The sequence below is a fragment of the Bos indicus x Bos taurus genome, chromosome 14 (assembly GCF_003369695.1).
Source record: "Bos indicus x Bos taurus breed Angus x Brahman F1 hybrid chromosome 14, Bos_hybrid_MaternalHap_v2.0, whole genome shotgun sequence".
NCBI classification, from domain to species: Eukaryota; Metazoa; Chordata; class Mammalia; order Artiodactyla; family Bovidae; genus Bos; species Bos indicus x Bos taurus.
The window spans coordinates 75231754-76371550 of record NC_040089.1 but is presented as its reverse complement, the minus strand read 5'-3'; the positions used below and the strand labels follow the sequence as shown (position 1 = coordinate 76371550).

Here is a 1139797-nt window from a genome sequence, read left to right as displayed (position 1 = left end):
TCTGTTTGCCATGTACCCAGCAAATGAGCTGATATAATTTAAGGTGGGCATTATGTACATTCACTCACAGCTGTGGCTCCCTTGGTATGGTTATTTCACACCTCCACAGACCTGTCTTATCAGGTCTGCCTCTTGAATCTCCATGAGATATTTCTCATTCTTGTGTCCTGCTTCTCCAACCAACAGCTATCTCCTGCCATAGTTCATGAAATTAAATATGTTAGTCTCCTGGTGCTGTTGTATAGAATAGTATGTATAGAATGCGTATTTAACAACAGACATTTATCTTCTCACAGTCTGGAGGCTGGAAGTCCAAAATCAAGATGCCTGAACTTTTGGTTTCTCCTAAGGGTACTCAGTGATTAATGCAAAGAAATAGAGGAAAACAATAGAATGGGAAAGACTAGAGATCTCTTCAAGAAAATTAGATATACAAAGGGAACATTTCATGCAAAGATGAGCACAATAAAGGACAAAAATGGAATGGACCAAACAGAAGCAGAAGATATTAAGAAGAGGTGACAAGAATACATAGAAGAGCTATACAAAAAAGATCCTTTTGACCCAGATAATCACGATGGTATGATCACTCACCTAGAGCCAGACACCCTGGAATGCTAAGTCAAATGGGCCTTAGGAAGAATTACTATGAACAAAGCTAGTGGTGTTTCAAATTCGAGTTATTTCAGCCGAGTTACTTCAAATTCTAAAAGATGATGCTGTGAAAGTGCCGCACTCAGTATGTCAGCAAATTTGGAAAACTCAGCAGTGGCCACAGGATCACAACAAACTGTGGAAAATTCTTCAAGAGATGGGAATACCAGACCACCTGTCCTGCCTCTTGAGAAATCTGTATGCAGGTCAAGAAGCAACAGTTAGAACTGGACATGGAACAACAGACTTGTTCCAAATCAGGAAAGGAGTAAGTCAAGGCTGTATACTGTCACCCTGCTTATTTAACTTATATGCAGAGTACGTTATGAGCAATGCTGGGCTGGATGAAGCACAAGCTGGAATCAAGTTTGCTGGGAGAAATATCAATAACCTCAGATATGGAGATGACACCACCCTTATGGCAGAAAGAGTAGAACTAAAAAGCCTCTTGATGAAAGTGAAAGAGGAGGGTGAAAAGTTGGCTTAAAGCTCAACATTCAGAAAACGAAGATCATGGCATCTGGTCCCATCACTTCACGGGAAATAGATGGGGAAACAATGGAAACAGTGACAGACTTTGTTTTTTTGGGCTCCAAAATCACTGCAGGTGGTGACTGCAGCCATGAAATTAAAAGATGCTTACTCCTTGGAAGGATAGTTATGACCAACCTAGATAGCATATTAAAAAGCAGAGACATTACGTTGCCAACAAAGGTCCATCTAGTCAAAGCTATGGTTTTTCTAGTAGTCATGTATGGATGTGAGAGTTGGACTATAAAGAAAGCTGAGTGCCAAAGAATTGATGCTTTTGAACCATGGTGTTGGAGAAGACTCTTGAGAGTCCCTTGGACTGCAAGAAGATCCAACCAGTCCATCCTAAAGGAAATCAGTTCTGAATATTCATTGGAAGGACTGATATTGAAGCTGAAACTCCAATACTTTGGCCACCTCATGTGAAGAGCTGACTCATTGGAAAAGACCGATTCTGGGAAAGCTTGAAGGTGAAAGGAGAAGGGGGTGGCAGATGAGATGGTTAGATAGCATCACTGACTCAGTGGACATGAATTTGAGCAGACTCCTTCAGATAGTGAGGGACAGAGGAACCTGGCGCGCTGTAGTCCATGGAATAACAGTGAGTCGGACGTGACTTAATGACTGAACAACAGCAAACCTCTGCCTTTCCCCAAGATCCTATCATAACTCATCCTTTTTTGTGCTTGGTGAAACCCTCATGTTTCCTCTGGTGATTGGTCTCCCCTGTTGCTGCAGGTTAATAAACTTGGCTTTTTCAGGCTACAGATTTGTCCCCAATAGTCTTGATTAGGTCGGCTTTATAAAAATGTGATGCATGGTATAACTAAAGGTCTCATTCTTTTTTCTTACTTAAAAAAATACACTAGTTTTAAAAGAGACCTATCCATGTTGTTAGATGTAAATCTAATTTGTTACTTTAATGGCTGAATAAAATTTCATTAAAACACATCCATACTCCACATACCATATATAAATTTTTACCTATTCTGCTAGTATGGCCTATCTGGTTGCCTTTAGGTCTTTGTGTACTACAAGCAATGCATTTCCTCTTGCATTTTGTTGTATGGGCCTACTTGAGGATTTTCTGGGATGTATGTAAATATGAGCCAGTACTGCTGGGTTCTAAGATGTACTGCCAGAACAGTAGCCCAAATTTACATACCAGCACTCAGTATTATTGTCTACTACCAAATATTTTCCCACTTGATGGGTATATTCCTTTTTCATTCTGATTTATATTTCTTTGAGCATGAGTGAAGTCAAGCCTCTTTTCTATGCTGATGTCCTATGTAGTCTGCTTCCATGAATTCACTATTAATAATCTCTCTCTTTAAAAACAAAAAAACACAGTGGGGCAAGGAGAGGGTGGGACAGATTGAGAAACTAGCATTGACATATATACACTGCCATGTGTGAAATAGATAGGTAATGGAAAGCTGGTATACGACGCAGGGACCGCAACCTGGCATTCTGTGCAGACCTAGAGGAGTGGCGTGGGGTGTGGGGTGGAACGGAGGCTCAACAGGGAGGGGACAGATATACGCTTACGTATGTGTATGTGTATACACAATGTATATACTGATTTTTGTTGCTGTACAGCAGAAACCAACACAACATTGTAAAGCAATTATCTTCCAATTTAAAAAAAGTTACAAAAATAAAAAGGTGAAAACAAAACAAACAACCCCTGGGCTTTCTGTCTTGATAGAAATAAAGTGTAAGAGCTAGTCTTTACCTTATTGTAATATAAAATTAAGCAGAAGTTAGAGAACAACAGAGACATTACTTTGCCAACAAAGGTCTGTCTAGTCAAGGCTATGGTTTTTCCAGTGGTCATGTATGCATGTGAGAGTTGGACTGTGAAGAAAGCTGAGCGCCGAAGAATTGATGCTTTTGAACTGTGGTGTTGGAGAAGACTCTTGAGAGTCCCTTGGACTGCAAGGAGATCCAACCAGTCCATCCTAAAGGAGATCAGTCCTGGGTGTTCATTGGAAGGACTGATGCTGAAGCTGAAACTCCAATCCTTTGGCCACCTGATGCGAAGAACTGACTCATTGGAAAAGACCCTGATGCTGGGAAAGATTGAGGGTGGGAGGAGAAGGGAATGACAGAGAATGAGATGGTTGGACGGTATCACTGACTCAATGGACATGGGTTTGGGTAGGCTCCGGGAGATGGTGATGGACAGGGAAGCCTGGCGTGCTGTGATTCATGGGGTCGCAAAGAGTCGGACACGACTGAGCGACTGAACCGAACTGAACTGAAAGAACAACGGAGGGCTTTACTGTGTGATAATCCCTTGAAACTGCAGCCATCAGCAGTGGGAGAGGTTTGGAAGTACTGGAAAGAGGTAAGTGATGGAGGAAGAATGATGCTTCTACTGTGGTAGAAGCATGGACAAATGCCAGAGGGTGAAAGGCGGGTGTTGGTTCCAGAAAAAGCAAGATGGCTAGCTTCAGTGGAGAGTATGGTTGGGATAGTGGTAATCACATTTGGACAAAGAAGATTTAATCACTAGGATGAATTAGTAGGTCCCTGAGCAGAGAAACAACATGGTCAAAAGTAGTTGCCATGGTTTGAATGTTAGTGTCCTTCACCGCTGCCTCTCCCCAGTTGCAGCAAAATTGTGTATTGAAATCCTCACCCCAAATACGATAGGATTAGAAGGTGGGGCCTTTGGGAAGTGCTTTGGGAGGTATTCAGCTCTCGTGAACAGGATTTATTTTCTTGTTCAGTCACTCGTTTGTGTCTGACTCTTTGCAACCCTATGGACTGCAACACGCCAGGCCTCCCCATCCTTCACCATCTCCCAAAGCTTGCTCAAACATGTGCATCGAGTCGGTGATGCAATCCAACTATCTCATCCTCTGTCGTCCCCTTCTCCTCCCCCCTTCAAAGTTTCCTAGCATCAGGGTCTTTTCAAATGAGTCGGCTCTTTTGGTGGCCAAAGTATTGGAGTTTCAGCCTCAGCATCAGTCCTTCCAATGAACACCCAGGACTGATCTCCTTTAGCATGGACTGGTTGGATCTCCTTGCAGTCCAAGGGACTCTCAAGAGTCTTCTCCAACACCATAGTTCAAAATCTTCAATTCTTTGGTGCTTAGCCTTATTTATGATCCAACTCTCACATCCATACATGACTACTGGAAAAACCATAGCTTTGACTCTACTGACCTTTGTTGGCAGAGTAATACCTCTGCTTTTTAATATGCTGCCTAGATTTGTCATAGCTTTTCTGCCAAGGAGCTAGCATCTTTTAATTTCAGGGCTGCAGTCACCATCTGCAGTGATTTTAGAGCCCCAGAAAAGAAAGTCTGTCATTGTTTCCCCATCTATTTGCCAAGAAGTGATGGGACTAGATCCTATGATCTTAGTTTTTTTAATATTGAGTTTTAAGGCAACTTTTTCACCCTCCTCTCACTTTCATCAAGAGGCTCTTTAGTTCCTCTTCACTTTCTGCCATAAGGGTGGTGTCATCTGCATATCTGAGGTTATTGATATTTCTCCCAGCAATCTTGATTCCAGCTTGTGATTCATCCAGCCAGGCATTTTGCATGATGTACTCTGCATACAACTTAAATAAGCAGCGTGACAGTACACAGCTTTGATGTACTCCTTTCCCAATTTTTAACCAGCTTGCTGTTCCATGTTCAGTTCTAACTGTTGCTTCTTTTTTTTTTTTTTTTTGGTCTTTCTTTTTTTTTCAATTTTATTTTATTTTTAAACTTTACATAATTGTATTAGTTTTGCCAAATATCAAAATGAATCCATCACAGGTATACATGTGCTCCCCATCCTGAACCCTCCTCCCTCCTCCCTCCCCACACCATCCCTCTGGGTCGTCCCAGTGCACCAGCCCCAAGCATCCAGTATCGTGCATTGAACCTGGACTGGCATCTCGTTTCATACATGATATTTTACATGTTTCAATGCCATTCTCCCAAATCTTCCCACCCTCTCCCTCTCCCACAGAGTCCATAATACTGTTCCATACATCAGCGTCACTTTTGCTGTCTCGTACACAGGGTTATTGTTATCATCTTTCTAAATTCCATATATATGCGTTAGTATACTGTATTTAACTGTTGCTTCTTGACCTGCATACAGGTTTCCACCAGCTAAGGTGGTCTGGTATTCTCATCTCTTTAACAGCTTCCCACAGTTTATTGTGATCCACACAGTCAAAGGCTTTACCGTAATTAATGAAGCAGAAGTATATGTTTTTCTGGTATTCTCTTGTTTTTTTCTATGATCCAATGGATATTGGCAATTTGAACTCTGGTTCCTCTGCCTTTTCTCAATCCAGTTTGAACATCTGGAAGTTCTCAGTTCATGAACTGTTGAGCCTAGCTTGGAGGATTTTGAGCATGACCTTGCTAGCATGTGAAATGAGTGTAATTGTGTGGTAGTTTGAACATTCTTTGGCATTGCCCTTCTTTGGTACTGGAATGAAAACAGACTTTTCCAGTCCTATAGCCACTGCTGAGATTTCCAAATTTGCTGGCATATTGAGTGCAGCACTTTCACAGCATCAACTTTTAGGATTTGAAATAGCTCAGCTGTAATTCCATCACCTCCACTAGCTTTGTTCGTAGTGATACTTTCTAAAGCCCATTTGACTTTGCACTCCAGGATGTCTGGCTCTAGGTGAGTGATCACACCATCATGGTTATCTGGGTCATGAAGATCTTTTTTGTGTAATTCTTCTGTGTATTATGGCCACCTCTTCTTAATATCTTCTGCTTCTGATAAGTCCATACCGTTTCTGTCCTTTATTGTGCCCATCTTTGCATGAAATGTTCCCTTGGTATCTCTAATTTCTTTGAAAAGATCTCCAGTCTTTCCCATTCTGTTGTTTTCCTCTGTTTTTTTGCATTGATCACTGAGGAAGGGTTTCTTATCTCTCCTTGCTGTTCTTTGGAATTCTGCATTCAGATGGGTATATCTTTCCTTTTCTCCTTTGCCTTTCACTTCTCCTCTCTTCTTAACTGTTTGTAAGGCCTCCTCAGACAACCATTTTGCCTTTTTGCATTTCTTTTTCTTGGGGATGGTTTTGATCACTGTCTCCTGTACAATGTTATGAACCTCCACCCATAATTCTTTGGATCTAATCTGTTGAAACTATTTGTCACTTCCACAAATCCTATGAATAGGATTAGTGACTCCATAAAAGAGACTCTGGAGGGATCCCTTGCCCATTCAACCCTGTGTAGACAGTGAGAATGAGCCTTCTAAGAACCATGTTGGGCTTCGATCCTGCATTTCCCAGCCTCCAGACCTGTGAGAAATACACTGTGTTGTTCATAAGCTACCCTGTATGTGGTACTTTTATTACAGCAGCCCAAACGGTCTAAGACAGTTGTATTTGAGAAAGGCCTGACTTTAGCCATGGCAGAAGGACCGAGAAAGATAACGTGATTAAAGCGGATAGTGGGTAAAAAGTGATTATTTATTTGAATTGAACAGAAAATATGAACTGGATGGTTAGCATTGAAGTTGAAAAGGAAAGGGAAATTAGTAAGATTTAAGAAAGAGACAGGATTTGGTGCACTATATAAGCAATGGAAGAATTGCTAATTATTCTTAGATTTGAGTCTGAGAGTCTGGTAGGATGAAGATATTATCTAAAAAAGGATAGTTTGGGAGAGAAAATAAATGACAGAGGAAGAGCATAATAGAGGTTAATTTTACTTTCTTTATAGGATATAAGGGGAACATATAATTCATAAGCTCAGAACTTTTCTCATTTATTTTTTTCCTTATTATCAGACTTTTTAGAGGTCCTATTTTTACCTAACAGAAGCAGAAGATATTAAGAAGAGATGGCAAGAATACACAGAAGAACTGTACAAAAAAGATCTTCACGACCCAGATAATCACGATGGTGTGATCACTGACCTAGAGCCAGACATCCTGGAATGTGAAGTCCAGTGGGCCTTAGAAAGCATCACTACGAACAAAGCTAGTGGAGGTGATGGAATTCCAGTGGAGCTATTCCAAATCCTGAAAGATGATGCTGTGAAAGTGCCACACTCAATATGCCAGCAAATTTGGAAAACATAGCAGTGGCCACAGGACTGGAAAAAGTCTGTTTTCATTCTAGTACCAAAGAAGGGCAATGCCAAAGAATGCTCAAACTACCACACAATTGCACTCATCTCACACGCTAGTAAAGTAATGCTCAAAATTCTCCAAGCCAGACTTCAGCAATATGTGAACCGTGAACTTCCTGATGTTCAAGCTGGTTTTAGAAAAGGCAGAGGAACCAGAGATCAAATTGCCAACATCCGCTGGATCATGGAAAAAACAAGAGAGTTCCAGAAAAGCATCTATTTCTGATTTATTGACTATGCCAAAGCCTTTGACTGTGTGGATCACAATCAACTGTGGAAAATTCTTCAAGAGATGGGAATACCAGACCACCTGATCTGCCTCTTGAGATATTTGTATGCAGGTCAGGAAGCAACAGTTAGAACTGGACATGGAACAACAGACTGGTTCCAAATAGGAAAAGGAGTTCGTCAAGGCTGTATATTGTCACCCTGTTTATTTAACTTCTATGCAGAGTACATCATGAGAAACGCTGGACTGGAAGAAACACAAGCTGGAATCAAGATTGCCAGGAGAAATATCAATAACCTCAGATATGCAGATGACACCACCCTTATGGCAGAAAGTGAAGAGGAACTCAAAAGCCTCTTGATGAAAGTGAAAGTGGAGAGTGAAAAAGTTGGCTTAAAGCTCAACATTCAGAAAACTAAGATCATGGCATCTGGTCCCATCACTTCATGGAAATAGATGGGGAAACAGTGGAAACAGTGTCAGACTTTATTTTGGGGGGCTCCAAAATCACTGCAGATGGTGACTGCAGCCATGAAATTAAAAGACGCTTACTCCTTGGAAGGAAAGTTATGACCAACCTAGATAGCATATTCAAAAACAGAGACATTACTTTGCCAACAAAGGTCCATCTAGTCAAGGCTATGGTTTTTCCTGTGGTCATGTACAGATGTGAGAGTTGGACTGTGAAGAAAGCTGAGTGCCGAAGAATTGATGCTTTTGAAGTGTGGTGTTGGAGAAGACTCTTGAGAGTCCCTTGGACTGCAAGGAGATCCAACCAGTCCATTCTGAAGGAGATCAGCCCTGGGATTTCTTTGGAAGGAATGATGCTAAAGCTGAAACTCCAGTACTTTGGCCACCTCACGCAAAGAGTTGACTCATTGGAAAAGACTCTGATGTTGGGAGGGATTGGGGGCAAGAAGAGAAGGGGACGCCAGAGGATGAGATGGCTGGATGGCATCACTGACTCGATGGACGTGAGTCTGAGTGAACTCCAGGAGTTGGTGATGGACAGGGAGGCCTGGCGTGCTGCGATTCATGGGGTCACAAAGAGTCAGACACGACTGAGCGACTGATCTCATCTGACCTGATTTTTACCTTTAAAAAACATTTTTTTTTTACCTTTTCTTTCTGGCTCTTGTAAGCACTCTCCACAACAAACTCCCATTTACCAAATAAGCACTATTTAACAATTTCTCTCTGTTTGCTTAACTATGGAAAAACACCACCCAACCTTTTGTAAAATTTGTCATGTCTCTGTGATACTCTTAATATTTTTGCATATAAAAATGGGAGTAACAAATGATACATTTTCTTCTAGTGATTAATTTATACATGGTTTGCTGAATGTGTCTGTGTTATAGGCTTCTTGGCTAATATAATTTGTTAAAACACTCTCAGCAAAGTGCTGTTACAGTGACCATCTTCTGAGACTTGGAAATAGCCTTATTATACTGAACGTAATGTTATACAGTAACGGCATTTTTTAGAATGGAATTCTATATGTATTATTACCTCCGACAGCAGCCTGGCTTTTTTAGCCTCCTCACAGCATGAGACTTTGGTAATTATGCTAATGCTAGCTGATTCATGAGGACAACTTCCTAAAGTGCACTTAATTAACTCGGAGATTTTGTAAACAGCTGTACATGTAGTTTCCGGAAATTGTAGGGATATGTCAATCTGACATGTGTACAGTCTGCCTTCCTAACCTCATCAGTTTTTACTAAAGCTGAAAACAAGAAGCTCAAATTTGGCACCTTCTGAAGCAAATGCCTGCAAGCTTCTGAGAAATGTTGCTTTAGCCTCCTGGAAGATGGGGACAATCTGATTTCTCCTGTTTGAGTCTGTTGAGCCAGATGAGACTTCTAAGCTGGTATGAATGAAAATATTAAAGCGTTGTCTTTAGTAAAGGGTATAGTTTTTCCAACATGTTGCTGCAATGTGATTTTGCTTGTGGGTTTGGGCTTCCCTCTTGGCTCAGAGGGTAAGGAATCTGCCTGCAATGCAGGAGACCTGGGTTCGATTCCTGGGTCAGGAAGATACCCTGGAGACGGGAATGGCAGCCCACTTCAGTATTCTTGCCTGGAGAATCCCACAGAGAGAGGAACCTGGCTGGCTACAGTCCATGGGGTTGAAAAGAGTCTACACAACTAACACTTTCACTTTCACTGTTGTTAGTATTGCTGACCAGCTGTGGTCTTCAGAGGACTCCTCTGCAAGGTGGGTTTTATATCCATTGAGTTCATAATGATTGCTTCCTTTAATCCCACCTGGTGGGTTGATCTGATACTTGACTGACATAACCCTGGCTTGGATAAAAATCAGTTGATGTTTGACATTTTATTAAAATCTCACACTCCCCAAGTAAGAGGTAATAGTCATATACATAGAACATTTAACCAAGACTAACAGTGCAAGACTTTAACACACACACACACACACACACCACACACACACAATTAAGAGAAAAACCTAGTGAATTATTTCAGAGCCAAGACCAACCTAATCAAAACGGAGGGAAGAAACATCATCAAGAAAGTACAGAAGAAAAATAACCTTCTAGGTACCATTAGGAGAATACCAATTGCACAAAGCTGATGACAACGGAGAATAGGGATTTTTTCCTTAATAATCTTCTTATTGCCACTGCAGAAGATCACACTCTCAGATACGCCCTAGAAACTAAGCTAGAGATTTGCCTGTGGTTTCTCAAGGGTGCCGGCAAGGTCTTTTCCTGTCATTAGATTAAACTCCGATCCTGGCTGTAATCTCTCAGGGAACTAGCTAGAGTATGTCTAAAGATCATCACATATTTATTGCTTAGCCTTTTCTTTGACTTCGATCGTCAGAACCTCTTCCCCGGCCTCGGCAGAAGGAGCCATGCTGATGATGAGCGAGTGACGGGTAGTTCCTCTGGGCAAAACTGCCTTTCTAGTTGCCTGGGGCGCTTCCTCCGCTGTAATGGAACTCGTTTCACATTTGGATGTTTCAAGTGGTTTCTCTGCTGTTGCTCTTCCTTTATCTTCAGATTCTTTTCCTTTATCCTCTTCTTCCTGGTTTTCGTCTTTTCTCTAGAAGAAAGTTATTGAAAAGAGTTGATTGGTGCTGAAATCTTAATCGAGGATGTTGGAGTCTTTTGATTAATATGCAATACCTAAGGATCGCCGTCAAAAGACTGACGTAATATGGGAATCATGTCTGCCTTTGACTATCCTTTAACTAAGTTTTCAGATGTGCTGGAGAATGGGGTTGAGCTGTCACCTTTGAACTCAGGGTTAGTGTGCCTTACATTTCTGTTCCTGCCAAGGAATTTGCTCCCTATTGGCTCCCATGGTCTCTGAATTATTAGACTTAGTGCTCAAGACGCTTTGCTTTTCAAATATTTACTTATTTATTTTATGAAGATGAAATTTTAAATATTTATCTTTTAATAAAAAAGTATTAGCCCAATACCAAATAATGCTGTAAAAACACTCTAGAACTATGGTTTCCCTCCTGCATAAGCTCATGGGAGCATCTCAGGGAGAAATTCATGTCTCCTTCCTAGTACAGTCTTCTCCATTTGCTCCATGGGTATTTGATATAATTTTAGAACCTTTGGCATTTAGGGTCATCTGTATAAATTTCAGATTAAGAAACATACCATGCTGTTTGCTGGTGATGCTTGAGATCAGTTTGAAAGAGGCTTGTACAGGGTATGAAGGTGCATATACAGAGTTGAAAGCCTTAATTAACACACTGACCTACAGAGTTGTTTTCCCCATAAATCTTCTACACAGATTATTATTTGTCTGCCAATTAAACGAGGCATCTGGTGTACCCTGACCTCTATCACAGTGTTGCGTGTGTGGAAAAGGAAGAAGCAACTTTGAATCTCTTGAGTGTGATTGACTTTATAATATTTGCTTTACCAATTTTCAGAAAGAGTCAGATACTCATTTCTTACTGTTTTAGAGACAACATAATAACTAGATTCAGAAAACTTGAATCTTTGCTCTGTTTTTCAGGATCTGGCCTCATAAACTTATCATGAGAATCAAAGAAATATAAAAAAAAAGAGAAAAACTAAAACATTTCCGTTTCATGACATTTCTAGGAATTAGGAGACAGCTTGGTGTAGGTGTTGAAGTCTGAATTTCTGACTAATAACTTTTGCTCTGTCATTGATGGTGATCTTATCTAAATAATTGATCTGGATCTCAGTTTATTCAGCTATAACATGAAGGCTGTGATGCCCTCTGTGAGGTTACTTCTGTCTTAGTAATTGAATGAATACTGGTGAAAATGTTTAATGGCTGGTAAAATGTCTTACACATTTATAGGTATATATATGTTTATATAAATACAGTTGATCCTCATTATTCATGGTAGTTTTGTTCTATAAAGCTTCCATAAACACTGAACTAGCAAACCCTGCTCTTTGGGATAATGCAAGTTTAGGATCCTACAAGCCTCTGGTTTTAACATTTTTGTCAACTCCTCAATACATAACCTTGTTTTACATACATTTCTATTTAGAAACACCTTATTTAATATGTATGGTTTATTCATTACATTGAACTCACAGCCAGTAGCACTCTGACTCATGCCCGGATGAAGCTTATCTAATACACGTGTTTCTCTGTAGGGCACATCACTGCTTTTTTGCCCTTTGGAACACAGTACTTTGGCACTATGTTTGAGGGCCATTTTTAATAGTGGGAGGGGGGAAATGCACAAAAATACAAAAAACGTGACAATAAATAGACCATGAAAAGTTCATTCATTCACAGTGTGAGAGCTGAAACAACAAGGCAGAGTGTCTCCTTGTTCAAATTCAGCTGAAAACATGTGCCCCCAGCAACTTAAATTTTCACTATTCTGTACAGGTATGCCTGTGAATGACCCCCCAAACCCCTTAAATATTGGTTTTGAGGCTACAAACACACTTTAGTGAGTAAGCAGTTTCACAAACACAGAAAACACAAATCGAGCCGCCAGGGATGCCATATACACACAATCTCGGTGTTGGGTTTAGTTGCTCAGTCGTGTCCAACTTTTTGTGACCCCATGGACTGCAGCCCACCAGACTCCTCTGTCCATGGGGATTCTCCAGGCAAGAATACGGGAGTTGATTGCCATTCCTTTCTCCAGGGTATCTTCCTGACCCAGGGATCGAATCTGGGTCTCCTGCATTGCAGGCAGATTCTCTACCGTCTGAGGAATATAGAATCCAACAGAAATCAGTCTAGATTAAAATGGCTACCTAGTCCAGTATTCTTGCCTGGAGAACTCCTTGGACAGAGGAGCCTGGCGGGCTATAGTCCATGGGGTCGCAAAGAGTTAGACACTGCTGAGTGACTAACCCTTTCACCTTTTCTCATACATATATATATATATATATAGTCACAAAACACTAAAACTGTCATAATAAACCCAGGGGGTTAACTGTGATGATACATGGGTATACAGTAAATAATAGTAAGTGCTGTGTATAATGTAGCAATTATATGCATTAGATGAATCCAGATTATCCCAGTGTCTGACACGGGGTTAAAGTAGGAGCTTGTCTGAGTGTATTTCGTCCGGGGGTCTCTGTTACAGTCCTCCTTTCCTTCTGTCCTATTACCTGAGCGGTTTGTTCTCTCTTCAACGTGAGTAGTCTTGCAAGACCTGCTTTTCCAGAGCTTCCCAGAAGAGCTTTAAACATTTTGGGTGTTTCTTGTTTCGGTGGGAAGAGAAAGGCAAGTCCTTTGTTTGGGGGGGTTACCCCTGTGCCTGGAGCTTTGTTCTTTAGAAGCACTCTGTGGGCAGGAGAGAAAGGCCATTTTAGATAGCATTGTGAGGATTCTGGAAGAACTTCCCAGAAATACTATCTTTTCGCCTAATCTGTGAAGTTTTCAATGCATAACTGCGTAAGCAATAGTATGTTAGGTGGTTTTCCTGGAAACAGTTAACTGCAGCCATGAACACAGTGTCAAGTGAAGCCAACTCCTCTCTAATGGGTTTTTTTTTTTTTTTTCTCTAATGAGATTTCAAAGATGGTACCTGGCTTTCTTCATGAGCAGCTTTTCAGAATCTGGATAATGCACTAGAATTTCTTGGAGGGTCTTTTTGTCCAGAGTTAAAAGATTGGCAAAGCCATGGGCCACCACGTTGGCTGTTCTTCGGTTTCCTCCTCTTGCCGCTAGAAGGCTGTAAGAGAGAAAAGCAAATCTTTGCCACAATTTTCTATCTCCCTCCACCAAAATCTTTTAAAAAATAAATACCACATGTCAGAGCCATTTATACTGCCTCGGGGTCATTCCCTGGGGTGAGAGGTCAGGTGATCCTGTGGAGAGAGTCAGGATGTGGCGGCAATAGAAGTGGCAACAGCTTTTGACATGTTTGGCATCTAACTCCCACCTCAAATCAAGGCTTTGTAGCCATCAGAGCCCGGGAGACTCTTCCTCCCAGATTCCAGAAGCGCTGCCTCTCTTTGGTGGGAATCCTTTATTTGCTCTTCCAGACTCACCTTTTATCCCTCCTGACCTCTTTGCCCTCCAGGAAGCTGAATTGCGGGTTTGCTCTCTGACTTTGATTTGGGGTGAGCCAATGGGAAATATGAGGAGGAAGTCAGAAAGCAGGTAGAGAGTGGTTTTGGAGCATTTATTCCCCCATTCTTGCCCTGCCAGGACTTAGGTTAGCAACGGCTGCAGTTGCTACCAAAAATCCACAGCCCCTGACACGTGGCCGTCTCCTAGAACAGCTCCCACAGACTTCTTTCTGGGCCCTGATAACATGCCCTGCCCTTGTCCCCTTTAGGCTTGGCTGTGAAAACAGCTCCCTTGTAGCTAGCTTTGAGATGTATCAGCATCTCTTGTTGGGTACTCTTAGATTTGTCTTTTAATTTTCTTTGACTGACTTCTGTCAATAATCCCTTTATTAAAGCCTTCTTAGTTAATTTCCTTAAATGTACATTCTGTTTCGCCTGTACTCTGAGTAATAAAGCTCTGACAGCAAATCTTAATGATACTTTGGTAACACTAGGTGAATTCAGTCTCTTCCTGTAAGTAGTTTCCAGATCAAATTATTTCTCAGTATCATAAATTGCTCTGTAGTACGGTTATTAGGGCTTCCCAGGTGGCTCAGTAGTAAAGAATCTGCCTGCCAAGCAGGAGACACAGGTTCAATACCTGGGTGGGGAAGATCCCCTGGAGAAGGAAATGGCAACCCTTTCTAGTATTCTTGTCTGGAAAATTCCATGGGCAGAGGAACCTTGGCAGGCTACAGTCCGTGGGGTTGCAAAGAGTTGAACGTGGCTTAGTGAAACAATAGCTATGGTCATTCATATACCACTTCCCACTTGGAATGTTCAAGAATTGTGGGTTTTATATCTCTCAGGGTATTAGATCAGATCAGATCAGTCACTCAGTCATGTCTGACTCTTTGCAACCCCATGAATTGCAGCACGCCAGGCCTCCCTGTCCATTAACAATTCCCGGAGTTCACTGAGACTCATGTCCATCGAGTCAGTGATGCCATCCAGCCATCTCATCCTCTGTCGTCCCCTTCTCTTGCCCCCCAATCCCTCCCAGCATCAGAGTCTTTTCCAATGAGTCAACTCTTCCCATGAGGTGGCCAAAGTATGGAGTTTCAGCTTTAGCATCATTCCTTCCAAAGAAATCCCAGGGCTGATCTCCTTCAGAATGGACTGGTTGGATCTCCTTGCAGTCCAAGGCACTCTCAAGAGTCTTCTCCAACACCACACTTCAAAAGCATCAATTCTTCAGTGCTCAGCCTTCTTCACAGTCCAACTCTCACATCCATACATGACTACAGGAAAAACCATAGCCTTGACTAGACGAACCTTTGTTGGCCAAGTAATGTCTCTGCTTTTGAATATGCTATCTAGGTTGGTCATAACTTTCCTTCCAAGGAGTAAGTGTCTTTTAATTTCATGGCTGCAGTCACCATCTGCAGTGATTTTGGAGCCCCCCAAAATAAAGTCTGACACTGTTTCCACTGTTTCCCCATCAATTTCCCATGAAGTGACGGGACCAGATGCCATGATCTTCGTTTTCTGAATGTTGAGCTTTAAGCCAACTTTTTCACTCTCCTCTTTCACTTTCATCAAGAGGCTTTTGAGTTCCTCTTCACTTTCTGCCATAAGGGTGGTGTCATCTGCATATCTGAGGTTATTGATATTTCTCCCAGCAATCTTGATTCCAGCTTGTGTTTCGTCCAGTCCAGCGTTTCTCATGATGTACTCTGCATAGAAGTTAAATAAACAGGGTGACAATATACAGCCTTGACGAACTCCTTTTCCTATTTGGAACCAGTCTGTTGTTCCATGTCCAGTTCTAACTGTTGCTTCCTGACCTGCATACAAATTTCTCAAGAGGCAGGTCAGGTGGTCTGGTATTCCCATCTCTTGAAGAATTTTCCACAGTTGATTGTGATCCACACAGTCAAAGGCTTTGGTATAGTCAATAAATCAGAAATAGATGCTTTTCTGGAACTCTCTTGTTTTTTCCATGATCCAGCGGATGTTGGCAATTTGATCTCTGGTTCCTCTGCCTTTTCTAAAACCAGCTTGAACATCAGGAAGTTCACGGTTCACATATTGCTGAAGCCTGGCTTGGAGAATTTTGAGCATGACTTTACTAGCATGTGAGATGAGTGCAATTGTGTGGTAGTTTGAGCATTCTTTGGCATTGCCTTTCTTTGGGATTGGAATGAAAACCAACTTTTTCCAGTCCTGTGGCCACTGCTATGTTTTCCAAATTTGCTGGCATATTGAGTGCAGCGCTTTCACAGCATCATCTTTCAGGATTTGGAATAGCTCCACTGGAATTCCATCACCTCCACTAGCTTTGTTCGTAGTGATGCTTTCTAAGGCCCACTTGACTTCACATTGCAGGATGTCTGGCTCTAGGTCAGTGATCACACAATCATGATATCTGGGTCGTGAAGATCTTTTTTGTACAGTTTTTCTGTGATTCTTGCTATCTCTTCTTAATATCTTCTGCTTCTGTTAGATCCATACCATTTCTGTCCTTTATCGAGCCCATCTTTGCATGAAATGTTCCTTTGGTATCTCTGATTTTCTTGAAGAGATCCCTAGTCTTTCTCAGGGTATAGCTGGGGCATTTTGCCTTTTGGAAGTAGCCAATAGATAGTTATCAAATAAATGAACAACGGAGTGAATGAAACAAATAAATATAACTTCTATAATTCAGCAGTAATGTAGAAAATGAGGGTTGATCTTTGAAAACAAGACAATAAAAAGCACATTTCAAATGTTAAAAAAAAAAACACACTACAGGCTCTGCAGTGAGATGGTAACACTCACTGAGATTCAGCCTCTTGGAGTCAACCATTTAGGAATGGAGAAAGAAGTCTCACATTAATGAAAACAATGTCCAGGGTTGGGAAGGACTGAGCAAGCGGTCTGGCAATGGAAATGCTCACGCTTTCACAGCCCTGCCTTTGGGGGCAATGAGATGTGAGAAGCTGCCTGGATCTTGGGCCTGAAGATTGATATCAGACCATGTGTACTTCTCCAGCTGTTGTTGCAGAAAATGGAACACTCTGACTGGCCGTTAATCATTAGAAAACTAACAGAGTTTAGCTGTGACATGTAAAGAGCGTGGAAGCTGTCATTCCTGTCTTTACCACTTGAAAAAGTTGAACAAACTGAAAACCCAAGGACTTTTCTCAGACCTGTCAGAGAACTGAGGTTGCAAGGTCAACGCCCACCCCAATCTGGATAATCAGATGCTTTCAGAAGGTCATGGCCAGACCTGCTTATCTGGGCAGAAGCCCTTGGAGCTGCAACTGGGAGGGAACACTTAAACGGTGATTTTGACAAACTGCTATAGGTTGAGAGTAAATCATCAAGAGAATGAGAAACTCAGAGGGTCACAATGAGGGGGAAACTGATACTCTTATGGGTTTGACGTTGAGAAACTCCAGCAAATCCTCATGGTTGAGAGCCAAGAAAGATCTGCTTGTTGCTCTGGCAGTAAGAGGGGATAATTAATCATTGTTAAAAAACAAAACAAAACAAAACTCCCAGGGTGTATTTTTTTCTCCATCACAAAGGCCTACATCCAGGGAAAAAGATTACCAGAGTCTTATCCACCTTCAGGAAGGGCATTTCTCTCACTCTAGGCACTTCTAGCCTTCCTGTCTTATGTAATAGGATAAGAAGGACCTGTGAAGATCGCCTTCCAGGGACATAAGTGCCCTAAGAGACTGAGATTTAATCCTAAAGTCTGAGCTCTCCCCCATACCTTAGCACCATGTCAAAGGGGCTTCTGTATAAAAAGAGTGGATTGTAGTTGCAAAATGCAGACTTGCTCTGAGGAGGAGTATTTAAGGAAGGCCAAAGGCAACAGAGGAGATGGAAACAAGGGCGCTGGAGACATTTAGAAGGTCCAGCACCCACAGCTACAGCAAACGGTAAACACAGCTCGACTCCTAATGAGAGTAATATAACATCTCATTCTAAACCTTTCGCCTCAGTTCCCATTACATCATGTACAATTTTTAACAAAAATTACAAAGCACGCTAAAAAATTAGTGAAATACAGCCGGAAGAGCCAAAGAAAGCATCAGAACCAGACTGAGATGTAAAACAGATGTTGGAATGATCAGATAGAGAGTTTAAAATAACCATGATTAATATGTTAAAGGATCTATTGGAAAAAGTAGACATCATTCAAGAACAGATGGGTAATGTAAGCAGAGAGATAAAAATTCCAAGACAGGTTCTAGAGGAAATGTTAGAAATCAAAAATACTGTAGCAGAAATGAATAGTGACTTTGATGGGCTCATCAATAGACTGAGTATGGCCAAGAAAAGATTACATGAGACGTGTAGAAAGTTCCTGAACTGAAATGCGAAGAGAGAAAAAGAAAATAAAAACAGAACATCGAGAACTGTGAAATATTCTCAAAAAGTATTATATATATACACACACACAGAGAAGCAACTACCAATCTCTAATACTAAAAAAAGAACTTGAAGTAATTATGGCAAGAACTTTCCCAAATTAATGACAGACAACAAACCACAGTTCCAGGAAGCTCAGAGAATACCAAGCAGAAGAAATTCCCACCCCCATTCCTGAGCATATCATATTTGAATTGCAGTAAACCAAAGACAATCTTGAAAAGAGATAAGAGGGGAAAACATTACTTATAAAGGAATGATAATAAAAATTATGGTGAACTTTTCATCAGAAACCATGCAGGTAAGAAGAGAGTGGAGTGAAATATTGTGCCTGAGAAGAGCAAAATCATCAACCTAGAATTCTATGCATAGTAAAATTACTCTTCAAAAGTGAAGGAGAGACAAAGATTTTCTCAGAAAACCAAAAACTGAAGGACTTTGACATTAGCAGAACTACTTTTTAAAAATGTTGAAAGAATTTCTTTGGGAAGAAGTAAAATGATACAGATTAAAAACTTAGGTCTATAAAGAGAATTAAAGGGGAGAAGGAATAAGTAGAGGTAAATAAAAGTTTTATTTTTCTTATTTTTAATTGATCTGAAGTATAACTTTAAATAAAGTAGCAGTGTATTGGGTGACTGAGCATGGGGAGAAGTGAAATGACCGACATTAATGTCTTCAGGGCTGATACGGAAGGCCGTTATAAAGCTCCTGGATTACCTGGTAAGTCAGTCAGTTCAGTCCCTCAGTTGTGTCTGACTCTTTGTGACCCCATGGACCACAGCACGCCAGGCCTCCCTGTCCATCACCAACTCCTGGAGTTTACCCAAACTCGTGTCCATTGAGTCAGTGATGCCATCCAACCGTCTCATCCTCTGTTGCCCCCTTCTCTTTCTGCCTTCAATCTTTCCCAGCATCAGGGTCTTTTCCAATGAGTCAGCTCTCGCCATCAGGTGGCCAAAGTATTGGAACTTCAACTTCAGTATCGGTCCTTCCAATGAATATTCAGGACTGATTTCCTTTAGGATGGACTGGTTGGCTCTCCTTGCAGTACAAGGGACTCTCAAGAGTCTTCTCCAACACCACACTTCAAAAGCATCAATTCTTCGGTGCTCAGCTTTCTTTATGATCCAACTCTCACATGTATACATGACTATTGGAAAAATCATAGCTTTGACTATACAGAACTTTGTTGGCATAGTAATGTCTCTGCTTTTTAATATGCTGTCTAGGTTGGTCATAGCTTTTCTTCCAAGGAGCAAGCGTCTTTTAATTTCATGGCTGCAGTCACCATCTGCAGTGATTTTGGAGCCCTAGAAAATAAAGTCTGTCACTGTTTCCATTGTTTCCCCATCTATTTGCCATGAAGTGACGTGTGATAGTGGTTTAGTGTAAATGTGAAGGTAAACTTATTTTAAAATGTGTATTGCAAGCACTGAAATTTTTGAATCATCATAGATATGTTAAGAGAAAAACAGAATTATATAAAATGCTCAATTAAAACCAGAGAAGGCAAAAAAAAAATAAATAAAATAAAATAGAGGGAAGAAAAGCTTACTGTTAGGCCACCATAAGGCATCAGAGACCCCACCTGAACTTCATGTTAAATTTGAGTCCAAGACTATTCAGGTCACTTAAGAATGGATTTACTCCTCCTAGATGGAAACTATTTCTTTGGAATCCACACAAATTGAGCATGTTAATGCCTAATTTTGCTCAAGATCTCACATTAAAAACTTAAAAGTTTGTTTCTCCATGGCCAAAAAAACCCTATTTACTTTATAGTCCTTTCCCGAGGTTCTCCCCAAGACAAGCTCTGCCTTCAATTTCTTTTCTTTTTTGAGGAAGAAAAAGAAATTTTACTATATCATTCATCTATTTTATCATCTGTCTTCCTACCTATCTATGAAATGGATGTTACCATTTGAAGGACAGTGATTGGATGAGCCTATTTCATTCACAGCCCTATCTCCTTGGAATAGAGTAGTCCAGTGCCTAGGCAGGGCTAGATGGCATTGAGGGGCTTAATTTGGACCTTAATTTGGACCTGAGATTGTTTCTGTGTGTGTCAGACTATGAGAGCAGAACAGAAAATAACATATTTAAATGTCAAGTTATTTTGAGATTTCTCAAGCCTTAATTAAAGTTGCCTACAGGTTACACATTTGGAGCGCTTGATGAGTTTTTGAATGGAAGAAATAGTCCGTCTGCCAGATGGATTTTGCCCAAACTCTCTCAGCAATGTTTAAAATAGCATCTTTTTTTTCCTTCTGTCCACAAAATGCTTCTCCAGCATTCCACCAATGGAAAGTTTCGCTCACTAAATAGCTTAGTAAGAAGATCTCTAAATATTTCCAAGCCCACAGAGTTTCGGAAAGAGCACGTGCTGGAGGGTGAACAGCTGAGGTTAATGATAAGTGTCCCCAGGTCAAAAATAGTGAATAGAGCAACAGCTCGGAAAACGATGGGATGGATTCTAATTCCAGGTCTGCCTCTGTTTGCTGGGACCTTAAACAAGAACTTAAGGACCTTTTAGATGCTTACTCCAAGCACATAAGTAATTATTGAGCACCTATCATGTATTCAGGAGGCCTGAAGGAAAAACACTAAAGCATGATATGGTTTTGTGCGAAGAGTACAGATTTTGAAACCAGATAACTCTACCATTTATTTATTTATAATGTTTAAAATTTTAAAAATTGAACTATAGTTGAACTTTGCTATTTATTAAGTATAGTTTTGAGCAAGATACTTAATCACTCTTTTGGGAAGCAAGACCATCTTTTAGCACCTACTATCGGAGAAGGTGATGGCACCCCACTCCAGTACTCTTGCCTGGAAAATCCCATGGATGGAGGAGTCTGGTAGTCCATGGGGTCACAAAGAGTCAGACACGACTGAGCGACTTCACTTTTATGCATTGGAGAAGGAAATGGCAACCCACTCCAGTGTTCTTGCCTGGAGAATCCCAGGGATGGGAGCCTGGTGGGCTGCCGTCTGTGGGGTCGCACAGAGTCGGACACGACTGAAGCAACTTAGCAGCAGCAGCAGCAGCATAGGTATCATTATCCTTAGGGAGAAATAGGTGTTTGTAGACTCCTGACATTCAATTATGAAGGTGTAATTAGGTAAAACTCCTGGCTGAGAAGTTTTAAACCCTAAAATGGGGTATGTAATTGTAACAAGTATCAATAAGTATAATAAACTTTATTATTCAAGGTTTTCCAGAGAAACAGAAAAAACTAGGGTGTGTGTGCATGTGCGCAAGTGCACACGTGTGTGTGCATTTGCACACACACACACACATACTTACGTATGTACATATAAAAGGAGATATATTGTGGGTGTTGGCTCATGTAGTTATGGAGACTGAGAAGTCCCACCGTCTGCCACATACAAGCTGGAGACCAGCAAGCTAGTGGTACAATTCAGTCTGGGTCCGAAGGCCTGAGAAAGCAGAAAGAGGAGCCTCTGGTGCAAGTGCAAGTCTGGGTCTGAATGTTCAGAACCAGGAGCTCTGATGCCTGAGGGCAGAAGGCAGATGCGCTAGCTCAAGCTGAGAGGGTGAATTTGCCCTTTTTTTGCCTTTTTGTTCTATTCATGCCCTCAGTGAGTCTGGTGATTCCTCCTACGTTGTTGCTGAGGGTGATCTTCCTTACTCTCTTTGATTCAGATGCTAATTTCTTCCCCAAACACGCTCACAAACACACCCAGAAACAATGCTTTATCAACTATCTGGGCATCCTTTAGGCTCATCAAGTTGACATACAAAATTAACCATCATATTACTAGCATGAGAAAGGTGAATAAGTAAATGAAATCGGTGATGGGAATGTCAGAGGGTAAAGGTATAAATATATTTAGTGTGAGATGACCTGTATGTGCAAAACTTGATAAATGTCAGGAATCAGTAGCAATATGGAGGTTATATATGTACGTATTAGCATATTTACACACACATCTATTATACATGTATAATATACACATATGTTATACATGCATGTAATAAACACATCATATACATATAATATGTAAATGCACATATACAGTAAACAATTATGCCTATATATGTGTTTATGTATACATAGGTGCATGTTATGTGCCTACATCAGAAAGAGCTAGAATATTCAGATGGTCCCTTGTCAGTCATTCGTTCCCAGTTCTTTTCCAGGCCTGCCACGTATGGCATCATAAATTGTGCACAGCACACACCAACTATAATATGACTGGAACACACCCTCACAGCCCTTTTTAGCAGAGCTGGTTTACGCAGAAGGCATTCACAAGGATAAGTAGAATACAAAAGAGCCTAAGAGCAAAAGAGAAACAAGAATGGAAACATAAAATGAGGTTTACACAAGATTGCGAACTCTGCCACCAGAGGGCTTCAAATTTGGCTTTAAGTCTCTTACATCATAAAAAGCGATCAGTTCTTAGTTTTAAGACAGAAATACCTCCTGAAGGGCTTTAGTAGAGAGGCCACTATGAAACTGGTGGACAACATGTTCATATTCTTATTACAGATGCGAAACTAAGCTTGCCAGCACCGTTTGTGATGTGGACCTCAGTAAACGCCGTGTGTCATTCCAAAGTCCAGTTCCATCAGAGCAGTTCTGTGGGTGGGAAGGGCAGTCAGTGTAGGGCATATCAGATACTCCTCTCTCTTTGTTTTCAGTGGTACCCAGACTATCGAGAAAAAAATAATCCTCCTAAACAATGTCTTTCTCAACTGTTCTCTTGATTAGTAGTTTTTTCTAAGAGTTTGAGATTGTACGGACCATTACACTTTGGAGGCCAATCATGCAGAAACATATAAGAAATCCACTGTATGAACTGAAAAGGAAAGGAAAAAAGAAATTAGAGATAAATTAGGAGTGTGTAGAAATAGCATACTCCATAATGACCTAGATACTGTGCTAAGTTCTGGGGTTATAAAGATGATTAATATCTGTCCTCAAACCAAGAGGGCACCCGCCTACACTGTTGGTGGGAATGTAAATTTGTGCAGCCAGCGTGGAGAACAGTGTGGAGGTTCCTTAAAAAACTACCATCTGGTTCAATAATCCCACTCCTGGGCATGTACCCGGAAAAGACAGAAGCGCTAAAAAAGATACATGCGCCCCAGTGTTACAGCATCACTACTTACAATAGCCAAGACGTGAAAGCGAGTGTCCATTGACAGATGAATGGATAAAGATGTGTTATACACATCTTTGTGTATGTGTTACACGCACATATACACAATGAAATATTAGTCATAAAAAAGAATGAAATAATGTCATTTGCAGCAGCACAGATGGACGGAGACATTATCATATAAAACGAAGTAAGTCAGATAAAGACAATATTATATTACGTATATGTGGAATCTAAAAATTAGTACAAATGAACCTATTTGCAAAACAGAAATGGACTCACAGACATAGAACACAAACTTATGATTACCAAACAAGAAGGGACAGGCGGTAAATCAGGAGTATGGGATTAACAGATACACACTACCAAATATAAAATAGATGCACAAAATTATTTACTGTAGAGCACGGGGAAGTATATTCAATATCTTATATAAACTATAATGGAAAAGGATAAAGAAAGAATATAGATATATACATATATATGTATAACTGAGTCCCTCTGCTGTATATCTGAAACTAACACAATATGGTAAATCAGCTATATTTCAAATTAAAAAAAAAACTATCTGACCTCGTTTCTTGCGATTCAGGAGTGGGAGAAGCATGAGTGAGGTTATCCGACTTTTTCTAGTTGTCTAGTCAACCAGAAAATATTGATAGTGATATTAGTAATAGTGACAGTTTTATAGTAATAGCTAATATTTGGGGGTATTTTTCTAAGTTCTTTTTGTATATTAATACATATAATGCTTTTCAAATCCTATGAGGTAATTATGTATTATTATTACTCCTTTTAACTTTCATTTCATGAAGAAATGAAACCTCAGTTTGGAACCTTGCCCAGAGTCACACAGCTCATTGTTGATGAGTTGGATGCAAACCCAGACAGACTTCTTAAACAGAGACGCACAGTTCAGAATGATTAATGCCTTGATAACTGTAAGAAATGAGAATGCTTCCTAAAATGAAGAAGTTTCTTGACTAAAAGCATTTTCTCACATAGAATTATTCCCTATAGTAGAAATAAATCCAACTCTAAATACTGTCTATGGAAAAATAGCAATCATATCCCATGCCGAGTGAGAGATCACAACTTCAAATATCTACTCTTATTAAGCAAATTTCCAACTGGATTATATTTGGAAGGTAGGAGGTTAGGTCACCTAAGTAGGATTTTTGAGATATTCTTTAAATCTTTTCAGTGTTATTGGAAAATACTTCGTTGCTTGAATATTTTTTACCATTTCACTAAAAATAAATTCTTATGAAACTTTAGTGGGTTAGCAAATATCAGACGATGTTCTTATGTCACCTCTGCCCAGGCTGCTTGCTCTTTGCCGTGACTTTGATATTCATAAAATTACTGCAAGGCAAACACATGTTAACCTACATGTTTGAGAAAAATCTCTGGGTATGGATTTTCATCAGGGTTAGAGGGTTCAGATTTCACAGATACAAAACATGTAGCCCTCTTTCCCCCAAGAGGTCTTTATTTCAGAGTTGAATTGGCCTTAGAAGTGGATGATCAATGAAGAATCCAGGTAAAAATTCTAAGAAAGGAGAAAGGAAAAAAAGAATATCATGCACTTTTTACTCCATGCTTTACTTATATCCCTTCAACTATCCAGGAAGATATATGATACTCTGCTAGAAAATAGCTAACGATGTGATACATTAACGACCACATCAACCTGGTGAGGTAGGTTCTCAGCCTACACTTATTGACATGGAAACTGAGGCCCAGAGTCCAGTGAAGTGGCTTATTCCAGAACAGATACTTATGCTTTCCACTGTTGAAATCCAAGATCAGAGCTGACCTCAAGTCTTGAGGTCTTTTCTTTATACCCTAACTCTAGCGCTGCTAATGAAGCCATTGTTATTGGTCTAACATTACGGATTTGCCTATGGATGTCAGAAAAAATCAGGGAGGAAGCCTGCTAGGCTGGCCAGGATAAGCTCTGCCAAATTCTGAGCGTTAGATTCTTTACTCCCTCTCTGCTCTTCCAATTAATGGTAAAGATCCTTGATTTTCATAGAATTAGAGTTACCAGGTAGCCACTTTATGAGGAGTTCTGAGAACATCTGAATACAGGTTTAAACTGGTACTGATAACGAGTATCAGTGTTCTCCAAGCCAGGCTTCAACAGTACGTGAACCTTGAACTTTCAGATGTTCAAGCTGGATTTATAAAAGGCAGAGGAACCAGAGATCAAATGGCCAACATCTGCTGGATCATGGAAAAAGCAAGAGAGTTCCAGAAAAACATCTACTTCTGCTTTATTGACTATGCCAAAGCCTTTGACTGTGTGGATCACAATCAACTGTGGAAAATTCTTCAAGAGATGGGAATATCAGACCACCTGACCTGCCTCTTGAGAAATCTGTATGCAGGTGAGGAAGCCACAGTTAGAAGTGGACATGGAACAACAGACTGGTTCCAAATAGGAAAAGGAGTACGTCAAGGCTGTATATTGTCACCCTGCTTATTTAACTTCTATGCAGAGTACATCATGAGAAACGCTGGGCTGGATGAAGCATAAGCTGGAATAAAGATTGCTGGGAGAAATATCAATAACCTCAGATATGTAGATGACACCACCCTTATGGCAGAAAGTGAAGAGGAACTAAAGAGCCTCTTGATGAAAGTGAAAGAGGAGAGTTAAAAAGTTGGCTTAAAGCTCAACATTCAGAAAACTAAGATCATAGCATCTGATCCCATCACTTCATGGCAAATAGATGAGGAAACAGTGGAAACAGTGAAAGACTTAATTTTTGGGGCTCCAAAATCACTGCAGATGGTGACTGCAGCCATGAAATTAAAAGACACTTGCTCCTTGGAAGAAAAGTTATGACCAACCTAGACAGCATATTAAAAAGCAGAGACTTTACTTTGCCAACAAATGTCAGTCTAGTCAAAGCTATGGTTTTCCAGTATTCATGTATGGATGTGAGAGTTGGACTATAAAGAAAGCTGAGTGCTGAAGAATTGATGCTTTTGAACTGTGGTGTTGGAGAAGACTCTTGAGAGTCCCTTGGACTGCAAGGAGGTCCACCCAGTGCATCCTAAAGGAAATTGGTCCTGACTATTCATTGGAAGGGTTGATGCTGAAGTTGAAACTCTAATCCTTTGGCCACCTGATGTGAAGAACTGACTCATAGGAAAAGACCCTGATTCTGGGAAAATTTGAAGGTGGGAGGAGAAGGGGACGACAGAGGATGAGATGGTTGGATGGCATCACCAACTTAATGGACATGAGTTTGAGTAAACTCTGGGAGTTGGTGATGGACGGGGAGGCCTGGCGTGTCCCAGTCCATGGGGTCACAAGGAGTCAGACATGACTGAGCGACTGAACTGAACTGAACTGATAACAAAGTTGTTCACAGGAATATTGTGAAACTTAGGTGAGGGTTGCTCTTTGCTCTAAGGAAAAAGATGTTACACAATCAAAGACACTGTCTCTTAAAAAATGTGGTGAAAATACAAACACGTTTTTAAAAACGTGGGTAGTATTCACAGTATTGAGCTAGAAAAAGATGGAAGTAAAATTTTTCTCCTTCAGTATTAATCAGTCTTCTTACCCCTTTCATACTTCCAATGTATCTACTATTTCTGTATTTTAGGAAAAGCAGTGTTGTGGAGGAAGTGATAACAGAGTTATTCTGATGAAGAATAAAAGTATGGAATTAAAATAGTTGGAAATAACTAAAACTCTACCTTATGTGCTTCTGTGTGCTAAGTCACTTCGGTCATGTCTGGTTTTGAGATAGTATGGACTGTAGCCGGCCAGGCTCCTCTGTCCATGGGGATTCTCCAGGCAAGAATACTGAAGTGGGTTGCCATGTCCTCTTCCAGGGAATATTCCTGACCCAAGGATCGAACTCGCATCTCTTTTGTCTCCTGCGCTGGCAGACGGGTTCTTTACCACTAGCGCCACCTGGGAAGCCCAGAATTCTACCTTGGTACTCACACTTTGAAAACTGAGTGTTTAGGAGAAACAGGCAAACGTTGTTTGGAGGGAACAAAGAAGTTTAAAATTATTTTGCAAAATATTTGGCCTTTTCACAATGGCTTAGAGTAAATATTTGTTAAATATTCTGCTAAATATGCAGAAGGTGTGATTTGACCAATATAGCTGGTGGAAGTCAGAACTTAAATACTTTAAATGAAATCCAGAGTACATAAAACATCAGTTCAGTTCAGTCACTCAGTCGCGTCCGACTCTTTGCCACCCTATGGACTGCAGCACACCAGGCTTCCCTGTCCATCCCCAACCCCTGGAGCTCATTCAAATTCATGTCCATTGAGCTGGTGATGCCATCCAACCATCTCATCCTCTGTCGTTCCCTTCTCCTACCACCTTCAATCATTCCCAACATCAGAGTCTTTTCAAATGAGTCAGTTCCTAAAACATATCAGTGCCTAAATTCTACTCAATAACTTGTTATGTGTGATGAAAAAAGAATGTTGTACAACAAAAGAAATGCAGAAAGTAAACGATTGTGTTTATGAAAATAAATAGGCCCAGAGGAAATTAATTCATTTAGAAAATATTTATTAAGGACCTATTATTTTCTATGCACTATTTAGAGAAATGAAAATTAAAACAACCTATTAAAATGCAAAACCAGTGAGAGTAATGAGGTAATATCACTGATGCTAGGGGAAAATAGCTTTATATTGCACGTTGTATCATAAATTGGTTCAATTTTTCTAGAAAATCATCTGCCCATATATTCCAAAAGTTATAGAAATGTTTCCACTTTTCGACCTAGTTATTTCACTTTGGGGAATAAACTTTAAAGAAATAAAAGAAAAGGAAAATGACTTTACAAGGACAAACACAGCAGTCTTATTCTTAATAAAAAAGCTGACAAAAAGGGCACAAGGCCGAATATGCACGCTCAGGACAAAATGAATATGCGTTAGTACATTTACAAAGATAGAAAGATAATGATGTTAACTTATTTATTCAGTAGCTATTTATTAGGCGTTTATGTGGGGCAGGCACAGCCCTAAGGGCTGGGGATCAAGAGCAGATTGAGTGTGGTGTCTGCTAGGGCCTGTGTCTTTGTGCACAGTGGAAAAATACAGCCTCTCTGGGCAAATGCAGTCCTGTAGGTCAAGCTTGGCCAGAAAAATGCCCCCTTTTTCAAAGTAGAGGGCACCTGTGCATGAGGGGAATACAACAGCAGGGCTCACACTCAGGAGCGGCGTACAGGCTGCATTGCAGACCTCCCAGCCCCGCCCTGGACATCCTGATGCAGAGGGTGACCAGCACGACCATCCAGAGTAGTCCTGGTGCTTACAGTTTAGTGAGGAAGGAAGAAAGACGCTGAGGAAATAAATGCACCAGTGAGTGCATGCTTACAAAGGTAAGTACTCTGAAAGAAAGGAATGTAGCCCAACCAGAGCATATGGCAAGGAGACCAGGGAGGTCCCTACAGTGGAGAATAAAAGAGGTCCCCAAAGAACCTGAGGTTAGGTTAATGGGGTGGGTAGTGCATTTGGGCAGAGGTAAAAACTCCCCATGGTTGCTATGGAAAAACAGCATGGAGATTCATCCAAAAAATTAAGACTAGAAGCACCATATGATCCAATTGTTCCACTTCTGTATGTTCATCCAAAGAAAACAAAGACTAATTTGAAAAGATATATGCACCCCTATGCTTGTTCATTGCACCTCTATTTACAATAGCCATGATATGGAAACAGCCTTAGTGTCCATCAGTGAAAGAATGAAGAAGATGTGGTATACATACGTAAAATACATAACCAGTGGGAATTTGCTATAAGATGCTGGGAGCTCACCCCGGTGCTCTGTTACAACCTAGAGACGTGGGATGGGGTGGGAGGTGGGAGAGAGCTTCAAGAGGGGGGACTTATGTATACCTATGGTTGATTCATGTTCACGTATGGCAGAAACCAACAAACCAACAGTGTTGTAAACAACTCTCCTCCAATTAAAAATACATAAATTAAAAAGAAAAGGCGTGGTAGATACATTCAATGGAATTCTACTCGGCCATAGGAAGATGAAATCTTGCCACTTGTGACAAGGATGGATCTTGAGGGTATTGTACTGGGTGAAATAAGTCAGATAGAAGAAGACAAATACTATATGTTTTTACTCATATGTAGAATATAAAAAGCAAAAACAATGCAAAATAAATGAATAAACCAAACAAAAACATAGATACAGAGAACAGAACACTAGTTACCATAAGGGGTTTGGAGGACAGTGACATGGATAAAAGGGGTCAAGTATATAGACAGATGAAAACTACATTTTTGGTGCTAAGCTTGCAGCAGTATAAGTCAAAATGTAATGTATGCATGAAACATACCTAATGTCATAAACCAACATTACCTCATTTTTAAAATTTAAAATTAGGAAAAAATAAACCAACCCTCCACGGTTTGTTGGCATGTGGCACATTCAAGGAATTGAAGTACGGATTAAAGTGGGCAGGGGGAGTGTGGTGCACCCTGCAGTGGAGAGGTAGGCAGGAGCTGGATTCTGCAGGGTCTTGGAGGTCAGGCAAGAGCTGTGATCTTATTCTCTGATCTTATTTCTAGGAAAGCACTGACAGCATTGAGTGGTTTGAGTGGTTTTAAGCAGGAGGGGAATGACACGGTCATCCCTATTTCTGAAAGACCTCCCAGCCTATGAGTGGGGCCTGGATTACAGAGGGCGTGGTGGTCGGGGTGGGAGACTTGGAGCAGCGGCTGCAGTTGTCCAGTGAGAGAGGGAGGTGGTGTGGACGGAAGTGTGGGCAGCAGAGAAGGAAAGGTACAAATGATCGGAGACACACTTTGGAGGTGAAACTGATAGGTATTAGGTGTGGACCCGCCATGTAGGGTGAGTTGAAGGGGTGCCACGCAAACCTTTTTTTTTTCCCAGTAAATTTCAAAGGTTAACAGTGTAAAGAGCTTAGTTTTATATTAGTTTCCTGGGGCTGCTGTAACAAATTCCTGCAAAACCAGTGACTACCAACAGATATTTATTTTCTCACAGTTCTGGAGGCCAGAAGTCCAAAACCAGGACGTTGGCAGGGCTGGCTCTCTCCGAGGACTCTAGGAAAGAATCCCGTCTTGCCTCTCCCAGAGTTGGTGGTTCCAGGAGTCCCTTGGCTGTGGCTGTGTAACTCCAGTTTCCGCCTCCGTCTTCACGTGGCCGTCCCCTCTCCTCCTTGTGTCTGTGTGTCTTCTCTTCTGTCTCATGTGAGGACACTTGTCATTAGATTTAGGGCCCATCCGACGAAATCCAGAATGATCTCACCCTGAGCTCCTTAGCTTAACTGCATCTGCAAGCTCTTCTCCCCACCTCCCCGCCACCGCCGACTCACAGGTTCCAGGCATTAGGGCATGGATATGTCTTTGTGGGGGCCAACGTTCAACCCATTACAAGCATTATGTGAACAATCTTTTATATACTGCTTGACTTTCCTGGTGGCTCAGACAGTGAAGAGTCTGCCTTCAAGGCTGGAGACCCGGATTCCATCCTGGGCTGGGAAGGACCCCTGGAGATGGAAATGGCAACCCACTCCAGTATTCTTGCCTGGAAAATCCCATGGATGGAGGAGCCTGGCAGGCTACAGTCCATGGGGTCACAAAGAGTCAGACAGAACTGAGCAACTTCACTTTTTTCTTTCTTTCTTTTTTCACTTTGTATGGGCTACCAGGACTGACCTTCACGCACACATATTGTCCCACAAGTCTTTTGAGAAGCTCTGAAAGGTCTGCCTTCACCTCCCAAAGCAACTGCTAAATCTAACGGATTGATGCTTGTGAAACCTCTGCATCTCTATGCTAAGCATCTGTATGCTCCATCATTGCGTGCAATCCGAGCATTTTGTCACCTGATGTTGGAATCTTGCTGTTTCCTCGTCTCTTATTTGTAAGGCCCTTGGAGGAGGTGATTGTTTACCTTTCTTGTTCACCAGGCCAGGTGTGGCCTTCCTTGAGGCACTTCACATTATGCTGTAAGATGTCTCGAATATAATTTTTTAAAATCAAATCGCAATTAACTACTTAATTAATTAGAGATTTCTGAATAGCACCTGCAAACTATTTTGGTTGGCAGAATATCAGCGAGAATGAACACATTGTATAGTTTTTCTATAGCTGCTGGTGACTTAAAGATGGAAAGTTTTAGTTCTTACATTTTAATTGCTTAGTCTATTAAGATTTGTTTGAGCAAATTAATTATAAATTAGTGGTAATTCCTGTTGTAAAGCCATGCATGAAATGCTATGGAACAACAGGGAGCAAGCAGCTGGTTATCTTGGTGGAGGTTAGAGATGGCTTCCCCTGGAGGAGGGCATGGCAACCCACTTCAGTATTCTTGCCTGGAGAATCCCATGGACAGAGGAGCCTGGCAGGGCTCCTGGCAGTCCATGGGGTTGCAGAGAGCTGGACCCAACTGAGCGATTAAACAGCAGCAGTAGAGATGGCTTCAGGGAGGTGACATGTGAATTGAAGTCTTGGGAGGCGAACAGATATTTTCCAGGGGGAGGTTATCCAAAGAAAGATGAAACCGGAGGGATTCCTATTGAAATCATAAGAGCACTAGCAAGGGAAAAATTTCAGATGCATTTTCAGGAAAAGTGAGATTTTTAACAGATGCAGAAGAAGGAAAGGAAGCGGTTAAATATATTCAGTGAATAAGACTTGGCAATAAATGTATTTGTGAAAAAAAACAGCAGTGGAGTCAGAACTACTACAAGGCCATCGCCCAGCAGACCCTGGGCCTCTCTGTTAAAAATGGGGTGTCTGAACTCTTCAGATGTTAATTGGAAGTGCGGTCTGGGTTTTCTCCATGACAGGCTGTAAATCTATATTTTAGTCAGGGCTTTGCTCTTCTGGATTAGTATGTAATGTCCTTGAAAGCCCTCGGTTCTTTTTTCTTTCTTTTTTTTCCAAAGAAAAAAGAACCTTCTTCAAAAAGTTACATGATGCTGTTGGACTTAGCTAGTTTTTACAAAGGTCACAGCATTTTTGAGTAGTAAACACGATTGCTAGATCTTTCCAGCATCTAGATATTTGGCAGGCAAGCCTCCATTGCTGGAATAAATAACTAGAGGGCCAGGGGCATATGACAGCTGTGGGCCCGCGAAGCCTGGGAGTATCTGGGAAGAAGCAGACGCATCCTATCTCTCCTCAACCACGGCCAAGAAGACAGTCGAGGCAGAAATCTCCCTGTTGCTTGAATTAACCAGATTATTGAGCAAATTTAGAGCTTGTCTGGTCTACTGGTTTCAATTTGGCCTTACAAGCCCAGTGCGAAACAGGAGATTTATTTGAGAAACTGCTGTCAAGAATCTAAGAGTCCTTTCAATCGCAGTTCAGCAGCACCTGGATTGTATTTTTAGAGTATTTCCTCCCGTGATGATAATATCAGCAATTAACGTACTTGTATTTATAAAGCCTTATTCTTCAGGGAGTACTCGACCCTTGAGAGAGGTCACCTAATTAATTTCTGCAATGTTTTAGATTAGACTGTTGCTTGTTTTGTGACCTTGAAGACTGCAGTGATTATTAAGTCACTAAAATACTAAATCACTTTTGCAAGGACTCCCAGTAAGGAAGCAATAGGAAACAGGCAAAGAACACACAAAGACCTGGATATTCTGGGAAGCGTTTTCACTCCTGCAACAGAGCAGGACCCCCACAGGCATGCCCACCCTGTTTTAAGCAAGGAGGAAAAATTAAAAAAGAGAATCCACATTATCAACAGAGAAATAACATGCTTCAATATTCTAAGGAAACTTAGTCATACTCATATAAACTCATCTGAAATTAGTCATATCTCTGGAACCTCGAAGATAACTTCTCAGCAGCTCTGAAATAAAAGGTTGAATGAGCACCTTTCTTCCTGGTATGGTAGAAAGATCACTTGACCATGATCCATGAAACTTGTGTTTGAATATTGTTCCTTTCACTTATTAGCTATATTATCCTGGGCAAGATAATTGATGCCTTGGAATTACAATTTTCCCAATTGTGAAATGGATATGTTAATAACTGCTTGACAGTGCACTCTACCTTAAGAGCCAAAATCCTAGTTCAAGACTCCATCATCTTTCACTTGAACCACTGCAACTGGCTTCTAACTGATCTCCTGTATTTCATTCTTGTTCCGCTGCTGCCTTTTCTCCGCATAGCTGTTAGAATGGTCTTTTAACATCACAGTTCAAGTTGTATCATTCTTTTGCCTAAAATCCTCCACTGGCGTCCATTGGTATTTCGAATAAAATGCAAGTCACTTATCATGGCCTAAAAGATCTGTACAGTCTGGTCCTTGCCTACTTCTTTGTCCCTGTCGCTCCACAGGGCCCCTTATTCACTGAGCTCCAGCCATACTGACCTCTGTGACGTTCAGCCAGACATGGCTGCCTTCCCTCTAGCCTCCCACACTTGCGGTTGCATCATCCAGGAGGCTCTTCTGCCACGGCTGGAAGCTTGCTCCATTTACTCTCTCAAGGCCCAGTTGGAATACTATCCATCCAGAGAGGTGTCCCTGGACACTGTATGTGAAGTGGCATCCCTGGTCACTTTCCAACAGTTTTTACCTCCATAGCAGTTATCACCACGGGAGTCTATCTTATCTAGTTAGTTGTTTATTTATGGTGAGGTTTATCCCACAAGACTGTAAGCTCTTGTTCACTTACACAGTACATTCCCAGAGTTTAGAGCAATACCTGACAGTCTAGCATTTACTAGGCACTCAAAATAAGGGTTTATCAGATGAATACATGAGTGTAATAATATATATGAAATGTTTAGCCCATAAAATGCTTAAATTTGCTGTCGGTAGCATCAGACCTTTGTATCCACAGGTTGTGCATTTGCACACAGGTTGTGCAGGCTGGTCTGTTGAATCCTGGGGTGTGGAACCCTCACACGAGGGACCCACAGACACAAATGGCCGATTCTACTATGCTATTTTACATAAGGAACTTGAGCACTGGTGAAATTTGGTATCTGTGGGGGTCCTGGAACCAATATCCTGGTAGATATTAAGGGTCAACTAGAAGCCGAGAGGACCCCATGCCTGAAGGGTGGCGGCCAAGAGGAGTTACCCCACGTCCGTGGTCAGGGGCAGTGGCCGAGAGTGCCAGACTGCAACGGTGCAGGAACGGCGGAGAGGAGCTACCCTGCGTCCGAGGCCAGGGGCGGCGGCCGCGAGGAGCTACCCCACGCCCCCAAGCCCGAGGCCCAGGGCGGTGGCCGGGAGGACCAACCCCACGTCTAAGAACCGTGGCTGGGCAGGGCGCAGGAGGGCCTAGAGGAGCTATCCCACGTTGAAGGTCAGGAAGGGTGGCGGTGAGGAGATACCCCTCGTCCAAGGTAAGGAGCAGCGGCTGCGCTTTGCTGGAGCAGCCGTGAAGAGATACTCCGTGCCCAAGGTAAGAGAAGACCAAGTAAGACGGTAGGTGTTGCAAGAGGGCATCAGAGGGCAGACACACTGAAACCATACTCACAGAAAACTAGTCAATCTAATCACACTAGAACCATAGCCTTGTCTAACTCAATGAAACTAAGCCATGCCCGTGGGGCAACCCAAGATGGGCGGGTCATGGTGGAGAGATCTGACAGAATGTGGTCCACTGGAGAAGGGAATGGCAAACCACTTCAGTATTCTTGCCTTGAGAACCCCATGAACAGTATGAAAAGGCAAAATGATAGGATACTGAAGGGAGGCCTGGCGTGCTGCAATTCATGGGGTCGCAAAGAGTCGGACATGACTGAGCGACTGAACTGAACTGATTCTTACTCTTGGGGACTCACCTTTAGGACAAACTTCTCCTGGCCAATAGCAAATAATAATAACAATAGCTAATATCTATTGAGCTCCTAATAGATGCTGAACATTTCTCTAAGTGCCTTTAATGAATTAACTCACTTATCAATCCTCTAAGATATGTGTTAATATTATCCAACTTATTAGGATGAGGGACAGATGGTTCAAGAAACAAAGAAACAAAGGTTTTGTTCCTAAGTAGAGGGATGGGGATTTGGACTCAGGTAATTTGGTCCCACAGCGATAATCATTATCACTCACCTACTCAAACTACTGTCTTATCCTGGCATCCCAGCTTTCCAACAATCTGATGTCTAGCTCTCCCAATCTCTTCTTTCATCATTCATCCATCCGTTCATGCATTGAACATCCATTGTTCAACATATACTGAGTGAATACCTTATGCCAGGCACTGACCTAAATCTTGGGCTTAAATGGTCTTTGGAGGAAGGGAAAGGATAAATAGAAATGTGAAACTCTTTATTTTATCCATGTTGTCAGCGCAATAAAACCACTGATGAATTTGAGCAGGAATTTTACGACTTAAGACTTCTCTTTTATGACAAATGACAAGGTGTCTTTTGAATACCTGATTTCTCCAAACACTGCCCCAGCTTTCAGAGTGACCAGAACTTGAGTTCCATCAGCACCTCCAAGAACTTGGACTTCTCCTTGCTTAATGATATACATTTCCTTGCCAATTTCTCCCTGTATGCCAAATAAAAAGAGGAAATGATAGTCACTTTATTCTTGACAATTATGCCCCAAATTAAAGAAATATACACTCCTCTAGATGAATAAACATAAAGGAAAGAAACGTAAAAGTAATTATTTGAAGTCTTAAGGGGGTTATGGACATTAGTTTGATATATCGTGTGAAAAGAAACGATAAGGAAAGTGATACTCTTCAAAATGAGAGCACTGTGTGCTGTCACTGGATAGTCAAAGATATTTTAGCTAGCACATTGTTTCAGGAATGGGATTGGAGAGAGGAAATTAGAGACTGTAAGAATAGCAACCTTTTCTTTTTTCTTTTTTGGTGACCACTGCTTTGTTTTGAAGAAGTTGCTTAATTTATGCAGAGAGTATGGGTTACAGTCATTCAGAGATGAACTCTGCTCATCTGCCTATAGCACTGAGATCTCATTTTAGTAATTGGGGCATAGGAGGCCCTTAAGCTATTATTCTTGTTCCACATTGAAAGTGTTAATGCAGCGGGTTGTTTTTATTCAGTTCTTGTTTATCTCTGGGGACCCTGGAACCAGGGCAATGACCCTTGTTCAAAGCCCCGAGAACGAAACTCCTGGAGTGTTCACATAGCCCCTGGTTAATGATGCTGCTCTGTATGCCTCAGGCAGCCTGGCGGGATGGACCCGGCTGTCAACACTGTTTAATGTAAACACGAAGATTTACGATGTGTACTTGGTGTCTAGTTTGTAGTCTGAACCATGGCTGGTCATGTAGCTGTGTGGCCAGACCCATTTAAAAATTCTAGACTCCAAGACTGTGTTGAGTTTTCCTAGCAGAGATGTTGTGTCCTTGTCCACAGTGGGTGATAAAGATGAATTTCATGTGACCCTCGTGGAAGCAGGACCTAGTAAATCTGCACCGTATTTTTCTAGTCTTTGCCTATGAATGTCTTTTTCTTGCTTTTCCTGCACTGTATGCTTTACTATAATAAATCTTAGTTGATAAATACCATTTTATATTGAGTCATGCAAATCACCAAACTAGTGGGTGATTGTGGGACCCTTGGAACACATCTCACTCCAGGATCCAAAAAGAATAAATATGCTTTACAAGAGACCTGAATGGCACTTGGGTCAAGAAAAGCTGTTAAACTTTAAATAAGACAGTTGTCATAATACTAGGCAAACTGGATAATAGTACCTATATGTCTTAATGAGTTGAGTCTTGATCAATCTGAGCTATTAAAAATAGCATGAATACAATAAATTCTCTTATACTTGGCTTAGGAGGGGACTAGATTATTTGAGTTCATCAAATATTCTTGTTAATCATATTTTCAGAAGATTAGAACACACTAAAATTAATTTAGGATTAAACAAGTTTGATTATAGTTTCTGCTCTGCAAAGACTGAGACAATGTCTACTTTGTTCCAGTGCTGAGCATAGGAATTATGACGTAGACAGCTCATTTATGAATAATTTATGATTTCACCATTCTCTGGGAAGTACTTTAATACCAAGGGTTATTTTCCTGATCATTACTTACTGTCACATTCTAACTGTTAGGTTAAGTTTGAAGTTTTTAGGTTCTATCTCTTAGCTGACATCTGTGACATTCTCATTTTATCTCCCTATGACTTTTATGAGGAAGTTAGCATAGATATTATTATTTCCATTTTACAGAAAGAAAATAAAGGCACAGATTGACTTACTGGCTAATATTTGGCTGAGTAACCAACGCTCCATGACAGTAATTAGAAGCAAAAGGAAGCCTAGAATGCACATCTCTGGATGAAGCAATGCAAAAAGTATATTTAAATTCTGCATTGTGGAGAATATTAAGCATATATTTATTCCCAAATGTAGATCTGAGTAGAAATTCCAATACAGATGGATCTAATTATAGTTATTTCCATAATATCAATACTAATAATACATCTTGCATTTTGCAAAGTATTTTTAAACTCACAGTGTCAGGTTTTACATTGCTCCTTATTTTATGCCTGTGTTTGTTTGATCAGAACATGCTACTTTATAGCTGCAAAATATTTTCATAGATATTAACATATAATTCTTGCAAAAATCTCAGTGAGGTCATATAGGAAAGATATCATTAGTTGTATTTAAATTTGGTTGTGTGTAAGTCATTCAGTCATCTCTGACTGTTTTCAACCCCATGGACTATACAGCCTGCCAGGTTCCTCTGTCTATGGAATTCTCCTGGCAAGAATATTGGAGTGGTAGCCATTCCCTTCGCCAGGGGATCTTCCTGACCCAGAGATTGAACTCAGGTCTTCTGCTTTGCAGATCAGATTCATTACCATCTGAGCTACCAGTAGAGACTTGAAAAGTTAAGTGTCTTGGGCAAATTCGTGAGGCTGGCAGACGACAGCATTAGAACCAGCAACACCTGAGTCACCTGACTATATAATATGTATATTAAATATGATATAGTATATCTATATCATTAAATATAGAACATATTTAATGATGAATCCAATATCAAGACTGATCTCTTTAAAAGCAACAAAATAGCTATGAGTTATTTTTAAAATGAGGGAAAGTGTCTGAAAATTAGTTTTTCAAGAAATACTCCAAGAAGTAATGATTAGAACATGGTCATATTCCTTCATTTTTTGCATGAAGTCATTCTCAAGGAACTGGAATGATTTTTCAAAGGCAGTTTTTACAGCTGACTGGAGGTAGAAGTACATAATGGGTACTTAAATATAGTTCAGCACTTTTAATTATTTTTTAATGATCATTTCAATAATTTTTCAAGGAGATCTGGCATAATCACCGAACCAAAACTTCCACTATTTCTTGCATATTTCTAGGCTAATTTAAGACTTTCCTGCAAGTTTAATTAGCATTCAAATGAAGTAGACATTCCTTAGAGAAGAAGGTCTGACAGCATGTGCAAAATAAGACCAAACCAAGCTTTGGTGGTTGGTTTACCTGCTAATTTGGAGAAAGCATAGAAATGCAAGCACTTCATATACAGTAGGGTAACTCTTCCTGAGAGAGCATTTAAAATTTTCAGAGTTCCCCTGTGAAAGGCTATTCCAAGCCTGGCAGGGGTATTATGACACTCAAATTAATTCTTGCAAATTAATCCTGGGAAAACTCCCAAACACTCTTTGAAGCAGTCCAAGCTAGCCACTCAGTAACTTTAGGAGCCATCCAGAGGATTAGGGCTTCTCTGGTGGCTCAGACAGTAAAGAACCTGCTTGCAATGCAGGAGACTCAGGTTCGATCCCTGGGTTGGGAAGAGGGGAATGGCTACCCACTCTAGGATTCTTGCCTGGAAAATTCCATTGACAGAGGAGCCCGGATGGCTACAGTCCATGGGGTCACAAAGAGTCAGACACAACGGAGTGACTAACACTTTCACACTTTCAAGCATATGTATCTAATTCCTCTGGGGAAATTTGGGAATGCGAACCCAGTGTTAGGAGATGTTTAGAGGATTAGGTAGGTCAGCAGACTCAGTCCTGAGCCCTGCCATTTCTTCAATTATTTAAACGACCTCTAATGAACATGTTTGTTGTTTGTTTTTCTTCCCTTTTCCTACAATGATTTGTGGAAATGATAAAGCAAAAGCAAAGCTGAATTCAGCTGTCTAAAATCTGGTCAAGTAACAACTTTTCATCTCTACGTTTACTATTAATTAAATCCCTTCTTTAAAACAGAAACGGAAGCAGAGAAATGTGGCTTGGGTCTTTTCATTTCTGCTCTTCCCCCTGCTTACTTTTTTCCCTTCCTTCATTTGTGTTCAATTGATCCATTTTTATTACTAAGTGATGGATGTGATGCAAGGAAGGAATTAGAAGCGAAAAGGCTGCATCTACTCTGCATTTCACACTTTGTTAAGCAAGTTTTCACTGCTTAAGGGCATGAGTGCTAAATGCTTAAGGGCATGAGTTGTCTCAATTTTCAGTCCCTGCTGCTATTGGAACAAATTGAAAGGCTATTTGGGTGCATTAAGGCCATGCCATCCTAATGCATCATTGATTGAAAGGAGTCCTTAAATCGAGCTGTGGTTTGCATTTCCCATTTTCATGAAAATGATTTCATATCATCAGTATGCCCACTTTTAATCTGGGCTTATTTGTGTGGGCTTATATATTCCTCGGATGGTAAAGAATCTGCCTGCAATGTAGGAGACCCATATTTGATCCTGGGGTCAGGAAGACCTCCTTGGAGAAGGGAATGGCAACCCACTCCAGTATTCTTGCATGGAGAAATCCAGACAAGAGAAGCCTGGCAGGCTACAGTCCCTGGGGTCGCAAAGAGTCGGACATGACTGAGCGACTAACGCTTTCACACTGTATTCCTGGTTTCATTAATATCACAATGTCTCATCCACATTTTCCTCTCTTACTACTGAGAGCTCCTTCTCAGTTGCCCTCCGTGATTCTTCTCCACTGACCTCTTCCATAAATACTGTTTTTCTTCAAAGTTACAACCTTGGTCTTTTTCACGTACCTTTGTTGAGCTTCTTATGATATCAGTTCTGTTATATGCTGGTTCCTAAAGATGTACCTCCAGTCGTATCCTCTCTCGCAGAGTACATTATTTCCACCTCTGCACCTGGGTGCCTTGAAGTACCTTCCCTCTATCTGACTTTGTCCTTTGCCATTATGCTAGTTGATGATGTGCTTCAATTCCTTAAGTTTGTCAAGTTCTGTCCTGCCTCATGTCCCCAAGTCTTCATCTAAAAAACTGTCCTCTCTAGTTTTTTTCTTTTTTTTTTAAACTAGAGAACTATTTCTGTTTAGACTTTCACAAAGATTATGTCTGACAATCTGACAGTCTTAAGTACCTCTGCCACCACACAAATTCTGCGTTCCCTTCATAGAAGTTAGCATGTTTTGGAGTTACACATTTATTTAATTTATTCATTGTTCATCTCTTCCATCAAGACAGTGATATTCAACTTTGGCTGCACGTGAGAATCACCCAGGAGGCCTTAAAAGTATTGATATGTGGGCTCTACCAGACCAATTGAATTTCTGGGGATGGAGCCCAGACTTCTAAATTCTGGTGAATCTGATGTAGACTGTGAATTGAATACCCCAGCATCGGACAGTAGGCCTCTGAAGGGCAAGAACCACCCTTTTCTGATATATACTGAGTATATCCAGTATCTAGCACAGTGCCTGGCCCATAGCATTTCAAAATTATTTATTGAGTTTTGCTGAATAAATGACACTCAAATTTTCCATCTTTTGACTTGCGGTTCCATACAGTCTGTCCGCAGACAGCTCCTTCCTTTCTGCCTGAGCTCATGTGAACTTTTTCCCTTTATCTGGAACGCCTGCTTCTTCTTTCTCCTGGTTCATGCCGATTCATTGTTCAGGACTTTGCTTGACCAGCATCTTCTCCAGGAGCTCTTACCAGCACCCCAGGGAGAAACATTCTTGACCTATGTCCCACTACAGCTTGTGCTTACTTCTCCCACCACATTTAACACATTATTTTGGGATGTAAGTGCTTCTTACCCCCACTTGTCTGTAAACTCCCTAGGGTTTTGGATCATCTTTCATTTCTTTGAACTACTTATCTTTCTCTACGTTTAATTTTGATTGTTGCCTTCACAACTGATTTAATGTCTCAAGATGAAAAACCCAAGGTCATCATTCCTTCTCTCTCCCTTAAGTTAGTAATCAGAGATGTGCAAAAATACTCATTTTGGAGTTATTTATAATAGCAAACACTTGGAAATTGATTATGATACATTCATAGACTGGGATACTATGCAGCTTTAAAAAGGAGGTTGTAGATTACTTCCTAGGATATATTGTGACGTGACAAAGCAAGCTTCACCCATAAGGGAGGTATGATGCTAATTTTATGAGACAAGCTCTACCTATCCATCCATCTATTTATAAAAGAGATAGGTTGAAATATATTAATAGTGGTTATTTATGGATGCTGGAGTTTTTGGCTTTGTGCTTTTATGTGTTTCCCATGTTAAAAATAATGACCATGTATTACTTTGTAATTACAGTACAATTTAAAAAATATGGCATTGATTATCCACTAACTGGGTGAGCTAAATGGAGGTAACTGATAGTTTGCTGAAGACATAAAAGGGGCAGAACCACCTTTCACTTCTTAAGGGAAAAGGTAGAAAGGTAGAATCAAGGGAAGGTATTTGGAATTAATGGGGTATGACAGTTGATGACTTCCATATACACAAACTGACTTTTCAGACCACCCACCACTCATATGCTATAAGTAATGAAATCCATATTGTCTTATTCTGTTTTGAACTCTGAAAGCACATTATTGTTTTACAGAATTGTATCTCATGATTATTTTCATACTTTGGAACTCACCCTAGGCAGATTTTGTTTAAACTGTTCTCCTGACTTATATCTGAACTCTACAGATATATTTATTTATGAGTCATGCACTTGAAAAATTGCAGGCACTCACCTTTTTGCAGACAAAGTCACCAGGTAAGTAGACAATGGACTTCAATCTTAGCAGCATGTCATAAATCATCTGTGTGTCACAGCCCTAAAGAAAAAACAGTAAAGAGAAAAGTAATCTTTACTGATACAGCTAAGAGGCAAATATTCCGAGAGGCTTAAAAGGCAGTGAAAATAAACACTAACAGATTTTTGTCTGTGTTGATGCTAAAATAGTTGCCAGTAGATATGGACTTGTCTTAGAACAAAACATAGAAAAAAAATACCTACAGCATAATAGTTAGAACTTAAATGCTGGTCAGATATATTAGATCCCTCTGGAGAAGGGACTAGCTACCCACGCCAGTATTCTTGCCTGAAAAATCTCCTGGAGAGAGGAGCCTGGCGGGCTAAAGTCCATAGGGTCACAAAGAGTTAGATACAGCTGAGTGACTAAGCATGCACTCCTGCAGATATATTTGGGTTTTAATCCTGTTTCCACTACTTATTGCTATGTATCTACATATCTCATGGCCTCATTTTCCTAGTCTGCTAAATGGGAGTTAAGTGGTACTAATTTTGTAATAGTAAAATTTTACTCATGTAAAACTTAACATAATCTTAATAAATGATAAGTATTAAAGATAATGGTAATGTAATGGTAATAACAATTGATTATTAATATATTAACACTGACATATAAAATATTTGCCACATATTTTTCTTTTTAATAACATCTTTCATACTATTGTGAGACAGTACATTTGCAAACTTGTATGTTTTTCTTCCCCAACTTGTCCTCTTCTTTAACTGTACTTAAGAGATATAAAAACAATATATGTTAAATAAATGACTGTTCATATTCACTTCAGTAGTGTAAGAAACAAATTTGATTCATTTGAAAATATGTTTATATTTGTTCTCTGTCTAAATAATTATAATTCACCTATGTGTGTGTGCTTAGTCACTCAGTCGTGTCCAACTCTTGGCGACCCCATGAACTGTGACCTGCAGGCTCCTCCATCCCTGGGGATTCTCCAGGCTGCAATACTGGAGTGGGTGGCCATTTCCTTCTCCAGGGGATCTTCCAGACCCAGCGAACGAACCCAGGTCTCCCACATTGCAGGCAGATGCTTTACCATCTGAGGCACAAGGGAAGCCAATAATTTATCTACAACATAGGTTAAAGAAAAATCTGTAGATGTTCCAAAAATCTCACCTCACATAGTGATTTTGGATTTTCTACTTTCATTAGACTTTCTACTCCTCATAGTCAACAAAAGAGTCTAAAGTGCAGTACTTTGGTGCAATCTCAAAAATGACAAAATGATCTCTGTTCATTTCCAAGGCAAACCATTCAATATTATAGTAATCCAAGTCTATGCCCCAACCAGTAATGCTGAAGAAACTGAAGTCAAACCATTCTATGAAGACCTACAAGACCTTATAGAACTAAGACTCAAAAAAGAAATCCTCTTCATTAGAAGGGACTGGAATGCAAAAGTAGGAAGTCAAGAGATACCTGGAGTAACAGGCAAATTTGGCCTTGGAGTACAGAATGAAGTAGGACAAGACTAACAGTTTTGCCAAGAGAACGCACTGGTCATAGCAAACACCTTCTTCCAACAACACAAGAGAAGACTCTCCACATGGACATCACCAGATGGTCAACACTGAAATCAGATTGATTATATTCTTTGCAGCCAAAGATGGAGAAGTTCTATGCAGTCAGCAAAAACAAGACCAGGAGCTGACTGTGGCCCAGACCATGAACTCCTTATTGCCAAATTCAGACTGAAATTGAAGAAAGTAGGGAAAATCACTAGGCCATTCAGGTATGACCTAAATCAAATCCCTTACATTGCATTTCAGTGGAAGTGACAAATAGATTCAAGGGATTTGATCTGATAGGCAGAGTGCCTGAAGAACTATGGATGGAGGTTTGTGACATTGTACAGTAGGCAGTGATCAAGACGATCCCCAAGAAAAAAAAAAGCAAAATGATTGTCTGATGAGGCCTTACAAATAGCTGAGAAAAGAAGAGATCAGATCAAATCAGTCACTCAGTCGTGTCCGACTCTTTGTGACCCCATGAATTGCAGCACACCAGGCCTCCCTGTCCATCACCAACTCCCGGAGTTCACTCAGACTCACGTCCATCAAGTCAGTGATGCCATCCAGCCATCTCATCCTCTGTCGTCCCCTTCTCCTCCTGCTCCCAATCCCTCCCAGCATCAGAATCTTTTCCAATGAGTCAACTCTTTGCATGAGGTGGCCAAAGTACTGGAGTTTCAGCTTTAGTATCATTCCTTCCAAAGAAATCCCAGGGCTGATCTCCTTCAGAATGGACTGGTTGGATCTCCTTGCAGTCCAAGGGACCCTCAAGAGTCTTCTCCAACACCACAGTTCAAAAGCATCAATTCTTCAGCGCTCAGCCTTCTTCACAGTCCAACTCTCACATCTGTACATGACCACAGGAAAAACCATAGCCTTGACTAAACGAACCTTTGTTGGCAAAGTAATGTCTCTGCTGCATTTCATGGCTGCAGTCACCATCTGCAATGATTTTGAAACCCCCCAAAATAAAGTCTGACACTGTTTCCCCATCTGTTTCCCATGAAGTGGTGGGACCAGATGCCATGATCTTAGTTTTCTGAATGTTGAGCTTTAAGCCAACTTTTTCACTCTCCACTTTCACTTTCATCAAGAGGCTTTTGAGTTCCTCTTCACTTTCTGCCATAAGGGTGGTGTCATCTGCATATCTGAGGTTATTGATATTTCTCCCAGCAATCTTGATTCCAGCTTGTGTTTCGTCCAGTCCAGCATTTCTCATGATGTACTCTGCATATAAGTTAAATAAACAGAGTGACAATATACAGCCTTGACGAACTCCTTTTCCTATTTGGAACCAGTCCGTTGTTCTATGTCCAGTTCTAACTGTTGCTTCCTGACCTGCATACAAATTTCTCAAGAGGCAGGTCAGGTGGTCTGGTATTCCCATCTCGTGAAGAATTTTCCACAGTTTATTGTGATCCACACAGTCAAAGGCTTTGGCATAGTCAATAAATCAGAAATAGATGTTTTTCTGGAACTCTCTTGCTTTTTCCATGATCCAATGGATGTTGGCAATTTGATCTCTGGTTCCTCTGCCTTTTCTAAAACTAGCTTGAACATCAGGAAGTTCACGGTTCACATATTGCTGAAGCCTGGCTTGGAGAATTTTGAGCATGACTTTACTAGCGTGTGAGATGAGTGCAATTGTGTGGTAGTTTGAGCATTCTTTGGCATTGCCTTTCTTTGGGATTGGAATGAAAACTGACCTTTTCCAGTCCTGTGGCCACTGCTGAGTTTTCCCAGTTTGTTGGCATATCGAGTGCAGCACTTTCACAGCATCATCTTTCAGAATATCGAATAGCTCCACTGGAATTCCATCACCTCCACTTGCTTTGTTCATAGTGATGCTTTCTAAGGCCCACTGGACTTCACATTCCAGGATGTCTGGCTCTAGGTCAGTGATCACACCATCGTGATTATCTGGGTCATGAAGATCTTTTTTTACAGTTCTTCTGTGTATTCTTGCCATCTCTTCTTAATATCTTCTGCTTCTGTTAGATCCATACCACTTCTGTCCTTTATTGAGCTCATCTTTGCATGAAATGTTCCTTTGGTATCTCTGATTTTCTTGAAGAGATCCCTAGTCTTTCCCATTCTGTTGTTTTCCTCTATTTCTTTGCATTGATCGCTGAAGAAGGTTTTCTTATCTCTTCTTGCTATTCTTTGGAACTGTGAATTCAGATGTTTATATCTTTCCTTTTCTCCTCTGCTTTTCGCTTCTCTTCTTTTCACAGCTATTTGTAAGGCCTCCCCAGACAGACATTTTGCTTTTTTGCATTTCTTTTCTATGGGAATGGTCTTGATCCCTGTCTCCTGTACAATGTCACGGACCTCATTCCATAGTTCATCAGGCACTCTATCTATCAGATCTAGGCCCTTAAATCTATTTCTCACTTCCACTGTATAATCATAAGGGATTTGATTTAAAGGCAAAGGTGAAAAGGAAAGATATACCCATTTGAATGCAGAGTTCCAAAGATAGCAAGAAGAGATAAGAAAGCCTTCCTCAGTGATCAACACAAAGAGATAGAGGAAAACAATAGAATGGGAAAGACCAGAGATCTCTTCAAGAAAATTAGAGATACCAAGAGAACATTTCATGTAAAGATGGGCTTAATAAAGGACAGAAATGGTACGGACCTAACAGAAGCTATTAAGATATTAAGAAGAGATTGCAAGAATACACAGAAGAACTGTACAAAAAAGATCTTCATGACCCAGATAACAACGATGGTGTGATCACTGACCTAGAGCCAGACATCCTGGAATGCAAAGTCAAGTGGGCCTTAGGAAGCATCATACGAACAAAGCTAGTGGAGGTCATGGAATTCCAGTTGAGCTATTTCAAAACCTGAAAAATGATGCTGTGAAAGTGCTGCACTCAATATGCCAACAAACTGGGAAAACTCAGCAGTGGCCACAGGACTGGAAAAGATCAGTTTTCATTCCAATCCCAAAGAAAGGCAATGCCAACGAATGCTCAAACTACCACACAAATGTACTCATCTCACACACTAGCAAAGTAATGCTCAAAATTCTCCAAGCCAGGCTTCAACAGTTTGTGAACTATGAACTTCCAGATATTCAAGCTGGATTTAGAAAAGGCAGAGGAACCAGAGATCAAATTGCCGACATCCGTTGGATCATCGAAAAAGCAAGAGAGTTGCAGAAAAACATCACTTCTGCTATGCCAAAACCTTTGACTGTGTGGATCACAACAAACTGTGGAAAATTCTTCCAGAGAAGGGAATACAAGACCACGTGACCTGCTTCCTGAGAAATCTGTGTGCAGGTCAAGAAGCAGCAGTTAGAACTGGACATGGAACAACAGACTGATTCCAAATAGTTAAAGGAGTACATCAGGCTGTATATTGTCTTATTTAACTTATATGCAGAGTACATCATGCAAAATGCTGGGCTGGATAAAGCACAAGCTGGAATCAAGATTGCCTGGAGAAATATTAATAACCTCAGATATGTAGATGACACCACCCTTATGGCAGAAAGTGAACTTAAGAGCCTCTTGATGAAAGTGAAAGAAGAGAGTGAAAAAGTTGGCTTAAAGCTCAACATTCAGAAAACTAAGATCATGGCATCAGGTCCCATCACTTCATGTCAAATATATGGGGTAACAGTGGAAACAGTGAGAGAGTTTATTTTTTTGGGCTCCAAAATCACTGCAGATGGAGACTTCAGCCATGAAAAGATGCTTGCTCCTTGGAAGAAAAGCTATGACTAACCTAGACAGCATATTAAAAAGCAGAGACATTACTTTGCCAAAAAATGTCTGTCTAGTGAAAGCTACATACATGACTTTTCCAGTGGTCATGTATGGATGTGAGAGTTGGATCATAAAGAAAGCTGAGTGCTGAAGAATTGATGCTTTTGAACTGTGGTGTTGGAGAAGACTCTTGAGCGTCCCTTGGACTGCAGAAGATCCAACCAGTCCATCCTAAAGGAGATCAGTCCTGGGTGTTCATTGGAAGGACTGATGCTGAAGCTGAATCTCCAATCCTTTGGCCACCTGATGCGAAGAACTGAGTCATTTGAAAAGACCCTGATGCTGGGAAAGATTGAAGGCAGGAGGAGAAGAGGACGAAAGAGGATGAGATGGTTGGATGGCATCACTGACTCTATGGACATGAGTTTGAGCAAGCTCCAGGGGTTGGTGATGGGGTTGGAAGCCTGGCGTGCTGCAGTCAGTGGGGTCATGGGGTCACAAAGAGTCGGACACAACTGAATGACTGAACTGACTTTCATCAAATATTTTTAGTTTTTCCTCCCAGAACTGTTAGCATGTAGCTGCTTTCTTTTTTGCTTGTCCATTTTTTAGGGACATTATTATTTTCAGATAACTAATCCCAGGTAGAAAAGCAAAGGATCTACCCCCAGTTCACGGATTGGATAATCATTTCTTTAGCGATCATGCTGCTGCTGCTGCTAAATCGTGTCAGTCGTGTCCAACTCTGTGCGACCCCATAGACGGCAGCCCATCATGCTCCCTGTACCTGGGATTCTCCAGGCAGGAACAGCTGGAGTGGGTTGCCATTTCCTTCTCCAATGCATGAAAGTGAAAAGTGAAAGTGAAGTCGTTCAGTTGTGTCCGACTCTTAGCGACCCCATGGACTGCAGCCCACCAGGCTCCTCCATCCATGGGATTTCCCAGGCAAGAGTACTGGAGTGGGGTGCCATTGCCTTCTCCATTAGCAATCATAGGTTTTCATAATAATTTCAGTAGCAAACACTTGACCTAGATCCACATAAAATTTACACCTCAGGCTTGCTTGACTGATAAGGAAAGTTAATGATTTATGATTGAAGTATTTTCAAATAGCCATGGGTGAGAAGCATTCAGATGAACTTGAAGCTGGGATTTAACAATTTATTTGAGAAGCTATAGCTTTGGGTTCTCTTGAATAGAGAGAGGCTGAAGCCAATAGGAATACCTTCTTAACACAGTCCAACACGTAATGACGAGGAGCTGCTATGAACCATGCCCTTGGCCCAATCAGAGGTGAAAGAGAGTGAGTCTAGTTGGGAATCATGTTTTAAGTAAACAGAAAAACAGTAATTTGTGGTAAAAGTTAATCATGCTGTAAGTTATGTCATGTAAATATCCGTAAAACTTTTCAGAGACGGGGGCGCTTACTTCTGCCTGGGAGTGCAGACAGGAGACAGGGGAGATGGGAAGAAGGTGCTAATGTGGGCCACAAAGCCAAGTCATTTGATGAGTGTGATTTATATTTGAAAAGACGTGCAAAGGTCCTTTGAGGAAGAGAGAAATGTACCGCTTCTTTCTTTGTTATATATTTGCTTAGTGCAAAATGTATAATTTTTATTTATATTGATTTTATTCCTACTATGTCTCAGATTATCATATTTGTTAAGGCAAATGACAAACATTAATTTCTTTCTAAAATTTATTATTTTGCTTTTAGTAAAGCTTCTCTAACTCTACGGCTCAAGTGTTCTATTTCTTTCAGTGCTGTCACTGATTCAGAGAAATTTCATTTCAGAAATTGGTGTTATGATCACTCAGAACTCTATTAGGGAAAAAACAGTATTTTAAGATCTCTCCCACTAAAGAAAGTTCATGTTTTCGATATTTTAGAGAAAATTCATTAGAAATATATTTGGAAGTTCTTAAAGCTTAAGCATGACTTCTCTGCCCACAGATTGCACTTTTGTTGTTTCCAGTCTTTTCAGCACATTTATGGAATTATTGCCATAAGAAAACAACACTTAAAATAATTAATAATTCATATTAACATAACATAACACAGTTGGGAACTTTCATCAAAGTTCATTCCAGCAGGAATGACTATCACTGCAATGAAGGTAACTCTCAATTTTTTATACCTATGGAGAAGACTTTATTTTTTTGGGCTTCAAAATCACTGCAGATGGTGACTGCAGCCATGAGATTAAAAGACGCTTACTCCTTGGAAGGAAAGTTATGACCAACCTAGATAGCATATTCAGAAGCAGAGATATTACTTTGCCAACAAAGGTCCATCTAGTCAAGGCTATGGTTTTTCCTGTGGTCATGTATGGATGTGAGAGTTGGACTGTGAAGAAGGCTGAGCGCCAAAGAATTGATGCTTTTGAACTGTGGTGTTGGAGAAGACTCTTGAGAGTGCCTTGGACTGCAAGGAGATCCAACCAGTCCATTCTGAAGGAGATCAGCCCTGGGATTTCTCTGGAGGGAATGATGCTGAAGCTGAAACTCTAGTACTTTGGCCACCTCACATGAAGAGTTGACTCATTGGAAAAGACTCTGATGCTGGGAGGGATTGGGGGCAGGAGGAGAAGGGGACGACAGAGGATGAGATGGCTGGATGGCATCACTGACTCGATGGACATGAGTGTGAGTGAACTCTGGGAGTTGGTGATGGACAGGGAGGCCTGGCATGCTGTGATTCATGGGGTCGCAAAGAGTCGGACATGACTGAGCGACTGAACTGAACTGAACTGATGGAGAATAATGGGTCTCCCTAGTGGCTCAGATGGTAAAGAACCTGCCTGTAATGCAGGAGACCTGGGTTCAATTCCTGGATTGGGAAGATCCTCTGGAGGAGGGCATGGCAACACACTTCAGTATTCTTGCCTGGAGAATCCATGGACAGAGGAGCCTGGCAGGCTATAGTCCATGGGGTCAGAAAGAGTCAGGCACGACTGAAGCAACTTACCACGCATGGAGAATAATAGCATTGCAAATGATCACAAAGAGAAGGTCTTTTAAAAAATATACTTACATTTATTTTAATGTGCATAATTTGAAATTTGATGTTTTTGGCCTTAACTTTTACAATTATAATGTATAGGCCAAAATACAATATAACGTGTAGGCCTTGCAGTCTCTTGGACTGCAAAGAGATTCAACCAGCCCACCTTAAAGGAAATCAGTCCTGAATATTCATTGGAAGGACTGATGCTGAAGCTGAAACTCCAATACTTTGGCCACCTGATGTGAAGAACCGACTCATTGGAAAAGACCCTGATGCTGGTGAAGATTGAAGGCGGGAGGAGAAGGGGACGACAGAGGATGAGATGGTCGGATGGCATCACCGACTCGATGGACATGAGTTTGAGTAAGCTCCGGGAGTTGGTGATGGACAGGGAAGTCTGGCGTGCTGCAGTCCATGGGGTCGCAAAGAGTCGGACACGACTGAGTGACTGGACTGAACTGAACTGAGGCCAAAGTAAAGTTTTTATTCCTTAAACAATTCCTGCTGGAATGAACTTTGATGAAAGTTCCCAATTGTGTTATGTTATGTTAATAGGAATTATTAATTACTTTAAGTGTTGTTTTCCTATGGCAGTAATTCCGTAAATGTAAAGATGTATGTGGCAGTATCATTTTCAGTACTGAAAAGACTGGAAACAACAAAAGCGCGATCTGTGGGCAGAGAAAAGTACCGACGGTGTGTAGGTTGCAATAGCATACAGTGGTTAAAATCAATACACCGATTCTCTCCAGATATGGTTGAATTCAACAAATAATGTGTTCTGCACAAAAAAAGCTACAGAATATGTTCACTATGACTCCAACTATGAAAAAAACACTGAACAAAATAATACTGCCCGTCACTGATTATAGATACTTCATACTGCCTGATACTGTTTATAGATAAAAAGTAAAATAAAAATGAGGGTTGGAAGGCTATTCTTAAAATTATCTTAGTGGCCACCTCTGGGGAGGGAGAAAGGAGAATGGAACTGGGGAGAAGAACTGATTAGACCTCAACTTTAACTTTTATTAATAATAGTAAAAATAAAGCAAAACACACATCCTAGGATTGCTTGTAGGAACAAAAATCCTCTTCGAGAAGGACCATGTTTCATCTTTCTCTTCTACCTTTCAGATTAACTCAGGCAGAAAGCACTATAAAGAAACCTAATTAATGGAAAGTATTGGATGAAACTAGGAGATAAACCTTAAAATAACTTAGCAAACGATTAGTGCTTTCCTCAGTAGAAATGCCCAAATACTTAAAAGGAGAGATTTTAGCTTATGTCTTGGATTTCTTCAGAGAAAAACATATGAACCACTACAAATATATATTTTTATCAACATACTTGCATAAAATATGTATTATTCATGTAAATAGGCCATAGCAATTGTGTGCTAGAAAAAAAAATCTACAACTTAAACTTCATCAATTGATTCTGGACCCTAATGATTGCTTTGTGGACAGGTTGCCACTGGCCTTGGGGCAACTGTGATTTAGGACTAGGTCCTTCCTTTCTCTCTTAGTGAAACAAAGTTTGTGTTATGAAGCCGTTATATCTTATGATGTATTTGAGGATAATTATCTTCTCCCCCTCTCCTGCCAAATGATTATTTTCTTGAGATACAGTTTGTTCCATTATCATATGATTTAAAAGAATCACATCCCAGGGTTGGCATTTTTTTCCTTTATAATGCAGCTCCATTTCCTTTATAGAAGTAATTAGGAAAAATTTCTGATTCTCAGAAAGTCAGCACACAGCCATTGTTTCATAAATGTTCCTTTTTCTATAAAGTGAGCGTACCTGTGAGAATGTCAATATTCACTTTTGTATGTATTCATCGTACATTTGCATTACATTTTATTTCTTATATTTTTTGTTTAATTTTTTTTGTATCTGTTTAATTCTCTCAGCCTCCCTGTGAGGCCTGACATTCATTAACACATTGTCAACGCTTTTGGATTTTAGATGAGGGAACACAGGCTCAGGACGTCTATTGACTCTTCAGCTGAGGTCACATGTGGAATCTGTGTCGGAGGAAGACTCACCAGGGCGTGTGCGGGGGAGTGCGCTGCTTAATCCACACTCTGAGCAACAGGACAAGACAGTGCTTCCATCAGCCTGGTGTCTTGCCAGGGCTGGGGGCATGCCAGGCACTAAATAAATAAGGCCTGACGTCCGTCATGAAGTTGTTAGAAAGCATTCTCTTTTCAACAATGGGAAGTTCAGTGCCGTATAAAATTGGATTCATATTTGAATAAGGCTCCTGGAGATGTGAATGAAGTTGGGAGAAATTCTATTTTTATTCAACACATGAGCTATATGTTAGATGAATGTTCCCATACCCAGGAAGTCCTTTTAATACCGGCAAACTCTGAACACAATTGTCAAGTTGGTAAAATTTATCTCTGGACACTAACCTTCTCAGTGTTGAAGGATTTCTTCATTTCTAAGCTCATTCTCCCTAAGTTATTTGAAAAAGAACTCAAGATACTATCAGTAATATATAACTACTGGGACTTTCAGTCACCCTCACGTATAAGCAAGAGTCTTCAAGGCTTTTCTCAACTCAGCCCTGTTTGTTAAAAGAGGCCTTGCTCTGTCCCATCTGAAACTGCACTCCCACTAAGCCAGGGATGGGTGATATGTCTAGGCAGGAATTCTGAAACCAGTCGCCCATACTATCGACTATACCAGTCATGTTATTGATTGGTAGCTTTGGGAGCAGCAAAGTCAAATGTGATAAATAATTTGCAAGGCACTATGATGGCATAACTTATTGAGTTCTAAGTGATCTTAGACCGAACCCTATGCTTCATATTTGCAAACACGAGGAGAGTCATTTCCATCAGGCTTTCCCTGAGAACTAACAATAATTCTCTTTTTCTAGGAGCTTCAGTATCACAGTCAAAATGGGAAGTCACAAGCTGGATGCAACCCGGAGGATGAATCTAATCCATCTTCCTAGGATCAAGCATGACCACACACTGGTTTGACCTGTGTGAAAACTCCTCTGTGGCTGAATCAGCTTTATTCCTCAGGGATAGTAGTAATAATCACAATATATGAATAATGTACGTATATCTGATGTATTGATATAAGCGCTTTGTATGTTTTGAGTTACTGAATTATCGCACAACAGCCAAGGATGTCATCTTATTTGCGTAGTTTGCCTACCTTCTGGGAGGCAGTGGAGAGCAGTGACCATAGGGGTACAGGGTCTGAGGCACCCCACAGGTGCCTTAGACAGAGTGACTGCTCAGCATGTTTCGCTGAGTGGAGTTCATCTGGATTATAAGCTCAACGTCAGAATACTTTCAACAAGTCTAGCAACAGTATTTGGAGAAGGCAATGGCACCCCACTCCAGTACTCTTGCCTGGAAAATCCCATGGACGGAGGAGCCTGTAGGCTGCAGTCCTTGGGGTCGATGAGAGTCGGACATGACAGAGCGACTTCACTTTCACTTTTCACTTTCATGCATTGGAGAAGGAAACGGCAACCCACTGCAGTGTTCTTGCCTGCAGAATCCCAGAGAAGGCGGAGCCTGGTGGGCTGCCGTCTATGGGGTCGCACAGAGTCGGATACGACTCAAGCGTCTTAGCACCAGCCGCAACAGTATTACTGATACCACCGTAGTTAAACATAGTTAAAAATGAAAAGTAGTAAGCCTCCTGTAATGCTCTGATTTCAGGCCCCTGGGAAGAAATATGTGAACAGGTGGACCCTGGGTGAGGGGAAGTAATAACAGTGCCTTTCCCGTCCCACCCCTGGCGCAGTCTGCCTTCACAGACGAAACTCGTCTCCGCGTGCTTCCTGTCTCTGACATCACAGCCTTTCCAGGCTCTGCTTGCCACACAAGGACGAGTCCCAGCCGCCCCTGAGGGGTCCTGTTTGGGAAGCAGTCTGCATTGTTACCGGAGCAGCAGACAGTGAGACGCTTCGCGCTTTCCTTGACAGGCCGGTGGTACCTTCATTTTCAGTTTGGTGTCTTTCCTACCTTGGAGCTGGGGCTCTGTGTGCTCAGTCGTGTCCAACTCTTTACAAGCCCCTGGACGCCTATGGAATTTTCTAGGCAAGAATTCTGGGGTGCGTTGAAATTTCCTACTCCTGGGGGCTTCCCAACCCAGGGATGGAACTCATGTCTCTGTGTCTCTTGCATTGGCAGATGGATACCACCGCTCCATCTGGGAAAGTGAAAGTCGCTCAATCGTGTCCGACTCTCTGCGACCCCATGGGCTATACAGTCCATGGAATTCTCCAGGCCAGAATACTGGAGTGGGCAGCCTTTCCCTTCTCCAGGGGATCTTCCCGACCCAAGAATCCAACCGGGGTCTCTTGCATTGCAGGTGGATTCTTTACCAGCTGAGCTATCGGCTTCCGGGAAGCCGATCCGGGAAGTCCTACTAATAAGCTGCTGCTGCTGCTAAGTCGCTTCAATCGTGTCCGACTCCATGCGACCCCATAGACAGCAGCCCACCAGGCTCCCCCGTCCCTGGGATTCTCCAGGCAAGAACACTGGAGCGGGTTGCCATTTCCTTTTCCAATGCATGAAACTGAAAAGTGAAAGTGAAGTCGCTCAGTCGTGCCCGACTCTTAGCGACCCCATGGACTGAAGCCCACCCGGCTCCTCCGTCCATGGCATTTTCTAGGCAAGAGTACTGGAGTGGGGCGCCATTGCCCTCTCCGTACCAATAAGCAAGGGGATCTTTTTCAGTTTCTAAAGGATGCAATCTTAATTCCACACACTAGGTGGCGCAACAGAACTTTCACTAAATTTTCTCCCATTTCTGGTAGTTTAATGGTAGACACAAAATGTGATTTCCCTAGCATTTAATTTGATAAAACATATTTAAAAATCAATACAAAAGTAATAAATCAACAGATAGGAAGGGAAATTGTCCAACCTCATGGGAATAAATCACTCCTTATTAGCTTAATACTTGAGTTTGGGCTGGAAAAAGAGACCCATTTTTGTGGGGGGAAAAAAAAAGTCAAAAAATGACTATTCATCTCGAAGCTCTTTGGAAACTCTGATCACCCCATGTAGAAGGAGCAAATCTTACTAATTCACCACAATTGATTGAAGTAAAGTTTTAGTGAAATTCTGTGACTTTAGTTCTACCTGCTTTGAACAAGAGGGGAAAAACCACCTGAGCCACAAGGTCTTAGTAGGAGAGTAGCAAAGAGTGTGTAAATTTAGGTGTCTGGTGTGAGACTAATCATGTGCCGAGTCTAAGTCTGTGACATCCACCGCAGGATGCTATGTTGCTGTTTTTTGACTCTGGGGACACTTTCTCAGCATCTTACCACTATCTAGACAGGGCTGGTGGGGAGCTGAAAGGTCTCATCACCGAGCTGCTAAGACTGTAGCCTGTGCAGTAAAAATTTGCTTCCTGCTCTCTTTGGCCTCAGTCAGGTAAACAGTTTCTTTCTGTAAAATGAGGGGTCATAAAACTTTTCTCAAGAGACTTGCTGTGAGAATTAACTGAGAGAAGGTAGCAAAGAAGATAATACAGTACAATCAGAACCCAATAAACAGTAGCTATGATTTTTGAGAAGTAAAGAACCCATCTGACAATGCAGGAGACATAAGAGATAAGAGTTTGATCCCTGGGTCGGGAAGATCCCCTGGAGGAGGGCATGGCAACCCACTCCAGGACTCTTGCCTGGAGAATCCCATGCGCAGAGGAGCCTGGCGGGTCACAGTTCATGCGGTCACAAAGAGTTGGACACGACTGAGCAACGAAGCACGCATACACACGAAGCAAGGTCCACTCCGTTATGTGGGTTGGCCTCATCCAATAACTGAAGGCCTTCAGAGAAAAAAGTCTAAAGTTCCCCAAGGAGCAGGGGAATCTGCCTCCAGACTGCCTTTGGATTTGAGCTGCAACAGTAACACTTTCCAGGGTTTCCAACAAGCTGACCTGTCCTGAAGGTTTTAGATCTGTCGGTCTGCATGATTACACGAGCCCTTCTTTAAAATAAATCCCCCCCTCCAGTCGTGTCCAAGTCTGCGACACCCTGGACCGCAGCCCACCATGGGATTCTCCAGGCAAGAGTACTGGAGTGTGCTGTCATTTCCTTCTCCAGGGGATCTTCCCATCCCAGGGACAAGCTGAATCTCCTGCATCTCCACCATTGGCAGGCTGATTCTCTGGAGTACCCTAATACAGGGGCCATGAGACAATTGGTTACAGCAAGGTATGAGGTGACAGCCCTGGGAATGAAAGATCAGGGGCAGCACAGACCACCTTCATGTAACACTGTCCGTATTATAATCTGTGATACTCCAGCATGACTTACATTACTTTCATTAAAGCATTAGGACACTCACTGTTTCCCTAGTAAATAAACAAACTTCACAAGGTTAAAAGGAAAGAAATATAAGCACGTTGTCCTTTGGACTGGAAAAGGTCAGTTTTCATTTCAATCCCAAAGAAAGGCAATGCCAAAGAATGCTCAAACTACCGCACAATTGCACTCATCTCACATGCTAGCAAAGTAATGCTCAAAATTCTCCAAGCCAGCCTTCAATAATACGTGAACTGTGAACTTCCAGATGTTCAAGCTGGATTTAGAAAAGGCAGAGGAACCAGAGATCAAATTGCCGACACCCATTGGATCATCAAAAAAGCAAGAGAGTTCCAGAAAAACATCTAATCTGCTTTATTGACTATGCCAAAGCCTTTGACTGTGTGGGTCACAACAAACTGTGGAAAATTCTTCAATGGGCATACCAGACCACCTGATCTGCCTCTTGAGAAACCTGTATGCAGGTCAGGAAGCAACAGTTAGAACTGGACATGGAACAACAGACTGGTTCCAAATAGGGAAAGGAGTATGTCAAGGCTGTATAATGTCACCCTGTTTATTTAACTTATATGCAGAGTACATCATGGGAAATGCCTGGCTGGATGAAGCACAAGCTGGAATCAAGATTGCCAGGAGAAATATCAATAACCTCAGATATGTAGATGACAGCACCCTTATGGCAGAAAGTGAAGAACTAAAGAGCCTCTTGATGAAAGTGAAAGAGGAGAGTGAAAAGTTGGCTTAAAACTCAACATTCAGAAAACTAAGATCGTGACATCTGGTCCCATAGCTTCATGGCAAAAAGATGGGGAAACAGAGGAAACAGTGACAGACTTTATTTTTTTGGGCTCCCAAATTACTGCAGATGGTGATTGCAGCCATGAAATTAAAAGACGCTTACTTCTTGGAAGGAAAGTTAGGATCAACCTAGACAGCATAATAAAAAGCAGAGACATGACTTTGTCAACAAAGGTCCGTCTAGTCAAGGCTATGGTTTTTCCAGGAGTCATGTATGGATGTGAACATTGGAATATAAAGAAAGCTGAGTGCCGATGAATTGATGCTTTTGAACTGTGGTGTTGGAGAAGACTCTTGAGAGTCCCTTGGACTGCAAGAAGATCCAACCAGTCCATCCTAAAGGAAATGGGTCCTGAATATTCATTGGAAGGACTGATGTTGAAGCTGAAACTCCAATCCTTTGGCCACCTGATTCGAAGAAATGACTCATTTGAAGAGACCCTGATGCTGGGAAAGATTGAAGGCGGGAGGAAAAGGGGACAACAGAGGATGAGATGATTGGATGGCATCACCAACTCGGTGGACATGAGTTTGAGTAAACTCCGGGAGTTGGTGATGGACAGGGAGGCCTGGCGTGCTGCAGTCCGTGAGGCTGCAGAGTCGGACACGACTGACTGGCTGAACTGAACTGAACTGTCCTTTTAAAAATTGAATACAATGCACAGTTAAAGCAACAGACATATATCTTTGGAAAAGCTGAAACAAGTTTATTCTAATTTGTTAGTTTATTCTAATTTATTTAGCATAGACTTATTTTCTGGTGCTACATTGCAAACAAATGCTACTACATCTGCATCCCTTCACACATTTACAAAGTGCAAAGAGTCCTTGTGAAATCTCTAACTGAAGATTCAAGATACAAACTTAAAGTATTCTTTCAGTTCAGTCGCTCAGTCATGTCCAACTCTTTGCATAAAGTATTCTTTCGGGCATCTTACACTAGGTATTCGTGAATTAAGTGATTTTCAAGTACTTTTAATTTACCCTAATCCTGAAGGTTGGAAAGACACAGAGCATGCCCGCCAGCCCCCAGTCCTGGTATCCTTCTGTGTGTGTGTGTGTGTATGTGTTTATGCGTGCGCTCTCTGTCTCTTTTTCTCTCTGCTCCTGCCTGCTGGCCTTTTAAAGATATGGAAGATCCATTTTCAGGGAGAATTCAAGATATGGAGGTTGTTAACAGTTGACAGTCACTTTTTTTTTTGTTATCCCTGGATGTTCTGTTCTATTCGAAGTATCCCCATTTCTTGTCTTTGTAAAACTGAAATCCGTGCTGTTGGGTTCCTCCTTTCCAGCTTTCTTGGCCTGCAGGATCGGGCCCGCGTGCCTTGGCCTGGCTTCAGCTGACCTTTCTAGACTGTCTGTAGCTGTTGCCACATGCTCTGGTCCTAACGAGTGACAACAAGGCCCCTGCCTGGGAGCCCCCCTCTTTTCACTCCGAAGCTGCCAGGTGAACACAAAAGTTTTCTCCTTTGTGCCTTAGACCCTCGAGGGCAGAGGTCACTCTCAGTGAACTCTGACTGAATGAGAAGTGGCGCGTCAATTGGGTATAATTTATGAGCTAAGGGTGTAGGATTCCCTAGTCAATTTCCTCCCTAAGAAAATAACAAATTTGTGTCAACTACAAAGATTGTCTTCATAGATTTAGAAAAGAAATAAATTTAGGAATTTTTCCATACCTGCTTATTTTCTACTTCACTGGCTTTAGGGGAAAAAAATAACTTTTTTCATTTAACAGAAATATAGATGGAAATGGGTTCTTTCCGGAAGGAACTACATCTTTAATGGAAATGTCAGGGAGGAATGAATCTATGTTTACGAATAATGGTAGCAACATGTGATGATCTAACCTTTTTTTCTCAATCAGATATTGTTGATTTTATGGATTTCCAAAAATATATGCAAAAACAAAAGAAAAATATTTTTGAAGCTGGAAACTGATAACTTCCTAAGTCAGAGATAATTATATAAAAGTCATCGGTGTATCAGTTAAAGGTTTTCTTTTCTTAAACACAGTTCTGGTTGTTCTCACTTAGTCTCAATTAAGCCAGTCATTGATGTGAAAGTCACTCATTGGTGTCTGACTCTTTGCGACCCCATGGACTGTAGCTGCCAGGCTCCTCTGTCCATGGGATTCTCCAGGCAGGAATATGGAGTGGGTTGCCATGCCCTCCTCCATGGGATCTTCCTGACCCAGGGACTGAATGCGCGTCTCTTACGTCTCCTGCTTTGGCAGGCAGATTCTTTACCACTAGTGCCATCTGGAAAGCCCATAGATATGCATATGTATATTTAAAAGAGTAAATAACAGAAACAAAAATTCTGTAGTATAATGCTTACCCTTATTTATGTGTGTAGCACTCTGATATTTTCTTGTCTATTTTATATGCTGGTTATGACCCATTTAATTGAATTCATGATTCCCGAATGAACTGCAAGCTGCAGCTTGAAAACGATTTATTTAGAGGCACCTGTTAACCAAGGTACAAATCCCTCTCCTAGTCTCCCTGATAGAAAATCAGAAAACTGAACGCGTTCCATGATGCTTCTACTTCACCAGAGCTTCCACTGTGGTGCTTGCACTAGAAATTGGAAACCGCTTTCCAATTAGGAAACCACATTCTAAAATCTCCAGGAATTGACCCCAGGGCACCTTCCCTCCCGTCCTCTTTCTTTCCTCCTAAGACCCCTCCTGTGGGGATCAAGACCATTAGGACCAAGCCTTTTTCTCCAAGAATGTTTTGTTCCAGTAGATGTATCTGCAGCTTAGAAATGGGGTTTACAGTTGAGTGTTATTTTGCCAAAATAGGGAGAGTAAATGTTATTCCTTGTTCATTTAACAAACATTACTCTATGTAACTACTGCTGCTCTTGAATTAATTTTCCCAATAACTAAATATGCTCAACATCTATACATTTTCTTTTGAAGCCATTATTTTTTAAACTGAAGAATAATTTATATGCTGTGAAATATATAAATTTTAAAGGACAGATCAATTTTGACTAATGCATGCATTGTGGCACTTCCCTAGTAAGACAAAAAAATTTCTATCACTCCATAAAATTCCCTCATGTCTTCTCATAGTTAATATCTTCTTACCCACTCCCAATTATAAGCAGTCATTGGTCTGATTTGTACCATTATAGAATAATTTTATTTCTAAAGTCATTCTTTTGCTATCTTCTTGGTTCTCTTCTACTCAATCCATACTTCTTATCCCCTGAAAGATGGTCTAATTTGTCCAAGTCCTTCCTAAAACTGAGCTTCCCTTTTGGCTCAGCTGGTAAAGAATCTGTCTGCACTACAGGAGACCTGGGTTCGATCCCTGGGTTGGGAAGATCCCTTGGAGAAGGGAAAGGCTACCCATTCTAGTATTCTGGCCTGGAGAATTCCATGGACTATATAGTCCATGGGGTTGCAAAAAGTCAGACACGACTGAGTGACTTTCACTTCACTTCTTAAAACTGGTTATTTACCATATATGTTAAAAGAAATGTAGTTGTAATAATCAAGAAAACTAATATTAGGTTAAATTTTAGGGCAATATTGTATATAACTCTATTGACTCACATGTAGCTTGAGGTCAACTAAAACTCCCAGGTATTAAAAAAATTGTTATAAAACTATTGCTCTTTTATAATTTTAGGACTAAACTCAGGATTTTTCTTTTATGCCTATGGAAGTTAATCTTGGTTTTGCTCATTGTTTCCAAGTATTCAGTTAATTTTGTTTCGTCATCTAACACATTTATAACTATTCCTCTTGCTTTGTTTCATCTGCCAATTTGAAAATCACATGGTTTATATCTTCATTCAAATCCTTATGGAAATTTAGAACAGAAACTATCACCCAAGAAAAGGGTCTGGGATACCGACACATCTCTAGTTTCCTGCAGTCTGGGGTTAAGCTAATCTCGAGAGTGACCCTGCCTAACCATTTCAGCATATAGTGTCTGCTTCTTCATCTTTTACGCAAAAGTATCTTTCACCTATTTTCAAGCCATCTCTTTCTGTGTGGATTACATAATAGGGAATCGTATCTAGTCCTTAGCTTAAAGTCCATCAGTATATTGATTTGCCCAAATTTATGGCTCCAGCTTGGACCTCTCCTCTGAACTCAGATTTATTTATCAAACTGCCTACATGACATTCCATCTGAATTCTGGTTCTCACCTCACACTAACACATCTCCAAACAATCTGTTTCTATCTTTCTCACTCTATGCTTGCTTTAAAATTTCCTATTTTGCAAATGGCATCTTTGTTCTTACTGTTCCTCAGCTTAAATCCTAAATTATCCTTGATTTTTTTCTCTCTTCACACAATCAAATAGCAAAAACTATAGGCTCTTTCTTTGAATGCATCCAATATTGGGCCACTTCTTAACTCTGCTGCATGGGGTCACAAAGAGTTGGACCACTGAGCGACTGATCACACAACACACACACAGACACACAAACTCTGCTCCAACTACTCTGGGTCTGAGGGCCATTATCCCTATAGAACTCTGTAGATGGTGATCCCTCCTTGGCTTCTCTGACTTCCATATTTGCTTCTGTGGTCTATTCTCCACACAGCAGGAAAAAATCCCTTTCAAAAAGATCTCAAGTAGGTCACCTTCTGCTCAAGATCTTCAGTGGTTTCTGCATCTCAGAGGACAACCCGAAGTTTATGCCACAGCCTCCAAAGCCCTCCTTTAAGCCCTCCATTAACTTGCCCTGACTGATCATTCCAGTTTTTCCTCTCCTCTGCCTCCTCTTGCTGCACACGACTCTGCCTTTAGCTTTGCAGACCAGAGCTTCATCTCGTCCGTCCTCCTGCAGGGCACCCTCTCTGTCTATCCCTCCTTTCCTGCTCCCAGTACCTGCACGCTCACTCCCTTGCTGCCTGCAGTCCTCTGCCCCAATACTCAGTTGCACTTCCCTAGAGCAAACCTTTCATAGCCAATACCACCCTTACTCTCCTTAACCTGCTTAATTCTGTTCCTAGCATTATCACCTCCACACATGTTCTATATTGCTTTTTTATTCCTCTCTTTTGAAATTTAAGCTCCATGTGTGCAAGTATTTTTTCTTTTAAACCATTGAATTCCTAGTAGCTAAAATGGTGCCGGGAACATTTAAGTAAGAACTGAATAAAATGTTTGTTGAATGAGTTAATTAAACAGATGAATCAGTGAGTGCCCCACACAGAATAAGTGTTAGGTGAAAGACACTTAAATGTAATATAATGCATTAAGAAGAGGAAAATTAGAAAATTAGAAACATTCAAAACATTAAAATTTCTTTGCTATACATTTTTTATTTACAAAAAAAGACCTCTAAATTTGAATTTGGCCATGTAAAACGTTTGGATCCAAATCATTTGTATTAGAGACATAATTAGGCGCTGATTCTCTGACTGTCAGGCCAATTCAGAGCTAATCTGGGGCCTGATTGTCATGCATTGCCAAGGCATATTCTTAAATGGGAAATGACGTGCTTAGTAGCAAAGACATAGAGCTGTAGAATTTAATTATATTTAAATTAATGCCAGAAGAGCCTGAAGAGCTCTTCTTCTTTGACACCAATCAGGAGAGAGGCTGCTAAAGAATAAGTCATCTGCTGAAGAGAGACCCATAGTTTATTTGACTCTAATTTCACATAAAGTCTCCAGATAACTTTCATTTTATTAAAAATAGGGCAAAAAATCATAAATGCTGTATTCAGGAAGAGCTTTGATACTTATCGGGAAATTGATGTGTTGCCTTCCTAGGCACTGGAGAAGCACTTGCCTTGAACAAGTCGACTTTGCTGATGACGCCGAAGTTGACGTCAACAGTGAGGGCGAGCTGCATGGTGGTCGGCAGCGTCTCCAGCAGATCGGACTCATCTTCATAGAGATAAACACATCGACCCACAAAGAAGAGTCATTAATAAACAATACAGAAGCTCATTAAACATTAAAACAATAACAGTAACAAAATGCCAAGTCCTGTTTTGTAAATGAACAGCTGCACCACTGTCTATATTTTCCTTACTTTTATTGAACCGGCATACCCCATCACAACGGAAAAGAAACATATTTTCACTATTGACGACATGACAATTCTGAGTAATTCCAGAACTTTGTGCTTGCTGAAACTTTAGATATAAAATTTAGAGAGGATGGGGCCAAGGCTAGTGAGCAAACTGGGGTGGGAAAAGGATCTGGTTCCCATCTTCTGATTCCACAGCCCTAACATCCTAGGGATGGCAAAGAAAAATGAGTATAATGAGTGGCTTATTATATGAGTATGGCTTATTAAATGAGTATAATGAGTGGCTTACAGAGTTCTGTCATGATCTTATTGGATGCTTGGGGCAACCCTAAGTATGTTCATTCCTGCTTTCTGGAAAGAAGAAAGGAAAGGGGAAATGAAACTTAGAGCAAAAAAGTGTTAAGTGTCTTGTTTTTGTGTAAGTGGTGAGTGGCTGAGCTGGGAATGGAATCTAAAGAAAAAATGTATTAAGTGAGCAAATTCAAATGATTGTTATTTCCTTGCTTATTAACTCAATGAACTATGTGAATACATTAAAGATGTTTCTACCTGTGAATTAAATGATGGGCCTTTAGGCTGATAAAATGGTCCATGAACAAGACTACCCATTCTTAGTCTATAGTATAGTATGGGTTTCTGAGAGTTGATTATGTGTGATGTTTTCTTACATCCATTTAGATAAAAAAAATCCATGCTGTCTAATTTTGATTCAAATATTGAAATTTGAATATACTCAAATATTCAAATCAATATTCAAATATTGATTCATATTCTAAATATGAAAATCCTTCCTATAAAAACACAGCTCTTTGTTTCCAAGGGCTGCTTATCTTTAGGTCCTTCCTAAGCTGAGGATTTGGAGCAGGGTCCACAGGGAAAGAAGGAAGGGGTCTGCTACCCTTTCTCTCCCTGCTCCTCCCTCTGCATGAGACACCCTCAGGAATATTTGTGGGTGCTTAGGAAAAGGTTTGATTTTTGTCATTTAGATTCAGGAAGATGTTCTAAACCTGTGGTTGGCATCTCTTAAGACCAGCAGAGAGGAGAAGAAAACCATCAACAACCAGTGGTTCTTACCTGCTTTTTGGGAACTTTCATGATTTGGGAATCACATTGTAATTTGCATTCTGAAGGCAGTAGCCTTTTTTACTTCTCAGTAGCACCAGTTCTTTGGAGAAGGAAATGGCAACCCACTCCAGTGTTCTTGCCTGGAGAATCCCAGGGACGGGGGAGCCTGGTGGGCTGCCATCTATGGGGTCGCACAGAGTTGGACACGACTGAAGCTACTTAGCAGCAGCAGCAGCAGCAGTTCTTATTTTTATAGGGTGAGGTGCAAACTAGAAGTTGAATCTGATTATTGTTAAGTAGCACATTATCTTTAACTTACTTTATATCTTTTAGTAAGTGTTACTTTTACCTCCAGTGCTATGGTACTAACAGTAGACACGGTGAATGATTAAGGGTCTCCTGGTAGAGACCTGCAGCTGAGAGTGGCCTGAAAGATCGCTGCTCTGAGCGCTGAGCTCTGGGAAGAGGATGATATTGCAGAGACAGCAAGAGTTTGGAGAACAGGTGCACATCTGAGCTCAGTATAGGCCATTTGCTGGCTCTGTGCCCTTGGCCAATTTTTTTTCAGTTAGGAGCCTCCATTTCCTTGTCTCCTAAAAGGGGGTTGGTAACGCCTAATTTCCCCCATTTTTCTGGGTGAAGATTAGATGAGGTAATGTGTGTAATATCTAGCATCTGTTGGACACTAAAGAAAATTTAGCAAGCCTTCCAGGATTTGCATAATCAGTAAGTTATGTTTGATTTGAGGAAAAATCCCATGATATTAAGTGAGTGCTTTAAAGATTATTTAGTTGTTTCCCAATCTTTTGTTCAAATCCAATTAGTCTCTGCTGCTGCCTTACAGGATTTTCATTATGGGACACGGTTTACAGGGACTTAATCAGTAATTCCCAATGCTTACCTAGCATTCTTTGAGAGGCCCACGTATATTCATACCAAGTCCGGACCCGATTCTGCACAGTCTTAGGAATGGAATAAGTATTCATATAGGCAATGGTATGATCCATGCAGATGCGGAAGTTGTTCTGATTGGCTGTAGCCGCCCCGATTACGTCTTGCATCTAAAACCACAAATATGGTCACTCCACACCCAGCAGAGGAAGTGGAAGAGTTACTGTAAGCCCAGGTGAATTGAGTTCTCACATGACACAGTCCATTCTAATGCTGATCACCTGATCTTTTAACACACTGATACTGGGTCTTACTTTCAACCATTCACTGATTAGATATTGGACAAATCATATCCTTTCTGACCCAACGAAGACAGTAGAACCTATTTTACCTACCATGTGAGGCTTTTGTGAGGATTCAGTCTCATAACGCATGTGACTGCACACGTTCTTCTTTGCAAGCTTGCATATTACTACAAAGGTGTTAGTTGATATTTTAAAAATATATAGCTTGTGCTTATGCAAGAAATGTGCAAAGAAAGTTAAAGCAATTAATTACGTGGCAGAATGGCTAGTCCATTTCGGTGAATCTCGTTTTGCAAGTATCCTTCACAGATTTTTGCAGTGTGGCTGGCTATATGGACTCAATTCATCATGAAACTGCAACCTCTGTACTTCTCTTTGTGTTGTTTAGACAGATAAAATCAAATCTCATCATGCTTAAGGCACAGTATTCAGCAGAAGTTGAAATGTGCTGAAATTACTGACACATCATGTGCAGACGTGACAATACTTAAGGAAATGTCAGGTTTTAGCTCTTGGATGTTTATAACTCAGCCATAAAAACCCACTCTAGGTTAAAAGCTGATCTTTAAGGTCTCAGCACAAAAAAGATATATAGCCCGACTCTTCCTCTCACATAGAGGGAAGCGAGTGGTTGTAAATTTGCTTTGACTGTGGGTTTATAATAGGGAGGAAAACCTGGGCCTCGCTTTCACACTCTTAAGACTTCGCTCATTCATTCTAGTAGCTGAGCCTTTTCTGCTTATGGAAAAACCACTCATTCTTTGAGGTATAGATCAAAAATGGCTCTTTTGTTGCAATGCCCTCCTCAGTTTCCATTTTTAGAGTTAACAGGTTCTTCTACTTGTTGGGAGCATCTACTGAGGAGCTATGCAGAGAGTCAACTGTACACACCTTTTCCAGTTCTGAACTTACCCCTTGAGGGCTATTTATCATCAACCTCAATTCCTAGACCCCCTTTTTCCAAGCCATTTTAGACAAATGATGGACATTACCCACTCACCTAAGGCCTTGAGAATTGGGATATTAGAGGCTGGGTTGGGAGATTTAATAGAGTTTTAAATTGGGACCCAAGGACAATTAAAAGCCTTATGGAGTGGTGTTGAGGGCAGAGGATTTGTAGTGACAGTAATCTGAATGCTTTATGTGCAAGGCTGGATTTTGATGGTATAGGTGAAGAAGACATATATTCTATGATGTGTGTTCCAGATTGGAGGAGGAAAATGTCAGTCTCTATGAGCTGTATTCAAGACTAGAATATTGCAGTTAAAATGGGATGTGGTTATCTAGGGTGTAGCTCTTGGTATGGTTATATGTGGGAATTTTGAATCAGTGGAGATTCTGTTCAGGACTTTCTGACTTTTGTTTCTGTTTTTCTCAGCATCTTTTATTCACTGTGAGAGTCAAGGCACAAACCTCTATCTCCTGCCTCAACCTTTCTTTTGGGCTCTACTCCATTTTTTCGTGGCTTGGTGGTTCTCACTGATCCAGTTGGAATGTCACAGTCAAGGTACAGGCAGGTGTGGTGTGGGGAATAAAGCAGCGCTTTCAAACTTTCGTGTGCATATGAATCTTCTGAAGATACTATTAAAATGCAAATTCTGACCCAGTAGGTTTAGGGTGACGCCTGAATTCTGAATTTCTCAGGTGAGGCTTCTACTCTTAGTCCAAAGACCACTTCGCATGGAATTTTAACTGGAGCTGGACATAGTTTTTTAATCTTGTAAGAATTGCCTTGAACATAGTAACTGCTAAATATGCCAGATTTTACTATTTTCATTGATATTATATGGTCTTATCTTATGACTTCTGAATTACATGTATGAATTTGGCATACTTTTTAATCTCCTCAAACTAGAGTTGTCTCAACTGCAAAACTGAGAAAATACTGAAGGAGATCTGGCTACTTCACATAGATTTTAGAAGTTATAAAATAATATGATCTTTGCCATTTATATTCAAATTAGTTGCATTTATATTCAAATTAATTGCCTTTCTCTATAAACAAACTTCCTATTTTCAATCACTGTTAATGTGTCTCCCCAAGCATTAAGATTATGATAATTTATACTCATAGTTTTAACTGCATAGTGTTCATCTTCCAAACTGAAATATTTTCTAAATAGAGTTTCCTTTACAATCTCTCTCTCTACTCAATTACCACGTTCAGGTTGAAGTGGCATGTATTCACCGTATGTTTTTATTTTTTGTATTTTGATGCTTCGATTTCTTGGACTATCCCTCCCAGAGTTAGCTAAGCCAGGTGGCACAGTGGTAAAGAAACTGCCTGCCAATGCAGGAGATGCAAGAGATGTGGGTTCCATCCCTGGATTGGGAAGATCCCCTGGAGCTGGAAATGACAACTCACTCCAGTATTTCGTGCCTGGAAAATTCCATGGACAGAGGAGCCTGGTGGGCTACTGTCCACGGGGTTGCAAAGAGTAGGACAAAACTGAGCACACGAAGATTGCAACCAACTCAACTAGGAGAGCCCCTTTCATATGCAAAACAGCCAATCCTGAGCCCTGACTTCAGCGGGCTTCTTCACTGGCTCTCATATTCCAGGCTACTCTCCACCTGCCGCAATTACCTCAGGGCCAAGTGCCAGGCCACTGAGAGAGTCCCTACAATCCAGAGCCTGTTGAAATGATACAAACTTGCCAATCTTAAATGCTGTTACCCTGCTTGATCAGTTCCTTTCCTGGCTCCCTCCTAAGTAGGCCTCTAGGCAAGGAGTGACCATCTCCTCCTGGATCTGTTTGTATAACAGACTATCTTTTCAGTGTCAATAGTCTCCTGATCTGTTGCCCTCACCATCTGTAAATGATAATAAAACCTCTATTTTAAAACACTATGCGTGCATGCATGCTAAGTGGCTTCAGTTGTGCCTGACTCTTTGCAACCCTATTGACTCTAGCCCGCCAGGCTCCTCTGTCCATGGGATTCTCCAGGCAAGAACACTGGAGTGGCTTGCCATGCTCTCCTCCAGGGAATCTTCCTGACCCAGGGATCAAACCTGTGTCTCTTTCTCCTACATTGGCAGGCAGAATTTTTTTTTTTAAAACCACTAGAGCCACCTGGTAAGCCCTTAAAACAGTATAACCCTTCCAATTTATATTTTGATTGATCTTCCATAAATCTCTTTGTTCAAAATTCTTCCCTGGCTGACTTTCCATTGCCCTTAAGATGAAGTTCAACATCTGCAACATTCAGAGCCCTTAAACTATCTGGCCCTTACTACGTCTCTAACCTTATTTACAGGTGTCTTTCACTCCAGCTGTTCTGGTATTCTTCCATTTCCTTAAACATGTATGGTGCTTTATTATTGCCATCTTTCACACATAGTTTCTGATTGAACTATCTCTCTGTAACTACCGAATCCTATCTGCTTTTTTAAGATGTTGCAAAGACATTTTCTCCTCCATGAAACCTCCTGGGAGGCTTCCTTTTTCTGCTCTAATACAGAGCTTTCAAACTCCCCTCTGGAACTTATCATGGTTAGCAGCTCCTTGACATTCATGGAAGTAGGATTTGAGTTTTGACTATTTGTGATCAGCTTTTTGTTGTTATTTAGTCACTTCAGTCGTGTCTGACTCTTTGCGACCCCATGGGCAATAGCCTGCCGGGCTCCTCTGTCCATGAGATTTCCCAGGCAAGAATGCTGGAGTGGAATAATTTTCATTGCTAAATTTTGTTAAAGCATATTCATAACACTGTTAGTGTAGTGAGTGGGAATCAATCGCTTATCTGGTGGTAATAATCATTTTGTGATTACAATCTCAAGATGGCTTTTTGCTTTCAGACATATAGTGTGTAAAGCACCTTACAAGGAAGTATAATTCTAAAGACGCTGTGCTGTTGAGCTTTTTTTTTCTTGTGATCTGAGAAATCTCAAAGGTGCTGGGCTCTAACCTTGGCAAATGCCAATCATCTTGCAATAAAGTTATTTGGGTATTTGATTTACTTTCTCACAAGACTGTGATTCCTTAAGAATAAGGACAAGAAGATGCCATAATAAACATTTATGAGCCAATGATTTTAATTAATTTAGATGACATTTGGTAACCTCTGATTTAAATGACCTCTGAAGTTGACTTTAATCCAGGGATTCTATGACAATATTTGAAGTTTAAGTAAAAAAAAAAGAGGGCTTCTAAAGGTTTTCAGAAAAACTTAGAAATGTGACTCTCTGAGAGTCTAACAGATACTCATTGTGTACAAGTTTTCTGATAGATTTAATAGTTTAAAAATGGAAAGGCAATGTTGATCCATTTATAGCCCCCTTCAATTCATTAAAAGAGATGAAAGTTAGTAAAATTTAAAAAGCACCATATAGATTTTTATTTTTCCTATGTAAAGTTTATAAAAAATTGATAGGCTTTCAAAACTGACAGCATCATGTATCTAGGGATTCACATCTCAATTTACCTGACCAATTAAGCTGGAGAACACAAAAACTCCAGAAAAGAAGTTCAACAGTTGAAAAACAATTTCAAATGAAGTTTGTGGTTCTGGAAGGCCCCCAATGGTAATCAAAGTTCGAACTGCCCAATAATAACATCTCAGATACCTGTGAAAAGAGAAGATATACATTTTGCTTTTTACTATAGCAGTAAAATGCCATTATGCTTGGGAATATATTGCTATAATACTAGATTTTAACACATTCCCTCGTAATTAAGATTTCCTATCTTTAAGCAGCATTAGCAACTACCGTGTGTATTAATGTAAACTTCTCTTTTAAGGTAAACTTCTTGATAAATACTGTGAAATGACTAAACAAAGCCAAAGAAGGTGCCTATTAGTCATTCCACTTATTTCTCCCTGAAGAACAAGTCACCCTAGAGTTTAGTGGTATGAAGCGGCAACTATTTCACTAGGCTTGTGACGCTGTGGGTCAGATGTTTGTGGAAGACCCCCAAGACGGCTCATCTACTCCATGAGGAGTGAACCCTCAGGAGACTTGAATGCCAGGAGACAGCTGGGGGGACGTGATTGAGGCCAGAGTCCTGAGGCTGTGGTTCCAACTGTTGGCTGAGTTCTTCTGTCGTGCATGTCTGTTGGAACACCCAGGTGGTCTCCTCTCACAGTCTGAGCTGGGATGGTTGCACCCGCTGGGGCTGGCTGTGTATTTTCATTCAGCCTGTGAGTGTGGCTAGCTTGAGCTTCCTTACAGCATGGAAGTCTTGGCGTAGATGGACTTCTTGCCTGGCTGGCTTCCCCCCGAGTGGTAGAAGCTCAGGCAGTAGCTTGTAAGGCTTCCTGTAACTCAGAAGCCCTATAATGTCTTAATCTCTTGCCACATACATTTGCCAAGCAAGTCTCTAAGACCAGCCAGATTCAAGGGAAGGGATATTTGAATCTACCTTTCAATGAGAGGAGCAGCGAAAAGTGTGAGGCTACCTTTAAACTACTTCGTAGTGACTAGTGAGGGATATCATAGATATCAAGGGGGTTTATGGAGATTGAAAAGACCTTTATAGTTTAGAACCAGCTGTTTTTTTTACTGATGGAAGATACAGCAGGTGGGTATATACCTCCTCTCTCTTCTACTCATATCTTAGTATGTGATTGAATATATAAACCATGACAGAGACAGAGAACTGAGTTCTATCTTAAAAGGGAAATTACTCTTGAGTGTAATAGCTAATTTATCTAGAAATTTAGTATTGAAGAAAACCAAGTATGCTCAGAAATATACTTTATAAAGATTCTGTACTAAACTTTAGCAATTGCAAATGGAGAGACAGATCATTATAGCCCAGATGGGAAGAAAATCTGGGACCAGGGCAACAAAAACAAATATGATAAAGATGAGGACAGAACATGTGAGATTCACTTGGCTATATGTGGCTAAGGGTTTCATGGAGTCCCGAGTGAGGTGGGAAGAGAAATTAGTATTACAACCCATTGTATATATATTATAATTTTGGTCCATAATTAGATACTGTTTATTGCTGTTTAGTCATTAAGTTGTGTCCAATTCTCTGCAACCCCGTGGACTGTAGCCAGCCAGGCACCTCTGTCTATGGGGTTTCCCTGGCAGGAATATTAGAGTGGGTTGCCATTTTCTTCTCCAGGGGATCTTCCTGACCCAGGGATTAAACACATGTCTCCTGCTGGCAGGTGGATTCTTTACCACTGAGCCCCCTGGGAAGCCCACACAATTAGGTGCCTATTTGGTATATTCCATATAGCTCTGATAACATGGTCTGGATCAGATATTTCCACTGAATCCTGGAAGAAAAATGTCCTATATATAGAGGCCATTTTCAGATATTGTTGCAGAGAGGCATTCAGATTCAGTGGGTTCCAGCCAGCTATCTTAGTTTCCAGAGTACACAGAAAAGCAGCACTGTTACCGAATTCTGCCCTGGTCAGTCCTTTATTTCTTATCTGGGTGTGCCATATAAACCTTTGCACTTTAAGTAAACGTGCATTTGTCTTTGAACAAGGATGGCCTTTTGTGTGTGTGTGTGAGAATAGGTTATAATTTTCAGATCTTCAAACAGTAAGAAGTTGAGGTTTACAAAGAATCAAACTGCAGTTAAAGTCAGTATTCAAATAAAAACAGATCTAGAGAGAAATCACTTGTTTTGAAATTCAATATCTTTTGAAGGACATGAGTCTTGTTGTTTGTTTTATTTGGTACATACAAGAACGGACAAATAATTAACTCTTTGGTAGGATCTGAAACCACTGTGCCAAGAGAATAAAAGTATCACTAGTCTGCAAAATTTTTTCTAACAAGCTTCCTTGGACTTACAGATACTATAGTGAACTGGATGTCAGAGAGAACTGCCTTGCAGAAGTATGGAATTAATTTTACGGATTGCATTTAATTTTCAACTCCAGTTTATAATTTCTCATCACCTGACTTAGCATGATCACAAGTCCTGGGCCTGCGGCTCTCTGAATTAAGGAAATTTATTGACCCCAGCGCAACCCACGAGTGGGACATGGACCAGATTCTCTCCCTACGTAGCCAATTCCAACTGTTGGGATTACTATGCCCTACAAAGTCCCTCTAGTATTGAGAGGAACAAACACAGGAATTGCTTTCTCTTACTTTCTTATTTACAGATGTTAGAAAATAACAAGTGTAAAATTTAGACATTGATTTTCCAAATCTGAAGGGTCAGCCTTGAACCATTTTTTTCATGATGAAAAAGCCTGCAATGTTAATTGGAAGTTTTCTGTCCTGACGCTTTGTGGTTTACCTTGGAATTCTTTTCTCAGTCATGTCTTATATCCAGGCATGCACAACCAGAGGTAAGATTTGTAATTTAATTAGATGGCACCATATTGATCTTCCAGGATTAGCTTAATTAGTCAAGTGTGTCCACCTCTAATATTTACACCCTGGGCAGATAGATCTTTTCAAGGATATTCTGTCTGGCTGATTTAATACGTGAGCTATCTTATAGGCTATATATATATATATCCTCAAGTTAAAGCACTAAGGCAGAATTTGACATAAAACCATAAAAAATCATTTTGTATGAAAATAGAACTTCTTCCTCTGTGAAACAAATGCAACATGAAACTTCCCCCCAGCATTTTGTTTTGAAATATTTCAAACAAGCAGAAAAAACTGAAAGAATTTCACCCTTGTATTCACAGCATAGATGTTATTAATATTATGAACATTTTACTTTATCTTCTTTGTCACATGTTTCTCCACTTTCCGTCCATCAACCCATCTTATTTTTGGGTGTATTTCAAAGTAATTTGCAGACAGACACTTCCTCCTAAATACAGTACTTCAGAATATATATGTGTGTGTATATATATATGTATGTATTACTACAGGTCTATACTGATATTTAAAAAAACTTGAACATACATTGAAAGCACAAATCTTAAGTATACCTTCTGACACAATTTGATGAATTGTGAGAAATCCATACATCTGTGTAATTCAGAAACCCATCAAGACAGAGGACATTTCCATCACTCCAGAAATTTCTCTCATTTCTTTTCCCCAGTCAGTTTCTGCCCCCAGGGGTGGCTGTTGTTTCAGATGAGCTTTGCCTGCTTTAGAATTTCACACAAATGAAATCACACATGTGTACATGGTTGTGTAAGATGTCTTTCACTCAGAATAATGTTTTTGAGATTTAGCTGGGTTTTTGTGTGTTTATTCATTTTTACTGCTAAGCAATATCCCTTGCATGACTACAGTACAGTAAGTTTATCCATCTTTCTGTGGATGAAAACCTAGACTGTTTCAAGCTTTTGGTTCTCATGAATAGACATTCTATGAATATACTTATATATGTTCTTTCATAGGCATATATTTTTAAGTTCTCTTGGGCAAATATTTAGGGTTGGAATTTTTGTTTTTAAGGTAGGTGCTATATTTAGTTGTAAAACAAACTGTCAGATTTTATCCCTCCAAACGTGTATGAGATTTCCGTTGCTTTATATGTGTAACCCAAGAATATGAAGTTTTAAAAAATTTTAGCCAATGTGGTGGATGTGTAGTGGGACATGCAACTTTTGAAAGTACCCAATTCCATACTTTATGAGTGAACCTTTTAACTACCTCCACCTGTCTTAGTTCCAGTTCCGAGTTTCTATAAATTTCTCACTGAAGACACTGAATCTGGAGGAGAACGTTAGGAGTCTAGTCTCATTAGAAGATAAACTCCTCAACAACAGGCATGACAAATAGGAGCTGAATAATATTTGTTAAACACTGTGAAAGAATAAGTGGAAGGTCTTGCAAACCCAAGACTGAAGAATGTGGGAGGCTGCATCTGTGATTACGTCCATGCAATCCCCATGCGGACTCCTCCCTGTCACGCCACCAGCTGCCTTTCATCTCCCTTCTGGTCTGCCGATCTGCTGTTCTGGAGTGGCTGTGATGCATTTGAGGGGGTCTAAATGTCTAGTGTAAAGACCACTCTTTCTTTCTTTTTCTGCTAGTGTCTGAACTGAAGTATCTAGGGGACCCTGACTTAATAACTTCATTTACCCTTGTCTCATCTTCCTCATGTACAAAGGGAAGGGAGTAAGTTATCCCAAATTTCCTGAGCACTAAAGTATGGACATTCCGACTCCTTCTTCACCCCATCTGGAGTTATGATTCCCATGACACACTTGCTTGCTCTTTCACTCGTTCATTTGATGATTTATGTGTCGGGGATTGAGGTTAGGGATTTGTTAAGAAATTTTTGCACATTGGGAAATTTGTATCAGAAAATAAATAAATTGTGGTATATATGGACAAAGGGAGACTGGGAACATTTCTGGATACCAAATAACTGGAGGAAGGAATGGCAAACCACTCCATTATACTTGCGTGGAGAACCCCATGGACAGTATGAAAAGGCAAAAAGATATGACACCAGAAGATGAGCCCCCAGATTGGAAGGTGTCCAATATGCTATGGAGGAAGAGTGGGGGGAAATTACTAATAGCTCCAGAAAAAACGAAACAGCTGAGCCAAGGTTGAAACGATGTTCAGTTGTGGATGTGTCTTGTGGTGAAAGTAAAGTCCGATGCTGTAAAGAGCATTGCATAAGAACCCGAAATGTTGTAATTGGACATGGTCAAGCAAGAGATGACAAGAGTGAGCACTGACATCTTAGGAATCAGTGAACTAAAAAGGACAGGAGTGGGCAAAGTTAATTCAGATGACAGAGATATCTACTACCGTGGGCAAGAATCCCTTAGAAGAAATGGAGTAGCCCTCATAGTCAACAAAAGAGTCCAAAATGCAGTACTTGGATGCAACCTCAGAAACAACAGAAAGATGTTGGCTCATTTCCAAGGCAAACAATTAAACATCACTGTAATCCAAATCTATGCCCCAACCACAAATGCCAAAAAGCTGAAGTTGACTGATTTATGCAGACCAACAAGACCTAACACTAAAAAAGATGTCCTTTTCATCATAGAGGATTGAAATGCAAAACTAGGAAGTTTAGAAATACCTGGAGTAACAGGCAAATTTGGCCTTGGAGTACAAAATGAAGCAGGGCAAAGGCTAACAGTTTTGCCAAGAGAGCACATTGGTTATAGCAAATACCCTCTTCCAATAACACAAGAGATGACTCTACACAGAGATATCACCAAGTGGTCAATACCAAAATCAGATTGATTATATTCTTTGCAGCCAAAGGTGGAGAAGCTCTATACAGGCAGCAAAAATAAGACCGGGACCTGACTGTGGCTCAGATCATGAACTCCTTATTGCAAAATTTAGGCTTAAATTGCAGAAAGTAGGGAAAGCCACTAAGCCATTTAGGTATGACCTAAATCAAATATCTTATGATTATACAGTGGAGGTGATAAATAAATTTAAGGGATCAGATCTGGTAGACAGCATGTCTGAAGAACTACAGAGATTAATAACATAGTACAGGAGGCATTGATTAAAACCATCCCCGAGGAAAAGAAATGCAAGAATGCAAAGTGGTTGTCTGAGGAGGCTTTACAAATAGATGAGAAAAGAAGAGAAGCAAAAGGCAAGGGAGAAAGGCAAGATACACCCAACTGAATGCAGGGTTCCAGAGAATAGCAAGGAGAGATAAGAAAGCCTTCTGAAGTTAACAGTGCAAAGAAATAGAGGAAAACAGTAGAATGGGAAGGACTAGAGATTTCTTCAAGAAAATTGGAGATATCTAGGGAACATTCTATGCAAGAATGAGCATGATAAAAGGCAGAAACAGTAAGGCCCTAGCAGAAGCAGAAGTGTTAAGAAGAGGTGGCAAGAAATACACAGAACTATATAAAAAAGGTCTTAATGACCTGGATAACCATGATGGTGTGATCACTTACCTAGAGCCAGACATCCTGGAGTGTGAAGTCAAGTGGGCCTTGGGAAGCATTACTACAAACAAAGCTAGTGGAGGTGATGGAATTCCAGCTGAGCTATTTAAAATTCTAAAAGATGATGCTGTTAAAGTGCTGCATTCAAATATGCAAGCAAATTGGGAAAAGTCAGCAGTGGTCATAGGACTGGAAAAGGTCAGTTTTCATTTTAATCCCAAAGAAGGGCAATGCCAAAGAATGTTCAAACTACTGTGTAATTGTGCTCATTCCACACGCTAGCAGGATAATGCTCAAAATCCTTCAAACTAGACTTCAACAGTACATGAACTGAGAACTTCCATGTGTACAAGCTGAGTTTAGAAAAAGCAGAGGAACCAGAGATCAAATTGCCAACATTCATTGGATCATAGAGAAAGTAAGGGAATCCCAGAAAAACATCTACTTCTGCTTTATTGATGATATGAAAGCCTTTGACTGTGTGGATCACAAATAATTGTGGAAAATTCTTAAAGAGCTGGGAGTATCAGATCACCTTATGGGTTTGCTGAGGAACGTGCATGCAGATAAGAACACTTAGAACTGGACATGGAACAACAGAGTAGTTCAAAATTGAGAAAGGAGTAAGTCAAGGCTGTATTTTGTCCCCCTGCTTGTTTAACTTCTATGCAGAGTACATCACGTGAAATACTAGGTTGGAGGAATCACAAGCTGGAATCAAGATTGCCAGCAGAAATATCAACAACCTCAGATATGCAGATGATACTTCTCTAATGGCAGAAAATGAAGAGGAACTAAAGAATATCTTGTTGAGGATGAAGGAGAGTGAAAAAACTGGCTTAAAAATCATGGTGTCTGGTCCCATCACTTCATGGTAAATAAAAGGGAAAAAAGTGGAAATGGTGACAAATTTTATCTTCTTGGGCACCAATGTCACTGTGGATGGTGACTGCAGCATGAAATTAAAACATACGTGCTCCTTGGAAGGAAAGCTATGACAAATCTTGACAGCATGTTAAAAAGCAGAGACATCATTTTGCTGACAAAGGTCCTTACAATTAAAGCTATGGTTTTTTCCAGTAGTTATGTACAGATGTGAGAGTTGGACCACAAAGAAGGCTGAGCACCGAAGAATTAATGCCCCTGAACTGTGGTGCTGGAGAAGACTCTTGAGAGTCCCTTGGACTGAAAGGAGATCCAACCAGTCCATCCTAAAGGAGATCAGTCCTAAATATTTTGCTCAAGTTCCAATACTTCGACCACCTGATGTGAAGTGCCAATTCATTGGAAAAGACCCCGATGCTGGGAAAGATTGAAGGCAGGAGAAGAAGGGGGAGACAGAGGATGAGATACTTGGATAACCTCCCTCCAATCAAACTCCAGGAGACAGTGAAGGATAGGGAAGCCTGGCGTGCTGCAGTCTATGTGGTCTGAGTTGGGCATGATTTAGGAACAGCAGCAGCTTATGTTCTGATTTTGAGCTAAGTAAGCCCTTTCCTGCTTTGTCATATTTCACAGTCAGATGAAGGCTGCCATGTACTTAGTATAAATGAAAATAACCTCTTGTCTTCTACTGAAATGAACAGACATTGTTATTTTGATGAAGATTAATAGAATAGTAATACATGCCTCTTATTTTAAATGTTCACAGTGCTTCACTTATACCCTACAGTTGCTGCATAATTCTAACTAGGACAAGGTTCACAAGTCCAGTGATCTCATAAGCAACCTCCAAATTATATGTCGTCAGGAGCCATCACAAGGGTTAACTAAAAAAAGGCTTCACGCTTTTGAGGTCAAAGAGTAATATGAAGTAAGAGAAGAGGCAGGTGCTGCTTTAAAACTGTGGGAAATGCAGGTGTATTAACAACTGCCCTTTACAAATTATTTATTATCATTTTATTTGCCTGTGCCGAGTCTCAGTTGGGGCATTTGGGATCTAGTTCCCCTACTAGGGGTCAAACCCAGGCCCCCTGCATTGGAGTGCAGAGTCTTAGCCACTAGGTAAACTCTGGGAGATGGCGAGGGACAGGGAGGCCTGGCATGCTGCAGACCATGGGGTCGTAAAGAGTCGGACGCAACTGGGCGACTAAACGATAAGAAGAACAATTATTTATACATAATATATATATACACATATACATATATATATATAAAAATAAAACAGCACACACACATTTGCTACTTTTAAAGGCATTTTCTTGGTAAGGATGTGTCCCTGACACTTGGTAAGAGGATTATTGGGCTTCCCTGGTGGCTCAGCTGGTAAAGAATCCGCCTACAATGCGGGAGACCTGGGTTCGATCCCTGGATTGGGAAGATCTCCTGAGAAGGGAAAGGCTACCCACTCCAGTATTCTGGCCTGGAGAATTCCATGGACTGTATAGTCCATGGGGTTGCAAAGAGTTGGATATGACTGAGCGGCTTTCACTTTCACTTTCAAGAGGATTATTAGAGCTTTGGTTTTGGGTGAGAACCCTCCTGTCTAAAGGAGCAGAGAATGCAGGCTGTTTGGTAGTAATGCTGAAAAATTATCAAAACTTGCTCCTTGGGCTAGAAAATGACCACTTTTTTATAATCTATCATGAATGATTAAGAAGAATGAGTGGCTTCTTTTTCCAAAGAGAAAATGCAGATGGCTTATCAGATCAGATCAGTCGCTCAGTCGTGTCCGACTCTTTGCGACCCCATGAATCGCAGCACGCCAGGCCTCCCTGTCCTTCACCAATTTCCGGAGTTCACTCAGACTCACGTCCATCGAGTCAGTGATGCCATCCAGCCATCTCATCCTCTGTCGTCCCCTTCTCCTCCTGCCCCCAATCCCTCCCAGCATCAGAGTCTTTTCCAGTGAGTCAACTCTTCCCATGAGGTGGCCAAAGTACTGGAGTTTTAGCTTTAGCATCATTCCTTCCAAAGAAATCCTAGGGCTGGTCTCCTTCAGAATGGACTGGTTGGATCTTCTTGCAGTCCAAGGGACTCTCAAGAGTCTTCTCCAACACCACAGTTCAAAAGCATCAATTCTTTGGCGCTCAGCCTTCTTCACAGTCCAACTCTCACATCCATACATGACCACAGGAAAAACCATAGCCTTGACTAGCCGGACCTTTGTTGGCAAAGTAATGTCTCTGCTTTTGAGGATGGCCTATAGACACATGAAAAGATGCTCAACATTGCTAACCATCAGGGAAATGTAAATCAAAATCACAAGGAGATATCACCTCATACATCTTAGAATTTCTATCATCAAAAAGAACAAAAATAACAAATGTTGGCAAGGATGTGGAGAAAAGGAAACCTTTGTACACTATTGGTAGTAATGTAAATTGGTATAGCTGCTATGGAAAATAGTACAGAGGTTTCTCAAAAAAACTAAAAATAGAACTATCATATGACCCAGCAATTCCATTCCTGGGTATATATCCCAAAAACCCACTAATCTGAGATGCACCCCAATGTTCATAGCAGTGTTGTTTACAATTGTCAAGATATGGAAGCAACCTAAGTGTCCGTTAAGAGATGATTGGTTAAAGAAGATGGACACATCTTTTCCATACAGACACAGTGGAATACCACCCAGCTATGACAAAGAACGAAATCCTGCCATTTGCAGCAGCATGGATACACTTGGAGGGTGTTATACTAAGTGAAATGGATCAAAGACAAATATTGTATGATATCATTTCTATGAGGAATTGAAAAAAATACAACCAACTAGTGAATATAACAAAAAAGAAGCAGACTCACAGACATAGAGGACAAACTAGGGGTTTCCAGTGGAGTGAGGGAGGGAAGGAGGGGCAATGTGGGGACAGGGAATTGAGAAGTACAAGCTATTATGTATAAAATAAGCTATACGAATATATTATACAATGTGGGGAATATAGTCAATATTTTACAATAACTATAAATGGAGCACAACCTTTAAAAATTATGACTCACTGTATTGTACATCTGTAACTTACATAATATTGTACAGCAACTATAACAATAAAAATTTTTGTAAAAGGATGAGTAGCTTCTAATTCTTTGGTACAAGGTTCCATTTGCATCTCCTAATACAAGCTTATTAATGAGGTTCTCAAATCTTTTATCTTTACTGTCTTTGGTGCTCGATCGGTTAATAGTTGTGTGTTGATGTCTCAGACTTTGATGGTGTGTTTGCCAGTTTCTCTTCCTTCTAGTAATTTTTGCTCTGCAAGTTTCTTTGACTCACTGTAACTATTTTGCATTAGGTGCATTACACATTTAGAACTGGGAAATACTGATGGCGAATCGAAACTATTACCATTATATGGTGACTTAATTTTTCCCTAAAATAATTTTTGTTTCGAAGTCTATTTTGACTGATATAGTTTGATAATCTCTTTCAGCTGGTGAATTTAGTCCATACTAACTTATTCTGCTTACTGATATATTTTATCAGTAAGAATTGATGCTTTTGAACTGTGGTGTTGGAGAAGACTCTTGAGAGAGTCCCTGGACTGCAAGGAGATCCAACCAGTCCATCCTAAAGGAGATCAGTCCTGGGTGTTCTTTGGAAGGAATGATGCTAAAGCTGAAACTCCAGTATTTTGGCCACCTCATGCGAAGAGTTGACTCATTGGAAAAGACTCTGATGCTGGGAGGGATTGGGGGCAGGAGGAGAAGGGGACGACAGAGGATGAGATGGCTGGGTGGCATCACCGACTCGATGGACATGAGTCTGAGTAGACTCTGGGAGTTGGTGATGGACAGGGAGGCCTGGCATGCTGCAGTTCATGGAGTTGCAAAGAGTCGGACATGACTGAGCGACTGAACTGAACTGAACTAATATATTTTAAATTGTTTTAGCATCTCACCATTTTTTTTCTTCTAATGATTAAGAATTTATCCTCTCTATTTCTATTCTTTACTGATAATCTTACCACTCAACTCCAGCTTCAGGACACATAATTTTTTTTTAGATTTCAGAGATTCCTTTTACTTTCTAAAGAATTTAGCAATCGTTGGGAACTGTTGTAATATGTTATATAGAAATGTGTCTTATAACAAGTAATTACAATACCTAATACAACAAACATTTCAAGTAGGTTATCTTCTTGTATTTTAGTGAGAGGGCATTTTGAATATCTGGTCTACACTATAGCTGGAATTAGATGTCTAAAATATTAGCACACTTTAGCTTTAGCTTCTTATGGGTCAAAGCTGAGGTTTCTTTCTTCTTATTATAATAATATAAATTTAATTGCTCCTTCCTTTTTTCTTTCCTTTCTCTCTCTTTCATACACTCAGTATATGTTAGGTATTTAAAGAAGGCGAGAAGGAAGAGAAAGACTGAAGAAACTCCCTTCTTGTCTTCTCTAAGACCTGCATATACTAAGCGTGTGCTGTATACTTAATATTCTAAGCACTGAGAGCAAGACATATTCTCTAAAAATGCTGCAGAGAGGCATCCAGGATGAAGAGAGAAATAGCTCTCCTCTTTCTAGACGGCAGAAAATTTTCTAATTTGAGTAAAACAGTAATCAGACTCATGCATCTGATGATATTGAATTATATACTTCTAGACAATATTTTGGAGAAGGCAATGGCACCCCACTCCAGTACTCTTGCCTGGAAAATCCCATGGACAGAGGAGCCTGGTATGCTGCAGTCCATGCTAAGGTTCAGACACGACTGAGCGACTTCACTTTCACTTTTCACTTTCATGCATTGGAGAAGGAAATGGCAACCGACCCCAGTGTTCTTGCCTGGAGAATCCCAGGGATGGGGGAGCCTGGTGGGCTGCCTTCTATGGGGTTGCACAGAGTCGGACACGACTAAAGCGACTTAGCAGCAGCAGCAGCAGCAGACAATATTTAATATAGTTGGTATCTTAATCAGTTTTCTACATAGTTATATTAAGCTGAATACATATGTAGTTTCTAAAGGAAATTACTTATAGATTTGGTTATAAACTTTCTTCTGTTGCTGTGTGTGTGTGTGTAGTTTCCCAGTCAGTGGGCCCTATGACTTTAAATTTTTAAATTAGTTCTGGCTAAAAGTTCAAAAAATGTTGTTACCATCCCTCATTCAGATCCTGCTCACTCTAGCTGGTGTGTAATTCCGTGAGTTATCTTTCCTCCCTCCTGTAATTGCTTTCCTTCCCAAGGCTGCTGTGAGTTGCCCTTCAAAATCATGCTGGGACCCGCTATTTTCCAGTAAGGACATTGCCTTACAGTATGCTCAAACTCATTTCACTGGAGCAGAAAGTCAGTGGCGGCCACTTTATGCCAGGCCTTTATGTCTACCAAAAATTTCACTATTAAATAACTCAGCTGCCATTATTGAGTTGTGATTCTACTGCACCAAAATTTTCAGATAATCTCTTTTAATCTCGAAGTACTTGCACGTCTAATTATCAAGTTTAGTTTATGATCCTTGTTTAAACTTTATCCTAAGTTTAGTTTATGATCTGTAAGCATTTAATTGAGTTAGTGGTTATAGCTGACTCATAACCCATAAAACCCTTCAGTGGTAAACTAATTAGTCATTGCACCTGCCTTCCAAATAATTAACATTGTTCATTACTAACATTGGCGTTGGAATTATTAAAAGTTACTTTACCACTCCGTTATCTATAGCAGAGGCTTCCCAACTTCTCTGATCTTGATCCAGAATAAGAAATGAATTTTACAGGTCAACTCAGGACACACACACACACACACCCCCACACCCACACACAAGCACACGCACACACACACACACAGATGCGCACATGCACGCGCACACACACACACACACGGACGTGAATGCACACACACGCACACACACACACAGATGCACACACACACACGCACACACAACACACCCCTACTAGGAATGACAGCCTATTTTCTACTCTGTCATCCTCTATTTATTCTACCCTCTCTCACTCAAAAGCATACTGACTTTCTACAGAGTTTTTACTGTCCACTAATGGACTGTGCTTTACAGTTTCAAAAACACTGGCTTACGAAAACTCCCACTGGAACAGAAGTTAAGAAGAGTCAGTAAAAGTTTCCTTCAAAAGGAACGCTTACCCTGCACGCAGACGTAGAGAACAGACTTGTGAACACGGGAGGGAAGGAGAGGGCGGGGTGAACTGAGCGCAAGAGTGAGATATACACGTTACTATGCGCGCAATAGACGCTCCTAGCTCCTGGGAGGCGGCTGTGTCACAGAGGCGCTCAGCCTGGTGCTCTGTGATGACCTGGGGGTGCGCGCAGTAGACGCTCCTAGCTCTGGGAGGCGGCTGTGGCACAGAGGCGCTCAGCCTGGTGCTCTGTGATGACCTGGGGGTGGGGTGAGGCTGGACGGGGGAGGTTCAAGAGGGAGGGGTTACATGTACACTCGTGGCTGATCCACACTGCTGTACAGCAGAGCCGACCCAACATTGTAAAGCAATCATCCTCCAATCAAAAATAAATAAAAAAATAAAAAAAAATAAAACTCACTTGTTTCCCTCACCATCATACACCCATCTGGTACTTCCAATTCCTTCATAGTTTGAAGCCCAATAATACATACAAGCATTAATGTGCAGCGTAAACAGCAAGTATCCAGTTGTTCGAATTACTCTGTCAACGAGAAGAAGTGCAAAGTGAGGCTTTGTGTTGGTTCTGGAATACAGCCTATTTTAACATTTTCTTTTTCTTAAAGTCTCTGCTGAATCTCCTTGCTTTAAATTTGTGAACTGTTAGCTCTCATTAGTACAGTATAAAATGATGCTGCCATCACAGGTTTTCAGGCTTCAGTCTCTTGACTGGGACTGACAGAGTGGAAAAAAAACCTCTTCTCTTCTCACAGATGGCATGAGTCAGTTCCCTGAAAGACATGTCTCCAGGGTCACCTCTCCAGTCTGAGTTCCATAAAATACACCATGCTGATTTCACTGGGTATCTCCGAAAAGCTCATGGGACTTCATGCTACAGTTGACTGACTAGAGGTCTCTGGGCAAGTTAAGTTCAGAACAGCGAATGAATGAAAATTCAGATTGGAATGAATTGTCAGGAGAGGGATGTAAAGTCAGCTTGGAAAAGAACACATTTCTCTGACCTTGTTCTGAGGGAAGCAGGTAATATGCCCTCTTTTTTTTTTGTCAGGTATTCTTCTAAATCTAAGTTTCATACTTTCTTCTCACTTTGAAGTGTTCAGATCTGTTTTAGAACATAACCCAATATTCTACATAGCCCCAAATCTGAGATTATTCCTTACTCTCTTGCAGGGAGGCCATATTCGTCCCCAATTCTGTCTAAAATGTCATAGCACTGCGCTCTCTCCCAGCCCCAAAGTACACTGAGTTATACTTTACCTGTAAATGTACGCCTTGTTCATTATAGACTCGAGGTGATGGTTAAACTCAAAAAATGAAGAGTACTGTGTAGGAAACAAGCAAAGGAATCCAAAAGTGTGTTAGTCTTAAACACATCTCTTACATTTAAATAAAACAATATGAAATAGACTTTATTTGCTACTGAAAATAATTATATTCATGTCTTAAACAAAAACTGAGATCTGTTTAGATCTGTTTTCCTCTGGGCAGTGCATTTTAGCAAGGTGCCAAACTTATAGAGCTTCTCGCTTTTTTTTCATTTCTACTCTCTAGTTATGTCTTATTTGTAATGCTTTTAGAAAATCAAGCTTAAAAACATTTCTTTCCTTTCTTCTTTTTAAAGCATATAGTGGAACTTTGTTTCACAATAATTAAAAATCACACCTCCCTTCAAAATATAAGTAAAATAGGAGAAGAATAATAAAATACATTCAAGTCACAAACAGGTGTTAAGTCCTGGTGCTCAACACTGGCATTACATATAAGCAAGCTGCATTAAATGTGTATTTATTTCAACAAAATTTAAAGTCCAGTAACTGTTAGCATTGTTTTCTATCCTTGATGCTGTTCAAAGATACGGTGGGTTTAGATGCATCTGAACAGTTGCAATTTGCCTCAAGGTTTTCTTGTGCTTACACCCACTTCCATCTCAGCAGATACTCCCCACATGCATCCTCTACTTTCTCTTTTAATTTATAGGCTGTAAAATGCAAGAGCATGAAATGCAGAGCTGAACACCAATCTCTTCTCTTCCATTTATTAACTGTGTGACCTTGGAAAAGTCACTTAATATTTCTGTATTTCACTTTCCTCATCTGTAAAATGAGGACATCAGAGAACATGACTCCAAAAAAGGCTGCATGCTTACATGACTTCATGCATTTAATCATATAATATGCTTAGACTCATAGGACCTTACAGATTGGAAGGGCTATGAGAGGTTATTAAGTTCAAAGAGTATTTGGTTCAAAATTTCATCCAATGCAGGTATGACTGTAACAGAACATTTGGGAACTAGAAAACAGGTGTAATAGCAATGACTACTAATCTCGGAATATGCACAAACGATTTGTTTTTCTAGAATTCCTGAGTAGGAAACATCCATTCAGCACTCAGATTAAGATAATTTCCATTTGTGGTAACTTGTTTACTGTGCTCTTGATAGAAGCTTGCACAAAGACACATTTTAAAGTTTTGCTTAAGTGTTCACTGTAGAGAAAATTCATATTCTTAATTTGTTTTTTCATATATACTTTGGGGGTAGACAAATGATATTTTCTCTAGAGAACCGCACACTAAAATGACACGCTTCTGTGGAAATGGCTGGACTGTGGGGCTATGATAAGAAGATTAATGCTGACTTTCAGGACTTCCTAGATTTTAAAAACCTACTACAGATAGTGAGCTTTTGGACACCATAGGGATGCAAAGATGGGGTGTGAAGAGCTAGCATTTTATAAGATTTTATTATGATACAAAACTCCCCAATCCATAGGAACCAGAGACTCTCTAAAAGTTGCTCATCTGAGAAGTGGGCTCCTGAAATGTCCATTTGACACTAGAAAATTGATGATGGATGGCCAGCCCACCAAGCTGCCAGGAATGTTAAATTCTACTCAGTCTAGACCCACACCCTGTGGTCAAAACAGAAGTCCCTAGAATAGTCTTGAGTGTGTGAGAATATAGAGTAACATCCCTCTTGATGTGGAAAAATCATGAATGTGGAAAGACAGCCTTTTAGCCTGAAGTTCACTTGCTCATCTGATGATAGTAAAGACTTTGGAGTCAAAAAATATGCGATAGACTCCAGATACTGCCACTCACCAGCTGCGTGTCTGGACAGATTTTTTTAACCCTGCTTATTCTCATTTTCATCTCCAGAAAGAGCTTGTTTGGAGGAATAAATGAGACAATGAATAAAAGTTCAACAAAGTGTGTAGCACCGAGCACGGACCCAGCAAACAGCAGTTGCTGCTGCGTCAGGATCCACTCGAGTCTCCAGGTTAAGCCGTCTTGTCTTCCCAAAGTGTCAAAGAGATAATCGCCTAAAACTGAAAGAATCTGTGGTATTCCTTTTAAGAAGGCTGTCTTTGGGAATGCAAGCTACTATTGCTATTATTAAAGATTTGTACAAAATTCCACATGCTGACTCTTCTCAGACTCATTTTAGGTACCTGATAAAGCTATGAGTTATAAAATATTTATATCTTAGAATCTTTATCAATAGGTAATTTATTAATACAGTTCAAGAACAGTAAGAAATGCATACCTTCAAAGTCTTTTCTTCTATTCTGCCCCCGTGCCTGCCTGCTAAGTCATTTCAGTATTGTTCAACTCTTTGTGGCCCTGTGGACTGCAGCCCGCCAGGCTCCTCTGTCTGTGAGATTCTCCAGGCAGGAACACTGGAGTGGGCTTCTGTGCCCTCTTCCAGGAGATCTTCCTGACCCAGGGATCGAACCCGAGTCTCTTATGTCTCCTGCACTGGCAGGTGGATTCTTTACCGCTAGGAAAGGAAGCCCCATTCCTGCCCCTATGCATCCTGATTTCCTCTCCAGCCTCAGTTAACCATTTTTATTCGATTTTTTTTTGTAGTTGTCCACTGTTTACATAATACAGAAACATAGAATATATTCTCTTTCTGTTGCAAGACTTAACATTGTTCTATAAACTGTTTTGTAACTAACATTTTTTCCTTAACTTTGTTGTTTTATCTTGGAGGTTGTTCTCTACCAGTTCACAGAAAACTCCCTCTTTATTTTTACATTACAAAGTCTTCTACTGTATAGAGGTACTGCGATTTAACTAGTTCCCTCTCAATGAACATTTGAGCTCTAACTATATAAATACTTTTGTTATGCAAAAGTGTTTGCATTTTTCTATAATTGTAGAATTTTAGATGAGTAAGATAGCTTAGCGGTCATCTCATCTGACACCCTCATTTTAAACCCAGTGTTCCAAGCATTCAGTGACTATGTAATAAAAAGTGACAAGTGGAAAAGAATAGATTTATAAAATATTCATTCATAATTATAGCTGTATTTAGAAACACAAAAGCATTCCTATTTTTAAAATACCTGTTATGAGGTACAGACTCAAAACAACCAAGAGCAAGCAACTTTTATCAGTAGAAATAATGATGTTTTCCCTTCATTCAGTTTTTAAAATTTATAGCATTGATGAGGGCAGAAAAAGGGAGGACAGTTTTTTGGAAACAATTGGGATATTTTAAATTACTTGAAGATTTCCATTATTAGAAGAAGAAGACAATTAAATATAGTAATCTTACCTTTAGCATCCTATTTGTCCTAAATATTGGATTAAGCCCAAAGACGAGGTAGAAAACATCAAAGGGCATTATTGATGCCATATCCAGCTGTTGGAAGAACATACTCATAATTATGATGTGATTACATAAGGTTTTGGACATAAATGGACATAACAGTGTATGTGAAAGTTAACTAGTCACTGCAAATTATTTGCTGTTTAATATAAAATTGTTTTCAGTTAGATATGCATGGTGTCACTGAAAGGTAGATCAACACCACGAAAACAAGAGCACTATTTCATAGCTTCTGGCCAATGAATTTCATTGCCAGCTTCATGCATCTGATCTTGCTAAGCTTAGGCGTTACATTTGTCTGGAATTTTGTTGAGCTGTCATATGTATTTCAGAGATGGCATGGTTGCTACTGTTAGAATATATTTTAATAGTATTTTGAACTTGGGGTTTTTGGACTGAAGCTCAAGCTCATTATTGATTTTATTTGAAACAACTGGACATTCATTGTAGTGATAGATTTTTATATTTCAACCAGTTCTCCAGTGGTCAGGCTGATTATATTGTTGGTGGTACATCCAGATGCTTCAGTTCTTTCTACTGCTCTCTACTTTGGATCATATTGTTAACAACAAACAGCAGGGAGCATATCTGTCACAGACTGTACAGGCTAACAGAGATGAGAGGAAAGAAATCAGTTCCATTTATAATTAATTATCAGTTCTGATGGGAGAAGGTATTGAAAGTACCATTATAGCTAAAAACATATTTTAAATATGTGATGTATTTAAATTATTCTGGCTTTATATTACCTTGGTAATTGTGAGATGACAGCATCATATTTGCATACTTTCTTGATTTCAATGATAACAATAAAAATTTTTATGTAAGATAATGATTCATTTTCATTCATCTTTATGTTATCTTGAAAAATAGGGTACATTAAAGAAACATTTAATTTATTTAAGATAATTAAGAGCAGTTAAGAATTTTCTGTAAGGCCATACATATGAAATGAAAAGTTAAAGTAATTAATTGTGTACTAGAATTTCAAAGCCTAGTGATATTGGAAAGAAATGGGACTGTCAGTTTGAATCAACCAGATTAGTTACCATAAACAAATGATTTACTAGAAGTATTGGCTTAAAAATGCATAATGTCATCAAACCTTATTGATTTTATCCTACAGATACTGGGCCTCCTGACAAGTTGAGAGGTGTACATAGAGTTACTATAATAATGTCTTTTAAATGAGGAAGCAGGAGCACGGAATCGCTGATTTGTCTAGTGCTATTTCAACATCCAATTGCTTGAAGGCCCATTTGACTTTTCCATGCAGACAGTCAATAAGTTGTGCTTGATATTAACATATTGTCATGGATTTGTGTAGATAGAGATGATTTATTTCTCACTGAATTGTAGAAAATTGAATTAATGACCAACACTGTACTCTGTACAAGGAACTTTGCAAAGCACATTGGAGTTAAGATACTGTTTCTGTCCACAAGAAATTAACAGTCAATGATAGCATAACCAAGCACAAAAATAGGTATAACACAATGCTATAAGACATGTATTATATGTCCACCTGCAATGCAGGAGACCCCGGTTTGATTCCTCTGTCAGGGAGATCAGCTGCAGAAGGGATAGGCTACCCACTCCAGTATTCTTGGGCTTCCCTGGTAGCTCAGCTGGTAAAGAATCTGGCTGCAATGTCGGAGACCTGGGTTGATCCCTGGGTTGGGAAGATCCCCTGGAGAAGGGAAAGGCTACCCACTCCAGTATTCTGGCCTGGAGAATTCCATGGACTGTATAGTCCATGGGGTCACAAAGAGTGGGACACGACTGATTGGCTTTCACTTCACACATGACCTGTGGGATGTGCTAAGGAAATTCAAAAGAAGTGACCTCAATTAAACGTGAAAGTTTACACTTAGAAACCCAAATTAAATATGTGAGTTTATTTGCATTTATTCAAATTCAAGAAAGTGATTAAGAGTTTGAAATAAGCTTTGTAGCACTTACAAAGAATGTTAGTTCTCTTTGTAGAGTTCATCAAAGCAGTTTAGATCTTTTATGACTATGTCTAAGTCTGTGGGAAATTTTTACAAAGAAAATTAGTTGGAGATGAAAACAGATCGAAAGAAATTAGAATCACCATAGATCGCCAACAGGGACAATCTGGCACCTAAACTTAGATCTGTGTATTTTACAAAGTTTGAGGCCACTGTAGTGGCCTTGAAATGGGAAGTTGGAGTTCAGTCATACAGATTGGGTAAGCTTGGATCACCCTCAACTCTCTGCTAATTCTCAGAGTTAGATAAACAATAAAAGATAATAAACTACCTTGTAAATAATTATTCGAAGAGGCAGAGGAATCAGAAGTCATATTGCCAGCATTTGTTGGATCATGGAGAAAGCAAGGGAGTTTCAGAAAAACATCTATTTCTGCCTCATTGACTATGTTAAAGCCTTTGGCTGTGTGGATCACAGCAAACTAGAAAATTCTTAAAGTGATAGGAGTACCAGGCCACCTTACAGTCTGCTGAAAAACGTGTATATGGGTCAAGAAACAATGGTTAGAACTGGGCATGGAAAAAATGACTAGTTCAAATTGGGAAAGGAGTACAACAAGGCTGTATATTGTCACCCTGCTTATTTAACTTACATGCAGTGTTTTTGTTTTTGTTTGGTTGCTAAGTCGTGACTGACTCTTTTGTGACCCCATGGACTGTAGCCTGCTCCTCTGCCCATGGGATTTCCCAGGCAAGAATACTTGAGTGGGTTGCCATTTTCTTCTCCAGGGGATCTTCCTGTCCCAGGGATTAAACCTGCGTCTCCTGCATTACAGGCAGATTCTTTACCACTGAACCACCAGGGAAGCCCATCATGTGAAATTCCAGGGTGGATGAATCACAAGTTAGAATCAAGATTGCAGGGAGAAATATCAACGACTTCAGATATGCAGATGATGCTACTCTAATGGCAGAAAGTGAAGAGGAACAAAAGAGCCTCTTGATGAGGATGAAAGAGAGTGAAAAAGCTGGCTTGAAACTCAACACTGAAAAAATGAAAATCATGGTGTCCAACTCCATCACTTCATGGTGAGTAGAAAGGGATAGAATGGAAGAGTGACAGATTTTATTTTCTTGGGCTCCAAAATCACTGCACTGACTGAAGCCATGACACTCAAAGACGCTTGCTTCTTGGAAGGAAAGCTATGACGAACCTAGACAGTGTATCAAAAAGCAGAGACATTACTTTGCCAAAGAAAGTCCATATAGTCAGAGCTATGATTTTTCTAGTAGTCACGTACTGATGTGAAAGTTGGACCATGAAGGCTGAGTGCCAAAGAGCTGATGCTTTTTACCTGTGGTGTTGGAGAAGACTCCTGAGAGTCCCTTAGACTTCAAGGAGATCAAACAGTCCATTCTAAAGGAAAACCAGCACTGAATATTCATTGGAAGGATTGTTGCTTAATCTGAAGCTTCAACATTTGGCCACATGATGCGAAGAGCCAGCTCATTGGAAAAGACCCTGATTCTGGGAAAGATTGCAGGCAGGTGGAGAAGGGGAAGGCAGAGGATGAGATGGTTGGATGGCATCACTCACTCAATGGACATGAATTTGAGCAAATTCCTGGAGACAGTGAATAAGCATGGTGTGCTGCAGTCCATGTGGTTGCAGAGTCAGAGATAACAGTGACTGAACAGCAACAACAACAGATAATTATTGGTGAAAAACTACATATGGGTGAAAAAATAATATTATACAATTATTTGAAAAAAAGAAGGTGCCATGTTATCTATATAATTGCTTCTTTTTTTATTTGCTGTATGCCATTTGAACAATTTCTAGAGATTTTATCTTATTTAAAAGTTTTTTATTTTGTATTGGAGTATAGGTGATTAACAGTGTTGTGTGAATTTCAGGTGTACAGCAAAATGATTCAATTATACATATTCACGTATGCTGTTGTTTAGTCACTGGGTCATGTCTGGCTCTTTTGTGATCCCATGGATTGTAACCTGCCATTTTGCTGTGTCCATGAGATTTTCCAGGTGAGAATCCTGGAGTGGGTTGCCATTTCCTTCTCCATGGGATTTTCTGACTCAGTGATCAAACCCGTGTCTCCTGCATTGGCTGGCAGATTCTTTACTGCTGAGTCACCAGGGAGACCCTGGTGTTGGATGTATACATGTATATTGTATACTGAAAAGCAAAGACGTTACTCTGCTGACAAAGGTCATATGGTCAAAGCTATGGTCTGCCCAGTGGTCACGTACGGTTGTGAGAGCTGGACTGTAGAGAAGGTTGAGTGCCAAAGAATTGATGCCTTTGAACTGTGGTGCTGGAGAAGACTCTTGAGAGTCCCTTGGACTGAAAGGAGATCCAACCACTCAATCTTAAGGGAAATTAACCCTGAATATTCATTGGAAGGACTGATGCTGAAACTGAAGCTTCAGTTTTTTGGCCACCTGATGCAAGCAGCTGACTCATTGGAAAAGTCCTGATGCTGGGAAAGATTGAGGGCAGAAGTAGAAGAGGGCATCAGAAGATGAGAGGCTGGATGGCATGACTGATGCAATGGACATGAACTTGGGCAAACTTCGAGAGACGCAGCCTGGCATGCTGCAATCCATGGGGTCACAAAGAGTAGGACGTGACTGTGCGACTGAACAACAGCAGCAGTGTATATGTTTGTATATGTACACGTGTTAGTTGTGTAGTTGTGTCTGACTCTTTGGGACCCCATGGACCGTAGCCTCTGTCGATGGAATTCTTCAGGCAAGAATACTGGAGTGGTTGCCATTTCCTTCCTTCCTTCAGAGGATCTTCCTGCATTGCAGGCAGATTCTTTACTGTCTGAGCCACCAGAGAAGCCCATGTATATGTACATTCTTTTTCAAATTCTTTTTCCCATTTAAGTTATTGCAGAATATTGAGCAGGGTTCCCTGAGTTATTTCATACTGTATTTTATGTTATATGAACAAGAATGAAATAGGAGTAGAAACAATTTTGTTGACTTTTACATCATCTTGCTACATGAATGGGAGGCTAAAATTCTGTATGGACAGGACAAAAATACACTCCACATTCCTTTACTGACATTTAATAGGATTTAAATATGGCCACTCTGCTTTGTTTTGCTTAATAAAGACCCGTATTTTGAATTACACACTTGCACACACACGGAAGTATATTGTATAATTATTGAGAAGAAGAAACTCAGCCTAATACAACTTCATCTGTATAAACTTTGTTAAACAGGCTGCAGTTTTGAAAGGAGGCAGTTTTTTTGGTAGAAATTTGTGGATGGACTTAAACTCAAAATGATATTGGATTTTGGAATTGTAAGTCACCTACCTGAAATTTTGTAGAATTCCTGTAGTGTCTTTTTAGTTCATTTGAATCCACCTGAAATACATTATAATTCATATTAATTTTATGCAATTTCATTAAATATATTCTCACTTAAAAATATTTATAACTCTTTCTATTAGGCCCTTCCAATTTCAGCCTATAAATATGCTTCCTCTTTACATACCTTAAATAATAAACCTTCCTTGGCTTTGTTTTCTTTTTGTATTTTTTCTAATTATTTGTCACACTCAAGCTTCTTAGAGAGTTGCCTACCTTGTTTTGTTCTATGCCCTTCCCTCGTATTTATTCCTCAATAAACGGTAATTTGATGGTGATTTGACTTTTGCTTACTTCTTCACTTTCACCAAGGCTACAGTTTTGAAAGCCACCAATGATCTCCTAATGAGCACACCCAGGGGGTCTTTTATAACACTATCATTCTTTTATGGTGGGGCTTCCCTGATAGCTCAGTTGGTAAAGAACCTGCCTGCAATGCAGGAGACCCCGGTTCGATTCCTGGGTTGGGATGATCCGATGGAGAAGGGAAAGGCTACGCACTCCAGTATTCTGGCCTGGAGAATTCCATGGACACAGTCCCTGGGGTCGCAAAGAGTTGGACAGGACTTAGCGACTTTCACTTTCACTTTTCTTTTATGGCATTCACTGTGTTTTGAAATCACACATACCTTTCGTTCCCATTTATTTAAAATCGGTCTACTCTGTGAATGATAATGTATTTCTGGACAGGGTTGATTTTGTTTAGCAACTGTGTATAACTAGTGACTATAAATATTAAAAGCTCAATAAATATTTGAGTGGATGAACAGGTAAAGGAACAAAGAGATGAAGAAAACTTTTGAAGCAGTTGACTTTTTGGGGACAATTTTAAACTTTCTTTTTCCCAAGAATCTGTAATGCCATTCTTTACTTCCTCAGTTTCAACTGAAGAAGTTGAAAAAAACTGCTTCATTTCAAAACTGCAGCCTGTTTAACAAAGTTTATACAGATGAAGTTGTATTAGGCTGAGTTTCTTCTTCTCAATAATTATACGTATACTTCCGTGTATGTGCAAGTGTGTAATTCAAAATATGGGTCTTTATTAAGCAAAACAAAACAAGAGTGGCCATATTTAAATCCTATTAAATGTCAGTAAAGGAATATGGAGCGTATTTTGTCTTGTCCATACAGAATTTACTTCTTCAGTTTCAACTTTTCAGTGTCCCACTTGCATTCTTTGACTAACCATTTAAAAGTCAATATTTCCCAGGTTTCAGCCTTCTTCTCTTTTCTCTTCATATTAATTATACTTCCTGGGAAATTTCATCCACTTGCAGAGTTTCAAAGTCACTAGGTATGTTGATGCTACCAAACCTCTACCTCCATTTAATACCACTTTCTGGAGCTGTTAACCTGTCCAGCAATTGGCTCCTCACTTATCAGTTTTGCTAATCGCAAAGTTAGCCTACAACAAACATGAATGCAGCATCATCTCCATTTCCCCTGAAGCCTGACCACACTCCTTCTCTCACTGAGTATCCCACGCACGTTTTCATCTCCCTAGTCAATGAGCCCACACCACGCCCTGTCGCTCAGCTCTCATCCAACCAGCAGCCAAGTTCTACTGGTTCTCCTTCCTACAATTTTCTCATGCCCAGGGATCAGACCCACATCTCCTAGGTCTCCAGCAATGGCAGGTGGGTTCTTTACCAGTCATGCCACCTGGGCAGCCCTGTTCTCAAGCCTATTTTCTCCTCTGGCTTTGGTTTCCTTGCCTTGAGTCATGCTCTCTTTGATCAATTCTACAGTGGCAGTGAGATGATCACTCTAGATCACTAACAATTCTATTGATTCATGATATCACACGACCTAAAGGAAAAAAAATCTGCTCCCTTTCATGTACACAAAGCTCTACTCTGTCTGTCCACTCGCCTCCTGCAGCATGTCATACTCACTCTGTTTAGAAGTGCATCACCAAATTTCCTACTGTGATGCCTTGACTTTGCTGTTCCCAGAGCTTGGGACATATTTTTTCCTTTTTCTCAGGGGGACAAAGGTGTGCAGACAATTTCAATTCATTCCTCAGAATGTGGACCAAGTGTTCCCTCCTTTGTATGGTTTTCTCTGTATCAAATAGCACCCAGGGCTCACCTATGTCATGACTCACATCACAAAACGCCACCGTTTTTCTTTTGTTTATTTCTCCTTCATCCTCTGAGCTACTTAAAAAGATAAGGACCATATCTTTGTCCTCCATTTCTCAGTTCCTAACACAGTGTCTAACACATAATGGGTGAGCACTGAATGTGTGAGGTAGAGGAATAGAAAGACATTCATTCATATTCAGACCTAAAGGAGTTAATGCTAATGTTGGACTGATGGGGCTCCCAGATGGTCTTAGTGGTAGAGAATCTGCCTGTCATTGCAAGAGACTCAAGAAACGTGGGTTTGATCCCTGGGTTGAGAAGATTCCCTGCAGAAGGGCATGGCAGCCCACTCCAGTATTCTTGCCTGGGAAATCCCACAAACAGAGGAGCCTGGCGGGCTACAGTCCATGGGTTGCAAAGAGTCGGACATGACTGAGTGACTACTATTACTACTACTATTGAGTTTATATTTGTCGATTTTAGCTATAGGTAGGAAGAAACTGTGTATTATTAATTATTCAACCAAAGTATTATAACTTGGACACATGGAAGCAGCATCCTCTAACATTATTATCCAGGCTGTCCATGTTCAGAAGTTTTAAGCTGCCCTTGAACAGTGTTGAAAATCGGTTAGCTAACTTTCCAATTCCTGTCCCACCACCTCATTTTACTTATCAAATTTTACAGAAGTGTATTAGAAAATAAACGACAAACTTATTTAACAATTGTTTTCTCTGAAACAAAATGGCATCCTGAGCCACAGGTAGACACAGATATGTATATATAAGTTTATGTTGAATCAAGTACCAAGCTTGAGTAAGATGAGTCAGTTGCTTTAAAGCTTATATGGAACAAGCAGACATTTCAAGTGCTAAGAAGTTATGTTAAAGTGTAACCATATCCTTCAACTCTGGAAGAATTTTCTTAGCATATTCATACTTTTGCTTTCAGAGTTGTCTCTGATCCTATGATGGAATAAATGGAAGTGTGCTAAAACTTGCTGCTACTGCTGCTACTGCTAAGTCACCTCAGTCATGTCCGACTCTGTGCGACCCCATAGACGGCAGCCCACCAGGCTCCCCCGTCCCTGGGATTTTCCAGGCAAGAACACTGGAGTGGGTTGCCATTTCCTTCTCCAATGCATGAAAGTGAAAAGTCAAAGTGAAGTTGCTCAGTCGTGTCCGACCCTCAGTGACCCCATGGACTGCAGCCTTCCAGGCTCCTCTATCCATGGGATTTTCCAGGCAGGAGTACTGGAGTGGGGTGCCATTGCCTTCTCTGAAAACTTGCTAGATTATATGAAAATGCCGTCTGGGGTTTCTAAAACCTCTCTTCTTGGCACATTAAATATATTTGGCGTCGTTAGCCTTCTGAAGATCAGTTTGCTAACTGAGGACAATTAAGCACTTATTTTTTAAAATGTGAAAAGTGAAAGTGCTAGTCACTTAGTCGTGTCTGACTCTTTGCAACCCCATGGACTGTAACCCACCAGGCTCCTCTGTCCATGGGATTCTCCAGGCAAGAACACTGGGGTGAGTTGCCATGCCCTCCTCCAGGGAATCTTACCAACCCAGGAATCAAACCCAGTTCTCCTGTGTTGTAGATGGATTCTTTACGATCTGAGCTATTAGGGAAGCCCATAAAATAACTACAATGTAGATTAAATAGTTATTCAAGAGAAAAAAAAGATCCTTGAGCTAAGACTGCCATTCACGCACTCCTTCAAATATATCTGGAATATATCCTCTGATTTCCTAAGGTAAATAGGGAAATTAATTGAATGCTGTCCCTACTCTCAGGAGACTTATCAGGTAAGAAAGGAGACCACATATACAAACAGGAGATGAAAGGAAGTTAGTGTGTGGACATTCATCATTTGATTCAGTCAGCACTTTACTGCACACCTTCTAGAAGCCAGACCATGGCTAGGTGTTCACGTTGTCTTATTTAATCTTCACAATAAGTTTATGAGGTGGGTGTAATAGTTCTGTTTTATGGATGACAAAGATAGTACACAATGAAAGGGTGAATTTATTTTCTTCAAGTATTATTCTAAGTTAATTTCAGAGGTGAAACTTGATCCTAGTCTATTACTATTTATTTCTGCTACGTCATAGTGAGCTTAATGGTTATATACCAAGTAAATAACAGAAGTATGAGCAAAATCTGCAGAGCAAAGAGAAGAGAATGGTTAATTTTCTTCAGATCAGTTTATAAATAGGAACTAAATCACCAAAGGCAGTTGACTCTAAGGGCAGGCCTGATAGACGTGGTCACTAGAAGGGCTTCCTTGGTGGCTCGGAAGTAAAGAATCTGTCTGCAATTCAGGAGACCTGGGTTCGATCCCTGGGTTGGGAAGATGCCCTGGAGAAAGAAATGGCTATTCTTGCCTGGAGAATTCCACGGACAGAGGAGGCTGGTGGACTATGGTCCGTGGGTCACAGAGTCAGGCATGACTGAGAGACTAACGCTTTCACCTCTTTCACAGAAGGTGCTGAGGGTTTCCATGGATCCTTGTGATTGGCAGGCTCAGCAAAGTGTTGTGAGTGCAAATCTCATCTAAATAACCCAGACGGTCATTGCCAGCTCTACTCCCGCTGTCAATGAAGGACATTTTAAATGAGATTTTTTTTTTTTTTTCTATGCCAACAAGTTGGTTGCTTGTTGGTTAGGTTGCCCAGTCGGGGTGGGCTGTCATCTTTTTTTTTTTTTTTCCTAAATTTTTAAAAGAGATTTTTTTTTTTTGGTCCTTGAATCAAAATTCTGCTCTCTATGGAGCACCATTTTCAGAAGAAAGATATTGCACATAAATACTATGGAAAACTTGTAAACACTCACCATTCCCTCTATTGCGGCCTCCAGCACTCAATCTGGTATCTATTTTCCCTCAAGCCTTTCAGGAATTAATATTTCTGTACTCTGCCTGGAATATCTGGTAACTGTAGGTATGTAATAAATGTTTGTTGAATGAATGAATAACTTGGAGGTGTAACATAAAGGTCACATGAATAGCTCAACTGCAGTGAGACTTTCAGGTTGGCTACTCGACTTGGATCGTCCTCTTGTTGCAGCTACTGCTAAGTCATGTCAGTCGTGTCCGCCTCTATGTGACCCCATAGACGGCAGCCCACCAGGCTTCCCCATCCCTGGGATTCTCCAGGCAAGAATACTGGAGTGGGTTGCCATTTCCTTCTCCAATGCATGAAAGTGAAAAGTGAAAGTGACGTTGCTCAGTCGTGTCCGACTTTCAGCGACCCCATGGACTGCAGCCCACCAGGTTCCTCCGTCCATGGGAGTTTCCAGGCAAGAGTACTGGAGTGGGTTGCCAGCGCCTTCTCCGGATCGTCCTCTTAGCGACATGTAATCAAAGTTTTAAAGTCTAAAACTACCTACTCTGAGTTAAAGAAACCATTAAACTTCATTTGAACAAACGAAGCAATTAGATCCTGCTCTATATTTGTGGCTTGTGATAATGAGTTTTAAATGGAGCCCATTGAGTGTATTTTTATTGGTTATTTTTCTTGGTTTTAACACTCCATTATGTGCAAAGATGTCTTCGAAAATTGAAAATAAAGTTTCTCCTTGCTGATTTTGTCATTTTCCATTTGTCAAACATTGATTTTTCTCCCCTTCTTGTGCATCTAATGGAGGTTGAAATTAGCGCTCATTTTCTTGCGTGGTGTTTCCTTCTTATTTGTGTGCCGTCATCACCGTTCGTCAACCTGCCAGCGTGCTTAGAGGAGTGCCGACTTAACTGGTGCTCTGAAGTCTGCACAAGGAATGGTTTGAATAGATTGTTGCAATAACTTTAGCTCTGGCCTTTAGAATTCTTCCTAGGAAAGATTTCTTTTTTAAAAATTAAATGTATTTACTTTAATTGGAGGTTAATTACTTACAATACTGTATTGGTTTTGCCATACATCAACATGAATCCACCACAGGTGTACACGTGCTCCCCATACTGATCCCTGCTCTCACCTCCCTCCCCATACCATCCCTCTGGGACATCCCAGTGCACCAGCCCCGAGCATCCTGTATCCTGCATCAAACCTGGACTGGCGATTTGTTTGTTATATGATATTATACATGTTTCAATGCCATTCTCCCAAATCATCCCACCCTCTCCCTCTCCCACAGAGTCCAAAAGACTGTTCTATACATCTGGGTCTCTTTTGCTGTCTCACATACAGGGTTATCATTACCATCTTTCTAAATTCCATATATATGCGTTAGTATACTGTATTGGTGTTTTTCTTTCTGGCTTACTTCACTCTGTATAATAGGCTCCAGTTTCATCCACCTCATTAGAACTGATTCAAATGTATTCTTTTTAATGGCTGAGTAATACTCCATTGTGTATATGTATCACAGCTTTCTTATCCATTCGTCTGCTGATGGACATCTAGGTTGCTTCCATGTCCTGGCTATTATAAACAGTGCTGCGATGAACATTGGGGTACACGTGTCTCTTTCCCTTCTGGTTTCCTCAGTGTGTATGCCCAGCAGTGGGATTGCTGGATCATAAGGCAGTTCTATTTCCAGTTTTTTAAGGAATCTCCACACTGTTCTCCATAATGGCTGTACTAGTTTGCATTCCCACCAACAGTGTAAGAGGGTTCCCTTTTCTCCACACTCTCTCCAGCATTTATTGCTTGTAGACTTTTGGATCGCAGCCATTCTGACTGGCGTGAAATGGTACCTCATTGTGGTTTTGATTAGAAGGCACTCCCTATCAAATGGTATTTTTAAAGGAAAAAAAAAGACAAAACAAAAGCAAAACTACTCCTTTCAGCTTTTTGATAACTTAAAATCATCTAAGGATTTAAAAGAAAATATTCAGGAAATCAAGGAACCTACCTCTTATCTTCAAAAACATGTACGAGCCTAGGGTGCCATGCACTCGGTTGCTGTGCTCACCCCAGGGTGGCCCTGGAGGGTCTGTTTCTGTGCAGCGCTCCCCAGAACTGTGACGAAGATATCACAGGGCACGTGCGTTGGAAAGGAAGCATCCTTTTAGTGAGCTGGGGAGGGCCCTGGGGGGCAGGGGAGTGTAAGAGATTTGGGTGTGTACTTGTGAAAACTTATTCTTCTCTTTCTGCCTTAGATTGATTGGATTAACTGTGAAATTCCCTCAACAGTAAGAATAAATCCAGTTGAAGATGAGGGTGAGAATGCTCTTTCTCAGGTGGATCAAACAGGGCGCTTGATGTTGAGGAATGAGGTGTGATGAGTCTGGAAAGTGAAGTGCGGAAAGAAGACAGGCAGCAGACACAGTTGCAGGCGCCCTACGGGCATCAATTCATCCAGTCTCCCCATCAATATTATGAAGGTACTACTGTTGCTATTTTTAAAATGAGGAAACTAGAGCACAGGGAGATGCATGGTCCCCAGCACACAGGGGAGAGCTCAGCGGTTGTTTTGTTATGGTCGTTACTAAACTGATGGTTCCAGTGGTTAAAGACCCACTCATGCAGTCCCTCAGATGTTAAATTAACAACAAGCAAACATTAATTGTTTTTTTGTAGTTCAGTCTTTGATATTCCTTTGTCAGTTTCTGCTTCTCCCGAGCCCCTACTTACTATTATATCTCCTCCTCTCATAAACTGGAGCCTGGGCTGGATTAATAGCAGATCGAAGAGGTAGATGGTATCGCATATGAGGTCTGTAATAAGCCAGTAGTGTGTGTTGTGTGGTGTCTGGTACGGGAAGACCACTCGCAGGGGTATAAACCAGCAGTTCCAGTTAAAGGCGATGGTGACAAGTGAGAGCCACAGGAGATAGAATCGATCTGGAAAAAAAGCGACAGGAGCAACCCACATGGCAGGTACAGAACATTAAAATAATTCTGTTGCTTAGTTTGGTCAAGTTGGGGCACTCCCCTCTGGAGATAAGGGATTTGTGTACGAGGCTCTATTTACAGCAATCACGAGGTTCTGCCACTAGAGCCGAGGCGCCGGGCTTTAAGAGGGATGTTAGATGATCTTAGCAGCTTTCCTAACTTTGGAGGGCGTCCTTCCTGTTTCCTAGAGTAGTAGCCACTGTGTCTCTCTGCCGGAGTAACTGCATGATTAGCATCAGGGGAGGAGAACCCGAGGAAAAGCCGAAGGCCTCACTGTGTCTGGAACTGCAGCAGGACCCTCCAGCGGGTCGTTAAGGAAGCTGCAGGGTCAGGGCTTGTGAACCAGGGCCTACATCTTGCTCACCGGGGGGGAGGCTGGGGATGGGACTTGTCCAATTAAATGCACAATGTGAACCCATGGAAGAAGACATATTTTATAAGGATTTTTTTTTTTTTTTTTTGGTGGGGAGAATGTTCAATGAACATATTGCTGAATGCTTCTTTTCAAAGATTATTAGGGACTGGACCCGCTTTGGACTCTTTAAAAATAGACAGGAATATTTTTATATCTTCTTTTCACTAGAAAGCGGCAAATGATCCACTGCAGACCTTAAGTTTAAATACTGGTTTCTAGACAGGCTCAGAATACTGGATGGAGAACATGGAAGCTATCTGTGAGCTTGGGTTTCAGGGGTTCTTGGGAATAGCCAGCCCTCCCACCAAGACAGTCCACTCCTTGACGGTACCTGTGTAGGAATCAATGCTTTTTGGAAGTCTGAGTCGCTTTAGGTACTCGGTCAGGGGTGCCTTCTGGGAATGCTCTTCTTTTAGCTTAGCACTACTTTCTTGGGTTGATGACACAGCTGTGGGCTTTGCTTTATAGGAGAAAAAAGATGAAAAGCTTTTTAAGAGGTTAAGTTAGCTTAGGGAGGAAAAAGTTTAGATTGGAATGAAAACATTTTGTAATCTTCCTTCACGCAGGCAGATGAGGCGTTTTATGACATTTACAATATTGTTGTGTGTGAAAATACCTAAGTAACGAAAACATTGAAATTTGGAAAGAAGTAGCAGATTTAAAGTTTAACTTAAATGACCTAAAGGTGTTGCAAATAGGATATTTTAAATACAAGCCTCATTCCCACATATTTTGGAGCATAAGTAGTTAGTACTTTGGATTGACATTGAACAGAAACTTTACAAATATACACCATTCCACGGGTTCTAGTTTTGGGCTTCTTTAGCTTTATTCATGTCCTTCCAGTATGGGTAAGTAAAGCTCAAAACATTCTTTTTGGTGTATCTTTATAAAGCTATGATGACTATATTTTAGACCTTTCCCTTTAAAAAGAAACTATTATATAATAGTTCATCTCCCTGCCAGGGCATTGTCTCCCAGCTGGCTTGCTTAAAGTGCTGGAGTATTAGGAAACAGCAACCCTCTCCAGTGTTCTTGCCTGGAAATCCCACGGACAGAGGAGCCTGGTGGGCTAGAGTCCAGAGGGTCACGAAGAGCCAGGCACGCTGAGTGACTAGGCACAGCACAACGCTTTAGCAGCTTGCCTCAGCAGCAGACCTCAGCCGACGAAGGGCAGGAGTTGGTGGACTGATCTCCCAGCTTCGTGTTCCTCCAGGATGATTCTTATGTGTCGTCCACACAGATGTTCAGCTGAATCAGGCCCCAGTGGCCCTGCCATTAGCACACCTTCATTGTCTTAACTCCCTTCCCCGTCTCTCTTGCTGTCTCACCTCCTGCACCACCCTCAATATAAAATATTCCTAGCTAAGTCATTGTCTTGGGGAAACTGCTTTTGGGGAAGCCCAAGTGAAACCATTTGCAAAATACTGATACATACCCACTCATCCCCTTCGTCCCAGAACTTTGAGGTAACACCACTCACCAGTTTGGGGACTGCTCTCAGGTGAGGACATATCACCTTGCACTAACTTCCTTTTGTAGAAATCTGTTCTTTGGCGCAGTCTTCTCACCAGGCTGTGCAGCTGGGCATCCGCGTACTCGTTAATAACAGGGGCTACAGGTGGTTTGCTTTTTGGATGAAATGGAAAAAAAAGGTGACAGAGTCAGATCTATAAGGAGATACATATGGGGAGGGATTAAGTTTCTTCCTCTTCCCCATAAACCTAAGGAGATACATACGGGGAGGGATTAAGTTTCTTCCTCTTCCCCATAAACCTAAGGAGATACATACGGGGAGGGATTAAGTTTCTTCCTCTTCCCCATAAACCTAAGGAGATACTACAGGGGAGGCATTAAGTTTCTTCCTCTTCCCCAAAACCCAAGATAATGTACTAGCTTCTCCTTCTACAACTGAGTAGAACAACTCAAGAATAAAATTTAATGGATAGGGTGCTCTGTGCAATACAGGTTTCCCACTGAAAAACTAGAATCCAAAAATAGCAAATGACTATTCTGTGATGCAGTCCAGAGGGTCGTAAAGAGTCAGACACGACTGAGTGACTGAACTGAACGGATTCTGCGATTCCGTCATTAGATGGTATCATGAGAAGAAAAAATGCTATAGTTGATATGGTTGCTGCTGCTGTGGCTAAGTCGCTTCAGTCGTGTCCGACTCTGTGCGACCCCATAGACGGCAGCCCACCAGGCTCCCCTGTCCCTGGGATTCTCCAGGCAAGAACACTGTAGTGGGTTGCCATTTCCTTCTCCAATGCATGAAGGTGAAAAGTGAAAGTGAAGTCGTTCAGTTGTGTCCGACTCTTCGTGACCCCATGGACTGCAGCCTACCAGGCTCCTCTGCTCATGGGGTTTTCCAGGCAAGAGTAATGGAGTGGGTAGGCAGAGTTCTAAGATGTCTCCATGGCTTGCATGTCCTAGGTAATCCCAGGGACAATGAATATGGTGGAGTTTACTTCCATAATTGGTTGTGTTATGTGGCTCAGCTGACTTTAAGATACGGAAATTATAGCGATGTGTCTGATGTAATCAAATGAGTCCTTTAAAAGCAGACAGTTTCTCCAACTGGTGACAGAACAGAAAGTCAGAGATTTGAAGCACACGGGGAATTTCTCCATTTTTGGCTTTGAAGGAGAAAGGAGTCCCCTGATAAGAATTGCATGAAGCCTCTGGGAGCTGAGAGTGATCCCTGGCTAGCAGATAAAAAGGAAGCAAGGACTTCAGTCCTACAACTGTAAGAAACTGCATCCTACCAATAATTGAATAAGCTTAGAAGTGGATTCTTCTTTGGTGCCTCCAGATAAGACCCCAGCCAGGCCTGGCTGGTACCTTAATTTCAACTGTGTTGTGCCTAAAGCAGAGAACCCAGCCAAGCCCACCCGACCTTCTGAGCTGTGGAAATGTGAGCTAGTAACTGGTTGCTGTTTTAAGTCTCCAGAATTGCCATAATGTGTTAAGCTATAGTAGAAAACTAATATATCTAGCATGCTTTAATAAACTTCCCTTCTAAGAAGACATACAAAATAAAGCATACAGTAAGTCCCCTGCATAAAAACGAGTTCTACTCTTATTTCTTTTTGTTCTTTCTCTGAGCCTCCAATTTCATCAGGCCTTCTTTAGTAAGCTTCTTGTATTGCACAGCAAGGTGTTCAGTGAAGTCGTCCTCTTGCAGACCTCGCTCCAGCTTCTCAGTGAAGGTCATTAAGTTGCTGAAGACCTCTTTGGACTCCTCATCCACCTTCTTAAATCCACGATAGCTGTGAACAAACTGTAGACAAAGGTTCTCCCAAATACCATTCTTGGTGACAGCTGTAACCTCGTGCCAAGCATAATCAGTGTTTTCATGGTCTTGTAGACCAGAATACTGGAGTGGGTTGCCATGCCCTCCTCTAGGGAGTCTTCCCAACCTGGGGATCAAACCCAGGTCTCCTGCATTGCATGTGGATTCTTTACTGTCTGAGCCACCAGAGAAGCCCTGTAGTTTTATGGTCCTTCCAATGTTGTCACAAGGTTTTCCTGATTCATTCCTTGTCTTCACTGCCTGACAAAGTGTGATGTAAATAATATTTCTTGAAAGTCACTATAATTCTCTGGCCCATAGGTTGGATGAATGACCTAGGTGCTATGTTGATCCTAGGATGAAAGTTGTCCATGAATTGGGAGTTGGTGGTGGTGACCCAAGCATTGTCAAGCAGCAAAAGCATGTTGAATGGGATGTCCTTCTCTGAGCAATATTTCTCCACGTCCAGGATAAAGTGGTGGAAAAAACCAGTTCTGGAAAATTGCCTGTGAGACTCAAGCTTTGGGGTTACAGTACTCTTCCACACAATAGGAAGAGAGTCCATGGCTATGTTTATAAAGGCTCTTGTGTTAGGGAGTGTTTAACAGGATTCCTATGTGCTGTTTCTCACAAGTCCTTTGTTTCTTTTTAAGCGGAACAGCAGGCTGCTCCCAGGAACTGAGGTCATTGTGTGAGACAGGCCTGAATCTCCTTTAGTAAACATTCTCTTTACGACAAACTCAATTAATCAAGACCCTTTTTACAAATATAATAAATAAGGGGGATTGTCAGGAACATTTAACAGGAGGAGTCCTGCGTGCTGCTGTCTGTTTCTCAAGGATTCTCTGTTCCTTATCAGTTCCTATTCCAAGAATGAGTAAAGCTGCATGCAGTTCTCAGGACTGAGGTCACGGGATGAGACATGCAGTGACTCTTTTCAGCGTCAGCGACCTTGTATGTGTTAGACTATCCATACTGTGGCTATTGATAAAATTTCATCCTGTGAAATAGCTGAGTAATCATCTTACTAAAGATATATAAGCCTGCATTTCTGCTAATAAGGCACCTTTGCGCCATCAGAGCTTGGGTCCCCATGTCTTTCTTTCTTTCTGTCTTTCTCTCTCCTCGGCTAATTCTCTGGAATGCAGAAACCCGTCTAGCTCACTCTCCTGCCCAGGCTTCTAAGACTCTCTTGAGAAGGTGCCCCGTGCCTTCACCCCCACCTCGAGAGGGCGCCCGGTGCCTTCGTGAGAGACTCGAGTCTTACGTCAAGGACTTTATTGGTTTTCTGCGTAAACCAGGGTGTATCAGCCTCTTTCTCTCTTTCATTTTTGTTATGGTCACCTCCGGACCGCCGGGTCCTGGTCCATTAAAGGACACCAACACTCTTGAATTCTTAGAATGATTAAGAGAGATTTCAGCTTCATATCACCAGAAGCATTGCCACCAAACAAGAGTTAGCCTGTCCTTTGCTGCTTCGTAGCCCGACATCACTTTTCCTCCTTACTGATGCAACTTCGGTCTGGCACCCTCTTTAGTACAGTCCTGTCTCATTCACATTAACATCCCGATGGGACAAATATGTGCCTTCATAAATAATTTCTCAAAACACTTCAGGAAATTTCCAGCTACCGTATCTGCATTTGTTGCCTTGCCACTTACTTTAACATTGTAAAGGTTGGCTCTAGCCTTGAACTGATGAAATCATACACGGCTGGCATTAAAATGTGTGCCATCTGATTCTTCACCACGTTTCTTCTTCAAGTCTTCATAAAGGCTTTCAGCTCTCTCTTGAGGCAGCATTAAGCTGAGTGGGGCTCGACACTGATCCTGATCCTGCATCTACACGCCGAGAAGTTTCTCCACCTCCTCCATCACTCTTCCTTGCTTCTTCGATTTTATTGTTGACGCCATCAGCACAGCAGACTTCACATGTTCCATGAGTTCATCCTTCTTCTTTAGAACCATGTTGATGGGTGAACAATTCATGTTGTAAGAACAAGTGGCGTCTGCCATCTTTTCGCCTCTCTCTACTCTCTCAGTTATTTTCTTTTTGTTTCCATTGTTGCCGCTCGGCACTTCTCAGCAGTACCAGCTAAATCACCGCTGCTCTTACACTTGCTTCTGGACACCTTGGGCTTGAAATAAAGACACTGTACACTGTGCAGTACACAGTGCTGCACAACAAATCGCACAAAAGTACAACTGCCCCTGGAGGATGCATGCACGTGACAATGTACGTCAGACGTGTGAATAGCTTACACTACTGGGCGTGTGAACACGTGTGTGCATCTTTGAAATTGTGCGGCTTGAAGGCTTGTATGGAGTGGACTTACTTTATAAACTAGTATATTTTATAATGATCTGAGTTTCCTCATAGTTTATCCTCAAAGCTCTAACTCACTCTTGACCCTCCTGAGTCTAACACTGGGTCTACATAGACCCACATAAGTTCCAGCCATTCTCACCTTCTCACATCCATATCTGCCTTTTCCGTCTCCCTTCCAAATGGGAACCCATGGGGTTCACAGTGGAACTGGGTAACCTGTGCATTCTATTTAAAGAGGACTCTAGCGTGAGCCCCTCTCCACTAATATCCATTTTCCACCAGGTCCACAAATAAATCATATCTAACTGTTTACAAATTCCCTAACCATTGATGTCTTTCTCCCCTTACAATTATCATAGTATAATTTGCACCTCTTTCAAATGTCTAAAGTCCTGCTTCAGCATCAAGATTCTTCAGGTGTGTCTGTGTCCCATTAAGACCTTTATAAACCATTCAAGGATGGAGCAGCAGTGGAAGAAAATCTGATATACGATATAGAAATAGGAGGGCATTCAGTCCACAAAACCAAGAAAAAATTTTTATTTTCTGATGAAAACTTGTTGCCATTTATATCATGTCATAAATTTCTGCTTAAAATCTTAGTATGCCTAGAAGCTTATTCATTCATCAAACAGTTATTGAGTTTCTACTTTTCGTACTGGAAATAGAAAGATATGCTGAACAGACACTAGCCCTTTGGATGTTCACAGTTTAATGGGGGAAGCAAGGATGTAAATAAGTAGCTAATTAGAAGTAATAAACATACATAGAGAATGCTATGCTCACACTGAACTTGGCCTGGGGATCAGAGTGGCCCCATAGGGAGAGCATCACAAGTCTGGAAGGGTTAGAATGTCTTTGACAGAAAAATGAAATGAGGCCCCTCCTGGCCTTGAGAACAACATGTTAAAAAATGTGAAATAAATATGATACGTTGAACAAGTGTTTTGGTGTGACTGGAAGGCAATGTGTACATGTAAGGGGCCAGGTGGTGGGGTGGCAGGAGAGGTAGTGGCTGGGTCTGAAAAGGTGAGTGGGGTCAGGTTATGATGGTTCCTGTTTAATCTGCTTACGGGTTTAAACACTGACCTCTAGGTTAATGGGAACCAATGGAGAATATTACGCAAATGAGGTGTATGAGCTGATAGACGTTTTGGAAAGGTAGCAATAACGGGAGGATTGAAGAGGAGCAGTGTAAATGCATACAGGCAAGGAAGGAAGCTAATAGGTTAGGTTAGAATTGATGAAGGGAAAATGGACTAAAGAAGTATTGTAGAGGCAGAAATCAAAGAATTTGAACTTTCTGGATCTTTTGGATAAACCCAAATAAAGAATCAAGTCTAATTTCTCAGTTTTTATTGTGAGAGACTAAATTCACAAAGATTACTATTACAGGAGACCAGATTTAAGAAAACATTAATAAAAATTTGAATTCAGAAAGAGATGCTTGTTTGTAGTGGGTATATGAAAAAATGAATTGTGTCTATAAGTATATGTGTGTGTGTTCAATTCATGGTGTTTGTAGGACTTTGTGTGATAGGACCTTGCTTGGGACACTCAGGAAGCATTCAGGAATATAACTCTTACAACAAGATCTTGATGATCTAGTGTATCTGGGATTTTTGAAGCTATGTTTGTTTTTGATAGTATCATAAACTGACAGTTTCAAGATCAGGAACTGTATGTCTTCTTTATATTTTGCAAGATCTAGGACAAGGTGTATTTTAAATACATGTTTATTGAATAAATAAACCCACTACTTTCAACCTTTTTCTTTGACCTTATTTGATGTACTTCAATGCATTAAAAAAAATCCATAAAAAGTAAGGTTGAGGCTTGGTGGATTACTGACTGTAAAGTCAGGTGTTCAAACTGTCAAAATGTCTAATTCAAGCACTAAGACTTAAAGAGAATGCTTTTCTTTTCCTGAATTATCTATGTCTTATTTGATTGTATAATTGGCCCTTAATCGCACCAGTTTGTACTGTGCAAACATATCTCACAGTTACATGTTTAAAATTGTATTATAAAGCATGTCACTATTTCTAATCCATAGCTATATTTCACATACTCTGTATTTTTCTTTTTGTGTTAGCTGAACATCAATATGCTAATCTATTCCACCTTTTCTGTTTTTTTCCAGCTTTTTTCCACAATAATCCTTGCCTATCTTCTTCTCCACCAATGTATATACAGAAGTTATAAATGTATTTCTCCTTAGATAATTTGGTGAATGAATGAAAAAATGGAGATGAAGAAACAATATTCCATAAAATAAACAAAAAATTGTATGGAAGTATGAGGGAACCAATGAAATATGCTTTTATAACAAAGGTTCTTTTGAGTTATACTTGATAATTCTAGTTCATATTGTATATTTTTAAAAGAATTATTCCTCATAATTCCTTGGTGAAGAATTTAGGAAACAGTAAATATATTTTATAAATTTTGATAAACAAACATGAGAGTAAAGTTTTATTGATAGTCATCTCTGATTGACATGGTTAAGCATTTTAGATTTTGTGTGAGAATTGGACTATAAAGAAAGCTGAGTCACAAAGAATTGATGCTTTTGAACTGTGGTTTTGGAGAAGACTCTTGAGAGTCCCTTGGACTCTAAGGAGATCCAACCAGTCAATCCTAAAGGAAATTAGTCCTGGGTGTTCATTGGAAGGACTGAGGCTGAAGCTGAAACTCCAATCCATTGGCCACCTGATACGAAGAACTGATGTATTGGAAAATATCCTGATGGTGGGAAATATTGAAGGTAGGAGGAGAAGGGGATGACAGAGGATGAGATGGTTGGATGGCATCAGCGGCTTGATGGACAAGAGTTTGAGCAAGCTCCGGGAATTGGTGATGAACAGGGAAGCCTGGAGCGGTGCAGTCCATGGGGTTGAAACGAGTCAGACATGACTGAGCAACTGCACTGAACTGAACTGAATATGTACTTATGGAGGACTAAAGAATTAGTTGTTGTTAAAATACAATTTATTTCTCTTTTTGATAAGGGTTCAGAGGAAACTCATTTCTAAAATCAATTGATAGCAAATAAGAGAATTATAACAGTATTCCTTACTTCCTAAATTCAGTCAGATAGAGGCAAAAAAATTACATAATTAACAATTGTCCCTGTGTTTGGGATTGCAAAAATTTTTACACTCCAGGACAATGTATCATAGTAGTATTGGGATGGGTTAGAAACAGGCTTTTTTTTGGCAACTGAGAGAAAAGCCAATGTGAGAGGAAAGGTAGGAAAGAAAAACTCATCTGCAAGTGACTTAGGAATACCAGTTTCACGAAAGAGTATGTATGTAAATTATAGATTTTGAACTTGATTATTTATAAACCATTGGTGTTTATAGGGCTCTAGGAAAGTTTTCATGTGCACCCTGTGATACATATACTCTAGTTCAAGATTGTAGCTTTAGCATAACACAAACGGATGGCAAACTTTGATGGGGCAAAATGAATAGATAGTAATCAGGGATGAGTCTACAGAGGAGGAGGAATGATACTTTAATGACGTAAAGGGAAGATACTCAAAAGCCTGAGGAAAGATGTATTAGCTGTTGCCTTGTTGAGGACAATAAAGCCTCAAACATTTTAATATAGGATCTCCAATCACCTGTAATTTAGCTTGAAAGCTCAATTGAGACCACTGAAGAACCATAACAGAATTATAAACAGAAGAGGGACATTATTAGCTATGTTTTAGAAAGTTATTGTAAAAAGAAAGATAGTAATTAATTGTGATGAGGAAAAAGTATGATTTGAAGAGGGAAGAGAGTTGAGTTAAAATCTGTGGATTAGTGTAACAGTAGGAAATGTCAAATTTGGTGAACATAAGACATGGATAATGTTCTGCCAAAATTCATGTCCATCCAGAGCCTCAGAATGTGACTGTACTTGGAAACAGAGTCTTTGCAGATGTAACTGTTTACGATGAGGTCACACTGGAGTAGAGTGGGCTCTTAATCTAATGACGGGAGTCCTCCCTATAAGAATGCCAAGTGAAAACATGGAAGAAACACATGGAGAAAGACATGTGACCATAGGGGCAGAGGCTGGGGTGATGTGTCTACAGTCCAAGAAGCACCAAGGATTGCTGGCAATGACCAGAGGCCAGGAGAAAACCATGCAACAGATTCTCCCTCAGAATTTCCCGAAGGGCCAACCTTGCCAATAGCTTGATTTCAGACTTTTAGTCTTCAGCACTGAGAGAGTAAATTCCTGTTGCTTGAACCCACTCAGTTTGTGGAAATTCGTTATGGCAGCCTTAGGAAACTAATAGAATTAGCAAAGTAGGTAATTGTGATACCACATGGACAACTCAGAGGGAGATATAAAATGTTGCAAGATAAATTGAAATATATTAAATTTAGCATATGGTAAACTTGAGGTGTGAATGAATAATCAAGATCTTTTAAAATACAGTCAATATTTCAGGCAGTTGAAAATTTGGATCTGGAAGTCAGTTGGGGGCTGAACGGAGAATCACCTCTCTAGAGGAAATGGTGCAAATTATATAGAACAACATAAGACCGGGAGGTCACAATCTTGGAATTTGCTGACGTTTAAGGAGTAGCATAAGTAAAGGAACTGAGAAGCAACAATTAGGGGGAACTGAAAGGAAAATGTCACAAAAGTTGGGGAAGCCAAGAGTTTGAAAAAGGAAGTCAGTGCTATACCCAAAGCAAGATGGGGACTAGACTAAGGAGGACTCTATATATTTAGCAAGTAAGATTTCATAGGTGATTTTTAAGAAAATTGATTGGGGAAAAAAATGTAATGCGATCAAATTTTGTCATTTTTATCCTCTATTGTCTCAAGTATTTTGTAAAATCAGTACTTAGAATCGACCTTTGTTCTCTAAATAATACTTTAGATTTCCATTCATTAGTTCCTAAATTCATTTAAATGTAGTGTTTATTTCCTATAATAAAATCTTCTTGAATGATTTTTGGCTTTCTTTTGCAAACTTTGCTAGATTCTTCTTAATGCTTAATTAAATGACAACTCATTTAAGAAATTCCAGTTGGTTAAAGTCTTTAAAACCTATGATTTCTGTCTTGAGTAACAGACAGGAATTAGCTAATAAATTCCAGGAAAGGTGTGGTCAAAATGGAGGAGTAATAGTCCCTGAATTCACCTAAATTACAACTATTTATGAGCAACTATCTAACAGAGAAACTCCCTATGAGAAAAACAGGAAGACTAGCAGAAAGTAATTTTACAGCTAAAGATATAAAGAAGGAACCACAAGAAGATGCGCGGGTGAAACAGTCAGGACCCACATCCCTCCATCTGTGACCCACAATCACAGAGGTCCTTCCTGAGAACTGAGGGATCTCAGCCCCAAATTGGGCTCCTTAGACTGGGGGTCTTGCATTGGGGAGATGAGCCCTAGAGCGTCCAGCTTTGAAAATCAGTGGGGCTTCTGTGTGGGAGAGCCAGAAGACTGTGGAAACAGTGTCTGTTCCAAAAGGGTGTATGTAAAATCTCACACTCTGTAAGTCTTAGCACAAAGGCAATGGTTTTAGAGAAGCCTGGATCGGATCCCCTTGCTCATCTTGAAAAGCCTCCTGAAGAGGCAGGAGGCAACGGGGACTCCCTCTAGGGTTGGAGATGCTGGCTGCAGCTGTTTTGGGCAGCTTGTTTCACTGTGTGGACACTGGTGCTGGACAGTGCCATTTAGGAACCCTCTCTTTAGCCTATTAGAACTTCAGGCTTACCTGCCTATCTACCAGTGGACTGACACCACATCCGCTGTCCTCTATCCTGTACAGCCAGCCATGAAGGGCTGTGACCATTGGCAGACTGGTATCAGTGTTGTGGCCCCTTGAACCTCAGTCTTGGGGGCCAGGCATTTGGGACCCAGCCTCACCCACCACTGGGCCACAGTCACTGCATGAGGCAGGCCCTTGCAGTCAAGTGGGCTGGGAAAAGCCTTGCTTACCAGCATGCCCACAGAAGTCAGGCCTACCGTAACAGAGGAGGGTTCCCAGATTATATAGGGGTACCCTGAGAGCATACATCTGGTGGCCACAGCAGTATGGTCCTAGAAATCAACTATAATTTTTTTTCAACTAAATTTTTTTAAAAATACAAAACACACAAACATGTGTAGCCAAAACAATATGCTACAAAACACTAAAAATATCAAAGGGGGGAAAAAAAACCTGAAGACAAATGGAAGTGGAAACACAACATTTCAAAATCAATGAGAGACAGCAGAAACAGTTCTAAGAGACAAGTGGGTAATGATACAGACCTACCTCAAACAGCAAGAAAAATCTCAAGTACTCTATCCCCGAACCTGAGAACTAGGAAACAAACAAACAAGCAAACACATCTCAAAGTTAGAAGGAAGGAAATAATAAAGATCAGAGCAGAAATGAATGAAATAGGGGAGTCTCTCTCCCCACCCACCAGGAAAAACTGATACAAGAGATCAATGAAGCTGAGAGCTATTTCTTTGAAAAGATACACAAAATTGACAAACCTTTAACCAGACTCATCAAGACATAAAGAGAAAGAACCCAAATAAATAAAATTAGAAATGAAAGAAGTTGTCTCTGGCACTACAGAAATACAAAGAATTATGAGTCTACCATGAAAAATTATACACCCATAAAATGGACTATATGGATGAAATGGATAAATTCCTAGAAATGTAGTTTTCTAATACTGAATCAAGAAGAAATAGGTACTATGAACAGACCAATTATCAATAATGAAAGTGAATAAATACTACTACCAATAATAATTTAAAAAAAACTCCCAACAAACAAAAGTCCAGGACAAGATGGCTTCACAGGTGAATTTTACCAATTGTTTGAAGAAAACTACCACTTATGCTTTCCAGCTATTCAAAAAATTGAACAAGAAGGAATGCTTCCAAACTCGTTCAATGAGATCAGCATTATTCTGTTACAAAGACCAGACAAAAACATCAAAAAAGATTACAGGCTTATATCCTTAATAAACATAAATGCAAAGATTCTCAACTAAGTATCAGCAAACTGAATTCAATAATACATTAAAAGGATCATGCACCGCGATCAAAAGGAATTTATTCCAGGGGTGCAAGAGTGATTCAATATCTGCAAATTGACCATGTTAACAAATTGAAGAACAAATAGCATGATCATTTGGATATATGCAGAAAAAGCTTTTGACAAAATTCAATATTCATTTATGGCAAAACTCTCAACAAAGTGGGTAAAGAAGGAATATCTCAACATGATAAAGGCTATATGTGACAAGCCCACTGTCAGCATCATACTCAATTGTGACAGCTGAAAACCTTTACTATAAGTTCAGGAACAAGAGAAGTGTGCCCTTGCCACTCTCATTCAACGTAGTTTTGGAAGTCCTAGCCACAGCAATGAGAAAGAAATAAATTAAAAGTCTTCAAATTAAAAAAAAGTCTTCAAAGTTGAAAGGAAGAAGTAAACCTGTTGCTGTTTGAAAATGACATGTTAGTATATGTGGAAAATCTTTGACACTAGCAAAAAAGTGTTAGAACTAATAAATTCAGTAAAGGTGAAGGATACATAATTAATACAAAAATCTGTTGCATTTCTATATGCTAATAATGAACTATCAGAAATAAAAATTAAAAAAAAATTCATTTATAATCGCATCCAGAAAAAAGCCATGAAAAAAATCTAATGGAGGCAAAAATTTTGTTCTCAAAATATCAATGTCAGTTTTCATAGAACTAGAAGAAATAATTTTAAAGTTTGTATGGAAACACAAATGATGTTGAAAAGTTAAAATAATCCTGGAAAAGAAAAATGTGAGTTTATCATGTTCCTTGATTTCAAACTTTATTGCAAAGCTAATGTAATAAAAACTTTATTCTTTTAAAATAATGTTAAAAACAATAAAAAACATATGGTACTGGCCAAAAACATACACATAGATCAATGGAACAAAATAAAGACCACAGAAATAAACCCTCATTTATATGGTCAATTAAGTATGATGACAGAAACAAGAATATACAATGGAGGGAGACAGCCTCTTCAGTAAATGCTATTGGGAAAACTGGATAGCTACATGCAAAAGTATCAACCTGGATTATTTTCTCACACCATATACACAAATAAACTCATAATGTATTAAAGAATTAAATGTAAGGCCTGAAACCACAAAACTCCATACATGTCATGTCCTTTGATGTTGGTATTAGCAATATTTTTGGATCTGTCTCCTCAGGCAAGGAAAACAAAAGCAAAAATAAATAGATGCAACTACATTAAACTATAAAGCTTTTGCATAGCAAAGGAAACTAGCAATGAAATACAAATTTGGCTTACTGAATGAGAGAATATATTTGCAAACAATATATCCAATAAGAGATTAATATCCAAACTGTAAAATGAAATTAGAGAACTCAACATTAAAAAAAAAAAACCTGCTTAAAATTAGATATAGGATCTGAATAGAGATTTTTCCAAAGAAGATATCAGTCAGTTCAGCTCAGTCGCTCACTTGTATCTGACTATTTGCAACTCCATACAAATAGTCTGCAAAATGCCGGGCTTCCCTGTCCATCATCAACTCCCAGAGCTTGCGATGGCAGAATAGAAGGATGTGCTCATCTTCTTCTGAGAGAACTTTAAAATTGCAACTTGATACTGAACAACCATCGACAGGAGAATGTTGGATGCCACCAAAAAAGATACCCCACATCCAAGAGCAAAGGAGAAGCCCCAAGAAGATGGTAGGAGGGGTGAAATTGCATTTAGAATCAAACCCCATACACACCAGAGACACACAGAGGGCTCAGACAAAACTTTGTGCACACCAGGACCCAGAGGCTCCACATAGACTGAGCCAGACCTGCTTTTGAGTGCCTCCTGCAGAGGCACAGGTCAGCAGTGGACGGCTGCGGGGACAGGGGCTCTGGCTGCAGCAGACCTGGGACACGCCAGCATGTGGCATAGGCCCTCTTTGAAGAGGGTGCCATTAGCCCCATCATAGATTTGCTGAGCAGATACCCACAAACTGCAGAACAATTATACTACCAAAGAAATTCTCACACTGTTAAGAAAGTTTTAGGACCCACAACAGATTTCCCAACCTGGGGATTCGGCAAAGGGACTGAGAACCTCCAGGGAATTTGACTTTGGAGACCAGTAGGATTTGTTATAGAACTTCTGCAGGACTGGGGAAACAGACTCTTGGAGGGCACAAAGAAAACCTTGTGTGCACCAGGAGCCAGGAGAAAGGAGCAGTGTCCCCACTAGAGACTGACCCAGACTGGCCTGTGAGTGTCTGGGAGTCTCTGGCAGAGGTGTGGATTGACAGTGGCCTGCCACTGGGGTCAGGGGCACTGAATCCAGCAGTGTGGGCATAAGTCCTTTTGAAGGAGGTCTCCATTATCCCATTACCCCTACCGTAATTTGGCCTCAAGCCAAACACCAGGGAGGGAACACGACTCCCCCCATCAACAGAAAATTGGATTAAAGGTTTACTGAGCATGACCCCACCCATCAGAACAAGACCCAGATTCCCCCACAGTCGGTCTCTTCCATCAGGAAGCTTCCACAAGCCTCTTATCCTTATCCATCAGAGGGCAGACAGACTGAAAACCACAAACACAGAAAACTAACCAAACTGATCACATGGATCACAGCCTTGTCTAACTCAATGAAACTATGAGCCAAGCTGTGTAGGGCCCCCCAAGACAGACGGATCACAGTGAAGAGTTCTGACAAAACGTGGTCCACGGGAGAAGGGAAATGGCAAACCACTTCAGTATTCTTGCCTTGAGAACCCCATGAACAGTATGAAAGGCAAAAAGAAGCCATGGAGACGGCCAAAAGACTTGAAAATCTGCCCAAGGTTAGTAATCATCAGTGAACTCCTATCAAAACCACAATGAGATCTCACCTCACACACATCAGAATGGCTATTAAAAAGTCACAAGTGTTGGTAAGGATGTGGAGAAAGGGAACCCTTGAGACTGTTGGAGAAAGTGTAGATTGGCGCAGTCTCTATGGGAAACAGCATGGAGTTTTCTCAAAAAATTAAAAATAGAACTAAGGTATGATCCAGCAATTCCACTTCTGGGTATTTGTCCCCAAATATAAAACACTAATTGGAAAATGTATATGCACCCCAGTGTACACTGTAGCACTATTTACAGTAGCCAAGATATTGAAGCAACCGAAGTGTACACGGCAGACAAATGGATAAAGGAGATATTGTGTGTGTGGGGGGGGTATAATATTATTCAGCCATAAAAATAAGTAAATATTAACATTTTTACAACATTGATGGATCTAGAAAGCTAAGCTTTAGTGAGATAAATCAGCTAGTAAAAGACAAATAATGTATGATCTCAATTATATGTGGAGTCTGAAAACAAACAAAACAAAAGTGTAACTGGCCCATAGAGATAACAAACGGGTGGTTGCCAGAGGAGAGAAGGTGGAGGTGAGTAACACTGATAAAAGGGATTAAGAGGTATAAAATTCTAGTTATAAAATAAATAACACACAAGATATAACATACGTCTTAATAAATATCAGTAATATTTAATAACTTTATTTGGGAACAGATGGTTACCAGATTTAGTGGTTATCATTTCATATCTTTTGAAAATGTCAAATCTCTGTGTAGTATACTTGAAAATAACATAATATCGTATATCAACTATATTTCAATACAAAGAATTTTATATTCTAATTTGGGAGGTTTGGGAGGGAGAAAGTAGCAGGTCATTTTTCTAGTCTTGAGAGCAAAAAAACAGGCTTAAAATTCAACATTCAAGAAAGCTAACATCATGGCATCCAGCCCCATCACTTCATGGCAAATAGAAGGGGAAAATGTGAAAACAGTGACAGATTTTATGTTCTTGGTCTCCAAAATCGCCGTGGACCATGACACGCAGCCACACAATTAAAAGATGCTTGCTGCTTGGAAGGAAAGCTATGGTAAACCTAGACAGTGTGATAAAAAGAAAAGACATCATTTTGCTGATGAAGTTTCATATAGTCAGAACTATAGTTTTTCCAGTAGTCACATGCAGATGTGAGAATTGGATAGTAAAAAAGGCTGAATGCGGAATAATTGATGCTTCTGTATTGTGGTGCTGGAGAAGACTCTTGAGAGCACTTGCACTACATCCTACATCAAACCAGTCAATCATAAAAGAAATCAACCTTGAATATTTATTGGAAGGATTGATGCTGAAGCTGAAGCTCCAACACTCTGGCCAACTGATATGAAGAGGCGACTCAATGGAAAAGACCCTGTTGCTGGGAAAGAGTGAAAGAAAAAGGGGAAGGGGGTGACAGAGGATGAGATGGTTGGAAGGCATCACTGACCCAATGGATATGAATTTGAGCCAACTTTTAGACATAGTGAAAGATAGGGAAGCCTAGCATGCTGCAGTCCATGGGGTCTCAAGGAGTTGGACATGACTTAGCAACTGAAAGATATTAATTAATGATAAATTCATAGAGCTGTCCTCTGTGAATTTTACATCTGCAGAAAGAAATCTGATTTGAATAAGTGAACATTTTTGTAGGATTAAATTTCTAAATAAAAATATTTGAAATTTACACACAATTCTGATTTTAAGCCATGTATCTTTTGCTCTATCCTAAAAACAAGTTGTAAGCAAAGTTGGGTCATTAAAATAAAGCTTAACCAATTCTCACTTTGCTGTCTTCTCACATTTACCTCTACATACTGAGAAAAGTTTGAGTTGCTTGTCACATTTCACGTCTACATATGGTATTGTTTGTACACATTAATTTGTACATATGGTAGTGTACATATGGATATTATGATCCACAACTTCCTAACCTAAATTATTTTTGATCTGTGTAGAACAGCCTATGATGCATTTGTGGCTCCAAATCTTGTTTGCAAACCTATTCCAACAGTCTGCTCTCTAGATCTATTCTTCTGTTTACCTGTAAGTGCTAGAGACTGTGTACATAGCACTTACTTTTATTTTTAGTGAATCATGTTCTAATAGTCTATAAATATGGTGGTGCCTAACTTTGTTAGAACTTAAGTGACTAGTTAAGACTAAAGTCACAAAAGTGTTACAGAAATATTGCCACAGAGATTTAAAATTTGTAAATCCCATATGTATACTAATATGCACAGATATCCACAAACACATCACTAGACATAAGAACAGCAACCCTTTCCAAATCTTAGCCCAGTTGGAAAGAGAATTTTTTAATAGCATATCAATATCAAAATTTATTAGTCTTTAATACTAATATATTTCATTGAATAAACATATTAAATTCCCTAGTGAATTTCATGTTTGAGAGTAAAGTAAGGAACAGTCATGTTTTTATTATTTGTTTTATACAAATCCAACCTAAATGAATCAAAGTATACATTCACAAATGTTCCTGAAAATTGGTGTCTTGGGGAAGCTGAAGTGCATTTTGAGTGTCTCATTCATTTATTCTACAGATATTTTTGCACACTACTTTTCATCAGGAAAGACAGCATGTTCTATATTCACTTCGAAGATTCTTTAGTTAATATCCCTCTTTCACTTTACATGTGCCCTCACATTTGTTCTTGCTTATCAGCTTCTTCTGAGTAAATTGCTGTTTTCTTTAAGAATCAGTCTATTAAAATTGCTATTGACTGAATGCTGTTCCTCCAAATTCATATGTTGATATGATCATCCTTAATGTGACTATTTGGGAGATAAGATTTTAGAAAGGTAGCTGAAGTTAAATAGTCATAAGAGTGAGATCCTAATCCAACAGGATTTGTGTTCTTCTAAGAAGAGGAAGAGACACCGGAGAACTCTCTGATTGTTTACAGAAGAAAGAACATGGGAGGAGATTATGAGAAGGTAGCTGCCTACATGCCAGGAAAATGGTCTTAACAAATCAACCATGACAGCCCTCTGATCTGGACTCCTATCTTCCAGAACCATGAGAAAAGTTTAAGCTGCCCAGTCTGTGGTATTTTGCTATGACACTCTGAGCAGACTACTCCAGAATGAATGAATGTCTAGAAAAAAAAAGGGCAGAGCTATTTTAAGAAGCAGATAAAAAAATTAGATCAAGATAATAGACTGAATGCCATAAATCTCTAGAAATGACAAAAATGATGGTTAAGAAAATCTACAGTGCTGAAAAACAGGAAATTTCTAGCTGGAAAATAGGAAATTTGAGAAGTTTCTTAATGAGAAGTCACATGGGTTCATATCATTTAATTTGCACAAATTTTGAAGTGCTTAGAATAGGCTACTGTTGTTACTATTAATGAAGAAAACCAATATCCAAAACACTCATAGGAAACATTTCTTGCAAAGTGAGAAGGATTCTGGAAATGCTCTACCCTTGAAGAGGGTAGATTCAAGTGCCATGGTCAACCATTAAGGTGATTACATGGGGTTAGTAAGTGAAGTAAAGTGACTTCTTTCTCACCAAATCTGCATGGAATGCATGAAAGCAGAAGCAATTGTCTCCAGGGTGGGGAGTAAGATCGGGTAAGATTGGGAATTTGAGCTGGAGAAGCAGAGCTGTATCCCAGGTGGATGGCAAAAATCAGAGGGAGTTGGGGACTCTATGCCCAGACAATGAGTTAGTGTTATACCCTTCTTAGGAATTTTTCAAATTAATGTAGATCGCTTGGAGTAGGAAATGGCAACCCACCCCAATATTCTTGGCTGGGAAATCTCATGGACAGAGGAGCCTGGTGGGTTACAGTCCTTGGGATCACAAAGAGCCAGATAGATTTAGTGACTCAACAACAACAATTCAGTATAGCTTATTTACAATATTGTGTTAGTTTCAGGTATACAGAATTAGTGATTCAGCTTTCTGGCTGATAAAATTTCAGATATTCCATTATAGGTCATTATAATATATTAGGTGTAATTAGCTGTGCTTTACCATAAAGCCCTGTTGCTTACTTATTTTTTCTTAGCAATGTTTTCTCCACAATCACTGTAGAAAGAAGACATTTAATGGAACAGAATCTATAGCAATGGCTTATCATGTGGTGGGATGAATTGAGAAGGTGGATTAAGTGAGGGTGTAGTGGGACCAATCTTTCCCAGGTGATGGCAATAAAGGAGAGTAATGTCTGCAGGGAAATTAAAAAAAAAAAAAAAACTATAAATAACTCAAAGTCAGTCCTTATATTGTCACTGTGTGCTGATAACAAATTATTCTGATGATAAAATACTTCCACCGCTAAGGTAGACCATGCCTATTATCCCTCTTTGTATACTACAAATCTACCTAAATTACAAAGAATTTCAGTACAAAGATAATCATACAAGACAAAGACTGTCAAACAATTGCGCAAAATGAACACTATGAGAAGCATTAAAGAAAACAAACACCTGAGGAACTAAAATGAACAAAACAGACAACAATTTTTGTAAAAGATTAATGTCCTCATGGAAATAAGAGAGGGTATCTATTTTATGTTAATCAGAATCTTTATTGTGAAAGAATCAATTAGAGACTTGGGGATAAGAAATTTTAATCATCCAGAAAGCAAAAAAGCAATAACAATAAAAACAAAAACAGATATGAGATTGATTAAATTTCAGGATGGACACAACTGAAGAGAGATTCAATAAGTTGAATAATTCTCCCAGAATATAACACAGAAAGACAGGAGATGTAAAAACATGCAAGACAAGGTAAGAGAGAACTGATGGCAAGAGAGGTGAAATAGACATGAAAGATACAACTAGAAGTTCTGACATAAGTTAGGTAAGTCCCTGAAGCAGAGGATATAGAGAAAAATTAATAAACTATAGAGAAACTTTTTTTAGAGAGAGCAGAAGAAATGCACAAATCTTTAGATTTAAAAAGGTCACCAAATGTGAGTGAGGAGTAAAATTCAAACATAGCAAACTGTTTTAAATCTCAAAACATTAAGATAAAAGTCCTAAACGTTTCCAGGGGTGGAAAAAATGTCTATAAATAAACATAAGATTGGCATGAGATTTCTCACTGATACTGCTGGATGCTGGAAATTTCTAGAAATTACTAGAAGACTTAGACATTTCTGCTGCTGCTGCTGCTTGAAAAGTGAAAGTGAAGTCACTCAGTTGTGTCCGACTCTTCACAACCTCATGGATTGCAGCCTACCAGGCTCCTCTATCCATGGGATTTTCCAAGCAAGAGTACTGGAGTGGGGTGCCATTGCCTTCTCCTTAGTCTGCTGCTGCTTAGTCACTCAGTCCAACTCTCTGTGACCCCATGAACTGTAGCTCGCAGGTTCCTCTGTCCATGGGATTCTCCAGGCGAAAATACCAGAGGGGATAGACATTGCCTTCTCCAGTGAATCCTCTCAACCTAGAAACTGAACTTGGCTCTCCTGAATTACATGTGGATTCTTTACCATCTGAGCCACCGGGGAAGCCCTTAGACATTTCTAAGGGAAAATAATATTTTTCTTGAACTCCCTGGTGTCAAATCTTCTGTAAGACCACCTCTTGGCTTTGCTCAGGAAGACAACTTTCTAAGCAAGCTCTGACTTGATTACAAAGCAGTAATTCAATATTCATATCAACTATTGTATGGTGGCCTCTTCCTTCGACACTAGGAATACAATTTAAAAGGTAAAACAGTTTTGAAAAAGGAAGCAGATGAAGGGTTTGGGATTTCTGTGAGTGGAGAATGAAGGGCTCTGATAAAACCTGTGTTGAGAAATTCAGTCTAAACCTTGAGGCCAAAGTAGATTCTCCAACTTCTCTCTGAATCTAAATTTTGAAACATCTTAATGAAGAGAAATATGCTAGTTCTGCAGGCCTGACTGTTGGTTCTACTAGTACAGTTCAGTTCAATCACTCGGTCGTGTCCGACTCTTTGAGACCCCATAGACTGCAGCACGCCAGGCCTCCCTGTCCATCACCAACTCCCAGAGCTTGCTCAAACCCATGTCCATCAAGTCAGTGATGTCATCCAACCATCTCATCCTCTGTCGTCCCCTTCTCCTCCTGCCTTCAATCTTTCCCAGCATCAGGGTCTTTTCCAATGAGTTAGCTCTTCGCATCAGGTGGCCAAAGTATTGGAGTTTCCGCTTCAACATCAGTCCTTCCAATGAACACCCAGGAATGATCTCCTTTAGGATGGACTGGTTGGATCTCCTTGTAGTCCAAGGGACTCTCAAGAGTCTTCTCCAACATCACAGTTCAAAAGCATCAATTCTTCAGTACTCAGCTTTCTTTATAGTCCAACTCTCACATCCATATCTGACTACTGGAAAAACCATAGCCTTGACTAGACGGACCTTTGTTGGCAAGGTAATGTCTCTGCTTTTTAATATGCTGTCTAGGTTGGTCATAACTTTTCTTAAAGGTGCAAGTGTTTTTTCTTATTTCATGGCTGCAGTCACCATCTGCAGTGATTTTGGAGCCCCCCAAAATAAAGTCTGCCACTGTTTCCACTGTTTCTCCATCTATTTGCCATGAAGTGATGGGACTGGATGCCATGATCTTAGTTTTCTGAATCTTGAGCTTTAAGCTAACTTTTTCACTCTCCTCTTTCACTTTCATCAAGAGGCTCTTTAGTTCTTTTTCACTTTCTGCCATAAGGGTGGTGTCATCTGCATATCTGAGGTTATTGATATTTCTCCTGGCAATCTTGATTCCAGCTTGTGCTTCTTCCAGCCCAGCGTTTCTCATGATGTACTCTGTGTGTAAGTTAAACAAGCAGGGTGACGATATACAGCCTTGACGTACTCCTTTTCCTATTTGGAACCAGTCTGTTGTTCCATGTCCAGTTCTAACTCTTGCTTCCTGACTGCATACAGGTTTCTCAAGATGCAGGTCAGGTGGTCTGGTATTCCCATCTCTTTCAGAATTTTCCACAGTTTATTGTGATCCATACAGTCAAAGGCTTTGGCATAGGTGGGTCTACTTACCCACCTACTAACCTTAAGTGAAAATCTTCTCTAAGTAGAAGTCTGTACCCAGGTAGTTTTACTGCATCATAAAGGAAAAAGTCAAGAAAAAGGACAAGACTTGATCTCCTTTCTTTAAGGCACAGTAATCCCATTCATTACTAAACCGTGGAATAAGAATGTTTTGGGTTCCAACTTCTCCTACCAGGAGAAGTTGGGAATGAGACGGTGGAGAGCAAAAGGCTGATGTGACAAAGGTAGAGTAGAAATATTTCAGCTCCGCTCCCCCCACGACCAAATGTCAATTACCCTGAGGCAGACTTGTAATTGTCTTAGCAGCAGTATGTGTTGCTGGGGCCTGAGGATGGAGCAGAAGCTCATAAAGCAGAGATCGACTTTCCTCATAAGAATGCCAATGGAGAGTTCCTGCCAGGAAGAGATTCCTCTTGGAGCAATTTAGTAATTTAAATGCAAAGAAAGGCAATTTGTAGAAAAACAGAAACCAATACTGTCTGAATCAATGAGGCAAAATCATAAGAAAGCCTCAGAGAAACTGGAAATAGCACAGAAATAAATCAGACTAGGGAATGGAGGAGGATTCAGGGTGCTTGTAATCAGACAAGTGAATTTATGTCATGATTCTGCACCCTGTGTACGGGACTGCTGAACAGAAGTCTAAACTCAGGTGGTTTGTGTGTAGTTGTGATCAGCTTTTTAAAAATTGAAGTGCAACTGACATACAGTATTATATTAGTTTCGCTCATACAGCACAGTGATTCAACATTTATATATATTTTTAGATGATCATCATGATAAGTCTAGTAACCAGATGTGACCATTTAAAATTAATACCATATTATTGTTTATTATAATTAAGGATGGTGGCTCAGATGGTAAAGCGTCTGCCTACAATGCTAGAGACCTGGGTTTGATCCCTGGGACAGGAAGATCCCCTGGAGAAGGTAATGGCAACCCATTCTAGTACTCTTGCCTGGAGAATCCCATGGACGGAGGAGCCTGGTAGGCTACAGTCCATGGGGTCGCAAAGAGTCAGACATGACTGAGCGACTTCACTTTCACTTTACTGCATATTATTAATACAATATGTTCCTTGCTCTGTGTATTGCATCTCCACGACTTATTTTATAACTGAAAGTTTCTACCTCGTGATCTCCTTCACTTATTTTGCCATCTGCTTACCTGCCTCTAGCCTGTAAACCATCTTTGTTCTTTATATCTATGAGTCTGCTTTAGTTCAGTTTTTAAATTTCATATATAATTGCAATCATAAGATAGTTGTCCTTCTCTATCTGACTTACTTCACTTAAGCATATTACCCTCTAGGTTCACCTGCTGCTGCTGCTGCTAAGTCGCTTCAGTCGTGTCCAACTCTGTGCGACCCCATAGACAGCAGCCCACCAGGCTCCCCCATCCCTGGGATTCTCCAGGCAAGAACACTGGAGTGGGTTGCCATTTCCTTCTCCAATGCATGAAAGTGAAAAGTGAAAGTGAAGTCGCTCAGTCGTGTCCGACTCTTTTTGACCCCAGGAATCGCAGCACACCAGGCCTCCCTGTCCATCACCAACTCCCGGAGTTCACTGAGACTCACATCCATCGAGTCAGTGATGCCATCCAGCCATCTCATCCTCTGTCGTCCCCTTCTCCTCCTGCCCCCAATCGCTCCCAGCAGCAGAGTCTTTTCCAATGAGTCAACTCTTCGCATGAGGTGGCCAAAGTACTGGAGTTTCAGCTTTAGCATCATTCCTTCCAAAGAACACCCAGGGCTGATCTCCTTCAGAATGGACTGGTTGGATCTCCTTGCAGTCCAAGGGACTCTCAAGAGTCTTCTCCAACACCACACTTCAAAAGCATCAATTCTTTGGCGCTCAGCCTTCTTCACAGTCCAACTCTCACATCCATATATGACCACAGGAAAAACCATAGCCTTGACTAGATGGACCTTTGTTGGCAAAGTAATGTCTCTGCTTCTGAATATGCTATCTAGGTTGGTCATAACTTTCCTTCCAAGGAGTAAGCGTCTTTTAATTTCATGGCTACAGTCACCATCTGCAGTGATTTTGGAGCCCAGAAAAATAAAGTCTGACACTGTTTCCACTGTTTCCTCATCTATTTCCCATGAAGTGATGGGACCAGATGCCATGATCTTCGTTTTCTGAATGTTGAGCTTTAAGCCAACTTTTTCACTCTCCACTTTCACTTTCATCAAGAAGCTTTTGAGTTCCTCTTCACTGTCTGCCATAAGGATGGTGTCATCTGCATATCTGAGGTTATTGATATTTCTCCCGCCAATCTTGATTCCAGCTTGTGTTTCTTCCAGTCCAGCGTTTCTCATGATGTACTCTGCATATAAGTTAAATAAACAGGGTGACAATATACAGCCTTGACATACTCCTTTTCCTATTTGGAACCAGTCCATTGTTCTATGTCCAGTTCTAACTGTTGCTTCCTGACCTGCATACAAATTTATCAAGAGGCAGGTCAGGTGGTCTGGTATTCCCATCTCTTTCAGAATTTTCTACAGTTTATTGTGATCCACACAGTCAAAGGCTTTGGCATAGTCAATAAAGCAGAAATAGATGTTTTCCTGCAACTCTCTTGCTTTTTCGATGATCCAGTGGATGTTGGCAATTTGATCTCTGGTTCCTCTGCCTTTTCTAAAACCAGCTTGAACATCAGGAAGTTCACGGTTCACGTATTGCTGAAGCCTGGCTTGAAGAATTTTGAGCATTACTCTACTAGCGTGTGAGATGAGTGCAATTGTGCAGAAGTTTGAGCATTCTTTGGCATTGCCTTTCTTTGGGATTGGAATGAAAACTGACCTTTTCCAGTCCTGTGGCCACTGCTGAGTTTTCCAAATTTGCTGGCATATTGAGTGCAGCACTTTCACAGCATCACCTTTCAGGATTTGGAATAGCTCCACTGGAATTCCATCACCTCCACTTGCTTTGTTTGTAGTGATGCTTTCTAAGGCCCACTGGACTTCACATTCCAGGATGTCTGGATCTAGGTCAGTGATCACACCATCGTGATTATCTGGGTCATAAAGATCTTTTTTGTACAGTTCTTCTGTGTATTCTTGCCATCATCTGCTTCTGTTAGGTCCATACCATTTCTGTCCTTTATCGAGCTCATCTTTGCATGAAATGTTCCTTTGGTATCTCTGATTTTCTTGAAGAGATCCCTAGTCTTTCCCATTCTGTTGTTTTCCTCTATTTCTTTGCATTGATCGCTGAAGAAGGCTTTCTTATCTCTTCTTGCTATTCTTTGGAACTCTGCATTCAGATGTTTATATCTTTCCTTTTCTCCTTTGCTTTTCACTTCTCTTCTTTTCACAGCTATTCGTAAGGCCTCCCCAGACAGCCATTTTGCTTTTTTGCATTTCTTTTCCATGGGGATGGTCTTGATCCCTGTCTCCTGTACAGTGTCACGAACCTCATTCCATAGTTCATCAGGCACTCTATCTATCAGATCTAGGCCCTTAAATCTATTTCTCACTTCCACTGTATAATCATAAGGGATTTGATTTAGGTCATACCTGAATGGTCTAGTGGTTTTCCCTACTTTCTTCAATTTCAATCTGAATTTGGCAATAAGGAGTTCATGGTCTGAGCCACAGTCAGCTCCCGGTCTTGTTTTTGCTGACTGTATCGAGCTTCTCCATCTTTGGCTGCACACGAGTCCAGTCTTCTTCAAACTTGTTTTGCAGCCTAACATGTGTTCTATTCTGGAGAAAGTTCCATATGCACTTGAAAAGAATGCATACTTTATTATTTTGATGGAGTGTTCTATATACATCTATTAAATCTATTTGTCTAATATATCTTTTAAGACCAGTGCTTCTTTGTTGATTTTCTGTCTGAATGATTTATCCTTTGCTGTAAGTGGTGTATTAGAGTCCCTTACTATATAGTATTAATGTCAATTTCTCTTTTTATGTCTGTTAATATTTTTTATATACTTAGGTGCTTCTATTTTGAATTCATTAGTATTTCCTCTTGTTGGATTGATCCCTGTATCATTATACAAGATATTTAAAGTATTAAAAGATACTTTAAAAATCTCTTTTAAAACCTTTGTTTTTATGTCTATTTTGTGGATATAAGTACTGCCACCCTAGCTTTCTTTTTGTTTCCGTTTATGTGTAATACTTTTTTTGTATCTCTTCATTTCAGTCTTTGTGTATCTTTAGATATGAAGTGTGTCTCCTGTAGACATTATATAGACGGTCTTGTTTTTTATTCATTCAGCCACTCTATGTCTTTTGATTGCAGCAGTTAGTTGATTTACACTTAAAGCAATGACAGGTATATACTTATTGTCATTTTGTTGATCGTTTTCTGCTGGTTTTTGTAATTCTCTGTTCCTTTCTTCTTATCTTGTTCTCTCCTTCTGTGATTTGATGACTGTCTTTAGTGTTATGCTTGGATTCATTTTTCTTTAATTTTGTGTATCTCATAAGTTTTTGAGATTTCATGGCATATTTTGCATCTTTTTAATTTGTGCATCCTTTGCTAATTATTGTAGCTATATTTCTGCTTTATTCACTATGCCAAAGCCTTTGACTGTGTGGATCACAATAAACTGTGGAAAATTCTGAAAGAGATGGGAATACTAGACCACCTACCTGACATGCCTCTTGAGAAATTTGTATGCAGGTCAGGAAGCAACAGTTAGAACTGGACATGGAACAACAGACTGGTTCCAAATAGGAAAAGGAGTTCGTCAAGGCTATATATTGTCACCCTGTTTATTTAACTTATATGCAGAGTACATCATGAGAAACGCTGGACTGGAAGAAACACAAGCTGGAATCAAGATTGGCGGGAGAAATATCAATAACCTCAGATATGCAGATGACACCACCCTTATGGCAGAAAGTGAAGAGGAACTCAAAAGCTTCTTGATGAAAGTGAAAGTGGAGAGTGAAAAAGTTGGCTTAAAGCTCAACATTCAGAAAATGAAGATCATGGCATCCGGTCCCATCACTTCATGGGGAATAGATGGGGAAACAGTGGAAACAGTGTCAGACTTTATTTTTCTGGGCTCCAAAATCACTACAGATGGTGACTGTAGCCATGAAATTAAAAGACGCTTACTCCTTGGAAGGAAAGTTATGACCAACCTAGCTAGCCTATTCAAAAGCAGAGACATTACTTTGCCAACAAAGGTTCGTCTCGTCAAGGCTATGGTTTTTCCTGTGGTCATGTATGGGTGTGAGAGTTGGACTGTGAAGAAGGCTGAGCACCAAAGAATTGATGCTTTTGAAGTGTGGTGTTGGAGAAGACTCTTGAGAGTCCCTTGGACTGCAAGGAGATCCAACCAGTCCATTCTGAAGGAGATCAGCCCTGGGTGTTCTTTGGAAGGAATGATGCTAAAGCTGAAACTCCAGTACTTTGGCCACCTCATGTGAAGAGTTGACTCATTGGAAAAGACTCTGATGCTGGGAGGGATTGGGGGCAGGAGGAGAAGGGGATGACAGAGGATGAGATGGCAGGATGGCATCACTGACTCGATGGATGTGAGTCTCAGTGAACTCCGGGAGTTGGTGATGGACAGGGAGGCCTGGTGTGCTGCGATTCATGGGGTCACAAAGAGTCGGACACGACTGAGCGACTGATCTGATCTGATAGTTTATTTTACTACCTTGGTTTTTAACATTCATACTAGATTTGTAAGTATTGATCCAGTACCTTTTCTTTATTTTCATGTTTGTAAGTGAGATTATTTCATGTATTTTCTTATCTGCAGCTATGGCCTTTTTTTTTTTTTTTTCCCACTTAAATAAGTTCTTTTAACCTTTTGTCTACATGCAAGTTAGAGGTGATGAACTTCTTTAGCTGTTGTCTCTCTGGAAAACTCTTTATATCTCCAAATCTGAATAATAACATTGCTGTCAGCGTATTCTTGTTTTTTTCCTTTTAATGCTTTACACATATTGTTCCAGTTCTTAGTGGCCTGTAATGTTTCTGGAGAAAATTTCCTTACACATTACTCGTTGTTTTTCTCTTTCCACCTTTAAGATTCTGTCTTTAACTTGTGACTTTGTCGTTATAGTGTGTCTTGGAGCGTATCTCTTTGGTTCATCTTATTTGGGACTCTCTGTGCTTCCTGTATCTGGACATCTGTTTCTTTCTTCAGATTAGGAAAGTTTTCAGCCATTATTTCTTCATATAAGTTTTTTGTCCCTTTCTGTCTCTTTACGCCTTTTGGGACCCATATAATGTGGATGATAGTATGCTTTAAGGTGCCCCAGATATGTCTTAAACTATACTTCTTAAATTAATTATCAATTTTCAGTTCTGTTTAGGGGATATCCACTACTCGGTCTTCCAGTTCATTGATCTGGAAGTTCACCTGCTGCTGATCCCATCTGGTGTATTTTTCATTCCAGTTATTGTATTCTTCAGCTCTGAGTGGTTTTTATATTTTCTGTCTCAGTGTCAAGGTTCTCATTATATTCATCTAGTTTCTCCTGGTTTTTGTGAGCATCTTTATAACCATAACTTTTAATTCTTTAGTGGATAACTTATGCATATTTGGTCTCATCCTTTTTCTGAAGTTTTGTCTTGTCTTTTTGTTTTGACCATATTCCCCTATCTCCTTGTTTATCCTAAGGTTATGTGTTTGTTTCTAGGTGTTGGGTAGACCAGCTATGTCTCCTGGTCTTGAAGGAGTGGCCTTATGTAAAAAGTTGGGGCCTGGAAAAGCAGTCCCTCCTGGTTATTAGCTCCTGGTGCTCCAGATGTGTCCCCCATGTGGGCTGTGCACCCTTTATTTTGTGGTGCTGCAGTTGGGTGCACTGGTGGGTGGAGTATGCTCCTGGTGTGAAAGTCACTTTGGAGAGGTGCCTGTCTGGTCCAGGGCTGCCAACTGGGTGTGGTAAGTTGGGAGCCACTCTGCGGGGTGGGGGACACCTGTCCTGGTGGAGGCCACCCACTCATTGTAGAGCAGCAGTAGCTAATTTGTGGGGTGCTAGTCTGGCCCTAGGAGTAGTGTTAGTTGGTCAATTGTATCCAACTCTCTGTGACCCCACGGACTATAGCCTGCCAAGCTCCTCCCTCTGTCCATGGCATTCTCCCAGCAAGGAGTGGGTTGCCATTCCTTTCTTCAGGAGATCTTCCCAATCCAGGGGCTGAACCCGGGTCTCCTGCATTGCAGGCAGGTTCTTTACTTTCTGAGCTACAGGGAAGTCTGGTCCTAGGCCACCAAAAAGATGTGGCAAGGTGGGAGCTGTATTGAGGGGTGCTTACTAGGGCAGGCTGATTGTGCAAGGAAGTGCTAGAGAGGATTGCCACATGGGCAGAGGGTGTTAGCAATACAGACAGTGAATGTCACAAATGGAGCATACCGGTGTCCGGCCAACCAGGAGAAAAAAAATGGCATCCACCAGCACTTTGAACCCCAGAGAAAGTTCCAGTGCCTTTTTGGTACTTCTCTTAAAGTTAGTCAGTGCACCTCCTTCACTTAGGGTTCAGGTGCTTCTCAAACTGCTGCCTCTCTGCTTGGACTTGGAGTGAGTTTTCATGTGAGCCCTTTTAGAGTAAAGTTTTCATTTTCCATGGCCCTCTGGCTCTTCTAGATGAAAGCCCTGCTGGTTTTCAAAGCCAGATTCTATGGAAGCTTGTCTCCCTGGTGAGGGTCCCCAGAGCTGGTGTGCCCACTGTGGGGCTCAAACCCCTTCTTCTGAAGGAAAGCCTTTGCATTTGTGTTTCCTCTCCTTCTTGTGGGTCCTGCTCCTACCTATCTCTGTGTGTTTGTTTTTTTTTTATATCCATAGTTGTAGAAGAGCTGTTCTGCTAGTGTTAAGGTCCTTCTCGTAGGATAGTATTTCTACATCTAATTGTAGTTTTGGCGTGTCCATTTATGGAGGGGAATGAAGGATCTTTTTACTCCAGTATCTTGACCCTTGTCTGGTAGTCAGCTTTTAAAGCCCAGGAGCACCAGGATGCCCTTCCCTGCCCATTTAGAAATTTGGCAGTTCAGTGTCTGATTGGGCAAAGTGCTCAGGTAGAGTTTGCCTTAAGAGTGAGTGAGCAGTGAATGGTTATCAGAGATACATATCTTTGATTTGAAAATATTTGCCCAACTTCTTTTCTCTGAAAGTACAGATACATCAATCATATCTCAGGCATTTAACTAATAGTATAAGAAAATAATATTCAGCTTAATGTTGAAATAAATGAGAAAACAGGGCATATATTTAAGAGATCCTCTGAATGCCCAATTCATGTTTTTCTCCCCCACTTCTTTTAAATGCTTCAGTTCAACAGACATCAAGTTGAAATGAAGCACTAAGGAGCCAAACTAAACATGTTAAAGCAGCCATCTTGGCGTGTAGATAAAGTTTGAATAATTTCTGACCTTTAAACCACTAAATGAAAAGATAAACTATTAGAACTAGATAAATAAAGAGCAAGATGAAACTAAACAAGTTTCTGATAACTGCTGAAAGTTAGCAAGTGAATTGTGCTAGTAGTCTGGCTCTGTATTGAAGCTTTCCTTAGGATGAAAGCAGACTATAATAATTTTCTTTCTCTTCTAGTAATTATATTTTCATGAGGAACTTTGTACTGACTGCTTCACTAACATAGTCTTTCTCTCTTTGTTTGCCTGCACCGCATGGCTTGTGGCAACTTAATTTCCTGACCAGCGATAGAATCTGATCTCATGGCAGTGAAAACTTTGAGTCCTAACCACTGGACCTCCAGGGAATTCTCACTGCTATAGTCAGTGATTGCAGGGGACAGACCTTCATGTCTGAGGATGAAACATTAACACCACCATTAAAAAGGCACCAATTGACTTTTGACAAAGGTACAAAAGCAATTCAGAGGAGGAAGAAGCCCTTTTAACAAATCATGCTGGCACAACTGGAATTCGAGGCAAAAATATGAACTCAATCCTAAACCTCACGCTTCATACAAAACTAACTCAAAATGGATCATAAACTTATGTGTTGAGTATAAAACTATAAAACTCTTAGAAAAAAAGGGAAAACTCCTCTATGCCTAGGACTAGGCAAAGAATTCTTTGACACCAAAAGCATAGTCCATAAAAGAAACAAATGGATAAATTGTGCCAGGTTAAAACCAAAAACTTTTGTTCTGTGAAAGATTCTGTTAGAAAGATGAAAACAGGCAACAGAACGGGAGAAAATATTTGCAAGCTACATATCTGACCAAAGTCTAACATCTAGAGTATATAGAAAACTCTCAAAACTTATTAGTAAAAATTAAAAGACTCCAAGCATAAACCCAAGTAAGATGGTAGGTGTTGCAAGAGGGCATTAGAGGGCAGACACACTGAAACCATACTCACAGAAAACTAGTCAATCTAATCACACTAAGGCTACAGCCTTGTCTAACTCAATGAAACTAAGCCATGCCCGTGGGGCAACCCAAGATGGGCGGGTCATGGTGGAGAGATCTGACAGAATGTGGTCCACTGGAGAAGGGAATGGCAAACCACTTCAGTATTCTTCCCTTGAGAACCCCATGAACAGTATGAAAAGTCAAAATCACAGGATACTGAAAAAGGAACTCCCCAGGTCAGTAGGGGCCCAATATGCTACTGGAGATCAGTGGAGAAATAACTCCAGAAAGAATGAAGGGATGGAGCCAAAGCAAACCAATACCCAGCTGTGGATGTGACTGTGATAGAAGCAAGGTCTGACGCTGTAAAGAGCAATATTGCATAGGAACCTGGAATGTCAGGTCCATGAATCAAGGCAAATTGGAAGTGGTTAAACAAGAGATGGCAAGAGTGAATGTAGACATTCTAGGAATCAATGAACTAAAATGGACTGGAATGGGTGAATTTAACTCAGATGATCATTATACCTACTACTGTGGGCAGGAATCCCTCAGAAGAAATGGAGTAGCCATCATGGTCAACAAAAGAGTCCGAAATGCAGTACTTGGATGCAATCTCAAAAACGACAGAATGATCTCTGTTCATTTCCCAGGCAAACCATTCAGTATCACAGTAATCCAAGTCTATGCCCCAACCAGTAATGCTGAAGAAGCTGAAGTTGAACGGTTCTATGAAGACCTACAAGACCTTTTAGAACTAACACCCAAAAAAGATGTCCTTTTCATTATACGGGACTGGAATGCAAAAGTAGGAAGTCAAGAAACACCTGGAGTAACAGGCAAATTTGGCCTTGGAATACGGAATGAAGCAGGGCAAAGACTAGTAGAGTTTTTCCAAGAAAATGCACTGGTCATAACAAACACCCTCTTCCAACAACATAAGAGAAGACTCTATACATGGACATCACCAGATGGTCAACACCGAAATCAGATTGATTATATTCTTTGCAGCCAAAGATGGAGAAGCTCTATACAGTCAACAAAAACAAGACCAAGAGCTGACTGTGGCTCAGATCATGAACTCCTTATTGCCAAATTCAGACTTAAATTGAAGAAAGTAGAGAAAACCACTAGACCATTCAGGTGTGACCTAAATCAAATCCCTTATGATTATACAGTAGAAGTGAGAAATAGATTTAAGGGCCTAGATCTGATAGACAGAGTGCCTGATGAACTATGGAATGAGGTTCGTGACACTGTACAGGAGACAGGGATCAAGACCATCCCCATGGAAAAGAAATGCAAAAAAGCAAAATGGCTGTCTGGGGAGGCCTTACAAATAGCTGTGAAAAGAAGAGCAGAGAAAAGCAAAGGAGAAAAGGAAAGATAAGTATCTGAATGCAGAGTTCCAAAGAATAGCAAGAAGAGATAAGAAAGCCTTCCTCAGCGATCAATGCAAAGAAATAGAGGAAAACAACAGAATGGGAAAGACTAGAGATCTCTTCAAGAAAATTAGAGATACCAAGGGGACATTTCATGCAAAGATGGGCTCGATAAAGGACAGAAATGGTATGGATCTAAACGAAGCAGAAGATACTAAGAAGAGGTGGCAAGAATACACAGAAGAACTGTACAAAAAAGATCTTCATGACCCAGATAATCACGATGGTGTGATCACTGACCTAGATCCAGACATCCTGGAATGTGAAGTCAGGTGGGCCTTAGAAAGCATCACTATGAACAAAGCTAGTGGAAGTGATGGAATTCCAGTTGAGCTATTCCAAATCCTGAAAGATGATGCTGTGAAAGTGCTGCACTCAATCTGCCAGCAAATTTGGAAAACTCAGCAGTGGCCACAGGACTGGAAAAGGTCAGTTTTCATTCCAATCCCAAAGAAAGGCAATGCCAAAGAATGCTCAAACTACCACACAATTGCACTCATCTCACACACTAGTAAAGTAATGCTCAAAATTCTCCAAGCCAGGCTTCAGCAATATGTGAACTGTGAATTTCCTGATGTTCAAGCTGGTTTTAGAAAAGGCAGAGGAACCAGAGATCAAATTGCCAACATCCGCTGGATCATGGAAAAAGCAAGAGAGTTCCAGAAAAACATCTATTTCTGCTTTATTGACTATGCCAAAGCCTTTGACTGTGTGGATCACAATAAACTGTGGAAAATTATGAAAGAGATGGGAATACCAGACCACCTGAACCTGCCTCTTGAGAAATCTATATGCAGGTCAGGAAGCAACAGTTAGAACTGGACATGGAACAACAGACTGGTTTAAATAGGAAAAGAAGTACGTTAAGGCTGTATATTGTCACCCTGATTATTTATCTTATATGCAAAGTACATTATGAGAAATGCTGGGCTGGAAGAAGCACAAGCTGGAATCAAGATTGCCAGGAGAAATATCAATAACCTCAGATATGCAGATGATACCACCCTTATGTCAGAAAGTGAAGAGGAACTCAAAAGCCTCTTGATGAAAGTGAAAGGGGAGAGTGAAAAAGTTGGCTTAAAGCTCAACATTCAGAAAATGAAGATGTCATGTCATCCGGTCCCATCTCTTCATGGGAAATAGATGGGAAACAGTGGAAACAGTGTCAGACTTTATTTTGGGGGGCTCCAAAATCACTGCAGATGGTGACTGCAGCCATGAAATTAAAAGACGCTTACTTCTTGGAAGGAAAGTTATGTCCAACCTAGATCAGATCAGTCGCTCAAGTCGTGTCTGACTCTTTTCGACCCCATGAATTGCAGCATGCCAGGCCTCCCTGTCCATCACCAACTCCTGGAGTTCACTGAGACTCACGTCCATCGAGTCAGTGATGCCATCCTGCCATCTCATCCTCTGTCGTCCCCTTCTCCTCCTGCCCCCAATCCCTCCCAGCATCACAGTCTTTTCCAATGAGTCAACTCTTCACATGAGGTGGCCAAAGTACTGGAGTTTCAGCTTTAGCATCATTCCTTCCAAAGAAATCCCGGGGCTGATCTCCTTCAGAATGGACTGGTTGGATCTCCTTGCAGTCCAAGGAACTCTCAAGAGTCTTCTCCAACACCACAGTTCAAAAGCATCAATTCTTTGGCGCTCAGCCTTCTTCACAGTCCAACTCTCACATCCATACATGACCACAGGAAAAACCATAGCCTTGACTAGATGGGCCTTTGTTGGCAAAGTAATGTCTCTGCTTTTGAATATGCTACTAGGTTGGTCATAACTTTCCTTCCAAGGAGTAAGCGTCTTTTAATTTCATGGCTACAGTCACCATCTGCAGTGATTTTGGAGCCCAGAAAAATAAAGTCTGACACTGTTTCCACTGTTTCCCCATCTATTTCCCATGAAATGATGGGACCGGATGCCATGATCTTCGTTTTCTGAATGTTGAGCTTTAAGCCAACTTTTTCACTCTCCACTTTCACTTTCATCAAGAAGCTTTTGAGTTCCTCTTCACTTTCTGCCATAAGGGTGGTGTCATCTGCATATCTGAGGTTATTGATATTTCTCCCGGCAATCTTGATTCCAGTTTGTGTTTCTTCCAGTCCAGGGTTTCTCATGATGTACTCTGCATATAAGTTAAATAAACAGGGTGACAATATACAGCCTTGACGAACTCCTTTTCCTATTTGGAACCAGTCTGTTGTTCCATGTCCAGTTCTAACTGTTGCTTCCTGACCTGCATACAAATTTCTCAAGAGGCAGATCAGGTGGTCTGGTATTCCCATCTCTTTCAGAATTTTCCACAGTTTATTGTGATCCACACAGTCAAAGGCTTTGGCATAGTCAATAAAGCAGAAATAGATGTTTTTCTGGAACTCTCTTGCTTTTTCCATGATCCAGTGGATGTTGGCAATTTGATCTCTGGTTCCTCTGCCTTTTTAAAACCAGCTTGAACATCAGGAAATTCACGGTTCACATATTGCTGAAGCCTGGCTTGGAGAATTTTGAGCATTACTTTAGTATTGTTTGCATATTCAAAAGCAGAGACATTACCTTGCCAACAAAGGTTCATCTAGTCAAGGCTATTGTTTTTCCTGTGGTCATGTATGGATGTGAGAGTTCACTGTGAAGAAGGCTGAGTGCCGAAGAACTGATGCTTTTGAACTGTGGTGTTGGAGAAGACTCTTGAGAGTCCCTTGGACTGCAAGGAGATCCAACCAGTCCATTCTGAAGGAGATCAGCCCTGGGATTTCTTTGGAAGGAATGATGCTAAACCTGAAACTCCAGTACTTTGGCCACCTCATGCGAAGAGTTGACTCATTGGAAAAGACTCTGCTGCTGGGAGCGATTGCGGGCAAGAGGAGAAGGGGACAACAGAGGATGAGATGGCTGGATGGCATCACTGACTCAATGGACGTGAGTCTGGGTGAATGCCGGGAGTTGGTGATGGACATGGAGGCCTGGTGTGCTGCGATTCATGGGGTCGTGAAGAGTCGGACATGACTGAGCGACTGAACTGAAGTGAATATAAATTGAACAAAAGACTTGAACAGACATTTCAAAAAATAAGATATAAAAGTGGCAAATAAGCATATGAAAAGGCTTAGAATATCATTGACCATTACAAATAAAAGCTGCAGTGATGTATCATTACACATCTATCAGAATGGCTAAAATAAGAAAAGTGACATTACCAAATGCTGGCAAGAATGTGGAGAAATTGCATCATTTCTTATAAATCTAAATGTGATTACTGTATGATCCAACAATTTCACATTTGCATTTATCCCCAAGAACTAAAAATTTGTGTTCACCCAAAAGCCTGTACACAGATGTGCAAAAGCAGATTTTTTTTTCATAAACCCAAACAGGAAACAACTTAGATGCTCTTCAGTGATTGAATGATTAGACTATGGTACAGCCATGTCATGGGGAATAAAAGGAATGCATTATTGATGCACATTATACTTTGCATGAATCTCCAGGGAATTATAATGATTAAAACCAATCTCCAAAGGTTAGAAGCCTTTTGCATTTGTATAACCCATTCCATTTGTATAACCTTTTTAAACATGGGAAAATTTTAGAGTTGGACAACAGATCAGTGATTTTCAGGGCCAGGGAATGGACAGGGTGTTGGGTAGGGAGAAAATGCATGCGGCTATAAAAAGCAGCAGGAGAGACCTTTGATGGAACTGTTTTGTATTTTGACTGATGATGGATACATGAACTTACACGGGATAAAATTACATAAAACACACACGCGTACAGGGAAAATCTGCGTAAGATCAGTCGATTATCTATGTTAATATACCAGTTGTGCTATTGTTCTGTAGTTTGCAAGGTGTTATCATTGGATGAAAGGTATATGGCAAATTTCTATATTATTTCTTATAACAGTATGTAAATTTACTGTTACCCAAATTGAAAGTTTCATTAAACAAAACAACAGTGAGCTACCTGCTTAGTTACCTTTAGCATAGTCAGGTTAGAAGCATGGATCTGTAACCTTGCCACTCAAAGAGTGGTCTGTGGACCCGTATTGGCATTGCCTGAGAACTTTTCAGAAACCCAGAATATCAGGTTCCACCCCAGACCTATTGAAACAGAATCTGCATTTCGACTAGCTCCTCAGATAGTTTGCACAGTAGTTTGAGAAATACTGTTCTGTAAGAGTGGTTTTACAAGCTTAAGTCTGTAAATGTTGGCAGAATTCATACTTTTTCATTGACTTAAGCACCCATTAAGTAAGGGGGCAGGGGGAATGCTATAACTTTTATTGAATGCTGGCTGTGTCAATAGCACACGTTTCCCACAAAGCTCAATGAGATGGGCTTCACTGTATCCCTTTTCTGATGGACTGAGACAGCCTACGTGATGAAAAACCATGTATGGATGAAAATTGGTGATGGAAGGTTATTAACAGATTATGACGGAACTATAGAAGGGAAAATGCAAATACTTAGAACTCAATATTTTGAGATCTGTGAAAGGGAGTATTTTGATTTTAAGAGGCCAAGCTAGGTTTATAGCGAGTTACTTCTCTTAAAAAATGGAGAATATTCTGAGTACACGGAACACAACTGAGCAAGAATCTAGTCATTTAGTCCCATTTTAGCAATATGAACTGGAAGGTGAACTTGTTAAAATTGAATGACACGAACTTAAACTTAGTTTGCTCATATGTAAGGTAAAGTGAATATTTTACAGGGGAGAATAACATGACGAACTATGGGAATGCGCTTGAATCTTTAAGAGGAAAATGTGGAAAGCAAAGAACAGCATATGGGATGATAACATAAATCGCCAGGGCTTTTTGGAGCGGCAGGGCACCCTCCTGATGAACACTGTAATCAAGCTTTACAGTCAAAATTGCTTACCATGTCTTGTGCAAATAATTTGCATCGTCTGTCACATACTGTATTACACTGAACATTCGGTTCAAATAACCCAGTTTCTGAAGGGCATAACAGTACGTAGAGTAAAGCTTAGCCATAAATCATATAAGCATGGTTGAGGGAGCTTGCCATTTGATCTATTTGTAGGCAGTACAGATCTTGGATGTGCACCACAGATTTTTATGTAAATCAGGGACATCAATAGTCATATAAATTTGCATCTGCAACTTGATTCCTCTCAGTGAATGTGACAGAATCATCTTATTGGCTACAAGCAAAATGCAGAAATAATGTAAAAAAGATTGCAGCTTTAAAATATTGTAGACACCCTATGGCTCTGTTCTTTTTAATTTGATATTGGAGAAGAGGTAATTGTCAGCAGAACTGCGTATGTATCCTTTTGGAAACAAAAATTTATGCTTGGCTTTCTAACCATAAGCTGGATTCAGGTTGTCCTGCAATTGATAAGTGACTGGGATTATTAAGATTCCTGTCATGACATCTGTAATACTACGTTCTTAAACATCTTACTCAGGAGGTAAGATTATTTGTCATAAAGGCTTTGAGTCAAATATGGTGACTCTGCAAGCGAAAGAATGCACCACCACAGCTGGAGATAGGGATATTTTTGTTATATTCTTGAACACTAGATATTTTCATTTGGTTGTGTGCAGGGAAACTTCAAATTTTGGGAGCTGGAAACTATATAATTTATAGGGCTCTTTTAATTAAAAAGAATAGAAAATTGAGTCCTAATTTCAATGCCGAATCTTTAGTGAGGGGCTCTAAAACATAAAACTTATTAGCTTTACAGTAAATTCACCCCTACAGATGTTAAAGATGTATTCAAAACAGTGCACTGTTTTAAAGTCATCATCCAGAAGTACCACCTCAAACCCAGCAAAATGAAAAACGAAAAATTAGTGTTGACAAGGTTTTAGAGAAATTGGAACCCTTGTACCTCATATATCATTGGGAAAATAAATGGTTCAGCTGCTGTGGAAAATAATTTGACAGTTCCTCAAAAAGTTAACCACATGATTATTACATGAGCTCACACCCCCACTCTTGGGTTTATGCTCCAAATAGTGGAAAACAGGCAGGTAGACAAACACGGATACAAGCCTGTATAACAGGCTTATTCACAACAGCCAAGAGACGGAAGCAGCCCGAATGGCCACCAGTGCGCGAGTGGATAAACAAATTCTGGTATCCACGTATAATGGAATGGAATTTGGCCAAGAGAAAGAATGAAGTAGGGATGCATGCCACGGCAAGGATGAACCTTGAGACCATTACACTAAGTGAGAGAAGCCAGGAACACGATGTCACGTATTACCTGACTGCATTTAGACAAAATATCCAGAATGGATAGATACATGGAGGCAGAACACAGATTGGTAGATGTTAGGCATTGGAGGGGGAAAAATATGGAGAGAAACTGTTTAACGGATAAAAGATTTACTTTAACATAATGGAAATGTTTTGAAACTAGATGTGGTCGAACAGCACTGAATGTACTAACCACTACTCAGTAGCTCATTTTAAGATGGTTAATTTTATGTTGTATGAATCTCATCACAGTCATTTTTTTTTTAATCCACAATCCAGTAATTCACTCAGAAGCTAATTGCTACTAGTGTTGTAACATTATAACGTCACCTTATATTACAGTGTGCTAAGCTTCAAGGAGAAGTAATCAAGTGTTTACAGAGGACTCATAGGTATCTTGATATGCTAAAAAGGTAAGTCACATGACTTGTTCTTAAATAATTTAGTATAAAAATGAAAAAAAAAAAAAACCCTGTAATTGTCAATATATTTCCAGAATTGTGTGATTTCCACCATCCTTGATAAAGGGAAAGAATCCGCCTGCAATGAGGGAGACCTGGGTTCAATCCCTGGGTCAGGAAGATCCCCCTGGAGGAGGGCTGGCAACCCACTCCAACACTCTTGCCTGGAGAATCCCCATGGTGAGGAGCCTGGCGGGGTGCAGTCCATGGTGTCACAGAGTCGGACACGACTGAGTGACTAAGCACAGCACAGCAAAGAATTATCAGACAAATCTTCAAAAAGTAGATAGCTTTGAGATGATTGTGTAAATCATCTCTCTTGATATGTGAGTTCAAGTAATGGAGGAAACTGAGGGGTTAAGAGAGTGAGCACAAGCGTGGAGATATGAATGAGCTCAGAACTCCTGGGAGCTAGAGAGGACCCGCAGAGAAATGTTTTGGGTAAAACGGGTTAGTTATTGTGAGGCTAGATAACAGAATTAATGACCCAGCAGGAGGTGGGTGGGAGGGCATGTTAGTGCAAGAAATAACATGAGCAGAATATATGCGTGGGAACCACCAAGTACTCAGTTTGCTGCTGCAGGAGTTCTTAACTTAGGCTTCATTGATTATTTAAAGGTTCTTTTGGTTTCAGAAATTCTTTGAAATCCTGAAATTGCATACCCTTTAAAACTGTTCATGCATATTTTTTCTCTGTGGAAAAAATCTATATATTTTCAGTAGATTTTGAAAGGGTAGCACCTCAACTGTTAGGATTTAGCAAAGCTCACATATTGCTAAAAATTGCTAGCAAACACTATTCTTCTTTTCACGTTTTAGGAACTCTTGTTGTTCACAGAGCCAGAACGTCAACCTTGGGTCTGAAATAGCAAAGAAATGTCTAATTTAGGAGTCAACTTTTAAAGTAGTCTTTCCCTGCAGTAAAGAGGTGTGGTATCCTAATGAAATTGATCAACCTCACTGGAATATGACCGGTCTCACACTTGTGGCAGCTGACAATGGCAGTTTGCAGTATGCCTGGAAGGGAGCTTAGTTTTGACATTATAGACACACTGCCACATCTCCCTCCCACTACGGTTAGATTGTGGTCGAAATACAGGCATTCCTGGTGGCCTCAGAAGCAGCGAGAAGCAAAGGGAGTATTTGACGAGAGCTACACCTTGATCCGGAGAAGGCAATGGCACCCCACTCCAGTACTCTTGCCTGGAAACTCCCATGGACAGAGGAGCCTGCTAGGCTGCAGTCCATGGGGTCTCGAAGAGTCGGACACGACTGAGCGACTTCACTTTCACTTTTCACTCTCATGCATTGGAGAAGGAAATGGCAACCCACTCCAGTGTTCTTGCCTGGAGAATCCCAGGGATGGGGGAGCCTGGTGGGCTGCAGTCCGTGGGGTCCCACAGAGTCAGACACGACTGAAGCGACTTAGCAGCAGCAGCACCTTGATCATTTCTAATGGATTAAAGGAGGAGTGATAGGGCTCTTCGGGATCAAGCAGTTTAACCTTCCTTTCAAAGGGAGAATCCTCTCTCCCCTACTTGGGACAGATGGCCGTTTAATCTCTCTGTGAACTTTCTTGATGATAGCAACTGCCTGTCTCTGAAAGTTGTGCATTCCATGTGTAAATAGCCGTCATTACTGGCAAGATTTTTTTAATTAATAGACTGTTATCATTACTTTTTAAACAAAGACTTTATATTTTAGAGAAGTTGTAGGTTTACATTTGAGCAGGAAGCATAGAGAGCTCCTGCCTCATATGCCTCTCCTCAACCTCCATTTCCCCTATTATTAACCTCTTGCATTCATGTGGTTTATGGGATTTCTCTGGTGGCTCAGACAGTAAAGAATTTGCCTGCAATGCAGAAGACCTGGTTTAGATCCCTGGGTTGGGAAGATCCCCTAGAGGAGGGCATGGCAACCCACTCCAGTATTCTTGCCTGGAGAATCCCATGGACAGAGGAGCCTGGTGGGCTACAGTCTATGGGATAGCAAAGAGTGGAACATGACTAAGTGACTAACACGACTACTTTGTTGCAATCATGAAAAATATGGTTATGAACTAAAGCCTATAGTTTGCATTGGGATTTACTCTTAGTGCTACACAGTTATGTGGATTTTGACAAGTGCATAACGATATGAATCCATTACAGTATCATACAGGATAGCTTCAATGTCCTAAAACTTCCCTGTATTCCACCTATTTATCCATATAAAATCCCTCCCTCCCCCAAATCCTTGGAAAGCACCGGTCTTATGTTTCTACAGTTTGCCTTGCAGAATGTTGTATAGTTGGAATTACATAGTACATAGCTTTTCAGATTGGCTTCTTTTACTTAGCATTATGCATTAAAGAGTCCTCTATAAATTTTAGTGGCTTGATACTTATTTTTTTTATCACTGAGTGATATTCTACTGTGTGGAATAAAGAGTTTTTGGTTTTTTTTTATCCATTAACCTACTGAAAGGCATCTTGTTTGCTTCTCAGTTTTGGCAATTATGAGTAAAATTGCCATTAGCCCCATATGCAGGTTTTGTGTGGACAAAAGTCTTTAGCTCACTTGGGTAGATTTGGGTAAGAAGTGCGCTTGCTGGGTTATGTATTCAGACCAAGATTATCTTCGTTAGAAACTACTGCGCTGGCTTCCAGGGTGACCCCACTGCTTTTCTTTCCTGCTCGAAGTGGATGAGAGTTCCAGTTGCTCCATGACATTATCAGCATTTGGGGTTTCAATATTTTGAATTCTAGACATTCTCACAGGTGTGTTGTGATACCTCCTTGCTTTAATTTGCAATTTCCTAAAGACAAATGATGTTGAGTGTATTTTCACATATTACTTTCCATTTGTCTATCTTTGATGAGATGTCTGTTCAGACCTTTTGCTCATTTTTTTTTTTTTTTGGATAATTGGGTTGTTTGTTCCGTTATTTTCTTTTTCAATTAAAGCATATTTGATTCACAATATAATATTAGCTTCAGGTGTACTTAATAGTGATATAATATTTTTATAGATTATACTCCATATAAAAATATTATAAACTGTTGACTATATTTTCTGTGCTAAACATTACATCCTTGTATCTTATTTTTTTTCTGCCAAATAGCCTGCAGATTCTTAATCTTCTTTACCTGTCTTGCCTCTCCTCTCACCCTAAGTGGCTCTCCCTCAGTCTGTATTCAAGTGGTTGAATATTTAAAACTTCTACTAGGAACTCTACATTTGTTTCTTGCACATTAAAAAAAAAATTTTTTTAATGGCACTCATGATTTTAAAAAGGTTTTTACCATTCTTGCCTTATTTGACTCTCTCAACAGCCCCATGAATAAAACTACTTGAGATTAGTCTCCTTTTTAAATGAGGAAATGAGGTTCTACCAAATTAAAAGGTTTGTCCCAGTCTGTAAGAACAGTAAGTGAAAGTTTGAAGAGAAGAATAAAGTTCTTTAGTTTCATTTATTTTAATCTATTATTTCAATCTGTTATTTTTTTATCCACCACAAATATATTTGCTATCTTATCTTATTTTGTTTTAATTTTAGACTTGGGACTTGTATCATCTGTGACTTTCTCCTAGTCATTGAAAAATATGTTGAGCTGCACAATATAATATTACAGATGATCAGGTTTACACTGGTTCATTTATTAAAATTTAGTAGGTTTATGTTTTCAGAGAACTGTGGATTTACTGAACACATTTCCCCATCTTGTTTGAGAATATACGATAAAAAACTGTGAAATTCTTTCCTAAAATGAGGTTAATGGGACGAATTCTAGCAACTCCCACTTGCTATTTAAGGAATACCATTTTGTTTTCTAAGTGTTCAAAAGTCATATTTAACAATCCATTTTAGAGTTCTGCATGGGATCAAGCATAGAACTGTGTGGTCTATAGTTCCTAGATTTTATATCATGCTATTCTTTGAAAATTAATACATGGGAATATTTTTATATAGTATATTCAAATCAGTTGTAGTTGAAGATTCTTCTAAATGTTATTTGTTATTTAGATGTCCCTTGGAAATTCAATAAAATTTTCATCAGGACAAAATAATGCTTCTGAATCTACCTGTGTGTGAGCATTATTATGACCTTATAGTCAAGGAGAAGTAATTATCTTTAATGAATGGAATAGAAATGGTATTTCAAGCTTGTACTGGGTGGAGGCTTTGACTGAGTCAAGGACATCTTTATAGAAAGAGAGAAAAAAGTTGCCTAGTGTTTGATTCCTTTGCTCTGCTCCCTTCCTAGAACTGTCCCACATTTTTGATGATATGCAAGATTTCTTAATAGAGGAAAAGCTTTCCATTCCGTAATTAGAATTAGGCTCAACTTGCTTTTGAGAGAGGCATAATTTATGTTAAGATACAAATGACCAAGATTGTTTTATTTCAGAAGGAGCCTTAGGAGTGGGGTGTAGATGATGAGGTGAGTGGTAGTGGCCAAGGATCGGGTGTTAGGTGGAAAGAGTTCTATGAAGAGTCTGGGATCCTTACTGCCGTGTAGAGGGCGAGCGTAAGTTGAAAAGCACTGCTAGGATGAAGTCAGGGCTCCCTGGGTCACAGTGATGCATTGTAGCTGCTTCGCGATTTAAAGCTGGATCACACTGGACCACGGCAAGTTTACAAGTAACAGGATGAAGATAGTCTGTCATTGAAAGTATTTCTCTCTTCGCTCACCTTTCTCATTCCAGACTCTTCTCTGTTCTCTGACCCTGCCACACAGTTCTTATTTATTGTCCCCTCTTCTACTTCAGCGTGCAATCTACTGTCCTGGGTGCTGGGTTTATTTTCTCAGTTTTCTCAGCTAATATTATCTTCTTCAAATTAGTGATCAATGACAAGGCAAGTAATCATCTAGTTATAGCTTTGCATTTTGAAAGTTAGTGAAGTAGAATACTCCCATAATTTATTTTTCAACTGACAACATATATTTAAAAGTCCTCTCAAGTTGAACCTCTTTTCCTATTCCAAATATTGCACATTAGTGTCATGTTAGAAAATACAACAGAATTTAAAAATCCTCTTCATTAAGATGTTATTGTGTTAATAGCTCAATTATAAATTAATTGGCTCTTATTTAAAAAATAACAGAATTCAGACTATTGCATGTCAAAATATAGCGTACATGTACCATTTCCAATAGACCATTTTTTAGCACTCGTGGTTCCTTGTTAAATACTGTGTATGATTCTGGCCTAAGAAAAATAATGTCCTGACATCTACAATAACTAATAAAAAGAAAAAAAAACTCCTGAAGCTTTCAAGTCTTTTATCCTTGAAAAATTGCAGTTTGGATAGTTAGATTTCCCCTATGTCAATCTCATCGTGTTAGATCCTTTTTGCTAAATTTATAGGGTTGTCAGAATATTTTTTTTTTGCACAATGCTCATAATCTTCCAACCTTAGCAGGTGGTAAATCCTTTAATCTTTCCTCTCAGGCTCTCTGAGAGGAGACTCAATTAGAATCGAAATACAGTTTCTCCTTTTTTCCCCCTTCTTCCTCACCACCCCATCTTTCCCCCACTTCCTCTCCCCCTTTTCCCTGCCTCCTTCCCCACCTCCCTCCTTTCTTTGTTCCTACTCTCTTTCCTTCCTTCCTTCTCTGTTTCTCTTTCAATCCAAATCAAGTCAAATAAAATAGCAAGACCCCCCAAAATTTTAACATGCTCAATTTCTTTTTTGTGTTTACAAAAGCGCTTCATTGCTGTAGATTTTTATTTCGAAAAAAGGACGCTTAAGAATTTCCAAACGAATTACTATAGAGTAAGAGCCACATACTATGAGAAGCAATATTTTAATAGGGATATTTCACTTTAACATAAATATCTGAAACTTCTTGTGATATTAAAAAAAAAAAACCTAGTCAGTGATTAACTCAGCTCTGACAAGGGCTTTTGCATACATCTTAGAGATTATTACAGTATCTTGCCTACCATTTCCAAGCACTTGCATACTCAGCATCATTTAGTTGATCACATGGAAATTTACCACCAGGATATTTCCGTGAGTAGATATTTTCACCTAGTTGTATTTAAAAGGTAGCTAAAGAGACTTTTCTAATGGTCCAATGGTTAAGAATCCATCTTGCAATGAAGGGATACAGGTTCAACTCCTGGTTGGGAAACTGGGATCCCACAGGCCAGAAGGCAGCTAAGTCCAAACCCACAACTACTGAGCCTGTGCCCCACAACCAGAGTCCACGCGCCTCAGTGAAAGAGCCACGTGGCTCAGGGAAGTCCTGAGGCAGCCAGATAAACAAAGAAATGATTAAAAATGGGACCTATGGTAAACATTCTGGAAAATTTTCTTGATAAAGAATATACATCTCTTTAATGTTATTTTCTATTTGCAAAATGTCTTCCAGTTACAGTGAATAAGATTAAACTGTTTAAATTCTAACTCCTTACCTCCAATGCCTTCTGGTTATAATATGAATCAAAAACAGAACAGCCCCAAAGCAGATGAACTGGTAGAGCAAAGGGAAAGAATGTTTTAGATATTTCTAAATCATGTTTTCTAGCTTCTGGGTAATTATCATTTCAATATAATTTAAAATATAAACAATATTACAAATATTGAATCCTAACTCTACTAAAACCTTTACCTCCTTAGCCTGAAAAGAATGCCTTATTTTTATACACTTTGATAGTCTATGAAAATAAATTATTTTTATATTTTAATAGCTATGAGCTCATAGACTTCCCTGGTGGCTCAGACAGCAAAGAATTTGCCTGCAATGTGGAGACCTAGGTTCGACCCCTGGGTTCGACCACTGGAGAAAGCCTGGAGAATCCCACGGACAGAGGAGCCTGGTGGGTTACAGTCCATGGGGTCACAAAGGGTTGGACATGATTAAGTGACTAACACTGTCAACACTTTGATAATTTTCCAAATCACAATTTATGCACATAGCATTCATTGCTCTTTTCTTTTAGGTTCAGTTGTTCCTTAGTTGTAAAAAATCTCTTTGGCAAGCAAAAGAAAACATATTATGAGCTGGAACTTCAAATTTTCAAGTCTAAGATGGTAAAATATGTTAACATTAGTAATATTACAGATTTCTTGGGATTTAGTTTCTTTCAGTATTGAAAGAGGCCCACGTTCCCTGAAATGTGGGCCTCTAGCACCCACTAATGGTCCATACTATTGGTGGACTGGGGTGCAGAAGGCAAGCTTTGAAGGACATCTCAGTTCAGTCGCTCAGTCGTGTCTGACTCTTGAATTGCAGCACGCCAGGCCTCCCTGTCCATCACCAACTCCCAGAGTTCACTCAAACTCGTGTCCATCGAGTTGGTTATGCCATCCAGCCATCTCACCCTCCGTTGTCCCCTTTTCCTCCTGCCCCCAATCCCTCCCAGCATCAGGGTCTTTTCCAATGAGTTAGCTCTTCGCATGAGGTGGCCAAAGTACTGGAGTTTCAGCTTTAGCATCATTCCTTCCAAGGAACACCCAGGACTGATCTCCTTTAGAATGGACTGGCTGGATCTCCTTGCAGTCCATGGGATGCTCAAGAGTCTTCTCCAATATCACAGTTCAAAAGCATCAATTCTTTTGCGTTCAGCTTTCTTCACAGTCCAACTCTCACATCCATACATGACCACTGGATAAACCATAGCCTTGACTAGACAGACCTTTATTGGCAAAGTAATGTCTCTGCCTTTGATTATGCTATCTAGGTTGGTCATAACTTTCCCTCCAAGGAGTAAGTGTCTTTTAATTTCATGGCTGCAGTCACCATCTGCAGTGATTTTGGAGCCCCCCAAAATAAAGTCTGACACTGTTTCCCCATCTATTTCCCATGAAGTGATGGGACCAGATGCCATGATCTTAGTTTTCTGAATGTTGAGCTTTAAGCCAACTTTTTCACTCTCCTCTTTTACCAAGAGGCTTTTTACTTCCTCTTCACTGTCTGCCATAAGGGTGGTGTCATCTGCATATCTGAGGTTATTGATATTTCTCCTGGCAATCTTGATTCCAGCTTGTGCTTCTTCCAGCTCAGCATTTTTCATGATGTACTCTGCATATAAGTTAAATAAGCAGGGGGACAATATACAGCCTTGACGTACTCCTTTTAAAACTATTTGGAACCAGTCTGTTGTTCCATGTCCAGTTCTAACTGTTGCTTCCTGACCTGCATACAGATTTCTCAAGAGGCAGGTCAGGTGGTCTGGTATTCCCATCTCTTTCATAATTTTCCACAGTCTATTGTGATCCACACAGTCAAAGGCTTTGGCATAGTCAATAAAGCAGAAATAGATGTTTTCCTGCAACTCTCTTGCTTTTTCGATGATCCAGTGGATATTGGCAATTTGATCTCTGGTTCCTCTGCCTTTTCTAAAACCAGCTTGAATATCAGCAAGTTCACGGTTCACGTATTACTGAAGCCTGGCTTGGAGAATTTTGAGCATTACTTTACTAACGTGTGAGATGAGTGCAATTGTGTGGTAGTTTGAGCATTCTTTGGCATTGCCTTTCTTTGGGATTGGAATGAAAACTGACCTTTTCCAGTCCTGTGGCCACTGCTGAGTTTTCCAAATTTGCTGGCAGATTGAGTGCAGCACTTTCACAGCATCATCTTTCGGGATTTGGAATAAGTCCACTGGAATTCCATCACCTCCACTAGCCTTGTTCATAGTGATGCTTTCTAAGGCCCACTTGACTTCACATTCCAGGATGTCTGGCTATAGGTCAGTGATCACACCATCGTGATTATCTGGGTTATGAAGATCTTTTTTGTACAGTTCTTCTGTGTATTCTTGCCACCTCTTCTTAATATCTTCTGCTTCTGTTAGGTCCATACCATTTCTGTCCTTTATCGAGCCCATCTTTGCATGAAATGTTCCCTTGGTATCTCCAATTTTCTAGAAGAGATCCCTAGTCTTTCCCATTCTGTTGTTTTCCTCTATTTCTTTGCATTGATCGCTGAAGAATGTTTTCTTATCTCTTCTTGCTATTCTTTGGAACTCTGCATTCAGATGCTTATATCTTTCCTTTTCTCCTTTGCTTTCTGCTTCTCTTCTTCTCACAGCTATTTGTAAAGCCTCCCCAGACAGCCATTTTGCTTTTTTGCATTTCTTTTCCATGGGGATGGTCTTGATCCCTGTCTCCTGTACAATGTCACAAACCTCATTCCATAGTTCATCAGGCACTCTATCTATCAGATCTAGGCCCTTAAATCTATTTCTTACTTTCACTGTATAATCATAGGGGATTTGATTTAGGTCATACCTAAATAGTCTAGTGGTTTTCCCTACTTTCTTCAACAAGACTGGGAGCTGACTGTGGCTCAGATCATGAACTCCTTATTGCCAAATTCAGACTTAAATTGAAGGACATCAGAAGACCTTTGATCTGATTCTTCTGAAGCAAGAATCCTTTCCACATTATATCTAGAGAGTTAATTACCCACTCTTTCTAGGTGTGTCCACAGCTAACTTGAGGAAGTAATTTAAAAGATTAGAAAAACAGGACAGTTACACTGTAGTAGTGTGTTATCTAAAACAACTCTCTGATGGACAAACTCTACCATGCCATCTCATGATATAACCAAAAAAAAAAAAAATTCAATAGGTAACCCTTGGAAATGGCTACTTCCGCTGTAGTATATTTGTACTCTTTTGTTATGGATTTTACAATTTAAGACTTAAACATTTTTTTCAATGCTTAAAAATGAGTAATCATCTTTGAGAACTTGGAAAATACAAAAACATGAAGGAAGAAAAATAATATGAATTTTAGGTTTAGTAGTCAAGGAAAATTATTATTAACATTTTGGTGTATATTCTGTATAGATTTGAAAAATGTATTTGAGGTTATATGATATGTACGACTTTGTGCTCTCTTTTTTGTTATTAGTAATCTGAGTTTTTACATTACAATTTGTAAACTTTTTAATGGTTAGTAATAACCACATTTAATGTTTACACTATAAAATGCTTCCTAATCTTTTTCATATCATGGCACACCTAGAAAATGACTATTTTTACGACCCTGTAAGGTGAATAGATGAAGGTGGCTGGAGGGTCAGAGACAGACCCTGTGATCATCTTTGAGAACACAGAGGGTAAGTGATTGTGTGATCCATTTTGCAGTGTGACAGGAGCCACCAGTGAGCAATTCTTAAGGCTCTTCTCTATTGTTCTATCGATGGACATGTAATATGCCTGTAAGTTTGGATCATTATAGATAATGTTGCAATATCATCTTTGACCATAAAGCTTCTTACACATTTAAGAATCTTAAATATTTCCTTAAAATAAATTATCCAAAATAGTAGGGTTGAATATTTTTTGAGCATGAATATTTCTGATACATGCGAATTATTTTTCTAAAGGTATGCAACCAATATTTGAGAATGTTTCTTTTACCTCCTCTTCTTCAGCACTGGATGTTCTTATAAAAGCATTTCTGTTAATGTTAGGTTGAAAAATTTTCATTAGCATTTTTTTGTTACTCTCAAGGTAAATGCTTTCACATTTTCTTTTAAGCCATTTTTTACTTGTTAACTGCTGGTTTAGAAATTGTATTGTTTCTTATATATTTGTATCAGTTTTTCATAGGCTATATAAGTGTAGACATTTTCTCAGCTTATTGTGTTCCTGCTCAGTTTTTTAAATAATGAAGTTTTTATTTTGATATAAATTATCCACATTTCCCTTTGTCATTTCTTCCAGCTTAGAAAGTTCTCTATATATGTACCAAATGTTCACTTCAATATTCTTATTTTTTTTGAAAATCACTTTTTGGTTTAAATTTTAAGCATCTGAAATCTACTTGGCTCTTTGGACTTATGTGAAGACCTAACTACAACCCCCTTTCTTAAAACTAGCTCACCACCCAATATTATTCTTTGAATAGTCTTTCATTTTTTTTTGTGATTTATGATGTCATCTTCATTCTCCATTAACACACTATTCTTTTTCTATCAATCAGATTTCTGTTTTAAACAAGGCTACTTAATCCTTCAGATACATCCAAATATTAATAAATAATATTTAAGTTTTAATTCACAGCTTTATCACAGGATCCTTTTCATTCCACCCACAGACATGGCCAGAATGAAAAACAACACGTGTATTGCATTGGTAAAGAGAGAGGGGGGTGGGGCCGGGGTGGGGAGGAGGAGAAAAGCAGAGCTTTTTGATAATTTATTTTTCCATAATAGAAGTTCGCTGAGTGCACGCGATCTGATTTCTTTTCTAATCATTTCCTTCTACCCGGTAGCCACTGCTTTCCTTTGATCTGCGTTCAGCTTCGTGGTTAGTCGGATAACGCCGCATCCGATGGGTGGGCTCTAGGGGGCAGTGTAGACGCACGTTACGGGCGCAAGCCCTGACGCTGCTCAAAGGCAGTTCCGAGGAAAGTTCAAGCTTTGTTGTGACTGATTGGCGCTGCGCCTCTTTTTCTTAACTTAATCCATGATTTGGTTCAGCAGTCCACCGCACAGTAGGAGCCAGGGCTAGGCAGACTATTGCAGACTGCCACGGAGCTTGTACAAGCGAGTCAAACCTCCTTTTGGTCTTACGCTGTGAACTTGTTCATCCAATCATTCTTTCGTTTGCACTTTTCAACAAGGACTATTATAACGGGTATTATATACAACTATTGAGATCATGAATGGTTTTTACTTTCAATATGTGCTATTTATCAGATTTCCTAGTGGCAATGTGTAAAATTATTATATAAAAGAATATATGCCGTACAAACTAATACTTCTTATTGTCCCCAGGGACTTCCCTGGTGGATCAGAGGGTAAAGAATCTGCCTGCAATGCCAGAGACCCTGTTTTGATCCCTGGGTCAGGAAGATCCTCTGGAGGAGGGTATGGTGACCCACTCTAGTACTCTTGCCTGGAAAAGCCCATGGACAGAAGAGCCTGATGGGTTACAGTCCATGGGGTCGCCCAGAGTCACACAGCCACTGTTCCTAGCAGTCAAAACCGACTGTAAATTTACTAAAGGACTGTGCTTTAATGATGGAGATAGAGGGGAAGAGAGACCCGTCGAGTTACATTTTCCTATATTGTAAACCAGGGATGCTGAAAACGTCGCCATCAAGCACTGATGGAACAAGGAACGTGTGAGTCCCTAGAATTAGACATTCGCGGCTGCCTGGGGGAAGTTCTGCCTCACTCTTGAGGCTGCCTGGGTGGGAAGTTCTGCCTCACTCCCGAAAGCCAAAACCCTTGCTGCTTTTGCCATTTTCTTGCAGACGGTGCTCTGAAGGACTTTCTGCCTGGGCTTTGGAACCACATCAGAGGCTACTTTCTAGGTCAGAGGTCCCCAGTCTTTCTGGCGCCAGGGATCGGTTTCATGGAGGAGAGTTTTTCCATGGACCAGAGGGGAGGATGGTTTGGGGGTGATTCAAGTGGATTATATTTATTGTGCACATTATTTTGTGGCCATCTCAGATATTCCATCTTTAGAGTCAGGGTTCTTGCTCCTGCAAAAATCTAATGCAACCGCTGCTCTGATAAGAGGCAGAGAGCTCAGGCCATAATGCGAGCGATAGGGAGCGGCTGTCAATACAGACGAAGGAAGCTTTGCTCACCTCCTGCTGTGCAGCCCCTTGCCTAACGGACCATGGACCGGTACCAGTCTGAGGCCTGGGGGCTGGGGACCTCTGCTCTCAGTGGCTTGATCCACCTCGGGAGTTGAGACAGGAGCTCTGTGTGAAGGGCACTGTAGCAGTGATGGGTTCCAAGCTGAAACTTGGAATACAGTTTCTCACAATTAGCTCTATAGTCCTTTCAAATAGCACTGGTCTTAAGGAAATTATAATCTAAATTGAATTCTATAGATCTACCTTGGCATCTGTTGCTTTTAACATTGTTACAATGAAAAAATGCATTAGGACTTCCAAAGCACCATCTATTTTTTTTTTTTTAAACCTGGGGGATCATCTATATGAGCAAATGACAGAGGGTAGTTGATCTCCTTCATTCAGGGGTCACTAGCATACCAGGGACTGGAAATGTATCAGCAGCTACATTTAAGGACAGAATAGAGTTAAAATTAGATCTGTAATTTAAATTAGCCCATGTCTAAGTATTTAAAGCTATCCAGAGATGATAAACCCCTCCCCACACCTCTCAAAAAGCATCTTGGAAGAAGGAAATTGCCTAGGAATTCTAATTATCTGCTGAAGCTGTTTGCCAGTATTTCACTTTGAGTGGAATTCTCATATGTATTTCTGTCAGTGAGTAGGCAGCTTTTTTCTTTGGCCAATTAAAACTCAAGTCTTGGAAACTTTTCATTGTCATTGTTTAATTTTTGCTCAGTCTTTTACTGTATTTACCTGTCAAAATTATGCTTGGGCCTGTAAACTTGAATAAAAGAAAAGGTGACCCTTCCAAAGATGTCCACACTCTCATCTCTGGAACCTGGGAAATTCTTATGTTAGTGGCAAAAGGAACTTTGCAGTTTATAGACTTTAAAATGGGGGATTATTTGGGTGGGCCCAGTCTAATCACATGAGCCCTTAAAAGTGGAAAACCTCCTCTGGTTGCAAGCAGAAGAGAGCATCAAATCTAAATACAAGGGCATACCTGACATGAGCATATGTGGATCCAGAGAAAACCTAGAACCTGAGTTTCTGGGATGCTGCTGCTGCTGGTTTATAAATGGCACCAGAGGCTTAGCCTGCAGTGGGCGGTGAGATGCTTCGTTACTAGGCCTGCTGGATTTATGTTTGCCCCAGTTCAGGGAGCTGATCCCAAGAAACTAAAGGGCCTCTTGATGAAGGTGAAAGAGGAGAGGGAAAAAGCTGGCTTAAAACTCAACATTCAAAAAACTAAGATCATGACGTCCAGTCCCATCACTTTATGGCAAATAGATGGGGAAACAATGGAAGCAGTGAGAGACTTTCTTTTCTTGGGCTCCAAAGTCACTGCAGATGGTGACTGTAGCCATGAAATTAAAAGACGCTTGGTCCTTGGAAGAAAAGCTATGATAAACCTAGACAGCATATTCAAAAGCAGAGACATTACTTGGTCAACAAACGTCTGTCTAGTCAAGGCTATGGTTTTTCCAGTGGTCATGTATGGATGTGATAGTTAGACTATAAAGAAAGCTGAGCACTGAAGAATTGATGCTTTTGAATTGTGGTGTTGGAGAAGACTCTTGAGAGTCCCTTGGACTGCAAGGAGATCCAACCAGTCCATCCTAAAGGAAATCAGTCCTGAATATTCATTGGAAGGACTGATGCTGAAGCTGAAACTCCAATACTTTGACCACCTGATGTGAAGAGCTGACTCATTGAAAAAGACCCTGATGTTGGGAAGGGTTGAAGGCGAGAGGAGAAGGGGACAACAGAGGATGAGATGGCTGGATGGCATCACTGACTGGATGGACATGAGTTTGAGTAAGCTCCGGGAACTGGTGAAGGACAGGGAGGCCTGGCATGCTACAGTCCATGGAGTCACAAAGAGTTAGACACATCTGAGCAACTGAACAATAATAACAGTGGTGTTGGCCCAGACGCTGTAGACGTAGGGAGGTGTAGAATAGGAATAGGGATGAGCAGAACCAGATGCTGATCTGAAGAGACCAAGACAGAAACTTATTACACCTGGTTAAATTTTACACCGGGTTATTGATGAGCAAGAGTTGTTGATTTCAGAACTTTCTTTACTGAGGTCCTCTACCAGGAGTGAGCTAAGTATGGTAATTTAATGGTAGTTGCTTGTATAAATTGCCTGTTAATCAGAACACAGTTTCTTCCATATTGTAGTTTACATTCCTCAGTAAGTCTTTTCAAAATTGTCTTTAAAAGTTGAGGGTGAAGTATTTCGTCAGGTTCCATTAAAACCAAATATCTGATCTAAGGAGAATCGTTGATGATTGAGTAGAGATTGCTGTGCCAGGGGGGATGGCTAGGCAAACAGCCCCTCTTCCCCTCAGATTAATGTCCCAACAAGGCCTGTTTCCGTCTATGTGAACCGTATGTTACATTTCCAGTTCCTTTCAAAACACATGTTGGTACGGTTTAAGCAAAACAGTCATTACTTAAAAAAAAAAAACCCTCTGATTCTAATTTTAAAAACATGCGAGTAAATGCATTGCTCATTAGTGCGGGGAAAACACCATGTTGAGCTCCAAGTGGGGAAAAGTGCAACAGCCTTGAGAGCTCTTCAAGCAAGTGGCCACCATGCTTCTCTCCGGTTCGCTTTGCCTTTCTCTAATTAGCTTTGCCCTGAGCAGGAAACCTCCTCTGTCCGATAGCTTGGTACTTTTGTTACATGGACAGATGCCTACTGAAGTCCAGACTGTAACCACTGTTTTCCTTTCACTGGAGTCTTAACTCATATCCTAGACTCTGGAGGTGAATATTGAAAGCAGTCCCCTCCTGATTACAGTGCTCTCTCCAAATCTGAGTCACACGAGTCATTATAACGATTGTAGTTGAAACCAGCAATTGTAGAGAGGAAATCAAATGCATAGCTCCTGCTTATACTTGTGGAAGCAGTTAAAGCATGAGTCCAATTTTGTTTTTGACCCCAAATAGCTTAAAAGCACATTAAACTGTGAATTTGCTCTGAGCCATTGGAAAAGACTTGGTGGTATTTTGTGATAAAAATGTTGTGAAATCAGACATGGAGCTTGATCAAATATATTAATGGAGGAAAATGTTCAGTTGCTTAAGAGAAATTAACTTGGCAATGGTTTAAATTTCAGAATGAAGTAAATATTTATGGGGAAAACATTATTATCCCTCCAGAATCATATAATTTGGGGATCTCATTCAATCATTCAATTAGTCATTCATTGGTTTATTGTAGGCCTACTATATGCCAGGAGTCTTCTGGACATTGAGAATACAGGAATTTGGAAATAAGCTTAATGAAATCCTTCCGTCAGGTATCCTACTTTCTAGAAGGGAGAGACTGACAATATAGACATTTAAAAAATACAGACTATGTGAGGTGATGGTAAATGCTACAGAGCAAAGCAAGTCAGGGTAAGGGCACAGGAGGAGTGACAGGGACTGCCGTGTCCCATCAGGTGGCCAGGGAAGGTCCCTTCAAGGAATGAGGTGACATTTGAGCGGAGACTTGGAAAACAGTGAGGGAGGAATTATAGAGATGTGAGAGAAGCCTGTTCCAGCATGGCTGGGTCAGAGTAAGACAGTGAACATGCTGGGGGCTGAGGGCAGAGAAGCGGGGGTGAGGTTGGGGGACAGGGAATGGAGGGCCCTCTGGCCCGTTGTGAGGACGGCTTTCACTCTGAATGAAACGAGAAGCTGCTTGAGAGCCTGGAGGAGAAAGGGGTGATTTGCATTTCAACTCGATCGGTCAGGCTTTCTGTTGAACATAGATTACAGAGACGAATAGTGCAAGTCAGGTGATGGTTAGGATGATATTGCAACAGCTATAGGTGGGATGCTGAGATGCGGCAAGATTCTGACCAGGTCCCAAAGGAATAGGCAACAGAAGTTGTTATTGCCTCGGCTGGACTTTATGAGAGAAAAAATAGGGTGATTTTTTTGGCTTGAGAAAAGGGAAGAATGAAGGTGCCTTGTACCGAGAAGGGGAAGACTGTAAGAGGAAAAGATTTGCAGGAAGACAGGGAAATTAAGAGTTGGTTTTGGACATGTCTAATAGACACCATAGTGGAGATATTAAGTAGGTAATTGGTATGTGAAACCCAGGTCTCAGGGAGAGAGATAGATTGGAGATACAAATTCAGGACTCATCAGGGTATCAGTGTTGGTTAAAACCATAGAACCAGATAAAACAATACACTCAAAGAATTTAGTAAGGGCAGAGGAGGGGTCTGCAGATCATGCTTGGGGACTTCCAAGTTTAGGGAGACCCTAATCACCAATGGACAGTGGTGCGAATGTCCAAGGAGGTCGGGCATCAGTCAGAGCGAGGCATCTGGGATGAAGAGAGTGTTTCAAGGAAAAGAGAGAGGTCAACCCTGGGCTGCTGTTGATGAGCAGAAAGGAACAAAAGTGAGCCTACCCATTGGCTCCGGGAATGCAGGGGGCTTTCTTGACTTTGATACAAATGGACAAAACCAGTAAAAACATCCCTAAAAGTAGAAAAAAACCCTAGTGGAATGAAGGAATAAAATCCTGGTTGAAACAGATTCAGGAAGACAGGAAAGGATGGGAAGTAGAAAACGTGAATATAGGTCATTGGTTTGAGGAGACTGACTTTAAGGAGGAGCAGACAAATAGGACAATAGCTGATGGTCATTTGGAATTAAAGGAGGCATTCCGTTGCTGTTGTTTAAATGTGAGAAATGCTGCAACATGATTATATGCTTATAGAAATGTACAGAAGTGATCCAGCAGGGAAAGGAGAGATTAGATGTTGCAGGAGAGAAAGGGAACACTGCCAGCATGATGTCCTGAGTAGGTGGGGGGGAGGAGCACTCCTGAGGGAGTCACCTTGAGACATGGTGTGCTCAGCCCATCCACTGTAATAGGAGCAAAGACTGATTAAAAGGGTCCAGACCCAGACATGTGTTACACTGGGTGATGGATGCATGTGCAACGTCTCTCCTGATTGCTCCTGTGCTGTTCACTTGTCCCTGTGCTGCTTTTCCTTTTCGTGTAGCTGTTTCTCTACTGTCTATCAATGTCTTGCATGCCCAGGGCTTGGCTGGGCTCAGACATGCTTCCTGTGAGCTGGATGCCCAGATAAGACCTCTGGTGAACAACTGCATGTGGACACTTAGAATGAAATGAACCAGCAGGCTAGGTGGAAGTGAATTACCTAGCTGGTGGTTGGCACATAAACTGGTTGAGAGACTATCTCTTACCTCGACAGAAATAGGTGAATGTTTATTGGTATGGGCTTCCCTTGTGGCTCAGCTGGTAAAGAATCTGCCTGCAGTGCAGGAGACCTGGGTTCGATCCCTGGGTTGGGAAGATCCCTGGAGAAGGGAATGGCTACCCACTTCAGTATTCTGGCCTGAAGAACTCCATGGACAGAGGAGTCTGGCAGGCTACAGTCCATGGGGTTGCAAAGAGCTAGATGTGACTGAACTACTAACCCTGGCACACTTTTATTGGTGTAAGATTATTAGAGATTTAAGCTTTCAGATTTGTCTCACCACATTACATAATAAATTGACCAGATACAATGGGATGCTGGAAGACAGTAACAATAAATGAAAACATTACCTGCTGCATAAAAGAAAAACTGTTGAGACATATCATGACTGGTGAAAATAGCCATAGTTGGAAAGATTCCTATACTTAAAATGACAACAGTATTTAAGCCTTCAGTTCAGTTCAGTTCAGTACTCAGTCGTGTCCGACTCTCTGTGACCCCATGAATCGCAGCACGCCAGGCCTCCCTGTCCATCACCAACTCCTGGAGTTCACCCAATCTCATGTCCATCGAGTCGGTGATGCCATCCAGCCATCTCATCCTCTGTCGTCCCCTTCTCCTCCTGCCCCCAATCCCTCCCAGCATCAGAGTCTTTTCCAGTGAGTCAACTCTTCATATGAGGTGGCCAAAGTATTGGAGTTTCAGCTTTAGCATCATTCCTTCCAAAGAACACTCAGGGCTGATCTCCTTCAGAATGGACTGGCTGGACCTCCTTGCAGTCCAAGGGAATCTCAAGAGTCTTCTCCAACACCACAGTTCAAAAGCATCAATTCTTCAGCGCTCAGCTTTCTTCACAGTCCAACTCCCACATCCATACATGACCACTGGAAAAACCATAGCCTTGACTAGATGGACCTTTGTTGGCAAAGTAATGTCTCTGCTTTTCAATATGCTATCTAGGTTGGTCATAACTTTTCTTCCAAGGAGTAAGTGTCTTTTAATTTCATGGCTGCAGTCACCATCTGCAGTGATTTTGGAGCCCCCCAAAATAAAGTCTGACACTGTTTCACATGATATGTATTCATAAAATTTCCATCAGAAACTTTAAAAATACATGTTTTATGGTTCATTTCGGGCTTCCCAGGTGGCACTAGTGGTAAAGAGCCCATCTGCCAATGCAGGCAGGTAAGAGACACAGGTTTAATCGCTGGGTTGGGAAGATCCACTGGAGGAGAGCATGGCAACCCACTCCAGTATTCTTGCCTGGAGAATCCCATGGACAGTGCAGTCTCGTGGGTTATGGTCCACGGGGTCACCAAGAGTGGGACACGACTGAAACAACTTCGCACGCCATGCACATGGTTCACTTTGTGATTTCTGGGCTTCCCTGGTGGCTCAGACGGTAAGGAATCTATCTGCCTGTATTGCAGGAGACCCAGGTTTGATCCCTAGGCTGGGAAGATCTGCTGGAGAAGGGAATGGCTACCCTCTCTAGGCCTGGAGAATTCGATGGACAAAGGTACGGTTCAAGGGGTTACAAAGAGTCAGATACGACTGAGCAACTAACACTTGCACTTTCTTTTCTTTCTTTTTTTTTTTAGATTTAAATTTCTGGAAATCTACTTGGAGTAGACTAAATACTTGATGTCTTATTCACAAAGCAATTATCTCTAAGTGCCTATGAAAGTGTTAGTCGCTCAGTCATGTCCAACTCTTTGCGATCTCCTGGACTGTAGCCCGTCAAGCTCCTCTGCATATAGTTAGGTGCCAGATCCTGGGCTAAATATCTGAGATAAAATCATCAGCCCTTCTGATAACTGCCCCACTCTAACAGCTAAGTAATTCTGCTCACCTTTGCTGACTTGCTGAAACATTCAAGTCCCTTCCTTGCTCAAAAAGGTAGGAAAAAAGCATAGGAGTCTCTGATAGCCTCTATTTCCCATCCTGACCCCCATAGGCTAACTTACTTATCTTTTAGGTTGCTTATGGGGTTGCTCCCTCGGCTTATCTGTATGGCATTTTTGCTGCTTTTTGGATGCTGCAAGTCACTGCCATTTTTTCTGCTCCCCATAACTGAAATCTCTGTTTTCTCTTTCTCAGTTCATTCCTCTCTTTTGTCTGCTGCTGTGACCAGGTAGGGAGGCACTCCCTTCCCATCTCTAGTCCTTGGTCTCAGCATTTTCTTGTCTCCTACTAATGCCAGTCCTTGGCAGATCCATCCTTTTCTTCTTCCCAAGGAGATAAAGATTTAAAAAAACTCGATGAGCCATCTAGTTACTCTCTCACATTAGGGAGCTTCCATTTTACCTGTTTTTACCAGGTCTTCCAACTTCCATCAGTCAATGAACTTTCAAATAAATCAACAAAACCTTTTTTCTAGACTATTGCTATTGATGCACATTTGGACTATTACAAATGCATTTAAGAGAATGTGTTTGGCTACAAAAACATGCTATTCACGTGGAAGACTGCTTATTAAATAATGTCAGACAAAAGATATCCAAAATATCTGAAATACAATATCTAAAAATACTACTATATAAGTCCAAATCCTAAAGATAGCAAAAGAATACTGAAAGGAAACACACAAATTTATTAATTATAATCCACAAAATGTTCTTACCACCTTGATTCTGTCTTCTCTATGGGCTTCACACTGGGAACAGCCTTAATGAATGTTTTCCCTGCGGACCACATCTCTAACTTTACAGTGGAATTATATTTTTTAACAGTGAACTTGTTTAGAACTTGCCTACCCTTTTAAAGCAGAGATGGTAGCTGTGTTCTGTTTGGCCCGTAGTTGAACATAATTTCAATTTATTTTGGTAGTATTCATTCTGGGCTCTTTTTGAAAAAGTCAGATGATATTCACAACACCGGCCTCACTTTTCCCTATGGCAGCACTCAGCTTGATTGTCTCTTTGCGGAAAGGAAGAGCCCTTGGGTACACTCAAGTGCACTTCAGTGTGCCCTCCTCTTGTCTCTTACCACCCTGCTCACGCCTTTGTTTCCATATTCTCTGCTTCATTCATGGGTACTATTCTCCTGCCTCATAGTAATCTGAATTTGTCCACTTGCATAATTTTTAAAAAGCTTTCAATCAATCCATTAATTATCCTATGTTTTCCTTCACTGTACCAAGTAAGTAAGACTCATTTTTTTTTAAATCATAATTTTGGTGAAAAAATTATTACAAAATTTGTCTAATTTCCTTAGTTTTAAGGCAAATTAAAAAAAAGAAGGTAGACACAAGTTCTGTCTGCTCTGGTTTTCTATGGCAACAGGCAGCTGATTTGCCTGATAATGAGTGATATTAATCCATGATAAAGACTGAAGTGATTTAAATAGGACCACAAACCATGTCTGTAGGCTTGTACCTCTCTCAAGACAACTATGAATGTTCTTAAATTTGTCTTTCGTGTGCTGACTCATGTCTGACTGCCTACCAGTACCTCGCTCTTGCTGTTTCTGACACTGGTCTGTTCCATCTTCACATGCCGCATCTAACTTCTGGCAGCAGTATTAATGTCTTTTAAGAGTAGAAAGCACAGATGTAGACTCTAGCAGGTAATATGTCACCAAATACACACATTTGTTTGGAGAAGGAAATGGCAACCCACTTCAGTATTCTTGCCTGAGAATCCCATGGACAGAGAAGCCTAGTGGGCTACAGTCCATAGGGCTGCAAAGAGTTGGACATGACTGAAGCGACTTAGTACACACATACACATTTATTATATGTATATGAATCAGTTCAGTTCAGTCGCTCAGTTGTGTCTGACTCTTTGTGACCCCATGGACTGCAGCACGCCAGGCCTCCTGTCCATCACCAACTCCTGGAGTTTACCCACACTCCTGTTCATCAAGTTGGTGATGCCATCCAACCATCTCACCCTCTGTCGTCCCCTTCTCTTCCTGCCTTCAGTCTTTCACAGCATCAGGGTCTTTTCAAGTGAGTCAGTTCTTCACATCAGATGGCCAAAGTATTGGAGTTTCAGCTTCAGCATCAGTCCTTCCAATGAATATTCAGGACTGATTTCTTTTAGGATGGACTGGTTGGATCTCCTTGCAGTCCAAGGGACTCTCAAGAGTCTTCTCCAATACCACAGTTCAAAAGCATCAATTCTTCGGCGCTCAGCTTTCTTTATATTCCAACACTCACATCCGTACATGACTACTGGAAAAACCATAGCCTTGACTAAATGGACCTTTGTTGGCAAAGTAATGTCTCTGCTTTTGAATATGCTGTCTAGGTTGGTCATAACTTTCCTTCCAAGGAGTAAGTGTCTTTTAATTTCATGGCTGCAGTCACCATCTGTAGTGATTTTGGGGCCCAGAAAAATAAAGTCAACCACTGTTTCCCCATCTATTTCCCATGAAGTGATGGGACCGTATGCCATGATCTTGGTTTTCTGAATGTTCATATGAATAATGTATACATAATATATGTATATTATATTACATATATATATATATATACACACTAATAATTACTTTATTTGAGGTCAAGATGGAGTTTTAAATTGCACCATATTGAGTGTCAGAATTATTGTTTTACTTCTGGGATTACATGACATAATGGTTTTACTCTATGCTAATTACCTGGTGGCTCTGTGGTAACGAATTCACCTGCCAAGCAGATGTTGGTTGGATCCCTGAGTCAGGAAGATCCACTGGAGAAGGAAATGGCAACCCACTCCACTCGTCTTGCCAGGATAATCTCACAGACAGGGAAGCCTGGTGGTCATAAAATAGTTGGACATGATTTAGCAACTAAATAACAACTTGTGGAGTGTGTGTCTGTGTGTCTGTTGCTCAGTTGTATTCAACTCTTTGTGATCCTTTGGACTATAGTCCTCCAGGCTTCTCTGTCCATGGGATTTTTCAGGCAAGAATACTGGAGTGGGTTTCCATTTCCTTCTCCAGGAGATCTTCCTGACTCAGGGATGAAACTTGTGTCTCCTGTGTCTCCTGCATTGAAGGTTGATTCTTTACGATCTGATCCATTGGGGATAGCATCTTTATTATTCCGTAAGTTTGGTGTGGGATATTTTCACTGTTGTTCCTTTCTACATGTTTTCTAGTTTCACTCATGATGTATTTGTTGACACAAGGGTCACTTAAAAGTTTGTTTTAAATTTCTTTTTTTATGACATTTTTTCAAAATTTTAGTTTCTTAAAAATTAACTTCTAACTTTACTGCATAGTAGTTAGAAATATATTCAATGTGAAATCTTTAAAATTTAAGACTCATGTTAAGTCTAGACTTAAGAAGTGGTCACTCCTAGTGAAATGGTTCTTTGCTCTGGATGGATGGTGGAATTACCTGAGGAGGTTTTTAGGCATGTTAAAGACCCACTCCAGACCAGTAAAATCAGTATCATTGGGAATAGCACACAGATATTTGTATTTTTAAGGAGGGTGTACCTCGGCAGTATATTGTGAATTTTTGTAATGTTCTATTTAAGCTTGAATTAACCGTTTATCCTTCAGTTACTGGATATAAGGGTTCTCTAAATTTCTTTTATGTTTGTCAGTTGTGTTGTTCAACTATACTATATACCTAATGAATTTTTAAAAACTATTAATAAACAAAAATTTATATTTTAAACTCAGCCATCAAGGAGCTGAATCATTAATTTCATTTGTAATTGATGTAATTACTCAGTGTTCCCTCTGTCTCTTGTCTATCATCTTATAATATTAAAATCATATAGATTTAGTGTATGTTTTAATTAAATTAGTGTTTTTCAAATATATTTTAACATGTGTGTTTCATTAGGAAGTTCTAAAATTGATCGAATTCTTAATTCTTTGTATGTAATCACCTTACCATAGAGGCAATAGTTCAGTTCTATCTCATTTTTTACCTTCAGTTTAGACATTATTATAATTATTTTGCTGGTGGTTCAGATGGTAAGGAATGCGCCTGCAGGGCAGGATACCCAGGTTCGATCCCTGGGTTGGGAAGATCCCCTGGAGAAGGGCATGGCAACCCACTCCGGTATTCTTGCCTGGAGAATTCCAACGCTTTGCGACCCCATGGATGGAGGAGCCTGGCGGGCTACCGTCTATGGGGTCGCAAAGCGCTGGACACGGCTGAGCAACTAACACTTTCACTTCCGTAATTATTTCATGGTGTCAGTGTTGGTCTCCGTTTGTCCACATGTTTTCCTTCATTCATTTGTTATCGAATCTCTGTGCTGAATTGTCTGTTTGCAATCAGCAGCATTTCTGACTCTTCCTTGTTATTGCAGTGTCTGAAGGCCTGGCAACCTTATTTTTAAGACTCCTCTGCCAGAAGGGTTCTGATTTACATTCCACCAATGAGAGACTTTTTGTAGGCAATTTGAAAGTTAAAAGGAAGTTGTTATCTGGCAGAAGACCAGAGCATATTTCCTCAGAATCAGCAGATCTTCTTAAGCCTTCTTCAGAATCTATATTCTACTGCCAGTATCCAGCTTTGAAATTAATGGGCAGCTGTGGCTTTGGCAGCTAATTTCTGGATTGCAATTTCCACCCTTGAACTTATAGGCAGCTCTCCTACCTCTTACAACAATTCTCAAACTGCAGAATTCTTTGTATAATATTTAGAATAATAATGTAGAATTAAGTATAATAAATTAATTTTAAATTAACTATTTATTAATTAAATGAATAATTGGTATTTTTATTGAAATATTTACAATAAATTCTTTTTCTTGTCTGATCCCTGACTACCCCAGTGTGAATATTTCCTCCTCAGATAGTTTTTTTTTTTTTCCTAAAGTATACATTAAAACATTTCTAAGCTCTCTTCTTTTTGCTTGACTGAAAGTATCTCAATTTTATGCTAATTTTTGAACAATAATTTCACCAGGTAGACAACCCTAGACTATTACTTTTAGAATCATGATAATGTTATTCTCCTGTCTACTAGTTTCCACTGTTACAGTTAAGTCAGATATTAGTTTATTTTTCCTATTTTATGTGGCCTGTATTTTTTAATTAAAATACCTTTTTTTTTTGGTCTTTTGTACTTTTAAGTTTTACTAGAATATATTTAGGGTTTGTTGCTGTTCAGTATCTAAGTCGTGTCTGACTCTTTGTGACCCCATGAACTGCAGCACGCCAGGCATCCCTGTCCTTCACTATACCCTGAATTTGCTCAGTCTCATGTTCTTTGAGTCAGTGATGCCATCCAACCATCTCATCCTCTGTCGTCCCCTTCTCCTCCTGCCCTCAAACTTTCCCAGCATCAGGGTCTTTTCCAGTGAGTCAGCTGTTGGCATCAGGTGGCCAGAGCATTGGAGCTTCAGCTTCAGCATCAGTCCTTCCAGTGAATATTCAGGGCTGATTTCCTTTAGGATGGACTGGTTTGATCTCCTTGCAGTACAAGGGACTCTCAACAGGCTTCTCCAGAACCACAGTTCAAAAGCATCAATTCTTCAGTGCTCAACCTTCTTTAAAGTCCAACTCTCACATCTGTACCTGACCACTGGAAAAATGATAGCTTACATGGATCTTTGTTGGCAAAGTGATGTCTCTGCTTTTTAATATGTTGTCTAGGTTTGTTATAGCTTTTCTTCCAAGGGAGCAAGTGTCTTTTAATTCCATAACTGCAGTCGCCATCCACAATGACTTTGGAGGCCAAAAAGATAAAATCTGTAACTGCTTCCACTTTTTCTGCATCTATTTGCCATGAAGTGATGGGACCAGACGCCATAATCTTTGCTTTTTGAATGTTAAGTTTTAAGCCAGCTTTTCCACTCTCCTCTTTCACCTTCATCAAGAGGCTCTTTAGTTCCTCCTAACTTTCTACCATTAAAGTGGTATCATCTGCATATCTGAGGTTGTTGATATTACTTCCGGGAATCTTGATTCTAGCTCGTGAGTCATCAAGCATGGCATTTCACATGATGTACTCTGCATGTACATTCTGACTTCCCTGGTGGCTCAGACAGTAAAGAATCTGTCTGCAATGCAGGAGACTGGAATTTGATCTCTGGGTCTGGAAGATCCCCTGGAGAAGGGAATGGCAACCCGTTCCAGTACTCTTACTTGGAGAATCCCATGGACAAAGGAGGGTGACAATATACAGCTTTGTTGTACTCCATTACCAACTGGGAACTAGTCACTTCCATATCCAGTTCTAACTGTCGTTTCTTGACCCACATATAGGTTTCTCAGACGACAGGTAAGGTGGTCTGGTATTTCCATATCTTTAAGAATTTTCCACATTTGTTGTGATTCATACAGTCAAAGGCTAGCATAGTCAATGAAGCAGAGGTAGATTTTTTTTGGAATTCCCTTGTTTTTTTTTCTGTGATCCAGTGGATGTTGGCAATTTGATCTCTGGTTCCTCTGCCTTTTCTAAATCCAGCTTGTACATCTGGAAGTTCTTGGTTCATGTATACTGAAGCCTACTAGCTTGAAGGATTTTGAGCATCATATTGTTAGAATGTGAAATGAGTGGAATTGTATGGTAATTTGAACATTCTTTGGCATTGCCTTTCAAGGAAATGGCAACCCACTCCAGTACTCTTGCCTGGAAAATCCCATGGACAGAGAAGCCTGGTAGACTACAGTCCATGGGATCACAAAGAGTTGGACACGACTGAGTGACTTCACTTTCTTTCACTTTCTTTGGGATTGGAATAAAAACTCTTTGAATATTTATTCTCTACCATTCTATTTATTACCTTTTTTTTGGAATTCTGATTATATGCATTTTTTATCTTTTCCTGCTTGCCTCCACAGTTAATTTTAATCTAGCTCTCATAGCTTTTATCCTTTTGCTTTCTGGTGGAAGTTTGGGTGATTTCTTCTGATTTATCATCCACTTTGCTAGCTCTTCAACTCTCTAATCTGTGGTCTAGCTCACGAACTTTCTAATTTTAGAGGTTATATATATTTTTTCTAGATGTTTTTCTCAGTTAATTTGCAAAAATACCTTGTCAGTTCTGACAAATTCTTGTTTGATGTTTCTTGTCTTATTTTCAATCTTTTCTTTCTTTTAATATATATATATAGCATACTTATTTTATGCAATATACTATTTTGGATAATTTCATCCTCTGTAGGTTTTTAAGAGTCTGATTCTGCAGTTTGTTGCTTCTGCTGTGTTGTTCATAGTTATTTATTTCCTCATATGTTTATTAATTTTTGACTAAATTGGACTAAAATTGGACTTTTATCAATAAGGATATTTTGAGATGTGGTTTTAAGGTTTACTATCTTCCAAATGTTGTTGGATTTTTGAAGATATCTGGGCTTTTAAACTTAATTATTTTAAATATTTTTTAGCTTCCATTTTTTTTTAGGATACAGATAGTATAAGAATCTTGGTTCCAGGCCTATATGAATACTGACTTGTAGCTAATATTTTATTTTCTCCCCTTTCCTTTTCTTCCTTTCCCTTTCATCTCCTCCCATGTTCTTTCCTCTTTTCTTCCCCATCCCCTGCCTCCCTCCCCAATTTTAAATTTCTTCCATTTTTCCCACTCAAAATCAGGACAAAGACCAAGTATTTCTCAAGCTTTTTCTCTCTGAGAAATAGTTTACCCTGCGGTGGGTTACCTGGTGGAATTCTAGTTTTATGAAAGAATTTCCAATCTGTTTTTGCATCCGGTTTAATCCCAGGTTTTATTTCACTAGTGATATATTTCAACTCAGATCTAGGTTGTAGAGTTTCGAAAAATCCTCAAGGCAAACATCCAGTTTCTAAAACTTTCTATCAGAAGAATTTATTTTTCACTAGCTGGGGAATGCTTTCAAATGTAGGTTTTGCATTTTACCTAGTAGATTTGATTAAATTCTCCTCAAAGAATTTTCTATTAATATAAATATTTAGTCTGCCATATTGCTAGAAATGTAGTTAGCAATCATTATTAATATGAGTTGCCAATCTGTTGTTAAAAGTGTTTGCAATGTCTAATTATAAAAGTATTGCTTACCATAGAGGCAAATTTTAATTGGGGCTAAGTGTAATAGTGCATCATTCTTTATTATTCATCTCATAAAATCAGCAAATGGGTAGCTGATTTTATGGTTTCTACAATCTTATAAATTTTTACAGTATCAATTGTATTTTATTTTATAAACTTGATAGCTGACATTCCTTTTCTACTGCAATTATAAAGTCACATATGGATTTTTAAGTATCTTTCTGGCAGTGATTCTTGCCTTTTCTAGCTACGAGACAATAAACATCAGTGTTTATGAGTGCTGATAAGACTCTGAATTCTATTCTGTATTCATTGTTCCTGCTGTGAAGTACTGCCTATTTGAAAACCACCCAAATAGAGACTGATTGCTATTATGAACACAGAAGACTATTCAAAGAAATAACCTTCCTTCCTGGCATGATGGGTAGCGGTGGTGATGAAAAGCCATACACTAGACGGTAAAAGTCAGTCTTGCAGTGCACTCTAGTCACGGCATTGAACTTTTCACTCACTTGCTTGTTCATCATTTAACCACTTAACCTATCAGGCATTCAACTTTGTCTCCTTTTCAGACATAGCTATTTGACATTTCCAGGCAAAACACATCTTCTTTTGCTTGCTATTCATTAGCGCCCATCAAAATACACTTTTTTATATTAAAAAATAAGACTGTGCTGAGATGGAATGCCAGAAACAAGCTGTTTTTCTTAGTAATGGACAAACAGCATCACTGGGACTTTCCAGGGGTGAACCCCATGTCTTTTAGAAGCTAAATGATTCATCTGACAAGATAATGAGTTCGTTGCTTTTTTCCTGGGAATATTTGCAAAGAACATTTTCCCCTTGGCTAAACAGTTTACAAAAATTCTGAAGTGATATAAAAAATAATAAATATAAAAAGAAATAAACTAGTTTACCAAAAATGGATTCAGAATGGAGTCAGAAAGGTAGACATGTAATACTTGGATATCTTGAAAAGAAATCTCCTCCTGGGCTGACATGTATCTGAGATAAGTATTATTACTATGGCTAGAAAATTAATTTTAGACTGTATTTAGAAACTTCTTGGGAGTTGGATGAAAAAAATCACAGGATCACAGTAGTGATTTTATTTTATGAATTCACATCTTTATAATAATAATATAAACTTTACTCACCTTTTTGTGTTTGTATAAAGAGCTAATAGACATAAATAATATGTCAGTTTCGCTTTGGCATATATTCATACTCCTCTATCCTCACAAAACTGTATTTGAGAAAAGAGAATATTTTTTAAACATGTGGTGTAACTTTGTAAATAGTTAACATTAGAGTTTCTCTTCTGTGGCATAATGAAGAAGGTCACTGTTGTGTGTGTCTAAGCATACTGAGGCTGTAAGTTAAGGAGTTGGGTGATGTCTTGCTCAGTTGAGGTTGCTATAACAAATACAATGGACTGGTAGCATATAAACAACCGAAATTCATTTCTCACAGTTCTGGAGGTTGGAAGTTTATCACTGTGCCAGCATAGTTGGGTCCTGGTGAGAGCTCTCTTCTGTTTTATAGGATTCTTGTATTCTCTCATGGTGGAAAGAGGACAAGATGGCTCTCAAGGGCCTCTTTATAAGGGCAAGAATTTCATTTATGATGGAGTCCACCTCCTAAAGACCCAATCTTCTAACCCTATCACAATGGGGGTTAGAGTTTAAGCACGTGAATTTTGAAGGAGCACAAACATTCAGTCCATTGCAGGTAAGAGGAGAGGGCTGTGAAATGGTGAGAAAAGACCATATTTTAGCATCAGAAAAACAAGGACTTGTATAGTGTCAACTGCTTTATGTGAGTAATGGAGCTGGTGTGATAATTAATAGTATGTGTCACCTACCCTGAGCCACAGGGTCCCGGGTATTTGTGCAAGCAAGCCAGGTCACGACAGTCAAGGCCAACTCTTTGCAATTCTATGGACCATGTCCTGCCAGGCTCCTCTGTCCATGAGATTCTCCAGGCAAGAATACTGGAGTGGATTGCCAAGTCCTCCTCCAGAGGATCGTCTCAGGGATCGAATCCGCACCTCTTATGTCTCCTGCATTGGGAGGTGGGTTCTGTACCACCAGGACCACCTAGAGACCCAGGAGAGCCAATGACATAGTTCAGGTCTAAATCTGAAAGTCTCAGGATTGATGGCATAATTCCAGTTTGAAAGCTGGCAAGCTCAAGACCCCAGGAGGCACAGAGTCTGAAGGCAAGAAGAGCTCCTGTCCCTGCCAGGAAGAGTCTCTCATTCACAGGAGGGTCAGCCGTTTTGTTCTACTCATGCAGGCCCTCAACTGATCTGATGAGGGCCACTTACATTAGAGAGGGCACTCTGCTTTACTTAGTCTACACATTCAAATGTTAAAGTCATTCAAAGCACCCTCACAGCCACAGCCAGAGTACACAGCTGTGTGTCCAATCAGCTGAGGGCCTGCATGAGCAGAACAAACAGGCGGACCCTCCTATGAGTGAGAGGGACTCCTTCTGGCAGGGACAAGAGCTCTTCCTGCATTCAGACTCTTTGTGCTTTCTGGGGTCTTGAGCTTGCTAGCGTTCAAACTGGAATTGTACCATCAATCCTGAGACTTTCAGATTTAGACCTGAACTATGTCATTGGCTCTCCTGGGTCTCTAGCTCACTGCCTGGCGATGTTGGGACTTCCCAGCCTCCATTATCATCGGAGACAATTCCTTATAATAAATCTCTTTATATACATAAAGTCTTGTTTATACACAGGACTGTAAAAGGTCTGTTTTCATTCTAATCCCAAAGAAGGGCAGTGCTAAAGAATGTTCAAACTACCACACTATTGCACTCATTTCACATGCTAGCAAAGTAATGTTCAAAATTCTCCGTGTCAGGCTTCAACAGTATGTGAACATGAACTTCCAGATATATAAGCTGAATTTAGAAAGGGCAGAGGAACCAGAGATCAAATTGCCAGTGTCCATTGGATCATAGACAAAGCAAGAGAATTCCAGAAAACATCTACTTCTGCTTCACTGACTATGCTAAAGCCTTTGACTGTGTGGATCACAACAAACTGGACAATTCTTAAAGAGACGGTAATATCAGACCACCTTAACTGCTTCCTGTGAAACCTGAATGCAGGTTAAGAAGCAACAGTTAGAATTAGACATGGAACAACAGACTGATTCCAAATTGGGAAAGGAATACGTCAAGGCTGTATATTGTCACCCTGCTTATTTAACTTATATGCAGAGTACATCATGCGAAGTGCTGGGCTGGATGAAGCACAAACTGGAATCAAGATTGCTGGGAGAAATAGCAATAACCTCAGATATGCAGATGACATCACCCTTATGGCAGAAAGCAAAGAGGAACTAAAGAGCTTTTTGATGAAGGTAAAAGAGGAGAGTGAAAAAGTTGGTTTAAAACTCAACATTCAGAAAATGAACATCATGACATCAGGGCCCGTCACTTCATGACAAATAGATGGGGAAACAGTGGCTGACTTTCTTTTCTTTGACTCCAAAATCACTGCAGATGGTGATTGCAGTCATGAGATTAAAAGACACTTGCTCCTTGGAAGAAAAGCTATGACAAAACTGGATGGCATATTAAAAAGCAGAGACATTATTTTGCCAACAAAGATCCGTCTAGTCAAAGTTACAGTTTTTCCAGTAGTCATGTATGGATGTGAGAGTTGGACTATAAACAAGGCTGAGCATTGAAGAACTGATGCTTTTGAACTGTGGTGTTGGAGAAGACTCTTGAGAGTCCCTTGGACTACAAGGAGATCCAACCAGTCAATCCTAAAGGAGATCAGTCCTAAACATACATTGGAAGGACTGATACTGAAGCTGAAGCTCCAATACTTTGGTCTCCTGATGCGAAGAACTGACTGACTGGAAAAGCCCCTGATGCTGGGAAAGATTGAAGGCAGGAGGAGAAGGGGATGACAGAGAACGAGATGGCTGGATGGCATCCCCAACTCAATGGACATGAGTTTGAGCAAGCTCCAGATGATGAAGGACAGGGAAGCCTGGCATGCTGCAGTCCATGGGGTCACAAAGAGATGGGCATGACTGAGTGACTGAACAACAACAATCTTGTTAAAAATATATTTATATCTATATCCTGTTGATTCTCTTGTTATCTACCTCTGGCACATCTTTTGCTAAGTGTGACAGAAACTAAAGGCATAATCAATAATATCACAGTGCACTTTACACACAAAGACAGAAAAAATCTACAACAAGCATTCTCCCCAATACTAATCAATCAGCTTGGACACATAATTCCTATTCAACCCACGGCTTAGGTCAGAGGATAAAATATATGCACTTACAATAAAAAACCTGACTTTAAGTTTTATTTATTAATACTCTAACTTTTTTAAGTTCAAAAAGTTAAGGTGAGAATGTCATTCACACAGCTTCTATATTTAGCACCTGCAATCAATCAAATCCTTAATGTTTTTCAAGGAGAAGGAGCTTTTTAAAACCTGGTTTTGCCCAGGTTTAAAGTTGCTGATTTTTAATAACTGAAGATATCAAAATCATTACTACTCATTGAGAGTGTTGTGAAATAATACTTTTAATAGAAATTTATTTTACCATTGATATTTTCTAGTTATGTACAAAACCTCTGCTCTCTAGGACTCAAGATGTGGTACCCTTGATGCCTGTGAAATCAAAAGAGGAAGGCTTTGGTAAGTCCTCCACGGGATTTAAAATTAGGATTTCTAGTCATATTAGTCAAAAGTGACGCTGGAATTTCCAGTCATCCTTTTAAGCTGCTCCTTCAATGTAACTGGCTGTCCCTCCATCCTGAGGAAAAGTGTGGTTGGCTATAAAGCCAGAGCTTTAAACTAACATGGGTCTACTCAGTCTGTCAGTAATTCTCAAGAGATTTTGCTGCTTATATTGCAAAGTGAAAGTGTTAGTCACTCAGGCGTGTCTGACTCCTTGTGACCCTGTGGAATGTAGCCCGCCAGGGTCCTCTGCCCATGGGATTCTTCAGGCGAGAAGACTGGAGTGGGTTGCCCTTCCCTTCTCCAGGGCATCTTCCTGACCCAGGGATTGAACCCAGGTCTTCGGCATTGCAGGTAAATTGTTTACTGTCTAAGTCACCTAGGAAGCCCATATTGCAAAATGAATAATCGAACGTTCCAGAGAATAATCAGTTCATGAGTCCAAGAGTCTGAAATGGGACTGGTGTGACTGGAGCAGAGACATAGGAAGAAGGGGAAGGAACTACGCTCTGGGGTAACAGACAAGGCCATGTCCAGGAGTTTCGTGTGTTTAAGATATGATCCATTTTCCGGGTAACTGAAATGTCTGCATTTTCATACTTCAGAAAAGTGAAAGTACTCTGTTAGGTGAAGAAGAATGTATCCTGAAAAATGTTAGTTATGGCTTCCACTCCAGTCCTTTGAAAAACTACCTATCATCCTGGTTGTTACAAAAAATAAAATATACTGAAATAAATGCTAGAAAGAGAGATCAGTTCAGAAAGTTAAGCTGTTGATTAGCAGCGAGTGTACTGGTGGGAGGCAGGGAGAGTTCCGCTCCGGGATCTGACTTTTCCACTGTCTGATCTTGGCGGAGCTGACCCTACAACTAGAGGCAAACTAATTAATCTTTTTGTGCCTTGGCAGCTTGTCTTTGCAGTAAAGACAACAGTGACTCACCAAAAGGACTGTAAACCGTCTATAAACGCCAACTGTTACAGATATAATATAAATACTTATCCCAGTTTTGAGAGTCCAATATTTACTTCAGAGTTTAAGTATCTTCTCTCTGCCTAAATAAAATGTCATGTTTACTTTTTGTCAAGCTGTTTTTTGTATGTGTGGTAGAGTAAGCTTGAATTTATTTTCTCATGCAGTCAAATCTATGCTTATTAAAAATGAACTTTTTCTGATGCCTGTTGTTCAACCCAATACCCTGGGCCCCAGATGATCTTTGTAACACCTCTTGGCAGCTCACAGTTTAATGCAGTAGAGCGGCTGGGAGAGGAGTGGGAATAGGGGGTGCAGGAGAAGCCAAGGTACTTTTAACTTTTTTATAAATGACAGGTCTTCTTGCCTCTTAAATAAGGATACGCTTATTTCAGAAAAGTGAAAGTACTCTATTAGGTGAAGAAGAATGTATCCCGAAAAACGTATCCCGAAAAAGCAATTCAAATTGGATCAGCAGACACATAAAAACATGCCAAGCGGTGGCCAAGTGAAGGAGCTTCAAATTGGGTTTTATTGTGGATTTGCTGATTCACATGGAAATTGCCATTTCCTTTGTGATATTTCCACTAATTTTGTGGGAAGTATTTATATAATTGTATTCCTTCAGTGGCATGAAGATTATCTCTTTCTATAATTATTCTTGGTTATCATATCACACTTTCTTTTGCAGATGAAAGGAAATAATAATCTTCTGGAACAATAAAATGTTTGCAGAATTGAAGTAGCTATTTCTTTGCAATTCAGAGAAGAATCATACATTCTCTTCAAGTCCTTTAAAAAAATTCAAGCCTCGTAACTATGTAGGCTATTGGCAAGATGATATTAATGACTCAGATATGTGACTACAATGTCTTTGTTGGTGTGCTTTGGACTATGGCCAACTGGCTGCGTAAAGATCCTGGTTCGCGGCCGTGGCGGGCTGCTAAGGAACAGTGAGCTGGACAGACAGAAACCACCCTGTAGCTCCGGCCCGGGTCCCCTGTGCCGTGTGACTGCTGTAGTTCTCTCGGCCTGTGCTCAGCTCAAGTGAGGAATGGGAAAGTGTGAAAGTCGCTCAGTCGTGTCCATGAGGACTAGCTGTCTGAAGTTCAGAGTGCAGAGTTAGGTGTTTTATTGAGCTCTTACCTGACCGGGTCTTCTTTCCCTGTCTCCATTTCCTTCTGCTCTGGTTTTGCTCCAGTTGATGCTGCTGGATTTTGAGGGTCAGGGTTTGTGGTCCTATCTTCATGTGTATTTTTCTCAGAGACTTTATCTGTGGAAAAGAAACAACATATAAATAGAAGAATATATGCCACTCTTAATACAGCTGTGTTGGACAGCAGATGATGCTTGTTTTTGTTTTTTCAGGATGGTCTTCTCCAGAACACCTCCTCTCAGATTCCTCTGAACAAAGTAGGATCTTATTCAGGAGATCTTAATAACATGCAGAACCTTCAGACTGATTAAAAAATACACTTAAATGTGGTGCATTATGCAACAAAAATTTCACATGGTATAATTTCTTTTTGATATTAGCAAAGCTGAGATTAATAAGGATTAATATTCAAAATAATTAACATTCAAAAGGCATTTTCAGTTCGCTAAAGTATTCATAATTTATGGCTGAAATTGATTCATCAAAAATTCAGAAAAATAAAATAGGCAAAAAGGATGTCATTGGTATTTAGAATTTTGCATTCTAATTTTGCTTATTGATAAAAATGGCTTTTGATTTGATCATTTTAGCTATGACCTCTTTTCTGAAGAAGCAATGCAAGCTAATATGTATTAGATTCATTTTTATTTATTCATTCAAACCTACAAATACAATTTCCAATTAATATAGTTTAAATTGTAATTTACCCAGGGAATAATCAATTCATGGGTAAATATTTGAATTTTAGAGAATATTTTAATGAAAGTAAATTGCTTAATATAAAAAGAAAATATAGAGGGGGCAAAGAAATACAATGAATACAATTTAATTCATTATTCACAGTTTCTAATTTATTTTTAATTGGATGTACTATGTTTAGGAAATTGAAATCAAAGCCCAAATAATGATTCTTACTTTATTATAGTACATTATAATTTTAAAAACTTAAGCCAACACAGTATTGAAAATTTGGGTTTGCAAAACTGATAAATCGGGAGATGATCGCTTACTTTACAAAAGTTTTCACCATACAAGTACTTTAATATCAAAATTGCTATGATCCATCTAAAGGTTTTCAATATACTAAGCTTTTCAGGAACATGTTTCAAGAATAAAGTCAAGTCATTACTTGAGCAATTAAAAAAAAAAAATTATCTGCTGACTCAGTAAAAAATCTGCCTGTGATGTGGCCAGATCAGGATTTGATTCCTGGGTGGGGAAGATCCCCTGGAGACAGGAATAGCAACCCACCCCAGTATTCTTGCCTGGAGAATTCCATGGACAGAGGATCCTAGTGAGTTATAGTCCATGGGATCGCAAAGAGTCAGACATGACTGAGTGACTAACACAATATACAACAAACTCCTGGATTTTCCAAGATGATTTTTTTTTTCATTTTGCATCTATTTACCTTTGTTTTGGAATTAAAGTAATTTTGGCTGGAAGATAGGAAACACACTTTCCATATGTCATTTTGTACTAAGAAACTTGAGATAGAAATAAAAGAGAAGAATTTTCCTTATGTATTTGGCTCAAGTCATATCTATTTCTTTTTATCCACCTCCCACAGTCATTTTCCAGATCTTTGACACTGTGCCATGTACTGCTGCCTAAGAAAGCGGATGGCCAACTCTTTTTCCTATGTCTACAAATATTGGGGGCAATCACTGTATGGTATTTTAAAGCAGAGTTCTTAACCTCTGGCTGTGGATGTCCAGTACATTCCTGGACTGGAACTCTTGACACTATATGTTTTGTATAAATTTTTTCCCATGGAGAGGAACTAGGGTTAACGTGAGCTCATCAAAGGAGTCTGGACCAAAAAAGGGCTATGAGTTATTTTGTGCACATATGAATTTCTAGAAACACCTGTCCCCCAAAGAATATTAGGATTGAAGTAGAGCATGAAAAATGAATAAAAGAATTCAGAAAAAGCCCTCCTGAATATAAAAGAGGCAGAATCTGTAAAACAGAATATTCCTTAGGAGACTTTTAGTGACTACTTCTTAGAGAGGCACATGGGTATAAGTTATATTATCCTCTTCTTCCTCTTCCATTGCTAATTCAATCCACAGCATATGTATCTTTGCTGTGTTACTTTTCTGCTAGTACCAATTATATGACCAATCGTTTTGCAGCAGTTATTTTCTTCCATTCTAATAAAGAATTTATCTTTATTCCACAACATTTGGATTAAACTAAGTAAGCAGATCTTCACATCTTACCAGGTCTCCTCTAGATATTACCAAGCCTTTCTAAAAGGATGCTCCATTATGACAAATCTGGGCTATTTAGAAATTAATTATAGCCTAATTTGCTTTGTGGATAAGCATTTCAATTATAAAATAAATCCTCAATCATAGCTTATTGATGAAGATGAGAAACCAGTTATTTTCCATTCTTGGATTCAAAGCAGAACAACTAAAAAAAAATACCTCTGAGAACTGAAAACAAAAGGCTCTCCATCAACCATAGTCAGTGTGGGTGTCTTTTCATCCATGCAGCATGTTATTTTGTTTGTGGGAACAGATGGTCACATTGTTTGCATCATCTTCGTCATGAAAGAGAAATCCAAAATACATGGCAAACCTCACATTGGCATCTGGGTAGAATTCTGTGAGCTGGGCATTGTACTTGTTCCCAGTTTTGCACATGGACAGCAGGATTCCCTCTTTTGTAGCTGCACAAATGAACGGAATGAGCCTTCCTGCCAACTGTGCTCTTTGCACACTGTCGAGCAATTGCCAGATCTCATCAGGATACTTGGTCAAATTTGGCCCTGGAATGTGTACCCATGGCAGATATCAGAGTGTTCTGATATGGCTGCTTTTACTGAATGCGCAAGGGTGAGTACTGAGTGCTCTCCAAAAACCTGGCTGATTCTGTCTCCAGCCTGGGCCTCAGTAATGCACCTCCAGACTGCCTGACCCCCTGGTAGCAGGGCTTGGTGACGACCTGCGTGGGTGTGAAACACCTGCTTTCCTCTTCAAGACAGGAAACGATTGATGAAAAGTCATCAACCTTCTATATTTTATCAGTGGCACTAAAAAACTGCTGCAAAAGGAGGGATTCAAATAAAGAAACTAATTTGGGAATAAAGTTCTTAATTAGGCATTGGTTCAAGTGGCTCTTTTTTGGATGAATGTAAAAAGAAGACCTGAAAATGCTTTCATTGGTTGGAATATTTGATGCAGGTGATCTTATTACTTAGTTAAATTTCTAACTCTTAAAACAGCAAATACATTATGGGTTCTGTTTCAAAAACAAATCTTTTTATTCAGTTCAGTTCAGTCCTTCAGTCATGTCCAACGCTTTGCAACCCCATGGACTGCAGCACACCAGGCTTACCTGTCCATCACCAACTCTGGGAGCTTGCTCAAACTCCATTGAGTCTATGATGCCATCCAACCATCTCATTCTCTGTCGTCCCCTACTCCTCTTGCCTTCAATCTCCCCAGCATCAGGATCTTTTGCAATGAGTCAGTTCTTCCCATCAGGTGGCCAAAGTATTGGAATTCCAGCTTCAACATCAGTCCTTTCAATGTATATTCAGGACTGATTTCCTTTAGGATGGACTGGTTGGATATCCTTGCAGTCCAAGGGACTCTCAGGAATCTTCTCCAACACCACAGTTCAAAAGCATCAATTCTTCAGCACTCAGCTTTCTTTATAGACCAACTCTCATATCCATACCTGACTACTGGAAAAACCATAGCTCTGAGTAGATGGACCTTTGTAGGCAAAGTAATATCTCTGCTTTTTAATATTCTGTCTAGGTTGATCATAGGTTTTCTTCCAAGGAGCAAGCATCTTTTAATTTAATGGCTGCAGTCACCATCTGCAGTGATTTTGGAGTCCAAGAATATAAAGTCAGTCACTGTTTCCCCATCTATTTGCCATGAAGTGATGGGACCAGATGCAATGATCTTTGTTTTTTGAATGTTGAGTTTTAAGCCAATTTTTTCACTCTCCTCTTTCACCTTCATCAAGAAGCTCTTCAATTCCTCTTCACTTTCTGCCATAAGGGTGGTGTCATCTGCATATCTGGGGTTATTGATATTTCTCCCAGCAATCTTGATTCCAGCTTTTGCTTCATCCAGCCTGACATTTTGCATGATGTACTCTGCGTATAAGTTAAATAAGTAGGGTTACAATGTACAGCCTTGACATACTCCTTTCCAAATTTGGAACCAGTCTGTTGTTTCATGTCTGGTTCTACTGTTGCTTCTTGATCTGCATACAGATTCCTCAGGAGGCAGGTCATATGGTCTGGTATTCCCATCTCTTTAAGAATTTTCCAGAGTTTGTGGTGATCCACACAGTCAAAGGCTTTGGTGTAATTCATAAAACAGAAGTAGATGCCTTTCTGGAATTCTCTTGCTTTTTTGATTATCCAACAGATGCTGGCAATTTGATCTCTGGCTCCTCTGCCTTTTCTAAATCCAGCTTGAACGTCTGGAAGTTCTCGTTTCACGTACTGTTGAAGCCTGGCTTGGAGAATTTTGAGCATTACTTTGCTAGAATGTGAGATGAGTGCAATTGTGCAGTAGTTTGAACATTCTTTGGCATTGCCCTTCTTTGGGACTGGAATGAAAACTGACCTTTTCCAGTCCTGTGGCCACTGCTGAGTTTTCCAAATTTGCTGGCATATTGAGTGCAGCACTTTCATAACATCTCTTTTAGGATTTGAAATAGCTCAGCTGGAATTCCATCACCTCCATTAGCTTTGTTCATAGTGATGCTTCCTAAGGCCCACTTGACTTCGCATTCCAGGGTGTCTGGCTCTAGGTGAGTGTTCACATCTTCATGGTTTTCTGGGTCATGAAGATATTTTTTGTACAGTTCTTCTGTGTATTGTTGCCACCTCTTCTTAATATCTTCTGCTTCTGCTCTTATTAGATGCCAACAATACCTGAGTGCTAGTTGCTGGATGAATTAATAAAGACTAAATCTGAGTACTCTGATTAGATGCATAAATGATACTGTTATTTTCCTCTTAATGAATGAACATTTGGCATTAAAAAGTGAATAACACAGTTTACGAAGCATATGATTAATGGGCACCCAAGGTTATATTTATGGCTCAGCTTGTGATTAATTTTATAGTTGCTAGACTATAGGTATCCTTAGAATAATTTTAATTAGAACATAACACTTTGATCACACTTGAAATTTTATTACATCTTTGCAGATTGTGAAATGACACGGAGGACGCTGGCAAACATTATAGCAATGCATGTACAATGGAGTCTGATGGAGCACCCTGAAATGCCACTGAATAGAAAAATGGAGTACTTTACATTAAGTGCTCATGCAATTTTTAAAAATCTAAGGAAGAAGGAATCAGAGTAGGTGAGAGTTCTGGAAACCTTCCTATTAGAGGAATGGTTGAGGAACTTAAGTTCTTTAGCTAAGTTACTGAAGACTAACTAGTGACCTAGCCACTATTTCCAATTCTTTGAAGGGCCATTAAATAGACAAGAAAATAAAATTATTTCACACAGTCCAGAAGGCACAGGAAGAATCCATCCATGGAATTTATAAAACACACAAACAAACCTCAAACATTCTTAAACTTGTCTAACAGTGAAACGCACATTTTTGTGAGGCAGTGACGGCCCCATTGCTGGAGGTGTGCAGGCAGAAGCCTTTGCCAAGAGTGTCAGATGAGGTCCTTGAATCTGGTCAGAGGTTAGCGTTCCTCCAGGCAGCCGTAACACGCTAAGAAGTCCTGAAGGGGTTTTTACATTTAGGCAGATTTTGCTTTAACATGCATCTCCATAAGTAAAAAAATGAATAATAGCAAACAAAAAAGAATACAGATCCACATAAGGTAGCTTTGGTACTGTGTCAGAATCAGCTCTGGTACTTTCTCAACGTCATGCTTGATTTCCAGGACATTTTGTAGGGAATAATTCATCTAGAAAATACATTTTATGTATAGGTATTAAGGCAAGTGGTGATTTACTGGTGCTAGGTACCGAATAGAGAGCTCTAATCCTTACATCACTAATTCTCTGGGTGACTCTAGATAAGTCGCTTTTCTATAACAGTTTCCTCATCCATAAAATGAGAAATACTTTTGTCATGGGGATTTCTGTGAGGATTAGATAAAGACTGCATTTGAGAAAAATGCAATATAAATACAAAGTGTTCCACCAGCCAGACTACGATAAATTAAAATTATCTTTTAAAAAAGTATCTATATTAACTCCTTCATGTCTGCACAGCATTAATGTGTGTGGGGTATACAGGAACTTTTGTTTACTTGAAAGGATTCCAGGGATTTGGAAAGCAGAATGTGATTTCCTATATTTTTTTTAGTAGAAAGAAGCCTAAAAACAGAGTTTGGTGTAACTGAATTATGCAAATATATTTAAATCATTCAAGCTACAAAAAATGGCATTTTGTCCAAAAAATAATAAATGAGCAAAAATACCCATCCAATTCACATTGGTTACAGTCTCAAGCTTTTAGTTAAAAAAAAGATGGAAACGGAGGTATTTGATCCTAGTCTGCTCTTCCGTTTGATATTTAAAACAGAGTATGGTTTCTCTGCCTAACTTATTCTTTTAGCCGACACAGCCCCCCACTTCCGCTACGTCACAAGCAGGAACAGTGCCTGAGGGCGCCCAGAGCGGGGCAAGCAAGAGAAGGCGGCCGTCCGCAGCTGCCTGGAGAGCGCCACGCTGTAACGGAGGCTGCGCACTGGGAACAAAGGCTGTTATCTGAGTCAGGCAGACCACTCTCTCTGGACTATGGACCAGGAAGTGAATAGATGGCGGGAGAGCAGTCCAGAGGAGATACGCAGACAGGAACATAGCCATCTTGAGAACTGAAGCCACGTTGACCGTGAAACAAGAGTCAGAGAAGGCAATTAGCCCCTAGGACAGCTTCTGTCCCCAGACTGCTTTTTCAGTTCCAGTTATCCGCACGTTTTCCTACAGCGAGCCGTTGTCACCCAAGGTGCCCTGATCACTCCTCTGTCCCTTGCCAACCCAGCATGGTTTGGACTTTTCTTCCTCATTTCAAACCATAAAAGACACGGTATAGATATATATATTTTTTTCTAGACTAAATTTTCAGAAATTTCACATGCCAAGTTTATTCATTTCTCATTTCTTTTGTCCATCACTACATTAGGTATCATTTTTGAAAGAATATTCCTTAGTGAGCTCTATAATTCTAGTTATATACTATATAAGACTGTTTCTTTTCAGATGAAGCAGAGAAATATGCTTGGAGCAATTTTGGTAAAAATTTAATTCATTTTTGTCATTGTTGTTGTGGTTTCTATATTCCCATCTTACCTTTAGCTGGTGAATAGGACTGACAGTCACAGAGAATGGACTATAATGCTAAAATTAACCATAGTAGTTCCTCTTCTGGATGCCAGTCAAGCTGTTTGCTCTTACATGGGGAATTTACTGATACTTATAAATTAGATTTCAGTAGATAGTCTGTCTATTTTCCTATCCCACATAAGGCAAGTTAAATTGTACAAGTTAATTGTTACTGCCAAGGACTAAAGAGTGGTGTTAGTTGCTCAGTGGTGTCTGACTCTTTGCAACCCCATGGACCAGAGGCGGCAGGCTCCTTTGTCCATGGAGTTCTCCAGGCAAGAATATTGGAGAGGATAGCCATTCTATTCTCCAGCTGATCTTCTGGATCCAGGGATCGAACCCAGGGCTCCTGCATTGCAGGTAGATTCTTTTCTGTCTGAGCCACCCAGGAAGCCCAAAGAAGGGTCTCTTGTTTAAATAAGCTAGGATTGCCCCTCTTTTTTTGGTCTATATTTTAAAAAGTCAACACGTTTTATTTTTTTAGAATAGTTTTGCTCTAGAGCTGTTATCTCTCTGGATCTCTGTTCAAACTGTTAAGAAGCAGCTGAGATGCAGGCCACGTCAGTTTGGAGAGATGGAGGGAGCTGGCAAGGCCTGGGATGCTCTGCAGACCTACACTATACTGGACCTGGAGTGCTGGGATCTTGGTTGTGGAGAGCTGTTTGGCCCAGAAGATTCAGGGGGATCCCACAGCTGTAATCTGTTTGCAACACAGTCTGGGCTGAAAGGCACGAGTGGAGAGGAAGGGAAGGGTAAGAGGAGAACTAAACGCATCTTGTTGAGGGTGTCAGCGTCCACAGGTTTGAACAACATGGAGAACCTACAGGTGGTGGGTTAGAGGCCACGGGATGGTGGTATGGGTTAAATTTGACAAGAATTCAGTTTTTCCTTCTGGGATTTAAAAAAGGAAATCTGTGAACATTTAAAAAGTCAATGTTTAAAAACTGGGACACTTCAAGCTAAGATTTGTCTTTGCAGTCTCTCTAGACTGGAGATGGAAATGTCTGGAAGCATGTGACCCATATCCCCACGTGGAAGCGGCTGGTAGGATCCGCGTGGCCTCGGGGCTCTTTGGATCGGGCATGAGCAATCCTCACTTGCACGCCCTGACTTCTGTCACCACTGGAATTTACAAACCTCAATGCTCAATACTTCACCTATATTACTTAAATTTATACCCACAACCTAGTCATGACAGTATTATCCTTATTTTATATATAAGCAAGCTCTGAGTCAGAGATGTTTAATATCTTGACTGCTACTGCTAAGTCGCTTCAGCCGTGTCTGACTCTGTGCGACCCCATAGATGGCAGCCCGCCAGGCTCCGCCATCCCTGGGATTCTCCAGGCAAGAACACTGGAGTGGGTTGCCATTTCCTTCTCCAATGCATGAAAGTGAAAAGTGAATGTGAAGTCGCTCAGTCATGTCCGACTCTTCACGACCCCATGGACTGTAGCCTACCAGGCTCCTCCGTGCATGGGATTTTCCAGGCAAGAGTTCTGGAGTGGGGTGCCATTGCCTTCTCCAATATCTTGACTAAGATCACAGAAAAACTAGTAAGTAGTAGAATTATAATTTGAATTCAGGAGTGTCAAACTCTAAAATCAATGCCCTTTCTAGTATAAAACACTGCCTTTAGTATTAATTGCATGATTGTCTGGACAGAAAAAAATGTTTTTAATTGTGACTTTTAAAAGTATGGAGTGTTTTGAAGCCATATACGTCAGTTTTCTATTGCTATAGCAAATTACCACAAATGTAGTGGCTTTAAACAACAGAAATTTTGTAAGTCAGAAGTTTTAAGACAGACTGTGTTCTTTCTGGAGGTTTTAGGAGAGAATCTGCTTCCTCATCTTTCCCAGCTTGTAGAGGCTGCCTGTATACCTTGGCTCAGGGTCCCTTCCCCCGTTTTCAGAATACATCAATGCAACCTCTACTTCCCTTATCCCATCCCCTTCTTCAGCCTTTGGCCCTCTTGCTTTCTGCTTGTAAAGACCCTCTGGCTACACTGTGGTCCCCTTGATAACCCAGACTAATATTACCATTCTCAAGATCCTTAACGTAATTACATCAGCATTTTTTTTCCATGTAAGGTAAGAAATTCATAGGTTTTGGGGGTTGGGGTGTGGACATGTTTGAGGCGGGCATTATTCAACCTACCACATTGTACTGGCGATGGGCACCTAACTTTGATACACTTCCACACAACAGAGTCACTTTACAGCATCATGAATCACTAGGTAAGTATTTACATATTCCCTCCTGGTACCAAAACATTTATTTAAAGAACCATTCAATGTAACATAAATGAAGTGTAATCCTAAGAAAGATGATTGTAATCAAAAGAGGACTTTAGTAAGTTATCTTTATTTGAATCCAAAATATATTGCATTCTTCATTTCCATGCAGATATAAATTAAACCATGCTCAGCAGAAGATAAGAGTTCTATAATCAGAAATCAACATCTGCAGATATTATGACATTGCACCTGCATGTTTTGAAGTGAAGAACACAAAAATACCAACCATGTGTAAGATGCTATCTTTAAGCAGTAATAATTTTGCTTTTACTTTTTCAAAACAAAGTATCTGTTATTCCTATTAAAATTTTTGAAGACATGCTTAGTTTGCAAATTTAAATGATGCTGTTTTTCTCCTTCCTACTCAAATAGCTCCTCTGTTAAATGAAGCTTCCACAAAGAGTTTTTATTACCAATCATGAAAATTAAGCTTACAAATACACTTTGAATAAAATATAATAAGAATAAACTTATAATCCTGAAGATGTGATCCTTGGTTTCATGCCATTAAGCTTATATTTTTATGTGAGAACCACAGATTTGAGACCATTACTATTATAAAATAACTCATACTATTAAAATCTCATCAAAAAACAAAGTACTTAGAAATGAACCTGACCTAGGAGGTGAAAAACTTATATGCTGAAAACTATAAAACAATGATAAAGGAAACAGAATGATTTAAAGAAATGGAAAGATATCTCATACTGTTTGATTTGAAGAATTAGCATTATTAAAATGGCCATGCTACCCAAAGCAATCTATAAATTTAATGTGATTCCTATTAAATTACCCGTGATTTTTTCACATAATTAGAATGAATAATCCTAAAATTTATATGGAATCATATAAATATAAGAGATGCAGAATTGCCAAAGCAATCACGAGGGAAAAAACAAAGCAAGAGGCATAACTCTCCCAGGTTTTAGACAATATTACAAAACTACAGCAATCAAAATAGCATGATCTTGGCAGAAAAACAGTCATGCAGATCAACAGAACAGAAGAGAGCCCAGAAATAAACCCACATACCTGTGGTCAATTAATCCTTCCACAAAGGAGGCAAGAATATACAATGAAAAAAGACAGTCTCTTTGGCAAGCGGTGCTGGGAAAGTTGGACAGCTGTGTGTAAATCAATGAAGTACATCATACTCAAAACCAAACTCAAAGTGGCTTAAAGACTCAAACATACACCGTGACAATATAAAACTCCTAGAAGAGGACCTAGGCAAAACATTCTCTGACATAAATCATGCCAGTGTTTTCTTAGGTCAGGCTCCCAAGGAAAGCAAAAAGAAACAAATGAGAACAAACCAAATTTATAAACTTTTCCACAGCAAAGGAAACCATAAAAAAAGTGAAAAGATAGTCTACAGACCGGGAGAAAATACTTGCAAATGATGTGACTGACAAGAACTTGATTTCCAAAATATACAAATAACTCATAGAACTCAATAAGAAAAAACTAGCAACCCAATTAAAAAAAAATAGATGGAAGGCCTAAATAAACATATCTTCAAAGAAGACATACAGATAGCCAGTGAAAGTGAAAGTCGCTCAGTCATGTCCAACTCTTTGCGACCCCATGGACTATATAGTCCATGCAATTCTGCAGGCCAGAATACTGGAGTGGGGAGCCTTTCCCTTCTCCAGGTCCAAACAGAAACAGACTTACAGACATGGAAAATACACTCAAGTTTACGAAAGGGGTAAGGGGGTGGAGGAGGGATAAATCAGGAGTTTGGGATTAGTAGATACAAGGTGCAATACATAAGGTAGATAACAAACAAGGTCCTACAGTATAGAATAGGGAACTATCTTCAATATCCGGTGATAAACCATAATGGAAAAGAACATGAAAAAGAATGTGTGTGTGTATATATGTGTATATATATATATATATATATATATATACACACACAATCTATGTATAACTGAATCACTTTTCTGCAAACCAGAAAGTAAAGCAACATTGTATATCAAGTATACTTCAATAAAAACCTAAAAAAGGTGATAATAAAACAGAATTATAGTTGAATCATCTTGAATCAATTGAATCATCTTGACAGTTTTGTGGGTTTTTTCTTCCTTTGGCTTATGTAGACTTGGTTTCTACTGTAGGGTGTTTCTCTTCCTCAGTACCTCCCTTTGTTAACCACAGTTCATTGTATGCAGTGAAAATGCTTATATGATCTACAGAAAAACCTTCTATTCCTTTTGAAAAAAATTGAAGATTAAATAATGTTCTTAAATCGTTGCTAAGAAGATGTCAAGAGCTGGAGCGGGTGTGGAGAAAGGGGAGCCCTCCTACATTGTTGGTGGGGATGTAAGTTGATGTAGCCACTGTGGAAAACAGAAGGGAGGTTACTCAGAAAGCTAAAAATAGAATTAACAAATGATTCAGCAGTCCCTCTCCTGGGCGTATATCCAGACATAACTATAATTCAAAAAGATACACACACCTCCATGTTCATAGCAGCATTATTCACAATAGCCAAGACATGGAAAAATCCTAAATGTCTACTGACAGATGAATGTGTAAAGAAGATGTGATACATATATGCAATGAAATACTATGCAGCCATAAAAATGAAAGATGCCATTTGAAGTGATATGGATGCAACTCTGGGAGTTGGTGATGGACAGGGGCGCCTGGCGTGCTGCAGTCCATGGGGTTGCAAAGAGTCGGACAGGACTGAGTGACTGAACTGAACTGAACTGGATGCAACTACAGATTATCATACTAAGTGAGATAAGTGAGAAGGAGAAAGACAAACCCCATGTGGTATCGCTTATATGTAGAATCTAAATCACAGCACAAATAAACCTATCTATGAAACAGAAACCGAAACAGGGACACGGAGAATAGGCTGGTGCTTGCCAAGAGGGAGAGAGAGGGAGAGGGCTGGTGAGAGCCTTGGATCAGCAGATGCAGACTAGTCCATGTGGAATGGACAAGCAGTAAGGTCCAGCCGTAGGGTGGCTTTGTAGAAAAGATGTGCACAGACTTCCCTGGTGGTTCAGTGGCTAAGACTCCGTGCTCCCAAGGCAGGGGGCCTCGGTTTGATCTCTGGTCAGGGAAGTAGATCCCACATGCCACAGATAGACCAGGTGCAGTCAAATTAAAAAAAGAGAAAAAGGTCCAGCTGTATAGCGCAGGGAACGATATTCAGTATCCTATAATAAGCCATAATGGAAAATAATATGGAAAAGAATGTATGTATATGTGTAACTGAGTCACTGCTGTACAGCAGTAATTAATAGAACATTAAAGCAACTATACTTTGGTAAAAAAGAAAGGGACCACAGGAATCCGAGACTACAAGTATATATAGCTATTTCAAGCAGTCTTTACTCTAAAGGAGGACGTGGGAATGAGGCAATAGTCAAAGAGGAATTAGGATCCAGAGAGGTGTCTTTTGGTTGAAGTTTTGTTTTCATTAAGGTGTTAGGGAAATTAAATAAATAGTCTTGTTTAGGCTTCAGAGACAAAGCAGAGGGGGTCTCTGACCTTGCTTCTAACCTGCCTGGACACTGCCCAGACTGAGAGTGACTGTTTGCTGGGAGTGGAAGAGCTGCAGCACCGTAGATAAGATGGGGGTGGAGCCTTGAGATTGTTGAGACCTGGAGGGGGCCAGGGCAACCAGGTCCCAGCCTTAGCAACAGTCCAAGTTTTACACGCTAAAACTAACATGAAACCAGAGCTGCAAACTGGTCGCCGATGGATGCTGAAATCGGTGTGCGTCCTGGGATTATAAGCGGGAACCCCAAACTGCAGTCTTTGAAGTCCCACCCAGGGTGCGGCCTCGCTGCCCGGGACCCTTTCCCAGCTGGGACTCCAGACGCTGTGACTCGGGACTCAGTCTGGATGTTGGTCAAAACCCAGTTTGGTGGTGTATCTTCTGCTCTTTCTGTTTCTCTTTCTGTTTAATGTTAGTTTATTGAAAGTAAGCTAGATAATTCTCTAACAAATGTTTGTATTATTTATTTGTAGACGAGTGGCTTATTTTGTTAACATCTCTGAACCTGAGATGAAAGTGAAAACTTTCAGCAAAACAAAAAATGGGAGGGAAAAAAATGTCAAGAACACATTTTTTGTTTTTTAAATTATATCATCTTGGTATAGGAGTCTTACTTTCTGAGGAAATTTTATATATGTGAACTTTTATCAGAAATAGAGTCTTATGCTTATTAAATATTTCCCTTTCAGTGACACATCATAGTAAATATTTTAAATCAAATAATCTAATTGAAGAGCCTAGCTTTAGTAATGAGTTCAGATCAGATCAGATCAGATCAGTCGCTCAGTCGTGTCCGACTCTTTGCAACCCCATGAATCGCAGCACGCCAGGCTTCCCTGTCCATCACCAACTCCCGGAGTTCACTCAGACTCACGTCCATTGAGTCAGTGATGCCATCCAGCCATCTCATCCTCTGTCGTCCCCTTCTCCTCTTGCCCCCAATCCCTCCCAGCATCAGAGTCTTTTCCAACGAGTCAACTCTTCGCTTGAGGTGGCCAAAGTACTGGAGTTTCAGCTTTAGCATCATTCCTTGTGATATTAAACTACATTTATGTTGAAAAACATTGCAGAACATTCACTTTTTTTTTTATTTCTTCTTAGGTAAATAAATGGTAAACGCTGACTCTTTGATAAACACTGGTTTTTTTTTTTTTGTTATCTTGGAGGAGATGAAAATGCAAAAGAATGATAGTGGACAAAATAGCTGATTTCTATAGAGAAAAGTAAGTATTCTCTTCATTCTAATAAGGACAATAAAAATCTAGAACTATACTTCAAAATAGATAAACAAAATCAATAAAACTAGAGAGATAATAAAAATAGAAATATGACTTAACTATAAAAATAGATTTTTATTTCCACAATGTTATCTTTCAAACTGGGAACATATTATTTTCCTCCAGTCATTCAAGATTATTCTACAGTTTTCTGTTACATTTTTATTTTCTTCACATAGACACTTTGTCTTTCTCTTAAGTGAGAGCAGTCAGATATAATGGCAGTGGGACCATTTCTTCAGCTTTTGAGTGTGTTGATATTACTTTGGAGTAATTTGTTTACTTACAACCTTTCTTGTGATTGTTCATTTACAATCTTGTTTGTAATTTTCATATTCTTCTTATTTTTCCTCTTTATAGACAGGAATTTTGGCTAGTGAAAAGTCAATTGTGCCTCAGCCCCAAGATTTATTCTAGTAAAACTAGAGAATCATTAAAAATTATCCTAGATAGACCTTTGTCCAATATATGAAAAGCTAAGACATTTACTCTAGTTTTGTGACAATAATTACGTTATTGTTTAACAATAGCATATTCTGTTCTAGTGATTCCTCTACCATTTTTCTGTTTCCCTGGTGGTCGTGTTCCTACTCAGGAGAAATAGGAGAGAAGGGCTGGAAAGAGGGACTGGGAGTAGATTTGATTAGATCCTGCGAAGTCAGGTGAAGTAATTTAGATTTTGTCGTGCAGGCAATATTGAGGCACTCAAGGTTCTTTAGAAGAGACTAGCAGAGATGGGAGATCAAAATAGTGATTAATTTTGAAAAAGTAATCTGCTAATACTGTTGAGAGCTGGACAAAAAGGAGAAAGATTGGGTAAAATAGAGCTCTAATCAGAAGAGATCACTTAGGGCCTGGGAGTCATGCAGGCATGAGTTACTAATAAGGATAGTATTGGTGTTGGGATCGGAAAGGAATGAAGTGGGTTTGAGAGCCCTTATGAAAGAAGATTTGGTGGCTAATTTTCTTTATAGGGCAGCCTAGACAGAGGAATAAAACATCAATTAAGTTTTGAGCCCAGGAGACTGAAAAAGAAAAAAAAGATAGAACCAGGAATAGAAATAAATCAGGAGAGGGAGCTTATTTGAAGGAGAAGATAAGGAATTCAATTTTAGTCATGTTTTCTTTGAGATGGCAGTAGAACATTCAGGTATATTTGTCCAGTGGTTACTTGGAAAATATTGAACAGGGTCTTAAAAAAGAAATTGGTCTGATATGAATTTAGAATCATCAATGTAGAAATGAATGTGGCAGCCTTAGGAGGAGACAAGATTTCTAGAGGAGAGAGTTGGCAGAGGAACACAGAACCTTTACACACGCACAAGCCACATCTATTTTATTGTTTTCATAACATTTATCTGAAAAAGTATTTGCTATATTAATATAAACTTAACCCAAATTATTTATCACTGTTTCTCTAACTCACAGGCCAGTGCCTGGCATGTGATAGGTGAAAAAGAAGACATCTACTGAATAAATGACTGAATGAAGAAATAATTTTTGTAAATATTCATATTTTCACATTGTCTCAAGCATCACCCTAGGTAATATCTAGTCAAGGAATAGTGTGCTTCATCAGACAATACATTTCAGAGAAATATACTTTTTACTTTTTTTCCTACAAATTTGGGTCTTACCTTGGATTTTGGTCTGTGACTCTTCAGCTGAGACTGGTGGCATCTTGGTTTTGAGACATTTCTTTTCATTTTTGTTTTCTCCCTTTGAGAAAAAAAAATAGAGACTGTACGTGTGATTTTGAACTGTGATGATGGAGAAGATTCTTGAGAGTCCCTTGGATTGCAGGAAGATCCAACCGGTCCATCCTAAAGGAAATCAGTCCTGAATATTCATTGGAAGGACTGATGCTGAATCTGAAACTCTAATACTTTGGCACCTGATGCAAAGAACTGACTCATTGGAAAAGACCCTGGTGGTGGGAAAGATTGAAGGTGGGAGAAGGAGATGACAGAAGATGAGATGGTTGGATGGCATCACTGACTCGATGAACATGAGTTTGAGTAAACTCCGGGAGCTGATGGACAGGGAGGCCTGGTGTGTTGCAGTCAGTGGGGTCGCAAAGAGTTGGACACGACTGAGCGACTGAACTAAACTGAATATGTGATTTTACATAAAAATGAAGTTGAATGTAATTATGAGTTTTTCATTTCATTATCAAGCCTATCATCAAAACTGATCATTTGTTTATGATATACTAAAAGTGATAGTTCTTGCACTTAGATGGATATTCCTGACTCTACTATTGGATAATCAGCTTCAACATCAACAGTTTGTTGGCCACAGTCTGTTTTTTCTGGTGTGGTTGCTGCTTCTCCGTGACACATGCTTCTCACAATTCTGGTTCTCACTTCCCGTAACCTGAACATTGGTTCTGAGCTAAGTCTTTGGTGATAGAAGGTAAAGTGATGGAGAGAAGAAAGCACTTTGGTGTCTTTACTCACAGCTCTCTTCTTTATTCCCTCCACGATTTCATTTGCCTCTGCCTCCTCATTTATCTGAACACTTAAGCTTTCCTTGAAATGTAAGTATATCTCGCTGGATGTGGCCAGTGTATACCTGAAGATTTTCCTATGGGGACAGAGTGAATCAAGAGATAAGGTTAAAGCACAGAAAAACTGGCTCCCAAGCTGCTCTCAGTCTTGCAGGGGGAATAAACACACACAAATGTAACTGACAAGAAATGTTATAGATGATGAGAAAATATTTGTGGACCCTAGAGGTGGGGCTAAAGGTGGAGCGGTCAGTTCTACTGGAGTGGAAGGGAAAGGATGGACACTGTTAGAGAGAAAGTGACTCTTGAATTTACAAATCAAGATGAGATTTTTGTTTTCCAGATGGACAAAGCATGGAAAATACTCCAGACAGAGGATGCATGTTTAGCAAAAGCCTAAGGTGTGTATAGGTGAAGGGAGACCACGGAAGTGCTCAGAAAGGGAAACATGTGAGGCTATGAGGCCAATGAAGAAGGAAGGGGTCTTGAGAGTCTTATAAGCCTTGATATGAATCTTGACATTACTTTTAGACACTGTATATCAGACACATTTTAAACTGAAAAGCAAATGAATTAGATGATTTAATTTCAGCCTTGTAACAACATACGTGTTAGGCAAGGCAGCTATTACCATTCTTATATTATTGAATAAGGAATTGATTAACTGCCTAGAAAATGGATCTCTGGATAGATTATGAAATAGTGACAAAGCCTTCTGACTTCAATCAAGTACTTTTACGTCATATTATTCATTAACATTTTCATCATAGTTTTGTGTGTACATAAATATAAATTTATGTGAATAATGCCTTACTCTGGAGTATGAGAGAGAGTTTGGACAAATGTGAATTTGCAATTTTTGATTTAATGACTATTTACAAATCTGAATTACCTATGATATTTTGGTTTGAGAATTAACTGTTTAAATGACACTTAAAATACAATGCAAATTGATTTATTCATTCCTAGATATTTCCTTATAGGACTGAAATAATCTATTTGTATTTCAGAAATGTGTTGTTTAAATGTCATTTTAAAAGGTTATATTCTGTAGAGGAAAATAGGGGTTTAACTTTGTGTCAATTTTAACATTTAGCACTGTTGAAACTGGATAAAAAACTATTTTCCTTTTACTGACATATTATTGGAAAAAGTAGACTCAAATAATTCCCTAATATGACTTTTAAGATATGTGATGCTAGCAGACTTCCTGATGAGCATCCATAAATTGTGGCCGTCAGAATGGCACAGAATGTGTAAGAGCGTTTCTCCCGGGGTCTACTCTGACTAGCTCTCCAGTATTAATGTTTCTGAAGGAAAGACAGCTCCTGAATTTGTGTTTACTTTGCCTTGTCTCTAGCATCTCTTTTTTTCCCCCTGTAGGTTAAGCATTTCGAAAAGTTGATTCAACTACTATTTCTCCTGTTCTGTAGAAACATAACCTAATTATTTAGTTCTCAGGCACTAAAATCAGCCAGAACAGGGTTCCAATTCAGAGTCTGCAATTTGTCAGTGATGTGTAAATAGCAAATTATAACAGGGCCCGTGGGTATTGTGAGTATTCAATACAATAGTGCTTGAAAAGGGACAACACTTTGTTTGGCACATAGTAATTCCTGTTAGCTATTATGTTCTCCGAGAGAATAATGTATTAGCTATTTTTTATGTGCTCTGTGGGAAAATAATCATGATAGTTGGCAAGTTGGCAAGCATCGCTGTGATGACTTTCCCAGAGAGAAACACAACAAGGCTAGCGGAAGGGAAGTACCCAGCTCAACATTTGTGACCGTCTATAAGTTTTTAAACATATAAATAACTCGTAAAGTGTGAGATTATTTATTTTGACACAAGAATTAGAAAGAAGTCAAGGACACTCTCGTAAAGCCATGCTAAGCACATTCTCTCCAATTCTCTCCACTGCAAAAACGGTCAGTGTTAATCAGAAAAGGAAGGCAAATTTTCCAGGGCTAACATTAGGTAATCTTGATATTTTATGTACTCTAGGCTCATTTAAACCTGAATCATTAGACCATGCTATGCCAGTCCCTGAGGTACCTTCTTGTTTGTACTTGACATCTTTCATCCAGTTCCCTTAGATGAGAAAATAATTCTTGCTTTAAAAATCTTATGTTGTGATTTTAGGTAAATCTAGTGAGTAATTCATGAAAATTGTTCTTTAGAGAGCTGTAAGTGAATGTTGATCATATGATTATCATTTGGACTTAAATCTGTCATAAGGATACAAATGGTTAATAATGGTAATAAGAATTGCCCTACTATATGCTTTCTCTATACTGTCTCTAGTTTGTATACCAAGGCTACAAAGCAGGTATTATCTTTATTTTAAAGGTGAACAGACTTAGAACTTAAGAAAATATTTTTTCCAGAGCATGGTTTCTCCACTTTGGTAATATTAAAGTGTTAACCTGGATAATTCTATGTTGTAAAGGGCTCTCCCGCACATTCTAGGATTTATAGCAGCATCTCTGGCCTTTCCCCTTTAGATACCAATAACTTCCTACCCTTCAACTGTGACAACAAAAAATATCTTCAAATACTGATAGTTGTCCTCAGTGCAAACTACTCCTCATTGAGAACTTCTGGTCTAGAGAAACCACCATTAAAATATAGTTTACTAAGACCAGGATGTTTGACCTTCTCTGTTGGAAATAGATCATATACCATGCTTAATATTTGAGAAACAGTTTCATTTTGGATGATGGCAGAAGTGAAAATCAACAAAGCGAAGTCTTACTTGGTTTTTCCAAATTGTAATAGAGTCTTCTACGCATTAGTCCATTTTAAAGCCAATATATGCAGTATATAAAATGATGAGGATAAACCCCAAAGACGAACAGTCCATGACTTAGTCGGTAGCAGGTAAAACTTCAGAGAAATCACATATCCCAGTGTTTATGAAAATCCCTCTCCCAGCCAAGAAGTGAAGCGAATCAGGAGTGATTTAGGGACATGGGGCACATACCTGTCCTGTGGCTTGCCGCGACTCACTGCTTGGATCAGGATCTTGGACATTCTCATTGCTTCCTTCACTAGGCTTCACCTTGTTGAATTTTACTGTCAGTGATTTAAACATCTCTGAGGTGGTTCTGAAAACTTCTGTTTTATGACTCTGTATCTCAAGGTAGAGAAATGTGCTTCGATTTTCTTTTCATTAGCAGACAAGCCAATTAGTTGTTTAATCAGGATTTTGTCCTAGTTAATTCCTAGAGGCAACTCTCTAGCTAGTCAGGGCTTTGGCTTAAAAGCAGCAAATTACTTCTGCTTGGGTGATTTAAATTCTGTTTATGCACTTCAGAGAGTCAAAATACCCTTGTGAATAATTTAGAAGTGAGAATTAAAACTTCATTGTTGATTTAAATTGTTTAAATGGTTATTTAAATGTGGGCACATTGCCCATTGGTTTATTTTTCTTTCTTTCTCTGTAATTACCCACCTACCTATCTCCATCTATTGAATTTAGGGTTAAAATAATACATGCAAATGATTAAAGACTCTTGAGAGTCCCTTGGACAGCAAGGAGATCAAACCAGTCAATCCTAAAGGAAATAAACCCTGAATATTTATTGGAAGGACTGATGCTGAAGCTCCAATACTTTGGCCGCCTGATGTGAAGAGCTGACTCACTGGAAAACACCCTAATGCTGGGAAACATAGAAGGCAGGAGGAGAAGGGGATGACAGAGGACGAGACGGTTGGATGGCATCACCGACACAGTGGAGATGAATTTGAGCAAGCTCTGGGTGATGCTGAAGGACAGAGAAGCCTGGTGTGCCACAGTCCATGGGGTCGCAGAGTCGGACACGACTGAGCGACTGAACAAAAACGAAGTGCTTATGATATAAAGCAACTCCCCCAAAGTCCTCGTTTCTAGTTCTGAACTGTGAGGTAACTACTTTTTCTCTTTTTTTCTTCCTGTGATTATTTTCTTTAATTGGCATTTTATTATTTGATTAGATTAATGATATTTTTTTAGAAAATATAATGGAAAGTGAGACAGTATTCCCCATTCCCAGTAGCCTAAACGTCCATCTCCGATGCACGAGGATGGTTACATTAGAATAAAGCAGAGAGACTATTAGCTTGCTAGGGCTGCCATAACAAAGCGCCACAGGCTGGGCTGACTTAAACAACATAAGTGTATTTTCTCGCAGTTCTGGAGGCTAGACGTCTGACATCAAGATAACAAGGGGCTTCCTTTGAAGGCTGTGGTAAAGGAGCTGTTATCAGTCTCTCTCCTTGGCTTGTAGATGATCATCTTCTCCCTGTGTCTTTCCTCTGTTCGTGTTCGTGTCCAAATTCTGTCTTCTCATAAGAACACCAGTTACATTAGATTAAGGCCCACCTCAATGACCTTATTTTAATTGACCTCTTTAAAGACTCTTATTTCCAAATAAGGTCACATTTTGAGGTATGGGAGATTAGAACTTTATCACCAATTTTTGAGGGGACACTACTGAGCCCATAACACAGAGACAGTATGTTTGACGAATATCACTTTAGAGGAAATGTAATTTATTGCTAGGAAGCAATCTGCTCCAAAATTTCTTTCAAGTTTCCTATTTTCTTACAAATTGCTGAAATATTATGAATACTATATATGTGATTCTTAGTTTTATAAGTCTAGATAATTCTGTTGGATTATTAGTTTCTTAAATTATTAAAAATATATCTTTCACTAGTATTAATTTTTTTCTCTGATTAATCATTGAATCAATAAACCTAAACTCCTTGAAGGAGGACACTATGCATCATTTATTTTGCCCCCAGAGAGCCTTCATATAGAGTAGAAACTCAACCCCTGCTGAATAGAATTTAACTGAAGCCCTTTGTGTGATCTGACAGCTCTAGGTTTCCCCTATATCTCTGCTTTAATTCAAAACTAATTAAATATATTACACTCACAGAATCTAGATTTTGCATTTCTTAATGACACTTGGCACCACAATATGCCATTTCTTTCACTAATATTTTCCTGCATCTCTGCTGTCTCCCTAAATAGCTGGAAAGATGATTTCTATCAGAACCTTTGCTGCATCACTTCGAGTATCACCTTGTCATCAAAAATAGTGTTCTTTCATTGTATGTGATCCAGTTTAAACATCTATATAAAATATCTGAATATTTCTTTCACAGTTTGACAGATTAACATTTAGCTGTTAACCAAATTATGAAAGAAATATTGCAGTTTTTAAAAAATACTATCTTTTAACCATTTAGCTTTTTAAAAAATATCAAACACTTTTGTAGAAAAAAAAGATGAAATGAATATTTCAATTGCAAAACTTTGTTCTGCCCTTGTAAAAAAAGAATTGAAGTAATTTAAATAATAGAAAATGCTCTTTTCATAACAGGAAAATCCTTTTGAAGTGAGATCTTGCTTACTACATCAAGTTCCAAGGACACCAGAAACATTAAAATACTGATGGGTTAATTACATTTTACTTGGTTTTCTGGAGAATAAATATTTTACATAAATGCAAAAAGAGCTACTTTTATAAAATAAAATCTGGGCCTGTAGTTTGTGAAGCAAAAATACTTGCATATTAATAGGTGGAATCTTATTCCTTAACATGCCTTATTTTAAAAAGTAAAATCTCCTAGCTTTATTGAGGTATGATTGACATATACCATTTTGTAAGTTTCAGGTGTACAATATGATGTTTTGATGCACGTATATATTGCAAAATGATTTCCACAGTAAAGTTAGACCACACAGCCTTTCCCTGACATATTTACCATTTCATTGTGTTGTATATTGCGACACATTTAAGCTTGATTCTTCTCGCGACTTACAATCTTGTTAGTTATGGTTACGTCTGGTGGTTATTTCTGCATTACTAAAAAATCTGCTTATTCTACCCTTTTTGTGTGTGTGAATTCGAATCCCAAATCAGTGTGAGGGAGATTCAACATTAAAAATTATTAAGGAGAACTTTATTTTCCTACCCAGAGCCCAAACAAACTTCCTTGATGGTCTGTGCTGTTGGACAGATTTTTTTTCAGTCCAGCAAGAATGTACTTTTTTAAGGGTGCTTTGATTTTGTTTTCAATAGAGTTTTTAGTGAACTTCTCTTGTGCACTTGCCAATTAAAACCAGAGCCTTTCAGCTCCAAGACCACCCTCCACATTATCCACACCCAGGGCAGCCTGAGTTAACACATCTAATACTTCTTCCTTCTGGATTTCTGGAACCTGGGGATTTCCTTGAGATAACAGTTATGTATTTTAAGAAAACAATATGGAAAAAATATGCATAACTGAATCATTTTAATATATAGCAGAAATTAACACATTTTAAATCAATTATACTTCAATAAAACTAAAAAAATACTTAAGCATTTAAAAGTGTATTTGTAAGAGGAAAAATATGCAGGAAAGATTTTTAAGGAAGAATTTTAATTTAGTTTTTCATATTATCAAAATCATAAGTCTTTTATTGATTTTTTATTTTTTTAAATTTATATTTATTTATTTTAATTGGAAGCTAATTACTTTACAATATTGTATTGGTTTTGCCATACATCAACATGAATCTGCCATGGGTGTACATGTGTTCCCCATCCTGAACCTCCCACCCACCTCCCTCCCCATACCATCCCTCTGGGTCATCCCAGTGCACCAGCCCCAAGCATCCTGTATCCTGCATCGAACCTGGACTGGCGATTCATTTCACACATGATATTATACATGTTTCAATGCCATTCTCCCAAATCACCCCACCCTCTCCCACTCCCACAGAGTCCAAAAGACTGTTCTATACATCTGTGTCTCTTTTGCTCTCTCGCATACAGGGTTATCGTTACCATCTTTCTAAATTCCATATATATGCGTTAGTATACTGTATTGGTGTTTTTCTTTCTGGCTTACTTCACTCTCTATAATAGGCTCCAGTTTCATCTACCTCATTAGAACTGATTCAAATGTATTATTTTTAATGGCTGAGTTATACTCCATTGTGTATATGTACCACAGCTTTCTTATCCATTCGTCTGCTGATGGACATCTAGGTTGCTTCCATGTCCTGGCTATTATAAACAGTGCTGCGATGAACATTGGGGTACACGTGTCTCTTTCAATTCTGGTTTCCTCGGTGTGTGTGCCCAGCAGTGGGATTGCTAGATCATAAGGCAGTTCTATTTCCAGTTTTTTAAGGAATCTCCACACTGTTCTTCATAGTGGCTGTACTAGTTTGCATTCCCACCAGCAGTGTAAGAGGGTTCCCTTTTCTCCACACCCTCTCCAGCATTTATTGCTTGTAGACTTTTGGATCGCAGCCATTCTGACTGGCATGAAATGGTACCTCATAGTGGTTTTGATTTGCATTTCTCTGATAATGAGTGATGTTGAGCATCTTTTCATATGTTTGTTAGCTGCTGAGGTCCAGCCCCGGCTGATCCAGGGAGTTCGAAGCGGGGACAGCTTCGGCGAGGATCAGGCTACAATAGCTTCAAATAGATATTAATTAGCGATATAAAGAGTAACAGAATGAGGATAGCTCGTAGGAAAATTCAGTGGAGAAAAGAGGCTGAGTAGCTTGGTTTACATGGGAAACCAATAAAACTTCAAGACAAGAAGCTTGCACCACTTACGTAGGCCGCAGGCATCCTTCCATTCTCCCGAAGGAGAGGAGACACTGAGGCCTCCCCGGTGGGATCTTAGAAGCCCAGGCATAATTAGTAAGCATGGTGGGCTCCGCGCTCCAGATGGAGACTTAGCCAGAGTTTGCGAGAGAGAGCGACATGGGGAGACCAGTATTTTGAGAAACTGATCCCAATTCTTTATTTTCCATGGTCTACTTTTATACACTGAGATGTTATGCAAAAGTCACACGGGGTCAGCAGTCCTGACTTTTATCAAAGTCAGGTGCTTCATACAAATGTATACAGAGGTCTTAGGGGTGTTACATCATCTTCTGGCCAGGGGGCCTGCTGACAATTTATGACCCTCTCCTTGTGACAGTGGTCAGTCAACCAGGACACTTATTTCTCCAGGGGTGATTATTCTTAAAACAGAAGCCACCCAAATAAAGTTACATTCCTATAGGGTGAGGGTGTAGTTGGTTTTAGTTAAGGAACAATTTACTTAGCCTAAGGTTTAACGTGATTTATATCAAAGGTTAATACTTATTTCTTCTATACATTAATGTGCGTAAGGGCAGGAGATGTGGAGACTTGGCAGCAAACATTGGCTCAACAAATGAAAAACCCTTCGCCAATACAGTTTCTAATCAGCCCATTATACTTATACTAATAGCTTTCTAACTTTTCTAAGGAACCTGTTTTTAGAAGGTTTAAAGCATCTCGTGCCTCTCACGGTTGGGAGGCTGTGAGCAATCACATGTGGCCGGACAAGCTTGTCAGGCAGGCTAGAGAACCTTCAGAGGAGTTTGTAAGTTTGGAACACTCCTGTCATACCCAGGAATTATTATTAACTGGAGCTCTAAGTTAACTCCTTCTCCGAAAGAGGTGGTGGGGGACAGCCCCCCGTAAAGTCAGAGGTGTAGGTGAGAGCACAAAGTAGTAAAGTAGGCAGGCTCTGGTTATGGAGGTAGATGCTCAAGGATTTCCAGGGGGACTCCTGAGGCTCCATCCCGCCTTTGCATATGTCGAGTCTCCTTCCTCATGACCTTTGCGATGGGCGGAGTGCCTCAGGCCGGCTTCCAACAGTTACCCATCTGTATGTCTTCTTTGGAGAGATGTCTATTTAGTTCTTTGGCCCATTTTTTCCCCCCACATTATCAAAAAGTAGTTTTTCATATTATCAAAATCATAAATCTTTTATTGATTTTTTAAAAAGAAACTATAAGTTTTCATTTTAGATTCAATCATTTCATCAAAAAAAAAACACATAAAAACCAACTTTATTGATTATATGATTTGATTTGTATGTCTTGAAAATACAAAATTATCAATATTTATTTTTGTTCAAAAAATGGATGTTCATTGTTTTAAAAGGCAAGCTTTTCTTTTTGATTACATTTTTGCTTCAGAAACAATTATGAATGAATTTTCAGATATGTATGGGGTCATTTTAGGAGCTTCTCAGTTAATCCTCTATGCCTGTGGTCAGTTAGATTTTTGAACTTAGGATATAAACATGCAAGGAAATGTTAACAGCAGATTTGTGACTGATTCTCTCCCTTCCTGGGGCCCTCAGAGGAAGAAACAGCTTCATCAGACCTCCTCGTAAATCTGACCATGGTATTTACTGGTGGAAAGATACCAGGAAGAGCCTATATATAGGAAATGTATTTAGTAGGACGTTTTTGGTCTGTCTAGGTTGCTTAGGAGATCAGTCCTGGGTGTTCATTGGAAGGACTGATGCTGAAGCTGAAACTCCAATACTTTGGCCACCTCATGCGAAGAGTTGACTCATTGGAAAAGACCCTGATGCTGGGAGGGATTGGGGGCAGGAGGAGAAGGGGACGACAGAGGATGAGATGGCTGGATGGCATCACCAACTCGATGGACGTGAGTCTGAGTGAACTCCGGGAGTTGGTGATGGACAGGGAGGCCTGGCGTGCTGTGATGCATGGGGTTGCAAAGAGTTGGACACGATTGAGCAACTGAACTGAACTGAACTGAGGTTGCTTATTGCAGAAAAGCCTGTAATTTACAGATTTATGTGGCATGGCTGGCTGGAGATGGGGTAACTTTGTAAGGAAGCTTAAAATGGAGATATCCTCAAACCACCTTGCTTTCTCTTTTTTATTGGCCACACCATGGGGTTTCCCAAGTGTCTCAGTGGTAATCTGTCTGCCAATGCAGGGGGCTACATATTTGATCCCTGATCCTGGAAGATTCCCTGAAGAAGGACTCCAGTATTTTTGCCTGGAAAATCCCATGGACAGAGGAGACTGGTGGGCTACAGTCCGTGGTGTCACTAAAGAGCCAGACATGACTGAGTGACTAAAACAAAAAAACGCAGCATGTGGGATCTTAGTATCCCGACCAGGAATTGAACCCATGCTCTCTGCAGTGAAAATGCTGAGTCCTAACCACTGGATTGCCAGGAAAGTCCCAAATATTTTAATTTGTTTCTTTGCTGAGTTGGGTTTTAGGTGCATCATGCAACATCTTTTGTTGTGATGCACACGCTGGTTGTGGCCCACGGGCTCCCGGGTGCCTGGGCTCAGTAGTTGCTCCTCATGGGCTGAGTTGCTCAGCGGCATGTGGGATCTTCCCAGACCAGGGATGGAATCCATGTTCCCTGCATTGCAAGGCAGAGTCTTAACCACCAGACCAGCAGGGAAGTCCCTCCCACTGCCTTCCTTTTGTGAGAAATACTTTTGCATACAACACTCAAAACCTCCTTGTACATCTGAAATAAAAATGTGTCAAAATGCAGGGAAACTGTACAGTTTTAAATGCTGGGTCTGATGGTTATCAGTCAGTTCAGTTCAGTTCAGTCAATCAGCCGTGTCTGACTCTTTGCGACCCCATGAATCGCAGCACGCCAGGCCTCCCTGTACATCAGCAACTCCCGGAGTTCACTCAGACTCACGTCCATCGAGTCAGTGATGCCATCCAGCCATCTCATCCTCTGGCGTCCCCTTCTCCTCCTGCCCCCAATCCCTCCCAGCACCAGAGTCTTTTCCAATGAGTCAACTCTTCGCATGAGGTGGCCAAAGTACTGGAGTTTCAGCTTTAGCATCATTCCTTCCAAAGAAATCCCAGGGCTAATCTCCTTCAGAATGGACTGGTTGGATCTCCTTGCAGTCCAAGGGACTCTCAAGAGTCTTCTCCAACACCACAGTTCAAAAGCATCAATTCTTCTGCACTCAGCTTTCTTCACAGTCCAACTCTCACATCCATACATGACCACTGGAAAAACCATAGCCTTGACTAGCTGGACCTTTGTTGGCAAAGTAATGTCTCTGCTTTTCAATATGCTATCTAGGTTGGTCATAACTTTTCTTCCAAGGAGTAAGTGGCTTTTAATTTCATGGCTGCAGTCACCATCTGATGGTTATAGCTTTTCCCAAAAAGGATGTTTTATAAATGTTTGACAGTGACCTGTATCCACTGAACCATTAATGCAGTTTGCTGTGATTTGGTGGAGTCTGATTTGACAATTCAAACCTTAGGATTTATCACAGATCATAAGAAAATTATACAGATATTGATTCAAGCATCTTTATCAATAACTTAAAATACTTCCAGTATCTTGATCTTTGTCAGTAGCATGGTGTTCACATAGGCATTAAAATTACAGATGATACTTTCACTTTGTTTAGATCAGTTCAATCAATTAGTCAGTTCAGTCTCTCAGTCGTGTCCGACTCTTGGCGACCCCATGGACTGCAGCATGCCAGGCCTCCCTGTCCATCACCAACTCCTGGAGTTTATTCAAACTCATGTCCGTTGAGTCAGTGATGCCATCCAACCATTGATCCTCCATCATCCCCTTCTCCTGCCCTCAATCTTTCCCACCATCAGGGTCTTTTCCAATGAATCAGCTCTTCACATCAGGTGGCCAAAGTATTGGAGTTTCAACTTCAGCATCAGTCCTTCCAATGAATACTCAGGACTGATTTCCTTTAAGATGGACTGGTTGGATCACCTTGCAGTCCAACTAACTCTTAAGAGTCTTCTCCAACACCACAGTTCAAAAGTTCAATTTTATGGCTATAGTCACCATCTGCAGTGATTTTGGAGCCCCTCAAAATAAAGTCTCTCACTGTTTCCTCATCTATTTGCCATGAAGTGATGGGACCAGATGCCATGATCTCAGTTTTCTGAATATTGAGCTTTAAGCCAACTTTTTCATTCTCCTCTTTCGCTTTCATCAAGAAGCTCTTTAGTTCTTCACTTTCTGCCATAAGGGTGGTGTCATCTGCATATCTGAGGTTATTGATATTTCTCCTGGCAATCTTGATTCCAGCTTGTGCTTCATCCAGCCCAGCGTTTCTCATAATGTACTCTGCATATAAATTAAATAAGCAGGGTGACAATATACAGCCTTAGCATATGCCTTTTCCAGTCTGTTGTTCCATGTCCAGTTCTAACTGTTGCTTCCTGACCTGCATACAAATTTCTCAAGAGGCTGGTCACGTGGTCTGGTATTTTCTTCTCTTTCAGAATTTTCCAGAGTTTGTTTTGGTCCACACAGTCAAAGGTTTTGGCATAGTCAATAAAATAAAAGTAGATGTTTTTCTGGAACTCTCTTGCTTTTCCGATAATCCAATGGATGTTGGCAATTTGATCTCTGGTTCCTCTGCCTTTTCTAAATTCAGCTTGAACATCTGGAAGTTCATGGTTCATGTACTGTTGAAGCCTGACTTGTAGAATTTTGAGCATTACTTTGCTAGCATGTGAGATGAGTGTAATTGTGCGGTAGTTTGAGCATTCTTTGGCATTGCCTTTCTTTGGGATTGGAATGAAAACTGACCTTTTCCAGTCCTGTGGCCATTGCTGAGTTTTCCAAATTTGCTGGCATATTGAGTGCAGCACTTTCACAGCATCATCTTTCAGGATTTGGAAAACCTCAACTGAATTTCATCACCTCCACTAGCTTTGTTCTTAGTGATGCTTCCTAATGCCCACCTGACTTTGCGTTCCAGGATGTCTGGCTCTAGGTTGGTGATCATGCCATTGTGATTATTTGGATCTTGAAGATCTTTTTTGTATAGTTCTTCTGTGTATTTTGCCACCTCCTCTTAATATCTCCTGCTTCTGTTAGGTTCATACCATTTCTGTCCTTTACTGTGCCCATCTTTGCATGAAAAGTTCCCTTGGTATCTCTAATTTTTTTGAAGAGATCTCAAGTCTTTCCTATTCTGTTGTTTTCCTCCAATTCTTTGCACTGATCACTGAGGAAGGTTTTCTTATATCTCCTTGCTATTCTTTGGAACTCTGTATTCAAATGGATGTATCTTTCCTTTTCTCCCTTGCCTTTTGCTTTTCTTCTATTTACAGCTATTTGTAAGGCTTCCTCAGACAACCATTTTGCCTTTTTGCATTTCTTTTCCTTGTGGATGGTCTTGATCCCTGTCTCCTGTACAATGTCATGAACCTCTGTCCATAGTTCTTCAGGCAGAGTTCTGAAAGTTCAGCAAATGGGAAACTGGAAAGAATTTTAGAATTAGAAATGTGAATTTTGGCTCATTCTTTTTCACTGGGTAGATGTGTTAGCTGGCTTCCCTGGTGGCTCAGTGGTAAGGAATCCACCTGCCAATGCAGAAGATGTGAGTTTGATCCCTGGGTTAGGAAGATCCTCTGGAGAATGAAATGGCAACCCACTCTTGCATTCTTGCCTGGGAAATCCCAAGGACAGAGGAACCTTGTGGGCTATGGTCCATGGGGTTGCAAAAGAGCCAGCAAAACTTTGTGACTAAGCAACAACAACAAAGATGTGTGAGTTAAATTGAATCTCTTGCCTTAATCTGGAAATGACATGATGGGGCAAAATGATATTTAAGTTTCCTTCTAACTCTAAATTCTCTGATTTTGTGTACCACAGAAGAAGACAGGAGAAAGAAGAGGGTTGCTTTTCTGGGTGAATTGGCTATTGGAATTTCACCAAGAGCCCTCCAAATTTTTTGTGCAAGGTTAATTGCTGCAGTAGTGACTGCCAGCCCAAGTAAAGACAATCATGCTCCAATATGAATCTGATCAATATGTCTAGATGAAAGCCCTCAATGACTCTTCCTGCTTTTGCTATCATGTCCAGGCTACCATTCTGACCTTTCTTGCCCTTTAAAATTGATCCTTCCCTAACTCTTTCATTTCATGTATAACCCACTCTTAGCCCTCACTGAATTATTCGTGGTAACTTGAATCACACTTCTTTCTCTTACTATCCATGTCTTTCTCTATACATGTCTTTGCTCACAGGTCCTTCTCCTGCCTAAAATCCTGTTCCACTTCTTATCTATCTACCTCGCTGGGTATTTTCTTCTCCCAGCTTTTCTCCCAATAAGTGTACATATAATCCTTTCTTTGTTGTTCCAGTTGTACCTTGTGCCACATGCACACTTTCACTTTATCAATTTTCATTTTACAACCATTTCCAGATCTCTTTTTCCTGTGAAAGAGTAAGCTTGTTCAGGTTGAGGCTGAACATTTTGGTCACCTTCAAATCCCTTTTGCCTGACTCAATGCTAGTATATTCTAAATACTACATGAGTGTTTGTTGAATTAATAATGAGAAAATGATGGTTTAGACCATCTCTTAGCTCAGAATTAATTATAAAGAGGTTGTCTGTGACAGGAACAGCTTATAAGAAGCAGAGAAAATGTCTCTGGAGGACAGAGATGTTCAGTCACTAAGTGGTGTCCAGCTCTTTTCAACCCTGTGAACTGCAGCCCACCCAGCTTCCCTCTTCTTCACTACTTCCTTGAGTTTACCCAAACTCCTGTCCATTGAGTCAGAGATGCCATCCAACCATCTCATCCTCTGTTGGCCCCTTCTCCTCCTACCTTCAATCTTTCCCAGCATCAGAGTCTTTTCCAATGAGGCAGCTCTTCGCATCAGGTGGTCAAAGTACTAGAACTTCAGCTTTATATATTATGGTCTCATTAACTTTTACGAGTAGTTACTCATTGTATGCAAGACTTGATTTTAGGCTGAGCATGGTGTAGGTTAAGAGAAGTATACATAAAATAATGATGGATTTTACAATGAACCATGTTTTAGATTTGATGAACATGGTTTATAATATTTTATATATAATTCTAATGTGTTATTCTGAATATGTATATATCTATACAAATATATGTAATTACACATATGTACACAGAGGTGGTAACAGAGCCATACTAAAATAAAAAGAATCATTAGTGGCAAATAGTACCATATTCTTCCTGTTTAGCTTCAGTAGAGCATTATCAATCATAGCAATGTTACTTGCATTATCTTTTTTGATTTTTGAGTTTTCTGTTAAGTTTACAAGTAGATTTTAGCTTTATAGTTATATAAAAGATACAAGCAAATGGAATTTACATCTAGTTCCAGGTTTGAACATATTTATATCTTATTCCTACAAAATTATTCAAATCAATGTTGGAGGATGCACAATGAAGTTTCCACTTAATAGAAATTCAGACATTCTTTGCGAAAATCTTTGTTGACAGGATTTCAGACATTGCCATTGAAGAGTGATTAAGAGGAATTCTTAATAGTTTTAAAACCACAGCTTCTGTTTCTGAGAGGGTGATGGGTTGGAACGAAATTTCTTTCTTTCCTTTTGGCAGACTATTGGAAACAACCCCTTCACAGACCACAACCTTGTCATGGAAAAGGGGGCTTGCATAACTCAATGAAGCTATGAACCACGGCATATGGTCCCATCACTTCACAGCAAATAGGAGGGAAAAATTGGAAATGGTGACAAATTTTATTTCCTTGGTCTCCAAAATCACTGCGGATGGTGACTGCAGTCATGAAATGAAAAGATGCTTGCTCTTTGGAAGAAAAGCTATAACAGACCTAGACAACATATTAAAAAGCAAAGACATCACTTTGTGACAAAGGTTTGTATTGTCAAAGCTGTGATTTTCCCAGTAACCATGTATAGAGGTGAGAAATGAACCATAAAGAAGGCAGAGTGTCAAAGAATTGATGCTTTGGAATTGTGCTGGAGAAGATGCTTGAGAGTCCTTTGGACTGCAAGGAGATCAAACTAGTCAATCCTAAAGGAAATCAACCCTGAGTATTCACTGACAGGGCTGATGCTGAAGCTGAAGCTCCAGTACTTTGCCCACCTGATGTGAAGTGCTGACTCTTTGGGGAAGACCCTGATGCTGGGAAATATTGAGGGCAGGAGACGAAGGAGGCAACAGAGGATGAGATCGTTGAATGGCATCACTGACTCAATGGGCCTGAGTTTGAGCAAACTCTGGGAGACGGTGAAGGACAGGGAAGCCAGGTGTGCTGTAGCCCATGGGGTCACAAAGAGTCAGACATGACTTAGTGGCTGAAAAACAAATTGAAGACAAACTAAGATTATATTTTCCCCTATGTCTACCAAAGATAGTAATATTTAGATAATTTTATGAGATCACTCTGAATTAAATAAAAATAATCTGAATATTATTTCAATAAAAGAATAGTAGCCACTAAGTTATAAAGGAAACAGCTGGTTTATAATAGATAGCCTAAAGCAACAGCTTGAACGGAAACAACCACGAATTTCCCTTTCTAGGTTTTGGGAGCAGTTTTCATTTTAGGAGATGATCATTAACTGATAACAAGACTGAAGTGTGACCAAGTCCTGAAAAATTTACTGTTCAGTTCAGTTCAGTTAAGTTGCTCAGTCATATCTTATTCTTTGCAACCCCATGAACCACACAGCACACCAGGCCTCCCTGTCCATCATCAACTGCCGGAGTCTACCCAAACCCATGTCCATTGAGTCAGTGATGCCATGCAACCATCTCATCCTCTGTCGTCCCCTTCTCCTCCTGCTCTCAATCTTTCCCAGCATCAGGGTCTTTTCAAATGAGTCAGCTCTTTGCATCAGGTGGCCAAAGTATTGGAGTTTCAGCTTCAACAGCAGTCGTTCCAGTGAACACCCAAGCCTGATCTCCTTTAGGATGAACTGGTTGGATCTCCTTGCAGTCCAAGAGACTCTCAAGAGTCTTCTCCAAAAAAGCATCAATTCTTCAGTGCTCAGCTTTCTTCAGAGTCCAACTCTCACATCCATATATGACTACTGGAAAAACCATAGCCTTGACTAGATGGACTTATGTTGACAAAATAATTTCTCTGCTTTTTAATATGCTGTCTAGGTTGGTCAAAACTTTCCTTCCAAGGAGCAAGTACCTTTTAATTTCATTGCTGCAATCACCATCTGCAGTGATTTTGGAACCCAGAAAAATAAAGTCAGTCACTGTTTCCACTCTTTCCCCATCTATTTGCCATGAACTGTTGGGACCAGATGCCATGATCTTAGTTTTCTGAATGTTGAGCTTTAAGCCAACTTTTTCACTCTCCTCTTTCACTTTCATCAAGAGGCTCTTTAGTTCTTCTTCACTTTCTGCCATAAGGGTGGTATCATCTGCATATCTCAGGTTATTGATATTTCTCCTGGCAATCTTGATTCCAGCTTGTGCTTCTTCCAGCCCAGCATTTCTCATGATGTACTCTGCATATAAGTTATATAAGCAGGGTGACAATATACAGCCTTAACATACTCCTTTTCCTATTTGGAACCAGTCTGTTGTTCCATGTCCAGTTCTAACTGTTGTTTCCTGACCTGCATATAGGTTTCTCAAGGGGCAGATTTTGTGGTCTGGTATTCCCATCTCCTTTAGAATTTTCCACAGTTTATTGTGATCCACACAGTCAAAGGCTTTGGCATAGTCAATAAAGCAGAAATAGATGTTTTTCTGGAACTCTCTTGCTTTTTCCATGATCCAGCGGATGTTGGCAATTTGATCTCTGGTTCCTCTGCCTTTTCTAAAACCAGCTTGAACATCTGGAAGTTTACAGTTCACATATCGCTGAAGCCTGGCTTGGAGAGTTTTGAGCATTACTTTACTAGTGTGTGAGATGAGTGCAATTGTGCAGTAGTTTGAGCATTCTTTGGCATTGCCTTTCTTTGGGATTGGAATGAAAATTGACCTTTTCCAGTCCTGTGGCCACAGCTGAGTTTTCCAAATTCGCTGTACTAAATACATTATATTTAGTAAGAAGGAAAGCAGATAAATTATGCATTTTTTTCAATTATAAAAATTCAGGAAAAAAGTACTGGATACTCAAGACACCTGAGAAACTGATTTTGGCACTCATCTGCAAAATAGAAGATAAAACAACAAGCTCTTAAGGATTTGGGGAAGATTTCTAAAGGTAATGAATAGGATGACTATAAAAAGTATCTGAATCAAATCATTCTTTTTTTTGTGGTTGAGTAATATTCCATTGCATACATGTACCACACTTCTTTATCCATTCATCTGTTGATGGACATTTAGGTTGCTTCCTCATCATGGCTATTGTAAATGGTACTGTAATGAAAATGTGTCTTTTTGCATTATGGTTTTCTCAGGGTATATGCCCAGGAGTGGGATTGCTGGGTCATCAGTTCAGTTGAGTCACTCAGTTGTGTCTGACTCTTTGTGATTCCATGGACTGCAGCATGCCAGGCTTCCCTGTCCATCACAACTCCCTGAGCTTACTTAAACTCATGTCCATCAAGTCAGTGATGCAATGCAATCATCTCATCATCTGTCACCCTCTTCTCCCACCTTCAATCTTTCCCAGCATCAGGGATTTTTGCCCAATGAGTCAGTTCTTCACATTAGGAGCCCAAAGTATTGGAATTTCAGCTTCAGCATCAGTCCTTCCAATGAATATTCAGGACTGATTTCCTTTAGAATTGACTGGCTGAATCTCCTTACAGTCTAAGGGACTCTTAACAGTCTTGTCCAACATCACAGTTCAAAAGCATCAATTCTTTGACACTCAGCTTTCTTTATAGTTCAACTCTCACATACATATATGACTACTGAAAAAACCATTGCCTTGACTAGATGGACCTTTTTTGGCTAAGTAATGTCTCTGCTTTTGAATATGCTATCTAGGTTGGTCATAGCTTTTCTTCCAAGGAGTAAATGTCTTTTAATTTCATGGCTACAGTGATTTTGGAGCCCCCTTAAAATAAAGTCTGTCACTGTTTCCACTGTTTCCCCATCTATTTCCCATGAAGTGATGGGACCGGAGCCCATGATCTTAGTTTTCTGAATGTTGAATTTTAAGCCATATTTTTCACTCTCCTCTTTCAGCTTTATTAAAAGGCACTTCTCTTCATTTTCTGTCATAAGGGTGATGTCATCTGCGTATCTGAGGTTATTGTTATTTCTCCCAGCAACCTTCATTCCAGCTTGTGCTTCATCCAGCCTGGCATTTCCCATGATGTACTCTGCATATAAGTTATATAAGCAGGGTGACAATATACAGCCTTGAAGTACTCCTTTCCTGCTTTGGAACCAGTCTGTTGTTCCATATCCAGTTCTAACTGTTGCTTCCCGACCTGCATACAGATTTTTCAGGAGGCAGGTAAGGTGGTCTGGTATTCCAGTCTCTTTAAGAATTATCCACAGTTTGTTGTGATTCACACAGTCAAAGGCTTTGGCATAGTCAATAAAGCAGAAATAGATGTTTTCTGGAACTCTCTTGGTTTTTCGATGATCCAGTGGATGTTAACAATTTGATCTCTGGTTCCTCTGCCTTTTCTAAATCCAGCTTGAACATCTGGAAGTTCAGGATTCATGTACTGCTCAAGCCTGACTTGGAGAATTTTGAGCATTTCTTTGCTAGCATGTGATATGAGTACAACTGTGTGGTAGTTTGAACATTCTTAGGCATTGCTTGTCTTTGGGATTGGAATGAAAACTGGCCTTTTCCAGTCCTGTGGCCACTCCTGAGTTTTCCAAATTTGCTGGCATATTGAGTGTAGCAGTTTCACAGCATCATCTTTAAGGATTTGAAATAGCTCAACTGGAATTCCATCACTTCCACTAGCTTTGTATGTAGGGATTCCAGGATGTCTGCCTCTAGGTGACTGATCACACCATCATGGTTATCTGGGTCATGAAGATCTCTTTTTGTACAGTTCTTCTGTGTATTCTTGCCACCTCTTCTTAATATCTTCTGCTTCTGTTTGGTCCATACCATTTCTGTCCTTTACTGTGCCCATCTTTGCATGAATGTTCCCTTGTTATCTCTAATTTTCTTGAATATATCTCTAGACTTTCCCATTCTATTGTTTTCCTCTATTTCTTTGCACTGATTACTGAGGCAGGCTTTCTTATCTCTCCTTGCTATTCTTTGAACTCTGCATTCAAATGGGCATATCTTTCCTTTTCTCCTCTGCCTTTAGCTTTTCTTTTTTTCTCAGCTATTTGTAAGGACTCCTCAGACAGCCATTTTGCCTTTTTGCATTTCTTTTCCTTGGGGATGATCTTGATCACTGTCTCCTGTACAATGTCATGAACCTCCATCCACAGTTCTTCAGGCACTCTGTCTATCAGATCTAATCCATTGAATCTATTTCTCACTTCCACTGTATAATTGTAAGCGATTTGATTTAGGTCATACCTTAATGATCTAGTGGTTTTCCCTACTTTCTTCAATTTAAGCCTGAATTTTGCGATAAGAAGTTCATTATCTAAGACATAGTCAGCTACTGGTCTTGTTTTTGCTGACTGTATAGAGCTCCTCCATTTTGGCTACAAAGAATATAATCAATCTGATTTCTGTATTGACCATCTGGTGATGTCCGTGTGTAGAATCTTCTCTTGTGCTGATGGAAGAGGGTGCTTGCTATGACCATTGCTTTCTCTTGGCAAAACTTTATTAGCCTTTGTCCTGCTTGATTTTGTACTCCAAGGCCAAATTTGTCTGTTACTCCAGGTTGCTCTTGACTTCCTACATTTGCATTCCTGTCCCCTATAATGAAAAGGACATCTTTTTTGGCTGTTAGTTCTTGAAGGTCTTGTAGGTCTTCATAGAACCATTCAACTTCACTATCTTCAGCATTACTGGTCGGGGCATAGACTTGGATTATTGTAATGTTGAATGGTTTGCCTTGGAAATGGACAGAGATCTTTCTGTTGTTTTTGAGATTGCATCCAAGTACTGCATTTTGGACTCTTTTGTTGACTATGAAGGCTACTCCCTTTCTTCTAAGGGATTCTTGCCCACAGTAGTAGATACAGTGGTCATCTGAGTTAAATTCCTTCATTCCAGTCCAGTTTAGGTCGCTGAGTCCTAAAATGTTGATGTTCATTCTTGCCATCTCCTGTTTGATCACTTCCAATTTGCCTTGATTCATGGACCTAACGTTCCAGGTTCCTATGCAATATTGCTCTTTACAGCATCGGACTTTACTTCCACATTCAGTCACGTCTACAACTGGGTGTTGTTTTTGCTTTGGCTCCATCTCTTCATTCTTTCTCCACTGATCTCCAGTAGCATATTGGGCACCTACTGACCTGGGGAGTTCCTCTTTCAGTGTCCTATCTTTTTGCCTTTTCATACTGTTCATGGGGTTCTCAAGGCAGGAATACTGAAGTGCTTTGCCATTCCCTTCTCCAGTGGACCACATTTTGTCAGAACTCTCCACTGTGATCCGTTCATCTTGGATAGCCCTACATGGCATGGCTCATAGTTTCATTGAGTTAGACAAGGCTGTGGTCCATGGTAGCTTTATTTCTAGTTTCTTAAGGAATCTCCACACTGTTCTCCATAGTAGCTGTATTAATTTACATTCCCACCAACAGTGCAAGAGGGTTCTCTTTTCTCCATGTCCTCTCCATCATTTATTTTTCGTAGAATTTTTGATGATGGCCATTCTGACCAGTGTGAGGTGATACCTCATTGTAGTTATGAATTTGAATCAGTTGAACTGAGGCAGAAGAACCTAGAACCTGTTGTATAGAGTGAAGTAACTCAGAAAGAGGAAAACAAATATCATACATTAACACATATATATGGAATCTAGAAAATGGCACTGATGAACGTATTTGCAGCAGGAATAGAGACACAGATGTAGAGAATGACTTGTAGACACAGTGGGGGAAGAACAGGGTGGGACACATCAAGAATAGCGCTGAAATACATACATTACCACGTGTAAAATTGATAGTTATTGGGAAGTTGCTGTATAAAACAGGAAGCCCTGCCTGGTGCTCTGTGATGCCCTAGAGGGGTGGGTGAGAGTGTGGGAGGGAGACTCCACAGGGAGGGGATATGTGTATACTTATGGCTGATTCCCTCGTAGCTCAGATGGTAAAGAACCTGCCTGCAGTGCAGGAGATCCGGGTTTGATCCCTGGGTTGGGAAGATCCCCTGGAGAAGGGAATGGCTACCCACTCCAGTATTCTTGCCTGGAGAATTCCATGGACGGAGGAGCCTGGCGGGCCACAGCCCATGTGGTCACAAAGAGTCAGACGTGACTGAGCGACTAATATCCATTGTTGTACAGCAAAAGCCAACACAATATAGTAAAGCAATTATCCTCCAATTAAAAATTTAAAAATTTTAAAAAGATGTGAAACAGTCATATGGTATCTAGTAAAAATGAAAGTGCTCAAGAAATACTTGTTAATTAATTGAGTAAAACAAATTGTATTTCCGAGAGCAATAAGATTTAAAACACTCTGTTTACTAAAGTGTATAATTTTACTGAGCAATAAATATTTGCATTCTTGCTGCTAGCTGTTGTCAGGGATATAGAGATAACCCACGTGTACCCTGTGACACACTCAGAGCCTTCAGAGATGGATAAACAATCACAAGTCACCTTCTCTAATGGACAGATGTGAGTAATGTTATATTAATAGCAGCACAGAACAGCAGGTGACTGAGTCTGCCTAGGTGTGAGTGAAGGTGAAAATGTTGGTCGCTCAGTCGTGTCTGACTCTTTCTGACCCCATGGACTGTAGCCCACCAGGCTCCTCTGTCCATGGGATTCTCCAGGCAAGAGATGAGGTGGATTGCCATGCCTTTCTCCAGGGGATATTCCGAACGTGGGTCTTCTGCATTGTCAGCAGATTCTCTGCCTTCTGAGCCTCCAGAGTGGGCCGTAAAATGGAGAGTAAATCTTTGCAGAGGAGTTAATGCTCACGGTGGGTTTAAATGAGGAGGAATTCAATGAGTAGATGTGGAAAAATAGGACATTCCAGACAGAGACAGCATGCAGTTAACTAAGATATTACAGGTAAGTGGCAGTTACTGTGGCCAGCACATTGCCCATAGGAGACATGTAACAAATCTTTATTAAACTAGTGGTGAATATTAACAATAAATATGAATATATACATAATTTTCTTTACATTAAATATTAGTCATAGTCCATATTATTTCCAAAGAGGACCAAAGACATTGATTTTGTATTCTCTTCATTTTATAGTTAGCAAAATCATTAAAATAAAAAACCAAATAGTCAAATAAAATCCCCAAATATGTTTTTCTTGAGTTGATGACACTGACTATTTGATGATCTTACAAAGTAGATTTATAGCAACTTGGAGAAAATTTTCCATCATAAAATATGTATAACACTATTAAGAAATATTTGATAGTATGATTTTATGTGATGATAAATTTAGAGTAGGTATTTTTTTTTAATCACCTGCAGGTGTAATGGGACTAGATGTAAATCAGCTGATATGAAGAATTTTTGAAACTTAAGTGATTTTAAATATAGTATTTCAGTGAGTAGAAATACTCTCTCTGATTATAATATTTGCATTGCTTTTAATTTATAATTAAAATGCATGAGCAGCAAATGTAGCAGATATTAAGGGTAAAAATGCCTTCAGGAAATTGTTAATAACTAGTGGCATCTGTGACTAATGAATTCTATATTGGTTTAGACTGTGACTAATAGAATAAATGTTTTGAAAAAATCCTTATGTTAGTATTTTATAAACAGTAATCAGGTCATGATGGATTTGTTATGTAGAATATGGATAGGGTAACTGTGTGAAGTTCCCTTAGTCTTTTACAAAGTTGATTAGCCTGTTTCAGTATTTGAGTCCAATTATGGACTATCATTGCATATTTATTTATTTATTATCATCAAGTGAGCTAACTGAAAGCACTTCAGTTAATTGAACATCATGATCTACTGTTATGTAAGAAGATTAATAGTGCATTTCGTAAAGAAGATTGTCTATATACAATTAGCTCCCTAACTAAGCTGCTTTCCACTGGATTTTTTGGTTTTCTATATTCTAAATTTATCGGTGATCTAAACCTAATGTTTTAGAAATTTTTGAGTTATGTTAGGATGTTCTTAGTCCTAATAATATATCCAGCACTAGTGAAAGTTGGAGTTGGTTTATGACTAATACTGCTGGTTATCTCAATAATAAAAGCAGATATATCCTTGACCCAACATGAGGATGGTACTAGTTTTCAAAATTTACCAATAGTGAAAACTTTATTGATTTCTTAGGTTTAAAGGATGAATATAATATATAGCAATTTGAAAAATTTTTGAGGAAGACGATCAGTTCTTTATTTAGAAGCCAGAATCGATTTCATGTTTGAGTTTTAGTCTCCTGGTTCTTACAGTCTGCCGGATGTTTAATTTGAAATGTCTTGTGCACTTTATGATCAACCCACTTAAAAAGAAAATTTATCTTCCTTACCATCAAACTAGTAGCTTCTTCTGATTTCTTGTTTAGTTAAAGGCATTATCATTCCTTTAATTTCCTCCCTTGCCCTAGTGATATGAATTATGTACCTGTTGCTTTGATTCTTCCTTTACAGTTTCTTCTCTTATCCATTCCCATTTTCAACATTGTCTCTAAGCACTTGGAGATGCTTTACTGCTGTTATAATGTCTGGTTGGCTAGCAGAAGCCATGCATAATGTTCTGAGGCCAGCTGGTTAGCTTGCGTATGTGAAGGCTGGAGACGCCCAGCCCTGAAATGTAATGAGGAGTCCCACAGAGCAGTTGTTGGAGCAGTGTTGCTCATATTCTTCTGTAATTTCAAAGAAATCACTGGTTTCATTAAGTATGAGTTCTAACATTGATCTATAAATATCTCTCATGTTGGCTCTCGTGATGCACTCATTAGAAATTTAAAAATAAACTTCTTCTGAAATAATTTAAAATTTAGAGGAAAGTTACAAGGACATGGCACATAAATCAGTATCTGCTTCATTAAGATTCCCCCAACTGGAATACATTTTACTATATTTGTTCCTTCTCTGTCTCACTGTTTCTCTGTATACATACTAATTACCATAGTATTTTCTTGAATCATTTGAGTGCAAGCTGCAAACATGATACCTCATCACTCTTAAGTATTCAATGTGTGTTTCTCCAAAAGATTCTCTCCTACATGACCACAGTTCAAACCTCCAAATCAGGGACTCCATATCAATATGACATTGGTAGAGCACTGTTGTCCAATCCACAGTCTGTTTAAATTTTGCAAAACTGTCTCAACCATTTCTCCTTTTCTTCCTGGTCCAGAGTCCGTTCAGGATCATGTGTTGCAATTAATTGCTATAACTCCTCAGTCTCCTTAAATCTGGAATGAGTCCTCTGTCTTTTCCTGACTTTCATGACTTTGACAGTTTTTAAAAGAACTAGCCTATCTTTTTGTAGGATGGCATCATCTATTTTATACAATTTTGTCCAATTAATATTTCTAAAAATTTTAATCAAACCTCTCAGATAGTACCAGTCCAAATCTCACATTGGCTCTCTTACATTTACAGTTGAGTTAGGAGGTTAAGGAGTTTTCAAATGTTGCTTTTGTAGCTCATGTCATTTTTTAAATTTCACCACAGGTTATACTCCTATTCATCCATTTGCTGATTTGGGGATTCATTTATTCAGTCATTGAAGGCCAGTGGCATTTCATGTGTTATTTCACTTAAGGCTTGTAATACCTTATCAGATTAAGTTTTTATTATTGGCCCCAATAATCAGATGAAAAATGAAGCTTACAAGAATCAAGCAATTTGTCAAAAGTCAAAATAATAAACAGTATAGCTGGGGCTCTAATGCCAAAGCTATGATGCTTTCAAGGGCTTATTTACTGAGCACTGGTGATGCTGAAATTGAGACCCCTGTTGTTCAAAAACTTGCAGCTTAGTGGAGATACAGGCATGCAGATGGAGAGTATAAATATTTAGATGCAGGGAATATAATTCATTCATTTTGAGTCCTGGCACTGCCTTATAATATGCAATCATCCAATATGCCCTGCTAAATAAATATATGGATTAAGTGGAAGGGGTTAAAAAACCCTGCTTAATTAGTTACTTAATTATACCTAAGATTTGCAAATCCATTTTAACCTGAAGAATATTTTAATTTGAATAGTCAAAATAGCTTACATTTAAAACTGTGTAATTTTAAATCAATTAGTACTTGAATGAGTGGTTACAAGCTATCTGTACACAGGCAGACAAATGTAGAGAATTTTGTTTGCTACTAGTGAAGTTATATAATACATTATTAAATGAATCTTGTGCGAATCTATATTGAGTTAAATTATTGCATTTAATTCAAAAGATGCTTTCCAAATTTTACACCTCACTTTATTTCTGTAGGGTATTATCAGTTATGTAATTCCAGATGTAAGTTTATGTAAAGTTTCTGTTATGGCCATTTCTGATTCCACAGAATAGTTGTAACTAAAGGGTTTATGAATGTCAACTAGTCTATTCATTTGTTCCTAGGATGTGTCCCCAAAAGAAACTTGTTTGCATTCTAGTGGAAATCTATACCAATGAACTCATTTTCTCTTAACATTTTGATATTTAGTGCATTTATTTTTTTGCATAAAGTTGAAATGTCATCATGAATCATTAGAAATGGGCAACTTGACCTAGCAGGAAACATAAGAGTGTTTGAAACTAGGGAGTGTGGATTGAAGAGCCAGTTCCAGCACTTACTGACTTTGGCAGCTCACAACTTTCATGAACTGTAATTTTCTCTTCTGTGTAAACAAGATAAGCATGCCTTCTTTATAATATTTCCATCCATAATTATTTTTATGTTTAATTAAATGATGTTTGTGACAGTAATCTGTAACATTGAAAATGCTTGATAATAGAAGTTTTAATGGTAATTATAAGTAATAGATTAAAAATAATAATGAGCACAATATTGAGCACATTATATCAGAACACTAAAAATAGGTTATCCTGGTTCATTGGTATATATATATAGATTTAGATATATAGTTGGTTAATGGATAACTTTGTTAAACCCTGTTATTGTAATTCTGCTGCTGCTGAGTCACTTCAGTCGTGTCCGACTCCGTGCGACCCCATAGACAGCAGCCCACCAGGCTCCCCCATCCCTGGGATTCTCCAGGCAAGAACACTGGAGTGGGTTGCCATTTCCTTCTCCAATGCATGAAAGTGAAAAGTGAAAGTGAAGTCACTCAGTTGTGTCCGACTCTTAGCGACCCCATGGACTGCAGCCTACCAGGCTCCTCCATCCATGGGATTTTCCAGATAAGAGTACTGGAAAGGGGTGCCATTGCCTTCTCCGTGTTATTGTAATACATCAAAATAACTACTTTAAAATCATTTTCTCTAAGATTTCCTCAGTATTTATTGTAGAGGATCAGTAGCTTATTCTACAAGCACATATTGAGACCACAATGAGTTAACACTATCTCAGTTCAGTTCAGTTCAGTCTCTCAGTCGTGTCTGACTCTTTGCGACCCCATGAATCGCAGCACACCAGGCCTCCCTGTCCATCACCAACTCCCAGAGTTCACTCAGACTCATGTCCATCGAGTCAGTGATGCCATCCAGCCATTTCATCCTCTGTCGTCCCCTTCTCCTCCTGCCCCCAATCCCTCCCAGCATCAGAGTCTTTGCCAATGAGTCAACTTTTAACATGAGGTGGCCACAGTACTGGAGTTTCCACTTTAGTATCATTCCTTCCAAAGAAATCCCAGGGCTGATCTCCTTCAGAGTGGACTGGTTGGATCTCCTTGCAGTCCAAGGGACTCTCAAAAGTCTTCTCCAACACCACAGTTCAAAAGCATCAATTCTTTGGCACTCAGCCTTCTTCACAGTCCAACTCTCACATCTATACATGACCACAGGAAAAACCATAGCCTTGACTGGACAGAACTTTGTTGGCAAAGTAATGCCTCTGCTTTTGAATATACTATCTAGGTTGGTCATAACTTTCCTTCCAAGGAGTAAGCATCTTTTAATTTCATGGCTGCAATCACCATCTGCAGTGATTTTGGAGCCCAGAAAAATAAAATCTGACACTGTTTCCACTGTTTCCCCATCTATTTCCCATAAAGTGGTGGGACCAGATGCCATGATCTTCATTTTCTGAATGTTGAGCTTTAAGCCAAGTTTTTCACTCTCCTCCTTCACTCTCATCAAGAGGCTTTTTAGTTCCTCTTCACTTTCTGCCATAAGGGTGGTATCATCTGCATATCTGAGGTTATTGATATTTCTCCTGGCAATCTTGATTCCAGCTTGTGCTTCTTCCAGCCCAGCATTTCTCATGATGTACTCTGCATATAAGTTAAATAAGCAGGGTGACAATATACAGCCTTGACGTACTCCTTTTCCTATTTGGAACCAGTCTGTTGTTCCATGCCCAGTTCTAACTGTTGCTTCCTGACCTGCATATAGATTTCTCAAGAGGCAGGTCAGGTGGTCTGGTATTTCCATCTCCTTCAGAATTTTCCACAGTTTATTGTGATCCACACAGTCAAAGGCTTTGGCATAGTCAATAAAGCAGAAATAGATGTTTTTCTGGAACTCTCTTGCTTTTTCCATGATTCAGCAGATGTTGGCAATTTGATCTCTGGTTCCTCTGCCTTTTCTAAAACCAGCTTGAACATCTGGAAGTTCACAGTTCACATATTGCTGAAGCCTGGCTTGGAGAATTTTGAGCATTACTTTACTAGCATGTGAGATGAGTGCAATTGTGTGGTAGTTTGAGCATTCTTTGGCATTGCCTTTCCTTGGGATTGGAATGAAAACTGACCTTTTCCAGTCCTGTGGCCACTGCTGAGTTTTCCAAATTTGCTGGCATATTGAATGCAACACTTTCACAGCATCATCTTTCAGGATTTGAAATAGCTCAACTGGAATTCCATCACCTCCACTAGTAACACTATCTAGTCACCAAAATTTGTATGAAGTCCTGAAAGTGAAAGTGAAGTTGCTCAGTCGTGTCTGGACTCTTTGCAACCCCATGGACTGTAGCCTAACAGGCTCTTCCATCCATGGGATTTTCCAGGCAAGAGTACTGGAGTGGGTTGCCGTTTCTTTCTCCAAGAGATCTTCCCAACCCTGGGATTGAACCCAGGTCTCCCGCATTGTAGGCAGACCATCTGAGCCACCAGGGAAGTCCTCATATATTACTGATGGGTGTATAAATGTTATAACCACTTTAGAAAATTGCCAGTTTCTTTTATTTTCAATTCAGAAATTGTATTACATTATCCTTGTCTTACTGACTCTGTTTTATCACAACATATCTTGTTATACCAATTACAACCCAACATCCACAATTGTCCTGGGCCATTGGAATCTGCATCTCTCCCTTCAGTTTCTGGGAAATGAATAAAAGATCTCTTTCTCTATATCTATATTTTACTCCCAAAGCTTAGTGAAACTAGAGTGTGTTAGTTCTAAAAACATTTCTTTTGCATTTTTTGACTAATACATTCACACATACCACAGTTTTGGGTTACTGGCCTTTATAACCCACTGAGAGATGTAAAGATTTTTAATAGTAACATTTTAGGCAGTGGAAATGGCAGTTTTCATAGCTGAACGAAAAGCATCCCTGTTTATTTGCCAATAATCCAGATAAACATGAATGGCATTATTCTTCAAAGAGTCTAGTGACAGCTGACCTACAAAGTGTCACACAGCTGCTGAATCCTGTTTCTTTAGCATGTAACCTACTTCTCTTTCATTATTGCAGTTTGAAGCATGTGCTTGGTTGTGTTTCTCAGTTTCTAATGTGGTTAAACTGCATATTTACTCTATGACTCCTCAGTTCTCCTCCTAGAAACTCACCCAACAGAAGTGAGTGCTTCTGTCCACATAAAGACTTGTATGGTAACATTCATTGTTAGCTCGAAACTGGAAATAACTCAAATGTCCAGTTTTGAGAGAATAGTTAAAACTGGGGCCTATTCATAGAGAGAAATATTTCGAAGCAGTCCAAAGGAGCAGACAAGTGATGTATACAATAACACTAGTGTATCTTAAAGCCATTGTGTTGAAAGAAATGAGACAAAATAATGCATAATTAATGATTTAATTTATATGAAGTGAAAGAAGAGATTAAGCTCATCCCCACTAATACAAATTCAAATGGCAGTTGCCTCTAGGTGGTGGGTGGGACTGTGGGTATGGGGGGAAGCTGACTGGAAAGGAGCAGGAGGGAACTTTCTGGGGTGATGGAAATATGCTAAATCTTGATCTGGATGATGCTTACCTGGAATTACTATATTTATTAAAATTTAGTGGTCTACATCGGAGAAGGCAATGGCACCCCACTCCAGTACTCTTGCCTGGAAAATCCCATGGATGGAGGAGCCTGGTAGGCTGCAGTCCATGGGGTCGCTAAGAGTCGGGCAGGACTGAGCGACTTCACTTTCACTTTCCACTTTCATGCATTGGAGGAGGAAATGGCAACCCACTCCAGTGTTCTTGCCTGGGGAATCTCAGGGACAGGAGCCTGGTGGGCTGCCGTCTATGGGGTCGCACAGAGTCGGACACGACTTAAGCGACTTAGCAGCAGTGGTCTACATTTCATATTTATGCATTTTATTGTATATTAATTATAGATCCATAAAGTACTGTGAGCTACATTACCACATTTATGAGCTATAGTGTGTGCTTTTTACTTTGAGGGAACATCTGATGTCTGGGTTAGTCGGGTAAAGTCCTGGAATCCGCTCACGTCCTCGTGGAGGTGCAGAGTCGGGGAGCAGCTCTGGATACACAGCGGCGGTAATCCTCCAGTGGAGGGATATACACCGGCCCAGCACACTGGATGGAAACGTTTACTTAGTTGCGTGATATTTTCAGCAGGCTTCTCAGAAGCTAACTCTAGACTGCTGAATGCAAACTTGTGAAGTCAGGCAGGGGCAAGGAAGAGATATAAAGGTCTCTGGGCTTTTTCATACGTCTGTGGTCAGCAGGCAGGTCAGCTGGCTCGGGCAGCTGGTGGATTTAGTCTGATAGTTGGTACGATGTTGAGCCGGCTTCCTTGATTCTCTTTCACGTGGCTTGTCATTCTTCATTTCACTTGGGCCCTTTTACATGGTAGGGTCAGAGAACCAAGAGAATCAAGAAATAAAACCTTTATATGTGAGTTCTTTTCATGTCTTTTACAGCACTTTGGGTAATATTCTGTTGTCCCAAAGCACATCGTATGTTCAACTCAGTTTGAATAGTTAGCAAAGTTAAATTCCATCTTTCAATGGGAAGGAAAGAATTTAATAACGTTTTGGGGTAATCTATATAAAGATCTCCACTCAAGATTTGTTTTATATATTTACTTTCCAATTTTTTTTTCATAAAACACCTTTTCTTAGAAGTTTCTAGGCAAGGTAATTTGTAATAGGTAGTTAAATAAGCATCAAGTCATATTACAGAATTTAATCACAGTTTCAACTTTAAAAGCCTAGGGGCAAAAGAGAAGGCTGGCTGGAATAAGATTTGGGAAAACTTTTACAAACTAAAAAGAAATTTGTTATGGCTATATTATGAGTGTTATGGGCCTCCCAGACGGATGAAAACCCCGTCTGCCAATGTAGGGGATGTAAGAGATGCGGAGATGATCCCTGGGTTGCGAAGATCCCCTGGAGGAGGGCATGGCAGCCCACTCCAGTGTTCTTGTCTGGAGAATCCCTGGTCAGAGCACCCTGGCAGGCTAGAGTCCATGGGGGTCACAAGCAGTCGGATATGACTGAAGCAATTTAGCACGCATGCATGGGTATTATGGTATGGGTATATTTTATCATTTTTATTATTTCTTTTAGTTTTATATAAGAGAATGTCAACTCAAACTAGCTTAAGCACAAAAGAGAATTTATTAAAGGGATATGGAAATGACTCATGGATCCCAGGGAGAATGCTATCTTGCCCTCAGGGTTCTGAAAAACCTCTATCTTCTCCAATTATCGTCTCTTCATATCTCATAATTTTTTTCTTTGGCTCGTCACTCTGACAGAAAATGACTTTTACCAACACCTGGCAGCCAATATGCTACAATTTAGAGTCTTAGAGAATGAACTCTGACACAGGTCCAAAATTTGGGGTGCTGATGGGCCTGCTTGTCCTTGGCTAATGCTCATTCCTTGAGGTCAGGTGAAGCCGCTCAGCCATGTCCAACTCTTTGCAACCCCATGGAATGTAAGGTACCACGCTCCTCTGTCCATGGGATTTTCCAGGCAAGGGTACTGGAGTGGGTTGCCATTTCCTTCTCCAGAGGATCTTCCCAACCCAGGGATTGAACCCAGGTCTCCCTCATTGTAAGCAGACGCTTTACCGTTTGAGCCACCAGGGAAGTGAAAAGTGACTGTTCTCATGGCTATGACGTACATGGAAAAGCAACGATTTCAAGACACTTTTGGGAGAATATACTAGGAGGATATGTGTTGAGAACATTCTATGTAGCCTTATGCTTCACATACAAATAGTTTTTCTTTTTATATGTACCTCTGCACCAAAGTTGTTGAGCTATTTTTTTAATCACCAGTTCAGTTCAGTTTAGTTCAGTCGCTCAGTCGTGTCCGACTCTTTGCGACCCCATGAACTGCAGCATGCCAGGCCTCCCTGTCCATCACCAACTCAAGGAGTTCACTTAAACTCATGTCCATCCAGTCAGTGCCATCCAACCATCTCATCCTCTGTCATCCCCTTCTCCTCCTGCCCTCAATCCCTCCCAGCATCAGGGTCTTTTCAAGTCAGTCAGTTCTTCACATCAGATGGCCAAAGTATTGAAGTTTCAGCATCAGTCCTTCCAATGAACACCCAGGATTTGTCTCCTTTAGGATGGACTGGTTGGATCTCCTTGCAGTCCACAGGACTCTTAAGAATCTTCTCCAACACCACAGTTCAAAAGCATCAATTCTTCCGCAGAAAGCTTTCTTTATAGTCCAACTCTCACATCCATACATGACTACTGGAAAAACCATAGCTTTGACTAGACATACCTTTATTGGCAAAGTAATGTCTCTGCTTTTTAATATGCTGTCTAGGTTGGTCATAGCTTTTCTTCCAAGGAGTAAGCATCTTTTAATTTCATGGTTACAGTCACCATCTGCAGTGATTTTGGAGCCCAAGAAAATAAAGTCTGACACTGTTTCCCCATCTATTCGCCATGAAGTGATGGGACTGGATGCCATGATCTTAGTTTTCTGAATGTTGAGTTTTAAGCCAACTTTTTCACTCTCCTCTTTCACTTTCATCAAGAGGCTCTTTAGTTCTTCTTTGCTTTCTGCCATCAGGGTGGTGTCATCTGCATATCTGAGGTTGTTGATATTTCTCCCAGCAATCTTGATTCCAGCTTGTGCTTCATCCAGCCCAGCAGTTTCCTATGTTATACAGCAAATCTTTGTTTCTTGTTGCATATCTATGTTTCAATTAGAAATCTAGCATTCTATTTCATAATAAGTCAAAAAAGTAGAAGCAAAGTGTCATAATTTTTTTAGTTAGGCAAAAATTCATGAGTTTTCTAAAATATATATTGTATATATTTGTATATCTGTAACAAAAGCTTTTCTACTCCACTTGAAAAAGACTTGAGAAAGAATATCAAAAAAAAAAAAAAAAGGAAGAGATGGAGAAACTGGAGAACATAAACTAAATGAAATGGAAGCTCAGAATATGAAATAGAAAAATCACAAAATAGATAAAAGATCATCATAGCTCGACTATAAAGAAAGCTGAGCACCAAAGAATTGATGCTTTTGAATCGTGGTGTTGGAGAAGATTCTTGAGAGTCCTTTGGACTGCAAGGAGATCCAACTAGTCAATCCTAAAGAAAAATCAGTCCTGAATATTCATTGGAAGGACTGATGTTGAAGCTGAAACTCCAATACTTAGGCCACTTGATGCGAAGAAACGACTCATTGGAAAAGACCCTGATGCTGGGAGAGATTTAAGGCAGGAGGAGAAGGGGATGATGGAGGATGAGATGGTTGGATGGCATCACCGACTCAATGGACATGAGTTTGAGCAAGCTCTGGGAGTTGGTGATGGACAGGGAGGCCTGGTGTACTGCAGTCCATGGAGTTGCAGAGTCAGACACTACTGAGTGACTGAACTGAACTGAACTGAAAATATCATCATATAGTCCAGTTGTTTTTAAACATTACTGCCCATTAAAAACACACCTGGAGCTCTGGAGAAGAAAAAGAAATAAATATTGAGCATTTGTCTTTTTCAAAAAATTTTAAGGTAATTCTGATATGCATTTGGATTTTGCCATGTGATTACAGACTTTTCTATTAGATCTTAGTTTTGGTGATACAGAGTTCTATTATTTTTCTGTTGACCAATCATGATACAATGGTGTTAAGTGAGTAATAGTTACCTAATTACAATAGTAAAAAATGTTTATCAGTTTTCACAGTCAATAGCCAGGCAAAAAATAAAAGGTAGTCACAGTTGTAAGTCATAATGGGAACATGATTAACCTAAAAATATAAAGTAATTATGTACAATTTAGGGGGGAGGTCAAGCAGAGTGATGTGGTAAGTGAAAGTGCACGAATGCACATGTTTTCATCTACCAGCCAGTCTATGTCTTTTAGTCAGTGCATTTATCCATTTACATTTAAGGTAATGATCGACATGTGTGAACCTATTACCGTTTTCTTAATTGTTTAGGGTTTATTTTCTGTAGGTGTTTTCCTTCTCTTGTGTTCCCTGCCTAGATAAGTTCCTGCCTAGATAAGTAGTGGAGAAGGCAATGGCACCCCACTCCAGTACTCTTGCCTGGAAAATCCCATGGATGGAGGAGCCTGGTGGGCTACAATCCATGGGGTCCCTAAGAGTCAGACACGGCTGAGCAACTTCACTTTCACTTTCATGCACTGGTGAAGGAAATGGCAACCCACTCCAGTGTTCTTGCCTTGAGAATCCCAGGGATGGGGGAGCCTGGTGGGCTGCCATCTACGGGGTCACACAGAGTTGAACACGACTGAAACGACTTAGCAGCAGCAGCAGCAGCAGCAGATAAGTATGGCAGCAGTCTGCTCTAGGGATGATGGATTTTTTTATTGTGGATTATTATTTAGTATTGTCAGTATATGATAATAGTAAAATTATTGTTTTTTAATTATCTAAGGGTAATACAGCCCTCTTGTTATTTATAAGGGACTGTCAACTTGCATTACCCCTTCTTGATAAAGCCATTTACCTTCTAATATTTTTTAGTAGTATTTTTAAATTAATGTTTCTGCCTCTTTATTTTTTCCACTAGTGGCTTGGATGATATCTGTTCAGTTTCTATTTGTTTTATGGTTACCCTGATAATGCCTACATTTGTCCTCAATCTATCAAACTCTGTTATACAATGCCTTCACTCCTCTCTAGGACAATACAATGACTTTAGAATATTTAACTACAATTACTCTCTTCATGACATAAATATTATTTATGTTTTATCTCTCATAATCTTATTAAAATCACATAAAACATTATTCATGTTATTATTTTTTATAGTCAAAGGTCTTTCTGATTTACATGCATTATTATTATTTTTTTTACATGCATTATTTATCATGTTTAGCCCTTTAAGTTTTCCTGCATCTTAGACTTTTCATCTGACATAATTTTCTCTTTTCCTGAAGTATATTTATTGAAGTTTCTCTCATGAGAGTTTGCTAAAGACAGATTCCCTCATTTCTTTATTTGAAAATGTGTTTATTTCACCTTCATTTTTGAGAAAATGTCTTTCAAGATATATTCTTTTAGCACATTGACAGGTTATTATTTCCTGGCTTCCAGCATTACACTGGAGAAGTCAACTCTTTAAAACTTGACCTTTGAAGATAATCTTTAAAGATCTTCTATCTCATGTTGTTATTCTGCAGATTCACCATGCGTTTCTTAGGCGTACCTTTTTATTTATTTCTGTAAGATCGCTGGGCATCTTTAGTCTATGGATCCGTGTCTGTAACAGACAGCGGTGTTACACTGCCTCCCAGCGGCCCCTGCCCCCGTGCGTCCGTGCCCTTATTTAGTCCTCTACCGCATTTATCCGGTTGGCTTGTGTTGGCAAGTAGAGTATTGCAAGAGTGATGGCATGTTACATCTGAGATCATTCCTCAGATCTCTCTCCCACCCTTTCTCTCTCTCGGATAATGTTCTCTGGGGAAGTCAGCTGCCGTGTTTACATATTGTTACTCGCACTTCTGATGGACCCCTGTGATGAGGAATTGAAGCCTTCCACCAACAGCCCTGCTGGTGATTTTGCGATCGTGCCCTCACCCCAGTCAAGCTTTCAGATGACTGATTGTAACCTCATGACATGCTTTAAGCCAGACCCATCTAAGTCACTTCTGAATTCCTGATCTTGTCTTTGTAAAATAATACATGTTTGTTGCCTAAGCCAATTTGTGTTCATCATTCTGGAAAATTCCCAGCCATATCTCTTCTACTATTGTTCCTGCTTTGCTCTGTTCTCTCTGCTTCTTTTGACTCTCTCGTGTAAAAATCGGTTTCATTCCCACTTTATTTTCCATTTTGATTTGTCACATTGTGTTGCATTCTATATAATTTATTCTGACTTCATGAAATCTGATACTATTGAGAAAGAAAGTCTGTCAAAACATTTTCTTATCACATTGATGAAAAGTATATACAACTTTAACTCTGAAGGGGAAAGCATTTGTTTTAAAATTAATTAGCCTGTGGTTATCTTTTTTATGAATATAGATGCAAAACTATCAGCAAAATATTAGCAAACCAGATCCAACAACAATAAAAAAATCATATATCATAATCAAATGGGATTCATTCCAAGTTCACATGATGTTTCAACATATGCAAATAAATCAATGTGATATACGACATCAAAAAAAGATAAAACCCACATGATCATCTCGATAAATGTAGAAAAAGCATTTGACAAAATTCAATATCCATTCATGATAAAATCTTTTACCAAAATGAGTATAAAGGGAACATATCACAATATAATAAAAGCTATAAAAAACTCATAGTCAATATTATACTAAATGGTGAAAAGCTGGAAACATTCCTGCTACAATCTAAAGCAAGACAAAGATGCCCACTCTGACCACTTCTATTCAACATAGTACTGGAACTCCGAGTCACAGCAATCAGACAAAAAAGAGAAATAAAACATATGTATATTGGAAGAGACATGGTAAAATTGTCATTGTATTCAGATGATATGATACTGTATATAAAAAACCCTAAAGATTCCACCTGAAAACTACTAGAACTGATAAATGAATTCAGCGAGGTAACAGGATATAGTATTAACATATGGAAATTGGTTGCATTTCTTTACATTAACTATGAGATATTAGACAGGGAATGTAAAAAAAAAATCTTTTAAAATCACACTAAAAAAAAAACCCAACAAACAACACTTTAGAAATAAATGTGACCAAGGAGGTGAAAGAATCTAGTTTTAGCAAGAATCTTTCTAAGTTTAACCAGAATTCTCCACCACCATCAATATCTGATTATCTTTCATATTTGATCTTCCTTCTCACTCCTCACTGTCCTCCATGTAGTATCTCATCACACTGGCCTTCCTTCAGCAAGAATCTTGTTAGATCAGTGAGCAAGAATTATATTACCTTTTAGTAATTTTCTACCACTGACTCCCTGGCTTGTTCCTTAGCTATAAAATTCTGACTTTCCTTTGTTATATCTGGAACTGAGCCCAATCTCTCCCCTACTGCAAAACAGCCTATTGTGAGCATTCCTTTGAATAAAGTCTGTTTTAAAATTTTAACAGTTTCATGAGGAACTTTTTCTCTAACAGTTTCATGAATAATTTTTTCTCTAACTGTTCACCACCACACCAAGGCATGGTCTCTGTCCCAGTTAATTGTGGCTTCTGCTTCACCAGGTTCTATGTGGTTCCTGGGTTCTGACCTTGACCCCCAGATAAGCCATCCAAGTGAAATTTCAAAATTTCTTGCATAGACAAATACCTTCAAAGTAAACTTATTTTCTGAGTTTGTTTACCCTTCTAGATTCCTATTTTCTCCTCAGCCTTGGCCTAGAAATTTCCTACCATTTGTCAGCTATTTTTCAGTATTTCCAAGAGAGTACTTTTCACATTCCTGGTTAAATTCATTTGATAGGGTTTGTTTGCATACCTTCAGCTTTCTCTCTTACAGAATGAGAACTATAACATCACTTTTACAATCTGGTAACAGTTATTAGATGAGGATGAGATGGTTGGATGGCATCACCAACTCAATGGGCATGAGTTTGAGTAAACTCCGGGAGTTGGTGATGGACAGGGAGGCCTGGCGTGCTGCAATCCATAGGGCAGCAAAGAGTTAGACACGACTGAGTGACTGAACAGAGCTGAACTGAACAGAACAGTTATTAGATAGCATGTTAACACAAGAGAATAGTCTTCGAGCTCTTGGACTAAATCTTCCTAGCGGTGGTGGTGCTGGTTTTGTCACTGAGCTGTGTCTGACTCTTGTTCTTCATGCACTGTAGCCTGCTGGGCTCCTTCTCTGTGGGATTTCCCAGGCAAGAATACTGGAGTGGGTTGCCATTTTCTTTTCCAACTGTAACCCCTGCCATTTGTTAAATTAGCTTCTGCTCAACTGCATGAGAAGGTGCCTGACAGGCTTTATATCTTAGCTGAATAAGGAGAGGAGAGATTCTGATTGAGCGAAAGCTCTCCCCCTACCTCCACTCCCCAATTAGAAAAGGGAGAGAGAAAGTAGGAAAATGGGGAAGGTGTGAGAATGCCTCTTGGTCTGGCCATTTGAAGCAGAGATAGTCATCTGCAGTTGACTGTGAGGGACAGAATCTGCTCTGGGCAGGAGGCTGTGTGAGACCAACACAAGGAGGGCTGTGCTGGGGCCCAGGACCGAGGTCTGCATGACTCCACATACGCATTCCCTCACTTTGACAGCCCAGAGTCCCTCCATGTCTGAGGTACGGACAATGACGTTGTCATGAACTACAATGGCAGAGTGAGAAAAAAGAAGAAATAGGCAGTTTTTATTATATATGTAGAATGGGTAAATGACAAGCTTCTACTGTGTAACATGGAATTATATTCAATATCCGGAGATAAACCATAGAAGAACATGAAAAAAATGTATATATAACTGAATCACTTTGCTGTATAGCTGAAATAAATACAACATTGTAAATAAACTATACTTCAATAAAAAAAATAAAAGAAATAGGCAGTTTTTGTGGGCAGTGTACATGGATAAGGTAGAGCCAGACCAGGGGATAAGTTACAAGGAATAGGCTGAATTTTCCTTCTGCTGACAGTCTTGATTATGATATACTACTTTGGGGACAATCAGGGATCAAGGGAAGGCTTTCAAGAGGAGCTGAGAGACCACGGTGCCCTAGAGGGGACACTTGAGTGTTATACCATTGAGATGATACTAATAGCAAATGTTTACATGACATTTACCACATGCAAGGGACTGTCTTAGATGCTTTACCTGTACATGAAGACAAAGTGAAAGTGAAGTTGCTCAGTTGTGTCTGGCTCTTTGTGACCACTTGGACTGTAGCCAACCAGGCTCCTCCATCCATGTGATTTTCCAGGCAAGAATACTGGAGTGGGTCGCCATTTCCTTCTCCAGAGGATCTTCCCAACCCAAGGATGGAACCCAGTTCTCCCGCATTGCAGGCAGACGCTTTAACCTCTGAGCCACTAGGGAAGTTCCTTTACATGTACATGAATCCATTGAATCTCCACACCACGTTGTGAGGTAGGTGTTATTACTTTACAGACAAAGCACCTATGAAGCCAAGAGAAGGTGAAGTGGGGTCTGAATCCAGGCAGAATGGCTCCCGCGTCTGTGCTGTCAATTGCCATGCTGTGGTGAGATTCACGAGTCCACGTGAAGAACTCAGAAACCTCAAGGTCATTTGTCAACACAGCATCCAACGAGGGACTGCGTGCAGATATTGAGTAAGGCCCTTCACTTTTGCTCAAACTCTGAAAACTGAGCTTTTATTTTTTTAAAAAATTTAAGAAGTATGAAAGATGGGATGCCACCTCTCAGAAATCACGCTTTAATTAGTTTCAGATACTTCCCAGGAAATCTAGTTTTCAAAATTTCCCCAGATGATTTCATCATGCAGTCCAGTGTTAACAAACATTGTTTTAACAAGACTTTTTCCATTAAGTTAAACATCCCTTGAATGATTAAGCAACCTGTTCTCAAAGTATGGACCACTCTCTTCCCCCGATTTCGTCAACAGTACCTGGAAACCTGCTCTGCTTAGTTGCTCAGTCATGTCCTACTCTTTGCAACCCATGGGTTGTAGTCCACCAGGCTCCTCTCTCCATGGGGATTCTCCAGGCAAGAACATTGGAGTGGGTTGACATGCTCTCCTCCAGGGGATCTTCCCAACCCAGGGACCAAACCCAGGTCCCCCTCATTGCAGGCAGATTCTTTACCATCCGAGCCACTAGGGAAACTTGCTAGAAATGGAAATTGTTTGGCCCTACCCAGGCCTATTAAATAAGAAACACTTTTATGGGGCCTAGTAATGTGTGTTTTAACTGGTAATTTTCTTGGTAATCTGATGCATGTTAAAGTTTGAGAACCACTGATCTAAAGACGCTTACTCCTTGGAAGAAAAGTTATGATCAACCTAGATAGCATATTGAAAAGCAGAGACATTACTTTGCCAACAAAGGTCCGTCTAGTCAAGGCTATGGTTTTTTCCAGAGGTCATGTATGGATGCGAGAGTTGGACTGTGAAGAAGGCTGAGCGCCGAAGAATTGATGCTTTTGAACTGTGGTGTTGGAGAAGACTCCTGAGAGTCCCTTGGACTGCAAGGAGATCCAACCAGTCCATTCTGAAGGAGATCAGCCCTGGGATTTCTTTGGAAGGAATGATGCTAAAGCTGAAACCCCAGTACTTTGGCCACCTCATGCGAAGAGTTGACTCATTGGAAAAGACTCTGGTGCTGGGAGGGATTGGGGGCAGGAGGAGAAGGGGATGACAGAGAATGAGATGGCTGGATGGCATCACCGACTCAATGGACGTGAGTTTGAGTGAACTCTGGGAGTTGGTGATGGACAGGGAGGCCTGGCGTGCTGCAGTTCATGGGGTCGCAAAGAGTCGAACACGACTGAGCGAATGAACTGAACTGAACTGAACTAATCTTAAGTAATTAGCACAGCTCACTTGTATATAAGTTTCACTCTGAAGTCATCAGTGTTAAATGTTAGGTTGCTTAAATGTTTTTCCTCTGTTTTGAATACTAGATTGTTATGTTATAGTTTGTATTTATCCTGTATTTTACCCATCTAATTCTCGACATTATTAGATAAGCTCTCAGTCTGTCCCTTGTAAATCCACGTTAAGAGATCTGGTTTGGATAAGGCTGCATTGTCTTAAGCTTTATGCTGCATTTTTCCTCGATGAGACATACATGGGAATTATGAATAATTCATCATCTACCAATAGCCTGATAGTGTTTTGGTTAATTAACCTAAAATGTAGGAAAACAAGATAGCTTTTATTAAGAAAATATCTCTGGGGAATAAGTCAGGAGGTAAAAAGTAGTATATAAAATCTAGTCTCCTGTCACTTTTCTAGCTTTTTTTGTTATGTGAATTATAGTAATTGTTGCAGTAGGGAAGTAAACACTTGGGAAATCAGCTGGTGGCTTAGACAAGGTTGGAATCATTATTTGATATGGTCACCATGTTACCATGTCTGGTTCTTGGCTCTGCAGGCTGAGAAATTAATTAATTTTTCAAGCTTGCCCTTAGGTGATATCCTCAGGGCATTCTTACTACATCAAACCCCTAAGAGACTAGTGTGTTGCCCAGAGTTCTAACTTATTAACTTATTTTAAATAATTAACTTTCAGGTAGGGTAGAGTGAATTCTCTTTCCTTTCAGCAAAGCCATAAGAAAAGACAAATTGTAATTAAAAGGATGCTTGGTGAGCATAGAGCCAGTCCAGAGGGAATGAATTGAAGGATAGATGTCTATTGCATCTGTCTTTCACTTGAGGTTGTTTATGAGGGGGAGAGGTACTTATTGCTAAAATCAGAATATGTTGTTCTCTGGGTTCTCCTGGATGCTTTCTTTTTAGAGAACTCTTCCTATTCTTCCTGTTTGATCATTCACTTTTTCTTGATATATATTCTCTCTTCATTATGGAAACAATGCAATTTATTTGATTATATGTTCTAATCATCCTTTTAAAGAGAACTAATTTATTGAATGTTGATTTTCTATACTTTCATTTTATGTTCAAAGTATGCTTTGAATATGTGTGTGCGTGCATCTACTTGCTTGTGGAAGTGGAGGTGAATAAGTTGACTGCAGTTATATTGTGTTTTATTAAATCTCAGTTCAGTTCAGTCACTCAGTCGTGTCCGACTCTTTGCAAACCCATGAGTTGGAGCACTCCAGGCCTCCCTGTCCATCACCAACTCTTGGAGTTCACTCAAACTCACGTCCATCAAGTCGGTGATGCCATTCAGCCATCTCATCCTCTGTCATCCCCTTTTCCCCCTGCCCCCAATCCCTCCCAGCATCAGAGTCTTTAAATCTAGGACACTATTACTGAGAAAAAATAATTTGTAGTACTAAGGAATAAAACTGTGCTAATCATGAGACAATGCTTTAGCACTTAGACGCTTTATTTTATATTTATAGAATGAACACTTTTAAGGACATGCACCCATCTCCTCCTGCGAGAGCACCAAAATCACAACTAACAGTTGAACAGCCATCGACAGGAGGACACTGGAGCCTACCAAAAAAAGATACCCCTTGTCCAAAGACAAAGAAGAAGCCGCAGCGAGATGGTAGGAGGAGTACAATTCTGATAAAATCAAATCCCATGCCTGCTGGAGGACAATGGTACCATAGAAGTTCTTGCACTGTTGTGAAGGCTCAGAACCCGAAGTCAGGCTATCCAGCCTGGGGACCCGACAAAGGGACTGGGAGTCCCAGGGAATCTGACCTTGAAGGCCAGAGGGATTTGACTACAAGACTTCCACAGGACTGGGGGAAACAGGGGCTCCAGTGTTGGAGGGGACACACAAAACCTTGCACGCACCAAGACTCAGAGGAAAGGACCAGAGAGACCCCACGGGAGACTGAAGCGAAACTACCTGCGCGTGTTGGTGGGTCTCCTGTGGAGGCGAGGGTCAGCAGGGGCTCACCGCAGGGACGGGGACGTGGCAGCAGCTGTCTGGGAAGATCCCCTTTGGAGTAAACCCTCTTGGAGGTCACCGTTAACTGGACCATAGAGCTGTGGACGTGTCACCTCAGGCCAAAAAACTACCAGGGAGGGAGCACAACCCTGCCCATCAGCAGATAATTGGATAAAAGCTTTACCGAGCAGGCCCTACCCACAGAGCAAGACTCAGGTTTTCCCACCAGCAGTCCTACACAAGTCTCTTAGCCTCTTCCATCAGAGGGCAGACAAAAGAAGCAAGAAGAACAACAATCCCACAGTGACTAAAATAGGAAATATTTGAAGAGATAATAGCTGAAAACTTCCCTAACATGGGAAAAGAAATAATCAGCCAAGTCCAGGAAGCACAAAGAGTCCCAGGCAGAATAAACCCCAGGAGGAACACACTGAGACACATAGTAATCAAACTGACAAAAATTAAAGACAGATAAAATATTAAAAGCACCAAGGGGAAAATGACAACATACAAGGGAACTCCCATCAGGCTATCAGCTGATTTCTCAACAGAAACTCTACAAGCCAGAAGAGAACGGCACGGTATCTTTAAAACGATGAAAGGGGAGAACCTGCAACCAAGAGTACTCTACCCAGCCAGACTCTTATTTGATGGAGAACTCAAACGCTTTCTGGACAAGCAAAAGTTAAGAGAATTTGGCACCACCAAACCAGCTTTACAAGAAATACTAAGGGAACTTCTCTAGGCAGAAAACAAGAGACGGAAAAGCCCTAACTACAGAAAATAAACCCAAAATAATTAAGAAAACAATAATAGGCTCATGTGTATTGATTAAAGGCACCAAAAGACAAAGGCTGGCTGAGCAGATGAAAACACGTGCATGTAGGCACTTCCACTTAACACATCACTCTGCTTGATCTCCCCCAATTGAATGTAATTATTTTATATTGTTAGGTTAATCATGTTCCCATTATGGCTTGCAATAGTAATTATCTTTTACTTTTGTCTGGCTATTGATTGTGAAAACTGATAAACATCTTTAACTATTGTGATTATATAACTATTACTCACTTAATACCATTGTATCATGATTGGTTAACAGAAAAATAATGGAATTCTATTCTCACCAAAACTACTATTTAATAGAAATACCTGTAATAACTTTTTAAAATCCAGATGCATATCATCAGAATTATCTTGACATTTCTTGAAAAATACAAATGCCCAGGTATTTTTTTTTTTTTTTTTTGGCCAGAGCTTCAGATATGTTTCTAATGAACAGCCATGTTTAAAAACAACTGGACTATATGAGGATCTTTTACTTTTATCTAGTTTATTTCACTTTTTATATTTCCTATTCAATGCTTTCATTTCATTAAGTTTGTGTTTTCCAATTTTTCCATCTCTTCTTTTTTTATTGATGTTCTTTCTCAAGCCTTTATCAAGCAGAGTAGAAAATCTTTTGTGTATATATATACATATAATATTATAATATATATTTCAGAAAAGTTATGAATTTTTGCCTAACTAAAAAATTTATGACAGTTTGATTCTACTTGTTTGACTTAGTATGAATAAAATGCTTGATTTCTTTAAAAAGATAGATATGCAACAAGCAACAAATGTTTATTGTATAGTACAGGGAATTATAGTCAACATCTTATAATAATCTATAGTGGTAAAAAATTTCAAAAATAGCATATATGTATATATATAGCTGAATCACACACACAAAAAGAATTCTACTTTCTGAAATTTATTGTCTATCTTTTTGCCAGTTTTTCTAAATGTTTATTGTCCTATTGACATTTAATAACAAGGTATGAGACACAAATTTTTAAATATATTTGGGTAGGATATATAGATCTATTATATTTAAGTTATTAATGACATCATTCAAGAGGCTCCTATTTTTTTTCTGCACTTAATAAAATATTCTCAAAGAAATATTATTACATCTCACTATAATTATATATTTTTTATTTTCCCTTATATTTCTTCTGATTTTTCTTTATGTATCTTTGTTTATTTGTTGTTAAGGTATCTAATGGTTCATGAAGTCTATCTTCTTTGTGAATCGTACCTTTATCTTTAAAAATATTCATCTTTGTTTCATTTAAAATAAAAAAAAAGAGCACTTAGGTTCATTTAAACATAACTGAACAAAATAATATATAACTCCTTTTCATAATTTAAATATTATGCCAATAATATAAAACATAAGTTGATTAAAATACTTTAAAATTGGCTCAATAACAGAATTCCTATTTTTCTGAATCATTTTTTCACTTAGAGCCACTGACAGGTGTGTTTTCAATACAATGTCACCATCAATGACGTCAAAAACATTGATGGTTCAGTGTTTACTTAAAAAGTGATACATTGGTAATCATTTTATGTCTTTGTAAAAATTTATTGAAGTATTGTCAATTTGCAATGTTGTGTTAGTTTCTGCTGTACAGAAAAGTGATTCAGTTATACACATATATTCTTTAAAATTGTGGTTTATTACAGGATATTCAATATAGTTCCCTGTGATATACAGTAGGACCTTTTTGTTCATTTTAAAAGTTTTGATGCTGGTCCTTTTCTATCTGATTCCTCATGATTATACTTTTTTCTTCCATTGAATCACAAGTAGCTGGAAGGTAAGTGTTTCTCTTCAAAGACAGCAGGAAGTTTTTTTTTTTTTTTCTAGTTCATTAGCATATAATTGACATATAGCACAATATAAGTTTAAGGTGTACAGCATAATGATAGGAGAAGGCAATGGCAACCCACTCTGGTACTCTTGCCTGGAAAATCCCACGGACAGAGGAGCCTGGTGGGCTGCAGTCCATGGGGTCGCTAAGAGTCGGACACACTGAAGCGACTTAGCAGCAGCAGCAGCAGCATAATGATATGACTTACATACATGATGAAATTATTACCACAGTAAGTTTAGTGAATATGCGTCATCTCATAGAGATAAAATATTAAAGAATTAGAAAAAATTTTCCTTGTGATAAGAACTCTCAGGATTTACTCTCTTAAAACTTTCATAAATAATGCACAGCGGTGTTAATTACATTTATTATCTTGTACATTACATTCCTAGCAGTTGTTTACCTTATAGCTGGAGATTTGTACCTTTCCACTGCTTTGTCTCATTCTCCCTTCCTCTACTCCCCACCTCTGGTAAACACAAATCTGATCGATTTCTGTTTGTTTATTTGATTTTGAAGTATAATTGACTACAACACTATGTTAGTTTCTGTTAAATATAACATAGTAATTTAATGTTTCTATATATTTCAAAGTGATCACCAGGATAAGTCAAGTTATGAGGTGTCACCATACAAAGATATTACATAGTTAAAAACTATATTCCCCACACTGTACATTTTACACCCATGACATTTATCTTGAAACTGAAAGTTTATACTTAATCTTTCTCACTTCTTTCTTTCCTCCCCTAACGTCCTTCCCTCTGGCAACCTATTTGTTCTCAGTATCTATAACTCTGCTTTATTATGTTCATTTGTTTTGTTTTTCTATGATACATATAAGTGAAATCATACAGTATCTGTCTTTGTCTTAGCAGATTTTTGATTAATGATGGTCCTTATGCAACATATAAATTGATCACACCACCTTTCTTTAATTACTTTGATTTTTTTTCTATTTATTTGGAGGGAATTGGCAATTTTCTCCACCTTCACTTGCATTGCATGGTGTGGGGAGGTAATATACCACATTGCAATACCAGCATTACCTGAGAGTTCATTAGCAATATAGAATCTCTCACCCACCCAGACTCACTGAATCAGAATCTGCCTGTTTAACAAAATCCCTAGGTGATTCACAGCCTTTGACTGTGTGGATCACAAAAAACTGTGGAAAATTCTTAAAGAGATGGGAATACCACACCACCTGACCTGCCTCATGAGAGTTCTGTATGCAGGTCAAGAAGCAACAGTTAGAACTGGACATGGACCAACAGACTGGTTCCAAATCGGGAAAGGAGTATGTCAAGGCTGTATATTGTCACCCTGCTTATTTAACTTATATGCAGAGTGGTAGTGGTGGCGGTTTAGTTGCTAAATTGTGTCCAAGTCTTGCAATCCCAAGGACTGTAGCCCACCAGGCTCCTCTGTCCATGGGATCCTCCAGGCAAGAATACTGGAGTATATGCAGAGTACATCATGAGAAATGCTGGGCTGGATGAAGCACAAGCCTGAATCAAGACTGCTGGAGAAATATCAATAACCTCAGATGTGCAGATGACACCATCCTTATGACAGAAAGTGAAGAAGAACTAAAGAGCCTCTTGATCAAAGTGAAGGGGGAGAGTGAAGAAGTTGGCTTAAAACTCAATGTTCAGAAAACTAAGATCATGCCATCTGGCCCCATCACTTCATGGCAAATACATGGGGAAACAGTGGAAACTTGAGAGACTTTATTTTGGGGGGCTCCAAAATTACTGCAGATGGTAACTGCAGCCATGAAATTAAAAGATGCTTGCTCCTTGGAAGAAAACTTATGACCAACGTAGACAGCATATTAAAAAGTAGAGACATTACTTTACCAACAAAGGTCCAACTAGTCAAAGCTATGGTTTTTCCAGGAGTCATGTATAGATGTGAGAGTTGGACTATAAAGAAAGCTGAGCGCCGAAGAATTGATGCTTTTGAACTGTGGTGTTGGAGAAGACTCTTGAGAGTCCATTGGATCGCAAGGAGATCCAACCAGTCAATACTAAAGGAAATCAGTCCTGAATACTCATTGGAAGGACTGAAGCTGAAGATGAAACTCCAATACTTCGGCCACCTGATGCGAAGAAGTGACTCATTGGAAAAGACCCTGATGGTGGGAAAGATTGAAGGGAAGAGGAGAAGGGGACAACAGAGGATGAGATGGTTGGATGGCATCACCGAGGAGATGGACATGAGTTTGAGTAAACTCTGGGAGTTGGTGATGGACAGGGAGGCCTGGTGTGCTGCAGTCCATGGGGTCACAAAGAGTCGGACACGGCTGAGCAACTGAACTGAGCTAAGTGATTCAAGTTAGCCAGGCATCCCAATGCATCACAACTTCATCTATTTGTAGGACTCTTTCTTTCTTAATTACTGTAATGTTACTGACTGCTTCTTTGCAAGAAAATAAGGATTTGAGGTAATTTCTCCAACAATGATTATTATTTACTTATTTCCCCACTCCTCTATTTCTATGTATTTCTGTACACTTAATAAGTTAGTTTTAATAATAAATCATAGTCTAGTTTTTTGAAGACATTTTAAATCATAATCTACTCCTAATACCAAGAGTACATATAACTCAATTGAAACAAAAACGGTATGCACAATTATGTATGATCCCTGGTACAGAGTGGTTGCAAAATGATGTAGCTCACTTTTAGAATGTTAAAATATAAACAAAATGTGTGTGTTTTAGGGTTAATGACATATGACAATTATTGAGTTTCATATTAGGCTTTTCCTGCTCTTTGCTTCTTCACTATTTTATCCTGAAAGAAAGGAGATGGCAATGGAATTGAGATTTTAACTTTAGTCTTATGTTTAAAGGATGAGAGTTCCCAGATTTTCCAGACATAAGAACAGGGAATAAAACTGGTCTTCTCATGGTTCCTTGGTGGCTCAGATGGTAAAGAATCCACCTGCAATGCAGGAGACCTGGGTTCCATCCCTGGGTCTGGAAGATCCCCTGGAGAAGGGAAAGGCTACCCACTCCAGTATTCTTGCCTGGAGAATTCTATGGACAGAGGAGCCCTGAGGGGTACAGTCCACTGGTGGTAAAAAGTGAGTCATGACTGAACGACTGACACTTAAAAAGTTGGACACGACTGATGTGACTGAGCACGCACGCGCACTGGGAGAAGATTTTAGGATGGGAGATCAAGTCTGTGTCTTCAGAGCCAGTTTGTGAAAATGCTTTCCTTTTAATATTCACCTTCAACAAGCAATAACAATTTCTCCTACTATGTTGTAGTCACAGGTCTTGCTTCTCAGGATTTCCCAGGCTCTTTGGATGAGGGTCTTACATTTGATACTTGCACTGCCACAGATTCCATCAGGTAAGGTCAGTTGCTAGTCCAACAGAGCGACTTAGGGTCTAAGGCCAGAGCTTAAAAACCTAGTTGGATTAATTTGGCTGGGACTTGCCTGCTGGTCCAGCGATTAAGAATTCATCTGCCAATGCAGGGACACGGTTCCTTCCCTGGCCGGGAAAGATTCCACATGCCGCAGGAGAACCCGTGTGCCGCAGCTCCTGAAATCACGCACCCCAGAGCCTGTGCTCTGCAACAAGAGAAGCCACTGCAACGAGAAGCCCGCACACTGCAACCAAAGAAAGCCTTTATGTGGATGTGAAGACCAGCACAGCCAAACAATGAAAATAAAAGTTAAAAGCATTAGTTTGGTTGGAGTAATATAGCGATATGGATTTAGTTTAGTATAGAACTGTTGGATTGCCCACTTCTGATCTTTTTCTTGGTGGATTCTCAGGTGGTTAGGGCCTATGGGATACTCGAAACATGAAAGAGTTGGAATATTGAGCATAGACCATCCAAGTTCATCCACCTGAAAGCTTCCAGGTCTTAAATGCCTCTTTAATTTTTAGGCACTCACTTTTTTCCTCCTCTGTGTTACCAAATGCCTTGCTCATTGAAATTCTATAACATTTCTGGGCAAATTTGACCTGTAGGTCACGCACTGATGAAAAATATATCTTTCTGAACTTTAGTGTGTCTTTCAAAATCTTTAGAGAACATATTCATGCTGAAAGGTAGCCCATATAAATTCTACTAGATTTGATTTTCTTAAATTGATTGTATAAACCTTGTTAATTTATTTTTCACTTCAGATATTTTTATATTAAGAATAAGTGATTACTGGGGGGAAAATACACATCCATTTTGTGGACAAGGTCCTGTAAGCCTCAGGGCTCTTACACATCAAAGAAAGTTTTTTTTTTTTTTTTTTTCAGTAGAGGATGAAAACAGGAGACCCGTTGTTTGCATTGACCTTTAGTAACCTGAAGCTCCTTGGGAAGCTAATATGTGTCATGATATCAAAGAGATGTATTCCTTAAAGTTCTCTTGTTCTTTGCTTCACCAATATTTCTTTATTCTGCATTGACACTGAGATTCCTGCTCTTTTATCATGAATATTTAAAGCTTGTCACTATAAAAATCACATTAGCTAGTTACAGCAGGAACTTGGATATCAAAGGGTGGAACTGAAATAGTCAAAAGTGAAAAAACAAAACAAAACCATCAGTTGGTCATTTACACATGAAATTCAAAATTTGAAAGCCATGTGGATTTATTGTACTTACATTATTAAAATGTTAGGCAGCTTTGCTGTAGCCCAAATCATCCTTTTGAAACATTTGGATGGAAACTTATCGATGCATCAACTGGGACCCTACTTGGATGTCATTTGCTTACCTTAATGTGTAATGTTACACCATTGCAGTCACCTGGTTCTCTTGAAGCTTGTTTATTGCATAATTACAAGGTTACAGGACACCAGGTCTTTTGAGATTTTGGCACGAAGCCAATAATTTTGTTCTCTTTTCTTGCTGTATTTTGGAACTAAATTAACACAAAAATTGATAGCTGCTTGCAAGATATGAAGCAAGCAGCTTTGCAATATGGCTTATGAAGTAAACAGCATTTAAAGTGAATTCAAAAGCGTGTTTAGTGCATTATTACATGTGGATATTAGAAATCCAAGCAATTAGAAAGGGCTATAGTCAAAGCTATGGTTTTTCCAGTCATGTATAGATGTGAGAGTTGGACTATAAAGAAGGCTAAGTGCAGAAGAATTGATGCTTTTGAACTGTGGTGTTGAGGAAGACTCTTGAGAGTCCCTTGGACTGCAAGGAGATCCAACCAGTCCATCCTAAAGGAAATCAGTCCTGAATATTCATTGGAAGGACTGATATTGAAGCTGAAACTCCAATATTTTGGCCACCTGATGCGAAGAACTGACTTATTTGAAAAGACCCTGATGCTGGGAAAGATTGAAGGCGGGAGGAGAAGGGGACAGAGGATGAGATACTTGGATGGCATCACCGACTTGATGGACATGAGTTTGGGTAAACTCCAGGAGTTGGTGATGGACAGGAAGGCCTGGCATGCTGCAGTTCATGGGATGACAAAGAGTTGGACACGACTGAGTGACTGAACTGAACTCAACTGAGAAAGGGCTATAACTAACTCAGGCTTCTACTCTTCAGAGATTATTCCTGTTAAAAACCTTACTTTTAATTTCTTTCTCTCCATATGGGTGGGTATGTATATAGATAGAAATTAATAAAAATAGATATGATATTTGGGATTATCTATACCTACTATATACTTTTTTATTTAGTAGTAACACATTATGAATCCAGTAGATCAAACCAGTTAATCCTAAAGGAAAGTAACCCTCGATATTCATTGGAAGGATTGTTGCTGAAGCTAAAGCTCCAATACATTGGCCACCTGCCATGGAGAGCTGAGTCACTGGAAAAGACCCTGATGCTAGGAAAGATTGAGGGCAGGAAGAGAAGGAGGTGACAGAGGATGAGATGGTTGGATGGAATCACCGACTCGATGGACATGAGTTTGAGCAGGCTCCGGGAGAGGGTGAAGGACAGAGAAGCCTGGCGTGCTGCAGTCCATGGGGTCGCAAAAAGCTGGACACGACTGAGTGAACAACAACATCGTGAATAGCATTGTGTCAGTAAGTGTTGTGCTACAACCTTGTTTCTCATGCCGTGTTAATTGTGTGAACTTAACAAATTCTTAGTGTTGAATACTTTCTGATGAAACGAAAATTTACTAAACTGGGTCCTAGTTACTTTGAACTTTGGTTAATAGACTGCACCTGCAGAGTATTAAGCAGCGTGGAAAAGGAAAAGGGTTCAGGGCTTAACTGTATGTTGCCTGCATGAAAGATACGCTAGGAAATAAAATGTCCTCAACTTTCAGCTTAAAGAATGAGGATGGTAATAGTACAAAATGGAATACAGTTTTCTTCAGCTCTCCTGCAGATTTAAGGAAAAGAACTCAGACTTGCATTTAGGCAAGACTCTGAAGCACACCCACTGTATTTTCCTGCCTTTGGGGAATCTGGAGCTATTAGTCATTCTAGAGAAATTTAGACTTGAGAAGATTGTGTAAGAACAAAAGAATAAAGATCAAATTTCAAAAGTTGTTTAATCTTGAGACTATGTAATCAGATGGAATTGCTGACAAGTAGCTATTTCATAACGTTCCTGAGCTAGAACTAGTTCATGCAACCATGATATGGTATAAGTAGATGATAGAATGCTTTTTTTCTTTTTAAAAATTGATTCTGGACTTCTACGGTCATTGAAGGAAATAATTTTTCTCCAAATGATAGTTTATACTTTTAATAAATATTCATTTTTAATCTTAATACTATGTTTTAAAATGACTATATTTAAATATTATATGAAAAATCCCTTCTTTACAGGTGTATGCCTGCTTCTTTCAAGCTCTTCATGCTAATTTTATATATAATCATATATATATATAATATATTCATATATGGGCTTTCTCATGTAGCATCTTGTAAGAATGAAGCTTTCAGGAAGCTGTTCTTTTCAACTGAACATACCCTGGTACCTATTTATCCCCTACTATCTACACATTCTTCATCTTGTTGTTTTAATATAAACATGAGCGGAACATAGTTATTTCCTTGCTGGGCCTTGTAATTTTTGCATGAAGTTATGCCTATGTAGATGTAACAAATGCTAGTTAAAAAAGCAGCTTAAGATAGGGAAAAAGTTTAAGAAAGTATTCTGGGAGCATTGAGAGGATAAGATAAATTTAGTTTTGATAAGGAGAGGTTTTGGGGGTAAGTGAAGATTTGAGACAGATCTTAAAGGAGGAGCAAAGTCCAGTAGGCAGATAAGCAGAGTATCAGAAGAAGAGGTCTTATAGCATAAGGTTAAGTGTGAGGATGTTACCTTTAGACAGTTAACATCAAATTTGGGCTTTCTCTGTTCTAACCATGGTTTAAGTTCATAATCTCTGTAAATCTGTTTCCTTTTCTAACGAATAGAAAAATACTATGAATACTATCTAGGCTTTTCAGGAGAATTAGTGGGATAATATTTGTGCCAAATAGACATTCAATACATGTCCATGATAATTATTACTACAATCTAAGCCCCAGCATTTGGGATAAAAATTTGGCATATAAAAAAGGGCTAAATAAAGATTTCTTAAGTGAAAAATATTTCCACTTGAGCAAAGACATTGAGAAATGTGTGTAGGACAAGCTGGGGGAATGGTGACGAGGTTTGGATGATTGTCCATAGGATAAGCATTGATAGTATTGATCTAATGAGTTTGTATGAGTGAGTAGCTTTGAGAGAGGTAATGAGGGCATAAACTACGGCTCTCACTGAAGTCAGATGAGGGAGGTGGATTGAGGCTGTAGAACATTTAAAGAATCTTATGATGTTTGATGTAATGTGAGTCAGGGAAAGTATGAAAATGACTTTGATATTCATAAGAGAAATATTCCAAAGGTAGGCTTGATGCATTCTACTTAGAATAACAGCACAAACACTGGTTTTGAACAGAGAAAACTTATGCTTATTACTTTGTTCTTTTACTTAACATATTTTTACTTTAGGGAAGTTACTATATCTGTTAAGACTTCAGTCTCTTAATTTTTAAAATAAGAATGAGAATATCCATATATATACATACGTGTATACATATATATAGTAAACAGTGAATTGCTTCACAGAATTAGTTGATTTTGGTCCACAGATTTTGAAAAAGGTAAAGACTAGAGGCAAATTTGGGAATAGTTTTGCAATGGATGTTATTAGAAGAAAGAAGGATGAAAGATCCATGTAGTACATTTACATTTAGATGAAGAAGCAAATCCAGAGACAAAAGGAAGAGACCAGATAATTGGAAGAATGTAAGTCCACTAGGCAGGCCAGTATCTGTTTCCGTTGCTGCTATATTTCTAATATCTAGATTAGTCTAGGCATATGGTAGGCCCTCAGTAAATGTTCACTTAGGGTAAATAAACAATAGCCAGGAGACTGTAGATTTGAAATAGCAAAACACAGAATACTTACTTTGTATTCTTAAAAAAGTTGATACAGATCAGATCAGATCAGATCAGTCGCTCAGTCGTGTCTGACTCTTTGCGACCCCATGAATCGCAGCACGCCAGGCCTCCCTGTCCCTCACCAACTCCCGGAGTTCACTCAGACTCACGTCCATTGAGTCAGTGATGCCATCCAGCCATCTCATCCTCTGTCGTCCCCTTCTCCTCCTGCCCCCAATCCCTCCCAGCATCAGACTCTTTTCCAATGAGTCAACTCTTCGCATGAGGTGGCCAAAGTACTGGAGTTTCAGCTTTAGCATCATTCCCTCCAAAGAAATCCCAGGGCTGATCTCCTTCAGAATGGACTGGTTGGATCTCCTTGCAGTCCAAGGGACTCTCAAGAGTCTTCTCCAACACCACAGTTCAAAAGCATCAATTCTTCAGCGATCAGCCTTCTTCACAGTCCAACTCTCACATCCATACATGACCACTGGAAAAACCATAGCCTTGACTAGACGAACCTTTGTTGGCAAAGTAATGTCTCTGCTTTTGAATATGCTGCCTAGGTTGGTCAAAACTTTCCTTCCAAGGAGTAAGCGTCTTTTAATTTCATGGCTGCAGTCACCATCTGTAGTGATTTTGGAGCCCAGAAAAATAAAGTCTGACACTGTTTCCCCAAGTTGATACAGTTGGAGGTAAATAGAAAATAGGTAATCTTCCAATACGACAATGTTGTTTAGCCTAAGGAGGAAGGAAGCACAGAAAATGAGGCAAAATAAACAAGCCCTGACTAGTCATCAATTAGGTTTGTAGAAAATAGAAGGCAAGCGCCAAGACTGATGAGTCAGGGGGAAGGAGCTGGTGATGGCCCTGTGCTCTTCTCATGCGCACACTTCTCCTGGGAGAAGAGATCCACTCACATGCTTTTTTTTTTTTTTTTTAAACTTTACATAATTGTATTAGTTTTGCCAAATATCAAAATGAATCTGCCACAGGTCTACATGTGTTCCCCATTCTGAACCCTCCTCCCTCCTCCCTCCCCATACCATCCTTCTGGGTCGTCCCAGTGCACTAGCCCCAAGCATCCAGTATGGTGCATTGAACCTGGATCACGTGCTTTTAATGAATGTCTATTGGGATGTGACTCCAAAGTCTCTTCCTTCAGCTGAAATCTTTTCCCTGAGGCTAGAGCTATGTATCTAATGACCTACTCTTACATATTTCCATTTGGATTTCAAAAGAAAACACAAACTTTATTATAAGAACCTGAACTAATTTTCTTTCCTTAAATTACTCTTTGTATCTATTTTCTTTTTTAATTAAAGTTTTAATTTTAAGCTAATTATAGGTTCAAATGCAGTTGTGAGAAATAATGCAGAGATTCCATGTACCCTTTTACAATTTTCCCAAAGGTAACATTTTGCAAAACTATAGTAGAATAGCACAACCAAGATTTTGAATTGATATATTCCTCCTATATATTTCTTTTATTTGTACTTAAGAATTATTATCAAATTATAGGGAAATACTATATACATCAGAGAAGGCAATGGCACCCCACTCCAGTACTCTTGCCTGGAAAATCCCATGGATGGAGGAGCCTGGTAGGCTGCAGTCCATGGGGTCGCTAAGAGTTGGACACGACTGAGCAACTTCACTTTCACTTTTCACTTTCATGCATTGGAGAAGGAAATGGCAACCCACTTCAGTGTTCTTGCCTGGAGAATCCCAGGGAAGGGGAAGCCTGATGGGCTGCCGTCTATGGGGTCTCACGGAGTCGGACACGACTGAAGTGACTTAGCAGCAGCAGCAGCACTATATACATAGGGTAGTTAAAAGTTCAAAAGACATGCATAAGTTATGTAGTCATAACAATTATCATTCAAAATTAAGAGTCATCTCTTAATTTTTCTGATTCACAATTTTTTTTTTTCAGAGTGTAAAAGATGTCCCATTAAAAGGGAGTGGTTTGCCCAGGATCATTCAGTCATTTAGTAACCTTTCTTAGACCATTTTATCATGTCAAAATTGACTTGACTAAGCGCCTTCTATATATATATATATTTGGAGGGACCAGCACTCTCCTCTACCTACTGCCCAAGTCAGAAAATTACCATTTCTCACTCCAATAAAGCATTTATTCATTCACTGTGCTTATGAGAAACAGAATCAATGTAGCTTCAAAACATTCTGGGGCTTATCATATGAACAGAAAGCATACTTTTTGAATACAGAAAATTAAAAAGTATTCAAATGTTTTCTTAGAAGTTAAGTTAATGAAAGATAGTTGGTGCTCTTGATGAGATGGTATAGATTTAACGCTAGAGAGCAAGGACTCTGCTAACCTTTTACGCTATTATGTCCCCAGTTCTGAGCACACGCCTGTTGTATAGTAGTGTGTTAGTTGCTCAGTCGAATCTGACTCTTCATGACCCTATGGACTGTAGCCTGCCAGGCTTCTCCATCCACAGTATTCTCCAGGCAAGATTACTGGAGTGGGTTGCCATTTCTTTCTCCAGGGGATCTTCCCCACCCAGGGATCAAACCCAGGTCTCCCACTGCAGGCAGATTCTTTATAGTTTGAGTAGAAGTCTCTACTTCATGTTTCCCTGTGCTTTACTGATATTTGATTGTTGGTGATGAAGAGTGTCAAGGCATCCTGCACCTTCAGACCCTAACAGCCACATTCTCTGCCCAGAGGCGAGCTCCACATTGGGTCACCATACACCATTCCCCCCGCCCCCCATATGAAGTGGTTAAAGCAACGCTAGGGGATGGGTGATTTACTGTCTTACAAATTTTATCAGAAAATGAGAAACATTAAAAGCAAACCAGCTGAGCATTCAACTTATGAAGTTAGAAACAGAGCAAGAGAGCAAACCCAAATAAGTAGGAGGGAAAGACATAATAAAGGGCAGAAATCCGTGAAATATAGTACAAAGATAACACCAGAAAAAGCAGAGAAGGTTTCAAAATGGATCTTTGAAATGATTAAAAAGATATGGAGACTTCTGGCAAGACTGATAAAAAAGAAAAGAAAATGGCATGCAAATAGACAAAATACAGAGTGAAAAGGGGGAACATTATAATAACACAGAGATTAAAAATGAAATAAATCAAAACAACCATACCCTAACCAATTTAAAATTCATTGTGAAATTATGTATACATACTTGAGAAAACATAAAAGGGCACAAAAATGGAAGAAATGGAAAATTGAATAGACTAATAAACATACAAATAAATCAAAATGGTAGTTAAAGACTCCTCTTTATGAAACTTAGGCCAAAACATTACCAATCTTTCAAGGAGCTGTTAATTCCAATCTTATAAAAAATTTTCCAGAATATAAAAAGCGGCAAAAGATGCCAAGCCTATTTTATATAGTTAGCTTAAGCCTTATTCTAAAACTGTGTGATGATAGCACAAGAAAAGGTGCCCACTTTACTTACTAACACAAATGTGAAATTTCTTAATAAAAAATCATTAGCCAACTCAACTCAGAAGTGTATAAAAATAATACATTATGAGATAGACTTTATCTAGGAACGCATGGATGTCTGAATATATTAAAACATCTAAGAATTTAATTTATCCATTAATTGACCAAAGTAAAAACATCATAGTTATCTTAAAATTGCAGAAAGATATATTTGATAAATTCTATGTACTATAAAACCCTTAGGAGACAAGATATAGAAGTCTTTAATTTGAAGAGGCTATATACAAATCCTTATTGTAAGCAAACTTGATGGAAAAAATAAACATATTAAAGATCAGGAATAAGACAAGAATTTCTACTGTCACTGTTTTACACAATATTGGATATTCTGACCAAGGCCATAAATAAGAAAAACAGAAACGACTTGTGAGGATTGGTAAGAGAGAAATGCATGCCATAATTTACATGTATATTATTATCTACTGTATCATTTTCCTGGAGCTGGCATAAAAAATTTATGAGTTGACTCAAAGCAACAGAAGCCTATTCCATCACAGATCAACAGGCCAGAAGTTCAAAATCAAGTTCCAGAATCAGCAGAGTTGATTCTATCTGGACACTCTGAGGCAAATCTGTCCCGTGCCTCTCTCCTAGCTTCTTGTGGTCGCCTGGACATCCCGGGGCTTACAGCCGCATTACTCCAAACCTGCCTCCATCACCACGTGGCCTTTTCTTTATCTACGTGTCTCTACATGGCATTTATAGAAGGACACCAGTCACTGGATTTGGGGCACATGACCTCATCTTAACTGACTACATGTGCACAGATCTTATTTCTAAATGAGGTCACCTTCTGACATTCTAAGTGAACATGACTTTTTTGAGAACACTATTTAATCCAGTACATCTGAATAGAACAAATAAGCCAAGGGAAACAAAAGATGAATTTAGAATGAATATAAAATTTTACACAATCATCAGACACAAAAATCAATGTTTCATAATCAATGACATTTCTCTACACCATATCTAGAAACTATCGTCACAGATAAGATATTCACAATAGCAACAAAGTCCATAAAGCTTATAGAAATAAATATATCAAAGAATAGGCAAGATATCTATGAAGGAAATTTAAAGTATATTAAAAGATACACTGTTTTTAAAATTATACAAAAAACATCAGAATAAAAAGAAATATTTCCATATTTTAATGGGATGGCTTAATAGAAAAAAAGTTTATTTTTTATTAAAGTTTAAATTCAATACAATCATAGTCAAAATTCATCCAGTTTTTTTGAGGAACATGATAAGCTTATTCTAAAATGTATGTGGAAGAACAGAGATCTAGGGGTAGAAAAATCAATTATCAAGGAGAAAAAATTATATTTTACACAAACAAGTAAAAAGGTATGTATTATTTAGGCCTATTAGATTGGATACCTATGTGAAGTTGGGGAAACAGAAATGAAAAAGGCAGCTAATCACGAATGAAGAGGCACCTTGCTCAGATCAACGTGTAAATGAACTGAGGCTTAAAATAAGTTATTTTGTGAGCATGGAGTCAGAATAACGGCATTTTTAGAGGGATTTCAGTCTCTATAGAAGGGATAATACTTTTGCCATCATTTCCATGTATTAGGTAGCTGTACCAAGTTTGTAGGAGTTAGTGAACTAAAATGGATGGGAATGGGCGAATTTAATTCAGATGACCATTATATCTGCTACCATGGGCAAGAATCCTATAGAAGAAATGGAGTAACCCTTCTAACCAACAAAAGAGACAGAAATTCAGTACTTGGGTGCAAGGGAGAAAGGGAAATGTATATCTAACTAAATGCAGAGTTCCAAAGAATAGCAAGGAGAGATAAGAAGGCCTTCTTCAGTGAACAGTGCATAAAAATCGAGGAAAAGAGAGAAGGGGAAAGACCAGAGATTGCTTCAGGAAAATTGGAGATATCAAGGGAACATTTCACCCAGAGATGGGCACAATAAAGGACAGAAATAGTAGAGTCCTAGTAAATGCAGAAGAGATCAAGAAGAGATGGAAAGAATATACAGAAGAACTGCACAAAAAAGGTCTTAATGAACCTGATAGCTACGACGGTGTGGTCAGTCACCCAGAGTGAGACGTTCTGGAGTGTGACGTCAAGTGGGCCTCAGGAAGCAACAGTAAAGCTACTGGACGCAGTGGAGAGAAATAGAGCGGATCAGGGGCTCGCGGCGAGGGCAGGGCAGAAGGCTGCTGGCTCAGACGGGAAAGCGGCTCCCTGCAATGCCGAATCCGGGGTCGGGAAGATCTGCTGGAGAAGGCAATGACAACCCACTCCAGCTCTCTTGCCTGGAAAATTCCATGGACGGAGGAGTCTGGTGGGCTACAGTCCACAGCGTCGCAAAGAGTCGGACACAACTGAGCGACTTCACTATCTATCTATCTAGATGGTAGTAGACTCCTCTGAAGGTAACATCTGAACTGAGACCTGAGTGAAGTGAGCTTTGAGGCTCTCAACACAAAGGAGGAATAACCAGTGTGGTAGGAGTGTGCTTGGTGTGTCTGAAGATGGAGAAAGAGGCCCTGGTTACCGGAAGAGAGTGGCTGGAGGAAAGTGGTGGAAGGTACGTTTGGAGGAGTAGCCAGACCAAGCAGTCAATTGCAGGCCTGGTAAGGGCTTCGAACTTAAGCGTCACAGGGAGGGAAAGGCGAGGAGGCACCCACTGTCGGGTGCCTGCACCCTGACGCCTCGCAGCCTCGTCCCAGATCTGGCCCTCCTGGATAGACTGTGTCTCCGGGCTCATCTGCTGTGTCTTTCTCTTCTGTTCACTCGACCTCAGCCGCACTGGCCCCTCTGTGGCTTGCCGGCCGGGCACACTCCAGGAAGACTCGATTCCTCCCTTCATTTCAATCTCTGGTCAAATGTCACCTTCACAGAACAGCCTTCCTGAAGATTCTATTTGAAATATCAGCCTCCATCACTTTTTATCCTCTTCCCACCCTTATACTATGTTTTTTTTTTTCCTCCTAATGCTTTACACTCTTAATGTCACATTACTGTGCATTTGATTTCTGTTTTTTTCCCGCTAAATTTGCAGGGTCTGGCATATTGAAGATGTTCAATAAGTATTTGTTAGATGAAAGGGTCCAAGGAAAGATTTAGCAAATTCACTTCTATGAATCACATGGGAAACATTGATCAAGTACTTCCTTTGAGACAGACATTATTCTAAAGACTCTAGGTGTGGGAGTGCTAAGTTGTTTCCGTCCTGTCCGACTTTTTGTGACTCTATGGACTGTAGCCCGCCAGGCTCCTCTGGCCATGGGATTCTTCAGGCAAGGATACTGGAGTGGGTTTCCATGCCCTTCTCCAGGGGATCTTCCTGACTGAGGGATCGAACCTTCCTCTCTTAGGTCTCCTGCATTGGCAGGCAGGTTCTTTACCACAAGTGCCACCTGGGAAGCTCCAAAGACTCTCAGTATATTAACTTATTTCATCCCCTCTGTACTTGGAAGTGAGAAAACAGAGGCAGGGAGAGGCCATGGAACTTGTCAAACTCACACAGCTAAGCAGCGTTAGAACTGGGACTTAATCTAGAAGACAGGGCTCCAGAAGTCGGCACTCATCCATGTTTAATCCCATATTCTATTTTTATTTTCTTAAGCTTACTGTTGGATGTTAAAAATTAATATGTACTCTAGCATGCCGTTAACTTTCAAAATTTACTACTGCTCTAAACATGGTAACAAATTGTTTACTTGAACGAACTTTAATATTATTGACAGCTTTATTAGGAGTTTCTGGATAAAATCATAGGAGAGGGAAAAGCAACTGAGCATTTACTAATTTGTTTAGGTCAGGTTGTTAGAGAAGGTAAACGTTTCCATTCTGGTGCATTCATTGGAAACGTATTTTTAACTTGACTACTCTTTTTCCCAATTAATTCTGGAATGAGAGAAAAGAAGGAAGTGACTCATATGGATAAGCTTCATAAGGTGTCACAGGATGAGAAATAGGACAAGGGTCAGTTTTGTAAATTACTAAAAATATGAACTTGGGAAAATTATTCTTAATAAGCAAAAGTGTTGAAATTTAGGGGATGTGTGCCAGATGGTATGATGGGAACTCAACATCATTTTCCCCTTCCTAGGCTTTCTCCTAAATTCTCGGTAATAACATTTTTCTGAATCTCGGCCGGCAGGGTTCTGGATTAGACTCCACCCTGCGGATCACGCATTCTGAGGCTGCAGGTAGTTGACTTCATTGGTGGTAATAAGCCCGCATTTCCTGATTTCCTAAAAACCAGCAGAGACTTTCCCTGACCTGCGCTGCCGCAACTCTCTTAGCTGTGTTTTATAAGCCTCACAGTGTCAGACTTTATTTTGGGGCTCCAAAATCACTGCAGATGGTGACTGCAGCCATGAAATTAAAAGATGCTTACTCCTTGGAAGAAAAGTTATGACCAACCTAGATAACATATTGAAAAGCAGAGACATTACTTTGCCAACAAAGGTCCGTCTAGTCAAGGCTATGGTTTTTCCAGTGGTCATGTATTGGATGTGAGAGTTGGACTGTGTAGAAAGCTGAGCGCTGAAGAATTGATGTTTTAGAACTGTGGTGTTGGAGAAGACTCTTGAGAGTCCCTTGGACTGCAAGGAGATCCAACCAGTCCATTCTGAAGGAGATCAGCCCTGGGATTTCTTTGGAAGGACTGATGCTAAAGCTGAAACTCCAGTACTTTGGCCACCTCATGCAAAGAGCTGACTCATTGGAAAAGACTCTGATGCTGGGAGGGATTGGGGGCAGGAGGAGAAGGGGACGACAGAGGATGAGATGGCTGGATGGCATCACTGACTTGATGGAATGAGTTTGAGTGAACTCTGGGAGTTGGTGTTGGACAGGGAGGCCTGGCGTGCTGCGATTCATGGGGTCACAAAGAGTCGGACATGACTGAGCAACTGAACTGAACTCATTTCTATTAAATTTATTTCTGGATGAACTACTTTAGACTGGCTTCTGCTTTTCTGACCTGACTCCTAATTGCTGTACACACATTTTCTCAGGAAGAAGAATATATTATTTGATATGTGTTTTATAATTTGTTTCCTTCCACAAGATACTAAAAAAGATTTTTTTTTTTTTTTGGTTAGAAAGTGAATGAAGATATTAGTGTCAATTACTGCCTTAAAATGTTTCATTTGGGTCATTAAAATGGGTAAGTCAAACCAGTTATTTCATAATTTATATTTATATAATATTTATAACTTGTTTAGTACTCCCACAGTTTTTGGAATAAAGTCAGTGGAGATTTCCTTGATAGGTAAGAACTGCCAGATTTTCAGTTCAAAGAAGTGGAAGAACCTTTCAAATATTGTTTAAAAAATATTTGGATGCAACTAATTTCTTCTTCAAAGGAAGATATTTGCACTATCTCTTGATTCTTCTGACCACTCCTACTTTTTTACCACATTCTATGCCACAAAATGACTCATCTTTGTACAGAGATGTTAGTTTACAAAGCACATTCCATATATTGTATCATTGGGTCGCACACATTTAAGCTCAGTTCCTATGGTTCCTGTATTTTCTCTTATTGTAGCACTTATGTATTACATTTACATGTTTATGTCTCTTTCACTACCTTTGTATTTCAAACTTTTTTGAGAACAGGAATCATGTCTTAATGATCATTGTCTGACTGATGATTAGCTGGGGGTCAAGCTCTGGGTAGATACTCAGAAGTGGTATATTTAATGGATGGATGAAAGAGGCTGAAATTGAGTTGATTTAAGGTATTTTAGATTCTGAAATCCATGACCTCTATATGGAGTCACTTTACTTCTCATTCAGAATATATTTATGATATCAATTAAGTTGGCAAAATAATTGAAAAGAAAAAACCCGCTAAACCCCACACCATATTTTAAGGAAAGTACTATAAAGGAAAAGGAGATATTTGGCTTTATAGCTGTCTTTACCTTGAATTAACCCCAATTTACCTTTAATACACATCTGCCTGATCTCACCAACATAAATATTCCAGTCTATCCAATAGCTGTGACAAGGAAATGGTTAACAAAAGTAATTCACTTTATGTGCCTAGAAATCTTGACAAATGCTTCCACATCTGAGAAATTCAGGGAAGTAGAGAAAAAGCAGTGACAGATGGGGTGGTTTATTTTGAGCCAAGTTTTAGGCAATCTCTGTGTTGATGAAGAAGAGTTATTCATTCTGGAACACTACTATATGCAAAGAATTACGTAAGTGCTGAAGAGAGGAACGTGTGTTAGCATGGTGTCTGTCCTCAAGAAGTGCAGTGCCTTGCGGAAGAGTCAGATATTCAACAGGTACAATCAGATGTGATAAGTGCTGGATAAACGACAAAGTAAACGATGGGATTTCATATTGAAGGATGCTCTTTATTCTTGGATTATGCTGGAAGAAGTACCCCCTTGATGCTAAGCCATCAGACATAGATCAAGCAGAAAGGACTGATATTATCTGTGCCAATTACCTATTTTCAAGTAAAGTACAGTCTACCTTAGAGGCGCTTGCCCTGGCTTAGAACAATTGATTGGAAACTAAGTGTTTGGAGCACAGAGAAAAAAAAAAAAAAAAGATCTTACTGGTGGCTTAGACGGTAAAGCATCTGTCTACAATGTGGGAGACCCGGCTTCGATCCCTGGGTTGGGAAGGTCCCCTGGAGAAGGAAATGGCAATCCACTCCAGGACTATTGCCTGGAAAATCCCATGGACAGAGGAGCCTGGTAGGCTACAGTCCATGGGGTTGCAGAGTCGGACACGACTGAGTGACTTCACTATAATGCACACACCCAACTACTTTTTAAGGAAAAAAGAAATTAATCTAAGACTTTCTGTCCTTCCTGTTGCATGTTACAATGAATGAAGTAAAAGTTGCTCAGTTTTGTCTGACTCTTTGCGACCCCATGGATAATACAGTCCATGGAATTCTCCAGGCCAGAATACTGGAATGGGTTGCTTTTCCCTTCTCCAGGGGATCTTCCCAACCCAGGGATCAAACCCAGGTCTCCTGCATTGCAGGTGGATTCTTTACCAGCTGAGCCACCAGGGAAGCCCATGCATGTTAGAGTAAATGAATATAAAAACTGTATATTTTAATTTAAATGTTTAATTTGCAGGAATAGTGCTCAAGAACAGGCATTGGAGGGAGTGGGAAATGTAGTTAAAGTGGAAGTGGTCTTGGATTGATTAATGGGGTTCCTTCACGAACACAAGGCAATTCACGCCTCTATTTTCCACTGAATGGAATTCTTGCAGGTGTGTATACTAATGTTATAGAGTTTTGCTTGTATATCTGTACAAGGAAATTAAAAAAGATTATACGTCATTTTAATTATAGTTAAAAGAGTTTGCATGATTTAATCCACTATTTTTTTTCCCCCCAAAGCAGAGTGACTTTTTATTTTGGTAGACATTTCTTACCAGATAAAGCACATATTCATCAAGAATTGCTGTGATTGCCTAACAGAGAGGAAAAAAACTCTACCCTAAATTAAAAATAAAACCCATCTACTTTAATTATAAAATCAGAATGATTACTACTATTACTGATTATTTAAATATTCATGAGAAAAAGGCTCTAAATTTAGACAGCTGTATTTGAAGATAAGGTATGTTCACATTTCTTATAAAGAGATACAGTTAATCCCTTTCCCCATGGTGGAGCTCTGGGAGAACTATGGAACGTGTCTTTCTTGCTTTCTGTACATTCAAAATGTAGTGAGTGGCACTAAGGGAGTTTTTCTACCAAGTCAAATGAGTGTATCAGGATGCTTTTGCCTTAGATGCACAGAAATAATTTATTTCCTTATTTCTTTTGATTTCACATAATGCTTCAAATATTGACTATCTGAATTTTGAAAATTGACATGTCTATTTTTAAAATATCCACATGAGTGAATGAAATATTGCCTGGTACCCAGGGAAATTCTGTGACTACCTGGAAAGTATTGGAAAACCCATATACCCTAGATAAACTGTTGTTCCAATGCCTAAATGTTAGAACTAAAATTGACTCTAAGGAATAATCCAGTTCAAGCCATGATTTTAGTGACAATGAGTTGAAGGCTCAGAGAGTGGAAGTGATAAAAAGTCAGATTTAGTAGCAGAAATGAGATGGAAATCTAGGCTTCCAGAGTTCCTGGTTAATACCCTTTCTGATGTTTCACCATCCTTGGACTTTTTTAGATCTCAGGGATAAGCATTTCAATTCCCACATCTGGTTTTTCCTTCAAGCAAAATTATTGATTAGGAAATGTGTTTCTGTGCACGTACCTCTTCCTGTGACTTTTTTTTTTCATTCCACTTTCTCACTCTGTTCCTTGTACTTTGTCTTGTTTCTCTTTACCTTCAGAAAATCTGCTACTCCATTAAAGGCTTCTCTTAGAGACTGCCATCTAGTAAATTTGCTGGTAAGACGGGAGGGGGTGAAATGAGATGGACGAATAAAAAGACATTCCATGTCTTTCCCTTGACATTCTCTGAATGCTCTGTCTTGTTTTGATCAATATTTTTCATGAATATTGCTATCACTTTCCCTACTAGATTTTGTGCATCTGGAGGGCAAAAGCCAAGACATTGTCTCACTTTTCTGTTATTTGGCAGGAAAAGAAGTGTGCAACAGATACAGCAAGTGTCAGTACGTTTGTATTTAAGTGGTACTTCAACCAAAGCAGCAGGAGAACACACACCACCCACGAGCTCAGCATCGTTTTGCGATGTAACCAAATGTGATATGAATGACATAAAGCTAAGGACACATTTCCATTAATGTTTTTTGAACTTACAAAATCTGCTAACAAGCTATATGCCATCTCAGAAAAGAAGAGCATATGTTGTCCAAAATTTGGTCAAGAACCAAAAACATCACTCAAGATATCTCAAGCAGAAAAGGTTTCAATAAATCACATGAAATGAATTAAACTAGACACATTTAATTCAATAAACTAGATAATGAAGGTAATTAGATGCTTACAAAGCCGTTAGCAGAGCTGGGAGTGTGAAGGTCAGAATAGCGCCTTTTGCTCTGAGGTGTTGTAGTTTTCAGAAAATCTCTGGAACTACAGGAAACTACTGATTTTGTTCACAGTGGAGGGAAGGGCAACCACTTCACTATTCTTGCCTGAGAATCCCACGGACAGAGGAGCCTGGTGGACTACAGTCCACGGGGTTGCAAAGAGCTGGATGTGACTAAAGTGACTTGGCACACCTGCCCTGATTGTGTTCACAGCTGCTTCCAGAGCTGAGCTTGGTGATTCCCAGGAAAGTACCTAAAGGTCCTCCGAGAAGGAAATGGCAACCCACTCCAGTGTTCTTGCCCGGAGAATCCCAGGGACGGGGAAGCCTGGTGGGCTGCCGTCTATGGGGTCGCACAGAGTCGGACACGACTGAAGTGACTTAGCAGCAGCAGCAGCAGTGCAGAAACAATACCCTGGTTTCTGCTTTTCTTTTGCCTCTCAAATTTTATGCAAGTGCTCCCAGCTGGCGCCTTCTAACCTATAATCCCACTCACAGGAATTGTGAAGAAGGTAGCTTTCAGGCTTTAGCTTTGCAACACAAAGGGGAGTCTGGGGCAGGTGGGGAGAAATGGCATCAGGAGTCTAACAACAATCGAACACATAACAATTTCCACAGCTTTTAATTCTTCTGCTTTTACCGATTATTTTAGATTGTATTAATTAAAAAATCCTCCTGAGTGTTTTGTTCATTTAGTCATTTGACAATTTGAGTATGTAACTCATTTATGCATAATACAGTTCTGATTTTGCCAAGAGAGTAGCTTGATTAATTATTCATTAGAATATCCTGTAAGAGAGAACATGATATTTGGGCCATTGAAATAAGTCTTCAAATGAAAAAATCGTGTGGCTATACTCTGACAAAAACTTAACCGCAGGGAAATATTTTGTCTTGAAAGAGTTCTATTTTTGAAAGGAGAAGTATAGTGAATACAAATCATAAATATTTTGGCTTGAAAAAGTTTTATTTTTGAAAGGAAAGTAAGATGAAAGCAAATCATTTATGAAATTATTCCTTTTGCTTTGGGGAGACGCTATAACTTTGGGATTGGAATTTTGAAATAGCTTCCTAGTATAACTTACAGATGAATGATTCTTTGCTTGTACCAATGATAATTATCTAAGTATGACATGTACCTCAAAAACTTTCATGGTAACAAATACACAACTGCTGATACTTGAGGGATAATAAAAGCTCCTTTTATAGAAATGATACTATTTTCCTGCCACTGATCATCACCTTTCTTTGCAAATATTTAATAATTTATACATTTCAAATCTATCAATATATAGAGGTTAAATATGCTTTATTTCCCAGATAAAATATTATTTCCTAATGGATTTAGAAAGAGAGTCACACCAAAGAATAAAAACATGCCTGCACAAATAATAGCTATCTATAAATAGGGCAGGGCTTCCCTGGTGGCTCAATGGTGAAAGAATCCACCTGCCAAGCAGGAGACACGGGTTGGATCCCTGGGTCAGGAAGATCCTCTGGAAAAGGAAATGGCAACTCACTCCAGAATTCTTGCCTGGAAAATCCCATAGACAGAGGAGCCTGGTGGGCTACAGGCCATGGGGTCACAAAAGAGTTGGACATGAGTTAGCGACTAAACAGCAGCATATAAATAGAAAGAGAAATAAAAAAATAGTATCTTTCCACTATTGTTCTTAGAAGGAAAATGGTCCTTTTATGGGTGTGATAGGCTAAAATTTATTAATGTTGTACTGATCACACTTTATTACCTTTGCTGACCCTGAAATTGTCAGCAATAGGATAGGGAGAAGATATTTGTATACACTACATAGGTGGTCTGACTAGAAGACAGTAAGGAAGTGTTCGGGAAAGAGAGGAATTAACAAACAGGAGAGTGTGTGGGGAGGGTGAAAAGTGTTGGAAGAACAAGGATCAGTGAGGGGATAGCATCACCAACTCTATGGATGTGAGTGTGAGCAAGCTCCGAGAGTTGGTGATGGACAGGGAGGCCTGGCGTGCTGCAGGCCATGGGGTCACAAAGAGCTGGACATGACTGAGCAACCGAACAGAACTGAATGACCTGTATTCCTTCAATGCCTTTGGAGAGACATAAAGGAGGCTGAAATTCTGCTTTATTAATTGTTGATATGAGTAATATTATTTGCATCTTTGGACTGCATTCCTTAAATGTAATACAATTCCGAATTGAGCTACAGGGGTTATGGCTCAAACAAGTTTTCTGAGCACGCAAGGCTTATAATTGGATGACCACAGTGGATAGGAGGGAGTCTAAGGGAGAAGAGAATTTCTGCTCCTTACCCATTGAGCTGGTCAACCGTTATGCTTCCTAACTTGGGGAACAGATTTTGCAATGAACACGTCTTCCTTGTGGTATGAGACTTTAGAGGCTGCTCATCTCATACGTCATGGTTGATAGTCCCACAAAAAGGAGACTGACTTTCATAAATATTAGGGCGGTCAGTCAGATAGCTCAAGAAAGCCCCGCTTTTTGTGCAGCCATCCTCTTTGTGTATTTGAGCTTGTGTTTGAATAACCCATGAGTCTTACATGCTGGATAGGGGCGCTCACTGCCTTGTCCGAAAGGGCCGGCCACACTCTTTCCTGACACCTTTCTGTCAGGATTCAGTCATGCACTTTATAAACATGTGAAAGTGAACGTCACTCAGTCTTGTCCGACTCTTTGCAACCCTATGGACTATATAGTCCATGGAATTCTCCAGGCCAGAATACTGGAATGGGTAGCCTTTCCCTTCTCCAGGGGATCTTCCCAACCCAGGAATCAAACCCAGGTCTCCCACATGGCAGGTGGATTCTTTACCAGCTGAGCCACAAGGGAAGCCCCATAAACATTTACTGAGCATTTAATATGTATCAAGAAGTATGCTTAGTTCTGGAAATACAGTAGAGGAAAAGAAAGGTGAGGTCCCAGCTTTCAGGGAGCTGTCATTCAAAAGAGAGCAATGGACATTTAAGAAGCGATAAACCTTAAGATAATCACAGACCCTGACAAGAGCACTGTGGGTAATGAGTAAGGTGATGAGATACAATAGAATAGGACCCCAGGGGCCAGTGTATTCTCCTTCTGGAAAGACATTTCTCAACAATGAGAAAGACTCATCTGTGGGAAGAAAATCTGTTGAAGAATGTTATAGACCAAGAGAGGAGCCAGTATAAAGTTCCAGCCTCTAGAGAGAGGGGACCAGAGTGTGCCAGTATGGTTCCCAAGTTGCAAAGATTTTCTTTGGTAACTCTCTGCCTTCTAATTCTTCCATTTCATAACTTTGGGAAATTTTGCTTAATTTTTCTAAGCCTCAGTGTCTCTATCTTTATTGCAGGATGATAATTTTTTATTGTTTTACTGATTAAATGAGACAATGAAACACCTAGCATGATCTCCCGCACCTAAGAGAAAGTGAAAGGGACTATACAGTCCATGGAATTCTCCAGGCCAGAATACTGGAATGGGGAGCCTTTCCCTTCTCCAGGGGATCTTCCCAACCCAGGGATGGAACCCAGGTCTCCCACATTGTGGGCGGATTCTTTACCAGCTGAGCCACCAGGAAAGCCCAGCACCTGATAGGTATTATGTAAATGATCACTTGTCTTCATCACCATTATTATTAGAATATACTGTAAACTAAAGGTGATGATAAGCCTTCCAGCATTCTATCTATATCTTTTCAGTTTTATCTAGCTTAGCATGGCTTAGGATGCCATTGAAATTAGATTGGAATTGATGTTAGAGCTGTATAATTGGGAAAACATCTGGGCAGAAACAGTACAGAGATTTCTACAGACCTCTCTCTACTCAATCATTTTACTCTATTCATTGAAGACGTTTTAGAAATCACTGCATGAGACAGAAGCACTTTTATCCCAATCCCCTGGCTGCCCCAATCCATATGCCATAAAAAAACAAATTGCCTCTTTACCAACGGTTTGGGAAATTGAGCTCAAGATTTCTAATCAGCTATAGAAAAGTTAATATACCCTATAAATAAGTAATTAATTACCAATATTTTTAGCTTGATTGTCTAGACTGTAATGATTAAACTGAGGACAGATTTTATATTTGGCATGCTGCCCTGAATATTTCCATGAACTTCAAAACAACTCCCCACTCAAATCAGCTTCATTGGAGTGCACAGTTCGATAAGCTGATTTCCTCAACTGTGAAGTCTGGATTTCTTCTAATTCATTTCACTCATGAGACACACTTGTGGAACTCTCACTTATTATTTAAGAAGTACTTGGTGAGGAAAGTAACATGTACCAAGTTTATATTTAAAACTACATATGCAAGCCCTGCCTTACCTGTCTATTCTTCTTTGAATATATCTATCCTTTACTTTGAATGAAATAACCCACGATCCTTCTAAAGATACCAGTAGGAGATCCAACCAGTCCATCCTAAAGGAAATCAGTCCTGAATATTCATTGGAAGGACTGATGCTGAAGCTGAAACTCCAATACTTTGGCCACCTGATGTGAAGAACTGACTCATTTGAAAAGGCCCTGATGCTGGGAAGGATTGAAGGTGGGAGGAGAAGGAGACAGAAGATGAGATGGTTGGATGGCATCACTGACTCTATGGACATGAGTTCGAGTAAACTCTGGGAGTTGGTGATGGACAGGGAGGCCTGGCGTGCTGCAGTTCATGGGGTCACAAAGAGTTGGACATGACCGAGCAACTGAACTGAAGTGTTATTTAAAAGAATTTTCCTGAAAAAATACAAGAGTTTCTATATGGTTAATGGAAGTGGTTGCTACAAATGGCATTGACTTCTGCATCAGACAAAAGCTTCAGTCAGTTTTGCTTTGCAAAGGCAAAGGTTATCAGATATAAGCTTGAAATAATAATGGTTTACCTAACTTGCAGGGAGCAGTTAAAATGCATGTGAAGGGCTAGCACATAGCAAATAAAACCTTCATGATAGATCCAGAGAGAAGCTATGGAAGAAAAGAAAAAGGTTTGTATTTCCGTACTTTTAATGATACTTCCCCCCTGCTTTTCTGGACAAGCGGCCTCACATTTTCTATCTAGCACTGGGACCTCCAGCCTTTCTCATCTCGATGCTTCCTCTTCCATTGCTATTTCTAGTATCTCTCCTCCCTAGGCCTTTACAGTGACCTTCCAGCTGATCTCTCTACCATCATATTAGTTTCTTCTCTTCATCACAGATATCATTTGTCATTAATATCAGTAGATGATTATTATAACTGTCACTAGGACTTCTAATTGGAGAAGGCAATGGCACCCCACTCCAGTACTCTTGCCTGGAAAATCCCATGTACGGAGGAGCCTGGTAGGCTGCAGTCCATGGGGTCGCTAAGAGTCGGACATGACTGAGCGACTTCACTTTCACTTTTCACTTTCATGCATTGGAGAAGGAAATGGCAACCCACTCCAGTGTTCTTGCCTGGAGAATCCCAAGGACGGGAGAGCCTGGTGGGCTGTCATCTCTGGGGTCACACAGAGTTGGACATGACTGAAGCGACTTAGCAGCAGCAGGACTTCTAATAGTAAGATAAAAGAAGTAACAGTAATAAGGTGAACTGATTTCTGTAAATTATTGCTTTAATAAAAATAAGTTAAATGCTGTTATGTTAATATACTAATGAGGGGTTTAGAACGAGTGACTTTCCATGCACGTTGCACAGTATTTTTTTCTTATTTGGATATAAATCGGTTTGCGTGTGTAAAATCTTTTCTAAACTTCTATTCATTACTTGTTTTGCTTTTAGAAATGTTTGTCTTCACAGTTTCAGACACATTAAGACTACTGACCAAACTATATGAGCGTTTTCTAAAATTTGCAATATTTACAAAAGCTGGATCTTGAAGATATTGCGAACCAACTTTATAGGCATAGGCACTTTTAAAATGAGTTGTTTTATCACATCCTTTAAGGGAGAAAGTTTCAGCTTTTAAATAATTGTTTGAGAGCTTTTCAAACATCTGAAGCTTTTCAGTTTATCCCAATTATATTGTTTTGCACTTTATTTCACATGAAATTAAAATTGTAAAACGAATTTAACATCTAGCTATATTTAGTATCTATTTTAATTCTTCTTAGATGGGTCACATAGCGTTATAACTGTTTTCATTAAAGTAAGACACATTCACTGTAGAAAGCTTGGACATAAAGGATACTGAAAAAATTGAAAATGAAAAATTAATAGCAATTAAAGATATTTTAATTGGCTATTTTAAAGAAAAATGTTTATGCCATGAATTAGCTTTCAGCTTTTGAGATGGATGAGCATTATCGGGCATAAGAACACAGGTGGGCTTTTAATTTTTCTTTTGTTTCTCATGTGTTTTATTACAATGGCAATTACAAAAATCAAATCAAATGTTTCTGCCTTGGTTTAATGCAACTATAACTAAATAGACTTAGTTTGAAAAAAGTTATGTAATTAAAGAAAAGGACTTTTAAAAACCTTTTATTATATTGCCAAACAAATCATGAATTTTACTTGTTCAGACATTTGATGTTCTGAAATTAAAGAAACATTTTAATTCTATTATTCATAGAGCATTATGTAAAAGAAAGTAAATCTTGTGAATTAAGTTTTTAGAGAGCAGATTAGGACAAATATTAACAAGAGAAATTCTTTTCTTAAAAATTTTGTTTACAGAATGATAAATGCCACAAGCTTCCTAAGTCCATTAAAGAAAGAATAAGACATCTCTTGTGTTGTAGATTTTGGAGGATTTATGCTCAAGATTGAAAATTTCATACAAATGGCTAACAAACACATGAAAAGATTCTCAACACCACCTATTATTAGAGAAATGCAAATCAAAACTACAACGAGGTATCACCTCATACCGGTTAGAATGGCCATCAAGAAGAAGTCTACGAGCAATAAGTGCTGGAGAAGATGTAGAGAAAAGGGCACCCTCTTGTTGGTGGGATACAGCTGTTATGGAAAACAGTAGGGAGATTCCTTAAAAAACTAGGAATAAATTTACCATATGACTCAGCAATCCCACTACTGTGCGTGTACCCTGAGAAAATCACAATTCTAAAAGACACATATACCTTGTTGTTCACTGTAGCACTATTTAAAATAGCCAGGACATGGAAGCAACCTAGGTGTCCATCCACAGATGAATGGATAAAGAATATGTAGTACTTATGAACAATGGAATATTACTCAGCCATAAGAAGGAATGAATTTGAGTCAGTTGTAGTGAGGTGGATGAACTTAGAGCCTCTTACAAAGAGTGAAGTAAGGCAGAAAGAGAAGACCAAGTATCATATATTAATACATATATATAGAACCTAGGAAGATGGTAATGAGCCTATTTGTAGGGCAGAAGTAGAGACACAGGCCTAGAAAATAGACTTGTGGACACAGCAGGGGAAGGAGAGTGTGGGTGAATTGAGAGACTAGCACTGAATCATATGTATCCCCATGTGTAAAATAGAGATAGGCATGAAGATTTGCTGTATGATGCAGGGAGCTCTAGAGTGCGGTGGGGTGAGAGGTGGGAGGGAGGCTCAAGAGGGAGACGCTATACTTATACCCGTGATTGATTCATGTTGATGAATGGCAGAAACGAACACAACACTGTAAAGCAATTATCCTCCAACGAAAAATAAACAAATTTTTAAAATTGCATTAAAAAATTCTAAGTCAATTTTGAAAAGGTACATAAGAAAGAAGTTAATTCAAAACCAAATTTAATATGTAATAATTAAATAGTTATCTAAACTCCATCTATTAATATTATTCAGAATAAAATATTTCTACAAACAAAATGTATATACAGCTAGTAAGATGTTTACTAAGTTTTTTAAATTTGCCTATGAAGATAAGCTATAAAGATTAAACTGATAAGCTCAACAAGTTTTTCCCTGGTAGTAATCGAAGATAATGAATGAAAGACTGAAATTACGGTCAGTAACCTATTAGCTAAAGTGTGTTGTAAACGTCCAACATTATGCTAAAGATAATATATTCTGTTAAAAACTCAAGAAAAACTATACAGACAGAATATGGTTATGCTGTTACTGATGTATACGTCTTTCTTGAGTTATCTTCACCATGGAGAGGCAGAAAAAGAATATTGTATTAAGAGGAAAATAAAGAGGAAGTTAAAGTGGATTGACCCCAGGGCAGGGAGCCGCAGCGGTGAGGCTGGTTGGGCAGGGGTGCCCTCCACTCCTGGGTGTCTTCCAGCATCAGCTCCAGCCTCCTCTGAACCCCCTTCCCGGCCACTCCAGCAGGGCCTTTGCTTGACCCCCGGCTGCACGTTGACTGACACCCAACAGCCAGTGAAGATGATATGCTCACTGGGAACTGCAGTGGGACAGCCAGGTCACCGGGTAAGTCACCCAGCTCCGCAGGGCGGCCGGAGGGCACGTCCCTGCTGGATAGGGCCTGACGAAGCCTGGTCCACGGGAGCAGAGACTGGCAGGGCACTTCAGTATTCTTGCCTTGAGAACCCCGTACAGTAAAGGAAAAACATGGCCATCAATCTACAGAGGAATTAGAGTTGAATTTTTATAAAATTTAAGAAAGTTTCAATAACTTCCAAATATATTTTATTACAGTGGTTGCAGTGGGATATTTCTTGAATTTCCTATACTAGACTTACAAAGACACTGCATAGGAAATGTCAAGCCAAAGAATTATATAGTAAATGTAAGCATTTTAAATAATATCCCATCTAGGGTCTGAAGTCTTTTATTTCTTTTCCTTTCCCTCTGATTAATGTGGACTACAGGAGAAATCTGTTGTTTCCCATTATGAATTTTTAAAAAGCAAAGGCTTTATTTTGTTAATAGAGAACATTGACTGTGTATTTTTTTCACATTGTGGTTGTGATATTTTTTTTGTTTTGATCTATCACTTTACCTTTAAAGATTAGGTTTGGTCTTTTATTATTGTGTAAATTTCAGATATAAAACATTATAATTTGACATCTGCACATATTACAAATTGATAACTCCCAAATGCCTACCCAACCACCCAAATGCATCGGGTGGCTCACTTTGGCCACTCGATGCAAAGAACTGACTCACTGGAAAAAACCCTGATGCTAAGAAAGATTGAAGGCGGGAGGAGAAGGGGACGACAGAGGATGAGATGGTTGGATGGCAATCACCGATTCAATGGACATGAGTCTGAGAAAGCTCCAGGAGTTGGTGATGTACAGGGAGGCCTGGCATGCTGCAGTTCATGGGGTCGCAAAGAGTCGGACATGACTGAGTGACTGAACTGATGATAGCACTTAGAAAATTATCTAATTCCCATTCTTCTGGTGATGGAGAGGCCAGTTTATTGTATAAAGTTTAATCTTCAGGCAATTCTTATAACTAGAAATGTCTTCCTAATTTAATTTAATTGTACTAATTTGTGGCTCAGATGGTAAAGCATCTGTCTACAATGTGGGAGACCCAGGTTCGATCCCTGGGTTGGAAAGATCTCCTGGAGAAGGAAATAGCAATTCACTCCAGTACTCTTGCCTGGAAAATTCCATGGATGGAGGAGCCTGGTAGGCTACAGTCCATGGGGTCGCAAAGAGTCGGACACGACTGAGTGACTTCAATGTCAATGTCAATTTGTTTTTGGTACCTGCGTGTTTGTCCTAACTTTTTTCCTTTCCTGTCATTCTTGAATTATATGGTCCAATTTCATTAATAAAAGTTACCTCTTTAGTACTCAATGGGAAGAGATAGGAGCATATATTAAATAGATGATGGGCAGCTTGTGTACTTTGTATCAGGCTACTTTCTCCACTTAACATGAAACCCATAATGTCAGAAAACTTAGGCCTCCTCAATACAAGGGAAAGAAAGAGATCCAATTTTCAACCATGACTTGAGACCGTTTGATTGAAGAATGCTAACTGATGTTCTTACTTTCCACTGGAGAAGAATACAAAACTCATTATGGGCTGAAGACAGCCTATTGCCCAAGTTATAGGTATATGATTTCTCAGTCCCATGACAGTGATTCTGATATGCCTTGAAGTAAGGGATTGATGCCATGATCTTCATTTTTGAATATTGAGTTTTAAGCAAGCTTTTTCACTTTTATATTCTTATATTTTTTTCTGTATCACCTAACATAGGAACATAGGCTTACCTATATATGTTCCTATGTTAGGTGATACAGTCCTTTACTTCATGGCAAATAGGTGTGGAAAAAGTGGGCTCAGATTTGATTTTCTTGGCAGAAACAGATTTGATTTTCTTGGGCTCCAAAAGTACTGTGGATGGTGACTACAGCCACGAAATGAAAAGACACTTGCTCCTTGGAAGAAAAGGTATGAAAAACCTAGACAGCATATTAAAAACCAGAGACACCACTTTGCTGACAAATGTCCACATAGTAAAAGCTACAGTTTTTCCAGTAGTCATGTATGAATGTGACAGTTGGACCATAAAGAAGGGTGAGCACTGAAGAACTGATGCTTGTAAACTGTGGAGTTGAAGAAGACTCTTGAGAGTTCCTTGAACTGCAAGGAGATCAAACCAGTCCATCCTAAAGGAAATCAACCCTGAATGTTCATTGGAAGGACTGATGCTGAAGCTCCAATACTTGGGCCACCTGATGCAAAGAGCTGACTCATTAGAAAAGACCCTGATGCTGGGAAACATTGAGGGCAGGAGGAGAAGGGGACCACATAAGATGAGGTGGTTGGATGGCATCACTGACTCAATAGACATGAGTTTGAGTAAGCTCAGGGAGAGGGTGAAAAACAGGGAAGGCTGGAGTGCTGCAGTTCATGGGGTCACAAAGAGTTGGATATGACTTAGTGACTGAACAAAAGCAACATAAAAATACCTTTTAAATATTGTAAAGAATATTGCATGCTAACTGTCAATTGTGAGAAAACTTGCCAGTGGTTGGCGATTGATATTATATAAGTAATGGAATCTCAAATTACTTAAAATATCAGGATAAATTCAACTTCATTTCTGTCGTCTCTGCCCTCTCCCTCCCAAATCTTAATCTGTTTTTCTGAGTGGACAAGAAAGAAATAGAGTGACCAAGCCCAATGATATAGTATTGCACATGTGAACATCACTTGTTCAATTTATTAAGGAATAAAATGACGACCGCCACTGTGATATGAACTGAACAGTGACAATGAGACAAGACAAAACTATAGACGAGTATAATTCAAGGCCACATGTTCCAAGAGACAAGAGTGAAGAAAGATCAGAGGAAAATGGAGATTCTTTTTAAGTAGCAGTCACATTGTGTTGAGGAATAGGGGAGTAGAGAGCATCCAGAAGAACTTTAGGAAAGGAAATGAAGGAAAAATATTGAGATTCATTGTAAATATTGATGGGATGCAGACAGTTGAAGTAGTGTGGGCAGGGTGGAGGAGGGTGAGCCAGTTTGTTGCGGGCACAGACAACATAATACGTTGCATGATAAATCTGAAAATGGAAGTTGAAGTCTGATCAGGGTGGAAGAAAGAGTTAGATTTTATCATCTTAACAGTAGATAATCACTGAGGATTTTGGTTTTAGGGAACAGCTTAATTACAACTGGAAAGCTCCTTAATTTCAGTCTTATTTCTGCCAACTACTCCTTTCTCATGTTCCAATCTTTATTCTTTAATTCAGTAAATATTTACCAAGGTCCTGCTATACATTGAGTATGTTCTAGGCCTTGTGACAACTCAGCACACCAAACAGACAACAACTTCTACCTTTCTGAAGCTTGCATTCTTTCCTTTCATGGAGGATCCCTTCTTTCCATTGTTAGCTTTGTTCCCTGAACATACTTCATAATTAAAAGCCTCTTTAGGCATTTAGGAATAAGAAAGATTTGGGAAGAAAAGAGAAAAGAAATGGCAAGGAAATTGGTGGGATGCTGAAAATTGAGTAAGCGGACATGTCTGAATGGCACTTTTTATTTCTTTGTTAAAAACAGAGGTGTTTATACTCTTCAGTGGTTCAGGCTGCCATAGCACAAGCCTCTTCCATTTCTACTGATGTTCAGGAAGGCACAGGCGGCAAAGGAGAAGGAAAAGAAACAGCTCAACTGCACACCTATACAGCAGCTGAATTTTTCATACCCCACCAAAGCTCTAGTGACTGAGGTGGTAGGTTTTAATTGTCCGAGCCTGACAATTCTATTACCAGGAGCAATAGAATTGATAAAGTTTTGGATGTACTGGATGTGAAAGAAAGGAGCTTCAAATAAGGTCAGGTGACTGAATCTGCCATCTCCGTAAATATAACGCTGCAAGACATCAATATTTCCAATACGACTCTTTGAGAGAAATGACATTATGGTTAGTAAATACAGCATGGTGAATATTTATAGTCTAAATTAAACTTCTGCTAAGAGGTTTGCCAGTTGAATTTGAGCTCACGGTCCTTAGATTCTGAACCACTGGGTTAAACTGACTGGCAAGCCGCTGCATCGGCTGTGGTCTTTGACGAAAGTTAGCCTGTATCTTGAGCGTGTTTGGCATGCAGTAATTGTCTATGGGTCAGGAATGGGTTAATAAGATGGAAGGTTTTTGTGACATGTACCATAGTAAGTTGCTGGATTTTATAAAAAGTTAGGCATGTTAGTGACTTGATGTTGAGTGGGTTCGACTGCCAATATCCTAAGGGTAACACCCTGAGATGAGTTTCCTTAATTTAAACTCTCCTAGAACATCACCTATTTTGTACAGGCGTTTGAATACAGATGAGGCAAGTAGCCTCTAATCTTGTTTCTGAGTCTTTTCCTATTAATGATTTCTCATTTTATACTTTTCTGTGCTCCTTTTCTTGTTTCTTTTCTCCTTTCTCCTTGATTGGTTTATCTAGTGGTCTATCTGTGAAAGGGGCTTCCCAGATGACGCTGGTGGTAAAGAATCTGCCTGCCAACTCAGGACACATGAGAGTCGTGAATTTGATCCCTGAATCGGGAAGATCCCCAGGAGGAGGGCATGGCAACCCACTCCAGTATGATTGCCTGGAGAATCCCATGGATGGTGGAGCTTGGAGGGCTACAGTCCACAGGGTCACAAAGACTCAGACAGTAGACTGAAGCAGCTTAGCACAGGACAATCATTCATGGGTTTTGACAAAGTGAGAAAATGTTTCTCAACAAAAGTGCGAGTGACAAAATGTTTCTTTCACTTAAACATTTAAAGGCTATTGTATGGCTATTAATTGCCTTGATTTCAGTATTGTTGCATTTCAGGGATTAGAGAGGTCAGAGGAGAGGAAAAGAAATGAACAGCTGGTCAGTGGAGCAGACAGAACATACATAACCTTTGTTGATGAAGCTCAGTGTCTTATACGAGCACAGTTCAGAGCACACCAAAACAATGACGACAGTGGTATCAAAGATCACTGATGACAGATTACTAATATATTAATAATAATGATGAAGAAGTTTGAAATCTTGTGAGAGTTGACAAAATGTGACACAGAGACAGGAAGTGAGCAAGTGCTATTGGAAAGGTGGCACTGATAAACTTCTATGCAGTTACCACAGACCTGCAGTTTGTAAGAAGCGTAGCACTATAAAACGTAGTGAAGCATAGTCAAATAGAGTGCAATAAAATGCGGTATGTTGGAGAAGACTCTTGAGAGTCCCTTGGACTGCAAGGAGATCCAACCAGTCCATTCTAAAGGAGGTCAGTCCTGGGTGTTCATTGGAAGGACTGATGCTAAAGCTGAAACTCCAGTACTTTGGCCACCTCATGCAAAGAGTTGACTCATTGGAAAAGACTCTGATGTTGGGAGGGATTGGGGGCAGGAGGAGAAGGGGACCACAGAGGATGAGATGGCTGGATAGCATCACTGACTCGATGGACGTGAGTCTGGGTGAACTCCAGGAGTTGGTGATGGACAGGGAGGCCTGGCGTGCTGCAATTCATGGGGTCGCAAAGAGTCAGACATGACTGAGCGACTGAACTGAACTGAACAGATACTTTTAATTTTGTGAATATTGCTACTATGTTATTTGATCATAATTATAATTCTGCATTTTGGATTCTACACTTTGTCTTAGAGAGTATGCTTTTTTGTATAGTTCATCCTCTTTAATATGTGTACTTTGCCATCCCTTATGTGTGGAATATAAAAAGAAATGATACAAATGAACTTACAAAACAGAAAGAGACAGCAAACTTATGGCTGCTCGCTGGGGGAAGGGAGAGTTAGAGAGTTTGGGGTGAACATGTAGACACTACAATATTTAGAATGGATAACAGCAAGAACCTACTGTATAGCACTCGGCCCTCTGCTCAATGTTATGCGCAGCTGCATGGGAGAAGGGTCTGGGAGAGTGGGTGCATGCATACGCATGGCTGAGTTCCTTCCTGGTTCAGTGTTAAGAGGCTACACACCAATACAAAATAAAGGGTTAAGAAGTAATCATAGAGGTAAAATAAATATATTTCATACCAAAAAAGTGGTTATGGCATCTCTTTTCTTTTCATTTTCACGTGCCCAGTATGTATATGCTCATCTTTTTATTTTTACCTTTCTGCTTTGTTTTAGAAGTCTCTATTGTCAAGCTAATATGTGAATTCACCCCACTAGTATAAAAGATTTGTTTGGTATTTTTGTATTTTAGTATATTACTGTGATTTTTTTGTTTTTACATTTTTATAGTTTGTTTTTGAAACTCGTAATATAGTTTGAATTTGTTTTGCTAATTCTTGTGTAGTTTATAGTTAATTTGTAACATTTATATGCAATTATTCTGATTTTTCCTAATAATTATACTTCTAACTGTAAATTTTTATAAGGAATTATTTTTAATGGAAATTCTATTGACTAGTTACTGTCACTCATAATAAAATAATTATATTTCAATGCTTTCTCACCTTATATCTTTCCTTTCTGTAACTGATTTCAATTAATAGAGACACTTCTCTTAGTTTTTACATTTATTCTTTTTATTATTTTATACCTTCAAGTATCAGCTTTAAATGAATTTTCTTTTCCCTATCCTGCCATAAGAGAAATGAAAATGGGAGCTTAACTTAGAAATACCTTGGACTGGATGTTTTTGTGCATTTTTTCCTGTGTCCTGTGAACCTACAGACTTATTATTTTTGAATTTATGGATAGTTTTCTTCAACCGAATAGTTTTTTAAAATTTTTATCTACCATTATTTTGCATTTCTTTTTTATCAACATCAATTCTGCCTGTAATGAATCTCACTTCTCCATATGTATGATTTTCTCTAATCAACTTGCTCATTTTTATCTTATTTTCTTCCTTTTCCCAATCACATCTTCCATCTTTTACTGTGTTTGCAGCATTATTTACTTTCTAAGTCTGTTTTCCGAGTGGAGCTCATTTCTATGACAGCATTTTTTTCCCATCGTTTCTTTTCTAAGTTCAACGATGTGATATTTTCCTTTATTCTGTTTTCCTACTATTTCTCTCCAGAGCTCACGTCCTTTTCTTTTGAGATTTTATTTTTTGGAGCACTGTATTGATTACATTTTTTTAAATTTTATTTTTAAACTTTACAATATTGTATTAGTTTTGCCAAATAACAAAATGAATCCGCCACAGGTATACCCGCGTTCCCCATCCTGAACCCTCCTCCCTCTCCTACCCTCCCTCTGGGTCGTCCCAGTGCACCAGCCCCAAGCATCCAGTACCGTGCATCAAACCTGGACTGGCGACTTGTTTCATACATGATATTATACATGTTTCAATGCTATTCTCCCAAATCTCCCCACCCTCTCCCTCTCCCACAGAGTCCATAAGACTGATCTATACATCGGTGTCTCTTTTGCTGTCTTGTACACAGGGCTATTGTTACCATCTTTCTAAATTCCATATATATGTGTTAGTATACTGTATTGGCGTTTTTCTTTCTGGCTTACTTCACTCTGTATAATAGGTTCCAGTTTTATCCATCTCATTAGAACTGATTCAAATGTATTCTTTTTAATGGCTGAGTAATACTCCATTGTGTATATGTACCATAGCTTTCTTATCCATTCATCTGCTGATGGGCATCTAGGTTGCTTCCATGTCCTGGCTATTATAAACAGTGCTGCGATTGATTACATTTTTAAAAATTCATGATAACGTTGATGGTCACGGTTTTCATTTGTTTCTTTTTACTAGATTTACAATGTTATATTAGTTTCTGGTGTATGACATAGTGATTCAATAATTTTATAGATTATATGCCATTTAAAATTATTTGCTCCTTTATCAATATTTTTGGGTGTGTTACTAATTTTTTCTGTTTTTTTCACTCCTCTTATTTTCTTTCTGCGTGTTAGGAAAGACTTGTACGATGTCCTTGCGTACTATTACTCATTTGTTTGACGAGGTGGGTTCTAGCTGGACCGTATGTTTTCCTTGAGAGAAAGGCCAAAGCACTCTTTTATGCTGGTATATGTTCTCGTTATAACATAGCATGTATGTGAGTGAGATGTTTATAGTCTACTTCCTCCCAGTCCTCCAAGATTGGCAGCTCTAGGGCTATCAATGATTCAGTCTCTTTTCTCCAACCTGTCTCATCAACAGACTGCTTCCTGACGATGCCGTCTGCCTGCGTGATTCCTCCGTCCGTCTCTGCTGCCAGCTTCTGTTTAATGACAAGCCATTTTGGAGATGCTCCCATGTCCAGCCTGTGCACTCTCTTCTTCTTAGCTTCTGGTTATCTCCAACATTGTGACATAAGTAGGGTTTGTGTTTCAGGGTATTTTCCTCATTTTGAGTAATTTCTGATATAAAATGGGTCAACACTGTTTTAAAACCAGAAGTCTCATTTTCACTGTGGATCTTTGCTTACCTAAATCTCTTGCTTTATTTTCTGTAAATATGGTACCATGATTAGTTGTCTGCATTTATTAATCCATTAATGTATGCACAGTGTTGTATTTTAAAGCAGTTAGTCTTCTTTGTTCAAGGTTGGAGAAATAGTGTGAGGGATCATCTGTTTGTTTCTAAGGTAGGAGCAGAAATTAATAATATCATTATTAACATAATGGCCTCAATACATGTTTTGAGACCTCATTACTGGGATGAGAAACTGGGTCCTATTTGTCACTGGCTATGAAATGCAGAAATACATAGGTAACTCAGTGTTCTCATATATAAAATGGTTTTAAAAAACAGCAGTGTTTTTCATATAATTTTTTATATAACACATTACCTAACACATATAATGTGGTTATAATTGTGTCTGAACATAATGGGTATTTGATAAATGTAGCTCTTATCACATCATTATTTTCACTATTGTTATGCATGCTTTTTTTTTTTTCATTAAAACTGAAAGTATTAGTAGCTCAGCCAAGTCTGACTCTGCGACCCCAGGAACTGCAACTCACCAGGCTCCTCTGTCCTTGGGATTTTGCAGGCAAGAATACTGGAGTGGGTTGCCATGTCTTTCTCCAGGGGATCTTCCTGACCCAGGGATTGAGACACAAGGGAAGTTCTTTTTCATTCAAAATGAGTTTAAATAATTATAGTAACCTCTGTTCACTAAGAAAACTTTTGAAGCCAGTTAAGAAGGAGGTGACTAAATTTTAAATTCATAACATTCTAAATGGTTAATTTTTATGAGTCTTTTTGGGACTATTTCAGTCTTCACAAGTCTGCATGAGCAATAATGCAGAGGTCCTGCACTTCATACTTTGTCTAGTTCTAATGCTTATATCTGAAACCCAGGGCTTCCTTATTATATTCTGTGCAATGTTTTTGAAAAAGGTATAGATACATGTGGACCTTGGAGGCAATGAAGTATATAATTAAAAAAAAAACTATATGAAAGCATCTTGTTTTGGAAAATCATTTCATAGCTGCAACAGAAGCTAAGTCTAAACTTGTCATGTTGCATTTTAAAATCTAACTTTTTTTCAGCAGCTTCCCTTCTTTTCAAAATGCTAACTCACAGGAGCAGTGCAAGATGTAATTGAGAGGTAATTAAAATCAAGTCTTAATGTAAGGTTTTGAAGAAATGATGTGAATACTAATTTGGTATAGACTATGCTGAACATTTAGAAGACGTTTAAGAAAGCCAAATGTTTCAAATTTCCCCTTGATTTGATAAAGTCGAAGTGGAATAATCAACAAGAGAGTTTTCAGGTAAGAACTGATAGGAAGAATTTAGGTATAATACTCCAGTACTCTTGCCTGGAAAATCCCATGGATGGAGGAGCCTGGTAGGCTGCGGTCCATGGGGTCGTTAAGAGTCAGACATGACTGAACGACTTCCCTTTCACTTTTCGCTTTCATACATTGGAGAAGGAAATGGCAACCCACTCCAGTGTTCTTGCCTGGAGAATCCTGGGGATGGGGGAGCCTGGTGGGCTGCCATCTATGGGGTCGCACGGAGTCGGACTTTCACTTTTCGCTTTCAAGTATTGGAGAAGGAAATGGCAACCCACTCCAGTGGTCTTGCCTGGAGAATCCTGGGGACGGGGGAGCCTGGTGGGCTGTTGTCTATGGGGTCGCACAGAGTCGGACACGACTGAAGTGACTTAGCAGCAGCAGCAGCATGATCAGTGAAAAGACCAACAACATTAGATGAGCATCCAATTATTTTAGAGTAGAGGTCATATTATTTGTTATCTTTTGGAATTATTTTATTGCACATATTTTTGTGCAGGGATCTTTGATATTTATTGTTAGTTCAATAATCATAGAACATATAGAAGAAAGTCAAGATTTAACTGACTCAGAAAGTTAAAAGAAATTTAGAGGTTATCAGGCACAACAATCCTCTTCACAATACTCGACATAGGGAGTAATTCAGCCTTTGATTAAATTCCACCTGAAGAGCAGGCCAGTCTAATTTGGGACATTTGTAATTGTTATAGAAACTATTGGACAAAAACTTGTGTCTCTGTTACTTAAATCCATGGAATCATTCTTTCCTCCTCTGTCACATTAAGTACAATCACTTTTCCACTGTGAACACGAGCTGTGGGTTACCCAGTACTGAATTAATATGTTCTCTGTTCTGCCCACTAGTGGCATGACAGCCTATTAAATTTTCTCTGTCATATGAACCAGAGGGTATCTTTGATTAAATCTGTTACCATCAATGGCAGAAGTGGAAACACAACTATTTTTCTCACAGTTAAATCCTGAGTGATGAAGACAGCACTTGGAAAAAAATAGAAGCCTTTATGATGTCTACCTACAGTAGGTTATCAATTACGACTCATTATTAGTTCATGAGAGTCATTTGAAATCACCTGATGTGCAGTTATGTACAGTCTAGACAGAAATGGTATGGACCTAACAGAAGCAGAAGATATTAAGAAGAGGTGGCAACAATACGCAGAAAAATGGTGCAAAAAAGATCTTCACGACCAAGATAATCACGATGGTGTGCTCACTCACCTAGAGCCAGAATGTGAAGATCAAGTGGGCCTTAGGAAGCATCACTATGAACAAAGCTAGTGGAGGTGATGGAATTCCAGTTGAGCTATTTCAAATCCTGAAAGATGATGCTGTGAAAGTGTTGCACTCAATATGCCAGTAAATTTGGAAAACTCAGCAGTGGCCACAGGATTGGAAAAGGTCAGTTTTCATTCCAGTCTCTAAGAAAGGCAATGCCAAAGAATGCTCAAACTACCACACAATTGCACTCGTCTCATAGGCTAGTAAAGTAATGCTCAAAATTCTCCAAGCCAGGCTTCAGCAATACATGAACTGTGAACTTCCAGATGTTCAAGTTGGTTTTAGAAAAGGCAGAGGAACTGGAGATCAAATGGCCAACATCTGCTGAATCATCGAAAAAGCAAGAGAGTTCCAGAAAAAGATCTATTTCTGCTTTATTGACTATGCCAAATCCTTTTACTGTGTGGATCACAATAAACTGTGGAAAATTATGAAAGAGATGGGAATACCAGACCACCTGACCTGCCTCTTGAGAAATCTGTATGCAGGTCAGGAAGCAACAGTTAGAATTGGACATGGAACAACAACTGGTTCGAAATAGGAAAAGGAGTACGTCAAGGCTGTATATTGTCACTCTGATTATTTAACTTACGTGCAGAGTACATCATAAGAAACGCTGGGCTGGATGAAGGACAAGCTGGAATCAAGATTGCTGGGAGAAATATCAATAACGTCAGATATGCAGATGATCCACCCTTTTGGTAGAAAGTGAAGAAGAACTAAAGAGCCTCTTGATGAAAATGAAAGAGGCGAGTGAAAAAGTTGGATTAAAGCTCAACATTTAGAAAACTAGGATCATGGCATCCTGCCCCATTACTTCATGGCAAATAGATGGGGAAATAGTGGAAACAGTGGCTGACTTTATTTTTTGGGCTCCAAAATCACTGCAGATGGTGACTGCAGATGGTGGCATGGAATTAAAAGATGCTTACTCCTTGGAAGGAAAGTTATGACCAGCCTAGACAGCATATTAAAAAAGAGACATTACTTTGCCAACAAAGGTCTGTCTAGTCAAGGCTATGGTTTTTCCATAGAATGTGAGAGTTGGACTATAAAGAAAGCTGAGTGCTGAAGAATTGATGCTTTTGAAGTTTGTTGTTGGAGAAGACTTTTGAGAGTCCCTTGGACTGAAAGGAGATCCAACCAGTCCATCTTAAATCATATCAGTTCTGAGTGTTCATTGGAAGGACTGATGTTGAAGCTGAAATTCCAATACTTTGGCCACCTGATGGAAAGAGCTGACTCATTTGAAAAGACCCTGATTCTGCGAAAGATTGAAGGTGAGAGGAGAAGGGGACAACAGAGGGTGAGATGGTTGGATGTATCACTGATTCAATGGACATGAATTTGTGTAAACTCCAGGAGTTGGTGATGTATAGGGAGGCCTGGTGTGCTGTGGTCCATGGGGTTGCAAAGAGTCGGACACAACTGAGTGACTGAACTGAACTAATGTACAGTTTGACTTGCAACTTGAAGTCTTTATTGAGAGACGTTTTCCAATGGGTGCAGCCCACATTCATGATGATCCAACCTTATATTTACCTTTTCCTAATCATAGTAGCCTTTCCTTCCCTCTACCTCCTTCAGATCAGATCAGATCAGTCGCTCAGTCATGTCCGACTCTTTGCGACCCTGTAAATCGCAGCACGCCAGGCCTCCCTGTCCATCACCAACTCCTGGAGTTCACCCAGACTCACATCCATCGAGTCAGTGATGCCATCCAGCCATCTTATCTTCTGTCATCCCCTTCTCCTGCCTGCAATCCCTCCCAGCATCAGAGTCTTTTCGAATGAGTCAACTCTTCACATGAGGTGGCCAAAGTACTGGAGTTTCAGCTTTAGCATCATTCCTTCCAAAGAAATCCCAGGGCTGATCTTCAGAATGGACTGGTTGGATAGCCTTGCAGTCCAAGGGACTCTCAAGAGTCTTCTCCAACACCACAGTTCAAAACCATCAATTCTTCGGCGCTCAGCCTTCTTCACAGTCCAACTCTCACATCCATACATGACCACAGGAAAAACCATAGCCTTGACTAGACGAACCTTTGTTGGCCAAGTAATGTCTCTGCTTTTGAATATGCTATCTAGGTTGGTCATAACTTTCCTTCCAAGGAGTAAGCGTCATTTAATTTCATGGCTGCAAGACCCAATTTAAATTCCATCATTTTCTTAAGGTCGTTTTGTCATGCACAGTGTTGGTAAAACCTGAGCAATCGAAATATGGTGACTGTTTCTTGGCGTACTAGACTCTTCTTGGTAGTGGATCTTCTTCCTTTTAAGGCAATTTCTTTGGAATGAGTTCTGTGATTTGTGGTGCCCCACTGACAAAGCCCCCAAACTTACTCCTCTTCTTTTCAGATTCTTTTCCTTACATTTTCTTGATCACTCTGTTTCTTCCCCCAGTTCCTTGTCACTGCGATCCTTCTACTTCCTTTTTATTTTTTCTTAGTAGGTACTGAAGATCCACTAGTGTGAATTATTAGCAAATGAAAACGAGAGGTTAAGAAGGGCGAAACCTTCCAACTGTCAGAAAGCGAGGGGAAATAATTGTAATCTATGCTTCTAATGCAATAGATCAAAGAAAAACTAAAACAGTTAAGTTTCCATTAAAACAAGGTGAATGTGTATATCCTACCACATGATTTTTGGTATGTTTATATATTTAAAAAGTTTAAATTCATGAGTGATATGTACCTACCTCTTTTTCTATCTATTAAATGATGATTTACTCTTTGCAGATAGCTTGTCATCTTTTAGTAGCTATCCTCTGCTTAGGCAACATAAAATAATTTATTATATGCATTTTTGGAGTGGAAAATTTAGATGATTTTGAATAGCATTTTTAGTTTCTGTTTATCAGGAAACCTGGGGATTTTGTAATAAGAAAATATCTTAGGAAGCCCATTATAACATTTTTACATGCATAATCCATGTTGGTAACAACTGTTCCCAACTGCCATCCGGGGTAATTTGGGTCATTTCTGTAAAACTGTAATGAATCAGGCCTTGTTTTTAAAGAATGCAGTCTGTTCATATCTTCTTGATTTCATAAAACTATGTGATCCAAAGAGATTTTTTTTTTGTTTCAGTTATGAATCTTGAGCATATATTCAACTCCTAAATAGCAATTACTGCAAACAACATAAATGCCTACTTTGAAATTTTGACTTTGTTGATGGTGGTCTGCTCAAAGTGAGTGATGCTCTTTCATGCTGAAGTCCCTTTCTCCTCCATATGTGTCTAAGCAAGGAAAACTAGCCCCTATGTAGTCATCAGCTCCATTGACACATTTTAAGAGATTGAAAAGACAGGTTTTTTGTGGTTAGGCCACAGTTTTCAGACTTCCTCTGACTTTAACTAAAATATTCCTTCAAGAACTTCTTCTGTACATGGAGGAAAACACAGTAATTATACTCTTTTTCTTACTTTGGCATTTAGCCATGGTTGATTAGAATTCTGTTGTTTGGGATGTAGGCCTTCTGATTTCTTTTGTCTTGTATTTTCCTGAGTCTTTAATTAGTGAAGTTTAAAAATAAAGTTTGTATTCAAGCTTAAGCAAAAACCCTGATATATATTAAAAAAAAATTTAAATGTCACTTTGGAATGAACCAATCTAATTTTTTGGGGGGGAAATAGTTTATGTAAGAATATCTTTTTGCTTTCTACAAATGAGAGCAGTTTTATTATGTAAGTTTGGTGAATTTGGGGGCATAGAATTCACAATGCACTTCTTTTGGGTAAAGATCAAAAAGCAATTCTGTTTCTGAAGATATCAAAACTCTGGGAGAAGATTGATAATATATTGCCAGAAAGCTTTTCTTCTTAAATGTGCTCTATGTGCTTTGCTGGGCAGCAAATCTCTGAGAGTCTCCTAATGCTTCCTGACACATTGGTTCTCAACAGTGCAGGCTGATCTTTCAGGTTTTCTGAGTAAAAGCTTTCTATTATAATTACCTAAATCTCTGTGTATGTTCGCATGACAGCATGCAGTGGCTTATGGAAAATGATTATAAATTTTTGGTAAAACATATTCTTCTAAATCTTTAACAGAATGATTTCATTTGCTCCTAGATGTTATTCTTTGGAGATGAAGAAAGTGAGTCTTTGAAGGTTAAGTAACTTGCACAGTCCCGCTGTAGAAAGCACAGGAGCCACTGAGACTTTTTAGTCTAGCGACAGGCTCTTTCCACCAAGCCATTGCTAGTGCTTTGGGAAACTGAACCCAGAGGATACTCTAAATCCACCCTCCCTGTGATTGAAAACACACTTTTGCCTTTTCACTTCTTTGCCCTCTTTTCCAAAGTGAATGTTCTGTTGTGAAGAACTTCTAGCTCCCATGATGGTCTCTAAATTCAGTGTCTGCAGCGTTGATGTGGACGGATGCACACAGTCTAGAGAATGTTATCAAGAGCTCATAAAACCCTTTCTAGGAATAGAGAAAAATATGTAAGCCTCTGGTAACATCACCAAAAAATTCTGCCAGAGCAGGGAATTAAGTCATTGGTGAAGAATAGATTTTCTAAGACACAGTTTATTCAAGGGGGTACTTATGACAATATTCTAAAAGATTATAAAGTCTTTTCCCTAGAAGAGAATTGTATATTTTAACAGATTGGTGGAGCAGATGGAGATTTGACATTCACTACCATAATTTACATTAACATGCTACAAGACAGACTTGCCTTGATAAGAAAGCCCAAACCACTTCAAAAATTCAGAAACAGCTTTTCATCAGTTCATTTAATCTCATTGAAACTTGATTTGATTTAGTCAACTTTGAAAAGAGGGACATCATAAATTTACACCAGGTATGATGATATATTATAGCAAAATCATTTAAAACGTCCCACCTTCAGAAAATGCAATTCATAAAAGTGATGATCTCTTATTGCCAAATGTGTCTATTTCATTATGATGTTCCCTGCTTACTGAAATAGAACAGTGAATGATGCATCTGCTCAAGGAAGCAGAGGAACATTTAAACATCTGTCCAGTATCATAACATATGTTTAAACCTGTACTGAAAATTCCTTTCTTTAATCTTGAAGCCTTATAACTTTAATGGAGTTAAAGTTCTTTGTTTTAGATTTTTCTCTATTTAACATTAGAATTCCCTTATCCTTGACACAGATAATGTACTCCTCACTTTGGAGAACTCAGTCTAATTCAAGATACTTTGTTATTAACAATATTTCAATTATTGAGAGGATTGTAGGAATAGAAATAGGATAGTCAAACAGATGGGATCTAATCATAACCAAAGTGTGAAATAATGGCCGATCATGAGAGGAAAATTATGTGGCAAGTCTTAATAGTTTGTTCAGATCATAATTAGATGTTCTATATCAGTGACTTTCTTAAAGCACATGCTCAGTATATGTCAGGGGACTTTGGTTTGCTTCATATTGATTGGACCTATTACCTAAGTCTCAGGTAAATTAACATTTTCTGGGTTTCAAAGTTAGGCAAATATTGCTCTCCTGAATTTAAACTTAATACAAACAAGGTTTGGGGTCTTAAAAATATGGGGCTGTTTCATAGCATAGCCCTAAACTGCCACTTCACAGTGGCCCTGTTTTAATTTACACAATAATGAGCTACTGGAATTTATTAAGTTGAAACATGAAAATCCATTTGTAGTAGTTTATTGCCATCAAAAGAAAATGTATATCCCCAAATCATATGCATTTTCATTTTTTTACTCTATTGTATACAAGCTAATTTTTCATCCAGTCAGTTGTGACTTGTCTATGAATCATCTTTGCCAAAGTGAAGCAAGATTTATGAATTTTGACACAAACAACAACATGTGGTGAATCAGAATAAGATCAAGTAAATTAGTATGTTCAAGTCAGTTTCACATATGGCCTGGGCTTTTATGAAACTGTGCATAACTCTTGGATAATGTGCAAGAGCTTATAGCACTCTATATAAGGAAGCTATTAATTATCACCAACTACAGGAAAATGTTTTCATGAAACAAAGAATTGTTTGTGAGATGACAAACTCAGAACTCTCAAGGACTTTGGTGGGAAATAAGGTATACTGTGGATCATCTTTTAGGAAATAAAGAAACAGACTGAATGTGGCTTTATGCTGTTGTCTCTTGATTGGCATCTGTGCAGTTTCCCCAGATATCATCTTTACACAGATTCTGACGATGGATATGATAAAACTTTCCTGTGATATGCTCTCCCTGGAGCTGAAATGCATAATTCTAAACTGGGCATATGTCACTTAGCCAGGAATTGTTTCCAACTCACAACTAAATACAGGCTGATTTAGATACACTGCTACTTTGAAATGTCTGTCACAGCTCTTAAAAGAGCTCAATTGTTATTTGTTTTCTATCACATTGATAAGGATTCTGAATTATTAGTTTCTGGCCTGAAATATTCAGCTTAGACCTCTATAGTTGGATTCTTACCCAAAGCTACTAATATATTCATCAGTTATCAAAGTGATAATCTGTCTGCTTGTCTATCACCTGAATGTGAATAAATACATATAAAGATCACTATAAGGAATTGTGTGATCTGTGTCTGATGAGGAATATTGATGTTGAGCTACAGGAAAATGGTAATGAGATATCCTGTAGCCAACTAATAGGGAACTTTGTGTCTTTGGGGAAAATCACCTATTTTTTCAGTCAAGTGGGCCTTAGGAAGCATTACTCTGAACAAAGCTAGTGGAAGTGATGGAACTCCAGTTGAACTATTTCAGATCCTAAAAGATGATGGTATTAAAGTGCTGCACTCAATATGCCAGAAAATTTGGAAAACTCAGCAGTGGCCACATTATGGAAAAGATCAGTTTTCATTATAATTCCAAAAAAGGGCAATGCCAAAGAATGTTCAAACTATCACACAATTGCACTCATTTCTCACGGTGGCAAGGTAATGCTCCAAATCCTTCAAGCTAGGCTTCAATGCAAGAACCTCCATATGTACAACTTGGATTTAGAAAAGTCAGAGAAACCACAGATTAAATTGCCAACATCCATTGGATCATAAAAAAGCAAAGGAATTCCAGAGAAACATCTACTTCTGCTTCATTGACTACACTAAACCTTTGACCTTGTGGATCACAACAAAGTGTGGAAAATTCTTAAAGAGTTGGGAATACCAGACCAGCTTACTTACCTCCTGAGAAACCTGTATTCAGGTTCAGAAGCAACAGTTAGAGCTGGACATGGAACAACAGACTGGTTCAAAATTGGGAAAGGAGTCTGTATATTGTCATCCTGCTTCAGTTCAGTTCAGTCGCTCAGTCGTGTCCATGAATCTCAGCACGCCAGGCCTCCCTGTCCATCACCAACTCCTGGAGTTCACCCAGACTCACATCCATCGAGTCAGTGATGCTATCCAGCCATCTCATCCTCTGTCATCCCCTTCTCCTCCTGCCCCCAATCCCTCCCAGCTTCAGAGTCTTTTCCAATGAGTCAACTCTTCGCATGAGGTGGCCAAAGTACTGGAATTTCAGCTTTAGCATCATTCCCTCCAAAGAAATCCCAGATCTGATCTCCTTCAGAATGGACTGGTTGGATCTCCTTGCAGTCCAAGGGACTCTCAAGAGTCTTCTCCAACACCACAGTTCAAAAGCATCAATTCTTCGGCGCTCAGCCTTCTTCACAGTCCAACTCTCACATCCATACATGACCACAGGAAAAATCATAGCCTTGACTCGACGGACCTTTGTTGGCAAAGTAATGTCTCTGCTTTTGAATATGCTATCTAGGTTGATCATAACTTTCCTTCCAAGGAGTAAGGGTCTTTTAATTTCACGGCTGTAGTCACCATCTGCAGTGATTTTGGAGCACAGAAAAATAAAGTCTGACACTGTTTCCACTGTTTCCCCATCTATTTCCCATGAAGTGATGGGACCAGATGCCATGATCTTCGTTTTCTGAATGTTGAGCTTTAAGCCAACTTTTTCACTCTCCACTTTCACTTTCATCAAGAGTCTTTTTAGTTCCTCTTCACTTTCTGCCATAAGGGTGGTGTCATCTGCATATCTGAGGTTATTGATATTTCTCCCAGCAATCTTGATTCCAGCTTGTGTTTCTTCCAGTCCAGCATTTCTCATGATGTACTCTGCATATAAGTTAAATAAACAGGGTGACAATATATAGCCTTGACATACTCCTTTTCCTATTTCGAACCAGTCTGTTGTTCCATGTCCAGTTCTAACTGTTGCTTCCTGACCTGCATACAAATTTCTCAAGAGGCAGGTCAGGTGGTATGGTATTCCCATCTCTTTCAGAATTTTCCACAATTTATTGTGATCCACACAGTCAAAGGTTTTAGCATAGTCAATAAAGCAGAAATAGATGTTTTTCTGGAACTCTCTTGCTTTTCCCATGATCCAGCGGATGTTGGCAATTTGATCTCTGGTTCCTCTGCCTTTTCTAAAACCAGCTTAAACATCAGGAGATTCACAGTTCACATATTGCTGAAGCGTGGCTTGGAGAATTTTGAGCATTACTTTACTAGCGTGTGAGATGAGTGCAATTGTGTGGTAGTTTGAGCATTCTTTGGCATTGCCTTTCTTTGGGATTGGAATGAAAACTGAACTTTTCCAGTCCTGTGGCCACTGTTGAGTTTTCCAAATTTGCTGGCATATTGAGTGCAGCACTTTCATAGCATCATCTTTCAGGATTTGAAATAGCTCAACTGGAATCCTGCTTATTTAACTTATATTCAGAGTACATCATGTGAAACGTGGGCTGGATGAAGCACAAGCTGGAATCAAGATTGCCAGGAGAAATATCAATAACCTCAGATATGCAGATGACACCAATCTAATGGCAGAAAGTGAAGAGGAACTAAACAGCCTCTTGTTGAAGATAAAAAGGAGAGTGAAAATCCTGGCTTAAAACTCTACATTCGAAAAATGAAGATCATGGCATCTGGTCCCATCACTTCATGGCAAATAAATGGGGAAAAAAGTGGAAACAGTGACAGACTGTACTTTCTTGGGCTCCAAAATTACTGGGTATGGTGACCGCAGCCATGAAATTAAAAGACACTTGCTCCTCAGAAGAAAAGGAACGATAAATCTGGACAGCGTATTAAAAATCAGAGACATTACTTTGCCAACAAAGGTCTGTATCATCAAAGCTATGGTTTTTCTAGGGCTTCCCAGTAGCTCAGTGGTAAGAATCTGCCTGCAATTCAAGAGACCCAGGTTCAATCCCTGTGTCAGGAAGATTCCCCAGAGAAAGGCATGGCAACCTACTCCAGTATTCTTGCCTGGAGAATCCCAAGGACAGAGGACCTTGACAAGCTACCGTCCATAGAGTCACAAAGAGTTGGACACGACTGAAGTGATTGAACACACAAGGATGGTTTTTCCAGTAGTTATGTGTGGGTGTGAGTGTTGGACCGTAAAGAAGGCTGAATACTGAAGAATTGATACTTCAAACTTTGTTGCTGGAGAAGACGCTTGAGAGTCCCTTGGACTGCAAGGAAATCAAACCAGTCAATCCTAAAGGAAATCAACCCTGAATGTTCACTGAAAGGACTGATGTTGAAGCTGAAGCTCCAGTACTTTGGCCACATGATCAAAGAGCCGACTCAATGGAAAAGACCCTGATGCTGGGAAAGATTAAGGATAGGAAGAGAAGGGGGCAACAGAGGACAAAATGTTTGGATAGCATCACCGACTCAATGATCATGAGTTTGAGCTGGGACTCTGGGACATAGTGACGACAGGGAAGCCTAGCGTGCTGAAGTTCATGGGATCACAAAGATTCAGATATGACTGACCTACTGAACAACAAGAAATGGAGAAAAGACAGTCTTTTCAATCAGTGGTGCTGGGCAAATTGGACAGGTACACATAAAAGAAAGAAATTAGAATATTTCTTCACATCGTCTGCAAACATAAACTCAAAATGGATTAAAGAGCTAAATGTAGGACCAGAAACCATCTAACTCCTAAAGAAAAAATGTACTTAACACTTTTTAAAATAAATCGTAGAAATATTTTTTGAATCTATTTCCTAAGGTATCTTTTAAAGCAAAGAAAACAACAGGAAGAAGAAACAAATAGAATCTAATTAAACTTAAAATCTTTTGCACATCAAAAGAAACCACTGAAAAAATGAAAAGAAAACCTATTGAATGGGAGAAAGTATTTGTGATTATATGATTGATACCTTTATCCAAAATACATAAACAGCTTATATAACTCAATATTAGAAAAATAACAACTCAATTAAAAAATGGACAGAAGACCTGAAAAATCATTTTCCAAGAAGACATACAGGCAAATGGAAAGATGCTCAACATCACCAATTATCAGAGAAATGCAATTTAAAACCACCATGAGATATTACCTCATACCTGTCAGAATGACTATCATCAAAATGCTATCAAAATAACAAATGTTGGCAAGGATACAGAGAAAAGCAAAGCCTAGTATACCATTAGTAGGAATGTAAATTGGTGTGGTTCCTATAGAAACAGTATGGAGAGTCCTCAAATTGAAAAATAAAGTACTATGTGATCTAGCAATTCCCGTCCTTGGTATGTGTCCAAAGAAAATCAAAACACTAATTAAGAAAGACATATGGACCCCAATGTTTATTGCTACATTGTTGACAATGAGAACCTAAATATGGAAACAACCTAAGTGTTCATCAACAAATGAATGGGTAAAAGCATATATTTACAATGGAATAATCTGTTATTGCAATGGGATAATCTGTTGCTGTTCAGTTGCTAAATCATGTCTGACTCTTTAAGGCCGCATGGACTACAGCACTCCAGGCTCCTCTGTTCTCCAGATTCATGTCCATTGAGTCAGTGATGCTTATCTAACCTCGTCCTCTGCTGCTCCTTTCTCCTTTTGCCTGAAATCTTTCCCAGCATCAGAGTCTTTTTGAATGAGTCAGCTCTTCACTTCAGGTGGCCAAAATATTGGGACTTCAGCTTCAGCATCAGTCCTTCCAATGAACATGCAGAGTTGATTTCCTTTAGGATGGACTGGTTGGATCTCCTTGCAGTCCAAGGGACTCTGAAGAGTCTTCTCTAGCACCACATTTCGAAAACATCAATTCTTCGGTGCTCAGCTTTCTTTATGGTCCAACTCTCACATCCACACATGACTATTGGAAAACCATAGCTTTGACTATATGGACCTTTGTCAGCAAAATGATGCCTCTGCTTTGTAATACACTTGCCTAGAAATATTCAGCCATAAAAAATAATAAATTTTTCTCATCTGTAACAACATGGATGGCCCCCAAGGGTATTGAAGTAGTCAGATAAAGACATAATGTGTGTTATCACTTAAACATGAAATCTAAAAAAAAAATAATAAAATAAAGCAATTTATATAACAAAACAAAAACAGATACAGAGAATAAGCTAGAGATTACCATTGGGGAGAGAAGTGAGGAGGAGCAACATAGGCAAAGAGGATTCAGAGGCACAAACTACTTTGTATAAAACAAATAAGCTGCAAGGACATATTATACAGAACAAGGAATATAGTCAATATTTTATGATAACTTTAAATGCAGTATAACCTATAAAATATTGAATCTCTACATTGTAGCCTTGAAACTAATAAAGTGTTGTAAATCAATTCTACTTTAATAAGAAAGTTGACCCCTGATTGTCCAGCTCCTGCTCTGTTGATGTCCTTTCGACTTGGCAACCGTCTGCTCCTCAATCAAAGGACTTAGGGTGAGTACACGAGGCTGAGAGGCACTGTGGGAAATCCAAGATGGCCGCTCAGTGGTTCCTGGCTTCGCGGCAAACCTCATTTTCCTCAGCATTCCTTCACGCAGCGCAGTGCTTTTCCTATACTTCACGTGGTAAATAGACATTGTGGGAAGATTTCTATAAAATTGTGAAAATGTTCTACCAGGATTGTCTGACCTTTCAGCACCACAACCCTGAAGAAAATTGTTTTTCTCCTCAGAGGTCTCACCTCTCTCCCTCTGGAGTCTCTGAACACTTGCAAATGACACATGGTACGGGTTACCGAAATATTCTTGTCATTGTCTGTATGTTTTCTGGATGCCTTCTCTTGCTGCAAGGCTCGTGCCTTCACAAAGAAAAAGAAACTGCTCAACATGTGTTTTCCGCTTCAGGGGTAGCCTCCACAAAATCTCCAGGGATCACGGCAGCCATTACACTGGGAAAATTAAAAACTTTTCAAGCTTCTTGAAATTATCACTGTCACAGTCACTCTCAATCATTAGGAAAGACTGTCAGAGCTAATGGAAAAACTGGACTTGAGCAGATTGAGAATTAATTATAGAGGATTGAATGAACTGATAAATACTATAATAAGTTTTGTCATTTGTCTAAAACGTTACTGGTTTTTAATCTTTTGTTTTCCAAATATAGGGAACTTTTTTTCCAAAACTTACAGTCATTTGGTAGTATCTTTGTAAGCAGAATTGAAACATTCATCTTTTTCTCCCTATATGATCCCTCCAGAATTCAGAAACTCTCAGACTAAAACTGCCCTTTTCCTGAAGCTCTGCAAACTGAAATTAGATAACTTGATATAAACTATGAAGAAGATGCCACAGTTAGGTCATAGTTAAACCTCACATTTAAACAATCATGCCTGATTCTGTAGAAGCCATACAGAAAATTTACCTGAACTCCTGAGGACATCATCAGAGACATTTCAAACTGCAAAGGATGCTTCAGTGACTGACTGCTGCCTGAGCTAAGAGTCTGTTTTATAACCTGGTCCAATCATTAACATTTGTTTGATTGTTTTGTTTGTTTCCAAAGAAGTGCCTCTTACTAAACACCTAATTGTTTATATCATAGGCCTAACTTGGGGAACCTACCTGCGTCACCGCCTCCTGCACTGAGACCCAGTCTGTTTAACTGAAATGACCGGTTTGTTCTCAGAACTGAGAAAATGGTTCAATGAAATGAAGGACTCTAGTAACCCATTCTCTCTCTCCACGGTTACCAACTCAGCGTTTAACATATGAAACTTCCAGGTAAGTTTCAGAGGAGGTAACTGTTGAGGTTTAGAGTGGGCCAGTCAAAAATGTGCCTCAAGGAGGTGTGTTAATTATTTGAATTAAAGTTACTGAAAGAAGCAATCAATGTAGAGGAACACGTGGACCCTCCTTGTTTTCCTGAAAACAGGAAGTGAATCTCCCTTGTGGAAGGTACATTCCCTGCATCTTGGGGTAGAAGAACACCTTCACTGCCAATGGTGGATATTTGGGCCAAGAAGCCTATATAAACAAATCTTGTTACTTTTTTTTTTTACTATCCTATTCAAGTTTTGTTTCAAGTCTTCATTAATTGAGCACCTAAAACCCTGTTTCTCTGTCCTGTCGATCCTTATAAATTTATTGTTTCTTCATCTTTAACCATCTAATAAGCAGAAATTTGTGAGCTCTCCTTAGAGAAGAATGTTATTTTTAAATAAATAAATCATAAAGGTAGTCTAATAATTAGAAATATTAAAGGCTAATATTGATATCTTAAAAAAAGTCCATGAAATCTCTGGATATTGGATGGACCTGTTTAGTTTGTTGGCTTCCAGATTAAGCTACCTTCTAAGACATGGACTATTATTTGCATCACTAATTGTTATCTTAGCCCTATCTGTTAGTTTGATTGTTATGCGAACTAATAGCATTATTATTTCCAAAATATTTGAAATCTTCTGAATCTACTAGAATAATAGTGAACCAGAGACTGGAGACTATTCATCTAGTCTTTGCCTCATCACTTGCCATTCCAAAGAGGTCAACTAGGTTCAGGATCCTGATTGAGATGTGTCTGCCTGAGACCTTAACCCTAAGACCCCTTGTTACTTAAACACAACTCAAGCATGAAACTCTCTTTTCTTGCTCTTTTAACCCTAAGGTAAACTTCCTGTGACAAGTCCATTTCAGCTCTGTGGGACAAAACATCTAACTGATACAAAGGCTTGTTCATCAATGCTTTCTGGAGGAAAGGTTTTAACCAAAAGGGGAAATGATGAGAATTTGAAATCATAATGGAATAATGCCTGTTTAGGCATGTGAAATGGAATTGGGCTGCCACCGGGGATCAGGTCACAGGCATGTCCTTGCACCGCTGAGGACCTGAACTTTGTGAACTATACCAAACCCAAGGACCCCAGCCACGTTTAAAATAACATCTGCTACATACAACTTTGTGGCCTTAAGGTAGTTCTCCCCTTTGTAGTTATTCAGCCATTTTGGACCTCAACCAAGTTCTGCTCAACAAACACTGTTCCTCTTTGCCAGCTCCAGTTATAACCCTTAATAAACAGCTCATGTAACTAACTCTGACCTTGTGGTTTTTGCCTTTATAAGTTTTCTCCATTTTTTAGTCCAATGGAACACAGTTTAAAGGTTTCTTGAATCTGTATCTCCTGGGCTGCAGTCCTAACAACCCTGAAATAAATGCCTCTTTACTTTAATCAGGTTTCTCTTTCTGAAGTTTTGGTTAACAACGGTATTGTCTAAAATATTAAATACAATCTGCCACCAGAGGCAACCAGCTAGTGAATATTACATTCATATGTCATCCTTTAAAAAGCTTATCAAAGGGACAATGCTATGCACTGTGCATCTTTCCCTTTAATATTTAATCTTGGAAATCTCTCCCATGTTAATTATAGATCAAATTCACTTTTTCTAATGATTTCAGGGCAGTCAATTGCATTCAGATGTTCCATGTATCTACTTTTATTCTTAAAACTACTTTAATACTCAAGGAAATTTAGATTATTCCAATACTTTTGCTACCAGAAAATGACTAGTCTTTTAGATATTTTCATGGAATTTTGTAGTATTATCCTTGAGGTAAATCCTTTGAAATGGAATTGGTGAGTCAAATATATGTGCTTTTAAGGTTGTGATATATATTGTCTAATTGCCTCTCCAAAGGCTGTGCTAATTTACATTCTTAATAGTGAATGAAAGCGCCTTGGTTCCCACATCTTGGTCTGTACTTGGTATCGTAAAACTTTAACAATTTTACCAGTCTAACTGATGAAAAATAGTATCTCATTATTGTTTCAATTTATTTATATATGAGTGAGGCTGAACATTTTTCTCTAAGTGTATTGACCTTTTAAAATTTCTTTTTACTTGAGGGTAGGAAGAGAGTATTATATTCATATTACCTTTTGTTCTTATTAATATGGACCTCTTAAATATTAAAAATTATTTTGTCTATCATATATATTGCACACTTTCATCCACTTTTCTTTGGCTTATTTGCTATAATATTAAAAAATCTGTAATTTAAGTGATTAATTGTATAATTTTAATACATGGATTATGTCTTATCCTTAGAAAATTATTCTTATCAAAGTTGTAAATACATGCACTTAAATTTTTTTTCTAAAATTTTAGTGACTTCATTGTTTAAAAAGGTTTAAATCTTTGAAACAAATAAAATGTGTTTCTCATTGCTAATTCAATTGACTCCCTTCAGTCACACAGCTAGTGAGTGTCAAAGCCTAAACAAAAACTACAACTTTTTGATACATAGAGTCTGGTGTTTCCACTAAAGACTACAAGAGATGGAATCCATTCTGGTCACTTTAAGCAGGGAAGGAATTTATTAATAGAGCTGACATAGCTCCTGGACTTCCTTGGTGGCTCGGTGGTAAAGAATCTGCCTGCCCAGGCAGAAGACGTGGGTTTCATCCCTAGGTCAGGAAGATTCCCTGGAGAAGGAAATAGCAATCCATTCCAGAATTCTTGCCTGCCTGGGAAATCCTACGGACAGAGGAGCGTGGCGGGCTACAGTCCATGAGGTCACTAAGAGTCGGTCGTGACTTAGAAACACTTAACAACAGCACAGCTCATAGGGTCTCTATGGCTTTCACAGAGGAAACAGGGTAGCCTGGTAGTCATGAGTGCCCAACCTGTAGACCTCTGTAATGAAGATGCTGCTGCTGTTGCTGCTTATTGCATGTGGCAGTTGGGACTGCACCCCAGAAGCTCTATTACTGATGCTGTGTTACAACCTGCCTCCAGGGGAAACCAGCTAGTGAATACTATGCAAACACCTCATCCTTTAGTAAGCTTTCCACCTCATTTACCTCTGCCAGCTCACTTGCCAGATCAATTTCCCAGAGTATAGTCTCCATCTTATATTACTAAATTGCAAACTCAACTCCATATGGTGTATTTGATTGGCAAAATTTAGGCTGTGGGTGCATGGGATCCCTGGGAAGGCAGTAACTGGCTTCAAAAAACGTTGATAGCCATGGAGGTCCACTTTGGTTTCCATCCATTCCCTTCAGATTTGTCACTAAGTTTTGTGTGTTGTTGCTTGGGAACAGAGATATCTGTTGCCTACATCATACCTGAGATGAGTAGAATTTTATGGCACACCACTGAAGTTGGAAAGCTCTCTCATTTTTATCAAGAGACAAAAAAGAAATTTAATGTATCTTCTGATTTTGCCTCTAGTACTCAGATGAGGCACATATACTCACAGTAGAGAATTTTCCAGCTGAATAATTTGTTTGAAGTTGCGTTTTAGAATTCTGCATAAATAGAGCTAATTCATTTATAATTCAGTTATTTTCACTCAAAACTAAATATTTGAAAACTTAGATCCAACTTAATGCACCCATGTTGAACATCTATCATGAACAAAGCTTTGTACTGCTATCCACATTCACTGAAGTTGGGAGAATTCTTTTATATCCTGTAATAACGTTTTCAAATTGTATAGTTTAGTATTCAGGAAGAGGATGAAAATACACAATTGTTCATATTAAAAGCATCTACTTTTGGCAACTTTTTGATAGTCTTTGGAACCAAAATATATTTACTTGCTACTATGATATAACTGAACAGAGTCATAAAGAAAAAAAAATTACATCTATAAAATTAAATAGAAATGATAAATCTCTTAAAATACCATACTTGCATATTGAATTATTGAGTGGAAAAATGTATTGACAGTAGATTTGTCAGTTTTAAGCTATACTTCTTTTTGTAGAGCTATTAAACATGAAATATTTTGGAGAAGTTTGAGCCTTACTATGTCATAATTTAGATATTCAGTTGGTGCATAAGATTTCTACCTTTATATTTACTACTTTGACTACTCTCATTTATTACTTTGACTACTTTACCATAAAAATGAACAGGTCTTAAAGAGCATCACATTCAAGTACATGAAGATAGAAATAGTCTGTAACAGAAATGCAGTAAGAAACTCTAATTTTCTTAGAGTTTTCCCTTTGGTTTTCCTTACATTTCATGGAAAATCTATTTTGAAATTGAATATATTTTAATTAAAAAATAATTATCATCAACTCTATTATCAGCTAAAATATAAGGGTTATTTAGAAGTGGGTAAAATAAAAAGCAAAGTGGGCCTGTGCATCCATCTAGTCATTTCCCCTACACTTCAGAGAAGTATTGTGGAATGTACTTTATCACAGTGGTGACTAAGATTTCCAGATTACTGATGATTTTCTTAGGCAAGATTGCTGAAATGGCTTTGGATCTTGTCTGCAGAGCAATGGTTGTGGCTGTTCGGACAGAGAACATCTATTGGACTTCCCTGGTGGCTCAGATGGTAAGTGTCTGGCTACAATGCGGGAGACCCAGGTTCAATCCCTGCGTCCGGAAGATCCCCTGGATAAGGAAACGGCAACCTATTCCAGTAGTCTTGCCTGGAAAATCCCATGGATGGAAGAGTCTGGTAGCTACAGTCCATGGGGTCACAAAGAGTCAGACACAACTGAACGACTTTCTTTCTTTTCTTTCAAGATTGAAGAAAAGGAAGAAGTCTGCATGTTTATAAAACAATCAATCAGAAGTATAGCCTAGAACCAGATAGTCCAAACTGGGTTCCATTACCTGGCTCTAGCAGCAGCAATAATATGTAATTGTAGTTAAAACTGACTAGTACTTTCTCCGTATAATCTTCTGTGGCCAGCCTTCATATGCGTTACCTTATTCAACCCTCACAGCAACCTTGTGAAAGTGGTGCTTTTATTACTTTTATTTAAGAGATGGAAACAGTATCTTCAAGAGTTTAAAAATATACCCAATGTTATATAAGCGGAAAATGAGCTGGGATTCACATCCAGTTTTATAAGACTGCAGAGCTCCAGTTCTAAATCACTGAATTTTATGTTTTTTTTTTCAATAGTATCCTTTTATGCAATAAATATATCATTGCTCTAGATCTCTTAAAGTAGGGGGGAAAAATCAAAGTAAAATTTGTTCTATTTTCAAAGCTAAAAATTTAGTTCTTAGAAAAAGTAGACTGGTCTAATTAAGATAAATCTAGTACTGGTTATATATTCATTCATTTAATATTTATTAGACATCTAAAATAACTCAAGTCCTCTGCACATTAATATTGTTCCTTTTTCCAATAAGATTATAGTCTAATAAGAAGATATAAAGACAGAAATGTATGATTAAATATCAGAGTTTTTATAACACAGATCTAATCAGAGAAGAAAAGAAGGAGGAAGGTGAAATGTGGTGGTATGTGTCGGTATGTGTCAGAATACATGTGGTGATGGCTGAGGGTGGGGTTAGAGTTTACTGAGAAGAAACTCTTCATGAGATAGACGCTTGAAATACGTCTTTGATAGCAAACAGATCTGTTCCAAGCCAACAGAAGGCAGGGCATAGGGTAGGATGGGGGCGTTAGGTAGGCTAGTCAGGGCCACACCAGGGTTAGGAGAGTCCTGGGGAGACGAGACTGGGTTAGCAAAGGGGTGGGGGCAAGGAGGAGCACTGACCATGCCAGGCACTGTGAAGTCAGGAAACTGGGTATTTTAAAAGGTGAAAAAAAGCAAAAAGTGAAAGACACACCTGGAAAGCAAATCAAGAGTTTGGCTTTAATCTGTATGGTGAAAACAGTCACTGAGGAGTTTTAAGCTATGAAAAACATATAATTTAAGTTCTGAAAATATCACTTCATACAAGGATGAATTTGAATTTTGGGGGGAGCCATATGGAAATTTAGCCTAGAGAGTACAAGACAGGTAAAAGAAGTTATTTATGAGGTATGAAAATAAGTTGATAACTCCCACTCCCAAATCATGTGACCATCGTAATCCCTTACCTACAGGACTATGTTTAATTAATGCAGCACAATGTCTGGCAAATAAATACATACTCAATACATACCTGGCACAGAAGTATGGCCTTGAGGTAATTTGAAGGAAAGAGATAATTTTTCAGTGAAGTGAGTCACTTAGTCCTTTCCAACTCTTCCTGACCCCATGAACTTTACAGTCCATAGAATTTTCCAGGCCAGAATACTGGGAGTGGGTAACCTTTCCCCTCTCCAGGGGATCTTCCTGACCCAGGGATGGAACCCAGGTCTCCTGTATTGCAGGCGGATTCTTTGTCAACTGAGCCACCAGGGACGCCCCATGAATTTGCAACAGGGGACAAAGAAAGAAATAAAACTTCCAAGGCCCTGTTTTTTTCTTAAAGTACATTAAAAAGAAAAAAAAAATTGTTTGTAGTTTTAATTTACATGTTAGAGTTTTGTACGTATTCTCAGGGGTCAGACATTTTAATGATCTTGGATGACCAAACCTTCCTTCCACGCATTCTCTGTCCTGACTTTACTTGTGGTGTGACCATGTTCATTATAGTCTCAAAGAAGGAAGACAATCTTGTGATAAAAGCAAAGACAACAACCAAAACAATCAACCTGATTCTGAGCATTCCAGTAACTTTTTTGTGTGTGTACCTAGCTGTACCATTAAGTAGTTGGTTTGCATGAGGTGCTTAAAAAGGCCAAAGATAAAGATTTTCTTTTTTTTGTCTATGAAGTTTCTGTTTCTTTATTTTTTGGCCTGTTTGATGTATGTCTGGAACAATGTTGTCCAACAATGAACCAGAATTTTATTTTGCTGAGTTGTTCTAACAACAGCAACAACAAAACAACCCATGTTTTAAGAATTTTCCTTCTAGCACCTAGAATTAATACCTTTTCTATCTCTCTTTTTCCCTTTATTATAGCAATGTCCCTTTTATATAACAACAATTGTAAATTGTTGTTCCCCTTACTTATTGTTTCTGGGAGAAACAATGGTTTTCTATCATTCAAACATCAAAACAGGGTCATTTCAACTATTTTACCTTCAAAGTTCTTTTCCAATTAGTCACATAGCCTATATATTTTTATCCATTTTTTTTTCCATATCTGTGTTCTTTGGGCTAATCTTGTTCCCAAGAGGAACCTTTCATATCTCTTATCTCAATTATTATAATTGCCTTCAACAGGTTCCTTCACTTTATAACCCATTCCTTTTAATTCACATTAAACAGAGCCATGCGATTGATCCTCCAAAACCACAGCTTTGAGTGTATGCTAAAAGTGATAGCAGTAACAATAGCTACAACAAGAAAATTCAATTGCGTCTCACTTTCTTCTAAATTTCTTTGCTTAGCACCCACAGCCCTTCCAGTTCTCACCCAGCTCTTTCCATGGTTGCCTTTCTCTCGTTTCTCTTTCATGCGTCTTACGTCTTTTCTCATTTTATTTCCTCGTCTTATCATCTCAGGCTTTTCCGTCCTCCTGCTTTGCTTATTTTTCTTTGTCAGAGATTGTCTTCCCCAATCTATGCCAGTTGAGATCTTGTTTATCTCTTAAGGCTCTTCCAACATCCCATCTTTTTTGTATTTCCTTCTCAGATTCCTTAATCAGCCATCTCCTTCCTACGAGCTGCATTTTGAAAACAATTTTTTTTTTTTTGCAGAAACAAAGCAAGTTATCAAGAGTTTGGTTCTGATGCAGTTATTTTCTTCTGCATAAGTTTATTAACATACAAAAAAAATTGTAGCAACAGCCTAACTATATTTGGCTAGACTCAGAGATGGTTTGGTTGTAAATGGAATATTTTGGACCTCATAATCTTTGATCCACACCAGACTCCCTCTTGTTTATTTGCTTCCCTTCATCCCCATTCCATTTTGTCATTCTCTTACAAAATGTTTGCAGTTTTTTTGTGTGCAAATATATTTAATTTAAATGATATTCTGCCATACATCCCATTTTATTTGTTATTTTCTTGATAAATATTTCTACGTGGACATGTAGCACAGTTATGCTAACTCATACTTAGTATTCCACATAGGGCTGGTTTTCAATCAGTACACAAATGTATGGTCACACAAGTTGTTAAAATATGTGCTTAGTCACTCAGTCGTGTCTGACTTTTTGCGGCCCCATGGACTGTAGCTTTCCAGGCTCCTCTGTCCATGGAATTTTTCAGGCAAGAATACTGGAGTGGGTTGCCATTTCCTTCTCCAGGGGATCTTCCTGATCCAGGGATCAAACCCGTGTCTCCTGTTCCTCCTGCACTGCAGGCGGATTCTTTACTCGCTGAGCCATTGGGGAAACCCCTGTTAAAGCACAGAAATGTCTTGACATGGACTGATGAAGTCTCTCTTAGAGTCTCCTGAGGGCTCCTCTGCTATATCTCTTGATCTCTCCACAATCCAGCATCTAGAGGGATAATACCAAGCGCTTTTTTGGGGGGTGGGCAGATGGGGGTCTCCGGGACCCTGTTTCAGTGCCGAGGCAGGTGTTCACTTTGACAGACTGGGACTGATGCCACTATCTTTGTTATGTATTTCAAGCATTAACCTGATTGGTATGAATCCACCACATTTTGCTTATCTGTTCTTCCTTTGATAGACAACTTGATTGCTTCCAAAATGCTGTTGCTACAAGCAATGCTTGACAAACATCTTTGTAAATGTCCCCTTATGGACATGTGTGAGAATTTCTTGGGATATACTGTCAGATGCAGAATTTCTGGGTCATAGGTTGAAGCTGAGTTGCATAACCACCATCTTTCCCACAGAATGAGCCAACAAAGGAAGTCCAGGAAAAGCAATTTCCTTTTAAGCAGTGTGCTGTGATTTTCACAGAATCTGTTAGATAGAAGAACTTGGTTACATAGTCATGATTAGCTGAAAGAAAAGATGGGAAATGTTGTTTATCTTGCCATGTGCTCAGATAAGTTATTACAGTATAAGAAAAAGAAATAGATTTTATATAATGATGAGCAATCTGCCATGCATGGAAGGGTTAACTCAGCAGGACAGAGTTGCTCAAATCCTGCATACTCCAGAGAAAAGATTATCTTCAGGACTGACCCTTGGCCAGCTCTTGGGAGATGAGCTCTGAGTCCTTGGAATGCCTACCTGGTAAGAGTGTTTTTGTGTGCCTGAGGCTGTAATCCATGAGGTACCAGTTTGATTAGATAAATTATGCTTGCAAAAGGATTTATGGTGAACAATTGTTTTTGCTCTGTGATGGCTAGAGTAGCTGAAGTCAGTTTTGCAAGCAAGCACTGCATACCTGTGTTACTGAGCACCCCCTCAAACCCTGGACTCCAAGGCTCTGTGGACTTCCCTGGTTGGCAATGTTTGGCACACGCTGTTGTATCCATGCAACTCCACTGATAAGGAGACCTAAAAATTTATATCTTGTTTCTCCTGGAGTTTGCCTCATGAAAACCTTTCCTCTTTGCTGAATTTAATAGGTATCTTTCATAATAATAAACCATAAATGTGAGTTTAACAGTTTTTGAGTCTGGTGGTCTTTCTAGTGGATCATTGAACCTGGATGTAGTCTTGGGGATTCCTGACACAGACTCAAATTTCTCCCTTAAAATATTGAAAAAAAATCAACACTTTAATATACTTGCAACCGAATGAATAAATATGTAAAATTTTAATAAACAAGTTATCCTTTCCCCATTTTCAAAATTTCCGAGAATAAATTGGGTATGTGAGAAGTTGTATTAACTCTTCCAAGTCACAAGGGTACTCTGTAGCACAGTGACCCTGGCACTGAATCACATTAGAGTTTCACAGAATAGAATATATCCATACAACTAAATTGGAATCAGACTGATCAGGTCTCAGCAACTGAGGTTGGACGGGGTGGACAGGCATTGTCAAGCACCACTTTACCATACTTGATAAGGTTCACTGCATGTGAGAGCTATCTCAAGGAGAGAATTGGAAAAATAACACCCTTTTACTACTCATCATTTGAGTTGTCATGGAAACTTTGTTTCAACTGGTTGGCATGGTAACCATGTTATCCATGATCCCAAAGAACCAGAGGGTAGGGCTTAAAATTTTGGTACATAATTCAGAAGGTTGCTGATCTTTGATCCAATGCAGTACTTTTCTGATTTGGGTTCTCAGATTTTGTTCTATTTATGTACTTTCTTGAAAATAAAATTACCTGCTTACTATTCTGGATATATGAATCCAACTTGAGTATCTAGCACAATCATTTTGTATAATTGCCTTTGAAAACCATTCGGTTTGCTGTATAGTAATCATAGAAAAATTTTCCCTTGGGTTAATTCCCATTGCCCAAATTGTCTACTTTCTGTTCTCCATGTTTATTTGCACCCATTAAAAAGTACGCATTTTAATAATATCATATATAAAACATGCAATAAAATTATTTTGTTCTGAGTCTGTAGATGACACTGCCAAAGGTACAAGAAATAAAGGTGAATACTTGGAATAAATAGAGGCCAGTGCACCTACTAGCAAGGTCATGCACAAAACCCTTCAAGCTAGGCTGCAGCAGTATATGAATGAAGAAACTCCAGAGGTGCAAACTGGGTTTCAAAGACACAGAGGGCACAGAGATCAAATTGCCAAGCAAAAGAGTTCCAGAAAAACATTTATTTCTGCTTCATTGACTACCCTAAAGCCTTTGACTGTGTGGATCACAACAAACTGTGGAAAATTCTTCAAGAGATGGGGATACCAGACCATCTTACCTGTTTCCTGAGAAATGTGTATGTGGGTCAACAGTTGAACTGGACATGGATCAGCTGACTAGTTCAAAATTGGGAAAGGAGTACCATCAAGGCTATATATTATCACCCTGCTTATTTAACTTCTCTGCAGAATATATGTGAACTTTGCATGTGGAATGCTGGGTTGGATGAATCACAAGCTAGGACCAAGATTGCCAGGAGGAATATCAACAACCTCCAATATGCAGATGACACCACTCTAATGACAGAAAGTGAAGAGGAACTAAACCTCTTGATGAGGGTGAAAGAGGAGAGTGAAAAGGCTGGCTTGAAACTCAACATTGAAAAAACTAAGATCATGGCATCTGGTCCCATCACTTCATGGCAAATAGAAGGGGAAAAAATGGAAGCAGTGACAGAATTTATTTCTTTGGGCTCCAAAATCACTGTGGACAGTGGCTGCAGCCATGAAATTAAAAGGCACTTTCTCCTTGGAAGGAAAGTTATAAAACACCGAGACATCATATTGATGTTTGACAGAAAACAACAAAATTCTGTAAACAATTATCCTTCAATTAAAAAAACAAAAAATAAATAAAAAGTAGAGACACCATTTTGCTGACAAAGGTCCATATAGTCAAAAACTATGGCTTATTCTAGTAGTCATGCACAGATGTGAGAGCTGGATCATAAAGAAGGCAGTTGTTGCCATTTAGTAACTAAATCATGTCCATCTCTTGCGACTTCATGGACCATAGCCTGCCAGGATCCTCCATTTATGGGATTTCCATTTCCTTCTGTTTCCATTTCCTTCTCCAGGGGATATTCCCAAGCCAGGGGTCAAACCTGTGTCTCCTGCATTGCAGGCAGAGTCTTACTGCTGAGCCACCAGGGAAGCCCCAATAAATGATCACCAAAGAACTGATACTTTCAAACTGTGGTGCTGGAGAAAACTCTTGAAACTTCCTTGGACTGCAAGGAGATCAAACTTGTCAATTCTAAAGGAAATCAACTGAAAATTCACTGGAAAGACTGCTGCTGAAGCTGAAGCTCCAATCCTTTCCCCACCTGATGTGAAGAACCGACTCATTGGAAACGACCCTGATGCTGCGAAAGATTGAAAACAAAAGGAGAAGGGACTGGTAGAGGATGAGATGTTTAGATAGCATCACTGACTCCATGGATATGAACTTGAGAAAATTCTGGGAGATAGTGAAGGACAGAGGAGCCTGGTGTACTACAATCCAAGAGATCAGAGAGTCAGATGCTGCTTGGCAACTGAACAACCAAGGTTCAGTTCAAATTTGAGGTTGGAGCATGCGAAGCTGCATTTAGTTCAGTTTTTTCAGGCTGTAGTGATACATTATGATTCCAGAGCAACTAGTTCCTCTGAGATGGTTAGTTTCTGAATGGCAGGATTGACATCTGGCTCATCTTCCACATCCTGACTTTGGTTTGAAGATGACTTTGCATGTAATATAAAACATATTCATGAGGAATATTTCTAACTTTTCTGGCTGGATGACACAAATTTCCGTTCCTAATGGCACCCTGCCATTTTGTGGAGTTGCCTCTCTTCCATCATGCACAGTTTTGGGGGCTGGTGTCAGTGGTAACAACCTCCTCCTGGGAAGGCAAAACTATTGAGGACCTCCTTTTCCCTGCTAGGTGAGGGACTCGTGAACTTAAGCCTGGTCCACTGATCACCCGGAGAACTTGAATGTACTCTTAGTAGCAAGTAATGCTGGGATGGGAGGCGTGGTTGAAGGGTAACAAAGCCATCACGGAATGTTTATGGTCAAGGTTGGTTGGCTTCTTTGGTTTCTATGGCCTGTTCTCTGCAGCCCGTTGGCTCCGCCCCTTCTCCCACTGTGAGCCTCCAGACTGTAGCAAGTTCTGCAAGCCTCCTAATATTCTCTTCATCAATCCTTTTCATTTTAGATTAGAATTTATTTATATTGCCAATAATGAAGAATCCTGCTGACAGTATATATATGTGGTTTTACTAACTGACATACTAAGAAATCATGAATAAATAAATATGAGTAAATAAATACCTACATCAGGTTCTATGAAAAGTGAAGAAGATAATGATTGTCTAACAGAACTCCAAAAAATACTGAATTTACCTGTAAATTAATCCTTATAGAAAAAAAAATTAGCAGTCTTTACAGGAAAAAATTTAGGGGGATAATGTATTACTCAGATATGGAGAAGAATGATATGTTTCTATAGAATTTCTACAGCTGCTGCCGTTCTGCTATTTATTTCTGTCAGCTGAAAATAGACAAGAGGAAGATTAAATTTAATCCAAAGCAGCCAAATGATTAACTTAGACTCCTACTTCCTAACATTCAATCAATTAATCAATCAGTTGATCATTCAGTAGACATTTATGGAGTTCTTAATATGTCTCAGTCATTTCACTTTGCCCTGTAGGTACAAAGTTGAGTAAACACTCAATGATGACAACTTCCCAGTTCTAAGGAGGAATCAGTCCAGTAGTGAAAGGATAATATATAAGATGAAATAGCGGAAGCTCTGTGTTGGACTTTTGTGCAGATGTCATGAAGGCCTATGAGGGAGCACCTCTCTGGGAAGGAGGAGAGTAAGTATGTCACAGCAGAGAAGATGATGCCTGGGTTCCATACTGAAAGGGAGAAGAGATTTTACAGGTGGAAGGAATAAGGCGTAAGGGGACAGTGTTGATTAGTCATAAGAAATGTATCATGGAGGCTTAGTACAGGTATTTTGAAATAAGTGAGTGGATTGATGAATAATAGTGGGCATGTTACACCATGATTTTGAATTAAATATATTTTTAAAAGATTGTTATGGTCTCTTTTATTGATCCACATAAGCAAATTGTGAATTCAAATTCAGGAATTTCCCTGATCACATTACACAAGAGCAATGTAAATACATCAGCCATTTACGGCATAAATCTGCAAATTTTCTGTAGCAACTCAGAACTTTATCTGAAAATGGAGTTATCTGCTATGAAGAAAACTGATTTTGAACAATAACCATGTTACATTCTTATTCATTAGTATCCAGTAAATCACATTCCTTCCCACAATTTTAGTCATTCGGCCAACTAGCACATCAATTTTATATGGCTTCCATGTCAATTCCCAACTTACTTAAGCCATACAGATGAAGTTTAAAATGCAATGTGGTAAGTTTTCTGGACTCAGCCTTAAGCACATGTGATTTTGGAGTGTGAGGGGAGAGACCTAGGAAGCGTTGACTGAGAAATGTTCCTGTGTTGTCATCATAATGCTGCTAATGATCTTATGTTTACGGTCAACTGGAAAATATTTCTCTCCTCATATGTTTACATTTCCCCTTATTCATTTGTATTAAACTTGCACAAGGACTCTAATGATATTATTTATTATGTACATCACACACTCACTTTCTTTTTCCATGTTCTTTTCTGTCCTGTATCTATGACATGGGAGTTTTCATTTAGCCAAAATCACTTACTATTTTATCAGTCCTACTTAAACAAGTGTGTAAAATGTATGCAAATTAAAGTTGACCCTTGAAAAACATTTAACTTGAAGTGGGTGCATCAGCTTATACATCTGTTTTTTTTTTCCTTTTTTTTTCAGCAAATACCACAGTACTATACGATTTGCAGTTGGTTGAATAAACAGATACAGAATTTTGGATTTTGAAGACAATTGGCAAAATTTTGCTTCCCTGGTGGCTCAGAAGGTGGCTCATTGTCTGCCTGCAACGTGGGAGATTCGGGTTCGATCCCTGGGTCAGGGAGATCCCCTGGAGAAGGAAATGGCAACCCACTCCAGTACTCCTGCCTGGAAAATCCCATGGACAGAAGAGCCTGGTGGGCTACAATCCGTGGGGTCACAAAGAGTTGAATACGTCTGAGTAAGTTCACTTTCTGTAAAATTTTATGGGGACTTTTGACCTCGTAAAAAGTAGGCACCCCTGACGCCTTCCTGTTCAAAAGTCAACTGTATGTGAAAAGACTGTAAGACCATTGTCACTAGGAGTTGAAGGCTTTAGTTACTGTAACTGTAATTAAATATGTCTGCTCACCTTAGAATAGAAGGAATTAAATGGGGGTAGTGGAGAAGGAGATGGCAACCCACTCCAGTATTCTTGCCTGGAGAATCCCAGGTAGGGGGGAGCCTGGTGGGCTGCCGTCTATGGGGTCACACACAGGCGGACACGACTGAAGTGACTTAGCAGCAGCAGCAGTGATCAAAGGGACAGCTCATGTCAAAATTTCTCAGTGTATTTGCACTTATATTCTAGGAATACAGAACATCTACTCTCTTAATGATGAATAACATTGGAATAAAGCCACTGACTTGAGTGTTATGATTTTTGCTGATATGACTGGTTGTTATCCCTACTCTTAAGAGAGTATTGTGGGTCCTGCCTGGAATATGGTAATTGAACTACAAATGTCTGCCGTGGAAAACAGAATGGGATGATTTACACCAACAGTTGGGAGTTGAGGCAATGAAAATACTTAAATGAAAGGCCCCCTTGAATTTATTAATTCCCCAAAAATGTACAGTAACAGCCAGACACACCAGCTTTACTTGGTTGAGTTTGACACACTGGAATTAGGCTATCCTTCTACCCAAATGATATGAGTACTAATGACCCTAGCAAAAGGAGGAGCTGCTTATTGTAGATGGAAACAGTGAGAAAAGAACTTCTGTGAGAAGCAGCAGTCACGGTCTTCTGGGGACAAACCATCTGGGGGATATCTCTCAGCTTCCATATTTGCCTCCAGGGTGGAACTTCATGTGTGCAACATACCCAAAGTAGGTGTTTGGTGAACATGCCCTAGTGAAAGTCAGCTGGAGTTTCAGTTGCCCAGAGGACTAAGTCTGAGGCAAAGACAAGCTGGATCTGTGTTTAAATAGATGCTCCTACCCCAGGCAATAACAAAGGCAGAGGAGATGTCAAGAGGACTATGTGCTCTGAACTTGACTGTGTTTGGGGAATGGGAGAAAGACTAGAAATTCCTCATTTGGAAGCAGATTTTCTCTGTTTTCCCCTGGAGTCATGGCACACATTTTCACCAAATATCTTCACAGAGGAAAACAGCTCTAAAAAGATCCCTCACTTTTCTGTTAAAAGTTTCAACATGTTTTGAAATTTGCACAACTTGTCTCAGTTTGTTCTGAAATTTAGACAGCCAACTTCTTTTTGAACTCAAAATCAGAAAGAAAGAATCTTATTCTAAAAACTTGTTTTTTTAAAACTTCTGGTCAAAATACTCTAACACTCTACTAACAACTGAGTTCTTTAAAAAAGTGATTTTGAGTGCTCTTTTGCTTTTTTCCTGTTGTAATGAAGGATATAACAGCAAGAAATTGAATCTTTTTTGATAAGTAGGACTTCTGCTCCTTAGGTTAGCAAATAAATGGTCTCTTGTTTGCTTCTCTCTCACTCAGCTTTCTAGAAAACATGTTATATATTTATATCTTTGTTTTTTTTTTTTTCTGAGACTAAATTCAGGTCTTTTATTTTCCTCTTTGATTCTCTTTAGCAAATGCCTATATCCATTTAACATTTTGCCTCTTTTTTCAATTGAAATATATGTGACATATAATAGTATGGTGTAATTTTCAGGTATACTGTGTCTTTCAGAGGTGACATTTGCGTACATTATGGGATGATCACTTTGATGAGTCTAGCAACCATCTGTCCCTATACAAAGTTACTGTAGGATTACTGAGCATGTTTCTTATGCTATATATTACATCCATGTGACTTATTTGTTATATAACTGGAAGTTTGTGCCTTAATCCCCTTCACATATTTCATGCTCCTTCCACTCCCTTTCCCTCTGAACTTCTCCTATTGTTCTACCTATAGCCTGCTTTTGTTTCGATTAGTTTGTTTAGATTTCACATGCAAGTGAGACCATACAGTGCTTGTCCTTCTCTGTCTCACTTATTTCACTTCTTTTTAGATTCACCCATGCTGTCACAAATGCAAGATTTCGTTTTTTATGACCAAGTAATATTTCACTGAACATTATTTATATATATATATATATGAATAAAGAACATATATGCATATATATGTACACACCACATCTTCTTTATCCATTCATCTATTAATAGATAGCTAAGTGGCTTTTATATCTCAAAACTATAAATAATATTGAAAAAAACAAGGTTGTATATATCTTGTTTAATTACTATTGATATTTCCTTTGAGTAACTATCCAGACATGAAATTGCTGGGTTACATGGAAGTTGTTTTATTAATTTTTTTAGGAAACTTCATACTATTTTCCATAATTGTTGAACCAATTTGCATTCATACCAACAGTATACGAGGGTTCTCTTTCCTCTACAGCCTCACCAACACTTTTTATTGGTTGTCCTTTTGAGGATAACCACTCTCACAGATGTGACATGATATCTCACTGTAGCTTTGATTTGGAGTTCCCTGATGTTTGCTTGATATCAAGCATCTTTTCATGTACCTGTTGGCCATTTATATGTATTCTTTGGAAAAACAATTGTTCATCTCTTTGGGCCATTTTAAAATCAATTTTCTTTTTGATATTGAGTTGTAAGAGTCCTTTGTGTATTTTGGATATTAGCTCATTGTTCCATATATTGTTTGCAAATATCTTCTTCCATTCATTAAGCTTTTTGTTTTCCTGATAGTTTCCTTTGCTCTGAAAAGCATTTTTAGTTTGATGTAATCCCTTTTGCTTATTTTTGCTTTTGTTTCTCCTGCCTGAGGAAATATCCCTCAAAATATTGCTAAGATCAATGTCAAAGAGTGTATTGCCTATGTTTTTGTATATGAATTTTATGTTTCAGGTCTTTAGCCCTTTATATTTTTAAGTCTTTAACCCATTTTGAGTTTATTTTTATATATGGTATGAGAAAGGAGTCGAATTTTATTCTTTTGAAGGACTAGACAGTTTTCCCAGAATCATCTACTGAAGAAATTCTTTTCCCCATTGCCTCCTATGTTGTAGATTAATTAACTATATAAATGTGGGTTTATTTCTGAGCTCTCAATTCTGTTCCAATGATCTGTATGTTTGCTTGTGCCAGAGATATTCTGTTTTGATTATTGTAGCTTTGTAGTATAGTTTGGAATCTGGGAGTGTGATACCTACAGCTTTGTTCTTCTTTCTCAAGATTGTTTTGGTTATTTGGGGTCTTTAGTGTTTCTATACTGGAGAAGGCAATGGCACCCCACTCCAGTACCCTTGCCTGGAGAATTCCAGGGACAGGGGAGCCTGGTGGGCTGCCATCTATGGGGTTGCACAGAGTTGGACACGACTGAAACGACATAGCAGCAGCAGTCAATGGTTACTTGAATACTCACTCACAGTCTGACTTTCCCCATTTTTTTGTACAAAAGTTGTATCATTATGATTTTTAAAGGCACAAATATTAACAGAGGCCAGGATTATTTGTGGGAAAGAGTGATGTTATATCTTCTATTAAACTGCATTATTCTGAAAACACAGATTCTTATTTATGCATCTTTAAGTTTATATTCACCTGTGAGGAAAGTAAATAGAGTATTTGGCTTAAGATTCCTTGGGGACAGGCCTAACCACCCATGAATAATAGCATCTTTATCTTAACAAATTAATTCCTAACCCTTTCTTCCAATGTGAATAATATCATATGGAATTAGAGGACAGTTTTTCTGTCTTCCAAGATCAGAACTGTGTGTTGCAAACACTCTCAAAGACACAAACGAAGAGAGTACACGTAGTTAAAGTGATGGATGCAACTGATACTGAGATAATTAGAAGTATCAGTCTCTTGGAATTTTTCATTTCTTCCAGCAGTAGCCATAGACTGTCTCATCGAATCAAATATTTTTCAGTATTGCATTTACACAGAGGGTCAGGAATCATGTCAGTGTGTGTCTGCCCTAGTTGGGCTGGCATTAAGTACACACAGACCAGTGCACACCTGGTTATAAATAAGGTCTTTAAGAAGTTTTGAGTTCAGCTTTGGCTTCTGGTGAGCTGTACTGATTAACAATTTTCTCTGACCTGCTTGAATCCTTGTTGTGTAGACTCTTGTCTGGGCCCTCATTCCCTCGTGGCCTGCCTCTTTTGCAAGTTTCAGGGTTCCTCTGTGTTACTTAATAGGTAAGACTTCCAATGACTATTCTCCGTACTTTGGAACTCTTATGCTGTACCGCTCCTTGAATTGAACTGAAAAAAGAAAATTATTTGTCAGAGTTGGCATTTTACCCTCTCTGTATAGTTTATATTCAAATTTCATTACTTCATAGTTACATCTTTATTCTGAAGATATTCTAGGGCTGAAAAGTTTTGCAGTGACTCTTAAATCAATTGAGCCATAAGTAGTAATTCTAAAACTAGAAGTCTAAGGATTTTTCAACTTAAAATAGTATTTTTTTTTGACTTCTTAGTTGTTTCAGATATCCATTCTAATGGTTTGAACTCATTCTGAAATTTGCTTTTATTGTAGAGCATGTAATTCAGGCAATTCCCTAAAAGGTAAATGCTCTTAGGAAAGAAAAAAAGAAAAAAACACAACAACTTCTCTTTGATGGGAACTCAAATTCAAAGGCCAAAGTTTATTTGTAGTGTTTTGGTTTTTAGCTTTTCATGAATAGGCAGATATGGCTAACAGCAATTCCAGGCAGATTTGACAATTTATCAGGAGACTAAGAAATGACTTTGATGCTTTTGAAAATATAGCTAAGAACGGACATCTCAACTAGGGTCATCATCAGTCAACTGTTCAGCTTGACAGTCTTTTTCAATGTTTAGTCAAGACTGTACTAGGGTATTTTTTTTCTTTGAAGAATCTTTATGATATTTTCCCTAGAGCATCTGCTTTTAAAACTTAAAAATAGATATGACATTCTAAATTTGGATCTCAAAGCATGTCTTAATTAAACTTGGTATCAGTCCAATAAGTATAATTTAATGTGAAATTAGTGACTAAAGCACTGAGAATCTTTTTAAGGTTTTTAAATAATCCATGAATTGCTAATATATCCTTAGCAATGACTGATGCAGATACAGCCCTACTTATTTTCTCTTTACTGTGTAGCTCTCTCAAAATACTTTGATCATCATTATCATCATCATGATGATCAAGAAACTCTAAGGCCAAATTAGAAACATTGTGTGCAGACCTTTTAAAGGAAGTGATCTTTTTCTAGCAGGTGACAACCTAAGAAAAATATTAGCAGTGTAGGTTATTTCAAAATATCTGCATTACAATATGATAATAGTGATGGGTGCCAAGATCCTTCCTTCATTCCATTGTGAAGCCACAGCACAGCTAAAGAGAGGTGGCAAGTTCAGTTAACAATGCATTTAAATTGCCCAAGAAGGGATACACTCAGATTTAAAGGTGAATCCATAACCTGAATTACCAGCAGTAAAGATATAATAGAAAATTATCTAAATGAGTTGTGTTTGCTAAGAAGCACCTAATACAAAACTCCAATTGTGATGAAATTTCTTTTAATTAAATTACCAGTTAAGTCAACAGTAATTTTAATTATTATTTCATCAAAAACCAATGCACTTATATAATTATAGTAAAAATCATTAATAACTAAAAACAAAAATAAAATCTGTTAACCAATGTGGTATGTCCAGAACACAAATAGAAATACTTTGAAAAGATAAGGTTCATCATATATAATGAAATACAGCAAGAATTGTGGTGAGATTTTAGGATATTTAGGCAAATTTTGCTCAAATAACCAATTAATCATCTGAAATGATGATATATCAAATATCATCTCTCTCTCTCACACACATATATGTATATTTATGAAAAATAAAAGAGTCACTCAGATGTCCAAGTTTTTGCAACCCCAGGGACTGTTGCCCACCAGGCTCCTTTATCCATGGAATTCTCCAGGCAAGAATCCTGGAGTGAGTAGCCATTCCCTTCTCCAGGAGATCTTCCCGACCCAGGGATTGAACCCTGGTCTCCTGTAGTGTAGGCGGATTCTTTAGCAACTGAGTCATCAGAGAAGCCCATATGTATATAGGTTGGTTATTGGGCACAAGCTCCCCTTGGAAGGAGGTACCTTCTGAATGCAGATTTTTCTTTAGCTGAGACTAACCTGTTGTTAGGGCAATACATCCTCCCTTGAAGGAAGATTCTGGCAGATCATCTCCATGTTCATAAATACAATTCTATGAACCAGTTTAATTGATATCCTTGGACAGTGCTGGTTAGAAGGAACAAATTAGAAGGAGAGACGTTGCCACATTAACATAAATAATTTTAACCATGTTAAAACTGGGAAGAATTCTCCAAAATTAAAAAAAAAATACAAACATTTAATAGTCTGCCAAACTTAACAACTTAACAAATTCCAAAGGCACTCTTATAGTACTCTAGTATAAAAGTTGATGTTCTTGTTGATAATCCTGAATCAGCAAGCCAGAAAATCTATTTATCAGCTTCTGTTACTTTAAAGTTTAAGTTGAGTTATCTAGAAATATTTTCATCCTTCTTTCTATCACCTTATGCTAGTATTTCAACGTTGGCTGTGGACCAGGTGAGGGGATATAGTGCAGGTGCTGTGGTACTTGCTCTGAACTGTGGACCAGATCTGAGGCCCGCTCTCAAGAGAGACAATGAAGGACAAAGTCCAGAACTGGGCCACCTGTGGAAGGGGCCAAACTGAGGGTGGGAACCAGCTCGGGAATGAAATAGTGGATGAAATGGATGAACAAGAATTACTAGAGCAAACACATACAAGGCAAATCTGAAGGAATTTGCAAGGCAGAGGATGGGTATCCATCATGGGGATTTTTAGTACAATTTACACACCACCTTGAAGAAGGTGAAGAATACATGAAAAAGAGCTGGCGTAGGACCATACTGTGAATGATGCCACGTGAGGAAGCATTGTTAGTGAATTAGTTTTCCGAGGCTGTTGTAACAAAGCACCAAAAAAAAAAAAAAAAAAAAAGCTAGGTGGCATAAAACAAGAAAAAATTGTTGTCTCGCAATTCTTGAGATTAAAATCAGAGGCCAAGGTGTTAGCAGGGCTGTCCTCTCTCTGAAGTCTCTGGAGGAGAATGCTTCCATGCCTCTTCTAGCTTCTGGTGTTTCCTGGCAGTTGCTGGAATTCCTTGGCCTATTGATGTATCACTCCAGTCACAGGGCCATCATCTTGCGTTGTTTTCACATTACTTCCCATCTGTGAAAGTCCAAATTGCCCCCTTTTCATAAGGGCACCTGTCACACTAGAGTAAGGCCCACTCTAATGACTTCATTTTAACTGGATTATCTCTGTAAAGACTCCATTAACAAATAAATCTTTATTTTGAGGTACTGGGAATTAAGACTTCTTGAAATAAATTTCTAGGGCCAAGATGGAGCCACTCCTGGTGGGCTGCCATGTCAGCAAGCTGAAACTTAGACTTCATGTTCCTGTAAATACTTCCCTCAACCAGAAACACAGGGTGTCCAGCCAGGCAAACCCCGACTGCCAAGAACCTGTAATGATTTCTTTGTTCTAAATAAGGTCTGATATGCAACCCCAGCCAATCAATTTAAGCCAAATGCCCTTCCCTGATTCCCTGATTGCCTTCTTTTATAAAAGCTCACAGCCCTGTTCCTTGTTTTGCAGTTCTCTGGACTCCGGAGAGGAGACACTGCCTGCTTCAAGAAGCAAAAAAAAAAAAAATACGAAACCTGCTTAGATCAGTTAAACTGTACTCTTTGAGTATTTTAACAGACTTAAACATGTCATTTTAGGGGACACACTTCAGCCCATAACAGGAAAAGTCTCATCAATCTTACTCCATGTGCTTTAAAGTTTCACAGAGTTCATTCAGGTTGTGCCATTGTGTTGTCTGTCCCTTTTAATTTTTCACTTTATAGATTTTGTCTTTTCTGGAATTTTTATGACAATTTAAATGAAAGCTGGGAAGAGTTTTCCTGGAGTTGGTATCCAGATGCCATTTTTAACCATATTGTTGTTCTGTTCTTTTGAATGTACTAATATATTTCATGGCTGTTTGGCAGTTTCTCTTAATATTTTTAGGAAAATAAGTCAGATAAGTAAAAGTTGAGAAATGAGGTGGATTTTGGTTGTGTCACTGTAGAATCTCAAATCTCTCGATAAATCCCTTACACCATATATTTCCTGGTTGTTCTCCTTCTCATATCAAACCCTGACTGAAGCAGTTTGACAGGGGAAACAGTAGTTCAGGTTCTGAAAATCAGCTAGATTTTTTTTTATATCCAACCCATCAAAAAAGTGAATCATGTATGATTTTGAAGGACAATCTGATGTATCACAGAAAATGATAAAGCATCAGAATTGTTGTATTCCAAAGCTGTGTTTTGGCTGGCTTTTTCTGGGTAGTTATTTCTCTTCTGTATTTGACCTAATAAAGTCAGGGATTTACTTCAACTAACCCTTTTGTCATGGCCTGTAAATCTGTTCTGTTTTGTTGCAGATACCATGTAACAAAGTAATATTAATAAAAATATTCAAATGGACATCAGCTCTCTTAGTGACCTACAGTTTATTAATACATGAACACATATGCATGCTTTTTATTCAAAGACATTGCCTCTATTAAGGACTAAAGTGTAATTTTAAACTATAGCAGCCACCAAACAACAACCAAAAAACCCAGAAAAATATGACTCCTGCCAGACTTCCTCTGAACAATACGATGTGACTAAAATAGTTCTCTAGAGAAAAAATGCACAACAATGGCTATTTACCTAAGTAACATTTTATGCCAAAATAGCACAATGATTTATAATATTATAGGCCATTTCAGAAGTTGCTACAGGATACCTCGTGCAGATAGTGTAAATTACAGTGATTTGTGGAAGTGTAGAGTGGAAGACTGGAGCAATAAAGAAAGAAGAAGAATATTCTTCCTTGAATCATTGGGGAAAGCACAGCTCAGCACATGTCTCCAGGCAATTTTGAGTAGTACAGTGCATTGAAGTTCAAGTTTCTGAAATGTCAAACCGAAATGACGATGAGATTACATTAGAAAAAAATCAAGATGACAAGTGGCTCATTTGATGCTGTGAATAGTATCTTCATAAAATTCACTTACGGTGTGGTGCACTGGGAAGCACTTGAAGCTCTTAGGTGAAGAGGGAAATAATATTGTTAAATATCTGAGGGGAGGGAAGCAAACCAGGAGAAAGAATTGGGCTGGGCCAAGGGCCAAGAATGTTTAATTTAGGCCTCAAGCGTGAGCCCCTTCCCGATTCATCAGTGACCTTCCAAAAGCTGAAGGTAGGTTGGATGAAGTCGAGAGTCCAATTTTGTCTGCTGTACAAATGAAAAGCAGAATCATCTGTTCGGGAGGTAGAGAGCACTCAGTAGGCTCACTCCAAGAAAGAGGAAACGCCTCACGCCCTTCACAGGCTCTGTGAGTGCTGCCATGTCTGGGCTTCACTCCTTTGGCCACATAATCCTGCAAATTAGGAAGTAAGGATGTGTAAGGAATGGGCAGGAATCATGGGCCATGCACACATCTATGACCTTTCTAGGTGCTTCTCTAGGCAGTTGTGAATATATGCAAGAGAATCTTTAAAATGTCTAAATCATATGAAAGAAAACGCGAGAGAGGAAGAAAAAGAAAGGGACTTTTTTTTTCCTTTTAGATTAGGGGGACACAGTTCACAGCCTCCTGGGTTTAAAGGGAATGTTGCACCTTTAAATTTAAATAAATTTTGAGCACTTGCAGAGCAAAATGTTGGGAATTCAGAGTAATGTATCTGGAGAAAACTCAGGAGAAAAAATAGATTGTTCCTCTAAGGAGCTCCTGGCAGACAGTATCCATACTGTTCAGGAACGATCGCTACTGTGTGTCTTTGTTTAAGAACACTCACTTATTCAGTGGGGTCTTCCTTCCAACAAGAGGCACTGAGATTTAAAGTAAGTTTGGGAAAGTGCTTCTGAAATGTATTTTCCTTTGCTTGAATGGATGATGAACCAACAGGCTGAAGAATCCAGTGGAATTTGAATCCTGGAGGTGAATTTCAACGGCTGGAAGAAGAGAAACTATTTATCATCATCAAGACTGTTTTCAAGTTGTAGAATGGGAACAGTACTAGTTTCTTCCTGGTAGACTTTTGCAAAGATTGAACAAAATAGGGGATAATGCAATAAGAAGTCACTTAGCTTGATAATTAGAATATAGTTCACAGATGTTATCTGTCATTCAACTACTCTCACGAGAATAGAAATTCAAACAGAGATGTCATGAATTAGCCTTTTCTCATAAGGTTATGGAAGTAAACTTTGATCAAATAAACTCAAAGAGCTTGGTAGTAAGTGGAGCACAAATGGGTTTGTGACTTTCAGAGTGAATTTTGAACAGACATTAAAACACCAGGGCACTTCCTAAGCTGGTAAAGTAAATGGCTTAACGTGCAAACCTGGTTAAAATTCTTGGTAATGTAAACATTCTGTAGTCTTTCTTTATTTTATTTAGGAAAAATCTATTTTCAACAAGGAGACTCCATCTGTTTGTGAGTGCCTATAAAGGGAAAGAACTTTAAAGTTGGCAAGAGAAGATATTTTTAAAGTTCTGTGATATATAGAATGTGCTTCAAATAATTTTACCTGAAAGCCATCATGGGAATTGTTAATGCCATCAAGTCTGACAAGGATTTCTGATCTCAGTAGTTTTCCAAACTGCACGTTTGTTATGATGTTTAATTATTTCCTTGAAGAGTTGATTTCATTTAAGATGTTTTTCATTTATAATCAACAGCTGATAACATCTTGATTATTTTAAAAAACCATCTTTCAATGCTCATATGCTCTGCCCTTCCTGCTGAATATTTATATTTTTTATAAGAAGGACTGGCACAAAATCTTACTTTGATCTTTTTGGTTAATATTATTAAGAGTGAGTTTCCTAGGTTGTTCAGTGCTAAAGAATCTACCTGTCAATGCAGGAGATGTAGGTCCCATCCTGGGGTTAGGAGGCTCCCCTGGAGAAAAATGGCAATCGACTCTGGTATTCTTGCCTGTGGACAGAGGAACCTGGCAGGCTGCAGTCCATGGGGTCACAAAGAGTCAGACACAAGCAAGCAACTAAGCTCAGTGCAGCACAGAGTTGATCTAGAGTGTGGCCTCAGTGTTGCAGAAAAGAATCAAATCTGACTGTGTTGTAGAGAAGCCAATTCTAACTCCTAGTTGGAAACTGTTTCTTTGACTTCCTTTTTGTTTGTTTTGTTGTTATAATACATAATAGCCTGCCTCAGAGGACCCTGCCCCTCTGCCTCACGGTACACTGAAGTGCCTTTGTTCAGCTCATAGGTAGAAAATCTGATGCCTGCCCACCTGTGAATAGCTACAACAAAAAGAAGAGATTAACACACCGCTTCCAACAGCTGGCCAATAGGAGAGATGTTTTGCAAGACTGAAGACTATTTCACCTGACTTCCCCACTGCCTCTCCATCTCTGTTTTATCTTTAGACTTCTGTCTCTCATTGCTGCTCTCTCTGGTTCTGTAAAAGAACCTGGCTTCCAAACCCTCAACAATATGGTTACTCTGAGACATTAGTCTGCCATCTTCTCGGTCAGCTGGCTTTCCAAATAGTCTTATTCCTTGGCTTACCTCATCTCTCAGATTCACCGACCTGTTGTGGGGCAAACAGAGCAAGCTTGGACTCAGTAACATTAATTTTATGTGTAGAGCAAAGTGATTCAGTTATACATGTACATATATCTATTCTCAAATTTATTTTCCCATTAGGTTTTAACAGAGTATTGAGCTGAGTTCCCTGTGCTATACAGCAGTTCCTTGTTGGTTATCTATTCTAAAACTCCCAACTTTCCCCCCACCCCCACCTTGTCCTTTCAGTAGCCATAAGTTTGTTTTTTAAGACTGTTTCTGTTTTGTACATCAGTCCATTTGTATCATTTTTTTTTGATTCTGCATATAAATGTGATATCATATATTTGTCCTACTCTATCTGACTTGCTTCACTCAGGGTGATGATCTCTAGGTACATTTATGTTCCTGCAAAAGGCAATGATGTATTGTTGTTTAGTTGCTAAGTTGTGTCCAATTCTTTTGTGACCCCAGGGATGGTATAGCCCACCAGGCTTCTCCGTCCATGGGATTTCCCAAGCAAGAATATTGAAGTGAGTTGCCATTTCCTTCTCCAGGAGATTTTCCTGATGCAGGAATCAAATCTGCGTCTCCTGTTTCTTTATCACTAAGCCACCTGGGAAGCTTTATTTATTTCATTCTTTATAATGGCTTAACTGAATAATATTCCATTGTGTGTGTGTGTGTGTATAGAAATGCAACAGATTTCTGTGAATTTATTTTGTATCCTGCAGCTTCACCAAATTCTAGTAGTTCTCTGGTAGCATTTAAGAATTTTCTATGTATAGTAGCAGGTCATCAGCAAACATTGACAGTTTTACTTCTTTTCTTCTCTGTTTGTCATGGTTAGGACTTCCAAAACTATGTTGACTAAAAGTGTTAAGAGTGGCCATCCTTGTCTTGTTCCTGATCTTAGAGGAAATGCTTTCAGTGTTTCATTGTTGACGATGAGGTTGGCTGTAGGTTTCCCATAAATGGACTTTATTACATTGAACTATGTTCCTTCTGTGCTTACTTTTCTGGAACGTTTTCATCATAAAAGGGTGCTGAACTTTGTCAAAAGCTTTTCTGCATATATTAAGATAATCATAAGACTTCTATTCTTAAGTTTGTTAAAATGGTCTATCACACTGACGTGAGATAGGGCTTCCCTGGTGACTCAGACAGTAAAGAATCTTATATTTCTCTGAGCTTCCCTCTTAGAACTTCCTTTGCCACAGCCCACTGGGTTAAGATCATTGTGCTGTCATTTTCATCTGTCTCTGTGTATTTTTTGATTTCCTCTTTGATTTCTTCAGTTACCCATTGGTTGTCTGGTAGCATATCGTTTAGCTTCCATGTGTTCGTGTTTTTATTCTTGTAGTTTATTTCTAATCTCATAGTGTTGAGGTTGGAAAAAAAAATTGATATGATTTAAATTTTCTTAAATGTACTGAGGTCCAGTTTGTGGCCCAGCACGTGGCCAATCCTGAAGAATATTCCATTTGCGCATGAGAAGAAAGTGTATTCTGCTGCTTTTGGATGGAGTGTTCTATAAATACCAATTAGATCAATTAAGGCCCATGTTTTCTCATTGATTTTCTGTCTAGGTAATCCGTCCAATGATGAAAGTGTGTGGGGTTAAGGTCTCCACTGTTATTGTGGTACTGTTGATTTTTTCCTTTTATGGCTGTTAGTATTTGCTTTATGGGCTTCCCTGGTGGTTCATTGGTAAAGAATCTGTCTGCCAATGTTGGAGATGCAGGTGTGATTCCTAGGTTGGGAAGATCCCCTGGAGAAGGAAATAACAACCCACTTCAGTATTCTGGCCTGGGGCATCCAAAGGACAGGGAAGCCTGGCAGGCTACATTCTAGGGGATCACAATGGAGTCAGACATGACTTAGCAACCAAACAAAACAGCAATATTTGCCTTATATATTGAGCTGCTCCTATATTGAGCATATATAAATTTATTATTATTATAACTTCTTGGATTGATCCATTGATCATTATGTAATTTTTGCTTCTTGTAACAGTCTTTATTTTAAAGTCTACTTTGTCTGATAGGAGTATTGGTACTTTTGATTTTCATTTGTATGGAATACCTTTTTTAAAGATGATTATTGATATCTATGTTCTTAATGCCATTTTGTTAATTGGTCTGATTTGTTTTTGTAGGTCTTTTTTCCTTTCCTTCCTCTTTTGTTCTCTTCTCTTGTGATTTGATGGCTAACTTTACTGCTGTGCTTATTATATTCCTTAATCTTTTTTGTATATGTATCTATTGTGTTTACCATGAGGTTTAGATATAGCAATCTATATATAAACAAAATTGTTTAAAGTTGCCAGTCTTTTGATTTCAGAAGCATTTCTGAATCCTGTATTTTTACTCTCCTCTTCTCACAAGTACTGGTTTTAATATCATATTTTTGTGTGAATGATTTCCTGCTGTACGTTTGACTCTTGGTGAGCGTTTTCATTCATAATTTTCTTGTTTCTAGTGGTGGCCTTTTCTTTTCCACCTAGGGAAGCTTGTTTAGCATTTGTTGCAAAGCTGATCTAATGGTGGTGATTTCTTTTAACTTTTGCTTAACTGTAAAGCTCTTGATTTCTCTGTTGAATCTGAATGAGAGCCTTGCTGAGTAGAGTATTCTTGGTTGTGGGTTCTTCCCTTTCATCGCTTTAAACATATTTGTGCCACTGCCTTCTGACCTGTAGAGTTTCTGCTGAAAAATCAGTTGATTACCTTATGAGGTTCCCTTGTATATTATTTGTTGCTTTTCCCTTATTTCTTTTAATATTTTACCTTTGTTTTTAATTTTTGTCCATTTGATTGTCCATTTGACACTCCATATGTGTCTCTGTGGGTTTCTCCATGTGTTTATTCTACCTGGTATTCGCTGAACTTTCTGGAGTTGGGTGACTATTTTCTCAGCTAGTAGCTCTTTAAACATTTTATCTGGTACTTTCTCTCTTCTCCTCCGGAGCCCCTATAAGGTGAATGTTGGTGCATTTAATATTGTCTCAGCGGTCTCTTAGACTTTCCTCATTTCTTTTGATTCTTTTTTTCTCTGTTCTGTTCTGCAGCAGTGATTTCCACAATTCTATCTTCCAGCTCATGTGGTCGTCCTTCTGCCTCATTTGTTCTACTGCTGACTCCTTCCAGTGTGCTTTTCGCTTCAGTTACTGTATTAGTCATCTCTGTTTGTTGTTTGGGTGGCTCTGGTGGCTTAGATGGTAAAGAATCTGCCTTCAATGCAAGAGACCTGGGTTCAATCCCTGGGCCAGACAGGTCCCCTAGAGAAGGGGATAGGTGCCCATTTCAGTATTCTTGCCTGGAGAATCAGATCTGGGATCTTGGATCATCTTTACTATCATTTTCTGAATCCCCTCCGCCCCCTCCACATGTATATTGCCTATTTCTATTTCACTCAGTTGTTTTTCTGGCATTGTATTTTGTTCTTTTATCTGTGATGTATTCTTCTTCTGTCACATTTCATTTAACTAACTGTAATTGTGGTTTCTGTTCTACACGGTTGTAGTTCCTGCTTCTGCTGTCTGCATCTTGGTGGACGAGACTGGTCTAATGGGCTTGTGCCAGCTTCCTCATGGGAGGGACTGGTTTCTGCCCACTGATGGGGAGAGTTGAGTCTTGTCCCTCTGGCGAGTAGTGCTGTGTCAAGGTCTGTGTTTATTGGGCAGCTGTGGATGAGTAGGCAGCCTGTCTGCTGATGAGTGGGGCTGTGTTCCCACCCTGCTGGATGTTTGGTCTGAGGCATCTTAGACCAAACAGCACAGAAGCCTACGGGCTGTGGGGTGGGGCCAGGTCTTGGTGAGAAAATGGCGCTCTCTTGGAAAGCTTGTGCCAACAAGTACCCCCCCCGGAACTGCTGCCTCCAGGGTTTTGTCTCTGCAGTGAGCCACGTCCATAGCTACCTCCACTGTAGTCCCTTCAAAACCAGCAAGCAGGTCTGACCCAGGGTCTTATAAGGTCATTGCTTTTTCTCCTGGGTCCTGGAGTATACAAAACCTTGTGTACCCTCTAAGAGAGGAGTTTCTCTTTCCCCCACTCCTATGGAATTCCTGTTATTAAACCCTGCTTACTTTCAAAACCCGATGCTCTGGGACCTCCACCTCCCAATGTCAGACACCAGGCTAGGGAACCTGACATGGGGCACAGAACTTTCACTCCTTTGAAGAACTTCTGTGGTATAATTATTTTCAAGTTTGTGAGTTGCCTATCTAGTATGGGTATGGGATTTGATTTTATCATGTCTGCATCCTTCTAACCATCTTGCTGTAGATTCTTTTTTTAGTAGGTTCCAGTGTTTTTTGTTGTTGTTGTTTATGGTTATCAGCAGTTAGTTGTAATTTTCATATTTTCATGGGAAGAGATGAGCTCACTTCCCTTAATTTTTATAATTATCCTGTAAATCCTGTAATTATTTTGTAAATCCTATAATTACTTTGTAAGTCCTGTAAGACTGAGCTATTATGATCCCTAAACAGGAACACAAATGTATGAACATGTCAGTTCAGTTCAGTTTGGTTCAGTTACTCAGTCATGTCTGACTCTTTGTGACCCCATGAATCGCAGCACGCCAGGCCTCCCTGTCCATCACCAACTCCCAGAGTTCACTCAGACTCACGTCCATTGAGTCAGTGATCCATCCAGCCATCTCATCCTCTGTCGTCCCCTTCTCCTCTTGCCCCCAATCCCTCCCAGCATCAGAGTCTTTTCCAATGAGTCAACTCTTTGCATGAGGTGGCCAAAGTACTGGAGTTTCAGCTTTAGCATCATTCCTTCCAAAGAAATCCCAGGGCTGATCTCCTTCAGAATGGACTGGTTGGATCTCCTTGCAGTCCAAGGGACTCTCAAGAAGCCCTTAGCTAGGAGTGGCTTATCGTTCTTTGTTCTTATTATCTAGATTTTGAGTCAAATGCTTCTCCATCTTGCCAGTACCTAGGGTTATTTGCTATGATTGTTCAGACTGTTGCTTATTGCCTCTCTAGACCTTGCTGTATTTAAGATTGCATGCCCGATCTAAGGGTTACTGAAGGGTTACATTGGAAATGTGACTAGTTAATTTTATTAATCTAATAAAGCTATTTGGATATAATTCTTGCAAGTCTTTAAACAGACAGGGAAATTGCTTTGGTAAATCTTTTGAAATCCTCTATTAAATCATGCAAGTTTATTTTAAGTTGACATATCTTTCCTAATAAATAAAGATTACAGATATGCCAGAATGAAATACTCAAAATAGGTCTTAATTCAAGCAGGAAGTGATTAGTGCAGTTCTAGAGAAACTACTTTAGCTGTGGCACAACAAATTATACAAATATGTGTAGCCACATCTGTGGAGAAATTTGATCCTCTTTTTCAGGTAAATACATAACCCATTCAAACAGAAGATTATATTTTTCTTATTAAAAATTACTATACACTTAAAGAATATATGTGGCAAGGGCTGTGGGTATATGTCCATGAATGTACTATTACTTAGCTCCATACATGGTAAAAGACTGAATAAAAAACAAGATTTTTTTGAATATAGGTAGTATTTTATTTATACATTATAGATAAGTAATAGTCATATGTGTATATACCAAAATATCATTGTCAATAGGGCCTGGAAAATGAGTTTATTTCTTTAATAACATGTTTATCAATACATTATCCAACTTATCAGTTGGAGTTTAAATTGCTTATAAGTTAATCTTACAGTAAAAATTACTATTTGGAAGGACATAAAAATTATACCTCAGAGCAATTTGCAATAAATGAAACAATAGAATTTAAGTCAGAAGTTAGTGACAATATTTTTGTACTCTGTACTGATTTTATATTAGCAAATTTGACATAAATTGATGTAGGTGTACAGAGTGCCATATAAGTTTCCTTTCTATCCATTCCTATCCATTTCCTATCCATTTTCTATCCATTTATTTATATATGTCTGAATATATAAATAAATACATAAGGATTGTACTTCATTAGTCAGGGTAAGACCATATATGGATTACATATATTTCAGCTAATTTTAATATTACTTTTAATTATTCACATTAAAAAGATGTATATGTATAAATATATTTGAATATTAATGATTTGCTTTGTTATGCTATTATTGTAAGCATCAGTTCAGTTCAGTTCATTTGCTCAGTTGTGTCTGACTCTTTGTGACCCCATGGACTGCAGCATGCCAGGCCTCCCTGTCCATCACCAACTCCCAGAGCTTGCCCAAACTCATGTCTGAGTCAGTGACACCATCCAACCATCTCATCCTCTGTCATCCCTTCTCCTACCACCTTCAATCTTTCCCAGCATCAGGGTCTTTGCATCAGGTGGCCAAAGGATTGGAGTTTCAGCTTTACCATCAGTCCTTCCAATGAATATTTGAGACTGATCTCCTTTAGAATGGACTGGTTGGATCTCCTTGCTGTCCAAGGGACTCTCAAGAGTCTTCTTCAACACCACAGTTCAAAAGCATCAATTCTTTGGCAGTCAGCCTTCTTTATGGTCCACCTCTCACATCCATACATGACTACTGGGAAAATCGTAGCTTTGACTAGACAGACCTTTGTTGGTAAAGTAATGTCTCTGCTCTTTAATATCCTGTCTAGGTTGGCCATAAACTTTTCTTCCAAGGAGCCAGCATCTTTTCATTTCGTGGCTGCAGTCACCATCTGCGGTGATTTTGGAGCCCCCCCAAAATAAAGTCTGTCACTGTTTCCATTGTTTCCCCATCTATTTGCCATGAAGTGATGGGATTGAATACCATTGAAAGGTTGTTGCTGAACCACGAAAGACGCCAGGATTCTTGGCCTCTGGAGGGGAAGAATTCCATCCAGGGCCAGAGATGAGGCTTGATTGCTCAGAGCTTTTGTGTAATAGAGTTTTATTAAAGTATAAAAGAAATAGAGAAAGTTTCTGACACAGATATCAGAAGGGGGCAGAAAGAGTGCCCCCTCACTAGTGTTAACAATTAATTATGACAGTGAATCAAAAGAATGTCTGGAGGTTGTAAAGACCTTACTAGACCCACTCCCATAATTTACATTTTAAGATAACAGGATTAGCCAGAAGGTTTTTTCCCAGAAACTGTCCTCAAGCAGGATACATTATTGTTATAAAATCCTAAGGAATGTAGAGGAAAAAATGTTTGTCCTTTCCGCCTCCTTGAGAATTCCAGACCCCTCTCTCCTTGGGGACCCCTGGACTTCTTATCAAAACTACCTTGGAACTGACTCTCTTACCATGATCTTAGATTTCTGAATGTTGAGCTTTAAGCCAACTTTTCACTCTCCTCTTTCACTTTCATCAAAAGGCTCTTTAGTTCTTCACTTTCTGTCATAAGGGTGGTGTCATCTGCGTATATGAGGATATTGATATTTCTCCTGGCAATCTTGATTCCAGCTTATGCTTCATCCAGCCTGGCATTTTGCATGATATAATCTGCATATAAGTTAAATAAGCAGGTAACAATATATAGCCTTGACGTACTCCTTTCCCAATTTGGAACCAGTCTGTTGTTCCATGTCCAGTTTAGCTGTAGCTTCTTGACCTGCATACAAATTTTCCTGGAGGCAGGTCAGGTGGTCTGATATTCCCATCTCTTTCAGAATTTTCCACAGTTTGTTGTGATCCCACAGTCAAAGGCTTTGATGTTGTCAATAAAGCAGAAGTAGATGTTTTTCTGGAACTCTCTTGCTTTTTTGGATTGTCCAGCGGATGTTGGCAATTTGATCTCTGGTTCCTCTGCCTTTTTTAAAACCAGCTTGAACATCTGGAAGTTCACAGTTCAGGTATTGTTGAAGTCTGGCTTGGAGAATTTTGAGCATTACTTTACTAGTGTGTGAGATGAGTGCAATTGTGCAGTAGTTTGAACATTCTTTGGCATCGCCTTTCTTTGGGATTGGAATGAAAACTGACCTTTTCCAGCATGAACATATATAGTTTATAGACTGTCCTTTCTAGGAACAGGTTGGCCAATGAGAGGACATGTAACACTTTATTTTACATAAATGTTTTGTATCTCTCCAGTTTTAATTTTTATAAATGTCTCGATAATTATACTTTAAAATATAAGTATATGTATTGAATTAATTTAATTTTAATTGAAGCATTCTTCTCTCTGGAATTATTTGAAATATTAATAATCTATAAAAAATTATCATGGTTAATTTCATCATTATTATTATTGGTGTTTGTAATATGGAATGGATACCTAAGGTGTATCTAGAAACACCAACCTATAATATGCTATTGCTGACTATGTAATGGGAAGGGTGGGATTCATATGAAATGTATATTTGAGAAAAAGCTATTATTTAAAACATTTTCAATTCATGTGAATTTCTCAAGGCTTACCTCAGCAATAATAATAACATTACTACTAGTAAAAATGGCAATTGAGTGGTTAGGATCTTAATATTCATTTTTAAATTTAATATTCATAACAACACGACTGAGCGACTGATCTGATCTGATCTGATTGTTACCTTTATGGTGTAGATTAGGATTATGAAATTAAGATTAAGTGACTTGAACAGGATAATTTTACAAGTGTTTGAGAAGTGAGTAGACTTCTGAAGAATATCTAGAAACTGAGATAAAGCTTCAAATGTCTATCAAAGACAAATCAATGATTATGCTATTGTTCTTGGAATGAATTTTAAGATTATTCAGAATATATTGCAAAGACTAATCAAAAACATTTCATGGAAGCTGAATTTGTGATTTCCTGGATTCTTTCTGGACATATACCAGCAGATACTAGCAGATGGTTATGTAGGATCTTGAAGATTACAGAAATATTCCATGGACAGAGGAGCCTGGAAGGCTACGGTCCATGGGTCTGTGAAGAGTTGGATATGACTGAGTGACTATCACATTCACTTTTGTTTTTCAGAGAAAATGAAGTAAGTTTTTAGAATTGCTTATTTTGCTATTTTTTTCCTTAACATTCTTGTTTACTTGCATTAGTTGTTTTCAAGCAAGGTCCAATTTGATGTGAAATTATTATGATGTTAATTTGCTTTCAGTGCATGTTTTTTTTTTTTTTTGCAAACAAAATACAGAAAAGAATAAAGGAGACAATGTAGAAAGGGGGGGGGAAAGAACTAGAAAATAAATAAAATAAGAACTTACAAAATTGGAATCAGAAAGGAAATTGATCAGTAGGAACTTAGGACCTTAGAGAACTTTTCTTTGATCAAAACTACTTGTGAAAGGAAAAAAATCATCTAATACAGCCCCATCTATTTAAAATCCATGAAAACTTCAGTAGCTTACAATTAACTTTTATAAAGATGTACTTGGTTCTTTGAATTTTAAATGTAAGATTGGGAAGAGAACGGATCTGGAGAGTCTGTCAAATGAAGGCATATGAATTCCCAAGGGTTACAGTTGGGATGGCGAGGCGGGAGTCATGCAGATGAAGGTAGCTGGCTAGTGTAGGAAAAATACAAGATTAAATGTAATGAAAAACCTCAACAAATTTGAGTCTACAGAGTTTATAAAACTGGAGACAAGAAAATAGATTCAGTTGAAAAGTTATAGTGCAGTAAAGTTTTTGTTGAGTGACAATTTGATAAGAACTATTATAAGATAAACATGTTACTTTTGTAATGCAGTGAAGTTTTCAATTCTGGCTATTAATGTTTTCCAGATGAAGTTGATCTATGAATAATTATAACTGTATATAATGCTCAGGAATCAGTCATAGCGTTTTTGGGTTATGACCCATTATAGTTATGACACTAGAAAATATTTTTAAATGCCTTCAGAGATGATATGCAGAAGTAAAAGATGCATTAAGACTCTAAATCCTAGCTGTTGTTGGGAGCCTTAATTATTGTGAAGCAGAAGAAAACAAGAAAAAACATATATCATACCTTAGCCGAATATGGTGTATACTGGTGTCTGATCATTAGAAGGTATGTTTTATTGTATGTAGGTAGCCTTGGAGAGCAGTATAAACAGTCCTGTTGCTGCTGTTACATAAAAGGTTTCCAATCTAATGCAGACATTTAGTAACCTGAAAAAAAGGCTCAGGACAGTGAAAGACCAATGACATGAATTCTTCCTTTACCCAACCTGGACTCGTGAGTGCTATGGATTCTGCTGTATCTGCCTGTGCATTATTACTTCCCTCTTCAGTCCTTTGGAGTGGCTATTAATGTTTTCCAGATGAAGTTGATCTATGAATAATTATAACCGTATATAATGCTCAGGAATCAGTCACAGCCTTTTTGGGTTATGACCCATTATAGTTATGACACTAGAAAATAATCCACTCCAGTATTCTTGCCTGGAGAATCCCAGGGACAGGAAGCCTGGCGGGCTGCCGTCTATGGGGTCACACAGAGTCGGACACGACTGAAACGACTTAGCAGCAGCAGCAGCTTAAGTCCTTATTGCTCACTATAGCTCACAAAGCCTCCTTCATAAGTTCCACTGGAATAAAATATCACTCTTCCTGGTCTAGGTTTCACTCTTAGAATACGTATACACACATAGAACTGTGAACTTGAAGATTCCATATTACTTTACCTATCAGGGCATTCCTTAAGGGTTCTGCTTTGTGATGCCTCAAGGAGAGGAGTGGTCATTTGCCTCTTAAGAAGCCTCTGGTCAGCTGCCTTTGAGCCATCAAGATGCCTATGTCTCCTCTTCCAGCAGCCATTCTATCTCATATGATAGCTGTAAGCAATGTGCCTCCTCCTCCACTTCGCAGTATTCCAAGTGAGTGGGGAAAACCTGTAGGGTCTAGCATTTTTTTTTTTTTTTCAATGGTCCTTACCCCAGAGAAAACAAATGGGGCTTTTCAGGGTTGGTAGGCACCCGGGAGCCTTACTGACAACACAGGGGACTGGAAAGAACATAGGGATTCCAACTCTGCTGTGTCCTTCCGAAAATGTTTTTGTTCTCTAGGTTTCCAGTACTTTACTTAGTAAAATGAGTATTTTTATGAGCTCTCAGAGCTTCAAATAACAAATAGTTCAAAAATGGAAAAATACCAAGGCTTGGAGAGGTCGCTTGTCTCACCCGTGAACAGGCCCCTTGCTTTGGACAGGTCTCCAGGTGCCTACCGAGAGTCAGGCTTACAGCCTGTCCTTTGTGAGTTAATTCATGCATAACTTTTACTAGGAGAATTCCTATTTAAAATTTTCAAGGCAAAAAAAGACACAATTCCCATTTTTCTTGCTCTGAAAGTTATTCCCATTTTATTTTAATTTTGTAGTCTTTGGTTTACAATATTAAAAGAACTATACATTTTGAGTTAAACCTTTTGAAGTTTATATAATTTACAGTGTTTTCTCAATTTATAGAGTCAGACTAAACTAGAATATTTTTCTCAAGACCTCTCATCATAGTCATCAAATTCATAGATCTATTATTTGATCACTAATACACTGACTAATAATATGTAATCATCCCAGTGATAGCTGAGATTTAAAAAAATTTTTAGATACTAGCAGTAATTGTGACCTTTTCAACTTCAATAATGCATTTATCTTATTATTTTAATATTTACTGGGCAAATTTCTAGCATTGATTTGAAAAAGCTAACCTATCGTTCTTTTATCTTCCTCTGAGAATTAACTTTTATGTATATATATATATATTTTAAATTAATGAATATAGTCATCAGCAAAAAGTTGCCACAGGCAGCACTTGATACCATTTGAAAGGCTCTACTTAAGCCTTGAACAGTATTAAATGAAGTCCTTATGTTAAATCAAATTTACTCCTATGTAAGCTACTTCTATATGCTTTTATTATTATTGTGCAAAAATTCTTGTATGTAGTCAAAATCATATTTCAGTGTCAGTGAAAATAAATGTCAAATGTAATTTTGTCAAAAAACGGCAGTCTGTACTGTACAGAAAAAAGTTACTCTAAGATGGTTTCTTTTTAGCAGCCTAGGAACTACAGTAGCTGGGAGTTAAAAGATCAAATTAATTTAGAATCAATGGGATGAGATATGAGCTACCCTCTGTAGCGTCTCCCAAGGACACTTAACTTGTGTGAAGTGATTAAAAGATGAAAAATCAGCAGCAATTTAGATCTCAGAACTGAATAGAACATAATGGAAAGGCATGGGGCTCCCGATCGTCCCTTTAGAGTTTCCTGCTTCATGTTCTGTGTGTGACTTCTCTTTAGATACGTGTCCGGCTTGCTTACTAGCTGTGCCTTTGTGCTAACTCTAACAAGTCAGCAATTTCCCCTATTAAACTCTGCTGAAACAATGATCTCATGAAAGTGTGTGTGAGGATGCTTTCAAGCCAAATATGACTGAACCTGAATTATAAAGGAGATATAAGAAGGAGCTACTCAAAATGCAACAGACATAAATAGGAAGGTGCAGTTAAGGACCTTAAATAAAGTCTAGGCATTATATACATTCCAGTTCACAGGGTCAGCTTAGCTATGTTATGTTTAGTGAGTCACGCCTGCCTTCTCTATAAATTTCGTCTGTGGATAACATTTACTGAGGGCTTTCTATAGGCAGTGTGTAAATATTTTGCACGTTATGTTGTTATTTCATTTATTTTCTACAAGAACCCATGAGCTCTGTGGCAAGCAGAATGATGGCCTGCTTACCACAAAGATCCACGTCCTAATCCCTTGAACTATGAGTATGCCGTGTTACTTGGCACATGGACTTACGGTTACAGATGAAATTGAGGCTGTTAATCAGCTGACTTTGAGACGGGACAGTGTTCTGGAATATCTGGTGGGCCCATCATAATCTGAAGGGTCCTTATAAGTGGAAGAGGGAAGCCTGTGCGGCAGATACAGGATGAGAAAGGCTGGATTGGCTATTGCTGACTTTGAAGATAGAAGGAGTCGGTAAGCCAAAGAATTCGGGTGGCCCCTAGAAGCTGGAAAAGAAATGGGTTCTTCTCTAGAGTTTGTGTGGAGAAGGCAATGGCACCCCACTCCAGCACTCTTGCCTGGAAAATCCCATGGACGGAGGAGCCTGGTGGGCTGCAGTCCACTGGGTCGCTAAGAGTCGGACATGACTGAGCGACTTCACTTTCACTTTTCACTTTCATGCATTGGAGGAGGAAATGGCAACCCACTCCAGTGTTCTTGCCTGGAGAATCCCAGGGACGGGGGAGCCTGGTGGGCTGCCGTCTATGGGGTCGCACAGAGTCAGACACGACTGAGGTGACTTGGCAGCTAGAGTTTGTAGAAGGAATGCAGTCCTGCTGACAATATGATTTTAGCTTAGTGAGACCTGTTTCAGACTTCTGACTTAGAGAAGTCTGAACAAAGATAAAAAGTTGTGTTGCTTTAAGCCAGCAGGTCGGTGGTAATTTGTTACAGTGGCAACACAAATCCAGCACATGCTGTATTGTACAGTTAGGGACAGGGAGGCTTAGGCGTCACACTAGTGTTCACGTAGTTGTCAAGTGGTGGAGATTATTCACAGTATCGTCCTTGTTATGAGTTTCCTCTACTCATAAACCAGCAACAAAGTCAGCCGCGCTTTGGCTTCCTCCTTGCCCACCACCCTGAAATCCCTCACACAGTTTACCACTTAAATGATGGTGAGGCATTTGTTTGAATTTTGCCATCTACCTCGACACTCTTGATTTAAGGAAGAGAATATATCACACATCTTTAAATACCAGCCTCCCCCGCCCCAGTGCCATCTCCTTGGCTCTGAAATTCAGACTCACAAACACTCCAGTAGTTAAGCTTCTTAACTCACTTACAAATATTTTCTTTGAAACTTTCAAGCCTTTTACAATCTTTTTGACTTGTATCTCTGGATTCTTCATAATCCAGGAAAGAGATGATTGTTCTCAAAAGCAAAAATGTCATACCACTTTTTATGCTGGGTAAGTTTTCTTTAAAAAATCTTACATGTTAGCTAAAGCTGCAGTAGTTTTACCACCTATGTGAAATAGCATCTAATCTAGGGACGCATTAGATCCGTTATTACTAAGCCGTTGATTTTCTGAAGAGACAAAAGGAAGAAAAAAGTTAAAAATTTTTGGTTTTTTTTAAGGAGACAGAGCGCTCTCCTTTATCATTTGGCTAGAGGAAACCATTTCACACCTATAATTAGTATGGTCCAGTTAGCTACCTTTGTTTGGGTTAATAAGTTATACCTTTTTTTTATTCATACTTATTAGGTTTATCCTTTTGAGAAAGGACAATTCCAAAAGTGTGCTTTGCATTTTGTACTGGTTTATCTGATAATTTCTGCACTTTAACAAAAGGGTTTGTTTGTTTGCTTTCCCAGTAACAAATGGCTTTCAGGTTCAAAAGATGTCAGTGGGTACATTTTGCTTGTTGCAACATATGGGGATGTAGAAGGAAACAAGATAAGATCAGAGATGCTTGAAGGAATTTAGAACAAGATACTACTCCTAAATGAATGCTTTCCTTTGCTTTTTTTTTTTTCATTTTAAGGGCATATGAAAAAAACGGTGTCATCATTACTAACTTTTCAACTGCATTTCCTGTATCTCGAGAGTTGTTATTTCTCTCATAGCAAAATATTAAAAGACCCTCAGAATGTATATTTATCTGTCAGGGGGAATATTACTCCATTTTAAAGTTCTACACTATGCAAATCCTAGGAGTCCAAGTAAGAGAAAGAGGTTTGGGGCTTGTCTGTGGAGAAGCAGACTTTGTAATGTGTAAAGAAAGCAAGGCTGAGAAACAGAGCTGAGAAAGACGAGAATGGGTATTCCAAGAAGGGATAAAAGATGGAAAAAGTGGTCGAGTTATTGTGTGTGTCTCTGGGGGAATGTAATCAATCATCATCCTAATGGAACATAACATCAGACAGTTTAGGAAAAGAAATATTGGAAAGTTGTTTTCTCTACTTTGTTTCAGTTTAAAAGTCACTTAAATTTTTCTTTAAGTCCCAAAGGAGAAAGGATGAATATTTTATTGAAAAAGTAGACTTTTTACTTTGGTCCTCAATGTGCTTATACTTTCTGTTAGAAAATCTTGAATGGCCTTTAGAAATGAAGTTACCGCAATTTAAGTGAAAAAAAGTGGAAGTGTTAGTCGCTCAGTCGTGTCCAACTCTTTGTGACCCCATGGACTGTAGCCCACCAGGTTTCTCGGTCCATGGAATTCTCCAGGCAGGAACACATGAGTGAATGGCCTTTTCCTTCTCCATGGGATCTTCCGGACCAGGGATTGAACCCAGGTCTCCTGCATGGCAACTTAAACTTGAGTTTAATCGTGACTGCGGTGTTCAGGCAGGAGACCTCGAAGAAAATTGCAGCTCATCACAGGTCAGGTCTCTGTAGAGGTCACTCTGGGTCACCCCCGGTCTCAGGCTATTTACTGCTCTGCTCCCGGCAGTCAGCTCTGCAGTAGCTCCTGCTTTAGCCCTCTGGTATTGCCCTTCCAGCCGTCTGTCACCTTCCTCCCAACATACATTGTGGGCCACATTTTCTTGGTGATATGATGATTTAAAAGTAGATCATAGTAACTCTCTGCTCAAAAATTATCAGGGCCCTACTCTCCTCCAAAACTTAGATAACAATTCATTTCCCTCAATCTGACATTTAAAATTTTCATGATTGGGCTTAAGTCTGTCTCTCATGTCATAAACTTTACATTTGATAAAGGGTAAAATGCAGCTAAAATGATTTGATTGATGTTCTTGAAAGCTACCTGCAACACTTCTCAGGAGGATGAGAGAGCTTACTAGGAGTAAACATTCGTGTGACCCTATTTGGCAACTGCCCTCAGAAGACTGTAGGATAGAATCACAACCTTCCAGAAGGGCAGAATCAGGTGCTGCCCTTTTGTGGAAGCAGTTCTCACAGCTGCCAGGGCAGCAGCCCGCAGAGTCCTCTTTGGCCCCCAGGATCAAGGTAATCAGAGTCACAAAGGGCACGGGCAAAATAGTCCTGCCTTAAAAGCCTCATATGAAGAGGAGCTAAAGAGCCTCTTGAAAGTGAAAGAGGAGAGTAAAAAAGCTGGCTTAAAACTCAACATTCAAAAAACAAACATCATGGCATCCTGTTCCATCGCTTCATGGCAAATAAATGTCATGTTTCCCCAAATAAATGGGGAAACAATGGAAACAGAGACAGACTTTATTTCTGGGGGCTCCAAAATCACTGCAGATGGTGACTGCAGCCAAGAAATTAAAAGACGCTTGCTCCTTGGAAGAAAAGCTATGACCAACTTAGACAACATATTAAAAAGCAGAGACATTACTTTGCCAATAAATGTCCATCTAGTCAAAGCTATGGTTTTTCCAGTAGTCATGTATAGATGTGAGTGAAAGTGAAGTCCCTCAGTGGTGTCCGACCCTCAGCGACCCCATGGACTGCAGCCTTCCAGGCTCCTCCGTCCATGGGATTTTGCAAGCAAGAGTACTGGAGTGGGGTGCCATTGCCTTCTCCGATGGATGTGAGAGTTGGACCTAAAGAAAGCTGAGCACCGAAGAACCTAAAGAAAGCTGAGCACCGAAGAACTGATGCTTTTGAACTGTGGTGTTGGAGAAGACTCTTGAGAATCCCTTGGACTGCAAGGAGATCCAACCAGTCCATCCTAGAGGAAATCAGTCCTGAATATTCATTGGAAGAACTGATGTTGAAGCTGAAACTCCAATCCTTTGGCCACCTGATGTGAAGAACTGACTCATTTGGAAAGACCCTGATGCTGAGAAAAATTTGTTTGTCTAATGCTTAGCATTCAAGTGTTTAGTAAATTGACAGAAGAATGAATAAATCTCAATTTGTGGGAATTTTGGTGAAGACTGCTCTTTTACAAATCATTACATAAATAGTACATGCATCAGACACAAGGCCAGGTCATGCTAGTGGTACCTGCCTGCTAATGCAGGAGACCTAAGAGGCCTAAGATTCTATCCCTGAGGGAGGAAGATTCCTTGGAGTAGGAAATGGCAATCCATGCCAGTATTCTTGCCTGGAAAATTCTATGGGCAGAGGAGCCTGGCAGGCTACATACAGTCCATGGGGTTGCAGAGCATCAGACATAACTGAGCACACACACAGAATCACGAGAATATTAAAAGTTGAGTGAGTCTTCCTCCCAGCCCATACTCCTGATCTTATCCTCAGAAGTATCATAAAAATATTTTTTCTCGGAGTTTTCAAAGCATATTCATGTTTATATGTGTTTGAATACACCAAAATACTACTAAAGGATGTTTAAGTTAGTGTGTCTCATCTTCTAATCCACCCTTCTATATTCTGCTTTATGAAACTGGGGCTGGGACTCTGCAAACCAGTTTTTCCCGAGAAGACAGGTGGCCTCCTATCAGGCTCTGTCAATAGCAGTGTTAGAGGCAGATTGGAAGGCAGGAGGCAAGTTAAGGAAAGTGTTTATTCTTCTGATTTCTATTTTTGGTTTTTTTCTCCTTGTTAGTATCTCACCAGAAATGCGTTTTTCACCCAGGCAGTGGCTGGCTGTTCCAGCAGCAGCAATTAATTCCGTTTGCAGTTTTCCCGACATTCTCAGGAACAGCCCCATCACCTCCCTTCAAAAATCCAGTGCCAGCTGCGTAGGCCCTGTCCCCAGAGGGCCATGTTTCAGCTTTGTAGGCCCATTGATCCAGTTTCTAAGTTTTAGTAATTAAACCTCTTTCCTTTGCTTCATCAGCAAGAAATATTGGTGGTAGATGCTTTCTGCATGGTATGTGATGTTCCTTTTTTTTTGTCTTTTCATCTCTTTAATACCTAACAATCCTTTGTATTATTTTTTTCCATTAAAAATACTGATATGGCTTCTGTTTCCTGGCTATTGGATCCTCACTAATGTGGTGGGAATTTGTTTCTAGCAAGTTTTGCTGTTAAAATCAAATAAACACCTTGCATGTACCTTTTAAAGTTGGTAAGCAAGTGCTTCAATAGAACTGCAAGGCCAAAGGATGTGTGCATTTTAAATTTGGTAACTACTGATACTGTCCTCTGAAAGGGCTGTACTAATTTCTAGTCCTCCCATCAGTGCATGTAAACTTCTATTTTACAGCATTTCTACTGATGTCGTGTATTATAAAACAAATGTTTGTCAATAAATTAATTGAAAACAATTTTAACTGCTCTTTATTTTTCTTAAATAGCGAGGTTTAGCATCTTTTCATATATTTTTGGCAATTTGTATTTATGTGAATAGCTGTTTATGTCCCTTGCCCATTCACTAAGGTTTGTTTTCCCTTTTACTTAAAACAACTCTTTGTTTATAAAAGAAACGAGCCCTTCAGCTTCAGCTTTACAAATATTTTTCTCAGTTTGCATTTTTCTTTTGTCTTTATGATTTTTGTGTCTGACAAAGATTTTAGGATGTTTGTGTAGCTTTGTCCTCTGTTATTGATGTTTGCTTAGAATGTCATTTTTCATATCAAGATTTAAACATATTTCCTCCATGCTTTCTCTTAGTGTTGATATAGTTTTATTTTTCAGTGTCAAACTTGTTAAATAAATATTTGGTGCGTCTAAAAATCATTGTGAATGCATTTACTTTAGAATAGTGATGTAAGGCTACAACATAATATTTTTCCAAGTGACCAACCAACTGTTCTAACACCATTTGTTGAGTAATTCTTATCTACTAATTTAAAATGTCAGTTTGTATTAAATACTGGATTTATATCTGGAGTATATTATTACTTTTAACACTAATCTCTTGTTTTCTCTCATCTATTTATACATTCATGTTGAACTTTATAATTTTGAAGCCTTATATTTCAATACCTATTAAGATTAATCTTTACTGATTACTCTTTTTTAGCAGACATTTTTCTGGCTATTCTTCCATTTTTACTGGACTTCTTCAACAAATAAACGTTTTGGTATTTTATCTGGAAAAAATGTGCTAAATTTAAAATTAATTTAAGGAGAACAGACGTCTTTCTGGTGTTGAGTTTTTCTACTCAGGAACTGGTATCTTTATTCAACCTTTCTACTTCCAAGTTATGCAGGTATCCATTTATGACACTCAATAAAGCTTATTCCTAGGCATTTAATTTTTTCCTTTTTATTAGAAAGATCTTTTTCTCATTATGTTTTCTAACTATAAAAGTCATACACAGAAGCTATTGAATTAAAAGATAAAATAAAAAATTGAAGCCACAATTGTACGGAAATGCTGTAAATTCAACATAAAGAAATATACTTTCCCAGAGCCATTTGGCACTCCATCATCCTTAAATATTTCAGAAAAACAAGGACATTCTCTTATTATGTAATCACAGTACATTCATCACAACCAGGAACTTAACACAGATAAATTACTGTAATCTAATCTTTGGACCACATTCAAATTTAGCCAGTTGTTCTTATAGTCTTCTGTAAATAAAGGATTCAATTTAAAATCTCACATTGCATTTCATTGTCTTGTCTCTTTGATCTCCTTTAGTCGGGAACGGTTCCTAAGTTTTCCTTGCATTTCATGACCTTGATGCTGGGAAATTACAAACCATTATTAGTAGGTTATGATTCAGTTTGACTTGTCTGATATTTCCTTACGATTAGATTCAAGTCAGTTATCTTTGGCAGGAATGTCACAGGAGTGATTCTGTGTTCTCCTTCTGTCTTACCAGGTGGTGCATAATTTTACTTTAATCAGTTGATTACAGTACACACAGAGAGCTTTGCTGTAAATTTACTCTTTCCTTTTTTTAAAATTAATAAGTATTTTGTCAAAAAGTATTTTGAAAGTATATAAATATTCTATTTCTTCTCAAATATTTAATCATTAATCATTGTAAAATTATGATTTCCTCATTTATTCAAAAGGGCTTCCCTGGTGGCTCAGCGATAAAGAATCCACCTGCCAAGCCAGAGATGGGGGTTCGATCCCTGGGTCAGGAGGATCCCCTAGAGAAGGAAATGGCAACCTACTCCAGTATTCTTGGCTGGAAAATCCCATGGATGGAGGAGCCTGGCGGGCTCTAGTCCGTGGTGTCACAAAAGAGTGGGACATGATTTAGTGACTAAACAATAACAGCAAGAGTTAATTCAAAGTGTTTTGATGAATTACTATCATTATATGTGTTTATGCCTAAATTGTTTAATTATTCAGTCTTGCCACTGGGAGTGCTCTCAAGGTTGTTAAGCATTTCTTTACTTCCTAGAGCAATAAGATTTTTTTCAGGTTCATCTTGGACTTTTCCTTGCCTGAGCCCACAGACCAGCCATTTTCCCAAAGAGCCCTAGTTCATTTTAATGCAGACTTGGATTTAAAAATCAAGATCAGGTACTCTGGGTACTTTGGGTGTTTGTTGATGTTAGAGTGTTACTACTCCCAGCCCCTCTCAAACAGATTTAAGGAATTAGATTTTACAGTTATTTTTGCTTGCATATCAATTTGTTTCTAATAAAAAATATTTTTGTTTCTATTTTGCTTGCATATCAATTTATTTCTATTGCAACTTAGTGTTGCAACTCTATAGTCATTTTGGTGTTCTCCTTCTATAAGTCTCTTCTCTCAAGTACGAAACCGTCTTCCTATTAATCCAAACGCCTTTGACTAGATCCCCTGTATGTGGCCCATTTTTCGTACCACTACCCCTCTCCTCATCCCCACTGAGGGTCCTACACTCAACCCTGGCACGTCCTGACCCCTCCCATTTCCCACTTTTGTGGTCCTTACCCCTCTTGGCCTCTAATACTCTTCCGGGGCCCACCCCACGTGTGGGTGCCCACCACCCTGGTATTGTGCCTTGGGACACCTTATCATCACCCCACACCTACAGCTGGAATTGACGCCTACCTTTCTCTACTCTCTCAGCAGTTTTGGGACTCGTTGGTTCAGAGGAAGGTAAAAGCTATTGAAAATCTAGTTACTCTCATAATTAGCCACTTAAATTGGTACCCTAAGGGAATTTCCATCTATGAAATTCTGTTTTCTACTTAGATAATTACAATATTATCAAATAATTTTGCCCCTTTTTTCATTCTTTTTTTAACAGGCATACCTTATTTTATTTGTTGTAGATATTGCATGTTCTACAAAATGAAAGTTTGTGGCAGCCTTGCAGTAACTGTCTATTGGCACCATTTTTATCTTTTTAAAAAATTTATTTATTTTAATTGGAAGATAATTACAATATTGTGTTGGTTTTGCCTTACGTCAGCATGAATCGGCCACAGGTATACATGTGTTCCCTGCAACCTGATCCCCCGACCCCTGCCACCTCCTTCCCCATCCTATACAGGATTGTCCCAGTACACCGGCTTTGGGTGACCCGCTTCATGCGTGGAACTTGCATTTGGACATCAATTTTACATATGGTAACAACCTCATGCGAAGAGTTGACTCATTGGAAAAGACTCTGATGTTGGGAGGGATTGGGGGCAGGAGGAAAAGGGGACAACAGAGGATGAGATGGCTGGATGGCATCACCGACTCGATGGACGTGAGTTTGAGTGAACTCCGGGAGATGGTGATGGACAGGGAGGCCTGGCGTGCTGCGATTCATGGGGTCGCAAAGAGTCGGACACGACTGAGCGACTGAACTGAACATACATATTTCAATGCTATTCTCTCAAATCACCCCACCCTCAAATTGGCGTCATTTTTCTAAGAACACTTGTTTACTTCTTGTCTCTGTGTTATATTTTAGTATTTCTTACAGTTTTTCAAACCTTTCCATTATTAGTGTTATATTTGTTATGGTGATCTCTGTCAACTGATCTTTTTTGTCTCTTTTTCCTGAATTTTTATACCTTGCATATTTCTTTTATCAAATCACGTTCCGTGGTACTTGAAGATGTGTGTTGCACTAGTGAATGTTTGTATTCTGTTCCTCAATGTATGCTGTTGCTTGTAGCGTTTCAGCATTAAACATGACGCTGTCTTTTGGTTTTATGTATTCATCAAGTTAAGAACCTTTTTTCGACTTCCGTTATTTAAAAACAGTGTTGAATTTTATTGACGACTTCTGCATCTGTTGAAGTTATGATTTTTAAAATGTTCACTTGTGGTAAATTACATCGTTGTAACTTGAAGTTTCTTCAAATTACTATGATAATCTTAAATTTTTTGTGGGTATGATTATGTTAATATGCTTCTGTACTTAAACGTATTCATTTTTATTTATATATGAGATCAGTATCTGTTTTTCATTTTCACACTGTCGTCACACCTGGATTGCTTTACTTGCTTCATCAAAGAAATTTGGAAGGGTTTTTTTTTCAGTGTTCTGAAACATTTAAATAACATTAGAGTTATTTCTCCTATAAAAATTTTATAGAACTCACCGTGATCACACCTTGCTTTGATACATTTGTGTGTGTGTGTAAGAGAGAGAGAAACTGAACTGTGAGATTACTTTCTACTTCTTTCAAGGCAAATTATTTATTTAGGTTTTGTCTCTCTTCTAGGGTCAATTTAGGAAATATACATTTTCCTGAAAACTCACTCATTTTTAAATCAGAATTTTAATTATTTTGCATGTTGTTGTAAAAAATACATTATCTTTATGATATTTCAAGTTAATTACACCCTAGTTATCTTTCTGACATTGAGTACTTATGACTTTTTTTATTTGTTTAGATAAGTCAGTAGTTTATTTTTTCCCTTTAAAGAACAAGCTCTTGAATTTGCTTACTTTTCAACAGTTTTTCCTGTTTTATAAGTTCATTAATTTCTACTTTCCTATTTTCTCTCTTCCATTTCTCTTATTATTTTGCTTTTTATAACTTCTTGAGAAGAATGCTTAATTCTTTTTCCTTTATTGTAATATAATATACATATTTAGGGGAGTGTATTGGTTCATGAAAGCATTCACTATTTTTACTTTCTTGATATTTTATAATTTCAGTTTTGATATGCTCTTTGATTTAAGGAATAAATTTGATATATGATTACGTATCTCATTAGCTATGTAAAATAATTATATCCTCAGTGATTCACTTTCCACTTAACTTTGGGGTTAAAAAGGAAAAGAACTTACTGTGGAAATTATTTTGTCTCCTGAGTTTTTCTTTCCAATTAGCTTTTTTTAAACAATTTTTAAAATTGAAGTGAAGTCTCTCAGTCATGTCTGACTCTTTGCGACCCCATGGACTGTAGCCTACCAGGCTCCTCCCTCCATCAGATTCTCCAGGCAAGAGTACTGGAGTGGGTTGCCATTTCCTTCTTTTAAAATTGAGGTATAGCTAATTTGTTAATACAAAAGCTGAGATTTTTGATTTATAAATTTTAATGCCATTTAATTTGGAAAACATTTAATAGTAAGGCTCCATATCTAAACCTGTATTTCTTGACTCATTAACTTTAGACAATGGATATTGACAATCTAATACAAAATGAGAAAACTTTCTTCATATCTTAATTTGATTATTAATGTCTAATAAATATTAATGTCTAAGTCTTTGGCTAAATTCATACCTTCAAATATTATTAGTACACATCCATTAGTTTTCAAGGTTCTTTAGTCTGAACTACTATCTGTTGTGTGAGGAAATTTATACAAATATGTTTTATACTTTTGCTTCTCTGATGAAACTTCCAATTTGTTACTCATTATTATTTATACTGTCCCCACTAGAATCATGGAGAATCTAAAATTTGTGTTAAGGTTTAAGGATTTACTTAACCCTTGTTAGAATGCATGCTTGCTAAATTGGATCAGTTGTGACTCTTTGAGACCCTATGGATGGTAGCCCACCAGGCTCCTCTGTCCATGGAATTCTCCAGGCAAGAATACCGGAGTGGGTTGCCATACCCTCCTCCAGGGGATCTTCCTGATCCAGGAATCGAACTCACAACTCTTACTTCTCCTGCATTGGCAGGCAGGTTCTTTACCACTAGTGCCACCTGGGAAGCCCCTTGACTAGCACAGTCCATACCATTTAAGCCTTAGTTGTATGTCTATCAAATTGTATTTTTCAGAGAGCTCATGGTACATTATAATCTCTGAAGTTTTTATTTGTTACCTTTATTTTTATTTATATATACCTTATATACTTATTATATATATTTATAAAATTACCTTTATATTTATATTTAAGAAAAATTTGTCTTACTGTTTGTCAGGGAAAAAATTGTCTTACTGTTTGCCAGGACTTTGCTGCAGAGAAAACTAAGGCCAAACTGAGTTTTAACTCTTACAGGAGACACTTCCTCTTTTGGCTGGGTGCTAAAATAATTGTTTACCTTTGAAACAGCAACGTTTAGAAGGTAACCCAGTGCATCTAAAATATCTAGTCTCTTTGTAGATCCTTAACTATGCTTTCTCTTTCCCGTGCTGGGTCATGGTATTTAGTTCTTCAGATTCAGGTCTTTGTATGAGAAAAATGTTCTTGTATTATATATTCAAGATTCCCCCCTCCCCGCCACACATACCCTTACCATTGTTACTATTTCCTTCTTCAGGAATAGTTTTCACATGTAGTGTCTCCTGTCTTCATTTATCACTTTCATCTTTTTTTCTTCTCTATTTATGTGAACATCTATGCTCTAGGACCATATTTTCTTAATACTCTATTGACATTTTTGCTATTTCTAATGTAGATTTTGTTATAATTATTTTTCTTTCCTTTCTTGAATATAACCTGTTCATTTGTAATTTATTTATATAGTTTTATTTATATTTAATGCCTTATGGGTCATTTTTCTTTCATCAAGAGTTTGTGTGTGTGTGTGGTGAGACTTTCTTCCCATTTCCTATTTATTATATCTTCTAATGCATGTTATTTTTCATTTGATAAGTTAAGTGTTTTCACAATTTCTCTTAGAGTATGTTATGCCTAGGTATTAGTATTGTTGAATGATGGTTATTTTTTGGAAGGTGGATTACTTGCAAGAAAAATGAATGAACTAGGGTAGCAGACTGATGGGATTTTCTTGTATGTTAACTGTGAACACTTTCTCATCAGCTCTGTTCTGTACTCTTCCCTAAATTGTATGTCTCTAATTAGTGCTGTCATAATTCAAGTGTCATAATTCTGCCAAGGTTTCTTGGTAGAGATTTCTCTATTTCTCTTTAATGACTGACTGAGATCAGCTGCTTCTGTGATTGTCACCTAACATTTGCCCTCTATTTTACCATTACAACAACCTGACTCCTAAAAAGAATATAAGTACAGGTGGAATTCTTGTTCGACTCTACATTTCATATATATCATGGGCTTAGGGTTCTTGAGAGTATTCAGTCTTGAGACCCTGCCATTCCAGGTAAGAGTTCATCGGTTGTATCCTCCAGGACCCTACAATCTTCCCCTGGAGAACTCTGCTTGTTTCCTCAAACGAGAGAAGTATGCGTATGCTTGCTTCTTTTAAGGTTCATTGACATCACATCATTTGGCTGATGTTCTTCAAAGTTTGTAGTAAGGAAATGTGTTTAATCCTCAGTGTAATGAAGATCTGAATATTTCCCCTTTGTACACTTTTTTACTTAGTGAACTCTTTGCCATGGTGAATAGCTTTTTAATGCCAAAAATGACATTTCTGTGATCTTCAACCTCATGTAGAAAAGAAGGTAAAATGATCCATGTACAGTACCCTACAAGGGGCAGAGTTGTTTCATTTGTTCATCTATTAGCTTTTGGTGGGTATTCTTTGCCATATTCTTTAGAAACTTTATATTCATCAGCTATTCCTGCCTTCATTGGTTTTCCTTGATGTATTTTCCTTGCGTGCAACTGACCTTTGTCTGACATATAGAACAATGTTCTAATTTTCCATTATAATTTAACAAACAATATTTATTTAAATTCAAGCATTGTGTTAAGTTCTAGTGTTTCATATATGAGTGAAGAAGTGGATCCTACCTTTAGGGGACAGTGATAAATTGAAATAAACATTAAGTACAATTGAAAAAATCATAACAAAGGATGATGCTTGCTCCACTACAACTCTTTTCAGGTTTAGTAAAACTGCTTTTTCTGAGTGATGAGAAGTTTAAATGTCACAGACAAGTCAACTTTTGGGATGGATCTAAATGGATGGATAAGCTTTTTTTTTTTTTTTTTTTAAGTTGAGAAAGAACCAAAGAGAATATCATAATGAAAGGACTAAATATGTTCATGGAGGAGATAGCAAACGTGTGGAAAATGTGTTATTGAAACATGGGGAGCAAGGGAGATGAACATGGTGGTGGTGTTTAATGAAGTTCAATGAGGTTAATTTATGATTTGGAAAGGCATTGTGTTCCATACAAAGTTATGTGATCACCACTGGGATTTTCTTTCCTTCTCTTTTTTGTGGTCGCACTGTATGGCATATGGGATCTTAGTTCCCCCACCAGGGATCAAACCCACACGCAGTGGAAGTGTGGAGTCTTAACCACTGACTGCCAGGGAAGTCCCTCCCATTGGAATTTTAGAAAGTACTGTGATACTAGCATGAAGGATGGGTTGGGACAGAAGAGACTGGAGTCAGGAAGACTAGAGAGATTATTGCAATAATACAGATGAGACGCCGAGAGGCTCTCAAACACGATTCTGACATGTTGCCTGCATGGGAGTGGCACTTCTTCACAGCGGCCCTATTTGGCGGCTTCACCATTAGGATTGGAGAAGACATGTTTGAAAGATACTTTAGAATACATTTCAAAAGAGGCAGAATGGATGGGTTTCATAACACATTGGCCTTGAAAGGGAAACAAAAGAATGGGACCCCAAGTTGGCGATGGAGTTATGGAAAATAACAGGATTTTCTTAACCCAGGTGGAGGATGCAGGAAAAGGGTCAGGCTTTTGAGGGACAGAAGTATGAGAGGAATTATCACTGAAGTTTTTGCTACCTTGAGTTTGATTTCCCTGGATGATATTCACATGGCTATCAGTAAAGTGAAAGTTAGAATTCTGGGCTAGAGAGTTTGGTGTGAGGATCTGAAGTGTATGTGTGACAGTGGGGATGTGAGTGCTGATAAGCTCATACAAGGAGAGGGTCTAAACTGAGAAGACAAGACAGGGACCCTGAGAATGGATTGGTGGACAGCTTGCTCAGAGGAGGAAGATGGGAGTTTGTAGGGCAGCCTCGTAAGGAAGAGGCAAGTTAGAAAGGCACGGTGTCACAGAGGTCTCACAGGCAGAAACTTCAGCAGTGTCAAACGTCAAACGGGTTAGTATGATGAAGACTGAAAAGAATTTACTGGGCTAGAAACTACAGGATTTCCCATAATTTTTAATAAAGACAATTTTAAACAAATAATGAAGGTAAAAGATAAATTTTAGTGAGTGGAAAAGTGAATGTGAGTTGAGGCAATAAAGATGTAGATGATTGCATTCATCAAGATATAAACAAAGCTGTGTCAACAATTTGTTGTATAACATTCCCCTCATTTTCCCCTCTTCAGTTAATACGTGTTTATTTTAACGTCAACTGCTCAGACAAGGGGCAGAACAACATAGGCCCGCTTGTATAGTTGTCCATGATGGTATGTCAACTTTTATTTTTAGAAGCTCTTCATTGGACACTATTTCTTTGCCTTTTGATGGTTTATTTAATTGAAAATGTTCAAGTGCCTATGTTTATTGAATGTTATTTGAAGAAGAATTAACTTTGGGATTTTAGAAAACAGCAATTAGTGAAGAGAAAAGAATAAACACACTATTAACCATTGACATAGTGAAAGGTTGCTGCTATGAGCCATGAACAATGCCCAGATTCATGGCCTCCAGAGGAAACGAATTCAGTCTGAGGCTTGATCACTCAGAGCTTTTTGTGTAGAAAAGTTTTATTCAAGTATAAAAGAGATAGTGAAAACTTCTGACATAGACATCAGAAGGAGACAGAAAGAGTGCTCCCTTGCTAGCTTTTAGCAAGGAGTTCTGGTGGCTCAGAGGTTAAAGCGTCTACCTGGAAAGCGGGAGACACAGGGGTTCGATCCCTGGGTCAGGAAGATCCCCCGGAGAAGGAGCTGGCAACGCACTCCAGCACTCTTGGCTGGAGAATCCCATAGAGGGAGGAGCCTGGTGGGCTACAGTCCATGGGGTGGCAAAGAGTTGGACACGACTGAGCGACTTCACTTTCACTTATATGCCTATTAGCAAGCTGATGATTAGAGAAAAGAAACACCTCAAAACTGAGAGAGCTGCACCAGGACCCTCTCCCACAACATGCATTTTGAGATAGCAATGGCACAGGGTGAGTCATCCTGGCCATAACACAATGGACATGAATCTTGAAGAAAGGCAGATTTCCAAGCAAATACATAGTTCATTAACATATCCCAAGAAAGACATTTCCATGAGAAAAACTGCATTGGTTAGCTCAAGGTTTGTGATAAAGTCAAGTTCAGGTGGAACCAGGTGTCACCACAACACAAAAAAGAAGCCTCCTTTAATTTTGCGTAGAGAAGGAAAAAACAGAATCTGCCACTCGCAGTTCATCCCTCCTGCCACTTGGGGACCTCTGGCCTCCCACCCGAGCTGTTAACACTCTCGGTAGGTGTGTTTCAGCTCAGTTCAGCCCAGTTCAGTCGCTCAGGCCTGTCTGAGTCTTTGCGACCCCATGAATGGCAGCACGCCAGGCCTCCCTGTCCATCACCAACTCCCGGAGTTCACCCAAACCCATGTCCATTGAGTCGGCAATGCCATCTAACCATCTCGTCCTCTGTTGTCCCCTTCTCCTCCTGCATTTATTCTCTATTATTACACAAATTTAGGCTTATTTATTAATAGAAACATAGAACTAGATCAACTGTCCAAGTATATACAGAGAATTAGTTGCTTATTTATTAATAGAAACATAGAACTAGATCAACCATCCAAGTATATACAGAGAATTAGTTAGACTGATAGTCTCTGATGGACATTTTCCTTTCTCCTACCCTACTCCTTGTTCTTTACTTTAGTCCTATGCTAGAATTCACTCCTACTTATTAGTATAAGAATTGCTATTCTTACTAAAAGTTTATTGATAATGTTTCTGTTACTACTGCTACTTAACCATTTGTACTCTGAATACTGTACTAAGCCAATTTCTACTTATCACTGGATTCATCATTAGAGTAGAGAACGCTACAGTTAATTGCTTTGAAGCAGTCTGTTTTGTAGGCTTCCCAGGCGGTGCTGACGGTAAAGAACACGCTTGCCAAGGCAGAAGATATGAGCAACACAGGTTTGATCTGTGGGTTGGGAAGATCCCCCGGAGAAGCCAATGGCAACCCATTCCAGTATTCTTGCCTGGAGACTCTGACGGACAGAGGAGCCTGGCAGGCTATGGTCCGTAGAGTTGCAGAGTCAGATGCGACTGAAGTGACTTGGCATGCATGCGTACTCTGACATTTTCTCATGGTGTTCTCACATTTTCTCTTTGGCTCCACTGTTCATCTCCTTTATCTTGCCCTATAAGCCACTCAGATGAGCTTAGTCTCATAGTAAATAGTAGTTATGCATTTACAGTATTGTTAAGGCTTCACTTATTCTACGGCTTTCTCTTTGTTTTATGCAAAAGATATTTATCTGTTACACTTTTAAGGGAAAGCTTGTTGGAGAAAAATAATTTAGTCTTCAGTGCAGTTCTGTTCAGTTGCTTAGTCGTGACTCTTTGCGACCCCAGGGACTGCAGCATGCCAGGCCTCCCTGTCCATCACCAACTCCCAGAGTTTACCCAAACTCATGTCCATTGAGTCAGTGATGCCATCCAACCATCTCATCTTCTATCGTCCCCTTATTCTCCCGCCTTCAATCTTTCCCATCATCAAGGTCTTTTCAAATGAGTCAGTTCTTTGCATCAGATGGTCAAAGTATTGGAGTTTCAGCTTCAACATCAGTCCTTCCAAAGAATATTCAGGACTGATTTCCTTTAGGATGAACTGGTTGGATCTCCTTGCAGTCCAAGGGACTCTCAAGAGTCTTCTCCAGCACCACAGTTCAAAAGCATCAATTCTTGGCACTTAGCCTTCTTGAGGGTTCAACTCTCACATCCATACATGACTACTGGAAAAACCATAGCCTTGACTAGACAGACAGACCTTTGTTGGCAAAGTAATATGTCTGCTTTTTAATATGTCTAGGTTGGTCATAACTTTTCTTACAAGGAGTAAGCATCTTTTAATTTCATGGCTGCAGTCACCATCTGCAGTGATTTTGGAACCCAGAAAAATAAAGTCTGCCACTATTTCTTTCCCCATCTATTTCCCATGAAGTGATAGGACCAGATGCCATGATCTTCCTTTTCTGAATGTTGAGCTTTAAGCCAACTTTTTCACTCTCCTCTTTCACTTTCTTCAAGAGGTCTTTAGTTCTTCACTTTCTGCCATAAGGGTGGTGTCATCTTCATATCTGGGGTTATTGATATTTCTCCCAGCAGTCTTGATTCCAGCTTGTGCTTCATCCAGCCCAGTGTTTCTCATGATGTACTCTGCACATAAGTTAAATAAGCAAGGTGACAATATACAGAATTTACCTACTTCTTTCCCTATTTGGAACCAGCTTGTTGTTCCATGTCCAGTTCTAACTGTTGCTTCCTGACCTGCACACAGATTTCTCAAGAGGCAGGTCAGGTGGTCTGGTATTCCCCTCTCCTTAAGAATTTTCCACAGTTTGTTGTGATCCACACAGTCATAGGCTTTGGCATAGTCAATAAAGCAGAAGTAGATGTTGTCTGGAACTCTCTTGCTTTTTTGATGATCCAGCAGATGTTGGCAATTTGATCTCTGGTTCCTCTGCCTTTTCTAAAACCAGCTTGAATATTTGGAAGTTCACGGTTAATGTAATGTTGAATTTAGTCTTATTACTAATTTATACTTATTACTTTATATAAAGATAAAATGTATATTTATATTTTAACATATCTTTATAACACCCATCACAAACAATTCACCATACTGCACAAATATGAAAATATATATCTACTCCTGAAGTAATATTAAGACATGTAAACAAGAGATCATCAATATGTCACTCAGATAAAACACTGGATTTTTCTTCTATTTCAATAATATATAGTGGGCCATATAGTGGGTTTATTAAAGATATATATTGGCTTCCCTGGTGGCTCAGATGGTAAAGAATCTGCTGGCAATGCAGGAGTCATGGGTTCAATCCCTGGGTCAGGAAGATGCCCTGAAGAAGGGAATGGCTATCCACTCTAGTATTGTTGCTTGGAGAATTCCATGGACAGAGGAGCCTGGTGGGCTACAGTCCATGGGATAGCAAAGAGTTGGACAAGATAGAGCAAGTTTAGTTTTTCAATTTAATAATATACAGTGAACCTTTTACATAGTTAAAGATATGCTCAGTTGCTAAGTTGTATCCAACTCTGCAACCCCAGGGACTGTAGCCCAGCCCACCAGGCTCCTCTGTACATGGAATTTTCCTGGCAAGAATACTGGAGTGGGTTGCCATTTCCTTATCCACAGTAAAGATATAGATAAAGATAATTGTTAATTTCACCATGAATTTCAAGTTTAAAATTCTTTATAACCATTCATTTATATCAGCCACTAATCTCTTTTCAAATTTACTCTTCTCAAAATCCTTTATTTTTATCCCCAATATAGGGTTAAGCCTCTTCTACCTTTGCTTAAAGCCCAGATAAGACATATTTATGAAGAGAAAAAAGACTGGAAAATAATATAAGCTTAGTCCTCTTTATACTGTTGAAGCCTTATCCTTCTATTAAATTTTATTACCAGAAATGCTCAACTTTATAATTTCATGGTAAAGTCTTTTGCTTTTTTCCTTTTTAATGAAACTGCATGAAAGACAAGATCTAATATATTGTTCAGTGGCCTTTATGTAAAACCTTTGTGACAAATACCTCTTGGAAATGAGGCTTCCCTCATAGTTCAGTCAGTAAAGAATCTGCCTGCAATGCAGGAGACTGGGGTTTGATTCCTGGGTCGGGAAGATTCCCTGGAGAAGGAAATGGCAACCCACTCCAGTATTCTTGCCTGGAGAATCCCATGGACAGAGGAGCCTGGCAGGCTACGGTCCACGGTGTCACAACAGTTGGACACGACTTAGTGACTAAAACACCAATATATTGTTCAGTGGCTTTTATGTAAAACCTTTGTGACCAAAACCTCTTGGAAATGAGGATCAGTGGAGATTTTTTTTGGTGAATTGTAAAGTATCCTTGGAGAAGGCAATGGCAGCCCACTCCAGTATTCTTGCCTGGAAAATCCCATGGATGGAGGAGCTGCGAGTACTATCTAGCTTATTCTAGATTTTTGAGTTCACTTGGCTGTGCCAAGCCCTGTGCAAACTTGTACCTTCAGATGCTGCAGCTTTCCTCAGGCAAGGTGAACTTTGAATTTTTCTATTCTTTACTGGCAATTCATAGTCTGATAATACCTGTCCTATGGATTTTATATTTTTGCTTTACCTGAAAGATGAATATATTTACTTTTTCAAAGCCCCTTTCAAAGTCAGAATTTCTCAAACCTTGTCCTTTTCCCAAATCTCTATGGCACCATCCGCCTTTTATGTCCACACCAGTCCCCAGGGCTATTTCTGACCCTGTTCTTAAACTCAGTTAAGAAGATGGACTAAATCAATACTTAGTGTTAAGTCTTTTCTTAACTCATGTATATAAATCTACTATAAAATTTTATATAATATCCTATAATAGAAATATTACTATACTAAAAATATTTTGATATAATTTAATTGTCACTTGATTCATTTAAAATAATAATTCCATATAATGCTAAAATGCAATTAGCTAATTTTTCCTTAAGTTTTAACTGAGTAATTTAAGTAAGAAGATGCCTAAAATGTATAATTAGAATTTTCAAGTGTATTAAATGGTGATGATTTATGTGGTAGGTAGCAGCCAGTTTTTTGTTTAAATTTTACTAATCTCAATTTTGCATTTAGAAAGTGGTTATCTGCTGTTGATTCATTTTTAGATCACAAAAGGCTTAAACCATTTTTGAAATTTTATGATTCCGTAATCTGGCATTAAAGTGGATATATTTATTGAAATGCGGTCAATGAATACATTTTGACAAAGGGTTAGAAAAGCCTTAGGCCACTGATTTTCTCAGTACCTGTTCACTAAGGGAAGGAGTAATGTGCACCTCAGTGTTTGTTACTGCTTTCCATTCTACAACATTTCCAACAGTATGCATTCTCCCGGGATATGGAGAGGCCCTGTTATGTGAGTGCCCATCTTTGTAATGATGGTTGTCGTCAATATTCTATCTTCCTTTTCATCTCCTTTGAAAGATGTCAGTTCTTTCTGGCACTGAAGGGGAATGACAATTAGTTTGCTTCTTGGCTATGATTACTATCTTTCTGCTTGTAAGGGAGTGTGTGTGATTTGCTTACACTTGAACTTCAGAAGGAATTGCAAAATGAATCCAGACCCTGGAAGATGATTTGTAGAGCTCTGATGAGGAGCTAGCCAACGATGGGGCCCTGCATAGGAATGAACAAAAATGACTAGTATTTCAGAGATAGACAGGGTGATAAAGGGAGAGGGAGACCTCAAGAAAACTCTTGTTTGAATTTTTATATCTAGAGTTCTGGAACCACTTCACGTTTGAAAGGCATAGGATAAAGATTCTGAAAGGCTTGATTCCAGAGAAGTGACGTGATATAAACATTCCATTTACTGGAATTAAACACATAAAATATGCCAGACTAAATCTGACATACATGAAAAACATTAAATTCTTTCCTCTTTTTATTTTTTTTTCTCTTTCCTCTTTTTAATCACCCTATGCAATTCTGCTTGTGTATCAAATAAAGTCTGGTAATACCTCATTTTCATAGTCACTGAATTCCTTTACTATGATGAATGTTTGCAATTAAACTCTGTTTGCAAATTTGGTTAATAAGGTTGCAGAAAATTACATTTTTAATTGATTTTTTTTTAATTTTGCAGACTTGCAAAAATCTAGGCACATTGATTATGGTCAGTTGAATGCATTATGCCACATGAGAGAAAAACAACACAGGTAGGTTATCATGCCTTCCTTTTCCTGTCACTCAAATGAATATGGATATGTTTGTTCCATGGATAAAGTACAGTAATAAACCATTGTTGACTCTCAGAGGTACCTGATTTACCACACAGATAAAAATATCTGAAAACCTGGAGGTTATTTCTCCAGGTTGAAGGGGCAGACTATATATGTCATATTTTAAGGAAACAATTTAGTGTGAAGCACGCATAACTCATCCCCAGCTGGACCCTTTCTAGAACTCAGAAAGCAGTCATAAGAGAAAAAAGCTTCAAATGGTTGAAAACACAAATCCTGAGTGAAATAGGCACTTTAGCTGTGCCTAGGAGATGCCTAGTTGAAATATATTCAACCGAAAGAACTAAAAAAATATTGGTTTAAAGCTCAGGATACTTAAGATATGTGATACTTGAAGATACAATTTTCAAAAAATCTATTTTCTTGTAAACTCCTTTTCCCAAGTTGGATTTTTGAAATTATAAAACTAGCTAGTTTGTTTCCTGTCCATCAGCGTCTATCTATCCTCCTACTTTTCTTCACTGGGAGAGGCCCTTGCCTCATCTTAAGTCATATCCTCTTAACCACTTCAAATTATTTACATCTTCATTGATGTAAATTATTTACATAATTATTACATAATTATTTACAAGTTATTTGCAAATTATTTACATCTTCATTCATGTATTTACATAATTATTTAAAAATTATTACATAATTATTTATAAATTATTTACATCTTACATCTCTCTACTTTTCCTTTCTAGGAGAAAGAGAGGAGGCTATGCTTTTTTAAAAAATTTTTCCAAAGCTTACATTTTTTACTATGCCTTCTTGTCCTTTTTGTACACATGGCATCTTTTGCCATAGGGTTAAGAATTAAATAAACTTACTCTGGAGTCAGGCAAGTTGCCTGGTTTTAATCCCGGCTCAGCCACTTCCCAGCTGTGTGGCCTTGCATAATTTCTTTTTACCTCAGTTTTCTCATTAGTAAAATGGAAATAACAGTCTTATCCATTTCAAAGAATTATTAGGATGATTAAATGAGCTAATGTATATGTAAAGAGTATCTGGTACATGGTAAGAGCTATATAAGTATTTTCATTATTGTTTAAAAAAGCTCACCCAGGCTTTTGACTATTGAATTTATATGCAGCTCCCCCCACCTTTTTTTTTTTTTTTTCACATAAAAGATTTTATGTGAAGCTTTTGGAGCAGAACACTTCTTTTACCCTTATTTTCCTTTTGCTTTCTAGGCCAGTTATTTTATTTTAAAATTTATTTCTAGATTCTACCTCCTTACCTTTGAGGAATCATAATAAGGGAGATTAAATCATGTAGATCTGGGTCTGCCAAAGAATCCATTCTACAAAACTTTTAGCAGCCTTCATCTGTCTGGATTGAGAATCCCTTCCAGGCAGTGTTGCCTCATCAGACAATCGTCTGGTCCGGCTGCAGTCTGGCTGTCCTGCCTCACTTTCTTCTATTTAGTCCCGTGTTTTCTGTGCCTCTCTTAGACACTGTCTGTGTGTGCTCCGTCGCTCAGTCACGTCTGGCTCTGTGGCCCTTTGTACTGCATCCCACTAGGCTCCTCTGACCATAAGATGTTCCAGACAGTGATACTGGAGCGGGCTGTCATTCCCTCCTCCAGGCAATCTTGCCAACCCAGGGACTGAACTTGCCTCTCCTGCAGATTCTTTACCTCTGAGTTATCACGGAAGCCCCTCTCTTTCTTTTTGCAAACACCAGGGGCCCGGAAAGGGGCACATTTTAGGGGGACTATGTATAGGTTTTGGCTCATTCTTTTAGAAAACATTTTGTTGTTGCTGTTCAGTCACTAAGTTGTGTCTGACTCTTTGTGACCCCATGGACTGCAGCACGTGTTCTCCTGGAGTTTGCTCAAATTCATGTCCATTGATTCGGTGATGCTATCTAACCATTTCAGCCTCTGCCACCCTCTTTTCCTTTTGCCTTCAGTCTTTCCCAGCATCAGGGGCTTTCCGGTGAGGTGGGTCTTCCCATCAGGTGGCCAAAGTATTGAAGCTTCAGCTTTGGCAGCAGTCCTTCCAATGAATATTCAGGATTGATTTCCTTTAAGATTGACTGTTTTGATCTCCTTGCAATCCAAGGGAGGGACTCTCAAGGGACTTCTCCAACACCACAATTTGAAAGCATCAATTCTTTGGTGTTCAGCCTTCTGTATGGTTTAACTCTCACATCTGCTTGTGACTATTGGAAAAATCATAGCTTTGACTATACAGACCTTTGTCAGCAAAGTGATGTCTGCTTTTTAATACACTGTCTAGTTTTGTCATAGCTTTTCTTCCAAGGAGCAAGCGTCTTAAATTCATGGCTGCAGTCACCTTCACAAAGTTAGATATGGAAATAGGTATTTAAAATAAGAAAACAAACTACAACAAATTAATAAAGACTTGACATTCAGGTTTCTTTTCCTTCATGAGACTTCTTAAGGCAATTTATCCAAAATACATACATAGAAATTACTTAAGTCTTTCAGAGAGATTTAAGAAAAATTTGCTCTTCCATATTTATTTCATATGTATTATATGTTTAAAATGACCAATGAAATATACTTTTTCCTGTAATAAAAACAGAAAGCCTGAGAATTAAATGACCCAAGGATTAAATTTTTCTTATACATGTAAACTATGAAAGATTGTAGTTTTGGAGTCTACTATTTTCTGGATGCAGTGGAAGGGTATAGAGGCTTCTCATTGCGATGGCGTCTCTTGTTTCAGAGCATGCGCTCTAGGTTGCATGGGCTTTAGTAGTTGTGGCTCCCAGGCTCCAGAACGCAAGATCAAAAGTTGTGGTGCATGGGCTTAGCTGCTCTGCACCATGTGGGATCCTCCTGGATCAGGGTTCAAACTTTTGTCTCCTGCATTGGCAGGCAGATTCTTTACCACTGAGCCACTAGGGAAGCTCAGGTCTTTGTTTTGATATTCAGTTCAATTCAGTCACTCAGTCGTGTCTGACTCTTTGCGACCCCATGAATTGCAGCACACCAGGCCTCCCTGTCCATCACCAACTCCTGGAGTTCACTCAGACTCACGTCCATCGAGTCAGTGATGCCATCCAGCCATCTCATCTGTCGTCCCCTTCTCCTCCTGCCCCCGATCCCTCCCAGCATCAGAGTCTTTTCCAATGAGTCAACTCTTTGCATGAGGTGGCCAAAGTACTGGAGTTTCAGCTTTAGCATCATTCCTTCCAAAGAAATCCCAGGGCTGATCTCCTTCAGAATGGACTGGTTGGATCTCCTTGCAGTCCAAGGAACTCTCAAGAGTCTTCTCCAACACCACAGTTCAAAAGCATCAGTTCTTCAGCGCTCAGCCTTCTTCACAGTCCAACTTTCACACCCATACATGAGCACAGGAAAAACCATAGCCTTGACTAGACAGACCTTTGTTGGCAAAGTAATGTCTCTGCTTTTGAATATGCTATCTAGGTTGGACATAACTTTTCTTCCAAGGAATAAGCATCTTTTGATTTCATGGCTACAATCACCATCTGCAGTGATTTTTGGAGCCCCAAAAAATAAAGTCTGACACTGTTTCCACTGTTTTCCCATCTATTTCCCATGAAGTGATGGGACCGGATGCCATGATCTTCATTTTCTGAATGTTGAGCTTTAAGCCAACTTTTTCACTCTCCACTTTCACTTTCATCAAGAGGCTTTTGAGTTCCTCTTCACTTTCTGCCATAAGGGTGGTGTCATCTGCATATCTGAGGTTATTGACATTTCTCCTGGCAATCTTGATTCCAGCTTGTGTTTTTTTTAGTCCAGCATTTCTCATGATGTACTCTGCATATAAGTTAAATAAAGTGAAGTGAAGTGAAGTGAAGTCACTCAGTTGTGCCCGACTCTTTGTGACCCCATGGACAGTAGCCTGCACCAAGCTCCTCCGTCCATGGGATTTTCCAGACAAGAGTACTGGAGTGGGTTGCCATTTCCTTCTCCAGGGAATCTTCCCAACCCAGGGATCGAACCCAGTTCTTCCGCATTGTAGACAGACGCTTTACCATCTGAGCCACCAGGGAATAAGCAGGGTGACAAGATACAGCCTTAACGTACTCCTTTTCCTATTTGGAAGCAGTCTGTTGTTCCATGTCCAGTTCGAACTGTTGCTTCCTGACCTGCATACAAATTTCTCAAGAGGCAGGTCAGGTGGTCTGGTATTCCCATCTCTTTCAGAGTTTTCCACAGTTTATTGTGATCCACACAAAGGCTTTGGCATAGTCAATAAAGCAGAAATACATGTTTTTCTGGAACTCTCTTGCTTTTTCCATGATCCAGCGGATGTTGGCAATTTGGTCTCTGGTTCCTCTGCCTTTTCTAAAACCAGCTTGAACATCAGGAAGTTCACAGTTCACGTATTGCTGAAGCCTGGCTTGGAGAATTTTGAGCATTACTTTACTAGCGTGTGAGATGAGTGCAATTGTGCGGTAATTTGCGCATTCTTTGGCATTGCCTTTCTTTGGGATTGGAATTGAAAATTGACCTTTTCCAGTCCTGTGGCCACTGCTGAGTTTTCCAAATTTGCTGGCATAGTGAGTGCAGCACTTTCACAGCATCATCTTTCAGGATTTGAAATAACTCAACTGGAATTCCATCACCTCCACTAGCATTGTTCATAGTGATGCTTTCTAAGGCCCACTTGACTTCACATTCCAGGATGTCTGGCTCTAGGTGAGTGATCACACCATTGTGATTATCTGGGTCATGAAGATCTTTTTTGTACAGTTCTTCTGTGTATTCTTGCCACCTTTTCTTAATATCTTCTGCTTTTGTTAGGTCCATACCATTTCTGTCCTTTACCGAGCCCACCTTTGCATGAAATGTTCCCTTGGTATCTCTAATTTTCTTGAAGAGATCTCTAGTCTTTCCCATTCTGTTGTTTTCCTCTATTTCTTTGCAATGATCTGCAAGGAAAGCTTTATCTCTCCTTGCTATTCTTTGGAACTCTGCATTCAGATGCTTATATCTTTTCTTTTCTCCCCTGATTTTTGCGTCTCTTATTTTCACAACTATTTGTAAGGCCTCCTCAGACAGCCATTTTGCTTTTTTGAATTTCCTTTTCTTGGGGATGGTCTTGATCCCTGTCTCCTGTACAATGTCACGAACCTCCATCCATAGTTCATTAGCACTCTGTCTATCATATCTAGTCCCTTAAATCTATTTCTCACTTCCACTGTATAATCATAAGGGATTTGATTTAGGTCATACCTGAATGGTCTAGTGGTTTTCCCCTCTTTCTTCAATTTAAGTCTGAATTTGGCAGTAAGGAGTTAATGATCTGAGCCACAGTCTGCTCCTGGTCTTGTTTTTACTGAATTTATAGAGCTTCTTCATCTTTGGCTGCAAAGAATATAATCAATCTGATTTTGGTGTTGACCCTCTGGTGATGTCCATGTGTAGAGTCTTCTCTTGTGGTGTTGGAAGAGGGTGTTTGTTATGACCAGTGTGTTCTCTTAGAAAACTCTATTAGCCTTTGCCCTGCTTCATTCTGTATTCCAAGGCCAAATTTGCTTGTTACTCCAGGTGTTTCTTGACTTCCTACTTTTGCATTCCAGTCCCTGTAATGAAAAGGACATATTTTGGGGGTGTTAGTTCTATTAGTGTGCATTTAAAAAAAGAAACATCAAAATTGGTGAATTTTTGTGTTCAGTTTAGTTCAGTTCAGTTTAGTCACTCAGTCGTGTCCGACTCTTTGTGACCCCATGAATCTCAGCACGCCAGGCCTCCCTGTCCATCACCAACTCCTGGAGTTTACCCAAACTCAAGTCCATCGAGTGGGTGATGCCATCCAGCCATCTCATGCTCTGTCATTCCCTTCTCCTCCTGCCTCCAATCCCTCGCAGCATCAGGGTCTTTTCCAATGAGTCAACTCTTCACATCAGGTGCCCAAAAGAATTTTTGTGTAAGTATTTTAATATTGAAGGTGGAAGAAAAAACATAACGTTTTCAGCATATTATGCTTTATTATTTCAAGAAAAGTAAAAATACAACTGAAACACACCAAAAAATATCTGTACAGTGTATATAGAAGCTTCTGTGACTAATCAAATGTGTCAAAAGTGGTTTGCAAAGTTTCACATTGAAGATTTCTCGATGGACAATGATCCATGATTGAGTAGACAAGTTGAAGTTGATAGAGATCAAATCGAGACATTAATTGAGAACATGCATTGAAAGTCTGCACCAGCTTGGTTATGTTAATCGCTTTGATGTTTGAATTCCACATAAGTTAAGCGAAAAAACCTTCTTGACCATATTTCCACATGAGATTCCTCACTTACACATAGCAAAAATGTTCTGTTTTAAAAACAGATTGTGGTAGGCAATGAAAAGTGGATCATGGACAATAATGTCAAATGGAAGAGATCATGGGGTAAGTGACATGAACCACTACCAACCACACCAGTCTGGTCTGCATCCAAGGCAGGCGATGTGTATATGGTGGGACTGGAAAGGAGTCCTCTATTATGAGTTCCCTCTGGAAAGCCAAAAGTTTAATTCCCTTAAGTACTGCTCCCCAATTAGACCAACTGAAAGCAGCATCTGATGAAAATCATCCGAAATTAGTCAACAGAAAATGCAAAATCTTCCATCAGGAGAACATGCCTGCATGTTTCTTTAATGACCAGTCAAAAAGTGTTACAGTTTGGTTGGGAAGTTCTGATTCATTGCCTGTATTCATTAGACATTTCACCTTTGTATTCCATTTATTTTGGTCTTCACAAAATTACCATAATGGAAAAAAATATAAATTTCCTGGAAGACTGTAAAAAGCACCTGCAACCGTTCTCTGTTCAAAGAGGTAAAAAGTTTGGGGAAGATGGAATTATGAAGTTTCCTGGAAAATAGCAGATGGTATTGGAATAAAACACTGATCACAGGATTCAATAAAGTTCTTGGTGAAAATGAAAAATGTATTTTTTACTTAAATATCAAAGGAATATTTTTGCCAACCCAACACACACACACACACACACACACACACACACACACACACACGTACATATATGTATTCACTGTCTTTGGATAGCTGTCTTTCCTCCCTGTCCAGGGTGGGAAGGGGAAAAAGGGAGGCTGCTATGCCTTACCATTTACCATGTACCTCGTAATGGTATCTTGTACATGGGCTCAATTCCTGCTGTTAAAGCTGCTCCTGTCTACTATTTAAGTGCATGTGAGTTCTTCTCAGTCCTTCTCACTGAGAATCACACACACACACACACACACACATGCATGCACATATGCTCAGTCGCTTCATTTGTGGCTGACTCTGCGACCCCATGGACTGCAGCCCATCAGGCTCCCCTATTGGTGGGATTTTCCAGGCAAACCGAGTAGGTTGCCATGCCCTCCTCCAGGGGATCTTCCCAACCCAGGGACAAAATCTCATCTCCTGCGTATCCTGCATTGCAGAAGACACGGAGACGCTAGTTCAATCTTTCCTGAAAAATCTCATGAACAGAGGAGCCTGGCAGGCTACAGTCCATGGGGTCACAAGAGTTGGACATGACAGAGCAACTAAACAACAATATGCATACATCCAGAGTACAACCGTTTCTCACCACTTCTACTAAAACCATCTTGGTCCAGAGCACCAGTGCTCTTGCCAGGATTACTGCAATAGCCTATTGACTGATTTTCTTACTCCATCCCTTGCCCATTTACAGTCTGTAAGTTGGCACAGTAGCCAGGGGAATATTGTCAAAATGTACATCAGAACATGGTTTGCTCAAAATATTCGAATGCCTTCCATATCACTCAAGGTAAAAGCTAAGATGTTCACGGTGGCCTGCAGGGTCATACATGATCTCATCCCACTGCGTCTCTAACCACTTCTGGACAAGACCCTCCCGTTTCTTTTGCTCTAACGCAGTTACCTCCACGAGCCATTCCTACCACACCGAGTATGCTCCTGCCTCAGGGCCTTTGCATCATGCTTTTTATCTGGGATGCTCTTCCTTCAGATGTCTACTCTCCTTCATCCCTTACTCCCCTCAGTGTCACAGGGAAGGACAGAATCTGACTCTATGTTGGGTTGGCTGATTTAACCTCTGCTTTCCATTTCTTTCATTAATATCATCACTAAAAGGATTCTGTCTGTAACTGTGAGCATACACAGTGGTCTGCCTTGGGGAATCCTGCCCATCCACCTGCATGTGAAATGAAAGTGCCTTTGTTCAGCTCACAGGGAGTCACCTTGACCCTGTGAACGGCTGCAGGAGAAATGAACACATCCCCTCCCGAGGCTGGCCAAACCAGGAGACATTTTGCCAGACTTACGGCCTTTTTACTTTACTTCCTCACCTCATCGCCCTTGCTCTTCTATAAAACAAACTAGCATCCAGACCCCAATAAAGTGGTACTCTAGGACCCTAGTTAGCCATCTTCTTGGCTGCCTGACTTTCTGAATAAAGTTCCTCTTCCTTGTCTCAACACCTAGCCTCTTGATTGTGGTCTGTTGTGCAGTGAGCAGACCATGCTCGGACTTGGTTACATCAGGCTTTCTGTGACCAGCCTGTATGAAATAGATACTCTTAGCACTTATTATCCTCTGAGTGTCGCTTTCATTTCTTAATAGGATATCTGGCATATAGTTATACATTTATTTTTGTTTCCTTTCTCTACAGTGAAAACTTCATGAGGAAAAAATTCATTTTATTTCTCATGTATTCTCAGTGATTAGAATAGTATCTGACACATTACTGGTACACTTTAAATATTTGTTGAATAATCTCCTTTATCTGGCATGATAGTTTTCTATAATCTGAATCAATTAATATATTCTTGTTACTACTTGTTGATGTTAATATTACTCCTGAGTGAATATCCCCTAAAGTGCCAAACCTTTTTTATGAACTCCTTTCTCCTGATACTCTTCTTAATCTCCCGTAAAGAAGCTGCCTGCAATACAGGAGACCTGGGTTTGATCCCTGGGTCGGGAAGATCCCCTGGAAAAGGAAATGGCAACCCACTCCAGCATTCTTGCCTGGAGAATCCCATGGACAGAGGAGCCTGATGGGCTACGGTCCATGGTGTCACAACGGTCGGACACGACTTAATGACTAAAACACACACACACACACCATACCATCTTTAATTTTATTTATCCGTCAAAGTCCAGATTGTCTCCCATCAAATGTCATTGTTTTTTATTTTCCTATACATTTGTTTCAGAAAGGCTGTACCAGGGAGTCTGAATAATTGCATTCTAGCTCTTATTTTGCCATTAAGTGTGATGGAGGTATTTGTAATATCAGTTAAATTCTCAGGGTTCAGTGTTCTCATTTGCAAAAGGAATGACATAAATTTGATCTGACACAAAAAATTTTAGCCTTATTACTGTATAAAGCTGAAGCTATATTTTTATCCACACTTTTATCTTAGTGAATGATAAAATTATCTACACAGCTGTACAAGCCAGAAACTGTTATATCATAAACTCCCATTTTCTCTGCATTTGATAGATAAATTGTAATCACATTACTTATAAGAGCTTTTATAATGGGCTTTTTACATCTCCAGTCTTGTCTCCCAGTGACTCTTCCTTTCCTCCCAGTGATGACATGACTTCACTACACCTGCACAATATTGTTGAGGGTCTTGTACTTTTTGCTCATATTGATGTCTCGGTCTGAATTACCATCTTCCCATTCATCCCCAACTTCCAATAAATAGGTGAACTAATCTTCATAGTCAACCTAAAATCTTCTCCAAGAAGAGTATTCTTCTCCATTTCCACTTGACTCTGTAATATTTTCTATCAGAGCACTCCTGATAATTTATTATGCTTTTGTTTAAAGTCTCTTTTCCTCTATTATAATAGAGATGGCTCTTTGAAGGCTATATTTATTAGATTAAGGTGACTGCCATTATAGATTTATAAGAGAAGTAGATTTAAGGGACTAGATCTGATCGACAGAGTGCCTGATGAGCTATGGATGGAGGTTTGTGACATTGTACAGGAGATAGGGAGCAAGACCATTGCCAAGAAAACAAAATGCAAAAAAAGAAAAATGGCTGTCTGAGGAGGCCTTACAAATAGCTGTGAAAAGAAGAGATGTGAAAAGCAAAGGAGGAAAGGAAAGATATACCCATTTCAATGCAGAGTTCCAAATAACAGCAAAGAGATAAGAAAGCCTTCTTCAGTGATCAGTGCAAAGAAATAAAGGAAAACAATGGAATGGAAAAGACTAGAATCTCCTCAAGAAAATTAGAGATACCAAGGGAACATTTAATGCAAAGATGGGCTCGATAAAAGACAGAAATGGTAGGGACCTAACAGAAGCAGAAGATATTAAGAAGAGGTGGCAAGAATACACAGAAGAACTGTACAAAAAAGATCTTCATGACTCAGACAAACACGATGGTGTGATCACTCACCTAGAGACAGACATCCTGGAATGTAAAGTCAAGTGGGCCTTAGGAAGCATCACTACGATCAAAGCTAGTGGAGGTGATGGAATTCCAGTTGAATTATTTCAAATCCTGAAAGATGATGCTGTGAAAGTGCTGCACTCACTATGCCAGCAAATTTGGAAAACTCAGCAGTGGCCACAGGACTGGAAAAGGTCAGTTTTCATTCCAATCCCAAAGAAAGGCAATGCCAAAGAATGCTCAAACTACCACACAATTGCACTCATCTCACATGCTAGTAAAGTAATGCTCACAATTCTCCAAGCCAGGCTTCAATGGTACATGAACTGTGAACTTCCAGATGTTCAAACTGGAATTAGAAAAGGCAGAGGAACCAGAGATTAAATGGCCAACATCCATTGGATCATCAAAGGCGAGAGAGTTCCAGAAAAACTTCTACTTCTGCTTTATTGACTATGCCAAAGCCTTTGACTGTGCAGATCACCACAAACTGTGGAAAATTCTGAAAGAGATGGGAATACCAGACCACCTGACTTGCCTCTTCTTATTTCAGAAAGCGATGAAAAACTAAAGAGCCTCTTGATGCAAGTGAAACAGGAGAGTGAAAATGTTGGCTTAAAGCTCAACATTCAGAAAACTAAGACCATGGCATCTGGTCCCATCACTTTATGGTAAATAGATGGGAAACAATGGAGACAGTGACAGACTTTATTATTTTTTTTGCAGAGGTCGGGGGGGGTGGGGAATCCAAAATCACTGCAGATGATGACTACAGTCATGAAATTAAAAGATGCTTGCTCCTTGGAAGAAAAGCTATGGCCAACCTAGACAGCATATTAAAAAGCAGAGACATTACTTTGCCAACAAGGTCTGTCTAGTAAAATCTATGACTTTTCCAGTAGTCATGTATGGATGTGAGAGTTGGACTATAAAGAAAGCTGAGAGCTGAAGAATTAATGCTTTTGAACTGTGGTGTTGGAGAAGACTCTTGAGAGTCCCTTGGACTGCAAGGAGATCCAACCAGTCCATCCTAAAGGAAATTAGTCCTGAATTTTCACTGGAAGGACTGATGCTGAAGCTGCAACTCCAGTACTTTGGCCACCTGATACGAAGAGCTGACTCATTTGAAAAGACCCTGGTGCTGGGAAAATTGAAGGTGGGAGGAGAAGGGGATGACAGGGGGTGAGATGGTTGGATGGCATCACTGACACAATGGACATGGGTTTGGGTAAACTCCAGGAGTTGGTGATGGACAGGGAGACCTGGAGTGATGCAGTCTGTGGGGTCACAATGAGTTGGACACAACTGAGCAACTGAACTGAATTGAACTGAATATGTGTGATCTGATATCTCCTTGTGGTTTTGATTTGCATTTCCCTGATAATTAGTGGTGTTAAAGATATTTTAATCTGTTGATGGCAATCTATATTTCTCTTTGGAAAAATGCCTGTTCAGATCCTCTGCTCATTTTTAAATCAGGCTGTTTTTTTGTTATTGAATTGTATGAGTTCTCTATATAGTATGTGTGTGTGTGTGTGTGTATATATATATATATATATATATACACCCACTCCAGTGTTCTTGCCTGGAGAATCCCAGGGACGGGGGAGCCTGGTGGGCTGCCGTCCATGGGGTCGCACAGAGTCGGACACGACTGAAGTGACTTAGCAGCAGCAACATCTCTCTAAAAGGTTTAGATTCAGTCTTCAAATCATATTTTTGCAGTTTAACTTTGTCAAAAAACTTTGTCAAAACAGATCATTTAAGTTTTCTCCAGGAATTTTATAAAATAAAAATCTTGGAATTAACCTTTTATGATTAACTGCAATAGCATGTGGAACTCCTTTGAAAAAAATATAGTTTTAAAGCCATGATGTCATTGGCTAATGCACTTTAAAATAACACTTTGTAGTGGTATTCTCTGAAGACTGATGATTAATCTAACTTTTCATTTAAGTCTAGGGTGTGTTAAATACATTGAGCTTACAACAGAGTATTTTTTTCTTCAACTTAATATTGTACGAAAAGAATCTATACAGTATAATATAAATTAATAGATTATAATATAATATATCTGTTATACATAGTAAATTATGATATATAAATATACACATATGTCATGCTGCTACTGCTGCTAAGTCGCTTCAGTCGTGTCTGACTCTGTGTGACCCCATGATGGCAGCCCATCAGGCTCCACCGTCCCTGGGATTTTCCAGGCAAGAACGCTGGAGTGGGTTGCCATTTCCTTCTCCAATGCATGAAAGTGAAAAGTGAAAAGTGAAAGTGAAGTTGCTCAGTCTGTCCGACTCTTAGCGACCCCATGGACTGCAGCCTACAGGCTCCTCTGTCCATGGGATTTTCCAGGCAAGAGTATTGGAGTGGGGTGCCATTGCCTTCTCCACACATATGTCATAAACATTTTATAAATATTGTATCTCCTAATGTGCAAAGATAACATTCATATTTCTTTCAATTTTCATCAAATAAGTGTATAGATGCTACAACATTTGTAAGGCACATTCAACAAAAAAATCCAAAAGTGGTTGAATAGAGTCAGATTTTATGACTTTCAGGGCAATCACATAAATATAATTGATAAGTAAACATTTTATGAAAAAGCTTATTATCCCCTGAGACTTGTGAGCAGAACTGAGCAGGATGTGGAAGACATAGTGTGCTAGTTAGGATGGTCCCAGCTGCTGTTTGTTGTTGTTCAGTCGCTCAGCCGTGTCCAGCTCTTTGTGACCCCATGGACTGCAGCACGCCAGGCTTCCCTGTCCATCACCAACTCCCAGAGCTTCTTCAAACTCATGTCCATTGAGTTGGTGATGCCATCCAACCATCTTGTCCTCTGTCGTCCCCTTCTCCTCCTGCCCTCAATCTTTCCCAGCATCAGGGTCTTTTCCAATGAATTAGTTTTTCGCATCAGGTGGCCAAAGTATTGGAGCTTCAGTTTCAGCATCAGTCCTTCCAATGAATATTCAGGACTGATTTCCTTTAGGATGGACTTTTTTTGATCTCCTTGCAGTTCAAGGGACTTTGAAGAATCTTCAACACCACAGTTCAAAAGCATCAGTTCTTCGGCACTCAGCCTTCTTTAGGGTCCAACTCACATCCACATATGACTACTGGAAAAAAAATCATAGCTTGACTAGACCTTAGTCAGCAAAGTATTGTCCTTACTTTTTAATATGATGTCTAGGATGGTCATAGGTTTTCTTCCAAGGAGCAAGTGCCTTTTAATTTCATGGCTGCAGTCACCATCTGCAGTGATTTTGGAGCCCAAGAAAATGATGTGTGTCATTGTTTCCCATCTATTTGCTATGAAGTGATGGGACCAAATGCACTGATCTTAGTTTTTTGATTGTTGAGTTTCAAGCCAGCTTTTTCACTCTCCTCTTTCACCTTCATCAAGAAGCTCTTCTGTTCTTCTTTGCTTTCTGCCATAAGGTTGGTGTCATCTGCATATCTGGGGTTATTGATATTTCTCCAGGCAATCTTGATTCCAGCTTGTGCTTCATCCAGCCCAGAGTTTTGCATGATGTACTCTGCATTTAAGTTAAATAAGCAGGGTGACAATATACACCCCTAATATACTTATTTCCCATTTTTGAACCAGCCCATTGTCCCATGTCTGGTTTTAATTGTTGCTTCTTGACCTGCATACAGGTTTCACAGGAGTCAGATAAAGTGGTCTGGTATTCCCATCTCTTTTAGAATTTTCCACAGTTTGTTGTGATCCACATAGTTGAAGACTTTAGCATAGTCAATAAAGCAGAAGTAGATGTTTTTCTGGAATTCTCTTGCCTTTTCTGTGATCCAGTGGTTATTGTTAATTTGATCTCTAGTTCCTCTGCCTTTTCTTGTACACCTGAAAGTTCCTGGTTCATGCACTGCTGAAGCCTAGCTTAGAGAATTTTGAGCATTACTTGCTAGCATGTGAAATGAATACAACTGTGCAATGGTTTGTACACTCTTTGACACTGCCTTTCAAGAATCAACATAATAGAATCTATTTCTTTTTCACATCAAACCCTATAACGCTGTTTCTGATTGGCAGGCTGTTTTTCTGGTTTAGGGACTCAGACTTTCTCCAATCTTTTGCTCTCCGATTTTTTTCTGCTTATCTTCCAAGTTCTCCCTAATAATTTGCTTCATGCTGAAAGGAAAAAAGGTGGAGGATCTCTCATGGAAAGGATTTTTTTTGTGAAGTTGGGGAAAGATTTTGATGATCCCAGTCTGAAGTGGTACACATCCTTCACACCTTATCTTCCATATTCCATTGGCTAGAACTCAGCCAGATACCACAAGAAAGGTTAGGAAATGTCTCCATCTGTGCCTAAGAAGAGAAGGTATGGTTTAGTGTAGTGTAGAGAAGTCTTTGAGATAAATATATGATATTAGATATTATACCTAGAGATGCTGTTATTACTAATCTCTTGCTTTAAGGATAAAGAAATGAGGCATATAAAGTTTAAATGACTGGCTATTTTACATAAAGTATAAAAATTACTATGCTATGCTATGCTAAGTCACTTCAGTCGTGTCTGACTCTGTGCGACCCCATAGATGGTAGCCTACCAGGGTCCCCCATCCCTGGGATTCTCCAGGCAAGAACACTGGAGTGGGGTGCCATTGCGTTCTCTGAAAAATTAGTATACAAGTAGGTTATCTTAACCACAAGACTAGGATTCTTCATGGACTTCCCTGGTAGCTCAGGAGGTAAAGAATCTGCCCTGACTCAGATTCAATTCCTGAGTCAAGAAGTTCCCCTGGAGAAGGGAATGGCAACCCACTCCAGTATTCTTGCCTGGAGAATTCGATGGACAGACAGGGCATTTGCAGAGTCGGACACGACTGAGCAGATTCCTAATGTTACACAATCAAGGAACCCTCCCAAAGCTGTTACTCAGTTGGTGTTCTTCTCTCTGACCTCAGATAGATATCACCCCCAAAATTATTTTGATTGATCCACACACAGAAATTTAGACAGATTTGAAAGTAAGTTACTATCTTAGTCTGCTTGGGCTGCCAGAACATAGTACTTCTTTTTGTTGTTGCTCAGTTGGGAAGGCATGTCCAACGCTTTGCAACCCCATGGATGAAGCACACCAGGCTCCTCTGTCCTCCACTATCTCCCGGAGTTTCCTAAAATTCATGTCCATCCAGTTGATGATGCTGTCTAACCACCCCATCGTCTGCTCCCATCTTCTTTTTTTGCCTGCAATCCTTCCCAGAACCAGGATCTTTTCCAGTGAGTTGGTTATTCCCATCAGGTGGCTGAAGTAATGGAGCATCAGCTTTAGCATCAGTCCTTCCAATGAATGTTCAGTGTTGATTTCCTTTAGGATTGATTGACTTCATCTTCTTTCAGTCCAAGGGACTCTCTTGAGTCTTGTCCAGCACCATCATTCTAAAGCATTAATTCTTTGGTGCTCAGCTTTCCTTATGATCCAACTCTGACATCTGTACATGACTTCTGGAAAAACCATAGCTCTGCCCATATGGACATTTTAACAAAGTCACATTCTCCCATTACAATGGTATCATCTACATATCTGAGGTTGTTGATCTTTCTCCCAGAAATTTTGATTCCAGCTTGTGCTTCATCCAGCCCAGTGTTTCACATGATGTACTATGGATAGAAGTTAAACAAGCAGGGTGACAGCATACAGTGTTGTGGTATTTCTTTCCCAATTTTGAATCAGCCAGCTGCTCCTTGCCTGGTTCTAAATGCTGCTTTTTGACCCACATACAGATTTCTCAGGGGGCAGGTAAGGTACTCCCAACTCTTTAAGAATTTCCCACAGTTTGCTGTGATCTGCAGAGTCAAAGGCTTTAGTGTTCTCAATGAAGCAGAAGTAGCTATTTTTCTGAAATTCTATTGCCTTCTCCATGATTCAGTGAATGTTGGCAATTTGATCTCTGGTTCATCTTCCTCTTTGGAAGCCAGTTTGTGTATCTGGAAGTTCTCAGTTCACATAATGCTGAAGCCTCGCTTGAACAATTTTGAGCATAAACTTGCTAGGATGTGAAAGGAGCACAGTTGTATGGTAGTTTGAGCATTCTTTGGCATTGCCTTTCTTTGGGATTGAAATGAAAACTGACCTTTTCCAGTCCTGTGGCCACTGCTGAGTTTTCCAAATTTGCTAACATATTGAGTCCAGCACTTTCACAGCATCATCTTTCAGGATTTTAAATAGCTCAGCTGGAATTTCATTTCCTCCTCTAGCTTTGTTCATAGCAATTCTTCCTAAGGCCCACTTGACACTCCAGAATGTCTGACTTAGTGAGTGACCACACCATCAGGCTTATCTGGGTGATTGAAACCTTTTCTATATAGTTCTTCTGTTTATTCTTGCTACCTCTTCTTAATCTCTTCTGTGTCTGTTAGATCTTTACTGTTTATGTGTTTTATCTTGCCCATCTTTGCATGAAATTTCCCTTTGATATCTCTAATTTTCTTGAAGCCATCTCTAGTGTTTTCCCATTCTATTGTTTTCCTCTATTTATTTCTTTGCATTGTTCACTTGAGAAAACTTTCGTATCTCTCCTTGCTCTTCTCTGGAACTCTTCACTCAATTCATGTCTTTTCCTTTCTCCCTTGCCTTTCACTTGTTTAAGTCCTCATGCTGTTAATATTTGTAAAAGTCTTCTCAGACAACCATTCTGCAGTCTTGAATTTCTTTTTCTTTGGGATGATTTTGGTCACTGCCTCCTATACAATGTTACGAACCTCCATCCATAGTTCTTTAGGCATTCTGTCTAGGAGATATAATTCCTTGAATCTATTTGTCACCTCCACTCACCTGAATGGCCTAGTGGTTTTTCCTACTTTCTTCAGCATAATGCTATTAACTGTTTTAAATGTCAGAAACTCTCACAGTTCTGGAGGCCAGGCAGTCCGAGTCCAAGATGCGAGTTGATTCAGTTTCTGGTGGAGGTGCTCTTCCTAACTTGCACAGAGGTGCCTTCTCTCCGTGTCCTCCCTTGGCCTGTCTTTGGTGCTTGCATGTGGAGAGAGAGAGATCCTTCTTATTCCTCTGCTTTTATGGTCATCAATCATTTTGAATTGATTAGATATTGATTTGTACAATATAGTTTAGCCTTAATATCTCCTAAAATTTCTATCTCCAAATACAGATGAAACGGGGAACCAGGGCTTCAAAATAAATTTTGAAGGGGTCATAATTCAGTCTACAGCGGTTGCCAATATTCAAACATCACAAATTTTCACATATGTGTTCAGATTTCTGGCTTCTTAAGAAAATGCCCTGCAATATCTAACCACTTTGAACTTCCCTTATTACATGACAAAAGTGGGTTTAAGAGAAGGGCCATGGCTCCCATTTTACGGGCATAATCTCTCCTGTTCACCACAGTCCTCACCTTTTGAAACCTGCTTGGCCAGGGTAAGCATTTAATTTTATGATCCTTGAATATGTAGCATCTTGGACATGGTTTATATTTCTTGTGTGTAAAGCTATTGGTTTGTTTATTTTTACTGAAATATAATTGATTTATAAAATTTTATATTGTGTGTGTGTGTGTGTGTGTGTGTGTGTGAGCTCAGTCATGCCTGACTCTCTTTGACCCCATGAACTGAAGCCCACCAGGCTCCTCTCTCCATGGAATTTTCCAGGCAAGAATTACTTTCAGGTATACTGCATGGTGGTTCGGTATTTTTGCAGACTATATTCCATTAAAAGTTATTACAAAACAATGGTTATAACTCCCTTGCTATATAATATATCTTTGTGGCTAATCTACTTTATGTAAGAGTTTGTATCTCTTAATTCCATACCCCTATCTTGTGCCTCCTTGCTTCTTTCTTCTTACTGATAAACAAGATTTTTAAAAAAAATATATCTCTGAATCTGTTGTGCTGAATACTTTCTTTTTATTTTTTAGATTCCACAAAGACTGTGCAAAATGCACAGTATTTGTCTGACATTTCACTAAGCATAATATTTTCTAGGTTCAGTTACATTGCTGCAAAAGGCAGAATTTTGTTTTCATTGTTGCTGTTCAGTCATGTCAGATTCTTTCCCACCCTACCCACCCCCCCACCCCTCCACTCCCTGGACAGCGACATGCCAGGCTTCCCTGTCCTTTACTATCTCCTGGAGTTTGTTCAAACTCATGTCCATTGAGTCAATGATGCCTTCCAACCACCTCCTCCTCTGTCACCCCCTTCTCCTCTTGCCCTCAGTCTTTCCCAGCATCAGAGTCTTTTTCAATGAATCTGCATTTTGCATCAGGTGGCCAAGGTATTGGATTTCCAGCTTCAGCATCAGTCCTTCCAATGAATATTCAGGATTGATTTCCTCTAGGATAGACAGGTCTAATTACCTTGCTGTCCAAGGGACTCTCAAGAGGCTTCTGATGAGTAATATTCTTATATATATATGACTTCCCCAGTGGCTCAGATGGTAAAGCATCTGCCTACAATGTGAGAGGCCAGGGTTCAATCCCTGGGTTGGGAAGATCTCCTGGAGAAGGAAATGGCAACCCACTCCAGTATTCTTGCCTGGAAAATGGATGGAAGAGCCTAGTAGGCTACAGTCCACAGGGTCACAAAATCTTGGGCTTAAGCCATCCTGCAGAAGGGATTAAGAATTCCTGCAGTGTTTATATGGTGTTTGGTGCCAATCAGAGCAGCAGTCCCCAACCTTTTTGGCACCAGGGACTGGTTTCACAGAAGACAATTTTTTGGTGGATGGCAGGGTGGTGGTTTCAGGATGATTCAAGCATGTTACATTTATTGTAGGCTTTATTTCTATTATTATTACATTGGGATACATAATGAAATAATTGTACAATTCACCATAATATGGAATCAGATCATCAGGTATTAGATTCTCATAAGGACTTTGCAACCTGAATCCTTTGCGTGCACAGTTGCCAGTAGGGTTCGATCTCCTCTCTCTATATATACCATATCTTTTTTATCCATTCATTTATTGATGGACACTTGGGTTGCTTCCATATCTTATTTATTGTAAATAGTGCTATAAACTTTGGGAGGCATGTATCTTTCCAAATTAGTGCTTACATTTTTTTCCAGATATATTCCCAGCAGTGGAATTGCTGGATAATATTTTAGTTATAGTTCTAACTTTTTGAGGAAATTCTATAGTGTTTTACATAGCTGTCTTACCAATTTATTTTCCCACCACCAGTGTACAAGTGTTCCCCTTTCCCCATATTCTCAGTAACATTTATTTATTTATTTGATAACAGCCATTTCAGCAGGTGCAAGGTGATACCTCATTGTGGCTTGAATTTGCATTTATGTAGAAATTAGATTTTTATCTCATTTTCATATGTCTGTTAGCCATCTGAACTTCTTCTGTGGAAAAAGAACTATCCAAGACTATTGCTCATTATCAGTTGGGTTGTTTGTTTGTTTCTTGATACTGACTCTTACAAGCTGTTTACATATTTTGGATTTTATACCCAGGCTGCTCATGTCATTTGTAAATAGATTCTCCAATTCTGTTTGCTGTCTTTTTGTATTGTTGACAGTATCTTTTGCTTTGGAAAGGATTTTAAGCTTAATTAGGTCTCATTTGTTTATTTTTGCTTTTATTTCTGTTGGCTTAGGAGTTCAGTTGAGTTCAGTTGCTCAGTCCCGTCTGATTCTTTGCAACCCCATGGAGTGCAGCATGCCAGGCCTCCCTGTCCATCACCAACTCCTGGAGATTACTAAAACATGTCCATTGAGTCGGTGATGCCACCCAACCATCTTATCCTCTGTCGTCCCCTTCTCTTCCCATCTTCAATCTTTCCCAGCATCAGGGTCTTTTCAAATGAGTCAGTTCTTTGCATCAGGTGGCCAAAGGATTGGAATTTCAGCTTCAATATCAGTCCTTCCCATGAACACCCAAGACTGATCTCCTTTAGGATGGACTGGTTGCATCTCCTTTCAGTCCAAGGGATTCTCAAGAGTCTTCTCCAACAACACAGTTCAAAAGCATCAATTCTTTGGCACTCAGCTTTCTTCACAGTCCAACTCTCACATCAATACATGACTACTGGAAAAACCATAGCTTTGACTAGATGGACCTTTGTTGGCAAAGTAATGTCTCTGCTTTTCAATATGCTATCTAGGTTGGTCGTAACTTTCCTTCCAAGGAGTAAGTGTCTTTTAATTTCATGGCTGCAATCACCATCCGCAGTGATTTTGAAGCCCAAAAAAATAAAGTCTGACACAGTTTCCCCATCTATTTCCCATGAAGTGGTGGGACCAGATGCCATGACTTTAGTGTTCTGAATGTTGAGTTTTAAGCCAACTTTTTCACTCTCCTCTTTCACTTTCATCAAGAGGCTTTTTAGTTCCTCTTCACTTTCTGCCATAAGGGTAGTGTCATCTGCATATCTGAGGTTATTGATATTTCTCCCAGCAATCTTGATTCCAGCTTGTGCTTCTTCCAGTCCAGCATTTCTCATGATGTACTCTGCATAGAAGTTAAATAAGCAGGGTGGCAATATACAGCCTTGACGTACTCCTTCCCCTATTTGGAGCCAGTCTGTTGTTCCATGTCCAGTTCTAACTGTTGCTTCCTAACCTGCATACAAATTTCTCAAAGGCAGGTCAAGTGGTCTGGTATTCCCATCTCTTTCAGAATTTTCCACAGTTTATTGTGATCCACACAGTCAAAGGCTTTGGCACAATCAATAAAGAAGGAATAGATGTTTTTCTGGAATGCTCTTGCTTTTTCCATGATTCAGCAGATGTTGGCAATTTGATCTCTGGTTCCTCTGCCTTTTCTAAAACCAGCTTGAACATCTGCAAGTTCACAGTTCACATATTGCTGAAGCCTGACTTGGAGAATTTTGACCATTACTTTACTAGCGTGTGAGATGAGTGCAATTGTGCAGTAGTTTGAGCATTCTTTGGCATTGCCTTTCTTCAGGATTGGAATGAAAACTGACATTTACTAGTCCTGTGGCCACTGCTGAGTTTTCCACATTTGCTGACATACTGAGTTACAGCAATTTCACAGCATCATCTTTTAGAATTTTAAATAGCTCAGCTGGAATTCCATCACCTTCACTAGCTTTGTTTGTAGTGATGCTTCCTAAGGCCCACTTGACCTCACATTCCAGGATGTCTGGCTCTAGGTGAGTGATCACACCATTGTAATTATCTGGGTCATGAAGATCTTTTTCGTATAGTTCCTCTATGTATTCTTGCCACCTCTTCTTAGGAGAGAGACCCAAAAACTACTGCTATGATTTTCAGTATTCTGCATATATTGTGTCGAGAAGTTTTATGGTTCCAAGTCCTACATTTAGGCATTTAATCCATTTGAGTTTATTTGTATGGTTTAAGGAAATGTTCTAATTTCATTTTTTTCACATGTGGCCGTCTAGGTTTCGCAGTATCACTTTTTGAAGAGGCTGTCTTTTCTCTGTTGCATATTCTTGCCTCATTTGGTGAAGATTAACTGGTCAGAGATGTTTGGGTTTATTTCTGGTTTCTCGTTTCTGTTCCGTGAATCTCGACGTCTGTTTTCTGTGCCCATATCATGCTGCTTTGATTACTGTAGATTTGTAGGATCGTCAGAAGTCTGGGAGGGTGATAATCCCAACTTCTTTTGTTTGCTTATTTTAAGATTGCTTTGGCTATTGGGGGTTTCGTGGCTTCATATGCATTTTAGAATTATTCTAGTTCTGTGAAAAGTGTCATGGGTATTTTAATAGGTGTTGCATTAAATTTGTGGACTACTTTGGGTAATATACACAGAATACACAGAAGAACTATAAAAAAAGAGATGGCTGGATGGCATCACCGACTTGATGGCCATGAGTCTGAGTAAACTCCAGGAGTTGGTGATGGACAGGGAGGCCTGGCCTGCTGCGGTTCATGGGGTCGCAAAGAGTCAGAACTAACCTGGGTAGTGTGGCCACTTTAGCAATGTTAATTCTTCCACTGTCAGAGAATGGGACATATTTACAAGTCTTTGTGTTATTTTTAATTTCCTTTATCATGTTTTATAATTTTTAGAGTACAGTTCTTTCACCTCCTTAATTATGTTTTTTCCTAGATATTTTATTTTGATGAGAGTTTATAGGGTTTTTTTTTTTACTATATCTTTCTGATAGTTTATTATTAGTGTATAGAAAAGTAACATATTATTTTATTTAAACTTGTATCCTGCTTCTTTTCTGAATTTATATTTTTTAGTTCTATAATTTTTTTGGTGGAGACTTTAGGGTTTTGTATGTAAAGTATCATGATATCTGAAAAATGGGGACATTTCAACTTCTTCCTTTCCAATTTGGATTCCATTTGTTTCTTCTTCTTATCTAATTGTTGTGGTTAGAGCTTCCAATTCTATTAATATGTCAAATAAAAGTGATGATAGTTGGCATCCTTTTCTTGCTCCTGATTTTATCAGAGAAGGTTTTAGCTTTTCACCTTTGAGTATAATGTTACCTGTGGATTTGTTTTGAATGGCTTTTATTATTTTGAAATATGGTCTCTCTATATCTATTTCAATGAGAGCTTTTATAATGAATCTGCATTGAATTTTGTTGAATGCTTCCCTGCATCATTTGAGACGGTCATGTGAGCTTTATTCTTCGTTTTGTCAGAGTGCTCTATCACAGTGATTAATTTGTGAATATTGAACTAACCTCACATCCCTGGAGTAAGTCCAAGTTGATCATGGTGTATGATCCTTTTCATATATTGTTAGATTCAGTTTGCTAGTATTTTGTTGAGGGTTTTTATATCTATGTTCATTGGGGATAATGGGGGGGTAATGCTCCCCCCTATAATTTTAGGGGGGAGCATCTTTGTCTAGTTTTGGTATCAGGGTAATAGTGGCCTCATAAAATGGGTAGTGTTCCCTTCTCTTTCTTTTTTTGGAACAGTTTGAGAGGGACAGGCATTAGCTTATCTTTATATGTCTGGTAGAGTTCTGCTGTGAAGCCATCCAGTTCTGTATTTTTGTTTTCTGGAACTTTTTCGATGACAGATTCAGTTTCACAGCTAATGATTGATCTGTTCAGATTGTTTATTTCTTTCTGATTTAGTCTTGGAAGATGGTATGCTTCTAGAAATTTGTCAAATTTTTCCAGATTGTCCAATTTGTTGGCATGTAGCTTTTCATAATATTCTCTTATGATTTTCATATCTGTCTTATATTGATGGTGATTTCTCCTCTTTATTACTTATCTTGTTTATTTTGATCTTTCTCTTTTATTCTTGAAGAGAATCTTAACAATTTTGTTTATCTTAAAAAGAACTCTTTTTTCATTAATCTTTTAATTGTTTTTTTTTTTTTTTTTTTTGAGAGTGGGGTCTCTACTTTATTTATTTCCCCTCTGATCTTTAATTATGATGTATCTTGGTGTTGGTCTGCTTGGGTTCATCTTGGGTTCATCACCCTCTATACTTCTGGTATCTGGATATCTATTTCCTTTTTCAGGTTTTGGAAATTTCAGCCATTATTTTTTCAAATACTTTATTGATCCCCTTCTCTCTCTCTCTCATCTTCTTCTGGAACTGCTATTATGAAAATGTCAGTATGCTTAATGTTATCACAGGGATCTCTTACATTTTTTTCATAATTTTTCTTTTTGCTATTCTTATTGCATGATTTCCATTGTTCTATCTTATAGATCACTTATGTGTTCTTCTGTATAACTTAGTCTGCTATTCATTCCTTCTACTATTTTATTTCAGCTAGTAAATTGGGTCTTTTTTATATTTTCTAGTTCCGTATTAACATTCTGACTGAGTATATTGATTTTTTCCCCTTAATTTAGCTACCATTTTAAATATCAATGCTATGAATTCTTTTGTGGTAAATTGTTTATATCTGTTTCATTTATTTTTTCAAGTGTTTTCTCTTATTCTTTCAAATGAGGTCAGTTCCTCTGCCTTTTCATTTTTCTTAACTTTCTCTGCCCCTATGATTTTATGGGAAACAGTTACCTCTTGTGGTCTTGAAGGATTGCTATTAAATGGGGGCACACCTATACAGACTGCATGTACCCAGTACTTTTGGTAAAGAAGTTGAATTTACGTGGATGCAAGTTGCGGTTTTCTTCAGGGTGTCCTATCAGCTCTGACTTTGGTAGGGGATGTGATGGGGATGGAGGCGCTCGAGGTGCAGGGGGTTATGAAATAGGATTTTCCTGCTTCTCAGTCACCATCAACAACCAATGGGAGTGCTATGTGATCTCAAGTTGCTGGAGCAGGAGCCTTGTGGTTCAGGCCCCAGATGGCTCTGTTACCTTCAAGTATGTTGTTTTACCCTCTCCCTTTCACCAGACCTCTTGTCCCAGAGGAGGTCCTGGTGAAGCAAGGGGGACTTGGGCTGGCCTCAAGCAGAGCTACAAGATGTCTCTGATGTGCTACTATGCAGACACTTGCAATTGCTTCCCTTGCTGCACTTAGATGTAGCCTTCAGTTCAAGACCACTTTGTCCCTCACAGGTAATCACTGCCCCCAGCCTCCACTCCCACTCTGTTATGGAGCTATCCCACAAGTAGAGGAGAGCCCATGCAAGCTCTCAGTATACACTGGTGGGTAAGGCATGAGCTGCTGTCAGAGATGTGGGCTGCTTCTAATGCACTGCTTCAGTAAGTGCAAACAGCAGTCACTGCCGCCCCACCCAGATTCTTCCCGGTACCCTGTGGCCTCTGCCCCCGTATGCACATCTTTCCCTACTCATGGCCTCCCCAGGTCCTGTGCCACTCTGTGTCATTGAGGGAGGAAGAATGCATGTTTGTTTGACTGGGGATGAGATACATGCCAGGGTATAACCATAGGGTTAGGTTCGGGTTAGAATTAGCCAACTGGCTTTCTGCGTGAATGGAGTCCCGGTTTTCCGCAGCCCACCTTTTAGCTTCAGCAGTCCTCCAGTGAGCCGAGGAGGCTCCTGTTTCCCATGTAGGACCTCTGGGCTGAGACCCCCACACCCAGATCGGGTGTCCCCCTTGTTGTCTCCCTTTTCCTCTGAGTCCTTTCCTGGGGCACGGTCTGACCTAATCATTTTCATTCCCTTGCCACCTGATTATGTGTGCATATTTCTTACAGCCTTGGTTGAACAGGATTCCTTCTGCCAGTTTCTAGTTAATTTTCAATGAGGATTGTTCTTCATATACATATGTTTTGTGTGTGTGTTTCCTTTTTTTTTAATTGAAGGATAATTGCTTTATAGAATTTTGCTGTTTTCCATCAAACCCCAACATGAATCAGCCACAGGTATACATATTCCCCCTCCCTTTTGAACCTCCCTCCCATCTCCCTGCCCATCCCACTCCTCTAGGTTGACGCAGAGCCCCTGTTTGAGTTTCCTGAGACATAACAGCAAATTCCTTTCAGCCATCTATTTTACATACGGTAATGTAAGTTTCCACATTACTCTTTCCATACATCTCATCCTTTCCTCCCCTCTCCCATGCCCATTAGTCTGTTTGTTTTCTGTATCTGTTTCTCCATTGCTCCCCTGTAAATAAATTCTTTGGAACCATGTTTCTAGATTCTGTATATGTGCGTTAGAATACGATATTTATCTTTCTCTATCTGACTCACTTCCTTCTGTATAATAAGCTCAACCGCCTCGTCAGAACTGAGTCCAGTGCCTTCCTTTTTATGGCTGAGTAATATTCCATTGTGTATATGTACCATAACCTCTTTATCCATTCATCTATCGATGGGCATCTAGGTTGTTTCCATGTTCTAGCAGTTGTAAATAGTGCTGCAATGAACAGTGGGATACATGTGTCTTTTTCAACCCTGGTTTCCTCAGGGTACATGCCTACGAGTGGGATTGCTGGGTCATATGGTGGTTTTATTCTTAGTTTTTTAAGGAATCTCCAAACCGTCTTCCATAGCGGCTGCATCAGTTTACATTCCCACCAAAAATGCAAGAGCTTTCCCTTTCCACACTCTCCCCAGGATTTATTGTTTGTAGACTTTTTGATGATGCCCATTCTGACCAGTGTGAGGTGGTATCTCATTGTGGTTTTTGATTTTCCTTTCTCTAATAATAAGCAATGTTGAGCATCTTTTCATGTGTTTCATATACATCTATTTTTGGTGTGTTTGAGTGGGGAGATAAGCTACACATCTTCTTACTCCACAATCTTGATTGATCTCCTAAAGCTATAGGTTTTCTCATGTATCTTTTCTTTATCTGCTTGAAGAATTTGGAGTTTTTTCCTTGTAGGTGAATTTCCTTGCAGATTAACCTCAATGAAATGACCAATTTTATTCATAGGCAGTGTCTACGCACACCATGGGAAAATATAAGTATCTTCTGGACAGTGCTCAAATTGTCAAGTAGTTATTTGGATCCATGATCTACTCTCCAACCCTACTGTAGTTCTAAATCTTTCTTTGTCCTTGGCTTTCTAATTATATTTATTTCATGTTTCTTCAAATCTACTTCTCATCCACATTCACATGCATTCATGTACAAATTTCATACGGTTTTAAACAAAAATGCATTCTGACTAAACACATAGGATTGTATGATTTTGTTTCAACAAGAAACTCAGAAATAGGAGTAGTCTGCATTTTGTGATATGGAACAGCCATCAGAGCATTATTTGGCACATAGGACCTCATTCTGAAGACTGACTCTAGCATTTAACTCTTCCATTTTAACCTTTACACATCTTTCACTTCTTGGGAACATTACTTTGGAGACACAAATTATAAACACCAGTTACATGTACACCAGCCATCACACTTTGAAAATTCTCAAGGGTTACATGAAGCAAACGTCTTAGCCATACACAGAAAAGAACAAAAGTGAATGTTTTAGCACTTTGATACAAATTTCTTAGCCACTCCAAAGATGATTTATGTAGATTACCAATTGGAATAAGGTTCCAAGTCTTGGAACACTGGATCCATGTAGAATAATAAAAAGATTATGCTTTCGTACTCCTTTGGGCCTCAGTATTATAGTCTAGAAAATGTAGATGACAGTACGAGTATTAGCTAATAAAATGGTATAAGAATTAAATGATCAGATACATGCAAACTGCCTAGAATAATGCCTTGACACATAGTAAGAACTGACATGTTGATTATTTAGTAGGGTAGCATATCCAAAAGTTTGAGAAAATGGGTTTAGAAGTCAATTTAATTTTCATATGTACCCTTTATCCTCTATTTCCTAGTTAAATGAGTTAGGCAAATTAATATTACTTTTGTAGTTTATGTGTAAGTGGAATTAAATAATACCAATCTTTTCAGCTTGAACCAGGTTGAGAAACATATATGCAGGAAGCAACAGTTAGAACTGGACATGGAATGGCAGACTGGTTCCAAATAGGAAAAGGAGTACGTCAAGGCTGTATATTGTCACCCTGCTTATTTGACTTCTATGCAGAGTACATCATGAGAAACACTGGACTGGAAGAAGCACAAGCTGGAATCCAGATTGCTGGGAGAAATATCAATAAACTCAAATACGCAGATGACATCACCCTTATGGAAGAAAGTGAAGAGGAACTAAAAAGCCTCTTGATGAAAGTGAAAGTGGAGAGTGAAAAACTTGGCTTAAAGCTCAACATTCCGAAAACAAAGATCATGGTATCTGGTCCCATCACTTCATGGCAAATAGATGGGGAAAAAGTGGAAACAGTGGAAACAGTGACAGACTTTATTTTTGGGGGCTCCAAAATCACTGCAGATGGTGATTGCAGCCATGAAATTAAAAGACGTTTACTCCTTGGAAGAAAAAGGAGTTATGACCAACCTAGATAGCATATTTCAAAGCAGAGATATTACTTTGCCAACAAAGGTCTGTCTAGTCAAGTCTATGGTTTTTCCAGTAGTCATGTATGGATGTGAGAGTTGGACTGTAAAGACAGCTGAGCAATGAAGAATTGATGCTTTTGAACTGTGGTGTTGGAGAAGACTCTTGAGAGTTCTTTGGACTGCAGGGAGAGCCAACCAGTCCATCTTAACAGAGACCAGTACTGGGTGTTCATTGGAAGGACTGATGCTAAAGCTGAAACTCCAATACTTTGGCCACCTCATGCGAAAAGTTGACTCGTTGGAAAAGATCCTGATGCTGGGAGGGATTGAGGGCAGGAGGAGAAGGGGACAACAAAGGATGAGATGGCTGGATGGCATCACTGACTCAATGCATATGAGTTTGAGTGAACTCCGGGTGTTGGTGATGGACAGGGAAGCCTGGCATGATGCAATTCATGGGGTCACAAAGAGTCGGACATGACTAAGCAACTGAACTAACTGAACTTAATCTTTTCTTGTTATATAAATATAGAATTAGAGAAAAGTAATGTAAAGACCTTAGCAAAATGTTTGTCATATAAGAAATAACAATCCAAAAAACAGATGATTGCAAAATGTGTGTTCCAGATAGAAAAGAAAGAAAGAAAGAAAGAAAGAAAGATCTTAGGAAATTTCCCAATGGTTTCAGTGATTGGAGTTTAGAAAAACAGTAGATTCTTGGTCCGTGCATCTCTACAGAGTCTGAGTAGGAATGAAAATTTCTAATGTCATATAAATCACACATTGCATTATTTGAATCAGTTAAGTTAAATTAAATAGGATTCTTAAAGTATATACTCTGTTTTGTGTAAAGAATTAACATAGTACTTTATGAACTCAGGCCAAGAGAAAAAAGATGCTACAAATATTTTAAAGTGTGGTGCTGTTATTTACATTGACAATGAAACATGGAAATCTTGAAGACTTTTATAAGCAATGTCATGAGGCAAATGTTGATTAAGACGTTTGTCAACGTTCAATTTTAAGTATGATTATTTTTGATAATTATTGATGCAAGCTGTCGAGATGAGCACTCAATATTCTAAAAAACTGACCAAATTTTCATGATGTTGTCAGTTAAAAATTGAATGAAGCAGACTTTTCAGAAACAAGTGTCATTACCTAACACTGACAATTTGCTATATTTCATTAGATTTTGTTATTCACATATTAAAATATTTTCACTGGATTGAAACCTGTATACAAGTAGGAATCACCTGGAGGTTGATATTTAAAATAAAGAAGACTACCTAGACTCTACCTTTGGAGATGTTCCTTCATCAGGAAAAGGATCAGAAATCTATCTTTAAAAAACACCTGAGATGAGTCCAGTGATCTGGATTTCAGAAATGCTGAAATACTGCTTGAAAACATCTTTATTCTGATCCTAAAACAATAGCACATAAGATTTTCATAAATAATTGCAAAGATTCAGATAACTATACTTTGAATAATGTGTATGTAAACTATATATGTGGAGAAGGGAATGGCAACCCACTCCAGTTTTCTTGCCTGGAGAATTCCATGGACAGAGGAGCCTGGTGGGCTACAGTCCATGGGGTCGCAAAGAGTCAGACACAACTGAGCAACTAATACTAATACAATACTAAACTATATATGAATCATCTTGGGAGAATTTTAATTATGTGGTATATTTTATAAGCACTTTAATAAATTACAGAAATAAAATTTTAAGAAGACTCAGCTAAAAAAATAATTTTTTGACAATTAGCATTATCCTAAATTTATTATTCTTAAAATATTTCTCAGTGAAACACACTACAGACAATTTTTATAGTGGATATTTTTTAAGCATAAAATGTTTATGCTTCATATTTTTGTCACTTGCTTTTTTAGACTAAATAGTATAGAATTAAGTTGTATATATTGAGTTTAAAATCTTTCTTTCAGAAGCCTTACGGCACTTATAATAATTTCTCTCTCTCTCTTTTAAGCCGAACCAATATTCTATCAGCACACAATGTGTTTATGAAGCAATATCCTAAAATATTCTTGCAGAAAAAAGTCAGGCTGCCTAAACTTTTCAAAGAGGAAGAGACAAGGTAATGATGTCTTCTTCTGAAAGCAAGCCTTTGTGTGTGCGGATGTGTGCGTGTGTGTGCAGATGTGTGTGAGTGCACAGAAGAACATGTGGAACTCAATACTGAGTGTTTGATCAGTTCCCAGTACTCCATGTTACGGATCCGCCAGGAAAATGGATATTAGTGAGGAAGGCTGAATTCCTACCATAATTCTTCAGGCATTTTAATTAGGTTATATGATAACTGGGACTAATAAATATGTGTAACTTCCCGAATTTTTTCATTAAACAACTATCCCTATACAATAATCTTAATAAGATAAAATACGATTAGGAATGAGAATATAGTAAATGATACAGAGAAAACTAAATAAATTATAATTTGTGAGAGAATATTTCATGTAACCTGAGAATAATCTAGGTGTTTCTGGTTCATTTTGTAAAAAATATATACTACTAAAATTATTCAAGATGACATAAATAAAAGTAATTATGGTATGAATAAAAGAGTTGTAAAAATAACTCTCCAAAAGTATTTTTGAAGCCAAAATAGAACAAAAGCAAAAATTAAAAACTCCTAGTCTCAGTGATATGACTAGATGTTCTTTTTAAGAAAAGGTACTTTCTATGCAATTTAATATTTTTGGAGTATAGAAAATGAATATAGGTTGTGTATTTGCCATGCCTGTATAACAAGATTTCACAAGAATAGCATAAATAAGAAATATCAGTTTTTAGTTATGACTATTAAGACTCTACACATGGACATCACCAGATGGTCAACATCGAAATCAGATTGATTATAGCCTTTGCAGCCAAAGATGGAGAAACTCTATACAGTCAGCAAAAACAAGACAGGGAGCTGACTGTGTCTCAGATCATGAACTCCTTATTGCCAAATTCAGACTTAAATTGAAAGTAGGGAAAACCACTAGACCATTCAGGTATGACCTATATCAAATCCCTTACATTATACAGTGGAAGTGAGCAATAGATTTAAGGGACTAGATCTGATAGACAGAGTGCCTGATGAACTATGGATGGAGGTTTGAAACACTGTACAGGGGACAGGGATCAAAACCATCCCCATGGGAAAGAAATGCAAAAAAGCAAAATGGCTGTCTGAGGAGGCCTTATAAATAGTTGTAAAAAGAAGAGAAGCAAAAAGCAAAGGAGAAAAGGAAAGATATTCCCATTTGAATGCAGAGTTCCAAAGAATAACAAGGAGAGATAAGAAAGCCTTCCTCAGTGATCAATGCAAAGAAATAGAGGAAAACAGCAGAATGGGAAAGACTAGAGATCTCTTAAAAAAATTAGAGATACCAAGGGAACCTTTCATGCAAAGATGGGCTCAATAAGGGACAGAAATGGTATGGATCTAACAGAAGCAGAAGATATTAAGAAGAGGTGGCAAGAATACACAGAAGAACTGTACAAAAAAGATCTTCACGACCCAGATAATCACAATGGTGTGATCACTCACCTAGAGCCAGACATCCTGGAATGTGAAAGCAAGTGGGCCTTAGAAAGCATCACTATGAACAAAGCTAGTGGAGGTGATGGAATTCCAGTGGAGCTATTTCAAATCCTGAAAGATGATGCTGTGAAATTGTTGCACTCAATATGCCAGCAAATTTGGAAAACTCAGCAGTGGCCACAGGACTGGAAAAGGCCAGTTTTCATTCCAATCCCAAAGAAAGGCAATGCCAAAGAATGCTCAAACTACCACACAATTGCACTCATCTCACATGCTAGTAAAGTAATGCTTAAAATTCTCCAAGCCAGGCTTCAACAATATGTGAACTTCCTGATGTTCAAGCTGGTTTTAGATAAGGCAGAGGAACCAGAGATCAAATTGCCAACATCCGCTGGATCATGGAAAAAGCAAGAGAGTTCCAGAAAAACATGTATTTCTGCTTTATTGACTATGCCAAAGCCTTTGACTGTGTGGATCACAATAAACTGTGGAAAACTCTGAAAGAGATGGGAATACCAGACCACCTGACCTGCCTCTTGAGAAACCTATATGCAGGTCAGGAAGCAACAGTTCGAACTGGACATGGAACAACAGACTGGTTCCAAATAGGAAAAGGAGTACGTCAAGGCTGTATATTGTCACTCTGCTTATTTAACTTATATGCAGAGTACATCGTGAGAAATGTCTACTGAAAGAAGCACAAGCTGGAATCAAGACTGCTGGGAGAAATATCAATCACCTCAGATATGCAGATGACACCACCCTTATGGCAGAAAGTGAAGAGGAACTAAAAAGCCTCTCATGAAAGTGAAAGAGGAGAGTGAAAAAGTTGGTTTAAAGCTCAACATTCAGAACATTAAGACCATGGCATCTGGTCCCATCACTTCATGGGAAATAGATGGGGAAACAGTGTGAGACTTTATTTTTCTGAGCTCCAAAATCACTGCAGATGGTAACTGCAGCCATGAAACTAAAAGATGCTTACACCTTGGAAGAAAAGTTATAACCAACCTGGATAGCATATTTAAAAGCAGAGATGTTACTTTGCCAACAAATGTCCATCTAGTCAAGGCTATGATTTTTCCAGTGGTCATGTATGGATGTGAGAGTTGGACTGTCAAGAAAGCTGAGTGCCGAAGAATTGATGCTTTTGAACTGTGGTGTTGGAGAAGATTCTTGAGAGTCCTTGGACTGCAAGGAGATCCAACCAGTCCATCCTAAAGGAGATCAGTCCTGGGTGTTCATTGAAAGGACTGATGCTAAAGCTGAAACTCCAATACTTTGGCCATCTCATGCGAAGAGTTGACTCATTGGAAAAGACTGATGCTGGGAGGGATTGAGGGCTGGAGGAGAAGGGGACGACAGAGGATGAGATGGCTGGATGGCATCACCAACTCCAATGGACATGAGTTTTAGTAGACTCTGGGAGTTGGTGATGGACAGGGAGGCCTGGCGTGCTGCGTGCAGCCCATGGGGTCACAAAGAGTTGGACATGACTGAGCGACGGAACTGAACTGAACTGATAAGGCATATATGGGCTTCCCTGGTAGCTCAGCTCATAAAGAATCTGACTGCAATGAAGGAGACCCCAGGTAGATTCCTCGTTCGGGAGGATACCCTGGTGAAAGGAATAGGCTACCCACTCCAGTATTCTTAGGCTTCCTTGGTGACTCAGACGGTGAAGAATTCGCATGCAACATGGGAAAGCTGGGTTGTAAGCACAGCACATACAGGCAGAGAAATAGTGCTAGTTGCTCAGTGGTGTCTGACTCTTCGCAACTTCTTGAACTGTAGCCTGCTAGGCTCCTCTGTCTCTGGGGATTCTCTAGGCAAGAATGCTGGAGTGTGTTGCCATTCCGTTCTCCAGGGGATCTTCCACACCCAGGCATTGAATCCAGATCTCCTGCATTGCAGGCTGATTCTTTACTACCTGAGCCACCAGAGAAGTCCACATATAGGCATACATAAAAAATAAAATGTTTGCAATAGTGTATTAGCATATTGGTACACTACAGTTAAGTTGACTTCATCTCATGAGTACTAAGATTTTTTAGAAAATCTGTTATTAAAATTTTGTAATATTAGTAGCTCAAAGAGAAACTATGTGATGATATCTACAGATGATGAAAAGGCATTTGATTTAATTCAGTATCCATGTCTCATAGTAAAAGCAAAATCAGGCAAGTAAAAATGTGTAATGAATACAATCATGTGACTGTTAAGAAATACAAAATGTTTCTCTCTTTTTTGATCATGAAAAATCATCTGCTCTAAAGTAACAATAAAATATCTTAAAATGGAATTAAGATAAATTACATAAAGTATATTAAGAAATTATAAATCTCATCTACACTTAGCTTACACTGGTCCCTCATGTAATGTGATAAACTCATATATGCCCAGTTGATGAGAAGAGAGCTGCAGTTAATTCAGAGAACATTTGGCAGGATAAAATCATTGAGGAAACAAGAATCTTAGTAGACACTAAATTCCTGCACTATTAAATCATTCACCAATAACCTTTACCTGTTATCATTGTCATATTCTCAACACTTTATAATTCATTTAATTCAAGTGTCCTGTGACAGACACAATAGCCAGACTGAAGTATGACACCTCCTTTGCTGTGGCAGCTCGTGCGAATCCTGATGCCAGGGCATTTGCTAAGCAGTGAAGTAAGACAGTCATGTGCAAGGAGAACAGAATAAATGCTTTATATAACCATTAAAACGACTTGGAGCAATGCTGCACTAATGAAAATAAATGGAACACATGGCAGAGACATAGGGAAACATTGCTACATGAGCAAAAAATGTGAGTGCGGGACGAGAATGAGACAAAGCGCTGTTTGCAACTGTGACCATTATCTAAACTTTTTTTTTTGGGTAGATCATCTAGACAGAAGGTAAACTTTAGGTATATTCACAGACATGGGAAATCAAATAGACACATTAAAAAAAAAAAACTAAATTTTGACCCAGACGACTTGCACTTGCATTGTTATTCCACCCAAGAGCAGAAATGTGTCTTTGGAATTGTCTTTGAACATTGACTGCACTCCAGATTTTTTTACTCAGAAAAAGAGGATAATATTTTCCTACTCAGAGTTATGCATTGAAAGAGTGTTTTAACTGTAATAGCTCTTTATTGAGCTTCCCTGGTGACTCAGATGATAAAGAATCTGCCTGCAGTGTGGGAGACTTGGGCTTGACCCCTGGGTTGAGAAGATCCTTTGGAGAAGGACATGGCTACCCAGTACAGTATTCTGTGTTGGGAGAATTCCATGGGCAGAGGAGTCTGACAGGCTACTATCCATGGGATCACTGATTATTACTGTGGACTGCAGATTTAAACAATAATCACCTCTGCAACAAATTAATAAAAATTCACAGCATTGCTTGCTTCAAACATTTTTAAATAACAAGAAATATATAGACTTTACTCAATGAATTTTTGCATTAGTTTATATCCAAGGAAAAAGAAGTTTAAGATAATGATAATAACAGAAGAAACAAAATGTATCCACAGAACTGTAGAAATCTATGTTAAAGATACATTTATAAAAAAATGTAATTTTTTAGGAGGATGGGAATTTAGATATTTGCAAGGAGGCCTGTATCCCTGTTAATGTCTTTCTTGACTTCTATAAAAATTCCTATTTGATGTTATAGATACTTTAAGGGGACATATGTAATAAAGATAATATTTTATATTATCTTTTGATATTAATATATTCCCTTAATAATATGACTTCTGCACTCCATGCATCATAATGGTTGCAGAGAAAAGAGAAGGATAAATACTGCACTGAGAAGGAGAAAACTATAAAATGGAGGCATATGAGGAAAAGTAGAGATACAGAAGTAGAGGAGGTTAGCTAAGTTTGAAAAGTACTGATCTTCATTCACGCCCACTGGAGTACAAAATGAAGCTGGGCAAAGGCTAACAGCTTTGCCAAGAGAATGCACTGGTCAGAGCAAACACACTCTTCCAACAACACAAGAGAAGACTCTACACATGGACATCACCAGACGGTCCATACCGAATCAGATTGATTATATTCTTTGCAGCTGAAAATGGAGAAGCTCTATACAGTCAGCAAAAACAAGACCAGGAGCTGACTGTGGCAGATCATGAACTCTTTATTGCCAAATTCAGACTTAAATTAAAGAAAGTAGGGAAAACCACTAGACCATTCAGTGGTCATCCAAATCAAATCCCTTATGATTATACAGTGGAAGTGAGAAATAAATTTAAGGGACTAGATCTGATAGAGTGCCTGATCAACTATGGACGGAGGTTCATGACATTGTACAGGAGGTGGTGATCAAACTATCAAACTATTCCCAAGGGGAAAAAAATGCAACAAGGCAAAATGGTTGTCTGAGGAGGTCTTACAAATAATTGAGAAAAGAAGAGAAGCAAAAGGCAAAGGAGAAAAGGAAAGATATACCATCTGAATGCAGAGTTTCAAAGAATAGCAAGGAGAGGTAAGAAGATCTTCCTAAGTGATCAATGCAAAGAAAACAAAACAAAACAAAAAAAACAGAATGGGAAAGACCAGAGATCTCTTCAAGAAAATTGGAGATACCAAGGGAATATTCCATACGAAGATGGGCACAATAAAGGACAGAACTGGTATGGACCTAACAGAAGCAGAAGAGGTTCAAAAAGGTGGGAAGAATACACAGAACTGTACAAAAAAGATCTTCATGACCCAGATAACCATGATGGTGTGATCACCCACCTAGAGCCAGACATTCTGGAGTTCAAAGTCAAATGGACCTTAGGGGGAATCTCTACAAACAAAGCTAGTGGAGGTGATGGAATTCCAGTTGAGCTATTTCAAATCCTAAAAGATGATGCTGTGAAAGTGTTGCACTCAATGTGCCAGCAAATTTGGAAAACTCAGCAGTGGCCACAGGACTGGAAAAGGTCAGTTTTCATTCCAATCCCTAAGAAAGGTGATGCCAAAGAATGCTCAAACTACTGCACGATTGCGCTCATCTCACACGCTAGCAAAGTAATGCTCAAATTTCTCCAAGTTAAGCTTCAACAGTACATGAACCAAGAACTTTCAGATGTTCAAGGTGAATTTAGAAAAGGCAGAGGAATTAGAGATCAGGTTGCTAACATCCGTTGGATCATAAAAAAGGAAGAGAATTCCAGATAAACATCCATTTATGTTTCACTGACTATACTAAAGCTGTCTGTGGAAAATTCTTCAAGAGATGGGACTACCAGACCACCTTATCTGCCTTCTGAGAAACTTTTATGCAGGTCAAGAAGTAACAGTTAGAACCAGACATGAAATAACAGACTGGTTCCAAATTGGGAAAAGAGTAGGTCAAGGCTCTATATTGTCACATGCTTATCAAACTTATATGCAGAGTACATCATATGAAAAGTTAGGTGGATGAATCATAGGCTATACAGATGATATTACTTTAATGGCAGAAAGTGAAGAGGAACTAAAGACCCTCTTGATGAAGGTGAAAGAGAAGAGTGAAAAATCTGGCTTAAGACTCAACATTCAAAAAACTAAGATCATGTCATCCATTCTCATTACTTTATAGCAAATAGATGGGGAAACAAAGGAAACCATGGCAGACTTTATTGGGCTCCAAAATCACTGCTGATGGTGACTGTATCCATGAAATTAAAAGATGTTTGCTCCTTGGAAGAAAGGCTATGACAAACCTAGACAGCATATTAAAAAACAGAGACACTACCTTGCCAACAAAGGTTCCTATAATAAAAGTGGTTTTTCCAGTAGTTATGTATGGATGTGAGATTTGGCACACAAAGAAGTCTGAGTGCTGAAGAAATGTGGTGTTGGAGAAGACTTTTGAGAGTCCCTTGGACTGCAAGGAGATCCAACCAGTCCATCCTAAAGGAGATCAGTCCTGAATATTCATTGGAAGGACTGATGCTGAAGCTGAAACTCCAATACTTTGGCCACCTGATGCGAAGAGCTGACTCATTTGAAAAGATCCTGATGTTGGGAAAGATTGAAGGTGGGAGGAGAAGGGGATGACAGAGGATGAGTTGGTTGGATGGCATCACTGACACGATGGACATGAGTTTGAGTAAGCTCTGGGAGTTGGTGATGGACAGGGAGGCCTGGTGTGCTGGGGTTCATGGGGTCACAAAGAGTCGGACACGACTGAGAGACTGAACTGACTGAATTGAACTTGGGAGCAAAGCCTAAGTATTTAAACAAATATTCCTAGATGACTTTTGAAAATTATTGTTATAGTAAGACCTAACTTGAGCTTCATTCAACATGAAGTGAGAATAATACTGCAGCATTTCTGTGAATGAAGATGCCAAGTGACACACAAAAGCTAAGGCTTTTGATTCCACTTGGCTTGTGTCTAGCATATACAAGGTCCAGAAATGACCACAAACAGTGTTGAGGAGACAATGAGATGCTAACAGCACTGAAGGGCTGTCGGGGAGAAGGGGAGCACAGGTTGCTGAGCACAGGTTGCTGAATAACTGATCCAGGTGAAAGGTAGCCAGCAGGAATGAATGATGTTCCAAAAGTTGCAATCTTTCCTCAGTAGATGCCGGTCTAGGGGCCTGCATAGACCTGCAGTCACGATGCAATAGAAACATGATGATGATCAGCTCGCAGTTCACAGGGAAGAGAAACTTCTTCCTCAGACCATGGTCATATTGGCAACTGGCTGGAAGAAGCACAAGCTGGAATCAAGATGGCTGGGAGAAATATCAATAACCTCAGATATGCAGATGACACCACCTTCATGGCAGAAAGTGAAGAGAAACTAAAAAGCCTTTTGATGAAAGTGAAAGAGGAGAGTGAAAAAGTCAGCTTAAAGCTCAACATTCAGAAAATGAAGATCATGGCATCTGGTCCCATCACTTCATGGGAAATAGATGGGGAAACAGTGGAAACAGTGTCAGACTTTATTTATTTATTTGGCTCCAAAATCACTGCAGATGGTGATTGCAGCTATGAAATTAAAAGATGCTTACTCCTTGGAAGGAAAGTTATGACTATCCTAGGTAGCATATTCAAAAGGAGAGACATTACTTTTGCCAACAAAGGTCCGTCTAGTCAAGGCTATGGTTTTTCCAGTAGTCAGGTATGGATGTGAGAGTTGGACTGTGAAGAAAGTTGAGCACCGAAGAACTGATGCTTTTGAACTGTGGTGTTGTAGAAGACTCTTGAGCATCCCTTGGACTGCAAGGAGATCTAACCAGTCCATTCTAAAGGATGGGGAGCACATGTATACCTGTGATGGATTCATTTTGATATTTGGCAAAACTAATACAATTATGTAAAGTTTAAAAATAAAATAAAATTAAAAAAAAATAAAGGAGATCAGTCCTGGGTGTTCTTTGGAAGGAATGATGCTAAAGCTGAAACTCCAGTACTTTGGCCACCTTATGCGAAGAGTTGACTCATTGGAAAAGACTCTGATGCTGGGAGGGATTGAGGGCAGGAGGAGAAGGGGACAACAGAGGATGAGATGGCTGGATGGCATCACCGACTTGATGGAGGTGAGTTTGAGTGAACTCCGGGAGTTGGTGATGGACAGGGAGGCCTGGCGTGCTGCAGTTCATGGGGTCGTGAAGAGTCGGGCACGACTGAGCGACTGAACTGAACTGAACTGAACCTCTCCCAACATATACTCAAACCAAGTTCTGAAAGGAAATGAAATAGAAAATTGACATGACTGAGTCTTCATTTACTTAACAAAAACAAGGTTATTTTACCCTAAATGTTTCAAATTAATGGGACAGACACCATGTGATGGTATAAGTTATTTCAGTCGCTCAGTCTTCTACGACTCTTTGCCACCCCATGGTCTGCAGCACGCCAGGCCTCTCTGTCTATCACCAACTCCCGGAGTTTACTCAAACTCATGTCCACTGAGTCAGTGATGCCATCCAACCATCTCATCCTCTGTTGTCCCCTTCTCCTCCTGCCCTCAATCTTTCCCAGCATCAGGGTCTTTTCCAATGAGTCAGTTCTTCGCATCAGGTGGCCAAAGGATTGGAGTTTCAGCTTTAGCATAAGTCTGTCCAATGAATATTTGGGACTGATTTCCTTTAGGATGGACTGATTCGATCTCTTTGCAGTACAAGGGACTCTCAAGAGTCTTCTTCAACACCACAGTTCAAAAGCATCAATATATATATATATATATATATATATATACACACATATATGTATATATATATATAAATAAATTGTCTTCTTTGTACATTGTAGAGTTTAGATAAAATTTAATTCCACCAATCTACTTAGGTGTTAAAATACAAAAACTGCATCCATATAAAAGAGCCAGAGGAAAATGTCCTTTAACAAAGAGAAGCTACAGGGGTTCCTGTCCATATGAAATATGTTATTCTCAATGTTCACATCTCAGGATGCCTGTTAAGGCACAATTAACATGGATACTGACATAACTTTTCTTTAGTAGAAAGCAATTGGAAATCTAATTAGGACATTGTAAGAAGGAAATTTCAGAGTAATGAAAGCAAAAACTAACCTCATGTGAATAGATGTCTACATCATGTATCATCAGGCATGCAAATTGAAACAGTAGTAAGACACCACTATAAACTTATTAGAAGATCCAAAATCCAGAACGCTGACAATACCAAATATCAGCAAGATTGTGGAGCAACAAGGACTCTCATTTATTACTGGTGAAAATGCAAACTGGTACCAGCAGTTTGGTTGTTTCTTACAAAACTCAGCCCACTCTTACCACATAATTCAACAATAACACTTCTTGTCATTTACCCAAAGAAGTTGAAATATATGACACACAAAAGCTGGCACACAAATGCTTATAGCAACTTTATTCATAATTGCCAAACCTGGATGCAATCAGTAAGTGAATGGCTAAACAAACTGTACTACATCAGATAATGAAATATTATTTAGTGTTAAAAAAGAGCCACAGAGCCATGAAAAGACATGGAAGAAACTTAATTGCATGTTACTAAGTGAAAGAAGGCAATATGAAAAGGACACATTGTATAATTCCAACTGTATGATATTCTAGAAAATGAAAAACTAGGGGGATGGTAAAAAGAGTAGCAGTTGCCAGGGTTGGGGGGAAGGGAGGGATGAATGGATGGAATTAGACGATTTTAATGAAAATACTCCATATGATACTATAATGGTGGTTATATATAATTATATGCTTATCCAACCCATAGAGTTGAAGGTCAACACCAAGAGTGAGCCCTAATGTAAGCTATAGGTTTTGGCTGACAGGGATTCAATATAGGTGCATCGATCGTAACGAATGTACTAGACTTGCGGAGGATGCTGATAATGTGGAAAGCTGTGCCTGTGTGTCAGGTGGGGTATATGTGGGAAATCTCTGTACTTTCTGCTCATTTTGTGCAAACAAATACATACAAATACATATAGGAGTTATTTATTTTGTGATCCAAAAAGATGTATGGTGGAGGATGGCAGAATGAACTCTCCTCATGGTCATTTATTATTAAGCATTTACAGAGGTAGCATTATTTGAGAGTCACAGACAGAAAGTTGGCATTGCTTTCAAAACAACTTTCAATAAATTCCAAATCAGTGCTTCTCAACTTTTAATATGTGCATTAATCTCCAGGGTATTGGGAGTGGTTGCTTTTTAAAATGCAGATTTTGATTCAGAAGGTCTAAGGTGGGGTGGAAAGAGTGTTTCTAATAAGCTGGCAGCTGCTGCTGCTCCCGGTCCTTGGACTACAATTGAACTATTCAAATTTTTTTCTTTAAGAAAAGGAAAAAAAAAATTACAGAATTGCAACTTTTTAATGGAAAAATTTAATCCCCCCTTTAAACAATTAATTCATTCATTTATGGTCTTATTTCACTTAGTTAAACTGCATTGCTGTGCATGGTCTTTGGTTAAAATGTACTTGTTTTATTATATTTATAGCAAATATCACGTTGCAGTTAATATGCAGAGTGTGACATTTTGGAGTTTCTGTGGTATATTTTTACTCAGTATATTTTAATGAAGTGCGGCAAGTATCTGTTATCTTTAAAATTTCAATTTTAATTAAGTATAGGATCAGATAAGTAAAAAAACATAAGTAGATTGCTATGTTCAGAAGGAGATTCCAAGTTTATAACTTATAACAGATAATGACAGATTTGTAATCATAAATTGCAATATTGTGCAATATCATTTTCTCTCAGCTTGTGTTATATAACAAACAATTGAATGACTTAAGTTGGAAAGAGCGAAAAGATTTTGGGAGTCTGCAAATGGTGTTCTCCCATCCCACCAGCCCCAGGACTCCACCAAGAGTCTTCTCCAAGTTCCAAAGGCAGCCTGACCAGAAGAGTCTGCTGGGATCCTCCTCATGGGCTCAGAAGTCTGTATGCTCACTCAGTTGGTCAAATTACCAATCACTCCAAAAGCTTTCAACATGTGTTTTGTGCAAAAACTGATGCTTTAATTTGGACTTTAGATTCTGAAGAGATTAGGATATCCCAGCTGCTTAAATTAAAGCTCAGAATTTCACTTCTAGATCTAAAAGCAGTGGTAACAAGTGGCTTTGATCTAGATTAAAATGATGTGGAACTTTGTAATTTGTATATTTTCTCAAACATTTTAAAACAATAATTTGGTATAGTACATAAGCTACCTAGATGGATTATAAATTCTTTCTAAAAGTGTAAGTTTAGAAAATGTTGGAAAATAGGAATATTTGGAGATAAAGCAACTGAAAACCTAGGCAAATGAATTCTAATAGATTGATTTAAAAAATCTCTGCAAAATTGATTTTTTTTTGTTTTTTATTTTCTTCTGAAAATCACAGATCTATTTTGAGAAAATCTATTTTGTTCTTTAGCATTGTCAAAATTACCCTTGTACAACAGGTATATCTAAGTAGTGTTTATTTCATGCTAGCCTGGATCTAGCCTCAAGACATTTAACTATTTAGAAAATATGTATTTAACATTAGAACTAATAAAACTATTCTTGTTATGGTTTAAAACCCATATTTTCACTGAAGTTTTGAGATCTATTGAATGAGATGCTCCCTGTATTTTTAAAAGTCAGAATTAGAACAATTCTGCTTCACTGCATGTGCATACTAAATCACTTCAGTCATGTGCAACCCTGCCGCCCCATGGACCATAGCCTGCCAAGCTTTTCTATCCATGGGATTCTCCAGGCAGGAATACTGGAGTGGATTGCCATGCCCTCCTCCAGGGGATCTTCCTGACCCAGGGATCAAACCCAAGTCTCTTATGTCTCCTGCATTGGCAGGCAGGTTCTTTACCACTAGCATGGCATTATTGGTAAAGAACCCACCTGTTTCACTATTTTATTCTAAAAAGAAAAAGAAATAAAAAGAAAAGTAAAAATTTACACTCTTTGGAAAAAAACCTTATGATACCTCATAAGCTTTGTTTATTTAGTCTTATTCATTTAATATATACCAAGCAGTGACCATGTGCTGAATCAGTCGGGCAGCGTCTCTGTACTAAGAAGGTGCATGTTGGCGTCACTGAGAGGCCCTGAGTAAGAGGGATGAATGAAATGAAATGCGATACAAGTTTGGGGGATGGTTATACTGAAAGAACTTATGCTAGCCACAGATGGTGTCCTGGAAATCAAGGCAAGCATCTCTGAGGGAAGGGATGTTTAAGTTCAAAGATGACTTAAGGGTTGGCTAAAAGAAAGGAAAGAATCTCTGAGGCAGAGAGGCCTGAGTGTGATGCTCTTCATACTGCTGATTATCCAAGGACTCGTGAAGCTCTCCCTACTGATACTCTGCTTGCCCTGTTTAGCAGCTGGGAACAGAAACCTAAAAATGGTATTTTTTCAAAATAGCCCATGTTCTCTGCCACAGATTCCAAGAGGAAATGGTGGCTGGGAGGGGTGCGGGAGGAGAAAGAAAGAAAAAAGGAGGAAAAGAAAAGGGGAAGGAAAAAAGAGAGAGAGAACAAAGAAAGGAGGAAGGAAAGAGGAAGAAAGGGAAGGGAGAAATACAGGGGAGAAACAAAGGACCATCCTGCCAGCCTAGGAGCAGTACTGCGACCTTTCAGAGAATTCTATGAAAGAAAGAGAGGGAACTTTATAGAAACCTAACTGGTTGCTTCAGCCATGGTCTGGGGTCATTCTTTGTGTCATCCTGATGTCATCCAGATTAAAGCCTTTAATATGACATAAATGAAATTCTGTATGGGTTGGGGCGTTATTGTAGCAAAGTGACGGTGATCTGTAGAAATCGTTTATGTGTGCAGGGTTTCCCTGTGTTAAAGTGGACTGATACAGGACAGTTTCAAGTCTGAATCTAAAAACAAATGTCATTTATGTTTATGACTCCCACTGAGGAGTGATCGATTTTGCTGGAAGGGAGGACCTTTGGTTATGCTTCTTTCTTGATGATTTTGGTTAGAAGTATTTGAGAATGGGTGCTAAGAACTGAATTGCCCGGCCTCATAAAGGTATTCTAATTTGGAGTTGTGGAGCAAGTCTGGAGTGGGGAAGGGCAGACAAAAATGGGGTGAAAAAGAAGCAAGAGTTGCTTGTATATTTTTGAGATTAGTTGTTTGTCAGTTGCTTCATTTGCTATTATTTTCTCCCATTCTGAAGGCTGTCTTTTCACCTTGCTGATAGTTTCCTTTGATGTGCAGAAGCTTTTAAGGTTAATTAGGTCCCATTTGTTTATTTTTGCTTTTATTTCCGATATTCTGGGAGGTGGGTCATAGAGGATCCTGCTGTGATGTAACCCTGTGTATGAGACAGCAAAAGTGACGCTGATGTATGGAACAGTCTTATGGACTCTGTGGGAGAGGGAGAGGGTGGGAAGATTTGGGAGAATGGCATTGAAACATGTAAAATATCATGTATGAAACGAGATGCCAGTCCAGGTTCAATGCACGATACTGGATGCTTGGGGCTAGTGCACTGGGACGACCCAGAGAGATGGTATGGGGAGGGAGGAGGGAGGAGGGTTCAGGATGGGGAGCACATGTATACCTGTGATGGATTCATTTTGATATTTGGCAAAACTAATACAATTATGTAAAGTTTAAAAATAAAATAAAATTTAAAAAAATAAAAAATAAAAAAAAAGAAGCAAGAGTAGCCAGGAAATAACTGAGGGGAGATGAGCACCAAGTGAGGAAAACCCCTTGATCCTGGGCAGAGAGGTGAGGGCATTTAGGAAAAGAGAGATCGGTTAGTGGATTTCAAGTACCCTGGTTCATATGTGGTCAGGATCAGTTCAGTCACTCAGCTGTGTCCGACTCTTGGCAACCCCATGGACTGCAGCATGCCAGGCCTCCCTGTCCATCACCAACTCCCGGAGTTACTCAAACTCATGTCCATCAAGTTGGTGATGCCAACCAACCATCTCATCCTCTGTCGTCCCTTTCTCCTCTTGCCTTCAAAGCATCAGGGTCTTTTCCAGTGAGTCAGTTCTTTGCATCAGATGGCCAAAGTCATGTGTGATACAAACATCTAAGATAACCCCAGCATCTGATGAACTCTGCTGTACTTACAAATGCTTTGAATACTTGGTTTAGTTTAGTTTAGTTCTGTTGAGGAAATACAGAAAAAGTTGGTTTCACCTCTGGATAAGCAAGGCATGGAATAAGGAGAGTATTTAAGGAAGAAGCGCAGTGGCAAAGGAGACATCAGGATGTAAGTATAATCTCCTGGGAAATTGCTGGAAATTTAGGAAGAGCTTTCTACTTGCATGAATTTCCATGGGAACTTATTTTAAAAAGATAGCATATGATATTCCTTAGATGCAAAATTTAAAAGAAAATGATGCAAGTGAAATTATTTACAAAACAGAAACGTACTCACAGACTTAGACAACATACTGGTGGTTAGGGGAAAAGGGTGGAAGGAAGGGATAGTTAACTTCAGATTAACATATGCACATTGCTACATTTAAAATGAATAACCAACAAGGACCTATATATAGCACAGTAACTCTGCTCAATGGTATGTGACAAGCAGCCTGAATGGAAGGGGTGTTTTTGGGGAGAATGGATATATGTAAATGTAAGTCTGATCTCTCTGCTGGGCACCTGAGATGATTGCAACCTTGTTAATTGCTTATACTCCAACATAAAACAAAAAGTTTTTTTTTAAAAGAATTAAATAGTGAACAATGTGAAATTATGAGTTCAGTTGAAGAAGTAATGTGAGTGGTGATGTCTCATAAATCCCGTTCATCAAAGACCATATGTAACTAAGAAGAAAAGTCACCTTTGATTTAAAGGGAGTCAGTCCTATGGTTCAAAAAGATATGGTTGAAATTTTGGACTGTCTTCCCTATTGTATAATATTGGTGGCAGGAAATTTTGCTCCCTGTCTCCAAATTGATCCTTCCATTTCCCTAAATTAGGGGTTCCACTCATTACTTAGATTAGCCCTATGGGTTTAAGATTTACTTGAGGAGATTAGTACAAAATAAAAAAGGAAATTCTGAAAATTCACAAGCCACATTTTCTCTGCATTTGATTCTTCAAAAATTTAAAATTAGGTTCAGTTTGTGTGACTCTATAGCTGAATAACTGGAATAGTGTTTATCATTATTTCTTAAGAGTCAGTAATAATCATTAATTCGTATACAGATGTCAAGTAGAGAGCATTAAGTACTGAAATAAGACTGTCCATAGAATGTGGAAATGAGAATGGAAAAGAAACTAAATTGAAGCCATTGAGGGGAATATATAAGAGCTTGACAAATAGCTGATTTTAGAATGCTGAGCAAAAGCAAAGATCAGTTAAAATTAGATGATGTAGATTTGTAATCACCCAAGTGTGTGACCAATTCAGCAATGTTCTTTGGGCGGAAAAAGTAGGGTGATTAAATTGGAAATATGGAAATGATTCATACCTGGGAGCTGAGATAATGAACACAATGAACTCTACTTGGGCTAGATAGTCAAGAAATGTTTGCTAAATTGAATCGTGACTGGAGGGAATTTAGGTTGTAAGTAAAGATAGCACACAATATTCGATTATCATTTTCTAAATATATAGTAATATATTGTTTGATTAAAAATTATCTTAGATATCCCAACTTTTTAATTTGATGCTTATTAATATTTGCAATTAACCCTTAGGAGATAAATCTGTTATAATCTTCTCTAAATAACTTTCTTGTATGTTTGTATAGCTTGTCATATAATCTGGAAAATGTATTGCTGCCTTATTCTGTAGAATACATGTAAGTTCAATGTTCATTTTTAAATGTGGATTTTCTATTGCTCCTTGGAAGTGAAAGAGAAGACATTGAGTCTGTCAAGGACATTAATTTAATAGAAACCAGGGAAATATTGCTTACCTCTGTCTAAACTTAAAATATTCTTTCTTATATTATAAGAGATGACAGGATTCCAATGTTGACTGTCAAGAGTTTATAATGAAACTTGCCTTCAACTCTCCTCAATTTTAACTTTGGATGTATTGGCAACGTGTGGGACAAAGTCAGCACTCTCGCTCAGCACAAAACAAAGTCTGCAACTCACCACCTTCATGCTGGTGCTGGAGACTTACCCTCTGCTATCTCCGTCTTTCGGCATTAGTGATAATGAAGCTAACATCAACAGACAGGGTAGACTTAGTGTACCTGAAGTGACTGGACTTAACTTTTATTATGATAAGTCAGGATGATTTCAGTTTCCTTAAAAAATGACCGAAGAATCCTACAGCAAATATAGAAAGAGTCCATATATTTTTCTGGCTTTAACTACTACTTACTAAAATCTCGGAGAAGGCAATGGCACCCCACTCCAGTACTCTTGCCTGGAAAATCCCATGGATGGAGGACCTGGTGGGCTGCAGTCCATGGGGTCCTAAGAGTCAGACAGGACTCAGCGACTTCCCTCTCACTTTTCACTCTCATGCATTGGAGAAGGAAATGGCAACCCACTCCAGTGTTCTTGCCTGGAGAATCCCAGGGACAGGGGAGCCTGGTGGGCTGCCGTCTATGGGGTTGCACAGAGTCGGATACGACTGAAGCAACTTAGCAGCAGTAAAATTTCTATGGATTGACAAAAAAGTGATGGAGAAGGTTAAAGAAGGATTTTGAGGAATGATAAAATGTTTGTAAGATGGCTAATGCAAGAATATATGGGAAATAAAGTTCTGTGATGGCCTCTAGACTAGTTAGATCTGGGTTTGAACTTCAGTTCTGCAATTTGGTGATTATGGTGCCTTAAGAACATTACCTCAAACTCTGAATCTTAGGCTCTTTATCTAAAATGGAGACAAGAATGCACATGCGAGGGTGATATTGGAGGATTGGTGAGATAATGTATCTAATTTGGCTTTATTTTGCTTAGTGGTGGTGCTAATCGCTACACCTGAGTTTACTGAGGAAAAGAGAAAAATATTTTTTCTATGCAACCAAAATGACCAATAAATAGAACAAAATTTTATTTAAAAAAATCCTAAACACTTTAGATCAGAATTATTATTACCTATATACAAGGAACATAATCACATACATAATTTGTAACAACATATTACATATCTTGGAACAATCTTATCATGTAACAAGTAGGACTTATATGAAAGAAAAAAGAATATTTGGAGGCCTTAGACTAACACAGGGCTTCCCTGATAGCTCAGTTGGTAAAGAATCTGCCTGCAATGCAGGAGATCCTGGTTCGATTCCTGGGTCAGGAAGATCTGCTGGAGAAGGGACAGGCTACCCATTCCAGTATTCCTGGGCTTCCCTGGCAGTTCAGCTGGTAAAGAATCTGTCTGAAAATCAGGAGACCTGGGTTCCATCCCTGGGTCAGGAAAATCCCCTGAAGAAGGGAAAAGCTACCCACTCCAATATTCTGGCCTGGAGAATCCCATGGACTGTATAGTCAATGGGGTCACAAACAGTTTGACAAGACTGAGTGGCTTTCACGAACACTTTCAGTCTACCACAAAGGGCTCAGTTATCAAATCAGACTCAAAAGGATCACAGATCTACCCAGTGTAAAACGTCACTAAAATTTAAAGATGCATGTATTTGTGAAACACAGAGACATAGAGAAGTGAGAGATTACCAGCACAGCTCCCCAGAACAGATGTGATTCACGTCTACAACTCCTGTATGTTACTTTGCCTTGGCAATTTGCACAAGTTAATCACTCATAAACAGATTTTGAATTTTGTATGACTGAACATTTTAGACTATATAATGCCAAAGAATGCTCAAACTACTGCACAATTGCATTCATCTCACACGCTAGTAAAGTAATGCTCAAAATTCTTCAAGCCAGGCTTCAGCAATATGTGAACTGTGAACTTTCAGATGTTCAAGCTGGTTTTAGAAAAGGCAGAGGAACCAGAGATCAAATTGCCAACATCCGTTGGATCATCGAAGAAGAAAGAGAGTTCCAGAAAAACATCTATTTCTGCTTTATTGACTATGCCAAAGCCTTTGACTGTGTGGATCACAATAAACTGTGGAAAATTCTGAAAGAGATGGGAATACCAGACTACCTGACCTGCCTCTTGAGAAACCTATATGCAGGTCAGGAAGCAACAGTTAGAACTGGACATGGAACAACAGATTGGTTCCAAATTGGGAAAGGAGTATGTCAAGGCTGTATATTGTCACTCTGCTTATTTAACTTCTATACAGAGTACATCATGAGAAATGTTGGGCTGGAGGTAGCACAAGCTGGACTCAAGATTGTTGGGAGAAATATCAATAACCTCAGATATGCAGATGACACCACCCTTATGGCAGAAAGTGAAGAAGAACTCAAAAGCCTGTTGATGAAAGTGAAAGAGGGGAGTGAAAAAGTTGGCTTAAAGCTCAACATTCAGAAAACGAAGATCATGGCATCTGGTCCCATCATTTCATGGGAAATAGATGGGGAAACAGTGGAAACAGCATCAGACTTTATTTTGGGGGGCTCCAAAATCACTGCAGATGGTGATTGCAGCCATGAAATTAAAAGACACTTACTCCTTGGAAGGAAAGTTATGACCAACCTAGATAGCATATTCAAAAGCAGAGCCATTACTTTGCCAACAAAGGTCCGCCTAGTCAAGGCTATGGTTTTTCCAGTGGTCATGTATGGATGTGAGAGTTGAATTGTGAAGAAAGCTGAGCACCGAAGAATTGATGCTTTTGAACTCTGGTGTTGGAGAAGACTCTTGAGAGTCCCTTGGACTGCAAGGAGATCCAACCAGTCCATTCTAAAGGAGATCAGTCCTGAGTGTTCTTTGGAAGGAATGATGCTAAAGCTGAAACTCCAGTACTTTGGCCACCTCATACGAAGAGCTGATTCATTGGAAAAGACTCTGATGCTGGGAGGGATTGGGGGCAAGAGGAGAAGGGGATGACAGAGAATGAGATGGCTGGATGGCATCACTGACTCGATGGATGTGAGTCTGGGTGAACTCCGGGAGTTGGTGATGGACTGGGAGGCCTGGTGTGCTGTGGTTCATGGGGTCGCAAAGAGTCAGACATGACTGAGTGACTGAACTGATAATATTGAATTGTTTCTAGTTTTGCTACATAAATATGATAATAAGGATTATTTTCTATTGTTGACTAAAAAGATGCACAGTGTGAGAGTTGCAAGTTAAGTTTTATTTGGGGCAAAATGAGGACTTTAGTCCGGGAGACAGCACCTCTAATAGCTCTGAGAGACTACTCCAAAAAGGTTATAGGGGGAGGTTGATACATAAGATTTTCATGAAAGGGGAGTTCAGTGCAATCACGTGCATATGTTACAAAAGATTTTCTGCTAGTCACAAGGAGCTGATGTCACCATGAAGGGATTTAATGATTTTCTAGATATGAAGAGACTCAAGGATAGGGGTCATTAAATCAGTTCCTGAAAATATCCAACTATCTGAAGACCTGTCCCACCAGTTTCCCTGGATTGCAGAGATCCTCACTGTCCACACTTAATTCCCCTCAGAGGGTGTTAAATGTTGGCATCTGTTCCAGCACAGGGTTTAATCACCACAGAGGCAGATGGCAAATGGCCTCGTTGTCGTTCAGCTGCTGGCAAATGTTCTTGGCAAGTGCTAATTTGTAGTTGACACTCCCATTTCCCAAAGAGCACCAGACATAACTTCATCATTCAGTCAATCACCATATATGACCCTCTGTTTGTTTCTGTCACTTTTGGTGCTTTGCTATCAGCTGGTTGGCTTCTGGGCTTCTGTCATGGCTCAGCTGGTAATGAACTTGTCTGCAAGTTAAGGAGACACAAGAGACTCTGGTACAATCCCTGGGTCAAGATGATCCCCTGGAGAAGGAAATGGCAACCCACTCCAGTATCCTTTCCTGGAAAATCCCATAGACAGAGGAGCCTGGGGAGCTACAGTCCATGAGATTGCAGAGTCAGACATGGCTGAGTGCAAACATGCCTGCAAGCTGGCAGCAGGTATGACTTCCAGGTTGGCTTCACATGGCTTAAATATCATTGAGGACTACTCTGAATCCTTTGGCTGCCACTTCCCTGGTGGCGTAGGCATTAAGGAGTCTGCCTACAATGCAGGAGACCCAGGTTCAATCCCTGGGTTGGGAAGATCCCCTGGAGAAGGAAATGGCAACACCTTCCAGTATTCTCGCCTGAAAAATCCCATGGATGGAAGAGCCTGGCAGGCTGTAGTCCATGGGGTCACAAAGAAATGGACAGGACTGAGCGGCTTCACTTTCTTTGGCTGGCTTGAGATTTTCAATGTAAAGGCAGGAATTCCGGGAAATTCTTGCTTTTGGCAAATATGATGAACTTGTGCCAGAAGAACATTGGATCAATGGGGACTCACTTTCTAAATTTCCACCCCCCCCAGAGTTCCGTCCACAGAACACTCTTCTTTAGAACATAAGAATTTTATTCCATTGGCATTTGAAAATCAGAGCTGGGGAAAGGAAAGCAGTCGATTGTTTTATACATGAATCTTAAACATTGCTGAGCTTTACTGTACTTACTGTTTATAGATGTAACTAGGGATAGAGTATTAAATAGAGTTCTAGGTTTCTGTGGATAGAATGACTGAGGTTCTCTGAAAATGGTAGAAGGGGAAATAAATTTTGACTCTCAGTTTTATCTTTGTAAATTATGGTGCAGTATCTTTCTGTATCTGTCAGACAAGTAAGTTTTGCTATTAAGCATTAATGTTCTGTGAACTTTGGATTGCATAAAGCTCTTTCCAGCTGTACTGGAAAGTGGATATGAGTGATTAGACAAATTATGCAAACTCTTTAAGCTGAAATTTCCTTGTCCCATAAATGGGGGATAATATTTATTTAACTTAGTTAATGTTAATGATAAATATGTATATCATGTTTAATAGAGTAGCCAGTACCTTTAAAAAGACTTAAATATAAGTTAGATGTTAATTTGATCATTGTTATTGTTATTCTACATAATGCTTATTTTATATTTAACTTTAAAAAAATTTCATGTTTATAAGTAAAGGTGACTAATCTGTGATCATTTGGATTTTTATCATCTCCAGCTCTATTTTTTTTCTTAAGGATGACAATATTTGTTAGATTGGTTTTCCTTAGGTTTTTTAGTTACCTCTTAATCGGGAAGCTTGGAGCTGGAAGTATAAATGGGAACAGGTCATTCATTCACACATCTCTTGGGGACTTAAATGTATATCATATGGTAGCACAAGAATACCTTATGGTGGCTGCTTCCAAGATGTTCATAATTTACCAGTTGGAAACAGAAGTTTTTTAAAAACGTACTTTTATCATTGGTGAAAAAAAAAACCTTGCTGGAAAACAACCATGATAAAATAAAGGAAGGGTGGTAACCATTGTCTTAAAATATTTTCCTAAGTATATGTACCTAATTTATTATGGAAAATCTTTTAATCACTTGGGACAGTCATAACATCTATAATCAAATTCTGTACCTAGAAAATATTTTATGTATGGTAATTTTGAGTGATAATTTTGAGACTTTGAGCAATGTGTTTAATTGTGTTACTAATAACCAGAGAAAAACAGACACCGAGAAGGAATATATTATTAAAATGCTAAATTATCTCAGAACAGTGCATTTCTACTCTAGACAATAAAGAGTTCACATCAGTAATTTTTTATACAACATAAAATATTATGCTTCCTTGTTTAGAATACCTGCTGAAGACACAGCAGAAAGTAAACCTCTGCAACCTGATGATTCTCACAATATAGCTATCCATGTTAAGAAAGCGCGAGGTGGGCGCACCTTATACGGACCAAAACAGTATGAAGAGAAGGTAGCGCACTTCATGGCTATTTTAAAGAAACTGTAAGTGTTTGAAATATGTTACTTCTTGTAGTTGGATAATTCTTTTGAATAGCTTTTTTTAAAATCACTGTTTATTCCTATTCAACATGGATAGTCTATTGGATAGGAACAAATCACTACTCTTGCCTCTGCCCCTCAAAACCCAGGGAGAAGTGATTGAGGGTCCCCTTGGGGTGTATTAGTCATATTTACTAACATCATAGATCTTATCATGACTCCATTAGTCACACTGCAATGGGTCTAAATGCTTTATGTAATTCAAACAAAAATAATGCAACTGAAACCTGTTTAATTGATGGATATTTTGTGGTATCTATAGCCCTCCATTTATCTCTAGCTGAACCACGAGCAGATCCACGGCCTATTTGAGTAATGCCATTTAATATATTTTAAAAAATAACTACCTTATACTCTAAAATTTTTCACTTTGTCATCATACTTGAAATTTTAACAAATTGATTTTGAGTAAGAATAGCCTCTTTTTAAAGAAATGTAAATGTGCCTGACAAGATTAAGAATACTGGTTATTGATAACAGAGCATTTTGGCTTAATCATATTATTATGTCTTAACTTATACTTAAATTCAGCAGCTCTGAGTAAATAGTGTTAGATGGGAGGAAGGAAAAAAGAGGTTGAAACATTAAAATCATTGGAAAGGTCATATATGGGGATGTCACCAGAAAGGAAGGCTTTGAACAGGTTGAGGACATTGTAATTGTGAAATGTGTACAAAGAACAGACAACGGGAGGGAGAGGTGAGAGAAAGAGAATTACAAAACTTTCTGTTAAGTTTTGTATTTTGAGGCATATCAGGTTAAATACAACCTTACACGTGTTAGCTAGATCTTGGGTTGTAAGCAACAGAAACTGGCTGGTTAATTAAAACAAACAAACATAAGGAGTGGGGAAAGGGGAAACTTGTGGAGAAATATTGGATAGCTCCCAAAATAGAGAAAGAAGTATTTGATTCTTCTGGGTGTATAACACTGGACTCAGTCAGCTACAACTATTTTTGATTGGAGGTTCTTAGGCTCACACTCTAGTTTCAGAGAGAGGGAGTCAGATTGTTGATTGTTGCGTTTGCTTCCATATTCATATCTTGGATAAAGGCTAATGGGGATCACACCCTTTAATTTACAATTGTACTGAATTTACATTCAATTGGTAAGAGCATTTCAAAAGAGAAAATATCAATGTCTCAGAAAGAGGGGCAAATGGATCATGAATAAACAATATTAAAAGCAATGAATTAAAACGTGATGAAATTTTTATAAATAATTTTGACTGACGTTATTTTTCACTTATTAATGAATTCAGTATATACTTTTGAATCCCTACAGTTTCTGAAAATATCCTTGATTTTGGGATGGCAGTGGTGAATACAATATTTTTGCCCTCATGGGGAGCTTATATTCTAATGTAAGAGGGATAACACACACACACACACACACACACTATATATATGTATGTATATGTATATATTATGTTAGTGGTAGGTATTAGAAATAAAAACTAATGCTGAATATGTGTATAGGGGATGATGGGAATGATTAGAGAAATCATATAATTTAATGAAATGAGAGAGCTAGTGAATCAGATATCTTGGAGAAGTCCATTTCAGGGAGAGGAAACATAAGTGCCAGAGCTAGGCATGACACATGTTTTGTAAACTGGGGAAAAAAAAAAAAAAATCAGCAAGCAGGCCAGTGTTGCTTAAGTGCATCGGTAAGGGGAAGAATGGGTAGCAGCGCGTCTTCAGGGTTAGCTGAACCAGATCATTGCTCTGGATCTTGCAGGCTATGGCAGGTTTTCAATCTTGGTATGACAGGCAAATGGGAGTGACATTGTTTTTATTTACATGGTAATGTGTCATGTATGGAGAGCCTACTGTGGGTACCAGGAGGAGATTTGGGATGACCTGTCAGAAGGCTATATGGAATTGGTCTAGGTGTGAGATAACTGTGGTCTGAATTCTGTTTTTAGGGAGTTCAGTTTGACATGTATCAATAGAACTTGACTTAGCTTTTAGAAAAGTTGTGAGCTGAATAGTTTTCAATTGATATTCCTGGAAGCACATTAGGTTATTAGCTCAACCTGACCCCCAACAAAGATAATGCTGGGCAATTCATCTCATGCTCTCACATGTTTGTATTTGATGACATTGCCTATAACACCACCGGCTTTAAAAACAGAATTATGGATTTCTTTGGTAAACATAATTGATTTCTTTATAAATGATTAATTTCTGGAAAACAAGTGATGTGTATATGTAACTGGGGGCATTGTAGAAAGGGTAGGAGAAGAGACAAACTGATAAATGAGCTGTGAAAAGCAGTTTAAGATCCTCTGAGAAAACTTGGCCCAAATGGTTTTTCTCCTACTTTCTCCAATTAAAGATGTTTCCTTTGAGGGAAGGAGGCATCTGAAGATCATTATGTTTCAGTGGAGCAGTGATGTAAAGCCCCTTCTCAGGAATGACTCAGAGGAACTGGTCCCTGAAAGGACATGAGGATTTGTGTCTTTTAGATTTAGGCTGTTTACAGTCCAAATGCAATATGGTTCTTACAGTACTGTTTGCTAGTGAAATGGGGTATAACAGGAGGAAATGTAATCTCAAACTATATTTTAGGGTTACATGCTGATGAGAGAAATATACTTTGTGGGTTATTAATTCTGTTAAAAATGAAAAGTTGGGATAAAAACTAAGTGGAATTGGAGAGGCCCTCTTCTTTACATAAAAAAAAAAAGGTCTTTATTGCGAAGAATTGACTCGTTGGAAAAGACCCTGATGCTGGGAGGGACTGGGGGCAGGAGGAGAAGGGCACAACAGAGGATGAGATGGCTGGATGGCATCATGGACTCGATGGACATAAGTTTAGGTAAACTCCGGGAGTTGGTGATGGACAGGGAGCCTGGCGTGCTACGATTCATGGGGTGGCAAAGAGTCGGACATGACTGAGCGACTGAACTGAACTGGAGTGTCCAATTACTTTGTGCCCTTGTGGACTGTAGCCTGTCAGTCTCCTGTCCATGGGATTGCCAAGGCAACTAATGAGTTGTATGATCTCGGGCTACTTTCTATCTCTTGATACATAATTCACTAATCTATAAAATGGGTACAACTGTTAGTGTCATAGGATCATTGTTGTCGAAAAACCTAAATTAAGTTAATAAATGTAAAGCCCCATGAATATTATTAGTCCATCATAGGTCTTTGTACAAGTCAATCTTCCCTTTCCAAAGGAATCTTCCATGTTATGATAAGAATTTTTTAAAGAAGACTTTGCTATGTACTTCCTATAGCTGAAGTACAAAGAGGTTCCTAGTATTGCAGAATAACAATGGTCATATATATTTTTTTAATTTAAGAAGGAATATGCAGATTTCTCTTAGTTTGTGAATAAATCTACCGTGCTGTGTTTACTCTCTCACTTATGTCCAACTCTTTGTGATCCCATGGACTGTAGCCCACCAGGCTCCTCTGTCCATGGGGATTCTCTAGGCAAAAATACTGGAGTGGGTGGCTCTCTTCCAGGGGATCTCCCCAACCCAGGGATTGAACCCATGTCTCCTGCATTGCAGGAGGATTCTTTACTATCTGAGCCACCAAGGAAGCCCAAGAATATGGAGTGGATAGCCTATCCCTTCTCCAGGGGATCTTCCTGACCCAGGTATTAAACTGGGGTCTCCTGCATTGCAGGGGAATTCTCTACCAGCTGAAGTACCAGGGAAGCCTTTGTGGATAAGTAATTGCTGCTGCTGCTGCTGCTAAATCGCTTCATTCATGTCCGACTCTGTGTGACCCCATAGACAGCAGCCCACCAGGCCCCGCCATCCCTGGGATTCTTCAGACAAGAACACTGGAGTGGGTTGCCATTTCCTCCTCCAATACATGAAAGTGAAAAGTGAAAGTGAAGTCTCAGTCGTGTCTGACTCCTATTATTATTTATTATATATTTATATTAATTTACAAAGGTGCGAGTGATATTTTTATACTAGAGTTTCAGAAACTACTGCTGCTGCTGCTAAGTCACTTCAGTCGTGTCCGACTCTGTGCGACCCCATAGACGGCAGCCCACCAGGCTCCCCCATCCCTGGGATTCTCCAGGCAAGAACACTGGAGTGGGTTGCCATTTCCTTCTCCAATGCATGAAAGTGAAAAGTGAAAGTGAAGTCGCTCAGTCGTGTCCGACTCTTAGCGACCCCATGGACTACAGCCCACCAGACTTCATCCATGGGATTTTCCAGGCAAGAGTACTGGAGTGGGGTGCAATTGCCTTCTCCTTCAGAAGCTACTAGTTGGTCACAAATTAATTAATGTTTAAGAAAATAATATCTTTGTGTCATTCTCCTACTGTTTGGAAATAAATAAATGCTCTCATTACTTATTTCTTGTCATTTTTTTTTTCACTGTGTAGCTATGTCTTAGTCCCTTTGTGTTGCTATAACCAAAAAAAAAAAAAAAAAAATACAGACTGAATGGCTTAAATAACAGAAATGTATTTGTCACAGTCAGTTCTGGAGGCTGGGAGGTCTGAGATCAAGGCACCTGCAGATTCCTTGGATGGGGCGGGGCCCCTTCCTGAATCACTGGTGGCCGTCTCCTGGCCATGTGCTCACGTGGCCAAAGTGGACAAAGCTCTCAGAGTGTCTTCTGAGATACAGTGCTCAGTGTGTGGAGCAGGGGGAGAGGGGTTCCCTGAACCAATACGCAATTCAACTCAGTTGTGATTCTACCTACTCAGAGACAGCACCAGGTTTCATAGGTTTGGGGTTCAGATCTGCAAAACTAGTCTTTTCTCCAACTCATTCTCCCCTTTCAGACCACAGTTGAAAGCTTGTGATTCTGACTGACCCACCACAGATTAGAGGTTGCCACAACCCTTCCGTGGACTTCAGATGCCGCTCACGAGTCTGGATTGTTGTCTGTACTTCTTACCTACTGACTGTAAATCACAGGCCCCCATGGCCCCTTCCTCAGGTTCAATTAATTTGCTAGAGCAGATCAAAGGACTCAGAGAAACATTTTGCTTACTCGATCACTAGTTTATTATAAAAAAGTATAACTCAGGAACAGTCAGAAGGAAGAGATGCACAGGACAAGGTGTGTGGGAAAGGATGTGGAGCTTACCTGCATTCTTGGAGCGGGAGTGAGTTAAAGTTGCTCAGTTGTGTCTGACTTTGTCATCCCGCTGAGTGTAGCCCGCCAGGCTCCTCTGTCCATGGAACTCTCCAGGACAGAATGCTGGAGTGGGTAGCTATTTCCTTATCCAGGGGATCTTTCCAACCCAGGGATCAAACCCACGTTTCCTGCATTGTCATGAGGATTCTTTACCACTGCGCTACATGGGAAGCTCAAAGAAAGAAAGACATTATGCATATTATTTATATTATTGTTTAATAATACATATACTGCTGCTAAGTTGCTTCAGTTGTGTCCAACTCTGTGCGACCCCATAGATGGCAGCCCACTAGGCTCCTCTGTCCCTGGGATTCTCCAGGGAAGAACACTGGAGTGGGTTGCCATTTCCTTCTACAATGCATGAAAGTGAAAAGTGAAAGTGAAGTCTCTCAGTCATGCCCGACTCTTAGCGACCCCATGGACTGCAGCCTACCAGGCTCCTGCGTTCATGGGATTTTCCAGGCAAGAGTACTGGAGTGGGGTGTCATTGCCTTCTCCAATACACATACTATTATTATATAGTACAGCTAATTAATATATATTAAACATTTTTATTGAGGTATAAGTTAGTTACAATAAAATGTATATTTTAACACATTCAATTCGATGCATCTTGACACATGTATACATCTATGAAACCATCATCACTGTATAAATTTGATATGTCTTAACATGTATATATCTATGGAACCATCACCACAATTAAGATAAAGAACATATTCGTCATTCATAAGAGTTCCCTCGTGCACCTTTGTAATCCTCCCTTTACTCAACCTCACACCCACCCCCTTCCCTAAGCAGCCGCTCGTTAGCTTTTGGCCACTACAGTTTCTTTTCAAAATTTGTAGACATGGAATCATACAGCATATTCCGTATTTTAGCCTGGATCTCTCACTGAACACAGGTATTCTGGAGAGTCATTCATGTTGTTTTGCATACCAGTAGCTCATTTCTTTTTTTTTTTTCCTAAGTGGTATTATTACTCAGTGGTATTACTGGTATTATTATTCCTGAGTGGTATTATATTATCCACTCAATAATATGCAACTGTTTTTATCTATTCATCTGTTTATAGACATTTGGTTTGTTTTTAGTTTTTGTCTGTTATACAAAGCTGCTATGAACATTCATGTTCAAGTCTGGACATTTGCCTTCATTTCTGTTAAGTAATGCTCAAACTACCGTACAATTGCACTCATCTCACACGCTAGTAAAGTAATGCTCAAAATTCTCCAAGCCAAGCTTCAGCAATATGTGAACCGTGAACTTTCTGATGTTCAAGCTGGTTTTAGAAAAGGCAGAGGAAGCAGAGATCAAATTGCCAACATCTGCTGGATCATCGAAGAAGAAAGAGAGTTCCAGAAAAACATGTATTTCTGCTTTATTGACTATGCCAAAGCCTTTGACTGTGTGGATCACAATAAACTGTGGAAAATTCTTCAAGAGATGGGAATACCAGACCACCTGATCTGCCTCTTGAGAAATTTGTATGCAGGTCAGGAAGCAACAGTTAGAATTGGTCATGGAACAGACTGGTTCCAAATAGGAAAAGGAGTACGTCAAGGCTGTATATTGTCACCCTGTTTATTTAACTTATATGCAGAGTACATCATGAGAAACGCTGGACTGGAAGAAGCACAAGCTGGAATCAAGATTGCTGGGAGAAATATCAATCACCTCAGATATGCAGATGACACCACCCTTATGGCAGAAAGTGAAGAGGAACTCAAAAGCCTCTTGATGAAAGTGAACGTGGAGAGTGAAACGAAGATCATGGCATCTGGTCCCACCACTTCATGGGAAATAGATGGGGAAACAGTGGAAACAGCATCAGACTTTATTTTTCTACACTCCAAAATCACTGCAGATGGTGATTACAGCCATGAAATTAAAAGACGCTTACTCCTTGGAAGGAAAGTTATGACCAACCTAGATAGCATATTCAAAAGCAGAGACATTACTTTGCCAACAAAGGTTTGTCTAGTCAAGGCTATGGTTTTTCCTGTGGTCATGTATAGATGTGAGAGTTGGACTGTGAAGAAGGCTGAGCGCCGAAGAATTGATGGTTTTGAACTGTGGTGTTGGAGAAGACTCTTGAGAGTCCCTTGGATTTCAAGGAGATCCAACCAGTCCATTCTGAAGGAGATCAGCCCTGGGATTTCTTTGGAAGGAATGATGCTAAAGCTGAAACTCCAGTACTTTGGCCACCTCATGTGAAGAGTTGACTGATTGGAAAAAACTCTGATGCTGGGAGGGATTGGGGGCAAGAGGAGAAGGGGACGACAGAGGATGAGATGGCTGGATGGCATCACTGACTCGATGGATGCGAGTCTCAGTGAACTCTAGGAGTTGGTGATGAACAGGGAGGCCTGGCGTGCTGCGATTCATGGGGTCGCAAAGAGTCGGACACGACTGAGCGACTCAACTGAACTGACATGAATTCTTTATTGATGTAGTCCATTGTTGTTTATTGTTATTTAGTCACTAATTCATGTCCAGTTCTTTGCAACCCCATTGACTGTAGCCTGCCAGGCTCCTCTGCCCATGGGGTTTTCCGGGCAAGAATACCGGAGTAGGTTGTCATTTCCTTCTCCCAGGAATCTTCCTGACCCAGGGATCGAATTCATGTCTCCTGCTTTGGCATGTGGATTCTTTACCACTGAGCCACTAGGGAAGCCCTAAAGTAATCTATACTGCTTATGAATTGCCTTTTAATGTCTGGTTTTACATCTTGAGATTATACTACTTCATTCTCCCTATTTTCTTGTCATTTGAGCCTATTTTTGTCATTTACAGTCCCTTTAGTGGTTTAGTAGAAAATTTAGAGAAGAAATAAACCATCTTTTACTAAAATTTACCTCAAGCCATTAATCTTATTTACAGAAAGCCAATATCCTTATTGACCTTCATTTCTTTAAGTGTCAATGTGGGTAGATGAACTTCCTCTTGAGGAAACATCAATAATATTAATAGCAATAAGAATCAGTTTTTATTGCTATCTTCTAAAAGCATAAATGAGACAGGAAATAATCTAAGCGTTGGGTTTGAAAAAATTGTGCCACTGATTCAAAGTTAAATTGACTAGTGTTTTTTACTTGCAATTAGATTTATAAAACATTTTGAATGTAGTATTCTTAATAAGTAAGCATCCGTTTTTTATATACACATATCCTAGTATGTGTATATACTATATACACAAATCCTAGTAACGCATCCTAATTTCATATTTGTAAATGGTATGCTTTTTGTTTTAGGAACATATATTCTAAGTATAGCTCTCTATGTAGCAAATACATATTCTTTTGTAGAAAAAAGTGCAATCTATACAACAACCTAGGAATATTTGGAATATGAGTATATACACTGAACATTCCAAATAACATCACATGAACAATGTAACTTTTCATTGTCTTCTTTTTTCAGTTATGGAAAGGTTAAGATTACATCTTTGAAATCAGTTCAAATTTTGAATCTGTCACTGAGTTATTAATTCAGAATAAAGTTAAAAATCAAGTCACATTTTTCCTTCTGTAGTCAACATTGTCCTTATCATTAATCACTAAATAACAACAGCATTTGTTTTCTTGGGTTATATGGGTTATATGGGTTAAATGTTATATGGATGATATATTTTTCCTTAGTTTAAAAGAAGAGAATTGTCAGAATGAAAACTATTATAAAGAACACTAAATATCCAATTCCAAATGATTATTCTCCCAAAAATATTTCTTAATACACAAGGACTTTGGATAAATCAGATCTTCAGTATAGAAATAGATTTTTATTTAGAAGTAACCATCTCCTATAGGAGGTCCCATAGGGCTGTATTTCTAAGGCTACTGCCTGTGCCAGAGGCTGCTCAGCTGACTCACCATCACTTATCAGGTTAACTGCTATTTTTTTACAGAGTTAAAAGGTGATACAAAAGCAAAGTGAGACATGCTAGATTCTTCCAATGTTGTTGAAAAATGTAACAATTAAAGGTCCTTGACAGAAAAATCTTTTTGATTAAATTACTTTACTTATATTAAATAATAGTACTTCCACAAACACATATAACTCAATTTTTTCTATTTTCATTGATTTTGATACTTATAAGTTCTAAAAGTCAAATTTATCACCAACTTTCAAGTATTTGCCTTTATTTTTCTCTTCTGACTTCCTTTTTTGATTTCCATACTTGAGACTAGAATTTTTATAACAGTTGAAAATTTATTACTTTAAAGAATAAGGCAAGTTAAACAATGTTCTAAGAATGGCTTTAGTTATGGTATAGTGACCCCGATCCTTAAGGTGACTATTCCCCTGGTTGTGGGCTGTTGCCAGCTGCTGGCTCACAGATACCAGCTCTGAGTGAGGGAGCGATCCAGCCCAAGTTTGTGCCCTTTTGCTGACATTCAGTAACTGAGGTGGATGTTGGAGACTGTTTTATGCCATATTCACATTATGCATTTCTTGACTTTAGCAAATGTCTAGCTCATTGCCCAACTTGTATCTCAATGTGGATTTATGTTCATATTTTAAACACATTTTGAGAAAGTATAAAAGTTTTGCCAGTTTAGATACAAAACCAAAGACATGATCCATGAAAGAAATAATTAATAAGGAAGAGTTTATTAAAATTAGAAATTTCTGTTTTGAGAAAGACAAAGTCAAGAAAATGAGAATGAATTAAGATACATCAAAAGACTGGGAGAAAATGCTTGCAAAAAATACATCTGATAAAGAACTGGTATCCAAAATATACAGAGAAATTATAAAACTAAACAATAAGAAAACAAGTTGATTTTAAAAAATAGACAAAAGACTTTAACAGACACTTCACCAAAGTAAATATACAGATAACAAATAAGTGTCTGAAAAGATATGTTGCCTCACATGTTATCAGGGAAATGCAAGATAAAACAAGCAGGTGATACCACTACACACCCGTCAGAATGTCTGACGTGCAGGACACTGACAACATCAAATGTTGGCGAGGATGTGGAAAACAGGAACTCTCATTCATTTCTGGTGGGAATGCAAAATGGCAAAGCCGTTTTGGAAGAAAATTTGGTGGTTTTTTATAGAACTCAACATCCTCTTTGTCCACGTGTGTTAGTTGCTTAGTTGTGTCTGACTCTTTAGGAGCCCATGGACTGTAGCCCACCAGGGATCTGCTATCCATGGAATGCTCCAGGCAAGAATACCAGAGTGCGTAAGGATTCCCTTCTCCAGGGAATCTTCCCGGACCCAGGGATTGAATCCGGGTCTCCTGCATTGCCAGTGAATTCTTTACTGTCTGAGCCACCGGGGAAGTTGGCAAATGATTGTTCTCACTAACATTTACCCAAAGAAGTTAAAAACTTCTGTCCCCACAAAAATCTGCACATGGGTGTTTATAACAACTTTATTCATAACTGCCAAAGCTTGAAAGCAACCAAGGTGTCCTTCAATAGGTGAGTGGATAAGTAAACCGTAGTAATGCAGACATTGGAATACAACCCGAAGTTAAAAAGAAATTAGCCATCACACCATGAAAGATGTGGAGAGAACTTGATTGCATATTAGTAAGTAAAAGAAGCCAATATGAAAAGACAACATATGATGTGATTTCAACTCTATATGGCATTCTAGAAAATGCAAAACTATGGAGGCAGTAAAACATTCATTCATTGCCAGGACTTGGGCAGCGGGAAGGATGAATCGGTGGAGCACAGACAATTTTTAGGGCAGTAAAAGCACTCTGTACGATATCGTAATGATGAATACATGTCATTATTCCTTTGGTCAAGCACAGAATCTGTATACCAAGAGTGAACTCCAATGCAAATCATGGAGTTGGATAATTATGATGTGTCAATGTAGATTTATTAACTTTAATAAATGTCCTTCTCTGGTGGAGGATATTGATAATGGGGGAGGCTGTGCGTGTGTAGATGCGGGGAGTACATGAAAAATCACTATGACCTCTTGTTAGTTTTGCTCTGAATGTAAAACTTCTCTAAAAGACAAAGACTATATAAAAAAGTTCACTGACTCAGGCAAATCCACAGTTAATATGCTATATTGTATTAAAATTAATGTGGTAGAGTTTATTATAGAGATAAAATATATTTTAACACTTTTGAAAATGACCACAGTCATATGTATTATAGAGTGTATAGTACATATAGTACATAGTCGTATGTTCTAAGAGCCTAACTGCTACTGCTAAGTCATTTCAGTCGTGTCCAACTCTGTGCGACCCCATAGACGGAAGCCCACCAGGCTCCCCCGTCCCTGGGATTCTCCAGGCAAGAGCACTGGAGCGGGTTGCCATTTCCTTCTCCAATGCATGAAAGTGAAAAGTGAAAGTGAAGTCGCTCAGTCTTGTCCGACTCCTAGCGACCCCATGGACTGCAGCCTACCAGGCTCCTCTGTCCATGGGATTTTCCAGGCAAGAGTACTGGAGTGGGTTGCCACTGCCTTCTCTGAAGAGCCTAAAGGGACTACTTAAATTTTTTGGTTACACTTTACTGTGTTTTATGGGGCAAATTATTTGCTATTGTATTATTAAGGGATTTGCAAAGATCTCAAGATCTAGGATAAGAATAATAGTTGATACTTATTGAACTTTGTATTTGTTGTTGCCTTTAATGTTCACAGCAATCTAATTAGGTGGGAGATATTATTTCCCACTCCACCCCCTACAGTTTTAACAGATGAGGAAACTAGGGTTTGCTAGTACTTTCTGGGACTCGAATCTGGGACTGAAACTCAGAATGATCTGAAAGTAAAATGTCTGTTCTCAGCCACTGCAATATACGAATTTGACTATTAATTATCTGCAGAACTTTTGTACGCATAAACTCACACCTTCTGATATACCCACACATGGTACTTTCAGAGTATGTTTTTGAGAGGGAGACTAGACACAGAAGTTTTTTGGAAAATAAGGTGAGACCTTGAAGCTTTACATAAAATTAAGAAACATGAAAGGTCTACGTAACTGAACACATTTGGGTTGATGCAGACTGTGGGAAGCCTGTGGCATTGCTCTGTGTATGCACATGTGTGTATCTGTGTACATGCTGTATGTTTATGCATACTCAAGCCTTCCCAAAGAACAGGGTAGAGATATCTGATTACAAGGGTTTTAGATGCCCTTGGTGGCATAAGTCTCTTAATTCTGTTAATTTAATCTAAGATTTGTTGACATATATACACACACACACACACACACATACACAAACACATACACGCATGTGTGTGTGCTCAGGTGCTTCAGACTCCAAGGACCATAGCATGCCAGGCTCCTCTGACCATGGGATTTCCCAGGTAAGAATACTGGAATGGCTACCCATTTCCTCCTCCAGGAGACCTTCCTGACCTAAGGTTCTAACTCGTGCTTCCTGTGCCTCCTGAATTACAGGCAGATTCTTTGCTGCTGAACCATCAGGGAAGCCTATATATTATATAATATAATATATATTATATATATATATATAAACTATATATTAATATCTAGTTAATTATCTCCAATGCATGAAAGTGAAAAGTGAAAGTGAAGTCACTCAGTCATGTCTGACTCTTTGTGACCCCATGGACTGCAGCCTACCAGGCTCCTCCGTCCATGGGATTTTCCAGGCAAGAGTACTGGAGTGGGTTGCCATTGCCTTCAACGTAGTTCTTCTTCACTTTCTGTCAAAAGGATATCTGCATATCTGAGGTTACTGATAGTTCTCCTGGCAATCTTGATCCCAGCTTGTGCTTCATCCAGCCCAATGTTTCTCATGATGTTCTCTGCATATAAGTTAAATAAGCAGGGTGACAATATACAGCCTTGATGTACTCCTTTCCCTATTTGAAATCAGTCTGTTGTTCCATGTCCAGTTCTAACTGTCGCTTCCTGACCTGCATACAGGTTTTTCAAGAGGCAGGTAGATTAGATCTTAATTGATTTCATTTTGCAATGCTTTATAATTTTCAATGTATAAGTTCACAACTTCTACAACTTTTGTTGAAGTAATTTCTAAGAATTTTATTTCTAATAGATGTTTTTATAATTGAAATTTTTAAATTTTGGTTTTGAATTTTTAATTTCTTTATTGATTGTTAAAATACTAATTATTGCTTTTCAAATTGACCTATACTATGACCTTGATAATTTAATTTTTAATTCTGCTTGTTATTTCATAGCTTCCTTAGAATTTTTACATATACCATCAAATTATATGCAATAATAGTTTTACTTATTCCTTTCCAATCTTGATGCCCTCAAATATAATTTTAAATAAAATTGAGAGATAGATATTTCTTGCCTTTTTTCTTGATTTTAGACAGAAAGTAATGAGTAATTTACCGCTGAGTATGTTAGTTTAATGTTTTTTTGTAGATTGTTTAACCAGGTTGAGGAAGTTTTTTTCTATTCCTAGTTTACTAATATTTTTAAAAGTTTGTAAATAGAAGTTAAGTTTTATCAAATCATTTTTTCTACATCTACTGAAATTATCTTAAGTTTTCCTACTTTATTCTACCATATTGATTTTCAGATATTAAACTTGCAATCCCAGGTAAATTCCAACAGGTCATAATGTATTATATTTTTAACACATTGCAACAATTTGCTCATATTTTCTTAAGAATTTTTCCTGTTTCTCCATGAGAAGTATGAATCTCCAGTTTTATTTTGTGATCATACTCTTCTTTATTTTCTGAAAGGTTTATACAGGATTGGTTTTATTTATTTAAGTGTTTGATAGAATTCATTGTTGAAGGCATCTGTGTATGCAATTTTCTTTAGGGATGATTTTAAATTATAATTTCAGTGACTTTAATAAAAACTTATTCAAAATTTCTGTATCTTTTTTCAGGTTTGCTAATTTATGATTTTCAAATCTTTGAAACCTATGTTATCAAAGATATAGGTATAACTCTATGTGTGCATTAGTTACTCATCTTGTCCAACTCACAAGATCATGGATGATAGCTCACTAGGCTACTCTGCTCATGGAATTCTCCAGGCAAGAACACTGCAGTAGGTTGTCATTCCTTTCTCCAGGGGATCTTCCCAACCCAGGAATTGAACCCGAGACTCCCGCATTGCAGATGGTATCTTTATCTAGTCTTATTCTTTTCACGTGTGTGGGATTTGAAGTGATATTTTCTCTTCATTTCTGAATTGCTATTTTGTGTCTTTTTTTCTTAATCAGTCTACTTAGAGGTATATCAATTTCAGAACCAGAAACTGTTGTAGTGTTTGAGGTGGAATTATTAGGTCATTTGAGAATATAGTGATGAAAAAGCAGATGTGTTGCTCACTTTTCATGGAAATTACAGTGTCACAAAGTAGTTTGAGAAAAAGCAGGTAAAAATGTAGATAGTACAGCTTATGTTAAGTGTTATGAATTAAACAAATCAGGTATTTTGATAGAGAATAATAACAGGAGTGAAAGATGGGGGTTGGGGCTGCAAATTACAGTCAGGAAGGAGGTCTTTTAGTGGTTGTAATGATTAAGCTGAAATATGAAACATGACAAAGAGCTTGCTGTGTGAATGACAGTGAACCGTGTTCTGGACAGAGGGACAACCTATGTGCGGGTCTCCAGGTAAGAATGCTTTCAGAGTGTTGAAGTAGCTGAATAGAGAGGTCAGTAGGACTTGGAGGGGATGCAAGTAAGTCAACAAGTTTGAAGAACGAGGGTGGATTCAGCTTAAGCAGCAATCTCTGGATCACTGTAGAAACAGTTCTTGACTTTATATATGACAAGCATACATAAATAAATATTTATGAAACAGCATGGTAAGTTCTACAGCAGAAGCATAAACCATAAAGCAAGGTTGACACATTTTTACTTTAAATGTCCACATGTTAAATATTTTAGATTTTGGACCATACAGTCTCTGTTGCATGTACTCAACTCTGTATCATGAAACAGAGACAGGCTATAGTTTTACATGAATAAATGAGCAAGACTGTATTCTTTAAAACAAACCCTGTTTTAGAAAAACAAACAAGCAGACTAACTGAAAAACAGACAGTGAGCTAGATTAGTCCATAGGCTATAGGTTTCTGGCCTTTGACATAAACAACATCTTTTCTTTTAATGAAATGAAAATTCATTAGAATGAAAATCATACAATTGGGAATTTAAGTGGAGTGTTTGAGAATGAGCACTAGTTTTTGAAATAAAAACCGATGGAGGTTACTACATCAGGGCAAGAAAAATACAGGTTATTGCTGGAATGACATGAAATACGTATTTGAAAGGCAGTGTGTATATGGGGAGGTGTGTGTGTGTGTGTGTGTGTGTGTGTGTGTGTGTGTGTGTGATGTGGAGACAGTGGAATGAACAGAAGGGGACTGGGGAGACAGGAAGTCTTAAAATGTTCTAAGGTGCTTGGAATTGACAGAGATACATTCTTAAAGTATTTTATGTCCATATTTATGTTTAGATAACATTCCTGTGAAAGATGAACTGGAGATGGACAAAGTAGAAATATTTTTGTCAAAAATCCTTGATAGCTTCCTCTTGCTCGTCAAATACGTTCAAACTCCTGTTGTTATTGAGAGCCTCCATGACCTCCATCCATCAGTTCAGTTCAGTTCAGTCTCTCAGTTGTGTTCAACTCTTTGCGACCCCATGGACTGCAGCACACCAGGCCTCCCAGTCCATCACCAACTCCCGAAGCTTGCTCAAACTCATGTCCATCGCGTCAGTGATGCCATCCAACCATCTCATCCTCTGTAGTTCCTTCTCCTCCTGCCTTCAATCTTTCCCAGCATCAGGGTCCTTTCCAATGTCTCGGTTCTTCTCATCAGGTGGCCAAAGTATTGGAGTTTCAGCTTCAGCATCAGTCCTTCCAATGAATATTCAGGACTGATTTCCAAACCAGCTAATCCTCATCCATAATTGCATTCTAATTTAATTTTCCTTAGTCCCTCAAAAAAGTAGCCTATCTTTCAGGCTTGTTCCTACCTGGTAATTTGGTTTCTATTATCTAAAGGCTCATGGGGGTTCCCAGGTGGCGCTGGTGGTAAAGAATCAGCCTGCCAAAGCAGGAGATGCAAGAGACATAGGTTCGATCCCTGGGTTGGGAAGATCCCCTGGTGAACAGAATGGCAGTTCACTCCAGTATTCTGGCCTATAAAATCCCAGCGACAGAGGAGCCTGGTGGGTTATAGTCCATGGGGCGGTAAAGAGTTGGACATGACCGAGTCATGGAGCATACCTATCTAAAAGACCAACTGTCCTTGTTTTTATTATTATTATGACTCTCCCAACATTTTTTATTCAGGAAGAATTTCTAGAGGTTTCCAAAGCCTCTTTTCTTCCCACTCCACCTCTCCTTTGGGGACTGCTGCTCACAATTAGGCAAAATTTACACGCACGTTTGTTGCTTCTTTTTTTTTCTCTTATGGTCTCACCAGAACTATGAACTTTTTGAGCATAGAAATCATGACTTCCTACCAAGCACTGGTCTTAATGCTGAGAATGCTCAAAAGCACAATAAACACATCGATTAATTGATGCAAATATCAATAACACTGACAATTTTACCCGAGCACAAGCTAATGCAAAAAAACTGTAAGCCACAAAAATGTTTTCATTGGGGTTTCTAAAACTTTTTTAATACTCTTGTTTTATATATATATATATATATATATATATATATACTTTAACTATTTGTACTTTAAAACACTGTAGTGGTAGATTGAATATTTATAAAGTTTTACAGATTCTGTTTTCAGTTTTAGACACCAACATATTTTCTACTTTTGGGCAGAAAGACATGTTCTATCTTAAATAATTAGTTATGAAATTAGACTGGGAGTGGAGAGTAAGCAGAACAGTTGAGTGTCACAAAGCTGACATGGTGAAAGCATAGTGAGGTTAGAGCTTAGACAGTTAGGCATCCTCTGTCTTAAAGACCCAATGCTTTACAGTAATACAGAGTCACAGCTGCAATCTTCATCCTAGGACCATAAGATACTTGCTACCTTTGCTATGGATACACAGTGTATTTAAGAGCCAAGACTCTCATCCCTTTTTGATGATCAACGTGACGTATTTAGAGGAGACTGATTGCTTTAAAAATATAATTATGAAAGCTCTTTACAGAAGACACTTTATATACCTTAGAGAAATTCAGATAATGCAGATCAAGCCTCTTGTGCCTTGTGGCTGATTCATTTCACTCTTCAGTTTCCTGGAGGAGGCCATTCTCCTCTGTCACTGCCTTGGAAATGTGATTAGATCACATTGAGTTTGTCAATGTTCCCAACCCTTTGGTTGGTTTTCCCAAATGTTTAGTCCCCTTTGAAAAGAATTAAGCTAGTTGTTGCTGATGGGGCTTCATTATTCTGTGAAAAAGTAGTTAGAGAGATATTAGCTCTGAGGCAGTTTTCCTACTAGACATGAAACAGGGTCTGTGAAAGCGGTGGGTAGTGTCTGGCTCCTGACTGGTTCTTCTTAGGTCCGGTGTGACAGGACTCATGCATTCTAGTATGACCTTTATTGCATTCTAGCTCTGAGGTCTCTCAGGAGTCACAGTGAGGAGAGGTTATAGTCATTCTCCAAGCTTATTTAACCACCTGAGTCATAAGTCTTCCTCCAGACCCCAGGGTGTCTACTCCCTTAGTGAATCCTAATCTTTCTTGTTGGCAAGGTCGTGCTCACCTTATGATATGGCTTCCTCACCACTATCAGCTCATGGAGGAAAACAGAGAATAGCCTTCAGTGTTCCTTGGTAAGCCCATTTCTTTTTCTTAAAGGCTGAGTAAGGCCAGAGTGCACTCAAGATTCCGTTTCTCCACATCCACATTACAACACAAAGGCAAATCTATACCATAAATACTAAGTAGATACAATTGATTTTCATTCCCTGTGGTTATCATGGTGTATCAAGTTGCTGACAATTCTGACCATTGTTTTCAGAGGAGATATGGGGTTAGGTCCCTTGTGAGTCTCTAGGTTCTCATATTTTGATTAATATATATCCTTGTTTTATGTGTTATTCTGTTTAGAGACATTTTTATTTAACATATGGTAGATTCACGTACATTGAACTCATAGCCAGCAGTTCTAACTCATGCCTAAATGAAGCTTATCTAACATTTTCTCCAGAAGGCACGTTGCAGCCCTCTTACAATTTAGGAATACTAGACAGCAAGTGCAATAGGGAAGAACCTTTTACAAGTTCATGACTAAAGCGATGCTGCCAATAAGCTTAATTATACATAATGGCCCATTTCTGGGAACCCTGCCTTCCAGGCAATGAGAATTAAGCTAAAATATTCTTGTTTAGCTCACAGGAAACATCCTGGCCAGGCCCACCTGTGAATGATTGTATTTATATACCTGTATCAATATAGGTAGGGGTACAGATACAGATAGAAATCCTCCCTACAGTCATTCACAGGTTTCACTTTAGTGACTATCAATGAAACTTTTAATTCCTTAAAAAGTCAGGCTCTCTTTTTGTTTTGTCCATCTTAATTATTATTCCCAGTAGTCACTTATCAGTGTTCTTTGTAAGAAGAGGGAAAATAAGAAGAGATCTCTTCAGTTTATTTATCTCAATATTGGGGGGATAATAGAATTCTGCAGATATTGTCATTTGCTAGTATGGCCTTTGAAGGGTGGACTCGGAGATAAGAGCCTCCAGTATATGCCACTGTGCTTCGTTCTGCTATAGAAGCTTTATTTAATTTGATGAAAATTCACATATAAATTGTTTAGTTCTCCTTTCATCTTTCATAGGTTACATCTAATTCAAAACCAAATCTTTCTGAGATAACCCTAAAAATAGAGGGTGTCCAGAATTCGATCCACATGTTTCCTCCAGTTCCACTGGAGCAACTCTGGTCAGAGCCACTGCCGTGTCTCTCCAGGTTCATTTCCATGGACTCCTTAACTAGTCTTGGCTTCTGTTCGTCGTCTGCCACAGCTTGTTCTAAACACAGTAGCAAGAGTGGTCCTTCAGAAGCTAGATCATGTCTCTCCTCTGCTCCAAATCCTGGATGGTTAAAAACAGGAGTTCGTTAAACATTCCGCAAGGCAGTATATGAGTTTAACTCCCTGCTTTTCTTCAAACCCATCATCTCTTAGTAATAGGTCCCACGTTCATTCTATTCCAGCTGCATGGTCTTCTTGCTGTTTCTCAAAAATACCAAATGTATTCTCCCCTTTGCAGTGATTTTTACCTATCCTGAAACCCCTTCTCTCACATATTCTCATGCTAACTCTTCACTGAAGTCTTTGCTGAAATGTTAACTTTTCAATAAAACCTGCCCTGGTCACCCAGTTTAAACTGACAACATATTCTTCTGCCCTGCTTTCCTCACCCTTCTTACTCTAATGTGTTATTCTATATCACTTATTGTCATCTAGCATATTATGTAATTTATTTAATTATGCTTAAGTTCAGTTCAGTCATTCAGTCATGTCCGACTCTTTGCAACTCCACGAATCGCAGCACGCCAGGCCTCCCTGTCCATCACCAACTCCCGGAGTTCACTCAGACTCACATCCATCAAGTCAGTGATGCCATCCAGCCATCTCATCTTCTGTCGTCCCCTTCTCCTCCTGCCCCCAATCCCTCCCAGCATCAGGGTCTTTTCCAATGAGTCAACTCTTCGTATGAGGTGGCCAAAGTACTGGAGTTTCAGCTTTAGCATCATTCCTTCCAAAGAACACCCAGGGCTGATCTCCTTTAGAATGGACTGGTTGGATCTCCATGCAGTCCAAGGGACTCTCAAGAGTCTTCTCCAACACCACAGTTCAAAAGCATCAATTCTTCAGTGCTCAGCTTTCTTCACAGTCCAACTCTCACATCCATACATGACTACTGGAAAATAATTATGCTTACTATTTGTCTATCTTGTTTCATCTCTAGATCATAAGTTCCACAGACATAAGCATCTATGTCTGTCACCAGACATAGATCTTAAGTATCTAGATATGTGCCTGGCATGTATTATGTGTGTAGGAAAATATTTATTGTCTATTTTAAATAGTCAATCATCTCTTTCTCAGGACAGATGATAAGAAAGTGAAATCCAGTCACCTTTTTCCCTTGAAGAAATTACCAGTTCATGCCCATAAAACTTGGCTGAGGGCATTCATTGCTTTATCTCTTTCTGACCTTCATTTTGGAAGGAGTCCAGATTTATTTCAATGTTTGTAAAGAAATGAGGGAGTTAAACATCAAAGATCAGAAAAACAATGTAAAAATATCTTGTTATTTAATATTATCTTGTACATAAATGAAAAGATATGTTGCAAAACATTTTTGATTGTTCCATGTTCTGTGGTTCTTGGTGTTTTAGAATATTTGTGTCAGAACTTTAAAAAAATAAACAACTGATTAAAAAGAAGGGAGCAATTCCTCATTTTATGGTATTCCAAAATACGTAGACCATCAGAATATAAGACTACTTGTTATTGTAACCGGATAATGATAAAAGGAGGTAGCTCAGGATGAAAGAAGCAGTTCAGGAGTTGGGTAGATCTTACTTCATGCAAATCATAATTCTGCTGCTACTTAACCTCTATGTGAGTCTGACCTTTCATAAAGTACTTAAACAGTAAATTGGTGGGCGGAGGTTATTTATCAAGTAGGAGACATCAAAACCTTATCAAAGAGAAAAACACTTTTATTAGGGAAAAAGTAATCTCTTTATTTAAAAAAAAAGGACTTTAACCTATGGAATTGGTAACTTAGACACTAGATGAGATGAAAAGCCCAACAAGGAAACGTTAAGCAACCCAGAAATGACTACAACAGGAGGGACAAAGGGAGAAAGAGGAAACAGCAGAACCCATGAATTAGCGTCACCTCTTAGAAGTGGAAATGATGGGCTGGATCAGAGGAGCCTGACGTCAAGTAGGAGGCTAGCAGTTGCACAAGATGGTGCCCAAGAAAGAAAGAACATGGGATTTCTTTCTGTGTTTCTGGTTTCTCCCTCATGCCTGTACTTGAATTCTGCCCCAGTGCCTCTCAAAGGCCACACCTTTGCAGAAAGAGACAAAACAAGGGGGAGATCAAAGAATAAATCTAACACCAAATACAGTAAGAGTTGACACAAAATATTTGTAAATTAAGCATTATACTTAAAGTACTATTTTGTGTTTTACACATAGTAAATCATAATTTTGTATTATTTTTCATCACCGCAACTCCCAGACTTACGTTGTCTTAGTAAATTCAGTTTTTGAAAATTATGGTTTTTCTCAAAAGATGGATGTAATTTTATTTCTAACACACAAAGCCGCCAAACCTAATCTATATACCACATTTCTTTCCTGTTGAAGAAGCTCTCGTGATTGCTGACTGTCTTCAGTGTAAAGTTCAAATTCTTTAGCTCGAAATCAATATTCTTCTCAATGTAACTAGAGCTTACCTCGCCCGCCATTTTCAGCCTACACCAGAGTTCCCTCTTTCCTCTGGACACAATTTTTCTTCTGTACCTTTGTGCCTCTTCTTACATTACTCCCTATTCTTCTCCCTGTGGCCAGTTCAGCTCCACTGTCCATGCCCAGCTCAAACTTCAGCCCTTCTGGGAGAAGAAACTTTCTTCCGCTTCCAGGTCAGACAGGAAACAGGGCAAGAAGCATGGTATGTAAATTACGGTGAGCAACTGTGGAGAACCAAGCTCAAGGGAGCTCCCAGCGTTCAGAAATCAGGGAGGACCCAAGAGGAGAAACTGAGAAGCCACAGACCATGCGGTAGCAGGATCTCCAGTGTGATGTGACGGAAAACCAAACAGAGCAGCGTTTCAGCAAGAGGGGAGAGATCCTCAGTGTTGAATGGGTGAAGTGCTCAAGGAATAAAGAAGTCGCGTCTGAGGGGGAATTCCACAATTGGTCAGAAACTAAAATGGATGCTCCGTTTCGAACGCTTAGCCTCTAAAAGTGTCCAAGGATACAAAAAAGGATGGAGTTTCATGGCGCAAAGCTTGTCTCAAGTGGCAAAGAAATTCAGGGTAGGATTACTGAGGCAGGAGGGTAGTCTAGGAGAAATTCTACATGAGTTCTGTACTACACCATATGTATTTGAAGACTCAGCATCGAGGCCTCATTTATACAGTCCAACAACACGCATGGAATAGATATGCTACCTAATGGACATTTGTCAATACAAAAGGTATTGTTACAATGCAAAATGTAGCAGCGGCTCATAGTTAGGAAAATTTCTGTTCAGAGTTCAGTCTCACTGAAGGTAAAAGGAGGGTTCTCTTGGGCACGGGATCCTACAGGTCAATTTTGGAGCTGAGATGCTAGGTAAAGGCAAGACTGTGGAACCTGCTCCAGGCAGCTCTTCCCCTAAATTCTGCCTCAGTTCTGACTGACCATTACTCTGAATTGAGGAGTAAGGGTGCGCAACCTTCTTCAGTAAGTCTCCCTGTTGTCCACGTCCTCATCCCTAACCTTAGTTCTAAGTGAGGTTTCTGGAAGGAAATAATATTTTCCAGACAAAAGACACCACTAGTCCTATTTTCTTTGTATTAATAATTATAGCAAGTGTGAAATGAATGAGCCAAGAAGACAATTAACCTCCTTATTTGCTTTAAATGCTTTACTTCCTAATGTAAGCTGATGAAAGCTAAAAATATGCAACTATTATAATTTTCTTGTTAACATTTAATCGAACATTGTGAAATAAAAATTCATATTATTACTAATGTTCTTAAATATATTCATCATTTATTTTCATATTTTTATACTATAGAGAATGCAGAAATATTAAACTTTTGGATACTCAATTCTCAGCAAACTAGAAAATATTTTCTTAAACAATCTTTAAACTCTTATTATATTTTTCAACTAACTTATGCTTTTAGATTATGTGACAATTTTTCCTTAGTTTATATTTCATATCTTTTGGATATAAAAGTATCTTTTGAGCTTCCAGTCCTAGGTTTCAACAATGGACAGTGACTTTACTCTGAGATTGTAACTTTCCATTTTTGTCCATTGAGTTATCTTTGTCATTTCCCCATGTTACTTAAGATATTTTGTTACATGAATAAATAGTTTCCATATTTATGCTAATTTTCTCTTAGCTTGTGAAATTTAGTTGCCCCTTGTACTTCAGGGGAAATGAAAAGGTTTTTTATTATTGAAAAATACATTTTAGATGACATTCTTAATATTTTCCTTAAAAATTTGGAAAAAATGTTTAAATATTCCTATTTTTATGTTTATAGTAAATTGCATTTTTCTACTTATTTTATCTTATTTTACTTCATTTTTATTTGATGTTGACTAAAAGAGTTTGACTCAGGGTTTGAGTTGCTTTTATTTATTTTATTAATTAAAAATTTTATATAGCTTCTAAAGTTTGCATTCCATTTGTAACTATTATAAAAGATTGGCCATATTTCCCATCTTTTACAATATACCTATGACCATATCTTACAGCCAGAAGTTTGTGCATTTCATCCCCCAATTGATACATTGTCCCTCCCAATCTCTCCACTGGTAGTCAGTTCATTTGCTCAGTTGTGTCCGACTCCTTGCGACCCCATGGACTACAGCACACCAGGCCTCCCTGTTCATCACCAACTCCCGGAGTTTACTCAAACTCATGTGCATTGAGTTGGTGATGCCATCTAACCGTCTCATCCTCTGTCGTCCCCTTCTTCTCCTGCCTTCAATCTTTCCCAGTATCAGGGTCTTTTCAAATGAGTCAGTTCTTTGCATCAGGTAGCCAAAGTATTGGAGTTTCAACTTCAACATCAGTCCTTCCAATGAATATTCAGGACTGATTTCCTTTAGGATGGACTGGTTGGATCTCCTTGCAGTCCAAGGGACTCTCAAGAGTCTTCTCCAGTACCACAGTTCAAAAAACCTGACAAAGATCCCACAAAAAAAGAAAACTACAAGCCAATATCACTGATGAACATAGATGCAAAAATCCTTAACAAAATTCTAGCAATCAGAATCCAACAACACATTAAAAAGATCATACACCATGACCAAGTGGGCTTTATCCCAGGGGTGCGAGGATTCTTCAATATCCACAAATCAATCAATGTAATACACCACATTAACAAATTGAAAAATAAAAACCATATGATTATCTCAATAGATGCAGAGAAAGCCTTTGACAAAATTCAATATCCATTTATGATAAGAACTCTCCAGAAAGCAGGAATAGAAGGAACATACCTCAACATAATAAAAGCTATATATGACAAACCCACAGCAAACATTATCCTCAATGGTGAAAAATTGAAAGCATTTCCTCTAAAGTCAGGAACAAGACAAGGGTGCCCACTTTCACCATTACTATTCAACATAGTTTTGGAACTTTTGGCCATAGCAATCAGAGCAGAAAAAGAAATAAAAGGAATCCAAATTGGAAAAGAAGAAGTAAAACTCTCACTATTTGCAGATGACATGATCCTCTACATAGAAAACCCTAAAGACTCCACCAGAAAATTACTAGAACTAATCAATGATTATAGTAAAGTTGCAGGATATAAAATCAACACACAGAAATCCTTTGCATTCCTATACACTAATAATAAGAAAACAGAAAGAGAAATTAAGGAAACAATTCCATTCACCATTGCAACGGAAAGAATAAAATACTTAGGAATATATCTACCTAAAGAAACTAAAGACCTATATATAGAAAACTATAAAACACTGGTGAAAGAATTCAAAGAGGACACTAATAGATGGAGAAATATACCATGTTCATGGACTGGAAGAATCAATATAGTGAAAATGAGTATACTACCCAAAGCAATTTGTAGATTCAATGCAATCCCTATCAAGCTACCAATGGTATTCTTCACAGAGCTAGAACAAATAATTTCACAATTTGTATGGAAATACAAAAAACCTCGAATAGCCAAAGCGATCTTGAGAAAGAAGAATGGAACTGGAGGAATCATCTTGCCTGACTTCAGGCTCTACTACAAAGCCACAGTCATCAAGACAGTATGGTACTGGCACAAAGACAGAAATATAGACCAATGGAACAAAATAGAAAGCCCAGACATAAACCCATGCACATATGGACACCTTATCTCTGACAAAAGAGGCAAGAATATACAGTGGATTAAAGACAATCTCTTTAACAAGTGGTGCTGGGAAAACTGGTCAACCACTTGTGAAAGAATGAAACTAGACCACTTTCTAACACCATACACAAAAATAAACTCAAAATGGATTAAAGATCTCAATGTAAGACCAGAAACTATAAAACTCCTAGAGGAGAACATAGGCAAAACACTCTCTGACATACATCACAGCAGGATCCTCTATGACCCACCCCCCAGAATATTGGAAATAAAAGCAAAAATAAACAAATGGGACCTAATTAACCTTAAAAGCTTCTGCACAACAAAGGAAACTATAAGCAAGGTGAAAAGACAGCCTTCAGAATGGGAGAAAATAATAGCAAATGAAGCAACTGACAAACAACTAATCTCAAAAATGTACAAGCAACTCCTACAGCTCAACTCCAGAAAAATAAATGACCCAATCAAAAAATGGGCCAAAGAACTAAATAGACATTTCTCCAAAGAAGACATACAGATGGCTAACAAACACATGAAAAGATGCTCAACATCACTCATTATCAGAGAAATGCAAATCAAAACCTCTATGAGGTACCATTTCACGCCAGTTAGAATGGCTGCGATCCAAAAGTCTACAAATAATAAATGCTGGAGAGGGTGTGGAGAAAAGGGAACCCTCTTACACTGTTGGTGGGAATGCAAACTAGTACAGCCACTATGGAGAACAGTGTGGAGATTCCTTAAAAAACTGGAAATAGAACTGCCTTATGATACAGCAATCCCACTGCTGGGCATACACACTGAGGAAACCAGAAGGGAAAGAGACACGTGTACCCCAATGTTCATCGCAGCACTGTTTATAATAGCCAGGACATGGAAGCAACCTAGATGTCCATCAGCAGATGAATGGATAAGAAAGCAGTGGTACATATACACAATGGAGTATTACTCAGCCATTAAAAAGAATACATTTGAATCAGTTCTAATGAGGTGGATGAAACTGGAGCCTATTATACAGAGTGAAGTAAGCCAGAAAGAAAAACACCAATACAGTATACTAACGCATATATATGGAATTTAGAAAGATGGTAACAATAACCCTGTATACGAGACAGCAAAAGAGACACTGATATATAGAACAGTCTTTTGGACTCTGTGGGAGAGGGAGAGGGTGGGATGATTTTGGAGAATGGCATTGAAATACATATAATATCATATATGGAATGAGTCGCCAGTCTAGGTTTGATGCACGATACTGGATGCTTAGGGTTGGTGCACTGCCCAGAGGGATGGTATGGGGAGGGAGGAGGGAGGAGGGTTCAGGATGGGGAACACATTTATACCTGTGGCAGATTCATTTCAATATTTGACAAAACCAATACAATATTGTAAAGTTTAAAAATAAAATAAAATTTAAAAAAAAGAGAAATATTTGGATACCAACCCCCCCCCCCCCCCCCAAAAAAAAAGCATGAGTTCTTTGGTGCTCAGCTCTCTTTATAGTCCAACTCTCACATCCATACATGACCACTGGAAAAACCATAGCCTTGACTAGGTGGACCTTTGTTGGCAAAGTACTGTCTCTGCTTTTGAATATGCTGTCTAGGTTGGTCATAACTTTTCTTCCAAGGAGTAAGCATCTTTTATTTTCATGTGTTCAGTCACCATCTGTGGTGACTTTGGAGCCCCCAAAAATAAAGTCTCACTGTTTCCACTGTTTTCCCATCTATTTGCCATTAAGTGATGGGACCAGATGCCATGATTGGTTACTCCACTGGTAACCAATAGTTCAGTCTCTACATCTGTGAGATTACTTCTTTTTTGGCTATATTCATGAGTTTGTTGTATTTTTTAGATTTCCACATCTAAGTGATACTGTCCAGCACTTGTCTTTCTCTGACCTATTTCACTTAGCCACATGTTTACCCATTCATCTGCTGATGGACATTTAGGTTGCTTCCATCTCTTGGCAATTGTAAATAATGCCTATAAATTTTGGAGTTCATGTACCTTTTTGAGTTAGTTTTTTTTCTTTCTTTTTTTGGATATACACCCAAGAGTGAAATTGCTGGGTAATGTGGTGTTCTGGAGTATGGCAGTGCTGAAGAAGACTCTTGAAAGTCCCTTGGACTGCAAGGAAGTCAAAGCAGTCTGTCGTAAAGAAAATCAACTCCAAATATTCATTGGAAAGACTGATGCTGACATGAAACTCCAATACTTTGACTACCTGATGCAAAGAGCCAACTCATTGGAAAAGACCCTGATATTGGGAAAAATGGAAGGCAAGAGAGGAAGGAGTGGCAGAGGATGAGACGGTTAGACAGCATCACCGACTCAATGCACATGGATAATAGCAAACTCCAGGAGATGGTGAAGAACAGGGAACCTGGCATGCTGTAGTCCACGGTGTCACAGGAAGTCAGACACGACAGTGACTGAATCAAAATGCTAGTTCTGTTTTTAGATTTTAAGGAACCTCCATACTGTTCTCCATAATGTGTTACCAGTTTACACCCCCACAAGCAGTATATGAAGTTCCCCTTTTCTGCATATCTTGGCCAACCTCTGTTATTTGTAGATCTTTTTGATGATAGTCATTCTGACAGGTATGAGGTGATAGCTCATTGTGGCTTTGGTTTACATTCCCCTGTGATTATTGATGTTGAGCATCTTTTAATGTGCTTGTCGGTCATCTGCATTTCCTCTTTGGAAAAATGTCTATTCAGTTCTTCTGCTTACTTTTTAATCAGGTCTCTCTCTCTCTTTTTTTAATGTTTAGCTGTATCAGCTGTTGGATATTAATCCTTTATCGGCCATATTTGCAAGAATTTTCTCTCATTTGTTTTTTATTTTATCAGTAATTTCCTTAGCTGTGCAAAAGCTTTTAAATTTAATGAGGTCCCATTTGTTTACTTTTTATTTTACTTCCTTTTTTGGAGATGGATCCAAAAAAAGTTTACTACAATTTTTACTAAAATTTTTTTTACTAATTTTACATTTTTTCATTAAATTTTCAAATATCTAGATAAGATATTAAGCAAGTCAACATACTACCCTTTTCTCTTAATAAGATAGTACTCATACAATAACTAAATAACTTTAAAACACTACTGGTACATGAATATGTTTAAATGATATTTGAGGAGAAGGATAAGAGAAGAACTAATCTAATAAATTAATATTTTGGTCTACATATTTATTTCATATAGACTTTAAAAAACACCCAACCAACCCCCTGATGTATTACACTAAGCTTTTGAGATGTTATCTGCATAAACGACTTCTATGAGATGTAGATACTTCTCTTATTGCCTACTAGTCTGAAATGCACAATTATTTTCTTTGTGTTTTAAAATGTCAATTTAGGGCTAATGTAATGGGTTGGTTATCCAATCAGTTTCTCCCTGTTATTTTTTGTTCTAAATGTCATCTTTATTTTAATCTATTTACATTTGTTTCTAAGCATATCGCTTGCTGTTCTCATAGTTTAATGTGTTTTCTATTATATGCTTAATTTTAGAAACAATGAGTATAGAAATCTGGTGGTGAATATGACTGTACTGGTGTTTCTCAGATATTTTACATAGTAATTACTTTCCTTGCCACCCCTTTGTACTTTTTCTTTAGTCTTAAAAGTGCTTCCTGAAGAATTTATCCAGTAAGAGTTAATTTTAGATGTGCTGGGGTTTATTTTTAATGTATATCTGAATCCCCAGTGTTGACAACTCAAATGTATCCCTGCATATAAGGCCCTGCTGAGTGAAATGTTTTGCCACAGCTAACTGTCTGGAAAGAAAAGCAGAAATCATCAGGGAGTTAGCTTGATGTATGAAAGACCCACAGGAAGCAAAATTGAATTGATGTTAGCCAATAGGAGCAATTAAGGAAGAATGGGCTTGTGCCAAAATGTTCCTTGTAAGCTTATTTGGGGAACTTTTATTTCTTAGCCTTCCAAACCACCTTTATTCATCCTTTTATAAACAAAATGTCCCATTCATAATTGCAAAAACATTTCCCTTCAATGCAAAAAAAAATTGTGTTCACATTTTCAATGAATTATAAATTTTTGCTGTCTGACAATCTTGTCTTAATTATGACATCTGTTCTGTTTATGGGCTTCCCAGGTCACTCAGTGGTAAAGAATCTGCCTGGTAAATCAGGATACATAAAATATTTGTGTTCAATCCCTGGGTCAGTAAAATGCCCTGGAGAAGGAAATAGCAACTCACGCCAGTATTCTTGCCTGGAGAACCCCATGGACAGAGGGGCTTGCAGACTACAATCCATAGCATCACAGACATGACTTAGCAACTGAGCAGACACATTCTATTTATAATTAAAAGTAATTACATGTTTAAGTTGAAATGTGTCATGGGTTTTCTATTTTAACTATCCATTTTCTCTTCCTGTTTTGTTCTTTCTTTCTGTATATTATCTGGGTAGCCATGTATTCTTTCATTTACTTTCATTTACAGTAGTAACTGTTATATATAGCCTTGATTTGCTAGTGAAAGTGAAAGTGTTAGTAGTGTTATTAGCTCTGGTGTTATTAGTCCAGTCTGATTCTTTGCAACCCCATGGACTGTAACCCACTAGGCTCCTCTGCCTGCGGAATTCTCCAGGCAAAAATACTGCAGTGGGTAGCCATTCCCTTCTCCAAGGGATCTTCCTGACCCAAGGGTTGAAATTGAGTTTCCTTCATTGCAGGCAGATTCTTTACCATCTGAGAAACCATGATTTACGAGTCTGTGGTAAATTAATGCTCTTCCACTTTCAGAAAATTGAAAATGATCTTAGAACAGTTTAACACCATTTAACTCTCTTTGCCTTTTTTTTTATCACTTAATTCTACATATATGTTTCTATCTGTCAAACATTATTGGCATCATTTATTATTTAGGCCAATACTCATTTCAATTCACCCACCTATTTATCCTGCTTTGACTTTTCTTCCTCTTTCCCATGCTTGATAGCTTATGGTGAGCCATGTCAGATTCTAGATCTCCGAAGAAGATTTAGCTTCGGGACCAGGGAGCAGGCTTGATCACTCAAGAGCTTTCATGTAAGAGAGTTTTATTAAACTGAAAAAAGGACAGGGAAAGCTTCTGACATGGACATCAGAAGGGGGAGGAGAGTGCTCCCCGCCCTCCCACCCCACAACCCCTGTTAGTCTAAGCAAGGGAGCTACATACTTTTTAAATTGGTTATTACAATAAATCAAAAGAATGTATCAAGGTTTTAAAGATCTTACTAGACCCACTCCCACAATTTACATTTTAAGATGACAGGATTAGAACTAGCAATAGAAAGATCTTACCAGACTCACTCCCATAATATAAATTCTAAATTAACAGGATTAGTCAGAAGGTTTCCAACAAGGAGAAACTGTCCTCAAGCAGGATAGGTTGTTGTTACATAATCCCTAGCACAGAGTTTAAACTGAGTTATTTGTTGTGTAATCATCCATTTTGGGCTTAAAGAAAACAGTAGTTTTATGTGACTAAGACTCAGGAATGTAGAGGAAAAAAGACATTTGTCCTTTCTTCATCCTTGGGAATTCCAGACCCCTGTCTCCTCTTTGCTGAGAAGGCGATGGCACCCCCCTCCAGTACTCTTGCCTGGAAAATCCCATGGACAGAGGAGCCTGATAGGCTGCAGTCCATGGGGTTGTGAAGAATCGGACACGACTGAGCAACTTCACTTTCACTTTTCACTTTCGTGCACTGGAGAAGGAAATGGCAACCCACTCCAGTGTTCTTGCCTGGAGAATCCCAGGGACGGGGGAGCCTGGTGGGCTGCCGTCTACGGGGTCGCACAGAGTCGGACATGACTGAAGCGACTTAGCAGCAGCAGCAGCAGTCTCCTCTCTGAGAGCTCCAGACCCCTCTCTCCTCCTCGGGGACCCCGGACTTCTTATCAACCTGCCTACAAACTGACTCTGTCTGTTCACTTTTCTCTGTCAGGAAAAATTCCTTTCAGTATTTCTTTCTAACTTAGGTCCGCTGGTGACAAATACTTTTATTTATTTGAAACACCTTTATTTTAGCTTTGCTTTTAGAAGATATTTTTACAAGTTGGAAAATTTTAATGTTCACTTCGGTGCATTAAAGTTGCCACAACAGGGTTTTGTCCTCTGCTGCTTCTGTGTCCCCTCTCCTTCCCTTTCCTCATCTCCCTCCTCCTCATCTTTCTTCCTCTCTTTCTTCTTTTTCTTTGACATAAAGTCAACTGAGGGTCTTATTTCTCTGTTTGAAGGGGATATCCTCTCATGACTTGCTGCTTTTAAGTTTTCTTCCTTATCTTTGGATTTTGGAATATTTTTTCCTCTGACATATTAATTTGTTGTTAGTTGATACAGATATGTCAGTTGCTCAGTCGTGTCCTACTGTTTGTGACCCCATGAACCGCAGCACGCCAGGTCTCCCTGTCCATCACCAACTCCCGGAATCTATGCAAACTCATGTCCATTGAGTTGGTGATGCCATCCAACCATCTCATCCTCTGTCATCCCCATCTCCTCCTGCCTTCCATCTTTCCCAACATCAGGGGCTCTTCCAAAGAGTTGGCTCTTCACACCAGTCCTTTCAATGAATACTCAGGACTGATTTCCCTTAGGATGGACTGGTTGGATCTCCTTGCGACCCAAGGGACTCTCAAGAGTCTTCTCAAACACCACAGTTTGAAAGCATTAATTCTTTGACTCTCAGCCTTCTTTACGGTCAACCCTCACATCCATAGTAACCATAGCTTTGACTATACGAACTTTGCCTTTCTCTTCTTTTCTTGGCTATTTGTAAGGCCTCCTTAGACAATCATTTTGCCTTTTTGCATTTGTTTTCCTTGGGGATGGTTTTGATCACCACGGCCTGTACGGTGTTGTGAACCTTTGTCCATAGTTCTTCAGGTACTCTGTCTATCAGATCTAATCCCTTGAATCTATTTGTCACTTCCACTGTACTATGGTCTTTATTTTTGGAAAAACTGCACACAGAGTTTCCTCAAATATTACTTCTTCCCTTACCTTCATTTTTCATTTGCTAGCACTTTAAATACGTTTTAGACCTGTAATCAGTGGCCTATATATTTCCGAAACTACTCTGATTTTTATCTTTTTATTTCTACAAGCTTCATTCTGGCTATTTTCTACTGATTTAACTTCCAATTTACTAATGCTCTATTTTTTTTGTCTAAGCTGTTGTTAAATGTACCTACTAGCTTTTATTTCTGTTATAGTATTTTCATTTTTTTGAATTACATTTTTCTTCTTTATAAATTCCAGTTCTGTGGTAATCTTTATACTGTCATGTCTTCTTGAATATATTGAAAACATTTATTTGAAATCCATGTCTGAAAACTATAATATCTGGATTACTTATAGGTATGTTTCTGCCTTTTTCCCCCTCTTTTTCTCTGCTTTGATTTATAATCATTTGATTTACTCTCATGGCATGTCTAATAATGTTTGTTTGTAAGCCAGTCATTGAGTGGAAGACACTATAGAGACTGAATAATGATATCTTTGATGCAAGAAGATGAATTTTTTTCTGGCAGAGATGATAGGAACAGATCACCATGTTGCAGTTATAGCTGGAAAATTTAGGACTGGATTCAGTCTTTCCTAGGGCTGGTTTTGTTTGTTTTGTCTTCTTTTCCTAAATAATGGCTCTTTAGGTTTTTCAATCAAAAACATGGTATGTTTACTAGGGTTTTCTCCTTCTTGGCAGTCTCTGAATTTCAATATTTATTCTCTTTAGCACCGTGAGATTGTAGAAAACTTTGTTTAGATATCCTGTTAAATTTTATATTTTGTCTGGCTTCTTAGCCTCTTGGCTTATGTAGCTTATGAATCATCAAATGCCTTGAGGAGAAAGCAGGAAAAACCATTTTTCTCATCTCTAAGAATTTCCATCTCTGCAGCATTTTGACTTCATGTCTACTTTAGTTTTCTTTAATACACTAAAAACTGTATGTTTTTTTGTTTGCTTTTGCTAAATGCTGCTGCTGCTGCTAAGTCACTTCAGTCGTGTCCAACTCTGTGTGACCCCATAGATGGCAGCCCACCAGGCTCCCCCATCCCTGGGATTCTCCAGGCAAGAACACTGGAGTGGGTTGCCATTTCCTTCTCCAACGCATGAAAGTGAAAAGTGAAAGTGAAGTAGCTCAAGTTGTGTCTGACCTTCAGCGACCCCATGGACTGCAGCCTACCAGGATCCTCCATCCATGGGATTTTCCAGGCAGGAGTACTGGAGTGGGGTGCCATTGCCTTCTCCGTTTGCTAAATACTCATAAAAATTTACCCTACTTTTATCATTTTTCTTTTTTTCCTTGTTGGGCAGAAGTTATCTGAGAAGACCTACTTTATCATAGCCAGAGCAGAATAATTTAATTTTCGTCTAATATCTTCAAGATAAATCTAAAAAAATGGTTTATTAAATGGGTTAAGTCTTTATTCTCTCTCCTTTGAATAGTCATTTTTATTTAAGAAAAATATTTCATTAAAAACTATATTTTCTTATTTTCTGCTTTTAGAGTTAATGTTAGGTATAGTCAATTTGTTCCAGGACAAAAACTTAAAGAATAAACATAAAGATCATACTCTTTTCAGGGAAGATTAATTGAAACTCTGGAGAAAATAAAGAGTATTAGAAGAATAGCTGAGATAATTGACACTAAGAATAACTGTACATGGAATAATTTATGTTTGAAGGAGAGCAGATTTATTGGAGTATTAAAGCTAAGGAACATCTGGGAACTTTGGTTTTGTACTTTTTTTCTATGAATTAAAATAATCTAGTATAAATAAAACCATGTAGGTGAAATTCTCTAGAGGACATCTAAATCTCTTCTGGGACAAGTTCATCGAGGTTTTTAAATTTACAGGCTATAAAGAATTAGAAAGTCCCTAAGTGAGCAATGAAAACATGCCATCTCTAACAGCAGATGAATGAGCAGGAAATTTGTTATCCAACTTTATGGAGAAATTTCTGGTTGCAGAAATGTTAGTGATTTTGTTGGTTCTTCTTATTGTTGCTGATTTTTGTGAGGGCAAGGCTATACACAATAGTTATAGCTTAGCAGACATCCTTTATTCTTTCAAAGTAATTTTATGCAAGTTAGTTTGAGAAGTTTTCCTGCAGTCAGGAAATGCTCTTATAGTAAATGTATTCTTATTCCTATTATATTTCAATAATTTACTCATACTACATAGACACAAGAAGTATGTGAAAATAATTAAATGTGATTTTGGAGCTGTATTTCTTACATATTTGAGATATTTTCAATTACAGACTTCCTAACCTTTAGCAATCTAATGGATACATTTTCTTATCAAAAGTTGAAATTTAGATTGGTTGATGTAAACCAGTGGGTCTGAACTGGAGATGATTCTGCCTCCTGTGTGACGTTTGGTAGTAGTATCTGGAGATATTCTTGCTTGTCACTCATGTCATGGAGTTCCCACTGGCATCTGTAGGCTAGAGGCCAGGAAAGAGCCTTAACACACCCTTGTGCTGTGCTGTGCTTAGTCCCTCAGTTGTGTCTGACTCTTTGCAACCCCATGGACTGCAGCCCGCCAGGCTCTTCAGTCCATGGAATTCTCCAGGCAAGAGTACTGGAGTAGGTTCCCATGCCCTCCTCCAGGGGATCTTCCCGACCCAGGGAGTGAACCCAGGTCTCCTGCATTGCAGGCGGACTCTCTCCCTTGTTATGGCCAATATCTTAAAGGCATCTCTAGTCTTTCCCATTCCATTGTTTTTTCTCTATTGCTCTGCATTAATTATATAAGAAGGCCTTCTTATCTCTCCTTGCTATTCTCTGGAACTCTGCCTTCAGTTGGTTATATCTTTCCCTTTCTCCCTTGCCTTTTGCTTCTTTTCTTTATTCAGCTTTTTGTGAAGCCTCCTCAGACAACCACTTTGCCTTCTCGCATTTCTTTTTCTTTGGTATAGATTTGGTCTCTGCCTCCCGACCAATGTTATGAACCTCCATCCATAGTTCTGGCACTCTGTCTATCAGATCTAATCCCTTGAATCTGTCACCCCCACTGTATCATCATAAGGTATTTGATTTAGGTCATCCCTGAATGGCCTAGTGGTTTTCTGTGCTTTCTTCAATTTAAATCTGAATTTTATAATAAGGAGCTTGTGACCTGGGCCCAGTTCTTGTTTTTGGTGACTTATAATTGGAGCAGCACTATTTACAGTAGCCAACACTTGGAACCAACTCAAGTGTCCATCAAAAGACAATTGGTTTAAGAAAATGTAGTATATATATATATGTATCCACACACACACAGAATGTAATGTTTCTCAGCTACAAACAGGAATGAAATTTTGCCATTTGCACCAAAATGGGTGGACCTAGATAATATCATACTAAGTGAAGTAAGTCAGACTGAGAAAGACAAATATTATATGATATCATTTTTGTGTGGAATCTAAAAAATAATACAGATGAATTTGTATACAACACAGTAACAGACTCACAGACACAGGAAGCAGACTTAGGGTAAACAAAGGAGAAGGGAAGGTGGGAAAGATAGAGTGTGGGATTAACAGATACGAACCACCACACATAAAATAGAAAACAACAAGATTTACTGTATAGCACGGGGAACTACACTCAGTGTCTTGTAATAGCTTATAATGAAAAATTACCTGGAAAAATATGTGTATATAACTGAACCATTTTGCTATATACCTGAAACTAACACAACCTTGTATAACTGAAACTAATTCAGTTCAGTTCAATTATACTTCAATAAAAATAAATTATTTTGGAGAGTTACATCTTTCTCTTGGTGAGAAGAGAAATAATAGATTGCATCAGATGAGTCCCAGTGATGCAAATAAAGTGAAAAATAGAAGTTTATCTCAGATGATTCCAAGTGGGGTAATCTACCATAAGGAAGAAAAAATATTGGATGCTCTGAACTTTAATGTTTCAGATGAATTTGATTACATTTTGTTTATTCTGGCCCGTCAGTGTATTAAATTCACAAATCTCCAATTGAATAAACATTTATACTACAGGCTTTTGTAGCTGCTGAGATCATACTTTTGAAATTATCCTGCCTGTTTTTATACTATACATTGTCAAATATACTGCCTAACCCTCAGAGAAATGAATATAATTCAAAATTGATTCTCAGTAAACATCTAATAATTGCTGGAAATGTTTTAATAGTCTGTTTAATGGAGATAATTTGAAATTTAAAGACAACTAACATTTGTTTGCTTGAAGAAACAAAATTTGTCTTCTGGATTTGAAAATAGGGAGAGAAGAAAGAAGGCAATTTAAAAAAGGAAACTGTGAGCCCAGCCACCTTCAAATACTACAGTATTTAAATCTTATAGTAAGGCTTCTAAGGGGATATTATTATCACTCTTACAAAAAAGGAATCTGATACTTACGCCATTAGTCTCACTCATAGTGTCCTGGGTAACTTGTCATGTCATCTCTCCGAGATAGAGATGAGACCGGAATTCAGATCCTTTGAAGCAAAGGTTAGGGGTTGTTATGGATGATGGTTTGTGATTCCCCCTTAAGCATATGTTAAAGCTAAATCCCTAAAATAGTGCTAATTGGAGATGGGGCCTTTGGGAAATGACTTGAATATAAGGGTGCCACCTTCATGAATGAAGTCAGTTCAGTCACTCAGTCATGTCCAACTCTTTGCGACCCCATGGACTGCAGCACGCCAGGCCTTCCAGGAGTCAACTCCTGCAGTTTACTCAGACTCAAATCCATTAAGTCAGTAATACCATCTAACCATCTCATCCTCTGTTGTCCCCTTCTCCTCCCACCTTCAATCTTTCCCAGCGTCAGGGTCTTTTCCAATGAGTCAGCTCTTCGCATGAGGTGGCCAAAGTATTGGAGTTTCAGATTCAACATCAGTCCTTCCAATGAATACCCAGGACTCATCTCCTTTAAGATAGACTGATTGGATCTCCTTGCAGTCCAAGGGGCTCTCAAGAGTCTTCTCCAACACCATAATTCAAAAGCATCACTTCTCCAGCGCTCAGCTTTCTTTATGGTCCAACTCTCACATCCACACATGACCACTGGAAAACCATAGCTCTGATTAGATGGACCTTTGTTGGCAAAGTAATGTCTCAGCTTTTTAATATGCTATCTAGGTTGGTCATAACTTTCGTTCCAAGGAGCAAGAGTCTTTTCATTTCATGGCTGCAATCACCATCTGCAGTGACTTTGGAGCCCCCAAAAATAAAGTCTGTCACTGTTTCCACTGTTTCCCCATCTATTTGCCATCAAGTTATGGGACTAGATGCCATAATCTTAGTTTTGTGAATGTTGAGCTTTAAGCCAACTTTTTCACTCTCTTTAACTTTCATCAAGAGGCTCGTTAGTTCTCCTTTTCTTTCTGCCATAAGGGTGGTGTTATTTGTGTATCTGAGGTTATTGATATTTCTCCCAGCAATCTTGATTCCAGCTGTGCTTCCTCCAGCCCAGCGTTTCTCATGATGTACTCTGCATATAAGTTAAATAAGCAAGGTGACAATATACAGCCTTGATGACTGTACTCCTTTCCCAATTTGGAATCAGTCTTTTGTTCCAAGTCCAGTTCTAAGTGTTGCTTCCTGAACTGCATACAGCTTTCTCAAGAGGCATGTCAGGTGGTCTGGTATTCCCATCTCTTGAAGAATTTTCCACAGTTTATTGTGATCCACACAGTCAAAGGTTTTGGCATAGTCAGTAAAGCAGAAACAGAGGTTTTTCTGGAACTCTCTTGCTTTTTCCATGATCCAGCAGATGTTGGCAATTTGATCTCTGGTTTCTCTGCCTTTTGTAAATCCAGCTTGAACATCTGGAAGTTCACAGTTCGGGTATTGTTGAAGCCTGGCTTGGAGAATTTTGAACATTACTTTACTAGTGTGTGAGATGAGTGCAATTGTGCAGTAGTTTGAGCATTCTTTGGCATTGCCTTTCTTTGGGATTGGGATGAAAACTGACCTTTTCCAGTCCTGTGGCCACTGCTGAGTTTTCCAAATTTGCTGGCACATTGACTGCGGCACTTTCACAGCATCTTTTAGGATTTTAAATAGTTCAACTGGAATTCCATCACCTCCACTAGCTTTGTTCGTAGTGATGCTTCCTAAAGCCCACTTGACTTCGCATTCCAGGGTGTCTGGCTTAAGATGAGTGGTCACACTATGGTGATTATCTGGGTCATGAAGATCTTTTTTGTGTAGTTCTTCTGTGTATTCTTCCCACCTCTTCTTAATATCTTCTTCTGTTAGGTCCATAGCATTTTTGTCCTTTATTGAGCCCATCTTTGTATGAAATGTTCCCTTGGTATCTCTAATTTTCTTGAAGAGATCTCTAGTGTTTCCCATTCTGTTGCTTTCCTCTATTTATTTGCATTGATCCCTGAGGAAGGTTTTCTTTTCTCTCCTTGCTATTCTTTGGAACTCTGTATTCAAATGGGTATATCTTTCCTTTTCTCCTTTGCCTTTTGCTTCTCTTCTTTTCACAGCTATTTGTAAGCTCTCCTCAGACAACAATTGCCTTTTTGTATTTCTTTTCTTGGGGATGGTCTTGATTCCTGCCTCCTGTACGTTAGGAACCTCCATCCATAGTTCTTCAGGCACTCTGTCTATGAGATCTAATCCCTTGAATCTATTTCTCACTTCTACTGTATAATGTAAGGGATCTCATTTAGGTCATACCTGAATGGTCTAGTAGTTTTCCCTACTTTCTTCAATTTAAGTCTGAATTTGGCAAAAAGGAGTTCATGATCTGAGCCACAGTCAGCTCCTGGTCTTGTTTTTGCTGACTGTATAGAGCTTCTTCATCTTTGCCTGAAAAGAATATAATCAACCTGATGTTGGAATTGACCATCTGGTGATGTCCATGTGCAGAGTCTTCTCTTTTGTTGGAAGAGGGTGTTTGCTATGACCAGTGCATTTTCTTGGCAAAACTCTATTAGCCTTTTCCCTGTGCTCTTATGGAAGACACCCCTGAGAGCGCTCTAGTCTCTTGCACCAAAGTGAGAGCATAGCAGGACAGGTGTGTGTGAAGAGGGAAGTGGGCTCTCTCTAGACCCTGTACATTCCAGTTCATTGTTCTTGGACTTTTCAGCCTCCAGAACTTTGAGAGATAAATGTCTATTGTTTATAAATTATCCAGTTTATGGCATTTTTTTTTCATAGCAGCCTACGAATACTAAGATGGCGGTCTTTCATCAATTCATGCTTCCTTTATTTGACAGGATACTCTGTTTATGTTTATGTAAGGCTTCAATGAATCTCTCTTGCATGAGAGATTTTCTGTAGATAACAAGTGAAAAAAATACACAAACATTGCTGATAAGGGGCTCACAATGCAGACTTTATGGACCTTGTAGATTGAATACAGTAACATGTTAAAAATATAAACAATATTACAGTAAAATATACCTTTAAGACTTTATGGACCTTGTAGATTGAATACAGTAACATGTTAAAAATATAAAAAATATTACAGTAAAATATACCTTTTTAGATGATATAAAATAATCATCTTAAATATAATATAGAATTTGCAACCTACTGTATTATATATCATATTTTTTTTCTTAGTGTGATTTTTTTAATCTGAAAATGAATGTCATAGGCCTAAACACAATTTTTACACTTTGACCTTTTGTACTATTTCCTCACCCTTAGAAAACCGTAATAGTATTTATATATGCAAGGCAATAATCAGATCATATATTTCCTTAGAAAAATTTTAATTCAAGTGTTCAATTGCCATTAACCATCTCTTCCTTGTAGTCCTGAATATCAAACAGGCCATATCGTACTGAATTAGAATTTCAAACCACTCTCTTGAAAGGAGAAAATGCTTTGTTAGCATGGTTCAGTGTCTTTCTTTCCCAGAAAGCTTAGACTTTATCATTTTAAATATTTATTATGACATTTAAAAGCCTTCTTAGAGTTACTTATTTTTATCATTAGCTAAAAGATATAATCAGATATTTTTGGTCCGAATTGCACATTTTCTTTATGTTGAAAGATAGATTAACCCTGAACAATATTTCACAAAGAAAACTGTCAATGAATTATTATAATACATAAAATATAGAAATATATTTTTAGAATCAAGTATTTCATAATGATTTCTTTGTGTTGATGTTGTTATTCAGTCACCAAGTCACGTCTGACTGTTTGAGACCCCATGGACTCCAGCACACCATGCTTTCCTGTCCCTCACGATCTCCTGGAGTTTGCCCAAGTTCATGTCCATTGAATTGGTGATGCCATCCCACCGTCTCATCCTTTGTTGCCCTCTTCTCCTTCTGCCTTCAATCTTTCCTAGCATCAGGGTCTTTTCCAATGAGTTGGCTCTTCTCATGATGTGTCAATGTATTGGAGCTTCAGTTTCAGCATCAGTCCTTCCAAGGAATATTCAAGGTTGATTGCCTTTAAGACTGTTTTGATCTTTTGGTGTTGAGGGACTCTCTAGAGTCTTCTCCACCCCCACAGTTAGAAAGCATCAATTCTGAGGCTCTCTGCCTTCCTTGAGTACCCTCACATCATTACAGGACTACTGGAAAGACCATCCCATTGACTATACAGGCAATTGTTGGCAAAGTGATGTTTTTGCTTTTTAATATACTGTCTAGGTTTGTCATAGCTTTCCTGCCGAGAAGCAATTTTATTCTAATTTCATGGCGGCAGTAATCATTCACACTGATTTTAGATTCCAAGAAGAGGAAATCTGTCATTGCTTCCACATTTTCCCCTTCTATTTGCCATGAAGTGATGGGACCAGATGCCATGATCTTGGTTTTTAGAATGTTGAATTTTAAACCAGATTTTTCACACTCCTCTTCCACCCTCATCAAGAGGCTCTTTAGTTCCTTTTCATTTTCTGCCATTAAAGTGGTATCATCTGCAAGTCTGAGGTTGTTGATATTTCTCCCTGCAATCTTGATTCCAGCTTGTAACTCATCCAGCCCAGCATTCCGCATGATGTGCTCTGTGTATAAGTTAAATAAACAGGGTGACCGTAAACAGCGTTGCCATATGTTTTTCTCAATTTTGAACCAGTAAGTTGTTCCATATAGGGTTCTAACTGTTGCTTCTTGACCTGCATACAGGTTTCTCAGGAGACAGGTAAGATGATCTGGTACTCCCATTTCTTTAAGAATTTTCTACAGTTTATTATGATCCACACAGTCAAAGGCTTTAGTGTAGTCAGTGAAACAGGTATATGGTTTTCTGGAATTCCCTTGCTTTCTCTATGATCCAGCAAATGTTGGCAATTTGATCGCTGGCTCTTCTGCCTTTTCTAAATCCAGCTTGAACAACTGGGTGCTCTCGGTTCACGTAATGCTGAAGCCCAGCTTGAAGGATTTTGAGTGTAACCTTGCTAGCATAGGAAATGAGTGCAATTGTCTGACGGTCTGAACATTCTTTAGTACTGCCATTCTTGGGAATGGGGATGAATATTGACCTTTTCCAGTCCTATGTCCACTGCTGGGCTTTCCAAATTTGCTGATACATTGAGTGCAGTACTTTAATAGCACCATCTTTTAGGATTTTAAATAGATTTGCTGGAATTTCATCACCTCCACTAGCTTTATGGGCAGCAATGCTTCCGAAGGCCCACTTGACTTCACACTTCAAAATGTCTGTCTCTGGATGAGTGACCACACCATTGTGGTTATCCAGGTCTTTGAGGTCTTTTTTGTACAGATTTTCTGTGTATTTTTGCCATCTCTTCTTGATCTCCTCTGCTTCTGCTAGCTCTTTTCAGTTTCTTTCCTTTATTGTGCCCATCTTTGCATGAAATTTTCCTTTGTTATTTCCGGTTTCTTGAAGCGATCTCTACTCTTTCCCCTTCTGTTGTTTCCCTCTGTTTCTTTGCCTCGTTCATTGAAGAAGGCTTCTTGTCCCCTCTTGCTATTCTCTGGAACTCTGCATGTAGTCAGGTACATTTAGTACCTTTCCCTTTCTCCATTGCTTTTCATTTCTCTTCTTTCCTCAGCTATTTGTAAAGACTTCTCACACAACCATTTAGCTAGCCTTCTTGCAACTTGTTCTTTGGGATGCTTTTGTTTGCTGCCTCCTGTGCAATATTACAGAACTCTGTCTTTAGTTCTTCAAGTACTCTTTTACTATATCTTATCCCTTGAATCCCTTGAATCACCTCCACCGTATATTCACAGGGGATTTGGTTTAAGTCATACCTGACTGGCCTAGTAGTTTCTCCCATTTTCTTTAGTTTAAGCCTGAATTGCTATGAGGATCTGATGATCTGTGCCACAGTCAGCTCCAGGTCTTGTTTTTGTTGGCTGTGTACAACCTCTTCATTTTCGGCTGCAAAGAATGTGATCAGCCTGATTTTGTTATTCACCATTTGGTGATGTTTATGTGTCAGATCATCTCTTGTGTTACTATGACCACTGCAGTCTCTTGGAGAATTCTGTTAACCTTTGCCTTGCTTCATTTTGTATTCCTAGGCCAAACTTGCCTTACTCCAGGTATCTCTTGACTTTTTACTTTTGCATTCCTGTCCCCTATGCTGAATAGGACATCTTTTTTTGGTGTTAGTTCTAGGAGGTCTTGTGGGTCTTCATAGAACCTTTCAACTTCAGCTTCTTTGGCATTGGTGGTTGGGGCATAGACTTGGATTGCTGTGATATTGAATGGTTTGCCTTGGAAATGAATCGAGATCATTCTGTCATTTTTGAGGTTGCACCCAAGTACTGCATTTCAAACTCTTCTATTGATTATGAGGACTACTCCATTTCTTTTATGGAATTCTTGCCCAGAGCAGTAGATAAAATGGTCATCTGAGTTAAATTCTCCCATTCCAGTTCACTGATTCCTAAAACGTTGATGTTCACTCTTGCCATCTCCTGTTTGACCACTTCCAACTTACCTTCATTCATGGATCTAACATTCCAGGTTCCTATGCAGTACTGTTCTTTACAACACGTATTTTACTTTCATCACCAGACACATCCACAACTGAGCATCATTTCTGAGGTTGAAAGAAAGGTTTATAAAATCAAGTTAAATCATTTTAAATGATTAAATATTAAATTAAATCATTATGTTAAATTAACATCATATTAAATCATTAAATATGAAAAATTTTCTTGAATGCATAGAAAGTGACTAAGAAATTTAAAAAATATGAATTAACATCATTTTGTGTTTTGGGAGTAACTTTTGGGTGGAAGAGCAGGGTAGGGAGAATTGGCAGATGAAAAAAGTGGGAAAGGAGTTAAAATCTATGATCCCAAATTATATGATTGATTTCTTTTACAAGAGGACTTTTCTAAGCTTTCTGAGAGGAACATTATTATATTTTAAATAGATTTATGAAGTGTTAATTTTTTTCTATAAATCATCTTTTATTTAATTTCAAATGCTTTGCTTTTGTTTTAAATTAAAATAAACTGATGTTATCAAAGCATTCCTTTTGAGACATGTCTTTTTAATGCCCACAAATCAGTAAGACCTACAAACACTGGGAGAATCAAATTTTGTCTTTACAGTGATGATATTCTTGCATTTAATAGAGCTAGAGAGCTATATTTGAGAGAGTTTTCTTTACTTTTCTCTTTTTCTTTTTCTCTTCTCTTCCCTTCTCCTCCTTCTCATCTTTTCCTTTCCTTTCCCTTTCTTCCTACCTTTCTTGCTAAGAGTATAGGGTACCTCTACCTGCAGGGAAAATATGATCTTTTCCATTTTTAAAATATATGTACATAAAAATTCTATTCTAAAACATGGCTAATCTTCAGATAATAAATTTATGTTTAAAATATTTCCTGATTTAAAGAAAAAAAATCAGGGAGCAGAAGAGTAATACTGGAATATTAAAATAAATCTCATCAAAATGACTATTCTATATCCGAGTGAGAAGACACAAAAGATTTCTTTTGTAATATCTCTATACTCTAATTTGAAACATAAGCAAAATATTTTATTTTAAATGGAAGGTGGAAAAAAAAAGGATATGTTTGTCCTGCAAAATTTTTCATGAAGAAGAGAATTGTTCTTATCTCTCTTTCTCAATCTCTTCCTCGTTTCCCCTTTCATTTTGAAATCTGCATATGTTTCATTTAAAAATACTCTTTCAGGGGCTTCCCTTGTGGCCCAGCGGTTAACAATCTGCCTGACAATACAGGAGACGTGGTTTTGAGATCCCACACGCCACAGGGCAACTAAGCCTGTGAGCCACAGCTATTCAGGCCACGTGCTGCAGCTGCTAACTCCTGTGTGTCCCGGAGCCCGTGCTCCGCAGTAAGAGACGCCATCGCGATGAGAAGCCTGCACGCCGCACCTGGAGAGGAGCCCGGCTCACTGCAGCTAGAGAAAGCCCATGCGGAGCAACGAAGACAGCGCAGTCAAAAAACTAATTTCTTTCACAAGTACTTACGTGAAGAGTGAAAATGCAGGAGAGACCAAACAAACAAACGACAAAGGACTCTGAGCATGTACTCTTCAAAGGCACATTAATTGAAACACTAAATACAGGCTCAACCAAAATTATTGCAATTTTTGTATAGTTATATAATTATTAGAAAGTGTGGCAGGTAAATCAGTGTAATTAAGAAAGGTGAAAATAGTCAAAAGCAATTGACCTATGTGAGACAGACAAAGGAAGGGATGAGAAACTGTCTCAAGTACTCTTTTTGAAATTTTAAAAAATATTATTTGGAAAAGATAATTGTGTCATTGGGAATAAAGATTTACAGAAAATAATTTACATATTATTATTTTGCATCTTAATTTTTTTGGCAATTAATATAACAATTATATTTAAATTGTAAGGATATGAGATATGTTTTTAAGATGTATTTTCACTTCAAGGAATTAATTTCTTGAAATATCAAGTCTGAATGTATGTAAAAAATAATTGTAATCTGCCATTAAATTGAAGACCTTTAAAATTTATATAGATCTGATTTGTAATATACTGTGTCAGGCACTTATATGTGTGTTCAGCATTCCATATACAAATTGAAGTCATGAATATAATAAATTGCAATAAAAGTGAAATAAATTTAGATATTCATTTTCTTATTGAATTCTGTACAGTGTTCATTGAATTTAACACATCTGCTGAGTTTTCAGAATTATTATCATCATACAACAGAGATGATTAGTAGTCAAGATAAACACTTCCAAAAGTTTTTTATTTTTTTAAATGCTTGATGACACTAATTTTTTTAAGAAGCCTGCTAAATGTTTTATGGCTGCTGGAATTAATAGAAGTAACCATGGAAACTGTCTTACAATGTTTTGTGGTTGAATGGGATTTAAAATATCCATTTAAAAACATAAACACTTTGACAGCTGTGAGAATATTTACATTTCCTCAAATTTTGATTTGATGGCACTGCTTGGAAAATGGGAGGAATAAAGATTAGAGCAGAAGCTATTCTAGATATTTTTGGAAATCTTATGAAGTGCTCCAGTACTTTGGTTTATCTGTACAGATTGGCCCACATTTGGGGAGGAAGAAAGGAGGAGCAAATCATAAAATTCCAGACATCCTGTTCAGGGGCATGGGAATCGTATTTTCCTTTTTGTTCTCTTGTCTCCATATAGTCTGTGCCTTTTGCTTATTCTTCCCATGTTGGCTCTTTCTAATCTAACTGACTAAACACATTTTAAGTATTTAAAAAGCTTTTAAAGTAAAATTGTCAGTTCATTTTGATGCTCTAGAATTTATCCATGAATGCAGTATATCATTAGAATTCTTAGTAAAACTGCACACCTTTCATGCTATTTAATGTGGGATGATCAGTGATTCAGCTAGGACTCGATATGATGGAAGGAAACCCAGCTCCAGCCATAATCCTAGTGTTCAAGGCAAGAAGAGGGAAAGATGGTGATAAGCATGTCTTCTTCTTAACTGTAACAAAACGTAACTTTCCCAGAAGCCTCCTTCACTAAGCACATTTTTGGTTATATTTCATAATTGGGTCTTATGGATGCTCCCAACTTTTGGAAAAATATAAATATGCCTTTCTTTTTAAATTTATGTATTTTTAATTAGAGGATAATTGTTTTACATTATTGTGTTGATTTCTGCCATATGTCAACATGAATCAGCCATAGGTACACATATGTTCCCTCCCTCTTGAATCTCCCTTCCACCTCCCACTCCATCCCACCTCTCTAGGTTGTCACAGAGGGCTAGATTTGAGCTCACTGTGTCATTCAACAAATTTCCTTGTCTGTCCAATTAGTTCCACTGTGTATATGTACCACAACTTCTTTATCCGTTCATCCGTTGATGGACATCTAAATTGCTTACATGTCCTCTGTGCTAAGTCGCTTCAGTCATGTCTGACTCTGCTACTCTGTGGACTGTAGCCCACCAGGCTCCTCTGTCCATGGGCTTATCCAGGCAATATCCTTGGAATGAATGTTATGACCAACCTAGACAGCATATTAAAAAGCAGAGACATTACTTGGCCAACAAAGGTCCATCTAGTTAAGGCTATGATGTTTCCAGTACTCATGTATGGATGTGAGAGTTGGACTATAAAGAAAGCTGAGCACCAAAGAATTGATGCTTTTGAACTGTGGTGTTGGAGAAGACTCTTGAGAGTCCCTTGGACTGCATGGAGATCCAACCAGTCCATTCTAAAGGATATCAGTCCTGAGTGTACATTGGAAGGACTGATGTTGAAGCTGAAACTCCAGTACTTTGGCTACCTGATGCTAAGACCTGACTCATTTGAAAATACCCTGATGCTGGGAAAGATTGAAGGCAGGAGGAGAAGGGGACAATAGAGGATGAGATGGTTGGATGGCATCACTGACTCAATGGACATGAGTTTGGGTAGACTCCAGGAGTTGGTGATGAATAGGGAGGCCTGGCATTCTGTGGTCCACAGGGTCGCAAAGAGTCAGACATGACTGAGCAACTGAACTGAACTAAAATGAACTATCTGGGCAAGAGTACTGGAATGGGTTGCCATGCCCTCCTCAGGGGATCTTCTTGACCCAAGGAACAAACCTGGGTCTACTGCATTGTGGGCAAATTCTTTAGCATCTGAGCCACCAGGAAAGCCCCTTGGCTTCCATGTCCTAGCTATTGTAAAATACTGCTGTGATGAACATTGGGATACATGTATTTTTTTCAATTATGTTTTCCTCAGAGTATACGCCCAGTAGTGGGATTGTCTAATGTTTTAGTTTTTTAAAGAATCTCAATATTTGTTTCCATAGTGGCTGTATCAGGTTGCATTCCCACCAACATTGCAAGAGGGTTCCCTTTTCTTCACAACCTCTCCAGCATTTACTGTTTGTAGATTTTTTGATGATTGGCATTCTGACCTGTGTGAGGTGATACCTCATTGCAGTTTTGATTTGCATTTCTCTCATAATCCATGATACTGAGCATCTTTCACATGTTTATTAGCCATCCGTATGTCTCCTTTAGAAAAATGTCTGTTGAGGTCTTCTCCCCACTTTTGATTGGGTTGTTGGTTTTTCTGGTATTGAGCTGAATGAACTGCATTTGCATATTTTGGAGATTAATTCTTTCTTGGTTGTTTCATTTGCTAAATATGCCTTTCTATCATGAATCTGTAATGAAATATGGCAAGGGACCAGGGATTGGAAATGGTAATTTTATTATCAGTTGACAGTGTCTCTCCCAGGGACTTAGTCATGGGAAAAAATGGAGAAAAAAGATGTTTTAAGTACATATTGACATTTTAGTAGAAAATTGCCAGTTTATTACCTTGGGATATACTGTGTCATGGAAATGTGTTCAAAGATCCCAGGCTAAGGAGACATTTGTGGGTTAAGTAGTCCAGTATCAGGTAACAAGGAATAAAGTTCTAAAATCCATGGTTGCTTCAACATGAAGTATAAGGAAATTTCTTTTATAACCAAAAGGGACAGAGCCAGTCTGTGTTTTCAAAGAAGATACTGGAAAACTAACACTTGATGTATCTACTGGCCAGACCTCAGTTCTGTGACTGTAGCTGGGTGCAAGAGAAGCAGGGAAGTAATCTCTTTTCTGTGCATCTATGTGCCTGAACAACCTTCTGTTATTGCTATGGAGAAGTGTGTGTGTGTGTTGGGAGGGACAAGTAGTGTCTGGAACATGTTTAACTTTTTGGTTTTTCAGCTTTAGATATTCTCTAGTCACTTCTTACTATAGAAATTAAGGATATCCCATGCATCACTCCCTATCCATACCATTCATGCTTCTGTCTCATAATTTTTGATTAAATCTCTTTGGTGTTTTCCATTATTTTTACTGCTGGTTCAGTGGTAAAGAATTCAGTGGTAAAAGCACTGCCAGTGCAAGTACGTGGTTTCAACCCCTGGGTCAGGACAATCTCCTGGAGAGGGAAATGGCAACTCACTTCAGTACTCTTGCCCCTGCCCACAGACAGAGGAACCTGGTGGGCTACAGTCCATGGAGTTGCAAAAGAGTTGGACGGGAATTAAGCATGTCTAATCAGCAACAATTCTTTTTGCAGACTAAATATTAGTCACAGCTGTTCCATATAGCATCCCATTTCCTTTCTCACACAACTTTTTGTTTTTCCTGGAGTTAATAAAGTCTTTAATTTTTTATTTACCTACTTGTTTTTATATCTATCATTAATTTACTTCCAAACTGCTCAAAAGAGTAAGGTTCTCTTACTAAGGTCAAATATATCAAATCTATCTATCTATCTACAATGTTTTTGATGCAAGATGCCTGGAGACCTTTGTTTTCCTGCTTCATTTATGATATATGCTGTCCATGCTTGGTGCACATCTGGCATCCTGGGGCTTATTCCCCTTCATTCTGTGAGGTCCCTTTACCTTCCACTTGTAATAGATCAACCTGGAAATTACTACTTCTTCCCAGTTCATTTACTTCCTCCTTTGAGGGCAGCCTTTCCTCTGTGAACTTCTAAGACTGTTAACATTTTTTGAGACCTTGGATATAAAAATATGTTTTTTATTAGTATCTTCTCTCACACTTAATTACTAGCTTGGCTTGATGTAGAATTGTATAGTTCAAAATAAATTTACCTCAAAATTTTGTTGCCTTATCTTTCAACTTGCCAGTTGCTTTTGTGACGCGTTTGATGCTACTGTGATCAACAATTCTTTGAAAATGCCTTTTTTTTTTTTAAACCAAAGATTTTTTTCTTCCTGGAAGCTTTTAGTATCTTTATTTCTGCAGTTCTGAAATTTCACAATAATTTAATTCTTATGGACATTTTTTTTCATTCATCTTATTGGCCATTTGATTGGCATTTTCAGACTCCAAGTTATAACTTTATAAATACAAAAATTGCTCATATTATTTCTATGATAGCTACCTCACCTTTTACATTTTATCATTTTTTTTGAAAAATACAAATCTTTCAACATTATCCCCCATCCTTTATTGAACTTACAAATCTGATTTTTTTCTTCAAGTTTAGTGTTTTTCAAATATTTCTTTTAAAGGTATCTTTTTATTTTAAGAGTTTAGCATTCTCTGGTCTTTCCTGGGTTACTAGTTTTTTTAAAAAATATGTTTTCAAATTCTTCAGAGAATACTTCTTGTTGAAAAAGTTTTTTTTTTTTTTTTTTTTGTGCTTATGTATTTGTGACGACATTTCATGTTGGAAACTTTTCTCCTTTGTCTAGTTGCCCATATTTAAGAGCAAGGCACTGAAGTGATGACTTAAAATTTTGTTTGTAGGCCTCACATAGGATGAAATAGCTTGTTGCTGGGAATTTCAGTCTTCCTATGTGGTTTTCTAGACTGTGTTGTTTTGAAGACTAACCCACACAGAACGACAAGGAGAGACTGAAGAAAGATTCAGACGGCTGCAGATTAATGGGTATCAGGCTTAACAAGCCAGGATTTACATACAAGGCTTATTTGGGGCAGCCTCAAGGTAAGTAGATCTCTGCATGTGCCTGCTAGAGTCTTAGGTGTTTTTAAGAGGCCTTAACTCGGTTCAGCCACATACACTGTCCAGATGGTCTCAACAACACATTGTTTTCTCAAGGCTGTGTCCTTTGAAACTGGCTCCCACTGTGGGGCATTCCAAGGACAGGGGAAAGGAGTAAGGAGCCTCCAGTTTCCCTGGTCCACCTTGAGGCTCAGCTGACGGTCATGCCCTCCAGATGAACTCCTCCTGTAGTTTGGTTAGTTTCACTCTAGTATTATCTTTTAATCTCTGATCTGTTTGTACCGTGGGTCAGAGTCTTGATTCCAGTATTCCTGGGACCTGACAATGGGGAAGCTGATGAGCTGAGGGGGTCTCATCGTCTGGTGTTTGGACTTAACACTTACATGGCCCTCTTCTCAATAACATGGCTCTCTGTCTTCTGTTTCCCAGAGTTTGCACAAATTGTTAACCTTCTGGTGGCACCTGTACGGTGTGAGGGAGGCAATCTAGAGATGTAATACCTAGTATAAGCGCATGTTCACTCAGGACTCCTTTTCGTAGCCGTCCTGCCTCTACTTCCCATGAATGCCTTTAGTGAAACCGGTTGCCTCTGATTCCTGAGATTTTCCAGGAGTTTGTACTGTAAATCTTTTACCTTTGTGTGTTTCTTCCCAAGTATAAGCATTTATCAGAGTGGAGAAAGTTGAAAATTAACTCAGTTACTGTGGTCTTTTCTTTTTCTAAAATTTTATGACATCTCTTGTCTGCTGTTAACTTTTTTCATTGTTTGTGTATGCTTGAATTTATATATCTTTTTTGGTTCTTTCACTTACATTTTAGTGATAGTTCAGGAAGAGTGAAGATATCTTCAACCTGCCATGTTCAACTGGAAGCTAATTATCTATTGCACATGTGTACATTAATACTCTGGTGATTTTTCTGGGTGTATGTATTTGGAATTCAAAAATGATTTTCCTATTCACATTTCTACCTATTCCCAAATTTGCTCACTAATTTAGTTAGTGGATCACAAATTCCTTAAGTTTGTTTGTACTTACTAATTTAAATCTTTTCCTTAGCTTTTTTCTCTTTATTATTTCTGAATACTCATATGGTTGCTATTGTTCAGTCACTAAGTCGTGTCCAACTCTTTGTGATTCCATGGACTGCAGCACACCAGGCTTCCCTGTCCATCTCTATCTCCCAGCATTTTCTCAAACTCATGTCCATTGAGTCAGTGATGCTCTCCTATCATCTCATTCTCTGTTGCCCACTTTCGTCCTGGCCTCAATCTTTCCCAGCATCAGGGTCTTCCAATGAGTTGGCTATTCACATCAGGTGTCCAAAGTATTGGAGCTTCAGTATCAGTCCTTCCAGTGAATATTCAGGGCTTATTTCCATTAGGATTGACTGGTTTGATCTTCTTGCTGTTCTACGGAGTCTCAACAGTCTTCACCAGCACCTCAGTTTGAAAGCATCAGTTCTTTGGCCCTCAGCCTTGTTTATAGTCCAACTCTCACATCCATATATGACTACTGGAAAAATCATACCTTTGACTAAGTGGATCTTTATTGGCAAAGTTATGTCTCTGCTTTTTAATATGCTATTTAAATTGCTCCTAGTTTTTCTTCCAAGGAGCAAGTAACTTTTAATTTCATGGCTGCATTCAACATCTGCAGTGATTTTGAAGCCAAAGAAAATAAAATCTGCCATTGTTTCCACCTTTTCCCCATCTATTTGCCATGAAGTGATGGGACTGGATGCCATGATCTTCGGTTTTTGAACGTTGAGTTTTAAACCAACTTTTTCACTTTCCTCTTTCACCTTCATCAAGAGACTCTTTACTTCCTCTTTGCTTTCTGCCATTAGAGTGGTATTATTTGCATATCTGAGGTGGTTGATATTTCTCCTAGCAATCTTGATTCCAGTTTGTGAGTCATCCAGCCAGGCATTTCACATGATGTACATTGCATAGAAGTTCAGTAAGCAGGGTGACATTATACAGCCTTGACATACTCCTTGCCCAATTTGGAAGAAGTCTATTGTTCCATGTCTGGTTTTAACTGTTGCTTCTTTACCTGCATACAGGAGGCAGGTAAGGTGGTCTCATGTTTCCATCTCTTTAAGAATTTTCCAAGTTTGTTATGATCCACACAGCCATTACTTTAGCATAGTCAATGAAGCAGAAGTAGATGTTTTTCTGGAATGCCCTTCCTTTTTCTGTGATTGAAAAGATGTTGGCAATTCGATCCCTGGTTCTTCTGTCTTTTTAAATCCAGCTTGTACATCTAAAGTTCTCAGTTTATGTATTGTTGAAGCCTAGTTTGACAGCTTTTGAGTATTACCTTGTTAGTATGTGAAATGAGCACAATTATTCGGTAGTTTGCACATTCTTTGTCATTGCCCTTCTTTTGGATTGGCATAGAAACTGACTTTTTTCCAGTCCTGTGGCCACTGCTGACTTATTTGCTGGTATATTGAGTGCAGCACTTTAATGGCATCATTTTTAGGATTTGAAATAGTTCAACTGGAATTCCATCACCTCCACTAGTTTTACTCATAGGAATTCTTCCTAAGGCTCACTTAACTTCACACTCTAAGATGTCTGGCTCTAGGTGAGCAATGACAACTTTGCGGTTATCCGGATCATTAAAACCTTGTTTTGTACAGTTCTTTTGTGCATTTTTGCCACTTCTCTTAATCCTTCTGTTAGGTCCTTGTCACTTCTGTCCTTTATTGTTTCCATCTTTGCATGAAATGTTCCCTTGGTATCTCCAATTTTCTTGCAGGGATCTCTAGTCTTTACCATTCTACTGTTTTCCTCTATTTCTTTGCATCGTTAACTTAAGAAGGCTTCCTTATCTCTCCTTGCTATCCTCTGGAACTCTGCATTCAGATGGGTATATCTTTTCTTTTCTTCTTTGCCTTTTATTTCTTTTCTCAGCAATTTGTAAAGCTTCCTCAGACAACCATTTTTCCTTTTTGCATTTCTTTTTCTTTGGGATGATTTTGGTCACCACCTCCTGTACAGTGTTACAAACCTGCATTCACAGTTTTTCAGGTATTGTCTTCCAGGTCTAACCCCTTGAATCTATTTGCCACTTCCACTGTATAAGCATGAAAGATTTAGGTCATACCTGGATGGCCTAGTGGTGTTCCCTGCTTTCTTCAATTTAAGCATGTATTTTGTAATAAGGAAATCATGATGATCTCATCCACAGTCAGTTCCAGGTCTTATTTTTGGTGACTGCAAAGAGTCGGACACAACTGAGTGACTGATCTAATCTGATCTGATCTGAGAGCTTCCCTATCTTCAGTTGCACAGAATGTAATCAGTCTGATTTCAGCACTGACCATCTGGTGATGCCCATGTGTAGAGTGGTTTCATGTTGTTGGACAAGGATGTTTGTTATGACCCGTATATTCTTATGACAAAACTCTGTTAGCCTTTTCCCTGCTTCAAATTGCACTCTAAGGCAAACCTGGAGAAGTAATGGAAAACCACTTCAATATCCATGCCTTAAGAAATCCATGAACAGTATGAAAAGGCAAAAAACATATGACACCGGAAGATGAATTACCCAGATTGGTAGGTATCCAGTATGTCACTGGGGAAGAGTGGAGATATAGCTCTGGAAAGAATGAAGAGGCTGGGCTGAAATGGAAATGACACTTAGTTTTGGACATGTCTGGTGGTGAAAGTAAAGTACGATGTTTTAAAGAACAATATTGCATAGGAAGCTGGAATGTTAGGTCGGTGAATCAAGGTAAATTGGAAATGGTCAAGCAAGAGTTGCCAAGAGTGAACATTGATGTTTTAGGAATGAATGAACTAAAATGGATGGGGATGGGTGCATTTAATTCAGATGACCATTATATCTACTACTGTGGCAAGAATCCTTTAGTGGAAATGAAGTAGCCCTCATAGTCAACAAAAGTCTGAAATATAGTCATTGGGTATGGTCTCAAAAATGAGAAAATGATCTCTGTTCATTTCCAAGGCAAACCATTCCATATCACAGTAATCCAAGTTTATATCCCAATCACTAATGCTGATGAAGTTGAAGTTGAGTGGTTCTGTGAAGACTTATAAGACCTTTTAGGACTAACACCAAAAAAAAGATGTCCTTTTTGTTGTAGTGGATTGGAATGCAAAGGTAGGACTATTCATGGATTTTGGGCATCAGATTTATCAGAGATTTATCTATTTTATTTTCCTTTTCTAAAGCAATACTCTTGGTTGTAATTTTCATTTTTACTATTTTTTAAAAAAGAATTATAATGGATTAACTTTTTCTTAATCCATTATATCCATTAATTCTTAACATGTAATTTTCTTTCTTCTATTTTGTGGCTCCTATTCTCAATTGTTGAGTTGAATGTTTAAATAACTTATTTTTAATATTTTTCATTTAACAATGAAAAACAAAGCTTTTAAATTTTCTAGTGAGATTGATGAAATATGTTTTATTTTGTTTTTGTTTATTATGTTAATTTGTTTTATTTTGAAGTATTCTCCCTATTATTAATTTCCATGTGATACATTATTATGGCTTCTAATTACAGTAATTTATTGTTTCAGATTAAAAAAGCAATGTACATATTTTAGAATACTCAGACACAGGAAAGAGATCATATTGTTTAGGGAGGTTGCAGGCAATAAAATGTACAAATGAAAAAGTTGCATTCATTACAATTTCAGTGTAGTCTGAAGTTGTAAAAAATGCAGTGAAGAAAAATAGAAAAGGAAAATGTGCCAGCAGAAAGAGTGGGAAAAACTAGTTTAAATATGGTGTAAAGGAAAGTCTTCTCTAGGAAGATGACATTTGAAAAGATAACTAAATGATGTATAAGAGTGAGCAATGTGTTTTTTTTGGGGGGAGGGCAGAGTAAGGAGTTGCAGGAACATATCTGAGAGAGGAAACAGCACATATAAAAGTTTGAGTCAGGAATTAAGTTATTTGCAGAAGAGCAAAAATACCAGTATAAGCGAAATGGAATGAGGGAAGAGGAAACTGCCATTAAATGAGAGATAAAGAGTATATTAGGGTTCTCAAGAGAAGCTATCTATCTATCAAGGAGATTTATAGTGAGGAACTGGCTCACACAATTAGGAAGCTGAGAAATTCTATGACCACCAGACACAAGCTGGAGATCCAGGAATACCTGTGATGCAATTGAGTCAGAGTTCAAAGGCTCAGTCAGAGAAGTCAGTGATGTGTGTATATCCCGGTGTGAGGGAAGAAGAAACTAAGATGAGATGTCTCACTTTAAGTAGGAATAAAGAGCAAACCAGTCCTTCCATAGCCTCTGATTTATTTTGGCCTTCAGCAGATGGTGTGATGGCCACCTGCACTGAGACGGCATTCTACTGAGTCCATGGGTTCAAATGCTAATCTCACCTGGAAACCTCACAGACACCCCTAGAAAAAATGTTTTGTATGGTCACTTGGTGGCCAGAAAAGTTAACACCTAATATTGGCCATCACAAAGGATGAGAAAGCTCTAGATTATATGATAGTGCATGGAAAAGTGGATTTGAAAGATGTTGAAGGATGTTAAAGAAGCATGGGAAATGTTCTGATGTAAGCATTACAAGTATTATCACTGTTTCTCCAGGGATCACCCTGGAGGAATAAAAAAAGAAAGGATGCCAGGTATTCCTGGAATCTAGGAGTGCAATGATGACAGTTACTTTATCAAGGTTGAACTAGCAGAAGAGATGATGAAAAGTGGTCAGGTTTATCATATAATCATAAGCTAATTTTTTTAGCTCAAACATTTTATTTATTTATTTCATTGAAGTATAGTTGATATGCAATTTTGTATTAGTAATAGTCGGTGCAGTAGTAAAAGAATCTGCCTGCCAATATAGAAGATGCAGGAGACACGGCTTTGATCTCTGGGTCAGGAAGATCCTGTGGAGTAGGAAACAGCAACTCACTCCAGTATTCTTGCCTGGAAATTTACATGAACAGAGGAGCCTGGTAGTCTACAGTCTATGGGATTGCAAAGAGCTGGACATGACTGAGCATGCACACGTGGACACATTAGTGTTAGTCATACAAAATAATGATTCAGTATTTTTAAAAGCTAGACTACATTAAAAAGTGTTTCAAATTAATGGCTGTAATTCCTTGTGCTGTACAATATGTCCCTGTTGCTTATTGTTTTTTTTTTTTTTTTACACAGTAGTTTACATCTATTAATATCCCTTTCCTATTCTACCTTTCCCTGTCTTTCCTCTCCCCAGTGGTAATCATTAGTTTGTTTCCTCAAACTATCTGTGAGTCTGTTTCTGCTTTGCTGTGTATATATCTGTTTATTTTTTAGATTCCACTTTTAAGTGATATTATATAGTATTTATATTTATCTATGCAGTCTGACTTATGGCGCCTGAGGGAAAAAAATGAATTAAAGTTATTTCTTAGCCTTTGGCCTGAACTGTATTTTTTTTTTATTATTAACTGAGGAGAAAGCTCTGGGAAGAGCAAAGCTTTGGGGGACAGACGAATCAAAGGATCAGTCTTCAATACGTTTATTTAGATTACCTATTATTATTATTTATTAAATATATCTCAGTTGAGAAATTGATTTGACAATGGGATATAAGTACCTGGAGCTCAATAAGGCCTTAGGGCAAGAGACAAAAATGACTCATGAGTAGGATTTAAAACCATGGACCTGAATAGAATCAGCTAGAGTGATTCTTTTAAAGTAGAGAAAAATATTCCAGGCAAGAATTTTACATGTCTCCTGAGAAACCTGTATGCGGGTCAAGAATGAACAGTCAGAATTCTGTATGGAACAACTGACTGGTTCACAACTGAGAAAGGAGTATGACAAGGCTGTTTGTTGTCACCGTGTTTATTTAACTTATACACTGAGCACATCATGAGAAATGCTGGGCTGGATGAGTTACAACCTGGAATCAAGATTGGTGGGAGAAACATCAACAACCTCCGATATTTGGATGATACCACTCTAACTGCATAAATGAAGAGGAACTGAAGAACCTCTTGGTGAGGGTGAAGGAAGAGAGTGGAAAAGCCAGCTTAAAACTAAATGTTAAAAAAAACTAAGATCATGGCATCTGGCCCCATCACTTCATGACAAATAGAAGGGGAAAAAGTGGAAGCAGTAACAAATTTCTTCTTCTTGGGCTCCAAAATCCCTGTGGATGGTGACTGCAGCCGTGAAATCAGAAGACAACTGCTTCTTGGCAGGAAAGCTATGACAAACATAGACAGTGTGCTGAAAAGCAAAGACTTCACCTTGCCAACTAAGGTGCATATAGCCAAGGTTATGGTCTTCTCTCGTCACATACGGTTGTGAGAGTTGGACCATAAAGAAGGCAGAGCACCAAGAATTGATGCCTTCAGACTGTGGTGCTGGGGAAGACTCTTGAGAGTCCTTTCGATAGTAAGGAGATAAAACCAGTCAATCTTAAAGGAAATCAACCCTGAAAAATCATTGAAGGACTGATGCTGAAACTCAAGCTCCAGTATTTTGGTCGCCTGATGCAAACAGCCAAGTCACTGGAAAAGACCCTGGTGCTAGGAAAAATTGAGGGCAGAGGAAGAGGGCATCAGAGGATGAGATGGCTGGATGGCATCACTGATGCAATGAGCTTGAACTTGGGCAGACTCAGGGAGATGGTGGGGGACAGGGCACACTGCAGTCAACGGGGCTGTGAAGAGTCGGACACGACTGGATAACTGAACAACAGCAGAGAGAAAAAAAAGCTAAGTAATAAGCTATATCCAGTAATGCTGTGGAGAATATGAGGTAGTTGGTTGTCAGGGGATGTTTAACTTTAAGAAATCCAATACGTTACATTTTTCTTCCTTTGTGTGCCATTTCTCAAGGATTCTCTGTTCCTTATCAGTTCCTATTTCGGGAACGAGTAGCACTGCAAGCAGTTCTCAGGACTGAGATCATGAGAAAGGGTATCTGCTTGGATTCCTTTCAGTGACTCCCTTCAGTGACTCTTTTCAGCGTCAGCGACCTTGTATGTATTAGACTATCCATATTGTGGCTATTGATAAAATTTCATCCTGTGTAATAGCTGAGTAATCATCTTACTAAAGATGTAAGCCTGCATTTCTGCTAATAAAATACCCTTGCTCCATCAGAGCTTGGGTCCCCGTGTCTTTCTTTCTTTCATTCTTTCTCTCTCTCTCTTTCACTTTCTTATTGTCGACTCTGGGCCACCAGGTTCTGGCCCATTAAAGGACCGCAACAGTTGATGATTTCAACAAAACTAAATGATGGAAAAGAAATCTTGATTAAAGTGAATTAAACAGAGATTGGGCAACTAGCAACCAGCAAAACTTCTTTTGGAGAGTTTTATGTGATAATAATGCTTATAAATATTTTATGGCCAACAGAAGGTTTTAAGTTAATCTGTTTTTCAGAGAAAAATTTGAAAATACATAGATATGTAGACATATACTATGACTAACAATTAAGTCTTATAAATACTAATTATACAGTGACTATTATATAAATTAAACATATATACCCTACAAGATAGGAGGAGGGTTCAGGATGGGGAACACATGTATACCTGTGGTGGATTCATTTTGATATTTGGCAAAACTAATACAATTATGTAAAGTTTAAAAGATAAAAAAAAAAGATGAAGGAAAAAAAAATAAAACAGAACTCTAAATATACTCGTTATACTTTTATATCTTCATATCCTTAGAAATTACATATAATCTGACATTTATTAAAATCATTCATGGTAAACTTAGGTTTACCAAGTTCTTCTTATATTTTTCTATATATAGAATTCAATGCAATGTATTTTACCTATAAACTTTATAAATGTGATTCAAATGTTTCCTATTTTTGACATTTTAGTTTTATCTAAGTCAGCTCATGTTGTATACACAGTGGCCTTTGGGCTCTGATATCAGGATCCAGGTCAGGGCCCTGGAACTCAGCCCTTTGGGTTTTTTAGTAGGTTGGGAATGAATCTTTGGATCTCATGTTCATCACCTGTGGCCATAGGTAAGCAGAACTGTTGCTCAGAAAGCTTACCACCACCTGCGCCCCAAGTCTGCTGGAACCAGTGCATATCCTAGAGGCTTGCAGCCCCCGCTACCACTGCCTGTTGGGGAATAAGTTGCTATTTCTTTTTTTTTTTAACCATTTATCATTTCTTTATTATTATTATTGTTATTATTATTTTTTACTTTACAATATTGTATTGGTTTTGCCATACATCAACATGAATCCACCACAGGTGTACACGTGTTCCCCATCCTGAACCCCTCTCCCTCCTCCCTCCCCGTACCATCCCTCTGGGTCATCCCAGTGCACCAGCCCCAAGCATCCTGTATCTTGCATCGAACCTGGACTGGCGATTCATTTCATATATGATATTATACATGTTTCAATGCCATTCTCCCAAATCATCCCACCCTCTCCCTCTCCAGATGTATAGAACAGTCTTTTGGAAGTTGCTATTTCTAATGTGCTCAGTTTCTCTTCTGTCTCTCCTGATAGTTCTCAAAGCCCCTTCTCTCTTCTCAGCGGGTAACAGTGAGAAACCTGGGGTTTCTCTTCATTGATATGACTTCTGCCATTCCTCTGCCAGAAAGGATTTCTCCTCCCTCTTGAAGAGCAAAGTCCCTGTGTTGATGTCTTCTAGAAAGAGTTGAATGAGGCACCCTTGTTCTTAATGTTAACACAAGGTAGATGGTTTTAAAAGGATTTTTGTTTTACTTTCAAGATGGCTATTTTTCTTCAATTTTGGTTGCCAATGGAAGCATATTTCCCTCGGACCATGAAGGCTGAGTCTCAGTGTCATTCCCTTGCACAGTCCTTCTAAGGCCCTGGGACGGATCCTAACCATGTGCTTGCATGGTTGTATAGATTTTTTGGCATTTTTCAAATTAAATTTTTCATATTATGTTTATTAAAGAGGGACTCAGTATAAGTTTTAGGCTCCAAAAAATCTGGGTGTGCCCTTTGACATTTTTTTTTCTTCTAGTTTTATTGATATGGAATTGATGTACAGCATTGAATAAGGTGTATGACATAGTGATGTGACTGACATACGTCATGAATGATCAGCACAGTAAGTTGAATGAACATCTATGGTCTCATAGATAGAAAAAGAAAGAAAAAAAATTGTTTTTGATGATATGCCTCAGGATTTGCTCTCTTAACAGCTTTCATATATAATGTACAGTAGTGGTAATATTTATCATATTATATTCCTAGTACTTATAACTAGAAGTTTCTATCTTTTGACTGCCTTCATCCAATTCTCCTTACTTTCTCTTCTCCCACCTTAAATATTTTAAGTCAAATAGTTTTTCTTCTTTCTTTCCCTCTCTTACACTTTCCCTTTCTCCCTTCCTCTTTTTCTGATTGCTTTGCTCCTTCTTTTCTTTTTTCTTAAACTCCTGTTCTGACAATTCTAAAACTCCTGAGAAAAATGGAAAATTCAAGGAGAATAAAACACTAATAATAATATTGAACAACTATAACTAAAATGCTTACTGAGCATTTACTAAGAACCAGGAACTGTTAGTTTACACAAATTAATAATCTACGTAGTGCCCGAGGAGAAGGCAGTGGCATCCCACTCCAGCACTCTTGCCTGGAAAATTCCATGGGTGGAGGAGCCTGGTGTGCTGCAGTCCATGGGGTCGCTAAGAGTCAGACACGACTGAGCGACTTCACTTTCACTTTTCACTTTCATGCACTGGAGAAGGAAATGGCAACCCACTCCAGTGTTCTTGCCTGGAGAATCCCAGGGACAGGGGAGCCTGGTGGGCTGCCAGACGTCTATGGGGTCGCACAGAGTCGGACACGACTGAAGTGACTTAGCAGCAGCAGCAGCAGTGCCTGTGTTCGTGCTGCTGTTTCAATCATGTCTGACTCTGCGACCCCATGGACTGCAGCACACCAGATCTCCTTGTCTATCACCAACTCCCAGAACTTCTTCAAACTCATATCCATTGAGTCGGTAATACCATCCAGCCATCTCATCCTCTGTCGTCCCCTTCTCCTCTCGCCCTCAATCTTTCCCAGCATTAGGGTCTTTTCCAGTGACTCAGTTCTTTGCATCAAGTGGCCAAAGTATTGGAGTTTCAGCTTCAGCATCAGTCCTTTCTATGAATATTCAGGACTGATTTCCTTTAGGATTGACTGGTTTGATCTCCTTGCTGTCCAAGGGACTCTCAAGAGTCTTTTCCAACACCACAGTTCAAAAACATCAATTCTTTGGTGCTCACCTTTCTTTATAACATAGAAATATGTTCTTTATATTCATAATGATAATAAACTAAAAATTTTTGAGTTAAAAAATGTCTCCAACAAATATTAAAAAGGGTAATATATTTATTGTACGATGAGCTAACAGAATCTGAAACAGAAAATGGGTAAGAAATATAATTCATAAGAGATAAATACAGTTTGTATACTTTAGATCAAAAAAATTTTACACATGAAGGAAGAAGTTTGTCAGCAATAAGTATTTCTCCTTTTGGTTAAAGACTGAAGAGAGCCAGCAGTGGGTATAAAACAGGGCTGTCTGAGAAAGTTTTACATTCTGCATCTTTTGCCCCTGGATTGCAAGAATTCTTGGCAGAAACAAGATTTCATAAGAGTGAAACTCAAATTCACCTTTCAATGTAAATTTGATTTGGAAGAGCCAATTTCAGGATTTTTAAACTTGTGCTTGAGACTCTGTGAATGTTTGCAATGAGTAAATAGCATATTCACATCTCTTGCACTAGTGGAAAAACTGTTCTGCTCAACACCCACCACTCAGTGATGGCTTGCCTGAACTTTGTACCAAACAAGAGACAACAAGACACCAGGAGTTAAGAAGTCACTAAATAGGATTAGTGTCCTTAAACAAGGTTAATCAATGCCTTCAAGTGGAAAATTCATTTGGATTTGGCTGACTCAGGCTGTATTGACAGCAGGTCACAGAATAATACTGCAAACGGTTTTATTTTTAAGATGCTCTATGAGCCCCACAAATGGCTAGTTTACTTTATTCCTTCTTTTCTAATCACAAAGACTTAATCCTCAATCTCCATTCTCATTGGCCTCCAAGAATAGCCCTCATAATTATTTACACTCATGTTGAATTTACTAACTGTTTAAAAACTAGGGTTTCTTTTGCAATTTGAAATAACTACCTAGTGTGAATTCACCAGGTCTGAATACATTTTATGTGTCCTATTCTGAGATGGGTTTAGGAGTGTGGGAGTGAGCTGATGACATTTCTAGTAGCTTAACATTTGTCTTTGTTTTGTGTGTTCCAAGCAAGTGTATTTCAGAGACTATGAAACTTGTGCAAGAAAATATGCTTTTAAAGTGAAATGGACGAGAGAACATTTCCCCCAGTAGTTACATAAAAGAAGAACCAGTAGCTCTAGCTCTGACAGAGGCCGCGTGACTCTCCTAATGGCTTCCCTGCAGGCGCCGCCATAATTATCCTACCCTGTGGTCTGTCCTGTCAGCAGGGCTAAGCTTGACAGGGAAAATGAAATGATCAATGTTATTCAGGATCTATTTTCAGCTGAGCAGTGATTGCTGAGCAGAGATGGTCAATTATCTATTGGTGAGGGTAGGCCATTAGTGACATTAAGGTATGACACCAGCCAAATGAAAAGTGAACTGAGATTGTTGCTAGCCAGCGGCTCAACTTCCACACAAGCGGTTAACAATCGTTCAGAAACACTAGCCAGCTTCAGAGGTCTGCAGTGACAACCTGGGTTATTTCCAATTTCCAAGTAGATTTGTACTATTTTGTTATTCAAGGCAAAGTTAATTTCAATGAATAATTTTTATAATGGCAGCTTCTTTCGACACTAATTTTAGGCTTGAGAGAAATGGACACATTAATGCCTGTGTGTATATTTGTGTTGTGTGTTTACAAGTATTAATAAGTGAGCTGATATTGTCATCTTCCTAGAAGGTGCCTAAATTATTAAGGAAGCGCTCACTTTGGCAGCACATACTCTAAGCTATTAAGGAAAATCTGACATTTTCAACAGCTAATATTTTGATTGCTTACTATAAATCAGGTACCTCATTAAAGTGCTCTACATATTATACCTCATTTTCCCCTTAAATGTAGGAAGATTTAAGGTAAATCTTGAGCCTTAGGTTAAAAGTCTTATGCAACTCCACAATTCAAAAAAGAGAAGATAGGTCTTAATACATGTTTAAAAAAGAAGGATTTTGGCTGATTATAATTTTAGTACATGGCATCTACTGATGGGGTTGCCAAGAAAGTGAACCGATAGCTGTGTTAATCGTGTAGCAACTGAAACACAAGAAATCATGGTACAGATCAGATCCACTCAAAGAATGTGTTCACTTTGTGTGTTCTGAGGGAGACTGGCAAATCGTGACCTATGGAGATGAAGGTAAGGGTTACAGAGAGTGGCTTAGAAGTCATATCACACATATCAAGCTCCTTTGGAGTTCAGCTAGAGCCGAAAGCACGAGAGTAGGACAATAGTGATAATTGTCTTCAAATTCTCTCAAACCTCCTTAACACAGGGACCACGTTTCTGTAAAAAGAAGTGTTGATTGGACTTCTTGTGTTGTAAGAGTTGTAATGGCAAGTCTATATGGGCCTCATATGGCTATCCAGTTGTCCAAGGACCACTTATTGAAAAGACCTTGGATTTTCCAATGCTCTGCAGAACCATCTTTGCTTTAGATGAAGTGTCCACATAGTCAAGTGGCTGGTTCTGGCCTCTGTTCTCTTACAGTGTATAGGTATATCTTAATGCTGAGACTGTATCACCTTATAGCATAGCATAGTTAGATTTAACATCTGAAAAGTTCTCAAATCTTGTTCTTTAAGAATCACAGCTATTTTTATTCCTGGAATCTCCGTAAAAAGTTTAGAATCAAGCCTTTAATTTCCAGAAAAGAGGATTTGGAATACTAACTGAGATTCCATTATCAGTATATTGATTTAAGAAAATTCTCTTCCTAGGTAAGGAAAGCCCCTTAGAACACTGCAAATCCACTGTCCTCCACCCTGAAAAACATGATATTTTTCATGTCTTTTAATTTCTCTATAATTTAAACTCCAAAATACACTAGTATATTTTTTGTTGTGGTTTATATCTGCTTTTATTTCTACTTTTTTATCTTGAAAAAAACCCCAGCCTTTTAGTATATATATATATATATATTTTTTTTTTTTTTAGCTCAGGTCTTCCAATGACAGATTTAGTCAATATTCTTTGCGTGTCTGAAGACATTATTCCTTACATTCTCTTCCCCCCAGCCTCACCACACCCCCAACCCTTGGTCAGTCACCCTGGAGCCACCCTGCCAGCCTGCAAGATCTCCCCTTGGCCCAATGCCCCGCACAAGAGTGACCGCAGGAGGATCCGGAGGGTGCCTCTTCAGCCCGAGGCCCCTTCCTTAGCTTCACTTTTAAAAGACATTTTCTCTAGGAATCTAATCTGATAGCTAGGTTTTTATGACTGGTTTTGTTTTGTCTTCCATGAGGCTTTTAAAATGTGCGGCTTGTTGCCTTTTATTGCTCAGTAAGACAGGTGCTATTAAAACTTTGATTCTGTTCCGCTTACTCCTCTGCAAACACAACTGCACGTGCGCTGCGCCTTCTCAGGGCGTCCTCGATAACGCGCTCTCTGGGTATTTTTCATTCTGTGTTCTTCAGTCTGGCTGTTTTCTTCGATTAGTGTTGGTTCATAAATTCTGTATGTCGTTTCTTCTGTTCCCAACATCTACTCAGTTCTTAATTTGACTGTTGTGCTTTTTCATTTTTGTACTTCTATTTGCTTTTTATAGATTTACCAGTTCTCTGCAGAAGTTCTAATATCTCTTTGAACCATAGTAAGCAAAGTTCATTTTACAACCGATGCCTGATAACTCTAGTATCTAGAGTTTTGTGTTTATTTCTGTCAGTTTTTGTGCTGTTTTTTTTTTTTGCTTTGTTTTGTTAACGGTGTTTTCTACTCCTGGGCCCAGTTATTTTTATTATTATTTTATGAGCCACTTTTTTGAAAAATAGTAGAAACACTGTGAGCATTAGTGATGCTACCACTCCCAGACAGGATTTACAATGCTTCTGGTAGGATTCTAGGAACAGTATCAATTTGGACTTCTTCTTCCAATTTAAGGAATTGAGATGATTCAAGATTAGGCCATATGTAGTCCCTCTGTGATCCTAATTCATTCTTACTCCGAACCTTAACCTTTTGGGCTACCAAAAAATTTGTAGGCTGTTTACTTGGCACACTTTTAGCTGGCCTGGATTCCAATTTTTGTTCTCTATTTTCTACCTCAAAATGTTAAGAATTAAGAGGTTGAGAGCTGAAGAATTGATGCTTTTGAACTATGGTGTTGGAGAAGACTCTTGAGAGTCCCTTGGACTGCAAGGAGATCCAACCAGTCCATTCTAAAGGAGATCAGCCCTGGGATTTCTTTGAAAGGAATGATGCTAAAGCTGAAACTCCAGTACTTTGGCCACCTCATGCGAAGAGTTGACTCATTGGAAAAGACTCTGATGCTGGGAGGGATTGGGGGCAAGAGGAGAAGGGGACGACAGAGGATGAGATGGCTGGATGGCATCACCGACTCGATGGATATGAGTTTGAGTGAACTCCGGGAGATGGTGATGGACAGGAGGCCTGGCGTGCTGCAATTCATGGGGTTGCAAAGAGTCGGACACGACTGAGCGACTGAACTGAACTGAACTGAAGGGAAAGGAAACTGAAAATACTGAATGTACTTTTCCTCATGGCAATATCAACCCTCTGAAATCTTCGTGTAAATATTTTTATGTTTTGTCCAGGCATTAAAGTTGTCCTCCAAAATTTCCACCAAACTTAGGCGTAAATTGGGCCTTGTCAAAAGGCACATGATTGTGTATGCTGAACTCAAACCTGGCTCTCTCGAATTCTAAAGCACATATTCCTAACCAATATGTGACTTTTTCCTATTAACTCTATATTTAAGTTACAAAGAAGAAAACCACAGTGATTCCTAGAGGTCATGAAGGAAGCACAGATTACTGGAGGTTAGGAACTTCAATACGATCCTACAACAACTTTTGGGAATTCGCCATATCTAGGGTTAGACTTCATCCTTTTATTTTTAGTGACCCAGGGTTGTCAGAATGATGGAGGCAAATCCTTGGACTTAGAGTCACAATACCAAGCTCATAGATGGTCATGTGTAAATCCAAATGCCAGCCTACTCAAAATGATCATGAAAAATAGGTTTATGCCAGTCAATTAGTGATCTCTATTACTCTTGATAAGTAACTGGGAAAACGATGAACTATAATTAGAAGCTTGTATGTAATTAGAGCAAGAGTTATTTGGGTGTTACATAGATTACCCTATTCCTAGAACCAGGAGTGCTTAAATCCATGGTTCAGAACATTCTCTTCCCTGAAAGAGCTTTCTTGCCTTATAAATCTGGGGGGCTTCCAATTTTTATCCACTTACAGGGTGTCTCCTATTTCTTCTTATTCCAGTTCTTTCTCCCTAAAGAAATATCTCAGGTACTTTGATCAGAGCTTTAGCTATTCCCAAACTTTTTGACTGAATAATTAGACATTCTTATTTTATTTCTAGAGTAGTCAATTATTTTGATTGAGTAGGTAGGTTTATTGTTTTAATTTAATGTACAGCTTTATGTATCTTAATTTCAGATAGAAATTATACACATTCTATTGCTTGATTTATTGATAAGCCCCTTTTTAAAATAATTTTACAAATTCTAGAAACTGCTCATATTAAGTTATAATTTAATATTCTGAAAAATAACAATTCTTTCAAAAAGTATGATTAAATCACGCATCTATATGTTTGTATATGTCCATATAATTGGTAAAATATACATTATTTTTGCTTCCTATAATCTACTAATTTTGTTACACTTTATAATACAATTACTTCATTTCTTCAAGCTAGGCAGTTTGTCTTTCTGGGTTTTGCTTGTGAAATAAAAGTTTGGGATTAGATAGTACTGATGGTTCCTTCCAGATCTAAAATGTCATGACTCTGTGATTCATGCGGGCTTGGAAAAGATCATTCCCCTGGCGGCATTTTGCTCTTGGGCATAATCCCCTTGTGTGCCGCTGTCATTAGGGGCATCATCTCTTCTACATGATCAAGCACGTGAGAGGTGAGCTCATTTCTCTAGAGATGGAATATTGAGCGTGTCTACATCTGGCGCTCATATGTGAACAAAATGCTTAAAAATTGATCCTTTGACTGTATTATGCCAGTGAATAAGCTTGGGGAAAAGGGGATAAAGCGTCCAAGAGGAAACACAAACATTTCTCAGGGTGTGGGTATACCACGCCTTAAAAATAAAAGTCCACTCTAATAACTGCACACTTTTCATGGAACTACTAATTCTCCTGGTGATATTTTGACTTTGATCTGAAACCCCATGATGTTTTCTGGTAAGAAAACGTATGTTGTGTACAATACAACATATCCACTTTGATTTTAGAAAATGCTACTTATGGCAGTTTTAAATGAGGTACAGCTTTCCTTTACACAGTTTAGTATTTGTAAAATTTTTAAAAGGACCAATAAGGGAAAGCTTAAAGTGAAAACAAGTTGCATTTAGTCACAAATATTTAAATCATTTTTCCACCTTCCTCCAGGGTAACTGTAGGCTCTCCTTCAGAGATTTCAGAACATTCCTTTCATTTTTCAGTCATCACAAATTAGAATTATTAAACAGAGGCCATTTGTTTTCACTCAGTATTTAATTACTCATAACCTTGTGTTGTTTAAAATTTGCCTTTTTAAAATGTGACTGATCTCCACCCGTGTATTACTTCTTTTTGTAATTTCTCATGCCTCCTAATACATGTTGGTTTTCATCTGAGGAAAGCTAACATTTTCATGTATCTCTCCAATAAAGAATTAAAATAATCACTCACAAATAGGAGAGACTAGTTTGACCTGAGAATAGTTATCAGGTGAGTTTGTCTTGGAAATAGTTACTTTCAAAATACTAAATAACTGTTATACTCTAAAAAGATGTAATAAATAACCTCCTTTATAGCTTTGGCCAAGTAGACTTTGATGAGGCATTAAGCATATTGGAGGTATGGACAAGGAATCATCTGGACAAGGAATCATCTGTTCTTTCAGTATTTAATTGCTTTTCAAATTGCATCCGTGATTTTGACCTCCAGCATAGAGGGAACATGACATACTGGTTACTCATAGAGCAGCAGAACAGCTTGTAGACGTGCACATCTTACTCGTCGGCTCATCGCTTGAGTTGCTCTGTAGTGTCTGACTCTTTCTGACCCCATCTTACTCATCACATCCTGACAAAATTTTGAGTGAATTTAAAAGTGACTTCCACTTTAAATGTGTTTTCAGTAAATTAAGGTGATAATGTTTTAAGTAATATGTTCTTAAAGTGGGAAGAAAAAAAATCTTCGTTTTTTTTTTTTTTCATTTTGAGTGGATTAAGTGGTCTGGGAAAAAAATAATTGCTTTTCCACTTTCATGTAATTTAGTCTTCACAACAAACCTTTGTGCTTATAATTTTGAAAAAAAAAATAAGAAAACCAAGGTTACAGGTGATCAGATAACTTACTCATGTGCCAATGTTTATAAATGTTCAGTTTATGTGTGTTTAGGCCACATCGTGAGACTTTTGTGTGGTCACTCATGTTTGTGTTTGGATGAGCTAACTTAGAATATTTTATAGAGCAAAGGGGTGTATCAATCAATAAGTCCATCTATAAGTTTAATACCTCAGAGGAGAAAGATAATTTGTCAGAATCTCTTCTAGGTTTGATGTTCAATATCCAGTTGCCAAGCTGTGTCTGCCTCTTTGTGACCCCCATGGAGTGCAGCACACCAAGCTTCCCTGTCTCTCACCATCTCCCAGAATTTGCCCAAGTTCATGTTCATTTAACCGGTGATCCAGCCAACCATCTCATCTGTCACTCTCTTCTTGTGCCTTCAATCTATCCCATCATCAGGGTCTTTTCCAAAGAGTTGGATCTTCCACATCAGTTGGCCAAAGTATTGGAGATTCAGCTTCAGCATCGTCCTTCCGATGAATATTCAGGACTGATTTCCTTTAGGATGGACTGGTTGGCTCTCCTTGCAGTCCAAGGGACTCTCAAGAGTCTTCTCCAACACCGCAGTTCAAAAGCATCAATTCTCCCATAGAGTCCATAAGACTGTTCTATACATCAGTGTCTCTTTTGCTGTCTCGTACACAGGGTTTGGCAAAACTAATACAATTATGTAAAGTTTAAAAATAAAATAAAATAAAAAAAAGCATCAATTCTTCGGCGCTCTGCTTTGTTTATGGCCCAGTTCTCATATCCACACATGACTCCGGGAAAGACAATAGCCTGGACTATGCAGACCTTTGTCAGCAAAGTGATATCTTTGCTTTTTATACAATGTTTAGGATTGTAATAGCTTTCCTGCTCAGATGCAATCATCTTCTAATTTCATGGCTGCAGTCACCCTCCGCAATGACTTCAGAGATCGCAGATTTAGGGGAAATCTGTCACTGCTTCCACATTTTCCCCTTCTATTTGCCATGAAGATGGGACTGGGTGCCATCGTCTTAGTTTTTTAATATTGAGTTTTAAACTGGCTTTTTCACTCTCTTCTTTCACCCTCAACAAGAGGCTCTTAGTTCCTCTTTGCTTTCTGCCATTAGAGTAGTAGTATCTGCGTATCTGAGGTTGTTGATATTTCTCCTGGCAATCTTGATTCCAGTTTGTAACAAATCCAACCCAGCATTTCTCATGATGTGCTCTGCGTATAAGTTAAATAAGGGTGACAGTAAACAGCCTTGTCATACCCCTTTCTCCACTTGAATCAGTCAGTTGTTCCATATAAGGTTCTAATTGTTGCTTCTTGTCCCGTATACAGGTTTCTCAGGAGACAGGTAACACAGTCTGATATCCCCAGCTCTTTAAGTGTTTCCACAGTTTGTTATTATCCACGTAGTCAAAGGCTTTAGCACAGTCAAAGAAACAGTAGATGCTTTTATGGAACTCCCTTGTTTTCCTTTCTGATCCAGCAAATCTTGGCAATTTGATTTCTGGTTCCTCTGCCTTTTCTAAACCCAGCTTGGACATCTGGAAGTTTAATAATACTGACACCTAGCTTGAAGGATTTTGAGCATAACCTTATAAGCATTGGGGTGAGCAATTGTCTGGTAGTTTGTACATTCTTTAGTACTGCCCTTCTTGGGAATTTGAATGAAGATTAACCTTTTCCAGTTCTGTGGCCACTGCTGGGTTTTCCAAATTTGCTGACATATTGAGTGTAGCACTTTAATAGCATCATCTTTTAGGATTTTAAATAGCTCTGCTGGAATTAAAAATGTACTTAAAGAACCTATGAATAAAGTTATTTTCTCTTCCCTTCTCAGCCAGGCTACTTCATCTCACTTAATTTTTCCCTCTTCCCAAAGTATTTCTCCACAAGGAAGGCAGAGCTCTAAAAGGGCCTAGATATTACACCCATGAAGCAGGTAAATCTCCAGATCTCCTAGACTAATGTAAGGCTCTCACATAGATGGAAACATAGGAAGCTCCTTTTGGGATTGCCCAGGAATATTGCAAGTGTAGAAACTGTCTTCAACAAAACTGTGTGTTACCTGAGACATGTAAACCAAAAAAAAAAGACCTAGTTGGAAGTGAGAAAAGCAGGCGTGTCTTCTTATAAGCTACACATGCTAATTTGGCGCAAAGATGAAGACTTTTTAAAATGAATAACAAACTTCTGTTTTGTAAACTTATCTGTTTATGTCTTTTGTATGATCTAAATGATTTTGGTGTTATTTCATCATCTATTTGTTGTTATCATGGCTGCCCCTGCTATTGTTATTGTTTTGAAAAATAGTTTTGAATAATTACGACTACAAGGAAGAAATTTTGTGTATGCTCATGTCAGACAGTAAGAAATATAGTGAACAATGGGAATTGGAGTAAACTAGGGCTCTCTTGCCTGGAAAATCCCATGGATGGAGGAGCCTGGTAGGCTGCAGTCCATGGGGTCCCAAAGAGTCGGACACGACTGAGCGACTTCACTTTCACTTTTCACTTTCATGCATTGGAGAAGGAAATGGCAACCCACTCCAGTGTTCTTGCCTGGAGAATCCCAGGGATGGAGGAGCCTGGTGGGCTGCTGTCTATGGGGTCGCACAGAGTTGGACACGACTGAAGCGACTTAGCAGCAGCAGCAGCAGTAGCATGCAGTATATATATAAAGACAGGTAGAGAGAGAGATCAGCCTTTAGTTTTAACCATATTGCTGGCTGTAGTTGCATTTCATTGTTTAGTTAGCATGACTTTATCTGATAACTGGTGAGTTTGAGTGACTTTTCATTTGTTTATTGACAAATGAAATGAAGTTTTTAAGGAGATCTGTTCAAATATTTTGCCCTTTTTAAAAATTAGATTGTCACCATCTTATTGAGGATATAAACCCATTGTAGGCTGTATGTGTTACAAATATCTTCTCCCACTGTGAGGGTTTACATATCAGTCTCTTAATGCCATCATTTAAGAAACACTATTTTAAATTTTAACATAGTATAATATATCAATCTTTTCCTTTTTTGTTAATAATTTTTGTATCTTGTTTGGGAAATTGAAGCTCTACTGGAGCGTTAGAAGATATTCTTTGTTACCCTCCAGAGTTTATGGTTTGTCTTTCACATTTAGATTTATAATTTACTTGAAAATATTTGGCATTTCATTCAATCTGGAGATAAAGCAGCAGTGAACTTGCAGCTTTACAGGAGTCTTCTCATGTATGAAAATAGTTGGTTTCTCCATTTATCAGACATTTTCTATTTTTTCTCAATAATGTTTTATTTTTCTATTTGAATTTGTTAGATTTATTTTATTTAGATTTATTTATTATTTCAGATACTACTGTGCATAGTAGCTTTTAAAATTTTGTTTGAAATATTAAATATATACAACTGACTCTTACATTGATCTTGTGTCCACCAATGTTAGTACATTATTATATTAAATTTTCTTTAGAGTATTCTGTAATTTCTACATATGTAAGCATGCCATTTGCTAGTGAAAACATTTTTTCTATTTCCTCTTCATATAACTTTTATTTTCTTATCTTACTACATTGGACGTAAAATCCACTTATTGTTAAAAGTGATGACAACTGTCAAAAGTCATTGTGTCTGTTAGAGGAAAGCTTTCAGCTTTATGTATGATGATTGTTGTAAAATTGTTTTTCTTATCATACTAAAGATGCTCTCTTATACTCCTGGTTTCCTAATTTTTTTTTTTGGTTAATATTATTGAATTTAAATGAATTATTTTTTATACATCTATTAAGATGATCACATGGATGTTTTTCTTTATTCAATGGTGAATAATTATGTTGGAAAGTTTTTGAAAATTAAAGCATCTTTGATTCTTATTATAGACCCAACTTAGTTTTATGTATTATCTTTCAGATTATTGCTTGGTTAAGCTTGTTAATATTTCACTTAAGATTGTTTTGACTCATTTTTGTGAGTGAGCTTTGTATTTAATTTTCCTTTTATGTAGTGTTCTTGTAAGGTTTTATTTTTAAGTTTATGCTTATAAAGTGGACTATGAAAGGTTTCCCCATTTTATTCTTTCTGGAAGCATCTGCTGAAATTTTCTTTTTTCTTTTTAGCTCTATCCCAGGGATGGGGGAGCCTGGTGGGCTGCTGTCTATGGGGTTGCACAGGGTCAGACACGACTGAAGCGACTTAGCAGCAGTAGCAGGGATGGAGTGGCAGTATAAGTTTAGAGTTAGGAGCATAAGTCTTGGCTCTTCCATTTACTTTATCCCTTTGGAAAAAGTACATAACTTCTGTATGTCTCAGTTGCTCATCTGTACATGGGAATAGTAGTTGTAACTATCTTTTAGAGATTTTATGAGGATTAAACATATTAGTTTTTTGTAAAACTCTTAGAATACTTTCTGATACATAAAAGTACATAATATAAAATTGCTTTCAGCTGTACTTCTCAATTATTCATGAGGTAAAACATACAGTATGCCCATATGCCATTTACATATCTTCCTTTTGAACTCTGTACACGGGGGTTTTGGAATATTTTCCTGTGTACCTTGTTATTTTTGGCTTTAATGGCTCTCTGAGAGAGACACCTTTAGCCCATGAGTCTAGCCTCTGTCTTCCAAATTTCCACTAACATAGTGAAGAAACATAGAGATATGTTTGTAAAAGTTGTAAATCAGTATACATTAAACATGCAGATACTTCAAGATGTTTCTGAAAGAGTGCATATGTTTTGAGAGAGAGGAATGCAAAGATTTATGTCTTGTGTAGAAAAAGCTGTAACATTCCTAGCATGAAGTGAATGGGAACTACTGAGGAGGCTGAGTGACAGGGCAGGGAGTAGTTTTTAATAAACCTCTGAGAAATGCTCTGATTTCTAGAGTCCATGCAGAGTGGTGATTCCATAACAATAATTATACCCTATACCTGGATGGTATGTTAATAGGGCCTGATACAATTTGTCCAAAGATATAATTACCCTCCAAATAGGACTTTTGACTGATGTTATTGGGGGTTTGTATTCTCAGCTTAAATTATTAGGCATCCTAATTGTAATAAAATATTAGATAGTGTAAGGAAATATTAATTAGAATTGTAATTGTAATTATTACTATTCATCCAGTTGAGAGCAGTAAAGCTCTGACAGCCTTATGTCAGGAAAATGTAACTGAGAGATTTATTTGAGAAATTTATGAACAAATATTCACGGTGAAAACTACAGAGGTTTATGAATTAATTTTCTTTGAGACTGTCTTGAATCAGTGTTCATTATTTGAATGAAGAACTGAGCATTCTGAAGTTTCTTAGCTTTGCTGATTTCAAAAGTTGTTGTTGTTTGTTTCTTGAAAACATCACCAAAATAGAATGTTGAAACGAATGGCTTACCACATAAAGGGAGGTATCGATCTTAATGGTGTTTAGTGGTGTCTCAGAATGGAGAAAGCAAAGGCAAGGTATTTATGAGGCTTAAGTGACCTGGATTAACAAGGGTTTTTTCAATGTTTGGGCTTGGTTAAGATTGGTCAAGTTTGGGGATATAATATTTTATAAGTGATAGACCCAGAGAGAAAAGAATATTAAGGCAAGAATTTCTGAGTAAGTCTGAAGATGGAGAAGCTCTGTATAGTTAGCAAAAATAAGACCTGAAACTGATTGTGGCTCATACTGTGAGCTCCTTAATGCAAAATTCAGGCTTAAATTGAAGAGGCTATGGAAAACCACTAGACTATTCAGATATGACCTAAATCAAATCACTCATGTTCATACAGTAGAGATAACAAATAAATTCAAGGCATTATATCTGGTAGACAGAATGCCTGAAGGACTATGGATGGAGGTTCACACCTAAACAAGAAGCAATTACTAAAACCATCCTCAATAAAAAGAAAGGCAATGAGGGAAAGTGGTTGTCTGAGGAGCTTTTACAAATAGCTGAGTAAAGAAGAAAAGTGAAAGGCAAGGGAGAAAGTGAAAGATGTGTCCAACCAAATGAAGACTTCCAGAATATAGCAAGGAGAGATAAGAAGGCCTTCTTAAATGAATAATAATCAAAAGAAATAGAGGAAAATAATAAAATGGGAAAGACTAGAGATAGTTCAAGAAAATTGGAGATACCAAGGTAACATTTTATGCACAAATGGGCATGATTAAGGACAGAAATGTTAAGGACCTAACAAAAACAGAATGGACTAAAAAGAGATGACAAGAATACACAGAAGAACTATACAAAAAAAGGTCTTAATGACCCAGATAACCATGATGTAGTGATCACTCATCTAGAGCCAGACATCGTAGAGTCTGAAGTCAAATGGGCCTTAGGAAGAATTACTTTGAACAAAGCTAGTGGAGTTGATGTAAGTGCAGCTGACCAATTTAAAATCCTCAAAGACAATGCTGTTAAAGAGCTGCAATCAATGTGTCAGCGAATTTGTAAAACCTGACGGTAGCCACAGGTCAGTTTTAGTTCCAATCCCAAACAAGGGCAATACCAAAGAATGTTCCAAATACTATACAGTTTCACTCATTTTACATGCTAGATTTAGGAAATGCTCAAAATCTTTCAAGCTAGGCTTCAGCAGTACATGAACTGGGATATTCCAGATACACAGGCTGGGTTTCAGAGAAGCAGAGGAACCAGAAATCAAATTGCCAATATTTGATGGATCATGGAGAAAGCAAAGGAGTTCCAGAAATATATATATACTTCTGCTTCACCGACTACGCTAAAACCTTTGACTCTGTGGATCACAACTGTGAAAATTCTCAAAGAGATGGGAGAAACAGACCACCTGATTTGTTTCCTAAGAAACCTGTATGCTGGTCAAGAAACAACAGTAGAACTGGACACAGAACAATGGACTGGTTCCAAACTGGGAAAGGAGGATATCAAGGCTGTATATTGTCACCTTGCTTATTTAACTTATAAGCAGAGTACATCATGAGAAGTGTTGGGCTGGATGCATCATAAGCTGGATTCAAGATTGCTGGGAGAAATATCAGCAACCCTAGACATGCAGATGATAGCATTCTAATTACAGAGAGCATAGAAAAACTAAAGAGCCTCTTGAAGGTGAAAGAGGAGAGTGATAAAGCTGACTTAATACTCTACTTTCAAAAAACTGAGATCATGGCATCCAGTCCCATCAGTTCAGTTCAGTTTAGTTCAGTCACTCAGTCATGTCTGACTCTTTGCGACCCCATGAATTGCAGCACGCCAGGCCTCTCTATCCATCACCAACTCCCGGAGTTCACCCAAACTCATGTCCATCAAGTCGGTGATGCCATCCAGCCATCTCATCCTCTGTCATCCCCTTCTCCTCCTGCCCCCAATTCCTCCCAGCATCAGAATATTTTCCAATGAGTCAACTCTTCGCATGAGGTGCCCAAAGTACTGGAGTTTCAGCTTTAGCATCAGTCCTTCCAATGAACACCCAGGACTGATCTTTAGAATGGACTGGTTGAATCTCCTTGCAGGCTAAGGGACTCTCAAGAGTCTTCTCCAACACCACAGTTCAAAAGCATCAATTCTTCGGTGCTCAGCTTTCTTCACAGTCCAACTCTTACATCCATACATGACCACTGGAAAAACCATAGCCTTGACTAGACAGACCTTTTTTGGCAAAGTAATATCTCTGCTTTTCAATATGCTATCTAGGTTGGTCATAACTTTCCTTCCAAGGAGTAAGAGTCTTTTAATTTCATGGCTGCAATCACCATCTGCAGTGATTTTGGAGCCCAAAAAAATAAAGTCTGACACTGTTTCCATCACTTCATGGCAAATACACGGGGAAAAATTGGAAGCAGTGACAGATTTGATTTTCTTGGGTTCCAAATCACTGCAGATGATGACTGTAGCCATGAAGTTAAAAGACACTTGCTCCTAGGAAGAAAAGCTATGACAAACCTAGTGTATTAAAAAGCAGAGACATCGCTTTTTCAGCAAAGTCCATGTAGTCAAAGCTACGGTTTTTTCCAACAGTCATGTATGGATGGGAGAGTTGGACTATGAAGAAAGCTGAGCACTAAGAAACTGATGCTTTTGAACTGTGGTGTTGGAGGAGACTCTTGAGAGTCCCTTGGACTGCAAGGAGATTGAACCAGTCAATCTAAAGGAAATCAACCCTGAATATTCATTGGAAAGACTAATGCTGAAGCTGAAGCTCCAATACTTTGGCCACCTGATGCATAGAGCTGACTCATTTGAAAAGACTCTGATGCTGGGAAAGATTGAAAACAAATGCAGAAGGGAGCAGCAGAGAATGAGATGGTTAGATAGCATCCCCGACTCGATGGACATGAATCTGAGCAAACTCTGCGAGGTACTGGGGGACAGAGCATGGGGTTGCAGAGAGTTGGACATGACTTAGTGACTGGACAACAACAAGTGTTCTTATATGTTACCATTTGTATTTGCTATTTCTCATTTTTCTTATGGATTCTTCTTGACCTATTGGCTATAGAGCATGTTGCTTAATTTCCAAATATTTGGGATTTTCCAAATATCTTTCTGTTATTTACTTCTAATCTAATTTCCTTGCATGTTTTCCATTTGATTTTTAAATTGGTTTGTTTTATCACCTAAAATATAGTTTATCCTAATTAATATGCCTTATGGTTTCTGTTGTTATTGCATGGATTATCCTATAAATGTAAACTGGCTCAAGCAGGTTGATAATGTTATTCAGACACACAATCTCTCCTCTATTTCTTTCCATATATTACTCTGAGTACTGATAGAGTATTTTTGAGGTTCCTAACAATAATTGTAGGTTTGTTTATCACTCCTTTCAGTTGTATAAGTTTTTGCTTCACACATTTAAAAATTTTGTCATTAGAGGAATGTCCATTTAGCATACAAATATGCTCTTGATCCCTTTATAATCCTGCAATGTCCCTCCTGACCCTGGTAATATTTCCTATTTTGTTATCTACTTTGTCTGGTTTATTGTAGCCTCTGTAGCTTGCTTTTGTTTAACGTTTGAATGGTATATTTTACCCATTTATTTTCTATTAAATTTTTTGCATCTCTATATTTAAAGTGGGATTCTTATATTCTGCATATACCTGAATCATATGTTTGTGTGTGTGTGTATGTGTGTGTGTATTTAATTCAATCTCTATATTTTAATTAAAACGCAACACTCGAAAAACAAAGATCATGGCATGCGATCCTATCACTTCATGGCAGATAGATGGGGGAAACAATGGAAACAGTGATAGACTTTATTTTCTTGGCTCCAAAATCACTGCTGATGGTGACTGCAGCCATGAAATTAAAAGATGCTTGCTCCTTGAAAAAAAGGCTATGACAAACCTAGACAATGTATTAAAAAGCAGAAATATTACCTTACCGACCAAGGTCTGTATAGTCAAAGCTATGGCTTTTCCAGTAGTCATGTATGAATGTGAGATTTGGACTATAAAGAAAGCTGAATGCTGAAGAATTGATGCTTTTGAACTGTGGTGTTGAAGAAGACTCTTGAGAGTCCCTTGGACTGCAAGGAGATCCAACCAGTCCATCCTAAAGGAAATCAGTCCTGAATATTCATTGGAAGGACTGATGCTAAAGTTGAAGTTCCAATACTTTGGCCACCTGATATGAAGAACAGACTCATTGGAAAAGACCCTGATGCTGGGAAAGATTGAAGGCTGGTCGAGAAGGGGATGGTTGGATGGCATCACTGACTCAATGGACATGAGCTTGAGTAAACTCCAGGTGATGGTGGAGGATAGGGAAGCCTGGTGTGTTGCTGTCCATGGGGTTGCAGAGAGTCGGACACGACTGAACCACTGAACAACAACAGACCATTACATTTCAGTATGATTGTAATTAGAATAAACCTGCCACTTTCCTGGTTTTTATTTATATGTTCCATCTGTTTTTTTTTTTTTTTCTCATTTAGAATTTTCTTTAGAATTGAGTTTTATAAATAATTCCATTTTATTTCCCCTATTGGTTTATCAATTGTAGATCTTTTTAAAACTTTTTAGTGGTTTCTTGAGGTTGTTAACAATGCACAATTTTAATTTTTCACAATCTACCTTTAAATATTATTTATACCATATCACATATAGTATTTAAGTATTATAACAACATATTTCCACTTTCTTATAATTCTTTATTCTTCTATTTCATATACTCTATCTTATATGTTTCAAAATTCACAATACATTGACATTTTAGCCTTAGATAATAAAAGTATCTGTTAAAGCAATTAATAAAAATGTTTATATTTAGCTTTATTTTTGTTATTTCTAGAGCTCCTCATTTGTTTCTATAGATGCCAATTTCCATTTGGTAGTATTATCCTACTGGAAGAAATTGAGTTAATATTTCTGGTAGCACAGAACTACTGACTATAAATTATTTCAGCCTTTGTTTGCCCTCAAATATGTTTATTTTACTTTTGCTTTTCATTTGTTTTGAGAGATGTTCTCACTGATATAAAATTCTGAATTAATAATTTAAAAAAATTTTCATTTTAATTATGTTATCCTATTGTCTTCTGGTGTGTATAATTTCAGATGAAAATATTACAATTCTTATATGGGATGTACTATTTTTCTCTGGCCAATTTTTAGATTTTTACTTTTCAAAATTTTTTCCTCTGTTTAGCGAAAATGTGTTAGTTATCATTAAAAAATTATATTGCCTCATATTTTCTGAGTCTTCTTAAATCTGTATTTTGATGCCTTTCATTATTTTTGAAGACTTGCCAATAATTACCTCTTCAGTCAATACTTACTTCATCTGCCTCATTTTCTTATCTTCATCTTTTGGAATCTTTCCATGACTCCTGGATGCTCTATTCTGAATTATTTTAAGTCTCTTTTTTATCTCTTTGGGTTTTAGTTTGAGCAATTTCATTGACCTGCCATCAAGTTCATTAATTCTTTCCTCCGCTATTGTTAAGTCTCCAGTGACTCAATTCAAGGTATTCTTATATGTACCATGCTTTTTATGTCAATCATCATCTTAGTAACCCGAAGGATCATATATGGCTGTGGTTAATTTGGTCTCTTTGTCTTCTTACCAGTGTTTTCCTTTTCCTTGAAGCTTCATTTTTCTCAAAACTTGTACTTCATAAGCTGACACGTATGTAAGATAGGAGAGTAACAGTGACTCATGCTGGAAGTCGGGCTCACTTTTTCCTTTGTTCAGCTTTTGGAAAGGAAGATTGAGCGGCATTTGGAGCTTTCATTGCTATGGTTACCCTCCGTATGTGTGGTGACCCTCACTTTCCTTATTTGTGTTGCCACTAGAACCTCTCCCAAGGTCCTGGTGAGATCACTGAAAAGTCTGTAAATGAATGTGAACTGTCTTTGAGTCTGAAGCTCCTAATGGTTTTACAATCTCACTATAGTCCTCACTCACATCCTTTTAGAAATTTTAAAGTGATTTTTTTTCTTAACAGTATAGCACCCAGTCCCTCTTCTCATTCTCTGCCTCACTTATACCCCTCTCTCCTTGGATATAGCGGGTTTTCCTTAGATTTTAGGTGCATTTTTTGTCCTGCAAACTCAGCTCTCTAATTTATCTGAAAAATATATACTTTTATAGATTATTTGGCTTTTTCTGATTGTTAGAGCATGGGGAAGACATTCAGGCTTTATACTTGCTAAGCAGAATGCAAATTTTGAAAAGTAGAAAAATAAGGTATATGAGCAGGGAAGAGAATATTTTTTGACAAGTATATAGAGATATTTCTGAAGCAGTAACTACTATATTCAGATTTTCAGATGTTACTATACTGAAATATTGTCTCTTGAGCAATACAAATATTATAAGTCTGCTTTTAAGGCCAAAGCATCATTTATTTTTTTAAATGATGGTTTTACAAAAAATGATTTTACAATTCATTTTATGGGAGTAGATTTGTTGAAAATACAAATTACAGGATTGATGTTAAACCATAAAACAAAACAAAATAATTTAATAATATATGTCATATAGTCAGTATTTAGCTTTGGGAGTTCTGTGAGGTGTTACTAACCAGATCCATTAAAAGTTTATTAACTGCTTGTATTTGAATACTTCTGTTGTAAGTAAAAGAAAATCTGACTTAAACCACCTCAAGCTAAAAAGCAAATGATCTTTCTTGTAAAACCCCAAATTCAAAGGCAGTAAGAATTCTATGCACCGGTTGAACAAGAGGTTCATAATTATTACCAGTGCCCAGTGGCATTGTCTGCAACTATTCCCCTTGGCCTTCCTTTGAGGGTCAGTTTTATCCTTTGTCCAGCCTAGCTATTCAGACCTTACACTTAGGAATGATTCTGTGAAAGGAAGGAAGAGGGCGCAGCATTCAAATGGAAACTCAAGAGTCCTTCCGTTCAAATCAGGTGCGGTCCCATACCTACTCCTGAAGCAATCACTGTCCCCAGGGAAATGTAATATGCTTCCTGAAGTGAAGTCGCTCAGTCGTGTCCGACTCTATGCGATCCCATGGACTGTAGTCTACCAGGCTTCTCTGTCCATGGGATTTTCCAGGCAAGAGTACTGGAGTGGGTTGCCATTTCCTTCTCCAGGGGATCTTCCTGACCCAGGGATTGAACCCAGGTCTCCTGAATTGCAGGCAGACGCTTTACCCTCTGCTTCCTGGATTGGGCTAAATCACAGAATTCTTTCCTAGAAATGTCAGTGAATTAAACATCTTTAATAAAATTAAATACAAAGGAACATCAGGAATACCTGGGAGGCAGAAAACTGGTTGTTAGTTAAGGACTTCTTAGTATCCATTCTCTCTCTCTCTTTCTCTCTCTCTCTCTCTCTCTCTCTCTCTCTCTCTATATATATATATATATATACATATTAGTTCTCAGTAGGCACAAAGAAGTAAAGTAGACACTGTGGAGATTTAGAATGCATGGAGAAAATTCACTATCTACATTCAAAAATGGAGCAAAATATGACAATATGTGGCAAAATATCAGTAAACATATTGTTGGGAGATATAACAAGGGAGAACTTTTGGAAATTCTTCTATCAAAATATATTCCTGAGAGTTAGAGGTTTTTAGAGCTTAGAGGTACCTGAGAGATCATTGAGTTCACCTTTCTCATTTTACAGATGAGGTAACAGAGACCAGAAATGCTAAATGATTTGACAAAGGTCATACAGGCAGCAAGCAGTGAAGCCTGAGAGAAGACACAATTGCTTTGGCTTTGAATCTGTAGCTCTTTCCATTACCTTGTTTTATTCTGGAAGAGGAAAAAAAAATTGTGATCACATTATGTGCACATAAAGTCATTTGTCACTATATAATAATCTTTCTCAAGTGATACATTGATTGCAAAAGTCCTATCCTCCCTTCCAAAGGCTGAGTTGTACATATGCCTGCTTATGAATGTCACTTTCACATTGAAAGGCGTATTAGCTTTCCCCCTCTGTTTCAAAGACATTTTTTAAATGTTTCACCTTTGACATTGCTACCTACCAACATTTATGAATATTACGTAATGTTAGAGGTTAATGCACTGCTAATGATAGGTTGTTGTAACTCAGTTGACCCCTTGGGCATGAGATGTCCAGTAAAACCTTTTTGCTGCAAAACGAAGTAGTCTTAGTCATACTGTGCCCTACTAAGGACAATGGGATGTTTTGTATATCCATATGGCCTAGCTGTCTTTCAGGGTAATCTGAAAAGAGCATTTATGACTTTTATAAATCATTTTTTTAAAATTATTGATGAGTTTACCTCATTTTCTATACTATGCCATTCATAGTTATGATTCTTTTTAGGACTGCTTGTTTTTTAAATATCATAGTAAATTAACCTTTAATAATATCTAAGTGAAAAAAAATTAAAATCACATCTGAAGGAAATGAACTTATTTTATTAAAAGTAGTAGTAGTATTCAGTGTGATTAAATTTACTAAGGAGGAGTAAACCTGACACTGGTTTCACTCTCATTCTGTTGACACGCTTGCTGAGTCGCCTCAGTCACGTTCAACTGCTTGTGCCACTATGGACGGTCGCCCGCCAGGCTCCTCTGTCCACGGGATTCCCAGGCAACAGCGCTGGAGTGGGTGGCCATCTCCTTCTCCAGGGATCTTCCTGGCCCAGGGATGAGCTCTTGTCTTGTATGTCTCCTGCGTCGGCAGGCAGGCTCCTGCCACCAGTGCCGCCTGCTTCAACCCCATGTCTCTCCATATCAAACACAAAGAGTATAAAAATAATGAATTGAGAGAGTAGTACCACCATATGTATACTACCATATGGAAAACAGCAGGAGGCTGCTACATAGCACAAGCAGCTCAGCTCAAAGCTCTGTGCTGACCTAGCGGGGTGGGATAGTGGGGTGGGAGCGACATTTAAAAGGGAGGAGATATATTTATGCTTATAGCTGATTCACAGTGTTATACAGGAGAAACTAATACGACATTGTAAAGCAATTATATTCCAGTAAAAAGTCCATAAACCAAGTGTTCTTGAAAATAATTTGAAATGTTTAATGCAATAATACAAAAAATGAACATTTATAATTGTCCTAGGTATCTTGGTGGACAGAAGTATAACCAAAAAACAATTTCAGAGGAGAGGAAATTACTTTCATGGAGGAAATTTAGGAAAGACTCCATAAAGAAGAAAGTAGTTGGGTAAGGTTTTTAAAAGGCTTAGTAGAAATTGGAAAAAAAGAAATATTGAAGCATGTAAGCAGGGAACATCACAGAATCTACAGGGAATGGCGGGGTGTCTTGTCAATGGGAAAGATGGATCAATGAAGTGAAGTCGATGGAATCACAGATGAAAAAGCAGGTAGAACATAGTGGAACCAGATCTAATAGTGTTGAGACTAGTATTGGATGAACTATAGACTTGATTCCTTGGTCAGTGATAGTCAATAAAAATACAATCTTGAGAGTCACATGGTCAAGGTATCTAAGTATAAAAAAAGATATTATATTTCAGCTGTATTAAATAGTCTCAAATGTGTGTGTATACACACGTTTGTGTATGTGTGCATGCATGTGTGTATGTAGAGATGGGGTGGGAGAACATGGAAAATAATTAAATGATATTATTGCATATTCCTAGCCGGAGATATTGGAGAAGGAAATGTCAACCCACTCCAGTATTCTTGCCTGAAGAATCCCAGGGACGGAGGAGCCTGGTGGGCTGCAGTCCATGGGGTCGCTAAGAGTCAGACACGACTGAGCGACTTCACTTCACTTTCACTTTTCACTTTCATGCATTGGAGAAGGAAATGGCAACCCACTCTGGTGTTCTTGCCTGGAGAATCCCAGGGACGGGGGACACCAGTGGGCTGCCATCTATGGGTCGCACAGAGTCGTACATGACTGAAACGACTTAGCAGCAGCAGCAAGAATAAATTTGAGAAAAAAATAAAAGTGTCAGATAATTTATGAAAAGTTGGAAGAATGAAGACTGAAAGCAGTTACTGAATTTGATAATTGCAGACCCTTCTTTCTATAAAGACCTGTTTATGAAACAGTCATGAGATAATATTGCAAAATTTGAAAATAAGTGAAGGGTTAGAAAATGGATTTGGAGTTGTAATTCACTCTTGCTTTTTCCCAAAGAATTTTGTATTTCCTTCTATATAAAAATATTTTTATAATATTAGACTTTGACAGTATTGAAAATGTCACTTTTTCATACAAATATCTTTTATTAATAATGTATAGATATTTGATAACATAGCTAATAAATTCCTCAGATTGGTTATTCAGATATAGTCTGAATACACCTTTTTCATTTTTAGTCACATGGTTCTTCTGGTATACCCTTTCAAAGAATGTAAATGGATTGAGAATGTACAAGACAGGGCATGTTTTAAAAGATAGCTTCAAAAAGATTATTTCCTTTCCCTCATTCTCTAATACATCCTCTGGAGAATGTTAATTTGTTCTGAATGACTGCCTTGTATTGGAGTTAATAACCTTTTAAGATAGTTGACTGATGGTAATGCAGTGTTTACCAACATCTGCTGAAGATGAGGGAGTGATTAAAACTGTATTAATTCAACAGAATATATCAGTTTTCTCTATTCTACTGAATTAACAACTGAGGTGCCATCAAAGTAACAATTATAGTTATATGCTATTGATGTAAAATGTCTATAACAGGATTCTTAAAACATTTTTCAATTTTGTTGAGGAATCATTGAAAAAAAAATATATATATATATATTTAAAATACCCAATGTAATGATTTTATATACATATACACTATGGAATGTTACCACTTCTCAATATGCTGTGTTGATATTATATACAGTATTGATTTAATTATTCCATCTAACAATTGCAGGTAGATATAGTGATTTAACTTTCCTAAAGAAAAAACTAAGACACAGAGAAATTTTATGCAGGAGCAAAGACATAACAAAATGAATAGTCAGGGTAGGGGTTTAGTCTATTGATGCCGCCTCTAACTCCACTCAGTCTCCTATCCTAGAGAAAAAATTTGGTTTTTATATATTCCCAATAATCGGGAAGTTCTTGCATGTACATTTTAAATCCAGAGAAATGTCATGAGTTTTAGGATTAGTGTGTGACCAATTTATAACTGCAAATTGGATTCTAATATATATATATATAAGATTCCCAGGTGGCAGTAGTGGTAAAGAAGCTGCCTGCCAATGCAGGAGACATAAAAGACTTGGATTTGATCCCTGGGTAGGGAAGACCCCCTGGGGGAGGACATGGCAACTCACTCCAGTATTCTTGCCTGGAGAATCCCCATGGACAGAGGAGCCTGGCAGGCTACAGTCCATGGGGCTGCACAGTGTTGTATATGACTGAAGCAACCTAATGCACACACACACATATGCATATTATATATATATATATATATATATATATATATATATATATATATATATATAAAATAAAATTCCCCTGCCTCACACCCACTTTGTGGGCACCTACTTTGCTATGAGAGGCATTTTTATTCACTAACATAGTGATCTAAGACGGAAACCTTGGACTCACCTCTGTTCCTCTTCTCACCCTCATTCATGCCTGGTATTTTGAGTTTATCATGGAGCTTTTAACTTTTACCTCCTAAATATCTGTGACAGGGCCTAAGGATTGTTAATATATGAATAAACACAGTATTTTCACCTCTGACTTCTAGGATAAATATATATTATTTCCTTTGTGAACTCTTGGCAACTCCTTTTCTGTAAATAATTTGGTAAAAGGGCCGGTTTTTATAAGAAATACATTAAAAGGGGCTTCCCATTTGTGGGGAACTTGACTTGTTGTTGAGATGAATTCAGTTCAGTTCAGTCATGTCCGACTCTTTGCAATCCCATGGACTGCACCACGCCAGGCCTCTCTGTCCATCACCAACTCCTGGAGTTTACCCAAACTCATGTCCATTGAGTTGGTGATGCCATCTAACCATCTCATCCTCTGCCGTCCCCTTCTCCTCCCGCCTTCAATCTTTCCCAGCATCAGGGTCTTTTCCAGTGAGTCAGTTCTTCACATCAGGTGGCCAAAGTACTGGAGCTTTAGCTTCAGCCTCAGTCCTTCCAATGAATATTCAGGACTGACCTCCTTTAGGATGGACTGGTTGGACCTTCTTGCAGTCCAAGGGACTCTCAAGAGTCTTCTCCAACACCACAGTTCAAAAGCATCAATTCTTCGGTGCTCAGTTTTCTTTATAGTCCAACTTTTCATTTTCTGACCACCTGTGAGCAGTAAAAGGCAGATGAGAACAGAAAGCCTGATGACTTCTTCTGGCTGGGAGAAAGGGAGTGAACAGCCTGGCATTGTGCAGCGCTTAGGGAGTTGGCAGAAAGAAGTGGATGAAACTGCTCTACGGCTGGGAGAGAGCGGCATGCTGACGGGAAAACTGATTGCAGTGAGCAGAAAAGAGAGTGCCTTTGTTTCTCCAGAGAAACCGAAGCAATAGGATGTATGTATATGGGGATAAAGATTTATTTTAAGAGACTCACTCATGTGATCGTGGTGCTGCCAAGGCAATCACCTGCTGGGAAGACTAGAAACCTGGGGAGACTTGATATTGCAGTTTGAGTCTTAAGGCAGCTGGAGGTAGAATTCCTTCTAAAAGCAGGTATCTCAGTCTTTTTCCTTCATACTGTCAACTGACTGGATGAGGCCTAATCACATTGTGAAGGGTAATCTGTTTTATTCAAAGTCTACTGATATGTAGGGCTTCCCAGGTAGCTCAGTTGGCAAAGAACCTGCCTGCAAGGCAGGAGACCCTGGTTGGATTCCTGGGTTGGGAAGATCTGCTGGAGAAGGGATAGGCTACTCACTCTGGTATTCTTGGGCTTCCCCTGGTGGCTCAGCTGGTAAAGAATTCACCTGCAATGTGGAGACCTGAGTTGGGAAGATCCCCTGGAGAAGGGAACAGCTACCCACTCCAGTATTCTGGCCTGGAGAATTCCATGGACTGTATACTCCATGGGGACACAAAGAGTCAGACACAACTGAGTGACTTTGGACTCCCCTAGTAGCTCAGATGGTAAAGCAACTGCCTGCAATGCAGGAGACCCAGGTTCAATCCCTGGGTTGGGAAGATGCCCTGGAGAAGGAAATGGCAACCCACTCCAGTATTCTTGCCTGGAGAATTGCATGGACAGAAGAGCCTGGCAGGCTACAGTCCACGGGGTTGCAAAGAATCGAACATGATTGAGCGATTAACGCACTGATTTAAAAGTTAATCTTCTGAAGATAAATAAAGCATATCTTCACAGCAACATCTAAATTGCTGTTTGCTCAAACAACTGGGTACCATAGCTTAGCCAGTGGATACATAAAATGAATTATCACAGAGGATTTCCGAGGATATCTCTGTGAGAAGTAGTATGCAAAGTCCTCAAAGTGAAGTTGCTCAGTTGTGTCTGACTCTTTGTGACCCCATGGACACCAGGCTCCTCCGTCCACGGGATTTTCTAGCCAAGCGTACTGGAGTGGGTTGCCATTTCCTTCTCCAGGGAACTTCCAAACCCAGGGATAGAACCCAGGTCTCCCACATTGTAGACAGATGCTTTACCGTCTGAGCCACCAGGGAAGTCTGTTAAAAAGTCTGAAAAGTCCTCAAACCAGTCCTCAAATCCCAAAATGCAGTGAAGAGCACCTTGATTTTCAAAGTTTTGATTGCTGTTTAATGCAATCCTGGCCCGGGGGGCATCAGCTTCGATTAAACAACATGTTGAATGCATCCACCTCTTTTCACCACGTTGCTGTCATGCTTCTGTGTGGAGGGTTTCTTTTCGTCTGAAGGATTGTAACGTGGTTACCATTTAGTCTCCCTGCAGTAACTCTGGTCCTCTGCCCCAATCTTTTTTTCTGCTTTCGTCCTTGAAGTTGATGTGACTTCTACAAAAAACGAGATTCAAGCATTTCCCCCTTCGTCTGAAGAGCTTAGTACTTAGCACTGACTGTAAACTTCTTGACTACATTTCCATCTTCAGCTTACATCGTTTTCTCCTCCATTCTGTGCTTTAAGTGTTCTAGGTCTGTTCCGTTCTGGCCTTCTTCACTTTAACACTTTCACAGTAATTTGCTTTTTAAAAAATTATGCCCAGTGAACTCTGTCTCTCCTCTCAGCCACACATATTCTTCTACTGCATTTATGATAAGAAACCATTTCCATTTCTTCAGTTCTCAATTTGAATGTCATTTTATCAGAGGAATCTATCCTAACTCCAAGAACAAGGCTGATTCCTCTTTAAATGCTTCCATAAAGCCCTATAATAATTTGTTTAAAAATCTCTATCCCTTTCTAGTCATATTAGCACATACCAGGGATGGAGTAACTAGTGAACTCATGGCTGGACCCACTTCAGAACACGCTTCTACACAGCATCTTTCATAGCGTTCTGTTTTTCTGAAAGTGGCATCTATGACAAGCTCTCTTTTTTCACCCCCCGCTCCCCCGCTTTAAAAACAGTGGATCATGCAGGTCCACTGATGAGTGTGCAAGGGATTTGGATGAGCAGGATGTTAAAGGCTCTGGCTTCCCAGAATAAGATGCTATGGATTCACTTTTTAGTGTTTCTTCTCTCTCCTTTACAAGGCACAGCTTTAATTAGAAGAGCTGGGGGTTATTGCAGGTAGGAAGGGCCCAAGCTTTGGGAATATTAAGCATAAGCTCTTAGGCGAATCTCTTTTCAGATCTGAGAGCAAATGCTTCCTTTTCCTGTTACTTTCCCTGATGTTTCTTTCTTCTCCAGTTCTTTTTTAAAATTTAAATTAGTTTTTTTTATTAAATTTTGCTAGTTAGGCTTACTTTCTTAGAGTGGTTAGAAAAACCATCAAAGAGAAAGAAATGTCATATTTATGCATTCATTTCATAATGAGATGCTAATTTCTTAAATGTTCAAGTTATGTCTAGCCCCTGAGATGTGAGATGACCTAGCCTCATTGTTACAACTGTTCATTGTTTGAGCCTGTAAACCTTGTAAACACAGAGCCTGCAGAACCCTAAGACTTTAATCCAGAAGTCAGCTTAGCAGGAAATTTTGCCCAGGGCTGTTCTGTTAAACCCACAAAAATAATTTGTGCATTGTGGATAAATACCTAGAACCTACTCAAACATCATATTCACAGAAGCAGAGCCTCTTCACCTAACCTGTGAAAGCTTCAGATTAAATGAAGGTTAATTACATTTCCTACTGTTTTGTTTTTACAAAATGAAAAATGCAAAACAAAAAAACTTAGAAGCTGCAAATTAGAATTAACATTTCACTTTCTTTTGGAGGCTAAGAGTTTGTTTATGTTGGCTTTGGATTTCTGGAAAACCTAGAGCTTGCTTAAGATCATACACCTGATGACCTATATTGAACATACTAAACTCATTTAGAAGATAAGCCTGTACTATTTTGGATAACTTCCTATTTGAATATCATCTTTCTTTCTTATTTTCCTTTATTAGATGACTTTCCTCTCTGCTATATATAACAGTCAATAAATAGGTTTTATTTTTAATCTGTGATTTTGCATCATAGATACTAGATATGTTTATATCCTCTAACTAAATTGCCTGTTGATAAGTGCTAATCTTATTGTCTTTTTAACTTGGCCTATGGCAACCACCCAAATTATTATGTTCTGAGCAAATGAGTGAATGGGTGGCTATGTATTTTCTTTGTCTTTAAAACACCCCTTCTTTTTTTGTGTTATTGAATGCACCTTTAGAGGATGTTAGGTCAGTCAGTTCACAATTCTTTTTCCGCTCTTAGACTCACCCTTCAGAGAAGGCAATAGCAAGCCACTGCAGTACTCTTGCCTAGAAAATCCCATGGACAGAGGGCCTGGTAGGCTGCAGTCCATGGGGTCGCTACAACTGAGTGACTTCACTTTCACTTTTCACTTTCATGCATTGGAGAAGGACATGGCAACCCACTCCAGTGTTATTGCCTGGAGAATCCCAGGGATGGGGGAGCCTGGTGGGCTGCCGTCTATGGGGTCGCACAGAGTCAGACATGACTGAAGCGACTTAGCAGCAGCAGCAGCAGCAGCAGCAGACTCACCCTTATGCTCTGAGACAGTAAGTCCTTTCAGGTGTTTTTAAATACGACAAAAAGGAACTGATTCTTGGGGAATCAAACAGGGGCTATATTAGTCACCCAGGCTGTCACAGCAAAGACTGTATAGACTAGATGGCTTAAACAGGAGAAACAATTTCTGACAGTTGCGGAGGCTGGGAAGTCCAAAATCAAAGTGCTGGCTAATTGGATTGGTAATGAGAGGCCTCTTCCTTAATTGCAGATGGCCATCTTCTTCCTGTGTTCTCAGGGGGGTGGGGGGACCCTGGTGTCTCTTCTTATAAGGACGCTCATCCATCAAATCAGAGCCCCACTCTGTGACCTCATTTAACCCTAATCACTAGCTCCAATTACAAGTCACGTGGGAGTTAGGGTTCAACGTATGGATTTTTGGATCACACAGTTCTGTCCATTGCAGGGGCATTGGGAATTTTTAACGTAAAAGTCTACTTTTAATGTGAAAATTATGATTAAATCAGAAGAATCTGAGAAAGAACTCAGCAGAGCTACGAATGTGCAACAGATCCCTTTCCTTCTACGAGTGTGCAACAGATCCCTTTCCTTCTACGAGTTTCCTGGTGTCTAGAATGGAAAGAGAACGGGAAAACCATGCATCTTACTTCCAGCGCAATCAATTAGACTCTGAGTTACAGATCACAGGCCAGAAAGTGGAGTCAAGGCGGGGGCTTTGCTTCTTCTGATTCTACTTTTTTCCCCTTACTCTTCCCTTTATAAACCTTTAGTTTACAAAGCTGTGCATAGTGGTAAAAATATATTACAAGGAAATTTGAGTGAAAGCAAATGTAAGTGTCAAAGAACAGTGCAAGAAGCAGTGGATGAAGTAGAAATTAAGGTAAGAAGAAGGGGAAGATCAAGGTATACCAGGACGTAGGCATAGCTCCCTTAATCACATGTCTTTCATTTGACATTATTCTTTCCAGAGCACTTCCTGAGCATGAGCAGTTCACTTTTAGTGAGGGGAAAAGTTTACAGGTTATGTTGAACTTTTCAGGGATGAAGGAAAGTGTTGTGTTTTCTTTTATTTTCTTATGCAATGAACCTTGTGCACATGAGCTTCATTTTGCTTTTCCATTTCAATTCTGATTTTGATATCATGTAATTTTTTCCTCTTAATTCTATACTTCTATTGTTTAAACTAACTCGTGACTTTTTAGTTGGATCTAAAAATGAGTGAGGAGAAAATATTTTTCATAATTTGCAAAAGAAGAAACTGAGGTTCACAGTTTATGCAACACATGAGATCACAGACCTCCCACATGATGAAGTTGATTCAAACCCAAGAGTGTCTGATTCCAAAGACTGCTGTCTTTTCATGTAAAACACTTCAATGTGTACCAAGAAAAGCATTTATATTTCTTCACTTGACAAGCACAGGCTCTGTCTCTAGAGACCATTAAAAATAATTACAGTCTTCATAGTGGGGCAGGAAGCAGTGTTCTGCTTTGATGTATGAGAAGAATAACATTTTAACTATGATTTTTGACTTTATTCTTCATTAGCTTACATCATGTTGAGCTTTTTGGGGAGCATTTTAGTGCAATACATGTGACTACAAATTTGATTAGATTAACTGGCGGTTGATTATGCTTTGCCACAAACTTTCCTCCCTGTTGCCTCAGGTGCTTTTTAGTTTACTGCGATGATCAGCAACTAGAGAGATTTGCACTCTTGACACCTTAGCAGGTAAATTAACTTCACGGTCTGTCAAATTCCACTAGAGTCATCATAATTTTGACCGTGTTGTGACACACAAAGCTTGTAAAGTATTTTAAGTGGCTTGAATATTGATGATACATAAATATGTATGTCTAAAGATGAATACAACATAGTTATGCCACCCTTTGCCTATTACTATAGGGATAAAACTCATTTCATCAATGAAAAATTCCCAGGGATGATCAATAACTTATACTGGAAACAAAGGTGTAACACATTATGATAAATTGTTATTTTAACACTCATAAGAAAATTATAAAACTCATGAATAGGTTACGTAGAAAGAGTATGGAGTTAGAGAGACTTGGGTTCAGATACTAGTTCATTCACATCATGGTTTTATAGCCATAAGCAAGCCTTAGTTTTCTGTACTGTGCTAAGTTTCTTCAGTTCTGTTCAACTCTTTGTGACCCTATGAACCATAGGCCACTATACTCCTCTGCCCATGGGATTCTCCAGGCAAGAATACTGGAGTGGGCTGCCTGAGCCCACCCTCCTCCAGGGGATTCCCCCCTACCCAGGGATTGAAGCCAAGTCTCTTATGTCTAACCTGCATTGACAGAGAGCTTCTTTACCACTAACTCCACCTGGGAAGTTCCAAGCCTTAGTTTACTCACTTCTAGAAACTTCAGGTTAACAATTATGATAGCTTTCAAGCTTTATTTTTGACAAATATTATATTTGACCATGGGCTTCCCTGGTGGCTCAGATGGTAAAGAATCTGCTTGCAATGCTGGAGACATGGGTTCAGTCCCTGGGTTGGGATGGTCCCCTGGAGGAGGGCATGGCAACCCACTCTATTCTTGCCTGGAGAATCCCCATGGACAGAGGATCCTGGCGGACTACAGTCCACAGGGTTGCAAAGAGTCTGACACGACTGAGCAACTAAGCCCAGCCTGTATTTCACCAACTATTTGGAATAAAATAGTTCACAGAAGAGAGGTGATGGTGATCTTGCTATGAACAACTTAAGAGTTTTAAGCTTCAGTTGAATAGACAAATACTACAGTGAATAATAGGTATTCTGAAAACTAACCCAGTCTGGAGTAAGATGGTTCTAAAAAAGTAAGAGAAAACTTTTTGAAAAATGAAACTTAAAACATGACTGTACATTATCTAGTGGGGAGAAAGACCACTTCAGAAACATGGAGCTTTGGGAAGGTATATAGCAATAATATTATGCCCAAGAGTATAAAGCATATTAGGATTTTGGACTGTTTTCAAAGGTCAGAGAGAAATCAGATAGGATTTGCTTCATTCACTTAGTTATTCATTGAACAACTATTCATTACCAAACTTGTGTTAGGCACAATTCTGGGTTCTAAGAACATAAAAATAAACAAACAGTAAAAATTATTAACCTCATGCTTACATTACAGTGGGAGAAGACAACCTGAAACAAGACTATCTGTTGGGGAAAAGCACATTTAAAATATAAGGCAAAGTTAAGGGACTCCATTTTTAGAAAAAATAATCCAGAATGGCAGCCACATACTAAGCAGATAGGAGGGAACTTGAAGCACTCAGAGAGGGCCCAGATGGTAAAGGACTATTGCGTATTGTGACGACTTTGGCTTTTACTATAAATGAGGTACAAATTCTTGAACAGAGAAATGCTATTTCCATTTTATACTTTAAAAAATAATCTTTGGCAGAGACATAATAGTATCTGTTTCATATTTTAAAGGAATAACTTAGCTACTGACTTGAGAAAAATAGTGGGATAGCAAGGGCAGAAGTTGAAGATGAATCAGGAGGCAGTTGCAACGTCAGACTAAGCCACAATAACCAGGGTAGGTTTAACCAATTTCAGAGGCAATCAGTAGACACACTCTTGAATATGTTTTGATGGTTGAGCGTTTAATGTTCTCTGATATTTGAATGTGAAAGTGAGAAAATAGAATATCTAAGGAAGATCTTTCACGTGGAGATAGTAAGCGAGTAGTTAAATATGGATGTCTGGATTCAGGGAGAATAGCTATACATTTGGTCGTTTTGTAAAGCCACTAGACTGGATGACATCACCAAGGAAATGTCTGTGGACATAAAATGGAAGTTGCAAAATTGACACATACTTGTAAAGTTAAGAGGTCTGGAAGAAGATGAAGAACCAGGAAAACCATTTAAGAAGAAAAAGCCAATTAGTTAGGAGGAAAACAGGAAAAAATATGTATTCCTGGAAGGCAAGTAACAAAAGTGGTTCCAGGAGGAGGACATGTAAAATTCTGCTGAAAGTTTGGGTTAAGTTGAAGACTGAGAGTTGACCATTAGATCTAATAGTGTGGGGCTATTGGCGATGTTAACAAAAGCAGTTTCTTTAGAGTTGAAGCTATGGCTTTTGGTACTGGAGAAGCTTTGTCATTATTACCAATATGCAGATAACAGTATCTTGATAAATTATTTTAAGATTTTTAAAAGAAAACATCTGTTTGAAAAAGCTGGAAAAAAACAGGCAGAAACTGGAGGGAATTTGACCTTTGAAAATGAAAACAATATCAGATGATATTTGTGTATTTGCAACTTTTTTTTGTCCTGATGGAATTCTTGATCTGAGGTCAGGACAGCAGAAATCCAAGTCTTAAAGGCTTACATTGTCAGAGACTAGAGTGCAGAGCTGGCAAAGTAGCTGGAAAATGTAAGTGGAAAACTAGAGTTGGTGAGTCTTAAAGTCTATGTCGTAACTCTACCAAAGGCTTTGTTTTCCCACTGAACTACGCATGTAAGGAAGGTTCCAGTTCCTCTAAAATCAGTAGCTATAAGAAAGAAATGAACAGAAATTTCAGCTTCTGCCTATTGCTGGAGATAGATTTTTGCAATTTGAATCTGACTACCTGTTAGAGCAAAACCTCAATACCATTCAGAGAAAAGTAAATCCCAGAGTATGTACAATGTACACAGCACAATGCCAAGCACACAATAAAATATTGCTAGGCATAAAGTAGCAGGAAAAAGGTACTCAATAAAAGTATCAATGAATAGAAACTCTAAGACGATACAGATGTTGGAAACAATAGACAACAACTTTCAAGCAATTATTATGTTCAAAAACAAAAAGCAAAACAGAATCATAATGAATTAACAGATGGAGAATCCAAACAGAGAAAGTGTAAAAATGAACTAAATTAAAAGTCTAGAATTAAAAACAAGTAGTATTGTGACATCAGCCTGGTGGCAGGGTAAGAAGCTCCCTTACCGTCTCCCCTGTAATCTACAACAAGTGAAAATACTCATAACTCAGTACAGGTTCCTCTGCACCAAGCACCAGGATGCTGGGTAGATCTGCACATCTGTATGTCTGAAGGTGGTGGAACTGAACCCAGAGAGGAGGAGGAACAGGGGAATGCCAGTGGTGGTACCCATGAGCTCAGACCCATGGTGAGACAGCCCCAGAGGACACAGTAGCAGCAGAAAATGTGGAATAAATGACTCCAGCCTACTGGTTGCAGTGGTGCCTGCAGGCACAGGGAATTGGGGAACAATGGCAGGGGGAACTGTGATCCAGTTTTGGCAGGCCCTTGACACTCGGGGGACCCTAGCCCCTGCCCTCAACAGTAACATCTATAAGCCTGACAACTCCAGAACGGCAGAGATGCCCAACAATCCTAACGGCCTCCCCGGAGCTCCTCCTCTCTAAAACGCAATGGCAGTGCCTGGGACACAGACAGCTCTGGGTGCTGCAGAGGTGCCCACCATCCTGGTGCCCACATCAGCAACACCATTGGCAGCAGCGACACCGACCGCAGGGACGTCAGTGATCCCAGAGGCACAACCACCAAGAAGGTGCCTGGCAGAGGTGGTGGAGGAGAGACTGCAGGCTCGCAAATATAGACAGAGGCAATATTTGTGCTATAGCGCCACCTACTGAAGAAGAAAAGAAAGGCCTCTAACAGCACCTGTTGAAGCGTGAGAATCAAACTTTAAAAAAAAAAAAAAAAAAGTTTTACCCAAATAAGAAAGTTGTTCACTATTACAAATGTGCCAGCAGTGGAAACTCATCAAGCACTGTGATGAAAATGTGGCAACATGGTATCTTTCTCTTTCTCTCACACACACATCAAACACTATTCCCCAAGAACCAAACTTTGAGTTATGGAAGTTTGCAATCTGATAAAGAAATCAGCATAGCTAACATGAAGAAACTCAATGAGCTACAAGAACACTCAAGATGGTACATCAACTATACTTCAATTAAAAAACAATTAAAAAAGAGAAAATTTAAAAAGGCAATTCAATGAACTAAGAAACAGAAGGCATACTTTACCAAAGAGATTGAAACTCTAAACAAATAGAAATTCTTGAACTGAAAAACTCAATAAATAAGATGAAAAATGCAATAGAAAGCATCAAATTACAGCAGACTATATGAAAGAGAGAATTAGCAAGCTTGAAGATATAAATCTAGAAATTATTCAGGTAGAGAAGGAAAGAGAACTAAGATTTTAAGAAATGAATAAATTATATAAGAAATATTCTATCCCATCAGGTAAGGAAATATAAGTATAATGAGTATCCCGGAAGAAGAGAAGAGAGAAGGGAGCAGAGAGTTTATTTAAAGAAATAAAAGTCAGAACTTCCCAAACTTGGGAAAGTAACTGGATGTTGAAGTTTATGAAGCTAAAAGAACTCCTAATTATCTCAAAGCAAAAAGACCTTCTCTAAGAAACACTATATTAAAACTGTCAAAAGTCAATAATATAAAATTTAAAAGTAGCAGGGAAAAAAGACAGTGACCTACAAAGGAATCTCTGTGAGGCAGTCAGATTTCTCTGCAGAAATTCTAAGGACCAGGAAAAAGCTGAATGCCATCCAAAAAGTACTGAAAGATAAAAGCTGTCGTCCAAGAAAACTCTACCCAGCAGTGTTATCATTCAAATATGAAGGAGAAACATTTTCCCAGACAAACCAAAGGCAGGGCACTTATCACCACTAGACCTGCCGTATGAAAATGTTTACAGGAGTTTTCCTGCCAAAACAAAAAGACAAATGTACACAAAAGTTTGAATAACACTACGAATAGATGAGCATAATCAGAAATGGTAACTTTTTATACCATAAGAGGTTGTTAAGCATTTAATTAGAACATACATGTTAAAGAGAAAAATGAGAGCAAAAATGACACCTTTAATCCGGTGATGAACTCACAACATAAAAAAAACAAAAAAACACAGTAATTTGAGAACTCAAAACACAAAAAGGGAAGAGGAAAATATGGAACCCATAGAGGCAAGTGAAGAAAACATATTATCAGTCAGAACCCTGATGTGCTTTCTTCAGTATCTTGGAAGTCAGACTCAGTGGGACCGTCACATCACGTTCAGTCCTTTAAGGGACAAGCCCTCCTTCAATCTGCAGCATCTTCCCCACAGGACAAAAGCGTGGCCGCCTCCCCGGTGATGAGTGTGGATGCGAGGTCTTCATCCTTAAAGACTCTGCATTTAAACTGACCTTTTTAAGGTTAGGTCTTGGACATGGACAATAAAATTTCTGGTCACACGTTCTGGGTGCCAGCGCTAAACCTCACGAAGCTAAGTCCCCTCGAATGAAGTCCCAGTATCTTCCCAGCAGGAGTCATTGTCAGCGTGCATCTTATTCTGCCAGCTCGGCAGTTTCTTCGTTTTGTCACGCAGCTACACTCGGCGGCTCATCACCCTGTAATGCCAGCAACAGCAGGAGCAGCTCTCCCTCTGGCGTTCCCTTGTCACGCTCTACGTGAGAGTCAAATGTAACGCTTCATTCTGCTGTTCAAATCTGAGACAAACGGTAGATGTTCCTACAGAAAAACATATCTAGGTTATAACCAAATAGCAGCTGTTAGTTTTTTTCTGATGTGTAAAGGCCATCTTGAACTTCGCAATATTTTCATTCTGATTCCACGTGTGGCTCTCCCCCCTCTTTCCCTTCCTTCCTTCCTTCCAGCTTCTGGGACAAGAACGAAAAACCACACTGAACTGTTTCTTTCTCCAGCTTCACTGGATGTGTTGCTGGTTTTTATTATCTTACACCATACTCTGAAGATAAATGTTCTGTATCCTGAGAGGTTCCTATTCTTATGCATTTATTGTATATTTTGCTGATATCGCAAAAACGGTATGTACAAAAGGATACTCTTGGTTTCATCCCCCAAATCTGAGTTCTGGTGTACTTAGAGGACATCTCCTAACCGTGGCTTACCAGAAGGTCTGTTACCTCTCTGCTGCCTCCTTCCCTTCATTTCCTGCCAACCTTCCTTGTGCTCTAGTTTCTAGCAATATTCATTTCTCTTCCTTATGTATAGAAGGCTCATTCACACTGGAGGATGCTGTCCATCCCTGATCTCTTTGCCTGTCATGCTCCCGGCTAAAGTATTTCATCTTCAGAGAGCCTGTTTGCAACTACTCTTCTAAAGTTATCATCGCCCATGTCCATTATTCTCTATCTCAGCATCTGGGTTGCTTGCTTTTTTTTTTTTTTAAATAGCACTAATACCCTAGTTTGAAATTGTTTTATTTGTAAAAATACAAGCTTCAGGATGGTAGAAATCATATCAATATGTATTATATATCCTAGTAGCCCTATTACCTAATTTAGTATCTGGTGAATCAGTTCAGTTCAGTTGCTCAGTCGTGTCCGACTCTTTGCAACCCCATGGACTGCAGCACGCTGGGCCTCCCTGTCCATCACCAACTCCCACAGTTCACTCAAACTCATATTCATCAAGTTGGTGATGCCATCCTACCATCTCATCCTCTGTCATCCCCTTCTCCTCCCACCTTCAGTCTTTCCCAGCATCAGGCTCTTTTGCAGTCAGGTGGCCAGAGTATTGGAGTTTCAGCTTCGGCATCAGTCCTTCCAATGAATATTCAGCACTGATTTCCTTTAGGATGGACTGGTGAATATACAATTAATATTTGATGAATGACTATATCTCAAGGATTTATCTTGCTGGGGCATTCCTTTTAGCCACCCTTCAGCACTGCAGCACTGGCATTACTTGACTTGGAGCTGACCTCCTGGGAAGACCCAGACTTCTAAGAACAGCTTGCTCCAGCCTGTGCTCTGCAGCACACCCACAAGCCCTGAGCAACTGAAACGCCCTTCATATCCCTGCTATCTGTTCATTTCTTTGCTACCTATCTATGTATCTCTTTAAATAGAATACCTACTTATTCCTCTAGTTATGTGTTTCCTTTAGAGGTGAAATCATGTCATCATGTTCATATAACCAAATAGGAATAATACATACTCTTAAATACTTTTAAATTGATAAAGGAACCCTCTTCTTTCTATTAGTGACATAATAATCTTGTGTACAGGCTGTTCACAGCTGTATTCTAAGAGGCTTGGGATAAATTGACATCTCAATCATATTTGCTCACAAATGTTATATCATATATGTGGTTTTTAAACTCCCTGCTTAGTCTTCAAACTACTTTTAAAAGTGTATTGAATATACCTAAAGTAAACTTTTAAGCTATGCTTTCAAACAAGATGTTTCTTAAAATGTCTTGTATTCTATAAAAAAATAGGGCTTTGAGGTCAAAGTTGGGTGGACAACTTTAAAGTTGTTCAAATGGTAATTTCCAGGTAGGGGTATATAGCAGAATCACTTGGGGTGTTTCCCCCCCCCCCAACTTTATCAAGGTACAATTAACAAAAATTGTAGTGTATTTAAAATATACAATGTGATAATTTGGGATTTCCCTGGTGGCTCAGATGGCAAAGAGTCTGCCTGCAATGCAGGAGACCCAGGTTTAATCCCTGGGTTAAGAAGATCTCCTGGAGAAGAGAATGGCAACCCATTCCAGTATTCTTGTCTGCAGAATTCCATGGACAGAGGAGCCTGGTGGGCTACAGTCCATGGGGTCCCAAAGAGGTGGACACGACTGAGTGACGTACACTTTGACTTTTTATATATTGTGAATGGATTCTTGTAAGGCTTTTAAAAATTACTCAAATGACTAGGTCCAATATGAGATATTATGAATTAGTGAGTCTGGCTATTGGTGTTTGTGTACTTTTTAAAAGCTTGCAGATGATTCTGACACATACTTCTTAAGAATCAATACTCTTGGTAACTTACTATCCAAATTTTTCATGAATTAAAGGAACATTGGAGAGTGTAGGAGAGGAAAAGTTAGGAGCTTTTGCTGTGTGAACACTAAGACAGTCCTCAATCAAGGTTCGGGATCATTTTTATTTTGTTAATCTGCTTGATACATTTGCAATGTTGGTAACCTCTTCATATATATGAGACTACTTGCCTTTTGCTTACCTGTAATCTATTACTGTATTTATGATAATAGTGACTTTCTTCGTTTGTGTTAGGATGTTTTATAACTTGCTTTGGTTTCAATGAAATAACTACTTTTCTTGTGTTTCATTGCCTTTAATCTCCTGATGTGAATGCCAGCCACAGTTTTATGGCTTCTACAGCGACAAATGCATGTCTTTATCCATAACAACAACAAAAAGAAGCATTTGATACAAGTTTTCTGTACAGCTGGAAAAGGTTGCTTTACTTTATCCTCCACTTTTTTCCACTTGTATATTATTGTTTTTAACAGACTGAAAGAGTTCAGGTATTCAGCTTGTCTAAGTATATAATCAGCTAGACTTAATTGCTACAAAATCTGGAATTTATGAAGATGGTATTTGATCTTGTTTTCCGTTGAAGGGAAAATAAACAAAAGCTGAGATAAGATTCGAAGTATATTGAGCAGTAGGGAGTGATACTTCCAACCCCTAGGGTTACTTCTAATAGACCTCGAAGGACAGTTCACATAGGCCCACAGTGACAGAGAATCACTTCGGCTGATCTTTAACTTCAGTATATTTATGCACAGGGTCTGAGAGGTAACACTTGTGTGTGAAGTATATCTGGCACCCTGTGGTTAGGAAATGTGGTTAGGAAATGTGCAGGAGGACTTGGAGAGTTGCCTGCAGATTCTTAATATCTTAATTCGTTAATATCTACACAGTAAAATATTTGCATAATTCAACTCACATAAATCTTATTATAATATGAGCTGTGCTAGTGTCCCTGAACTGGGTAGAAAACATGTCAGAGTTTATTCTGTACAGAAGCCTGAGCTAGATAGGCTTGAAGACAAATGTTAATAGAAAAGAACAAAGCTGCCCTGGAGATGGTTTACAATATGCCTCATCCCAGACCTCCTTTGTCCACGATATTCCAGTTTTGCTTCTTCCAGCCTTGTGACCAAACAGCTAAATCATTTGTCACTGCTCATGAATCTGTTTATATTTTTATCCGCTTTTCTCTTCACACAAAAAGAGTGGATGACCTAACGCTGTCTGAAGCTCTGCCCTTTGGGAGAATTTCTCCGCACCGCCGTCTTTAGGGCCACCCCTGAGTGGGGCTACGGTACAGTAACCAGCGCTCTGAAAACGTGCCCAGTTCTTTGTGGCAGGCACGCACTTGCTTTACAATGTTAGGTATCGCCCTTTGAGTCCTGCGTGCTTACCAGAGATTCTACATGGATTTTTTTCCTAGAAGAATACAAATATTGTTTATTGGTTGAAATACTACCCTTTCATGTTATCTGACATTCTTCTCTCCACCTATCATTTTTTATAATTTAGTTTTTATTTTATGCAGGAATATAGTTGATTTAAAATGTGTTAGTTTCATGTGTACTGCAAAGTGATTTGTTATACATATACATACATCCTTTCTTTTACAGAGTCTTTTCCTATATAGGTTATTGCAGAATACTGAGTAGAGTTCCTTGTGCTATACAGTGGGTCCTTATTGATTATCTATTTTACATGTAAGTGTTAAGTGTTAGTCGCTCAGTTGTGCCCGACTCTTTGCGACCCCATGGACTGCAGCTCACCAGGCTCCTCTGTCCATGAGATTTTCCAGGCAATGATACTGGAGTGGGTTGCCATTTCCTTCTCCAGGACATGTAGTATATATGTGTTAATCTCACATGTTTAATTTACCCCTTCTTCCTTCCCCTATTTCCTTTTGGTACCATAGTTTGCTTTGAAGTCTGCAATCTGTTTTTGTTTTGTAAATAAGCTAATTTGTATCATTTAAAAATATTTTAAAATTATTTCCCTTATTTTTGACCCTGTCATGAGGTTTGTAGGATCTTAGTTCCTTGACCAAAGATTGAACCTGGGCCCTAGCGGTGAAAGCAGAGTCCTAACTGCAGGACCACCAGGGGATTACTGTTTGTTTCATTTTTTTAATTGCACATGTAAGTGATATCATATAACATTTGTATTTCTCTGACTTTACTGCAATTAAAATGATACTATCTAGGTACGTCCTTGTTGCTGCAAAAGTCATTATTTCATTCTTTTATATGGCAGTTCTATTTTTATTTTTTAAAAGAACTTCTATGTGCAGGCATGTGTGCTAAGTCTCTGTGTCTGACTCTTTGTGACCCTCTGGACTGTGGTCTGCCAGTTTCCAGAATACTGAAGTAGGCTGCCAAGCCCTTCTCCAGGGGATTTTCCTGACCTCGGGATCAAACCTGCATCTCTTACATCTTCTGCATTGGCAGGCAGGTTCTTTACCACTAAGACCACCTGGGAAGCCCAAGGAATTTCTATACTGTTCTCCATAGTGGCTGCACCAATTTAAATTCCCACCTACAGTGTAGGAGGGTTCACTTTTCTCCACACCTTCTCTAGCATTTATTGTGTGTAGATTTTTTGATGATGGTCATTCTGACCAGTGTGAGGTGATACCTCTTATAGTTTTGATTTGAAGTTCTCTAATAATTTGTGATATTGACTGTCTTTTTATGTACTTTGGTCATCTGTATGTCTTCTTTGGAGAAAAGTCTATTTAGATCTTCTGCCCATTTTTCGATTATGTTGTTTGCTTTTTTTGATATTGAGCTGCATAAATTATTTAGATTTTGGAGATTGAACCCCTGTTGGTTGCCTCATTTGCAAATATTTTTCTCATTCTATAGGTTGTCTTTCCATTTTTCTATGGTTTCCTTTGCTGTGAAAAGTTTTAAGATTAATTAGGTCCTTTTTTTTTAAATTTTGTTTTTGTTTTCATTACTCTAGATCTTGCTTTGATTTATATTCAGTGTTGTGTCTATATTTTCCTTTGGAAGTTTTACAGTACCCAGTCTTACATTTTGGTCTTTAATCTATTTTGAATTGATTTTTTTGTGTTTGGTGTTAGAAAATGTTCTAATTTTATTCTTTTACAATTAGCTGTCCAATTTTCCCAGTAGCACTTATTAAAGAGACTATCTTTCCTCCATTGTATATCCTTGTCTCCTTTGTCATATAATAACTGAACAGGTGTGTGGGTTTATCTCTGGACTTTCTACTCTGTTTCATTGATCAATATTTCTATTTTTGTGCCAGTATATCATACTGTTTTGATGACCATAGCTCTGTAATACAGTCTGAAGACAAGGTGCTTGATTCCTCCACCTCCATTTTTCTTTCTCAGGATTTCTTTGGCTATTTGGGGTCTTTTGTGTTTCATACATATTGAAAAATTTTGTGCTAGGTCTATGAAAATGCCACTGGTAATTTGATAGGGATTGCATTGAATGTGTACATTGCCTTGGGTAGTATATTTATTTTTACAATATCGATTCTTCCAGTCTGAGAACATGCTGTATCTTTCCATCCGTTTATGTCATTTGCATCTTACAGTTTTCAGAGTATAGGTCTTTTGTCTCCTTGCTGCTAAGTCGCTTCAGTCGTGTCCTTCTCTGTGCAACCCCATAGATGGCAGCCCACCAGGCTCCCCCGTCCCTGGGATTCTCCAGGCAAGAACACTGGAGTGGGTTGCCATTTCCTTCTCCAATGCATGAAAGTGAAAAGGGAAAGTGAAGTCGCTCAGTCATGTCCGACTCTTAGCGACCCCATGGACTGCAGCCCACCAGGCTCCTCCATCCATGGGATTTTCCAGGCAAGAGTACTGGAGTGGGGTGCCATTGCCTGTATTTAATTCCTTTGGTGTGAATGATAAGTAAGATTGTTTGATTTCTCTTTCTGATATTTTGTTGTTAGTGTACAAGAGATTTCTGTGCATTCATTTGTATTCTGCAACTCTGCCAAATTAATTGATGAGCTCAGGGAGTTTTCTGGTAGCATCTTTAGGATATTTTATGTATATTATCATGTCATCTGCAGACAGTACCAGTTACTTCTTTCCCAATTTGAATTTCTTTCTTTTATTTCTATTTCTTCTCTGATTGCTGTAGCTGGCACTTTCAAAACTACATTGAATAAAAGTGGTGAGAGTGGGTATGCTTCTCTTATTCCTAATCTTAGAGGGAATGCTCTCAGTTTTTCACTATTTAGAATGATCTTTGCAGTGGGTTTGTCATATATGGACTTTATTATGATGAATTCACTCGTGGTTCAGAAGGTAAAGAATTCACCTGCAATGTGGGAGACCTGGGTTTTATCCCTTGGTTGGGAAGATTCCCCTGGAGGAGGGCATGGCAACCCACTCCAGTATTCTTGTCTGGAGAATCCCCATGGACAGAGGAGCCGGTCAGGCTACAGTTCATGGAGTCACAGAGTTGGACATGACTGAGCAACTAAGCTCAACGAGCACCTATTTGCTCTATGTCCACTTTCTGGAGAGTTTCTATCAGAAGTGAAGGTTGAATTTTTCTCAAAAGCTTTTTCTTCACATATTGAGATAATGATATGATTTTTATTATTCAATTTGTTAATATGGGGTATCACACTGATTGATTTGTGGCTATTGAAAAATTCTTGCAGTCTTGGAGCAAATCCCACTTGACCATATTATAAGACCCTTTTAATGTATTGTATTCAGGTTGCTAGTATACTATTGAATATGTTTGTGTCTATGTCCATTAGTGATATGGGTCTGTAATTTTCTTTTTTGTGTGGTGTCTTTGTCTGGTTTTGGTACCAGAGTGACAATGGCTTCATAGAATGAGCTTGGGAGTGTTGCTTCCTTTGCAATTTTTTGGAAGAGTTTCAGAAAAATCAGTATTAACTCTTCTCTAAATGGTTGATAAAATTTGTCTGTGAAGCCCCCTGGTTCTGGACTTTTGTTTGTTGAAAGTTTTTAAATCACAGTTTCAATTTCAGTACTTGTGATTCATCTGTTAATATTTTCTATTTCTTTCTTGTTCAGTCTTGGAAGACTCAGTCTAAGAATATGTCCATTTATTCTAGATTGCTTCCTACTTAGAAATGCTTTTGCTGTATCTCATAGGTTTTGGATTATGTTATATTCATTTTTGTATTTTTTATTTCCTCTTTCATTTCTTCAGTGATTCATTGGTTGTTTAGTAACAAATTTAGCTTCCTTGTGTTTGTGTTTTTTACAATGTCTTCACATGTTCCTCTTTATATTTATTCGATATTGGACCCTGCACTTCCTGGACTTGAATGAGTGTTTCCTTTCCCATATTAGGGGATTTTTGGTTATTATTGCCTCAATATTTTCTTGGGCTCTCTCTCTTCATCTAGCTGTTTTTCTAAGATGAGATTTTGTCTCTTCATATAGAACATATTTCTCTGCTGTTTTGTTTGGTCTAAGTTTCTGTGTTTGTAGCCTCTGTTCTGCAAGGTTAAAGTTCTTCTTTTTTCTGGTGTCTGGCCCTTGATCCTGGAGATCTTGGGTTATGCAGTCTTACTGATGGGAGGGACTGGTCCCTGCTTATTGGTGCATGGAGCAGGATCTTGTCCCTCTTGTGAGGGACATGCCAAGGGGCATATCTAGAGGTGACCATGGGCTCAGGATGACCTTAGGCTGCTTGTCTGTTGATGGGTGCGGCTGTGTTCCCATCCTCTTGGTTGTTTGACTTGAGGCGTCCCAGCACTAGAGCCTGCAGGCTAGAGGGTGGGGCCAGGTCTTGGTGCCAAAATGGCAACCTCCAGGAGAGCTCACGCTGGGGGCTCCTGTTTCTTTTAGAAGAGTTATCTCGGCATGCCCCAGACCAGGAAACTCCTGAAATCTTTACTGATTTAGCAGCTATCTCCTGTCTTCTGGAGAATTTATCTGATCAGGCATCCAGAGAGCATGCCTCTTCTTGCTCATCAAGTATGATTCACATGATGCCATTGATATGATGGGCCAATCTGATGGTCCGTGCAGCATCCAGATAATTCGTGTCCTTTGGCACTATTGTGTGACAGAAACTTAAATTAGCCCTTGCATACAGCAGCCATAGAATGTATATGTTATACATCACATGTGAAAGTAACATTTTCTTCTCTTCCTAATGGATATGGAAAAGAATGCATTTGCTGGATGAATAGCTCCACACCTCATAGCAGGGCAATATGAATGCATTCTAGTAAAGATATCACATCTACCATGTCAGCTGCTTTAAGGCTGCCATGAAGCTGAGTTTTTAGCCATCTATTTTTATTCAACATTATCTATCTCTTCAATTTTTTATTTTTATATCTGTGTGGGGCAGACTGATGAAATGAGATATGATGAGAACCACTACCCCTTCATCTCAGAGGGTAAAATTAAACTCTTTAACTAATTTCAGGATTTACTATGTATTTCTTTTTTATTTACTGACTTGGTCTGTTTCAGGAGCTTCCACTTGTCTTTTCCTAAAACAATAATCCTTATACCACTAGGTAAGGAGTCAGTGTGAAAGTTTTGAGAGCTGCTAAGTGTGTTCACTTAAAAAACACATTCAGGGTTTGAGAATGACCACTAAGTGGACCCATGGACACAGTAAAAAACTGTGAGATAAACCTTGGCTAGGACTCCATTTATTTTCTGAACTTATCACTTGCAGCTCAAATCCTATATCCACCTGCCCTTGAAAAATATAAGTATTCTCCTTAATCCAAGGCATATTTCCTTGGTTATGGGACCTCTTTGGTCCCATTCTTCAAAGACATCTGGCCTCCCTTTCAGTCAATGCAGTTGTGGTCTGAGAACTAGTTCAGGCTTGAGAACTGGACAGTGGACTGCTTTTCTATAGGATAAGCTGATCAACCTTCTGTTGATTCATTCTTGATCTCTGTTGATTATATATTAAGCAATATTTTTGGTGACCGCTCATCCATCCTTCCTCTAGGATCATGCTGTATGAGTCATCTCCATGGAGGCTCAGATTGTAAAGAACCCGTCTACAATGCAGGAGACCCAAGTTCGATCCCTGGATAGGGAAGATCCCCTGGAGAAGGAAATGGCAACCCACTCCTGTATTCTTGCCTGAGAAATCCCATGGACAGAGGAGCCTGGCAGGGTATAGTCCATGGGGTCACAAAGAGTCAGACACGACTGAGTGACTAACACTTTGAGCCACCTCCATAGATCTGTGAGTCAGGTCCAGCCCTGGTTCTCATTAAGATCAGATTGTCTATAATGGTAGTTACTCTGACATTGTCTCTGACAGTTAAGTGATGTCATATGCTCTCTGATATTCTGGAAAGTTGTTGCCTCCATTAATAGCAGGGAGACCAGTTCTGAAACTTTATCTCTACAATACAGAATTCCCCAAAGCACGGGTGCCTCCCTTATGAAGGCATTCCTTGCTGTCCTGATAAACAGAATGTCTTCTGGATGCTCCTGAGAACAGTGTCAGATGTGGGGTCTTTCATTCTTACGTAATGGATTCACTCTTGCACCCCCACTTTTCTGAGACTTTTCATTCTTTGTTCCACAATTCTGAAATCATTTCTGCATGTAATATAGGCCATCGGCATCTCTGATCTTTGAGTAGAGATTCTAGTTATTAAAATGCCTCTAAGGGCCATGTCAGGCAATTAAATCCAGAGTCACGGGAGAGTGACCTATTTCTGACAGAAGTTCTTCTAACTAGTTTAATATTCTATTCAGCACTCTAGGATACATTTCTAGGCCAAGCTCCTGGAGAACTAGTTATATCCTATAATCCTTTATCAGAAAATCACTCCCTCCCATAGTGGGCTCAGCAGTTTATCAACAATCCATTTGACCCTCAGGAGGTTTGACCCCCACCGCTGGTCTGGCGGACAGAATAAGAGGCGCAACATTGAAGATGGCAAGTGCCGTCCTGTGAGACAGCTGCTCTGAGGCCCTCTCACGGTTCGGAGGCCTGGGAGATGCTCTAGATACTTCTGTCAAGTGGAGGTGGGGTATGCTAGCTCATAAAACTCAGGGTAGCCTAAAGTTGTGTGCTTCTTCATTGCAACTGTACAGATATCCATATCTCAAATCTTAAGGTGCCAGTCTTTTCCCAGTAAGTCCTAACTTTGGTATGTGAGCATTGCCAAGGTGAAAATTCAGCTTTCTCTGATGTTCTCTTACTTTTGCAGTTAATTCCTATAATTAATTAGGCCTCAAACAGCACTAGGTGACAGTCTCTTTAAACCCTGCCAAGGGGGCACTCTGATTCCCAGATTTTGCTTTAAACTGTTGATTGACTGATTGGAACCTGTCATTTCTCCCTAATAAATTAGTAGCTCTCAGCCATACCCACTCAATTGTACACTAATTTTAAAGTTACTTTTTCCCTGGATCTATCAAATGCCAAAGACACTAAAGAAGCTAGTACATCTGCAACTAGTCCTGTCCTAGAACACCACGGTGTAATTCTCAGCACCTGCTTCATCACACTGCATACACCACTGGTGACCAGGGCTGGGGCCCTCACTGGGACAACTAAGAAACTCAACTTTAAAATTCTATCTTCACAGTCTGCTCTAGAGACATCCCTGCCACCAGCTGTCTCAGGTCAGGTTTCCTACCGGCGAAACTTCAAAAGGGGGTTCCTATGTGAGGTAAGGTTCTCAGGAAAAGCTTGTAAGCGAATGAGGGGAGGAAGCCAGGATAGAGGAAAAAGCTAGTTATCAGTTCAGTTCAGTTCAGTCACTCAGTAGTGTCTGACTCTTTGCGACCCCATGAACTGCAGCACGCCAGGCCTCCTTGTCCATCACCAACTCCCAGAGTTCACCCAAACCCATGTCCATTGAGTTGGTGATGCCATCCAGCCATCTCATTCTTTGTCATCCCCTTCTCTTCCTGCCCCCAATCCCTCCCCGCATCAGGGTCTTTTCCAACGAGTCAACTCTTCGCATGAGGTGGCCAAAGTATTGGAGTTTCAGCTTCAGCATCAGTCCTTCCAATGAACACCCAGGACTGATCTCTTTTAGGATGGACTGGTTGGATCTCCTTGCAGTCCAAGGGACTCTCAAGAGTCTTCTCCAACACCACAGTTCAAAAGCATCAATTCTTCGGCACTCAGCTTTCTTCATAGTCCAAGTCTCACATCTATACGTGACCACTGGAAAAACCATAGCCTTGACTAGAAGGCCCTTTGTTGGCAAAGTAATGTCTCTGCTTTTCAATATACTATCTAGGTTGGTCATAACCTTCCTTCCAAGGAGTAAGTGTCTTTTAATTTCATGGCTGCAGTCACCATCTGTAGTGATTTTGGAGCCCAGAAAAATAAAGTCTGATGCTGTTTCCACTGTTTCCCCCTCTATTTCCCATGAAGTGTTGGGACCAGATGCCATGATCTTAGTTTTCTGAATGTTGAGCTTTAAGCCAACTTTTTCACTCTCCACTTTCACTTTCATCAAGAGGCTTTTTAGTTCCTCTTCACTTTCTGCCATAAGGGTGGTGTCATCTGCATATCTGAGGTGATTGATATTTCTCCCGGCAATCTTGATTCCAACTTGTGCTTCTTCCAGCCCAGCGTTTCTCATGATGTACTCTGCATAGAAGTTAAATAAGTCAACATGGCTTCAAATTCAATCTGATTTCACGGGGGATTTTTGAAGCAGGGTGGCTCAGATGGAAAAGAATTCACATGCAATGCGGGACACCCAAATTCAATCCTTGGGTCATGAAAATCCCCTGGAGAAGGGAATGGCTGTTCACCTCAGTATTTTTGCCTGGAGAATTTCATGGACAGAGGAGCCTGGTGGGCTACAGTCCATGGGGTTACAAAGAGATGGATATGACTGAGCAACTAACATTTCAGAAGCATGATTTGTACTAATGAGATTGCTCTCTCCACGAGCAAAGGGGATAGGAAGTAGCTGCAGGTTACCCCAGGCAAAGGGTAGATGCAGGACCACCAGGACATGTTCGGGCAAGTTGACTCATGCCTGTCAAGGACAGTTCTTCTGAGAAGAGTTTCAGTGTCAGCTGCCGGCAGTTATCAGGAATGGGTGGAGGAGCCAGATAAGAGGAATCCAGTGGGAACATCCATGGCATCTGTAACACTCATGATAGAATATTTGAGAGGCAATGTAATGTTAATAGGCTGACCTTTGAAGTATTATAGATCTGCATTCCTTTGGGCAAGAAAATTAACCTTTCAGATTTTGTTTCCTCTACTGTAAAATAAGATAATAACTCATCTTAAATTTGAAAGGATTAAGTGAAGATGAATCTGTAAAGGATCCAATAGGTGCTAAATTTTTGTTATGTTGACTAAGCAAGCAAAACTTGTCTATTTTACAAGGAAAAATATGTATGTTTATTGAATTCTACTTAACATAGAAACTAGTCTATAACTCTTAATTACCTCGAAAAGAAAATGTGGTACTGTACGTGTTATATCAGTGCAAAGTAAATGAATAAATCAGAAAACTGAAACATTGACATCACTGGTAAGAATAAAAAAAACATGTATTATTTAGCCAAGATATAGAAGCAGGTCTTACATATGAATTAAGCAGTGTGATTAATGTTCAAAGAAAGTGAGCTACTATTAGCATTTCTTTTCAGCATACTTCTCAGTACAATTTTTGAAAAGGTTATTGGTGAAAAGGTATGCATGGCGTGAGATTCCTAACGTGCATATAAATTTCTCTTCAAAGTTTGGGATGTCACTTTGTTTCACTAGTGGTTCTTTGGACGTCTTAGTCTGAGTGCCTTAGTTTAGGATCAGGTTTTCAGCCAAGTGATGTGATCTTTTTTCATGGAACACCCAAGCATTATCACATGAGCCCTAGCATTCACTGTAGGCAAGTGATTCATTAACTTGCAAGACAATCGACATGTACAAGGACTGTGTCCTGGTTCTTTTCGCCTCACCTCTTTTCCTTAATTCAATTTCATCTTTGATTTTTATCTGCAAATTCTCATTTTCTAGTTCCCTTTGGTAGCAGGACTCTTGCAAGTGCCCTCTGCACTTGAATTTCTTCATCTGATTATAAAAGTGTTTGCATATCGTGAATGAAACAATTTACCCAAGAGCTTTTGGATATCCTTGGTAACTGACACCTGTGCTCTTCCAACACAGCAGCAAACATGTTCACAGCAAACATGTTCACGTCCACGTAATAACTCTTATTATTAACCGCTTCACTTCGGGAGGCTGTCCTCTAGGCAAGCATATTTCTTTCATATCTAAAATAAATATGAAATAAATGTGCAACCAAAATCATATATAAAATGAATATGAAATAAATGTGCAACCAACCTCTAATATAAGTTGTAGCATAATATGATGCCACAAAGCAATCATAAAGATAAGCTGCAACATGCAATTGTTTGTTAAAAGGGATTGATCCTTAATTATCATTTAATCTATATAACCTACCAGAGGTGACATGTAATGACTAATTTATTGAATCCATCAGCAAATGTGGTTAGGAACTATATATATAGACACTAGCTTTTTAAAAATACATCCCTCTCAGGCATACAACTTCTTTTTCACTTAAAAGTGCTTTAGACAATATTCTTTAGAAAAAATTCTCGACATAAAAAAATATGAGACATATACAATACACAATATCATGAATTTACCATTATTAATATCAGTTTCTAGAACATTTAAAACTGTAATGTGTTGTATATGTATATATATTATATATATGTGTGTGTATATATCACATATGTGTTGTGTGTGTCTAACCTTGTCTCTGTTAACTGCATACATTAGGATACCCACTGAATTTAATGTAAATATCAACCACTTTGAAATTACTTGCAATCTATTTGATGGTAATGAATGAACATGAAAATATGGAAGGAAATGGGAATATTTTAAATTGCTCCTAGTTCCTGAGGCTTTCTTTCAAAAAGAATCTGAATTTTCCCATACTAGAAAATGTTTTCCACTAGATGTGGAAAATAGCTGCACATGTTTCTAGAGTGATATTAAGTGGAAAGGCACAAATACCTGGTATTTGGACGTGTGAAATAGCTCTTAAGATGGGAGTTCCCACTAGACGGCTTATAGATAGGTACCCAGAACTTGAGGTCCAATAAATTTAAGATGATCAGAGTTGTCTTACTTGATAATTCTCTCTCAAAGGCCAAAAATATTGTTGAGTCTTTTGGAGACTGTTTCTCTGCAAGTGTCCATAATTCATATTTATTGTTGTTCAGTCGCTCAGTCATGTCCTACTCTTTGCAACCCCATGGACCGCAGAACACCAGGCTTCCTGTCTTTCACTGTCTCCAAGAGTTTGCTCAAACTCATGTCCATTGATTCGATGATGCTATTCAACCACCTCATCCTCTGTTGCCCCTTTCTCCTCCTGCCTTCAATCTTTCCCAGCATCAGGGTCTTTTCCAAAGAGTTAGCTCTTTGCATCAGGTGGCCAAAGCATTGGAGTTTCATCTTCAGCATCAGTCCTTCCAATGAATATTCAGGACTAATTTCCTTTAGGATGGACTGTTTGGATCTCCTTGAAGTCCAAGGGACTCTCAAGAGTCTTCGCCAACACCACAGTTAAAATGCATCAATTCTTTAGTGCTCAGCTTTCTTTATAGTCTAACTCTCACATCCAAATATGACTATTGGAAAAGCAATAGCTTTGACTAGACAGACTTTCATTGGCAAAGCAATGTCTCTCCTTTTTAATATACTGTCTAGCTTGGTCATAGCTTTTCTTTTAAGGAGCAAGTATCTTTTATTTTCATGGCTGCAGTCACCATCTGCAGTGATTTTGGAGCCCCAAAGATAAAGTCTCTCACTGTTTCCATTGTTTCTCCATCTCTTTGCCATGAAGTGATGGGACCAGATGCCATGATCTTTGTTTTCTGAATGTTGAGTTTTAAGTCAACTTTTTCACTCTCCTCTTTCACTTTCATCAAAAGACTCTTTAACTCTTCTTTGCTTTCTGCCATAAGGGTGGTGTCATCTGCGTATCTGAGGTTATTGATATTTCTCCTGGCAATCTTGATTCCAGCTTGTGCTTCATTCAACCTGACATTTTGCATGATGTACTCTGCATATAAGTTAAATAAGCAGGGTGACAATATACAGCCTTGACGTACTCCTTTTCCTATTTGGAACCAGTCTGTTGTTCCATGTCCAGTTCTAACTGTTGCTTCCTGATCTGCATACAGATTTCTCAAGAGGCAGGTCAGGTGGTCTGGTATTCCCATCTCTTGAAGAATTTTTCACAGCTTTTTGTGATCAACACAGTCAGAGGCTTTCACATCATCAATAAAGCAGAAGTAGATGTATTTTTCCGGAACTCTTGCTTTTTCTATGATCCAGCGGATGTTGGCAATTTGATCTCTGGTTCCTCTGCCTTTTCTAAATCCAGCTTGAACATCTGGAATTTCATAGTTCATGTACTCGTTAAGCCTGGCTTGGAGAATTTTGAGTATTACTTTGAGGAGGTGTAATGTATATTTTACAGGATATACTTCACTGAGAAAATACTTGAGAACTGAGCTTCAAGTATTTCTCACTGAGCTTCACTGAGAAAATACTTGAGAACAGCTTTGAAGGAGGCGAAGGAGGGAGTTCTGCCAGTGTATCCGAGAGGTTAGTCCTCCAGGTAGAGGGCACAGTCTGGGTGCAGAAGGCACAGAAGCCCTAAGGCAGGAGAGGGCTTAGCATTTCTAGCAGGAGCGAGGAGGCCAGTTGTTGCTGGAATGGTTTGAGATATTAAAGGTGTGATGACTTTTGCGTTCACACAATGGGAGGGATTCACGATTCTATATTCAGTGCCCATCTATTGCATGTTCTCGTTTCTGTACTTCTGCTGCCCAGCATCGGGCTTCTTAACTTTAGAAATAGCCATTGCCACTTTTGCCTTCACTTTAATTTTTTTTTTCTTTTTAAGCACACCTGGTAAGAGCATAGTTGCATGCCTAACTACTTTTCCTGACTACAACTTCAGTTTGTCAAAGGCCCTGAATTTTTCTTTGTACTTGCCTTTTTCACAGAAATATTTTTGAACCTTTACTCATAGAAGCGAGTAAAGCCTGATGCACATGTTGCCAGTCTCATTTTTATCCCTTACACTTAGACAGCTGTTCATAGCTCTACTGCTTATGCACTTTTCATTCATTAGACAGTCAGCAACTCCTGTGTACCTAGTACTGTTCTGTGTCTATGTAAGGACATAGAGCACCTTCGAAGCATAAATCTTCAGTGTTCTCGGTTGCATGAGTCCAAAGGCTAGCAATGGTGTTTACACAAGAGGAGAAATAGTAAAATATAGATCCAGGAGTTGCAGTTTTAATAGAAAAAAATGACTTTTTAAATAGACTTTATTTAATTTCTGTCATAACAATTTAAGTTAATGGAGAGTCAGAAGCTATTTTAAAGAGTGAAAAATAGTTGTAAAGCTTTTTCAAAAGGACATATTAGTAGTTGGTGTATATGTATGTATATATATGCATACATACATATACAAAAGTCTGTTTACATTGAAAATCTATATATACACATAGCAATCTTACAGAATTTCTTAGAGAAAACAAAACTCTCTTTGCTTTGGAAGTCTGTTTCACCCACACATGGCTCTGATTTGTTCTGCTGTTCACAACTTATGAGGTTTTTCTAGTGCTGTCAAAATATTTCTCACATCACACAGACATAATAATGGAGAAACTCCAGTGACTTTTGACAGCTGTGTAATGGTCTTTAATGTTAGTATGGATTATGTTGGGGGTTTAAACTATTATTCAGATCAATAGTACTAATGTTGAGCTGGTATTACTATGTTGAGCACATACAATTTGTATCTTCATAACAACGAAAATTAAAAACAGACAAAGGAGAGGAAAGAGAACACTGATATTTAACATAAAAATATAGATTTAATTTTTTACACTAAAGATGATAACAGCTACTTATTATGTAACTGTATTTAGGCAGAGTGATTTTCCTATACTGCTTTAACAAAGTTCCATAATTTGTTATGCTTTTTTATCATTCAATTTAAAATATTTTAAAGTTTATTTCTTGAGTTTTCCTTTGACTTGTGGATTTTTTTAGCAGTGTGATTTTTTTCACTGATACATAATTGATCTTTATTCTAGATACATTATGTTTTATTGATTTTTAAATTATTTCATATTGTTAAAGAACAGTGTTGCAGGATTTCAGTATTTTGAAATTTATTGAGACTTGTTTTATGGCTCAGTATATGGTCTATCTTGGTGAATTTTCCATGTATTCTTAAAAAGAATATATTCTGCAGCCTTTGGGCATATGTATTATAATTGTCAACTAGGTCGAAGAAGATGATAGTGCTGTTCAGATCTTCCATGTCTTTTCTCCTTTTTAAAATCTTGAGAAAGGAATGTTAAACTATGCAACTATAATTGTGAATTTGTTTTTTATTTTAATTTTGTCAAAATTTTCTCAGATGTTTTGAGGGTCTGTTAAATGCATGAATATTTATGATTTTTATTCCTTTTTAGAATTTACTATTTTTTCATTTTAAAATATTTCATTTTCTTGTTGCCTTAAAGTATAACTTAAGTAGTACTAATATTAATCTGAGATTCTAGCTTTCTTACATGATACATGTGGTTTACCTATCCATTCTTTTACTTTCACCTACCTTTATGTTTTATATTTAAAGTATGCCTCTTGTAGAAAGGATGCTATGTCTTGTTTCTGCATACCTTCTGAAAATGTGTATATTTAAAATTTTGAATCCTCAGTTCTGTGCATTTAATGTGCTTATTCATTATGTAGATTTTTGCCTACCATTTCATTACATCTTTTCCATTTTCCCCACGTTTCTGTTTCTCTTGTCATCTTTGTTTCTTATTTTTTGTAAAAGTTAACTCATTTTTGAAAATAAATTTAACTTATATAATAGTTTTGTGATTCTATTTCTTTGGATATCTTAAATGGTTTCTCCAAGGGATACAATATATGTTTTTATCCTTTTTTATTGGACTACAATAGCCTTGCAATACTGTGTTAGTTTCTGCTGTACAGCATCATGAATCAGCTATATGTATACGCATATCCTCTCCCTCTTGAGTCTCCCTCCCATCCTCCATTCCACCCTGCTAGGTCTTCACAGAGCAGGCAGCGAGGCTCTGTTTGCGGACAGTAGCTTCCCACTGGCTGTCTATTTGACACAGGTAGTGTCTGTAAGAGGAGAAGGCAACGGCACCCCACTCCAGTACTCTTGCCTGGAAAATCCCATAGATGGACGAGCCTGGAGGGCTGCAGTCCATGGGGTCGCTGAGGGTCGGGCATGACTGAGCGACTTCCCTTTCACTTTTCACTTTCATGCATTGGAGAAGGAAATGGCAACCCACTCCAGTGTTCTTGCCTGGAGAATCTCGGGGACAGGAGCCTGGTGGGCTGCCATCTATGGGGTCGCACAGAGTCTGACATGACTGAAGTGACTTAGCAGCAGCAGCAGCAGCAGTGTCTGTAAGTCAGTTCTGCTCTCTCAGTTAGTCTGTCCCTCACCTTCCCCCTGCCACGTGTCCACAACTCTGTTCTCTACAGTTATGCCTTTCTCTTTTCCCAGTCTGTTTAGAGTTAAGTATTATATGATTCCATGCAAAATAAATAAATAAATAAAAGCTCTGCAATCGATATTAGACTCCCTTTCACTTCACTTTGGCTATCGTTGTCATATATACTATATCCATAAGAGATATATCTATATACATTGCACTTACACTCTTTTACTTTTGTAATTAAACATTTAAAACTGTTACCTGTAAGTGTTGCTCTTGTGACATCTCATAATTTATTTTTTATAATTCAATTCAGAATATTTTAAAATTTCTCTTGAGCTTTTCTTTGATCCATAGATGAATTATTTTTGTTCTTATGTTAAATATTAGAACATGCACACACAGGTCTGTGTGTATTCAAATCCCATAGTACAATGCTATGTTTTGCTTTAGCTGGTCATAAGTTTTATTATTAGTACAGAGAAAAACATTTGTGCTTATTGACTTAAACTCCATTTCTGATAGTCTTGATTTCCTCTCTAGGATTTGTGTTTTAACTTGATACCATCTTCTTTTATCTAGAGCTTCTTTTATTATTTCTTATAATGTTTTTAGCTAAGGATGAATCCTCAATTTTTATTTATTTATTTTGTTTTTATGTATTTGATTAGGATATTTTCACTGGATGTATAAATCTAGGTTCTCAGTTTTTCTTTTAACACCTTAAATATTTGTTCCAGTTTCTTATTTTGATTTTTTATAATGAGAAATAGATGTTTGTGTTGTTTTTATCTGTAGATAGTGTCTTTGGGGAGAATTGCTTTTAAGATTTTCTTGGCACATTGGAGTTGCAACTGTTTGACTTTAGTATGCATCATAATTTTTTTTTTTTTTTGTATATACAGTTTAAGTCTTCTTGGGATTACTGAAACTATAACTTTTATATCTTCACTATTTCTTCAAGTACTTTTTTCTGCTTATTTTTTCTCTTCTCTCTCTAAAGGACTCAAATGTATGAATGTTATGACTTGATGATATTCTGCAAATCACTGAAGTTCTGTTCAATGGTTCTTAATCTATTTTCTCTGCTTTCTTCAAATTGAAAAACTTTTATTAATCTTCAAGTTTGATTATTCTATTTTTTTACAAATTTTCCAACTGACCACTCCTTAATGAGGATATATTTTTTTTAAATTTAGATGCTTTTTATTTTCATAATTTTGATTTCATTTGTTTTAATATTTTCTATTTCTCCACTGAAATTTATTTTTTATTTATTCACTACAATCATGCTTTCACATACTTTTTGATAATGATTATACTTGCAAATTTAAAACACTTCTCTGCTAATTTCAACTTCTGTAATATTTTAAGTGTCAAACTATATTTTTTTTAATCTGTCTACTAGTCATCTTTTTCTGTTTCTCATATGTCTAATAATTTTGACTTTTACCTTCAACATTGTGAAGACCCTGGATTAAGTTGTGTTCCTCTCAAAACTGTTGATTATTTGCTTTAGCAAGCTGGATCAAAACTCCAAATTCAGCCTTTTCTGCAGTGAGCAGAAGCTGAGAGCTCTGTTTATAATTTTAGCCTTATCTAGGCTGTTTGTATGTTCCTTTAGCTAGACAGGGTGTCAGGTTTATAGAAGAATGAATCAGACAATAATTTGAAGTTATTGAACTCTAAATCTGATACTAAGAACGGAAAGAGAAGGGGAAAGCCATTTGTCATGTGTGATTCAATCCTGATGCAGGTTTTCCCAAACTATTCTGATGATAGAGCGTTCAGAAGCATTTGTTTAGCTCCTATCTGAAAATTGTTACTTAATAAAGCACTTCACTTTTTGCTTTATACCTTCATTATTTGATGTTAAAAATAGACTAGAAGTTATCAAATATTAAAGTATTTGCCAGACATTAAAAGTATTGATGATTCCTTTATTTTAAATATAAGTTTGTATTATTGGATAAATGTGTATGCTTTTAAATTTGTTCATCAAGTACATTGAAAAACAGCTACTAATAGTGTAAGTCTGTGCTATCTGTATGATTAATTTATTTAAAATGTAAGTTTGAGTTATTTTGCCTGTGACTCGGGTTCTCAGGGAGCCAGCACATTCCCTGACTTTCCAGTTTCCCTGTACAGTGTGAACAGCGTTTGGTAGCAGGTGAGCATACTGATCATTTTGCACATGATGGCGTCTGGAGACAAAGAACAATGCTGAGATTCCTGCAGCCAAGGTTGGTGTGGGAGGGTAGCTATAGTTTCCAATGATCTGAGACGAAGTCAGATCAGTTGACAAGCTCTCATGACGAGAATAGAAGCAGCAGCCACAGATTCCAACACAACCAAGCCTGAGGACCAAGAGATGCTGATGCCAACACAGGCTAGAAGTTCCTGATCAGCTGCACCTCTTGATGTTGCATTAATATAAACATATCAGCCTTCCCTCTCGAGTCATTGTCATTGCTCAGTCGCTCAGTCATGTCTGACTCTGTGACCCCCATGTGCTGTAGCACACCAGACTTCCCTGCCCTTTACCATCTCCCGGAGCTTGCTCAAACTCATGTCCATTGAGTTGGTGATGCCATCCAATCATCTCATCCTTTGTCATTCCCTTCTCTTCCTGCCTTCAATCTTTTCCTTGCTTGCTTGCTTGCTCAAACTCATGTCCATTGAGTTGGTGATGCCATCTAATCATCTCATCCTTTGTCATTCCCTTCTCTTCCTGCCTTCAATCTTTTCCAGCATCACGGTCTTTTCAAATGAGTCAGTTCTTCACATCAGGTGGCCAAAAAGTATTGGAGCTTCAGCTTCAGCATCCACCCTTCCAGTGAATAATCAGGATTGATTTCCTTTAGGACTGATTTATTTGATCTCCTTGCAGTCCAAGGGACTCTCAAGAGTCTTCACCAACACTGCAGTTCAAAAGCATCAATTATTGAGTGTTCAGCTTTCTTTATAGTCCAACTCTTATATCTATACATGACTACTGGAAAAACCATAGCCTTGACTAGACGAAACTTTGTTAACAAAGTAACGTCTCTGCTTTTTTAATATGCTGTCTAGGTTGGTCATAACTTTTCTTCCAAGGAGAAAATGTCTTTAATTTCATGGCTGCACCCATCATCTGCAGTGATTTTGGTGAAGTGAAGTGAAGCCATTCAGTTGTGTCCAACTCTTTGCGACCCCACGGAGTGTAGCTTACCAGGCTCCTCTGTCCACGGGATTTTCCAGGCAATAGTACTGGAGTGGATTTCCATTTCCTTCTCCAGGGGATATTCCCAACCCAGGGATCAAACCTGGGTCTCCCGCATTGCAGACAAACGCTTTACCATCTGAGCCACCAGGGATTTTGGAGCCCCCCCCCCCCCCCAAGAAAAAAGAAAAGTCTCTCACTGTTTCCACTGTTTCCCCGTCTGTTTGCCATGAAGTGATGGGACCGGATGACATGATCTTAGTTTTCTGAATGTTGAGATTTAAGCCAACTTTTTCACTATCCTCTTTCTCTGTCATCAAGAAGCTCTTTAGTTCTTCGCTTTCTGCCATAAGTGTGGTGTCATATGCATATCTGAGGTTATTGATATTTCTCCTGGCAATCTTGATTCCAGCTAGTGCTTCATCCTGCCCACCATTTCTCATGATGTACTATGAATATAAGTTAAATGAGCAAGGTGACAATATACAGCCTTGACATAGTTGTTTTCCTATTTGGAACCAGTCTCTTGTTCCATGTCCAGTTCTAATTGTTGCTCATGAGGCAGGTCAGGTGGTCTGGTATTCCCATCTCTTTCAGAATTTTCCACAGTTTAAGGTGATTCTATGAAGACCCACAAAACCTTTTAGAACTAATACCCCCAAAAAATGTCCTTTTCATTATAGGGGACTGGAATGCAAAAGTAGGAAGTCAAGAAACTCCTGGAGTAACTAGCAAATATGGCCTTGGCGTACACAATGAAACAGGGCAAAAGCTAATAGATTTTTGCCAAGAGAATGCACTGGTCATAGCAGACACCCTCTTCCAACAACACAAGAGAAGACTATACATATGGACATCACCAGTTGGCAAACACTGAAATCAGATTGATTATATTGTTTGCAGCCAAAGATGAAGAAGCTCTAAACAGTCAGCAAAAACAAGACTGGGAGCTGACTGTGGCTCAGATCATGAACTCCTTATTGCCAAATTGAGACTTAAATTGAAGAAAGTAGGGAAAACCACTAGACCATTCAGGTGTGACCTTAATCAAATCCCTTACGATTATACAGTGGAAGTGAGAAATAGATTTTAGGGACTAGATCTGATAGACAGAGTGCCTGATGAACTATGGACGGAGGTTCGTGACATTGTACAGGAGACAAGGATCAGGACCATCCCCCAAAAAAAGAAATTCAAAAAAGCAAAATGGCTGTCTGAGGAGGCCTTACAAATAGTTGTGAAAAGAAGAGAAGTGAAAAGCAAAGGAGAAAAGGGAAGATATATCCATTTGAGTGCAGAGTTCCAAAGAATAGCAAGGAGAGATAAGAAGGACTTCCTCAGTGATCAGTGCAAAGAAATAGAGGAAAACAATAGAATGGGAAAGACTCAAGATCTCTTCAAGAATATCAAAGATACCAAGGGAACATTTCATGCAAAGATGGGCTCAATAAAGGACAGAAATGTTATGGACCTAACAGAAGCCGAAGATATTAAGAAGAGGTGGCAAGAATACACAGAAGAACTGTACAAGAAAGATATTCATGACCCATATAATCACAATGGTGTGATTATTCACCTAGAGCCAGACATCCTGGAATGTGAAGTGAAGTGGGCCTTAGAAAGAATCACTACCAATGAAGCTAGTGGAGTTGATGGAATTCCAGTTGAGCTATTTCAAATCCTGAAAGATGATGCTGTGAAACTGCTGCACTCAATATGCCAGCACATGTGGAAAACTTAGCAGTAGCCACAGGACAAGAAAAGGTCAGTTTTCATTCCAATACCAAAGAAAGGCAATGCCAAAGAATGCTCAAACTACCGCACAATTGCACTCATCTCACACGCCAGTGAAGTAATGCTCAAAATTCTCCAAGCCAGGCTTCAGGAATACGTGAACCATGAACTTCCTGATGTTCAAGCTGGTTTTAGAAAAGGCAGAGGAACAAGAGATCAAATTGCCAACATCTGCTGGATCATGGAAAAAGCAAGAGAGTTCTAGAAAAACATCTATTTCTGCTGTATTTATTATCCAAAGCTTTTAACTGTGTGGATCACAATAAACTGTGGAAAATTCTTCAAGAGATGGGAATATATGGTAACTACTCCTTATGTCAACACTTCACATACTTTGTTTTAAATTTCTCTCCCTCTTTATCTCTCTCAAACATCAACACACATCTTTTACATTTCTATTTAAATAAGAAACAATGATTAAAAAATGAAAATTTTATGTGAATTGATCAAAAGCACATTATAAATGGTAGATATAAGATGCAAATTGTAAATTAAAGTCTCTCTCCCTTCAAAGGAATTTGCTTTTCCCATTTATTCTTGTGGTCTGAAAATACTGATACTTCCTCATTGTATTTTTCCTCACTTAACTGATGGCATATGATTATAAAACTTTGAGCTTGAAGAAGACTATCCTATAAAATATTAAATGTAAAAAAGTCTTGATGATTTAGACAACCTGTTAATATTAAACATAATGATTGACTAAAATATTGATATTTATTGAAGTCACAGTATGGAATGACAGATTACGAGAGAATTTTTGTCTAGAAGAATAAAGCATTTCCTTGTAAATTTTTTATATTCAATTTTTAAAATTATAGCAATATATCAAAATTCATGCTAGATGCATTAAAAATTCAAAGATTCAGCATTTCAGTTGTCAAGATACCACATTATGCAGAATCAGAAACTTTAATAAGAAAAAAATTACCATGAGATAAAATGCGAAGAAGCCCCAGGGTAGGTGGAACTTGTGGCAATATGTTGGTGGCTATTATAATATTTCATCTGTAGGATCTAAATAATTTCTGGACCTTGTCTTTCTATCATAAATAATACAAAGTTACTGTTTAGGTCTGCTAAACCTTTAGCCATTTTTAGGATATATTAAGTTTTTGAAGAAAACTATGGAAGGAACATATCTCCTAAAGTGTTCACTCTAAACATTAAAAAATATATATATTCTGTTAACATTGTTGATTACCTTTAAACATCTATGGGTTGTATAGTTCATAATAGTGTTCACTCTTGGTCTTTTCAAAATCAATGTACTGGAAATGGCTTTAGTTTTGAAACAAGCTGCCTAAGTTTCATTTAACAATATGACTACCAAATAAAAATAGATTTTCTGATTACAGATCTTAATGAGACTTATTTCAGCATCAAACTATATTTCCAGTGATAGAAATCTATATTGTATTCACTAACATAATGGAAGTGTATGTGCTGTATTTTGTGTTGATTTCTTTGTTTCTTGAAAAAGAAGGAACTGCATAAATGTGTATGTTCCTATACTCTTCTTTCTACTAATCATATTATAAAAAATTGGTTCAGTATCTTTCTGTACCTATGTTCTAAATTTTCAGAAAATCAAAGCACATCACCAATTCTCCTACTTATAGTCAAGCTAATGTATATTTCATTTAGGACAGATGATTTTCCACCCATTTTTAGTATTCTTCAGGTTTAAACATTTTCAAAGTCCTCATAAGTATAACTTATTTCAGTAACTGATCTTGTATTGGTCTTCATGTATAATATTTTCAAATAGTGGTGGTTCTAAAACATGAAAATATACATAATCAGTTCAGTTCATTTCAGTCGCTCAGTCGTGTCCAACTCTTTGCGACCCCATGAATTGCAGCACGCCAGGCCTCCCTGTCCATCACCAACTCCCGGAGTTCACCCAAACCCACATCCATCGAGTCAGTGATGCCATCCAGCCATCTCATCCTCTGTCGTCCCCTTTTCTTCCTGCCCCCAATCCCTCCCAGCATCAGAGTCCTTTCCAATGAGTCAACTCTTCGCATGAGGTGGCCAAAGTACTGGAGTTTCAGCTTAGTTTTAGATAAATGAAGAGCAGCAGTTGAACTATTAGCCTAATGTAAAAAGGAAGGGCAAGATCAGTTAGTATAAGTCCTATAGGAACACTCACGAAAGTTTTGATTTGACCTTATGTCTAATTACAGTTTATATTCTAAAAAATTAAAAACAATTTATTTTTAAATTTTACAGTACTCACGGCAGCTCATACTAAATATTTCATGTTTTTAATACTGATCATGTTCATAAATTGCATTTATAATGTAATTATTTCTTTGAAGTTGGGTAGATTTATCTGGTGGCAAAGATTTAAAAAAAAAAATTTCTTTAACCATGAAGCATATTTAAGTACATAAAGCAAACTAGAACATCTGCATTTTGCCATTGCATCAGTTATCTTTATTTTCCCTTCAATGTGCCTATTTTTTAATACATTTGTTAACATTTATCGAAATCCAAGTATTTGGCAAGAGAGAGCAAAAAGAAGAAACAGGGTTACAAATCCGTGAAATAAGGTCATTGTACCACTTTTAGAAATGAGTGGTATTTTTTTTTCTGAGTTTATTTGTTTTTGAAATATACTTGACCTACAAAGCTATGTTAGTTCCTGTTAGACAACACAGTGATTTGCTGTTTCTATATATTTCAAGATAATCACCACAAGTCTAGTTACCGTGTGTCACTATTAAAAATACTATATAGTTATTGACTACTTTCCTCACACTGTACATGAAATGAGTGGTATTGTTGTTTTGAGGAGTAGCTGTTACTGGGCCTACCCACTCTAGTATTCTGGACTAGAGAATTCCATGGACAGTCCATGGGGTCTCAAAGAGTCGGACACAGCTGAGCAGCTTTCACTTTCAACATTTCCACCTGGTTTTGTAACCATGATATAGCCAACTATTAATTTCTAACTTTGTCTTCATACACTTTTGTCCATCATATGCCCCGTGATGTTGGTGTCTCAACTATTCCAAGTATTGGTTCCAGGTTTGTGCTAATTAACCCAGCATAGTATTAAGCCAACAGGACATCTATTAATGGCACCCATATCAACACATTTAACTTAATCAAAGACTCTGAAAATTAAATTCATAGATATGTTCTACTGTTTACTATTAAACATGCATATATTTATATTATTATCAGAGTATTCAAAATAATCTACTTTCATTTGTGTTTTTTTTAAAATACTATTTTAAGGCAACATCACAGGGCCACAGAATAGATCCTCCCAATAAAATAACTGCTAAGTGAAGTGAAGTCACTCAGTCGTGTCTGACTCTTAGCGACCCCATGGACTGCAGCCTACCAGGCTCCTCTGTCCATGAGATTTTCCAGGCAAGAGTACTGGAGTGGGTTGCCATTGCCTTCTCTGAAATAACTGCTAAAGGGCTCTTCTAATAAAAGTAAAATATGTCATGGGTAAATTACACCAAATATAAATGCTAATGCATTTTAAGAATTGTTAAAATAAGTTAATTCTCATAAGATAAAATCATAGAAAAGTAAGATGAGGCAATATCAGAAGAGAGAGATCTAAATATTAAGCTAAGATCTAAATAATAAAGTTGTGAGAAATAAAAAGAGAAAGTGACTATTCAATGGTGTGACAGAAAGTAAGCCCAAAAGACTTCAGAAATATGGAGAAATTGAACTGAGTTTTCTCCACCAAGCTTAGGACACTTGAAAAGATCAAAGTGTTCCTAGGTTGCTGGTATTCCTTGGAACTCAGGAAAAGAAAATTCACCTTTAAAAGAAAGTGTCCTCAATTTATGCCCAAAGCGATCTATCTCATGGATGACATTTAAACTTTTGACTTTCATTAAAGCACAAAATCACTCAGCATTTACAGAAACAAGTTACCACTATTAAAATATACTTAAATAACAAGTAGCAGACTTATTCCTCCAATGAGTGAATATTCATTGGAAGGACTGATGCCAAAGCTGAAACTCCAATACTTTGTCCACCTGATGCGAAGAGCTGACTCATTGAAAAGACCCTGATGCTGGGAAAGGTTGAGGGCAGGAGGAGAAGGGGACAGCAGAGGATGAGACAGTTGGATAGCATCACTGACTCAATGGGCATGAGTCTGAGCAAACTCTGGGAGATAGTGCAGGACAGCAATTCCCAGTGTGCTGCAGTCCATGGGTTGCAAAGAGTCAGACAGCAGTTAGCAACTGAACATCAACAGCAAATTCCTCCAATGACTTCAGAGACTCTAACGTCAGATTCAAGATGTAAATGAAAAGAAGGAATAGAAATTAGTTAAATATAGGAAACAATAGAAAATGTCTTGCTGAATTTGGAAAAGAAATCCCAAGAGATATTTTAGAAATTAAAACATTATTATGGAAATAAAAACTCACTTCGTTGTTGTTCAGTCACTAAGTCATGTCCGGCTGTTTGCGACCCCAAGGACTGCAGTACACCAGGCATCCTTATCCTTCACTATCTCCCACAGTTTGCTCAAACTCATATCCAATGAGTTGATGATGCCATCCAACCATCTCATCCTCTGTCATCCCCTTCTCCTCCTGCCTTCAATCTTTCCCAACATCAGGGTCTTTTCCTATGAGTCAGCTCTTCACATCAGGTGGCCAAAGTTTTGGAGCTTCAGCTTCAGCATTAATCCTCCCAATATTCAGGACTGATTTCCTTTAGGATTAAGTGATTTGAACTCCTTGCTGTCCAATGGACTCTCAAGAGTCTTCTCTAAATCTCACTAGGTGTAAGAAAAAGAAGACAAATAAATTTTTATAGAAAATAAATTTTATGGTAGAGTTTTAGGAGGTAGTAATTTTAGCATGTGTATAAAAACATAAAAGACCCAGTTAGCCAAAACAATTTTGAGAAAGGATAGAGCTGGAAGAACTGTGCTCCCTGGCTTCAGACCATACTACTAATGCAAAGCTATCATAATCAAAGCAGTATGATCAGATCAGATCAGATCAGATCAGTCGCTCAGTCGTGTCCGACTCTTTGCGACCCCATGAATCTCAGCACGCCAGGCCTCCCTGTCCATCACCAACTCCCGGAGTTCACTCAGACTCACGTCCATCGAGTCAGCGATACCATCCAGCCATCTCATCCTCCGTTGTCCCCTTCTCCTCCTGCCCCCAATCCCTACCAGCATCAGAGTCTTTTCCAATGAGTCAACTCTTCGCATGAGGTGGCCAAAGGACTGGAGTTTCAGCTTTAGCATCATTCCTTCCAAAGAAATCCCAGGGCTGATCTTCAGAATGGACTGGTTGGATCTCCTTGCAGTCCAAGGGACTCTCAAGAGTCTTCTCCAACACCACAGTTCAAAACCATCAATTCTTCAGCGCTCAGCCTTCTTCACAGTCCAACTCTCACATCCATACATGACCACAGGAAAAACCATAACCTTGACTAGATGAACCTTTGTTGGCAAAGTAATGTCTCAGCTCTTGAATATGCTATCTAGGTTGGTCATAACTTTTCCTTCCAAGGAGTAAGAGTCTTTTAATTTCATGGCTGCAGTCACCATCTGTAGTGATTCTGGAGCCCAGAAAAATAAAGTCTGACACTGTTTCCACTGTTTCCCCATCTATTTCCCATGAAGTGGTGAGACCGGATGCCATGATCTTCGTTTTCCGAATGTTGAGCTTTAAGCCAACTTTTTCACTCTCCACTTTCACTTTCATCAAGAGGCTTTTGAGTTCCTCTTCACTTTCTGCCATAAGGGTGGTGTCATCTGCATATCTGAGGTGATTGATATTTCTCCCGGCAATCTTGATTCCAGTTTGTGTTTCTTCCAGTCCAGCGTTTCTCATGATGTACTCTGCATAGAAATAAACAGGGCGACAATAGACAGCCTTGACGAACTCCTTTTCCTATTTGGAACCAGTCTGTTGTTCCATGTGCAGTTCTAACTGTTGCTTCCTGACCTGCATACAAATTTCTCAAGAGGCAGATCAGGTGGTCTGGTATTCCCATCTCTTGAAGAATTTTCCACAGTTTATTGTGATCCACACAGTCAAAGGCTTTGGCATAGTCAATAAAGCAGAAATAGATACTTTCCTGGAACTCTCTTGCTTTTTCTATGATCCAGTGGATGTTGGCAATTTGATCTCTGGTTCCTCTGCCTTTTCTAAAACCAGCTTGAACATCAGGAAGTTCACGGTTCACATACTGCTGAAGCCTGGCTTGGAGAATTTTGAGCATTACTTTACTAGCATGTGAGATGAGTGCAATTGTGCGTAGTTTGAGCATTCTTCGGCATTGCCTTTCTTTGGGATTGGAATGAAAACTGACCTTTCCCAGTCCTGTGGCCACTGCTGAGTTTTCCAAATTTGCTGGCATATTGAGTGCAACACTTTCACAGCATCATCTTTCAGGATTTGAAATAGCTCAACTGGAATTCCATCACCTCCACTAGCTTTGTTCGTAGTGATGCTTTCTAAGGCCCATTTGACTTCACATTCCAGGATGTCTGGCTCTAGGCCAGTGATCAAATGACTGTGATTATCTGGGTCATGAAGATCTTTTTTGTACAGTTCTTCTGTGTATTCTTGCCATCTCTTCTTAATATCTTCTGCTTCTGTTAGGTCCATATCATTTCTGTCCTTTATCGAGCTCATCTTTGCATGAAATGTTCCTTTGGTATCTCTGATTTTCTTGAATGATACTGATGCAGAAACAGACACACAGATCAATGGAACAGAATAAGCAATCCAGAAATAAGCAAGTGGTGCTGGAAAAATTGGACAGTTACATGTAGCACCATATATGAAAATAAACTTGAAATGACTTAAAGATCTAAATGTAAGACCAGAAACTATAAAACTCCTAAAGGAAAGCATAGACAGAACATTTTGTAACATAAATCATAGCTATATATTTTTTGGATCTGTATTTTCGAACAAAAGAAATAAAAGTAAAAATAAACAAATGGAAACTAATTAAACTTATAAGCTTTTGCACAGCAAAGGAAACCATCGATAAAACCAAAAAGACAACCTACTTAATCAGAGAACACATTTGTAAATAACAGGACCAATAAGGGGTTAATATCCAAAATATATAAACAGCGTTACAATTCAATGATGGTGAAAAAGCAACCTGATTAAAAACAAGCAGAAGACTTGACTAAACATTTTTTTCAAAGAAGACATACAGGTGGCTAATAGGCACATGAAATAATGCTCAACATTGCTGATCATCAGGGAAATGCAAATCAAACCACAATGAGACATCACTTCATATCTGTCAGCATGGCTATTACGAGAAAGAACACATGTAACAAATGATGAGAAGGGTGTGGAGGAAAGGAAGTGTGCACTTTTGGTGACAATGTAACTTAGGGCAAACTTTGAGGAAAATGGTATAAAGACTTCTCAAAAAAAACTAAAAATAGAGCTACCATATGACCCAACAGTTCCAGTCTTGGGTATATATCTGAAAAACAAAACAAAACAATACTAATTTGAAAAGATACCTGCACCTCAATGTTCATAGCAGCATTATTAGCAATTGCCAAGATATGGAAGCAAGCTAAGTGTCCATCAACAAATGAGTGGACAAAGATGTGGTATATAATATAAATACAATGCAAGACTTCCATGTCATAGAAAAGAACGAAAAAAAAAAAAAAAAGCCACTTGCAGCAACATGGATGGATTTGGAGGGCATTATGCTTACTGAAATGTCAGACAGAGAAAGGCAAATAATGCATGATATCACCATACGTAGAATCTAAAAGTTGTAGCAAAGTAATGAATATAACAGAAAAGAAGCAGATTCGCAGATATAGAGAGCAAACTAGTGTCATCAGTGGGGAGAAGGAAGTTGGGAGGGGCAACATAAAGGGAAGGGATTAAGAAGTACAAACTATTATCTATAAAATAAGCTATAAGGGCATATTATACAACATAGGGAAAATAGCCAATATATTGTAATAACTATAAATGGATAATAACCTTCAACAATTATGAATCACTTGTATCATATGCCTGTAACTGACATAATATTGTATATCAACTATAATTAAAAAGAAAGAGCTGAGGGTAGATATTTCAAAATCATAATGGATACTAAAGGAGAGTAGACTACAAAAACCTCTAAATTCCCAAGAAAAATTAATGTCAATTTTAGAAATTATACTTATCAAAAGTATCTTTTATGGATCAGGGCCAAATAAAGACATTTTCAGTTGCACAAAATTCAACACGTGGTCACCAAAGAAAATTTTAAGGATGCATTTTAGGAAGAAGTGAAATAATTCCATAATCCAGGCTTATAATGAAAAAAAAAAAAAAAACCTCATAGGCAAATTAACTACATGCAATTCATGTAAACAAAACATCTGTATAAAGTTATAATAATCACATTTGGAATAATAATATACATTTAATTTTGGTCATTTCCTACTGCAACCCTGTAAAATAGATTTATCAATATTGTTTATTTTAAAGAATAGAGATTCAGATAGGTTTATGCCCTAAGATTAATTTAGAAGGGGCAGAATTAGATTTGAACTCAGAATGTTATGTGGCAGCCAAGGAAGAATACTAATCTGGAAGCATGAATAGACAGATTAACATGCTGCAATCTTTAATTTATAGACTGCAGAATCTCTGTGAAGAATGTTGACATATAGCTCAGCATGCTTTTGTGAGTCATATACTGCCAAAATTCTCCAGTCCTAATCAAGAGGGATCTGAATCTGACTCAGAATAATAACTGACATGTGTCCTTGGTCATACAGTTTCCAGATCTGAGTATAAAGGATAAAAAGAAACAAATTTGAGCCCATGTTTTCAGGAGTGTCTGTAAGTTAGTTATATCACCCTGCAGCAGAGTGCTGTGATAGTACAGTTGTTAATCATAGGGATCAGTTTCCCTGGGAAACTTAAGACAATCTAACTGACTAAACAGTTCATTTCACTGCAAAAGGAATGAGGCCCCAATCTGTTCCTTTCAGTCAGTTCAGTCGCTCAGTCGTGTCCAACTCTTTGTGACCACATGGACTGCAGCACACCAGGCCTCCCCGTCCATCACCAACTCCCAGGGTCCACCCAAACTCATGTCCATTGAGTAGGTGATGCCACCCAACCATCTCATCCTCTGTCATCCCCTTCTCCTCCTGGCTTCAATCTTTCCCAGCATCAGGGTCTTTCCAAGGAGTCAGTTCTTTGCATCAGGTAGCCAAAGTATTGGAGCTTCAGCTTTAGCACCAATCCTTCTAATGAATATTCAGGACTGATTTCCTCTAGGATGGACTGGTTGGATCTCCTTGCAGTCCAAGGGACTCTCAAGAGTCTTCTCCAAAGTCACAGTTCAAAGGCATCAATCCTTCAGCACTCAGCTTTCTTTCTAATCCAACTCTCACATCCATACATGACTACTGGAAAACCCATAGCTCTGACTAGATGGACTTTTATTGGCAAAGTAATATCTCTGCTTTTTAATATGCTGGCTAGGTTGATCATAGCTTTGCTTCCAAGAAGCAAGCGTCCTTTAATTTCATAGCTGCAGTCACCACCTGCAGTGATTTTAGAGCCCTCAAAATAAAACCTGTCTGTTTTCATTGTTTCCTCATCTATTTGCCATGAAGCAATGGGACCAGATGCCATGATCTTAGTTTTCTGAATGTTGAGTTTTAAGCCAACTTTTTCACTCTCCTCTTTCAGGTTCATCAAGAGGCTCTTCAGTTCCTTTTTGTTTTCTGCCATAAGGGTGGTGTCATCTGCATATCTGAGGTTATTGGTATTTCTCCCGGCAATCTTGATTCCAGCTTGTGCTTCATCCAGCCTGGTATTTCACATGATATACTCTGCCTATAAGTTAAATAAGCAGGGTGACAATATACAGTCTTGATATACTCCTTTCCTGATTTGGTACCAGTCTGTTGTTCCATGTCTAGTTCTAGCTGTTGCTTCTTGACCTGCATACAGATTTCTCAGGAGGCAGGTAAAGTGATCTTTTATTCCCATCTCTTGAAGAATTTTCCACAGTCTGTTGTGATCTACACAGTCAAAGACTTTGGCATAATCAATAAAGCAGAAGTAGATGCTTTTCTGGAATTCTCTTGATTTTTCGATGATTCAACAGTTGTTGGCAATTTGATTTCTGGTTCCTCTGGCTTTTATAAGTATAGCTTGAACATCTGGAAGTTCACAGTTTGCTGGGGTCCAGCCCCAGTGGATCCAGGGAATTTGAAGCAGGGATGGCGTCGGCGAACTGGATACAATAGCTTTAATTAAATATTAATTAGAGATATAAAGAGTAATAGAATAAGGATAGCTCAGTAGGAAAATTCAGTGGAGAAAAGAGGCTGAATAATTTGGTTTACCTGGAAAGCCAATACAATTTCAAGACAAGAAATTTGCACTACCTACGTAGGCCGCAGGAGTCCTCCCATCCTCCTGAAGGAGAGGAGACACTAAGGCCTCCACGGTCAGATCTTAGAAGCCCAGACATAATTAGTAGGCTTGATGAGCCCCCACTCTCCAGATGGAAATTCAGCCAGAAAGTGAGAGAAAGAACGACATGGGGAGACCAGTCTTTCGAGGAACTGATCCCATTCTTTATTTTCCAGGGTCCGCTTTTATACATAGAGATGTAATACAAAAGTCACGCGGGGTCAGCAGTCCTGATTTTATCAAAATCAGGTGCTTCATACAAATGTATACAAAGGTCTTAGGGGTGTTGCATCATCTTCTGGCCAGGGGGCCTGCTGACAATTTATGACCCTCTCCTTCTGACAGCGGTCAGTCAACCAAAACACTTATTTCTCCAGGGGTGATTATTCTTAAAACAGATGCCACCTTCCGAAGGCGCCAGATAAAGTTACATTCCTATAGGGTGAGGGTGCAGTGGGTTTTAATTAAGGAAAGAATCTACTTAGCCTAAAGTCTAACGTGATTAATATCAAAGGTTAATACTTATTTCTTCTATATATTCATTAATGTGTATAAGGGCAGAGGATGTGGAGACTTAGCAGCAAACATTGGCTCAAAAAATGAAAAACCCTTCACCAATACAATTTCTAATCAGCCCACTATACTATACTAATAATTTCCTAACTTCTCAAAAGAATCTGTTTTTAGAAAGTTTAGAGCATCTCATGCCTCTCACAGTTGGGAGGCTGTGAACAATCACATGTGGCTGGAAGAACCTGTTCAGGCAGGCTAGAGGACTTCCAAAGGAGTTTGTAGGTTGAAACACTCTTGTCACGCCCAGGAACTTTATCAATTGGAGCTGTAAGTTAACTCTTTTTCAGAGAGAGGTGGTGGGGGACAGTGCCCCATAAAGTCAGAGGTGTAGGTGAGAGCACAAAGCAGTAAAGTAGGCAGACTCTGGTTTTGGGGGTAGGTGCTCGAGAATTTCCAGGGGGACTCCTGAGGCTCGATCCCGCCTTTGCGTATGCCAAGCCTCCTTCCTCATGACCTTTGCCACAGGCGGAGTTCCTCACGCTGGCTCCCGGCAACAGTTCACGTACTGTTAAAGCCTGGCTTGGAGAATTTAATTCAAATAACCATTATATCTAGTACTGTGGGCAAGAATCCCTTAGAAGAAATGGAGTAACGATTCTAGTCAACAAAAGAGTCGGAAATGCAGTACTTGGATGCAAGTTAAAAAATGACAGAATGGTCTGTTCCCTTAACTATTCCCAGTATCCAGAGTCATGAGACTCCATATCTCACATATGTGATACTGTTCTACCAATGTCTTACATGCTTTGAACTAACAGTCTTCCTGTTGTACACACTGTCCACAGCCTGAACACTTATACTTAAAAATCTAGGGGTAATTTCTTTTTCTATCTATACCTAGGTAAAACAGATTATTCATTTGTTGTTGCTACCGAATGTATGGTATGTTTTGTTGGTGATTACATGTAACAATGAGCTCACTGATTTCATAAAAAATAACATACCATTGTTATTAGGACTGTACTAGAGGAGAAATGGGAGTCCTTGGATTAAGATCGTAAGATTACTTACTGGCATGAACCTTTTTTAAGTAGCTTTATGACATTTTCTCTATCTCAAGAAAGCTTGTATGATTTTGCATTATTGCTTGACTGAGAGTGATAGGGATGTATTTATAGTTGAACTGTGATAAGAGACTATGTTAGGTAGAGAGTATCTTTGACACTGTATTTGTATAAAAGAAATGTATGTACAACTGGAAATTAGAGGGGGAGATAAAGTGCATGTGTCCATCACTGTCTCTGCAGTTATCATATGTGATGCACTATCCTGACTGAGTAGCCACAGCAAAACAGTTCTTATTTTCATGTGCCTTGACTCCCCTGAGCATAGACACCTGGATTTCTGGGGTAGAACTCAGTCCAAGGGCAGACAATCCATAGATGAACAAGACTTGAGGTGGATTTTTGTGAAGGAGTAAAGTGGGTCTTTCTCTTGACAATTCAAACGAGAAAAACAGTGGTGTGAATCAGGTAGTAATGGGAATAGAAATGGAAATGATGCAGCAAATTAAGAGTAAATGCACAAAGGGTCACTGATAAGTGAAAATTATGAGGGAACATAAGAGACTTAAAAGGAAAAATAGCAAAATAGAGATCAGCTATACAGAATAGAACAATACAAGTATTTTGTTTACAAAGCCCACAGCAATAAGAGTAAAGATACACTGAGTCAAAAGATGAATGTTCTATAGAGTGAAGATCTAAGGGTCACTGATAAGTGAAAATTATGAGGGAACATAAGAGACTTAAAAGGAAAAATAGCAAAATAGAGATCAGCTATACAGAATAGAACAATACAAGTATTTTGTTTACAAAGCCCACAGCAATAAGAGTAAAGATACACTGAGTCAAAAGATGAATGTTCTATAGAGTGAAGATCTACATGACTTTCCACTTTTGCTGTAGTTCCTAGAGTTCCTTGAATTCTAAATGGGATTTCAGTTCTAGTTCCTTTGAGGCCCAACCATATTCGATTAAGATTCTTCTCTTTTTGTGTGTGAGTTGATGTTTCTTTTCTCTCAAGCAAGAGAACTAAGTCTGAATGGCTTAAGCAAAATCTACAGTTCGTTTCAAGATTATGTCAAAGCAAAATCTCACTGGACAGAATCAAATAACAAAGGAATACTTTATTCAGCTGAGACAGGGGTCAAGACCACTGAGATAGAGGAGAGATTAAACTTAACATCTCTGAAAAAAGAAGTGGGAGAGTTTTTAAGTGCTGGAGTGAGCTAGTGAAAGTGCTGGAGGGCGCCAGTGAGTTGTCTATTTCATTAGACCATTTGTCTTTGCTAAATGGCACTTACTGAAGTTCAGTTCAGTTCATTTCAGTTCAGCGCAGTGGCTCAGTCGTGTCCAACTCTTTGGAACAACATGGACTGCAGCATGCCGGGCCTCCCTGTCCATCACCAACTCCTGGAGTTTACCCAACTCATGTTCACTGAGTCGATGATGCCATCCAACCAGCTTGTCCTCAGTCATCCCCTTCTTCTCCCGCCTTCAATCTTTCCCATCATGGGGGTCTTTCAAATGAGTCAGCTTTTTGCATCAGGTGGCCAAAGGATTGGAGTTTCATCTTCAACATCAGTCCTTCCAATGAAAACTCAGGACTGATTTCATTTAGGGTGGACTGGTTGGATTTCCTTGCAGTCCAGGGGACTCTCAAGAGTCTTCTCCAACACCACAGTTCCAAAGCATCAATTCTTCAGTGCTCAGCTTTCTTCATAGTCAAACTCTCACATCCATACATGACTACTGGAAAAACCATAGCCTTGACTAGATAGACCTTTGTTGGCAAGGTTGTCTCTGCTTTTTAATATGCTATCTAGGTTAGTCATAAATTTCTTGCCAAGGAGTAAGCATCTTTTAATTTCATGGCTATAGTCACCATCTTCAGTGATTTTGGAGCCCCCCAAAATAAAGTCTGCCACAGTTTCCACTGTTTCCCCATCTATTTCCCATGAAGTGATGGGACCAGATGCCATGATCTTAGTTTTCTGAATGTTGAACTTTCAGCCAACTTTTTCATTTTCCTCTTTCACTTTCATCAAGAGGCTCTTTAGTTCTCTTCACTTTCGGCAATAAGGATGGTGTAATCTGCATATCTGAGGTTACTGATATATCTCCCTACAATCTTGATTCCAGCTTGTGCTTCATCCTGCCCAGTGTTTCTCATGATGTACTCTGCATGGAAGTTAAATAAGTAGGGTGACAATATACAGCCTTGACGTAGTCCTTTTCTCATTTGGAACACGACTAAGTGACTGAATTGAACTGAACTGTTGTTCCATGTCCAGTTCTAACTGTTGCTTCCTGACATGCATACAGATTTCTCAAGAGGCAGGTCAGGTGGTCTGGTATTCCCATCTCTTTCAGAATTTTCCACAGTTTATTGTGATCCACACAATCAAAGGCTTTGGCATAGTCAATAAAGCAGAAATAGATGTTTTTCTGGAACTCTCTTGCTTTTTCAATGATCCAGCTGATGTTGGCAATTTGACCTCTGGTTCCCCTGCCTTTTCTAAAACCAGCTTGAACATCTGGAAGTTCACGGTTCATGTATTGCTGAGGCCTGGTTTGGAGAATTTTGAGCACTACTTTACTAGCGTGTGAGATGAATGCAATTGTCTGGTAGTAGAGCATTCTTCGGCATTGCCTTTCTTTGGGATTGGAATGAAAACTGACCTTTCCCAGTCCTGTGGCCACTGCTGAGTTTTCCACATGTGCTGGCATATTGAGTGCAGCACTTTCACAGCATCATCTTTCAGGATTTGAAATAGCTCCCCTGGAATTCCATCACCTCCACTAGCTTTGTTCGTAGTGATGCTTTCTAAGGCCCACTGGACTTCACATTCCAGGATGTCTGGCTCTAGGTCAGTGATCACACCATTGTGATTATCTGGGTCGTGAAGATCTTTTTTGTGCAGTTCTTCTGTGTATTCTTGCCATCTCTTCTTAATATCTTCTGCTTCTGTTAGGTCCATACCATTTCTGTCCTTTATTGTGCCATCTTTGCATGAAATGTTCCCTTGGTATCTCTGACTTTCTTGAAGAGATCTTGAGTCTTTCCCATTCTATTATTTTCCTCTATTTCTTTGCCCTGATCACTGAGGAAGGCTTTCTTATCTCTCCTTGCTATACTTTGGAACTCTACATTCAATTGGGTTTATCTTTCCTTTTCTCCTTTGCTTTTCACTTCTCTTCTTTTCATGGCTATTTGCAAGGCCTCCTCAGACAGCCATTTTGCTTTTTTGCATATCTTTTTCTTGGGGATGGTCTTGATCCCTTTCTCCTTTACAATGTTACAAACCTTCTTCCACAGTTCATCAAGCACTCTGTCTATCAGATCTAGTCCCTTTAATCTATTTGTCACTTCCACTGTATAATCATAAGGGATTTGATTCAGGTCATACCTGAATTGTCTAATGGTTTTCCCTACTTTCCTCGATTTAAATCTCAATTTGGCAATAAGAATTTCATGATTTGAGCCACAGTCAGCTCCTGGTCTTGTTTTTGCTGACTATAGAGCTTCTTCATTGTTGCCTGCAAAGAATATAATCAATCTGATTTTGGTGTTGACCACTGGTGATGTCCATGTGTAGAGTCTTCTCTTGTGTTGTTGGAAGAAGGTGTTTGCTATGACCAATGCATTCTCTTGGCAAATTCTATTAGTCTTTGCCCTGTGTCACTGTGTAATCCAAGGCCTAATTTGCCTGTTACTCCAGGTGTTTCTTGACTTCCTACTTTTGCATTCCAGTCCCTTTAATGAAAAGCACATGGTTTTTGGATATTAGTTCTAGAAGGTCTTGTAGGTCTTCATAGAACTGTACAACTTCAGCTTCTTCTGCATTAGTGGTTGGGGCATAGGCTTGGATTACTGTGATATTGAATGGTTTGCCTTGGAAATGAACAGAACAGAGATCATTCTGTCATTTTTGAGATTGTATCCAAGTACTGTATTTCCCACTCTTGTTGACTATGATGAAGTTTCTTAAGTTAGACTTCCAATTTCCACAGAGACTGGGAGATAGGTTCTCTGTCTTGATTACACTTCAAAGGGATGGCTTTAAGGTCCTTGAGGAAGACATTCCTGGGTTGTAAAACAGGCAAGAGGTTACATTTACATCTCAAAGGAGCAGTGAATTTACAGTTAAAATTTTCTAAAGTGAATGCTCTAAAAAACGGTCAGGGATTTATCATCAGGAATAAACCTACTTAAAGTTTAGTTAGATTGAGGGAAATATTAAGACCTTCTTGGTCAATCACCAGAGAGGAGATTTACATCTCAAAGGAGCAGTGAATTTACAATTACAATTTTCTAAAGTGAATGCTCTAAGAAACAGACAGGGGCTTATCATCAGGAATAAACGTGTCTAAAGTTTAGTGAGATTGAGGGAAATGTTAAGACCTTCTTGGTCAATCACCTGAGAATTTAAAGAGCTGAAACCTTGACAATCAAGCTTTAGGGAGGCAAAGAGCAGAAAAGTTGTAGTGACGTTGGCAGCAAGAGGTCTGTGTTCTCCCAAAACACCATCGCAAAGGCAGCATAGTTGGGCTTCTCTGGTAGCTCAGAGGGTAAAGTGTCTGCCTACAAAGCAGGAGAACTGGGTTTGATCCCTGGGTTGGAAAGATCTCCTGGAGAAGGAAATGGCAGCCCACTCCAGTACTCTTGTCTGGAAAATCCCACGGATGGGGGAGCCTAGTAGGCTACAGTCCATGGGGTCGCAAAGAGTCGGACACGACCCAGCGACTTCACTTTCACTTGCTTTCTAACTATGTCTTGGCTGTATCTTTGCAGTTACTTAAAAACTATCAAAAATATCATTTTGACCCAGTTTAGATGGAGTGCATATATATTCATTTTTTCATTCATTCAGCAAGTGTTTACTGAGTGTTTACAATGTACCAGACACTTTCTAAACATAGAGATTTATTCATTAGTGAAGAAAATATTCAAAACTCTCTGTATTTAAATACATAGCAAGTCAACAGATGGGACCAAAATAATTAAACAAAATATTTAGCAGTGGCATCAACCAGATGATGGAGTAGGAATCTTCTTTTACCTTTCTTTAGGATGTTTCTACCATCATTTCCCCACAGAAACTTTATTTTGTCAACAGTCTGCAGGTGAGAGTACTTTTTTGGGAGTTCAAATTTCTAGTAGCGAAGTTCTAGCATACCATTAGAGCAATATCTATATCTGTATATAATATATCTGAGAATGGGTGTGTTAAAGAGGGGAGAAGAATGGTTTCCCGTCATCTGCATCATCCCTTTCCCAAGGCAGCAGAGCTCAGGGCCATGCAGTTTCTCCCGTGGAGGAATGCAAGAACTCAGTGAATGAGTACCCTCCTTCCAGCTCTTCGGACACTGCTAAAGAGGCTCACTTCTTTCTTGCTGTACCTCGAATACTGAAATTATAAAAATGAGAGGGAGGGGGAAGGGAGTGTTTCTCAGAATTCATCACAGGGCAGCAGAAGCTTTATGAACTCCATCAAAAAGTCTACCCATGAGCCACTTGGGATGCCTCAACTGTGATTCTACCAACTGGCACATGAGAGCCCTTAATATTAATCCTCTGTGTTCCTCACCCCTCCCCACGTTTTAGATTCCCCATGCAGCCTCATGCACAATGGTAAGAAGCTTTGGCAGAGGGCTAACACACATGCACAGAAGGCTTGCCGCCTCTGTGGGATCGGAAGAAGCCCATACTTCAGAATTCGGGTCCTGCCCTAAGGGAAACAAACGGGAGGCTCTCAACCCCCAGTCTAGCATTGCAGAATTGAGAGATGGCATGCCACTTTAAATATCCCCTCTCCAGAAGGAGCAGGTAGCGTGGAGCAGGTACATTCAAAGAAAAGTTTTGAGAAAGGCTCAGAATCTCTAGTTAGGCTCACTTGTGAAGGCATTTCTCTATGAACACTAAAGGTCGGTAAAGACTGGAGGAGATGAGCGCTTCTTCAAATGTAGAGACAGTAGTGCAAGACTTTGAGGAGCATGAATGGCCAAAGACACCTGAGCCCCAAAGGTACACAGGGCACACAGTGATTTTTCCATAACCAGCCCCCTAAAAAGGAAATCTAAGGTACCTGGCAAATAATTCAAAATAACTATTTTAGGAAGCTCAGCGAGTTACAAAAAACACAAACAGACCACTCAATGAGATCAGGAATAAATGTGTATGTAAAATGAAAAGTTCAACACAGAGAAATCATTAAAAAATACAAAAGTTCAAGACCTGAAGAATAAATTGAATGAAATGAAAGTGTCAACATCATATTTAAACAAGCAGAATAAAAAAATATCTGAGCTAGTCCATGACATTTATGATATACCATCAAATGAACTAATGTCTTCATTATGGGAGTTTCAGATATAGAAGAGAGGGAGAAAGAGGCAGAACATTTATTTAAAGAGATAGTGACTGAAAATTTTCCAAATCTGGAGACAAATATGGACAACCAAGTGCATACAGATGAAAGGTCCAAAATGATATTTAGCCCAAAGAGGATTTCACTGACAAATCAAACCTTAAAAAAAAAAAAAAATAGAGAGAGAGACAGTTTTGAAAGTAGCAAGAGAAAAGAGAGGGAGATCATAGAAAAGGAAGCATCAATAAGATTACTAGCTGATTTCTTAGCAGACAACTTACAGGGCAGGAGGCGTGGCATGGGCCTTCCAAGACTAAAAAGAGCTGATGGAATTCATGCTGACTGGACCTGTTTTAAAAGAAATTTGAAAGGGAGTTCTTCATACTGAAATGAAGCTAATTTAGTAACAATAAAACAAATAAAGTACAAAGTAAAGGCAAGTATATAGCCAAATTCAACATACTCTTTTGATGCAATAGCAGTTTATGAATTACTTTTAGTACAAGTATAAACTTTAAAAGACAAAAGTACTAAAAAAAAGCTATAGTTACAATAACTTGGTAATGGGTATACAATTTAAAAAGACATAAATTGTCAATCTTGAATAAAATAGAGCAGAAGTAAAACAGTTCCTTATGCAATTGAAGTTGTCATTATCAGCTTAAAATAGGCTGTTACAACTATCAGAAATTTATGGAAGCCTCATGTTAAAGTGAAAGATGCTCAGTCGTGTCCTTCTCTTTGCGACCCTATGGACTATACAGTTCATGGAATTCTCCAGGCCAGAATACTGGAGTGGGTAGCCTTTCCCTTCTCCAGGGGACCTTCTCAACTCAGGGATTGAGTCCAGGTCTCCTGTATTGCAGGGAGATTCCTTACCAGCTGAACCATAAGGGAAGCCCAAGAATACTGGAGTGGGTAGCCTCCCCCTTCTCCAGCGGATCTTCCCGATCCAGGAATTGAACAGAGGTCTCCTGCATTGTAGGTGGATTCTTTACCAACTGAGCTATCAGGGAAGTCCAAGCTACATGTTAACCATAAATCAAAAACCTATAGCAGACACACAAACACACAAAAGATTGTTGTCATTGTCTGCCGCTCAGTTGTGTCAGACTCTGTGATCCCGTGGACTGCAGCACACCAGGCTTCCCTGTCTTTCACCATCTCCCAGAATTTGCTCAAACTCACATCCATTGAGTCGGTGATACCATCCAATCATCTCATCTTCCATTGTCCCCTTCTCCTCTTGCCTTCAATCTTTCCCAGCACCAGGGTCTTTTCTAATGAATAGGCTCTTTACATCAGTTGGCCAAAGTATTGGAGCTTCAGCTTCAGTATCAGTCCTTACAATGAATATTCAGGACTGATTTCCTTCAGGATGGACTGGTTTCAACTCCTTGCAGTCCAAGGGATACTCAAGAGTCTTCTCCAACACCACAGGTTAAAAGCATCAATTCTTTGGTGCTCAGCTTTCTTTATAGTCCAATTCTCATATCCATACATGACTACTAGAAAAACCATAGCTTTGACTAGATGGATCTTTGTTGGCAAAGTGATGTCTCTGCTTTTTAATATGCTGTCTAGGTTGGTCATAGCTTTTCTTCCAAGGAGCAATAAAGAAATTAAGATATGTCATTACAGAAAATCATCAAATCACAAGCAAAATAGCAAGCAAGAAAGAAGTGAATTTTAAAAAAAAATCAGAAAGCAATGAACAAATTGACAACAGAAAGCCCTTACCTAGCAATAATTCTTTATTTTAAATAGATTAACTTCTCCAATTATAAAATATAGAGTGAATAGATTAAAAAAAGAAAACACACACACTGTATACTCTCTATAAGAGATTCATTTCAGTTTCAAGAACACATTGGCTTAAAGTGAATGTATGGAAGAACTACTCCAAATATTCCAAGCAAATGGAAACCAAAAAAATAAAGAAGATGTGATATACATATATATATGAATATGCATATACATAGATATAGAATATAATAATTCCATTCTATTAATTAATATAATTCTATTATTCTGTATAATATATATAATAGAATAATACTCAGGCATTTGCAGCAACATGGATGGATTTAGAGGGTATTGAAACTGTTAGTCACTCAGTCATGTCTGACTCTTTGTGACCCCAGGGACTGTAGTCTGCCAGCCTCCTCTGTCCATGGAATTCTCCAGGCAAGAATATTGGAATGGGCTACCATTTCCTTCTTTAGGGGATCTTCCCCACCCAGGAATTGAACCCTAGTCTCCTGCATTGCAGGCAGATTCTTTACCATCTGAGCCACCAGTGAAGCTTAGAGGGTACTAGGTTAATTGAAATAAATCAGACCAAGAAAAATGATTCCCATGTGATTTCACTTATTTGTGGAATCTAAAAACCCAAATCAAACAACAAACAAAACAAAACAGAGACAGGCCCATAGTTATACAGAATAAACTGGTGGTTGCCAAGGAGAAGGGTTGTTGTTATTCAGATACTCTTTGTGACCCCATTGACTCCAGCAGATCAGACCTCCCTGACCTTCACTACTCCTGAAGTTTACGCAAACTCTTGTCCATTGAGTAGATGATGCCATTCAACCATCTCATTCTCTGTCACCACCTTCTGCTCTCAATCTTTCCCCACATCAGGGTCTTTTCCAATGAGTCAGCTCTTTGCATCAGATGGCTAAAGAACTGGAGCTTCAGCTTTAGCATCAGTCCTTCCAATAAGTATTCAGGGTAGATTTCCTTTAGGATGGACTGCGATGTGCCCTAGTTGGCCCGTATTAGGGCGGGTGGGTTCTTAGCATGTGGAGCCGTAGTTCCCTGACCAGGGATTGAATCTGGGCTCCCTCCATTGAAAGTGTGGAGTCTTAACCACTGGACTGCCAGGGAAGTCCCAAGAAGGGTGGTAGGGGGACAGAGAAAATAGGTGAATGGATTAAAAGGTGTAAACCTTCAAATCTAAAATAAATGAATCATTTATTACATTATGCGACATAATGTATATGTCAGGAATGGAATTGATGATATTGTAATACTTTATATGTTGCAGGATAATAACTGGTCATACTGTACTGATCATTTCATAATATATAAGTGTATTCAATTACTAAGTTGTCCACTTGAAATTAATGTAATATTGTGTGTTAATTATAACTAATGGAAAGAATTAGTTCTAATTCTAATTAAATAAAGCACATCACTAAAGACAAATAGATCATAGAAGAAATAAAAAGGGAAAATAAAAAATATCTTGAGACAAACAGAAATGAAAGCACAGCATACCAAATCTCATGGGATGCCCCAAAGCAGTTCTGAGATGTGTTTATAAGAAATAATTTCAGTAAGAAAAAGGAAAGATCTCAAATAACCTATTTTTGCTTCTCAAGGAACTAGAAAAATAACAAACTTGGCCCAAAGTAAGTAGAAGGGAGGAAATATTAACAAAAGCCAGAGCAGAAATAAGTGAAATAGAAACCAGACAAAAATACAATATATGAAACTAAGAGTTTCGTTTTTTTTTTTTTTTTTGAAAAGATGAACAAATAAGAAACATTTTTGGTAGACCAAGACAAAAAGATGTCTCAAATTCAGAAATGTAACAATGGATATTGCAACAGATACCACAAATACTATGGGTCATAAGTGACTATTATGAATAATTATACACCAAAAAATTGGATAACCTAATAGAAATGGATACAATTCTATAAGCATGCAACCTAACAAGCCTGAATCAGGATGAAACCAAAAATCTGTATAGAGCAATAGTGAGTAAGGAGATTGAGTCAATAATGAGAAACCTCCCAGCAAGAAAAGTCGAGGGCAGATGATTTCTCTGGTGAATTCTGATAAATTAACACCAATACTTCTCAAACTCTTTTAAAAAAAGGAAGAGGAGGGTACATTCCCCAAATTCATTTTATACATCCAGCATTACTTTATAGCAAGACTATATGGACGTCAAATGAAAAGAAAATTACAAGCGAATGTCTCTGACAAAAAACAGACCACAAAAATCCTCAGCAAAGTACTACTAACTGAATTTGACAGCCCACTAAAAGGATCATGCAATGCAATCAAGTGAGATTTATCCCTGGGATGCAGGGATGGCTAATACATGTGAATCAATCAATACACGTACCACAGTAACAAAATTGTGAAAGTGTTAATTACTCAAGTCATGTCTAATTCTTTGCAACCCCATGGACTGTAGCCCATCCGGCTCTTCTATCCATGAAATTCTCCAGGCAAGAATGCTGGAGTGAGTAGCTATTTCCTTCTCCAGGGGATTTTCCTGATCCAGGGATCAAATCTGGGTCTCCTGTACTGCAGGGAGATTCTTTTTTTTTTTATCCAGGTGACTGGGGAAGGTTTGCAAGAGGGGATTTAATTGCCAAGAACCCAGTTAGAAGGCGGAGGTGCCAGTCGAGGCGGTGGCCGGCCGGGGGCTGGTCCTGGTGGAGGAGCGTCCTGGGGTGTGCTAGCCCGGGTGAGCTCGCTTACTCTGTGGCATGTCAGAGATCAAGGCAGACGCCAAAGTTGGTGTTGGTGATGGAGCCCACGATGGTCTTGTCGACGTCGCAGGTCAGGCCCCGCTCACAGGGACACTTGTAGTCAACCCCATAGAGCGTAAAGGCGGAGCTCTCGCTGTTCCTGCTGGCCTTGGGTGCGCAGCCGGCCAGGCTCAGGCCGTCTTCCCGGTAGCAGCACTTGCTGTGAGCTCACCCTCATCCAGGTTGATTATGATTCCCCGGGGGTCGGGAACTGCATAGACTACTGCACGGGCGACGAGCAGAAGGCCGAGGACCTTCTCCATGATGAGTGGGCACAGCTGGTGTAGGTTGCAACCGGCAGATCAGGTCAGGTGGCAAAAGACAGATTCTTTACTCTCTATGCCACCAGGGGCACCCACCATATTAACAAAATGAAGGATACAAATCATATGATTATCTCAATAGATTATGGAAAAAACATTTGACAAAATTCAACATAAAAACTTTCTATGAGGTGGGTATAGAAGGGATATACCTTCTATAATAGAGCAAATTTTTTTATTGCTGTGATAAATGTCATGGGAATTTAAATAGGAATTGCATTAAATCTATAGATTGCCTTGACAGTACGGATATTTTAACAATGTTAATTCTTCCAATCTGTGAACATGGGATATCTTTCCTTTTGTTTGAATCTTCTTTAGTTTCTTTCTTCAAAATATTTTTCAGTGTATGGATTTTTCACCTCCTTGATTAAATTCATCCCCAAGTATTTTATTATTTTTGATATAATTTTAAATGATAGAGTTGTATTTCTTTTTCAGGTTGTTCTTTGTTAGTGTATGCTGCTAAGTCGCTTCAGTCGTGTCCGACTCTGTGCTACCCCATAGACGGCAGCCCACCAGGCTCCCCCGTCCCTGGGATTCTCCAGGCAAGAACACTGGAGTGGGTTGCCATTTCCTTCTCCAATGCATGAAAGTGAAAAGTGAAAGTGAAGTTGCTCAGTTGTGTCCGACTCTTTGCAACCCCATGGACTGCAGCCTACCAGGCTCCTCAATCCATGGGATTTTCTAGGCAAAAGTACTGGAGTAGGGTGCCATTGCCTTCTCCGGTTAGTGTATAGAAACACAATCAATTTTGGGGGGTTAATTTTGTATTTTATAACTTTGCTGAATTTGCTTATTAGTTCTATCATTTGTGTGTGTGTGTGTGTGAAATCTTAAGACTTCTTTTTTTTTGCATAAGATTTACATTCAGCAGAGACTGCTTTACTTCTTTTCCAACTTGGATCCATTTTATTTCTCTTTTGTCCAATTGCTCTGGTTAAAACATCCAGTATTGTTAATAGGAGTGATGAGAGTGGACATCTTTGTCCTGTTTCTGATCTTACATAAAAAGCTTCTATTTACTATTACTATTTTTTTTTTTTTTACTATTGCATATGATAGCAGCAATGGGCTTTTCTTATATAATCTCTATTATAGAAGGTACGTTCCTTCTATACCCACCTTGTAGAAAGTTTTTATGTTGAAAAAGAAAAAGTTATATGCAGGGTGGACCAATGCGGGGAGAATCTGGAGTTGGCTGCAGCATGAGTGGGTGATGACATGAGTGTAATTATGGAAGGAAAGAATTATTAAACCTCAGCCAAAGAGGACGACTAAGGAGACATTTTGAAAACTGGGGTAACCACAATTTTACTTAATTCACAATTTTGAATAGCACTAATCCTATATTCCTTGTCAAGAAGGCTGTAGATTGATAACTCTCAGCAGCCCCTCCATGCAAAGCTGTTTCATAGTTGGTTGTTTGGTTGCTAAGTCATGTCCTACTCTTTTAAGACCCTACGTAGTATAGCCCACCAGGCTCCTGTGTCCACGGGATTTCCCAGGCAAGAATACTGGAGTGGATTGCTATGTCTTCCTCTGGGGGATCGTCCCGACCCACAGACTGAACCTGGGTCTCCTGCATTGCAGGCAGATTGTTTATGCTGAATCACCAGGGAAGCTCATAAAGCTGCCTATTCTCTACAGATTCCAAATATCTACACATAATTCTACTCTTACATGGTTCTAGTATTTCTATAGTGAGTTTTCAGATTATTTCTGGTTTTCCAAATTTTCATTAATGAACATATGCTAGATTTTAGTCCCTTCAGTCGTGTCCGACTCTTTGCGACCCTATGGACTACAGCCAACCAAGCTCCTCTGTCCGTGGGGATTCTCCAGTCAAGAGTACTACAGTGGGTGGCCATGCCCTCCTCCAGGGGATCTTCCTGACCCAAGGATCGAATCCAGGTAACCTGCATTGCAGGCAGATTCTTTACCACTGAGCCACCAGGGAAGCCTTTCTAAAACAGAAGAAAAAACAATAAAAATGTAAGTTCTCAAGGTTAAATAAAGCAATATATTTATTTATATACTGAAAGCCATTGTGGTTTCAGGAAATTGTGTCCTATTAGTTCTACCTCTTTTAAGTTTTCTAGCGTAAAATAATATCAAAACAACTTCCAATAAACACTCGATGCAAGGAGAATAGATGTAGAAATAGGATTTCCTTCACCTTTGTTAAGAAGGATATTCTATAGCTTTCCTGTATGTGGTCAGCTTGTTTAAAAAGTGGTTTAGGGTGACATGCTCACACATGTTTCTAACTTGACTGGTTAGTATTTACTTTTCAGCTTGTTGAAGGTCTCTCTAATTGGATAGAAAATGTTAGTTACTCACCACAACATAAAATAGTGGAAGGTGACCTGAGGAAAGCACTTTACTAGTCTCTTGGGAAATAAAATTACTTATCTGTAATTGTTTTGCTAGCTGAAGAAATATATCAGACTGCCATTCATTTCTACATGAATTTTCTGGATATGATGTGACCTACGACTTTAATGTCAATGGAAAGAAGCTCTTGTAGAGTTTCTCAGCCTTTTGTATGCTCTAGTTAACCTGAGGGATCTTTCAGCTATAATTCGTAGAGAAAGACTGCAGAATGACGTGGAGGAGGGAAGCACTGAATTGTAAGTCATATGCCAGCAGGCAGGTAACAAATTATGGACAGAAGCATTGGGAATAAAAAAAAAGGAAAGTAAAATATCCCCCTATCACCTTACCTAAAAGCAGACAGTGTCACGGGACATTGATGAAGTAAATGTCATAAAATTCCAGAGTGTTGTCTGGAGCTTGGGTGAGACACGTAATTAATTGCTCATTCATTCAATGACTGCTTGTGGCTCACCTACATTGTATGAAGGACCGTGTCAGGCAATGGAGATGCATCCGTAAGCCAGGTAGACACGGTCCCTGTATTTAGATAGAATATGCAATTAAACAAGCAGTAACATGTTGGAGAGAGGTAAACTGTATTTCGAGACTTGTACAAAAATCGACATCTTATCTCATTTTGGGAGAATTTAGAACGACGAAAAGGCATGAATAATAAATAAGGAGTTCAGTGGACTTCCCTGGTGACTCAGACAGTAAAGCGTCTGTCTACAATGCGGGAGACCCGGGTTCGATCCCTGGGTCGGGAAGATCCCCTGGAGAAGGAAATGGCAACCCACTCTAGTACTATTGCCTGGAAAATCCCACGGACAGAGGAGCCTGGTAGGCTACAGTCCACGGGGTCACAAAGAGTCAGACACGACTGAACGACTTCACTTATGGTGCTCCAGAAAGAAGAAACAGTATGTAAAAAGACCAGAGAGACAAGAAACTGGGCTGAAGAGAAGGAAATTCAGGATGACTGGTGCAGAGCACCATGTTAAATTGGAATTGACACCCAAATAAGTCCAAGTGCATTCTTCTTTCTACAATGATTTATCAAATGCCTAACAGTTTTTGATCTAAGATACAAAAATAAAATATTTTCTAAACTTTAGTATCTTCAGTTATGGAAAATAAAATAAAACCAACAGTAACACAGAGTGAAAAGTGATATAATTGTGAGAGCCTGAAGCTCTAAAGAAACACATAAGTAGGAAAATAAGGAGGAAAGTCTAAGAACTGAAAAAGTTTTAAGAGGTGATTCTTGGATCGAATCTTAAAGGGCCATGGGGAGTTGATTAAGGAGGGGAAGGAAGTGCATTTAAGCAGTGGGACAGCGTGTCCAGTGGTTTAGAGACAAGAGAGAACAAGATACATTTCGAACTGTGAGTGGGATGTTTTTACTACAGTAGCATTTTCCAAAGTACGCCTCAGGAAACATCCTGTAAGAAAGAAGGTCTGAAACAGGTATATTGTCTGTCCCATTCTTGGAAAGTCACAATGCCCATTAGCTCAGTAAAAGATCTGAAAATATCTACAATGAATAACATAACACTGTTTGGTTCAGCATTTTTTCAAAATTGCTTTATCTTAGAACTTCCTCTATTATCCTCCTTTTTTGGTGGGGGAGGGATCAGGAGCCGCACTCGATGATATACCAGGCCTTAGCACTCGCTCCACTCTAAGGGGGTTGGGAACCACCTCTCTGAGAGGTAAATTAGGAAATCTTTAAATGGAAGTTTGGGCATATCGTCATCATATTTCCTCTTTTCAACTTAGCTTTTATTGACTATAGTAAGAACACTTGACGTGGGATCTATTTTCTTTAGTTATTGAGCGCACAATACAACATTGTCGATCACAGTATCAGTGCTATACAGCAGATATATAGTCTACTCATCTTCCGGAACTGAAACTTTGTACCTGCTGAAAAGCAACTCCCCATCTCTTCCTCCCCCAGCCCAAGAAATCACCATTCTACTCTCTTTTTTTAGATGTCTGACTATTTTAGACTCCTCGCATGAGTAGTATCATGCAGTATGTCCTTCATTGAGTGGTTTGTCTCATTTAGCATAATATCCTCAAAACTAATCCATTCTGCCACATATGACTGGATTTTCTTCCTTTTCTTCAGAGCTAGTACACATACTATATATTTTTATCTAATATATGTACTACATTTTCTTTATAGATCGTTTCCACATCCTGGCCACTGTGATTAGTGTTGTAATGAACATAGGAATGCAGATACATCTTTGAGTTAGTTTTGGATAAATGCTCATAGTTGACTTTGCTGGATAATATGGTGTCACTATTTTTAATCTTTTGGGGACTCTCCGTACTGTTTTCTAAAGTGACTGCACCATTTTACATTTCCACCAACAGTGTACAATTTCTCTACATCCTCATCAATGATTGTCATTTATTTTTTGTTGTTTTGTTTTCCTAGCAGTCATCTTAACAAGTGTGAGGTGATATCTCATTATGATTTTGATTTGCATTTCTCTGATGATTAATGATGTTGAATATCTTTACACGCATTGCCTATTTGTATGAGAAATGTCTATTTGAGTCCTCTATCCATTTTGTTTTTTTAATTGGCTCCATTGTTTTTTTGCTGTTAAGTTGGAGGAGTTGTTCATGTGTTTTGGATATTAGTCTTTTATTAGATACATTGTTTGGAAATATTTGATCTCATTCCATAGTTTGCCTTTTCATGTGTTCACCATTCTTTGCTATGCAAAGGTTTTTTGGTGTGTGGTGTTATATTCAAGGAATCATTGTCATAAAGACAGACATATAGACCAAGGTAACAGAATAGAGCCCCAACATCAACTCAGGCATACATCACAAGTCTTCTAGGACACAAAGGGTAATCTCTTCAACTTATGCTGCTAGCAGAACTGGATAGCAACATCCAAAAGAACGAAATTGCATACTTATCTTAAAACACACACATAAATCAACTCAAAATGGATTAAAGACTTAAATGTAAGACCCGAATCTGTAAAACTCCTAGGAGAAACCATTCTTCCACTTGAAATATGTTTTTAGAAGGGAGCACTCTCTCCAGGTGGGGAAAGATACTCTTGTTCAGCAATACCTAGGGCTGGGATAGTTTTTCTGATTATAGAAAAAGCTTCATTAGTAATAAAGTAATAAAAACAATAAAAAGTAATAAATAAAATAAAAACATTTAAAAAGTAATAAAAATAATCATAGCTTCATTAGTAATAAAGAGAGTGCTTTGGTTATCTATTTCTTATTATCTTCACAATTGGGCAGGTAAGAATGCTATTTATTGTCTTCCAAGAGATCCAGGTATTAAATAATTTGATCTCTATTGTGTAGGTAATTGGGAGTCACTGAAGTATTTTACCAGTGAGCAACATGATCAGACTTGCATTTGAAGGTTTTGATGGCAGTGTAGAAGCTATGCTGAAGGGGCATATGTGGAAGTTGAGAAGCTAATCAAAAAGGCGGAATCCAGGCAAGAAAAGATCAGAGCTTGAATTACTCCAATGGCAGTGGTTATATGAATAAGGAGATATGGGTATGGGGTTTAGTTAGAAAGTTGAATCAACAGAACTAGGAGCCAAGACGTGTGTGATGTAAAATAGAGAAAATCTAGGACAACTCACAGATTTTTGAATGGAGGTGAATTATATTTGGTTTGATGAAAGTGTACAACCTTATTTCCAGCACACTGAGCTGAACATGCTTTAGAAATGTGCCGGTGGAGGTGTACAGTTGTTACATTATATATATATATATATATTTTTTTTTTTTTCCTAAAGTTGAGAGACATTTATAGTGCAGAAATGCACGCATAGGGGTTGCTCACATCTAGTGATGTTTGAAGTCCTGGTCTCAGTCACTCTTCAGGAGAGTGTGTGGGTAGCGGTCCCACTCAGTATTAACCCCATTATGTGTCTAATGTGTACCAGCACTATAGTCAGGACTTTGCACACAGGTCTCGTTTACTTCTCTCGGTAGTTCTTTAAGGTGAACACAATCACCATCATTTTACAAATGAAACTGGAGTTTCCACTTGTTTTGGCAACTAATAATTCATTTGGTTCATAATTATTTCCAGGATAGCTTAAATGTATCTGATAAAATATACTTGTAATCAGACACACACATAGACATGTCTTTGTGGTTTGTTATTGCAAATAGTTTTTGTAGGGGGTGTATATTCAAAGAATGTTGCTAAGTAATGCCTTTTGACAAATTTAATTTTAATCTTGATTGGGATTTCAGTTTGTTATGGGAACAAAGAACAGAAAATCATGGTGCTGTCATTCCCTTTTCGTTTCTCTATCAAAGATCAAATTCAGAGGCATACTTTCTATAGCATTTATAAGTCAGAAACATAATTCCCTACTAGAATTCTAGTAAAAAGAAAAAAAAAAAAAAGGAAGAATATACTTATTTTGCACATGCATTTGGAGGTAGGGAAGTGGTCCAGGATCTAGAATTTGGTGAAAATCACTTACTTTGAAGTCTAAGGCACAGAGCTAAATGAGTTTGTGATCCCCTTGTATGGGGGAGGTATTTGGATAGTCGAGTTTAGAGGAAGCCTCTGCACCCATGGGCTTTAACGGCAGATTGACCAGCAGATGAACATTATCTTAAAAAACAGCCTACTCCAAAAAGCAAGTTAATGTAGATTTATCAGCAATTGTTTATGCACCATCTGATTTCTGAGATTTAAACTTGATTATCAATACTATTTCTTTTCTAATCATATGTGATTTTTTAAATCATTGGTCTGTCTGGCTAACTTTGAATATTCAATAAGATTTTTTGTGTGTGTGTACATACATCAGTTCAGTTCAGTTCAGTCGCTCAGTCGTGTCCAACTCTTTGCGACCCCATGAATCGCAGCACGCCAGCCCTCCCTGTCCATCACCAACTCCCGGAGTTCACTCAGACTCACATCCATCGAGTCAGTGATGCCATCCAGCCATCTCATCCTCTGTCATCCCCTTCTCCTCCTGCCCCCAATCCCTCCCAGCATCAGGTCTTTTCCAATGAGTCAACTCTTTGCATGAGGTGGCCAAAGTACTGGAGTTTCAGCTTTAGCATCATTCCTTCCAAAGAAACCCCAGGGCTGATCTCCTTCAGAATGGACTGGTTGGATTTCCTTGCAGTCCAAGTGACTCGCACGAGTCTCCTCCAACACCACAGTTCAAAAGCATCAATTCTTCGGCGCTCAGCCTTCTTCACAGTCCAACTCTCACATCCATACATGACCACAGGAAAAACCATAGCCTTGACTAGCCGGACCTTTGTTGGCAAAGTAATGTCTCTGCTTTTGAATATGCTATCTAGGTTGGTCATAACTTTCCTTTCAAGGAGTAAGCATCTTTTAATCTCATGGCTGCAATCACTATCTGCAGTGATTTTGGAGCCTAGAAAAATAAAGTCTGACACTGTTTCCCCTTCTATTTCCCATGAAGTGATGGGACCAGATGCCATGATCTTCGTTTTCTGAATGTTGAGCTTAAGCCAACTTTTTCACTCTCCACTTTCACTTTCATCAAGAGGCTTTTGAGTTCTTCTTCACTTTCTGCCATAAGGGTGGTGTCATCTGCATATCTGAGGTTATTGATATTTCTCCTGGCAATCTTGATTCCAGCTTGTGCTTCTTCCAGCCCAGCGTTTCTCATGATGTACTCTGCATATAAGTTAAATAAGCAGGGTGACAATATACAGACTTGACGTACTCCTTTTCCTATTTGGAACCAGTCTGTTGTTCCATGTCCAGTTCTAACTGTTGCTTCCTGACCTGCATACAGGTTTCTCAAGAGGCAGATCAGGTGGTCTGGTATTTCCATCTCTTTCAGAATTTTCCAGTTTATTGTGATCCACACAGTCAAAGGCTTTGGCATAGTCAATAAAACAGAAATAGATGTTTTTCTGGAACTCTCTTGCTTTTTCCATGATCCAGTGGATGTTGGCAATTTGATCTCTGGTTCCTCTGCCTTTTCTAAAACCAGCTTGAACATCAGGAAGTTCACGTATTGCTGAAGCCTGGCTTGGAGAATTTTGAGCATTACTTAACTAGCATGTGAGATGAGTGCAATTGTGTGGTAGTTTGAGCATTCTTTGGCATTGCCTTTCTTTGGGATTGGAATGAAAACTGACCTTTTCCAGTCCTGTGGCCACTGTTGAGTTTTCCAAATTTGCTGGCATATTGAGTGCAACACTTTCAAAGCATCATCTTTCAGGATTGAAATAGCTCAACTGGAATTCCATCAACTCCACTAGCTTTGTTCATAGTGATGCTTTCTAAGGCCCACTGGACTTCACATTCCAGGATGTCTGGCTCTAGGTCAGTGATCACACCTTTGTGATTATCTGGGTCATGAAGACCTTTTTTGTACAGTTCTTCTGTGTATTCTTGCCATCTCTTCTTAATATCTTCTGCTTCTGTTAGGTCCATACCATTTCTGTCCTTTATCAAGTCCATCTTTGCATGAAATGTTCCCTTGGTATCTCTAATTTGCTTGAAGAAATCTCTAGTCTTTCCCATTCTGCTGTTTTCCTCTATTTCTTTGCACTGATCACTGAGGAAGGCTTTCCTATCTCTTCTTGCCATTCTTTGGAACTCTGCATTCAGATGCTTATATTTTTCCTTTTCTCCTTTGCTTTTTGCTTCTCTTCTTTTCACAGCTATTTGTAAGGCATCCCTAGACAGCCATTTTGCTTTTTTGCATTTCTTTTCTATGGGGATGGTCTTGATCCCTGTCTCCTGTACAATGTCATGAACCTCATTCCATAATTCATCAGGCACTCTATCTATCAGATCTAGGCCCTTAAATCTATTTCTCATTTCCACTATATAATCATAAGGGATTTGATTTAGGTCATACCTGAATGGTCTAGTGATTTTCCTTACTTTCTTCAATTTAAGTCTGAATTTGGTAATAAGGAGTCATAATCTGAGCCACAGTCAGCTCCTGGTCTTGTTTTTGTTGACTGTATACAGCTTCTCCATCGTTGGCTGCAAAGAACATAATCAATCTGATTTCGGTGTTGACCATCTGGTGATGTCCATGTCTTCTCTTGTGTTGTTGAAATAGAGTATTTGCTATGACCAGTGCATTTTCTTGGCAAAACTCTATTAGTCTTTGCCCTGCTTCATTCCATATTCCAAGGCCACGTTTGCCTGTTACTCCAGGTGTTTCTTGACTTCCTATTATTAGATGGTAAAGAATCCACCTGCAATGTCGGAAACCTGGGTTCGTTCCCTAGGTTGGGAAGATCCACCAGAGGAGGGCATGGCAACCCACTCCAGTATTCTTGCCTGGAGAATCCCATGGACAGAGGAGCATGGTAGGCTATAGTCCATGGGGTTGCAAAGAGTTGGACACGACTGAGTGACTAAGCATAACACATATATATACATTTTGATAAATCTGAAAATAGAAAGTAAATATCTAAAGTGCCTAGTGGGAAACAACAGGAAAGAAAACCCTTCACACCAGTGGGTGAGTTGATGTCAACTGGAATTGCAGAATGCAGGCTGAAGGTAGCCGTGATAGGTGGCCATCTTGGCCAAAGTCAACAGATACATTGGTATCCCACATTATGACCACCCTGATGCCTGGAATAATTAACAAATGCCTACATATAGAGATACATTTGATTTCTTTGTACATTCTGCAGAGTGCAGCAGACGGTGCTTTGGCTGACATAAAAGACACTTATTGATGTTCTTCCCTTGCTCTTCCAAATCTCCTTTCTCAAGTGCCTACACACCGGGGCCTTTGCCTGGCGACTTGTCTGGATTCCCAGGGCCACTCTTCCAGTTAAGCAAGCTCAGGCTGGTCAGAGGGATCTCAAGATCCTTAGAGTTTGGAATTCTGAAATCTTTATAATGGACATATTTTCATTCCTAGCACATTTGTCTATTTTTCCTTTCACTGTGCAAAGCAGTTTGATTTTTCTAAGTTAAAAAACTGTTTGGCATGGATAAAGAGCTGTGATTTCTCTCTGTAATACATCTCATACAGTTGGAGTAGGAGCTGTGATTTCTCTCTGTAATACATCTCATTAAGTTGGAGTAAACGGAAGTTGGCCATTCATTCTCCTTGTCAATCACATAAGCTTTGAATCACATAGATGAATTTCAGATTCACTAATTACTGCATTATATTATGATGAGCATGTAACTAAACTTATACTTTTTTTTTTAATTCTACAATTTGGTCGGCGAGGTGTAATAGGTTTTTATACAAAATGTAATGAGTTATTGTGTATCAAGTGCTTAGGGTAGTGTCCGATCCTCAGAAGGTAAATAGAGTATACCAAGAGTGTTATTCATTTGGCCCTAGGCTTCATCCCTCTTGGGTCAAACTGCTTGGCGTAAAATATGGAGTCCACACTTTAGCAGTCTGGACTTTGGATAAGTTATGTAACATCTCTCTGGCTCAATTTCCTCTTTTGCTACGAGGGGTTCATAATAAGATCTAGGCTTTAGGTTCATGAGAAGATTAAGTAAGTAAAGCTTTTAGAATGGCTCTAGATAATCCTGAACCCTCAGTAAGGATTTCTGATGAGATGGATTATATAGTATATCAAAATTACTGGCACTGTGCGGTGTTGTCAAAGGTATCGTGGGAACTGGGCGAAGCTTACGCTCAATAGCAGGTATAGCGATTGTTAAGATAAACTGGGGAGCTGGAGAATCGGTCCAAAGACAGATGCCTGTCGTTACACGGTAAAGCCATAAATACTCTGGTATTATATGTAAAGACTTTTTACTCTGAGACGAGTGCCTAGTCTAATCAGTTCATAGCACTACATAACGATCGTCAGCATAATATCAATTTAAGAGTTTACATTAAATAAACTTTCTGGAGTTAAAGAGAGTGAGCAAAAACTAAAACAGAAGCATTCCTTAGCAAACACCTTCATTGTGAAGCAAGTTACATTATGCAGAAAATAACATACCTCATTTCCCACACAATTTAATAGCCTGCCACCTATCATTTAGCAGGATCAAGCTATACATCTTTTATACAATTTGAGGAAGGCTTACGGCAACTCATTACTTCTTTCACTTTTTAAAAAGTTTCTAGTAATCTTTTTTCCTTTGTAGTTAACAAGGTGCTGATCTCTAAGTTTTATAGTACAAACTGAGTGTATGATCTTGCCTGGTTTCCTTGGGTGTTTATTTGCATAGATTATGCAAGGTCAGTATTGAATTCCAAGGAAGCATAGAATCAGTTCTAACAGTACTTGCCGTAATCCTTTCCAGTGCGTGACCCTTCAAATGATATCTTAGAATTCCAAGTGGCCTTTGTTAATTTGAATGAAGTAAAAGACTATTTTTTTTTTAGATTAGTCTAAAAGCTATACTTAAAACACACACACACACATATATGTTTTTGGAATTTTCCTAAGATATAAAAAAATAGACTGATTCAGAAATTATTCTTCTAGCCCCTACATAAAGCAGAATTAAAGCATTGAGTGTTGACTGACGAAATGCAGCTTGGTGCAGTGGGAGACAGGGCTCTTGGCTGTGGGTGTTCTGTCCTTGTGGCTCTGTGAGGCAGGAGTGGGATGGTAGCTGAAGGAACGCAAACTTCCATGTTTGCCTTCTTCTTGGAGATGGGACCAATCTCTGTCACGCCTTTTAAGGTTGTGTTGCTGGATGAATATCCATTCCATATGCCATAGGATGAAAATTGCTCTTCTAGACAGTTTCTGATGACCTCTGAAGAGCACCTTCTGCAGTTAACCCCTGGCAGTTGGTCCATTTCTTCCAAGAATCATGGCTGTGCCAGAGCCACCACTAATCTGTTTCCTAAATTACTTATGCATTTCTGGCTGTTGGAGCCTTCTGTGATCAAGCAAGTGAGCTGGGCTACCTTATTACCACCAGTGATATAATAGGACTTACAAATCAAAGTGAGTGCTCATATTTTTAATATGTCAAAAAAACCCTATATACATCCCAACACAAGCAACAATAAGAGAATTCTTCTCCATGCCTTGGGTTCAATGGAGTAGTGTGCTAAGTGAAATACGTCAGATCGAGAAAGACAAAAACCACCCAATCCATCTTATATGTGGAATACAAAGATAACACAACAAATCAAAAGTCAAAAAACAAGCTCATAGATAACAGACAACACATTAGTGGCTGCTGGAGGCAAGAGGTGGGGGTGGAAGAAATGAGTGAAGGGGAATCACAAAGTTAAAAAAAGGAAAAATCAAGACTGATTCACAAGTACATTCACAATTAAAATACATTATAAAAAAAGGTCAACCTAACCAATAATTTAAAAAGGTGAATTTAAAAGTGAGATAGTAGGGGATCTGGATCAAAATGGCAGAGTAGGAAGATCCTGAGCTCATATCGTCCCAAGGACACACTGAAACTGCAACCGCATATAAGACAACCATCTCTGAGACCAACCTGAAGACTAGCAGAACAGATTTCCTACAACTGAGGATATAAAGACAAGGCCACATCTGGAGGGGCAGGAGGGCCAGAGATGTGGTCGAGTCAGAATCCACACCCCAGGTGCAGTGACCCCAAAGCAGGAGGGTTATGAAAGCTGCAGAGGTCCCCCAAGGAACGAGACCTCTAACTGACCCCATGCTGGGATCCTTACCTGGGGAAACTTGCACTGGAAGATGAGTCCCCATAATCCTGCCTTTGAAAACCACGGGGTGTATATTTGGGAGAGCCTGAGAGCTGTAGGAAGCCCAGACTCTGCTCTTGATTCATACATAATCGCTTCAAGGCCCAGCACAGGGACCATAGCTTGAAAAGCATTAGAATGAAGGGGAGATCCATTTGCTAATTTCAGGAAGTGAGCCAGAAAGGCAGAGATCTGCTGGGACTTTCTCCAGGGACAAAAATGCTAGCAGGCTCCTTTTTGTTGTTGTTTCATATTGATCAGTCCTTCCACTTAGCTGGCCTGGTGCTGGCGGGCACCTTTTGCTCACTCTCCATCAAGGTAACTAACACCACGTGTTTAGCCCAGAATTCCTCTGAGGACCATCCCACCATACCGCTCACACTAGCCTCGAAAGCGCCTCCCACCCCCACTCCACCGGGCAGGCCACACTGACCAGGACCAGTGCGCCTTCAAAGTGGCTCCTGCTCCAGGTAGCCAACCTTTCTCCACTTAGTGGGAGCCTCTGCCAGCGTGAATCTCCCTCCAGAGTAGCTCCTGGCTTCTGGGACGCCAGCCCCCGCACCAGAGTTCCAGTACAGGTGTTATCGGATCTTGCAGCCAGTCCAGGGGCCAGTTCTGTGTTGTCAGCACACGTGCAGCAGTAGAAGCCAGGCCTGACAGACAACCATGTTGGAGGGGCCAGTCTCCCCCAGCTGCACAGTAGCAGTAGTTGCGGTTAAGCCTTGGAGCCAACCCCACCCATCAGCCTGCCTGAGGCAACCATAGCTAAACCACAACACTCTGAGATTCAGGAAAGCCGCCACCAGTACACAGCAAATACATTGAAATCAGCCAGCTGCCACGTCAAAGACACAGCAGGCACCAGAGATGGCCTGGCTGAAGGTCTCAGGATCAGCACAGACATTTTCCATGTGGAAGCTGACATCAGTGACATCAATACTTAGCTCTTTTGCGCATTCCTAAAGAAGCCTGCTAGTTTTGACTCTGGGGCCAAATTTCATACTGAGGTGGCAGACTGCTTTGGAATCATCGGTGGCAACCCACAAAACCGACTTTGCCTTTGGGTATGCCCTGGCAACTTTTATCAGCTCAACTTCATTATCAAAAGTCGTCATCTGGATTCCATTATTGGCAGCATACTTAATCTGAGACACTTGCTTATAAGAATTCACATAGATAATCCTTTCTATGGAGGCACCACGAGACTCTGCACCAGTTGTATCCCAGTCATGCTGGCACAGTCAAATCTTATTCCAGTGGAAGCTCGGGTCTTCACTGTGGTTCTGTTCTCATTGCACTTGACTGCATTAAAGGGGATGACCAGCAGAAGAGCTTTCAACCATCTCAATTATTTCTTTAGAATGTCTTCCTGGTCTGCCACGTAGAAAGCATCCTTATCATCAAAACAAGAAATTTCTTTTTTTTTTTTTTTGGTCCAGAATGTCTTTGCAGTAAAGCCTTTGGTCAGGAAATGGCAGTCAAACTGTTCACTACCAAAGTTGTTCATAGTTGCTTGATGTCTTTCTGAAACACAGCAAAAAGGAAAACTAAGAAATTTTAAAGACATTATTGCCAGCTTTTCACAAAAGCAGTTCTCCAGGAATTTCGAGTCCCACTGAAGATGCATGTGCCCTCAGTGCAAGGGAGGGAGTATTCTGACAAACACAGAATTCGTGGTTCATCTTAGAAGGCATGGGTACACCAGGCCGGCCCCACAGAGATGCAGGACCACAGGCTGCCCACTGCTCCGTCTCTGCTCCCATCAGCTCCTCATCCAGCCACTGCCCGCAGAGGGCTGCAAGCCCAAGCTGGCGCTGCAGGGCTGGCAGAGAGGTGTTGCTGGTGGACGCTGAGGAGACTGAACCTAAAGGGACTTTGGATGGACAAGAAAAGGCCATAACTGGAAATAAGAAAACAAGGAAAGAAGACTATCTCACTGATAAAAGCATATATACAGAAAAGGTAGTGGATCAACCATCTATAAATCGAGCATGACATTTAAAAGACAAACAAGTAAAATCATTATACCTAAAATAGTTATGAGATACACACAAAAAATGCAAAATAAGACACCAAAAGCATTAAATGATGGGGGAGGGCAGTAGAAAGTTGCTGCTTTGACAATGCACACAGATTAAATGACTATCAACTTGAAAATATATTGCTATACACATAGGTTGTTATATATGACCTTCATGGCAACCAGAAACCAAAAACCTATAACAGATGTGCAAAAAATAAAGGAAAAGAAATGTAAACATAGCATTAAAGAAAGTCCTCAAATCACAACGGAAGATAAAAGGAAACAGAAAGGGAGAGAGTAGAGCTGCAAAACCAATCAGACTACAAAGGACAAGCTGTAAATAATTACATTTGCTGTGCTTGATCATGTCTGACTCTGGGACCCCATGGACTGCAGCCCGCCAGGCTTCTCTGTCCATGGGATTCTCCAGGCAAGAACACAGGAGTGGGTTGCCATGCCCTCCTCTAAGTGATCTTCCCACCAGGGATCGAACCAAGGTCTTTGTATTGCAGGTGGATTCTTTACCATCTTAGCTACCAGGGAAGCCCAAGTATACTGGAGTGGGTAGCCTCTCTATTCTCCAGGGAAACTTCCAAACCCAGGAATTGAACTGGGGTCTCCTGCATTGCAGGAGACCAGCTGAGCTACCCAGGAAGCCCAAATAATTACATAACTATCAACAATTGCTTTAGATGTAAATAGAATAAGTACTCCAATCAAAATACATAGGGTAGATGAATGGATAAAAAAAAATAAGTAGCTTTTGTTATTTTGAAGTGTTTTTATACTCCTTTATTTTTACACAAATAGTAGTATAAAACTCATTTCCAAAATTGATTTTATATTTTTCTAAAATATGACACCTAAATACATAAATACATTGTTTATCATAGGTATAAACAACAGAAGCATGGAAAAAGCACAAAGAACTTTGTATAGTACATTTTCTTCAGCTCTAGCTTTATCAAGAAACAGTGCTCATCAACACCATCTGAAAATGAAAGACATTATAAAAGGTATATGGATATGCTCCATGACTTCATTTGTAGCAAAGTGACTTTTATCATGAGGGTCAAAATTGACTATGTTCTTGAATTATCAATATATTCTTCTAGAACAATGTTGTTAACAACTTAAAGCAGTAGTCATGATGTTTTAAAATTATTAACAAATGTATACATTATCCAATAGTCAATCTTTACTTAAATCACTTTAAGTCAGAATATAAACCTGTAAAGGAATCTCTGCATAGTAGAATTAGTAAGACGTTGTCAAACAACTAAATTATGGGAAGACTCCTAAACTAGATGAGGCTTCATTTAAAGTTTTCTCTAAGCAGAGATTTTTAACCAGAGGCAAGGTCTTATGACAATTACAAAATCCAGAATGTGTTATAATGGAGATCAATATTTAATGATTGAACTATCTGTGTAGTTCCTTAATTCAAGCATCTTGTTTCTAGGAACTGGTTTAGCTGCTCTAACAAAGAGATCCTAAAATACAGTGAATTACATAACTTAAGCTTTATTTTATTTGCTTGTGTAACAGGCTAGAGAAGTTTAGGCTGGCAGGAGCCTCAGCTTCAGCAAGATATTCAGGAGCTAAATTTGCTTTCATCATGTTACTTGCCATCTCACATATATATAACCCTCCATATATATCTGCAAGGGGAAATGTAAGAGTGGAAGGGGAGGGAGAACAATTTCCTCTTTATGCATGTAATCAGGAATTATCCACATCACCTTCTTTCACTATACTTTGGCAAGAGTTTACACTTGACACAGTCAGCTGCAAGGGAGGCAGCTACTGCGCAGCTAAAACTTGCAGGGAATTCTATTACAAAAGGTAGAAGGGGAGGCTGAGAGTGACAGACAATCTGCAGTCACCCCTATGCTTTTTCATGACAATATAAGGTAGAAGGTATCAGAAAAGACTAGTTACATGACAAAATACACATGACCTGCTTAGTTAGAAGAAAACTCAGAGAATATTGAGCAAACTAATAATTGAATGCACATAAAAGCAGCCTAGACTTCCAAAAATAATAAAGATAGAGAATTTTAAAATTGTTAGAGACACTTTATTGAAGAACTGGAAATTCTAAATCAGTTTCTACAGCACAGAGTGTAACTTATTCAGACAATGTATTATTTTCAGGTATGCCTTACCAAGTAACTTGGCAAATCTAACTACATATCCACTTCCAAGTACAGAAAAAAATAAAATAAAACCTATTATGGACACAATAATATTTTCATTGGTTTATACAGAACACTGTAAAGCTCTGGAGTACAAAATTTAAAGGCCAAAATGTGACGAAAGCATTTTGTGCAGTGTGTGTGCGCAGTCATTCAGTCACGTCTGACTCTGCAACTCATGGACTGTAGCCTGCCAGGTCCACTGTCCATGGAAATTTCCAGTCAAAAATACTGCAGTTGGTTGCCATATTTTTCTTCAGGGGATCCTTCTGACCCAGGGATCAAACATGCATCTTTTGTGTCTCCTACATTGGCAGGAGGGTTGTTCAGAACTAGCACCGCCTGGGGAGCCACAGAGCAGCATGTTATCAGATTACAAAACAGTTTCATACTTGGGTCTTGGTCGAAGTGTTGCTCTGTAAAGGGTCTCTTTATGGAGTTAATTCAGATATGCTGAGTGTTCAAACACATTGCAGGGTCTTTCTACAACAAAATATTAGACATCCCCCCTCTTTTATTTTATTTTTTTTTTTGACCTACAACATTATGTTAGTTCGTGTACAAAACACAGTGGTTTTATATCCACATGCATCTAAAAATGGGAATTCCCAGGTGGCACTCGTGGTAAAGAAGACACCTGCCTGTGCAGGAGACATAAGAGCCACAGGTTCAATCACTGGGTCGGGAAGATCCCATGGAGAAGGAAATGACAACCTTTCCAGTATTCTTGCCTAGAGAATCCCATGGACAGAGGAGCCTGGAGGGCTAAAGCCCATGGGGTCACAAAGAGTCAGACACAACTGAAGTGACTTTAGCACACAAAATGATCATCGTGATGAGCCTAGTCATCTGTCACTACACACAGATGTTACAGAATTATTGACTATATTCTCTGCACTGTACATTTTGTATCCATGGCTCATTTATGTTGTAACAAAATTTGTACCTCTTAATCTCCCTCACAGATTGATTTCTCTCCTTCCCATACTGATCTTTCTTGACAACCACCTGTGTCTTCTGTGTATCTATGACTTTGTTTCTGTTTGATTAGGTTTATTCATTTGTTTTGTCTTTTAGGTTCCACATAAAAGTGAAATCACATAAGATTTGCTTTTCTTTGACATTTCACTTAGGTCAATATCTTCTAGGTGCATTCATATTGTCACAAATGGCAGGATTTCATTCTTTTTATGGTTAAGTAATGTTCCAGTGCTTATTTACATGGACTGTATAGTCCATGGGATCACAGAGTCGGACATGACTGAGATTTTCACTCCACTTCATATAAATATTTACACACACACACACACACACATGTATAGAAATGGGATTTCAAAAAAATTTACTTCTGCTTCACTGACTACACTAAAATCTTTGACTGTGTGTATCACAACAAACTGTGGAAAATTCTTAAAGAGATGGGAATACCAGACCACCTTACATGTCTCCTGAGAAACCTGTATACAGGTCTAGAAGCAACAGTTAGAACTGGACATGGAATAATGGACTAGTTCAAAATTGGGAAAGGAGTACATCAAGGCTGTATGTTTTCATCCTGATTATTTAAATGCAAAGTACATCATGCAAAATGTCGGACTGGGTGAATCACAAGCCAAAATCAGGATTGCCAGGAGAAGTATCAACAACCTCAGATACACAGATGACACCACTTTAATGGCAGAAGTGAAAAGGAGCTGAAGAGCCTCTTGATGAAAGTGAAAGAGGAGAGTTTTTACTGGCTTAAAACTCAGTACTCAGAAAACTAAGATCATGGCATCTGGTCTACCAAGGTCCACATAGTCAAAGCTATGGTTCTACCAGCAGTCATGTATGGATGTGAGATTTAGACCATAAAGAAGGCTGAAAGCCAAAGAACTGATGCTTTCAAACTGTGGTGCTGGAGAAGACTCTTGAGATTCCCTTGGGCAGCAAGGAGATCCAACCAGTCCATCCTAAAGGAAATCAAAGCTAAATATTCATTGGAAGAACTGATGCTGAAGCTGAAGATCCAAACTTTGGCCACCTGGTGTGAAGAGCTGACTCATTGGAAAAGACTGTGATGCTGGGAAAGAATGAAGGAGGGAGGAGAAGGGGACGACGAAGGGTGAGATGGTTGGATGGCATCACCGACTGGATGGACATGGGTTTGAGCAAACTCCAGAGATAGTGAGGGACAGGGAAGCCTGGTGCGATGTAGTCCATGGGGTGGCAGAGAGTCAGGCACGACTTTGCAACTGAAGGACAACTACAACAATATAAATATCCCACCTCTTCTTTATCTGTTCATTTATTGATGGACTCTTAGGGTGTTTATATGTCTTGCAAAAAGTGCTGCAGTGAACACAGAGATGGGTATATCTTTTAAAATTAGTGTTTTCATTTTCTTCAGATAAATACCCAGAAGTGGAATTGTTGGATTAGATTGTAACTTATTTTGAAAACTTTGAGGATACTTGAATACTGCTTTCCATAGTGGCTGTGCCAATTTACATCCCCATTAAGGGGGATATGAACATATTCACTCAGGAATAGGATTTTTTTTCTGAGTCTAAGCTAAAGTAGGTATTGCATAAAAGGAAATAAGCCAAGAAAAAACATATACTTACCACAGGAATATTAAAAAAAAAAAAACATCCTTAAACACTGACCCACATTGTAGAAACTCAATGAATATTTTAAATTAAATTTTAATGCTTAATATTGTTCAGTATGCTAAAGTTGCAAGGAAATTTATAAATTATTTAGAAGAATTTGAGTAATCAAATTGATATAGTTAAGTTGCAGGTCTGGAAATTAAAATTTCTGATTTTTCATAATTTTAACTTCTTTCTCAAATTTTAATCTTGACTCATAGAAGTCCCACAGTTTTAAGACTCTGTGGACAATTTTTACTGGGACTTCAATATTAATGTTTAATAAAAACAATCCACATTTCTATTCAAATTTCTTGTTATTTTTGGGTAAGTAAGTTATTACTTACCCAAAACAGGTTGCAAACCGAAGAATCATTCTGAAATCCTGTTTCCTAGCATGCAAAACTAACAAGTCACCAAATTATGTCTGACTTTTCTTTGTAGTACTGTTTCTTATTTATGCACATTCACCTAGTTTCTTTGCTATTATGTATTTGGATTGTGAAAAAGGCTGAGCACCGAAGAATGGATGCTTTTGAACTGTGGTGTTGGAGAAGACTCTTGCGAGTCCCTTGGACTGCAAGGAGATCCAACCAGTCCATTCTGAAGGAGATCAGCCCTGGGGTTTCTTTGGAAGGAATGATGCTAAAGCTGAAACTCCAGTACTTTGGCCACCTCATGCAAAGAGTTGACTCATTGGAAAAGACCTGATGCTGGGAGGGATTGGGGGCAGGAGGAGAAGGGGATGACAGAGGATGAGATGGCTGGATGGCATCACTGACTCAATGGACGTGAGTCTGGGTGAACTCCAGAAGTTGGTGATGGACAGGGAGGCCTGGTGTGCTGCGATTCATGGGGTCACAAAGAGTCGGACATAACTGAGTGACTGATCTGATCTGATCTGATCTGATGATATAATTATTGTAAACAAATTCATAGCCACACTTTTATTTCCTAGCTATAACTTTCTGCAAGTGAAATTTCTAAGTCAAAGGTTATAAACTTGTAAAATGAAATAAATTTTTAGCCATTGGGAGATTACATAAAGAAATTAACTGTGACCTTTCTTCATGCTCTGCATCCAGGTACTGAACTGTCTTTTTTGACATCTCCTACTTAGCATACTCAAAATAGAACTCTCGGTTTTTACTGCCCACCTGCCTCACTGTCAATGACTCTAGAGTTATTTTCCATTTCCTTCTCTCACCATACGTCAGATCAAGATTCACTGAAGTGACAAATGTAAGCATTATATTTAATAATTTCTGTCCCTTTTACACCACATGTTGGTAAGTCTTTTTAGGTTTGTCTCCAAAATACATCTTGATTTTGTCTGCTTCATTCCATTCACACTGACATCAGTCTCTGATCAACTTGCCACCTGGATACTGTGATAGCCTCCTTTGTAGATTCTTGGACTCTGCTACTTCTGCCTTCCAGTCTGTTATATACACAGCTGCCAGAATGCTCTTTTCAAAGCACAAACTGAATTGCATTGGCTCTCCAGTTAAATCTGCTTACTGATGTACCATTTCTCTTCTAATAAAATCTAAAACAAAACAATTAAAAGAAAACTAAACTTAACAAGTCCACGAGTGACTTGGGGGACCTGGTCCTGCCCACTCTTTTGAAAGTCAGCTCTTCTCATTCTTCTTTGGTGCTCCAGTCTCTGGTCAGCTTCTCTTCTCTTCCTCAGGATTTCTGATCTTTGCGAGTGTGCTTCTTTCTTTTATTTTTCTTTTTTTTTTTAGTGTGTGGTTGCTTTACAATGCTGTGTTAGTTTCTGCTGGACAAGAGAAGCAGCTATATGTATATATGTATCCCCTTCCTCTTGGGTCTCCCTCCCCAAAATCCTTCTTAGTAATAAAAAAATAAAGATTTAATGCATTATTATATACTCTGTTGAAAAAGGAAAAATGCATTTTGTTGGGGGTGGGTATGCAGGGCTCCCGACACTGGTCGTTCACCGGAAACTTCTCTTAAGAGACGAATATTTAAGGGTAGACAGAAATATAAGGAAGAGCCATCCATAAGTTTTTGTGACAAGAATTGTTGGAAAATAAGCTTATTTCCATTTGGGCAGCCCTTTTCCAACTATTCTTGCTGCAAAAATTTATGGGTGGCTCCTCCTCATACTTCTGTTTATCCTTAAATATTCTTCTCTGAGAGAAGTTTCCCATTGACAACCAATGTCAGGATCTCTGTATCTGCACCACACACACACACAATATTTTTCCCTTTTCAACAGAGTATATAATTATGTATTTAATGTTTATTTTTTATTACTAAGAGAATCACAGCCCATGCTCAGTCTATCATTTTTAACAAAATCTGTAAAGTCATTTTCTTAAGCTTAAATTCAGTAGCTGTTATGTGATCTTATAAAATATTTTAAGTTTTTGGTAGCATAAATAATGCATGCTCTTTGTGAAAAAAATCAGTATTATTTGGAAACATTAGGCATAAAACATATTTACCTTAAATCCCACAACTTTGATATTATCACCATTAACATTTCTGTGACCACTCATTCAAATATGTCTTTAATATCATATTCAAACATATTTATGCTTTTATAAAGAGAAATGAAAACATACATGCTTTGTATGGACATTTATTGTAAACTGTCATTTAAAAATTTGGCTTCTTTCCACCTTTTCTCCTTAAATATGATTAAAAAAAATACTAACACATTGCTATATAGATATTTATATGATCAGAAAGATTTATTATTATTTTACAATATTGTGATAATATTGAGGCACTTTGGATTGCTTTTCTCAATTACCTTCTATATCATGAAAATGTTGCCAGCTTTATGGTTATAGAGTTAATTCTGTGTAATGTATCTCTAGTATTTCTAACAGCAATCTCCCAGTTGAGAGGCATATTCTATGAACTAGGCTACAGTAATCATCCTTGTGATGTTGCTTAAGGGTGAATTTAAAATTTAGATTTGGAAATCTGACTTAAGAACTCATTAACCTAATATGTCTGGTGTACTATAACCTGCATTTTTTGTTTTTGAGGTAGAATATTTCAATTTATAGTTAAAGCTTTTCAGTCTTGTTTTGTCGGTGATACTTATCAATGTACCTGGGATTGACAGGGCTGGGATTCAGAGGAGGTGCCAGAGCATGTGCCAAAAATCTCAGTAGTCAAGATAAAATATTTTTAATGCAAAAATTTTGAAAAATAAAAATAAATGCAAAATTCTATGATGAACAAAATATCAGAATTTTAAATAGATGTGTTTTCTTGATTTATTTTATGATTCTTCATTTTTATTCAATGACAAGTACTGTTATTTTCCATCTGCTCACAGTTTCTGAACCACTGGGTGATCGGGTCCCTACTAGGTGGATTTATGAAGGCTGACAATGGTGTGTGACAATGGTGTGTGAACAGATTAAGCAATGCAGGGTTTTATATTCACTCATGGGTTTTATTATAGACTTTTTTATTAACATTTTCCACTTGACTCAAAATATGGGAGGTATTTTGGTAAGTCTACATACACGGGGCATTTTTTTTTTTTTTTTTGCTTCTGTTTCCAATTTAGCTCCACATGACAGTTCTAGATGAAAATATTGTGATTTACTCATCTAGAAAATGTCATTATATTTCTTCATTATGTTCCCTTAGTCTTCAATTATTTGAATATCTAGTTCAGTAATAAGCTTAATTAAATCATGCTTGCACTGAATTCAGTCTGTCAAAGATTAAGTCAGTTTGTTAACTTAGGTTAAAATTTACTTTTTTATCATTCTTACATTAATATTTACTGACTTTTCAGCTTTAAATGAATATTTGCAGTACAAAATACAGAAGATATTACTGGTTTCTTCTTATTATTGCTGCATTCATAAATTATGAAAAATAAAGATAACCATAAACAATAGTCAATTTTTAAAAGTGTTATCTCTCTATTCTCATGTAGAATGGCAGGACAGAGGAAAATGATCTCTGGCTTAAGCTGTATCTGACACTGACGCTATCAGTATTATCTTGAAATCTGAGGCTACTCATGTTCATTAAATAATAAGAAAACCAACTATTGGAATTTACAGTGCTGCTGTTATATTACATGAAACAGTATAAGTGAAACTGTTTTGAAAATGTCAAAATGCTATTCAAATTATTCTTGAATGCTATTAACTATGCTATTCTTGAATGCTAATAATTATTCAAATGCTATTATAATTATTCTTATCATGTATATTCATTTTTTTCCATAGAGAGAGAAGGAAACATTATAGGGATATAAAATGGAAGTAAAAATGTAAAAGGGAGTACTTAAGAAGTAATTGTCATGACCCAAATTGTAACAGCATGGCTAGTTCTGCTACTTCCTCAGAATATACTCTTGCTATGAAAACGGTTTTTTCCTAAGAACCTCACAATGTTGAAAATCATTTTATGAAATCATTGTTCCAATGGAGAGAAAGATTGAGATTTAGAGAATTTTACCCTCAAAATAATGGAGTTTTTTTTTCTATAGTAACTTCAATATGGAATTATTTTAAATAGCAAAATTTCTTAATTCTAAATCTTACCATGTTACTGAGCAAAGCCAATGCTGATAATGAAGAATATGGTTTTTCTTTTCCCAAAACCATGGTCAAAATATTAACACAGTGCGGCTTATCATTCTTATTACACACTTTATAAAAACACATGGCACAAAGTTTTACTACTCATACATCTTAACACCCTTTTTTAATCACATAGCAACCAGTATTAATGAGATAATGCAATTCATATTCCTTAATTAATTGATACTATAGTAAATAAAGTTATAAAGTCTTATACTGTAGTAGAATTGAATGTATTATAAAAATAGCTTTCTAGTATATTAGAAAGAAGACAGCTCTGAGAATAATTATAACAAACAAATGGTTTGGATTTATATTGAATGAATTTGGGTAGTTGTTGAAGCAGAGACATTACTTTGCAGACAAATATCCATATAGCCAAAGCTATGGTTTTTCCAGTAGTCGTGTGCAGATGTGAGAATTGGACCATAAAGAAAGCTGAGCACTTAAGATTTGATGCTTTCAAACCGTGGTTTGGAGAAGACTCTTGAGAGTCCCTTGGACTGCAAGGAGATCCAACCAGTCCATCTTTAAGGAGATCAGTCCTGAGTGTTCATTGGAAGGACTGACATTGAAGCTGAAACTCCAATACTTTGGCCACCTGATGCAAAGATCTGACTCATTTGAAAAGACGCTGAGGGCAGGAGGAGAAGGGGACGACAGAGGATGAGATGGTTGGATGGCATCACCAACTCAATGGACATGTGTTTGAGAAAGCTCCAGGAGATGGTGAAGAACAGGGAAGCCTGGAGTGCTGCAGTCCATGGGGTCACAAAGACTCAGACACGGCTGAGCAACTGGATAACAGCAACAAGAAGGTATACAGAGAAGATATAACTGCAATGTGGTAATGATAAATATTAAAGCAAAATTCACTTGCTTTACACAAATTGATAGTCATGCTGCTGCTACTGCTAATTCGCTTCAGTCGTGTCTGACTCTGCGCTACCCCATAGACGGCAGCCCACCAGGCTCCCCCGTCCCTGGGATTCTCCAGGCAAGAACACTGGAGTGGGTTGCCATTTCCTTCTCCAGTGCATGAAAGTGAAAAGTGAAAGTGAAGCCGCTCAGTCGTGGCCGACTCAGCGACCCCATAGACAGCAGCCTACCAGGCTCCTCCGTCCATGGGATTTTCCAGGCAAGAGTACTGGAGTGGGTCACCATTGCCTTCTCCGTGATAGTCATGAGGCCTGAAAATAATTTGGGGAATTTATTAGCAGCAGAAGTAGCTAAGGAACATGTGAAATAATTCATTGTGCTCAGTTGCTAAGTCACATCTGACTCTTGGCAAGTCCCTGGACTATAGCCCACCAGGCTCCTCTGTCCTTGGGATTTTCTGAACAAGAATAGTGGAATGGGCTTCCATTTCCTTCTCCAGGGGATCTTCCTGACCCAGGGATGAAACCCACGTCTCCTGCATCTCCTGCATTGGCAGGCGAAGTTCTTTACCACTGAGCCACCTGGGAAACCCTTCAAAATAAGTCATTTAGTCCACAAATACTGAAGGCAAAAGGAGAAGGGGACAACAGGATGAGATGGTTGGATGGCATCACCAACTCAATGGACATGAGTTTGAACAAACTTAGGGAGATAGAGAAAGACAGGAAAGCCTGGTGTGCTGTGGTTCATGGGATCACAAAGAGCCAGAAATGACTTAGTGACTGAACAACAAATAATACAGAATGTAATAAAACCTCGCTTTTATTTGCGTATAGTCTAGTAGGAGATCACCGTCAAGAACAAGAAAAGAAAATACATACAAACACACATATGCATGCAATAAGGTCTCTTGCACTGAAGGCAGATTCTTGACTGTTTGAGCCACCAAGGAGTGTGGGCTTCCATTTCCTACTCCAGGGGATCTTCCTTACCCAGGAATGGAAGATCTTACCCGTGTCTCTTGTGTTTCCTGCCTTGGTAGGCAGGCTCTTTATGAGTAGTGCCACCTGGGAAGACAAAATCATATAGAGCAGTATTACTTTTCCTCAAAGCCTAACCAAACAGATGTTCTCCATATTGTCATTTTTATTTCCAGCCTTCAAAAAGTAACATTTTTTAAAATTGAAATAGTTATATAGCTATGTTTCAATAGCTATCTACAGATATGTTTATATAGTCTCAAATATATAGATTTTGATCAAATAGATATAAACTTCACTATATATTTCAATACTTATATACGTCTTGTTGTGGTGAAGAGGCTTGTGTAACTAATGAAACAATGAGCCATGCCTTTCAGGGCCACTCGAGATGGTTGGGTCATAAAGGAGAGTTCTGACAAAATGTGGTCTGCTGGAGGAAGACATGGCAAGCCACTTCAGTATTTGTGCTTAGAAAATCCCACTGGTGGAATGAAAAGGGAAGATGAACCCCCAGGTCAGGAGATCTCCAATATGCTACTGAGGAAGAGCAGAGGGCACATAATAATGGCTTCAGAAAGAATAAAGCTGCTGGGTCAAAGTGAAAACGATGCTCAGCTGTGGATGTGTCTGGAGGTGAAAGTAAAGTCTGATGAAGTAAAGAACAATATTGCACAGGAATCTGGAATGTTAGGTCTATGAATGAAGTATTTTGGATGTGCTCAACACAGGAGACAGCAAAAGTGACCATCTTAGGAATCAGTGAACTAAAATGGATGGGAATGGGTGAATTTAATACAGATGACCATTATATCTACTGTAGTGTAAGGCAAGAATCCCTTAGAAGAAATAGAGTAGCCCTCATTGTCAACAAAAGAGTCTGAAATGTAGTACTTGGGTGCAATCTTAATAATCTTGATTCATTTCCAAGGCAAACCATTCAACATCACAGTAATTCAAGTCTATTCCCCAACCACCAATGCTGACGAAGCTGATGTTGACCAGATCTAGGAAGATCTACAAGACCTTTTAGAACTAGTACAAAGAAAAGATGTGTTTTTCATCAGAGGGGAATAGAATGTAAAAGGAGGTAGTGAAGAGATACCTGGAGTAACAGGCAACTTCGGCTTTGGAATATAAAATGAAGTAGGGCAAAGGCTAAAAGAGTTTGGTCAAGATAACATAATGGTCATAGAAAACACCCTTTCCAACATGAAAGATGATTGTACACATGGACATCACCAAACGGTCAACACTGAAATCAGGTTGATAATATTCTTTGAAGCTGAAAATGGAGAAGCTGTATACACTCAGCAAAAAACAAGATCTGGAGCTGACTCACATCTTGAGCTCCTTATTGCAAAATTCAGGTTATTTTGAGGGTCAAGATCCCTTAAAATCATAAGGCATCTTATAATCAAGATCCCCTTTGACCTAAATCAAATCCCTTATGATTATACAGTGAAGGTGACAAATAGATTCAAGGGATTAGATCTGGTAGACAGAGTGCCTGAAGACCTATGAACAGAGGTTCATAACGCTGTACAGGAGTCAGTGACCAAAACCATCCACAAGAAAAACAAATGCAGGAAAGCAAAATGACAATTGTCTGAGGAAGCTTTACAAATGGCTGAGGAAAGAAGAGAAGTTAAAGGCAACGGAGAAGGGGATAGATATACCCAACTGAAAGCAGAGTTCCAGAGAATAGCAGGAGAGATAAGAAGGCCTTCTTAAATAAAAAGTGCAAAGAGATAGAGGAAAACAATGGAATGGGAAAGACTAGAAATCTCTTCTAAAAAATTGGAGATATCAAGGGAAAATTTCATGCAAGTTTGGGCATAATAAAGGACAGAAACAATAAGGACAGAAGCAGAAGATATTCAAAAGAGGTCTTAAGAATAAACAAGAGAACTATACAAAAAAGATCTTAATGACCCAGATAACCACAATGCAGTGGTCACTCACCTAGAGCCAGACATCCTAGAGTGTGAAGTTAAGTGGGTCTTAGAAATCATTACTATGGGCTTCCCTTGTGGCTCAGCTGGTAAAGAATCTGCCTGCAATGTGGGAAACCTGGCTTCCATCCCTGGGTTGAGAAGATCCCCGGAGAAGGGAAAGGCTCCCCACTCTAGTATTCTGGCCTGGAGAATTCCATGGACTCAGTCCATGGGGTCACAAAGAGACTGAGAGACTTTCACTTCACTTCACTTCAAGCTAATGGAGGTGATGTAATTCCAGTTGAGCTATTTAAAATCCTAAAAGGTGTGGGTTGAAGTGCTGCACTCAGTATGTCGGCAAATTTCCCACAGGACTGGAAAAAGTTCATTTTCGTTCTAATCCTGAAGAAGGGCAGTGCCAAAGAATGTACAAACTACCATACAACGGTGCTCATTTTGCATCTTATGAGTTTATGCTCGAAACCCAACAGGCTTCAGCAGTACATGAACCAAGAATTTCCAGATGTACAAGCTGGGTTTAAAAAAGACAGAGGAAATAGAGATCAAATTGCCAACATCCATTGGATCATAGAAAAAGCAAAGAATTCCAGGAAAACATCTACTTCTGCTACATTGACTATGCTAAAGTCTTTGACGGTGTGGCTCACAACAAACTGTGGAAAATTCTTAAAGAAGTGCGAATACCAGACCACCTGACTTGTCATCTGGTCCCATCACTTCATGGCAAATAAAAGGAGAGAAAGTAGAAACAGTGACAGATTTTATTTCCTTGGGCTCCAAAGACACTGAGGAAGGTCACTGAAATTAAAAGGCAATTGATTCTTGAAAGGAAAGCTATGACAAACCGACAGTGTATTAAAAAGCAGAGACATCACTTTGCCAACAAAGGTATATATAGTCATAGCTATGATTATTCTAGTAGTCATATACAGATGTGACAGTTGGATGACAAAGAAGGCTGAGCGCTGAAGAACTGATGCTTTTGAATTGTGGTGCTAGAGAAGACTCTTGAGAGTCCTTTGGACTGTAAGGAAATGAAATCAATCTTAAAGGTAATGAGCCCTGGATATACACTGGAAGGATTGATCCTAAATCCGAAGCTCCCATACTTTGGCCTCCTGATGCAAAGAGCTGACTCATTGGAAAAGACCCTCATGCTGGGAAAAATTGAAGGAAAAAGGAGAAAGGGGTAGCAGAGGATGAGATGGTTAGATAACATCATTGACTCAATGACTATCAATTCGAGCAAACTCTGGAGATGGTGGAGAACAGAGGAGCTTGGTGTGCTGCGGTCCTTGAGGTTTCAGTGTTGGACATGACTTAGGGACCAAACAACAACAGTTTTCTTCAGTTTAAAGAAATCAATTCAAAAAGCAAAACAAATTAAAAGAAATCAATTCCAGTGTCAAAGTTTTTTCTTCCATAAAACAAATAAGGAAGTACATAACTAACAACATTATGCATTTTAGTATTTCTTTTATTCAATGCCAACCTAAAGGATTTTCTCCATATTGTCATTTTTATTACCAGTTTTCAAAAAAATAACATTTTAAAAAATTAAAATATTTAAAATAGTATATTTCAGTAGCTAACTAAAGATATGTCTATATTTTTCAAATATATAGATTTCAGTTAGACATAGATATAAATTTTGTTATCTATTTCAATATCTATATATACATCTACTTCAGATAAGTAGATATATAAGCTACAGATAGATACTGAAATACAGCTATATATATATATTTATATCTATATATACATATAAATAAATACAGCTATATATATATATATATATATATTTATGTCTATACCTATGTAAATACCTACTCATCCATCCACCTGACACATGTAACTATTTGAAACTTTGCTAAGCATTTATTTCCCCTCAGATCATGGAAATGTTAGAGCTAACCTAATGAAATTTGTTTGTCTATTTCCTTGATCCTAACATTAGATAAGGAAAGAGTACACTCTAAAGTATATGTTAAAGAGGATAATAGGGCATTTCTTATATTTTATTTTTTTCTGGCTAGCATCTTGACAGTAACTGAAATGTAGTCACAATTGTTTGGACGGGAAAACTTTTAAAGTGGTCTCACTAGTCAGCAACCTGACAAAAGAAGTCTCTCCTGTTATGACAGTGATAATACTGCTGGATACCAGTGTTATTCCAGTGGAGGAGTCTTCTTGAGATTGAATTACACTGCTTTTTTCTTGACCCGTAAAACTCACTAAATATATTCCAAACTGATTTTAAAAACTCGGCCTGCTAGATGAAATTGTACAATCTGCTGTAATAGCCTTCTCACTGATCTCAGTGCATTAGTTTTAATCCATCTTCCTTTGTATGGCCAGAGCAAAAAAAAATGCAAATCCCTGTAGTTATTACTCATAATGAAAGTCTTTGGATGACTTTAACTTTTCTTATGGCAAAGTCTAAAATTCTTAACAGAGTTTACCGTGCCCCTAGGATTTTACCTTTCTGTCACTTTGGCCTCATTTCGTGTCCTATTTCCTCCTTGCCTTCTCTGCTCTGATTTGTCTGGACTGTCTTTACCAATCTTCTTGAATACTTGACTCTGGACCTTTGGGCATGAAATTCCTTATACCTTCAACACTGGTATCCTCCCTTTCCCCATTGCCCAATTTATTCTTCTGGAATATTTTGGACCCAACTAGACTAGGTAAGTCTGTATTACTTTCCACAGAACAGTGCTCCATCCTTCATAGCAGTTTTACAGAAGTTCCACAGCCACGTGTTCCTGCGTGCCAAGTCGCTTCAATCATGTCCGACTCTGTGGTGCTATGGACTGTAGCCTGCTAGTCTCCTCTGTCCATGGGATTCTCCAGGCAAGAATATTGGGGTGGGTTGCTGTGCCCTCCTTCAGAGGATCTTCCTGACTCGGGCATCGAACCTGCTTCTCTTACGTCTCCTGCTTGGCAGTCAGGTTCTCTACCTGGGAAGTCCCTCCATAGCCATGTGTTAATCGCTCAGTAGTGTCTGAAGTTTTTGCAACCCCAAGGACTGTAGCCTGCCAGGCTCCTCTGTCCATAAAGTTCTCCAGGCAAGACTACTGGAGTGAGTTGCCATTTCCTTTTCCAGGGGAATCTTCCCAACCCATGGATCAAACCAGGCTCTCCCACACTGTGAGTGGATTCTTTACCATCTGAGCCACCAGGGAAGCCTACAATCAACAGTCATATGTTTCCTTTAATATCTAACTTCTCTACTGTATTTTATGTTGTGGAAGATAAGGAAAGTATTTGTCTTTTTCTTTGTTGTATGATGCCAATATTTGGGCTTCCCTGGTGGCTTAGTGGTGAAGAATATGCCTGCCAGTGCAGGAACCATGAGTTCGATCCCTGAATCAAGAAAATTCTCTGGAGGAGGAAATGGCAACCCATTCCAGTATTCTTGCCTGGGAAATCCCAAAGACAGAGGAGCCTGTGGGATACAGCCCATGGAGTCACAAGAGAGTCTGACATGACATAGCGACTAATGAACAAAAATGCCAATATTTAGAATAATATCTAAAAATCAACCATTTCACAATGCTATTTGCTGAATAAAAAATGAATGAATGATCAGATAACATGGGCTCTTTTTTAGCTGACCAAAAACAAAATCCAAATACGGGTAGAAACTGCTGTTTGCCTTCTGATTTTAACATGTAGTCATTACATTCCTCTGAGCATAAGAAGAGAAGTAGGTGATTAAGTTGAGAATAATTAAGATTCCTGACAAAATTGCTTGTCAGTCTCTCTTACAGAAAAATCCATCACTTCAGCTTTGTTTCTTGGAAGCAGCTCTTTCAAATGTGTAAGGACAAAAGATGTATGCTAAGTCGATTCAGTCCTGTCCGACTCGGTGTGACCTTATGGACTATAGTCCCCCAGGCTCCTCTGTCCATGGGATTCTCCAGGCAAGAATACTGGAGTAGGTTTCTATTTCCTTCTCCAGGGAAATGTTATAAACCTCTAAGTTCTAAACCTCTGTGCATTTTGGTAATCCATGGTTATCTTATTTATTGAACCTGAGCACTTTAGGAAGTGAGATTATAGGTGACTTTTGAAATATTTTGAGATCTTACTTACGCCCTTTTTTGTGTGGCTACTGTTAACCACTCGGGTCTTAGGAACCAAGTCTGTGAAAGATGTTAAAGAAATGTTCTTTGTTAAAGAAATGTCATGAAGGGTCTCAAAATTCTCTAATTTGGTGTTGGATTCCTAAAGAAATATAAATTAACTTCTTTGAAACTTGTTTTATGACCTGCTTCTTCTAAAAAATTTCAATCAGCAGATTAGTTTAGTATGTTCTTTAATCACATCCCTGAGAAATGATAGGAAATCTGTTATTTTATCTTGGAGGTACATATCTTTTGATTTTTTTCACACCACAAGGAAAAGCCCTACTCGTCCTCTCCAGACAAAAAGAAGAAACATTAAAAAAAAAACTCTCTATTTTCTATAATATATACATTCTAAGCTTGAAAAGAAGAGTTAAAGTTGCTGTCACTGATCTTTTAATCTTCAACAGTGTCTAAGAATAGCAAAGAAAGCCCAAACCATCCTGTAACTCTGATGTCTGCATTTCATGACTGACCAAACCCAATTTCTGGAAAAACTGATAATGATCAACACTTGTCACCTGAATTTGGATGATCAAATAAAATAAATTGTTATTTTGTTCATTCATCCTTAACTGATGAGGCAATTCAAATGAGAAGTCAGACAGAAGGTGATGTGCATATTAATAATCAGTGATTCAAGAAAAATTCTGGTACACACTAGATTCCATGAAAATAATTTTATACTGGATTAGTTGAAAGCATAAAGGGGAAATGGAGAAAAATAAATGACTTTTGGGGGAAATCACATATTTAACTGTTTTAAATAATTTTGTTCCTTTGACAAATAATGCCTTTAAAATGAGTAAGGAGGCCCAAGGGTATGAGTGTGTGCATCCTTTAATTAAAGTGACCTTTTCAGCTGGAGTTTTTTTATCCCAATAATCTGTGGTTCACAGAACATTGGATCAAATGTTATATTCTTGCTAAAACCCAGGAATTTTAGCTGAAAATGTTTTTGCATTTCCAAACATAACGCCATTAAGTCGCAGCAAGTGTTGGGGTTCCTTGGCGCACCAGGTGGGGACCCTAGGGACAGATATAATCAAATGGAATAGACTCGCCGGTATTCTGCTCCCAGCTGGTAATCCACACTGTAATGTCAACCTTGTTTTTCTTTTCCCAAATTGTAAACCTGAGCAAATTTCACCATGGTCTTTAATTCAGGCTGATACCTTTATTTTGCTCTGTGTTCCTCCTTCATGTCTTAAAAAAATTTCTACCTCTTTTCACTCCAGATTCAAAGACTTCAGTTTTTAATCCAGTCTGATTATTGATGCTATTTTCTTCTTATTGTTTCTTTTGCTTAATAACTAGGCATTAACTCACAGGTAGATTTACCCTGAAGGTAATGAAGCTTTAGGCTTGTCATTTGATCAGCATAGGTCCCTTCCACAGCCCCGGGAGAGGCCTTAGAAATGTATTCACATGGTCATAAATTTTTGTAAAATTCACAAAAGTAAGATATTTTAACTTTAATCGGTTGTTTTCTCTTAGCCTGCCAACTTTCTTTTCATTGCTTGACATTCATGACACCTGGCATAGGAGTGGCTTCTGGCGCTGTGTGGATCCAGTTTAGGGAGAATTGAGTTAAAGATATCATTTTGGTCTAGTGGGATATAATTTTTGATTCTTAGTCATTGTTGTACATGCAGGTTATTACTGCTCACTGTTCTAGTGTATGAATGACAGTCCGCATTAACCCTATCACTCACCGAGAGGACCCAAAACATCTAGACTGGATCAGAATTACCATCACCATATGGCAACCAGGTAATAGAAACATGTGAGCAGTCAAATGGTGCATACTTTGAAATGTATCAAGAGAGAATAGAATGCATGGAACAGCTTTTCACATTTTAGGGCTCATGCATGAAACAAATGTGGATTTAGATATTCCCAAATTTGACAGGAATTCTAATGTTTAAAAAAAATTTTAATTATTGAGAACAAATTAAAAAAATTTTACTCATCAAGCTCATTTTTATTCTTTCAATAAAAATGACTTAAAATTGGTGTCATACAAATAGGCAAAAAAAATGCAAGAAATACAGTAAAAATTTTAGAATAGCAAATATAATAGTTGTTGTTGCTGTTCAGTTGCTAAGTCATGTCCCACTCTTTGTGACCCCATGGACTGCAGCACACCAGGCTCCTCTGTCCTCCACTATCTAGATGTACTTATACAACTAATTAAAAAATTCTGTACTATTTTTCTGGTTTTGATGATATTTGAAATTGTCTAGCTTTTAAAACTTTTAATTTATGTCCTTGCTTCCCTTCCTCAGCTCAGTTCAGTTGCTCAGTCGTGTCTGACTCTTTGCAGCCCCATGGACTGCTGCACACCAGGCCTCCCTGTCCATCACCAACTCTCAGATCTTATTCAAACTCATGTCTGTTGAGTCACTGATGCCATCCAACCATCTCGTCCTCTGTCCCCTTCTCCTCCTGCCTTCAATCTTCCCCAGCATCAGGGGCTTTTCAAATGAGTCAGTTCTTTGCATCAGGTGGCCAAAGTATTGAAGTTTCAGCTTCACCATCAGTCCTTCCAATGAACACTCGGGACTGATCTCCTTTAGAATGGACTGGTTGGATCACCTTGCAGTCCAAGGGACTCTCAAGAGTCTTCTCCAACACCACAGTTCAAAAGAATCAATTCTTTGGTGCTCAGCTTTCTTTACAGTCCAACTCTCACATCCATACATGACTACTGGAAAAACCATAGCCTTGACTAGATGGACCTTTGTTGGCAAAGTAATGTTTCTGCTTTTTAATATGCTGTCTAGGTTGGTCATAACTTTCCTGCCAAGGAGTAAGCATCTTTTAATTTCATGGCTGAAGTCACCGTCTATGGTGATTTTGGAGCCCCCCAAAAGATAAAGTCAGCCACTGTTTCCATTGCTTCCCCATCTATTTGCTGTGAAGTGATGGAACCGGATGCCCTGATCTTAGTTTAGCCCTTAGTTTATGTCGTTAGTTTAAGTCCTTATGGACTAAGGAATAAGCTTCCCTTCCTAAATAAATACATTTGTTCCAATTTTGTAATTTATAAATTTATGCTTTATAATTTGTCATGCTCAGTAAAACCTGGAATAGTCCCTCCCCTTACTCAATTACCCAATAACTCAAAAAAAAAAAAAAGAATGAAAACAACTATAGTGAAGGTTTAGCTAAGTGAATGGGAACCAAGGATCCAGAATGAGACTACTGGAATAAAATTCTGACTCTACAGTTTCTTATCTATATGACCCTGAACAAATTACCTAACATACGTAAGCCTCAATTTTCTTATTTTAAAAAGGAGGAAATTGGATTTAGGAAATATAATTCCTTGTAATTTATGATAACATAAAGAATTTTTAAATGATTGGCAATCAACTAAATAAAATAATAGAACATTCACGTTGAAAGGAACCTTGGATTTTGTGTAATTTTACTTTGGCCCTGTGAATCTCTCACTGCTCCTTCAGATGTGAAGGAGGAGAATTGGGTCTCGTTTGGAAACTCACCTAGCCTCCCATTCATTAAACTAGTGTAGGTCTGCTTCCATTTATACACAAGTCTGTGTAAGATTTAGTTTGAGCAAAGTGTTCTGTGACTGTGTGTGTTTGAACACCATTGCTCGTGTCCAATCCTTGTGTGCACACTAAGTCGCTTCAGCCGTGTCTGCCTCTGCCACCCTATGGACTGCGGCCGGCCGGACTCTCCTGTCCATAGGATCCTCCAGGCAAGGATACTGGAGTGGGTTGCTACTTCCTACTCCAGGGGATCTTCCCAACCCAGAGATTGCACCAGTGTCTCTTATGTCTCCTGCATTGGCAGGTAGGCTCTTTATCATTGGGTCGCCACCTGGGAAGCCCCATCCCATCCATATGTATATATAAAACCACTTGAGAGCATTAGTAAAAATATTAAACATTGCAAACAAATAGTAATCTGTTCTCCATATGATCTGAATCTCATATGTGGTAATAAGATGTTATTTAAAAGTAAACAAAGCAATACTGACCACAGAAATTTCTGCTGTCCAGATCAGAGCTTAAATATTCAATGAAAATGGGATAATGATAATAAGCAACTTGAGGAAACATAAGCTTCCCCCCAGTTCTCAGGGATACTGAAGGAATACCAAGTCTCCCACAGTACAGAAGACTGAGCTCCCTGGTGCCTTCTGTTTGGTTGGATATTTTTAACCATTATTGAAAGAAAATATGCACTCAAACTGCAGGAGGACTTGACAAGGAGCTAAATATTTGAATTTTTATATACATTTTCAAGGATCTGTTCCATTGTTTTTAATCTTCTAAATTGTACTTTTAATTAGAAAACGTGATTTCTTTATAGCTTTTACTCAAATTGCCTGACAGAATAATCTCAATTCCTCTTTAATTTGACAGCTTTTTAACTATATGAATCAGCTCTGTCCAACAAATATCTTCATTTCCAATTAAAAATTAATTGTTTTATGACAGGACCTAAAGATATTTTCTTTGATGTTTATAAGTCACTGAGAAGAAAAAGTTAATCAGCCTCTCTGAAGTTTACTTTCAATTTTAGAGAACTTCATGGGCCTTCTGGCAACTCTTCCTTAATACATTTTTCTTGCAATTAGCATTCCTCCTGAAATCTGATTCCAGGAAATATTTTGCAAGTTTTGTTGTTGTTATGTGTGTGTGTGTGTGTAATTGAGTGTTAGAATGATTTGTTCTTCACTTAGCATATTTTAGTATTTCAATTTCTTTTTAATCATCCTTAACTATGTGTCCTTAAGGAAGTAAACCTCTTTTTTAGTTTAAATATTGCTTCATATAACATTTTCCACCGCTGCTCTCTCCATTTACTTGCACCTGCATGTTCTGATTTACTACAATTTTATTGGCAAGCATCCTACTCGAGTTAAATGGCTCTATTTATGTGTCTTTTAATTTAACTTATAATATTTCTTCAACAAAATTTTCTGCACATGGAGTCTAACTGCTTTTCTAGCCACTGCTACAAGGGCCCAGTCAATCCTCTTATACGCTTGAATCCCCTCTTGGGGGGAAGAGTTGTGAGTGGAGTAACAATGGAAGACAAGCACTTTTATGAAAGAGTCTAAATCTTTTTAAAAAGGCCACGTGAGTCTGCCAGTGTTGGAAGTTAAACTTTGTGTAGTCTCAATATTTAAATTGACTAGAAGATGTCATATTGATAAGAAACAAGTGCAAGAAATTTTGTTTATTTTACTCTTCAACCTAGTGAATTAGGGATTATTAGGAAAGCTAGATTAATTGAAAAAAAATGCAGAAGCTCCATTTCATCTACATATCTAAGTAAATTAGTGTTAGGAGTATAGAGACTGTAAGAGAACACTAACCACTTTCCCACAGCCACAGATAGGTTTTCTAAAATGATCAAACTCTCTTCTCACCAGCACGAAGTATGATGAATTAGTGGAGAGTGAAAAAGTCAACAGGTTAACAAGAGTTTTACACAGTATAGATCATGTGTCCCTATAACTTGAAACAAACAGAGGTTCAGGGAATGCTAATGTGAATGCCAATGGCTACACATAACAGAATTCAGCAGATGCCAGTGCATGCAGGTGCTGGTGATCAGAAGCCACAGGCCTACTTATCATGGCTCTTTCTAAGCTCCTAAGTTTGAGATGATCGCCAGGAGAGCAAGGCATGGAAGAGAAATCACATCATTATTTTGCTTGCAACTGCAATGCCTGAAATACTTGGAATATATTAAGATGTTGCTTTTTGTCACCAGCTGGAATTGGGGTTAGAAATAGAAATAAAGATGAGTAAATGAACATGCAAAGGGGATAATCTTTTTTTAACACCACTGCAAGTGGCCTGATAATTCTTAACAATGATAATGATAAGAATGGCAGTATTAAACAACTCCCTATTTAGTGGTACTAGTTTGAACACTGTAGTTTTTGAAGCATCTCTCAATATATGAATGTCTGCTTTTTGTCTATCTGGTTTCTTTCACTGAAATTTTTCTACATTCAGAGTAGATCAGGAAGATGTGGTAAGAAGGAGTGGGTATGATGTGTGTAAAAGTTCCTGCCAGAAGAGAAATGTAGAGGTTGAAAGAGAAAAGTCCAGTTTAGAGAGAGGAAGTGAAGGTCAGGTTTTCAAAACTGAATATCTTATTCCAACATTTTGAGGATAGTAAACACAAGGGTGTGTGTTAGACTGCGCTGAAAAATGTTGGGATTTCATCATTTGTCAGGGTGTAGTCTCAGACGCCCTAAAGACAGGTGCCCACGGGACAGCGCAAGCGAGGCAGGCGCAGCGGTAATCGGAGCCCGAGGCGACTTACAGCCTCTCTCTTGTTTGCTCATTTTCCAAGCACGACATTCCAAATATTTGAAAATTCTTGAGTGCTTGGGTAGGAAAGATGGAATTAAACTGAAAAGCAGGAATATATAAATCCTTTTTATCAGAAATAGGATTTCCAGAGTAAGATTATGTTAGTTGAAGAAAAGAAATGGTTTTTATTTTCAGTCAGAATATGTAAATGATAAGCCCATTCTTTTTTTTTTTTTAATCAAACTAATAGTTATAATTTTGGGATGACTTCCAGACTTTTAAACTTTATTTCTTTTAATGCCTTCTGTTAGTAATATTATTTTACAAATGTTTTTGATTGTCCCACCCACCAGGGCCACATGTACTTCCTACTGCTTGTCATTAAGTGAGTGAAATCTATGCTGACTTTGTGCTGTGGGAGGAAATTAGGGGTGTTGCTATCAATTGGAGAATTTAAGGTTCAGCATGGAGTACAGGTCTCCTAGAAAGGCAAAATGAGGACCTCTGTATATCTGCTCCTCTATACAAGCAATGCAATATTGGCAAAAACTGTCAATTTTTTTTCAGAACTCTGAAATTAATCAAATGCATGCAACAAAATGAGGAGCATTTATTCAAGACAAACAGCAGAGTTTGTAGCTTTTTATCTTGACCTATTTTAACCCTTCCATCTCCAATTCTGCGATGGTCTTGAAAACTGGCAGTCTTGCAACTTCTGGGAGGACAGATTGTTCAGAAGCACCTTAAAAACCCACTGCCAGATCACTGCTACACTGATTTGCCTAGCAGTGTCCTGGAAAAGCCACATTCATAGGGTTTTGCTGTTATTTGGCCCTGGGAAGGAGGGGAAAAGTTATTTCCAGATTTGCTACATTATCCAAACCGTTCAATTTTAAACAAAAATTATAAGACATGCAAAGAGATAACACGTGTCTCCCATTTGTAGGGAAAAAAGCAGCCAAGAACAAACAATGCCCTTAGAAGATTCAAATGTTAGACTTAGTAGACGAAGATTTTAAATCTACCATTAGGAAGAGGTTCAAAGAAATAAAGGAACCTGTATCTAATGAATTAAAGTAGAACATGAAAACAGCCTCCCCATTGGCAAAAGTTGGGTGACTTAATAGTTCAGGCATTTAAGAAAATCTCCAAACAAGTATTAGATGAATAAGTGAAATGAACAGAGAGTTAGCTGCACACTATGGCTCTGATGGTAAGGAATTCGCCTGCAGTGCGGGAGACCTAGGTTCAATTCCTGGGTTAGGAAGATCCCCTGGAGGAAGGCATGGCAACCCACTCCAGTATTCTTGCCTGGAGAGTCCCATGGACAGAGGAGCCTGGCGGGCTGCAGTCCATGGGGTTGCAAGGAATCAGAAACGACTGAGCGACTAAGCACACACACACGTAGGGCATACACCCTGGTGGCTTAGACATTAAAGGATCCGCCTGCAATTCAGGAGACCCGGATTCATTCCCTGGGTTGGGAAGACTCCCTGGAGGAGGAGATTGCAACTCACTCCAGTATTTTTCCCTGGAGGATTCCGTGGACAGAGGAGCCTGGCAGGCTACAGTCCAAGGGATTGCAAAGAGTTGGACATGACTGAGTGACTAACGCTTTCACCCACTCATGAGAATAATAATGTCTCACCACATAGATAATATCACTAAAAGAAATTACAAAAAAGATACAAATACAGATTATGGAGTTTAAAAGTACAGTAACAAATAAAAACTTCACTATAAGGGCTCAACAATAGATTAGCTCTGGCAGAAGGAAAGTTTGATAAACTTCAAGAAGATGTATATATTAAGATGATCCAGTTAGAAGAACAGAAAAAATAAGAATGAAAAGGATGAACAGAGCCTCGAGACCCGTGGGACATCACCAAGTATACCAGAATCAACACAATGAGAATCCCAGAGGGAGAGAACAAATGAGAGAGAATATTTGAAGAGAGAATAGCCAAATATTTCCAATTTGATGAAAAATGTTAGGCTACTCATCCGTATTGGTAGATGTGGCTATTATATATATATCTAACAACACGATTCATTTCTGAATCTTCTCTAATCCTTTTCATTTAGCTTGATAACTGGTCAATTTTACCCAGGTAGTAATTCATGGCTGCATGAATTATTATAATATAACTAACTCTGAGCAAACAAAACCCAGTAACTTTCTGGCTTTGCCCAACTATTATTAGAGAAGCTACAGGTTTCCTAGGCACTTGGTCTATCTTTCAAATTATTGCAGGCAATTACCATACCAAATGTTTTAACACTAAAAACATATGTCTGTTTTTAAAATCTGTGATATTATTTCCTTTTCATCCACTGTTTCATTGCTAATCAATGACATTTACTTCAGGATTTGGTTATAATATCATGCCATTTCTGAATACTAGTTCTTTATTATTGCATCTGAATTACACAGTTTTAAATGATATTAAATGGGGTGCTAGTTTACTCAAAACTATTTCTTAAGAATATTTCTTAAAGAGATGGGAATACCAGACCACCTTACTTGCCTCCTGAGAAATCTGTATATAGATCAAGAAGCAACAGTTAGAACTGGACATGGAACAACAGACTGGTTCAAAATTGGTAAAGGAATATGTCGAGGCTGCATATTGTCCCCCTACTTATTTAACTTCTATGCAGAGTACATCATGAGAAACCCTGGGCTGGAAGAAGCACAACTGGAATCAAGATTGCCAGGAGAACTATCAATAAGCTCAGATATGCATATGACACCATCCTTATGGCAGAAAGTGAAGAGGAACTAAAGAGCCTCTTGATGAAACTGAAAGAGGAAAGTGAAAAAGTTGGCTTAAAACTCAACATTCAGAAAGCTAAGATCATGGCATCTGGTCCCATCACTTCATGGCAAATAGATGGGGAAACAATGGAAACAGTGACAGACTATTTTCTTTGACTCCAAAATCACTCCAGGTGGTGACTTCAGCCATGAAATTAAAAGATGTTTGCTCCTTGGAAGAAAAGCTATGACCTATCTAAACAGCATATTAAAAAGCAGAGATATTACTTTACTGACAAAGGTCCATATAGTCAAAGCTGTGGTTTTTCCAGTAGTCAGGTATGCATGTGAGAGCTGGACTATAAAGAAAGCTGAGCACTGAAGGATTGATGCTTTTGAACTGTGGTGTTGCAGAAGACTCTTGAGAGCCCCTCAGACAGCAAGGAGATCAAACCAGTAAATCCTAAAGGAAATCAGTCCTGAGTGTTGGAAGGACTCATGCTGAAGCTGAAGCTCCAATACTTTGACCACCTGATGCAAAGCACTGACTCATTTGAAAAGACCCTGATTCTGGGAAAGATTGAAGGCAAGAGGAGAAGGGGGTGACAGAGGATGAAATGGTTGGATGGTATCATTGACTCAAGGGATGTGAATTTGAGCAAACTCAGGGAGATAATAAAGGACAGGGAGCCTGGAGTGCAGCAGTCCATGGGGTTGGAAAGAGTTGGACATGACTGAGCAACTGAACTGAATGAAAAGTAAATAAATATCATCTATCATATGATAATTGTGTTTTATTTAAAATTACACATGCATCTTTCAACTTAACATTTATATTCTCAAATGTTAAATTACAGATTCATTTGCTGTGACTGTAATAGCATTTTAAAAAATAAAGAATAAATAATAGCTAAAACATCATTTTACTGTCTAAAAAGGTATTATTATTATAATGACTAATAATGAGAGATATAATCTTAAAACTGAAACATTGAGTTTTCTATTAAATAGGTAAATGCACTATTTAATACCCTGATAGTTTAAAGTTTCATGGAGGTGCATCTTTATCTTGAAAGAACACATTTTAAAGATTATTAAGACAAAAGAGAACACTATCACTTATTCTTTAACAATCATTTTAAAAACAGGAATAAACAAATTTGGAAACTCAAAAATCAAGAATTTTTTGGTCTGTTTCTTTGTACTTATGCTATAGTCTCTTAATATGCAAACTTTTTTATTTTAAGGCCCATTCATAGGACTCCATCTGAACACAACATTGTGTGGAAGATGCTGAAAACGATTCCAGATTTAACCTCTCAACTACTTGATGAGCATCTGAAAATACTTAGTAAGAATGTTGTTTCTGAAACCTGGATAAAAGGCAGCACAGGTAAACTGAATAATCTGGAGGAAAATTTGGCAAGACAAACCGTGTATCACTATTTTGAGTTTTCCGTCAGAGTAATCTTAATTTCACTTGACATGCTAGAGTGTACTGTTTGGATGTCTATCATTTGTAAAGTTATACGTAGTGAAACAAATAACACTTCACATTTTGGTAATTAGATTTTAAAGGTCTACAGTGGTGTTTCTCCCTTTTGAACATGTATCAGAATCCCTCAGGACTCACTGAGATGTGTTGCTGTGCTTAGCACCTAAGGTTTCTGAGTCAGTAGATTTAGGATGAAGCTTAATTTGCATTTCCAATAACATTCCAGGGGTTTCTGCTAGTCTGGGAACCACACTTTGAAAACCATTCATTGACACACATATTCAATAACAATCTAGCATTGATTTTCATAGTTAAGACAGTACTTATTTGTCAAATAAGTCTAAGTAGTTGACTGACCCAGATATTGAGGGGAAAAAAAAAAAAACAAAAAAAACTTCAGACAAATTTTAGTTAAGTTTCCCATATTAATTTCTAGTGCCTTGACCAGGGATATGATGGATGCATTAATAGAAGCATTTTATATGTTAATATTTTGGGGTGGTGGCATATAAATAAACACACACACAGAGTCACACACACACACCTAAACCAACAGATTTAAACATTATTCTTTTGCATTTGTTTAATACCTATTAGAAAATTATGAAAAGGCAAAAACATATGACACTGAAAGATGAGCCTCCCAGGTCAGTAGGTATCCAGTATACTATTGGGGAATAGCCGAGAAATAGATCCAGAAAAAATGAAGAGGCGGATCCAAAGCAGAAATGGCACCCACTTGTGGCTGTATCAGGTGGTGAAACTAACTCCAGTGCTGAAAGAACAGTGTTGAATAAATCAAGGTAAACTGGATGTGGTCAAACAGCAGATGGCAAGGGTGAACATCGACAGTTTAGGAATCAGTGAACTAAAATGGATGGGATTTAATTTAATTCACATGACCATCATATCTACTAGGGGAAAGCATCCCTTAGAAGGAATGGAGTAAACCTCATAGTCAACAGAAGAGTCCAAAATGCAGTACATGGGTGTAATCTCAAAAGTGACAGAATGATCTCAGTTTGATTCCAAGGTAACCATTCTATATCACAGTAATCCAAATCTATGCCCCAATGACTCGTGCGGAAGAAGTCCATAAAGACCTACAAGAACTTTTAGAACTCACACACACACACACACACAAAATGTTCTTTTCTTCATAGGGGATTAGAATGCAAAAGTAAGAAGTCAAGAGATACCTGGAATAACAGGCGAGTATGACACCTGTTTGGCGTACAAAATGAAGCAGGGCAAAGGCTAACAATTTTGTCAAGAGAACACACTGGTCATAGCAAACACCCTCTTCCAACAACACAAGAGACAACTCTACATAGAGGCATCACCAGATGGTCAATACTGAAATCAGATTGATTATATCCTTTGCAGACAAAGATGGAGAAACTGTATGCCGCTAAGTCGCTTCAGTCGTGTCCGACTCTGCGACCCCACAGACAGCAGCCCACCAGGCTCCCCCATCCCTGGGATTCTCCAGGCAAGAACACTGGAGTGGGTTGCCATTTCCTTCTCCAATACATGAAAGTGAAAAGTGAAAGTGAAGTCGCTCAGTCGTGTCCGACTCTTAGCAACCCCATGGACTGCAGCCTACCAGGCTCCTCGTTCCATGGGATTTTCCAGGCAAGAGTACTGGAGTGGGGTGCCATTGCCTTCTCCAAGAAACTGTATAAAGTCAGCCAAAACAAGACTTGGAGCTGACTGTGACTCAGATCATGAGCTCCTTAGTGCAACTTTCAGACTTAAATTGAAGAAAGTATGGAAAACCACTGGGCCATTCAGGTAGGACCTAAATCAAATCCCTTATGATTATACAATAGAAGTGACACATACATTTAAGTGATTAGATCTGATGGACAGAGTACCTGAACAATGGATGGAGGTTTGCAACATTGTAAAGGAGGCAGTGACCACAACCATTCAAGAGAAAAAGAAATCCAAGAAGGCAAAATGGCTGTCTGAGGAGGCCATACAAATAGCTGAGAAAAGAAGGGAAGTAAAAGGCAGAGGAAAAAGGAAAAAAAATGCCCAACTGATGCAGAGTTCTAGAGAACAGCAAGGAGAGAAAAGAAAGCCTTTCTAGATGAACTATGAAAAGAAAGAAGAAAATGATAGAATGGGAAAGACTAGAGATCTCTTCAAGAAAATTAGAGATACCAAGGGAAAACTTCATATACAGATGGGCACAATAAAGGGTAGAAATGGCAAGGACCTAACAGAAACAGATACAATTAAGAAGAGGTGGCAAAGATACACAGAATTGTAGAAAAAAGGTCTTAATGGCATGGATATCCATGATGGTGTGATCACTCACCTAGAGCCAGACACCCTGGAGTGTAAAGTCAGGTGGACCTTAGGAAGTACTACTATGAACAAAACTAGTAGAGATGATGGAATTACAGCTGAACTATTTCAAATCCTAAAAGATGATGCTGTAAAAGAAGACGTTGCTTCACTCAATATGCCAGAAAATTTGGAAATCATCAATAGCCACAGGACTGGAAAAGGTCAGTTTTCATTCCAGTCCCAAAGGAAGGCAATGCCAAAGAACCTTCAAACTACGGTACAATTGTGCTCGTTTCACACACTAGCAAAGTAATGCTCAAAATCCTTCAAGCCAGGCTTCAACAGTACATGAACCGAGAACTTCCCAACGTTCAAGATGATTTTAAAAAGGCAGAGGAATCAGAGATCAAATTGCCAACATTAAAAAAAAAAATCCACATATATTTTGTGTTGAATTCTCCACAATGAATGTATATTTATGTGCTAGTGTTTGTAAGTAGCTCTTAGTTTTTTATAAAAGGTTTTAAAACTAAAATTAGAAGCAAATATTGTATTCTCCAGGTATTGTAATGACTTGTGTGAAAACCGATAAAATATGAACTTTCATTACTTAACAAAGACCAACTTTAAAATGTGAAGATTTATGTTAAATAAGACTTTGCAATTCATTTCAGTAGTGCATATTTTTAAACACATCAGACATTTTATTATCTGTGTTTACACCTACATGTGCGACAACCCTTCTCTTGAGTTTTTAAGACATCTCATTCTGGCAACTCATTTGTGTTTCACTACCAAAGCAGTCAACTCATTAAATATCTGACCTTTGTAAATCTTTGTTCATCCAACTCTAAAACAAAACAAAACAAAACAGGTCCAGCCAGGTGTCTTTCTTTTCCCTTTTTCTTTATTCATGTGTGCACTTCCCTCCCTCTGCTGTTATTTAAAGTATTCCCCCTAGTAACCTCTCATCACCAGGCTGCTGACTTTCAATCTGCTGCTAAGGCTTTGGTTTCTTTCTTGTAATTCTGCACAGCTGTTTGCACCTTCTGGTCTCTTTTCTGATCATAGGATTTTTTATAGTTTCGTCATTTAAGGCAGCTTCCTACTCACTTAGCCTCTCATGAATTGTTTTCTTAAACAATAAAATATTAACAAGAGCAGCAATTTCTTGATTTCAAATACTGAATAATACACATACATATTTCTAGCTTAGGTGAAAATGGTACTAAAAACATGAGTACTATATGATGATCATTATATATAAAGATTATTTATGCCACTATAATAAAATACTTTATATATATATAGTACATGTGGTAAACTCTATATGCTATATAGATATAGTTTACTTAATTTAATCAATCCCAAGAGTTTCCCACTGGATCTCATTTTATGGCCCAGGCAGAGGGCATTTTTAAGACTGGCAAACTAAAGTTCAGAAAGCTAAGAAAATTAGCTTAGAAGAGAATCCAATTTAATGGCTAATATGGAATTGGATCATAGATAAAAGTTTTATTGATATCTACCTTTAAATTAACATTGCAACATTGCTATGAAATTATTGATATAGGGATTTTTGTCTCTTAATACATATATGTCAATTTTGCCCTTTTCTTTACTTGAAGTCCATTAAGTCTTAATGTTACTTCTCTGCTATTTCTTTCAATTTATTCCCTTTTAGTCTTACTTTCTATGAGGTTATATCACAAAAACTCCATAGCTCCTCATTTTAAAATATTGTATTTATTTTTAATGCTGAAAAATATGTTTAGATTACTAAACCTTAAACAAATCTTAGCGTGCATAGACTTTATTTTCTGTGGTGGCTTAAATTTCTCATAGCATATAAAACCATAGTAGTTACATCTCATGAAAAATTTAATGGGCACCTTCCCCGTATATAAATTAACCATAATTTGAACAATATGCTCTTACAATAGAAGTAATAAAATATTTAACCTTACCGTAAAGACTATGGCTCTCTTAAAGGCAAACGAGGCCTTGAAGAATGTATATTGATTCTAAAGAGCACATGTGCTTTCGCTGCAACTAAGGCGTTCTCCGTGGGTCATAAAGATTCATCCATGAAAGTTACGTTAATTTTCTCAAAACCTCACAAATGTCTCTTGGACAGGGCGTGCATGTGTGCTTCGTTATGTCCGACTCTTTGAGATCCAAGGGACTATAGCCCGCCAGGTTCCTCTGTCCGTGGAATTTTCCAGGCAAGAATCCTGCAGTGGGTTGCCATTTCCTTCTCTAGGGCATCTGCCCAACCCAGGGACCGAACCTGCGTCTCTCATGTCTCCTGCGTTGGCAGGTGGATCTCTACCGCAATACTGCCTGGGAATCCTCTTGGGTGGGAGGAAGGTAGAAATGAAACTGGAACCGTGAAGTGCGGGGAAACATTGAAAAAAGTTTCTGGAGATTTAATATGGGGTTTTAAGTATTGTTGACTAATTTAAATATTGTAATTAGGTAAGTCTTTTTCATCTGTATTTCTAAAAGTTTATTAAAGCTATCCAAAATTTTTTTAAGTAATCTTTTTATTGGTAAAATTTGGTTATTTATATAGTTTTGAAATTCTAATTTACTTAAACTTGAATAATAAATTCAGCAACATAAAAATATATTTCACTGTTTCACTGAATATTGGAAAAATAAAAAAATATAATATATGTAGATAATTTGACTTAGCATGATGATTTCTGAATTGGAAATTGAACTTAGAAATACATGATTCTCCCAAGAATACATAATGGATGCAAAAATGGGACTAAATACAAACTTCCTAAACCAGTACTTGATCCATCTATAGTATCTTTTTTTGAAAAGAAAAAATTATCATTATGTAGTAAATCATTTAAAATGGTATCTACCTAAAGACCTAAAGGTAAGACTGGAAACCATAAAACTCCTAGAAGAGAACATAAACCAAACAGTCTTTGATATTAATTGTAGCAATATTTTTTGAGTGTATTTCCTAAAGCAGAGGAAATAAAAGTAAATATAAACAAATGGAACCCAATTAAATGTAAAAGCTTTCGCACAGACGAGGAAACCATTGACAAAAAGACAACTTATTTAATGGGAAAAATTTTTTGCAAGTAATGTGATTTTTATATAAATGGAGTTAATATCCAAAATATTTAAACAACTCATACAACTCAACATCAAAAACGTAATCAACGCAATTAAAAATGAGCTGAATAGATATTTTTCAAAGAATACATACAAACGGTAAACAAGCACAGGAAAAGATGCTCAATCTCAGTGTCAGGGGAATGCAAATTAAAACCAGGGTGGAACTCTATGTTACACCTGTTACTATGCCATATGTCAGATAACACAGAGAGCCACTATGCTAGAATGGCTGTCATCGAAGACCAGAAATGACAAATGTTGGCAAGGATGTGGAGAAAAGGAAACCTTTGTTGGCTGTTAGTAAGAATGCAAAATGGTGCAGCCACTGTGGAAAGCAGTATGGAGGCTTCTCAAAATACTAGTATAAGACCCTGCAGTCCCATTTCTGGGTATTCATCCAAAGAAACCAAAAGCACTAATTTGAACATGCACCCAGTATTCATAGCAACATTATTTACAACTGCCGAGATATGGAAGGAACACAAGTGTCCATCTACAGAAGGATGAAGAAATAAGATTGAATACTATTCAGCCATAAAAATAATATTTTGCCATTTGTAGCAACCTGGATAGACTTAGAAGTTATTATGTTGAGTGAAATAAGTCAGAGTTGGAAAGACAGTTATATGATATCACCTATATGTAATATCTAAAAATAAAACAAATAGGGGCTATAACAAAAAGGAAACAGGCTCACATATATAGAGAACAAACTGGTGGTTACCAGTGGGGATAAAATGAAGAGAGGGGCAAGATAAGGTAGGGTAGAGGATTTAGAAGTACAAATTACCTTGTAGAAAATAAATACACTGCCAGGATTTATAGTCAGTACAATACACGGCATACAACCATGCATGCTCAGTCACTTCAGTCGTGTCCGACTCTCTGCGACTCCATGGAGCATGGCCCGTCAGGCTCCTCCGTCCATGGGATTCTCCAGGCAAGAGGACTGGAGTGGGTTGCCATTTCCTTCTCCACTGATAAAGTATGAAGTGAGTGAAGTGAAGTCACTCAGTCGTGTCTGACCCCCTGCAACCCTATGGGCTGTAGCCCCCCAGGCTCCTCCATCCATGGGATTTTCCAAGCAAGAGGACTGGAGTGGTTTGCCATTTTCTTCTCTTGGAATATAACCATATTTTATAGTAAATAGAAATGGAATATAACCTTTAAAGAATGAGTCACTATGTTGTATATCTGAAACTTACATAATACTGAACATCAGCTATATCTCAATAAAAAAGAGAAAATTATATCTACCTAATATTAATAAAATATTTTCTTTTAAAATAGAGCTCCTCTTTGCCATTTCAAATACAGCTATCATCCTTTATATAAATGGAGTTAGCAGCTTCCACAATAGCTTCGTTTGACTGCTTTTTAAATAAGTATAATTTGGGTACTGATGAGATATTTTCTGACCAAAAATATTTTCCATGGATCTCAAAGTCCCTATATTACTTAAACTCCTTAGTTGGGCTTCCCTGGTGGCTCAGATGGTAAAGAATTTGCCTGTAATGCGGGAGACCTGAGTGATCCCTGAGTCAGGAAGATTCCCTGGAGGAGGAAATGGCAACCCACTACAGTATTCTTGCCTGGAGAATCCCATGGACAGAGGAGCCTGGTGGACTACAGACCATGGGGTCACAAAGAGTAAGACACAACCAAATTCCTTAGACTGCTCGAACTCTTAAGGCCTCCTTAATATCATAAATATTTTTAAAATGTAATATAAAAATCAATACATTTCAAGCAGAATTTATTTAGTTAGATTCACTGTCACTGGGCCAAGGATGAAGGAAAAGGAAAATTTCTTCCAGAGGACTGAAGACTGGCCTTCATCAGTAAGATGAACACGTTTTGTGAATAGAATTCAGTGAAATTCCAACAATATTCACACAGAAATTGTGTTCAGCTGTGAGTAACAAAGAACTAGAGGACATTAGTTTCTAACATTTTTCAGGTTTATTTGTATTTATGTTACAGGACAGTAGCTTAAAGACGTGAGGTGAAGCCTCTGAGATTCTCCTCGCATTTTCCTCAGCTCAAATATCCGACACCCATTCTAGCAGGGAAACAGGGGTGATGTGCATATTTGGAAAGCAAAAATCCTCTCAATGTTTTATTAATCACAGTGATCATGTGACCACACAAGTAAGCATCTCTGGGAAATGAAAGGTGTTTTTTCTTACACAGCCCACATGAAAGCTATTAAAAACCAATGTTTCAGACTTCCCTGGTGGTTCACTGGTTAAGAGTCTGCCTACCAATGCAGGGGACATGTGTCTGAACCCTGCTTCAGGAAGACCCCACATGGTACAAGACAACAAAGCTCACCTAACGCAACCGCTGAAACCCTCAGGCCGCAACCACTGAAGCCCACGCACCGTAGCACTCACGTTCCACAACAAGAGAATTCACTGCAACAGAGAACCTGTTCAGTTCAGTTCAGTCATTCAGTTGTGTTTGACTCTTTGCGACCCCATGGACTGCAGCACACCAGGCCTCCCTGTCCATCACCAACTCCCAGAGTTCACCCAAACCCATGTCCATTGAATCGGTGATGCCATCCAACCATCTCATCCTCTGTCGTCCCCTTCTCCTACCACCTTCAATCTTTCCAAGCATCAGGGTCTTTTCCAATGAGTCAGCTCTTTCCATGAGGTGGCCAAAGTATTGGAGCTTCAGCTTCAACATCAGTCCTTCCCATGAATACCCAGGACTGATCTCCTTTAGGATGGACTGGTTGGATCTCCTTGCAGTCCAAGGGACTCTCAAGAGTCTTCTCCAACACCACAGTTCAAAAGCATCAATTCTGTGCCACTCAGCTTTCTTTATAGTCTAACTCTCACATCCACACATGACCACTGGAAAAACCATAGCCTTGACTAGATGGACCTTTGTTGGCAAAGTAATGTCTCTGCTTTTTAATATGCTGTCTAGGTTGGTTATAATTTTCTTCCAAGGAGTAAGTGTCTTTTAATTTCATGGCTGCAATCACCATCTGGAGTGATTCTGGAGCCCAAAAAAATAAAGTCTGCCACTGTTTCCACTGTTTCTATTTGCCATGAAGTGATGGGACCAGATGCCATGATCTTAGTTTTCTGAATGTTGAACCTGTGGGCCACAATAAAGATTCAGCAGAGCCAAAAATAAAATATAAGTATTTTTTAAAGCAATATTTCTACAGTGCCTTAGTCACACAGATTAGATGTTTAATAAGAAATGATATTGCGCTATCTGGGAAGTATTTATTTTAAACTAAGGCATCCAGAGAAACACAATGTTTGCTTTAATGAAGATTAAAGAAAAGCACTATTTTATAGTCACCATGTACAGATGGCTTAAAGCTCAACATTCAGAAAACTAAGATCACGGCATCCAGTCCTATCATTTCATGACAAATAGATGGGGAAACAGTGGAAACGGTGGCTGACTTTATTTTTCTGGGCTCCAAAATCACTGCAGATGGTGATTGCAGCCATGAAATTAAAAGATGTGTATTCCTTGGAAGAAAAGTTATGACCGACCTAGACAGCATATTAAAAAGCAGAGACATTACTTTGCTAACAAAGGTCCATCTAGTCAAGGCTATGGTTTTTCCTGTGGTCATGTATGGATGTGAGACTTGGACTATAAAGAAAGCTGAGCGCTGAAGAATTGATGCTTTTGAACTGTGGTGTTGGAGAAGACTCTTGAGAGTCCCTTGGACTGCAAGGAGATCCAACCAGTCCACCCTAAAGGAGATTAGTCCTGGATGTTCATGGGATGGACTGATGTTGAAGCTGAAGCTCCAATACTTTGTCCACCTGATGGGAAGAGCTGTCTCATTGGAAAAGACCCTGATGCTGGGAAAGACTGAGGGCAGGAGGAGAAGGGACGACAGAGGATGAGATGGTTGGTTGGCATCACCAACTCAATGGACATGGGTTTAGGTAGACGCCAGCAGTTAGTGATGGACAGGGAGGCCTGGCATGCTGCGGTTCATGGGGTTGCAAAGAGTCAAACACGACTGAGAGACTGAACTGAACTGAACTGGTGTACAGATGGTGTACAAAAGATACCCTCCATTAAGGACTCAGTTTAGACAAAAGCAGAGAAGGCAAGCAGGTGACATGTCATACGGCATAAAAAGAAAGAAATGCAGGTATCCATTAAAATCAACTTGTAAAGGTTTTATTTACAAGTTAATAAGCAAATGGTAAGCAAAGCACCACACTTGAATAATGTACTCCTTTGGAGCCATGTAATGTAAATAACAGAGAAAAGAAGCGACATCATCCAGTTCCCATGATGTGCTTCTCCAAAGTGACGGGCTTCAGAAAAACTAAAAGTGATCTGTATTTCGTTCAAAACCTTCACTAGCGAATGAGCCTTCCGACCTTCAGGCATCTATTTGAACTTTAGGTAGTGGGGCTGGATGACAAATTGTGGAGAGTTAGAAAATGGAATAGAAGAAAGACTGAAAAAAAAAACAAAAAATTTTTCCTAGTAATGATCCATTTCTCTTTTCATAGTATATTCTTTACTCAGTTCTACGAGTCATCCATCCTGTCTACAGCAAAGATAAATGAAAATTATTAGTGATAAACTGCTACTTATATAAAACAAAAAGAATGGCATTTTTGAAGGGGACAGAAACATTTTAAAAGGTTCAAGGGCTTTTCTGGCACTTTTCTCCTCATTTTGTCTTAAACCTATTAATCTTGATACGTCACCACGATTCTTTCCTAGAAGGTATCAGTTCCATAAGGGGATTGATTACTCTAAATAGCTGTCAGCAAATAGTATTCTAAGTGTAGATATCTTTGTTATTTTTGCTATTTGTCTAAATTTTTGTGATGCCTAACTGCTACACTAAAGTCACCGTCAATGAATAAATAAAAAGAAATCTGCTCAAAGGGAAGCAATTGTAATATGTATTGCAGACACATATACATCAAAGCACCTTTGAAATAAGGTCTATAGTATATCTTGTTTGGTTTTGTTTTCTTTCAGTGATTGGAAATGATGGATTTTATATAATACTGAAAGGCCTAGCTCGACCTCAAACACAAATATATAAAAATCTGATTGAAGAACATGACTCTACAACCTCTTTCATACCTCAGAGTTTTCACAGCTTTGATTTCAGTGAAGAGTTCAGAAACCCTCTATTGGCTGGAGTTGGTCCCATGGTAAGAAATGAATATTTGCTCCTTCAATAAGCAATGATGTATCATTGTTATAAACTTTATCTCTTCCAGATATTTACATATGTCCAGTGTTACCTGAAATATTAAAGCTAATATAACTTTTAAAAATAAAAATTATACTGTCATCACAACTGGAGATGTGTTTTAAAAAAATTAATGTGGGATGCCTTCCACAACATACGGCCCACTGGCGTTTAGTGGTGCATTTGATTACTGAGACAAAGCCATTGTAACTGGATCACTAAGTGAAGAAGGAGATAAGAGGGAGGGAGTGGTTTAAGAAAGGGAACACAGAGGACAGAACATGAAGGGTCTTTTAAATAAAATTAAGAGTGTGTGTTTGTGCTATTTATCTCAAGAGCAACGATAAGGTAATCAAAGGGTTGATTCTATTACAATCAGAAAGTCTCAATTGAAGAAAACACTTTGTTTATATGCAATGTTTGAGGACTATCAACTGGCTCAAATAAAGATTAGTATCTTTCTGGATACCTGGATACCCAACATGAGGGTCAGCACTGGTTCAACTAGAATTGCAGCTCTAAAAGCCAGTTTTGGATGTAGGGTGATCAAGATGCTCAGGGGAGTAAATAGCCAAAGAAACTAATGAAAATCAAATGATTTAGCACTATGGATTGAAGTCAGGAAGACCTAGAATATTCTCAGATTCAAGAAGGATAAGCATGGATAAAGACAATAAAGACAGACATGGATAAAATATTAACTTTTTTTTTCAGTCATTAAGTCATGTCCAACTTGTTGCAACATCATAGACTGCATCACAACAGGCCTCCCCATCCTTCACTATCTTCCAGAGTTTGCCCAAGTTCACGTCCATTGAATCAGTGATGTTATCCAACCATTTCATTTTCAGCTGCCTTCTTATCCTTTTGCCTTCAGTCTTTCCCAGCATCAAGGTCTTTCCCAATGAGTCAACTCTTCACATCAGGTGGTGAAGAATATTGGAGCTTAAGCTTCAGAATCAGTTCTTCCAATGAATATTCAGGGTTTTTTTCCTTTAGGATTAACTGGTTTGATCTCCTTTGCTGTCCAAGGGACTTTCAAGAGTCTTCTCCAACACCACAATTTGAAAGAATAAATTCTTTGGCACTCAGCCTTCTTTAGGATCCAACTTTCACATCCGTTCATGACTGCTGTAAAACCATAGCTTTGACGTTATGGAACTTTGTCAGCAAAGTGATGTTTCTGCTTTTAATATGCTGTGTAGGTTTGCCATAGCTTTCCTTCCAAGAAGCATTGTGTCTTCTAATTTCATGGCTGCAGGCACCAGCTGCAATGACTTTGGAACCCAAAAGAAAAAATGAGACAAAAACATAGAAGTATAAATTGTTGTTGATCACAGATGAATGAGTAATGCTTCTGACCTTCTATCTTGATTGGAATGGAAAAAAATGAACTCATCACTCAGTGGCCACCTACTGTGTTGTTTTTCAGTCATTCAGTCATGTCCAACTATTGCGACCCCATAAACTGCAGCATGCCAGGCTTCCCTATCCTTCATTATTTCCAAGAGTTTGCTCACAGTCATGTCCGTTGAGTTGATGGTGCCATCCCAGCCATCTCATTCTCTGTCACCCTCTTCTCCTCCTGCCTTCAATCTTTCCCAGCATCAGGGTCTTTTCAAATGAGTCAGCTCTCTGCACCAGGTCCCAAAGTATTGGAGCTTCAGCTGCAGCATCAGTCCTTCCAATGACCATCCAGGGTTGATTTTCTTTAGAATTGACTTGTTTGATCTCCTTCAGTTCAGTTGCTCAGTCATGTCCGACTCTTTGCAACCCCATGAATTGCAGCACGCCAGGCCTCTCTGTCCATCACCAACTCCTGCATTTCACTCAGACTCATGTCCATCGAGTCAGTGATGCCATCCAGCCATCTCATCCTCTGGCGTCCCCTTCTCCTCCTGCCCCAATCCCTCCCAGCATCAGGGTCTTTTCCAATGAGTCAACTCTTCGCATGAGGTGGCCAAAGTACTGGAGTTTCAGCTTTAGCATCATTCCTTCCAAAGAAATCCCAGGGCTGATCTCCTTCAGAATGGACTGGTTGGATCTCCTTGCAGTCCAAGGGACTCTCAAGAGTCTTCTCCAACACCACAGTTCAAAAGCATCAATTCTTTGGCGCTCAGCCTTCTTCACAGTCCAACTCTCACATCCATATATGACCACTGGGAAAACCATAGCCTTGACTAGATGGACCTTTGTTGGCAAAGTAATGTCTCTGATTTTCAATATGCTATCTAGGTTGGTCATAACTTTCCTTCCAAGGAGTAAGCGTTTTTTAATTTCATGGCTGCAGTCACCATCTGCAGTGATTTTGGAGCCCAGAAAAATAAAGTCTGACACTGTTTCCACTGTTTCCCCATCTAGTTCCCATGAAGTGATGGGACCAGATGCCATGATCTTCGTTTTCTGAATGTTGAGCTTTAAGCCAACTTTTTCACTCTCCACTTTCACTTTCTTCAAGAGGCTTTTTAGTTCCTCTTCACTTTCTGCCATAAGGGTGGTGTCATCTGCATAGCTGAGGATATTGATATTTCTCCCCGCAATCTTGATTCCAGCTTGTGCTTCTTCCAGCCCAGTGTTTCTCATGATGTACTCTGCATATAAGTTAAATAAGCAGGGTGATAATATACAGCCTTGACATACTCCTTTTCCTATTTGCTTTTCCTATTCTGTTTTTTAATATGCTGTCTAGGTTTGTCATAACTTTTCTTCCAAGGAACAAGTGTGTTTTAATTTCATGGCTGCAGTCACCATCTGCAAAGACTTTGGAACCCCCCAAAATAAAGTCTGTCACTGTTTCCATTTTTTCCTCATCTATTTGCCATGAAGCGATGGGACCAGATGCCATGATCTTCATTTTTTTTTTTTTTAAATGTTGAGTTTTAAGCCAGACTTTTCACTCTCTTCTTTAAGCCAGTTTCTTCACTCTTCTCTTTCATCTTTATCAAGAGGCTCTTTAGTTTCTCTTCACTTTCTGCTGTTAGAGTGGCATCATTTGCTTATCTGAGGTTATTGACATTTCTCCTAGCAATCTTCATTCTCAGTTCAGTTCAGTTCAGTCGCTCAGTTGTATCTGACTCTTTGTGACCCCATGGACTGCAGCACACCAGGATTCCCTGTCCATGACCAATTCCTGGAGCTTCCTCAAACTCATGTCCATTGAGTCAGTGATGCCATCCAACCATCTCATCCTCTATCGAACCCTTCACCTCCTGCCTTTCAATCTTTACCAGCATCAGGGTCTTTTCCAATGAGTCAGTTCTTCGCATCAGATGAACAAAGTATTGGAGTTTCAGCCTCAGCATCAATCCTTCCAATGAGTATTCAGGACTGATTTCCTTTGGGATGGACTGGTTGGATCTCCTTGCTGTTCAAGGGACTCTCAAGAGTCTTCTCCAACACCACAGTTCAAAGGCATCAATTCTTTGGCACTCAGCTTTCTTTATGGTCCAACTCTTACATCCAGACATGACTACAGGAAAAATCATAGCTTTTTCTAGATGGACCTTTGTTGGCAGAATAATGTCTCTGCTTTTTAACATGGTTAGTCATAGCTTTTCTTCCAAGGAGTAAGCGTCTTTTAATTTCATGGCTGCAGTCACCATCTGCAGTGATTTTGGATTAGAATCTTGATTCTAACTTGTGATTTAGCATTTCACATGATGTACTCTACTAAGTTAAATAAGTAGAACGATAATATACAGCCCTGACATACTCCTTCCCAATTTTGAACCAGTCCATTTTTCCATGTCCAGTTCTAACTGTTGCTTCTTGACTTGCATACAGGTTTCTCAGGAGACAGGTTAGGTGATCTGGTATTACCATCTCTTTAAGAATTTCATGGAGTTTCTTGTGATCCACAGTCAAAGCCTTTAGTGTAGTCAACAAAGCAGAGGTAAATGTTTTCCTGGAAATCCCCTGCTTTTTCAATGATCCAATTGATATTGTCAATTTGATTTCTGGTTCCTCTTCCTTTTCCAATACCAGCTTGTACATCTGGATGTTCTCTGTTCATGTAGTGTTGAAGCCTAACTTAAAGGCTTTTGAGCATTACGTTGCTAGTTTGTGAAATGAGCATAATTGTGTGGTAATTTGAATATTCTTTGGCATTTTCCTGCATTGGGATGTACATGAAAGCTGACCTTTTCCAGTACTGTGGTCACTGCTGAGTTTTCCAAATTTCATGGTGTATTAAGTGAAGCATTTTAACAGCATATTCTTTTAGGATTAGAAATAGCTCAGCTAGAATTCCATCACCCCCACTGGCTTTTTTAGTAGTAATGCTTCCTAAGGTCCACTAGACTTCACACTCTAAGATGTCTGGCTCTTGGTGAGTGACCACACCATCGTGGTTACCCGATCATTAAGACCTTTTTTTGTACAGTTCTTCTGTGCAGACCCAATACTTTTTCAATCTGTTTTAGAAAAAAAGAATATCACATTTTGCAGAGCAGCTATAATTAGGGCCATTTCTTTGTTAACTTTATAGTGTTGCTGCTGCTGCTAAGTCGCTTCAATCGTGTCCAACTCTGTGCGACCCCATAGATGGCAGCCCACCAGGCTCCCCCGTCCCTGGGATTCTCCAGGCAAGAACACTGGAGTGGGTTGCCATTTCCTTCTCCAATGCATGAAAGTGTAATCCACTCCAATCTTCTAGGATCTGGTTGTTTGCTTGTTGAGGACAAAACTCAAGAATTTAATGAAATAAGATTGGACTACCAACTCTGAATCCTGAATTAGGTCTTTGAGTACAGCAGTAATAGGTGTCATTCTTCCAGGAATGTAGTAGTGTTTTTGTTTCAGCTTTGCTGATGTATAATCTGACAAGAAAATTTGTATATGTTTAAGGTATGTGTCTTGATGTTTTGATATACGTATATACATTGTGAAGTGATCAGCACAGTCAAGCTAATTAACATATTCATCATCTTATATAGTTAGATTGCTGTGTACTTGTAATGAGAACACAATATCTATCCTCCTAGCAAAGTTCAAGTATACACTATTGTGTGTGTGTGTGTGTGTGTGTGTGTGTGTGTGTGTGTGTTCAGTTGCTCAGTTGCTCAGTTATCTTTTACTCGTTGTGACTCTATTGATTGCAGCCCAACCAGCTCCTCTAACCATGGAGTTTTCCCAGCAAGAATACTGGAGTCGGTTGCCATTTCCTACTCCAGGGGATGTTCCTGACAGGAATCTAACCTGCATCTCCTGCGTCTCCTGCATTGGCAGGCAGATTCATATTGTTGATTATATTCAGTTCAGTTCAGTTCAGTTCAGTTGCTCAGTCATGTCCGACTCTTTGTGACCCCATGAATCCCAGCATGCCAAGCCTCCCTGTCCATCACCAATTTCTGGAGTTCACACAAACTCATGTGCATCAAGTCGGTGATGCCATCCAGCCATCTCATCCTCTGGCATCCCCTTCTCCTCCTGCCCCTAATCCCTCCCAGCACCAGGGTCTTTTCCAATGAGTCAACTCTTCGCATGAGTTGGCAAAAGTACTGGAGTTTCAGCTTGAGCATCAGTCCTTCCAATGAACACCCAGGACTTGTCTCCTTTAGGATAGACTGGTTGGATCTCCTTGCAGTCCAAGGGACTCTCAAGAGTCTTCTCCAACACCACAGTTCAAAAGGATCAATTCTTCGGTGCTCAGCTTTCTTCACAGTCCAATTCTCACATCCATACATGACCACTGGAAAAACCATAGCCTTGACTAGACGGACATTTGTTGGCAAAGTAATGTCTCTGATTTTGAATATGCTATCTAGGTTGATCATAACTTTCCTTCCAAGGAGTAAGCGTCTTTTAATTTCATGGCTGCAGTCATCATCTGCAGTGATTTTGGAGCCCAGAAAAATAAAGTCTGACACTGTTTCCATTGTTTCCCCACCTATTTACCATGAAGTGATGGGACCAGATGCCATGATCTTCGTTTTCTGAATGTTGAACTTTAAGCCAACTTTTTCACTCTCCTCTTTCACTTTCATCAAGAGCCTTTTTAGTTCCTCTTCCCTTTCTGCCATAATGGTGGTGTCATCTGCGTATCTGAGGTTATTGATATTTGTCCTGGCAATCTTGATTCCCGCTTGTGCTTCTTCCAGCCCAGTGTTTCTCATGATGTACTCTGCATATAAATTAAATAAGCAGGGTGACAATATACAGCCTTGACGTACTCCTTTTCCTATTTGGAACCAGTCTGTTTTTCCATGTCCAGTTCTAGCTGTTGCTTCCTGACCTGCATACAGATTTCTCAAGAGGCAGGTCAGGTGGTCTGGTATTCCCATCTCTTTCAGAATTTCCCACAGTTTATTGTGATCCATACAGTCAAAGGCTTTGCATAGTCAATAAAGCAGAAATAGATGTTTTTCTGGACCTCTCTTGCTTTTTTGATGATCCAGCAGATGTTGGCAATTTGATCGCTTTTACTTAGCATGTCTTTCGGGTTCATTTGTATTGTCACAATTGTCAGAATTTCCTTCCTTTTCAAACTTAATAAAATCCTATTGTTTGTGTATATATCGTATTTTTGAGCTCTGTTCACCATGGATAAACACTTAGGTTGTTTCCATGTTTTAGCTATTGTGAATAATGATTCAATAAACAAGGAAATGCAGCTGTCTCTTCAATATCCTGTTTTCCTTTCTTTAGATGACAGCACAGAAATGAGGTTCCTGGATTGTATTGTAGTTCTGTTTTAAATTTTTGAGGGAAGATCCATGCATGCGTGCATGTTTGGTCACTTTAGTCATGTCTGACTCTCTGCGACCCTATGGACCACGGCCTGCCAGGCTCCTCTGTCCGTGGGAATCTCCAGGCAAGAATACTGGAGCAGGTTGCCATTTCCTTCTCCAGGGAAGCTCCATACTGTTTTTTAAATGCTCTACCAATTTACATGTCCACCAACAGTACACAAGGATTCAATTTTCACCACATCTTGCACATTTACCTATTCTTTTTGATAACAGCTGTTCTAACAGATGTGAGGTGATATCTTATTATGGTTTTGATTTCATTTCCTTGATGGTTAGTGATGTTGAACACCTTTTCAAGCACTTGCTCGTTTTAATGTATTATTTTGAGAAATATCTATGTAGGTTGTTTTTGCATTTAAAAAATTGTGTTATTTGTATCTCTGCTATTGAATTGTGTGAGTTCCTTATATATTTTGGATAGTAACCCCTTATCTGATATATGGTTGAAAAATTTTCTCCTGTTATATCAGCTGCCTTTTCATTTGTTTATATTTATTTTGCTGTAAATAAGCTTTTAAGCTTAATGTAATTCTGATGGTTGATTTTTACCGTTGTACTTTTGGTATTGTGTCAAAAAAATCATTACCAAGACCAGTTTCAAGGAGCTTCTTTCCTGTGTATTTTTCTAGGAGTTTTGCAATAGCAGATCTTATGTCTTTAATCCATTTCAAGGTAATTTTTGTAGTGTGCTGTAAGATAAGAATTCAGTTTCAGTATATGGCTATCTGATTTTCCAAGCACTATCTATTGAAGAGACTATTCTTTCCCTGTTGAATTTTCCTGAACCCTTTGTGAAATATATGTTGACTGTATATGGTGGCATTTATTTCTGAGCTCTCTTTTCTGCTCCATTGGTATGTCTCTATTTTTATGCTAATGCCATGTTGTTTTAATTACTATGTCCTTGTAGTAGAGCTTAAAATTAGATCCTGTAATACCTCTACCTTTGTTCTTTTGTCTCAGTATTGCTTTGGCAATTCAGTCTTTTGTGGTCCCATACAAATTTTAGGATTTCTTTATTTCTGTGAAAAATACCGCTGGAGTTTTGATAGGGATTACATTGAATCTATATATGACTTTGTATAGTATAGACATATTCATAGTATTAATTTGCTACAGTCCATGAACATGGGATATCTTTCCCTTTGTACCTTCAATTTTCATCATAAACATTCTGCAGTTTTCATTGTACAGATATTTAAGTTCCTTGGCTATATAAATTTTTAATTATTTTATGTTTTTGATATTATTGTGAGTGGGATAGTTTATTTCTTTTTCAGGTGTTCTATTAGTATATAGAAATGCCACTGATTTCTGTACATTAATTTTATATCCTGAGGCTTTATTGAATTTTTTGATTAGTTCCAACAGCTTTTTTTTATTTTTCTGCATATAAGATAATTTCACCTACAAATAATAAAACAATTTACTGTGTCCTTTATGATTTGGATGCCTTTTATTTCTTCGTTTTAACTAATTGGGCTAACTAAGATTTCAGTATCATGTGGAATAATAGTGATGAGAGTGATATCTTTTTTCTGATCTCAGAAACAAAGCTTTCAATCTTTCACCATTGAGTAGGATGGTAGCCATGGCTTTGTCATAATAGCCTTTATTATGATGAGGCATGTTCCTTCTATACTCAATTTGTTGAAATGAAAGACTGGTATATTTTGTCAGATTTTTTTCTGTATATATTGAGATGATCATATGATCTTTATCTTTCATTCTGAGAATGTAGTGCATCACATTTATTGATTGCATATATTGATCTATTCTTGCCTCCCAGGGATAAATTCCACTTGGTCATAGTGTACAATTCTTTTAATATGCTATTGAATTGGAGTTGATAATATGCACATTTTAACTATGTTAATTTTTCCTATTTGTGAACAAAAAATGTCTCCATTTATCTGTGGTTTCTTTAATGCCATTACTGTTTTATAATTTTTAGTACATATCTTTAAGTTTATTCCTAAGTATTTTATAATTTTTGTAAATGCTTTCTCAATTTTTTTTGTATAATTTGCTATTATGTATAGAAAAGACACTGATTTTGTATATTACTTTTGTATTCTGCAAATTTACTGGATTTATTTATTATTTATAATAATTTTTGGTGAAGTTTTTCAGGTTTTGTACATATAACATCATGTCATATACAAGCAAGTTATTTTATTTCTTTCTTCTGATTTGGATATCTTTTCTTTCTTTCTCTCCTTTTTTTTTTTTTTCCTTCTCCTTCTCTTTCTCTTTGCACCATTTCTCTGCCTAGGATGATAGTACTATGTTTAAGAGAAGTGGAAAGAGTGAGCATCCTTGTCTTGTACTAAATATTTTTAGGTTTTTATTTGTGGATTGCTGTTAAATTGTTACTTTTGTGGGGGGATGAGGACTGGGTGGGAATTCCCAGCCTTCCATCTTGCTGATGTCTATGATATTGTTTTGATTTACTATCTTGGCTAAGGTGGAGGATAGTAGGGAGAGGGAATTTCAGATTTCTACTTGATCTTCCTTACTGATAGCTCTTACCAAAAAGACCAAGAAATCAATATGGGATCAATATCAAGTATCCATTCAAATTACATATTTAAAGTCCATGGAAGTTGTCATGTGGTGGTTGTATGAATCCAGTGGAGCTACTGTGAACCAGACCTGGACCAAGCTCAGTTTTTTTATTTTTTATTTTATTTTTTTTCCCATTCTGAGTCTTTGTTGCTGCACGCATGGGCTTTGCCTCTAGTTTCAGAGAGCAGAGGCCACTCTCCGGTAGCAGAGTACGGTCTTCTCATTGCAGTGGTTTTTCTTGTTGAGAAGCACGGGGCTCTAGGGCATGTGGGCTCCAGTAGTTGCAGCACGAGGGCTCGGTAGTCGAGGACCCCAGGCTCTGGAGCACAGGCTCAGTAGTGGTGGTGCACAGGCTTAGTTGCCCCACAGCATGTGGGATGCCCCTGGATCAGGGACTGAACCTGTGCTCCCTGCATTGGCAGGTGGACTCTTCACCACTGAGCCACGAGGGAAGCCCCCAAACTCAGTTTTTTATTGCATTCACTATATTTTCTCACAGTAAAGATGGCAATTATGATTGGACTTAATGTACCAGGTTTTAAAGTCTCTACCCTGAGTTTCAGAGTTCAATAGAGTACTTGCTGGGGTTGTATATGCAAGATTATTTGGAGCTATGGTACCCTTATAATAAAATATTAAGTCCAATTTTTACCTTTTTCTGTCTTCCAACTATAGAAGAATAGGTTTTCCTTATATGCTACCATGGAGTTCTTTGGTTATATCAATTTAAGCTGATGATGAGTTTTCCTAAAATATTATTTCCTTTATCCATTGTATTTATATCCCCCCAAACAGTTATTCTTTTTGAAAATTTATTTTTAATTATAGTTGAATTTCAACTTCGTGTTAATTATTTCTGTATAGAAACATGACTCAGTTATTCTTTTCTATGGTTCTCATTCTCAACATTCTCAACATCTCAAAAGTCTGAGATACTGTAGCTTCCTGAGCGTTGTCTTCTGACAATACCCTAGCCCTGTTCAACACCATTAAAAGTTTTATCAATTGTACTGCCACAGCAGGCCAGGAGCTATCAGTACTAAAGTAATGGCTTTTTATTGCACACTGGCTGACAAGCAGTTCATAACTCTAAATCATTCTTTTTTTCTAGTACTTATAAAATATTAAAAAAAAATAATATAGATAAAAGCAGACAATTTTGTTGCATGTCAGCAACTCTAGCGATTTTGTTCTTAAGTCTGCTGAATAAAAAGTATGTGACTATTGCCTATAATTTAATTTGGATTGCTAAAAATATTAAGTATCTTTATTGACTCTGTTTTCTATAGGAAACGTGAGTTACATTTTAAAACATGCTATTCTTTGTCTAATTTTATTGACTTGCTTTTCTGTGTATTTATTTAAAAAATAAGCATTAAATATTATTTATGTTTGGGAGTTTTGTGGTTTTTCACAGAGGGTTATGTGTTATTTTTCCTCCATCTATTTAGCTTCTTTACCACTATTTGCTTTTTTTATTGTGTTGAATCAGAGAATCACATAAAAAAAGAGAAGTAATACTATCTTAACTATTTAATTTAAAATTTTGTAAACAAGTGGACATTATCTGAGTATAATGAGCATAAAGTGAAAAACATTCAAAGAATCAAATACATTTTTCCTGAGATGCAAACATAGCACACTTATTCCCTGTTACAGATCTAAATTGGACTAAAAAATTGGTAAAGTACAAATAACATTTTTTGTTTTTCTTGATATTGATTTATATAGTAAAGCAAATTTGTTTTGTGGTGGCTCAGACAGTAAAGAATCTGCCTGCAACATGGGAGACCTGGGGTCCGATCCCTGGGTTTGGATGATCCCCTGGAGAAGGGAACGACTACCCATTCAGTATTCTTGCCTGGAGAATTCCCATAGACAGAGGAGCCTGGAGAGGGCTACAGTCCATGCGGTCGCAAAGAGTTGGACATGACTGAGCGAGTAAGCACATCACCTATAAGGAAAAGAGAGAAAAAAACATTCATTTACAAGATCATCAGTAAGGATCCTAAGTAGTTTTAAAATCTTTAGTTTACTTTTATTAGTTTCACAATTTTTCAAAGAACACTCATAAAGAGAATCAAGTTTCCTTAGAGTCAACTCAGGTATGGTATGGTGTATGTTAACACAAACACACACACACACACACACACACACACTGCATTTTATACCTTATTTTGTATTTTATACTTTATATGTCCGTATAATTGATATATATATGGTTATGCTGGTATTTTTATTAAGATGTATTTTTGACATGATAACATTTAGCAACATTATACAAGCAATTTTTAAATGGAAGCTCTTTATTACTAAAAATAACTTTATAGTTTATTAGTAGAGCTTTTCTTTGAACAATAAACATTTGAAGATTTGTGGAATGAAAATCATCTGATAATGTATATTGAACAATTTGGACCGAGTAGGGTAAAAAAAAAAAACAAAAAAATTGGAGAAGGAAATGGCAACCCACTCCAGTATTCTTGCCTGGAGAATCCCGGGGATGGGGGAGCCTGGTGGGGTGCCGTCTATGGGGTTGCACAGAGTCGGACACAACTGAAGCGACTTAGCAGCAGCAGCAGGGTAAAATTACAAAATAGCTTTAATATTTTTAATAACAAAGCTTTAAACAATCTGTGTAGTAGTATTTTTCCATGCTCCCTGGATGAAATCTCAGTCAGATTCCCAGTTATTAACAAGTAGCCTCATTTTTTAGATATTAAAATTTCCAGTCTTATCTTCATATCAAAATTTCAAACTCTCACGTTTGAGAACACAACTTGCATCTTATTAAGCTATAATTCTGCAGTGGGGGAAGGAGTTCACAATAGTTTATTCCCTCTTTCTTACTCTGCATCCTCTTCTATTCATTAACTGCTTTTTCTGCTCCTCTCAGAGGATCAGAAAGGAAGGGAGAATAAATATCAGAGGTGAATTTATGGTTACCGTCAGTGATTTGGTGTCTAAATGCAATCTTTTGTATGTCCTTTCTTCTGTAACTCCCTGGCATGCTCAGTCATGTCTGACTCTTTGTGACCCAATGAACTGTAACCTGCCAGGCTCCTCTGTCCATGCTATTTTTCAGGCAAGAATACTGGCTGCTGCTGCTGCTAAGTCGCTTCAGTCGTGTCCGACTCTATGCAACCCCATAGATGGCAGCCCACCAGGCTCCCCCATCCCTGGGATTCTCCAGGCAAGAACACTGCAGTGGGTTGCCATTTCCTTCTCCAATGCATGAAAGTGAAAAGGGAAAGTGAAATTGCTCAGTCGTGTCCGACTCTTCGAGACCCCATGGACTGAAGCCTACCAGGCTCCTCCATCCATGGGATTTTACAGGCAAGAGTACTGGAGTGGGGTGCCATTGCCTTCTCCGCAAGAATACTGGAGTGGGTTTTTATTTCCTTGTCCAGGGGATCTTCCCAACTCAGAGACTGACCTGTGTCTCTGTGTTTCCTGCATTGACAGGCAGAGTCTTTACCACTTGAGCCATCTGGGAAGCCCAATGTCTGTATAGTGAGTTATTTAATACAACTTTTAATACAACTTTTATCCCTGGCTTCATGCAGTGGAGACCGCAGAAGTCTCTCTTTTGAATCAATTCACCACTTCAGGCAGATCCCCAGGTTTGCTCCCTTTGCAGACAGTTCCACACTCTTTAACTTTGGTGAGTCCACCTAGCTGATGGGAGAGGGAGAGCCAGACACTTAGCCCATCAGCTTCCTGTCTTCTTGTGACTGAACTCAGGTTTGGCTGCCCACTGATCAACCAGTCAATACTCACAAGGTAGGTGAACGGTTGCTTTCTCAGAGAAAGGAGATTGCTTTCTCAGAGTTCTAGCAACCTGGGGAGAAGGTGGATTTGTGCTCCAGATCAACTCGGAAGAGTCTGCTCGGCTATGACTGTTTTTGGAGTCTCAATGAATCATCCAGGCAGGAAGTTGGGTTCTGTGTCATTTTCCCTTGCATGCAGACTGGCTGACTCCTGTTGATCTTTCTTCAGATGCTATCTTGCCCACGTGATCTGCCTGCAGGATTGCTAATGAGGCTACTGGGAGTAGAGAGCTAGTCATTTTCTTACTACTTAATTCTTCATTCTTATTTCTTTCAATCTGGGAAAAGAATCAACAGGTTAGCAAGGCACCATGTGCATTCATTCAGTGGAGAGTAAGTTAGGAGTTAGGTTAAATTATCTAGTGATCTCATTCCTATAATGAAGTTCTTTTAAGGCCAGAGAGGAATAGAAGCAGGCAGACAGGAAAGGGGCAGAAAGAGCTTCTTTCAGTCCTCACTTTGAGCTTTGGGCAAAGGGAAGGAGGAGGAAGGGAGATAACTTCAGGATTCTGACAGCTCTCACTACACAGACCTCTCTGTCTTTTCCATCAGTACTCTGATCTCAGTTTACAGTCTCTCGAGGTGGAAAATGAGCTAAAGTTCACTAAATCAATGTTACGATTGATAAATCTCTATGCAAGTCCTACACATTTTAATTTCTAATACTCTGAAGCAACAGGAAAACTCACTTTCACTGTAGGAAAACTACCCAGAGCACTCTGTTACATAAATATCCATTCAATCTTTATTATGTGTGTATATATAGTCTACTTTATATCACTTAAATTTCTATGAATACAAGTTTAACATCTTAGAATAATTGAAAATATTGCACTTAATATTATATGTGTTTTAGGTATAACACATCCTATGTAATGTATGTATCCTGTGAGATATTATAGCTTAATATATAATAGAATATATCTATATGAATGTAATAGGATGCTGTGTGTACACATAAAAATACATATAACACATAGAATGGAATAGATTATATGTATTTCCACATGAAATCTTACATATAAAATGATTTATTAATTTTCTTGAAACTCCCCCATTTGACAAACACTGGGATATTGAAATATATCTATATTACTTGTGGGTTTTGCCACACGAAAAATCAGTTTCAACAAGATAGTTTCTCAGAGTAAAAAAAGTTTTTTCATTGTGTGTGTGTTTATGCATGCTAAAAATTCAGTTAAATCAACTAGTTTTATTAAACAGTTATTATGTAAATATTTTTAAGTGCTGTGTTGAGTATACAGTATAATCTTGAAATGGTTAGAGATATAAATTTTGAAATTGTCTACATAGAAATGTGATATTAAATCCATAAGACATAAAATCTTCAGGAAAATAGTATTGAAAAGAAAGAGTTGAACTCAAGGAGCAAATCTTGAGTAAATTTCTCATTTGAGAAAAAGGAAAGTAGTCACTATATAGTCCAGCAAAGGAGCTGACTAGAAATATGACAGGGAGAAGAAAATTGCCCTGAAGGTGATATGATGAAATAATTATTGATATTTGGGGCCGTTCCTTTTACAATGAGAACTTTGCATGAACCCCTCATGTTTTCTTGCCTGGTTGTAGGTTGTGACTCTTTGTGAGTATTTTGTTATGTGACTTGGTAACATCCTAGACTGGAGAAAATAGGTTTCCTTTGAGCAATATAATTTAACTAAAAGTTAAAACCTTTATTTTTGTTTAAATTTATTTTTTAATTGGAGGAAGATTGCCTTACAGGGTTGTGTGGGTTTCTGCTGTAGAACAATAGGAATCAGCCATAGTTTTCCATGTATCTCTTCCCTCTTAAGCCTCCTTCCTCTCCCCTCATCCCACCCCTCTAGGTCATCACAGAGGGCCAGGCTGGGCTCCCTGTGTTATGTAGCAACTTCCCACCAGCTCTCTATTTGACACTTGATAGTGTATATATGTCTACACTACTTTTTCCATTTGTTTCACCCTCTCCTCCCCCCACCGAATCCACAAGTCCAATCTCTCCATCTGCATCTCCACCCTCTCCTTGCAAATAAGTTCATCAATAGCATTTTTCTAGATTCTGTGTGTATGTATTAATACACAATATTTGTTTTTCTCTTTCTGACTTACTTTACTGTGTTTAACAGGCTCTAGGTTCATGCAACTCACCATAACTGACTCAGATTAGTTCCTTTTCATGCTTGAGCAATATATATATTACCATGCATCTTTATCCACTCATCTGTCAGTAGTCACCTCGTTTGCTTCCATGTCCTAGCTATTGTAAATAGTGCTGCAATGAACATTGGGGTACATGTGTCCTTAAGAATTGTGGTTTTTCTCAGAGTATATGCCTAGTAGCGGGATTGCTGGGTCATATGGTATCTATTCCTAGTTTTTTAAGGAATCTACATATTCTTCTCCATAATAGCTATATCAGTTTGCATTTCCACCAACAGTGTAGCAGAGTTTCCTTTTCTCCACACCTTCTCCAGCATTTATTGTTTGTAGATTTTTTGATGACGGCCATTCTAACTGCTGTGAATTGATGCCTCACTGTAGTTTTCATTTGCATTCTCTAACAATTAGTAATATTGAACATCTTTTCATGTGTTTGTTGACCACCTGTATGTATTCTTCGGAGAAAAGTCTGTTTAGGTCTTCTGCCCATTTTTTGATTGGGGTGTTTGTTTTTCTAATATTGAACCATATAAGCTGCTATATCCTTTGTCTCACTTGCAATTATGTTCTCCCATTCTGTTGTCTTTTAATCTTGTTTATTATTTCATTTGCTGTGCAAAGACATTTAAGTTTAATTAGGTCCCATTTGTTTATTTCTATTTTTATTTCCATTACTCTAGGAGATGAGTCAAAGAGGATCTTGCTGTGATTTATGTCGAAGTGTGCACTGGCCTATGTTTTGCTCTAAGAGCTTTATGGTTTCTGGCATTATATTTAAGTCCATAATCCATTTTGAGTTTATTTTTGTATATGATGTTAGGAAATGTTCTAGTTTCATTCTTTTACATGTTCAGTTCAGTTGCTCAGTCATGTCCAGCTCTTTGTGACCCCATGGACTGCAGCACACCAGGCCTCGCTGTCCATCACTAACTCCTGGAGTTTACTCAAACTCATGTCCATTGAGTTGGTCATGCCATCCAATCATCTCATCCTCTGTTGTCCCCTTCTCTTTCCACCTTCAATTTTCCCCAGCATCAGAGTCTTTTCCAATGAGTCCGTTCTTCGCATCAGGTGGCCAAAGTATTGGAGTTTCAGCTTCAGCCTCAGTCCTTCCAATGAATATTCAGGACTGCTTGCCTTTAGGATGGACTGGTTAGATCTCCTTGCAGTCCAAGGGACTCTCAAGAGTGTTCTTCAACACTGCAGTTCAAAAGCATCAATTCCTTGGTGTTCAGCTGTCTTTATGGTCCAACTCTCACATCCATACATGACTACTGGAAAAACCAAAGCTTTGACTGGATGAACCTTTGTTGGAAAAGTAATATCTCTGGTTTTTAATATGTTGTCTAGGTTGGCCCAAACTTTTCTTCCAAGAACAAGCGTCTTTTAATTTCATGGGTGCGGTCACCATCTGCAGTGATTTTGGAGCCCAAGAAAATAAACTCTGTCACTGTTTCCATTGTTTCCCCATCTATTTGCCATGAAGTGATGGGATCAGAGGCCATGATCTTAGTCTTCTGAATGTAGCTGTACGGTTTTCCCAAACCAATTGCTGAGGAGACTGTCTATTCACCATTGTATATTTTTGCCTCCTTTGTCAAAGGTACGGTGCCCATAGGTGAATGGATATAGCTCTACTTTGTTCCACTGGTCTATATTTCTGTTTTTATGCCAGTACCATACTGTCTTGACGACTGTCTCTTTGCAGTATGGTCTGAAGTCAGGAAGGTTGATTCTTCCAGCTCCACTCTTCTTTCTCAAGATCGCTTCAGCTCTTCAGGGTCTTTTGTGTTTCCATTTGTTCTAGTGCTTTTTCAGTGGTGGAAAATACCATTGGTATTTTGATACAGATTGCATTGAATCTGTAGATTGTTTTGAGTAGTATAGTCATTTTCACAATACTGATTCTTCCAATCCAAGAATATGATATATTTCTCCATCTGTTTGTGTCATCTTTGATTTCTTTCATCAGTGTCATATAGATTTTTGCACACAGGTCTTTTGTCTCTTTAGGTGGGCTTATTCCTAGGTATTTTATTCTTTTTGCTGCAATGGTGAATGGGATTGTTTCACTAATTTCTCTTTCTGATTTTTCATTGTTCATGAATAGGAATGCAAGGGATTTCTGTCTATTAATTTTATATCCCAAAAATTTACTATATTTATTGATTTAGGCTAGTAATTTCCTGGTGGCATCTTTAGGGTTTCCTGTGCATAGAATCATGTCATCAGCAAATGAGGGTTTTATTTCTTCTTTTCAGCCTGTATTCCTTTTATTTCTTTTTCTCATGTGATTTCTGTGACTAGGACTTCCAAAAATATATTAAATGATAGTGGCGAGAGTGGGTACCCTTGTCTTGCTCCTGATTTTGGAGGAAATGCTTCCAGGTTTTCACCATTGAGAATGTTTGCTGTGGGTTTGTCATAGATGGCCTTTATTATGTCGAGGTAGGTTCCTTCTGTGCCTCCTTTCTGAAGAGTTATTATAAATAGGTGTTGAATTTTGTCAAACGTTTTCTCTGCATCTGTTGAGATGATCGTATGATATTTATCTTTCATTGTATTAATATAGTTAACACAATGATTGATTTGTATATATATTAAAGAACCCTTATATCCCAGGGATAAACTCCACTTGCTCGATTCCTTTAATGTGTTGCTGGGTTCTGTTTACTAGAATTTTGTTAAGGATTTTTGCATCTTTGTTCATCAGTGATATGGTCTGTGATTTTCTTTTTTTGTGTATGGTATCTTTGTCTGGTTCTGGTATCAGGAGGATGGTGGCCTCCTAGAATGAGTTTGGGAGTTTTCTTTCCTCTGCAATTTTCTGGAAGAGTTTGAGCAGGATAGGTGTTACCTCTTCTCTAAACATTTAGAATTCACCTGTGAAGCCATCTGGTCTCAAGGTTTTATTTTGTGAAAGATTTTTGATCACAGATTTTATTTCATTGCCTGTGATTGGTATGTTCATATTTTCTATTTCTTCCTGTTTCAATCTTGGAAGGTTGTAGTTTTCTAAGAATTTACTCATTTATTTTAGATTGTCCATTTTATTGGCGTATAGTTGCTTGTAATAGTCTTTTATGATCCTTTATATTTCTGCATTGTCTATTGTAATGTCTCCTTTTTCATTTCTAATTTTATTGATAAAAGTCTTCTCTCCCTTTTCTTCTTGATGGGTCTGGCTAATGGTTTGTCAATTTTATCTTCTCAAAGAACCAGCTTTAAGTTTCATTGATCTTTGCTATTGTCTCCTTCATTTATTTTTTAACTTATAACCACTCTGATTTTTATGATTTATTTCCTTCTACTAACTTTGTTTTTGTTGTTCTTTTTCTAGTTGCTTTAGGTGTAAGGTTTAGCTTATTTGTTTGATGTTTTTCTTGTTTCTCTAGGTAGGCTTGTATTAGGATATGGATTGTAAACTTGCCTCTGAGCATTGCTTTTACTGTATCCAATATGTTTTGAATTGTGTTCATCATCCTGTTTCTGGCATAGACTATGGGTTTAATAAACAAGAGTGTATTATGTGGTGTTGGAGAAGACTCTTGGGAGTCCCTTGGACTGCGAGGAGATCCAACCAGTCCATTCTGAAGGAGATCAGCCCTGGGATTTCTTTGAAAGGAATGATGCTAAAGCTGAAACTCCAGTACTTTAGCCACCTCATGCGAAGAGTTGACTCATTGGAAAAGACTCTGATGCTGGGAGGGATTGGGGGCAAGAGGAGAAGAGGACGACAGAGGATGAGATGGCTGGATGGCATCACTGACTCGATGAACGTGAATCTCAGTGAACTCTGGGAGTTGGTGATGGACAGGGAGGCCTGGCGTGCTGCGATTCATGGGGTCGCAAAGAGTGGGACACGACTGAGCGACTGATCTGATCTGAGTGTGTTATTATTATTGGGTTTCCCTTGTGGCTCAGCTGGTAAAGAATCTGCCTGCAATGCAGGAGACCTGGGTTTGATCCCTGGGTTGGGAAGATCCTTGGAGAAGGGAAAATCTACCCACTCCAGTATTCTGGCCTGGAGAATTCCATGGACTGTATAGTCCATGGGGTCACAAAAAGTTGGCCATGACTGAGCGCTTTCATTTTCATCATTACTGTTAATGTAATTGCATCAGATTAAGAACAAAATATTAAGAATATTGATGCATACTTCAGGATAATTAACTCTCCTCCAACTTTTACCATGGCTGTTAGGCTGGAGTCAATCCTTATCCTAAACACTTCCTAAAAGTTTTCCACCAAATTAAATCCTACTGGAAACATCATTTCTCAGGTATGATACATTCCATCGGTCTTCAGCAGCAGTGAGTTTACTCATTGTGTCAGGAACTAGGTATTTTCATTCCCACTTGAGAATCTCTGCTTCTTGAGTAGCATTTTCAGGAGCTATAATCTTGGGAGGAGAAGCTTATATACATTATGGAGACATTCTGTTTTTCCCTATCCTCTCCTTCCTTGCCTCCAAATCACGTCACAGATCTTCCTTCCTGTGTTCCCATTTGTATTGAGGCAGGTTCCTAGCATGTACTACCTAACTTTAGTAGTTAACTCATTAGGAATTTGCTTCTTATTCATTGGTTAGACCATCGGGTCAGATCAGTCAGTCAGTTGTGTCTGACTCTTTGCAACCCCATGAATCGCAGCATGCCAGGCCTCTCTGTCCATCACCAACTCCAGGATTTCACTGAGAACTCACATCCATCGAGTCAGTGATGCCATCCAGCCATCTCATCCTCTGTCGTCCCCTTCTCCTCTTGCCCCCAAATCCTTCTGAGCATCAGAGTCTTTTCCAATGAGTCAACTCTTCACATGAGGTGGCCAAAGTACTGGAGTTTCAGCTTTAGCATCATTCCTTCCAAAGAAATCCCAGGGCTGATCTCCTTCAGAATGGACTGGTTGGATCTCCTTGCAGTCCAAGGGACTCTCAAGAGTCTTCTCCAACACCACAGTTCAAAGGCATCAATTCTTCGGCCCTCAGCCTTCTTCACAGTCCAACTCTCACATCCATACATGACCACAGGAAAAACCATAGCCTTGACTAGACGAATGAAAGCTTAATCAGTCTTCTAACAGGGATATCTGGCTAACCCATGATCTTGAAACTCACATTTGTCCTTGTTTGCTCTGGTTATTCTGTATTGCCATCATTGCTAATTAATGTGTCCTTTCTGTCCACAATTTAGTTTTACTATTTCTAGTTATCTATATATCTAGTTACAGCTGTCTATCACAATCTCCAAAATTCCATTTCACTACTTACCAAATAGAATTATATACCTCAATGCTGTAGACCCTTGTATGCTTGCCAGAATGCATCAGTCTGTCTCTCAGTCACATCCAACTCTTTGCGACCCCATGGACTGCAGCACGCCAGGCCTCCCTGTCCATCAACAACTCCCAGAGTTTGCTCAAACCCATGTTCATCGATTTGGTGATGCCATCCAACCATCTCATCCTCTGTCATCCCCTTCTCCTCCCGCCTTCAAACTTTCCCAGCATCAGGATCTTTTCCAATAAGTCAGTTCTTCACATCAGGTGGCCAAAGTGTTGGAAATTCAGCCTCAGCATCAGTCCTTCCAATGAGTATTCAAGACTGATTTCCTTTAAGATGGACTGGTTTGATCACCAGATGTATAGGATAGTCTTACACAACCATATTAAGAAGAAAGTGCACAGTTAGAGACAGAAGGTAAAGAATAAGGGAAATTCTAAGTGCAGTTTGAAGTAATGAAAATTATGATACAAAAGCACAGAGTTTGATATGAAACAATCATAGGCTTGAATCCTGACCCTGCTGTTTACTAGCCATTTGTTCCATTATTTTTCTAAAGCTCTATTTCTGTGTTTGTAAAACAGATTTAGAGGTAGTGATAGTATTATTAATATCCTCTTCTTACTACTCTTCTGAAGATTAAATAAGATGATTGATGAAACTGCTTTCCACAAAAAAAGGGCTCAATACATTTCTGTTATAACTATTGCATAATAGTAACAGATTTAAATTGCCAAATAAACTTTACAGGGAGCAATTACTATTTAAGTTTAAAGCAAAGAGTAGTAGTATTAAAACAAAGAGAGTAGTCAACAGATAAAGAAAGTAGTTTGAAATGATTAGATTAGAAATGGATAGAATAAATTAGGGAAGGCATTCTCTGTGTTTATAAAGAGCTGCTAAGAAAATAGAATCAAAATCCACAAAGTATTTTTGTGTGTGTGTATCAATGAATAAACCTCATGACTAAATAAACACATCTGAGGGCATATTTTGGTAATAATTCTAAAGATAGTTAGGAGAGTAGAAGATCTTGAATTTGGGGTTTAAGGAGTTTGTATTTACTTGAACACTGTGTGAAATCATATACATTGGTTTATACCCACAACAGCATTCAACACAATAATTTAGATGTGGTATATTTTTGAAAAAATAACAATAGAAGTATTCTTCATGGTGTCTGGTAGATGAAAAAAGAAGGATAATTAGATGATCACTACTATGGTATTAGAATAATGTATAATATAGTGATATTATGACAGCTGAAGTACACAGTGATTAAAATTGTATACCTTTGTCATTCAAATACTTTAAATAATGTAATACCAGTACCAGTGCATGCATACAGGAAACAAAATGATATTTATTTGCAATCATTTCGGGAGCTATAATTGTATCATTTATATTCTTGCTAAAATTAGAAAAAGCAATGGGTCTGCCTTTTTTTTTTAATTGAATACATTGGGTAACCAGAGGTAATAAGCACATGTACATAATTTAATTGCTCACTGAATAAATTTAACTACTGATATTTATGTTAAATATTGGATTTCCCTGTAGCTCAAAGGTAAAGAATCTGCCTGCAATGGAGGAGACCCGGGTTTGATCCTTGGGCTGGGAAGATCCTCTGGAGAAGGGAATGGCAACCCACTCCAGTATGCTTGCCTGGAGAATCCCATGAACAGAGGAGCCTGGCAGGCTACAGTTCATGGGGTCGAAAAGAGTCAGACACGACAGAGTGACTAACACTTCACTTCATATTAAATATTGATTAATTCCTATTTTAATAGGAATATATCCCCTCTCGGAGGACTACTTTCTTGGCCTTTATCAGTTGCTAGCTAGTCAGTCAATAACAAATTGTGCGAGTGAGGATTAGGAGGTAAGGATGGGGACAGAGGTCGGAATTGGTAAAACAAATTTGTTGCTAAAATGCATGTGTCCTTAAAGTAGAGCAAGCATATTCTGAGCAAGTTAATCACTTGATCGTTGAATCCTGAGTTTTCAGTCTCCCAACTACTAAATAGTTCTAATCTGTGTTAGCAGCAAAGATTGTGTCTTTCTTATATCTGAGGGTAATTAAGCCATGAGGCTCTTATTCATACTGTCCAAAACATTTCAAGCTTCATCAGATATTTGTATAAATTTGGGGGGACTTCAGAAGCAGTGATAAATGGTTGTTCCCACTGGAGAAATAATACATCATTTTAATATGATAGTTGAATAGCAATTTCATCTCTAGATCCAGAATAAAGCTCAACCAATATTTTCAAATGGTAATTTATTCCAAATAATTTTAAGCTATAGGGCAAGCAGAATATTGGGATATCCTGAAGACTAAAACAAAGTCATGTTTGATAAGCATAAAGAATTTCAGGATATTTAATTTCCAGGTCTCCAGATTTCTGAAAGTAAAGGTTGCCTGATCTTCCAGGTATGCTGTTCTCTAAGCTGGTTGTCTTCCTTTTACTGCCTCTCCATATCAAAATACTTGTCAGGGATACATTCTTCATCCAGAATTCTGATCCCCTCCTTCTCTTATTTCATTCATTTAGGGATGGTCTTAGATGGTTTTCTGCTATCTTAGAGGTTGGTCTTTCTGAACCCCTGTCTCAACTCTGCATGTTAAGGTGACTTCCTTGAGGTTGGGGAGTTTATATTTCTCTGTTGCCTAGCATTCCATAAACTTTTAAGGTGTTCAATAAGAATAAATCAAATTTAACTTGTATGTACTGCTACTGTTTTTACAGATTACATTTATTTTATCTAAATTTAAAATATGTGCAGTATTTTGTTCTTGAAATGTTAAATATTAGATTATTTAAAAGTTAAAAACCAAAAAGTCAGTGAAAAAAGATGGGAACTTAACATACAATTGTTTCTCCAATCATTAAAAAATTCAACATAAATAGCTTGTGATGGATTTAAAACATGAAGGTATTTCTTATCATGTAGAGACCTTCTATTTTCACAGTTAAAATATGTGGTATAACTAAAAATTAACCTTAAATCATAGAAAACAAACTATTGTTTGAAAATAAGTTAGAAAAAGTAAAAATTATGCTGCCTATATGATATTTTTAATTATGATAGTATGATGACACATTTATAGAAGACTTACTTGGGAAATACAGAACAAAGTAGCATACATTTTTGCTATATATTATAATTATTTTTAGTAGATAAATTAAGATTTTTAGTTAGAGTTTCAATACCAAACTCTCAAAGATTAGTAGAATAAATAGAAAAGAAGGAAATAGTAGGCTTGAAAAGCACTATGAGCAAATTCAACATAATTAAAATTTATACAGTTTTCACAAAACAGCAAGATACAAATTCTATTTAAGTTCCCACAAACTATAAATCAAGAGACACTGGAATATATACAGGAACAGAAAACAATGTAAAATTTCATCATCTAAAGTTATTATGTTAGAAATCAATATCAAAGATATCTGAAAATAATCTTCATATTTTCACATGCGGTGTGACATTTACCAAGAGAAATCTTTGACTTAGTCATTGAAAGCATCAGTAAACTTAAAAAACTGAAAAACACATAGGGCGGTTGCAGAGAAGAAAGCACTGAAATGAGAAATTAATGTCAGATACTTTAAAACCCCATGTGTTTGGAAATTAAATGTCCAGTTTTAAATGATAGGCTAAGAAGCCATAACAAGGAAAATTAGAAAATATTTGTAACAGTAAAAATGAAAAGAAAATTTATCAGAATTTGTTGACTTCAGCTAAAGCTGCTCAATGCAACTAAACAGAATGTGGAATCTTGAATAAAGTGTGAAAACAAATAATGGACAGTAACATAAAATTTTGTGAAATTTGAACAAAATCTGTACTTTAGTTAGTAATACTGTGTCATATCCTTTTTTTTTTTTTTTTTTTTTTACAACACAGTATTTCTTTATATTCTCAGAACTGGATTACAAGTTTCAAACCTCTTTCAATTATTTTCTTAAATGACTAAGATAATAAGCTTTCTAGATTTTAGCAGTAATACTAGATGCCAGAATAAATGGAAATATATCAAAATTTTGAGTAAATATAAATTAGAAATCTGACATTCTATTCATACTTATTCAGACAAGTGGAACCACATGTGATAGATTTTTGTTAGGCAAAAATATATGCTACCTAAAAAGTATGTTTTTTAAATACATTAAAAGTTTTTCTACTACATTTGAGAAAAAAACATCAAAAATGAGACAGAAAACTTGGAAAACATTAACTAAATTAAATGAGAGTGTGGAAAATTAAATTTAAAGAGTGAAACAAACTAGATAAGAATAAAGGTTATCATATAGTCCAGTCATTTTTAAACATGGCTGCTCATTAGAATCAACCTGGGGTGTTGGAGAAAAAACAATACTTGAGCATTTGCATTTTTTCAAAAAATTCCAGGATAATTCTTATATGCATCTGGATTTTAAAAAATGATTACTGATTTTCCTATTAAATGTTAGCTTTAGTGATATAGAATTCTATCATTTTCTACTGACAAATCATGATACGATGGTATTAAAATGAGTAATAGTTACTTAGTTACAGTAGAAAAATATGTTTTACCAGTTTTCACAATCAACAGACAAAAAATAAAAGACAATTACATTTGAAAGTCATATCAGAAACATGACTAACCTAACAATATAAAATAATTACATACAATTTGGGAGGTTGGGTAGAGTGATGTGTTAGGTGAAAGTGTATACATGCACACGTTTTCATGCATCCAACCAGTCTTTGTCTTTTGGTTGGTACATTTAATCAATTTTCATTTAGGTGATTATTGATATGAATGGTCCTATTTCCATTTCTTAATTGTTCTGGGTTTATTTTTTGTAGGTCTTTTTCTTCTTTTGTGTTTCCTGTCTAGAGAGGTTCCTTTAGCAATTGTTGCAAAGCTGGTTTGATGGCACTGAATTCTATTAATTTTTGCTTGTTTGTAATGCTTTTGATTTCTCTATCAAATCGGAATAAAAGTCCTGCTTGGTAAAGTATTCCTGGTTGTAATTTCTTCCTTCTCATCACTTTAAATATATCGTGCCATTTTCTTTTGGCTTGTAGACTTTCCATTGAGAAATCAACTAATAACTTTATGGGAGTTCCCTTGTATATTATTTGTCTATTTTCTCCTGTTGCTTTTAATATTTTAACTGTGGTTTATTATTGTTGTTCAGTCACTAAGTCATGTCCAACTCTTAGTGACCCCATGGACTGTAGCGTACCAAGCTTCCCTGTCCTTCACTATCTCCTGGACTTTCCTCAGACCCATGTCCATTGAGTAGGTGATGCTATCAAACCATCTCATCCTCTGTTACCCTCTTCTCCTCTTGCCTTCAATCTTTCCCAGCAGCAGGGTCTTTTCCAGTGAGGCAGGTCTTTGGAACAGGTTGCCAAAGGATTGGAGCTTCAGCTTTAGCATCAGTCCTTCCAGCGAATATTCAGGGTTGATTTCCTTTAGGATGGACTAGTTTGATCTTGCTGTCCAAGGGACTCTCAAGAGTTCTCCTACAGACTTTTGTCAACAAAGTGATGACTCTGGATTTTAATACACTGTCTAGGTTTGTCATAGTTTTTCTCTCAAGGAGCAAGTGTCTTTTAATTTCATGGCTGCAGTCATCATCCCCAGTGATTTTGGAGCCCTAGAAAATAAAACCTGTCACTGTTTCCACTTTTCCCCCTTTTATTTGCCATAAAATAATGGGACCAGATGCTATGATCTTAGTTTTTGATGCTGAGTTTCAAGCCAGCTTTTTCACTCTCCTCTTTCACCCTCAGGAAAGGATTCTTTAGTTCCTCTTTGCTTTTTGCCATTAGAGTGGTATCATCTGCATATCCCAGGTTGTTGATATTTTTCCCAGCAATCTTGATTCCAGCCTGTGATCCAGCCTGACATTTTGCATGATGTGGCTTCCCTTGAAGCTCAGTCAGTAAAGAATCTGCCTGCAATGCAGGGGGCCTGGGTTTGATTCCTGGGTTGGGAAGATTCCTTGGAGAAGGAAATGTCAACCCACTCCAGTATTCTTGCCTGGAGAACCCCATGGATAGAAGATCCACCACCACCACCACCACTCTGCATATAAGTTAACTAAGCAGGGTGAAGATATCCAGCCTTAATGTACTCCTTTCTCAACTGAACCAGTCCATTGTTCCATGCCCAGTTCTAACTGCTCTTTCTTGACCTGCATACGGGTTTCTCAGGAGGCAGGTGAGGTGGGCTGGTATTCCCATCTCTTAAAGAATTTTCCACAGTTTGCTGTGATCCATAGTCAGAGGCTTTAGTGTAGTCAATGAAACAGAAGATGTTTTCTGGAATTCTTTAGCTCTTTCTATGATCTAATGGATGTTGACAATTTGACCTCTGGCTCCTCTGCCTTTTCTAAATCATCTGGAAGTTTTCAGTTCAAGTACTGTTGAAACCTCGCTGGAAGGATATTGAGCATTGCTTTGCTGACATGTGAAATGAATACAACTGTATGGTAGTTTGAACATTCTTTGATATTGCCCTTCTTTGCAGTTGAAATAAAAACTGACCTTTGCCAGTCCTGTGGCCACTGCTAGGTTTTCCAAATTTTCTGGCATACTGAATGAGGCATTTTAACAGCATCATCTTTTAAGATTTGAAATAGCGCAGATGGAATTCCATAGCCTCCTCTGTCTTTGTTCATGGTAATGCGTCCTCAGGCTCACTTGACTTCACAGGATGTATGGCTCTAGGTGGGTGACCACACCATCACGGCTAGCCAGATCATTGGCTTTTTGTACAGTTCTGTGTATTCTTGCCACCTCTTCTTAATCTCCTCTGCTTCTGTTGGGTCCTTGCCATTTTGGTGCTGCCATTCTTAGAATGCTGCCTTTCTCCCTCAGTTGTTTTCACTCTTCCAGACATGGGGTGGCACAGCACGTGTCCTTTCATTAGTGGAGAAAACATTTCCACAAAAAGCCCAGATGGCACAAACCTCCACTCCTGTCTCACTGGCAAGACAGGGTCATAGGTCCGTGGTCTGAATGTTTGTATTCTCTTAAAATGCTATGGTTTTTCCTGTGGTCATGTATGGATGTGAGAGTTGGACTGTGAAGAAGGCTGAGCGCCGAAGAATTGATGCTTGTGAACTGTGGTGTTGGAGAAGACTCTTGAGAGTCCCTTGGACTGCAAGGAGATCCAACCAGTCCATTCTGAAGGAGATCAGCCCTGGGATTTCTTTGGAGGGAACGATGCTAAAACTGAAACTCCAGTACTTTGGCCACCTCATGCGAAGAGCTGACTCATTGGAAAAGACTCTAATGCTGGGAGGGATTGGGGGCAGGAGGAGAAGGGGATGACAGAGGATGAGATAGTTGGATGGCATCACTGACTTGATGGACGTGAGTCTGAATGAACTCTGGGAGTTGGTGATGGACAGGGAGGCCTGGCGTGCTGCGATTCATGGGGTTGCAAAGAGTCGGACACGACTGAGAGACTGAACTGAACTGAAAATGCATATGCTGAAATATTAACACCCAGGGTGATGGTATTAAGAAGTAGGGCCTTTAGGTTATAAGAGTAGAGCACTTTGAATGATACTGAGCCTGTAAAAGTGGCTTGGAGAGACCTCTCAACTGTCTTCTATCATATGAGAATACAAGAATTTTGCAACCTAGAAGAAGGCTTTCACTGCCATGCTTGCACCTTGATCTCAGACTTTCAGCTTCCAGAACTATGGGCAATGTCTCTTCTTTAAAAGCCACACAGTCTGTGGCATTTTGTTACAGCAGCCTGATGGACTAAGACAGTCCACCTTTCAACTCAGAATTGATAAGAGTGAATTTATCACCCTATTAGCCTAGAACAATCAGCCTTCAGCACCATGGGCTTAATCCATGATCCCCAGGCACTTTGAAACCTCATGCCTTAAAGAAACCAGGTTTCTGTTAGCAAGTAAGGCAGGAGAGTGGAAGTGCTGTTGAACAGATGTATATATTTCTGACACAAAATTCTCAGAAGTTAGTTTGGGATTATGCAAAACCTTTTAATAATTCTGTTGTGGTTTAGTCACTAAGTTGTGTCCGACTCTTTTGCGACTCCATGTACTGCAGCCCACCGGGCTCCTCTGTCCATGGGATTTCCCAAGCAAGGATGCTAAATAGACATAGATACCATACATAGACAAAGTTCTCCATGAAGACAAGACCCTTGAGACCATTAGTGTAATTTCAGTACCTTCATTTTTGTGGTGTTGTCTTCCTGATATTTTGAGCATTGACCATGACTGGTGCCTTTGTAATACGAGATTTTTTTTTCTTAGGAACTGAAATGACCGCTTCTGTCTAGGCGCAAGTTAGCATTTATTCTTTCCGAATGTTATGGTGCATCTCTACAGCAGATGGCCGGAAATGTGTTCAATCACACAATTTTTCTAACTATACTCTTTGGTCATTTGAAGACCACCATATACAATCAGAAGTTTGGGATATAATCCTTCATGCTCCCCATGTGGACTTGTTCCCATCTCTTACATCAACAACTTCTATACTTTTCTTTCTAATATTACACCTTGAATAAGTTTTCTTTGCAGAAACTATTTCTCAATTGGTGATTTGAAAATGATCCTTGTGGAATCCATTTTGATTAAAACATTTGATTAGCAGATTCACGTATTTCCACATAAATTGATAATAATGTGAGTATATTTTATGGAAGAACAAACACATAAAGACATTTAAATTAGATTAAGTCCCTGGTGTGCCTCCTGACATTCATTTCTAGTTTTTCTATGCTCTTATAACCAGAGTTATATTCATTTTTATGACAACTATGGTGATAGAGGGAGGCCTGGTGTGCTGCGATTCATGGGGTTGCAAAGAGTTGGACACAACTGAATGACTGAACTGAACTGAAGTGGTGGTTCAATTGTGGTTCAAGATATACCAGATTTTACAAAGGAAAAAGGAAAAGGCTTTTTCTTTGCATTCTTACTTAAACATGAAACAAAGTATACTTTTTCATTTTATCCAATTCTATGAAATTGATTCACTATTTAATATCAATGATAGTTGACTTTCAATATTTTGTTATTATAATGAGTTTTAACATTATTCAAAATCAATTATGTTTTTATTTCAACTATTATATGTACACAAAGAAAGACAATTTCATAGCTACACTCTGTAAATATCTTATAATCAGAAAAGCAATTAACTATTTTACCTAGAGAATAAGTTAATAGAAGCACATAATTTATTCTTTCACTGGTTATTTTAATACTGTTAATTCAACAAACCTTAATTAAGCATCCGTGTTGTGTGTGTACTGACTGCTGAGTATTGAGAAAATAAAAATGAGTTCAATTTTTGTTGTTGTTCTCAAATTTGAAGTCTAATATGCAATATTCATAAAACTTTCTTACATGTTATGGAGAACCGCAAGCTTAGAGGAACATTTCTTGCCTCTAAAGAAATAATTTATAATTATTTTAATAATTATTTTATATTTATTTATAATTTGACTGGGTGCTCAATATATGTACACATAGAAATTATATGACAACATGAGATAATCTTTATGGAGTGCTAAATTAACTGGGACAAAGAAGTTCTACAGCATTTCAGAGGCAGGGTAGACACTATGGGTTTAATGTCAAATAATGCTTGTTGAGAAGGAGGAATTTGTGATAACTTTTAAAAGATAAGATTTGATTATAAAGTAAGGGAGAGGGCACATATTTTGTGTGTGTGTGAAGAATCCTGTTTTGAGCAATGATTTAGATATGAAAATAAACACATACTTGGCAGCTGTGAAGTTTAGAAAATTCAGTGGTAAATGGATAAAGGGCAGAGCTAAAGAAGGAGTAAATAGAAAGTGAAAAGGTAAGACTAAGCCAGATGTCCAAGGGCATCTAAATGATAAGCTGAAAAGTTAACAAGGCAACAAAGTTTGGACAGTTATCCTTCTCCCTTACTCCCCAGAGTCACCTTCTATCCTTCTATCCTTTACTTTTCACCCCAAGGCTAGCTTGTAGGGATTAAATCCAAGGGCTCTTTTGCCCACTGGCCTGCAATTGGATTCAATCCGTGGAGACCAGAAAGAGCAGGAGAGTGGAGGTCAGAGTATTTGTTCCTGATTCCCACTCTGCAGTGTCAGTAGCTGAGGCTCCCATCTGAAGGTCACAGTGCATTTCAGTGGACCTCTCCACACACACATTTCACCTAGTCTTCAGGGGCTCAGAATGCCTGTGCACATCTTTCATAGCCCCTGGATAATACATACTCACATTTGATCTCCCTATATCCTAATAAGTAGTTTCTTCATTCAATTCTTTTCATATTACTGTGGTATTTCACCCCTGACTGATAAAGAGGTAAATATGGAAGTAATTGTTTCAGAAATATTAATATTATGGCAGGGAATCAGAAATAGATCAGCAAACTAGAACTATGGAGAGAATTAATGAACAGAATTAAGCACCCAGGGGGCAAATTCAGGTAATGAAAATACATGAATACTATTAAAGTAGTAATGATGAAAGTTATGGACAATAAAGATGATAACAGCATGTTAAACATGGATTGAACAGTCATGAGAATTGCAAGCATATGAAAATTAAAAGGGAATAAGAATTTGCTTAAATACAGATGTTAGCAACTGAAAGATTTTGTGTCATCAATAAAAACATTTTATCATACATAAAACAAAATAGAGAAAAGATCTCTAAATTAGGCTAGACATTTACTTTATGAATTTTACATGTGTTTTATTTATGGAGACGTGTGATTACTATTACAGATATAAGTCAGAAATGGAGACCAGTGTAGGAATGTTACAAATAGTGATGATATCATGTCATTAGTGTTGAGTTCTAAGATATCAGAGTTATCTAACGTGTAGAGCAGAGATCTGAGAACGAATCACTTGGAAATGCTCCCACTCACCCAGTGTGAGCAGAAAGAGGACGCAGTCAAAGAAACAGAGAAAAAAAATTCCAGAGATAGATGGAAAATGGCCCAGAGACTAAAATTAAAAATAAATAGATAAATAAACCCCAATTTCTGTATTGAGTACCTTATCCAGATTATTTAACTAAATTAATTTCTGTTATAATCAATGATCAATAACATATACTATAATCAAATTATTATATGACTTTTTCTCTTAGAAGAAGTAAAAATAATTATTTTTCTTCCTGGTTATATTCCAATGACCAGTTTTTTAAAAAAATCTCTGCTGCATTGAATAAGCAGATAATTTACTATCTGATCCTATATGTATTAATTATGGCTTAATCATCTACAGTCCAAGCAGGGATTGTAGATTGTATTATAGGCCATAGTGATGCAATCATATTCTGCAGAAGAAAAGGCTCTACCATTTTTTTTTTATTCACCCAGTTGTGTTCGACTCTTTGTGACTCCATGGACTGTGGTTTCTGTCCATGGAATTCTCCAGGCAAGAATGCTGGAACGGGTTGCCATTTCTTTCTCCAAGTTACCATATAGGTTAACACTGATTTTACCTTTTAATTTCATTCAACCAAGGATTAATAGTCACAAATGTATTTTAAAATCTACAGAAGAGAAGAAATATGTTAAATGTGGAAAGAATTAATGTCTAATGACCTGGGATATAATCCTTGTCTTATTACTTTTGAGCTACAGGAATCTAGGGAAAAGTCACTTAAAACTCTTGAACAGTAGCTAGATGTCATCTATTTCACAGAGAGGTAGAAAGTAAGCAAGGGTAGTTCTACATGTGAGGAGCTGGGAAGTCACCACTCTTTCCTTGAAAGTAAAAAAGTGTACAAACTGTAATATCTACAACTCTTCTTGTATCCATAAAAAAAGAGAGGGCATAGGACAGACAACAGCCTGCAAGATTGAAAACAGATAAATACAGTGAGTCAGGGTTTACCAGAAATGAGGCTCAGGAGTCGAAACTTCTTTGGGAACCAGTGCTAGGGTACAAAAATATGAACTCTGACAAATTGTTGGAAGCCTCGTATAGACAACTCAGTTAAAATCTTCAGAGGAACTCAGTCTTCAGTTTAGTTCAGTTGCCCAGTCATGTCTTTGCGACCCCATGAATCGCAGCACACCAGGCCTCCCTGTCCATCACCAACTCCCGGAGTTCACTGAGACTCACCTCCATCGAGTCAGTGATGTCACCCAGCCATCTCATCCTCTGTCATCCCCTTCTCCTCCTGCCCCCAATCCCTCCTAGCATCACAGTCTTTTCCAATGAGTCAACTCTTCGCATGAGGTGGCCAAAGTACTGGAGTTTCAGCTTCAGCATCATTCCCTCCAAAGAAATCCCAGGGCTGATCTCCTTCAGAATGGACTGGTTGGATGTCCTTGCAGTCCAAGGGACTCTCAAGAGTCTTCTCCAACACCACAGTTCAAAAGCATCAATTTTTTGGCGCTCAGCCTTCTTCACAGTCCAACTCTCACATCCATACATGACCACAGGAAAAACCATAGCCTTGACTAAATGGACCTTTGTTGGCAAATAATGTCTCTGCTTTTGAATATGCTGTCTAGGTTGGTCATAACTTTTATTCCAAGGAGTAAGCATCTTTTAATTTCATGGCTATAGTCACCATCTGTAGTGATTTTGGAGCCCCCAAAAATAAAGTCTGACACTGTTTCCACTGTTTCCCCATCTATTTCCCATGAAGTGACGGGACCAGATGCCATGATCTTCGTTTTCTGAATGTTGAGCTTTAAGCCAACTTTTTTACTCTCCACTTTCACTTTCATCAACTCAGTCTTAGGGGGGCCTTTATAACATTGTAAGATTTACCTCCAGGATCTTGCCTAGGTTTTTCATAGTAAGTATCAGAGAAAAATCTCCTTGGGCTTCTGGTCAGGGGAGAAGCCATTTTTAAATACACCACAGCACTCTGCTCTTCTTAACAAAGCCTGACCTTAGGGAAAACTGGTTAACCAGAGCCTAACCTGATGGAGTTTTATTGGAGTATAACTGAATTGGGAAAAGGGAAATATCCAATCTAGCCCAGCCTAGCCATCTTGTTCCATATAAGTGGGAAGAAAAACCCTAAGAAACACTTGTGAAATTCACAACCCAAGGGCACAGGCTTTCTAAAAGACTGACACATTCACAGCCTACAGACTGTAGAATGCCTCCTCTCTCCCAAACCTCACCACCACATTACTAAGGGTCTTTTTACATCATATCCTTTTACCCATTTCATCATGTCTGGGCATCAAGAGAAAAAAAATTGCAAAGAGACAAAATATAATATAAAAAGCGTCAGAACCAGACATGAGAAGAATGGTGAAATTATCAGACTAATAATTTAAAGCAATGCTAAGGGCTCTAATGGATAAAATAGACAGCATGTAAGAATATACGGACAATGTAAGAATATATGGACAATGTAAGCAGAGAGATGGAAATCACCAGAAAGAAACAGAAAGAAACATTAGGGGTCAAAACATTGTAATAGAAATCAAGAATGTTCTTGATAGGCTTAGGAGACTAGACATGGCTGAGGAAAGAATCTCTTTTTGTTATCTTATTAGAAATCTACAAAATTGAAAAGCAAAGAGAACAAAGACTCAAAACAAAACAAACAAAAGAACAAAATATTCAAAGACTATGGGACAACTACAAAATATGCAATACATATACAATGGAAATAATAGGAGAACAAAAAGAGAAAGGAACAGAAGGCATATTGAAGCAATGAGTGAAAACCACAGATCCAGAATCTCAGAGAACACCAAGCAAGATAAATACCCTCCCACACACACAAAAAAGACAAACAAAAGCAAACAAGCTTTACACATTGGCATTCTATTTTCACGCTACAGAAAATGAAAGATAAAGAAATTCTGAAAAGAGCCCTGGTGTGTGAGGAACCTTATGTATATAGAGGGATAAATAATTTCATCTGACTTTTTGGAAGCCACAGAAGCAAGAGGGGAGTGAAGTGAAATGTTGAAAGTGTTGAGAGAAAAAAAAACCTACTGATCTATAATTCTGTACACCGGAAAATTATCCTTCAAAAATAAAGGAGAAATAAAGACTTTAGAAGACAAATGAAAATTGAAGGAATTTATTGCTGATATACCTCTTTTGTAATAAATCTTGAGAAACTTTTCAGAGAGGAAGGAAATAATATAGGTCATAAACCTGAATCAACATAGAAGCAAGGAATATCATTGGGGAAGAAATGAGTGAAAGTTTATCTGTTTATCCCACTAAACAGATATAAGGCATGAATTTCTCCTTTCACAATTCCTTTTCAACATTGTATTGATAGCCCTTGTTAATTCAATAAGGCAAGAATAAAGAATAAAAGTTATACAGGTTGGGATAAAGGAAGTAAAAATGTGCTTATTACAGGTGACATGATTATATATAAAAATCTGAGAGAATAGACAGAAATATCTCCAAGAATTTATAATAATATAACAAGGTCACAGAATACAAGGTTAATTTTAAAAGTCAATCACTTTCTTATGTATCAACAGTGAACAAATGGAAATTGAAATTAAAAACACAAAACCATTTATGTTAGCATTTTCAAAATGAATTATTTAGGTATAAATTTAACAAAATATATACAAGATCTGTGGGGAAGGAAATGGCAAGCCACTCCAGTATTCTTGCCTGGGAAATCCCATAAACAGAGGAGCCTGGAGGGCCACAGTCAACAGGGTTGCAGTGAGTTGGGCATGACTTAGCAAGTAAACTACCATCACGTACAAAATTTATATGAGCAAACTACAAACTCTGATTACAATTAAAAGAGGCTTACTCCTTGGGAGGAAAGTTATGACCAACCTAGACAGCATATTAAAAAGCAGAGACATTATTTTGCCAAAAAAGGTCCATCTAGTCAAGGCTATGGTTTTTCCAGTGGTCATGTATGCATGTGAGAGATGGACTATAAAGAAAGCTGAGCACCGGAGAATTGATGCTTTTGAACTGTGGTGTTGGAGAAGACTCTTGAGAGTCCCTTGGACTGCAAGGAGATCCAACCAGTCCATCCTAAAGGAGATCAGTCCTGGGTGTTCATGGGACGGACTGATGTTGAAGCTGAAGCCCCAGTACTTTGGCCACCTGATGCGAAGAGCTGACTCATTGGAAAAGACCCTGATGCTGGGAAAGATTGAGGGCTGGAGGAGAAGGGGATGACAGAGGATGAGATGGTTGGATGGTATAACTGACTCGATGGACATGAGTTTGAGTAAACTCCAGGAGTTGGTGACGGACAGGAAGGCCTGGCATGCTGCCGTCCATGAGGTCTCAAAGAGTCAGACACGACTGAGCAACTGAACTAAACTAAACTCTGATGAATTAAATCAAAGAACTAAATAAATGCAGAGATAGTATGTTCACTATATGAGGCCTCAGTATTGTTGAGATATCACTTCTTCTCACTTGATCTGTATATTCAATGCAATCCCGACCAGATTGCCAGGGAGTTATTCTATAGATGTAAACAAAATGGGGCTTCTCTGGTGGCTCAGATGGTAAAGAACTCACCTGCCATGCGGATTCCTGGGTTCATCCCTGGGTTGGGAAGATCCCCCAGAGGAAGGCATGGCAACCACTCAGTATTCTTGCTTGGAGACTCCCCATGGACAGAGGAGCCTGGCGGGCTACAGTCTATGGGACTGCAAAGAGTTGCACACGACTGAAGCAACTAAGCACGCAAAAACAAAATGATTCTAAATTTTATAAAGAGGTAAAAGCCAAGAATAGCCAACACAATATTGAAGGAGAAGAAGAAAGCTGGAGAATTGATGTAACCCAACTTCAAGATTTACCGTAAAGCCACAGTAATAAAGACAGTATGGTGTTGGTGAAAGAAAAGACAAATAGATCTGTGGGAGAAACTAGAGAGTTCAGAAATAGAGCCCATAAATATGCTCATCTAATCTTTGACAGTGGAGCAAAATCAGTATAAAACAGCAAAGATAGCCTCTTCAACAAATGGTGCTGAAACAACTGGATATCCTCTATCAAAACTAGGAATGCAGACATAGACATTGCTGTTCTTCAGTCATTCAGTTCAGTCAGTCACTCAGTCGTGTCCGACTCTTTGCAACCCCATGAACTGCAGTACGACAGGCCTCCCTGTCAATCACCAACTCCCGGAGCCTACCCAAACCCATGTCCATTGAGTAAGTTATGCCATCCAACCATCTCATCCTCTGTCATCCCCTTCTCCTCCTGCCCTCAATCTTTCCCAGCATCAGGGTCTTTTCCAATGAGTCAGCTCTTCACATCAGGTGGCCAAAGTATTGGAGCTTCAGCTTCAACATCAGTCCGTCCCATCAACACCCAGGACTGATCTCCTTTAGGATGGACTGGTTGGATCTCCTTGCAGTCCAAGGGACTCTCAAGAGTCTTCTCCAACACCACAGTTCAAAAGCATCTTCAGTGCTCAGCGTTATGCTCCAACTCTCATATCCATACATGACTACTGGAAAAACCAAAGCCTTGACTAGATGGACCTTTGTTGGCAAAGTAATGTCTCTGCTTTTTAATATGCTGTCTAGGTTTATCATTGGAGAAGGCAATGGCACCCCACTCCAGTACTCTTGCCTGGAAAATCCCATGGATGGAGGAGCCTGGTAGGCTGCAGTCCATGGGGTCACTAAGAGTTGGGCACAACTGAGTGACTTCACTTTCACTTTTCACTTTCATGCATTGGAGAAGGAAATGGCAACCCAATCCAGTGTTCTTGCCTGGAGAATCCCAGGGACGGGGGAGCCTGGTGGGCTGCCGTCTATGGGGTCACACAGAGTCGGACACGACTGAAGCGACTTAGCAGCAGCAGCAGCAGGTTGATCATAGCTTTTCTTTCAAGGAGGAAGCTTCTTGTAATTTCATTAACGTCCCCCACTATTGTTGTGTTACTGTTAGTTTTTCCCTTTATCTTTTTTAGTATTTGCCTTACATATTGAAGTACTCCAATGTTGGGTACATATATATTTATAATTGTTATATCTTCTTTGACAGTGCCTTCTTAGATACAACACCTTCATAGATACAAGCTATGAAAGAAATAATCTATAGGCTATATTTCAGTAAAATGAAAAACTTCTGCTCTGCAAAAGATAACGTCAAGAGAATGAAAAGACAAATCACACACAAAAGCTACATTAGCTACATCTGGTAATGGTCAGTTCAAAATATAGAAAGAACTCTTCAAACTCAATAACAAGAAAATAACCGGATTAAAAAATACACCAAAGACCTTAACACCTCACTAAAGAAGACATACAGATAACAAATAAGCATACAGAAAGATATTCCACATCATATGTGAAGAAGGAAAATGGAAATTAAAACAACAATAAGATAGCACTACATACTTATTCACAGAGCCAAAATCTGGAATGCTGACACTACCAAATATTGGTGAGTGTGTGAATTAACAGTAATTTTCATTCATTGCTGATGGGGCTGCAAAGTTGTTTAACCACTTTGGAAAACTCTTTGGTGATTTCTTACACTAAGTATATTCTTACTATATGATTCAGCAATTGTGTCCCTTGGTATTTACCCAAAGGAAATGAAAACATGTAAACACAAAACCCTGCATGCATATTTGTAGTAGTTTTATTGATAATTGCCCAAAATTGAAAGGAATAAAATGTGCTTTAGTAGGTAAATGGTTAAACAAACTGTGGCATATCCAGACAATGGAGTATTATTCAGTGATAAAAAGAAATGGGCTATTAAGCCATGATCACACATGGAAGAAGCTTGAATGCATATTGCTAAGTGAAAGAAGTCAAAGTGAGGATTACAACAGTATGCATTCTGGGAAAGACAAAATTATGGAGACATTTTAAAAAGTCAGTGGTTGTCAGGGATGGTGGTGAGAGGGGAAAAGATGAATAGGAAGAGCCCGTTCCTAAGAGGACTTTTAGGGCAGTAAACGTATTCTATGATCTAACGATAGATTTACGGTATTATACATTTGACCAAACCCTTAGAATGAACAACCACACTGTACACTTTGGACTGCAGGTGATTATGTGTCAACTCAGGTTCACCTTTGCTAAGAAATACATCCCGTTGGTGAGTGATGTTGGTAATGGGGGAGGGTATGCATATTTTGGAGCAGAGGTTATATGGTACATCTCTACCTTCTCAATTGTACTATAACCTAAAGTGGCTCTAAAAAATAAAGCTGTAGAAAAGGTATTTGGGACACAACAATTGTGACCCATGGAGCCAAGGGACCATCTGAAGTTGGTGAGGAGGATGGGGGAATAGGGATGAGGCATGGAACGTTTTAAGAGAAATCTACAGGAAATCAGAGTTAGAAGGGATACGGAATAAACTCTGTGCATGTTCACAATTTATTGAGTAGGTATAACTTTATTTACTGTTAATGACTTGATCTAATTACATCTTTGCAAGAAAGTCAAGCTGTGCAGTAAAGGGAGAATTAATGATTACATTTATTGAGCAAAAGGATCAGAGAAATAAGAAGTCACTCAGGATGGAATTGGGAATTTTAAATTTTTGAAAAATCTATAAGTGCAATTAGTTATTTAAAAAGTATTGAAATGAATATCTATGGTTATAATTTTTCAGCATTCCTTCTCCTCGCCTGCTCTGTGCCTGGTCTGTGCATTCACAGGGAGCATAAAGGAGTCTATGGTTATAATTTTTCAGCATTCCTTCTCCTCGCCTGCTCTGTGCCTGGTCTGTGTATTCACAGGGAGCATAAAGGAGTGATTGGACCAGCTCAGGCTCTGGAGCCAGCCTGCCTGAGTCCCAGGGCCGCCTCTGCCACTTAATAGCTCTGTGATCTTGGGAGGCTTACTCAGCCTTCTTAATCTCACTTTTGTCACTTTGAAAATGAGTATAGTAATAAACTCATATCATAGGGCTATTATGAGAATTCAAAGAGCTAATATTTGTCAGGTCTTGAGTCCACCGTCTTGTATCAGGAAGCAGTTTATGTCTTTATTAAATAGAAAAATCAAAACGGACTGCTGTTGCAAGATTAATGTACTTAATAACTATCTATTCTCTTATAATATAATCAGTAGCTATAAAAATATAGTATAACATTTGAATCCGAGTGATTGAGCAGCCTCACTCAGTCCCAGACTGCTGTGCAAGTTGCTAATGGTAAAGTTCCTCCCCATTATAGTTGCTGTACATCTCCTGATATTTATTTTCTTTTCAACAAATCCATCCTTCTTGCCCTCTTTGAGCCAAGAGTTTTGACTACTAATATTCTTCCTTTCCATGTCTAAAAATCAGTAATTTTAAAACAAATAAACAAACCAAAACCAACAAAAATCATTTTTATTTGGTTCAGTGCAGCAGACTTTTTTGACACTAGCATCATAAATCTTTAAAGTGTTAGAGATTCTTGACAGCTTGGGAAAGCACATAGTAATACATTTTTTGAAGTTTGCCTTATGTTTTGCTAGAAGTTCCTTTAGCAGATTGCCTTCTATAGCATGCTGTTTTCCCCAAGAGTTATTTAGTTCTTCCCCTTTTTTCCAGGGCTTCCCTGGTGGCTCACACAATAAAGAGTCTGCCTGCAACGCAAGAGACCCAGGTTTGACCCCTGGGTCGGGAAGATCCCCTGGAGAAGGGAATGGCTACCTACTCCAACATTCTTGCCTGGAGAATTCTATGGACAGTGCAGCCTGGCGGGCTACAGTCCATGCGGTCACAAAAGACTCAAACATGACTGAGTGACTAACATTTTCACCTTTCCCCTTTGTTCAAGCAAAAGCCACCCCGATGTTTTATTCAAATGTACTTCGACATTTCAATTCACCCTTCTTTGTAATATTGTTTTCTTACTATAGGACTTCCTACTATATCACTTGAAAGTATTTGAAATTCAACAACCAACTATTTGAGATTGTTTTGCCAAAAGTTTTAGTTTCATTTTGGGTTTGAAGGTTCATTAACAAAAGAAGCCACAGGTTACAACAAATAAGCAATTTAATTTTTTTATAGAAGAGTTATTTGATGTAGTTTCAATATATAGTTATTAAAATTAAAGAAATAGCAGCAATAGAGAGAAGTAACAGCATATACATCACCAAATTGAGCCGGCACCTACATCCAGACTTGAACAGGGCTAGGATGTCCCACATTAACAGTAATATGGAGTCTCAGCTGGAAAAGGGTTCCAGTGCATCCACCCCACGGGCAAGACTTTAAATTCCAGTTTGGGGAGCTCCCCTTATATTCCCAGACCACAAACTGATGGCTACAAGTTGAATGTTGAAAATTATAACTACAGATATTCATTTTCATGCTTATTCTTTTAAAATAACTAATTGCACTTACAGATTTTTCAAATCGTCATCAGTCTGCACGCCAAAATGCAGCTCTGGTTCTACTTTAACTTTTACAATGCTGTTTCATCTTGTGAGTCATGAGACTTCTTAGACCCTCGGGGGTTGGCCAGACCTCCAGGGGCTCAGAAATGACAAGACTCACTCCCTCACTTACCTAAAGTGCTGCCTGACTTGCTGGTAACAATTGGTGTGGTTGTGAGCAGGCAAGTAGTCCAGGTACTGTCCAGGCAGGTCAGAAGCAGGTCAGAAGCCTGCTCTCCTGCTTCTGAAGCCTGAACAAGACTACCTCCATTTTAACTTCTCTATCAGATACGTATCTAAGTACAGATATACTGTGAAGACCAGAACCCTTTTTTTCCCCTCCTGTGGGAATAGGTTTGAGCATGAAAAGCCCCTTGGTAACTGGTGCATCCCTCATAGACTCATCACTGCCACACGTGTGAGTACATCACAGGCCTGTGGTTTGCTCTGTCTGTTTCCAATGCCAAAGACTCAAGTACGTTTAGGCACAGTCCAAGAACTATGCTTTATCCCTAGTCAATTATTTATTAAGCACAGTAACGAAGATGGCTGAATATTATGTTTTAACTATATTATTAAAAGATAAAAAATTAGAATCAGAAAGTCAAAAGCTTTCTAATTGAGTTCCAGGATAGGTCCCCTCCCCTTTAATAAAATTACTTTTCAATTATGGATTTAATTATTTTACTTCCTTTCCCTGCTTTTAAGAACCCCATTAACACGGTCTTTTCTAGTGAGTCAGTTCTTTGCATCAGGTGGCCAAAGTATTGGAGTTTCAGCTTCAGCATCAGTCCTTCCAATGAATATTCAGGACTGATTTGCTTTAAGATGGACTGGTTGGATCTCCTTGCAGTCCAAGGGACTCTCAAGAATTTTTCCAACACCACAGTTCAAAAGCATCAATTCTTCGGTGCTCAGCCTTCTTTATGGTCCACCTCTCACATCCACATGTGACTACTGGAAAAATCATAGCTTTGACTATACAGACCTTTGTCAGCAAAATAATGTCTCTGCTTTTTAATATACTGTCTAGGTTGGTCATAGCTTTTTTTCCAAGGAACAAGTGTCTTTTAATTTTAGGGTTGCAGTCACTATCTGCAGTGACAGCCACTAAATGACCTGCAAAACTAAAAATATTTGCTTTCTAGTACACTATAAAAAAGGTTTGCCAGTCCCTTCTCTAAATTGAAAATACTAAAGAACTGACTAAACTGTAATAGAACATTATTGTAAATACCTTGTGGATTTAAAAATAAAGAATTCACAGAATTACAGGAAATAATCAGAAAATGCCATTAATAAAACAACAAGAGAAATATAACAAAATTTTTGTTGCAGTACTTTTTAAAGGACGGTGTACATATTCATTAAAAGGTACTAGAGAAATGTTCATGGACAGGACCATTCAATATTTTAAGATGACAAGTCTCCCAAATGATCTATAAATTTCAAGGAATTCCAGTGGGGAAAAAAATCAAGTATCTTTGTGGATAGTGACAAATTTATTTTAAAAATTATACTAAAGAGCAAAAGGCTAAGAATAGTGTGCTGCTGCTGCTGCTGCTAAGTCACTTCAGTTGTGTCCAACTCTGTGCGACCCCATGGACTGCAGCCTACCAGGCTTCTCCATCCATGGTATTCTCCAGGCAAGAACACTGGAGTGGGTTGCCATTTCCTTCTCCAATGCATGAAAGTGGAAAGTGAAAGTGAAGTCGCTCAGTCGTGTCTGACTCTTAGCGACCCCATGGACTGCAGCCTACCAGGCTCCTCCATCCATGGGATTTTCCAGGCAAGAGTACTGGAGTGGGGTGCCATTGCTTTCTCCAAGAATAGTGTACATATGTCCAAAGAAGACACTTTGAAAAGGGGGATTTTTCTTACCAGATAGCAAGATACCAAGACTTAAAATAAGCTACATAATCAATATAGTGTTTTTATAGCAAAATAGTGGGTCATAGATGAACACAGTGGCAGCCAGAGAATTCAAAATTAGGTGCAGATGTATGAGCTCTCATGAGAAACAATGTCACAAAGAGCAGTGGGGATAATCAAGACTATGAGCTAAGACAATTGGTTATCTACATGGATAGAAAATATAAAATTGCATGTTTGCTTCCCATTATACGTAAAAATAACTTCAGATCACAGGCTTAATTGCAAAAGGGATAAGCTCAAATATTTTAGAAGATGGTGTGACAGAATTTTTTTCATGATACCATGTTAGCAAATGCTTAAGTATTTTTTAAATGAGATTCTTATAGAACTAAACTATAAGAATATATGGTTAAAGTCAAGAACTTTTTAATCATCTCTTGATACCCTAAGTAAATGAAGAGACAAATATACATTGAAAAAAGATACCTTCAACATACAGAAAAGGCAAAGAACTAATGTCTGAAATACATAATGATCCACAAATCTAAAAGGAAAATATAATAAAAATACAAAACATATAAATCAATCTTTCACAGAAGAGAAACTATGAATTAAATGTAAAGCAAATGAAAAGTTGCTCCACCATTTCATCAATCTAGGAAATACACAGTAGGTACATTTTACATTTAAAGGTCACTACATCTAAATAACAAAAAGTACTACAATCAGTAGTGTATGCTGAGTCACGTCAGTCATGCCTGAGTCTTTGCGACTCTATGGACAATAGCCCACCAGGCTCCTCTGCCCATGGGATTCTTCACGCGAAAACACGGGAGTGAGTTGCGATTCCCTTCTCCAGGGGATCCTCGAATCTCAGGGATCAACCCAGGAATCTCTTTTGTCTCCTGCGTTGCCAGGATGGTTCTTTAGAACAAGTGCCGCCTGGGAAGCTCACAATCAATAGTATTACTACCAAACTGGAAAACACTTTTAAAAACAGATAATACAAAATGTTTGAGAAGTTTCACAGAAACAGAATGCATTTATGTGGCAGATGGGATATAAATTAGAACCTGTACTTTAGAAGAGTTTAAGATTAGATGTTAAAGTGCCAACACATCCTATTGCATGGAAATTGCATCCTTAGGCATTTATATTAGAGAAATAGTTACATATGATATGAAGAGTCATGCACAATAATGCTTATATCATCATTGCTTTATACATGCAGACTTATAATAACACAAATATTCATTAACATTATTTTGAATTATTTTGAATAATTTGAGTATCATCACACAGCAGTGAAAAGTGAAATGCACTAGGTACTAGGTTAGCATGGTAGAATTTCAAACCCTTTATGTTTGTCAGAAAAACAGAATGCTATTTACTCTTATATTTTAAATAATGTGAAGAAAGAGATAAAACCATACTTGCATACTCTGTTTTTAGGGTTATTTTAAAGTTTAAAAAATTAATATACTGATAATTAATATAATGACTTTCTATCTAAATAGGAAAACTTGTTTTCTTTAGCCAGATAGTCAGCACACAGAAGTTCATTTTATTACTAATTTAATTTTTATTGAAGTATAGTTGACTTACAATCTTATATTAGTTTCAGGTGTAAAACATAATGATTCAATATGTCACCTAAAATTTAGTTTATGGTTATCCACTGAGCTGTGTGCATGAGCTTAAAGGATATAGTCTGGGCTGTTCAGGAGAGTTTACATTGTGAGAGGTATAACACGTCAAGAACACATTTGCTGAGTTCTACAGGTACTTCTTTTCTTTGCTGATCCTCTTCCTTCCTGCAATCTTAAATGTATCTGTTATGTGAACTAGAAAATGTGTAGCTTGTTAAAAGACTTTGAAAAGAAATTTAGCTCAAAGAGAGAAATAAAGACACACACACACATATAGAACCATCTACAAAGTGCAATCAATATCAAGTACTCACACACTCATTACCATGTGATGTGAATGGATAGATGAATAGTTCAGACACTGTGTATTCTGTTATTGTTGTTACTGTTCAGTCACTAAGTCACATTCAACTCTTTGTGACCCCATGAACTGCAGCACTCCACACTGCCCTTTTATTCACTGGCTTCCAGAGTTTGCTCAGATTCATGTCCATTGAGTCAGTGATGCCATTCAACCATCTCACCCTCTGATGCCCACTTTTCCACCCACTCTTAATCTTTCCCAGAATCAGGCTTTTTTGCAGTGAGTTGACTCTTCATCTTAGGTTATGGAAATTATCAGTTAAAAATAACTGTGATTGTATTTTGAAGAAAAGAGATGAAGGGAGAATCTCACTATAAAACAAAAATTGTAATACAAAACAAAATTTAAACTTTTTGACTTAACAATATAAAAAATTAATAACTAAATACATGTTTATCAGCAGATTAAATACAAGAGAGAATTTCTAATTTAAAAAATAGATTAGTAGAAAAAATTACTGATTACAGAAAAGGGCATATGGATAGTCTGTTCAGTGGCGCAGTCATGTCTGACTCTTTGTGACCCCATGGACTGCAGCATGCCAGGCCTCCCTGCCCATCACCAACTCCTGGAACTTACTCAAATTCATGTCCATCGAGTCCATGGATGAGATCCAACCATCTCATCCTCTCTCATTCCCTTCTCCTCCCGCCTTCAATCTTTCCCAGCATCAGAGTCTTTTCAAATGAGTCAGTGCTTCGCAACAGGTGCCCAAAGTATTGGAATGTCAGCTTCAGCGTCAGTCTTTCCAGTGAATATTCAGGACTGATTTCTTTAGAATTGACTGCTGGGATCTCCTTGCCATTGAAGGGACTCTCAAGAGTCTTCTCCAACACCACAGTTCAAAAGCATCAATTTTTTGGTGCTCAGGTTTCTTTACAGTCCAACTCTCACATCCATACATGACCACAGGAAAAACCATAGCCTTGACTAGATGGACCTTTGTTAGCAATCTAATGTTTCTGCTTTTTAATAAACTGTCTAGTTTGGTCATAGTTTTTTCCTCCAAGGAGCAAACATCTTTTAATTTCATGGCTGCAGTCACCATCTGCAGTGATTTTGGAGCCCAAGAAAAGAAATTCTGTCACTGTTTCCATTGTTTCCCCATATATTTGCCATGAAGTGATGGGACTGCATGCCATGATCTTAGTTTTCTGAATATTGAATTTTAAGCCACCTTTTCACTCTCTTCTTTCACTTTCATCAAGAGGCTCTTTAGTTCTTCTTCACTTTCTGCCATAAGGGTGGTGTCATCTGCATATCTGAGGTTATTGACATTTCTCCCAGCAATCTTGATTCCAGCTTGTGCTTCATCCAGCCTGGCATTTCTCATGATGCACTCTGCATAGAAGTTAAATAAGCAGGGTGACAATATGCAGCCTTGATGTACTTTTTTCCCGATTTGGAACCAGTCTGTTGTTCCATGTCCAGTTCTGACTGTTGCTTCTTGACCTGCATACAGATTTCTCAGGAGGCAGGTCAGGTGATGGATAGAGGTGATGACAAATTCTGACAAGTTAGTAATAAACTTTAAGGAAAAAGAATAAGAATGGGACAGAAGAAATATTTGGTACTGCCTGAAGTAGTACAGGTTGAAAACATGTTCTCTACTATGAAAAGGCATCAAGCAACAGATTCAAGTTGTATATGAATTACAAGCTAGGCAACGACATCTAGACACATTAGAAACTAATAAAACCAGTCAGAGGAAATCTTAATGTTGAAGCTGATAGAATGGGCACAACCTGTTCAAAGGTAAATCTTTATACTCTCTCAATAGATCATTATGTCACAAAACATGGAATGACGATTATTTAAGTAGTGAGATAAAAGCAGTTGACAATCCATACATCTATAGCCAGAAAAAAATATCTTTTAAGGCAAAATAAATATGTGTTCACACAAATAATAAAGAGAGATCTCATTGCCAGAAGAACTGTTCAGAAAGGAATCCCAAGGCAAAGAAGTTCTGAAAGAAAAAAATATATATATTGCTCCAAATAAACTACAAGAATTTAGAAAGTATTGACGAACAAAAGGAATTTGTGGATATGTGGTTAATCTAAATATTCTTTGACAGTATAAAACAGTTTTACCTGTGGAGGTTTACATGTATATAGAAGTGTAACAAAAGTGGTAAACCCCAAAAAAAGAGGATATGGTAAATGGATTTAAAGATGTTTTGCATCTTTGCCTTTCTGAAAAGTAAAAAAAAAAAAAAAAAAAAAAAAAACCTACTAATTTAGAGTATACTCTAGCAAGACAAAGATATATCTTATTGTTACTAGAGCAACCACCAAAAAATAATAATAAATATACTATGCTAAATAAAGGTATATCAAAATAACAGAAAAATGTTTGATTAAAATAAAGCAATGAAGGAGAGAAAATGACACAAAAATAGAAAAATAAAAAACAAAAACAAGCATTAACATGTCAGATTTAAACCTACATGTACCAATAATTACATTTATATATAAACAGGTGAAATACTTCAATTACTAAACAAAGGTTGTCAGACTACATAAAATAAACGCCCTATATGTTAACACATCTTATTGCAAATATGTAGGAATTTGCAAAGAAAGATAATAGAATATAATAAATCAGATACCACTAAAAAGAAGTCTGGAATAGCTATTCTGATGGTAGGCAACATATGCTTTATTGCAAAGCACCATTAAAGATAAGGAAATATTTCATGAATGTGAAATTATATGCCCTAAAGTTATAACCTGAAATATATTAAGTGAAAACTTATGGAGCACAAAGAAGAAATAAACTCACAGCTACAGTGAGGGATTTCAATGAAATCTGATACAGGCCTAGACCTAAAAAAGACATCAATACAGACATAGAAATTCTGAACAGCACAACAAACTGGATCTAGTAGATTTGTATTCAACATTGCAAACAGTTACAGAATACACACTCCTTTTAAGGGCACATGAAACATTTTTAAAAATTGACTTGATGCTGTCATAAGATGAGTCTCTACAAATTTCAAATGATTGATTCAAGCAATTCAAATTTGAAATCTTCAGTAACCACAGTGGAATTAAGCAAGGAAGGCATCAGATAAACTTGATACCAAGTTCAAGATTAACCTATAATTTTTTTTTTTTACAACAGGACTTTTAAAAATATTTCATTAGAATATTACTGATCTTAAAGTGGCTGCTTGTGATGATTATGTAACTCAGGCTCACTTGCTGCTGAAAGTGAAGTCGCTCAGTCATGTCCGACTCTTTGCGACCCCATGGACTGTAGCCCGCCAGGCTCCTCTGTCCATGGAATTCTCCAGGCAAGAATACTGGAGTAGGTTGCCATTTCCTTCTTCCTTGCTGCTGAAAATATCCCTATATTGGAGGGAAGGAAACAAATTTCTTTATCCTCACAATCTAAAGTTAGTAATATAATATTATCATTGATTTTTTAGAGTGCCCATACTTATAAGAGCATTGCATGTTATATAACAAAACAATAGAATGCATACTTTATTAGAAATCCGAGGGGTGACTGATGAACCAGGTGATTTTGTGAAAGAAATGAGATTTAAACTGGGTCTTAAAGCTGGGTAAAATCCAGAAAAGCATCCAGTGTGCTAGCTATTTCAGACAAGTGTTTCTTTTGAACAGTTAAGAGGTGAAAATACCCTGAGGGTGTTTGAAAAAAAAAAAAAAACACTCTTGTTTTAGAGGAAATAAAAAGAACTTCTCCTTCTCTTATTCATTATGATGTCTAGACTCCTCTTGCTAAAATATATGAGGGAAATAAAAGGACATCTTTTATAGCCAACTTTTAAAGAAGAATTTATTGACTATATCTAAAAGTCAAGTTGATTTGTTGTGAGTTTCACTTGTTGCTGTTCAGTGGCTAAGTTGTGTCTGACTCTTGGCAATCCCATGGACTGCAGTACACTGGGCTTCCCTGTCCTTCAGTATCTCCTGCAGTTTGCTCAAACTCATATCCATTGTGCCGATGATGCCATCCAACCATCTCATCCTCTGTTGTCCCTTTCTCCTCCTGCTCTCAGTCTTTCCCAGCATCAGGATCTTTTCCAATGAACTGGCTCTTCGCATCGGGTGGCCAAAGTATTGGAGCTTCCGCTTCAGTGTCAGTCCTTCCAATGAACAGTCAGGGTTGATTTCCTTTAGGGTGGACTGATTTGATCTCCTTGATGTCCAAGAGATTCTCAAAAGTATTCTCCAGCACCACATTTTGAAATCATCATTGGTGCTCAGCTTTTTTAATGGTCCAACTCTCACATCCATATATGACTACTGGTAAAACTATGCCTTTGACCATATGGACCTTTGCTGGCAAAGTAATGTCTCTGCTTTTTAACATTCTGTCAGGTTTGTTATAATTTTTCTTCCAAGGAGAAAAGCATCTTTTAATTTCATGGATGCAGTTTTTACTTAGAGACTGCAGAGTTATTAATATAATCTTAAAAGATCAATTCTTTTTCTATAGTAAGAAACATCTTCTTTGACTCAGCATACAAGTTTGGAGCAAATGTACTCAAAGAATTCTTTTAAGTCTCAACCTTTGGGATGACATAGTCCCAAGCAGATTATCCTTACAAAGTTTGTTCCTTCTAGATGTCACAATACGGTCTTAATAAGGCCAAAATCCTCCAAAAGATTATAAAAGGCAACATCTTTCCCTGCCTCTTTTATTTATAACATTGTTAAGAAGGTATCTTCTATATAAGCCTTTTATTTTTTTTCAAATTTCATGATAATTTATTATTATTATTTTTTTACTTTACAATATTGTATTGGTTTTGCCATACATCAACATGCATCCGCCACGGGTGTACACGTGTTTCCCATCCTGAACCCCCCTCCCACCTCCCTCCCCGTACCATCCCTCTGGGTCATCCCAGTGCACCAGTCCCAAGCTTCCTGTATCCTGCATCCAACCTGGACTGGCGATTCATTTCTTATATGATAATATACATGTTTTAATGCCATTCTCCCAAATCATCCCCTCTCCCTTTCCCACAGAGTCCAAAAGACTGTTCTATACATCTGTGTCTCTTTTGCTGTCTCGCATACAGGGTTATCATTACCATCTTTCTAAATTCCATATATATGCGTTAGTATACCGTATTGCTTTTTCTTTCTGGCTTTAAATCATAGGGAAAAAGCAATCTTTTTCTGTGTATAGCAACTGTTTTTAACCTTTTTGGAAACAGAGAGACAACCTTGCAAATCTAATGAAAGCTGCATAAACTCAAGAAAAAATGGAAATTTACAAACAACCATATATTGTGGTGCAAAATATTAGGAGTTTAAGAGTTTTAAAATTCATCCTTACAGGTCAGTCTTGAACCCCTCCCCTATCGAGGCTTTATATTTTCTCTGTCTCTTCAGTCCCTTAAAACAAAGAAAACATGTTTCATAGTGTTGAGAACAAGACCTTTCCTTGGTTTAACAATAGCAGCTGTAATTTTAGTTATTCATCTTGTTTAATGTGCCTGGAAGCTAGAATAAATGGGAAAATAGTACAAGAACAAAAATTGTACCTAAGAAAGTCTTTTTTTTTTCAGAAAAGTTTATTCTTGAAAATGTAGTTTAAAACGAATCTCAACATGAAGCTTTTATTAAAAAAAAAGTGTGATGGATGTGTGTGCATCTGTGCTCAGTAGCTCAGCCATGTCTGACTCTTTGTAACACTGTGGACTGTAGCCCACCAGACTCTTCTGTCCATGGGATTCTCTAGGCAGGAATACTAGAGTGGGATGTCATTTCCTCCTCCAGGGGCTCTTCCTGATCCAGGGATTGAACCCACATCTGCTGCATCTTCAGCACTGGCAGGTGGATTCTTCACCACTAAGCCACTTGGGAAGCCCCATAAAGGATGGACCAATTCCTAATGTTCCGAGGCAAGTTACTTGGATTATGCATTTTTGGAGAAGTTAATTCTTAAATCATGGGAATACATTGCTTCACAATAAAGTTATCTAGCAATTTATTTTTCAGTAAAATGACATGAGATTTTGGAAGTAAGAGGACATTTTCCTTTTGTGTGCCTCTACTAACTATCCCCCTAAACAAGATTATATACAAAATCTTAAAAATATTTTCCAAAAAAATTGAGAAAGATTGAGTTTTAAATCATTAAAGTAGATTCATAATATTATCTAATTTTAAATTATATTTATTGAAAAAAATTAGAAAATGCAGAAAAGGGCTTCCATTCTGGCTCGGATGGTAAAGAATCTGCCTGCAATGCAGGATACCTGGGTTCAATCCCTAAGTTGAGAAGAGCCCTTGGAGGGGGGTATGGCACCTCACTCCAGTATTCTTGCCTGGAGAATTCTCATGGACTGAAGAGCCTGGCAGGCTACAGTCCATGGGTTCTCAAACAGCTGGACATTACTGAGCCACTAAACACACACTCACAATAATAAAGAGAATTCTCTGCAATTTCATCATGTAGCTGCTGCTGCTGCTGCTGCTAAGTCGCTTCAGTCATGTCGACTCTGTGCGATCCCATAGACAGCAGCCCATCAGGCTCCCCGTCCCTGGGATTCTCCAGGCCAAGAATACTGGAGTGGGTTGCCATTTCCTTCTCCAATTCATGAAAGTGAAAAGTGAAAGTGAAGTCGCTCAGTCGTGCTGACTCTTCGCGACCCCATGGACTGCAGCCTACTAGGCTCCTCCATCCATGGGATTTTCCAGGCAAGAGTACTAGAGTGGGGTGCCATTGCCTTCTCCGTCATCATGTAGAGGTAACAGCTATAAATATTTGATGTATATAATTTAACATATTTTGTATATCAACATAAAGATGTTAAGAGATAATACAAGCATGAAAAATATGATAATCTTTAAAATTGAAATATAGTTGATTTATAATATTGTGTTAGTTTCAGGTATATAGCAAACTGACTCCACTGTACATTTAGATTTTTTCCATTATAGTTTACTACAAGATATGAAATGCAGTTCCCTGTGCTATACAGTAAATCCTTGTTGTTTATCTATTTTTATATGGTTCTGTGCATCTGTTAATCCATATTCCCATCTTATCCCTATGTGTACCTCCCCTCCCCTTTTGGTAACCTTAAGTGCAATTTATATGTCTGTTAGTCTTTGTAAATAAGTTAATTTATGCTATTTTTAAATATTCTGCGTATTTCTCTGATTTGCTTCATTTAGTAGGATAATCTCTAGTTCCATCCATGTTGGTGCAAATGGCATTTTCAATTTTTTAAGGCTGAGTAATATTTCACTGTATATATACACCATATCCTCCTTACCCATCAATCCTAAGAGTTGATGGACACTTAAGGTGCTTTCATGTCTTGGCTATAGTGAATCAGATTAGATCAGATCAGTCGCTCAGTCGTGTCCGACTCTTTGTGACCCCATGAATCGCAGCACGCCAGGCCTCCCTGTCCATCACCAACTCCCGGACTTCACTCAGACTCACGTCCATCGAGTCAGTGATGCCGTCCAGCCATCTCATCCTCTGGCATCCCCTTCTCCTCCTGCCCCCAATCCCTCCCAGCGTCAGAGTCTTTTCCAATGAGTCAACTCTTCGCATGAGGTGGCCAAAGTACTGGAGTTTCAGCTTTAGCATCATTCCTTCCAAAGAAATCCCAGGGCTGATCTCCTTCAGAATGGACTGGTTGGATCTCCTTGCAGTCCAAGGGACTCTCAAGAGTCTTCTCCAACACCACAGTTCAAAAGAATCAATTCTTCGGCGCTCAGCCTTCTTCACAGTCCAACTCTCACATCCATACATGACCACAGGAAAAACCATAGCCTTGACTAGACGGACCTTTGTTGACAAAGTAATGTCTCTGCTTTTGAATATGCTATCTAGGTTGATCATAACTTTCCTTCCAAGGGGTAAGTGTCTTTTAATTTCATGGCTGCAGTCACCATCTGCAGTGATTTTGGAGCCCAGAAAAATAAAGTCTGACACTGTTTCCACTGTTTCCCCATCTATTTCCCATGAAGTGGTGGGACTGGATGCTATAGTGAATAGTTCTGCTATAAATGTTGGGTTACTTGTATCTTTTCAAATTAAGACTTATCTTTTCTGGATATATGCCCAAGTGTGGGATTTCTGGATCATATAACAACTCTCCGCTTTTAGTGCTTTGAGGAATCTCTGTACTCTTCTCTATAGGGGCTATATAGTGCCAATTTATATTTCCATCAACAGTGTAGGAGGGTTCCCTTTGCTCCACACTTTCTCCAGCATTTATTATTTATAGACTTTGAATAACGGCCAATCTGACTGTTGTGAGGTATACCTCACTGCAGTTTTGATTTGCATTTCTCTAATAATTAGCTACATTAAACATCATGTTATGTGCTTCTTGACCATTTACATGTTTTCTTTTGAGAAATGTCTGTTTAGGTCTTCTGCCTATTCTTTGACTGTATCATTTTTGCTTTTGTTGTTGGGTTGTATAGCTCTTTGTATATTCTGGAATTTAAGCCCGATTGATCATATACTTTGCAAATATTTTCTCCTGTTGGGTAGGTTGCTTTTTCTTTTTCTATGGTTTCCTTAGTTGTGCAAAAGCTAAAAAGTTTGATTGCTGCTGCTGCTAAGTTGCTTCAGTTGTGTCCGACTCTGCGACCCCATAGACGGCAGCCCACCAGGCTCCCCGGTCCCTGGGATTCTCCAGGCAAGAACACTGGAGTGGGTTGCCATTTCCTTCTCCAGTGCATGAAAGTGAAAAGTGAAAGTGAAATTGCTCAGTTGTATCCAACTGTTAGTGACACCATGGACTGCAGCCTACCAGGCTCCTCCAACCATGGGAGGTCCCATTTATTTAATTTTTATTTTATATCTGTTGTCTTAGAAGACAGAGAATGTTGTTTTGAACTTGCATTTTAGATGTTTTTTTAAAAAATGTCTAAAATTAAACACAAGCTTCCTATTATCATTGAAAAAAATAGAAGGAAGTTTGAAAATAAATATAATAAATCTTCTGTCATTTTCGTTTCATCTCTTCTCTGAATAGCCTTGTAATTACATTTGTACAGCTTTTCTTGAACTGACACAAGGATAAACAAATGTATACACTTATACAGAGTACTGTTTTTGTAATCGTTCCTTTTAAAAAGTATTTAAAAAATAGATTTGCATCTGTTATTTTTTTCATCATAAGCAATGTTAAAATCTTTAGATGTAATTGATTTTTAACAGTTTGTTAGAACTTAAAGTTATATGCATGTATATATATGATTTATTCACGTATACATGTGTGTATACATACATACATAGACATACAAGCTTCACATAACACACACCCACATGTTGACCTAAGCTGGGGACCATTACAGGGATACTGCGGTCAGGAGTTGCTATAAAGTGCTGCATTAACTTCTTTAAATATATCTCTAAGAAAGCAGTGAACTAAATTTAGATTCTTAGGAAAGGAGTTTCTGGAAAAGTATTTCATACATTCTTTAATTATTTTAGTAAATATTGCCAGATTATTTATTTTCCATTTTTAAAGTTTTGTGTTTTTTGGTATACTTTTTTACCTTATGTATTAAAGTATCTCCCCAGTCTCATAGGTTAGAGTAATTTAATATTTTCAATCTGATGTATGAATAAATATAAAACTGTTTTCTAGTGAGGTTGAGCATATTTATTCCCTTTGAAGTTCATTTGACTATTTTCTTCTGGAAATTCTGAAAATATTTTTCTCATTTCTTGTAGTCATTTGCTTTTGTTGTTTTTATTTTTTAGGTCAAATTATTAGTGTCATTAGACGTTTTAGGTACATAAAATTTTATCACTTCTTCATTTTTATTTCACTGCATTTATTTCTCTTTTCCATTTACAAAGTTCTAATTCTTATAATATTAAACTTGTAATTTGAACTAAGAAAAGCTGCATAAATCTTTTTTCTTTCCTAGTTTCAGAGCATAGATATTTTCAAGTATTTTAATTCTATCTTCCTATACATCTCCTTGGCATTTCTGCTGTAAATTATTTTAAGTTTATCTTGTTTTAAATGCATTCCATATTAGTTATTTAAAAATTTTATATATGAAAAAATGAAATTCACATTTACCAATTTTGTCAACTTTTTGCATTCCTTCTTTTTGAAATGAATGTTTTCCTAGCTAAAATACAATTTTTAGCAATTTGTTTCACATACTGTCTGAAATTATCATCTTTTTTTAACTCATTCTGTATTGCTATTTTAAGTAAATACACAATTCTAGTTCTTTGAAAGTTCTTTTTCTTGAGCACTTTGAAGATGGCCAAAGTTATAGAACAGAATGGAAATGTTATAAGCATTAATCACTTAAATTAATTCAATTAAAATAAGTGAGTGTATAAAGAGTGTTAGAAGTTGAATCCTTGCCTGATATTGAGTGTCTGATATTAAAAAATGAATCAAGAAAGAAAACCTTAAGAATTTTATTCAAGGTCATGGATGATTTATGCTTTCATAAGAATTTATTGGGTAACTCAGACTGAGTCTTATTAAAAAACAATTAGAATATTAGGAAAAATGTGTATAAATCATCTGCTGGAAATGATTGATAGTTATTAAGACTAGGTGGCAAGAAGACACAGAAGAACTACATAAGAATGGCCATAAGATAACCATGATAATGTGGGTAATCACCCAGAATTGGACATCCTGGAGTGTGAAGTCAAGTGGTCCTTAGGAAGCATTACTACAAACAAAACTAGTGAAGGTGACAGAATTCTAGCTGAGCCATTTAAAATCCTACAAGATGATGCTGTTAAAGTGATGCACTAAATATGTTAGCAAATTTGGAAAATTCAGCATTGGCCATAGGACTGGAAAAGGTCAGTTTTCATTCCAGTCCCAAAGAATGGCAATGCCAAAGAATATTCAAATTACTGTACTATTGCACTCATTGCATATGCTAGCAAGGTAATTCTCAAAATCCTTCTAGCTAGGCTTCAAGGTACGTGAACCAAGAACTTCCAGATGTACAAATTGTATTCAGAAAATCAAAGGGTGGGGTGGGGAAAGCAGAGGAAACAGAGATCAAATTGTTAACATTCATTGATTGGATCGAAGAGAAAGCAAGGGAATCCCAGAAAAACATCTGCTTCATTGACTGCACAAAAGCCTTTAACTGTGTGGATCACAATAACCATGGCATAGTCTGAAACAGATGGGAATACCAAACCACCTTAGCTGTCTCCTGAGATACCTGTTTGCAGATCAAGAAGCAAAAGTTAGAACTGGCCATGGAACAATGGACTGGTTCAAAATTGGGAAAGTACTACATCAGGGCTATATATTGTCACCCAGATTACTGAACTTCTATGCAGAGTACATCATATGTAATGCTGAGCTGGATGAATCACAAGATAGAATCAAGATTACTGGGAGAAATACTTGGGTTTTTTTTTTGAAAATTAATGGCTGTCTGGGAGGCCTTACAATTAGCTGTGAAAAGAAGAGAAGCGAAAAGCAAAGGAGAAAAGGAAAGATACATCCATTTGAATGCAGAGTTCCAAAGAATAGCAAGGAGAGATAAGAAAGCCTTCCTCAGTGATCAGTGCAAAGAAATAGAGAAAAACAACAGAATGGGAAAGACTAGAGATCTCTTCAAGAAAATGAGAGATAACAAGGGAACATTTCATGTAAAGATGGGCTCGATAAAGGACAGAAATGGTATGGACCTAACAGAAGCAGAAGATATTAAGAAGAGGTGGCAAGAATACACAGAAGAACTGTACAAAAAAGATCTTCATGACCCAGATAATCATGAAGGTGTGATCACTCACACTCACCTAGAGCTGGACATCCTGGAATGTGAAGTCAAGTGGGCCTTAGGAAGCATCACTACGAACAAAGCTAGTGGAGGCGATGGAATTCCAGTTGAGCTATTTCAAATCCTAAAAGATGATGCTGTGAAAGTGATGCACTCAATATGTCAGCAAATTTGGAAAACTCAGCAAATTTGGACTGGAAAAGGTCAATTTTCATTCCAATCCCAAAGAAAGGCAATGCAAAAGAATGCTCAAACTACAGCACAATTGCACTCATCTCACACGCTAGTAAAGTAATGCTCAAAATTCTCCAAGCCAGGTTTCAGCAATATGTGAACCGTGAACTTCCAGATGTTCAAGCTGGTTTTAGAAAAGGCAGAGGAACCAGAGATCAAATTGCCAACATCCACTAGATCATCAAAAAAGCAAGAGAGTTCCAGAAAACCATTTATTTCTGCTTTATTGACTATGCCAAAGCCTTTGACTGTGTAGATCACAATAACCTGTGGAAAATTCTGAAAGAGATGTGAATACCAAACCACCTGACCTGCCTCTTGAGAAACCTGTATACAGATCAGGAAGCAATAGTTAGAACAGGACATGGAACAACAGACTGGTTCCAAAAAGGAAAAGGAGTACATCAAGGCTGTATATTGTCACCCTGCTTATTTAACTTATATGCAGAGTACATCATGAGAAACGCTGGGCTGGAGGAAGCACAAGTTGGAATCAAGATTGCCGGGAGAAATATCAAAAACCTCAGATATGCAGATAACACCACCCTTATGGCAAATAGTGAAGAGGAACTAAAGAGCCTCTTGATGAAAGTGAAAGTGGAGAGTGAAAAAGTTGGCTTAAAGCTCAACATTCAGAAAACTAAGATCATGGCATCTGGTCCCATCACTTCATGGGAAATAGATGGGGAAACTGGAAACAGTGTCAGACTTTATTTTGGGGGGCTCCAAAATCACTGCAGATGGTGACTGCAGCCATGAAATTAAAAGACGCTTACTCCTTGGAAGGAAAGTTATGACCAACCTAGACAGCACATTCAAAAGCAGAGACATTACTTTGCCAACAAAGGTCCGTCTAGTCATGGCTATAGTTTTTCCAGTAGTCATGTATGGAATTGAGAGTTGGACTATAAAGAAAGCTGAGCGCTGAAGAATTGATGCTTTTGAACTGTAGTGTTGGAGAAGACTCTTGTGAGTCCCTTGGACTGCAAGGAGATCCAACCAGTCCATCCTAAAAGAGATCAGTCCTACGTGTTCATTGAAGGGACTGATGTTGGAGCTGAAACTCCAATAAGTTTGCCACCTGATGCAAAGAGATGACTCATTTGAAAAGACCCTGATGCTGGGAAAGATTGAGGGCAGGAGGAGAAGGGGACGACAGAGGATGAGATGGTTAGATGGCATCACCAACACAATGGACATGGGTTCTGGTGGACTCCAGGAGTTGGTGATTGATAGCGGGGCCTGGCGTGCTGCAGTTTATGGGGTTACAAAGGGTCAGACACGATTGAGTGACTGAACTGAACTGAACTGAACTGAAAGGCCAGTTTTATTAAAAATAAAAGCATCCTAAGAACAAAGTCTGGGAGTGGGTGATGGATAGGGAGGCCTAGCGTCCTGCGATTCATGGGGTCGCAAAGAGTTGGACACGAGTGAGTGACTGAACTGAACTGAACTGAAGACCAAACAGTGATATATAAATCCTGTAACACATGTTGAATGAGCTACTCTCATCCCAAGAATGAATGTCCATTGTGGCCCTTAACCACACTAAAAGGTTAATGAAGAGGAGCATCTCAGTAGCAGAAAATTCAATATTCATTCATGATAAAATAAAAATTAGCACTTAAACATGATAAAAAGCTCACATTCATTTATAATAAAACAAAATTAACAGTAATTCTTGACAAAACAGAAATATTATATATAGCATTACTATAACATGATTTTCTCAGTTATGCAGATGATACCACTCTAATGGCAGAAAGTGAAGAGAAACTAAAGAACCTTTGATGAGGGTGAAAGAAGAGAGTGAAAAAGTTAGTTCGAAACTCAACATTAAAAACACTAAGATCAAGGCCTCTGGTCGTGCCATTTCATTGCGAATAGAAGGATAAAACATGGAAAGAGTGACAGATTGTATTTTCTTGGGCTCCAAAGTCACTGTGAATTTTGAGTCCAGGCATGAAAATAAAAGATGCTGCTCTTTGTAAGGAAAACTATGACAAAACTAGACAGTGTATTAAAAACAGAGACATCAACTTGCTGACAATAGTCCAAATAATCAAAATTATGGTTTTCCAGTACTCATGTACATATGTGAGAGTTGGATCATAAAGAAAGCCAAATGCCAAAAGATGCTTTTGACTTGTGGTGTTGTAGAAGACTCAAGAGTCCCTTGGACCACAAGGAGATCAAATTAGTCAATCCTACAAGAAATCAACCCTGAAGATTCATTGGAGGGACTGATGCTGAAGCTCCAATACTTTGGTCACCTGATGCGAAGAGCTGATCATTGGAAAAGACCTTGGTCCTGGGATAGATTGAAGGCAAATGGTGAAGGATGTAGCAGAGGACAAGATGGTTAAACAGCATCGGTGACTCAATGGACATGAGTTAGAGGAAACTCCAGGAGATAGTGGAGGACAGAGGAACTTGGTGTACTACAGTCCATGGGGTCGCAGAAAATCAGACAGGGCTGAACAACAACAAACCAACAACTTGCTTTTCCCATTTAACATGTCATACAACCTTTAAGGTCTTAAGCTTTATATAAAAGCATTCAGTTCTGGTTCCTCACCTTGTATGGTCCTGAGTTTCCTATTCTAATATGTGTGACAATTCCTAGACCTCAGACCCTGAGACTTTCATCTAAGTTTGATATTACTCTGGACCACTTTGGTTCCAGCAGTTACTTTAAATTCCTTCTTGATTTTCGAACCGGCAGATTCAATTTCAGCTACTCATTCAACTAAGGACAACATTCAACCGTTCTGTGGATTTGAAGTGGAACAGTAGAGATTCTCCCACACCACTGGTAGCCGGCCATATTGACCTGATGTCTTCTCTGAGAACTTACCCCTGTTTATCTAGACGCCCTTCAGTTTTTCGCAGGCAAACACGAATACAAATCTTCTATGTAGCTGTACACATTCTCACTACATCCTAGTAACTTACAGTATGTACTCTAGTGGTAATATTTTTGTTATGCTTAGTATCTATTTGTAGCATAGTAAGTTAGGAGACCCTACATGAATACATACATATGCCAGTGATTTATCCCTGCCTAACAGTATATTCATTTTCATTATTACTACCGACATGAGTATAACAAAATAAATAGAAGACCCATAGATACATGTACACTATTTTCTCATCACTTCAACAAATATTCATTGAATGGCTCTTATGTACAAAGCACTATTTCAGGCATTTAAAATGAATCAGTGAATAAAACAGAAGATCTATTCTTATGATTTATTTTCTTCATGCTAGTGAAAAAATAAAGTTTTATTGTTTGGGGAAAGTAATATTGGCCAGAAGAAAAGACTTCAGATCCTCTTCTTTCACACACCTGGAGCTTGGCCTATGATACTCCCTTTTGTAGACTCTCTTAGACTGATCCTATCATTGGTATTTTTATGTTGATGAATAATGATGAGGTTTAAGTAGTCTTGGTTTTTTTACAGCTTGGACAATGGAGTACCTTTGGAACCTTGGAAGTTGCAGCTCATATTGAATCAGAAACAAAGGAGTACTCAGTGGTGACAGAAGAAGACTGTGAAATTCTTAAAATTCCAGCAAATAATTTTGCAAAGTTAAAAGCGGTATGTTTTTGTTGTTGTTGATGGTGGTGATGTTCAGTCATTAAGTTGTGTCTGACTCTGTGACTCCAGGGACTGCAGCACACTGGGCTTCCCTGTCCTTCACCATCTCCCAGAGTTTCAGTTCAGTTCAATTCAGTTCAGTCGCTCAGTTGTGTGCGACTCTTTGTGACCCCATGAATCACAGCACGCCAGACCTCACTGTCTATCACCAACTCCCAGAGTTCACTCAAACTCACGTCCATCGAGTTGGTGATGCCATCCAGCCGTCTCATCCTCTGTTGTCCCCTTCTCCTCCTGCCCCCAATCCCTCCTAGAATTAGAGTCTTTTCCAATGAGTCAACTCTTCGCATGAGGTGGCCAAAGTACTGGAGTTTCAGCTTTAGCATCACTCCTTCCAAAGAAATCCCAGGGCTGATCTCCTCTAGAATGGACTGGTTGGATCTCCTTGCAGCCCAAGGGACTCTCAAGAGTCTTCTCCAACACCACAGTTCAAAAGCATCAATTCTTCGGTGCTCAGCTTTCTTCACAGTCCAACTCTCACATCCATACATGACCACTGGAAAAACCATGCCTTGACTAGACGGACCTTTGTTGGCAAAGTAATGTCTCTGCTTTTCAATATGCTATCTAGGCTGGCCATAACTTTTCTTCCAAGGAGTAAGCGTCTTTTAATTTCATGGCTGCAGTCACCATCTGCAGTGATTTTGGAGCCCAGAAAAATAAAGTCTGACACTGTTTCCACTGTTTCCCCATCTATTTCCCATGAAGTGATGGGACCAGATGCCATGATCTTCCTTTTCTGAATGTTGAGTTTTAAGCCAACTTTTCCACTCTCTTCTTTCACCTTCATCAAGAGGCTTTTTAGTTCCTCTTCACTTTCTGCCATAAGGGTGGTGTCATCTGCATTTCTGAGGTTATTGATATTTCTCCCGGCAATCTTGATTCCAGCTTGTGCTTGTTCCAGCCCAGCATTTCTCATGATGTACTCTGCATATAAGTTAAATAAACAGGGTGACAATATACAGCCTTGACGTACTCCTTTTCCTATTTGGAACCAGTCTGTTGTTCCATGTCCAGTTCTAACTGTTGCTTCCTGACCTGCATACAAATTTCTCAAGACGCAGGTCAGGTGGTCTGGTATTCTCATCTCTTTCAGAATTTTCCACAGTTTATTGTGATCCACAGTCAAATGCTTTGACATAGTCAACAAAGCTGAAATAGATGTTTTTCTGGAACTCTCTTGCTTTTTCGATGATCCAGCAGATGTTGGCAATTTGGTCTCTGGTTCCTCTGCTTTTTATAAAACCAGCTTGAACAACTGGAATTTCACGGTTCACGTATTGCTGAAGCCTGTCTTGGAGAATTTTGAGCATTACTTTACTAGCGTGTGAGATGAGTACAATTGTGCGGTAGTTTGAGCATTCTTTGGCATTGCGTTTCTTTGGGATTGGAATAAAAACTGACTTTTTCCAGTCCTGTGGCCACTGCTGATAGCATATGTCAAAACCCAAAACTGCATGAATAGGTGATCACAACTTAACTCTGACCCCCCAATTCTGCTGCATTAGGAAAACTTATTTTCTTCAGTTTTAACAACTTATTCTCTTTCATTCAAGTTGCAAAATATATCCATCTTGTATTTCTCTTCCCCTGAAGGGTAGAGGTGAAAGTAGAGGAAGTCTGTATAAATGGTGGATTGGGGGACCACTATGGTCATCCTCTGTCAGAAATTCTTCATGAGATTTAACCCTGGTGTGTGTGCCACAGGCACTGCATAGGCTGAGTGAGATCCTGTGTGGGAAGGAGATCAAGAGACATCCATCTTCTTGATTTAGGTCTTTAATAGTTGAGATTTCTTTTGATGTAGTGGTCTCAGTGATACAGAAGACTTTCCCAATATTCAGTGAAGTGTGAAAGTGTTAGTCGCTCAATCATGTCCAACTCTTTACAACCCCATGGACTGACTGTAGTTCACCAAGCTCCTCTGTCTGTGGAATTCTCCAGGCAAAAACAGTGGAGTGGGTAGCAATTCCCATCTCCAGGGAATTTTCCTGACTGAGGGATTGAAACTGGGTCTTCTGAATTGCAGGCAGATTCTTTACTGTCTGAACCATAGGAGAAACCTGAGATTCAACTTCCTTTCAAATCTCTGGTTTCAGAGTGGCTGGCCTCAAAAAAGGTTTCACATATTTGGTTTTATTTTCAAAATGTCAGTAAGTATCACTTATTTGGTCAAATAAATGTTCCATCAGATACAACATTTGAGTGTAGTCAACTATGATAGAGTTCTTTTAAAAATGCTAAAATATTTATAAGAATTTAAAAATAAATAAAAGGTGGGAAAATATTTTAGTAGACAATATGAAGATTAAAATTTCAGTAGGGTTATGTGGTCTTGGTTTTATAAAAATTCAAATATATTCTATTATAGTTTGCATTCATATAACCTTTATTTGTCTTTTCACTGCCATTTGCCTATCTTCTATCCTTTTATCTTTTTTTAATTACTTAATACACAAATTTTGATAGTGACTTTTTGTTTCAGGAAAAGACAAAACTGGAAAATCAACAGAAGGTGAAATTAATCCATAAGTGTCCATATTATGTGGAGTGGCCTACTTTATCCATATACGAACTAGTTACATTCACTAAATGGAAAAAATTTCCCCCAGGTCATGGTGAGTTTAATGCAATTTTTGATTACTTTCTTTACATTATATTATTGAAATTTGTAAGAGCTCATAATTTTAATATTTATTTTATAAATATTATATTAAATATAAAGATATCAAATATTTTATAATTTAGTACTTTATATACTATTTTGTCACATGTGTTTGTCTAATATATTTCATGTTAACTTTCAGTTGGATGTTTAGATTGTTGCTTTTTTAATTAAACATCATTCTGTATTGATTCAAAGGGTGATCCAGAAGTAGAGTTACTTCCACATCCTCTATTTCTCCCCACAATCCCTACCCTTCTTGATTTACCCTTTCTGTCAATGTAAGGACCAAACTATATGGTATAAATGCAATGAGAAATTATAGTCATTTTTGTGTGTGTGTTATCTTGGAAGAACACATACTTAAGTTGCACATTTGCTTGTCTGAACCCATGCTACACATTATCAGGGAAAATATCGTTACACAGAGTAGTTAAGATTAAAAGCAGGAGCCGCAGTAGTGATGCTGCCTGTATTTCCAATATTTAGAGCTGCAATGATGCATGAACATGTTGGATTACATATACACAAAACAAGTAGGTGGCATTGAGTCATTTCTACAATATTTTCATCTATGAGAAGTATACTAAATAAGGGATGCCAACTGGAATGTGTTGATTTTGGGTCCAGTGAAATTCATTATGTGAAGCTCTAATCTCTTGTTGTTATTCAGGCACTAAGTCATGTCCAACTCTTGCCACTCCTTGGACTGTAGCACACCAGGCTCCTCTGTCCTCTGCTATCTCCTGGACTTTGCTGCAATCCATGTCCATAGATTCAGTGATATTATCCAACCACCTCATTCTCTGCTGCTCCCTTCTCCTTTTGCCTTTAGTCTTTCCCAGCATCAGAGTCTTTCCAATGAGTCGGCTCTTCACATCAGATGACCAAAGTATTGGAGCTTCAATAATAGTCCTTACAGTGAATATTCAGGGTTGATTTCCTTTAGGATTGACAACTTTGATTTTGCAGTCCAAGGGACTCTCGTAAATCTTCCCCAGTACCAGTTTGAAAGCATCAATTCTTTGGCATTCAGCTTCTTTACGGTCCAACTCTCACATTTATACATCAGTTCAGTTCAGTTCAGTTCAGCTCAGTTCAATTGCTCAGTCGTGTCCAACTCTCTGTGACCCCTTGGACCACAGCAGGCCAGGCTTCCCTGTCCATCACCAACTCCCAGAGTTTACCCAAACTCATGTCCATCGAGTTGGTGATGCCATCCAACTATCTCATCCTCTGTCATCTATACATAGCTACTTGAAAAAATATATACCTTTGACTATAAGGACTTTTGTCAGCTAAATGATGTCTCTGCCTTTTAATACACTGTCTAGGTTTGTCATAGCTTTCTTTCAGGGAGAAAGTGTCTTTTAATTTAATAGCTGCAATCACCATCCACAGTGATTTTGGAGCCCAAGAAAATAAAATCTGTCACTCTTTCCACTTTTCCCCCTTCTATTTGTCGTGTAATGATGGGACCAGATGCCATGATCTCAGTTTTTTTTAACACTGAGTTTCTAGCTAGCTTTTTCACCCTCCTCTTTCACCCTCATTAAGAGGCTCTTTAGTTTCTCTTCATTTTCTGCCATTATAGTGGTATCGTCTGCATATCTGAGGTTGTTGATACTTTTCCCGCCAATCTTGATTCCAGCTTGTGATTCATCCACCTCTACATATAAGCTAAATAAGCAGGTTAACAATATACAGTGGCCTTATCATACTCTTTTCCCAGTTTTTGGAAATTTCCCCCCAAACCAGTCATTTTTCCATGTCTGTTTCTAATTGTTGCTTCTTGACCTGTAGATAGGTTTCTAAGGAGACAAGTATGGTGGTCTGGTACTCCCTTCTCTTTCAGAATTTTACACAGTCCATGGTGATCCACAAAGTCAAATGCTTTAGCACAGCCAGTGAAGTGGATGTTTTTCTGGAATGCCTTTGCTTCATCCATGATGCAGCAATTGTTAGCAATTTGGTCTCTGGTTCCTCTGCTTCTTCAAAACCCAGCTTGTACATCTGAAATTTCTCAGTTCATGTACTGCTAAATCCTAGCTTGGGGGATTTTGACAGTGACCTTGATAGCATGTAAAATGAGCTCAATTGTATGGTAGTTAGAACATTCTTTGGTATTGCCTTTCTTTGGGAATGTAATGCAAACTGACCTTTTCCAGTCTTGTGGCCAATACTGAGTTTTACCAATTTGCTGACATATTGAGTGAAGCACTTTAATAGCATCATCTTTTAGGATTTTTAAACAGCTCAGCTAGAATTCCATCACCTCCACTAGTTTTGTTCATAATAATGTTTCCTAAGGCCCTTAGCCGGGAGAAATATCAATAACCTCAGATATGCAGATGATACCACCCTTATGGCAGAAAGTGAAGAGGAACTAAAAAGCCTCTTGATGAAAGTGAAAGTGGAGAGTGAAAAAGTTGGCTTAAAACTCAACATTCAGAAAAGGAAGATCATGGCATCTGGTCCCATCACTTCATGGGAAATAGATGGGGAAACAGTGGAAACAGTGTCAGACTTTATTTTTCTGGGCTCCAAAATCACTGCAGATGGTGATTGCAGCCATGAAATTAAAAGACACTTACTCCTTGGAAGGAAAGTTATGACCAACCTAGATAGCATATTCAAAAGCAGAGACATTACTTTGCCAACAAACATCCGTCTAGTCAAGGCTATGGTTTTTCCAGTGGTCATGTATGGATGTGAGAGTTGGACTGTGAAGAAAGCTGAGCACCAAAGAATTGATGCTTTTGAACTGTGGTGTTGGAGAAGACTCTTGAGAGTCCCTTGGACTGCAAGGAGATTCAACCAGTCCATTCTGAAGGAGATCAGCCCTGGGATTTCTTTGGAAGGAATGATGCTAAAGCTGAAACTCCAATGCTTTGGCCACCTCATGCGAAGAGTTGACTCATTGGAAAAGACTCTGATGCTGGGAGGGATTGTGGGCAGGAGGAGAAGGGGATGACAGAGGATGAGATGGCTGGATGGCATCACTGACTCAATGGATGTGAGTCTGGGTGAACTCTGGGAGTTGGTGATGGACAGGTAGGCCTGGTGTGCTGCAGTTCATGGGGTTGCAAAGAGTTGGACATGACTGAGCGACTGAACTGAACTGAAGGCCCACTTGACTTCGTATTCTAGAATGTCCGACTCTAGGTGAGTGACTGTACCATTGTGATTATGTGGATTATTAAGACCTTCCTTCAGAGAAGGCAATGGCAACCCACTCCAGTGTTCTTGCCTTGGAGAATCCCAGGGACGGGGGAGCCTGGTGGGCTGCCATCTATGGGGTCGCATAGAGTCGGACACAACTGAAGCGACTTAGCAGCAGCAGCAAGACCTTCCTTGTATAGTTCTTCAGTGTATTCTTGCCACCTCTTCTTTATCTCTTCTGCTTTTGTTAGAGCCTTATTGTTTCTGTCCTTTATGGTGCCCATTCTTGCATGTAATGTTCTCTTGATACCTCTAATTTTTTTTGAAGAGACTTTAGTCTTTCCCATTATACTGTTTTCCTTCATTTCTTTGCATTGTTCATTTAAAAGGCCTTCTTATCTCTCCTGTGAAACTCTGCGTTCAGGTGGGTATATCTTTCACTTTCTCCCTTGCCTTTCACTTGTCTTCTTTTCTCAGCTATATATAAAGCCTCCTCAGACAGCCTCTTTCCCTTCTTGCAATTCTTTTACTTTGTGATGATTTTGGCCACTGTCTCCTGTACATTGCTATCCCCCATCCATAGTTTTTCAGGCACTCTGTCTACCGCATCTAATTCCTGGTATCTATTCATCACTTCTGTTGTATCATCGAGGGACTTGATTTAGGTTATCCCTGAATTGCCTAGTGGTTTTCCCTACTTTTTTCAGTTTAAGCTTGAATTCAAATATAATGCTACTTGGATGTGGGACCTTTAGGATACAATTAAGTCATGAGAGTGGAGTCCTTCTGAATGATATTCGTGCCCTAAAAATTAGGACGAGAAAGAGTTGATCTCTCTTTCTTGGCTATGTGAATATACTGCAAGAAGACAGTTATCTGCAAACCAGAAAGAAGGCTGTTATCAGATATTGAATCTGTTAGCACCTAGTTGTCCCAGCCTCCTAAGTTCTAAAAGAAAATGTTTACTGTTTAAGCCACCCAGCCAGCACTAATCGTTATCACAGGCAAAACTAAGTCACTAATACAAGAGGAGCTATGGTAGGTGGGTCAGAGTTTTGGATCTCATTCAGTCAGGAATCACTATGGTGTCCGACCTCAAACCTATAGATCATAATTGCAGTGAAGGATGTGATCAGAAGGAGGAGAACACTTCTGAATTAAGTTTAACACTAAAGTTCTAAAAAGAATGAGTCTAATTTATAAATTCCAAAATGTGACTATTCTAATAACAAAACTATGTTGAAAAAGTGGTGGAAACTGGCTGTTATTTGAGGAAGTCACTACATAATAGGAAAGTGAGGTGTAGCATAGACTATATAGACATTTCATTTCTTGAAAAAAGAAAAAAATAAGTACATTATGCTTCAAACGCTGAGTCCCTAATAAACCTGTTCAATTTAGTGCTACTCTGCATACTTTGCTGAATTTGTTCCAAGTTTTTTCTGTGCTTTTTAATATATTATTTATCAGTTTTTAAAATGCAGTGTTTCACCCACATTTAGCCAAATATTTATTTTCATCTTGCTTATAAAAATTGAATATGGTATGTTGCATTTTCTTTCAAGAAACATTTTTTTCCTAATGATGTATTCATTTTTTGGCCAAAAGTGTATTTAGAAGACAAGTAGTAAACTGATCTGTAAAAAATTGGAATTTAGCATTTGTAAAGTCAGTATATGTATTGTGTAGAATTATTATCTATTTTTTGTTTTTTACTTTACAATATTGTATTTGTTTTGCCATATATCCACATGCATCCGCCACGGGTGTACACGTGTTCCCCATCCTGAACTCCCTTCCCACCTCCCTCCCCATTTTTAAATTGAGTGTTTGGATTTACCATAGGGTCTTCCTTTTGTATTAGAAATATCGACTCTTGGCCCATACTTCAGTTCCAGGGCTATCTTATATAAGAATATTATAGCCTTGCCAACTTAGCAGGATCTTAATAGTTCTGAGATGATTTTAAAGGAAGGAAGAAACTAATCAAAGAGTTTTTTCAACTACATGAACCAAAAGGATATGGGATTTGGAAAAAGGGGAACAATCATGTTTTTTTTTTTTATTTATTTGATTACTAATGATGAATAATTTGTGTTTCAACCTAAAATATTTAACTTTAGCATCAAAAAGTTAAGAAGATCCTGACTTGACACATAGTTTCTTAGACATGCTGGGTTCAAGTTTGTTTTTGGTGAATGTATTTTGCACTAATGGTGGAAACTATTATATTGAAAAATCTGTGATTATATTTTACAAGTCAAAAGTTACATTATTCTTCTTCTGTTCCCAATTGTTTAAATATTTCATCCTTATTCTTTAACAGTTTAAAAAACCATTTTTCCTCCTTAGGGAAGAATGGCAATTTCACTAGATGATTCTCAAAACTTCTTTCATCTCTAAAATACTATGGTTCCCATAAATAAACATACTGAAGTGAAGAATAAGTTCTTTTAATCTAATTTTCTTTTATGGTGCTAGCAAACATGATATATCAAAGAGAAAGCATTAGATATAATCCATCTCAACTTTATTCAAGATTTATTTTGTAGCTCAAATTATACTTTCATTATCTAGGTTTGAAATTAGCAGTTGTATGAATTCCAAAGCATAATTATGTGTGTTTTGATCTTATTTTAGGAAAATATATTGGTGAAGTTTCAGAGAAATTTTGTTATTGAAAATCTTGATAGAACTTAACATTAATCCCTGGAAATCTATGATATAAGTAAAGCTTATTTCTGGCTCTATTCCTGTGTTAACTTGTCTTTTTTTCCATCTGCTTCATTTGCAAAGGGAGACTGAACATAATGTATGTGTACAAAATCTTCCCTGGTGATCTTTTTTGAGGTGTAATTGACTGGATAATGGCAACCAGCTGATCTCACTAATCAACCTATGTCTATGTGTATCGTGTGTATAAGAACAAAATGGTAAATTCGTTAGACATCAATGAACCATTTGTGTAAATTTTATTGTTATCTTGCTTATGTCAATACGCTCCATGTTTTCCAGGTTGGGTATGATGCAGCAAGCATAATAATTAGAGATACTAAAAATGTATTATTGAAGTTAGTTTTAAAAGATAAAATATGCAAATATAACAATTGTGAAAAAAATCTAGACTTCACAAACCAAAAATGGAGAGTTTTAGCTACAACATTTCTACCTAATGTTTCTAAACCCCAGTTTTTGGACATCTGTCTTTGCAGATGAATTAACTATGGAGGCTACCAAAACTCTTAGCCCCAAGGACACTCCCAAGCACCCCAGAACCAGGCTCACATCTTGGAGTGCCAGTGATTGTGATGTGCTTTTCTTTCTCTCTATCTCTCTTTTTTTTTTTTTTTGCATTAAGTGAATATTTTGTAATGTAGCATATTACTTCATTTAATTATTTTAATAGACTTTACTGCTTAAGGAAGTTTTAAATTCATGCAAAAACTGAACAGGAGGTACAGAGAATTCCCGTATATCACCTGCCCCTGATCTTGAATGCTATCCTTGATTATTAGAATATTCCACCCAAGTGGTTCCTTTCTTATAGTAAATGAATCTACATTGAAACATCATCAACAAAGCCCATAGTTTATGTTAGCACTCATATTTGGTATTAGACATTCTGTAGCTTGGACAAATAGACATTTGTCCACCATTTTGGTATTGTGCAGAGTACTTAATGCCTTAAAAATTCTCTGTGCTGTACACATTCATCTCTTCAAACCTCTGGCAATCAGTGATCTTTTTACTGTTTTCTTTTGATTTTGCCACTTCCGTATTGTCACTGAATTGAAATCATACAATATGTATATAGCTTTTCAGATTGGTTTCTTTCCCTTTAGCATTTAAGTTTCTTCCCAATCTTTTCATGGTTTGTTAGTTAATTTCTTCTTAACACTGGATATATTCCATTGTCTGGATGTAACTCAGTGTGTTTAACTGTTCATATACTGAAAGACATCTTAGTTGCTTTCAGGTTTTGGCATTCTGAATAAAGCTGCTAAAAACATTTGCATGCAGACTTTTCTGTGAACATTAGTTTTCAACTCTTTTGGGTAAACATTAAGGAGTGAAATCACTGGATAATATGATAAAAGTATGTTTTCTTTGTGAGAAAGTAAAACACTGACTTCCAATGTGGTTGTACTATTTTGTATTTTCACCAGCAATGCGAGTTCCTGTTGCTCCTTGCTGGCATTTGCTGCTGTTAGTGTTCTAGATTTTGGCCAAATAGATTTGCATCTATTTAGCCAAATAGATTTGCTTTAATTTCCCTGATGATATATGAGTGGAGTACCTTTTCATATGCTTTTTGATTGATATATCTTCTTTGGTGAAGAGTCAAATTCTTTGTCCCATTTTTAAAAATTATATATATATATATATGTATTTGTTTTCATATTGTTGAGGTTTAAGTATTCTTTATATATTTTGGATAACAGTGCTTTTCAGATACGTCCCTTGCAAATATTTTCTCCCAAGTGTTCCTTGTCTTCTCATACTCATAATACAATGTATTTTTGAAAAACAGAAGTCTTTAATTTTAATGAAGACACCACTAGACCCAAGAGACATGGGTTTTAATCCCTAGGGTTGGGAAGATCCCCTGGAGTAGGAAATGGCCAATCCACTTCAGTATTCTTGCGTGGGAAATTCCACAGGCACAGACCCTGGAGGGCTACAGTTCATGGAATTACAAAGAGTCAGACAAGACTGAGCCCATACCCAAGGGAGCAAGTCTAGTTGTTCCAGCACCATTTGTTGAAGAGACTGCTTTTGTTTCATAATATTACTTTTACTCCTTTGTTAAAGATCTGTTGACTGTGTTTGTGGAGTACATTTCTGGGCACTCTATCCTGTTTCACTGATGTGTTTGTCTGTCCTTAAGTCAATATCACACTGTCTTGTTTACTGTTGCTTAATAGTGTTTTGAACTCCAAGCCAGGCTTCAGCAACATGTGAACCGTGAACTTCCAGATGTTCAAGCTGGTTTTAGAAAAGGCAGAGGAACCAGAGATCAAATTGCCAACGTCTGCTGGATCATTGAAAAAGCAAGAGAGTTCCAGGAAAACATCTATTTCTGCTTTAATGACTATGCCAAAGCCTTCGACTGTGTGGATCACAATAAACCATGGAAAATTCTGAAAGAGATGGGAATACCAAACCACCTGACCTGCCTCTTGAGAAACCTGTATGCAGGTCAGGAGACAACAGTTAGAAGTGAACATAGAATAACAGACCAGTTCCAAGTAAGAAAATGAGTACATCAAGGCTGTATATTGTCACCCTGCTTATTTAACTTCTATGCAGAGTACATCATGAGAAACGCTGGGCTGGATGAAACACAAGCTGGAATCAAGATTGCCAGGAGAAATATCAATAACCTCAGATATGCAGATAACACCACCCTTATGGCAAAAAGTGAAGAGGAACTCAAAAGCCTCTTGATGAAAGTGAAAGTGGCTTAAAGCTCAACATTCAGAAAACTAAGATAATGGCATCTGGCCCCATCACTTCATGGGAAATAGATGGGGAAACAGTGGAAACTGTGTCAGACTTTATTTTTTTAGGCTCCAAAATCACTGCAGATGGTGATTGTAGCCATGAAATTAAAAGATGCTTACTCCTTGGAAGGAAAGTTATGACCAATCTAGATAGCATATTCAAAAGCAGAGACATTACTTTGCCAACAAAGGTCCATCTAGTCAAAGCTATGGTTTTTCCAGTGGTCATGTTTGGATGTGAGAGTTGGACTGTGAAGAAAGTTGAGCACCAAAGAATTAATGCTTTTGAACTGTGGTGTTGGAGAAGACTCTTGAGAGTCCCTTGGACTGCAAGGAGATCCAACCAATCCATTCTAAAGGAGATCAGTCCTAGGTGTTCTTTGGAAGGAATGATGCTAAAGCTGAAACTCTAGTATTTTGGTCACCTCATGCAGAGAGTTGACTCAGTGGAAAAGACCCTGAGGCTGGAAGGGATTGGGGGCAGGAGGAGAAGGGGACGACAGAGGATGAGATGGCTGGATGGCATCACCAACTCGACGCACATGAGTTTGGGTGCCTGGTGTGCTGCGATTCATAGGGTCGCAAAGAGTCAGACATGACTGAACAACTGAACTGAAATGAATTGAACTGAACTTAGATAGTGGCCGTCCTTCAACTTTGTTCTTCACCTTCAATATTGTGGGGACTTAATCAAACACACACACACACACAGAAGAATTTAATTTGGATTGCATCATATCTATAGATCAAGTTGAGAAGAAATGACATTTTGATGATAATATCTTCCTGTCATAAGCATGAATTGTCTCTCCTTTAATTGAGATTTTTTAAATTTCTTTCCTCAGAGTTTTATAGTTTTCCTTGTATAGGTCTTGCACATATTTATTAGATTTATACCTAAGTATTTTGTTTTGGGGAATCTAAGGTAAATATTATTTCATTTTAAGTTTCAAATTCCACATGTTTGCTGTTAGTTGATACAAGTATTTTTGGTTTCATGAATTTTTTATATTGATTTTTCTGTTTTTTATTTTCTTGATTTCTGCTCCAGTGTTTATTACTTTATTCCTTTTTCTTCATTTGGATTTAATTTGCTTTTCCTTTTCTAATTTTCTAAGTTGATGTTTAGATTTTTTTGTAAGCTATTTCTTTTCTAATAAATGAATTCAATGCTATAAATTTCCCTCAAGGCACCGCTCTCACTGCATCCCATAATTTTGATGAATTTTTGATAAATTGTGTTTTCATTATTTTAACTCAAAATATTATTGGATTCCTCTTGAGATTTCTTCCTTGACCCATGTGTATTATTTGGAAAAGTGTTGTTCAGTTTCCACGTATTTTGAAATTTTCCAGTTTTCTTTCTGGTATTGATTTCTAGTTAATTCCTTTGTGGTCTAAGAGCACACACTGATGATTTTTATCCTTCTAAGGTCAAGTCATGTTTTATGGCCCAAAATGTGTTGTCTATTGGTGAATGTTCGATGTGACCTTGAGAGATGACTATTCTGGTGGTGGTGTACAGAGAGGCTCTATTCAGTTGACTAGTGGTGACATTGAATCCAACTAAGTCCTGCTGGATCTTTCTCTTTCTGAGAGAGAGGACTTGAATTCTCTAAACTTGATAGTGGATTTATCTACTTATCCTTGAGGTTCTATCACTTTTGCTTCATATATTTTGATGCTCCGTTTTTAGCACATACATGTTAAGTATCATTATGTTTTCCTGGACAATTGACTTCTTTATCATCATGTTATGCCCTTGTTCATCTCATAAAATTTCTTACTTTGGAGTTTGTTTTTCTAAAATTAACATAGCTATGTGCACTTTCATTTGGTGAGTACTAGTATGGTGTATTTATCTCCATAAAGTTATTTCTAATTTATATCTGTCTTTGTATTTAAAGTGGGTTTCTTGTAGACAACCTATCATTGGGTATTTTTTTTCTTTTTATCCGCTCTGATAATGTTTGTCTTTTAATTGGTACATTTAAACCATTGGTATACAGAGTTATATTGATATAATTTTATAATATTCGCCATATTTATTACTGTTGTCTCTTTGCTACCATTGTTCTTTGTTTCTGTTTTCGCTTCTGCTCATTTTCTGCCTTTTGTGATTTTAATTATTTCATATGATTTCATTTTCTTTCCTTTTTTAACATGTAAGTTTTACTGTTTTCAATATAAACATTTTTACTGTTTCTTATGGTTGTCCTGGAGTTTACAATATACACTTATAACTAATCCAGGCCCACTTTCAAATAACGCATTGATTTACAGTAGTGTGAATACCTTGTATTAGGTTGGCTAAAAGGTTTATTTTATTTTTTTTTTCTGTAAGATGAATTTACGTAGTGCTCAGTTGTCTTTAACTTCATTTGAAACAGTTTTGTTAGGTTGTATTGTGATAGCTGTCACATCAGCATCATTTTTTTAAAAAATTACCAAAATTGGTGAATTTTTGTGTAGCCACTTTAATGTCAAAGATGTAAGGGAAAAAGCAACATCTTTCAGCATTTATGTTTTATTGTCTTAATAAATATAAAAATGAAGCTGAAATGCAAAAAGAAAAAGAAAAAATTTATGCAGTGTATTGAGAAGGTGCTATGACTGATCAAACATGTCAAAAGTGGTTTGCAAAGCTATGGGCTGGAGATTTCTCACTGAATGATGTTGCATGATTGGGCAGGCCAGTTGAAGTCGACAGCAATGAAACTAAGACATTAATTGAGAACAATCAACATTATCCCATTGCCCTATGCAGGAGATAGCTGACATACTCAAAATATCCAAATCAAGCATTGCAATTCATTTGCACCAGCTTAGTTATAGTCATTGCCTTGATGTTTGGGTTCCATATAAGTTAAGCAAAAAAATAAATATATAAATAAAAACCTTCATGATCGTATTTCTGCATGCAATTCTCTACCTAAGCATAATGTAAATGTTTTATTTTTAAAATAAGTCGTGACAGGTGATGAAAACGGATACAGTACAATCGTGTGGGATGGAAGAGGTCATGGGGCAAGGGACATGAACCAGCACCAACCATACCAAAGGCCAGCCTTCATCCAAAGAGGGGGATGTGGTGTATATAGCAGGATCGGAAGGGATTCTCTATTATGAGAACTGCCACGTTTCCCTGGCAGCTCAGTTGGTAAAAAATCTACCCGCAATGCAGGAGACCCTGTTTTGCTTCCTGGGTCGGGAAGATCCCCTGGAGAACAGATCGGCTACCCACCGAAGTATTCTTGGGCTTCCCTTGTGGCTCAGCTGGTAAAGAATCCTCCTGCAATGAGGGAGACCTGGCTTCAATCCCTGGTCTTGAGAAGATCCCCTGGAGAAGGGAAAGGCTACTCACTCCAGTGTTCTGGCCTGGAGAATTCCATGGACTGTATAGTCCTTGAGGTCGCAAAGGGTCAGACATGGCTGAACGACTTTCACTTTCACTTTCTCTATTATGAGCTCCTTCTGGAAAACTAATTAGTTCCAACAAGTAGTGTTCCTTATTAGAACAACTGAAAGCAACACTTGATGAAAAGTGTCCAAAATTAGTCAACAGAAATGCATAATCTTTCAATAGGAGAATGCAAGACTGCATGTTTTTTGATGACCAGGCAAAACTGTTGCAACTTGACTTGGAAGTTCTGATTTATTCTCTGTATTCACCAGAAAATGCACCTTCAGATTTATGTATATTTCAGTCTTTATAAAATTCTCTTAATGGAAAAATTTTAAATTTTCTGGAAGACTGTTAAAGGCACCTGGGTCATTTCCTTTCTCCAAAAGATAAAAAGTTTGGGCAAGATGAAATTATGAAGTTTCTTGAAAAATGGCAGAAGATAGTGGAACAGAATGGTAAATACATTGTTCGGTAATGCTCTTGGTGAAAATGAAAAATATGTATCTTTATTTAAAAACCAAAGGAACTCTTTAACCAATCCAATAATAACAAAATAATCCTTCCTCTCACCTCTTCTATCATTGCCGTTATTCATTTTACTCATACACAACATAGTTAAGCAGATGCATATTTATAAGCATACATATTCAAATATAGTATTTCTATTATTGTTTTGAACAAAGTGTTATCTGTTAGATAAACTAAAAAGAAAAAGTTTTTATTTTACTTTAATTTTCATCCTTCCCTGATAATTTCCTTTTCTTTATATAGAACAGAGTTTCTGGCCTATATCAGTATCTTTCCCTCTAAAGAATTTAATATTTGTTACAAGATATTTCTAGGTCTTCAATTTTTATTTGTCTGAGAAAGTCTTTATATCTCCAACTACTTTTGAAGGATAATTTTACAGAGTCCAGAATTTTCCACTGGTAGATTTTTTTTTCCTCTTAATATTGGCAATATTTTACTACTCTCTCTTCTGTTTCCACGGTTTCTGAGAAGGAGTTGGTTGTAATTTTTATCTTTGATCTTCCGTATGTAAGATATTTTCCCCACTCTGGCTTCTTTCAGGACTTTTCTTATCTCTGATTTTCTATATATTGGAAATAAAATGCTGCGATGTAGTTGTTTAGGTTTCTGTTCATGCTGCTGCTGCTAAGTCGCTTCAGTCGTGTCCGACTCTGTGCGACCCCATAGACGGCAGCCCGCCAGGCTCAGCAATCCCTGGGATTCTCCAGGCAAGAACACCGGAGTGGGTTGCCATTTCCTTCTCCAATGCATGAAAGTGAAAGGTGAAAGTGAAGTCGCTCAGTCGTGTCTGACTCTTAGCGACCCCATGGACTGCCGCCCACCAGGCTCCTCCGTCCATGGGATTTTCCAGGCAAGAGTACTGGAGTGGGGTGCCATTGCCTTCTCCGTTCTGTTCATATAATATACATATATATATAATATATATATATTTTTTTTTGAATAGGTGAGGGCACTTATGCTGTATATATCCGGCTTGATATTCTGTGAGCTGCTGAATGAGCACAATGTTTGGTGTCTGTTACTATTTTTGAGAAATTCTGAGTCATTATTAGTTCAAATATGTCTCCCTTTCTTTCTCTCTTTCTTCTTCTAACAGTCCCATTAGGTATGTTATACTTTTCGTAGTTGTCCCACACTTCTTGACTATGCTTTCTATTTATCTTCTCTTTGCCTCTTACTTTTTGATGTTTCTAATTAGATATCCTCAAGTTCAGAGAGTATTCCTCAGCTGCGAGCAGTCTGCTGATAACCCTTTCATAGACATTGTTTTTTTTTCTGTTATGTTGCTTTGTATTTCCAGTATTTATTTTTGATCTTTCATAGAACTTCCATCTCTCTGCTTCCTTTGTCCATTTGTTCTTGCTTGTTGTCTACTTTATTCATTAGAACCCTTAGCATAAAAATTCCTGGTTTGATAATTCTAGCATCTCTGACATGTCTTGCTTACTCTGTCTTTTCTATCTGTGATTTTTGTTTTGTAGTATTTAAATTTTTTTTCTTGATATCTAGGTATCAGTTTGCTATAATATGTTTTAGTTATAAGGTTGTAAGGTGTAGAGGGAGGAAGTCTCCACCTTATCATGAGGCTATGACTCTCAAAGGTGAACTTCATATATAATCCAATCTTCTCCCATTCCTATTAGAGAGGAAAAGTGGGTCAGAGTTGACTGGAATTAGGTATTTCCCTTCAATTCTGTTAACCTTTGATAAAAATCCTGTTAGGTTAGACTTGACCCACGCGGGCCTCGATAAGAACAGAGTATTTGGTCCTATTTCATGTCAGAGTATAAGACTGCTGGCAGAGATTCAGGAGGTAAAACTCATAAATGCATGTGGATTCTCTGTTGCTTGGATCCCCAGGGTTTTAAAATCTCACATTTATCTACAGCAAGCCTTCTGCAATTCATTAATTACAGTGCTGTTCTTTCTACTTCAATTCTGGTTCTTATGGAGGTTTCTACTCTAGTAAGTTGTGATTCTCTGTATTTATTTGTTAATATCTTCAATTCTGTGAGTGGCATTTTGACCTATCATCTCATTTCTCTTATGATTTAAGAATTCTTGAATTTTTTTCAGTTTTCTACTTGTTAGAATGCAGTGGTATCTCCAAAGCTCCTTACATGCTGGACTGGAAAAATCCTTTTATTTTTCTTTTACTCTACTTGTTACTTCTTTAATGTTAGTTCTAGGGCAACCATACACATTTCAATTTATCAGAACCTGCTTCAAATTTACTAACTTATTTCCAGTTCAATATAAAAATACTACAATGTATAGCTCTTTTTCCTCTTTCCCTTTTGTGCAGTGTTATTGCTGTACATATTTCATTCAAATATATTACAAACTGAACTAAAATTATCATTATTATTTTATGTAATCGTGTTTTTTAAAGAAACTGAGAAAAAGAGATGGAAAGTATGTTTACAGTGTTTGCTGTTTGATAACCCCTGTCTTAACACTAATCGTGCTATATCAAAATTAATGGCTTAAGAATCAGTTTTCTTAATAAACTCTGGAATGCATCCATCTTATTTTCCAGTATCCAAAAAAGTACTTAGAATTTGTAGGCGCTTGAAATATATGTTGAATGAAAAAAAATGAATAAATGTTTTGATGGTGGTGTGTGCCTTTAGGCCCTAGTTAGCACATATTTCTTCCAGAAGTAATTAATTTAACTCTTTACTGATCAGTATGGATGGATTGTTGTTGGTGGTAGTTTAGTTGCTAAGTTGTGTCCAACTTTTTGTGACCCCATGGACTGTAGCCCACCAGACTCCTCTGTCCTTGGGATTTCCCAGGCATGAATACCAAAGTGTCCTCCATTTTCTTCTCCTGGGATAGATGTATTGCATTAACACTAAGCATAAATTTTCTTTGAGAAAAATGCTATCTGTTGATTTACTCTTAGTATACTTATATATGCTGCTGCTGCTAAGTCGCTTCAGTCGTGTCCGACTCTGTGCGACCCCATAGACGGCAGCCCACCAGGCTCCTCTATCCATGGGATTTTCCAGCAAGAGCACTGGAGTGGGTGCCATTGCCTTCTCCATACTTATATACAGTATGGACCATAAGGAAGGCAGAATGCCAAAGAATTGATGCTTTCAAGCTGTGGTGCTGGAGAAGACTCTTGAGAGCCCTTTGGACTACAAGGAGATCCAACCAGTCAATCTTAAAGGAAATCAGCCCTGAATACTCATTGGAAGGACTGATGCAGAAGCTGAGGCTCCAATACTCTGGCCACTTGATGTGAACAGCTAACTCATCGGAAAAGACCCTGATGCAAGGAAAGATTGAAGGCAGGAGGAGAAGAGGGTGACAGAAGATGAGATGGTTGGATAGCATCACTGATTCAATGGACATGAACTTGGGCAAATTCTGGGAGATGGTGAGGACAGGGAAACCTGGCTGCAGTCCAGGGGGTCTTGAAGAGTCAGTTAAGACTTGGTGACTGAACAAGAGCAACATACTTAAACATATTTTGTTGTCAAATTTTGATTAAAACAAAGTTTTTGTTTTAATATCGCTGGGTAAAAATGTAATATATATATATATATATATATGTATGTATATATATTATTGCATTCAGTCAACCACCAAGAATTCTGGCAGGCTACAACATTTTCAATTCATATCCAGTTAAAATAGAAGCCAGTTTAAATTTGATGTACTGTTAATGAGACAGCCATTAGCATGGTATTAAGAATAACATGGAACAACAGACTGGTTCCAAATAGGAAAAGGAGTACATCAAGGCTGTATATTGTCACCCTGCTTATTTAACTTATATGCAGAGTACATCATGAGAAACACTGGACTGGAAGAAACACAAGGTGGAATCAAGATTGCTGGGATAAATATCAATAACCTCAGATATGCAGATGACACCACCCTTATGGCAGAAAGAGGAACTAAAAAGCCTCTTCATGAAAGTGAAAGTGGAGAGTGAAAAAGTTGGCTTAAAGAAAACGAAGATCATGGCATCTGGTCCCATCACTTCATGGGAAATAGATGGGGAAACAGTGGAAACAGTGTCAGACTTTATTTTTGGGGGGCTCCAAAATCACTGCAGATGGTGACTGCAGCCATGAAATTAAAAGACGCTTACTCCTTGAAAGGAAAGTTATGACCAACCTAGATAGCATATTCAAAAGCAGAGACATTACTTTGCCAACAAAGGTCCTTGACATAGTCTTGTCAAGGCTATGGTTTTTCCAGTGGTCATGTATGGATGTGAGAGTTGGACCGTGAAGAAGGCTGAGGGCCAAAGAATTGATGCTTTTGAACTGTGGTGTTGGAGAAGACTCTTGAGAGTCCCTTGGACTGCAAGGAGATCCAACCAGTCCATTCTGAAGAAGATCAGCCCTGGGATTTCTTTGGAAGGAATGATGCTAAAGCTGAAACTCCAGTACTTTGGCCAACTCATGCGAAGAGTTGACTCATTGGAAAAGACTCTGATGCTGGGAGGGACTGGGGGCAGGAGGAAAAGGGGACGACAGAAGATGAGATGGCTGGATGGCATCACTGACTCGATGGACATGAGTCTGAGTGAACTCCGGGAGTTGGTGATGGACAGGGAGGCTGGCGTGCTGATATTCATGGGGTCGCAAAGAGTCGGACATGACTGAGTGACTGAACTGAACTGAACTGAAGAATAACACCAGGTAAAAGCAGTTTGAAATTCTGTTCTCTTCAAGAAATTACCTGGGGCAAAACATTTTGAATCTATCAAACTAATCATTTTTATTGCTAGCCATTATGTTCATATCTCACTATATATGCAGTCAACCTCTATAATGTAAGGGGATGGAAGTGGAATAATGTCTGATAAATATACATATCATCTCCTTCCTACTTTTTAAATTTGTCATAATACACATTGTTATAAATATTCTCGTGAGAAATAATTTTTGCTTATGGTGGACTCTGCACATTGTATTTGTCAGTGTCTCTCCATGCACTTCTAACCTGTCTTAGTCTACTGTGAAGGCTAGAAAAGCTAAAGACTGCATCTCCTATATCCACTGTAAGTGCTTTAATTTTGATTATGGCCTGAGTGCTGCCTTGCGGATACGTTTACACAAAGTTTGGAAGAAGTCAGGGAGCAGCTCTTCTTATGAGCATATGGTGTTTCTGATCTGACTCCTAGCATTACTACCAATCACTGGAAAGACAGAGGTCTTCTCTAAGAGCTTCGTACTGTGGGGGACATTCTCACTAATTTTTTTCCCCTGACTCTATAATTGTGTGTTTTTTATTTTAATATTTTCTTTATTTGGCTGCACTGGGTTTTACTTGTGGCATGTGGGATCTAGTTCCCTGACCAAGAATTGAACCTGGGCCCCTGCACTGAGAGCTCATGATCTTAGCCACTGGACTACCAGGGAAGTTCCTGACTTGAGTTTTGAAACAAGGTTCCATGGCCCTCTGACAGTTTTTTTTTTACATCTTCTAATAAACTGGTTTCTATTTAAATTTAGATTAAAAAAAGCCTATTGTCTGTATTCAGAAACCAAGATTAGCACCCTGGCCGCTTGTTGTATCAAAGATGATTTCTTTTATAAATAAGTAATTTTTCATAATTTCTTCATTTGACTTTTAGTCAAGTAACATTTTTACTAAACATTTATTATGAGAAAAACATGCTAGCTGCTTCGGGGAGATTAAAAGAAGTGCCTTTAAAGTCAGATGAAATCACGTATTTGAGTAGCTATCATGTAAAGTTTGGGCTTCAAAAGTGGTTCATTTGGCAGAGAATCTGCCTGCAATGCAGGAGACACAGGAGATGCAGGTTTGACTCTTTCTGGGTCAGGAAGATCCCAAACCCTCTCCAGTATTCTTGCCTAGAGGATCCCATGGAGAGATGAGCCTGGTGGGCTACAGTCCATAGAGTTGCAAAGAGCAGGACACCCCTGAAGTGACTGAACATGCACACGCCTAAGGTTTGGTTCTGATCTCAAAGAATTAACAATTACAAAAATATATAAGATTGAGAGGGAGAATGTTTTGGACATGATTGGACGGTGCCTGAGAGCGATAGTTGTAGGCAGGAAAAATATGAGTCAATACAGGGCTGCAGATCTTAAATCAAAACAATGCACCTTTCAAGTGCATCTTTAAAGAGTGCCTCATTCAGGTCAGCGATTATTCACCAGCACTGGGAGCTCAGTCAATACCATAGAGATCTGAAGCATTTTAACTGCCAGATTTATATGCATGTGCCTTATTTTACGGCAAATGTGGTATCATTAAAGATTTTCAGTAGTAGAAGGGGCTTGAAGAAGGAAAAGTTTTAGAGGAATGAATTAGTCAGAGATATATGAGTGATGAGAGGCACTAGAAAACCAGGAACAGATAGTCATCTATTTTGGTAGCTGTTTAGTCGCTAAGTTGTGTCTGACTCTTGGCGACCCCATGAACTGTAGCCTGCCAGGCTCCTCTATCCATGGATTTCCCAGGCAAGAATACTGGAGTGGGTTACCACTTCCTTCTCCAGGGGATCTTCCCAACCCAGGAGTTGAACCCTCATCTCCTCCACTGCAGGCACACTCTTAACCACTGAGGTACCAGGGAAGCCCATTTTGATAGTTCCGGGGGCGGGGGGGTGGGGGGAAGGCACTGGTGATGCTAATAACGGAAGGAGATTCATGTGAGACCTATTTTAATTGTTCGAGGTATTGCATGAAATAGACATTTTCAAGTACATTTTCAGTACGCCCTTGCACGGTTAGCAGCCTACACCACATTTTGTTTTTGTCTTGCCTTTTTAAAATATCAACCAGAATACGTTTGTGCTGCATAGATATGTGTAGATCTTGGATTTCAGCCTAAACTCTTACTCTAGTTAGTCACCAAGCAGGATTCTGAAGCATGGTTTTAAATGAACCTGTGCTCTCCGTCAATACCTCAGAGTTAAAACAGTTGTACTAGTATTTCCCAAAGGTAATTAAATACAGACTACTCCATCCCCACTTTCAAGACATTTGTGAATGTAAACAAGTATTTTATGTTCATGGAACAGATGCTATTTTTCCTACCCAGAACCCAAAGTAAGCAGAGCTTTCTCAATGACTTGCTACATCTATGGACAGATATTTGTAACATGCTTTCATTGAGAAACTCGGTATTATGTAGTTTTTTTTGTTTGTTTTTTTACTTCTTACATTGTAAAAGCACATATATTTCCTCTCCTCTCAGTTTGGTCATTAAAGCCCAAGTTCTTTGGTTGTTGCATTCTGTCAATGTTCCCAAAGCTGCTGAAAGACCTGTCTATGACTTGATTTTTAACCTTATTATTATTACTGATTTATATTCTGACTAAAGGATTATATGCTATAGATCATCTAAAGATACAATTTCAGAATATGTGTATTTTTATTATTCTAGCTTATACATTTATTTCTCAAGGTCACTTAAGTATAATCCAAAATTTCTACATGAACATTTTTTTTTGTTATAATTTCTTTCACATTTCAAGAAACCTTTTTTTTTTTTTTCATGAAGTGGCTGTCTCTCTCTTTTTAAAATTTTCCTTACAATTTGATAATAGACTTATTTGCTAGAGTAATAATTAATAATGGAAATGTGTAATGACTGTATAAAATTAAACAATTTTATCGACATCCTATGAAAAAGCTTTAGTTTATTATATTAGGTTGGTGCAAAAGTAATTGCAGTTTTGAGTTGTCAAAATTTGCCATTTGATATTTGAATGCCATTCTTAAATAAATGTGTTTTACATCAATTTAATGTGCATTTTTTGCTTTATATATTTTTACCAATGACCTACTGTGTGTGTGTTTGTCACTCAGTCATGTCTTACTCTTTTCAACCCCATGGACTATAGGCCGCCAGGTTTCTCTGTCCATGGAATTCTTCAAGCAAAAATACTGGAGTGGGTTGCCATTCTCTTCTCCAGGGGATCTTCCCAACCCAGGGATCAAACTCTGGTCTCCTGCATTGAAGGCAAATTCTTTATCATCTAAGCCGTGAGGGAAGCCTTATTACTTGCTGTTTATTTTACATGCATTTTAGACTGTAGAAATTATATTAGACAAAAAGCAAATTCGAGCAGTTTTTTAATTTGAGTTCAAAATTGGTCATAAAGCACCAGAGACAGCTCACGACATCAACAATGCCTTTGGCCCAGGAAATGCTAATGAGTGTACAGCAGCGGTGGTTCGAGAAGCTTTGCAAAGGAGACGAGAGCCTTGAAGATGAAGAGTGCAGGGGCCAACCATCGGAAGCGGACAACGACCTACTGAGAAGATCATCCAGACTGATCCTCCTACAGCTACAGAAGCGGTCCAAGAACTCACCGCCGGTCATTCTATAGTCAACTGGCATTTGCAGATTGGAAAGGTGAAAAAGCTTAGTGAGTAGGTGCCTTGAGAGCTGACTGAAAAAAATCCATGAGATGCACTGAAAACTCCAGTGTCTGCAGCCAGCGTTGGTCAACAGAAAGGGCCCCATTCTTCTCCACTGAGACAATGCCAAACCACACATCGCACAATCAACACTTCAAATGTTGAACAAATTGGGCTATGAAATTTTGCCTCATTTGCTATATTTACCTGACCTTTCACCAACCAACCACCATTTCCTCAAGCATCTTGAAAACTTTTCATAGGGAAAACGCTTCCACAACCAGCATGAAGCAGAAAATGCTTTCCAAGAGTTCAATGAATCCTGAAGCAGGGATTTTTTCGCTACAGGAATAAACAAACACTTCTCATGGGCAAAATTGTGTTGATTGAAATGGTTCCCATTTTGATTAATAAAGATGTGTTTGATTAAATAATCAACAATTGAATCATTTAAATAATGATTTAAAATTCAGAGTCCAAAATTATAGTTACTTTTGCACCAACCTAATAGATGCTGTAATAATTTACCCTAGAAATATTATAGATTGCATATCATTAAATATAATTTTTATTAATATTTTAATTGTGACTTTTTTATTTCATAGTTAATAATTTGCCCATGTAGAAAATATATGAATCTAAATGCATGTAGATAATATCTTTAAAGCCAGACTTTATTAGATCCTGAATACAGTATCTTGAACATTTTGTCAATAGAAAATAAGACACACTGCTATGAAAATCCAAAGATTTGTTGCTTGAAAAAAAGTCATTTTGGAGAAGTTCTTATTTAGGTGACATAACACGTTCTTAAAAATTGCACACATATTGATCAACTTGGTAAATATAAATTTAACAACACAATTAGATTATTTCTTTTATTATGACAGGCATAACAATGACTCTCTAAAGATATATTCATTTCCTAATCCTGAAACCTGTGAGTATTACACATACCTACAACTACCAGCTAAGAAAGGAAAGGAATGCATCCTCCTCGGAGGGAACCTCCAGAGGGAGCTCAGCCACGTCCACACCTTGATAACAGACATCTGCCCTCCAGAACGACCGGTGAATACATTTCTACTGTCTCAGGCCACCTAGTTTGTGAGCATTTGTTGCAGCAGTCACAGGAAACTAGTACCATTGATTTTGTTCTGAATTGATTTTGCAATCTGACAAAGGTTTATTAATATCCATGGGATACATCCAAACAAAAGTTGTAGGAATTATGTAGCTTACTCAGAATTAATTAAGTTTTAAGTAAGACAAAGATGAATAATAAGTTAAACACTTATGTAAAGCTAAAAAAAAATACTGCTGATTTAAGTAATTATCCAACTACTAGAGAGTAATAATCAACCATTTATTTAATTAATCAAATCCTTGGAAATATATAGGATACTACTGAATATCATTTAATAATAAAACGTTCACTTATTCCAGTTTCCTGTGAGTAAGTAGAAGTCCTCGCGAACAACCAAGGCAATGTTGGAGATCTTTATGAAACACCTTTGTTGTTGCTGGCTGTTAGTCAATAAGTCGAGTTTGATTCTTGTGACCCCATGGACTGAACACCACCAGGCTCCTCTGTCCCTGGGATTTTCCAGGCAAGAATACTGGAGTGGGGAGCCATTTTCTTCGCTAGGAGATCTTCCCAACCCAGGGATAGAATTCACATCTCCCGAACTGGCAGGTGAATTCTTAACAATGAGCCACCAGGGAAGCCCCCATGGAATACTTAACTTTTTTCTACTTTCCACATATGACTTTTTACCTTGTCAGTGCAAAAATTATAGTCTTTCCTATGAATGAAAATTAACATTTAGCATTCTATCTTTTGACATCCAGAAGCAAATTTGCATTTTGCTCCACACACATACACAAAATCCAACTCCATTTACTCACATTTTCAGTTCAGTTCAGTCCCTCAGTCGTGTCCGACTCTTTGCGACCCCATGAATCGCAGCACGCCAGGCCTCCCTGTCCATCACCAACTCCCGGAGTTCACTCAGACTCAAGTCCATCGAGTCAGTGATGCCATCCAGCCATCTCATCCTCTGGCGTCCCCTTCTCCTCCTACCGTCAATCCCTCCCAGCATCAGAGCCTTTTCCAATGAGTCAGCTCTTTGCACGAGGTGGCCAAAGTACTGGAGTTTCAGCTTCAGCATCATTCCCTCCAAAGAAATCCCAGGGCTGATCTCCTTCAGAATGGACTGGTTGGATCTCTTTGCAGTCCAAGGGACTCTCAAGAGTCTTCTCCAACACCACAGTTCAAAAGCATCAATTCTTCGGCGCTCAGCCTTCTTCACAGTCCAACTCTCACATCCATACATGACCACAGGAAAAACCATAGCCTTGACTAGACGAACCTTTGTTGGCAAAGTAATGTCTCTGCTTTTGAATATGTTATCTAGGTTGGTCATAATTTCCCTTCTAAGGAGTAAGCGTCTTTTAATTTCATGGCTGCAGTCACCATCTGCAGTGATTTTGGAGCCCCCCAAAATAAAGTCTGACACTGTTTCCACTGTTTCCCCATCTATTTCCCATGAAGTGATGGGACCAGATACCATGATCTTAGTTTTCTGAATGTTGAGCTTTAAGCCAACTTTTTCACATTTTATGCAAATCAAGTATATGAAAATACATTTTATTTTCTCTAAACAAACCAAATATGTGGATACTTCATTCTATAAAAATGCTCAATGATAAATACTTTTTGTTTTAATCAATGTTACCTCTAAATGTTCAAAACAGAATTTCTTTCAATGCTAACTCTTGTACAGCATAACAGTATCAATTGCTCATTTCTATTTTTCAGTATATAAAAAATGTTCTATAATAACTATTATTTTTATAATAAATAAATAGGCATAATTATAATTTGGTGTTTAGACCCTCAAAGAAATCTAATGATTAAAGAACAATCTCTATTGAATACTGTGATACACTGTTCAATCTCCCACCTGTGGAACTGCATTAATATAAGTCCTTGCCAGTTTTCATCATGTTTGAAATTATAAACTTTTGCGATGGCTTTTTTTTGGAAGATACTTTTATATTTGGAAAGATGTGATGAACAAAGATAAGACACCAGAATTATGGAAGTAGGCGATTAGATATATAGTGTATGGTGTGTTATGAATTTTAAGGGGGATGGGAAGTGATAATAAAATAAAGTTGCTTTATTTACTTTGAAATTCTAAGGCCTAACCCATTACGGTATGAAATCAAACCAGAATTTTACAATAAGTCTGCCCAGGAAAAGAACATGGATTAGACCAAAGGACTCCTTTTCTGTATGATGAGGTCTTGAGTATGTCTAAAAAGATGAAATAAAGAAGTAAGAATGATTCTATCGAAGCAGAAATTAGAGGAAGAGTCTGTATAGTTTGGTAAGACTGTAATTACCTATGATGATCTTTTCCACTGTACCCCTGATGGCTATATAAAGAGAAATAAGTTTTTTTTTAAAAAAAAACATGAAACTGAATATATAATTCACAAAGTATTATAATGTAATAATATATGATTTTGCAGAAGTATGCATCTTAGAACAAAGCTGTCCAACTGTAATAGAATAGAAGGCACATAAACATTTTAAAGTTTTTAGCAGTGACGTTTAAAAAAGTAAAAAGAAGCAAATTAAATTAAATTTAATATAGTGCAGTCCCTCCTTATCTGTAGGGGATACAATCCAAGACCTAGAGTGAATGTCTGAAATGTGTATAGCACAAACCCTATATGTATACTGTCTTTTTTCTTATTCATATATATCTATGATAAAGTTTAACTAAACAGGCAGAGTGAAGAGATTAACAACCATAACTAAAAATAAAATAGAATAATTATAACAATATATATAATAAAAGTCGTGACTGTAACCTTTCTCTCTCAAAACATCTTACTGTACAAATTTAATGTCTTTTCCATCTTAACTAAAAACTTACCAAACACTTTGGCTGTAACTTCTGAAGTTGAAGTGTGACCACAAAATTAGCATACATTTCTTTTCCTTTCTTCACAATTTCACAGATAGAAGATTCACTCTTATTGTGTATCTTAGTAACCTCAGCATACTATTTTTTTTTTTCCCATTACCTATTAATTCAGGAGCTTTTACCTGTTCATTTAAAGGAAGCACTTACTTTCTCTTTGGCATATATGAATTACTAGCATCACTACTCTTGCAGCTTTGTGTCATAATTAAGTACAATAAGACTCACTTGAACACAAGCCCAGCAGTTGACCTGATTACCAAGATGGCTGCTAAGCGACTAGTGGGCAGGACACGGGAGACAAAGGGATGATTCACATACTGGTGCGACAGAGCCGGGCGGGGTGAGATTTCATCAGGCTACTCAGAACAAGGTACAATTTAGAATTTATTAATTATTTCTTGAATTTTCCACTTAGTATATTCAGACCATTGCTGATTATGGAAAGCAAAACTGTGTTAGCTAAGATATACAATTTCAATAGGCAACCAACATAAAATTACTAATTAGATACTTTGAAAGTGAAGTCACTCAGTCCTGTCCCATTCTTTGAGACCCCATGGACTGTAGTCTACCAGGCTCCTCCATCCATGGGATTTTCCAGGCAAGTGTACTAGAGTGGGTTGCCATTTCTTTCTCCAGGGGTTCTTCCCAACCCAGGGATCGAACCCAGGTGTCCGGCACTGCAGGCAGACACTTTACAGTCTGAGCCACCAGGGAAGCTTAATTAGATACTTTACATCATTTTATTAAGAATAAGTGTTCAAAGTCAATCTTCAAAATCCAATGTGTTTTTTACACTTCCAGTACATCTCTGGCTGGCTTCACTGCTTTCCGATTCTCAACAGATGCATATGGCTAGTGGTTCCATAGTGGACAGCAGAGATTTAGATACTCTTCTTGCTATTGGAAAACATAAAAAGAAGCAAAAATATTGATGTAAAAGATTTACAGAACTGAATTTTTAGAATTACTGATAGTAAAGATGAACTATATGTCTGCTTTTGTTAAAACAGATTTTTTTAAAATAATTATAATGGCTACTTCCTAAAAAGTGACTCTAGGTAAGAAGGTAAATCATGGAATTATAAGTTTGTTTTCCTAACTCTTACATTTCAATGTCTTAAATTTCTCTGGAATTACACATTTACAGATGAGTAAAAATGTATGTGTATGCATGTGTGTGTTGGGAGTGGGTAAGATTACTTCAGGAATGTGAAAACCATTACATTTAATATTTTCATTTTCATTTTTAAACAGACAATATCATACTAATAAACAGGTCTATTGAGAAACCACACAACTTTATCTTCATAGATATTAATAGCCCTGATAAAGTGATATTTATATTTCTATAATTATTAATGTAGACTTTATTTAAATTAAATTATATTCTATAAGCATCAGGGAAAGTGAAAGAAAGTGAAGTCGCTCAGTCGTGTCCGACTCTTTGCGGGTTGCATGGACTGACTGTAGCCTACCAGTTTCCTCCATCCAGGGATCTTCCAGGCAAGAATACTGGAGTGGATTGCCATTTCCTTCTCCAGGAGATCTTCCTGACCCAGGGATTGAACCCGGGTCTCTCACATTGTAGGCAGACGCTTTACTGTCTGAGGCATCAGGGAACTTGGTATTAAAAGGCATTTTTAACAAATTATTAGCAAAACATTTTCAAGTGATTTGATAAATCTGATTTCTAATATTGAGATTATAACTACATTACTATACATTTTTGTAATAAAGCTAACTGGAAATTCCACAAAGTTAATATATATAAATATATCATAAGTATACTCATTTTATATTCACAAAGGGAAACTATATTAAGGGAAACTGATATTAAGGAAAACTAAAGCTCAAAATGTACTTTTCCAAAATTAGACTTTTATAATATTTGAAATCCAGAATGGACTAATGAAAAACTGAATCCCCTTTCCATTATACTGTCTTATTTCTTCAGGAAGTGTTCTGGTGTTTGGAAAAGTCAAAAGAAAACTGCCCTTGTGTTAGCAGACGTAGGTGTGTCAGACTCCAGGCAGTACACAATCTGGAGTTTTGTTTGTTTGTTTCTTTTAAGTCAAGTCGAGAGTATTATTCCACTTATTTGCCATTGTGAACTCTGAGGGATAACTTTCCTTCATCAATTTATATGTCTACTACTCTGCTTGTACTGCTGGCCAAACTTTTCTAGTCCCCATGCTCTTATTAAATCACATTCAATTTATAGAATGTTCCCTGCTTTCTCTTTTAGAAGAAACACCAAATTGTCTAATGTTTTAAGAAACTTTTATTGCTATAATAAATAGTGAGGAACAGACATGTGATTAAAGCCCTCTGTGCCCTCTTCTCTTTTTCTGTTTTCACTTAGGCATTACAGTTCAGTTCAGTTCAGTCACTCAGTCGCATCCAACTCTTTGCGACCCCATGGACTGCAGCACACCAGGCCTCCCTGTCCATCACCATCTCCTGGAATTTACTCAAATTCATGTCCATTGAGTTGGTGATGCCATCCAACCATGTCACCGTCTGTTGTTCCCTTCTCCTTCCTCCTTCAGTCTCTGCCAGCATCAAGGTCTTTTCAAATGAGTCTGTTCTTTGCATCAGGTGGCCAAAGTATTGGAGTTTCAGCTCAGTATCTGTCCTTCCAATGAATATTCAGGATTGATTTCCTTTAGAATTGACTGATTAGATCTCCTTGCATCTTGAATCTTGAATCTCCAAGGGACTCTTGAATCTTCTCCAACACCACACAGTTCAAAAGCACCAATTCTTTGGTGCTCAACTTTCTTTATAGTCCAACTCTCACATCCATACACGACTACTGGAAAAACCATAGCCTTCACTAGATGGACCTTTGTTGGCATAGTAATGTCTCTGCTTTTTAATAAGCTGTCTAGGTCGGTCATAACTTTTCTTTCAAGAAGCAAACATCTTTTAATTTTATGGCTGCAGTCATCATCTGCAACAATTTTGGAGCCCCCCAAAATAAAGTTTGTCACTGTTTCCATTGTTTCCCCATCTATTTCCCATGAAGTGATGGGACCGGATGCCATGATCTTCGTTTTCTGAATGTTGAGCTTTAAGCCAACTTTTTCACTCTCCTCTTTCACTTTCATCAAGAGGCTCTTTAGTTCTTCACTTTCTGCTATAAGGGTGGTGTCATCTGCATATCTGAGGTTGTTGATATTTCTCCCAGCAATCTTGATTCCAGCTTGTGCTTCATTCAGTCCAGCATTTCTCATGATGTACTCTGAACATAAGTTAAATAAGCAGGGTGACAATATATAACCTTGACATACTCCTTTCTTTACTTGAAACAAGTCTGTTGTTCCATGTCCAGTTCTAACTGTTGCTTCTTGATCTGCATAAGACTTCTCAGAAGCAGATAAGGAGGCCTGATATTCCCATCTTTTGAAGAATTTTGAAGTTCAAGCTAGAATCAAGATTGCCAGGAGAAATATCAATAAGCTCACATATGCAGATGACACCACTCTTATGGGAGATAGTGAAAAGGAACTGAAGAGCCTCTTGATGAAAGTTAAAGAGGAGAGTGAAAAAGTTGGGTTAAAACTCAACTTTAGGAAAACTAAGATCTTGACATCTGGTCCCATCACTTCATGGCAAATAGATGGGGAAACAGTGGGAACAGTGGCTGACTTTATTTGGGGGACTCTAACTTCACTGCAGATGGTGACTGCAGCCATGAAATTAAAAGATGCTTGCTCCTTTGAAGGAAACTTATGACCAAGCTAGACAGCATATTAAAAAGTAGAGACATTACTTTACCAAAAAAGGTCCGACTAGTCAAAGCTATGGTTTTTCCAGTAGTCATGTATGGATGTGAGATTTGGACTATAAAGAAAGTTGAGTGTTGAAGAATTGATGCTTTTGGTGTTGGAGGAGACTCTTGAGAGTCTCTTGGACTGCAAGGAAATCCAACTAGTCAATCTTAAAGGAAATCAGTCTTGAATATTCATTGGAAGGACTGATGCTGAAGCTGAAACTCCAATACTTTGGCCACCTGATGTGAAGAGATGACTCATTGGAAAAGACCCTGATGCTGGGAAAGATTGAAGGCAGGAGGAGAAGGGGATGACAGAGGATGAGATGGTTGGATGGCATCACCAACTCAATGAGCATGAGTTTGAGTAAGCTCTGGGAGTTGGTGATGAACAGGGCATCTTGGGTGCTGTAGTCCATGCGGTCCCCAAGAGTCAGACATGACTGAGCGACTGAATTGAACTGACTTCTTTAAAAACAGAATGAGTACAGATGCTTCAGTCTAAATATGAGACAGCATGAGGACTAGCTAATGGAAATTACCCCAGACCATATGTCATCTCTGAGTGGACTTAAAAATGGTTCAGCTCTCTCTTGGCAGATGCAACCTTCTACCAGGGTACACAGTATGGTGATGGGGACAGGAGGTGAATTTGAGCCATGCTAATCCCTGCAGGGAGGTGGCTGTGTCTTCCAATTCTCCCTCCTTTTCTCTGGTACTTGTGATGTAGATCTGATCTTGGATTTGTCATTGTTAACTAAGGGGAAAGAGGGCTGAAAATAAGGAGAAAATAATGAGAAATTAAGAAAACAATAGTTGAAGAAATAGGTGAGGGATATTAAGAGGTATAAAATTTCAGTGGGAAAGTAAATGAGTCATGGATATCAAATGTACAGGGCAAAGACAGTCAGTAACTAATATCTTATATTGTAATGATTTATAATGGTGATCATGTTTAAATGAATAGAAATATCAAATCACACTACGTTGCATGTGTGCTGTGCTTAGTCGCTCAGTCATGTTCGATTCTTTGTGACCCCATGGACTGTAGCCCACTAAGTGTTCTGTCCAGGGGCAAAAATACTACACTGGGTTGCCATGCCCTCCTATGTTATATAATAGAAGTAACTTAGTGTTGCAATTCATGTATACTTCTAAAGCAAACAAATCATAGAAAGGGAGATCAGATTTGTGGTTACCAGAGGTGGAGTCTGGAGGACAGGTAACTGGATAAAAGTGATCAAAAGGTATAAGCTTTCAGTTATAAGATAAATAAGTGCCCGGGTTATAATGTGGCTTCCCCCCTGACTTAGTGGTAAAGGATTCATATGCCCATGCAGATGCAGGTGATGAGGGTTCGATCCCTTGGTCAGGAAGATCCCCTGTAGGAGGAAACGGCAACCCACTCCAGTATTCTTGCCTGGAAAATCCCATGGACAGAGGAGCCTGGCTGGCTACAGTCCATGGGGTTGCAGAGAGTTGGATGTGACTGAACGACTGAGTATGCAAACACACTCAAGGACAGTGTATGACATGTAAATGTAATTAACACCAAATGTGTTGAGTAAATCCTAAAAGTTCTTATCACAAGAAACATATTTTTGTTTCCATTTCTTTAATATTGTGTCTATATCAGATGAAAGATTTTCACTAAGTTCTGATCATCATTTCATGGGGTACACAAGGCAAATCATTCTGATGTGACAAGTGATTTACACAATGCTATATTGCAACTGTATTTCAGTAAAACTAAAAGAAAAAAATTGTGAAAGTAAAGCAAAACATTGTTTTCACCCCTGGGATTCTTGATTTAACTAGCAACTGTTAATACATGGAGAACATATGTAGATCAGTCACCCACAATTAGCCCTACTTGCAGTTGAAATAAATAGATATTCACCAAAAGTTCAATATAATTATATTTTTGTTATAAAATATTTTTAGATGTTTATGGATTAATTTTATTAATATTATTCTCAAGAATGGAAACTTTAAAAAAATTATTTCTGGGTACGTGAATATATACAGAGTGACTAGATGTAAAGAATGTGATAACAAAAATAATTCATATCTGAATTTGCAAGTACATACGACATATAATACCCAGAACTCTGTAGAATCATTAATACCCATTAATACCCAGTCATATAATACCCAGAACTGTCTGTCCTCATTGCATTTAGAATCCATAGTAAAGAACTTAAAAAAATATTTTTAAAATTGTTTACTGCTAAATTGAAAGCTAGACATGTTAACTTCTAAGAGGCTAAAAATTTACAAATGTACTGGTATGTTAGTATCAGTAAGTGGCAACTTAACTGAAATAAAATTAGAGTCATATAAATGACTCGTTGGTAGATTAAGCCTTTATTTTATTTGAAATGGTTGCCATGTATGTCTCATGTTTTGATGGAGGAATAAGGCCTCTTTGAAAATGGATCCACATTAGAGATGTGTATGGTTTATTTTTTTTTTAACTTGCATGAATTCTGCTAGTAAGTCATTTAAAGAAGAACAAAAAATAAAATCTTATAGCTAGAATATTTTAGTTTGCAACTCACAGTTATTAGTCCTTTCTGGTAGATTCACCTTCTGATAGATTCATCTTTAGATTTCATAGAAATATGAACTCTTTCATGTGTAAAATATTTTTTAGTTTAATATTTGAATTAAAATTTTAATTACAATGACAAATACAAATAATATGAACAGCATTTCTTAACAAACACAATTGACTGTTGTCAAGAATACAACTCACATGATGGTAATTGAAGGACATGAGGCTATTGAAGTGCCACTGATTAGCTGTAGATATTCAATGAGACAAGGGCACGTGTTATGTTTACAGAGACATTTAACTTGTCATATATTAAATGGAGTCTGGTTAAGAGAACTTTTGCTAAAAATTTAAGTGATCAGAGCCTAACAGGAAGACTTTAGGGATTCTAACTTTAGTATATTTTATTGGGTATTTTTGCATTTTCATTACAGAAGTCAGACTCAGTAAATCAAGAATGAGAAACAACAAAACGAAACATAACTAGGAAGCTTAGGAACTTATCTTTCAGAAACAACTGGACCCAAGATCTGAACTAAATTCACTGTGATTATTTGTTTTAGTCCTTTATTCAGTTTTGCTTTCTCTTCATTTTCTTCTCTACCATGGTTCCCATATTACGGCAAAAAATAACTACAGGATGCATTTTCATCACAGCCAACAATCCCTGTGAACAAGTCCTTTTTCTGATTGTTCCAGGAAAAATCTGGTATGACTCACTGCTAAGCTTGAGTCTCATGTGCTCTCGGAACAACTCACTCTGGCTAGGGTTGGAATTTATTGTTCAGCTGGATCTGGATCACAGTCTTGCCTCTGGAAAATGGTAAAGTCCTCCTAGAACTACGTGGAATGCCAAAGGGGATAAGTGTGTTTCTACGGTGCTGTTGAGACAACAAAAGTACATGCTTTATCCAAGTGGAAGTGTGGTATTACACAACGTTCTTTAAAGCGTTTGTGCAGCACTCAGGCAGAAGTCGTGAAAGCGCCACCTCCAGTGCGGCCCAGCTATGCTTTGTCTTCTCTGCCTTCACGGTTCCAAACCACTTCTGCTTCTGCATCCTGCTATAGCCTCATAGACCTGTCATTTCCTGGTGCCTAAGAAGAGGTATTGTGCTATTAGGTTTGGTTCTTAAAATTACAAACTTTCCTCTAAATTTCTCAGAGGCCATGTTTCTGGCGATATTGCTTCATGTATTTATATTTGCAACTGCCTTCATATTGCTTCACAAAATGTAATCCCCTGCATGAATTTTCTGAAGTCACTAAAATGATTCTTGCTCATTCTTTTTAAAAGAAGAAACTTGTAAGCTTCCATAGTTTCAACAAAGCAAAAATCTGTATCTATCACCTAGACTATCTCTTGGACTGAGTGTTACTGGAAGACTTTTCTCATTTTTCTTTAAAGCAAGTTACTCTCTTGTATTGGGTTGGCCAAAAAGTTTGTTCAGGTTTTTCTGTAACAGCTTATAGGAAAACTTGAATGAATATTCTTGCAAACCCAAAACTAATCTTCTTGAAGAACCATATCAGTGCTTTGAGATAATAATCTAATTTTAACAAGTTCATACTTTTTTTTTTTTGGTAAATCTATTTTTCATGACTATGTGTGAGTTACATATGCACAACCTCCTATATTCTTTTGGGACAATAACCACATGATTAGTTTTGACTCTTTAAATATTAGCACTACTGAATTTATATCAGTGGTATTGTTACACATTTTGGATCCCAACCAACTGTTTATTCAAGATTTCCCAAACTACTAGTTGATCACAAAATGATCAGGTCTTCAACTTCTGTGAAATACAGTGGATATTTACATTGCTTGTAAAAAGAAAGAAAATTAAGACTGCTAGGGGCTTAATCTACCTGTGACTATAGTATTCTTATTTCCTATTTTAATGTTTTTGCATGTCTACAGCCAATGACAACCACATGAGCAATTACTCGTAAGTCCATATGTTGTTTTTCAAACTGTAATAAAAGTGTTATTTATATATTTTTATTCAATCTAGGACTTTACAAGACTTAGAAGTTTCAGATAATAGTACTCCATAAAAGTCCTTTGTTGAAACAAGACAAATCTTGGATCAGTAGAGCGCAGACATGTCGAACCTGTTTCTCTCCTGATCTCTTTAGGCTCCCACATTTTACAGAAGCATTTAGGAGATAGTTACAGCTTGTCTGGAAAATTCCATGGAAAAAGAAGCATAGTGGGCTACAATCCACTAGATCACAAAGAGCAGGACACAATTGAGCAACTGAGCCCACACACTCATAGAGCAATGAGATTAATAATTGCCCTGAGAAAAATATGCACATATACGTTTATGCTTAAAGGCTATAACAGTTCTGCCTGAAGTTCTTGAATGGCATGCTTTCATTTTTTGAATTATGCATTATTTAAATTTTAACCATGTTTATGAGGAAAATGCCATTTTCCAATGTTTATTTTAACATAAAGCAAATTCTTCACTCAGAAAGTTTGGATAGGTTTTATACTAAAATACCGTGTACCTAAATTCTATTTTAGACAAGACCGTTATTGAACTTGAGAGATTTCCTTCTTTTTACACATACTATATTAATATTAATCCACTTATGTTTGCTTGACAAATATTATTTTAGAAAATGTTGCTGAAACCTATCTGGAAATAATATTTACCATAAAATATAAAGTATAAATCAAATTTGGGTTGCTATTCAAGAATGAATGATGTGTTTGAATAAGGTGACAATAATTATTCAAGTATTTTACACAGAACAATTTTATATGCTTAAGCAGTTATTCTCAAGAAGTACTTTGGCTCCTTAATTTATTCATGCATTTATGAATATTTAAGACATAGTTTTAAAGAGTAGAAATATAATATGTAATACTTGGACAAATCTTTCAATCATGAAAGTGATATAAATAGTTTTTAATGTGTGTGAACCTCAAGAATATTACTTAACAAACTACCTCAGCCACTCATTCACCTGGGATATCTTTGAGAAGAAAGTGATATTTTTATCATAGGGACCACTGATACCTTATATTTTGTTGTAATGTTCTCTTAACTAGAATAATACAGGTTTAAAAATTATTTATTGTTAAATAAGTGGTAAGAGATGTAAAAAATAAGTTAGTTAAAAATATAACATTTTTAATAGTTCATTTACTTTTATTATATAATGATGTTAGAAAAGATATGTCAGCAATATAAATAATTTGAGTAATACTCACCAAGACAAAAATCTTCCCTTCCATTTTGTATCTTGCATTTTCCTGTCTGGTTTTTTTTTTTTTTTTTAGAAGACTGATCATATTTAGTGGCAGCTTCTTCTAGAATATTAGTGAGATCCTTGCTGATACCAGAGGTACATGTAATAAAAATGTGAATATTTTAACATGCCTAAAAATAGTTAATTTGATTAAATTTTCATGGAGTAGATTATACCAACGTTGATGCTGTTATTCAGTCTCTCCAATGTTCCTTTCAGTTCAGTCCAGTTCAGTTCAGTCACTCAGTCATGTCCGACTCTGCGACCCCATGAATCGCAGCACGCCAGGCCTCCCTGTCTATCACCAACTCCCGGAGTTCACTCAAACTCACGTCCATTGAGTCAGTGATACCATCCAGCCATCTCATCTTCTGTCATCCCCTTTTCTTCCTGTCCCCAGTCCCTCCCAGCATCAGAGTCTTTTCCAATGAGTCAACTCTTAGCATGAGGTGCCCAAAGTACTGGAGTTTCAGCTTTAGCATCATTCCTTCCAAAGAACACCCAGGGCTGATCTCCTTTAGAATGGACTGGTTGGATCTCCTTGCAGTAAAGGGACTCTCAAGAGCCTTCTCCAACACCACAGTTCAAAAGCATCAATTCTTTGGCACTCAGCTTTCTTTATGCTCCAACTCTCACATCCATACATGACTACTGGAAAAACCATAGCCTTGACTAGATGGACCTTTGTTGGCAAAGTAATGCCTCTGTTTTTAATATGCTGTCTAGGTTTGTCATGGCTTTTCTTCCAAGCAGCAAGCGTCTTTTAATTTCATGGCTGCAGTCACCACCTGCAGTGATTTTGGAGCCCCCCAAAATAAAATCTGTCACTGTTTCCATTGTTTCCCCAACTATTTGCCATGAAGTGATGGGACCCGATGCCATTATCTTCATTTTTTGAATGTTGCATTTTCATTAGAGATTGAATTAAACACATAGATACACACATAAGATTCACATATATGCAGTATGCAAGAAGATCATTCTGTCATTTTTGAGAATGTAATGTAAATCAAATATTTCATTTGGTAAGCAGATTGTTTGAAATACTAAGGAAATAGGAAAAATATGGCAATTTAATATAATACAGAGGTGTTGTTTCAAAAGATTAGGGAAAAGATAGTTTATTAAATGCCTGATTGTTGGACAAGTATTAAAATGAGACAAATGCATTCAGGTGGATTAAAAGCCTCTGTGTAAACTAGGATGTCATAGCACCATTATAAGGGAACACTGGCAAATTTACTTCCTAACTTTTGGTGGAAGATGCTCTTTTAAGCATGGCTAAAGAAACATGTAAATATCTTTTTGAAACTAAAATTTCAAAATTAAAATTGAAATATTAATCCTAGAATAATAAAAATTCAGTATTCTGCATGGCAGTGTGATTCATAGGTATTAATACATAAAAGCAAGCTGATAAAAATGTTGTACACCTGAGAAAAATGATTTCTAATATAAAATGGCTCTTAACCAATTAATTGTAAAATCTCTGGTGGGTAGAAAGAGAGGGAGAGGAAATGAAGAAAGGAGAATGAAAAGACAATTCTTATCATTCACCTTTGCTCATCGTTTTGAAAATTCAATTTTATGTAATTGACATTTTCTATTTGATTGACAATCATTCAAAATTTCATTAACAAAGATTTTCTAGGATTGGAAAACAAGAATCTTATGTGCTTTTAGGTAGGCATATCACTTGGTTCGACATGCTTCAAGACTAATCTGGCAAAAATCTATAAAAACATAACAATCTTTATATTAATAATTTCTACTTCTAAAAATATATACTACCAGTAAATGTGCACTTGTTTATTCAAAGATATATGTGCAACAATTTTTTTTTGCTTTAGAAAGCAAATATCCATCAATAATGGGCTGGTTAATAAATTAGGGAACGTTTGTATAATGGGGATCTTCCCAATATAAAGAATGAAGCATATACAGATGCATAATGTATGATCATAAAGTACATTATGCATCTGTATATGTACAAATAAATGTACAAATGCATAATGATATACAAGATACACTGAAAAGTGAAAAAGGGCCAGACAGTGGGTAATTATTACTTTGTATATAATATTTATATTTGATACAGCTAATTAAATATTGATATGAATTTGTAAATATATATTTAATATATATTTAAAAGAATAGCTGCAGAAGAAAGATAATCTGGGTTTCAATCCTGCCTGTACACTTTCTAATTGTGAGGCCTTGAGTAAATCATGTAACTTCTCTGTGCCTTATTTTCTCCTTTGTAAAATGGGGTAATAATCACACTTTGAGCAGAGGGTGTTTTTTGTGTGTTTGTGACTGCCTGGATAGGGATATCTCAATTTTATTAATCTTCTCAAAGAAACAACTTCGATTTTCATCTATTTTCCCTGTCATTTTTCTGATTTCTTTTTCATTGACTTGTACTCCTATCTTTATTAGTTCCTTTCTCCTGTGTATTTTGACTTTAATTCAGTCTTTTAGTATCTTAAGCCAGAAGCTGAGGCTACTGATTTGAGATTTTTTTTCATTTTTAATATTGCCACTTAATGTTATTCCCTCTAAGTCCTGCTTTGGATGCTTATGCAAATTTTGGTATGTTACTCTTTTTGTTTTCATCTTTCAAAATGCTTTCTAATTTTCTTTATTTTTCCTCTTTCACCCATTCCTAGGAAATATGTTATTAAACTTAAAAATGTTTTAGATTTTGCAGGTTAATAATTTTAAATTTAATTTTGTTTTAGTTAAAGCACATATTTTGTATGATTTAAATATCTTTAAGCTCATTATTGAGAGCCTCAGATATGCAGATGACACCACCCTTATGGCAGAAAGTGAAGAGGAACTAAAAAACCTCTTGATGAAAGTGAAAGTGGAGAGTGAAAAAGTTGGCTTAAAACTCAACATTCAGAAAACGAAGATCATGGCATCCAGTCCCATCACTTCATGGGAAATAGATGGGGAAACAGTGGAAACAGTGTCAGACTTTATTTTGGGGGCTCCAAAATCACTGCAGATGGTGACTGCAGCCATGAAATTAAAAGACACTTACTCCTTGGAAGGAAAGTTATGACCAACCTAGATAGCACATTGAAAAGCAGAGACATTACTTTGCCAACAAAGGTCAGTCTAGTCAAGGCTATGGTTTTTCCTGTGGTCATGTATGGATGTGAGAGTTGGACTGTGAAGAAGGCTGAGGCACTGAAGAACTGATGCTTTTGAACTCTGGTGTTGGAGAAGACTCTTGAGAGTCCCTTGGACTGCAAGGAGATCCAACCAGTCCATTCTGAAGGAGATCAGCCCTGGGATTTGGAAGGAATGATGCTAAAGCTGAAACTCCAGTACTTTGGCCACCTCATGCGAAGAATTGACTCATTGGAAAAGACTCTGATGCTGGGAGGGATTGGGGGCAGGAGGAGAAGGGGACGACAGAGGATGAGATGGCTGGATGGCATCACTGATTCGATGGATGTGAGTATGGGTGAACTCCGGGAGTTGGTGATGGACAGGGAGGCCTGGTGTGCTGCGATTCATGGGATCGCAAAGAGTCAGACACGACTGAGCGACTGAACTGAAGTGAAGCTTATTGAGACTTTTTATATGGCCCAGAATAAGGTCTATGTAGTATGTGTTCCATGCATACGTGTAACCAATGTATATTTTGCTATTATGAGGTGGAATATTAGTTTTAATTAAGTGTGGGATATTTTGGATGTCATTTCTTAAAGTGCTCGCTCAGTCTTTTTTGGGTATGCAAATAACATGTACTAGATGGATTAAGCCTGTCCCATGGCTCAGTGTGCTCTGTTCTCTGTGTGTCTGTGTATACATGTCTGATCCTCTTTTTTTTTCCTTCTCCACTTCATTTTGGATAATTTCCATCATCATATCTTCTAAGTGACTAATCATTGTGTCTGTAGTGTCTACCGTGTAGGTTGTGTATTTTTCATGTCAGATACTTTAGTTCTCATCTCTAGAAATTTGATTTGCTTTATTTATATTTTCCATGTTCCTACTTACAAATGTTCTCTTTCTACTAGTTTATGGGATGCATATGTAACAAAGGTTCCCTGACCCTTTCTTTTCTCTTCCGGGATTCATATAATGCGTATGCTGTACTATGTGATGATGTCCCGCAATCCGCTACGTTCTCTTCACTTTTCTTACTCTTTTTTTTTTTTTTTTATCCTTTTTCTTCTCCTTAATTTCTTGCTCTTAAGCCTCAATAATTTTCAAAGTCCTGTCTTCAAGTGTGCCGATTCTTTCTTATGGCTAGTCAAAAGCTAAGTCCCTACAGTGAATTTTTCAATTCAGTTATTTTAATTCTTCAGTTCTAGAATTTTTATTCAGTTCCTCTACAGAATTTTTTTGATGTCAATTATTTACATGTCTGTTCTCTCTTTTAATTTACTGAACCTATTTATGATGGCTATTTTAAATTCTCTGTTAATTCATATTTCTTCATTTCTTTAGGATCATTTTCTTGTGATTTAATTTGTTTCTTTGAATGTCCCATATTTCCCTACTTTTTGTATGTCTAGATATCTTCTGTCAGAACTTTGGAGTGTGAAAAACCATTCTTCTCCCAGTCTTTGTGACATAGTTCTGCACAGGGAGGAACTTCTTCAGTCAGCCTAGCTAGATATACTAGCGATCTCTGAAGCCTTTTCCGGGAATGCATTTTCTCTGGTCTTGTGTGTTTAATCTCCTTGTTGAAGAGGTTTGCCAAGTCCGAGTCAGGACTGCTGCATACTGTCTGTATGTCGTACTGCAGACTCTGGTACACGCAGGGAAGTGTTTGTTCTCAGTGGATCTCAACCTGGCACCCTGTTCCCGTCAGTGCTCAGTTTCAGACAAGATGCAAATCAGGCAGCACACGGAAAAGCCGGAGCGGTGATGCCTGCCTCAGTCTTCTCTCTCCCCTGAGGGAGAGGCCACAAGCTGTTTTGGACTTTGCTGCACCACGCGTGTTCTGGGGAACATGCTACTCAGCTCTTATTTGTTCTCAGAGGTCCCCAGGCATCTAGATAAAGCTCTATCTGTGCTCTCAGAGAAGCAAGGCGGAATCCAATGGCTCAGGAAGTTCCCTTGAAAGTTCAAAGCTTTGGACATACAGTCCAGCCTTCTCTCTCCCTCCCTGGACAGAAATCAGAAGCAGTAATTTTCTCCTGATCCTGTGGAGTTGTGCTGGGGGAGGGAGTGATGGGGAGACGATGACAAGTGTGTTCCATGGGTGTTTTTTTAACCAGCTTTGATATGGCTGGTTTTGTGCTTACCTGGCTGACAAGAGACTCTTATTTAGTTTCTGGACTTCTGACAAATAGACTTGGTCTATGGATTGGTGTGGAATCAGTGTCTCTGCGAGAGGAAGGAAGGTCTTGGGTTTGTTATTATACCATGTTGCTGAAAACCAACTTATTTTTATTCTGTAATTATGGTATACCTCTACCAGAGACCACATTATAAATCAGTTGCTAAAAACATTTATTTTTAAAAATGTTTTATCTAATGTAATAATGAAATAATATATAAGCAATGTCTACATTTATTATATACTTGTATACTGAATATTACAAAGCATAATTTATACTTACAAACATTGACTGTTACAGTCATCAAGCTTTTCCTATATTTTGCCAGATTTTTAACTCAGAAGCAAACAGTTTTTGCATATTTTCAAACAAAGTTAAATATTATAGAGTTAATGAACTCATTTCCACTGGCTTTTATAAAATTAGCATATTCCACATCAGGAACAGTTTCTAAAGTTATGAATTTTAGTGAAGAAGTGAAATGACGTGAAAGTTGCTCAGTTGTGTCCAACTCTTTGCGACTATATAGTCCATGGAATTCTCCAGGCCAGAACATTCCTGTCTCCAGGGGATGTTCCCTTCTCCAGGGGATCTTCGCAGCACAGGGACTGAACCCAGGTCTCTGGCATTGCAGGCAAATTCTTTACCATCTGAGCCACTCTGGGAAGCCTGAGAATACTGGCGTGGGTAGCCTATCCCTTCTCCAGCAGATTTTCTCAACCTAGGAATCAAACTGGGGTCTCCTGCAATTCGGATAGCAGGCAGATTCTTTACCAGCTGAGCAATCAGGGAAGCCCCTTGAATTTTAATGGAAGCATGATATAATATATTCAATGGATTATCATGTTTTATTTAAGCATTTCCCTATTGATTTTCAAGTTGCATAAAATATATTTTATGTATACATATAATACGTACAGTTTTGTCTACTTATATATTTAAATACCTGATTATTTCCTTAAGAAAAATTCTTACAATTAGATCCATTTCATCAATGTGTCTAAAATGTTAAAGAATTTTGACACATGCTGTAAATTTATTTCTTATAAAACCTCAAACAACTTTTTCATTTCATTTAGACCATTAGTGTATAAAAAAAACCCAGTGTGCAGGAGAATAATATATAGTATATAATGGAGGATGTATCATGTATCAGAGGGGAAAGGCAAGTCATTTTTAAAATAAAAATGTTCTTAGAAAAACAAATTTGTTAACTTATCATGTTAGAATGTATTAATCAGCCTCTACCAGTTCTAAAATTCAAACATGGCATAGGGTAAGAATTAGGTTTTGGGTATATTGAATATATTTGATAAAATAAAAAAGGAAACTTTGACAAAAGTGTTAGAAAATAATCTGCACACATGGGAGGAAGTTCAATAAGCTATTTAACCTGAAAGTATGCTACAGAAGTTACTTAAGATGGAAATGGACTATAGCCTGCCACCTCCTCTGTCCATGGACTTCCCCAGGTAAGAATACTGGCGTAGGTAGCCATTCCCTCTTCAGGGATCTTCCCAGCTCAGAGATGGAACCCGGGTCTCCTGCATTGCAGGTGGATTCTTAACCCTTTGAGACACCAGGGAAACCCAGTTATTAACTTGAAACTAGAAATAGCAATAATGGGTACGGGTATGCAATTTATATTGAGTTGTTTAACATGTGAAAATAATGTGATTAAGAGGAAAAAATAGTTTCAGAGGAATAAACAAAGATATTGTAAAAGAAGATTAATTAAAAAGTTTATAAAATCTAATTTAAACAATAATATTCCATTAAAAAATGAAAATAGGATTTATCACATTTTTTAAAGTTGTTTGAAAAATGTTAAAAATAACAAATTCACACTTTTTTTCTCATCATAATAATGTATACAAAAATGAAGCTGGATTATCAGTAACACTAGTCTAGACTACATTAAGATATACAAAGTGGAATATATCTTGAAATAAATTATTGTGAAGTTAATGAAGTAAATCATTATTTCAAGCAATGAACAAATTTAATTATCATCTAGGTATAAATGGTGCCTAGGTATAAATTATAAATGCATCATACTATTCATGTTCTTTCTTGACCAGTCCATTTAGTACATGATTATTCATCTCTAATACAATATTGCTTAAGTAATTTAACTGAAATCAATGTAGATGATTATGTAGTGTCAGAATGAAGTTGCTAATCAGTGCATCCTTGTGAAATGGACAATTACAATGATTATAATTTATGGTTGAAATATTTTAATATGATTGTCAGGTGAAAATGAAGAAACTGTTTAATATGAAAATAATTTTCTTCTATTAATTAGTGATATTTATAAAGTACTCTTTCTTGCAGATTAATTTAGATTAACTCTTCAGTCCTCTAAAAAACTCTATGAAATAAGTTCATTTTGCCATTTCAATTGAAAATAGAATTTGATTCCAAATGTCAGGCTAAACACAGACATGTATGCATGTGCACACACATACACACACACACAGATATGCAACAAGATTCATCACAGTGCTAAGCAAAAGAAAGAATAATGATATCCATGAATCGGAAATATTTTTGGAAGATGACAAATTACATTTTTTATGTTATTTGAAATGTTTTTTTTTTTTTAATATTTGTTTGCTTAGCATATAGTCAATCATTGGTAATGTCACCTAAATTCTTTGATGATCGACCCCTGCTGCATAGAAAGAAATATTCTGGTACTTGACCCATATTTGCTTACTTACGACTACTTTTGTGGAATAAAAATTCTAAGTATGGTAATTATGAAGCTTGATTTATTCTGACTGTGGAACCGTAAATGTAACTGACCTTCCGTTAAATGTTAGTTCTTTCTACAAAACTTTCTCTTTTGTTACATTAATAGCAATGCTTCCATTTCTTAAGCCAACAATTCATAGTTCATGTAAGAAACAATAACTGTGTAAGCTAATGGGAAGCATGACTTAAATATACGTATAGTTATGTTTATAACATATGTATATATAAATATAGTTTAATACTATGGTGGCTATAATTAATGAAGCTCGTCAGCTAATGTATCTAGTAATACATATTTTATTAAGGGCTCAGTTTCCCTAAAATAGTATTTTCATATCTGTGGGACTCTTTTGAAACCTGGATATGCATGAATTTATTCAGAAAGAATTTTTTCCTGGGGATTTAGAGTTGCAAAACAACTTTATAATTTAAAAATCAATGTTTGGTACCTTATAGATGGTGTAGACATTACTCCCAATACCATGAGCTATGGTTAAGAATTTTCAGACAGATTTTCTCTTTTCTTTTTCCAGTCATATAGTACCACAACTAGAAGAGGAAAATATCTTCAGGAACTCTCTCTGTAAGGTGGGATTTTTCCAGTTCACCCCACAAGAATATTGCTCTTGGGGGTTTTATGAAGGAGGATGTGCATGTCTAATCTCGCAGACAGACTTTGCCACTGGCTCTAGGGCTTTCTTTATCCTGTGACTGCACTCTCTTTTTATTTCTAGCTTTTGAGGTTGGTGTTTTTGTCTGTTTGTTTTTGCCTAGTACCACCTCATATACTTAAAAACATTTCATCCAAAATTTTTAGTCATGATGCTTGGTTTCATAAAAACTTAAGGCACCATGCTATGAGCTTCCTCTTGTGCTCAGTTGACTTTTTGAGAAAATTGCAATTCAATATTGAGATGTTGCATTTGTCCATAAAATATTTATTGAATGGCCACTTTGCAAGTAGGTGCATGAATGAAAGGTAAAGATAAAGATCCTTGTCTTGATGGAGCTTGCATCCTAGTGGTTAAAGGACATAACACACAATAAGCACAAGAAATAAATGAGTGAATTAGCATGTTAGATAATAACAAAACCATGAGGAAAAAGAGAATAGGGTAAGAGAGCTGGCAAAGAGAGGGCTAAACTGTAGGATGATCTATCACAGTAGACTTCATTGAGAGGGGGAGATCCGAAGAAAGACGTGGTGAGTGTAGGTGAGTGTGTCTTGGCTATCTGGCTGGGCATCAGATCCCCATAATCTCTTCTGCCCTGACTTTTAAAAGGCTCTCAGTTCAGTTGAGTTGCTCAGTCGTGTCCAACTCTTTGTGACCCCATGGACTGCAGCACACCAGGCCTCCCTGTCCATCACCGGCTCCCAGAGTTTGCTCAAACTCATGTTCATCGAGTCAGTGATGCTATCCAATCATCTCATCCTCTGTCATCCCCTTTTCCTCCTGCCTTCAATCTTTCCCAGCATCAGGGTCTTTTCAAATGGGTCAGTTCTTCGCATCAGGTGGCCAAAGTATCGGAGTTTCAGCTTCAGCATCAGTAAAAAGCTCTAAGCAACAATATTTGTCCTACCTTGGAGCATGGAATGGGAGGAAAAGGGAAAAAGGAGCAAGAATGTGGAGGAGAGAGGAGGGTTCAGGGAATCTAACATCAAGTCTGGACCTTCTTCATTTATCTTAATTTTTAATGAGCAACCAATCATATTCTGTTACTTTCTGTGAAATGATTCTATAAATGTATTGTATTAGTAAATTCTTTTCTTGGAGAGGCTTCCCTAGTAGCTCAGACGGTAAAGAATCTGCCTGCAATGCAGGAGACCTGGGTTTGATCCCTGGGTTGGGGAAGATCCCCTGGAGGAGGTCATGGCAACCCACTCCAGTTTTCTTGCCTGGAGAATCCCCATGGACAGAGGAGCCTGGCAGGCCACAGTCCATGGGGTCAACAAAAAGTCGGGTACAACTAAGCAACTAAGCACACAAATTCTTTTCCTGGAATAGTTTCTGAGGCATGTTCAAAATTTAAAATTTCTTCCACCCATATTTCTCTGAATTTTCTCTATCAATAATTAATATAACCTTTTTTCCCCCAAATCTCATACTTGTGAGATTAGAGAAATGCTCACTTATTTTTATTTCTATGTAATGTGACAAGTATTTAACTTGCATGAGAGAATTTTACATATAGTGCTCATACTTTAGAATAATGACCTATTTTAACCTGGCATAAATTCAGAAGGTATAGTATATTAGGAAATTAGTCAGTGATCAATTTTTCTGACACATATTTCTATTCAATATTTGCTTCCACTTAGCCATAAGTATTCTTAAATGAGTATAAATATAGATTTTCAAATAATAAAGAGGTAGTGTTTAATATTGGTTAAAGTTTCATTAGTATGGACCCTTACAGAAATACTCAGCATTTGTAAATACAAAGTCGTTTCTAACCAAGATTTTTGTTAGCAACATTGCAACAGCAAAAAAGTATATTCATAAGGAAAACATGTTCAAAAATATTTCCCCAAATTTAAAGTAAAGTTTAAAAGTAGCACTTGCTAGCATTTGTTTCTTTAATATTGTTCTTTTCCTAGTAATCAAGTTTTACAAGAACTGGTATCCATTCAGCTAATGTGTGTTCTGCTAGAGGTGCATCAGTCTTACTGATCCTCTGATACAAAACTGTGTTTTGGTCTGTTAGGCTGATGGACTTGAGCTTATCTTAATTAAGAAGGTGTCCTTTAACAATCTCTAATCACTAGTTCCCATCTAAACTGAGACCTTAACTGTTCCAGTGCTGATTCTAATAGCCAGCTTGGAATTATCTTTCTTATCGTGACTTCTTCTAACTGACCTGAAAATTGGAATAAAATTATTTTATTAGATTTTTTTTTTTACTATTCTCTGGTATATAATAAGCAACAAGAAGGAAAAGAACAATACCTGATGTTCCCTTTCTATGAACCCTTCTGATTTTCTTCCCTTTCTTATTTACCTTTAAGATAAAATCAGGTTTCCTCTTTTCACAATGATCTAATAATTTCAGGTTTTAGAATATGAGTGTGAGTTTTGATGAGGCTCTTTAAAAGCCTAAGTTTGAAATACAAATAAACTTTATTTCCTGAATATTACCTTCAAATAATAACGAATAAAATTCCTCCTATGTAGTCCATGACTAAATCTTTCCACTTAAAACTGTATTATAATCCTTTGGATATTTCTATGTTGTTCATCACTTTCTGTGTAACCCAAGAGGAAAAGGTATGGAGATGGCAACATTTATCTTGACATCAATGGCATAAGTTCTTTGCAATGTGAAGCAGGATCAAAGGCTGAACGATTAAAATTAAGAAACACAAGAGAGAGGTGTTGAATCTTTACAGGCAGTAGGTGCAATTCTGTTCCTAGTCAAAAAGTGTCTAAAATGTCTTATTTAAGTGTAATGAGACATATTTTTGTAATGTCATTAAATTCAGCCTGCTTACATAGATGAAAAGGGTTTTGCTGTGTTGTCTTCATTAAGATAAACATTTTCTCTGATTAGTATAGAGACTATAGACAATTACTCAGGCAGCAACTGTCCCCTCTAAGGAGGGAGGTTGCCTCATAGGTTTTACTGCAGTGGTTCAGCTTTTCCGTGGTTGCCTTGCCTTTAATACAAAGACAAGCTGATCTCCATTCTCTTTGATATTATACACGCTTCTCTATATTCTATATAAGGCTTGACTTTCAAGAAAAGATTTATGATAGTGCTGCTCGAAAAGTTAAGAATGTGGGCTTCTTTAGTATCGGCTTAAGTGTATCCTTCTCTTAACTATAACATTGCCAGAAGACTCTATGCTTTTCTTTATGTATATTGATTGATTAAAAGAAGTAAAACAATGTCTGCTATCATATCACATTTTGGCAAAAGGCTACTCTTTACTCTTTTTAATTGTTGTGTCTATGAAAAAATTCCCATGTCTATACAATTTACACATAAGTCCATAGCTGTATTATGCTCTGATGTTTGAAGATAACTTTATACTGTTATTATTTAATAAACAATGTATAAAACAGTAGAAGAGTTACATAAATTTTTATTCAAGCAAAATAAATGACTTGTGACAAATAACCTTTTACTTCCTTTTTTTATTATACACTTTGAGCTCTGAAGCTCTAAATGTTAAATATTCACAGATTTTTCTCTGTTTTTTCTTTTTTGAGACAGTTGTTAAATCACTGGCAGTTTGAAACAAGTCATGGCATGAATATCTGCACCATGGAAATCATCAAATACTACAACTGGGGCTTGCCCCAAACTCCTCTTCCTCTCCTCCACCACACAGTTTACCAGCAAACCGTACCAAATTCTTGTCAATGTTTATTTCTATTTTAGGTGCTAGCATAAATATCTGACATAAATTTTTCATATAACAAGCATTGCCTGTATACTGTCATTCATTAAGAAGTTTACTATTAATAGTTGTTGATTTAAACATGCCAACTTTTGTTGTCCTAGTAACTAAAATAATATCTTCTAGAAAATTATGTGTAACAGTGAATTATCTCTTTTGTTTACAGTGATCGTGGAAAGTGGAAATATAATCTCTTTTGTGGCTTATATTAATTCTGGATATTGTAAGATTTATAGAAATATCATAGGATTTTCAAAACCACAATCAAGAAAAGTGGTAAGTTTTAAATGTATGTATTCTTTTTAACTGATTAACCTACTTTAAAAAATAGGAGATATTAAACATGTCTTTCTTGTGTTTATTGGTCATTTATTATTTGTCTTGTGAAACAGCTGTTCAATTTTTTTAACTAATTTTCATTGCATTTATTTTCTTCTTGTTACTGAGCTATAATATGTAAAATAAATTGTAAGTTATGTTGAGTTGTAAGACTTAGAAATGACCTAGAAGCACATTAAAAGATTCTTGACATTATTTATCAAAGAAATGCAGATTAAAACCACAACAAAGTACTTTTATAAGCATATCAGATTGGTTAAACTATACTAACATATGACCCAGTAATCCCACTCTAAATATTTACTCAAGAGAAATAAAATATACATTTACCAAAAGTCTTACGTGAATCATCACATGTCAAAAATAAGTAATAATGTAAATGTCCATTGACAGTGAAATGAAGAGAAACATTGTGGTGTTTACCTTCATTGGAATATCATGCCTCAACCAAAAGAAGCTCTGATGCACACAAGAATATGGATGGATCTGGAACCATTAGGTTGGGCAAAAAAGTGAAACTCAGAAGAATACATTCTGTATGATGTCAATTTTATGAAGTTCTAGAATAGGCAAGTTCTAGTTCAAACCGGATTTAGAAAAGGCAGAGGAATCAGAGATCAAATTGCCAACATCCATTGGATCATAGAAAAAACAAGGGGATTCCAGAAAAATCATCTACTTCTGCTTCACTGACTACGCTAAAGCTTTTGACTGTGTCGATCACAACAAACTGTGCAAAATTCTTAAATAGATGGGAATATCAGACCACCTTACTGGCCTGAGAAACCTGTTTGTAGATCAAGAAGCAACAGTTAGAACTGGACATGGAACAATGGACTGGTTCAAAATTGGGAAAGGAGTACATCAAGTACATCAAGGTGTATATTGTCACCCTGCTTATTTAACTTATATGCAGAGTACATCATGTGAAATGCTGAGATGAAGCAAAGCTGGAAACAAGATTTCCAGGAGAAATTTCAATAACTTCAGCTATGCAGATGACACAATCCTTATGGCAGAAAGCAAAAAAGGAATTAAAGAATCTCTTGATGAAGGTGAAAGAGGAGAGTGAAAACCTGGCTTAAAACCGAACATTCAAAAAAGATCATGGCATCCAGTCCCATCACTTCATGGCAAATAGATGGGCAAACAATAGAAACAATGATGGACTTTATTGTCTTGGGCTCCAAAATTACTGCAGACAGTGACTGCAGCCATGAAATTAAAAAAACACTTGGTCCTTGAAAGAAAAGCTATGACCAAAGTAGACAACATATTAAAAAGCAGAGACATTACTTTGCTGACAAAAGTCCATCTAGTCAAGGCTATGGTTTTTCCAGTAGATGCATGGATGTGAGAGTTGGACTATAAAGAAAGCTGAGTGCTGAAGAATTCATGCTTTTGAACTGTGGTGTTGGAGAAGACTCTTGAGAGTTCCTTGGACAGCAAGGAGATCCAACCAGTCAATCCTAAAGGAAATCCGTCCTGAATTCATTGAAATGATGGATGCTGAAGCTGAAGCTCCAATACTTTGGCCACCTGATTTGAAGAATTGACAGATTGGAAAAGACCCTGATTCTGGGAAAAATTGAAGGTGGGAGGAAAAGGGGGTGAGAGAGGATGAGATGGTTGCATCACCGACTCAATGGACATGAGTTTGAGCAAACTCCGGGAGTTGGTGATGGACAGGGACGCCTGGCGTGCTGCAGTTCACAGGGTTGCAAAGAGTTGGACATGACTGAGTGATTGAACTGAGCAGAACTGATAATCAGCAGATAGGATGAATTGTAATAATCTTTTTTTTAATATTTTATTTTTTAATTAGAGGGTAATTACAATATTGTGATGGTTTTTGACATACATTAAGCCTGGCATACTGCAGTCCACGGGGTCTCAAAGAGTTACCTCATACAAACCACGTATACTAAGTTATGGTTGCTAAATGGTGTCCTAGGATGTTGAAAAATGGAATTAGTTCAAGGTTTCAGAAACATCTTGGTGGATTAAAACATTTAATTTGTAGATCACTAAACTATGATGCTTTCAATTATTTTATATATGCTGAAATTCTCTTATCAATCTATTTTCTATTTTTCTAATAAAATTTAAGTATATGTATAAATAAGTGTCCTCTTGATTTGCATGAAAATGCTAATTTAAATACCATATACCCAAAATATTTATGAACAGTACATTTCTGGTGGTAATAATATTTATCCATTATGTGAAAGTGATTTCATTAAACATTATCTGTATCTATTACAGAAAAAAATTCAGAAACTTGTTTATATGGGTAGACTTAGCGAGAAGGAGTCTTTTGGTGAGATAAGTGTTCTTCTTCAAGTTCCTTTCACCTGCACAATAGTTACTGGAAAAGACGTTGAGATGGCAATTATTGAAGATAAGGACCTACATGGTAAATACATAAATGCCTTTTATTTCAACTATTCTGCCATTGTATTTGATAAGTTTTTTATAAGAGTAGTTGTATTTTATAGACAAATTAGTATACTCAGGTAAGTATGGGTGTATGTGTGTTATTTACAGAGAAAACATACTTATATATAATCTCATTTATAACTTCATAGTTTATCTGCATTAATTGCGCTACTTTTAGAATATATTAGCAATATTTTATGGAGAAGGAAATGGCAACCCACTCCAGTCTTCTTGCCTGGAGAACCCCAGGGATGGGGGAGCCTGGTGGGCTGCCATCTATGGGGTCGCACAGAGTTGGACACGACTGAAGCGACTTAGCAGCAGCAGCAATATTTTAAAAGACTTGAATCGTAAATTACTAAAATCTCTTTGTTAATTCCCTCTATCATTAATGGCAACATTTCTTCCCTTTCTAGATTTTTTAAAATTACTGTTTCTTTGTTTCTTGTTCATGTCAATTTTGTACTATCATCCAATATATAATCTAGATCAAGTGTATATAAAAATCCGTGGCTTGCAGTATTTAAACTTTTATCTTAAATTTAATTTAAAAAAATTTTATTGGTATATAGCTGATTCACAATGTAGTGCTAGTTTGAGGTGTACAACACAGCAAAGTGAGTCAGTTATACATGTACACACACCCACTCTTTTCTTTTCCTTTTTAGATTCTTTTCCCATATAGGCCATTACAGAGTATTGCATAGAGCTCCTTGTGCTATACAACAGTTCCTTATCATTTGTCTATTTTATTACTATATACCGGTGTGTATGTCAGTTCTAATCTCCCAGTTTTCCTTCTTTATTCCTTAAAGAAGTTATAAAGAAGTTATCCTTCTTTACTCCCTGGTAACCAAAAGTTTTTACATTTGTGACCATACTTCTGTTTTGTAAATAAGTTTATTTATATCACTTTAAGGACTTCCCTGGTGGCTCAGAGGTTAAAGCGTCTGCCTGCAATGTGGGAGACCTGGGTTCGATCCCTGGGTTGGGAAGATCCCCTGGAGAAGCAAATAGCAACCCACTCCAGTATTCTTGCCTGGAGAATCCCATGGACGGAGGAGCCTGGTGGTCTACAGTCCACAGGGTCGCAAAGAGTCGGACATGACTGAGCGACTTCATTCTCACTCTCACTCTCATATCACTTTTACTTAGATTCCACATTTAAGTAATATCATGTGATATTTATCTTTCTTTGTCTGATTTACTTCAATCAGTATGACAATATCTTAAGTCAATCCATGTTGCTGTAAATGGCAGAATTTTGTTCTTTTTTATGACTAATATTCCATTGTATATATGTACCACAACTTCTTTATCCATTCCTCTTTGGATGGACATTTAGGTTGATTCCATGATCTGGTTCTTGTAAATGGTGCTGCAGTGAACATTGCGGTGTATATATCCTTCTGAATTATGGTTTTCTTTGGCTATAGCCTTAGGAGTGAGATTGCTGGGTCATATAGTTATTTTAGTTTCAGTATTTTAGAAGACACACTATATTGTTCTCCTTAATGGCTGTACATTCCCACCAACAGTGTGGGAAGTTTCCCTTTTCTCTACACACTCTCCAGATTTTATTATTTATACACTTTTTTTGATGATGGCCAATCTGACCATGTGAGGTGATATGTTACTATAGTTTATATTTCTCTAATAATTAGTGATGCTAAAATTTTAGAATAATCACCCAGTCATGTGTGATTGACCCTCTAAATACTATAAATATTCAAGTAGGATATGCACTTGAATTTGAAATATAAATGATAACATTGATTAAAAGATCTAGAAACATAGAAATAAACATAGGTGAGAAATTTACTTTCAGTTCAGTTCAGTTCAGTTCAGTTGCTCAGTCGTGTCTGACTCTTTGCAACCCCATGAATCGCAGCACGCCAGGCCTCCCTGTCCATCACCAACTCTTGGAGTTCACTCAAACTCACGTCCATCGAGTCAGTGATGCCATCCAGCCATCTCATCCTCTGTCGTCCCCTTCTCCTCCTGCCCCCAATCCCTCCCAGCATCAGGGTCTTTTCCAATGAGTCAACTCTTTGCATGAGAGATTTACTTTAAATAAGCTCAATTAGAAATTTTTCATATTATTTATATATGATTTGGCTGAATTCTCTTTTCTGAATTTCAAGGTTTTTTTTAAATGTTTCTTAGAGAATATGTATCCTCTACCTTTATAACTCTGGTTTTGTTTAGCTTCAAATTCATGTGTCAACTTTTAGTAGGTATCCGTTTGAAATTGCATTGACTACTTCTTTCCTTCTATGACATTCACTACCAAACCTCTCAAGGTACATGTCACTTAAGAATGTGTACTAACTTCTAATTATATTTACAATAGTCTCACTTGACATAGGCTAGATTTTTCTTTTCATGTACCAATGATATTAACTGATGCAAGTTAAATACACTTTGGACTCTTTTGCTTAAAGTAACATATCACACATGAAAGCCCTTCTTTCAAGCATGTATCAGAATCATCTTTGTCATCTGGCAAACTAAAATTCAAATAGATGTCATAGTTTAAGTTTTATTTGTGTTTTTGTGAGTATTCATATTTTTAAATTCCATGTATTTGTTCATTTGGAACTGATGTTATAAACCTACTGACGTGTTGGGTGACTAATTAAACATTTAGTTTTCCAATAATGCATTTTACAATTCCTCTCCAAATTTACTGTATTTAACAATCTTTAATAGATTGCAACATAATCCACATATGAGAAGAAAACATTATCTCATGGATATAGTTCACACTCTATTTACTCCCATATAAATTATGGTAAAGAACCAATATCACTTAAATGATCCAGTTTATTAACGATATTTAGTAAATACCTAAAGGAAGCAGTGCAGTCACTATATTTTTACTAGTAAGTAAAACAGAGGAGAAGGCAATGGCACCCCACTCCAGTACTCTTGCCTGGAAAACCCCATGGACAGAGAAGCCTGGTAGGCTGCAGTCCATGGGGTCGCTAAGAGTCGGACACGACTGAGAGACTTCACTCTCACTTTTCACTGCCATGCATTGGGGTAGGAAATGGCAACCCACTCCATTGTTTTTGCCTGGAGAATCCCAGGGACAGGGGAGCCTGGTGGGCTGCCGTCTATGGGGTCACACAGAGTCGGACACAACTGAAGTGACTTAGCAGCAGCAGCAAAACAGAATTCAAGAAACATAAAAGAGTGCATAAATGCTAAATATTATATATGGAGAATTATATATATAAATATATATAATCATAGAGGAAATGTTCAGTAATTAATTGGACATTATTTAAAAGGACTTAAAGTATTTTTTTTTTTTCATTTAGATTGTTAACTTTTGGAAAATAGCAAATAACTTGTTTTGTAATCTATGTACATTCTTCTCAGATGTTACCTTAAGTGTCTTAAAAAACTAAGAACAAGATTATTAAGTTTAAGCAGTATAAGTATTTTCTTAATATAATGACACTGGGAATTTAGCTTATCTGATTACTATTTTTATTAAGGTAAAATATATCTTTGCCCAGATGCAGAATTTATACCTCAAAGTCATTTAGATTAAAATTATACATACTAACTACCTTAATTTTATTGATATCTGAAATTCTCATCATACCATTAAAACAAGTGTACTACTTTTGTAATGAGAAATAATTGCTTTCATATAAAAAATGGATTGCCACTGTTATTAATTATATCTCATTCGACCATGAATAACTGAAAAACTAGGAGACAGCTATGGATTTAAATGGGCTTTTTCTAAAAGGAAAATTCCAATTTCAAGGTGTCATCAGTACACACTATCTGAACGTTTTTGTTTGTTTTTTTATTAGGAAGAATATCAAAAGACTTTTATCTCTGATAATAATTATTTTAATCAAAAACCTAGGAAACCAGGTTTTTTTATTTTACCACAGATAGGTCTTTTAGATGTTTTAGAAGCAATGAATGTATTCTTATTGAAAAGATCTCCATCCCAACACCCTCGGTATTTCTCCTCTCTGCTGAGAAACGTTATATCCGGGTGTCTCCTTGGTAACAAAGTTAACCAGAAAAGCTTAGGCTCTTGATGATTTGCTACCGTCACTATGCTTTCCTTTCCTGTTTGTTTTTTGTTTCTGTTTGATGATAAAATTGTTGTATAAATATACATTTCCCAGTTAAAAATAAGGTATGACACAATAATTTTTGTCTTGAAATCCTTTTTACTCATTACTAATAATGTCAATAAAGAAACATAAATTAATTTGAGGTTAATTTTTATTTTATTTTGGACAAAGTTTTGTGTGAAAATAATGTATTTCATGTAACTTTCTCAGAAACTAATGTAGTAAAACTTCATTCAGTTCATTAGGAATTTCATAAACATATTGAAGAAAAATATATTGTTAACGATAAAACCATTCAAATATTTTAAACATTTTGCGGACATGTAGAAGTAGTTCACAGTTGGGAAATTAAGTTTATTTTATGAAATATCACATATCTTATACATTATATATATGAATAAATGATAGCATTAATCAGAAAACAAGGTTGACCTTGGAATTTTAATTATTTATATTAGCTATTGATAATTTTTGTAAAGTTTATGTTTATTTTGCATAAAGAAGTCAATGTTTTGCTTGGGTATTTTCAATAATTTGTTTCATAAACAAAATATTAAACCATTTCAGTTTATGGTTTTGGGGATGACAGAGTTGACTTAAGTCTGTTTTAAGAAAAGAAGCAGAAAGATCTATAACACTCTATTCTCAATTTTAGACTTGCTGATGCTCTACTTTATAATACACATTAAGCTACTTGTTCTACTCAATGCTGTTCTATCATAAATGTAATCCTTGATGAATTATGCAGTCAGTGATCCAAAGGGTCTGTGTTTGCATTGTTCTTCCATGTCTCTCCACAGGAAGGGATACTTGTAAGTAGGATTATTTGCTATTGGTGAAAATGATCTTACACAATTTGGGCACATTTAGTTTAAAAAATTTAACTATAACCATTTTGCATTCTCCTTGCATAAAGAATTAAAATGTTACCCTGGGTTTTTGGGTGCTTCTATTAAAATATAACCACAAACTACTGTATACACCAAAGAAATAACTGGTTTATTGAACAAGTTCAACTTTGCATTCACAAAGCAATTGTGCAATGTCTTCCACATTCTTTGATATTTTTTCAGTGAGAGGAGTTTTCCGGCTGCCCTTTAAAAACAAGTCTAATGATTTCATGAATACTCTTAAGTCATAAAATACGCTAAAATTTATTTTGGTTTCCAAATATTCTCAACTGAGTTATTAATGCATCTAACTTGATAAGAAACATGTATCCAAATTCGATGCAGTGTTGATTGGCTGCTACATCCTTGTTCCGTGTTTTCTTGCTGCTTGTCAGCTGGGGAATCCTTCTTAGCCACTAGAGGCTGCCCCATTCACAAGCCCTCTCCATTTCAGCAATGAAAAACTCCCATCTGATCTCTCACACTGAGTCATTCAAATTTCTTTTCTCTACCAACTGCTTTTAAACAGCTCATGCTGTGGGTGATCTTGTTAGGTTCATCCAGATAAGCTCTCTAGAAGAAGATCAACTTGTTAGTAGTCTTACTTTTTTCTGTGAAATCTCTCTAATTTATAATATAACATAATAATGGAAGTCATACCGTAATCATGAAGTGCACATTAGAATACTGCTACCACATTGCTGGGGGCATAATTACCTATATAAAAACCACTTCATTAATTTTCTCATTTGATGAAGACAGTATACTATGGTGAGAATATCATGAGTGTTTCAGATAAAATTTCAGTGTGCTAATTTATAGTCTATCATCTTCTGTGGGGCTTCTCTGATGGCTCAAATGGTAAATAATCTGCCTGCAATGAGAAAGACCTGGGTTTGACCCCTGGGTTGGGAGGATCCCCTGGAGGAGGGCATGGCAACCCAGTCCAGTATTCTTGCTGGAGAATTCCATGGATGGAGGAGCCTGGTGGGCTACAGTCCACGGAGTCCATGGGGTCATAAAGAGTTGGGCATGACTTAACAACTAAAGACATTATCTTCTGTGAATTGTGGTTGTAAGAAATTACCCACCCCTAGATTCCAATGTTTTAATGGTAAAACTTGGTATAACAATAATTACTTTCTAGAAATATCCTGACCCAAATGAAAGCACTTAGAAAAGCATCAGATACACATTCAGACTTGCATAGTCATATTTGGAAATTTTACAAAAATCTGCATATTGGGTAATCAAAATAGCTAACATTAATGATTCTTTACTGAATTAAATTGCTTTATTTGCATTATCTCATTATGACAGTCCTTTGAGTTAAGCTTATTAAACAAATTTTACAAAAGAGGAAACTAATGCTTATAAAGCAGAAGACACTTGACAAATAAACAGGAATTTGCAGTGATGGAGCCGGAATTCAGGCCCAATTCTGTACAAAGCCCATGCTCTTAACTATGCTTCTCACTTTATAGAGGGGAAATTGGAAATTTAGAAAAAGTGAAATATTTAACTGAGGACATTTGTCTAACGTGTCAGAACACATCTTGGAAACCAACTTTCAAGGCTCACAGTTATATAATACTAAGCATTGGTATGCCAAAGCCTTTGACTGTGTGGATCACAATAAACTGTGAAAAATCCTGAAAGAGATGGGAATACCAGACCACCTGACCTGCCTCTTGAGAAACCTGTATGCAGGTCAGGAAGCAACAGTTAGAACTGGACATGGAACAACAGACTGGTTCCAAATCGGGAAAGGAGTACATCAAGGCTGTATATTGTCACCCTGCTTATTTAACTTATATGCAGAATACATCATGAGAAATGCTGGGCTGGAACAAGCACAAGCTGGAATCAAGATTGCCGGGAGAAATATCAATAACCTCAGATATGCAGAAGACCCCACCCTTATGGCAGAAAGTGAAGAGGAACTAAAAAGCCTCTTGATGAAAGTGAAAGGGGAGAGTGAAAAAGTTGGCTTAAAGCTCAACATTCAGAAAACTAAGATCATGGCATCTGGTCCCATCACTTCATGGGAAATAGATGGGGAAACAGTGGAAACAGTATCAGGCTTTATTTCTGGGGGCCCCAAAATCACTACAGATGGTGACTGCAGCCATGAAATTAAAAGACGCTTACTCCTTGGAAGAAAAGTTATGACCAACCAAGATAGCATATTGAAGAGCAAAGACATTACTTTGCCAACAAAGGTCCGTCTAGTCAAGGCTATGGTTTTTCCTGTGGTCATGTATGGATGTGAGAGTTGGGCTGTGAAGAAAGCTGAGCACCGAAGAATTAATGGTTTTGAACTGTGGTGTTGGAGAAGACTCTTGAGAGTCCCTTGGACTGCAAGGAGATACAACCAGTCCATTCTGAAGGAGATCAGCCCTGGGATTTCTTTGGAAGGAATGATGCTAAAGCTGAAACTCCAATACTTTGGCCACCTCATGCAAAGAGTTGACTCATTGGAAAAGACTCTGATGCTGGGAGGGATTGGGGGCAGGAGGAAAAGGGGACGACAGAGGATGAGATGGCTGGATGGCATCACTGACTCAATGGACGTGAGTCTGAGTGAACTCCAAGAGTTGGTGATGGACAGGGAGGCCTGGTGTGCTGCGATTCATGGGGTCGCAGAGTCGGACACGACTGAGTGACTGAACTGAACTGAACTGAGGCTAAAATAATGGTGAAAGTAGGCCTGTAGGCCATCTAAATGTCCCAGGAGAAAATGTTTTCTTGCCTTCTCCAGATTTTAGATATCTCTTTCAATCCTGGGTTTTTTCAATCTCTTCCTCCAAAGCCAGCAGTGGCCTACCTCTAAATCTTTCTCTGACTCTTACACTTTGCCTCATTCATCCACATATTTTTAATTATAGAATGAAATTTATATATTTATTTTTTAAAAAATATACACTGCTTAAGGATTGCAGTCTTATTTATAGCTATTACAAAATACTGGCTATATCCCCCATGTTGTACAGTGCCCCCTTGTAACCTATCTTATACCAACTCCGGGAGTTGGTGATGGACAGGGAGGCCCCGAGTGCTGCAGCCCATGGGGTCACAAACGACTGAGATACTCAACTGAACTGAACTGTACAAAGGTGAGTTTTAATAGCATAGCCTTTCTTGATTTGGATGATGAATTATAGTAGTATCATTTATTGATACTAAGAATTTTCCAAAATAAACTTCAGGAGATGTGTATATATACATATGTGTATATATATATAACAAATTTAAGCAAATCATAAAAATCCTATGTAAATAGTTCCAGGGCTTCCCAGGTGGCACTAGTGGTAAAGAGCCCTCCTGGCAATTCAGGAGACTTAAGAGACACAGTTCCCTCCATCTCTGAGTCAGGAAGATCCTCTGGATGAGGGCATGGCAACCTACTGCGGTAATCTTGCCTGGAGAACCCCATGGATAGAGGAGCCCGGTGGGCTACAGTCCATAGAGTCACAAAGAGTCAAACACCACTGAAGTGACTTCATATGCACACAAACAGTTATATGATTATATACAAAAGAATGGAGATATATCCACCAGGTTGTCAACTACTGTTGTCAGGATGTGGATTGAGTAGCATATTTGACTTTTGAAATTAAAAAAAAAAATCTATTAAGAATATTTTAAAGGCAAAAAGATAAACATTGAATAGATTATTTGATTCCCAATTTATGAATCTTCAAAAGTCTCATATTTTTCCAATTTATTTTAGTATTCAATTTTGTAAGATGTATTCATTTTTTAATGTGATTATATTATGAAGATACCAGTTACTTTAAAAATGATAATGGAATTCTCAACAGTTCATTTCAGTGGTTATCCCATCTGCCTCATATAAAGATAGCTGTTTCAGTCTACCTATTCATTAGACCCTTGACTTTATACCTAGTCTCATGCCCATTTGAGATATCTGTCAAAGGAGTTGAACCACACATTTTTAAAGTACTACCATATCCCTGGCACTTTGTTCGGTGCTCTAAAATTGTTTGCTATTTCCCTTTTAGAGAAAAAGAAGTAAGTTCCTTTATGTGTAACTTTTCATCATTATTACTATACTTATGAAAACAAAGAGTCAGCATTTAAAATAAGGTCTTCCTGACTCCCGATTCCTATACTGCTTCTCATACATTTATAATTCTGTTATTTTTCATACTATAATTTTAATGTATCCTCCTTTATGCACATTGAAACTTTTATACTGCAGGAATTCTTTGTGTTTTTTTTTAATTTTATTTTATTTTTAAACTTTACAATATTGTATTAGTTTTGCCAAATATCGAAATGAATCCCCCACAGGTATACCCGCGTTCCCCATCCTGAACCCACCTCCCTCCTCCCTCCCCTACCCTCCCTCTGGGTCATCCCAGTGCACCAGCCCCAACCATCTAGTACCGTGCATCAAACCTGGACTGGCAACTCGTTTCATACATGATATTATACATGTTTCAATGCTATTCTCCCAAATCTCCCCACCCTCTCCCTCTCCCACAGAGTCCATAAGACTGATCTATACATCGGTGTCTCTTTTGCTGTCTCGTACACAGGGTTATTGTTACCATCTTTATAAATTCCATATATATGTGTTAGTATACTGTATTGGTGTTTTTCTTTCTGGAACCTATTATACAGAGTGAAGTAAGCCAGGAATTCTTTGTTTTTGAGTGGCAGTTCACAAGTACAAAACTGACCTGCACTTAGAATTATGTCATCTTTATCAACATCACCAAATTCATACAAAAGAATAAATACTAGCAAATTATATTATCTTGGTTTTAAAGAAACACTATTCAATGTTAGAGAAGTGAGTGAAAGTGAAAGTCGCTCAGTTGTGTCCAACTCTTTGCAACCCCATGGACTATACAGTCCATGAAATTCTCCAGGCCAGAATACTGGAGGGGGTAGCCTTTCCCTTCTCCAGGGGATCTTCCCAACCCAGGGATGGAAGTCAGGTCTCCCACACTGCAGGCAGATTGTTTACCAGTGAGCCACAAGGCACGCCCAAGGTTAGAGAAGAAATGGGTAAAACAACCAGTTGAAAGCAGGGTTCTGTTAGACAATGAATCTTCCTAGTGGTACAATCCAAATCATGTGAAGTGAAAACATAGAATTGTGAAGACGTTTAATGCTCTTTGGCTTCTTAATATTCTTAGTATTCTTCTAGAATACTGTTTATGAGGTACCAACAATTCTTTGATTTTAAAACATAGTGATATAAATTTAACTGCTTGCTAAGACTGATGGTGATTATGAGACCTCAGTATTTTTGACTTGCTGAAAATTAGAGTCAAGGAAGGCTCATTCACATAGCTTTCAAATTCATTTGACATGTGTTTTAAAGTAGATGTACTGCTTGAATAATATAATAATATTAAAAGTAAGAGAGAGAAGTTTAATTATGTATTATCTGCATGTAACATTGTATAACAGAATCCTAATAGAATTGGCTATTTCATCTGTAGCCATTAAATAGTCTTAAAATATTTTGTTCATCTTTCAACAGATATTTATGAATGCCTGCTTTGTAGAAAACACCATTCTAAGCACTGGGGATAAAATAGTGAACAAAACAAAATCCTTGTTTACATGAAACTTACTTATTGGGGGAGATAAATACTAAAAAAATGTATGCATATATTACATGTCAGGCAGTAATGAGTGCTCTGAAGAAAAACAAAGGATATCAGAAGATGGAGAGATGCTATTTTAGACAAAAGGATCAAGAAGGAACCCCTAATAATATGATATTGTACCTGAGACCTGAGGAAAGTGCAGAATGTCTGGAGGAGGAAGGACAGGGTCAGAATTAATGAAGAATGTAAAGTCTGAAGTAGAGCCTGCTGAGAATGATTCATGATCAGTTCAGGGTACTTCGAATGAATGACTAAGCAGGAACATTGTAAGAGATGAAATCAGAGTAGCAGCAGGAGAAAGGTGGATATAGGGTCATTAAACTTAAGGATCTTTGATTTTACTCTGGGTGAGGCTTTGGGGATTTATAAAATGAAGAGGAATATAATCTAGATTTGTTTTTCTTTAATCACTTTAGTTCCATATGGAGAACATATTTGAAGGGCAAGGATTGAAGTGAAAAGATCAGTTGTGAGGGCATTAGAAAGTCCATGTAGAAAATGATGATGGCATACTCTAAATCAACTTACTAATTCAGCAAAATCCCTATCAAAATCCCAGCCTGCCCCTTTTTTTCCTTTTGGCAGAAAATGACAGACTGTTACTAAAATTCATATAGAAACACAAGAGATGCAGAATAGCCAAAATAATTTTGATAAGAAGAAATATGGAAGACTTCCAAACTTTAAAACTTATTGCAAAACTGTGTAGTAGTTGCATAAAGAAAGACATATATCAATGGAATACGACTGAGAGTCTAGACATAAACTTCTTATAGTTACGGTCAATTTTTGACAGATGACAAAATAATTCAAAGAGAAAGAATAGCAATTTCAAAAGTGATCCTGAGATAATTGGGTATGCTCACTCACAAAAATGAAGTTGGACTCCTACTTCACGCTACAGGCAAAAATTAAATTTAAATAGTTGCAAAGACATAGAATTGAATGTAATAACAAAACTAATAAGACTCTTAGGATAAAATTTGGGAGTAAGTCTTTATGAACTTAAGTTAGGTAAACTCTTTTTAATTATGATACCAAAGTACAAGCAAGAAAGGGAAAAGAAGTGACTTACTGAAGTTCATTAAAATTAAAAAATTTTGCATTGCAAATTATACTAACAAGAAGTTGATAAGGCAATCCACAGAATGGAAAAAAGATTAGAAATAATTTTTATAATAAGGTATTGAATATAGAAAGAGTGCTAACACCCCCATTAAAATCAGTGAATAGTCTGAACAGATATTTTTCCAAAATATAAAATAGGGTACTGTGCACATAAAAAGATGCTAAGTGTAATGATTAAGAAAGTACAAATCAAAACTGCAATGAGATAACATTTCTTTTCCACTATTGTAGCAAAAATTTTCAAAGAAAGACAATAAATGCTTTCAAGGATGTGAAGTAATGGGAATTCTCATACACAACTGATGGAAATACAGAATGGTGCAACCACTTTGAAAAATAACTCGATAGTTCTTCATAAAAACAAACATACCTTTACAGCATAACTAAGCAATTGCACTCGTAGGTGGTTGTAACAGTATTATTCATAATCGCCAAAACCTGGAAACAAATGTTCATCAACTGATAACATATGATATATCCATACAATGGAATACTGAGCAATAAAAAGGAGTGAAGTACTGATTCAGAGTGCAGCATGGATGGGGCTTCCCTGTGGCTCAGATGGTAAAGAATCTGCCTGCAATGCAGGAGACCCAGGTTCGATCTCTGGGTTGTAAAAATCCCCTGGAGAAGGGAATGGCAACCCTTTCCAGTATTCTAGCCTGGAGAATTCCATGGATGAACCTTGGAAACATTGTGCTAAGTAATTGAAGCCAGTCACAAAAGATCGTATATTATGTAATCCTGTTTCTATGAGATATCCAGAATAAAATCTATAGAGATAGAAAGTAATTAGTGGTTGTTAGGACTCAGAGAGAAAATGGAGAGGGATGAAGAGTGACTGTTAAAAGATGTGAATTCTTTTGAATGGTAATAAATATTCTAAATTAAATTGTGGTATGTTTCAGTTCAGTTCAGTTCAGTTCAGTCGCTCAGTCGTGTCCGACTCTTTGCGACCCCATGAATTGCAGCACTCCAGGCCTCCCTGTCCATCACCAACTCCCGGAGTTCACTCAGACTCATGTCCATTGAGTCGGTGATGCCATCCAGCCATCTCATCCTCTGTCGTCCCCTTCTCCTCCTGCCCCCAATCCCTCCCAGCATCAGAGTCTTTTCCAATGAGTCAACTCTTCGCATGAGGTGGCCAAAGTACTGGAGTTTCAGCTTTAGCATCATTCCTTCCAAAGAAATCCCAGGGCTGATCTCCTTCAGAATGGACTGGTTGGATCTCCTTGCAGTCCAAGGGACTCTCAAGAGTCTTCTCCAACATCACAATTCAAAACCATCAATTCTTCGGTGCTCAGCTTTCTTCACAGTTCAACTCTCACATCCATACATGACCACTGGAAAAACCATAGCCTTGACAAGACGGACCTTTGTTGGCAAAGTAATGTCTCTGCTTCTTAATATGCTGTCTAGGTTGGTCATAACTTTCCTTCCAAGGAGTAAGCATCTTTTAATTTCATGGCTGCAGTCACCATCTGCAGTGATTTTGGAGCCCAAAAAAATAAAGTCTGACACTGTTTCCACTGTTTCCCTATCTACTTCCCATGAAGTGATGGGACCAGATGCCATGATCTTCGTTTTCTGAATGTTGAGTTTTAAGCCAACTTTTTCACTCTCCCCTTTCACTTTCATCAAGAGGCTCTTTAGTTCCTCTTCACTTTCTGCCATAAGGGTGGTGTCATCTGCATATCTGGGGTTATTGACATTTCTCCTGGCAATCTTGATTCCAGCTTGTGCTTCTTCCAGTCCAGCATTTCTCATGATGTACTCTGCATATAAGATAAATAAGCAGGGTGACAATATACAGCCTTGATGAACTCTTTTTCCTATTTGGAACCAGTCTGTTGTTGTTTCACGTCCACTTCTAACTGTTGCTTCCTGACCTGCATACAGGTTTCTCAAGAGGCAGGTCAGGTGGTCTGGTATTCCGCTCTGTAAACACAGGCTGCTTTTCTGCATGGGCTTTTCTCTAGCTGTAGTAAATGGGGGCTACTGTCTAGTTGCAATGCATGGCTTTCTCATTGCAGTGGCTTCTCTTGTTGAGAATCATGGACTTTCGGGCATGTGGGCTCAGTATTTGCAGCTCCCAGGCTTTAGAGCACAGGCTCAACAGTTGTGGTATATGGGCTTATTTGCTCTGTGACTTAAGGGATCTTCCAGGATCAGAGATTGAATTCTGCGTTGGCAGGCTGATTCTTTACCACTGAGCCATCAGGGAAGCCCTTTTTGTTGCTGATCCTGTTCATGATATCAGTTGTCTTGGTGCTCTGACTGTTCACTGATCCCAGGGTAGGCGAGACTCGAGCTAAGAGGCTGGAAGAAGATGCAAGGAGCTGTAGGAACTACAGACACGTTTTTTCTCTCCTGGCTAGGACAGCAGCCATAGCAGCAGCCATAACACAACCATAATGTAGCCAGAACATACCCTCATATAACATAACCATGATGTCGAGCCACTGTAGCCCCAGTATAGCAGCAGCCAGGGCTTTCATGGTGAAGCTCATACAGGGGAACCTCACAAAGTAGCCCATGAGCAAGTGAGTACCCTGGGATGTGCATGCGCAGGGCTGGAAGTGATCTCAGCTGTGACATAATCATTATTTACAAAAAGTGGGGCAAGAGAGCCTGACCATTCCATCTTGGCTAATTTGCACTCCCCACACCCCTATAATCTGAGCCACCAGGGAAGCCATTATGGCTCAGCTGGTAAAAAATCTGCCTGCAATGCAGGAAACTTGGGTTTGATCCCTGGTTTTGGGAAGATTCCCTGGAGAAGGGAAAGGCTACTCACTCCAGTATTCTGGCCTGTAGAATCCCATGGACTGTATAGTCCATGGGGTGACAAGAGTCGGACATGGCTGAGCAACTTTCACTTTCACTTTGGGCTTCCCTAATGGTAAAGAACCCGCCTGCCAATGCAGGAGACATAAGAGACGCAGGTTCAATCCCTGGGTCAGGAAGATTGCCTGGAGAAGGAAATGGCAACCTACTCCAGTATTCTTGCCTGGAGAATCCCATGAGGAGCCTGGCAGGCTACAGTCCATGCAGTCGCAAAGAGTCAGACATGACTAAAGCAACTTAGCACGCATGCACGCATACACGTATTGCTGGCTTTTAATCATTTTAATTTTTTTAATCTAAAAAATAATTATTTAAAAATGGTTTTGCATCAAAGTTTGAAGGTCTTTCTACAGCTTTATTTTTTGTTTGTCTGTTTTGTTTTAATGTCATAACTATGAAATGACTAAGTTCTTGGACAGAGGAATTGAAAAGATAGGGATGACATTAACTAGAATCTAGGAGTTTGGGCTGCCGTCTTATGGGGTCGCACAGAGTCGGACACGACTGATGCAACTTAGCAGCTGCAGCAGCAGCAGGAGGTTGGGAGTAGAGTAAAATTGGGGATGGAATCAAGAATGTATTTTTAAGCATGTTAACTCTACAGACACTAAGTATTATCAGGAGGAGATTTCTGAACAGCAGACTGGCAGCTGTTCATTGTTCAGGGAAAAATGGGGAAACAATTTTTACAGACAAGACTCAAGTCCAGTTCACACTATGACTTAGACAACTATTCTTGGTCTTCCAGTAAAATTCTACCCCCAGAAACACTGCATTTGAGCTGTTAATTAGATATAATATGATCCACATAGTTTTAATTCTTTTTTAAATAACAAAAATGAGAGTTTGTAAGTAGACCTACACACTACATTATTGTTTACTATTGTGTTTTGTCTAACACAAATTTAAGTTCATGACAGTACATAGGATATAATTAAAACTAGGCTTGACAATTTCAAAGAAATATAAACCACACTTTCTTTCTCAGAAGAAATTGTGAAGTTCATGGAAAGTATGGATTGCCAGAGAATGTCAATTGCACTTAAACAGTGGGAAGTTTAGGAGTAATAAAGGGTCAATATTTAAGATGTAACAGACTAAATGGTAAGTGCAAGTAAGTAAGTGTAAGACATATAAGTACTATACTTTGCAAGACAGAAAAAAAAGCACCTGGGGACTCGATGGTCATAGAATTACTATAAAAAAAGTGTGACTTTTTTCTGATCCACAGACAACAGATGTGAATACATTGATAATACAACCACTCTATGGATAAATGTATATTAAAAGTAAACATAATAATTAAAATAACAGAAACAATAAAGATGATATAAAATTACAAACTATATTTTTCATGGGCATGATCAAGGGGTATATTTTTTAATCTGTTGATTAGATAAAATAATCATCCATACTGAGTATGTTATGAGTATGCTAGTACCATGGGGAATATTTTAAATCAGAATTGCCTTAAATAATTATATTTTAGCTTCTCCAGGCCAGAATACTAGAGTGGGTAGCTATTCTCTTCTCCAGGGTATCTATCCAACCCAGGGATCTAACCCAGTTCTCCCACATTACAGGCAGATTCTTTGCCAGCTGAGCCACCAGGGGCATCCATATTTTAGCTTAGTGATATAAAATAAGAAGATTCTTGGTAATATAAAGCCCTGATAAAAATCAAGTAATTATCCCCAACTCTAAACCTAGTAGCTATTTAAATGAGAAATCACCTATGAGCTGGGGAGTAAGGCGGTGTGGTAGGATGGTTCGACTTTGTATAAATGTACTCAGTTCAGTCAGTTCAGTTGGGTCACTCAGTCATGTCCAACTCTTTGTGACCCCATGGACTTTAGCACACCAGGCTTCCCTGTCAATCACCAACTCCCAGAGTTTGCTCAACTCCTGTCCATTGAGTTGGTGATGCCATCCAACCTTCTCATCTTCTGTAGTCCCCTTCTCCTCCCACCTTCAATATTTCCCAGCATCAGAAACTTTTCCAGTGAGTCAGTTCTTCACATCAGATGGCCAAAGTTGCAGCCATCAACTCCAACATCAGTTGGAGTTTCAGCTTCAGCATCAGTCCTTCCAATGAATATTCAGGACTGATTTCCTTTAGGATGGCCTCATTGGATCTCCTTGCAGTCCAAGGCATTTCAAAAGTCTTCTCCAACACCACAGTTCAAAAGCATCAATTCTTCGGCACTCAGCTGTCTTTATAATCCAACTCTCACATCCATACATGACTACTGGAAAACCATAGCTTTGACTAGACAGACATTTGTTGGCAAAGTAATGTCTCTGTTTTTTAACATGCTGTCTAGGTTGGTCATAGCTTTTCTTCCAAGGAGCAAGTGTCTTTTAATTTCATGGCTGCAGTCACCATCTGCAGTGATTTTGGAGCCCGCCCCCCCCCCCCCAACAAAAAAAGGAAAGTCTCTCACTGTTTCCATTGTTTCCCCATCTATTTGCCATGAAGTGATGGGACCGGTTGCCAAGATCTTTATTTTCTGAATGTTGAGATTTAAGCCAACTTTTTCATTTCCTCTTTCACTTTCATCAAGAGTCTCTTTAGTTCTTCTTTGCTTTCTGCCATAAGGGTGGTGTCATCTGCATATTTGAGGTTACTTATATTTCTTCCAGCAATCTTGATTCCAGCTTGTACTTCCTCCAGCCCAGCATTTCTCATAATGTACTCTGCATATAGGTTAAATAAGCAGGGTGACAAAATACAGCCTTGACATACTCTTTTTCCTATTTGAAACCAGTCTGTTGTTCCAAGTCCAGTTTTAACTGTTGCTTCTTGACCTGCATACAGCAGGTCAGGTGGTCTGGTATTCCCTTCTCTTTAAGAATTTTCCACAGTTTATTGTGATCCACACAGTCAAAGGCTTTGGCTTAGTCAATAAAGCAGAAATAGATGTTTTTCTGGAAGTTTCTTGCTTTTTTGATGAACCAGTGGATGTTGGCAATATGATCTCTGGTTCCTCTGCCTTTTCTAAATCCATCTTGAACATCTGGAAGTTCATGGCTCACATATTGCTGAAGCCTGACTTGGAGAATTTTGAGCATTACTTTGCTAGCATGTGAGATGAGTGCAATTTTGCAGTAGTTTGAACATTATTTGGCATTGTCTTCCTTAGGGATTGGAATGAAAACTGACCTTTTCCAGTCCTGTGGCCATTGCTGAGTTTTCCAAATTTGCTGGCATAATGAGTGCAGGATTTAAATAGCATCCTCTTTTAGAATTTGAAATAGCTCAACTGGAATTCCATCACTTCCACTAGCTTTTTTCATAGGGATGCTTCCTAAGGCCCACTTGACTTTGCATTCCAGGATGTCTGGCTCTAGGTGAGTGATCACACCATCGTGGTTATCTAGGTCATGAAGATCTTTTCTGCATGGTTCTTCTGTGTATTCTTGCCAGCTCTTCTTAATATCTTCTGCTTCTGTTAGGTTCATACCATTTCTGTCCTTTATTGTGCCCATCTTTGCATGAAATGTTCCCTTGGTATCTCTAATTTTATTGAAGAGATCTCTAGTCTTTCCCATTCTACTGTTTCCTCTATTTCTTTGCACTGATCCCTGGGGAAGGCTTTCTTATCTCTCCTTGCTATTCTTTGGAATAGAATGTTGAATGGATGATGTTGAAGCTGAAACTCCAATACTTTGGCCACCTGATTCGAAGAGCTGACTCATTTGAAAAGACCCTGATGCTGGGAAAGACTGAAGGTGGGATGAGAAGGGGACGACAGAGGATAAGATGGTTGGATGTCATCACTGACTCAGTGAACATGAGTTTGAGCAAATTCCGGGTGTTGGTGATGGACAGGGAGGCCTGGTGTGCTGTAGTCCATGGGGTTGCAAAGTTCGAACACGACTGAGTGACTGAACTGAACTGATTCTCTGGAACACTACATTCAAATGGGTATATCTTCTCCTTTGCCTTTTGTTTCTCTTCTTTTCTCAGCTTTTTGTAAGGTTTTCTCAGACAACCAGTTTGCCTTTTTGCATTTCTTTTTCTTGGGGATGATCTTGATCACTGTCTCATGTATAATGTCATGAACCTCTGTCCGGAGTTCTTCAGGCACTCTGTCTATCAGATCTAATAGCTTGAATCTATTTTCACTCCCACTGTATAATCATAAGGGATTTGATTTAGGTCATAGGTGAACAGTCTAGTGGTTTTCCCGACTTTCTTCAATTTAAGTCTGAATTGTGCAATAAATCTTGTTTTCAGTTACAATTTGCATTCTCACTTTTTTCCTTCCTTCTCTCTGTGGCTGATGAGAAAGTCTAGCATAGTAATTCTATTCTTTTGTCTGAACTTATCTGTATATTAAGGCTGTGATGATTGAAAAAGGCAATCTAACTAACTAGTGTGTTTTAAGATTTAAGAATCTTTGTGTTTTACTTTTCTGGTGCGAGACTGACTATCTGTATATCCGAGGGTGACATAAATTCTTACATAGTTTATTTTTTAACATTTAGTTTAGGTTTCAGACAATTGTTAGGGAAATTAAATAAATAGTTCTGTTTCAGCTTCAGAGACAAAGCAGAGCAGGCCTCTGACCTTGCTTCTAGCCTGCCTGGACACTGCCCAGACTGGGAGTGAGTGTCTGCCGGGAGTGCAAGAGGTGCAGCACCTTAAATAAGATGTGGGAGGAGACTTGAGATTGCTGAAACCTGGAGGGGGCCAGGGCAATCAAGCCCCAGGCTTAGCAACATTCCCAGTCTCACATGACAAAACCAAGTCATTATCCTGAAACCAAGCTTGCAATTTGCTCACAGATTGATGATGATATCAGTTTGGGTCCACCCTGGGATTATAAGCGGGAACCCCAAACTGCAGTCTTTGAAGTCTCACCCACAGACCTTTTCCCAGTTGGTACTCCAGATGCACTGTGGCAGGGGAATTCCCAGCACTGTTCAAGTCTGGATGTTGGTCAGAATCCTATTTGGTGATGTATCTTCTGCTCTTCTATTTTTCTTTTCTTTTAATGTTAGTATTTTGAAAGTAAGCTAGATAATTCTCTAGTAAATATTTGTATTATTTATTTGTATATAACGAGTGGCTTATTTTGTTAACAGATCCTTTGAACCTGAGATGAAAGTGAAAACTTTTGACAAACATTATTTAAATTCAGTTTATTTGGTTAAATCATTTTGATTTTAATTTTCTATGGTTCTTTTTCTACTAACTCAATAAAAAAGAAAATACCATTTTTACATGGGCTAAAGAAATATCTCTATTGTTTATATGACTGCCATGATGAAGTAAATCAAACTGAAGTATTATTTGTTTCCTTACACTAATAAGTCCATAGAGTCACAAAGAGTCAGAGAGGACACAGGTAAGGACACCAAATCACCAAATCAATTATTTGAATTAAAGTAAAATGATATTGGTTTAATACCTTGTTCACGCTTTGTTCACTAAACATAGGTCAATAGTTCAGAGTACTTTTGATTAATGACTTGTCTCTTGAGAATCTGACAATGTAAAGTTAAATATATCCTTTGAATTTGGCATATATGAGAATAGACTCCTTCTAGATAAAGTTTAACATGAAAATAGATAGTAATATTTGAATTGAATGTAAAGATCCTGCAGATAGAGTACATAGTTGGTTGTATGCCAGTGATATTGGCAAGGAGTTTTTTGGTCAATAATAAAAATATTATTTTTGCTGAAGTTCTATGGCTTTGAGAATTGTTCTGGGAAAATTTTTCTTAAAAGTCATTTATATGTTACACAACCTACTGAATTGTTCACTCATTTGAGAAATATTTATTGATGTCCTAATGGTGCCAAACACTTTCTTAAAATGCTATAATCAAGATTTACAAAGTCGTTTTGAGCGTAGCAAAGGAAGAGAATTGTTTTGTGTAAAGTAGTGTTGTGAAACCTTGGTGTGTGCCTGTGTCATTTTAATCCTTTGAGACTCTCACGACAGCTAGTGATCATTCCCTTCAGAGGCAAGGCAGGGATGTTACATAGGCTTGCCCACAGAGCCTTTTCCATACATTTTAGGAGCACATAGAGGTTAATGGAAAACATAAAAACATCACAGAGAAGGCTTACGGGAGACATATGGAGGTGAGTTTAGGTGTGTTTTCCTCCAGCTCATTCCTTCCTTAGAGCTCAGAAATTATGGCACACAACCTTCTTCCATCTGTTGTGAGTGTTTATCTATAATGTGACATGATTATTCAGTCATATAAATTAATTTTTTCCAAACACCACATTATTAGTTTTATAGGACTATAGACATTTCCTTTAAATAATTGAGCAAACTTCTGTTAGAATTGAGATGTTGCCTCCTTTCACTGAAATGTCCATGGTCAACCTAAAATCAGATGGTTTTTTTCATGTCATCTTAGATATTTGTCTTTTATACTACTTCGTAATCTAAAATTTTATGACAGAAGTTTTCAAGGGAAAATACTATTTTATTCCTTGTATATCTTCCCTTTTAAAATGCACTTTTAATAAAAAATAACATTTAATATTGTTTCTGTGGGGGGAAAAAAATCAACTATGTACCACCTAAATAGTCAAACTAAATAACACACCTAAAAGTAGTAAAATTTCTCTTATAAATCTCCCCAGTTCCCGCCTTTGAGACAGCCATTTCTTTTTCTTTATTTTCTTCAAGACTTTAAACACGTATTTATATGAGTTTATATAGAGAGTTAACCCTTGAACAACATGAGTTTGAACTGTGTAGGTTACTTATATGCAGATTGTTTTGCAATAAGTATATTGGAAAATTCTTCAGAGATTTGCAATAAGTTGAAAAAACATGCAGACAAGTCACAAAGCCTAGAAATACTGAAAAAAAATTAGTTATGTCATGAATACACAAAATATATGTTGATACTAGTCTATTTTATCATTTATTACCATAAAATATTCACAAATTTATTGTGAAAATTAAGATTTATCAAAACTTCTGCACACAAACGCTTACAGATCATACATGGTGCCATTTGCAGTCAAGAGAAATGCAAGTGAATGTACAGATACAGTGTTAAAGCAAACCTGTGTCACATTAACTCCAGTACATACTGGACTGCTGTCACAATGTCATAGAAACCTCCTGTTGCTGTCACAATGAGCTCAAGAGTTGTGAGTATCTGCTTAAAATTCTGTGTGGTACTAATCATCTTCACATAAGCAGTTGATCTTGGCAGTAAACTGGTATCACAGTAAAAAGTGATGGCTCATTGTACTTGCACTTCTGTCGTTATATTTAGCACGATACCCTAAACCTTGGGTAACGCCAGGAGACCCATATGAAGTGTCACTAGTGATGCCAGAAGTGCTCCAAGAAGCACGAAAATATATGACATTGCAAGAAAAAATGGAATTGCTTGATATGTACCAGTGATTGAGGTCTGCAATTAAGGTTGCCTGCCACTTCAAGAGAAATGAATACAGCATAAGGACCATTATATAAAAAAAGGAAATAAGGAATGCCATTGCTGTGGTCATTCCACCAGATTCGAAAATCTTGTACTTCTTGCAAACTACTTTTTAAAAAAATATCATATTAAAAATGCAGTTTGATGTGGGTACACGACTGGTCTAAGAAAGACATATCTATGAATTTCTAACATGATTTGAGAAACGTGAAGTCATTATATGACAACTTAAAGCAAAAGAAAGGTGAAGGATCTAAAGCTGGAGAATTTAATGCCAGTAAAGGATGGTTTGATCATTGTAGAAAGAAATTTGGCTTAAAAATATCAAGATAACAGGTAACTGAGAGGCAACAGATGAGTTCCCAGATGCTGTTAAGAAAATCATTGAGGAGAAAGGATATCTGCCTGAGCAGGATTTTAATGCAAGCATTCCTGGGGGGGAAAACGCCACAAGGGACATTTATTAGAAAGGAAGACAAGTGAGCACCAGGCTTTAAGTCGGGAAGGAATAGGACAATTTCACCATTTGGTGCAAATGCTCTTTTCTCAAGTGCTTCTAACTTTTGAACCTTGAAAAGATGAATAGCAGCTGCCAGTTTTTTGTTTTTTGTTTTTAATTGTACAACAAAAAGACCTGGACAATAAAACACTTCTTCTGGGTTTGTTCCATTTTTGTTTTTTCCCTGAAGTCGGGAAATACCTTGCCAGTAAGGAATTGCCTTTTAAAGTGTTTGTTTTTTTTGGCGGGGGGGTGGGAGGGGGGTAATTCCCATAGTCACCCAGAACCCCATGAGTTCAGGGCCGAAGGCACCAATGTGGTCTGCTGCTGCTGCTGCTAAGTCACTTCAGTCGTGTCTGACTCTGTGCTACCCCATAGACGGCAGCCCACCAGGCTCCCCCGTCCCTGGGATTCTCCAGGCAAGAACACTAGAGTGGGTTGCCATTTCCTTCTCCAATGCACGAAAGTGAAAGTGAAGTCGTTCAGTCATGTCCGACCCTCAGCGACACCATGGACTGCAGCCTTACCAGGCTCTTCCATCCATGGGATTCTCCAGGCAAGAGTACTGGAGTGGGGTGCCATTGCCTTCTCCGCCACTGTGGTCTACTTGCCCCTAAATACAATGTCTCTAATTCAACCTTTAGACCAGAGGATCATCAGGACCTTTACAATGGACTGTGAACTCTATGGAAGAGAATCCTGATGAAACATCATAAAAGTCTGGAGGATTACACTTTTGGAGATGCCATCACTGTTATAGAAAAAACTGTGAAATCCACCAAACTTGAAACAATAAACTCCTCCTTGCAACGAATATTCAGGACTGATTTCCTTTAGGATGGACTGGTTGGATCTCCTTGCAATCCAAGGGATTCTCCAGCACCACAGTTCAAAATCATCAAATTTTTAGTGCTCAGCTTTCTTTATAGTCCAACTCTCACATCCATACATGACTACTGAAAAACCATAACTTTGACCAGACAGATATTTGTTGGCAAAGTAACGTCTCTGCTTTTTAATATGCTGTCTAGGTTGGTCATAGCTTTTCTTTCAAGGAGCAAGCGTTTTTTAATTTCATGGCTGCAGTCACCATCTGCAGTGATTTTGGAACCCAAGAAAATAAAGTCTGTCACTGTTTACACTGTTCCCCATCTATTGCCATGATGTGATGAGACCAGATGCCATGATCTTAGTTTCCTGAATGTTGAGTTTTAAGCCAACTTTTCCATCTCCTCTTATACTTTCATCAAGAGGCTCTTTAGTTCTTCTTTACCTTCTTCACTTTCACAAAACATAAGTGTGGTGTCATCTTCATATCTGAAGTTATTGATACTTCTCCCAGCAATCTTGATTCCAGTTTGTGCTTCATGCAGTCCAGCATTTCTCATGATGTACTCTCCACATAAGTTAAATTAGTAGGGTGACAATACACAGCCTTGACATACTCCTTTTCCTATTTGGAACCAGTCTGTTTTTCCATGTTCAGTTCTAACTGTTGCTTCCTGACCTGCATACAGGTTTCTCAAGAGGCAGGTCAGGTGGTCTGGTATTCCCATCTCTTTAGAATTTTCCACATTTTGGGGTGATCCACACAGTCAAAGGATTTGGCATAGTCAATAAAGCAATAGATACTTTTGTGGCACTCTCTTGCTTTTCCAATGATCCAAGGGATGTTGGCAGTTTGATCTCTGGTTCCTATGCCTTTTCTAAATCTAGCTTTAACATCTGGAAGTTCACAGTTCATGTATTGTTGAAGCCTGGCTTGGAGAATTTTGAGCATTACCTTGCTAACGTGTGAAATGAGTGCAATTGTGCTGTAGTTTGAACATTCTTTGGCATTTCTTTTCTTTGGGATGGACTTCCCTTGTGGCTCACCTGATAAAGAATCTGCCTACAATGTGGGAAACCCGTGTTCGACCTGGTTTGGGAAGATCCCCTGGAGAAGCAAAAGGCTACCCACTCCGGTATTCTGGTCTGGAGAATTCCATGGACTGCATAGCCCATGGAGTTGCAAAGAGTTGGACACAACTGAGCGACTTTCACTTCTCTTCTTTGGGATTGAAATGAAAACTGACATTTTCCAGTCCTGTGCCCACTGCTGAGTTTTCCAAATTTCCTGGCATTTTGAGTGCAACACTTTCACAGCATCCTATTTAAGATTTGAAATAAGTGAAGTGGAATTCCATCACCTTCACTAGCTGTGTTCATAGTAATGCTTCCTAAGGCCCACTTGACTTCACATTACAGGATGTCTGGCTCTAGGTGAGTGATCATACTATTGTGATTATCTGGGTCGTGAAGATCTTTTTTGTATAGTCCACCAGGGCTTCCCTGGTGGCTCAGAGGTTAAAGTGTCTGCCTGGAATGCGGGAGACCCGGGTTCGATCCCTGGGTCAGGAAGATCCCCTGGAGAAGGAAATGGCAGTCCACTCCAGTACTCTTGCTTGGAGAATCCCATGGAGGGAGGAGCCTGGTGGGCTATAGTCCATGGGGTCGCAAAAGGTCGGACACGACTGAGTGACTTCTATGTATTCTTGCCACCTCTTCTTAATGTCTTCTGCTTCTTTTAGGTCCACACCATTTCTGTCCTTTATTGTCCCCATGTTTGCACGAAATGTTCTCTTGCTATCTGTAATTTTCTTGAAGAGAGCTCTAGTCTTTCCCATTCTGCTGTTTTCCTCTATTTCTTTGCATTGATCACTGAGGAAGGCTTTCTTATTTCTCCTTGCTATTCTTTGAAACTCTGCATTCAAATGCCTTTTGCTTTTCTTCTTTTCACAGCTATTTGTAAGGCCTCCTCAGACAACCATTCTTTCTTTTTGCATTTCTTTTTCTTGGGGATGATCTTGATTTCTGCCTCCTGTACAATGTCAGGAATCTCCGTCCACTGTTCTTTAGGCACTCTGTCTATCAGATCTAACTTCTTGAATCTATATGTCACTTCCATTGTATAATTGTAAGAGATTTGATTTAGGTCGTGTCTGAATGGTCTAGGGGTTTTCCCTACTTTCTTCGATTTAAGTCTGAATTTGGCAATAAGGAGTTCATGATCTGAGCCACAGTCAGCTCCCGGTCTTGTTCTTGCTGACTCTATAGAGCTTGTCTATCTTTGGCTGCAAAGAATGTAATCAATCTGATTTCCATATTGACTATCTGGTGATGTCCGTGGTTAAAGTCTTCTCTTGTGTTGTTGGAAGAGGGTGTTTGCTATGACCAATGTGTTCTGTTGGCAAAACTCTATTAGCCTTTACCCTGGTTCATTTTGTATTCCAAAGCCAAATTTGCCTGTTACTCCAGGTATTTCTTGACTTCCTATTTTTACATTCCAGTCCCCTATAATAAAAAGGATATCTTTTGGAGGTGTTAGTTCTAGAAGGTCTTGTAGGTCTTCATAGAGCTGTTTAACTTCAGCTTCTTCAGCATTACTGGTCGGGGCGTAGACTTCGATTACCGTTATATTGAATGGTTTGCCTTGAAAATGAACAATGATCATTCTGTCATTTTTGAGATTGCATCCAAGTACTACATTTTGGACTCTTTTGTTGACTATGATGGCTACTCCATTTCTTCTAAGGGATTCCTGCCCACAGAAGTAGATATAATGGTCATCTGAGTTCAATTCACCCATTCCAGTCCATTTTAGTCTACTGATTCCTAGAATGTCGATGTTCACTCTTGCCATCTCCTGTTTGACCACTTCCAATTTGCCTTGATTCATGGACCTAACATTCCAGGTTCCTATGCAATATTGCTCTTTGCAGCATCAGACTTTACTGTCATCACTAGTCACATCTACAACTGGGTGTTGTTTTGCTTTGGCTCCATCTCTTCATTCTTGCTGGAGTTATTTCTCCACTGATCTCCAGTAGCATATTGGGCGCCTACTGACCTGGGGAGTTCATCTTTCAGTGTCCTGTCTTTCCTTTTCATACTGTTCATGGGGTTCTCAAGGCAGGAATACTGAAGTGGCTTGCCATTCCATTCTCCAGTGGACCACGTTTTGTCAGACCTCTCCACCATGACCCATCTGTCTTGTGTGGCCCTACATGGCATGGCTTATAGTTTCATTGGTTAGACAAGGCTGTGGTCAACGTCATCAGATTGGTTAGTTTTTTGTGATTGTGATTCTCAGTCTGTCTGCCCTCTGATGGAGAAGAATAAGAGGCTTATGGAAGTTTCCTGATGGGAGAGACTGACTGAAAGGGGAACTTTGTCTTGTGCTGATGGGAGGGGCCATGCTCAATAAATCTTTAATCCAATTTTCTGTTGATGGGTGGAGCTGTGTTCCCTACCTCTTATTTGAGTGAAGTCGCTCAGTTGTGTCCGACTCTTTCTGACCCCATGGACTGTAGCCTACCAGGCTCCTTTATCCATGGCATTTTCCAGGCAAGAATACTGGAGTGGGTTGCCATTTCCTTCTCCAGGAGATCTTCCCAACCCAGGGATTGAACCCAGGTCTCCCACATTGTAGGCAGATGCTTTACTGTCTGAGCCTAACTAGGGAAGTCATCTGGGGCCAAACTATCCTGGGGGCTTCCCTTGTAGCTCAGTTGGTAAAGAATCTGCCTGCAGTGCAGAAGACCTGGGTTTGATCCCTGGGCTGGGAATATCCCCTGGAGAAGGAAATGGCCACCCACTCCAGTATCCTTGCCTGGAAAATCTCATGGACAGAGGAGCCTGGTGGGCTGCAGTCCATTTGTTTACAAAGAGTCAGGCACGACTGAGTGACCAACACTTACTTACTTATACTATCGTGGAGGTAATGAAGATAATAGCGACCTCCTTCAAATGTTCCCCTGTATGCATTGCTACACTCGGTGCCCTCAAGTGCCCCCAACTCTGCAGCAGGCCACCACCGACCCAGGCCTCTGCTGGAGACTCCTGGACATTCACGGGTAAGTTGGGTCACTCTCTTGTGGGGTCACTGCTCCTTTCTCCTGGGTCCTGGTGTGCACAAGGCTCTGTTTGTGCCCTTCAATCTGTTGCTTATATGTGTGCCTTCATATGAGAATATAATAAGTATGTGGCAAGAGTTGCGTGACACAGTTTTCACTAGCATCTAAGTAGTGGTTGTGTAGAACAGCAGTGCACCACTTGAATTAAGGTGGATAGCCTGTCCTTACTTGGGCATAACGTGAGTGATATTAAATGTAATATTAATAATATGTTCGATTTCTTAGTGTCATAACTTTGCTTTCAGATAATTACATTACTTACAGTATGCCTGTCTCATAATTGGAGACATTGTGTATCAGATTATCATCACAGGTGTTTTCTTAAAAAAATGTAACAAAGCTTCCAATAGTGTATTATGAATAGGAATATAATATGCTGTATGCCATAAAGGTTTACAAGGATTCATTCATTAGTGTTAGGCAAGGCTACCGTGTATCAGTCACATAGATTACACTAGCCCATAGTTTTATCACTGATTTTAGGTGAAACTGTTTAAAAGTATACATTTTTCTGTTTCTGGACTTTTGATTATTTTATTTGTTGATTTATTATTTGAAAAGTTTTCACACTGTCTTAGTTACTCATTTTATAGTACAACTTTATATTTGTCAGGGACACTTCTTCCTTAGTTTTTTTTTTTTTTTTATTCTTGTGCATTATTTCTTTCAGAACTGCAATTTTTAAAAAAAATTTTAACCCTAGAAATGAGTAGTTCTGTTAGTAATATTTGTATAAGAGGAGTAAACTGCATCCCATGACTAGAAATGCTGGCATAACTCCTTTAGTGTGCCCATTTTCTCAGTTGTATGTATTATTTCATCAGTCACCTTCATCCAATGCCCTTGCCATAGCCTAGTAAGGCTGTGCTATTACAAAGCAAAACTATTTGTTTTGTGAGAATGAAATCAGAGCAAAAGAAATGATCTGTTTTGCTAAGTGCTGGGAAATATATATGAAGCCTAAGTTTGCCACAAAACGGTTTCCCTCTACACTTAATATAGTTTACCAGACAGTTCATGACAGCAAACAGATCTTATCTCTTTCTTGGTTAGTGTTGGAGATATAGTGAAATTACATTTTATGTTCATTGTCTGCAGAATTCTATGTAGATTTCCTTCCTTTTTTGAAACATAGCATGGATGCAAACCTCATAGATGCAAATTTAGTCATGCCTTCAATTATGCTATGATTAGATTATAATCATCAATATCCTCTAGAATTTTAGATTCCAATGTCTTTGTATTATGACCTGGATTATACCTGTATTAGAGGCCAAGCACATTTCTGCACTTATTTCCTTGTTATATTAATAAATTTCAAATATCACATCTTCTTAACTATCTATTTCTTAGTGACATCTAAATATTTATGTTTGGATTTTGTTAGTTAAACTTTTGAAAAACTAAACTGTTTTTCCATTTCTGGAACTACCTTATTTTATCCTTATGTGTTGACATAGTTTGGACACTCCTTGTTTTGAGAAAATAGATCCCCAGAGAAAATAGAAATTGCCTAGTTATAGGTGAGCCTGTTTGTAAACCAGATTGTGGATCTGTATTAGAAACGTAATAAATACTTTCTCTACTCACTTGAGTTGAATAAAACTTAAAATGTATCCAATATAGATTACTTACGAGCCTCTCGATTTTTAAAAATGTTGTTCAGGCTACCTTTGCTTTCAGTTGCATACATTTCCTAAAACTATAGATTTCCTTACCTAATGCATCTTTATTTAAACCTGCTTCACCCTCTTTTTTATTATATTTCAAAACAGCCTTTCACCATTCTAAGTCTCAGGGAGGGCTACAGGGTTTATACAATTCCTCTGTCTTAGAAGTCTATATTCGCAATGCCACCCATGCTCGATACTTTAAGCAGGAATCGTGTTTGGCTCAAAGGTTTCTTCTTGCCTTTCTTAGTTTTCCCTATAACTTATTGGGCTTTAACTCTATTATCAATATTCTTTTAGACCAAGAATGGCAGTAAATCTAAAACAAACACAGATTTTATTGCTATAACTTTCAAACCCATCTAGTCACCTATGAGGAGAAAATTATTCTCTTAGTGGGACACTTTTCCTACTTCCTAGCTTGCTATTCTTCGATGATGAATTTTTTAATTAAATCGAGGACAGTTTCCACCCCCTAAAGTTAAGTTAAGCATCCTAAAATAAAACTATTTTTTCCATTTATTTTTTATTATAATGGAACAAATATATTTCTGTTTTCTTTTCATGCTTCATTTTATTTACTTCACTGCTTTGACCTGTGATGATTCAATTAACAAGTTATTTTTGTTATTACTGGTGTTCCTTTTATGCATGCATATGAATCATGAAGATTAAATAAGTGAGGATTTTAAAGAAGCTACCAAATGTGCACTAGTCCCAGGGACCCCTGTGTCCTAAGGTGTTGTCAGCCTTGGGCACCTTGCATACACGTGATTTTAAGGTCTCTTAAACACTTCCTGATACCCTTTCCAGTTTTCCCCAGTGCCTCCTTCCAACTTCTTCAATATGTAATTTTTGTGAGGGAAATTCACTTAATGAGATACAAACGTATCTAGAAGAAAGGAGTATGGGGTCAGTGTTTTATAGGTCTGACTCTGGAACAAGCCTGCCAGGTTCCAAACTCTGGATTCACACTTACATTCTGGGCTTTCTTGAATAATTTATGAAGTCACTCTTCAGCTCTGGATGCCAAAAATTCAGTCATCTGGGAGAGGAGGAGGATTACTCAAATATTTGACCCTTGGAAGATCCCAGTCCTGATCCATTCAGAAGAAGGGGCTCAGAACAGGGTCCTGAAGGACGCTTGACATGCCAGTCATCTTGTATTTCGTCATGGGACAATCTGGGGTCTGGACCACCTGAGTGCTCGTGGGATCCTTAAGGTGCTTTCACAGTGGTTATTTAACTTAGATGGTGAGGAAATATTTCAGTATTGTAACTGGTTCAGCTGAACAGAACTATGACTGATACTCAGTTATTTATATCAGGTCCTTTCCAGAAAGATTTTTCTAAGGACCAGAGCAATGATGTCAGGAAAGAATAAAAGAAAGGTAACCATACCAATTCGAAGGTGAAAAAGAACTGAAACCGCTACTCACTTCCCACTTCACAGATTAACATCGGTGGTCAGTGCACGGGCAATGGTACCTCGCGATGCTGCTCCTGCTGCAAGATATTCATTACACCTTACCTTCTTTGTCCCCACCCGCAGTTGTTCTCCAAGACTCAGCAGAGAGTTTATGAGCTACCGATCACTCTTCCACTATAATTATTTTTCTGTTTAAGATAACCAGATTTAATTTCTCTAGTTTACAACTGAGAACACTGTTAAATAATCTGGTACCAGTACTGGATTACTGGCAGTGACATAACCCCCAAGAAGTAAATCAATTTGCTGAAGGACTCTATGATTCTTGGTAGAAAATTGAAATTTTGTTGACATGCTTGGTTAGATTATGGTTTGTTGTACATTTGGAATAAGAGCAACATCTTTAAGAATTTGTTAGGAAAATATCAGGATGTTGCGACATGCTGATTAATTATTATGGCCATCATATGTATTTCCCAAGAAAGAGACAAGTTTAGGCCTCTCTGGACACAAGGAATAAAGAAAAGACAGTTTTTTAAATAAACATTTTCCCCCTGTTGAGGTAAAGTTGATATCCAAATTGATATCAGGATTTCAATTGCTGATAACTGGATTCTTTGCATTGCTGGAAAATACACTGTAATCCAAATTTAAGGTCTGATAACTGACAGAAAGATAGAATTCTTAGAAGATAAGATTACTTAGTCTGAACTCTTAACCCTCTTTTAAATACCTCTGGTTAACCCTGTGGTTTCAACTTCGGCTGCACATGGCTTTTTAAAAAAATAATGATGCTTTGTTTCCAGCCCTGAAATTCTTATTTAATTAACTTTTTAAAAAAAAATTATTATGAGCATTGGTTTTTAAAATGTTCCCTAGGTAATTCTTGAACAACAATTCTTTCTTATTGAAGAAGTCTCTGGAATGTAGCCTGGAGGACAGAATCATATAGGTTTTGGTTTATCTCGGTTTGAAACTGTTAATTTGTGGACTAGAGGGTACTTAGTACACAAAGGCTTGCGGTGAGGAAATAGGAAGGCCTCCATAACAAAAACTGCCTAAGTATCATCTTTGGGCACGGTTCCTAGCCAACTGGATAAAACTGAAATAAGTATATTAGGGGCAGGTTTTAAAGATAATCTTATTAACATAAAACAAGGCTTTAAAGTCCCATATTCTTATTCTTCTCACAGTTAAATCAAATAGTTTCTTCATTACCTAGAACAATGCCTCACACAAGGCAGGCACTCCCTGAAGGGAAGCATTGTTTTTGATGACTATTATCACTATTATCATTGTTATTTTCACTCCTCCTCCTCCTACTATTGAGAGTAAAAGAGTGAGTGTTTTCTAAGTAAATCCCGGACTATCTCAACCACAGTTTTGAAGTGTGTTTTCTTTGCTGCAGCACACAAGATTTGTGTTTTCACAGTTCCTTTAGATCCCTGGCCTTAGTCGCTTCAGTGTCTGACTCTGCGACCCCACACACTGTAGCCCACCAGGCTCCTCGGCCCATGGGATTCTCCAGGCAAGGATACTGGAGTGGACTGTCGTTTCCTCCTCCAGGGCAGCTGTCCTACTCGGGGATCAAAACCAAGTCTCCTGCATCGTAGCTGGATTCTTTACCGCTGAGCCACTGGGGAAGCACAGATGGCTTATTATTGCCTCAGACCAGATAACCGACGTTCTTAATCTTTGATTTTGTGAGAGACCTGAATGAGTCAGTAACTGCATGGTTTGTGTTCTGGAATGAGGCAAGGGAGACATCATGAGAATTACTCATGCTATGCATCTCTTGAACACTCCATCCTTGAGCTATGACAGCTTATTTGGCATGAAATGTGACTAACAATATCAATGGCAGAAGGAACGCCTGCATTTAATATTCTGGCCAATATGCCAGGGTCACTATTTCAGAGATTTTCAAACTATCTCCATTTTTATTGCGATTCACATTAGAAATATTACAATTACAGATATCTATTTTACCACTGAAAATTTAAGCTCTGGTAAACATCAAATATCTGATAACAGGTGTAATTAGGGAGATTAATCATCCAGTGACAATGCGAAATCTCTACCCATTTGCATCTTACTTTCAATATATTTAGGATTTCCCTGGTGGCTCAGACAGTAAAGCTTCTGTCTATAATGTGAGAGGCCTGGGTTCAATCCCTGGGTTGGGAAGATTCCCTGGAGAACGAATGGCAACCCACTCCAGTACTCTTGCTTTGAAAATCCCATGGACAGAGGAGCTTGGTGCAGGCTACTATCCATGGGGTCGCAAAGAGTTGGGCACGACTGAGTAACTTCACTTCACTTCAATATATTTCTTTGAGGACCTTGAAGTGGAGCTTTATTTGGGGATTCACCAAAATGACAAGATTATTTTGATACTTTGCATCATTTGGAGATATATCTTCTTTTAATTAAATAATTATATAATCAAGAGAGATTTTAAACGACCATTCACTTAATGACAGTATATAATCTAAGTTATTGATGCCAACCTTTGTTCATGAATGGGGAATATTTCAAATATCTTATAAACATCTATAATGTGATATTATATTGATAAGTATAGATTGATAAAATATTCAGTGGCAAAATCTGCTATGAATTCAATAACAATTTAAGTGATTTTTGTATCAGAATAAATTTTAAATACATTAAAAATATTTTAAAAACATATTCATTCACTAATATATGGCTTATATGTGGGTTTACATGCCACTGGTAGCATCTTCTTGGTTGCAGACCCAGATTGAGAAACAGGGTATAAATCAGACATTTAAAATACCACAGAAGCCCTTTCTTGACCTTTCCCAGTCATGTAAAAAAAACCTATCTACATCCTCAAAGTAAATTACATTCTTGCTGGCAATTCTGTGAAGTTATGCGCATTTTTAAGTTTTGTATAAGGAAATACAGTGTATAGTTTAAGTTTATGGCCTCTTTTTGCTCATTATTTTATTTGCAAGATTCATCTATGTTGCTGTTTACATTAGTATTTTGTTTGTTTCTATTGCTGAATGATATCCTCTTATCTGATTATACTATACTTTTTAACCAATTCTTTTGCTGATTGATATTGTTGAGTAAATTGGCATTGTTTATAATTTGGATTTGTTATGAGAAAATACTGCCATGAACATTTTGACATTCTAGTAAATGTCTTTTACTGAGTGTATTTCAGGTAGTTCTTTTTCTCAGAATTGAATTTCTAGGTCATAGTTTATGCATATATTCAATTTTAGTAAGTACTGAAAAATGATATGTACACATTTCACTCTTCCTATCAGCCTATATGAATTCTCTTTACTTCCAATCCCTGCAAACTCCTTGTATTTTCTGTCTTTCTAGCAATTTGGATAGGAAGTTAACTCTTTATAGTTTCAATTTGTATTACCTTGAAGAATAATAAGGTTAAATAATGGTTAAAATATAATCATTTGTGATTTGGATATCCTTTTTGATATCCATTTGTTTGTTTGAATATTGAGTGGCCTATATTTTTATTCATTTGTAGATTTTTCAGTAAATTATATACATGAGTCAGATGTATATATTGCATGTATTTTCTCTCACTTGTTGGTTTCAATTTTCTCCTAGTGAATTTCTCTTAATACTTTTGTTAGATGAGAAGTTTTTCACTTCAGTGCCGTCCAGCTCATCATTTTCCCCCTATATAGTGATTTCTATATTCTTTCACTGAAGCTCACGTCTACCCCATATTCTTAAAGACAGTTGTCTACACTATCCTGTAGATATGTTCCTTTATTGTTTCACCTTTCCCCTTTAGTTCTCTTCAATACAATATGGTTTTCATTTTTTTGTTTGTATTTCATGGTTTGAATTCTTGGTAATTATCTTTTCAAATATTGCTTCCTCTGCCTTATCCACTTTTTTCGTGGGATTATGACTCTTGGCATATCAGACATTTTCTGAAATTTTTTCTCTGAATTTTCTTTCCATGCTTAAAGCTAAGCATTTTCTTCTGAGCTATATCAATTCATTAATCCTCTGTGAATAAATCCATATTCATTAATCTTTTAATCTTCTCAATCCTACCTATCAAGTCTTTAATTTTTGTTTCTTATTGTTCTGTAACCACCTTTTTCTTTTTTATTAACAAAAACTGGCTATCTACTAAAATTCTCTATCCTAAAATGCATTTTCCATAAACCTGTAAATCAAAATTGTTGTAGCGTCCTTATAATTTTAACATCTAGATCATCTTCCTAAATCTCTATTTTTTATTTTCTTTTTTACTCTTTTTCTTTTTTTGTATGTATATTTATCTTGTATGGTGATAGCCTGGTAATATGTGATTGAATCCTAATTATTGTGTAAAAATATAGTAGGGTTAATTTTTATTTCTGAATGGTCTTATCTTTCCCGTAGATATTTACTTTTGCATATCTCTGACTTATCTCCTGAATCTAGTATTGAAACTGAGCTAATTTAAAGCTGGGTTTCAGTTGTTTTTCGGGCTGGGCTATTTCAGATTTGCCCTTGTACACCGAGTGTAGCCTTCCAGGATCTGGCATATTAATCAGGTTTCTTAATTGGCCCTGAGCTTCATTTCTCCCTTCCCTGAACTTGCAAGACTGCCAGAAGATTTACATAGCTTCTTAGCCTCATACACCAACCTCTAGTTATTTCTGAATCTCTAGGTTTCCTCGTGCTTAGGAATCAGCAAACATCAGGAAAGAAAAAATGGCACTGAGCTACAGTTTCATGTTCCATTCTCTCTGAGGTTTTTTTTTCCCTCAAATTTTGGTTGTCTTAGTAATTTTCTGATGCCTCCAAAGAGATTTAATGTGTTTTACCCAGCTTTTCCAGTTGTTCCTGTCAGTAGAGTTGGTCTGAAACAAACTAGTCCATCATACGCAAAAGCAAAGTCCCAAATATAATGTATTTTTGATAGGCCTGTTATGGTTTTTTCTACAAGAATCTGAAGAAAGAGCAGCTTTCCATTTACATGATATCACAACTGTCTAACTAAATAATATCAATTATTTTTACTTTTCTTCAAAGGCCTTGTTTCCAGTTAGCATTGTGCTTGCCAGGTACCTCCCTGATTTACTCCCGTTTTGAAATGTAGGAGCCCATGCTGACCATGAATTTTAGTGTAAGCCTTATTATTTTAGAAAATAACAGAATTTTAACTCCTACTACTATACTTGAGACTCCATTTAATTGAAACACTTTTCTGAATCCTTTCCAAGGGCTTTGGATACTTTTTCTATTCTGCTCCCACAGCTTTTATTATATGATTTTTCATGTTTTATTTTAATTATTTGTCTCTCCCTATCACTAGAGTATAGATCCCCTGGAGAAGGTCATGGCACCCCACTCCAGTATTCTTGCCTGGAGAATCTTATGGACAGGCTAAAGAACCTTATGGACAGGCGGGCTAAAGTCCATAGGGTTACACAGGACAGACATGACTGAAGGGACTTAGCAGGCACCACTACAGTATATGGCTATCCAAAGTCATAGCTATGCTTTATTTATCCTTATTTCTGGCACACAATTGAAGATACATATTTTTAATGAATGAATGAATAACATAATTCCCTACATAATCATGTTCAACTTGCAATTCACTAAGAGTATCAACTCCTTCTATCTATAGTTAAGCTTAGACATTTCATAGGCAGGATTAGTTGAGTTACATATATATTCATCTCATTCACAAACATATTTTAAAAAAGTCATTCTACAAAATTTTCACAGTATGCTATTGCAAAAAGATGATTATCTATAACCAGCCAGCTAAGTTGTTCTTAAAAATATATTAATGAACACAGGGTAAATAATAAGCCCCCACCAGAAACTGAATTATTTAAATTTTATTTAGAATTTATTGACAATTTTTATCCTTCTCCTGAGATGTTATTTTTTATTTTAGGTTTTTTACATATATTTCTATAATAATTATAATATATTCATTATTGCTTTCTAAATTGCCACCAAGTTACATGCACTGAAACATTTCTGGTAAATTAGCTGAATTTTCCTCTTAAAAAACCATAGCAGTAAAGTGACAAATGCTATTGTAATGACTTTAGGTACTATTTTCTCATAAATACTAAGATGAGTGGCCTTGAAGTGAATAGCTTTAAATAATATTGCTGAAACAGAATGTGATTTTCTGACACAGATGGCTTTTACTGTATAGAGAAATACTTGACATAAGTTTTTTTCTCTCTCTCTCATTATTGCAACTGATTAAAATTTTATGAGGATTACCTCAACATTCATTAGTCCTTTTGGGGCACAAGTCCAGCAAACTGCCCTTGCCCACTATTAATGATCAGAGGTAACTTCAACACCTTAGATTTATAAGACAATAAAGGTCAGGAAAAAAATTTAAATAACTTAGTCTGGGTTTTTTTTCAGATTAAATTGAGATATTTACCTCCTTCATTTTGTCCATTTTGACAAATTGGGGAATGACATTCACTTTTTAAATATACTGACTATTTTCTTATAACATCCCAATTCCTCTGATATATTATGTTATTTTATACGTGTTCCTTTTAAATATTAAAATTGGAATGAAGTGACATCTGCAAAGTATAAAAATAACAAAAGCAAAGCGGTTAATACTGGATCAACATATCACATCTGGCCAATGTCCATGGCTAGCATTCTACTCTCAAATGTTAGACAAAAGAGTAACATGTGCCTAAAATGCACAAGTAATTTTTATTAAGACAGCTCTGTGCTCTGATGCTTTAACAATCATCTGCATGTTCTCTCTTCATATATTGTTTTCCAAGTTCATGAGAACCTAGATCTTTATGGTACAATTACCAAGAAAAATATGCATTTTCATAATATACTGCTGCTGCTAAGTCGCTTCAGTCATGCGTGACTCTGTGCGACCCCATAGACGGCAGCCCACCAGTCTCTCCCATCCCTGGGATTCTCCAGGCAAGAATACTGGAGTGGGTTGCCATTTCCTTCTCTGTCAAAATATACTGCTGCTGCTGCTGCTGCTGCTAAGTTGCTTCAGTCGTGTGTGACTCTGTGCAACCCCATACACGGCAGCCTACCAGGCTCCTCTGTCCCTGGGATTCTCCAGGCAAGAACACTGGAGTGGGTTGCCATTTCCTTCTCTGTCATAATATACTAGGAGACATTATATTTTCTTATTTGTGTTTCTTGGTAGTTTATTTACCTGTATTTTGAAATAATTCAAGTTTAAATTCACCTGAAGGTTTGTTTTATTTTTAATAACTAGTGTCATTTTAAGTATTTACTTTGGTAGATTTTACTCTCTTATTTAATTATAACCCTTGAATTTTAATTGGTGAGCCTAAACAGCAACCCAAAGAGTCAGACCCAACTGAGTGACTGAACTTAACTGTCTGAAAGACCTATGAAAATTATCTTCCTTAAAAGTAATGGGAACAACATTGGCAAATTTATGAAGATAAAACTTTTTCAGTTTGCTGAAAATTGACCAAATGCTTATAGCGATCTGAGGAGCATTTATTTGAGTATTAATACAGCTGAATCTCAGTAAGACCAGTGAGCACTGTGGCCTTTTCCTTACAACCACGTGCCTTTTCAACTCTGCAATAGCCTTGAAAACCAACAGCCGACCATCATGGTGAAACTGTAATCTCCAGAAAGGCAGAGCAGGTTGCTACTCCTTCAAAACTTCCTCCCCAGAGACCTGTCATTCTTTATCCTGTCCAGGGGTTCTCTGAAAGATTGTCTTTATGTGACATACTCAGCTCAGCAGCGAAACTGAAAGTTGCTCAACCCTGTTGATTCTTTGGGACCCCATGGACCATAGAGTTCATGGAATTCTCCAGGCCAGAATACTGGAGTGGGTAGCCATTCCCTTCTCCAGGGGATCTTTCCAACCTAGGGATCAAACCCAGGTCTCCTGCATTGCAGGCAGATTCTTCACCAGCTGAGCCACCAGGGAAGGCCAAGAATGGAGTGGGTAGCCTATCCCTTCTCCAGGGGATCCTCCCCAACCAGGAATTGAACCAGGGTCTCCTGTATTGCAGGCAGATTCTTTGCCAGCTGAGCTACCAGGGAAGCCCACAAAACCTCTTTTCCCAGGTGTTTTTTGAAAACAGTACGAGTTATTTAAACTGTTGTTTAACCTAGCAGCTGCTGAGGACAGTGGATAACATTTGGAGAAAACAGTAGGCTGAAACATAGCTTCCAATTCATTTTACGAAGCAAAAGCATGAGGTATTATACCTTGTATGAGGTATGATACCAAAAGCAGACAAAGATATCACAAGTTAAGACAATTATAGGCCAAAACCTTTAGGAATATAGATGCAAACTTCCTTAACAAAATACTGTCAAGTTGAATCCTGCCCTTATAAAAAGAAATTATACACTATGACGAAGTAGAATTGTTCCTGGGAATGCTTGTTTATTCTGCATACAAATATCACTCAATGTAATAACTAACAATGTAATGTTTGATTAATATACCATATTGACATGAATAAAGAACGAATATTACATTATTTCTTTGACAAAAAGAATGCTTAATAAAGTAGAAGTTGAAAGAAATTTTTATATCCTGAAAAAGATCACGCATTGGATAATTAGGTAGAAAAAAAAAAAAAAGAAGATGTCTATTTGGAATGGAGGAATTAACATCTCCTTAGGAATTAAAAAAAAAAAAAAACACACAACTATCAGCCAATAAATCAGGTCAGCAGGATACAAGATTAATATACTGAAATTAACTACTTCTGTGCCCAAGCAATAAACAGTCCATGGGGTCACAAAGAGTTGGACACAACTGAGCGACTAAACTGAATATACCTGAAACAACCTGAAAATTAAGAAAATAAGTCCATGTGTAACAGTATCAAAAAGAACAAAACACTTAGGGATATATTTAAGAAACAGAGACGTTTGACTTGTGCACTGAAAACTACAAAGCATTACTGAAACAAAGAAAACTAAGTAAATTAAAAGGTGGCATGTGTTCATTTACTGGCAGACCTAATGCTGTTAAGATAGCAATACTCATCGAGTTGGTCTACAGGTTTGACATCAGTTCAGTTCAGTTCAGTTCAGTCGCGCAGTCATGTCCATCTCTTTGCGACCCCATGAATCGCAGCACGCCAGGCCTCCCTGTCCATCACCAACTCCCGGAATTAACCCAAACCCATGTTCATCGAGTCGGTGATGCCATCCAGCCATCTCATCCTCTGTCGTCCCCTTTTCCTCCTGCCCCCAATCCCTCCCAGCATCAGAGTCTTTTCCAGTGAGTCAACTCTTAGCATGATGTGGTCAAAGTACTGGAGTTTCATCTTTAGCATCAGTCCTTCTAAAGAACACCCAGGACTGATCTCCTTTAGAACGGACTGGTTGGATCTCCTTGCAGTCCAAGGGACTCTCAAGAGTCTTCTCCAACACCACAGTTCAAAACCATCAATAATTTGGCACTCAGCCTTCTTCACAGTCCAACTCTCACATCCATACATGACCACTGGAAAAACCATAACCTTGACTAGATGGACCTTTGTTGGCAAAGTAATGTCTCTGCTTTTGAATATGCTGTCTAGGTTGGTCATAACTTTCCTTCCAAGGAGTAAGCGTCTTTTAATTTCATGGCTGCAATCATCATCTGCAGTGATTTTGGAGCCAAAAAAAATAAATAAATAAAGTCTGACACTGTTTCCACTGATTCTCCATCTATTTCCCTTTAAGTGATGGGACCAGATGCCATGATCTTAGTTTTCTGAATGTTGAGCTTTAAACCAACTTTTTCACTGTCCATAATCCCTATCAAATGTCAAGTTTTTTTTTCTTGCAGAAATTAGCAATCTGATTCTAAAATTAATATGGAAATTATGAAGAATTTAGAATAGTCTAAAGCATCTTGAAAAAGAACAGCTAAGTAGGCAAACTCACACTTCTGGATTTCAAAATGTACTACACAAGCTACAAACAGTCATGACTGCGTAGTACTGGCATACAGTAAATATTAGACTAATGGAATATAATTAAAAATCCAGAAATAAACCCACATAGATGGCACAGTGGTAAAGAATCTGCCTGCCAAGCAGGAGACATGAGTTCAATCCCTGAGTCGGGGAGATCCATTGGAATGGCAATCCATTCCAGTGTTCTTGCTAAGAAAATTCCATGGACAGAGGATCCTGGTAGGCTGCAGTTCATGGGATTCACAAAGAGTCGAATATGACTGAGCACACACACTAGGCTAGGCTATTTATGATTAACTGGTTTTCAACAATAGGGCTAAGACAATGTCAATGAATGGTGCTGGGAAAATGGATATCTACAGGCAAAAGAATAAATTTTGACCCCCCCCCACCAACTATATGCAAAATTAAGTTAAAAATGCATCAAATACTGAAATATACCACCTGAATTTATAAAATTCTTAAGAGAGCTGAATCTTCATGACCTTGCATTAGGGAATGGTTCCTACATATAATACTTAAAGAACAAGAACAAGTTAACTTAATAACATTTTTTTTTAAAGACGAAATTTTGTGTGCATTAAAGTCACTATTAAGAAACTAAAAAGGCCATGCATGCATAAAATGGAAGATATGTGATTTGCAAATTGTATATCTGATTACAGTCTAGTAATATATATGCAGTATATATATACAGTAAGATATATGCAGAACTATTGAAATTCTACCAAAATAATCATAAACATTTAAAAAGTGAGCAAATTATTTTGAACACATGTTTCCAAATTAGGGAAAATGTTAATTAGAAAATGTGATGTCACTTCCATTCACTAGAATGACAAAACAAAAATCACAGACAATAATAACTGTTAATGAGAATGTGAAAAAATTAGAACCCTCATACATAGTTTGTGGGAATGTAAAATGGTGCATTAGAAAACAGTTAACAGTTCTCCAAAAGTGAATCACTGAGCTTTCATGTGGCCCAGTAATATCACTTGTAGGTATATACTCAGAGGAGTTGAAAACATATGTCCACACAAAAACTTTTACATGAGTGTTCATAGCACCAAAGTACAAATAGCCCAACTGTATTTATGAATGACTAAAGAAGCATGGTGCATCCGCACAATGGACTTTGCTTTTGTTCAGTAGTTAAGTCATGTCTGAATTTCTGCAGCCCCATGAACTGCAGAACACCAAGCTTCCTTGTCCTTCACCATCTACCTGAGTTTGCTCAAACTCCTGTCCACTGAATCAATCGGGTCATCCAACCATCTCATCCCCTTTTCTTTCTGCCCTAATCTTTCCCAGAATCAGGGTCTTTTCCAATGAGTTGGCTCTTGGCATCTGGTGGCCAAAGTATTGGAGATTCAGCTTCAACATTAGTCTTTCCAATGAATATTCAGGGTTGATTTTCCTTAGGAATGACTGGTTTGATCTCCTTGCAGTCCAGGGGACTCCCAAGAGTCTTCCCCAGCCTCACAGTTCAAAAGCATCAATTCTTTGGCATTAAGCTTTCTTTATGGTCAAACTCTCACATCCATCCATGACTACTGGAAAAGCCATAGCTTTGACTCTACAGAACTTTTGTCAGCAAAGTGGTGTCTCTGCTTTCTAATAAACTGTCTAGATTATTAGTTGTCTAGGTTTAATAAGCTGTCTAGCTATCAGGAGCAAGTGTCTTTTAATTTCATGGTTTCAGTCACCATCCATAGTGATTTTGCAGCCCAAGAAAATAAAGCTTGTCACTGTTTCCATTTTTTCACCATCTATTTGCCATGAAGTGATGGGACTCGATGCCATGATCTTAGTTTTTGGAATGTTGAGTTTTAAGCCAGCTTTTTCACTCTACTCTTTCACCCCCATTAAAAAGCTCTTTAGTTCCTCTTCACTTTCTATCACTAGAGTGATATCATCTGCATATCTGAGACTTCTGATGTTTCTCCCAGCAATCTTGATTCCAGCTTGTGATTCATCCAGCCTGGCATTTTGCATGATGTAATCTGTATATTAATTAAATAAGCAGGGTGATAATATACAGCATGTGATATTCCTTTTCCAATATCGAACCAGTCAGTTCTTCCATGACTGATCCTAACTGTTACTTCTTGAGTAGCATACAAATTTCTCAGGAGATGGTAAGGTGGTCTAGTACTCCCCTCTCATTAAGGATTTCCCATAGTTTGCTGTGATCCACACAACCAAAGGATTTAGCATAGTCAATGAGCAGATGTTTTTCTGGAACTCCCTTGCTTTCACCATGATCCAACAAATGTTGGCAATTTAATCTCTGGTTCCTCTGCTTTTTTGAAATCCGTCTTGTACATTTGGAAGCTCTTAGTTCACATACTGCTGAAGTCTAGCTCAAAGAGTTTTGAGCATAACCATACTAGCATGTGAAATGAGCCCAACTGTATAGTAGCTTGAACATTGGAATTTCCCTTCTTTGAGGTTGCAGCGAAAGCTGACCTTTATCCAGTCCTGTGACCACAGCTTAGTTTTCCAAACTTGCTGACATACTGAGTGCAGCACTTTAACAATTTCATCTTTAAGAGTTTAAGTGGCTCAGCTGGAATTCTGTCTCCTCCACTGGCTTTTTTCATAGCCAGTGTGTTTGTAGAGCTTCCTAAGGCCCCTTTGACTTTACTCTCCAGGATGTCCAGCTGATGAGTGACCACAACATCCTGGTTATCTGGCTAATTAATACCTTTCTTGTATGGTTCTGTGTATTCTTGCCACCTCTTCTTAATCTGCTCTGGTTCTGTTAGGTCCTTACATTTCTGTTATTGTGCCTATCCTTGCATGAAACATTCTCTTGATACCTCCAGTTTTCTTGAAAAGATCCCTAGTCTTTCCCATTCTATTGTTTTCCTCTATTTCCTTTCATTGTTCATTCAAGAATCTCTTATCTCTCCTTGCTATTCTCTGAAACTCTGCATTCAGTTGGGATTACATTTCCCTTTCTCCTTTGCCTTTCATTTCTCTTCTTTCCTTAGCTATTTGTAAGGCCTCCCATGGCAACCACTTTTCCTTCCTTCATTTCTTTTTCTTTGGGATGATTTTGGTCACTGTCTCTTGTACAAGGTTATGAATCCCCATCCATAGCTGTTTGGGCACTCTGTCTACCCGATCTAATCACTTGAATCTATTCATTCAATCTACTCTATTATCATAAGGAATTTGATTTAGGTCACGCCTGAATGGCCTAGTGGTTTTCCCTACTTTCTTCAGTTTAAATCTAGATTTTGCAATACGGAGCTCATGATCTGAGCCACAGTCAGTTCCCAGTCTTGTTTTTGCTGACTGTATAGAGCCTCTCCAGAGTCCTATTGGCTGCATAGAACATAATCAATCTAATTTTGGTATTGATCATATAGTGATGTCCATGTGTAGAGTTGACTATTGGGTTGTTGAAAAAAGGAATTTGCTATGACCTGTGTATTCTCTTGACAAAACTCTGTTAGCCTTTGCTCTGTTTCATTTTGTATTCTAAGGCAAAACTTGCCTGTTATTCTGGGTATCTTTTGATTTCCTAGTTTTGCGTTCCAATCCCTTATGATGAAAAGGACATCTTTTTCTGTTAATTCTAGAAGGTCTTGAAGGTCTTCATAGAACCCGTCACCTTCAGCTTCTTTGGCATTGGTGGTTGGAGCATAAACTTGGGTTACTGTGATGTTGAATGGTTTGCCTTGGAAATGAACTGAGACCATCCTGTTGTTTTTGAGCTTGTATACAAGTGCTGTGTTTTAGACACTTTGCCTTGACTGTGAGGGCTACTCCATTTCTTCCAAGGGATTCTTGCCCACAGTACTGGGTGTAATTATGTATACTTCCCTTTTATTCTCAAATATGCTCCCATTTGGTTGATAAATTAGTTTGTATCACAAGACTTAAGAGCATAGTATCTTATATTAATAAGCATATGCTGGTATTTTTAGCCTCTGTCATGGAAAGTAATTCTGGCAAGGAATAAGGTAATAGCTTTGGTATGGGCAACTGATAATATCTGCCACTAATTAAGTACTACATAATTTCTAATTTTGAAATTAGACATTGTATAAATTAAATAATTCATACTAAAATTCTCTGTGATTATCTGGTTGTCTGTGAATGTGAATTTAAGAAGAATCCTCAGTGAGCCAAGCCAATTTTATTATCAGGGAAAAATCCAATTTTGTCTTTTTATTTCAAAATATTGATAAAGATATTTTTAGCTGCTTCTCCATTTTTGCTTTTCTATTTCTTTTCATGATATTCTAATATATTTTGTTTGGTTTTCCTGCAGCATTAGACCCAGTGACCAAGCAACTTATGCTTCAGACAGCTAAGCCAACTTTTGGTCATCTGTCAGATGTAAGTAAAATGTTCAAATAATAACACAAATTGCTGTTCATGATAATTAAATGTAAGCATTTATTATGTTTAAATATGCTTGGTTTTCTTGCTAATAAAAATGAGTTCATATTATCCACCACAGAAAATAATGGAATAGGATATTTGTAAAAGTTCTTACAATGATCCATTTACCTACTTATGTGTTTCAATGTTATGGTAATACTTCTATAATGTGCAGACTTACAACACACCACAAAGACATCTATGGCTTATCACAACAAAGTTTACCATGTAATCATTCTTACATAAAAAAAACTTCCCTATTTTTGTTCTAGGAGCTTTATAGTTTCAGATCTTATGTTTAATTCTTTAATCCATTTTGAGTTGATTTTTGTATATAGTGTTTAAGATAAAGATCTAATTTCATTCTTTTTCATTTCTGCAGTGTAGGCACATAGATGAACTTTGGGGAGCTTATGCTAAATGATATAAACCAGTCACAGAAAGACAAATACTGCACAATTTTACTTACATGAAGTAACAAATTAGACTCGAGGGAGCAAAAATTAGAATTGTGGTTTCCATGGATTGGGGGAAGAGGTTAATAGGGAGTTGCTAACTCCCCATTCCAGGGTATCTTCCTGACCCAGGGATTGAACCCAAGTCTCCTGGGTTTCTTGCATTGCAGGCAGATTCTTTACCATCTGAGCACCAGGAAAGTCCCTAATTAATTGATATAAAATCTCAGTTTTGCAAGATGAATGTTCTAGAGGTCACCTGTACAACATTCTGCCTATAGACAATACTACAGTATTATATACTGAAAAATCTGTTAAGTATATAACACTTTTTCAGTGTGAGCATATTCTTTTCATGTAAATAAGATATAATTGCCATAAATGCAGCTTATACCAATCTCTATAAAACTTACATTTATAATGTATTATAGAATGCGTGTGTGTGCAAGCTCAGTCGTGTCTGACTTTTTCAGACTCCCATGGATGGTAGCATTCCAGGTTCCTCTGTCCATGGGGTTTTCCAGGCAAGAATGCTGGAGCAGGTTATTTCCTCTTCCAAGGGATCTTCCTGACCCAAGGATGGAACCCACATTTCCTGCAGCTCCTGCATTGGTAGGCAGATTCTTTACCACAGAAACACCCAGGAAGCCCTTGTAGAATGCACAGAGGGTCATTATAAATTATACCATTTAGAATATTTTTTCTCTTTTTTTAAATTTATTTTAATTGGAGGATAATTTCTTTACAATATTTTGTTGGTTATACAAGAAAAGAAAAACATTGAACAAGTTTATGATATAATGAGAATATGGGGAAAAGTTTAAATCAATAACATTCTGGAGAGGTCTGAAGAAGGCTAGAATCCTGATGGCATTGTTCTACATAAAAGGAAGGGAGAACCCAAGGCCACATATCTGTAGTGAGTATTTGTGAGAATGGAAGATATGATGTGCGATTTGAGAAAATAGTAGAAAAATCAAGGGAAAAGGAAGTAGACTGGCAATTTAACCAAATAAGAAGATTGAGGCCCAGAAATCCCTGAAGGAAGTTTTTAAAGACTAACTTGTTTATGGCTTCCCAGACACCACTGGTAAAGAATCCGCCTGAAAAAGCAGGAGATGCAAGAGACAAAGGTTCGATCCCTGGGTTGTACAGATACCCTTGAGTAGGAAATGACCACCTGCTCCAGGATCCTTGCCTGGAAAATTCCACAGAGGAGCCCATGTGGGCTACAGTCCATGGGGTCGCAAAGAGTCGGACACGACTGAGCACAGCACTCACACACAAACGTGTTTATGGAGTGGAGCTCAGAGCCAGACATCCCTTCCATCTCCCCACAAAATTCTTAGTGAATCCCTTTAACTCACTTATGTTTTGGTGTTTCCTTGTGGTTGAATTTGAACACACGTGGAGTATTCCTTTAGGACTAAAGAGTGGTGAGAATAGAAGCTCCCCAGAGAGAGCAACATGTGGGTTATTCTTTGAATACTCATCTGGGATTTCTGAATGAAGATGCTCTTCTCATCTATGTTTTGGATTAAATCATTGTGATAAAACTGACTTCACTATGGTTGCCAAATGATACACACCTTGATGGTAGTTGGCCTATGACTGAGTAGAAGACAGACATTATGAGGTGAACATTGTGCAGTTTAATATGGAAAGATTCAAAGTGAAAGAAAGTGAAAGTGTTAGCCGCTCAGTCGTATCTGACTCTTTGCAACCCCATGGACTGTAGCCTCAGGTTCCTTTATACATGAAATTCTCCAGGCAAAATTACTGGAGTGAGTTGCCATTCACTTCTCCAGGGAAGCTTCCTGACCCAGGAACCGAACCCAGGTCTCCACATTGCAGGCAGATAAAGTGTTAAATACATGAACCATTCCATATATTTGAATGAGAGATTTAAGAAATGTCATTCTGAAGTTTTAAGCTAGTAATGGATATATAACTGAGCTACAACAGATAACCAAATCTTAAGATATTAAAGCATTTCCAGGATTATTATAAAATGTCCATGACAGATGTCACCTGTAGAGGTGAAATTCCCTAGAGAAAGTACACTATTGGGTGATTTGGTCATCCATCAAGTATTAGAATGATTTAGTGAGGTTGAAAGCTGCCAGAAAATAGAGAAATGTATTGGGGGTGTAATGCCAGTGACATGAGAAAAATATTTTGATTTGTGGCTAGAATATGCCACTGAAATGCTCAGAAGGAACAGGTTTAAAGTAGAGAAATGAAAGAGATTACAAAATCATTTGTAAGACCAGTGCTAGGACTTACATAACGTGGATGTGTCTCTCTGTTTTTGGTGGCATTATATGATAAAGTGGAAAGTAGCTGGGGCTAAGATGAGAGGATTTTGATTCTAAATCAAAGAGACAAGAAATAAAATACCTTTACACATATTTTGAACACTAAAGAGACTTTGTAATAAGTCTTCTGAAATATGATGTGGAGAAAATACTGGGACTCCTCAGAAATAGTACTTTAAGAGCAATTTATAAATTAGCCTTCCTGGAAAGACCTTGAATTCATTAATAAAACAAACTTGCCCCTTTATATCTGTCTCTTAACTGTTTTAAAATAAAGAAGACTAAAGGTAGGAATTCCTGCCCTCAGTAAACAAAAAGAAATAGCCGACTTGAAACTTCAATTGTCATTTTAAATTGGCCCATCTGCAGACCGCTAATACGTGTCTCATCTGCCTGAGATCATATGAGATGAAGAACAGGAAGAAGTTGGCTTCCCAAACTTGCCCTTGGCACTGGAATTGCCCACTAATTTGATTCTGGTCTGGTGGTTGTCCTACATAGAACTGGAAGGACCACCTGAGGCAGGAAAAACAGATTTTGGAAATAAAAGCAAAGAGCCTTCCAAGAGGCGAGGAAATAGAAACCACCATTCATTTTGGTTATTTTAAGGGTAGAAACCATAATCTTCTAGAGAAATTAAGCTCATGGAATGAGAGGGTTTGAAAGGAATGCTGAGATATCGGTGTGAGCAGCTTAGTCGCTCCTTCGTGCCCAACCCTTTGTGGCCACACCCGCCATGCAGGCTCCTCTGTCCGTGGGATTTTCCAGGCAAGAACACTGGAGTGAGTTGTCATTTCTTCCTCCAGGGGATCTTTCCGATTCAGGGATCAAACCTGCGTCTCCAGTGTCTCCTGCATTTTCAGGCGGATTCTTTACCACTGAGCCACCTGGGAAACCCAGGGATATCAGTATTAGGGGCTAAAGGTGTTTGTGGAAGGTGGGCTATAGCTCAGAGGATAAAAGGTGCTAAATAGATACGGATTGAACTTTTAAGTTCACCTCTAAACCTCCCCTTTTGTAGCAATAATAATTGCATACTTCCTGACTTAAGAATACCTACTGACCCGTGCTGTGTGCTTAGCTGCTTGGTTGTGTCTGACGCTTTGCGATCCCGGGGGCTGCCGCCCGCCAGATTCCTCTGTCCATGGGATTCTCCAGGCAAGAATGCTGGAGTGGGTTGCCATTTCCTTCTCTAGGGGATCTTTTGAACCCAGGTCTCCAGCACTGCAGGTGGATTCTTTCCGTCTGACCTACCAGGGAAGCCTGATCTCTGCTGACACAGGTAGAATTTTGCTTGACTGAGGGAGGGCTTCCCTGTGGCTCATATGGTAAAGAATCTGCCCCCAACGCAGAAGACCCAAGTTTGATCCCTGAGTTGGGAAGATCCCCTGGAGAAGGGAATGGCTACCTACTCCAGTATTCTTGCCTGGAGGATTCCATGGACGGAGGAGCCTGGCCGGCTACAGTCCACGGGGTCACAAAGAGCTGGACGTGAGTGAGCAACTAACACTTTCACTTTACTTTTTTTCACTGACCTCTGTTGACACAAGTGTAATTTTGCCTGACTTGACTGAGAGAGGGGTAAATCCAGACTCAGAAGAAGAGATTTCTCCACAGTTAAGTCATCAGACTGGAATAGGAGACACCACCCCAAAAGAAGACATTGAGAAAGCTCTGGATTGGGACAGGAATTTAAGCAAATAGTCAATGGAGCCCTGGTAATACCAAGGAAATCCTGGTGTTGTCTTCTCCTTGAGAAGATTTTGGGTGGGGGAATGCCCAGATATTTTTCTATAGGAAATAATATAAATGAGAAAGAAAAAGGTCTGTTATTCACCAGGGTGAGTGGATGTAGGAACGGCTGGAGAGGAGAGATGAACTGGCAGGAAAGGGCGACCCTGTGAGCAGAGATCGAGGCCATGCAACCTGGGATCTGAGTATAAAGGGGAAAGTGATGTGTCAGAGGAAAAAAAGCAGCAAAAGCAAAATGGATTAAGGAGTAAACCCTAAGTTGGAAGTACAGCCAAAGAAAGACTTAGAAGAAAATACACATTTATAAACAAACTAAGTTGGTTGCCGTTGCAGGTTTACAGTACAAGTTCTGTTTCCCCTCAAAAATCTTCAACTGCTTACTAACGATTTTTTTTTTTTTTTCTTTTTTAACACTCAGTGTAAAAAGATGCCAGCTCTGACTTACACTTTAGTGGGGACAAGAACAGATGCTGCCTGCAAAGCCAGCCACATGTGTTAAACCATATAGCACAGAAAAATCAAACACACTTTATTTTCCAAATGTGCTAATAGCCATGCAAGTGTTCATTTTTAATTCTGTATGTGCCCCCGTGTTGTTTTATGATAATTCTAAAGCTGTTTCAAATTTTGCCTCCTTCAGGGGCATCTACGCTGGTCCTTTGCACAAGCCAGAATTCTTTTGTTAACCAATTCTTGCAGAATCATATGAGCAGAATACATATCTGAGAAAAATACCTGTATCCTTTAAACATTTTTTCATGCTGATCAGCATTTTTCCACAGTCACAGAGTTTTATTGCCTCGTTTTTAATATAAAGCATCTTAGACACAGCTCAGTAGTATTTTTATAATTATTGAATTTTTCAACAAAGCCAAAGTCTTATGTGTATTACCACAAAGAGTCAGCTTCAATATTCATTTTCGACCTTTCTCCCTGTTTCTCTATTCAGACTATGTTTAATTCTCCTATGTTTACTTCTAAAAGCTCTATTGTTTTAATTTTCACAATTTATCTGAAGTTGGCTTTTGGGAATGGTATGATTTTAAGGCCAAGTTTCTTGTTTATGTTTTTTCTATGTGGATATTCAATTTTCTGAGTTCCATGTAATAAAAAGGCCATCCTTTATCCACTGAACTACATTGCCACCATTGATATGAATCAGGTGACTACATATGCATGAGTTTATTCATGTATTCTCTCTTTTTTAATATAGGCCCATTGACTATTCCTATACCAGTGCCACAGTGGCTTAATTTTTGAGAATTACATATAAATTTGGGACTTTTTGCAGATTAAATCCTTCTACTTTGTTCTTCACGATTATCTTGTCAATTCACTTCATCTTTGAATTTCCTTTAAATTTTATAATAAAATTGACTTATTGAAATACACAAAATAACGTGTTGAGATATTGAGGTTTTCTATTTGTCCTCATTTTTCAGTAATTTTATTTTGATGTATCTATCTTATTTCTATTTATTCTCTTTCAGTGTTAGAGCTTTTTCAGTCTCCAAGTTTATATCTTTAATTCGTTCTGGAAAATGCTCATCCAGGATTGTTTCAAATAATGATTCCACGTCATTCTTCTTCCTTTCCATCTCAGACTCTACTTAAATGTGCGTGAGAAAATTTTACTCTATATGTATTTTTTCTACGTATTTTCTATATTTATATTTCTTTTGGTCTCTGCTTCACCTTACTGGCTTTCAGCTGCTCTTCTTTCCAGTTCACTAATCCTATTTTCTACTCTTTAATGTGGGGTTTATCTGTTGCCATCTTAAATTCCAATGATGTAGATTCTAATTATCGGATGATAGCATATTTTTTCTTCCTTTTCGTTCACCTTTTTATACTATTTTCTTGAACACATTAGTCAAAGTTATTTTCTTTGACTATGATAAGAATATTTAACATAGATTTACCCTTTAAACAAATTTCTAAGTGCCTGTATTGCACTGTTATCTATAGATGCATCATATAATAGATCTCTACAGCTTATTTATCTTGCATAACTGGCACTTTACACCTATTGAATAGCAATTCCACAGTCTACTCTCTATTTATATGAGTCTGGCTGTTTTAGATACTTCATATAAGGGGAATCATGTTGTATTTTTCCTTTTGTAAACTGGGTTATTTCGCTTAGCATAAGGTATTTCAGTTTATCCATGTTGTTGCATATGACAGAATTTTCTTCTTTTTTAAACTAGAATAATTTCCATATATATAAATATATACACATACACACACAGACATACCATATTTCTTTATCTAAATGTTGATGGACCTTTCGGTTGTATCTGTATCTTGACTATTTTGAATAGTTCAAAAGCATGGGACTAAAGATATTAATCTGATGTCTTGATTTTAGCTTTTTTTGACTGCACTTTCATAAGAGGCCCTGCTGGATCGTACGGTAGTTCAGTTTTAATTATCGAGGAACCTCCATATCATTTTCCATAGTGGCTATACCAATTTACATTCCTACCTACTGTGTACAAGAGTTCTAATTTCTCCACATGTCCACCAACAGCTATCCTTTGTTGTTTTATAATAGCCATACTAACATGTGTGAAGTGAAACTCAGTGTGGTTCGAATTTGCATTTGTCTGACGGTTAATGATATTCAGCTCCTTCTCATGTACTTATCGGCCATATATATGTCTTCTTGAGAAATATTTAAGTTGCTTTCTCATTTTGTGTTTTGTTTGTTTTTTGAACCAGAATACGTAGTAAACGACTAATTATTCCATCCCTAAAATATACTGGATGCTACAACAGCAGGTTTCTCAGATTTGGGTATGGTCCCTTCCTCATGTCTCCATCTGTGGAATACCATGCCAATGACCATTTGTCATTCAGTCTTGGCACTGGAGCTGTACTGTTTGCCACAGGTCCACTTCTCAAGGTGGTCAAATCACAGTGACATCATATTATGCATATCTCACTGAAACACTTTTCACTCCATTTGTCATCTTATTTCTGTAGCCTAGTCCAAAAAACTATCTTTTTTCAACCTTTAAAAGAGCTAAAAATCTCTTCGTTATAAGCAAGGGCATTTATTTGGCCCATGATCTCTGTCATTGTTGTCTTCAGAAACAAATAGTAGTAATGCAACAGATTTCAAACAATATGTTAACAAATTTTCCTTTTGAAAAATTATGAACTTAATCATAGAGGATCTATAATTCAGAATATTAAAATTTCACTTTTTCTGAGTGTAAGTTGCCCTTAAAAGGTTGTGTAGAAAATGTTTATCTTATTAACTAAGAATTTACATATATGTGTGTGTCTAGTGTACTAACAAAATATTTCAATAAGATTGTGATGTATGTTTACCCATTTTTAAATCAGTTTATCTAGGGTTTTTTTGTTTGTTTGTTTGTTTTTTTGCTATTGAATTAAGAATGAGTTCCTAATATATTTTGGATATTAACCCCATATCAGATATATGAGCTAACTAGTATTTTCTCCCATTCTGTAGGACATCTTGGTGGCTCAGACAGTAAAGCGTCTGTCTACAATGCAGGAGACCAGGGTTCAAGCCCTGGTTCGGGAAGATCCCCTGGAGAAGGAAATGGCAATCCACTCCAGTACTATTGCCTGGAAAATCCCATGGACAGAGGAGCCTGGTAGGCTACAGTCTATGGGGTCGCAAAGAGTCAAACATAACTGAGCGACTTCACTTCGCTTCACTTCACTTCTTCCTAATATATTTTGGATATTAACCCCATATCAGATATATGAACTAACCAGTATTTTCTCCCATTCTGTAGGACATCTTTTAATTTTGTTGATTATTTCACTTGTTGCAAAGAAATGTTTGAGTGCCATGCTATCTCACTTGTCTGTTTTTGCTTTCATTGTTTGTGCTTTTGGTGTCATTTCAAAGAAACCATTGCCCAGACCAATGTCACATAACTTTCCTTATATTTTCTTCTAGAAATTATACAATTTCAAGTCTTATATTTAGTACATTTTGAATTGATTTTTTTATGTATAGTGTAAAATAAGGGTCAAATTTCAGCATTTTGCATGAATATATTCAGTTTTCCCAATACCAGTTGGTGAAAAGGTGATCCTTTCCTTATTGAACATTCTTGGCCTCTCTTTGAATGTAAGTTGACCATATATGTGAGGTTTATTTCTGGGATCTCTGGTTCCACTGGTCTTTATATCTGCTTTTAGTCTAGAACCATACTGTCTTAATTGCTGTAGCTTTGTAATTTGAAATCTGAAAATGTGATAAACACAATTTTGCTCTTCTTTCTCAAGATTGCTTTGGCTATTTGGGGTCTTTGTGATTTCATATGAATTTTAGGATTGCTTTTCCTTTTTCTGTAAAAAATACCATTGGGATTTTGATAGAAATTGCACTCAGTCTGTAGATTAGTTATGGACATTTTAACATTGATTTTTCCACTCCATGAACACACAGATATAATTTATTTTTTTTATCGGTGTTTTATAGTTTTCAGTGTACAAGCATTTTAACACCTTGGTTAAGTTTATTCCTAAGTTTTCCTTTTTTTTTTTTTTCAGTACCGTGGTAAATGAGATTATTTTCTTAATTTCTTTTTCACGTATCTTGTTGTTATTATTCAGAAACATAACTTATGTTCACTTTGTATCCTGCAACTTTAAAACTAGACAGAGTACTACAAGAAATGATAGCCCAATGTTCTTTGAGAGCATAGAATCAAAAACCTCACAAAATACTTGCAAACCAAGTTTAGCAGCACATTGAAAGGATCATACATCTTGATCAAGTGATGCTTATTCCTAAATCAAAAGGATAGTTCAACATAAATCATTTAATGTGATACACCAAATGCACAGAATGATAGATAAAAATCACGTTCATATCAAAATATGGAGAAAAAGCATTTGATTAAACTTGCTAGTCTTTCATTATTAAAGCTCTCAAAAAACTTAGTAGGAAAGCACATCAACATAATAAGTGACATATATGACAAGCTCAGGGAACTTCCCTGGTGGCTCAGTGGTGAAGAATCTGCCTGCGATGCAGAAGACGCAGGAGACCTGCCTGGGTTTGATCCCTGGGTCAGGAAGATCTCCTGGAGGAGGGCATGATAACCCACTCCAGTACTCTTGCCTGGAGAATTCCATGGAGAGAGTAGCCTGGCAGGCTGTAGTCCATTGGGTCCACAGAGTTGGACATGACTGAAGCAACTTAGCACTCATGACAAGCTCACAGATAATCTCATACTCAACGTTGAAAAGCCAAAAGCATTTACTCTAAGATAAGGACCAAGGCAAGGATGCCCACTGTCACACCATTTTTATTCATTGTAGTATTGGAAAATCCAGCTGAGACAATTAGTCAAGAAAAAGAAATAGAGAGCATCCAAGTTGGAAAAGGAGAAGTAAAATTATCTGTTTATAGATGACATGAGCTCATATGTAGAAAATTCTAAAGAATCCATGAACACACTTACACACACAGACAAAATGGTCAAAGTTATTTTAAAGTACTAATCTCCTATGCTCTGCAGGAACAATAGTCAACCACAAAGTAATCCATTCTACCCAGAAGCAGAAGTTCTGCATATTTTTTTTTGCTAAAATCGTGAATCAAAACACTTTCACTGGGTTAATTTTTTTTCCATTAGCTTCTTTGGCTTGACCACTTTTCAGGGCTTCCCTGGTGGCTCAGTGGTAAAAGAATCAGCCTGTCGATGCAGGAGACATAAGTTTGATCCCTGAAGGAAATGGCAACCCACTTCAGTGTTCTTATCTGGGAAATCCCACCTGATATGAAGAACTGACTCACTGGAAAAGATCCTGACGCTGTGAAATATTGAAGCCAAAGGAGACAGAGACAGCAGAGGATGAGATGGTTAGATGGCATTACCAACTCAGTGGATGTGAATTTGAGCAAACGCTGGGAGATAGTGGAGGACAGAGGAGCCTGGAGTGCTACAGTCCATGGGTCACAAAGAGTCGGACACATCTTAGCAACTGAAAACCAAGAACCACTTTCCTATGGTTTTCAGTTTCCCAATGAGTGATTCAAATGCCTTTCAGCCCCTAACATCTGGAGTCATTCAAGTTGAGTCTCCCTTGTACCCCAGCATCTTCCCCAGCAGGAATACCTTTGTTGTTTAGCCACTAAGTCATGTCTGACTCTTTTATGACCCCATGGTCTAGAGCCCACCAGGTTCCTCTGTCCATGGGATTTCCCAGCCAAGAATACTAGATTAGGTTGCCATTTTCTACTACAGGGGACCTTCCAGACCCAGGGATTGAACATACCTCCCCTACATTGGCAGGTGGATTCTTTACCACTGCCCGACTAGGGAAGCAAGAATAGCTTTACTTATGATAATTAACTTACCTATCCATTTTAAACATTTATATATTAAGATTATGCCATTGCATGAAATAGAAATTCCTTTTCTCTAACTTTATTCTTTGTGGGAAGGATAGACTTCAAGCAAGGCACTTAATGACCATGATTTGATAAATTAATAAATCCTATGGAGAACAAAGGAAGTCTGGTAGTTACACAAGAATAACTGACAGAATGCACAAAAAGATTTTTAAATATGCAAAGACTAGAGAGACATTACTTTGAACTATAGTTGACTCACACTGGTTGAAAAAGAAGCAAAAGGAGCAGAGAGAATAAATAATAGCACTTAAAGTATTGTGAGACTAATTCAATAGCAGACAAAACTAGTGAAGAATTTAACCATCCATCTAGTCAAGGCTATGGTTTTTCCCGTGGTCATGTATGGATGTGAGAGTTGGACTATGAAGAAGGCTGAGTGCCGAAGAATTGATGCTTTTGAACTGTGGTGTTGGAGAAGACTCTTGAGAGTCCCTTGGACTACAAGGAGATGCAACCAGTCCATTCTGAAGTATATCAGCCCTGGGATTTCTTTGGAGGGAATGATGCTAAAGCTGAAACTCCAGTACTTTGGCCACCTCATGCGAAGAGCTGACTCATTGGAAAAGACTCTGACGCTGGGAGGGATTGGGGGCAGGAGGAGAAGGGGACAACAGAGGATGAGATGGCTGGATGGCATCACTGACTCGATGGACGTGAGTCTGAGTGAACTCCGGGAGTTGGTGATGGACAGGGAGGCCTGGCGTGCTGCGATTCATGGGGTCGCAAAGAGTCGGACACGACTGAGCGACTGAACTGAACTGATAGACTATTACATTCAATGAAACATATTAAGAAGAGTAAAACTAGATATTTTGCAAAATGGAAAAATATAGTCAGAGACCCTTTGTAGCTGGTGAAAAGCCTTTCAGTTATCACTGTCATGCTAAATCCAGGAGTTGGCGAGGGACAGGGAGGCCTGACGTGCTGCAGTCCATGGGGTCGCAAAGAGTTGGACCCAACTGAGTGACTGAACTGAACTGAAACACAGTTTTTAGTAGAGCCAAGCAATGATATTTAATTTTTAAAGTTAAAAATCAAAAATTTCATTCTAGAAATGTAGGGCATGTAGTAAATGGAAAATTAGAAGGAAAATTAAGACCTTTTTCTTTATTCAGCTCCTCCCTACTTCTTAGGTTCACTTGTCAGTAAATATACTTTCTGAAATATTCTGGAAATCTATGGAAACCTATATTTCTGTTGTACAAGAAGGGATTAATCAAATACTCTCTGGAAAAGGCAGTCTTTAATGCTTGTTCCGATGTTCCCCCTTTTAACCTGACTGAAAGTCCTTACTGACTGTGGAGCATTGGGCCCAGTGGTCCTGATCTCAGGGGCCCTTGGCCTGTGGTGGCGGGAAACAGGGCCCCAGTTCCTGGCTAGAGAGTGAAGCTGAGTTGCAGGAGTGAGAGCGGAATCCTAGCCACTAGACCAGTGGTTAGTGCCGAGGCTCTGGCCTCTCAGCTTTTCATATTTTCCAGCTTCTTTTTGTTATTTGACTAAGTGACCAGCTACAAATGGGCTGAACTTTAAAACTGAAGAAAGGAATTATTTTAGTTTTGTTCCTCCTATTTAATCTACTTCATTTAATCTACTTAGAACAAGTTGATGGTTCTCCACCTGGAATACAATAGGATTACCTATGGAAGTTTTTTGAGTAGTTATTTTTATTCTCCTCCTATTCTGCAATTTCTAATTCAGGATTTTTGAAATGGATGTCAGACAACCTGCATTTGTAAAAATTTCATGAATGATTATATTACAACTCTCTTCAAGCTTGGAGACATTTACCTGGCACTAATCCACAAACATGTGTTTTTTATATTTTGCTGTTTAGTCCTGAAATTAAAAAACAAAAACAAAAACAAAAAAACCCTGCTTTAAAAAGACCGTTAGGTCAATCCAGGTTCTCTGTTCAAGTACGTGTGTTCATCATACGCATAATTAGCTTTAAAACAGATGATGGCATTGATTATCTTTTAGTTCCAGTAACTCTTAAAAGATTTGGTTTTGTACTGAATAAGAAAAAAATAAAATAATAACATTAGAAAAAGCTGACAGGAAACAGAACTTGGAAGTAATTGTCACTTATTCTCACTCACTTGAGAATCGGTGATTGAGAATTTCCTAAACAATACTCAGTCCAGCTCTTTGCTTAGATCTGGCAACTTTTCAAACCGTCCTTTAGAAACAAACCAACAGACTTCAAAACTCTTCTACGTATTAAGCCACAAAGTATATAAACCCGGAGCAAACATAGCAAGTTGTTAAGTTTTACTTGAAAGTGATATGGCATCTCCTTTTATCTGTGTGCCCGTATGTACGGATGAGCACTCACATGTGCACACAGGATAGCTCCTGAAGTAGCGTGAAATGCAAAGCCTCCTACTTTAGAAACACCGCAGTGGATTGCTGGGTTAAGCCACGTCGTCTGATAGTCGTGTCCACCCAAACTCGATTGCTTTGACTGCTGAATTGGGTTCTGTGTCATAGCATAGCTGAAGTTGAGAATGTTATTACTAGAAATGTCACGGCACTTCTGACATTACTGTGCTGTAAGGATGTAAGTGTGGGTGTAATTTCTAATATTCTTTTTAAGACACATGGGAAATGTTTTTCTGGCTACAGTGTCAGTAATAGGTCTTTTCCTGAATGAGTATATTGTTTTCATTTCAAGGATTCTGTGACCCATTAAATGAAATATTGATCCTTCTTTGTGTTGACTACTAGAAAGCTTCAAGCTAAATCTGTGTCCCATCTCCAGCAGATGCATGGAAACATTTGGTAAGTCTTCAGTGCACTCATCTTGCTTCTGACATCATCCTCCTTTCCTATCCTCATTTTCCCTCTGTCCCAATTTTCTCACTCTTGATTTATTTTATTTGCAGCGTTGAATATATTTTTTACAAGAAGACTGTTTTAAGATATCTCTTTTAACAGGAAAAGAAAACAAAGTGAGTTCAAGCTAATCATTATCACACGGTACCAACCACCTAATTTAAATAACTTTACCTTTAATCAATGTATATATATATACATACATTTGTGTATACGTATATGTGGGTGTGTATATATATATACACACACATTATCTGGAGGAGGAAATGGCAACCTACTCCAGTATTCTTGCCTGAAAAATCCATGACGAGGAGCCTGGCAGGCTTCTCTGTCCATAAAATCCATGGTGAGTTGCCGGGGTCCTGCCCCGGCTGATCCAGGGTATTCAAAGCGGGGACAGCGTCGGCAACCTATTTATTTAAATATTTTATCAAAGATATAAAGAGTAATAGGATGAGGATAGCTCAGTAGGAAAATTCAGTGGAGAAAAGAGGCTGAGTAGCTTGGTTTACACGGGAGACCAATAAAACTTCAAGACAAGAATTTTGCACCACTTACGTAGGCCGCAGGCGTCCTTCCGTTCTCCCGAAGGAGAGGAGACACTGAGGCCTCCCCGGTCGGATCTTAGAAGCCCAGGCATAATTAGTAAGCATGGCGGGTTCCGCGCTCCAGATGGAGACTCAACCAGAGTGAGAGAGAGCGACATGGGGAGACCAGTCTTTCGAGAAACTGATCCCAATTCTTTATTTTCCACGGTCTACTTTTATACACTGAGATGTTATGCAAAAGTCACGCGGGGTCAGCAGTCCTGACTTTTATCAAAGTCAGGTGCTTCATACAAATGTATACAGAGGTCTTAGGGGTGTTACATCATCTTCTGGCCAGCGGGGCCTGCTGACAATTTACGACCCTCTCCTTGTGACAACGGTCAGTCAACCAGGACACTTACTTCTCCAGGGGTGATTATTCTTAAAACGGACGCCACCCAAATAAAGTTACATTCCTATAGGGTGAGGGTGTAGTGGGTTTTAGTTAAGGAAAGAATTTACTTAGCCTAAGGTCTAACGTGATTAATATCAAAGGTTAATACTTATTTCTTCTATATACTCATTAATGTGTGTAAGGGCAGGGGATGTGGAGACTTAGCAACAAACATTGGCTCAACAAATGAAAAACCCTTCACCAATACAATTTCTAATCAGCCCATTATACTTATACTAATAGTTTTCTAACTTTTCTAAGGAACCTGTTTTTAGAAGGTTTAAAGCATCTCTCGTGCCTCTCACGGTTGGGAGGCTGTGAGCAATCACATGTGGCCGGACAAGCCTGTCAGGCAGGCCAGAGAACCTTCAGAGGAGTTTGTAGGTTAAAACACTCTTATAATGCCCAGGAATTATTATTAACTGGAGCTCTAAGTTAACGCCTTCTCTGAAAGAGGTGGTGGGGGACAGCCCCCCGTAAAGTCAGAGGTGTAGGTGAGCAGAAAGTGGTAAAGTAGGCAGGCTCTGGTTATGGGGGTAGATGCTCGAGGATTTCCAGGGGGACTCCTGAGGCTCGATCCCGCCTTTGCGTATGTTGAGCCTCCTTCCTCATGACCTTTGCCACGGGCGGAGTACCTCACTCTGGCCCCCAACAGTGAGTCTGTCCATAGGGTCACAAAGATTTGGACATGACAGCAACTGAGCATACACGTATATATATGTATGCACACATAAATATGTGTGTGTCGTGTTTTAGCATTAGTTGCTCAGTTGTGTCCGACTTTTTGCGACCACATGGACTGTAGCCACCCAAGCTTCTCTGTCCATGGAATTCTCCAGGCAAGAATACTGCAGTGGGTTGCTATGCCCTTCTCCAGGGGATCTTCCTGACCCAGGGATCCAACCCAGATCTCCTGCATTGTAGGCGGATTCTTTACCATCTGAGTCACCAGGGAAGCCCTAACATATACACATATAAATACGTATGAATATAAATGATATGCTTTTGCGATGATCAAAATGATATAATTTTGCGATGATATTCTTTTGATTGTTATCATTCAGTCACTAATTTAGCATGTTATTTAATTCATGGTTTAAATAAGAATGTACAGCAATATATTAAAATAACCAAGATTATTACCAGAGAAGTTTAGAGAGAGCTTTTTATTTTATTTGCTAGGCTGAATTAATGTATGATAAAAGAAAAATGTACAAAGAGAGTAATTACAGTTCAGTAAGTCCCCTGCATAGGAACATTCAAGACGAGAACTTTAAAAGATGAGAATGTGTCTTTCGCTAATGTCAGGTGTGAGTGAAACTGTAGCTTGTCTTCCATCTCCTATTGCTGCTGATCCTTCAGCTCTACCATCTTGAACCTCCTCTCTCTGCTCCAGTTAGTAAATCGTCTTGCCTGTTAACTTGATGCCAGGCCCTGAATGCCAGCTGTTGTACTGTACTACTGCACTTTTCAAGGTACTATACTGTATGATTAAAAATGGTGCCTTTATTTTTTGTGCTTGTTTTATTTTTGTATTGTTTATGAGAAGAGTATTATAGGCTCATTACAGTACTATACAGCAGATTGTGATTGTTGGGTACCTAGGCTAACTGTATTGGACTTAACAAAATTGGAACATTCTCTTAGAAAAGAACGTTTTAGTATGTAAGGGACTTATTTTAGGAACGTAATTCAGAAAACACTTTAATTAAATGGATAAAACGATCCCTGCCTTTAGATACTTCCTGAATAGACTCAATAGGCAAGCGTTTAATTTAATTAATCATTTAATATAATCAATTTATTCTATTACATTTCCAGTCTTAAGCATCGCTGTGGATCATCTGTACTAAATGATTTTATGATTTTAAAATTCAGTTTAAATTAAAATGTTTTCTAAAAGAAATATAGATAATAACTATAAACTCAGAGGAATTTTAAAAGATTTATTGTGACTACCATATTTAATATTCCCACCAAAACAATTATGAAAATAAAGCTTAGGAAGTAAAAACAAATGTTATGTTGCAATATGAAAATTGCTCTGCTCCTCATTAGAACAAATGTTATAGTTTCTTAAAAGTATTCCTAATTTAATATGCTTTTCTTTTCATGCATAATAATTGTAAGAAATCCTTCTGTTTGTAATCACAGCTTTCCAGAAGAAATAAAACCATAAAGCAAACTTTTAAAACTTGGCAATGATTTTTTCCTTTGAAAATAGATTTTCAAGTTTTCTCATTGGAACAAATTTTTTTTTCTTGCATAAATAATTTTAAAAATAATAAAGAATGTTTGAGGTTCTCTGCTCTTTCAATAATTTTATTTTTGAAACAGGAGAATCATGTTATTACATTTACAGTGAAATGTTCCCTGCTGCCATTTACCTGTGTATAGGATGCAATATACTTTTTGCTCATGAAATACAAAAAGTACAGATAGCTATTGCTTAATGTATAATTAATATTGCTAGGTTTTTCCTACTGTACTCTTAAGTAAGTCATATATGAATAATTCTATCTGTATTTAACAGACAAGTGTGCCAAAGCTGTACTACTTATATGCCCTGACAACCACCAGGGAGTTAATGACCCCAAAATTTATACCACAATTTTCTTCATCTAGTAGGAAAGTAGAGTCACCATATGATCTATTATTTTTCACTCCATAGGCGCAAATTGTTGTTATTCAGTCACCTAGTCGTGTCTGACTCTTCATGACCCCATGGACTGCAGCATTCCAGGCTTTCCTGTCCCTCACCAACTCCCAGAGTTTGCCCAAGTTCATGTCCATTGAATCAGTGCCATCCAACCGTTTCATCCTCTGTCACCCTCTTCTCCTTCTGCCTTCAATTTTTCTGTGCATTGGAATCTTTTCCAATGAGTCAGCTGTCCACATCAGGTGGCCAAAGTATTAGAGTTTCAAGCACGAGTCCTTCCAAAGAGTATTCAGAGTTGCTTTCTTTTGAGATTGACTGGTTTGATCTCCTTGTTGTCCAACGGACTTTCAAGAGTCTTCTTCAGCACCACAGTTTGAAAGTATCAATATTTCTGCACTCTGCCTTCTTTATTGGAGAAGGCAATGGCACCCCACTCCAGTACTTTTGCCTGGAAAATCCCATGGACAGAGGAGCCTGGTAGGCTGCAGTCCATGGGGTCGCTAGAGTCGGACACTTCATGCATTGGAGAAGGAAATGGCAACCCACTCCAGTGTTCTTGCCTGGAGAATCCCAGGGACGGTAAGCCTGGTGGGCTGCCGTCTATGGGCTTGCACAGAGTCGGACACCACTGAAGCGACTTAGCAGCAGTAGCAGCAGCAGCCTTCTTTATTGTCCAGCTCTCACATCTGTACATGACTACTGAAAAGACATATATTGACAACCTAATATGTGACAAATTCTATTGTTAGTCACACTGACTTAACTTGATGCTTTACATTGCTGATATGTGATGCTCTTCTAATTTCTATACATTTATTTTTGGGACAAAAGTTTTCCAGCCTAAGGAAAATTAAGATGTGCTACTTAAGACTAGAATTTCTTTTTACTATGGATTTTTTTCCTTATCCCATAAAAGGTTACTGATTGTCATATTGAAAAGTGAAAGCCGCTCATTTGTATCTGACTCTTTGTGACCCCATGGACTATATATACAGTCTGTGGAATTTTACAGGCCAGAATACTGGAGTGGGTAGCCTTTTCCTTCTCCAGGGGATTTTCTCAACACAGGGATCAAACCCCCGGTCTCCCGCATTGCAGGTGGATTCTTTACCAGCCGAGCCACAAGGAAAGCCCTTTCATATTGAAGGTTTAACCAAAATCTTAAATTGTTTAGGTTTGACCAAAGTCTTTCATTGTTTAGGTTTTATTTCAAATTAGTGATAAATATTTATTTTTAAATCTAATTCAGGGTTAAATTGCATAATGACTGTGTATACATGTGTGACAGAGGAAAAGAGACATAATAGAGAGATGGGGTGGTAGAGAATTTGTTACGTTGATCTCGTGAGGGAGATAGAACAATGATACAAATTGATTAGTGATTATAGCAATACAGAAGATTTTACACATAAAAACTGAAGTACACTATAATATAACCACTGTCCATTTCATTAATTGTATTTACCATGGACAGTTATATTGAAATATATTATGAACCTGGTAAAAGTGCAAATTCTTAAGTGTACAGGTCAGTTTCTGGGGAGTGACCATAACCACGTAGTCACAGTGAGTTTCACAAGGTTCACGGTATAAAACATTCCTAGTATAACAAGAGCCTCCCTACTTTCCATTTCATATCACTGATCTCTCTCAAAGGTAACAATTCATCTCACTTTCTCATCATAGGTTAGTTTTACCTCCTCTTGAACTTCATATAACTGGAATTATATAGTATGCTTTATTTGTCTTTGTTTATCCCCCTTATATTATGTCTATATAATTTTTCAATGCTTGTTGTGTGCAGCAGGTTTTGGTCCTTTTTCACTAGTGAATGGTAGTGTTTGGTGTGTATATACATATACATACACATATATTCTGTGGTATAAATATATACCAGAACTTACGTATTTTTGGTGGGAATGATACAATTGCTTTGAAAAACACATTGGCAAAATTATAGATGCTTTGAATGATGTTAGTTTCCTCCAGAAGATTTAAGTTTTCTCAGAAGAGAAAGGTCATGAGAATATTACCTTTATTTCATTGTCGTTCAGTCTTTCAGTAATGTCCGACTCTTTATAACCCCATGGACTGCGGCACGCCAGGCTTCCCTGTCCTTCACCATCTCCTGGAGCTTGCTCAAACTCATGTCCATTGAGTCGGTGATGCCATCCAACCGTCTCATCCTCCATCATCCCCTTTTCCTCCTGCCTTCAATCTTTCCCAGCATCAAGCAGGGTCTTTTCAAATGAGTCAGTTCTTTACATCAGGTGGCCAATAAATTGGAGCTTAAGCTTCAGCATCAGTCTTTCAAAAGAATACCCAGGACTGACTTCCTTTAGGATTGACTGATTTGATCTCCTTACTGTCCAGAGGACTCTCAAGAGTCTTCTCCAGCACCACAGTTTAAAGGCATCAATTCTTTGGTGCTCAGCCTTTTTATTGTCCAGTTCTCACATCCATACATGACTACTGGAAAAGCCATAGCTTTGACTATACCGACCTTTGTAGGCAAAGTAATGTCTCTGCTTTTAATATGCTGTCTAGGTGTGCCATAGCATTTCTTCCAAGGAGCAAGTGTCTTTTAATTTTGTGGCTGCAGTCACCATCTGCAGTGGTTTTGGAGTCCAAGAAAGTAATGTCTGTCACTTTAAATAATACTGGTTTATTTTCAAGTTCTCAGGTTTCTTATAACAGAATCTTGTCTTTCTTGAAGCTATCCATTCTACAAATATCATCTAAAATTGTTCCCAACCTGAAGATAAGAATATTAAAGGCACAATCATTTTCTTCAAGTGACTCAAAATTACAGGCAGACTTCAACATATCTACATTAATAAGTGTAATATAAGCACACAATGTGTTGGTTTTATGGCAGTTGAGGAAGCATGGGGAAGATTAGCATTATACACTTACGCTTTCATTCTTCTTGACTCTAGATTTGGAAAATAAAAAAATCTTCTCAAACTCTATTTCAGCTGAGTGGTCATGTGATCCAGTTCTAGCCAATGAAATACTTTAGAATTTTTCTGTAGATAACTTGACTTCTAAAGAAACAGACAATATCTCACTAGCAGAATATTTTTGGCCTTCCTCATTATTCTGGATTGGAACACAAGTTGGAGAAAAGATGTTGTAGCAAGAAGATATCAAGAGCATGTTTCCTTGAATACATCTGTTAATTGGGTAGTCTACTCCCAGATTTCATATGTAATTAATCTAATCAACCCCTGACTTCTTTAGCCATTGCAGTAGGGCTACGTCTATTTTTAGGACAAACAGTGAGATGAGAAAAACAACAGCTAATTTTGCAGGCAGCAGAATATAGAGAAATATAGATGGAATGAGTCTACATGAAAAGTATATCATTTTATCTAAACCTTGAAAAATGAATAGGCTTTTCTGGATGTAAATACTAAGAAGTGGTGAGATTATCTGTATTTTAAGTACCACATGAGGTGTAAGAAAAATGCAAAGTTGAAATGGAGAGGATATGTTGAATATTTATGGGAGAGAAGTCTGAGAAGGAATGTGATGTTGTTTTGCGAGTGACTTGAGCTTTATATACCCAGATCTTCTCCTGAGGTCTCAATGATTCCTTAAGTAGGAAGTTCTTTAGGGGTTCCTGGACCTAATTTCAAAGCATAGGCAAGTGTATGTGTGTGTGTGCACACACGCCTGTGAAGGCGTCCCCTCAACAACAAGTAAAGTTCAGATATCAGCGGTGTCCAAAAATTCAAATAAATGTAACTCAGTTCTGATGCCATCCACTCCTAGATGGCATCAGAGTCCGCCAATAAAGGTTTCAGTCCCACAAGATGGCCCTTCACTTCAGAGACTAGTTGCAAGCCCTGTGCTTCTGACTGGCTGGCTTATATTAGAAATTCCCATGACCCCCTCCTGGAGTTCAGTTAATTGGCTAGAACAGCTCTTCAGGAAATGCATTTACTCATTAGATTGCTGATTTATTATCAGTCATTCGTGTTTGACTCTTTGTGACCCCATGGACTAAAACCTGCCAGGCTCCTCTCTCCATGAGATTCTCTAGGCAAGAATATTCGAGTGGGTTGCCATTTGTTTCTCCAGGGGATCTTTCCAACCCAGGGATCAAACTCGAATCTCCTGAATTGCAGGTTCTTTACTGTCTGAGCTGCCAGGGAAGTGATTTATTATAAAGGATATTAAAGGATAAAAATAGCCAGATATAAAGATACATAGATTGAGGTTCTGAACAAAAGAATTTCTATCCTTGTGAAGTTTGGCCCAGAACCTAGAAGGTCTGGTTCTCCAAGCTGGAAGCTCTCCAAACCCTCTACTTTGGGGCGTTTATGGAGGTTTCATTACATAGGCATTAATTGTATAACTCATTGGCCATTGGAGATTAATTCATCCTCTACTCTTCTCCCCTCCCAGGAAATCAGAGGGTGGAATTGAAAGTTTCAGTATTCTATTCTTGGCTCCCTTGGCAAACAGTCCCTTCTACATGCTTTCTCTAGGTGCTTCCAAAAGCCCTCTTCATTAACGTGAAGCTGGTAGCAGTGGAAAGACATTTGTGATAAAATAAGAAGACAGCCATTTCACCCATCTCATGGCTCTGCAGAATTTTCAGGAATTGAAGACAAGATATCAAATGTCTTAGCAAAAGATGATCTCATTGCTCTTATTGCTCAGGAAATTCCAAGGGTTTTGTGAGTTGCGTTGAAGGGCCAATTAGAAGCTGTGGATGAATACCAAATGTGTATTAGAAACACATTTTGATCACCTGAATGACCAAATATGTGTATATTTCTTGTAAATAATGATAATGCAGAACATATGCAGCCAATGTTTCATAAAAATTACTTGTGGAAAACAGATTGGGGGTATGAGTACAGCAAAGGCTTGATGTAAGTAACATACCCCAGGTATACTTCGTTCTGTGACTTCCATACAAATGTATTGAGATGATGTAATATAATGTAACTCCTCAGTGATATAATTCAAATATGATCTGTAAATCTCCATTATGAGAATGGCCCTTGATATTTTTGGAGAGATATCAGTATCCACATAAAGTTACAAAGGGTAAAATGAGCAAGAGTGCTCCTACTAAGATCCTAAAGCGAACTGTTGCTTTTGTTTTGTTTTGTTTTTCCTTCACCTGACAGAGCTTGTAGTTCATGAACTTCTGGGCCCAAAGCAAGGGACATCTGTTCAGTTGCGCTTTTCATTATTGATACGCTAATTAAAAATGACTTTTAGCTTTTATCATTTTGTATATTTTTCATTATACATATGCCCGGTGGGATTTCACCATGGGTGTTGTCTTAAAATTCTCAGACAAATAAACAAAGCAAACTATTCATTATTGCTTCTGGACTTAACGTTGTATATGATGTAACTCTAAGTGCTTTCTTTCACCTTTCTCCGGCCAGAATATTCTGGGATTTCCTCCAGGATCAAGATCAGCTCAGTGGGATCCATGCATCTGTAACATCTGGACTGTCTCAGTGTAGCCTTGTCACTGCACACAGAGGCGGGTGAAGGTTGAAGTTTTCATAAAGTACAGCAGCCTGCTTATATTTTGTAGCCAAAAGCACAAGCATATTGTCAGCTGCCTACTTTCTAATGCAGGGTTCTGATACATTATTTTCATTACTCACGCAACACCAGTCACAAAATACCAAGGCAAACTTACACCAAGCTAGAAACCATTCAGCAGCTCTGTGGAATGCAGAGGAAAGAAGATAACCCCCCACCCTAGCCCTTCCTTTGGAACCATGGCTTTTAAACAGATATGATATATATTTATTATAGCACGTGAGAAGAGTTAATAAATCTATAAATAATAACAACATAATTGCAGAGTAACAACAACAAAAATCTGTCATGAACCTGTTTGAATATGTCTGCAACCTGTTGGGATTTTCTTGTTTTCCTCTCCTATCCAGCCTCTAACAGAGGGGTTGCTGCTGCTGCTGCTAAGTTGCTTCAGTCGTGTCCAACTCTGTGTGACCCCAGAGACGGCAGCCCACCAGCCTCCCCGTCCCTGGGATTCTCCAGGCAAGAACACTGGAGTGGGGTGCCATTTCCTTCTCCAATGCATGAAAGTGAAAAGTGAAAGTGAAGTCACTCAGTCGTGTCCGACTCTGTGTGACCCCAGAGACGGCAGCCCACCAGGCTCCTCCATCCATGGGAGTTTCCAGGCAAGAATACTGGAGTGGGGTGCCATCGCCTTCTCTGAACAGAGGGGTTACCCATTTCCAAAACTGCTGAAAAGTTAGGTCTCCCCTGTAGCTCAAACAGTAAAGAATCTGCCTGCAACGCAGGAGACTCAGGTTCGATCCCTGAGTTGGGACGGTCCTCTAGAGAAGGGAGTGGCAATCCACTCCAGTATTCTTGCCTGGAGAATCCCATGGACAGAGGAACCTGGTGGGCTACAGTCCATGGGATTGCAAAGAGTCAGACACGACTGAGCGACTAACACTAAGTGGGAGGAAGAACTGAGTTAAAATAGTAGATTAGACAATAGGGTATTTAAAAACGAATATCAGTAACATTTCATAAACACACATGGATAGATACAGTTGTAGATACATAAAAGGTGTTTTTGAATAGGGTTACACTTCTACACATTAACGTTGAACATAATGCTTAATATTTCAGAATGGATACAGTTATACAAAGCCACTTGATAATATATATTTATGGGTAATAATATATACCAAGTTGAAAAATCATGAATTTAATAATATCAAAAGGACCAAAATAATTTTTAGCATATAATTATTATAATTTTAACCAGCAAAATAAAGCAAATATGAATTTTCTAGTTTATTTAATTCTCATTACAGTATCAAAAATACTTTATTGATTTACAAAAATAACGTATTACAAAAATAAAACAAGTGACAGCATATGAGATTTCAATACTCCAAATAATTTTAAATTGTTATAAAACATGAACATGATGAAAGTCTTTTTTAAAACAAAGTTTAGAAAAGATGCGTATCGAGTAAAATCAGCATGCTACTTTCTCACGGGGCTTCCCTAATGGCTCAGACAGTAAAGAATTGGCCTGCGATGCAGGAGACCCAGGTTGCCAGTCCTGTTTCATGTGTTCTGTCATCTCTGCCCACTAACTTTTAGATGTCACATGCATGTATTCCATGATAGATGCTTGAGATACAGACTGTTAAGCATAAATATCATTCAGTTTCAGAATCACCTTGCTTATGGACAGCTAGAATTATAAGGTCAAAGATTTAGGAGATTGATCATTTGGTTTGCAGTATTCTTGGAAGTTTCTTGCAGAAGATAAAATTTGAGGATAAGTTTTGAACAATAGATCAGAATTGGAAAGAAAGCAGATACTGCTGATAGCTGCAAGAAATATAAATAACAATGAAGTAAAGAAGAAAGGCAGCATATTCATCCACATGTATAAGGAACTGAATTGCTATAGGTTGTGGAAATTTTTAAAAAATATTGTCGTGAGACAAAGAAAATTTCCAAGCCCTCTTTTGTCATAACCAGGCATCATAAAAAAGAAACAGTAAAATATAGAGTGAATTATAACAATTTTCTTACAGGTCTAAGAATGATAAGAAAACTAGATAATCTGTGATTGTCACAGATATTCTTTGCAATTCCATGGACTGTCCATGGAATTCTCCAGGCCAGAATACTAGTGAGGATGGCCTTTCCCTTCTCCAGGGGATCCTCCCAACCCAGGGATTGAACCCAAGTCTCCCCGCATTGCAGGCAGATTCTTTACCAGCTGAGCCACAAGGGAAGCCCAAAATATAGAGTGAATTATACAAATTTCTGTACAGGTCTAAGAATGATAAGAAAACTAAATGACCTGTGATTATCACAGATATTAACTTTTCTTTTTCCTAAATCACACATTCTTCATTTTAATAATAGAAATAAATGCTATCAAATACTTATGAAAGAAATTGATGGATTCATATTAAAAATGAAAAACACAACATTCAGCAGAGCTTTGTTTTTCAAAAGATACTAGAAGTAGCTTTATTATTTTCAATTCTCTTTGATTTTATATTGCCATATTTGAGTAGTAATAATATTTGACAGATTAGATATAGTTGGATGGCATCATTGACTCAATGGACATAAGTCTGAGCAAACTCTGGGAGACAGTGAAGGACAGGGAAGCCTATCATGCTGCACTTCATAGGGTCGCAAAGAGTCAGACATGACTTAGTGACTGAACAGCAACTTACTATATGCTTTACATTTAATAGTCAAACCCTCACAAGAATTCTATGAAGTGGTGCTATCAGTATCTGTTTTTAAGAGAATAATTTGAGTACCAGGAAGTTGGATAATCCCCAAATCATCTGCCTAATAAAGCTTATGGCTGGAGTTTGAAACCAGGCTACATGGTTTCAGAACCCAGGTTCTTAATCCCTCTCTATTGAGTAATGGGTATCTTGAGTAATCCATTCTAGGAATGCTAACTTTTATATTAACATTTCATTTGGGAAGCTGTAGGTAAAACTTAATTGACCCACAATTTTACTTAAATATGACAGAATTCTGTTTTATTTAATCTATGTATTGGATACATATATAGGATATATATGTATATATAACTCATGAATTATATATATATATATAATTCATGAATTATTTTTTAAAAATATTTAGTATACAATTGACAAACTTGATTTCCTTTTACCTTCTTTCTTTACTGCTTATATGATATAATTCAGTCAGTCAGTCAGTTCAGTCGCTCAGTCATGTCCAGCTTTTTGCAACCCCATGAACCACAGCATGCCAGGCCTCCCTGTCCATCACCAACTCCCGGAGTCCACTGAAACCCATGTCCATTGAGTCAGTGATGCCATCCAACCATCTCATCCTCTGTCGTCCCCTTCTCCTCCTGCCCTCAATCTTTCCCAGCATCAGGGTCTTTTCCAATGAGTCAGCTCTTCACATCAGGTGACCAAAGTACTGGAGTAATTAAATAAATGTAAATATTTACTTTTATCTAATTTTATTGTCATGGTTTTAGGATAGTCTTAACATTTCTACTATTATCTTTGAAATCTTTTGCTTATAAACTATCATTCATAGAAATTTTATGGATAACTGAAATAAATCGAGATTAATTCCTATGCCATTTTAAAAAGAAAACATCAGTAAGAAGAAAACATTCACATTAATTCAAGTGTGAAATAGTGTGCATACTCATAGCCCATCATTGCTCTAATGACTGTTGACTGAAAAGACATTCAACATCTCATCTTTTAATAAAGTCTGACAACACACTCCTGATAATGTAGGCCTCATTGATTTTTCTTATTTCTGAATTTATTACATTTGAAATTTACAGATCCTTGGCTGACTTTTGGTATCAAATGGTACCATAAAGCATCATGCATTTAAGACAGTCCTTAAAATAGTCAAATATTGTATTACTCCGCTTTTACACCATTTAAAGACTACAAGAGCTCTGGCACTGCCTTGGAAACTCACTGAATGTTTAGTTTCAACTTCAGTTTTCCGTTGATAGGCTTTGACTCAAACAAATTAATACTTTATCTATTTATAGTTTATTCCATGCAGTCTTATTTTTGTGATGACTTCTGCTACATGAATTAAGGTATTCAATTTTATCCATTGTTAAGGATCCTATTCTCTTTTGATCATCACTTTCTTCTGGCATTCATTTCTACAATATGCCTTATGATGACTAACCCTAGATCTAATATTATAATTACAAAAATATTTTTGATGATTGACTAACTACTCTGTCTAGACTAGGACCCATTTGGTAAGATTGGTAATAAATCTTAGAATTGAAGATAACAGGAATATCTAAGAAAGCCACAAGTGAACAGTGCTTATTTCTTTAGCAATAAAGAGATTCAGCAATAAAGCTGTTACCTTGGGATAGCTTCTTTTATTTAAATCTTTCATTATTTATTATTTAAAATGTTTAAGCCCTATATCTTCAACAAGATTATACATTATAAGGACAATATTTTTCAAATTTCAGAAACCTCACAACAGCACTCAGTTCAGGGCCTTGTATAAAGTAGATAAAAATATCTTTAACTGATTGAAAACAAAAAATGTGGTGAATTAATATTTCAAAAGTTTACATAAGACTTAAACAAGTGAAATGTGACAGGGAATCCAGGCCAAATTGCATTTTGATAACGATCTCCTATGTGCTCCAACAAACCTGATTCATTTCTCAAGTTAATGACCTTTCCTCTAAGCCCACGATTTTCCCATTTGATTGTATATATTCCAGACTCCTCTGTGAAGTTTAATCTCTGGACTTTTTTTAAACAAATGGACATAGAGTCTAAGGTGCTTTGTGTGATGCTGCTTACAGATCACAATTACTAAATGATTGTAGATGACTTTAAATTTTAAAATTTAGATAATATAACCTCTATACTCTCTTCTAGTTCTAAAACCCATTCATTCATATTCCATGGCTTATAAGTTAGAGTTCAAGTAACTCAGCTAATACCAGCTCATCCATGACTCAGCCCCTACAGACTTTTCCAGGGTTTTCTCCTGACATTTACTCTTTGTTATGATCAACTAATGCAAAATTGCTTAAAAGTATTTTTAGTGCCCTGTCCTATTTCATGCCTCTGTGCCTTTGCCTACTTTCTATTCTTTTATCAGCCTAGCAAGTTCATCTTTCTAATCCCGTCCACGGGAAATTCTCTCTAAAGTCTTTCCCAAAGCTGCAGCGCTGCTGGGAAAATTCCTCTCTGACTCTCTCCTGTTCTGCACAGCTCTTGCACCTTGTGCATCATTTAATTTTACTGGTGAGACATTTGAAGTCATCTCTCTACCCTACTAAAATGTAAGCTGTTTAAATGTGGAAGCAGCCTTTCTCTATCTTTAACCACTAAGATGTTAAGATGAGGTGAACATAAAAACACACCTAGTCCACTTGCCATGTTTTATAATTGAAGACTGCTATAAATGTTAAATGCTATTTATATTTAAAATTTAATTTATATTTTATTTAGAACTGTCAAAGTATACATCAGAAATTACTTGCAAATCAAGTGAATTTTCTTACTCAAGTAATACATTTATATGTCAGTTCTGTGTTGTAAAAAATAAAAGTTCCCCTGGTCTGATAATGCATGTTCTCATGAGGATTAGAGAATTGGACTGATTTCCTGTCATGAAACAAGGAAATCCCATTAGTCTTTCTAAAAATCCTTCTGGTGGCCTTCTGAATACAGTAATATATTTGACAGCATATCTTTATAGATCTATGTCCTTGTTATCATAAGTCTAACTTTCATGTTCTAGAAGAACTTGCCATTGTCATCTGTCAATGATTAGCTATAAGGTAGGAAGTGTCATTGGAGGGAATAATATAGATTTTTTAAAATGTTTATTTCATATACCTTTATACTTTTGAACTTTACATAAGGTACACTTATATTTTTATTTTTAGTAAATAAAATAAATAGTGTATCTGACTGAGTTTGGTTCAATAACTATTTAATTAAGTCCCTCAAAAACAATTTATTTTGAAAATAATTGCCTTTTGAAAGAATTTGATCAATGTCTTCTTTATATGTTGTCTTTAACACTGTAAACCGGAGATGTAGTTTCTCTTTTCAAAATTTTGACTCTTTTGATTTAAGAATGAAATATACAGAAAATAACTGAAATAAAAACCAAGATCTATTTTGTCCTTTAATATTTCATCCTACCAACACAAAATAAAACATAATATCAATATTTCTACTGGAAATTTATATAGAGCAAACATAGTAATCATTGATCCAAATATATGCTTCCATTTTCCAGTAGAAATGAGTTTGCATGATATGACCCAAATAAAATATGCAGATTTCTGTTTTGTACCCCATTTTATCTAATGTTCTTCTTTAATTAATCTATAAAGTTAGTGCTGAATTGTTAGCAATTTCTGAAATACTGCCTCTATTTTATTTTATTTTTTCTGTTTCTTATGTCTTCCAATGTGCCTTTTCTCACTTGGATTTTTTTTAATGTGTTCATTTCTCTATGTTCTATGTACCAAAATGTTTTACTTTCAACTCACATTTGAATGCTAGGTTAGTTGAGTAAATAACTGTAGCTTCAACATTATTTGTACTGCTTCATTGTTCATTTTACAAATAAATAATCTGAGGTGAACCTCATTTTTTTCACTGTGTTTTATTTTTTAAGTTTCTGTTTTGACTCCTTGTCAATGAATGTTGGGGTCTTTTGTTCTGAACACATAACTCTTTCCAAAGGGTGGGAAATTTTCTTCGATTCCTACCATTCAGTTTTCATTAACTGGGTTATTCATCAAGTATTTATTATGCACCAGCTATGTTCCAGTCAGTATCTGAGTGTAGACGACAGAGTAGGTGATAAACAGCAAGTGCCAGAAGTCTAGGGAAGGAGATCAACAGTAAATAAATAAACGATTTTGATTGCAATCAACATTGTGAGGATAAAAATAGCAAAACGTGGAGTGCTTTGCATGAAGTGTGTTAGCCTATAAAACTCTGATAAGGAAGGCCCTGTGGATAGGTTGATAAATGAGCAGAGGTCTGAAAAAAAGTTGAGGTAATGAATCTAATATTTATTGTAAAAGTGTTTTAGACAAAGCAAACAGACATATACAAAGACTGATTCTTATCTGAGTTAACATGTTAAGCAACTGCAAGGAACGGAAAGAAAGCCAGTGTGGCTAGAGTGGAAGGAGCAAGGATAAAGCCAGAAGGAGATAATTTAGAAAGGTTACAATGACATCTGAATACTCAAGTCCTCTCATTGTAAAGGCTCTGTTATCCCTCTTGGGACATGTGCCATGAATCTTGAAAATTCTAGATTTGGTTTTCAACTTTCTAACGTTACTCTCATTCCTTGATTTTTCTTTCTTTCTTTCTTTTCTTATTTTTTAATGTAAGATAAAACCTCAGTTCAATCTTATAACTTAAGAGTGAATCACCAATTATATCCATTTTACTATTTATTGGAAGTGTTAAAAGAAAAACTAGTTATGTTTTTAATATCCAAGAATATAATATAGCATCAAATGTATCCGTTGTGTCCTATATATTTTATGGTTCTTGAATTTATGTCTATATTTACATATGAGACTCCACACTGACAGCTGGAGTGCTGTGTTCAAACCAGCTTGAACATTGTACAAAGCCGAGAAATGGGGAATCTGCTTGTAGGAGCTGTAGCTCTGCGGGGTTACATGGAAACTGGTAGCAGGGAGAAATCGCTGATACCACTGATACGTGTCTGGGTGTGGACTCCTTCAGGCCTCACGTGTTCAGGGCCTACAGGAGCAGAATGCTGGGAAACTGCTATGCTGCCCTATTTCTCTGACCCAAAACTTACTCTGCTGCTGCTGCTAAGTCGCTTTAGCCATGTCCGACTCTGTGCGACCCCATAAACAGCCTCCTACCAGGCTCCTCTGTCCCTGGGATTCTCCAGGCAAGAACACTGGAGTGGGTTGCCATTTCCTTCTCCAATGCATGGAAGTGAAAAGTGAAAGGGAAGTCGCTCAGTCGTGTCTGACTCTTAGCGACGCCATGGACTGCAGCCTTACCACGCTCCTCCATCCATGGGAGTTTCCAGGCAAGAGTACTGGAGTGGGGTGCCATTGCCTTCTCTGAAAGTTACTTTAGGTTTCCTCTAAATGAGAGCTCCCAGTTCACCTTCTAACTGTGGAATTACTTTATTCTGAAGACGTATACTAAAGTCAATAGCTCTGACTGTGAAGAAACATTCAAAGAAGCCACTTCGTATAGTCAGTAACTGACTGAATTCAGAGCACAAGCAAATGTTCCTTCTTCAGGAAAAGGTTTTGTTTTTTTTTTTTTTTTTAATATAGTTTGTCTAGTCAAGGCTATGGTTTTTCCAGTAGTCATGTATGGATGTGAAAGTTGGGCTGTGAAGAAAGCTGAGCACCAGAGAATTGATGCTTTTGAAATGTGGTGTTGGAGAAGACTCTTAAGAGTCCCTTGGACTGCAAGGAGATCCAACCAGTCCATTCTAAAGGAGATCAGTCCTGTGTGTTTTTTGGAAGGAATGATGCTAAAGCTGAAACTCCAATACTTTGGCCACCTCATGTGAAGAGTTGATTCATTGGAAAAGCCTCTGATGATGGGAGGGATTGGGAGCAGGAGGAAAAGGGGACGACAGAGGATGAGATGGCTGGATGGCATCACTGACTCGATGGACGTGAGTCTGGGTGAACTCTGGGAATTGGTGATGGACAGGGAGGCCTGGCGTGCTGCGATTCATGGGGTTGCAAAGAGTCAGACACGACTGAGCGACTGAACTGAACTGAACTGAACATTGATTTAGATGAGATTATCATTTTCTTTGTTTATTATATCATTTTGCCTTCTATCTTATATCTTACTGGTTTGTTCTGCTCTCCTCTCTTATACTACTATCCATTTGATTTTATTTTAATATTTTCCTTTCACTTCACTGGAATGTGAGTGGGGAGAAATGCTCAGTCAACACTTGTATTCTTTCAACCATATTGAATCAGATATCCCACTAGATATTTACCTAAAAATGACACAGTCTCTCCAGCTTGGTGCTCATAAACAGTAAATAATAGGAACAAACTAAGCAGGAATATTTCTATATTAATAATTGAGAAATTTTTCCTCTGGAAATAGTTCTCAGTGGGAATGGATACTTGCCATTTCTTTAATAGTAGGCATATACAGAGCTTCCCTGGCAGCTCAGCTGGTAAAGAATCCACCTGCAATGCAGGAGATCCCAGTTTGATTCCTGGGTCGGGAAGATCCCCTGGAGAGGGATAGGCTACCCACTCCAGTATTCTTGGCCTTCCCTGGTGGCTCAGACGGTAAAGAATCTGCCCACAATGTGGGAGACCTGGGTTCGATGCAGGTAGATTTTTTTACCAGTTGAGGTACCAGGGAAACCCATATATTTGCATAAACAAGTTTAAAATGTTTTACTTTATAAAGCAACTTCCAGTACTTCAAATCCTATTGAATATTTTGCCTAATAACATTATTTTTCCTTAAGAAATTAAGGTTACATGCCAAATTTGTGAGCTAACAAAATCACCATTCTTTCAAAATAATAAATATAAGTAACATATGAACATAATAAGACTTTTATTTGAAATTGCATGAGAGATCTGAAGTTCAAGTGAATTTAATTATTGGGGTATTATCACACATTTTTAAGTGAAAACTGACATTGCAAATGCCAATTATGTTGTTTCTCAAAAATGCTTTTCTGTTAGGAATAGCACAGGCATTCCGAAAAAAGAGTTGACAATTTAGTTAGAAATATTAAAGAATTGATATTAAGAAAGGTACACAAAATAAAGAAAATGAATTACATTATATTGATCATCATTATTAAAAATATTTCATGTAGAAGGTGTAAATGTATTCATTATCCAGGATATAGAATAAGAATTAATAGTTAAAAGTCATAAGAAACTTTGTTTCAAACCAGTGTAAGACATTTTATTGTAAGTGTAAGACAATGTAAATTTTATTAGATCCTATATATACACCAGTGGCCCTTGCTCGCCTGTGAGCTGCTGAAACCCCATCCCATGGGAGTGTTCGAGTTAAGACTGGGATTCCATGTGTTAAGAAACTTACAGAGAAAACTTACAGTGCTATTTTTTGTTGTCTAATCGGTACCACATGCCCAACTCTTTCCTGATCCCATCGACTGTAGCCTCCCATGCTCCTCTGTCTTTAGGATTTCCCAAGCAAGAATACTAGAGTGGGTTGCCATTTCCTTCTCCAGGGGATCTTCCTCATCCAGGAATCAAACCCACATCTCCTGCATTGCATTGTATTCTTTACCATGGAGCCACTGAAGAAGCCCAGTACTATGGGGCTAATAAAATGATGTCTAAGTTTCCATCTAAAAGATTCTATAATCTTTTTCTAAATGTTGTTTCTCTATAAATACAGGGATCACAAGTCATGTGTCTTTGCTTAAGGTTAGATTAGGTCCTTTAGAAAGTTTGTTGGTGTTTTGCTTTTGCTAAACAATGGATTTTTGTTGTATTTGTTAAATAATCACTCTCTCTTATTTATTAGCAATACTCTAAATGAATGCTTTCCTAAAATTAGGAAAATAGAACAATGTAATTTGATTATTATTTATGTTTCTTTAATCTGTCAGACAGTGTTACTACTTTCTAGGAAAATGGATGTTAGGTTTAAATTACAAGAATCTAATTTTCTAATCTTGTCATCTAAAATTGCAAGATTAAATTTCACTGTAAACAATTGGAGACGATTTTTAAAGTAAATCTGCAGTTGCCATTTTCTTTCCGTTACTCCAGGTGCTCTGTTTCTTCAGAGGGAGCATTTTGTGATAGGTTTGAGAGCTTAAGTGGGTAAGATTAGAACACTTTAGAGAAGGAAAAAGAGTTAATATTTGCTACCTAAGTATAGCATCTTCAATATTTTAAGCTGTAGATGATTTCATAGGTCTGTTTCTCACAGCACTAAAATTGGATGATTCCTTAAGGGTTATTTTAAAAGGAATCAGAGAAAATTCATGTTATATCTTATATAGAGCTGCCTCATGTAATCTCTTTGTAATAAAATCTGAAAAAAAATTACAATATATCACCTACAAAAAAAAAAGTTTAAAAATCTCAATGTTGATTAGAATTTCTGTATTATTGTTCAATGACATTTCCATTTTGTTTAAACAACCCATTATTTAGTTGGCATACACTTTACAAAAATTTTATTTATATCTCTTTTTCTTCTATATGATCAGCCATGAACTATACTTGCAGTTCACAAAGACCTAAACATAATGTTGTGATGAAATTAGCTGTTTGTACAACAAAATCTTTTCACTTTCCTCCTGAACACAAAGCCAGATTACGTTTTTCAGATTTTCTTGTAGTTTTCAGATTTCCCACGCATGATCCTCCATTTTCCATCTTCTCTTGTTTGATTCTGGATTCAGAGGGTCTAGAGGAGGACTCTGAGGCCTCTGGAATGAAGGAGCCACGTTATGGGAAGAGTCTGGGTCCCTGAATGACTGTGCACAGCAGGACCACCAGCCATCCCTGCCGGCCTGCACAGAAATAAACCTTGAAGTTTCTTACAGTGCTTAGCCTGTATTTCTAACAGAAGTCAAGAGAAGACATATATATATGTGTATATATATACACACACACATATATATATATACACATATTTTTTTTTTACTCTGTTTGTGAGAAAGCATCATCAGTGTTTATCAAGACATAAGATATCTATTTTTAGTGTAAATTCACTCTGAGTTTAAAGAAAAATTACTTATCTTCAGGTTGGGAGGGCCTCCCTGCAGAAGGGCAGCAGACATAGTGTCAGAGCACATGCAGCCTAAAGGTGATGTGCCGAGCTGGTGCTGAGTCCCCAGCTTTTGAAGCTGGAGAAGGTTGCCCACTTAGGAGGGCTGCCCCTTTTAAAGAGTGTCAGCCCTGGAGAGGGTAGAGGGTAGATCCCTTCCAGAGGGTCTAGAAATGCCATGCAAGATTTTGGAGCTTGAGGAGGGAAGAGGGTTCCTTGCGTAAGGGTGCTGCCAAGCCCTAGTGTTGGAGTCTGCATGGGGTGAGGATTCCCGAAGGGAGCGGACAAGGTGCGGACTATCACGTAGGAGGCACTGAGGAGGCTGTTGTCTGTCCATTAGCAGGGATCCACCAGCGGGCAGTGTGAATTCCAGGATTACTGGAGTGTAGGATGTCTGAGATGGAACTTCCTTGGGGGGAATTCCCTAAGGAGGAAGTGAACAGTGCTAGAGATAGGAAATTGGTCATCTACAGGAAGAATAACCAGTGAACAGCACTAGAGATAGGAAACTGATTACCTACAGGAAGATTAACCAAATACGTAAATATGTTAAGGATGACTTAAGGCAGTTTACTCACTATTAGAGAAGTTAGTTACAATTTGTAAAAGAGAAAAAGAAAACTAGAAAGAAACCTGTAGTAGCACACTGAAATTGAAAGGATTGAATGTTGGTTCAACTGGATGTATAGACTTGTTCTATCCACTGAGAGAGCTTGGGAGAGGGACACTCCATAGCAATGAGCACGTGTAGCAGCTGCTGCTTGGAGGCTGAATGTATATAATACTATTTATCTATATATATTATCTATACAATATATATTATTTACACTATAAATTATATAACAACATATAATATTGATTATAACTTTTGAATAAAATTGAAAACCGTATTTCCAAACACAAATAAATAATCAGGGCTGAAGATGCAAAGAGGAATGGAGCATTTCTAAAGTAACTCCCCCATAAAATATGTCCTAATTACAAAAGGAAGAAAGGAATATATAAGAAAAAGTAGAAGAGTTAGGTAGACAGCTTCTTAATCATGTTATGAGTTTCGTAATTTTGATGGTTATATTATGAGCATGTAGGAAAAGTCCTTGTTGATAGGAAATATTAAGGTATTTGAGAATGATGGGTGGGGTTGCTTAAAGAAAAAAATCTAGAAGTTTCAATAATTATTTATATATTATAAATTTAAGAAACTAACCAATAGAATTAATGCTAATAATGCCATTCAGTTGCTAAGTCATGTTCGACTCTTTGCTATCCCATGGACTGTACTATGTCCGGCTCCCTTGTCCTTTACTATCTCACAGAGTTTGCTCAAATTCATGTCCATTGAATCAGTGATGCTATCTAACCATCTCATCCTATGCCTCCTCCTTCTCCTTTTGCCTTCAATCTTTCCCAGCATCAGGGTCTTTTCCAAACAGTCAGCCCTTCACATCAAGTGGACAAAGTATTGGAGCTTCTGCTTCAGCATCATTCCTTCCAATGAATATTAAGGACTGCTTTCCTTTAGGATTGACTGGTTGGATCTCCTTGCAGTCCAGGGGACTCTCAAGAGTCTTCTCCAACATCACAGTTTGGAAGCACTGATTCTTCAGTGCTCAGCCTTCTTTATGGTCTAACTCTCATATCTGAACATGACTACTGGAAAACCCATAGCTTTGGTTGGCAAAGTAATGTCTCTGTTTTTTAAATATGCTGTCTAGGTTTGTCATGGCTTTTCTCCCAAGGAACAAGTGTCTTCTAATTTTGTGACTTGCCGCAGTCACAATCTGCAGTGATTTATGAGCCTAAGAAAATAAAATCTGTCATCGGTTTCACTTTTTCCCCTTCTATTTGCCATGAAGTGATGAGACCAAATGCCATGATCCTAGTTTTTTGAATGTTGAGTTTCAAGCCAGATTTTTCATTCTCCTCTTTTACCCTCATCAAGAGGTTCTTTAGTTCCTCTTCACTTTCTGCCATTATAGTGGTATCATCTGCATATCTCAGGTTGTCGTTATTTCTCCCAGCAATCTTGATTGCAGTTTGTGCTTCATCCAGTCCAACATTTCACGTGAGGTACTCTGCATAGAAGTTGAATAAGCAGGGTGACAATACAGAACTTTGTCGTACTCCTTTCCCAGTTTTGAACCAGTCAGTTGTTCCATGCCCAATTCTGACTGTTGCATCTTGACACACATACACATTTCCCAGGAGATATAGCAATAAAATGGAACACTAAATTGAAAATAGCAAAGGATTTGAACAAACATATCACAGACTAAAATATGGTAGTGATCAATAAACAAGTGAAAAGTGTTCAGTATCGTTAATCAACAGAAAAATCCAATGTGAAACCACAATTGCATACTATTTTATATGTAGCAGGATGGCTAAAATTTAAAAATGTAAAAAAGAACATATAACTGAATATTTATATGGAAAAAATGAATAATAACCCTATTCTCATTCTATAAAAATAAAATCATCATCATCATCGTTTAAGACAAAGTAACCGTAAAACCTAGAACCATAAATCTAGAAGAAAGCATAGAAAAATGTGTTTAATGACCTGGATGTCATAGATTAGCACGTAGCAAGATGAAAAGCAATTAGATTTTACAACCAGCTTCGAGAAATCTTTGCCATTTCCAACAAAGTTAAGAAGTATTTTTACTCCTAAGTATTTATCACAAAGGTCAATGAATACAAAAACATTTTTACAAGAATGTTCATAGTGTTTTAAGTCTTAATAATAAGAAATGAAAAACCCAAATATCCATCAACAGGAAAGCTAGTTAGCTATCTGTGATTCATTAAAACAATAGAAAACTGCTTGGTATAAAATGTAATAGACTGATACACACAAAGAATACACATAAAAAAATCTTATAGATATTATGCAAAGTGAATAAAACTAGAAGCAAAAAAGATGACATATTGTATGCTTTCATTTAGTAAAATAGTCAAAAATAACCTACAGCAGTAGAAGTCAGATAGCAATTGCCTCTGTGAAAAGGGGTTTGACTGAAAAGAAGATTGTTATAAGGAAAATTTCCAGGGTGAGAATTTGTTTTGGGTGGTGAAAGCTCATCAAACAGATAATGTAAGAAAAGTACGTTTTATAGTGCGTAATTTATTCTTCAATTTAAAAATAATTTGCTGAAGTTTCACTTATAAAGGGATTGGTTAGGGTGCAGTTTTAACTCACTTGAATAGAGTTTATTGTTTATTAAATTCAGAGCATGGTTACACTGGCTTGGGGAGGATGACACCTCACCCACTGAACTAACAAAGGGAGGAAGGCAGGAAGGAAGGCAGGCAAGTAGACAGACAAAAGCACTTGATTTTTTGTTTCTCTTTTGTATAACTAACAAATATTTATTGAGCACCTGCTCTGTCCTCTATTCAGGCTTTGCAAATAGAGTGATAAATAAGTCAAATGACTCACTGCCTTCGCAAAGCTTCTAGTGGGGAGAAATGAATTAAGTGTACAATGTCAGATATTCCGCTTGAATGGAAGCAAGGAAGTCCACACGGAGAAGACACTTGAGTAAGCTAAAAATGAACAATGAAGGAAGCCACTTAGAAATTTTTGACAAAAGATATTAATTTAAGAATTTATTTTGATAGTGCAGATAAATTATCTTTTACGTTATAGTTTTTATTTTGTTATTTTATGTAGAAATGGTATGAAAATAATGAAGATAAATATGATTTTTTAAATGTAATGTATCATTACTTTTATTTTTGAAAAAAATATAGTTTTGGCATCAGTGTAAGGACTGGAATTTAGGAGGATATTATTATCTAATACATAAACAAAATTATACTCTTACAAAACCAAATGATGCTATTAGGAAATTTTACAGTCACTTGTCAGAATTTCTTACACATAAGAGACGATCTAGGGTTTCCATTCCTTGCATATGTTTAGAGTGTCACCCCGGACTTCTGCTACTGCTGAACATCTGTGTTTTGTTTTCACTGAAAGATGTCTCATTTGGACTGCCAAAAGAGAAGGGGGTCATTAGTTATTCAATAATGTGAAGTTATCCAGCAGACTATCCCTGTATGAGGAATATTAATGTCAGTAGATTCATAGCCATTACGATTAATCCTAAGGATTGCTTCACACTGGGAATCGTTATAGGCATAATTTCAAAGGAGAATGTCAAACTATCACACATCTCAAAATAAAAACAGAATCAGTTTTATATAGCATTTACTTTTTGGGAAACATTTTTAAGCTGATATTTTCTGAATACTAAAGTGAAAACATAAAGAATGAACAAGGTAGGTATTTATGTGTCTGCTGAATTCCCAAGATTCGAGTTATATTTCTGTAGCTTGTGTTCATGTATTTTAGTGAAAGATGAATACTTCATGTGACTGCGCTCTATTAATTTATTTATTTTATAAATTACAACAAGTTGGTATCCCTCATGCTGAACAACTGGAAACTTTCAATTTTACTTGAAAGCCCATATTCCGGAAGAGAAACAAGCAGCTGTACAGTACACATCTTTAATATCCTTATTACTACATGAGAATGTATAAAACCAATTCATTATAATTTGAATTATTTTGATCATACATAAGCCAAAGGTACTATTACAGGTTTTGATATGAATAGTTGGAATAAGTGGTTCATTCTTTTTGCTGCTTAATGTATCTTTTAATATTCATGTTTGTGCTCTTCTAAAATGTATAAATATAATAGACATGCAAATATGTCTTTCTAAAATGCCAAAGTGACTTTTTATATTTGATAATTAAAGACTCTCTGGGAGACTATTAGTAAGATAGTTGGTGATTTTTTATATTTAGGTACATATTATATAAGCTTTTATTCAATATATGTGTGTGCTGTAGGCTAAGTTGCTTCAGCTGTCTGACTCTTTGCGGCCCCATGGACTGTAGCTGGCCAGACTCCTCTGTCCATGGGATTTTCCGGTCCAGGATATTGGAGTGGCTTGCCATGCTCTCCATCAGGGGATCTTCCTGATCTAGGGACAGAACTCACGACTCTTACATCTCCTGCATTGGCAGACAGGGTCTTTAACACCAGCACCACCCTGGAACCCCTATGTAGATCTATATTCACTCACTACAGTCACACTTTGAATTTAAAAGTAATACAAACAAATAGCTGATATTCACAGAACAAATGGATTAATAACTTAGTGATACATAGCAGCATAGAGATCATGTTGACCAAATCTTTATTTTTTAAAATGGAAACAATTCTGATTTCATCTTCCTGTTCCTTAGTATACTATAAAATGGAAGTTTTATTAAAACAAGAGAGTGCATGGAAAGACTGCACACTTGCACGTGTGCAGTGTCCCTTTATATAAATATAATTAAATTGCTTATATATTTGGTAATTATTCATTATAAGCTACCAGTAAAACTTTGTTTCAAGACACCATTTGTCTTTGAAGATGTGACTCTGCTATACATGAGGTATTGCTCAAATAGGTTATCCCATATCTTTTACCATGTGTCTATTTGACCTCTACTATTATTTCCCAGCCCTCCAGTCATGCATGTGCAAGGTTTGAATCACAAGTTGTTGTTTTCAGTCACTCAGTCACGTCTGACTCTTTGCAGCATGGACTGCAGCATTCCAGGCTTCCCTGTGCTTCACTATCTCTCAGAGTTTGCTCAAACTCATGTCCATTGAGGCAATGATGCCATTCAACTACTTCATCTTCTGTCACCCTCCTCTCCTTCTTGCCTCAGTCTTTGCCAGTATCAGTCTTTCCCAACAAGTTGGCCTTTGTATTAGGTGGCTGAAGTATTGGAGCTTCAGCTTCAGCATCAGTCCTCCCAGTGAAGATTGAAGTCTGTCACTGTTTCCTTTTTTCTCCATCTTTGCCATGAAGTGATGGAACTGGAGCCATGATCTTAGCTTTTTGAATGTTGAGGTTTAAGTCAGCTTTTGCACTCTTCTTTTTTATCTTCATTAAGAGGCTCCTTAGTTCCTCTTCACTTTCTGATACTAGGATTGTTTCATTTGCATATCTGAGATATTGATACTGCTTAATTCCAGTTTGTGATTCATCCAGCCCGGCACTTCACATGATGTACTCTACATAAAAGTTAAATAAGCAGGGTGATGATATATAGGCTTGAAGTACTCCTCTCCCAATACTGAACCAGTCCATTGTTCCTGGTCCAGTTCTAACTGTTGCTTCTTGACTTGCATACGTATTTCTCAGGAGGCAGGTAAGGTGCTCTGGTATTCTTGTCTTTTTATGAATTTTTCACAGTTTCTTGTGATCCACACAATCAAAGACTTTAGTGTAGTCAATGAAGCAAAAGTAGATGTTTTTCTGGAATTCTCATGCTTTTTCTATGACCTGATCGATGTTGGCAGTTTAATCTGTGCTTTCTCTGCCTTTTCTAAACCCAGCTTGTACATCTGGAAGTTCTCAGTTCACATACTGGTGAAGCCTAGATTGAAGAATTCTGAGCATTACCTTTCTCACATGTGAAATGAATACAATTGTATGGTAGTTGGAACATTCTTTGGCATTGTACTTCTTTGGGATTGAAATGAAATCTGACCTTTTGCAGTTCCATGGCCACTCCTGAATTTTCCAAATTTGCTGACACATTGAGTGCAGCACTTTCACAGCATCATCTTTTAGGATTTCAAATAGCTCAGCTGAAATTCTATCCCCTCCACTACTCTGTTCATCAAGGCCCAATTGACTTTACACAACAGGATGTCAGGCTCTAGGTAAATGATCACACCATCATGGTTATCTGGGTCCTGAAGACCTTTTATGTACTCTGTGTATTCCTGCCACCTCTTAATATCTTCTGCTTATGTTAGGTACACATAGTCTCTGTCCTTCATCGTGTCCATCTTTGCATAGAATGTTCCCTTGCTATCTCTAATTTTCTAAGAGATTTCTAGTCTTTCCCATTCTATGGTTTGCCTCTACTTTGCATTGTTCACTTAAGAATGATTTCTTTTCTCTCCTTGCTATTCTTTGAAACTCTACATTCAGATGGTTATTATATCTTTACTTTGCTCCTTTGCCTTTCACTTCTCTTCTTTTCTCAGATATGTGTAAGGCCTCCTCAGACAACTAATTTGTCTTGCTGCTGCTGGTGCTGCTAAGTCACTTTAGTCGTGTCTGACTCTGTGCGACCCCATAGATGGCAGCCCACCAGGCTCCCCCATCCCTGGGATTCTTCAGGCAAGAACACTGGAGTGGGTTGCCATTTCCTTCTCCAATGTATGAAAGTGAAAAGTGAAAGTGAAGTCGCTCAGTCATGTCCGACTCTTCATGACCCCTTGGACTGCAGCCTACCAGGCTCCTTCATCCATGGGATTTTCCAGGCAAGAGTACTGGAGTAGGGTGCCATTGCCTTATTTGTCTTGTTACATTTCTTTTACTTGGGGATGTTTTGGTTACTTTCTCCTTTACAATGTTATCAACCTCTGTCCATAGTTTTTAAGCACTCTGTCTGTCAGGTGTAATCCCTTGAATCTATTTGTCCCTTCTATCATATAACATAATGGATTTGATTTAGGTCATACCTGAATGGCCTAGTGGTTTTCCCTACTTTCTTCAATAAGTCTGAATTTTGCAATAAGGGGTTCATGATCTGAGCCACAGTCAGTTTCTGGTCTTGTTTTTGCTGAGTGTATAGAGCTTCTCCATCTTAGGTTGCAAAGAATAGAATCAATTTGATTTTGGTTTTGACCATCTGTCCACGTGTAGAATTGTTTCTTGTGTTGTTGAAAGAGGGTGTTTGCTATGAGCATTACATTGAATCACCATACAAAGACTAAATAATTAAAAGAAATATTGGCTCATTTAATTAATCTAACCTTTTGTTTTTCTATAGGAGGACGTCAAAAAGGAATATTTGCAAAAGGAACAAAAGAGAGAATGGAAAAGTTTCAAGGTACAATACCATATATTGCAACAAATATTTAGGATAGCTATTTATTCAAACTGCATTAAATGAGTAATAGCTTTTCCAGAGAGTATGAATATTAAAGAAAGTGAAATTTTTATTATAATAAATGGATGCTAAAGTATTTAGTAGAAATACTAAAATATCATTTGTTCTTATATATTAATACTGCTGTGTAAGAAACATATCAAATAAATTTGTGGTAACTTGTTTTTCTCTTAGAGGGAAGATTATGCATTTAGTACCTTCTGTGTGTTTAGATTATGTATGCTACATCATTTAACCCCAATAACTCCTGTGATTACTTTTCTTATTTTATGGAGGAGGAAACCAAAGACTGGAGGTTAAGGAAATGGTTCAAGAAACTTCCAGTGAAACAGCTTGGGTGAAACAACAAAAGAAGGAATGGAAAATTCAAGATAAAATGAGTTCCTTGAAATTTAATGTCTCTTTCTATGAGAGACATAGAAAGTAGCTTGCAAGTGATATTAAAACTATACTTTGTAATATATGCATCAAAAGAAAAGCTGTTGACTCTAATGATCTCCATTTTGCTATGAGATTAATCCAAATTTTGTCACTTTGAAAAATTTACTGCCAGAATCATTATCACCATCACTGTCTCCACCATCACGTATCCAGTACCATTTGTAAGATACGCACAGTAGGTGAAGCAGCTGTAAATATTTCATTCATGTATATCACTAAATATTTGTATGTTTAAAAGCAAAAATGGTATAACTCTGAAGACTATATCACAACTGAGACACGTAAGCTCTGATTTGTGCAAAATAATCAAAAGGAACACAAAATAAGGTCCTAAGACAATGCACCACATTTTAGAGTAGCAAGCTCTTTTTTTTATGGCTAACACAGTAGAGTGTTCTGTGAGATACCACATCATTGGTATGAAGTAAAAATGTCATACATTTAAATGGGACATTTTATTTTTCAAAAATGCTCCAGCAGACACCTCCAATAAAAAGAACGAAGGGTAAATGTTTTTCAAACAGTTCAATCCAACATAGGTAGGTGCTGCACAACGACTATATGACCTTAAGCCTAGAAAATGTCTTTTCTAGGTGTTGTAGTCGTGTGGGGTGGGGGAGTCTACCTAAGACTTAGAAGAGACAAGTGTGTCAGAAAGATTTTTCAAATATTTATTTCTGTTGAAGGAACAGTGAAACAAAGGGTAGAATGAATCCCTACATCAAAATACTACCTTCTATAACCACATGCAACAATGAAATATTTGAGCTGAATGACAGCTTGCTCTCGCCATGGTAAATTTCTAATTCAGTGTTCTAGATAAGCTATTCTTTCTAAGTTTGCTCATATTCTTGTCAATGAGCTTTGATTTTTCTCCCATTGGGAATTTTCATGGCTCCAAATATTATAATTTACCAAAAATATAAGGTTAAATCTATTACTGAAATATATAGTATTTTTTCTTTTAAATTCTAGTTCTAAAATAAAATTAGATCATGTCTATGCTCACACACAAAATAAAAATAAATAAATAAAGCTATTTTGATGCTTTCCATTTTCCTTAAAGAAATTTAAATCTTAAAAAAAAAATAATTTGCATGTGATTTTGTAAGAATTTTGCCCCTACCAAAATCCTGTCTGCTGAACTTTCAATTCTCTAAAAGACCATTCTCTCTCTTTTCTAAAACACCTTTACCTGAGTTAATTTATAACTGCTAATTTTCAGCTTAACTACTACACTGTAATTTCAATAAGGGAAAGAGATTGACAGGCACAGTGCCTGTCACATAATGGGAACTTGATAATTATGAAAAATGAATGAATTATATACACACTAGCAGCAGATGCCTTTGCTATTGAAGTGATCTGGAATAAAGGGGACATAACTTTGTCAATGTCACCCCAAATCTATGATGAGGGAATCCTTGGAAAATCTGGGAGTTCAAAGTCCTTCATCCAAGCTATTTTTTTCTTTAATAATTTTCTTCTGTAGAAATATTGTTATTGTGAAACAAAACTCCATCTCAGATGAGACTTATACTCAGTCAAAGCTCAGATCAGGAGTTGAACCCAAAATCCCCCCCTTAGGAGTGGACTCAAATCCACTGTCTTCTAATTAAAACTGCTCACCTGGAGTCAAGACTTACTGAAGCCCAGGTTCTTTTGCCTCATCATAGAAACAATTCAGGATGAGGCAAAGGGATAGGTGGATAGAAAACAGTATAAAAAATTAGTATAGGAAGTTCGTAAAAAATACAAATGGGCAGGTAAGGGAACACAGTCCCAAGAACTAAGAAGGCTGCATTTATTTTCATCAAAGGAAACATGGGGAAGGAAGAAGACCACCTTCTTCCTCATTCTCTGCGAGGCATCAAGGTTTAAATCATTTGTTTCTCCTTTGACCCAATATGGTCTAACCAAAACTGTCACGGCACTGTTTAAATTATATGCATATTAGCAAAAAGGTGGTAACATGGTACTAAAAAACAGTAATTCATCTCAGATTTCTGTATAATGTCCCCTATCACCTAGATTCTTTCCCCTACATTTCTGACTTGGCTACATGCAAAAATTCTACTCTTCAAGGACCATTAACTCTTTGACTTCATGTAATAAGATTCACATCTCATATATATTGTTTTTAACAATTTAGGATTTTTAGATTTTATTTTATTGTGTTTTAAATATTAGGATTTTTTAAGTTTTTAAAGAATTTTTTAAGTATTAGGGTTTTTATTTTATTTTGTTGTGTTTTAACTATTAGGATTTGTGACTTGAGTGTGCCTGGCACCTGAATGTGCCTAGTCTTCCTTCAAGGTAGAGTAGATTATAGATTGGATTCTTTCCTTGAGTGTTTATTAGCCTACAACAGTCTCCCAAACTTGCTTAAAATTCATATTCTGTTTTTAACTCTCTAGTGAGATTTCTAACTATAATATTCAATTATTCTCTATGAAAATGATTCATAGAACTTCTAGCTGGATATGTAAGATGATAAGATTTATTAAATTTATTGTGGAAACAATTTAAGGAACGCTATTCACAGAGTTGTCCCTGAAGTTGTTGCTGTTTTCTCAAGTCCTTAAATATAGATTGCTTGCAAGTTCATCTGTCACAAGAATTCTTGTTAAACATGTGCTATTACTTAACATTTGATGATAGGTCCTGGCAAGATTTCTGTTACAGAGCCAAGGAGTAGTCATGGCTCACCTTGATTTCCTTTCTATATTGGAACTCCTATGTTGGGGGACTGTGTAATTTCCTTGGTTCTGAATCGCCACAGCAAAGATTTGAAACAGAGGATCAGTGTTACAGGTCGATTACAACTCAGTTTTATTCAGCAAGGAAAGGATAAGACACCCTTGAGGGGTGAGGGCAAGCCAACCCCAAAGGAGAGGCCTCAATCTGTCTTGGCTTCCTCCTTTTATATGTTTGTCTCCTTCCTCCCTGAGCCTGATGCAAATTGGGCTGGCCAAGAAGGGGACGTCTTTGTTTCACATGAGGTTATCACTCCAGTCCATGGATCTTCTTTTGTTCCATTTTCACGAGTTTTTCCTTTCTTCGTCTTTTACCCACTGCCATTTTCAACTCCTTTCTCCTATTTTAACTACCTAACACCTAGGCCTTAAAAAAAAAATTCTGTGACAATGGGAACATCAGATTTCATATTAATAGTTTATAGACCTCATACTTACACTAACAAGAAGAGACTGTGAACTATGCTTTCTAGCCCTATAGCTAGAAATGTATGTATTCTATATATTTTTGTTGTTGTTGAGTTATAAAACTGGAGCTAAAAACCAACTGGAAATTGTATGGACCAATGCATAGCTGTACACAATAGTGTGATTCATATTTTTTGGCCTTTTCATACTGAAAAGAGATGAATCACAAACTGGAATCAAGATTGCTAGGCAATATCAACAACCTCAGATATGCAGATGATATCACTTTAATGGCAGAAAGTGACGAGGAACTAAAGAACCTCTTCATAAGGGTAAAATAGAAAAGTGAAAAAGCTGGCTGGAAGTTCAACATTCAAAAAATTAAGATCATGGCATCTAGTCCCATCGCTTCATGGCAAATAGAAGGGGAAAAAGTCAAAGTGATGACTGATTTGATTTTCTTGGGCTTCAGAATCACTGCAGATGGTGACCACAGTCATGAAATGAAAAGACTCTTGCTCCTTGGAAGGAAAGTTATGACAAAGCTAGACAGCATATTAAAAAGCAGAGATGCCACTTTGTCAACAAAGGTCTGTCCAGTCAAAGCTATGGTTTTCTAGTAGTCATGTATGAATGTGAGAGATGGATCATAAAGAAGACTGAGCACCAAAGAACTGATGCTTTTGAACTGTGGTGTTGGAAAAGACTCTTGAGAGTCCCTTTGACTGCAAGGATATCTAACCAGTCAATCCTAAAGGAAATCAGTCCTGAATATTCACTGGAAGGACTGTCATTGAAGCTGAAGCTCCAAAACTTTAGCCATCTGATGTGAAAAGCCAACACCTTGGAAAAGACCTTGATGCTGGGAAAGACTTAAGGTAAAAGAGGAGTAGGTGGCAGAGAATGAGATGGTTAGTTAGCATCACTGACACAACAGACATGAATCTGAGCAAACTCTGGGACATATGGAGGACAGAGGTGTGGTACAGTCCACCGGGTCCCAAAGAGATGGACACACCTTAGTGACTGAATGACAACACTGCTGCTGCTGCCGCTGCTAAGTCGCTTCAGTCGTGTCCGACTTTGTGCGACCCCAGAAACGGCAGCCCACCAGGCTCCCCAGTCCCTGGGATTCTCCAGGCAAGAACACTGGAGTGGGGTGCCATTGCCTTCTCCGAATGACAACACAATGGTGTGTTAATCAATGTGAAGTAAACTATTCCTCTCCCTCTCAAAACAAAGAAACAAAAACTGTTTTCAGGGTGCAAATAATCTCGTCATAGCCAATTTCCAGCTCCAAACATGATGTCACTGTTCATGCAGTTGGAAAGAGATGTACCCATTTGACTCTCATGGGACAGGAACTGGCCCTAACACACGAGAAGTTCCTGATGTGTGTGAGATTTGGTGCTTGTGAGGTCGAAATTACCAGGCAGTCAGTATAGGACTCTATAGGACCTCTGAGTCTTGTTTTCAATGAATATCTCGATCCATTAATCTAAAGCTATACCCTTTGTCCAGAATTCCTGGAATTTGGGTCTGATAAATTATCAGCACTCAGATCTAGGGAAGAGCAGCAACAGTTAGAACTGGACATGGAACAACAGACTGGTTCCAAATAGGAAAAGGAGTATGTCAAGACTGTATATTGTCACCCTGCTTATTTAACTTCTATGCAGAGTACATCATGAGAAACGCTGGGCTGGAAGAAGCACAAGCTGGAATCAAGATTGCCGGGAGAAATATCAATAACCTCAGATATGCAGATGACACCACCCTTATGGCAGAAAGTGAAGAGGAACTAAAAAGCCTCTTGATGAAAGTAAAAGTGGAGAGTGAAAAAGTTGGCTTAAAGTTCAACATTCAGAAAATGAAGATCATGGCAACTGGTCCCATCACTTCATGGGAAATAGATGGGGAAACAGTGGAAACAGTGTCAGACTTTATTTTTTGTGTTCCAAAATCACTACAGATGGTGACTGCAGCCATGAAATTAAAAGACGCTTACTCCTTGGAAGGGAAGTTATGACCAACCTAGATAGCATATTCAAAAGTAGAGACATTACTTTGCCAACAAAGGTCCGTCTAGTCAAGGCTATGGTTTTTCCTGTGGTCATGTATGGATGTGAGAGTGGACTGTGAAGAAGGCTGAGCACCGAAGAATTGATACTTTTGAACTGTGGTGTTGGAGAAGACTCTTGAGAATCCCTTGGACTGCAAGGAGATCCAACCAGTCCATTCTGAAGGAGATCAGCCCTGGGCTTTCTTTGGAAGGAATGATGCTAAAGCTGAAACTCCAGTACTTTGGCCACCTCATGCGAAGGGTTGACTCACTGGAAAAGACTCTGATGCTGGGAGGGATTGGGGGCAGGAGGAGAAGGGGATGACAGAGGACGAGATGGCTGGATGGCATCACTGACGATGCACGTGAGTCTGAGTGAACTCTGGGAGTTGGTGTTGGACAGGGAGGCCTGGCGCGCTGCAATTCATGGGGTCACAAAATGTTGGACACGACTGAGCAACTGAACTGAAGTGAACTGAGCAATTAATTTCTGTTCCATATGCCTGAGGGAAAAACTACTGATGATCATTAATCTTTAACCCACATACCTGGTCCATTGTAAAATGGACAGGGGTCATGAACAAGGGTGGAGGTTAATCTGAAGATCAAGAGAAGCCATAAGGATGTTAAGTTAAACATTATGACCTTTATACTGATTATTGTTTAGTGGCTTCAGTCCTGTCCAACTCTTTGGAGACCCCATGCACTGCAGCCTGCCAGGCTCCTGTCCACAGATTCTCCAGGCAAGAATACTGGAATGGGCTGCCATTTCTTTCTCCAAACTGACTGATTAGAAATGACATATTTTAAGAACAGGAGCCAACCAAAACTGTACAGATTAAAACTGGTAAGGATATAAACTGCTCTAAGTCCCACCTTTGGGGGACTCTTTATCCCCACTCAGTGTCTATGCTGAGAGCTTTGTACTTTCCTTCTCTTTAATACATTCTATTTGCTTGCTACTGTGTTTGTGAGGTTCCCATTTAACTTACACAAATCTGACTTAAACACTAGGTCCAGGAAGGTGGCTTTAAGAATTTCCAGAGAGTAAAGAAAGTGATAATGAGAAAAGGAGCCATTCTACCTAGACTGGGTGAGTCATTCTGTTAGGGGAAGCACACTGATTGAAACCACCCACCCTGGCCAGGCACTATAGTAACCATTTGCATGACTTGTTTTATGATGAAGATTTCTGAGTGTTAGACAAGAATCCAGTTTCCGGCTGGGAAGGGGTCCGCCTTCCTGCAACAATTCTACCCCACCTCCTGAGAGGTAAGGTAGCCACTAAAGACTATTATGGAAGATCAAGTGAAATGTAGAAATTTGGGGAATAATTGTTTATATACTGAAATATTATTTTCTAAGTGTTTTATACATGTGTATCCCTCTTTTTTTTTAATTTAAGGGACTCATGAATAGAAACAATAAAATACAGAATAGCATTAAATGCATATGAAAATAATAAATACTTAAAGTAAACTTGAATATAGAAGTGAGAAAAGAATAATTTGACAGATTACTTTCTAATGCCTTTTCAGTTTTCAATTTTAGATTTAAAATATTGAATCCTTCAGTAGTTTGAAATAAAAATGATATAATAACAATTCCAACTTATGTACTTCACTCAAATTTATTCTCAGGATAGAGATTTGTGTTTTTTTTTTTTTGTCTGTTTTGTTTTGGTTAATTTTCAGTTTATTTTCAAAAAGTAATTTTGAAATTATTTTGTTCTATTTGGAATAAATAATAAAATGTTAATAATTATGAATTGAAATAGAACTGTGCATCAGAGCAGAAATCTAAAGTAAATGACCTAAAGTAGGTGAAACACTACAAAAATTAGAATAAAATTGCATTTCAAAATATCTGGAATAATGGCTCCTTATTAGTTTTTAAGCTGTGTTTAAATTTTAATGTAAATATTCAATAGGTTGCAGAAATAGTAGTCCAAGTCATGGTCTTTGGTCCACAAGTATAATTTACACGGGTTAAGTGGTTTTATACATTTTGGGAAAGCGGTGCAGTGGACAGGAGCTGTAGCGCCATTTCAGTGGACATAGTAAATTATTAATGGTGTTGGTTACAGTTGTTTAGACTTTTTAAAATCAGTCTTTATAGTTCACAAGCATTTCAGATTAATCAAAGACTATTAATGCTTATTGCTTTCAATAAGAGACACAATGGACACAATTTAGTATATTCCAAATTGTACCAAAAAAAAACACAACTCAAAAAACCCCAAAAAGTTACTCCCCAAAATACAAAGAAAGTGCAAAAATTTCTCACTCATTTATGTTATAACTAATGTAAATTTTTTCCTGTCTGTAAGTCCAGAGCCAAAAAATGTATAATTCTGTAGGGAGAAAATTTCATGTAAATGTCAGTGTTCAAATGCCCTACTTGCATATGTATTTTTGATAATTGACACATATTTAAATCAGCATTTGCCCTAGTTCTTTGATCCCTAACATTGTATCTATACTACATCTCTTCAAGCAAAATTAAATATCACTTATTCTTCTCTTTTCTAGGCTATATTTCATTAGTTCCTTCAATTCCCTTCATAAATGCTGTTTCTTTTAATTATTGTGTTGCTCTCTTCTGGACCCTAAATGATTACCATGAGATTACAAAATTAAATTTCACTTGTTATGCCTAAGTCTTTAAGTATCAAATTATCATATTAATTGACCTGTTACCTCAGGCTAGTCTTCATGACTAATACGGAATATGTTATTAAGAAGTGAAAATATTTTTCTTTTGCTATTATACCAAAGTTTATCTTTTTATTGTAAAATCGATATTTTATTATTCTTCCCATTGAAATTATTATTAAAGGAAATATTAATCATTAATTCTCTGAACTGTGTTTAAAGCTTTTAAAAGGACAATTGAAGCTTTTTTTTTTTTTTTAACACCCCTTGCTCAACTTTTTTTGAGAACATTGTCTCATTATCTGACATTTTATTTCTGTTCATTTCCTGCTGTAGATTTTAGATTTCTTGAAGATCTCTTGTTTACATATGTATGTCCAGAACAAAGCACAGAATGGCATATAGGGAAGACTTCAGTAAGCATTAGTTAAATGGTGAAAGTTGATATCTGGATAATCAAAATCTTATGAAATGTTAAAAAAAAGAAAGAAAGAAAATAGCAAGGTATAAACAGTCACTTCTTTTATGGATCTTCTGGATCACTTTTATGGGAGATACATAATTATAGAAATATGGACACAAGTGTATGCATAATATGTGAGAAGTTCTCTAAAGGATGCTGCAAAGGAAAAGAAATAGGCAGATGAGATAGAAAAAAGGTACATCTAACAGTGTTTTCTTTGACTTAATGGAATTTGCTTTATTATCTTGTTGAAGACTAAACCTAAAATCCTAGTTATATTAAGATAATTTGTTATTTTTGATGCAATTCCATTTAGCACTTTTTATATCTAGTTTCTATTGAGGTGAAAATCACATAACTTAAAATTAAATATTTTAAAGAGAACAATTCAGTGGAATTTAGTACATTCATAATATTGATATTATGCAGCCACAATTTCTAAATTATTTTCAACATCTCAAAAGGAAACCTCATATCTACCAAGCAGTTATATCCCCAATCTCCTCTTTCTCCTATCCTCCAGCAGTCACTCATTTGCTTTCTGTCTCTATGAATTAACATTATTTTCAGTAAGTAGAATCATACAGTATGTAACCTTTTCTCTGGCTTCTTTCACTTAGCACAGTGTTTTTGAGCTTCATCCAAATTGTAACATGCCCTCCATTATTATGCCTGAACCACTTGCATGTAGGTATCACAGCATTTTTGTTCATTCATCTGTTTTTTTCTTCCAGTTTTAACTTACATATAATTGACATACGCCGCCGTATAAGTTTAAGGTGTACAGAATAATGATTTGACTTCATACATCATGAAATGATTTCAGTATGTTTAGTGAATATCATCTCACTATAGATGAGCAGAATGGTGTTAAGATTAGTGTATTTTTTGAGACTTTCCTTATTTATTGAGGTAGATATCTGTCACTCTAAATTTCCCTTTTAGAACTATTTTTGCTGCATCCCATATATGTATATACCAACATATATGGGATGTGTGTATATGTGTATCCATTTTCACTTATATCCAGGTTTTTTTTTTTTTAATCTTCCGATTTCTTCAATGGCTCATTCTTTGTTTAATAGTGTGTTGTTTACCCTCCATGCGCTTATGCTTTTTGTAGTTTTCTTATTGTACCTAATTTCTAGTTTCATAGCATTGTGATTAAAAAAGATTGTTGATATGATTTCAGTTTTCTTAAATTTACTGAACCTTTTTTGTGATCGAGCATGTGATCATATGAGTATATGATCTATGCTTGCTAGCATGTGAGCCTGGAGAATGTTTCACATTCACTCAAAAAGAATATGCATTCTGCTACTTTGGATTGGAATGTTTTTATATATATATACATACTTCTATGAAAAAAGCATGCATTAGTCACTCAGTCATGTCCAATTCTTTGTGACCCCAAGAACTGTAGCCCACCAGGTTTGCTGTCCATAGAATTCTCTAGGTAAGGATGCTGGAGAGGGTAGCCATTGCCCTCTCTAGGGGATCTTTCTGAACCAGGGATTAAACCCAGGTTTCCCACATTGCAGGCAGATTCTTTACCATCTGAGCCACCAGGGAAGTCCTTATATATATAGATATGAGAGCTCGACCATTAAGAAGGCTTAACACCAAATGCTTTTGAATTGTGATGCTGGGGTATACTCTCACAGTCCCATGGACAGCAAGGAGATCAAATCAGTCTATCCTAAAGGAAATCAAACCTGAATATTCACTGGAAGGACTGATGCTGAAACTGAAGCTCCAGTACTTGACCACCTGAAGTAAAGAGCCAATTCATTGAATAAGACCCTGATGCTGGGAAAGATTGAAGGCAGGAGGAGAAAAGGGCAACAGAGGATGAGATGGTTGGATGGCATCATTGACTCAATGGACACAAATTTGAGTAAACTCTAGGAGATAATGAAGGACAGGGAAGCCTGGCATGCTGTAGGCCATGGGACTGCAAAGAGTCCGTTTCGACTGAGCAACTGAACAACAAATATATATATATTCCAGCTGGATGATATATTAATTAATGTAAATGGCATGCTAAAATTACCTAAAATTGTGTTACTATCAATTTAAATCTCTTAATATTTGTTTTATGTACTTAAATTTTCCTATGTTGAGTGTATATATGTCTACAAGTATTATATCTTCCTGTTTGATCAGTACCTTGATCATTAGGTTCAGACAGTAAAGAATTCACCTGCAGTGTAGGAGATCTGGGTTGAGTCTCTGGGTTGGGAACATTCCCTGGGGAAGGAAATGACAACCTATTCTAGTATTCTTGCCTGGACAATTCCTAGGACAGAAAATTATAGTCTATGTCTAGTGGGGCATGGGCTGCTTTGGAGAGTCTTGGCTGACCACCAGTAGATTGGATAGGTAGAATCAGAAATGGCATCCCCTTCCAGCATTAAGCCAGTTAGATAAAATTGCTTGCACACATGCTGTGCATACTAAGTTGCTTCAGTCATGTCCAACTCTGCAACCCATGGACTGTAGCCCTCCAGGCTCCTCTGTCCATGGGATTCTTCAGGCAAGAATACTGGAGTGGGTTGCTATGTCCTTCTCCAGAGGATATTCCTGACCCAGGGATTGAACCAGCATCTCTTGTGTCTCCTGCATTGGCAGACAGGTACTTACCACTAGTATCAAATGAAAACTGGCACTTACCAGCTTCTCTGTACCCAGAGTGAATTCCAACAGATCCCTACTCCTTGGGCACATACTCTGTAATTATTCAGTGAATCTTTTTATGTATGCATGCTGCTGTGTGCGTTAGTCGCTCAGTCGTGTCTGACTCTGCGCAACAATATGGACTGTAGTCTGCCAGGCTCCTCTGTCCATGGGATTCTCCAGGCAAGAATACTGGAGTGGGTTGCCATTTCCTTCTCCAGGGGATCTTCCCAACCCAGAAATCAAACCCGGGTCTCCTGCATTGCAGGCAGATTCTTTACCGACTGAGCTATGAGGGAAGCCCTCTAAGCATGCTAAGTTGCTTCAGTTGTATCCAGCTCTGTGAGACTCTAAGGACTGTAGCCCTCTGGGCTCCTCTGTCCATGGGCTTCTCCCAGGAAGTATACTCCAGTAGGTTGCCATGCCATCCTCCAGGGGATCTTTCCAAACCTGGGATCGAACCCACACTTCTTACATCTCCTGCACTGACAGGTGGGTTCTTTACCACTGGTGCGGCCTAGTAAGCCCCTCCTTATGAACGACCCAGACACTTTTCAGAACGTTGCCTCTGTACTGGAATTCAGAGAGAGTTTTTGAGCATGCCCTTTAAGAGTGGAGTCTCAGTTTTCTATAGCCTCCCCAGTAGTCAGGGTCACACAAGTACCATTGATTTTCAAAGCCAGATATTGTGGGAGATCATTTTCCCAGTGCAGATCCCTTGGCCTGGGGAGTCTGGTCTGGGGCTTGAATCTCTCATTCCTCAGAGGCAACCTTCAAGGCTGTGATATCCTTTCTGCCTAGAGGTCACAATACTGACAGTGTGGTTCATGGCCAGACCCTGCCCCCCACTCCCACCCATCTCACTGTGGCATGTCCTTTTTATTTTCAGTTGTGGAACATATTTTCTAGTCGACTTCAAGTGATTCTCAGAGATAGTTGCAGCATAAGTAGTTGGAATTTTGGTGTGTTCATGGGAGGAGGTGAGTCCAGGGTCTTCCTACACCACCATCTTTTCCTACGCCTCTTTGTAACACTTCATAAATGTGAAAGATGCTAACTATCATGAAACTTTGCCTTTCAGAGCTTAACATTTATTTGATCTCAATATATAATGTGGAATTTGTAGAGTAGTAGCATAATATAACTCAGAGTATCCTAAGGGAAGTAGTTGTAATTCACTTGTTTTTCTCTTTTGTATGGAAAAAAGCAGAAGGAGCTTTAATGTTAATTTTGTGCAGTATGCATTGTAATGTCTTATCTTGAATATATACAGCTCTGTGAGTTTTCCTTAATTCTCAATTTCCATGACTCTAAACATAATGATAAATATTCAGATCACTGTAATCCAACGGTTGTTTTAAACAGTGGCTAATAATATAGCATCTGTCTAAATCCAACCAGTCCATTCTGAAGGAGATCAGCCCTGGGATTTCTTTGGAAGGAATGATGCTAAAGCTGAAATTCCAGTACTTTGGCCACCTCATGCGAAGAGTTGACTCATTGGAAAAGACTCTGATGCTGGGAGGGATTGGGGGCAGGAGGAGAAGGGGACGACGGAGGATAAGATGGCTGGATGGCATCACTGACTCGATGGACATGAGTCTGAGTGAACTCTGGGAGTTGGTGATGGACAGGGAGGCCTGGCGTGCTGTGATTCATGGGGTCGCAAAGAGTCGGACACGACTGAGTGACTGAACTGAACTGAACTGAAATTTTACATAGACCAATTGCATATGTTATATGCAAGGCTAGTGTCCATTTATCAGTGATACGAAGATAAAAAGTTCAAGAATTGAGCAGTGGGGCTGAAGAGCTAAATCAGTTTCAGGTAGAAGGCCACACTATGTTCAGTGGAGAACATATTGTCATGAGTCCTGAAGTGTGAAGACAGCACATCATAAGGTCCGTGTAGGGATTGCAGGTCCATGTGGGGATTCAATGTGTCGGCATTTCTTGTTTGTTTGGTTGCTTGCTTTGAATTTAGAAATACAGACTGACATAGATTATGAAGCAACAAATTGATAAATAATTATATATAAAGCAAGATTCAGCATGTAGAAGGCTAAGCCAGGCCACAAACTGAATCTACTGATAGGCACACATTGCAGTTTAGAAGTCAAGCTTCCTACCCAAGCAAAGGGCAGGAAAGTATGTTACTGGCATAAAAACTGATAAATAAATGGAACAGCCTAGAGAGCTCCAACTTAAGCCCACATGCTGCTGCTAAGTTGCTTCAGTCGTGTCCGACTCTGTGTGACCCCATAGACGGCAGCCCACCAGGCTCCCCTGTCCCTGGGATTCTCCAGGCAAGAACACTGGAGTGGGTTGCCATTTCCTTCTCCAATGCATGAAAGTAAAAAGTGAAAGTGAAGTCGCTCAGTCGTGTCTGACTCTTCTCAACCCCATAGACTGCAGCCTACCAGGCTCCTCCGTCCATGGGATTTTCCAGGCAAGAGTACTGGAGTGGGGTGCCATTGCATCGGGGGAAACATTCGTCACCTGAGTGCCTGTGCACGACCCTGAGTATTTCCTGACCACAATAAGACCAACACAAACATAAAACTGAGATGTTCTTTCCAAGCATCACCACACCAGTATAATAGCCTCCTCTAAGCCACATAGATAGGGTCAAATAATTTATAGCAAAGGAGCCAAATTATATAATGGAAGAAAACATAGGATAAGTTCCTTGATGCTAGTTTGGCAATACTTTTTTTGGATTTGATACCAAAAGCCAAGACAACAAAAGCAAAAATAAACCAGAAATAGAAATTTAGAAACCAATTAGAAAACTTCTTCACAGAAAAGAAACTATCAAAAATGAAAAATCAACCTCTACAATAGGAAAAATGTTTGCAAATCCAATAATTTTTATAATAGTAAGTTTGTACATGTAAGAAAGATGTGTAAAAAATTTACAAACATCTTTTGAAGAACATGTTTATTTTTATTGACACAAACAGATATATAGGTATATACAGATGTCTCTGGGTATAATATGCATGCATTCTGTGTATTCCTGTCTTGAATGTGATACATTTATTGATTCTTTGACTCTTGTATTTCAAAGATAAAAACACAAGCTAAGTTTTTAAGTAAACTATTCAATTTCCTGAGAAACAATTTGCCATCTGATGATCACTGATTTTTTTCCCCATCTTTCGTGACATGAACTTAATGTTGTTCTTGAGAATCTAATCCCAACAACTGCCTTGCTCTCCTTGCCTTTCCCTTATCTTTGCAAGTGAAACTGGTTGTCAAAGTGTCAAAGCTGGACTATGTTTCTGATGTTGAGCTTGCCCATTTCTCAACTGCTGCTTTTGATAAAAGATGTAATCATCTGGGAAATATAAATGCAGTTTGTGGAGAAAGCTGAGTCTTTCTCAGAATGAGTGTTTAATGGGTCAAGTTCTGTCATCAGAAACTCACAGACAATTCACACTGGGATACATGTGCAAGAGTGTGGGGATACGCAGATGGACTTTACGCTTTGTGTTTAGCTTGGCAGTCTTTGTCCTTACTGCTTGTTGCATCATTTTATAACAATAACATCTTCTTCCAAGATTCCCATGACTATATTTTTAATAGAAAAACCTGGTTTTTATAAAATTTGAGAAAAGGAGTTTAGCTAGGGAGGCTGTGTTACAAACCTTTTGCCCATTTTCAAACCAAGCGATAAATTTAAAAAGCCCTGTGTCTAATGTAAACCTGAAATGAAGAGGTGCTGAAAAGTATTGAAATTAATTTTCCAGTGCAATGGGAAAAATTCAAGTTCTGTAATATCAGCTTCTGCATTTTATCTTTTAGCTCTCCCAAATTTCTCTCTCTCTCTTTTTTTTTTCTCTCTCTCTTTCTCTCTTTTTCTCTCTCATGACAAAAGATATGCTTTAACTTACCATCCACTAAGCTCATTATTTCCAGTTCCTTTCTGAGCTTTGTTGCTAAACATGCTCATGGTATCCAGATAAAGAAAAGTCCTGTGAGAGAGAATGAGGATCTGTTATATTCTACAGGGGTGAAACTTGGAGACATTATGCTAAGTGAAATGAGCTAGACATAAAAGTGCAAATATGATTCCACTTACAGGAGGTACCTAGAATAGCCAAATTCCATCTTAATTTACAGAGGCAGAAGGTAGGGTAGCAGTTATCTGGAGCTCGGGGGTGAGTAGAGTGGGGAGTTTCTGTTTTGTGGATGCAGAATTTCAGTTTGGGATGATGAAAACCTTTTGGAGATGAACAGTGGCGATAGTTACAAAACAATGTGAATGTAGTTGAGGCCACCGAACTGTATGTCTCTAAAGGGTTAAAATGGTGTTTTATGCATATTATATTACATTGAAGAGACAGAGAGAGAGAACAAAAGCATAAGACAAATGAATACATTTTAGACCATATTTGAATTCCCTAATTTTGGAGAAAGAAAATTTTAGTTTTCCATTTTATCTGTTTTTGACAATTAAAACTTAATAGCTTAAATTGAACACACAGTTAATACAGTATATTACCAAATCTAATATAACAGCAATAAAACTCAACAAAGCCTAACTCTGACTTTTCTTAAGACTTGGCCCTCTAAAAAGTGTACTCCTAACAAAGTAAATTAGTAAGAATAAAATAAAAGTTACTAGCATCTATTTTTTTTTTCAACTTTCAACTATTGTGTTTATAGTGGAGTTTTAATGGGAAAATATTCATCATGAATCCAGAAAATATATAGAGAATAGTTTCCACATGGTTGGTGGAAACTGAAAGCGCAGAGGGGTGTCTGAAGAGCTTCTCTAAAATGTCACAAGTGAAATCATTTTATATGCTCTGTGAGAGGGAAGACGTGTGCTATCTCCCCAATAGTGCCAAGCGAGGCGACCTGCTTCAGAGAGAGTAACTGCGTGGTAGACCCGGGGAGAGTGGGTCCCAGACACTGGTGTCTCACAAGTGATGGGGTCAGCCCGGGTTAAGAGGCATCTGTGTGTGCTTCAAGTGCTCAGTCGTGTCTGACTCTTTTTGACCCCGTGGACTGCAGCCCACCAGGCTCCACCGTCAATGGAATTTTCCAGGCACGAGTACGAGAGTGGGTTGCCATTTCCTACATCACGAGATCTTCTCAGTCCACGGACTGAACCCGGGTCGCCCGTGTCTCCTGCATTGTCAAGCATGGGTTCTTTACCACTGCACCATCTCGGGTGGGCTCAAAGCAGAGCATGTCATTAGTGACCATGAACACAGACCACAGCTTCCCCTTCGAAGGCGTGAACTACATTAGACTCATGACATTTGCACTATTCTGAAAAGAATGGAAAGGATATCAAGAGTAACTAAATTCAATTTCCTGTAAGCCCTGGGTAAATTTTTCAAAGTAGATTAAATTTATTTTAGAAAAATCAAAGATTTGCTACTTTTTTGTGCTGCATGATAGGGTAAACTTTAGGACTGTTGAATGAGTTTACTTTTTCCTGAAAAAAAAAATCTGCTAATAAATTTATGCTATATCTTAATACCAATGGGGATGTAACTATACTTGAGGAATAGGTTTGCTTTATTCAGAAACGTAAGCCATGAAACTTACAAAATATCATTTTAACTTAGTTGCCTATGAAGTCAAATATGTTTGGTGCCAAGGTGCAGCAACTTCTATTAAGAGTTCTCATTTGTTATTATTTTTGTGTTCTATGAATTGTGCCCTTACCTGGCTTTATTGGTCTTCTTTGCTTTTATTTCATCTTCTATTTACCTCTAATTATTTTTACAAAAATATTAATATATATAAAAGATAAATAAGCAATCATAAAAAGTTTGATGCTAATTTCAAGAAAATATTTCTATTGATATAAGCTTCTGACAAGAAAGAATTCCTGAATATATTTCTCCGATATTCTACTACATTTTTTGTCAGCAATTTTATTCGTTTTTACTTTTCAGTCATTAATATCAGATCATAAGTTTTGTGGGGGTTTTGAACTATTTACCTTAAGGAGGACAATGCTCTATCTAAAAATTCAGTGATAACAAAAGAGAAGATTGACTCAGATTCAAATCTGGGCTTTACCATTTTTGAGCTGCATGACTCACAGGTTACTTAATATTTCCAAGTCCTAATTTGAAATTTTTTAACTTATGTAACATTTGTCCCCTAGTTTCCATAAGTTCAAATCTCAGTGAAACAACTGATGTATTTGTGATATCAAGTATCTCTTATTTTTGTTGTAATTCTATATATTCAGATCAGATCAGATCAGATCAGTCATGTCCGACTCTTTGCGACCCTATGAATCGCAGCACACCAGCCCTCCCTGTCCATCACCAACTCCCGGAGTTCACCCAGACTCACGTCCATCGAGTCAGTGATGCCATCCAGCCATCTCATCCTCTGTCGTCCCCTTCTCCTCTTGTCCCCAATCCCTTCCAGCATCAGTCTTTTCCAGTGAGTCAACTCTTCACATGAGGTGGCCAAAGTACTGGAGCTTCAGCCTTAGCATCATTCCTTCCAAAGAAATCCCAGGGCTGATCTTCAGAATGGACTGGTTGGATCTCCTTGCAGTCCAAGGGATTCTCAAGAGTCTTCTCCAACACCACAGTTCAAAAGTATCAATTCTTCAGCACTCAGGCTTCTTCACAGTCCAACACTCACATCCATACATGACCACAGGAAAAACCATAGCCTTGACTAGATGGACCTTTGTTGGCAAAGTAATGTCTCTGCTTTTGAGTATGTTATCTAGGTTGGTCATAACTTTCCTTCCGAGGAGTAAGCATCTTTTAATTTCACGGCTGCAGTCACCATCTGTAGTGATTTTGGAGCCCAGAAAAATAAAGTCTGACACTGTTTCTACTGTTTCCCCATCTATTTCCCATGAAGTGGTGGGACCGGATGCCATGGTCTTCATTTTCTGAATGTTGAGCTTTAAGCCAACTTTTTCGCTCTCCACTTTCACTTTCATCAAGAGGCTTTTGAGTTCTCTTCACTTTCTGCCATAAGGGTGGTGTCATCTGCATATCTGAGGTTATTGATATTTCTCCCGGCAATCTTGATTCCAGTTTGTGTTTCTTCCAGTCCAGCGTTTCTCATGATGTACTCTACTTAGAAGTTAAATAAACAGGGTGACAATATACAGCCTTCATGTACTCCTTTTCCTATTTGGAACCAGTCTGTTGTTCCATGTCCAGTTCTAACTGTTGCTTCCTGACCTGCATACAAATTTCTCAAGAGGCAGGTCAGGTGGTCTGGTATTCCCATCTCTTTCAGGATTTCCCACAGTTTATTGTGATCCACATAGTCAAAGGCTTTGGCATAGTCAATAAAGCAGAAATAGATGCTCTTCTGGAATTCTCTTGCTTTTTCCATGATCCAGGGGATGTTGTTAATTTGATCTCTGGTTCCTCTGCCTTTTCTAAAACCAGCTTGAACATCAGGAAGTTCACGGTTCACGTATTGCTGAAGCCTGGCTTGGAGAATTTTGAGCATTACTTTACTAGCCGTGTGAGATGAGTGCAATTGTGTGGTAGTTTGAGCATTCTTTGCCATTGCCTTTCTTTGGGATTGGAATATAAACTGACTTTTTCCAGTCCTGTGGCCACTGCTGAGTTTTCCAAATTTGCTGGCATAGTGAGTGCAGCACTTTCACAGCATCATATTTTAGGATTTGAAAAAACTCAACTGAAATTCCATCACCTCCACTAGCTTTGTTCGTAGTGATGCTTTCTAAGGCCCACTTGACCTCACATTCCAGGATGTCTGGCTTTAGGGCAATGATCACACCATCGTGATTACCTGGGTCGTGAAGATCTTTTTTGTCAGTTCTTCTGTGTATTCTTGCCATCTCTTCTTAATATCTTCTGCTTCTGTTAGGTCCATACCAGTTCTGTCCTTTATAGAGCCCACCTTTGCATGAAATGTTCCTTTAGTATCTCTGATTTTCTTGAAGAGATCTCTAGTCTTTCCCATTCTGTTGTTTTCCTCTATTTCTTTGCATTGATCACTAAGGAAGGCTTTCTTATCTCTTCTTGCTATTCTTTGGAACTCTGCATTCAGATGCTTATATCTTTCCTTTTCTCCTTTGCTTTTCGCTTCTCTTCTTTTCACAGCTATTTGTAAGGCCTCCCCAGACAGCCATTTTGCTTTTTTGCATTTCTTTTCCATGGGGATGGTCTTGATCCCTGTCTCCTGTACAATGTCACGAACTTCATTCCATTGTTCATCAGGCACTCTGTCTATCAGATGTAGTCCCTTAAATCTATTTCTCACTTCCACTGTATAATCATAGGGGATTTGATTTAGGTCATACCTGAATGGTCTAGTAGTTTTCCCTACTTTCTTCAATTATTACTTCTTATTACTATCAATGTTAACAGAAAAATAGTATAAATGCATCCTGAACTATCTGGATTACCACTTTGAAGTATCTGTTTACTGCCCAGATTAATTTTCTCTGTGTTTAATTAGTATTATTTTAATTATCAGTACTTTTGTAAATTTACCTTTTTGATAATTTTTTCTTTGTAATAATTGAATGGTAACTAATAAAATGATATTACATGAAAAAAAGTTTTTCAGCCCTGCAAATGAAAATGAAGTATGAAAATTAAATTAATAGGCTGCACAAAATAGTCAAAGCATACTCAACTAAAAACAAAAAGTTATGCTGTAAGAACAATAACATATTTATTTCCTGAAGCTTGATATAACTTAAGGTTAATTATAGTATCTTTCAAAATAAATTAATGTTAACATGAATATCATTGCTTTCAGAGTTGTTTTACAGACATTTTCTATGTTTTAATAGGTGCAAAGTATTTATATTCTAAGAATTAAACATCATTTTATTATTATATATTTAGGCAACATGTAATTACTCACATTACTCTAAGAGTCAACTAGGATTTTTATTAAAAACTGCCTTAATGTCTTCTACTGAAAAGTAATCAAATGCTCCCATCTTTCATGTTTATTGTGGGCATTAAATGAGACAGTAGGCATTCAGCACAAACTTATTCCTTTTCACTTTCTTATAAATATCACCTATTTTCCATGGCTTTTATTTTATTCTCTGTTTTCAAACTAAAGTCAATATAAACAAAATTAAATCTAGAATTATATGTATTTTTAAATATTAATGTGGTCTTCCAGATTAGGCTAAATTTTGCCATGGTACAAATGATTCCCAGGCCTTGGTTACTCTCAACAACAAAGGTTCACTTCTCACACACTTGTCTAGTATAGACTGACATTCGTCTACATTTGGCTGACACTCAGAGTGTTGCTCTCACGTGACTAAAGAGAGATAGTGTCAGAAATTGCCAATGGCTCATGAAGCTTCTTTTTGGAAATGCACACCCCATGTCTCAATCTATCAGCCAAAGCAAGGTACGCAGCGATAGCTGGCATCAATGGAACAGAGAAGTCTAAGCCTCTTCTAAGGAGGGGCACCACAGACAGTTACCCTCTTAATTTGGAGGATCCAAAGAGAGACATTAAACAATGTATTATAATACAAGCTCTTCCAGTTATTATAATAGCTTATAATATTGACAAGTAATAAAAATTGGGCAGATAACTCCTTGTTCAATCTCCTTTAACATCAGTATCAAGATGATAAGCTAAATAATATGTATAAAATTTTTCAGCGAAAAGAAATGCTTTATAACTTCAAATATAATTTCTCCTCATAATCTTGTTTTAAAATTTAAAAAAAGCTCCATTCAGAAATAACTTCTAGATATAAATATTGAAAGGGTTTTATTTAATAGAAAATTGTGTATAAATTGTATTTTTAATAGATTTTGGTTAGGTGAAAATTCTACCAACAAATATGTTAAGAGAGATTCATATTGTTTATTTCTATTTGTTTTTATATGAAACTTATGCTTTATAACCTTAGGATTGATAGGGTTAATTATTTTTAATAATCTTTTTTTTTTTCTAGGATACAACAGTGAAAAACTCCTTGTATCATAATGGAATTATTCCAGGCTTTGGAAAATGGGACCATTCCTATAGCAGCATTCGTAGGCATCTCAAGGATACTTTAGTCAGTTATTAAACAAACCAACTCATAAGAAACTGGGGATTTCAGCAAGAATTATTCATTCATTTTGTCTTCATTTGAAATCACTGTAAAGGTCTTCATTTGAAATCTCTATAAGGGTCTCTATTTATTCCTATTGCCTAGCTTCCTACTAGCTTACTCACATAAATTTCTGCTGATATACTTATATTGGACAACTGAATTTTCTTTCATGATGTTAGGGTCTTGTAGCATAAAAACACACACAAAAAAATTTTGTACCTAGATTTTAGAGAACCAAAAATTTAAAAATAAAATTTCTTATAATTTAACTCCCAATTCCTATAATTAAATTAAATATTATGATTTGACTCATTATATTAAGTATAAAATTGAAACAAAAGTAGGAATTTTTGGTTTGCTTTTTAAAACCTATTAATAATGCTGTTTTATTTAGCATCTTAAATTTGTTTGCAAAGCATAGCTTATTTTTGGCAGATTCTATAGTATGTGTAAGAAAGATAAGAAAACCTTCCTCAGTGATCAATGCAAAGAAATAAAGGAAAACAATAGAATGGGAAAGATTAGAGACCTCTTCAAGAAAATTAGAGATACCAAGGGAACATCTCATGCAAAGATGGGCTCAATAAAGGACAGAAATGGTATGGACATAACAGAAGCAGAAGATATTAAGAAGAGGTGGCAAGAATACACAGAACTGTACAAAAAAAATCTTAATAACTCAGATAACCATGATGGTGTGATCACTCACATAGAGCCAGACATCCTGCAGTGGGGTGTCAAGTGGGTCTTAGGAAGCATCACTACAAAAAAAGCTAGTGGAGGTAAGCTATTTCAAATCCTAAAAGATGAAGCTATGAAAGCGCTGCACTCAATATGCCAGCAAATTTGGAAAACTCAGCAGTGGCCACAGAACTGGAAAAGGTCAGTTTTCATTCCAATCCCAAAGAAAGGCAATGCCAAAGAACGTTCAAACTACTGCACAATTGCACCCATCTCACACACTAGCAAAGTAAGGCTCAAACTTCTCCAAGCCAGGCTTCAACAGTATGTGAACCATGAACTTCCAGATGTCCAAGCTGAATTTAGAAAAGGCAGAGGACTCAGAGATCAAATTGCCAACATCCATTGGATCATCGAAAAAGCCAGAGAATACCAGCAAAACATCTGCTTTATTGATTATGCCAAAGCCTTTGACTATGTAGTTCACAACAAACTGTGGAAAATTCTTCAAGAGATGGGAATACCAGACCACCTTAACTGCTTCCTGAGAAATCTGTATGCAGGGCAAGAAGCAATAGTTAGAACTGGACGTGGAACAACAGACTGTTTCCAAATTGGGAAAGGAGTACATCGAGGCTGTATACTGTCACCCTGCTTATTTAACTTATATGCAGAGTACATCATGGGAAATTCTGGGCTGGATGAAACACAAGCTGGGGTCAAGATTTCTGGGAGAAATATCAATAACCTCAGATATGCAGATGATGCCAACTTTATGGCAAAAAGCGGAGAAGAACTAAAGAGCCTCTTGATGAAAGTGAAAGAGGAGAGTGAAAAAGTTGGCTCAAAACTCAACATTCAAAAAACATGGCATCCACTTCCATCACTTCATGGCAAATAGATGGGGAAACAGTGGAAACAGTGAGAAACTTTATTTTCTTGGGCTCCAAAATCACTGCAGATGGTGACTGCAGCCATGAAATTAAAATATGCTTGCTCCTTGGAAGAAAAGTTATGACCAACCTAGACAGCATATTAAAAAACAGAGATGTTACTTTGCCAACAAAGGTCCATCTAGTCAAAGCTATGGTTTTTCCAGTAGTCATGTATGGAGGTGCGAGTTGGACTATAAAAAAAAGTTGAGTGCCAATGAATTGATGCTTTTGAACTGTGGTGTTGGAGAAAACTCTTGAGAGTCTCTTGGATAGCAAGGAGATCTAACCAGACATCCTAAAGGAAATCAGTCCTGAAGACTCATTTAGAAGGACTGATGCTGAAGCTGAATTTCCAATATTTTGGCCACCTGATTCAAAGAACTGACTCAGAAAAGACCCTGATGCTGGGAAAGATTGAAGGCAGGAGGAGGAGGGGACAACAGAGGATGAGATATCTGGATGGCAACACTCACACATTGGACATGAGTTTGAGCAAGCTCTAGGAGTTGGTGACGGACAGGGAGGCCTGGCGTGCTACAGTCCGTGGGGTCGCAAAGAGTCGGACACGACTGAGTGTCTGACCTGACTGAAGATGACTTACCCCATTTGGACTGCCATCAGAAAGTGCTCTAGACTGGTTTGCTTATAAACAATAAAAATGTATTCCTCACAGTTCTGGAGGCTGGAAAGTCCAAGATTAATACAGCGGTAATTGTCATATCTGGTGAGGCCCGGCTTCCTGATTCACAGTCTGCAGCTTCCTGTGTCCTCACATGACAGGCGGGATGGGGAGCTCTGTGGAAGTAAAGAGCACCAATCCCATTTATGAGGGCTCCACATTCATGATTGAAGCACCTCCCAAAGGGCACAGCTTATGTATTAAGATTTCAGCATATAAATTTTGGAGGATACAGACATTTATAAGCAAACACAAATTTTACCCACTATATTTTAAAAATATATTTCATTAAATCAAACTTGCACATGATTCTAAAATAACCTGTTTAAAAATGTATGCCTCTCCTTTATTTATCATCACCATTTTGACTGATGCATTTTCTTTGATGCTATCAAAGAAAATGTCTTTCTGATTTCTATAACATCTAGAAAAGTGCCTACAAGATAATCATGTGACACATCTCATTGCTTTATTCCCTGGTGGCTCAGCTGGTAAGGAATCTGCCCTCAAAATGAGAGACGTGGGTTTGATCCCTGGGTACGGAAGATCCCCTGGAGAAGGGAACAGCAACCCACTCCTGTATTCTTGCCTAGAGAAACCATTAACAGAGTAGCAGTCTACAGTCTATGATGTTGCAAAGAGTCGGAAACTACTGAGTGACTAATAGTTTCACTTTTTCTTTTTCATGTTCAAACATTATTTCTGATAATATGTGCTTTATACTAGGAATTTATCTATACAATATCAGAGAAATGAATTTAAGCAGAAATAATAAAGATGAAGCAGTTTATTCAAATATCAGTTGAAATATAAAAATCTCAGTTGCTTTCCCTTCCCTAGTTGGAGTAAAAGAATTGATAAATTCAGAGTGGGTTTTGAAAATGACTATGCGTGACTTGCCTAATAGAACACTTTAAAATTCCATTTTGATGATTCCAAATGTCTTCAAATATAAAATAGTTTCAAATTCTCTCAAAATCTACAACCTAAACAAACTTTTAATTGGACCTAAAATTGTATAGTAAGTTTTGACACTTAGAACATTCATAAGTAGTGCAAATATTAGTGGCTCACCACTTTAAAATATTTAGCATTTTTATAATATATGAATCCTCCAAAAAACATTTACAAAGTGTTTAATGCATGCCAGGCATTGGACCAAGCATGAGACACTAAAATATAATTAAAGTATAGACAGTTTCTATTGGGGCTGATCTAGGCTTGGAGAAAAATGTATAAGTAAATTCTGCAATTATGTAATAAGTACAAACTGAGTACATGCTAAGTATGATGGTGTTATCCAGAAAACAGTGATCAAAATCTTAAATTTTTCAGAGAAGTTTTCAGATATTAAGAAAGAAGATTTAAGTCCATAAAAAGAAGATGGACATTTTTCTGACCAGGTCCAAGACAGAAAGTCTTTTCAGAAAAAGATGATGAAGGGCATGGCAGACACATGGAAAGGGCAAAGAACAATAAATAGTTCAGAATGTTTAATTACTGAGGCATTCCTAGACTCGAGGGTACTTGTGAAGACACATTAGAAAATGATGTGGCAAATGGTGAGATCAAGGTCAGCATCATGTGGGCGCTGCTTCTGCAATGGTGACGGGCCTCATGCTCAGAAAATCCTGAGTTAGGTTAAATGCTTGTCTCATTATCTTGAAATTCATAATCATTTATGAACAAGTGACCTAGTATTTTCGTTTTTCACTAGACTTAAAAAATTATGTAGCTGGTTCTGAATGATTTCTTTATTATAATTAAGTGTATATACACCATGCTAAAGGCTTGAGTTTTATCTTATGAGGCCTGTCGGTCATTATATAAATATCATGTTCATATTTTAGGGGAAATCACACTAGTGGAGAAATTAGAAGCAAAAACACAATAAGAGAACAACAGCAATAGTCCAAGTGAGATATGACAGCTTGAATCGATCAATGCATGTTGGATAAGTGGATAAAAATTCAGAGACAGTGAAAAGAAAAAAATTAAAAGGACTTGTGTAGTTATAGGCAGAAAAGGACACAAGTGTCTACCAAGTTGCTTTCACATATTTTAACCATTTACCAACCTATGATGGGAAAGTCTGATTAGTTCTTGTATCCTTATGATGCAATCTTTAAGGATGCAAGCGTTAAGTCTTATCTCTGCCCTACAGACTACCCAAAAGCAATTCTGATAAAGGGTACTCTACACTGCGGATCTGTGAAAACCAGATCTATTCTGAGTCTTGTAGGAACTCAAACTTGTTCCAGCTGCAGATTTTAGTTCGTTTCAAAGGCTAGAACAGAATTAGAGAGAAAGAGAAGAAGTTATATATAGAGAGACATTATGAATGACATACATGTATGTGTATGTATATGCAGAGAGGTAGATGATAGGTAGGTAGGTAGAAGAGATATGTTTCTGGGCATTTTGTTTTTACATTTTTTAAGGTGAAAAATATTCTTCTTCTATCACAGTCAAATAAATGCATCCACTTGTTTTGCAACCCACTCCCTATAAGTTATGCAATTACTGCCTTAACTTGGTTATTCTCTCTTCTTCGTTATCAAAGTCTTCTATCATGCAAGGTAATCTTCAGCATATAAACTTGCAGTACTCTAAATGTTCCCAATGACAACCATAATAACATTCTTCAAATCACTTATTTGCAATTATTAGCTGTCAGTTAACTTCACTGTTAAAGACAGATTTTCTTCTTTAACACTGTCTCCATTCTCCTAACTCACATTTCCTCGTTTATATTATGAAAATTGAAGTTCATGAATATAGGTAAAATAATGATATAGGGGACATTCATATGATCTCTATTCCTATTTAACAAGTAATAATAGGAGCCCTTTTTCCAATAGAATCAGAGTCAATAATTAATCAACTAATGGGAAAATTTGATCATACTGAAGATTTGTGGAAAATTATGTATATTGAACCCTTTCCATAGCCTTGAAGAACTTCCCTGGTGGCTCAGACAATAAAGCATCTGCCTACAGTGTGGGAGACCTGGGTTCAATCCCTGAGTCGGGAAGATCTCCTGGAGAAGGGAATGGCAACCCACTCCAGTATTCTTGGACTTCCCTGGTGGCTCAGACGGTAAAGCGTCTGCCTATAATGTGGGAGACCCAGGTTCGATCTCTGGGTCAGGAAGATCTCCTGGAGGAGGAAATAGCAATCCACTCCAGTACTCTTGCTTGGAAAATTCCATGGATGGAGGAGCCTAGTAGGCTACAGTCCATGGGGTCGCAAAGAGTCGGACACGACTGAGCGACTTCAATGTCATGTCATGTCATGTCTATATATAATTTGTATATGTATATGTACATCAAACACTACAATATTAAAACATAAAATGAATTCATTTATTAAACAGTTATCAGTTAAGATAGTTGTTGCAGTAATAATATATTTTTAACACAAGTGAGAACTTATTATGAGTCCTTAAGCAGATAAACTCAATTCTCTCAAAAGCCACATGAAGCAGGTTCTATTATTATTCCCTACTGTACAGATAGGGAAATGAACACACATGGAGGTTAGTATTCTAGTAAATGTTAATAAACGTTCTTTTGCGTTTGTCAATTTGTTTTCGATGAGAATCATAAGGAAAAATCCAAATCATTAGCAAACTAACAAATCTATAGCAAACTAACAACACATACTTTGTTAAGCACTAAATGAAATTAGAACAAATTTTCTGGCTGTGTCAAATGATCTCATTCATTATTGCAGAAAAGAAATGTCTTTAGTGGCTCCTAGAAGAATTCCATAGTCCTCTGCCACTATCCTCAAAGTGTGACCTTCTGTTTGATCTGACAATACAATAAGCTGTAGAGGATTTGACTAGCATTCTATAGCTTTCCTTTTAATTTCTTTTATGATGTGCTGCTTCATACCTTCCCTTTATGAATAATGTAGGCTTGGATATAGTTCTTTTAAATCTTTCATGCTTAAAAAAACCATGAAAATATATCAGATCATGTACAAATTGCTATCTGAAAGTGCTTTTCAAGCTCTTCTCTTATGAATGAAATGAAATACAGGAGTTGATTCATGTTGACATAAATGGAGAATACTGACAGTATAAAGTGGTTTGGATCACCATGAAATTATAGAATTATAAGATAATAAAACTATAAAGGCCTTGAGAAATCTTCTGTTCAATCTGCTTGTCTTTAGACAGGTAAATGTCTAAAATATTTTTTGATAACATTTTTTTAGACTCTTTCTGAATATCGCCAAGCAGAAAAACTCCAAAACCCACCAGAGAACTTCAATAACTGGTTTTGATTATGAAAGGAAAAAACAAAAAACAGAACTTTTATATATAGCAAAAATGTTACCTAATTTTTACTAAATGACTATTTATTTTTTCCCCTTTGACTAAAGGAACACAAATGTTTTCATACTTCTTAAGACCTCACTATTATTTTTTTACTTGTCATTGTCTCTTTCTAGTTTTTTCAAATAGAATAGCCAAAATTGAAATTTTTACTATTTGATTCTTATAGAGTGATATCACACAGTAATATTGCTCAGTCAGTGTGCCTTATGGTGATTTTGAATAAAAATTAAGCAAGTTTTGCTACTTTATATATTCCTTCCAATTTTTGTCTAACCTTAGTGCTCCCAGTATATTAACCATTAGAGCTGAAATGTTCTCAGGATAACTAGACTTTAGTGGTGATAAAAAATTATCTTTATCAAAACCAAGGTTATCTGTCTAGTTACCTTCACATCCTATGTATTTTTTACGTTCTTTAAGATGCTCACCTATGGCTTTATCAGAGTATAATGTCGAAATGGTTAGAATTTGCACTTGGAGAATGACATAAAGAATGTGTTACCAACAGTGACACCCTCAATTAACACTCTAAGCCTTGTCACATAAGTTTAATAACATTCTTGCCTCTGCTTTATGTTTTTTTTGGTTTGTTTTTTTCCTTCTCTCACAAATTGACTTTAGCAAGTTCCTGTTGAATATTTCCAAAAAGTTATTACACAGCTACCTCAAAGTCAATAAATTCAAAACTAAGCTCACAATTTTCTTCTGAAAATTATCTCTTCATCGTGTGTTTTGCTGCTCAGCTGATGGCATCATCAATCTTAGAAGTTATGCTTATTTTCCTTTTGGTTCCCAAGTTAAAAATCCCTGGAAAAAAACACCATGTCAAATTTCATAAAGTGTACCAAGGGTCAATTAGTACAGTCAAGACATGGGCTATAAAAATATGACAGCTGTCATAAATTTGAAATAGGCAGTGGGGTAGTAAATGATATTCCCAGAAGTTGGGAGTGGAATCAGGATGATTAATTAATTAATGTCATCTGCTGCTGAAGTCCTGATTGATTAATTTCACCAAGATAGGAAAAAGAGTGAGTTTAAAGGAAAGATGCTAAATGTAGTTTGGGATAAGTTGAACTTTCAGTTTCTGTGAAAACACAGATGGACATGTCTAAGAAGACACTAGATATTTAGAATGCAAACATTAAGGATTAGGATTTGGGTGTTGAAAATAGTGAAAACCTTTTAAGTTATGTAAATTAGATTGTGCCAGAAGTTTATAAAAACCCAGTGGGAGAATCACAGGGATACAGTCAGGACTCAGAAACATCTAGAATCCAAACACAAATGCCATAAGCATTCTTAGCATCCATATTCCATCTCTTATTTGTATGAAAGTCATTCTGTGGAAGTTTTATTTCAGTTTAGTTCAGTTCTGTCGCTCAGTCATGTCTGACTCTTTGTAACCCCATGGACTGCAGCACACCAGGCCTCCTGTCCATCACCACCTCCCAGAGGTTACTCAAGCTCGTGTCCATCCAACCATCTCATCCTCTGTTGTCCCCTTCTCCTCCTGCACTCAATCTTTCCCAGCATCAGGATCTTTTCAAATGAGTCAGTTTATCTTGCCGACAAAAGTCTGTCCAGTCAAAGCTATGGTTTTTCCAGTAGTCATGTATGGATGTGAGAGTTGAACTATAAAGAAAGCTGACCGCTGAAGAATTGATGCTTTTGAACTGTGGTGTTGGAGAAGACTCTTGAGAGTCCCTTGGACTGCAAGGAGATCCACCCAGTCCATCCTAAAGGAAATCAGTCCTGAATATTCATTGGAAGGACTGACGCTGAAGCTGAAACTCCAATCCTTTGGCCACATGATGTGAAGAACTGACTCGTTTGAAAGTTTTCTTTGGCAGATTGTATTTTTCAAAGATCTACTTCCATATTGAAGTAGATCCCAACTTACAAGGTGTTTTTTTTTTTAAATATAAAGTTGGTACCTGCTCATCAAAAAGTATATATTCCCTCATTTTGAACACAGCTGACCTTTGCAACTGTTTTGAACAGTAGAATGAAATAAAAATGAGACTATTATTATATATAGAGGGTAGGTCACAGTTAAGAGAGCTCCATGTGAAACATTCCTGCTCTCTTTCAAAGCACATACCTAGGGGATTTGGAGCCCCACAAGTATGGTTACTATATTGCTTATCCTGTTAATGATGCCAACTGTCTTGCTATTTTCACTGTTCACATAGTTCACTGAACCCAGGCTGGGAAATGCTAGAGATAAGAGGCTGAAAGAAGACAGGAGGAGCAGTAGGAACTGCAGACACGTTTACTCTCTCCTGGCTGACACAGCAACCATAGCAGCAGCTACAACACAACCACAACAGAGCCATAACATACCTCATATAACATAACCATGATGTTGCGCCACTGTAGCCCCAATGCAGCAGCAGCCAGGGCTTTCACGTGAAGCTCATCCAGGAGAACCTCACAAAGTAGCCCGTGAGCACGTGAGTACCTCGTGATGTGCATGAGCAGGGCTGTATATGACCTCAGCTGTGACATAACATTATCTACAAAATGTGGGGTGAGAGAGAGAAGCCATGGGATGAGAGCTTCTGACCATGCCATCTTGGCTAATTTGCTCCTTCCCTACAGCTAGCCTGATGCCGTAGTACTTGAGACATCTGCATTTTGGAGAGAAATACAGGGAAACTCATCTGTCCCAATATTCTCAGACCGAGCTCCAGACGCAGGACAAATCTTTATGACGAGCCCAGGAATGGCCGCCATCTTACTTCAACTCATGAGGGACCCTGAGACATTCTTATTTATTTACTCTCTTGGAAGTAGACTGTGTTTCTGACATCACCAAAATTTCTGCTTCCTCTGAAGTTTCCCACTGCCCTCTAGTTTCATATCTGTTGAGCACTGGGTGGTTTTCATTATTTTCTGACTGGAGCAAGTATAGTGGTTGGTGAGAATGCCTTAAAAACTGAACAATACCAAGTTCCCCTCTGACAGGTGTGGGGATTTTCTGGAAATGAAAATTGAACTTGCCCATTGAATTCATTTTGTTTGGGGGAATTCCACTGGATAATATGTAAAGTCAGAAATCTTGTGCTGATATATAAATTTGGATTTTTTTCTCTTCTGATTTTAAGTAAACCAGAAGATATGATATTATAGATATGAGTTCTATATATAATTTTCCAGTTTAAATGTGACTTGTTTTATCTTTGAGTATTAGAAAATAAGATATGTAGATGTGAAATAAAGCTTATTTTTTTATAGAAAGCTACTCCTGAGTAACAGGAATAAGGTGCGAACTGGAGATACTAGATCAGCATATGTATAACAGAAGACATTCTCAATTTCTCGGACTCTTCCAAGGTAATGAACACATTTAAAGTTCTAATACAACATTTTTTGCTGGGCAAATCACCTTTCCCAGCACAAAAACAAAACAAATAAACAAACAAACAAAAAAACCATGATGTTTTTTCTTTTAACCTTCAACAGTCATTGATCCTCAGTTATAGACATAAAATAGCTTCACAAAAATTGTATATGCTCTCTTAGCCTGGTATTTTCCATCTCTTTCAGATGAATTAACCATATTCTTTGACATTGTATATAGCAATTCTATTAAAAGCCACATAAAATAGTTACTGTCATAGAGTTTCAACTTCCATGAATATGATAAATATCAAAAGATGTCCCTTTTACCAACTGCTTACATAACTTTAAATACTGTACTTTCTAGTACATGGGCATAATAATAAGTATTTACAACAATAAATCAGCTGACTGCAAGATTTAGTGCTATTTAATATAAATATATAAAATGACTGAATTTAGTCTATCTTACATCATACGACATGGGAATTATTACTATGCTAATTAACAAAGAAAGGAACTTGGGTTTGTCCAAAGTAAGATGACCAACAATCCTGTCTTACTCAGTACTGAGTAGTTTCTCAGGACATAAGATATTCAGTGCTAAAATTGAGACTTTCAAGGGCGCCCTGATATGGTTTATTGGTATATCAGTAGTTGATGCAGAGTGAAAAACAGCTTTACTGAATCCAAAGGCCAAGAATACAATTACTAGGCAATTTTCTTCCCTAAGAGATATAAGGATTGTCACTATTCCCCTTTCATTTTGAATTTAATCATTTACAAAATTTTTTTTATCATCTCAAGTGAAATTTTCTAGTTCCAGAAGCCAGTTTCTCTCTCAGGTAGGATTTGCTGTTGCCAGTAATCAAAACCCAACAAAAGCTAGTTTAATTCAAGGAGGCTTTAGCATTTGATCAATATTGTTAAATACTAAAAAGAAACTAAATGATATAATATCCAAGATTCATTGAAATATTTAATTAAGCATTTTAAAAAGTGATTTTTTAAACTTTTACTTCTGAGTCATCATTTTAACAGTCAAATAAAAAACAGTTGAACCTCCAAATTAATAATGATTAAACTTGCAATGTTTTTGCTCAATAAATATTTCTAAAAGTTCCCAGTTAGTGGTTATAATCTCCCAGTTACTTTTTTTAACCTCAGCTCAGATTCCTGTTCTGATATTTTCTATTTTGCCTGGAAACTCTTAAGCTTCCCCAATGCTGGTTTTACAGAGAAAATACAACTGGGGGGAAAAACAACCCTCCCTGGCCCAATCCAGACATTGACAGAAGTTTAGTTGCTGGAGCTGGGAAAGGGGAATTACAGCACATGGGGATTAGATCTGTCATTACTTCTCACAAAATCTACTGGACATGCCCAGTCAAAAATGTTTTCCACTAGCCCTCTAACTTTGCTCCCAGCTATGACATGCTAGAGTCCCACTCCCACTCAGTTCAGTCTTTCTCGCATTCCCTGCCCTTGAGGCCCAAACACCGGAGTAACCTACAAGTCAGTTATCTCTTCTACAGTGAGACACCCAAGGGAAACACCTCTTTATCATTATATGCTTACTTGCCTCACCAACTATCTTTCAAACTAGATTATCCTTTAAATATACAAAAAGTTCAATAATGTATTCAAAATTAGGGTTAGACATCACTCAAATTCTGCTTTTCACAAGAAGAATTTTGAGATAAATTTTAAAATTTCTTATAACAGGAGGAAGAAGAATTGCTTTGATTTTGGTGAAAGCAGCCAGGGAAAGTAAAAAGAAATTGGACTACACTTGCAAGAAGCTTGGCGTAGATGAGAAGCATATAGATTTGGCGTTGTCTAACAGGGGATACATTTTTATTCAAGGTTTATTTTTATTTTCTATTTTCCTTTTCTTTTCTTGCTTCTTTTCTTCACTTTGAAATATATGGGAGACTTATATGTTTAAGTTAAAGACAGGAAAGTACAGAATGTGAAAGTGAAGTAAAAGTGAAAGTGTTGGTTACTCAGTCATGTCCGACTCTTTGGGACCCCATGGACTGAAGCCCACCAGGCTCCTCTGTCCATGGGGATTCTCTAGGTAAGAACACTGGAATGTGTTGCCATGCCTTCCTCCAGGGGATCTTCCCAAGCCAGGGGTTGAATCCAGGTCTCCTGCATGGCAGGAAGATTCTTTACCATTTGAGCTACCAAGGAAGGCCAAGAATATTGGAGTGGGTAGCCTATCCCTTCTCCAGGGGATCTTCCCAACCCAGGAACTGAATGGGGGTCTTCTGCATTTCAGGCAGATTCTTTACTGGCTGAACTACTAAGGAAGCCCAAGAAACCCTATGTAAATACATATACGCCACCTTCTTATAGAACCTGTATGTCATACAATTATAAAGCTTGTTTCCATGAATGAACTCTTAAGTTTTCAATCAAATTTTTGGCTCATATTTTTAAAATCACTGAACTGACAGAAAATATCCTCCATTGAAATAATTACCTATTAATATGATATAATCATTTAGAAAGTCAAATGCAATCAACATTTTGTTTGTTAGTATACTTTGAGTTTTAAGTAACCAAATCTCCTGCTACTAAAGTGTTTAGCATGATGATATTACTTGCCCACTGCAATGTATTTTTTTTAGGTAGATGGGCCCCAAGATCCAAGAATTCAGCACTCTTTCCATTCAGTCCTTCTCAGCATGTCAGTTCAGTCCTCAGAGACCAAGTTCCTTTAGCAGATTTATTCTTCTCTCAGATTTTACTCTCTGAATTTGGGGATGTGATGAGACTCTCATGAAATGGAAGTCTCTATGCAAAAGGTGTTTATCTCTGGAAACCTGCTGTTCTGCTGGAAAGATGAATGTAATTTGGATGAGAAGACATCTTTTTTGCCAGCATCCAATCCGTAGAATTGAGAATTTGAGCAGCAGCTGATCCAAGAAATAAGACAATTGGACAAATAGAATGTAGGCAGACTGGAAATAGAATGTTTTGTATGGGACCAGAAGCGAGAAGCATCCAGGAATTCCCTAGAAGTCTTTAGTTAATGGAATGCTTTATAAAAAATTAAAATGGGAAGTATGAAAAAAAAGGCAGGAAAAAGCAACAAAAACTTCAGAAATAGAGATTTGACCTACCATCATCTGAGATAAAGTATGTTGAATATTGGTTGATTGATTCATACGATAATAGAATAGAACAGGAGCAAGTAGCAACATAATTTCAGAAATTGGAAGACAGATGGAAGAATTTTAAATGGCATTTTAAGTGGCATTTAAATTTAATTAAATTTAAATTTTAAAAGATATTTAATTTTAGAAGACTTAGAAATATAAACTATAAGAGTGAGGAAAGCCAAAAGTTAACTTTTCTTTAAAAGGGAAACCTCAACAGGTTTGGTAGCTGACACTTCCAGATGATTCCTGAGAGGATATAAGGAGAGTGCTAAAATTACGATGGTTGTTTAACAGCTACTACTTAAGAACTTAAAGTCTTAGATTACCTTCTACACTTTGGTGGTTGGTTTTTCCTCCTTCAGGGCATTAGAAGTCTAAATATTTTTTCCTAGTAGGGGATAATGAAGGTCACTGGGCCCAGGACACCATCAGGGACTTTGTGAAGTGAAAGTCGCTCAGTCCTATCCAGTTCTATGTGACCGCATGGACTGTACAGTCCATGGAATTCTCTAGGCCAGAATACTGGAGTGGATGGCTGCTCCCTTCTCCAGGGGATCTTCCCAACTCAGGGATCGAACCCAGGTCCTCCGCATTGCCTGTGGATTCTTTACCAGTTGAGCCACCAGGGAAGCCCAAGAATACTGGAGTGGGTAGCCTATTCCTTCTCCAGCGGATCTTCCTGACCCAAGAATCCAACTGGGGTCTCCTGCATTGCAGGCGGATTCTTTACCAACTGAACTATCAGGGACTTTATATCATATCAAAAAATGAAAAAAAAAATCCCACAATAAAGGACATACATTTCCAGGTATTGGTCGTGGTGGTGGTTTAGTTGCTAAGTCATGTCCGGCTCTTGAGACCCCATGGACTGTAGCCTGCCAGCCTCCTCTGTCCATGGGGATTCTCTAAGCAAGAATACTGGAGTGGGTTGCGAGTCCCTTCTCCAGGGGATCTTGTTGGCCCAGAAATCGAACCCAGGTCTCCTGCATTGCAAGGAGATTCTTTACCAACTGATCTACAAGGGAAGCCCTTCCAGGAATTAGGACATCCAACATAGGAAGGGCTTCCCCTGTGGCTCAGTGGTAAAGAATGTGCCTGTAGTGCAGGAGATGAGAGTAGACTCAATCCCCGGGTTGAAGATCCCCAGGAGGAAGAAATGGCAGACTACTCCAACATTCTTGTTGGGAACATTCCATGGACAGATGAGCCTGATGGACTACAGTCCATAGTGTTGCAAAGAGTCGGGCATGAGTGAGCAGGTGAACAGAGCACACAGCACAGCACACACGGAGAAGAAAAGAGGACTCTCTAGGATGACAACTGAAGGATATTTTAGTATACTTAGGTCTTCATTACTCTGTAACAAGAAAGGAGGTCAGCCTGTTCTGTTTAGATAACATTTGTCATAAAACAGATTTGCTGAAGGCTATCTTCATATTGCTTTTATCATTATATGTCAAATTTGTAACATAATTAAGTTAGGAGTTCGCATTCACCAAAACAGGGAGTAAATAAAGACAAAGGTGAGGATAAGGTCCAGAAAAACAAAAACAAAAAAGAAAAAAAAAAAAACCTCTCATTTAGGGAAGAGATAAAGGAAACTGTTCCAGAATAATAGAGAAGGAAATATTGTGACACCATATTTATAGCAGGCCTAGAGAACAGAAGTGAGTAGAAGTAGAATGCAGTTTTTCAGGATGATGTCTCAAAGAAAAGAAAGAGAAACTGTAAAATGCCTGATGGTATCTCCCTTAAGGAGAAAACTGCTGAGAAACAAACAAGGGAGGAGGTTACAAAGAAGGATAGTGAAGGAAAACAAAGGAATTATTGACTTTAGGAAAAGAATACTTCTACTAGGATGGATATGATGAGTGTAATAGAGAGCAAGAAGTGTTAGTGAGAATGTGGAGAAATTGTAAACCCCACAGGATCCTGGTAGTGATGCAGAAGACTGTAGTGGCTGTGAAAAATGGTTTATTATTTCCTCACAGGTTAAACATGGAATTATCATATGACCCAATAGCAATTGCATGCCTAGGTGCCTACTAAAATGAATTATAAACAGGTACTAAAGCACATAGTTGTACATGAATGTTCATAGAAGCAGTATTCAAATAGTCAATTTGTAGGAAAATAATGTACATAAACAGCTAAATAAATAAAATGTGCTACATACACAGAGAACATTACTGTTTAATAGAAAGATCAAAGTACTGATATGTGGCACATCATGAATAAACTGCAAAAACGTTATGCTAAGTGAAGTAATCCAGACGAAAAAGATCACAGATTTTATGATTCTATTTATATGAAATAGAATAAGTAAATCTATAGAGACAAAAAGCAGACTTGCGGTTTCTAGGGATTTCAAGTAAGGGGGTGGGAGTAGTCATTAATTGCTTAAGGGGTACAGGATTTTCTTTGGAGGTAATAAAAGTATTTTGGAAATAGTGGTAGTGGTTTCACAATCTTGTGAATATACTAAAACCACTTTGTAAAATCATCCATTTTGTGTTATATGAATTTCAACTCAATTTTTAAAAATGGGAAAAACAGAAAACAAGAAATAAATGAAATCATGATGTGCTATAGTCTAAGTATGAATCACAGTGTTTGTACAGATATAAGTAATAAGAAGCCAATATAAAATTTCTAAAAATAATCATTAAAATGGTAACAGAATCATCACGTCACCAGAAATTTAGAGATGCATAAATGCACTAAAAAGTGAAAATGATCCATCTTTGGGGGGAACTTAGGGGAATGTGAAGGAATGGAGCAGAAACTGCTAGATTTTTCTATAAGCTTTTGGTAATATATGATTTTCTATATAATGCACATTTATTATAACAGTAATAACAATTAATATTGTATTAATCACTAAGTTATTAACTGTTTATGTGAAAATCATAATGTTGACATCATAGTGTTTTTAAGCTAAAGCAAAAGAAAAGCACCATAAAATTGTAACTATTTTGAAAAAGACTAATATCCTTTGGGAAAAATTCAAAGCATTGAACATGCAATTCATGGAGACACATTTCAAGTCATTAAGCTGTGAAAATCTTCTCGGCTTCTCTGACAATTAAATGAGTTTATTTTTTTCAGTGATGTGGAGCTATAACTGCTTGGAATACTACAAAATGAAAAAAAAATATTTTAAGAGAAACTGGGTAATATTTACTAAATCTTTGTGTGTGTGCGTGCTGAGTTGCTTCAGTCATGTCCAGCTCTTTGCAACCCTATGGACAGTGTAGCCTGCCAGGTTCCTCTGTCCATGGGATTCTCTAGGCAAGAATACTGGTTGGGTTGCCATGCCCTCCTCCAGGGGATCTTCCCAAGCCAGGGATACACTCCACATCTCTTGTGTCTCCTGCATTGGTAGGTGGGCTCTTCACCACTAGTGCCACCAGGGAAGCCCACTAAAATCTTTAACATCTTCAAGTTTCAAACCACTTTCTAAACTGAATCTCACTTACACATGCAGTCCCTTATACACAAAATTCTACAACTTCCTTCAAAGTCTGTTAATACTGTCTTACAAGTAGATAAACCCGTAAAGATAAGTATTTTTTTCAATATTGTTTTGTAATAGGGTACTGATTAAAGTCAATCATTGGATAGACTACCATGCAGTCATTTCAAGGATACTCCTTAAATGGATATACTGACAACAGAAAGTGTGAAAAGCAAGTTACTAAATAATACCTATTGTATAAGTCCATTCTTCGTTTCCGACTCTTTGCGACCTCATGGACAGTAGCCTGCACCAGGCCCCTCCGTCCATGGGGTTTTCTAGGCAAGAGTACTGGAGTGGGTTGCCATTTCCTTCTCCAGGGAATCTTCCCGACCCAGGGATCGAAACCAGGTCTCCCGCATTGTAGACAAACGCTTTACCGTCTGAGCCACCAGGGAAGTATTCATGTATATAATGCAATTTAAATATTTTTAGATAATAGTGTAAAGAAAAATGCAATTAACAAAGGCTACTTAAAAGGGACAGGCTATGAAGAGATTAGCAATTTGCATTTTCCGTACAAATTTGTAAGGTTTTCTCAAAGATGATGTGTTGGTTTTCTTAGTGAAAACAAAACAGCTATAGAAAATAAATTATTCATATGCTTCTTAAGTCAGTCTTGGAGAGCTCACAAGACTACATCACATAGATATGAGTAATTAGTCTGTATTAATGTACATTTAGTTCATATTGATTACTTAATAAATGTGATCACATAGAAGCAAAGGTACAAGGAAATTAATTGACTACTTGTTCCAAGAAAGCAGAAAACCATAGTCATTAAGTGAATTTTCAGTTACCAGGTTAAACAGAAGCAGCACAGTTCATACCCTCACATACTCTTGGCACAGTTTTGGGATCTATCTATCTATATATCTTTTTTTTAAACTTAGATTCCTCTGATGTAATTAAACCATTGACCTAATTTTGACTTATTTTCCTTAAATCTCCCCACCAGAAAAGCAGTTATTTCATTCTTAAATAAATACCAGAAACAAATATTGCATGCAGTATCCCATTTTCAGATTATTTAAAATTCTCAAAGAATCTGAAGGCTCTGCAGATGTCAGTGTTTAACATCACCTAACACAACTACTCCCCGTTACCTAAAATCAGAGAAATAATATTTCTTGAAACACGTCTTGGCTGGTTTATCTCATTACAAACATTCATTCACTCAGCCTTTATTTATCTTCCATTTCTCACACCACGTCTCTCCAGTGCTTGTGGAGAAATTGATCAAATGATCTCAATTTCACATCTGAAATTTGGGGTACTGGTCTTCTATAATCTCAAAAATATCAAGAGCTTTTTTAGGGAACCTAAAATAATTGACTGGGAAATTAAAAGTTTCTAAACTTACATAACTGGTTATAATAGTTACCAGACAAAGAAACAACAATTTGGAGCAATCTTTTTTTATTAAACTTAAAACACATGCTCAAACCACCGTGATTTGCTTTCTAGTGCTCTGTAAAAACAAATCTGCTTTCTCATGGATATATAAGCCAGCAGAATAAAATGCTTTTCTTGGTCAGAAGCCTTATGTAATATTTCAAACGTATTTTCTGTTGTACACCCAGCCCTGTTACAACTGCCCTCTTTTGTTCATACTCAAGAACTCCCAGTTCTTATTCAGGAAACCAGCCTTGAAATCACCTATGACAGTTCTAAGGGTTCTGACTATAGGTGGAGTTAGGCTGTTTTGACTTTTAAAGGCTGAAGTTGATGTCGTTTTGGAGAAATGCTTTGAATTTCAGCTTGTTTTCTCTAAGCCTTCTGTCTTTAATTATGCACAAAATGAAATGACTAAACAAACTCTTTTATCTGTGCTTCTCCTGAAACAACCCAGGTTTATATATGTGCATGTGTGTGTACATGTATCTGGCTTCAGTCTAACCCCCATCCCTCAGTATTTCTTTATAATTAGAACAGAAAATAGAGTAAACTGATATAAGTTGAGACTGAATCAACAACACTATCCGTCCACCCTTTGGCATTTATATTCCATTCATTCCAGTTCATTTCCGTTCTTCTGGCAATCAGCAGTATTCAGTAAAGTCGTGCCTACCACTTTCTAGCTTTTAAAGAGCAATATACAATTTTACAATTTCTATGCTTCAGACCCTTCTTATTTAGTGTCTTTTCAGATTAGCTTCCTTAATAATTGAACATAATTTTTTCTTGTTCGTTTTAAAGTTCTAAAACTCTTCTAAAAAATTAGATGTGATGTTTGTACAATATATATATAGTTTTAGAAGACAATTGGTGTACTTTTCTGTAAAATGTAACTTTCTAGCTTTCTTAATTTAATTTTGATTCCATTAGAATATATATTTGAATATATTGGATTTAATCACTAAATTGAAGTCAAGGACTTTCTTTTTTTTTTCTAGAGGAAAGTTATTAAACATTAACCTAGTCATAGAGTCATTTGGAAAGGCATATTAAAAAAGAGACCCTACTTTGCCAACAAAGGTCCATCTAGTCAAGGCTATGGTTTTTTCCGTGGTCATGCATGGATATGAGTTGGACTATAAAGAAAGCTGAGCACCAAAGAACTGATGCTTTTGAACCATGGTGTTGGAGAAGACTCTTGAAAGTCCCTTGGACTGCAAGGAGATCCAACCAGTCCATCCTAAAGGAGATCAGTTGTTCATGGAAGGACTGATGTTGAAGCTGAAACTCCAATACTTTGGCCACCTGATGCGAAGAGCTGACTCATTGGAAAAGACCCTGATGCTGGGAAAGATTGAGGGTGGGAGGAGAAGGGGACAACAGAGGATGAGATGGTTGGATGGCATCACCGTCTCGATGGACATGGGTTTGGGTGGACTCTGGGAGTTGGTGATGGACAGGGAGGCCTGGTGTGCTGCGGTTCATGGGATTGCAAAGAGTCAGACATGTCTGAGTGACTGAACTGAACTGAACTGCATACAAATTTAAAGGAATCCATGAAATTATAAGAACATTTGAGCAGTTTCCATAAGCAATCTTGATACCTCAGAGATCTCAAAATGTGTTAGCATTTTAAAAATTTGAGAGTAGATGGCTGCAAAATCTAAATGTATCATATGTTTGCCACTACCCTATTTTACATGGGCTTCAGATCAGATCAGATCAGTCACTCAGTCGTGTCCGACTCTTTGCCACCCCATAAATCGCAGCACACCAGGCCTCCCTGTCCTTCACCAACTCCCGGAGTTCACTCAGACTCACATCCATCGAGTCAGTGATGTCATCCAGCCATCTCATCCTCTGTCGTCCCCTTCTCCTCCTGCCCCTAATCCCTCCCAGCATCAGAGTCTTTTCCAATGAGTCAACTCTTCGCATGAGGTGGCCAAAGTACTGGAGTTTCAGCTTTAGCATCATTCCTTCCAAAGAAATCCCAGGGCTGATCTCCTTCAGAATGGACTGGTTGGATCTCCTTGCAGTCCAAGGGACTCTCAAGAGTCTTCTCCAACACCACAGTTCAAAAGCATCAATTCTTCGGTGCTCAGCCTTCTTCACAGTCCAACTCTCACATCCATACATGACCACAGGGAAAACCATAGCCTTGACTAGATGAACCTTTGTTGGCAAAGTAATGTCTCTGCTTTTGAATATGCTATCTAGGTTGGTCATAACTTTCCTTCCAAGGAGTAAGCGTCTTTTAATTTCATGGCTGCAGTCATCATCTGTAGTGATTTAGTATGACTTAAATATATTTTTTGGTCTGAATCCTTGAAGAATCTGCCAAGTTCTTTTTTTAAACCAAATTATTTTGTTACAAAACACTTCATCACGTCCTCCCCCTTAACGTCATTTTTTATTGATGATCTATATAACTTGAATCTCTGAAAGTGATCTTAATAATCACATGTCTGTGATTTGTTTTACATCATCTTTTTTTTTTTTTTTTAAAAAAGGCTTTAGAAGATTTGTTTGATCCTAGATATGTAATAGTCCTTTTTACAGTTTCATCCACTTATGAGCTACAAGGAGAATGCATGTGAAAGGCACGTATTTCTGCTGGCCAGATGTCAGAGTGGTGGAGATAAGCTTATTGGTATGATAAGGATTTCCATTATTTTTTATTCACATATTTCACACATCCTTAGACACTTACAAAGGCAATATTTCAAATGAACCATTGAAACATGTACCTTGGGCAATCAAAAATTTTGACATTGGTTATCAAATAGATATCATTGATTCTACTTTCAGACATTACTATAAAGAGTTTCCAATGAAATAAAAATCAGTTTGGACTTGTGGCTTATCTAACTACTGGCAGTGCGAAACAAAACAAAACTCCCTATTCTTGATTTTTCTTACGTGCTAATGTTGTTTGTCTAACACAGTGTTTCTCAAAATACAGCACTGTTTTCAGAAACATCAACATCATCTGAATCTTACTAAAACACAAATTCTGGGACCCCACTACAGACTGACTGTATCAGAAATTCTAGGAGTGGGACCCAGAAACACACATTTTAAAAGCTGTTCATGTGATTCTAATGTACACTTCAGATTAAAAAACACTATTATGATAGAATTCTTAAAATAGATTTTAGTTTTCCTAAATATTTATTAGAAAGCTTCCTGGAAAAGATATACTAAAAGCAGATGATGTCACTCAACTAAAACCATAGGTAGCATTGTTAAAGAAACTATTTTTTCACCACAAATATATCTCCCCAAAAGATGGAGGTTTAGATACTCCAGATACTCTATTTGCAGTTCTTGAACTGATTCACTGAACCAGAAAATTTTGGAACCATTATATTTTAAGTGAACATCTATGGTAATGAATGATTAACTTGTAGTTTGTAGATGTTTCAAACTGCAGATTGCATTTTACATGCATGTTTTTTGTTAAGCTGAAGAGGCTAAAAATGTATAACTATTTTCAGACATCTTGATAAATTATCATACTGAAATTTATTAAGTACAAAATGCTGTGATCCAAAAATATGTTTCATGTCATAAATAAACATGAGAACAAAATTTCTTAATCATCATTTTTCAAAAGCTTAGTCCTTCCCTTTTATACATATATTATATTCCATCATAATCCATATAATCAATGACTTTATTGCTCTGAAATATTTTGTGTCCATTTTGGCAAAATAAGCTATGGAAAAGAAAATAGTTTTTCCATATATTAGAATAGTTCCATATGAATCTTTAATCTTATCAGTATGTAAGCTGCCGATTTAATTGAATTTGTCTCTAGCTATCTCATTTACTTCTTCAGTAAGAGATACAAGAAATCATTTGTGTGAATCTGCATGCTAAAAATGTATATCACAGCACAGTAGTGTTTCTACTAACATATATTTGAACTATTAGGTTTTGTAATAGCAAAAGTTTCATTTTCAAATACGTAATACAGTTTTGAAATTGCATTTTCTTTGAAATTGGCTTTATACATTTAACCCTGTGAAGGTTTAGATGAGTATATATTCATTTATTTATTATTTTTATTGGAATATAGTTGATTTGCACAGAACTATTGGTTTTTAGTGGATCAGTGATTAATGTAAATTAGTTTAACACATAATCTTTGCACCAAATAGTAAAATATTGTTTAAATAAGTGTTTCATGGTTTTATTAGGTAAAAAGACCTGTCATTCCAATGCATATTTATTAATGTCCCTAAATCTTAACTTTAAAATAGACATAATATACACTGCCAGGATTATTATAAAACTTGATTGACAGACTCGATATCCAGTGAATATGAGTTACATCAGTTCAGTTCAGTTCAGTTGCTCAGTTGTGTCCAGCTCTTTGCGACCCCATGAATCGCAGCACGCCAGGCCTCCCTGTCCATATAGTGTATTAAAAACGGTTCAGCACATCACATAATGCTGCAAAATAGTGATGAGTGGAAGCTTGCAAATGTATAAAATAACAGGGCAGATAATCTATTAAACAATGCCAAAAAATATCAAGAAATAAATAATGTGTCTCTGAAAACAAAGGTGTGTCTATATAATAGAGCTAAGCATGTAAAATTAAAGAGGGAGGCCAGGGAGTTTGGAGGGGAAAACACAAAAATAAACATGGGAAATAGAAATTAAAAAATGGTAGAAGAATGCAGGTGTGAATAATTAGTAGGTGATTAATCAATGTTACTTTATATTAGCAGATGATTTTATAATATTTGCTAAGTGACTGCATGGTTACCAAGATGTGGGATTTGTTGATGTTATGTCTCAATGGGAAAGGAGATAGTCAAAAGGGAGCTCAAATGTTTATTATGTAAGGATGAAAGGATTTCCAACTCTCAGCCATTTGTGAGGTCGCTATTTTTAAGCCTTTCTCTTCTGTTTTTAAACTCTTTGGGTTGATGTTATTCTTCCATTTGGGTTTCTTAAGTAAAACAACCACAAAGAATAAATCTTAAAAACAAGAAACTTATTTTAGGGTGATGAGAAAAAAATATTGTCTCAGCAAGTATACAATGTATTCATTGTAATCAAGGTGTTATACTTATCCCTAAATATCTATTTTTCTATTTTTGAATGATTACTAAGGTCTATATTTGTCTCACATTTCATGTGATGGACAGTCATTGAGGATGGGAGGCTGTGTCTTTTCTTGCTGAAGAACTGGATCTCAATTCTCATCATGGTTGGTTCAGAAACTACTTTTAAGAAGTCTATGCTTCAGCAACACTTTTTTGAGCAGAACTGGGCTTCCCATTAATTCACGAAATGATTTGATCATGTCATCTGGTTGCTCTGCTAATCACTAAAAAGCAAGGACCAGGAAGTAGAGTCATCTTTTGGCTGGATGGCAGACACCAGAGAATACCAAAAATTGTTGGCTGTCTGGTTTTAAATTGGTTGCCCTCAGAATATTCTAGTGAATAGAGGAATGTATGAAAAAAACTGCTTGTATTGTATCTCTGCTTTTATCTTTGATAGGTAACATAAAATAAACCTTTGGTTTGAGACATAAGGAGATTTGCTACTAAAATTGTCTACATATTAATTAAGGGTAAGAACATCACCAGATGGTCAACACCGAAATCAGATTGATTATATTCTTTGCAGCCAAAGATGGAGAAGCTCTATACAGTCAGCAAAAACAAGACCAGAAACTGACTGTGGCTCAGACCATGAACTCCTTCTTGCCAAATTCAGACTTAAATTGAAGAAAGTAGGGAAAACCACTAGACCATTCAGGTATGACCTAAATCAAATCCCTTATGATTATACAGTGGAAGTGAGAAATAGATTTAAGGGCCTAGATCTGATAGATAGAGTGCCTGATGAACTATAGAGTGAGGTTCGTGACATTGTACAGGAGACAGGGATCAAGACCATTCCCATAGAAAAGAAATGCAAAAAAGCAAAATGGCTGTCTGGGGAGGCCTTACAAAGAGCTGTGAAAAGAAGAGAAGCAAAAAGCAAAGGAGAAAAGGAAAGATATAAGCATCTGAATGCAGAGTTCCAAAGAATAGCAAGAAGAGATAAGAAAGCCTTCTTCAGCAATCAATGCAAAGAAATAGAGGAAAACAACAGAATAGGAAAGACTAGGGATCTCTTCAAGAAAATCAGAGATACCAAAGGAACATTTCATGCAAAGATGAGCTCGATAAAGGACAGAAATGGTATGGACCTAACAGAAGCAGAAGATATTAAGAAGAGATGGCAAGAATATACAGAAGAACTGTACAGAAAAGATCTTCATGACCCAGATAATCACGACGGGGTGATCACTGACCTAGAGCCAGACATCCTGGAATGTGAAGTCAAGTGGGCCTTAGAAAGCATCACTACGAACAAAGCTAGTGGAGGTGATGGAATTTCAGTTGAACTATTCCAAATCCAGAAAGATGATGCTGTGAAAGTGCTGCACTCAATATGCCAGCAAATTTGGAAAACTCAGCACTGGCCACAGGACTGGAAAAAGTCAGTTTTCATTCCAATCCCAAAGAAAGGCAATGCCAAAGAATGCTCAAACTACCGCACAATCGCACTCATCTCACATGCTAGTAAAGTAATGCTCAAAATTCTCCAAGCCAGGCTTCAGCAATATGTGAACTGTGAACTTCCTGATGTTCAAGCTGGTTTTAGAAAAGGCAGAGGAACCAGAGATCAAATTGCCAACATCCGCTGGATCATGGAAAAGCAAGAGAGTTCCAGAAAAACATCTATTTCTGCTTTATTGACTATGCCAAAGCCTTTGACTGTGGGGATCACAATAAACTGTGGAAAATTCTGAACGAGATGGGAATACCAGACCACCTGATCTGCCTCTTGAGAAATTTGTATGCAGGTCAGGAAGCAACAGTTAGAACTGGACATGGAACAACAGACTGGTTCCAAATAGGAAAAGGAGTTCGTCAAGGCTGTATATTGTCACCCTGTTTATTTAACTTATATGCAGAGTACATCATGAGAAATGCTGGACTGGAAGAAACACAAGCTGGAATCAAGATTGCCAGGAGAAATGTCAATAACCTCAGATATGCAGATGACACCACCCTTATGGCAGAAAGTGAAGAGGAACTCAAAAGCCTCTTGATGAAAGTGAAAGCAGACAGTGAAAAAGTTGGCTTAAAGTTCAACATTCAGAAAACCAAGATCATGGCATCCGGTCCCATCACTTCATGGGAAATAGATGGGGAAACAGTGGAAACAGTGTCAGACTTTATTTTTCTGGGCTCCAAAATCACTGCAGATGGTGACTGCAGCCATGAAATTAAAAGACGCTTACTCCTTGGAAGGAAAGTTATGACCAACCTAGATAGCATATTCAAAAGCAGAGACATTACTTTGCCTACAATGGTTCATCTAGTCAAGGCTATGGTTTTTCCTGTGGTCATGTATGGATGTGAGAGTTGGATTGTGAAGAAGGCTGAGCACCGAAGAATTGATGCTTTTGAACTGTGGTGTTGGAGAAGACTCTTGAGAGTCCCTTGGACTGCAAGGAGATCCAACCAGTCCATTCTGAAGGAGATCAGCCCTGGGATTTCTTTGGAAGGAATGATGCTAAAGCTGAAACTCCAGTACTTTGGCCACCTCATGCGAAGAGTTGACTCATTGGAAAAGACTCTGATGCTGGGAGGGATTGGGGGCAGGAGAAGGGGATGACAGAGGATGAGATAGCTGGATGGCATCACTGACTTGATGAACATGAGTCTGAGTGAACTCCGGGAGTTGGTGAAGGACAGGGAGGCCTGGGGTGCTGCGATTCATGGGGTGGCAAAGAGTCGGACACGACTGAGTGACTGATCTGATCTGAAGAACCTAGTGCTGGCTTCCCAGGCGGTGCCAGTGGTAGAGAACCTGCCTGCCAATGCAGGTTAGATGTAAGAGACACAGGTTCAATACCTGGGTTAGGAAGGTCCCCTGAAGGAAGGCACTGCAGCCCACTCCAGTGTTCTCGCCTGGAGAATCCCATGGATAGAAGGACCTGACAGGCTGCAGTCCGTAGGGTCACAGAGAGTCAGACATGACTGAAGTGGTTTCTCACATATGCATGCAAGGACCGAGTGCAGCGAATGGACCTCTAGGAGAAAGTGTAGGGGAGAGGCAGGGTGGCAGATGGAGGCAGAAGTGAGGAAGAAGGTAAGACAAATAGAAATAAGTTTTGGGAAAAACCATTTCTTACCATTATGAGGGTCTTGGGTTAATGAACAGAAAGTTATTATTTAATTTTTCCAATTTAATTTTATGAAAGAAAAGAATGGAAAAAGGTTGAAAAAAACAGACTTCAAACTTCTTGTACCTATTATGAATGGTGTGAAGAAGGCAGTGCTCAACTGAGAAAAAACTCTTCTGTAACTTAGGTACACCACTGAACAAGTTAGTAGATCCTCTAATCCTCAATGTCTTCCATTGTACTGTATAAATAATAATGTATCTGAGTTCACATACTTGTGGGAGAACATGAATTGATAATGTGAAAAGCTTAGAACAGTGCCTGGCACTTACTTATTACTTACTAAATGTTTATTACTACTTTTCTCTTCTCATATATTCAATTTATTATATATTCACTACATATAATGGCATGCTCTGTGAACACACCAAATATTAATACCTTTGTCTCAAGATAGGTTTCCCAGATAATAGGTGTGGTTGAAATTTATATACAAGAAGATTATTGGAGAGTACATTTAAGTATTAAATTATAAATAAAGTAGTATTGTTCACAAGGAACCAAATATACTATTGCTTGCCTCAAGTGCATACTAGGATCATGCAAGTGATCCAGGTGATCACGACCAATTACCCCATCAGATGCGATTTCATTTCTTCCCTTTTGGTCTCTTGAAACAGAAGGCTAAAGTGACCAGTAACAGCCATAGCTTACTTAAAGTTTAGAAAAAGTCTTACTGCAGTCCCTGGTGGGAAGAATAAGGAACTCTAAACCTATAGAGCCCAGAGTTTCAGGAAGCCTAAGTTCCCCAATTAGATCATCATTAATAATTAAGTGGAACCATTCCTATTTCCAATCCTTGGTTACTAGATATGAGTGTTGTACCTATGGGGACACAGACAAAATAATATCAATTTAGAGTATATTGTTTCATAGAGGATGGTATCCCATCTACACACTGACATTCCCAAGCTGAAGCCCCAGCTGTGCCTTCAAATAGCTATTCCATTTAACTGTCAGCCTGGCAATTTCTGAGTGGTGGGGTTTGCAATGGATCTAAAGTAGGGGTTCCCAGCTTCCAGTTCATGGCCCGTGAGGAATCCTGTCGCACAGCAGAAGTGAGCAGTGGTGAGTGAGCTAAGCTTCATTTAGCTTTAAGTGTATATAAGCTGCTCCCATCTCTAGTGTTACTGCCTGAGCTCCAACCCCTGTCAATCAGCTTTGGCATCAGGTTCTCCTAGGAGCATTAACTCTGCTATGAATTGCACACACAAGGATCTAGGTCTCTTGTTCCTATGAGAATCAAATGCTTTGATGATCTGAGGTGGAACTAGGGCAGTGATGCTAGTGCTGGGGAGCAGCTGCAAATATTAATTATCATTAGCAGAGAGGTTTGATGGCAGGGAGACCATAATAAATCAATTCCTTGCAGAAGTATATTAAAGCCCGATCAGGGAATGGCGAGTGGCAATTAAGCTACATCTGGTGGCAGGTTTTATAGCAGCAAGCAACTTGATGGACTCAGTTGTACAGCTGCATCTGGTGGCAGGTTTTAATTTGGAATGCAACACTTGGTCCGTGCATAGTCTATCCACTCTTTTATTTACTGGTTCCATCTGTGCCTCTTTCCTGCACCATGCACTTGTCTCAGTAACCATATTCAAAAGCCTGTAAGCTAACCGTGGCCAAAATGATTAAAAAACAAACATCACTGGAGAGCTTCTTTGAAAGGGGGGAAGATCCAATGATGAGACAGCAGAAGACTCTAAAACTGCCAAGAAAAAGAAAGCTGCATTTAAAAGAAAATACAGAGTCCTACCTAAGAGTTCATTCCAACAGGTGATTCATATTCCCCAAGCCAGCTCTGTGTAATCTGTGGTGACCAGCTATCCAACAAAGTCATGAAACCTTCAAAACTGCTCTGCCACATAGAGACCAAGCACCCTGTGTTAAAGCATAAGCCTTTGGGGTTTTTTCAAAAGAAAAAAAAATGTGACCATCAAGAACAGAAGCACTTACTGAAGGTCACTACTTCATCAAATGTGTCTGGACTGAGAGCATCATACTTACTGACCTAAAGACACTTACCCCTTGAAAGGAAAGCTATGACAAACCTAGACAATGTATTAAATGGAAGAGACATCACTTTGCCAACAAAGGTCCATATAATCAAAGCTATGGTTTTTCTAGTAATCATGTACCAATGTGACAGGGGGTGGGGTATATAGTCACTACATTGTGTCCAACTCTTGCAACCCCATGGACTGTAGCCTTCCAGGCTCATCTGTTCATGGGATTTCCCAGGCAAGAATACTGGAGTGGGTTTCCATTTCCTTCTTCAGGGATTGGATCATAAAGAAGGCTGAGCACTGAAGAATTGATGCTTTTGAATTATGGTGCTGAAGAAGACTCTGAAGCATCCCTAGGACTGCAAAGAGATAAAACGAGTTGATCCTAAAAGGAAATCAACCCTAAATATTCATTGGAAGGACTGATGCTGAAATTGAAGCTCCAATACATTGGCCACCTGATGCAAAGTGCCGACTCGTTGGAAATGACCCTGATGCTGGGAAAGATTGAAGGCAGGAGGAAAAGGGGGCAAAGAGGATGAGGTGATTGGATGGCATCACTGGCTCAATGGACATGAGTTTAAGCAAACTCCAGGAGATAGTGAAGGACAGGGAAGCCTGGTGTGCTGCAGTCTGTGGGGTTGAAAAGAGTCAGACAGGATTTGGTGACTGAACAACAGCAATTGACCACATTGCTAAAGCTAAGAAGTCCTTTACTACTGGCTTAGAGTTGCAGCGGCCACAGGACTGGAAAAGGTCAGTTTTCATTCCAATCCCAAAGAAAGGCAATGCCAAAGAATGCTCAAACTACCACACAATTGCACCCATCTCACACGCTAGTAAACTAATGCTCAAAATTCTCCAAGCCAGGCTTCAGCAATATGCGAACCATGAATTTCCAGATGTTCAAGCTGGTTTTAGAAAAGGCAGAGGAACCAGAGATCAAATTGCCAACATCCGCTGGATCATGGAAAAAGCAAGAGTTCCAGAAAAACATCTATTTCTGCTTTATTGACTATGCCAAAGCCTTTGATGTGTGGATCACAATAAACTGTGGAAAATTCTTTAAGACATGGGAATACCAGACCACCTGATCTGCCTCTTGAGAAATTTGTATGCAGGTCAGGAAGCAACAGTTAGAACTGGACATGGAACAACAGATTGGTTCCAAATAGGAAAAGGAGTTCGTCAAGGCTGTATATTGTCACCCTGTTTATTTAACTTATATGCAGAGTACATCATGAGAAATGCTGGACTGGAAGAAACACAAGCTGGAATCAAGATTGCCAGGAGAAATGTCAATAACCTCAGATATGCAGATGACACTACCCTTATGGCAGAAAGTGAAGAGGAACTCAAAAGCCTCTTGATGAAAGTGAAAGCGGACAGTGAAAAAGTTGGCTTAAAGCTCAACATTCAGAAAATGAAGATCATGGCATCCGGTCCCATCACTTCATGGGAAATAGATGGGGAAACAGTGGAAACAGTGTCAGACTTTATTTTTCTGGGCTCCAAAATCACTGCAGATGGTGACTGCAGCCATGAAATTAAAAGACGCTTACTCCTTGGAAGGAAAGTTATGACCAACCTAGATAGCATATTGAAAAGCAGAGACATTACTTTGCCTACAATGGTTCGTCTAGTCAAGGCTATGGTTTTTCCTGTGGTCATGTATGGATGTGAGAGTTGGACTGTGAAGAAGCCTGAGGGCCGAAGAATTGATGCTTTTGAACTGTGGTGTTGGAGAAGAGTCTTGTGAGTCTCTTGGACTGCAAGGAGATCCAACCAGTCCATTCTGAAGGAGATCAGCCCTGGGATTTCTTTGGAAGGAATGATGCTAAGGCTGAAACTCCAGTACTTTGGCCACCTCATTTGAAGAGTTGACTCATTGGAAAAGACTCTGATGCTGGGAGGGATTGAGGGCAGGAGGAGAAGGGGACGACAGAGGATGAGATGGCTGGATGGCATCACTGACTTGATGGACGTGAGTCTCGGTGAACTCCGGGAGTTGGTGATGGACAGGGAGGTCTGGCATGCTGCGATTCATGGGGTCACAAAGAGTCAGACACAACTGAGTGAGTGATCTGATCTGATCTAGAGTTGAATCTGCCTGATTCTAGGGACATTTGTTGAAAACTTTTAGAAGAGGCTGCAGTTCGAATGGTGGCATGGGTTCCCCTTTTGGTTGGCACCCAGATGAGGGCTTCCCAGATGGCAATGGGTAAAGAATCCACCAGCAATACAGGAGACAGAGAAGACTCAGATTTGATCCCTGGATTGGGAAGATTCCCTAGAGGAGGAAATGGCATGCTACACCAGTGTTTTTTCTTGAAAAATCCCATGGACAGGGATGCGAAGAGTTGAGCATGACTGAGTGACTAAACAAAACAGAATAATTAGATGAATTAATGAAATAGGAGAGAATATTGGGGCACAACTGTCAGAGAGGATTAATGAGTCACAGCGACATGCAATCCAGGTTGATGGTCTACGGATGCTGACGACAAGGCAACAATGCTGGGGTTAGTGAGCTCTATTTTCAGGAGGATGTGTAGGAGGAAGTGTAATGTGCACTTTTGTTGCCAACTTATACCACAGCTGGAGAACTATTCAAATCTTTAAATGATTACATAACAGGAAAACTGCATTGGTCATTTTGTGTTGGTATACGCATGGACACAGTGGCTGTCATGACTGGACGGCTTTCTGGTATCATTCTTAGAGTCAAAGAGGTCACTTCTGAATGTGAGTCTATGTATTGTATCATCTATAGAGAAATGTTGGCAAACCAAAAAATACCACCTGAACTTGATAATATCTTGCAGGATGTGATTAAAGTTTTCAACCGCATTAAACTCCATGCCTTTAATTCAGTCTGTTTGTCCAGCTCTGTGAAGAAACGAACACAGGGCACACTTCTTGTCTTGTGCATAGAAGTGAGATTGCTTTCTAAATGCGTACCACTGGCCAGAGGCTTTGAGTTAATGAGAGCCACTCCAGAGATTTCTTTTAGAAAAACAATCACCACTGACGGCAGATTTCAGTGGCATAGATTGGGTTGCAAAACTTGCTTACTTGTGTGACATATTCAACCTGTTCAATGAACTCAGTCACTTCAGGGGAGAACAGCTGTGTTCAAGTGAGTAGATACAGTGGCTGCACTCAAAGCCAAACTGGAATTATGGGGGCAATGAGTAAATATTGGGATTTCCAACATTAGCAGAGATTTTGAAAGAGATTGATCCAGGGCATTCTTTCTCCCAGAGAGTGCATGATCACCTATCTCAGCTCTCAAAAGAGTTTGAGCATTACTTCCAAACCACAAAAGACCTTCGGGTTGGGAAGGAATGAATCCATGACCCACTTGAATCCAGGTGAATCAACTCTATTTTTGTTAGAAGGGGATCAACTGCTTGAGATCACAAATGATGGTTTCCTGAAAAGTATGCTTGAGACAATTTTAAATCTCCATATGTTCTGGATCAAACTCAAGGCAGAATATCCTGAGACTGCCACAAAAGCCCTGAAAAGCCTGGTTCCATTTCCAACATCCTATATTTGTAAAGCAGTGTTTTCTCTAGTGACAGCAACCAAATGAGATTATGGAGTGGATTGGACTTAAGATGCACAATTTGTGTGTCACTGTCTCTCCTCACCCCCAGAGGGGACCATCCAGCTGCAGAAAAACAAGCTCAGGGCTTCCGCTGGTCCTGCATTATGACGAGTTGTACAATCATGCTTCATGTCACAAAGTAATAATCATAGAAATTAAGTGAACAATAAATTTAATGTGCTTGAATCATCTTGAAACCTTCCCCCAAGCCTGGTCTGTGGAAAACTGCCCTCCACAAAACTGGCCCCTGGTGCCAAAAATGTTGGGGCCACTGAGCTAGAGGATCTCTTGAGTGTATACTCACTGAAGTCCTCTGCTGCCATAACGTAGGACCCATGGTCTGATCTAATATTGAATTGGATGCTACACTGGCAAATCTGATGCTCTAGAAAGTAGTTCAAATATTCTTCATCCTATTATTCTGAAGCAAGCTGAGAACTTGCAGGCAAGAAAGGTAAATTTATATGTAAATATACGTGGCTTTCCAGTAAAAAAATGACTTTTCACCTCTTCTAGGAATAAGAAAGGTTCAGTTTGGGGAAGAATGGATACATATATATGTATGAATGAGTTCCTTTGCTGTTCACCTGAAATTACCACAACATTGTTAATCGGCTACACTCCAATACAAAATTAAAAAAAAAAATTAAGTTAGAAAAAATAAAGATTTGATGTAATAACTCAAGTGCTTAGTATCTTCCAGAGGTGGTGCCATATTTAGGAGTCAGCATAGGTTTCTTCTGGGGCTTCCCTGGAGGCTCAACTGGTAAAGAATCTGCCTGCAATGTGGGAGACCTGAGTTTGATCCCTGGGTTGGGAAGATCCTCTGGAGGAGGGCATGGCAACCCACCCCAGTATTCTTGGGCTTCCCTTGTGGCTCAGCTGATGAAGAATCCACCTGCAATGCAGGAGACCCCAGTTTGATTCCTGGCTCAGGAAGATCCCTTGGAGAAGGGATAGGCTACCCACTCCAGTATTTTTGGGCTTCCCTGGTGATCTAGATGGTAAAGAATCTGCCTGCAATGTGGGAGACCTGAGTTTAATCCCTGGGTTGGGAAGATCCCCTGGAGGAGGGCATGGCAACCCAGTCCAGTATTCTTGTCTGGAGAATCCCATGGACAGAGGAGCCTACAGTCTATGGGGTCGCAGAGTCAGACATGACTGAGCACCTAAGTACAGCATATAGATTTCTTCTGCTAGAAGCTGGGCTTTCAGCTATGGAAGCCTTGCAATAACCTCTATCATTTCCACTGCAGCTGCTCTATTAGTCTGACCATTTACCACACTGGACTTGGCTCATGTTAAACAGCAAAGTCATTCTGTCTGCCCGACTGTTCAATGTATCAGCACAGAATACGCTCTTTGGTGAGTGCTAACATGTGAAACTTAGATTTTCTCACTTCATGACCAAACCCATATGTTCATCTACATATTTCTTCTTTGAAACTCTTTATCCCTAGCCTTCCAATATTTTTCCTTCTAGGACTCTGAACAACCAGCCAAGGCATTAGTCACTGCTTATGAAACTGTATATATTTTTATTTAAAGCCAATTCTCTTTCCACACCAAGTAGATGATGAAATATACTTCCTGAAGTTTGCCGATTAAGAAGATGTTCCTTCTTGCCCATCTTTGAGCTCCTCTTGTGGGGTTTCTAGTAGAGCAGCAGCCTATTATTAGTCTGGACACATACACCTAGTTAATGAAGCCTTTGTGAACCCAAATCTGAATTTTCATTTTCTGCTGACTGACCATAAGAAAACCTCCATACAGCAATAAGCATACAATGAGGGCTACTTGTCAGTGCTATAGTAGTAGATGGCATGAGAATTCAAGCCAGCTTAACTTATCTGTGCCTTCCAATCCTGTTTATGCTTAATCTATAAAGTGAAGTGAAGTCTCTCAGTCGTGTCTGACTCTTTGCGACCCCATGGACTGTAGCCCACCAGGCTCCTCAGTCCATTGAATTTTCCAGGCAAGAGTACTGGAGTGGGTTGCCATTTCCTTCTCCAGGGGATCTTCCCAACCCAGGGATCGAACCCGGGTCTCCTGCACTGCAGGCAGACGCTTTACCATCTGAGCCACCAGGGAAGCCCAATCTCAAATAAGAGGAATGCAAAAGATTGTTCAAACTACCATAATATTGCACTCTTTTCACATGCTAGTAATTTTATGTTCAAAATCCTTAAAGCTAGTCTTCAGCAGCAGTATGTGAACTTAGAACTTTCAGATGTACAAGTAGGGTTTAGAAAAGGCAGAGATCAAATTGCAAACATTCATTGGATAATATGAAAAGTAAGAGAATTCCAGAAAAACATCTACTTCTGCTTCATTGATTATGCTAAAGCCTTTGACTGTGTGGATCACAATAAACTGTGGGAAATTCTTAGAGATGAGTATACGAGACCACCTTACCTGTATTCTGAGGAACGCGTGTGCAGGTCAAGAAGCAACAGTTAGAACTGCACATGAAACAACTGGCTGGTTGCAAATTGGAAAGGAGTATGACAAGGCTGCATATTGTCACCCTGCTTCTTCACTTTCTATGAGTATATCATGCAAAATTCTGGGCTGGATGATGCACAAACTGGAATCAAGATTGCTGGGAGAATTACCAACAACCTCAGATATGCAGATGATACCACTCTTAATTGCAGAAGGTGATGAGGAGCTAAAGAGCCTCTTGATGAGGGTGAAAGAGGAGAGTGAAAAAGCTGGCTTTGCAACTCAACGTGAATAAAACCAAGATCATGATATCTGGTTCCATTATTTCATGGCAAATAGAAGATAAAATAGTGGAAGTAGTGACAGGTTTTCTTTTATTGGGCTCCAAAAATCACTGCGGATGGTGACTGTACCCATGAAATTAAAAGATGCATGGTTCTTGAAAGGAAAGCTGTGGTAAACTTAATTCACTAAGTAATTCACTAAGTGAATTAAAAAGCTTAGATATCATTTTGTTGACAAATGTTGTATAGTCAAAGTTATGATTTTTCCCATAGACATGTATGGATGTGAGAGTTAGATCATAAAGGAAGTTGAATCGCTGAAGAAATTTTACTTTTGAGTTGTGGTGCTGGAGAAGATGCTTGAGAGTCTCTTGGACTGCAAAGAGATTAAGTCAGTCAATCTAAAGGAAATCAACCCTGAATATTCACTGAAAGGACTGATGCTGAAGCTGAAGCTCCAGTACTTTGGCCATCTGATGGAAAGAGCCAACTCATTGGAAATTACCTGGTGCTGGGAAAGGTTAAAGACAAAAAGTGAAGACGGTGGCAGAGGATGAAATGTTTAGATAACATCATTGACTCAATGGTCATGAATTTAAACAAACTCTGTGAGGTAGTTAAGGATAAAGAACCCGGTGTGCTGCAGTTCATGGGGTCCCAAAGAGTCAGACACGACTTAGTGACCGAACAACAATAAAAGTGTTAACTGAATTGGAGTAAAGAATCGATCATTTTAAGATGAAAGTAGGAAATATGAAGATGACTCAATTAAAAATAGATAATTCAATATCTGAAATTAAAAAAAAAAACTAGAAGGAATGAGTACTAGACTAAGTGATACAGAGGAATGCATATGTAATCTGGAAGATAGAATAATGGAAATCATCCAATCATTAAAGCAGAAAGATAAATGAAAGAAATGAAAACAGTCTATGAGATCTCTAGGAGAATAAGTGTGCCAACATTAGCATGATAAATATTCCAAAAAGAGAAGAGGACTGAAAAATATTTGAACTAATTTTGGCTGAAAAGTTCCCACACTTGAAGAATGAAGGAGATGCCAAGGTGCAGTAGGCATCACAGAGTGTCGCAAACAACACGAACCCAAGCACGCCCACACCAATGAACAGAGCATTTAATGGCGAAATTAAATCTGAAAAAGAATTCTAGAGGTAGCAAGGGGGAAAAAGATTCATGTACAAGAGAATCCCCACAATGCTATCAGCTAATTCTCCTGCAGAAAATTGCCAGGACAGGAGGGAGCAGCATGATATATGCAACATGCTGAGGGGGAAAGTGGAGGGAACCATTAGACCATTCAGGTATGACCTAAATCAAATCCCTTATGACTATACAGTGGAAGTGAGAAATAGATTTAAGGGACTAGATCTGATAGACAGAGTGCCTGAAGAAATATGGATGGAGGTTCGTGACATTGTACAGGAGACAGGAATCAAGACCATCCCCAAGAAAAAGAACTGCAAAAAAACAAAAGGGCTGTCTGAGAAGGCCTTCCAAAGAGCTGTGAAAAGAAGAGAAGCAAAAAGCAAAGGAGAAAAAGAAAGATATACCCATTTGATTGCAGAGTCCCAAGGAATAGCAAGGACAGATAAAAAAGCCTTCCTCAGTGACCCATGCAAAGAAGTAGAGGAAAACAACAGAATGGGAAGGACTAGAGATCTCTTCAAGAAAATTAGAGATACCAAGGGAACATTTCATGCAAAGATGGGCAGACTAAAGGACAGAAATGGTAGGGAAGTAGAAGATATTAAGAAGAGGTGGCAAGAATACACAGAAGAACTGTACAAAAAAAGATCTTCACGACCCAGATAATCACGATGGTGTGATCACTGACCTAGAGCCAGACATCCTGGAATGTGAAGTCATGTGGGCCTTAGAAAGCATCAGTATGAACAAAGCTAGTGGAGGTGATGGAATTCCAGTTGAGCTATTTCAAATCCTGAAACATGATGCTCTGAAAGTGTTGCACTCAACTCAGCAGTGGCCACAGGCTTAATCTATATGTGTACCGATTTCATCTTCACTATGTTGCTACTGGACCTGCATGACCTTATGACTTGGTGGTTCAGACAGAGGGTAGTGCTTCATTGGTACTTGGTATCTTGTAGTTAGCTGCTCCATTTCTTTGAGAGAAATAGAATGTCAAAATCAGTTTCACACTACCCTCCTAATATAAACTCAAATTAGGTTTATTTGCCATTTTGTATATCACTGAACTTTGCATTTAGAATTGTGAAAACTGGCCTACAATTTTCCTCTCTTGTAATACTTTGTCAACTTAAGACTGAAGTTATGCTGCTTATATACTCTTAAGGAGTCTGTATAATTTCTTTCTTAGTCTTTGGCAGAATTCACTGCTGATGCTATCTGGACCCAGATTTTCTTTTGGGGAAGAGTTTTTATTATAGCTTTAATGAATTTAATTGCATAAGAGTAATCAGGTTTTCTATTTATATTTTAGTCACTTTAAGAAGTTATGTTCTCCACAATGAATTACGACACTATAGCAGTCGGAATGGCAATCATTAAGAAAATCTACAAATAGCAAATGCTGGACAGGATGTGGAGAAAAGGGAAACATCCTACAGTATTGGTGTGAATATAAGGTGGTGTAACCACTATGGAAAACCGTGTAGAGGGTCCTCAGAAATTTAAAAGCAGAGTTGCCATACGATCCAGAAAACGCATCAGCTTCCCTGGTGGCTCAGATGGTAAAGAATCTGCCTGCCATGGCAGGAGACACGGCTTCCGTCCCTGGGTCTGGAAGACCCCCTTGCTGTAAAACTTTTCTTCCTCTCGACACTCCTTCTATCCTTGCATTAGCTCACTGCTCATCAGGGCTTCTCTAGTAATGACTCATGTGATTCTTATCTTCACTTCCTGGTTCCTTCAATCCAGTCTCGAGTTTCGTTTTTGTTTTGTTCTTTGAGGGCATAAATTGGATCAGTTTGTGATGTGAATGAAATTATCAATTGTCACCCAGTACTCTGTTGCTGTCAGTCCCTAAGTCGTGTCTGACTCTTTGTGACCCCATGGACTGCAGCATACCAGGCTCCTCTGTCCTCCACTATCTCCCAGAATTTGCTCAAATTCAAGTCCATTGAGTCGGTGATGCCATCCTTTGCTCATCCTTTGATGATGCCATCCATCTCATCCTTTGCTCCCCGCCTCTCTTTTTTGCCTTCAGTCTTTCCCAGAATCAGGATCTTTTCCGATCTGTTCTTTGCATCAGGTGGCAAAAATATCAGAGCTTCAGCTTCAGTCAATAACTCTAGTAACTGCTCGCTTTGACTTTTCTTACTCATAGAATCAGGTCTCTCATTCACCTTAAATATTTTGGATAGTGTGAATAACATTTAAAAAATATTTTTCACAGCACTGTGAAACATATTCTTGCAACAACACGAACTTTTTGCCTCTCTATCCCCATTCCATTGTGCTTCTCGCACTTTGTATTACTGTGAAAATGAAACTTTAAATGATTGTCTGCCTAACATTTTTTGCTAAGAAAATTTTCCATGAATATTATAACTTCACACTCCTTTCACTTGAATCTCTAGATCCTTTATAGAATGTTTACTACTAAACTTTGTCATAAAACCTTTTACTTATGTAAAAATCAGCACAAACTTTCCTGAGAAATTAGACTGATAAAATGGCTTTGAGTGGAAGATATTCTTCACACAATTTTCCCTCAAAATGGACATATCTCTTCTTCGCTGCTTTTCTTTGCTATGAAAACTGCATGCTCAGTTCAATTACTTGGTGGCTGACACTTACATTACACTTGAATAAACCATGTAAATTCAGATCATTAATCTAGCCAGCTTATCATAATTTTTAGTTATTATAATACTCAATTATAGTTTGAGAAACATGCATGACTTCACTAACAGAATGTTTAGAAAAGTCCTAGTGTTTTTAGACTTTTGAAACTTTCTAGAAAATCTTCCAGACTCTAGGAAGATTGAAATCGCAGTTAGTTTTCCTTCACTGGTTCACTCAACACATATGTGTAACAGCTACATATTAGGAACTGAATATGTGGGGGTAAGCAAAACATCAATGATACTTGACATAAGATAAGAGGGATCATAGACATTTCATGAGAAAATAAATAATTATAGGTCTTAATTTAGAGCCAAAAGTCCAATGTGGACCATCTTAGCAAAGATGCTTTCCATATATTAAATTAATTTTATATTAATGCTAAACTCAGAAAAAAAAATCTTCCATGTGAAGTCTTTGTTTTAAAATTACATCAGATCAAGAATATACGTAACAGTTCCATATATCCTGTTTAATATCAAATTGATATTTGAAAAAATATTTTAAAAATATTTTTTAAAAAGTCCATTTAACAATTTCAGAAAAATTCCAGATGATTTTCTGAATTTTTTTTAAATTTCTTTAATTTTTATTTTTAACTTACTTCAGTGCTGTGGCCCTGAGTTATAGGGAATGGCCCTAAAGCTGTTCCTTCAAAAGAACTGCTAAACATGGTCTTGGTGTGTGCATGCTCAGTTGTTTCGGACTCTGCGACCCCATGGACTGTAGCCCACCAGGCTCCTCTGTCCATGGGATTTTCCAGGCAAGAATATTGGAGTGGGTTGCCATTTCCTTCTCCAGGGGAAAATGGTCTACTCTAGACCAACTCAGTTTCATTTAATTTATGCCCATAAGTAAGTGGTTATTAAATGCGTTAGCCACTATACAAAGCTTTGGAAGTCATTGCTGATATTACTTAATCTCTTCTAGTGTTTTATAACTGCATAGACCTGAGAACACTTTAAGAGGTATTTATGCATATCTGCAGGAAATTTCATAAGGACTCTCAGAATGAAATTTAGAATTGTACAAGAAAGACTGTATGAACTGAACGGACCAGATATCTATCTCAAGGAAAGATTTTTTTATTGTTTAGTTAGTCATATCCAACTCTTTTGCAACCCATAGACTGTAGCCTGCCAGACTCTTCAGTCTGTGGGATGTTCCAGGCAAGACTACCAGTGTGTTGCCATTTTCTCCTCCAGGGTATCTTCCTGACCCTGGCATCAAACCCACATCTCGGAGTCTCCTGCATTGCAGGGGGATTCTTTGCCTCTGAGCTACCCACCAGGGAAGACCAATAAAAGATTAATTATATATATATATATATCAATAACCTCAGATATGCAGATGACACCACCCTTATGGCAGAAAGTGAAGAGGTACTAAAAAGCCTCTTGAAGAAAGTGAAAGTGGACAGTGAAAAAATTGGCTTAAAGCTCAACATTCAGAAAACGAAGATCATGGCTTATGGTCCCATCACTTCATGGGAAATAGATGGGGAAACGGTGGAAACAGTGTCAGACTTTATTTTTTGGGGCTCCAAAATCACTGCAGATGGTGACTGTAGCCATGAAATTAAAAGGCGCTTACTCCTTGGAAGGAAAGTTATGACCAACCTAGATAGGATATTGAAAATCAGAGACATTATTTTGCCAACAAAGGTCCGTCTAGTCAAGGCTATGGTTTTCCCAGTAGTCATGTATGGATGTGAGAGTGGACTGTGAAGAAGGCTGAGTGCCGAAGAATTGATGCTTTTGAACTGTGGTGTTGGAGAAGACTCTTGAGAGTCCCTTGGACTGCAAGGAGATCCAACCAGTCCATTCTAAAAGAGATCGGTCCTGGGTGTTCTTTGGAAGGAATGATGCTAAAGCTGAAACTCCAGAACTTTGGCCACCTCATGAGAAGAGCTGACTCATTGGAAAAGGCTTTGATGCTGGGAGGGATTGGGGACAGGAGGAGAAGGGGACGACAGAGGATGAGATGGCTGGATGGCATCACTGACTCAATGGACGTGAGTCTGAGTGAACTCCGGGAGTTGGTGATGGACAGGGAGGCCTGGCGTGCTGCAATTCATGGGGTTGCAGAGTCAGACACGACTGAGCGACTGAACTGAACTGAACTGATACCTGTGAGAAGCTGGTCTGGAATCAATATTTATAGAAATAAAAGGCAAGAATACAATTAGAAAGACACTTTTATAGAAAAACAAATATTAGAAATCATTAAGCCTGACTATGGGAATAGGGGAATATATATATATTATGCTGTTGTAAACTCAAGAAATGAAAAACACAATGTCCCCACATTTCTACCACATTTAATATATTTATTCAATCAGCTTGAAGACAGAGTTTGGATTTAATTTGCTTTGTGGGAATTTGTGAGTCTTAATTTTTACATAAAAAGAAAGGGGCAATTCCTTTGCATATATTTGATTATGTAGGAATGATCTTTCAGAAATGATGCATTTCCAGGGAAGGCTCAGTGCCAAGAAAAGAAAAGAGTTGGTGGTTTGAGACAGCTGGTTATATTTATCAAGCCTGGGGTTCCTCTTGTGTGGTGGCCTTGCCCGAATTTTTAGTTGTGTGGTTAGCTAATAATATGAAAACACAATATAATGGGAGGGCCAAAAATGTTCATTCTATAGCCAACAAATGCTATACTTGTGCCAAAAGATATAGCTTTTTTACACCATACATTATAAAAATATGATATCATTTCAAATAAATAGTGTGGAAAAAAGAAAATGGCTAATAACATATCTTGATGACACATACAAGGAATATTTCTTTATTAATGAAAGCCTATGCTTAGAAAAAAAGAAAAGAGTAAACCATCCATTATTTTTAATCACTGAAAATTAGTCACAGAGAAAAACAAATGGGTTTTCTGTCTACGTATGCATTTTTCATTATAATCATGGAACATATATTTTTTTCACTAACAGTGTGATTTCATTCAAGGCCTGCAAAATGCCTTAAAATAATTTTCCTGAGTTTTTTCCTACAAGGTTTGTATGTATTTGAGGGCAGATGCATGTGATAAATAGTCACATTGGGAGCTACAACCAGGGGAGAAAAGATGAGGAGGATTCTGAAATCTCGGTCTTTATTTTAATGAATAGGTTTGATTTCATAAAAGAAAAGTTACACTGTAGTAATTCAACCTTGCCATGCAGGGTTTGTAACTTATGTCCACTTTTTATCTTCCAACACTTACTTTTGTGGAGGAGTGCCCTGAACATTCTCTGTTGGTTCTTAGAACATTTACAACCCATCCGTGATTTCCTGAGTATTAGGGGCTGAATGTCTGTAATACTTCCAAAAATCTTTGCCTCCAGTGTTACATGTACAGTTTAGGTTGCACCAATAAGATGCATTCATAGGAAGTTTGGTGGGCTGAAAAGAAGCAGACACCACTTTCTTCCTTCTAAGGCCGCAGGCTGACAGTGGGGAAGCTGTGGTGCATCACATCTCTGACCCCTCTGCGATAAATTTCAAGTTGGTATAAATTTTGCAACTTGGAATTCGCCAGTCTGCAACAATTTTCTAAATATCTAAAGGCTTGCATAACATGCCTTACTTCCTTTGTTAAAATCAGAGATCATTTCTGTATTACAAATTGAGCCAAGAGTGATAGATTTGCCTATCAGTTCAGTTCAGTCGCTCAGTCGTGCGTGTCCAGCTCTTTGCGACCCCGTGGACTGCAGCACGCCAGGCTTCCCTGTCCATCACCAACTCCCGGAGCTTGCTCAAACTCATGTCCATCCAGTCAGATTTGACTATAATTTTACATAAAATTAAAGAAAGTCAATGTAGAGTATCCAGTCTTTGACTTCGAATATAAAAGCCATTTATGAATTAAGGCCTAGTTGAAAGTTGAAAAACCAAAAATAATTTCTACCATATTAAAGATGTGTCAATAATCATGTCATAATATATTATCAGCTTTTTTTAAAATCAGTTCCTGGTTATATGCCATACGGAAAAGTTTTCATTACTAAAATGCGTTTGAGTTGTCATTTTGGGAGACACATGGTAAGTTACTTACTATAAGCTATTTTTTATATCTTAAAATAAAGTAAAATTAATATATTATTAAAACATGTTATGCTTTCTTAATATTATTATTTTTTTTTTTAAAGAAACCAATTATATTTAATTATAGTGAATACAAAGTTTGGTTCTAATATCTTTGTACTCTCTCTGGCATTTAACTAATATAAAAACTGACTACGCTATGCCAGAATACTTTATTTGCATCACTAATATAAATACAATAGCTCTGAAAAGAGATAGAATATCTTTACCTGGAACAGATGTGGACCATGTGAAAAAAACAAATTATATTAAGTCAGAAATAGAATACATTTAAAGTACAAAAAATGTTTCTATACAAGATGACAACAATCAAAGAAATATAACTGCGCTTACTATCTCATGTCAGAAGGATAATTACAAATGAGAACTTCTAAATATGCTGTTGCATTTACAAAAATATGTGTAAATTGTAGTTCTCCCAAAAAAGAGAAGTTATCATTCAGAATCAGTGGGAAGCTTGATCTTCTAGAGACTCAAGGAAAAATTTAAAATTTGGGAGCAATTTTTAAACGACAACTGTCTTAACTCAGGCTTCAATAACAAAACCCCAGACTAAGTGTCTTAAACAACATGCGTTATTTTTGAGCAGTTCCGGAGGTTGGGAAGTCCCAGACCAAGGTGCCAGCGGACCGGAGTTTTGGTGAGGGTTCTCCTGGCGGGCAGACTGCCATCTTCTCAGCGTATCCTCACACGGTGGCGAGAAGGCAAGCGCCAGTCTTCCTCTTCTTATAAAGGCCGGAAGCGCATCAGAGCGACCCACCTCCTCTAATCTAATGATTTCTCAAAGGCCCCACCTCCTAACACCGTCATATTGTGAGTTAAAGCTTCAACATATAAACTTTGGGGAGACAAAAACATTAGTTCACAGCCGCATGTCTACTTACAAAATGGTTACTAAATGCAGCTATATTTTTAGTGCCGTCATATGAACTTCAGAATGCATATTTACAAATGAATTATGCTATATCAAATTATTCGCCAAGGATGACGCCGGATGAAGAGACTGTTAAAGAATACAAATGGCTTCCCTGGTGGCTCAGTGGTAAAGAATGTGCCTGCCAGTTCAGGAGACCTGGGTCTGATCCCTGTCCCGGAAGACCCCACCTGCCGTGGAGCAACCAGGCACCGCAACGACTGGGCCAGCGCGCGAAGGCCTCGGGCCAGAGCCGCAAATACTGAGCCCATGAGCTCCAGCATCTGAAGAGTCATCCTAGAGTCAGGGCTCCGCGAGAAGCTGGTCCATCGCAACTAGAGAATAGCCCCCACTCTCCGCAACAAGAGAAAAGCCTGAGCAGCAGTGAAGATGCAGCACACACAAAAATGCATAAACAAAATTTTAAAGGCAACAAAGAATTCTTTTAAGAAAGAATACATTTACCAATAGATCTCTTACGTTACATTGGTGAATGCTATTTTTTAAAGCATATTTTGTTTGTTTGTTTGTTTGTTTCATTTTATGTATTTGTTTATGTATTTTGGTCTGTGCTGGGTCTTTGCTCTCTGTGGTACGCAGCCTTCTCTCCTGGAACACTGTAGGGCATGCGGGCTTCCGTAGTCCTGGCACACGCGCGCAGTCGTTGCGGCGCCCTGGCTCGGGAGCGCTGACTCAGCAGCTGTGACTCACTGGCTTTGTTGCTCTGAGGCCTGTGGGATCTTCTCGGATAAGGGATCAAACCATTGTCTCCTGCGTTGGTAGTGTTGTGTGAAAATTGTATAAGGTTTAATTATGTTGAATTTGTTCATAGTGCTTTTCAGATCTACTATATCCTCCTACTTTTAAGTCTAATCATTCTACTAATTTTTGAGAACGTGATATTGAAATTCTAGCTAAAAGGCTTAATTTATCTATTAAAAATACTGGTTATATATAGTGGAACTGTATGTAACTTTGTTCCATATTTGTTCCATATTTTCCAAGTCTCTTGTAAATATGTTATCATACTTTCGTAATTAAAAAAAAAGTTTAATTAAATAGAAAAGAATACGAACATGTATTTAATACATAAACACCTGAAGAATCTTATAAAGTATAAAAAGGTAGTGCATCTGAAAAGGAACCACTGATAATAAAGTTACTTCAAGAGGAATGTAGGAGATGGGGCCAGTTATAATATCACCACATTTCTCCAATCACGTTTCATCTCTTCGGCATGAGATTGTAGGAATTTTTTATACCATAACATCAATAAATTGCTCAATTAAAAAAAAAACAAGTTGTTAGTCTTCTGGATAAGCTTTTATTTCTAGTGCTTTTGCAAGGGAAATAGAGTAGTCCTTATTTTCCTTAACTTTGTTCATTTCTCTTTATTCCATTGTCCTGTCCTTTTTTGAATATATGTAAAAATAATTAAACATATATGTTTAAATGGTTATTTGTTTTCAGAATATGTATTTCAGTCTGTTCTGGTATTTTGTCATTTTCCCTTTGGATGTTATTCCTTTATTTGAATACTTTTTTTGGTCAAATGTGTTATCAGTATATTCTTCCACTGTATGACTTGTATTACTCTTTATGGAAACTTACAAAGAAATGTTAATGTATCATTACCTTTTTGTTTAGTGCTCATTATACCATGTTTATGAAATCTCTACTCTGAAATCATACAAATATACTTTATGATACATTCTAAAGTTTTATCATTTTACTCTTTATATACATCTATCTGTAGTATTTATGTATGTATATGTATATCATGGAGAAGGAAATGGCAACCCACTCCAGTGTTCTTGCCTGGAGAATCCCAGGGACGGAGGAGCCTGTTGGGCTGCTGTCTGTGGGGTCACACAGAGTCAGACACGACTGACGCGACTTAGCAGCAGCAGCAGCATGTATATAATATCTATCTCTTGATATTTTAATTTCCTAATCTTTATACACTTTACATTCCTGAGACGTAATCAATTTTATCATAATGCCCCTTACCGTGTGGCATTATGGTGGGCCACTACTCTAATGGTGTCCTTGGAAAAGGAGAAATGTAGAGACAGACACACATGAACAGGGAGAATGCCAGGTACAGTGAAGGCAGGATCAGCTGATGCGTCAACAAGCCCAGGGCCAGCAAGGATTGCCAGCAACTGCCAGAAGCTAGGGGAGAGACAAGGAATAAATTCTTCCTCCCAGCCCTCAGAGGAAGCCTTCCCCTTCCTGCAGGTGGAAAATCAGCGGTCACTCCAACCACAACTCATTTGAAGAGAATTTATACTTTTCCTCAGACTGCTTTAGAAATTTTTCTTTTTTTCTTTTCCTGTATGAAGTTTCCCTATGAAATGTTTAGACTTGTATTTCTCCTTACATACATGATTTGGGTTTCGTTGGACTTCTTAAATTTATGACATAAGGCCTGTCATCAGTTACGGAAAATTTTCAACTTCTATCTCTTCAAATATTTTTTTTGGAACCATTAATCTCCTTCTTCTTTTGAAATTTCAATTAACTAGTCCTTTTTCCTATGCTTGTTTTGTCTAAAATATATCCTGCATTGTCGACTTTTCCCTCATGCTGAATTCTGGATTATTTATTTTATTTTATTATTTTTTTTGACTTTTTACAGTACATTTTTTTTTCTTTTTTTAATTTTATTTTATTTTTAAACTTTACAATATTGTATTAGTTTTGCCAAACATCAAAATGAATCCACCACAGGTATACCCGTGCTCCCCATCCTGAACCCTCCTCCCTTCTCCCTCCCCATACCCTCCCTCTGGGTCGTCCCAGTGCTGAATTCTGGATTATTTATTTTAATTTGTTTTCTAATTCAGTAATTCATTCATTTAACTATTTTTAACCTGCCTTTAAATCCACCAATTGAGTTTTTAACGTTTATTTTTTATTTATTCTTTACCACTTTTCCTGTGCTGCTTGTTTTAGTTCCTATTTCCTATTTTTATTTTAAAATGTATTCTCTATTTCTTAAAACATATAAAATGAAGTTATTTTGTAGTCTGTGCCTGATTCCAATATATGAAGTCTTTGCAGGTCTACTTATGTTGTTTGTAGTTTCTACTGAAAGTGAAATTCACTCAGCCGTGTCTGACTCTTTGCGACGCCATGAACTATATAGTCCATGGAATTCTCCAGGCCAAAATACTGGAGTGGGCAGCCTTTTCCTTCTCCAGGGGACCTTCCCAACCCAGGGATGGAACCCAGGTCTCCTGCATTGCAGGCAGATTCTTGACCAGCTGAGCCACCAGGGAAGCCTAGTCTCTGCTAGTTATGTTATTATAGTAGGCATGTTATTATACCAGTTCTGTCATTATATGTTTGCTGTGTTTGTGAATATTGTTACTAGATATTGACAGTTCTGAATAGTTTAGAATTAATTGATAGATAGGGTGAAGATACCTTCCTCAAGAAACAATTTGTGTTACATTCCTCCAGAAGAGCTTTAAGACATGTACCCTGAAAGATGCCCAAGTTTCAGATCATGTGAAAACTTCTCCATTTCTTATCTACTCTCAACCTCAGGGTATTTTTGGAGACACAACTTATTGTGGGAGCACTTCCTCTTTCACTCTTTACCTTCTGTGAATAAATGGCTTTGATATTTTGACCCATTCACTGTTTTAAGTTTGTAAAAATAAAACTTCAGAACTTTCAGTTCTGCCAATATGTTATGGGAAGAGTACTTTTTTTTCTCATTTGTATCTATCTCTGAATTCTCACTTCTACCTCAAGATAAGTTTGGTGATTTCTTACAAATATCTGACCATTTAGAGGCTCTTAAGAATTTTTCCCAAATGTCCTTTAAAAAAATTTTTTTTGATAACTAGTTTAATCTCTTCTCACAAGAAACGAAAATCTCCCCATTAATCTTTTTAATAATGCAATTTAAGTTTTTGAGGGAGCAGCTAGGCAGGCACATTTTTACAACTAGGATAACATTTTTTGCACAGGTATCAAAGATTAATCTGTTTTGTAGTAGACATCTAGAATAAGTAAATTTCCCCATTTAATGACTAATTCTATAGTGAAAAAGTCCTTTGTCTTATGTATTTCGTACTTACCTCTTTGAATAATACTTCTCCTTGTCTAATGTAATTATTTGCTTGCATGTTGTACAAGGCACGTAGCCCTCTGCTGCTGCTGCTGCTAAGTTGCTTCAGTCGTGTCCGACTCTGTGCGACCCCATAGACGGCAGCCCACCAGGCTCCCCCGTCCCTGGGATTCTCCAGGCAAGAACACTGGAGTGGGTTGCCATTTCCTTCTCCAATGCATGAAAGTGAAAAGTGAAAGTGAAGTCACTCAGTCGTGTCCAACCCTCAGCGACTCCATGGACTACAGCCTTCCAGGCTCCTCCATCCATGGGATTTTCCAGGCAAGAGTACTGGAGTGGGGTGACATTGTCTTCTCCGGTAGCCCTCTAGGCAGACCTGTGTTTTATTCTTGTACAAACTATAGCAAAGTGGCTATGTGCTCTACCCTGGAGGTAGGACACTCGAAGTCTAACACTTCCACTGACCCCTCTGTGACCACCATACCTCTCTACGACTCAGTTTCTTGTTTATGAAATGAGAATGCAATTTATCACGTAAATAGTTGAGGATTAAGTTAATATAAGTGGAGCAATGACATCTCCCAATCATATGATAAATATCAATCATCATTATTTTAAGTATGTTCTTTTATGGAACACTGTACTTTTGGCAAAATGTTCAATAAGTACTTGATTAATGATAGATCAGCTATAATTATTCTAATACTGCCAAGCAATTGCATGGTGGAATGCTGCATGCACTTTTTGAAGAGCAGAAATTTATTCCTGCAAATTGAGACAGTCCTCAAGGAATGGTATTGAAAGCAATTAATCTATTTTTAAAGTTGGTAACCTAAAAAACAAGTTACTTTCAATGAATTCTAAAGAACATATTAAAAACCCATGACACTGATAGAAATTTTCTTAAATTGCTTATGCATGTAATTAATGATATTCATTTTTGGATTGTAAAAAGAGCTCATTGAAATATATTGCAGCCCTCTTCCATGTATTACAAGATTCACAGGATGCCAGGAAGTCTGTTATATTTAGGACTACATAGAAAGGTCTGATTTCATGTAGCTAAAGTTCACATCTGATAAGTAGAATTAATTTTAGGCAATATCACTCAAAACTTTTAAATGGCCATTTTATAATTTCCTTACCCTAGTACAGATATGTCTCAGGGAAAACAAAGAGAAAGCCTTTCTCAGCACAAGTCACTCCTAGCTATTGTCCTGTATTAAGCACAAGCCGTTCTCTTATCTAGTCAAACTATTTTTGGCCAAATATGGAAGTTTAATTAAAAATATGTAAAGAAAAATGACTATCATTTTTGAACAGAGCACCCAGCCAGAGGGAAATTTTATCATTTTGGCAGAGAGGTAAAGTAAAAGAAGACAAAGAGACACATTTTGACCATATCCTTTCTCTTTTATAAAATAATCCAAATTGATACCATGTCATAACTGTGCTCCAATTTAATTTTATTTCAGCTTTTATCTAACTTAACATCAAATCCCCAAGAAGAGAATATCTAACCCACATTTCCAAATCGTACATTTTAACATGGAATTCTTTTGTTCCAGTTGAATCTTGCTTAAACATGTATTAAGAAACTCAAATGTAGAAATTCACTATTATTTGTTTGAAACAGATGTTCACTTTCGTGGTGAGGTAACGTCCTCATTCTTATTTTTCTAAAGGTTTGGTCATGTATTATGATCATTATAAGTTTACTTTATTTAACCTACTGCCGTGATATGTTCTCTTATTAGATTGATTATTTCAAATCCCCATTGAGTTGAATTTTTTATTTTGGTCATGTTAGATCATTATCTTAATATTCAGTTTAATTGAATTTAATATATTTTCATTTGTAATACTGCTTTGGATCTTGTAGTTGAGGGCTGTTTTACATATTTTGGTATTAAAATGCTACCAATATTGGAAAATGCATATGAATATTTGAGCATTTTTTCTGTCTTTTAGCTCTTATATTGGACTTTTAGAAGTTTCTTACAAAAGTAGTTTTCAAACAACTGGGTCTGTTATATGAGTGAAACAATTTTTTTTTTCCCCAGTAACAGTTGAAAAATTCTGAAAAAAGCTTCTTGGTAAACATTGAAGAAATTTTAACTAATTACAGTATTTTAAGTAAAATAGGTATTTGTTAAGAACTGTGAAATATCTTTTGAGATTTTACCATGCTTGTAAGCTAATTTAGTCTTCTAGAATTTCATGGATGCTGAAGGAAGACACAAGACCCCAGGATCAAAGACATAGGACTTATTACTCAAGGCATGGCAGGCAGAAGGAACTCCATTCATATTGGTTCCCTCTGCCTGTAAAATCCCATAGGAACAATGCGGAGCAGCCTAGATAGATGTGTATACTCAGTGGGTCATGCCACAGCTGAGCTTAGGAAAATTCTAATTTATGAGGAGTTGCTGACAAACGTGCCCCAACTTTGCCTCAGAGGGTGACATCTTTATTATTTTGGAAAGCAAACACGTCTGCCTTTTGCCCCACTGGGAAATACTATCTCTGTCTCTCATGTGCTGTGCTTAGTCACTCAGTCGTGTCCCTTTTTGTAACCCCATGGACTGTAGCCTGCCAGTATCCTCTGTCCATGGTGGTTCTCCAGGCAAGAATCCTGAACCAGATTGCCATGCCCTCCTCCAGGGGATCTTACCAACCCAGGGATCGAACCCAGGTCTCCTGCATTGCAGGTGGATTCTTTACCAGCTGAGCTACCAGGGAAGCCCCATCTCTATCTCTCATGCCCATTCACTATAAAACACATTCTCTAAAAAACTGCCTGTTCAGTGACTTAGAAGTGACTCAAAAGCTCAGAAGATGGGAAGAAATGCCTATGGATAACTATCTTAGAACAGTTTCTTTATCACTATGTTTCCAAATATATCTTAAGTTTTGTCTCCAGTATATAAACTACCCTTTGCTTATGTCTTTTATCATTCTTGCATTTAATTTGTTGCTTTATGACTATTTCATGATTAAATTCAATCTAATTTCTCTTGTTTATGCAGAGAACTTAATCCTCAGTGAAAGTTTTGCTCACCATTCTGCTGAGTGTCACCTTTGTGTATTTCTTGTCTGTGCATTATCTATTTCTTTGTATTTAGAAAGTACATTTTTACTTCTGAAACACTGTTTTGCTTTTTATCTTATGGTATTTTAAATTAGACAGCTTATTAATTTCCTCTACATTAATAACCAATAGAAATCATAAAATTAGTTTTCTGGCCCACCTACAGAAAGATGAGTGTCTTTGTGTAATGCTTTTAAATATTTACAAATAACTTCAATTTGCTCTTAACCTTTGGTTTTCTTTCCTCTTTTCCCCTTGTGTGGTGAAATATAAGTAAGCTAATAAGTACTGATATTTGACTTTAGTGCAGTGTAACAAAATAGTGTAGCATGCAAAAAATCCTCTAAGCATTGGTAGGAACAGAATAACAGAAAATAAGGTCTTTTCCCTTGCCAAGTTTGCAAAATGGTGTATATCCACCATAGAAGTTTTCAAAATTGCAATTTTGCAATATTTTCTGAGGTTAGTATTATTTTCATTGAAATGTTGATTTTCAATATTGTGTTAGTTTTAGGTGTAGAGCAAAATGTGTCATTTATATATGTGAATATGTATATGAATATATATATTCAGATTATTTCCCATTATAGGCTATTATAAGACATTGAATATAACTTTGTTATACAGTAAATTCTTATTGTCTATTTTCTGTATAGGCATTTTATCCATTTATTCCATATTCCTAATTTATGCCTGCCCCCCCTTTCCCTTTCGGTAATCATAAGTTTATTTTCTGTGTCTCAGAGTCTATTTCTATTTTCTATATAGATTCATTTGTATTACTTTTTAGAGTCCGCATTTAAGCGTTATTATTTTTACTATTTATTTTTTAATATATTCTTCACTGAACTGTAAGCTCCATAAGAACATTGACTATACTTCTACCCACATATTGCCAAAATGTAAGTCTCTAACCTTATAATGCATAATATTAGAACTTCTCCCTATTTTAAAATATTTAAGTTTTAGTTCTTCAAACAAAACGGCCTTGTTGCCTCAGTTTCTTACAGCTTAGCTAATATATTTGGCAAGCTATTCCCAGTTTTCTTAAAAGAGAGTCAGAACTTCTCTGAGGCGGAAACATGCCAGAACAATTATTACACACATAAAAACATTACCCCTCAACAGTCATTTAGTTTTGCAAGATTAATTTGAGTCTCTTTTCTTGCTCTTAATTCATTATGACTACTCAGCTCACTTGGATTATTTCTTGGGGATATTATTTTATTATTTATTGCCTGGTAACCAGAATTCTGTGTTTTTTAAATATATAATATCATGTGATCATTTTAAAGACTTTGGCATTCCTTGCCCATTACTGTATTTAATTCCAAGGACAAAGTTCAAGATTGTCTACATTAAACTCCATACAACTTTCTTAAATCAAGGCACACCTTCTGCAGCTATTCTACATGGACCTTGCACTCCAGCCACTGATGGTCATTTTTACTTTTTAAACTTTATATATTTTTTATGCTTTCATGTTTTTGTCCAGAAGAGATGACTGGGAAAGCAAGTTAACCAAAATAGTTTAATTAAAAACTGTTATAGAGTTCAAGCTTTTATTGCTCGTCACAGAATAAGCCAGTAAATCAAGAGAAGAGGTGTTGGGCCAGGAATAGCACATTTCTTTGGAAAGCCAGTAGACCAAGAAGATGGGGGACTAGTGTCCCAAAGAACCATCTTAGCCAAGCTAGAGTTCAGGCTTCGTTTTTACTAAAAGTGGAGAGGGCATGGCTGGTTGTCACAAATTTCTTGGTGTCAGAATCCTTTGTTCTTGCCACTGTTCACAGAGGTCTGGTCACAATGTTCCTGTAAGCCTCCAACAAGACATATATTGTTCTCTGCTCTCAATGGAAAAGGTCAGCCCTGCAAAGCAGAGCATTAACAAAGGGCTATTATGTATGAAAGTGAAAGTGAAGTCGCTCAGTCGTGTCCGACTCTTTGCAACCTTAGGGACTATACAGTCCATGGAATTCTCCAGGCCAGGATACTGAAGTGGGTAGCCAGTTCCTTCTCCAGGGGATCTTTCCATCCCAGTGATCCAACTCAGATCTCCAGCTTGGCTGGCAAATTCTATACCACTGAGCCACCGGGGAAGACCCACTATTATGTATATTTTGGGCTGTAAACCACATTCTTTTATAAAGGTGTAGAGTGAGCATGACTAAGCAAGGAAACAGAGCACAAAAGAGCTAATGGAATAGGTCTAACGTGGAGTCTTTGCTCTTCTCTGTTACAGAACTGTAGTAAACAGGCAAATTGAGTGATATACAGTGAAAAAGTGGAAAGTGAAAGTGTAGTCACTCAGTCGTGCCCAACTCTTTGCGACCCCATGACTGTAGCCCTCCAGGCTCCTCTGTCCATGAAACACTCTGGGCAAGAATAATGGAGTGGGTTGCCATTTCTTCAATTAATAGAATACACATAGATAACCTTTGTAAATAGGTTAAAGGAAGATAAATAATCAGTTAAATTCACAGAAATAGGAGGATTCAAAGAATATTGAATTCCTTGAACTGTCTGGAAACCAAAGAACTAAAGCAATAACCAGAAAGAAGAGTTGAAACAATGTAAGTAACAATTATTAAAGTGTTAAAAAAAAGTTATTCTCAAGAGCTATTATGAAAGCAGTAATTTGAAATTGGGCACATAGCCATGAGTCTGGAAGCAAGATTCCCTAGGTAATTACAGGAATTCACTACCAAGTTCACAGGATTCCTGCTGTATAAAATATAAGTTGGAGAAAAATGCAGAAGGTTATTTTGTCTTAAAGAGAGAAAGAAGTGTTAACTATGGCTGCCTTTATATATTACGTTCAAGCAACTTAGTGCACCAAATGCTAAAGCAAATCAAAAGAACAGTTATATTGTGATCATCATTTACTACTTAGAAATACTTTCAGCCACAGTATATTCTTTGAAAAAGTAAAACATTAAAAAGAGTTAAGAAATGGAGAATTAAACACTTGTATTGATTTAATAAATATAGAATTGCATTATTTTCAGTCAATTTATCTTGAAAAAATAGCCCAAATATATTGTCACTATCAATAGTAGTGAATACCTAAGCTATCTTTTCTAAAGATAAGGCATGTTGAATGGGATGCAAAATAGCATAACAGGGAAGAATAAATCTGACTCCATATTTGATCTCTTACTTTAACCTTTACGCCTTCTTGCCTTAGTCATGCTAGCTCTGTGCTTTTCCTAAAAGAATATGGTCTTCTTCAGTCGTTCAGTCATGTCTGACTCTTTGTGATCCCATGGACTACAGCATGCCAGGCCTCCCTGTCCATCACCAACTCCCGGAATTTACTCTAACTCGTGTCCATTGAGTCGGTGATGCCATCCAACCATCTTGTCCTCTGTCATCCCCTTCTCCTCTCGTCTTCCATCTTTCCCAGAATTAGGGTCTTTTCAAATGAGTCAGTTCTTTGCATCAGGTAGCCAAAGTATTGGAGTTTCAGCTTCCACATCAGTTCTTCCAATGAATATTCAGGACTGATTTCCTTTAGGATGGACTATTTGGATCTCCTTGCAGTCCAAGGGATGCTTGAGAGTCTTCTCCAACACCACAGTTCAAAAACATCAGTTCTTTCATGCTCAGCTTTCTTTATGGTCCAACTCTGACATCCATTCATGACTACTGGTAAAACCATAACTTTGACTAGATGGACATTTGTTGGTAAAGTAATGTCTCTCCTTTTTAATATGCTGTCTAGATTATAACATTATAGGAAATGAAGATCTTTTCTGTATAGTTCTGTGTATTCTTGCCATCTCTTTTTAATATCTTCTGCTTCTGTTAGGCCCAAACCATTTCTGTCCTTTACTGAGCCCATCTTTGCATGAAACGTTCCCTTGGTATCTCTAATTTTCTTGAAGAGGTCTCTAGTCTTTCCCATTCTATTATTTTCCTCTATTTCTTTGCACTGATCACTGAGGAAGGCTTTCTTATCTCTCCTTGTTATTCTTTGGAACTCTGCATTCAAATGGGTATATCTTTCCTTTTCTCCTTTACCTTTCACTTCTCTTTTCTCATGTATTTGTAAGACCTCCTCAGACAACCATTTTGCCTTTTTATGTTTCTTTTTCTTGGGGATGGTCTTGATCCCTGTCTTCTGTACAATGGCACGAATCTCCATCCATAGTTCTTCAGGCACTCTGTCTATGAGATCTAATCCCTTGAATCTATTTCTCACTTCCATTGTATAATCATAAGGGACTTGATTTAGCTTATATCTGAATGGTCTGGTGGTTTTCCATACTTTTCTTCAATTTAAGTCTGAATTTGGCAATAAAGAGTTCATGATCTGAGCCACTCAGTTCCCAGTCTTCTTTTTGCTGACTGTATAGAGCTTCTACATCTTTGGCTGCAAAGAATATAATCAATCTGATTTTGGTATTGACCATCTGGTGATGTCCATGTAGAGTCTTCTCTTTTGTGGTTGGAAGAGGGTGTTTGCTATGACCAGTGCGTTTTCTGGGCAAAACTCTTTTAGCCTTTGCCCTGCTTTGTTTTGTATTCCAAGGCCACATTTGCCTGTTACATTCCATGTTCTTATGAAATATTGCTCTTTACAGCATCGGACTTTACTTCCATCACCAGTCACATCCACTCCCATCACCAGTCACATCCACAACAGGGTGTTGTTTTTGCTTTGGCTCCATCTCTTCATTCTTTCTGGAGTTATGTGGGCTATAGCCTAAAGTATATAGGATAGCCCATTTCTCAAGACTTTGACCTTTAAGAGTCCATTCACATAGAGATAAGTTGCCGAACAGAGAATAACATTTGTTGTGTTGGAGGTAAGCATTCTTGAACCAAGACGTTTACCACAACTAACCATGTCCTGCATCCACCATGCCTTTAAAAATGCTTTGCTGAAACTCTTCTGGGAGTTCAGGGTTTTGGGTTTTGGAGCATTGAACCCACCCCCCCTTTTTTTTTTTTGCATGACCATATAATAGAACTTTCTCTGCTCCAGACTCTGACAGTAGGTTTATTTGGCCTCACTAAATATCAAACACATGAACTTGTGTTTGGTAACAATCAGATCAGATCAGTCACTCAGTCATGTCTGACTCTTTGCGACCCCATGAATTGCAGCATGCCAGGCCTCCCTGTCCATCACCAACTCCCGGAGTTCACTGAGACTCACGTCCATCGAGTCAGTGATGCCATCCAGCCATCTCATCCTCTGTCGTCCCCTTCTCCTCTTGCCCCCAATCCCTCCCAGCATCACAGTCTTTTCCAATGAGTCAACTCTTTGCATGAGGTGTAGTGCATTCTAAACAAGACAATAGGCTACCTAATTGACTCAAGTGTTCATTTTGATCATAATCTTCATGGGATATCTAGAGAAGAAAATAATAATTGATTGAAAGATGCATGTGACACAAATATAGAGCCTGTTTCAAGAAGGAGTCAAAGTAAATATTCAAGGAGAATCTCATTTCATTAAATTTTTTGTTCCTAGTCTCTACAGCCTTAACACATACTTGTTGATTAATAACTAATCAATAATACCTGCATAAATGTTGGTTGAAATAAAACTCAGATCCATACTCTTAAGAGTTATAATATATTTATTTGTGTTTTTCACATTGAGTGTGTTATTTTTGTGGAGTAAATGAGTTCATGACTGATAATAAGCACTATTAAATGCATGTACATCCATTTCTTTTCTTTCTTCTCTGTCTCTCCCTTTGCCTTTTACTAGAAAGAGGGTCAGAGAAGGCAATGGCACCCCAATCCAATACTCTTGCCTCGAAAATCCCATGGATGGAGGAGCCTGGTGGGCTGCAGTCCATGGGGTCGCGAAGAGTCAGACACGACTGAGTGACTTCCCTTTCACTTTTCACTTTCATGCATTGGAGAAGGAAATGGCAACCCACTCCAGTGTTCTTGCCTGGAAATCCCAGGGACGGGGGAGCCTGGTGGGCTGTTGTCTATGGGGTCGCACAGAGTCAGACATGACCAAAGCGACTTAGCAGCAGCAGCAGAAAGAGGATTTACAGCAATTTTCAGAGAATGGAGAGAGTTTTGCAGAAATAGATAGTCACAAAGACTTTCAGTGTAAGCCTGATTTGCTCTACTCCTTAATATGATATCTTCATCCTATAATGTTATAATATATACAACTACATCAAGGCTGTATGTGACTTGCAAACCAGGAACAAAATTAGCATTCAGAGTTCTAGCACCCTTTACTTCACTCAAAGCACTACTACATATTTATACATATATATATATCTTAAAATAATTTTATTATTCAGTTTGTAAAAGGTAATCTAATTTTGATTTAAAAAGCGGAAAAAATGGAGCAATGTCATGTCTTCAAAATAAATTCTTCATCACAGGAACATTAAATTAGGGGTTTTAAACAAAGTAGGATATGATAGAGCATACAACTATGAAATAAATTTACATTTTACCAGAGTCCTATTCTTTGCATCCTCTCCTATAGTTCTGTTTAAACAGGTGTATCACAGATGTGGAAACATCTGGCAGGTCAACACAATTCTGCCATGATCATACACAAGTTAGGATTGTGCATTTTTTGATATCTGATTGTTAGTAAGGACCTTTCTCTGGACAAATTTTGGTACATTGCATCAAGTGATATATTTCCACTTGGTTTTTCTTTCTTTCCACTAAGTGTTTTCACATGTGTTCACTGGAAATATTTCAGTAGCCATGGTTACTTATTATTTGTTTTAGAAATATATGTATAATTCTCATTGACCTTTAAGTAATCACCTACTCAATTGTTAAGAATAGACTGAATTATAATCGATAGATTTTAATTTTATTTTTTCTTCTCCAAAGAATTTTGTGGACCTATTCAAATTATAAGAAAATTGCTTCAATTGTGCATGATTAATTATACCAGTCCATCAAGTTCCTGAGTATTCCTTCTTCACTTAGTTATATGTTAAGGAAATGAATGAAACTTCTTTTAACCTTATACATAGCCAAATAAAAGCCTTCATTTTCTTTCATTAACATAATATAGAGTATTGAGTATACATATAATGTATGTAGTTAGTGTTTATACTATATGTTTGTAATTTTAGGAATTTTTTTTGGTAGAGAAGGGGATAAAAATTAGAAGATTATAGATTTTGAAATTTTGTTTTTGTAGTGCACATTTGTAAGTCCCACAATAAAAAGTTGCAATGGTTGCTTTAAATTATCTGCTTGTTTTTATGGGCCGAGAAATATTTATGAGACTAAACAAAATATTTTATAAAGCTCAGAGCCTAAATATCTATAGCATTTACCCAGATCAGAGCAAACTAATAAGATCGACAGCACTTTACAGAGAGTGTCTGTAAATCCTGAGGGGAAAAGCAGGTTGTACCATTTGGTTCAGTGCTGGCCATTTGGGTGATATGTGGTGACAGTAAGAGACTTTTCTTTCCTGAAAAGACTGAGGCTGTGTGACCCCAGGGAGAAGCAAGTACGGTGGGATGCTCTAAACCCCATCTACTATTTATCAAGATGTGAAATATATTGCAAACAGCCCAAAATCATACACCATAGAAACAACTTTAGCCTGGGAATAGAATAGAAAAACAAGGAAAATATCATGATAAACTAGGTTCTATGCTATATTTCTCAGCTCCATTTCTATCGGTTTATCAACTGTTTCTTTATTTTTCTAGTTACTTTAGAATTTCTTGTTGAAGAAGATTTATTTTCAAATGCATCATGAAGTATTAAAATTGCAAGGTCCTTATTTGTTTGATTCTTGTCCTTCAAAACATGCATTTTTCCTAAAAAGACGATTTTGTTTGTGTGCAAAATCAACCACTCATCTACATTCTAATCAAGTTATTGTCATCTTAAATATGAACTCTGAATATTAGCTCAGGAATTCATGACCACTCCACATCTGCTTGGAAGACCAACAAACCTCAATCATGAGTTTACAGCGTCTCCACAGGACAAGAGCACCAGGAGGGGAAGTGTGAAGTTCTGGATATTCTGGTCTCCTAAAATGGTCCATTATACATACTCAGTGAAAACCATTTTTGTTCTTTTTTTCTTTCATGCAACCACAAGATTATTACAGAGTTGCACTCAAGAGGTCCAGAAATTCTCACAAAACCGTCTGCATGGCAATCAGCCTACAATGGGCTTCTGATTCCTTCACCAGCGAGGCCAAGTCAACTTCCAAGTTTCCAACCAGGGTGTTTGCAGCGTGCCTCCCTCTTTGACAGCTGTTGAATGCCATGAGGGTTACAATAGCACATGCTGGGAGGACTCCAGATGTCTTCCCACAGTGGTGGGTCCATTTCTCATGAAAGACAATGAGAGAGAAAGACTGACATAATATTTATAGAAACTTCTTGATCTCTGGTACATTGTAAATGTTTACCGTTCAAGGTGGGGAATCTGGCTGCTTACCAAATGTATTTTTTCACCCCTGAGTTTAACGTCAGGTTAGATTTAAATATTTCTAGTTCCTCTCATTATCCATATTTACGTCTCTGTCTCAATTCTGAATCAGTCTCTTTCTCTTTCTCCCTCTCTTTCTCTTATTCTATAAATATTTACTGTTCCATTTTTTTCCAAGCTTTATTTAAACTCATTTCTGCCTGTCTCGGGCAAATAAGAGAGTTTCCATTCTTTGCACCTGTCTCTACACCAAAAATACTCGACTGATTCAATCCAACATTGGCAAGGTTTCTAAATTATTAAACCATATGGAAAGAAGCTTTATTGAAATACTGAAGCAATTTACTTCCTAAAGAGTACTTTTCATTGGACCGATTTGGTTTTGAACACAACCCCTCTGTGTAGAGATGTTTCTTTGGTCTTGCCCTCCTCATACATTCTAAGAGGTGAATGAAGAGAGAACTGTTTTAGTCCAATAGTTTAATTTTTTTAAAAAAAGGAAAGATAAGAAATTAGTAAAAGATGCTGAAGAAAATATCACAAAACGTGATATTGGGCTAGTTGCAAGTTTATTTTGAGAGAGTAGGGAGTGAAGTTCTGTCTCTTTTATAAAAGGAGAGAATTCAATGCTTTGTTTCTTTCTTTCTTTTTTTTTTTTTTACAGTTCCTTCCAGTTCTAATATTTACTAATCTATGGTCCAAATTTTTCCAAGCCCTCCTGCTTTCTACAGCTCTCATGTTACTCCCCCACCTTAATATCTGATGTCATCTTTCATTATTTCTTTAAAAATAATCTTGTTCTCATGAACTCCCTTCCCTTCAACCACACCAGAAAATGAAAGTAGAGAGAAAAAAAACTGATAATAAAAATTGAATAAATTTTGGTCCATCATGCTATTTTCTATACTGAAGATACTAAACAAGGAATATCCTTTGATGACTTTCTTTTGCAGTTGCAACATTTTCTTAATTACTCCGGACAGAATAAGCTACTACATGAAAAATAAGCAAATTGTGCTTTGATTTTGGCAGCAAAGTCTATTAAAACAGCTAAAGAAAAGTCTTAAGTAGACCAAAATTCAGATTTATTGCATATGCTACTAATTTGTATTTATTTTGATTAATATTAACACAAACATTATGGCTTTCCTGGTGGCTCAGATGGTAAAGAAACTGCCTGCAATGCAGGATACCTGGGTTTGATCCGTAAAATGGGAAGATCCCCTGCAGAAGGGAATGGATACCTAAATCCAATATTTTTGCCTAGAGATTCCATGGACAGAGGAGCCTGGTGGGCTATAGTCCATAGGGTCACAAACAGCTGGACACGACTGAAGCACTAACACACACAACATATAAATTAGTGAATGGTTAGAAAACCATTAACTAAATGGTTTTCTTTTGGTTATTGAAAGCTATTTTGTTTTAAATTTCTTTTTTTTTAATTTAATTTAATTTTTCAACTTTACAATATTGTATTTGTTTTGCCATATATCAAAATGAATCCGCCACAGGTATACATGTGTTCCCCATCCTGAACCCTCCTCCCTCCTTCCTCCCCATACCAACCCTCTAGGTCGTCCCAGTGCACCAGTCCCAAGCATTCAGTATCGTGCATCGAACCTGGACTGGCGACTCGTTTCATATATGAAATTACACATGTTTAAATGCCATTCTCCCAAATCATCCCACCGTCTCCCTCTCCCACAGAGTCCAAAAGACTGTTCTATAGTTTTAAATTTAAGTATAGTTGGAAGTACACATTCTTCCCTTGTTTTGCTCATTCGTAAGATATTTCAACTCAGAACTGCTCCATAAGAATGATTGCTCAGTCACCACTTAAACATTAAGAATGCTTTGTGATTTGTATTTTAATAGGCAAGGTACTTTACTTTCTAAAAATCTTTCTCTACCACTTCTTTTGTTAAATGCTTTGGTTATGAACAGTAGATCATTGGTAAATTAGGTATCTAAATTTGAAAACTCATGCTATGACATTTTAAGACAAATATACAATTAAAAATCTAGCATTATTAAATTTTTGAATGAGGAACAACTAAAGTCTAGTTTCTTAGCAACTTTGTAACTGGTAATAGAGCTGTCCCTTATTATTGGAGGGTGATTGCTTGCCAAACTCCCTTGGATAGCAAAATCTAAGAACTCTCAAGACCCTTTTTAAAAAATGGTATAATATTTGCTAGTAAAAGCCAAATTTAGAAAAGGTAGAGGAACCAGAGATCAAATTACCAACACTCCTTGGATCATAGAGAAAGCAAGGGAATTTCGGAAAAATTGGCTTCATTGACTATGCTAAACACTTTGTGTGGATCACAGCAAACTGTGGAACATTCTTAGAGAGATGAGAATACCAGACTACCTTACCTGTCTCCTGAGAAACCTGTATGCAGGTCAAGAAACAAGAATTAGAACCAGCCATGGAACAATGGACTGGTTCAAAATTGGAAAGGAGTACAATAAGGTTGTATATTGTCCCTCGGTCTATTTAACTTATATGCAGAGTACATCTTGTGAAATATGGGGCTGGATGAATCACAAGCTAGAATTAAGACTGCTGGGAGTAATATCAAAAACCTTGGCAGGAAGTGAAGAGGAATTAAAGAGCCTACTGATGAGGGTGAAAGAGGAGAGTGAAAAGCTGGCTTAAAATTCAGTATTAAAAAAAAAAAACAAAACTAAGATCATGGCATCCAGTCCCATCACTTCATGGCAAATAGATGGGGAAAAGTAGAAAGAGTGACTGGCTTTATTTTCTTTGGCTCCAAAATCACTGCAGATGGTGATTGCAGCCATGAAATTAAAAGACGCTTGCTCCTTGGAAGGAGAGCTATGACAAACCCAGATAGCTTATTAAAAAGCAGAGATAGCACTTTGCTGACAAAGGTCTGAGAGCTTGCTGCTGTGAGCCACGTGCTACACCAGGATTTGTGACCTCTGGAGAAGAGGATTTTGACCTGGAGCCAGAGACAAGGCTTGAAGACCAGAGCTTTTTGTGTAGCAGAATTATTAAAGAATAAGAAAGATGGAGAAAGCTTCTGACATAGACATCAGAAGGGGGCAGAAAGAACGTCAGTTTGTTAGTTTTTAGTGAGGTGTTTTATGTCTGTTAGCGAGCTGCTAATCAGATAACAGAAACAACTCAAGGCTGAGGGAGTTTCACCAGGCCCCTCTCCCACAAGATACATTTTGGAGAGGGAATGGCACTTTCTGGCGCGCCATCCCTGGCCATAAAACAATGGACGTGAATAGTGGTTTGTTGAGCTGTTATCAACCCAAGGTTTAAGAAAATAAGGTTAGTCTTAGGCAGAACCTATTTGAAGAAAGGCAGATTCCAAAGCAAATACATAGCTTCATTAACATAGCTTAAGAAAAACATTTCCATAAGGAAAATCACATTGATTAGCTCAAGGCACAACCAGGTGCCATCAGCACAGAATTAAAAGAAGCCTCTTTTAATTTTGTGTTGGGAAGAGGAAAAAAAAAATGTCTGCCACTTGCAGTTTATTTCCCCCAAAGTCATGGTTCTTCCAGCAGTCATGTATGGATGTGAGAGTTCATCAAGAGGACTTAGCCCCACAGAATCGATGCTTCTGAACTGTGGTGCTGGAGATGACTCTTGAGAGTCCCTTGGACTGCAAGTAAATCAACCAGTCAATCCTAAAGGAAAAAAAAATAAAATCCTGAATACTCATTGGAAGGACTGATGCTGAGGCTGAAGCTCTAACATTTTGGCCACATGTGTGAAGAGCCAACTCACTAGAAAAGACCCTGTTGCTGGGAAAGATTAAAGGCAGGAGGAGAAGAGGGCTACAGAGGATGAGATGGTTAGACAGTCTCAGTGACTCAATAAACAACAGTTTGAGCAAATTCTGACAGTGGAGGATAGAGGAGCTGAATTCTGCAGTCCATGGGGTCACAAAGAGTTGGACATGACTCAGTGACTGAACAGCAACAAACAAAATAGTATTTGCTTATAACCTGCTCACATTCTCCCATATACTTTAAATTATCTCTTAATTATCTTATAATACTTAATCCAGTGTAAACACCATGAAAATAGCTGTAAATACAATATAAATGCTATGCAAATAGTTGTAAGCTTGCAGGAAATTCAATTTTTTTGTTGTTTTGAATCTTTCTAGATAATCATTTTCAATTAATGTTTAAAATCTGCAGTTGGTCAAATCCTTGGATATGGAGCCTGCTAACATGAAGTTTCAAGGGTACAATATTGTGGACTATGATCACTATACTCTGCTGTAACCCTCCAGGATGCATTTACTAAGTAGCTCTAAGTTTGTCACCTTAAACAGTATATCCCCAATAGCATTGTAATTTGAAGAAATTTAAGACATGAGATGAATTAGTTTATCCAACACTGGAAGTGTAAGAATAAACATGATTACTATTTTTTTTTAAAAAAAGGAAAAAAAAAATCCGGTAGGGCTTCCCTGGTGGCTCAGTGATAAAGAATCTGCCTGACAATGCAGGAGACACAGGTTCAATTCCTGGTCCAGGAGGATCCTATATCCTGGGGGAGCAACTGAGTCCATGTGCCACAAGTTTTGAGCTTGTGCCCTAGAGCCCAGGAACTGCAACTGCTGAGCCCAGAATTACAATTACTGAAGCCCGTGAGCCCAGGAGACCATACTCCCCGAGAGAAGCCTGTGCAGGGCCAAGAATAGTAGCACTCTCCCCTCCCACTCATCACAACCAGAGAAAGCCTGAGTGCAATGACAAAGAGCTCACACAGCCAAAAATAAATAAATAAATATCTTTAAAATGAAAATTTCTGAAGAGTATCTTTTAAAAAATAAAACTATCTGAGCTGACCTTTAGGGCTCCTATTTAGAACTTAATTTAAACAAGGAACTGAATTTAAACCAGCTTCCTAATGGAAAATCAATTCACCATAGCCAGTAGCCAGGAATCTAATATAATGAAGAGCTTAATATTTTGCTTGGACTTTCCTGGTGGCTCAGATGGTAAAGTGTCTGCCTACAATGCGGGAGACCCAGGTTCAATCCCTAGGTCAGGAAGATCTCCTGGAGAAGGAAATGGCAACCCACTCCAGTATTCTTGCCAGGAAAATCCCATGGATAAAGGAGCCTGGTAGACTACTTTCCATGGGGTCGCAATGAGTCTGACATGACTGAGCGACTTCACTTTAATATTTTACTTGTCTTCTGCCCATGCTCTCCTCCACTTTCCAGGAGTGGGAATTCTACCATGGGGTAAGGACTGGATGAAGTACTGTTGTCTAGAGGTAGGTTATAGTACAAAGGTACATAATTAGTGGGAAGAAAAAGGTTTTTTTACACAACCCATTTGAAATGGGGTTTATTCCCTACACTAATTAATTTCTAATAATTTGTATTTAATATTATTGTTGTTTTGCATTGATTATTTATACCATCTCCAATAAAACAAGATTAGAGTTCAATAAAAGCTGGTCTTTAGTGTAGGAGGCAGCAGTAGGAATAATAGTTGGAAATTTCTCTTCACCATTAAAATCACTGTTCAGACTGAAAGAACATCTGTTTAACATGGATGCACAAGCTGAAAAGTGGAAATTTCTAGATCTCTAGACTACAAGTTGGAGAAACTGAAGATTACTAAGAGCTGAATTAGAAGTTATATAGTTCAACATATTTACATTATTATAAAAGTATTGTCAGGAAATGGGGGGTGATTTTCCTTAAACCTATATCAGATAATTATCTTCTGTAAACACTTTTATTTAGTAGACTGCTGGAGTTCATTTAGCAGAATGACTGGCTTTGTCATCATCATTTCATCTATGATCTCAACAACTTCATTACCCTAAGTAATTCAGTTTCCTTATCTCTAAATAAGGATAATGATAGCTCCTACTTTATAGAACTGACATTAAAGTTAGACGTGTAAAGAATTTAAAGAGTTCAGTTCAGTTCAGTTCATTCATTCAGTCATGTCTGACTCTTTGTGACCCCATGGACTGCAGCACGCCAGGCCTTCCTGTCCCTCATCAACTCCCAGAGTTTACTCAAACTCATGTCCATTGAGTCAGTGATGACATCCAACCATCTCATCCTCTGCTGTGCCCTTCTCCTCCCACCTTCAATCTTTCCCAGCATCAGGGTCTTTTCAAATGAGTCAGCTCTTCACATTAGGTGGCCAAAGTATTGGAGTTTCAGCTTCTGTATCAGTCCTTCCAATGAACACCCAGGACTGATCTCCTTTAGGATGGACTGGTTTGATCTCCTTGCAGTCCAAGAGACTCTCAAGAGTCTTCTCCAGCACCACAGTTCAAAAGCATCAATTCTTCTGGCACTCAGCTTTCTTAATAGTCCAACTCTCACATCCATACATTACTACTGGAAAAACCATAGCCTTGACTAGACAGACTTTTGTTGGCAAAGTAATGTCTCTACTTTTTAATATGCTGTCTATGTTGGTCATAAAAGAGTAAAGCACAATAATTTATTGAGTAAAACAATAAGTGTTAGTTATAATTAATCCTATTAGAATGTATATTCAAAATTTTGAAATTTAAAATAATTGGTTTTAATTTAAATTCAGTTAATTATGAATGGCAAATAATTTAAAGTTCATAAATGCTAATGTTCTTATAGTTTAAGCAACAAAATCCTAGAGCTGTTTACACTGCCAGAAAATCCAAGATATACATATAAAGCAGTGACGATATGGGAAATTATTTTCATTCTACTTACTAATATTTCAAGGAAAAAAAAAAGCCCTTTACTTGTTTAATGCCGTATTTAAATATATTTACTTTAATTGGGAATTTTTCTTCCTATTCATCAAACTACATTGGTCATTTTAAAATACCATTATCTTTACATTGAATTATTCATTTTTTTAAACTTTATTGAAAATTTTGCAGCATCTTCAGTATATTTCCAAATTTTCATGTTTTTTTTAAACAACTGGTAATACACTGATAATTATATTCAACCCCTTTATTAAATTCAAAGCAAACCAAAAACTCACTGTTTTCTAAATGTGTGCTTTTGTTTCATTTTTATACTAAATAAGAATAATAATAGCATTCTGAATTTAGTACTCCTCTTTAGTAACCATTTTTTTATTATGATCTAAAATTTTCTTTATTTTTAAAGTACATTTACATTTTTAAGTCATTCTTTGTGCAGAAACAGATGAGTTGTTTTGCTTTCTACCCTCTTAAAATTGTTTTTGTAATACACTTCTTGAAATACCAAACCTATCATCATACTTTGGATAAATCTCCATTTGCTTTGGCTTAGAACAGCTTAAAACAGGAATTCAGGTCCCTGACAGAGACTTAAGTTAGACCAATGCAATGAGAATGCTGAATCCTAAACATTAGACCTCTAGGGACCAGTGTCCAGTGATGAGGCCCTGGCTTGTCAGCTCTGTAGAAATGAATTTTTACATAGAGACAGGAAGTAGTGAAATGGTACAGTATTTATCAAGAGGAAAAGGACACATGTGGATAGACATATGGGCCAGCTCAGAGAGAGGGGTACGCCCCTGTGGTAGTTTGAGTCACTCATACATGGCATTTCTTCCTGGTTTCCTTTAGTCGGTCATCTTGCCTTGCCTGGTTCTGAGCCCGTATTTGGTTTCTCTAAGGGTCTTCCATGTGTGTATGTACATCACTTGGTCAAGGTGGGTTCTAGTGAAGAATGGGTAGGGTAGCTTGGCATCACGTACTTTAGGTAAGCTGCACTTCAGTAGGCAGGTTGGCTCCCCCTCCCTTTTTGACCTCCAAGGAGCCTTTTTGGGAAGTTCTCCTTGAAGTCAAGAATGAGGAAAATGTGTCCTCTCTATCTTATCTGGGCAGAGCTCCCCTCTTGCTTCTACTATCTTCATCTCAGAGTGTTGGTCTATAGGGAACGAACTCCTGATACTCACCCCAGGGGCCCATCCATCTCATGCCTCAGAATAATTTCAGTGTTGACAATTTAGGGGGAGCACTCATACTATATCATGAATTATTGACAGACAAGATGTCAGATATTTGTTGTAATTTAAGATCCACTTTTTTGTCACATGTTTTCTCTATAAAGCCACAATAGAAGAATGAAAAATCCTGGCCAAAACAAGTCTTCAAACAAATGCTTCTGGTAATACAGAAATATTTTTTGTTCTACTAAATGATTCTTCAATAGCAAAGTAGATTAAAATTAAGCTACAGTCTAGATTGTTATCAAAGTTTAAAGAATTTTGAAGTCAAAGCAGATTTTGCAAGGATAGGTTAAAGGATTCATCAACTAAAGCTTGGAGATTAGAGGGTATTCTCAATAGCTCAGTCTGGTTCAAGTCACTCTTTCAAAAACAACCTTCTATGGCCAAAGAGACTTACCTGGTGGCTCAGACGATAAAGTGTCTGCCTACAATGCGGGAGACTGACGTTCAATCCCTGGGTCGGGAAGATCTCCTAGAGAAGGGAATGGCAACCCACTCCAGTATTCTTGCCCCCTCACCAAAAAAAGGGAAGCGAAAAGCGAAGGAGAAAAGGAAAGATATAAGCATCTGAATGCAGAGTTCCAAAGAATAGCAAGAAGAGATAAGAAAGCCTTCTTCAATGATCAATGCAAAAAATTGAGGAAAACAACAGAACGGGAAAGACTATAGATCTCTTCAAGAAAAGTAGAGATACCAAGGGAACCTTTCATGCAAAGATGGGCTCGATGAAGGACAGAAATTGTGTGGACATAACAGAAGCAGAAGATATTAAGAAGAGGTGGCAAGAATACACAGAAGAACTGACAAAAAAGATCTTCACAACCCAGATAATCATGATGGTGTGATCACTGACCTAGAGCCAGACATCCTGGAATGTGAAGTCAAGTGGGCCTTAGAAAGCATCACTATGAACAAAGCTAGTGGAGGTGATGGAATTCCAGTTGAGCTATTTCAATCCTGAAAGACGATGTTGTGAAAGTACTGCACTCAATATGCCAGAAAATTTGGAAAACTCAGCAGTGGCCACAGGACTGGAAAAGGTCAGTTTTCATTCCAATCCCAAAGAAAGGCAATGCCACAGAATTCTCAAACTATCACACAATTGCACTCATCTCACATGCTAGTAAAGTAATGCTCACAATTCTCCAAGCCAGACTTCCGCAATATATGAACCATGAACTTCCAGATGTTCAAGCTGGTTTTAGAAAAGGCAGAGGAACCAGAGATCAAATTGCCAACATCTGCTGGATCATGGAAAAGCAAGAGAGTTCCAGAAAAACATCTATTTCTGCTTTATTGACTATGCCAAAGCCTTCGACTGTGTGGATCACAATAAACTGTGGAAAATTCTGAAAGAGATGGGAATACCAGACCACCTGACCTGCCTCTTGAGAAATCTGTATGTAGGTCAGGAAGCAACAGTTAGAACTGGACATGGGACAAGAGACTGGTTCCAAATAGGAAAAGGAGTTCGTCAAGGCTGTATATTGTCACCCTGCTTATTTAACTTCTATGCAGAGTACATCATGAAAAACGCTGGGCTGGAAGAAGCATAAGCTGGAATCAAGATTGAAGGAAGAAATATCAATAACTTCAGTTATGCAGATAACACCACTTTTATGGCAGAAAGTGAAGAGGAGCTAAAGAGCCTCTTGATGAAAGTGAAAGAGGAAAGTGAAAAGGTTGGCTTAAAGCTCAACATTCAGAAAATGAAGATCATGGCATCTGGTCCCATCAATAGATGGGGAAACAGTGGAAGCAGTGTCAGACTTTATTTTTCTGGGCTCCAAAATCACTGCAGATGGTGACTGCAGCCATGAAATTAAAAGATGCTTACTCCTTGGAAGGAAAGTTATGACCAACCAAGACAGCATATTGAAAAGCAGAGACATTACTTTGCCAAGAAAGGTCCGTCTAGTCAAGGCTATGGTTTTTCCATTCTTCATGTGTGGATGTAAGATTTGGACTGTGAAGAAAGCTGAGCACCAAAGAATTGATGCTTTTGAACTGTGATGTTGGAGAAGACTCTTGAGAGTCCCTTGGACTGCAAGGAGATCCAACCACTTCATTCTGAAGGAGATCAGTCCTGGGTGTTCATTGGAAGGACTTATGCTGAGGCTGAACCTCCAATACTTTGGCCTTCTCATGCGAAGAGTTGACTCATTGGAAAAGACTCTGATGCTGGGAGGGATTGGGGGCAGCAGAAGGGGATGACAGAGGATAAGATGGCTAGATGGCATCGCCGACTCGATGGACATGAGTTTGAGTAAACTCCAGGAGTTGGTGATGGACAGGGAGGCCTGGCGTGCTGCAGTTCATGGGGTCGCAAAGTGTCAGAGACGACTGAGCGACTGAACTGAACTGAACTGATAACCAAAGAGGCAAAAGAATCCTAAGAATACAGTGAGGGAAGGCACAATTTACTGAAGAGGGGGTTTTGTTGTTTTTGAAGATGAGATTCATAGAAAACAAAAATTAATAGGACTAGTCTACTTTAGTCCAATGGTTGACTTCCCAGCAAACACACATTTACATACAAACTGGTACAAACTCTTCTACATTTCCAAAAATACTCTCACTCAGCATGATGAAGTGTGCATCTCTTTTCCAAAGTGAGATATCCCAAACTCATTCCAAGCTTAAATCCTTGTGAATCAGTGATTTGATGTCCCAGATTTTCTGACATTCATTTTATTTTATTTAAGTTTATTTTATACTATTCAGCACGGAAGCCTGGTGTGCTGCAGTCCATGGGGTTGCACAGAGTGGGACATGACTTGGCCGCTGAACACCAAAGTGCTATTAATCTTGGGCAGTTCCAGATCTTACTTCTAATAAATTCTGCAACTAGAGAAATCCTGACACACTTGACAATATAAAGAAAATGAAAAATATGCATTAAATATTTATATGCCACTTCATATCCTCTCAAGTAAGTCATAACATAAACCACTTTGCAATGGAAATTGATTCCTCTCATTCAAGAAGGAGTTTCTCTAAGTCTTCTTTCCTAATCCAAGATCCTACTATTTCCTATTTTACTCATTAACTTTAGGATCTGATAAAGAATTTATCTTCTGCAGTTAAGTAAGATGTACAGTACTTAACCACTGAACCTTCCTTGTTTCAGGCAAACATGTCCCTTAAAAATTTACATGCTTATTTTCCTCTTGTCTCTCTGCTTTTAAATACACCAGCTTAGACATGAGCTCGTTCCTTTCTTGTAATATTTCGAAAGTTACTAGAAATTTGTTGAGCACTAATCCCCAGTTTTCATGATGTGTGGTGTTCTTTGCACACTTCTGCACCATCTCCCAAAAAAGAGATGGAATAAGGAACCACCACTGATGCATTCTTTCATTTGGCTGAAATAATCTCCTAATGATTTAATGGCTTAAGCATTAGGAGATTGCTCTCCCTCGTTTCCTGTCCACATCAACTGGTGGAAAATACAGACTAGGTTAAGCTGCTACAAATTCAAATTCCTTTTCTGGTAGGTAATTCCAGAATCAACAGCCGGACACACAGCATTAGTAAACCTCGTCTAGTCATCACATTTAGCTGTGTTCTGTTATCCAGTCTTAATAAGAAGTAAAGAAAACATCTGTCTTTTTTATCTAATGACTATTTTGTATTGTCTCATATTTGATTCAGAACTTATGCAAGAAAGAGAAGTGGTATTTATGGGACTCTCAAATACTAAAAATTGAAGGAAATTTATGGAAATATTTAAGCAACTTTACTGAGGGTCTGGGATATCAATTCCACTAGGTAACCTAACTAATAGGGGCTTTCCAGGTGGGATTAGTGGCAAAGAAACCACCTGCCAGTGTAGGAGACACAAGAGACACGGGTTCAATCCCTGGATCGGGAAGATTTCTTGGAGGGGGACATGGCCACCCAGTCCAGTATTCTTGCCTAGAGAATCCCATGGACAGAGGAGCCTGGCAAGCTTTAGTCCACAAAGAGTCAGACATGACTGAAGCAACTGAGCATAAGCCCAACTAATAGGTACTGATCATTGTCTTTACACAGCAATATATAGAGAAAATTTATTCAAATTACGGATACTACTGAAAATTAGGGAAATATTTCTCTATTCTCAAATAGAACTCACATTTTCTGTTTGGGGGTAAGGCAAGAGAAAAAGACATTTTTTAATCCATTTCATTCTAAATGGTTCGGTTGTTAACATTTTGCTTTTACTTCCACCCAAAGGTCATTTCATTTATCCATTGCATTTGGAGGTAGAACTGTGGATGGAAAAAACTAGAAGGTGGAAGATCAGATATAGAAGAAACATAACACTATTACAGCCCCTTTTCATGTAAAATTTGCTGTTTTACTCTTTCTTTTGTCCCTTGGAGTTCTATTTTGGTAATGTAAGGCCATTTTATGCATGAGTATAGTTATTTTCCTTTCATTAAAATGGATCTAACAGTTGATCCATGCATCAGTTTCATCTATAATCATGACTTCAAAGAAAATTGGAGAACAAAGTCAATTATTCAAATAATCTAGAATCACATTTTTATACTCAGTGTCAAGATAATTGACAAAAGCATCACAGACTTCAATTACCTCAAAAAAGGTACATTGATTCTCTTCGTCATTTGGAATGTTTTGATATGGCTTTTCATTTAAACCATTTTATTTTTATTCTTTTATTTTTAAAACATATTTTATCATTGCTTTTTATTCTTCTGTAAATATGTAAGCATCTTTTGTGAATGTTTCGCCTGCTGTGCTTCTAAAATCCAAAATGAGTATAGAAACGATAGATCTGTTTGTTGCTAGAAACTTTAGATTTTTTTAGTGCACTTATTTTTTCTTTCTTAAGTTTTTCTGCAATTACAATGAGTCACTATTTTCCTACTATTCCCCAAGTGTCTATTTTTCTAGTGTCTCACATCTACCAAGATGAGGCAGAAAAGTAAAAAGGCAAAAGAAAATTATCCATAGAGGAGCTTTCAGGAAAGGAGCAAAGAGAAAACCCTGCTTCCATCAAGGTTCAGTCTCTGTGAATCAGTCAGCAAGAGTGAGAAATCTGAAAGAAAATATATATTGGTTTTGTTGCCATATTTAAAAATCTTATTTCAAGTACACATTATTATCAAATGAATGAAAAGGAAATGACTGTGAAATGAAATATCCGCCTTCCAACAGAAAAGAAGGATAGAGAAGATATCATTCTGTGAGGGCAAAAGTACACAATTTTGCAGGCAAGTAATTACTTTCACTTCAGCCTCAGGGTCTGACACCAGCTCTCCTCCAATGGCGCTAAATAGCAATAGTGATTTCAGCATGCAATGCTGAAAATAGCTCTGCCCCAAAACGCTCCTTCCATTGAATTCACGACAGAGCAGTAACCAGAAATTCTGGTGGGGGTTTGTATTCCCCGGGTATCTTGCACATCACCGCTGTTAGTACCAGGGACAGGACTGCTGCAAGTGCAGCAAAAGTACTCAAGGTACCAGTCTCTGTATGGGCTGAACATAGCACATCCTGAGGCCAGCTGTCGAGACATGGTCACATGTTTGCATACAAGGCATCATTTTCCCTCCAGCTCTTCACTTAGAGTAAACAGCCAAGGCAACTGTTTGAGCAATAATGAACTGAATCTCGCCTTAGCAACACTCTAGTTTTTTTTTTTTTTTTTTTAATAAATATCAAATAGTATTCTACTTTTAATAATAATGTGAGTTTTTTTCTTCTGTTTTCTTTTTAGTCTGACTATTCTGGAAAATCATGTTTCATTACTATAAATCATAAGAAACTGCTTTACATCTCTCCTGCATTAACATTTCAAGAGTAACAATATGACTGTGTGTAGAATTTCAAATGTTGCTACCTGAGTAAACTGGACATTGCTTTAAGGAAACATTACAGTTTCTATAATACAAATCCCAGAACCCAAGCTAAATAAGAATATGCCACTACTCATACTAATGGTGTCTAATAAGTTACGTTTTATGCTTGTTATTTATCCCTTTTTTAATTTGTTTGTGTTCTGAGGTCTTCTGAGGGAGCAGAACTATATCAATACAGCCCTGACTACCTTTGCTTTAGCTGTGTGAGTCTTTAAAGGGCTCAGTTATCCGTTTATTGCCTTTGGCGGAAAACAATGAAAGTGGATAAATCGCAATGATGCAAACTTGAAATATACATGTACCACATGATATTATAAGATAAACTTGATCATGAAGAAAGTAAGCTATCAAAAAAGTAAGCTATCAAAAAAGTAAGCTATCAAACAAAGTACAAGCTATTATTTTGGAGATGTTCAATTATTTTGTTTTATAACAGATACAATCTTTTTAAAATAAAACATTATTAAAATTAATAACTCTTTACCCACTTTCCTGACATTTTAAAAAACAATCTTATGTTAGTTTTAATAATGAAACATCTTTGTTCAGTTAATATAATATTATCAGTCTTCTAGAGGAATATAGATTGAGGTGTTAGATAACATTGAGTAATAAAAGTAACTGAAGGGAGATGGAATTTAAGATTTAGATGGGGTCAAAGTAAATTCTTAAGACAAATGCAAAATTTAACCAAGTGCTTGAAAGAAGACAAAATTTTACAATAACTGTAACTGTAGTCTTTTCAAATAGAGATTACTATTAGTTACAATTACATTTTTCAAAGACTTAACTTATATATCACAGGATATAGAAGTAGAAATGACCTCAAAATAAGTCTAAGCAAATGAGTAAATCAAAGAAACTTTCTATTAAAAAGAATTGAAAGTATCTATATCTTTTTATCAGCATCACATTTTGCCTCCAAATAATTTTTTATTTCAGCATCCTAACACCATCCATTCTTCATGGAGCTGTGGTTTCATGGGGGTTGGCAGTTCCCAAAGCCAGAGAAGAGATCCTAATCCATCTAGACACTCATTCCAGCCGTGTTTCCCTTTACTTGTGGCTGGCTTAGAACTGGGCGTGGACTCTAATTGTGGCCAGGGGTGTGAGAGGAGAATTTTTCTTGGGGTCTTTGAAAGTATATTTCTTTATCTTCCAAAAAAAGCTAAAAGAAAAACTCTCTTCTTCTTTGGAGATGGCTGTCCTGGGAAAACGGAGAAGGCAATGGCACCCCACTCCAGTACTCTTGCCTGGAGAATCCCAGGGACGGGGGAGCCTGGTGGGCTGCCGTCTATGGGGTCGCACAGAGTCGGACACGACTGACGCGACTTAGCAGCAGCAGCAGCAGCAACAGTCCTGGGAAATGTTATCTAGAACTATTGTAGCTATTTTGTAACTCTTAGAAGAAGGAATATGAAGGGCAAATACTTAACACAGTGACAGAGTAGAGACAGGAGGAAAAGCAGGATTCTCAGTGTTATTAGTAAACTTCAGATTAGACCAGGGCAATAGCCTGCCTTAATTCTGGTATTTTTCTTTAGTGAGATGAATAATGATGACGACGATATTGTTCTAGATAATTTGAAGTGGTATTTCTATTTCTTCTCGTCAAAATACTCCTAAAATATACAATTTCTTACACATACCCACACATACACCCTGTCTGGTGACTTGCAGGAAAGTCACCAGGCAGGTGACTTTTAATTATAAACATGAAAGGACTAAGAATTCACAAAGTAAAAGAAAAGAAACAATACTGAGACGTTAATCCGTGATTGTTTGGTTACACCACGAATAACCCAGTGCTCATGTTGTCACCCACTCATATGACAACCTGGAAAGAGAAAAGATCTAATTTCAGAATCTTTCCCCAAAGCATCAGGTAATGCCAAAATACTTAGTTACTTAGCTGGCATTTATATAGGAGCATTTAGATAAATTTATATCATGCAGACCAATCAGTATATTGATTTCATTCCAAGTATTTTGGCATAATGGGGAATAATCTAGGGTAATTTTGAAAGTTTGAGACAAGAATTTCATTTCTAGTTATCCAGTGAAAGATACTGATTGAGTGTATATCGTGTCTCATATTCTCTGAGAAGTACTAAAATTAGAGAAGTGAATAAAACACAGACCCAACTGTAAAATCCCAACACGTAATTCAAGGTGTTAGCACCAATAATATCTCAGGTCTCTCTCCAAGGTATGGATAAAAGAAGGTGAAGTAATTCTCATACACTTATTTCAGATATAATCTGTGTTTCCAAAGCAACAATCAAAATGGAAGATTTTTAACTAAATATGTTTACCATGTAGATTTTTGGAGAAAATAATTTGTACAGAAATCAGTGTAACAGGGCTATTGCAGGTGATCTAATTCATAGCATAATTGTTTAATTTCGCTTTCTAAGTCTTTTTTAATGTCTAATAGAATAGACATGAAAATCTAATTCAATCATTTGTTTTGATTAAAAACCCACTGCTGAAAAAGCTTCTGTCTTCATGTTATCCCATAGCATCTGAAGATCCATTTTGGCTCACATAATTTTAGCACAAAGAGCTTGAAATGCATTTCAAATACAGTGTCCATGGTGTGTCAGCATTAAAAATGTTAGAGTATTTATTGTTGTGTGGAGCTCAAATTTGAAAGGGACAGCTGATAAAGATGTTATTAAAATCTTGCCTGTTAAGGAATCTTATGAATTATTAAAATCCAGATCCTATTCTTCCTTCTTAAATTATTCTTTTCAACTTCTTGTTGCCACATGCACCACCCTCCTCCAGTCTTAAGCAATTACCCTTTCTAAGGTCAAAGAAGCACCTATAGGGCCTGTCTGGAAAGCTGAGATAAGGGCTTATGGTTCGGCTGAACTAGCTGTTGGACTGAAACATTACGATCAGGTTGGAGAGGAAGCCATTACCTTGGGGCTCTCTGAACAGCTAAAAGAGATTTATTCTAGTACACTTTCCATCAATTCTTGAATGTCTGTCTTTATATTTATACAGCTTCATTTTCATTTAGCTACAAAGTGTTGACTTTGTATTGATTTATGTGCAATGCTAGACTGAAAATTGGAGGTACATTTTTAGATTTAAAAATATACTTTATGAAAGATGGATTAACTGTCTGTTAATTTCATTAAAAATGTTCAATAGAAATGATCCTATTCAAACTGTTCATACTTGAGGTTTATTTTAAAGCAAAATTTCTTTTATGTATTTATTTTTTCTTCTGAAGAAATTTTCTGTGCATTTCCAGAGGAAAGTTTTATTTAATCAATGCTTGAGTTTAAAAATACTCATAAACATTCCATCAAAGGAATTTGCTGGGTTAATGCTATGATTGGGTCTTTATGAAAGCAGGGACACAAATATTTATATCATAAATCTGTTCTGTTCTTTTATCTATAACATTGAATGTTTGCAGGGACACGTTAAACTTTGGTTTCTGGCCTGTTTAGACAGAGAGAGTCATGTCAGCACCTTCACCGACGCTGGATTCTTAGATGCTGATGAAAGATCGTTAGCCAGGGCGGAGTGGGGACAAGCAGTGCCCCCGTGCGACCACAGCAGAAGCCTATGAAAGTAGCATTTTGCTCTGGACTCAACCCTCCATCAAAGTAATTATAAATACATCACTAACAAGCAGTTCTGATTTTCATCGTACATGGGTAACAGCAGAAACGTTTCTAAGTATTCCAGAGCTAAAGCAGATGGGGCTAAAACACTTCATTATGCCTTCAGCTGGATCAAAGCAAGAAGAGAGGTGGTATATAAAGCCACTGGTGAAAATATGCAATACATTTACATAGTCATCTGAGCACAGACCTTACAGATAAATGCTAATATGATAGTGTGGATTGTTGTTTTTTTTTAGCCAAAGCCCCAAATCTGCAATGGCTGTTTAAACCATTGGGCTTCCCTGGTGGTTCAAGTGGGAAAGAATCGACCTGAAATGCAGGAGACCTGGTATTGATCCCTGGGTCCGGATGATCACCTGGAGAAAGGAATGGCTACCCATTCCAGTATTCTTGCCCGGAGAATCCCATGAACAGAGGAGCCTGGAGGGCTATAGTCCATGAGGTCGCAAAGAGTTAGGCACAGCTGAGCAACTAAGCACGTTTAAACCATTATGCAAGAATTCTTTAGACGTGCACTACTAAATTTTCATCCATGTGTATACCGTTTACTCTGTTATGAAAATATACGGCACTTAGAACATTTCTTAGTGAGTTATGCAATGCAACAGAGAGCAAGATTAAATTTATATATACATAATTTTACATATATATAATTTCATATATTATTTTGATATATAATTTTCAGGTTATGTATATATACATTTATTAATAATTTTCTCTATCATGCCAGGCACTGAACTAAGCATTTTCATGTATTATCCCATTTAATATTTTTTAAAATTTCTAGAATACAAGTATTGTTATCATTACTGTTTTTCAGAGTGGAGTCTGGGTAGTTTTAAGTAATGTTACCTTACATGGCTAGTAAGCAGAGGGATTATGATCCTTACTCTTGCAACAGAGAAAGTTGTATATTTTCTGGAATAAGTGAATTTTGTCTTCTAGTTACACGTGAGGTCATTAATAAAAGAGCAACCATGTAATCGTGTGATATTTATTAATAAATTTAAATACATTCTAAAGCAAAATAGTTATGATTATATCATAATGATTGTTTCCTTCCTTCTTTTTTGTTTTTAATTTTTTAAAGGGTGTTGTCATAATTTCAAAATCTAGTGTGGCCTCTACACTATAAGATCTGCATTTACTTATTTTAAATTATTCTATGTATAAGCATAGAAAACTTGAGGAGTGGATTTCCTCTTTAATTTTGGGGGTAAGGGAGGGCTGTTGAAAGTTCTTGTAAAACATAAATTCAGATCAATTCATTTATCAATTTCAACTCTTCATTTGTCATTCAAGGGGAAAGATAAGGAATCTTGGTTAGGAAAAGAAAAACTGGCTGAATTAGTTCAATTGTCTTTACAGAGTTGAAACCATGTCATAATCAAAATCTGAAACTGAACATTCTCATTGTCTTACTGATAATAAAAATGCCATTGCCATTCTTCTCAGAATCCATGTTGTTTGAGAGAAAAGTAGGAAAGCTTTCTAATAGTAGATAACAGTAATGTTTACTGAAATAATTACTTCATGAAAGGACAGAGCCATATTTTGGGGGGCCTGAAAGTTATAAAATATGGAAGCCTTTTTAAAGAAAACACATACAGCATTCCACAAATAATGTAATCATGGTCAATTCAATACCGCCGGATGTGAGAAGTCATATACAGAATGCCTTTCTTTCGGGGGACTGGGCAAGTCTAAGTAAAACGCCCAGATGCTTAAACTCCAAAGGCTTCAGGTTTATCTCTCTTTGACTGAAGGTTTAGACTCTGTATTGAGCTTATTTAACTTCCATCTCAAAAAAATGAGAGTGGAAACTGAGGCCTGGAAAGACTGAATAAGCTCCCCAAGAACCAAAGATGCCCACTCGTCATTCAGATGACAAAACACACGTATCTGAGTCCTCTCGGTTCTTTCTGTAGATCTTATCAGTATCTGCAAATAAATTTTATAAACTGAGCATGGAGAGAAAAGGGACAGTTTGTTAACACTGGTACTTTCATGAAGGCTCTAAAAATTGTGTATTTTTATGTTATTTTTTCTACCGAGATTTATTTACAGTGTTCCCCAAAGTAAACAGTTTGTTGGCATCAGATCCTGCATTATGGTAGTAATGTGTTAGTAACAACAGCAAAAAAAAAAAAAAAAAAATCAAATGGAACCAAGAAATGTTTTATAGAACAATATGATAATTATCTGAGGAATGGAGACATTTTCATATTGAGAAGAAACTAAGTCTTCAACCTATATTATTCCATTTATTATTCAGTATGAAGAGATATGGAAGGCCATAGAAGCCTGACACTTTTTACATGGAAGATTTAATAAATAATTATTTATCCCACTGTATAGATAAATAGGGCAAAAGGAAATTAGTAATGCTATGAAGAGATGAAGCCAAAACAAGGAAAATAAAGTACCTCTTATTCTTTGAAGTAGTGGGAGGTAAAATAATACAATATGTTATCCTTAGAAAGGGATTTTCAAAATGTTTTCGTTGGAGTTCTAGGAATTTCAAGACATTCCTGGACACTGCCTCTCTACCTCAGACACATCTCCACCAGTATCATATATTCTAGACACACATTTCTTAAAGAAAGTAAAGAAATAAAAGCAGACTGTGTTTATGGAGGAGACCCAGGAATCATGTCCTACAGGTACAAGTAAGGGAAAATAATAACATGCTGGCTTTAGAAGTTTATTGATACACGTGGAACCAACTAAAACCAAATCAACACAAGTTTTGCTTATACAAATAAACCCCTACCGGGTATGTGTGTAATGGACCCGTGGTGCTCTTTGGAAATCCATATTCAGATCAACCAGAATGAATAATAGTTCACGAGGAAGAAATCCTATGATGGTGATACATCTTTTGAGCTTAGAATTGAAACAACTAGAAAATTCTCAGACATTAAAATTTATTTTCTAATACCTTATCGAGTTTGAAAGTTTGTTCTTAAGTCTTGGTTTAAATGTGAAGAAAGAATACTAAATCACTGCCACTCACAATAAGAGTAGAAATGCTGGTCCAAAGCATGGGGAATGGGACAAGCACAGTAATGTTAACTGAATAAATAAATTAATGATTAATTAAATCAACTTACCTGTAGGGAAAGTGTTACTCTTTCCTTGAAATTCACTGAGAATGCCTAGTAACTGTGGCAAGCATAGATAGCCTCATAAACACTGATTCTTGAACTATGAACCTTCCAAGATGTCACAGAAGTGATTTTTACATTACTTTGAAGAAGCCTGGGGGTCTAGGAGGTGTGGTTGGTTGGTTGTTTTTTAATGCTGATTAAAGACTTAAACTTTTCAAATAATCCATTGTTTTTTAATATTTCATGAATTTGCAACTCTAAGTAAAATTTCAACATAGAAATATTTATGTCTTAAAAGATGACAGTCACCATCCTAAGATCCTTGAGTACATGTGTGATAACTGGAGAATCTCATTAATGGGGTAAAGAAGGAGTTTGCAAGGGGAATGAGGGTACTATAATTGCAAGTAAAACCTTAACCAGCTTAACCAGCACACACGCTAAGCCCTCTTTTATACAAAAAACTGGTAAGGCCTGGGAATTTTAGATTGTCCAAAAGATGCACTTCACTTACTCTTCCAGGTTTATGGATGTTGAATGACACATAGTGATATATGGCAGTGGCACATATCACATATCTGAAGCCTGTGGCAGTAATTAGCCCTTAGGCTTGAGTACAATATATTCAATGAAACTACAAGAATTACTTCTGAAACTAATTATAGCCACGACATGCTACTATTATTAAATTTTTAGCCGTTTATCTGTAAACTCGTGAAGCTTGGTCCCAGTCAACTGCATGAGGAAACGAGAACAAGAAGTATAAGGATACCATACTCTACCTACCATGGCTTCACTAGAACAACTGTGGGTCCACATGAATTGCCTTTTGAATTGTGGTGGACCTGCTGAGAATTAGGTTGGGGAGTGAGAGGCATTTTACCTCCTTATACACCAAGGTTCTCATAATATTTAGCTTTTAATAGAGCAAGGAAAATTAAACCACAGCATGAGTAAAACTTCTGTAGAATTCTTATTTAAAAAGTTATCATATTTTCATTTTTATGGAAAATGAAGCTATTTAATGCCTTATGGGTCCCACACAATAATAGGCAGAATCCTGCAGAGAACATTGTAACAACTTGCAATTTGATATTTACTGAGCACAGAAACATGTTGGACAGTGTCTACCGGCTGAATTAGATGAACCTTTTGCTTCAGATCAGATCAGATCAGGTCGCTCAGTCGTGTCCGACTCTTTGAGACCCCATGAATCGCAGCACGCCAGGCCTCCCTGTCCATCACCAACTCCCAGAGTTGACTCAGACTCATGTCCATCGAGTCAGTGATGCCATCCAGCCATCTCATCCTCTGTCGTCCCCTTCTCCTCCTGCCCCCAATCCCTCCCAGCATCAGAATCTTTTCCAATGAGTCAACTCTTCGCATGAGGTGGCCAAAGTACTGGAGTTTCAGCTTTAGCATCATTCCTTCCAAAGAAAGCCCAGGGCTGATCTCCTTCAGAATGGACTGGTTGGATCTCCTTGCAGTCCAAGGGACTCTCAAGAGTCTTCTCCAACACCACAGTTCAAAAGCATCAATTCTTCGGTGCTCAGCCTTCTTCACAGTCCAACTCTCACATCCATACATGACCACAGGAAAAACCATAGCCTTGACTAGACGAACCTTTTTTGGCAAAGTAATGTCTCTGCTTTTCAATATGCCATCTAGGTTGGTCATAACTTTCCTTCCAAGGAGTAAGCGTCTTTTAATTTCATGGCTGCAATCATCATCTGTAGTGATTTTGGAGCCCAGAAAAATAAAGTCTGACTCTGTTTCCCCATCTATTTCCCGTGAAGTGATGGGACCGGATGCCATGATCTTCATCTTCTGAATGTTGAGCTTTAAGCCAACTTTTTCACTCTCCACTTTCACTTTCATCAGGAGGCTTTTGAGTTCCTCTTCACTTTCTGCCATAAGGGTGGTGTCATCTGCATATCTGAGGTTATTGATATTTCTCCCGGCAATCTTGATTCCAGCTTGTGTTTCTTCCAGTCCAGCATTTCTCATGATGTACTCTGCATATAAGTTAAATAAACAGGGTGACAATATACAGCCTTGATGAACTCCTTTTCCTATTTGGAACCAGTCTGTTGTTCCATGTCCAGTTCTAACTGTTGCTTCCTGACCTGCATACAAATTTCTCAAGAGGCAGATCAGGTGGTCTGGTATTCCCATCTCTTTCAGAATTTTCCACAGTTTATTGTGACCCACACAGTCAAAGGCTTTGGAATAGTCAATAAAGCAGAAATAGATGCTTTTCTGGTACTTTCTTGCTTTTTCCATGATCCAGAGGATGTTGGCAATTTGATCTCTGGTTCCTCTGCCTTTTTTAAAGCCAGCTTAAACATCAGGAAGTTCACGGTTCACATATTGCTGAAGCCTGGCTTGGAGAATTTTGAGCATTATTTTACTAGCGTGTGAGATGAGTGCAATTGTGTGGTAGTTTGAGCATTCTGTGGCATTGCCTTTCTTTGGGATTGGAATGAAAACTGACCTTTTCCAGAGGTTATAAAATAAGTTAACACACATTTTAAGAGAAAAGACCTAAATGTGCATGATTTAGTATTTCCATTGTCCAAGCAGAAAACAGCTCTTATTTTTCCTATTGAGTTCTGTGTTTTATAACAAAATATCAAATTCTATTTTGAATATTATATTAAGTATATTAAGATTAATGGCACATGTTAGATAACCATTAAATAAGATTTAGTCATGTTTTGTCAAGGTATCCCAGATAAGTAGTTATGTATTCAGAAAATACTGGGTGAGTGCATGTTTAAATTAAGAAATAAAAATTTTGATTCCTTTTTTTCATTTAGCATTATCCTCAAAAAGATCTTACAGGAGCTTTGTAATTTAAAAGGTGCCAACACACATTATTGTCTAAATGTAATCAGTCATATACATGCTTCCCTCTTGTGTCTGAAAGACAAAATTTAATTATTTTTTAAGATCTTCACTACTCAGCCATTTAACTGAGTTGATTATAAAACACATTATGCTGAAATATGCAAAAGTTTCTTAACCAATGTTTCCATATTCAGAATATACAGTGTATTATAGGAATGTGCATAGAACATGAACTTAGGAAAGGTGTGGGAAATTAATAAAAGAAAATGATTCTAATTCCATTTCAAATATAAAAGTTACTAAGAGATACTATGTACTGAACATCATGCAATACACTAAGAATCCAAGCTGGGATGAAACTGTGAAGTGATGGTATCAATAAAGTTATGACTGTCAAGTAATGAACAACTCAGTCACTCTGTAAAGAGAATACCAAAGGTCTCTAAGGATGGTGTTCCTGAGGTTAAATTCTTAAAAAGAGGTAGAGGCACTTGCCTCCTTCAATGCTGATAGAAAGTTTAATTTAAAAAATGCTGTTTACGTAAAAACTTTGTATTCATCAAAGAAAAATGAAAATTGAAAAAATTGTATAAAAACCTATACTCATGATGGTTCTGTTCCACTTGCTCTGATTTTAATCTATCAAACCATTCTTTTTAATATTCACTTATTATATCAGTTTTTGAGTCCATTTAAATTAGAAACAATAGAACAATCTTCCCTAAACACTTAAGTACTGTGTCACTAAGTAGATCTATATTTGTTCACAGTATTTTTTGATGCAAAATCAAAATAGAGTAAACTGCTTGAGTCTATATTCCCAGTAAAAACTTTTGAAGACACACAACACTAACATCACCTCCAAAAATTCTCCCTTTTCCCACTAAATTTCTGCCCTAATGGCCACAAATGGCTGTTTTGATAGCATCTTCTAGATTCATCCATGTTTTTGCTTATATCAATATGTTCTTTTTTTTTTTTTTTGCTAAAAGTGTGGATATTAAAAAGCTAGTTTTTGCACTGTTTTTCTGATGAATATCTGGGTTGATTTTTATTAAAGCTATTAGAGATTAAACTGCCATGAAACTCCTTATACAAGTGTTTTTATCCATACATGCATTTCTAGTGTGACTATGTCATTTTGTGTTCATTCCACAATGCATGAGTGATCCAGTTTCTCCACATTCTCAATACACTAAAAAATAAATTAGCTATTCTGGCTGCCTCTGAATATCATTTCTAAACAGCAATCTGATTTTTGATATTGCTCAATTCTATTGGCTTATGCTTTGAGTCATGAATTTAAGAGTATGTGCCCCATTCTGTTATTTTAACCTGGTACTTGGGAGAATCCAAAAGATATGAATTTATAAAAGACATAAAATCCATCGTAATACCTAAACTTCCAAAGTGTATTCTATTTTTCTTTTCTAGCACTTCTTACAGCAAACTGTGGAAAATTCTTAAAGAGATGGGAATACCAGACCACTTGACCTGCCTCCTGAGAAATCTGCATGCAGGTCAGGAAGCAACAGTTAGAACTGGACATGGAACAACAGACTGGTTCTAAATTGGGAAAGGATTACATCAAGGCTGTATTTTGTCACCTGGCTTATTTAACATATGTGCAAAGTACATCATGCAAAATACCAGGCTGGCTGAAGCACAAGCTGGAAACAAGATTGCTGGGAGAAATATCAGTAACTTTACTCAGATATGCAGATGACACCACCTTTATGGCAGAAAGTGAAGAAGAACTAAAGAGCCTCTTGGTGAAAGTGAAAGAGGAGAGTGAAAAAGTTGGCTTAAAACTCAACATTCAGAAAACAAAGATCATGGCATCTGGTCCCATCACTTCATGGCAAATAGATGGGGAAACATTGGAAACCGTGGCAGATTTTATTTGTTGGAGGCGGGGGCGCCAAAATCACAGTTGATGGGACTGCAGCCATGAAATTAAAAGAAGTTTGCTCCTTGGAAGAAAAGTTATGACCACACTAGAGAGCTTATTAAAAAGCAGAGACATTGTTTTGCCAACAAAGGTCTGTCTAGTCAAAGCTATGTTTTTTCCAGTCATCATGTATGGATGTGAGAGTTGGACTATAAAGAAAGCTGAATGCCACAGAATTTATGCTTTTGAACTGTGGTGTTGGAGAAGACTCTTGAGAGTCCCTTGGACTGCAAGGAGATCCAACCAGTCCATCCTAAAGGAAATCAACCCTGAATATTCATTGGAAGGACTGATGCTGAAGCTGAAGCTCCAGTACTTTGGCCACCTCATGCGAAGAATTGACTCATTTGAAAAGACCCTGATGCTGGGAACAATTGAAGGCGGGAGGAGAAGGGGACACAGAGGATGAGATGGTTGGATGGCATCACCCAATGGACATGAGTTTGAGTAAACCCCAGGAGTTGGTGATGGAAAGGGAAGCCTGTCATGCTGCTGTCCTTTGGGTCGCAATGAGTCAGACATGACTGAGTGACTGAACTGAACTGAGCACTTCTCCACTTTGAAATTCCATATTTATTCTGTGACTGTATGTTACATTATTTGCTTACTGTTATACCTACTACATCTGAGTTAAATTCACCCATTCCAGTCCATTTCAGTTCGCTGATTCCTAGAATGTCAACGTTCACTCTTGCCATCTTGTTTGACCACTTTCAATTTGCCTTGATTCATGGACCTGACATTCCAGGTTCCTATGCAACATTGCTCTTTACAGCATTGCACCTTGCTTCTATCACCAGTCACATCCACAACTGGGTATTGTTTTTGCTTTGGCTCCATCCCTTCATTCTTTTTGGAGTTATTTCTCCACTCATCTCCAGTAGCATATTGGGCACCTACTGACCTGGGGAGTTCCTCTTTCAGTATCCTATCATTTTGCCTTTTCATACTGTTCATGGGGTTCTCAAGGCAACTCCAGGAGTTGGTGATGGACAGGGAGGCCTGGCGTGCTGCGATTCATGGGGTCGCAAAGAATGGGACACGACTGAGCGACTGAACTGAACTGAACTGATACCTACTACTACCACTAGAGGGCAGGAATCTTGTCTCTTCCCCACTGTATTGCTCCTGCCTACTGTATAACACCTAATGAAAGTAAAAGTGAAAGTCGCTCAGTAGTGTTCAACTCTTTGGGATCCCATGGACTGTATAGTCCGTGGAATTCTCCAGGCCAGATTACTGGAGTGGGTTGCCATGCCCTACTCCAGGGGATTTTCCCAACGGAGGGATTTAACTGAGGTCTCCCGTATTGCAGGCGGATTCTTTATCAGCTGAGCCACCAGGGAAGCCCATAACACCTAACAGAAATGCATAATTATTTAATGCTAATATGCGTTCTAAACATGTTCATATCTTGAAAATGCAATTAATAAATATATGATTTATATTGGTATTTACAGAAATAATTGTTTAAAAATCATCTCAGAGAGTATTCTATAATATTTTTGTGCATTGGGTAAACTCATTTTTATCACATATACAAGAGTTAGAAAGGCCTGAGTTAACTCCTGCTGCGTTTTTAAATATCAGAGAAAATTATATTCTTGCTCAAAAGAGAATCTTTTCTTCTTTAAAACATTTCTAGGAAAAACCATTTTTTACAACTTTAAAAATCAAATCTTTACTACCAATAAAAATAACTCCTTTCTATAATTTCATGTTTTATAACTCTGGTAGAAAATTTTAAGAGTAATTCAATATCCTTTATTTCAGACACAGTACAGAAAAAGTTCCCCCAAGAAGGACTTAAATCATACTTAAAAATTTTCAATGAAAAAGGTTGAATCATCTATGTATTACTCCCCATTCTTAATTTGTGATCCATTATACGTATTTGATTTTTTCAGTGCCTTGCCCCTGTGTTCTTGCCCTACTCTACCACAAGGAAGACCCTTCTTAGCACACGGCTTTTTGCCTGAGAACCTGCCCTTGCTGGTAATGTCTCTTAGCCGTTTATATAACAGACTAGCACTGCTAGAGAATGAACTCTGAATGTTGTGCTCCCACAGGGACTGATGGCAGTGGTGTAGGAACATCGGCTCTCAGAGCTCTCCCAGCAGGATTAAGCTCTAGGAACCAACTGTGCACAACTGCTTGGAGAAAAGCACTTTATTAGCTGCATTACTTTCTCTCTCTTACTTTCTAATCCTAACAACTGATGCTTTATGGAATCACCTCCAAAATAAACAACTTGGATTTTAATCCTTTTCTCAGGGTCTCCTTCTGGGGGACCCAAATGCAGAATAAAAATCCCTATTTGAATTAGAAAAAAAGGATAGCAGTTTTTGCATCTCTACATAAAAGTTTGTGAAATTCTTTTAATTCTTCTGTTCACTTTCAAGTTTAATAAATAGTGTCATATTTAATATTAAATCTGTGATTTTTGCAGCACTAACTAGAAATTGATTAGGCTCAGAAATAAACGTTAGAGAAAGAGGCAAAAACTTTGTAACTGTTTATCTGCTATCTAGGAGCAAAATTTGCCACCCCAAAATATCATTACTCAGTTGCAGATTGCTCTGCTCACTGTGCAACAGGCCAGTGAATCTGAAAGACGAGGTGTTGATGCAAGGAAACAACTTTATTCGGAAAGCTGGCAGACTGAGGAGATGGCAGACTAATGTCTCAAAATAAACATATTGTTGGGGACTGGTGCCAGGTTCTTTTATAGAACCAGAGAGAGAAGCAGTGAGGAGCTGAAAACAAAATAGAAAGGGAGAGACAGTGAGGAAGTAAAGGAAAAAGGGTCATCAGTCTTGCAAAACATCTCCGAGAATGGCCAGCATCAGGGAAGGGATGTATTAATCTCTTCTTTCTTGCAGCTATTCACAGGTGGGCAGGGATTGATTATCTCTCTGTGAGCTGAATGAAGGTACTTTAGCAGCTAGGCAGAGGGGTGAGTTCCTCTGAGGCAGGTCATTATGTATGACTAAAATAACAACAGCAATGAAAAGCAAGTCAAATAAACAGTTCCAACATGGAGTCGGAATTAGTTCTTCTCTGATACAATATGTCTCTTTGGCATGTTAAGTATTTTAAACTGGTTATTTTCTAAGAAACAATAGGCATGGAAAAAAACTCTGAAAACTAAGTAAGGGTTCAGTTCAGTTCAGTTCAGGTCAGTCGCTCAGTCGTGTCCGACTCTTTGCGACCCCATGAATCACAGCACGCCAGGCCTCCCTGTCCATCACCAACTCCCAGAGTTCACTCAGACTCACGTCCATCAAGTCGGTGATACCATCCAGCCATCTCATCCTCTGTTGTCCCCTTTTCCTCCTGCCCCCAATCCCTCCCAGCTGGGAATTAGGGGTCACCCTTTAGTTAAAAAAAAAAAAAAAATATATATATATATATATATATATATATATATATATATATATACATTTTCAAGGGAAATCATTTTGTAAGGGTCTTCCCACACTGTACCAGGAAGAGGTTGACCAAATCCCTAGGAACATATCAGTGTAAAGCCTTTGACTTAAATCTTCATAAAAACCTTACCCTTGTTTACTGGGATTTTCTTGGTAACCTCCCATAACTGCCTCCTCCACCCTCAACATCCTCGTTTGTCTTTAGCTGGAGGGTGGTATTTAAGGTGAGGACTTTGCCATTTTGGAGAGTTACTACATTTTCCTGGGCCTCTTCCTTGTATGAAGTGAAAGTGAAAGTGTCATTTGCTCAGTCCTGTCTGACTCAGCAACTCCACAGACTGTAGCTGATCAGGTTCCTCTGACAATGGATTCTCCCAGCAAGAATCCTGGAGTGGGTGGCCACTCCCTTCTCCAGGGGATCTTCCCGACCCAAGGATCAAATCCAAGTCTCCTGCACTGCAGGCAGATTCTCTACCGTCTGAGCCATCAGAGAAGGCTTCTTCCATGTATACATGTTATTCAACAGTTAACTGATATGTTTCTTGTTTATCTGTCTCATTCAGTTGACTTCTTAGAGGAGCCAGAGGGATTTAGGAGAGTAAGGAAAAGCTTCTTCCTCCCAGCCACCATATTTCTCATCTCCTCCTCACCTTCCTCCTCCTCCTCCTCCAGTCACTGCACTGCCTCTGGCTCCTCAGGGTTGGAACAGAGAAAGAAGAGAGAGGACACAGACAGAATGCTATAATCCGGAAGGGTGTGGCTGATGCCATAATGCTGGCTATGCTGGCTTTTTCTCTTCTTGGCATTATGGAGGGTGAGAAATTGCCCCATCTTTGCTGCAGATCTTGCTTAGGACTAGGGCCTGAGGTAAGAACGTAGTCCCCAACTGGGATTTTCCACCTTTGCTGGCTGCTTCTGCATTGGCCACCATACCCCTGCCTCTTTCAGCCAGGATCATCTTTCCTCAGCAAGAGAGCCCTTGGGTTTTTAAAGGCTAGATAGCTTCTAGAGCTCCATGAAGTCTCATGCATCCCTGCCTATGGTCAGTGAAAATTGAATTTGCTCCCACCAAAGCCCCCAGCTCTGCAAATCCACCAGTCAGGCAGCTATAAGCAGCCCAGGTCTTTGGAATCAGACTCCTCTGAGAGAGAGTCAACCGTTCCCCCAACTCTAACAAACCAGGTTAAGGGCTAAGGGTGTCAGGGGAGTGTGTAATTCCCTCCAGTCTATCTCACTGAAACAAAAATTTGAAACAGCAGATCGATCAGCGTTACAGCTTACAGCTCTGTTACAGTTTTATTTGCCAAACAAAGTACACCCTTGAGGTGTGAGGGTGGGCTGACCCCAAAGGAGAGGACCCAGCTGGTCTTGGCTTCCTCTTTTTATATATGCTGTCTCCTCACTCCTGAGCTTGCTCTATGCAAAATAGGGCCAGCCAGAAAGAGGGTGTGTTTGTTTCACCTCATGAATTTTTCCTTTGTTCCCTTTTTGCGGGCTTTGCCCTTTATCTTTAGCCACTGCATTTTGGAGGACTTTTTCCTATTCTAACGACCTAACAAGTGTCTCTCCATTCCATTGCCCAACCTACTGGTGATAAACATGGCCATGCTCTGTGAAAGGATTTCTTAGTTTCCTTACTTGGCTTCAGATAGGGAGTAGAAAGGAGAAATATACAACTCTTCCCATAGAGACCAATTTCTTATGATCTTTGTGCTTCCCTTCATATTGGCTTGAGGAAGCTCATAGAAAAGTATTTATCCATCTGTCTTCTGGGTTACCCCTTAGCAAGTTCTGTACAGCTGATCTGGTACCTCACTTTCAAATTAGTATTTAACACCCATTCTAATCTTTGTGACCTCAGCTGAAATTTTGAGACAGCATAGGTCTCAAAATATATTTTATATTTAATATAATATATAATGTCTCAAAATATAATCCTGCTACAGCTATAATTAAAAATCTAAGTAAAAGAACTGAAATTTTTAGGGCTTACATTAGTCCAAAATTTGTCCTACATCTTGATCATACATTCAGTTCAGTTCAGTTCAGTCACTCAGTCCTGTCTGACTCTTTGTGACCCCATGGACTGCAACACGCCAGGCCCCCTGCCCATCACCAACTCATGGAGTTTATTATCCTGTTATAATTGACTTATTTTATATATCATTTGATCATTTTCACTAGTGACACCCAAGTTAAGAATTCGATTTACAAATATTTTATATCAAACGATTCTTTAGGCATTGAGACTAATTTATAAGGAGAGTATGTTTATGAAAACACCTGGGCATTAGCAGTTATTTTCAAGAATTGCTAAAAAATGTCTTACATGTAAAATATACTATGAATTCTAAAATGACAAAAGAAATATTGCATGTCATATTCTGTAAGCTCTCATTACCCAAATTAATTACAGATTCAACATCAAATATCATTTTGAAAGTCTCCCTTCTTCAATACTTTTCTATATTTTCAATAATGAACATATATTCAGTGTGTTTGAAATTTACTTTTAGAAATAAAAATAGCTAAATCAGAATGCAGCAGCTGTGTTTTAAGAAATCTTCAAAGGGTTGACATTCTTAGAGCCAGCTTTTCATCAGGCAGATTAGTGAAGTGAAGTGAAAGTTGCTCAGTTGTGTCTGACTCTTGCAACCCCATGGACTATATAGTCCATGGAATTCTCCAGGCCAGAATACTGGATGCGTAGCCATTCCCTTCTCCAGGGGATCTTCCCAACCCAGGCATGGAACCCAGGTCTCCTGCATTGCAGGTGGATTCTTACCAGCTGAGCCACCAGGGAAGCCTCAGGGAAAAGAGTTCAATTCAGTTCAGTTCAGTTGCTTAGTCGTGTCTGACTCTTTGTGACCCCATGAACCGCAGTACACAGGCCTCCCTGTCCATCACCAACACTTGGGGTTCACCTAAGCCTGTGTCCATCGAGTCGGTGATGCCATCCAACCATCTCATCCTCAGTCGTCCCCTTATCCTCCTGCCCTCAATCTTTCCCGGCATCAGAGTCTTTTCAAATGAGTCAGCTCTTTGCATCAGGTGGCCCAAAGTATTGGAGTTTCAGCTTCAACATCAATCCTTCCAGTGAACACCCAGGACTGATCTCCTTTAGGATAGAGTGGTTGGATCTCCTTGCAGTCCAAAGGACTCTCAAGAGTATTCTCCAACACCACAGTTCAAAAGCATCAATTCTTTGGCACTCAGTTTTCTTTATAGTCCAACTCTCACATCCATACATGACCACTGGAAAAACCATAGCCTTGACTAGATGGATCTTTATTGGCAAAGTAACGTCTCTGCTTTTTAATATGCTGTCTAGGTTGGTCATAGCTTTCCTTCCAAGGAGTAGGCGTCTTTTAATTTCATGGCTATAATCACCATCTGCGGTGACTGTGGAGCCCAAAAAAATAGTGTCTGACACTGTTTCCACTGTTTCCCCACCTATTTCCCATGAAGTGATGGGACTGGATGCCATGATCTTCATTTTCTGAATGTTGAGCTTTAAGCCAAGTTTTTCACTCTCCTCTTTCACTTTCATCAAGAGGCTCTTTAGTTCTTCTTCATTTTCTGCTAGAAGGGTGGTGTCATCTGAATATCTGAGGTTATTTATATTTCTCCCGGCAATCTTGATTCTAGCTTGTCCTTCCTCCAGCCCAGCGTTTCTCATGATGCACCCTGCATAGCAGTTAAATAAGCAGGGTGACAATATACAGCCTTGACGAACTCCTTTTCCTATTTGGAACCAGTCTGTTGTTCCATGTCCAGTTTTAACTGTTGCTTCCTGACCTGCATATAGGTTTCTCAAGAGGCAGGTCAGGTGGTCTGGTATTCCCATCTCTTTCAGAATTTTCCACAGTTTATTGTGATCCACACAGTCAAAGGCTTTGGTGTAGTCAATAAAGCAGAAATATATGTTTTTTCTGGAACTCTTGCTTTTTCAATGATCCAGCAGATGTTGGCAATTTGATCTCTGGAGAAGAATAGCATCAGTTAATTGATTTGGTCATTATTTAGCATTATAATTATTCTAATTACTGGGCAAAAACAGTTGGCTATTTTACTGTTAGAGTTCACTTCATGATTTTTCTAAACCAATGAAACATCTGTAAGATGCTCACATTTTATTTCAGGCTGAAATATTGATCTAAGATGTGGTTGCAAAGACATGGAATCCACAGGCATAGTGTTTTTGTGCAGATATTAAGAATAATGATTTTCATAGAAACTCATAAACTAGGGATACATGCATCATCGTTTTCTCTTATGTCAAGTTTGGAAACAGAGCCTTTCTTAAACCAGAAGACTATTTAGGGCATTCATCTCACTGAATGTCAAAATGATTATTTGCCCAAGGGGAATTCTGCTTTATAATAAATAAACATGGGCTTCAGAGATTTACAGAATTTGAGGTGGCACGTAGTAGTATAAATTTTCCCACTTTCTTTTAAATAAGAAATTTCTTGAGACACTTAAAAATCAATTAATTTTAGACTATAGTTTGCAATAGTATCAGAACTTATGACATTTTTCTGCAGTGGAAACGTAAATTGTCCTCTTGGTTTTAGAAATTAAATGATCCTTAGAAAACACTCTGTTTAAAAGGTGTTATTGACTTATTACATACAAATGATTAGTATGTTTTTGCTGAAAAGCAGAATCATATGCCTTTAACCAGCAAATAACCTTTCTCTGTTTGTAAATAAAAAATTGCCTTTTCTCATGGCAGGCAGTGAACAGAACCTGAATTCTAAGAGTCACTCTGCATTTTTTCTCATTCACATCACAGTGGTAGCAAGGTTCTGGAACTAGATCTCAGCTGACAATTTGGGTAATGAATGCGGCACAAAAAGAATTCTGATTGCTCTTAAACAACTGCATCATTGGCTTTCTATCGTATAAGCAGCATTTAGCTTTTCCTCAGGAAATAACCTAAAAATAGAGGAAGGAGCTTAGATAATGATGGTCTCACATTTAAGATGTGTGCTAACATTCTCAGGGTGATACACAATGAGCAAGGAAAGAAAAAACAAAAACCAGGAAGAATGGGAGGCAAGAGCTCCTCCGAGGCTATATGGGGAGGAGTGCGTAGTCGTAGCCTGGATCTGAACAGCTTAATAAGGATAGAAAGAAGAGAATGCACATTGCAGGGAGAAAGCCAATTCTGATTCCGTGTTAGAAACTTTGTCTTTGACTTGCTTCTCATTGTTTTTGTTATTACAATCATACTTACTATCTTGGCTCAGAGGACCCTGCCCCTCTGCTTAACTGTAGATTAAAGTGCCTTTGTTGAGCTCATAGAGAGATAATTTGTCCCTGATTGATGCTTTTGAACTGTGGTGTTGGAGAAGGCTCTTGAGAATCCCTTGGACTGTGACAGTTTCCTAAAGGAAATCATCCTTGAATATTCATTGGAAGGACTGATGCTAAAGCTGAAACTCCAGTACTTTGGCCACCAAGCTCTGTGAAGAGCTGACTCATTTGAAAAGATGCTGGGAAAGATTGAGGGCAGGAGATGAAGGGGACGACAGAGGATGCGATGTTTGGATGGCATCACTGATTCAATGGACTTGAGTTTGAGTAAACTCTGGGAGTTGGTGATGGACAGGTAGGCCTGACGTGCTGTAGTCCATGGGGTCACAGAGAGTCGGACATGACTAAACGACTGAAATGAACTGATACTAGAGATTCAAAATAACCATGATCTTAGATAAAATGAAATTCATTTTTCTTTTACATAAGTGTACTAATGGAATGATTAGTATTATTATATTTTAGATACTAAAACCAATTACTTCAATGAGCAGCAGATGTTATTAAAAGATGAGTTTGTTTCCATTTTATCACCATGATAAATTTCTAAAATAGTCTGGACTTCTCAGATGGCTCATTGGTAACAAATCTACCAGCCAATTCAGGAAACCTGGGTTTGATCCCTGGGTTGGGAATGTCGGGAGAGTTTGTAATTTCATCAGTTCTGTCTCATCACAATAAAAATTTGAAGTAACCAATGGGCCAGTGTCAGAGCCCTCAGAGGAACCAGTGTTACAGCTCTGTGTTACAGCTCAGTTTTATTTAGAAAGTAAAGGAAAAATACATCCTCGAGGCATGAGGGCATGCTGACCCAAAAGACGTGAAAGAAAGAGAGGCCCCCAGGCCCTTTGGCTCCTCTCTTTATATGTTTTTTCCTCCCCCTGGGCCAGCCCTATGTAAATTGGGCTAGCCAGGAGGGTTGTTTGTTCTACCTGAGGTCCTCACTCCGATCCTCAGACCTTCTTTTGTTCTATTTTCGTGGGCTTTTCCCTTCCTTGTCTGTTAGCCACCACAATTCTGGACTCTTTTCCTATCTAACTACCTAACAGGAAGATCCCCTGGAGAAGGAAAGGGCAACCCACTCCAGTACTTTTGACTGAAAAATTCCATGGACAGAGGAGCCTGGTGGGCTACAGTCCACGGGGTTGCAAAAGAGTCAGCCATGACTTAGTGACTAAGAACAACATGTATGTACTATTGTTACCAAGTCCAAGCTCACCCTGCTCACTGCACAACAGGCCGGTGAATCTGAGAGACGCGGTGTTGAGGCAAGGAAGAGACTTTAATTGGGGAGCTGGCAGACCGAGACGATGGCAGACTAGCCCCTCACAGTAACCATTTATCGGGGTCTGGACGCCAGATTCTTTTATAGGTCAGAGGAAGAAGCAATGAGGAACTGAAGTTAAAAGGCAGAATAGAGAGGGAAAGGTAGTGGGGAAGAAATTGAAAGGGTCTTCACTCTTGGCAAAGCATCTCCAAAGGAATGGCCTGCCTTTCAAAGCAGTGTGTTAGTCTCTCCTGGTCACAGGTGGGCGGGGACAAACTATCTCTGCATGAGCTGTACAAAGGCATTTTAGTTTACAGTCAAGCAGAGGGGCAGGGTCCTCCAGGCAAGCCATTGTTTATGATTATAATAACAAAGCAATGAAAAACAAGTCAAGGAAACCATTTCCAACATGCAGTCAGAATTGGCTTCCTCCCTGCAACCTTATGTCATTGCAACCAGTCATTTATATCACCTTGTGCTGTGCTGTGTTTAGTCGCTCAGTCATGTCTGACTCTTTGTGAGCCCATAGACTGTAACCTGCCAGGCTCCTCTGTCCATGGGGATTCTCCAGGCAAGAACACTGGAGTGGGTTGCCATGCCCTCCTCGAGGGGATCTTCCAAACCCAGGGATCGAACACAGGTCTCTTGCATTACAGGTGAATTCTTTACCAGCTGAGCTACCAGGGAAGCCCTTATGTTGCCATGCTGCTGCTGCTAAGTCTCTTCAGTCGTGTCCGACTCTGTGCGACCCCATAGACGGCAGCCCATCAGGCTCCACCGTCCCTGGGATTTTCCAGGCAAGAACACTGGAGCAGGTTGCCATTTCCTTCTCCAATGCATGAAAGTGAAAAGTGAAAGTGAAGTCGCTCAATCGTGTCTGACTCTTAGCACCCCATGGACTGCAGCCTACCAGGCTCCTCCGTCCATGGGATTTTCCAGGCAAGAGTACTGGAGTGGGGTGCCATTGCCTTCTCCGTATGTTGCCATAGTACTGAGCAAAATTATTTTCTAAAAAGAAACAAGAAAAATAAAAGCAAAGCCTACTTTTAATCCATTTGTATTAGTATCACATAGGAACAAGCTGCACTGAGAACAGTAAGTTGCAATGAAATCAATCACAACAATGTATTTTCTTTTTGGAGGATGTTAAAAGGTAATATGAGTTCTTGGCTAAATGGGCATAGCAATGTATTTTTAAAGTTTTATGAGAAACTGAAGCTCCACAAACACTTTAATAGACAAAAATAATAAAGTAATTCTTAAAAGTTAAACTTTAATAAGAATAACTTGTGATTTGGAAAAATACAAAGAGACAGAATAAGAATAAAGTATTTGGGAGACATCTATTCAATTTTATTTAGCTGGTAGTAGAGAAATAGCATGTTAATACTGTAATATCAAGATGCTAATTACATCTCAAAATGAATAAATCACATTGTATAGAGAATATTTTTTCTAAAGGTAGCAGGGGTTATGATATTCTGGGTTATTCAGAACACACCTGAACATTAAATACAATTTTGGACACAGTAGCAAAAAGGCATGTTTAAGCTGGAGCACTTCCAGAAGAAAATAAACCAGCAAGTGAAAATCTGAGACTGTGCCAATTCAGAAGCCAGAACTGTGGCCTCTTGGAGATAAACATGTAAGAAATGTGGCAGCTGTCTTAAAATACCTAGAGTGTGTCAGGTTACAGGACATTAAACCTAGTTCATGTAGTCTCAAGAGACAGTACTCAGACTAGGCGAGGTTTTGGTTCAATATTTAGTCAATATCTTTCTAATAACTCGAGCTTTTTGGAAGTAGAATCGACTACATCAGTAGGAAGTGAATGATCCACCACACAATTGTACCTTCACAAACCAAAGCTTCCCTGAAAGCTCAGTTGGTAAAGAATCTGCCTGCAATGCAGAAGACTTGGTTTTATTCCTGAGTCAGGAAGATCCCCTGGAGAAGGGATAGGCTACCCACTCCAGTATTCTTGGGCTTCCCTTGTGGCTCAGCTGGTAAAGAATCTGCCTGCAATGTGGGAGACCTGGGTTCAATCCCTGAGTTGGGAAGATTCCCCTGGCGAAGGGAAAGGTTACCCACTCTAGTATGCTGGCCTGGAGAATTCCATGGACTGTATAGTCCATGGGGTCACGAATAGTTGGACATGACTGAGCGACTTTCACTTTCACTTCAAACCAAGGGTATATTTTCTAGAAACATTTCTGGAGAAGACGTTCTTAGATGTTCTCTAAGCCTCTTTGACCGATCACTCCTATATTACTTTTAAGTAGAGCATGAATGACACATCCATACATGGCATCCTTATTCATTGATTCAAGCTATTCTACTTCTCAGGCTTTGGGGATGCTGCATTCTTTTAGCCGTGTACATTAGAAGAATTCTGCAAATTGCAGAATTTTAAGAAAAAAAGGTATGTTTTGACTGTTACTGGTGGTAATTCTATAATGAAAAATATATCTTATTGGTACCCTGATGTTAAAGATAACACTGAACTCAGGACCTCAAGTGAAATCGTGTTAACACGATAGCAGCAGCAATCATTCTCACAGATCCTTGCAGGATTTCCTTCTTTCCTTGAAATATGAGTGACTAGGATTGCCAATTTGTGATTGCCAAAACTACACCATAAAATTCCTTAAAAAAAAAAGAAAAAGAAAAGTAAGAGGGACAACGTCTAGTGGCTGAGATGGTAAAGAATCTGCCTGCAGTGGAGGAGACCCAGGTTTGATCCCTGGGTTGGGAAAATCCCCTGGAGAAGGGAATGGCAACCCACTCCACTATTCTTGCCTGGGAAATCCCATGGACAGAAGAGTCTGACCAGCTACAGTCCATAGGGTGGCAAAGAGTCAGATGCAGCTGAATGGCTAACACTATCTTTTTTGTCCACTAAAATCCCTAAAGTATTATAAGAGGGAGGACCTCTGAAAATGCATTTTGTAATAGGTAGGATCTGTTTTGTTTGAAATAGCTCCAGCTCAAAATGTTAGCTTCTAGAACATCAGTGTTCCCATCAAGAGAAAAAAAGAAGCTAGATAACACACACAGATACACACAAGCAACAGAAAACAAGGAAAAAGCTGTTTGAAGGCCTTGGAAGAACAAGAAAGCTAGACTTAAAGGATTAAGATGTCAGGAAGAAAGGAAATATCTTACGGTGAATCTCAAAGTGTCTGCCCATCCAGAAAATGCTGGCCAAGGAGAAAACTGCATCGCAGTGTCTTCCAGTCTCATAAGCCTGAGTAGATAAAAACTAAAGTTCCGGACTATAAAGACAGGCACCACACTAAAAGACAAGATTTAGAAAAAAAACAAATTGGTCTATTTTTTTCCCTCAAGAAATTCTACCAGTTACTACACTGTGTACAAGATGCTTAAAACTTGAGCAGAAATGGACATATGAGAGGCTAAAATTGACCAGGGACTGCAGAAGTCCCACGTTGAAAGGGGGAATAAGAACAAGAATTCATGACCTTCCAAAAAAAACGGGCTCTGGTAATCAAACCTAGATTTTCAGTTGAGACTTTTAAGGACCACACCCTACCAGTAAGAGCAGACCAAAATAAAGAAACCTTTAACAAGGAACCATCATCTCCCACTAATTTAACTGTTTTCCAAAAGAAACATAGATTCTCTCTTCGGAAAACTGGCATCATTCAAAGGCTAATTATATTTTTATGCACAATGTTTGGGATTAATGTACTTGGTACATTAGAATAAGCATTTTTTTCCCCTATGGTGACTACTAGATGGAATCTCAGATGGTTTGAAACAGAAATGAAAATCTGTGTGATTCCTTTGAATGAGCTCTGAACTCTAGGCCAAAATTTTGTCTAGTTTCATATTTGATTTTTATCTATTTAGTGAATATAATTAGCTCACCAAGATTAAATCAATGACATAAGGGAAGCATTTCAACCAGGGAAAAAGTTATATTGAGGGATGAATGTAACAGAAATAAAGAGAGAGAGAAAGAATAAAGGAAGAGAGGGCTGGAGAGAGAGAAGGAGGAGAGAATAAAACAGCCTTAATATGAAGAGATCCCAATAATAACTAATAGGGGAAAAATATCTTCAGTTTCTTTAAACTTAAAATGTCACCCAAAAGGCATTTGGTGAGTTGTTTTGCCAGTAAATATCATTATCTGTAAGGAAAAAGACTAATAGACTCTCTGAACTGTAATGGCCTCAGTAAAATATATAGTCAATTTTTATAAGACATAGTATAATACATTTATCTCAAAATTATAGTGTCTCTGATAAATAGTGCACTTGTCTTTGTTACAGAATTTAGTACTCTGTATATTGTGGGATATACACCAAGTTTACAAGACTAGGGTAATGAGAATTGGTACAAACCTGAGGCTAGCATTGTGATCCTATCTGACGTTTTCATTCAGCAGTGATGCATGCAACTTTGGCCAACAGTGCAATGTAAAAAGGCGGATACATCCATACAACCCGCATCTCTTTTGTCACACATCTGTACGGCAATGAGGGTCACTGAGGCAGAGTGGTCCCCAGATTCCAGATTCAATATATATATCCTCAAGTCCCCTGCAGGGATTTCAACTTTTCAGATCCAGTAGACTGGCCGCTGAAATCTCCAGGCAGTTATTCTTTAAATGGAATATCAGTGCATCAGCTTTAGGCAGAAAATTTTGATGAGTTCTCAGAGTTAATTAATCTTGAGTTTTAATGTCATCATCAATAAACAAATATTAAGGGACTCACTGTACAGTGTATCTCAGTACACTGAGATAATTATTTCAATTGCTTGTCTTTAAGAGCTTATTCCACACAAACAGCAATATCTTGATGGTAGATGGTAAACTTATTTATCTTTCAGTTACCAATGCAAAGGTCACTTGTACAAAGATGTATTTTTGTATTTTCCAAACTAATATAAATCCCCTACTTAAAAAATTCTCATAGCATAAGGTCCTTCTAGTTTTCTGTAGGACTTTTCACATTGGAATTTTACCCTTATTTCAATAGTTATTGGATAAATATCAGTGTTTCACAAGTACCATAAATGATGTGAGGAAGGGGAATATGTCTAATTTTGTCCACCTTTGAGTTCCAGAGAAGTGTTTGTACTACCACATAATGGATGTTTAAAATTATTTACTGACTGAACAAATCAATGCATGGAAGATTTAATAAAACAATAGCCAATGAAAGAGAGTGCAAAGGCTGCCTTAAAATTCGACATTCAAAAAATGATCATGGCATCCAGTCCAATCACTTCATGACAAATAGATGGGGAAACAATGGAAACAGTGAGACTTTATTTTGGGAGGCTGCAAAATCATTGCAGATGGTGACTGCAGCCATGAAATAAAAGACACATCCTCCTTGGCAGAAAAGCTATGATCAATCTAGACTGCATATTAAAAAGTAGAGATATCACCTTGCTGACAAAGGTCCATCTAGTCAAAGCTATGACTTTTCCAGTAGTCATGTATGGATGTGAGTGTTGGACTATAAAGAATGCTGTGTGCCAAAGAATTGATGCTTTTGAACTGTGGTGTTGGAGAAGACTCTTGAGAGTCCCTTGGACAGCAAGGAGATCAAACCAGTCTATCGTAGAGAAAATCAGTCCTGAATATTCAATGGAAGGATTGATGCTAAAACTCAAGCTCCAATACTTTGGCCACATGATGTGAAGAACTGACTCATTGGAAAAGACCTTGATGCTGGGAAAGATTGAAGGCAGGAGGAGAAGGGGACGACAGTGGATGAGATGGTTGGATGGCATCACCAACTTGATGGACATGAGTTTGAGTAACCTCTGGGAGTTGGTGATGGACAGGGAAGCCTGGCGTGCTGCAGTCCATGGGGTTGCAAAGAGTCAGAAAGGACTGAGAAATGAAATGAATAAATTACAGAAGGCGTAATAGTTATAAAAAGTATCTAAATGCTTTGATTTTTGGGGGTGTAATCAAAAGAATCTTTTTTAAAATGCACTTAATCAGATTGTTCAATGCATTTAATTAAAAAAATATTACAAACAATCTTTTGTTAGGAATTTTCTTTTTTTAACTTTCCTTTTTTAAAACTTTTATTTTGTATTGAGGTATAGCTGATTAACAGGGTTTCTCAGGTGGAGCAGTGGTAAAGAATCAGTCTGACAATGCAGGAGACACAAGAGACATGGGTTCAATCCCTGGGTCAGGAAGCTTTCCTGGAGGAGGAAGTGGTAACCCACTCCAGTATTCTCACCTAGAAATTCCATGGACAGAAGAGGCTGGTGGGCCACAATCCTGAGTGTCATAAAGAGTTGGACATGATTGAGTCCATAGCTGATTAGCAAGTAATGTTGTGAAAGTTTCAGGTGAACAGTGAAGGGACTCAGTTATACATATATATGTTTTCATTCTCCTCCAAACTCCCCTTCCATCTAAGCTGCCATATGACACTGAACAGAGTTCCCTGTGCTCTACAGTAGGACATTGTTGGTTATTCATTTTAAATATGCTATTAAGTCACTTCACTCGTGTCCGACTCTGTGCGACCCCATAGACGGCAGCCCACCAGGCCCTGCCGTTCCTGGGATTCTCCAGGCAAGAACACTGGAGTGGGTTGCCATTTCCTTCTCCAATGCATGAAAGTGAAAGTGAAGTCACTCAGTCGTGTCTGACTCTTAGCGACCCCATGGACTGCAGCCCACCAGGCTCCTCCATCCATGGGATTTTCCAGGCAAGAGTACTGGAGTGGGGTGCCATTGCCTTCTCCACATTTTAAATATAGCAGAGTGTATATGTCAGTCTCAAACTCCTTGGCAACCATAAGTTTGTTTTCTAAGTCTGTGAGTCTATTTCTGTTTTGTAAGTCTAAGTTCATTTCTATCATTTCTTTTTAGATTCCACATATAAGGGATATGATACAATATTTCTCCTCCTCTGTTTGGTTTATTTCACTGAGTGTGACAATGGCTAGATCTATCCATGTTGCTGCAAATAACATTATTACATTCTTTTTAATGGCTGAGTAATATTCCACTGTATACGCAATATATACCACATCTTCTTTATCCATTTCTCTGTCAATGGACATTTAATTCATTCCATGACTTGGCTACTGTAAACCGTTCTACAACAAACACTGGGGTGTTTGTATCCTTTCAGATCATGCTTCTCTTTGGCTATATGCCCAGGAGTGGGATTTCAGGGTTATATGGTAGCTCTGTTTTTAGCTTTTTAAGGAACCTCCATACTGTTCTCCACAGTGGCTGTACTAATTTGCATTCCCACCAACAGTGTAGGAAGGTTGCCTTCTGTCCAAACCCTCACCAGCATTTGTTGTTTGTGGAGTTTTTGAGGATAGCCATTGTGGCTGTTGTGAGGTGATATCTCATTGCAGTTTTGATTTTCATTTCTCTAATAACTAGCAATGCTGAACAACTTTTCACATGCTTCTTGGCCATCTGTATGTTTTCTTTGGAAGATTTAGTAAAATAATAGCCAATACATTACAGAGGACCTAACAGAGTTACAAAAACTATCTAAAGTATCTAAATGCTGTGATTTGGAGAGTACAATCAAAAGAATCCTCTTTAAAAATATACTCAATCAGATTGCTCAATGTATTTAATTAAAAGTATTATAAAAAATCTCATCTTAGAAATTTTTTGATAAAATGCAATTATCCATATGTGAAGTCAAGGCTATGGGTTATCAAGTGGTCATGTATGGATGTGAGAGTTGGACTGTGAAGAAAGCTGAGCACCGAAGAATTGATGCTTTTGAACTGTGGTGTTGGAGAAGACTCTTGAGAGTCCCTTGGACTGCAAGGAGATCCAACCAGTCCATTCTGAAGGAGATCAGCCCTGGGTGTTCATTGGAAGGACTGATGCTGAGGCTGAAACTCCAGTACTTTGGCCACCTCATGCGAAGAGTTGACTCATTGGAAAAGACCCTGATGCTGGGAGGGGTTAGGGGCAGGAGGAGAAGTGGATGACAGAGGATGAGATGGCTGGGTGGCATCACTGACTCGATGGACCTGAGTTTGGGTAAACTCTGGGAGTTGGTGATGGTCAGGGAGGCCTGGCGTGCTGTGATTCATGGGGTCGCAAGTAGTCGGACACAACTGAGCGACTGAACTGAACTGAACTGAAGATACTGCATTAGATATTACTTTGATTGCTGGGTTGTTTAGGGTCAATATTTAGGGATATGTCAATGAATGGGAAAATTTTCACATGTGTTCCTTTTCAGATTAATCTTCATGGCCTAATAATAAAGAGAATGAGTGAATGGGCATGTGAGAGAGTGTGGTAGGAAGGGAGGGAAGGAAGGAATGAGCAGAACTTGGCACGAACATAGTGTAGTGGTTTAGATCCTGGTATTAGCTCTAGATGGTTGGGATTTATAAATCTCTATCTAAGGTGGATTCACTCTGTGTCTTATGCAACATTTTAAACCCCATAGGGGACTGTTTTTTCAACTGTACAAAGGTATTATTAATGTGCCTATACTGTCAGGCAATCAACAGGATAATTGCAATAATGTATACAAAGTGTCTTAAATTGTGGTAATCATCACTGTAGGTGCTATGCAAGCATTCACAATTAAGTTTTCACCCTTCTTAAGCTTAATGTATTTCAATCCCAGAGGCATATTTTTGCATTTTTCAGAACCTTAACTCTTTAGACTCAATGGACATGAGTTTGGGTGAACTCTGGGAGTTGGTGATGGACAGGGAGGCCTGGCATATTGCAATTCATGGGGTTGCAAAGAGTTGGATATGACTGAGCAACTAAAATGAACTGAAACCTTGCTATAGTGCAGAAGAGCTTTATCCCCTCTTACCTGTCTACACATTTGGAGGTTCTCATAAATTGAGTCTTCACTAGACAATCAAATTAATCCTCAGGTTCCCCAGGGTGCTCAGTGGTAAAGAATCTCCTGCAAATGCAGGTGCTACAGAAGACGCAGGTTTGTTCCCTGGGTGGGAAGATCCCCTGGAGGAGGAAATGGCAACCCGCTCCAGTATTCTTGCCAAGATAATCCCATGGACAGAGAAGCCTAGTGGGTTACAGTCCATGGTGTCACAAAGAGTCAGACATGACAGAGCACACACGTGCACACTTTTAAATACAGTTTTAATCATATATGCATATTGGTTCTATTGCAATACAAATAGTATTTTGTTTTCATTCTGTAGCCCCAAATGCTTTTAAGAAAGAAACTGTCTTCAAGATATTCCCAAGATACCAATTTTAATATCAATTCTCCTATATTAAAATTGGAGGGAAACATCAGTAATAAAGCTTAAAATTTTAAAAATCAGGATTAAAGCTTTCTATACTCTTATGTTTTTAACATTAATGGGTGTGTTATTAATATACATCAATGTTTACTATGATTTTCTAAAATCTAAAATATCCACAACCCCTCTAAAACTTCCATATTCAAATAACAAGCCTGGTATAAGAGGGACATGGTTCAGTAAATAAGAAAGGGGTCATTGAGTCATAAAGCAAATACATTGAACTTTCTGTTTCAGGATTGAATGAATCTGAGGAAATTTTCAAATGTCAGAAAATGCCAGTATACTAAAATTATTAAATAAGGCATAAGCATTAAAAGGATAATTCAGTCTCAACAAATACCTTATACCAATCCAAAAAGCATACGTGATTCAAGGCTTAAATTTATTTAAATTTGGGAGCATTTGAAACTAGGCAACTGTATCTATCTATCTAGGATAGATAGAGTACCTGATGAACTATGGACAGAGGTTTCTGACATTGTACAGGAGACAGGGATCAAGACCATGCTCATGGAAAAGAAATGCAAAAAAGCAAAATGGCTGTCTGGGGAGGCCTTACAAATAGCTGTGAAAAGAAAAGAAGTGAAAAGCAAAGGAGAAAAGGAAAGATATAAGTATCTGAATACAGAGTTCCAAAGAATAGCAAGAAGAGATAAGAAAGCCTTCCTTAGTGATCAATGCAAAAAAATAGAGAAAAACAACAGAATGAGAAAGACTAGAGATCTCTTCAAGAAAATTAGAGATACCAAGGGAACTTTCATGCAAAGATGGGCTCGATAAAGGACAGAAATGGCATGGACCTAACAGAAGCAGAAGAGATTAAGAAGAGGTGGCAAGAATACACAGAACTGTACAAAAAGGTCTTCATGACCCAGATAATTACGATGGTGTGATCACTCACCTAAAACCAGACATGCTGGAATGTGAAGTCAAGTGGGCCTTAGAAAGCATCACTATGAACGAAGCTAGTGAAGGTGATTGAATTCGAGTTGAGCGATTTCAAATCCTGGAAGATGATGCTGTGAAAATGCTACACTCAATATGCCAGCAAATTTGGAAAACTCAGCAGTGGCCACAGGACTGCAAAAGGTCAGTTTTCATTCCAATCCCAAAGAAAGGCAATGCCAAAGAATGCTCAAACTACCACACAATTGCACTCATCTCACATGCTAGTAAAGTAATGCTCACAATTCTCCAAGCCAGGCTTCTGCAATACATGAACCGTGAACTTCCAAATGTTTAAGCTGGTTTTAGAAAAGGCAGAGGAACCAGAGATCAAATTGCCAACATCTGTTGGATCATCAAAAAGGCAAGAGAATTCCAGAAAAATATCTATTTCTGCTTTATTGACTATGCCAAAGCCTTTGACTGTGTGGATCACAATAAACTGTGGAAAATTCTGAAAGAGATGGGAATACCAGACTACTTGACCTGGCTGTTGAGAAACCTATATGCAGGTCAGGAAGCAACAGTTAGAACTGGACATGGAACAACAGACTGGTTCCAAATAGGAAAAGGAGTACATGAAGGCTGTATATTGTCACCCTGCTTATTTAACTTCTATACAGAGTACATCATGAGAAACGCTGGGCTGGATGAAGCACAAGCTGGAATCAAGATTGCCAGGAGAAATATCAATAACCTCAGATATGCAGATGATACCACCCTTATGGCAGAAAGTGAAGAGGAACTAAAAAGTGTCTTCATGAAAGTGAAAGAGGGGAGTGAAAAAGTTGGCTTAAAGCTCAACATTCAGAAAACTAAGATCATGGCATCTGGTCCCATCACTTCATGGGAAATAGATGGGGAAACAGTGGAAACAGTGTCAGACACTATTTTTGGGGGGCTCCACAATCACTGCAGATGGTGATTGCAGCCATGAAATTAAAAGACGCTTACTCCTTGGAAGGAAAGTTATGACCAACCTAGATAGCATATTCAAAAGCAGAGACATTACTTTGCCAACAAAGGTCCATCTAGTCAAGGCTATGGTTTTTCCAGTGGTTATGTATGGATGTGAGAGTTGGACTGTGAATAAAGCTGAGCGCAGAAGAACTGATGCTTTTGAACTATGGTTTTGGAGAAGATTCTTGAGAGTCCCTGGGACTGCAAGGAGATCCAAGCAGTCCATCCTAAAGGAGATCGGTCCTGAGGTTTCTTTGGAAGGATGCTGAAGCTGAAACTCCAATACTTTGGCCACCTCATTCGAAGAGTTGACTCTTTGGAAAAGACTCTGATGCTGGGAGGGATTGGGGGCAGGAGGAGAAGGGGACGACAGAGGATGAGATGGCTGGATGGTATCACCAACTCAATGGACGTGAGTTTGAGTGAACTCCAGGAGTTGGCGTTGGACAGGGAGGCCTGGTGTGCTGCAATTCATGGGGTCGCAAAGAGTCGGACACAACTGAGCAACTGAACTGAACTGAACTGAACTGAACTGTTATCCATAGCTTTTTCATTGCATCTTCAAAAATATATTAAAGACCTACTATGTGTCTACCAGAGTTCTATATTTTGGGGATAGAAAATTTAAAATAAGGTCTTAGTTCATAAGTGATTAACATATATTAGGTTCCATGGATACTGGTCAAGTAAACAAGTAAAATAATTCTGAAAATTGTAAGACATATAAAGCAAAATTCCCAAAACTGTCAGAGGAGAAACTTTTGAAGAACTTATATTAGGATAAGATATGCCTGACCAGGAGTAAAAAGCTATATAAAGTTTTAAGGGAATAGTTATAGACAGAAAAATCACCCAGTGCCAAAACCTTGGCAAAGTAGCTACCTGGGGTTGGCAAGTCGGTACACCAACAAGGAGGCTTTTATGGCTGGAACTCAGTATATATTTATTAGAGAGAGAGAAAGAGAGAGTGGTAGGCTAGGACTAGACAGTAAAAATCTTAGGAGATATTGGAGTATAGCTTAGACTGTCTTTATTATCATCGATATATGATATACAGTTAGGAGCAGGACAGTGCCAGAATCTGAATTGCAAGATAACTGGTTGTTACTGAAGCAATTTAGATGGGACCTAATGTTAGAGTATAATGATAGCAGTAAAGATGGAAAAGGTTGAAGGCTAAGAAAAGGAAAATGTTCTGGAATAATGGCAAGGTTTTGATTTAACTAATTATTTACTAAGTAAACTTTGGAAGAAGAATACAGTTGGGGAAAATCAAGAATTTTACTTTTGCCATGTTATATTTCAAATTCCTATTAGACCTCCAAATTGAATTTTTAATTAAATCAATTAGATACATAGCTCTGGGAGAAAATCTAAAATGGAGATACACATCTGAAAAAGTCACAAATGGAGATGCATACACATGGAACTCACTAGTTGAAGGAGAAGAGCAAAAGCTTCAGTAGCAATATTGAGGTCATGCTGACATTGTTGCTTGAGCAGATGAGCAGAACCTTGTAAAAGGGAAAGGGGTTGCCCTTATCGTATGAGTTCTCTGATAACTGGCCTTGGGGAAATTAGGAAAATGAATACTGGCTTTGAGTTTAAGAGCCGTATAGGGGCCTGATACAGGAAGTGTTTAGGGTATGGCGTTTGGATTAATTGGTTTGTGAAAGGCACATTCACAGAGGAATCATTTTTATCTTTAGGAATTAATCAGCCCTGGAAGGGGCAGACTATTTTAGATGAGCAAGGCCTTAAGTTATCAAGGCATCAAATGATACAAAAATGAAGAACATGGTTAATATATAAAGTTTCCTAATACAAAAAAAAAATAAGGAAAATGTGATATGAAAGAGAAAAATGAAATGGCAAGAAACAAGGAATTTTTAGTTATGTCAAAAATGACTGAGAATAGACAAAGTTGAGAAGAGGAAAGTTACCATTGACATTGTCAACACAGATCTTCCGATAACCACAAAAACAATCTCAAAAGAGCTGTGAGATTGAAGCCTGTCAGAGTGAGCTGAGGACTCGATGGGGGCAGATGAAAATTTTGAGATAAATCTTGGTAAGAAGAGAACAAAGCAATGATACATAAGATCACTTAATTTTGTTTTACCACTCAGGTTTCAAATTTGCTTGGTGAATTCCATTAAAGAAGACCTTGATTTTGCCAAATGAATGCTGAATGCTGAACTTACCCCCAACTCTTTTTGCTCTCTCAGTTCTCAGAATAGACACAAGAGCCTTAAAGTTGAGGCTACATATTGGAGTTTTCCAGACAAAGGGGAAAGACCTAAAGATAATGGCATTTCATCTCTGACAGATGGCCTCCTGAGATGATCTTACAGTGGAGCTCAGATTCACAGCTGAAGCTACATACCCAGAGCTTCCAAAACAGAATGTTCATGATTCTTTATTTATACAACCATGTATGAGTTTTCAATGGAAATAAGAGTTTATGATGTTCAAGATTCTAGATTTCAGATCTACACTGTCTGGCTTAAAAGCAAACATTATTACTATCTCTGTGGGTATCTTGGGTAGTACATTTAATTTCCTTTATCTCTAAAATGAATACTATTTACTTCCTACTGCATAGGGTAACTAATAAGAAAATAGGAAAGATATTCTTAGTAAGCATTATATCAATGCCAACGATTCATGTTATTGTTTTATGACTATGAAAAACAGTGAAAATGAAAGTCACCCAGTCGTGTCTGACTCTTTGTGACCCTATGGATTATAAAGTCCATGGAATTCTCCAGGCCAGAATATTGGAGTGGGTAGCCTTTCCCTTCTCCAGGGGATCTTCCCAACCCAGGGATCAAACCTAGGTCTCCCACATTGCCGGTGGCTTCTTTACCAGCTGAGCCACCAGTGAAGCCCAAGAACCCTGGAGTGGATAGCCTATCTCTTCTCCAGCAGATCTTCCTGACCCAGGAATTTAACTGGGGTCTTCTGCATTACAGGTAGATTTTTTACCAACTGAGCTACTAGAGAAGGTGATAGCAAAACAAGAATACAACGAATGAATTTAGATAAATATGATGGCAAAACAAAAGGATAACGAATGAAGTTATATAAATAATAGTATTGAATAAAACTGAAAATAAAATAACTCTAATTTTCTAAAAGATCAGATCAGACCAGTCGGTCAGTCGTGTCTGACTCTTTGCGACCCCATGAATCGCAGCACGCCAGGCCTCCCTGTCCATCACCAACTCCCGGACTTCACTCAGACTCACGTCCATCGAGTCAGTGATGCCATCCAGCCATCTCATCCTCTGTCGTCCCCTTCTCCTCCTGCCCCCAATTCCTCCCAGCACCAGAGTCTTTTCAAATGAGTCAACTCGTCGCATGAGGTGGCCAAAGTACTGGAGTTTCAGCTTTAGCATCATTCCTTCCAAAGAAATCCCAGGGCTGATCTCCTTCAGAATGGAGTGGTTGGATCTCCTTGCAGTCCAAGGGACTCTCAAGAGTCTTCTCCAACACCACAGTTCAAAAGCATCAATTCTTTGGTGCTCAGCCTTCTTCACAGTCCAACTCTCACATCCATACATGACCACAGGAAAAACCATAGCCTTGACTAGACGAACCTTTGTTGGCAAAGTAATGTCTCTGTTTTTGAATATGCTATCTAGATTGGTCATAACTTTCCTTCCAAGGAGTAAGCGTCTTTTAATTTCATGGCTGCAGTCACCATCTGCAGTGATTTTGGAGCCCAGAAAAATAAAGTCTGACACTGTTTCCACTGTTTCCCCATTTATTTCCCATGAAGTGGTGGGACCGGATGCCGTGATCTTCGTTTTCTGAATGTTGAGCTTTAAGCCAACTTTTTCACTCTCCACTTTCACTTTCATCAAGAGGCTTTTTAGTTCCTCTTCACTTTCTGCCATAAGGGTGGTATCATCTGCATATCTGAGGTTATTGACATTTCTCCTGGCAATCTTGATTCCAGCTTGTGTTTCTTCTAGTCCAGCGTTTCTCATGATGTACTCTGCATATAAGTTAAATAAGCAGGGTGAAAATATACAGCCTTGATGAACACCTTTTCCTATTTGGAACCAGTCTGTTGTTCCATGTCCTAACTGTTGCTTCCTGACGTGCATACAAATTTCTCAAGAGGCAGATCAGGTGTTCTGGTATGCCCATCTCTTTCAGAATTTTCCACAGTTTATTGTGATCCACACAGTCAAAGCCTTTGGCATAAGACCAAGTAAAAAAAAATCCATAGAAATATTGGAAGACAAAGCTGAGAAAATATTAGAGAAAAAAGTAGCAGAGAGACAATGAGATAGTACAGGGGAAAAAATTAAAGAATTAGAAAATCATTCAAGTAGGTTCAGTATAAATTTCTTCTCTGGCATCTGAAATAAAGAGGATGCTGAGAAAGGATATTTAAAAAGCATGGAAGAAAGGAAATGATCAACAGAAACATACCAAATGATTTCCCAGATATGAGGGGTTTGAATTTCCAGAATAATAATAATAAAAAAAACTGAGTTTGGGGCACAATAGATGAAATAGATCCGCACATTATTCTACTCTAACAGAACGCAATTTCACACACATGTGAAAAACTAAATTTTAATGTGTACATTTCAAAATTTGAGTTTCAAAAGTGAGAGAGGACTTTACCTTGAGTAAAATCAGTAGAAACTTCACAAGCAAGGCTGTAGTGGGTATGAATAGAACATGAGTAAGGAAGAAGTAGAGACAGATCTCAAAATTCTACAGTCGTTGCTCATTCCTGAAGGACAGTCTTCAGTAGCTTCTGAACGGGAGTTACTGTTAACAGGAGATTGACATGTACAAGGTGCAGATGGGGATGGGTACGTGAAAGTGCCCTGGGTCACCGGCACTGATACAAGTTAGTCAAATGAAAAGTCCTCAGATGGGCAAGCTTCTTAAAGTAAACATATAAACATTATGTATGTGTGTCAATCAGCACTTTCCAGGGAAACAGAAACAGTAGGAAGTATATTGATCTTTCTCTTTTAATGTGAAGTCTTATGAGCTCTAAGCAAGGATCTGTGCTTTGGCATTTTCTAACTTCTAGAAATTGCTTTCATTGCTTGCCCCTCTGCACCTTCCAAGCCAGTTATGACCAATGGAGTTGGGCTCACATAGCATCACTGTGATACTGACTATCCTGCCTCCCTCTTCCACACTGAAGGATGACTGGTTACACTGGGCCTCCTGTACTGTTCAGGACAGTTTTCTTCTTTTAAAATAGGTTGATTACCAACCTGTTTCCATCTGCTGTTTTAATCCCTTTTTGCCATATAATGACACACACTCAGAGGCTCTTGGAATTGGGATACAGACATCTTTATTCCACCTATCACAGCCATGATCTCCTACAAACAAGCAGCAGCTGCTTTTTAGACAGTTCACATGTACCCTGCAACTCTCAACTCGTCTTTTCCCACTCATTTACAAGTTACTAAGAGTTGACTCATTGGAAAAGACCCTGATGCTGGGAAGGATTGTGGGGGCGAGGAGAAGGGAACGACAGAGGATGAGATGGCTGGATGGCATCACCAACTCGATGAACAGGAATTTGGGTAAACTCCAGGAGTTGGTGATGGACAGGGAGGCCTGGTGTGCTGCATTTCATGGGGTTGCAAAGAGTCAGACACGACTGAGCGACTGAACTGAACTGAACTTGGTCTTTATGAGCATCAGAGGCTGTAATACTTGTTATAAACATCTATGTTTGTGAAAGGCATAAAGCTATTTTTTAGAAACTAGATGATTATTCAATTTTCATGAGCCCAGGAATTAAAGCAATCTGGAGTGACTCCTACATTTTATTAGAAGACTGGAGTCTTTTTTCTCTTTCTAGTTGACCATAGTCGAAAAAAGTCATCGCAAATAAAACTAACATTTTAAAATAGCTCCTAGGAATTAACAACTCTGCTAAGTGCTTACATGTACAATCACAAAATTTTGGTTGACTTGAAATGGACTAAGATTACTTTGCAACAAAAGCTTGCAAAAGATTCAATTGAAAATTGAGTTGTATCTTAGTTCCAAAGTTGAGAAGACATTAATATCAAAGAATAGGAAATGTTTTCAGGTGTAATTTAATTCAACTACCAAACTGAGAATAGGCATGAACAAGTTATTTGTGAGCAATGACCAGACATCATCTTTTGTGGCAGAGATTGAAACAATTTCTATTTTCATCTTTTTTCACTTTGTTTTGTTGTGCATGTGTATATATATATATGTTTTTGTAAATTGTTTATTTGTGTTATAGAGACAAAAACATTCCAATATCTTTTTGTAGTCTATTAAATCTAGGATCTTGGGAGGAGAAACATATCCATATGCAGAGACACAGAGAGGAAAGAGAAGAATAAATACTAAGTTCTCAGGATCACCCCATCCTAAGGGATAGCTAAACTTCTAAAATTAACACTTATTTTGCTGCAGAGCAAGGAGCTGTGTAATTCTGCTAATCTAGAAAATTTCCAAAGCAGTCAGGACAATGTACATGTTCTTTTCCAATGTCATTATGCACAGCAGGGACAGAGGAATGCATTGTGGAACCATTAGCTTAAATTAAAATTACACCTTAGAGTGAAATTCTGCACTAATGTACATTATGTTACTTGAGGGTGCCTTTGCTTCCTCCTCTCTTCGTTGAGTTAAACATGAACTTGGTTTCATTTGGAAATCTAAGGAGGGAAAAAAAAACCTCATTACATTACCATTTGTATTCTGCTTTGTGCGGAGCAGCTTTGGGGGCCTAACATGTGAGGATTCTCTCTGAGTCTTCTCCTGCCTTTGTTCCAACTGTGTGGGTTCTAGGAGGTAAGAAGGAGTTATAACCTGCTGTTGAGTACCTCCGTTAAAAGGCAAAACTGTAATGTAATATGCTTGAAAAAGACTTTCTCTCATGATGCCTAATTACAAAGGAGATTTTATGGAAATATGTGGATTATTTACAGTTACTAAGCATATGGTCCAGATTTCCTTTCTGTATAATTCAATCTGGAAGCCTACATGAATGATTTCCTTTGAACCATATTTTACAATGAAATATAACATGCTGTGTACACATGTTATATACCTCATAGTATATAGTAAGTAGCATGGCATAGTAAGCAACATGAATAAATATTCCATATATTTGGGAGGGTTCAGCCCTTACCTATAGTTACCTATCATTTCTTCCTCATATGTCATATCTGCATGTAAATATATATATATATATATACACATATATATAATATACACAATGAATAATTTTATATGTGTATATACTTATATATATGTGTATATATATATATATATATATATACACATGGGAATAATTTTACCAGCATATGTAGTTCAATCTCATTTATTTCATAGGGAATAGCCTACTCATTTGTAGGTAGCTTCTCTGATTTGCAAGTGTTTTATTCAATAATGGTCCAGACTAAACTTATCTTAAAAAGGAATTTTACTATTGAATTAATTAAATTTTTTTCTTTAATGGCCAAGATCTGATTTTACCTGTTCCTCAACTTGTGAAACCATTGTTCAAAATTTTACTTTTACTAATAGAATGAAACTATGGCTACTTTTTTGTGAAAGTTTTTGAATATGTCTTTATTATCTCTCCTCATTTAACTTATAAATCTAGTTCTATGTGATGAACTGAATGAGAGAAGTAATTAGAATCATTGTTTCTGTATATGATAAAGTTTTTTAAAAAATCATAATATATATGCTAAAAAAGTATTCAACATATATAAAACTTAAAAAAATAATTTTTACTGTTAGCTATCATCAGCAAGGAACCAGAAAGCTTAGTTAGGGCCTATTTGGCTTTTTGTGAAAATCTACAAAATGTAGGGCAAAAAGTAACCTTTTTAATTTGGTCCCTTCTTTGAAACCCAAGTCCCTAAAAAGAACTATTTAGGTAACTGGATTTTCCTCCCAACTAGAACCCCTATTCTTTCTCCTCACTACGCTTCATCTTCCATCCTGGCTCCAGAAAATTCATTTCCTAAAGACATAGAGTATATCAGCTCTTGTTTTATAACATTGGTTTACCCTCAGGCTTTTCACTGAGGTAAGGCAGAAATGTATGAATATGTCAGTGTTAACAAAAAAAGCCTTTTGTACCTCACTTCCTATCATCAGATAGGCTTGAGGTCATTACCACCCAAATAGGACACATGTGAGGGAAAAATTAGTAATTACCCTGTGACAACAGGCAAAGGCTATGGTTTTTCCATTAATCATGTACAGGTGTGAGAGCTGGACAATAAAAAGGGCTGAGCACCAAAGAACTGATGCCTTCATATTGTGGTGCTGGACAAGATACTTGAGAGTCCCTTGGACTGCAAGGGGATCAAACTAGTCAATCCTAAAGGAAACCAACCCTGTAACATTTATTGGAAGGACTGATGCTGAAGCTGAAGCTCTAATAGTCTAGCCATCTGATGCAGAGAGCTGACTCATTGCAAAAGACCCTGTGCTGGGAAAGATTGATGGCAAGAGGAGAAGGGGAGGACAGAGGATGAGAAGTCTGGATAGCATCACTGACTTGATGGACATGAGTTTGAGCAAACTCTGGGAAATACTGAAGGACAGGGATGCCCAGCATGCTACAGGTCTTGGGGTTGCAAAGAGTCAGACAGGACTGAGTAAAACTGAACAACAACAGGCAAATTAGAAATGTTGGCTGCAAGTTTGAGGTCTGTTGCATCCAAAAATTAGGGTTAAAAAAAGAGGAAAGTCCCTTTATGACTTATTTAGTTTTCAGCTAACTATATATATGTTTACTCAACAAACATTTGTGAATGCTTACTCTGTGCCAAACATTCTGCCAGGAGCTGTGACTACAAAGATGAGCAATTTTCAATGTCTGTCCTTCAAGTTAAGGACAAGCACTTGAAAAATTGCTGCATTGATAGCAAAGTCCCAATCTCTTTTTTGACACGGGTCTCTCAGAAAGTACCTTACACTCTGTGGAATTGCCTTACTCCTGCTGGCTTTATTAACTTTTTGGGCAATGACCTCAAATTTCCTTTGTGAACACATTTACAAAATGAGTATTAACTCTCAATATTTCATTTTAGCCACTGATAAAGTCAAGAAAACACACCTAATTATACTTTTGATACTATAGGCAAAATGCAATGACAATTGACTGAATATTTTTGAGGGACAGGAAATTCAGTTCAGTTCAGTTCAGTCACTGTCATGTCCCACTCATGCAACCCCATGAACCACAGAATGCCAGGCCTCCCTGTCCATCACCAACTCCCAAAGTTTACTCAAAATCATGTCCATTGAGTCAGTGATGCCATCCAACCATCTCAATCTCTGTCGTCCCCTTCTCCTGCCTCCAATCTTTCCCAGCATCAGGGTCTTTTCAAATAAGTCAGCTCTTCGCATCAGTTGGCCAAAGGATTGGAGTTTCATCTTCAACATCAGTCCTTCCAATAAACACCCAGGACTAATCTCTTTAGGATGGACTGGTTTGATCTCCTTGCAGTCCAAGCAACTCTCAAGAGTCTTCGCCAACTCCATAGTTCAAAAGCATCAATTCTTCAGCGCTTAGCTTTCTTTATAGTCCAACTCTCACATCCATATATGACTACTGGAAAAACCATAACCTTGACTAAACGGACCTTTGTTGACAAAGTAATGTCTCTGCTTTTTAATATGCTGTTGAGGTTGGTCATAACTTTCCTCCCAAGGAGTAAGTGTCTTTTAATTTCATGGCTGCAGTCACCATCTGCAGTGATGTTGGAGCCCCAAAAAAAAAACAAAGTCAGCCACTGTTTCCACTGTTTCCCCAGCTATTCGCCATGAAGTGATGGGACTGGAAGACGCTTACTCCTTGGAAGGAAAGTTATGACCAACCTAGATATCATATTCAAAAGCAGAGACATTACTTTGCCAACAAAAGTCCATCTAGTCAAGGCTATGGTTTTTCCAGTGGTCATATATGGATGTGAAATTTGGACTGTGAAGAAAGCTGAGCACCGAAGAAGTGATGCTTTTGAACTGTGGTGTTGGAGAAGGCTCTTGAGACTCCCTTGGACTGCAAGGAGAGTCAAACAGTCCATTCTAAAGGAGATCAGTCCTGGGTGTTCTTTGGAAGGACTGATGCTAAAGCTGAAACTCCAATACTTTGGCCACCTCATGCAAAGAGTTGACTCATTGGAAAAGACTCTGATGCTGGGAGGGATTGGGGGCAGGAAGAAAAGGGGATGACAGAGGAAGAGATGGCTGGATGGCATCACCGATTAGATGGACAAGAGTTTGAGTGAATTCCAGGAGTTGGTGATGGACAGAGAGGCCTGGCATGCTGCAATTCATGGGGTTGCAAAGAGTTGGACACGACTGAGGGACTGAACTGAACTGAATGTCTCTGGATTTCAATGTACTGTCTAGGTTGGTCATAGTTTTTCTTCCTAGGAGCGAGCGTCTTTTAATTGCATGGCTGCAGTTACCATCTGCTATGATTTTGGAGCCCAAGAAAATAAAGTCTGTCACTGCTTCCAATGTTTCCCCATCTATTTGCCAAGAAGTGTTGGGACCGGATATCATGATCTTAGTTTTCTGAATGTTGAGCTTTAAGCCAACTTTTTCCCTCTCCTCTTTCACTTTCAACAAGAGGCTTTTTAGTTCCTCTTCACTTTCTGCCATAAGGTTGGTGTCATCTGCATATCTCAGGTTATTGATTTTTCTCCCGGCAATCTTGATTCCAGCTTGTGCTTCTTCCAGCCCAGCGTTTCTCATAATGTACTCTGCATAAAAGTTAAATAAGCAGGGTGAAAATATACAGCCTTGACATACTCCTTTTTCCTCTTTGGAACCAGTCTGTTGTAACATGTCCTGTTCTAACTGTTGCTTCCTGGCCTGCATATAGGTTTCTCAAGAGGCCGGTCAGGTGGTCCGGTATTACTTTGCCATAAAAGGTCCAAGGTTGAAGTTGAAGTGCTAATACTTTGGCCACCTGATATGAAGAATTGACTCATTTGAAAAGACTCTGATGCTGGGAAAGATTGAAGGTGGGAGGAGAAGGGGACGACAGAGGATGAGATGGTTGGGTGACATCATTGACTCAATAGACATGAGTTTGAGCAAACTCCAGGATTTCACGATAGACAGGGGAAACTGACATCCTGCACTCCATGGGGCTGCAAAGAGTCGGATGTGACTGAGCTATTGAAATGATGATGAGCTAATGATGGTACAGCATTGATGGCACTATGAAAGTTAGCTTGACCCTTTATGGCTATAGTTAGGTACTGTTTTGTGTGACATCAGGAAAAATGATAGCATGAGTGAACTTTTGGGAAGTACCTTTGCACTCTAGACAAAAATTGATTGTGACATGATACTACAACTAAAAATATCAGTCATGTTTCTTGAGATAGGCTTGTATTGCTATAAATTTCCCTTTTAGCACTACTTTTACTCCATCCCATAGATTTTGAGTTGTGTTTTCATTGTCATATGTTTTCTAGGTTAATTTTGATTTCCTTTGTGATTTCTTTAGTGATCTATCAGTTATTCAGAAGTGTATTGCTTAGAGTTCATGTTTTTGTGTTATTTATGGAATCTAGAAAGATAGTACAGATGAATCTATTTGCAGGGTGCAATTGAGATGGATACATAGAGTGCAGACTTGTGGATACAGTGGGGGAGGAGACAAATTGATAGAGTAGTGTTGAAGCATATATGTTACCATATGTAAAATTAGATAGCCAGTGGAAATTTTCTGTATGATGCAGGGAGCTCAAATCAGGTGCTCTGTGACAACCTAGAGGGGAGAGATTGGATTGGAGGTGGCAAGGAGGTTCAAGAGGGAAGAAACATTTTTATACCAAGAAATGATTCATGTTGATGTATGGCAGAAGCGAATTGTTGTTGCTGTTCAGTCACTCAGTCGTGTCCGACTCTTTGTGACCCCATGGACTGCAGCACCCCAAGTTTCCCTGTCCTTAACTATCTCCCAGAGTTTACTTGAGCTCCTGCCCATTTTGTTGATGACGCCACCTAACCATCTCATCCTCTATTGTCTCCTCCTGCCTTCAATCTTTCCCAGGATCCGGGTCTTTTCCAATGAATAGGCTCTTTTTGTCAGATGAACAAAGTATTGGAAATTCAGTTTCAGCATCAGTCCTTCCAATCAATGAATATTCAGGATTAATTTCCTTTAGGATTGACTGGTTTGATCTCCTTGCTGTCCAAGGGACTCTCAAGAGTCTTCTCCAGCACCACAGTTCAAAATCATCAGGTCTTTGGCAGTCAGCCTTCTTTAAGGTCTAAATCTCACATCCATACATGACTACTGGAAAAACCATAGCTTTGACTATACAGACTTTTACTGGCAAAGTGAGGTCTCTGCTTTTTAATACTGTCGAGATTTGTCATAGTTTTTCTCCCAAGGACCAAGTGTCTTTTAATTTCATGGCTGCAGTCACCATCCGCAGTGATTTTGGAGCCCAAGAAAATAAAATCTGTCACTGTTTCCACTGTTTCCCTATCTATTTGCCATGAAGTGATGGGAATGGATGCCATGATACTAGTTTTGTGAATGTTGAGCTTTAAGCCAGCATTTTTACTCTCCTCTTTCACCTTCCTCAAGAGCCTCTTTAGCTCCTCTTCACTTTCTACAATTAGGGTGGTGTCATCTGCATATCTGAGATTCTTGATATTTCTCCCTGCAATCTTGATTCCAGCTTGTGCTTCATCCAGACCAGCATTTTGCATGATGTACTCTGCATATAATAAATAAGCAGGGTGACAATTTACAGCTTTGATGTAATCCTTTCCCAATTTGGAACCAGTCCATTTTTCCATGTCCGGTTCTAACTGTTGCTTTTTTTCCTGCACACAGGTTTCTCAGGAGGCAGGTAGGGAGGAAGAAACCAATACAAAATTGTAAACAATTTTCATCCAATTAAATATACATCGATTTAAAAAATAACAGTCAAATACATACAATTTTGATAGGTTAAAGAAGACTCTGCTGCTGCTGCTAAGTCTCTGCAGTCATGTCTGACTCTGTGCGACCCCATAGACAGCAGCCCACCAGGCTCCGCCGTCCCTGGGATTCTCCAGGCAAGAGTACTGGTGTGGGTTGCCTTTGCCTTCTCCCAAAGAAAACTCTATAAATTAACAAATTAACAGTCCATATCACTGGCAAAATTTACTCTTCAGAGTTGTAGACATACAATGTTTTTATTTAGTTGACATCTCCTCGCTTTGTGGGTGAGACCTGGAAAGACGAAACAGACTCGAAGGTAGGATTCAAATTCTCAGCAGGCTTATATTCTTAAAGCAAAAACAATACTACCAATAAAGAAACACTCAAAAGCAACTTACAAGCAATACTCGTAAGGCAAGTAAACAAAAAATGAGAGCAATATTACAAAACTTGAGGGGAGGATACCCCCAAATTAGCATAATTGAATGGTTAAATTCCCATATATATAATTTTTATTATTATGGATATGACTTGTGAATTTCCCATTGTAACCATTACGCAAATTATAAGACTATAATATTTGACCTCAGACGTATTTCTCTTTCACTGTAAAACCTTGCACTCAAAAGCAGTGAAAAAGGTACTTTCTTACTTAATATCTTCTGCTAAGTCGCTTCAGTCGTGTCCGACTCTGTGTGACCCCATAGACAGCAGCCCACCAGGCTCTCCCATCCCTGGGACTCTCCAGGCAAGAGCACTGGAGTGGGTTGCCATTTCCTTCTAGAGAACAATAACATAGAATGGGGACACAGAGAAGTCTTCTTTTTTTGCAGCTTTGTGATTATTTTTAAAATTACACCATAGATTTTACCCTCATTTTAAATTCTTTTTGATTTAAAAGAATACAATAGTTTTAAACGAACTGACTAGAACAAAAATCTAACTACATATATCAAAATAAAAGTGGATAGTTTTTATAACTCTTGAGTTTGATGGCTCCCTGAAGACACCTTTGAGGGGAAATCCAACAATATACCAATTCTGATGTTCTTTGTTTTAATAGTTGCAAACTCCAATTTCCACTGATATTTTGCAGCATTTCCAAAATGTTTTCATAAGAAAAATAGCTCCTTTGGATATTAATAAATACTTGTTTGCTATCATTGTTCTTGTTTTTATCCTTATGAGTAACAAGTTTGGAAAACATTGGGATTAACATAGTTAAAGATACTTCTTTACTACAAGACTTTTTTAAGTTTTTAAATATTTTTTCAACCCTTCTAGAAGATGATAGGATGCATTATTCCTGAAAATTAAATAACCAAGGAACGAATCCATTCTTACTGCGACTGGGGAGTTGGTGTCAAGTGGGGAAATTTTTTCAGGGGACAACACTATCAGGGAATTTTACTTTGAAGTACACTTATCTGAATATCAAAGAACATGCTGAGAATACTTAATTATTATTGCTTTGGATACAGCCAAAATCTACTACAGTGTCTCAGTCACAATGATGAGCATGGTTAATGGATTATCCCCTTGATTATTTTATGATAATTTGGCAACTTCTTAAAATTGAAGGATAGTTTGTTTACAATGTTGTGTTAGTTTCAGATGATATATTTATTCTTACTCAGATTGTTTCTATTATAGGTCGTTACAAGATAATAAGTATAGTTTTCTGTGGTATACAGTAGGTCCTTGTCATTTTCTATTTTATATGCATTAGCGTGCACTGTTAATCCCAAACTCCTAACGTACCCCTCCCCACATTTACCCCTATGTCTGTGAGTCTGTTCCTCTTCTGTAAATAATTTCATTTTATCATCTTTTAGATTCCGTAAATAAGTGGAATCTAAGTGGATATAAATAAATGGACAGTGGATATAAAAATATCATGGTATTTTTTCTTTCTCCGACTTCACTTAGCATTTCACTTCGTATGGCAATCTCTAGGTCTATCCCTGTTGCTGCAAATGTCATTATTTCATTCTTGTTCTATATATACTCCAAATATATGCTTATATCACATATTCGTTATCCATTCCTCTGCAGATGGACACTTAGGTTGCTTCCACATCTTGGCTCTTGTAAATAGTGCTGCTATGAACATTGAAGTGCATGTATCTTTTCAGATTAGGGTTTTCTTTGAATATATGCCTGGGAGTAAGACAACTGGGTCATATGGAAACTCTATTTCTAGTTTTTTAAGGAACCTCTATACCGTTCTCCATAGTGACTGCCCCAATTTATATTCTTGATTTCCTTTTCTGATTTGTATTTCCTTTTGCTGTTCTGATTGGATGATTTCAATTATCTAACTTCCAGGTTGCTATGCATTCTTCTGTATCACCTGATCTGCTGTTAATTACTTCTGGTGTATTTTTGTTTGTTTATTATTATATCCTTCAACTCTGACTGGTTCTTTTTTATTTCGTCTATTTTTCTTGCTAAAATTCTCATTGTGTTCATCTACTCTTTTCCCTAATTCGGGTAGTCTTCTTATTACTAATGCTTTGAATTCTTATTTGGTAAGTTACTTCTGTCAGATGGTAAAGAGTCTGCCTGCAATGTTGGAGACTCAGGTTGATCCCTGGGTTAGGAAGATCCCCTGGAGAAGGAAATGGAAACCCACTCCAGTATCTTTGCTTGGAAAATCCCATGGATGGAGGAGCCTGGTGGGCTACAGTCTATGGGGTCACAAAGAGTTGGACATGACTGAGAGACTAATACTTTTCATGCTTTCTGTTTTATTAGTTCCCCCACCCCCCCATCCAGGGGCTTTCTCTGGCTCTTTCAATTGAAATGAATTTCCCTTTCTCATTTCGCTTAACTTCCTCTGTTTCCATGAAATGAGGTGAAACAGCTGTTTGTTGAGGTCTGGAAAGCATGTCCTTGTGTGTTAGCCCTGCTATGTGGTCTGTGAATGCCCAGTGTCTTTGAAGTGAGAGCGAGCTTTGTATAGTGTCCGTCCACAGCGTCCATCCTGCTGCTGGAGCAAGCAAGTGTGCAAGAGCTCCTTGTAAGTGGGATCCAGACTTCCCCAGCCCTCCTGTCAGTCTCACTGGCCCACCAAGCAGCCAAGGGTGCTCGTCTTGCCTTTTGGCACCCCAGGCCTGGGTTACTTAATACGTGGCTCAAAATACTCACCGCATGTGTAACTGTCCCCCTCTTCTGCATTCCCTCCCGGGGAAGCGGCTCCCAACCTGATGGGTTTTATTCCCTTGTTACCCAATTCTGTGGGGATTTTTGTAGCAGCCTTGGTGGTACAGGAGTTTTTCTGACAGTCTTGTTTAGGTTTTAGTGATAATTGTTCCACTAGATATATTTTTGATATGTTGGGTGGGAAAAAATGAGTTCTACATCCTCCTATTCCTTCTTGATGTCTTCCCCAATAATTTGGAAACTTTTAAACAGTTATCATATTTCTTCATGTTATAAATGGCTTACATTATTTCTAATTTCAGCAGGTCATGTGGTCTCTTTTAGTTTTCATTTGAAACTATGAAAATATTCATCTGAAATTCAGTAAAGTGTATAAAATCATTTTTGATGCTTATCAGTTCCATCTAAATGTTATATTTTAATTTCTTTATGGGATAAGAACACACACCCATGCATTGCTGAAATATTTACTTAATTTAGAGTTACTACTAAATAGAAATTTGTGATTGAAATTATAACTATACATCTGTAAGGCAATCATTCTATATGACAGAAAAAGGTATTCAATCAAAGTAAGTGTATCAGAATTGCATCAGCTATAACAATCTCTAAGAATAGGAATAGTTATATTTAATAATAATAATTTAACATAAATAATTTACCTTTCCACCTAGTTAAGCTTGTATATTTGCAAATGTTCCTGAGTAGGCTATTGATTATATTTGCCTTTTTATTTTATTTTGGTGGCATAAAGTAGTGCTGTAACTCAATTTAAGAACATAAACAAGAAGAAAATATATAAACAGCTAAGTTTGATAAAATAATAAATACAATATGACTATTATAAAGAGTCAGTCTTCTGCATATTCAAAACATATAACTATGTGATTTATAAAAAAAATTACTATGACACTTTATCTCCTTTCTGCCATATCTAATTTATGTTTCTATGCAGAGCCATGATATTATGAGGGCTCAGTGTTCTTGGGTGGATTGGTCTAAAGATAATGACAATTTTACTACCCACATCTCAAAACTACAATTTCCAAACTATCATTTCCTCCCAAAAATTCCTTTTTGGAAATGGTTTCTTTTCATTTTCTTTTTTAAAGTCATCCATATACCATATTTATTTTGAGCACGTGTTTCTTCTTTTTCATATGTTTATAAGCAATTGAGAATTCGAATGCAATACTCAGGATAGATATTTAAAGAGTAAGAGCTTCTAGAAAACAATAATAATTAAAAACATAAGGTGTAGAGAAATTTCTCTTAAAAGGGGGAGAGCGGAAAATGTACTGTTGAATCCAGTTTGAAAATCTGACGAAATGACCTTTAAATCAACTACTACTGGGTAATTGATCTTTCCTGTTGACCCCAAGGTCTTCCCTTGATAGGATTCCACTTCAAAGCATGCAGCCTACATTTTTTAAAATAGAATTTATACTTTATTTTACTGTGCAAGTTGTTTTTAAATTGTCCTGATCTGTATTGTGCTTTACTACATTTCTGCCCTAGCTGCATTCAGCAACAGAGTTAACAGGTCCAGATTCATAAAAGAAAATAACTCCCTAAGAGCATAATATTAAAATATTTCAGGTTGTAAAATAATTAAAACACTTCTGCCCATTAAATGAGTATAAATAATGCATCAAATTTGAATATATCTGAAATGGGTTGCATTGGGAAATAACCTAGGTGTCTGTTTATTAACTCTTTTAGACATGTTCATTGGTTTTCTAGTGATTAATTTTTTAGCAAACAAGATATTATTAGGAAGAAAGCATAAAGTCAAAAGTTTGGTAAACTTATATATAGTACCACTTAAGAGTCACCCCAAATCCTTACCCACTAAAATCTTGAATGAGGGTGCTTATTGTTTCTTAACTCTTGATTTTTGCTGAATGTTATGAATTGCTCTCCAAAATGTACCTATAATTCCTTGGAGTAAGGAATTATATCCCTCAATTCAGAAGAGAAACATATCTTCTTCATTTATCCTCAGAAACACTGGCATTCTGATTTTAGCAAGATTTCCTGACTTCAGCTGTACTTGCCAACAATAAAGTCAGTTAAGCTATAACTTAAATCTGTTAAAGTAATCAGAAGCAAGAGCACAGAATAGGTTTATCTCAGAGAAAGGTTAAGAATATAAAGCAATTTCTTTTAAATAAGCAAATTGAATTAACCAGCAGTTATTCTGAGAGTAACATAAAATGTTTACACACCTAACCAACGCAAATGGAGTATATATCCTTTAAGTGTTTTTGTACATTTGTAAGATTTATAGTCCATCTTATTAAGTTACTAAATTGATATGAATATTAGTACAAATATTATTTTTCTTGTCAAGGTGCTAGTCACATTACTAACTACCAAAATTCTGAAAATAAATAAAAGCTATCATATGAACACATCTTAATATGTGTTCATTTAATTTAACCATATATTAAATTATTTCTGATCAACATGTATTGATCATCATTTGATCAGTAAAGTAAGTGTGAAAACACCAGCTGGCACTGCATCCAGTGTCATTTCCATATAGTACTTTACTCTTAGCTTGATAGTTAACAATGAAGTTATACTTTTTACCACCAAAGAGATAATTTATTGCTATAGACTTTAAATTTAGAATCCAAAATTTCTGAAATAAAATATAATACTCAAGCTATTGCTACTTTTCAATATAATTTCCTGAAAAAGTGTCATACAAAATAAACATGAAGGTATTGCTGCTTTTAATAGAGTCATATATTTTCATCAAAACTTTTAAAACGTGTTAAGATATTATTCTACAGATATATTTTTCAGTCACTTTAAAAAATCTAAAATTTCTGGAGTTGTTTTGACTTGGGGATACTGAGAGTACATAACTGCAAATACTGCTAGATTTAGTGACCAACAATTACAGAACTACATACTATGCAGGTCACCCTCTGGGACCTTGATTTTCTTTTGGGGTTAGATGTGCAACCCTAGTCTGGCAATCAACTTTAACCATGAACTTACTTACAAAGGTGTAATCCTTTCACCGTTTTTACATAGGACTATTTGGAAAGATAATTTCTATTTTGGATTATGAGAGTCTAATTAGGGCATCCTTTATAAAATAATACATGGTAATCCTAATAGAGAGTAATGGACGCTGGGATTGGGTCTACTGTAGACTGAGTTTTCAGCACTGTCTTCTCTGAGTAGATGATATTATAGAAAAGCTTTGTAAACAAAAAAGAGAAGGAATCTCCTATGAAAAAACAAATAAACAACAATGACAAGAAAATAAGTGGAATATTTAAAAATAAATTACAATGAGAAAACTTACTATTTGGCATGAATTCAATTCAGTTCAGTCGATCAGTCATGTCCACCTCCTTGTGACCCCATGAACTGCAGCACACCAGGCCTCCCTGTCCACCACCAACTCCCGGAGTCCACCAAAACCCATGTCCATTGAGTCGGTGATGCCATCCAACCATCCCATCCTCTGTTGTCCCCTTCTCCTCCTGCCCTCAATCTTTCCCAGCATCAGGGTCTTTTCCAATGAGTCAGCTCTTCGCATCAGGTGGCCAAAGTATTGGAGTTTCAGCCTCAGCATCAGTCCTTCCAATGAACACTCAGGACTGATCTTTAGGATGGACTGGTTTGATCTTCCTGCAGTCCAAGGGACTCTCAAGAGTCTTCTCCAATACCACAGTTCAAAAGCACCAATTCTTCAGTGCTCAGCTTTCTTTATAGTCCAACTCTCACATCCATACGTGACCACAGGAAAAACCATAGCCTTGACTAGAAGGACCTTTGTTGGCAAAGTAATGTCTGTGCTTTTCAATACACTGTCTAGGTCGGTCATAACTTTCCTTCCAAGGAGTAAGCATCTTTTCATTTCATGGCTGCAGTCACCATCTGTAGTGATTTTGGAGCCCAGAAAAACAAAGTCAGCCACTGTTTCCACTGTTTCCCCATATATTTGCCATGAAGTGATGGGACCAGATGCCATGATCTTAGTTTTCTGAATGGTGAGCTTTAAGCCAACTTTTTCACTCTCCTCTTTCACTTTCCTCAAGAGGCTCTTTAGTTCTTCTTCACTTTTTGCCATAAGAGTGGTGTCATCTGCATATCTGAATTTATTGGTATTTCTCCCAGCTATCTTGATTCCAGCTTGTGCTTCTTCCAGCCCAGTGATTCTTATGATGTACTCTGCATATAAGTTAAATAAGCAAGGTGACAATATACAGCCTTGACATACTCCTTTTCCAATCTGGAACCATTCTGTTGTTTCACATCCAGTTCTAACTGTTGCTTCCTGACCTGCATACAGATTTATCAAGAGGCAGGTCAGGTGGTCTGGTATTCCCATCTCTTTCAGAATTTTCCACAGTTTATTGTGATCCACACAGTCAAAGGCTTTGGCATAGTCAATAAAGCAGAAATAGATGTTTCTGGAACTCTCTTGCTTTTTCGATGATCCAGCAGATGTTGGCAATTCGATCTCTGGTTCCGCTGCCTTTTCTGAAACCAGCTTGATGAGGAAGAAAGATAATCCCTTGAGAAATGATCTCCTATGTGTCAAACAGCAAATTATCTCTGAATTTCAAACAACTTTAAATTCTGTTTTTGTTGCTAATGAGTGCAAAACAAATTGAAGATCCCATGGATTGCTTTGCATATTCATTTCTTGGAATGTTAAGATACTTCCAGATTATGATAAATTGAGAAGTTTCATTACTATTATCCTCAAACTGATAACATACAAACTTTGGTAAGTTGCATGCCACTGATGCAGTAAGAATACAATTAATTTAAAAATTGCCTGGCTGATCACAAAATAATTCTAAAGTGATCTGTCAGTGTTCTCTCTGTAGGAAAACTGACCTCTCTGCAGGGAAATTCACTGCCTTCATGAAAGAGTGTCTTCAGCCCTGAAAAATCCTGTGTCTCACCTTTATTCTTTAAGATTGCACCATGACCAGAATTGCAAGTCACAGATTTATAGTTTACCCATATGGGCAGTGCGTATTTTTGCATGTAAATATACTTCATTCTTTTACCTAAAATTAGTACAGTAAAGCAAACCATGAGAAACAACCTCCCTTCTACCATTTTTCTCTTAATTAATGCAATAACAAAAAAGCAAGATAATGTTGGGAATTAACAGCATTAGGGGGGTGGTAGTATTTTCTAGCAATTAAAAATACTTCAAGAATTTCTGTATGAGGACTTTTCATGGACACTGAAAATGATCTTTTATTTAGAGATCATCTTTCATTCCACTGAAAATGAATATATTTCCAGCAGTGCAGAGAAGAAAACTCAGCCTTGACATTTAAAATCCTTGTCTGTATTACTATTCTGTGGAGGGGTAAAAAGAGCAGCTGTATTGCACTGGGGAGAGAATTATCATATTTTGTTCTATATTCAAATAGACTTGCTATATTTGATACAAAGGCTCAAATTTACCCTGAAATGAAATTTAGGGTCCCTGCTAATTTTTCATGATGTGTTTTTCAATAATCCACTTTATGATATGCAAACATTAAGTATCATTTTCAAATAGAGCTTTCTCTAGGGGAGAGCTGAAACTATGACCCCTGAAGAATAAATCCCCTCCACTTAAGGGTCATTAGATGTCACTTCTCTCCCAAATGATGCAGCTGTAAAAAGGTTTCTGTTTTCCTTGGCAACAAACTCAAATTGTATCCAACAAGGAATTAAAAAGCATTTAAATGCGAACTACAGATGTGTGAGCCATTTGGAAAAATAACTTACACTGACTTAAGTGAAACTTATGGAAATTTTTTGAACTAACTTGGAACCATTTTAGAAGTTTAGATCATAGTCAAAATATCTCACCACACTATTTTATATCACCCTTGGTGGCTGCCTTTTGATTTCCATAAGTACATTTAGTCTCTGTGAATGTACCAGAAACTCATTCCTAGTAGTTGAAAGACTACTCAAAGTGCAAACAATAATGTGAAGAAAAGAAATATTTTCTTCTGTTCAGGTTTTAGGTATGCATATAATTTGTATCTGTCTATAAATATATACAGACATATGTAAGTATATATATATTCTTTGGTGAAGAATTGGTGCTTTTGAACTGTGATGTTGAAGATTCTTGTGAGTCCCTTGGGCTGCAAGAAGATCAAACCAGTCCATCCTAAGGGAGATCAGTCCTGGTGTTCATTGGAAGGACTGATGCTGAAGCTGAAACTCCAATACTTTGGCCACCTGATATGAAGAGCTGACTCATTTGAAAAGACCCTGATGCTGGGAAAGATTGAGGGCAGGAAGAGAAGGGGATGACAGAGGATGAGGTGGTTGGATGGCATCACCAACTCGATGGACATGAGTTTGAGTAAGCTCTGGGAGTTGGTGATGTACAGGGAAGCATGGTGTACTGCAGTCCATGGGGTCGCAAAGAGTTGCATGTGACTGAGTGACTGAACTGAACTGAACTGAAGCAAGATATGGCAAGTTTGAACATTGACATCTAAGGAATCAGTGAACTAAAATAAATAGGAATGGTGAATTTAATTCAGATGACCATTATATCTACTACTGTGGCAAGAATCCCATAGAAGAAATGGAGTACCTCTCATAGTCAACTAAAGAATCCAAAATGTAGTACTTGGGTGCAACCCCAAAAGTGACAGAATGATCTTGGTTCATTTCCAAGACAAACCATTCAACATTATAGCAATCCAAGTCTAGCCCCAAGGACTGATGCCAAAAAAGCTAAAGTTGATCAGTTCTGTGAAGGACTACAATACATTCTAGAGCTAACAACAACAACAGCAACAAAAAAAAGCTCTCCTTGTCATCATAGGGGATTGGAACACAAAAGTAGGAAGTGAGGTGATACCCAGAATAACAGCCAAGTTTGGCCTTGGAGTATAAAATGAAGTAGGGCAAAGGCTAGAAGACTTTTGTCAAGAGGCCTGCTGGTCATAACAAACAACCTTTTCCAGCAAGCCAAAAGATGACTCTACACATGGACATCAACAGATGGTCACTATAGAAACCAGATTGATTATATTCTTTGCAGTCAAATATGGAGAAATCCTATAAAGTCAACAAAAACAAGACCTGGTGTTGACTGTGGCTCAAATCATGAGCTCCTTACTGTGAAATTCAGGATTAAATTGAACAAAGTAGGGAAAACCACTAGGACATACAAGTATGAGCTAAATCAAATCCCTTATGATTATACAGTGGAGGTGACAAATAGATTCAAGAGATTAGATCTGGTAGACTGCCTGAAAGACTATAGACAGAAATTCATAACATTCTACAGGAGACAGTGACCAAAACCATCTCAAAAAAAAAAAAAAAAAAGAAATGCAAGAAGGCAAAATGGTTGTCTGAGAAATCTTTATAAATAACTGAGGAAAGAAGAGAAGCCAAAGGTGAGGGAGAAAAGGAAAGATATACCCAAGTGAATGTAGAATATCTGAGAATAGCAAGGGGAGATAAGAAGACCTTCTTAAATGAACAATGCAAAGAAATAGCAGGAAACAATAAAATAGGAAAGACTAGAGCTCTCTTCAAGAAAATTGGAACTATCAAGGGAACATTTCATGCAAGGGTGGGCAAAATAAAAGACAGAACCTGTAAGGACTTAACAGAAGCAGAAGAGATTAAGAGATGGCAAGAATACACTGAAGAACTATACAAAAAAGTGACTCACATAATCACGATGGTGTGGTAACTCACCTAGAGCCAGATATCCTGGAATGTGAAGTCAAGTGGGCCTTAGGAAGATTTGTGAAAAGTGAAATTGTTAGTCAGTCAGTTGTGTCTCCCTCTTTGCAAACCCATGAACTGTAACACATCAGCCTCCTCTGGCTATGGAATTCTCCAGTCAGGAATACTGGAGTATGTAGCCTTTCCCTTCTCCAGAGGATCTTCCCAACCAAGGGATCAAACCTGGGTCTCCTGCATTGCAGGCTGATTCTGTACCATCTGAGACACTGGGGAAGACCTTAGGAAGCAATACTAGGAACAAAGCTAGTTTAGGTTACAGAATTTCAGCTGAGCTATTTAAAATCCTAAACAATGATGCTGTGGAAGTGCTGTCCTCAATTAGACATAAAATCGGAAAAACTCAGTAGTGGACACAGGGCTGGAAAAGATCGGTGTTCATTTCCATCCCAAAGAAAGGGAATGCCAAAGAATTTTCCAACTACCATACAACTGTACTTATTTCACAGGCTAGCAAGGTTATGCTGAAAATTCTTCAAGTTAGCCTTTAGCAGCATATTAACCAAAAGCTTGAAGATGTACATGCTAGGTTTGGAAGAGTCAGATTAATCAGAGATTAAATTGCCAACATCAGTTGGATCATAGAGAAGGCAAGGGGATTTCAGAAAAAATCTATGTGTACTACACTGACTATGCTATAACCTTTGACTGTGTGTCATGATAAACTGTGGAAAATTCCTAAGAGATGGGAGTATCAGACCACTTTTCTTGTTTCCTGAGAACCCTGTATGTGGATCAAGAAGCAACAGATAGAACTGAACATGAAACAGCTGACTGGTTAAAAATTGGGAAAGGTGTACAAAAAGGCTGTATTTTGTCACCCTGCTTATTTTACTATTTCTGCATAATTATTAATAATTTACTACATAATTATTTCTACATAATTTATATGCAGATTGCCTCATGCAAAATGTCAGGATGGATGAATCACAAGCTGGAATCAAGATTACTGGAAGAAATATTAACAATCTCAAATATGCAGATGAAACTACACTAATGGTAGAAACTGAAGAGGAAGTAGAAACTATGTCTCTTGATGAGGGTGAAATAGGAGGAAGAAATAGGAGAAAAAGCTGGCTTGAAACTCAACATTAAAAAACTAAGATCATGGCATCTGGTCCCATCACTTCACAGCAAATAGAAGAGTTTTAGTGGAAACAGTGACAGTTTTGATTTTCTTGGGCTCCAAAGTCACTGCAGATGGTGACTTCAGCCATAAGATTAAAAGACACTTGCTCTTTGGAAGGAAAGCTATGATAAACATAGACAGTGTATTAAAAAGCAGACACACCAGTTTGCCAACAAAGGTCCATCTAGTCAAAGCTATGTTTTTTCAGTCAGCAATCATGTACAGATGTGAGATTTGGATCACAAAGAAAGCTGAGTGCTGAAGAGTTGATGCTTTCACAGTGTGGTGCTGGAGATGACTCTTGAGAGTTCCTGGAACAGCAAGCAAATCAAACCAGTCAGTGCTGAAGGAAATCAACCCTGAATATTCATTGGAAGGGCTGATTCTGAGGCTGAAGCTCCAGTACTTTGGCCACCTGATGTGAAGAGCTGACTCACTGGAAAAGATTCTGATGCTGGAAAGATTGAAGGAAGAATGAGGAGGGTGGGGCAGAAAATGAGACAGTTAGATAGCATCACTGACTCAATGGACATGAATTTGAGCAAACTCCTGGAGATCATGGAGAACAGTGGAGCTGGGCATGCTGAGGCCCATGGGATTACAAAGGTTTGGACATGACTTAGTAACTGAAAAACAGGAAGTAACAAAGCGTGGTTACTTTTTGAAATTATGCCAACATTCTTAATTCTTCCTAATGATTCTATCCCTCTTTCTTTTGTATGTCCCAGTTTGAGCCTCAGTTTTGTCAGTGGACACAATTGAACTACCGTCCAATTGAATCAGGTGTGGTCATGTAACCTAAACCCTGACCAGTCTAAGAACCAAAGTCTAAGAAAGTCTGAGGTCACATGCTTTCACCATTTGTATTTTGTCATAATCAACATGCTATGAAAATTGTTTGAATAGGCATATGTTGGCATTAGTGAATGAAGTCGCTCGGTCGTGTCTGACTCTTTGCAACCCCATGGACTGTAGCCTACCAGGCTCATTTGTCCATGGGATTTTTCAGGCAAGAATACTGGAGTGGGTTGTCATTTCCTTCTCCAGGAGATCTCCCCAACCCAGGGATTGAACCCAGGTCTCCTGCATTGTAGGTAGATGCTTTACCACCCATCAGAGCCACCAGGGAAGTCATTATGTCAGCAGTAATTTTTATTTTTGTTAAGATCTACCAAAGACATCAGGAAGGAAGCAAAATCAGGTTTAATTTTTGTTTGTTTGTTTTATATTTGGCATTAAACACTGGCCAATAAGTGAATAAAATTTAGTCTCTTTTTTCTTTCTTCTAGTAATTATTTTTTAATTGAAGGGTAAATGCTTTACAGAATTGTGTTAGTTTCTGCCAAACATCAACATGAATCAGGAATTCTTGATGTTCATAATCTTTTTAGTTTCTGGAATTATGCTTCACTTTAATTGGCTTTTCTTTGTCTAGACCAGCTGTATAGGATTGGGTTATCTGAAAAGAGAAAACAAATTATTTCAATAACTTTGAAAATTGATTACTCACAAATGGAAAACATTCAGCACTTTGTAATCTAAATATGGGAGTTCCTGGTAACTCAGTGGTAAAGAATCTGCCTGTAAATGCAGGAGATGTGGGTTCGATCCCTGGGTCAGGAAAATGTCCTGGACAAAGAGATGGCAACCCACACCAGTACTCTTTTGCCTGGGAAATCCCTTGGACAGAGGAGCCTGGCTGGCAACAGTCCATGGGGTTGCAGAAGAGTTGGAAATAACTTAGAGACTAAATAAGAACAAATAATCTTAATATTGTGGAACACTCCTATGGATGAACAGCAGTAAATTTCTAGTTTATTATATCTATTTTTAAAAAAATTTGATTTATATGCAGACTTAAATTTATAAGAAACTGAAAAAGGATTTTTAAATAGACAAGACTAATGTTTGAAAACAAGTCAAATAGCAATAATCTAGTGAATTCTTTTATAGTTAAATCTATATTATTTAACAGCAGGAAACCCAAAAAATTACAATTTATTAAGCTGAGAGTGATAAATATCATAGCTTATAATGAAGGTTTTTTCAGTTAATTTAGGTTTGGATATGTTTTGAAACTCACATTTTTTTTTTAGAAACAATCAATTATTCATGTCATTAAATTTAGGGCTTCATGTATTTTAAAATACTATGGTAACTTTAATGTCTCAATAGTAATTTTGAGGAAAAGATTATTGTTAAAGTGCTCAGGCAGCAAGGAGATCAAACCAGTCAATCCTAAAGGAAATCAACTCTGAATATTCATTGGAAGAACTGATGCTGAACCTGAAGCTCCAATACTTTGACCACCTGATGCAAAGAGCCAACTCTTTGGAAAATATCTTGAAGCTGGGAAAGATTGAGGGCAAGAGGAGAAGGGGCCAATAGAGGATGAGTTTGTTGGATGACATCGCTGACTCAATAGACAAGACTTTGAGCAAGCTCCAGGAGATGGTGAAGGACAAGGAAGCCTATTGTGTTGCAGTCCATGGGGTCACAAAGAGTTGGACACTATTTAGCGATTTCTAATGAGGATTAAATATTAACATTAAAAGAAGTAGACAGGATTTTATCTACCAGAGTGCCTACTCACTACCTATTTCTCATGGCAGCAAAGATGCATAATTCTCTTTTTGTTTTTTATGAGGTAAGGAAACAATTTTAACTTTCCTTGGGGAAGTGGAAAGCAGATTTGAAGATTTATAGTGATTATTTCTTAAAGGCCTTCCAGGGTTATGTGTTATGTGCACTTTGCTGCACTCTGCAAGATTTGCTAAGTTTTGTTTCACCTACTGCTTTGCTTCCTCATTTCTCAGGAAGAAGAACTCTATGTTGCAGTATTCCATCATCATCAAGCTTTGTGTCTTTTCTCTGAGTATTTCTTCTTGAATTTTATGAAGTTACCTTATTTTTATTTTTAACTCTTAAGCATCTGGAAGATCAGTGATTAACTAGTCATATGAAAAGAGAATGCAAAAACTCTAAAAGCAGAGATTTGGGGTAGTCAAAAAGTAGAAAAAAATTATTACAATTAATTCAATAATTGTAACAAGTGCTTTGGCCATCTGATGCGAAGGTTATTGGAAAAGGCCCTGATACTGGGAAAGATTGAATGCAGGAGGAGAAGGGGACGACAGAGGATGAGATGGTTGGATGGCATCATTGACTCAATGGACGTGAGTTTGAGAAAGCTTCAGGAGTTGGTGATGGACAGGGAAGCCTGGCATGCTGCAGTCCGTGGAGTCACAAAAAGTGCAACACAACTGAGAGACTGAACTGAACTGGACAAACGCTTAATTAAGACTTACTATGTACAAGGCACTTAATGGGTGCTCTATTAATGTATTTAATTCTCCAAAAAAAATTGTGAGAAAATTTTCTTTCATTTAGTAGACAAGAAAACTGATTTTAAACGCTAAATAGGTCCCAACAGTCACTCTTAAATACTTTTTATACATATAAGTGGTCAATTATATATTCTCTTTGCCTATATAGCTCTTGGAACATGGGAATTTTCATTTAGTATTTGTAAAATAAATACAATAGTTAACAAATTAATAAATTTTAATCAAGTTTAGAAATCAGGAGATAGAAGCTATTGAACTCTATAAATGGAATGCTGATTTTATTATTAATAATAAAATTAAAGGAGAATTCATGAAATATAGGAGAAGTGACCTTAGAATTCAGCCTTTGATGATAAAGTGGGTAGAAAGTGAAAAGTGAAAGTGAAGTCGCTCAGTCGTGTCCGACTCTTTGTGACCCCGTGGACCGTAGCCCACCAGGCTCCTCCGCTTATGGGATTCTCCAGGCAAGAATACTAGAGTGGGTTGCCATTTCCTTCTCCAGGGGATCTTCCCGACCCAGGGATCAAACCCAGGTCTCCCACATTGCAGGCAGATGCTTTAACCTCTGAGCCACCAGGGAAGCCCAGTAAAGTGGGTAGTACAGAGCAATGTGGAAAGGAGACATTAAGTACAATGAAATCAGGAAATTTAGATTAATGAATGTACAAATGCTTGCTCCTACATTATGGTCACACAAACATGAACTTCTAACAGATTGAAGACTTAAATGCAAAAGCTAAAACTATGAAATGAATGGAAGAAAATATGACATACACCTTAATGGGAAAAATGGGAGAATATCTTCATGATATAAACATATTTCATAATAAAAATTTTGAAAACAAGCCAAGAGATAATTTGCTGGATTAAATTATATCAAATTTAAGGATTTTAAAATATTTTTTTATGATAATGGTCACTATCTACATATCCATCAAAATTTTCCTAGCCTCTCCTGTAGCTAGATTTGGGAACTGTGTCTTATTTTGGGCAATGGGCTGTATGCCAAGTTAACACGTGTTACTTCTATTAAAACACACTTAGAAAAGAGTATGGTTAAACCATAATTTCTATCTCCTTTTCTCTGTATCAGTGGAGATCATATTTAAAATGGTAGTGCCAACAGATGGAGACCTCTTAGACTCCTAAGTCCCCACTCTGAAAGGACTCTTCCTTGCCAGAACTATCACAAACTTTGGATGATATTCTGTGTTAAAACACTTAGATTTTGAAATCATTTGTTCCTATAGTATAGCCTACTCTCTCCTGACGATTATACCCATCAACAAAGGCTAGAAGATGATCTGAAACCAAAAGAAAAAATAAATGTAATATAAAACGAACTCCTAGAAGTCAACAAGAAAGGTATAAGAAATACAATAAAACCAATAAGCAAAGGACAATAATATAAAATTCAAAACACAGAATAATGAAATTCTAATAAATATTTGATTCTAATTCACTAGAAGTTTATCATTGTGAATTTTAAAAATGGTAATGCTGAAGATAAATATTGGATAATAGTAAGTGTTATTGAAGAAATATTTAAAGTTTCATATACTTCTGTTGAGAGTTTAAATAGTTGCAGTCATTGTAGAAAGTGCTTTTTCAGAACTTAGTAAAATACTATGTGTATAACTTGGGGTCTAGAAATTCCACTCCTGGGCATAGATTCCCACTCAGTCCAGTAACTCCTTCTTGTCTGTTTGTAATAGAAGATTCTCATTCTCTATGGAACAGATTAAAAAAATGTAGCAAATTAAATTATAGAATATTGTTAGTAGATAGAAACAAAGACTATATATATATATGTGTGTGTGTGTGTGTATAACAAAGTCATAAAAAATAATATTGTTTGAGAGATGAAATATTTAGATACAAATATCAATAGCATTTATGTTGACTTTAAAATATGTACAATAGTATATTTAAAGGCATATATCAAATAATGGACATATACCTATGTGGGAGGAAGCAATAGCAGTATTTGAAAGAAAAGATTTTTTTTTCATCAGTGTTTATAGTTTTCTATATATAGGTCTTTTGCTTCTTTAGGTAAAAATTTTCCTAGGTATTTTATTCTTTTCATCACAATGGTGAATGGGATTGTTTCCTAAATTTCTATTTTTCTCATTGTTAGTGTATGGGAATGCAAAGGATTTCTGTGTATTAATTTTATATCCTGCAACTTTACTATATTCATTGATAAATGCCAGTAATTTTCTGATGGTGTCTTTAGGATTTTCCATGTAGAGACTCATGTCATCTTCAAACAGTGAGAGTTTTACTTCTTTTCCAATCTGGATTCCTTTTATTCCTTTTTCTTCTCTGATTGCTGTGGCTAAAACTTCAAAAACTCTGTTGAATAGTAATGGTGAGAGTGGGCACCCTTGTCTTGTTCCTGACGTTAGAGGAAATGCTTTCAATTTATTTTGCCATTGAGGATAATGTTTTCTGTGGGATTATGGCTTATATTATGTTGAGGTATGTTCCTTCTATGCCTGCTTTCTGGAGAGTTTTTATTATAGTGGGTGTTGAGGTTTGTCAAAGGCTTTCTCTGCATCTATTGAGATAATCATATGGTTTCTATCTTTCAATTTGTTAATGTGGTGTATCACATTATTGATTTGCAAATATTGAAGAATCCTTGCATCCCTGTGATAAAGCATACTTAGTCACAATGTCGGAGAAGGCAGTGGCGACCCAATCTGATACTCTTGCCTGGAAAATCCCATGGACGGAGGAGCCTGGTAGGCTGCAGTCCATGGGATCACTAAGAGTAGGACACGACTGAGTGACTTCACTTTCACTTTTCACTTTTAACTTTCATGCATTGGAGAAGGAAATGGCAACTCACTCCAGTGTTCTTGCCTGGAGAATCCCAGGGATGGGGGAGCCTGGTGGGCTGCCATCTATGGGGTCGCACAGAGTCAGACATGACGGAAGCGACTTAGCAGCAGCAGCAGCACCAGTCATAATGTATGATCTTTTTAATATGTTGTTGGATTCTGTTTGCTAGAATTTTGTTGAGGACTTTTGCATCTATGTTCATTAGTGATATTGACCTGTTGTTTTCTTTTTGTTGTGGCATCTTTGTCTGATTCTGGTATTAGGGTGATGGTGGCCTCATAGAATGAATTTGGAAGTTTACCTTCCTCTGCAATTTTCTGGAAGAGATTAAGGAGGATACGTATTAGCTCTTCTCTAAATGTTTGGTAGAATTCACCTGTGAAGCTGTCTGGTCCTGGGCTTTTGTTTGTTGGAAGATTTTTGATTAGCTTCAATTTCTGTGCTTGTGATGGGTCTGATAAGATTTTGTATTTTTTCTGGTCTCAGTTTTGGAAAGTTATACTTTTCTAAGAGTTCATCCATTTCTTCCAAGTTGTCCATTTCATTGGCATATGATTGCTGACTGCTGCTAAGTATCTTCAGTTGTGTCTGACTCTGTGTGACCCCATAGATGGCAGCCCATCAGGCTTCCCCGTCCCTGGGATTCTCCAGGCAAGAACACTGGAGTGGGTTGCCATTTCCTTCTCCAATGCATGAAAGTGAAAAGTCAAAGTGAAGTCTCTCAGTCATGTCCGATCTTAGCGATCCCATGGACTGCAGCCTACCAGGCTCCTCCGTCCATGGGATTTTCTAGGCAAAAGTACTGGAGTGGGGTGCCATTAGTCTCTTATGATCCTTTTTACTTCTGTGTTGTCTTTTGTGATTTCTCCATTATCATTTCTAATTCTGTTGATTTGATTCTTCTGCCCCCCCCCTCTTTTTTTGGAGGAGTCTGGCTAACGGTTTGTCTATCTTATTTATCTTCTCAAAGAACTAGCTTTTAATTTTGTTGATTTTTTGCTATAGTCTCCTTTGTTTCTTTTTCATTAATTTCTGCTCTGATTTTTATGATTTCTTTCCTTCTACTAACTTTGGGGTTTTTCATTTCTTCTTTTACTAGTTGCTTTAGGTGTAAAGTTATTTATTTGATTTTCTCTTGTTTCTTGAGATTAGCTTGTATTTCTATGAACCTTCCTCTTATCACTCCTTTTATTGAATCCCATAGGTTTTGGCTTGTGTTTTTATTTTTATTTGTTTTCATGCATTTTTTTTAATTTCTTCTGTGATCTGTTGGTTATTCAAAAGTGCTTTGTTTAGCCTCCATATGCTTGTATTTTTAATAGTTTTTTCCTGTAGCTGACATCTAATCTTAACACATTGTGATCAGAAAAATTCTTTGAAATGATGTTCATGGATTGGAAGAATCAATATAGTGAAAACGAGTATACTACTCAAAGCAATCTATAGATTCAATGCAATCGCTATCAAGCTACTAACCGTATTTGTCACAGAACTAGAACAAATAATTTCCCAATTTGTATGGAAACACAAAAAACCTCGAATAGCCAAAGCAATCTTGAGAAAGAAGAACAGAACTGGAGGAATCAACCTGCCTGACTTAAGACTATACTACAAAGCTACAGTCATCAAGACAGCATGGTACTGGCACAAAGACAGAAATATACATCAATGGAACAAAATAGAAAGCCCAGAGATAAATCCAAGCACGTATGGACATCTTAATTTTGATGGAGGCAAAAATATACAATGGAGAAAAGACAATCTCTTTAACAAGGGATGCTGGGAAAACTGGTCAACCACCTATAAAAGAATGAAACTAGAACACTTTCTAACACTATACACAAAAATAAACTCAAAATTGATTAAAGATCTATATGTAAGATGAGGAACTATAAAATTCCTAGAGAAAAGCATAGGTAGAACATTCTCTGACATAAATCATATAAATCCTCTATGATCCACATTCCAGTGTATGGAAATAAAAGCCAAAATAAACAAAATGAGACCTAATTAAACTTAAAAGCTTTTGCACAATGAGACTGTAAGCAAGGTGAAAAGATAGCTTTCAGAGTGTGATAAAATAATAGCAAATGAAGCAACTGACAAAGAACTAATCTGAAAAATATACAAACGGGTCATGAAGCTCAATACCAGAAAAATAAATGACTCAATCAAAATATGGCCCAAAGAACTAAAAGACATTTCTCTAAAGAAGGCATTCAGATGGCTAACAAACACATGAAAAGATGCTCAACATCACTCTTTATCAGAGAAATGCAAATCAATAGCACAATGAGGTACCATCTCATGCTGGTGAGAATGTCTGCTATCAAAAAGTCTACCACAATGAATGCTCGAGAGGGTGTGGAGAAAAGATAACCCTCTTACACTGTTGGTGGGAATGCAAACTAGTGAAGCCACTACGGAGAACAGTGTGGAGATTCCTTAAATAACTGGAAATAGAACTGCCTTATGACCCAGCAATCCCACTGCTGGGCACACACCGAGGAAACCAGAATTGAAAGAGACACGTGTACCCCAATGTTCACCACAGCACTGTTTATAATAGCCAGGACATGGAAGCAACCTAGATGTCCATCGGCAGATGAATGGAAAGAAAATGTGGTACATATGCACAATGGAGTATTACTCAGCTATTAAAAAGAAAACACTTGAGTCAGTTCTAATGAGGTGGATTAAACTGGAGCCTCTTATACAGAGTGAAATAAGTCAGAAAGAAAAATACCAATAGAGTATATTAATGCATTTATATGGAATCTAGAAAGATGGTAACGACAACCCTATATGCAAGACAGCAAAAGAAACACAGATATAAAAACAGACTTTTGGACTCTGTGGAAGAAGGTGAAGGTGGGATGTTTTGAGAGAATAGCATTGAAACCTGTATATTATCATATGTGAAATATATGAGCAGTCCAAGTTTGATGCATAAAACAGGGCCCTCAAAGCCAGTGCACTGAGACAACCCAGAGGGATGGGATGGGAAGGAAGGGGGAGGGGGTTTGGGGATGGAGGGGGGACACATGCACACCCACAGCTGATCCATATCATTGTATGCAAAAACCACCACAATACTGTAAAGTAATTAGCCTCCAATTCAAATTCAGTCCAGTTCAATCGCTCAGTCATGTCTGACTCTTTGCGACGCCATGGACTGCAGCATGCGAGGCTTTCCTGTCCATCACCAACTCCTGGAGCTTACTCAAACTCATGTCCATCGAGTTGATGATACCATCCAACCATCTCATCATCTGTCGTCCCCTTCTCCCCCTGCCTTCAATCTTTCCCAGCATCAGGGTCTTTTCCAAATGAGTCAGTTCTTCACATCAGGTGGCTAAAGTATTGGAGTTTCAGCTTCAGCATCAGTCATTCTAATGAACATTCAGGACTGATTTCCAATTAAAATAAATTAATTAATTTAAAAAAGAAAAAAAGAAGTTCTTGACTTAGATAAAAATGATAATAAAGTATGAGCTGGAAAACATGATTAACTCAACACTCTGCAAGTGAAGCCAAAGAGAAAAGAGATAAAATAATAAAATACTGGGGAAATGAGAGTTATAATAGGAAGAATTAAGAAATTCCCAACTGTGACCTTCATTGAAACATTTGCTTTTTAGGCTTATGAAAATAATATGAAAAAGAATGCTAATGAGTGCAAAATCAGTCAAGAAAATAAGCCCTATTTGACCCAAATTCTTATTCTGATGTCTAAAGCACAAAAAGAAAGTCACTTATTATTCCTTGTAGTTCTATGTTCAATAATTTTATTGAATTAGGCTTCCACATTATGAAAAATCATGAAGAAATATTTCTGTTCTTTGAAGTCTTTCCTCTTTTTTCTTGTAAAATCACAGCACCAAGAGAGAGAAAAACATTTTTAATGCCATACAAGATAAACTGGTATTAAACATAGCTTTCTTTGGCAAGGCTTATTTGTAGTAGATTTTCATATGTTTATTAAAAATGGAAGTACAAATCCTACAGAGTCACCCACACAAAATAAACCAGCTTGCATGATGACATAAGGAAGTACAGTATGAGACAGTACGTGGGTATAATTTTGTTCAGACGTTCAGTAAAACAATCACCACAGGAAGTACAGCTGAAGTTGGAGTCCAAGTTCATAAATCCTCAGGCTTCCTAATGGCATCTAATCATTCAAGTTTCTAAATAGTTTGCATACTAAGTAAAAATAAAGGGACAAGCCCATATTTTATAACCTTTTGTGAATCTAACATTGCTTATGTTTTGCAGTAAATTTGTGACAATTTTATCGACAATGCACAGTAAGATTTGTGACAACAGCCACTGACAAAAGTTTTTATTCTAAAGATTGCTGATTTTCAAAAGAGCCTTTTGAACGTGAAACTATATATGCTCATTTCTGTTCAGCTCTAGGTCAAGAAAAGGTCATTTTATAGGAGTTATGGTTGATTATATGTTAACATTCACAGAAAACAGACTATGGCTATTTTAGAATCAAAATGACAGCTATATGAAATGATAATGTAGCTATATTGGGAAACATAATTAAACTACCTTTGTGCTTTGAATGATAATTGCAATGAGACTGCTTGGTGAAAATTTGATGATGAGACATGGAAGTTGAAACGTTACTAACTCCAGTCTTATTTAGAAACACAAAATTTAATCCAGTCTGGTGGAAAGTATTTAGTTCTAAGTGTTAAGTGAGAAACCAGTTAAAAATTGTTCTTTCCTCTTAAGTCAGCAAACTGTACTGTGACAAATGCCTTTCTCCAGACTAGAGAAGAGTTTCTTTTTATACAATTGAGCCAACAGCAGGCCAAATTTTTGCCTCACGTATACCACTCTGTTGTAGACATTAGGCAGGAAACCAGAGCCCTGCTGCTAAGCACAGTCTAAAAAGGGCCTGAAGACCCCAGAAGACACTCAGGCTGCTTATAGAGAAAGGCCAGGTGGCTCTGGAATCAGAACAGGGTGCTGCCCTTGCTGTGAATTTTTTCATTGACTTAGGATACTGCAAGTTACTTCTGTGGATTTCCTGAAGTTAAACTGCCCTGCATTTCTGGAAGAAGACAACTTGCAAATTGTATGTTGTCAAATCAATGATGTACATTTTAAAATAATTTATTACTTTTAATTTAATACATCTTGCATGCGATGAGATGATTGCTTATTGTTAAGTTTGAAATAGTTTTCTTTATTCTTAACATGTTATGGAAAAACTCAAGTGGACTTTTTGCCTAACACACTAATTCAATATAAATACAAAGATTACAAGAATTGTACTGTAACTCCTTGAATAGATGCTGTTTTATATATCATATATATATATATATATATATATATATATATATATATATATATCTCATTCCCTTCTCCAGGGGATCTTCCTGACCCAGGAGTTGAACCTGGGTCTCCTGCATTGTAGGTAGATTCTTTACCATCTAAGCCATAAAGCAGGCCCCAGTTTTATAGGGTTTTTTTGGTGCAGGGATATATATGCGTGTATGTGTGTGTGTGTGTGTGTGTGTGTGTGTGTGTATACAACTTTAGTTATATAATCTTTTTTCACTGCCATTGCATCAAAGTGGATTATTTTGCTCTAAAGACTTAGATACAACTTGATTTATACTGCATGTTTGTTTAATTTCTCTACCAGTCAAGTTCTGCTTCCATCTCAAGACTCTGATCAGATCAGATCAGATCACTCAGTCGTGTCCGACTCTTTGCCACCCCATGAATCGCAGCACGCCAGGCCTCCCTGTCCATCACCAACTCCCAGAGTTCACTGAGACTCACATCCATCGAGTCAGTGATGCCATCCAGCCATCTCATCCTCTGCCGTCCCCTTCTCCTCTTGCCCCCAATCCCTCCCAGCATCAAAGTCTTTTCCAATGAGTCAACTCTTGGCATGAGGTGGCCAAAGTACTGGAGTTTCAGCTTTAGTATCATTCCTTCCAAAGAAATCCCAGGGCTGATCTCCTTCAGAATGGACTGGTTAGATCTCCTTGAAGGCCAAGGGACTCTCAAGAGTCTTCTCCAACACCACAGTTCAAAAGCATCAATTCTTCGGCGCTCAGCCTTCTTCACAGTACAACTCTCGCATCCATACATGACCACAGGAAAAACCATAGCCTTGACTAGACGAATCTTTGTTGGCAAAGTAATGTCTCTGCTTTTGAATATGCTATCTAGGTTGGTCATAACTTTCCTTCCAAGGAGTAAGCGTCTTTTAATTTCATGGCTGTAGTCACCACCTGCAGTGATCTTGGAGCCCATAAAAATAAAGTCTGACACTGTTTCCACTGTTTCCCCATCTGTTTCCCATGAAGTGATGGGACCAGATGCCATGATCTTCGTTTTCTGAATGTTGAGCTTTAAGCCAACTTTTTCACTCTCCTCTTTCACTTTCATCAAGAGGATTTTAATTCCTCTTCACTTTCTGCCATAAGGGTGGTGTCATCTGCATATCTGAGGTTATTGATATTTCTCCCGGCAATCTTGATTCCAGCTTGTGTTTCTTCCAGTCCAGCGTTTCTCATGATGTACTCTGCATATAAGTTAAATAAACAGGGTGACGATATACATCCTTGACGAACTCCTTTTCCTATTTAAAGACTCTGATAATCTATATAAAGTGGATCATATCTCTTTCTTCCACAGCTATCATCTTTCTTGATCATTTTCTACTCTTGCTATTTCTTTTTTAAAGAACTTCTCTATTTCCCAACATCACTGATATAATTTTCTATTATATAATGAACTGCTTTCTTTCTTGGTACCTTATAATGAACATTAGTTTGCTACTGTATTTTATTACCTTTTTTTTCATTATCTCTGTTCACCCCTCTTAATTTAATTCTATATCTCAAAAAGAATTCTATTTACATATCAGTTTTTTCTCTATTTAATATGTTTTTGTTATTTTATTATACTGAAGATATATCATATGTATTGAAAACATTCTTTTGTTTTCTGTAGAAATCATTTATATATGTATAACTTCTTCTGCAACTTAAGGTCAATAATTCACTTTTTGCTGTGGTTGTCACCTAACTAAAAATTTCTCCCTCGTTATTCATCCTTGAAAGAAAGATGGTCTATGCTGCTTAATGTTTCTCACCAACAGGTATGTGTAATCCCTTTGAACCATATCACAATCACAAGAAATACCTTTGTACATATTTTTGTCTAGGAGATAAATGTCAATGTAGTTCTCCTGGTATAGCCAGACATTTCCTTTTGTTACCAATTCCCAGTCTTTGGAGTTTAAGGAAATGAATTTTTGTGTAGGTTATTTGCAATAAGTTATAGTTATCCCTAGTGGCTCAGATGGTAAAGAGTCTGCCTGCAATGCAGGAGACCTGGGTTCGCTCCCTGGGTCAGGAAGATCCCCTGGGGAAGGGAATGGCTACTCACTCCAGTATTCTTACATAAAGAATTCCGCAGACAGAGGAGCCTGGCAAGCTATAGGCCCTGTGGTCACAAAGAGTTGGACACGACTAAGTGAATAACACTTTCACCTTCATAGTTCTTCTTTAGAAATAATGCATTAAATAATACATTAATTCCAGAGTATACACTATTGCAACTCTTTTTGTAAACCTCTGCTTAACTTTACATCAAAGACATTTTCTTTTTACTATGGATGTATCACTGAATTTTCAGGAAAGGATAAAGAATCTCAAAGTTTTTATTTTTAATTCTAAGATTTATCATTGGAAAATTTTAATATAATAGGACATTTAAGGTTTTAAATTGGTATTGATTCTCTCATAGTCAGTCTCAAAAATTAAAGGAGGGGCTACATTGTCAGTTAAGGCCTGATGTCATAAAATGTGACCGACATAAGATTTCACTCATCCTTGAAGTTTCCCAAAGTCATTCTTTGAATTTAAACAATGGATAGTTTTTTGTCTAAGAAAAACAACATTATTAAATTATCTTCAGTAATTGAAAAGGAAGACTATCTGAGTTGCAGGAAGTCCAGAGTAAAATAAAATCATATGAAGTAAACTAAACTTATCTTATAAATACCATATGTGTAGACTCTGACGATGGCTTTTGTTGATTTAGTATGAAAGTAATAGAATAGGAGCTTGAATCATTGTCTGAAACAGAAAAAGTCTGAAACACTTTTCAGAATTAGCTTTTTATTTTTTAATCCTACACTTCACTTAAAAAGCACTCCCATTATTTTTTAAATGGTAACATAGTTGGAATAATAAGAGATCTGACCAAGTTTTTGTTGTTGCTGTTGGATCATTGTTTGGAAGCTCGTGGAAAATCCCTTTACCTCTCTGCCAGACTTTAGATTTCTGTCCTTGGTATATTCCTGCAATGATATCGACCAATGGCAATAGTTACTGTGAAACTTGGAAAGAGTTGTCTTTCACATGTGTGGAAGTTAATGAATCGTATTATCTCCAGAGTAGGGATACTAAACATTGAGACTCTGGAGGTAAATTTATTTTATATTTTGAATTTTGAACACTTTCAGTGTCTACATTAATTATGTTTGTATGGTCAACCCCTGAGATAATTAAGAAAGGTAATAAATTTATCTCTGAAGCCCTTTCTTAACTCTTTCTGAACTTTTTTCTTTTTTGTTGTTGTTATAGCCATATTCCAGGTATTTGGTAATTTCCACTTCTCTAATCTCTCTGTCAGAAGAGAATATGTAACAATTAAGTAAATATTAGCATCACAGTGTGAATTTTTTCAGTGATAAATTCCCTACAACCATTCTCTGGAGTTCTTTGTGAGAGTTATGAGAATTCTATATGTCCTATAGGGGAGAAGGTGAAATAAAGCAGACCTGGGTCAAGATTTAACATTTTATTTTTATAGGTTGAAATTTAAAAACTACTTCAGTTTTTCCATCCTCAATTTTTAGATTAATGATTTCTGTAATTAATATCATAAAAATTAAGTGATGAAACCATATAAGGGAAGTAATTTATTACTTAATAAGCACTCAAAATACATATTTATGTATAAATGATGTGTAAATGTAGAGCTAGGAAACCTGAAAAGAGAATATTTGAACATATTGGTAATTATAAAACCTGCTTATGTGTAGTGTCATTCTCACTTTTAAAGACTGTGAATCCTAAGCAATTATTTTAGGAAAAAGGATCTTTCCATGCTCTTGCTAGTCACAAAATAAAAACTTGTATCACCTTGGAAGTATTTGGAAAGTGATTTCTTCTTTTTCTTTAATTTACTCTTCCCATTGAAAATAAGTGACAGACATTTATTTATTCAGATAAGTTATGGTGGTGCTTTTTCTTAATTAACTAGATATAATAAAACAGTGACACCACCATATTACAAGTCTTTCATGAGTAAATAGATTCCGGATTGGACAAGGTCAGTACTTTTAAAATATTTCAGTTGCAAGTTATTTTTTTTTAATATAAAATGTTATGTGCAAACACCCTATATAAAACAGATAAGAAAATGGCTGGATAGTTCGGGGTGTGAGGAGAGATGAGCATATCACTGCACTGAGAGGGTTTCAGATTGTGCATTGCAGCTTTTAAGAAACTTCCACTTTATAGTATCAAATAAAGGAATGCACAGTTATTAAATAAAATTCCTCTCTTTTCCAAGTACGTACTGTCTGAGGCTGGATTATATGGAAATATAGTTGCTGCTATTCAGTTGCTCAACCGTGCCCAACTCTTTGTGATTGCATGGACTGCAGGGCACCAGGCATCCCCATCCAGCACCAACTCCCAAAGCCTACTCAAGCTCATGTCCATCGAGTCACTGATGCCATCCAACCATGTCATCCTCTGTTGTCCCCTTTCTCCTCCCACCTTCAGTCTTTCCCAGCATCATGATCTTTTCCAGTAAGTCAGCTCTTCTCATCAGATGGCCAAAGTATTGGAGCTTCAGTTTCAAGATCAGTACTTTCTGTGAATATTCAGGGTGGATTTCCTGTAGGACTGACTTGTTTGATCTCCTTGAAGTCCAAGGGACTCTCAAGAATCTTCTCCAACACTGCACTTTGAAAGCATTGGTTCTTTGGTGCTTAGCGTTTTTTCTCATCCAGCTTTCACATCCATAAATGACTACTGGAAAAACTGTTAACTTTGACTAAATGGACCTTTGCAAACAAATAATGTCTCTGCTTTTCAATAAATTGTCCAGGTTTGTCATAGCTTTTCTTTCAAGGAGCAAGTGTGTTTTAAATTCATGGTTGAACTCAACAGCCACAGTGATTTTGGAGCCAAAGAAAATTAAGTCTGTCCCTGTTTCCATTTTTTCCTCATCTATTTGCCACAAAATGATGGGACCTGATGTCATGATCTTTGTTTTTTGGATGTTGAGTTTAAAGCCAACTTTTTCACTCTCCTCTTTCACTTTCATTAAGAGGCTCTTTAATTCCTCCTTGCTTTATACCATAAGGATGGTGTCACCTGCATATCTGGGGTTATTAATATTTCTTGATTGCAGTGTAGATTCATCCCACCCAGCATTTTGTATAATGTACTCTGCTGCTGCTGCTGCTGCTGTCACTTCAGTCGTGTCCGACTCTGTTCGACCCCAAAGACGGCAGCCCACCAGGCTCCCCCGTCCCTGGATTCTCAAGGCAAGAACACTGGAGTGGCTTGCCATTTCCTTCTCCAATGCATGAAAGTGAAAAATGAAAGTGAAGTCACTCAGTCGTGTCCGACTCTTAGCAACCCCATGGACTGTAGCCCACCAGGCTCCTCCATCCATGGGATTTTCCAGGCAAGAGTACTGGAGTGGGGTGCCATTGCCTTCTCCAATGTACTCTGCATATATGTTAAATAAGCAGAGAAATACAGTCTTGACATACTCCTTTCCCAATTTTGAACCAGTCTGTTGTTCCATGTCTGATTCTGACTGTTGCTTCTTGACCTGCATACAGGTTTCTAAGAAGACAGGTGAAGTGGTCTAGTATTCTCATCTCTTTAAAAATTTTCCACAGTTTGTTGTGATCCACACAGTCAAAGGCTTTGGCATAGTTAATGAAACAGAATTAAATGTTTTTCTGGAGTTCTCTTGCTTTTTCTATTATCCAACAGATGTTGGCAATTTTATCTCTGGGTCCTCTTGCCTTTTCTAAATCCAGCTTGAACATCTGGAAGTTTTCAGTTCACATACTGTTGAAACTCACCTTGGAGGATATTGAGTATTACTTTGTTAGCATGTGAGATGAGTACAATTGTGCAGTAGTTTGAACATTCTCTGGCATAGCCCTTCTTTGGGACTGGAATGAAAACTGACTTTTTCCTGCCCTCTGGCCACTGCCTCATTTTCCAAATTTGCTGGCATATTGAGTGCAGCACTTTCACAGCACCATCTTTTAGGATTTGAAATAGCTCAGCTAGAAATACATCACCTAGCTTTCTTTGTAGTGATGCTTCCTATGGGATCTTCCTGTGGATGCTTCAGCTCTGGGAGTTGGTGATGGACCAGGAATCCTGGCCTGCTGCAGTCCATGGGGTCGAAGAGTCGGACATGACTGAGCTACTGAAATGAACTGATGCTTCCTTAGGCCCACTTGAAGTGGGCCTAAGCCAGAATGTCTGGCCCTAGGTGAGTGGTCACACCATTGTGGTTTTCCAAAACATTAAGATCTATTTTTGTACAGTTCTTCTGTGTATTCCTGCCACCTCTTCTTAATCTCTTCTGTTTTTTTAGGTACACATTGTTCCTGGCCTTTCTCGTGCCTATGTTTGCATGAAATGTTCCCTTGGTATCTCTAATTTTCTTGATGAGATTTTCTAGTCTTTCCCATTCTATTGTTTTCCTGTATTTCTTTGCATTGTTCACTTAAAAATGCTTCCTTATCTCTCTTTGCTATTCTTTGGAACTCTACATTCAGATGACTATATCTTTCCTTTTCCTCTTTGCCTTTCATTTCTCTTCTTTTCTCAGCTATTTGTAAGGCCTCCTCAGCAATCATTTGCCTTTCTTTTTCTTGGCAGTGGTTTTGATCCCTGCCTCCTGTACAATATTATGAACCTCCATCCATAGTTCTTCCAGCACTCTGTCTATCAGGTCTAATCCCTTGAATCTATTCATTACCTCAACCATATAATCATAAGGGACTTGATTCAGGTCATACCTGAATGACCTAGTGGTTTTCCTTACGTTCTTCAATTTAAGCCTGAATTTAAGTCTCTTTTGCCTGGCAAAGCAATAAAAGCTATTCTTTTCTACTTCACCAGGAACTCTGTCTGTGCATTTCTCTTTGGCAACAGTGAGCAAAGACATTTCAGCAGCACCATTTGCAACCATTCTAGCAGCATTCACAACGGCTGCTACACAGTTCTGTGCTGGTGTCAGATTGTTCGCTATGTCTACAGTGACTAGTGTTTCCTGCAGTGAAGACTAAGTAGCATCCAGCGAGGGCTATGTACCGTTCACCCAACTGATGCAGGAGCCACCCCAGCACCTGTGATACCCCCCTTTAAGTCCTGACACCTGTGAAACCTTTTCAACTCCCTTAAGTTATGGATTCCCGCTTTACTTCAGGGACGTCAGTATTTGTGTCTTTTTAACTGGTGAGGCAGAGGGATGGTTAGTCCCCATTGTTACTGTTCAGTCCCTAAGCCATGTCTGACTTTGTGACCCCGTGGACTGCAGCACACCAGGCTTCTGTGTCCTTCACTACCTCCTAAGGTTTGCTCAAACTCATGTCCATGGAGTCAGTGAAGCCATCTAACCATCTCATCCTCTTCCACCCTCTTCTACTCTTTCCTCAACTTTTCTCAGCATCATGGTCTTTTTTTCAGTGAGTTGGCTTTTCACATTGGGTGGCCAAGTATTGGAGCTTCAGCTTCAGCATCAGTCCTTCCAATGAATATTCAGGATTGATTTCCTTTAGGATTGACTGGTTTGATCCCCTTGATATCTAAGGGAATCTCAAGAGTCTTCTCCAGCACCGCAATTCAAGAGCATCAGTTCTTCAGAGCTCAGTCTTCTTTGTGTTACAGCTCTCACTTCTGTACATGACTACCAGAGTAACCATAGCTTTGATGATATAGACTTTTTTCGACAAAGTGATGTCTCTACGTTTTAACATTTGTTATTAAAATCATATTAGTTATTGTTTTTATTGAAAAGTATCTTTCCTGGTGGCACAGATGGTAAAGAATCTGCCTGTAACGTGGGAGATTACATTACATACTGTACAGTTCAGTACATACTGAACCCTGCGTTCAGTCCCTGGGTCAGGAAGATCCCTTGGAGAAGGGAGTGGCTACCCACTCCAGTATTCTTGCCTGGAGTGGTCCACAGACAGAGGAGCCTGGTGGACTACAGTCCGTGGGGTCAAAGAGTCAGACAAGACTGAGTGACTAACACTAACACTTTCCACCTGGAGGCTCCATTATCTCCCAGCCTCGTGTACAGAGCTCCCTGCTCCCTTCCCAGGTTCTATTCCTAGACCCCCTCCAATCTCACTTTTTGTGAATAGATTATTAAGAAAAAAATTGCCTTCTAGATTATGCCAGACAGAGGAGATCTGGCTCTGGATTGGTTAGTTTGCATATCAAAGCCATACTGTGGGCTGAGTCCTCTGCTATCTCTAAGAACTGGCTAGCGCCTGGAAGGGCAGTCTCTTCCCTGCCAGAAATATTTTTTAACATGTCAAAACATCACAGTACACAAAAAATTAAAATATATACAGTACTGTTACTGAAAGGTGTGTGCAGTCTGGCTGCTTGCTGCTCAAAAGCAAATAACCAGGCCAGGTTGGTTCAAGGGAAAGTTTGGTTTATTTCAGATGCTGACAACTGGTGGTGGGAGTGGGTGAACATCTGTCCAAAGATCAACTTCTCCCCTCTGGCAACAAGTGGGGCAAGACCTTTTATAGACAGAAGGTGTAGGTGATAGAATTCCAGCTGAGCTATTTCAAATCCTAAAAGTTGATGCTGTTAAAGTCCTGCACTGAATATGCCAGCAAATTTGGAAAATTCAGCAGTAGCCACAGGACTGGAAAAATGAAAAAAATGAAAAGTTTTCATTCCAATCCCAAAGAAGGGCAATGCCAAAGAATGTTCAAACTACCAAACAACTGCACTCATTTCCCATGCTAGGCTTCAGCAGTACGTGAACCAAGAACTTCCAGATGTACAAACTGTATTTAGAAAAGGTAAGAGGAACCAGAGATCAAATTGCCAACATTCACTGGATCATAGAGAAAGAAGGGAATTCCAGAAAAACATGTACTTCTGCTTCTTTAACTACACTAAAGCCTCTGACTGTGTGAATCACAACAAACTGTGGAAAATTCTAAAAGAGATGAGAATACAGACCATCTTACCTGTTTCCTGAGAAACTTGTATGCGGGTCAAGAAGCAACAGTTAGAACTTTACATGGAGCAACTGACTGGATCTAAACTGAAAAAGGAGAACAACAAAGCTGTTTGTTGTCCCCCTGTTTATTAAACTTATATACAGAACACATAAGGCTGTTTACTGTCACTCTGTTTATTAAAGTCATATGCAGAGCACATCATGTGAAATGCCAAGCTGGATGAGTTACAAGCTGGAACAAGATTGCTAGGAGAAACACCAACAAGCTCAGATATGCAGATGGTACCACCCTAAGGGAGGAAACAGAGGAACCTAAAGAGCCTCTTGATGAGGATGAAAGAGGAAAGTGGAAAAGTTGAGCTTAAAGCTCAACATTAACAAAACTAAGATCATGGCATCTGGCCCCATCACTTCACGGCAAATAGAAGGGGAAAAGGTGGAAGCAGTGACAGATTTCCTCTTCTTGGGGTCTAAAATCACTCAGATGGCAACTGCAGCTGTGGCATTAGAAGACAATTGCATCTTGGCAGGAAAGCTATGACAAACCCAGACAGTGTATTAAAAAAGGAAAGGCATCACTTTATCAACAAGTTCCACATAGTCAAGGTGATGGTCTTTCCAGTAGTCATATACAGATATGAGAATTGCACCATAAAGAAGGCTGAATGCCGAAAAAATTGATGCTACTGAATTATGGTGCTGGAAAAGACTCCTGAGAGTCCCTTGGACTGCAAGGAGATCCAACCGGTCAATCCTAAAGGAAACCAGTTCTGAATACTCATTGGAAGGACTGATGCTGAACCTGAAACTCCAATACTTTGGCCACTTGATCCTAACAGCCAACTCACTGGAAGACCCTGAAGATGGGAAAGATTGAAAGCGGGAAGAGAAGTAGATGACAGAGGATGAAATAGTTGGATGGCATCACCGATTCAATGGACACGAACTTGGGCATAATTCAAGAGATGGTGAATGACAGGGAGGAAGCCTGGTATGATGCAGTCCATTGGGTTGCAAAGAGTCAGACACAACTCAGTGACTGAACATCAACAACAACTGTATATGTTTAAAATGTAGATCTTAATGATTTAACTTATGTACATCATTAAGTCATTGCTACTGCAGTTTTAGTGAACATCTATTATTTCATACAGATTCAAAATTAAAGAAATAGAAAAATATTTTTTCATTGTGATGAAAACTCAGAATTTACTTTCTTAACTTGCATATATAATTTATAGCAGTGCTAATTATGTTAATCATGTGTATGTGTGTGTGTGTGTTATGGTCTAAAGTATATCTCATCCAAAATTCATATGTTGAAACTCTTATAATTAGAACCTCAGAATGTGACTAATTTTGAGAAGAAGCCTGTTATACTGGAATGTTATACTGGAGCTAGTCCAATTTTACTGGTGTCCTTATAACAAGAGGAGATTTGGAAATGCATAGTGAAACATCGGATGCTCATGAATAGAAAAAAGACCATGTGAAGTTATAGGGATAAGGTAGCCATCTGTAAGCCAAGGAGAGAGATCTTAGGAGAATCAAAACCTGCCAACACCTTGATCTTGGACATCTCGTCTCTAGGTCTTCTCAAGTAGATTTATAATTAATGGGTGAAAATTTCATCATGGAGTACAAAAGAGTAATAGCTGTATGAAAGCATGGATTAAAATTTCATTTTCTCCTAACTGTGTTTCAATTTTTGTCATTTTATGATTTTTATGGAAATTTAATTTGTAAATGTGCTTTGTGATTCCCATGCTAAAATTCAATAAATGGCTTGTTGAAGCACATATCACGAGAGTATATAGTAGAAATGTCTACTAAAAGTAGAAAGAAGCATCTTAAAAAGTTCACATACTCAACATTACATATTTGCAAAACTTCACACTTAACAGTCCATCTACAATTATCTGCACCATAGTGAAATTCATGTATTCATTTTGGATATTTCTTTATGGAAAAAAGAAAAGGAAAAATCAATACTTTGAAAAAAAGTAGATACAACTGTAAATACTATGGAAACATTTTTGGAGGACCTAGTTAAAGAAAATCCTAAAGTCTCAAGTAATCTGGAATTTTCCAAATTTCATTGAACTATTAAATAAAGAAATCCTTACATAGTAATTCTTTATTGTCTCTCTTACATGGAAAACAGAATGATTTCATTTCATGTTGTAGAGAGAAATTTTCAACAGGTAAGATTTCAAATACAGTTATAACAGGATAGATAGGAGTTAAGCAACACAAAATGAAAATTGCTTGTGTTACCATTATAAAAAAACAAGTTAATTACTTATAGGACACGTCCTCTTAAAAACAGGCACACACTAAAGTGTGTTTTCATATTTTAGGATATTGATTGGAATGTATTTAATGTCAATAAATATAAGCAGTTGAAGCGCTTAGTTGACTCAGAGCCTGTTTCCTAGAGGCAGAGTTCAAAACTATAGTTAGAAGTCTCTTCAGTCTTTCTTGTATGCAGCCCACTGATGAAGAGTAAGTTTTGGAACTTAGGGACATAGCCCATTATATTAATTTTTCCATCCTCTGATGTTGTTTCTTCTTCTTATATATTGCTGTCTCCATATATTAATAATAAAGACAATCTCAGTACCATCAAAATCCTTGCTATCACTTACATAACTTTTATTACTCAGTATTCAGAAAGAGGAAATTACATTTTATCATATTTAATCTAAACTGGTAATAAAACCAAAGCACGTAAATTACAACACTATGTGAATTTTTATGACCTTGATTTGGGTTAAAATACTTATCTTGATGAAAGTGAAAGTGGAGAGTGAAAAAGTTGGCTTAAAGCTCAACATTCAGAAAATGAAGACCATGGCGTCTGGTCCCATCACTTCATGGGAAATAGATGGGGAAACAGTGGAAATAGTGTCAGACTTTACTTTTCTGGGCTCCAAAATCACTGCAGATGGTGACTGCAGCCATGAAATTAAAAGACGCTTACTCCTTGGAAGGAAAGTTATGACCAACCTAGATAGCATATTCAAAAGCAGAGACATTACTTTGCCAGCAAAGGTCCGTCTAGTCAAGGCTATGGTTTTTCCTGTGGTCATGTATGGATGTGAGAGTTGGACTGTGTAGAAGGCTGAGCACCGAAGAATTGATGCTTTTGAACTGTGGTGTTGGAGAAGACTCTTGAGAGTCCCTTGGACTGCAAGGAGATCCAACCAGTCCATCCTAAAGGAGATCAGCCCTGGGATTTCTTTGAAAGGAATGATGCTAAAGCTCAAACTCCAGTACTTTGGCCACCTCATGTGAAGAGTTGACTCATTGGAAAAGACTCTGATGCTGGGAGGGATTGGAGGCAAGAGGAGAAGGGGACAACAGAGGATGAGATGGCCGGATGGCATCACTGGCTCGATGGATGTGAGTCTGAGTGAACTCCGGGAGTTTGGAGATGGACAGGGAGGCCTGGCGTGCTGTGATTCATGGGGTCGCAAAGAGTCGGACACGACTGAGCGACTGATCTGATCTGATCTCTAATGTACCATAATGTTTCATTAGCTAAACATTCATTAGCTTCCCTCTTAAAAACAGGCCTCTCCTTTCTTCATCATTTCTTTTTCCATCAACAAAAAGAAAGTCTGGAATGGTTTAATGTTCTTCTGGTTCCACACTGCTTATCAACTACCATTCTGTTCACAAAATTTCAAGTACTCCCTCTTTATATCCTTGTCACCATTATCTATTAACTTTAGAGTCACAACTTGATATTTTACATAGATTATCATACTTGACTCACATTCTTATCAACTTCATAGGCTACCATCATCAGAATACCCATATGCACTACCATCACCATTGCAGCCAGCCATATGGTTAGATCCTGTCATTTAATGTGCTTTTTAAATCATTTCCCTACTTTGGAAGAATTTTCATATGACTGCAAACTGGATGAAGGCTTTCACACTATTTTCCACATATTGAAATTTGAAATTTCTCTCATCAGATCATCCTTCTTTTACCCTCTTTTCAATCACTGCATTGAATTCAGTCTTCAAAGCCGTTCATTACATCTTCTTAAGTATCGCCATCTTCTAGTTACATTAAGCTTTCATTTGCTTTATTTCAGATATTTTAGAGAATATCCTCAACAGAATCTCATATCCCAATTCCTTCAACTATACTTGCTTTTGTCAGCTTCTAACTGTAGTTCTAACCAATGGTCTATTTGCATTATCTGGATAAAATTACATAATCTGCAAAACCTGATAGTTTTTAACCTGAAATAAACCCTCAACTGCTGCTTAGTTGTCCTTTCACTAATTCCTAGTTGGTTAAATTTTCTGTTTTGCTATGTGGCTAGTCTCAGCCACTTCCTTTCACTCAGTGAAGCAAAATGAAACCAAAAAAAAAAAAAAAAAACCTGTGCCATTAAAAAATGAACATATTTGCGACTTGCTCAAACACAACCATAGGTTCAGTATTCCTAGCAAATTTCTCCACAGTCTCAGAAAAAACATGTGCTCCAGTCCCAGCCAAGGCAATCATGTTCATTTGTACCGCTGCCCAGAAGCCCTACCACTTTATCTGAAGCTCACAACCTCGTTATCCTTTCCTGTTTTCCACCATCACCACTTGTCCCTCTCAGTAATCCTAAAAAAATTTAAAAATATTCCCTGTCCAAAAGAAGATATGAATTTTTAAAAGTCTCCTTTACCTGGGAATAAAGTAAAGAAACATGGCAAATCCTACATCAGCCATGAGACCAAGTTCAGAATCAACTGTCATAAACCACACTGACAGTACCATGTAACACTGATATGATAGAATGAAAATGACGGTTTTACTCTGTGATCTACATTCCCTTAAAGCACAGTCCCAGTCTAATTTTGAGAAACTCTGCTCCTCATACTGCAAGTTCATCTTAAACAATAAAAGTCAGAGAAATTATCACACTAAAAGAAGGCTAAAGAGATATAAGAACTAAATATGATGTAGTACCCTACATGAAACCCTGGAAGAGAAAAAAAAGTTAGGTAAAATAAGCAAAAGTGTGTGTGTGTGTGCGCGCGTGCGCGCGTGCTCTGTTGCTTAGTCGGGTCTCTTTGTAACTCCATGGACTGTAACTCACTAGGTTCCTCTGTCCATGGAACTTGCTCCAGGACATCTTGGCAACCTAGGGATTCAACCAGTGTTTCTTGAATGTCCTGTATTGACAACTGGATTCTTTACCAATACGCTACCTGGGAAGCTCAAACAAACCTTCTCCAAGGGATCTTTCTGACCGAAGAAGTGAACACACATCTCCTGCATTGGCAAGTGGATTCTTTACTCATGAACCACCAGAGAAGCCCCAAATATCACCCCCCAGCACACACAAACACACAGGTTAATCTATTATTAATATATTGCTATGGCAATTACTCACAGTTGATGAATGAATAATGACATATTTTGTTAAATAGAATTTAAAGTTTATTTAAGGAAACCTGAATAAACTAAAAATTCTATTTGATAAAAATGTATCAATATTAGTTCATCAAATATAAGTAAGAAATGTAAGGAGAAAGGAAAGATACACCCAAATGAATGAAGAGCTCAGAGAATAGCAAGGAGAGATAAGAAAGTCTTCTTAAGTGAACAATGCAAAGACAGAGGAAAACAATAGATTGGGAAAGGCTAGTATCACTTCAAGAAAATTGGAGATATCAAAGGAATATTTCCTGCAAAGATGGGGTCAATAAAAGAGAGAAATGTCAAGGACCTACCAGAAGCAGAAGAGATTAAGAAGAGGTGGCAAGAATACATAGACGAGTGTACAAAAAAGATCTTAATAACCCAGATAATCACGACAGTGTCATCACTCAGCTAGAGCCAGACATCCTGGAGTAAGAAGTCAAGTGGGCCTTAGGAAGCATGACTACAACAAAGTTAGTGGAAGTGATGGAATTCCAGTAGAGCTATTTCAAATCCTAAAAGATGATGTAGCTGTGGAAGTGCTACACTCAATATGCCAGCAAATTTGGAAAACTCAGCAGTGACCACAGGACTGGAAAAGGTCAGTTTTCATTTCAATCCCAAAGACAGGCAATGCCAAAGAATGTTCCCTGGTGGCTCAGATGGTAAAGAATCTGCCTGCAGTGCAGGAGACTTGGGTTTAATCCCTGGGTCAGAAAGAACCCCTAGAGAAGGGAATGGCAACCCACTCCAGTATTCTTGCCTGGAGAATTCCATGGACAGAGGAGCCTGGTGGGCTGCAGTCCATGGAGTTGCAGAGTAGGACATGACTGAGCAAGTGACACACACACACAAAGAATGTTCAAACCACAGTACAATGGCACTTATATCACATGCTAGCAAGATGATTCTCAAAATCCAAGATAGGTTTCAGTAGTATGTGAACTGAGAACTTCCAGATGTACAAAATGGATTTAGAAAGGGCAAAGGAACCAGATATCAAATTGCCAACATCCGTCGGATCACAGAAAAAGCATGGGGATTCCAAAAAACCATCGCCATCTGCTTCATTGACGACACTAAAACCTTTGACTGTGTGGATCACAACAAACTGTGGAAAATTCTTAAAGAGATGAGAATACTAGACTGCTTTGCCTGTCTCCTGAGAAACCTGTGTGCAGGTCAAGAAGCAACAGCTAGAATCATGGAATGACAGACTGGTTCAAAATTGGGAAAGGAGTACGTCAAGGCTGTATATTGTTACCCTGTTTATTTAACTTATATTTAGCGTACATTATGTGAAATGCAGGGCTGGATATTTCACAGGCTGGAATCAAGGTTGCTGAGAGAAATATCAACAAACTCAGACGTTCAGATGATAACCCTTTACTGGCAGAAAGCAAAAAAGAACTAAAGAGCCTCTTGATGAAGGTTAAAGATGAGAGTGAAAAAGCTGGATTAAAACTCTATCTTTAAAAAACCGTGATCATGACATCCAGTCCCATCACTCCATGGCAAATAGATGGAAAAAAGTGGAAACAGTGACAAATTTTATTTTCTTAGGCTTCAAAATCACTGCAGACAGTGACTGCAACAATGAAATTCCAATACACTTGCTTCTTGGTAGAAAAGCTGTGACAAACCTTGCTGCTGCTGCTGCTAAGTCGCTTCAGTCGTGTCTGACTCTGTGTGACCCCATAGACAGCAGCCCACCAGGCTCCCCTGTCCCTGGGATTCTCCAGGCAAGAACACTGGAGTGGGTTGCCATTTCCTTCTCCAGTGCATGAAAGTGAAAAGTGAAAGTGAAGTCGCTCAGTCGTGTCCGACTCTTCATGACCCCATGGACTGCAGCCTACCAGGCTCCTCCATCCATGGGATTTTCCAGGCAGGAGTCCTGGAGTTGGGTGCCATTGCCTTCTCTGATGACAAACCTTGATAGAGTACTAAAAAACAAAGACATCACTTTGCCGACAAAGGTCCATATAGTCAAAGCTATGGCTTTTCCAGTAGTCATGAATGGATGTGAGAGCTGGACCACAAAGAAGGTGGAGTGCTGAAGAATTGATGCTTTTGAACTGTGGTGCTGGAAGACTCTTGAAGGTCCCCTGCAATGAGAAGAGATCAAACCAGTCTATCCTAAAGGAAATCAACCCTGAATACTAATTGAAAGAACTGATGCTAAAGCTGGACCTCCAATACTTTGGCCACTGGTTGAAGATTCAACTCATTGGAAAAGACCCTGATGCTGGAAAAGACTGAGAACATGATGAAAAGGGAGAAAAGGAGGATGAGATGGTTGCATGGCATCACCAACTCAATGGACATGAGTTTGAATGACCTCTAGGAGACAATGAAGGACAGGGAATCCTAGCATGCTGAGGTTCATGGGGTCTCAAAGAGTCAGACACAACTTATGGACTGAACAAAAACAAAGGAGTTTACAGGGCTTCCCTGTAGCTCAGCGGTAAAGAATCCTCCTGCCAATGCAGGAGGTGTGTGTTTGATCCCTGGGTCAGGAAGATCCCCTGGAGAAAGGAATGGCAACCCACTGCAGTATTCTCACCCGGGAAATCCCATGGACAAAGGAACCTGGTGGGCTATAGCCCCTGGTGTCACAAAGGAATCTGCCATGACAGGGATTAAACAGCAACAGCAGAAGATAGATGGGAAATTCCTGTACTACCTGTATATTTTTCACTGTTGTAAATATGAAACTGTGCTATAAAAATCAAATCTATTAAAACAAGAAAAGCCAATCAGGAGTTAGGTCACTGAAGATGATACAATCACCTGTGTTAATAGTAAAGCTCATATTTACATTTGCAATTACACCTTAATTGAATACCCATTATGTATCTCCTGACTCTAACCTGCAGAATTTCTCAGAATAATGAACAAACTGATGATTACCATGAACAAAATCGAGGCTTCTCCATGTTGAGATACCTGTGTAAATCTTACAGCATGAAAGGACACAATTGAGCAAACCAGAATTGCTTACTCTCTCTGGACAGCTGGCTCAAGAGTTAAGAAAGAGGTTTTATTTGTACATGTCAGCTTCTATTTTCAAAGATAACACTGAAATTCTACAGAAGAGGGTAGAATGAGAAAGTTTATGGACACGATCAGCATTATATCCAGTTGAGGTCTCGTTACAGAAACAAGGACAGAGTGGGATTTCCGTCTAAGACAGAGGACTAATCACAGAGAAGAGCCCCATACAATGTTCTAGTTTTATAAAATCTTTTCTCTGGAATATCCCAAGAGGCTTTCTGATGTGCATTCAGTTTTCAAACCCTGAACAGCAAAGACAGCATGCTTTGAGAGGTGTGAACTTCATTCTTAGAAGTATAGTCCACATCAATCCTGTGGACACCAAACTTCTTAGAAGACAGGTCTTGCACATTCTTAATTTCATCAGCTTGCAGTCTGAAACTGTTCCAAGACTAAACCACCAAGTTTTTCTTTTCATATAAGAAACTATTTTTTACTTATTTTTAAACAATGTATTTTTCTCAGTTTATAATAATATATGTTTATTGATGATAACTTTAAATTTAAAGAAAAATTAAAAGTGCAAAAGTGAACAGAAACTTTAATTGTAATCTGATCCCCACAGTATGATCAAAACTAAAACATGGATTTTTTACCATATATATCCCCCCCCAAGTTTATATGCTCTCTAATCTTATTTTCCAAGCATAGATACATTTGTAAACATAAGGTCTCCAATTCTGTTTCTCCAAGTAACTTTTTGGCCCAATTCATCCAGCTTTTTGGCCCACCAATCTTTTTGTCAAAGTTGCTCTTATCAGGATAATTAACAACACTTAGGTTGCAAAACTTATTAGGTAAATTTAATCTCTTGTAATATTTCTGCATCACAATAGTATTGGTGGTGGTTTATTCATTGATGTATATAATATATATGATCTATAATCTATAATATATATAATACAATATGTAGATTATATTATAAATTATAATTTGTTAGTAATTTTGTATTTTATTCATATTTTATATTTTAATATAGATAAATCTAATTTACTGTGTTTAATTTATAATTTTATTATAGACTAGTCTATACACCAATATAGGCTAGATTAAATGTTAAGAATGTATATAATATTCTATATTTAATCTTTGTAAAAATTTTGCCATACTGCATTAGTAATGAAATCATCATACAGTATTTGAAACACTGTTATTTTTAAAAATATGGTAGAAAACATTTTTAGAGTTTCATCAATTGCTGATACTGCATTTTTTGATGTTGCGGTATCTTTGGTCACCATAATGGATGTAGTGGTCCTGCTTCAGTGCATCAGGGAATGCATACGCTTTGTCACATATGTTACTTACAAGGGGATATGTATTTCTTAGTGCTGGTGCAACATATCGCCTGTCCACTAGAGACTGTTCCTACATGAAATGGATAAAATATTTATTGATGGCGAAATACGTATAAACAAATACAAAACGGATTTGCCATTCCTTTTGTTCAGATAGTACATCATTTTAAGAATGAAAAAAAATGCCTCAAGTTCTGCATAATTTGACTCTTACCTCATTTTCCAGTTTTAACTTTTATAACAGCCCGTTTGTTCTCTGTGTTCCAGGGCCTTCTGTCTGTCATGACCATATTCTTACTTCTGCTCCTGTGGGGCTTTTGCACATACTACTTAATTTTCTCTTCTTCAAGTCTACCCTTGATGAACACAGGCAACATTTTTCATCTTTCTGTCATCAAGGTACTTCTTCAAGGAAGCTTTAGATGACTCTTTTAATATGTCAAATTTCTTTCATATCAGATCAGTCGCTCAGTCCTGTCCGACTCTTTGCGACCCCATGAATCGCAGCACGCCAGGCCTCCCTGTCCCTCACCAACTCCCGGAGTTCACTCAGACTCACGTCCATCGAGTCAGTGATGCCACCCAGCCATCTCATCCTCTGTCGTCCCCTTCTCTTCTTGCCCCCAATCCCTCCCAGCATCAGAGTCTTTTCCAATGAGTCAACTCTTCACATGAGGTGGTCAAAGTACTGGAGTTTCAGCTTCAGCATCATTCCTTCCAAAGAAATCCCAGGGCTGATCTCCTTTAGAATGGACTGGTTGGATCTCCTTGCAATCCAAGGGACTCTCAAGAGTCTTCTCCAACACCACAGTTCAAAAGCATCAATTCTTTGGCACCCAGTCTTCTTCACAGTCCAACTCTCACATCCATACATGACCACAGGGAAAACCATAGCCTTGACTAGACGAATCTTTGTTGGCAAAGTAATGTCTCTGCTTTTGAATATGCTATCTAGGTTGGTCATAACTTTCCTTCCAAGGAGTAAGTGTCTTTTAATTTCATGGCTGCAGTCACCATCTGCAGTGATTTTGGAGCCCAGAAAAATAAAGTCTGACACTGTTTCCACTGTTTCCCCATCTATTTCCCATGAAGTGATGTGACCGGATGCCATGATCTTCGTTTTCTGAAGGGATGGAGCCAAAGCAAAAAGAATACCCAGCTGTGGATGTGACTGGTGATAGAAGCAAGGTCCGATGCTGTAAAGAGCAATATTGCATAGGAACCTGGAATATCAGGTCCATGAATCAAGGCAAATTGGAAGTGGTCAAACAAGAGATGGCAAGAGTGAATGTCGACATTCTAGGAATCAGCAAACTAAAATGGACTGGAATGGGTGAATTTAACTCAGATGACCATTATATCTACTACTGTGGGCAGGAATCCCTCAGAAGAAATGGAGTAGCCATCATGGTCAACAAAAGAGTCTGAAATGCAGTACTTGGATGCAATCCCAAAAATGACAGAATGAACCCTGTTTGTTTCCAAGGCAAACCATTCAATATCACAGTAATCCAAGTCTATGCCCCAACCAGTAATGCTGAAGAAGCTGAAGTTGAACAGTTCTATGAAGACCTACAAGATCTTTTAGAACTAACACCCAAAAGAGATGTCCTTTTCATTATAGGGGACTGGAATGCAAAAGTAGGAAGTCAAGAAACACCTGGAGTAACAGGCAAATTTGGCCTTGGAATATGGAATGAAGCAGGGCAAAGACTAATAGAGTTTTGCCAAGAAAATGCACTGGTCATAACAAACACCCTCTTCCAACAACACAAGAGAAGACTCTATACATAGACATCACCAGATGGTCAACACCGAAATCAGATTGATTATATTCTTTGCAGCCAAAGATGGAGAAGCTCTATACAGTCAGCAAAAACAAGACCGGGAGCTGACTGTGGCTCAGACCATGAACTCCTTATTGCCAAATTCAGACTTAAATTGAAGAAAGTAGGGAAAACAACTAGACCATTCAGGTATGACCTAAATCAAATCCCTTATGATTGTACAGTGGAAGTGAGAAATAGATTTAAGGGCCTAGATCTGATAGATAGAGTGCCTAATGAACTATGGACGGAGGTTCATGACATTGTACAGGAGACAGGGATCAAGACCATTCCGATAGAAAAGAAATACAAAAAAGCAAAATGGCTGTCTGGAGAGGCTTTACAAATAGCTGTGAAAAGAAGAGAAGTGAAAAGCAAAAGAGAAAAGGAAAGATATAAACATCTGAATGCAGAGTTCCAAAGAATAGCAAGAAGAGATAAGAAAGCCTTCTTCAGCGATCAATGCAAAAAAATAGAGGAAAACAACAGAATGGGCAAGACTAGAGATCTCTTCAAGAAAATCAGAGATACCAAAGGAACATTTCATGCACATTTCTTTACTGTATGTTTAAGATATCATGTGTTGCTCTTTCTAGCATTAATCAAAGTTGTAAATATGTGTGACTTATGATTAATATCTTTCTCTACTACTAACTTTTAAGCTCCATGACAGCATAGACCTTGTCTACTTTGATTCACCATTTCATTCTCAGCATTTAGAATTATTACTCAATCAATATCTGTAAGTGAATAAATCAGTCAAAGAATAAACAATAAATATACAAGATAGGATAATTCTTATTTTACAAATGAGAAAATTCATTTGAGAAGTGTATTATTTTCCATAAAATCATATGATTAGTAATGACACATTTGACTCCACGTTTATCTGATTTCAAATGTGCACCTTTCCAGACAAAAAGAGATAGGCAGTAATGATAACCATAGAAATGCATACAATACAGAGCAAGCAGTTCAGTCATCTATAATACTTAGAAAAGACATCTGAACTCTTCTTTATATATAGGTTTCATTTCTTAGAGAATTGAAACAACTAATCTAAAACAAGGCAGCCAAGTGGAAATTGCCTGTTTCAAGATATTGTCAACTTTGGAATACAAAGTAGAGGACAAATAATACATATTTCAAAGTAGGCCTTTAAACAATAATCTCATTTTTTTTCCCCATTGCTGCTGCTGCTGCTGCTAAGTTACATCAGTTGTGTCCGACTCTGTGCAACCCCATGGACTGCAGCACGGTAAGCTTCCCTGTCCATCACCAACTCCTGGAGCTTGCTCAAACTCATGTCCATTGAGTCGGTGATGCCATCCAATCCTCTTATCCTCTGTCATCCCCTTCTCCTCCTAGCTTCAATCCTTCCCAGCATCAGGGTCTCTTCCAATGAGTTGGCTCTTTGCATCAGGTGGCCAAACTATTGGAGCTTGAGCTTCAGCATCAGTCCTTCCAATGAATATTCAGGACTGATCTCCTTTAGGATGGACTGGTTGGATCCCCTTGCAGTCCAAGGGACTCTCAAGAGTCTTCCTTCTCCAGCACCACAGTTCAAAAGCATCAATTCTTCAGCACTCAGCCTTGTTTATAGTCCAACTCTCCCATCCATACATGACTACTGGAAAAACCATAGCCTTGACTAGGCAGACCATTGTCGGCAAATTAAATTTTAGGAGCTATGAATTGACTTATCAATGGAAATAAATTGTTCCCACTTATCAATGTAAATTCTTTGACAGATCACTTAATTTCTTTCTTCATTCAAATAGCTTTTTTTCAGGCCTAGCAGTATCAATCATCCAGCCATTCTTTCTCCCACACATCCCTTGGCCCTCTGTTGTCCTTATAATCAAATTTTAAAAAGGTCTTATGTCCTCTGTGTCTTCTACATTTCTAACTTTATTCTAATTTTCTAATTTTTAAAATTCTCAGAGTTCATGCTTATAGAATATTAAAAATTATTCTCATACTTGTTCCTTGATATCATTCAGTTAGAAAACAGTGAAAGCATAAAATGTACATTTTTCCTACTGAATTTAGTGTATTTGTGGTAGTACAACAGTAAGGCTCATCTTATTTTTCACTCATGATTTTTTCACTTTTGTGCCAATCTCTTTCTTCGGTTGAACTTACTCTTCTTGGTATCTATCCCTCTAAGCCTACACACCATGTTCCACATATTTAACAAATCCCTTTTCCCACTGACACTGTGACTTACATTATTCACAGCCTTGCTACTAAAAATACCACTTCCTCTGCCTTATTTTTGTCAGTTATTAAATTGAAATAGTTTCCATTTCAACTGTACCACCAAAGATGAAATAAACTAAGAATATTGAAGTACTTCAAAAGGTATCAGTTCATCTAATCTAGCTACTATAACTGCTGATTATTCTCAGGGAGTTATTTTCTCAATAAAACTTAACAAATTAAGTGCAGACTTACAGTCTGTGTCTCTACTATGAGACTACAAATGTCTTTGAAATACTGAACTAAGTTGAATATAATTAGAAAGTCAGACTTCTCTTCAAACTTCCAAGAGATATTTCAGCTTCAGTTATAGGCACCTATGACTGGTTTCTTTTTAAAGTTTGCGTGTGTGTGTGTGTGTGTGAAATATAATTGATTCATAATGTGTCAGGTGTATAGCAAACTGATTCAGTAGTATATATACATGTTATTGTTCAGTTGTCCAGTCACATCTGACTCTGCAACCCCATGGGCTGCAGTACCCCAGGACTCCCTCTCCCAAAGTGTGTTCAATTTCATGTGCATTGCATCATTGATATCATCCAGCCACCTCATCCTCTGACACTCTCTTCTCCTTCTGCCTTCAATCTTTTCCAGCACTGGGCACTTTTCCAGTGAGTTGGCTGTTTGAATCAGGTAACCAAAATATTGGGGCTTCAGCTTCAGAATCAGTCCTTCCAATGAATAGTCAGTGTTGATTTCCCTGTAGATTGACTGGTTTGACCTCCTTGCTGTCCTAGGGACTCTCAGGAGTCTTCTCCAACATCACAGTGTGAAGGCATCAATTCTTTGGTGTTCTGACTTCTTTACAGTCTTGTGACAAACCTAGAGAGTGTGTTGAAAAGCAGAGACACTACTCTGCCAACAAAGGTCCGTATAATCAAGGCTATGGTCTTCCCAGTGGTCACCTACAGTTGTGAGAGCTGGACAGTATATATATATATGTTTATATATAGGTTATTATAACATAGCTGCCTGAGCTGTACGGTCAGTCCTTGTTGTTTATATAACAGTGTGAGTCTGTTATTGTATATATAGCCGTGTGAGTCATTAATCCTAAAGTGACAATTTATCCCTCTGCCACCTTTCCAGTTTGATAACTATAAGATTTTTTTTCTATGTTTGTGAGTCAGTTTATGTTCTGTAAGGAAGTTCATTTCCATTTTCTTTTGATTTCACATATAAATGATTAGCCTATGATACTTGCATTTCTCTTACTTCATTTAGTATGATAACCCTAGGTCTACCCATATTGCTACAAATGGCATTGTTTCACTATTTTTCAAGGCTGATTTCTTAACATCTACGCCTGTCAATCTTCATATTCCACCTAGAGTGTTCTCTATGAAACACAGACCTGAACTTCTCCTGGCCCATGTATCCTTCCCATATTCAAAACAATTGAATAATTTATTGTTGCTCCGAGGTCAGGGGCAGCAGCCGAGAGGAGCTACCCCATGTCCAGGGAGCGGTGGTTGCACAGGCGCAGGAGGGCCGAGAGGAGCTACTCCACGTTCAAGGTCAGGAGGGGTGGTGGTGAGGAGATACCCCTCATCCAAGGTAAGGAGCACTGGCTGCACTTCGCTGGAGCAGTGAAGAGATACCCCATGCCCAAGTTAAGAGAAACCCAAGAAAGATGGTAGGTGTTGCAAGAGGGCATCAGAGGGCAGACACACTGAAACCATAATTACAGAAGGCTAGTCAATCTAATCACATGGACCACAGCCTTGTCTAACTCAATGAAACTAAGCCATGCCATGTGGAGCCACCCAAGATGGGCAGGCATGGTGGAGAGGTCTGACAGAATGTGGTCCACTGGAGAAGGGAATGGCAAACCACTTCAGTATTCTTGCCTTGAGAACCCCATGAACAATATGAAAAGGCAAAATGATAGGATACTGAAAGAAGAACTCCCCAGGTTGGTAGGTGCCTAATATGCTACTGGAGATCAGTGGAGAAATAAGTCCAGAAAGAATGAAGGGATGGAGCCAAAGCAAAAACAATACCCAGCTGTGGATGTGACTGGTGATGGAAGCAAGATCCGATGCTGTAAAGAGCAATATTGCACAGGAACCTGGAATGTCAGGTCCATGAATCAAGGCAAAGAGGAAGTGGCCAAACAGGAGATGGCAAGAGTGAATGTCAACATTCTAGGAAACAGCGAACGAAAATGGACTGGAATGGGTGAATTTAACTCAGATGACCATTATATCTACTACTGTGGGCAGGAATCCCTTAGAATAAATGGAGTAGCCTTCATGGTCAACAAAAGAGTCCGAAATGCAGTACTTGGATGCAATCTCAAAAACGACAGAATGATCTCTGTTTCCAAGGCAAACCATGCAATATCACAGTAATCCAAGTCTATGCCCCAACCAGTAATGCTGAAGAAGCTGAAGTTGAACGGTTCTATGAAGACCTACAAGACCTTTTAGAACTAACACCCCAAAAAGATGTCCTTTTCATTATAGGGGACTAGAATCCAAAAGTAGAAAGTCAAGAAACACCTGGAGTAACAGGCAAATTTGGCCTTGGAATATGGAATGAAACAGGGCAAAGACTAATAGAGTTTTGCCAAGAGAATGAACTGGTCATAACAAACACCCTCTTCCAACAACACAAGAGAAGACTCTACACATGGACATCACCAGATGGAAAACACTGAAATCAGATTGATTATATTCTTTGCAGCCGAAGATGGAGAAGCTCTATACAGTCAGCAAAAACAAGACCGGGAGCTGACTGTGGTTCAGATCATAAACTCCTTATTGCCAAATGTAGACTTATATTGAAGAAAGTAGGGAAAACCACTAGACCATTCAGGTGTGACCTAAATCAAATCCCTTATGATTATACAGTGGAAGTGAGAAATAGATTTAAGGGCCTAGATCTGATAGATAGAGTGCCTGATAAACTGTGGAATGAGGTTCATGACATTGTACAGGAGACAGGGATCAAGACCATTCCTATAGAAAAGAAATGCAAAAAAGCAAAATGGCTGTCTGGGGAAGCCTTACAAATAGCTGTGAAAAGAAGAGAAGTGAAAGCAAAGGAGAAAAGGAAAGATATAAACATCTGAATGCAGAGTTCCAAAGAATAGCAAGGAGAGATAAGAAAGCCTTCCTCAGTGATCAATGCAAAGAAATAGAGGAAAACAACAGAATGGGAAAGACTAGAGATCTCTTCAAGAAAATTAGAGATACCAAGGGAACATTTCATGCAAAGGTGGGCTCGATAAAGGACAGAAATGGTATGGACCTAACAGAAGCAGAAGATATTAAGAAGAGGTGGCAAGAATACACAGAAGAACTGTACAAAAAGAATCATCATGACCAAGATAATCACGATGGTGTGATCACTGACCTAGAGCTAGACATTCTGGAATGTGAACTCAAGTGGGCCTTAGAAAGCATCACTATGAACAAAGTTAGTAGAGGTGATGGAATTCCAGTTGAGCTATTTCAAATCCTGAAAGATGATGCTATGAAGGTGCTGTACTCAGTGTCAGCAAATTTGGAAAACTCAGGAGTGGCCACAGGACTGAAAAAGGTAAGTTTTCATTCCAATCCCAAAGAAAAGCAATGCCAAAGAATGCTCAAACTACCGCACAATTGCACTCATCTCACACGCTAGTAAAGTAATGCTCAAAATTCTCCAAGCCAGGCTTCAGCAGTACGTGAATCATGAACTTTCAGACGTTCAAGCTGGTTTTAGAAAAGGCAGAGGATCCAGAGATCAAATTGCCAACATCCACTGGATCATCAAAAAAGCAAGAGAGTTCCAGAAAAACATCTATTTCTGCTTTATTGACTATGCCAAAGCCTTTGACTGCATGGATCACAATAAACTGTGGAAAATTCTGAAAGAGATGGGAATACCAGACCACCTGATCTGCCTCTTGAGAAACCTATATGCAGGTCAGGAAGCAACAGTTCAAACTGGACATGGAACAACAGACTGGTTCCAAATAGGAAAAGGAGTACATGAAGGCTGTATATTGTCACCATGCTCATTTAACTTATATGCAGAGTACATCATGAGAAACGCTGGGCTGAAAGAAACACAAGCTGGAATCAAGATTGCCAGGAGAAATATTAATAGCCTGAGATATGCAGATGACACCACCCTTATGGCAGAAAGTGAAGAGGAACTAAAAAGCCTCTTGAGGAAAGTGAAAGAGGAGAGTGGAAAAGTTGGCTTAAAGGTCAACATTCTGAAAACGAAGATCATGGCATATGGTTCCATTACTTTATGGGAAATAGATGGGGAAACAGTGGAAACAGTGGCTGACTTTATTTTCCTGGGCTCCAAAATCAGTGCAGATGGTGACTGCAGCCATGAAATTAAAAGATGCTTACTCCTTGGAAGGAAAGTTATGACCAGCCTAGATAACATTTTGAAAAGCAGTGACATTACTTTGCCAACTAAGGTCTGTTTAGTCAAGGCTATGGTTTTTTCAATAGTCATGTTTGGATGTGAGAGTTGGACTGTGAAGAAAGCTGAGCGCCGAAGAATTGATGCTTTTGAACTGTGGTGTTGGAGAAGACTCTTGAGAGTCCCTTGGACTGCAAGGAGATCCAACCAGTCCATTCTGAAGGAGATCAGCCCTGGGATTTCTTTGGAAGGAATGATGCTAAAGCTGAAACTCCAGTACTTTGGCCACCTCATGTGAAGAGTTGACTCATTGGAAAAGACTCTGATGCTGGGAGGGATTGGGGGCAGGAGAAGAAGGGGACGACAGAGGATGAGATGGCTGGATGGCATCACTGACTCGATGGATGTGAGTTTGAGTGAACTCTGGGAGTTGGTGATGAACAGGGAGGCCTGGCGTGCTGCACTTCATGGGTTCACAAAGAGTCAGACACGACTGAGCGACTGAATTGAACTAACTGAACTGATTGTTGCTCCAAAGTGAAGCCCAATGTACTTAATATCTCAAACTATGCACTCCATTTGGGGTCTGTCTCATGATCCTTCTTCTCTACTGAATATGTGTCACTCCCTGCCACAGGGCCTTTACATATGTTGTGTCCTCTTCTTGAAAGGTTTTTTCCTTTATTGCCACCACTTATGCAAGACCGCTTTTACTTCCTTCAGATCAAGTTCAAACTTAACAGTTATGTATAAAGATGTACATAAATAGCTTTATTATCCCATTGCATTCATTTACGTGCTCTCAGAATGCCACAATTAATATCTAGTCCTTCCACTGGAACCATTGTCCACCATTAATTCTCCAGCATGATGAATCATGTGTGGCTAATGAATAAATAGAAAATGAGTGACTAAATTTGATTACAATGCCATTTATACATAGAGAGGGAACAATCACAGAGAGATAACTGATAGCTGGTATAATAATAATAAAGCTAGGACCATGGAGCCTCTATAATATATACCATCTTACAGAAAACTAGAATGAACTTTTTGGTCAACCCAAAATTTTTATGCAATTCTAGCATCTGGCTATTTCTTCTTCGTAACTAAGCTTGTTCTCAATAACTGGAGCATGGTAAGTGGAATTCAGTTCATCCTAGGTTTATGAACATGATCAAGAGCATTTAATACATGCCTTTAAATTTGCTTTTAGGGACTTCTATGGTGGTCCAGTGGTTAAGACTCTGCATTTCTCATGCAAGGATCACAGGTTCCATCCCTGGCTGGGGCATTAAGATCCCCATGCCCATGGTGTGGTAAAAAAAAAGGAAAAGAAAAAAATTTTTGCTTTTGTGTCCATAATGTACAGTGGCAATTTAACTTTTAGCAAGTATTTGATATGGCTCAGAAAGAAATACTACTTTATACATAGGCTGCATTGTATAATATAAAGAACAAAGAAAGGGCAATTCAAATTTATCCTTGACTTCTGAGTTGGAAACATATGAAGTATTAGCTAGGTGACTAGGAATAAACCATGTTCCCTGAGTTTGTAAAGTGAGTACATTATCTATCTGACACAATTATCGATAGTGGTGAAGAACCCACCTTAAGAGACACAGGTTGGATCCTCTGGGCATGACAACCCACTCTGGTATTCTTGTCTGGAGAATCCCATGAGCAAAGGAGCCTAGCGGCTACAGTCCATGGAATCACAGAGTCAGAAAGGACTGAAGCGACTAAGCGTGCATCACACACTCTTGTTAAATGTTGATGTCATCATGATGATGATATGCTCCTCTTGCCGGTATTAGCACTGGGTGAAAAAAGATCGTCTTACATACAGAACAGAATATTTACACTCTACATGTTATCCAAAATAAACAATTTAAGATATTACCATTTTGTATACAATTGATTTTTTAAAATATATTTCCTACATGGATTTATTTCCTTATAACTGAAACACTCATTATTTTATTTATGTATTTATTTATTCATTTTTATTTAGGGCCACCATGCTTCCTCATGCGTCGGGTACCAGCCACTGGATCTCTAGGAACCACAAGGAGCTCTGCGCAGGCAGCAGAGAATCTGCTAGCTCACCACAGGCTGGTGGCCGCCATCATCGGGACTCCTCACTCACTATTTTAAATGAAGATTTCCTTCCCTTTTTTCCCACCAAAGACATTTTCTCTGGATTATGGAACTATTGTAACCTCACCAGTTTTCTGATTAATCAGGAAAAACAAGTGATCAATACTGAGTAGCTTAAAAAAAGCAATGAAATTCATTTGAATCAATGTTTTTAATTTGCAATCATTTACACTGCATGTTTCCAAAAAAAAAAAAAAAAGCTTAATTCACTGAAGCTTCAACTGAAATCAGCAAAAATTGTGTGCAGGAACTCTTTAGTTTTATTTCATTTTAAATGTGGAAATGGAAACACCTTTTTATTTATTTTTAAATGAATAATTTGTTTTACTTTAATTGTAAGTATATTAAAATATTTTAATATGACTTCAAAATATGTATATATTAAATTAATTCTGACCTTGTGAAAAGTGGGATATATGGTTTCTTGAAAGTAATAGACCAACTGTGTATTTGTAATTTTTATTTTATAATTTGAAGTGGATAAATATCATGATACATATAAACCTTCAGATTCTTTTTTTCAAAAGATCTGAGAAAACACTGTTAGATGAGAAGAAAAAGTGGTAGTTACTCTGTCAAAAACAAAGTAATAATATAGAAAGTAAAAGGTAAAAATATTTATGAAATCTGTTTTGAGAGAAGATTAGGTAATTTTTTGAAGTTTCACCAAATTAGCTATGAAGCAAGGGAAAGGTATACCCAACTGAATGCAGAATTCCAGAGAATATCAAGGAGAAATAAGAAGGCCTTCCTCAATGAGCAATTCAAAGAAATAGAGGAAAATAGTAGAATGGGAAAGTCTAGAGCTTTCTTTTAAAAAATTGAAGCTATCAAGGGAACATTTCATGCAAGGATGGGCACAATAAAGGACAGTAAAGGCAAGGACCTAACAGAAGCAGAAGCGATTAAGAAGAAATGGCAAGAATATGCAGAACAACTGTAGGAAAGAGGTATTAATGACCTGGATAACCACAGTGGTGTGATCACTCACCTAGAGCCAGACGTCCTGGAACATGAATCAAGTGGACCTTAGGAAGCATTTTTATGAACAAAGCTAGTGGAGGTAATGAAATAACACCTGAGATATTTAAAATCCTAAAAGATATTGCTGTTAAAGTGCTGCACTCAATATGTCAGCAAATTTGGAAAACTCAGCAGTGGCCTCAGAACTGGAAAAGGGCAGTTTTCAATTCAATCCCAAAGAAGAGCAAAGTCAAAGAATGTTCAAACTATCGTACAATTGTGTTCATTTCATGTGCTAATAAGGTTATGCACAAAATCCTTCAAGCAAGACTTCAGCAGTATGTGAACTCAGAAGTTCCAGATGTACACCTGGATTTAGAAGAGGCAAAGGATCCAGAAACCAAATTGTCAAAATTCACTGGATCATAGAGAAAGTAACGTAAATCCAGAAAAAAAAAAAATCTACTTTTGCTTCACTGACTACTCTTAAACCTTTGACTGTGTGTCACTACAACTGTAGAAAATTCTTAGAGATGCAAATAGCAGACCACCTTACCTGTCTTCTGAGAAGCATGCATGTGGGTCAAGAAGCAACAGTTAGAACCAAACATGGAACAACAGACTGGTTCAAAATTAAGAAAGGAGTATGACAAGGCTGTATATTGTTATCCTGCTTATTAACGTATATGCAGAGTATGCCATGCAAAATCTTGGGCTGAATGAATCACAAGCTGGAATTCAGATTGCTGGGAGAAATATCAACAATTTCAGATAAGCAAATGACACCGCTCTAATGGAAAAAAAAAAATGAAGAGGAACTAAAGATCTTCTTGATGAGGGTGAAAGCATAGGGTAAAAAAGCTGGCTCAAAACTCATCATTAAAGAACTAAGATCATGACATCAGATCCCATCATTTCTTGGCAAACAGAAGGGGAAAAACTAGAAGTAGTCACAGATTTTATTTTCTTGGGTTCCAAAACCACTGTGGACATTGACTGCAGCCGTGAAATTAAAAGATGTTTGCTCCTTGGAAGGAAAGCTGTGACAAAACTAGACAGCATACTAAAGAGCAGAGACATCACTTTATCGACAAAGGTGCATATAGTAAAAGCTATGGTTTTTCCAACTGTGAAAGTTGGACCATAAAGAAAGCTGAATGCTGAAGAATTACTACTTTTAAACTGTGGTGATGAAGACTCTTGACAGTCCCCGGGACTGCAAGATCAAACCAGTGAATCCTAAAGGAAATCAACATTGAATATTCATTGGAAGGACTGATGCTGAAGCTGTACCTCCAATACTTTGGCCACCTGATGCGAGAGCTGACTCATTTGAAAAGACCCTGATGCTTGGAAAGATGAAAGGCAAAAGGAGAAGGTGGTGGCAGAACATGAGATGGTTACATAGCATCGCTGATTCAATGGACATGAATTTGAGCAAACTCCAGGAGACACTGGAGTACAGAGACTTGAGTGGTGCAATCTATGAGGTCTATGAGCTCCCAAAGAGTAAGACACGACTTAGTGACTGAACAGCAACAAAGTTATGAGGCAAAAGAAAAGACACTGTCTTCCTTCTTATTAGTCATAATACTCTTACATTTGAAAAATACTTCAAATAATCCAGATGCTTTAACATACTTTATCAAACTTGATTTATTTATCAACATGATGAAATTAGCCAAAGAGGACATTATTACCTCAAAGAGGTTAAGTACGATGTGATATTGTACTTAGTTGATTGTACGAAGTTGAAATTGTGATAGTTTGAACTGATAAGTGGCCAAAAGCCCTCCTTTATTCACTGCCAATCTAGTCTTCATTCCATGCTACTCCAAATCCTCTAATATTTAGCATGTATATATTAATATTACATAATTATATATTTATATATTATATCAGATCAGATCAGATCAGTCCCTCAGTCGGGTCCGACTCTTTGTGACCCCATGAATCTCAGCACGCCAGGCCTTCCTGTCCCTCACCAACTCCCGGAGTTCACTCAGACTCACGTCCATCGAGCCAGTGATGCCATCCAGCCATCTCATCCTCTGTCGTCCCCTTCTCCTCTTGCCCCCAATCCCTCCCAGCATCAGAGTCTTTTCCAATGAGTCAACTCTTCACATGAGGTGGCCAAAGTACTGGAGTTTCAGCTTTAGCATCATTCCTTCCAAAGAAATCCCAGGGCTGATCTCCTTCAGAATGGACTGGTTGGATCTCTTTGCAGTCCAAGGGATTCTCAAGAGTCTTCTCCAACACCACAGTTCAAAAGCATCAGTTCTTTGGTGCTCAGCCTTCTTCACAGTCCAACTCTCACATCCATACATGACCACAGGAAAAACCATAGCCTTGACTAGACGAACCTTTGTTGGCAAAGTAATGTCTCTGCTTTTGAATATGCTATCTAGATTGGTCATAACTTTCCTTCCAAGGAGTAAGCATCTTTTAATTTCATGGCTGCAGTCACCATCTGCAGTGATTTTGGAGTCCAGAAAAATAAAGACTGACACTGTTTCCACTGTTTCCCCATCTATTTCCCATGAAGTGGTGGGACCGGATGCCATGATCTTTGTTTTCTGAATGTTGAGCTTTAAGCCAACTTTTTCACTCTCCACTTTCTCTTTCATCAAGAGGCTTTTTAGTTCCTCTTCACTTTCTGCCATAAGGGTGATGTTATCTGCATATCTGAGGTTATTGATATTTCTCCCGGCAATTCAACCGGAATTCCATCACCTCCACTAGCTTTGTTCGTAGTGATGCTTTCTAAGGCCCACTTGACTTAACATTCCAGGATGTCTGGCTCTAGGTCAGTGATCACACTATCATGATTATCTGGGTCATGAAGATCTTTTTTGTACAGTTCTTCTGTGTATTCTTGCCATGTCTTCTTAATATCTTCTGCTTCTGTTAGGTCCATACCGTTTCTGTCCTTTATCGAGCTCATCTTTACATGAAATGTTCCTTTGGTATCTCTGATTTTCTTGAAGAGATCCCTAGTCTTTCCCATTCTGTTGTTTTCCTCTATTTCTTTGCATTGATCACTGAAGAAGGCTTTCTTATCTCTTCTTGCTATTGTTTGGAACTCTGCATTCAGATGTTTATATCTTTCCTTTTCTCCTTTGCTTTTCACTTCTTTTCACAGCTCTTTTCACAGTAAGGCCTCTCCAGACAGCCATTTTGCTTTTTTGCATTTCTTTTCTATGGGAATGGTCTTGATCCCTGTCTCCTGTACAATGTCATGAACCTCATTCCATAGTTCATCAGGGACTCTATCTATCAGATCTAGGCCCTTAAATCTATTTCTCACTTCCACTGTATAATCATAAGGGATTTGATTTAGGTCATACCTGAATGGTCTAGTGATTTTCCCTACTTTCTTCAATTTAAGTCTACATTTGGCAATAAGGAGTTCATGGTCTGAGCCACAGTCAGCTCCTGGTCTTGTTTTTGCTGACTATATAGAGCTTCTCCATTTTTGGCTGCAAAGAATATAATCAATCTGATTTCGGTGTTGACCATCTGGTGATATCCATGTATAGAGTTTTCTCTTGTGTTGTTGGAAGAGGGTGTTTGTTATGACCAGTGCATTTTCTTGGCAAAACTCTATTAGTCTTTGCCCTGCTTCATTCTGTATTCCAAGGCCAAATTTGCCTGTTACTCCAGGTGTTTCTTGACTTTCTACTTTTGCATTCCAGTCCCCTATAATGAAAAGGACATCTTTTTTGGGTGTTAGTTCTAAAAGGTCTTGTAGGTCTTCATAGAACCGTTCATATAAGCATATTTAATTATATATTATAGTATATAATTAATATTAATATAAATTTAATTAGTACTTAATACACACAAAGAATATATATTTAAGCTGGTGGAAAAGATAAGTACAATATTTTCCATATTTTCTTGTGGGGGAGGAAATTTGAAATGTGACTTTGAATTTATCAGTAAGCAAATATGGTAAAATTTACTGAAAATGCAAAGTTAATTTATGATTCTGGATTCAAAACAACTTTAAATCTGTAATTTGATACTTTTAACTTGAACTGCTCTCCTCTAGCTGCCATTGCCAAGGAGGCTTCACACAGAGGGAGTGGAAGCAGCTTATGACTGCCTCTCCTGCGCCTTGGGCCCAGTTCCATATATGGTAGGTCACAGACTGTCACTGAGCCCAGGAAAAGCCCCAGCTCAAACTTGCTCTAGCCCTAGCCCCTCCACCTCTAAAACCTCCATCAGTATGGTAGGTGCCAGCACACCCTAGAGAAAAATGTGGCTTGTGCTCACTTCAGACCAACTCTCCTGCCAAAGGCACTGGATATGTGCAGACTTCATAGGGATGTGCCACGCATGGACACCACTTCAAGACTGGGATAGGCAATCTTTTACCTAGTTACCAAAATGATCTTGCAAAAAGTACTAAATGGTCTTCTTTAACTGGAAGAGAAAAGAAGAAATTATAGGAAAGGAAAAAACCTGTTAGTAAAGTCAAATGTACAGTAAAGGCTGTACATCAGCTTCAGTAGATGCTAGTACAAAGATTAAAGGACAAAAATTGTAAAATCATCAATAACTACAATAAACAGTTAAGAGATAGAAGATTTGAAATTTGACATCAAAGAAACGAAGCATGCAAGAGAAGAATAAAAAATGTAGATTTATTAGAATGTGTTTGAATTTAAATGCCTATCAGTTTAAAATATGTGGATCCAGTTATAGGTCAACAACACAAACTCCATGGTCATCACAAATATTTTGCAAATGGAAGCAAAAGGAAAGCTCATTGATACCTCAATGAGGTATCAATACTCATATCAATCAAGGTAAAATTTAAAGCAAAGTCTATATAAAAAAGATGAAGGCATTATAAAATGATAAAAAGATCAACACAAGAGGATATTGACTTTTTTAACATTTATGTACCTAGTATCTGTTCAGTGAAAAAAAAAATATGAGTGAGATTCCTAGCTCTTGAATCTAGTCTTTGAAGTGAAGAAAATTGACTTATTCTCTGGATTTATGCAAGTATATTCTACTTCTAGATATCTGACCAAAGAAATAAGGTATCCCTCTTTTCAAGACACACGTCTGACTGACACTGCAGTATTCTTACATATCTCAAACGGTGTATGTCTCTAGGAGAGTGCCTTCTGCAAAGGCATCAAGGAGATACTCACTTTGCTGGCCAATAGGACACAATGAAAAACCATTCTACAGTTACATAGTGTACTTGAGGAATAAATTAAAGAGTTAATTCAACATGTAAGAGCTGAAGTAGCATTTTAGATCTGTTTTTGATGTAACTTTGGGTATATTTACTTCTATAATCATTTCATAGAGTAGTTGCTCAATATAGCCATTTTTCAAACTTTCTCTCTTGCTTAAATGGTCCAATGAATTGATTCAATTTATCCCAACAAAGGTTTGAAGCTATTTTATTTTCCCCTGAATGACTAGTTGATTTTTGTCTTGATGGAAATCTCAGTTCAAAAACATTTCTGCTGAATCAGTATCACCGCTTCCTTTAGTTAGTCATGAAGCTAATTTCAGCAGAGGTTTGGGATTAAGCAAGAAAATGTAGTGTACTGACAATCTGGCCAGACCTTAATTTATAGTCTTGTTTAAAATTAAGGTTGGCTTTGCCTTTGGCCTCAAGACCAGAGACACAATTCATGCTAGATCTATCATTAGGTCAACCAAAAGAATGTAGCTAAATTGCAGCTATATTTATCCTTGGAATCATTCATTTTCTTTACTTCTTCATACTGCCTGCTCCTTCCTATATATAGGTAACTTTAGGGTTTCCTTGTACATGTGTCAAATCCACAGTGGAATGGATATCTCCAGGCTCCTATCTTCTATCACTGCCTCTATGTTAGAACTTTCCTCCTACTTTCCACCAAGATGTATTTGCCCAAAGGAAATTATCCCAAATAATTGCAAAAAATGCATTTCTTTTCAATCTAGAGAAGTTTTTAAGAAGCATAGGCTGAGTACAAGATGTATGATTAATACTTGAAAAAAGAATGGGAAGGAGGTAGGATTAAGCAGGAAAAGAAATTTAATTGAAATGAAGGCTGGACAACTTCAGCTGACTCAGCAGGGAACTTTGGAAAAAACACTGCCCACAAGAGCTGTGCTACGCTGGGCCTAAATGATCAAAGTCCCATCACTTCATGGCAAATAGATGGGGAAACTGTGGAAACAGTGACAGACTTTATTTTAGGAGGCTCCAAAATCACTGCAGATGGTGACTGAAGCCATGAAATTAAAAGACGCTTACTCCTTGGAAGAAAAGCTATGATACACCTAGACAGCGTATTAAAAACATAGACATTACTTTGCCAACAAAAGTCCATCTAGTCAAAGCTATGGTTTTTCCAGTGGTCATGTTTGGATGTGAGAGTTGGACTATAAAGAAAGCTGAGCACCAAAAAATTGATACTTTTGAACTGTGGTGTTGGAAAAAACTCTTGAGAGTCCCTTGGACTGCAAGGAGATCCAACCAGTCCATCCTAAAGGAGATCAATCCTGAATATTCATTGGAAGGACTGATGCTGAAGCTGAAACTCCAATACTTTTGCTACCTGATGCAAAGAACTGACTCATTTGAAAAGACCCCGATGCCGGGAAAGATTGAAGGTGGGAGGCGAAGGGGAGGACAGAGGATGAGATGGTTGCATGGCACCACTGACACAATGGACATGAGGTTGAGCAAGCTCCGGGAGTTGGTGAGGGACAGGGAGGCCTGGCGTGCTGCAGTCCATGGGGTTGCAAAGAGTTGGACACGACTGAGCTGAGCTGAACCGAGTGACCATGGTTTGTACCTCCACCTTGTTTAATCACCATCTGCAGTCTCCCCTAGGAGCCGTGAGCTTGTGTATAGCACTGTCTAGAGCTGTCATCTGGAGGCACTGTGCTGACTGCATTCTCCACGGCTGTATAGAAGTCTATGTATCTCCACGAGCTTGCTCAAACTCATGCCCATTGAGTCAGTGATGCCATCCAACCATCTCATCCTCTGTAATAACCAGAGGAGATAAAATGAATATTTCCCAAATATATGTATATGCAGAAACTTTAATTTTCTTCCAATAATGTATTTAATATCTTTCAGAACAGTAATAATTTGGAATATCATATTAAATAAATAGTTGCTAACAATTTGGTGAACACTTAGTGAAATTTTTCCTCAAATTAATCTAACCAAAATAATATAATTTTATTTTAAATTGTTATTTAATTGTGAGATTAATATAGTATTGCAAATATTGTTAAATATTTGACAGACATAAGCTATCCTAGGTAATTGATTTTCTGGTGGGTTATATGATAAAATATTGACTGATATTAATTTTATTCTGTAGGATCCTCTGTTTGAATAATTTTCTAAAATTTTTGATTAATTTTTGATACTCAGTTGGAGAAAATGTTACACTGATATGGCACTGAGCTCTATATTTGATCTTATTTTTATAAAATAAATACATAATTATAAAACAAAATACCTATTTGGTATTTCTATCAGTAACTTTAATAAAAACATTGATAGCATGCTTATCAAATTCTCAAGCAATGTAAAACTAGAGGATTGAGTTTATGTACTGAAATTCAAAATCCAAATTAGAAATAAGCACTATAGCTAAATGTATGGTCACAAACTAAGATAAATTTAACAGGAACATACAATAATCTGTGTATTATTTTCCAAATTCCTTGCTCAAGTATATGCTGGATATTATCAGAATTTAATAAAGCTCATATGCAAAAGATTGATAAGATTTGGTAGATTACAAACAGTATGTTTCAACACAGTAATAACTGTTTTAAAGGCTCACACAATTATTACATGGAGATAATAGAATTGTTTTCTTCAGAGATTAAATTCAGACATACTTTACTTTCCCTTGGGTATCTCACATCTGGAATATGTTTAGTTTTGGTTTGCTGTTTTAATAAGGGGTTGACAAACTGTAAGTCTTTGAGGTACAGAAACCAAGATGTAATTATATGACATCAAAAATGTTGAAAGGAACTGTAGATTTTAGCTTAGAGAAGGCCAAACTAAAAGTTGAAGGTAGGCATTGGATGAACTGTCATATTAGGAGGGAATAAACTGTTCATGTGATATTCCAGAGGAAAAAAGATAAAGAAAGCTATTTTTGTATGGTTGAGTATTAACTTTCTTGGACTACTGTAATTAAAATTTTTACAAATTTGGTCACTTAAAAACAATAGAAATATATTTTCTCACAATTCTGGAGGTTAGGAGTCCAAAACCAAGGTGTCAAGAATGCCATGCTCCCTCTGAAGATGAGGGAAGAATGCTTCCTTGTCCCTTCACCTCTGGCAGTTGTCAGAAACCTTTGCATTCTGTGACTTGTGGCTACATCACTCCTATCTGTCTCCGTCATCACATGGCATCCTCCTCCCCTGTCTTCATGTGGCCCTTTTAAAGGACACAAACATCTTAACTAATTACACCTGCAAACACCTGATTTCCAAATAATGTCACATTCTTCAGGTTTTAGGTAGACATACATTTGAGAGGACAAGATTGACCCCAGTATAGTCTGCCCACCTCCCAGTTCACATCTGTCCCATATGCAATGTTCACTCTATTCCAATAACCCCCAAAGTCTTCACCTATTTCATCAACTCAAAAAGTTGCATGTGTCTCCATCAAAATCACACAAATCAGAAGTGGGTGAGACTCTGGATATGATCTATCGTAAAGCAAAATTCCTCTTCATCTGTGGACTTGTGAAACTAGAAAACAAGTTATCTATCTGCTTCAAAATACAGTGGTGAGACAAGCAAGAATAGATACTCCCAGTGAGGAAGGGAAAAAATGGAGCTGTGTCATCCCAGTCTCTGCCTTCTGTGATCACATGGCTATCTTCTCTCTGGGTTTTCACATGTCCTTCACATAAAGATACCAGTCATTGGATTCAGGATTCTCCATGGCGGCAGAGTTGGAAGCTTTGAAAATAAAGAGATGGAAAAAATGTAATTTTCACGATCACTTTAAACATATATTTTTAACTGTGCCAATTCCAGATCTTTGTGAAAAATCCTTGGTCAACAATGTTTCTGTATTTTTTGACCACAAACATACCTTGTAGTTTTCATTTCAAGGGGACTTTCACTTTGTGGGTAAGGACTAGATGTATTTTGAAACTTGAATCCTGCCTTTCTGAAGGGCATGGGTTAAGCTAAAGATGAGCAATGATTTCCAAAGAAATTGATGTCACTGACAGAAAAGTGTTCCTGACATAAAGGATGTTAAGGAATTGCTCCTCACAGTTCCTGTGTCCCTTTCATCAAGTATCGACTATTCAGTGTAGAAAGATGATAGAAAAAAAAACTTGGACATAGTATATAGCTTTTGTTCATTTATTGTGCCCCCTTCTGTGTTTGTCCATGCAAATCTATCCGAAGGAATAAACTGAGACTTAGAAGAGACTTTTTTTTTTTAACCTAAAACAGTTGGATATTTCTGGGGGAAAATCTCCTGAGTAAAAGGATAAAATGAATTGGAACTAATTATGAATAACCTCCATCCAGGATTTACTTTTATAAATCCTCAAGTTTTACAAAAATAAAAATCAAAGAGACAGGTGCTAGCTAGGGAATGCTACCCAATCCAATAACTCACCAAATTCATCAGTCCTTAAATCTATTGGTAATTTTGCATAAAAAAACACCCAAAACTCAAACAGCTTGTTTTGTTTATGGATTATCTGGATTAAGCAAATCACTATTCTATTTTACTTTGACATTAACATATACTCCTTCTGTTCTACTCTGAGGAATACTTAGATTCCAGATGAGTGTAAATGGTGAAGCTTTAAAATATATTCCACAAATATCCCTTTAACAGAGAATATTTTATTTATGGAAAAGAAGATTAAAGTTGTACATGAGACGTATCATTTAACACCTGAAAGATGATCATGACAAAAATAATTTACATTATGGCCTGAGAAGAAATTAGAAGCTCCACAAATTCTGGGATCATTGCTTGTTTTTCTGTTTGTTTCCTAATGCATGCTTAGGACCTAAACTGTGATGGGCATATGATACTCAATCAACGCACTGCCTGGCATGTTACAGTTCATAGGTTTGCAGTGTTGGACATGACTTAGTGACTGAACAGCAACAACAAATCACTCAATATTTGTTTGATAAATGAACAAAACCATAAGGTCACATTTCACCTTAATGTGAAGATTTATTTTCATAGGCATGTTCAAAGTTAGAAGTAAGCTGCTTATTACTGGATGAATTAACTATTGAAATGGTTGACCATTTGGCTAACTAATATTTAAATATTAAATGAGCAGTTCCACAAAATACACCTACAGTTAATTTCAAACAATTTGTGAAAGTATGTCATTTTCAAATGCTATTCCCCAAAGATGACTTAGATTATATGACAGGTATTATTGTACAGTACAGGAGAATTCAGAGTAGTTGCTGACATCAGTGGCTGAAGAACATGTAAGGGGAAAGAAATAGATTGTCTGTGACATCTGAGTAAGAAGACATTGAATTTAAACATCCAGGTAGAAAGTGTCAAAGGAGAAAAAAGAAGGGAGAGAGGGAGGAAGAAGGAAAAGCAAAAGAAAGGAAAGAAAGGAGAAGGAAACAGAGAGGGAGGAAGAATTATATGAGAAAGTGTGCAGTGTTTATCCATGTAGATCAGAGTTGATTCACATAGTTCCAATATTTTCTGGAACCCACAAAAATTTACATTTCTCCCAGTTTCCTTACCAATATGATGAAGATAAGAATACTAAATACCTCAACAGGTGGTTTCATGCATTAAATGAGATAATCTATAGAAAGAATTTAGATGTTCAGTTCAGTTCAGTTTAGCCGCTCTTTGCAACCCCATGGACTGCAGCACGCCAGGCCTTCCTGTCCATCACCAACTCCTGGAGTTTACTCAAACTCACGTCCACTGAGTCAGTGATGCCATCCAACCATCTCATCCTGTCATCCCCTTCTCATCCTGCCTTCAATCTTTCCCAGGATCAGGGTATTTTCAAATGAGTCAGCTCTTCGCATCAGGTGGCCAAACGATTGGAGTTTCAGCTTCAATCTCAGTCCTTCCAATGAATATTCAGGACTGATCTCCTTTAGGATGGACTGGTTGGATCTCCTTGCAGTCCAAGGGACTCTCAAGAGTCTTCTCCAACACCACATTTCAAAAGCATCAATTCTTTGGTGCTCAGCTTTCTTTATAGTCCAACTCTCATATCCATATATGACTACTGGAAAAAACCATAGCTTTAGGGACTCTGGCTGCAGGAGACCCGGGTCACACAAGCATGTGGCATAATCCCTCTTGGGGGAGCTCGCCATCAGCCCCAACATAGAGCTGCCAAGTAGACTCCCACAAGCTGCAGAACAATTATACCAAAGAAATTCTCACACTGTTAAGAAAGTTCTAGGACCCACAACAGATTCCCCAACCTTTGGATCCAGCAAAGGGACTGAAAAGCCCCAGGAAATTTGACTCTGGACGCCAGTGGGATTTGATTACAGAACTTCCACAGGACTGGGGAAACAGACTCTTGGAGGGCACAAACCAAACCTTGTGTGCATGGGGAGCCAGGAGAAAGAAGGTGTCGCCACTAGAGACTGAGTCAGACTTGCCTGTGAGTGTCTGGGAGCCTCCAGTGGGTCAACAGTTTGGCTTCAGGCCAGACAACAGGGAGGGGACACAACCCTGCTCATCAACAGAAAGTTAGAAGATTTACTGAGAACGGCCCCGCCCATCAGAACAATATCCAGCTTTCCCCACAGTCAGTCTCTCCTATTAGGAAGCTTCCATAAGCCTCTTTATCCTTATTCATCAGAGGGCAGACAAAATGTAAACCACAGTCACAGAAAACTAACCAATCTGATCACACGGACCACAGCCTTATCTAACTCAGTGAAACTATGAGCCACTGTGTAGGGCCACCCAAGATGCGCAGGTCATGGTGGAGAGTTCTGACAAAGCATGGTCCACTGGAGAAGGGAATGGCAAACCACTTCACTATTCCTGCCTTGAGAACCCCATGGACAGTATGAAAAGAAGATCTTCAGATACAGAATATTCAGGTATAGAATATTCTGTAAATATTCATTTTGAACATCAGCAATATAATGTGCTTGTTTTTAGGAAAGTAATTGGACGTCTACATTGTTTTCTGCTTTCAAACCATAACAGCAGAAAGCTGAGTGGTTTTTGTGACCTCCTGGCCAAAGACCAAGTGAGTTGGACTTTCTGCACTCCTGGCTCTGAGAAAGCCTTGTGTGCATGGATTGATGGAATAAATATTTCTTAAATTTTACGTTATTGATTTTAATACATTGACAATAATTCCTGTTCCATGTTTCAACAACTTGTTTTGTTGAATTGAAATAATAATAATGGCATTATAGAAACTACTAACTATAAAAGTTGGAGCTTTGGTCAGAGTTAAATTTTAAATGAATACTTTGAATTTCTTCTTCCTCCTCATAATAACCTTCCAATGGTTTCATTTTCTTTTGTGCTACAGTGCATTGTGAGAGACAAGCATGTTTTTCTGTGTTTACACCATCCAAGCAAATAAAAGACTTTTCCCTCTAACATTTGAGGTTGCACAAAATACAAGTATCTTCTTTTAATTTTACAAGTATCTTTTTTTTAATTAAAAATCCTAGTATATACTATAGGAAGTGTATTTTACATCTAATGACTGATCAATATTCAAGCCATCATTTGGAAAAGCTGCTTGATATTATTTTTTGGATAATTTTATGGTGACTTTTTAAAAATGAATGCATTTCTGCTAGTCAGAAATTAATCTGAACCCTCAAGGCTCAATTTCAGATTTGAATTTCAAGTTTCAAGGTTTGATGTCAGCCTTGCAAATTTCATCCCTCAGGGTCTATCTGCATAAATCATTTATACTACACTATATCCGAGCAGATCCCATGTAAAGAAAGATTATGGTTTTTAAGTTGTCAAAAAAAATGTGCTCTCAGAAAAGACTACTTAAGATTCTAGACTATCATCTCATAATAAAAGTCATGGTATTTCTTTTTTCTTTTTTACTGTGATTTTCAATAATAAACACCTTTCATGTTTTGTCATTATCTCTCTCCTTCCCTCTCCCTCTCTCTCTTTTAGACACGCACAAACATAAGTAAACAAAGCAAAACAATAATGAAACAATACTTAAATTTACAAATGTGCCTTTGTAAAGGTAAATGTGCCTTGACATTTTTTTTCTATTTTTATTTTGTCCTATATATTCTATTCTACTGCAGTCTTTTCTATTTAAAATAAAACATGTATCAGTGTTCACCAAATTGGATTTATGACCCATTTATGGTTATAATAGGCAATGAAATGTGAGAACACCAAACAATTTTTCAGAAACTACAGCTAAGTAGTGACCAATCAGTTCATCCCATGCTTACTGCCAGAAAGATGAAAGTCTCATTCTGAATAATACCGAGCAACAGATTGTCTGTTGTTAGAGCGTGGGTGGCCAATTTCTGTCTTAGAGGCCAGATTCCTTTAGAGATCTGCACTCTTCCAGGTATAAGGAAGAGATAGTTTTGGCTTTTTCCTGCTGACACCAATTTAGTATCAACCAATTTAGCCTTTGTTCAGTATTTTTCACTTTATGAAAGTTTTATAACTAATGCACCATGTTGTAATAGAAAATCTTCTGAAATGGATAACATAATGGATTCGATTTTTCAAGAAGATTTACACAAATCTAAGATTTTTACTTAGCATAAATATTTACTAATAATTTTAAGAACATAAGCAATTGTAAAGCACCAGAGCAATAGAAAATGTATAGGTTTTCCAATGCAGTTTCCCATGTCTTTTTTTGCTACTGCTAAAATACAGTCTCATACCAAATATACAGTATCTTATACAGAAAGAGTCATTTTGGTCAGAAACATCTCCATTCATCCTCACATAATTACATATTTTCTGTGACATTTTTCAGGGAATCATACTCTGTAAAACTGTATATTCCAGATTTGTTTTCCAAAGTAATGCTAAATAAATGAGATTTATCCAGTTAAAAGCATTCTAAAAATAGGGACTCTCCAGAGGTGGGGGGGGGGGGATTATTTACCAGTAGGACTACACTGCCATATTTTATAAGGAGATTTATCAGGGTCAAATTCTTTCTCTCTTGAGAATGCTTCTTCCATTTAAAAAAAGGATAGATTGCGGTTCAGCTTGCTAATCATTTACTTCTCAAATATTTTTGATAAACCTCCATTTTGCATCTCCAGGTTCTGCCACAAATGTGAGATGTATGTGAGATGTAATGGGCTTGTTTAACAGGGGGAAAACCTACAAAGGAAATTGGGCTCACTTTCTTGATTTGACTCAGTTATCATCATAACTAACACTTCCCTTTCAAGAATGGCTGTTCAGATAATCATAGCACAAATAGGTAGGAAAAGCTAGTACCTTCTGGTCTTTAGTGGGACTAGAAGCATTCAGTGCTGCTGCTCCTTCTGACTTCTTGAGTGCCAGCTAATTTTACTGTGGCTTATGCCTACCCGTCAGATGAACAGAACTGCCATTCCCCTTGTCTGTGTGGTCAGTCAAGAATGTGTTGGGTATACTGGAATTAAATGCTGGACAGTCCTGTCTTAGATTGTATCTACATTGTCTTGCTACAAATGTTTTGTCAGATATTCTATAGGTAAAATCTAAAATACCTTTTATTTTAATTAACATTTTATAAACTTTTTATGCAAGAATAAGCCTTAAAACTGCATGTTTAATTTTAAAATGCAAAATTTTCATTTCTAAAGAAAATTGGTAATGACTATGTGATTTATGTAAATTGTCTGTCATAACACATTAATACATATTAAAGTGGGAGGGAGGAAACATACTAGCATCATGTACCACGTGAAGGCAAAATTTACGGAAGATGCATTAGTATCTAATTGAAAAGTTAGTAAATATTTTAAGAGGATTATTAAAGGACAGAAAGTACAGGTATACAATTCATGTTTAATAATACTCTGTGAAGTAAGAATTTTATTTAGCTCAAATGATATTTTAAAAATAATTTTGTTCCTTTATGATGGATGAAAATATGATTCTTCATTAGCAGAAAGCAACATTTACATGATACGCACTTTACATCCATGTCATTAGATGCTTCAAATAAAAAATCTATTTAATATTGAAAATTGTTCATTTTCAACAAATTTTAAATCAAATAAATATTTTGGTATATTACTCTATTTAAGTTAAATGTCTAATATTACTGCAAGTATGATTCTACAGCAGAAAGGTCAACATAGAAGATGATTGCTTTTCAATAATAAAATTTTTGGTGATCCAGTTTCATGGTATAAACAATATTATTAATAAGTTAAATATAAACTACTAATTATATGTCAAAAATCAGCAAAAGTTTACTAATTGAAATTAAAGCCACTATATCAAAAATTATGTTATATACATATTTATAATAAACTACGAAGCTAAACTACATTAAGAAATTGATGCTAAAAATAAAAATAACTTCAGGAAGAGCAATACTGCTATGATTTTTTTCTTTGCTGCTATTTATCTGTTAAGGCATAGATATGTTTGAACCTTTGAGAAAATTTGTAAGTCAAAATATCTTATGTCTTCTAAATTTTTATGTCTTGTTTACATATCTCCTAAATTTTATATAGCTTCTAAAGTTTAGTCACATTCGATCAAATGAATTGGAAATTTGCAACTAAAGTAAACCAGAAAAAAAAATGAAAAAAGTAAACCAAATTTCAGGTTTTTAAACTTTAACCCAATTCAGTATCTAGACAGTATTTGAAAACTGCAAAACACTCAAACTTATCAAAAGGAAAACAGGGACCTGAAGAAATTAAATTATGAATTCTGAAATGGAATATCCATTTAATTTGAATTTCTATAGTTGCACTCCAGAATATTTTGATTTTATGAAGAAAATATGTTAGAGCACGTAGTGTTAAGTATATACATTGATCATTGACACTGGAAATGAAAAACATTAAGAAAGTCTATGATTTTTAAGCATCTACAACATTAAAAGAAATGCAAAAAATAAAATATTTAATAAGATCACTTTATAAAAAATTGTCAAGAACAGTTACTCAAATGGTGACAAAAAAGAGTACCTACAAAAACATTTGACCTAAGATATTTACATATTGAATGCAAAATAAAATTACAATTTATATAAATTACTTTTAGAAGAATTTCCTTTGAGCTTACAAGGCATCTAAAAAGTATAATTTCCTTAGAAATGTCACAGTTAACAGAAAAAAATCAATTAAATATTTCAACAATTTCAAATATATTACTCACAAAATGTAATTATGAAAAAAATTGTAATTTCATAAAAGATTTTAAAATAATGACACCATATTAAAATATATTCATAAAAAGACATTAGAAAAATATAGCTAATAAACTAATCAAAATATATGAATATGAATGAAAAATAATTTTTCTATTGTGGTATTTTTTTAAAGTACAAATAATGGGTAATATAAGAGGTGTTTTAATACAATGTGTTTGAATAAATATTATCTTTATTTTATCAATAATGTAAGTTTAAAACTCATTATTGAATAGAATAATTTAATAGGTCCACAAATAAAAGCAAATTTGTTGGTTCAGTTCAGTGCAGTCATTCAGTCGTGTCCGACTCTTTGAGATCTCATGAATCGCAGCAGCCAGGCCTCCCTGTCCATCACCATCTCCCGGAGTCCAAACAAACCCATGTCCATCGAGTTGGTGATGCCATCCGACCATTTCATCCTCTGTCCTCCCCTTGTCCTCCTGTCCTCAATCTTTCCCAGTACCAGGGTCTTTTCCAATGAGTCAGCTGTTTGCATCAGATGGCTGAAGGACTGGAGTTTCAGCTTCAACATCAGTCCTTCCCATGAATAGTCAGGACTGATCTCCTTTAGGATGGACTTGTTGGATCTCCTTTCAGTCCAAGGGACTCTCAAGAGTCTTCTCCAACACCACAGTTCAAAAGTATCCATTCTTCGGCGCTCAGACTTCTTCACAGTCCAACTCTCATATCCAAACATGACCACTGGAAAAACCATAGCTTTGACTAGACGGACCTTTGTTAGCAAAGTAATGTCTCTGCTTTTTAATACACTGTCTAGATTGGTCATAACTTTCCTTCCAAGGAGTAAGCGTCTTTTAATTTCATGGCTGCAATTACCATCTGCAGTGATTCTGGAGCCCAGAAAAATAAAGTCTGACACTGTTTCCACTGTTTCCCCATCTATTTCCCATGAAGTGATGGGACCGGATGCCATGATCTTAGTTTTCTGAATGTTGAGCTTTAAGCCAAGTTTTTCACTCTCCACTTTCACTTTCATCAACAGGCTCTTTAGTTCTTCTTCACTTTCTGCCATAAGGGTGGCATCTTCTGCATATCTGAAGTTATTGATATTTCCCCAGCAATCTTGATTCCAGTTTGTGCTTCCTCCAACCGAGCGTTTCTCATGATGTACTCTGCATACAAGTTAAATAAGCAGGTATGTGTTTGTTAACCAATTAATATTTCAAAATAAGATTTATTTAAATGCCTTTATTCAATCCACTTGGAATATATATATATATATATATATATATAAATATATATAAATGTTTGTGTGTTTTGTGTGTTTCAGTCACTCATTCATGTATAACTCTTTGTGACCTCATGGACTGTAGCCAAGCAGGCTCCCCTGTTCATGGAATTCTCCAGGTAAGAATAGTGGTGTAAGCAGCTATTCCCTTTTCCAGGGCATCTTCTTGAAACAGGAATAAAACCTGGGTCTTCCATATTGCAGGGAGATTCTTTAACATCTGAATCACTATGGAAGTTTCTTATAACATGTTTCTGTAGTATATTCTATGGAAAATGTACTTCAGAATAAAAAAAAAATGGAAAGCAATTTTCTTCCCTTGAAGATTCACAATAAGAATAATATGGTAATTATTCTGAGAAATTTCTAGCAATTTATTAAATTTGATTTAGCCAAGACATTCCAAACTACATTTTTTGAACAAAGATATAATTGGGTCTATGCAAAATTTCTGGAATCTATGTTTTATAGAACATTTTGGAAGCTAGAAGAGCATGCTATTTATCCACTCTAGCTAATCAACACACTGATAGAATTCATTTGCATCTTTGAACTTTGGCTAAGAAATTTACCCAATAATTGCATTCATCCTAGACAGTGTATTAAAAAGCAGAGAAATTACTTTGCCAACAAAGGTCCATAAAGTCAAAGCTTTGGTATTTCCAGTAGTCATGCACGAATGTGAGAATTGAACCATAAAAAAATCTGAGTGCTGAATAATTGATGCTTCTGAACTGTGGTGTTGGAGAAGACTCTTGAGAGACCCTTGGACTGCAAGGAGATCCAACCAGTCCATGCTAAAGGAAATCAGTCCTGAATATTCATTGGAAGGACTGATGCTAAAGCTGAAACTCCAACACTTTGGCCACGTGATGCGAAGAGTTGACCCAATAGAAAAGATACTGACACTGGGAAAGACTGAGGGCGGGAGGAGAAGGGGACAGAGAAGGGGATGACAGGATGAGATGGTTGGATGGCATCACCGACTCAAGTTTGATGTCGAGTTGGCATCACTCGACATGAGTTTGAGCAAGCTTCAGGAGTTGGTGATGGGCAGGGAGGCCTGGCGTGCTGCAGTCCACGGGGTTGCAAAGAGTCGGACACGACTGAGCAACTGAACTGAACTGAAGAGAACAGTTATAAGGGCATATTTTGAGATGATTACCTCTGGGAGAAGAGGACTTAGGTTTGGAGGTTATTTTCTATCATGCTTCCACTTTTTCCAGTTTTCTATAAATCCTTTTCGGGTCAATTCACGGGCAGACTGCCATAGATTATGTGCGAGGCAGTTTGCTGATAGTCAGTGTCCTTCCCACCCACATCATGTGAGATGGGTCAAATCTGTTAGCATTCTTGAATGACACTAAAAAGTGAAAATATATACTTGATTAGAATAGAAGTATTACTATGTCAAATAACGACACCTAAATTATACCCAGATTTAGAAATTAACAGTATTCTGGACAAGTACCCATATGTTATGGTGAGAAATCATTGTCCTAAGGAAGATTTAGTGTGTGTTCCATTTAGTTTCCTAACAGGTTTGAGTGAGACAATTGGTTCCCCCATATTCCTCTATCACAGCCATTAGTCTGCTTGTCATTTTGACCCTCACTTTTTTATTTGCAGAAGACGTTATCCATAGAGAGTAAGAAAGTCAGGGCTAAGGCAAGTCTCAGGTTATTCAAGGGGCCAAGAATTCATTGGGCACCAAATAAAAGCCTGTATCTCTCTAAGGCCCCAGTTATCTCCATGTTTTTCTTATCACCATTTCCCTCCTCTGCTCCCCCCATTCTGCCTTGTGGACTCTTTCGGGTGAATGGATGGGATAAGAGGTCTTTCATTTCTGTTCTTTCATATTATTCACCTTTATCAAGGAATGCAAATGGCTAATTGCTTGAATAAGGAGTGACTGTGGGAAATTGTAAAGGAAAAGCAGAGAAAAGTGAGGGAAAAAGTATAGTATCAAGGCAAAAAAAAAAAATGATTCGATACCTTTTAAATTTTATCTTGGGCTTAAGAAAAGGAAGTGTCTCCCAGACAGACAAAATATGCATAAAGGTACTTTGGAATGGAATAGATGTTCTATTTAGAGTTCCATAAATTTCAGATTATTTTGACTATTTTACTAATAAGTGATGGCAGGACACTTAGATTTTATTCTAAAAATATGGAGATATTAGTGAAGCATTTCAAGCAGAGAAATCATTTTTGCTTTGAAAGATCACTCTGGATGCTGAGTTAAGAATGTATTGTAGGAGGGTAAGAATTGAGGTTAGCACTGTAGCTATGAATATTAAAAACATGTGGTCTGATTTGGGCTGTATATTGATGGGAGAATCTAAAAGGACTTGCCTGGTGAAGTGGATGTGAGATGTAAGGGAAATGTAGGAATGAATAATAATTTCTTATTTGATAACTTTCCTGAGTAAATAGAGAGAGATGGAAATGGAGATACTTTGGAGAGAGTAGATTTGGGTGTTGGAAATTGTATTCCATTCAAAAATGTAGCATTTGCCAATGGAATTGAGAACCTAAATGAAGATGTTGAGAGAAAAGCTTGATATTCATTCAGAAGATACAAATATAAGGGACATCAGCATATAAGCACTATATGAAGTAGTACAGCAGAGTAACTCACCAGGAACGGGGAAGCCTGGTGGGCTGCCATCCATGGGGTCGCAAAGAGTAGGACACAACTGAAGCGACTTAGCAGCAGCAGCAGCAGCTCACCTAAGGGGAGAGCATAAAAAGAAAATAGAAGAATCCAGGACAAGACTGTAATAGAAAAGTAGTTGTTGAAAAAGCCACCAAAATAGAAAACCAGATGATATTATAAATTCAAGAAGTAAGGAATATTTAAACTATCAAAGTTGCGAGTGTAAGTAAGAAAAGGACAAGAAACTGGCAATACATTTTGGCAAGTTGGAGGTCATTGGTGAGACTTTTCAGAGGGGAGAGAAAAAAGGACAGCCAGATTTTTTAATGAATATGTTGAGGAGTAAATAAGATATGAAGAAGTGTGTAAAGGCAATACCACCTAGGAGTTTCTTTGAAGAAGAGTTGAGAAATGGAGAGTAACTGCAAAGAAATGTAAGAAAAAAATAAGATGGATAACATTTATGCAGAACAGTAAGGTGATGAGAATGTTCTAGTATGTGGAGAAATAACTGAGGCAAATAGCAAATTGAGTTCCTGCTTTATGAAACTGAAGTTAATTCAGAAATTAGCAAAAAAAAAAAATATAAGACTGGTGAATGAAGCTTTTTGATGTCCCTTCATGAATTTTTGTGGTGTTTAATAATGATTTTCATTACATCTTGACATCATGGGATATTTTGTACCATTTTACAACTGGAGAGATGAAGATAGAAAAATATGGGAAGACTTAATAGACATCAGTCACTCTAAATATCGCTTGAGTTTTTTTTTTTTTAATCAAACCTTGTTAAAATCCTCGAAGTTAATAAAACATTACAACCAATTCTTAAAGGTGAGGTGAATTTAATGTCTCCTGCCTTAAGAGAACAGTGGCTGATGAGAGTATTTGAAAATCTCAGAAAATGCATTTCACAAAATCAAACGGTGGAATATAAAAGCCTTGCTATAAACTAATGAAGGATTGAGAGTTGAAGCTTAGGGTCCTTTAAGAGGAGGTGAACCTTCTCACTCTCGTTCCTTAAGCAATGTGCATCAATGGATCTTTCCCAAGACGTGGCCTTTCTTTAGGTCCCAAGCTAATGCATACACAGCACAAAGTGTTACTATGGAAATGCTTTTCTTAGTCTCTATGTTAATGGTTGTAATTGTTACAAATCTTGCCTGGGAACCTGTCTCTCAAGACTTGTACCCCTGATGACACAGCAGCAGTGTATCTCGACCAGAGAAATTTTCCCAGAACCCATTCTCCCTGGTTAATCTTGTGACACAGTTATCTCAGGATGCATGCCTTTGGAAGGGGTCTGGTGGAACTTTTACAACCTTGAAGTGTTCTTTTTATCTATTCTCAGCAACCAGTTGAGAGGAATATAAGCCTTGCTTAAGATAATGAGGCAGGTACTCTCCTGCCTCCTTCCAGTGTCAATCTCTCTCTCCTTTTTTTTTTTTTTTTTTAAATTTATTTATTTAAATTAATTGGAGGCTAATTACTTTAGAATATTGTAGTGATTTTTGCCAAACATCGACATGAATCAGCCACAGGCACATGTGGGTTCTCCATCCAGAACCCTCCTCCAGTGTCTCCTGCTGTAAGCTTTCTCTAATTCCTGTTACTTTAATAAAATCTACACAAAACTCTGAGTGACTGAGAATGTCTTTGGTCCTGGAGTTAAATCTTCCCCTTTGGAGACCATGAATCCAGCAGCACCATCCACCAGAAGCTAAGATCAAGCCTTGGGAAGTTGGAAAGACTTTTTAGTAGTAGATTATTAGTGTGTGGAATTGGCTACTGAAGAAAGCAATAAACTCTTTAACTATGAACACACTGAAAATGATTTACGCACTTGAGTGTACAGTTTACGGCCTTTAAACATTAGTTGTGCAAGTGGAGAGATCATTAAGCACCATATGGGTTCTTTCTTTGAAAAAGCCCTATTTCAGAAGAGCAAAGGATGGAAAGGAAACAGGATTTCTGTTTCAAAGCACAAATTATTTTCTTCGTTTTAAGACAAGGAAAATATTAAATGAGTAAAATCTATTTTTATAGTAATCTAGATAATAGTGGAAACAAGTTAGCCAGAAGAACTTTCATCATATCCTGGATTAGTGAAACATGACCTGCTTGCAGTAATCCAAGGCCAAGGAAGGAAAAAGTAGCATTATTCAGGGAACTGAAGGACAATGGAGCAGCAGTATTTTACAATGACGATGATAATATGGATTAGCTGAGCTTAACTAAGTATTCAGCAATTTTATCATGATGCAGTTTTGGTGGGTTTTTTTTGACATTTATAAACATGACAACACAGAATGCTGACAATACCTTCTTATACACTTGCAGACTGAAGAAGACTATAATGGAAAACATTTCAATACTCAAAGCCCCCAAAAGTCCATTATCTACAATATCCAGGTCGTTGAGCTAAACTGTGCTTTATTTACCTCTTGCTGATAGTTACCATGCTGCTTAATACTCCTCAATATTAATCATCCATGAATTACCACCAGCTTCCTGTTCCAGTTCCTTTCATTTTATTAAAAAATTAAAAAGTTAGATACAAGCGAATCCATATTACAGAAGAAAAACATATTGTGCTCATCCATTGGCAAACATCTATTCCAATATCACAAGGCTGTTCTAACAAATTAAATGCTAAAGTCAGAAGGCTGTATAATTTTGATGCCTCTGAGGGCTTGTTAACATTCTGATTTTTATGCTATAGAAATATTTTAAAATTGGCTTCTTTACTGGAGAGAAAAGCAAGAGCCCCCGCCCCTTGTTTTCCTTTACATTGAATTGGATTATAATATTTAGCAAGGACTTACAACCATATTTCCAAAGAATTCGTCTGATTGAAACACATACAATTTCACTCACAAAAATCAAACTATCCAAAAAGGATGTGGACAAGAAATGTGCTGCGCTTAGTCACTCAGTCGTGTCTGACTCTTTGCGACTCCGTGGACTGTAGCCCCCAAGGCTCCTCTGTCCATAGGGATTCTCCAGGCAAGAATATTGGAGTGGGTTGCCATCTCCTCCTCCAGGGGATCTTCCCAACCCAGGGATCAAACCCAGGTCTCCTGCATTGCAGGTGGATTCTTTACCATGTGAGCCACCAATGGACAGGAAGTACTCAAGATCTCATCACGACCTGTGATAAAGCAGAATGACAAAAGTCAGTGTAACTTAGGTGTCTGGGTAATAGAAATAGTGCAAAAATAGACCTTCTGATACAATAGGGTTTGATTTGCAAATCAACTCACACACCATAATAAATTCAGGTGTGATGTCAAAGTAAAGTGGCAGTCACCTAGGTTCACATGGATTTGTGTTTTCTAGTTAGGATTGTGGAACAGGAAGTATTCACACTGAGCTAAACCTAACAAGCCATGAAGGAGAACTGTGTCCACAGATGGCCATTCATCTCCAGTGTTCAAAGCTCAATTCAGTTGTGTGTTCTGTCCAAAAAAGTTTTATTCTGTGCTGCTTTCCAATCTGGGGGCATTTCGGGGCATTCCCTGCATTTCCATAGTTCAGTGGCTTCAACCCTTCCTTATACTGCTTTCCAGTGAACCACTGTCATCTTTTTTAAAAAGATAAATTCCTGCATTTATTGTTGTCTTTATTTATTAGAAATTCAATACATCTTTTTAACTGTGCTAGTTTTTTCATTGATATATTATGTTAGCTGGGACTCTGGTTAGAACATCACACAGGTTCTGAAAGCTCTGTCCTTGATTTTATTTATTCCATAAGCTCAATTATTATCAGTGTATAAGCTTTTTTAAAAAGATATATATTACAATATATCAAAGTATCTGTTGTAATATTTAGACTCATAAGATGGAACACTACAGACCAAAAAAAAAAAAATCACTCATTGCCCTTGGGACACAGCCTTCTTTCTGAGTCTTTTTTTACAGGAGAATAGGCAGGAAGGTCAGGGTATTCACATTCCTCTGGTAAGTCTTTGATTTTTTAAAAAAATTCGTGTACGTGTATGTGTGTGTTGGTGTGAAATAGAGATAGAGAGAGAGACAGAGAGATAGAGATATAAACAGAGGTAGAAAGAAAGAGACAGAGAGAAAAATTTGCTCAAGAGACCCAGGAGCTAAAATACATGGAGACATTAGTTCTTGCTATTTTAACCAAACCAATCATATCCTATTTAATCAACATTCAAAGGTTGCAAATATTCACAAAAGAGCCAAGGTTTTGAAGATTTGGAAATCAGGCCACATTTAGGCATTTAAATGTGGCCTCATATTCAATCAAATTTTCAAAAGAAATATAGGCGAGAAATGCCAAGTTACTTTTACAAATATATTTATATACGTTAGTGGAGGAGAGTCTGGAGACCTCACCACACATGAACTTCAGTTTTTGGTAAGGAAAGATGCAAAGAAGAATCTAAGGTCTTATCTGTTGCAAGAAAGTTTATTGATGATAAGGAAAGAAATAACAGAGATAACACCTCAAGAGAGACGTGGGCCATGCCAAGGGAGGCAATGGCCCTACAGGGCTGGAGTACATGATATTTAAGGCAAGGTCATTTGCATAACCCTGTGGGTCCTTGATTGATAGTCTTGACTGTACTATCAATACTTGACAGTACTCTTGCCTGGAAAATCCATGGACAGAGGAGCCTGGTAGGCTGCAGTCCATGGGGTCGCTAGGAGTCGGGAACGACTGAACGACTTCACTTTCACTTTTCACTTTCATGCAGTGGAGAAGGAAATGGCAACCCACTCCAGTGTTCTTACCTGGAGAATCCCAGGGACGGGGGAGCCTGGTGGGCTGCCGTCTATGGGGTCGCACAGAGTCAGACACTTAGCAACAGCAGCAGTGGGTCCTGGATTGATAGTCTTGACTGACAACTGCAGGTTATATAACAAGATCCTCTATCACGCATGTCCTTCCCATAACTCAGTCTAATTCGATGCACATGTTCATAGAATATTTATGAGCAGCTAATGAGTCCAGTGACCACCAAAGGTTACTTTAGTACATGATAATGTATGGTATGGACATAGGCTAGAGTAGGGAAAATCACCATCCATCCACCAGTAGGGAATTTTTTTGGCCACCTGACTATCCCAGATGTTTAGCTGAAGGGGCTACCTCTCATTGCTCTCATCTAACTTTCTGGGTAATATATACAGTTTGTAAAAATGAGAACATGCAATTCAGTTAAGGAAGAACTGAGAAGATTGCTTTGTCTCATAAAGTTGCAACAATTGAATATTATCTTTATTCTTTATGTCTAACTGATAGAGTAAAGGGACAAAATAGGTGATTACATAGTTAATCTTGCCTGGGGATTATAAATTGAAAATGAATTCGAATAAATAAATTTAAATTAAAAAAAAAAACATAGGCGATCCCTTGTAAGCTAATGAGTATTCAAGAAAGTAGGTTTGCTTAACCACAAAACTATGCAGGCTTGCTTAGCAACAAAACCATGAAACACGAGACACACCCCCAAAACAATAGAACAACGTTTGCATGAGACCCACACGCTGCCCAGAGAGCTCAGAAAGATGATTCTTAGGACATGCTCTCTGAACACATAAGAAACAATAATTTGTGGACCTTGCTTGACCACACAGAGACAAGAAAGCTCCTCTTCTCAACCTGGCCAAAGAGCGGATAATAGAAACCTGACATGACATCCACTCAAGAAAGAGCAAAAAGTTGTTCTCCTCTTAACCCAACTTTTTATTTGATTATAAAACTGTAGTCCAGTATGTTCTGAAGGCATGGCATCCTCTCACCTGTCTGCTTATAAGCCTCAGAAGAGTTCAACTCTAATAAATCACTTCTTATCTATCACTTCGCTTCTCAATGAATTTTCCTTGCACGGAGAAATAAAGGACTGTTACCAGAGCTCTTCCGAGCCTCTAGAAATGATACCAATCTGTTTCAAAACTTTGTTGCTGCCATTCATAAATCATATCGTAGATATCCTCTTAATATCCGCCTTTCCCAAAAGGAATTTGAGCCATTTCAGAATAGGTAATAAGCCTTACACATCTTTGCATCCTTAACACAATGATGGTGGTGGTGGTTTCGTTGCTGTCATGCCCTACTCTTGTGACCCCATGGACTGTGGCCCACCAGGCTTCTCTGTTCATGGGATTTTCCAGGCAGGAATACTGGAGTGGGATGCCATTTCCTTCTCCAGGGGAACCTTCCTCACCTAGCGATTGAACAAGCGTCGCCTGCATCGCAGACAGTCTCCTGCACCGTACTCAGATTCTTTAGCACCAAGCCACCAGGGAAGCCGTAACACAGAGCTTAGAAATCAAAGGCTTGTTGAGAGAACAAATAAATTAAAGTATTTTGGATACAAATATTGATCTCTTTCTCATAATTTTCAAATGCTAATTTGAGGAATCAGGACCTTACATACAATCTGCAAAGGACATCCCACTCCATACTATTTATTACTACTTCTATTAATGGTACTTATTATGTATAATATTATATTGCATGTCCTTCTTCATATGCCCACTATTATGACCATATGGGGAATTTTGGAAGATATTTTTGCCTTTTAGAGAGCACATAATTTTTGACATGTAATAGATGGTCAATAAATATTTCCAGAATATAATACATTATTTGAAGATATTAGATAGATAGATATATAAAATCATAAGTAAAAATTTTCACTAATTTTGAAATACAGAAATCATATTCTAATATTTGAAATGATCTCTAGATGAACGACTGTTTTAGTGAGGAATTTCAAGATGCAAATAAACTTTAAAGAACTTTTTAAATACTTGAAATCATAAATAACTCACTAGTTACAAAACTAATACTTAGCTTCAAGTTTTTGAGGATTAAGAAATAATTAAGAAATTTTCGTAAGACAGCTTGCAATCCAAAACACCAAAAAAAGAGATTTCGGAATGCTGTTTTTTAGAGTGCCTAAATTCTCAGAGGTTGGAATTATTCAATCATGCTTAAAAATGAAACACAACTAGTGGAAATAAAGAGATGAAGAAACTTTTGACTGAAAAACAAATTTATTTTGTGTGCTATGAGATGCTGTGATTCAACATGATGCAATATTGATGTTGGTTTTCCCTTTGTGTTTCTCTCTGCTCCTCTTCCCTTTGTTCTTATAATTACAAGCTTCAGTGATGTATAATGGGGGTATCAAATCACAGGTTTTGAAGCAATAAAAGTCCTGCATTGGAATAGTCTACTGGTTCACAACATCTTCTGGTTACAAAGAAGTGACATTGTTTAAAAAAAGAAAAAAAGAAGGAAAACAACATCAAAAAACCTCTCAATACCACTTTAAAAGGAAATGCCTTCGTGAAGGGCATGTCCTATACTCTAGAATCAAACAGACCCTCACATTAAGATGCATTCTTGCTGCCTATTAAAAAGTTTGAAACCAGTCATCTTGACTTCTAAAAGATCCACTTGCTGAAATGCTTCTACTCTCTCTTAAAGCCCGCTAAATGGAGAACTCCACGAAGACGTATGTAGTAGTCCTAGCCATCTCCGGTATGCAAACAAGTGCCCTCACCAGCTTCCTTGCCTCTGAAGCCTCAGTTTCATTTAAGCTTTTTGTGGCAGCATTGATCAAGCTATTCCTTTTTCCCAGTTTGATTAAGGTATGTTGAGACATTATGTAGGTTTAAATGTAGTATGCTGATTTGACACATGTATATATTGCAAAATAATTATCACAATAAATTTAGTTAATATTTATATCTCCTTACTTTTTTGGTGTGACAAGGACATTTAATAGTCTACTTTTTTGCAACCTTCAAGTATACAATACATTATTCTTAACTATAGTCACGGTGCTATATTCTAGATCCCTAGAACATGTACCTAGAAATTTGTCCTCTTTGACCAACATTCCGTCTTGACAACTGCCATTCTATTCTCTGCTTCTATGAGGTTTTTTTGGGGGGATTTGATGTATGTATAATGAGATCGTACAGCATTTGTCTTTCTTTGTTGACTTATTTTCATTTAGCATAATGCCCTCAACATACATCCATATTGCCACTAAATGGTGGCATTTCCTTTTTATGGATGAATAATATTACATTGTAAATATATGCTATATTTTCATTATGCATTCATCTACTGAATAGTTGATATACCTAAAGATTTGAATGTATCAAATAGGAACACCATTCAGGTGAGACATTTGTCTTGCATTGAACAAAAAATGCGATGTGAAACTTTTATAATATATATTTTCCACAACCAAAATCAGCCAAACACTGAAAGAGAAAAGTCATGTTAAAATATTTTCACTAAGGATTACAATGAACAGCCAAAAATGATGCTCTTTGATCAATCAGTCACCTATTGGGGGAACTCAGAATTCAACACGATGAGATCACAAGGTACTTTACAATTAGAATTTTCCATTGGATTGGCATAGTATATTAAGATTCTATATTCTACTCTCTGGCAGTTCAGTGGTTAACACTTCACCTTCCAATGCAAGGGGTATGGCTTCAGTCCTTGGTCAGGGAACTAAGATCCCATATGCCCCATGACCAAAAAGACAAAACATAAATAGTGACAGAAACAATGTTGCAGTAAATTCAATAAAGACTTTAAAAATGGTCCACATCAAAAAACACCTTTTTAAAAAGGCTTAAAACAAAACAAAAAGGTTCTGTTTTCAAATAAAAGTGAATACTCAATAAGCCTCAGGAAAACTCCCTATAGCTTCCATATATCAAGAATGTAAGATATTTTAAAAGAAATTTAATAAATGAAATTCTTAGCTATGGGAGTCTTGCATTAACTATATAGGAATCAATTCTATGGGTATGTTAAGAAAAATACCAATTCTGTACACTGAAGCTGAGCTTCCAGTTTCCCTAAGATTGCCCAATTTGTACTAGTTTCTTCCTCAAAGGAAAAAAGGCCATCATTGCAAAGTGATTTTGTCACCTACCAGATAAAAGTGTTCCATAAATTTGGACTCACCAGTGTGAGGCTATAATGGGGAAAGCTGCACACAGTTATTTATGAACTTCCAACTTTATACAATGCATTACAGTGAACATAAGCCACTCTTTCTTACTTAAATACTTCACTTTAAGTTATGAAGCTGTTCAAAACCAGAAGGCTTAAAGACATTGAAAAAAGTGCTTTTTGCTTCTTTTTTTGTTTAACGTAGCAATTTTCAAGCTTTACCCTCAGCAGAGATTCAGACACGATTAATTTAGTTTGGGCATCAGTATACTTTTGAAGCACCCCTGGCCATTCTAATGTGTAGTTAAGATAGAGACCATTGCTTCATAGTGTACCATTGACAACATTTTCTGTAAATCTGAAAGATCAATGTGAATGATTGATCACTATTGAAAGATCAGTAATCTGTGTGACCTTTAATAACAATATTTAAAAAGTCACCAAATAAATTTGCTTGATTACAAACCTTCTTCATCTATTTTTTTTCAATCATAAAATCATATTAATACAATTTTCCATATGATCAAGTAGATCCCTGATTACTCCCAGGCTTCTACACTCTCCATGAAAGTGAAAGTGAAAATCGCTCAGTTGTGTCCCACTCTTTGCGACCCCATGAACTATAGCCTGCCAGGTTCCTCTGTTCATGGAATTCTCCAGGCCAGAATATTGGAATGGGTAGCCATTCCCTTACTCCAGGGGATCTTCCCAACCCAGGGATTGAACCCAGGTCTCCCACATTACAGGAAGATTCTTTACTGTCTGAGCCACAAGGGAAGCCCACATTCTCCACAAAGCCTCATCTAATCATGAGATGTTCAAAAGGCACATATGTGTATAGGTATGAGGATAGGAAAAAAATTTAACTGCAGTTAAAAGACATCTTATATTTTATGCATGATTTGTAAGAACATTCCTTTAGAAGAAGAATCTGAGGAACTCAAGTCTTTTCTCATCTAGGAAGAGAAGAATAAAGGGTTTGTACAATTTTAAATTAAAGTATAAAAATGTCATAGATTTATACTATTTCCTCTTGCTATCTATAAGATTAAGTTTCATCAGATAACAAGTTTTTTTGTAGTAAGCTGGAAATGCTATTGTTCAAAATCACTAGGAAGTTCTTGGTTCTATCTCCTTATTTCTTGGTTCTTATTTTTTTCTTTCTTGCAGGCACAGGCTGCAATGATGAAGTAGGAAGGAAAGAAGAAAGAGAGGGAGATAAATACATTGGAAAGGACTGTACTGTCATTCGTTGACCTGAAACAAAGAGCATGAGAGGTATTTCTTTAGCAACGATGGATTTATTCAGGATCAGCAGTGAATTTCAATTCGGGATTTGCAAACATGGTAAGCCACCTGCGAGTCTCCACAGAGCCAGAAAAGGATAGCGTGTTTATAGAGAGGAAGAGGCAGTTGGGAGGGCGGTAGGAAAGAAAAGCCCATGGGTTTTTCATGGCCGAACCCTTGCCAGGAAAGGAGAGAAGTCTTTCTTTTTCCTGGTGGGCTTTCTTCTTCCTCCTGCTGTTTTCACAGGGCATGAGAAATTCCAATTTTCTCTTATCTTTTAAGGTTAGTTTACTTAATATTTGATTAAAATTTCTTTTCACTATTTTTTAAAATTCTGTAATACTTTTACAGAAACTACAAAGTTGAAAATTTCACTCCTTGTGTGTGTCTTTTTTTGTTTGTTTGTTTGTTTGTTTATAGCTAAAGAGAACTAGCTGTGCGGGCGCAGGAGGGCCTAGAGGAGCTACTCCACATTCAAGGTCAGGAGGGGCGGCAGTGAGGAGATACCCCTCGTCCAAGGTAAGGAGCAGTGGCTGCGCTCTGCTGGAGCAGCCGTGAAGAGATAACCCACATCAAAGGTAAGAGAAAGCCAAGTAAGATGGTAGGTATTGCAAGAGGGCATCAGAGGGCAGAAACACTGAAACCATAATCACAGAAAACTAGTCAATCTAATCATACTAGGACCACAGCCTTGTCTAACTCAGTGAAACTAAGCCATGTCGTGTGGGGCCACCCAAGACAGGCAGGTCATGGTGGAGAGGTCTGACAGAATGTGGTCCACTGGAGAAGGGAATGGCAAATCACTTCAGTATTCTTGCCTTGAGAACCCCATGAAGAGTCTGAAAAGGCAAAATCTTAGGATACTGAAAGAGGAACTCCCCAGGTCAGTAGGTGCCCAATATGTTACTGGAGATCAGTGGAGAAATAACTCCAGAAAGAATGAAGGGATGGAGCCAAAGCAAAACCAATACCCAGTTGTGGCAGACACTGGTGATAAAAGCAAGGTCTGATGCTATAAAGAGCAATATTGCATAGGAACTTGGAATGTTAAGTCCACGAATCAAAGCAAATTGGAAGTGGTCAAACAGGAGATGGCAAGAATGAACGTCGACGTGCTAGGAATCAGCAAACTCAAATGGACTGGAATGGGTGAATTTAACTCAGATGACCATTATATCTACTACTGTGGGCAGGAATACCTTAGAAGAAATGGAGCAGCCATCATGGTCAACAAAAGAGTCTGAAATGCAGTACTTGGATGCAATTTCAAAAACGACAGAATGATCTCTGTTCGTTTCCAAGGCAAACCATTCAATATCACTGTAATCCAATCTATGCCCCAACCAGTAATGCTGAAGAAGCTGAAGTTGAACAGTTCTATGAAGACCTACAAGACCTATTAGACAAACACCCAAAAAAGATGTCCTTTTCATTATAGGGGACTAGAATGCAAAAGTAGGAAGTCAAGAAACACCTGGAGTAACAGGCAAATTTGGCCTTGGAATACGGAATGAAGCAGGGCAAAGGCTAATAGAGTTTTGCCAAGAGAATGCACTGGTCATAGCAAACACCCTCTTCCAACAACACAAGAAAAAATCTACACATGGACATCACCAGATGGTCAACACTGAAATCAGATTGATTATATTCTTTGCAGCCAAAGATGGAGAAGCTCTATACAGTCAGCAAAAACAAGACTGGGAGCTGACTGTGGCTCAGATCTTGAGCTCCTTATTGCCAAATTCAGACTTAAATTGAAGAAAGTAGGGAAAACCACTAGACCACTAAAACCACTAAACCACTAGGTCATTTAGGTATGACCTAAATCAAATCCCTTATGATTATACAGTGGAAGTGAGATATAGATTTAAGGGCCTAGATCTGATAGAGTGCCTGATGAACTATGGATGGAGGTTCATGACATTGTACAGGAAACAGGGATCAAGAGCATCCTCATGGAAAAGAAATGCAAAAAGCAAAATGGCTATCTGGGGAGGCCTTACAAATAGCTGTGAAAAGAAGAGAAGCAAAAAGCAAAGGAAAAAAGGAAAGATATAAGCATCTGAATGCAGAGTTCCAAAGAATAGCAAGAAGAGATAAGAAAGCCTTCTTCAGTGATCAATGCAAAGAAATAGAGGAAAACAACAGAATGGGAAAGACTAGAGATCTCTTCAAGAAAATTAGAGATACCAAGGGAACATTTCATGGAAAGGTGGGCTCGATAAAGGACAGAAATGGTATGGACTTAACAGAAGCAGAAGATATTAAGAAGAGGTGGCAAGAATACACAGAAGAACTGTACAAAAAAGATCTTCACGACCAAGATAATCACGATGGTATGATCACTCACCTAGAGCCAGACATCCTGGAATGTGAAGTCAAGTGGGCCTTAGAAAGTATCACGATGAACAAAGCTAGTGGAGATAATGGAATTCCAGCTGAGCTATTTCAAATCCTGAAAGATGATGCTGTGAAAGTGCTGCACTCAATATGCCAGCAAATTTGGAAAATTCAGTAGTGGCCACAGGACTGGAAAAGGTCAGTTTTCATTCCAATCCCAAAGAAAGGCAATGCAAAGAATGCTCAAACTACTGCACAATTGTACTCATCTCGCACGCTAGTAAAGTAATGCTCAAAATTCTCCAAGCCAGGCTTCAGCAATACATGAACCGTGAACTTCCAGATGTTCAAGATGGTTTTAGAAAAGGAAGAGGAACCAGAGATCAAATTGCCAACATCTGCTGGATCATGGAAAAAGCAAGAGAGTTCCAGAAAAACATCTATTTCTGCCTTATTGACTATACCAAAGCCTTTGACTGTGTGGATCAAAATAAACTGTGGAAAATTCTGAAAGAGATGGGAATACCAGGCCACCTGACGTGCCTCTTGAGAAATCTGTATGCAGGTCAGGAAGCAACAGTTAGAACTGGACATGGAAAAACAGACTGGTTCCAAATAGGAAAAGGAGTACGTCAAGGCTATATATTGTCACCCTGCCTTTTTAACTTCTATGCAGAGTACATCATGGGAAATGCTGGGCTGGATGAAGCACAAGCTGGAATCAAGATTGCCGGGAGAAATGTTAATAACCTGAGATATGCAGATGACATCACCCTTATGGCAGAAAGTGAAAAGGAACTAAAAAGCCTCTTGATGAAAGTGAAAGAGGAGAGTGAAAAAGTTGGCTTAAAGTTCAACATTCAGAAAACGAAGATCATGGCATCTGGTCCCATCACTTCATGGGAAATAGATGGGGAAACAGTGGAAACAGTGGCTGACTTTATTTTTTGGGGCTCCCAAATCACTGCAGATGGTGATTGCAGCCATGAAATTAAGATGCTTACTCTTTGGAAGGGAAGTTATGACTAACCTAGATAGCATATTTAAAAGCAGAGACATTACTTTGCCAACAAAGGTCCATTTAGTCAAGGCTATGGTTTTTCCAGTGGTCATGTACGGATGTGAGAGTTGGACTGTGAAGAAAGCTCAGCGCCAAAGAATTGATGCTTTTGAACTGTGGTGTTGGAGAAGACTCTTGAGAGTCCCTTGGATTGCAAGGCTATCCAACCAGTCCATTCTAAAGGAGATCAATCCTGGATGTTCTTTGGAAGGAATGATGCTGAAGCTGAAACTCCAGTACTTTGGCCACCTCATGCGAAGAGTTGATTCATTGGAAAAGACTCTGATGCTAGGAGGGATTGGGGGTAGGAGGAAAAGGGGTTGACAGAGGATGAGATGGCTGGATGGCATCACCGACTCGGTGGACGTGAGTCTGAGTGAACTCCAGGAGTTGGTGATGGACAGGGAGGCCTGGCAAGCTGCAGTTCATGGGGTAGCAGAGAGTCGGACACGACTGAGCGACTTAACTGAACTGAACTGAAAGAGAAGTAAGGTCATCACATTGAAATCAGTTTCCTATATCCCCAAAGTATGTTGCAAGTAAAAATAAGGAAGGTTCATCTCAGTTGTCTCTCAGTCATGTCTGACTCTTTGCGACTCCATGGACTGCAGCACGCCAGGCCTCCCTGTCATTCACCAACTCCCAAAACTTCTCAAACTCATGTCCATGGAGTCGGTTATGCCATCCAACCATCTCATCCTCAGTCGTCCCTTTCTCCTCTCGCCTTCAATCTTTCCCAGCATCAGAGTCTTTTCCAATGAGTCGACTCTTCACATCAGGTGGCCAAAGTATTGGAGCTTCATCCTTAGTATCATTTCTTCCAATGAATATCAGGACTGATCTCCTTTAGGATGGACTGTTTGGATCTCCTTGCAGTCCAAGGGACTCTCAAGAGTCTTCTCCAGCAATACAGTCAGAAGCATCAATTCTTCAGCTCTCAACCTGGAACAGAAACTAATGTCAGCTACCACCAATACATTCCAACTATATAACACAAATAAAACAAAACATACCTGCTACAAATCCCAATCTTTAGATGATCATGAGGCCTAAACTGAAATTGCAGTTCCTCTCTTCTACCGTATAGTCATGTGCTCCTTATCCTCTCCCTGCACTTCAACTGGTTTATTTATTTATTTCACTTAGTGGAGCAAAATCTTCATTTTCATTATTCTTTTCACTCAAAATTAGGTTAAGGAGGTTCAGGATGGGGGACACATGTATACCCATGGCTGATTCATGTCAATATATGGCAAAAATCACCACAATATTGTAAAGTAATTGGCCTCCCATTAAAATAAATTAATTTTTAAAAATCAGGTTAAATACTTTTGTAAAAACTGGCCAAATAAATAATGATTGAATGTTTATTGAACTCTTCACATACACAGTCACTGTAACAGAGCTTATTCTCTTTTTAAACCTTTTAAACAATTCCAGTATTTCCATTTTTCATATGAGCTAGCAAGTTCTGAATATTTTAATAATATGTAAAAGCTTCTTATCTAATTTAGTGACATATATGTCAGCAACAAAGAGTCAAACACAACTGAGCAACTTTCACTTTCACACTTTCATATCAAAAACAACAAATAATCTAACTCTAGAGCTGACTCATTTGAAAAGACCCTGATGCTGGGAAAGATTGAAGGCGGGAGGAGAAGGGGACAACAGAGGATGAGATGGTTGGATGGCATCACCGACTCCATGGACATGGGTTTGAGTGAACTCCGGGAGTTGGTGATGGACAGGGAGGCCTGGCGTGCTGCGATTCATGGGGTCACAGAGTCGGACATGACTGTGCGACTGAACTGAACTGAAAGCTTACCATGTTTCTCATGACTGATGCAGCTTTTGGACTCTCACATACCCCCTAAAAAACATGTTTCTTCTATTTTGTAACACTAAAAAGAGAGCACAAATAGTACTCAGGTTATAAGATGACATTAATATTACATATATTATTAAACTTTGAAAATAAAAAAACTGAATATTCATTTCTTTCTATATATTCTTGTAGGGTTGTGTGAGCATTTGCTAGAGAATTCCAGAAAGACATCTACTTCTGCTTCATTGACTATGCTAAAGCCTTTGTGTGGATCACAACAAACTGTGTAAAATTCTTAAAGAGATGGGAATACTAGACAGCACTACCTGCCTCCTGAGGAACCTATATGCAGGCCAAGAAGCAACAGTTAGAACCAGACATGGAACAATGGACTGTTTCCAGATTAGGAAAGGAGTATGTCAAGGCTATATATTGTTACCCTGTTTATTTTACTTATATGCAGAGTATATCATGTGAAATGCTGGGCTGGTTGAAGCACAAGCTGGAATCAAGGTTGCCGGGAGAAATATCAATAACCTCAGATATGCAGATGACACCACCCTTATGGCAGAAAGCAAAGAGGAACTAAAGATCCTCTTCATGAAGGTGAAAGAGGAGAGTGAAAAAGCTGGCTTAAAACTCAACATTCAAAAAACTAAGATTGTGACATCTGGTCCCATCAGTTCATGGCAAATAGATGGGGAAACAATGGAAACAGTGAGAGATTTTATTTTCTTGGGCTCCAAAATCACTGCAGATGGTGACTGCAGCTGAAATTAAAAAATGCTTGCTCCTTGGAAAAAAGCTATGACCAACCTAGAGAGCAAATTAAAAAACAGAGACATTACTTTGCTGACAAAGGTCCACATAGTCAAAACTCTGGTTTTTACCAGTAGTCATGTATGGTTGTGAGAGTTGGACCATAAAGAAAGCTGGTTGCCAAAGAATCTGTGAAGTGTGATGTTGGAGAAGACTCTCGAGAGTCCCCTGGACTGCAAGGAGATCCAACCAGTCCATCGTTTGTGTAAGCTCTGGGAGTTGGTGTTGGACAGAGAAGCCTGGTGTGCTGCAGTCCATGGGTTCTCAAAGAGCTGGACACAAGTAAGCGGCTGAACTGTGCTGATAGACCATATGATATTATTCAGCCTTAAAAAGAAGGAAACCCTGTCATCTGGGACATGATGAGCCTAGAAGGCATACTGCTAAGTGAAATAAGCCGGATGAAGACAAACGCGGCATAGTGAACACATGGAGTTTAAAATTGTTTTAAAAGTCAAATTCACAGAAGCCTAGAGTAGAAAAGTGGTTATCTAGGGCTCTGGAGTGGGGGAATGTGAAGAGGTCAATAAAAGTGTACATACAACCTTTAGGTTATAAAATAAATAAGGCCTGAGGATCTAATGTTTAACCTGACAACTATAGTTGATAACACTGTTGTATAATTGAAATTTGTGAAGAGAGTAGAAAACTGTTCTCACTGATAAAAGGAAGAAATAATGTTTTAGAAATATAACTCTCTCTCTTTCACACATTTTTGTCATTTTATAGGAAAAGGGGAGACATAATGAGACCATAAACATGGACTTCACTTGTCTTCTGTATTCTATAACCCAGAAGCAACTGGTTTATCCCACTAATTATATAGGGGAATAGGCTTTTGAATGCTCAACTGAAGTGCCAGGCCAGGAAAAAAACCTGGGAATCTGGAGCACTGTCTGTTAGCGTTTGGTACCTGTTGTGAACCCAAAGCTGTTAAGTGATCACGTGTCTCCAGTAGCTAAACAAAAGGGCCCTGGAATCAAGGTCTGAAGTAGGATGGAACCACGTGTCCTATTGACTTCCTCATAGAATTTGTGCTTCTAATCCATTCATCCTTAGAATCTTCTGGAATAGAGCTCCAGATACTAAGGGGGGAAATGTTTCCTCTAAGGGATACAATAAGAGTCTGCTTTGTGGGATCTTCACTCCAATATACTCACAAAAAAATAATGACTAGACTAGATGACAAGGATGGCTAGAAAAGCTAGAAAACCTAACTGACCATATTAGCAAGACAAATCGGTATGCAATGGGGACCAGGAGAAATGTGTCTGGAATAAAGAGGGCTCTTTTGTCATCGCTCGCTGCTTCCATGCCTGGTAAAAACTATGAACAGATAATGGGAGCAACCACAACATCATAAGGGCCAGTTCAATAAGGCCCAGACTCCTTATGGACAAAGATCTGGACCACCTTGCTAGACATTTTAAAGTACAGATCATGAATAAATAAAAAGATTTTCCAAGATCAGCTGCAGCAGGGATGATTCCACTTCAATTTGTTTGATTGTTTTGCTAAGTAACCCTCTTTAAAGTCTTTTGGGGGGACTTCCTTGGTAGTCAGTGGTTAAGACCCTGTACTTCCACTGCAGAGGACATTGGTTTGATTCCTGGTCAGGGAACTAAGATCCCACATGCCACATGATGTGACCTAAAAAATAAATAAAATCTTTTTTCAACTGTACTTACATCTCTCCTCTCCAAGAAGAAAAAACATTCTGTTTTCATAAGTGAGTGTGAACTTTCTGGAATGGCTCAGGGTGTATACTACAGCAGTCCAGTTTTTGTGGGTATCCAGATCCACTTAGATTTGCCTTCTCCCAAGATCTTGGCTTCCTATTTAGAGTTCCCCAACAGAGGAATGGCACCCCACTCCAGTACTCTCACCTGGAAAATCCCCTGGACGGTGGAGCCTGGTAGGCGGCAGTCCATGGGGTCTCGAAGAGTCGGACACGACTGAATGACTTCACTTTCACTTTTCACTTCCCTGCATTGGAGAAGGAAATGGCAACCCACTCCAGTGTTCTTGCCTGGAGAATCGCAGGGACGGTGGGGCCTGGTGGGCTGCCGTCTATGGGGTCGCACAGAGTCGGACACGACTGAAGCGACTTAGCAGCAGCAGCAGCAACAAAGGAATGATGTAACATCAAGTAATAAACAGAGGTAAATTTATATTTCTATCATACCATCCAGCAATTTCATACCTTGAGTATTTACCTACAGAAAATGAAAACACAAATTAGAAAAGGTAGGGGGAGAGTGGGGAGGAGGTCCAAGAGGGAGGGCATGTGTGTGTACATAGAGCTGATTCACTTCATTGTGCAGCAGAAACTAACAAAACACTGTAAAGCAACTGTACCCAAATACAAAAGATGTGTGCACCCCAGTGTTTCTAGCATAGCAGTATTATTTACAACAAGCAAGATACATAAGCAACCTAAGTGCTCATTGACAGATGAATGCATAAAGAAGATATGTATATGTATGGGCATGCTGCTGCTGCTAAGTCACTTCAGTCGTTTCCGACTCTGTGCGACCCCATAGATGGCAGCCCACCAGGCTCCCCCGTCCCTGGGATTCTCCAGGCAAGAACACTGGAGTGGGTTGCCATTTCCTTCTCCAATGCATGAAAGTGAAAAAATAAAGTGAAGTTGCTCAGTCATGTCTGACTCCTAGCGACCCCATGGACTGCAGCCCACCAGGCCCCTCCATCCTTGGGATTTTCCAAGCAAGAGTACTGGAGTGGGTTGCCATTGCCTTCTCCATGTATGTGTGTGTGTGTGTGTGTGTGTGTGTGTGTGTGTGTATATATATATATGGCTTCCCAAGTGGTGATAGCAGTAAAGAACCCATCTGCCAATGCAAGAGATATAAAATATGTGGATTCAATCTCTGAGTCAGGAAGATGCAAATCCCTTGGAGGAGGGCATGACAACCCACTCCAGTATTCTTGCCTGAAGAATCCCATGGACAGAGGAGCTGGTGGACTACAGTCCACAGGGTCGCAAAGAGTCAGACACAACTAAAGCAACCCAGCACACGTGCGTAAGTTAGTAAAGCTAACTCAGCCTTAAAAAAGGGTGAAACCATGTCATATGCGACAACGTGGATGGACCGGGAGTGCATCATAAGTGAAGTAAATAGGACAGAGAAAGACAAACACCATATGTTTTCACATGTATGTGGAATCAGAAAAACCAAACAAATGACTCACAGATACAGAAAACAAAATACTAATTACACAGAGGCGAGAGATGGGGGAAGGGTGAAATTGATTTAGGGGATTCAGGGATATAAACTGCCAATTATAAGATAAATAAGCCCTAAGGATGTAGTGTACAGCACAGGAAATATAGTCAACATTCTATAAAAACTAGATAGAGTATAATATCTAAAAATTTTGAATCACTACGTCATGCATCTGAAACTAATATAATATTGTAAGCCAGTTATGCTTCCATTAGAAAAAGAAAGTTTATCTCAGCCTTCCCCATGGACATGGATTAATGCTCAGCAACACCTCTATCACAATATTGTCAGTGGAAGCCCCAATAATTCCAGTATCCCAAACTCATGGTAGCTCTATCGTCTCAGCAACTGCCCAAGATAGCCAAATAATACAACCTTGAAGTGGAGAAAGCTCAAACCCTATAGAAAAATTGTTGACCACTGAGACACAAGAGACAAGAGACCTGCAGACCAACTGCTCAACCATGGTCTCCATTCTGATGGCAGGGCATTGAATTATGTTTCTGATTAACTACCTAAGTGTTCTTGTAAGGATGTGATCAGTTTGGTAATACGCAACCTAATTTTAGCTTTCTCTCCAACTCTGCCTCATCTTTCTCCCATTCTCCTCCAGTATCTCCCTGGATTATAACCCCCCAGTAAAGCATTAACAAATAAGCGTAGTCTTAGTCTATTTTCTAGAGAACCCAAGCTCAGAAACCCTCCTCAACAAGTCCTCTGACGTCTATCCCTAACCCCTGTTGCCAGCAGAGGTAGCTGCTGAACTTCAATTAATGGATTTATGAAAATGTTTTACCTGTGTTTGTTTCTTAAAGAACCCTGAGATCTACCTAAAGATGAAAATCATGAAGAGTCTCTAAATTCCTTTTTAAAGAGTCTAATTGAACTTGCTTTTCAACAAAAGAAAAAAAATTTAGTTTCAAACAGTATAAAATTTGGTGCAGATGTATGAGTACTTGGCATACATGTTTGCTAAAGATTAAAACATCAATAGGTGAAAAGAGGAAGAAAAGTACATTGGTGTCAACACAATGCCATAGTAAACATTATTTCATTAAGCCTCATGTATATGAGAACAATAGACTTTCGTTGTGAAATATTTAAATAACATATGAGAAAAATGAAACTAAATGGGAAAAGTATAAACTTTTGAAAAGTTTTGACAGAACAGTGTCAGATACAGAAAGTGAGAAAAATAGAGAAGGAAATACACAGCCTAATGCTCATCAAAAAATTTAGAACATATTTTTATAAATAATATATAAAACTTATTTAATAATTCACTAGCTCCTTTTTTTCCCCTCACACCTAGTTTTCTAGAGCCTCATTTTCTCCCCATAGAGTTGATAAATTTGGTAATTTGAATATAAAAACTGTCCTGCCAAGCAACGGATTCGCTTTGTAGTCACTATCGGTCAGCATTAAAAATCCTTGCATTTATTATTATGTAAAGTAAAAATATTCATTCTTATTAAAATTATGTTTTTAATATTAATGGAAACCATTTTAATATGCATGTATAAAGATCACAGGACTTTGACAAATATGTTATTTTATGAACCATCATTTAGTTTTTAGGAAAAACATGAAGCGAAGAGAGTTTGACTTGGTCAAAAACACAACCACACAGGAAATCTACTCATAAGTTCTGTTTGACAGGCTACAGCTTAGCCATCATTTTGCATTTCATATGCTTTTCCCAGGTTGGTCACTCAGTCCTGAGGCTGTTACTTATTCTCAGTTCTATATATAAAGACACTGAATTCTTCAAAAAATCAACATCTTGTGCTAAAATAGAAACTCCAAACATCAATCTTGGTACCAGCTTCTCATTGCCCTGCAGAGGCTCTTAATCTTGTTAATTGCAGATAATTACATTAGGAGAAACAATGTCATATAGCACAAGAATTATTAAGAAGCAACATCTTTAGTGCAACAATTGTTTGTAGAAATAATTTAAATTAATATTTTTAAAAGAAAACATGATTGTACTTTTTAAAAGAATAATACTACTGGCAAAATAATTGGCAATATATTTTTTGACTCTCCATAGGCATCAACTATAGATGTTAAGATTGTAAATGTAATTTTTTCTAAGTGTTTATTCATTAATACCTCAAATATTTACTTACTACATGCTAGGAATTAAGCTTGCTGCTGAGGATATAAGAGCAAAGGAAGCAGTTTGTTACATTCACTGAACAGACACTGATAGGATGGTATCAGGAGATAACTGTTACAGAAGAACCAGAAGGAACAGCAGTTTTCATAACTGCTATGAACTTGGGACTGTGATTTAACACATTCCAAGAAAAAGATACCATTTTTTGGTAGTGTTTCTAAGCACAGTTTGGACAATTTTATTTAGCAGTCACAAATCAGTCCACTGGCACAAGTTCTAAGAGGTCAGTCAGTCAGTTCCGTCGCTCAGTCATGTCTGACTCTTTGAGACCCCATGAATCGCAGCACACCAGGCCTCCCTGTCCATCACCAACTCCCGGAGTTCACTGAGACTCACGTCCATCGAGTCGGTGATGCCATCCAGCCGTCTCATCCTCTGTCGTCCCCTTTTCCTCCTGCCCCCAATCCCTCCCAGCATCAGAGTCTTTTCCAATGAGTCAACTCTTCGCATGAGGTGGCCAAAGTACTAGAGTTTCAGCTTTCGCATCATTCCTTCCAAAGAAATCCCAGGGCTGATCTCCTTTAGGATGGACTGGTTGGACTGCCTTGCAGTCCAAGGGACTCTCAAGAGTCTTCTCCAACACCACAGTTCAAAAGCATCAATTATTTGGCGCTCAGCTTTCTTCACAGTCCAACTCTCACATCCATACATGACTACTGGAAAAACCATAGCCTTGACTAAACGGACCTTTGTTGGCAAAGTAATGTCTCTGCCTTTCAATATGCTATCTAGGTTGGTCATAACTTTTCTTCGAAGGAGTAAGCGTCTTTTAATTTCAAGGCTGCAATCACCATCTTCAGTGATTTTGGAGCCCAAAAAGATAGTTTCCACTGTTTCCCCATCAATTTCCCATGAAGTGATGGGACCAGATGCCATGATCTTCGTTTTCTGAACGTTGAGCTTTAAGCCAACTTTTTCACTCTCCTCTTTCACTTTCAGAAATACAAATAAAAACTATAATGAAATATCACCTCACACTGGTCAGAATGGGTATCATAAAAAATCCACAGACAACAAATGCAGGAGAGGGTGTGGAGAGAAGGGAACCCTCCTGCACTGTTGGGAGGAATGTAGGTTGGTACAGTCACTATGGAGAAATGTATAGATGTTCTTTAAAAAACTAAAAACAGAGCTACTGCATGGCCCTGCAATCCCAGTAATGGGCATATATCCAGAGAAAAACATGGCCTGAAAAGATACATGCATCCCAATGTTCATTGCAGCACTCCTTACAGTAGCCAAGACATGGAAGCAACCTAAATGTCCATCAACAGAGGAATGGATAAAGATGCAGGGTGTGGAATATTACTTAGCCATGAAAAAGAATGGAATAAGGCCATTTGCAGCGAAATAGATGGCCCCGGAGAGTGTCATACTGAGGGAAGTGAGTCAGACAGAGAAGGAGAAATGCCATATCACATCCTTTATATGTGGACTCTAAAAATAAATGATACAAATGAACTTACTTAGAAAACAGAAAGAGACTCACAGACTTAGAAAACGAACTCCTGGTTGCCATGAGAGGAAGGGATCATTAAGTACTTTGGGAAGGTCATGTACACACTGCTATATTTAAAATGGATAACCAACAAAAACCCATTGTATAGCACATGGAACTCTGCTCAATGTTACGTGCCAGCCTGGAGGGGAGGGGGCTTTGGGGGAGAATGGATACATAGGTATGACTTCACTGTTCACCTGAAACAATCACAATATTGTTAATTGGCTATACCCCAATATAAAATGTTTTAGATGTTAAATAAATAAATAGAAAAATGAAAAAAAATTTCCCCCTTGAATGTGACAGAGGCCTGTGAACATTATGGTATATCACACTGCGTTTAGGTTATATTATACAGAAGAAATCGTTTTTCAGGTGTCTTATGGTTTCTGTAATTGGTTTATAGCTAATCTAAAAGGATATTGTCCTCTGTGGAACTATTTAAGTGACTCTTAGAAGAGGTCTGAGAGATTTTAAATGAGAGATTGACCTGATCGCCTTGAAAGAGGAAGCTGCCTTGCTGTATATAGGACTCAACATAGAGAGCAGTGGGTGAACGCTAGGAGCAGAGAATAGTCTTTTGCTAAAAATCAGTAAGTGGGGACCTCAAACCTACAGTCACAAGAACTGAATTGGCCAGTAACCATTGACCTTGAAACAGGACCCTGAACTTCAAATGAGACCACAACCCTGGTTGAGATTCCAGTATTCTTGCCCGGAAATCCCATGCACAGAGGAGCCTGGTGGGCTACAGTCCATGGGGTTGCAAAGAGTTGGACACGACTGAGCATGCACTCGCGCATTGATACTAAAACATTCTGTTATTGAGAAACTAATATATTTCAAGTAGGACAGCACATGTATCATACATATTAATATTGGGAAATTGGCAAAGCGACCAATAATAGCTTGCTTCCATCAGAAATAAACCTAAAGGTAAAAATATATTAATGTGTGAAAAATAAAAGTGAAACTGATGGGAAAGACAGATAAATGTTGAAATCTTTAAATGTAACAACGTGAGCAGGGATTTTGTTATTTTCCTCTCTTAAATTTTAAATTCCCATTTGGTGTCTGGCTTCGTTTGAAAAACAAAAACTTTTTACAAAGCTACCAAGTAAATTCTTTTGATATTTTAAGCTGAATCAAAACCAGGAAATATCCTTTTGTGGGAAAGTCTCCCAAAGAGTGCATGGATTTTTGATCAATTTCATAAACATACAGACTCTGGAGGGTCTGGCCATCCCATTTTTGTGTATATACAAACAACGCAATGTTGGAAGAATGAAGTCCACCTATAATCACAGTGCTTATATCTACCAGTCACTAAAAAATGTCATTGAAAACTCATCTTTGGTTTTAAAATTTTTAGGTAACAATATGGATCATAAAATTTACTTTCCAAAATAATTGCCATCCCAACAAAGTTTTCTAGAATAAGTCTATTGTCCTTAGTGTTAATAATGTAAAAAAGTGGGTCATAGCAAAGCCAATACTTCTGGAAAATTTTTAGGAAAGAATCAATAATTTTGCCAAAAAAAAAAAGATAAAATTCACTTAAGTTTAATAAACTAACATTTGTAAACAATTTCGGAGAAGGCAATGGCCTCAAAAGTACTCAGAAGTACTTTTGACTAGAAAATCCCATGGACGGAGGAGCCTGGTAGGCTGCAGTCCATGGGGTCGAGAAGAGTCGGACATGACTGAGCGACTTCACTTTCACTTTTCACTTTCATGCATTGGAGAAGGAAATGGCAACCCACTCCAGTGTTCTTGCCTGGAGAATCCCAGGGACGGGGAAGCCTGGTGGGCTGCCGTCTATGGGGTCGCACAGAGTCGGACACGACTGAAGTGACTTAATAGTAGCAGTAGCAGTAAACAATTTATACATAGATATATCTTTTGAATACTTCTAGGAATACAATTCTGAGTGTCATTGGTAAGATTAGGGTAATTATGTGCTATATTGAAAAATCTGAATTGAACTAAGTTGTTTAAAAAAAAAAAAATCTCTTATAGCAATAACCCAATTCTGCAGGCAAGCACACAAAGAGAAACAAATCGAAAAAGTAGAACATATGTCTATTTTGCTAGTTGTGTCTTTATACTAAGTTTAAAACTGAATCTAAACCAAAAATGATGAGAACTAATAATTAATATAATTGCTGCTAAGTTGCTTCAGTCGTGTCAGACTCTGTGCGACCCCATAGATGGCAGCCCACCAGGCTTCCCGTCCCTGGGATTCTCCAGGCAAGAACACTGGAGTGGGTTGCCATTTCCTTCTCCAATGCATGAAAGTGAAAAGTGAAAGTGAAGTCGCTCAGTCGCGTCCGACTCTTCTCGACCCCATGGACTGCAGCCTACCAGGCTCCTCCATCCATGGGATTTTCCAGGCAGGAGTACTGGAGTGGGGTGCCATTGCCTTCTCCGATAATTGAGGGTTTTGTAAATTATATTATTAAAATTAGTCACACAGTAATTATATCTTTTCAGTAGTTGATATGGGATCAATAGATAGAACAGCACTGTACTTAAGAACAGAGAATATAGTAACCCAAGAGATTTCAATGAAAGTAATCTCTTGGTTTTATTTTGATGGCGTATGTGTCTAACTGGCCAGAAATTAAAATTTTATCTTATTAAATCATTACCTTGTTTTCACTTAGATATTGATCAGTACTTCTGCTCCTAGGATGTATCAAAATGTTATGACACTGCTATGTATCTTTTATATATGAAAGTCTTCATTTTTTTATGTAACTAGATTTTTTGATTATTAAGAAAATAAGTAAAAAGTAAGATGTTTTTGTCCTCTTTTACTCATCTTAGGTCATACAGTAATCTTTTGTATTAATAACTTATTACTTTCTGCACCTCTCATGTACAAATTTCCCTAGGCCTAGTGTTATTCAAAATTTGATCTGATTTACACCTTAAGTTTCAAAAGGTAGGCATACAAACTATGAGAGGAAACTCAGAGGTATCATTAATACCTATAGCTATAACGTCTAAATAACAAACACATTTCAACCTTTCTCTTTAAACTCTCACTCTCACCATCTTCTTCTCAGTGGGTTTTGCTTGTACCTCTCTGTTAAATATTTCACTACTTTTTTGTCAGCTTCTGTTCCTCAGATCCTTTGACTTTTTGATGTTCGCTAATGTTAGATATTAGAACTGGACATGGAACAACAGACTATTTCCAAATAGGAAAAGGAGTATGTCAAGGCTGTATATTGTCACCCTGCTTATTTAACTTATATGCAGAGTACATCATGAGAAATGCTGGGCTGGAAGAAGCACAAGCTAGAATGAAGATTGCCAGGAGAAATATAAATAACCTCAGATATGCAGATGACACCACCCTTATGGCAGAAAGTGAAGAGGAACTAAAAAGCCTCTTGTTGAAAGTGAAAGAGGAGAGGGAAAAAGTTGGCTTAAAGCTCAACATTCAGAAAACAAAGATCATGGCATCTGGTCCCATCACTTCATGGCAAATAGATGTGGAAAGAGTGGAAACAGTGGCAAACTTTATTTTGGGGGGCTCCAAAATCACTTCAGATAGTGAATGCATCCATGAAATTAAAAGACACTTACTCCCTGGAGGAAAGTTATGACCAACCTAGATAGCATATTCAGAAGCAGAGACATTACTTGGCCAACAAAGGTCTGTCTAGTCAGGGCCATGGTTTTTCTAGTAGTGATGTATGGATGTGAGAGTTGGACTGTAAAGAAAACTGAGTGTTGATGAATTGATGCCTTTGAATTGTGGTGTTGGAGAAGACTCTTGAGAGTCACTTGGACTGCAAGGAGTTCCAACCAGTCCATCCTAAAGGAAATCAGTCCTGAATATTCATTGGAAGGACTGATGCTGAAGCTGAAACTACAATACTTTGACTACCTGATGGGAAGAATTGACTCATTTGAAAAGACCCTGATGCTGGGAAAGATTGAAGGTGGGAGGAGAAGGGGACGACAGAGGATGAGATGGTTGGATGGCATCACCAACTCAATGGACATGAGTTTGAGTAAGCTCCGGGAGCTGGTGATGGACAGGGAAGCCTGGTATGCTACAGTTCATGGGGTCACAGAGATTGGACATGACTGAGTGATTGAACTGAACTGAACTGAACATTCCTTCACACACCTATATTCTTAATCTGCAGATTCTCAGGGAATTCATTTTTACCCAACTTTTCAACCTAATCTATATAGGGATCCCAAATATGTGTTCTCAATTCAATCCAAACCTCTAAGGATTAATTTTGCCTAGAAACTTTCAGCCAGATATTCCATGGATACCTCAAGCTTAGCACAATCTTTATATGCAGGCCAGAGAAGTTTTTCTCTTGGGAATTTCATCTCTACATAGCCTGCCCTATATCTTCAAAATAAAAGGGCAGTACACTGGAATGCCATTCTTTTATGGGAGACAGACACTACTTCAGAAAGGAGAAACGGTTAAATGAAAGAAATGACAATCTAATCACCCTGTAAAATCCTACCTCCGAATATCTAAAAGAGTAGCATGTTCTGTTATTGAAAAGTTTTGTGTTTTTTTTCCCCCATTTTTTCCTAAGGATTCTGAGGCATTAGCGTGGAATTTGCAACAGTACCATATGGAGACTGTGGAATTGCCTATATGTAGAGCTATAGAATGTGCATGAAACATGATACCAATTTTTGTTGACAACAAAATGAATACCGCATGTCATAAATACAACAATTTATTTTTTTATAAAAGTTTTTAAGACTAATTAAATTCAAAAATTTTCAGCTTAATTGTAATAATTTCACTTTAAAATTTGATACACATTTAGTATACTTTGATTTTCAGTTTTAATAATCTTAGAAAAAGTTCTGAAAAAATTTTTTGCATTTATTATTTTTACATTTCTGTAAATAATTTACATTTTTGATGAAGATCTATTCAAATTCTAGACATTTGAATAGAATTCTATGTTATTTTCAAACATCTAAATCACTCAGTGAATATAATTCACTGTCATGATAGTAATTAAAAGTACAGCCCAGAAAAAGAAAAAGATAAAAAAGAGACAAGAAACACAAACATTTTCTAGATGAGGCATGTTTTTCAAAGGAGGGTAGTAGGATGTATCACTTTTAACAATTAGTTAGCTTGACTTCTGACTTGAATACTTAGAAATACGGCACAGGCACATCCGTTGGCACTCTTTCCATAAGCCCTAAAAATGTTAGGGGTGGGACTTCCCAAAGTCTTGTGTCCACAACCCAACTTAACTTCCCCTTTTAAACCTACTTTCCTTCATTGATTTTCTATCTTGATGTGTGACACAACCTACCACCCAATGACTTAACCCAGAAGCCTGAATGTCGCTTTAATTTTTCACACTGAACATCTACCCATCAAGGTTGTATTTACTTTTTAGTTCATTTACATAATGTCTTTAAAACTGTCCCTTCATCAGATATCCTTCCTCTAGCCCCTACAAAGCAGCCTCTCCCACTCATCCAGTGACAACTTTCCTCTAATTTCTTTATTGTGCTTACTAGTTCGGAAATTATTATATGTATGTACTTACTTATCCATGGTTAATCTCCACCCCTTCACTTGAAGATAAGCTTCAAGAAAGTTTATCTAGGTCATAATTGTATTTAGGGAGCTTAGCATAGTATCTGGCACATGATAGCCACTCAATAAATAACCTACTAATTAATAAATTTTCTTTGTCCACATAGAATGTTGTCATTGGCTTTATTAATGCATTTAGAATATTTTTTCACTGACTGTTTAGAGAATCATTCTCTTAAATAATTGGATTTTCTTAGCTACAGTGGTGATTAACATTTCAACAAGCAAACTTCGGCTAGGTGATGAAAGATGCCTGAATCCTGGAAGAATTCTCCCCTGTTTAACAATCTTCTGAACTTATTTTATTCTTGAAAATGCTATTCTTTTAATAACATGTGATAATTATTTTTAACAGGCTTTCCTTTAATTACAAAAGATAATTTTTATCATTTATCAGAAAAAATTAAACTATAAATTTACAAATAAAGATATTCTTTAATGGCTCACTTGGTTCTGAAATTTATTTGGCCTGTATGATCAATTTTTTTTTAATTTCTATATTCTAAACATTGGTGCTTCTTGACATTGGTAAAACAAACATATGAGGTCAAAGAATGTGCAAGTTACTCATATTAAACACAACCTTGAAATAATATCTTGATTAATGTATGTGGTTGTAGACACATGTCTTGCTTTTCTCCAATTATATTCTTTGTCAGAAGTAAGGGTTTTCAACATTTCCCGTGGAATTCTATTATGTTTTTTCATTCTCTTTCCCGTGAGGAGAATACATGACATTTTTTTTTTTTCCTCAATTCCCTGCTTTGGCTGTATTATTTTAGTCTATGGAACAGATGGCTTTCAAATTATTGAGCTTGCTCTTGAGAAATGTCTTTAGAAATGCAAACTTAGTCAGAAAACCTTTAAGCAATTTTTCATGTGGTTCTCATAGAGTTAGTCTATGGGACTTATTCTGAAAATGGATAACATTATTCATATCTAAGATAGTATAAATTCAACTTCATTTATATTTTTCTGAATGTGTAAAATACTTTAAAGGCAGCTAAAAGACTACAAGTGGTAGATCAGTAAATACAAGCAAAACTTTAAAATGAATTTAAATTAATTCAAGAAAGCAGAAGAAAGCAACTGTTTTTAATTCTCATCAAGAAATCATTCACTTTCTCTTAGTTTCTTAATAAATTCTTTGTTTTTAGAAATGATTTTTCCATATCCACATTTGAATTCTGAAGAAATATTCCTGTGTCTGCCCTTAATCTTCTTCTGGCTAAACCCCTCAAAGCACACCAGTTATCTTTGTAAACCTGCAACAGTACATCTTTCTAAAACTTGCTATTTTTTGAGTCACTGTGTTGATCAAAAATCTCAGAAGCTTCCGCGTCCACTGATGGCATCCATAGACTTCACTCTTTGAGCCCGACCTGAGTTCATCTCTTGGTTAAACATTTGTGTGATCTTTCAGGCCTGCTCATAGGTAATCAAAAAGGCTTTCCCTGACAGGCCTTGTGGGCAAAAGTGCCCTCCCCACACCCAGCTTTGTGCATAGCCAAAGCACTGTGGTCATTGAAGGGTGAAGCATATTGCAGTTTGTAGGGCACCAAGATTTGCTACCCCAAAATGTGTCCGTTTGGCATGAGCATTAATTTATTCTGATTTTTAAAGAAACAGAAGACTCAGGAAGTCTTTCTGTTTTAACTTCCCCCTTGCTGTGCTTAGTTGCTCAGTCTGACTCTTTGCGACCCCATGGACACGCCCACCAGGCTCCTCTGTCCATGGGGAGTCTCCAGGCAAGAATACTGGAGTGGGTTGCCATGCACTCCTCCAGGGGATCCTCCCAACCTAGGGATCAAACCCAGGTCTCCCACACTGCAGGAATATTCTTTACCTTCTGAGTCACCAGGGAAGCCCTAACATACTGGAGTGGGTAGCCTACCCCTTCTCCAGGAGATCTTCCTGACCCGGAAATCAAATCACGACTTCTTTCATTGCAGGTGAATTCTTTATCAGTTGAGCCACCTTCTCCATGGACATTTAGTCACTAAGTCATAAACACCATATAATACCACATAGTAAGAGAGGGGGAAAAAATGTCAAGGCACATTGTGGTTTTCAAGGATTTCTTTGTCTTGTTGGACATTTATACTCTTTTAGCTTTGCTAGTCTATAAAATATATGTATCCGGTCTTGTTGAGAAAGTCCCTGAACACTGCATCTTAACATTACAGAATCGACCACCTAAGCCTCTTCTTATTTGTTCTTATCCTCTAATGCTGGTTTCCTCCATAAACAGATATGGTTCAGGAAGAAACAAAAAAGGAACATTATATTTGTGAAAGGTCCTCTTAAATATTCCCTTTATGCTAAGATCATAACTGCCTTAAGGAATAACAAGAGATGAGAAAATTTGTCTCACAAACTTTCCTAAGAATCCAAGAAACAAGGGAAAAATTCATTATGAATAATATGACACAAAGCTTATAAAGTAAATAACAATCATTGTTTAAGAGGTATACAAGATAAAGGGAGAACTTTAACAATTGTCAAGAAATTGCTGTGTCCATCCCCTTATTGTTGAAGCCTATGCACACTACCATCTTCCTGACCTGTGAAGTACTACTATATTAAAAGATAACTCATCACATAGAAAAAGTTGCTTATCTTTAAGTTATGATATAAAAATGTGGCCAGGAGAACATGAAAAAAAAAAAGTGGAACCAAGTTATAGTAGGAGGGATTTATGCTAGCTATAATAAAATATAATGAAAGTAAAATGCAATGCTGCAAAGAACAGTATTGCATCAGTTCAGTTCAGTTCAGTCACTCAGTCATGTCCAACTCTTTGCACCCCCTGAAGTGCAGCACCCCAGGCCTCCCTGTCCATCACCAACTCCCGGAGTTCACTCAAACTCATGTCCATCGAGTCAGTGATGCCATCCAGCCATCTCATCCTCTGTTGTCCCCTTCTCCTCCTGCCCCCAATCCCTCCAAGCATCAGTCTTTTCCAGTGAGTCAACTCTTCACATGAGGTGACCAAAGTACTGGAGTTTCAGCTTCAGCATCATTCCCTCCAAAGAAATCCCAGTGCTGATCTCCTTCAGAATGGCCTGGTTGGATCACCTTGCAGTCCAAGGGACTCTCAAGAGTCTTCTCCAACACCAAAGTACAAAAGCATCAATTGCATAGGAACCTGAAATATTAGGTCCATGAATCAAAGTAAATTGGATGTGGTTAAGCAAGAGATGGTAAGAATAAACATCGACATCTTAGGAATCAGTGACCGTAAATGGATGGGGATGGGTGAATTTAATCCAGATGACCTTTATATCTACAACTTTGGGCAATCATCCCATAGAAGAAATGGAGTAGCCCTTATAATCCACAAAAAGAGTCTGAAATGCAGTACTTTGAGGTGCAACCTCAAAAATGACAGGATGATCTCAGTTCGTTTCCAATGCAAGCCATTCAACATCACAGTAATCCAAGTCTGTGTCCCTACCGTTGGTACCAAAGAAGCTGAAGTTGATCAGTTCTATGAAGACCTAGAAACCCACTTAGAACTAAGACCAAAAAAAGATGTCCTTTTCATCACTGAGGATTGGAATGCAAAAGTAGGAAGTCAAGAGATACCTGGAATAACGGACAAGTTTGGCCTTGGAGAACAAAATAAAGGCGGGCAGAGGCTAACTGAATTCTGCAAGAGAATGCATTGGTCATAGCAAATACCCTTTTCCAACAACACAAGAGATGACTTAACATCTGGAGGTCACCAAATGGCCAATACCAAAACCAAGTTGATTGCATTCCTTGTAGCCAAAGATGGAGAAGGTGTATACAATCAGCAAATATGAGACCTGGAGCTGATTGTGGCTCAGATATTCAGCTTCTCATAGCAAAATTCAAGCTTAAACTAAAGAAAGTGGAGAAAATCACTTGGCCATCCAGGTATGACTTAAATCAAATCCCCTATGAATATGCAGTAGAGATAATGAATAGATCCAAGGGATTAGATCTGGTGTCAGAGTGCCTGAAGAACTATGATGGAGGTCCATAATATTGTACAGGAGGCAGTGAACAAAACTATAGCAAAGGAAAAGAAAGCAAGAAGGCAAAGTGGCTATCTGAGGAGGCCTTATAAATAGCTAAGAAAGAAGAGAAATGAAAAGCAAAGGAGAAAGGGAAAGGTTCAGTTCAGTTCAGATTCAGTCGTGTCTGACTCTTTGCGACCCCATGGACTGCAGCATGCCAGGCCTCCCTGTTCATCACCAACTCCCGGAGTTCACCCAAACCCGTGTCCATTGAATCAGTGATGCCATCCAACCATCTCATCCTCTGTTGTCCCCTTCTCCTCCCACCTTCAATCTTTCCCAGCATCAGGGTCTTTTTAAGTAAGTCAGTTCTTCGCATCAGGTGGCCAAAGTATTGGAGTTTCAGCTTCAACATCAGTCCTTCTGATGAACACCCAGGACTGATCTCCTTTAGGATGGACCGGTTGGATCTCCTTACAGTCCAAGGGACTCTCAAGAGTCTTCTCCAACACCACAGTTCAAAAGCACCAATTCTTCGGTGCTCAGCTTTCTTTATAGATTACCAAATATTTTTCGATTTTGGAAGAACAACCTGGAGAGAAAAGAAGACCTTCTTCAATGAACAGGGTATAAAACTAGAGGAAAACAATAGGAGGAAGAAGACTAGAGATCTCTTCAGGAAAACTAGAGATATCAAGGGAACATTCTGCCCAAACATGGGCATAATAAAGGATATAAATGGTAGAGACCTAGTAGACTGAAGAGATCAGGAAAAGATGGAAAGAATACATGGAAGAACTGCACAAAAAAGATCCAAATGTACCAGATTGCTACAATAGCACGGTCAGCCACCCAGAGCCACATCCTGGAGTTGAAGTCAAGTGGGCCTTGGAAGCACTGCTGTTAATAAAGCTAGTGGATGCGATGGAATTCCTGTAGAACCATCTGGAACCCTAAAAGCTGATACCATCAAGGTGTTGCATTTAAAATGTCAGCAAATCTGGAAGACCCAGCAGTGGCCACAGGACTGGAAAAGATCAATCCTCATCCCAATTCCCAAGAAGGATAGTGCCGGGGTCCTGCCCCGGCTGATCCAGGGTATTCGAAGCGGGGACGGCGTCGGCGACCTATTTATTTAAATATTTTATCAAAGATATAAAGAGTAATAGGATGAGGATAGCTCAGTAGGAAAATTCAGTGGAGAAAAGAGGCTGAGTAGCTTGGTTTACGCGGGAGACCAATAAAACTTCAAGACAAGAAGTTTGCACCACTTACGTAGGCCGCAGGCGTCCTTCCGTTCTCCCGAAGGAGAGGAGACACTGAGGCCTCCCCGGTCGGATCTTAGAAGCCCAGGCATAATTAGTAAGCATGGTGGGTTCCGCGCTCCAGATGGAGACTCAACCAGAGTGAGAGAGAGAGCGACATGGGGAGACCAGTATTTCGAGAAACTGATCCCAATTCTTTATTTTCCAGAGTCTGTTTTTATACACTGAGATGTTATACAAAAGTCACGTGGGGACAGCAGTCCTGACTTTTATTAAAGTCAGGTGCTTCACACAAATGTATACAGAGGTCTTAGGGGTGTTACATCATCTTCTGGCCAGGGGGGCCTGCTGACAATTTACGACCCTCTCCTTGTGACAGCGGTCAGTCAATCAGGACACTTATTTCTCCAGGGCTGATTATTCTCAAAACAGACGCCACCCAAATAAAGTTACATTCCTACAGGGTGAGGGTGTAGTGGGTTTTAGCTAAGGAAAGAATTTACTTAGCCTAAGGTCTAACGTGATTAATATCAAAGGTTAATACTTATTTCTTCTATATATTCATTAATGTGTGTAAGGGCAGGGGATGTGGAGACTTAGCAACAAACATTGGCTCAACAAATGAAAAACCCTTCACCAATACAATTTCTAATCAGCCCGTTATACTTATACTAATAGTTTTCTAACTTCTCTAAAGAACCCGTTTTTAGAGGGTTTAAAGCATCTTGTGCCTCTCACGGTTGGGAGGCTGTGAGCAATCACATGTGGCCGGACGAGCCTGTCAGGCAGGCTAGAGAACCTTCAGAGGAGTTTGTAGGTTAAAACACTCTTATCACGCCCAGGAATTATTATAAACTGGAGCTCTAAGTTAACTCCTTCTCCAAAAGAGGTGGTGGGGGACAGCCCCCCGTAAAGTCAGAGGTGTAGGTGAGCACAAAGTAGTAAAGTAGGCAGGCTCTGGTTATGGGGGTAGATGCTCGAGGAGTTCCAGGGGGACTCCTGAGGCTCGATCCCGCCTTTGCGTATGTCGAGCCTCCTTCCTCATGACCTTTGTCACGGGCGGAGTACCTCACTCTGGCCCCCAACATCTCCCCCTTTTTTATTTCTTAAAACAACCAGATGCAGCTCAGTCGCGAGCTTCCGAATGCTCTGCCGAAGAATCCTGACAATACAAGGAAGAGTGATTATGAGAAGTAGAATTAGAGACTAGGGATATTAGACAGAATATTTTTTCCAGAAATAAAGTTAGAGAAGGTGTGAAAAAAGTCATTAGCTGCTCCAGTGGCGGTAAAATCCAGTCGAGAGTGTTCCAAGGTCTGTATTTGATTATGAAGTTTCCCTAAGTCCAGGCCAATATCAGAACTGTTCCAAACACCTGAGATATGATTTTTAATCTTTTCCCATTCATAATCTGTCTCGTTTACCTTCAAAGATGTCACGCATATCCACCTGTAATCAGCGTGGCACGTCAAAACCATCTTCACCTTTAAAGCCTGTAACTCAATCCCAATATGCATAATTGCTTCTTCTAAGGCGTCTACTCTCATCTCTAATTTCCTATCTATAGCTTCCTGTGTTGCTAGAGTTAAAGAAACAATTTTAGACATGGTATCAACATATTGGGCAGTATGCACTTGTTGAGTCAATGATATTGCTGCCGCAGTAACAGAAGTAATTGTTGCTATCAAAGCTGATATTCCTAGGATAAGCAAGACCACAAACCATCACGATCGCATTAAATCCTGCAGTTGTTGTAACACAGTAAGACCATAGCTATCATATAGGCACCATAAGATAGGATGGGCATTGTTAACACCACAAAGGAGCAAACATTACATTGAGGGTTTAAATAAGATGAAAGCATACATTGTTCACAAGTCACTATGTTAGGTCCACCTGAATAATTCATGCCTACATTAAGTTTGTTGGAGTCATTAGTAAAAAGGAAAACATAAGGCAAGGGTGGATAAGCTAAAACAGAATAAGTAGAATTATTTTCTGGTTGGAGTTCACGCTGCAGCTGCCCTGTCAGTCTCGCCGGGATCTCGATGTTTATCTTGTCTCCCCTGCCGGCGGGCTCCTCTTTTGTGATCGAAGCAATGGGGGCTGGGGGTCTGCAACATGGAGAATCAACCTGTCCCGGATCTAAATTGGAGAATTTGCATCCTGTGGAAAAATACAAGCACATCCTCGACCGCTAGTTAATAATGGGTCAGGACCCTTTCACTGTCCTGAGAGGAGGTCCTTCCATTTGACTAACGGTTTTGCATTTAATTGCTCCAGGCACCAATGACGAAGCATTGCAGTAGTTCCAGCCTAAACGGCATTTAAAATATTTATTACAAAAAGAGCAAGTTGCAAGATTTGATGGGGAGAGCTATACTTAAACTCCCCTTCTTTTAATTTTTGAATTTGAAGCTTTAATGTTTGATGTGCTCTTTCCACAATGGCTTGTCCCCGGGGATTATAAGGGATGCCTGTATTGTGTTTAATTTGAAACTGTAAACAAAATTCCTGAAAAGACTTAGAAGTGTAAGCAGGAGCATTGTCAGTTTTCAGAGCTTTTGGTAGGCCCAAATATGAAAAACAAGTAAAGAGATGTTGTATAACATCTTTAACTGCCTCTCCGGTACGAGAAGTTGCAATAATAACATGAGAAAAGGTATCTACAGTTACATGAACAAAGGAAAGTTTTCCAAATGAAGAGACATGAGTTACATCCGTCTGCCAGAGTACGTTAGGTTTGAGACCATGAGGATTAACTCCCGTAGGTAGACTATATTATAAACAGTGGGGCAGTGTAAGCAAGAGCGCACAATCTCCCTAGCAGTTTCTCTGGGAATTTGGAATTGATATCTTAAGGCAGTAGCATATTGATGATGAAGTGAGTGAGAGGCTCTGGCCTCCTCAATCACAGTAGCCACTGCATTTCTGGTTAACAAGTCAGCCAAGTCATTAAAGGCATTTAAAGGGCCAGGCAATCCGGAATGAGCCCGAATGTGTCCAATGAAAAATATTTTATTTCTTTTCCAAATTTGTTGCTGTAATTTAGTTAACAAATGAAATATGGTAGTTTTATTTTTAGACAAAAACCACAGTTTCAATGTGTGGAAACAACCTGACAATATACTGAGAATCAGAATAAAGGTTAAATTCTTCATCTGCAAACATAGCAAAAGCCTCTATGCTGTTTGAAGTTTCCCATGTTTCTAAAACCTTTTGGTGATTTTTAGTAACTATGGAGGCTTTACCGTCTGCTGACCCATCAGTAAAAACTATTTGAGCATTTGGAATAGGAGATTGTCAAACATTAGAAGAGCACCAAGTTGTTCCTCATTATATGGAATTACAATTTCTGATGGCTCTTTAACCAAATAATTCAATGCTCCACTTTTTTCCTTTTAATATCAACGTAGCTATCAATCCTGGATAAGAAGCCACTACATTTTTAGTTTGAGCGGGAAGATGGACCCACTCTAGGGGGCCGTTTTGCTATAAAACCAATTTTTTGTCTGGCTACCACAATTACACCTATGGGGGTTTTATGGTAAAAGAATTGTCAAGCAGTTGTCAATTTAATTTTTAAAATTTTTAAAATTTACATTTTAACAGCATAAATTTTGGGATATGTTAATTTAGGTCTAATGTTTAGTTTAAGTCTCTATATAAATTTAAATAATAAATGCATAATCTCCTTATCTCATTTTGGTATACAGATATATCTAAATGCAAAATGTATTTATATATGTATTTATACATGGCAACAAGTATAAACTTATTGACATAATCAATATACTTGAATTAATCTTTATAATTAATATGTTAATTAATATATATTACAGCAATACAACACGTACACAGCTAATACCAGCCAACACAAACCAATGTACTGCAATAATACATGTCACACATATACAATTATACAGTATATAGAACATATATCATCACAGCACATCAAACCATACCAATTAATATCAGCCACACACATTATACTACTGCAATATATATTTGATTATACAGTATATATATAATATGCATATATACTATACATATTAATTATATACAAATTAATTAAGTATAGATCTATAAATAGAATTAGGTATACCTCTATTATATTTTATTTATACCCATACCTAATTAGGCGAACTGCAATTAGGCAAATATATTTATATTATGTATTTATAATAATATATATAGTATTATTAATTGTACCGCCTGTTGATAACTAAGAAATTGAGAAAACCCTTCTCTGAGTATCTCCTATTTGAGACAGCATGTCCCTCCCCCATAGGGTAAAGGGGAGCGTAGGAACTACGTAGGGTTGGAAAGTTCCACAGGTATCTTCAAACTGCCAATCTAACATTTTTGAACTTTTAACTACTGTGGGGGCTTGAGGGCAAATGAAACAAAATTTGACCCCTGAAATCTATCAGGGCAACTTGCCAATCATCACTATTTTGTAAAAGACTTGCAGTTGATCCTTATTGAGTGAAATTATTATATTTGCTACTTATTTTCTAAAAAGTTCCACACTTCCTTTTTTCCTCCTTTTATAATTAATTGTGCCACCAAGCTGGGATAAGATAAAACTACTTTTCTTGGGGTCACTGGTAGATGGAACCAATGGGCCTTTTTGTCACAAGCATCCTGTAGGTGTATGTTTTATGGCAAGAATAATTTAATCTCATCTTTTGGTAATATTAATCCTAATTAACTGACCATTTAAAGTCTCATCTACTTTAACAAAAGCTAACTCTGTCTCATTAGTCAACTTTCTCTTAGAACTGGAATTAGGATCAATTTTTAAGCAATCAAATAAAGGCTTTAAATCTGCAGTAGTCAGTTTTAAATGAGGGCATATCCAATTAATGTCCCCTAATAATTTTTGGAAACCATTTAAAGTTAGTAAACAATCTCTCCGCAGCTTCAAAGGGGCATTATCAGTTTTTAAAACTTTTGGCACACCTAAATATGAGAAGCAAGTAAAGAGGTGTTGCACAACATGTTTATAAGCTTCTCCAGTTAGTTTTGTAAACCAAATCTGGTCTATAGCTTTTTAGATGACAAGTAACCATCTAATCTTTGCTTGAATACGTCCAACAACAGGAAACTCACTACTCTTCAAGGTTTTAAACTCTCCCTCACCTTTTTTTTTTTTTTTTTTTTTACAGCATTCTCACCCCGCATATCACTTTCTCTAATCCCACCAACTCATTTTTAGTATTATACGTGGGCCAGGAACTAGGCCAGTCTTTCCCAGCAATGTTAAGAGATGTCTGTTCCTGTGTCTAATAGCCCTGACATTTTATTTTCTTGAATTAAAAGATCTTTTAAAGGCCTTGGAGCTGTAATTCCCTGCACCCAAAAAGCTAGATCACTAAATCTAAATGCTCTGTGGCTCCTAGCCTGAGAAGTCAAGGTTTTTTCCTGTCTGATAGCTGTGTTACTCTTTGACCTTTATTAATTTGCACAGTTTTAGTAGGCGGTGAGAACAAAACTTTAATTTCTCAATATAATCAGAATCTACTACACCATGCACCACCGAAATTTTCTTTTTCTTTTTTTTTTTTTCTTCTTTCATTTATTTATTTATTTATTTATTTTAAGAAAGCGAGCTACGCCCTAGCACAAGTCCTACAATGCCCTCAGGTAGGGGGCCAGCCACTCCCGTTGGAATTGGAGTAACCTCGTCAAGGGTTAATATTGTTGCTAAATCCCCTTACCATTGGGCTTTTCTCTTAGCCTGGGTGAGACCCCCCTGAGGGGGTTTTCTCCAAGGAGCAGGCTCTGCATATTGTGCATGCAGTCTGTTTTAAAAGCTCCACTGTTTAAAAAACTTTTTATCTTTTTCAGGCTTAGGCAACACTTTGAGAGGCTTTGGGGGCAAAGTGGGGAACTCTTGGGCCCTGGAAGGCGCAAACGGAGGCGGCGGCTATCGCCCCAAATCAGAAAGTGGTGGATAAGTTTTTTTTTAAAAGTTTGTGCAGAGGGGGAGGTAGCTCGCCAGGGCGTCTGGCCACAGTGTCCTGTAAGTCCTCTCCTCTCTCCTCTGCTGATTTTTTCTTCCTTCTTCTCTTTAAATCTTTCTCAAGTTTTCTTTCCCTCACTCTCTTTTTTCCTTCCTCTTCTCTTCTCTTTTACTTTCTATCATTTCCTTCTTGTTTCCCTCTTTCATTCTCCCTTCTTCCTTCTCACTGTCTTCTCTTTCTTTCATTTCTTTCCTTTACCATCTTTCTCTCTAACTTTTTCTTTCCTCCTCCCTCTCTTTCTCTCTGTATTTCTTTTTCTAACTTCCTTTTTTCCTTTTTCTATCTTGCTGCATTCCCTGATTTCTTCCTCCTCCGTTCCTCTCTCCTTTTCACTCTTTAGTTCTTTTTCTATCTTTAGATCTTTCTCTATATTCTTTCCTTTTTTCTTTTTCACTTTTTCCTTTTTTCTTTTTATTTTTCTCTCTCTCTTTTTTTTTTTTTTTTTGCTTGGGTGAAACCCCCCTGAGGGGGTTTTTCTGCAAGGAGTAGGCTCTGTATATTGTGTATTTTTTAAAAGCTCCTTTCTTTAAAAATAAAACTTTTTAATCTTTTTCAACCTTAGGCAATGCTCTGGGAGGCTTTGGATGTAAACTGGGGAATTTTTAGGCCCTGGGAGGTGCAAGCGGAGGTGGAGTAGTCGCCTTAAATCAGAAATTGTTGGATAAATTTTTAAAGGTTTGTGTAGAGGGAGAGGGGGCTCGCCAGGGCGCCCGGCCGCAGCGTCCTGTAAGCCCTCTCACTCCTCGGGAGGTAGAGCACAGTGTCCCTCCTCTTCCTTGTCAATGGCAGAAAATATGATCTGCGCAGAAGGTGGAGACCCACTACCATCCACCGCTATAGCCTCTCCCATAGGTCATCCCACAGCCTCATGATGAGGGTCCAGAACATTTTTAATCATATTTATAGGATAAGTGTTCAGTTGTTTTTTTCACCTTCACCCAAATATCTAAATTAACAGTAGCCTCTTTAACAGTTTCAGATTACTTGTATAAAGAGTTGCCATTCTTAGTTTCAGTGTTATCCATGTCAGAAAGTTAAATATAATAGAAGATAAAGCTTTTAGCTTTCAAAAGATCAGGCTTTTCTTTGGCCTTTTAACTTCAGAAACCATTTTTTCTCTCTAACTCTAACTCTTTAACACTTTCAACACTTCCCACTCCTACTCGCCCTGTCTATCCTACAGGGGGGTCCGCGGCACCCTGAGTGGGGTCCTATCCGTCCCTAAAATTCAACACTGGGGAAAGGGTTGGGGACCTACCTTCGAATCGTCCCTGTATCGGGCGCCACCTGCCGGGGTCCTGCCCCGGCTGATCCAGGGTATTCGAAGCGGGGACGGCGTCGGCGACCTATTTATTTAAATATTTTATCAAAGATATAAAGAGTAATAGGATGAGGATAGCTCAGTAGGAAAATTCAGTGGAGAAAAGAGGCTGAGTAGCTTGGTTTACGCGGGAGACCAATAAAACTTCAAGACAAGAAGTTTGCACCACTTACGTAGGCCGCAGGCGTCCTTCCGTTCTCCCGAAGGAGAGGAGACACTGAGGCCTCCCCGGTCGGATCTTAGAAGCCCAGGCATAATTAGTAAGCATGGTGGGTTCCGCGCTCCAGATGGAGACTCAACCAGAGTGAGAGAGAGAGCGACATGGGGAGACCAGTATTTCGAGAAACTGATCCCAATTCTTTATTTTCCAGAGTCTGTTTTTATACACTGAGATGTTATACAAAAGTCACGTGGGGACAGCAGTCCTGACTTTTATTAAAGTCAGGTGCTTCACACAAATGTATACAGAGGTCTTAGGGGTGTTACATCATCTTCTGGCCAGGGGGGCCTGCTGACAATTTACGACCCTCTCCTTGTGACAGCGGTCAGTCAATCAGGACACTTATTTCTCCAGGGCTGATTATTCTCAAAACAGACGCCACCCAAATAAAGTTACATTCCTACAGGGTGAGGGTGTAGTGGGTTTTAGCTAAGGAAAGAATTTACTTAGCCTAAGGTCTAACGTGATTAATATCAAAGGTTAATACTTATTTCTTCTATATATTCATTAATGTGTGTAAGGGCAGGGGATGTGGAGACTTAGCAACAAACATTGGCTCAACAAATGAAAAACCCTTCACCAATACAATTTCTAATCAGCCCGTTATACTTATACTAATAGTTTTCTAACTTCTCTAAAGAACCCGTTTTTAGAGGGTTTAAAGCATCTTGTGCCTCTCACGGTTGGGAGGCTGTGAGCAATCACATGTGGCCGGACGAGCCTGTCAGGCAGGCTAGAGAACCTTCAGAGGAGTTTGTAGGTTAAAACACTCTTATCACGCCCAGGAATTATTATAAACTGGAGCTCTAAGTTAACTCCTTCTCCAAAAGAGGTGGTGGGGGACAGCCCCCCGTAAAGTCAGAGGTGTAGGTGAGCACAAAGTAGTAAAGTAGGCAGGCTCTGGTTATGGGGGTAGATGCTCGAGGAGTTCCAGGGGGACTCCTGAGGCTCGATCCCGCCTTTGCGTATGTCGAGCCTCCTTCCTCATGACCTTTGTCACGGGCGGAGTACCTCACTCTGGCCCCCAACAGGATAGTACTAAAGAATGTGCTAGCCATCAAACAATTGCACTCATCTCCCATGCTAGTAAGGTCATGCTTAAAATCTTGCATTCTAGACTTCAGTATCATGTGAACCAAGAATTTCCAGATGCCCAAGCTGGGTTTAGAAAAGAAAGAGGAACCAGAAATCAAATTGCAAAAATTCCTGGATCACAGAGAAAGCTAGGGAATTTCAGAAAAACATCTACCTCTGTTTCATTAACTACACCAAAGCTTTGACTGTGTGGATCATTATAAACTGTGGAAAGCTCTCAAAGAGATGGGAATACCAGATCATCTTACCTGTCTCCTGAGAAACCTGTATGCAAATCAAGAAGAAAAAGTCAGAACCCTGTATGGAACAACTGACTGGTTGAAGATTGAGAAAAGATTACGACAGGACTGTGTGCTGTCACCCCTGTTTCTTTAATCTATACGCTGAGCACATCATGGGAAATCCTGGGCTGGATGACTTACAAGCTGGAATCAAGACAGGTAGGAGAAACATCAACAACCTCGGACATGTGGATGATAACACTCTAACAGCAGAAAGTGAAGAGGAACTAAAGAGTCTCTTGATGAGGGTGAAGGAGGAGAATGAAAGAGCTAGCTTAAAACTAAATAATAACAAAAAACTAAGATCATGGCATCTGGCTCCTTTACTTCACGGCAAATCTAAGGGGAAAAGGGTGGAAGTAGTGACAGATTTCCTCTTCTCTGGCTCTAAAATCACTGCACATGGTGACTGCAGCCATAAAATCAGAAGATGTTTGTTTCTTGGCAGGAAAGCTATGACAAACCTAGACAGTGTGTTAAAGAGCAGAGACATTCCTCTGCTGACAAAGTCCATACAGTCAAGGCTATGGTCTCTCCAGTGGTCACATATGGTTGTGAGAGCTGGACAGTAAAGAAAATAGAGTACCAAAGAATTGGTGTCTTTGAACTACGGTGCTGTAGAAGACTCCTGAAAGTCTTTTGGACAGAAAGATGAAACCAGTCAATCATAATGGAAGTCAACATTGAAGACTCATTGGAAAGATTGATGCTGAAGCTGAAACTCCAGTATTTTAATCTTCTAATGTGAACAGCTGACTCACTGGAAAAGATCCTGATGCTGGTTGAGGGCAAAAGTGGAAGAGGGTGTCAAAGGATGAGATGGCTGGATGCCATCCCCAATGCAATCGACATGAACTTGGGCAAAACCCCCGGAGATGTTCAGAGACAGGGAGGCCTGACAGTCCATGGGGTCACAAAGAGTCAGACGTGACTAGACGACTGAACAACAACAACAACAACAACAAAATAAAATATATATTACAAGGTCCTGTTAATACAGGGAAGCTGTGAAATACATTTCCTTATAAAAGTCAATCCATCTAGGATTCATTTCCATCTACCTGGGATGGAATAGACATGATCTCACATAAAAGCAAGGTGGTTAGCAAAATGACTTGTCACTCCACTCAGTGGATGCCATTTTTTAAAAATGTAGTACTTTTAATTTAGTCTTTTCCTTGGAAAACAAACAATAACCAAGTTTTATCATCCAACTGGTGAAACAGTATGTGGAAATGAGGGTGATGCATTATTCTCTTCTCTCCATACTTGATAAAGTGTCCATGTTCTCTATTTAGGTGATTTTTTCATCGCAGCTGGGAGAATTATACAAATGCCAAGCAAATACAGGTGAGATTGTGCCCATGATTAGTATTCTATGGAAAAGTAGGCTTGACTGCTGCTATCTTAAATGTTAGGTATTTTTCAATTTAATATGTAACCTTTTCATTCTCATTTTCTTATTATGGTCCACTAGTTCTCCTATTTGTTATTTTTAAACACAGATTTTACTCAAACATCCTGCAATTCAATAGCTCTGCTTTCACTAAAATTCTCTTAGAGAACCGGGGAAGTTAGCAAATGACTCAAGCAGATGATCTGAATAATGAACATTTGACCTGTGTATTCTAGTCAAAAATCATGAGCGTTGTTCAGCTTTTGTCACAGTTTCAAGGTATTAACATTTTTTAGACAAAATACCATTTAAGATCCATGGATTGGATCTGCTTCTGCTTCTGCTTCTGCTTCTGCTTCAGTAGTAACCTTCTCTCCTTCTTACTTCTACTGTTACCTTTATCACCATCACTTCCTAATACTGAAGTGCCTAACCAGGTAAACATGATAATGAGTGACTCATAGGTTCTAGCAGTAAAAGACTGAGGCTTGAATCTGACTCAAGCACTTTCTGCTTGTCCATCTTTGGACATATTAACTAAACTTCCTAATGTTCTCTCATTAAAAAAAAAAAAAAAGGGAACAATGCACACTTTACAGGATTGTTGGCATATTTGTGCTGAGTCGTGTCCGACTATTTGTAGCCCCAAAGACTGTAGCCTGTCAGTCTCTTCTGTCCATGGAATTTTCCAGGCAAGAATTCTGGAGCGAGTTGCCATTTCCTATTCTAGAGGGTCTTCCCAACCCAGAGATCAAGCCCGTGTCTCTTGCATCTTCTAAACTGTTGTTTTTCAGGGGTTTGGTGGAGTCCCACTCTTTGCAACCCCATGGAGTATAGCATGTCCGGCCAAGTCATTCACCAACTCCTGGAGCTTACTCAAGCTCATGTCCATCAAGTCAGTGATGCCATTCAACCATTTCATCCTCTGTCGTCCCCTTCTCCTCCTGCCCTCAATCTTTCCCAGCGTTGGTGTCTTTTCCAATGAGTCAGCTCTTAGCATCAGGTGGCCAAAGTATTGGAGTTTCAGCTTCAACATCAGTCCTTCCAATGAACATTCAGGACTAATTTCCTTTAGGATGGACTGGTTGTATCTCCTTGCAGTCCAAGGGACTCTCAAGAGTCTTTTCCAACACCACAGTTCAAAACCATCCATTCTTTGGTGCTCAGCCTTCCATATGGTCCAACTCTCACATCCATACATGACTTGTGGAAAAACCATAGTTTTGACTATATGGACCTTTGTCAGCAGAGTAATCTCTGCTTTTTAGTGTGCTGGCTGGGTTTGCCATAGCTTTTCTTCCAAGGACCTAGCATCATTTTCAATTTTAATTTCTTACATTGACAGGCAGATTCGTTACCACTAGCACCACCTGGGAAGCCCTGTTGAAATATTTAAGTGAGTTAAAATGTCTAAAATATCTCACTTCGTGTGAGCAGTTGTTAAAGGTGTAAGATAATGCTAGTTCCTGTCTCCCTAAAGATACCAGTGCCTGTTCTTGTGAAGACCTCCATTCTCTCCCTTGCAAAATTGTTTCCATTTTATCACTCTAGTCACCTGGGATGCCCTCAATCCTGTATTTTCAGGTCCTTTAATTTCATGCCTGAATTATTTCAATAGTCTCTCAACTTGCTTTGATCTCCAGGTTCTTCCCCCTCCCTTTTCTCTTGTTCACTTTTGCCAAACTAATCTCTCTAAAGCGTCATTCTGACTCTGTCATTCTGCTGCTTTAAAATATCTAAAGAACTTCTAACAGACACGAGGAACGTTGAAAACTGCTCATTGACATGGCAGACTAGGCCTCGACCTGATATAAACCAGCTGGCATTTGTGTCTTAGCATCTGTTAAACTCCAGGTGCTTTGCATGCATTTCCTCTAATCCTTACAACAATATGGCAAGACAGGCATTATTATTCCCAATTTATACCAATAGGAAATAGAGGATCAGACAGGTTTTAGCACTGGCCAAAATTCAACAACCACAAGGTAGGGGTGTCTGAACTCACATCTGGTTCTGCTTCCCTGTAAAGTCGGCATATACTACCTCCCACACAAGTGTGTCCCCACGGTGGACTGTCTATAGACTATTCTTACACCTCACATGCTTCCAATTATGTGGTTACATGTTGGCATCTGCCCTGAGCCATGAGCTCGTCTCCTGGAGGGACTATGTCCCTTTTTTCTGGGTGTCTCTCAGCAGCTGCCTGGCACAAAAGGGACACCCAGAAAGGAATGTACTTTGAATGAAGGGACTGAAGTGGGCTTTTAGGGAAAGGAGCAACCAGTGTGGTGTGGGTGATCTTATTTTGAAGTCGAGGCACACACTCACTAAAAGGTTCAGGCTGTGTGGAATGTCAGATGAGAGCACGAAGGTGAACGTGTGCTCACGTTTCAGCTCTGCCTTGCCTCTCTTCCAGCGATGAGAGCTTGCACTGCTGTGTTTCAGGATTCCTTTCACACCTAAAACCATACACCATACATTTTCTCTTGCCTTCACGGTGATGCTTCCCCAGTCTCCTTTCCGTGATGAGCAGTTGAAGCCAGGCCTCTGCAGTGAAAGCCCTGAATACTGACCACTAGGCCACCAGGGAACTTCCCACACTGTGTACTTTTTAAAATTACATGCATTATGAATTTTGCTTCTCCTCATGTTGTATTCTGCACTTAATAGTCGTTGTAGCCACTTTATATGAACAAGTGACTTTATTACTTAAGGGTAGCTCATAATTATAGCTTTATTTTAGAAATAAATAATGTCGTCTGCCCAGGGAAACACAAATAACTTTTTAGTACTCAACTGTGCACTCGAGGTCTAATTCTGATCATACACAACATAGTCTCATTTAAAGCTTATTATATAAATATGAGTGTGTGTGATTTAATTCTTCTTGGGTGGCTGAGAAATCATGAGTACATTCATTTCTGCATTTAGGATTTATGGATATGTTTATAAAGAATAATTTAATATCAGAAAACAGGTAGAAAAGAGTCTAAACAAATCAATTTAATCAGTCCAGTGACTCAAATTTGAAAAGGAAAGGATAGGTAGGCTCAAAGCTTAGCTCTAATAAAAGGTAAGCTTACTTCAGGCTTTAAAATACACAAGTAAAGCCCAACCACTTACTGGCACAACAGTATATTGCAACCCAAATGTTCATCAGCAGATGAATGGATAAGAAAGCTGTGGTACATATACACAATGGAGTATTACTCAGCCGTTAAAAAGAATACATTTGAATCTGTTCTAATGAAGTGGATGAAACTGGAGCCTATTATACAGAAAGAAGTAAGCCAGAAAGAAAAACACCAATACAGTATTCTAATGCATATATATGGCATTTAGAAAGATGGTAATGATAACCCTGTTTGTGAGACAGCAAAAGAGACACTGATATATAGAACAGTCTTTTGGACTCTGTGGGAGAGGGCGAGGGTGGGATGATTTGGGAGAATGGCATTGAAACATGTATAATATCATATATGAAACAAATCACCAGTCCAGGTTCGATGCATGATACAGGACGCTCGGGGCTGGTGCACTGGGATGACCCAGAGGGATGGTACGGGGAGACAGGTGGGAGGGGGGTTCAGAATGGGGAACACGTGTACACCCGTGGCAGATTAATGTTGATGTATGGCAAAACCAATACAATATTGTAAAGTAATTAGCCTCCAATTAAAATAAATAAATTTATATTAAAAAAACTATATTGCTGAATTTGAGCAGTTTCTTTGCAGATGCCTATATTTTTGCATTTTTCTAAGATATGAGTTTTCCAAGAAGTAGATAATTGTCAGCAAACCCTCTCACTATTATTTGCTTTTCAGCAGCACAATGATTAGTGGAATAGGTTAGGCACAACTACCCTTGGGAAACCAATTAATACTTTAATACTAGTCAAGAAGAGAATGCTGGAATTAACCTTAACTGAAAAGCAGCTCCCAGGCCTTGTTGATATCTGCGATGATAAATACAGGACAAAGAAACAAATGTTAAAAAAAAAAAAAAAAAAACAGGTAATGGCAGAAATAGCAATATAGAACTAAAGATTAGATTCAATGTTTACTAGGATTTGGTAATTCAATTTCAGTACTGGCATTTAGATTATTGGTTATTTTACATCAGAAAGAGTGGATAAGGTAAAAACACCACGAAGCAATAATGGCTATTTATCATAATAGTATAAATGATTTTATTTATTTTATTAGGCAATTTTCCATTCTCTTTATGAGAGGCAGTGCATGTCTGCATTGCTACATAATTGGTTTCGACTGCTAGCCATCTGACAAAGTTAATTATTACATGTCTGTGTGGAGGTCCTAGGAGAGGTTCCAATATCTACAGAATTCAGTTTGAAGCAGCTCTATCAGGTAGCAGAGGGAGAGTGAAATCTTTTTGCTTTCTTTATGCAAGAAATATGATCAATTTCTACTATGAACATAGTAGAATTTAGCTTTCCATTTAAAATATTTTTATTTCTCCCTCCAAAAAGATAGGTAACATCTAAGAAATCTTTTAAAAATGCAAGCTAAAATGGTGGTCTTTTAATACACTAATTTACAGAAATATTTTCTTATAGGTCTCATATTTTGTGGTGGAAGAACTTGGTTCTTATTCTTGGTACCTACTCTCAATACAATTGTGAGTGTGTGTGTTTGTGTGTGTGTGTGTGTCAACAAGAGAAATATGTTTCTAAGTGTAAGTGATTATGGCTGCCAATTAAAAGAAATAAGGAAAATCCTACCAGACAACCCTGGAAAAATAATAATACCACAAATATTTACTTAAGATGACCATATAATTTCTCACTGAATGCAGGCAGCCTTGAGAATAAAAGGAGATACTATTAATACTAGGCTAAAGTGATAGTTGCTCAGTCATGTCTGACTCTTTGTGACCCCATGGACTGTAGCATGAAAATTGCTATATTTATTTGTCAAAAAATTTCATTTGATTCACCTTATGCTTATTAGGGTGATTTTTGAGGCTTCCCTGGTGGCTCAAGCTGGTAAAGAATATTCCCGCAATGCGGGAGAACTGGGTTCGATGCTGAGTTGGGAAGATCCCTTGGAGAAGGTAAGGGCTACCCAATCCATTATTCTGGCCTGGAGAATTTCATGGACTATACAGTTCATGCAGAGAAGGCAATGGCACCCCATTCCAGTACTCTTGCCTGGAAAATCCCATGGGCAGAGGAGCCTGGTAGGCTGCAGTCCATGGGGTTGCTGAGGGTCGGACATGACTGAGCGACTTCACTTTGACTTTTCACTTTCATGCATTGGAGAAGGAAATGGCAACCCACTCCAGTGTTCTTGCCTGGAGAATCCCAGGGATGGGGGAGCCTGGTGGGCTGCCATCTATGGGGTCACACAGAGTCCGACACGAATGAAGCGACTTAGCAGCAGCAGCATATGATGTCAGCCTTGTAATTGTTCTTTCATATTCTTTTCAGTGTAGCAAATAGGTGTGTCATAGTTCATCCGTCCTAAATAGAGACTCATTACTCATATCACATTCAGAGTGTCCCTTTAATACCATTACAAAAATAACTGTTCATCATCATTTAATATGTTGGGCAACAAATTCTATTTCTCTTACCATAGGCTATCATGGATGATTTCTATATCTTACAAATAATTCGCAAGTGGAATTATATGAAGATGCAATTCAGAAAAACTTAGTTCCTAAAGTACTAAATCAGATGATATATTAGTTTACTAGGGCTGCCATAACCAAGGTGCCACAGACTGGGTGGCTTCAGTTCAGTTCAGGCACTCGGTCGTGTCCGACTCTTTGCAACCACACGAACCACACCACGCCAGGTCTCCCTGTCCATCACCAACTCCCGGAGTTCACCCAAACCTATGCCCATTGAGTCGGTGATGCCATCCAACCATTTCATCCTCTGTCGTCCCCTTCTCCTCCTGCCCCCAATCTTTCCCAGCATCAGGGTCTTTTCCAGTGAGTCAGCGCTTCACATGAGGTGGCCAAAGTATTGGATTTTCAGCTTCAGCATCAGTTCTTCCAATGAACACCCAGGACTGATGTCCTTCAGAATGGACTGGTTGGATCTCCTTGCAGTCCAAGGGACTCTCAAGAGTCTTCTCCAACACCACAGTTCAAAAGCATCAATTCTTCGGCTCTCAGCCTTCTTCACAGTCCAACTCTCACATTCATAAATGACTACTGAAAAAACCATAGCCTTGACTAGACGGACCTTTGTTGGCAAAGTAATGTCTCTGCTTTTCAATATGCTATCTAGGTTGGTCATAACTTTCCTTCCAAGGAGTAAACATCTTTTAATTTCATGGCTGCAATCACCATCTGCAGTGATTTTGGAGCCCAGAAAAATTAAGTCAGCCACTGTTTCCCCATCTATTTGCCATGAAGTGATGGGACCAAATGCCATGATCTTAGTTTTCTGAATGTTGAGCTTTAAGCATAATTATTTTTCTGTTAATTCTAGGGGCTAGAAATCTGATGCAAGGTGTTGGCAGATATGGTTTCTCTAGGCTTCTCTCCTTGGTCTGTAGATGGCTTTTGTTTCCCCATATTTTTACCTGGTCTTCCCTCTGTGTGTGTCAGTGTCTTTCACACCTTTGCTTATAGGACACCAGTCAGAGTGGATAAACCTCACCATAATCACCTTATTTTCCCCCAACTGCCTCTTTAGAGACGCTGCCTCCCACAGGTTTACATTGTGAGCTACTGAGGCTTGGAATTTCAGCACATGAATTTAGGGAGGAATGGATGAGACACAATTCAGCCCGTAACATGGCATCAAGTCTTAATGGTCTTAAGTATTCTTCCAAATAAAATCCATAATTTAGTTTGAAAATCTACCACAATTCATCCCCAAATCTAGTTTTCAGGACTGGACAAACCCTCTCTGAAATATTAATAGGCAGAGTTATTTTAAAGCAGCATCACCAGTCAATTTTCTGTGATTACAATAGACTATGTAAGTCATATAAAAATCTATTTTGATATGTAGCTTCAAGGTTGTTTTACTATGAAAAATTGCTCTAATAAGCTAGTGTAAATTCTATATATCCAGTGCATTTTCCAGTTGACATTTGACTTGGGGTAAGAATGGTTGCCTTTCATTCTTACTCAGGGTAAGAATGGTTGCCGATAAAGGACAGAAATGGTATGGACCTAACAGAAGCAGAAGATATTAAGAAGGGATGGCAAGAATACACAGAAGAACTATACAAAAAAGATCTTCACGACCCAGATAATCACAATGGTGTGATCTCTCACCTAGAGCCAGATCTCCTGGAATGTGAAGTCAAGTGGGCCTTAGAAAGCATCACTATGAACAAAGCTAGTGGAGGTGATGGAATTCCAGTTGAGCTATTTCAAATCCTGAAAGATGATGCTGTGAAAGTGCTTCACTCAATATGCCAGCAAATTTGGAAAACTCAGCAGTGGCCACAGGACTGGAAAAGGTCAGTTTTCATTCCAATCCCAAAGAAAGGCAATGCCAAAGAATGCTCAAACTACCGCACAACTGCACTCATCTCACATGCTAGTAAAGTAATGCTCAAAATTCTCCAAGCCAGGCTTCAGCAATACATGAACCATGAACTTTCAGATGTTCAAGCTGGTTTTAGAAAAGGCAAGGAACCAGAGATCAAATTGCCAACATCTGCTGGATCATGGAAAAAGCAAGAGAGTTCCAGAAAAACATCTATTTCTGCTTTATTGACTATGCCAAAGCCTTTGACTGTGTGGATCACAATAAACTGTGGAAAATTCTGAACGAGATGGGAATACCAGACCACCTGATCTGCCTCTTGAGAAATCTGTATGCAGGTCAGGAAGCAACAGTTAAAACTGGACATGGAACAACAGACTGGTTCCAAATAGGAAAAGGAGTACGTCAAGGCTGTATATTGTCACCCTGCTTAGTTAACTTCTATGCAGAGTACATCATGAGAAATGCTGGACTGGAAGAAACACAAGCTGGAATCAAGATTGCCAGGAGAAATATCAATAACCTCAGATATTCAGATGACACCACCCTTATGGCAGAAAGTGAAGAGGAACTAAAAAGCCTCTTGATGAAAGTGAAAGAAGAGAGCGAAAAAGTTGGCTTAAAGCTCAATATTCAGAAAACGAAGATCATGGCTTATGGTCCCATCACTTCATGGGAAATAGACGGGGAAACAGTGGAAACAGTGACAGACTTTATTTTTTGGGGCTCCAAAATCACTGCGGATGGTGACTGCAGCCATGAAATTAAAAGATGCTTACTCCTTGGAAGGAAAGTTATGACCAACATAGATAGCATATTCAAAATCAAAGACATTACTTTGCCAACAAAGGTCCATCTAGTCAAGGCTATGGTTTTTCCAGTAGTCATGTATGGATGTGAAAGTTGGACTGTGAAGAAGGCTGAGTGCCAAAGAATTGATGCTTTTGAACTGTGGTGTTGGAGAAGACTCTTGAGAGTCCCTTGGACTGCAAGGAGATCCAACCAGTCCATTCTAAAGGAGATCAGCCCTGGGATTTCTTTGGAAGGAATGATGCGAAAGCTGAAACTCTAGTACTTTGGCCACCTCATGCAAAGAGTTGACTCATTGGAAAAGACTCTGATGCTGGGAGGAATTGGGGGCAGGAGGAGAAGGGGACGACAGAGGATGAGATGGCTGGATGGCATCACTGACACGATGGACGTAAGTCTGAGTGAACTCTGGGAGTTGGTGATGGACAGGGAGGCCTGGCGTACTGTGATTCATGGGGTCACAAAGATTGGGACATGACTGAGTGACTGAACTGAACTGAAGAATGATTGCACTGTAGCGTGGAAAGAACTTTGGTAAAAAGGATTTCTAGGTTTCAGGACTCTCTCTAAGGTAATGTTAGTTATAACCTGACCTGTAACTGACCTAATTTTTAGCTTTCTTACTAATAAAATCAGGATAATGTTTCTACTTTGAGTTGTTTTGAAAATTATATTTTGTTTGACAAATATTGCAATCCTTAGTTTTACAGCCATTCAAATAATTCTGCTCTTCTTTTTAAAATATTTCATTCAGTTTAGGCAATATTCAAGTTATCCATGCATACTGAAAACCCAAACAGCTTCCAAAGGTATCTCTTTTTAATAAGCAACAGCAAAGGCCTTAAAAAAAATCTGGCTCAGCATATACAACAATAATATCCTGCAGTATGGAGAACATAAATGTATTTTATTGTTTCTCCTCTGAAAAGCGAAAAAAAAAAAAAAAATTGCCTGATTTTATGGTTACAATCTGAGAAGAGAAAATCCAAGGTCAGGACATACACACTTACATACATACACCGACAGAGAAATTAATTAACACAGACTTACATTTTGAGGAAGTGAACCAGGCATGACAGATAAAAGCAAGGAGTCTACTAGATTATAATCACACAGATTCTCCTGGAGGTGATGTGATCAACACGTAACCAATGAACAACTGAACCCATCAGGATGTACCTCTGGCATACCACATACATGCGTAACACGTTCACTTTCTGAAGAGTTAAGGAAAACATACCTGCAATGCACTGATTAGTGCCACATCCACCTCTGAGGATCAGAATGAAATTCTAGGCCAAAGAAAGATAGAGGAAGCCTTCAAACTGAAACTCTGGCTTTTGCCTTTACTTTGAAGGATCTATCCTGTAATAGCTGCAGAGCTGTAAAAGGATGTTGGTCACAGAGGAAAGTGTAGCTTGAGTTGAATCTGAAGTTTGAGTACACAATTTTGTCTAGAAAAAACACTGGCAATGTAAAAAAGGCACTATCTTTCCCTTCAGTTCATTTCAGTCACTCAGTCATGTCTGACTCTTTGCGACCCCATGGACCACAGCACGCCAGGTCCCTCTGTCCATCACCAACTCCCAGAGTTCACCCAAACCCATGTCCATTGAATCGGTTATGCCATCCAGCCATCTCATCCTCTGTCATCCCCTTCTCCTCCCACCTTCAATCTTTCCCAGCATCAGGGTCTTTTCAAATGAGTCAACTCTTCACATCAGGTGGCCAAAGTATTGGAGCTTCAGCTTCAAATACTATCCTCCAAAGAATATCAGGATTGATTTCCTTTAGGATAGACTGGTTGGAGCTCCTTGCAGTCCAACGGACTCTCGAGAGTCTTCTCCAACACCACAGTTCAAAAGCTTCAATTCTTCGGCGCTCAGCTTTCTTTACAGTCCAACTCTCACATCCATACATGACCACTGGAAAAACCATAGCTTTGACTAGATGGACAATATGGACTAACCACATCTAAATTGACTGCAATAAGTTGTGTTTACATGATGCTGTACAATATAGTTTTATGTAAGACTCCTTTTTTGTATTTTTAGTATTTTTTTTAACTTGGTTTCTGTTTACTAATGTAAAGACACTTGGGGATTTCAAAACAAAGAAAGCTTATGAGTCAAAATAAAGTGCTATTGATTTCAATAGAACAAACATAACATATAAATTGATAAAAAGCATTCATCTCTTATAAATGTGTTTTCAAAACAAGGCTTTTACCTTCAGCCACTAGTAAATCAAATAAAGATAATTCGAGCTTCTTTTTGAAAAAATTTGAAAAAAGGTAGGGAAATAATTAATGTACTTGTATAGATGTCCTTAGACTCTGAATATCTAGAATTTATAAGGGTAGCTGCAATGTAGGGAGTATTCTTTTTCTTTTTTTTAAATTTTTTCAGTGTTAAAAATAATAAAATTTAAGACTAGATTCTATAAGATTTCCATTCTAGTACAAATGATCTGATATGCATAGTATATGAAACTAAATAATTATTGTGTGTGTGTTTTTTTTTTTACCATTTCCCAGCAGTAGAAAAATATGAAGCAAGTAGTACACTAAAATTAACATTGTATTAGAGTGCTGCAGTTATAGTAATAAATGACATAACTGGTAGGCTGAAAAAATTTCCAAGAAAAAAATCAATATTCCACAGTTCAAATTTAAGAGATAATAATATCAAGATATTTAGTAAAAAATGATTTAAAAGCCATTTTGCTGTTCATGTAGTACAGCAGTTTATTGAAAACTTCCTGTTGCTTGTTCTTTGATTAATTCTACCATCTGGAGATACAGTTACAAATGCCCTTTGTAATTAACAGATAATCCAAATAAGGGAAATATTTAACATTAAAATAGAAAAATATTTGATTTCTATTGTTGCTTCAGCCACCAGCAGAGTAAGATTATTGATTACACACACACACACGTATTCAATATTGATGACAGATTCCCAAAGTCTAAAAACGATTAGAAATTAGTTAATACATTATTCCTTTTGCGTCTTCCTCTTGTTCACTGATTCTGAAAACTATAACAAGTCTTTTTATTGAGCCACTTTATCCTTTGGAGATTTTCTTTGCTTTCAGTTCTATTTGGGTATTCTCTAAGAGAATACCTAACAGCACATAGGTTATGAATTCTTGATTTCATTACATATTTATGAGAGAGTCATTTCCTAGGCAGGTTGATAGGGAGTCTAGGGGTCCCCAAGGAGAGAGGGGTCTGGAATTCTCAAGGAGGAAGAAAGGACAAACTTTTTTTCAGGATTATATAACAATAATGTATCCTGCCTAAGGACAGTCTTTGGATTAAACCTTCTGTTATCTTAAAGTGTAAATTATGGGAGTAGACCTGGTCTTTACAAGGATGTATCCTGCCTGAGGACAGTGTTATCTTAAAATGTAAATTATGTGGGTAGGTCTGATGAGGTCTTTACAACCTCCAGACATTCTTTGGATTATATAACTTCATTGTTAACACTAGCAAGCGGGTACTCTTTCTGTCTCCTTCTGATGCCTATGTCAGAAGCTTTCTCTATCTCCTTTATACTTTAATAAAACTTTATTACACAAAACCTCTGAGTGATCAAGCCTCGTCTCTGGCCCCGGATTGAATTCTTCTCCTCTGGGGGCCAAGAATCCCAGTGTATTCGCGTGATTCAACTATAACCTTTCATTTATTAAAATCTTACCATGCGCTGTTATAATTACTACATGGCTAAGTTGAATGCAAACACATTGAACTTATTATTTTAAATTTGTTCATAAGTAGCTCAGCACCTACTTATGTCTATTCCTTTAGTAACAAAACTAGGCTATACATTTCTGGGGGGGGTTATACATATATTTTTATTATTGGTAATTACTCTTAAATATGTGGCATTATATTTAGAGGATGATAATTGCTTAAGACAGAATTACACCAAGGAAACAGAAACGCCTGAGTGCTTTACCCATGTTTTCTCAAAATACTTGATGAAAATACATTCACAGGTTAAGAGGGCCACTTTTTATTATTTGTAAGGGTTTTGGTGTCAAACCATGATAGACATAGAGCTATCATGCAGAGCTATGCTAGACCCATGAAGAACATCTTTCTCTAAACTAAGTAGGCCTAAAAGTTCAAGGCTCAAAGTAGGGCATGTGCTTTTCTTTCTGTTTTCACATCAGAACCCAAAGTCTTAGATCTCCGGGCAGATCTAAGAGCTGCCACCCAGAGAAAAAACCAAAGCAAGGGAGTGGGAGTATTAGATATAAGACAAATATTCTCCCTAATTTCAAGAGAGGAGTTCCTCTAGGCTGCCTGATCTAGATTTGCCAAAGGCAGATAAGATGAACAGAAAGAAAATGGCAGTTTTTCAGAAGAATTTACCTAGGAAAAGTGAAAATTCTAGAAGGACCATTATTATCTGTAAACTGCATAAGCGATTGCACTTAAAAGCACGGTAGTGAATGTGTTAGTCACTCAGTCATGTCTGACTCTTTGCTAGGTTCCTCTGTCCATGGGATTCTCCAGACAAGAATACCAATACAAAAAAGTTGTCATTCCCTTCTCCAGGGAATCTTCCCGACCCCGGGATTGAACCCAAGTATCCTGCATCGGAGGCAGATTCTCTACCCTCTGAGCCAAGAGGGAAGCCCAGTACAAATCCATAGCTCTATATTCTTTCTTTAGAGGGAGTGCTCTCAAGTCCCCAGTAGAAACTGCTTGGGAAATACCAAGAGACAAAGAAGAGCTCAGAAGTTCTCCTCCCTGAAGACCTAGCAACTATAAAATCCATACTAATATGGAGAAGCTGCTGTTGCTGCTAAGTCACTTCAGTCGTGTCCGACTCTGTGCGACCCCATAGACGGCAGCCCACCAGGCTCCCCCGTCCCTGGGATTCTCCAGGCAAGAACACTGGAGTGGGTTGTCATTTCCTTCTCCAGTGCGTGAAAGTGAAAAGTGAAAGTGAAGTCGCTCAGTTGTGTCTGACTCAGCGACCCCAAGGACTGCAGCCTACCGGGCTCCTCCGTCCTTGGGATTAAGATTACCTAAACATGATAAATTTAATTCTGTACTTTCTTAAAGAGTCTTTATAGATCCATGAGTCTTAGAAATGTGTATATCAAGTCTAATTCTTTTATCTTTCAAGATTTATTGCTTGGATGTGCTACAATAATTTAACATTTCCTTGTGTATTCACTTTTTTTCCTGGCACAGCTTGCCAGATCATTTCCTTGGAAAGATTTGGAAGATTATTCAGAATTTCTCATACTCTCTAGACAGGATAAATAAATTATATGATAGTGCTTTTATAAAGTTAAATATGAGAGCCAAATCTTTTTTTATATAAGAGCAAATACATTCAAATACCCATCCAAAACTGTAATTTAATGCTATCTTTGATTTCTAGCTATTCTGGTTTAAGATCGAAGAACTTTAGCTTCAGCATAAGTCCTTCTAATGAATATTCAGAGTTGATCTCCTTTAAAATTGACTGGTTTGTTCTCTTTGCTGTCCAAGGAATTCTCAAGAGTTTTCTCCAGCACCACAATCCCCAGACATTAATTCTTTGGTGTTCAGCATTCTTGATGGTCCAACTCTCACATCCATACATACTATTGAAAAAATTATAGCTTTGGCTATACACACCTTTGTCTGCAATGTGATGTCTTTGCTTTTTAATACCCTGTCTAGGTTTGTCATGGCTTTTCTTCCAAGGAACAAGTGTCTTTTAATTTTATGGCTGCAATCACTGTCTGTAGTGATTTTGGAGCCCAAGAAAGGAAAATCTGCCATTTTCACATTCCCCCAATTGATTTGCTATGAAATGATGGAACCAAATGACATGATCTTTGTTTTTTGAATGCTGAGTTTTAAGCCAGCTTTATCACTCTCCTCTTTTATATTCATCAAGAGGCTCTTTAGTTCCTCTTCACTTTCTGCCTTTAGAGTGGTATCATCTGCATATCTGAGGTTGTTGCTATTTCTTCTAGCAATCTTGATTCCAGCTTGTGAGTCATCTAGCCCTGCATTTTGCATGATGTGCTTGCATTAAACCAGCAGGGTGACAAAATACAGCCTTGACGAACTTCTTTCCCAATTTTGGACTAGTCACTTGTTCCATGTCCAATTCTGTTTCTTGCCCTGCATACAGGTTTCCCAAGACAGGTAAGGTGGTCTGTTATTCCCATCTCTTTAAGAATTTTCTACAGTTTGTTGTTATCCACACAGTAAAAGGCTTCATTGTAATCAATGAATCAGAAGTAGATCTTTTTTAAAAAATTCTCTTGTTTTTCCTATGATTCAACGGATGTTGGCGATTTGATCTCGGATTCCTCTGTCTTTTCTAAATCCAGCTTGTACATCTAGAAGTTCTTGATTCATATACTGTTGAAGCCTGGCTTGAAAGACTTAAATTAGTCTTATCAAGAAAGCATTGTTAATTTTTACTGCAAACCAGAAAAACTTACTTGAAACATTTCCTTTTAAGATATAGGTCTTATCCAAAGGATATTTAATTGAGACTTCTTGAATTAAAAGATAATAATATAAGTCCACTAGCCCAGTCACAGATATGAGCCTTTTAATCTTGTGTTTAGCACTCACTTGATACTATTTTTTTAAGAGAAAGAGGGGGGAAAAAAAGAGACAGAGAGAAAGAGGAAGAGGGTGAATATATCTAGTGTGGATTAGAAATAAAATAGGCAAATCACAAGGAGAACTTGAAATGTTATATGTCTCTCCTCCAGGCACTGCTTTATACATTCTCATCATCAAAGTGAAACATTCTCCAAAAGCTGGTTTACAACATCTACTTTCTAGACTTTGTTTTCTCTCTACTATGAACTACATGTTTCTGTCTTCTCAAAATTTACATTGTAAAGACTTAACCGTCCGTGTGAGTGTGCTTGGAGATGGAGCCTTTTACGGAAGTAATTTAGGTTAAGTGTGGTTGCGTCTTCCAGGTGTGTCCTTATAAAAAAAGGAAAGAACACTAGAGCTTTCTGTCTCAGCCAAGTGAAGGCACAGCAAGAAGGCTTCCATCTGTAAGCCAGGAATACAGCTCTTATCAGGAAGTGAACTGGCCAGCACCTTGATTTAAGAATTCCCAGTCTCTAGCGTTGTGGGGGCAGGAGGAGAAGGGGACGACAGAGGATGAGATGGCTGGGTGGCATCACTGACTCAATGGACGTGAGTCTCAGTGAACTCCGGGAGTTGGTGATGGACAGGGAGGCCTGGCGTGCTGTGATTCATGGGGTCTCAAAGAGTCAGACACGACTGAGTGACTGATCTGAGCTGATCTGAGCATTGTGAGAAATAAATTTCTTTTGTTGAAGCCACCCATCTCTAGTATTTGGTTATGGTAACCTCAACAGACTAATGCACACTGATCTTCCAGTTCCAATATCTCCACTCCAAAATTTTTTCACGATTTCAACCCTTTTGACATCTCTAACAGATTTACTTCACATCACTGATCCTGTGTCGTTTTCTTACTTAACCAGGGTGATGTTATACAGTCTTGTCATACTCCTTTCCCAATTTTGAACCAGTCCATTGTTCCATGGTTCTAACTGTTGCTTCATGACCTGTATATAGGCTTCTCAAGAAACAGATCAGGTGGTCTTGTATTCCCATCGCTTGAAGAATTTTCCAAAGTTTGATGTGATCCACACAAAGTCTTTAGTGTAGTCAAAGAAGCAGAGGGAGATGCTTTTCTGGAATTCCCTTGCTTTTTTGATGATCCAGCGAATGTTGGCAATTTGATCTCTGATTCCTCTGCCTTTTCTAAATCCAGGTTGTATATATGGAATTTCTCAGTTCAAATACTGCTGAAGCCTGGCTTAAAGGATTTGAGCATAACCTTGCTGTCATGTGAAATGAGTGCAATCGTGTGGTCGCTTGGACATTCTTTGGCATTGCCCTTCTTTGGGACTGGAATGAAAACTGACCTTTTCTAGTTTTGTGGTCACTGCCGAGTTTTCCAAATTTGCTCACATATTGAGTGCACCACTTTGACAGCATCATCTTTTAAGACTTGAAATAGCTCAGTGGGATTTCCATCACCTCTTGGCTTTGTTTGTAGGAAAGCTTCCTACGGCCCATGTGACCTCACACTCCAGGATGTGTGGCTCTAGGTGATCACACCACAGTGGTTATGCAGTTCATTAAGATCTTTTTTTGCTGTATAGTTCTTCTACGTATTTTTGCCACCTTAATCCCTTCTCTTTCTGTTAGGTCCTTACCAGTTTTGTCCTTCATCATGCCCCTCCTTGCATGAAATTTTCCCTTGCTATCTCCAATTTTCTTGAAGAGAATGCTAGTCTTTCCCATTCTATTGTTTTACTTTGTTTCTTCGTATTGTTCACATAAGGCTTCCTTCTCTCTGCTTGCTCTTCTCTGGAACTCTGCATTCAGCTGGGTATATATCTTTCTCTCTCTCCCTTGCCATTTGCTTCTTTCCTCAGCTTTTGTAAGGCCTCCCCAGACAACCAGTTTGCCTTCTTGTATTTCTTTTTCTTTTGCATGGTTTTGGTCACTGCCTCCTGTACAATGTTTTGAACCTTCATCCATAGTTCTTCAGGCACTCTGTCTACCAGATCTAATCTCTTGAATCTATTTATCACCTCCAGTATATAATCATAAGGGGTTTGACTGAGGTCATACCTGAATGACTTAGCAGTTTTCCCTACTTTCTTCAATTTAAGCCTACACTTTGTGGTAAGGAGATAACGATGTGAGCCACAGTCAGCTGCAGGTCTTCTTTTTACTGACTGTATAGAGCTTTCCATCTTCAGTCACAAAAAATATTATCAATTTGATTTCAGTATTTCCACCTGGTGATGTCCATGTGTAGAGTCATCACTTGTGTTTGTGCTGTTGGAAGAGATTGTTTGCTATGACCAGTGTGTTCTCTTGGCCAAACTCTGCCAGCCTTTGCCCTTTTTCTCCATTATTAAAATATGTGAAGACTTCATGATCTCTTGTCTACAGTGCTACAACAGATTTTCTCATGACTTTCACTCTTGATACTTCAAAACCTATTCTGCACACAAATACCAGACAGTACATTTTTAAATCAGTAAATTTTTAAATCAGATTACCTTCCTGCTCAAATCTCTCCAACGCCTTGGCATTTATTCCAAATGATGACAAACTTAATGGTCAACAGTACTTGATATGATCTGGAAGTGAAAGTGGAAGTGTTAGTCGCTCAGTCCTGTCCCATTCTTTGCCACCCCAAGGACTGTAGCCCTGCAGGCACCTCTGTCCACAGAATTCTCTGGGTAAGCATATTGGAGTGGGTTACCTTTTCCTACTCCAGGGGATTTTCCCAACCCAGGGATCAAACCCAGGTCCCCGCATTGTGACTTACCATCCAAGTCCCCAGGGAAGCCCATATGATCTGAGTTCTGTTTATTTTTCTGACTTCTAACATTGTGCTTGTCACTCATCCTGCCCAAATTGGCTGGCATTCAGAATGTTTCTTGAATGTGCACAGCTTGTCCCCGTCTAAGTGCCTTTCAACTTGTCATTTCCTCCACCTGGGGTTAGTTTCACCAATCGCCAGTCTCACTCCTTCATTTTATTCAGGTTTCTGCTTAAATCCCGTTTTCTTAGTGAAGATTTCCTAGACTGAATTTTAAAATCACCGTCCCATATACATCTTGTGCTGTGCTTAGCTGCTCATTCATGTCTGACTCTTTGCAACCCAATGGACTGTAGCCTAACAGGTTCCTCTGTCCGTGGGATTCTCCAGGCAAAAATACTGGAGTGGGTTGCCATTCTCTTCTCCAGGGATATGCATCCTGTGGTAAGGAGATAACAATTTGTTTTGTTTTAACTTTCTTTATAATTCTTTACTACTTTTATAAACTTACTTAAACAATTTTTGCCAAATTCTGCATCCGTACAAAATGGCAGACACTAAAAGTAGTTAGAAGAAAATAAGGGTGAACCGCTTCCTCACAATCTTACAGGGTCATGAAAATTTCCAGACTAAATTCTGCAACTCATCCAAAGTTTTGTTAAATAAATAATTTACTAGAAAGCAAGTACCAAAATAATTATAAATTGTTCTGTAAATTATAGAGTCCTGATGCTCTGTCTTCTTAAATAATTTGATAGCTAACTTTTATTAAAGGCTCATCTGAAATAGACAGGATACTTTTAGGCAAAGCCTGGTGGGCTGCCATCTATGGGGTCACACAGAGTCGGACACGACTGAAGCAACTTAGCAGCAGCGATTCTTTTTATTTATTTATTTATCTTGTTGTGTTGAGTCTTAGTGTGGCACTCAGGCTTCTCTCTAGCTTTGGCACGTGGACTCCAGAATGTGGGCTCAGTAGCTGTGCCTCTTGGGCATACCTCCTCTTAGTGTGATCTTAGTACCCTGATCAGGGATTGAGCCTGCGTTCTCTGCCCTGGAGGGGGATTTTTAACCTCTACACAACCAGGGAAGTCCCAGGCAAGACTAGTGGTCTAGTTACTCTTTGTTGGAATCAGACAAGTAGAAATCCATCCAATCAGTAAGACAGAGGACCATTTATGGACCGACTCTTCTCCCTTATCTCTAAAGGCAAAGGATATTGGGTTTGCAGGATTCTTATACTGAGTATACAAATGTGGATGACTCTCTAAATATGTAACCCATCAAAATTTAAAATTTAAATTTTGAATACCTTTAATTTCATCAATAAGAATCCACCATGGTCATTACTAAAGCATTAAGTATTTATAAAGGCTTCTTTATATGTCTTTATAATGAAGTACCATGATGATTATGTAATCATATAATGATGAGACAGTTGGATGACATCATCGACTCAATGGACATGAGTTTGAGCAAACTCCAGGAGATGGTGAAGGACAAGGAAGGGAAGCTTGGCATACTGAAGTTCATGGGATTGCAAAGAGTTGGACACAACTGAGAGACTGAACAATAACAACAGTTTAAAAAGACTTCTATAACCAAACTCCTGTACTTGCCTCTACAGTTCATATTTATTGTCTTCTGACAATTCACGGAGTATAATATTTTAGTTTCAGCAGCTAACTGGTGTAGAGTTGAGTTTTGAACAAGTGTCATGTGTATATTATGGCACTGTCAATTGCAACTTTTAAAAATTATAAATATTACAATAACTACATGAAATAATAATATACATTTACTTCCTTGTTTAGTTTAACACTAAAATAAAACCTCCTTTAGAGCAAGCCTTTGGTGGTCCTGTTTATTTTCATTTTCCAAAGAAAGCTGAGCACTGAAGAATTGATGCTTTTGAACTGTGGTTCTGGAGAAGACTCTTGAGAGTCTCTTGGACTGCAAGGAGATCCAACGAGTCCATTCTAAAGGAAATCAGTCCTGAATATTCTTTGGAAGGACTGATGCTGAAGCTGAAACTCCAATACTTTGGCCACCTGATGGGAAGAACTGACTCATTTGGAAATACCTTGATGCTGGGAAAGATTGAAGGCAGGAGGAGAAGGGGCTGACAGAGGATGAGATGGTTGGATGTTATCACCGACTCGATGGGCATGAGTTTGAGTAAGCTCTGGGAGTTGGTGATGGACAGGGAAGCCTGGCATTCTGCAGTCCATGGGGTTGCAAAGACACAGACATGACTGAGTGACTGAACTGAACTGAAGTGAGTATGTATAACAGTGGCTGGGCTTCCCTGATAGCTCAGTGGTAAAGAATCCACCTGCAATGCAGAAGACCCTGGTTTGCTTCCTGGATTGGGAATATCTTCTGGAGAAGGGATAGGCTACCCACTCCAGTATTCTTGGGCTTCCCTTGTGGCTTTGCTAGTAAAGAATCTGCCTGCAATATGGGAGACCTGGATTCAATCCCTGGGTCAGGAAGATCCCCTGGAGAAGGAAATGGCAACCCACTGCAGTATTCTTGCCTGGGAAATACAATGGATAGAGGAGCCTGGCAGATTACAGCCCTTTGGGTCTCAAGAGTCAAACACAACTTAGCTACTAATTGACCACCACCATAACAGTGTCTAGCACGTAATGAGGATAGAATTTCTTGAAAGAAAGAATGATAAATGAATGGGTAGATTAGATAATAGACAGAGAAATAGTTTAGGTTAAATTTAAATAAATTCACTTTATTCTACAGACTCACTGAATAAATCTTGACAGTTAGTCACCACTTGGGTAAACCTTGACTCTGTATTTTCAAGTTGTTTTTCTTTGCTTTAATTTACCACAGATTCAGAAATTAAAGTATTCTCCTGGAAAGACAATTTTATTTGATCGTATAAATCTCACAATGAATTTTCTTACAGGCTTCTATATTTTAACACTTGCTCTCAAATCTCTTACTTTTAGAATTGTTTACCTTGAATATTTAAAGCCTATAAAATAATTTATTCTTTTCAATAATGTCATTTTTTATGAAGCTGTCTTAAATTTATGACCTAGAAGGATAACTATTTAGAAAAGATGATTCATAAATTAATATCATCATTGAATATGATATTCTAGAATTGGTAAAATGACTTCTTACTGAACAACTGCCCACCTCAACTTTATTCCATTCCAACTTTCTCTCCCCAAATTTGCCAAAATTCAATTATGATTAATATGAATTCTAATAACTAGATTTTATTTCAAAGTGTTACTATGCTCAAAATCTGTGTGAATTACCTAAAGAAACTAAAATTACTTCTCTATCCTTTACCTGAACATAATCAATACAATTTTCACATAGCAAGAACAGTATAAGTATACATATAGAATAATTTTCTCACACCATTAGGATTTACTCATTTTATTATAAATTCAGTATTTTTTTTATTTTAACATTACCCTGAAAGGGGAAGAATGCTCTATATTTAGCAATCAGGCAATCTAGACACATTCTAAAACTAAAGAGACAGGTGTATTTTTCTTAGTGTTTCATGAATTTCTACCTGGAAAAAAATTTACTATATTTAACGATATTATGAATCTCATATACAATTAACCATTTAAAATATCAGGGCTGGTTTCAGCACTTTTGATAATCACTTCCTCTGGTTACACACTCTTTATTGGGCTTGGGATTTGTTCCAGGAAGTAGCTTTACCTTCTTTTTCATTTTTAATTTATTTCTAATTGGAGGATCTTGCCTTACAATGTGTTAGCTTCTGCCTTAAAACAACATGAATCAGCCATATCCTTTCATTTTCCTCCCACTCACCCCAGCTCACCCTCTAGGTCATCTCAGAGCACTGGGCTGAGCTGCCTGTGTTATATCTCAACTTCCCACTAGCTATCTATTTAACACATGGTAAATAAGACTCTTGAGAGTCCCTTGAACTGCAAGGAGATCCAACCAGTCCATTCTGAAGGAGATCAGCCCTGGAATTTCTTTGGAAGGAATGATGCTAAAGCTGAGACTCCAGTACTTTGGCCACCTCATGCAAAGAGTTGACTCATTGGAAAAGACTCTGATGCTGGGAGGGATTGGGGGCAGGAGGAGAAGGGGACAACAGAGGATGAGATGGCTGGATGGCATCACTGACTCGATGGACCTGAGTCTCAGTGAACTCTGGGAGTTGGTGATGGACAGGGAGGCCTGGCGTGCTGGGATTCATGGGGTTGCAAAGTGTCGGACACGACTGAGTGACTGAACTGAACTGAACTGAATGGACTTCCCTGGTGGTTCAGTGATAAAGAATCCACCTGCCAATGCAAGAAATGTGAGTTCAATCCCTGGATCAGGAAGATCCCTTGGAGAAGAAAATGGCAACCCACTCCAGTATTCTTGCCTGGGAAATCCAATGGACAGTGGAACCTGCTGGGCTACAGTCCATGGGGTCGCAAAAGAATCATACACAACTTGGTGACTAAACAAGAACAAGAACAATGGTGTGTCTATTTCAACGCCACCCGCTCAATTTGTCCCACTCACCTTCCCCATTCTGTATACATGTCCACTCTCTATGTCTGTGTCTCTGATCCCGCCTGCAAATCGGTTTATCAGTACCATTCCCTAAATTCCAGACATATGTATTAGTAGACAGTCGGACATGACTGAGCCACTTCACTTTCATTTTTCACTTTCATGCATTGGAGAAGGAAATGGCAACCCACTCCAGTGTTCTTGCCTGGAGAATCCCAGGGACAGGGGAGCCTGGTGGGCTGCCGTCTATGGGGTCGCACAGAGTCGGACACGACTGAAGTGACTTAGCAGCAGCAGCAGACAACATTTGCAGAGCCTGTTATTCAGAGTGGGTTTCCCAGGTGGCGCTAGTGGTAAAGAACCTGCCTGCCAATACAGGAGACATAAAAGACTTGGATTTGAAAGAGAAAAACAAATATCACCTTCATCGTGATCAAAACCATCCCCAAGAAAAAGAAATTCCAAAAGTCAAAATGGTTGTCTGAGGAGGCCTTACAAATAGCTGAGAAAAGAGAAAAGTAAAAGGCAAAGGAGAATAGGAAAGATAAACCCATCTGAATGCAGAGTTACAAACAATAGCAAGGAGAGGTAAGAAAGCCTTCTTAAGTGAATAATGCAAAGAAATACAGGAAAACAATAGGATGGGGTAAAAACGGAGATCTTATCAAGAAAATTAGAGATACAAGGGAATATATCATGCTAAGATGGGGATGACAAAGAACAGAAACACCATGGACCTAACAGAAACAGAAGATATTAAGAAGAGGTGGCAAGAATACACAGAAGAACTTTACAAAAGAAGGTCTTAATGACCTTGATAACCAAGATGATCACTCACCTAGAGCCAGACATCCTGGAGTGCAAAGTCAAGTGGGCCTTAGGAAGCTTTCCTACAAAGTTAGTGGAAGTGATGGGATTCCAAGTAAGCTATTTCAAATCTTAAATGATGATGCTGTTAATGTTGCATTCAATATGCCAGTAAATTTGGAAAACTCAGCAGTGGCCACAGGACTTGGAAAGGTCAGTTATCATTCCAGTCTCAAAGAAGGGCAATGCTAAAGAATGTCCAAACTACCACATAACTGCACTCATTTCACATGATAGCAAGATCATGCTCAAAATCCTTCAAGCTAGGTTTCAGCAGTATGTGAACTGAGAACTTTCAAATGTCCAAGCAGGATTTAGAAAAGACAGAGGAACCAGAGATCAAATTGCCAATATTCTTTGCATCATAGAAAAAGCAAGAGAATTCCAGAAAAACATTTACTTCTGCTTCATTGACTATGCTAAATCTTTGACTGTGCAGATCACAACAAACTGTGGAAAATTCTTCAAAAGATGGGAGTACCAGACCTTACCTGCCTCCTGAGAAACCTGTATACAGGTCATGAAGCAACAGTTAGAACTGAACATGGAACAATGGACTTCTTCAAAACTGAGAAAGGAGTACATCAAGGCTATATATTGTCACCCTGTTTACTTAACTTATATGCAGAGTTCATCATGTGAACTGCTGGGCTGGATGAAGCTCAAGCTGGAATCAAGACTGCTGGGTGAATATCAATAACTTCAGATATGCAGATAATGCCACACTAATGGCAGAAAGTAAAGAGGAACTAAAGAACCTCTTGACGAGGGTGAAAAAACTGGCTTAAAACTCAACATTCAAAAAATGAAGATCATGGCATCTGGTCCCATCATTTCATGACAAACAGATGGGGAAAAAATGGAAACACTGACAGACTTTATTCTCCAAAATCAGTGTAAGACATGTGACTGCAGCCGTAAAATTAAAAGAGCCTTGCTCCTTGGGAGAAAAGCTATGATAAACACAGACAGAGCATTAAAAACCAGAGACAACACTTTGCTGGCAAAGGTCCATATAGTCAAGGCTATGGTTTTTTCAGTAGTCACGTATGAATTTGAGAGTTGGACCATATAGAAAGCTGAGCGCTGAAGAATTGATGGTTTTGAACTGTGGTGTTGGAGAAGACTCTTGAGAGTACCTTGGACTATAAGAAGACCAAACTAGTCCATCCTAAAGGAATCAATCCTGAATATTCATTGGAAGGACTGATGCTGAAGCTGAAGCTCCAATCCTTTGGCCACCTGATGCAAATAGCCGACCCTTTAGTAAAGACCCTGATGCTGGCAAAGACTGAAGGCAGGAGAAGGGAACAAGAGAGGATGAGATGGCTGGATGGCATCACCAACTCGATGGACATGAGTTTGAGCAAGCCCTGGGAGTTGGTGGACAGGGAAGCCTGGCATGCTGCAGTCCATGGCGGTGCAGAGTCAGAGACAACTGAGTGACTGAACAACAATCTCATACAAGAATTCCTACAAAACTTAGAGGAAATCAATATGTATACAAAATAGTTTAATTTGTCCAGAATGCAGAAATGATAAGGAAACAGAGTTTGTAATAAATATTAATTAACTGGTTAGTACTAGCTGTATGATTTTATTTTCAATATAATCTGACATTGCAAAATTTTACTTACTATTTTTAAGCTTATGCTTTACACAATTCACAGAAAGATGCTCTTACTTTTATTGAGTTCTAAAAGAGATAAGACATAATTACCATTAAGTTAATGATATTAAAGACAATATGAATTTTTAAAATCTAATTATTTTACTTATTTTTATTGAATTAAAGATTTTTACAACTCTTTATAATTTTAAAACATTTCATACACATATTTCCATATATTCCCATTATAACATTTTTCCTCCTGCCCCTGTGTTTCTGCTCCCTCTCCTCTCCCCATGGATAGCCACTAATTTATTCTCTATATCTGTGAGCATGCTTTTGATTTATTCACCAGTCTGTTATATTTTTTAGATTTCACATGTTAGCTGCATCATACACCATTTGTTTTTATTTGTCTGACTTATTCACTTAGCATAATGTCCTGTTGCTGCAAATGGCAAGTTTCATCCTTTGTTATGGCTCAGTAGTATTCCATTCTCTCTCTCTCTCTCTCTCTCTCTTTCTGTGTATATATATATATGCACACATACACACCACATCTTCTTTATCAATTCATCTGTTGATGGACATTTTAGTTGTTAATAGATAATAAGAATAAAAATAATAGATGAATCTCATAAACATACTGTTGAGCAAAAGAAGGTATATACAATAGTGTATTCAGTATACAATTCTTTTTATATCAAGTTCATTTACATGCAAAATTACTGTAATGTTATTAGAAGTCATTATCACAATAACCTTGGGAAAGAGATTAGTGACTTTAAAGGAACATGAGATCAATACCAAGATTCTGTTAAAGGTCTGTTTCTTTATTTTGAAATGCAAATATGTTTATTTTGTGACTCTTTTTTTAAGTTTATTTTATACTGGAGTATAGTTGGTTAACAATGCTGTTAGTTTCAGGTGTATAGGAAAGTGCTTCAGTTACGCATATAAACGTACCTACTCTTAATCTGAATGTAGGCTATAGAGACATGTTCACTTTGTGAAAATTCATTAAATTTGTGACTTGTACACATCTATAGCTGTTATGATTTCATTAAATATGTATCTTATGTTTTTCTAGTAAAAGTTTGACCAAAGAGAGAGGAAAAGGAAGTTGGAAGACCTGTAGAAAACAGTCCATGGCTTATCATTGGTTGAGTCCTTATCAGGGAAGACAAGGAGTCTTTTTTTTCAGTCTTGTTCTGCTGTCCCTGCAGGGCATGAGAGCTCCCCTCTCTGGTCTCCCAGCTCTGCTTAGGTGAGCTTTGTGCTTACCAGTTTTTACAACACTAATCCCATTCATGAGAGCTCCATCTTTATGAGTGACACCTAGTCATCTCCTAAAAGCTCCATCTTTTGAGAACTTCATCTTGAGAATTAGGATTTCAACATACATGTTGGGGGTTGGGGACATATTCATAATTACAATTACCAATGCAATTATACAGGAACTCTGAGGCTCAGTCAATCCACTAATTAGATTTTGTTAAGAATATTTATTGAAAACCAAGAAAAATGCAGAATATATAAAATAATATATTTTATTTGATCCTTTATTGATATATGTTATAACTTGTGCTGCAGTATGTTTAAGATTTTCAGTAAAAACACATTTTAATCATTTTGTGACAGAAATAAAGACTATCACAAAGCTTATCATGTCACTACTTGAGAAAGTAAATTGACACTTGGATTCAGCATATTTAGCCAGTTTTTACTTCAGTGCTTAGAAAGAATGGTGTTAATCTCTCTTTTCTTGTCACCGCATGCTATATCAGGAACAGCCAAATTGCTTGTATAAAGTTCAAACTAAATATAAAATCATTTTGTACAGAACATGCCTTTACTCAGTGGTTAGGTGGCATTTTTTAAATGAGCCTTCTAAAAGTACTGGGAAAATTTTCTCCAGAAAGGTCCTTTTCTACCACTTGAAAGGTCACTTTTTCTTGAAAATTTTTCTACCAAGAGGGCATTATTCACCTGTAATTGGGCTTTACTATTTCCACCTAAAATAAATAGGTATTTTTATTTATTTATTTTCATCATAAGCTACATCTGCTCATTACTAAGGAGTGACAATTAATACAGAGTAGTTTTATATTGAAGACATTATAAGGAAAATTAGTTAAAATTAGGATATGAATTTGTTGTAGGAGCACTTTTGATGTTCTAGAATGGGTCTACTTCCTGTCCAGTAGTCTCCCATTATGATCAAGAATGATAATGCAGTTATTAAGAGAATGTAAAGAACTCAAGAATGATGAAGGTGAAAAACAAGAGTGAAAAATCCAGTATGAAACTGAACATTAAAAAAACAAGATCATGGCATCTGGTCCCATCACTTCATGTAAATAGAATGGGAAAAAATGGAAGCAGTTACAGATTTTATTTTCTTGGACTCCAAAATCACTGAGGACTGTGACTGCAGCCGTGAAATTAAAAGACACTTGCTCCTTGGAAGGAAACCTGTGACAAACCCAGACAGCAGATTAAAAAGCAGAGATATCCCTTTACTGATAAAGGTCTGTATAGTCAAAGATACAGCTTTCCAGAAGTCATGTATGGATGTGAAAACTGGACCATAAAGAAGGCTGAGCACTGAAGAATTGATACTTTCAAATTGTGGTGCTAGAGAAGACTCTTGAGAATCCCTTGGACTCCAAGGAGATCAAACCAGTCAATCCTAAAGGAAATGAACCCTGAATATTCATTGGAAGGACTGATACTGAGGCTGATGGTCCTATACTTTGGCCATCTGATGTGAAGAGCTGACACATTGGAAAAGACCCTGATGCTGGGAAAGATTGAAAGCGAAAGGAGAAGGGGACAACAGAGGATGAGATGGTTAGATAGCATCATTGAGTCAATGGCCATGACCTTGAGCAAACCTCGTGAGATAGTAGAGGACAGAGGAGGCTGGAGCGCTGCAGTCCACGGGGTCGCAAAGAGCTGGACATGACTTGGTAACTGAAGAACAACAGCAAATTGATGGCAGAGCTCTTTGCCAGGCCAGAGCTGGTCTGCAGGCTTGATGCAAATAGGCTGCAACCCTTCACACAGCAGGCAGGATGGCTGAGCAGCAGCTGATGACAGGGGTTTCAGTGTGCTGTGGAGTAGGACTACCATCGTGGGCTGGAAAATTAGAAGACAGGGTGTTCTGATACGAGGAGATGCTCTTCTTCCTGCAATGTCCTTCCAGCACCCTCCCCTAAGAAAGGCTGACATTCGACTAACTTTGGAGAAAAAAAATGCTTTAGAGAATTCAGTCCATTATAAGCAATAAAGTCTAATGTTCCCCTCACTTTGACTATCATTTTTTGGGGGGGTTAAATAGTATTTTTAAATTTAATTTGTTTCTTTTATATTTGAGTGTAGTGGATTTACAATGTTGTGTTAATTTCAGGTGCACAGCAAAGGATTCAGTTATACATCCTAAGACGTATGTCCATTCTTTTTCAGAGACATTTGACTAAACTTTATATTTTTCTTTATATATATATATAGTGTTGAAGTATAGTTGACTAGTAATGTTTCAGGTGCACAGCAAGGTGATTCAGTTATACATATACACATATATTATTACTGAAATTATTTTCCTTTATAGGTTATTACAGGATATTGACTATGGTTCCCTGTGCTATACAGTAAAAGCTTGTTACTTGATGCATCTCTACTTTTTTAATTGGAAATATAGCACTTTATTAATATTACCTCAAGCAAGTGGAATCAGCATGTCATTTTTTTTTAATTTAGGCAAAAATTCATAATTTTTCTAAAATATATATTGCTTTTGAACTGTGGTGTTGGAGAAGACTCTTGAGAGTCCCTTGGACTGCAAGGAGATCCAACCAGTCCATTCTGAAAGAAATCAGCCCTGGGATTTCTTTGGAAGGAATGATGCTAAAGCTGAAACTCTAGTACTTTGGCCACCTCATGTGAAGAGTTGACTCATTGGAAAATACTCTGATGCTGGGAGGGATTGGGAGCAGGAGGAGAAGGGGACGACAGAGGATGAGATGGCTGGATGGCATCACTGACTCGATGGATGTGAGTCTCAGTGAACTCCGGGAGTTGGTGATGGACAGAGAGGCCTGGCATGCTGCGATTCATGGAGTCGCAAAGAGTCAGACACGACTGAGTGACTAATCTGATCTGATATGAAAGCTTTTCTACTATGCTTGATAAATGCTTGAGAAAGAGCATAAAAAAGAAGAGGAGGTGGAGATACTGGAAAACATAAACTAAATGAAATGGGAGCACTGACTATGAAATAGAAAAAGTGAAACAAATTAGATATAAGTAAAAGATCATCATATAGTCCAATAAAACATGACTGCTCTTTAAAAACATCTGGAACTCTGGAGAAAAAAATGGCAATACTTGGGCATTTGTAATTTTCAAACAATTTCAATATAACTCTACTATGCATCTGAATTTTAAAAAGTGATTACAGGTTTTTCTATTAAATTGTAGTCCTGGTGATATAGAGTTTTATTATTTTTTCTGTTGACCAATCATGATACCATGGTTTTAAGTGAGTAATAGCTACATAATCACAATAATAAAAGATGTTTATCAGTTTTCACAATGAATAGCAAGATAAAAAATAAAAATTAATTACAATTGCAAGCCATAATGGAAACATGAATAACCTAACAATATAAAATAATTACATGCAATTTGGGAGCTCAAACAGAATGATGTGGTAAGTTGAAGTGCAAATGCACACGTTTTCATTTGCCTAGCCAGTCTATGTTTTTTCATTGGTGTATTTAATCCATTTACATTTAAAGTAATTATGGATATAGGAAATCAATCCTGAATATTCATTGGAGGAACTGATGCTGAGACTGAAGCTCCAATACTTTGGTCACCTGATGTGAAGACCTGACTTATTGTAAAAGACCCTGATACTGGGAAAGATTGAAGACAGGAGGAGAAGCAGATGACAGAGGATGAGATGGTTGGATGGCATCACTGACTCAATGGACATGAGTTTCAGCAAGCTCTGGCAGTTGGTGATGGACAGGGAGGCCTGGTATGCTGCAGTCCATGGGGTCACAAAGAGTCGGACATGACTGAATGACTGAACAGCAACAACATGATCCTTTTACCATTTTCTTAATTGTTTTGGTTTTATTTTCTGTTGGTCTTTTCCTTCTCTTGTGTTTCTTGCCTAGAGAAGTTCTTTAGCATTTGTTGTATAGCTGATTTGGTGATGCTGAATTCTCCTAACTTTTGCTTGTCTGGAATGCTTTTGATTTCTCCATCAAATCTGAATGAGAGTCTTGCTGGGTAGAGTATTCTTGGTTGTGGGTCCTTCTGTTTCATCACTTTAAATATATCACGCCATTCCATTCTGGCTAGTAGACTGTCTGTTGAGAAATCCGCTGATAACCTGATTGGAGTTCCCTTGTGTGTGGTTTGTCATTTTCCCCTTGTTGCTTTTAATATTTTGTCTTTGTCTTTAATCTTTGTCAGTTTATGTGTGTCTTGATATGTTCCTCCTTGGGTTTATCCTGCCTGGGACTCTCTGTGCTTCCTGGACTTGGTTGACTATTTCCTTTCCCATGTTTGCAAAGTTTTCAACTACTACCTCTTCAAATATTTTCTCAGGTCCTTTCTGTCTCTCTTCTCCTTCTGGGACCCCTATAATGTGAATGTTGGTGCATTTAACGCTGTCCAAGAGGTCTCTCAGGCTGTCTTAATTTCTTTCCATTCTTTTTTCTGTATTCTATTCTGAGGTAGTGAATTTCCACCATGCCTGTCCTCCAGGTCATTTACCCATTCTTCTGCCTCAGTTATTCTGCTATTGATTCCTTCTAGTGTATTATTCCGGAGAAGGCAATGGCACCCCACTCCAGTACTCTTGCCTGGAAAATACCATGGACAGAGGAGCCTGGTGGGCTGCAGTCCATGGGGTCACTAGGAGTCGGACATGACTGAGCGACTTCACTTTCACTTTTCACTTTCATGCATTGGAGAAGGAAATGGCAACCCACTCCAGTGTTCTTACCTGGAGAATCCTAGGGACAGGGGAGCCTGGTGGGCTGCCATCTCTGGGGTCGCACAGAGTCGGACACCACTGAAGTGACTTAGCAGCAGCAGCAGCAGTGTATTATTCATCTTTGTATGTTTGTTCTTTAGTTCTTGTCACAGTAGGTCTTTGTTTAGGTCTTTGACAAACATATTTTGCATCATCTCTACTGTTTTCCACTGGATTCTTCACTATCATTTTTATGAATTCGTTTTCTGGAAGTCTGCCAATCTCCACTTAATTTAGTTGTTTTCCTGGGGTTGTATCTTCTCCCTTCATTTGGGACATAACTTTCTACTTTTTAAAAATCTTTATTGAGTTTCTGTAATGTGTTTTTTCCTTTTTGGTTGCAAACCCCTGATTTCTATTTTCTTAGAACATTTATTTTTAGAAAACTTGCAGTTGTATTTTTCTACCCTTTGATATGTTAATCATCTTCCAGACTCTTGCCAATTTGACAACCCGGGAATGTCTTTTTCAAGGAAATGGAGGTCATTCTATTGAATTATTATAATCAAGAAAGATAGTCCCCCTATTTCCCAGTTTCTGTGAAAGTGTATGAGACTAATTGTGATCAGTAAGTCAGCAAACACATATGGCCTAATCTAATTGACAATTTTTCTCCAAATTTTCATCCAGTACCAGTCTAGTAGCTCACACTAGTGTTTAAAAACTCTCTGAACTTCTGCTTCAACAAAGTTAAATTTAGCCTGTCTTCTCTTATGTAAGTTTTTTGAATAAACCCTTCCTTGCTTATTTAAATTATTTAGTACAGCATTTTGACAGCATCATCTTTTAGATTTTAAATAGCTCAGTTGTAATTCCATCACGTCTACTAGCTTTGTTCATAGTAATGCTTCCTAAGGCCCACTTGGCTTCACACTCCAGGATATCTAGATCTCAGTGAGTGACTACCCATCATGGATATCTGGGCCATACATGAGTAGACCAGTTGTTTTCCCTACTTTCTTCAACTTAAGCCTGGATTTTGCAGTAAGGAGCTCATGATCTGAGTCACAGTCAGCTCCTGGTCTTGTTTTTCCCGACTGTATAGAGTTTCTCCATCTTTGGCTACAAATAATATAATTGATCTGACATCATAGTTGATCATCTGGTGATGTCCATGTGTAGAGTCTTCTCTTGTGTTGTTGGAAGAGGGTGTTTGCTATGATGAAAGTGTTTTCTTGACCAAACTCTATTAGCCTTTGCCCTGCTTCATTCTGTACTCCAAGGCCAAATTTGCCAGTTACTTCAGGTAATTCTTGACTTCCTACTTTTGCATTCCAGTCCCCTATAACGAAAAGGACATCTTTTTTGGTTGTTAGTTCTAGAAGGTCTTGTAGGTCTTCACAGAACTGTTCAACTTCAGCTTCTTCAGCATTACTTGTCAGGGCATAGACTTGGATTACTGTGATATTGCATGGTTCACCTTGGAAACAAACTGAGTTCATTCTGTCATTTTTGAGGTTGCATCCAAGTACTGCATTTCAGACTCTTTTGCTGACTCTGAGGGCTACTCCATTTCTTTTAAGGGATTCTTACCCACAGTAGTAGATCTAATGGTCATCTGAGTTAAATTTGCCCATTCCTGTCCATTTTAGCTCCCTGATCCCTACAATGTTGATGCTCAACCTTGCCATCTCCTGCTTGACCATGTCCAATTTATCTTGATTCACGGATCTAACATTCCAGGTTCCAATGCAATATTGTTATTTAGAGCATCAGACTTCACTCTTGCCAACAGACACATCCATGACTGAGTTTCATTTCGGTCTTGGCCCAGCCTCCTCATTCTTTCTGGAGTTATATCTCGGCTCTTCCCCAGTAGCATACTGGACATCTACCGACCCGGGGGGCTCATCTTCCAGTGTCTTCTTTTTTTGCTTTTTCATAGTGTGGAGTTTCTTGAGACAAGAATACTAAAGTGGTTTGCCACTCCCTTCTCAGTGGACCATATTTTGTCAGAACTCTCCACCACGACCTTTCCATCTCAGGTGGCCCTGCATGGCATGGCTCATAGCATTTTTTAGCTACACAGGCTGTGACCCATGTGATCATTTTGGTTAGCTTTCAGTGATTGTGATTTTCATCCTGGAGGCTATGGGATTGTAGTTCTTGCTTCTTCTGTCTGCTCTCTGATGAATGAGGATAAGAGGATTGTTCTATTTTTCTGAAGGGAGGGACTAGCTTTGGAGGAAAACTGAGTCTTGCTCTGGTGGGCAGGGCCATGCTCAGTAAATCTTTAACCCAATTTTCTGTTAATGGTTGGACTGTGCTCCCTCCCTGTTAGTTGTTTGTCCTGAGGCAGAATAAAACATCTTGACAATATAGAACTCTTCTATTTGCTTTATTTTTGCTTTTATTTGAACAAATAGCCACAGTTGGTATGCCCAGCTTTGAGGAATAAGAACAATTTCATTATCTTTGAAGTTTCAGAAAACATCTCACATGTATTTTTTATTGATTGTTAATTACATCTAATAAGACAGAAGACAGGCATTAATTTGGCCCAAGAATTCACAGCCATTTTCTTGGTAAGTACTAGCAACTATTATGGCATAAAGCTGTATTTTTATATATTAACTCAATTTTATAGTAAAAATATTTTATGTACAGCTGTAAGGAAACTGCTGCCCATAGATAGTTCCAACATAAAAATTGATTATATTTTAAAAGTTCATTGAGTTGTCTCATACATAAACTGGAAAATAATTTCTCTGTAGAAAATAGTAAAAATGATATTATTTCCCAGGCTAGCCCAACAAACCTATTTAAACCATACAGTAGTTGAATTATACATTTATAAATATGGCTTGAATTCTGAGATCCAGGAGAAACTTTGGCTTCATTTATTGAGATGGTCATGTTGTCCTAAGCCATGTAAAGTGAAATTCCCATTAATCTTCTTTACTTTCTGATTCTTTCTTCCTAAAGGTCAGGTACACTGCCCGTTCAATCTACTTGATAAACCAACCCATTTCTATGCAAACTTAAATGCTTCAGTTGCTATTTAAGTAAGCTTAGTATCTCAGCAAAATCAGAATTTAGTAAAATGTGATCCACAAGGCAAGAGTTGTTGGTCATCAGTTACCTAACTCCCTCTGGTTTGATGGGAAACCATGAGGAGTTCAAGCAATAACACTGATAAGTGGATGAAAGAATAAAAGCAAAGAGAATGTGAGAACAAAGAGACATGCAGTCAGGATTCAAGGACAGAACTGAAGTCTAAACAGAGAAAGAATTCTGCCTCAAGAATCAGGAGTTGAGTTAACTTTTGAGCCAACTGTAAAGGTGACTGAGTAAGAAGCAGTTGGCTATAAAGACCCAGTCAGAGAAACCAGTGTCTAGAAAGATTTCAGTTGTTCAAAATAATTAAATAAAAATAAGACAGGCCATGGGTTTGAATTCCCCCATCATAGTTTATTTCTCAAGGTTCCCAGTACAGAACTTACAGGAATTAAGGCATTAAGAAAATGCTACTCTCAAGTTCCCTGTATCATGTGCAGTTTCCCAGAGAAACATCACTTGAGACCTCAGAGTAATACCCATCCTGGGGCTATATTAGGTTCTTCCGTTCCCTCAAAGCAACAACCTAAAAATAACCATATCGTTTGTTCTTAAAAAGAAGTCTCCAGGTAGCTGCAACCTTTCAGCTAACAGTAGGAGTAGCAGTCTAACAGAAAGAGATCCTATACTGTAGTATAGGAGCTAAGCTTTGAGAAACTAAATTGGATCATTGTACCTAAAATTCCTAGCTTGCCCATTAGAAGTTGAACTCTAGAAACATTAATGAACAATTACGTTTTCATTATTAAAAAAGTTTCATCATGCACCTTCACTTGCCCTTCTCTTTGCTCTCAATACATATGAATGTCTCCTTCTTGCATGTAGAAAATATTTTCAGTGATTTTCTGACTCTTCAGCAATCCAATGCTATACCCCTACTCCCTTCTTGGTAAATCATGTTAATCTTCCAATAGGAGATGGAGTACATTATAATCAAGAACCATTTACTCAGCTTCCTTACTTAGGAAGAAAGTTATAGGGCCATGTAAAATAATTTCTAATAAAATACTTATAATTACACATACATATATTTTTAAAATCTGTGAAGAATTAACTGAAGCATGAATCACCTTATATTGAGAAGCTAAAAATGTATCAAAATACACATAACAATGACTAAACTAAATACTATCTCCTATCAAATATATCAGTTCAGTTCAGTCAAACAGTCGTGTCCGACTCTTTGCAACCCAATGAATTGCAGCAGGTCAGGCCTCCCTGTCTATCACCAACTCCTGGAGTTCACTCAAACTCACGTCCATCGAGTCAGTGATGCCATCCAGCCATCTCATCCTCTGTTGTCCCCTTCTCCTCTTGCCCCTAATCCCTCCCAGCATCAGAGTCTTTCCCAATGAGTCAACTCTTTGCATGAGGTGGCCAAAGTACTGGAGTTTCAGCTTTAGCATCATTATTTCCAAAGAAATCCCAGGGCTGATTTCTTTCAGAATGGACTGGTTGGATCTCCTTGCAGTCCAAGGGACTCTCAAGAGTCTTCTCCAACACCACAGTCCAAAAGCATCAATTCTTCGGTGCTCAGCTTTCTTCACAGTCAAATTCTCACATCCATATATGACCACTGGGAAAACCATAGCCTTGACTAGATGGACCTTTGTTGGCCAAGTAATGTCTCTGCTTTTGAATATGCTATCTAAGTTGGCCATAACTTTCCTTTCAAGGCGTAAGCGTCTTTTAATTTCATGGCTGCAGTCACCATCTGCAGTGATTTTGGAGCCCAAAAAAATAAAATCAGACACTGTTTCCACTCTTTCCCTACCTATTTCCTATGAAGTGATGGGACCAGATGCCATGATCTTAGTCTTCTGAATGTTGAGCTTTAAGCCAGCTTTTTCACTCTCCTCTTTCACTTTCATCAAGAGGCTTTTTAGTTCCTCTTCACTTTCTGCCATATCTGCATATAAGTGTCATATTGGTGTCATCTGCATATCTGAAGTTATTGATATTTCTCCCGACAATCTTAATTCCAGCTTGTGCTTCTTCCAGCCTGTTTCTCATGATGTACTCTGCATATAGGTTAAATAAGCAGGGTAATAATATACAGCCTTGATGTATTCCTTTTCCTATTTGGAACCAGTCTGTTGTTCCATGTCCAGTTCTAACTGTTGCTTCCTGACCTGCAGATAGGTTTCTCAAGAGGCAGGTCAGGTGGTCTGGTATTCCCATCTCTTGAAGAATTTTCCACAGTTTATTGTGATCCACACAGTCAAAGGCTTTGGCATAGTCAATAAAGCAGAAATAGATGTTTTTCTGGAACTCTCTTGCTTTTTCCATGATCCAGCAGATGTTAGCAATTTGATCTCTGGTTCCTCTGCCTTTTATAAAACCCGCTTGAACATCTGGAAGTTCACGGTTCATGTATTGCTGAAGCCTGGCTTGGAGAATTTTGAGCATTACTTTACTAGCATGTGAGATGAGTGCAATTGTGCGGTAGTTTGAGCATTCTTTGGCATTGCCTTTCTTTGGGATTGGAATGAAAACTGACCTTTTGTAATCCTGTGGCCACTGCTGAGTTTTCCAAATTTGCTGACATATTGAGTGCAGCACTTTCACAGCATCATCTTCCAGGATTTGAAATAGCTCAACTGGAATTCCATCACTTCCACTAGCTTTTTTCATAGTGATGCTTTCTAAGGCCCACTTGACTTCACATTCCAGGATGCCTGGCTCTAGGTGAGTGATCACACCATCATGATTATCTTGGTCGTGAAGATCTTTTTTGTATAGTTCTTCTGTGTATTCTTGCCACCTCTTCTTAATATCTTCTTCTTCTGTTAGGTCCATACCATTTCTGTCCTTTATCGAGCCCACCTTTGCATGAAATGTTCCCTTGGTATCTCTAATTTTCTTGAAGAGATCTCTAGTCTTTCCCATTCTGTTGCTTTCCTCTATTTCTTTGCATTGATCGCTGAGGAAGGCTTTCTTATCTCTTCTTGCTCCAAATCTAGAACATATGCTGGTATAAGCTGTGTTCCATCACAGTTAAGTGTGAAACTTTGCTTCAAAATATTGCTCACTGTTCATTTTTAGAAGATCCATCATAGGACCATAGGAGTAATTGGCAGTCAAATGACTGAGGAGTACCAATCAGAGAACAAAGCCTTGGGTGCTCAAAGTGTTTCTCTAAAAACTGTCACATTCCCCATGATATTTAGGAAAGACACTATTAAGAGTGAGTGTGAGTGATAGTTGCCCAGTCCTGTCTGACTCTTTGCAACTCCATGGACTGTAGCCCACAAGGCTTCTTTGTCCATGGAATTCTCCAGGCAAGAATACTGGAGTCGGTTGCCATTTCCTTCTCCAGAGGATATTCCCCACCCAGGGAATTGAACACAAGTCTCTGGCATTGCAGGCGGATTCTTTACCATCTGAGCCTCCAGGGAAGCCTACTATTAAGAGACATTTCTAAGTATAAAGACAGGTCAATTTAAACAGTATCAGAGATACTTGCTTGACTCTATCGTAGAATCTATAGACAATACATTAGAATATGTAATTAATCCATACACCTTTTCTAAAGGAATACCCAAGACAGAAGTAGCAATAAAGTTATAAATGACAATCATAAATCAGATGAAATATTTTAGATGAAGTTTACCTCTCTTGAAGAAATGGGGACTGGGAAACCGGTCAGGATGGAAATACAATGTGCTTTTAACTTTGCATAAAAAATAATGTTCAGTTCCATGTTGCTGAACATAGCTCTGTTTTTGCCAAATAAATCCTCTACTTTAAATTACTGTCCGAATGCTTTATTAAAACTCTGCCTCTGGCCTTTGTTTTGGAATCTGTAACTTTTGTTGCTTCCCTATTAGGCTTCCCTAGTAGCTCAGACAGTAAAGCATCTACTTGCAATACGGGAACCCAGGTTCAAACCCTGGGTCAGGATGGTCCCCTGGAGAAGGAAACGGCAACCCACTGCGGTATTCTTGTCTGGAGAATTCCATGGACAGAGGAGCCTGGTGGGCTAGTCCACGGGGTCATAAAGAGTCGGACACGACTGAGCGCCTAACTCAGTCTTTTGTTGTCGCCTCCTGATCGCTGTCCTCTGAAGATTCTACTTCTTTCCCGCCGTCGCCTGACACCTCAGTTGCCCTTGGAAGTTGCGCTATCCTTCCCCTGGTCCTTCTTGCTCTGACTGCTCCATAGCCACAGAAAACTGCCAGCGCCGTGAATCACGCCACTCTTCCTGTACTTTGTTACTGCTGCAGTAGGGATGTCAAAGCAAACACCCTGCTTTCCTTTGAGAAGGACCATTCCCTTCACTTTGGAATCAGTATCCTCACCCAGAAGCTCTTCAAGTTCTTTCCAAGCAGAACTAATGTTTGGCATTTCAATCGCGCACTGCCGATCATGGTCACAAAGCCTGCATTTGAGTTGTTCACGGAGCGCTGGTCTACCGACGTGGCACCGGAGAAGTGGGTCAGGGCTGTTGCAGGGGGCTTCCAAGGTTCCCTGCTCCCCAGTCAGGTTCTCGGCTGACTGCTCGAAGTGACCAATAGCAGCGGGAGGCACGGAGTCCAAGAGCCTGATGGCATCTTCGCCAGAAGCTTTTATTATCTCTGTTTCAGAACGAACACCTATTCGCTTAAATGTAATTCCCACTTTTTGCTCCACTTGGGCTAACTGGTATTCTTCTTTGTGCTGGGAAAAGCAGATGCAAATCCCGGTCATTCCAACTCTACGTGTTCACCCAGAACGATGAACGTAGGGACTCTGCATCCTTTGGCAGAGAACTTTGAACAATCAGGTGAACCTCAGGGATGTCTAACCCACGTGCAGCAACATTGGTTGGAACCCAAACTCCAAAATCACCATTTCTAAAACCTTTCCTGGTGATTTGCCTTTGCTTCTGTGGATTGTCTCTGTGTAATGACTGGGCATCGTACCTTATGGCCACATTCTGCGACAACTCCTGGGTTTCTTTCTTCATTTCACAAAATACGATAGTGGGCCCTTGAAAACCACTATCTCCAATAACTGCTGCCTTCCGAGTCCGGTGGCACTTGATAGCCAGATGCTCTACAGTTATTGCCATTTTCTGCATCTATTTACCAATCAGGTCCATTTGTTCATATGCAGATTTCATGTATTTCTTAGCAACATTACACAACCAATGGAAGCAAGTTGCAGAAAAAAAGTAATGTTTTAGGTTGTCTTCTGAATCATTCTTGCATGCCATGGATAAAATCTCTTCCACTTGATCAGCAAAGCCCTTGTCCAACATTTGGTCAACCAATCCAGGACAACATGCTTAAGTTTGGTGAGATCTAGCTTGCCATTCTGCAGGTGGTCTTTTTCTTAAGTTAATTTATTTTTTAATTGAAGGATACTTGCTTTAAAGGATTTTGTTGCTTTCTTTCAAACATCAACATGAATCAGCCGTAAGTATACATATGTCCCTCCCTCTTGAAACTCCCTCCTATCTCCCTCCCCATCCCACCCCTCTAGGTTGATGCAGAGCCCCTGTTTGAATTTCCTGAGACATATAGCAAATCCCCATTGGCTATCTATTTTACATATGGTAATGGCAGTTTCTGTGATACTCTCTCCATACATCTCACCCTCTCCACCTCTCTCCCCATGTCCATAAGTCTGTTCTCTCTGTCTGTTTCTCCATTGGTGCCCTGCAAATAAATTAATCAATACCATCTTTCTAGATTCCATATATATGCATTAGTATATGATATTTATCTTTCTCTTTCTGACTTACTTCATTCTGTATAACAGGCTGTAGATTTATCCACATCATTAGAACTGACTCAAATGTGTTCCTTTTTAATGCTAAGTAATATTTCATTGTGTGTATGTACAACTTCAGTATCCATTCATCTGTCAGCGGACATCTAGGTTGTTTCTATGTTCTAGCTGTTGTAATAGTGCTGAATAAGACCAGAAACTGTAAAACTCTTAGAGGAAAACATAGGCAGAACACTGAATGACATAAAGCAAGATCCTCTATGACCCACCTCCTAGAATAATGGAAGTAAAAAAATTAAACAACTGGGACCTAATTAAGCTTAAACACTTTTGCATAGCAAAGGAAACTATAAACAAGGTGAAAAGACAACCCTCAGAATGGGAGAAAGTAATAGCAAATGAAAAAAACTTACAAAGGATTAATTTCCAAAATATACAAGCAGTTCATACAATTCAATACTAGAAAAACAAACAACTCAATCAAAAAGTGGGAAAAAGACCTAAACAGACATTTCTCCAAAGAAGACGTACAGATGGCTAACAAACACTTGAAAAGATGCTCAACATTGCTCATTATTAGAAAAATGAAAATTAAAACTACAATGAGATATCACCTCACACTGGCCAGAATGACTATCATCAAAAAGTCTACAAACAATAAATGCTGGAGAGAGTGTAGAGGAAAGAGAACCCTCTTACACTGTTGGCAGAAATATAAATTGATATCACCACTATGGAAGACAGTATGGAGATTCCTAAAAAAAAAAGCTAGGAACAAAACCACCATATGACCCAGCAATCCCACTCCTAGGTCCACACCCTGCTGCTGCCAAGTCGCTTCAGTGGCGTCCGACTCTGTACAACCCCACAGATGGCAGCCCACCAGGCTCCCCCGACCCTGGGATTCTCCAGGCAAGAACACTGGAGTGGGTTGCCATTGCCTTCTCCGATACACCCTGAGGAAATCAAAATTGAAAAAGACACAGGCAGGTGATCTTTGATACGACCTGATGTCCCAATCAGGATATCAGTCCCCTTCCTCATGCATTCAATTTGCCCTCTATAGGATGTTCCACCATAAAAACAAGCTGTTGTCAGCTTTTTTGTGATGTCGCTAAAGTCCCTGCTTACTTGACTTGCCAACTCCCTGTGGGTTCAAGAACCAGTACCTGAGGGGTACCGCCTCTCTTCCGGTCTTGCAGATCTCCCTGAAGTTTCTCAACCAAAGGGAAAGCAAAGGAGAATGTCTTTCTAGTTCCTGCCCATGCCTGTGAAATCAAATCCTTTCCACTATAGACCTGGTGAAACGTCTTTGCTTGTATGGGAAACAGGAAGGTCACTCCCTGGGCTTTGAGAAGTTTAACAGTTTCTTCAGATATGGGAAAATTAGAGAAAGCTCCTTCTTTTTTTTTGCTCCACAGTCATTTCCTGCTCTAACTCACTGTTTTCTTCACTGGTAGCTTCCTTGGATTTGGAGTCAGATCCAAAAACAGGGAACCTATTCTTGAAGCTGTGGCTTTTCTCTCCAGTTTCTTCATTTATTTCTTTTTCTTTCTTCATCTTTTTGGGCTTAGGTGCACCAACTTTTCCTCAGAAGGCTCTTCATTTTTTATAACTTTTTTGGTTTTAGGAGAAACAATTGTCTTTTCACAGGGCTTCTTCGATTTTTTTTAACTTTTGTTTTTAGGAGAAATAATGTCATCTTGAGATGGCCCTTCTTTCTTTTTGGCCTTTTATGGATTTAGGAGAATTCATTGCAACCTCAGAAGGCCCTGCTTTCTTTTTAACCTTTTTAACTTTGGGGGAAATCATTTCTTCCTTTTCTTCTGCTGCCTCTTCAATCTGATGAGATTTTGGCTTCTCTTTTTTACCTTGCCTCTCATTTGCTTTCCCAGAATCTCCACTTTTTCCATGGCTGTGTCTGACACCAAGTCCACATCACTAAGAAGTTTTCTCGGCATGACTCAGCACAAGTGTACACCAAGTGGTCTTGTCTATCGCATAGAGAGGAAGAGACACGGCCATTTTTGATTAAAAGAAGAAGACCAAGCCCATGACAATCCTAGATTTGATCCTAGAACAGAAAAGGGATGTGAATGAGACAGAGACAAAATTTGAATGAGAGTGAATTCTCGCACTGTTGCAAAAGTTCTAGGCCCCACAATAACCTGATCATCTGATCCCACAAAGGCACTGGGAGTCCCCAGGGAATCTGACTTTGAAGGACAGTGGGATTTGATTACAGAACTTCCACAGGACTAGAGGAAACAGAGATTCTTGGAGGGCACAAACAAAACTGTGTGTGTACAAGGACCCAGCAGAAAGGAGCAGTGACCCTGTAAGAGACAGAGTCAGACCTGCCTGCGAGTGTTTGAGGGTCTCCTGCAGAGGAGTGGGTCAGCAGTGGCCTGCTGCAGGGACAGGGTCACTGGCAGAAACAGTCTTGGGAGGTGAGGTTTGGCATAAGTCCTTTTGGAGGTCACTTTTAGCCAACTGCATCTATAATAGCTTCAAAAAGATTAAAATGTAGCAAAGGAGATGAAAGATCTATACATTAAAAACTATAAAACCTTGATGAAAAAATTTAAGAAGACAAAAATAAATGGAAAGATATTTCATGCTCATAAACTGAATAATTAATATTGCAAAAATTCCCATATTACTCAAAGCAATCTACAGATTCAATGAATTTCCTATAAAATTCCAAAGGCATTTTTCACATAAATAGAAAAAATAATCCTAAAATGTATATGGAGTCACAAAAAGCACTGAATATGTAAAAGGATCTTGAGCAAGAACAAAGTTGGAAGCACCATACTTCCAGATTTCAAATTATGTTAGAAACTAATAAAAAAGTATATTTCATAAAAACAGGCACATAAGCCAATGGGACAAAATAAAAGACCTGGCTAGAAACCCGCATATCTATGGACAACTAATCTTCTACAAGGGTCTCAAAAATACAATACAGTGAGAGGAAAGGATAATCTCTTCAATAGATTGTTGGGAAAATTTGATATCCACATGCAAAAGAATGAAATTGGATACACAAAACCAACCAAAATCAGATTAAAACCTAAATCTATCATCTGAAACCACAAAATTCCTAAGGGTTGGGGGGAATATGAGGAAAGGGCTCCATGACCCTGTTCCTGGCAATGACTTTTTGGATGTGACACACAAAGGCACATACAACAAAAGTAAAAATTAACAAATGGGGTTAGAGAAAAAAATAAAAATCTTTTGCATGACAAAGGCAACAATCAGCAAAATGATAAGACAGTGTATAGAATGGGAGAATATATCTGTAAACCACATGTCTAATAATTGATTTTATCCAAAATACATAAGGGACTCCAATAACTCATTAGCAAATAAACAAATAATCCAATTTAAAAAATGGAAAGAGGCCCTGAATAAATATTTCTCAGAAGAAGAGGTTAACAGGTACATTAAAATGTGTTTAATATCATTAATCATCAGGAAAATGCAAATCAAATCCACAGGACCTATTGCTTCATAACTATGAGAATGATTATTATCAAACAAAAGATAACAAGTGTTTGGCAATCACGTGTTGAAAAATAAGGAGCCTTGGTACACTGTTGGTGGGAATGTAACTGGTACAGGCTTTATGGAAAACATATGGAGCTTTCCTAAAATACTGAAAAACAGAACTACCATGTGATCAGCAAGCCCACTTCTGGACATTTATCCAAAGAAACTGAAATCAGGATACCTGTACTATCATATTCATTCCAGGACTATTCACAATTGCCAACATATGGAAACAATCTAATATCCATCAGTGAATAAATGGGTAAAGAAAATGTTATAACAGACACACATACATACACACAATGGAATATTACTCAGCCTTAAAAAATAGAAAATTCTGTGATTTGTGACAACTTGGATGGAACTGGAGGACATATGCTAAGTGAAATAAGACAGAAACAAATAAAAACTGTACCATGTCACCTATACATGGAACCTAAAAAAGTCAAACTTCTGGAAGAAGAGAGTAGAATGGTGATTACCAGGGTCTGATAAGAGGAGGAAATGAAGAGACAGTGGTTAAATGGCACAAAGTTTCAGTTGTGCCAGATAAGTAAATTCCAAAGATCTATTCTGCAGCATACTACTTACAGCTAATGATATTTTATTATAGATTTAAAATTTGCTAAGCCTGTAGATATTAAGTTCAGCCTGTAGATATTAAAAATTCCTCAGAAAACTACTAGAACTAATTTTAAAAAATGGAAGGAAAGTATCAGGATACAAGGCTAACATACAGAAATCACTTGCATTTATTTATACTAACAATGAAATATCAGTAAAGGAAAGTAAAAAAGAAATCCATTTTAAAATCACATTTAAAGAAACTAATGACCTAAATGGGGAAAGAACTTGAAAAAAAAATCATGTATATGTATAACTGAATCACTTTGCTGTACACCTAGAACTAACACATTTTATTAATAAATCAAATATAGTCCAATATAAAATAACATTTTTTTTTAATTTAAGCATTTAGTGATAAAGCTGACCAAGGAGGAGAAAGACTTATATGCTAAGAACTATAAAACACTGGTAAAGAAAACTGAAGCTGATTCAAAGAAATCAAAAGCTATCCCATGCTCTTGGATTGCAAAATTAATATTGTTATAATAGCAATGCTACCTAAAGCAATATACAAATTTCATGTGATCTATCATATTACCCAAGATATTTTTTCACAAAATTAGTACAGATAATCCTAAAATTTATATGGAACCATAAAAGTCTAGAATTGCCAAAAAAAAAAAAAACCCTGAAGAAAATAGAAAAAAAAAGATATATAACCACCCCAGACTTCAGAAAGCACTGCAAAGTTACAGTAATCAAAACAACATGGCTTTGGCATAAAGATAGACATCTGGATCAATGAGACATCTCAATCAATGGAACAGAAAACAGAGCCCAGAAATAAACCCACAAGGCTACAGTCAATTAATCTTTGACAAGGGAGGCAAGAATATATTAAAACAGTAGAAGAAAAACAGTCTCTTTAGTAAGTGGTGCTGAATCAATGAAGTTAGAACACATGTTCATGCCATACACAAAAGTAAACTCAAAATGGCTTCAAATTTTTTAAAAATACATGACACCATGAAACTTCTATAAGGAAGCATAAGAAAAACATTTGTTGACATAAATCATGCCAATGTTTTCTTAGGTCAATCTCCCAAGGCAATAGAAATAAAAGCAAAAGTAAACAAGTGGGACTTATTCAAACTTAAAAGCTTTTTCACAGCAAAGAAACCAATACAATATTGTAAAATAAATAGCCTCTAATTAAAATAAATAAATTTAAATTAAAAAAAAACATAAAATGAAATGACAGCCTATGGACTAGGAAAAAGTAACTGTAAGTGATACCATTGACAAAGGACTTAATTCCCAAAGAATGCTAACAGCATGCAACTCTAATATCAGAAAGACACTCAATCCAATCAAACCATTCAGTTCAGATCAGTTCAGCCGCTCAGTTGTGTCCGACTCTTTGTGACCCCATGAATTGCAGCATGCCAGGCCTCCCTGTCCATCACCAACTCCCAGAGTTCACTCAACCTCATGTCCATCGAGTCAGTGATGCCATCCAGCCATTTCATCCTCTGTCGTCCCCTTCTCCTGCCCCCAATCCCTCCCAGCATCAGAGTCTTTTCCAGTGAGTCAACCCTTCGCATGAGGTGGCCAAAGTACTGGAGTTTCAGCTTTAGCATCATTCCTTCCAAAGAACACTCAGGACCAATCTCCTTTAGAATGGACTAGTTGGATCTCCTTGCAGTCCAAGGGACTCTCAAGAGTCTTCTCCAACACCACAGTTCAAAAGCACCAATTCTTCAGCACTCAGCTTTCTTTACAGTCCAACTATCATATCCATACATATGGAAAAACCATAGCTTTGACTAGATGGACCTTTGTTGGCAAAGTAATGTCTTTGCTTTTGAATATGCTATCTAGGTTGGTCATAGCTTTCCTTCCAAGGAGTAAGCGTCTTTTAATTTCATGGCTGTAATCACCATCTGTAGTGATTTTGGAGTCCAAAAAAAAATAAAGTCTGACACTGTTTCTACTGTTTCCCCACCTATCTGCCATGAAGTGATGGGACCGGATGCCATGATCTTCGTTTTCTGAATGTTGAGCTTTAAGCCAACTTTTTCACTCTCCACTTTCACTTACATCAAGAGGCTTTTTAGTTCCTCTTCACTTTCTGCCATAAGGGTGGTGTCATCTGCATATCTGAGGTGATTGATATTTCTCCTGGCAATCTTGATTCCAGCTTGTGCTTCTTCCAGTCCACCATTTCTCATTATGTACTGTGCATAGAAGTTAAATAAGGGTGACAATATACAGCCTTGATGTACTCCTTTTCCTATTTGGAACCAGTCTGTTGTTCCATGTCCAGTTCTAACTGTTGCTTCCTGACTTGCAGATAGGTTTCTCAAGAGGCAGGTCAGGTGGTCTGGCATTCCCATCTCTTTCAGAATTTTCCACAGTTTATTGTGATCCACACAGTCAAAGGCTTTGGCATAGTCAATAAAGCAGAAATAGATATTTTTCTGGAACTCTCTTGCTTTTTTAATGATCCAGCAGATGTTGGCAATTTGATCTCTGGTTCCTCTGCCTTTTATAAAACCAGCTTGAACATCTGAAAGTTCATGGTTCATGTATTGCTGAAGCCTGGCTTGGAGAATTTTGAGCATTACTTTACTAGCATGTGAGATGAGTGCAATTGTGCAGTAGTTTGAGCATTCTTTGGCATTGCCTTTCTTTGGGATTGGAATGAAAACTGACCTTTTCCAGTCCTCTGGCCACTGCTGAGTTTTCCAAATTTGCTGGCATATTGAGTGCAGCATTTTCAGAGCATCATCTTTCAGGATTTGAAATAGCTCAACTGGAATTCCATCACCTCCACTAGCTTTGTTTGTAGTGATGCTTTCTAAGGCCCCCTTGACTTCACATTCCAGGATGTCTGGCTCTAGATGAGTGATCACACCATCATGATTATCTTGGTCGTGAAGATCTTTTTTGTACAGTTCTTCTGTGTATTCTTGCCACATCTTCTTAATATCTCCTGATTATATTCTTTGCAGCCAAAGATGGAGAAGCTCTATACAGTCAGCAAAAACAAGACCAGGAGCTGACTGTGGCTCAGATCATGAACTCCTTATTGCCAAATTCATATTTGAATTGAAGAAAGTAGGGAAAACCACTAGACCATTCAGGTATGACCTAAATCAAATCCCTTATGATTATACAGTGGAAGTGAGAAATAGATTTAAGGGACTAGATCTGATAGATAGAGTGCCTGATGAACTATGGATAGAGGTTCGTGACATTGTACAGGAGACAGGGATCAAGACCATCCCCATGGCAAAGAAATATGAAAAAGCAAAATGGCTGTCTGGGGAGGCCTTACAAATAGCTGTGAAGAGAAGCAAAAAGCAAAGGAGAAAAGAAAAGATATAAGCATCTGAATGCAGAGTTCCAAAGAATAGCAAGAAGAGATAAGAAAGCCTTCCTCAGTGATCAATGCAAAGAAATAGAGGAAAACAACAGAATGGGAAAGACTAGAGATCTCCTCAAGAAATCAAACCATGGGCAGACCTAAATAGACATATTTTCCAAAAACACAGAGATAGCATATGAAAAGATGCTCAACATTGCTAGTTATTAGAAAAATGCAAATCAAAACCACAATTGGTATTGTCTCACACTAGTTAGAATAGCCATCGTTAAAAATTCCACAAAGAGAAAATACTGGAGAGAGTGTGGAGAAAAGGGAACCCTCCAACATTGTTGGTGGGAATGTAAATTGGTGCAGACACTGTGGAAAACTGTATGACAGTTCCTTATAAAACTTATAATAGATTTGCCATGTGATCTAGCAATCTCACTCTTGGGCATATATCTGGAGGAAGCTATAATTCAAAAAGATACATGCACCCTAATGATCACAGAGGCACTATTTACAATAGCAAACTATGGAGGCAACCTAAATGTCTATCAGCAGATGGATGTATAAGATGTGGTACGTGTGCTCCATGGAATACTACTCAGACATAAAAAATAATGAAAAATTGCCGTGGGTTAACCTAGAGATTATCACACTAAGTGAAGTAAGTCAGACAAAGACATCTACTATACGGCATCATTATACATGGAATCTAAAACACGACACAAATAAACTTATTTACAAAACAGAAACAGAGTCACAGACATGAGTCTGAGATTGCAAATACAAACTACTATATATAAAATAAACAACAAAGTCCTACTGGATAGCTCAAAGAACTGTGATCAGTATTCTGCTAACCATACTGAAAAAGACTATGTAAACATGGATATCTGAATCACTGTGCTATACACCAGAAACTAATGCACGCGACATTGTTAATTAACTACACTTCAATTCAAAAAAAATATTCATTAGAGCCAAACAATTGTGGCGTTTCATCCTGTATTTGTAACTTAAATGCTTTTCAAACGTGTATTGACAAATCTCTCAGTTCAGTTCAGTTCAGTCCCTCAGTCGTGTCCGACTCTTTGCAACCCCGTGGACCAGAGCACGCCAGGCCTCCCTGTCCATCATCATCCCCCGGAGCTTCCTCAAACTCATGTCCATTGAGTCAGTGATGCCATCCAACCATCTCATCCTCTGTCGTCCCCTTCTCCCACCTTCAATCTTTCCCAGCATCAGGATCTTTACTAAGAGTTAAAGAATACATTTATTTTTTTGTACTCAATTCCTTCATCTCTTTATTTCAATATTAATGTTCCATAAAAGTCACCCATATAAACTGCATAGTGCAGTAATTTTTAATGTTTGCAAATTGTACTGCAGCCATCACTACTTTATAGTTTTAGAACATTTTCATCACCTTAAAATGATGGGTGGTTGTTCCTCATTCTCATCTACATGTCAATTCCAAGCACCCATTATCTACTTTCTCTTAAGGTTTGTCGATTCTGGATATTTTATATAGATAAAATCATAAAATATGTGTTGTTTTATGAATAGCTTATCATAGTGCTTCACTTAGCATAATGTTTTTAAGAACCATCCATGTTGTAGCATTTTGACATTTCATTTCCTTTCATGATAGAATAATATTCCATTGCATGGATATATCATATTTTATTTATCCAGTCATCAGTTGGTGAACATTTGGATTACCTTTTAGTGTTATTAATAATTTTGCTATGAACATTGTTCAAGTTTTTGTATAGAGATATATCATTTTTTCTCTTGGCTACATATACCTAAGGATGAGATTTCTGGTCCTATGGTAATTCTGCTTAACATTTTGAGGAACTTCAACTATATTTGCCAAAGAAACATAATTTTACATTCCACCACCAAGGTAAGAGCTTTACACAACCCCACCTAAATGTATTACTTTTTATTATCATGGCATTCTAATAGGTTATGTAGTGATATCTTACTGTGGTTTTGATTTGCATTTTTCTATTAACTAATGATGCTGACTATATTTTTATATTTTTATTGTCTATTTTTATCATCTTTGAAGAAATGTTTGTTCACCCATTTCTAATTGGACTATTTATCTTTTATTAGTGTGTCACATGTATTCTTTATATAATCTGGATACAAGCTCACTGTTACATATTATTAGAAGTTAAACATAATTCTCTAAAGAGATGTTAAAGCCCTAACACTCAGCACCTCGGAATAGGATCTTACTGGTAAATAGCATTGTTGAATACACAATTGATTAAATTGATATGATACTGGAATAGAATGGGCCTTTAAACCAAAATGACTGATACCCATATAAGATGATGGCCATTTCAGATGCTGAAACAAATACCTAAAAATGTTTAAGTGACTATGAAATTGTGTAATGGGTAGAGGCTGGAAGAGCTTTAAGACACATAATATAAAAGTCTAGACTGTCTTGAAGACTGCTTGTATAAATATTGATAATAGAGGTAATTCTTATAAAAGCTTAGAAAGAAATAGAATTTTATAGAAAACTTCTATCTTCTTAGAAAATACATATGTTAAGACATACTTGTCTGTGGTTCTGTGTGCATGTGTGCCTACATGCTTAGTAGTAATTGTCCAATATCTCCCTGATACTGAGGTATAAAATATGGCATATGTATCAAATTATCTTTCTAAAGTAAAAAATAAAATTTAAATTCTCAAATACACCTGCACCTAACAATTTCATATAAGACATGTACTTAGGTTGAATGTGTTTAGATCTTACAGCCTAGAATTTACATGTACACACACTCACAGTCACACATTTACAAACATACATATACACACACAGTTGTGCACAGGTCCTAGAAAATCTCTTCATATGTGATTAAGAATCATAAAAGAATACTCGTGATAACATTTTTAAGTGACAAAATATTTAAACAAGTAGATATTTGAGACAGCAGCATCTTATAAAGCAATAAATATGTTTGAATTAGAGCTATATGTGACTATGTAAGTGTTCTCCAAACTTAAGTTTGAAAAATAAACCAAATTATAAATGGAAACACACTGTATGACACTTAATATAAGGTACAAGCACATGAAAAGCTGGCCTATGTATCATTTATAAATATGATCATATGTAGCAAAAGTATAAATAAATTTAGGCTCAGTAGAGTGAGGAAGAGGAAAGCAAAGGTTAAGAGTTAAAGAGAAGTATCAGTTCAGTTCAGTTCAGTCATGTACGACTCTTTGCGACCCCATGAATCGCAGCACACCAGGCCTCCCTGTCCATCACCAACTCCCAGAGTTCACTCAGACTCACGTCCATCAAGTCAATGATGCCATCCAGCCATCGCATCCTCTGTCGTCCCCTTCTCCTCCTACCCCCAATCCCTTCCAGCATCAGAGCCTTTTCCAGTGAGTCAAGTCTTTGCATGAGGTGGCCAAAGTACTGGAGAAGTATAGACAGGGGCTTTAATTTTATGACTGGTTCCCAAGTGTTTATCAAATTAATATCTGTGTTGGATGAGGCTAGTTTCCACAAAAATCTAATCTTTTCCTTCACAGAGTAAAATTTCAGCCAGGATTATATGGAGACTACATCCGCCAAATTCCAAGCAGTAAGCTGTAGCTATGTGACTAAAGTCAATAGTCAATAAAATGATTTCCAGGTCAAACCATTAACAGAGAAGGTATGCTTTATCCGCGATCCGCACCTCCTTTCTTTTACAATGGGCTCCAACCAGCACAGGCCATTGGTCCAGCTTCAGACATGGTGGAGACAAAAACAGGAACGAATTTTAGAACCTTCTGAAGGGCTCTAAGCCAGAACTATCTGCCAATTTGTAATAGCTCCTTTGTAATAGTAATAGAAGAGGGATACCCAAACTTCTATCGTTTATATCAGTTGTTTGTGTGTCTATACAACACTTCTTTATGTTTACCCTGACTAAAACAATGTCTATATATTTTATATGTCTAAACTGTTCTATTATATAAAATGACAAAAGTGTGGCACATATGCTATTCTACTATTTCTAATTTTCTTGCGATGTATTATATTTAAAAATGGCCTTAAGAATCAAACTTTATCAAAGGAACACATAAGAAAATATTATGTTTGTACTATATACATAATTTTTACATATAATTATGTAAGTGATTGAAATTTGTATTAATTAGTTGCCAAGGTAAAAAAGCAATTAACTCTGTTAGAAAGATGAGTTCTTATTTCTAACTCGTACTCTGTTTCTCTCCTTCATTAATCTCTCAGCAAATTGATAGATATAATTCAGTGAGTTAAACTGAACATGACTGCTCTTTGTTAAAGATAAATGCTAATAAAGCTTTGAAATATGTCTCCAACAAGTAAACATAGCTCCATTGGACAATGCAATTTATTCCACTTTTTACAAACAGTAAAAATAAAAATACTTACTAGCATAGTTCTTCTGTTGTAGATGTCTTACTCTTCTAACACAATTTTTATTCCTTTCTTTCAAAAACTTTCACTTTTCCATTGTTTGGAACCCTTGTGATAGACAAGGGGACCAATCTATGCTGTAATTATGGGGGTACTTCCTAAGGCAGTGTTTAAACACACTCTTTTTTTTTTTCAGATGTGGGCAAATAATCTAATGAAAAAAATTAATGTTTACCTGGAAATATTGAGAACGGATATTGCAAAATGATCCTTTTTTTCTGTTCTTTCAGAACAACAGCTGTAAGGGATGCACTGTGCTTATTGCATCCGTCAGTATTCTGATAGGAAAACAGAAGCTTTCCTAGGCATTTCAAGCAGTAAAGATTCCAATACAGGTTATTAGAGGCTTACACAGCTTTTGAAGGGCTGGAATGTAAACATGAGAGACCATTGTTAGATTTTGAGAAAATCAGAAGTGCAGGATTTACAGGAAATCGTTTCAGTCATTTCAGATGCTGCAGAAATAATGTGGGAGATTCCATTATAACAGGATGTTGGGAAGGTAATGGCAAAACCCACGTGTGTAAACTCTTTCTGCCCACACACCTGCCTACAAGCTGTAGAATAATGGTTTTCCCTTCTCTTAGGATTTCCAAACATCCTAAAAATGTGCTACTTGTTAGAATCTAACAGGAAATTCTGCTAACAAGAAGCTCCAGAAAATATAGCTCTCAGACCCCTTGCTTGTGAACTAGGGGAGGGTAAGGAAGGCAGCAAGGATGATACTGTGTCGCAACAGGAAATCTGGAAATGAGACTTGTCCTGTAGCCATCTGGCTTCTACATAGAGGAAAACCATCTCCAAGTAGAGGTCATTAGAGTCATACAGATCTGAGATGGAATTCTAATATTCTTAACCTCAAGATTCAGCTGTCTGTTAGACTTCTCAATTACCTAAACCAATTCTTGTATTGCATTAAAAATCCTTCCACTTCATTAAAGTGTTTATGGCTTGTTTGTGGTTTTTTGCATTGAAATTCCATCTGTAGAAACCAAGAGGGTCTTCATTAATGCAAACAGAAGCAGAACGATTGTGGACTGTGATCTTAATCAATCTGTCTTTTCTTTGATTATGGCAAAATAATGTCTCACAAATGAATGGTGCCTTAGCTTGGGCTGCCTAAACGAAGTCCCATGCAACAGATGGCTTAAACAATAGAAGTTTACTTCCTCATAATTCTGGAGGTTAGAAGTTTGAGATCAAAGGGACCAATGGGTTATCGTTCTTACATGTACTCCTTTCCTGACTTGTAGACTGGCGCCAACTTGCTATGTGCACACGTGGGCATTCCTGAGGATGCACTCGTGGAGGGTAAGAAAGACAGTGAGCTTTCTGGTGTACCTTATAAGGGCACTAATCTTATCCTAGGAGCCCGCTTCATGACTCAATTTAACTTTAATTATCTCCTAAAGGCTTCGTTTGCAAATAATAATACATTGGGTCTTAGGGCTTTAAGATATGCATTTTGAGAGACTTAATGCCATCCATGCTATTCCATCCCTCTCCTCCCCCACCAAATACATGTCCTCTCACATTCATTCTATCCCCACAGCAAGCGGAGTCTTAACACATTCCTGTATAAATTCATATAAAGTGTCATCAACATATCTAAATGCAGTCTGAATGAGATTTAAGATACAGTTCTTCCTGAGGTAAAATTCTTCTCCAGCTGCGACCCTGTGAAATCAGACTGAATAAAAATAGATTAAAAATGGTCAAAATCCTAAGCAGACAACTTACCAAAAGACATTTAAGCATATGAAAGGATATTCCACATGATTTGTTATTAGTGAGTTGGAAATTAAAACAGTGAGTTATCATTATAAAGCTGGAACACAGAAACACCAAATCCTGGTAAAAGTGTGGAGTAAAATAAATTCATTCATTGCTGATGGCCATGAAAAAATGGTACAGCCACTTTGGAAGACAGTTTGGTAGTTTTATACAAAATTAAACACATTTTAGCATACAATCTAGCTACCACAGTCCTTGGTATTTATCCAAATGGCCTGAAAACTTATTATGTCCACAAAAAGTTCTGCATGCAGGTGTTTGTAGAAGCTCTATTTATAAGTGCCAAAGCTTGGAAGCAATAAAGATGTTCTTTAGTAGGTAAGTGATTTAACAAACTGTGTTACATGCAGACACAAATATTATTTGGTGATAAAAGAAAATAATTTATCAAGTTACAAAAAGATATGGAGACAATTTATCTGCATATAACTAAATGAAAGAAGACCAAAAAATGGATACTGTGTGATTCCAACTATATGAAGTTCTGAAATATAATAATCATGGAGACAATGAAAGATCAGTGTCTGCCAGAGATTGGAGAGAAGGAGGGAAAACAGTCAGATCGGGAAATTTTTAGGGCACTGAAAACATTGGCTCTCTGTATGTTTATACAATGGTAAGTACATGTCATTATGCATCCCTCAAAACCCACATAATGCACAGCACTTAGAAGGAACCCAATATAAACTATGAACTTTGGGTGACAATGATGTATCAACTTGGTTCATAGATTGTAACAAATGTACCATTGTAGTAAGGAATATTGGTAGTGAACATTTGTGAGGATAAGGGATTCATCCTATCATTCACTATACCTTTTGCTCAATTTTTCTTTGAACCTAAAACTGCTCTAAAAATAAAATCTATTTTTTAAAAGTTAAACACATACTTAGTGTAACACCCAAGTCCACTCCTAGTGATGTTCCTAAGATATTAAAGCACACATTCACAAAGATTTGCCTGCAAATGCTCAGCAACATTCATAGATGCTAAAAATTGGAAACAATCTAAATGTTCATCAACATGTTATTGGACAAAGTGAATCTGATTATCCATCGAATTAACATAATTAACCAATAAAAAGGAAGGAAATACTGATACACGCTACAACATGAAAGAACTTCAAAAACATTATGCTAAGTAAATGAAGTTTGATGTCAGCCATACATTGCATGATTCCATTTATACGAAACATCCAGAAAGGGTAAACCTAGAAAAACAGAAAAATGGTGTTCTTTAGGGATGGATTAGGGATGGAATGCAAACAGATAAGAGGAATATTTTGGAATTGATGAACATATTCTAAAACTGAATTTTGATGGTTCCCCAGCTCTATAAATTTATTTAAAATATTTCAATCACACACACACACAAAGTGTGAACTTTATGGTGTGCAAATTTTTACGAATAAAACTGTTTAAAATGACAGCATTTTTTTTTTTTTTTGGCAATTTCCAAGCTTCATTCTAAAACTCACAGTAAAATTCAAAGGACCTAAAGTAAGAGAAAAAAAAAAAAAAAAAAAAAAACCTTTGAGAAAGAACAAAGTCTGAGAGCTAATACTAAATGATTTTAAGACAAAAAAAAATTAAAGTAACAATATAGCAAAATATTTTGCATCAAGATGGAGAAATAGATCAATGGAATTAAGTATGGAGTCCAAAATATGTTCGCATGTATATAGACAAATTGGTTTTGACAAAATAAAAAGCAATTCTGTAGATAAAGAGAGACTTTCAGTATACTATTTACTAAAATAATTGAATTCCATATGGAAAAGGTAAATTTTGACCAATATCTTGCACCAGATAAACAAATTAACTTAAAACTGATTATATACCTAAGCATAAAAATCTGACAGCTTTTCCAATGGCTCAGCAGGTAAAGAATCCACCTGCAATGCAGGAGACTTAGGAGATATGGGTTCCATCCCTAGGTAGGGAAGATCCCTCGGAGGAGGAAATGGCAACCCGCTCCAGTCTTCTTGACTGGAGAATCCCATGGACAGAGGAACCTGACTGGCTACAGTTCAAAGGGGTGCAAAAAATTGGACATGACCGAGCACAGAAGTATAAAAGCTAAAATAATGAAACTTCCAGAAGAAAGCATAAAAAAATGTTTGTAACCTTGGATTAGGTGAAGAATTCTTAGATATGATATTGAAAACAAAAGCTATACAAGACAAATAATAATCTAGACTTCATTAAAGTTAAAAACATCTTATCTTTGAAAGACACTCATAGGAGAATGAACACAACTGGGAATAAACTTTGCAAAGCATAGATATAATAAAGAATTGTATTCAGATTAAATATAAAACATTCAAAATCAAACAAAAATGATGACAACAAAATCTAAAAAATGACCCAACATTTGAGCAGACACAGTGTCAAAGAATATTGGGTTTCAAACAAGCACATGAAAAAGTGCTCAACACCATGAGTGTAAAGCAAAGGAAAATAAAAAGAAAACTGTAAGATACTGCTATGTAAGTATTACAGTGTCTAAATTTGAAACTCTGACTATATCAAGTGCTGGCGAGATTGTAAAAAAAATTGAACTCTCACGCACAGCTGGTACAGATCCAAAATGATATAACCACTCTGGAAAACAGTTTGTCAGGGTAACATGCTAAGCATACCCCCATTATTTTTCTTTTATGTATTCTCCCAAGAAAAAGATATGTCTCTACAAAGCCTTGTGCACAAATATTAATAGCAATTTTATTTGAAATAGACAAAAGCCGGAATCAGCAAAATTGTTCCTCAATAGGTGCACAGATAAATTACAGTATACTTATGCAATGGAATTCTACTCAGCAATGATAAAAAGTGAGCTATTGATATACAACTTGGATGGGTGGGTATCAAAATAATTATACTAAAGAAGTTAGATAAAAATATTATACACTGTATTATTGCACTTTTATAAAACTCTAGAATGTACAAACTAACCTGCAGTGATAACCAATCATTGTTTTCCCATAAAGAGAGGGATTGACAAAGAAAGTTAAAAAAAACTTTAGAAAGTGAGAGATGTTTATTATCTTAATGACATTGATAGTCCCACAGGTGTATAAAGACATAAAGCCTATCAAATTTAAAGTTTTAAATCCCTGCATTTACTTTATGTCAGTTACATCTCAATAAAGTGATGAAGGAACAAGCAGTACAAGATAAATTTAGAGAGGAGGTTGGGACCCAAATTAGGCAGGCTCAGCAAAATTTGTACAAATTTTAAATTTTTAATGAGAGAGGGAAATTTTTTAAATGCTTTAAGAAGGAAGGATACATTTTAATTAGCATATATTTGTCGATGAAATTTGGAGAACACAGAATGTGACCCAGGACGGATCATTTTGCTTAACAAGTAGAGCGATCATAGTGTTGGAAGACCCTTACAATCCACCAGGAGGTGCTGCTGTGAAACATGATCCACTAAAGGGTTTGGAGCTCCCACGGAGCATTAACAGACACATTAATTAATGTAAGGAGGCTAATAATTACCAATGTAAGGAGAGCACTGAATAACTACAGGGTTTTTACACCAATATGGCACCCCACTCCAGTACTCTTGCCTGGAAACTCCCATGGACAGAGGAGCCTGGTAGGCTTCAGTCCATGGGGTCACGAAGAGTCGGACACGGGACAGGACTGAGTGACTTCACTTTCACTTTTCACTTTAATGCATTGGAGAAGGAAATGGCAACCCACTCCAGTGTTCTTGCCTGGAGAATCCTAGGGATGGCAGAGCCTGGTGGGCTGCTGTCTGTGGGGTCGCACAGAGTCGGACACGACTGAAGCGACTTAGCAGCAGCAGCATATGCATGTGAGGGTAGAGAGAACTAAAGATTGGTAAAGAATGTTTAAGGCTGGAGTGTGCATAGAAGAAGCTGCCTAAATTCAAAATTTTGTTAATGCCCTCCTCTCAGTGATCAGTGCAAAGAAGTAGAGGGAAACAATAGAATGAGAAAGACTAGAGATCTCTTGAAGAAAATTAGAGATACCAAGAGAACATGTCATGCAAAGATGGGCTCAATAAAGGACAGAAATGGTATGGACCTATCAGAAGCAGAAGATATTAAGAAGAGGTGGCAAGAATACAGAGAAGAACTGTACCTTTACAACCAAGATAATCATGACGGTGTGATCACTTACCTAAAGCCAGGCATCCTGGAATGTGAAGTCAAGTGGGCCCTAGGAAGCATCACAATGAATAAAGCTATTGGAGGTGATGGAATTCCAGTTGAGCTATTTCAAATCCTAAAAGATGATGCTCTGAAAGTGCTACACTCAATATGCCAGCAAATTTGGAAAACAGCAGTGGCCACAGAACTGAAAAAGGTCAGTTTTCATTCCAATCCCAATGAATGGCAATGCCAAAGTATGTTCAAACTACTGCACAATTCCACTCATCTCACACACCAGCAAAGCAATGCTCAAAATTCTCCAATCCAGGCTTCAGCAATACATGAACCGTGAACTTCCAGATGTTCAAGCTGGTTTTAGAAAAGGCAGAGGAACCAGAGATCAAATTGCCAACATCCACTGGATCATCAAAAAAGCAAGAGAGTTTCAGAAAAACATCTATTTCTGCTTTATTGACTATGCCAAAGCCTTTGACTGTGTAGATCACAACAAACTGTGAAAAATTCTGAAAGAGATGGGAATACCAGACCACCTGACCTGCCTCTTGAGAAACCAATATGCAGGTCAGGAAGCAACAGTTAGAACTGGACATGGAACAACAGACTGGTTCCAAATTGGAAAAGGAATATGTCAAGGCTGTATATTGTCACCCTGCTTATTTAACTTATATGCAGAGTACATCATGAGCAATGCTGGGCTAGATGAAGCACAAGCTGGAATCAAGATTGCTGGGAGAAATATCAGTAACCTCATGTATGCAGATTATATCACCCTTATGGCAGACAGTGAAGAACTAAAGAGCCTCTTGACAAAAGTGAAAGAGGAAAGTGATGTTAAAACTCAACATTCAGAAAACTAATATCATGGCATCCAGTCCCATTACTTCATGGCAAATAGATGGGGTAACAGTGGAAATGGTGGCAGACTTTACTTTTTTGGGCTCCAAAATCACTGCAGATGGTGATTTCAGCCATGAAATTAAAAGACGCTTACTCCTTGGAAGGAAATTTATGACCATTTATATTTTAAATGGTATATAATATATATTATATATTATAATAATATATAATATAACATAAAATATTAAATTTATATTCAAAAGCAGAGACATTACTTTGCCAACAATGGTCCATCTAGTCAAGGCTATGGTTTTTCCAGTGGTCATGTATGGATGTGAGAGTTGAACCGTGAAGAACGCTGAGTGCCGAAGAATTAATGCTTTTGAACTGTGATGTTGGAGAATCCCTCGGACTGCAAGGAGATCCAATCAGTCCATCCTAAAGGAAATCGGTCCTGAATATTCATTGGAAGGATTGATGCTAAAGCTGAAATTACAATATTTTGGCCACCTGATGTGAAGAACTGACTCATTTGAAAAAACCCTGATGCCAGGAAAGATTGAAGGCAAGAGGAGAAGGGGATGACAGAGGATGAGATGGTTGGATGGCATCACCAACTCAATGGACATGAGTTTGAGTGAAATCTGGGAGTTCATGATGGACAGGGAGGCCCGGCGTGCTGTGATTCACGGGGTTGCAAAGAGTCGGACATGACTGAGCAACTGAACTGAATTGAACACTTCTCTCAAGTGCCTCACAGTCCCCAAATATCTTTTTAAATCTTCTCTGTCCTACCATATTCCAGTAAGTCCATTTGGGCAATTTTTGTTTGATCTAAAGAGATACCTAGTATTTCATCAATTTTACACTAGCTATCATGTTTCTTAATATTCTTGTTTATTCTTTAGTGTAATGGACTTGCCATGGAAACACATGGCAAATTGAAATTTTTTTTCTTTAGGAATATAAGAATATATGAAAAATTAAAATTAGCAGTAACACAGAAGAAAGAAGACACTGGAATGTAGAGATTATGAACTAGAAAAAACACAGATGAGCAAAAGTGGAATTTCAGAAATTAATGACAAGTTAAACAGATTATTAAAGATTTTTGTACAGTTTTCAAGTTCTTAGATAAATCAGCTACATAAAGCCAAGGTCTTGACTCATCCATCAGTAGAATAATTTTCCATATTCTCTTTCCTGCCAGTTTACTCAGAATACTGTTTTTTCCCAAGTACAGAAAAAAAAAAAAAAAAAAAGACATGCCTCCTAATGAAAGCCATTTGTAATGTGAAAGTATCTTTACTTAAGAAAGAAGTTAAAGGTTCAATAAGGTAATTAGGAAGCTAAAAATGCTCTTTAAATTACACCTTGTGAAGACTTCACCTGAAGTTCTTTGCATTCAAAGTTGATCATTTATATCCTAGGCATATGGAATCGATTTCTGCCCTCAAATATATATGCAAGGTCCTGCTTTCTCACCAGATCTAGGAATTTCAGGATCTGATTTACAAATAAAAGCTAAAATGTTAATCCTATTGCCACTCCATTCACTACTGCAAAAATGTGCCTTTCCCAGTAATGAAGCTAGAAATGTTAATAATGAATTGTGTTTTTTAAAAAAAGAAATTTTCTAATTAGCAAACAGGACCCCACCAAATAGAGATAAAATTTGGATCTCCACTTAAAATGGGAGAGCAACCATTATATTTGTAATGACATCTAAGAGCTGCATTTTAGGTAGTGAAGGGGATTTTTCATTACATTAATTGTGATTAAAAAAGATAGCATTTAAAATTTTTGAGTTGAAAGACCTGGAATAATCAATGTAATATTTAATGTTAAGAGCACAGTTTGAAGAATGATAACACCTAAGAGTTACTGTAAAGCTACAGTAATAAAGACTGTAGTTTGGGTGGAAGAACAGACAAAAAGATCAATGAAAGGTAGGGATCCCAGAAACTATCCATGTAAATGGTTAACAGATGCGTTGCAAGGGAGCAAAGACAATACCATGGAGTAGACAGGCTCTCAACAAATGGTGTAGAATAACTGAACACACACATGCAAAAGATACGAATCTAGACACAGACCTTTCACAACAGATAACTCAAAATGGAATACAGAACTAAAAATAAAATGCAAAATTATAAAACTCCTATGGCATGGCGGGTTTTTTAGATACAACACCAAGATATACTCCATGAAAGAAATAATTGGTATGCTGGACTTCATTAAAATTAAAAACTTTATATTATATTTTTATATTATATTATGTTATGTAAAAATATAACATAATTATGAAATAAAGAACTGGAGGATCTACATTCCTAAATGGACTTCCCTGGTGGTTCAGACGGTAAAGCGTCTGTCTACGATGCGGGAGACCCGGGTTCGATCCCTGGGTTGGGAAGATCACTTGGAGAAGGAAATGGCAATCCACTCCAGTACTATTGCCTGGAAAAATCCCATGGACAGAGGAGCCTGGTAGGGTCCATGGGTCGCAAAGAGTCGCACACGACTGAGCGACTTCACATTCACGTTCACGTCACTCCTAACTATTTAAATATCGCAATCTTTTTCTCCACAAGTTTTTATTTGATACAGAATGACACAAGGTTTCAGGAAATATATTGAAAACTATTACAATAGCTTTGTCTATGCCAAAAAAGGGGGGGTGGGGAGAAAGATATCCTGATACTGAGAGTGGGGGTTTCCCTTGAAGGAACTGACTGTTCCCACAGCTCCTTCCTGCTGTGTAGAAAATGAGTGGTTTCTTTTTCTTTTTTATAATATACTTATAATTATATTATTATAACTATGAATTATTAATATGAATATAATTATACTATATTATAGTTATAATTATAAAGAATTATAGTATATATTATATATATTATATAATATTTTATGAAATAATGATATAACATAACATATATATTATAATTTAATATTATATTATATGTTATATACATTTTTATATATATTTTACATATATATTTTAATATATATTTATATTATAAATATTATATATTACATATTATCATATGTGTTATATATTAAATATATATAATATAGTATAATATAAATATATTAGAATATAATAATTTATATATTTATATAATTTTATATGTGTTTATATTAAAATACATTTTATATCATATATTTTATAATATAATATATAATGTATTATATATAAGAAAATATTTAGTATATAATATAGATATATAATATATGATATATAATATAGATACATAATATATATCTAAGATATATATAGTGTATAATTATATATTATATATATTATATATTATATATTTATTCTATATATAATACACTCAATTTTAAAATATATAATATACCATATCATATATATTATATATTTCAGTTCAGTTCAGTTGCTCAGTCATGTCTGAGTCTTTGTGACCCCATGAATCACAGCACACCAGGCCTCCCTGTCCATCACCAACTCCCAGAGTTCACTTAAACTCATGTCCATCAAGTAAGTGATGCCATCCAGCCATCTCATCCTCTGTTGTTCCCTTTTCCTCCTGCCCCCAATCCTTCTCAGCATCAGAGTCTTTTCCAATGATTCAACTCTTCACATGAGGTGGCCAAAGTATTGGAGTTTCAGCTTCAACGTATTTCCTTCCATAGAAATCCCAGGGCTGATCTCCGTCAGAATGGACTGGTTGGATCTCTTTGCAGTCCAAGGGATTCTCAAGAGTCTTTTCCAACACCACAGTTCAAAAGCATCAGTTCTTTGGTGCTCAGCTTTCTTCACAGTCCAACTCTTACATTCATACATGACCACTGGAAAAACCATAGCCTTGACTAGACGGCCCTTTGATGGCAAAATAATATCTCTGCTTTTGAATATGCTATCTAGGTTGGTCATAACTTTCCTTCCAAGGAGTAAGCATCTTTTAATTTCATGGCTGCAATCACCATCTGCAGTGATTTTGGACCCCCCTCCCCCCAAAAAAGTCTCACACTGTTTCCACTGTTTCCACATCTATTTCCCATAAAGCTATGGGACCAGATGCCATGATCTTAATTTTCTGAATGTTGAGCTTTAAGCCAACTTTTTCACTCTCCTCTTTCACTTTCATCAAGAGGCTTTTTAGTTCATCTTCACTTTCTGCCATTAGGGTGGTGTCATCTGCATATCTGAGGTTATTGATATTTCTCCCACCAATACTGTATTGGTGTTTTTCTTACTGACTTACTTCACTCTGTATAATAGGCTCCAGTTTCATCCACCTCATTAGAACTGATTCAAATGTATTCTTTTTAATGGCTGAGTAATACTCCATTGTGTATATGTACCACAGTTTCTTATCCATTCATCTGCTGATGGACATCTAGGTTGCTTCCATGTCCTGGCTATTTATTATAAACAGTGCTGTGATGAACATTGGGGTACACATGTCTCTTTCAATTCTGGTTTCCTCGGTGTGTATGCCCAGCAGTGGGATTGCTGGGTCATATGGCAATTTATTTCCAGTTTTTTAAGGAATCTCCACACTGTTCTCCATAGTGGCTGTACTAGTTTGCATTCCCACCAACAGTGTAAGAGGGTTCCCTTTTCTCCACATCCTCTCCAGCATTTATTGCTTGTAGACTTTTGGATCGCAGCCATTCTGACTAGCGTGAAATGGTACCTCATTGTGGTTTTGATTTGCATTTCTCTGATAATGAGTGATGTTGAGCATCTTTTCATGTGTTTGTTAGCCATCTGTATGTCTTCTTTGGAGAAATGTCTGTTTAGTTCTTTGGCCCATATTTTGATTGGGTCGTTTATTGTTCTGGAAGCTGCAGGAGTTGCTTGTATATTTTTGAGATTAGTTCTTTGTCAGTCGCTTCATTTGCTATTATTTTCTCCCATTCTGAAGGCTGTCTTTTCACCTTGCTTATAGTTTCCTTTGTTGTGCAGAAGCTTTTAATTTTAATTAGGTCTCATTTGTTTATTTTTGCTTTTATTTCCAATATTCTGGGAGGTGGGTCACAGAGGATGCTGCTGTGATGTATGTCGGAGTGTTTGCCTAGGCTCTCCTCTAGGAGTTTTATAGTTTCTGGTCTTACCTTTAGATCTTTAATCCAATCTTTAGATTGGAGCATGTAGCCCATATATATCTAAAGTATATTCAAAAGATATTAAATTTAAACATTTTTGAAATGTACGTACTGTTTCCATTTTGTTACTTGTTTTTTAATTGCTTTTCTGTCTCTTTTCTGTTTCTGTCTACTTTTTTTAACCTTTCCCCTGTGGTTGGTGATTTTCCTTAACATTATGTTTTAATTCTTTTCTGTCTTTCTTTTTATGCATCTATTAGAGCTTTTGTTTTTTGGTTTCCATAAAGTTTATTGATACCAACCTATTTTATCTACTTGTTTTAAACTGATAGTCGTTTAAGTTCAAGCATGTTCTTGAAGTTCTGCATTTTTTACTCTCCCTCCACCACGTTTTATATATTGTCACATTTGATAGCTTTATGTTTATCCCTTAACTCTTTAGTGTAGTTAAAGTTGATTTTTTTCTTTTTTGTCTCTTTTATCTTTTAATCTTTGCACTAGCTTAACTGGGTGTTCCACTGTCTTTCAGTTCAATTCAGTTCAGTTCAGTCGCTCAGTCGTGTCCGACTCTTTGCGACCCCATGAATTGCAGCACGCCAGGCCTCCCTGTCCATCACCAACTCCCGTAGTTCACTTAGACTCATGTCCATCAAGTCAGTGATGCCATCCAGCCATCTTATCCTCTGTCGTCCCCTTCTCCTTTTGCCCCCAATCCCTCCCAGCATCAGAGTCTTTTCCATTGAGTCAACTCTTTGCATGAGGTGGCCAAAGTACTGGAGTTTCAGCTTTAGCATCATTCCTTCCAAAGAAATCCCAGGGCTGGTCTCCTTTAGAATGGACTGGTTGGATCTCCTTGCAGACCAAGGGACTCAAGAGTCTTCTCCAACACCACAGTTCAAAAGCATCAATTCTTCAGCGCTCAGCCTTCTTCACAGTCCAACTCTCACATCCATACATGACCACTGGAAAAACCATAGCCACTGTCTTTAATGCACATTTATTTTAAACAGTGAACATTTTTTCTTTTACGTATTTTATTATTTCTTTTCATAATCTTACAGTTTTTTTTTTTTTCCCTTAAAGATGACACTTTAACATTTCTTGTAAAGTCTGTTTAATGGTGATAAGCTCTTTTAGTTTTTTCTTGTGTGGGGAAACCCTATGACTCCTACTCTGAATACTAATCCTGTTAGGTAGAATATACTCGGTTCTAGTTTTTTGTTTGTTTGTTTTTCCTTTCCTTTAAACACCTTAAATATATCATGCCACTCCATCTGGCTTGCAAAGTTTCTGCTGAAAAATCAGCTGATAAACTTTTGGAATTTCCCTGGGATATGATTCTTTGGTTTTATTTTGGGACATTTAAAACTGTCTTTTTATCTTTTAACTTTTGTCTTTTTAATTATGATATGCCTTGGTGTCAGTCTCTTTGGGTTTATCTTGCTTGGAACACTTTGTGCTTCTTGGACCTGCATGTATTTCCTTCAGGTTAGGAAAAATTTCAACCATTATTTCTTCAAATATATCCTTTGACCCTTACTGTCTCTCTTTTCTTTGTGAGATCCCTATGAGTCAAAAGTTAGCACACTTGACATTGTCTCAGAGGTCCTTTAAACTATTCTTATTTTTTTTAACTTTATTATTCAGATTAGATGTTTTCCATTATTCTAAGTCTCTTATACATTCTTCTGTATCATCTAATCTGCTGTTAAATTCATTGAGTTATTTCAGTTATTGTATTATTCATCTCTGATTGGTTCTTTTTTATATTTTCTAGTTCGTTGTTGACTCTCTAATTGTGTTCCTTAATTGTTTTCCTTTAGTTCAGTTAGCATTTTATGAGTATTTTTTAAAAACTTTTTATCAGGTAAATTTCTTTCTTTTTTTTTTTTTGGTCATTTGGAACACATTCCTCTGTCTCCTCTTCCTGTCTGACTTCTCTGTCTCTATGAAATCAGATGAAACAGTAACCTATTTCAGTGTAGCAGATGTGCCTTTCCCTGAGAGCATCCCCATGCAGTTTGTGTGTGCCCAGTGACTTTGACTGGAGAGCTGCACCTGAAGCAAGCATGGACCATCCTTAGAGGCCGTGGGGACCCCTGCCTTGGCAGGCAGTCGAGTTGGAGCTGGAGGGACCAGATCCAAGGCTGATGTGACCTGAGGCTTCTCCCCTGGTGCAACGGAGGTCACTGCCTTGGTCAAGGCTGGGATTAATGCTGGAGGGGCTGGAGCTCTGGTCCAGAGTGCTCCTTTGTAGTCAAAATTAACTGTGGCCTCTCCCTGGCTCAGTGGTGGCTGCCACTTTGGTTGAGGGTGTGAATCCGGGGCATGAGGTGCTAGAGTCACAGTCCAGCTTCTCCCTGGACTTGACCAGAGACAGGACTGGAGCTAGAGGGTCTGAAACAGCAGCCTGGAGTAAGCCTTGGGTTCTTTCTGTGGCAGTTGCTACCTTCACAAGGTGTAGGTCTGGAGCTGGAGAAGCTGGAGTCAGAACCTGGGGCAGCCTGGGGGCCATGCCAGGGCAGTATTGGTAGGACAGCAAGAGCCCCAGACAGTTTTCAGTCTTCGGCTTCTGTGCTGGGACCGGGAACAAGCAGGTCCACCCATGTGCTCTTCAAGAGGAAAGTCTCAGTTTCCTACAGCCCTTCAGTAAGTCCCACTGGCTTCCAGACCAGACGAGGGGGCTCATCTTCCCAATGCTGAATCCCAGGGCTGGGGTTCCCAATGTAGGGTTTAAACTTTATTCTCCAGAGCTGATTCCTGAGCCTGCAGTATCCTCTTTCTCTTCTGAGTCTCCCACTAAATGTGTGGGTGCCAACTAAATTGCTTGTCCTCCTGCCCTACCAGACTCCTTCTGGTTCTTTCTTTATATGTTTTATTGTAGATGAATTCTGCTGGTCTTCATGTCATTCTTGGAGCAAGTGGTTCTAACTGTGGTTGTGGTTTTGTTGTGTTCATGGATGGACGTGAGTTCAGGGTATTAGTTGTGTTAGTCACTCAGTCGTGTCTGACTCTGAAACCCCATGAACTGTAGCCCACCATGGACTCCTCCAGGCAAGAATACTGAAGTGGGTAGTCATTCCCTTCTTCTGGGTATCTTCCCAATCTGGAGATAAATCACAGAACTCCTGCATTGCAGGCAGATTCTTTACAGTCTGACCTACTACTCTGCTATCTTGATCCCACCTCTTGCCTCACTATAACACACTCAACAGGTAATTCTCTCCCCCTCAATATTTTTTTTAATACACCTTGTAGAAGGTTAAATGAAATTCCTGAAATGCTACCTGTCATTGTATTTTGTTCTTTTCTGCTCACATTTGGCATAATATGTGATAAATCACTGTTACAATGATAATTTTGAATCTAGTGCATAAGAAAGTAAATTTTTTGAGAACTACAAATTGATTGTGACACACACACACAAAGTTTTGTATTCTTGTTGAGAACCAAGGAATTAAATGATCTCAAAATAATCACAGACTTTATGAAGTCTGCTGCTGCTAAGTTGCTTCAGTCATGTCCGACTCTGTGCGACCCCATAGAAGGCAGCCCGTCAGGCTCCCCCGTCCCTGGGATTCTCCAGGCAAGAACACTGGAGTGGGTTGCCATTTCCTTCTCCAAGAACAAAAGCTATACCCCCCTAAATATTGTTCAATAACACTGTTTTAATAGTTACACTGTTGCAAGGAGGAAGCCAATCCTGACTCCATGTTGGAAATGGTTTCTTTGACTTGCATCTGACTTGCATCTTTAAGTATGACATCTGTTATTATGATCATACTTAAAGGCTTCACTGGCTAATATAACATAAAATTGTGGTTCTATATGTAAGCACCGTAAACTTTCTTGTAATACCCAATTGCCTTTGTATATACTGTGTGTACTAGTTTAAAATGAGTTTTTTAACTCCAGAGGCCTTATTGTAGCTCCAGCTAATTTGTTTTTGACTTTCATCATTAGATCCTAGAATTCTAGAATTACTAAGAATTCTGCAGGACCACTGTGACATTGGAAAAAATTTTTACATCATGGCTTCTGTATTTTAAGAGCCTACAGTTTTAACTAGCCCACCCCATCACAGAAAAATGAAGGAAATATGTGTGTGTGTGTGTGTGTGTGTGTATGCATAAATAAGAAACTTCCATGGTGGCTCAGACTACAATGTGGGAGGCCGGGGTTCAATCCCTGGGTCAGGAAGATCTTCTGGAGAAGGAAATGGCAACCCACTCCAGTATTCTTGCTTGGAAAATCCCAAGGACAGAGGAGCCTGGTAGGCTACAGTCCATGGGGTCGCAAAGGGTTGGACATGACTGAGCGACTTCACTTTTTTTTTTTTTTTTCCCAACTAAATAAGATCAGCAAAGTCATTTTTCACATCAAAAATAAATTTCCCAAAATTGTGATTTTAAGAAGGTATAAATAGCCAACATTTTCAATTTAATGGTAAGGCAATACAGGAAACTTTGAGTATAAGTTCATCAAGTTCAAGAGATCAGCTTGTTTTCAGCTAAATTGTCTTAAAAAACATTTCAAAGAAAGCTTTTTCATTTAATTCATCAGTGTTTCCATTCTTTGTGGAATGAAGATTTGGTACTTTTGATGGTATGGGGAGGGATGTGGGAGGGGGATTTCAGGATGGGGAACCTGTGTATGCCCGTGGCAGATTCATGTTGATATGTGGCAGAACCAATAAAATATTGTAAAGTAATTAGCCTCCAATTAAAATAAATAAATTTAAATTTAAAAAATAAATAAAATGAAAACAAACCAAAAAAACAATTCATTTTTTAACTTGATCTATCCCAGAAACCATCAGATCATATCAGATCAGATCAGTTGCCCAGTCATGTCCAACTTTTGCGACCCCCATGAATCGCAGCACGCCAGGCCTCCCTGTCCATCACCAACTCCCGGAGTTCACTGAGACTCATGGCCATCGAGTCAGTGATGCCATCCAGCCATCTCATCCTCTGTCGTCCCCTTCTCCTCCTGCCCCCAATCCCTCCTAGCATCAGAGTCTTTTCCAATGAGTCAACTCTTCGCATGAGGTGGCCAAAGTACTGGAGTTTCAGCTTCAGCATCATTCCTTCCAAAGAAATCCCAGGGCTGATCTCCTTCAGAATGGACTGGTTGGATCTCCTTGCAGTCCAAGGGACTCTCAAGAGTCTTCTCCAACACCACAGTTCAAAAGCATCAATTCTTCAGCGCTCAGCCTTCTTCACAGTCCAACTCTCACATCCATACATGACCACAGGAAAAACCATAGCCTTGACTAGACTGACCTTTGTTGGCAAAGTAATGTCTCTGCTTTTCAATATGCTATCTAGGTTGGTCATAACTTTCCTAGAAACCATACTGCCTAAGAAAATTGGAAGAAAAAAAAAAGACAAAGAAGAGAATATGGTAAGATCTCTGGAACATTCCTTTTCAGGACAACTGCTGTTACATGTAAGGAATTTGTCATTCATTGTTAAAAAGAGGAACCAGCTGTTAAAACTGAGTGTTATCCAAAGACATGAAGACTGTACTCCAGAGAACAAACAAATCTACCTGAAAGAATTATAACAGAGTGGAAGAAGAGCATAAAAATTTATTAGTTGGGCAAGTGGCTAAAAGAACACTGTAACACGTCGGACTAAAAGTTACATACGCTCTGAAGATGATAGTAAAGCTTGTACTGAAGCTGATAGTTATGAGGTGTTTAAAAGCTGTCATTCTTACAAGACTTCCTTTTATTATAAGCCATATTTTTATGACTCTGAAAATGGCAATAAAATAATGACCTCATAGAATCTCAGAGTTCTTCCATGAAACACTTTGACACACCCTTCATGGGCTAAATTTCTCCATGATAAAACTAATGGGAAATGAGTTGGTGGGGATGAGAGCTTCCCAGACTTTAATCTGTTTCTGATTTTTTTAACAACACATTTTTGGAGAAAACTAGCACATCATTTTAGAATGGGTGAAAAATGGGACAGATTATAATTCCATTATTATAGAAATAGTCTAATAATATTCTGCTTAATTACACTGCTTTCTATTGAGTACACAATATAATTTTTATCAGTCTTTCAACAGAGAGAAATTCTGTTCGTAATGCCAGACAACAACTCGAAGAACATCACATCATACATGATTTACTACTGAAAATTGTGGGAATAAACTTGGTTTCTGGTATTCATTAAAATACTATTTCTATTTAAAATTAGTTGATTCTCGGTTTCCTTGTTTTCTACAAATTTTGATATTTCATTCATTGCTACATATTTTCTTCTGCTTTAAGATATTTAAGATGATACATACATCCATATTTTAAAAACAATGCTTACTGAGCTTTTAAAATTAGAAGTTATTCCATGTACATTTTAGAAACTGTGGAAAACACAAAAATTAAAAGTATAAAAGTTTTAAAAATAAATAGAATCCTTTCTTCCACTACAAAGAGATAAATACTATGATGGCTAATCTTATGTGTCAACTTGGCTATGCTCTGGTGCCAAGTTGTTTGGTTAAACACTATTCTAGATGTTGCTATGAAACTATTTTACATTGAAAATAATTGCCTTTAAGAAAAGGGCATTTTTCCATAATGTGTATGTGACTCATCCAAAGACTTGAAGTGCTTAAGAGAAAAAACAGGTTTTTCAGAGAAAAAAGGTTCTGCCTCAAAATTGTAATGTAGAAATCCTATCCAAGTTCCCAGACTGCTGGCTTCCCCTCTGGATTTCAGACTCAAGACTGCGACGACTTTTTGCCTGTTCTGTGGATTTTGGACCTACCAGTCACCACAATTAGGGGAATCAATACCTCAGAATAAATCTTTCTCTCTTCCTCTATCTACCTATCTCTTTCTATATATATCTGCAAAGTGTTGTATTATATACATATAATGTTCTATATATGTGTGTGTATATATATGCAAAGTGAGAAACAAGAAATAAAATGATCTCAAAATCTTCACAGAATTTATGAAATATGTGTATATGTATATATATATAGAGACACAGAGAGAGAGAGAAAGTCACTGCCTCTAGTTATCAATTTTGTATGGAAAGAGGAGTATCCTCTGGTAAGAATAAATACAGATTCATTAGCCCTGGAAAAGGGCTTTGTTGGTGAGTCAGATACCTAGAAGAAAAATTGGTGGAAGAAATATCTGTGAATGTACCTATCTGAGGGAGAACCAAGTACAAGGGTCTCAGTATCACATGTTAATGCCTACTAGAGTTCAGCTATCGCTAAGGGACGTTAAACCACTACACAGACAAAACGAGTCAACCAACTGAACGCAACATGATTTTGCTGTCAACTTCCCCAGTACTCTCCTAATGCATTTATGTAACCATGATAGCTGAGTACACATATATACAGAGTACATCATGAGAAATGCAGGATTGGAAGAAGCACAAGCTGGAATCAAGATTGCCAGGAGAATTATCAATAACCTCAGATATGCAGATGACATCACCCTTATGGCAGATAGTGAAGAGGAACTAAAAAGCCTCTTGATGAAAGTGAAAGAGGAGAGTGAAAAAGTTGGCTTAAAGCTCAACATTCAGAAAACGAAGATCATGGCATCCGGTCCCATCACTTCATGGGAAACAGATGGGGAAACAGTGGAAACAGAGTCAGACTTTATTTTGGGGGGCTCCAAAATCACTGCAGATGGTGACTGCAGCCATGAGATTAAAAGACACTTACTCCTTGGAAGGAAAGTTATGACCAACCTAGATAGCATATTCAAAAGCAGAGACATTACTTTGCCAACCACGGTTTGTCTAGTCAAGGCTATGGTTTTTCCTGTGGTCATGTATGGATGTGAGAGTTGGACTGTGAAGAAGGCTGAACGCCGAAGAATTGATGCTTTTGAACTGTGGTATTGAAGAAGACTCTTGAGAGTCCCTTGGACTGCAAGGAGATCCAACCAGTCCATTCTGAAGGAGATCAGTCCTGGGATTTCTTTGGAGGGAATAATGCTGAAGCTGAAACTCCAGTACTTTGGCCACCTCATGCCAAGTGTTGACTCATTGGAAAAGACTCTGATGCTGGGAGGGATTGGGGGCAGGAGGAGAAGGGGACGACAGAGGATGAGATGGCTGGATGGCATCACTGACTCGATGGACGTGAGTCTGAGTGAACTCTGAGAGTTGGTGAGGGACAGGGAGGCCTGGCGTGCTTCGATTCATGGGGTCACAAAGAGTCGGACACCACAGAGTGACTGAACTGAACTGAACAGATGGCTGTGATGAAGGCAAGTATGGAGTCAACAGCCATAAAGCCAAGATAAGTCCTACAACTGCTCAACATCTAATGTGCTCATCACAGAGACAAAAGGTGAAACCCAACTACAGTATCAACACTTAAGGCAAGTACCAGATTACTGGTGGCAAACTGACTTACATCCAATTCACTCTATCCTGGAAGGAGAAAGGATTTACCTTTGTGCCCGTATTGTCTGTCTTTCCTGTGTCTAGGGCCTCAGCTAGCCCCAATATATGAAAGTTTAAAGTATTAGGGCCACCTCCACATTTCAGAAAATATCACCCAGAACAAAGAGACCCACTGCAATAGCAAAAATTAAACTGAACAAAGTTAAAGAGTCAAGAAAGACTTAATCAAGGATATTGCAATGAGGAGAGAAGCCAAAGCCTGGCCTTAATTCTCTGTCAAAATAGAAGACAGGAGGGATTTTAAATGTTAGGATGAGTTAGTGGAAAAGTATTGGATGGTATTAATGGGGTGGAGCATTTAGATTGGTCAATGGGATGTGTCAAACACATTGAGTTATTTCTGAATTTACAAAAGATTTTCTCTGATTAGTCATCTGTGTTTGTTAACTGGCATGCATAGAAGTTAAGATTCTACCTTCCCACAGAATCTGGGAGATAGGGGTCCTTTACGCTTCAAAGGAATGGCTCTGAGTATTTGAAAATGACTTTCTGGGGTTGTAAAATTGGTAAGAGGCTGCCAAAAAAATATTCATGTCAAAGGGACAGATTATAAGTTTTCCTAAAGTAAATTCTCTAAAAGGGAAATTAGAGTCTGGAAGTGAAGGGAAGTGAAAGTCGCTCAGTCATGTCTGACTCTTTGTGACCCCATGTAGCCCACCAGGCTCCTCTGTCCATGGAATTTCCAGGCCAGAATATTGGAGTAGGCAGCCCATTCCCTTCCCCAGGGGATCTTCCCAACCCAGGGATTGAACCCAGGTCTCCTGCATTGCAGGTGGATCCTTTACCATCTGAGCCACAAGGATTTGAAGTCTATCTAAAATTTAGTCCAGCTGAGAGGAATATTAAGGCTCTCTTCAACACCAATTTATGGCAAAGGAGACGAAGCAGTGGGCATTTGAACAAGGTATACACTGATTCTATCAAATAAACTGACAGCAGGATACATCAATGGAATAACCTTTTGACAAAACCCTTAAAGTACAGACTTAAAGATAAGATCCTGCAGGAATAGGGGAGTGTCTTCCAGGATGACATATATACCTTAAATCAATAAACTTCATATGGTGCTGTGTCCCAAATTAGAGCATATAGGCTCAGGAACCAAAGATTAGAAGTAGGAGCAGCCCAGCCTACCATCATCCCAGAATTTGTCCCTGGAAATTCAATCCTGTGGGTGCAGAAATCATAGTTCTCAAGAAACGCAGCTACAATGGAGCACAGACTTGTTCCCATTGAGTGTTAAGCTACAGTTGCTGCTCTATCATTTCTGGCTTTTCCTGTGAGGAGACCAGTAGGCTCACACTGGCTTCCGGAGTTAATTTGTGTGCCTTCCTTCTCAACATGTAATTTTGCATTAGCAGCTTGAAATTAGGCAAGGTGGAAATTTCAAGCATTACAAATCTAACCTTCACAGTCCTGCTCCCAAAGTTGGCTCTTCAACATTTCCCAGCACATCACCGACAGCAGGAGAGGAAAGGAGTCTTCATCCTCGTGGGAGTAATTGGCCTTAATTATCAGGAAGAGGCAGATTGGCCAAAGCAGTGGTAACTCTGAACTTAAAGTACCTTGACCTTAACTGAGGGGCACTACAAGTTTCCCAATCACTTTCATGTGTCAGAGAACCAGTTATTCCTCCAACCACGTTGCTAAGAGAAGTCTTTGGCCACATTCACCACAAAGACTCTCAATTTTTTGGCCCTAGAAAGTAGAAAGTGTTTTTTCTCTTCCTATTAAAAAAGAAAGAAAGACAGAAAAAAAAAAAAAAAAAAAAAAAACCACTCATTTTCTCCACAGCAGGAAGGAGCTGTGTGAACAGTCAGTTCCTTCAGGGGAAACCCCCACCCTATCAGGACGTGTTCTTTCTCCCCCTCCCCCCTTTTTTGGCATAGACAAAGCTATTCTAGTAGTTTTCAATATATTTTCTGAAACCTTGTGTCATTCTATATCAAACAAAAACTTGTGGAGAAAAGCAATGCAACATCTAAATATTTAGGAGTATGGATCCTCTAAATCTTTAAGGCATAGAAGGTAAACCCACTTGTGTTACACTTCGCATTTCACTCCAGAGTATCTCCACTTGAAGCTGTTTTTCCTAGATTAGATGAGTAATTATATCACTTTTTTGCCGGAGTCCAGCTCCAGCAGCCAGGGAATCAGCCTGAAGGGGTGAGCGGTGTTGGCGGATGATGATGTAGCCTCTGACTCATAGTACAGAACTACATGTTTATTTCAAGCTTCAGGTTTTCTTTTATACTTTGACAAAAGCTTAGATCAGAGGTTTGACATTTTCAGTTTCCCCCACCCAGATTTACTGTCTCCAGAAATCATTGTCCTACAACAGAGTTCCTGCTTCAGTGATTCTCTCAGAATCAGCTTTACTAACTATTATCTACTTTCTCTTATGTGTCCTATACTTAACTTGTGATTACATTGTAACTCATGCTACATTCCTCAGTTTATTTCTTATCTTTCTAAATCCTGTTTGCCCCTAGCATCTTAAGATCACTGTCTCCTAAAAAGGCTTCTAGCTATTCTTAATTATTCCTAAACCCTAAACTCAGCAAACTTGTTTTGCCATATTTCCTTCACAAACAGGTCTCAGAAAACAATCCTTCCCATGGCCTCAAGCTGCGGCCTATATGCTCATCCTGGAACATTCTTTGTAAAGATCCTTGAACAAATATCAATGGTTACTTTATAGATTATTTTCTGGGCACAACTGCAGAAGGCTTTGTGCTTTCTCATGCTTCTCTCAAGCACCTTAACATTCTTTCCAACCAACTCAACCAAAGAAAGGAAAGAACAAATCAGAATCACAAGGCCTAACTCCTTCATCCCGGGACAGTGCCTGTGAGATGAGGAGAGGGGGTTGGGGCCGTGCCTCCATTTTGTCAGTAATGCCTAACGTAGCTCCTGACACTTTTTGGCAACTATCTTGATAATTTTTCTAAAACAATGGACATATGTTTTAAAAGTAATTGACTTGTTGATCTTCAGACTCAAAAAGGCCATAATTACCAGTCCACTTGGAGAAGGAAATGGCAACCTACTCCAGTATTCTTGCCTGGAGAATTCTAAGGACAGAGTAGCCTGGTGGGCTACAGTCCATGGGGTTGCAAAGAGTCAAACACGACTGAGCAGCTAATACACACCAATGCACTTGCATAAAAAATAAAAAAAAAAAACAGTTCTTCTTTATGGACATTCCAGTGCACACACTCTAAAAGGCATTTCTTTATATTCAGACATCTTGGAGCATATTACAACACTTCCTACTGTTATACACATTTCCTCCAAACTTATCATATTGACAAATTGCAAATGACGATATGCCAGAATGGGATATATGAAACTGATATCAATTTTCTTATCAAATGGATTCCCATACACAGCTTGTCTATCAAATCACACATTATGTACAGAAAAGTAGTAAAAAAATTCAACAAATATCTATGTATGTCCAGTGTTTTTTTTAAATAAATACCTAAAAATAATATTATTTTAATTCCAAAAGAATGCAGAATTCTAAAATTTTGCTACATCTTATGAAGTGGACCTTTGCAAGAGAATTAAAATTTCATATTCTTCACAACTGTGTATGAGAGCACTTTTTCCCCTTCCTACTTCTAACCAAAGTCTATCATAAAAAACCAACAACTGTATACCAGTGATTATTTTTCCTGCTTTTTGATTCCTATGACATTATATGTAACTTAAGGGGGCGTGCAGAAGACTTGTGTCTTCCAGGTTCCAGAAAAGATCTGTCCAGGGCAGCGGGGAGAGCTCCTGGTGCCTGTTAGGGACTGAATTGTCCATATGGACTGAACACAAAAATCATATATTGAAGCTCTACTCTGCTCTGTATTTGGAGATAAAGCTTATAAAGAGATATAAGTTTTAACAAGGTCATAAGGGTGAGGCTCTAAAACAACCTGTTGTTCTTAAAAGAAGAAGAGACACACGGGGTATATGTACGCAGAGAAGCCCCATCTGCATATGTAGCAAGTAAGTGGCCACCTGCAATCCAAGGAGAGAGGTCTCAGGAGAAAGCAGAACTGCCAGAACCTTGATCTTGGACTTCCAACCCCAAGAATGGGGAGTAAATAAATTTCTGTAGCTTAAGTCACCCAGTCTGTGACTGTTCCTGAAAAGTGGACATGATTCCAGTTATAGCAAAAAAGTCTTGAAGGGGACCTGATGTTTAGTTTTTGGTGTTGAATGAAGGCTGACAAGGCACATTCTGAGCAAAGAGTTTTGTATGCGGAATGTTATGGGTGGAATTCCCAAGGCAGTTATGTGTACCCAGATGACAGCCAACTTTAGTGCAATGTGTAGCCTTGTTTTGAAAGATATTTTCCAATTAACT

The 1139797-nt window shown here is 38.3% G+C and overlaps 2 protein-coding genes and 3 pseudogenes across 2 annotated transcripts; 1 reads left to right on the top strand and 4 right to left on the bottom strand.

Annotated features, from left to right (window-relative positions):
- Positions 1-9862: 9862 nt before the first annotated feature.
- CNGB3 (cyclic nucleotide gated channel beta 3) lies at positions 9863-197168 on the bottom strand. Its single transcript, XM_027560636.1, has 18 exons — positions 196836-197168; positions 192981-193062; positions 176891-177017; positions 103864-104009; positions 102712-102840; positions 101706-101914; positions 93986-94036; positions 88627-88713; positions 85320-85384; positions 84463-84585; positions 70658-70799; positions 65938-66097; positions 63726-63823; positions 42525-42608; positions 35980-36098; positions 13558-13704; positions 13139-13313; positions 9863-10601 (listed from the first exon to the last, which is right to left on the bottom strand). The coding sequence occupies exons 1-18, from the start codon at positions 196944-196946 to the stop codon at positions 10344-10346; spliced, it is 2313 nt and encodes a 770-aa protein (XP_027416437.1). The 5' UTR covers positions 196947-197168; the 3' UTR covers positions 9863-10343.
- A 132474-nt stretch (positions 197169-329642) lies between these two features.
- On the top strand, positions 329643-830836 carry CNBD1 (cyclic nucleotide binding domain containing 1). The gene is made up of 13 exons (XM_027560651.1): positions 329643-329730; positions 352734-352806; positions 382952-383059; positions 405609-405767; positions 593187-593332; positions 603872-604038; positions 634818-634836; positions 640487-640494; positions 664356-664493; positions 667039-667171; positions 714425-714534; positions 716863-717113; positions 830710-830836. The coding sequence occupies exons 1-13, from the start codon at positions 329643-329645 to the stop codon at positions 830834-830836; spliced, it is 1527 nt and encodes a 508-aa protein (XP_027416452.1).
- Positions 550070-550371, bottom strand: LOC113903979 (annotated as a pseudogene).
- Positions 564243-564984, bottom strand: LOC113904488 (annotated as a pseudogene).
- Positions 830837-1101117: 270281 nt separating the features above from the next.
- On the bottom strand, positions 1101118-1105089 carry LOC113903978 (annotated as a pseudogene).
- Positions 1105090-1139797: the final 34708 nt, after the last annotated feature.

What these genes read in the sequence shown, in the direction of transcription:
- CNBD1 (XM_027560651.1), top strand. Translation starts at nt 329,643, where the DNA reads ATGCCTATGTCTCCTCTTCCAGCAGCCATTCTATCTCATATGATAGCT. An exon ending in CTGGATAAAAGGCAGCACAG is followed by an intron (nt 593,333 to 603,871) that starts GTAAACTGAATA and finishes GTTTTCTTTCAG; the next exon opens with TGATTGGAAATGATGGATTT. An exon ending in ATTTTGCAAAGTTAAAAGCG is followed by an intron (nt 664,494 to 667,038) that starts GTATGTTTTTGT and finishes TTTTTGTTTCAG; the next exon opens with GAAAAGACAAAACTGGAAAA.
- CNGB3 (XM_027560636.1), bottom strand. Translation starts at nt 196,946, where the DNA reads ATGTTTAAATCACTGACAGTAAAATTCAACAAGGTGAAGCCTAGTGAA. An exon ending in TGAGAGCAGTCCCCAAACTG is followed by an intron (nt 102,841 to 103,863) that starts GTGAGTGGTGTT and finishes TCTCCTATAAAG; the next exon opens with CAAAGCCCACAGCTGTGTCA. An exon ending in TATGATGGTGAGGGAAACAA is followed by an intron (nt 70,800 to 84,462) that starts GTGAGTTTTATT and finishes CTCTTTTCACAG; the next exon opens with GTATCTGAGATGTTATTATT.